A 972,602-nucleotide genomic window follows, 5' to 3' on the forward strand; every position below is an offset into this window, starting at 1 on the left:
TTAAAAAAAAAAAAAAAAGAAAAGAAAAGAAAAGAAATGCTCAATGCCAAAAGCAGTAGTTTGGCAGGTAATGGTATATGTAAAGGAAGAAAGTATAAAACATTGGGGATTGTGGTACACATAAATGCCCATAGAACATTAAAAAAATTTTTTTTAAAGATTTTATTTTTTTATTCATGAGAGACACGGAGAGAGGCTGAGACACAGGCAAAGGGAGAGGCAGGCTCCATGCAGGGAGCCCAGTGTGGGACTCGATCTTGGGGTTCTGGGACCACACCCCAAGACGAAGGCAGGCACTCAACTGCTAAGCCACCCAGGCGTCCCCCGCCCCGCCCCCAAAATTTTTCTTACGTTACGGCTAAAGACAATAGTTCGTAGGATACCAAAATGCTGCCCCCACAATATAATTGGTTAGAAGTGTAAGCTAAGGCACTCAACTGTCTGAATTTATACTCTGCCACTTACTGAGACTGTAAGCCCATTTCTGTGCCTCAGTTTCCTTGTCTATAGATGAGGTTAATATTCCTCCTCCATAGAGTTGTCACAAAAAGTAAGTGTGGGGCAGCCCCAGTAGCCCAGCAGTTTAGCACTGCCTTCAGCCCGGGTCATAGGTCCTGGAGACCCGGGATCGAGTCCCACGTTGGGCTCCCTGCATGGAGCCTGCCTCTCCCTCTGCCTGTGTCTCTCCCTCTTTCTCTGTGTCTCTCATGAATAAATAAAATCTTAAAAAAGTCAGTGTGGTGATGCATGTAAAGGACTGAGAGCAGCACCCAACAAATATAAGAGCTTAATATAGTTGCTATTCTCTTGGGTGGAGCTCTTTTTGGGTCAGGAATCTCTGTGGATTTGATGAAAGACAACATGGCCTATCTCCCCAAAGAAGTAGATAAACAAAAACTTGAATCATGCATAAGTAAAAATCATGCATCAGTGGGTCTTGAAAGGGACGCCTGGGTGGTTCAGTGGTTTAGAGTTTGCCTTTGGTCCAGGGCGTGATCGTGGAGTCCCTGCCCAGGATCGAGTCCCACGTCGGGCTCCCTACATGGAGCCTGCTTCTCCCTTTGCCTATGTCTCTGCCTCTGTATCTCTCATGAATAAATAAGTAAAATCTTTAAAAAAAAAAAAAAAAGAAAGCCCTTCTTTGGATCCCAGGTTACAAACTCTTCCAAACCTTTTGCTACTGAGAAAGAAGAGGGATGAGGCCTTAGAAATTAGGCCCATAATATGCTAGAGAGAGAAGCTGTTGACTTAAAGCCTTTTCTGATTTTCTCCTGTAACGCTATCTAGAAACTTGATTCCATTACTTTTGAAAGGTAGTACCTGAAAGTGGTTAACACAAGCTCTAGAGTCTGACCACCTGGTTTCAAATTTTGCTTTAGTCATTTACTTGTCGTGTGACCTTCACGTAATTTTGACCTGTAGGGATCCCTGGGAGGCGCAGCGGTTTGGCGCCTGCCTTTGGCCTAGGGCGCGATCCTGGAGACCCGGGATTGAATCCCACGTCGGGCTCCCGGTGCATGGAGCCAGCTTCTCCCTCTGCCTAGGTCTCTGCCTCTCTCTCTCTCTCTCTGTGTGTGTGACTATCATAAGTAAAAAAAAAAAAAAACAAAAACAAAACAAAAAAAAACCTTTGACCTTGTAACTAAAGAGTTCAAAAATAGTATGCCCCCAAATTTAATTTTTTTTTTTTTAACAATAAGCACTTTCAGGTTTCGTCTTAACAATGATGATATTTATCCCCAATAGTTATGCCTGTTTCTTTCTTCCTTCACACTTCCTTCATCTTTTATACCACACTTCAACTCTAGGTCTTTTCCTGTCATGTTTGAATTATAAATCTCTTAATCCAGACATTCTATACTCAGTTGTACTTTATTAGTGTTTTTAATGTTATTTTCTTTAGGTCACTCAACAAAATTCTAGGTTATTCCAATTATATTCCTAATCAGATTTGCATTTCTCAGATTGATACTCAAGTTCCTTATTCTCTAGTTCTTTGTTTTCATCCTTTTAAATGTAGTATTTGCTTCAAGCCTTCTGTTTCTGTACAACTTGCTAACTTCTGTTTTAACGCCTTACAGATTAAATAAATGGCACCATTTACTGATTGCTTACTCTATTATGGGCACTCTGCTAAGTGCCTTTATGTATCTTTTCACCATATCATCCTAACAGACCGGAGAGGTTGGAGGTCTTTGCCATATTACAGATGAGAAGAAATTGCTCAAATTCATAAATGACAGATTGTGGATTCTAACCGAGATATTTTTGACTCCAAGGCCCATGGTCTTAATATACTACACTCACTTCCAACCAAACTCTAAAAGAATATGGATGACTTAGGGCTGGTGGCCAAACTAGAATATGGGTCTCCAAACCACACACAGGTTAACCAACTTCATTATGTTAGCTCATAGGTAAGTCTAAACACTTGTGCATTAGAAATCTGGGTATGGGACAGCCTGGGTGGCTCAATGGTTTAGCGCCACCTTCCGCCCAGGACCTGATCCTGGAGACCCAGGATCGAGTCCCACGTCGGGCTCCCTGCATGGAGCCTGCTTCTCCCTCTGTCTGTGTCTCTGCCTCTCTGTGTGTGTGTCTCTTACAAATAAATAAATAAAATCTTAAAAAAAAAAAGAAATCTGGATATGTTACTTTACATAGTTCCTGCCCACAAGTAGCTCATTCTAGCAAGAGACAGATGAATATAGAATGTGAGAAGTGCTGTCATAACAGATGGGAGAGCAATTAATTTGGCTTAGACTTAAAATGGGTTTTAGATAGAAGGAGCACATTAGGGAGAGAGGGCATTCCTGACTGAGCAAACAATGTAAAGGCAGTTACAGGGGACACAATGCACTGTGGGTTTAAAGAGCAGAATAACACTATGACTGGGCAGGAAAATAAGAGTGAATAAAGGGTACTGGAAATAAGGATAAGTCCAAGTTGTGAAAGCAGTCACTGATTCTTAGAGATGGGGGACTTTTTTTTTTTTTAACTCCAATTAATAAATGTCTGGGGACATTTAAGTTGTTTAATTTAAACTTCTGATTTATTAGATGTTAAGCACTGATTTAAAAATTAGAGATTAAGCACTGATGTTTACAAAAAGCAAAACTCAGTTGCTAACAATAAACTGGCAACCCAACCCTCCCAATGTTAAGAACAGAAAATAACATGGGAAATAGAGAATGCTCAGATCAGATTTAAAGTCAGAGAAACTTCCTCATATAGATTAAATACTAAGCTGTTGTGATCTATTGACTTAATGGTTAAACTAGGTTTATAAAACAAGAACTGACAATACATGCTAAATTGCCCTGGCAAAGACAAACCTCAGAACATTAGAGTGGTAGTTCCCTAAATGTTCATGTCAGTAACAACCTGAGGTCATGTATCTTTGTATTAGTTTCTCTTAATTAGTATGGTTCCAATACTGCAAAATGCTTATCAGTCACATGAAGGCATTTCAGTACTCCAGCACCTTAACAGGAACATGAAACATTTCTTCCTAATCAGTTTACTTTCAAACAAAGGGCCACATACAGGTTAAAGTTCTCCTGTCTTCTCCCTTTGAAGGATTAACCCTTTTTCCAGCCGAAGTTCATTAAAAATTCTTTATTTAGTATATTCTCTCATCCAGAGAATAAACTTTATAAACATAAGTTATTTTAGAATATTGTAGCAGTTTTTTGATAGGTAATTCGATTAGTAGAATTATAAAAAGGGAAAAGGATTACCAGAAATACATTAATTCTAACAAAGCTTCAGGAAAATCTTGATTATTAAAACCCTTTGTATCTTACAAGTTTTGCATATATAGTTTTAGCTCTTCAGAGCCCTCTACTAATAAGGCACATGCAATAGTAAAAAGTTTGCTACTGCAGCCTTGGGGAACATCTCTTAGTGTTGTGTTGGTGCTTCTCTGACAGAATATACTTTTAATTGAGACAGTCACATACTTATATACATTATAAATTCCAAGTATAAACACTGCAATTAAATGATGAACTGAAATAAAATCATAAATCCTCATATAGTAGCCTCTCACAAATTATTTAAATTTCATAAAAATATGAAATGTTAACACAAGTGGAATGGCAACTGACTTTATGAAAGCTCATACACTGAAACTAAACATGAAATTTCGAGCCTGTGATATGGAGTGATTCTGTTACCAAGGAGCATCCCCTCATTGTATAAATAGCTACTGCTTTTCTTCAAGCCAGACTTAGGATGGTTTTGATGATCAACATTGTCCTTTACCCTATCCATGACTCAAAATGGAGGACTCTTACTATCTCTTGATTTTTTTTAGCTTACTTAAGATGAGCCCTGAAAAGGAAAAAGATCACTAAAATGATTATCTTCAGAAGTATCATCTCCTTACTGCAGATAATCCTTGACAACAGGAGCCTCTGATTCAGCCAGATTGCAACAGATTCCATGTTGGTATCCTGTAAGGTTTCCATGTTCCTGGAGAACATCATGCAAACTTCTTCTTAGTGGCCGTGAACCTCTCCATGTACTAAAAATCATGAAAGAAGAATATGTGGTATTTTGGCACAAGCAAATATTAGCCTATTTTTTAATTAGGATTTTGTGATTTTTTTTCATTTAGGTTTTTATTGGGTAAGGTCTTTTTCATTTCCTACAAAATTGACCTAACTGCAAATTTAAAGCATATAGTTTAGGGTTTTTTTCCCCCTTGTATTTTAATAGGACACCCATCAAAAGACAAAGATGCTTTACAATAAGCTATCTGGAGAAAAAGTTATCTTGGCACAATACCATTTGGCTAATTCTTAGACTCCACCTCCAAAATGGGGAACAAATCTGTTGACATAAACAGGATTATGCATATGTCCCATAGCTATCAATGTTCATGTAGGTTATTTCACTGTTGTCACTTCTGGAACAGTGATGAAGTACACTAACTAATACATACCTTATCATATCCTTCCAGTTCTCGAAGTTTCTTTATTTCAAAAAGGTTGCCTTCCACAGCAAGCAGACAGATCTGGGAATCACTGAGGATACTCTGTGGAAGCATGCTGAGCTCAAGACAATTCTCTTCCAAGCGAAGAACTTTAAGGCGAGGACAGCAAGATATCTTTACTGAGATCTGAGATATCTATTGAATGACAACAAAAAAGAATCATAGGAAAAAGCAAAAGTGCGATTAAGATTTTTTTTTTTTTTTTACTAAATTAAAACAAAAACTTGACCATTTGTCCTAGTTCTTTCTTTTACCGCCTCCATTTTCTCACTACCTACTCATTCCCAAAGGCTGTGTTATCTGGCTTCTGTTATTCCTCCTCCACTGTTTGGAAAAAGATGCTGTTTGAAGGTCACCAGTGGCTTTTTAGAAACAAAAGTGTTCTAATAAAAGCACTATTACAGAAAATTTGAGAATCACATAAGTTTAAAGAAAAAAGTTACCTCTGATCTGCCACCGTGAACATTTTGGTGCATTTACTGCCAATCTTTTATGTGTATGTTGATACCATTATACTGCCAAAGTCAAAGATTCACTGTCCTCATTCCTTACTGGATTTGACTACCATCTCCCACTTCTTTCTGCTTCTGACCTTCCCCCGCACCCTGCCTTGTGCTCTCCCTCTCTCACTCACCTCCCTTAAAATCTTTTTAAAAAAATCGAACTTAAATGAATTTGAACAGCAATGTATGGCTATTGTATTAGACTATGCAAATACAAATCCATAGGCGCTAAAAAATTAAAGGTCACCTAGTCTCACTGTTTTATGTTTAATCATTTAAGCCTTATGTCTAGATGATTTCTCCAGTCGGATACATATTAAGCAAGGAGTTTCCAAAGTAATGGAAACAAATTTCAAATATTTCAATTAAAGCTGTCCAACAATGAAACAGGCTATTGCCAGAAAGCCTGTCACTTAAAAATTTTCAGTAAAAGCAGGACACACTTGACAAAGATGTCAAAAAAGGGACAATAAATTATTCTGTCCAACTCCAAGAACTTAGGAGTTAAAGCCTCTTTTCCACTCTGACATAGCTCCTTGCTAGATGACTAGAGGCATATTTGAGGAGGATCTGAATTCTTCAAGATTTGTGAGACAGTTTAACTTTTGAAATTATCTCACCCCATTATCCATCCCACTCTCCTAAAAAAAACCTACATAATACACACACACCCAGTATCTCAACTAATAGCCCTTTGAGCTTGGAAATTAGTCCAGCCCATAGAATGTACTGCTCATCTAGCCTCTGATACCCAGCTCCAGGGTTATGGTTTAGAAAAGTATTATACAGGAGACTAAACCCAGGTGATGCAGGGGAAAAAAAATCCCTTAAACTCTAGACCTGGTTCTGGTTGAGATTGAGTTCGATGACCTGCAGCTCCCCCACTGTGTCAGGTATGCTCCGAATCTGATTCTTGGAGAGATCCACCACATCCAGGTGTCTTAGGCTACAGAGTTGTGGTGGTAGTGCTTGCAGCTGGTTCCCAGAGAGGCTCAGGGTCTTGAGGGCTGCCAGCTGCCCAAAGGTAGACGGTAGCTCTCTCAAGTGATTGTTGTTTAAGCTTAGCATCTCTAGTTTTTTCAGATTGCATAACTCCTCGGGAAGAACAGCTGGCAAAGAAAAATAAAAACCTGAATCTGATACAGCTGAGAAACACCTTTAAGTTTAGAAAAACTACATGGCTACATGATAAGCCTCCTATCAATACATATAAAATTCTCACATGTGCCATTTATAAGTATTGCATTTTACCAACATAGTCTTCAGGAAATGTGGGTGCTGTCAAAATACAGGAAAGCACTTATGTATATATTGGACTCCTTTTGTAAAAGGACCTTGGCAGAATCCGACAGCAATTTTGTGGGATTTGTTAGGCCCTCCCCTTCCCATTCCATCTCCTTTCTAAGTTCGCTGGCTGTGCACTACATCCCAAAGATGGTCTTCACTTTCAAGTCCAAATTAAACCAGTACCAATCATACCACCAGAGGAAGCGTGTAGATGTAATTACAAGATAGCTTCAAGGACTCTGACATCCTCCTGCATCTTGAGCTCTCAAAAGTTTCTCTCTTTTTTTTTAGATTTTATTTATTTATTCATGAGAGACACAGAGAGAGAGAGACAGAGACAGAGAGGCAGAGGAAGAAGCAGGCTCCATGCAGGGAGCCCAATGCGGGACTCGATCCCTGATCTCCAGGATCACGCCCTGGGCTGAAGGCCGCGCTAAACCGCTGAACCACCCAGGCTGCCCTCAAAACAGTTTCATAACAAAAACAAGCTTGTAAGAGAAAACCACCCTTCTTAACAGCTGATCACTAGCAAAAGCTTCCCAAGTGCAAAAGCCATACTGAGTTTGTTGTTGTTCAAGGAGAGGCTCTTCAGCAGAGTGAACTTCCCTATAATCACAGGCGGTAGGCTCTCGATCTTGTTGTTGGACAAGTCGATGGTCCTTAGATTGCTGGTCAGCTTCTGCAACTCGGGGGGGAACTGGAGAAAGGGGTTCAGAGTGCGGAGAATTCCTCACCGATTAACTTCACCACCCCGCCGTCCCTCTCCCTTTGATTTCCCTGGTCGGTCCCCTCCCGGTCTCACCTCGGTCAGCCCACGGTCCTTCAGCTGAAAGACACCAGTTTTCTGCGCGGTTTCCACATGAGCGCGGAGGGCACTGTTTCCCATCCTAGGGCCGCGGCTCAGGTCCCTGCGGGAGGGAAGCGCAGCTGTCACCGCTCAGCCAGGCATCCGGCCACCCCCTCCGCCTCTCGGCTGGGTCTCGTGCCCAAGCTGTCACCTCCTGCCGACTCCTAGATCTTGGGGGCCAACTAAAAGCGGCAAAGAAGAAAGGGGAGAACAGCCCGACCACCAGGCCCAGCAGCTTTGGCAGGTGTTCCGAGGCTGGACGCCGCTGGAGCCTACGAACGATCAGGGAGCTCCGGACTCATCTTCTACCCCTCAGCTCACAGCCGGCTTAGCTAGAGAAGACCCACGGCCCGCGCTCCCCCGGGATGCGCTCCCCGGGCTTCCGCCCGGGAAGAAACGCCCTGTGACGTCATCTATCCGCGCGGCGCGTCCGCCTGGCGTTCCACTCACTCTCGGCGCCCGCCCGGGACTTGGGTCCCAGCCATGGCCGCTGCGCACCCCTGGGACCCCGCGTGCGAGCCAAGTGCTGCCGGGCTCCTGCTGAGCCACTTCGTAGCGTCGGGGATGGTCACTCAGGTGCGTGGGCGGCGATGGCGTCATTAAGGGGGTGCCGACGGTGGCGACCGAAGATCGCTGTGAGGTGGTGGTGCCGGGCAGCGGGCGGGTGTGCGAGGGTGCTGGGTGGCGGCTGTGCTGTGGCAGAGGCCGATGGAGCCTCTTCCAGGCAACAGTAGTGACGGTTCTGCCGTGGTTGCGCGAAAGCGGGTTCGAGTAGAGAGAGGATTTTTTTTTTTTAAAGATTTATTTATTGATCATGAGAGACACACAGAGAGAGGCAGAGACACAGGCAGAGGGAGAAGCAGGCTCCCTGCAGGGACCCCGATGTGGAACTCGATCCCAGGGCTCCAGGATCACGCCCTGGGCTGAAGGCGGCGCTAAACCGCGGAGCCACCTGGGCTGCCGGAGAGAGGATGTTTTGAGTGTCTGCGAGCGAGTTATCCGGTCAGTTCGTGAGAGATCATAAAGATCCATCTTCCTCCCGCTTTTTCGCACCCGATGATACCGCCTCTATATTGTAATGGGTGCTGGGGTTGGGAAATAGGGGTAAGTAATTAAAACACAAACATTCTCAAACAAGCCTGTTTGTGTGAGGTACTGAAGCGTATTTGGGGCGGGAGACGCTGGGTACATGAGAGGGTCAGGAAAAGCACGTGATGTTAATAGGCAAAAAAATGAATGAAAAAAAAAATAGCAAAGACCCGAAAGACCTTGGAACGTGAATGGAGGAGGGGAGTATTAGAAGAGAAGAGGAAGATTAGCCCAAGCGGTGGTAGTTTTAGGTTCCACAAGAAGAACATGCTCATATGCCAAAGGAAACGAGCCAGTGGATGGGAGAAATTAAATATGTGAGGCAATAATAGAATCCAGGTGGCCGAAGTGACAAGGGAATGGGAAAAGTGAGGTAAGGGAAAGAAATTTTGAGATAACGAGCAAGTTGAGGATTTTCGCTGAAAGAAGCTGGAAAGTAGGAAGGTAAAATCATCTGCAGAGATTAACAGTATGAACATGATGGAAGATTTATGGAAAATACACAACTTTGTATACCTAGAAGAGTCATTAGAGTCTTGTACCTTACATTTTTTTTTTAAGGTTTATTATTAGAAAGAGGGGAGGAGGGGCAGAAGGAAAGAATTTCAAACAAACTCCTCTCTTAGCTAAGTAGGAAATGGGACACCCTGCTACAGCCCTGAGATTAGGACCTGAGCTGAGATCAAGAGTGGCTTAACCCAAGGAATCACCCACGTGCCCTTACCTTACAGTATTTTTAAGATAAACGAAAAGGGCCCTTAGGTGGCTCAGGTGGTTAAGCCTCTCACTCTTGATTTCTGCTCAGGTCCTGATCTCAGGGTCCTGGGATGGAGCCCTACCTGTGGCTCCATGCTGAGTGGGGAGACTACTTTAGGATTCTCTCTCCTCTCCCCCTGCCCCTCCTCCTCCATGCTTGCTTGCTGTCGCTTGCTCTCTCTCTCTAAAATAAATAAATAAATAAATAAATAAATAAATAAATAAATCTAGAAGAAGAAGAAGAAGAAGAAAGAAGAAGAAAGGAGGAGGAGGAACAACAACTAAGGTCTAAGGAGACCCAAGAAATTTAGGCAAGGTCACTTAACTAGTGAAATAGATCACAGAGCGCTCCCTGCTCTTAACTTCTCTGCTATACTGCCTCCCTTTTAATGTTCCTCAGCTAGAATTCAGTATGAAGTGGAAAGAATGAAAAAGAAGAAAGGATGTCCACAGACACAAGTTTATCTGTATATATTATGTACACACGGTGTTATCAGGATTTTTATATTACACATAAAGTCCTGGATTTCAGCTTCTTGTGCCTAGCAACAGAATGAACAGAAATGCCTCAAGCAGATTCCCTTTTTCAGGATCCTTTCATTTTCAGTGTCCCTTTATCCTACTGGCATATAAAGCATATAATATAAAATGGCAATGATCAACAGTAAAGACTTTTCTGTATTCCCCAGTCCTTGCCCTTTTTTTTTTTTTTAAGTAAGATATAGAGCTAAGTCACTGTCCTCAAATAGTTAGAATTTCTATTAGAGAAATTTGACAACTCTCTTTTTCCTTTCTCCTTTTGGCTCTCCCTTGAATACTCTTCTTTTTCCATTGGTTTCCCTTGCATATTTTTGGCTAAGCTCCATTACCCTGCTGTTGAGCCCAGAAGTTCACTAGTTTGCATGTGTGCAGTTAAGATTAGTGTATACACAGGGCGGGATGAAGAGATACCAGAGAATGAGTAAATTACAGTGAGAAATGGGAGATGTTTTACTTTCATTTACCTTATACCTAAGAGAAAGCAGAAAGAAGAGTAAAGGTTATGCTGATATGATGGAAATGCAGTAAATTAGATTTGTCCTCATTTAAGCCATGATACATATTTATGGAATGAAGTTGAACTAATACTTTACTCCTTCAACCCTCAGTTTTGCTGTATTTTGTCTTATATTCCTCATTGAATGGCATGTCTATCTGTCCAGTCACTGGAGCTAGGATCCTTGGAGTTAATATTGACTGACTTTATCCCTGGTATCCCATATCAACCAAGATTTTTCAGTTTCATCTCTCCAGGGAATCACATCTCTGTCTTCCTTTCCTTTTTAACTGCTACTGACCTAGTCCACGTTCTCATCTTCTCACCTGGAATGCTATAGTAACTGCTTGTCTAAATATTCAACCTTCAGTCCCATCTCTCACCTAGCTTTTTTGGTTTTTAGTGGTAGGTCTTTTTGTGGTAAAATACTCCTAATATAAAATTTACCATTTTAACATCAGTGTATAATTCAGTGGCATGAAGTATAGTCACAATGTTGTGAATCTATTTTCAAAACTTTTTTTTATCAACCTGATGGAAACCCCATACCCATTAAGTAGTCACTCTATTCCTTACTGCCCCCCCCAGCCTCATAAGTTCTATTTTCCATATTATCCTCTTTAAATTTCTAAAATATGTATTATATATGAACATGTTACCTCGTCACCAGAAAACTTTGAATTACTCTCATTTTCTGCATTATAATTGTTTGTCATAGTTATCAAGATCTTTCATGATTAAGTAGGAAACTACATTCTCAGATTCATCTTCCCTTTCTTTTCACATATATATCAATACTAGAATATCTTTTCCTTCCCATCCATTCTGAATCTTCAATTGCCTAACTTAATAAATGCTAATAAAGTGTGTTATCATTGGTCAGCAAATTTTTACTATTAGGGGCCAGAGAATAAGTATCTGAGGCTTTTAGGTCCATATAATTGCATCTGGTGTATAGTGTGAAAGAAGCCAGAGATAATAAGTAAATAAATGGGTGCAGTTGAGTTTATTCTGAATCCTGAAATTTGAATTTCATATAATTTTCATGTGTCACAAAATACTATTTTTCTTTTAATTTTTTTCTTCCCAGCATTTAAAAATATAAAAACCATTCTTAGCTTATGGCCTATACAAAAACAGGCACTGAGTGGGGTGCATTTAGTTCATGGACTATCATTTTCTAACCCTTTTCCTATAAGATATGTAAAGATCTAAATATGCTAATATTCTTGAAAAGAAGAAAAGAGCGACGCCTGGGTGGCTCAGCGGTTGGGCGGCTGCCTTCGGCTCAAGTCATGATCCCGGGAGTCGGGATGGAGTCCCCGCATCAGGCTCCTGTGAAGAGCCTGCTTCTCCCGCTGCCTGTGTCTGTGCCTCTCTCTCTCTGTGTCTCTCATGAATAAATAAATCTTAAAAAAAAAAAAAAAGAAGAAGAAGAAAAGAATACAGAGAAAATTACGGATGGACTCGGGATGAACAATATTCTTATTCTGAAGCAACCTGCAATTTAAGGAGGCAATATATGCAAGCAATATTTTGCATGAAATGAAAGGATAAAAAGGAGGATATAAGCTTTTTAGAAGAAGAATTCCACCTGGACAGAAGATTCCTTTAAGAGAGTGAGAATGTGGGGCACCTGTGTGGCTCAGTGGTTGAGTGTCTGCCTTTGGCTCCGATCGTGATCCCAGGGGTCCTGGGATCAAGTCCCACATCAGGCTCCCTGCATGGAGCCTGCTTCTCCCTCTGCCTGTGTCTCTGCCTCTTTCTCTCTGTCTCTAATGAATAAATAAAATCTTTTTAAAAAAAAAAGTGAGAATGTGAAAAGAGGCAGCCAATAAAGATCATTTAATGAATCAGATAAATGATTCCATGGTGGGAAACTATTTGATTTTAGCCCTCAGAAAGTCAGAGACTAGGTCTTGGTGATTTGTATAGAGGTGATTCTCCACCAATCTAAGCCTCAGCCTTCTTAACCTTACCAGCCTTCTCTGGTAAGCTGTCACTAATGTAAATATATTGTGCATAGTGCTTTAGGAAATAGAACACAGTGATTAAGTGTTTTTTGTTTTTCTTATTTTTTAAATATTTGGCCAAAGGACTTGTGATAGTGAATATTTAGTTTTTTGTTTGTTTTTTGTTTTGGTTTTTTTTTTGTTGTTGTTGTTTTTAAGATTTATTTATTTGAGAGGGAGGGAAAAAGAGAGAGTATCTATGGGTGCACAGAGGGGATGGGCGGAGGGGAGTAAAAGGAAGAGGGTAAGCATACCAGGCCAACTCCTCACTGAACATGGAGCCCAAAGTGGTGCTCAGTCTCATGACCCCAAGATCATGACCTGAGCTGAAACGGAGAATCAGATGCTTAACCCACTGAGCTACTCAGGCGCCCAGATGGTATTTTGCAAACAGGAAATATACATTGCTACTGTTACACTCTGTACTTCTTTTTCCCCGGGGGCAGTGTTGGACATAATAAATCCTCATGTTTTAAGTCTGTGGGTTTGCTATTCCAGTGCACATAGAAACTTTTTGTGACTTACGACTGCTTTCTCTGTTCACTTACCAATAGGAGATGTTAAATATATCTAAGAAATCAGCACCTTACTTTGTGAACTTCTCCAGACTACAGCAGATCTCAAATATTCAAGCTGAAATCTACCAGGTAAATTATGTTGGACTTTTTACTTTCTAGTACAGGGAAAAAAAATCTTGATTGATTCCAATAGCAGTTCTTTTGCACTTAGAACATTGTCTAGCACATAGCCAGATAAGTGTTTACTTATAAGTGATAGTAGGAGTTAGTAGTAGCAGTAGCAGCAATAGGGCTTGAACACCAAAATGAAAATCTTCAGTAAATCCCCTGGGCTATCATAACAAATCTTTCTCCCTCCCCACAAATATTCCTGGGTTAAAGACTATGCCTTTTTTACTAAAGTATAAGCCTTCAGGCACCATTCTACATGAGCTAAATGTTATTTTTCTTATTAATGTAGAAAAACTTGGAAATTGAACTTTTAAAACTAGAAAAAGATACAGCAGATGTTGTTCATCCTTTCTTTTTGGGTAAGTAGTTTGATGAAATAGTAATCATTGGAATTTCAACTTTTTCTTGGATAACCTTATATAAGCACCAGGCAATAAAATTATGATATACCGTAATTTTTCCAGGTATTTCCCCAAAGCTAATGAAGTCTTCTATTCCGTGCTCAAATAGAAGTCTTATTCATTTGACTAGTACAAATAGCATAAAATGTAACCAAGGTAGGAGCTCCTCAAATTCAGGAAAGCTTGAAAGACCAAGAAGGGCTGAGAAACTTTCCAGATTAAAGGAGACTAAAGGGACTCAATAGCCAAAGCATAGTATGGTCATGGACTGAATACTTGATTAGAAATTTCTTTTGCTATAAGGTACATTATTGAATTAATTGGTGATGTGTCTATATGGACTGTATTAAATATTGGTAGTATTGTACCAATTTTAAATTTTATGAATTTGATACTTGTAATATAGTTACATAAGAGAATTTTCCCATTTATGGAAATACATGCTCAGGTTTTAGGGGTAAGAATTTCATGTTATGTACAACTTAAGTGGATCAGCAAAAATACATGTACTGAGTATGTGGAGAAAGAAGAAATAAAAATGTAGCTAAATGTTAATAGTTGGTGAGTTTAGGTGAAATGTATATGGGAATATAATGAAACTTTTCTGTAAGTTTGACATTTTTTTCAAAATAAAATTTAAAAGTGGCAATTGGCAGCCAGTAACTGAATTCTGGTCAAAATATTAAAATGATCAGAAATAGTTTGTAAGACAAATGCTTTTTTTTTTTTTTTTTTTTTTAATTTATTTATGATAGGCACACAGAGAGAGAGAGAGAGAGGCAGAGACATAGGCAGAGGGAGAAGCAGGCTCCATGCACCAGGAGCCCGACGTGGAACTCGATCCTGGGTCTCCAGGATTACACCCTGGGCCAAAGGCAGGCGCTAAACCGCTGTACCACCCAGCGTTCCCCAAATGCTTATTTTTTAATGTCCATGTAGAATATTAGAGGCAGATAGATTTTATGTGAAGAATATGGCTCTGGCTTATAAAAACTGAACTAGGAGTAGAGTTGAATAATGCAAAGAATTTACTTTTTTTTTAATTGGAGTTTTTGTTGCCTGGTGCTTATATAAGGTTATCCATAACACCCCGTGCTCATCCCGCCAAGTGCCCCCCCTCAGTGCGCATCACCCAGTCATCCTAACCCCCTGCCCACCTCCCCTTCCACTACCCCTTGTTCATTTCCCAGAGTTAGGTGTCTCTCATGTTTTGTCACCCTCACTTATATTTTTACTCATTTTCTCTCCTTTCCCTTTATTCCCTTTCACTAATTTTTATATTCCCCAAATGAATGAGACCATATAATGTTTGTCCTTTTCCGATTGACTTATTTCGCTCAGCATAATACCCTCCAGGTCCATCCACGTCAAAGCAAATGGTGGGTATTTGTCGTTTCTAATGGCTGAGTAATATTCCATTGTATACATAGACCACATCTTCTTTATCCATTCATCTTTCGATGGACACCGAGGCTCCTTCCACAGTTTGGCTATTGTGGACATTGCTGCTATAAATATTGGGGTGCAGGTGTCCCGGCGTTTCACGGTGCAAAGAATTTAGCACTGGATTTTGTTGTCAGCAGGCAAACTAAGAAAATTGTTGAAAGTAAACTGGTTTGATATTAAAGATAGCAAAGGGCAGATACTTAGGAGGGAAATATATTAATTTTTGACATTGGTAACATCAAAGCAAAAAGAAATTATTAGTGATTTTAAAACTTGTCATATTGTTGGGATGTGTGGGTGGCTCAGTGGGTGAGCATCTGCCTTTGGCTCAAGTCATAATCCCAGGGTCCTGGGATTGAGTCCCACATCTGGCTCCCTGCAGGGAGCCTGCTTCTCCCTATGCCTATGTCTCTGCCTCTCTCTGTGTCTCTCGTGAATAAATAAATAAATGAAATATTTTTTAAAAATAAAAATAAAACTTGTCATATTGCTAACTATAATTCCTGTTTCTGGTTTGTATAGCTCAGAAGTGTCATACTCTGCAAAGCATGAATAATCATTTGGAGGCAGTGTTAAAAGAGAAGAGGTCCCTCAGGCAAAGACTGTTGAAAACCACTTGCGAGGAAAACTTGCCTATTGAAGCTGTTTATCACAGGTTAAATTAAAAAGTAGAAGTTAATGATTACGCATGTTTCCTAAGGGTATTTTTTGTTTAGACTGATAGTTATTTCACAGCATAATTCATTAAACAATATATTAGTGATTATGTCTGTTAACAGTACTATTAATGCTGATACATAAAACCAGAAAGAAAATCTTTTGCTTTTAAAGAGTTAAGCTGTGGTGAAGAGAAAGGCATTCCTTTTGCCAACTGTGTTTTGGGAATGATGTAATGACTTCAGTGAAAGAAATTAGATCAATAATGTATAGTAAGATGGGTAAAAATTATTTTATTACATACAGACCATTTTTTATGAAGTAAACTTACTGTTCTGTTAATGTTGCCTATATGTAAAAATTCTCTTAGGGAGTTTAAGTAGGGAGAGGTGAAAACAATGCCAGCTAAAGGGGGAAAAAGACTGAGTCCTAGACTTATTTGTGCTTTTTGTAGGCTTCAAAACCTTAGGCAAATGGTTCGTGTAGGTAAATAGTTTTTGTAGGCTTCAAAACCTTAGGTAAATGGTTAGCCTTAGTTTCCCAATCCATAGAATGGGCATACTCTGTTGCTCTTTTCCTTGTATGAGTATTGCAAGTATAATAATGAACAGTAAAGAAGCAAACATCTAGGGATCTGATTGCTAACCTTCTCCACCAATGCCTCATTAGCTGACCCTGAGCAAATCAGTACCTTTCTTAAGTGTCAGATATTTTATCTTTTAGTAAAAGAATAAATATAAAAATCTCATTCTTGTGGATATATTCAGTTATCTGTTCAGTACAGTAAAATACCATTAATGTATATATTATACATTATATATCAGAAGAACTGAGTAATGATATTAAAGCATTTTGCAAATACGAAGGTTCAAAGTGGTTTTGGCTATAGGCAGTTTCAGTCAAGTACATTTATCCTTACTGTCTTCACCCTTCGAGAATGAGTAGATTGAAATGTAATGAGATTTAATCTGGGAAAATTACTTATAGGATAAAATTATTAACATTAAGTTTTGTCTAATATTAGGTTGGGTACCAGATATTATTAGTGTTATCGCTCTTTTTCTTTTTGGATGACAAGTTAATTTCTGCCTAAAGTGAAGGAAAATGACGTTTTTATCAGTGGTATTTCCATGAATTCAGAAAGGTTATTATTGGCTCACTGGGTTGATTGTAATTCTCTTTTCTTATACTAAAAGTCCAAATTAAAAATAAAAAAGAACACAAAATAACTTAAAAAAATAGTTGACTTTTTTCTCCCTCTTTCAGATACATGGTACATTTACTGGAATTGGCAGTAACTTTCATCGAAAGATTAGAAAACCATCTTGAAACAATCAGAAATATCCCTCATTTAGATGAAAATCTAAGGAAAATGGTGAGTATTAACAATTTAATTATCGCAACTACTTCACATTACATTGGCTCTATTTAGTTCCTTTATACTAGAATCTCAACTGTGTGAGCTCTTTGTTTAAATTTTTTTTTTTTTTCTTTTTAAAAGAGGGAGAAGTGAGGAAGAGGCAGAGGAAGAAAGAAAGAGAATCTTGGGTAGGCTCTATGCCCAGTGCAGAGCCTGACTGCAGGGCTTGATCTCACAACCCTGAGATCATGACCTGAGCCAAAATCAAGAGTGACTTAACCAACTGAGCCACCCAGGCACCCCTTTGTTTAACTTTTTGATGGCTAATATTCTGAATAAATTATTTCTTAAAATTAAGATGGATTTTGTTAGAGCTTTTTTAGAAGTCATTTTACATTGTTTTATTCTAATATTTAATAAATAAATCTTCTTTTTTATATTGTGCAAGGGGCAATGCTATAGGTATCAGGAGAGAGAAACAAATATGACCAATCCCTGCTCTCAAATTCTCAAGGTTTAGTGAGAGAGCTGTAAGATACTCTCTATCTTGGCTTAGTTGGTTGAGCACCTGCCTTCAGCTCAGGTAATGATCCTAGAGTACCAAGAATGAGTCCTGGGAATTGAGCCCCTCTTTTGGCTCTGCACTCAGTGGGGAGCCTCCTTCTCCCTCTCCTTCAGCCCTTCCCCACTCATTCTCTCTCTCTCACTCTCTCTCTCTCAAATTAAATACAATCTTAAAAAAAGAAGAAGAAGAAAATTAGCACTGGCAGTTTGGGGGAAGAGTGGTACTTCCCCTTTGTTTTTTTTAAATTTTTATTTATTTATGATAGTCACACACAGAGAGAGAGAGAGAGAGAGAGGCAGAGACACAGGCAGAGGGAGAAGCAGGCTCCATGCACTGGGAGCCCGACGTGGGATTCAATCCCGGGTCTTCAGGATCGCGCCCTGGGCCAAAGGCAAGCGCCAAACCGCTGCGCCACCCAGGGATCCCCAGGTACTTCCCCTTTGGCTGATACTTAAAGATATTGAAAGGGAGATTAAATCAGAGTTAGTTTATGGAATGCCTTGAAAAGCAGACCAGGAAGCAGACTTTACTCTCCAAGTATTGGGGAACATTCAACAGTTCAAATGGATTTTTGGTTTGATTTTTATTTTAGAGCAGGGTAAAGAGGATGACTTACACTGTAATGGAGAAAATATTGGATAGAGTAGACCGAGTCAGGGGCTCCCTGGATGGCTCAGCGGTTTAGCGCCTGCCTTTGGTCAAGGGTGTGATCCTGGAGTCCCGGGATCGAGTCCACGTGGGGCTCCCTGCATGGAGCCCGCTTCTCCCTGTGTCTCTGCCCCCTTCTCATAAATAAAATCTTAAAAAAAAAAAAAAAAAAGGAGATTAAGTCACTCAAAGTATGGACAGACTGCTCAGCATCACCTGGAAGCTTGTTAGAAATGCAGAATTGCAGACTTAATTCACCTTAGACCTTCAGAATCCGAATCTGTAGTTTAACAATTTCCTCAGGTGATTCCTACACACATTAAGGTTTGATAAGCTGTAGGCTAGAGAACTAGGCAAATGAAGCAAAGGCAGAGAAACTTAGAAAATAAATACAAGCATTCAGATACAAGATTTAAAGCATAGGAAAACAAAAGATTATGTAGATTTTTATTTGGGATGGCAAATTTCTAGAATATGTCTACTTTTTGGACAAGGGACACACCCATGATCATGAAGTATCTAGCCTTGGTGACTTGAAGGTGAGTAGGATCAAGAAATCAAAAAAGCTAATGACTTTGTTTTCTGACATGCCTTGCACAGATAGTAAATCTTCTGTCATTGTTGAATTGCAACTGAATTGAGTTTGAGATACTGAAAGTACATTCAGTTAGAGATTTTCAATAGACAAATATGGGACTGAATTTTAGGAAAGAAGTAGTTTTACAATATAAATTATGTGTCATCCGCTTTGAGGTGATAATTGAAGACAAAGGGAGGTGAACTTATAAAGAAAAAGCGTGTACTATAATAAGTGGGGAGAACACAATTTTAAGATGCCTTTGTATTAAGGGGCTAGAAAAGGTTGGGTGTGAACTTTTGGTATCATAACCATTTATGATATAATAATGATGTATTAATGACAGACGTAATTTCTCCTGTTTTCTCCTTCTTTCAAATACTACAGAGCATGGCTTTAGCAAAAATGGATATGTTGGTGACTGAGACAGAAGAATTGGCAGAGAATATACTCAAGTGGCGAGAACAGCAAAAGGAAATTTCCTCTTGTATTCCCAAAATACTAGCAGAAGAAAATTATCTTCATAAACATGATGTTATAATGCCTTCTTTACCTTTTACTTCTAAAGTTCATGTCCAAACCATTAATTCCAAGTGATCGTCAACTGTTTATTTTTGCCTAATTATATGTAGTCATTGAAGTCTATTTCTAGCCAATTGTAATATGGGCATTTATAGGCTCTGCTGCTAGCATTACTGAAAGAGCTCTCTTTATATTGAAATACTAAGATTCCAAGTTCATTAAGACCAAATTGAATTTTCTTTTGTTTTTTTCATGTATTTTCATTCTACTTTTCAGTAAAACTCTTGAAGATCAAATATGACAGTATCTCAGAGAGGAGACTCTTATGTCATCTTTTTTTTTTTTTTTTTTTTTTTTTTTTGTCTTTTTAAATGCTTGTTTCTGAATTAAAAGAGTCTCCTTGGAAATGAAAGTATGTTGAGTTTCGCTGTGAGACAGTTGCTAAGTATATACGAAAGAACAAATGTAGTAGGCCTGGCTGCTGTCCTTTGAAAGGCCTGCTTACAAAGTTGGCTCTTGTCTGGCTTCTTGGAATTTAGATTTCATCAGGGCTCCTTCCACTATCACTGGTGATTAGAGTTGTTCATAGTGACTCAAGTGTTTCTGCAGTGTGGTTCTAGTCTCCCATTCCTTCTGGGAGTCTATAATTTTGATGTATATTAGACAGAAGGTACCTGTGTGGCTAGCCCATGATCATAACCCTGGGCACTGCGTTTCTAATGAGCTTTCATGAAAGACGTTTGACACATTACACCTTAGTTACTGTGGGAATTAAGCATATCCTGTGTGAGACTCCACTAGCAGAGGGCTCTGGAAGCTTGTGTCTGGTTTCACCTGGGCTTTGCCTCATGTACCTTTTCCCTTTGCTGTTTTACTGTGTATGCTTTTGTTAATATCATGCCCCTGGATACAGTGATACGCTGAACCCTGTGAATTCTCCAACCATCAAACCTGGGGGGAGGGAATATTCAAAACCCTGAGACGTGGGGGGGAGGGGGTAAAAAAAAAATAAAAAGACACTGAGACATGAAGAAATTTCTGAGGGTGTTCATGGGCAGGCTTATGAGCAGGCAAAGAAGAAAGGTAGAATAAAGAACAGAAAAAGCCATATTATAGTAAAACTTTAAGTGGTTTGCCTTACAAAATGCTCAGATATTTTACCTGAGACTATTGTACATATAAAAGAGAGCTGTATATTGGGGCGCCTGAACAGCCCAGTCAGTTAAGTGTCCCAACTCTTGATTTCATTTTAGCCCATGATCTCAGGGTCTTGGGATCAAGCTCTGGGTCAGGCCTCACTCTCAGCAGGGAGTCCATTTGAGATTCTCTTCCTCTGATCCTCCACCTGTGCTTTCATGCACTCTCAAATAATTTTTTTTTTTTTTTTTTACGTGGTGTAACACTAAGCCTTACTTAGGGTGTATTCATTTGTATGAATACTATAACTACCTCTGGGTTATTTTTCAGACTTGGTATTTTCTTTTGCTTTTAAAAAATAGAAGCATCAGTATTTTTATGCTTTTGCATTCTCTGTCAGCAAGGTTCTCTGATCCTTTTCATCGTACTCCTTAACACAAGAAGACCTCAACACAGTGACTGAGTAAAGTAGTTCTTCATAAGGAAGCGGGATCATTATTGAAAAACTGCCAGAACAATCAGGGATCATATTTTGAAGCCTACTTTGCTGACTTTGTAAATGGGATATAGAAGAGTGGTTGCAACATCTTGAACATTGCCTAAGATTGTCTAGTCATTTGAACAAAGTTTTAGTTGTATTTCATTAGAGGTTTGTTCAAGCCCAGCCTTGGTTTCAAACATCTTACTCTTTTTTTTCTTCATGTAATTTCATATATTTTTGTGTGTGTATATATATTTATATTTATATATATACTATGTCACAAAAATTGATAATGCCTGGCTTTATCTTTTTATCTAGTATGTCTTTCTCAAAATTAAAAAAAAATAATAAACCTGTAATTTGTAACTAAAATTTTGTGGCCCTTGTCTGAATCCTATGTGATAGATGCTCTATGTAGTGTCTGCAGTTCAAGTATAGTTGCATAGGCCTATAGGTTACCTGACTCAAAAGCTTGAGGTAAGTTAAGACTGAGGCCTACTTTGGGTTATTGGCTGGGTTGATTGAGCATTCCAACTTGATTTCAGCTCAGGTTATGATCTCGATGTTATGGGATTTATTCCTGTATCAGGCTCTGCACTCAAGAGGGGAGTCTGCTTCTCTCCCTCTCTGACCCTCCAACACCCATCCTCTCTCTCAAATAAATTTTTTTTTTTTTTTTTTTTACCTTTTTTTACCAGTGATTCAAATAAATCTTTAAAATAAGAAAGGTCTACCTTAAAGAAATTTGGGCAGCCCCAGTGGCTCAGCAGTTTAGCGCTGCCTTCAGCCTAGGGCCTGATCGTGGACACCCGGGATCAAGTCCAGCATCTGGCTCCCTGCATGAAGCCTGCTTCTTCCTCTGCCTATGTGTCTGCCTCGCTCTCTCTGTGTATCTCTCATTAATAAATAAAAAAATCTTTGAAAAAAAATTTAGTAGTATGGTAGTGTATCATTACACAGGTTTTAGGGATACTAAAGAATGCTCTGTACTGTCTAGGTGGGAGAGGTCATCAAGAAAATGTGACTACCAGTTAATCTGTGAGCTGGACCCCAGCAGTTAGAAGCTCCTCATCCCCTCCCCTATCCCTGGAATGTTGGGGATATTAGCTGCCCAAAGGACCTAGCCTTGAGATAGCAATGTACTGAGACCTTCTGTATGGTATACATGACAACCCAGTTAAGGCCTCTAAGTATAAACTTCTAAGATTTGGCAGATAGACTTGGGGATCTACAAGACACTTGGAGATCTACTTGTCTTGTAGATCCCAAGACAACCCTCATAATGTAAGCTCCCTTGCTTATTAAATCTGCCATCTACCAACTTGGAGGAGCCAGCCTCTCTTCAGTCTCATTCTGCCCAATAAATACGGGGGCCAATTTTAAGTTGCACCTGGAAAACAAACTTGTGAATCAACAGAGGTACATGAGATTTGTAAATTCATAACCAACATAATGATGCCACTCTGGGGTGTCTGGGTGACAGTCGATTAAGTATCCAGCCCAGTTTTGGCTTAGATTGTGACCTCAGGGTTATGAGACTAAGCCTCACATCAGGCTCTGTGCTGGGCATGGAGCCTGCTTAAGATTCTCTTCCACTCCCTCTGCCACTATCTCCTGCCTCCTAAGAAAAAAAAAAAAAGTCACTGAAGAATATTTTGGAGGAATTGAGATGCCGCCTGGTTTTTCTAGCATTTCCCTTATTTTACCCCTTCCTCCGATCTATGACTATATGTTCTAACTTTTAAAATATGTTTTAATTTCCTTTTTCTACCTGGAAACATTGCCTACTTCATGAATTCTTGGGATGATTGAATAAAATAATAGATGAAAAACAATCTATTAGTACATAATAATAATAATCTATAGTACATAATAATAAGTGAAAGTCCTTGCTGTTTAACCAAAGTAGGGTAGATGACTTTGGTAACTCTGATTTCCCTCTCCAGGCTATTCTTATTAAATACCTCAGACACTAAATTAAACAAGAACTGGATATGGAACTTTGATCAAGGTTCTGGATTGAACTACCAACTACTGAAAATACAGAGGTTAGAAAAATACTTGAATATCACCACAGAGATCAATTTGCAAATATCTAGTCTGTGGGAAATCTACAGGGAAATGACCTGTTTTTATTTTTGTTTTTAAATAAATTCATGCCAGGGAGAGAAAAGAACAAGGAAGCTACTAAATAAAAGTTTAAAAGACATCAACCCAATTTATTTGGATTCTGATTTAAACAGATTGTTAAAAAAAACAAACACAACCCTCAGAACAAGAATCACATATTTTACCAACTGGACCAGCCAGGTGCCCCTCTTAGCAACCTTCAAGTATACAATGCAGTATTGTTAGCTATAGTCACTATACAGTAGGTCCCTATAACTTGTATCTGGAAGTTTGTACCCCTTGACTAACATTCTCATTTTCCCCACCCCAGCCCCAGAACCGCCAATTTAGTCTGCTTTTATGAGTTTTGTTTTTTAAGATTTCACATATAAGTGACATCATACAGGATTTATTTTTCTCTACCTTATTTCACTTGGTATAATACCATCCATGTTGTCACAAATGGCAGATTTCCTTTCTTTTAATGTCTGATTAATATTCCATTACACACGCCACATTTTCTTTGATGTACAGGTAAATTGTTTCCATGTTTTGGTTAATTGTGAATAATGCTGCAATGAACAGGGTAATGAAGATAAATTTTCTAGACAGTGATTTCATTTCCTTTGGATTCGTACCTAAAAGGGGGATTGCTGGATCATAAGGTGATTACCTTATTATTTTTAATTGATTACTATTTATTTTTAATTCTTTGGAGAACCAATGTACTGTTTTCCCTAATACTGATTCTTTTCACTGCAAGGCACAGTGAGTAGAGAAGCCGTTCATAAGACTAGGGTCCCAGGTGAATGGTAAACCTCCTGTCCCAATCCTCTAGGGAAAAATACTTTCAAATAGATGAGAAAGGGGAGGCTAGAAAGGTAAACTACTGAAACATGCCCGACATATTAAAGGCACCACCATGAATCTAGTACTACCACTGAAGTACTAAAATAGCCTCCTGACTGGTTCCTCTTGGGCTTTCAATTTTCCCCTTTCCTCAACTTAGTCTCAAAATGGCAGCCAGAGTGATCCTTTAAAGATATAAATCACATAATTTTGTATTTTCCTTAAAACTTTCCAAGTTTTCTGATTAATTTAGAATAAAATCCAAAGACTTTTTTTTTAAAAAAAGATTTTATTTATTTATTCATGAGAGACACAGAGAGAGGCAGAGACATAGGGCAGAGGGAGAAGTAGGCGCTAGCTGGGAGCCCCATGTGGGACTCGATCACCTGGATCCACGGACCTCAGAATGTCGCCCTCAGCTGAAGGCAAACGCTCAACCACTGAGACACTCAGATGCTCCTTCTTTTTCTAATATTCCATTGTGTCCAAGAGCAGGGTCCTTACATTGGTCTGTTCCCTGTGTCTGGAATGTCCTTCCAGATGACCACAGGATTCTTTCTTTCACATCCTTCAGATTTTTCTTCTGTCATTTTCTCAGCAAAGACTAACCAGGCCATATTTAAAATTTCAACACCCTCTCTACTCACTTTCTATGCTCTCTCCTACTTTATTTTTTTTCTTCTTAGCTTATCTGATATACATATCACTCAAATTATTTTGCTTATTCTAAATTTCTCTCACCAAGTGCCATGCGGTCAGGGCTTTGCTTGTTTTCTTCACTGCTTATGTCCCTCCTGCTTAGAACAAAGCCTGTCGTAATAGGTGCTTACCTAGAAAATATTTATTAAATAAATGAATACTTGCACAACTCCCTCCCTCAGTTTCTTCAAATCTAGTCAAGTGTCACCTTATCGGTGAGGCCTTTCCTGAAGATCCTATGTAAAAAAAACACCTTTCCCTCGACATACCCCAAAACCATTACTGTATCTTACCCTTCTTAAAAAAAAAAAAAAAAATTGCAGTCAGCACACTCAACAAATTATTTATATTGTCGCTTTCCCCTTCCCTATAGATTCTAACGTCCATGAAGACTGGGACTGTATCCTCCGGAACCTTAAAACGGCACTTGACTCTTGGTAGGTACTCAAGTTATTTCTGACTGACCGCAGCCTCCCCACTATCACGAACACTGCCAGAGCGGCCATGAAGTTCCATCACAATCGAGAGAAATTTGGAGCGCTCCAAACTTCTCCACACTCCAAGTGCCTCTTTGCCGGCAGCTGCAAAAACACCAGGGTTCCCCATTTCATTTCTGCCCCTAAAATTTAAGTACAGAATCGACAACTCGGGCCAACGCAGCGAATACACATACTTGGCAAACTCCGTTACAAACTCCGCGTTACCCGAAACGTGAACGTATTTACTCGCTTCGGTCCAGTTGCGGCGGCGTCCGGGAACAAACGCTAGTTGCTGGCAGCTGGGACCTGGCCTCACCCGGCCGGGAGCGGCGCCCTCTCGGCGGCCAGGCTCACGATTGGCTGAGGCACGTCAGGCACCGCCCCCGTCGAACAGCGGCGCGCACGGGAGGGGCCGCGTCGGGGGTGCGGCGGGGCGACACCGGGCGGAGCGAGGCGGCCCGGGCAGGCGGGGTCAGGCCGTGCCCCCTCCCGCCCACCCGGCTCAGGATTGGCTGAGGCACGCAGGCCCCACCCACGCCGGCCCACGGCGCGCGCATGGGCGGGGCCGTCCCGTGAGGCCCGTGAGGCGCGTGGGGCGGGCGGGGCCGGGTTGGGCGTGTGGTTGGGGCCGGGGTGCTGCCCTTGGGCGGACTTGCTAGGCTCGGGCGGTGGCCGAGGGATGGCGAATGTGCGAGTGGCCGTGAGGGTTCGGCCCCTCAGCAAGAGGTAAGTCTGACAGGGTGAGGACTCCTGAGGCGTCAAATGAACTGAGAGGAGGGCGAGGTCTCCGCCTCTCCCTCAAGTGATTCTTGGCGCGGAGAAATCTGACACAAAGTGGCCCGGGGCGCCAGGGTCCGGAAACCCTAACGGCCTGCCGGGACGAGTTTTCGGGTCGTGTCCTGGGGCGTAGCGGTTCCTGGATTGCGTCAGTGCTGGGGTGCGCTGTATCCGTGTCCCTGGAGTCCTCAGAGCAGGAGTTTTGGGGTACAGCGGCTCAAGTCTTGATGCAGAGTTGGGCCTTTCTCACTGAGTTTCCTGAGAAGGGCTGAGAAAGTACGGGGAAGAGGGATGGACAGTCTCCTCTCCTTGGTGGCTCTGGAGTACCTGTGGGGATTGGGGCATCATTGCGTGTGTTCTTGGGCGCACATGGGTTTCTCTCCACAGGTGGAGAGAGCCAGGTTGTAAGGCGTGAGAGGGACATTGAGGCCCAGGGAGATCGTGGTTCCCTCCTATGCTAGACGGCAGAACTGCGAAGTGGAAGGAAGTTATTCTGATCCTTTTCCTCAGCGTGGTCACGTGTCCATTTCCTCGTGGGTGAATCTGATGCAGCACCTCTCAGCTCTTGAGGCAGCCAGTGTCCAACTACATAGTATCTTACCTTTTTCGCTGATTTTCCACTCCTAGGTTTGGGAAGTCAGAGAAGGGATGGTACTTGAATTATTTTTACGTGATTCTCTATGCCCAGTGTGGGGCTTGAACTCACCACCTTGAGGTCAAGAGTAGATGTTCTACAGCTGAGCCAGTGAGAGGCTCCTGAACTGTTTTTTTTTTTAAAAAAAGCTGGGTGATGGGCATTAAGGAGGGCCCCTGATGTAATGAGCCCTGGGTATTCTATGCAACTGATGAATTATGGAAAACTACATCTGAAAAGAGTGATGTACTATATGTTGGCTAATGGAATTTAAATAAAAATAAAGAGCTTTTAGAGTTTGCAGACAGGTGAAGAAGGTGTAGAGAGCACTCTGGAAAGAACACTGAGAACAAAGGAAAAGGATTTCAGCTGTTAGAAAATGGAAAAGTTTTGGTGGTTTGGTGAGAGGATGCCTAGAGGGAGAGGAGTGAGGAGGCAAAGCTGGCAGAGTGTAGTTTGGGACCAGAAAACATATAGTGGAATGATTTGGGAGGTTTAAAATTTTCTAGGGCATAAGATGTCGTAAAAATTGGACAGAAGGATCAAACAATGCATTGTCTCCCATAACAAATTTGGTAGTAGGGGGAATTATATTTGTCCCTGATGTGGTGATTGGTTTTGAGAAGTCATGCAACTGACAGAATAGTGTGGAGAACAATGGGATGAGAGAAAGAAACAGGAGAACAGAAAAGAAAGGGAAAAGACAAAAGAGATATGATGGAGAAAGAAGGAAAGCAGCACACGCCTGAACTGCTGGGTTTAGGTTGCTAAGTGGCTTATGACATCTGGCTTCTATATTACTGGATGTGGTTACTGAGGATTGGAGTTTTCAGAGGATTATTCTACCTTGGAGGTAGCCTCCAGCAGATCTTTTTGCAAAACTCTTCTTTTAGATTACTCAGCATAATTACCTTGGCCACTCCTAACAGTAACTTCTCAATTCCTCGAGAGCTAGGAATATCTAAATAGTGTGGATTAGATTAAGAAAATGCTGTTGAAATGAATTACTTGCAGCCACAGTAGAGAGTAATTTATCTCATCAGACAAAAGTGAGGGGAAAAGAAGGGTACAAAAGCTTATTTACTTTCAGGTTAAGAGTCTTCAGCATCAAGAGGTAGAGTGTCAATACTGCAGATACCCAGCTGTGAGTAGATTATTCCAGGCTGAAGATTCAGGAGCAAATGTGGATAAACCCAGTGTGACCCTCCCCCCCTTGCTAAGAAGTCGAGACTACTCCCATATTCTCAGAGAATCCTGCGGAGATGCAGCTATACTCCAGAGTTTATTTAACTTTCACCATCTTTTTTTGAGGCTCATCCGAATGTAGGGACTCTGCTCATTATATGGTTTGTTCAACCTTCAAATAAGTCATTGGCACAGATTCAGTTAATAATCATTAGATCTGATGATGTAGGGACCCCTGGGTGGCCCAGTGGTTGAGCACCTGCCTTTGAACCAGGGCATGATTCCAGAGTCCCAGGATCGAGTCCTACATCGGGCTCCCTGCATGGAGCCTGCTTCTCTCTCTGCCTATGTCTCTGCCTCTCTCTCTCTCTCTCTCTCTCTCTCTGTGTGTGTCTCTCATGAATAAATAAATAAAATCTTAAAAAAAAAAGATCTGATGATATACTAGGGAAGAAATCTCAGAGATCATCTCGTTTAAGCTTCCATTTTTTGTTTTTCCAGATGAGAAAATGGTCTCGTTTAAGGTCTAAGAGTAGGGAAAGCCAAGTTTCCACTCAGTGGACCAACCAAGCTGCTCCTTCCTGAGATTACCAAAAAGTTGTACTTCTTGATCAAATGCCTGTCTCCTTCGTAGGATTAGCACTGACCATTAGTAAAATGATAATGTGGGAAATGGTTTTGATTCCCTCCTCACTCTTTATAGTTTCCCATAATTAGAAAGTCTGTAGCTAGCTCATTATGTGAATACTGTCCCTTGTCTATCCAAAATCACTCATCATTGAAGGAACATGTTCTCTTCTGCCAATATTACAGGCTTTGGAATACTCCCCACTGTCTTGTCAAAATTTACTGTTCATATACTATATTCCTTTTCTGTGTGTGTGTGTGTGTGTGTGTGTGTGTGTATGTGTGTTTTAAATCTGTAAAATAGGATAACTAATGTTTTTTTTTTAATGAAGAGTCAATGAAAGAATAAATTAAAAATACTCAGGGCTTGGCTCATTTTAAGTGTCCAATAAAGTGTTAGCTATATAATTTTTAACGACTATTTTTATTACTTCTTAGTTGCTTTTTTTTTTTTAAGTTACAAATGATGAGTAATAAGTGGTAATGACTTGCTTATTTACCTGCCTAGGACACTGATTCTCAAATTATAGTATGCAAACAATCCATCTAGGGAGTCTCTTATAATGCAACTTGGTTTTGTTTTTTACCTTCCCCCCACACCATAATGCAACTTATTAACAGAAATTACAATTAATAAACCCCACTATCTCATGTAATTCCAATGAAGGTAACCTGTGGACCACACTTTGAGAAACATTGTTCTAGAAGTAAATGTGTAACTGAGGATTTACCCCTGTGCAAAGGGAAATTCATCCTAAGGAATGAATGCCTGTTGGTTGACTTCAGGACCCAGAGGCAAGTGGCAGTATTGCCACTCTGCCACGTGCAAGGCTCCATCTCTGCAGACTCTCATTCTGTGGCCAGCTCCCCAGTTGAGGTTAGTGCCCTTTCTTTCTGTTCTTCTCAATTTTAATTCTCCCTCATTTTGTTTTAGAATAGCTTGGAATCACTAGGTTACCAATGACAGTGGTCCAGGCCAGGAAGGAGCAGCATTTTCCCCTTATAGTTTGTATCTTCCAAGAAGTCAAATTTAAGACACTTCTTTTCAGGCTGCTTTACGTGAAAGAGTCTTAGATGAATCCTCAAGAAAGGGCATACTTCAAAAAAAAATTAGATAATAGATTTGGAAAAATCATGGTATCATTTTTCTGTTTCCTTTATTCAAATTTACTACAATCTATGTATTACTTTTATAGGGGGAGGAGGGATAATAAAACCTACTTTAAAATGGAGAAAGGAAAAATGTTATTTTGTAAAATGTTAACAACAAAGATGAAAGATTTTCTTCAGAATTGTCAGGGGCTGTGTGTGTGTGTGACTGGTTTGTGATCCTGAGGGACTAAGAATATTTCTGCTGCCTTAAATACTATCTAGCATGAAATGTCAAAGAAAGAGTTTTAGGGCCTTGAGGAAATTTAACAAATGTTACTACGTGGGAGAGGGAAATTTCTTATCCAGGGCTTTATTCCAGGCTTACTAACCAGTTTAAAAAAATAATCTTAAATGTAAAGACCTTTGTCTCAATATGCCTGTTCTTCCTTCCCCAAATTCTCAAGGTCATATCCTGAGAACCATGAGGAAAGATAAAAATGAGACAGAACATATTTTCTTAACTTTAAGGTCCTGGGCTAGGGGTAATTTAATTGATTACTTTCATTGTAGTGGAGGAAATGCTAACAAATTTAATTTTTATCTGTTAACATTCTGGCATTAAGCACTTTAGCTAAAGGTCTTGTTATGAAAAAAGATTTCATATATAGAATGGAGTATAGTCTGTTCATTTGGGCTTCAAATATATGGGTCACTTGGATTAAGCCACTTAAAGTAAATTTAGGGGTTGGTTAGTTGTTAGCATTGTTACTACATAACCACAACATAGGAAAATTCTTGAGGATCTTGGCTCTCATTCCAATTTAGGAAGATGAAAGGATTTGGGAAATATGTTCTCAGTATCTCAACAGAGAGTACTCCAAAACCTTTTTCATTACTATCCATGCTCAAAATCCCAAAGAAGATGAGAGGGGATGCCTTATTGTGTGCTTGATGAATGAAAGATACTCTCCAGAGTTTCAAGGTATGAGTCCAGGCTTTCTGGTCAGATGTATCTTGGTTTAAATCCCAGCTCTGCCATTGCTTGATATGTGACCTATGACAAGTTACAAAATTTCTCTCAGCTTCCATCTTCCATCTGAAAAAATGAAGATATGGTAGGAAACCATGTCAGGAGGGTATGTTAGTGGGAAGATTGTATAAGATGAAGTATAGTATGTACTGTACCTAATACAGTGCCTAGCACATGGATGGTGCTCAGTAGTGGTAATTCTTAGCAGTTCCAAAGCCAAATTCTAATGATCCAGAGAAGCATGTCAGCCAGGGACAGCTACTTACAGGGACAGTAGGGAAACATTTTGTTCCAGTAGCGCTGATCTCAGCTTCTCTTTTCTTGATTTTTTTTTTAAAGCAATGTTTCTTCTCATATGGCCTTGGGTCTTATTTCTAGGGAGATCAAAGAAGGGGGAAGAATTATTGTGGAAGTTGATGGCAATGTGGCAAAAATCAGAAATTTAAAGGTAAGCCTGAAATTGTTTTCCTTTTATTACAGGGGCTTCTGGGATGAAGATATGCATGTGAATGTGTTTAGGGTAGGGGCTTGGGAGAGGGAAGAATTTTATACAAAACAAGTATAAGCATAAAGCAGGAAAGAACTACAGGGATTGCAGCCCAAGTTCTGTCAAATAGGATGCAGCGGTTTGGAAACTGGTCAGTTACTGTTTGTGGGCATCATGGCTAGTGTAAGGCATGCTGGGTACATCCATGGGTATATTTAACTCACTAGACCACCAGTTACACTTTGTCTCAACTCTCTCATGGGATATCACTTAATATAGACGCATTACTACAGATTTTAGTAGCATCAGATCTCAGAAGGGTTGCTATCCTGAGTTGTGCTGCACAGTTTCTTTTACAGATCTGACTGACCTTTGAGTCACAATTGGACAAATACTGGGAACTTCCTTCCCCACCCACCACTCCCTCCTAGGGCTAATTTCCTCCATCCCATTCCTCCGTTTACCAGAATAGCAGAAGTGGAAGGGGTTCTTTCTTTCTGGGCCTTGGGAAGTGGAGAGAGACAGGGAAGCTGGCCTTGTGATTGCTGCTGTAGACAGCTTGCAGGTGGTATTCAGCATTCCTGAGAGCTGAGGAAGCTGACTTTTTGGACCCCAGGCCTATCAGCCATCCCCACTTCTGTGATGTGATCTGTTTCCTTTTGTAAGCAGCTTTCTGCTAAAAGAGAATAGGACCTGCAAAACTTTCAATAGGAACTCCCCAGGGACAAAAGGCTTTTTTATTCTCTGCAGTCTCTTATTTATATCACTGTTGCTTACATACTTCAAGGGCTTTGTTCTGAGAGCTGAGAGTTTTGTTTTTTAAGAATCAATCTTGGCCAAGATCAAACTCAGATCTGCCCCCTGCACACCTACTTAGTGGCTTACTTTCTTGATGTTATCCACTAAGAATTTCTTAGTCATTCTGATAGTCTCTTTCTACCGTAGTTTATGGTCACTAGTGCTAGGGTTTGTTTATCCCTGTCCAGAGTCTAAATATTAAATAGTAAGATAAAACATTTGTGACAGTAATACCATTCTCCCTGTACCTGGAGGTCAATGTGGTTTCAATCTCTGATCCTACCCTCATCTACCTTGGGCAGTTGAATTGGTCCTTGCTATTGTGTCCATTGTGCTTTCTAATTCACTGGGGGTAGATACCCAGGGACCTCTGTGAAAGCCCTAGGTTGGTAGTTTGTCAGGCCCAGGCACTGAACTACTCATGCACTCTTGGTATTCTTTACAGAAATACTTGGAGAAATAAATGATAGTGATAAAAGATAGTGATAAAAAAATTTTAAAAAATGATAGTGATAAAAAGATGCTTAGGAGAGAGGGAAAGTCTTTCTCTCCTAAGCTGTTCTGTGCTTGGTTCATATGTAGGCAGATAGGTGATAGTACTATAGACAAACTTAATTCTCTGGAGCTTTTATTTGATGATATGAAGACAAAGTTTACTTTTTTCCTTTTTCAGGTAGATAACATAAATATTTCTCATGACCAGTCCGGATTGCTCTAGCTATAGTTGGGAGGAATCAAATGGCATTGGCTAGATTCTGATATTATGATAGAGAAGATTCTACCCTATGTTTGATTTTAGGTGGACAGTCGACCAGATGGCTTTGGAGACTTCCGGGAGAAGATTGTGGCATTTGGCTTTGATTACTGCTACTGGTCAGTCAACCCAGAGGACCCTCAGTATGCATCTCAGGATGTGGTAATGTCATTTTTCCTTCACTTTCCTCAGTGCTCCCTAATTGGATAATTATTGGGAAATTAACATGGAATTGGGGCCTGGCTATTTCTTTCTTTAATAGTTTGGTCAGAAACTAATAATATTTTGATTTGAGAAGTAGTAGTGAGAGGCCATCAGTTGCAGAAAGAACAAAAGAGATGGGAAAAGACTGCTTGAGTAGGGCATAGAAGTTGGCTAGTGTCCATTTAGACTTGGGCCTTAGCATGATTTAGGTGGGTACAAGTTAGTTCAGGTACTGTTCTACTTCTATGGCAAGAAAATGGGTTCATGGCAAACTTGACCTGTGCTGTATACAGCAGAGAGGCTCAGGGATTCTAGAGGCTAGTATCTTTGGGCCTTTTCTTATGCTTATGGTCCTAGGTTGGGCATAAAAGGGCTACACAGCTAGTCTGGCAGCCTGCAAGAGGTGAACTCTATTGATGTGCTGAGGATTGAGAGCACCAGCCAAAGCCTCCCTGGAAAGGCTGTCATCTTTCTTGTGTCTGGTAGTTCTACTTATCTTTCTCATAAGCTTCTGAGTAAACAGGCCTGGCCACATGGGTCTATGGGGCTTCTATCTGTTTCTGTAAAGCAGCAGCGTTGTTCTGGTTTGAGCATTGTTGGTCACTCCCCATCATGGGCTTTACGCTTTGCCCATCATCGTATTCACTCCCCATCATGGGCTTTAAGCCTTGCCTCATTCAGTTAGATGAACACAGACTAAAGTGAGAACAGAGGCTTACCTTAGCAGCTTCCAGGATATTTTCTATGAAAGCCTATCCCTAAAATTAGAAAAATCATTTATTTGGTCTTTTGTGGGCCAGTATCATCACACGTATGAGAAAAACACTACAGGAATATGGCCTTAGGAAATACCACTGGAAATGGAAATATTTTGGGGGGAACCGTGGACAAATATTGCTTATCAGTCTATAAACTTTTTTTTTAAGATTTAATTTATTTATTTGAGAGAAAGTGAGAGAACACAAGTGGAGGGGAGGGGCAGAGGAAGAGGGAGAGGCAGACTCTCTGCTAAGCAGGGAGCCCAACTCAGGGCTCCATGCCAGGACCTTGGGTTCATGACCTGAGCCAAAGGCAGATGCTTAACCAACTGAGCCACCCGGGCACCAAAGTCAGACTATGTACTTTTGAATAAAAAGCTAAAATATACTTTCTGCTAAGTGTTTGTTTTTTGTGAAACTTTTTCTGATTATGCCAAAGAAGCAACTATCAAGTTTGAGTGACTTAGAGGATAGTATTGATTTTTTGCTGCTGAGACTTGTGGAGATGATTGAATAATTTTAAACCATGGAAGTGTAATCCCCCCATTCTTCTCTTCTGAGGGGAACATGTGGAAACAAGACTCTAGACCACTGTAGAATTTGTTATTGTGGGCCCCCTTTGTTGTAATACGAGCACCCTATATTTGTAGTCACAATGTGTTTGCTGTAAATGCACAGTAGAAAAGGTCAGTATGGATATTACCTAATCTTTACCATATTTTCTGTCCTTTGGAATATGGAAGCACTGGGAGGTCCAGGCTTGTCTTTGGCCTTGATTTTCATCCTAAGACTCAAGCATGTATGAGGTGTCTGGTTCCTGATGTTTGTATTTGTTCTACTGAGATCATCATTGGTGGAGAGCCAGAAAGGAGCTGATTTTCAAATAAGAGGATGGGACTCCTACAGTAGTTCACAGTTGTGACTGTATATGTGTCATAGAAGACAGTGGTCTTATTAGTAGAAAATGTGAGCTTTCCAATGGCTGTTTCAGCCTTTCCCGGCCATAGCATATCTAGAGCCATTTTTTAAAAAAATATTTATTTATTTTAGAGTGAGAAGGAAAACAAGGGAGAGAGAGTGTGTGCACACAAGTGGGGGGGAGGAGCAGAGGGAGAGAGAGAATCCTTGAGCAGACTCCTTGCTGAGCAAGCAGGGAGTCTGACATAGGGCTCAATCTCTGGACCTGGAGATCATGACCTGAGCTGAAATCAAGAGTTAACTGCTTAACCTTTAACCGACTGAGCCATTTAGGCACCCTAGGGCTATTCTGGATACAAGAAAAGTTAACCATTTTATGTAGCATTTGATAGATCAATAATCTGGGTCATTAATGTTTCTAAACAGAACAGAACTACTTATCGGTATATATCTCAACAAACTTGGGTATAATTTTGGTGTGAGGCTCACATTTTATACCTTAAGTGTATAAAAATAATGTAGTGGGAAGCCCAAAAGTCCATAGAGGAAGGGAGTTCATAAATATGATTCTTCTGTTGACTGATATGGAGTTCAATGGAAGGATCAAATTGGATTTCGACGGGAAGCCTGTGCAGAGAGATAAAACCGATGTCCCCTGAGATTTATTCTCACTTGTTTATTAATTATCTAAGGCCCTCATCAGTCCCAAGGGGAGTTAAAGTAGGAGACAGCAAGGAAAGAGCCTCTGTCACAAGTTAAAGTAGGGCCTGAGATCCCTGAATGATAGTAGGACTCATAAACACATGATTTGGTCAGAGAGACTTATTGCTTTAACACAGAAATTGGAGCCCAGACTTAACTCTAAGGTCACCAGGGTAGGAAGAGGCAGAAGGCAGACTGTCATAAAATCACAGGATGTGAGGTGGAAAGAATTTTGATGTCATCCAGTTCAGCCTTTCCCAAAGTACAACAATCTTCTCTGTAGCATTTGTGGTTATATTTTAGGTAGTGGTGAGAGGGGACAGTTTTATTGAAGTATATAATTTAGATACAGTAAAATTAACCTTTTTAGTGTGCAGTTCAATGAGGTTTTTTTTTTTTTTTTAGTTCTATGATTTTTGACACAGTTGTGTAGCTTATGCTATAATCATTGTATAAAACAGTTCATCACTTCCCAAATTCCTTCATGTCCCTTCAAGTTCTCCTTACCTCCAGCCTCTGGCAACTGCTAATCTGTCTTCTGTCCCTATAGTTTTTGTCTGTTCTCAAATACCATGTAAATGTAATAAAATAATAGTATGTAGTCTTGTGAGTCTGGCTTCCTTCAGTTGGCATGATGTATCTGAGATTCATGTCTGCTGTTGTAGTATCTTATTCTGACCTTGATTCAGACTTATTTAAATCATCTACTTGGCCAGAAGGAATCTCATGGCTTTGGAAGCACAGATTCTAACTGCAAAGAGCAAGGGCCCAAGTCCCTGGAGGATTGTGAGGAAAGACTATCCCCACTCTCAGAAATGCAGCACTGATTTCAGAATATTCAGATATTGGAGGGAAAATGTTTGCCCATTGGATGTACAGGGATTTTGAGCAATGTTATAAGCCATTGCTTGATAAATGTTGGTAAGAATGCCATCTATTTGGTGTTGGTGCTGCCTCATTATAGTCTCTTAGGATGTTACAGCTTGAAAGGAACTTAGCAGTCATCTAGGTTAGGGCTTCTCAACCTCAATACTATTGATGTTTTGACCAGATATTTCTTTGCTGTGGGCGTCTGTCCTGTGCACTGTAGTATGTTTAGTAGCACCTTTGGCCTCTACTCACTAAATGCCAGTAGCAATCCCAATCAGGAAAATCAGAAGTATTTCCATCCCCCTCATTTTCCTGATACAGCTGTTTGATTTATATGGCATTATACAGGACCCATGCCTTATATGTGGTCTTTTCATTGCATTATACCATTCTACTTCTCTCTTTTCTTTTTTAAGAGTTATTTGTTTATTCATAATAGACAGAGACAGAGAGAGAGAGAGAGGCAGAGACACAGGCAGAGGGAGAAGCAGGCTCCATGCAGGGAGCCCGACGTAGGACTCAATCCCGGGACTCCAGGATCGTGCCCTGGGCCAAAGGCAGGCGCCAAACCGTTGAGCCACCCAGGGATCCCCTCTACCTCTCTTTCTATATTTATTTTACAGCCTCAGAAGATAGGTTCAAGATTAGCATTTCTTAATGCTTTAGCACTTACTAGTCCTTAGTGGTGACACACTTGATAAATAGATCAGGCATGCACAAACATGGGCCTCTAGAGAACATTTCAGCTACTGTAAGTTCTATTGAGAGGCAGCTTTATTTGTTAAATATCAATAGATTCTAAATGTTTATCATTCCATTTGATTGTCTCCCAAATCTAAGTCCTTACTATTTATTCTACTTAATAGATAAGGAAATGAGGTACATAAAGGTTCCCAAACTTGCCCAAATCACTTAGCCGGTAGGTGGTGGAGCTGGGATTCAAATCCCAAACTGTCCAATTCTAAATTGTATGCTAGCAAAGCCTCACAGATGTTCAAAAGAAATCTCAGTCTACTAGGAGACTTGGTCATTTCTTCATATTGTCTGATTTAATCCCTTCAGCAGCCTAAAAGGTAGAAGATTTTATCCTTTTATAAAATTCAGACTTAGGTTACTTGATTTGCCCAAAGTCACACAGTAAGAAATGAGTCTTAGATTTGCCCACAGGGTTATCTGAATGCAAAGTTCATAGGCTTTGCTCTGCTGTAGTGTACAAAGGAAGAAAAACTGAGTGGGAGAGACATATATGAAAAAGAAGAGATGGTAAATTAGGAAAGAGGAGAGAGGGTGAAGGGGAAGAAAGAGAAAAGACTGTAGTGAATGGGGCTGGTAGAGCATTATACCACCTGTCTTGTCTATTACCCTGTGATCCTTGTGTAATCATTAGCTTCCCATTCTTTTTTTTTTTTTTTAAAGATTTTATTTATTTATTCATGAGAGACACAGAGAGACAGAGACACAGGCAGAGGGAAAAGGGACCCGATCCCAGGACTTCTGGATCATGCCCTGGGCTGAAGGCGGCGCTAAACCGCTGAGCCACCCGGGCTGCCCTAGCTTCCCATTCTTAAGGCAGCTTGTTATTCATCTAAATTGTTTTTTTTTTTTTTTGTCTTTATTGGACTTGCAGCCAAGGCTTTTCTTCAAAATTGGCCTACATTTTATCTATTTTTAATCCATATTAATATTAATCTACTTCTCTGAAGTTAGATCTGGGTTTGAATTCAGGCATAGCCACTTATTAGTTGGCTTACTTTAGACAAGTTACTTAAATTCTCTGAGTCCTGGTTTCTTGAGCTTGAGTTCCTGTGTGGAGGAAATGAAATAATTATGTTCCCAGTCCAGGGCTTGGCAACTAGAGTTGATAAGGAAGGTCCTGAGTACTGTGGCTTTGTTCCGTGTTGTGATTACCCGATCACAGTATGAGAGAAGTTAGGCCCATGCTTCTAAGAGTTGAACTAGATTTGAAATATCCCTCTTTTGATTTTGGTTGTGATCCCTTCTGGATCAGCATGATCCACTTGGAAAATTAACTTCCCTCCCTTCCTCCTGGTCAGGAATATCTCTTGGAGCAGGAGTCCTCTCCTCAAGTGTACTGTGTTTGGGTAGTTTTGTGTTTGTAAAACTTTCCATGAAGAGCATTAGCTCAGGTTTCCTAAGAAGGACTGTAATTGGCTGTCAAAACAAGTGCAGACTGAGTCAACAGCACGTCCAGGAACAAAAAGCCACCCGGCCCTTTGTGGAAAGCAAGTGCTTCTATTCTCCTGGGAATCTTTATTTTAAAATGGTCAGTTATTTGGCTGAAACACAATACCTAAAACACTTGTGCCTTTTCCAGATAAAAAATCATGTGAGTGTGCAAGAGATTTCCTTCCCATAACCTCTGAATCCAAAACTGAAATTATAGCAGCAGTGTGATTGTGCTTTTATTTTTATAGTATTTATTTAATTTCCACAATGCACTGAACACCAAACAACACACAGTGCATCCATTGCCCACCCTCACAGAGCCCTGAAGGGAAGTGGAGAGTGTGTGTGTGTGTATGTGTGTGTGTTAACACATTCTTTGGTGAATATTTTCTTCAGTTCTAGACTTTAGTTTGAGAATGTTAGAAACTCCAAGAGTATTCTGAGGAAAACCCCACATACCTCTAAAAATGATTGAAGGGCTGACTGTAGAAAGCCATTATCAGTATAGTATACCTTGTGTGCATCTGCATGTGATTATTTAATGAAGAAATGTTGGTTTATAGAGGAAAAGACAGGTATAATCTCAAGTACAGAACATGATGATTTTAACAGTTTATGGAGCATTAGAACCAATTGGCCTTTAGTTCTATTAGGATAAAATAGAGGATTTCAAATTAAATTGCAGAGGATTGGGATGGGCTCAGTGGGTGGTTGAGCATCTGCCTTCAGCTCAAGACGTGATCCCAGGGTTCCAGGATTGAGTCCTGCAGCAGGCTCCCCATAGGGAGCCTGCTTCTCCCTCTGCCTATGTCTCTGCCTCTCTCTCTGTGTCTCAAGAATAAAGAAAATCTTTTAAAAAGTAAATTGCAGGGGATTGTATGTAATTAGGACATGAAGAGTAATGTGCAGAATTTTTGAATCCTGATATATGGTTGCTAAATATTTTGACTTTAGAATACCAGAATGTTGAGGGGTACCTGGCTAGCTCAGTCAGAAGAACATGCAGCTCTTGATTTTAGGGTCATGAGTTTGAGCCCTGCATTGGGTGTAGAGATTACTTAAATAAAAACTTTTTAAAAAATCCAGAATGTTGATATTAGAAGAAATGCTGGAGACTATTCAAAACACTATCTATCTATCTATCTATCTATCTATCTATCTATCTATCTATTTATTTATTTTTAAGATTTTATTTATTTATTCATAGAGACAGAGAGAGAGAGGCAGAGACACAGGCAGAGGGAGAAGCAGGCACCATATAGAGAGCCTGACATGGGACTCCATCCCGGGCCTCCAGGATCACGCCCTGGGCTGCAGGCGGCGCTAAACCGCTATGCTACCGGGGCTGCCCTCAAGACACTTATTTAAAGATGAAGCTCTTGAGAGACAAAAATAAGTCAAAGAATTTTTTTCTCTTTTTTCTCTTTTTAAAAAATATTTTATTTATTATGAGAGACAACAGAGAGAGAGAGAGGCAGAGTCACAGGTGAAGGAGGAGAAACAGGCTTTGTGCAGGGAGCCATATGCAGGACTTGATCCCGGAACTCCGGGATCATGCCCTGAGCCAAAGGCAGACACTCAACCACTGAGCCACCCAGGCTTCCCAAATTTTTTTTTTTCTCATTGGCTAGTTCAGAGTTGTGGTTAATGTTTCAGGGAAGTGCCAGGGAAGTGTTTCTTCTTTGCTTATTCTAGTGACAAGGATCATGAACTGCAATACAGAGGTTCCCACATGGCAGGAAATACCCTGCTTAGCAGAATCCCAAGGAAATCTCTTGTTCCTTAGAATGGATCTATTTCTGGCTCTTTACTCAGTCAAGATGAGGAAATGGGCACTGTTGTTATCTAGTAGCGTGGGCAAGTATTGAGGGCCTATTCCAGATTCTCTAATGTGACCAGGCTATGATTAGATACTCCTGCCACAGAAGCAGTGTTTCTTTCTGGGAACCCCAACCCATTATAAGATGAAGGCAGGGACGCCTGGGTGGGTCAGTGGTTGAGCGTGTCTGCCTTTGGCTCGGGGCGTGATCCCAGAGTCCCAGGATCGAGTTCCACATTGGCCTCCTGGCATGGAGCCTATTTCTCCTCCCTCTGCCTGTGTCTCTCATGAATAAATAAAATTAAAAAAAAAAGGCAAATGATCTAGTTCTCAAAGTAAGTAGAATGAGGTGGAGAAATGGACTGTGACCCTCATTTCTTTTATGCGTTACAAGCTTGGAGTGTGAATAAAGGCTTTGGGAAAAAAGTAGAGAAGGTGGAAGAATTACTAAGACTGAGGGAGGGATCTTAGAGGGGCAAGAGGAGGGGGAGCATGTAGAGGAAAGTAAGACGAGAAGGAATCTGATGGCTCACAGAGTGGGAGATGTTTTTAGGGTTAGGGCACTTTTTACTCTCAGAATTATCTCCATTTTCTTTTAAAAATTTTTTAAATTAATTAATTAATTTATTTATTATCTCCATTTTCAAGAGGAGCAGGCTCAGACAATTTGAGTAACTTGCTTTAAGATCGTATGGCCAAGTCATAGACCGAGTATTTGTTCAAACCCTTGACCATGTGACTCCAGAGTCTCAGCTTTCACATGCCACACCACATACAGCTCTGTTTATTTCTGTATTTCCAGTGTTTTTTTTTAAATAAATTTATTTTTTATTGGTGTTCAATTTGTCAACATACAGAATAACACCCAGTGCTCATCCCGTCAAGTGCCCACCTCAGTGCCTGCCACCCAGTCACCCCCACCCCTTGCCCACCTCCCCTTCCACCACCCCTAGTTCGTTTCCCAGAGTTAGGAGTCTTTCATGTTCTGTCTCTCTTTCTGATATTTCCCACTTATTTTTTTCTCCTTTCCCCTTTATTCCCTTTCACTATTTTTTATATTCCCCAAGTGAATGAGACCATATAATGTTTGTCCTTCTCCAATTGACTTATTTCACTCAGCATAATACCCTCCAGTTCCATCCATGTAGAAGCAAATGGTGGGTATTTGTCATTTCTAATGGCTGAGTAATATTCCATTGTACACATAGACCACATCTTCTTTATCCATTCATCTTTCGATGGACACCGAGGCTTCTTCCACAGTTTGGCTATTGTGAACATCCAGTGTTGCACATTTAATTTTTTTTAAGATTTTATTTTCAAGTAATCTCTATACCCATCATGGGGCTTGAACCTACAGCCCTGAGATCAAGAGTCCCATGCTCCACCGATTGAGCCAGCCAGGTGCCCTCAGTGCCATACCATTTTTTTTTAAAGGTTTTATTTATTTATTCACGAGAGACACACAGAGAGAGGCAGAGACACAGGCAGAGGGAGAAGCAGGCTCCATGCAGGGAGCCCGATGTGGGACTCGATCCCTGGTCTCCAGGATCACGCCCTAGGCTGAAGGCAGCACTAAACCACTGAACCACCCAGGCTGCCCAGTGCCATACATTTTAAATGGCCAATTAATGGTTATTGGATCAATTATTCAATTTATGGTTCAGTGGATGAAAGATCAGTTAGGACTCTGCCTTCTTGAATCTTGCCTGTTCTGAGAAAACCTTACAATTTACTTAAGTTAAAGAACCACAGACACTTATCAGTTTCTCTATGCATGTCTTTTCCTTAATGCATGTATGTGTTAGGGAAGCTAGGGAGCGTGTGGGCGTCAAAGCATTTTCTCATGAATATTTGCAGAGCTGTGTACATTCCATCACTAGTGCTGTTTCTTCCCAACCAAGATGGAGACAGAAGTAGAAGGGAGAGAAGTTTATAAGAAAAAGCCTTTTTGTGCAATAACTGGATGGGGCCCCGCAGGCACGAGTGGGGGAAGGGAGATTGTCATGAGTGTTTCATTTCAGTATGTTCCTTTCCCCTGCCAGCAGCACAGCTGCTCAGCTACATAAGCATGGCCATGGGCTGGATTTTAAGGGAATAAGGTCATTCTTTTGGCTTCATCTAACACATTTTTTCCCCTCTCTAGAAACTTGATTATGAATCTTTAAAGAGTAGCTTTCAGACTCATAAAATCTGACGAACTGAGATCCTTGAGACTTAATGTTTGCTGCTGGTGCTGGATGCCTATTCAAAAATGAACAGCAGAAACTAGAGAAATCTTTTAAAATGCAAAAGCTTGTTTGGATAGTTTTTTTCTCCCCTGTGAGCCAAGGGCTGACAGAAATTTCTGGTACTATCTGGGACCTTGAGATCTAGACCAGAAAGATTATCTGTAGGGGAGGCATGCCCAAAGCTCCATAATCAGTTGCAGACTTGAGACAGCCTGAGTATAAATAGGGTTCCCGAGACAGTTGTCCTTGGCATTACCCAGAAGTTCTCTTGCTTGTATGTGCAATGCTGACAAGTTGCCTTGTACACGCACTCCGTTTACATTTGAATTTGTCCTGGGTTTAATAGGATTGTCGGTTAATTGCTTAAAGAAAAGTGTGATGTGATGATTGAGAGTCTTTTGAAAAACTGATGTACAGAATCATCTAAACAAGGGGGTATAAAATGCAGCCCTTTGAACAAAAGATCTGTGTGTCTACCATAGTAGATAAGCATGCACAGGCAGACTGATAACAGTAGGTGTCCCCAGAGGAGGCCAGCCACCTGGTCTGTCTTGCCATGTGCTAAATTCTCTCCCGCATACTTATTTGCACAGTAAGTCTGTGTCCAAGCACCCTCTTAGCATCATGTCAATGGTCCTCTGTTTGGGGGAGCCAGTCTAGCTGACCAACAAAAGGCTCCTTCTTAGTGCAGTGTTCTAAAAGAGGTTCAGAAAGTGTGGAGAAAAAAATGGGACTGGTTTCTCTCTAGTTCTGTGTTCAGCAGAAAGTGGATGACTCCATAAAAAGTATCAGCAAATTAATTACTTTATTAAAATATTTTGCTATAAAGGCAATACGAGCTAATTATAAAATGTGCAAATAATACATAAGAGTGTAATGTAAAAAGTGAAAAAACCTTCTCCTTCCACAGCTCCCCCAACCCAGTCTCATTCTCTAGAGGTGACCACTGTCTGCAAGTTCTTTGGTATCCTTTCAGATGTTCTCTAAACATAAGCAGCATACATTATATATCCTTTAAAAAATGTGAAGGAGTTTACACTGTACCTGCTGTTTTTCAATGTGCTTTATTCTACTCAGTTTATCCTGGCCCTAATTTATTTGTTATATATGTGGTTCCACCTCATTGTCTGTATTTATTTATTTATTTATTTATTTATTTATTTATTTATTTATTTATTTATCTATCTATCTATCTATCTATCTATCTATCTATTTATTTATTTATTTATTTATTTATGATAGTCACACAGAGAGAGAGAGGCAGAGACACAGGTAGAGGGAGAAGCAGGCTCCATGCACCGGGAGCCTGATGTGGGACTCGATCCTGGGTCTCCAGGATCGCGCCCTGGGCCAAAGGCAGGCACCAAACCACTGTGCCACCCAGGGATCCCCTTATTGTCTTAATGCTGCATAGAATTCTAGTTATAAAGATAATAGAGTTTAACTAGTTCTCTAGTGATGGACATTTGGGATATTTCCAGGTTTCTTCTGTAATACAGAATACTAGAATAAACATCTTTGCACTTTTGCAAGTATAACAGACAAATTTCTGGAAGTGCTGTTGCATATCCAGCTATTGAGTTTTAAATTTCAATAGATTTTTGTCTAAGTGCCTTCCAAAGAGATTGTACCAGTTTATATTCTTAACAATAATTTATCAGAATACCCTAGTATATCTTTTGTCAATACTAAGTATTACCAAACTTTTTAATCTTTGAGCATCTGCCAGGTAAAAATAGTATTTTACTGGCTTTGCTTTTCTTTCATTATAATTGAGATTGAACATCTTTTCATGTTTCTTGGCCATTTGTATCTTTTCTGTGAATTATATGTTATATTTTCCCCATTTTTCTACTGTATTGTACATCTTTTTCTTATTTCTTTTTTTTTTTAAAGATTTATTTATTTATTCAGAGAGAGAGAGAGAGGCAGAGAAAGAAGCAGGTTCCATGCAGGAAGCCTGATGTGGGACTCGATCCCAGGACCCCAGGATCACACCCTGGGCCAAAGGCAGGCACCAAACCACTGCACCACCAGGGCTGCCTGCCTTCGGTCCAGGGTGTGATCTGGGCTAAGAGCAGTTAGCATATTAAGGAAATTGATCCCCCTGTTTCAGATGTTGGGAATATTTCACATTTTTACTTTTGTTTTGGCTCTGTTCATGGTAATTTCTTTTTTTCTCTGTGTGTATGTCTTAAATGTAGATTAAGGGTGCCAAAACATAAATTTTGGGTGCCTGAGTGGCTCAGGCATCTGACTCTTGATTTTGGCTCAGGTCATGATCTCAGAGTTGTGAAATTGTGCCCCCAGTGGGAGCTCTGCACTCAGTGTGAAGTCTACTTAAGATTCTCTCTCTCCCTCTGCCCCTTACCCCCTGTAAAAATGACCATTATTCCTTGATATACTAACAAATGTATCTTTTCAATATTTGAACATTTGAAATTTTTTGGTATAAGAAAGAGCTTCAGCTTTATTCTTTTTCCCTCAGCCATCTGTGTCATTATCATTTATTGAACACCAACCTTTCTCCACTGATATGAAAAGTCTTTTATTATTTACTAAATTCTTGCATATTCTTGGGCTTTCTTTTAAAACTATTTTGCTTAATCGATTTATTCCTTTTTTTAAAGATTTTATTTATTTACTCATGAGAGACAGAGAGAGAGAGAGGCAGAGGGAGAAGCAGGCTCCATGCAGGGAGCCGGACATGGGACTCTATGCCAGGTCTCCAGGATCATGCCCTGGACTCAAGGCGGTGCCAAACCGCTGAGCCACCTGGGCTGCGCTAATCAATCTATTCGTATTCTTGTGATAGAACCATATTGCTTGATACACTTTCAAGTGTATTTGAAAGTAACACCACAATTTTTCACTACCTTTATTTTTAAGATTTTACTTAAAAAAAAAAATTTTAGGGCAGGCCGAGTGGCTCAGCGGTTGAACGTCTGCCTTCGGCACAGGGCGTGATCCTGGAGACCCGGGGTCAAGACCCATGTTGGGCTCCCTGCGTGGAGCCTGCTTCTCCCTCTGCCTGTGTCTCTGTCTCTCTCTCTCTCCCTCCCTCTCTCTCTCTCCGTGTCTGTCATGAATAAATAAATAAAATACTTTTTATTTTTATTTTATTTTTTTTAAAGATTTTATTCATTTACTCATGAGACACACACACACACACACACACACACACACACAGATATGGGCTATGTGGGTTGCCCCACATAGTAACCTTCTATGTGGGTATACCATAATATATTTGCTATTATGGACTTTTAAACTATTTATATCTTTATATTTACAGTGAATTTATTGTAGACAGCATATATATTTTCCTAATCAGATCATTTCTACTTTTAATTGGGGCTATTTCGACAACGATTTACATTTATTGTAATTACCAATACATTTGTGACAGTCATTTTGCTTATTTGTTTTCTTTTTGTCCTACTTGTTCTTTGTTTTTTGTTTTGTGTTTTTTAAAATTTTTAAAAATTTGAGAGGTAGCATGAGTGGGAGGAGAGGCAGAGGGAGAGGGAGAAGCAGGCTCTCTGTTGATCAGAGAGCCTCATGTGGCGCTCCATCCCATGACCCTGGGATCGTGACTTGAGCCAAAGACAGATGCTTAATTGAGCCACCCAGGAGCTTCCTTGTATTTTTTTTTTTAACCTTTTTTTGGATTGGATTTTTTTTTAAGATTTTAATTTATTTATTCTTGGGAGACAGATTGAGAGAGAGAGAGAGAGAGAGAGAGAGAGAGAGACAGAGACACAGGCAGAGGGAGAAGCAGGCTCCATGCAGGGAGCCTGACATGGGACTCAATCCCAGATCTCCAGGATCAGACCTTGGGCTGAGGGCGGCGCTAAACTGCTGAGCCACCCAGGCATCCCGGATTGGATTTTTTTATGACTCCATTTTATCTTTGTTGGTTTATAGCTATAACTCTTTGATTTGTTAGTGGTTGTTTTAGGGTTTATAGTATACATTTCTAACTCACTACAATCTTCCTTCAAGTGATAATATACTACTTCCCCTCCTTCCTTAGAATACTTCTGTTTCTTCTCTCTCATTCTTTATCCTATCAATTCATAAACTTTATGTCTACATATATTATGAACTCTATTATATTAATATTTTTGTTTAGATAGTAAGCTATCTATTAAAGATTTAAGTAATAAGAAATCTTATGTATTTACCCATGTAGTTACTAGTTCTGGTGCTTCATTTTGTTTTTAGATCCATATTTCCATCTAGTGTCGTTTTCCTTCTATTAGTATATTCTTTAGCTTTATTTCAGCTATATATTTTAGATACTGCAAAGATGGAGACTGTGTTTGATTTGTATCCCACAGACTATATAGCATTATGACTGGTGTCAGCAGATGATCCACAATGGTTTGTGATTTGCTCTATGGACTCTAGCAGAGCAAATTTTAACTTAGCATTTGTCTTGTAAACCAAAGGCAACCAGAGCCTTTGTTGGGCACAGTGATAGTATGCTCTGGCTTCTAGAACATGAGCAGGAGACTTTTCCATATATTCTAAAGCCAAAAAAATCAGAAATTGATAATTTACTCTGTAATATTTTGGAGCAATTGCATTTGTAGATCTTGGCTGTCCAACATCCTTGTTGCTACTTGCTTTTCTTTCAGAACTGCAGTTTTTGGGACAGCAGTTTGGTCTCATATTTTCTTTTTCAGAATCTGAAGTTAGGGGTGGTCACTATACTATCTGAAGTATACTGGCTCTAATTTGTGATTTATATACGTTTACATAAGCTCAGCTTTCAGCAAAAATAGTCTTTTTTTTAAGATTGTATTTATTCAGGAGAGACATATAGAGAGAGGTACAGACAAAGGCAGAGACATATGCAGAGGGAGAAACAGGCTCCCTGCAGGGAGCCTTGAGATAGGACTCCATCCCCAGACCCCAGGATCACACCCTGGGCTGAAGGCAGATGCTCAATCACTGAACCACGCAGGGGTCCAAAAAATAGTCTTTTTGGAGTTCTGAGCTGATATGAGGATGAAGAGGAAACAATCTGTTTCTATCTTTGTCATTTCTACTTGGTTGGCCCCTTTCCTGTTATCTCTCCCTTAAACCAACATTCAACTTGATGTTTTAATTTCTGAAAGCCGTTAAGGTCATATAGTATGTAATTATTTTAACTTGTTTAGTTATTCATTCAATGTATATCTACTAAAAACATATTCCAATTCCAAGAATTGTGCGAAGCCCTGGAAATAACCAATAAGAATTGGACACTGTAGTTACCCATTAAAAATTTGTAGTTTTGGGGGCACCTGGGGTGGCACAGTTGGTTAAGTGTCTAACTCTTGGTTTTGGCTCAGGTCATGATCTCAGGGTCTTGAGATTGAGCCCTGTTTCAAGCTCTGTGCTCAGCAAGGAGTCCGCTTCAGATTCTCTTCCTTTGCCCCTCCCACTTGTGCATACTTGCTTTTTCTCAAATCTTAAAAAAGAATTCATAGTTCTTTCAGATACAAAAAGAGATAATTGCTTCATGGTGTGGTAAATACTTATTTTAATAGTTTGAAAAAACTTGAAGAGGGAGGTAGGTATTTTTTGTTGGAAAGGGAGCTTGTCAAATCTAGTTTAGGAGTGCCTGGGCAGCTCAGTCGGTTAGGAACGTCCAGCTTCATTTTGGTTCAGGTCATGATCTCAGGCTTATGAGATTGAACCCCATGAGCCCCACATCAGGCTCTGCGCTCAGCAGGGAGTCTGCCTGAGAGTCTCTCTCCCTCTGTCCCTCCCTCCTCTCTAAAATTAAAAAAAAACAAAACTGAATCTTAAAAAAAAAAAAAAACTAGTTCACAACATGACTGATGTATTCTGGAACTAATAGGATTTAAACCTGGAGCTCTCTTTCAAAGTTAGGAAGGACATTTCTTTTTTAAGACTAGAAGGTGGAATCTGTTTTTTTTTATTTGCATTTATTTATGATAGAAAGAGAGAGAGAGAGAGAGAGAGAGAGAGAGGCAGAGACATAGGCAGAGGGAGAAGCAGGCTCCATGCACCGGGAGCCCGACCTGGGACTTGATCCCGGGTCTCCAGGATCGCGCCCTGGGCCAAAGGCAGGCGCTAAACTGCTGCGCCACCCAGGGTTCCCCTAGAAGGTGGAATCTTTAAAGAAAAAAGGGGGGGAGGGAATCCCTGGGTGGCTCAGTGGTTTGGCACCTGCCTTTGGCCCAGGGCGTGATCCTGGAGTCTCAGGATCAAGTCCCGCATCGGGCTCCCAACACGGAGCCTGCTTCTTCCTCTGCCTGTGTCTCTGCCTCTCTCTCTCTATGTCTATCATGAATAAATAAATAAATCTTTTTTTAAAAAAAAGACTAGAAGGTGGTGTTTTACATAAAAAGATTTAACCACACAGCTTGGTGAGTTTCCAAAAAGATCAGAGACTTCCCAAAGCATCATATAAATCATTCATTAATTTTGGGGAGCCTGAGTGGCTAAGTCAGTTAAGCATCTGACTAAAATCAAAATTTTAGCTTAGGTCATGATCTCAGGGTTGTGAGATTGCCCCAAGTTGGTCTCTACACTGGGAGTGGAACCTGCTTAATATTCTCTTTCCTTTTCCCTCTGCCCCCTCTTTCTCCCTAAAACATTTTTTTTTAAATTAAAAAAATTTCATTCACCAATTTAATTGGAGCTCCCTCCTGGTTTTCTTTCTAGGTACCCTTTACTCTTATAATAAAATAGATATCTGAATTAGTTGATTGAAGCTGGCTACTTAGCATACTGACTTAATGTATGATCATTAAGGAGGGAGCTGGATTCAGTGAAGACCTGTCGTCTCTCTCCAGGAAAGGCAGTTGATGGTTTCTCATTTTTTTAAATGTAAGGCATAGCAGCATGAGCTATTTATAGACTTATTTCCCCCCACAGACTGAACACAATAGAAGCCTGAAATCAAATGATGACCAGATGTGCCCAGACATCCCTCAGTTTGTATTTAGAAGTTGGAAAAGGCAGAGCCCCTGGGGAGTTGGTCTCTGGGCAGAAGCAGATAACTCATAAGATCATTTTCTATATACAAAAAGCCCCTTACATCTGGTCCCCAGGAGTGGAAGAGGTAAACAGAAGAGTGTATTAAATTCTTTTTTCTTGCTTTTCCTCCTAGAAGTGGGAGATATGCCTTTGTCAGGCATTTTGTTGCCAGACTCTTATCTCAGTAGTTATGCAGTTTGATAAAATACAAATGCCTTATAGGGTTGTGTGCTCAATTGATGTAGGAGGAGAATTAATACAGCTTCCATATAGCTGGTAGAGATAGTGGTTCTACTCAGATGAGAAGAGATCTGACAGGAGTGGGAACCCCTAATTACTTTTGTTCCCTTTACTATTCCTCCCCTATTAAGCTAACCCCTTCTTGTGTGTGATAGTGATATGGTTTAAGGCACTAATGTGGTTTCTGGTTGGTATTGCTTTTCCTTTTTTCCCCACATCAGAGATTTTAAGAAAATAGAAGTAACTTCCTCCTTCAATAAGCATCTGGAAATATTCTTAGGTAGTTTAGAGATTTGATTTCAGAGTTTGGAAAAGTTGTATTTAATTTTGGAAAACATTCTCATGACCAACTCGCTTAAGTGGGAAATGAAAAAGAAAATACCATTTCTTCTTCTTTCTTTCTTTCTTTCTTTCTTTCTTTCTTTCTTTCTTTCTTTCTTTTTTCTTTCTTTCTTTCTTTCAAGATTTTATTTATTTCAGACAGCACAAGCGAGGGGAGGGGCATAGGCAGAGGGAGAAGCAGACTTCCCACTGAGCAGGGAGCCCTATGTGGGGCTTGATCCCAGGATCATGACCTGAGCCTAAGGCAAATGCTTAACTGACTGAGTTACCCAGATGCCCCGAGAAAATACCATTTCTTGAGAACCTACTCTGTTCTACATACTGAACTGAGTGTCTGACTTATTACCTCATTTACTCTTTACAACAACCCTGTAAAGTGTGTTATTATTATCCCTATTGTAGAGACATGAAAACTGAGGTTCAGGGAGGTTAGGTAACTTGACTACTGCCACACTACTAAGAGATGGAGCCCAGATTGAAACCCAGATCTGCTGTCTCCAAAGCCCTTGTTCCACTATGCTCTGCTGCCTGCTGTGTGAAACGACTCCTCCTATGTGCCTGCCTCTTATATTTGAAATATGATATGCATTAGCTGACAAATAGAAAAATTTGGGCTGTTAAACTTTGCATTTATTGTAGGAAAGGACCCCAAAATCATGAATAAGGAGCATGTGTCTTTAAGTCTTCCTATTGATGCCTCTCTCTGAGATATGGAGAACTCCACCTCTTTTTAATTTTGTATCTAAAGCAAATGCTTGCCTATAGGTGCAGTCAGGATGTTTTGTTCTAAATTCTCAGAATAGCCATAAATGAGCCAACTTTGAGACACAAGAAGTAGCTCACACTTCATAGCAAAGAGATTCACCCCTTCTAACCAGGGGTCACGTTTTGAAGTGGGCTTTAAAAATGATGAGGTGTAACCAAAGATGCTCATGAAAGAGTCTGGGATCTGTGCACTAACCCTGTCACCCATTGTGCTCCTTTTCCTTCCTGGCACAGCTCAGCATTTCCTGGTGCTTGTTTTTTTGAGTAGGTTTCTTATTTGTGAAGATACCCTGCAGTGTCCACTTTCATATTGGAGAGGGGAAGAATAAGTGCAGGACCTCCAGATTGAGTCTGGAGGACCTCCAGAAGAAAAAAAAAATAATATCTATATTTGAATTAAATGAAAGCCTACATTGTTATCTAGATTTACCCTATATCCCACCAGCTTTAATTTCCAAGTATTTAATTTTCAACAAAGATGAACTCTCATCTCAGTATTTTTCACATAGAAGCATTTATGCACCAGAGAGAATGAATCTCTTAGACGTTTTCCAGCTCTGCTAGGATTTTTATTGATTTTTCTTTTTTATTATTTATTTATTTTTAAAAATTTTATTTATTTATTGGTGAGAGGGAGAGAGCAGGAGAACACAAACATTGGAGAGGGAGAAGCAGTCTGCTCATCCAGCAGGGAGCCTGTAGTGAGATTCGATCCCAGGACCCTGGAATCGTGACCTTAGCCAATGGCAGCTGCTTAACTGACTGAGCCACTTAGTCACACCTCTGTTAGGATTTTTAAAAGTTTATTAACCATGCTCCATTGATAATCAGTCCCACGTCCCTAACTGGCCAGGTTTATGTCAGTTCCTCTCTTTGTTGTCGCCAGCAGATAATTGCTGAACTGAATGCTCACCACTATCAAGCTGTCTTCATCATCTTTTTTGTCTTTTGCCTACAGTTTGGTAAGTGGTAGTGGTAATCTTGAGATAGTCCCAGGGCTGTTGGCTGAGGTTGGAGTCATGCTTTATTTGGTTGAGATTACTTAATATGAAGGGTTAAGGTGCCCCATACCACTGTGGTTGGAGATCTTGCAATTCTAATATGCAGTTCTTCTCTTTGCCAAACTAAATGTTCAGTGTTGGAGGGGGGAAGTGTGGCTCTAGGGAGAAGGGCTCCTGCCAGTGGGATGCATAAGACAGAATGCTGTGCAGATCAACACAAAACTGATCTCTTTAGGGCTTAGATTCCTGGGAATGAAATGGGCTTCATCAGGCTGGCTGAACCCAACTACGAAACTGGAACTGTATTGGGAGCCCAGTTCATTTGCTTCCTCAGCATTAAGATTGGTCTCTAGAGACCTATTCAGACTAAACAAAATTGAAAACAGGAAATTTATTCCTAGCAGCATGGTTGCAGGAAAACTTTTCCCACTTAGGCAGGAATGAGAGTTAAAAACAGAAACTCCATCCTCCAGGCTTGCTTACTTCTTAGATAAAAGTATTAACAACTCAGCTTGAAGCAACATCATTCTACTTGACTGTCCGCAGAGTGCTGCCTGATAGGACCTGTTACAAAGGGTAGTAAACACCCAAAGATACAGATACAGTGAAACGCTGGGACACCTGCACCCTGATGTTTATAGCAGCAATGTCCACAATAGCCAAACTGGAAGGAGTCTTGGTGTCCATCAAAAGATGAATGGATAAAGAAGATGTGGTCTAGGTATACAATGGAATATTACTCAGCCATTAGAAATGACAAATACCCACCATTTGCTTCAACGTGAATGGAACTGGAGAGTATTATGCTGAGTGAAATAAGTCAATCGGAGAAGGACAAACATTATATGGTCTCATTCATTTGGGGAATATAAAAAATAGTGAAAGGAATAAAGGGGAAAGGAGAAAAAAATGAGTGGTAAATATCAGAAAGGGAGACAGAACATGAAAGACTCCTAACTCTGGGAAACGAACAAGGGGTGGTAGAAAGGGAGGTGGGCAGGGGGTGGGGGTGGCTGGGTGACGGGCACTGAGGGGGGCACTTGATGGGATGAGCACTGGGTGTTATTCTATATGTTGGCAAATTGAACACCAATAAAAAATAAATTAAAAATAAATTAAAAAACAAAAAACAAAGGGTGGTAAACAGCCTTTGTGAACACATTCAAAAATATGAAAACAGTGCTCTGTGGAAGATACTAACCATTCATCTTGGTTAAAGTCAAATATGCAGAATTAATGCAGGCAGGATTTAGAGTAGACCATCATTCAGTTTTATTCAGCACACATTTATTGCACACTTTTTGGATTCAGTTCATGGATAAAATATTCATTTATTCAGTCAATGTTAACTGAATGTGTACTGTGTGTTGTGCATGGGTATCATGTCCCAGCTGCAGCCTTAGAAGTGTGATGTTCTCTTCCCTCTTTAGTACTGCAGGGTCTACTCAGGTTTCTTTGTCATAGTCATCCCAAGGCATCCCTAGATCTAGAGACCCAGCTTCTGGGACTCTTGCTCTTTTGCATATTTAGCTGCTCAGGTTAGTGGAGTTGGATAAGGGACATATAAGAAGAGAGTGGGGACAAAGAGGAAGCTAAAAGCTAGGGAGGAAATGCTCTTTTCTTCTTCCCCTGTGGTGATGTCACTCTCCCTAAATAATCCAGTGTTGAGGAAGACTTCTGAAACCCTCTATGAACATGACCTGAGCTCATCCTGTCACCCCAGCCTTTGTTTACAGTCCTTACTCTGGCTCAGTAGATGTGTCATGAACAAGCTTCTGCAAAAGAAGAGACTGGGTGGTCAAAGGATTCTTTAGCAGATGCATGTCATCACTTACTGCTGGTGAGAAAACAGAACTACTCTTTTTAAAACTTTTAACTGAGGGACACCTGGATGGCTCATTTGGTTAAGCATGTTTCTTCAGGTCATGATTCCAGAGTTCCAGGATTGTGCCCTGCATTGGGCTCCCTGTTCAGCAAGGAAACTTCTCCATCTGCTCCTCCCCCAGCTCATGCTTGTGCACTCTCTGTCTCTCTAAAAATAAATCAAATAAAATCTTTTAAAAAGAAAACTTTACCACCTCACACCAGTGAGAATGGGGAAAATTAACAAGGCAGGAAACCACAAATGTTGGAGAGGATGTGGAGAAAAGGGAACCCTCTTACAGTGTTGGTGGGAATGTGAACTGGTGCAGCCACTTGGAAAACTGTGTGGAGGTTCCTTAAAGAGTTAAAAATAGACCTGCCCTACGATCCAGCAATTGCACTGTTGGGGATTTACCCCAAAGATTCAGATGCAATGAAACGCCGGGACACCTGCAGCCCGATGTTTCTAGCAGCAATGTCCACAATAGCCAAACTGTGGAAGGAGCCTCGGTGTCCGTCGTAAGATGAATGGATAAAGAAGATGTGGTTTATGTATTCAATAGAATATTACTCAGCCATTAGAAAAGACAAATACCCACCATTTGCTTCAACGTGGATGGAACTGGAGGGTATTATGCTGAGTGAAGTAAGTCAATCGGAGAAGGACAAACATTATATGTTCTCATTCATTTGGGGAATATAAATAATAGTGAAAGGGAATATAAGGGAAGGGAGAAGGAATGTGTGGGAAATATCAGAAAGGGAGACAGAACATAAAGACTCCTAACTCTGGGAAATGAACTAGGGGTGGTGGAAGGGGAGGAGGGAGGGGGGTGGGGGTGGGGGTGGCTGGGTGACGGGCACTAAGGGGGGCACTTGACGGGATGAGCACTGGGTGTTATTCTGTATGTTGGTAAATTGAACACCAATAAAAATAAATTTATTTAAAAAATAAAAAGAAAAAGAAAACTTTTATTAAAATATTTTTCTGAATTTATTTAAATTCGATTTACCAACATATAGTAAAACACCCAGTGCTCATCCCATCAAGTGCCCTCCTTAGTGCCCATCACTCAGTAAAAAAATAAAACTTTTAATTGAAATAAACACATAGAAAGATACATGTGTTATAAGTATACAGATCAAACTTTCTATCCACTTTAATTTTCACAAACCACGCATATCCATGTAACCAGCATCCAGACCAAGAAATAGAATGTAACTAGCCCCTCAGAAGTCTCACTTGTGCTCTGTTAAAATACATTTTGAAGTTCTTTTCTGGGGCTTTTTTTCTAGTGAATGCTCTGCAATGTTGAGAGGTGAACTGTTTGAGGCTAGGTCTTTTATCTCCATTCAAGTGTGACACTCATCATGCTTCTTCCTAGTAGACTTGGCAGAGGGTCTATACTGGCTGCAGAGGTTACTCTTACTATGTATGGTCTTAGAGTTTGCCCGGCGAAGAGAGGTTGAAACACCAGTGAATGGAGATCTTGTGCAAAATAGATGCAAGATAGAAATCAGGATGGTCTCCTAAAAGTGTCTAAGAATACAAGTGGATGGAAAGTTTGGACACAGGTATTGAGTCTTCCTTCTACCACCAACTTACTGTGTGACCCTGAGCAAATGACTGTTCTGTGGATATCAATAATGTCACTACATAACCTGCTAATCTGTGAATCTAAAAGATGTCAGGTCAAACACAGCCCTGCCTTCTCCTCAACCCTTCTGTCTTTTTCTGACTTTCAGGACTGTATGTGGTCTTCTTGAACAACCTTGTGCTGATACTTAAGGTCTAAGACAAGATGCTTCTCCCCCCGTCCTTCTGTTCTATTTCTCTATATATTGTGCTTTCTTTATGTGGCATGTTTATGGAATTAGACTGAGAGCTGTCAGTATCCTACTAACCTCCTTACATCTAGCCCTGGGCTGGTTTCTAGCTATAGAGATGGATTTTACTTTGTTCATATTTTATGTACATTTATAAAATACACTGAAAGTCAAAAAGTGCATTTCTTTACCAAATGTGTATGTCATGTAGAACATCTTTAAAATAGAGTAGATCTGGGGCCCTTTGGGGGCCCATTTGGTTGTGTCTGACTCTTGATCTCAGCTCAGTTCTTGATCTCAGGGTTGTGAATTCAAGCTCTGTGTTCGGCTCCCTACTGGGCATAGAGCCAACTTAAAAAATTAGAATAGATCTGTGAGATTTTAGTATATTTGCTGTTCATCATTTCTCCTTATTTTGGTACTGGTCAGATTGAGTACATGTTGTATTTAGTAGTTGTGTTATAGCTCAACATTGTGAGTTATGCACATGCTGGCAGTGCAGTTGGCAAGCTTCTTGGGAGCAGTGCCTGTGCTTTGAGTAGCTTCATGCTTGGTCATATGACCACATAGGAATGGAAGGTATATATATGAAGGGGAGCCAATAAGAAGAAAGATCATAGAGTTAGAATTCTGTAAAAAGGGCATACTTCCATTTATTTATTTTTAAAAAGATTTTACTCATTTATTTGAGATAGAAAGAGAGCATGAGCAGGGGGCAGAGGGAGAAGGAGAAGGAGACTCCCTGCTGAGCAGGGAGCCCAACATGGGGCTCAATCCCAGGACCCTGAGATCATGACCTGAGCTGAAGGCAGACATTTAACCGATGGAGCCACCCAGGCACCCCAGGGCAGACTTTTAAAAGAACATCCACCGTGCGGTATTGTTTGTGGGTAAGACTGGAGGGTAGAGCCAAACTTCTTGGGTTTGATTTTCACCTCTGGCATTTACTAGCTACTTTCCTGACCTTCATTTGCCTCATCTGTAAAATGAAGATGATAATGGTATCTACTTCATGAGTTATTGTGAAGAGTAAATTATTAATGCATGCAAAGTGCTTTGAACATTACTTGGTACATTTCAATAGTGAATTAACTGTTGGTCTTCTTGGTACCCTAACATTGATCATGACACTAGACTGGCAGCTGTCTGAACCTTTTTTTTTTTTTTTAAACTAAATCCAAGTCCTTATAGGATTGAGATAGAACATAGAATTTTCTCTTCAGAAATATTTTTATAGGCAACTTTGCTTGCACACATTTATTTCATAAGATGAGGGCATCCATAACATGGGAAAGAAAATCTCACAATTTTTTTTTCTCACAAGTTTTTTTTTTTAAAAGCTATCTTTATCTTCTAAAAATTTCCTCTATAGTAAAGCAGATCCATTGCAGGCTTGTCAGTTCCTCTTTGCAGAGAATGGTTGAACTTTTTCCTCTCACGTTGGTTGTTAAAGTGAGGTATCAAGATCAACAGCATCAGTATTACCTGGGAACTTGTTAGAAATGCAGATTCTTGGACTCTACCTTACCTACTGAACCAAAAATTCTGAGGGTGAATCCCATCAAACTCTTTTTAACAGCCCTCCTGGTGATAATGATGCATGCTAAAATCTGAAAACCACTCCTCTACAAATTTTCTATTTGTAGACAAGTGGGAGTATAGTCATAATTACAGGTTGAGGGGAGAAACTGGAATTTGGGAAGCAGCTGTCTTAAATGAGCTAACTTCTTCATCATGTAGTTACTGGTTTACAAATACAAATTTATTTGATTATCTCAAAATTGTTGCAGGTACCATTATTTCTACATTTTGTAACAGCTGATAGAGACTACCATTATCTAATAGTGGTAGAGCTGGAACTTTGTTATTTGGAGTCTTCTGAGTCCAAATCCTGGCCTCTTTCTATAGCACCACATATCCTTTGGCTGTGGGTGGGCTGTTTCTAGGCTGGCTTCCTCTGTAACTGACTCCAAGGTGAGGAGTTATATAAAGGTAATTTATTAGGAAGTGTTGCCAGGAAAGAAATAATAGGTGGGGTGGGGAAGTAAGACCAGCAGGGAAGGGAAAGAGGCCAAGCAACTCATAGAGGTGTTTTAAAGACAGTTTAGAGTTTTCCTAATCAAGAATTTTCTGATTAGTTTTCTTGGATCCATCAGTCATTGGTTAAGGATGACTCCCAGAACATCTGGCTTTCAAAAGGAGTTACAGTAACCTGAGGGCAGTGCTCTAAGAAGAGACTGAGACACTGGTATTGATTTGGGGAGTAAAGCACATCAGCTGCCCAATGTACATGAAAATGGTAAAGGAATCCAAGTGTTTGTGGGTGGAACATTAACAGCACCTGCTATACCATTAAAGTTGATCTAGGAGACTACAGTGGGGAACCTAAGGAATTGTGAAATATATGCTGGTCTCAGAGTGGAATATGGCAGTACCCCTTTGTGAATCCCATCCCCAATACTTCCTGGAGAACCCTGCTCCCCATGCAGTTTCTGGTTATATCCCATGGTCAGTGATACTAGACACTAAGGAAAAATAGACCAAAGAACTTGAAATTTTAATTTAAATCAAGTAGACAGTGGTTTCTGGCTAACCAGTTAATCAGAAATGTTTGCTATTAAAAATCTCATTTTGGGACGCCTGGATGGGTCAGCGGGTGGAATGTCTACCTTCGGCTCAGGCCATGATCCCAGGGTTTGTGATCAAGTTCCACATCAGGCTCCTTGTGGGGAGCCTGCTTCACCTTCTGTCTGTGTCTCTGCCTCTCTCTCTGTGTCTCTCATGAATAAATAAATAAAATCTTTAAAAATTTTTCATTTTGTGATCAATTAGATAAAAATGGCTTAACTATTGCTTTGTGATAGCCATTCATGCTACTTACTGAATATTCATGGTTCTTCACCTTTGTAATAGAATTTTACTTACTGGTCCTGTTGTGTGAGGTGAGGCCATATGATTAGTTTTGTACAATGTGTTATGAACAGAAATTATGTCTGAGCATTCAGTTGTTGGGGTATGACCTTCCAAGTCCTTTTTTCTTCTGGCACCGTGAAGCAACATTAGAAATAGATTGTTCTGTCAGCTGGGTCTCAGGAAAGCTACAAACCTAAGACTCTCCTACTGATGTAGCATGAACCAGAAATAATGAAATAAAAATAGTTATTTTAAGCTACCATGCTTTGGCAGTTTGCTAAAATACCCTTACTTAGCCTGTCGTGACTAGTAGATTATTCGGTGTGGAGCTTATTCAATGACTTTAACTTAGGTACAGTATCAGTCATTACTGAAAATAGATAAGGTGATCTGTACATACACTTTCATTTTATTTTTAGTGATAAATGATTTTAATGTATTTATAAGGATTAGAATACCTTTCACATATGCGGGATTCATTTTAGTCATGCTTTGATTCCTTTTCCTCTTGAAACCCATAGACCAACTTGTATTTTTTAAGATTTTGGCTCTAAAAGGACTTTTTTAGAGGGATTGGGAAACTATGGCCTGTGGGCCAACTCTGGCCATCACCTGTTTCAGTAAAGTTTTGTTGGAACATAGCTATGCCCATTTGTTTCTGTAATATCAGTGGATGCTTTTGTACTACAAAGACAGTTAAGTAGCTATGACAGACCATATGGCCCAGTAAGCCTAATTAATATATTTGCTCTCTGGTCCTCAAAAGAAAGAATTTTCTGACCCCTGCCCTATAGGATTCTTAACTCTTAGGAATGGAAAGATTTCCAGGTGATTTGCCTCAATTGTTGCAGACATTCTAGCTCTTGGAACTTCCACCTTATGGAATGAAGACCTTCTCTTGGATCTCTAATCTCCCTTTATTTTGTACAGTATCCTTGAATCTGTGACACAGCTTACTATTCTTCGATGCTGCCTATGACTAGGCAAAAACTCCCTCAGCCTTGATAATCAAAGTGTTTTCCATATTGCCACCGGCATTGTCTTTGTCCAGGCCAACTACTGAACAAACTGCTAACAGATCCACTTACGACACCACTGCTCATTGTTTCTGCTTTGTACTTGTTGCTGTTGACAATTGAACTTGCCATTGTAATAGGGCTTTCTCAGGCTTCATGGAAGAAGGTGATCAGATTATATCACAGGATGGGTCATGAGTGTAAAATTATGTCAGGAAATAGGAAACTGGAAACTCTTAGCAGTCACACAGCTGGGCCATATGACCCTGGAACATTATTTGTTATGGCTCAGAATTCAGCAGTAACTGTTAAGAGTCTGATGGCAGCTATCTCCCATTCAGAGTTGATGATAATGCCGGCTAATCTTTATCTAATTTGGCATACCCTATTAGTATTCTTATTTGGGTCACCTTATGGCTGATAGTCTCTCTTAGGCCCATGCTGAATGTGCTCACTTAGTTGGGGCCTGGAAAGCAGGGTCAAATGACAGAAAACATGGCAGATTATGATCAGGGAGCTACTTGTGATTGTCTTTTAGAAATGGTTGTGGGAATGGCAAGAACTTTGGATTCCTTTCCAGTAAAGCCATCTTTCATCTTTTCTCACAAGATCCTGTCTAATGAATCTGTCTGTTTGCAAGGAAAAGGGAAGTAGTAGAGCAAGATATCTGTCTGTCTATTCTAGGAATTCCTTGCTTATGTCCAGAGGGTAGGAAAACTGCATATGGGACCTATTAGATTTCACATGCATTCATATAGTTGTCCATGTGAACATTCTTTAGCAAAACAACATTTTAGAAATAGCAAAATCTTATATAAACAAAGATATGTGTTTTGGTGATCTCAAAGCTCAATTTTCCTGGTTCCTTGAGGAATCAGGAGCTTAAACTGGGAATATGAATTTATGTTTCTCATGCATGTATGTCTGCATAAATGAGTATGTGTATTTATTACCTCTATAGAAGTACTGCTGTTATGGACAATTTTCTCTTTCCTTACTTTTTCCCCAACTTTTCAGGAAAAAAAAGCCCTAGATAAGTGGACTGAAGAAACAGATGGGAATTTCTGTTGTTATCTTTTGATAAAGATGAGAAAAAGAATTGCATTCAATAGAGAGGATATTTTTTAGGGTTGGTACCAGAGACCCTAGACTTAACTCTTGACACCCCATCTCCTTCCTAGATGAAAGGTGGTGAAATATAGTGATTAAAAATATGTTTTATTTCCCAGATTCACTAATTTCTGGCTGTGATCCTGGGCTGGTCCCTTTACCTCTCTGTGCTTCAGTTATCTAATCTGTAAAAGGGAAATAATAATGATACCTACCTCAGTTGTTTTGAGGACTAAATGAGTAAAACAATATAAAGCACCTAGAATAGTGCTTAGCGGTAATAAACGTTACATAAATGTTACCCGTTGCTGTTGTTGTTATTCTATAATACCTGATCAAGATTTTATCCAGCATACAATAATTTCTCCACTCACTTTTCCATTCAAAATAATGTATCCCAGTGCCCTTCCTGGTAGCTTGTGTATTTTATTATTTATGTATGTGTGTAGTTTTGCATGTACATTTTTTTACCCCTCCTGTTTCCCCCACATGTACATTTTAAGTAGGACACTATGATGTTACAACTAACTCAAATGAATTACTCTAATGGAGAGAATTTCTAGTATTTTACAGGATGGTGGGGGAAACTATTTGGAGCACATTCTGCCAAGAGGTTGAAGAATCAGGGAAATCACATGCTTACAGACTCTCTAGAGAGAGACTTGAATGTTTCTCACCCTCCCTCCATTCTGAGCCCCCAATTTTCTTAAAACTAAGAAGCTGTGGGGTCCATACTGCCTTCTGTGATAGCCTAAGCCGGCTCTGTAGTTTTCTCCCTTTGTCTCATAGCTGTGTCCACCAATGGGAATGCCAATTCTTTTTTTTTTTTTAACATTGTTACTAGTTTTATTTAATTTTTTTGTATATTTTTTATTGGAGTTCAGTTTGCCAACATATTGTATAACATCAAGTGCCCCCCTCAGTGCCCGTCACCCAGTCACCCCAACCCCCCCGCCCACCTCTCTTTCCACCACCCCTGTTCGTTTCCCAGAGTTAGGAGTCTCTCATGTTCTGTCACCCTCTCTGATATTTCCCACTCATTTTCTCTCCTTTCCCCTATAATTCACTAGTTTTTATATTCCCCATATGAATGAAACCAAAGAATGCCAATTCAACAACTGGCTGCCTTACAATCAAGAACCAAGGGGAAAGATAGTACAGAAATGAGTGGTGCTGAATACAAGTTAATGTGGAGCTGAGGAAAGTTAAGAAGGATGACCACAGGCTGAAGGAGCATTGTAAGCTCTTTTCTTGGTGGTGTTGTCTCTCCACTGCAAGAAAATTGCAACAACCAGAGCACTGTAAATTGATCTGTTGATGACATTATCAAAGTCATAAATAGCAACAGATTTGGAAGACCAGCTTCAAGCTACCCAGGCTGTTAGGAAATGGCTTTCTAGGGAAAAACAGTTCCTCATAGACAACATAATCTGGGCTGGTTTGATTCCACGCTTTGTGTCCTTCGGCAGAACTGATGGTCATCTCCTTCAGTTTGGATCTGATTCAGTGCTCACAGACATTGCTTCTAGGGTATCAGAACAAACCAAGGCAGTGGTAGATAGCACTTAATTCTCTCTTGACATCCTCTCATCACAGTGCACAAGCTGTGTGGGGTCTAGGAAGCATTGGCAGGTGATGGTTCAGTTTTCCAAGACTTGGTTATCAAATATGGTGCAATTGATCCACTGTCGGCTCATCTTACAGTTCCTAATATATCATCTTTAATATGCAGTTACTTGCATCCTCCTACCTGGACTCATTCACACCTTTGTTGCAACAAGAATCATGTACCTCCATTAGATGCTGTTTAGCAAATTTTTCTTATTGAGTTCATTTCCTGCCTTCTGATAACCCAGGAGTATTAGAAGATAACTGATGGGCCATTTTCTCCCTTACCAGATGGTCCAAATGAACAGATTGAAATGATTGTGAAAATAGGAGTTGTGACCCAACTTGGGAAGCTTCTAGGAGCTACTGAATTGCCAGGTGTGACTGGTGACAGTGGTCATTCTGGATGCCATTTTATATATCTTTCCAGCTGTTGAGAAACTAGTATAATTAAAGAATGTGGGGTTTTAGACAAAATTGAAGGTCTAAAAAACTATGAAAATGAGTCTGTGTACAAAGCTTCATTAAGCTTGATTGAGATGTATTTCCCTATAGAGGAAGGGGAATATCAAAATTTTGTGCCAGAAACTAGCCAAACAAGTTAAGGATGCCACTCCTGGGGCCTTTAACTTTTAGATTGTACATCTGAGGCATAAAGTCTATTTTTGGTATAAGTTTGTCTTTCTGTTTTTTCTTTTTTTTGGTTAGATTTTACTTATTTGAGAGAGAGTGTGCGTGTGCATGTGTGCACGAGTTGGGAGGGGGCAAAGGGAGAGGGAGAAGGACAAGCAGAGACCCATGTGGGGCTTGGTCCCAGGACCCCAAGATCATGACCTGAGCCAAAGATGCTTAACAGACTGAGCCACCTAGGCACCCCTGTCTTACTGATTTTTCTGCTAAGGACTTTTAAAATGTGGTTTGTTATTTTAGCACTTTTTATGATAAAACTGTACTTGAATAGTTCCAAACTATATATACTGTATGAAGCCTCTACTCAATGGATTGATCCTTCCTCTCCCTTCCACCCACCCTTCCTTCCTTTCCTTCTTCCTTTTCTTCCTTTCTAACTTTTTAATATTTTATTTATTTATTCATGAGAGACACAGAGAGAGAGAGGGAGAGGCAGAGACACAGGCAGAGGGAGAAGCAGGGAGCCCAACGTGGGACTTGATCCCAGGTCTCCAGGATCATGCCCTGGGCTGAAGGCGGCGCTAAACCGCTAAGCCACCGGGGCTTCCCACTTTCTAACTTTCTTTTAAAGATTTTATTTATTTACTTGAGAGAAGAAAGAGCAAGCATGAGCAGGGGGAGGGGCAGAGGGAGAAGCAAATTCCCCCCTGAGCTGGTATGGAGCTCCATCCCAGGACCCTGAGCTCATGACCTGAGCTGAAGACAGATGCTTAACTGAGCCACCCAGGCACCCTTGGGGTTCTTATTTCTCTGTGGAATTTCTTTGTACTATAAATAACAAATCCCACCCTTTTCTTTACCTTAAAAAAGAGGGGGGCTGCAATAAGTATGGGATCAGCTGACAGGACCTAGAGAGTTCAGGGGAGGCCTCAGGCTTTGTTGCAGTTCTAATAGAAGAAGCTGGTATAGGACTTTATACAGATGTAGGGACTGTTTTGGAGTTCCCAGAGGTAAAGATTAGAATGCATGGATTCTAGGAGATCTTGGTGCAAGATGAAGGGAAAGTTGGCTTTGGCTTAGTCATGCTCCTTGGTATTTACCCAAAGGTTGAAAACTTCATGTCCACATAAAAAAAGTTGTGCTTGAAATGTTTCAGCAGCTTTATTAATTGCCAAAACTTGGAAGCAGTCAAAATTGTCCTTCATTAGATAAATGGATAAACTGTGGTACATCCAGACAATGGAATATTATTCAGTACCGAAAAAGACATGCATTATCACAACATGAAAAGACAGGGAAGAACCCTAATGCATATTACTAAATGAAAGAAGCCAATCTAAAAAGCCTTCATATTATGATTCTAAGTATATGACACTTGGGGAGAGGGAGGAAGGTAGAATATAGGGTAGAATTAGGGCAGTGAAATTATTCTGTATGATACTGTGATGATGGATACATGTGGTTATAGATCTTTCAGAATTCATAGAACTGTACAACACAAAGAAGCAACCCTAATTTGAACTATGGGACTTTGTTAATAATAATATATCAATATTGTCTCACCTTTTGTAACAAATGGGGGGAACTGAGAAGGTGGGAGATAACTGAAGAAGTACATGGAGTTTCTGTACCTTCTGTTAAGTTTTTCTGTAAACCTATAACTTAAAAAAGTCTTTTAGGGGATCCCTGGGTGGCGCAGCGGTTTAGCGCCTGCCTTTGGCCCAGGGAGTGATCCTGGAGACCCGGGATCGAGTCCCACATCGGGCTCCCGGTGCATGGAGCCTGCTTCTCCCTCTGCCTATGTCTCTGCCTCTCTCTCTCTCTCTCTCTCTGTGACTATCATAAATAAATAATTAAAGAAAAATAAACTTCTCTGTTAATTTAAAAAAAAAAAAAAAGTCTTTTAACTTAAAAGTCAATAGATTCGGAGAAAAAATATTTACAGTGCCTGTGGCGGATATAGCCCTGCTGTTTATAATATACTAAGAGTCTTTTATATTGACAAGAAAAATAGTTCTGTAGAAAAATGGGCAAAGAATATGAATAGGCCATTTCTAGGAGAACAAATCCTAATGGCCAAAAAATGAACGATAAATTCAAACTCACTGTTATTACAATAATAATGAGATGTGAGTTTGTATCATTCAAACTAAGAGCAGTAGAAAAAGCAGTAATACTGATTGCTAGTAGAAATAGGAAGAAAAGGGTACTTATCCATTGTTAATAGAAATTTTTGGAAAATAATCTGCCAATATCTATGAAAATAAATATTTTACCCTTTGACTTAGCAGTCCCATTCCTGAAACTTATTCTATAAAAAATAAAAATACCAGTACATGAAGATTTATGGCTAAGGATATTTTTTTAAACACTGTTAGTAGGGATAAAGTAGTAGAAACAAAGTGATTGCCCATTCTTATGGGGAGTGGTTGAATCAATTTTGATACATTTATGCCATGGAATATATTGCACGTGACTTAGAAGAGTTTTCATGAGATGATACTGAGTATAATAACAATAACATCCCATTTTAATTCTTGAAATTTTTATGTTATAAAAAATTTTTTTTGAGAGAGAGACAATGAGTGTGGGGTTCGGAATGGGCAGGGAAAGGGAGAGAGAGAGAATCTTAAGCAGGTTCCATGCCCAGTGCAAAGCCTGATGGGGGAATGGGGAGCTCTATCTCACTATGCTGAGGTCATGAACTAAGCCAAAACCAAGAGTCAGATGCTTAACTGAGCCACCCAAAGAGCCTCAATGACATCCCATTTTTAAAAGAAATAACCAGAACTTACAAATATGTGAGAGTGTGCCTGTTTATGATTCTGTGGGAAGAACAAGAAAGGCTGCTAGTTGTTAACATATTACCTGAAGGTATGGGGTTAATGTAGAAGGGAGGAAAGAGGAAAGGAGAAGAGGAAAGTAAATAAAAAGGAAATAAAGCATTTCCCCCTAGCATGAATGATATCCCAATTTTTTAATTTAATTTAATTTAATTTAATTTAATTTAATTTTATTTTATTTTATTTTATTTTATTTTATTTATTTTATTATTTTTGTATATTTTTTTTATTGGAGTTCGATTTGTCAACATATAGTATAACACCCAGTGCTCATCCCATCAAGTGCCCCCTTCAGTGCCTGTCACTCAGTCACCCCATCCCCCTGCCCACTTCCCTTTCCACAACCCCTTGTTCATTTCCCAGAGTTAGGAGTATCTCATGTCCTGTCACCCTCTCTGATATTTCCCACTCATATTCTCTTTCCCCTATAATCCCTTTCACTATTTTTTATATTCTCCGAATGAATGAAACCATATAATGTTTGTCCTTCTCCGATTGACTTCCTTCACTCAGCATAATACCCTCCAGTTCCATCCACATTGAAGCAAATGGTGGGTATTTGTCATTTCTAATGACTGATTATTCCATTGTATACATAGACCACATCTTCTTTATCCATTCATCTTTCAATGGACACCGAGGGTCCTTCCACAGTTTGGCTCTTGTGGACATTGCTGCTATAAACATTGGAGTGCAGGTGTCTCGGTTTTTCACTGCATCTGTATCTTTGGGGTAAATTCCCAGCAGTGCAATTGCTGGGTCCTAGGGTAGCTCTGTTTTTAACTCTTTGAGGAGCCTCCACACAGTTTTCCAGAGTGGCTGTACCAGTTCACATTCCCACCAACAGTGCAAGAGGGTTCCCCTTTCTCCACATCCTCTCCAACATTTGTTGTGTCCTGTCTTCTTAATTTTCAACATACTCACTGGTCTGAGGTGGTATCAGAACCTTGTGGTTCTGATTTGTATTTCCCTGATGGCAAGGGATGCGGAGCATTTTTTCTTGTGCTTGTTGGCCATGTGTATGTCTTCCTCTGTGAAATTTCTGTCATGTGTTTTGCCCATATCATGACTGGATTGTTTGTTTCTTTGCTGTTGAGTTTAATAATTTCTTTATAGATCTTGGATTGTAGCCCTTTATCTGAGATGTCATTTGCAAATATGTTCTCCCATTCTGTAGGTTGTCTTTTAGTTTTGTTGACTGTTTCTTTTGCTGTACAGAAGCTTTTTATCTTGATTAAGTCCCAATAGTTCATTTTTGCTTTTGTTTCCCTTGCCTTCATAGATGTATCTTGCAAGAAGTTGCTGTGGCCAAGTCCAAAAAGGGTGTGGCCTGTGTTCTTCTCTAGGATTTTGATGGATTCTTGTCTCATATTTAGATCTTTCATCCATTTTGAGTTTATCTTTGTATATGGTATAAGAGAATGGTCTAGTTTCATTCTTCTGCATGTGGCGGTCCAATTTTCCCAGCACCATTTATTGAAGAGACTGTCCTTTTTCCAGTGGATAGTCTTTGCTGCTTTGTCGAATATTAGTTGACTATAGATAGAGTTGAGGGCCCATTTCTGGGTTCTCTATTCTGTTCCATTGACCTATGTGATTCTGCTCCAGTACCACACTGTCTTGATGATCACAGCTTTATAGTACAACTTGAAATCTGGCATTGTGATGCCCCTAGCTCTGGTTTTCTTTTTCAGTATTCCCCTGGCTATTTGGGGTCTTTTCTGATTCCACACAAATCTTAAGATGATTTGTTCCAACTCTCTGAAGAATGTCCATGGTATTTTGATAGGGATTGCATTAAATATGTAAATTGCCCTGGGTAGCATTGACATTTTCACACTGTTAATTCTTCCAATCCATGAGCATGGAGTATTTTTCCATCTCTCTGTGTCTTCCTCAATTTCTTTCAGAAGTGTTCTATAGTTTTTAGGGTATAGATCCTTTACCTCTTTGGTTAGGTTTATTCCTAGGTATCTTACGCTTTTGGGTGCAATTGTAAATGAGATTGACTCCTTATTTTTTCTTTCTTCAGTTTCATTGTTAGTATATAGAAATGCCACTGATTTCTGGGTATTGATTTTGTATCCTGCCACACTGCCAAATTGCTATATGAGTTCTAGCAATCTTGGGGTGGAGTTTTTTGGGTTTTCTATGTACAGTATCATGTCATCTGCAAAGAAGTAGAGTTTGACTTCTTCTTTGCCAATTTGAATGCCTTTTATTTTTGTTGCCTGATTGCTGAGGCTAGGACTTCTAGTACTATGTTAAATAGCAGTGGTGAGAGTGGATATCCCTGACCTTAGGGAAAAGGCTCCCATTGTTTCCCCATTGAGAATGATATTTGCTGTGGGCTTTTTGTAGATGGCTTTTAAGATGCTGAGGAATGTTCCCTCTATCCCTACACTCTGAAGAGTTTTGGTCAGGAATGGATGCTGTATTTTGTCAAATGCTTTCTCTGCATCTATTGAGAAGATCAAATGGTTCTTGTTTTTTCTCTTGTTGATATGACCTATTACGTTGATTGCTTTACGAGCCTTGCATCCGGGGATAAATCCCACTTGGTCATGGTGAATAATCTTCTTAATGTACTGTTGGATCCTGTTGGCTAGTATCTTGTTGAGAATTTTTGCATCTGTGTTCATCAGGGATATTGGTCTGTAATTCTCCTTTTTGGTGGGGTCTTTGTCTGGTTTTGGAATTAAGGTGATGCTGGCCTCATAGAATGAGTTTGGAATTATTCCATCCCTTACTATCTTTCAGAACAGCTTTAGTAGAATAGGTGTTGTTTCTTCTTTAAACGTTTGATAGAATTCCCCTGGGAAGCCATCTGGGCCTGGATTTTTGTGTCTTGGGAGGTTTTTGATGACTGCTTCAATTTCCTCCCTGGTTATTGGCCTGTTCAGGTCTTCTACTTCTTCCTGTTCCAGTTTTGGTAGTTTGTGGTTTTCCAGGAATGCGTCCATTTCTTCTACATTGCCTAATTTATTGGCATATATCTGCTTATAATATGTTTTAAAATCATTTGTATTTCCTTGGTAGTGGTTGTGATCTCTCCTTTTTCATTCGTGATTTTATTAATTTGAGTCTTTTTTTTTTAATTTATTTTTTATTGGTGTTCAATTTACTAACATACAGAATAACCCGAGTCTTTTCTTTTTAACAAGACTGGCTAATCGTTTATCTAATTCTTTAAAAAAAAACCTACTCCTGGTGTTGTTGATCTGTTCTACAGTTCTTCTGGTCTCTAGTTCATTGAGTTCTGCTTGAATCTTTATTAATTGTCTTCTTCTGCTTGGTGTAGGTTTTATTTGCTGTTCTTTCTCCAGTTCCTTTAGGTGCGAGTTAGCTTGTGTATTTGAGTTTTTTCCAATTTTTTGAGGGATGCTCGTATTGTGATGTATTTTCCTCTTAGGACTGCTTTTGCTGTATCCCAAAGATTTTGAACGGTTGTATCTTCATTTTCATTAGTTTCCATGAATCTTTTTAAGTCTTCTCTAATTTCCTGGTTGACCCATTCATCTTTTAGCAGGATGCTCTTTAACCTCCATGTATTTGAGTTACTTCCAAATTTCTTGTGATTGAGTTCTAATTTCAAAGTATTGTGATCTGAAAATATGCAGGGGACAATCCCAATCTTTTGGTATCAGTTGAGACCTGATTTGTGACCCAGTATGTGGTCTGTTCTGGAGGAAGTTCCATGTGCACTTGAGAAGAATGTGTATTCAGTTGCGTTTGGATGTAAAGTTCTGTAAATATCTGTGAAATCCATCTGGTCCAGTGTATCATTTAAAGCTCTTGTTTCTTTGGAGATGTTGTGCTTAGAAGATCTGTTTTTTGCAGAAAGTGCCATGTGTTGAAGTCTCCCAGTATAAGTGTATTATTATCTAAGTATGTCTTAACTTTGGTTATTAATTGATTGATATACTTGGCAGCTCCCACATTAGGGGCATAAATATTCATGATTGTTAGGTCCTCTTGTTGGAAAGACCCTTTAAGTATGATACAGTGTCCCTCTTCATCTCTTAGTACAGCCTTTGGGATAAACTTTAATTTATCTGATATGAGGATTGCTACCCCAGCTTTCTTTTGAGGACCATTTGAGTGGTAAATGGTTCTCCACCTTTCATTTTTCAGGCTGGAGGTGTCCTTAGGTCTAAAATGAGTCTCTTGTAGACAGCAAATAGATGGGTCTTGCTTTTTTATCCATCTGAAACCGTGTGTCTTTTGATGGGATCATTTGGCCCATTCATGTTCAGAGTTACTACTGAGAGAGATGAATTTAGTGTCATTGTAATACCTATTCAGTCCCTGTTTTTGTGGATTATTTCTTTGGGCTTCCTCCTTTTTTTTTTTTTTTTTTTACAGTGTCCCCCTTAATATTTCTTGCAAAGCTGGTTTGGTGGTCACATATTCTTTCAGTTTCTGCCTATCTTGGAAGCTCTTTATCTCTCCTTCTATTATGAATGAGAGCCTTGATGGATAAAGTATTCTTGGCTGCATGTTTTTCTCATTTAGTAACCTGAATATATCCTGCCAGCCCTTTCTGGCCTGACAGGTCTCTGTGGAGAGGTTTGCCTTTAATCTAATATTTCTCCCCATATAAGTTAGAGATCTCTTGTCTCTTGCTGTTTTAAGGATTTTCTCTTTATCTTTGGAATTTGCAAGTTTCATTATTAAATGTCAAGATGTTGAGCGGTTTTTTTTTTTTTAAAGATTTTATTTATTTATTCATGATAGACAGAGAGAGAGAGAGAGAGAGGCAGAGACACAGGTAGAGGGAGTAGCATGTTCCATGCTGGGAGCCTGATGCAGGACTCGATCCCGGGACTCCAGGATCATACCCTGGGCCAAAGGCAGGCACCAAACCGCTGAGCCACCCAGGGATCCCCTGAGCGGTTTTTATTGATTTTAGGGGGATACCTCTCTATCTCCTGGATCTGAATGCCTGTTTCCCTTCCCAAATTAGGGAAGTTCTCAGCTATGATTTGTTCAGATATGCTTTATGTCCCTCTCTCCCTTTTGGTGCTCTCTGGAACCCCAGTTATACATAGATTTTTCCTTCTGAGGCTATCATTTATTTCCTTTAACCTTTCCCCATGGTCTTTCAATTGTTTTTCTCTTTTTTCCTCAGCTTCCTTCCTTGCCATCAACTTGTCTTCTGTGTCACTCACTCGTTCTTCTACCTCATTAACCCTCGTCGTTAGGTCCTCCAGTTTGGATTGCATCTCATTTAATTGATTATTAATTTCGGCCTGATTAGATCTAAATTCTGCAGTCATGAAGTCTCTTGAATCCTTTATGCTTTTTTCCAGAGCCACCAGTAGCTTTATAATTGCGCTTCTGAATTGGCTTTCTGACATTGAATTGTAATCCAAATTCTGTAACTCTGTGGCAAAGAGTACTGTTTCTGATTCTTTCTTTTGTGGTGAGTTCTTCTTTCTAGTCATTTTTTCAGTGCGGAGTGGCTGTATGAGTGGGCTGAGTCAAGGATATCAACCATGACCTAAGTAAATTTCACCCTGGATGATTCTTGTTAGAAGTGAAAACCCTTCTCTGTAGCATTCCAGCTGTTCTCTCTTTAAATCTCAGGTCAAATTGGTAGGTTTCCAGGAAGGTTTGAAAGTAATCTAGCTAAGTTGCTGGGGCCAGGTGAGTTGAGGACTTCTATTCCTCCACCATCTTCTCCAGCCTACCATCCCAATTATTTTAAATTGTATTTGCATAACTGTGGCTGTGGGATATATGCTTGGAAAAAAAGGAAAAGTTGTATCTATGGCAAATAACCTGTATGTTCATGGTATATTATGTGATAAAAAGCATGTTGCAGGTTGATGTGTATTGTATATGTCTATTTCAGTGGAAACAAAAACAAATAACTGTATATCCTTGTGTATGTGGAGAAAGGTATGGAAGGACATGCCTGTTGGGTATATCATTACCTGCCTTAGTACCAGAAGGCTACCTGTTGAATATTTGAATGAGTGGGATTAGGTGTGAGGAAAGGAATGGAAGGCTAACTTTTTCTTCATGCACTGTTTTTTATATATTTATATATATTTATATTGATATATTTATATATATTTACTTGATATAAAAAATGAGCATTCTTTATAATTTGAAAAACATCAAAGAAAGAAAAATGTAATTGTGTCTGTCTCTAATAAGGCTTCAAATTCTGGTCGATTAATAATGGCAGTTTGGGTGAAATTTGAGGATGATATTAGAATTCTCTTCACACACAACAAAAAGGTTTGAAGTAGTCCCAATTGTTTATTTTTGCTTTTGTTTCCTTTGAGGAAGAAGATACAGAAAAATAATGCTACGACCAATGCCTAAGAAATTACTGCCTGTGTTTTTTCTTAGAAGTCTTATGGTTTCAGGTCTTAGATTTAGGTCTTTAATCTGGTTTGAGTTTATTTTTGTGTATGGTGTTGGAAGGTGGCCCATTATCATTCTTTTGAATGTAGCCATCCATCTGATCTAATATGTCATACAAGGCCATTGTTTCTTACTGATTTTCTGTATGTTCTAGCCATTCACGTATGCTACTATTAGTGTACTACTGTCAACTTCTCCCTCTATGTCTGCTAATATTGCATTATATATTTAGGTGCTCTTGTGCATGTATGTTTACAAGTGTTATATCTTTTTGTTGGATTGATCCCTTTATCATTATGTAATGGTGTCCTGTTACAGTCTTTGTTTAAAAGTCTGTTTTCTCTAATAAAAGTATTGCTATCCCAGCTTTTTTTTCCCACTTTCATTTTCATGGAATATCTTTTTCCATCGTGTAACTTTCATTCTGTATATGTCTTTAGGTCTGAAGTGAGTCTTGTGGAGGCAGCATAAAGATGGCTCTTGTTTTTTATTCAGTATGTTAGTTGATTGGAGCGTTTAGACCATTTGCATTTAAAGTGATTATTGAGGGCAGCCCAGGTGGCTCAGCGGTTTAGCGCCTCCTTCAGCCCAGGGCGTGATCCTGGAAACCCGGGATTGAGTTCCACGTAGGGCTCCCTGCATGGAGCCTGCTTCTCCCTCTGCCTGTGTCTCTGTCTCTGTCTCTCTCCGCCCGCACCCCCCCCCCCCCCGTGTCTCTCACAAATAAATAAAGTCTTTTAAAAAAAAGTGATTATTGATAGGTATGCACTTATTATTGTTTTGTTAATTTGTTTCTTGGTTGTTTCTGTACTCCACCTTTGTTCCTTTCCTCTCTTGCTCTTCCCTTGTGATTGATGACTTCGTTCAGCATTATGCTTGGATTCCTTTCTCTTTATTTTTTTTGTGTATCTCTTAATAGGTTTTTGGTTTGTGGTTACCATGAGGTTTATATGTAACATAATAAATATATAGTACTCTATGTTAAGTTGATGGTTGCATAATTTCTAACACATTCTAAAAGCTTTACATCTTTACTGTTCTATCCCTCTATGTTTATACGATGTCATGTTTTACATCTTTTTATTTTGTGAATCCTTTAATGTTTTAGATATAACTATTTTTGTATTGTATTTTATTTTTTAAAAAAGATTTTTATTTATTCATGAGAGGCACAAAAAGAGAGGCAGAGACAGAAGCAGGCTCCTTGTAGGAAGACCCATGTGGAACTTGATCCCAGGACCCAGGGATCATGCCCTGAGCCAAAGGCAGATGGTCAACTACTGATCCACTGAGGCATCCCTATTTTTGTCTTTTAACTTTCATACTAGCTTTACAAGTGATTGTTCTATTACCTTTATTTGCTTTTATTAATGAAATTTTTTCCTTTCATAATTTCTTTTATTTACCATCTTTCTTTTTAAAAAAGTCCCTGTAACATTTCTTATAAGGCCAGTTTCATGGTACTAGACTCCTCTGACCTTTGTTTCAGCAAATCTTTATCTCTCCTTCAATTCTGAATGATAACTTTGTTGGGTAGAGTTTCTTGGTGTTAGGTTTACTTTTTCTTTCAATGCTTTTGTATATCATGGCATTCCTTTTGGTTTGCAAAGCTTTTCTTGAAAAAAGCAGCTGATAGACTTATAGGACTTCCCTTGTAGGTAACTGGATGCTTTTATTTTCTTTTAAGATTATCTATCTTTAATTTTTACATTTAATTATTATATGTCTTGGTGTTGGCTTCCTTGGGTTCATCTTGTTTCAGGCTTTCTTTGCTTCTTAGACCTGGATGTCTGTTTCCTTACCCAAGTTAGGGCAGTTTTTAGCTATTATTTCTTCAAATTTTCCATCTCTTTGTCTCTCTCTCTCTCCTCCTTGGACTTCTATAATGAGAATGTTAGTATGCTTGGTGATGTTTAGAGGTCCCTTAATCTATCATTAATTTTTTAAAAAAGGTTTTATTTGTTTATTTGAGAGAGAGCAGAGTGAGTGAGAGAGCAAGCAAGTATGAGTGGGGGTAAAGAAAAGGGCAGAGGGAGAGGGTCAAGTAGGCTCCCTGCCAAGCCAGGAGCTCCACTAGGGGCTTGATATCAGAACCCTGGGATTATGACCTGAGCCAAAGGCAGACACTTAACTAACTGAGCCATCTGGTGCCCCATTCTTATTTTTTAATTGTTTTTTCTTTTTTGCTCTTAAGCTTCAGTGCTTTCCACTATAGTGACTTCCATGTTACTGATCCATTATTCTGTATCCTCTAATCAGCTGATGATTCCCTCTAGTGTATTTTTTAAAAAGATTGATTGATTGATTTAGAGAAAGAGTACAAGCAAGTATAGGGTCAGAGGAAGGGCGAGTCCCAAGCAGACTGTGAACTGAGTGCAGAGCCTGATGTGGGACTTAATCCCTCAACCCTGAGATCATGACCTCAGCTTGAAACCAACAGTTAAACACTCAATTGACTGTGCCACCCCAGCACCCTGCTCTAGTTTATTTTTAATTTCAGTTATTGTATTAATCAACTCTGATTGTTTTCCTTTTTTTAAAAGATTTATTTATTTGAGAGTCAGAGATAGAGTAAGGAGAGGGACAGAGAGAGGGAGAGAGAATCACAAGCAGACTCGCCACTGAGCACAGCTCTAATGCAGGACTTTATTTCACTACCCTGAGATCATGGCCTGAGATGAAACCAAGAGTAACCAACTGTGGCACCTGGGCTCCCCAGCATTGATTGCTTTTTTATTTTTATTTTTTGTTTTAAATTATTTGAGAGAGTGAGTACATGCACAAGTGGGGGGAGAGGCAGAGGGAGAAGTAGCAGGCTCCCCACTGAGCATGGCACCTGACATGGGGCTCAATCCCAGGATCCCGAGATCATGACCTGAGTTGAAGGTAGCCACTTAACCTACTAAGCCACCCGTTTTTGTATATATATATATGTGTGTGTGTGTGTGTGTGTATACATATATATGTGTTTTACATCTCTTTATAGAAGTTTTTATTGAGTTCATTCTTTTCTCCTGAGTTTGATGAACATCTTTATGACATTACTTTGAACTTTATCAGATAGGTTGCTAATCTCCATTTTACTTAGTTTTGTTTCCTTTCTCTATTTGCTTCTGTGAAATTAGGTGAAACATCTACTTTTCCCGGCCTTGATGGGGTGGCCTATGTAGGAATGTCTCCTACATGGAATGCATGTTCCTGGTGGCTTAGGCTGGCTAGGTGGAGCTTATCAGGGGCAGGCTGATGGTCCTGGGCCACTCAGCATTGGGACATCCTGACAGGTTGTCTGGATCTGAGGCAGGTGCAGGCTAGGATTCTCCATGCAGGGAGTACCCTGGTGGGACAGCTGGAGCTGGAGTGGCTATGGACTGGGGCACTACAGAGAGTATCTGGGAGGACAGTTGGAATTGAAGTGGGTGCAGCCTGGGGAATCCTGGGGTGCTCTATGCTGGGGCCATCCTTGGAGAATGCCTGGAGCTGTGTTGGACACTGACCAGAGTGTTCATCCTGGGGGAACCTGGTTGGGTGGCTGGAGCTGAAGCATGTGTGAACCAATGAGTCAGGGGCCTTCCTGGCTTGATGGCTGGAGATAGGGTGGGCACAGGTTGGGGCACTCCACACAGGGCTGCCTTGGTGGAATGGGTGGAGCTGAAGCAGGCACAGGCCAGGGATGTCCAGTATGCCATGTGCCAGGGCAGCTTTGGTGTGACCACTGGAGCTGGGATGAGCATGGTGGGTCAGGGAGCTGTCTCAAGAGAACAGCTGGAGCTGGTAGGGGCTAGGGGACCAGGTCACACCAAAGTAGCAGGCCAGATAGAGTACCTGGACACTACTTCTGTGTACACTGTCAAGGTGGAAGAGTACCATAAACATTGGCATTCGCCAACACCTCTGTCTCCAGAGAGTTCCAGCATTTCTCTCACATTTGGCAGATGGTCTCCAGTTAGTAAATGAGTTTCTCTCACTTATAGTCTAGTTTCCCTTTTAACCACCATTTTGGTTTTTTTTTTCCCTGTCCCAGATCAGGGAAATATGCACACATGGGCTCCTCAGTGATGTCCCTTCCTACTGCAGTTTGCCCTGTTGGAGATGGAATAGGATGAGATTTCTGTCATCGCAGTGTCTCTCCTGCTATTCTCTGTGTAGTCCCTCTATCCTTTGCTGTGCAGCAGCTATTCAGTCAGCTCTCAGTTCTTCCAGAGAAAGTACTCTACTTATAGGTATAGATTTGGTGTATCTGTGGGATGAGGTGAGTTAAGGGTCTTCCTACACCACCATCTTGGACCCCTCCTGTGGCTTTGTCCTTTAACGTAAGGTTACAGCTTCTCTCAGGTAGCTGTCTCCACATGATTCACTCCTTCCAGGTTTTGAGCCCTTTTTCTTCTTTTGGTGAAAAGGGTGATGGGTTTCCAGTTACTAGTTCCAGGTTCCTGCATTGTCCCTTGTGGTTATCCTACTTCCCACCCCCCACACCTTTGTAAATAGTCTTTTTATTTAATTGGACTTGAGTGTACCATCAGCTTCTTCTGCTCAAACCCTGGTGGTTAGTGTCATAATATGTCTCATGGACCTATAGTACATGTTTTCTTTTATTTTTAAGGTTGTTAACTCATTTCAACAGGATTATGAAATATCTTACACTTGATTAACAGTTTCCTATATTTTTTCTTATCGTTCACTTCATTTGATTTTTACAATAAACATTATCCCTGTTTTATTAATGAGGAAAAATGAAACAGAGCATGTAACTTAAACTAGGTCACACAGCTGGTTAGTGGCTGTGCTGATATCCATAGGAACCCAGGCCTAAGAATACAGTGTGCTGTTTCTGTAGTTCCTTTACATCTTTTTATTAAATAATTTTTTTTGAAATGACATACTTACAGAGAAGATGGAAGTTCATTCAGAACTTTTTTCCTGAACCATCTGAAAGTTGTCATATTAATGTCCAATTACCCCTAATAATGAGTGTGTATTTTCTTATAGAAAAGGATCCTCTAATATAACGACAATGCAACCTTCAGAATTGGGAAATTAAAGTGTTGCATTACCACCATCTCATCTTTGGATCCCATTCATGTTTTGTTAATTGTCTTCGAAATGCTCCAATAACAAAAAAATGTGTTTGAGAATCACTTGTTGCCTTTAGTTGTCTTATGTTTAAAATAATTTAGTCTGGAACAGTTCCTCAGTTTTTCCTTATATTTATGATCTTGACACTTTGGAAGATTGCAGGCCATTTATTTTGTAGTGTTCCTTAATTTGGTTGTCCAGTGTCTCCTCATGTTAAGATTCAGATTATATGTTTTGATATGAATATCACAGAGTTCACTTTGACAATTACTTGATTAAGGTGGCATCTGCCAGGCTTCTCTACTCTGAAGTTACTCTTTTTCCCTCTATATAATTAATATTTTGTCAAGGGGTACTTACTATGTAAATATCCCATTACTTGTCAAATTTTCAAATTATTTATGTGTGTATTAACTTATGGTTTCCCATTTTACTCAGTGAATTAGTTTCTTATTACCATTTATTATGATGCTCAAATTGTTCCTATTAGTAGAAAGCAATATTTAGAAGCTGAGATCTGGGTTGTAGGTGTGGGCATTGCTATTGTGGTATTACTGCTCCCAGGTCCTCTCAGTAGAGTTAGACAAAGCTAGGGGTGATATGTTTGCATATACATTTGTGTACACACACATACACACACACGCACACATGTGTAGTTACATCTTATCTATTTCTGTATCTTTTTCTGTTGAAACATGTGAGTTCTCACTGATTTTGATCTGACACTCTCAGAGATGAGAATGGGAAGAGAAAACTTGAGTGCTGGTTGGAATAAATTAAAAATAACCCAATGAATGCAACAAAAGCATTTCTAAGAAGAAAATATATGGTGATGCAGGCCTAGAAACAAGAAAGAATTCAAACAATCTCACCTTATACCTAAAGGATCTAGAAAAAGAACAAACAAGACCTAACTTGAGTAGAAGGAAGGAAAATAATAAAGATCAGAACAGAAATAAATGACAAAGATAAACAAAATTGATAAAACCATTAGCCAGACTCATCAAGGGAAGAAAGGGCCCAAATAAATAAAATCAGAACTGACACCAAAGAAATACAAAGAATTATAAGAGAATACTATGAGGGAGGCCTGGGTGGCTCAGTGGTTTAGGGCCTGCCTTCAGCCCAGGGCATGATCCTGGAGTCCCAGGATCAAGTCCCACATCGGGCTCCCTGCATGGAGCCTGATTCTCTGCCTCTCTCTCTCTCTCTCTGTCTCTCATGAATAAAAAACTTAAAATCTTAAAAAAATACTATAAAAACTTATATGCCAACAAATTGGACAGCCTAGAAGAAATAGATAAATTCCTAGAAACAGAATCTTCCAAAGTTGAACCAGGAAAAAATAGAAAATTTGAACAGACAGATTACTAGTAATGAAATTGAATCAGTAATAATAATAATAATAATAAACTACCAAAAACCAAAAGTCTAGGACCACAGGTGAATTCTATCAAACTTTAAGGAAGTTAATACCTATTCTTAAAGTGTTGCCAAAAAATAGAAGAGGAAGGAAAAATACCAAATACATTGTATGAGGCTGGCATTACCCTGATACCAAACCAGATAAAAACACTACAAACACATACACATGCATACATTCTCTCTCTTAATTGTCTATAGGCTAATATCCCTATGAACATTGATGCAAAAATCCCCCAAAAATGTTAGTAAGCCACATTTAACAATACATTAAAAGAATCATTTACCACTCTCAAGTGGGATTTATTTCTGGAATGCAAGGATAGTTCAGTGTTTTGTAAATCAGCATGATATACCACATCAACAAGTTGAAAAATAAAACTCATATGACCTTCTCAGTAGATGCAAAAAAAAAAAAAATGACAAAATTCAGTATCCATTCATGATAAAAGCTCTCAACAAAGTGAGTTTAGAGGGAACATACTTCAATATAATAAAGGCCACATATGAAAAACTGACCACTGCATCATACTCAGTGGTGAAAAGCTGAAAGCATTTCCTCTAAGATCAGGAACAACACAAAGATGTCTGCTTTTACCACTTTTATTCAACACAGTGCTAGAAGTCCTAACTGCAGCATTCACACAAAAAAGGAAATAAGAATCATCCATATTGATAAAGAAGTTAAACTGTCACTATATGCAGATGACATGATACTATACATAGAAAATCCTAAAGACTCCACAAAAGAACTACTAGAATTGATAAATGAATTCAGTCGAGTTTCAGGATATAAAATTCACACCCAGAAATTGGTAGCATTTCTATACACACGAGCAGAAAGAGAAATTAAGGAAACAATTCCATTTACATTTATACTAACAATAAAATACCTAGAAATAAACCTAACTGAGGAGGTGAAAGACCTGTACTCTGATAACTATAAAACATTGATGAAAAAAGTTGAAGGTGACACAAACAAATGGAAAGATATTCCATGCTCACAAATGGAAGAATTAATATTGTTAAAATGTCCATACTACCAAAAGCAATCTATAGATTCAGTGCAATCCCTACCAAATACCAATCGCATTTTTCACAAAACTATAACAGTACTAAAATTTGTATGTAATCCATAAAGGACCCCAAATAGCCAAAACAATCTTCAGAAAAACAAAGCTGGAGGAGAGGCATCACAATGCCAGATTTCAAGATATACTACAAAGTTGTAGTAATAAAAACAGTATGGTTATGGCAAAAAATAGACACATAGATCAATGGAGCAGAATAGAGAGCCCAGAATAAACCCACACTTACATGGCCTATTAATCTATGATGAAAGAGGCAAGAATATACACAGAGGAAAAGACATTCTCTTCAATAAATGCTGTTGAAAAAACTAGAGAGCTATATATAAGAGAATGAAACTGGACCTCTTACTAATACCATACACAAAAATAAACTCAAAATGAATTAAAGACCTAAATGTGAGACCTGAAACTATAAAAATCCTGGAAGAGAACGCAGTAATTTATCTGACATCAGCTGTAGCAACGTTTTTCTAGGTGTGTCTCCTCAGGTAAGGGAAACAAAAGCAAAAAGAAACTATTGGAACTACATCAAAATAAAAAGCTTCTGCATAGCAAAGGAAACCAACAAAGTGAAAAGGCAACCTGCTGGATGGGAGAAGATATTCACAAATGATATATCCAGTAAGAGGTTAATATCCAAAAAATATAAGGAACTTCTAGCAACACCTGGGTGGCTCAGTGGTTGAGCATCTGCCTTTGGCTCAGAGTGTGATCCTGGAGTCCCAGGATTGAGTCCCATATCGGGTTCCCCTTGGGGAGCCTGCTTCTCCCTCTGCCTATGTCTCTGCCTCTCTCTCTCATGAATAAATAAATTTAATCTTTAAAAAAAAAACTTGTACAACTCAACACGAAAAAAACAACTTAATTAAAAAATGGACAGATGACCCGATTAGATATTTTCTCAAAGAAGACACGTAGTTGGCCAAGAGACACATGAAAAGGTGCTCAACATCACTAATCATTGGGGAAATGCAGATCAAAACCACAGTGAGAAAAAAAAAACACAGTGAGATATTATCTTATACCTGTCAGGATAGATAAAATAAAAAACATAAGAAACAAATGTTGGTGAGAATGTGGAGAAAAAGTAACCCTCATGTGCTCTTGGAATGTAAATTGGTACAGCCACTGTGGGAAAACAGTATGGAGGTTCCTCAGAAAATTAAAAAGAGAGCTACCATATGATCTGGAATTCCACTACTGGGTATTTACCCAAAGAAAACTAAAACACTGCATCTGTATCTTTGGGGTAAATTCCCAGTAGTGCAATTGCTGGGTCATAGGATAGTTCTATTTTTAACTCTTTGAGGAACCTCCACACAATTTTCCAGAGTGTCTGTACCAGTTCATATTCCCACCAACAGTGCAAAAGGGTTCCCCTTTCTCCACATCCTCTCCAACATTTGTTGTTTCCTGTCTTGTTAATTTTCAATATTCTCACTGGTGTGAGGTGGTATCTCATTGTGGGTTTGATTTGTATTTCCCTGGTGGCAAGTGATATGGAGCATTTTCTTATGTGCTTTTTGGCAAATTGAACTCCGATAAAAAAATATACATAAAAAAGAAAACTAAAACACTAATTCAAAAAGATATATGCATCCCTATGGGGTTTTTTTTCAGTTTTTAATTTTAATTCCAGTATAGTTAACATTTATCTATTGATGGACACTTGGGCTCCTTCCATAATTTGGCTATTGTAAGTAATCCTGTAATAAACAGTGGTGCATATATCCTTTCGAATTAGTATTGTAGGTTTTTTTTTTGGTAGATACCCAGTAGTGCAATTATAGATCATAGGGTAGTTCTATTTCTAATTTTTTGAGAAATCTCCATACTGTTTTCTACAGTGGCTCTGCAATGGAATATTATGCAGCAATTAAAAGGATGAGATTGTGCCACCTGCAATAAAATGGTTGGACCTAGAAAATACTATGCTAAGTGAAATGTGTTGACTGAGAAAGACAAATACCATATAATTTCACTCATATGTGGAACCTAAAAAAAAAAAACAGCGAAAAACAAAAAGCATAATCATATGTATAAATACAGAGAACTAAATGATGGTTGCCAAAGGGGAAAGAGCTTGGGGATGGGTAAAATGGGTGAAGGGAAGTAGGAGATACAGGCTTCCAGTTATGGATGAATAAATCACAGGATAAAGAGCACAGCTTAAGGAATATACATACATATACAATATACAATGATACTGTAATAGCATTGTATGATGACAGATGGTAGCGACACTTGTGGTGAGCATAATGTATAAACTTGTCTAAGTGTTTTACACTTGAAAGTAATGTAATATTGTGTGTCAACTCTATCAAATAAAAAAGGACCCCACCCAGTTTAGCAAATTTATTTCAGGGTAAGGGGTACTTGACTAAGATGAGTTGAATTCAAAGAGTTTTGGAAATTGAGGGCTTAGAAATTATGAAATCTGTGATTTTTTTTCTGTTTTCTCCTACAACCAGAAATAACTGACTTTGAATTACAGTTATAAATGAGTAGCACTACTTGCTACTAATATTCCTTTTTTTTAAGACTTTTTTTTTACTTTATTTTAATTTCTACACCCAGTGTGGGGCTTGAATTCACAACCCCAAGATCAAGAGCTTCACGCTCTATCAACTGAGCCAACCAGGTACCCCACTACTAATATTTCTTAATGTGAGTTTGGGGTTTCATTCATCTCATCTTGGTATAAGAAAATAGTCCATTGTTAACTCTTAGTTGTGTGAATTATGAATCTATAAAATTATAATTGTGAAAATGAATAATAAATGTTTAAAATGCTTAAGTGTTTTAGGAATATAGGAATGAAAAGCAGTACACAGGGACACCTGGGTGGCTCAGCAGTTGAGCATCTGCCTTCGGCTCAGGGCCTGATCCTGGGATCTGGGATTGAGTCCTGCATCCAGCTCCCTCTGCCTGTGTCTCTGTCTCTCTCATGAATAAATAAATAAAATCTTAAAAAAAAAAAAGAAAAGCAGTGACAGGAGATTTATATACTCTGAGTAGCAACCATATAAAACTTCCATATTTGTAGAAATGTGGAAAACTACAGTGAAAGTATATTGTGCACAGCAGTAGCATTTGGGTTCTTCCAGTTTTCTTTTGGGATGTTGACTAGTACTGATTTGGAAGTGCTGATAATATATTGTGATATTAAATTACAGTATCTACATTGTAGATAATAAATACAGTTTTGGAGGAGACTGAAGAAAGTGAGCTAGAAATGCATGTATATTTCAGCCTTTATTTTTCCTTCTTTCTGCTGACTAAAGCAATATAATGAGTCCTTTCCTTTTCCTCTCCCTTTCCTTCCTTCCTTTCTTTCTTTCTTCCTTTCTTTCTTCCTTCCTTCCTTCCTTCCTTCCTTTCTTTCTTTCTTTCCATACTTTTCTTTTCTCTTTCTTTCTTTCTTTCTTTCTTTCTTTCTTTCTTTCTTTCTTTCTTTCTTTCTTTTTTTCTTTCTTTCTTTCTTCCTCCCTCCCTCCCTCCCTCCCTCCCTTCCTTCCTTCCTTCCTTCCTTCCTTCCTTCCTTCCTTCCTTCCTTCCTTCCTTCCTTCCTTCCTTCCTTCCTATTACTTATCTGTGACAGAGCACAAGTGGGTTGGAGGGGGAGAGGGAGAAGGAGAAGCAGATTCCCTGCTGAGCAGGGATCCTGATATGGCACGGGATTTCAGGACCCTGAGATCGTGACCAGAGCTGAAGGCAGATGCTTAATGACTTAGCCACCCAGGTGCCACAATGGAAAACAAAGGGAAGCCAGAAAAAAGAAGTAGTATATGAAAGATTTCTGTGGAAAAGAGTTAAAGGCCAAGAACATTCTGTATTTTGCTGGATAGGTAACTTCCTCTAAATGACATGATCTTCATATTTAAAAGTAAGTGGGAAATAATAATCCCTAGGCTCTAGCAAAACCCTTCAAGATGTTAAGAGTTTTAATGATTTATTACTTTAATGGTTTTGAAGGTTTTTTGGAATAAATTGTTAATGGGATAGAACATAGAAGTTTTTCGAAAAGTATGTATGTGAAATTGGGACGTATATACTATGGTCTCTGTATTCAAGTGTCTATTTTCCAAATTAAGTACATAGCTCTTTTTAAAATAGATGAGGGTATCAGAAAAATGACTGAGTAGTCCTTATTCAGAAAAGTGGAAAAAATAAAGTTTAATAACAAGAAAAACTTTCATTTAATTAGTACTCACTTTGTTCCAGACATTGTTCTAAAGGCTTCATGTATTAGAACAGTTAATCCTCTCAAAAACCCAGTGAGTTATTTTTTTTTTAATATTTTATTCATTTATTCATGCGAGACACAGAAAGAGAAAGAGGCAGAGACATGACAGAGGGAGAAGCAGGCTCCATGCAGGGAGCCCGACGTGGGACTCAACCCTGGGGCTCCAGGATCAGGCCCTGGATTGAAGGCGGTGCTTAACTGCTGAGCCACTGCTGCCCCAAACCCATTTAATAGATGAAATAGATAAACCTCCATTTAATAGACGAAAAAACTGAGAAAAGGTACTTGCCCAAAGAGCCAGGCTTTGAACCTAGAAAGTTCCAAAGCCTGTGTTCTTAATGATTAAACTATAGAGGAAATCATTTTAAGCACTTTCCCCAACTCCAGGCCCCATTAAGTTATATATTTTACATGAATTCTTTCTCTTTAAATAACAAGCTCCAGCCCTATTTTTCTTTCTTTTTTTTTTTTATTTAAGATTTTATTTATTTATGAGAGACACACAGAGAGAGAAAGGCAGAGACACAGGCAGAGGGAGAAGCAGGCTCCACGCAGGGAGCCCAATGTGGGACCCAATCCCAGGACTCCAGAATCACACCCTGGGGTGAAGGCAGCACCAAACCTCTGACCCACCCAGGGATCCCTCCAGTCCTACTTTTCTATACTATTACCACAAGTTTGGAGAGAGGACAAGTCGGTAGATCCACATAGTATCAACCTTACCTCAAGGTTTGGAGACAAACCATAAGAGATTCTTTTTTTTTTTTTAAGATTTATTTATTTATTCATGAGAGAGGCAGAGAAAGAGATAGGCAGAGGGAGGGCTCCTTGCAGAGAGCCCAATGCAGGACTCGATCCTAGATCCCGGGATCACGCCCTGAACTGAAGGCAGACGCTCAAGAGCTGAGCCATCTAGGCATCCCACAATAAGAGACTCTTAACTCCAGGAAACAGGGTTGCTGGAGGGGAACTGGAAGGGGGATGGGGTAACTGGGTGCTTGGCATTAAGGAGGGCACTTGATGCAATGAGCACAGTGTGTTAATATGCAACTGATGAATCACTGAACTCTACTTCTGAAACTAATAATATGTTAATTTAATTTAATTAACAATAACAATTAAATTAATTTAATTTAATTTCAATAAAATAAAATATTTTTTAAAGTGTTAAGTAAACTCTGTTTTTTTTTTTAAAGATTATTTATTTAGTTATATGACAGATTGAGAGAGCACACAAGCAGTGGGAGGGGCAGGCAGAGGGAGAGGGCTCTTCCCTGCCGAGCAAGAAGCGCAAGAACCCCAATGTACGGCTCCATCCCAGGACCCCAGGATCATGACCTGAGCCAAAGGCAGACGCTTAACTAGCTGATCCACCTAGGCGCCCCTGGATTTTTATTTTTATTTTTATTTTAATTCCAGCTAGTTGACATACAGTGTTATATTAGTTTCAGGTATAGAGTATAGTGATTCATCAATTCCATATATCACTACTTTGGGTTATTTTTTTTTTTAAGGTTTTTTTTTTTTTTTTTTAAGTTTTCTTTACTTAAGGAATCTCTACACCCAATATGTGGTTTGAACTCATGACCCCAAGATCTAGAGTCACATGCTCTTCTAACCAAGCCTTGGGTTATATATTTTTAATCTAAAAATACTCTTAAGTGTTTCAAGCACACTTGACTATAAGCTCCTTATAATTTCCCAAGAATCAATTCAGTTACAGAAAAAGATTGCTAGGGAAAATTTATTCAAATATATTTTAAAGTGCTTACTGTATGCTGGGCACAGTGCTAGACATTGAAAATTTTATTTTTTTAATTTTTTTTAAAGATTTTATTTATTTATTCATAGAGATGCAGAGAGAGAGAGAGAGAGGCAGAGACACAGGCAGAGGGAGAAGCAGGCTCCATGCAGAGAGCCCGACGCGATGCGGGACTCGATCCAGGGTCTCCAGATCACGCCCTGGGCTACAGGCGGTGCTAAACCGCTGCGCCACCAGGGCTGCCCGAAAATTTTAAAATAATATGATCCTTCAATCTGGTATGGGAAGGATTACAGTGATGTGCTTTCTACTTTTGTTGTGACAGGTGTTCCAGGATTTGGGGACTGAAGTATTATCTGGAGCTGCTAAAGGCTACAACATATGCCTTTTTGCCTATGGGCAGACAGGCTCTGGGAAGACCTATACCATGTTGGGGACCCCAGTGAGTATTGGTATTGGAATATGATCTCTTTCTCTTGCCATCGCAAGCCTGAATTTCACACTGTCCTTGCTACTGAGAGATAGAATGTGGATTTAGTAGTTAGTCAACTTTAATAAGATTTAATGGGCTCTTTTCTGTATTAAAAATGGGTTTCTCAACCCTTTAATAGAAAGGTGAACTTTGAATAATTAGATCCTCTTTATTCAAGCCTGAGGAACCTTAGAATTGTACAACTCTCTTTGATGAAGTAGACCTTGTCAGTCTTTCTGAATTTCTCATATCATTTCCAAGTTCATCACTTGAAGCTTTTTGACACTTTTGGTGTGGACAGACCCCAGACTGAATCTGAAGTGTTGCTTTAGGGCTGTGCAGAAATGGGGCTATATGTGTTAGATCTGAGCATTGGAAGAAGCAAGGGAACCAGCTGCTGGGATGGAGCTTTAAAAAGTGTGAGATTTATGAGAGCCTTATTTTGTCATGGAAAATTGGGAAAGTAGAGGTCCTTCAGTATACCTCTTTGTTTTGGATTTAGAAGTACTTGGTGAGTTGAACTCATGGGGCAGATGACAACACTATGCAGGGACATTCTCTGGGACACTTTTCCTCCCTGCTACCTTGTGCTCAGCTCATTGCTTACTTATGTCCATGTTGAGTATGATTTTACATATTTGAAATTAAAAGAAGAAAATACCCACTAAACCAGGGGTATAAAACCTTTAATCTATGTACAAGTTAGCAGTGGATCCAAGATGAAAAAATCCAAATTATTAATCCAAAATTATCCAAATAATTTTTTCCTACTAAATGTGTAAATACCCATGTGTTCTAGTTCTTCTGTATGTATAGGGATAGAAGGTTGGGGAGGGACCACAGTTGTAAATAGGTTTATCCAAGAAGGATGTAACCGTTATTGCATGAAAGCTCAGATCTGGGTTTGTTAGCTTTCCCCCTCTTCCTTCTTATGATGGTATTCTGCCTCTCAGCTGGTACATTCCTCTGTGAGTGTCTCCTGAGAGCCAGGCAAATAGAGTCTTCTGTATACCACCAGTAAAACTGCCTAAAGTGCTGAGGCTAGCTCAGGAAGCCCATGTGCCCATCCTCTGCCAATAACCTTGGTTCCTGGGTGTTGGGGGAGCTTCACTGTGAGTGAACAGTAATACTTTCCTTTCTTCTGTTCTCCAGACCTCTGTTGGGCTGACACCACGGATATGTGAGGTATAGACTCTATTTTGACTAGATCTTCTCAAAGTAGACCTTCTTTGTACACTCCCTTCAGTAAAACTCCAACCCTATGGTTTGTGCAGGGTCTCTTCATCAGGGAGGAGGACTATGCCCCACTGCCTTCCTCTTGCAGGATAAAAGTAAGGTAAGAACCTTTCAGGCTCTGAGGCCTAAAATACTTTCATTTCCACTCCAAATTCTAGCAGGTTCAGCTGTCCTCTCTTTGCTTCAGGAGTCATCCAGAGGAATGGAAAAAGCCACAGCAGAAATATTTTGCAGTATGAGGAGATGAGGAACACATTTTGATCTTTGGGTTGTAGGAAAATTAATTCCTATCTCTAGGCTTAACAAACAGGTGTTTTCTGTGAACCGACTTTCTCTGGCTGTCTGGTTTCCTTTTCTTCACTTTCCTTATGGTTTATTACCAGCTTTTGGACTTTCTCTTCCAGCTCTGGCTGCGTTGTTCTTTGGGTCAGCAGTTCCTAAGCTCTAGTTCCAAGACAGCGCTGGTTACTCCAATATGAGGTTTTAATCAATCTATAGTGGAAATGTTGGTGCAAGGTTACCAACTGACCTTCATTTTCTGTATTCTATTTTTTTGGTATTCAATGTCCTTTTAAAAAGCATGAGACGTAATTCACATACCATAAAATTCATGCTTGCGGAATTTATATAGTTTGGTAGTTTCTTTTGTTTTGGTGTTTTGTTTTATTTGGTATTTACAGGGTTGTCCAGTCATCCTTATTATCTAATTCCAGAATTTTCATCACCCCAAAAAGAATAAGTGCCCTTTTAAAAAATTAAATGATAGTAAACAGTGTATATACATTTTTTAAGCTTGCAAAGTAAAAATTTGCAAGCTTATATGTATGTGTATACATGCACATGTATATAAAATTTTTATCATCAGTGAAATCTGGGAACCACTATTCTGAGAAACATCTGGGCTCCTTGTGTCCAAATCTGAGAAGGTTAAGGAGAAACATTTTATAAGAAGAGTGTGCATAGAGTTCAGCTGAGCTGGAGCATTTTTTTTTTTTTTTTTGAATGGCCACTGGCTTCATAGGCAAACATCTGTGTTCTGATGAGGAAAACCTTTTTGTGAGAAGTTTGTTTTCTTACTTAACAAAATCTTTGCTGATTTTAATTAAGAATTGTAGCTATGTTATTATTTTAAAAAGGAATAAAATGCCCGCAGTACCTATAAGGGCATATCTTAACAGAATCCCAGTGTATAAAACAGGTAAAATGAAAACTATCCTATTTAAATTAGGGGTAGGGACCAGAATATTTCTCATTTAGCTTTCCTCATTGCTAAGCAGTGGCCTTCACAGAACAATAAAAGCTGAAAGATCATGTTTGAAAATCACTTAAGAAACAAGCCTGTAGACTCTGTGGTCTGGTAGCCTGCAGTATAGGCTGGTGGCAGCATACCCCAAAATCATGCTGAAATAGCCTCTTGAAGGCTAAAGTTGAATCAGAACTGACATTGTAAACCTAAAACTGAAGTGATGACAGCTAAGGCGGCAACACAATTGTGCACATGTAGAAGGAGACTCAAGGGGGGAACCTTGGCAAAGTCAAGGTCTTAGAGTGTCAGAAGTAGAACTAGATCAAGAATTAGGGTCTTCTGATTTTTGGTTTCATGTTTTCCCAACTTTTTTTCAAATCTAAAAATGTCACCATTTTTCAGAATTACATTTTGAAAAGATGCCACCATTTTCCACATTCTGTTTATATACCTTGTTCTACATGTCTCTAGTTTCCTGGAAATCTATAATGAACGAGTGCGGGATCTACTGAAGCAATCTGATAAAAAAAAGTCCTACTCTCTGCGGGTCAGAGAGCACCCAGAGTTGGGGCCCTATGTACAAGGTGAGCCACTGTGGTCTTGAAGTTCTGAGACCAAACTGAATTTCCTAATGGTCAGTGATTCATTCAACAAATGTGTAATGAAACATACTATGTACCAGTTACTGCACTAGATGCTGGATAAGTAACAATAAATAGAAAAGACAGTCTTGCCCTCACAGGCAGACCTATAGTCTTGTGATGGTAAGGCAGAAAATAAACATTTGTAAGTTGTGATAAAGACTAATAAAAAAAACAGATTTTATGATGGAAAAGAACAATGGGCAGTATAGGTAGTCCATCTGTATAGTGTGGTCAGGAAATGCTTCTTTGAAGAGATTCAGGATTTTTTTAAAGATTATTTATTTGAGAAATAGTGTGTGTACATGTATATGTGCAAGTGAGGGGAGGAGCAGAGGGAGTAGGAGAGAGGGAATCCTTAAGCAGACTCCCCGGTGAGTGTGGAGTCCAACAAGGGCTCCAACCCAGTACCTGAGATCATGACCTGAGCTGAAATCAAGATCCAGCCATTTAACGGACTGAGCTCTAGAGGTGCCCCTAAAAGGACCAAGTTTTTTTTTTTTTAATTTTCCAATCTATGGCAAACTAATATTTGATAAAATAAAGATGAATTATGAGAAAAAGGAAAAAGATTTCTTAATTACGAGCCCAAATTCTTCTTACAAATTTAAATTTAATTTAATTTAATTTAATTTAAAAGATAAAAAAGTCACTCTGTAACATTGTTATAAAATTTGCTAATATTCTCAATTTCTATATCTATCTCATAGATAATAATAGTTTGAGAACTGGCCCTGGTCTTTGGGCCAGCTTTGAGAAACTGCCATAGCAGATTAAGGGAATTCTTTTTTTCCCCTAGGTTTCTGAGAGTTTTTGTTTTTTAACTTTGAAGCATATTAAACTTTTTAATAAATTTCAAGTACAGTATAAAGAACTTTTTTCTTGAACCATTAGAGAGTGAACTGCCAATCTAATGACCCATCTCCCCTGATTATCTTAGGGTATCTTCCTTCCATTCTTCCAAACAGTAATGTTTTCTTGTACAATTATAACACAACCACCAAAATCAGGAACTTAACTTTGGCATGTTAATACCATCTAAGTGTTAGAGCCAAGTTAACTTTTCCCAGTTGTCCTAGTAATTGCCCATTTGAGAGTCATGTGTTGCATTTAGTTAAGGTGTCTCTCTGGTATTCTTTGGCCTGGACAGTTTCTTTGGTCTTTCTTTAACTTTCATGAACTTGACAACCATCAAGTGGTATACAACTTTGATATGTCCCATTATTCATGACTTTCAAGGTGATATCTGCCAGTTTTCTTCACTCTAAAGTTGCTATTTTCCTTATGTAATCAAGTATTTGTGGGGCAGTGCTGTGAAATCATGTACATACATACTCCATCTTCATCCAATTTTCAATTTATTTATGTCAGTATAGATTAATGCTTATCTGTTCAATGAATTATCTTTTGTTACTGTGATTTTTTTTTTAATTTTCATGCTCAAATTATTCCAGATTTAGTCAGTGGAATCCCTTTCAAGCCCACTTCTGTAACATTTTGACATATCACGGTTATTCTTTGAGCACCTCCTTATTTTCTGGAATAGAGGTGTTCCAGGTGTTCCATCTTCTTCTTTCTTTGCTTCAGTCTTGGAATCAGCCATTTATTTTTATTTTTATTTATCAGCCCTGTTCATTTTTACTGGAGAGTAGTATTTACAAGCTGAAGCTAAGGTCTAGGTGTTAGGTGTGCCTGTTGTTATCGATGTTACCAATTGTCCCTTTGAGTGGACAGAGCTAGGTAATTGGTGCTCACACCAGTACCTCTAATTGCAGTCCAGCACAGCATAGTTCATTCTTGATTTCTCCCTTTTTGTATTTGTAATTCCTTTTTTAAAAAATTTTTAAAAAAAGATTTATTTTTTTGAGAGAGAGAATGCAAGTGAAAGGAGGGGCAGAGGAAGAGGGAGAGAGAATCTCAAGCAGACTTCCCTCTGAACATGGAGCCCAACATGGAGCTTGATCCTACAACTGTACCTGAGTGGAAACCAAGAGTAGGATGCCCACCTGACTGAGCCACCCAGGCACCCCTGTAGTTCTTTTACTTAACATGGGAAATACTTCTTTGATCTGCTCTCCTACATGTAATCAGCCTCCTTGCCATTGATGTCGGCTCTCTCATGTGGCTGCCCACCTTACCTGGCTATGCTGAGACACCCTCTGCTGGGCCCTTCACCACACTTCCAGCACTCTAGGTGGGGCTACCTATCCTTTAGCTCCCCACTCACTATGCAGGTAAATTCTGTACCCCTCTTGGTTTTTGTATCCCTTTGCTGGGCTACCTCTCCACTCTGACATGGAAGCCCTTGGTCACTTGGCCAGTCTCTCTGTGGGGATCCCCTTCTCACCTTGAGTTGGCTCTGACTTCCAATGGCAGGCCATCCCTGCATGTGGCCAGCCTCCTAACCAGGCCTGGACTGCCTCCATTAGGATGCTCTCCTCAGCCCCCTTGGGCTCTGACTTTCTGGGCCAGGCTACCACACATGTGGTCACCCTCCTCACCCAGCTCTCTTGCCAGGCCTTCCTTTTGTGTGGATACCCTTTCCACCCTACTCAGGCTTAGTCTCAGCCATATTAGGCAACCCCTATGTGGATGCCCTCTCCCTCCTTTCAGGCTCTTCACCCTGCTCTGCATCACTGTAGCCCCTCAACCTCATGGGTAGCCTGCCATTTTCTGTTCCACTTGATAACTTTCGGACTAAATTGTGCAGGGAAGGGAAATAGGATGCTAAAAATGTTTTAATAAAATTACTGGTTTTTACAAATGCTTTTTTTTTTAAAGATTTTATTTATTTATTCATGAGAAACACAGACAAAGAGGAGAGAGAGAGAGAGGCAGAGACACAGGCAGAGGGAGAAGCAGGCTCCATGCGGGGAGCCCGACATGGGACTTGATCCCAGGTCTCCAGGATCAGGCCCTGGGCTGAAGGCGGCACTAAACCACTGAGCCACCCGGGCTGCCCTACAAATGCTTTTCTATATAGCATGTGACTTTTGTCCTTTATTCTGCTAATGTGGTTAATTATACTGATTTTTAATTAATTAAGTTAATTAACTGATTTAATTAAACTGCTTGTTTTGTTTTTTTCCCTAAAGAAAAAAAAGTACTTAAAAAAATTTTTTTTTTCTAAAGATGAGGAAATACTTCTTAAAAAATTCTTTTATTTAAATTCAATGTAGTTAACATACAGTGTATTACTAGTTTCAGGGGTAGAATTTAGTGGTTTATCAGTTTCATATAACACCCTGTTCTCTTTGCATCCAGTGCCCTCCTTAATGCCTGTCACCCATTTACCCCATCCCCCCACCCACCTCTCCTCTAGCAATCCTCACCTTGTTTCCTAAAGTTAAGAATTGCTTATGATTTGTCTCCCTGTTTTTATCTTATTTTTCCTTCCCTTCCTCTATGTTCATCTGTTTTTTTCCCTTAAAATACACATATGAGTGAAATAACATGGTATTTGTCTTTCTCTGACTGACTTATTTCACTTAGTATGATACCCTCTAGTTTCATCCACATCGCTGCAAATGGCAAGATTTTATTCTTTTTGATAGCTGAGTAATATTCGTGTGTGTGTGTAAACCACATCTTCTTTATCCATATAATGATTGATTTTTGAATATTACAGCAATCTTGAATTCCTGGAATAGACCCGACTTAGTTGTGATATATTATCCTTTTTATATGTTGCTGGATTTGGGTTTCTGATGCTTTATTTGGGCTTATTGCATCTATGTTCAAGAGTGAAATTAATCATCCTCCTTATCCTTTTCCTTCTCTTCCTCCTCTACTACTTCCTCTTCTTCCTACTCCTCTGCTTCTCCGTCCTTAGGTTTAGGTATAAACATTGTGTTTGTTTCTTGAAATGAGCTGAGAGATACTCTCTTTCTATTTTCTGAAAGATTTTTTATAAGATTGAAGTTATTTCCTCCTGAAATATTTGGTAGAATTTTCTGGCAAAGCCATCTGCATCTGGAAGACTTTTTTGTGAGAAAGTTTAAAATTATAGATTTGCTTTCTTTCAGATACTCTATTTATTGAATCAGTTTTGGTAGATTGTATTTTTCTCTTCTTTTTTTTTCTTGAGAGAGAGAGAGAGGGTACCCACATGAAATGGGGGTGGGGGGAGAAGGAGGGAAAATCCCAAGCAGGCTTCATGCCCAGTGCAGAGCCAGATGGGAGGCTTGATCCCACAACCTTGAGATCATGACCTGAGTGGAAATAAAAAATTGGATGTTTAACCGACTGAGCCACCAAGACGCCTCAGTAGATTGTATTTTTCTAAGAAAAATCTGTTCCCTCTAAATTTTAAAAATCCATTTTCATGAAGTGTAATATTCTCTTACACTTTATATATAAGAGATCATTTTAAATGTAGGACTTCTGTGGAGTGCCTGACTGGCTCTGTCATTAGAGCTTGTGACTCTTGGTCTCATGGTTGTGAGTTCAAGCCCCACTTAGAATCTTTTTTTTTTTTTTCATTATTAACATTGGTTATCTATACCTTTTCTCTTTTATTCTTATTCAGTTTAAGAATTTATTTATTTTGTCTTTTCAAAGAATCAACTTTTGGCTTTGTAGATTCCCTCTATTGTAAGTTTATTTTTTATTTATTAGTTGTCTATATTTTTATTTAATATTTATTCATTTTTATATTTTATACCTCCTGGTTTTTTTAGTCGAATTAGGTTTTGTTTAGCTATTGTAAGTAGATGTTTAGCTTGTGGTTTTTCAACCTTTCTTCTTGTATATTTACAGCTATAAATTTCTCTGGGTAACTGTGGCTTTAGCTGCATTGCCCATGTTTTAATGTCTAGTATCTTTATCATTATTCAGATTAAAACATGTATAATTTCTATTATGATTTCTTTTGTGATCTATAAGTTATTTAGAAATGTTTCTTAATTTTCATACATTTGGGAGATTTTCTTATTTGTTCATTAATTCTCTCTTTTTCTTTGTCTTTTTCTCTTTTTTCCTTCCTTCCCTCCTTCCCTCCTTTCTTCCTTTCCTCCTTCCTTTCTACCCTCCCTCATTCCCTCCTTCCTTCCTTCTTTTCTCCACACCCAATGTGGGGCTACAACTCACTACTCTGAGATCAAGAGATGCAAGCTCTGCTGACTGAGCCGGCCAGGTGCCCCTCTAGGTGTCCAGTTTAATAGAATTACCTTGTAGGGGATCCCTGGGTGGCTCAGCAGTTTAGTGCCTGCCTTCAGCTCAGGACATGATCCTGGAGTCCTGGGATCGAGTCCCACATCAGGCTCCCTGCATGGAGCCTGCTTCTTCCTCTGACTGTGTCTTTGCCCCCCCGCCCCCCATGAATAAATAAATAAATAAATAAATAAATAAATAAATAAATAAATAAATAAATAAAATCTTTAAAAAAATGCCTGTATTCAGAGAACAGCTCTCTTTATGATTTCATTTAAAAAACATGTATAGCAAAATAAATAAATAAATAAATAAAATAAAAAATAAAAATAAAAAACATGTATAGCAGTTTGGTTTGTGGCCTAGCATATGTTTAATTCTAGTAAATATTGTGATTTAAAATAATGTGTGTAACATGCAGTAGTTGAGCATAGTATTTATGTAATACTATTTATCAAGTTTGCTGCTTTCATCATTTAAATCTTTTATAACCCTATTAATCTTTTTTGGGGGGCTTGTTTTATCAGATACTAAGACAAGTTAAAATTTCCTGCTATGACTATAGATGTCTTTTTCTCCTTTTAGTTCTGTCAATTTTTGTTTTATATATATATTAGAAACATTTCCTCTTTTTTTGGTTTTATTTTGAGGCTTATTATTTGTATATAAAACTAGAATTATTAAATCTTCCTGATGAACCCTTTTATCATTGTGAAGGATTGTTCTTCATCTCTAGTAATTTTTTTTTAAGATTTTATTTATTTATTCATGAGAGACACAGGCAGAGGGAGAAGCAGGCTCCATGCGGGGAGCCCGACTTGGGCCTCAATCCTGGGTCTCCAGGATCAGGCCCTGGGCTGAAGGCAGCGCTAAACCGCTGAGCCACCCGGGCTGCCCTCTAGTAATGTTTTTGCCCTAAAGTCTGCTTGACTTGGTCAGACATACTATAGCTACACCTGTCTTTTGGTTAGTATTTGCATTTTTATCTTTTTCATGCTTTCAATATTTCTGTACATGTTTTAGATGCATTTCTTACTAAAATATTTATTTGGCTTTTGCTTTATGTAGCATCACACTTTTGATCTTTTGAGTATTGTGGGTCTGTTTATTTTTAATGTAATTACTAGTTTTATTTAGGTTTAAATCTATTACCGTGTGCTTTTTCCTTACATTGTCTGTTTTATGTTCCTTTTTCTCTAATGTCTTTTGGGTTAAAATTTTTTTCAAAGATTTATTTTATTTGAGAGAGAGCATGAGAAGGAGGGGCAGAGAGAGTCTTACACAGACTCCACGCTGAGTGTGGAATCTTATGTAGAGCTCAGTCTCAAGACCTGAGATCATGACCTGAGCTGAAACCAAGAGTCCAGTGCTTAACCGCTTAACTGACTGCACCACCCAAGTGCCCCCTTTTGGGTTAATTTTTAAAAATTCGTATTTCTCCTCTGATAGCTTACTATTTTTATGTTGTCTTACTATTATTTTAGTAGTCCCTCTAAAGATTACATGAATCATTGAATGATTACATGAATCATTGAATTAAAGTTTAGTATTAGTTGGTACTTTTACTTCTTCCTAGATAATGAGAGAACCTTAGAAGACTTGAACTCCATTTATCCTTCTTATATGCCATTTTTGTGGCTCTATTTTTTTTTTTTTTGTAATAAGATAACAGCCTTACATTTTATCTGGGATTTTCCCCTCAGCCTTAAGAATAATCTTTAGTTTTTCCTCTAGTGTGGATCTGCTACGGACAAATTCTCATTTTCAGTTGGTTGAAATTTTTCTTTCTTTGCTTTTCCCTCCCTCCCTCCCTTACTTCCTTTTCAAGATTTTATTTATTTATTCATGAGAGAGAGAGTGAGAGAGGCAGAGACATAGGCAGAGGGAGAAGCAGGCTCCCTTTGGGGAACTGGATGCGGGACTTGATCCCAGCACCCCAGGATCACGACCTGAGCCAAAGGCAGACGGTCAACCATTGAACCACCCTGGTGCCTCTATTTCTTTATTCTTGAGGAGGATTTCGTGGAGTATAGAATTTTAAGTTGTCTTTTTTTTTTGTACTGTTTAAAATGTATTCCATTGTCTTCTGCCTTCCATTGTTTCTTTTGAGAAATAATCTCTCAATAATTTCTGAATTTTTCTCTTTGTTTTTGGTTTTCAGCAGTTTATCATTAAGTACCTAAAATCTACCTAGGGTAGATTTTGAGATGTTTGTGTTTGTATGTATACATGCACATGCATGGCACACTCGCATGTACTGGGCTTCTTGAATCTGATTTAACGCTTCTTTATCAGGAACTCAGCAGATGAGTGTCTGCTTTTGGGATCAGGGCTCTCTCTCTCTCTCTTTCTCTCTCTCTCTCATGAATAAATAAAATCTTTTTAAAAAATAATGCCTCTTGATCAACTGTGGACATTTTTTAGCCATTATTTGTTGTCATAATTGCTTTTACTCTTTGCTTTTGTAACTCCACTTACAGATGTGTTAGGCCTATTTCCTATATATGCTGATTCTTACCCTCTCTTCTCTGTTTTTTACATTTTGTCTTTCTGTGCTTTATTTTGGATATATGATTCTGACCTTTCTGTCCGCCATTTTTTTCAACTGTGTCTAACCTCCTATTAAATGTAGATATTGAATACTTATTTTCACTTTATTATTATTATTTTTTAAAATTTTTATTTATTTATGATAGTCACAGAGAGAGAGAGAGAGAGAGAGAGGCAGAGACATAGGCAGAGGGAGAAGCAGGCTCCATGCACCGGGAGCCCGATGTGGGATTCGATTCCGGGTCTCCAGGATCGCGCCCTGGGCCAAAGGCAGGCGCCAAACCGCTGTGCCACCCAGGGATCCCCTCACTTTATTATTTTTTTATTTCCCAGATCTCCATTTGATTCTTTCATTATAGCTTCCAATTTTCTCTGAAATTTTGTAATCTTGTTTTTCAGTTTCATGAAAATAGTAAGCAGATTTACTTTAAAGTTACCGTAACCCCAATATCTGAATTTTTCTTGCATCTCTATTGTCTATTATTTTTGCTGGTTTTCATTTATTTATTGCCAAGTATACTTGAATGTTTGATATGTTATAATTTTGTGCCAGATGGCATTTGCTAAATTGTTTAGAGTAATAATTTAGAGGTCCAGGACAATGGTATCTTGCTCTACAGAAGACATATTTGTTTGCACCAAGTTTATCTACAAGCTAGTGATCCAGAATTACCTCAGTCCAATTTAAGGTTTGAGAATATTCTCAAAGCTGAACTGTAATCCCTTCAAGAGTTCTTTCCTTTTTTTTTTTTTAAGAGATGGAGGGGTGGCCGAGGGAAAGAGAAAATCTGAAGCAGGTGCGAGGCTCAGCTGAGCCACTCAGGTGCCCCCAAAGGCTGTTTACTTCTAACAACCTTATTCTTATGTTCTAGCCCTTTGGGTTTCCAACTCAAGTAGAGTTCTATAGGGCAACTCTGTATAGACTCTGGACTACAGAGTCTACTGTAGTCTACTACAGTAGTAGTAGTCTGTAGTCTACTACAGTCTGTATCTTCCTAGACCTGTGAGGCTGTGTCACCTATCCCAAATGACTTCAGAGGAAAAGTGTCCCCAGATGTTGGCCTCATTTTTCTGGGCTTCCATCTTCCCCCAATATATGGGCTGGAAAATTTTTACTATCTGGTTATCCCTCTGTGCCTAAAAGCTTATGTCTTTAATATTTTGTCTAGATTTTTCTAATAGTTTTTACTGGAAGGATCAATTTGTGTTATCTCATTTGTCATTATCAAAAGCAGAAAGTCTTGGGACGTCTGGGTGGCTCAGCAGTTGAGCGCCTGCCTTCGGCTCAGGGCATGATCCTGGAGTTCTGGGCTCGAGTCCCACATTGGGCTCCTACATGGAGCCCGCTTCTCCTCCCTCTGCCTATGTTTCTGCCTTTCTCTGTGTCTCTTTAAATAAATGAATCTAAATTTATTTATCTAAATAAATAAAATCTTTAAAAAAAAAAAACAGAAAGTCTCCATCCTTGGTTAAAGTTTTTAAAACTCTTTGGGACTCCTGTGTGGCTCTTTTGGTTAAGCGCCCAACTCTTGGTTTTGACTCAGGTCATGATCTCAGGGTCGTGAGATTGGGCCCCACATTGGGCTCCATGCTCAGTGAGGAGTCTTTTAGGGGTCCTGTCCTGTTGCCTCTCCCTCCTTCTTTCTAAAATAATAAATAAATCTTAAAAACATTTTAAAACTCTTTTTATTATAGAGACTTTTGAGCATACACAAAAAATAGGCTAATTGTCAGCATTTTTTGGATAAATGAAATAGGATAGAATAAAATAGAATGAAAAAAAATAGGCTAATATAATGAACACTCTATACCCATTACCCAGTTAAAATAACCACTAACCCTTGGCCATTTCTGCTCTATCTATATTCCTCTCCACTTTTCTTCATCTTATGTTGTTTTGAGGCAAATTACAGATGTCACATCAATTCATCTATATGTTAGTACATAGCCCTAAAAGATAAGGAATGATTTTTATTATATATTTATTTATTTGTTTATTTATTTATTTATTTAAAGAGTTTATATACTTATTCATGAGAGAGACAGAGAGAGAGGCAGAGACAGGCAGAGGGAGAAGCAAGCTCCCTGTGAGGAGCCTGATAAGGAATGATTTTTTAAAAACATAACTGCAAAACTATTAGAACATCTAAATAATAACTTTTAAATTTGTTTTATTTCATTTTAAATTTTATTATTTTAATTTTTTAAAAGATTTTATTTATTCATTTATGAAAGACACATAGAGAGAGAGGCAGAGACACAGGCAGAGGGAGAAGCAGCCTCCATGCATGGAGCCTAATGTGGGACCTGATCCTGGGACTCCAGGATCACGCCCTGAACCAAAGGCAGATGCTCAACCTCTGAGCCACCCAGGCATCCCTATTTTTAATTTTCATCTTATTTAAATTCAATTAATGTATAATGTATCATTAGTTTCAGTTGTTGAATTTATTATTATTATTATTTTTTAAAGATGTATTTATTTATTCATTCAGAGAGAGCGAGAGAGAGGCAGAGACACAGGCAGAGGGAGAAGCAGGCTCCACGCAGGGAGCCCTACATGGGACTTGATCCGGGTCTCCAGGATCACACCCCAGGCTGCAGGCGGCGCCAAACCGCTGTGCCACTGGGGCTGCCCTGTTGAATTTATTTTTAAAATTTTATATCCAGTATAGCTAACATACAGTGTTACATTAGTTTCAGGTGTGAAATACGGTGATTCAACAATTCTACACATTATTCATTGCCCATCATGTTAAGGAACTCTTAATCCCCATCACCTATTTCACCTGTCCCCCACTCACCTCCCCTCCGATAACCATCAGTTCTCTAGATGAGCAGTTAAGAGTCCGTTTTTCTTTTCTTTTTTTTTCTTTGTTCATTTGTTTTGTTTCTTAAATTCCACATGAGTGAAATAATATGGTATTTGTCTTTTTCTGACTTATTTCACTAAGTGTTATACTCTCTAGTCCCATCCATATTATTGTAAATGGCAAGATTTCATTCCTATTTATGGCTGAGTAATATTACATTATATATGTCTATATTGTATATCTGTATCACAGTTTCTTTGTTCATCTATCAATGGACACTCGGCTGCTTCCATATTTTGGCTCTTGTGAATAATGCTGCTATAAACATAGAGGCGCATATATCTTTTCAAATTAGAGTTTTCATATTCTTTTGGGTAAATAGTGGAATTACTGGACCATATGGTAGTTCTGTTTTTAATTTTGTGAGGAATCTCCATTTTGGCTTCCACAGTGGTTGCACTAGTTTGCATTCTTGCTTACAGTATGTGAGGGTTCCCTTCTCGCTGCATTCTCGCCAACATTTGTTGTTTCTTGTGTTTTTTTATTTTAGCCACATTTTACCTCATTGTGGTTTTAACAATAATTTCTCATTATAAAGAAATCTACTCAGTGTTGAAATTGCTTTGCTAATTCCTAGCGTAATTCAGTAATGAGCCAACAAAGTTAGTTTGTTCTGTATCTCTGATTCATTTGTGAAGGAATGTTTTGACTTGATCAGTAACCACTCATAAACACTTACTTTCGTGTCCTAAGCTCCTCTTCATCTACGTGAAGCCTACTCATTCTGTAGTGACTAAATTCAAGTCTCACTTCCTCCATGGAGCCTGCCCTGGCCACTCCTCTGACTGCCTTAGCATTTATTATCTCTTCTACTCTGGTGGCATTTGGCCATATTATGTTATATAGTGTAATTTATGACTGTAAATTGTGATTGGATAGGGACATGTGTATTGTATGTTTTGCATGCCAAATTGAGTCTGCCATCTTTTGGGGCACGTAGCATCTGTTTACCTCAGCAATTTTGTGAGGGCCAAAGGAGGTAATATAGTAACTTTTCTTATACATATATAGCTAAATTGTAAGGAATTACCATTGTTTTTGTTGTTGTTAGTATAACCACTTTATTAATTCTGGGCTACATTCTCTGTGAGGGCAGAGACCTGTGTTTCCAGAGTCTATCATAATGCCTCATAGTAGGCTTCCAATAAGAATTTGTTGATTTAATATATTATCTTAAGGAATTTAGTCTTTCTCATGTTTGTCTATCAAATGATATAGGATAAAGTTAATGACCTACAGGAAGAAATTACACTTTACCAAAATTTTATTTTCTTTTTTCCTCCCTCACAAATCTGATAGGTTTATCTCAACATGTAGTTACCAACTATAAGCAAGTAATTCAACTCTTGGAGGAGGGAATAGCAAACAGGTAACAGGTTTAATTGTTGCTGTCCTTCTTTCAGTTTCCTTCTTCTTTCCTGTATGCTCATCTCCCTTTGGAGTATATGATTATACTTCTCACAGTAGCTTCCATCTTTACAATCAAGAGGCCTTTCTCAGAATAGTAATGTACCCAGGATAAGGGGCAGTGGCTAAGATTTTGTGCATTTCTCATTAGTAGTGAAGCTGGAGTTTGTTCTTGATATGGTAATATTAGGCAGTAAGCCCAGAGTTTTCTCTGTGTTTTGCCTTATAATATACAACTTTTGCTATTTTAACCAAAAAAAAAAAAAAGATTCTTGCCTGCATTGTCCTCTCTGTAAGCATGATAGAAATAAGATTCAATATAGTTTTAAGTGTTTCAGAAAACCATTTTTCTTCTAGTTTTGCATACTTGTAAAGGCCACTCAAAAAAGACTGTTTTGAATCTGCTATGAATAAGCACTGTAGACTCTTCTATAAGCTATTGTAAATTGTGATAATATTCCATATTGTTAGTTACTAAGAAATACCCAGACTGTTATTAGTATATGCCTGAAAGAATAGCCTTTCTATCTGGAAAAAATGCTGGGATGTAGTCTTTTTACCCTATTAGTGGCTAGTCTAAATTAATTGACCATGAAGGAGGAACTTTAAATTTAACTTTCTGCTCCTTGGGTTTCATGGAACTATCCTGGTCTTCAGGGTACCCTGGGTTCCTTGATCTTTAAGTGTCAGGCTTCACTTTTTTTATCCTTGAATCATGAGACCTGCCTTTGGAGTTTGACTCTTCAATTCTCCAGCTCCTCTGAGAACAGAAGGCAATGAGATGGTCTTAAACTGAAATATGATTGACTTAGATTTAGATAAAGGGAAGACTCTTCTGACTTTAAGGGTTAATATTGCAATGACTTTCTAAAGAAGGTTATGAATTTTACTGGCTCAAGTATGACATTGACATAATTCAAGATCTCATTTCAAATTCTTTTCTGACACTATAAGATTAATATTTAGTGTTTAATAACATTTTACTTTCTCTTTGACACTTCTCCAGCAAGCTCTCTACCTCCATTTGCCCTACTTAAATGGGTCTATTTTAGGGATATTCTTCCAGGTTGATGGCGCTCTTGTATTCCCTTTCAACTCTGATTTTTGCTTCTCTTGCTTAAAAAATGTTCTAATGTGGTTTACTATGAAGCTACACTCCCTTTTATTCTGAGATATCAGTACCTAGAATGCTGCTTTTGCCATTTTTGGACCACTCTCCTAACTAAACTGAATTAAATATGGATGTTTTAGGATTCTCACCTGTGAACCTTGGCACTAACATTTCTTGTGTTCACCATGGATTCTTAAGGATTCACCATGCATAAATTATATTTATCCTAATTGTTTTCCTTTATGTACACAGAATCACAGCAGCTACTCATATTCATGAGGCCAGCAGCAGATCCCATGCCATCTTCACTATCTACTATACACAGGTTGGTTACCCCTTTATTTGCTTAGATTTCTAACTTTTCTAGTCCCTTTTGACTGCTTTCTTGTTGTCTTATTTCTTTTCCTTTCTTCATACCTTTCCATTTACAGGTCCTCTCCTGTGACCTAATATATAAGGAAGACCTACATACAGTCTACTAAGCTCTACACCAGAAAGAGTAGAGGCAGTTTAATAAAGACTAATCAAAATATCTTCAACTTATATTTTAGTTTTAACATTTCAAAGTACTTTTATATCTGTGTGATTAGTATGAGCATTTAAAACAAGAAGTAGGATTGAAATGAAAATAAACATTATAATGAAAAAGTGGTTTTACTTCTGTTATGATGGAGTGAGGAGGTCAACAAATCCTATCTCCCAAAAGCAACTATAAACTTGAACAAAACTGTCAAAATCAAAACAACCATTTCTCTGCTCTAAAAATAGACCAGAGACATATAGTAAACCAAGATATTTATTCAAGAAAACTACTTAATTACAGGTAAGAATAGTACAAATCTGTGGTGTATTGCCTTGGGCTAGTCCCATCCCTGCCTGTCTCTGTCAGTGAAGTAGTTCAATCAGGGAAAGGAAGATGGTGAAAACCATTAATTTTATTACTACCTCTGCTGGAAGAATTCACTTGATTTGGACCATTGTCAGAATGGTGCTCTTGGTGGCAAGCTAACAAGGAAACTAATGACTCCATTAGCCTGGGATTGTGGGTCTCTTTCAGGCAAGAAAAGAACTGACAGATTATTTGGGGATTTAATAGGGAGTTCTGGAAAATGATGCAGCCATAGTGGGCTTAATTAGGATCCTTACATACCTTGTATTGAACAGAACTTAAACCTAAAACTGAACTTTTATTACATTCCCAAGCCCACACGTAGATCCATCAACAGAGAATAGAGATCTTATTGGCTCGAGGTGTTTGATTATAACTTCTGACCAGTCTTTTGCTGAACACTCAGCTCTGCAGAGGGCAGCCCCAGAAGGCCAAGCTTAGAATTAAAAATGACTAAAGGGAAAAAAATGAAGAGACCTCTTTGAATATAGTATTGCTAGGAAGGCAGATTTTCGAGATTTTTAGGCCAGAGAAACCAAACAACAACCACTACTCAAGAGGAAAAAATTCAGAATTCAGAGTTGGTACAATATATTATCTAAAATGTCTAATATTCGACCAAAAATCATTAGACATGCATAAGGCAATAAGAAAATATGACCCATGGTCGTGGAGGGGAAAAAAAAAACAGTAGAAATTGATTCTCAGTTTTCCAGATGTTTGATTTAGCATATAAAGACTTCAAAGCAACTAATGTAAGTATGTTCAAGGAGTTGAAGGAAACCATGTTTAATGAATTAAAGGAAAATATGATGCCAGTGACTCTAGGGAATTTTTATAAAATCATAAACATTGTTTTATAAAATGGGGGTCCTGGAATTGATTTTTGCAATAATGAAACAAAAAAAAATAGTGGGACTTGAGCAGATATGAGGATGGCAGAAGAATTAGCTAATGTGAACATAGATAAATGGAAATCATCCAGTTTCAAGAAGAATGAATAAAAAAAAAAAAAGATTAAAGAAAAATGTACAGAGCCTCACAGACCTGTTGGACCACAGCAAATGTGTTAGTATAAGTGTAATGGGGATCCCAGAAAGAGAAGAGAAAATAGGCATAAGAAAAATTTGAAAAATAGTGGCCAAAAAATTCCAAAAGTTAAAAATCATTAGTGTACAGATACAAGTATTTTAAGAACTCCAAGTAAAATAAACATAAAAAGATCCATACTTAGATACTTCATGGTAAAATTGTTGAAAAATATAAAGAAAATCTTGAATATAGCTAGAGAAAGCGGACTTATGATGTACAAGAGAACAATTACATGATTAATGACCAATTTTTCATCAAACATTGGACCCCAGAAGACAGAGTGTTGAAAGGAAATAAATAAACCAAGAATTCTATATGCATAAAAATTAACTTTCAAAGTGAAGATAAAATAAGAACAGTCCCCAGATAAAAAAGAAAAAAAAAAGAATTAATCGCTAGCAAGCCTATCTTACGAGAAAACCAAATGAAATTTTTCAGGCTGAGAGAAAGCAATATCAGTAACTTAAGTCTACAGGAAGGAGTGAAAAGTTCTGAGAATAGGAAATATGTAGGTTAATATAAAAAGCTACATAAATACATTCTTATGTTTTATCCCAATTTTATTAAAAATAAGATCGCATAAAAGAATAATTATAGTGCTATATTACATACATCACATATATATACATTGTTACACATATGGCACTAATAGCACAAAGGAATGAAGAGGAAAAGAAGATGTATTGGAGTAAAGTTTCTATGTTTATAGGAATTATGTTAGTATTATTTTGAGATTGATCATGATGAGTTGTGATGCATATTGTAATCTGTAGAGCAACCACTAAGAAAGTAACTCAAAAATATAATTCAAAAATTAGAAATGGTACACTAAAAATAACACAGAAAAGACAGTGAAGGAAGAACAGTGGTGCAAAAAAATACACGAAACATATGGAAAATAAATAGAAAAACAGGTACAATTCTGAATGCATTAATAATTACATTAAGTTGCATGAATGGATAAAAGCAAAACTCAGCTCTACACTGTCTCCAAGAAATGGTCCTTAGATTCAAAGATACATTGCACTGTTGGGGATTTACCCCAAAGATACAAATGCAATGAAACGCCGGGACACCTGCACCCCGATGTTTCTAGCAGCAATGGCCACTATAGCCAAACTGTGGAAGGAGCCTCGGTGTCCAACGAAAGATGAATGGATAAAGAAGATGTGGTTTATGTATACAATGGAATATTACTCAGCTATTAGAAATGACAAATACCCACCATTTGCTTCAACGTGGATGGAACTGGAGGGTATTATGCTGAGTGAAGTAAGTCAGTCGGAGAAGGACAAACATTATATGTTCTCATTCATTTGGGGAATATAAATAATAGTGAAAGGGAAAATAAGGGAAGGGAGAAGAAATGTGTGGGAAATATCAGAAAGGGAGACAGAACGTAAAGACTGCTAACTCTGGGAAACGAACTAGGGGTGGTAGAAGGGGAGGAGGGCGGGGGGTGGGAGTGAATGGGTGACGGGCACTGGGTGTTATTCTGTATGTTAGTAAATTGAACACCAATAAAAAAAAAAAGTAAAAAAAAAAAAGATACAAGTATATTGAAAGTTAAGGGATAGAAAAATATATACCATATATATAGTAACCATAAGAATTAGAGTATTATCTTAATGTCAGACAAAAAATAATTTTTAAGACAAATATGTACTATAGACAAAGAGGGACATTTCATAATGATAAAGAATCCATACATCAAAAAGATCTAACAGTTATAAACGTATGTGCTCCCAACAGCAGAGGTCCAAACGTATGTGCTCCCAACAGCAGAGGTCCAAAATGTAAGAAGGAAAATAACAGAACTTAAAGGAGAAATAATCAAGTCAGTTATAATAAAGATTTCAGTATTTTGCTTTCAGTAGTTGGTAGAACAACTAGGCAGAAATTAGCAAGGAAATAGAAGAATATAGAACATTATCAGCCAGTATGAACTGACATTTGAAGAACTCTTAACATCTACAGAATACATTTTTTAAGTGCACATAGACCCTTCTCCAGGGTAAACCATATACCATGTAAAGCTAAAGTATGCAATTAATAAGGTAAGTAAGTTACGGGGATATAAAGTACTATTTGATGACTAGAGTTAACAATGCTGTATTGTATATTTGAAAGTTGCTGGAAGAGTAGATCTTAAAGTTACCACAAAGGCAAAAAATTTGTAATTGTGTGAAGTGGTGGATGTTAACTTATTGTGGTAATCCTTTGGCTATATATATGTGTGTGTGTGTGTATATATATATATAACTTAATGATTTTAATCATTAATATATATTTATATATAACTTAATGATTTTATATATATAAAATCATTAAGTTATAGATCTTAAACTTACAATGGTATTTGTCAGTTACATCTCAAAACTGGAAAAAATAAATGATGGCACATTCAAATTTAAAGTTATCTACCTTAAAAAAAAAAAGACACCTCAATTAATTTCATTATGTAGGACTTTAGTTGGATTCTGATTCAAAGAAACTTAAACTGAGTAGGAAACAGTGACTAGATATTTGATGCTGTAAGGAATTGTTGATAATGTCCTAGGAATACTGATTGTGATTGTGTTTTTAAGGGTCTTTGTCCTTCAGAGATGCATATTGTAATATTTACAGATGAAATTTTAGTGATGAATTGGCTTTAAAATAATGTGGGTAGGTGAAGTAAGTGGGGGTATAAGCAAAGTGAGACTGGCTACAAGTTATTATTGTTGAAGCTAGGTGACAGGTACCTGAGGATTCATTATACTATTTTTTCTACTGTTATGTATGTTTGGAATTTCTCCTAATACAGTTATTTTTGGGGTAAAAATAAAAGGCTAATCAAGACAGTGTGACATTAATGTTAAGATAGACAAATAGATCCATGGAACAGTAGGGAGTCCAAAATAAACCCCTATATATACTGGCAACCGATTTTTCACAAACTTGCAAAGGTAATCAGTGCAGATTGTGTAATCTTTCCAACAAATAGTGATAGGACAAGTGGATATCCGTATGTTAAAACAAAAAACACCACCACCACCACCCCCGCCACAAACAAAACAACTTTGATCCATTCCTTGCACTTTATCTAAAAGTTAACTCCAACTAGATCATAGATATAAATGTAAAGTCTGAAACTATTAAACTTGGAGATAACTTTGGGGAACCTTTGTGGTATTGAACTAGGCAAAGGTTTTTTTTTTTTTTTTTTTTTTTTTTTTTTTTTTTTTTTTAACGTGGCACAAAAGCATAAATTGAACAAGAACAAACTGAAATTTGCAGTTGGTCAAAATTTAAAACTTTTCTTTGAAAGACATTATGAAGAGAATAAAAAGAAAAAGATAGGAAAATTTATTTGTAAAACCTATCTGATAAAGGATTTGTATCCATGATAATATATAGACCTCTAATATATAGGTCTTACTCAGAAGTAAGAAAGCAACTCAAAGCAGTGGGAAAAAATTTTAAACCAACACTTAACTAAAGAAAATACACAGATGGTAATTAAGCACTTGAAAAAATGCAAACATTATTAATCATTAAGAGACTGTAAGTTAAAATCAAATAAGATACCACTATCCACCTTTTAAAATAGCTAAAATTTGGGCAGCCCAGGTGGTTCAATGGTTTAGCACCACCTTCAGCCCAGGGCCTGATCCTGGTGACCCGGGATTGAGTCCCACGTCAGGTTCCCTGCATGAAGCCTGCTTCTCCCTCTGCCCGTGTCTCTGCCTCTCTCTCTCTCTCTCTCTCTCTCTGTGTGTGTGTGTGTCTCTCATGAATTAAAAATAAATAAAATCTTTAAAAAAATAAAATAGCTAAAATTCAAAAGAGTGATTATGCTAAGTCATGGCCTTATATGTAGAAGCTGGAGTTCTCATCCACTATATTACCAGTTGGAATGTAAAGTGAGTGGTACATCCATGGAAAAGAATTTAACAGTTTAAACATGTATCTACCATATAATCCAATTCTATGTCTAGCTATTTTTCCCAAGAGAAAAGAAATGGTATGTCCATACAAAGACTGGTACTCAAATATTCATAGCAACTTTATTTGTAATTGCTCAAAGCCAGAAACAACTCAAATGACCATGAGGAGGTGAATGAATAAATAAACCCAGTATATTCGTATGATGGAATACTATTCATCAATAAAAAAGAGCAAACTCTTGATATATGCCTCAACATGGATGAATCTCAAAATAATTATGCACAGTGAAAGAAGCCAGACATTGTATGATTCCATTTGTATAAAATATTCTGAGAAGGCAAATTTTATATAGAAAGTTGAGTGGTTGCCTGGGCATAGGATGGGAATAGATTGATTACATACTGACTTGGGAAAATTTGGGGGGTTATTGGAAATGTTTTAAAACTGGATTTTGGTGATTAACATATGGATATCCACTTGTCCTATCACTATTTGTTGGAAAGATTACACAATCTGCACTGATTACCTTTGCAAGTTTGTGAAAAATCGGTTGCCAGTACATATAGGGGTTTATTTAAACATTAAAATAAAATAACAAAACCCCACCCTTAATGTTTTTTTAAAAAAAAGGCAAGGTAGTTTTGCTCTTGAGGGCTGGATGCCCCTGAATAGAAAACATAGAGTGCTTGCCCTTGCAAGTTAATAGGCTATGACTCCAGTTAAGGATAGACAAACCCAGTCAGGGGCCTGCTGTGGATCTCTACAGATGAGAGTCAGCCCCTAGAAGGGGAGTTGAGCATTTGCCTGCTAAATGGTACTAAAATTTCTGGTACCTCTGAAAATTGTACTCATAAGACTTTGTGGGGAATTGCCCACTTAACTCTGTGGAAGTCTTGCTCATATTTTTGATGAAGTAAGACCCCAGGTCTTACTGATTATCAGACTTTGGGAGCTTATTTAATTCAGAGCACATTCAAATACAGATTTCTTGCATGATTTGGCTAAAAATCCAGAATACCAGCTTGTTTAGGAGGATGTCTAAAGGGAAAAAATCATGCTGTTCAAATGACAAGCTTTAAATGTGTTTTCTACCTTAGGCAGTCCTGGAGAACAACCTCCCATCTGAAATTGCTAGCAAGATCAACCTTGTGGACCTAGCAGGCAGGTAATTAGGATTTCAAAGCCAAGGGAAATTAATCCCTTGACAATGACCTTGTTCTTGCCCATTTTACAGGGAATAAACTTGTTCCATCCTTTTTCACATTTCAGTCAGCCTGAGAAAATTATTAAAGAAACAAATTTTTGAATGCTATGTTAAGAAATTATAATTCTCAGGGGCTGAAAAAATCTTCAGTGTCAGGGGTTCTAAATCTTAGCTTCCTATTAAAATTACCTGGGCCTTTAAAAATTCTCAGTGCCTTGGTTTCACCTCTGATCAAATAAGTCACTTTATAGTGATGTCAGAGATAGTGCAGGCATCGCTTTTTGAAGCTGCCCAGGTAATTCCAGTGTATAGTCAAGATCAAAAACCACTGCTCTAAGTGGAAGTAACTGGGTTAGTACACTTTTTTTTTCCCTCTGTCTTAATATTGATTTTATGCAGCCCTACGCAATACTGGGGGGAAAAGAGGGGAAGAAAGTTTTGAAAAATACTGTGGCATGGAGGACAAGATATGATCTTCTAAGTATTAGAAGAAAGCATGAATTATAGTCACATGTATATTCAGAAAGAAAGTCTTGGGGATAATGTTGCAAAAAAAGTGTGAGGTGAGATAAAGCAAATTTTCTTATTTTAAAACTGCTAAATTATTAATATGGTACGTCATTCCCTTAAAATTAAGTGTTGTTTCTGTCAGCTGCAACTCTGGCATTTTGAGGGGAAAAATGCAATACTGTCTGGGAGAAACTATTATCAGGCATTTGGAAGTGTGACTTTTCAATATTTCCCATTGACTTAAAAAAGGAATTCAAGACATCGACAGATACCATAAGGCCATAAATAGATGAAATTAATGAATTATTTGATTTCTATTGCCTGAGAAGTGGAGGAATGCCAGTTCATTACAAGATGATAATACTTTTTTCTGGCACTAAATTCTAAAAAGAATTTATCTTGTGGGCTTTTTACATAATGTACCACATAATGAATAGTGTCTTTCAACAGCATTATAAGGACAAGGTCTTCTTCTTTCTTTTATTTTTGTTTTCATTGATTTTTTTTAGTGAAAGAGCAGATCCCAGTTACTGTAAGGACCGGATTACCGAAGGAGCCAATATCAACAAGTCTCTTGTGACTCTGGGAATTGTTATCTCCACCTTAGGTATTTTGCTTATGGACTGGATCATCAGAGTGGGAGGGAGACTTTGGAAAATAATTTTATGAAATAGGGTAGACATTTACAAGGTTCTTTTTTATAAAGTTACCTCTGATGAGGACATGAAAATTGATACTTGTCTGCAGTTGAGGACACTGTGATCATTATCCCATCCCATCTCATTTCAAGAAGGGAGACTGAAAAATCATGTGGCTCACATAGTCTGTCTTGAGTCCAAAATCAAAGTCAGGATTCAAACTGGCATCCTATCATGCAGAGAAGGATTACAAAGTGTGATATTTACATTTATGTTCCCCAACCATTGTTTTAATGCATGTGTTTCATAATTCCTTTCTTCTTACACTTTTATTATTTTGTTGTCTTTAAAGCCCAGAATTCTCAAGCATTCAGCAGCTGCCAAAGCCTCAACAGTGCAGCCAGTGATGGTGACAGTGGGATCCCTAGCTCTCCTTCAGGGACCAGCAGTGGAGCAGGGCCTTCCCGGAGGCAGTCTTACATCCCATACCGGGACTCCGTGTTGACCTGGCTGCTGAAGGACAGTCTTGGAGGCAACTCCAAAACAATCATGGTTGCCAGTGAGTGGGAGGCTGGAGCAGGTTCTGTGTTAGGACTGGTATTCTACCTCAGAGAAAGGGCCATGGCCACCCATTTCATTAAGGGTGTCATAATACAGCATGGACAATAGCAATAAAGGCAAGTGGTTACAGGCTGGGTCGGAAGGGCTGGCATGGTTTTTAACTTTCTCCTTCTACCTCAGCTGTGTCTCCTGCACACACTAGCTACAGTGAGACCATGAGCACACTAAGATATGCATCCAATGCCAAACACATCATCAACAAGCCACGGGTAAATGAGGTGAGACTTTCACTTGGAGTCTTGGTCTGGTATTGTTTACACTAAGTTCTTTTATTCTTTCATTGATCTCTTTCTCTTCACCCTCACCCCTACTTGCATGACTTCTCCAAATGAAAATAGAGTGAAATTCTTTCTTTTGGTGTCATACCCTTCTCTCATATCTCTACTGACTTCATTCGTTGCCTTTTTGAATAATTTATTTTAGATATTTCTCTGAGAACATCCCTTTTAAGATCGGTGGTATACCACTGCCACCCTAAGGAAGATTATTTAAAAGTCTCTGTGTTCTCGGCTTTTGTTTTGAATTTATATTGACGTATGCTTGTATTTTATTTCTCTTCTGTGCAAACTGCAACAACTTCTCTGTTTTGGGCTGCAAGAAGCATATAAGGAATTTATTAGTTTAAAAAAAAGAATTTATTAGTTTTGAAAAGTTGAGTAATAAGAAAATTTTAAAAATTCCTTATCTGCTTTGCAATGAAAAGTTTCAGGGCAGGGATCGCAAACTGGTGGCCAGCCTATATAGCCTGTCTGTGGACTGTTTTAAAATTAAAAGGCAGTGTATTTAGGTAGGTATAAATTTAGTTTTATTACAGGAAGATCGGCATCTACTACCTACACTTGCACTGGCACTTGCGTTACCTGTCAACCTCCTGCTCAAGTGCAGCAATTCTCATACTTAAGTGTATATCAGAATCACCACTTGGAGGGTTGATTAAACCACAGCTGAGCCCCAGCCCTCAAGAGTTTCTGATTTGGTAGGTATTGAGAGGGTGGGAGAGCAGAATTTGCATTTCTAACAAGTTTTTAAGTGAAGTTGATGTGATTCTGGGACCTTACTTTGAGAAGACTGCCTCAAGTTACTCCAAAGTGGTAAACCACTTTTTCCAAACTAATTCTCTATAGCATCTTAGAGCTGGTTGAAGCCTAGTATCAGTCTTTGTGAAACCAAGTTCTTTATGTTTCAGGATGCAAATGTAAAATTGATCAGAGAACTCAGGGAGGAGATTAGAAGACTAAAAGCCATGCTGCTGAACTTCGAACTGGTATTCAGGCAATCAGAACTTTTCTGTACCCCAAACCTCCTTTTCTTCTGCATAGAATCTGAGTCCTGCTGCATTCTGTGTTTTTGATTAAGTGACACTTGTGGAACAGAGGCAGGAGCAAAGACAGGACATGGATTATTCTGATTATCGGAGTAGTTTCAGATGGGGTGGGCATCCTCACTATATTTTCTTTGTTGTCCTAAAGATATTTGCTTAAGTGGCCCTTATTTTGTGTGTAGGTGGATTCAAGGAATGGGGTCCTCCAGAAAAATTTGAGTTTTCCTTCTTTGTACCAGTGTGAACCCCAATATTTAAGCTTCTAATTGTTTCTGATTTAAATCATAGTCTTTTTTATCTGCTCCTCTCTTCCTTAATAAGAGTAAGGATGAGACCCACAAAGCACATATTTCTTTTTGTGCAGAGAAACTTCAGTCCACTGAATGAGGAAAAGGATGAGAATCTGAAAGAACTGGTTCTCCAAAATGAATTGAAGGTGGGTATATTGGGTGGACACAGTTAAGCTTTACATCACCCTGATAGTAGGTCTCATCTCCTTCCATTATTCCTTTTTTTTTGTTTGTTTTTTGTTTTTAGATTTTATTTATTCATGAAAGATACAGAGAGAGAGGCATAGACACAGGCATAGAGAGAAGCAGGCTCCTCACAGGAGGCCCAGTGGGGACTCGATCCCCGGACCAGGATCATGCCCTGAGCCAAAGGCAAACACTTAACCACTGAGCCACCCAGGTGTCCTTCCATTCATTATTCCTGAGTCAGGGCTGTTTCCTTGTCAGGGCACAGGTTCTGTTTAGTCTAGAGATAGTTTTTGTCTTCATTGAGCTTTGAGTGGGGAATGAGTTTGCCCTAGGGGCTGGTGACTGGCTTTCTTTGTTTTGTTCTCTTAGGGGTTCATGATAACTCCCTCTGGATAGGGAGTGTAGCCTAGAAAATAAAAATTGTTTTCCAGTCAGTAAATCAATTGACTGACATGTATTCATTGAGCACTAAATAGGTGCTCAGCGTGATGCTTCAAAAGATACAAAGAAGTTCCTTCTTTCAGATGGCTTGCAGTTGAGTTGGAAACACATTTAGGGAATGGTTAAATGTAGTGAACTATATGAGTTATATGAAGAGAGCTTTTTTTTTGAACTCGGCCATAGTAACTTCTTGCAAGATACATCCACGAAGGGAAGGGAGAAATCATTATGGCTTAGAATTTTCAGTGCAGGTATCACAGTGCTGAAGCTGGAGGATAGAGAACTTGAACTAGACCTTGAAAGATCAGTAGAGTGTGTTAGATAGGAAGAAAAGGGTAAGACATTTTGGGTGAGGGTGGGATAATATCAGCAGAGCCATGGAACTGGAAGGATAAACTGGTGTGGGAGGCCATGTGGAAGCACACAGTATAAGGAAGACTGAGCTGACTAGAATACATGCTCATGGTAGAGTTTAGTGAAGGTAAGGTTAGGGCCAGTTTAGAAGGTTTGAACTTGACATTCACAATATTACTCATGGCTTCTTGAACCAGATTGGTGACATAATAAAGGCATATATTGGGAAATTAATATGAAAGTTGTGGGTAGGATGAATTGAAGGGAAGGAAGATTGGAAACAGAGAGATAACCAGGAGAGAGAGTAATTTTGTGACCCCATGAGGGTAAGGATAGACATTTGGGGAGGTTAGATTAAATGATGATTCCTGGAGACATTTATAAGGAAGAAATGTCAAGCATTATTGTGTGACAGGTTAGATTTAGATATGACAACCGCATATCCCAATTCCCAGTATTCTGTTTCATCATCTGTATACATTATAAAGTATCCTGGCTATGTCAATATTTTGTTACCCAAACTAAACTTTAAAACTACATCACACATCCAGACATTTCTCAAAAATTCTGTATTTAAATATATGTTCTAATTTTTGGTTCAGAATATATCACACCTATATACATAAAAGATAAGGTACAGAGTCAAAATCATTCACGCTCATTAGCAGTTTTATATATTTTGGCAGACCTTGTCTTGAATCTGCCACTTGCTGGCCTGATGACCTTAGGCAGCATAGGAGTATGTGATGAAAACCAGCCAGAAGGGGAAGTGTGTTCAGTGGTACCTCCAGGTAGCTGAGCCAGGCAGGCTAAACTGTAAGCCAGAGTGCCTTGCTGCTCACCTTTGCTAGGTCCTAATCCATGGGTACCCTGTAGTCTTATTCTTTGCAGACTTCAATTCAATGATTATAACATTAAAAGTAACATTTCTGGGGTAAAACACTTGTGCCTGAACTTGGCATACTTAGTTTTTTCTCAAGTATCCATTTTCTGAGAAATGGACCCAGGTCCTTTTCTTGGGCTTCCTCAGTTCTTCCATTCCCAGAATAACTTCCCTGCCTAGGAAATTTCCACCAAAAGAAGAAAAAAACCACCTTGCATTCAACACTGTTTATTCACGTTCCCCAGGTGGCCTTAGCTTAAGGCCTCTAACTTGCTATATTATATTATATATGATATTAATATATATATATATATTTTTAGAGAGGGAAGTGGATAGAGACAGAGGGAGAGGGAGAGAGGTTTTTTTTTTTTTAAGATTTTATTTATTCATGAGAGACACACAGAGAAAGAGGCAGAGACACAGGCAGAGGGAGAAGCAAGCTCCATGCAGGGAGCCCTATGTGGAACTCCATCCTAGGACTGTGGGATCACACCCCAAGCCAAAGGCAGATGTTCAACCACTGAGCCACCCAGGCGTCCCAGAGATTCTTAAGCAGGCTCCACACCTAGTGCAGAGCCCAATGTGGAACCCAGTCTTACAACCCTGAGATCATGACTTGAGATGAAATCAAGTCAGATGCTTAACCCACTGAGCCACCCAGGTGCCCCTACATATCGTTTTTTTTAAAGGATTTTATTTATTTATTCATGAGAGATACAGACCCCTACATATTTTTAAAACTCTGTTCCTGATATATAGTAAGCCTCAGTATTTTATTGTTGTTACTACATGTTCCTTCAGACCAGTTTCTTACAGTCTTTGTTTTATCTGAGGAGATTCCTCTTGGTGCTTTGTATATCTTTGAACCCCATACAAGCTTATATTAGGATTTGAGGTTCTGCACCTTGGGAAAGAAGTGTTGGCTCATAAAAGGATCCTTAGTATGTATCATATGGAAAAGGAATAGGGAAAGGGAAATTATAAACATAGACATATGACTAACACATCAATTAATGAAAATAACATATATGGCATTTTTTTTCAAGTTACAAAAACAATACATGCTTGTTGCAGAAAACTTTAAAAATAACACTGAGGGAGTTGCTATTTATAAAAGTAACACTTGCTTATTGAAGAGATGTTAGAAAACACAACTCACAGAGGAGGCTCAAGGGCCTCTGTGGAGCTTTGAATAATAACAGTGAGGAAAGGCAGGAAGGAATGCCATGAGCTATCAGGCCAGGATGACTTCTGACCTTAATTTTGCTCTACCTGCGGGGTGTCTGAAACCGCTTCCTCTATCTCTGTAGATAGACCATCTGACTAAAGACTGGACCCAGAAGTGGAATGAGTGGAAGGCCCTTGTGGAGAATTACAGAGTGGACATCAACAGGAGGAGGGCTGGGGTAGTCATTGACTCCAGCCTGCCACACCTAATGGCCTTGGAGGACGATGTACTTAGCACAGGTGTCGTGCTCTATCACCTCAAGGTGAGCAGGCTGGTGCATTCCCTCTTTTCCTGAGCCACTGGCCCCAGAGGTCACTGAGGGAGAAGCCAAGGACAGTGACCAGGCATCTGTGAATTGAGCCAGATGTCACAGAACTGCCTTCAGGTTTGCCTTCAGGAAACTGGGCTAGCCAGCCAATCGTGATTCATTTGCTTTTGTGTGATTAGAGTAGAAGACGAAATCAGAACAATTATTTGTTTTTCTGTGGCTGCTACTGTTGCTCTTATATAACTTACTTTTGTTCTCTGTGATTTAATCTCATTTTAAAGTAAGACTAATACTTCTTATATTCCTTTTCTGGCTTTCTAAAGCACAGGAGTGCAGGCATGGAGGTGAAATCCTAACCTTGAAATACCACGGACATTCCCGAGCTCTGTACATTCAGGCTGCTCACAGATGGCTTTCAAAAGCTAAAGAGGGGATCAAAGATCTGAAAGTTTCCTTCTAATACCTTCCCATTCTTCAAGTCTCAAGTCAGCAAAAAGTGCACCTTCTGCTTCTCCCTTACTAGGTTTACCAGGGAAAGAAGAGAGGAGAATAAAAGTAGATGCAGAAAGCTTAAAGAAAGCATGAGCCCAGAGGGCTGGTGGACCAGCAGGGTGGGGCAGGGCACAATATGCAGCTGTCCAAGAACAATGGAATGAAGCTTCTGCCTTCCAAGAAGGACCTGGATCGCAGGGTTCTTTGTCACATAGAGCCAGGTCCTCATTTCTAAATGAAGCATTTTGAGAGTTAGTCCCCAGTAGTAGGTAAGTCATATCCTGTCCTCATCAAAAATGCCTTCCAATAGAAGGACAGGCCCTGTGGATGGCAGAACATACTTTATATGACCAAAATCCCTAGGTTCACTGAAAATCCAATCTTCATTCTCCTAATTGTCCCCAGCTGCCATTTGAAAGGAACAGTTTATGGGGAATACATAATGCTACTCCTATCCCTGGAGAAATCTGGCTCCTAATGCTGCAGTGCACATGGTAGTGAGATATTAGCAAAGCTCATCTTAGGATAAGCCCTCTGGGAAGCTGTCAGACACTGAGCCTCTCAGAAAGTTAAAGTAGCTTATGTTCAACAAAGTGAGTATAAATTAGCTCAGTGAAAATGCCTTGGGCAGAAGTGTCTGTTACCTAAATAACAGATCTAAATATCAAAGGCTATCTGTCAAATCCTTCCATTAGTCAGAACCACAGAGAGAAGTTGGAGGTCTGGAAGAGACCAGGTGGATTAAAATGGTTAATATTTGAGTAGAACTAATCTGCTGTGTTGATTGGGTGCAGAGCAAACAGATGAAGCTAGAAGTCCAGTGGTAGAGCTCAGGGTAGCTAAAGGACGGGGCTGAGATTGAATCAGAGACAAGAGATGAGTGCAGGCCTCATCTGAAATGTAGGAGTGCTGGTTTTCATTGCGGGGCCCATGTGTTCTGAGGGTAGTGCCCCCTCCTTGATGCATTTCCAGTGAACCTGAGGGATGAGGGTTCAGTCTAGTTCTAATCCTGGCATTTCTGCGGGATATATATGTACCCTTTTTCTCACTTTTTGTTTAGTTCATGGTTTGGGTAATAGTATGGCAGTAATTGCTCAAGAATCTCTGTGTTTTTTGTTTGCATTGCTCTCTTGATTATAGACCTGGAACTAATCCCTAACAATACCCAGGAAGCTTTTTTCCCTTGGGTCACCTGGAGAAGTAGCTTGGGTGGGAAGATGACAGAGGAAAGGTGGGCGGAACACAGGTTTCTGGTATCCTGGACTTCATTCTCCTAATTGCCCTGTGCTGCTAACTCTCCCTGCATAAGTGAGCAGAGGGGACAGCAAGCACAGGCATCGACTAAACCCATGTTAAATGAGATGCCACTGTGTTTTGTGGTGATTTATGCCCTTCGATGTAGAAGTTGTGATATGTGGTGACCTTATCTTTTTGTAAGAAATGCATTTCATCATCAGGGCTGACCCTGAACTGGCAGGAGGAGTCTTAACTCCTTTTCCTCAGTTTTGTTTGGTGGTGTTTGTAGAGGCCAGCATCCATTTGTTTGTGTGGTCCTCAGTGGCTGAGCAGGAAAGGCTAGGCTTTGCTTCTCTGTGCAAACCCAGTAAGGCCAGAGTCTCATTCATTACTTCCAGGAGCCTGCCTTGTCACCAGCTATTTTAAGGGAGCTGCAAGGGCTTCCCCTTTCTGACTGCTAACAGTGAAACCTAGTGGGAAACACTCTGGTTACTTCAAAGCCATCAGCTACTAGGGAGAAGTAGTACAGTGAGATTGAACAAGCTTGGGCTCAGGCCCAGAGAGACCTCAATTCTATCCATGACTCTCCTATTTAGTATGTGGGTTCCCTGCCCATCAGTTTCAGATTCTTCATATATAAAAGGGGGATAATAACTATATTTTAGGTTGTTTAAGGATTAAATAAGAGATGTTTATCAAGTACTCAGCATAATTCCTGGGACATTGTGGATGGTTATTTAATGCATGATAAATATGTACCTAAACTCAGCATCTCTATTGTCATGTTGCTGCCTTCCCCAAACAGAGCTATGTGTTCTTTTTTTTTTTAAAGTAAGTTTATTTTTTAAAAATTTTTATTTATTTATGATAGAAAGAGAGAGAGAGAGACACACACAGGCAGAGGGAGAAGCAGGCTCCATACACCGGGAGCCCGATGTGGGATTCGATCCGGGATCTCCAGGATCGCGCCCTGGGCCAAAGGCAGGCGCCAAACCGCTGCGCCACCCAGGGATCCCGAGCTATGTGTTCTTAAAAGAATTGCCATAATCCAAGGACCAAGAGGCCCTGTCCTCTACTTACCCAGTAATTCATTTATGCTAACTCCATTTTCCCCTCCTCTCTTATACTTTCTTCCAGTCCTTTTTGATTCTAGATATGCTTTTCTCCTAGTTGTGCTTTCTTCTTCTTAGAACATGGTATCTATCGAACTTCTTCTATGGACCAAGAAGGTAAAAATCCTGTGCTTCCATGCATCCTCATAGAATGTGTGTCTCTTTGAGACTAAATGGACCAAACTTGGATTACACCAACCTTAGTCCCTGGAGGAAAATTCTGCCTATGTGCCCACTTCCTCAGACTAGAAAATCTCTGGCCAGTGGCCATAGCTAATTCCCTAACATCAGGCTGTGGCACAGAAAGGAGCTTGCCAGCACTTGTTGGCTTTGCAAAGAGCTGGTTCTGTTTTCTTACATATTGTCTGCCCCTGCCTTCTCAGGGGCTTCCTAGGCTGCAGTGAGTGGGCAGCGCAGTCAGAACAACCTGGACCGGGATCCCTGGGTGGCGCAGCGGTTTGGCGCCTGCCTTTGGCCCAGGGCGCGATCCTGGAGACCCGGGATCGAATCCCACATCAGGCTCCCGGTGCATGGAGCCTGCTTCTCTCTCTGCCTATGTCTCTGCCTCTCTCTCTCTCTCTGTGTGACTATCATAAATAAATAAAAAATTAAAAAAAAAATAAAAAAAATAAAAAAAAAAAGAACAACCTGGACCAAAGCCGAGAGGTGGTATGGAAAATGCCAGAGTGGGTGTGGGGAGACAGCGATAACACTTCAGCCAGTGGACTCTGCTTTGGGGGTAGGCTGTGTCCCTTTTTATTCTTGTTAAAAGGGCTTTGTTTCTCCCTTTAGGAGGGGACAACAAAAATAGGAAGGATTGACTCAGAACAGGAACAGGATATTGGTAAGTGATAGAATATTTGAGTCTGACACTGGCAGGTACTCATGCCTAACCAATCTCTTAAGAGGAACCTGATGATGCTCTGGGAGGAAGGAATCTTTGAAGATCAAGAGGCTGTTCCTCTTTTGCTGCTATGATGTGGGTGTGTGTCAGAGACATGATAGAAGGAGACCCAGATGGTGGGAAGATCCAGGTCTGGGTGGTTTCAGGTGGTGGCTCTTCTCTCCTGTCATAATGTAAGATCTTCCAGAGTGGATTCTGATCTCATAGAAAGGGTGTTTCTCTGGGTTGTCTCCCCACCCCACTAACCTCCATCTCTTGTGTAGTCCTGCAGGGGCAATGGATTGAGAGAGATCACTGCACTATCACCAGTGCCTGTGGGGTAGTCATTCTGCGGCCTGCCCGTGGGGCCCGCTGCACAGTCAATGGCCGGGAGGTCACTGCCTCCTGTCGTCTCACCCAAGGTAAGACTGCTTGTAGCCCTATTTATGCCAGAATGAGTGATGGACTCACTCCATTCTCATGGGCCAAACCCAGAGAGCTTAGTGGAGCAGGCTTTAAAGATGGGGCACCCAGTCCCATCTCTCCGCAGACATCTCTGCACCCAGAGATCTGAAGATTTCCTAATACCACTCTCTTCCCATAAACAAGGAAGCCCCAATTCCAGGGTCCCAGGGTAAAGAATGATTCTCTGAAATTTGTACCTATGTTTGTTACCTCTGTGTCCTTGGGGGAGTCCCTGAACCTCAGTTTTCTCATCTGTAAAAGAGCAGTAAGAGGTTTGTTGTGAGGATTGAATGAGTTAGTTCATGTGATCTTCACAGTGTCCTTGGCACCTAGTAAATACTTATTATCATTATTACTATTACTGCTCTTGTTGATCTATTCAAATTCTGTCTCTCCTCTAAGGCTGAGCTTAGATTCCTACTCTTCCATGAAACGTTCCCTCACTATTCCACAGGGAATCCATTTTGCTTTCCCTTGGAGTAGTAGAACTCCTGTTCATTTTGTTAATTCAGTACATAAGCTGTGCAATAACCAATTACTCTTACCTAATTTATCAACTTGTTGAGGGCAGGATTTTGTCTCCCAGAAAGGTGCTCTGCACATGGTATGTACTCAAAACGTGAGCTATGGGGGTGCCTGGGTGCCTCAGACAGTTAAGCATCTGCCTTAGGCTAAGGTCATGATCCCAAGGTTCTGAGATCAAGCCCTGGGTCAGGCTCCCTGCTCAGCAGGGGGTCTGTTTCTCCCTCCCTCTCTGCTCTTCCCTTGATTGTGCTCTCCGGCTCTCTCTCTGTCAAATAAATAAATAGAAAGAAAATAAATAAGTAAATATTTATATATATATAAAATATATATATAAAATATATATATAAATATTTTTAAAAACAACATAAAAAATGTGAGCTGTTGATGAATTCTCATCTGTCTTTGCCACAGGAGCAGTCATAACCCTGGGGAAAGCGCAGAAGTTCCGATTCAACCACCCAGCAGAGGCCGCTGTCCTGCGGCAGAGAAGGCAGGTTAGTGTGCTATGTTTTCAAGGTAGCTACCAGCCTCCCTGGTTCTCCTTTTTTTTTTTTTTTTTAAGATTTTATTTATTTATTCATGAGAGAGACAGAGAGAGAGAGGGAGAGAGAGAAGCAGGCTCCATGCAGGGAGCCCGACGTGAGACTCGATCCCGGGTCTCCAGGATCACACCCTGGACTGAAGGCGGTGCTAAACCGCTGAGCCACCCGGGCTGCCCCCCCTGGTTCTCCTTTTTAAGGGACAAGTTTGAGCTTTGGTCCTCTTGGAGTAGAGATGATGACAGCAATCTCACTGCTTTTCTTCTTCATTCCTAGGTTGGAGAGGCTGTCGGTGGCAGTGGCTCTTTGGAATGGTTGGACTTGGATGGAGATGTCACTACCTCCCGGTTGGGTATTAGCCCTTTGCTTTGGAAGAAAAGGTGAAAAACATGTGCTCATTTTGCTGTGGTACCTATTGTTCTTACTTCTTCGTTCATTACAACATGGAGTGGTGGGGTAGGGGAGGTGAGTGTAGCAGCAAAGCTCTGAATGAGGCCTGTGCAAGTGTTTGAGAGATCTTGAGCTAGCTGTGTAGCTTGTAGTTGTTAGGGAAGCAGTCTTGGCCCTCATGCATTTCCTCTTCAGTATTGCAACTGTCTTCATCACTGAAAGGAGTATATCACTGGATGTTTCCTATGACCACTTGCCTCTGTCAAGATTTGAATGTGACATGATCTTACATACCTTTGAAATTGCTTCTGAGCTTACCTCCCTGTATTCCCCTTTAAATTCTAGACTGTCTGTATGTGGTCTCACAGGGTGTGTCAACTTCCAGGACCATTGGCTTCCTCCAAATTTTTAAAGATAATGTGGGACTGAATCTTTTTTTTTTTTTTCTCTTAATGCCAGTGGTCCTGAACTACACATAAGAGGGTCAGAAACTCCAGGAACAATATGCAAATATCTTGAGGTTCTGCCCTTTCATACCCACTTCACCTGCATTGTGACCACAGAAGCATGGAGTCAAAGTTATATATGTGATTGGTGGCAACTACTTTTCTTCATAGTCATTCTTGATCCATTTCTACATAGAGTACCCTCCCAGATCTATGTCTCATAGGTCTGATACTGGGAACAGTGGTGTCCCTCCTGTAAGTCAAAGCAGCCTCTGACTTGGGGACATTCTGTAGAAAATGTCAGCAGGAGACTCAGGGTCTGTGAAACCACTGGTGATGGGAAGCTGCCCAGCACCATGAGCATGGGGCTCTGGGAGGGTTATAATGGCCCTTTCCTTCAGAGGGATCTAGCTGCTCTTTTCTCAGGCCAGGAGCATTTTTTGGCAACTGATGGCAGTCTTGGGTCTGACCTTAGTGGTGAGGGGTATTGGCTGTAGGATTAGAGGTGCTATGATGGAGGGAGCATCAACAGCAAGTTCCTCACATGCAGGCTACTAAGGACCAAAGGATGAGGCAGGGTCTAAGGCAGAATGGCCCCAGTGTTTCATGACTGAGGCCTCTGTGGGGTGACAGGGAAACTGGGAGAGATGATACAAGTGGAGCGTATCAAGGACAAGGCAGACTAAGGAGTGGCCGGAGCTTTTGTTTTGTTAGAGTGTAGTCATGAAAGAAGGCCTCGTCTCAGGGCAGGTTTTTGATGAGAAGACACATAGGAGCTCTTTCCTAGAGTTCACAGGTATATGGAGAACAACTCTGCAACTTAATGAGCTGTGATACTGAAGAGTTGCACTGGAGTTAGATAAAGCTGCTTACATCATGAGTTTCTGAAGTAAAAGCTGTGTGTGGCCTTAGGCAAGTTATTGAGTCTCTGAGTCTGTTCGTTCACATCTAAGTAAAGTAAAAATAAAGTCCAAGTAAAGATACTACCATCTGTCTCCAGGAAATCCTTGTGATAGGGGCTGAAAAAGCAAGTACACATGGAGTGCTTTTCCCTCTACTTGACACTGCCAGCCCTGCCGCTGGAGGCCTGTGTGCCAAGCTGCCCAGGCACACAACCTCCCTTTGATTTTCATGCCTCCCACCTTGTCCCAGCCGGGCTATCCACCCCAGAGAACACTGGTCTTTTCCAGCTCTCTTTAGGTCTTCTTGGGCTCTCTAGCCCCATGGGCACTGACGTGACCTTTCAGTAACACCAAGAATGCACCCTTTCATTCAGAGAGGGATTGGAGAATCAAGGCCTCTCCAACTCCCTGCCTCCACTCTTCAGCACTAGCTCCAGGAGCCTGTTGGCTGGGCTGGTCCTATGTAGCTACTGCTACCGTAGCTAGCATCTGTGTGCCAGCCCTTGCTGGAAGGGAAGTGGTGTGGGGCTCAAGCCTGTGATGGGCAGAGGGACTGGGGAAGGAACCCGTGAGAGAGGAGAAATCTCCATGTTGTCACCAGGGCTCCCAGACTGGGTTTGTGATTGTGTCTCCATGAGAGTCTCATCTGCTCTGGTGGAGTTAACTCTGAAGCCTCCCCTTGCCTAGAATTTTCTTCCCTCATTTTTCTCTGTGAAGGAGCACTCATAGGGAATCTGCAAAGCTAGAGCTAACTCCAGAGCCAAAGGAATTGGACAGCCTGCCTCTTTTTTTCCCTTTGCAGCAGTGATCTAGACCAGAGAGGAGTTTGTCCTTGAAAACCAATTTTTGCATTTTCCCCTTTGGAATTTTGGGGGCTTAACCTTAAGCACTTAGAGCCTAGGAGACCCTGTTGCTGCTGCCACTGCCACTGCTGCCTTAGTGAGTACACACTGCTGCATTCTGCTGCAGAAGCTGTCAGACCTTGAAGCAGCTGGGAGGGCCAGGAGAGAGAGTAGGGGAGGGCATGATGGAGTCCTGGCAAGCAGGTGACCAAGCAGCAGTGGGGAGATGCTGGAGTCACCCAAGATGAAAGGTAGTCATCTGATAGAGACAGAAGTCCTTGGCTGGCAGGTAACTGAAGACTTGCCAGTAGTAATCTACCCAGATATGTAACATAAGGTTGGTATTTTTTTTTCCACCTGCTTTCTGGGAGATGAATGATGTGTTTAGCAGAGGAGCCATTTTTCAGTCTGATGGCATGTGGCATCTCAGGTGAATGTGCTGGGTCTATTGTGATCATCCCAGACAGCTTCCCCGTGCAGATCTTGGTACTGTTCAGGAAGCTGCATTGGATCTGCAGAAACTGGCTAGCTGCTGGGGGAAGAGTAGAGGGAATCCTCTCCTGTGGAGAAGCAAATTGTGAATCTGAGGGTTGGGAGACAGGGAGAGAAGGAAGCTGTGAATACTCTCTGGGAATTAAGAATACAGATACCCTTCTTGCTCTTTGCATCTGATGGTCTGGGCTTTAGCTTGGTTTGTCTAAGACCCTTTGACGGTCATGTTTGTAATTCAGCCATATCTGTGGTCAGACAAAATTTGGAGTAGCAATGCAAACTATATATATGTATGTATAGTTTCCTATTAATGGCTTTTTCTATCTGTGTGGTGTTAACTGAGTTTCTGTTCTAATTGCTGTCCCTAGCCTTTTGCCTCACATGTGACAGAGGGTGCTTTCCCTCTTTCTGGTACATTCCAGTGTGTGTATTTTGCCTTTTGCTCATAGCGGTCAGCGTCAGTCTTCCCCAGAGCATACTCGCTCAAGGATCTGGGCCTAAGTCCTTGGACCCATTGTAGGTTGAGGCACCTCATAGCCTTCCTATGGAAGAGATTGCTATTGTGTCACCTCTTACCCACACTCTCCAACCTCCCCATTCATCCTTCATTCTCCTCTTAAGGTTGCATAAAGAAATCATCCTTTCCTTTAAGACAGAGGCAGCAAACTTTCTGTAAAGGACCAGATAGTATTTTAGGATTTGTGGGCTATACAGTCTTTGCTGTAGCTACTCGAGCAGCCTGGATAATACATAAGTAAATGAGTGTTCAATAACACTTTACTTAGAAAAACAGACAGTGAACCACATTTGGTCCATAGGCTATAGTTTATGGACCTCTGCTTTGATACACCCTCTGTGATTTCATTCTGCCTTTGTAAAGTAGTAAATTTAAGCCAGATGAACCCCCTAGAGTACTAGTGTTCAGACTATCTAGTGTCAAGTTATTAAGTGGGACTTAAAGAGTCATGGGATCCTGGGACTGGAATGCGGGCTAAAGGAAGGCAGACTGGAGCTTTTTTTATTAGCCCTCGGCAGCTCCTAATCTCTCCAGCCACTTCCTACTCCTACCATCCTGGAATGCCCATGCAGTTGCCTCCTTTAGGAACCTGAATGACAGGGATAGAGAGACCCTGCTGTGAGGTCCTTGCATAGGAGGCCATGTGTGACCAAAGGAAAAGCCATGCAGGTAGAAGCTATCAGGCTTCAGAGGATGGCTCTAATTCATCCATGGCCACACAAGAACCTGATGGTAGAATAAAGCATGACTGCAATCTAGAATTCTTTTTAAATTTTGTGTTATGGATAATTCCAAATATATAACCAGTGATCAAGTCATAGCTAATCTTGTTTCATTTATATCCCCACTCCCTTTCCACTCTCCCCTGTTCTCTCTAATCTGGATCTAAATAGATCCCAGACAGTTTCACCAGTAAGTACTTCATGTATATCTCTAAAAGTTATGGTAGAGTCTAAAACTCTTGAACCCTATTGTTGGGCTCATTCACTGAGAACTGCCCTCTAGTGGAGACCAGCTCTCCTTGGGTTCTTCTGCTACACACACAAATTCTCTCTCCTCTAGATTAACTGTCTTCTACTCCCAGGTCACAGAAGATTTCTGTTTCAGAAAATGGAGATGCAATCATAATGTCTGAATATGTAGGAGTTTCCACTACCTAATGTTTGTTGGAGCTTCTGCTGTACTCTGTTTCCAGCAGGTTTTAAGCAGATACCTTTTTATTTTATAGAGGACAACGCTTCTTGATTTAGCTAAAATGTTTGTTTTTTAAAGCTGCTTTTCTTCCTCTCTGGTCATTTTCCTTAACCAGAATGAACCTGTGTTTCTGGTAAACTCACAGTCTAAGAATATGCTAGTCTAAGGACAGTTCTCCCCTCCCATACTGTGACATCATGAGCTGCCTGTGACAGCATGCTTATGTGTCCCAAGTTGCCAGAATTTGAAAGCCCTCTCTGCCCTGTTGAATTTGGGGCTCTCAGAAAGGCTTAAGACTGCCACCGGTTTGTCCTGAACTAGGTTTGCATTTCCCTTGGGTAACCCCAGCCCCTCTGTGATAGGAGAGTGCTGGAAGAGCTGAGTGACGAGGACCACCAGCCACTGAGGGCTGGAGAGGCGCCCCACAGAGCCCAGATTCAGCAGCAGCACTACGTGGGGGATTTGAGGCAGCGAATCCTAGCGGGACAGATTAGAGCCAAACAGGATCTGGAGTTGGACCAGGCGCACATCAGCCGGCAAATTAAAGACAGTAGGTACCCAGTGCTCACCGTGTCTGCTTCACTTTCTCATCTCTTCATCTTCATGCTTCCATATCCCTCTATATTCTCTCCTTTGTTTTCTTTGTGATATGATGGAATCTTTGGTATTAGGTGTTCTTTCCCCTCTTTTAGAAACCAGAGGTTCTTATAAGGGACTGGAAGCAAGAATAAGGGGAAGCTACCTTCCTTATTGCCCCTCAGAGTGATGGACCCTCTGCTCTCTCTTCACGTGCATATTTATCCATGCTTTGCTGCCTGCCCCAGCATGTGCTAAGGCCTGGGGGCTTCCTTCTCTAGCCCTGTGGTAAGGAGGCCCAGTAGCTTTCATCCTACCATATCACCTCTGGCCAGCACTTCCCCTCCATTCATGTCCAACCACAGCCAGAGATGTCTGAATCTAGGCCACAGGGGCAGGGAGGGAGGTGCTGACCTTCTCTCATGGTGTCTTTGGTTCCCAGACCAGCAGTGGCTGCTCGGAGACGAGATCTGGCTGACCGGTTTGCAGCAGCAAGACCACGTAGCAGAGAAAGAACTCAAGGCCTGTGTGCCATCTGGTGCTTGGCTTCAGACAGATTCTGAGACTCAGCTATCCCCACTGGTCCGAAGTCAGAAGAGGGAAGTGAGACTGCGGCTTGGGTGCAGGAACGCACTTCGGGTGGCACAGCGGGACATCCGGCGAAGAAAGGCCTCCTTCCAGCTAGAGAGAATCAAGAAGCAGAGGCTACTGGAGTCCCAGAAGGGACTGGAGCCATCCAAAGCATCGTGTTGGCTCCAGGATGACTGCACCCAAAAGCCCCCATACTGGGTACCCAGCACTGATGCCATGCTCCCAGGACCTCAACATAGAAGCCGACTGCCAGGTTGCAGTTCTTTGAGCCTCCGAGGGCTCTGCAGCTGGTACTTTCCCCAGCTACACAGGTACAGCCAGTGGTGGTCACCTGGAATCATTGAGGTTTATGGCCTTCTTGCCCAGGCAGTGTTCTTTACTTCCCAGAGCTTCAGTTTCTCAATATGTGAAATGGAAAGATTTGCTTACTCCTCTCTTCCTGACCACTTTTTCCCTCTTCTGACTGCTCTTCTTTCTCTGTAGGTGAGATCTTCTAAGACTCAGGCTTTTACCTTCTCCCATTCTGAGTGGCAACCCTTGCTGCTTTGGTAATTTCCAAGTGAGACTCTCAACCTCATTTTTCACCTGCTCTTTAGATCCTGGCTATCCACATACATTTCCTTGTGTTTGTTCTGACACCACCTCCATCTCATCCCTCCTCATGCCTGATGTGGTTCCCACACTCTTCCTGTCTCTGCCTCCTGCCTGTCCTGACACCTTATGTGAGCTTCCTGACTCTACCTTCCAACTGGTGAGTGAGTAATGGAACCAGTGTTCCTTTTGACCTTGGTCCAATTGAGATCATCCTTGTTTGTTTTCTCCTTTACTCCTCGCATTTAGTCAAGGTGAGAATGAAGCAGGGGACTGTGTCTGCTTCTTTATATCCTCTAGGCCTAGCCCAGGGCCTTGCTAATAGTATGTAGATCATGTCTGCTGGTTCTGTTCGCTTACCTCTCTACGAGGCAGGCTTTTAAAAAAATTTTTATTAAAATTTTTCAAACATAAACTAAGTTGAGAGAATAGTATGGCTAGCTCCCACATTCAGCAGTTACAAAGATTTACCATGCTTACTTTAATCTCTTTTCCTTCCTTTTTCTGATGAAGTATTTTTAAAGCAACTCCCAGATATCATGTCATTTCAATCCTGTATCAAGTATACACTTCTAAAAAAATAAGGACTTTTCTTATAACCACATTGTCACTATTCACCTAACAAAATTAAGATCAGTTATTCACTATTATCTAAAACCTAGGCCATATCAAATTTCTCTGATTGCCTCAGAAATACCTATTTACAGTTGTTCAAATTAAGATCCAAGTAGGATTCACACACTGTGTGTGGTTATATTTTTTCAGTTCCTTTTAATAATACTTTTGTTTCATTTTTATTTCTTCTTATCATTGATTTGTTAAAAGTGGATCAGTTCTGTAGAATATGCCACTTATAGATTTGCCTGTTTGATTCCTTGTGGTGTCATTTAGATTGTTTCTCTACTCCTCATACTGCCTATTAAGTGCAAGTTTTCCTAAAATCATAATTAGATTCAGATTCAGTTCAGTCTTTTTATAAGATAAATAAATTGAACAGCAGAGTGTACCTGGGCCTCTCTGATACCAGGATTGTAGTCCATAGTTCCTTTTTGTACCTGTAGAGCTTTTCTCTGACCTCAAAGACTAGAGAGAACAGTGACATTGACCTAGTTCTAGTCAACGTTTTTTAGAGCAAACTAAGCAGAACTTCACATTCCCTCTGTGAGCAGAAAATAGGGACCTATTACTTTCCTGAAATGGTTTTCCTTGTCTCCACAGTATTTTCCTGAATCGGGATCCCTCCACCATGCCTGACCCTACTGACCAAATATCAGAGAAAATTCCATCAGAAGAGTATTTCCCCCAGGCTGCTGCTTACCCTCCAAGGACAGGACACTTCAGTAAGAATGCCCACTGTTCTTCAGGCAGGGGGCCTCTCTGCACTGCCAGGGGGGCCTTGGCAAGGAAAGGAGCCTCAGTCTCAGGCACCTGCCTCACTGTGAGTTCTGAGTCTGCCAGCATCCAGGAAATGGAAAGAGCGGGTAAGCAGCCCTGTCGGATGGTGTCTCAGAGCTTAGCATCTCTGGATCATTCAGTTAACAAGCTAAAGCCAAGGGATAATAAGCCAGTTGCACTCACTCCCTCCACCTATATCAGGTGGGGTAGGGGACTAGCAGACTCTGACCACACACGAGCTGAGTGGCAAAAAGAAGAGAACCTTGGAACCCACAAGACTGCTAAAGGAGCCTGTTGCAGTTCCTCACAACCCTGTGGACCCAAACAGGCATCTGGGCATGGAAAGGCAGCCGAGATTTTCTGGGTGGAATCCAAACCACCTTCTCAAAGCAGGGCATCAAAAAGGCAGCAGAGGGTGCTGGTCAAAGACATTGTAAAAAAGTCCTCTTGTTTGCCTCATGGCAGCCCATTGAGGAGGCAATACCACGTGGGAGACCCAGATTCCACATCCTCACTCACAGATTCCAGCCCAAGAGTTGATCATATAAGAGATAGAAATGGGGACTTATCTGATACAAATAGCAGGTACTCAGTGGATTCTCTCTCCTGTGTCTATGCCAAAGCCCTAATGGAGCCACTGAAGCCAGAGGACCCCCAGGGGAAGGAACAGGGTCTTCCAGAGCCAGAGAATTCTGAAAGTGATGACAGCCAAATATCTGAGGACTCGCTGGCTGAGAAGGGGTATGAAAGCCCACCAGACAACCCAGGGAGCAGTTACCTCCCCAGTGGTCATGGCCACCCCAGGACCAGAGTTATGGCCTCTGTGAGGGGCTTTACCACATCCTCAAACAGTGGACTATTCACCCAAACTCACAGGAGCTTTTCCCTGGATAGCCTGATTGATGCCAAGGAGGAGCTGAGGGAAGAACAGCAAGAAGAGGGTTTCTTCAGTTCAGCTGACGAGATGCCCACAGAGACTTTTTGGCACCTACAGACCTCCAGTCTGCCCATAGTAGAACAGGAGGCAATGTGTAGACTTGGTCCCATCAGCAATGGAACGGTAGCCAGGCTGGATGCCATCCTGCCAATGAGCAGTTCATTTTACCTTGGTCCCCCGCCCCAACCCCCCTGTGAGCAACCTGAGTCAGAGGTAGAGGCAAGCTCCTCTGAACAGACAAACATGCTCCAAGGCCTGCAGCTTTCAAGAGGGAGTCCTCTGTTGTCCATGGATTCCTGGTTTTCCTGTGACTCTAAGATAAATTCCAGTAGCCCCTCAGGAATAGTGGGTTCTTTATGTCCAAGTCCTGATGTCCAGGAATCTCAGCCCCATGGTTGGGAGAGGCCTGGACATGGGCAAAATATAGAAGAACTAAAGCCATCAGGGGCAGAAATACTCCTGCCCTATACCTCCAAACTACCCCAAGGTGGTACTGAGCTGCCCTGCTGTGTAAGAGGTGTGTACACAATCCCTGCTTCTGATACATCCAAGCTATCATTTTGGGGGTCTCATAGGCTTCTTCAGCCACGAGTTGCTGGCATCTTCCAGGCCAGAGGTATCCCTGACACAGCCCAGGAAGGCAACTCTGAAGCATCCAACAACTCCAGTGTTTCAAGTGTTTTGGCTGCCTCTGCTGCCTCATTCACTCATGTAGGCAGTACCCACGAGAGGGACTGGGGTGCCCTTCAGCAAAAGTACCTCCCTGAACTGTCCCATCCCGTGTTGGAGGCTATAAGAGAATCCAGGCCAACTTTCTCCTCCCTTGAGGAAGACTCTGCTTCCTTGACACAAGGTTCTGGCAAAGAAACAGATACGCTGTTGCCAGTTGGTTCTGGGGTATCTAGCAGTCTGGATTTCAGCAACTTTCCTGTCCATTTATCCAAAATTCAGTGTTTGAGAGCAGAGAAAGAACAGGACAGTTTGAGTGCAGAGCTAGAAGGTACTTCAGATTTCTTTACAATTAGAGAGAAAGAGGTGAGTCATAGTGGAACTTACTCAGCAGATGTAGAATCATTGACTTCTGGAACTACAAATGTTGTACCAGTCTTTGCAGCAGAGAGCAAGATGGCAAATTCCATGAGAGAAGTATGTCAAGTCAAGCAGAACAACTTGGAAGAGTCTTCTCAGAGTAGTGGAAAGCCTCAGAGGATGAGTTCCTCTGATGAATGTTTTTTCTTGAAAAGTCCTTGTCACAGTAATATCACCATAGTCAGTAAAGAAAACCACTGGCCCCAGGGCTGGGCTCCTCCCATGAAGAATAGTGCAGCCCAGGAGGGGCAGTTAAGTCACCCTGGCTACCCGCCCCTGCAGGAAGAGAAGGTAGACTATCAGGAAAGCTCCAGGGAAGTGGTTAGAAGGCACCCAAGTGTTTCGTTTGCATTTCTGTCAGGTCCAAAGATGTACCCCCACTCTGGTGCCTGGAATCCACTCCCATCTTCCTTGCAGCCACCTCCCTTGGAGACATTCTATGTGACCAAAAGCCGGGATGCCCTGACAGAAACTGCCTTAGAGATCCCGGCTTGCAGAGAATCAAGAGTGCCTTCCCCATCCCCCAGAGAAGCCTGGGGCTTTGGTCATGACCACCAAGTTCTCCAAAATATTTATTTTAAGAATAATTTTCCAGTGCTGTTACAAAACCAGAATTCCAAGACTGCCTCATCTCAACAGGTCACAGCAGGAAGGCCAGTTGATCTGAACACCAAGGAAGTTAGCAGAGAAAGAGGGAAGTGCCCTGGAAACATTGAAGAAGAAAGCCATAATTCAGTTTATTTTTTTGTTGCTCAGAACAAACATTTTCTTTCATCTACTAGCACAAAAGTATGTGAATTTGAAAATCAAGTTGGAATTTTAAATAATCACAATCTTTCAGCACTTAAGGAGAGAGAAAAGGCCACTGTACAGTCCTGTTGCAATATTTGCTCAAGCCATTCTAGGTCTAGGAAACCTCTCCTTGTTTGTGAGTCTGAGGCAGATGGGGAAGAAGAGCAGGATCACAATGTAGTTCTAAGACAGACCCAGGCCTTAGATATGAACAGACAGTTTCCTTCTGGGGCCAGGTCTGATTTCATCTATGAAACCATCAATTTAGCCCTTGACAACGATATGCTGGGGGAAGCTGCTATTTCTTTGCAGTCCAGATCAGTACATCATAGAGTAAGTGGTCCAAAGATAATGGCCCCAGATGAGAGTCCAGCCCACAAGGGTGAGAGGAAAAATGAATCTGGGCTTCTTGGGAAAGCTTTCCATCCCAAAGATAGCTCAAAAGAGTTTAAGCATCCAAAGACAGAGTCTATATATGAAAGATTCCAGTCAGTTACATGCTCTCAGGAAAAAAACCTGAATGAATCCAAAGGCCCCGGAAGGTCAGAAGAAATGTTAAGCCCCAAAGAAGAACCTTCTGGAAAGAAACAGAATAAAAGAGTTAACAGTGGTGATGAAATGGCCAGGCTAATTAGGAGTGTAATACAGCTGGAAGATGGCATCTTGGAAATTGAATCCAAGCAGAATAAGCAGCTATCTGCTTCCCAAACACTGGGAGTCGGTAAGGAGTTTGTGTTCTGGGACCAGAGGGACCAGGAGATGGCTGACTATGTCCTGAGGCCAAGCAGCTTTGGAAACTACGTGTCTTTGAAGGATCAGCCATCTTCTCCAAAACAGACGGATGACGTTACCTTTAGGGATAGTGAAGCTAGAGAAATGGAGGTTGACAGTAGCACTGGGGAAGGTCTCCAGGCCCAGAAAATCACCTTGAGCCCCTTTAGGTCAAGGGAATGTATACAAGACACTAAGTTTGCAAAAGAGGACACTTGCCCAGCTGTATTAAACAGATCCTCCAGGGACACTTGTGATTATGTAAGGACATGTACAGTTTGTAGAGAGTTCACAGACACTTGTGCTAATCCAAGAACCAAAGCACTGGCTAGTGCTCTGCCACTGCAGCCCAGCCCCAAGATGTCTTCTGAGAAGGAGAGTGAGGCAGAGAATGCATCTGCAAGCCCCCCCACAAGGCAGCCTTGTGGCTTGGGAAGTCTTGAGGAACTGGAAACTGTGAAAGATTTTTGGGAAACCCAAGTTGCCAAGTGTATAAGTAGTTCTAAACAAGAGGAGCCTAAAGTTCAAGGTAGAGTTGAAGAAATGGCTGTGCGAAGAGGAGGGAACCTACAAGAGGAAAATACAGTGGTTTCACTGATTCAGCAACTTCCTAGCCCAAGCCAGTGCTGTATCGGCACATCTTCCAGCCAGGAGATTGGTCCATTGCTGAGCCAGCCAGATTTCTCTGAGGCTCCTCACGGAAACCTGCATAGTTCCTTGCCCTTGAATTCTCCAAGGCTGCCAAGAGACTGTCTTCATGTACACGATACTGTAAGCATCTCTTCAGTTGACTATGTACTGGATCCCACAATTTTGAAAATACCTAACAGTCCCTTGGTAACTGGAGCAGAAAGTCAGGACCTGTGTGGCGAGCCCCAAAGCCATAGCCCTCAGGGAACTATTAGAGAGGGCTCCTCCTCGGCACACTCTGCTTGGTGTGGGTCTGTGATATCCACGTCCATGAGATCTCATGGTCAATTCTGTGTATCAGAGAACATTCCCCTGGGGGCAGAGGGCAAGAGATCAGTAAGTACCCAAGACCAAGGAGGGGACCTCAGAAGCATCTTGATGGGCTTGAGTTCCAGAGATGGTTTTGCTTCTGAAGCTGAGGCAGCTGTACAGAGAGGAACAGAAAGAGCCACTTCCCTGAACAGGGCCTCTAGCCCACTTGAAAAGAAGGCCAGCTGCCTCTTAGAAGAGGGTAACAGTCAAGGCTGTCCGGCAGAGGAGGCTGAGGATCTCTATCTTCCTAGTGGTACATTCTCAGCACCTGTGTCCCTGCCAAGGATGCCTCTCCCAGAGCGCTGTGCTCATACATCCATGGGCTTGGGTGTGTTGGAAGAGATCACACAAGCACAAGCCGAGGGAAAGCAGCTTCATGACTTGGGGGCTGGAGGCAATATTCTTCCATACTATGAGACTTTACTAGGACCTGAATGTTCTTCAGGGGTCACTGACCAGTCGTTGTCAGATAGGACCAGAAATGAGGCTGAAGCACAAAGATTTCATGTAGCCTCTCTCTCTGCTGAACCAGGACATCTATTGACTAATGAGAGGAAAGTTTCTCAGGCCACACCCCTCCCTGCAGACAGCTTTCAACATCTGCCCAGCACAGAGACTCACATAGTCCCACAGCCTACCTCACAGATTTCCTCCCATGTAGCCCCAACTCTAGGAAAAAGCTATTGTTCTGGAGAATTGAGACTTTTTCTGGGAGCTGGTGAACAGTTGGTATGTCACTCCAGTTCTTCTGGAATCATAGAGAAAAAGAAAAAAGCAACCACAACACCTTCCTCTGCTGATCCTGAGAGCTCAGGCAATTTTCCTTCAGTAGCTGTAGAGGACAGGAGGGAAATACCAGAGAAAGTAGTGGCTGCCTTACCTTCTTGGACCCCTCTGAATGACCCTGGCATGATTCCTCACAGGGGAAGCCATTCAGCTCTGCAGGCGACTATAGAGGCCACGCTCCCTGGTGGTCAGGAGAGCAGCCCAGCACATCAAGAACCTAGAATTCTAGATACCACTTATGGAGGAAGTTCAGGTAATGTCTTAGTGGCTGCAAAGGGAGGAAAAACAACCTGTTTTGAAAGTCAGCTTGTGACCTGTGATGTTCAGAATTCTGTCAGCCTTTCAGGGTGTATCCAAGACTACGCTCCATGCCTTGAGGCTTTCACTGGCTTAGAAGAAGGGAGGGCAAGTCCCAAACAGGGTACCAACCTGCCTAGAGCTCTGAGAAGGGTTGAACTGGAAGCTCCCTCACAGCAGCATGTGAAGAGGAAGGAGAGTGTTGGCTGTGGGCTGGCGGAAACCTGCCATGGTGGCAGCAAACATTCTAGACTGACTTCATTGCCAGATCAAAGACCTAGCCCAAGTCCTGGGGGAGTTCAGGAAGAAGCCCAGTGCAGATGCCCACGGGAAGCTTCATACTGTGTTGTCTTCTTAGGGAACATTGAACACAGCAGGACTCTTAGTCTATCTAGGGGGCAGGAAGACAACAGAACAACTCCTTGCCATTTGTGCAATCCTAAACCCATTGCTTCTCTTATCTCTTTCTCCCCACTCTCCACTTTACCGGGTTATAGAGATGGTGACTTGGGAAAAGAGAGTTCCAAGGCTGCCCTCCACACTCTCCAGCCACCCTGCATAATGCCTTCCAGAATCAGTGGAATGGATGAGAGAGGAGAAAGCTGTTCCAGGGAACTTGAAGGGCTCTTGGCACCTGGCCTTGAGCCCAAGGTCATTCATAGAGAATTTGGGCCAACAGACAGCAGCACTCAGGAGCCTTCTGCTTCTGCTGCTGTCCTATCTCTGGTTCAAGGAGTCAGCTCCCCTTCTGCCCCTGGTATGAGGACAAGTTCACTGAGCCACTCAGTGGCTGATGGAAGCTCAAGGTCAGTAGAGGATCCTGAGAAAGAGGTGGCTGAGAAGAAACCCAGCACAGAGCTTGAGACTGCCTTTTCCTCTGCAGACATGTGCTCTGAGCCACTGAGGAAATTTCAGGGCAGCTCTGTAGGTGGCCAGAATACACAAGAGTCTCAAACCAAGCCAGAACTACCTTTAACAGTGGAGAGACCACACACCCTGAATTTAAGTGAAGGATCTGTTGAGAGTGAGCTTCCAGGGGAACCACAGCATGGATGTTTAGGAAATGTAATCCAGCATCTTCCAGAAAAGCCACAACTTTCCACTGAATTCAGAGATCACAGTGGCTTGGGTCCCCAAGCTAAGTTTGTAGCAAAGTTAAAACACATCTCCAGGCACCAAGCTGATGGTCCTTGGGAGGAGGAGGGTCAGCAGAGAGACCAGGCTTTGAGTGGTAGTAAAGAGCCTGCCCAAGACAGGAGTTCTCAACCTTCCCATGAAGGTGGCTTGGATGGCTGTCAGATTAGAGATGCAGGCACGGAGGAGGCATCTACAGCCAAGTCCTTTGTGTCTAAGATGTTCTTGACAGGCTTCGAAGATTCAGCCACCATGCCTTTGGGACAAAGTGGAGCCCCACGGCTCACACCCCAGAGTCCTGGCCTGCCTGCCTCTGGCAGGGAGCAGCCAGCTCCCCACCACAGGTGCTCACTTCCTGTGATTGCAGTCTTCTCTGGCCCCAAACACTCCAGGTCCTCCCCCAGACCACAGTTCTCCGTGGTCAGCTCTTCCCGGTCTCTTCAGGAGCTGAATTTGTCTGTGGAGCCCCCTTCCCCCACAGATGAGGATATACAGGAGCCTAACAGATTGTGGTCTCCACATCACAGAGACTATTTCTCGGATGAGTCAGCAGTGAGAACATCTCTGAAAGCTGAGGGCTGCAGTCAGAAAGCCTCATCTAACGCGGACAATAGGACTGATAATCACTGGCCCCCAAAACCTACTACCCCTCCTTACCCAAGGTCATCAGCTCTTTCTTGCATGCCAACCCCTGATTTCATGGCCAGCTGGACACCCAGGACCCTGGAAGAGTCCTGGCAGGAAAATCTGGAGAGACCGGGTAGCCAGGCGAGGCCTGAAAAGTGGCACTCCGAGGCAGACAAAAAAATGTTACACTTTGACTCCAGTGACATCAATCCCTACATCCTCTCCTCCCATCCAGAGAGGCCTGTGCAGATTGGCTGGAAGCAGTATGTGTTTGGCAGTGCATTAGATGTCTCCTGCGGCCAGACACCCCAGGGCCTGATACCATCAAACAAAACGCGTTGTTCAAGCATGGACAAGGGCCTAGAACATCAGAACTCTCCACTGTACTCCCACCTCAGCACCCATGCCAATGCACGGGACCTGTCGAGCACACACAGCAGTATTGGAAATGCCCAGGGTTCATGTGAGGCCTGGGGAGTATGGGGTTCCTCATTTGCCTTGGGGAACCTCCACATCCTGAACAGCCCTGAAGGAGCAACCCCCAGTAAGGGTGCTGACAAGAGAGCCCAGTTCTGGGACACCCCTGATGAAGTAGGCTGTCTGAGGAATGATCCTCTCTTGGCTGAAGGAAGTGCGGCAAGTCCAGTAGATGAGATTATGCTGCTGTATCCATCAGAGGTGGGTGGCCCTGTGGGACAGTCCAGGATAAACACCTTGGAGCAGGGCACACAGACCCTGGGGTGCAGTCTCCACTGGAGCTCCACCGACATCTCTGCTCAGCCAGAAACCCGTGCAGTGCCAGTTTCTGGTCTGGTCTCCTGGACTAGCATGCATAATCTCTCTCTCCACCTCTCACAGCTGCTGCACAGTACCTCAGAGCTGTTGGGGAGTCTCTCTCAGCCAAGTGTGGCTGAAAAGGAGCAGAACATCAAGAGGGAGACCCCAGATGAAGTGACCCAGGCCCTTATGATAGATGGCTATACTCAGACCACCATGGACAAGGGCATCCAAACTGACCTGGCCTTTCCACCCCTGCACCTCCAGGCCCCAGAGGCCGGCCCTCAGGAGGTCAGTGGGGTCCTTGAAGTGCTGGGCTCAGATATTCCCATTATGTTCCCTCAAGAACGGGGACATGTCACGCATAACCTTCAGAAGAGAGAGACAGAGGAAATGACATCTAAAATGGCAAGGCCCTCAGAACTTCAGGAAGAAAGTACCCACTGCAGGCCACAGAGCCTTCCAGCATCCACATCCCACGTAAGGTTTCAGAAAGCCCACTTTGGGCAGAACCTCCCTTCTGTGAGCCCTCAGGCCTTTCCAGATGCCTCCCTGCCTCCCAGCTCCCAGCCAGAGGTGCCCTCCTGCCTGGCCGTTGGCAGCCCTAGCCTCAGCAGCTCCCAATCCCCAGAGCCCTGCCTCAGTGCTGCAGAGTCTGTCAGGGATCCTCAGGTCGAGAAGGGGCTGGGCACCATTGGTACATTGTTGGTGGACAGAGCCTCCTCCCCAATCCTCACACTTAGTGCCAGCACCCAGAGGTTGGGGTTCCCCTCAGACTCTTTATCTCTCACAGTCCCCTCAACTTGTCCTCCTGAAGGCCACCAGAAGCTTGTCTCCAGCCCAGACCTTCTCCTTGACACCTCTAGGTTTCCAGTGGTTAATAATCCTCAAACTACTGATGAGTCAGGTGGCTCCCAGAGAGTGGGGGCTCTATGTGGGGAAGGCAGAAGTCCCTTAGAAAGGAGTGATGGCAGGCCATTCCTCAAGATAAGCTCCCCAGATGGCCTACCGCAGAGCCCGAAACTCCAAGTTTGTTTGTTAGAGCAGCCGCCTCAGCAGCTTCAGCCCAGGACAACCACCTTGATCCAAAGTGGACTGCCACCACCCTCACTGAGGAGCCAGAGCCAGAGGCTGGCCAATGGCCTTGTGCCCGATGACCTGGCTTCCTTGGAGTGTGACCCAGTGAGCAGTAGGGGGCCAAGTCGATGGCAGAGCAAGACAGAACACGGGGATGAGAGTTCAGCATCTCCAGTGGAGCCACAACCCACTCTGGATTTTTTGTCTTCAAGGGAAGACCTCCAGCCCCTCATCCCTTGCCCTGTCTCTGGGTTGACTGAGGGCTCTGTCCACAGAGCCCTGTCCACAGGGCTCCAGGGTTCTGCTTTGGGCCCAACCGAGGCCTGCCAAACTGAGATGTTGCTGTGCTCTGGTTCCCAGGTGTGCGTGGCCCCTGAGCCCCAGCATCACAGCCTGAGGGACTTCCCAGTGCATAACAGATATACTCATTGGTGTGGGGTTCAGGATGGCTCCCCTGTGGGGCTAGGCTTGATGGAGTCACTGGGGCCCAGATGTGATCTTAGCTCTGGAGAGCAGGGACAGAAGCCCCTACAACCTCCTGATGACCAGAGCCAGGGTCCTCACTGGTCGCAGAGGGAGCAGATCCCCCTACAAGTGGGGGCCCAGAACCTCTCTCTCAGCATGGAGCTCACAGAAGCAAAACTGCACCACGGCTTTGGGGAGGCAGATGCCCTGCTGCAGGTGCTACAGAGCGGGACAGGGGAGGCGCTCTCTGCTGAGGAGCCTGTGCGGTCCACCTGGGAGGAGCTCTATGCCCGGTAAGGGCCCCTAGCCTGGCAGGGAAGGGCAAGGGGTGGGCTGAAAGAGAATCAGAGAAGGCTAATAGCTGTATATTCCTGTTTCCCTTGCTAAGCTCTGGGATCTTCCAGGGATCAGAGGTAGATCTTAAGATGAAGAAGGGCATTCGGGGCCAGCTTCAGTGAATTGATCACATTTTGTCTCAGGCAAAAACAAACCATTGAGACCCTCCGGAGAGAGCGGGCTGAACGACTTCAGAACTTGCACTGGATGCAGATCAGGCCCCGGAAACAACTGAGTCTCCTGCCCAACAGGGATCTCCCCACCCGGGACCTTGACCTACCCAGCAGGCGCCGAGAATACCTGCAACAACTGAGGAAGGATGTTGTGGAGACCACCAGGTAAGGATGGGCCCAGAACCCAGCAGAGAGCAGGTTGTATGTAGGGTGAGAGGGCTGTGGAGAGCAGGGCCTGGAGAGTGGAAACTGCAGCTTCCTTTGACAGGAGTGATTCCAGGAGTGGGCCCTCGGCTCCTTTTGGCAAGTAGAAGTCACTGTGGGAGAATAGGGCAAGGAGGGTGGGGAAGAGGAGGATGTGAGAGGGATAGCATGGGGGCAGAGGTCATGGGAGAAGGCAGACCGTGGCTGTGACCTACTGTGTAAGACAGTAGGCCTGAGCCTCAGAATGGGTTGTAAAACTAAACTGTAGGCAACGAGGATGGGTCCTTCCAGAGGATGGTATTAAATAGATCTGGGATGAGTAGCCCAAGGCTCTCACCCACCCACCCACAATGTTAGAGGGCATCTCTCCACCCTATGGTTTTCCTCAGGAGCCCAGGGTCAGCATCACGGTCTGCTCACCCCGCCTCTGACATAGCAGTGATGCTGCAAGAATACCAGCGTGCCCGTGAGAAGGCCAAGGTGGAGATTGCCCTGGCCCGGGACCGGCTACGGGAGAGGACTGAGCAGGAGAAGCTGAGAATCCGCCAGCAGATCATCTCCCAGCTGCTAAAGGTAGGGAGTGGGGCAAACCAGTGATGTCAGGGTAGGCCTAGACCTGGGGGCAGACATCAGACTGGGTCAGCCTTCACTGGGGCTGCCTCTGAGTCTCGGGATGTAGTATCTGGAGGAAGGTGTTGGACTCCATTGCACTAGGTCAAAGCTGTGCTCACTCTTTTTACACATCATCCTCCTCTGACTAGCTCCTGTCCCTAGGCCAGAGTCTGGGAGGAGGCAGCTTTGGTGTTTTTAGTTGGGGCAGGCATGTGGGGAGGCATGAGAGTTTCAGGTTGAGGTAGGAGGCACTGGGAGATGATGGGTGCTGGGGAAGTGGGAAGGGGTGGTGTCAGGGGTGGAGTGGGTAGTGAAGGGTATACCAGAAGCTGGTTGACAGCCCCCTGTCCTTCTCAGGAAGAAGAAAAGCTGCACACCCTGGCCATGTCCAACTCCCTGAGTACCAGCTCCAATGGAAGCCTCTCCTCTGGTGTTACCTCTGGCTACAATAGCAGCACAGCCTTGCCAGACCAGCTCCAGTCCCCAGACAGTGTGGTGAGTAGGCAGATGCTGGCAATGAGCCAGGGGCCAGAACCACTGAGGCAGGAATTGGGGCAGGAAATTCTGCCTCTTGGATGCCGCTGCTGACATGAGCCCTTCTCATGGATGATAGATAGCCTTTGGTTTTTCCCTTTAGTTTTGTCTCCCCCTCCCTGTTTATTCACCCAACAACTGTTTATTTTGTAAGTAGGCATTGGAGCCTCTTATAAGAGTGAGCAAAACCATTCTTGTCCTTAAATCTGTTAAGAGGGATAAATACAGTTTATTTTGTGATTATTTAATCACCATTGCAGTAAGTTGTATAAAAAAGGGGTTCTAAATTAACATAAAACGAGATCTGATCTAGCGTGGCAGTCAGCAAAGATGTTCTGAAGAGGGTGCGTTTAAACTGAGACCAGGATGGGTAAAAGGCATTTAACAGAGGAAGAGCTTAGTGCTGGGGAATTGGCCGTTAGGAGAGATTGGGGGCTGGGGAACACAGTCTTCCAGGCAGAGAGTATGGCAAGTGAAGCCCTGAGTTTGAGGAACTAGAAGGCTAGTGTGGCTGGAGTATAGTGAGACAGCAGAATGACTTGAGGAAGGACTAGGAAAGGTAAGATCACACAGACTGCTCCAAATTCTGGACCTTTTTGGATCCATGTGATCCATGTGATGACTCCTCAGAAGCTGGAGTAAAGCTTTGATGCAAGGGAGCAAGAGCAGGAGATGACAGGAGAAGGGGGCAGAGCAGCTGTGGGGAGAGCTGTTGATGAGCATTGCCTGTCTTAGAGCCCTGCCAGTGAGGATGAGCACAGGGGAATGCGGTGGACAGAGGACAGCTGCAGGGCGCAGGAGCCCACTCTGTGAGAGGAGGGGACAGGCTGGAGTGGGAAGCAACATGCACTTCTGGCTTGAGCAGCTGAAGGGCAGTGATGGCGGCAGTGGCGTGGAGCATTGGAGGACAGGTTTTGTAGGGAAGATGGCGAATCTGGTTTTGTACTTACTGGGTTTGTAGTGCCTGTGAGAAATGCAAGGGGAGCTTAGAAGTAAGATCTGGCTGAGGATATAAGATTTGAAATTCATGGGATCCCTGGGTGGTGCAGCGGTTTAGCTCCTGCCTTTGGCCCAGGGCGTGATCCTGGAGACCCGGGATTGAATCCCACGTCGGGCTCCCGGTGCATGGAGCCTGCTTCTCCCTCTGCCTATGTCTCTGCCCCTCTCTCTCTCTCTCTCTCTGTGACTATCATAAATAAATTTAAAAAAAAAGATTTGAAATTCATTTTATAGTAAAACTTCACATAGTAAGAAAAATAATATTTAGACATTAGCAAAGGACATACATCAAGTTTATCTTTCAGTCTCCTGTTTACCCTCCCCAGAAGCAATCATCCATCCTAGTATGGTGTATATTTCCAGAGGCATTCTGGAATACGTTCTTTGTTTTAATATCTATAAAAATGTGCATATCTTTAAATTTTCTTGTTTTTTATATGTACTTTTTCTATTTAAAATTTTATTTTTAAATTTTATTTGTTTTAATTTTATTTAAGTTCAATTTGCCAACGTATAGTATAACAGTGCTCATCTCATCATGCTTTTTTGTTATATATAAACATATATGTTTTTAATATATATATATATATATTTTAATCTCTTTGAGAATGTGCATATCTTTCTAAAGCAAATGCATGGCAGCATACTGTGCCTACTTTGTCCCTTTTCATCCTGAAGAATGTCTTTCGGACAGAAAATCTGCTGCTGACTCATCCTTTTTAACATCTAAGATAGTGTTTCCTTTTTCTCTTTGCATGTTTTAAAATGTAATATTTTGCATAGACAATCTATTCATATGGTAGAAAAGACAAAAAATACAGACATCTATAAAGTGTATAGGGAAGTACCTGTTCCTATCGCCTGAGAACCTGGTCCTCCTCCTTTACCCCACCCAAGGAAACAGAGCTGTTGTGCAGGGGATTGGGGGGAGGGATGCTATTCTCCTACCTTCAAACCTGGGGTTGATTTCAGTCTTTTGCTTCAATAAGTAACTTTGTGCATGTGTTGTTTCATACATGTACAGATATATGTGAGGTAGATTCCCAGAAGTGGACTCCTACAAATAGTATATGTATTTGAGATCTTAATATTGAGAAGTTTTACCTTACAGATGAGGTAAATTTATACTCCCACCAGCAATAGGGGGTAGACACCTTACCCTCACACTCTCACCAACATGTTATCAAATGCTTGAATTTTTACTGAGCTATCTGTTCATATTTTTGGCTTATTTCTCTATATTTTTCTTAACAATTTCTGGAGTTCTTCGTTTTCTTTTGACTTTGCTTATTGTGTTTGGAGCCATTCAGAAATTTTGATTTCTCAGTTTTCCTTTTTTTTTAAGATTTTATTTATTAATTTCAGAGAGAGAAAGAATGCACAAACAGAAGGAGGGGGAGAGGGAGAAGCGGACTACCCACTGAGCAGGGAGCCTGATGTGTAGGGCTCGATCCTGGGACCCTGAGGTCATGACCTGAGCTGAAGGCAGACGGCTAACAGACTGAGCCACCCGACACCCATGGTTTTCCTTTTAAGTGTCCATGTTCTGATCATAATTAGAAACACATTCTTTTTTTTTTTTAATTTTTATTTATTTATGATAGTCACACACAGAGAAAGAGAGAGAGGCAGAGACACAGGCAGAGGGAGAAGCAGGCTCCATGCACCAGGAGCCCGATGTGGGACTCGATCCCGGGTCTCCAGGATCGCGCCCTGGGCCAAAGGCAGGCGCCAAACCGCTGCGCCACCCAGGGATCCCAGAAACACATTCTTCATTCCAAAGTTATAAAAAAAAATTTTCATGTGATTTCTTCTGGAAAGTATATGGTTTTATTTTTCATATTTACATCTTTATTCAAAAAACAATCTTTGTTCATTTTGAACAAAGGTGTGATCCAACTTTGTTCTTTTAAGATAGCTATGAAGTTGTCCTCTGGACAGCTCATCTCTGCTTTCACCAGCTTAAGATGTCAACTTTTCTTTCTTTTTTTTTCTTTTCTTTTCTTTCTTTTTCTTTTCTTTTCTTTTCTTTCTTTTCTTTTCTTTCTTTTCTTTCTTTTCTTCTTTCTTCTCATCTCTGCTTTCACCAGCTTAAGATGTCAACCAACCTTCCTTTCTTTCTTTCTTTCTTTCTTTCTCTTTCTTTCTTTCTTTCTTTCTTTCTTTCTTTCTTTCTTTCTTTCTTTCTTTCTTTCTTTCTTTCTTTCTTTCTTTCTTTCTTTTATTTATTTATTCATGAGAGACACAGAGAGAGGGGCAGAGACACAGACAGAGGGAGAAGCAGGCTCCTCACAGGGAGCCTGATGTGGGCCTTGATCCCTGAACCTGGAATCACACCCTGAGCTGAAGGCAGATGTTCAGCCACTGAGCCACCCGGGTGTCTCGATGCCAGCTTTTCTTATATAAGGTTTATAATGTGTTCTACTACTTGTTCTTCTTTTTCTGAGATTTTTTTTAAAGATTATTTATTTGAGAGCAGAGTGAGTGAAAAAGAATATGAGTAGGGGGAAGGGCAGAGGGAGAGGGAGAAGCGGACTTCCCACTGAGCAGGGAGCCTGATGCGGGCCTGAATCCTAGGACCATGGGATCAGGACCCGAGCCAAAGCCAGACACTTAACCTACTGAGCCACCCAGGTGTCTTTTCTGAGCTTTTCTAGAGTATTTTTTCTTGTTTACTTTTTATGTGAAATTTAGATCAGTTTAATTGTTTCATTTATAAAAACTTGTTCATATTTTTAGTGAGACCATGTTAAATTTATAAACTGACTTAGGGAGAAATCTCATCTTACACTATAGAATTTCCTAACCAAGAACATAGTAGGTTCAAGCCACCTTTTTGTGTTTAAAATTTCCTTGACATGTCTCAATTTCTTGTCAGACTTATTCCTAAATGTTTTATTTTTTTTTGATACTGTTATAAATAGGTTTTTTCTTCAGTTATGTCTTCTATCTGGTTCTTTTGTTTGTATGAAAGGCACTGATGAATGTTAATTTTGTGTCATGTTGTTTTTTGGACTGTTCTCTAGATCCATACTAATACAGTAGCCACTAGCACAGGTAGTGATCTTATTTTTAATTTAAATTAAATAGAATTGAATCTTAGCTTTTGCTCTTATGTCACACTAGCCACATTTCACATGCTCAATAACCACATATGACAAGTGGCTACCATACTATATAGCCCTGCCTTAGATTTTTTTCAGATATGTAATAGTTATCTTCTGCAAGTAGATATTATTTCAGGGTTTCCTTTCTAATTTTTGTACCAGTATTTTCTTCCTCTTTTCTAATTGCATTACCTAGTATTTCCAGTGTAAATAAAATAATAGTGGTAAGAGTGAGCATCTTTGTCTTCTTCCAGGCTTTAGTGGGAATGCTTCTAGTGTTTCCCTGTGTAATTTGGGTGCTAGTTTTTGAGCTGAACTAGATATATTTTACAATACTAAGTAGACATTCATCTATTCCTGTTTTACAGAGCATTCTTATGTAGCTAGAATGGTTATTTCAGTCTATGGAGATGATCATCTGATTGATAAGATAATTTTGAATCATTCTTGCATTCTAGAATCAATTCTATAATACATTATATATTTATGTATATGCTGTATTATTTTAATGTGCTGTCAGAGTCTATTTGCTAATATTTTATTCAAGATTTTTTTTTTTTAATTTTTTTTTTATTCAAGATTTTTATATCAATATTTATGAGTTTTTTTCCCCTGTAGTTTGTGTTTTTGCAATATGTTTCAGGTTTTGTTAGAGTGTTATATTTCTTTTATAGGAATAAAATGTTCAGGAATAGCTTAAAGGTAATGGAACTTTATACCTATTAAATTGCCAAAAATTAGAAAGTCAGATGTTGGTAGGACTTTTGGGGAATAGGAGCCTTTATACATTCTTATGCTCCAGCAATGAATGCTTGCATAGGTTTGAGGGAACATGTATGAAATTATTTATTAAATAATTATTTGAAGTGATAAAGAGTTGGAAGCCATTTGAAAATTTATTACTGGGAGAATGCCTAGATAAAATGTGGTTGATACAGAGTGCCTGAGTGGCTCAGTTGATTAAGTGTCTGATCTTTAATTCAGTTTGGGTCATGATCTCAGGGTTGTGAGATTGGCTCTACAGTGGGCTTGGAACCTACTTGAGATTCTCTCTCTCCCTCTGCCCCGCCTCCCCGCCCTCCCCCCAGCCAGCACATTAATGGTCTCTCAAAAAAAAAAAAAGGGAGAGAGAGAGAAAGGAAGAGATCTGATGAGGTCAGGAGTTGATAAACAGGGCTCTTGGCCAGATCTCACCCACTGCCTATTTTTATAAATAAAGTTTTGCTGGATTACAGCTTGCCCACTTATTTATGTGTTGTCTGTGAGTATGTTTACAATGGCAGAACTCTGAGTACATAAAACTACTCAAATGGTCCACAAAGCCTCAAATACTAGCTAGACCTTTACAGAAAAAGTTTGCCAATCCCTGGTTTAGATTTTTCCATCTCTTCTGGAGTCAGTTTTTATCCTAATCTGTTAATTTCTGCTTTAAAAAAATTAATTCCTTTTTCTTATAATTTCTAAGTCTATGGTCAGTAATTTTGGAGAATGTGTTTGCTGTTTTCTCATGATTAGATTGAAGTTATGAATTTTTGGCAAAAATACCACAGAAATGATGTGCCCTTCTCATTTGGGGTTGCCAGATAAAAGCAAGGAAAAACACAGGATGCCAGTTAGAATTTTAGACAAACAACAAATGATATTGTTCTATGAGTATGTATCCTACAAGTGCCTTCTCCTTAGTACATTATCAAAGAGGCATGATGTCAGTATGTCTTATTCATGATGTTAACCTTGAAGTTACAGTATTATCTAGGAGTTGTCCACTGAAAGTTACTATTTTTCTCTTTATAAGTAATAAACATTTGGCAGAGATATTTTTAGACTATGCAAACGTCCTGCTTCCCCTCAAACTTTTGCCCACTAATTTGAGCATCCATCATTGTATTTTGCCTGAAAAAAAATTATTACTGTAGTGTTTTAATAGCAATTTTTTATTTCCCTCATTTCTTCTACATGTATTAATTAGAATTTTTCTGTAACGAAGTATTACTCTTCTCTATTTATTCAGGTATTTACTTTTTTAAGTTTGAACTCATAAATATGTTATTCTGTGGGTTATAATCTAATACTATCATTATTAATTTCATTGCTCAAATTGTTTCAGCTTTCCTTATTTGGAGTTCTTTCCCATTGGATCTTGTGATCTTTTAATATGTCCCTCATTTTTTGAGCACTTCCTTTAATTATTTTTATTTATTTTTAAAAGATTTTATTTATTTATGAGAGACACAGAGAGAGAGAGGCAGAGACACAGGCAGAGAGAGAATCAGGCTCCATGCAGGGAGCCCCATATGGGACTCTATCCCAGGACTCCAGGATCACTCCCTGAGCCAAAGGCAGATGCTCAACCACTGAGCCACCCAGGTGTCCTGAGCACTTCCTTTAATTAATTTATTCTTTTATTGTTATAATTCATTGGCTTTTAGTGCATCCACATTTATGTATCCATTACCACAGTCAATTTTAGAATATTCTAAACACAAACCCATCACCCTAGTCCTGGGTAAGCACCACTTTTCATCTCTATGGATTTGCCTGTTCTGGATACTTTATAAAATAGAATCATATAATATGTGGTCCTTTGTGACTGGTTTCTTTCACTTAGCATGATGTTTTCAGGGTTGTATTAATTCCTAAGGTTGCTATAGCAAATTACTATAAACAGGGTGGCTTAAAACAACAGAAATTTATTCTCATAGTTCTTGAGGCTAGGAGTCTGAAATGATCGCATTGACATAGTCATCTTTCCTTCAAAGGCTTTGAGGGAAGAACTTGTTTCATGCTCCTCTCTGGGCTTCTTCTGGTGGCTGGTTGCAGGCAATCTTTGGCATTCCTTGGGTTGCAACTGTATCACTCCCACCTCTGCCCCGCCATCACATGGCATTCTCTCTGTATATCTCTTGGTTGTCTTCACTGGCCTTCTTAGAAGGACCTTAGTCACTAGATTTGGGGCCCACTCTAATCCAGTATGATCTCATTATAACTTGATTACATCTGTGAAGCCCCTATTTCCAAGTAGGGTCACACTCACAGATATGAGGGATTAGGATTTAAATTGTATCATTTTGGAAGACAGTAACTAAACTCACAAGGGCTCATCCACATTGTAGCAGATTGTCATTCCTTTTATGACCAGTAATAAAACATTATGTGAAAATGTCACATATTAATCATCCATTCATCAGTTGATGAACATTTAGATTGTGTCCACTTTTTGCCTATTATGAATAATGCAGCTGTGAACATTCACAGAGAAGTTTTTGTATGGGAACTATGTGTTAGATCTGTGGAAAAGAACTGTAAGGCATCTATCTGCTAGAACTATGTGAAAGACCTAACAGATTTTTTGAAATCTTAGGTATGGGTATATCCCAACAATCTTTAAAATTCTAGGGCATGATAGTTTAGGGGTGAATATGATTTCAACTCATTCGTATTTAAAGGGTGTCTGAAATTGAGAACCAGGCAGATCCGTCTACTCTGACCGCAAATATGGCTGTGAAGAAATTGGATCCCAAAGATTAGAGGTGGCGGATTTTTGAAGAATGCCCATATTCAAGTGGAGATCAAAGAAGCCCAACTGAAGGAAATCTGGGCTGACAATGACCACTATGGATTGAACAAAAGTTCTTTTTAAAAGATTATTTTGAAGATTATGATTCTGACTTTGAACGAACTATGGTGATTGGCAGTAGAGGGAATCACATGTAAAATTCATTAAATAAAAACTTGCTGACTTAAAGAGTTTTTGTATGGACATATATTTTCATGATTTTTGGGTATATGCCTAGGAGTTGGGTTGATGGGTCACAGGGTAACTGTGTGTTTCAACGTTTTTAACAACTACCAGACTATCTTTCATAGAAGCTTCACTGTTCTAAAGTCCCACCAGCAGTGTATGAGCAGTGTATTTCTCCACATCCCAGTCATCACCTTTTTCTTTATAGCTATCCTAGTTGATGTGACATGGCATCTCATTGTGGTTTTGATTTGCATTATCCCGATGTTTAATGGCTTTGAGCATCTTTCCATGTACTCACTAGCCTTTTATGTGTTTTCTTTGGATAAATATCTATTCAGATCTTTTGTCCATTTTATAATTGGATTGTCTTTTTGTTAAGTTTAAGAATTCATTATATATTCTAGTACAAGTCCCTTATAAATTATATTATTTATAAAAACTGTATCCAATTCTGTGTATCGTCTTTACACTTTCTGGTGATGTCCTTTGAAACACAAATATTGATGCTGTTTACTTTATGTTTTCTTTTATTTCTTGTGCTTTTGGTTTCATATCTAAGAAATTGTTGCCCAGTCCAATGTCACAAAGATTATGCCTATATAGGCATGCATGCCTCATATTATTGTGCTTCACAGATAATGCATTTTTTACAAGTGGAATGTTTGTGTCAGTCCTATATTAAGCAAGTTCTGTCAGCACTGTTTTTCCAACAGCACTTGCTCACTTTGTGTCTTTGTGTCACATTTGGTAATTCTTGAAATATTGCCAACTTTTTCATTATTGTTGTTTTGGTTATGATGATCTGTGGTCAGTGATTATCGCTGAAATCTCAAATGATGGTTAGCATTTTTTAGAAATAAAGTATTTTTTAATGATATGTACATTATTTTTTAAGATTTAATGTACACAGTAAACTATAGTATAGTGTAAACATAACTTTTTTTTAAAAGATTTTATTTATTCATGAGAGACAGAGACGCAGAGACATAGGCAGAGGGAGGAGAAGCAGGTTTGGGATATATAAACACCTTAGTAATATCTTTTGATCCATGAACATGGAACATCTTTCCTTTTATTCAGGTCTTCTTTGTTTTCAACAATGTTTTATGGTTTTCAGAGTATGAGTTTTGAATTTGTTTTGTTAAATCTACTCTTTATTTTATTTTGTTAAATCTATTCTTTTTTATAAATGGACTTTTTTGAAAAGATTTATTTGTTTGAGAGAGAGAGAGTGTGTGATGGGAGGGACACAAAGAGAATCTCCAGTACTCTCACCGCTGAGTGGTCAGACTCTGAGGTCATGACCTGAGCTGAAATCGAGTTGGATGCTTAAGCAACTTAGCTACTCAGGCGCCCCAAGGAGAATTGTTTTCTTAATTTCATTTGCATTTGTTCATTGCTACTTTACAGAAATAGGGTTAATTTTTGAATAGCCATTTTTGTCTCCTCTGCCCTTGCTGAACTCATGTATTAGTTCTGATCATTTTTTAGAAGATTCCTTAGGTTATTCTGTACACCAGATCGTATCATCTGTCTTTGTTGTTGTTCTCTTGCCTCATTCATTGCCCAGGTAGAATCTCCAGTTCAGTGTTGAGTAGAAGTGCTGTGAGAGCACACATCCTTGTTTCTGATCTTAGGAGAAAACCGTCCAGCTTTTTACCATTAAGTATGATGTTAACTGTATGTTTTTTGTAGATAAATTTTATCAGGTTGAGGTACTTTCCATCCAGTCTTAGTCTGTTGAGTGTTTTTATCATGAAAAGGTGTTGAATTTAGTCAAATACTTTTTCTGCATCTATTGAGATGATAGTGTGTATTATTTCCTTTATTAACATGATGTATCACATGATTGATTTTTATATGTTGAATTAACCTTGTGTTCCTGGGATAAATCCCAGGAAAGGTGTTTATTTGGTCATGGTGTATACTCCTCTTTCTGTGATGCCAGATTCAGCTTCCTAATATTTTGTTGGAAATTTCTGAGTCTATATGCATAAGGGATATTGATCTGTAGTTTATTTGTGATGTCTTTGGTTTTGCGTCAGGGACTTACAGAATGACTTATAAAGCATTCCTTCCTCTTTTTGGGGGAAGAATTTGTGAAGTATTGATGTTAATTCTTAAATGTTTGGTAGATTTGAAGCTAATGAAGCTAATCTCATCTTGAAATTTTCTTTGTGGGAATTGTTTTGATTATTATTCAGTATCTTGTTAAATATCTGTTCAGATATTGTTTCTTCTTGAGTAAGTTTAATAGTTTGTGTCTTTCTAGGGATTTGTCCATTTCATTTTGGTTATCTAATTTAGTAATATATAGTTATTAGCATTCATTTATTCTTATTTTTTCCCTGATGTAAATATTTAAAGCTAAAAATATCTGCCTGAGCCTTGCTTTAGTTATAGCCCATGAATTATTTATTTCTATATATTTTTAATAATGATTTTGCAATTTTGGTTTGTATTTCTTCCTTGATCCAATTTTTAAGAATTCTTAAAAACTTTTTTGGTAGGCTCTTATGTTTTCCTGATTTTGCTGTTAATTTTTAGTTTGTTGTATGTTTCAGTATGCATGATTTCAGAGAAATGTGATTTCTATTTTTCTGTATCTTTTGAGCGATTTTTGGTTATGAATATTCCCATGGACATCTAAAAATTTTTTTTGTTTTATCATCATGTGGTGTGTGTTGTGTGCTCTGCTTTGAGTGTGAATATGTGTGCCTTTTTTTTGATAATCTGGAAGTCTTTTAAAAATTCTTTTCAGGATCACTTTTATATATTCAAATAGTCTTTATTACTGGATTTAGCAGTTTTCTTTTCACTTTGGCTATAAAACATGAGGAAATCAGTGTATTTCCACCTTGTCTTTTTTTTTTTCTTTTTGTTACAGTATTTCTATACTGGTTATAATGTTTGCATGCATAGAGATGTTCTTATGCTAGATTAAATTGACTCTGCTCACTTCCAGTAATTGGCCAGGTGTTCTTTATTCCACCCTAATAATTTCTCCCCTCAATTTCTTCCAGAAAGTCTCACATTCTCTAGAATCTGAGTTCATATTCGAAAATTTTGTTTATTGCTTCTATACTTAAAAGAATATCTGTTGGTTCAGTTTCAACAAGTGAGATTGCTAAGTCAAAGGATATGTACATTTTATTTTTTTAAAGATTTTATTTATTATTTATGATAGACATAGAGAGAGAGGCAGAGACACAGGCAGAGGGAGAGGCAGGCTCCATGCCAGGAGCCCGATGCGGGACTCGATCCCGGGGCTCCAGGACTGTACCCTGGGCCAAAGGCAAGCGCCAAACCGCTGAGCCACCCAGGGAGGGATCCCCGGATATGTACATTTTAAATTTAAAATACGTGGGAATGTTTCCAAAGTATACCAGTTTACACTCTTCAGTAATACTTGACCACTCTGCTAACTTTTTTTTTTCCAGTCTTTGCCAGGGTGATAGGCATAAAATACATACTTCATTGTAGATTCAGTTTGCAGTTTGGTTCTGCTCTTGTGTCTGAGATCAATCGCCTTTTCAGGTACTTCACAACCCTTTGTCTCTATGCTCTGGGCCAGTGTACTATGTCCACTTCTTGAACAGGCTGTTTGTCTTTGCAGTTTGGGAGGCCCTTTTTGTATTAAGAAAATTACCTTTGTGTCATTTGAGATACCAGTGTTTTTTTTTCCTAGTTGTATATTTGTTTTTATTTTATTTATGGTATTTATTACTACCTGGAAAATGTGAATTTTATATTGCCTGGTATTCATTAATCTTTAGTTCATTGGCTTCTGGAATTTGTGCCCTGTTTAGGAAGGCATATCCCCACTATGAGATCATTTTTTAAACTTATATTTTCTTGTAGTAAGAATAAATGTTCCTCCTTTCCATATATTTTTTTAATTTAAATTTAATTAGCCAACATATAGTACAACCTTAGTTTCAGATATAGAGTTCAGTAATTCATCAGTTGCATATAACACCTAGTGCTCATCACATAACATGCCCTTTTTAATGCCCATCACCCCATTAGCCCATCCCCCCCACCTCTCCTCCAGCAACCCTTGGTTTGTTTCCTATAGTTAAGAGTCTCTCATGGTTTGTCTCCCTCTCTATTTACTTACAATCCAATTTTCTCTCCCCTCCCCTGTGATCTGTGATCTCTTGCCTGTTTCTTATATTACACATATGAGTGAAACCATATGATAATTCTCTTTCTCTGATTGACTTATTTTGTTCAGCATAATACCCTCCAGTTTGATCCATGTCAGTGTAAATGGCAAGTATTCATCCTCTGATGGCTGAGTAATATTACATTGTGTATGTGTATATATGTACCACATCTTCTCTATCCATTCATCTGTCGATGGACATCTTGGCTCTTTCGACAGTTTGGCTATTGTGGACATGGCTGCTATGAACATTGGGGTGCAGGTGCCTCTTTGGATCACTACATTTGTCTTTGAGGAACCTCCATACTGTTTTCCAGAGTGGCTGCATCAGCTTGCATTCCTATCAACAGTGTAAGAGGGTTCTCCTTTCTCCACATCCTCACCAACATTTGTTTCCTGACCTCAATTTTAGCCATTTTGACTAGTGTGAGGTGGTATCTCATCATGGTTTTGATTTGTTTCCCTTATGATGAGTGATGTTGAACATTTTTTCATGTGTCTGTTAGGAATTTGTAGGTCTTCTTTGGAGAAATGTCCGTTCATGTCTTCTGTCCATTTCTTGGCTGGATTATTTGTTTTTTGGGTGTTAAGTTTGATAGGTTCTTTCTAGATCTTGGATACTAGTCCCTTATCTGATAGGTCATTGCAAATATCTTCTTCCATTCTGTAGGTTCTGTAGGTTGCCTTTTAGTTTTTGACTGTTTGCTTTGCTTTGCAGAAGCTTTTTCTCTTGATGAAGTCCCAGTAGTTCATTTTTGCTTTTGTTTTTCTTGCCTTTGGAGACATGTCTAACAAGAAATTACTGTGACCAAGGTCACAGAGGTTGCTGTGTTCTCCTCTAGGATTTTGATGGATTCCTGTCTCACATTTAGGTCTTTCATCCATTTTGAGTTTATCTTTGTGTATGGTATAAGAAAATGGCCCAGTTTCATTTCTCAATATTTTTCTACAATTTTCCCAACACCATTTGTTAAAGAGACTGTCCTGGGCAGCCCCGGTGGCACAGCGGTTTAGCGCTGCCTGTAGCCTGGGGCGTGGTCCTGGAGACCCCGGATTGAGTCCCACATCAGGCTCCCTGCATGGAGCCTGCTTCTCCCTCTGCCTGTGTCTCTGTCTCTGTCTCTCTCTCTCTCCCCCTCCGTGTGTGTCTCACATTAATAAATAAATAAAATCTATAAAAAAAATTTAAAAAAAAGACTGTCGTTTTCCATTGGATATTCTTCCTGCTTTGTTGAAGATTAGTTGACTATAGAGTTTGAGGGTCTATTTCTGGATTCTCTATTCTGTTGATCACATTGATATATGTCTCTGGTTTTTTGTTTTTTTAAAGATTTTATTTATTTACTCATGAGAAACACACAGAGAGGCAGAGACACAGGCAGAGGGAGAAGCAGTATCCATGCAGGGAGCCCGACGTGGCACTCGATCCCAGGACTCCAGGATCACACCCTGGGCCAAAAGCAGGCACTAAACCACTGAGCCACCCAGGGATTCCCTATGTGTCTGGTTTTATGTCAGAAATCAGTTGCATTTCTATACACTAACAATGAGACAGAAGAAAGAGAAATTAAGTTATCTATCCCATTTACAATTACACCAAAACCATAAGATATCTAGGAATAAACCTAACCAAAGAGGCAAAAGATACATACTCAGAAATCTGTAGAACATTCAGGAAAGAAATTGAGGAAGCTAGAAAGAAATAGACAAACATTCCATGTTCATGGATTGGAAGAATATTGTTAATATTGTCTGTGCTACCCAGAGCAATCTACACATTCCATGCAATCCCTATCAAAATACCATTGACTATTTTCACAGAGCAGGAACAAATAATCCTAAGATTTGTATGAAATCAGAAAAGACCATGAATAGAGAAATACTGAAAAAGAAAATCAAAGCTAGTGGCATCACAATCTCGGATTTTAAGCTATATTACAAAGCTGTATTCATTAAGACAGTATGGTGCTGGCCTCCACTCAATAAATTTTTGAGCCACAAATCATTAAGAATTTATATTGGCATGATGAATGGAATGGGTCTCTCTCTCTCTCTCTTTCTCTTTTTTTTTTTTTTTGGAATGGGTCTCTTATGTAATCTTTTTTTTTTTTCACATGGCAGCTAGTTTTCTTAGCAATATTTATTGATCAATCCATGGATATTTACTTTTGGAAGTCATCATTGTAGCAGTGAGAGCAGATGGAATCACAGAGGAGTATATTATTGAGAAAAGAGGGCCTATGCCTGAGTCTTGAAAGAATCCCAGAACATTAATTTTTGTCTGAGGAGGAGGGGCCAACACAGGAAACTGGTTAGGAACCCCCACAGAGATAGTAGGCCAGGAGCCTGGGAACTCAGGAATCAAGTATCTCACATGAATGAAGAGGCTGGCTGAGTGGCAGCCTCTCTGAGAGGTTCAGTAAAATGGGCACTGGGAGTCATTGATCAGATCCAGCCCCATGGGACCAGGGGAATTGCTGGTAGGCAGTGTGGTGAGGCAGATGCTAGGTTTACTGGGTTCAGAAGGGAGTGAGAGATGGGAGATGGCAGACAGTGACAGTTAAAAGAAGGGTAGGAGAGCAAAGACTCCTGTAAGGAAGGTTTTTTAAAAGTGGGAGAGGGACACCTGGGTGGCTCAGTGGTTGAGCTTCTGCCTTTGGCTCAGGTTGTGATCCCAGGGTCTCAGGATCAAGTCCTCAGCAGGCTCCCCAGAGAGAGCCTGCTTCTCCCTCTATGTCTCTGCCTCTCTCTCTCTCTGTGTCTCTCATGAATAAATAAATAAAATCTTAAAAAAAATAATAAAAGTGGGAGAAATTTGTGCATGCTTAAATGCTCCTAGGAAGCATCCAGTGAAGAGGGTGAGGCAGAGGCAACAGATGAAGATGATGATCAGTTGTGGAAAGTTCCCAAGAAGAAGGCACAAGACCTCAAGCTGAGACAGAGGGACTTGCCTAACGTAGGAGAGACCACCCATATGTTGCAGCAGGAGGAGTGGAGGCAAGGATGGAGGTAGAACCGTCTATGTTCACCTCTTCTTGTCTTTAGAGTAGCAGTAGGTTAAGTGATGATAGAAGTGGGATGGACAGTGCCTATTAGGTCCAGTAAGAGTCAAAGGTCGTGTCCTTGAGTTGCTGGCTGAGGTAAAGGTGGGAGGAACATATTGCAGATCCAGAGGATCATCCCAATCTGGTTCCAAATTAAGACCCTTGGCTTAGTGCTGTATCAGGGGTGGGGAGGTAGGGGTTGGAGGTTTGGCGGGGTCAGGTCTAAGGGTCAAGCTTCTCACAGCCCATTGCTTTTCTTTCCCCTCCTTTCCACTTGGGCTTTGTTTGCTATCCACAGTACACTCAGCTCTAGCCATGGCCTCATTCCTGGTGCTGCAGTGGGAGAGAGGCCCCACTACACCCACTGATGCTCTGTTCTGGGTCTTCTGAGGTTGTTTCTTCTGATTCCTTTTAGAGCTCTCCTACAAGCAGTCTTTGAGCCTGTGGCTTGAAGCATAAGGAGATTGTCCAGGAACTAAACCAGTCCCTTTGTTCTTGGCTTTTCAGGGGCATCCTGCATACTGTAATCCCAGTGGGGAAGATCTTTTTGATTGAGCCTTTATGTTAGAAACTATTGGCACAGTTCAGAGGCAGAGGAGGTAATTCTGCACGGGCTTCTGGTGCTCTGCTTTCTCTTTATCTTCCTTGGCTCTGATTCCAAGCATCTTCTTTTTTTGCAGGGGGACATAAACTTGCTTGATTGCAGTGACTCCTGGATAGGGGATGTTCGGGGCAGTTCTACAGTGAGGACCAGTCACCTGAGTCTGGCTGGGTCCGCCTGGAAGAGCTTAGCTTCTGGTGAGTAGTGAGGGGGGAGGGTACATAGCTACCTGCCCTGCTTTGGAGGCTGCTAGATCCCAGGGAGTCACTAGCCAGAGGTTATCAGCCCCAAGTCCCTGTTGCTCAGGAGGCTTTGTTGCTCTGAGGCCTTGATGCTCATGGTGTCTCATAGCCTCTGCCTATTTGTTGCAGGCCCCAGAACCTCCCTAGGCAGCGGCTGCTGTTCTCCGTCCAGCCTGTCCAGCCTGGGGGCCTGCTTCTCCTCCTCCTATCAGGATTTGGCCAAGCACATCGTGGACCTCTCTATTGCTGATGTGAGGAACTGTTCCACTTGTCCCATGGCTCCGTTGTCAGACCTCTGCTTGGTGTGGGGCAGGGGGGTGGGGGGGAGGAAGGGAAAGGAGAGAAAAGAGCAGGGCACATGAGGTGGTAGGGACTTCCTCAGTGGCTCTCCATCTTGACAGAAGAGGAATTCAGTACAAGCTGGTCTGAGTGACTGACTGATCCGAGGGCTGGGTTTGTACTGTGCCCACTAATTTGGGTGTGATCTCTGTGTCTCCAGGTAATGGCTGCTTGCTCAGATAATCTGCACAACCTCTTCAGCTGCCAGGCAGCAGCTGGCTGGAAGTAAGTTCCTTTGCATCATGTCCCGTCCTAACCTGCCTATCCTGCTTGTCTTCCCTCCTCCTTTTTCTTCTCTGCTCTGGCTTTCTGGAGTCCCTCACCCCGAGCTGCTCCTCTGTGACCCTGGAGCCCAGTTTTTACCCCTTCTTCCTCTTCCTCACACTTGCTATTTCCCCAGCTATCAGGGTGAAGAGCAGGAGGTACGACTTTACTATAAGATGTTTTCTTCTACTCGGCATGGCTTCCTGGGGGCAGGCGTGGTGTCGCAGCCACTATCTCACGTGTGGGCAGCTGTGAGTGACCCCACCCTGTGGCCACTATACCACAAGCCCATCCAGACAGCAAGGCTGCATCAGCGAGTGACCAATAGCATCAACCTGGGTGAGCCTAGGGAAGGCTTTTTGTGGGCCCTGGCCTGGGGACAGAGATAGTGGGGTTGGAGGCAGCCCTCCTGGGAAACTGGGTACTCAGACAATGTCCAGATCACTCAGCCTAGGTCTACTTGTCAAGTTGCAGAATGATGGGATATTGGGGGGCTCCTGGGCTGAGAAGGATTTAGGATTAGGCCCGTCCAGGTACCTCCTGACTCTCTCCATTCCTGATCCTCTAGTATACTTGGTGTGTGATACCACCCTGTGTGCTTTGAAGCAGCCACGGGATTTCTGCTGTGTCTGCGTGGAAGCCAAAGAGGTGCCTGTCTTGCTGGTGGTAAAGATATTGTGGGCAGAATGTGGGCTGGAGTGCCATGAGGGGCAGTCATCGTGGGCATCAGGCCCTCTGGAGAAAGGAGGTTTGGGTGGGGATGAGGACACGCAGCTGTACTGGAGCCTGTCCCTGTCTGAACCACATCTCTCTCTGTCCCCAGGGCCACCTGTCTATCATGGCAGCTCAGTCTGTTTATGACACATCCATGCCGAGACCTAGCAGGAAGATGGTCCGAGGGGAGATCCTGCCCAGTGCCTGGATCCTGCAGCCTGTCACTGTGGAAGGAAAGGAGATCACCAGAGTCATCTACTTGGCCCAGGTGATCCTCCCTGTGTGGCTGGCTGCATGGAATGCCTTGGTTTGACCCCAGCGCCCCGTGGGAATTTTCTGCTCAACACCCTAGGCCTTATGCCTAGTGTCCCAAGAGCTGGAGACTCAGGCTTCTTGGGTCATCACAGTAAGAGGGGAGTGGGGCGGTGTCAATGGGGAGTTGAGCAGGATGGGGGACAGAGTTGCTCAGTCACCAAAGATCAGGGTGGCCTTTAGCCTCTCTGAAGCCAGCGTCCTCAGGAGATAGAGGTCATGGCAAGGGGAGAGCAGCAGCCTCAGCAGAGCGAGCCTGGCCCAATCTGTTTCCTCTCCACTCCCAGCTCCCCAACGTGACCTTCGTCAGCAGGAGGTGAAGCCCAGGCCTAGATCTGAACAGCAGAGCCCAGAGGCCTGTAAACTCTGGGACCACAGGCAGTCGGAGGCGCTTTTCCCATCATGACAGCCTGAATGGCTCCTGGAGTCTGACATGTGCCCTGGCTTGTCCTCCCACGTCCATTCACACCTTTAACTCTTCCCTCTCTGCTTAATTTCAGGTAGAACTTGGTGCACCAGGCTTCCCTCCTCAGCTCCTAAGCTCCTTCATCAAACAGCAGCCGCTGGTCATAGCCAGACTGGCTTCCTTCCTTGGTTGTTAGCATCGCACTGTCCAGATGGTGCTGCAGAGACGCAGGCAGCTTCCATGCACCAGTGACACGCAGGTGGCTCTCATGCACCAGTGACACTCAGGTGGCTCTCATCACTCTGTGCCAGGAGGCAAGGAGAGCCAAGGCTACCAGCTGTGGCTAACCAGGCAGACAGCACTCAGACCTGAGTTGCCAGCAAAGCCCCATTAGTACTTGGGTGACAGCTGGCGCCTCTGCAGAGTAAGGGGACCTGAGCTCCTGGCCCTGGCTTGCCAGAGTGAATGATACTCACCTCAGCATTTTGGATTTCTCCCCTTTTTTTCCTGTCCCTGGGACTCTGTGGTGGACAAGCTACTTGAAGACCAGGATTGGGTGCAACCAGCAGAACTGGGAGAGGGCAGTACTCTGGCACCCTGCCTCCTTGCTTGGGCCCAGCCCTTGGGCAGGGAGGGAATCAAGCAGCCGCTGACCAGGACTGTTCAGAATCTGCCTCTAGCTTCCAGCTCCACTGTGGAATGGAGTATTGGAAAATGGCAAACCAGAAAACCGGTTTTAAAAAAAAAAAAAAAAGTTACGCAAACCACAATGATTCAGAATCGTTTCTCCTTGGATTTTTACAAAATACTTTATTATTAATTTTTGCTTACCCCGCCCCCCTTCCTTTCCCTCACAGGAGAGGATATTTGGGTCTTTGCCTCATTCAGGAGTATTGAGCAATGTTCAGTCTCAGAACCATCGCTCGAGCTCAGAATGGGAAGACCACTGTAGAAGCAGGTTGGACAGATTTGGGGTCAAGGATGGCTCTTTGAGGAGGGGTAGGGGAGGGCAGCCAAATGTTGGCTGCTGACAGGGCAAGAGAAATCTCAAAGAGCTGAAAAGTTGCTTTTTGAAGACTGGAGAAAAGATATTAGAACTCCTGGAGGGGGTAAGTGATTTGTTAGAAGGAAACAGTTCCATCCCTTACCTCCCTCAGACTCAGAGCCTTGGTGCCAGCCTTCAGTGGTCTCTTGAGCGTCCATGCTGCTGTGGTAGGATGTGCTATTCTAAGATGGGTTAGGGAATAGGCTCGGTTTCCTGGTACCTCAGCCTGGCTGACCTTGAGCTTTGAGTATTCTGTATGGTTATGTGGACATGGTAGGGGTGGGAGAGAGTCTCCGCTTCCATTCTGGTGCCCACAGTCTTTGGTGGAGGAAGGTGACCATATAGGAATTAAAAAGATGTGGTGAAAAGGTCAGTTTCTGTATGGTACAGCACAGAGATTTGTTTCTTTAGAAGTGTTTGCAGGGTTTGTTTTTTCTTTTACCTCAGATTGAAAGCTTTTTAAATTGCTTTAAAACGTTATCTTTCTGGTTAAATTTTTTTGGGTATATTTAACACCCTATTTATTTACTTCCATCTCTTCATATAAATCTCTTAAAAGACTATTGATTGAAAAAGTCAGAACATTTGCAAATTAAAAGTCCATGGTGTCCTTTCATTTAGTGAAGACTACTGTTATCACTTGAGCTCAGAATTTAGCCTGGAGATGATGGCAACAACTGCTCATGGGCCAGTTTCAAGCTATACGGTTCACACAAATGTAAGTTCTTCCCTGGAGCTCAGCACAACTTTGCTTGTGAACAGCAACCCGATCAGTGCCCAACTGTAGCCAGCTATAGCCCAGGTGTGAACATGAGAGGATACTGGATCAGTCACTGCCACACAGCAGTGACCACAACCCCCCAGAAGGAAGCTCTCTAACAGGTGAGCACCTCTGGGCTTCTGAGGCAGAGCTGGCAATGGGATTCTGAACATACGGGTCATCCAGAGGCGACCTCTTTCTGTGAGAGCTGCCCACCTGGTCTGAGTCGACAATCTAAGGAGTATTAACTGAGACTGATTTTGTATTCAAGATGGTCTAGGGACTCAGCTCTAAATGATCATGATGCAAAGTCAAATTTTGGTTTTGATAGATGGTTCTCAGACTTTGTCAGAATCACTTGGAGAACTTGTTACATCCCAGTTTCTGACGGAGTAGGTCATATTTGAAATAATGTAGGTCATGTTGAAATAATTCAACATATTTGAATTCATATTTGTGTTTTTAAGTCCTAGGTGATCCTGAGGCTGCTGGTTGGGGACCACACTTTGAAAACCACTGTTTAAGACAATTAGTGGAAAGCAGACATATAGAAAGGGACCTGATTCATTCACTACTTCATTAGCTACCTGTGATTCCCAAGTTTATTTTACTGGCTGGAGAGCGGACCTTTCAGATTCACGTAGGCCCAGGGTTAAGTTTCCTGAATGGGGCTGGGGCTACGCTGAACCCAGTGTCCATGGGGCTTTGGGCTTGCCTCCTGGGCGGTGCTTGTGCTCAGCCACACCTAGTGTGTGCAGAAAGATAAAACCCTTCTGAAAACTCTGGGTTCCCAGGCATTCAGAACTTCCTGAACTTGCTATAATATAAAATGGATTTAAAGGACAAAGATAAAGGTCTTTGAAAATGAAGATTATGGAAGGAAGTTTCAGCTGCAAAAACGTATGAAAGGAGCAACACTGGGAGGAGAAAGGGAAGAAGCCTGAACAAGGTGGTAATTGAGGGATCTTTCTGTGCTGCTGGCCACCAGTAAGGATTTCCCACCGGCTTTTCTAAGGCGACACAGCAGGCCCCCTTGGCCTGGAGAACCTTACGCTTCCTTGGGTTGGCCTCTTTGACAGCTGTGCGCTTTTCCCTCAGGAAATACACACGGATGCAGAGGCAGTTTTGCAAGACACAGGAGGGTTTTCTGAGTACCAGCTCCTTCCTCTAACAAACAGCCTGAACCTCTCTGTATACACTGCTAATGTAGAAAAACCACCAATTTTATAGGAGTGAACTTCATGCATATTACCAAGGTAGTGCTTTTTAGTCAAAATCAATGGCTGGATCATTTAGAGACACAGACTTCCGAGCCAAATCAAACAAGCCCAGCCCTAACAAAACAAGCCTAACAAGGGCTGCCCTGTCATCTAGTCTGAGTAGCTGTCATCTAGTCTGCTCAGCTGAGTAGCTGCAGAGTAGGAACTCTGCATATTAACCTAAACCTTGAAGTGGGTTGTATAGAAGTTGCTACTATTGGCAAGGAGTTAATAGGGCCCCAGGTCTCACCTGCTGGAACATTGAGGCATTGCAAAGTGGCCAGGCCCTCAGTGCAGCTCTGCCCCGTCGATGCCCACCTGAGACTGCGCCTGCTTAAAGGGAACAATCAGGTGAAAAGAACTAGACAGAAAGCCCTTGATAAAGAAAAGAGTTTATTTTAAAAAGCTCTAATGTTCTGCCCTGTGCTTGGCCCCTGGATGGGGCAGTTGAGAGTTAGTACCTGTACAGGGCTGAAGGCAGAGAAGGTGCAGGGTAAAAGCTGGGTTTCTGGCAGGTCAGCCCCATCTCACGTATTGTGCATTTTTAAGGAGATGGCAGGCAGTCCAGCTCCTGGTGGTAAGAAAAGGTCGACTCCCAAGATTCATGTTTTAACTTTACTCACACGTTAAGCAGAAGTCATTGGCCTCTGTCATGATTTCTAAACCACAAAAGTTTTAAGGAACGCTGGGGTAGCAGCAAATGGGGTTGAATCCTATGTCATCAAGCCCACACATGTCATTTAATAATCCAAATAATGCCAATTCTTCTGCTCCAGGACTGGAGTCTCTAGGCTGTTCCATCATAATCCTGAATCCAGTGAACCCTCCTCCTTCCTCTAGGACTCGGGTGGTGAGCCTGCAGTCGGTGGGATGCGAGGCAGCCACACTTCCTTCACATGTGAGCAGGAGGCCCGACTAGACTCAGCTACTCCCACCTCAGCAAGAGTCAGCAGTGAGCACTGCGGAGGGGGGGGGCGCAGGGCCTCCTCCTGAGGCATCATCAGCCGGGATTCCAGGGTTCTGGTCACTCAAGGCACGGCCACTCCCCAGCTCTAGCTCTGGGCCAGCACAGTTCCTCGGTTGGTTTGCACCAGCTCACAAGCTCTTAGCTGGGGTTCTGGCATGGGAGGCTCAGCTAGAAAGAGGTTGAACAGTGTTGCTAATTCTTCAGAGAAGTCCTGGAACAAGCAGAAAGACGACAACACGGACTCATAATTCTTTTTTTTTTTTTTTTTCGGACTCATAATTCTTGATGGTGCATCCTTTCTACTAAAAGTCAATCCTTCATCTCAAGCCCTAGCTAACCACTAGGGAGACAACCTGGTTTTGTCCCACCTGCCTTCTGCACTGAAATGAACGTGACACCTTTTCCCATTAGTATTCAGGGATGCTCAAGATCCTGCAGGGAGAGAGAAATCTGACACAAGACTCAACCATGTAGCGAGGACTTCACCATGTTTCACCTTGACAAACCCTAAGAGGTAGAAATCATTCTGCCCTATATCATAATAACATTAAGTACCAGCAGAGATTAAAATTTAGGTTATTTTGATTTTAAATACTCCTCACCGTGCCATGCTTCCAACTGCTTACCTGCCTTCCCTCTTCCCTTCCTCCACTGACAGTTTCTTTTTTCTACAACAGCCACTCAGATGTGACAAAGGCACCCCAGACCAGCCTTGCTATTTCAGGGCGGTCCTGAAAATACTTGGCAAAACCCACTGAGCTTTGGGAAGCTCCTAAGAATGCCTGGGCCCCATCACTTGCCTTATTTCAGGATAAAAGAGAGAGATCACACCTGTTCTCCATCTAGGTCTGAGGAGATGAAGTCTCCTTACCTTTGGCCACTGGGCATCCCGGAGGCTGCCCAGGCAGGCCTCTATCTCTGGCCGTCCCATGAGCCCTTTCTCTACCAGCTCCCGGAGCAAGAACAGCAGCAGGTCCCACTGCAACACACAGGGAGGAGGTCGGGGGTCTGGGACTGCACAGTGACCCCAACTGAGCCAAAGGACAGAAAAGTGCTGTGGAGGACAGCTGGAGCCCATGCAGGTGTGTCGCTGAAGATGAGCTGCCAGGAAAGGGAGAATTAAGGGAGCCCGCACACAGCAAGGGGGGTGAGGGTGTTAGGTATGAGAACAGGACTGCAGTGGGGGCCTGGCTCACCTCCCGTGGCCGGGTGTCTGCCAGAAGCCCCACATTCCTTGGGCTCAGCAGCAGCTGCAGTGGGACTGGCACCTGAAAGCCATCCTTCCACAGGGAGAGCAGCAGGTGCAGGAGCCTCCGGGCCTGCCCTCTTTCTAGCCCGCGTGGCGCCGGGGGCCCAAGGACAGGGATTTGGTCTGCAACTATGGGAAAAGAAGCCAGGCTTTAAGAGCTGGAAGAAGGGTCATTGATCCAGCCCCTGGGAGGAGGAGAACCGAGCTCTGTGTTTCTAATCTTGCTTGTACCCAGCCCAGAGATGTAGGGGATCTGGCCAGAGTGATGTAATGAGAAGGAGCCATACCAAGGAGGGATGCTAAGTCCACAGAGCACTTGGCCAGATGCTGCTCAGCTGGTGGGCACAGGAACTGTGGGGAAGAGGCAGGGAGACCCTGGGCGTTAGCGCCATCCTTGGCAGCAGCAGCCCTGAGCCAATGCAGCACTGGTGAGTAGGCCCCCAGCTGAGGCCGCACAGCAGAGCATCCTGCCCCATCTCACCTGGCGACACTGCAGTGTCTGGCCCAGCTGGCCCAGGAGCTGCTCCAGATGGTCCAGAGAGATGCCCTCCTCGGGGTCCCGGGGCCCCACGGCCAAAGATAGCACATCCTGGGGATGGTAGGGATAGAAGCAGAGTGAGACTTCGTACCTGGCTGGCATTTGGGAGGCCACAGAGGGCGTGGCCCAGGGCAGGGATCAGCCAGTGGAAAGAGGCAGAAGGCACAGGAAGACAGGGCCTCTGGATGAAGTGGCTGGGCCAAGGTGCCTTAGACCTGGGGCTCAGGTGGGACCACACAGCTGGGAGAAGCAACCAAGTGGACAACAGAGGAACAGGTGGAGCAGGTCAGCTGAGGAAATGACATTCTGCCAGAGAGTGCAAGATGTCACTCGTCTTGGGACAAAGCCGAACCTAGCCACTTCTGAGAGTGCCTTCAGGGTAAAGCATTTAGAGGAACCAGCTTGCTATACCCACGGTGGATTTTCTCTCTTCATGCTTCTCTGTTCATCTTCTCCGGAATCTGGTTTCAGCAGAGAAAACCAGGAGCTAATGGCCACTTGGCCTTTTCTTTCTTCTCCCTCTTGGGTACTCTCCATCTTTTTAGTCATTCTTAGCCCCAGTCCTAATATTTAGCCCCACAAATAGCTGAGGCCTTGCAGGCCGTGATGTCTCTGCCCCAACTACTCCGTTCTGCTGCCATAGCACAAAAGACAGCCCAAGACCGCTCATAAAGGAAGAAGGGGGCCTGTGTTCCAGTAAAGCTGGATTTGGCCCATGGGCTGTTTGCTGACCCTAAATTTTCCAAATCAAGAGTAATGGTAGTTTATTACTCTCGCCTGTAACTAAAAAATAAGCATCGCCTCCCACAGAGGAAAACATTCCTGAAATCTGATTCCCAACGGCAGCTGACACCCCTTTAGACTTTCCTACCACACCAGACAGCCACCATTACCAGGCTCCCGTCACTGTGTAATGTGTAGCCCCTCCCAAACTTTCCCATCTGCCCTTTTCCCCTTTTGGGTGATCAGGTACCGGAAGTCCGAGAAGAGCAAATAGGAAAACCAACCAGTTCACCTCTGCCCTACGGAACCCCATTCAGTCATGAAGGACACCAGACTAGCTGCACAACACAGAAAGCGGCTACACGAGACAAGGCAGCGGACGCGAGGAAGGAGGGAGACCAGGAAAAGAGCGGGGAGAGGGGAGGGGCGCAGGGAGGAGGGGAGCTGTGTACTTTGATCTCGGAGATGAGGTGGGAGGGGAGGGGAGCGTGGTGCTCACAGGCTCGGGAGCAGCCCCTCCGCTCCCCCCGGGCAGCTGGTTCAGGACCCTGGGCTCGAAGTGTGCGACTCACTGCCGCCTTCACCTCTCTCCTGATCAGTGCTGCAGGTAAAGGGAGAACAGAAAAGGGAGTCATGCCAACGCCAAGCCATTTCTGTCACTGTTTCCTGCTGGCTCATGTCCATCTCCCCCAAAGGCCTTGAACTTTATCAGTCCACTTTTGAAGAACTTGGCCAGCCCTCCCCTGGCCCGGACCTTACCTGTGATGTTGGCTGACAACCAAGCACAGGCTTTCTCTGTTGCAAGCCCCACAGCAATGTTCTCTGCGCTGCTGAGAACCTGTGACCCAGAAGAACTGCAGCGTCAGGGGAGGCTTGGGGACCACAGGAACATCCAAGGCTCTCCCAAGGCCAGGACCACCCCCAACGGGTCCACCCTCCACCAGCAGCCGCACACGCCCACGCCATGTGGTGCACCTCTCCCACCACTGGACACTAGCCGGCTAGCTCTAGGCTTCCTCCCTACTTACAGCTGCTGGGGTCTCCTCGGGAAGCAGTGCACGTACGGCTCCAGGGCTCTTCTTCTGACAGAACCTGAAAGGAGACAGAGACAGTCAGTGATGGCTAGAGACTTCAGCCTGGCTCACAGAAGGAAGGACCAAGTGCACACATCGCCTGAACCAGGAGGGCTCTGCTTGGGGGTGGGGTGGGGGGTGGTGGGGAAGAGAAGCACTGTCAACCCGGGGCCCAGCCCTGGTCCCTGACTCGGGATAGGACACCCAACCCCCGACTCTTCCAAATTCAGCTTTGGACTTTGGGTTCCAAGATACAGAGGAAGCAAAACAGAAAAAGGGGGGTTGGAGAGGACATGGAATAAAGGAGAGAAATGTGAGAAAGCCAGAAAAAGAAAAGCTGAGTGGTTGTGGGGGGTGGGGAGACACAAGGGTCCAAGTAGACCAGCATCTCTTACTCCCGCCCCCGGGTCAATGCCTGGGCCCCGTGGGGGCACAGCTGGGAACACAAGATCTCCAACAGCTGGGCTGGATCTCCCCCATCCTGTCCCTGCATCACCAGCTGCTCTCGAAGAAGCGACTCGGCCTGGTGCACCAGATCTGCCACCAGTGTGGCCCTGCAGCAGGGACGGAGAAAGGCTTCGATGTGGCTGAGGGACTGAATCAGAAAGGGACTGCAAATTCAAGGAAATCTCAGAACTAACTCCAAAAGCCGTTAGCAATTTTAGCCTCCCTGCCACATCCTTCCCCTCAGGCTAACTTCTCTCAGATTGGCAACATGAAGTTAAGATTAAAAGGGGGAAAATGGGGCAGCCCGGGTGGCCCAGCAGTTTAGCGCTGCCTTCAGCCTAAGGCCTGATCCTGGGGACCCAGGATCGAGTCCCAAGTCAGGCTCCCTGCATGGAGTCTGCTTCTCCCTGTGCCTGTGTCTCTGCCTGTCTCTCTCTCTCTCTCTCTCTCTCTCTCTCTCTCTCATGAATAAATAAAATCTTTAAAAATGAAAGGGGTAAAATATAAGGGAATGAGCCTGGCACCCTCCATGTCTGCCTTCCCAATCCTCTCAACCTGCGCTCACTTAATATGTTTGACACAGTTGGAACCGATTCTCTCTGCCACAAACTCCACAGTCCTGCGCAGGGAAGGCGGCTGGTTGTGGAAAAAGGCTTGGGCCAGCTGTGCCTGTAGAGAGGCGAGAACAGGGCATGAAGAGTTTCCTTTCTCTTCCCCATTGGGCACCCCCTGCCTCTCGCAGGCCCCTTACCTGCAGCCCCTGGGTGGTGTGGGGAGGCTGGGCTCCAAGGCCAGTGGTGGTGGTGGTGGGAGTGATCTTCCTCACAAAGCCCCCACTCCGCCCACTGCTGCCTGACACCCATGATGCGAGCAGTTTCCGGAGCTCTCCTGCATCAAGGAAGCCCAAATGCTTGGTTCTAGAGCCACCCATACCCTCCCAGGCATCTTGGACTTGAAGTAATTGTGGAGTAAAGAGGCTGAGGCACCCGGGGAAGGCCTGAGAACAACATATGAGGGTACTAGGCCCATGGGATGCTGTGGGGTACTCCTAGAGGGACAGGCCAAGGGTCAAGGACCTGGAGTGGGGGAGGATCAGCATCCTCACCAATGTAGGGGCAGCAGGTATAGAGCAGGTGCTGGTCCACCACAGGCATGCCATCCTGGCGGAAAGAACAGAGCAGAGTTAGGCAGGCAGGCTTCTCTCTTCCTTCCCACTGTGCCAGAAATGGGACAGTCCAGGAAGGGGGTTCCTTGAGAGTTCATTCTCTAGAACTCCCAGTCCCAGACTGTCTGCCTCCTTTATTCCTGCCACTCCCAGGGCTCTGGCCAGGCCCCAACACTTACCAACCCATGCTCTGAAGGTACTGTATCCACCTCAAAGGCATCCAACTGACCTTCTTCCAGAAAGAACAGGTCCTCAGGGACTGTGGGAATCTGACAAAAGATCAGGGCAGTGCAAACTCCAGTCAGCACTATAGAGATTCAATACACACACACCTTGTGGTTCCAGGTGTAAAGCAACCTCCCTCCAAAACCATGGTGAGCCCCATCCCCCGCTCTGAACCTCCATCTTCTGGCCCTGACCGCATTCAGACTCATTCTCTTACTTCTTACTCCCCAGTTCCAGCCACAGTGGCTGCCTCCCTTCCCCAGTCTAGATCTTCTCTCACTCTACCAACCTGGAAAAGCCAGCCCAGGACAGCAAGCAGCAGCAATTTGTTCAGGAAACACATCTCCCCTTCACTTTCCTTTGACAAGACCAAACTCCTGAAAAGTAAATTTGTGCAAAGAAAGATATGGAATGAAGTAAAAGAAAGCTATCACTGAGAAGGCAAGTCTCCAAAGCAGACCGAAAGGGGATGAACGTCGGGCAGGCAAGCAGGGCTAAGGTGCAAGTAACTCCTCGCTGTCTGCCGTGGGCCCAGTTGTGCATCTCCCCAGGGTTCGGGCACGGCTATGGGATTGCATAGGAAGCACAGGCCCCTGGACTGTCTTCACTGGCAGCAGCCTCAGCAGCGCTCTCCCGGGCCCTGGGTGCCAGCCCCGCCCTGTGCGTGCTCACCGGTGTAGGTGGAGCAGGACCACGAAGATGCTGCGGTAGTAGTCCAGCAGGGGCACGATGTGGTCAGCGAGGGAAAGGAACTCCACCAGCCAGGGCACGGTGAGCACGGCTCGGCGGGCCCGCAGCCCCTGCTGCAGCAGAGCCCGCACGTCTAGGGCCGGGGGCACCTGGCAGGGCAGGGCTTGGTCAGGGGGCCAGGCTGGGGTCGGGGCATGCCCTCCAGCACTGGGGCCCCTCCCAGCCCTCCTTACCAGAGCCCCCATTCACCTGGCTCCTTAGGGCCAGAATGGAGTCCTGGAGCTCACGGGTGGGGGGCGGCTCGGGCCCCCGGTATGGCAGGAAAGCCACAAAGCCCAAGAACTTGGCCAGAAGCCTCAGGCTGAGCAGCACCACAGCAAATTGCCTCCGTTCACCCTGCAAGGGATCAGGAAAGTAAAAAGTCCTAAGTGTAGGGCTTCTAGAGTAATTCTGAATCTGTTACAAACTTCTTGGAAATAGCACTTCCCTCCTAGGTCAGAACCCCGTACTCTGCCTCACCCTGCCTTCTAACCTGCCAGTCCACGTCTGATTCCCCATCTTCATCGCTGGGCTCAGGCTGGGGCAGGGCAAGGCTGTTGAGCTCCCGGATCTTTAAACTCAGACTGTCCATGAGATGCTGATTAAACTGGAAGCTAGGAAGGGGAGGAAAAAAAAAAAAAAAAGATACTGGCAGAGGCAGAAAGAACCAGAGTAGAGAAGAGGTGCTACAGACGGAAAAGCACAGTGGGAGGGCCAAGGAGCAATGAGGTACCTACGGGGGTAAAAGAATGAGAAGGGGAACGGAGGCAGGAAGTGTGAGCTGGAAGGACCCAAACTGGTCCATCACCCAGTCCCACCCTGTTATATTCCAGGCAAGGAGAGAACTGCTGCCCTTTTGGAAAGACAAAACTCTCCTGGCCCCAGCCCCACTCCCTGTAAGACACATGGGACCTTTACCTGCTGGCGCTCAGGATGAAGTCCCTGAAGAAACCCTGACAGCCTGGGAAGGTGGGGGGTGGGCAGGGTCCCCCGCTGCTCTGAGGGGCCACAAGCCTTTCCTGTAGGCGCCGCAACCGCCCCAGCTTGTCAGCCCCAAGCATATTTAACACATCTGGAGCCTCACCCAAGACAGTGCCCCCAGTGCCACCGGGACTCTGACACATCTGGGGCAGCAGAAAGAGGAGACAAATAAAAAGCCAGTAAGTTTTTCTAGAAAGAAGGACTAGATGAACATTTATGGAATGCCAACCCTGTATCGGGTGCCACAGGTCTGTTTTTCAAGGTAAGGATTATACCGTTTTACAGGTGAAGCAGCTAAAACTGCAAGGTTAAACATGTGCCTAGGGTCACCAGAGCTAGGATCTGAAATCAGGCCTGAGTCCTACACCAGTGCTCTCTCTACTCAAGGGCAAGGAAGGCAGCACGTGCAGGGCACGTGACAGAGGGCTCTGGCTGCCTGCATTCTGGCCACCCCTCAAGAGCAGAACTCCTGTTCAAACTCCTGCCCAGGACCTGCCCGGCTGCCCCACTAGCCATTATTCGGCTGCCTTTAATACCTACTGTCCACTGTAGATTAATCTCCTGCTGGAGCTATTACCTGGAGAAGTTGTTTCTGGAAAAGCCGAACGAAATGGCTGTGGCTGCAGGCTGCAGAGAGTTGACCCATCATGGCTCTGAGGCATAAGAGGCAGGAACAGAATGTGAGGGAGTGAAGAAGGGGGCAGAAACCAGAGAGAAAGAGCCAATCCTTGGGCCTTTTAGTCCTTTACTAGGGGCTTGGGCAGACCTCAGCCCAAACTGGCCAGCACAATGACATAGGAACAGGTAAGAGACACCTTCTTCAGCACCAAGATCCCTCAAGATACACTTAACTTGACAAGAAATAATACCACCCCTCTAATCTTTAGTCTACCTGGGGCTCCAGGGAGTTTCATGACCCACGTAGGAGGTAGATCACAGGATGGAGGATATTCTCTCTGCATCTCATCTAGCTACGCCAAGTTATCAGAACTACTGAACTAGATGATGGAGAAAAATGGGAGGTTGGAAGGGGTCTAACCAGTGACCTGGCCCAAGTAATCTGGAACTCCAGCAATCTGGAAAAAGGGCTTTGCACTTATCTAAGGTCTGAGTGCAAGGAGCTGGCCAAACAAGTCCCTTTTGAGTAGGGGCAAAGTTGCCAATAACTAGATTCAAGAGCAGCAAAGGTACCATCTGTGGGCTGGAAGTAGAAGAGCCCTCCTCCAATTAGCTACCCGAGCACCACTAAGCTGCTCACCGCCAGAAGCAAGAGAGACGAGGTGACCAGTGCGGGAGCACCTACCTGATCCTGCTGCCCAAGCCCTTCTCAAAATCCCAGCCAGGCTCCTCGTGCCGATCTTCCCACTCTCGAAGCACCTCAAAAAACACGTCCCTGACAGACACAAGTACGCTCGATCAACCGAGGCACAGCTGGCCTCACTTACTCCCAGGAGTGCCCTCACTAGCTCAGAGGAATGGAGGACAGGGCTATCCCAGCCCCATTCCTTATCCTCTCCAAAGTCCTCTACGTGAAGATGACGCTGCACAGCCAGGAGCAGCACACCACATGCTTCACATACTCCTGTGCACAGCAAAATCCAGTTCTCTCTTGTTTGAGAACCCCTGACTAAAGTTATACACCTGTGAGAAGGCTGCTAAGGTCGAGATTCAAGTCCACAGGCAGGAAACAGAATGAAGATATGTGACCATTATGATGGTTGGTAGGAAGGGCCCAGTGGTGCTAAACTACCACCTGTTAGTGCCAAGCTCCTAATTTCTATGAAAACATAAGCTGCCTATCCCAGAGAAAATGCCACCTTGTTCCCTCCCAAAAGTTCCCTTTTCTTATCACCTCTGTTTTTTAAAAGTATGAAAGGCTCGGTCACTGGAGAAGTTGGCACGATTGTCTGTTTCTGGCTGAAAGGAGACAGCTTGAGCAGAGGGTGGCATCGCCAGAGAGACCTAAAATATGGCAGTGACATTAGGGATGGAAACCCTCACAGGTCATACTCAGAAAACTTCACCCCCGCGTAGCCCAGTGACACTGGAGTGGCATGCCCTGGGGCTGCCTGGATTATGAGGCTGGGAAAGGCCGGGTCCTGGATAGATGAGGTCCCTACCTTGGCAACACTGCCCTCATAGGCAGCCTTGAGGCGGCCCTGCAGAGCCGGTGAGAAGCACAGCAGCCGCTCGTTCTCAGCCAACAGCTTCAAGGTCCCCTTGTCCAGGTAGGAGAGAACCCTACAGGGGTACAGGGATGAAGGCACATAGGACTAAGACTGGGACGAGCCACATATAGGAAGCGGGCACCTGCACATCATAGAACACGTTATCTGGAGCATGGAACAGGTATGCAAGGCTAAGCCATGGGCTGAGCGTGTAAGATGCTGGAGGCCAGAGACCAACTAGAGCAGGGAAACATTAGACATAAGCCCATAGGGCAGATGCCAAGACCACAGGGGGCAATTTGATTCTCTCCAGAGTTAAGTTCATGGCCTTGACACAAAATTAGAGGCTACATACAGGAAGAGGCCCAGGGTCCCCGCGCCTGTGTGAAACACAAGCACTAACCCCAAGGGGCCAGAGCAGTGAGTGGGCAATGGGAATAAGGCTTAAATGCTTCAGCTGGGGAAACTCACTGAAATTGATGCTCCAAAACCTGCACAGCAAAGAAGACACAATCATGGACACTCTGGAACAGAGGGCTTTCCAGGGAATCTAGAAGGATAGTACCAAGTTGTCAGTTAAGAACTGTTCTATCTCCAGACCTCATTTCCCAAAAAGAGGCTTGCCCACTGACCTGGTGCTCCTGGAGTTGGTTCGAGGTCACTGTCCTTGGCGGCCACCATCCTCCGAGCAGTAAGGAGTTGAAGGATGAAGAAAAGCTCCAAGAAGAGGTTTGGTACCAAGTTCTCTGGACATAAAAAGAAATCCCAGGGTGTCAGGCACCATTCGGAAACAGGGCTCAGTTCTGCATGCCTTACCGTTTCTCCTACCCCGCAGTTCTGCAAGCATCTCCACTCCAGCCCCTTGCCCTCACCTACCGGCAATGCATGAAGAGTAGATGAGGGCTATCAGCTCCAGGCGCTGGCGGGACGACACTCTGGCAGGGTCAGCGGCTTCAGCTGTGAGGTTTCCTGTCCGGCTGGGGAGGGGAGACCCCGATTCTGAGGTGGGACAGGCGGGAGTAGGTGACTGTTGCAGATGCTTCGAGCTATGGGGACAGAGAGATGTCATGAGCACTTCCCCGGCTTCCCCTCCACAGCCACACTCCGGTTCCTCCAGAGCAGACGTCCACAGGCCAGGAACCAGACCCAGGGCTCCCAGGGGCGAACCGATCTCAGGGAGAAGCCCTGCAGATCCCCCAGTGGGAGGAAGCTGCCAACCCGGGGAGTGGCAAGGTCGTACCGCTCCTTCCTGAGCATCTCCCGCTCCTCTTGCAGACTTCTGCACCCTGGGGGAAGGCCATGGCCCCAAGGGCTAGTGTCCGGGACTGAGGGTTGGGAACTGGGGACACAGCTGATTGGGGGTGAGGTGAAGCAGGTCTTGGGCTTGGAGAGTGACCGCTCTTCGCTCACCGGAGTTGGGTTGATCCTACGTGAAGGCTTCGTCCTGCTGAGTGGCCACAGGCTTTTCTCAAACTCCTACCTTCCACCGCGGCCCCGTCCACCACCGCTACGGCGGGGGCCCTGGCGAAGCTCCCGTCTCGCTAGCGTGGTCGTCCCGCCCCCAACCCCGGCCAGTCTCGCGCTGAGGCGGCTTCTCACCCTGCAGGGCCGGGGGGGAGCGAGCCCACGGGAGGGAACTCCTCCAGGTTGCTGAGGTTCGGCGGGTCCGAGCGCGCGCGCCCGGGGCTGCCGGGGCTGCCTGAGCTCCTGCGCCTGCGGCCCGCGGCCCAGGGCGGACTCTCTCCGCCGACCCCCTCCTCCAGGCCCCCGGGGCCGCGGCCCCCACGCTCGCGGCCCGGCCCCGGGCCCCGCCTCCTGCCCCCGCGGCGGGCCGGCGGGGCCTCGGCGGCCGCGGCGCTCGAAGGCTCAGCCGGAGGGAAGAGCTGGCTGCGCGCCCCGCGGCCGCCCCGCGACGGGCCCCCCGGCCTCCCTGGCAGAGCCGCCGAGGAGCCCGGGGCCTTGGCGGGGGTCGGGGGGCCCTGCGGGAGGACGCGGCTGCTCTGCTCCCTCAGGAAGTTCAGCAGGAACGGCACGAATTCCTTCCGCAGGGGCCGCAGGGAGCGCAGCGCGGCCGCCTCCCCGGGGTCATCCTGAGGGAGAAGCGGCGAGTCAGCGGGCGGCCCGGAGCACGAGCCGCGAGCCGCGGGGGCCGCGGGGGCCGCGGGGGCCGCGGGGCGCGCGGAGGCGGGCGGAGGCGGGCGGAGGCGGGCGGAGGCGGGCGGAGGCGGGCGGCCCGGGCAGCGGCCCCGACTTGGGCGCACTCGGCCCGGGCTGACAGCCAGGCAGGCTCCTGAGGGGAGGCGGCCGGACGGCTGGGACCTCCCGCGGGAGCGGACTCGGTCAGGCCTGGGGCGAGCGAGCGCTGTTACCTCCGAACTCTGGGCGCTGCGCGCGATCCACCGCACGGCGGCTGCGACCGACACCTCCTCCCGCAGCAGCGACTCCAAAACGGCCGCCATCCCGGTCCGGGCGCTTGAAGGCGATTGCGCAGGCGCCGGCGCGCCACGGGCGGCCTGGGAGGGGCGGGGCGGGCGCGGAGGAGCGACCGTTGGGCCGCGGGACGAAGGGGCGGGGCGGGGGCGGGGCCGGAGCCGGGCGGGGGCGGGGCCTGGGCGGGGCCGGGGCGGGGCCGGGGCTTCCCTGGCCCGGGGTCCGGCTCAGGCCTTGGGTCAAGGCCGCTGCTGGGGGGGCGCGGGGGACTCGAGGGTGAGCAGTTCTCCCGAGAGAGACACCTGACTTATCTAATGTGATAAGCACAGTCTTTCCAGAGTTTGTTTTCTAGATTCAGCCATCACCACCCTAAAGAAGTTAGGATAAAATTAGCCTAATTTCATTTGACCTTGTCTTGCTCCAAGGTTGAGTTTTCCATCCCCTGGCCTACGGGCACCCACCGGTTCTCCAGCCATTGTCAACTGATCCACCATTTGTGTCTAAGAATTTTTTTAAGGTTTATTTATTCATGAGACAGAGAGAGAGAGAGAGAGAGACACAGGCAGAGGGAGAAGCAGGCCCCCTGCAGGGAGCCCGACGCGGGACTCGATCCGGGGTCCCCAGGATCACGCCCCGGGCTGCAGGCGGCGCGAACCCGCGGAGCCACCCGGGCTGCCCGTGTGTCTGAGAATTCTTGCCGGGACTATTTTTATCATCTTCCGCTCAGCCCTCAACACACAGGATGGCCTATCTGTATCTTTACACAAGGTTATTTCGACTACTTTCCAGTTGAAATGTTAAGAGGCATATTCTTGTGTTAACTCATTTCTCGTTTGGAAACACAAGATGGGCAGCGCTTTGGATGTTGCTACTCACTGAGAGATCCAGACGGGGAGACCAGGCGGAGGAGGGCAGATGGCACCGGCACTCCAGGTGGGGTGAAGCAGCGCCCACGTGAGTGCCTCCCAAGAGCTCCTCTTAGCACCTGGCAGGTGTTTTTTTGGTTTTGTGTGTGTGTGTGTGTGTGTGTGTGTGTGAAGATTCTGAGAGAGCCCAAGCACAAAAAAGGGTGGGTTAGGGGGAGGAGCAGAGAATCTCAAGCAACTGCACACTCAGCAGGGACCAGGACCCGGGGCTCCATCCCACAACCCTGAGATTATGACCAGAGGGATAAAGAAGAGTCTGATGCTTAACCTGCTTAATGGACCCAGCCACTTAGGTCTCCCTTAGCACTTGCAGTTTTATTACTTCACCTTCAGTTTTATGACACAGGGAAGAATCTCCTCGTATCCTGCACTCTGGTTTTTATCTGTAGGGATACTGAACACCTAGCTTCTCTTCAGTCCAGTGCTTCTTTTTCTAGGTCACTTCTGGATGTGGTACTGCATTTATAGCAACCTTCTGTTCCCTATTGATCTTGTAACCTCTGGTGCATTCAGTAACTTTATTAAATTTGGAAGGTAGTATTTCCCACTTTTGAAAGTAAACCATCACACAAACAGAACTAGAGTGTGCATGCGGAATGAATATTTTATTACTAGATTATAAAAATAAAATACAAAATAATTTTAAAACAGAACTTAAAACACTGTACAAAGCTTTAATATGATACAAATGGGGAAATTAAATAAATAATTACACTTTTATGTACAGATGGCCTATACAAAAGCACTCCATGTTTCTGCCAATACTCTTATGTCCTTGGTTGCCTGAGCAAAAATGCATAAAGAGGGCTGCTTGGAGGGAAAAGGACAATACAATACCTTTGGAAGTATTTCAAAGAGCAACTTCTCATCACTCTGGTTTCATGAAGAGGAGGAGAAAGGGAGAAAACCTTGGGATTATTAAAGTCCTCTATTCTAACTTAATGGTCTTGCTCGACAAGAGAATTCTTCTGGTTTGTGGTTCAATCGATGTTAACAGCTGCCAACAGTTCATTACTTTCAAGAATTATACCTAAGTCAAAACTAGATGTCTCCCCGTCCCTCTTTCTTCCTAAAAGCTGCAAACTGGTAAATAAATGGCCCAATTGAATCAGCACTTGGCAATTTTAGGAATGGAGTCAGGAGGGGGACAGGAGCTGTGCAGGAGAGAGGAGTGTGTGGGTTCAAGCATCAGTCGTCTAATCAGTTCTCTTCTTTCTTCAATTCACTCAATCCGATTTCAGAGCCCCAAGAGGCAGGAGTGTTGTTTACCTCATCTTCCTAACTGTATTTCTGAATGCTTTTTACCTTAGTGAACTAATTTATCTATCTTGTGAATCGTTTAAAAAGAAAATAGTTTTGAAAAGTCCTAAGGGCTTTCCCCTCCCTGGGTCATTCCCTAAAATAAATCACATTCAAGCTCTGGTCACCTTATTTATCCCTGTAAGTGAAGAACAAGACCCAGATTCCAAATATGGGGAAATGCTGTGAATGAATTTTTAATGATTTTAAACTGTGTACTGTAAGGCGGGTAGAAAGGATCATATGGCAAGAAGAGTGTATATTAAAAACTTGGGTTTACTCCATGTTCTTTGCTGGGTGAGTGAACACTTCTGTACATAATATGAAATGGTATTAAACTACTGAAAAGAGGGGTAAAATTCCTATCCATCATTAGTATGTAAAATTATGCCATGGGAAAATTCTCTAGTCACATAGATTCAAATATCTGCCTCATGGAATCCTATTCTATAGGTCAAGGAACCCAGAACCTCTGGCCTAGGGGTACCGAAGAGACATGTCAGCATCACCAGCAATACATACTATGCCCATACTGTTACTTCCAATTTAACAGGCAGACTCTTAAAGTTTCACAGGGTAATGAAAAAAAGGCCTCATTTCCTTTACATGTCTCCTTAGACCAAAGATCCAGCAAAATGTAAGGAACTATTCAAATCATTACTAAATGTTACTTGTTGGTTATTCAGTTTTTTGAGATTGTGTATAATAACTACAAAGTTACTTTGATCTTGTCACATACTTTCATATTCTGACCAACAAATTTGCTCAAGGGGAATAATTAAACAGCAAGCTTATATTTTCAAAGTCAGAGCAAATAATCATTACAACTCAGACAATGTACTGATGGGCCAAGACTCTAATGTCATCATTTCATGTCCAGCCAAGGATTTCTTAGGGACTGAGGTGTGCAGCATCCAAATTCCCCTTCAAATTAATAGGGATCCTTGTCCTATGCCCTGGATTTACCTAAGAACTATAGGAATTCCCTATATACTTCCTGCAGCTCTCCCTCGCACTGTTGGCAACTGAATCTGTAGGCCCCTAAGACTATCTGGGTTAAACGTTCTCCTAATGTCAAAGGGGCAACCAAATGATTGAAAAAATCCAATGATATGATGTTTCCACACTCCCCTCCCATCTTCAAGGTGTACACTAGAGTTCTACTGGATGGGGGCAGGGAAGTGGGAGGTCCTCACCACCACCTGGGGGCTTCCATGTACCATGTCCTCCTATGTGGTCTGAGGACCGCAGCTGCTGCATGTTCCCTTCTCTAAGTTAAGGTCTAAATCTGCACCTGGAACTCGGGTGAATATTGACATGTGGGGACTACCGTAGTGGTTATATGCCTCAATCCTGTAATACTTTTTGTGTTAAAACACAAACTGTACAGACCCAAACTTAAGAAAGTTGAACAATGCCCTGTCACCAACCAGTCTCTCTCTCCTCAGTGATACAGGTGCCAAAATCTGCCTCCCTTTAGGCAAAGTCCCAACACATCTGTGGTAAATGCTCATAAACAGAAGTGGGCAGAATATAAAAGAGTGAATGCAAACAACTTCATTCCAAAATACATGAACATGACAGAAAAAAATGATTCCCTAACATACACCATGTTTTGATAGATATAAAGGCATGAAAAAAGTTTTAAATGTGAAAACTTTGATCTCCAAGACTAAATCTAGACTTACCTACAAATTTATATTCAAATGGCCAGAATAAGATGCATTTTTTTTTTCCCTAAGCCACTGAACTCTGAATTCCGGATCCTGTTTCTCCTATCACCAATTCCTAATGTCAGATTAAGAATGTAGTTCGCAGAACAAAGAATCCTCTGGGGGAAAAAAGCATCTGTTTTTAACTCAAAGCTATCGGGTATAGAAAAACTAATTATAGTTTTAACTATCTGCGCGTGGGTTTATAAAACATGCACTAAGTACACTTTTTCCTTGTAGATTGAATGCAACCATAGAAACATTTGCATAAAAATCTGTGGCCTGGAAGGAACCTCTGATGATTACCAAAGAACCTCAAGTTCCCCTAGTGGCTAGGAGCTGGATAGAAAGAGATACTGTACTAGTCCACCGACTCAGGAAGCAGCTGGGATTTGCTTAGTATTTTAAAGCAAATAATACAAAGCGGATAATGACAACAGTGGGTATCAATTATCATTTTGCTACTTATTCAGGACTGGAATGACTTGGCAACTTTTACGAAAAAACATTCACTTCCCAACATGCAACTTAAGAAACACAAATGTGCTGGTGCCCTTGTCCGCAAAGCCAGCCTGCACACCAAGGTGGGAATGACAGCGCTTGCCTGAGACCTACCACATTCAAAGATGTTTACAGTCTGTGCTTTAAGGTTACATTTGATATGACCCAATTTGCCTTTGTTCACTATACATTAAAGTTAAATGCCTTTATGCTGTGTAAAAGATTACCAGGTGAAATTGTAATATTTTAGCCAATCTGTATACCCTGGAGATATGGCAGCATAATGTAAGAAGAATGCTATCTACAGGGGCTGAGCCCGTGCTAATCCATTTTCTACTCCATCCAAGTAATTCCAGAAACTAGACATGGTAGAGGAGAGGGGAGGGCAAGTAGGACTAGGGTTGTCATTTTTTCATGAGAAGAGAAACCAGGAGGCACTTGATTTTCAAAAGATTATTTTAACTTTTGCCCCATGCTACTTTTATAGAGTATAGTCTGGCTTGGCTTTAATTAGTGGCCATGTCCCTCACCTTAGGTAAAATAACCCAACTGGTTTATAATTACTTGGATGATCCATGCTTGTCACTGAAATCTGAAATATGCCATACTAAAAAAAAACTCAAAATAAATTAGAAAAATAAGGAACTAAAACAACAACAATAAATAAATAACCAACTCATTCCGTGTATCATACCTTAAAATAAAGCAAAACCAAAAATCCTGTGCCAAAAATATTTTTTGCTCAGGACTGCCGACTTCTCTTTTAAGCCTGAGACACTGAACATCAAAAAGCACAAACTATGCTTTTAAAAACCATAAAGTAAATCTCTATATAAGATAGTACTTTTAAGTGGACCTATTGATACATTTGATATAACAAGTCTGTTTTCTTTTGAAAGCATCTGAGCAGAAACATCTTTGGTTAACTCTTTCCTCTATTTGCAAAATAAAGTATTCTTATACACTGAGGCTATTTCTCTCTGGATCTGGAGTTCACCAGTGCTATTTAGAAAAGGGGACAATGTAGTGGCGGAGTTGGGAGAAAGACAAACCAAGAGAGAGAAAACACCCAATTGCCATGTTGCCATTGCTGCCTGTTTTGACCACTAGAAGAGAAATACCAAAAAGAAAAAGACACATACCACAATTATAGCCTCATCTGTTTTTCCAATGGTTATGACGGGCACATTTCTCAGGACAGGGGTCAAGATAAAAGTTGTGATAAAAGCTGGCTACTTTTAGTAAAATTTCGCCAATACAACAAAAAAAGAAGATAATTCTTTAACTGTAGATTACTCCACTCCCCCACCATCCAAAAAATAGTGAGGTGAAAAGAATGTAAAATCGCAATTTTTAAGAGATTTTTTCTTTATACCAATTTATGTCAGACCCATGATTATCATCCCAGTTTATCCTCTTTAACCGTAAGGACAGAATTATGAGATTAACATGACAAATTTTTGAGCCAGTATTACAAGCACATACCGGTAATTTTTTCCCCTATTAAAATCTTTTAAAAGTGAAAATTAAATAACATATCTTGGCTTGAAGGCTGCCAACCCTTGCATTATACACAAAGAAGGCAAGAAGAATCTGAAGTGTCCCATGCCAAGAGCATATTTTCAGAAAATGAAGACAGGCAAGGCCCAAGTGTACACGAGGCACACAAAAAGGAATTTCACCATCTGTGATCTTGAAATTACAAATGGAGAATGAGAAAGAATGAGTTTATATAAGCATATGCTTCTCTATATATTTATAAATATTTATATCATTTACCATGAAGACATGCAAGTAGTGTTACAGCAACTATTGTACAATATAATACAGAATGACCGGTCTTCCAATATTACAGTTGCTTTAGTTAAACAGCAAATATATCTTATCTATGGCATTCCTCTGTAGTGCTTGAAACCGGAGAGAAATTAAGATTCCACACTATGCTACATTTTCTTATGAGATCATATAGGACTCAATAGTGTTTTGAGTTTCGTTTTTTGTTTTTAAAAAAGCTCAACACAGATAAAGAGAACGAGATAAGTTCAGTGCAGCTTCAGGGCAGCTTTGATGCAGCATTAGAATGTATTCACTTGGTGAGGAAATATACTTTTCTTTTTTGTTGTTGTTTTTTGTTTGTTTTGTTTTTTCTGTTTTCCAATTCAACCATATTAGGTTTGGCAGCAAACACAAGGTCAAAGAGAAAGCACAGATGTTTGCTAGAAGGCAAATTTCAACAGCAAGCAGACTGATTTACCTGACCTCAAGAAGGTCTCTACAACACAAAACGCCTACAGAGTAGAAAAGAGCCCATTTGAAAAATCTAGCATCATTTACTTTTGCCTGATTTCTGGTAGCAGAAGAGTGAAATTAGAACAAATATGCACCTCCTCGTAGCTTTATAAATTGAGGTTACAAGGAAATCAGGTCCAAAAGCCCAAATATTCAAACTAAAGCACAGGAGAAGCAGGTAATAAAACATTAAAAGATAAATATTGAGCCTAAATTTATTTCCCCAGATACTCATTCCTTATTGGCTAAATGTATAAAATACAAAGTTTGAGGATCATCAGCCTCAACAACGTACCTAATTTCTTTCTATTTTTCTTTCTAAATCTCTAAGAGCATAAAGTCACATTCCACAGCATTGTACTTCCCTGGTATCATCTTGGAGGTTGCTATTGGAAATAGTCAGTATCTAGAAGACCTAAGAAAGCAAGGTCTACTCTGGTTGGTCTTCCTTCCACAAGGACGAGACAAAGGGGAAGAAGATTCTTTTGTCTTAAACGGTGTTTGCCCCACTCTGTCCCTGTCCTTAAAGCAGTAATGCCTGCACAGTAAGCTCTGCTTACACTTCTTCCTTTACCTAAGTTTCAGTAGTTCTTTTTCACAATAAAAATATACTGAGTTAAAAACTGTTAACTGTTCTTTTTTTCTGCTCCACAGAAAAATATTAGGACACACACACACACACACACACACCAAAAAAAAAAAAAAAAAAAAAAAATTCCACCAAACAACTGGATTTGAAATTCTCAGCATGTGCTGCTAAAAGCATATTAGAATGTATTGTTAAAATAAGAGAAAGGAGATTGCATCAGGGGAGATATACTAACTTTAAAAACAGAAATCCAGGGAGGGTAGTAAAAGGTGTGAACTCTCAAACACACAAGCCACAAGTATAGGAGCACTGGCTCCCCAGCGTCAGACTTGTTATATACCCTCATATTAGAGCAATTCTGACTCTCCAAGGTTGGGAAGTTTTGAATGAAAATAATAAAACAAGAAGTTTCGCTTTTGCTATAATATCTTTGAGGAATGCCTTAAAAAAAAACCAGGCCAAACCCCTTAAAATTCCATTCCATTTCTTACTTCAACTTTTTTGTTTCAAAGGCAGCTAAAAAATGAGAAATCATTTAATCTTCCCCTTGGATTTTGCTGGATTGCCCCTTCTTATGCAAAGGCATTGATTCCTGATCTGCTTGCTGCCTGCCTTAGGTAATTCCTTATATTTATGTCTTCTTATAAATAATTTATCATGTTACTTTCTTTTGCAAGAGAAGATCAACACTGATTTTTTTTTTAAATAGACAGTACAGGGACACACATGCATCAGGTTTAGGAGGAAGATCTCACACCTTTCACAGAGATGTAGCCCGGCTCCTATCTGCTGAGTTTAGTGGCTGACTTACTCTTCCCTGGGGGGGCTTTAGTGCTGGCCGAGTGGTGGTGGAGGCTGCTGGATCCTTTCAGGCCATTCTTGCTGGGTTTGCAATGCTCCTGTTGGCAGGACCTCCTGGAAGAGGAAGATCCTGAGTGGCTGGGAGGTGACTTGCTTCTCCCCAGATGCGGGGATGAACTCCTCTGGTCATGGTGGGGCCGTCCAGCCCTGGATGGTGAGGAACTGGATGTGCGAGGCAAGGAAGAGCTTCGAGGAGAGGCACTGGGACTCCTGCGAGGGACAACTGGACTCTTGGGTGGTGTTTTTGGATTGTGAGGGGATCCTGGACTCTTGCACTGAGTAGTGCTCCGGGATTTCTGAGATCCATTTTGAAGAATCTGGGCCAGGCGGGAGAAAAGGTCTGAGTCGGAATTGCTACTTCCTAGGACTTTGTATCTGCGGAGCCTTAAAAGAACACAGAAGAATTATTTTCATTTTAATTCAAGTGTATCCAGACATAGTGTCCTCATGACAATGTGTACAATGTGAGTCAAGCCAGCAAACACTGGAAACAGAGTTACTCTTTCACATACCAGTTGTATGACCCTGGACAAATTACTTAACCTCTCCTAGTGTGTATTTTTTTTTTTTTTTAAGTACAGTTGACATACAATGTTATAATAATTTCAGGTATACAGCACAGTGATTCCAGAATTCTATAGATTACACAATGTTCACCACCGTAAGCTCTGTTACCATCTGTCACCATACCAGGTTATTATAATACCATCGACTATACTCTTTTTTGCTGTACTTTCCATCCCTATGTCTTATTTTATAACTTAAAGTTCGTACCTCTTACTACCCACCCCTTACCTTCCCTCCCACCCCACTCCCTCTCTGGCAACCAACGGTTTGTTTTCCATATTTGAGTCTGTTTCTGTTTGTTTGCTTTTTTTCAGATTTCACATGTAAGTGTGAAAATACCATATGATTTCACTTATATGTATTTGGTATCTGTCTTTCTCTAATTTCACTTAGTATAATACCCTCCAAGTCCATCCATGTTGTAAGTGGCAAGATTTTGTTCTTTTTTATGGTTGAGCAATATTCTATTATATTCTATGTACACACACACCCCTACATCTTTACCATTCATCCATTAATGGACACTCAGGTTGCTTCCATATCCTGGCTATTATAAATAATGCTGCTATAAACATAGATGTGCATATATCTTTTCAAATTAGTGTTTTGTTTTCTTTGGGGTAAATACCCAGCAGTAAAATTACTGGATTGTATGGCAGTTCTATTTTTCATTTTTTGTGGGAATTCCATACAGTTTTCCATAGTTGCTACATAAATTACATCCTCACTGGCAGTGCATATAACCGCTCCCAGCTTTTAATGGGAATACTATCTACCTCCCATGATTACTGAGCAGCCAAGAACACTGGCCCAAGTAAAGTATTTAGTTGGCTGTCTGCCATTTAGGACTTAAATATTGTTAGTCCCTTTCCTCCTAAACCATGTTTGCTCTTCTTCTTCTTCTTCTTTTTTTTTTTTTTTTTTTTTTTTTTTACGTTTTTATTTAAGTAATCTGTACACCCAACATGAGGCTCAAACTCTCGACCCAAAGATCAAGAGCCACACACTCTTCTGACTAAGCCAGCCAGGCACTCTGGCATATTTATTCTTCTAATTTTAGGATCAACTTAATGCAATGTCTCTAGCATGTTGGTAAATGAGAGAGAGAGTAAAGCATTTTGTTTAAGGCTCCTACAACAGAAATTTGGCATGTGTATATGCAAACATTAAACCCCACAAAATATAAGTCTTCAACATAAAGTGTACTCTCCAACAGCAGGAACTACAGATAAAAGTATATTTCAGGGCAGCCCCGGTAGCTTAGCGGTTTAGCGCCGCCTTCAGCCCAGGGCGTGATCCTGGAGACCCGGGATCGAGTCCCATGTCGGGCTCCCTGCATGGAGCCTGCTTCTCCCTCTGCCTGTCTCTGTCTCTCTTTCTCTCTGTGTGTGTCTCTAATAAATAAATTTTTTAAATCTAAAAAAAAAAAAAGGTATATTTCAACCTCATTTAACACTTTGCAAAAGGAAAGAGTAGTCACTGGTTTCTCTGGGCCTCACTTTCTGTCCCTGACAATAGTCCAAGATTCAGGGTAGCTGGGTTTGGGTGCTGACTGCCCATCTTACTGGCAATTGAATTGGGCCTTAGAATTCTAAATCTAGAGAATATTTATATGAATAGCAGTGTCTTCTCTACCCTAAACATCTGCCTTGGCCTAAAATCCATTCAGTTAAAGAATTTAAACCTCAAAGTGCTGACACGCCACTTCTTCTAGAAGGAAGTAGGAGAACTTCCAAGGTTGTATTAGCACCTGCAGGACACAGGGGTATAAATAGCCATCAACACCATCACAGGTCATTATTTTTTTCTCTGAATTCTCTCCTCTTCCTTTCTCACCATCTACTTATTCTGACATGATGAAACTCATTCTGGTTAAGCCTACCCTTGTGGATCTTATAGAAAACTTTGAAGAATGAAATAAAATCCTCCTTCTGTGCCAGGACCTATGTGGGAAAGCTGAACTCCCCCTGAGTTCCCAGATGAGATCCAGGTTGGTCAGCTCTGTAATATTTGACACAATGTCACAAACTTGGATTAGTTACCAAGTGTTACTTTTAAGGGACATGTAAAGTGCTAAGTAATAAGTGATAATCAAGATTTGTTTGCTGTGTTCCAAAGCAGCCCAAGCCACAGATACATTACCTCTATTAAGTACAGAGGATAAGCAGAAGGAAGAGGGCACGTGTGGCTACTGTTCATGGAATCAACTTTCCAAAATGTCTCAAATGACTGCTGTTTACTCATTGTCATTCTTCCTGTGGAAGTCTAGTCCCACTGGCACTTCAAATCCAATGCTTATGCACTCTTAAACCTGAAACCCTATAGCAACTCAGAACTAAATTTACCTTAGCTAAGGGGAGCAAGTTCTGCTGCGTAATGATACAGACAGAATCTTACTTTAATATACTTCAGGGACACCTGGGTGGCTCAGCAGTTGAGCATCTGCCGTAGGCTCATGGCATGATCCTGGGGTCTGGGGATCAAGTCTCATATCAGGCTCCCTGAGAGGAGCCTGCTTCCCCCCCATCTATGCCTCTGTCTCTCTGTGTCCTTCACGAATAAATAAAATCTTAAAAAAAAATAATACACTTCAGAATCCATAACATGTGGAGACCTTCTGTTGTACTAACAGGCTATGGTCTTCATGTATTTTGATTTCCACCTTGTTTTTGTTAAGTGGCCATCCTTTTTTTCATTCTTTTCCAAAGGTTTAGACCATTCTAGTTTGTGGAATGAGTAATTGCTCCACAAGGAAAGCACTCTTAACTGGTTTATCACCACCACCCCCCACCCCGCCCAGGATTTTCCTCTCTCCTTTAAAATATAATCACACTGTAGCCAACTATATATGAGAATACTTCAATAAACAAGTATGCCATATAGTCAATATTAAACTAATACTTTTTATTATGTATGGATTTATGTATCATGAGACCTAGGGAAACTGCCTATAGGGTTTTTGTGTTTGTTTAATTCATTATAATCAGATAAATAGCACTGTTACCAGGGCCCATTCATCAATTTACAGACAAAATCTTTTTCACTAGAATTTGACATCATAATGATATCTGTTATAATGGGATTATGACTAGAAAAAGCTGTAAAATTACTGAGTATATAGCAGTTAAAATGGACTAAAAGAGAAGTAAACTACGTTGTGTACTAACCAAGCCCTGCATAAAGCTCTACATGCATGCAACCTTATTTTATCCTCCCCCAAACCACGAGGCAAATAGAAGACCTATTTTATAGATGAGGAAACTAAGGGTCACACTGCTAGAGGGTGGGAGAGCTAAGAATAAATTTGGATCAGCATGACCTTGTCTATGGCTATAAGGCTTGGGGAAGGTAGGAAGGAAACAAGACGATGAGAAGCAGGCAACAAATAAGTGAAACCACTGATATAATCAGACAAAGAAATAACACTATGCACTTAACATAGTAAGAACACGGAACATTACCTGGCTTCTACTCCAGGCCTTGTGGGTGGCTTTCCTGGTGGTGGCCGAGGCAAGAACTGAGTTGAAGTTGCGCTGCTGACTTGATCTGTGCTGACCCAAGAAACTGGCCGTGGAATTTTGCTCTTTCTGGACTGGGAAATGATGGGTGACAGAAAGCTGTCTTCGGCTGATCTGCTCAGGTGTGAATCCACAGCCAGTCTTGAAAAGGGAGCAAAGACTTCCTCCTCGGAAAAGGGAGCTGGAACAGCGGCTAGTCTCTCCTCTAGCAATTTATCAGAGGCACTTGAGAGGTCCCCAAGGAAAGACTTGAGTTGCCTTTTTTCCACCAGAAGCCTGACTAGGTCTGGCTGATAAGCTTTCTTTTGGAGGAGCTTCTCTTTTGCAGACACTGGAGAGGAGGACTCAAAAGTTGAGTCTATCTCTTGTGCTAAAACAGGGATTCGGCTGTGTCTAGTTACAAAGGATGACCTAATCATATCCTTCCGGGATGGGGGACAATGTTCACTCTCTGAAACACAATGAAATAATTCTCCATTTCTAGGGGCCATTTTCTCCCTCTTACCCTCTTGGTGCAAAAAAGTAGACAGGTCTCCCTGCTGACCTGGCAAGTCTTCACTCCTGATGTCATCATCCTTAGATATCTTACTTTTTTGCATTGCTGCCACCTGACCTATCTGTCCTTCAACGTGTGGGTCAATGACTTGTGGAGAAATTTCTGAAGTTCCGACTGCCAGAAGCTTCATTATCTCCTGATTTTTGTCTTGATTTGGCACTACACTAAAAGTCTGTGTCTTTGTCACATCAAGAGGTTCAGTAGTAGCTGAGTGATCCCTTTCCACAGTTACCAAGTCTCCTGGAAGGGAGGCGATCTCAATATAATGCTGCCCTTTGCTTAACTTCTCATCTTCATTATCCAACCCTAGAAGATTGCTTTTCTCTTCGGTTTCCCTAGGGAGACTCTCAAATTCTCTCATAGCCAGTCTGTTATGGTCAGGAAGGTCTTTTGGTCCCAGCTCTTGAGATTTGTTACACTCTCTAATATTGGGTAACAAGTCATGACCAATATGATCTATCTGAAGCCCCAAGTCTGTTCTGCTTCCTCCACTAGGAGGTTCGCCCTCTGTTACAACTAGGCCAGAGAAGTTCTCCCTTGGAGAGTAAAGTTCCACTGTGGGTTCCAAGGGCTGAAGGTCTTTCTTCTCTGGCTGCTGACCATAGTGAAAGCTTCCTGAAGTTGATTGTGTGGATGCCACAGAAGGCCTAGGAATCGTAATCTGGAGAGACAGGAGAAAAAATATTATGCAATAATGTGAAATATAATGAAGATGAGTGGTTTGAAATTTCACACTTCAAATTCTAATTTATAAGAGGAACACAGATGTTGACCAGGTCTGCCCAACTCATATTTCAAATGAACAATTCTGAATCAAAGTACATGACACTCAAGCTCTCCTACTCAGGAGCTATACAAAACAGTTTCCCTGTGGGCTCATTGCTGCCTTTTCTTTAGACTTCTCTGTGCTCTGGAAGACTGATCTTTATGGACTGCATGATCCAGGCTCCCTTGCCTTCTGCTTTCTGGCCTGGTTTGCCCAATGGGCAGTTCCAACAAAAAAAATCAGAGGAGAGAAAGGTCTGGGTATTATTATTATTTTTAAGAAGATTAATGTATGTATGTATGAAAGAAAAAAAGAGAGAGAGAGAAGAGAGAGAGAAGAGCAGAGGGAGAAGAACAAGCAGACATGGGGCTCGATTCCATGACCCTGAGATCATGACCTGAGCCAAAATCAAGAGTTGGGTGTTCAAGCGACCATGCCACTCAGGCGCTCCAAGTAGTAATTCTCTCTACTTCCTGCCCAAGGGATGACAGCTTTGGTGGTGGCTACATGCTACCACTTCTGGCCACCGCTGCTTTCGCATGGCCCTTCTCCCAGCTTTTGCTCCCTCTTCTTCAAGATAGAAATGGCTCCCTCCACTGATGGTCCTGTTAGTTCTCTTAACTCTACCCACACATCTGTAAACAATTCTTTTCAGTAAATTCTAAGTCCCCTTGAGTGTGCCAGCTATTTTCTGCCAGAAGCCAGATACAGGATTAGAAGAAAAAAATGACTGGCAAATTATTGTACATTTAAAAGCTCTAGATTTACATTCTGTTTCCTATAACGCCTCTAAATCAAACAATGTTAGGAATATTTTATCTTTCTATAAGCAAAGATATACAAAGATGTTTCCTAATGTTTCATTACCTTCTTTAATTTTTTTAAGGTCAAACCTATGATAAATTAAATTCTACCATCCTTCCACTGAGGTCATTTCAATTCTATGTAAATGAGATTCAATGTCTAATAAGAATGCCCTTTCTTAAGACTCCACATTTTCACATTTGTTAAAAGTAACATGTAAGAAAAAAAAAAAGACACAACGAGGCAGAAAATATCAACCACATAAACTGACACGAAAAAAAGCTTTTCTGCAAAATCAAAGTAGTTAATTACTTAATGAAGCTAATTTAGTTCTAGGAAAACTATGGAAATTGCTTTTGCAAGTCAAAGCAAAATGAATTTAGAACTGTTCATGGGAGATTCTACTTAGACCCCACTTTAGTCCAAAGACATCAAGTAATCAATGTTGTTCCAGAGTCAGAGAAATTGTCTGGCTCTGTTTCTCTGTGTGTCAGGAATACAATTAGGTTTAAGAATATGTAAAGCTTGTCCTAAGCCCATCCCAGGAGAAAACACCACACTAATGTCCTGAAATAGCTCTTGAATGGAACCAGTATCCTGAGGACCTTTAGGTTAGTTGAATAAAGACAGGCTGTTTGGATTCAGATATGAAGTCTTAAAATAAAGCCCAGACTTCTAGGAAAAGAGAGTGAGTTCTAGAGGTGCTGTTGCCCTTCAGGAAGTTCCCTTATACTTGTTATCTCTTTCATTATTCTAAAATATATTCAGACAGCAATTTTCTAGTATACATTAAAAATCATATTAAAACCTAAAATGTATAGTTACTTACTATTCAGAATATAATTTTTAAGACCTGAGAGTGATGGTGGTAAGAAAATCAGGTAAGAAGTTATAAAAATGCCAAAGAACAAGAGACATGATTCTATCTACATTCAAAATAAACCAACAGTCACTTCATTATTATATGTAATTCCAAAAACATCAGCCAAAATAAACTCAGCACTGTTTACAAAAATAATAGTCCACTGCTCTTCTGAGATTGGAATAAGGGAATCCATGCCCTTCTGAGCTTAACTCATCTTAGATTCAGAATATAAAAGGATGTGTGTATGTGATCTGACAAAAGGGGTGACAATCTTGTGCACAGAAAAGATATAGAAACCTCCAGACAGGATAGTCTATTTTCCTGAAAAAGATTCTGAGCAATTACAATAAAGTGCATAAAATACTCTCATATAATATTTGTACAGTACTTTAAATTTCTAAAATATTCCTAAAATCATTTTTATTAATTCCATTACATATCTGCCCTATATTTTAATTGGGTGCTATTATTTATACAAATTTCACAAATGAGGAAAAAACATGGTAAAAAAAAAGTTGGAGAAAGATCTTCAGGATTTTGAAAGTCATGCATAGCACAGCACAGCCTATTGACATGCATTACACTCAAATGAAGTCTGGAAAAGAGTCTGCCTAACTATTGTCTGACGAGATAAAAGGAGAAAAGCCAAAGATCAATAGCTAAATATAGAAAAGGAAGACTAATTCTAATTATAGCTGAAAAGAACTTTCTTAACCTTAGACTACAAGCCACAAAAGTATTTCCATACTTGGGACACTTTGCAAACAGATTAAATCAATGATCTTCCAGTAAGCCAGATGCATCTTTTCTATCCTTAGTTTCTATAATTCACCAACATTTCATTAAGGCATGAGTTCACTCCTTTCTTCTGTTCTCTAACTGTATAAGGTAAATACCTTTTTACAGAACTAGAAAATGACTGCGATATTTTCCATTTCTTTCATATTAGTTTTACTAACGCCTGCTACTCAGTTTGACTAATATCAGCCTCATCACTTTTTAGTTCACATAAAGCAGCTTCGTTATTTATAATCACCCAGTTTACAACAGGCCAGAGAGCAAGAGACAATAAACTGCAAACTAACAATGATTTACATTTAGCTTATACATAATTACCCGTTAACTTTTATCTCACTCAAGGATTGTAATGTTATTAAGATAATAAAAACAGCCTCTCTTCCAAATAAAAGGTATGTAATACATGAAATATCTAGATCTCATTTTGGTTTTTTGACAAATAATTTATGAGATATAGGCAGAATAATCTATTGGTTCCTACTATAGCCAAGAATAACAGTTACATGAACACATTCCTGGTCTATTAAAAAACTTAAATTTTAAGGATTCACATTTCTTTGGGCCATTCAAATTCCCCAAAGACTTCTTTTGTTTAAAACATCTTTACGTGATACTTTATACAAGTGTTGAAAATTATGAAAAAAACACTATTACTGAATCATGTATCTATCAAATTTTTATTTTTAGAAAGAGAGTGCAGAGCAGTGATAACATCTGAGTAATAAGAGGCCCTGCATACTAAAAGAATGTCCCCCTCTCTCTTTACCCCGATTGTTTACTCTGACCACATTTATGCTGGTTACTATGGTTGAAGATGTTGCTATACTGTGACTTGGCTTACAGATACAGGGGCTAGTGGGAGGAGGAATGGAGCAGGCAGCAGTATGCCACACGGGTGGAGAAAACTGAAAACCGGAAGCCTCAAGACCTAAGTCAACAAAAAGGAGAAGTTGCCTTTTCCCTTCCCATGTTTTCCCACTCCTCCGAGAGACATCCTTCATTAATAGTTACAGTGCATTTTGTAGGATTTGAACCTATAAGGATTTTGTGGGGATACTAAAAATCATAAGCAAGCCACAGCTCACACCCAAAGATTAGAAGTCATAGAAAAAACAGACTGAGGGATCCCTGGGTGGCGCAGCGGTTTAGCACCTGCCTTTGGCCCAGGGCGCGATCCTGGAGACCCGGGATCAAATCCCACGTCGGGCTCCCAGTGCATGGAGCCTGCTTCTCCCTCTAGCCTATGTCTCTGCCTCTCTCTGTCTCTCTCTGTCTCTCTCTCTCTCTCTGTGTGTGTGTGTGTGTGTGACTATCATAAATAAATAAAAATTTAAAAAAAAAGAAAAAGAAAAAACAGACTGAAATAAGAATATTTTTGGCTGGCCTGTAATTACACACCACACACATGACTACAGGATGTCATGGTCAATTTTCAAGACTCTTCATGCAATATTGGAAGACACTTCCCAGTTTAAATCTAGTTCAACTATTCCCAACTTGCATAACCTACAGATTTCTATCATAGCATGTATAACACTTAAATTGTTTCCCTTTACTAGCCTGCTAGCCTGAAGACCCTTGAAAGCACTGAGGAGACTCACTGGGCTTTGAATTCTTTGATGTCTAGTGCAGTACTTGACACACAGTGAATGCTTGATAATTTTTGAATACATGATTGAATCATTATCACTGGATACTTGGGTCCTTTCCAGGAAGCCTCTCCCAAGTGGTATAGTCCAGTCTATTATTTGAATAATATAATATTCAATATTGAATAATAACTTCACAAATGGGCTTTCATGACTTCCCAAATCAGTCCATAAAATTTCTGGTCTTTTCTGTTCATAGGCTGAATTATACTATCATATGTAATTTCAGAGATGTAATCACATACAAACAAAACTTTCCTATAATTATAATGACCAAATTTTCCAGATCAAAAATAGGTAACCATGGTCAGACGGAAGACATATGGCCACTCCCTAGTCAAGGTACCTGAAGATCAATGCAGATTTCTGCTGCAAAATCCATTTCAAGTTAACAGGTGGCAATTATTCCTGAAAGTCTTTATCTTTTTTTTTTTTTTAAACTTTTTTTTTTACTTTTATTTTTTATTTATTTATGATAGTCACAGAGAGAGAGAGAGAGAGAGAGAGAGAGAGGCAGAGACACAGGCAGAGGGAGGAGCAGGCTCCATGCACCGGGAGCCCAATGTGGGATTCGATCCCGGGTCTCCAGGATCGCGCCCTGGGCCAAAGGCAGGCACTAAACCGCTGCGCCACCCAGGGATCCCGAAAGTCTTTATCTTTTCACATGATTAAAGTATATACCATTAATACATTACAGGAATCATTCCTTTTTTCAATGGAGGCTCTGAGTAACTCCATGAGCTTCCATAGAGTCCCTCTAGTTTATACAAGGACTCTAAACACAGTGGAACACATTTTACTGAGAAAGCCACATGAAACTACTATTTCAAATAAGCTGTACCACTAAAATGTCTCTCAAGTTCTCACTGCAATTTTCACAGTTCAACCCTTCACCGTATTTGCTTGGATTAATGCCAAAGTGCCCTCACTGGCTGCTGCCCCCACCCATTCTCTCCCACTCAGCTCCCAAACAGCATGTTACTCCCCTCCCCCATTCTTATCAGTTTCTTGTAGGAAAAGGCACTTAGATTCTAGATCGCATATTTAAATACTCTGAAGTCTGGTGCTTCCAGGCTCTACACCCCTGCATATACTACTGTATTCTCTGCCTGACACCCCTGCATCTCTCTCCACCAAAATAACATGCTTCAGAGTCCTCTTACTTTTAAAATGAACCTTAATCTTCCCAGAAAAAGATTTTAAATTTTTATTTCCTCCCCAATTATGAAAGTAGTTTTAAACATTTCAGTTTTCATGGTTAAAAAAATAGAAAATAAAAGAAAAGCTCAGAAAATAAAATAAAACAAAAACACCCAATATCACACTCCCCAGTCCTAGGCAGGCTATCTGTGTCCTCACATTTGTGTCCATGGTTCCACTAGAATCAGTTCATGCTGTTTAAGGTAACTGTTAGACGTAGGCCTTTGGTGCCAACCTGGCAGGCTGGTGCCAACTGTTTATCCTTGGGAATAGCATAAAGCCTGGAATTTAGGAGACACTGAATAGAACTGAAGGAATGGAAAGATCAGAATTAAGGAATGCAATCATTGCTGATCTGAATTTTATAGTAGTGGTTTTGGTACTCCTGTAAATACAGTCAGAGGAATCCTCTTAATAGAAGCTAACTACCAGACAGATCACAAAAAAATTACATAACTCCTTTTCGTTTTGTCCTGCTCCCACTATGTACATTATTGTACACCCCCTTCTTCTTCTCAATGTCTAAGAAACAAGTCAGTGAGAAAATTCCTTCAGAATGTTGATAATCCCCTGGTGCAAGGAACAGAACAGATTATCTCACTGTCCTATGGCTTGATGTCATCAGTGCAAAAAAGGATAATATTCTCTCTGTTTGCTCCATAGAGTTGTTGTTAGAATCAAATATGAAAGTATTCTATGAAATATAAATATAAGATAATATGGTAGCCTGTCTCTATGATGGTCCCCAATGACCTCGGCCCCCTAGTATTCATTGTATATTCCCACCCACATTGTAGCACGTTTGGTCTGAGTGACCAACAGAATACAACAGAAGCGATGGGATGCCCCTTCTGAGATTAGGTTATAAAAGAAACTATGGCTTCTATCATGGTGGAGGCCTGTTCGCTCTACGACCCCAACCTCTCCCACGTCTCAGTCTCTTTCTCTCCTGATTTAATGGGAAAGCCAGCTGCCATGTCAAGAATGGAAAGACCCATGTGGTAAGGAACCAAAGTCTCTGGCTAACAGCAACTGAGGAACTGAGGCCTGCCAACAGCCATTGGGTGCGCCTGGAAGTGGATCTTCCCATTTTGGTTGAACCTTACAATGATTTTAACCTTAGGTGACAGCCTGACAGCAACCTCATGAGAGACCCTGAGGCAAAACCATCAGATTGAACCACTCCTACACTCTTAACCCTCAAAAACAGTGTGAAATAACTGTGTTGTTTAAAGCTGCTAAATTTGGGGTAATCTGTTACATAGCAACAGGTAATATAGTAGAGGTATTATTTCACATTTATATTACTTCCAAAGGTAATATTAAAATGAAGCACTTGCTTTCTATTTTAAGATTTTATTTATTTACTTGACAGAGAGAGAGAGAGAGAGCGAGAGCATGCACAAGCAGAGGGAGTGGTAGGCAGAGGGACAAGGAGAAGCAGGGTTCCTGTCAATTAGGGAGCCCAATGTGGCACTCAATCCCAGGACCTGGGGATTACAACCTGAGCTGAAGGCAGATGCTTAACTGACTAAGCCATCCAGGTGGCCCAAGTACTGGCTTTCTAAATGACCATCTAGAACCAAGAGATCATGTGGTATAATCTGCCTTGATACTCAGTATTTCAAAGAACTCTTCCAATTCTACATTACTTTTCAAATCTAACCTTCTGTCTACCAACAGTGATTACTCAATGTCACATATGAAACTGGTCACATTCTTTCCATAGTTCCTGCCACTCTGGACCAGGAGTCAGACCTCTTTTGGAAACAGTTCATTTTCTTTTGTTTTTCTTCTTGACCCCTGTTCATTTATGCTAGCTTAATTTTGTCTCTCCATTTTCTAATCAAAACAATTCACTATTTTTCTCCTATAAGCCAAAGGATGGTCTAATTTACCCCCTGTAAATCCATGTTGTTTAGCATTGTTTTAGAAATGACTGACAGTGGGCCAATTTCAACACTCTTTACCCAAGGAAAAAATTTTAATTTCCAACACAGCCCCAAACCAATTTCTTTCAAATTTAAAAAATGTATCCATCTTTCAAAATCTATCATCTAAAAAGTTGACAGATGCTATTTGATAATTAATGGTTTCATGTATTTGGATAAGGGAAGTCCTAACTAATGCTTATTAATCTGCACTAAGAAACAAAGCGGCTGCTGAAGTTCTCATCGGTTAATTTACTATGCCAACTATGCCTGTAATATAGTTAAATTTTGCTTTGCCCATTTTTATGGTTCCTACATATATTTTTTTAATATTTATTTATTCAGAGAGAGCGAGAGAGAGGCAGAGACACAGGCAGAGGGAGAAGCAGGCTCCATGCAGGAAGCCCGACGTGGGACTTGACCCCGGGTCTCCAGGATCACACCCCGGGCTGCCGGCGGCGCTAAACCGCTGCGCCACCGGGGCTGCCCGGTTCCTACATATTTTAAAACATCAGACATGGTTTTTTTTTTTTTCATGTCATCATAAAAGAGAAACAAGCTTGAGTGAAAAAGATACAAACTAAACAAAGTGTTTCCTATCAGAAAATTTAAAATATTCAGATAGCCCAGTAATACGTTTTAGCGTGTTATCCAAGCTAGAACATATAATCAGAGTTGCTAGAGATGTAGAGACGCTAATTGGCAATACTCCCTATTTAATGTGTCTGTAGTAAATTAGGAAAATAATAACATCTGCTTTGCAAAAGTAAACTCTGAATTTAAGCTTCAAGAAGAGAATCAAGATAAATATGTTTTTCACCTAATCCCCCCTAAGTGAAGGAAATAGTAAGTTTATTACCTTAGACACAAATATACAAGTGATATAGCTGACATTTCTTTAGAGACCTTCAGTTAAGAAAAATATTTTTATTTAAAGATACCTGAAAATGAAGTCAAACATATAATATCAAATATATGAATGCAAGTCTTTCAAGAATTTGACAGAGAAAATGTTGCAGGTAGTGTATGAGAACCATGCCAACAAGGCAAAAACTACAAGTGGAACCAAGGCGTTAGAAAGCCTCTTTGAGAGGAAGCACACCAGAACGCAGCAGAAAAATGCCTGAGCAGCAGTGAGTGCACAGCATGAAAGAGGTGACGAAAAGAAGAAACTGAACTTGGGGAGATGGAAAGAGGGAATGAAACAGTAAAGAGGAATTTGGGAGGAAAAGGGATAAGAGGGAGGGAGGAAGGTGGCTGGGTTTGCCTCTGGTCCATAGGTTACTGTGTATAATTTGTAAAAGGATCCTCCTCAAAGAGAAAACAGACATGCACAAAGATGCACAGTCTGGGCTAGATTTCAGCCCCTACTTGCTCCCTTGGCTAGGCCACTTCATTCAGTGAACCTGTATAACTGTACAAAGCAGTCCTGGAAAAGAAGGAAAGACAAAGTAACTCTAATGAAGAACGAAGCAGGCATTTATTTTCCTATGTTGAAGTGCAGGTGAATTCCTACAGAGCTGTACAGAAAACCAAATTTTGTTATTTTCTCTCATTGTTTTACACCTGCATTTGGAATTGTGTTCTAATAAAAAAACATTTCAGCTAATAAAAAACAACAATGTTGTTTCTGGTGAGTTGGAAGAGAGGGCTGCTAAATGATTATGGAATTTAAGGAAATCTGGGACTCCTGCTCATGGAAGGACAGATGTACCTGTCCTCAGGCTGGAGCCAAAGACCTGTGTACACAGTTTCCTTACTGCCAACATATTCGGCTTTTCCAGGGCTCCTGTTGCTCACCATCATACGGGCATCACTGCTCACTGATAATAAAGGGTGAAAGTGTCTCCAGCTGAATCCCCAAACTGAAGAGTAAAGAGGAGTGTCTTCAAAATGTTCCTTTGCAGAAGACCTTAGTCACAACTATTTTCAGCTACTTGTTAAAATGCAGACCACCCCTGGGTTCACTCTAGCCCAGGCCTACTGAAGCAGAAGCTCTGGAAGAGAGGCCAGAACTCTGTATTTTAACAATGGACAGACATTAAAGCTGGAAAACTGTTTAAGAGTAATGTAAAATATGACAAATTTCTCTGTGGAGATTACAAAAAAAAAAAAGCAACAGAACAAAGTGAATCAAGCCAGGCAAGTGTATGCTATAAAGTAGAAACCACATTTACCTTCCTCACCAGATTTATAATGTAGAGATTAAAAATCTCTAGGATGACAAATTTTTAAAGTCATATCTAAATGCATAGATAGATAGCTCTTGTGGTCTAATTATAAATGTTGTTCTAAAATTAGGTTATAATGACACTTCATGTGTTGCGTTGCTATCCTGATAGGACTCACTTGCTTTGATAATTTTCAAAATGGATGACTGAGTATAGAATTTAGTCCCAACATCACTCCCTACCCACCCCCCTTCTGCCAAACTTAGGCATCTGCTGAACTATCTTAGTTGATCAACTATTAGTTCTTTTTAAACAGCACCTTGAGTGGATAATAGAGAAAAGGAATAGGAACAAATCTCTTACCGCTGTGAGGGGTCCTTCCGCTTGCGCTTCCATCGGACTTGTGGGCGTCACTGTAATAAACTGGCTGGCAGCTCCAGCCTGTAGTTCTAGCCTATCTGTGTACTGTTCTGAAGCAGCAGTGGCAGGGCACTCCCCAGAAAGTACTAAGACCACACCTGAGGTTTCTTTCTTTAAATGATCACTTTCTGCCCAAGGACCCAGTAGAAGCTTCTCATCTTGAGGTGATTCCTCCAGGACTTGAAGTACTTCAGGCTCTTCATCAGAAGGGCTTCCAGTTGTTTTATGGCCTAAAGCCTCATTTGTCCTGAAATCCCGAAGGTCCTGCTCCTTGTCCACAATCACCCATTCTTTGGAATCAACCTCCTGCTTGCAGGAGCTCAAGTTAACTGCTATAAATCCATTGCTGACACCGCCATCTGCCTGTTCAGCGGTGTTGGCAGAGGCAGGCTTAGAAGCATCTGGAAGATATTCTTCATCATAGTGCCAGATATGGTCAGTACGAGACACAGCAGGAACACAAGGCTTATGAAGCACAGCAGGGAGAATAGATTCCTTTCCTCCACTGGAATCTTTCTGCATTTTCTCCAGGCTTTAAAAACAGAGAGCAGTTACTCAATTGCTCTAGGAAAATATTTATACACAACCTATAAGCTCTACACAGAACTAATATTCACACACATGTGACAGAATAATATATTAATAAAGCATAAGGAAGCTTTCACAGGCTGATAATGTTCTTCTCCACCTGTCATAATTCTGTTTTGGAAGATGGAACCCACAGGAGGAAGATGGCTCTCCTGCTTCTCGGCAGTAGGCAGAGAAGCCTACTCAGGCTGACTTATGTGATCTCTTTCCCCTTCTCTTTACAAATTCAATCACACTGCCCTCTGCTCTCTCTGAGGGACTGAGGCAGAACTTAGCTAAGGGGATTTTGCCTCACCAGAAGCCCTATAAAAGGAAATGAAGAAGCTAGTATAGGAAAGGAAATGAGAAGCTAGGCAAATACTTCATGTGTTTTGTTTTCACAGACATATGTAAATGTACACTCCAAGTAAACTCCAAAGGCACCGCTAGCTATTACACCTTCTCAAGCATGCCCAGCCCACTATGTAGCAGCAGTGCACACAGTGGTACTGGGTGGCGATGGTGGCATGGGGGATGACACAAGGAATATCGTTTGGGTGGATGAAAAGGCAACTGACACTTTATACAAATCTCTCTGCTGGCTGAGGGGCAGGCAATGGTGTAACCATTTGGCTGCATTGGCTTCTAGGAACTGATCTCAACTTCAGGGAAACAGTTTAAGCAGTATGTTTTCTCCCTTCCAAGTTTGCAGTTGGGTGCTTTCATTGCTTCAACTGTTTCCTATCCATTCTAGGTTCTGGCCTGAGTTCATTTCCTTAGATTACTTCTGTTTTCTCAGTGCTGTCTTACTTCTCAGCCCTTCCCTCAGCATGGTTCTTTTATTAAACTAATTCTTTACTAAACTAAGCTTTCATCCCTGTTGCATTTATGTATTTATCCCTAATCTTAGCACAACTCAAAATGTTTAAGCACTGCCCCAACTCCAATCCATCCTTTTGATCATATCAATGTACAGACACAAGCTTCTATCATGTAGCTGTGTGGCTGAATAATTACTATGTGAGGAAAAATACACATATATGAAATACTATAAAAAAATAGAAGCTAGATTAGATTAATCTGAATTCTTTGGACATAGTAACTACTATGTTAGTCAAATACATGTTCCTTCTAACCTAACATTTCATTGCCAATAGCAGCCACCAGGAATGTACATTGAAGGGTATGTGACTATCATTAGTCACTCAGTTCTGAATATTACTGCAGCCTTCTATAATTCATAAATATATCCCAAATTCTTTTTTTTTTAAAGATTTTATTTATTTATTAATAGAGATGCAGAGAGAGAGAGAGAGAGGCAGAGACACAGGCAGAGGGAGAAGCAGCTCCACGCAGAGAGCCCGACGCGGGACTCGATCCAGGGTCTCCAGATCACTCCCTGGGCTGCAGGCGGCGCTAAACTGCTGCGCCACCGGGGCTGCCCCCAAATTCTTTTTAAAGTTCCATTTCTGTCTTCTGTTATCAAAATTTGGGAATAATGGGACTTACAAACATTAACTATAGTTATAAACTATAACCTTTGGAGAATAGTTCTCCAAAGTTTCACCTTCCCTTCTTTCTAGGAAGAATGATAAACTTATTCATGTCTATTTTTCCTACAGTACTCACTCTTAGAAGTCCTACATTAAAATGAATTGAACTGCCTGCCCCTTTTGTATAAATTACTGGTTTCCCTCATTCACATACTCCCCTTCCTTTCTATAATACCTTCTTTATAATGCACTCTCTAACCCTACACTGCATCTTCTCATTCCAATAAAAGAGATCCCTTATAAACAAAAGAAGTTCAAAATGTTCATTTAACTTGTACCTGGTAACTCATGAAGTTACCAACTCCCACTGCTAAGCTCCCAAAGCCAAAGGTTATCTTATAACATTATAAGACAATTCATGTTAAGAATCACGATAATTAAAAACACAGATGGAGATAAGAATTTAATCAAATCAGTACCACAAAAATGCAAAAAATTCTTTTTTTTTTAAGATTTTATTTATTTATTCTTGAGAGACATAGAGAGCGAGAGGCAGAGACACAGGAAGAGGGAGAAGCAGGCTCCATGCAGGGAGCCTGACGTGGGACTCAATCCTGGGTCTGCAGGATCAGGCCCTGGGCTGAAGGCAGCGCTAAACCGCTGAGCCACTGGGGCTGCCCAAAAATGCAAAAAATTATTATTTCAAAGACTATGTAATATAAATTATTAATTATGATGATGATGGTTATTATATTATCTTAGTAGCTTTAATGAAAAAGAAAAACTATTTTATACCAGGTCTCAAGAAACTTGTCAGTATCTGGCTTTGGCTCCAGTGTCAGACGTTTTTCCAGCTCAAAGCTGTGGATGGAACGTAACTTTCGCACCAATGGAACATCTCTATCTGGCTGAGTAATCTCTGAGCGGACACGGATTGGTGAACCAAGGCTTGGAGCATTCAGAATACCATTTACTTGACCATGGCTGTTCTCTTCTTCGGTAGCAGCCTGGAGAAAATATTAAAGAAAACCATGAAAAACATTCAGATGATACAGATGTATAGCAATCATTGAAGTATTTCAAAATAACATAAGCAAATGCTTGGACAGTTTTTTCAGAAATCAGGATATTTTGGATAACTGATGTCATTACATGTCTATAACCCTTCATAAAATGAGTTTTCTTAATTTATTCTCACTTTAGTATTATTTGGTTTTTATATTTGTGGTACAAAGATAAATAGTCTAAAAATGTTTACCCACCTTGACTTTTTATATTATGTCTAATGAGATGTTTGGAGAACTCTGTTCCACTAAACTAAAAACAAAACCTGGAAAGGCCATTTTCTTTGAGGCACAAGTGGTCTCACAATAGGATGGATCACCAAACCTGAATACCCACCCTCTCTAAAAAACAAGTGAAAAACCAAACAAAAACAGGAAAACCTAGAACTAGGACAATAAGGAGCTGGGAAGAGCAGAAGGAGGTTAAATATGATGCAGCTCTGAGCGGTGGGGCTGCCTAAGGACAAATGCCCAGACCAGTACACTTACCAGGGAAATGAAACTGACCCCAGTAGTAGGGTGAGAGAGGGAAGTCTGGTATGTCTATTCTGATTAGACTCTCAGGAAGATGCCCAATTGTTCTCTGGTACCAACAGAAGCAAAATACAATATTCTCTGAAGGAAGGCTTCCCCAATCCCTAATTTAGGTCTAGAGGACTGCCATTAATTACTAATGAATGAGTAAAACACTAAAGATACTCAAACATACAGGAAGGGATGCCACCATGACTAAGAGCAGAAATAATAATAATAAACATTTAAAACTCCCTAAGACATGAAGGGGGACTGGGTGGCACAGTCAGTTAAGTAGCTGACTCCTGGTTTTGGCTCAGGTCGTGAGATTAAGCCCCAAATTGGGTTCTGTGCTCAGCATGGAGTCTGCTTAGTTTTTTTTTTTTTTTCTCTCTCTCTCACTCTGCCTGTCCTCTCTTATCTCTCTCAAATAAATATATCTTTAAAAATAAGAAATTCCCAAAGATATATTAAACTTATTACCCAGAAAAAGCCTAAGTTATTAAACAGTGAACTAGAAGACATAGCAAAAGAAATCACCTAGAATGAAGCACAGCAAGGAGAAGAAAAAATTAAGAGATTATATAGGAGAATGAGAAAGCATATGTTTACTTAAAGTTCAGGATGAGAGGACAAAAAGAATGAATTAGTGGAATTAGTTTGATAGGGAAGAACTGGACATCTTGCAGAAATGACACAAAACTATGATTCAAAGATTCAGGAAACATAAGATATCTCAAGCAGGATAAATAAAAAGAAATAGAAGTCTACACACACCGTAGGTAAAATGTAGAACACCAAAGACAAAGAGTAAAGTTAAAAAGCAGCTAAGGAGCAAAGATGGAGGGCAATGGATTATCTGAAAGAGAAGAAAATTAATAGGAGTAACAGACTTTTGAATACCAATCATTGAACTCAGAGGAAAAATGTCAGTCAAAAATGTTGAATCTAGCATAAACTCTCTTGAAAGAGTGAGGCTAAAATAAATACATATATGACTAAGTAAAATTTAAGAGTGCTCCCAAAAGACCTCAACTAAAGGAACTTCTAATGGAAATACTTCACGAAGAAACACAGCAAGTCCAGGACTTCCAAAAATGCAAGGAAATGGTAAACATCTTTGAAAAATCCACACAAACATTACCGATATAAAAGAACAATACCAGGGCAGCTGGGTGGCTTAAGTAAGCATCTGACTCTTGGTTATGGCTCAGGTCATGATCTCAGGGGCGTGATATCAGGCCACACGTCGGGCTCTACACAGAGCATGGAACCTGCTTAAGATTTTCTCTCTCCCTTCCCCTATACTATTCCCCAACCCCCTCTCTCCTTCTCAAAAACAAAACAAAAAACTCATAGTAATAATCTAATTTGAGTAATGTTTGTGAAAAGGAAGGAATTAAAAAATAGAAGAAAACTAAATACAGATTAAATAGTGGTGATGGGTAAAAGATAGTAACAAGTAAGTCAGCTCTATGTCAAGTGCCATTTCACACTCTCATACACACAGATACCCGTGTAGGCTGGCAACTGAGAATATCACTAGAGATTTTTTTACTATAAGAACAGGTTTTGCTTCTGATGTGATAAAGACAGCCACAGTTGACATTTTAAAAATATGACACTGACTCCCTGACTACTTTTCACTACTTATTCCTGACTAATATTAGTCCAGATAGGGTTTTTTCTTTTTTTAATAGTTCGTTTTTTAAAATTTTTTTATTTAAGTTCAATTTAGTTAACATATAGTAGTATATTGTTAGTTTCAGGGGTAGAATTCAGTGATTCAGCAATTATATATAACATGCAATGCTCATCAAAACAAGTGCCCTCCTTAATGCCCATCACCCAATTACCTCATCCCACTTCCCCTCCAACAACCCTCAGTTGGTTTCTTATAATTAAGAATCTCCTGGGGGATCCCTGGGTGGCTCAGCAGTTTAGCACCTGCCTTTGGCCCAGGGCACGATCCTGGAGTTCTGGGATCAAGTCCCGCGTCGGGCTCCCTGCGTGGAGCCTGCTTCTCCCTCTGCCTGTGTCTCTGCCTCTCTCTCTCTCTCTCTTTCTCTCTCTATCATGAATAAATAAATAAATAAAAAAGAATCTCCTATTGTTTGCCTTCCTCTCTGTTTTTACCTTATTTTATTTTTCCTTCCTTCCTGTATGTTCATCTGTTTTGTTTCTTAAATTCCCATAAGAGTGAAATCATCTGGTATTTGTCTTTCTCTGACTGATTTATTTTGCTTAGCATAATACCCCTCTAGATCCATGCACACTGTTGCAAATGGCAAGATTTCTTTTTTTTTTTTTGATGGCTGAGTAATAATCCCGTGTGTGTGTGTGTGTGTGTGTGTGTGTGTGTGTTACATACTACCTCTTCTTTATCCATTCATTTCTTGATGACATGAGCTCTTTCCATAGTTTTTGGCTATTGTGGATATTGCTGCTATAAACATTGGGGTACATGTACCCCTTTGAATCACTATTTTTGTATCTTCTGGATAAATACCTATCAGTGCAATTACTGGGTCATAGGGCAGTTCTATTTTTAACTTTTTGGGAACATCCATATTGTTTTCTAGAGTGGCTGCACAGTTTGCATTCCCACCAACAGTGTTAGAAGGTTCCAGATACAGCTTTTTCAATAGTCAGACCATAGTGTGTAGCATGTCACATCTAGGCAGAGACTGTTTTTACAAAGTGACTCCTATGACTGGATGTGTATACTGTTAATTTTTTTAATTATTAAGTTTAACAATATAGTATATATCTTGTCTGAAGACAAGCCAAGCTCTTCAGAAGTGATGAGTCTCTTCAAGATATATTTCATAAAGCATGACTAGCCAACTTTCTATCAATCACGTTAACAGGTATGAGCCCAAAGTCTCATTTTACACCTATAAATTTAACTTCCATCCCAACTAAACCTTTATAAAATCATAAAAAGCACCAAAACCTAACTGGTTCATAATTCATTGCCCCTCCATTCCCATTTATTTTCATCTTATCTTCTGTGAAGATTGAAATGACAAGGACAATAAGATCAAAAAGAAATTTGGGGATAATCTGCCCAAGATTACTAAAAATCAATCATTTAATTCAGAAATTTGTATCTCTCCCCATACTTACAAGTAGTCCTGCTTACAATCCTAAGGAAGAAAAAATCATGTCAATGATTCAACATCCACTTTGTCAGCTCACGATCAGTTCAATGCTTTCCAATTCTAATCTTCACTTCCCCAACTCTACTTGAGACAATTCTCAGGATGGGTATTCCTAGTTCCACAGGTCTATACTAAAGAAAGGGCCCAGAGTCTTGTCACATTTTTCAGAAAGATTATTACCTTCTGATCTAGAGATGTCTCTTCTTATAGTATTAGTGTTATTTTTTTTTAATGCTTTCACCTTTTCCACAAAATACAAGATGAACGTTAATGCTTAGTGTGTATATCTGAATGCTATGGGCAAAATTAGCCAATAAAATGTTCTATTCCTCATTCAAAATTAAGAATCTTGATACTTTGCCATAGCAACAGAAGAAAAATATTAAGCACTTAGGAAAGATACCTTTTCTATGCAAGAAATACATACCTTACAAATCCCAAGCTTTATTTTGTTCCTGTTGGCATCCATCTCTTCCCAGACATCCTTCTCCTGGGGACGTGGGTGTCCCAAAGATCCAGGCAATTTATCCGGTGACACACCAACAGGGATGCCATTCTCCCCATCACTAAGCTGTTCATCTGGAAACACTTCATCTGTATTTTCCCGAAGCAAGTCTCCTGGGATGGGAGTGGCATTGGCAATTCTAAAAATGTGGAGTGAAACAAAGGTAGAACTTAAAAACACCAGAATCAAAATTACTATGAGACTACCCTACATTTTGTTTCTGAACTTAAATGATGAGGTTTATACATAACTAAAAGAGTAAAGCAAAACAAAAATAAAACCTCAGAAACTTAGGCCAAGCCAATTCTACAAAATAAAACTTTTTTTTTTTTTTTTTTTGAGCAGGGGAGGGGCAGTGGAAAGGAAGAAAGAGAATCTTAAGCAGGCTCCTCATTCAGCATGGAACCCAATGCAGGGCTCAAAGACCTGAGCCGAGAAATCAAGAGTTGGATGTTTCACTGACTAAGCCACCCTGACTCTCCAAAACTTCTGTTTTTGATTAGGAAAATTTTTAGGCTGATCGAAAGATACAAATTTTAATATAATAACTTATTGATTTAAGAATCACTTTATTTTTTTAAGATTTTATTTATTCATGAGAGGCACAGAGAGAAAGGCAGAGACATAGACAGAGGGAGAAGCAGGCTCCTCACAGGGAGCCTTATGTGGGACTCGATCCTGGGATCGGGATCACACCTGAGCCAAAGGCATATGCTCAACCACTGAGCTACCCAGGTATCCCTTAAAAATCACTTTAGAAGTTAGAAATATTGGGATCCCTGCGTGGCGCAGCGGTTTGGCGCCTGCCTTTGGCCCAGGGCGTGATCCTGGAGACCCGGGATCGAATCCCACGTCGGGCTCCCGGTGCATGGAGCCTGCTTCTCCCTCTGCCTATGTCTCTGCCTCTCTCTCTCTCTCTCTGTGTGACTATCATAAATAAATAAAAATTAAAAAAAAAGAAGTTAGAAATATTTGGTCTATTTTCTAATAAGTCTTTATCAATTTTAATATTTATCCATTTTTTTGCTGAGAGAGTAACAAAAACTATAAACAGAAAAATGTCAAGTATTATAATGACATAAACTGGTATGAGATCAGTTATATTTTTTAATAGTGTAATATATATATTTGTTTCTTCATTTACAGACTTTTTACCAAGCATTTACTATATGCAAGGCTCAAGGGACATAGAAGAAAGGAAATTCTTGCCCTCTGGGGAAAACTAGAAATACTGTAATTATACAGTTCATACAGTTCTGCATGAACTGACCAGGAACAAAATAAAAAACATTGACACAAGTCGATATATTTATTTCAAAGTGGTTTCACGTCCTATTTACATTACTGGTCATCTCTCCCTTAGACCTGTAGCCCATGAGGAGCTTCTTGTAGTTCTCAGTTATCACTCATTGAGTGATCAGGAACCCTGTCAGCTCTAATGTTCTGTAACTCTACTTTGTATACTAGTTTGTTTTGTTTCTGAATATTGCTGACTGAACACAATATTTACCACACAATAAAATCTTTTCTTAGAAGTGACCTGGAATGTCTAAAAGCAGAAAAAAAAAAACAGTTTTCAGTAGACTATACTAATATACACAATTATGATGAGTGGTAAAACAGGCATCTTCTCAGTGAACCACTCCAAGAGTAACAACTACACCCTGGCCTAGATGTCATCAATATGTCATGCTGTGGGAACAAAAATCAGTCATTTTTCAGGGACTTGTTCTGCCAGAGATGATGACCTTTGCTATTATCACTCTCTACTGAGATCAATAGCAGAAGATGAATCTCTTATCAACATGTTATATAATTTAGAAAAACACTGATAATAGCTCCCAGGACAAAACCTTATAGCCCTGTAAGACAGTTCTTATAGTTCTGACACTGGGTACATACTGAAAAGCTAGTTTGAAAAAAAGAAAAAAGAACAGAGAAAGAAAGAAAGAAAGAAAAGGCAGTTTGGCCTAAAATAGTTAATATGAAAGGAATTATTATAAAGGTAACTGAAATTCAAAAGTAAATAAAGTACATAAATAATACTCTCACATATACTTTTGTACTCATGCTCCTGAATGTGGTACAATTTTTCTAGGAAGGAATTTCTTTCTTTCCTTATCTCAAACTCCAAGTCTGGATAAGTTATAGGAGAAGGAAGAAAATAGTAATTATGTAAGGAATAAAAATGGGGGAATAAATGCAGAGAGAAACCTGAGTCATGTGGAAGAGAGCCCAATGCAGGGAAGATGTGAGAGCCTGTGAGGAGGTCTGAAAAATTTTTCAGATAGAAGTTCAATATACTTCATTGATTGATGCAAGGCATTACAATGGACACTAACATATACATGCTACATGGTAATGTAAATGTTTACTGAAAGAATTCCCTCTATTCCAGAGGAAAGGGAATGGCAAAAGAGTCAATATTTGAACTCAGGAAGGTCAGTCTGCTAGTCCCACATTTTTTCCCCATATTAATCAGTAGTCTTCCAAATTCTTTTTTCCCTATGCCTCGCTACTATTCTGCTTCTTTCCAACTACCCCAATTCCTTGGCATTTCCTCCTCCACTCCTAAGGAAACAAAGCACACTTCCACCTAGGAACTGCTATTTTTACTCTATCCTAGTTTCCTTCTTCTTTCATATGCTGCGGGCTGATTCCACGCACTTCAAGGGGCTCTCACATCTCCACACAGGCTATCTTCCACATGACTCAGGTTTCTCTCTGCATTTATTCCCCCTTTGTTACTCCTTACATAATTACTATTTTCTTCCTCCTCCTATAAACTCTGATCCAAATCTGGATTTTGGGATATGGAAAGAAAGAAATTCCTTCCCAGGAAAATTATACTACATTCAGGAGTCCAACAAGTATAAAAGTATATGTGAGAGTATTATTAGCACATGGTCTGTATTGGGTGTTTGCAGGTAAGGTATAAATTACAGAAGCAGATTAAGGGGAAAAAGTAAGGACACGTTTGGAAGAATTGGAGAGATGTCAAGAAAAGTAGTAAGAACGCACATCCTTTTCACACTCCCTTCCCCATATTCTAAAACAAGGGTAGGCCAACTAGGGCTGTGGGCCAAATCTGACCTGCTGACCTATTTTTGTAAATCAAGTGGCATGGTGCAGTCATGCTCATTCATTTACATACTGTCTGTGGCTGCTTTAGCACTAGAAAGGCAGTGGCAGTGGTGACAGAGCAGAGCCCACAGATATTTATCTGGCCTTGACAGATAAGGATTGCTGAAGAGTCAGTATTTTATTTTTTTAAAGATTTTATTTACTTATTCATGAGAGAAGAGAGAGAGAGGCAGTGACATAGGCAGAGGGAGAAGCAGGCTTCCTGCAGCAGGGAGCCCGATGTGGGACTGGATCCCAGAACTCTGGGACCACGCCCTGAGTAGGAAGCAGATGCTCAAACACTGAGCCACCCAGGCATCCCTGAAGAATCAGTATCTTAATTCAGAGGTCAGCAGATTCACTCACTTCTTAAATGGTAGGCTTAAGGGCCCTGATACTTTTCAGGCTAATATCACCTTAACCAGATTAGCAACATTAATACCATCAGTGATAGGACATATGATATCATGTAGCTCCTTTGTTAATATCATAAATCTCCCTCTAATCTCAGCTTTAAATGTGAAACAGAATAGTTTCAGGGGCATCTGGGTGGCTCAGCAGTAGAGCATCAGTCTTAAGCTCAGGGTATGATCCTGGAGACCCAGGATTGAGTCCCACATCTGGCTCCCTACATGCAGCCTACTTCTCTCTCTGCCTGTGTTTCTGCCTCTCTCTCTCTCTCTCTCTCTCTCATGAATAAATAAAATCTTAAAAAAAAAAAAAAAAACAAAGAGAGAGAGAGAGAGAGAGTAGTTTGATAGGTCTCTAAGTTTCCAGGAGGAAATGTCTTTGACATTTTTGTTCTTGGAAATTTCTAGTTCTATTGCAGTGTGGTCAGATAGTACAATACTTCTGCTTAATGGAACTACTTATATGCTTTCTTGGTGACCTAAGAACTGATCAGTTTTTATTAATGTTCCGGGGCACTTGAGGAGAAGGCACAAGCTCTATATTATCAGGGTGTAGCATTAAAAAAAAAATGCAAAACATCTATCTTACTGATTATATTTTTTGTCTATTTCTTATTCTTTGCTTGATCGGTCTTATACTGAATTACAGATTAAGATCTCCAATTACTCATGTGTTTCTAGCTATTCCTCCCTGAACCTCCTGTAGTTGTTGCTTCCTAAAAGTGACTGATGGAATTCTGGGGACTAAATATTAACAAACACTGTACTATGTTCCACTTATGAATTGCAACATTTAGCATTAAATAGTATCCTTCCATCTTTGTAACTTTTATTTGTTTTGTTTTGGCTTGAATTCTACTTGTTTGATATCAGGATCATTATTCTTTTCTATGGCTCCCATTTTTCTAGTATATCTTTGTTCATCCCTTACTAAAATATTTTTTAAGCACATCTCTTGTATATAGCATATGTATTTAACTATCTAAGCCAAATTGAAAATATTTTTCATTGATCAGTTAAGCCCTGCATATTTATTGCTATGAATATGTCTGGTCTCAACTCTGTCACAGTATTTGATAATTATATGTATTCTGCTATATTTGCTGTATTTCTTTCTCTACAAGATGGATCTTCTTTGCCCTGTCACTTCTAGACTTTTTTTCTTTCCTTTTCTGTTTGGCTGTTTGTTCTAATGGTGTAGTTTGGACATACACATTTAAAATGCTCTTTGTCTCATTTTCTTATCTCATCTTGCCACTGAGTTTCTCGGTTTTCACTAGTATTGTCTTGTTTTCCTCCTTCAGGGACTCTAATGAGTGCTACCTATCCAAATTCCATTTGTACTACTTTATCTCTAATCCTTTAAATTTGGGGGGTGTAGGGTGGGAGAGGGGCAGAGACAGAGAGAGAGAATCAAGTAGATTCCACACTAAGTGCAGAGGTGGACATGGGGCTCAATCTCACCACCCTGAGATCATGACCTGAGCCAAAATCAAGAGTCAGACATTTAATAGACTAAGCCACCCAGGTGCCCCTCTAACCCTTTTAAATGATTTTATTTTCATTTTCTTAGGGATATTTCTCCCTCTAACTTTATTCAGTGCCCTCTATTAAATTTCCATTTGAGTCTATTCTCCTTTGTACACTTAATAATTTCTTCACTTCTAAGATATCTTTTTCTTCCATTTCTTTCCCGACTTCAATCAACTCTCATTTCTTCCTCTCTCTCTTTTTACTCCTTTTCTTTTTTCTCTCATACTTGTCTCCTTTGTGGTCTATTTCTGTTCTTCGTTTTTAAATTTTCTGATTCAAGGTGGGTATCCTATCTTCAAATGCACAAGTATATTTACTTCCATTTGGGGTTTTATTTTATACTTTTCTTCTCCTTCATGGCTGCTTCTCTAAGAGGAAATTTCCTTGGTATGAGTTAGATTTTCTCTTCTGATTTTTTTCAGTAACACTTTATGGATCTTTGAAATATTTTTCTTGTTCATTTTTGTGGCATTACAGTATTTCATGAGATTTGTAGTTTAATTAGTACCCTCTTGTATCAATATAGCAAACTCCAAACAAATTAGGGGATTTTTATTTGTTTTTATGGTCAGAGAGAGACAGTATTCTCTGATTTTACAGTTTTCCTTTTTATAGGCAGCTAAATGTTAATTTCTCCTTTTGCCCTTCTGTGATTATTGATGTACTGCCATCAGTTTGAAATTGATCTTTTTTGCCAGTTCTGTGAAAGGAGATCTGAGCCTTTTCTGTATTTTCTTTTGCCAGCTAGCACTGAAGCTTTGTCAGTAAAGGGAAACTGAAGAGACACTGCAGCAGGAAAGTATTACACTCTGAGTTCCAGTGAGCAGCTTGGAAAGTTTCTCCAGCATGTGTGACTCTCCCTAGCACAAGGATCCTGCCGTATCCCAACACCTTTAACACCTGTCTCCTGCAGCACAAAGACAGCAGCAACCAACAGCCTCCCTGAGCAATCCCCACTTATCCAGAAGCTTTATGGCACAGTATCTCTGGTGAGACACAACAGCAAATAGCTTTCTATGACATCCCAGAGAGCAGATTTCCACTAAGGCACAGAGGGCAGATTTTCAGTGAATTTTACCAGGCATCAGAGTAACTTCCCTGCCACCCAGTGAGCAATGGATATACCCTTTTCCAACAAGGTCAGGACCTCAGCCCTGGGTCGGGACTGGTAGAGCTCTTCCTTGGATGCTTAATTTCAGCCCTAGCAGTAGGAGCTGTACTTTATATTTGCTATCCCTGTATCCTCTACTATTTCCTACTAGTATATCCCACATTACTCCATTTCCATGATATAATTAATAATTCCTTGTGTCACCTTCCCCTGTTCAAATTAGTACTTTCTCTCTTCTGATTGGAGCCAAACATAAATGTTTTTTCCTTCACTGCTCAACTGATAAAAGGCATTCCTCCTTTCTCTTTTATCTTCTTTCTTCCAGAAGCTATATGTTTTGAATCATGCCTATTTTTACCTCTCTGTTGTTTGTGATCTTAACTACCTGAATACTTTCTAGTAATTACATTTGTAGGATGGAATTAGTTTTTCTGGTGGTGGTTTAAGATCAACCATAAGCCCTATTGCTAATTCTTCTCCTCCTCACAGTTTTTATTGATCTGCTTCTATAGAGCCTTGGGGCAGAGTTGAGTGAGGTAGGAGTGTAAGAGAATTGGTGGTTTTTGGTTTCTCTTTTTTCTTATTTTGGAGTTAAGGCTAGGCATCCTTTGTCTTCAAATTATGTTAAGGACATGGTTTTTCTGTAGTTTTATTTTTCCTTTTTTATTATTGTCTTCTCCTTGGAGAAAACATTTGGAGGAAACTAAAACTGTCTTCACTGACTTCAGCTACCCTGAAGTCCTTATCACCTGCATTTCTACAAGTTTGAGACACATCTACTTCTAACAACAATCAAAGGAAAAGGAGCACAAAGGAATTAAACAAGAATCAAAATTTCTAGACAGGCTCCAGCTCTGTTGCTAATATTTATCTAAAGTTAGATGATTCACTCAGTCAGTATTAGGATTATCACCTCATTCATTTGTTTTTTAAAAGACAGATAGAGGGGATCCCTGGGTGGCGCAGCGGTTTAGCGCTTGCCTTTGGCCCAGGGTGCGATCCTGGAGACCCGGGATCGAATCCCACGTCGGGCTCCCGGTGCATGAAGCCTGCTTCTCACTCAGCCTATGTCTCTGCCTCTCTCAATCTCTCTCTCTCTCTCTGTGACTATCATAAATTAAAAAAATAAAAAAATAAAAGATAGTTTATTTATTTATTTGTGTATTTATTTTAGCGAGTACATTTAAACAAACCTCTGTAATGATTCTAATGTAGCTAAGACAGGATCTGCCACTTAGAACTCTCAGACTAGCTAATCAAGGATATCATCTCCAGTTATATGAGTCCATGTAAGTTTTTCTGATTCAATAAACTCTAGTAGTCCCAACTTTTAACATAAAATCAAACAATGGATTAGTGATTAGCTGTCCCAATTAGCCTCCTTTACATGATGATTTTTCCCTATTTACTTTTTTCTTTGTTAGTCAAACATTTTAAAGCAACCAGAGCAAGTAAAAATGGACCAATACAAAAAAAAAAGGACAATCCCCCAATTTATTTAATAACAAACAAAAGCAGCTGTATTTAGTGCATGTGGAGAAGAAAAGAAAACAACACAAGATGATGGAAATACACCATTACCTGTTTCTAATATACTTTTTAAGTTAAATTACTTTCTTAGAGGAAGAAGCTACATGGTTTGTTCACACTAAACTTAAAAACAGTACAGCTACGTATAAGTGTGGCTCATTCTTTCCATATATTCTTTAGAAGTAAATGCAAACCAGGGGCGCCTAGGTAGCTCAGCCAGTTAAGAGTCTGACTCTTCCTGGGATCGAGTCCCGCATCGGGCTCCCGGCATGGAGCCTGATTCTCCCTCTGTCTGTGTCTCTGCCTCTCTCTCTCTCTCTCTCTCTCTCTCTCTCGGCATCTCTCATGAATAAATAAATAAATAGATAAAATCTTAAAAAAAAAACAGTCTAACTCTTGATTTCAGCTCAGGTCAATATCGCAGGGTGCGGGACTGCTCCGTGGGGAGTCTGGTGGGATTCTGTTCCTCTCCCTCTACCCTGACCCCAGCAATCTCATTCTCTCACTGCCAAATAAATAAATAAATAAATAAATAAATAAATAAATAAATCTTAAAAAAAAAAAAAGGTAAATGCAAACAATTCCTTCTCATTTTGAAGAAAACCCATTGTAGAGGGGTGGGGCAAGATGGTGGAGGAGTAGGGTCCCCAAATCACCTGTCCCCACCAACTTACCTAGATAACTTTCAAACCATCCTGAAAAACTACGAATTTGACCAGAGATTTAAAGAGATTACAGGGCAGCCCAGGTGGCGCAGTGGTTTAGCACCACCTTCAGCCCAGGGCCTGATCCTAGAGACCAGGGATCGAGTCCCACCTTGGGCTCCCTGCATGGAGTCTGCTTCTCCCTCTACCTGTATCTCTGCCTCAATTTCTCTCTGTGTCTCTCAAAAATAAATAAATAAAATCTTAAAAAAAAATAGAGAACATCTGGAACACTACAGAGAGAAGCGTTTGCTCTTCTAACAAGGTAGGAAGGCAGGAAAAAAAAAAGAATCAAGTGGGAGAGGGGCCCCGTGAGGAGCCGGGCTAAGGGGGAGGGTGGGAGCCTCCAGGACAGGAAAGCCCAGCCCTGGAGAAACAGGAACTTTAAAAATCCATGCTGGATTCTTCCCGGACAGAAATGCACTTAGCAGGGAACTGGGGCAGAAGCCCAGGAGGGACAGTGGAGCCTCCAGTCTCCTGGGGTCCCTAGGAGAGGAAGTGAGCCCGGGGAAGAGCGTGCCACACACCGGGGGGCCAAGTTTGGTAAAGGGCTGGAGCATGCCCAGTGAGGCCTTGGGGAGCAGCTCAGGCGGCAGCTCCTGATGGAGGGGGCTGCACCCTGCTGCCTTTGGGAGCCCTGGCCTGGGAGCACAATTGCAACAGCGCAGGCCGGGGATACCAGGGCGCCGGGGGAACAGAGCCAGGATCCTGCACTACCCCTGGGACAGACAGAGGCGGGGAGGGCACAGGACAGCAAGGATGCTCCTGCAGCTGGGGTGGCCACAAGCTGTGCAGATCAGTGCCCACCACCACACCCGGAGCATCCTGGCCAGTGCAGACAGGGAAACTGCAGTAGTTACTGTGGTAGCTGACTCCAGGGTGGGGGAGCTGGCCGTTGCTAGTGTGGTTGTTCTTCCTTGTGTCACCGTGTGCCTGGGACAGAGAGAGGCCACCAGGGAACAGGAGCCTCATGGGATAAACAGCTCCCGCTGAGCCCGGCACCCAGTGGGAGGTGGGGCAGCTCCCCCAGGTGCACACACACAGCAGCCGCTCCCCCAGAAGACCAGCTGGAAGGACAGGGGAAGAGCAAGTTCTTGACTGAGAGGTGCTGGAAAGCTTCAGGGGAAGTTGAGGGATTTACAGTATATAGAACAAGAGGATACCCCTCCTTTTTTTTTCTTTGTCTTTTTCTTTTCTTTTTCCTTCTTTTTTCCAGTACAACTCGTTTTTCGCCACTCTGCACTGAGCAAAATGACTAGAAAGAAGAACTCACCACAAAAGAAAGAATCAGAAACAGTACTCTCTCCCACAGAGTTACAGAATTTGGATTACAATTCGATGTCAAAAAGCTAATTCAGAAGCACAATTATAAAGCTACTCATGGCTCTGGAAAAAAGCATAAAGGATTCAAGAGAGTTCATGACTGCAGAATTTAGATCTAATCAGGCCGAAATTAAAAATCAATTAAATGAAATGTGATCCAAACTGGAGGACCTAACGACGACGAGGGTCAATGAGGTAGAAGAAAGAGTGAGGGACACAGAAGACAAGTTGATAGCAAGGAAGGAAGCTGGGGGAAAAAAGAGAAAAACAATTAAAAGACCATGAGGAAAGGTTAAGGGAAATAAATGACAGCCTCAGAAGGAAAAATCTACGTTTAATTGGGGTTCCAGAGGGCACCGAAAGGCACAAAGGACCAGAAAGCATTTTTGAACAAATCATAGCTGAGAACTATCCTAATCTGGGGAGGGAAACAGGCATTCAGATCCAGGAGATAGAGAGACCCTCCACCCTAAAATCAATAAAAACCATTCAACACCCCGACATTTCATAGTGAAACTTGAAAATTCCAAAGATAAAGAGAAGATCCTTAAAGCAGCAAGAGACAAGAGATCCCTAACTTATATGGGGAGAAGTATTAGGTTAACAGCAGACCTCTCCACAGACACCTGACACGCCAGAAAGGGCTGGCAGGATATATTTAGGGTCCTAAATGAGAAGAACATGCAGCCAAGAATACTTTATCCAGCAAGGCTCTCATTCAGAATAGAAAGATAAAGAGCTTTCAAGAAAGGCAGAAAATGAAAGAATATGTGACAACCAAACCAGCTCTGCAAGAAATATTAAGGGAGACTCTGTAAAAGAAAGAGGAAGGCCAAAGAAATAATCCACAAAAACAGGGACTGAATAGGTATTATGATGACACTAAATTCATATTTTTCACTAGTAACTCTTAACATGAATGGGCTTAATGATCCCATCAAAAGATGCAGGGTTTCAGACTGGATAAAAAAGCAAGATTTGCTATTTACAAGAGACTCATTTTAGACCTAAGGACACCTCCAGCCTGAAAATGAAAGGTTGGAGAACCATTTACCATTCAAATGGTCCTCAAAAGAAAGCAGGGGTAGCAATCCTCATATCAGATAAAGTTTATCCCAAAGACTATAGTAAGAGATGAAGAGGGACACTGTATCATACTTAAAGGGTCTATCCAACAAGAACATCTAACAATCAAGAATATTTATGCCCCTAATGTGGGAGCTGCCAAGTATATCAATCAATTAATAACCAAAGTAAAGACACTGTTAGATAATAAAACACTAATACTGGGAGACTTCAACACGGTGCTTTCTGCAAATGACATATTCTAAGCACAACATCTTCAAAGAAATAAGAGCTTTAAATGATACACTGGACCAGATGGATTTCACAGATATTGACAAAACTTTACATCCAAATGCAACTGAACACATTCTTCTCAAGTGCACATGGAACCTTCTCCAGAACAGACCACATACTGGGTCACAAATCAGGTCTCAACCGATACCAAAAGATTGGGATTGTCCCCTGCATATTTTCAGACGATAATGCTTTGAAACTAGAACTCAATCACAAGAAGAAATTTGGAAGAAACTCAAACACATGGAGGTTAAAGAGCATCCTGCTAAAAGATGAAAGGGTCAACCAGGAAATTAGAGAAGATTAAAAAGATTCATGGACACTAATGAGAATGAAGACACAGCCGATCAAAATCTTTGGATACAGCAAAAGCAGTCCTAAGAGGGAAATACATCAAAACATAAGCATCCCTCAAAAAACTGGAAAAAACTCAAATACACAAGCTAACCTTGCACCTAAAGGAACTGAAGAAAGAACAGCAAATAAAACCTACACCCAGCAAAAGAAGAGAGTTAATAAAGATTCGAGCCGAACTCAATGAACTAGAGACCAGAAGAACTGTAGAACAGATCAACAACACCAGGAGTTAGTTCGTTGAAAGAATTAAAAGATAGGTAAATCATTAGGCAGCCTTATTAAAAATAAAAGAGAAAAGACTCAAATTAATAAAATCACAAATGAAAAAGCAGAGATCACAACCGATGTCAAGGAAATACAAACGATTTAAAAAACATATTATGAAAAAAAATAAAAAATAAAAAATAAAAAACATATTATGAGCAGCTAAACGCCAATAAATTAGGCAATACAGAAGAAATGGACGCATTTCTGAAAAACCACAAACTATCAAAACTGGAACAGGAAGCAGAAAACCTGAACAGGCCAATAACCAGGGAGGAAATTGAAGCAGTCATCAAAAACCTCCCAAGACACAAAAATCCAGGCCCAGATGGCTTTCCAGAGGAATTCTATAAAACGTTTAAAGAAGAAACAACACCTATTCTAGAAGCTGTTCTGAGAGATAGTAAGGGATGGAATACTTCCAAACTCATTCTATGAGGCCAGCATCACCTTAATTCCAAAACCAGACAAAGACCCCACCAAAAAGGAGAATTATAGACCAATATCCCTGATGAACATGGATGCAAAAATTCTCAACAAGATACTAGCCAATAGGATCCAACAATACATTAAGAAGATTATTCACCATGACCAAGTGGGATTTATCCCCGGATGCAAGGCTGGTTCAACACTCGTAAAGCAATCAACGTGATAGGTCATATCAACAAGAGAAAAAACAAGAACCATATGATCCTCTCATTAGATGCAGGGAATGCATTTGACAAAATACAGCATCCATTCCTGACCAAAACTCTTCAGAGTGTAGGGATAGAGGGAACATTCCTCAGTATCTTAAAAGCCACCTACAAAAAGCCCACAGCAAATATCATTCTCAATGGGGAAACACTGGGAGCCTTTCCCCTAAGGTCAGGAACACCACAGGGATGTCCACTCTCACCACTGCTATTTAACATAGTACTAGAAGTCCTAGCCTCAGCAATCAGGCAACAAAAAGAATAAAAGGCATTCAAATTGGCAAAGAAGAAGTCAAACTCTACTTCTTTGCAGATGACATGATACTGTACATAGAAAACCCAAAAAACTCCACCCCAAGATTGCTAGAATTCATACAGCAATTTGGCAGTGTGGCAGGATACAAAATCAATACCCAGAAATCAGTGGCATTTCTATATACTAACAATGAGACTGAAGAAAGAGAAATTAAGGAGCCAATCCCATTTACAATTGCACCCAAAAGCATAAGATACCTAGGAATAAACCTAACCAAAGAGGTAAAGGATCTATACCCTAAAACCACAGAACACTTCTGAAAGAAATTGAGGAAGACACAAAGAGATGGAAAAATATTCCTTGCTCATGGATTGGCAGAATTAATAGTGTGAAAATGTCAATGCTACCCAGGGCAATTTACACATTTAATACAATCCCTATCAAAATACCATGGACTTTCTTCAGAGAGTTGGCACAAGTCATCTTAAAATTGTCAGGAATCAGAAAAGACCCCGAATAGCCAGGGGAATACTGAAAAAGAAAACCAGAGCCGGGGACATCACAATGCCGGATTTCAAGTTGTACTATAAAGCTGTGATCATCAAACTGTGGTACTGGCGCAAAAATAGACATACAGATCAATGGAACAAAAGAGAGAATCCAGAAATGGGCCCTTAACTCTATGGTCAACTAATATTCGACAAAGCAGGAAAGACTATCCACTGGAAAAAAGGACAGTCTCTTCAATAAATGGTGCTGGGAAAATTGGACAGTCAAGCGCAGAAGAATGAAACTAGAACATTCTCTTACACTATACACAAAGATAAACTCAAAATGGATGAAAGATCTAAATGTGAGACAAGAATCCATCAACATCCTAGAGGAGAACACAGGCAACACCCTTTATGAACTTGGCCACAGCAACTTCTTGCAGGATACATCTATGAAGGCAAGGGAAACAAAAGCAAAAATGAACTATTGGGACTTAAGATTAAAAGCTTCTGCACAACTGCTGGGGATTTACCCCAAAGATTCAGATGCAATGAAACGCCGGGACACCTGCAGCCCGATGTTTCTAGCAGCAATGTCCACAATAGCCAAACTGTGGAAGGAGCCTCGGTGTCCATCGAAAGATGAATGGATAAAGAAGATGTGGTTTATGTATACAATGGAATATTACTCAGCCATTAGAAATGACAAATACCCACCATTTGCTTCAACGTGGATGGAACTGGAGGGTATTATGCTGAGTGAAGTAAGTCAGTCGGAGAAGGACAAACATTATATGTTCTCATTCATTTGGGGAATATAAATAATAGTGAAAGGGAATATAAGGGAAGGGAGAAGAAATGTGTGGGAAATATCAGAAAGGGAGACAGAACATATAGACTCCTAACTCTGGGAAACGAACTAGGGGTGGTGGAAGGGGAGGAGGGCAGGGGCTGGGGGTGAGTAGGTGATGGGCACTGAGGGGAACACTTGACGGGATGAGCACTGGGTGTTATTCTGAATGTTGGTAAATTGAACACCAATAAAAAATTAATTTATTAAAAAAATAAAAGATAAAAAATAAAAATAAAAATAAAAATAAATAAATAAAAGCTTCTGCACAGCAAAAGAAACAGTCAACAAAACTAAAAGACAACCTACAGAATGGGAGAAAATATTCGCAAATGACCTATCAGATAAAGGGCTAGTATCCAAGATCTATAAAGAACTTATTAAACTCAACAGTAAAGAAACAAATAATCCAATCATGAAATGGGCAAAAGACACGACAGAAACTTCACAGAGGAAGACATAGACATGGCCAACAAGCACATGAGAAAATACTCCGCATCCCTTGCCATCAGGGAATACAAATCAGAACCACAATGCGATACCACCTCACACCAGTTAGAATGGCGAAAATTAACAAGACAGGAAACAACAAATGTTGGAGAGGATGTGGAGAAAGGGGAACCATCTTGCACTGTTGGTGGGAATGTGAACTGGTGCAGTCACTCTGGAAAACTGTGTGGAGGTTCTTCAAAGAGTTAAAAATAGATCTGCCCTATGACCCAGCAATTGCAGTGCTAGAGATTTACCCCAAAGATTACAGATGCAGTAAAACACCGGGACACCTGCACCCCAATGTTTATAGCAGCAATGTCCACTATAGCCAAACTGTAGAAGGAGTCTCATTGTCCATCGAAAGATGAATAGATATAGAAGATGTGGTCTATGTATACAATGGAATATTACTCAGTCATTAGAAATGACAAATACCCACCATTTGCTTCAATGTGGATGGAACTGGAGGGTATTATGCTGAGTGAAGTAAGTCAATCGGAGAAGGACAAACATTATATGTTGGCAAATCAATCTCCAATAAAAAAATATACAAAAAAAAAAGAAAAGAAAACCCATTGCAAATCTGACATCAACAAGTCGTACAAGTGCAAAACTCTCATTTCAAAGTATGATCTACAAATACTTTCCTAGAAAAGTAAATCTGAACAAAGACATATGTAAAAGCAATGTTAATTCAAGGAAATCCATAGGCTTTCTCCTATCTCAGCATTCTGTCATCTGAAAGAATGTGGAAGAAATAAAAAGATATTTCTGTGAATATAGTGCACCTAAGTAAGCCACTGCTAAACAATCTGTGTAGGACATACCCAATTGCTGCTGGGGTCAAGCGAGTGTGCAACTGAGGGGTGGTAGAAGTAGTGGTGGTTGTTAGGGAGCCATCAGTTCCAGTCTTCTCCCAGTCAAAAGGGTCACTCTCAATTACTCCAAAGGTTTTGATGCTGTTGTCAAACACGGATGTCAGAAGCTAAACCATAAAGAAAAAGACTAGAGTAAGCTGACAATAAACACTGTCATTTTATTAAGAGAAAGCAGCCAGATTCACAAATTAGTTTCGTAATAGGATTCAAAAAAAAAAAAAACAGGTGGTACAAATAGGGGAATATGAATAAGGACTATATGTGGATGATGATATTGAATTAATACTGATTTTTTCTCAGTTGAGGTACTGATTTGTAGTTATGTAGGAGAATGTCTGCTTTCATAAGATACATAATAAAGCTTCTTATCTAAAATATACTTTCAGATGGTTTAGCAAAAGGAAATTTGTGTTGCATGTGAAAATGTGTACTTAGCTTCAACCATCTATGTGATCAATTTTTTTTTGTCAAAAAGGAGTATTTTTATTTGGTTTGGCTTAAATAATTGAGCAGTGTTAACAGCTGTTATATCTAGATTAAGAGTTATAGAGAAGTTCATTGTGCTTTCTTACCATTTGGGGGCAGGTTTGAAAAATTCCTCAACTGTATGTGGTGTGGGTATATAAACACAAATTATCACAAAGAAATCTCTTTATTTGGTTTATTTCAAATATCTCATTTTTTGTCTTTATTAAAAAAATTTTTTTAAAGTAATCTCTCCACCCAACATGGGGTTTGAACTCAAAACCCCAAGATCAAGAGTTGCATGCTCTGCAGACTGGGCCAACCAAACACCCTGCATTTTTAGGTCTTTAAATTCCAAAACTCTGATGTGATCTAGATAATGATCTCACAAAAACTGCCCTTTACTGTTTCTGATTTTTAATTTTATGTTTATGGCTTCATTCTCTCCCCATCATTTCTCTTATCCTATTAGTGTCCAAGAATAAAGAATGATTTCTATTTCTGTCCTGAGCCATTGGGTATGGTGGTGCCATTTATTGAAATGTAAAGCAGAGAGTTTGAAGACTGGGATACTGGAAGTTTTAGGGAGGTTAGGGAGGAATAGGGTATATTACAAACTTGAGAGTCATCAGCATATAGATATGAATAGGTATTTAAAGCCATAGGACCAGATATCATCTAAGGAGAGTAGGCAGCATAGAGGTCCAACAGGAAAGGACTAAGGCATTCCAACATTTAGTTGGAAAGAAGACTCACTAAAGGAAACCAAGGATGAGTGTCCAGTGAGACAGAAAAACCAAGTATGTGCTGTTTTAGATGTCTACTGAAGAAAACATCTCACCAAGAAGGTGGCCAAAAGCTATCATTTGTAGATTTATGGTTATTTCTGATTATTTAATTGGTTTCTCTCTTTCACGGAGACTGTAAGCTCCAAGAGTCTGGCATATGTCTGATCTTGTTCATCATACTACCTAACACAATATCTTATGTATGAGTGCAGTGTTGTGATTTATAAGAAGTACGTTTGGTTAGTCGCATGATCAAAATATATTTCTTATATATGTTTGATCTTTGTCCACAATTTCTGGCTCACAGTCCCCAAACCCTTGAAATTTCCTGAGAAAAGAACAATAGGAGTATCTTTTGTTATAATATTTGATCTATAGTCCTCAGGTCCTGAAATCACTTCAGAGCCATAAAGTTGAAATGGCTCTCTTATTCATAACAAGCCCCTTTCCATCACCACTGGATTTTAGTCAATGAGGTGACTTTTGGAAAGCACCTATGGATAGGGGCTGGTCACTAGAGGAACCAACCATGTTATTAGAGAATTGGAACTTTCAGTCCTATCCTCTGGCCTTCCGGAAAGAGGAGAGGGGCTACAAGTTGAATCAGTCACCAATAGAGAATGATTTAACCAATCACGCCTACATAATGAAGTCTCCATAAAAACCCAAAAAGATGGGGTTTGGAGAGTTCCTGGTTCATAAACATAATGAAGGTGCTGAGAGAGTGGTGCCTGCAGAGAGGGCCTGGAGGCTCCACACCCTTTTCTCACACCTTGCTCTATGCATCTTTTCCATCTGGATGTTTTGGAGTTATATCCTTTGTATTAAATAAATCAGTAATCTAATGAGAAAACTGGTTTCCCAAGTTCCGTGAGCCACTCCAACAAATTAATCAAACTCATGGAAGAGGTCATGGGAACCTCTCAATTATAGTCACAGGTCAGTCAGAAGTACAGGTGACAGGACTTTCAATTGGCATTTGAAGTAGAGAGGGCAGTCTTTGGAGAGTGAGTCCTTAACCTGTAGAATTTGATACCATCTATCTCTGGGTAGATAGTGTCAAACGTGAGTTGCACTGTAGGACACCCAGCTGGTGTCCAGAGAATTGCTAGGTGGTAGTGGAGATGATGGGGAGTCCATGTTGGAATTATGAGTGCAGAACCTTTAAACAGTTACCCTAAAAACATTGAGAATATTTTTGATGATATTTACTGAAAGATTCCCAAAGAAAAAAATAATAAATGGAGACAAGGAAACTAAAAAGATAAAAGGAATTGGAAAAGGCGTGGTTATAAAACCTGGGATTTTTTTTGTTGACTTAAGTTACCTATGTTATAGCTTAGACTTCCCCAAACTGTCAAAGTTAGAGGGCTATAGAGAAAACAGAAGAGAGGAGTCAGCTACTGTGGGTAGCTCAGTCAGTTAAGCATCTGCCTTCAGCTCAGGCCATGATTCCAGGGTTCTGGGATCAAGCCCCACATCAGGCTCCCTGCTCAGCAGGGAGTCTGCTTCTCCCTCTGCCCCTCACCCTACTCATGCTGTCTCTCTCTCAATAAATAAAATCTTTAAACACACACACATACACAGAAGAAAGGAAGACATATTGAGACAGCATAAAGGAACAGAAGTGGCAGACTTTGTAGTTCTCTTCTGACTTTGGAAATGGTGGTTCTCAAAGAGCGAACTGCATGCTTCCTGAGAGATGGAGTCTCTATTCATGAGGCAGCAGCCTGCCTTGCTGAGTGAGCACTTAGACCACTACTGCATTTATAGTGCCCGTACTAGGCTGCCAAGGGAATAACCTGAAACAGTTTTTATGCCAGATGTCCTTTTACCATGAATTATATTCTTGTATTTATCATAGTATTATTGTATGTCTTAGAAAATGTAGCATATGCCATTGGGCCTCAGATTTAAAAATCTGTTACTAAGACGGTGATACCAGAGACCAGCAGCAGGAGGCAGAACGATAGAAGGCAAGAACAACAGAAAGAGAAACCTTTCCTGGTCCTCTAATTTATGGGAGGTTTCCCCCTTGTTATTCTTTAGCCCAATCTCTGATTTTTTTGCTTCCTAACAGCCCAGCTATGTCTTCTGAGCAATTTAACTCCAATGCCATCAGCCAGGGGAATCCTAAAACAGCTAAGTTTCTCAAATCAAGAGGCAAGCCTGCTGCATTTTGATGTAATCTCTGTTTATACAGTCCCATTTCTAAACCTGGAAAGAATATTAACAAGATTAATAAGTATAGTCAGCTTTGGATTTCCTCTCTATCATATCCTCTGATTTTAGCAATGTTGTGGCACTGTACGAACTAGCTGATATACACATTTTAGTTTCAGGCTCACCAACACTGTGGATATTTATAGGTTTTATTAGTCTTCTCAATTTGCTAAAAATGCTTAACATAACACTCTAATAAAGGTACTTTTATGTTCTTATGTCAGGATCACATGATTCTATTAATTACTAACAATGATTTTAGTCTTTCTTCATATAACTTTTTAGTTCTTTCACTGTATTTTTATTAATCAGTCATGTTAGTATTTATTTTACAGTGGCTGTTGTGTTTGTGGCCACCTCTCCAAAGAAGGCAAGATAGTGAAAAATGGAAAGAGCTTGAGCTTTTTTGAATGAGTCAGAAATTGGTTTCATACACCACTTCCAGCACCACTAGTTTTCCTGGGCAACAGGTCTAAACTACATCTCCATAAAATGGGACTAATAACACTACCCAGTTATTACTGTGACACTGTTGGGTATTATTACTGTGACACTACTGTGCAAAAGTACCAAGAGTTCTTCTTTATCCAATCTGATGCTGTTAGTTTCCCCTTAACTAGTAACTGTGTCACCTACCAGTGGAGTCTTGTGGTGGAATTCAAGGCTAAGATTTTCCTACGTACTCCTCAGAGTCATGTTCCTTTCTCAAAACACTTTGAAAAGGATTGTTTATATTATAAGGTGGCCACAACAGAATTGAATGTTTTTGATCACTATCTACATTTCTGAAAATGTTGGCCCAGCATTTTTTAAAAATCTGAAATAAAGATTCATAGAAAATTACAAAAATAGTACAAAGAAATCCCCTTCACTCAGTGTGCTCTAATAGTAACATCTTAAATAGCTAGAGTACAATATCAAAATCAGGAAAATGTCATAGGTACAATCCACAGAGCTTATTAGATTTCACCAGTTACACATGCACTCATGCATATGTTTCTGTGTGCCTGTATATAAATCTATAGAATTTTATTAACCTGAGGAGAGTCAGAGCCCAGCATCTTTTTGTCTCTTACAGTTGCTATATTCTTTCAGAATCTAATAATAAAAACAATATCCATTATAAGATCTCTTTCAATCTTGGCTATAATTCTGATAGCTTTACCTAGTTTAGTTTAACATATAGAAAACAGTATTTATGCACTTACAAGTTGATTTTTCTTAGATTTCCTGAGTAGGAGACTATCAGACAATCTAAGACTCGGTTCAATTTTTCCTTACATTTGTTGAAAATTTAAGTGTCAGGCATAGTGCGAGGATGGTGTGAGATAAAAAAAAAAGAAGACATGGTTGTACCTCCAGGACATAAAAGCAAGCTGGGAAGACACATTCATACATAAATATTAAGTACTGATAAACTTGGATGTAATTTCCCAAAACACCGTTAACAGTATCCAAAAGCAAGTGTCAGCCATTATTCTAATTGAGACATGCATAAATAAAAGATTCCTAGTAGAGAACAAAAAAGCTCTTCTCTGCATCTGCTATCAGAGGGAGCACTAGCAGGCTCCTGGATGAGGTACTGGTCATGTGCAACTTGTTAAGATAGTAAGGTTTTCTGGCAAGAAACTCTGATTTTTGGGACACCTGCATGGCTCAGCGGTTGAACGTCTGCCTTCAGCTAGCTAAGGTTGTGATCCTGGAGTCCTGGGATTGAGTCCCACATTGGGCTTCCTGCATGGGCCTGCTTCTCCCTCTGCCTATGTCTCTGCCTCTCTCTCTTTCTGTCTCTCATGAATAAATGAATAAAATCTTGAAAAAAAAAAACTCTGATTTTTAAATATTTACAAAGCAGAGACATTCAAAATGAAAGTGGCTTTGTAAAGCAGCATCATAATAACAATTAGATTATAAAATATATTCACTTTAGACTTGGCTCAGAACATATAAGATATAATGTTATTTGACCTTTGATGTAGTTAAGAAACCAGTCATGCTAAATATTGGTGGGTTTTTTTTTTTTCTTTTTTGCTTGTTGATGGAGGAAATTTGTTGTTTTCATCTACATGGTTGTCCAATGAGGATTTTTTTTTCCTATGAGGAATTTAAAATTTTGAAAAGAACAGTAATTAAACTCAAATTCACAAATGGATACCAAACTGTAAAATTAGCCATATGGACAGCATTAGTTCACAAGAGCATTCAGATTCAGAGTAGAGTAATTTTTCTCAAAATGAAGTCCATAGCACGGCTCTGTGAGGGAGAGACAGAGCTCAGATCTTTTTGGAACCTGATGTCACACTGATACTAGTCATCAGAACACAGCAGTCACACCAACATCTTTCTCCTCTCTACCTATCTTCTTCTCCCACTCATTGCTTATGAAATACCAGAGAGCAAGAAAGAACCAGATTATTTATGGAATCTGTGAAGCAAAAAAAAAAAGTTTAACCTGCTCTCTCTCTTCCAAAATTAGCAAAATTACTATACTTTATTTTGTTATTAGGTGACAAAAACACAGAGAAGCCACTAGGAGAATGTCCAAATGAAAAACATGAGAATAATTTGTTAATGTAAATTTAATTAATTATAAATCTAAGTTTCAAACTTAAGCTACTGAACACAATAGTCTTCTTTAGATTACAGACATAACTAAGTGGTAGGTGTGATAAAAATTGTTTTGCTTGCTAAACTCTTTTGCTCCCATGCAATCCCTATCAATAAAAAAATTTGCACCTACGGCAGGAAAGTTGGAACATTTTCCAGCTCGTCCTGAATTTAGCATTACAGGTTTGATTTCACTGTTTTATTACAAGTAATACAAACTCTGTTCATAAATACGTATGAAATATATATATAAGAACATATTCCAAAGCACCTTGTATACAGTGTATTTTCTCCATTTGTTAGAGTATATAGTTATTAACACAAATAGCCATATAGGAAAGGTGAGACGTTCACCCACCTAAGGTCTCTAAGGAACCAAGACTGTATGCTGCCTCTCTGCTTTCTATGTTGTTCATATCTTATACAAAAGCTGCCATTTCACACAGAAATAGTTATTGTGTATGAATAAGTTCACTGTGCTGCTAATAGTCTTTTGACTGGGAAAACTGACAACACTGTAGGATGTAAAAATTCCTTCAACAGAAAAGTCTATGTGTTGTACTTTGTAGATAAAAACGATAAACCAATATACATAATTTTTACAGGCACAGCTCAGAGATATTGTATTTGGGTTCCAGACCACTGCAATAAAGCAAATATCACAATAAAGTGAGTCAAATTAATTTGGCTTTCCAGTCCATATAAAAGTTATGTTTATACCATACACTATTAAGCATACAATAGTATTATATCTATAAAAAACAATGTATATATGCCTTAATTAAAAATATTTTATTGCTAAAATCTCAGCTTTCAGTAAGTGGTAATCTTTTTGCTGGTAGAGGGTCTTGCCTTGATGCTGATGGCTGCTGACTACTCAGGGTGGTGGTTATTGAACACAGGGGTGGCTGTGGCAATTTCTTAAAATAAGACAACAATGAAGCCGGCCACGTTGATTGGACTATTCCTTTCACAAGTGATTTCTCTGTTCCATGTGATCCTGTTTGATAACATATTACCTACAGAAATTCTTTCAAAACTGGAGTCCATCCTCTCAAACCCTGTCATAGCTTTATCAACTAAGTTTATGGGATATTCTAAACCATTCATTGTCATTTCACCAGCCTTCACAGCATTATCACAAGGATTATATTCCACTTCAAGAAACCACTTTCTTTGTTCATCCATTATAGTTTGATCATGAGATCACAGCATTCAGTCACGTCTCCAAGCTCCACTTCTCATCCTAGGTCTCTTGCTATTCTCACCACATATGCAGTTACTTCCTCCACTCAAGTCCTGAACCCTCCACCCCCTCAAAGTCATCCATGACAGCTGGAATCAACTTCCCCCAGCTCCTGTTAGTGATAATATTTTGACTTCTTCCCTTGGAATCATCAATGTCTTTAATGGCATCTAGAATGGTGAGTCCTTTCCAGCAAGTTTTTAATTTAGTTTGCCCAGATCCATCAGAGGAATCATTATCTACAGCAGCTTTTGCCTTACAAAATGTATTTATTAAATAGTAAGACTTGAAAGTTGAAACGACATCTTGAACCATGGGTTGCAGAATGGATACTATGTTAACAGCATGAAAACAACATTAATCTCATTTACTTCTCCAACAGAGCTCTTGAGTGACCTGGTGCACTGTCAGTGAGCATATTCTGAAAGGTATCTTTTTTTTCTGAGCAGTAGGTCCTAACAGTAGGCTTAAAATATTTAGTAAACCATGTTGTTAACAGATGTGCTATCATCTGGGTATTGTCTCATTTATAGAGCACATGCAGAGCAGATTTAGCACAATCTTAAGGGCCCTAGGATTTTCAGAATGGCAAATGAACACTGGTTTCAACTTCAAGTCACCAGCTGCAGTAACTTCTGACAAAAGAGTGAAGCTGTCCTTTGAAACTTTGAAGCCAGGCACTGACTTCTAACTATGAAAATCCTAGACGCTCTTCTTCAAATAGAAGACTGTTTTGTCTACCTTGAAAATCTGTTGTTTAGTGAAATAGCCACCTTCAGAAGCTAGATATTCTGGATAACTTGCTGCATCACCTTATACTTTTATGTTATAGTGAAAGCTTCTTTACTTAAACCTTATGAACCAACCTCTCCTAGCTTCAAACTTTTCTTTGGAAACTTCCTCATGTCTCTCAGCCTTCATAAAGAGAGTAAGGATCTTGCTCTGGATTAGGCTTTGGCTTAAGGGAATGTTATGGCTGGTTTGATCTTCTGTTCAGACCATTAAAACTTTCTCCATATCAGCCGTAAGGCTCTTCTGCTTTCTAATCATTCACGTGTTCAGTGGAGTAGGACTTCTAATTTCCTTCAAGAACTTTCAATCCAATCATGAAATGGGCAAAAGACATGAACAGAAATCTCACAGAGGAAGACATAGACATGGCCAACAAGCACATGAGAAAATGCTCCGCATCCCTTGCCATCAGGGAAATACAAATCAAAACCACAATGAGATACCACCTCACACCAGTGAGAATGGGGAAAATTAACAAGACAGGAAACAACAAATCTTGGAGAGGATGTGGAGAAAGGGGAACCCTCTTACACTGTTGGTGTGAATGTGAACCTCGGTGTCCATTGAAAGATGAATGGATATAGAAGATGTGGTCTATGTATACAATGGAATATTACTCAGCCATTAGAAACGACAAATACCCACGATTTGCTTCGACGTGGACAGAACTGGAGGGCATTATGTTGAGTGAAGTAAGTCAGTCGGAGAAGGACAAACATTTTATGGTCTCATTCGTTTGGGGAATATAAAAAAATAGTGAAAGGGAATAAAGGGGAAAGGAGAAAAAATGAGTGGGAAATATCAGAAAGGGAGACAGAACATGAGAGACTCCTAACTCTGGGAAACGAACAAGGGGTGGTGGAAAGGAAGGTGGGCGGGGGGTGGGGGTGACTGGGTGATGGGCACTGAGGGGGGCACTTGATGGGATGGGCACTGGGTGTTATGCTATATGTTGGCAAATTGAACTCCAATAAAAAATATTTTAAAAAAAAAGAACTTTCCCTTTGCATTCACAACCTAATTGTTCAGCACAAGAGGCCTACCTTGGCTTTTGGCATGCCTTCCTCACTAAGCTTTAATCATTTCCAGCTTTCGCTTTAAGGTGAGAGATATGCAACTCTTTCTTTCACTTGAACACTTAGAAGCCACTATAGGATTATTAACTGGCCTAATTTCAGGATTGTTGTGTTTCAGGGGAAAGGGAGGTTCAAGGAGAGGGAGGGATGGGGAATGGCTGATCAGTGGAGCAGTCAGAACATGCACAACACTTATGGATTAAGTTTACCATCTTACGTGAGTAGAGTTCATGGCACCTCAAAACAATTGCAATAGTAATACCAAAGATCAGTGATTATAGATCACTATGCATATATAACAATGAAAAAGTTTGAAATATTTCAAAAATTATCAAACTGTGACAGAAACATGAAATAAGTAAAAGGTATTCAAAAAATTATGGGACTCAATGCAGTGTTGCCACAAACCTTCAATTTGTTAAAAAAAAAAAACGCAGTATCTGCAAAGTACAATAAAGCAAATGCAATGAAATGACGTATGCCTATTTTAATCTATGTGTGGCTTCATTTATATGTTCAGTGGTAGGGATTATTTTGCATTAAGCTCTAAGTTCTCCCTGAGAGCAACAGAATCTTCTGAAATATAGTTGGTTGGGGATAAGAGTGCAATTTGTGGTAAACCTAGTCAATCCTTATAAGGCCTTATTAATGGATACCCTAAGGAAATGATTCACTGACCACAGATAAAATGGAGCCAATAATCTTCACTGATTATTGTTCCATAGCACTTTAACATATGATACTACAGCCCTTAGGCCCTCAGCAGATACATTACCTAGCTGGACATTTCCTTCTGGTCAACAAATTAGCTATAGGATTTACATAATTTGAACTATCAGCAGCTCTATATATCAAATGAATCACAGCAGGAACAGGAAAATCTGTTCAATAATAAACCTAAAACTCTAATTAAGTATGTCCATCCAGAAGGGAAGGAAACTTACACACATACACACACACACACACACAGGCCTCATCAGTCAATTTCACTGCAATTTCTCAGGATGTATTACAATAATATCATTCCAGGGGTCTCCCATACTCATATACAATACCCTCAAAGCTGTAACAAGTGAAGACAAAGACTAAATGAGAGAAGAATTAACCCACAAAACCCACAAAGATGATTACCTGGTAGTCTGGTTTTGTAAAATAATCCAAAGAGGAGATGTGATCCAAAAAGATGCTAAATTCTGGAGGAAGATGTTTCAACATAAGCCTGTGGTCATACCTCTCCTTAATAGAGCCTACTTGCTCCTGGGAAGTAAAGAGAACAGGAACCAAAGTCAATTTCTCTTGGCAGCTACACATTAACAGTCTCTCAGTAACAGTCTCAAGGGTAGTAGGGAATGAGATAGTGGGTAATTATGTATCAAGCAAGAACTGAGCTCTTACTAATAGCTTAATGTACACTGCTCTATGGGGGTGGGGTGGGAGGATTGTAATACATAACCAAAAGGGTAACACAGAGTTCTGCATTAGTGAATTGACAGTTTGCCAAAATAAAGAGTTGATCTTAAATCTAGTCTACTTTTTAAAATCAACACATATATTCAGTTTTCAAATTAAACAATGTAATGTAATAATTAAAATTTAAAGCTTATGTGACTTTTAAAAAAGAAAAAGGAGGTCTGGGGGGAAAAAAGGTCTTGAGAGAAAGCCAGAAATCATATCAGAAGTGATGATTTAGGGGATCCCTGGGTGGCGCAGCGGTTTAGCGCCTGCCTTTGGCCCAGGGCACGATCCTGGAGACCCGGAATCGAATCCCACATCAGGCTCCCGGTGCATGGAGCTTGCTTCTCCCTCTGCCTGTGTCTCTGCCTCTCTCTCTCTCTCTCTCTCTGTGTGACTATCATACATACATAAATAAATTAATTAATTAATTAAAAAAAAAGAAGTGATGATTTAATAGATACTTAAATGAGTATTCTCCATGTACACAGAAAAAAATTGTAACATTAATTTGAGCTTGAATTATCAGCTTAATTTTAGTTCTTATATGTGAGTATATTCTTATCTGTTATGTCTACCCAGGAGAAAATTTTATTCCTTCCCTTACCAAAACTGATATTTCCAAAATTACCTTGTCCTTTATTTTTCTCCAAGGCAGCTGACCAACCACAAACTCCACCAACATGTAGAATAAGGACCAAAGGTCATCATGTCTTCCCATTTCCTTCATAAGTAAAACAGAATTCATTCACATTACATTATTATTCCTTCTGTGTATATGAAACTGTCTAAAGCCTAACCATTGTATTTCTTAAAAATTTGAATATATTTCCCCTAAAATCTTCTGGTACATATATCTACATAGCTATGTAACAATCTATATAACAGAATGGATATAATGAAATATTTTTTGCTACAAAAAACACCCAAAACCCCAGAAATACTGGAAATATAATTAACAGCCTGTTAATTCATAAATGAGTTCATTAACAAGGGAAGGTGATTGCCAAGGGCTGAGGGAAAGGGGAAGGGTAACTTAGCATTTAGTGGATATGGAGTTTCAGTGTTGCAAAATGAAAAACTTCTAGAACTTTGTTGCACACTAATGTGAATAAACTTAACACTGCTGAATTGTGCACTTAAAAATGGTTAACATAGGGAACACCTGGGTGGCTCAGCAGTTGAGCATCTGTCTTTGGCTCAGGGCGTGATCCCAGAGTCCTGGGATTGAGTCCCTCATCAGGCTTCCCGCATGGAGCCTGCTTCTCCCTCTGCCTGTATCTCTGCCTCTCTCTCTGTCTTTCATGAATAAATAAAATCTTTAAAAAAACGGTTAACATAGATGGTAGCTACATCCGTGAGCAAGCATAGCATAAGATACAAAGTTGTTGCATCACTGTGTTGTATGCCTTAAACTAATATAACATTGTGTGTCAACTATACTTTTAAAAAAAGTTAACATGGTAAATTTAATGTGATATGTTTTTTATCACAATAAAAAAAAAAGAATTAAAGCAAATCCTAAAAGCCAAAATTAAAAGAAAGCTGGAAACAAGGGAAGCAAGCTGATGCTGAAGCTTTGGTTTTAGATGCATCTGGTACAGGCTGTGTCAACCAAGGTTCTTACAATCAAGAAGGGGATAGGTGTAAAAGTATGAAGTCTACAAAAGACAGGAGTTGTACCTGAAACACTTCCCCTTAGGTCCTTACCAAATAGCTAGGACCCTCAAAGGACTATCTTTAGTGCAATATTGGTGTGTACATTATACTGCAATAATTTTTTTTTCTGTAAAATTTAACCACTATCAAAGGAATAAAGTAAGTAGTTTAAAAAATTGCCCTGAAAATTTGTTACTACAGGCCTGCCCCTCACTCAGATTTGGGGTTTAAATTTATACCACTGGGAAATCAAGTCCAGAAATTGTTTTCTGGGTGATCCTGTCCTGCAGTAATGACAGAAGCAACTGAAAATCCTCAAGATAAAAGCACCCTTAAATCAAGCCTCACAAAAGTCCTATAGATAAAGGCCCACAAAATATAAGCTCATTCAAAAGTATAAAATACATTAGGAAGCAAGCTATCATAAGCTAATGACAAGAGAAATTATACAGCAGAATTAGATATCCAAGAATTTCAGATATGGAATTATACGATAAAGAGCACAAAATAAAAATGTTTAAAATGCTTAACCAAAACATGGACTCAAAATTATGAGAAAGGAACAATATCCTATCTAAAAAAATAAAAGGCCTATTTGATTTCAAAAAGGACCAAAAAGAACATCTAGAAATTAAAAATTCAATGGCTAGGTTAGAAAGCTGATCAAAAACAGCAGAAAAGGGACACCTGGGTGGCTCAGTGGTTGAGTGTCTGCCTTTGGATCAGGTTGTGATCCTGGAGTCCTGGGATGGAATCCCATAATCAGGCTCTTTGCAGGGAGCCTGCTTCTTCCTGTGCCTATGTCTCTGCCTCTCTCTCGGTGTGTCTTGTGAATAAATGAATAAAATCTTTTTAAAAAAAACAGAAAAAAAATTAATGAACTGGAAGATAAATCTGAAGAAAACATCTAGAATGCAACACAGAGACATAAAAGAGTTAGAAAATCTGAGAGTGAACTTAAGAGACATGGAAGACAGAATAAGATCTAACATACCTCAATTTGAGATATGAAAAAAGAGGTATTGAAAGAAGGGGAAAGAGGCAATATTTAAAGAAGAAATGTTTGAGAATCTTCCAGAATGAATGAAAGACATGAATGTTCAGATTTAGGAAGCATAACAAATCCCAAACTGAATAATTATAAAGAAATCCACATCTAGGCATATTCCAACTTATCTGTTGAATAGCAAAGACAAAAGATATCTAAAATAGTCAAAGAAAAAGGACAAAGTAAATACAAAATAACAACTAAATGAACAAAGATCCTCTCAAAAGCAACCACAGAACCAGAAGACAGAATTTCTTCAAATTACTGAAATAAAACATTTATTAACGAAGGACTGAGATGTAGGACAATAATGTATTGAACAGAGTTCAAGTATTTTGAAAAGTCCTCTACTGGTCTGGGAATTATTCATGTTAAGAATTTAAGATTAAGATACAAAAAACAAAAAAAAACAGAAATGGAGGGCATTAAGTTTAGAAATTATCAAATCAGGGTCACAGAATAGGGAAGAAAAAAGTATGCTAGAATTATCTGAGCAGTTTTTAAAAATTAGACAAGTACTTCTGAAAGTTCCACTAGTTGCATTCCTACATTATCACATAAGGTAACAACCACACTGAAGCTGTGTAAAGCATTCTACTCTTCAAGTGTGCTAGAAGCAGAAAAGCATGGTAGAAACTGCTGACAGACATTATCAAATTCCTCTACCAAGATCAGATAAATAGCAAATAATATGAAGGTTAACAGAGTTAATTGCAAGAGCACTCCATGGGCTGGAAAAGCTTTTATAAGAGATCTCTACAGATTAAAAAAAAAAGTAAAAATATATAATCTTTCTACTAAATATTGTGGAAATGCTTAAAAAGCTGTATCATCTCTGGAAATGTTTATGCTTATCTCAGAAAGTGTCCTATCTCAAAGATTCCAATGTTGACCAGATTTTTAAATAGAATTAATTAGAAAGACTGGTAATTCTAAAGGCTTTTAAGAATGTTTCTGGAAAATAAGAGTACTTTTTTTTCAAGACAGAAGAATTGACCAGATGCCATAATTTTTTAAAGTTATTTACTTTTTGGTAATCTCTGCACCCAACATGGGGTTCAAACTCACAACTCCAAGATCAAGCTGCATGTTCTTCTGACTAGGCCAGCCAGACAGGCACCCTGATGCCATAAGTTAATATAACATTGAATCAAACCAAATTAGCTGAAATGCTTGGCAGAGTCCTACATCATACACTGATAAATATACTTTTCCTGTTTTCAATTTATAATCATATTATTAGGAACCAAATTAACTTATATGTTATAGCATAACATACTCTTCCTACTATAGTTAGTTAGCATTAGTCAAATTTTCATTAAGGCAATTTCGGCTTCACAGAACAAAAACAAGGTAACACAAGATCAAGAAAAGACTTCTCTTTATTTTATCAAGGAGTCACATGTTAAATTTCTCAGCTCCAACCAGACAAGTTTAAGAACTGAAAGTTCATAAAATACCCACCTTGCCTACTCATAGTTAAGGTTCAGAGTGAGAAAAAAAAATAGAGAACAAAAGTAGCAAAAAAGAGAGAGACTTTAAAAATTTAACCCAAAACGTATAATTTCCGAAGATGAAAACTTAGAAGTTGTTTGTACTTGAGATCTTCATGAAAAGAAAAGACTGAATGGAGAGGGGTTATCACAAATTAGATGCATACTACAGATAAAATGATGATCCCTATATTTCCTTAGGTATTGATAGTATGATGTTCCCAAATAACTTCTCAAGATTAGAATACAGATGGTTCTATTTCTTCAAAATTCTATTATAAATTTAATACTTTTACCTAATTAAGGATACAAGGTTTCCTACACACACACACACACACACACACACACACACACACAGAGCTATTATCTATTTGGCAAATACAACATTATTTTTATGTGACTTGCACATCTATTATCTACTATATACACTATGGTACATTAGTATTACTAATACCTTACTTTCTGCGCCCAAGCACCTTCAATACTTGTGTACTCTAATGTAAAAAAGTCAATCTGAATCAAGTAATAAGCATATTTAGATACGACTCTACTTCAGATACCTACCCTGTTTCGATGAGCATTGATTGATGCATAACGAACTGTCCCTCGAAAGCCTGCCACAGCTCGAGGCTACAACAAAACCAAGCAAAGAGTAATAAAATAAGCTTCAAATAGCAAAAGACTCAGCACATTTGAGCCCATGAAGTAGATGGGAAAAACATGCATTACTGTCACAATAAAATACTACTTAAATTTCCAATTTTTTATTGTGAAATTACAGAAAATTAGATATCTCTAAATCATGTTTAAAAACTACTAACATTTTAATTATCAGTGAGCCCCATTTTGTTCTACTACATTTTAAAATAAAGTAGCATTTATGACAAATTCTATACATTAGAAAACACTAAATGCTTTCATATATCCAGAATCATGCCAAGCACTGTAGTATATACACTAATATGCAGGCTCTGGTTACATTTAAGTATAATAAGACCATAAGGAATCTCTAAGTAAAGATGCCAGCCTCTTCATGTCCTGGCTATTTCATTCAAACTCAATTTGAAGATGATGGCAATTTATATCCCTCCATATACATATATATGTAGTTCAAATATTCATAAATCAAGTTACTGGTATGGTATGGGGAATAAACCCAAACATGAAGGATACATGATCCCAGCTCTGGAGAGCTCGACTTAGAATAAAGTCCAAACTCTTCTTATTTGGCCTATAAGATTTCCATGATTTGACAATGGCCTCATTCCAATGGATGTACTTACACTTTTTACTACAATCAACTATGTTTCTAGCTTATTCTGCTATTCTCTCCAGCTGGAAAACCACTTCTGTACATACCTCCCATGGCTAGCTCTTCTATCCCACACTTAGCCCTTTGCTCAAATGACCCCTCCTCAGAAGTGCTCCTTAATTATCCTAATCTAAAATACTACCCATCTCCCTTCAATGCCACTCCATTCTTTTTTTACTTTGCTTTATTTTTTTCTCACAATATCTTTAATTGCCTAAAATCAATTTTATTTACATTTCTACTTATTTGTTCACTGCCTATCTTCTTCCATTGAACTATATACTCTGTAATGGCAAGGTCTTGGTCTTGCTCATTTCACAGACCTAGAAACAGGCTCTGACAGTTATCTAAATTTATCTGAAGACACAGAATTAGTAGGTGATAGAACCAAATCAACCAAGGTCTTTTGATTAAAATCATACACTGTTTCTACTCTACTGCTTCACAAGCTTCAAGTCAGTACCCTAAGAACTCACAGATGGCACCACAGCTCAATATGAAAACTTGAAAAACATGAAAATGATCACAGCCAATAATTTCCATTAGCAGACTTTTTCTCCCAGTAACTTCTAATTATCTTCAATTAAGATGTATTACCTTTATAGTCAGAAAAAGACTATAATAAATGTTATTTTAAAAATCCTTAGCTATCAGAATCATTCTTGTCATATGCTATAAGATATATGTATTTTCCTTTGTTTAATCATTTTTGTAATCTACGTGTTATTTGTTCAAGTTAATTTTCTATTTCTTCTTTCATGAAATTCTGTATTCCCTTTCTTAAAATTTTCATTTCATTTCATTTTTAATTAAGTAAGCTCTGCACCCAACATGGGGCTTGAACTCACGACCCCAAGATCAAGAGTTACATGTTCTATTGACTGAGCCAGCCAGTTGCCCTTCTCTTCCCTATTTAATTACTCCTTTTTGTTTTTGTCTTAAGAGTTAACTGTTTAAAAAATATTCTTTGTATTAAATTACAACTCTCAGGAATCAAAAGTTTCTGTGATATATTTAAATCCCTTTTCTTAGCTGCCATTCATTGATAATCATAATCAGTAGACATCAATATTTTCCTAATATAGCACAACTAACAAGAATATCTAATATTCTCAATTCGATGGAACTTTGAGATCACAGATTTCTTTTCTAGACAAAGAATGTATAGGATAGTAGGAAAACCTACTATCAACCCTTTTCACTAACATTTCATTGGTTGTACTTTTATTCATTACCTGACAAGAGCCTTCACTGACAAAAATGTTTTTGTAGTATGTACTTTTGCCTAATTATTTTCATTCAGTAACTGTAAGGATACAAATCTCTAGAGATACTACCACACTCTGCAGCCCAGTCCACAGTTAATCAGACACATAGACATCTCCCTGATAGATTCTAGCCAAGATAAACACAGAGGATTTTTTCCAGTTAAGAGTGCACCTGACTTTGCTACTTCAAGGGAAAGGTTAAGCTAGAGATAAAGAGAGATCAGCTATTTAGAAAGATCTTGATAGGACTCATCAAAGAAATAATGCCAGGTCAAGAAAATTCAACCACCTATTAAGCAGAAAGACAACTCAATCCATCTGGGGAAAACAACCATATATACAACTAATTCTAATTTAAAGCTGATTATAGAGAGAGGAGGGGCAAGATGGCAGAAGAGGAGGGTCCCCAAGTCATCTGTCCCCACGAAATTACCTAGATAACCTTCAAATCATGCTGAAAATCTAGAAATTCGGCCTGAGATTTAAAGAGAGAACAGCTGGAATGCTACAGTAAGAGTTCGCGCTTCTATCAAGGTAGGAAGACTGGGAAAAAGAAATAAAGACACAAAAGGCCTCCAAGGGGGAGGGGCACCGCGAGGAGCCGGGCTGAGGCCGGGGCGAGTGTCCCCAGGACAGGAGAGCCCCGTCCCGGAGAAGCAGGAGCTGCACTGACCTTCCCGGGCCGAAAGGGGCTCGCAGGGAGGTGGAGCAGGACCCAGGAGGGCGGGGATGCCCTCGGGCTCCGGGGGACACTAACAGACACCTGCCCCCGGGAGATGAGCCGAGCTCCCTAAGGGCTGCAGCGCGCACGGCGGGACCCGGAGCAGCTCGGAGGGGCTCGGGCTGCGGCTCCGCGGAGGGGGCTGCGGGGCGGGAGCGCGAATCCAACAGCGCAGGCCCCGGAGCACAGGGCGCTGGGACACACCCAGGATCCGGCCTCCCCCGGGACAGGCAGAGGCCCGGAGGGCCCAGGACAGCAAGGACGCTCCTGCCCTGAGCTGAGCAGATCAGCGGCCCCGCCCCGGAGCCTCCAGGCCCTGCAGACCGAGAGCTCCTAGTTACTGCGGGAGCTGACTCCAGGGCTGCAGAGCTGGCCCCGCCACTGCTGTTGTTCCTCCAGGGGCCTCACGGGGTAAACAACCCCCACTGAGCCCTGCACCAGGCAGGGGCACAGCAGCTCCCCCAAGTGCTAACACCTGAAAATCAGCACAACAGGCCCCTCCCCCAGAAGACCAGCTAGACGGACAAGGTCCAGGGGAAGTCAAGGGACTTAAAGTATACAAAATCAGAAGATACTCCCCCGTGTTTTTCTTTTTCTTTTTTTTTCTTTTTGATTTCTGTTTGCTTCCCCCACACTTTTTTTCCATTCTTTCGTTTTCTTTTTCTTCTCTTTCTTTTGTCCTTTTTTCTTTTTTTCTTTTTCTCTTTTCTTTCCTTCTTTCTCTCCTCTCTTTTTCTCCTTTTCCCAATACAACTTGTTTTTGACCACTCTGCACTGAGCAAAATGACTAGAAGGAAAACCTCACCTCAAAAGAAAGAATCAGAAACAGTCCTCTCTCCCACAGAGTTACAAAATCTGGATTACAATTCAATGTCAGAAAGCCAATTCAGAAGCACTATTATACAGCTACTGGTGGCTCTAGAAAAAAGCATAAAGGACTCAAGAGACTTCATGACTGCAGAATTTAGAGCTAATCAGGCAGAAATTAAAAATCAATTGAATGAGATGCAATCCAAACTAGAAGTCCTAACGACGAGGGTTAACGAGGTGGAAGAACGAGTGAGTGACATAGAAGACAAGTTGATGGCAAAGAGGGAAACTGAGGAAAAAAGAGACAAACAATTAAAAGACCATGAGGATAGATTAAGGGAAATAAACGACAGCCTGAGGAAGAAAAACCTACGTTTCATTGGGGTTCCCGAGGGTGCCGAAAGGGCCAGAGGGCCAGAATATGTATTTGAACAAATCATAGCTGAAAACTTTCCTAATCTGGGAAGGGAAACAGGCATTCAGATGCAGGAGATAGAGAGACACCCCCCCCAAATCAATAAAAACCGTTCAACACCTTGACATTTAATAGTTCAGCTTGCAAATTCCAAAGATAAAGAGAAGATCCTTAAAGCAGCAAGAGACAAGAAATCCCTGACCTTTATGGGGAGGAGTATTAGGGTAACAGCAGACCTCTCTCTGCACAGAGACCTGGCAGGCCAGAAAGGGCTGGCAGGATATATTCAGGGTCCTAAATAAGAAGAACATGCAATCAAAAATATTTTATCCAGCAAGGCTCTCATTCAAAATGGAAGGAGAGATAAAGAGCTTCCAAGACAGGCAGGAACTGAAAGAATATGTGACCTCCAAACAAGCTCTGCAAGAAATTTTAAGGGGGACTCTTAAAATTCCCCTTTAAGAAGAAGTTCAGTGGAACAATCCACAAAAACAAGGACTGAATAGATACCATGATGACACTAAACTCATATCTTTCAATAGTAACTCTGAATGTGAACGGGCTTAATGACCCCATCAAAAGGCGCAGGGCTTCAGACTGGATAAAAAAGCAGGACCCATCTATTTGCTGTCTACAAGAGACTCATTTTAGACAGAAGGACACCTACAGCCTGAAAATAAAAGGTTGGAGAACCATTTACCATTCACATGGTCCTCAAAAGAAAGCAGGGGTAGCCATCCTTATATCAGATAAACTAAAATTTACCCCGAAGACTATAGTGAGAGATGAAAAGGGACACTATCTCATACTTAAAGGATCTATCCAACAAGAAGACTTAACAATCCTCAATATATATGCCCCGAATGTGGGAGCTCCCAAATATATAAATCAATTAATAACCAAAGTGAAGAAGTACTTAGATAATAATACACTTATACTTGGTGACTTCAATCTAGCTCTTTCTATACTAGATAGGTCTTCTAAGCACAACATCTCCAAAGAAACGAGAGCTTTAAATGATACACTGGACCAGATGGTTTTCACAGATATTGACAGAACTTTACATCCAAACGCAACTGAATACACATTCTTCTCAAGTGCACATGGAACTTTCTCCAGAACAGACCACATACTGGGTCACAAATCGGGTCTGAACTGATACCAAAAGACTGGGATCGTCCCCTGCATATTCTCAGACCATAATGCCTTGAAATGAGAACTAAATCACAACAAGAAGTTTGGAAGGACCTCAAACACGTGGAGGTTAAGGACCATCCTGTTAAAAGATGAAAGGGTCAACCAGGAAATTAAGGAAGAATTAAAAAGATTCATGGAAACTAATGAGAATGAAGATACAACCATTCAAAATCTTGGGGATGCAGCAAAAGCAGTCCTAAGGGGGAAATACATCGCAATACAAGCATCCATTCAAAAACTGGAAAGAACTCAAATACAAAAGCTAACCTTACACATAAAGGAGCTAGAGAAAAAACAGCAAATAGATCCTACACCCAGCAGAAGAAGAGAGTTAATAAAGATTCGAGCAGAACTCAACAAAATCGAGACCAGAAGGACTGTGGAACAGATCAACAGAACCAGGAGTTGGTTCTTTGAAAGAATTAATAAGATAGATAAACCATTAGCCAGCCTTATTAAAAAGAAGAGAGAGAAGACTCAAATTAATAAAATCATGAATGAGAAAGGAGAGATCACTACCAACACCAAGGAAATACAAACGATTTTAAAAACATATTATGAACAGCTATACGCCAATAAATTAGGCAATCTAGAAGAAATGGACGCATTCCTGCAAAGCCACAAACTACCAAAACTGGAACAGGAAGAAAGAGAAAACCTGAAGAGGCCAATAACCAGGGAGGAAATTGAAGCAGTCATCAAAAACCTCCCAAGACACAAAGTCCAGGGCCAGATGGCTTCCCAAGGGAATTCTATCAAACGTTGAAAGAAGAAACCATACCTATTCTACTAAGGCTGTTTGGAACGATAGAAAGAGATGGAGTACTTCCAAACTCGTTCTATGAGGCCAGCATCACCTTAATTCCAAAACCAGACAAAGACCCCACCAAAAAGGAGAATTACAGACCAATATCCCTGATAAACATGGATGCAAAAATTCTCAACAAGATACTAGCCAATAGGATCCAACAGTACATTAAGAAAATTATTCACCATGACCAAGTAGGATTTATCCCTGGGACACAAAGCTGATTCAACACCCGTAAAACAATCAATGTGATTCGTCATATCAGCAAGACAAAAACCAAGAACCATATGATCCTCTCATTAGATGCAGAGAAAGCATTTGACAAAATACAGCATCCATTCCTGATCAAAACTCTTCAGAGTGTAGGGATAGAGGGAACATTCCTCAACATCTTAAAAGCCATCTACGAAAAGCCCACAGCAAATATCATTCTCAATGGGGAAGCACTGGGAGCCTTTCCCCTAAGATCAGGAACAAGACAGGGATGTCCACTCTCACCACTGCTATTAAACACAGTACTGGAAGTCCGAGCCTCAGCAATCAGGGAACAAAAAGAAATCAAAGGCATTCAAATTGGCAAAGAAGAAGTCAAACTCTCCCTCTTCACCGATGACATGATACTCTACATAGAAAACCCAAAAGACTCCACCCCAAGATTGCCAGAACTCATACAGCAATTTGGTAGCGTGGCAGGATACAAAATCAATGCCCAGAAATCAGTGGCATTTCTATACACTAACAATGAGACTGAAGAAAGAGAAATTAAGAGTCAATCCCATTTACAATTGCACCCAAAAGCATAAGATACCTAGGAATAAACCTAACCAAAGAGGTAAAGGTCTATACCCTAAAAACTATAGAACACTTCTGAAAGAAATTGAGGAAGACACAAAGAGACGGAAAAATATTCCATGCTCATGGATTGGCAGAATTAATAGTGTGAAAATGTCAATGTTACCCAGGGCAATTTACACTTTTAATGCAATCCCTATCAAAATACCATGGACTTTCTTCAGAGAGTTAGAACAAATTATTTTAAGATTTGTGTGGAATCAGAAAAGACCCTGAATAGCCAGGGGAATTTTAAAAAAGAAAACCATATCTGGGGGCATCACAATGCCAGATTTCAGGTTGTACTACAAAGCTGTGGTCATCAAGACAGTGTGGTACTGGCACAAAAACACAGACACATAGATCAATGGAACAGAAGAGAGAACCCATAAGTGGACCCTGAACTTTGTGGTCAACTAATATTTGATAAAGGAGGAAAGACTATCCATCGGAAGAAAGTCTCTTCAATAAATGGTGCTGGGAAAATTGGACATCCACATCCAGAAGAATGAAACTAGAGCACTCTCTTTCATCATACACAAAGATAAACTCAAAATGGATGAAAGATCTAAATGTCAGACAAGATTCCATCAAAATCCTAGAGGAGAACACAGGCAACACCCTTTTTGAATTCGGCCACAGTAACTTCTTGCAAGATACATCCAGGAAGGCAAAAGAAACAAAAGTAAAAATGAACTGTTGGGACTTCATCAAGATAAGAAGCTTTTGCACAGCAAAGGATACAGTCAACAAAACTAAAAGACAACCTACAGAATGGGAGAAGGTATTTGCAAATGACATATCAGATAAAGGGCTAGTTTCCAAGATCTATAAAGAACTTATTAAACTCAACACCAAAGAAACAAACAATCCAATCATGAAATGGGCAAAAGACATGAAGAAAAATCTCACAGAGGAAGACATAGACATGGCCAACATGCACATGAGAAAATGCTCTGCATCACTTGCCATCAGGGAAATACAAATCAGAACCACAATGAGATACCACCTCACACCAGTGAGAATGGGGAAAATTAACAAGGCAGGAAACCACAAATGTTGGAGAGAATGTGGAGAAAAGGGAACCCTCTTACACTGTTGGTGGGAATGTGAACTGGTGCAGCCACTCTGGACAACTGTGTGGAGGTTCCTCAAAGAGTTAAAAATAGACCTGCCCTACGACCCAGCAATTGCACTGTTGGGGATTTACCCCAAAGATTCAGCAGCAATGAAATGCTGGGACACCTGCACCCCGATGTTTCTAGCAGCAATGTCCACAATAGCCAAACTGTGGAAGGAGCCTCGGTGTCCATCAAAAGATGAATGGATAAAGAAGATATGGTTTATGTATACAATAAATATTCCTCAGCCATTAGAAACGACAAATACCCACCATTTGCTTCAACGTGGATGGAACTGGAGGGTATTATGCTGAGTGAAGTAAGTCAGTCTGAGAAGGACAAACAGTGTATGTTCTCATTCATTTGGGGAATATAAATAATAGTGAAAGGGAATATAAGGGAAGGGAGAAGAAATGTGTGGGAAATATCAGAAAGGGAGACAGAACATAAAGACTCCTAACTCTGGGAAACGAAGTAGGGGTGGTGGAAGGGGAGGAGGGTGCAGGGTGGGGGTGAATGGGTGACGGGCACTGAGGGGGGCACTTGACGGGATGAGCACTGGGTGTTATTCTGTATGTTGGTAATTTGAACACCAATAAAAAATAAATGTATTATTTAAAAAAAGCTGATTATAATGAATATCATTAGCAAAGTACAATGACCTATGAAAGTCTAGGAGTGGTAACAATTAGTTCCACTTGGTGAGAGGGAAGAAGGAAAAGTCTGATGAAAAAGAAAAAAAAAGAATAAGGCAACATTTAATGAGGCCTTAAAATAGGTGATCTCTTTACCACACAGGAAAAGTTCTCAGTTTTTCCCCATTGAGGTCTGTGGGTCTTTCATACACGGCCTTTATGATGTTGAGATATGTTCTATCTATACATACTCTATTGAGGGTTTTTAAATCAAGAATGGATGCTATATATTGTCAAATGCTTTTTCTGCATTTATTGAGATGATATAGTTCTAATCCTTTCTATCGTTATTTTTAAAGATTGTATTTATTTACTTATTTGAGAGTGACAAGCATGAGCAGGGGTAGGGGCATAGGGAAAGGTGACAACCAGACTCCCCACTGAGTGTGGTGCACAATGTGGGGCTAGATACCCAGACCCTGAGATCATGACCTGAGCTGAAATCAAGAGCCAGACGCTTAACCCACTGGACACTCAGGTGCCCCCTTATTCTTTCTATTATTAATGTGGTGTATCACACTGATTAGCAAATACTGAACCACCCTTATAGACCAGGAATAAATCCCACTTGGAGGTTCCTCAAAAAGTTAAAAAGAGAACTATCCTATGATCCAGCAATTGCCCTACTAGGTATTTACCCAAAGGATACAAAACTACAGGTTTAAAGGGGTATACGCACCTGGATATTTATAGCAGCATTATCAACAATAGCCAAACTATGGAAAAAGCTCAAATGTCCATTCACTTATGAATGGATAAAGAAGATGTGGTAAATACATAACACAGTGGGAACATTACTTAGTTATTAAAAAGAATGAAATCCTACCATTCACAACAACATAGATGGAGCCATAGTGTATTATGCTAAGTGACATAAGCCAGAGAAAGACAAATACCATATGATTTCACTCATATGTGGCAAAACAGATCAACATATGGGATGGGGAAAAAAGAAAGAGAGGGAAACAAACCATAAGAGACTTTTTAAAAAAGATTATATTTAGGAGAACCCAGTTGGCTCAGTGGTTGAGCATTTGCCTTTGGCTCAGGTTGCGATCCTGGGGCCTGCTTCTCCCTCTGCCTATGTCTCTGCCTCTGCCTCTCTCTGTGTCTCTCATGAACAAATTTTAAAAATCTTAAAATATATATATTTATTTAGAGGCACCGAGGTGGCTCAGTTAGTTAAGCAGCTGCCTTTGGTTCAGGTCATGATCCCAGTATTCTGGGATCAAGCCCCACATTGGGCTCTCTGCTCAGCAGGGAGCCTGCTTCTCCCTCTCCCTCTGCCTGCTGCTCCCTCTGCTTGTGCTCTGTCAATGAATAAAATATTTTTAAAAAGATTATTTGAGAGAGACAAAGTATACAAGTGGAGGAAGGGGGAGACGAAGAGGCAGAAAATCTCAAGCAGACTCCATGACGAGTATGGAACCAGATGTGGAGCTTGATCCCATGAACCCAAGACCATGACCTGAGCCAAAATCAAGAGTCAGACCCTCAATCAACTGAGCTACTCAGGCACCCCAACCATAAGAGACTTAAAAAAAAAAAAAAAAAAGATTTTATTTATTCATGAAAGACACAGAGAGAGAGAGGCAGAGACATAGGAAGAGGGAGAAGCAGGATCCCAGTGGGGAGCCAAATGCAGGACTCACTCCTGGGACCCTGGGATCACGACCTGAGCCAAAGGCAGATGCTCAACCACTGAGCTACCCAGGCGTCCCGCCATAAGAGACTTTTAACAATACAGAACAAACTGAGGGTTGATGGAAGGTGGTGGGTAGGTGGTGGGCTACACTGGTGATAGGTATTAAGGAGGGCACTCATGATGAGCACTGAGTGTTGTATGTAAGTGATGAACCACTGAATTCTACCCTGAAGCCAGTATTGCATTGTATGTTGACTAACTAGAATTTAAATAAAAATTTTAAAAGAAAAAAAATAGGTTATCTCTTAAAACCTCCTTAATTGATGGCAATTTGGCACTATCAAAATTACAAATGCACATATTCTCTTTGACAAAGCCATTTTACTTGCAGAAATTTATCTTACAGATATACTTGCATATGTGTAAAAATAATGAATGTGACATTCACTCACTACATAGATGTCTGTGATAGCAAAAGACTGAAAGTAACCCATATGTTCATAAATAGAGGACTGATTAAATAAATTATAGTAAATCCTTATAATGAAAAACACTTTACAGCTGAAAAAGGAATGAAGAAGCTCTATATCCTGACATGGAAAGATCTCCTAGATACACACTTTCAGAAAAAAAGACAAGCACAGAATGTATATCATGCTACCTTTTGAATCAGAAAGGGAAAAATGAGACTATCCATTCATGTGTATCATATATATGCAAAAAGAAATTCTGGAAGAATACATTAAAAATTTTTAACAATATAGCTACCTAAAGGTTGGAGGAAGGCATAAGAGCAGTATAGAAAATGAGTGGATGTGCTCGCTTCGGCAGCACATATACTAAAATTGGAAGAAAATGAGTGGATGTGGGATAGCAAGGGTGAAATAGAGATTTGTTTCACTGCTTATCTTTTAATTTTTTTCAAGTCAGGTTTATTAAGTAAAATTCATACTTTAGGTAGTCACGGTTCTGTGAATTTTGACAAAGATATATAGTCATGTAATTACCACTGCACTCAAGTTATAGTTTTTTTTTTTTAAGATTTTATTTATTTATTCATGAGAGAGAGAGAGACAGACAGAGAGAGGCAGAGACACAGGCAGAAGGAGAAGCAGGCTCCATGCGGGGAACCCGATGTGGGACTCAATCCTGGGTCTCCAGGATCACATCCTGGGCTGAAGGCAGCACTAAACCGCTAAGCCACCCAGGCTGCCCTATAGAGTATTTCTATCATCCCAAGAGTTCTGTACAGTCAATCCCTTTTCCTCCACTCCCAGTCTTTGGCAACCTCTGATTTCTGTCCCTCACAAGCATTTAGAATTGTATTTTTAAGTTTATTCTGTGTAATGATGTCTCATTGTGGTTTTAATTTGCATTTCCCTGGTAACTAAAGATGTTTACCACTTGCTATTGTGCTTATTTGCCATCTGTAGTATCTCTTCTCTGATGAAATGCCTATACAATTTTTTTGCTCATGTTTATTCATTTGGTTTATTTATTATTGAGTTGTGAGAATTGTTTATAGATTCTGGATTTAAGTCCTTTGTCAGATGTGTGTCTTGGGCTCAGACCCTGGACTTTGCAGGAGTGAGGTCTGGGTTCTGTCCATGTGTTGGGGACAGAGCCATCCCTTTGTGCCAGACCTTGTTAGCCAAGCTCCCACACCAAATGTGCAAAGCCAGAAAACCGTTTTCAGCAAATGACTATGACTCCTTGCCCCAGGGGCCAGAGTTCTCCCGCCATGCAAAACCAGCCCTTTCTCTGCCAATGGCCAAGCTACTTGGGTAGCCAGTTCATAATCAGACTGCCAGTTTATAACCATGGGATGGAAATATAACCACAGTAGGAAGCAGAACACCCTGCAGGGCACGCCCTGTGTGGCTTTCTGGATGATTGGATCAGATACTCTCACGAGAGTGGGAAGAGTTTATATGGGCCCTTTAGAAAAATGCTTTGTTAGAGGACTCTGATCATTTAAAATAATGAATTTAAAATAAAAATTAATAATAATAATAAAAAGATGTGTGTTTTGAAACATTTTTTTCCCAGTCTGGGATTTGTCTTTTTACTTGCTTAACAGTGTCTTTCAAAGAGGTGTTTAACTTTGATGAATTTTTACTATCTTACTTTTGTACCATGTAACTACATTACCTCTTCAAAAATTATATTTAAAAACATCTTTTCAGAAAAAAAGTAAGAGTGGTAGGAAGCCTGGGTGGCTCAGCGGTTGAGTGCCTGCCTTCAGTCCAGGGCATGATCCTGGAGTTCCAGGATCAAGTACCACATCAGGCTCCCTGCAAGAAGCCTGCTTCTCCATCTGCCTGTGTCCCTGCTTCTCTCTCTGTGTCTCTCATGAATAAATAAATAAAATCTTTAAAAAAAAAAAAAGTAAAAGTGGTTAACAACTTAAGAGCACAATTTTATTAAAAATAAATACCTAGATATTTAAGTGAAAATGAAAAAGAAAAAAGAAATCAGACCTTGAAAAATTAAAAGAGGAGTGCCTGGCTGGCTCAGTCAGTTGAGCATCCAACTCTTGATTTCCTCTTGATTTTGGCTCAGGGTCATGAGATTGAGCCCCTAGGTTGCTCCATGCTCAACAAGAGTCTGCACTCTCTCTCTCTTTCTGCCCCTCCCATTCATGCTTGTGCTGTCTCTAGCTCTCTCTCAAATAAACAAATCTTTAAAAATTGAAAGAATTAGGGGCACCTGGGTGGCTCAGTGGTTGAACATCTGCCTTTGGCTCAAGTCATGATTCCGGGGTCCTGGGATCGAGTCCTGCATCAGGCTCCCTGCAGGGAGCCTGCTTTTCTCTCTGCCTATGTCTCTGGCTCTCATGAATAAATAAATAAAATTTTTAAAAGAAAAAATTGGAAGAATTACAACAGGAAGAAGGAAAAGCATTTTAAGTAAAAAGAACACTGTGTACAATGCACAGGAGGGAAGTACTATGTGTGTTAGAGAAAGTGTTTGATATGGCTGGAGCAAATGGTGAGAGAAAATAATGGAAAAGTAGGTTGGAATCAGGTTAAGTAAGGATGGTCTTGAATGTCATATTAAGGTGTTTGGTTTATAACATGCAGGGAAATGGAATTTATCAAAAATGTTTAAGAAAGTGACATGATTCAGAAAGTGCTTGGGATGCTTACTCTTCTGGACATAAAAAGAAGAGACAGGAAGGAGGATGTAAGAAAACCAAAGAGAAAACTCTTTTAATAATCCAAACAAGAAGACACAAGATTACTACAAATACACAGCAGTGTGAATGTGAAGGAGGGGATGAATGTCAAAAACAAAATGAAAAAACAAAACAAAACAAAAACACAAAATGAGCTCCCAGGAGAATAAATCTAGCAGTAGAAAGGAACGACACTAAATATAAGCCCAGCCCTACTGCTAACCAAAGGGAGGGGATTCAGAAAGGGGCAGAAAGCATGACAAACTATGTAATACAGCCCCCAATGGAAATAAGAAAATAGCTGAAATTGTGGAATGGTAACAGAGAAAAAGACTTTTATAAGTTTTGTTAAGTAGGTCACTATAGCCCTAGGCACTGGAAGTTTCAGCTGACCGGTAGAAGAAAAAGCAGGAGAAAACATGGCATGCAAGAGCTGAAACACATAGGGCCAATGTAGATGCCAGCTGAAAGAATAAGGAAACTAGGGCATGCTGTAAACCAGGAGGAAAAAATAATGAACATGAAGATTCAAATCATTAAGTAAACAGAAGTTCAACTCTGAAACCATATGGAACAGAATACTGTAAATATATATAGCTCAAGACTCCTCTGTACCTCACATCCCTATTTATTGTAACTAATACATCTTAAAGGTAAATAGTAAAGGCTCTTAAACCACATAAACAACTCATTAGTAGTGTAACAGAGACTATCCATCATTCCCTTTGTAATGCATTGACTGACTGTGCTATACTAAAGACACTAAGTTCGGTAAGTAAACTTTATGTTTTAAAGGAGCCTCTTTGTGGTGATGGAATACTTTTGTATCCTGATTGTGGTGTTGGGTATGTGAACCTATACATATGACAAAGTTTCATATACTCTCTTCCCTCAAGAAAAAAGTAGGTGTAAAAATATAGTGAAAGCTGACTCAGGTCTGCATTGGAGTTAGTAATAGTACAGCAATATCTATTTCCTAGTTTTGACAATGTACTATGGTAATGTATGATATTATCTAACTGGGGAAGGCTAGATGAAAGCTGCATGATAACTGTACTATTTTACAGTAGCTCCCCAAATCTGTTCCATACTCCAAAACAATGTCAGGTCTACAGAAGACAGAAGACAAACTGATTAATGCAAAATTCAGAATGGAGGTTATGTCTAGAGCTGCAATGGCCAATATAATAGCAACCTAAAACTAAATGAAATTTAAAATTCAGTCCCTAATTTGCTCTAGCCACACTTCAATTGCTCAATATCCCATGTAGCTAGTGGTTACCATATTAGTAGGATACAGAACATTTCCAAACTCACAGTAACTTTAGTTAGACAATGCTGCTTAAGAAAAGGGGATGAGATGCACGGTGGTAATGAGCTAGTTCTTAACCTAGATGGAGACCACAGATGGTCTAATATTCTTCCTTTAAAATTTTATGTGTTTTTTTACACTCTTCTGGAATATACAATAAAGCAAGACAAAATAAAATTATTGATTTTTGCAAATACATAATGGCATACCTACTAGACAAGTGATTCAATTCAAGTTTCTTAAAGGGAATAAATAAAATTGTACAATATGAAACAAATCTACAAAGTCAACTTTTGGTTTTATATTAGAGTAACAATATGAGAAACTATTTCAATCATAATTATGATCCAAAAGGTATGAAATTAATTTTTTTTGTGATTTTAGAGGTTTATTGAAAACTATGAAAATCCTACTGAAATCCTAAAAGGAACTAACTAGTGATATATAAAAAGAGGGAAAGTTCATTCTTTACACAGACTGAACTATGTTTAACCACAGTAACATTCTCACAAATTTCTTCTCTCACTCTTCCATAGTGCTAACCTGATCCTTACCCAGGTTAAACCCAACTCTTAGACTAAACTTTACCTCTAAACAAGCATTTAAAGGTGTCTAAAGAAAAACATACAACTGTAATGACAATCTCACCCTAAATTATCATAATACTCAAATGAGCTTTCAGCAGAGGCCAGCAATCTATTTTGCTGAAGCTAGCTCACCTCTCCCTCTTCATGGTAGCTTTCATTTGTCCTCTTCTGTCTTCAACCTCCAGCACCATTCTGCACTAAGAAAGGGCACCTGGGTGGCTCATTCGATTAAAGAGCCTGCCTTTGGCTCAAGTTGTGTTCCCAGAATTCTGGGAGCAAGACCCACATCAGGCTCCCTGCTCCCCAAGGAGCCCTGCTTCTCCCTGTCTCCTTCCTTCTATCTCTCATGAATAAATCTTCAAAAAATTTAATAAAAATAAAAAAATAAGAATAAACTAAGGAATGAAGTATTTTACTTCCCTTTCAACTCCTTCCTGTTTAACCAATCTTCTTTCAAATAAAACAGCTCTGGGTGAACTGTCCAACTCTTGACTTCAGCTCAGGTCATGATCTCAAGGTCATGGGATGAGGAGCTCTGTGCTCAGCAAGGAGTGGGCTTATCCCTCTTCCCTCTGCTCCTCACTCTCTCCAAAATAAATAAATAAAAAAGCTCTCCACTCTCTCTAAAATAAATAAATAAAAATTTAATAAAATAAAACAGCTCTTCCATAAGCAGCCTAAGATGATCTCTGAAAATGGTTCGCTATTTACTTGACCCAGAAAACCCTACATAATCATGCAAATTAAGAGGTTCAAATCTTCCTGTTCACTTTAGGAACACACATGAAACTGAGCAGGCCATCAAGGGTATGCACACATGAAATGCCACCAAATATCTGAAAGATGTCACACTGCAGAAGCAATGTGTACCATGCTGTTGCTACACTGGTAGGTTATGTCCAGGACAAACAGTGGGGCTGGATACCGGGTCAGTGGCCCAAAAAGAATGGGGAACTTTTACTGCACGTGCTTAAAAATGCAGAGCAATGCTGAACTTAAGGATTTAGATGTGGATTCTCTGGTCATTGAGCACATCCAGGTGAACAAACACCCCCAACATGCAGAGTAAAATTTACAGAGCTCACGGTCAGATTAACCCATAAATGAGCTCTTTCTGCCATACTGAGATGATTCTTACTGAAAAAGAGCAGACTGTTCCTAAACCAGAAGAGGAAGCTGCACAGATGAAAAAGACATCCCAAGAAAAACTGAAGAAACAAAAACTTATGCCCGGGAGTAAGTTCTGCATAAAATAAACACAAATAAAAGTAAAAACAGAAAAAAATAATAATAAATGAAATGAAAACTAAAACTCAAAAAAAAAAAAAAAAAGAAAAGAAAACTAAAACTCTTCAAGAGAGTTGTCTGTACTTCCTTTCTCTATTTCTTCCCATCTCTCTCTATAACCCACTCCAATTAGGTTTTCATTGCTCTACAAAACCATTCTTAAGAAAAATCACTAATAAAAAAAAAAAAAGAAAGAAAATTACTAATAGCTTCCATCTTTGCCAAACCCAGAAAGCCAGTTCTCAGTTCCCACCTTATCTGACCTATCATCTCTAACACCCAGGATAGGATAGTATCACATGGGTGATAACTACCCACATACTTGAAGCAGTTTCTTCACTTAGCTCCCAAGATACCACAGTTTGATTTTCCTCCTACCTCACTGGCTGATTCTCCTGCCCACTCTTCTGAGCTAGCTCATAGTTCTCTTCTAACCATCATCCAGTTGTTAAAGTAACCAAATGAATCACTTTTCTTATCTAGCTATACATTCTCCCTAGCTGATCTAATCTAGTTCCATTTTTTAAAATTATCATTTATTTTTAATTATTGGGAGCAAATGATTTTTTTTTTTTTTTTTTTTTTTTTAGTCCACTGTCTTTCAGGTGGTGGCCTCATTGAAATACATTCCTTTCTTGTTTCACCACTACTCATCTCTCTTCCTTTGGATTTTCTCAGTGGCACATAGCCAAACCTCATCTGTTTGGGACCCCCCAATGCCAGGTACTCTTGCACCCACGTGCCTTGGCTATACCTTCACTCGCAATCAAATGATTCTTAAATTTATACTATTTCCAGTCCTGATCTCTCTTTTGAGCTACATATTACTATATTACTATGTCAGATCACCCTCTTGTTATTTCTATCTGGAATTTGAGAAGTATCTCAAAATTAATTTCTAGGAAATAGAACTTTTTTCCCTTATCAAATCCCACTTTTCATCATTCTTCCCCACCAAGGTTAATGGCATGACCATTCATTCATTCAGGACAAAAATTTAGGAGTCACTCTTGACTCTTCTTTTTCCTTGACATCTCAATATTAACAAATCCAAAAGAAACTGTTGTTAAATCTTTAAATATATTCTAAATATAACCATTTCTCACCACCTTCATTGGAGTACCCTAATGTCCTAAGTTCCACTGGCCCCATGGCATTAGCCTTCTAACTTGTAACTTCCTGATTCCACTCTTGTTCTCTCCTCCACAGCCAGAGTGACTTTAAAAACAAAACAAAAAGCAAAACATGTTCTAAAAAATGAAAAACTGAGATCCCTGGGTGGCGCAGCGGTTTGGCGCCTGCCCTTGGCCCAGGGCGCGATCCTAGAAACCTGGGATCGAATCCCACATCGGGCTCCCGGTGCATGGAGCCTGTTTCTCCCTCTGCCTATGTCTCTGCCTCTCTCTCTCTCTCTCTCTCTCTCTCTGTGACTATCATAAATAAATAAAAAAATAAAAAAGAAAGAAAGAAAGAAAGAAAAACTGTTCTTTAGAATAGAAACGGGATTCCAGAAATATATTCAAATAAACTAAGTATCTAAGTTCCTTTTGCATGGCTACTAATTAACACAAGAATATTGATAAAACTGAAGATAGTCTCCCTACAATTTCTAGGCACTGAAATTCTCCTATGGCTATGTTTTAAATATAATCTACTTCTGTATAGAATTCCATTATGTAATCAGCTTATTGACAGATCACGTAACAGATTACGTAACAACCCTACTCAAAATTTTCCAAAGGCTTCCTACCATATGTAGAATAAATCTCTCTGCAAAATCATACATAATCTAGGGCCAACCAACCTCTGAAACCTCTCTCGCTTCACTTAACTCCTCATCATACTACGTTATGTTGTGCTATAGCCACAGTAGCCTCCCTGCTTTTTCTTGAACACACCAAACTTACTACGCCTCAGGGCCTTTGAACTTGCTGTTCCCTTTGCTTGGAACACTTCCCTTCTAGATATTCATATGGCTTGTTCTCAAACTTCATTTAACTCTCAACTCAGTGAAGTCTTTTTTAACTAATACTTCTAAAATAGTCTGTGTGGGGGAGGGGGTACTAAAATATCTCCCATCCTCACTGCCTATCACTTTCTATGTCAATACATTGCTTTGTGTTTATTCATAGCATATACCACTATGTAAATTATGTATTTGGTTTTTATCTGTCTTTTCCAAGATAACAGAACTTCTATAAAAGCCTCATTTTGGTCTGCTTGTTCACCACTATACTCCCAGCACCTAGATCTATGCTTCACCCATATTATGCACTCATTAAATATCAGTTATGTGTGTGAATACACAATAACCTGGTAATAATCTAAAAACTTAAGAAAAAAAGATATCTGGAAAAGAAATGGGATTCCAGAAACATTCAAATCTAGCAAGCTACACAGAACCTAAATTCTTTACCTGCTTTGGTATCTGTTAATCAAGACTTTCACTAGAATCAAAAAGATTCTCTCACAATTTTTAGGCACCTAAATTCTCATGTGCCAATATTTTAAATATAATTTACATTTATGTATACAACTCTATTATTATATAATTATCTCACTCAAAATCAGTATTTCAAAGTCTGTGCAACTGATTTGTGAGAAAACGAAAATCACTGTCAGTACCAATTTAAAACAAAATTAAAGGTAAAAAGGAAGCATTAGAAGAACTGAACTGTAGTATGAGTAGAGAGGGTGCAACCAAGGACATAGGACTCGCTCATTCCCCAGTTCCCAGCAGGAGGGTTTTCTTCCCATAGAAGCAGGACTTCAGCATTTCTGAGGTTCTTCCAGCTATCTGCTGCTGAGGACACTAAGTCATGGGTTACAAGTTCCTTTCTTGCACCCAGCCTCCACTCATGGAATGGAGGCCCTACCTTGGGTATGTGCTGATAATACTGGGGCCCCAAAAGTCCTTCCCCAGCTCAAGAGGCAATGCTTCCATGCCAGAAGAGATAAATTAAGAGATCTCCACCTACTGCCCCCATCTCAGTTCCTAAAAAATGAGGATGTCATTCCAAAGCTTACCATAGTCTTCATCCCAACTTTAGAGCCTTGGCTCAGAGATTTTGCCTTGGAGCAGGAGAAAGGCCATTAAAAAGATACTACCTAATCTCTTCCCAAAGGAATTTATCTCGTTTGCAACAGTAAAGTTTAAACTCAAAGCACTTTTTTTGTTGGCAAATTGAATTTAAATATTTTTAAAAATAATGAATTTAAAGTATTTTTCAAAACTAGGATTGTGGTATAGGGAAATGGAAGGAGATTCATGGATCTAATGAAAGTAAAACCAAGACTATAAGCTGGCCAGGTAAGAGAGAACCAGGGTAATAAGCCATCTGGGAAGAGGCCTCCTGAGGTCAGACAAATATAAACTCCAACCTCAGAAACTGGATTAGATTAGTTTGTCAAGGAATTTATGCCCCAGAGCACTATTGTAAACAACAGAGCAACAGCAGCAATTACTGGAGCTTAAAAACTAGGCACGGTCAGGGAAAGTGTAGAAGAGAGCCCCACCATTACAACTGTCATTCCAGGGTGACTGAAGGCAGACTGCCCCAGGAGCAACAACAGAGACTTAATACTATGTGCTGGGGAAGGGAAGGTGAGGGTGGCAGGGGGAACAGCCTTCACTAAAACAGATCCAGTTCAGTCATTAAACAAATAAACGAGTAAATAATGATCATAAGCCCTGGAAAGGAGGACCGGTGTCTACAACTGCTATGTCATCTAAAATGTCTGGTCTTCCACAAAAGAATTATAAAGACTCCAAGGGGGATCCCTGGGTGGCGCAGAGGTTTGGCGCCTGCCCTTTGGCCCAGGGCGCGATCCTGGAGACCCAGGATCGAATCCCATGTCAGGCTCCCGGTGCATGGAGCCTGCTTCTCCCTCTGCCTATGTCTCTCTGCCTCTCTCTCTCTCTCTGTGACTATCATAAAAAAAAAAAAAAAAAAAAAAAAAAAGACTCCAAGAAACAGGAAAGTATGACCTGTACATGGGGGTGGGAGTCGGAGAGAGGCAACTAAACTGCCTCTGACAGTGACTAGATGTTGATTTAAGAAGAAAAGATTTCAAAGTAGCCATCATAAATATGTTCACAGAACCAAAGGAGAGCTTGATTAAAGACATGGAAAGGGTGACAATATCATATCAAATAGAGAGTATCAATAAAAAGAAATTTTTTTAAAAACCAAATAGAAATTCTGGATATGAGATATACAACAACTAAAATAGAATTGTAGGCTTATAGAAAGAGCCTCAGACTTCAAAAAAGACCACTGATCCTAAAGGGCCATTGTGTGTTCTTACTACAAATCCACTCTAAATTTGTGTCTAATGTACTTTTTTAAAAGCTACAACTTTCGGGATCCCTGGGTGGCGCAGCGGTTTGGCGCCTGCCTTTGGCCCAGGGCGCAATCCTGGAGACCCGGGATCGAATCCCACGTCGGGCTCCTGGTGCATGGAGCCTGCTTCTCCCTCTGCCTGTGTCTCTGTCTCTCTCTCTCTCTGTGTGACTATCATAAATAAGTTAAAAAAAAATTAAAAAAAATAAATAAAAGCTACAACTTTCAATAATAAAATTAATTCTATCCTATATTTTAATCACAAAATCTCTATGCTACTTCTTGAATGATGACACCCATTCTATACATAATTCATATTTCTTTTTTTAAAAGTGATACTATAAATAATAGGTTATTTCTCAAATATATAATAATAATATGAAAAATCTTACTGGTCTGACGTCACCACAGGAATTGGTAAATTGTCGAGCCAAGCCAAAATCAAGCATGTAACATTTCCTACACGTACTAGGAAAGCGACCCATGGCGAAGTTCGACTAGAAAAGCAAAGAAGGAAAATATACATATTTTTATAATATTTAGTCCTTACATCTATACTTCCTATATTTTAACTTTTCTATTCAAACTCTATATAGTACATATGTCTCAAATAAACTATTCTAATCAGTGATGTTTACTGAGTATTAATACATAATCTCGTTGTGGGTCCTTTTAATGCCTAGGATCAAGTAACTTTGAAGAATGAAGAATTTAAGTGATGCTGTAAAGTTACATACAACAACCCTGACTTAAATGGAACTCCAAGTTCCTTGAAATACTAGTCTAAATCAGTGCTTTGAAGACAGCCCAATTCTTCCTCTTTAAAATGGGAGGAACTAGGAGTGAGCAAAATTGAATACATAGCTAGAAATTAAATGAATTTCCTATAAGCATCATAAAGCTGAATTTCACTAAGTACAAAAATTAAAATTCAATTTAAGGAAACATTTAAAAACAAACTTTTGGAAAATACACTTTGCATTCTTCCCTTAAAAAAAGTAAATGTAATGCTAAATGAGCACAGACTTGCAAAGATGTGTGTAAAAAGAGAATTTATAAAGGAAAAAGGAAATTGCTACAGAATTATAGCTTTTATTTTAAAATACTGTTCTACTTAGGGAGCTTTCAGATGAAAATGGAAGTCTTCAGTCACCATGCTTCTCAAGTAGTGACATTTAGTTTGGCACAGAATTAAGAGCAAGAGAAATCTACATTACATTAAGTCTGACTCCACTAATGTTAATTTTAGTTGGCATTTTCATGTAAACTATTTAATTTGAGAAATCATGTAGCAACAGATGGGTGTAATTTTCAACTGCACCAACCAACACATGATATATTTATAGTAAATACAGTATATCAGAAATGGATCATATCCCCCTTGTAAGCAATAAAAAAAAAAATCAAGAAGTAAAAATAAAAACATTTCAGTTATGGAAATGACAATTTCTAAGAAAAAACAGAATAGAAAAAAATACTATATATTGCCACTGTAGCACTCAGAAGAAAACATAAGGTCTTTCACAACTGATGGTTTCTTGCAAGTACAATTTGTCACTTGAGATTGAGGTCAGAAAACACTATGTATACATCTAAAAGCAACATATGTATATATTTTTACCTAGTATCAGGAAAAAGAAATCTAAAGAATACAAATTTAGGTATAAGGCTAAGTAACTAAGAATGTTAACACATATAATAATAATAGTCAAGCATTAATAATTTTTAATTTGGCTGGGAGCAACATTTTCATTGTATGAGAAAAGGTCTTGAATATTAGGTTGTAGTTTGTAATAATTTTTTTCAATAAAGAAGTTACATTTTGCATCTAGTTACAGAAATTAAAATATTACCTCATATTAATAACAGAAAGCAAATATAGAAAGCTACATTTATAACTTATTGTGTCCCATCATCAGATTAAGAGTACAAAGCAAACTCGTTCTGTGCTTGGACTTGAAAAGGCCCCTTACCGGTTTGATGTCTCGATGCAAGAATCCCACAGAATGGATGCTCTCAATAGACTCCAGAATCTGCCTACCCAACCGAAGAGTAGTGCTAATGGTGAATGTGCCCCGGGACTGGCTACGGCGTAGATCTGCCAGATTCCGACCCTGTGGAAACCAAATAAGCACTTTCAAATAAATACTGTGTTATACGAGAAGACTGAGGAGTTACTCACTTACTATTAAAAATGTTTTGACAGGGGCACCTGGGTGGCTCAGTTGGTTGAGCATCCAACTCTTGGTTTCCACTCAGGTTGTGGTCTTGAGGTTGTGGGAACCAGCCAGGCTGGGTCCGCACTTGGCAGGGAGTCTGCTTGGGATTTTCTCTCCCACTGCTCCCCTGCCACCGCTTATGCTCTCTCAAATAAATAAATCTTTGTAAAAAGTATTTTCACAGAAAGAGCAAGGATTTTACCCAAATCGTGATCCTCTCATTCAAGAGAAGAGATTCCATTAATCTAATACATGAATGTTTCAGACAAATATAAGAATAACCACAAGTTTCTGAACATATTATATTTTTGAGTCATTGTGTTTCCCCTTATCTTTCATGTCATAACAAAATATATTCTTGATTATTTAAAAGTTTAGAAAATATGGATGCCTGGGTGGCTCAGCAGTTAAGCGTTTGCCTTCGAATCAGCACATGATCCTGGAGTCTTGGGATCAAGTTCCACATCGGGCTTCCTGCATAGAGCCTGCTTCTCCCTCTATGTCTCTGCCTCTCTCTGTGTGTCTCTCATGAATAAATGAATAAAATCTTTAAAAATAATAATAAAAATAAATAAACAAATAAGAAAATACATGTACCAAGAGCAGTAATTCCTCATAACTGCCTAACATATTCCTATATAATCTACTTAATTTTTCTGTGTCAGAGTTTCCTTATAAAATGAGGCCAATGATACCTACCTCACAATGTTTTGTGAGGATTAAACAAGATCCATGTAAAGTGTTTAACATACTGTCTGGCATACAATAAGTATTCAATAAATGCTAATTATTGTTATTATAAACAAAAATGACATGAAACAAACTCAATTACTTATAGCAATAGGTAAAAGTAATGAAAGCAATAGGTGAAAGTAATGAAACAGAGGTTACATTTATCATTGCATTTAATCTTCACGGCACTCTAAAACAGAAGAGGTTGCAGATGACGAAAGTGAGGCTCAGAAAGTTGAAGTAATGTTAACCTATTAAGGTAAAGTTGTTTTTCAAATCTAAACCTGTTGAATTCAAAGTTGTTTTTTTCCTTTACAGTGCTGCTCCATCCAAAAAGTTCTTTGTTGCCTAGGTAACAAATGAGTAATTTGATGAGAAGAGCAGGGCTACGATGCTGCAGTTCTGCAGCCCAAAGAATAAAAACTGGCTCCTCCGTTACAAGAGAATTTAAATATCCCAATCTCTCTATTCCCAAAATTTTGTAGTGTATGTTTGGGATTAATACCATTTGTACCATCACCTCAACTAAAGACAACTGATTTACTTTTGAAAAACTAATAAATTCTTAAATTTCTTCAGTACCATTTAAAATAAAATACTAAATAGCACTCAAGTAATTGAAGAATTGAAAAATTACAGGAGAATCAGGAATCTTTCATACTTCATATCTTCTTTAAAAATGCAGGTTTCTCACAGCATAAATTGGCAGTTAACTTTATGATTATTTTTGAATGTTAGGACAATTCTACATCTCAGCAAATGTAAAGTGATAATCTAGAATAACAAGTTTTACAATCCCATGACAGTACCTAATAACTTTTATTAGCATTCCAATAATTTTTTTTCTCAGAAATCAATATTTTGATTTCAAAACATACATCTAGGAAACACTACAACTTTATTTGTAAACTACTTCTCTCATTATAAAGGCTTTTGAAAAAAAAATCAATTAATCCGATTTCTATTAATAATGATTCTAAAATTTCAAATCATTTAAAATGTGAATCTAAGGTATCAATTAACAAAACCCAAAAAGATAAAACATAAGGCTATCAAGAATATGGGGAAAAGTTATTAACATGGTAAATACATGTACATTTTAGCCACCAAATTATACTTCAGAGTATAAACTAAAAGTAGTTATTATCTGTTACAAAGAAAAATTGCAAAAAATCTATATAACAATAAATAAATCATGGTATACTCATCTGACTGGTATGCAACCACATACAAAAAAATCTTTATTCATAATAACACAGAACGAATATTGTTGAATGGAAAAAGCAAATGCATTTTTCCCTAATTCTATAAATTTAATATGATCCCAATAAAAATGCAAGTGGATTTTACTATTAAAAATATGAAATACATTTAAAATAATAGGGGACCCCTGGATGGCTCAGTGATTTAGCGCCTGCCTTCAGCCCAGGGTGTGATCCTGGAGTTCCGGGATCAAGTTCCGCATCAGGTTCCCTGCATGGAGCTTGCTTCTCCCTCTGCCTGTGTCTCTGCCTCTCTCTTTCTGTGTCTCTCATGAATAAATAAATAAAATCTTTAAAAAAAATAATATAATGAACCCTCATATACCCACTCATTACCAAGAATTAACAATCATCAATTCACAGCCAATCTTATTTCACCTGTTATTCATCCCTCCCACTCCCCTGCAACACTCACCCTTTTCCCTCCATATATATATCATGATATATATATATATATATATATATATATATATATATATATATATATATATACTGGATTATTTTCATGTAATCCCAGTATCATCTTATGTATGTGTATCAAAAAGCACATAAGAGCAAAGAGATAAAAATGTAAAATAAAAGAAGTTGTTAGCAATCCGATTATCACAAATTTGAATTGGAAATGTCAACATGAACCATGATCTATTTTCTCTTTTAAAAAATGTATATCTGGAACCCATCCACTAGAAATTAATTTAAACCAATGATCAACCTAGTTGCAAGAGACACCCATAGCCTCTAGAGATTATAGTCTCTAAATACCATTTACCATGAAGAGGAATCAGGGCTTAATGGACAAATGGCTGATTCCAGCTCTGAAGCATGAAACAGACAGAATGAGCTTGGTACATGGTATTGGACCAGAAAGTAAGGATGTCATCAAAGACTGCTGCAGTCTAGTCTTATCACCAAACCTGAGAGAGATTTTGTTGGCCAAAGATGGACAATTAAAAAGAAAAACAACTGTAATAATTGAGAGATATAAAATATGTTAAATCCATTAACTTATTTATTTATTTACTTAAGATTTTATGTATATATTCATGACAGAGAGAGAGGTAGAGACACAGGCAGAGGGAGAAGCAGGCTCCACACAAGGAGCCTGATGTGGCACTCGATCCCAGGAGTCCAGAATCACACCCTGAGCCGAAGGCAGATGCTCAACCGCTGAGCCACCCAGGCATCCCATATTTATATTTTTTTAAAGAGAAAGTTTATTAGGTCCTCTTTGGAATATATTAGGGAACCAACTCATTATTCTGAAAATTAGTAAATAGAAGAAAAGAATCAAGTATTATTCCTACTCTTCTCTATAAAATATATCTCAAGTAACCTAATAGTTGGTGGGGTGCTTCTTTGGAGAATTATTCCAGCTAATAAATTAAGAAAAACTGATAGAATTAGAATAGTACACTTGCAACCCCAATGAAGTTTATACATCCTCCCCAATGAAGGATCTAGGCAATGGTTACTAATGAGTTGATAAAATCTAGGAGAAAAACCACTGGGAACTCTATAAAGGATGCATCAGGATGACCATCCCTGAATCTCACTGATCAATCCTAACAATACTAATAAGATAAAACCCAGATATTGCCTACCTATGTGATGCAACAGGAAACCTACTATTCACCTCTGAATCACTCTGGCTAATTAAAACACAAGACCTAATGACCAATTTACAGAAAATTCAGGGGATAGAAGAATATGTTAAAAGGAGGGAGACAAACAGCTAACTCCAGAATAGGAGAACTTCATGACAAATGATTCCATTTTTATCGATGACAATATGAACAACAACAACAACAAAAAAAAAACTGTAAGAAAAAAATAAAGAGGAAACCTACAGAGTAAAAAGAGGTTTAAGAATTATATCCACCAAACGCAATGTGTGGAACCCTGTTTGAAACCAGATTCAAGTAACCCAAATATAAAAAATAAAATAGGAGAGGAGGGGCAAGATAGCAGAAGAGTAGGGTCCCCAAGTCACCTGTCCCCACCAAATTACCTAGATAACCTTCAAATCATCCTGAAAATCTACAAATTCGGCCTGAGATTTAAAGAGAGAACAGCTGGAACGCTACAGTGAGAAGAATTGGCGCTTCTATCAAGGTAGGAAGATGGGGAAAAAGAAATAAGGACACAAAAGGCCTCCAAGGGGGAGGGGCCCCGCGAGGAGCCGGGCTGAGGCCGGGGCGAGTGTCCCCAGGACAGGAGAGCCCCGTCCCGGAGGAGCAGGAGCTGCACCAACCTTCCCGGGTGGAAAGGGGCTCGCAGGGAGGTGGAGCAGGACCCAGGAGGGCGGGGATGCCCTCGGGCTCCCGGGGACACTAACAGACACCTGCCCCCCGGGAGAGTGCGCCGAGCTCCCTAAGGGCTGCAGCGCGCACGGGGGACCCGGAGCAGCTCGGGGGGCTCCGGGGCGGCTCCGCGGAGGGGGCTGCGGGGCGGGAGCAGCTCGGGGGGCTCGGGGGTGGCTCCGAGGAGGGGGGGCGGGGCGGGAGCGGCTCGGGGGACTCGGGGGCGGCTCTGCGGAGGGGGCTGCGGGGCGGGAGCAGCTGGGGGGGCTCGGGGGCGGTTCCGCGGAGGGGGCTGCGGGGCGGGAGCGGCTCGGAGGGGCTCGGGGGTGGCTCCACCGAGGGGGCTGCCAAGCGGGAGCGCGAATCCAACAGCGCAGGCCCCGGAGCACAGGGCGCTGGGACAAACCCAGGATCCGGCCTCCCCCGGGACAGGCAGAGGCCGGGAGGGCCCAGGACAGCAAGGACGCTCCTGCCCTGAGCTGAGCAGATCAGCGGCCCCGCCCCGGAGCCTCCAGGCCCTGCAGACCGAGAGCTCCTAGTTACTGCGGGAGCTGACTCCAGGGCTCCAGAGCTGGCCCCGCCACTGCGGTTGTTCCTCCTGGGGCCTCACAGGGTAAACAACCCCCACTGAGCCCTGCACCAGGCAGGGGCACAGCAGCTCCCCCAAGTGCTAACACCTGAAAATTAGCACAACAGGCCCCTCCCCCAGAAGACCAGCTAGACGGACAAGGTCCAGGGGAAGTCAAGGGACTTAAAGTATACAAAATCAGAAGATACTCCCCCGTGTTTTTCTTTTTCTTTTTTTTTCTTTTTGATTTCTGTTTGCTTCCCCCACACTTTTTTTCCATTCTTTCGTTTTCTTTTTCTTCTCTTTCTTTTGTCCTTTTTTCTTTTTTTCTTTTTCTCTTTTCTTTCCTTCTTTCTCTCCTCTCTTTTTCTCCTTTTCCCAATACAACTTGTTTTTGACCACTCTGCACTGAGCAAAATGACTAGAAGGAAAACCTCACCTCAAAAGAAAGAATCAGAAACAGTCCTCTCTCCCACAGAGTTACAAAATCTGGATTACAATTCAATGTCAGAAAGCCAATTCAGAAGCACTATTATACAGCTACTGGTGGCTCTAGAAAAAAGCATAAAGGACTCAAGAGACTTCATGACTGCAGAATTTAGAGCTAATCAGGCAGAAATTAAAAATCAATTGAATGAGATGCAATCCAAACTAGAAGTCCTAACGACGAGGGTTAACGAGGTGGAAGAACGAGTGAGTGACATAGAAGACAAGTTGATGGCAAAGAGGGAAACTGAGAAAAAAAGAGACAAACAATTAAAAGACCATGAGGATAGATTAAGGGAAATAAACGACAGCCTGAGGAAGAAAAACCTACGTTTCATTGGGGTTCCCGAGGGTGCCGAAAGGGCCAGAGGGCCAGAATATGTATTTGAACAAATCATAGCTGAAAACTTTCCTAATCTGGGAAGGGAAACAGGCATTCAGATGCAGGAGATAGAGAGACACCCCCCCCCCAAATCAATAAAAACCGTTCAACACCTTGACATTTAATAGTTCAGCTTGCAAATTCCAAAGATAAAGAGAAGATCCTTAAAGCAGCAAGAGACAAGAAATCCCTGACCTTTATGGGGAGGAGTATTAGGGTAACAGCAGACCTCTCTCTGCACAGAGACCTGGCAGGCCAGAAAGGGCTGGCAGGATATATTCAGGGTCCTAAATAAGAAGAACATGCAATCAAGAATATTTTATCCAGCAAGGCTCTCATTCAAAATGGAAGGAGAGATAAAGGGCTTCCAAGACAGGCAGGAACTGAAAGAATATGTGACCTCCAAACAAGCTCTGCAAGAAATTTTAAGGGGGACTCTTAAAATTCCCCTTTAAGAAGAAGTTCAGTGGAACAATCCACAAAAACAAGGACTGAATAGATACCATGATGACACTAAACTCATATCTTTCAATAGTAACTCTGAATGTGAACGGGCTTAATGACCCCATCAAAAGGCGCAGGGCTTCAGACTGGATAAAAAAGCAGGACCCATCTATTTGCTGTCTACAAGAGACTCATTTTAGACAGAAGGACACCTACAGCCTGAAAATAAAAGGTTGGAGAACCATTTACCATTCACATGGTCCTCAAAAGAAAGCAGGGGTAGCCATCCTTATATCAGATAAACTAAAATTTACCCCGAAGACTATAGTGAGAGATGAAAAGGGACACTATCTCATACTTAAAGGATCTATCCAACAAGAAGACTTAACAATCCTCAATATATATGCCCCGAATGTGGGAGCTCCCAAATATATAAATCAATTAATAACCAAAGTGAAGAAGTACTTAGATAATAATACACTTATACTTGGTGACTTCAATCTAGCTCTTTCTATACTAGATAGGTCTTCTAAGCACAACATCTCCAAAGAAACGAGAGCTTTAAATGATACACTGGACCAGATGGTTTTCACAGATATTGACAGAACTTTACATCCAAACGCAACTGAATACACATTCTTCTCAAGTGCACATGGAACTTTCTCCAGAACAGACCACATACTGGGTCACAAATCGGGTCTGAACTGATACCAAAAGACTGGGATCGTCCCCTGCATATTCTCAGACCATAATGCCTTGAAATGAGAACTAAATCACAACAAGAAGTTTGGAAGGACCTCAAACACGTGGAGGTTAAGGACCATCCTGTTAAAAGATGAAAGGGTCAACCAGGAAATTAAGGAAGAATTAAAAAGATTCATGGAAACTAATGAGAATGAAGATACAACCATTCAAAATCTTGGGGATGCAGCAAAAGCAGTCCTAAGGGGGAAATACATCGCAATACAAGCATCCATTCAAAAACTGGAAAGAACTCAAATACAAAAGCTAACCTTACACATAAAGGAGCTAGAGAAAAAACAGCAAATAGATCCTACACCCAGCAGAAGAAGAGAGTTAATAAAGATTCGAGCAGAACTCAACAAAATCGAGACCAGAAGGACCGTGGAACAGATCAACAGAACCAGGAGTTGGTTCTTTGAAAGAATTAATAAGATAGATAAACCATTAGCCAGCCTTATTAAAAAGAAGAGAGAGAAGACTCAAATTAATAAAATCATGAATGAGAAAGGAGAGATCACTACCAACACCAAGGAAATACAAACGATTTTAAAAACATATTATGAACAGCTATACGCCAATAAATTAGGCAATCTAGAAGAAATGGACGCATTCCTGCAAAGCCACAAACTACCAAAACTGGAACAGGAAGAAAGAGAAAACCTGAAGAGGCCAATAACCAGGGAGGAAATTGAAGCAGTCATCAAAAACCTCCCAAGACACAAAGTCCAGGGCCAGATGGCTTCCCAAGGGAATTCTATCAAACGTTGAAAGAAGAAACCATACCTATTCTACTAAGGCTGTTTGGAACGATAGAAAGAGATGGAGTACTTCCAAACTCGTTCTATGAGGCCAGCATCACCTTAATTCCAAAACCAGACAAAGACCCCACCAAAAAGGAGAATTACAGACCAATATCCCTGATAAACATGGATGCAAAAATTCTCAACAAGATACTAGCCAATAGGATCCAACAGCACATTAAGAAAATTATTCACCATGACCAAGTAGGATTTATCCCTGGGACACAAGGCTGGTTCAACACTCGTAAAACAATCAATGTGATTCATCATATCAGCAAGAGAAATACCAAGAACCATATGATCCTCTCATTAGATGCAGAGAAAGCATTTGACAAAATACAGCATCCATTCCTGATCAAAACTCTTCAGAGTGTAGGGATAGAGGGAACATTCCTCAACATCTTAAAAGCCATCTACGAAAAGCCCACAACAAATATCATTCTCAATGGGGAAGCACTGGGAGCCTTTCCCCTAAGATCAGGAACAAGACAGGGATGTCCACTCTCACCATTGCTATTCAACATAGTACTGGAAGTCCTAGCCTCAGCAATCAGACAACAAAAAGACCTTAAAGGCATTCAGATTGGCAAAGAAGTCAAACTCTCCCTCTTCGCCGATGACATGATACTCTACATAGAAAACCCAAAAGCGGGATCCCTGGGTGGCGCAGCGGTTTGGCGCCTGCCTTTGGCCCAGGGCGTGATCCCGGAGACCCGGGATCGAATCCCACATCGGGCTCCCGGTGCATGGAGCCTGCTTCTCCCTCTGCCTGTGTCTCTGCCTCCCTCTCTCTCTCTCTGTAACTATCATAAATAAATAAAAATTTTAAAAAAAAATTAAAAAAAAAAAAAAAAAAAAAAAGAAAACCCAAAAGCCTCCACCCCAAGACTGCTAGAACTCATACAGCAATTTGGTAGCGTGGCAGGATACAAAATCAATACCCAGAAATCAGTGGCATTTCTATACACTAACAATGAGACTGAAGAAAGAGAAATTAAGGAGTCAATCCCATTTACAATTACACCTAAAAGCATAAGATACCTAGGAATAAACCTAACCAAAGAGGTAAAGGATCTATACCCTAAAAACTATAGGACACTTCTGAAAGAAATTGAGGAAGACACAAAGAGACGGAAAAATATTCCATGCTTATGGATTGGCAGAATTAATAGTGTGAAAATGTCAAGGTTACCCAGGGCAATTTACACGTTTAATGCAATCCCTATCAAAATACCATGGACTTTCTTCAGAGAGTTAGAACAAATTATTTTAAGATTTGTGTGGAATCAGAAAAGACCCTGAATAGCCAGGGGAATTTTAAAAAAGAAAACCATATCTGGGGGCATCACAATGCCAGATTTCAGGTTGTACTACAAACCTGTGGTCATCAAGACAGTGTGGTACTGGCACAAAAACAGACACATAGATCAATGGAACAGAAGAGAGAACCCATAAGTGGACCCTGAACTTTGTGGTCAACTAATATTCGATAAAGGAAGAAAGACTATCCATCGGAAGAAAGACAGTCTCTTCAATAAATGTTGCTGGGAAAATTGGACATCCACATGCAGAACAATGAAACTAGACCACTCTCTTGCACCATACACAAAGATAAACTCAAAATGGATGAAAGATCTAAATGTGAGACAAGATTCCATCAAAATCCTAGAGGAGAAAACAGGCAACACCCTTTTTGAACTCAGCCACGGTAACTTCTTGCAAGATACATCCACGAAGGCAAAAGAAACAAAAGCAAAAATGAACTATTGGGACTTCATCAAGATAAGAAGCTTTTGCACAGCAAAGGATACAGTCAACAAAACTAAAAGACAACCTACAGAATGGGAGAAGATATTTGCAAATGACATATCAGATAAAGGGCTAGTTTCCAAGATCCATAAAGAACTTCTTAAATTCAACACCAAAGAAACAATCCAATCATGAAATGGGCAAAAGACATGAACAGAAATCTCACAGAGGAAGACATAGACATGGCCAACATGCACATGAGAAAATGCTCTGCTTCACTTGCCATCAGGGAAATACAAATCAAAACCACAATGAGATACCACCTCACACCAGTGAGAATGGGGCAAATCAACAAGGCAGGAAACCACAAATATTGGAGAGAATGCGGAGAAAAGGGAACCCTCTTACACTGTTGGTGGGAATGTGAACTGGTGCAGCCACTCTGGACAACTGTGTGGAGGTTCCTCAAAGAGTTAAAAATAGACCTGTCCTACGACCCAGCAATTGCACTGTTGGGGATTTACCCCAATGATTCAGATGCAATGAAACGCTGGGACACCTGCACCCCGATGTTTATAGCAGCAATGTCCACAATAGCCAAACTGTGGAAGGAGCCTCGGTGTCCATCGAAAGATGAATGGATAAAGAAGATGTGGTTTATGTATACAATGGAATATTCCTCAGCCATTAGAAATGACAAATACCCACCATATGCTTCAACGTGGATGGAACTGGAGGGTATTATGCTGAGTGAAGTAAGTCAATCGGAGAAGGACAAACAGTGTATGTTCTCATTCATTTGAGGAATATAAATAATAGTGAAAGGGAATATAAGGGAAGGGAGAAGAAATGTGTGGGAAATATCAGAAAGGGAGACAGAACATAAAGACTCCTAACTCTGGGAAACGAAGTAGGGGTGGTGGAAGGGGAGGAGGGTGCAGGGTGGGGGTGAATGGGTGACGGGCACTGAGGGGGGCACTTGACGGGATGAGCACTGGGTGTTATTCTGTATGTTGGTAAATTGAACACCAATAAAAAATAAATTTATTAAAAAATAAATAAAAAATAAATTCAAAAATAAAATAAAATAAAAAGATACAATATGGAAATCTGAAGATTATCTTGATATTTGATACTATTATGAAGGAATTACTGTATACTGTGATTAAGAGGAGAAGAAAGGAATCTCTGACACTTAGGAATACTTACTCTTATATTTCCAGTTAAAAGATGCCTTCATATAATCTGGGGAGGAAGAAGAAGGGAAGACAAATACACTGGGAACAAGATTGGCCATAAACTGATAACTATTGAAGCTGAGTGATGAGTACATGGGTATTCATTATACTATTCCATTTTTATTTTTTTAGTTTTTTAAAAAATGAGTATTGCCAAACCAGATGCCACAACCACTGAGAGTATATGGCCAAACCACAACCCTCCTTGAGCTTTAGCCTTTTCATTTGCAAAATGGGGGTCTTATCCTTTCCATGGGGATATGGTGAGACTAAAATAAGATATATAATAAACCCGGAAGAAAACTACACAGTACTATATAAAAAGTTATGTTATTGGGCAGCCCAGGTGGCTCAGCGGTTTGGTGCTGCCTTCAGCCCGGGGCATGGTCCTGGAGATCCTGGATCGAGTCCCGCATCGGGCTCCCTGTATGGAGCCTGCTTCTCCCTCTGCCTGTGTCTCTGCCTCTCTCTCTCTCTCTCTCTCTCTCTCTCTCTGTCTGTCTCTCAATAATAAATAAACAAAATCTTAAAAAAAAAAGTTATGTTATTAATGGCCAAAGCAAGAGAGGGCAGGGTCTTGCTATACTAATGACCTAAAAAGATAACAGATATAACTGCTTCAGGAGGGATCCCTGGGTGGCGCAGCAGTTTGGCGCCTGCCTTTGGCCCAGGACGTGATCCTGGAGACCCGGGATCGAATCCCACATCAGAATCCCAGTGGATGGAGCCTGCTTCTCTCTCTGCCTCTCTCTATCTCTCTCTCTCTCTGTGACTATCATAAATAAATAAAAATTAAAAAAAAATAACTGCTTCAGGAAATAAAAAACTATGCTGGCTCAAGAGACAGTGAATCACATGACTTTAAGGCTATCATTTACAGAAAGATTAATATCTTTAGATCTAAATCAAATGCTGAAGCATAAGGGAAATAAGCAAAGTATTCTGACGAGAAGAAGTATTAGGCTAGGATCTATGTCTCTGAAATCAGTGCTATAAAGTTGAAAGAAAATAGAAGAATCCAAGGTTCTTCATAACCAAATTTTGCAAAAAAAAAAAAAAAAAAAGAAGAAGAAGAAGAAAGAAAAAAAGAAAGAAAGAAAGAAAGAAAGGAAACCCTGGTAACTCTAAGTTAGGCAGCAAAGTGAACCATGGCTTTTACACTTTGAAAGTGACTACATACAGTTCAGACGGCAGTGTGTGTATATGTGTGTGTGTGTTTTCAGGGGCAGAGGCAGTTGTCAAAGAGAATGCGATCGTTTCCCTCTTCTCCCTGCAGTGATCATTACTTCAAAATTCCCTTTCTGAATTTCCTTCCTCTGTTCTCCCAACCCAACTCCACTTTCCACCTAGGGATCAGAGCTGTTAATGAAAGAAAAATGAAAAAGGAATGCATTTCTCCTATGAATTAACTAATGCTTAAATTTTCAAAGTTGGTTCCGAGCAAATACATTAAAAACTAGAGTCCTTAGGGTAACAAAGAGAGATAAGGGGAAGGGACAGAGACAGGGCAAGACTCATATCCAGCAATCCATGCGGGGATTGAAAAAACTTTGCAATGATGACAATCAACGAAGATATGGACCAACTAATAAAACAGTTGATAAGAACCCTTCCATCTTGGAAAAATCTGTGTCAAACCTGTTTTTAAAAATTCTATCTGCATAGTATAAAACATTCTGAGATAATACCAAGAATTTTGCTTTTATTCATATCCACTGAAATTAGGTACTTTGATCAAAACTGAAGTATTTTAAGATACATTTCCAAGTAACCTACCTGTAACTGCATGACCACATAGTTGAATCGATCATTCCTCCCACAGCCAATAAATCTACAAACATGGTCTTTCCCTGGATAAAAGACAGAAGAGAGGAGAAAAAGGTTATATTATGGTTTCTCTTTTAAAATATTAATAATTAGTTTTTCTGTATAGTCTTTTATAATTGAATATAAAGGATCTATCTTCAGAACCTTAATAATAGGAAATCTGTATTATTCAAATTTTCTACCCACCTCCCCCTGAACCCTACACTGCTCCATATGTAGTCAAATACATATTTACTGAATGAATAAATAAATGACTGATAATTTATTTAGGAAGAATTAAAAGTCATTTAAGATCAAGTTGCCCACATACTATACATATGAAAACCGAGAGGAACAATAAATAAGAATTCTGTTAGGAATATAAATCTGGGGTGGTAAGGAACATAAATCCTGAATTTTAGATATGGTCTGCCATTCACCAATTTATGACTTCAATTGCTTAATCACTTAATCCTTCTGGGCCCCACTGATTTGGATTAGTTCAGTGCTTTTCAATTTTAGTTTTACCTATGAAATCCAAGGAGGTATTGGCTAGGGTGCAGAGGAAAGCAGAGATGGAACAAGTAGAAATCTAGGGTCTGGCCCTGATTCAACAAAAGCAAACAAAGGTCCTAAAAACAGATCAAGACTGGTAGGCCCCGGGGCCAGAAGAAGTGGAGAACAGTGGCTGGAGAACAGTGAATGAAGGGAGAACAACATGAGAAGATGCTGGAGAAGCAAGAGGCACGAGGCCCTGAAACATCTTTGACTTCATAAGGAAAGTGAACCACATGCAGATGACAGTGTTTCTCAGCTCTGGCTGCTTGGCAGAATCATCTTGGGAAGGTTTTTCAATTCTTAAACTCTGGGGTGCCTGGACAGCTCAGTTACTTTGGCTTAGGTCATAATCCCAGGGTCCTAGGATCAAGCCCTACATTGGGCTCCCAGCTCAGTGGGGAGCCTGCTTCTCCCTTTCCCTCTGCCACAACTCCTCCTTGTGCTCACTCACACTCTCTCTCTCTGTCGAATAAATAAAATCTTTAAAAGAATAAAAATCCCTAAACTCTTTACTGATTCAGAATCAATGGGTAAATTTACAGGAGAGGAGCTTTTCAAAAGTTCTCTAAATGAGGGATCCCTGGGTGGCGCAGCGGTTTGGCGCCTGCCTTTGGCCCAGGGCGCGATCCTGGAGACCCGGGATCGAGTCCCACATCGGGCTCCCGGTGCATGGAGCCTGCTTCTCCCTCTGCCTGTGTCTCTGCCTCTCTCTCTCTCTCTCTGTGTGACTATCATAAATAAATAAAAATTAAAAAAAAAAAAAAAAGATTTAGAAGTAAATTTGTTTAAAAAAAAAAAAAGTTCTCTAAATGATACAAAAGCAGATGGGCCACAAAATCTACTGCTTGGTAATGAGAAGCATCTAAAAGATTTTAAGATAAGGAAAAACACACTTAAAACACTGTACTTTAGAACACTGCTGTAGTGGCAATGAGGACAGACTAAACAGAGGTCAGAAAGGTCACTCTGGGAACAGTTGCAATATCCCAAGAGAGAGAATAGGGTTTAAATTATAAGTATTATAGTAGAGACAGGGATCCCTGGGTGGCGCAGCGGTTTGGCGCCTGCCTTTGGCCCAGGGCACGATCCTGGAGACCTGGGATCGAATCCCACGTCGGGCTCCCAGTGCATGGAGCCTGCTTCTCCCTCTGCCTATGTCTCTGCCTCTCTCTCTCTCTCTCTGTGTGTGTGTGTGACTATCATAAATAAAAATTTTAAAAAAATTAAAAAAAAAGTATTATAGTAGAGACAAGAAAAAACAGGATAAATATAAGAGATACTAAACACAGTTTTTGACTAGAAATTGATACAATTAAATGGTAAGTTGTACCAAAATAAGAGAACATAATACAATAGGTTGTATAGGCTATAAGGGATTAATAGAATGTTGACTTTAAGGACAACCTGTTGAATTTAGCAGACAACTGTAATTTCAAGCTTGCTGCTGAGTGAAAAGCTGAGCTGTAGAAATACAGCTAATGGGAAACCATTAGTTCATGGAAGGTAGAGAGAACTACAAACATAGATAGACAATTGTCAAGTTGGAAGAATATAAAGAAAGATGAAAATTAACCTAAGAACAAAATTTTACAAAATGCAACATTTACAGCATGGACAAAAATAAAAGGAATGAAGGAAATTAAGTAATACCCGGAGAGGTATGAGGAAAATATGAGAAAGGGGTATTACAGAAATATAATGAGAAGAACATTTTAAGGCAAAAGTGGCCAATGGCAAATGCTACAGAAAGGCTGAGAAGCACTAGTTAATATAAAAAGTTAGGAAGTCACAAGTGAGTGGAAGGGTGGCAGCCAGTCTTTAATGGATTAAAGTATAAATCAAGTATGACACAGTGAGGACAATCTTTGAAGTTTGCCTGTAAAGTGAGCAAGTCATATGCCAAGAGCTAGAAGGGCAAGATTTGTTAGATGAATGAGAAATATAATTCAATATCCCCTCCCTGCCAAAAAAGTTTTCTACTGACTGACTTAAAATATAAATATAACCCAGACTTGTTTTAGTTAATAATTCAACTTCTTTTGCATCTGGGTTATCACACTATTCTCTTACTCTCTGTGCTTTTATTGGAAAGGGTTGGAAGTAGCAAGAAATAAGTGCAATGGAAGCAATAATTACCAATGTGTACAATGCATGTTCATCACTTTACATGTATCTTCCAAATGTTTACAACACCGTGTCACCTAGTAAATCGCTGTAAGAACGAAATGATGAAATGATGGCCAATTAGCAACTTACTCTTTCCCTCAGCTTCAAAGGAACAATTTAAAAATCATTTAGAAGTATTTTCTTGTTATCCATTCTTCAAGATTCCACCTTCCTAGCATATAACATTTAAATGAAGGATCTCTATTACAAAGACACTTCGACTGTCTAAAAACAAAAGGTCATACCATATTTAACTCTTCTTGGAATGCTCTTTCAAAAATATCTTTATGGTACATTATACCAAAATAATCTCTCAATAGCAAAAACATCCTGCTTTTAAAAAAGAAAAAAGAAATCAAATAAATTGTAGACCCCTTCCTGGGTAAACAAAATACAAAGTCAACAGCAAATTGTTTGGGATTCACCAATACATCTTCATTGCTTTAGGTAAGAGCTTAATGAGTTCTTACCTCAGACTTTATAGCATAGTGTACTGCTCTTGTATTTTACATACATGCAATTAATGAAAATCCTTAAAGTTAGCTTAATAATATGCACAGATTTTTAGAAGCATGGAGAAACTACAATTTAACTGGAACTGTAATTCTTCACCACCACTTAGAGTGTTAAAGTAATTTGTATTACTATTATTGTAATAATTAGTACAAACTGAAATACCACTCCAAGAGTACTATCTTGTTCTGGTAATTAGCACAGTACCAGGCAAATAGTCAAATGCCCAGTCAATATTTGTGAATAAACAAATTAATATCAATAATGGTAGCTACTAAAACATGCATAATATGCAAGCATATTGTGCCAGGCATTATATTAAGTGCTTTACATGCAGTTAATCCTCATAGCTTAAGTATTTTATTTTCCCCATTTTTCAGATGTGAAGAAATAAGCAAAATAATCTTTAAAAATGAGGGATCCCCTGGGTGGCGCAGTGGTTTGGCGCCTGCCTTTGGCCCAGGGCGCGATCCTGGAGACCCGGGATCGAATCCCATATCGGGCTCCCGGTGCATGGAGCCTGCTTCTCCCTCTGCCTATGTCACTGCCTCTCTCTCTCTCTCTCTCTCTCTCTGTGACTATCATAAATAAATAAAAATTTAAAAAATAAATAAATAAAAATGAAGGGAGCAGGGTAGGTTATATTTGAAGAGAATGCTAATAATTCAAAATCATTGCTGTAGAGAAAAGAAAACACAAGAGACCCAGCTTGACAAACCCATAATATATCAGGTGAGACCTAATACTGGCATTTAGATAAGAGTCCTAATGAGAATCCAGATACCAGAACTATAGCAATCTTTATGGTAAATTAGGCAGTCTACTAGGTCATAGTTAAGCAACAAGACAGTCTCATGCTATGCACTGCTAGGTCTGACCATGACTCCACATTCATAAAAATAGTTACTCAACTTCATGCACAGTGAGATTAGAGGAGAGGTCCAGAAACATTACAGAAACAACTCAAAGACCCTAGGTAAACCATTTTATAAACTTTTAAGAACTCCTAATATAAAAGATACCTAACCTTTTCTTAAAAGATTTTGTTTTGGGGCACCTAGGGGGACTCAGTCAGTTAAACATCTGCCTTTGGCCCAGGTCATGATCCTGGGATCCTGGGATTGAGCCCTGTATCAGGCTCCTTGCTCAGGAGTCAAACAGTCAGGAGTCTGCTTCTCCCTCTGCCTCTTCCAGTCCCTCCCCACTGCTTGTGCTTGCTCTCTCACGGGCGCAAATAAATGAATAAAATCTTTTAAAAAAAATAAAAGATTTTATTTTTAAGTAATCTCTACACTCAACATGGGTCTCAAACTCCCAACTCCAAGATCAAGAGTTGCACACCCTACTGACTGAGGCAGCCAGGTGCCCCACCCCAGCCCATGACATCTAAATAATCTTAATGACACTCTAGGGCAGATCTGGTATCGAAGTGGTATCAAACTCAAGCCAATCCTCATTTTATTCCTACTTAACTCTCATGGGTTTTTTTTTTTTTTTTTTAAGATTTATTTATTTATGCATGAGACAGAGAGTGACCGGCAGAGGGAGAAGAAGGCTCCCTGCAGAGAGCCCAATGTGGGACTTGATCCCAGATCCTGGGATAAGGCCCTAAGCTGAAGGCAGACGCTGAACCACTGAGCCACCCAGGAGTTCCCCATAGGTTCCTATTAATGTACATAAAGGCACCAGAACATGATAGATACATAATTTCATCATATTTAGGTGATACTGTTTTTATTTGCTTCTCTGACCCTTGGACTGTAAGTACTTCTAGGGTAAGGACTCTAGTATCCAGCTCTGCACAGGATACACACTAACTAAACAATGAATACGTTTTTTATAATACCTTAATTGGAACATAATTAACATACTACCAAATTCACACCTTAAAAGTGTAATTCAATTGTTTTTAGTATATTCGCAAAGTTGTAAAATCACCACCACAATCAACATTAGAACATTTTCATCAGCCCTATCTACCCCACCAAAAAACCGATACTCATTAGTTGTCACTTCTATTTCCCCCTCAACTCTCCCAGCCCTATGAGAGTCAGCCCCACTAAACTATTTTCTATCTCTACAGTGTTGCCTATTCTGGACATTTCACATAAATGGAATCATACTATAAGTATTTTTTGTGACTGGCTTCTTTTACCAGCACAGTGTATTCAAAACTCATCCATATTGTAGCATGTATTAGTATTTCATTTCTTTCTCTTTTTTTTTTTTTTAAGATTTTATTTATTTATTCATGAGAGACACAGAGACAGGCAGAGGGAGAAGCAGGTTCCCTGTGGAAACCCTGATGTGGGACTCAATCCCAGGACCCTGGGATCACATGAGCCTATAGCAGACACTCAACCACTGAGCCACCCATGTGTTCTTCAGTATATCATTCTTTTCATGGTCAATAATATTCATTATACAGCTATACATATTTTTTTAGTCATTTTACCAGTTGATTGTCCATTTAGGTTGTTTCCACTTTTTGTTATGATTAATGCTACTATGAACATTCACATACAAGTTTTTGTGTAGACATGTTTTCACTTCATCTTGGAGATATATATATATATATATGTGTATATATATATACACATATATATATATATATAACTGGGAGTATAACTGCTGGACATTTGGTAACTCCAAGTTTAATCTTAAGCAGTCCATAGGAACTGTTGGACTGCTTTCCAAAGAAGCTGTACATTTTATATCTACCAGTAACATATGAGGCTTCTAATTTCTCCACATCCTCACCAACTCTTGTTATTATCTGTATCTTTTTATATTGCAATCATCTAGTGAGAGTGAACTGATATCTCAGTATAGGTTTGATTTACATTTTCATAATCATTAATAATGTTGAGCATCTTTTCATGAACTTATTGACAATCTGTAGATCCTCTCTGGAGAAATGTCTATTTAGATCCTTCGCTGATTTTTAAATTGGGTTATCTCTTTATTACTGAATTTTGAGTTCTTTATTTAGTATAGATAAAGTCCCTATCAGATGTATGATTTGTAAATATTTTCTACTTCGTGGGCTGTCTATTCACTTTTCTTTTCAAGATTTTATCTATTTATTCATGAGAGACACAGAGAGAGAGAGGCAGAGACAATGACAGAGGAAGAAGCAGGCTCCTCTCAGGGAGCCCGATGCGGGACTCAATCCCCAGATGGGGATCATGCCATGAGTCTAAGGCAGACGCTCAATTGCTGAGACACACAGGCGTCCCTGTCTATTCACTTTCTTGATGGTGATCTTTGAAATACAAAAGTTTTTTTTTTAATTTACTTATTCATGAGAGACACACAGAGATAGGCAGAGACATAGGCAGAGGGAGAAACAGGCTACCCATTGGGAATCGGATGCGGATGCCATCCCAGGACCCCAGGATCATGACCCAAGCCAAAGGCAAATGCTCAACCACTTAACCACCCAGGTGCCCCAAAGCACAAAAGTTTTTAAATCAGATGAAGTCCAATTTATTTATTTATTTTGCTGCCTTGTGGTTTTAGCATCATATCTAAGAAATTATTGCCTAATCCAAGGTCATGAAGACTTACATGTATGTATTATTCTTCTAAGAGTTTTATATATCTAGTTCTTTGGTCTACTTTGAATAAATTTTTTTTAAAGATTTTACTTTTAATTTTTTAAAAGTAAATCCTACATCTAACATGGGGCTCAAACTTATGACGCCGAGATCAAGAGTCTCATGCTCCATAAACTGAGTCAGCCAGGTGCCCCTAATTTGAATAAATTTTTATAATGGTACAAGGTAAGGGTCCAAGTTCATTCTTTTGCATGTATAACTGTGTTGGAAGACACACTCCTCTTGTGTTCCTCCTTACTCTCACACTACTACCATACTCACAATACTTTTTGACACCAGATATGTGGGCTTTCCACAGATGGAGCTATTCTCCTAGACACCAGCTGGGTGTCCTATAATTCAGTTCAATTCTAATAGTATCTACCTAGAGTTTGCATCAGATCCCCACACTGCCCCCATTTCAAATGCCAATCACAAGTCCCAGGTTGTATAAATTACCCCCTCCTTAGGTTTAACAATTTGCTAGAACAGCTTATAGAATTCAGGGAGATACTTATATTTACCAGTTTATTTTAAAAGATAAAGAATACAGATGAACAGCTGGATTTAGAGACACACAAAGAAAGATATGTGAGTAGTGCAGAACTTCCATGCTCTTTCTGAGTGTGCCATTCTTCTAGGATCTCCACGTGTTAACCAACTCAGAAGATCTCTAAATCTCGTACTTCTGGAAATTTTACTATTTCCCAGAGGATGAGGGTGAGGCTATAAATTCCAAACTTCCAATCAAGAACTTGTCCTTTTGGTGACCTGACACCATCCTGAAGCTAGAGCCCACCAAGAGTTGCTTCACTGAAACATGAGACATTCCTATCACTCAGGAAATTCTAAAGAACATAGGAACACTGTGTCAGGAACCAGTTTGCTGGCCAAATCTGGTCTAAGACCAAACAGCAGAACAAAGGATGCTCCTAGTGCTCTTATCACTTAGGAGATTACATGGATTTTAAGAGGTCTGTGCCAGGAACTAGGGGCAGAGACCAATACATGTGTTGTGTTCTTTTACAATATCCAATGGAGTTGTGCTGGCACCATTTGTTGAAAAGAATCCTTTTCCCAATGGATTGTCTTGGCACCTTTGTCAATGGTGCCAAAATCAATTGACCATTATGTGGTAATTTCTGGATTCTATTGATCTATATTTCTATCCTTATTCCAGTACCATAATGTCTTGATCACTATCGTTCTGTAATAAGTTTTGAAATCAGAAAATGTAAATATTGCAATTTCATTGTTCTTTTTCAAGACTGTTTTAACTATCTGGGGGTTCCTTGCAATTCCATATTAATTTTAGAATCAGCTTATCCATTTCTACAAAGAAGGCAGCTGCAATTCTGATAGGGACTGTGTTCAATCTATAGGTCAGTTTTAGGAGTGCTACTATCTTAACAATATTAAGTCTTCCAGTCTACAAACACAAGATATCTTTCCATATATTTAAGTCTTACTTTTTCAAAAATGTCTTATAATTTTCAGAATATAAGTCTTATACTTCTTTTATTAAATTTATTCCTATTTTATTCTTTTTGATGCTATTGTAAATGGAGTTGTTCTCTTCATACCATTTTTGGATTGCTTATTGCTAACATCTAGTAAGACACATCATCTTTTTATATTTATCTTGTTTCTTGCAATCTTGCTGAACTTGTTTAGTGGCTCTAAAGTTTTTAGTGGATTCCTTAGGATTTCCCAAAAATAAGAGAGGGTCATCTGTCAATAGAGCTAGTTTTACACTTCCTTCCAGTCTGGGTGCATTTTGTTTCATCTTCTTAACAAATAGAAGTGGCAAGTGCAGAATACTTGTCTTGTTCATCATTACCTTTGGGGAAAAGAGTGTGTTTTACCATATCAGCTGTGGATTTTTTTTGGTTTTCGTTTTTGGGTTTTTGTTATATAATGCCCTTATCAGGATAAGGAAGTTCCTTTCTATTCCTAGTTTGTGAGTATTTTTTATCATGAAAGGGTTATTGGATTTTGTTAAATGGATCTTCTGTGTCTTCTGACATAATCATGTGGTTTTTGTCTTTGATTCTGTTGATAGTGTATTATACTAATTTTCATATTTTATTTTATTTTTTTTAATTTTATTTATTTATCCATGAGAGACACAGAGCGAGAGAGGCAGAGACACAGGCAGAGGGAGAAGTAGGCTCCATGCAGGGAACCTGATGTGGAACTTGATCCTGGGTCTCCAGGATCATGCCCTGGGCTGAAGGCAGCACTAAACCACTGAGCCACCCGGGCTGCCCTAATTTTCGTATTTTAAGCCAATATATACCATAGGCAAAAATCAACTCAAGATAGATTAAAGACTTGAATGTAAAACCTGGAGCCATAAAACTCATAGGAAAAAAAAACATAAGGGGTAAGCTCCTTAACACTGGTTTTGGTAATTTTTTGAATTTGACACCAAAAGCAAAGACGACAAAAGCAAAAATAAACAAGTGGGACTACATCAAATTATAAAGCTCCTGCACAAAAAATGAAACCATCAACAAAATGAAAAGGCACCTACTAAATGGGAGAAAATATCTGCAAATCATTTATGTGATAAGGGGTTAATATCCAAAATACATCATGAACTCATACAACTCAACAGCAAAAAACCTAAACAATCTGATTTAAAAATAGGTAGAGGGCCCGAAGAGACATTTTTCCAATGATAGTAACATGGTCAACAGGTACATGAAAAAGTGTTCAATATCACTAATCATCGGAGAAATGCAAATCAAGGCCACAATGAAATACTACCTCATATCCATTAGGATGACTATTATCAAAAAGACAAGAAATCACAAGTGTTGGTAAGTATGTGGAGAAAAGAGAATCCCTGTGCACTAACTGCTAAGAATATAAATTGGTGTGGCCACTAGGAAAATAGTATGGAGATTCCTTAAAATAAAAGTAGTTTCTTAAGAAACAAAACAAATGGACAAAGGGGGAAAAAAGATACAACGCCAAAAAACAGATTCTTAACTATAGAAAATAAATAAATGTTTACCAAAAGAGAGGTGCACAGGAGACGGTTTGAAACTAGTGAAGGGGATTAGGATTGGCATTGCCTTGATAAGCACTAAATAATATATGGAACTGATGGGTTACTATATTGTACACCCAAAGCTAACATAGCACTGTATGTTAACTACATTGGAATTCAAATTTTAAAATTAAAAATAGAACTACCATATGATCTAGCAGTTCCATTTGTGGGTATATACCCAAAGAAACGAACTCATTATCTTGAAGAGGTAACCCATGCCCATGTTCAATGCAACATTATTTACAATAGCCAAGACACTGAAACAACTTACGTGTCCATCTATAAATGAAAGGGTAAAGAAAACATAGTATGTATATACACAACAATATTATGCAGCCATAAACAAAAATAAGAAAATCTTGACATTTGTGGTAAAATGGATGGATCTTGAGAGCATTATGCTATGTAATATAAGTCAAAGAAAAACTTATATGTAGAATCTAAATAAACCAAAACTCATAGAAACAGAGAACAGACCAGTAGTTCCCAGAAGTAGGGGGTGAGAGGTAGGGGAAATGGGTAAAGGTGGTTAAAAAGTTCAAACTTGGGCAGCCCCAGTGGCTTAGCAGTTTAGGGCCGCCTTCAGACCAGGGCCTGATCCTGGAGACCCGGGATGGAGTCCCACGTCAGGCTCCCTGCATGAAGCCTGCTTCTCCCTCTCTCTCTCTCTCTCTGCTTCTCTCATGAATAAATAAATAAATAAATAAAATCTTAAAAAAAAAAGGTTCAAACTTCAGTTGTAAAATGAGTAAATCTTGGAAATCTAATGTACAGCATGGTGATTATAGTTAACAATACTGTTTATTTGAAAGTAGGTAAGATCATAAATTTTATTATTTTTTTTTTATTTTTATTTACTTATGATAGTCACACAGAGAATGAGAGAGAGGCAGAGACATAGGCAGAGGGAGAAGCAGGCTCCATGCACCAGGAGCCTGACGTGGGATTTGATCCCGGGTCTCCAGGATCGCGCCCTGGGCCAAAGGCAGTCGCTAAACCGCTGCGCCACCCAGGGATCCCAAGATCATAAATTTTAAACACTCTCATCACAGGAAATTGTAACTGTGCAGTGATAACTAACTAAACTTGTGGTAATCATTCTGCAATATATGTATCAAATCTTTATGTTGCACATAATACAAAGTTGTATGTCAAATACATATATATTTATATATTTAATATATATTAAATATATTATATATATTTATATATATGAAACAGAGGGAAAAAAAAGAGGATTCAGATCAAAAGTCTATTATTCTACACCTCTGGATCTTTCAGTTTGGTGTGGAATGAAAAGTACATGTGCTCAAAACCACCTGAGGTAAGTACCACTTGAGCTTTTTCACTTGCTAGCTTGTTACTTAATCTCTAAAAGCCACATGATGAGGGCAGCCCAGGTGGCTCAGCGGTTTAGAGCCACCTTCAGCCCAGAGCATGATCCTGGAGACCCGGGATTGAGTCCCACGTCGGGCTCCCTGCATGGAGCCCTCTTCTCCCTCTGCCTGTGTCTCTGCCTCTCTCTATATCTCATGAATAAATAAATAAAATTTTAAAAAAATAATAAAAAAATAAAAGCTACATGATGAGTAACAAAACCACTTACCTTAAAGACTTATTACACAGGTAAATCAGCTAAGGTATGTCTAAAATATACCAACTGGCACATACTAAATGCTCAATATATCTTCCTATTATTATCATTAGTGATTATGAACGCAAGTTTTAGAAAGAGAAAGATCTAAGCTAAAATGCTGGCTCTTTATTTTACCACTTTTGTGACTCTGGACAGATTATTTAATCTCTCTTAGGCTGTATTTCCTCAATTATATAATCAGGGGAAAGCTGTGGTACGAATTAAATCAAATAATATTCTTTAAAAATATACATTTAAAACAATGCCTGACACAGGAAGAATAATAGATGATTGTTAGCCTCTTCATTACATAATAGGTACAAATTGCTTTCTAAAGTGGTTGTACCAATTTATACTTTTCCCATCAGGACACAAGGAAGCTTTCGTTTCTTTATCTTCACCAGCCCTTGGTACTGTCAAAAACTTTTTTGTTTTTGCCAACCTGAAGGGTATGAAACAGTGTCTTGCTACACAATTTTCATTTCTCTGGTTACTAGTAAGATTGAGCATCTTTTCATCTATTTATTAATTGTTTAGGTTTCCTCTTTTGTGAATTGCCAGTTCTTATACTTTGCTCATCTCCTCTCTGTCCACTCCTGTGACTGCCTACCTTAGAGTATTTACTTGAAATCCTAAACCTCCATGTTCCCCAAATATTTCAAGGCCCTCACTGGTTCCCTGCCACTACATCTTTTCTATCCACATTACTGGTGCCATTAACCTCTCACATAAAGACTCAAGTCCACCTCACTCTCTCCCTTAGGCTTAGTAGGAAATATTCATGGAGCTCTAGCCATTACCATACTCTCAATGCCATCAACCCTTCACCTTTGCTGCTAGTCTTGTCCTGACCTAACTCCTTGGTTCTGACAGCGGAGCTTCTGCCTAGTTTCCCTTTTATTCCCTTGTCAATGCTCCTATGGATCTTTTTATACATTCCTCTTTTTTTTTTTTTTTTTTAGATTTTATTTATTTATTTGACACAGAGAGAGAGAAAGCACAAGCAGGGGGAGCAGCCAGGCAGAGAGGGAGAAGCAGACTCCTCGCTGAGCAGAGAGCCCAACACAGAGCTTGATCCCAGGACTGTAAGATCATGATCTCAACCGAAGGCAGATGCTTGACCCACTGAGCAACCCAGGTGCCCCTACATTCCTCTTTTTTTATATATTTTATACATTTTTCTTATAACTTATCATTCCATAATGTCATTATTCATTCTCAGTGTCAGTCTAACTTGACTGTGAACCCCTGAGGACTCCTACCTAGCTCCTAGCATAGTGGTTCACATTTATCAGGTGTCTAGGAAGGAAAGAAGGGAGAATGAAAACAAGCATTTATAAACTAGTATCCTGGGCTTTCTAGGGCTAAGGCCATCTTCTTCCCCACTCTACTGCTCCTCTTCTCACCCCTAAAGGGCCAATGTCTACCTTAGAATGATATGCATGAGCTCGCTTTTTATAAATACCCTACTGGGCTCCCCTGATGATGACTCCTCTAATGAACTACCACCTATTATCTATTGACAAGCTCATCTAGCAGAGGGAGAAGGAGGAGCAGACTCTCCACTGTGTAAAATGATATGAAATTTCCTCAAAAAATTAGAAATAGAACAGTATTTGCACTACTGGGTATTCACCCTAAGAATATGAAAAAAAAAAATATGAAAACATATTCTTGAAAAGATGTATGCACCTCAATGTTTATTGCAGCATTATTTACAACAGCCAAATTATGGCAGCAACCCAAGTGTCCATTAATAGATGAATGGAAAAAGAAGATGTGATATGTGTGTGTATGTGTGTGTGCATGTGTGTATATGTGATGGAATATCACTCAGCCATAAAAAAAGAATAAAATCCTGCCATTTACAACAGCATGGATGGATCCAGAAAATATAATGCGAAGTGAGAAAGGTCAGTTGGAGAAAGATAAATGCCATATAATTTCACTCATATGTGGAATTTAAGAAACAAACAAAAAAGAGACAAAAAATCAGACTTGGGGTGCGTGGATGGCTCAGTCAGTTGGGCGCCTGCCTTCAGTCAGGTCACGACCCCAGACTAGTGGGATCGAGCTCTGTGTCAGGCTCCTTCCTCAGCAGGGATCCTATTTCTCCCTTGCCCTCTGCCTGCCACCTCCCCTGCTTGTGTGCGCTCTTTCTCTTTCTCTGTCAAATAAATAAATAAAATATTTTTAAAAACAAAACAAAAGGGGCACCTGGGTGGCTCAGTGGCTGAGCATCTGCCTTTGACTAACGGCATGATCCTAAGGGTCCTGGGATCAAGTCCCACATCAGGTTCCCTATGGAGCTCTCTGTGAAGTTCCCTATGCTTCTCCCTCTGCCTCTCTGTGTCTCTCACGAATAAAAAAATTAAATCTTTAAAAAACAAACAAACAGGGCAGCCTGGGTGGCTCAGCAGTTTAGCGTCTGCCTTCGGCCCGGGGCATGATCCTGGGGACCCGGGATCGAGTCCTACGTCAGGCTCCCAGCATGGAGCCTGCTTCTCCCTCTGCCTGTGTCTCTGACTCTCTCTCTCTCTCATAAATAAAATCTTTAAAAAAATAAAAATAAAAAACAAACAAACAAATACTCTTAATTAACTTTGGAGAACAAACTGGTTACCAGAGATGAGGAATGGATGAAACAGGTGAAGGGGATTAAGAGTACACTTACTCTGATATGCACTGAGTAATGTAGATAAATGTTGAATCATTATGTTGTACATCTGAGGCATCTAATATAACACTGTATGTTAATTATACTGGAATTAAACATTTTTATATTTACTTTCTAGAAAAATAAATGAAATGAAATAAAATGGTGAACCTGGAATTCATGATTCATTCTACATTACTTACCAAACTTCATTTCCTACAGTACTTCAACATATATCATACACTCTTGATGAAGACAGTTTGTTTTTTTTATTCTCCTTCTCAAATATACTACTTTGATTTTTGCTCATATTATTCCCTCAACCTCATTTCCTCAAATCAAATACAACTCTTGAATCTAAATATCCCTGTAGGAAGCAGTATCAACCGACTAAAACTCAGGACTAGATTTTCAGATGTTAGCAAGTTAGTCACTTAGCAAAGCTCTGAGGGAAAAAAATAAACAAGACTATTAAATTTCCTGGAATTGAGTGAGAATAATCAAGTCTGGTGCAGAGATGAAAGCAGAGAGAGAGAAGAATCAGCAAGGTAGCACTGATCACTAAGAGTCATAGAGATCATTGATCTCAAGAAAATATAGGATGGAATTATACAACAAATCAATTTTAACTCCCAGCTTATATGTGTCTTATGTCAAAGAAATCCTCTAAAAGATGAAAGGAATCCTGAACATACAAACCAAATCTTAACCAAACACTTAAAATACCACCACTAAAGCTTTCTCTTTATCTTCTAGCTCTTGACTAACCCAATAGGAATGTTTGTGGTCTGTCAACAAAATAATCAATGATATCTCCACTCAAAAAAGACAATAAAAAGTGAACTTCGATAGGTAGATAATATCTATAGATATTATAGGCAATGTAACATCTTGCTAGTTAAACACTGATTTTTTTTTTTAAGATTTTATTTAATTATTCATGAGAGACACAGAGAGAGAGAGGCAGAAACACAGGCAGAGAGAGAAGCAGGCTTGATCTTTCAAAAAAAAATTTCAAGGTCCCCAGGATAAGGCCCTGGGCTGAAGGTGGCGCTGAACTGCTGAGGCACCCAGGCTGCCCAAACACAGATTTTAATTGTGATATTAAAAAGGAATACTGTCCAAAATCTTTATTTAAAGGAATAGAAAAGCTCTTCTCTAAAATAAATGCATATGGGGTGTCTGGGTGGCTCCGTTGGTTAGGCAGCCAACTCTTGGTTTCAGCTCAGGTCATGATCAGGGTCCTTGGATAAAGCCCTGCATTCAGCTCTGTGCACAGCAGGGAGTCAGCTTGAGGATTTTCTCTCTCCCTTTCCCTCTGCTCCCCCACTTGCACTCTCTTTCAAGTAAATAAATATCTTTAAAAGTAAAAAAATAAAATAAATGCATAGAACCTAATGAATCTTTTTGTTCTTACAACTTCAAATGATCATCTACTATCCTTGCTTTCAACCCAAGAGCTTAAAAAGCTATGGCAAGTGATAGTATGGTAGTCTACATCCCAGCATTAAATATTAATGAATAACAATGCCACACAAAAGGCAAATAATTTTCTATGATTTTTATATGCTAGAAAAAAAATAAAACAATCAGAAGGGGGCATCGATCATTTTACTTTTTAAATTAAAAAAGCCATTTACTAATAAAGTAAAAAGCTAGCTAAAAGTATCCCAAACCTACTAATAGGGATGCTCAGGAACTCAAATAACAAATTCCAGGTCAATGGCAAACTAGCAAATACTGGGATTCTGCAAAGCCAGACTACTATACTGCTAAGGATCCAACAAAACCAGCCTTAGCTTCCTTACCCATCTATCATTTATTCCTCTTACTTACTCACTCACACCACCACCAAACAAACAAACCACACCCAACCTAACAATAATAGGTCATGAAACATCTATACCAAGGAAGACAGAAAAATATAAGGCATGGAGTGGGGGGGGCGGGGGTTCCTGTCCTCAAAGTATCTACAATCTTATTGTAAGAAATGAACTTACTATAAGATAATGACAAGATAAGATCAAATGATAGCTTCTAAGAACAAAGAATAAGCACTGTGAGAAATCAGTAGATTAGTTGGATTTAGAATGCTTAGAGCATAGAGCTTGACTGGGTTAACCTGATGGTAAAACAAAAGAATACTGAGTCCTTTAAAACAAGTCCCCAGGGGAAAAAAAAAAAAAATTGAGCCAAGAAGTTTAAGAAACAAAGGCTCCTCCTCTTAGCACTCATGAGGATGCCCATTTAATAATTCCTTGGATTGTATAGCTCACCAGGAGACAAAGGCAAAAGGAAGTTTCCAAGCCCTTCACTCTGTATAACCATCACAGGGCATTCTATCATTTAAACAAAACTATCCTATCACAATGGCCAATTTAAAACTATCAGGTTTTTGTGGTGAGAATGAAAAAAAAAATGAGTACAATTTCATCATCCTATCTATTTAGCAAATGTACTTGTCTATTACAAAAATGAATAAATGTATATAAAAATAGGAGAAAAGATCAAGAATTGGGGAACCATTCCAAGCGTTCCAATATCTGCATACCAGGTGCTCCAGAAAAGAAGGGGTAAAAAACAAAGGAGGTGTAAATCATCAGCAAAATTATTCAAGAATATTTCCTGAAAAAAACCTTCAATCACAAGTTTCAATCACAAACCTTCAATCACAAGGACACAGACACACTAGATGAAAACACCCCTACTATGACACATCATCATGAAATTGCAAAACCCTAGGAGAAAAGAGAAGAAAGTAGATGTTTCCAAAGTAACAAGAATCATAATAGAATTTCACTTCTAAATCGCTACAGTGAGTATAAAGACAAATTTCGGAAGTAAAATTATTTTCAATCCAGAATTCTGTATCTAACCACTTTTTCATTTAAACATCAGGGTAGGATAAAGACACTTTCAGACTTGCAAGAGAGGTCTCAAAGACATACCTCCTATGTATCCTTCACTCAGGAAACTATTAGAAGAGGTGCTTCACTAAAATGAGAATATAAACAAAAAAGAGAAAAGGATTCAACAGGCATACAATATAAAAAAGAAGCAAAGAGAATCTCCAGGAACCCACTGAAGGGTGATCCAAGGATGATACTTGTGAATAGAATCCCCCCCCCCCCAAAAAAAAAAAGCCAAATTGGAGCTAAGACATCCCTGGAGAGATTTCCCTAAGAAAAGGAAATCAAGAGTTATGCAAATCAGTAGTAGCTCATTCTTTTTTACTGCCACTCAATGGATATACCACCTTCAATTTATCCTTTCACTCTATGAAGTATACATTTCTGGCAAGTAAGAATAAAGCTGATTTAAATATAAATATACACGAACACGTATTTTCATTTCTTAAAGGTATGCCTAGTGTAAGGTTGCTCGATCATACAATAAATCCATATTTATCCCCACCAGCAATATGTGAGGGTTCCAGCTGCTCCACATCCTTCTCAGCACTTGGTACTGTCAAGTTTTAATTTAAACCATTCTAATGGCTGCACAGTGGTAGCTCACTGTGATTTTAAATTGCATTCCCCTAATGGCTAGTTATGCTAAACATCTTTTCATGAGCTGATGTGCCACTCTATATCCTCTTTGCCAAAGTCTATTAAATATTTTTAACTGAATTGTTTTCTTACTGTTGAGTTTTCAGGAGTTCTTTACATATTCCAAATATAAATCCTTTACAAGTATGAGATTTGCAAATATTTCCTTTAGGCCTATAATCTGCCTTTTAATTCTCTGAACAGTATCTTTGCAAGCAATGTTTTTAATTTGAAGAAATCAATTCATCAATTTCTTCTTTTATGAATCATGCTTTTAGTGTCATGTGAAAGAACTTCTAGATCTACACTCAGGTCACAAAGATTTTCTCCTATGTTTTCTTCTAAAAGCTGTAGTTTTACATTTCAAATTTAGATGTGTGGTACATTTTAAGTTCATTTTCATATAATACATGCAGTTTGGGCCAAGGTTCATTACTTTTTTATGTGGCTATCCAACTGTTCCAACAACACTTATTGAAGATTATTCTTTTTTCATTTTGCCAACTTTAAAAATTATTGGCCATATTTGTGTGGGACTATTTATGGAATCTCTATTTCATTGATCTATATGTCTTTCCCTTTGCCAATACCACAACCTTGATTATGATAGCTTCGTGGTGTTTTGAAATCAGGTAGTTTGATTTTTTTCCAACATCTTTCTTTTTCAAAATTGTTTTGGGGGCACCTGGGTGGCTCAGCTGGTTAAGTGTTTGCCTTCGGCTCAGGTCATGATCCCAGAATCCTAGGATCCAGCTCTGCATTGGGTTCCCTGTTCTCTTCCTCTCTCTTCCCCACCCCCCTCTCTGCTCCTGCCCCTATGTGTACACACATGCGTGCTCTCTCTCTCTCAAATAAAAAATGGAAGTCTTTAAAAAAAGTTGTTTTGGCTAGTCTAGGTCTTTTGCCTTTGTATAGAATTTTATAATCAGTTTATAACTGGAAACAGTGCTGTTAGGATTGTTTTTACCAGTACTAAGTCTACAGATTAATCTGGGGAAAATCAACATCTTTACTAAAATTGTGATTCTTCAAATTCATAAATACATGTTTCTGTATTTACTTAAAAATCCTTTGATTTTTTTTAAATCAGTGTTCTATAATTCTCAACATAGAGATTTTATACATATTTTGCTACATTTATACCTAAGTGTTTCATTTTGGGGAATCTACCATAAATATCAATTCAGTTTTCAATTGATTATCACTAGCATATAGAAATATGATTGCTTTTTGCAAGCTGACCATGAATAACTCATTAAACTCATTTACTCTAGGAACTTTTTGTAGATTGCTTGAGATTTTCCATATAGATGATTATGCCACCTGTAAACAGGGGTAGTTTTACTTCTTCTTTTTCAATCTCTATGCCATTATTTCTTCAAGTACTTTTGATGGACCCCACTCATTCTCTTCTCGTTCTGGGTCTCTGATGACACAAATGTAAGACTTTATCATAGTTTCATAGGTCCCTGAGGCTATACATTTATTTTTAACATTTTTCTTGTTATTCAAATTGCATCATTTCTGTTGATCTATTTTCAAGTGCATAGACTCTTTTCATTGTCAGGTCTACTCTGCTACCGAGCTCATTTAATGAGTTTTCATTTCCATTATTATGTTTCTTAGTTCTAAAATCTCCATTTAGTTCTTCTTATCTTCTACTTCTTTGCTGAGACTTTCTATCTTCCCGTTCAATCCTTGAACATGGTCAAAACAGCTGATTTTAAAACTATTTTCCAGATAATTTTAACATCTGTGTGATCTTGGCATCACCATCTGTTCACTGTCTTTTCCCATGTGAGTTCAATTTTCCGTTTTTTTGTTTGTTTTGTTTTGTTTTTTAAGCTAATTCTAGACTGTATTCTGGACACTTGGAAATATTATGGTACTCTCGATCTTATTTAAGTCCCACTCAGAATGTTGGTGTTTTTGTTTTAGCCAGTAATTGACCCAGTTGGGTTCACATTCAAGTTCTGACAAGCCTTCTGTGGGTTTTATTTCCAATTACAATTCAGTTTGCAAACCCTTTGCAGTCATATTGAATATGTTTCATAACTGTCCCACGCAGTATCCAGTTTAGGGGCTAGGGAGTGGTCTATCCCATAATTCAGTCCTTGATGTTTCTGTACGCTGTTTAGGAATCAGACTCATGCATGTACAGCTTGGAAGTCTGCTCCTAAGTCCATAAGCAAGTTTAAGTAGTCAGTTTCCCAAGCTCCTCATTCTCTTGCAATCTTTTGGTTCCCTGGGGCTCCCCTTTTCCAGCCTTCCAGCAGAAAGCTGGGGTTTCATTAAACCCACTCTGCCATATACTTCCCATGATGTACTCATATCAGGGGCAAGCAACAGAAGAACAGAGGGAGAAGAAAAGCAATGGATTTGCCGCACTCTCTTGAGATCATAGCTCTTCCAATCTGGATGGAAGGTTCCCCTCCCTCTGAGATTTTTGGCTCCTGCCTGCCCCCACTGAGGCCACTGCATCTGCTGCCAAGAACTGCTTGAGGCCTGGGGTGCAAGAAAATGAAGAAAAGCAAAAAAAAAAGAAGAAGAAAAAAAGAGAAGGATGTGGGGTTGCCACACTTTCTCTGAGCATTAGGAGATCCCTTCCTGCTCCTTGAGTCAGAACCAGAGGGCTTCTCCTGGTGCTTTTTTTTTGTCCGTGTTAATAAGGCTCACTTCCAAGTTTCAGGATACATTAAGTTCAGGCTGGGGCATACTGGAAGAAAAAAAATGATAAACTCACCGCCGGTTCAGTGGTACTTTGAATTCTGGTCTTCTTCCCCAATCTGCCTCCTACTATTTACTTTTCAGAGTCCTCAAATAGCCACTCCAAGCATTCTGTCCAGGTTTTATAGCTGCATTCAGTGGGAGAAACAGGGTGAAGCGTGCTTACTCCATCTTATCTGGAACCAGAATCTGGACTACTGTTTTTCATAACACACTTTGTAGAACTGATTATTGAAACTATTTATATAACTTTGATTATACAAAATTAAAAATAAGCAAATCCTGTATTAACCTTATTGTGGAAAAGGGAACAAGCAAGCCAGTAAGATCACATTTTTTTAGGCATATATCCTTTTGGAGTTATATGCTTAGGAAAAAAGTGATGTTTTTAACTGTTTTTGGCTTTATTTCTTTAAATTTTATTTTACTTGTGGATTTTTATAAATACTAGGACTGTTATAATGCTTTGAAGAAAAAAAGTAGCAGTTATCCGAAGCACTACAGAGGAAGTAGAATGCAGATGAAGACGTTTCATTGCATCGCCGGGACACCTGCACCCCGATGTTTGTAGCAGCAATGTCCACAATAGCCAAACTGTGGAAGGAGCCTCGGTGTCCATCAAAAGATGAATGGATAAAGAAGATGTGGTCTATGTATAAAATGGAATATTACTCAGCCATTAGAAATGACAAATACCCACCATTTGCTTCGACGTGGATGGAACTGGAGGGTATTATGCTGAGTGAAATAAGCCAATCAGAGAAGGACAAACATTATATGGTCTCATTCATTTGGGGAATATAAAAAATAGTGAAAGGGAATAAAGGGGAAAGGAAAAAAATGAGTGGAAATATCAGAAAGGGAGACAGAACATGAAAGACTCCTAACTCTGGGAAACGAACTAGGGGTGGTGGAAGGGGAGGTGGGCGGGGGGTAGAGGTGACTGGGTGACAGGCACTGAGGTGGGCACTTGACAGGATGAGCACTGGGTGTTATTCTATATGTTGGCAAATTGAACACCAATAAAAAATAAATTTAAAAATAAAATTAAAAAAGGAAACTGAAGAAAGTTCAGGATAATCAACACTCCAAGTGTACATCAACAGTTTCAAGTAAAGAGGCTAGCAAAGCAGGCAAGAATCAATTCAAGGTCCTGTATGCCAGGTCAAGGTGGCTGGACTTTACCTGAGAAAAGGAAGGCCCTAAAATGTTTTAGCATATGTTGGGAGTGACATTATCCAATTGGTATGTTTGAACAATCGCTCCTGCTACAGAACATAAAGGTGCATAAAATATGAGTCTTACTGTCTAAATCTTAGGGGTCATGACAAGTTGCAGAACAAACATATATATAGTATGACTACAAATGTTGTTGAGGGGTATGGGTAAAAGACGGAAGTTTTATATATACATGTATGCACACAATCATGATATATCATGTAATCACATATGATTTTATAAATTATGATTCCATATGATTTACATATGTAGGATATATATCACATGATTATATATATGTGTGTGTAAAAATAGATGATATAGTATGTATTGAATGTTTCTGGAAAAATCACAAGAAACCAGTAACAGTGGTTAACTTTGGAGGACAGTGATGGACTAAAAGAAAGCAAACTTTCTTTTCACTTTATTCTTCTGTTTGATTTTTAAGTGTTTTACTGTGAATATTTACACCCTTATAAAGGGTTGTAAAAAAATAGAGGGAGGTCTTACACATGAACTAGATAGATGTATTAAAATAAGGTAAGTATGAATGAGCCTAACATTCAGCAACCCATTTTCTATAATAGAGTCAGCACTCAAACATTGCTACAGATTTCCCTACAAATATTAACCATTTATAAAAAGTTCACAACAAAACAGCTTTTCTATTATATTACACTACATTTCACTAATTTATCATGTATTTTCAAGCATTCAGAAATTTAAATAGAAGGTCAAGAGTAAGATTGGATTTTGAAGATATTTATTATCATATACATTTTTACTATAACAAAAATGTTTACATTATTCTTTTCAATTTCTTAAGCACTGAAGGGCATAAAGGGAAACAGTAAAAGATTCTTTCATTTCCTGGTCTCCCTTATGCCAATACGCAAACATAACGATTCCCAATGGCTTCTTGAGCTCTGTATGATTCCAGACTTTCATTGTGCTTATAAAGCACATATAAATATATGTATATATGTATATACAAAGACACACACACACACACACACACATATATATATACCTTAAGACAACTTAGACCTTAAGATAACCTAGACCTATTCTATTTCCTATACATCATTTTCCTAAATCCAAACATAGTAATGAACAGACAAATCCCCAAGTTGGCAGATAATGTTAAATCTTCCAAGTAGAGAATGTTAAAATAAACACACTGAACAGATAAAGTTCTCAAGAGATCTCCTAACACATCTTTGATGAACAGATGAACTTTAACCAGGGGAAGCAAAAAATTACTTTAGGGAAAAAGAAATGTACAAGTTGAAATAAACAAAGGGACAGATGACAGGTTTATAACAGGCTAAAAGATATAATGAGAGGTAAGGGTTTATCCCTAACCTTCTAGTCCCAGAGTTCAACTACTATGTTCTCTCACAAAAAGAGTTATCAGAGATCTTCTAACACCCTTTGATGGAACAGATGAGCCTTGATGAGGTCACCCACTTTGGAGTAACTTTCAAAGATAGTGTTCTCAGCTGGATAGACCAGTGGTCTAATCCAAACCGACATATGTCTCTCATTCTGATGGGGGAAGGGAATAGTAGTACTTTGCAGCAGTAACTAGAGACTTCAGGCAGGAAGGCAGAAGAGTTGCAGTTACTCTTCCATACTAGCAACACTACTTACCAACTCTCAGCTTGTGCTCTGTAGTCTCCAATGCAAACACAAAATGTAAGACCAATATAGGGTAAAAAAAAAAAACATTCCCCAGAAGTCAAAACAAAATCAAATCCTCTTTATGGGCCCATATTGGAAAATGTAGTTTTTCTCTACATTTATATGGGACAAGACAAACTAATTCCCAGGTATTTCAATGGAGAATAACAAAATTATCTGGTTATCAAACAATAGCACTTACTCTATTTTTTTTAAACAGGCTCCATACCCAATGGGGGCTTAAACTCATGACCCTGAGATCAATAGTCACATATCCTATCAATTGAACCAGCCAGGCACACCTATTATTTTTTTATATTGGTGGGATCTTTCTACACTTGCTTTTAGAGAAGCTAGAGAAGAAAATATTTAAAATAATTAAATCAGCTTACAATTACCTTCTTATCTAAGATAAAGAAAAAACCCTCAATTTTATTTACTCCAGTTGGTACACAGTGAAAGAGTACGAGAGGTAAGATGATGCTGATCAGGGGAATCCCTGGGTGGCTTAGAGGTTTAGTGCCCGCCTTCAGGCCAGGGTGTGATCCTGGAGACCCGGGATCGAGTCCCACATCGGGCTCCCTGCATGGAGCCTTGCTTCTTCCTCTGCCTGTGTCTCTGCCTCTGTGTGTGTGTGTGTGTGTGTCTTTTTTTTTTTTTTTTTTTTTTTAAAGATGATGCTGATCATTCACAGCATGAAGTAAAGAGTTAAAATGGGACAGAAAGGCTAAACAGGAGCACCTGGCTCAAGTCAGTTAATCTGCCTTTGGCTCAGGTCATGATCCCAGGAGCCCCACATCAGGCTCCCTGCTCAGGGGAAAGTCTGCTTTTCCCTCTTCCTCTAACAGCTCCCTTTCCCTCTGCTTCTCCTTCTCTCGCTCTTTCTCTGTCAAATAAATAAACTCTTAAAAAAAAAAAGCTAAACAACTTTCTAAGTCACTTATTGATTTAAGTAGTGATTTTTAAACACCACAGACTTCATTAGATTGAACACATTCAAAGGTAGGAGGAAACTCACACAAGAATTAGTGAGAAAACTAATTTAAAGGATATTTCTAAAGAAAAACTACTTTATGCTTAAGTATATCATTATATACAAATTGGAAGCAAATAAGGAAAATATAAACCTTTAAAGATCCTAGGAAGACTTCTTTGATGAAAAGATATACTAAATATAAATTATAGTAATTTTACAATATTCTGCATTCCCAAAGCATAGACCCACTTATATTTAAAGATTAAAAAAAACTTCTAAACTAAATAGAAATAATGTTCTGGAAGATACAAGTGACTATCTTTATAATAATAAAGAGCTGAAACTCTATAATATGGTGTTGAATCTCTAAATAATAAAGTGACTTTATCAACTTCTTACAGTACTCCTTAACAAAATTATTCCAGAATCTCAATATTTTTTACTTACCAAAAAAAAAATGTTTATGAAGAAAATAAACAAATAGAAGTTCTCCTATTCTCTTACATCTCCACTTAAAAATGCTTGCATCACCACATGCAAAGCTACTTGGTGCTACCATTTTGCCACTGAGCATAATATAAATATCAAGTTTAAGTGTATATAATTCTTTAAGTGGCTTGCAATTTAAAAGAGAACATGAGTGTATTTTTAAAAACAAACAATTCAACAAACTAACAAGTGCACATAAGAATAAACCAGACAAAATCTAGTAGTCATTAAAACCTATTGAGAGAAACATGTTGGCTCAAAAGCAATTAGTGCCCTAGTGCCCATATTGTGGTCTCAATTACTTTTCAATGAAAGGAAACAGGGCATCTTGGAGAAAAAGAGTTCCTGATTCCAAAATGGCACAGGGAAAGTTCAAGGGAAGCCTGAAATATGAACTGTGCCGGAAAGGGAAAATGCTATCAAAGAACACTGGAGTTAGAAGGACACAGTTGCCAACCTGAAAGGGCTTCCACTAGCCAAAGACATGAAAATTTGAACAACAAAATAACAATGACTGCAATTAGTTGAAATAAAATACATAAAAATCCATGATTTCATAGTTATACTGAAAACAAAAATAAATTCACTAGTCATATATGGTACAAAACTCATTATTCTGAGATTTGGCAAATAATGGGGAGAAAAATCAAGTCTTTATCCTGCATTCCTTTAGTAACTATACCTCAGGGGAAACAAATAGCTAATGAAATAAAGTTCTACTTGGTAGAATAATTCCAGTTCAGAAATTTGGAAGGAGGGATCCCTGGGTGGCGCAGCGGTTTGGCGCCTGCCTTTGGCCCAGGGCGTGATCCTGGAGACCCCGGATCGAGTCCCACATCGGGCTCCCGGTGCATGGAGCCTGCTTCTCCCTCTGCCTATGTCTCTGCCTGTCTCTCTCTCTCTCTCTCTCTCTCTCTCTATGATTATCATAAATAAATAAAAATTTAGAGAAAAAAAAAAGAAATTTAGAAGGAATAAAAGAATCAGAAAAATCACCATGACACAACCTTATGGAAACAATAGATCTAGACTCTTTTGACTCCTGTCAAAAACAACAGCAGTAACAATATGAATCTCATCAAGGCTCTACATCTACCACCAGTTCACAGGAAACACAGAGGCTAGAGAAACATGTTAAAAGTTACCCCAAGTATGTGATTAACCAAATCCAGAATTTAGACTCTTCTATTAAACTAAGAACTTCATTTCTTTAACAAATTAATGGCAAAGCCAAAACAACAAGGGGGGGGGGGTGGGATTGGGAGTATGAGGGAGGGACTTTCATAGATTAAGAGACTTAAGAGGTATGCCAACAAATGCAGTGGGCCTACAGTGTACGTGAATCTTGATTTCAACTAGTCAACAACAGAATATTGTTTTCAACCAATCAATCTGATATTTATTGAGGGCATTGTGCTAAATACTTGACATTTATCACTTCATCTTCACAACCACCTTAGAATGTATATATTATTAATGTCCCCATATTACCCTTGGGAATTTAAGCAGTAAGTAGTGGAGCTGGTCCTGACTGCCCAGGTGTCATTTTTTTTTTTTTTAATCAACTACAAGTTATGATTCTCTATATATTGTACTTCTGTTACTTTCCACGGTCAATGCTACAGGCAATAGCCAAAGCATGGTACCCTAGTCCTCCTTAACTCACCAGTTGATTCCCTCCCCCACCATCAGTGCTAACAAGGTCTCAACATGCCTCAAAGACAAAATAGGATATTTTTAAGAATATGGGAGAAATTAAAGATGGTATTAAGAAATAACAGGTATTTAAAACTACTGTGCTTATGTTACTAAAAAAAGGAGTATCCTAATGTACATTATAGACTTTATAGTTAATAATGTATCAATACTGGCTTCACCAATTATAACAAACATATCCCACTAACACAATATGTTAGTAACAGGGGAAACTGTAGATAAGGAGGGGGAACATAGGAATTATATTTCCTGCTTTATTTTTCTGTAAATCTAAAACAGGTTTTAAAAAGTAAAGTCTAGGGCACCTGGGGGCTCAGTCAAACATCTGCCTTCAGCTCAAGTCACGATCCCAGGGTCCTAGGATTGAGCCCCATGTCCTCTCCTTGCTCAATGGGGAGTCTGTTTCTCCATCTCCCTCTGACCCTCCCCCGCCCACTCATGTTTTCTCCCTCTCCCTCTCTCAAATAAATAAAATATTTAAAAATAAAGTCTATTAGTTAAAAGTTAACTTTTAAAAAAGTTAATGTCAGGGATGCTTGGATGGCTCAGCAGTTGAGCATCTGCCTTCGGCCCAGGGTGTGATCCTGGAGTCCCGAGATTAATTCATTTGTATTTGTCACAACCTTTTAAAGCAGAATGTGACTTGAGCACTATATTTCCACTCAGAACTTGCCAAGTTACTTTCTGAACAGCTTCACAACACACCTAAGTGGGCTTATAATTTTGCTATTCTAAACAATGCTCTTCTTTGGGGAAAAAAAAACCCTACAGATAGTTACTCCCATCAAGTGGGTTCAGTTTAACATACTAGCTTCTAGAGGACTGATACATGCCATTGATAACTGCAGGGGATATAAGATTTAAAAAGAAGATCCCAGAAGGTGAAAGTTGTTTTAACCAATATTTTTCTTTTAATCTTCAAGGTATAGCTCAGAACACTTCAGTGAATCTGGTTTTGCTAAGGAATCCACTTGACAGCTAAACATTTTAGACCACACAGTTAATATTAGGTTACATAGATCTTACAACAAATGTTACCTTGTCCTGTTAAAATAAGCCAACATGGAACTGGAAAAGAAAAACGTGCTGGGCTTTAGTTCCTAAATATCACAGTATCAGAAATAGAAACTTTATCTTTCTTTTAAGTAGTTATTGTCATGACACACAGATTTTTAAAATGTTAACAAAAATAAAGAAAAACATCCTTGGAAATATATTATCAGAGGGAATGAAGCCAAAGTACTGAATTCATTTATAAATAATTCTTGAGGAAGAGCTTAGTCTACTTCTTCTACATGTGACACCTCATCATCATCTCTTGAGAGGTGGCATCTCTTTTGAGAGGTGGCATCTCTTCCGGTCACAGCAGCATTGCTATCAATAGTGGTGGGGTCCTCTTCATCCATACCAAGACCAAGTTTGATCATCCTGTAGATCCTGTTAGCATGCATCTTGGGATCTTTCAGACTGAAGCTAGAAGACAGAAGCACAGTTTTGTAGAGCAGGATGATCAGATCTTTCAGACTTCTTATTCCTGTCAGCTTCTGCCTTCTGCCATAAGGTCTTGACCATAGAGTGGTCAGAGTTTATCTCCAGGTGCTTCTTTGCTGCCATGTAGCCCATGGTTGATTTGTCACTTAGGGCTTGAGCCTTCATGATTCTTTCCATATTTGCCATCCAGCCACATGTGCTTGTGACAGTGCAGCACAGGAATATCACCAATCCATTTGACACAACGACCTTTCCTACTTTTTTCTCCAAGATATCCTTCACAGTTTTGCACAGGTTTTTAAACTATTTTTTACTCTTCCTGTTTCTTTTTCTCTTCTTCATTTTCCCCAAGTTCCAAGCCCTCTTTGGTAACAGACACTAAAGTCTTCCGCTCAAATTCTTTCAGCTGTTGGACACAGTACTCATCAACAGGCTCAATCATATAGATCACTTTTAGCGATGCCTCCAAAGACATTCCACAAAGGCCAAGTTTGCTATCTGCTCCTTGGTCTTACCTGTGATGTAACAGATATGCCTCTGGTATTCCTTCATTCTGGTGCAAGTCCTTGAGAGAAACCATCTAATCACCAAAAACATATGTGTAGCATCTTAACAGCTCTGAAAACTTCTTCCAATATTGAGTCTTCATGTATTCCAGGCTTAATATATTTTTTAAAGATTTATCTATTTCACAGGGGGAAAAGAGGGAGGGCAGAGGGTGAGGGAGAGAAAATCCCAAGCTGACACCCTGCTAAGCATGAAGCCTGACATGGGTTTTTATCCCATGACCCTGAGATTATGATCTGAGTTGAAATCAAGAATTGGATTCTCAACTGACTGACCCAGGCACACCACGCACCTCCCTCACCCCGCACTCAAGCTTAATATTTTAAAGAAATTCTCATGGGGCACCTGGGTGGCTCAGTCAGTCAAGCATCCAACCCTTAATCTCAGCTCAGGTCTTGAACTCAGGGTCATGAGTTCAAGCCCCACACTGGGCACAATGCTGGGTGTGGAGACTATGTAAAAAAAAAAAAAAAAGAAATGTTCATAAAACTTTTTGTAGTTCTGTCTTCTGTCAGTTCAGTGAAGAATTCTAAGCATCTTTTGACCAAATTCTTTCCGATAACTTAAATTTTAAGTTTTGCTTTACTGCAACATCTCATGAGAAATATTTAGAGGAAGATCCTCAGAGTCCACCAGACCACTAATGAAATTCAGATATTCAAGGATTGGCTTCTTGCAGCTATCTGTGATGAAAACTCAGAACATACAACTTAATGTTGTTCTTTTTTTTAATAATAAATCTATTTTTTATTGGTGTTCAATTTGCCAACATACAGAATAACACCCAGTGCTCATCCCGTCAAGTGCCCCCCTCAGTGCCCATCACCCATTCACCCCCACCCCCCGCCCTCCTCCCCTTCCACCACCCCTAGTTCATTTCCCAGAGTTAGGAGTCTTTATGTTCTGTCTCCCTTTCTGATATTTCCCACACATTTCTTCTCCCTTCCCTTATATTCCCTTTCACTATTATTTATAATCCCTAAATGAATGAGAACATATAATGTTTGTCCTTCTCCGACTGACTTATTTCACTCAGCATAATACCCTCCAGTTCCATCCACGTTGAAGCAAATGGTGGGTATTTTCTTCATTTTCAAATAGATCAGAGGGAGCATATCTTCAGACACAAAGAAGGGCTCCAAATTCCAACTGTCCTTTAGCTGAAAAATGCTTCACTTCTAAGTGATCTTCCCAGTCATTGGTCAAGCTCTTATAAAATTCTCCATATTCTTCAATTGCAATGTCATCAGAATTTCTGGTCCAAATAGGCTTTGTCTTGTTCAGTTCTTCTTCATCAATATAATTCTCCTTGATCTTTTTCTTATCACCATCCTTCCTCTCTTCCTCCTCCTCCTCAGAACTAACAACTATTTCAGGTCTGTCATCAGATTCCTTTTCTTCTTTTTCTATTTCTTCCATTTCTCTTCTTCAGCCTCATCATCAATGACTTATCACATTCCTTCTCCACAAAGAGTAATTAGATAGCCAATAAAAATTAAGATGGTTTCTTCACAATCACCTTTAATCTTCTCTCCTGAAAGTACTCAGTTTAGTCTTCCTTCACATGCAGGATAACCCATAGGTTCACCTATTTCAGTCCTAACTGGGAGGAATTGTCCTGCAGAAGACTCCCAGGCAAACAGCTCATTATTATTGTTTGGTGATCCCGGTTACTTTCTCAGCAACCAAATAGGCACCCTATTGGCCAATCATTGAAATATGCACCAGGCTGCAAAGTTTCCATGAACACTTTGGTTCCAGACCTGGCAATAGTACGAAGCTTACTTGATCAAATCATGCCCATCCCAGTATCCACCATAATGAGGGTTCAATCTTGGTTGTTTGGAATGAGATTCATGTGCAGCTCTTTCCTGGAATCTAGCTTACTGGAATCTGTCAAGCTTTCATATCTGATTTTGTCCAAAGCAACTGATGAATGTGAAATAAGCTCCCTTAGAAAGATCTCTTTATTTGGGTAGAAACTGTTGATATTCCAGGACATCAACTGAGCGATTTCCACCTGAAAGGTGAACATTTCAACGTTCTTTTCCATTGGCTGGTCTTGGGTCTGGGTTTCCTCAGGCATTTCAGCTCATGGACCACATGGGCTTTGTGACGACAGAGCACCAGGAAACAGAAGCCACTTAGCATTCCTTTCTGAATACTCCTGTGGGGGAACCTGGGTGGCTCAGTAATCGAGGATTTGCCATGGCACAGGTTATGATCCTGGAATCCTGGGATCAAGTACCACATCAGGTTCCCCACAGGGAGCCTGCTTCACCCTCTGCCTATATCTCTGCCTCTCTCTGTCTCTCATGAATAAATAAATAAAATCTTAAAAAAAAAAAGTACTCCAGCAAGGTGGGAAAAAGTGTTGAAAGAGTAGGATAAAGCCGGAAAAGACTAGTCAAGTGCTGATATACTGAAGTTGACTATTGGGTACAGAGAATGTTCCCATATTATTATTTCCATTTTCTGTATATTTAAATTTTTTCAATAAAAATTAGGGAAAATAGCAAATTTAAGATTTCCTTATCTTGCTGCAGGATTCTAGCTATGTAGCAATTTTTTTTAAGAATCTTTTGTTTTGTTCTTAGTTTTTCCTCTTTTTTTTTATTGAAGCTCAATATGCCAATATATAGCCTAACACCGCCTCAGTGCCCATCACCCAGTCACACCAACCCCCACCCACCTCCCTTTCCCACCACACCTTGTTCGTTTCTCAGAGTTAGAAGTTTCTCATGTTCTGTCACCCTCACTGATATTTCCCATTCATTTTCTCTACTTTCCACTTTATTCCCTTTCACTATTTTTTATATTCCCCAAATGAATGAGACCATATAATGTTTGTCCTTCTCCGACTGACTTACTTCACTCAGCATAATACCCTCCAGTTCCATCCACGTTGAAGCAAATGGTGGGTATTTGTCATTTCTAATGGCTGAGTAATATTCCATTGTATACATAAACCACATCTTCTTTATCCATTCATCTTTCGATGGGGACACCGAGACACTTTCCACAGTTTGGCTATTGTGGACATTGCTGCTATAAACATTGGGGTGCAGGTGTCCCGGTGTTTTACTGCATCTGTATCTTTGGGGTAAATCTCCAACAGTGCAATTGTTGGGTCATAGGGAAGTTCTATTTTTAACTCTTTGAAGAACCTTCACACAGTTTTCCAGAGTGACTGCACCAGTTCACATTCCCACCAACAGTGCAAGAGGGTTCCCCTTTCTCCACATCCTCTCCAACATTTGTTGTTTCCTACCTTGTTAACTTTCCCCATTCTCACTGGTGTGAGGTGGTATCGCATTGTGGTTCTGATTTGTATTTCCCTGATGACAAGGGATGAGGAGCATTTTCTCATGTGCTTGTTGGCCATGTGTATGTCTTCCTCTGTGAAATTTGTCATGTCTTTTGCCCATTTCATGATGGGATTGCTTCTTTGTTGCTGAGTTTAATAAGTTCTTTATAGATCTTGGATACTAGCCCTTTATCTGATAGGTCATTTGCAAATATCTTCTCTCATTCTGTAAGTTGTCTTTTAGTTTTGTTGACTGTTTCGTTTGCTATGCAGAAGCTTTTAATCTTAAGTCCCAATAGTTCATTTTTGCTTTTGTTTTCCTTGCCTTCATAGATGTATCTTGCAAGAAATTGCTGTGGCCAAGTTCAAAAGGGTGTGGCCTGTGTTCTCCTCTAGGATGTTGATGGATTCTTGTCTCACATTTAGATCTTTCATCCATTTTGAGTTTATCTTTGTGTATGGTATAAGAGAATGGTCTAGTTTCATTCTTATGCATGTGGATGTCCAATTTTCCCAGCACCATTTATTGAAGAGACTGTCCTTATCCAGTGGATAGTCTTTCCTGCTTTGTCGAATATTAGTTGAGCACAGAGTTAAGGGCCCATTTCTGGATTCTCTCTTTTGTTCCATTGATCTGTGTGTCTGTTTTTGTGCCAGTACCACACTGTTTTGATGATCACAGCTTTATAGTACAACTTGAAATCCAGCATTGTGATGTCTCCAGCTCTGGTTTTCTTTTTCAGTATTCCCCTCGCTATTCAGGGTCTTTTCTGATTCCACACAAATCTTAAGATGATTTGTTCCAACTCTCTGAAGAAAGTCCATGGTATTATGATAGGGATTGCATTAAATGTGTAAATTGCCCTGGGTAGCATTGACATTTTCACACTATTAATTCTGCCAATCCATGAGCAAGGAATATTTTTCCATCTCTTTGTGTCTTCCTCAATTTCTTTCAGAAGTGTTCTGTGGTTTTAGGGTATAGATCCTTTACCTCTTTGGTTAGGTTTATTCCTAGGTATCTTATATGCTTTTGGGTGCAATTGTAAATGGGATTGACTCCTTAATTTCTCTTTCTTCAGTCTCATTGTTAGTGTATAGAAATGCCACTGATTTCTGGGTATTGATTTTGTATCCTGCCACACTGCCGAATTGCTGTATGAATTCTAGCAATCTTGGGGTGGAGTCTTTTGGGTTTTCTATAGACAGTATCATGTCATCGGTGAAGAGGGAGAGTTTGACTTCTTCTTTGCCAATTTGAATGCCTTTTATTTCTTTTTGTTGCCTGATTGCTGAGGCTAGGACTTCTAGTACTATGTTAAATAGCAGTGGTGAGAGTGGACATCCCTGTGGTGTTCCTGACCTTAGGGGAAAGGCTCCCAGTGCTTCCCCATTGAGAATGATATTTGCTGTGGGCTTTTTGTAGATGGCTTTTAAGATGCTGAGGAATGTTCCCTCTATCCCTACACTCTGAAGAGTTTTGGACAGGAATGGATGCTGTATTTTGTCAAATGCATTCCCTGCATCTATTGAGAGGATCATATGGTTCTTGTTTTTCCTCTTGTTGATATGACCTATCACGTTGATTGCTTTACGAGTGTTATACCAGCCTTGCATCCGGGGATAAATCCCACTTGGTCATGGTGAATAATCTTCTTAATGTACTGTTGGATCCTATTGTCTAGTATCTTGTTGAGAATTTTTGCATCTGTGTTCACCAGAGATATTGGGTCTATAATTCTCCTTTTTGGTGTAGTCTTTGTGTGGTTTTGGAATTAAGGTGGTGCTGGCCTCATAAAACGAGTTTGAAAGTATTCCATCCCTTTCTATCTTTCAGAACAGCTTTAGTAGAATAGGTGTTGTTTCTTCTTTAAACGTTTGATAGAATTCCCCTGGGAAGCCATCTGGGCCTGGATTTTTGTGTCTTGGGAGGTTTCTTATGACTGCTTCAATTTCCTCCCTGGTTATTGGCCTGTTCAGGTTTTCTACTTCTTCCTCTTCCAGTTTTGGTAGTTTGTGGTTTTCCAGAAATGCATCCATTTCTTCTACATTGCCTAATTTATTGGCGTTTACCTGCTCATAATATGTTTTTAAAATCATTTGTATTTCCTTGGTAGTGGTTGTGAGCTCTTTTTTTTCATTCGTGATTTTATTAATTTGAGTCTTTTCTCTGTTGTTTTTAATAAGGCTGCCTAATGGTTTACCTATCTTATTAATTCTTTCAAAGAACTAACTCCTGGTATTGTTGATCTGTTCTACAGTTCTTCTGGTCTCTAGTTCATTGAGTTCTGCTAGAATCTTTATTAACTTTATTGTTCTGCTGGGTGTAGGTTTTATTTGCTGTTCTTTCTCCAGTTCCGTTAGGTGTAAGTTTAGCTTGTGTATTTGAGTTTTTTCCAGTTTTTTGAGGGATGCTTGTATTGTGATGTATTTCCGTCTTAGGGCTGCTTTTGCTATATCCCAAAGATTTTGAACGGTTGTGTCTTCATTCTCAAGTTTCCATGAATCTTTTTAATTCTTCTCTAATCTCCTGGTTGACCCTTTCGTCTTTTAGCAGGATACTCTTTAACCTCCATGTGTTTGAGTTTCTTCCAAATTTCTTCTTGTGATTGAGTTCTAATTTCAAAGCATTATCATCTGAAAATATGCAGGGGTATCTTTTGGTATCGGTTGAGACCTGATTTGTGACCCGGTATGTGGTCTATTCTGGAGAAAGTTCCATGTGCACTTGAGAAGAATGTGTATTCAGCTGAGTTTGGATGTAAAGTTCTGTCAATATCTGTTAAATCCATCTGGTCCAGTATACCATTTAAAGCTCTCTTTCTTTGAAGTGCTTAGAAGATTTGTCATTTCCAGAAAGTTGTTGAAGTCTCCCAGTATAAGTGTATTATTATCTAAGTATGTCTTAACTTTGGTTATTAATTGATTGATATACTTGGAAGCTCCCACATTTGGGGCATAAATATTCATGATTATTATGTCCTTTTGTTGGATAGATCCTTTAAGTATGATATAGTGTCCCTCTTCATCTCTTACTACAATCTTTGGGATAAAATTTATCTGATATGAGGATTGCTACCCCCTGCTTTCTTCTGAGGACCATTTGATGGTAAATGGTTCTCCAACCTTTCATTTTCAGGCTGGAGGTGTCCTTAGGTCTAAAATGAGTCTCTTGTAGACAGCAAATAGATATGTCTTGCTTTTTTATCCAGTCTGAAACCCTGCACCTTTTGATGGGATCATTAAGCCCGTTCACGTTCAGAGTTACTATTGAAAGATATGAATTTAGTGTCATCGTAATACCTATTCAGTCCCTGTTTTTGTGGTTTATTTCTTTGGCCTTCCTCTTTCTTTTACAGAGCTCCCCCTTAATATTTCTTGCACAGCTGGTTTGGTGGTCACATATTCTTTCAGTTTCTGCCTTTCTTGGAAGCTCTTTATCGCTCCTCCTATTCTGAATGAGAGCCTTGCTGGATAGAGTATTCTTGGCTGCATGTTCTTCTCATTTAGGACCCTGAATATATCCTGCCAGCCCTTTCTGGCCTGCCAGGTCTCTGTGGAGAGGTCTGCTGTTAACCTAATACTTCTCCCCATATAAGTTAGGGATCTCTTGTCTCTTGCTGCTTTAAGGATCTTCTCTTTATCTTTGGAATTTGCATATTTCACTATGAAATGTTGGAGTGGTGAACGTTTTTTATTGATTTTAAGAGGGGGAATCTCTCTATCTCCTGGATCTGAATGCCTGTTTCCCTCCCCAAATTAGGGAAGTTCTCAACTATGATTTGTTCAATTATGCTTTCTGGTCCTCTGTGCCTTTCAGTACTCCCTGGAACCCCAATTAAATATAGATTTTTTCCTTCTGAGGCTGTCATTTATTTCCCTTAACCTTTCCTCATGGTCTTTTAATTGTTTTTCTCTTTTTTTCCCCCAGCTTCCTTCCTTGCCATCAACTTATCTTCTATGTCACTCACTCTTTCTCCTACCTCATTAACCCTCGTTGTTAGGTCCTCCAGTTTGGATTGTATCTCATTAAATTGATTTTTAATTTCGGCCTGATTAGATCTAAATTCTGCAGTCATGAAGTCTCTTGAATCCTTTATGCTTTTTTCCAGAGCCACAAGTAGCTTTATAATTGTGCTTCTGAATTGGCTTTCTGACATCGAATTGTAATCCAAATTCTGTAACTCTGTGGGAGAGAGGACTGTTTCTGATTCTTTCTTTTATGGTGAGTTCTTTCTAGTCGTTTTGCTCAGTGCAGAGTGGCTAAAAACAAGTTGTATTGGAAAGAGGAAGAAAAAAAAAAAAGAAAAAAACAAACAAACAAAAAACCAAAAAGGAGGGGTATCCTCTGGTTCTATATACTATAAATCCCTCGACTTCCCCTGGAGCTTTCTAGCACTGCTCTGTCAAGAACTTGCTCTTCCCATCCTTCCAGCTGGTCTTCTCGGGGAGGGGCCTGCTGTGCTGATTCACAGGTGTGTGCACCTGGGAGTTGCCCTGCCCCTTGCCAGGTGCACAGCTCAGTGGGAGCTGTTTATCCTGTAAGGACCCTGTTCCCTGGCAGCCCCACTCCGTCCCAGGCACAGGGTGACGCCAGGAGTGACAACCACACTGGCGGCGGCCAGCTCTCCAGCCCTCCAGCCCTGGAGTCAGATCCCGCAGTAACTACCGCAGCTCCCAGTCCATACTGGCCTGGATGCTCCGGGGGTGGGAGTGCTGATCTGCACAGCTCGGGGGTGCCCTGCAGCAGGAGTGTCCTCGCTGTCCTGTGCCCTCCCAGCCTCTGCCTGTCCTGGGGGAACATAGGATCCTGGGCCGTGTCCCCAGGTGCCCTGTGATCCGGGGTCTGCGCTGCTATAATCACGCTGCCAGGGGCGTAGCCCCCTCGGTGCAGAGCCACCCCCTGAGCTTCTCCCAAGGCCCCACTGGGTGTGCGCACTCCAGCCCTTTACCGAGCTGGGCCTGCAGTGTGTGGCGCGCTCTCCCCCGGGGGCGCACTTCCTCTGTTAGTGACCCCAGGAACCTGGAGGCTCCAGTGCCCCTCCTGGGATCCTGCCCAAGTGCCCCACGAGCGTCTTTCCATCTGGGAAGAATCTGGAGCGGGTTTTTAAAGTTCCTGCTTCACCGTTACTGGGCTTTCCTGTCCTGTAGGCTATCACTGATTGGCCTTGTCCCAGCTCCTCATGGGGGCCCCTCCCCCACTTGATTCTTTTTTATTTATTTACTCTTTCCATCTTCCTACCTTGTTAGAAGTGCAAGCTCTTCTCTCTGTAGCGTTCCAGCTGTTCTCTCTTTAAATCTCAGGCTGAATTGTAGGTTTTCTGGATGATTTGAAAGTTATCTAGGTAAGTTGGTGGGGACAGGTAACTTGGGGACCCTACTCCTCCACCATCTTGCCCTGCCCCCCCCAAGAATCTTTTTAAACAGCACTGATGGTAGGTTCCTCAGGTATTGCAGAATTACTAGTGATCAATTTGAAATCTTGAGACAGGTTTTTTCTCTTATACCACCACTGCAAATAAAACTGTATTTATTTAAAAGACAAAAAAAGAACAGTGTGGTGAGATATAGCTCAAGAATCCATTAAAATCGAGACCTGAGGATAGACAGGCTATCACTATAAAAAATTTATTGAACATGGGAGGGACGCCTGGGTGGCTCGGTAGTTGGGCATCTGCCTTCAGCTCGGGGTGTGATCCCCAGGTCCTGGGATCAAGTCCTACACTGGACTCCCTGCATGGAGCCCTTTGCCTATGTCTCTGGCTCTCTCTCTCTCTTTGTCTCTCATGAGTAAATAAATAAAATCTTAAAAAAAAAAAAAGAAGATGGGAGAGAAGAAAAAAAGAATATAACAGATTAGGGAGGCCATTATCAATTATCCCCTTTGCTCCAAGTTTGAAAGCAAATGAACTGAAAGACAAAGGTCAGAAGACAGTATCGTCCAAATGGAGACAAGGAGGAAGTACAAATAAATGGTTATATAGAGATAAATGTTAATAAAAAGAAAACTAGGGATACTTTAAATATTAACTAAGTGTAGAAGTATTACCTAACAGGTCTACAGATAGATGGTTTAGTTGTATTTTTATTTTCAAGACTTTATGTAGATTCGAGTTAATTCACATATAGTAGAGTATTAGTTTTGAGGTAGAATTTAGTGATTCATCAGTTGCATAGAACACCCATTGCTCAGTACATCAAGTACCCTCCTAAATGGATATCACCCAATTACCCCTTAACCCACCCGCCACCCCTGCAGCAACCCTCAATTTGTTCCCTGCAGGTAAGAGTCTCATATAGTTTGTTTGCTTTAGTAGTGACTGACACATTCAAACACATTTGTAAAAACCGAGTACAATTTAGGAGTCTACCTTGATTCAAAAGAGAATTGTACGATATTTCCAGAGTAGTTCAGAGAGCTGTGAAAAGAGAACAGTCTAATGTAGCAGCATAGGAGAGGTCATTTAGAAGAAAAGATAGGGTAAAATGCTAAGGCCTTCATACTTTAGGGCTGATGACAAAAGATCATACTAGTAATGAGAGTTATGCATGAGCTGAGGAAATCTAGGGTTAGCTAGTACAGGAAAGGCTGCAAGAAAACTGAGAAGTAAGGGAATCCAGGAAAAAACACTAAGAATTTTGAAAGGGGGAACTGATTTATTAAAAAGAGCAAAACTTAGGGTTCTGGCTAAATTCATTATAAAATATCCTTTTATCTTATAAAGAAATAATCTTTATATCATCTATCAAAAATTGAATATCAATTTAAAGATTTATTTGAGAGAGAGTACGCCCATGCACATGAGAGCTTGCATGTGCAGGAGGGAAGAGGGAGAGAGACAATTCTGAGATCACAACCTGAGTGGAAACCAAGAGTGCGATGCTTAACCAACTGCACCCCCCAGGACCCCTGAACATCTTTTTTTTTTTTTCTAAAGGTTTTATTTATTTATTCATGAGAGACACACACAGAGAGGCGGAGACATTGGCAGAGGGAGAAGCAGGCTCCCCACAGGGAGCCTGATGTGGGACTCAATCCCAAGACTCCAGGATCATGCCCTGAGCCAAAGGCAGACGTTCAACCGCTGAGCCACCCAGGCGTCCCTGAACATCAGTTTAAAACCAATGATTCCTTTAAAGGGCTAGCCTCTGGTTATGTATCTTCTCCTTACACACTTAGCCGTTTTATTGGGGGTCAGTAAGAAGTCATTATGCCAAAAGGAAGGTAAGCATAATTCAGGCCATATAAAGTCAGCCCCAGATTCTAAAGCACCCTCAACCAGAGTACATTGTGATGCATTAAATATGCAGGAGGCATAAGTTAGGAAGCCAAGAGTCAAGGGCTGCCTCACTGAAATACAGACTATGGAATTAAAATAAAAACTCTTTTAAAAAACTTAAAAAGAAGAAATACAGACCAGAACATAAAAACCTATTTGTTTTTGGAAAGTGAAGAGTTCTGAGGACTAGGATGTGGTTATAAGCAGGTAGGAGAAACATTTTAGTTAACAGTATAAAAGATAAAATAGAAGGAAAAGAGAGACTTAGCTCCAAGGGTCTCCAATTCTTCCATTAAAAGGTACTAAAGTTATCTTCAAGCTTTATTCCATAGAGTCCTGGTTAAATTGTGGCCAAAATAGTCAAGAGAACCTACAGAAAGGACTACAGAGCTGTACCCTGCCTCACCTGGAAGCATCTCCTCAGGGCCAAGTAGAGAAAGTGAAGTGGCATGCTCCAGGCCACACTGATGCTAACATATCCTTTATGGGCTCATCTGAATGAAAGTCAAACAGATTTCCTAGGATCTGTGCAACCCAGGAATTGGCAGCTCCAGCTGTACTGCCTTCCTAATTCCCCATGTTTTGGGAAACCTAAGTTGGGGCTAAGAATAACTATTAAAAAGATCTATAATTTCATGAGCATCAGGCTCTCTCTCAAATAAGCCAACTGGTAGAGAAACCTGGATAATGAGAAAGCTTAGGCAAAGGACAATGACTGCCAGAATACATTACCAGAATACATAATACACATTTCATCAACTTAACACAAACTAGTTTACTAGAATTCCAAATATCAGGAATTCACAAAGAGAGCACATTCATCCTAGAGACTACACAGCTATGAATCTGAAGGTTCTAGGGCACACAGTATTTTGTGCTTTTCTACTATTTCTACCAATTATAGTTATATCTATAATTTCAGCAAGTTCCTTTGCTCTATGTTAGTATTAAATTCTTTTAGATACTAATAAATGTCCCATGACAATATCAAATCTTCTAGAACTTAACAAGATCATTTAACGTGTTAATCACCCCACTTAATTTTGATTCAGATAAAATGTTTAAATATGAGTAATATCAGATTATATCATTAAACTGAAAATAAAAGAGTAAATAGAAAATAGCAATATATTCAGGGTTTTACATCACTGGGTTAAAGTCAGAAAAAATGTTTTTTATCCTTGTGATAAAAAATAGGAACCCAATTAGTAAAACATATCTCAAAAATGACAACAGGGCTAGAAAAAGTTATTCTATGAAACTGAAGTTAATGAAATCACGTAACAAATAGTATTATTTTTAATCCATCCTGCAGTGATTTGAAGGCAGCTTCCTTAACGTGATTAAAGCATATTTACCACGACCAACATGGGTAGAAACAACTCAGAGGTATTCATGTTCAGTGGTTTAAAAAAAGGGAGACAAATTTTCACCATAAGAGACTTACAAAAACACTTTCTAAAGCAGAATATTTCAGGTAATTCACTCTCTCATCCTTAATTACCATGAAAAGGAATTCCCACAGTCCAATTAGCCTAAGCAATTAATACTTCTACTACTACTAGCTAGTGATAAAATTTCCAAGAGAAAATGCTAAGCATTGTTTATACCGAGCTTACACCTGATTACTCAGTTAATCGTTATAGAATTTAATGAGGCTCAGAAAGATAACAATAAATTATAAACTGTCTGGTACATCATGCAAAATAGCTTACCTTGTAGTTTTTTCAATACAGCCACCTCCATTTTCAGAACTTGTTTTGGTTGTTGAGCTGATTCTACCTTCAGTGCAACATTTTCCCTGGTAAGCATGTCCAAGGCATCGTAAATTTCTCCAAAGCCCCCACCCCCAATCTTCCTCAACTGCACAGGAAATAAGAACACACACATATATAATTACTAGAACATTCTAATTGGAAACCAATTCATTTCTTATATTAAGAAAACTATGTGTAATTTTACTATCCCTATTTAAGGATAAAAGATTTCAATATTGTTAATTACACATATGCCAAGAGGAAAATAAATGCCTAGAAAGAGCATCAAAATCTTTTCCCACAGTTTTGTCTACAAAAGGTAATGAAATTATTTCAGCCACAAACAATTTCAAAATTTAGTCTACACCCGGCATCAAAAATGTCACAAAAAAAGCACAGTATCTGAATGTTTCACTTCCCGCAAATGACCAAGAATGAAATACGTTATTTTAACTCTAAAAGCAATCATTTGAAGACTTTTTAAACCATAAAATCTTTTCACCAATTGAAATCTTATCTGGAACCCAGCTGAGATGTGTATGTGGGGAGGTTGGAGGTGGGAGTGGGGCAACCAGAACCCAATTGTCTCACTACCATTTACCCTCCTCTTTGAGGCATCACGCCAGCTCCACAGAAAAGACAGAAAGCTCCTGTTCTAAGCTATCCCAGAGTTTGCTATATAACTATATACTCAATAATGTGCTCAAATGCTAACCTCTAATCAAATAAAACACTTTCAACCAACACTTAATAGCCTTCCTGATAAAATGTGTCAGCTTAACTGGGGAATACCAGGATCTTTGTCTTAGTATTATAAGCAAGTTCTCAAGTGTTAGTGACAACAGAACCTAGAGCTATGAGCACCAAGGTGCTCATACTTATTGAAGTATATCTTCAAGTTAGACACAGCATGGAATTAGCCTTCTTCCATTTCCTGAAGGTCTTCTCTTTTCCATGTTATCAAACACCTAGGATATGATACGATGCAGGAAGTCATCAATGGAGGTACAGGGTCCTAAATCCTCACCACCCCAGAGGATTCATTTGAAGTTCTACTTCTTTCTACATTGGGTCTGTACTGATTACTGCCTCCAAGCTGATTTCTCTATCTTCTGAATTTCTATAGGAGTTATTTGTTTCATCATTTAATTAATCATTTTCCTAGGCTAACCACCTCAGATATCACTTGTATTATCACAATCTACTGGTTTTTTTTTTAACTTTCCACTATCAATGTCCTAGCCCCCTACAGTGAAACTAAGTTTCTTCAGAGAGCCAATCCTTTCTATTTTTTTGTTTCCACTTAGCAGGTGGCTAAGTGGTAACTACAGAATTATTGCTAAATAACTATTCAATGCTTTGTATATAAGAACCATAATCCTTTATTCCAGTTGGGTGATGGGAAGAGATACCATGAGGAACTCCAGTATTAGCTCAGGATTAAAAATAAAGCTCCAGAACTTCATTTATTTTTTTGTCGGGCCCTGATTTTTACTTATGATTCTTAACATTTGTCCATTAAACAAAATCTAGCGTAACTTTAAAAACTCGTTAACAGTACAAAAGGGATATCTAATTATGGACTGTGGTGAAATGTTTTACCTTACAAAAAAAACCTTATCAAATGACAGAACCAAAAATCTACATCAAAGTAATAATTTTGCTCCTTGGTCTATTCCTGTCATTTCATCAATAGTGGAACATTAACATTTTGTATTGAGCTTGACAAAGCACTAAGATATCATAAATGTTTAAGATGCAAAGAGCTAGAGACAGTTTAGTATATTGGGGGGGTGTGCAGATTAGGGAAAGAATAGAGGCAAGACCTGTGGCAGACTTTCTTTCCCAAAGATGATCACAACAATATCATTCATCCCTTTTGCTCTTCCTCAGTGTAACCTTACCACTCACCCGTCAAGACACAGAGTCCATTCCCCACCAGCTTAAATCTGGGTAGATCTTGCAACTGCTTTGTCCAACTTAACATGGCACAGTAATACTGCACCAGCCTTGAGAAGTCCTTTACCAGCCTTGTAGCTTCTGTTTTCTGTCTCTAAAAAGCCAGCTAACATGTAAAAAGTGTGACCATCCTGAGAAGCCACAGACCTGTAGAAAGGGTCCTAGCAAATAAGCTACAGGGATGAAGCAAGGTGGGTAAGGAAATGAAGGACCTCCAAGTCAACAAACAAGCCATTTGTGAGTGGATCCTCTAACCCACACAATCCTGCAAGTGCCACATGGTTAAGAGACAAGCCACCCAGGCAAACTTTTCTCAGATTCCTAATCCACAAAATCATAAGCAAATTAAAAATTGTTTTAAGCCTCTAAGTTTTGAGGTAATTTGTTCATAATGGTAGATAAGCAAAACACCATCTGTAACAATGAGCATGTGATTTCTTACTAAAATTTCACTATGTCTCCCAAATTTGGAGGACATGTTCCATATATATATTCGTTCTAATTATCAGGACACAGCAATTATGCCAGGCGTAGCTTCATTTGTCACCTTTTGAGATGTCTACTGAAAACAGCCAAACTTTATCACAGCACTTAATACAAAGCACTCACCAAAGCAACACTCATTCCTGACTTACATAAAAGATTACTAATTGCTGGAATTTCTCTATACTAATCCAATATGACAACATGGTTCTTTTCTTGTATTTACCAAGTAAATTTTCAAAGAACTACTGATTTGCCTACTTGGTAAAATCCTGTATCCCAGACACAACATTTGTATTCTAAAGGAAGAATCTTCTTTTTTCAATCTGTAATAGATTACAGAAACCACAAAATAACTTTGCTAAACTTTCTAATGGAATAAAACTTTGACTAATAAAAGAATGGGTAGCAATAAAATATATATTTACATCTAAGACAAACATTGGTCCTTTAAGAGCAGGAAAGACGGAAGATTCCAAATCTAGGGCAAGTCTTCAGAAGACTATTAGGATCATGTTGAAAAGACTCAAGAGACAACGTGAAGGGTGTTCCCCAGTCAAATGAAACAATCTGGGGATCAATAAGGATAATAACTACAACTGAATGAAAGACATGAAATATGTTTAAATCCATGAATTCTTAATTGTGTATGTTTTAAAATATCATTGGTCACTTTCAGAAAATGCTAGGGAGCCAATTCATTATTCTGAAAACTGGTAAATTAAGAAAAAGAATTAAGTATTTATTCTGTTTTCCTAATCAAAATGATCTCAGGGTAATCAAATAGCTGATGACAGGAAATTTTTCTTTGTAGATGTACTTCAACTAAAATGATGAAGGAATGACAGAATGTCACAATCTGCAATTAATAGACCGAGAAAATGATGATTAATAGTGCTAAAATGTTAATGGGCAACAAGACACACAATGTCTTAATGGGCAATAAGACATTATGTGCCTCCTACTGACAGTTCACGATAATGCCTTTATGAAAATAATGCCATCTCAATAAACAAACCTGAACTCAGATTTAATCAAGCCTCAATAAATAGTAATTTACATAAAATACATGAAACAAAGAAACACATTAATACCATATACAAGAATTCAGAAAAATCCAAACTATGGTAAGTAAACTGTACAGGCAAATGACCTACTTTTTTCAATTAAAAAAAACTGTAAAGAAAAAAAGAAAGATGAAAGAAATCTAGAAATTAAAAGAAACTTCTGTAATGTCAACCAACTGCAATACCCAGGCTTTATTTGGATTTGATTCAAATCATTAAAAATAATTTACAACAGGAGAAATGTGAAAGTTGAAAGGATACTTAATGATATTTAAAATCTTTTTCTTTTTTAGGTACAATAATATTATGATTACATTTTTAAAAGAATTTTTATCCTTTAGAGATATATAACTGAAGCACATACAGAAGATATGATTTGCTTCAAATATTCTGGGAGGGAGGTTAAAGAGATAAAATAAGGTGCCTATAAAATAACTATTTAAGCTGGACATGAGTATAAAAGGTTCATTAAATCAGTCTCCCTATTTTATGTATGCTTACAATTTTCCTTAATAAAAAGTTCAAAATTTTAAAACAGAGAAGCTCATTGTACTGTGTTTTTAATTTGTCTTTCCCTAAGTACAGTTTTATCTACCTTACTCAATATTAGCTATTAGAGGTTAGAAAAATTTACTACTACATAAATCAAGAATTATGGTATAAACGGAATTTAATCACAGGAAAATAAATGAAAACATGCTTTAGGCATGTAAGTAATGTATGTATTATTTTCTATGGAAATGCTAGTTTTATCAAGATTCCAAAAATTACCCCGATATGTTCTCTGTCTCTAAGATGTGTACCTACCACTTTCCATCTTTCTTTGACCAGGATTCCAACACTGAGAATATCCGGCTGCTCTCCTCCTCCACTCATTGCAATTCACTGATGTGATAAAACGGCTACACAGGCATCCAGCTCCCAAGGATGGTTTCCATTTAACCTAAAGCAAAAAACAAAACAAACAAACAAAAAAAAAAAAAACCACCAGCAGCATATCAGGGCTAAATAAGCAATACAAACATACTAGGACCAGGTAGCACTACTAATTCTATACATTAATTAGGTTGTTTTGTTGGGAAGGGGGTAAAAACCCCACAAAACTCACTTTCACTCACTTTTCTGTTTAGTACATATTAAAAATTCAAAAAGTACTTACTTTTCCATTACAGATGCCCGTGAAGTAGTTAAACATTACAAAGACACTGGGTTACAACACATATAATTTCAATCACTGTGATTGCTAGACCATAGAGCAAGCATGCTGTCAATGGCAATTGATCAAGACAGACCACTGTCCTAACTACAACATACTGCTTAAGAAAAAGACATGGTACCTAATTTATTTACAACAGCTTACAGTTTAATAGGTTGTAACTTAGAGCTTAACATCATTTAGAGCTAATAAAATTTTAATGTAACTTAATGTACATAACGCATTCAAAGTGCATAGAAAATAAACATAAGCCTTAGAAAAGGGCAGCTGATCAATTCCAATACAATATTTTAATAAAAATAAGATAGTAATATGAACAGCATATCTATAAAAAATGAAAATACAGCAGAAAAATCTGGCCTAAAGGAGATGAAAACTGTAACTTTATGTTACAGAACAAACTGAAAGAAACTTTTTAAAAAATTTTAAAAGAACATAAATTGTAATTAGAAAAGCCCTTAAAAGAGAAAGCTAGACAACAGGAAAACAAAAAAAAGGAATCTGAGCTGACTCAGAAAAGGATCAGAAATGAAAACTCAACTAGAAGAGAGAGACATGAGAGAAGACACCATACAAATAAGGGAGGAAAAAAAGAAAATAAAAATAAATTTTAAGAAATGTAAAAGTGATTAAATAAAAGGCAAAGTAAATACAAAACAGATATTATAAGAGGCCCTATGCTATGAAATAGAACAAAGACTAGCCACTATAATTCAAAATATTTTTGGAAATTTTTTAAAAGGCTAAATCTGCATATTAAAATAGTATACCACATACTTGGAAAAACAACTCAGAAGATCAACATCAACACACAGTCTCAAAAAAACAAAAACAAAAACCACACAGTCTCATAAAACTACTGGGTTTTAAGGGGAAAAAAATTTCATTGGCATCTGTGCAGATAGTCCAAATTACTTATAAGGGAAAGAAAAAAGACAGTGGCACTGACCAACAACAGACACTGGCACAAACTTTTTACACCAGCAGACAATGAAATTATATATTTAAATACCCAAGGAAATAAAATGTAAGCCAAGGATGTTCTACACAGTCAAATCGACTTTCAAGGCTAAAAAAAACAACTCTAACGCTGTTCCCAAGAAATGCCCCCAGGAATAAACTACATAACAGGTATCAGACAATCAAGAAATTATGATAGAAGATCCGGCATGAGGACGGCCTGAAAAGGCCTAAAAGCAATAATAACCCAGTAGCAATGAATACCCTTCCCTTCAGATTGTGGACTTTAAACATCATCCCCCATTAAAAGAAATTAGGGCTCCTTGGAGAAATGGCTTATTCCAGGTCTGACACAGGAAATTGTACACAAAGAACTTGGGACATCTTGTCAAATCAGAAAGCAAAATGTTAACAATACTACTATAGGCAACTCAAAAGGAAACCAGAGACAGGTAAAAGGATTCTCATTTGACAAATTTCTCATTTGAGCATACACAAGAATGGTGACTGCAGTGATTGGAAAATATCAAAAATATAAACACCCATGAGTTCATAATGACATTCAAAAAAATTCCTTTTTAGTCAACCTTTGGAGGTTGGTAAGGTAGAGCTCATTATTTTGAACACTGATAAAGAAACAAAGAATCATGGATTTATCACACCTTTCTGGTAGGAACAGTATTCTGGGGAAATCAAGGAGATGATTTTTTTCCTCAGAGAATAATCATAGCTATTAAATGTTAGAAGAATTGATAGAATTAGAAAATCACTATTTGAGGCACCTGGGTGGCTCAGTGGTTGAGCATCTGCCTTCAGCTCAGGGTGTGATCCTGGAGACCCAGGATCGAGTCCTGCATCAGGGTCCCCACAAGAAGCCTGCTTCTCCCTCTGCCTATGTCTCTGCCTCTCTCTGTGTGTCACTCATGAATAAACAAATAAAATCTTTAAAAAAAAAAAAAAGGAAGGAACGAAGGAACGAAGAAACAAAGGAAAATCACTATTTCCCAGGGCGCCTAGGTGGCTCAGCTGGTTAAGTGACCAAGTCTTGATTTCAGTTCAGGTCATGATCTCAAGGTCGTGTGTGAGATCTGGCCCCAAGATGGTCTCCATGCAGGGCATGCAGCCTGCTTGAGATTCTCTCTCTCCCTCTGTTCCACCCTATCTGCCCCTTTAAAAAAGGAAAGAAAAGAAAAGAAAGAAAAGAAAGAAAAGAAAGAAAAGAAAGAAAAGAAAGAAAGAAAGAAAGAAAGAGAGAAAAGAAGTCTTGCCTGTGAAGCAGAGATTATAACTGGGTAGCTTGAAGAGGACACACTATTTTACTGAGTGAAAAATACTCTCTTTGAACAGAGAATTGCTATTTGAAATGCTGCTTTGAATATTATTAGGCACATACATACAAGGTGGTATATACATACAATGGAATATTATTTAGCCTTTAAAAAGGAAATCCTGACATGCTACAACATGAATGACCTTGAGAACATTATGCTGAGTGAAATAAGCTGTTCACTAAAGGGCAAATACTCCATGAGTCTACTTATATGAAGTATTTAGAGTACTCAAGATGATGGAAACAAAAAGGAGAATGGCAGTTACTAGGGGCAAGAAAGGAGGGAAAAGCAGGGAGCTGATGTTCAATGGGAACAGAATTTCAGTTTTGCAAGATGAAAGAGTTCTGGATATCTCTTTTACAACAATGTGAATATACTTAACACTAGTGATCTGTACACTTAAAAATGATTAAGATGGCAAACATTATATTATGTGTTCTTCACCACAGGAAAGAAGGAAGGAGAAAAAAGGGAAGGGAAAGGGGGGAAGGGGGGGAAAGGGGGGAAAGGAGGGAAAGGGGGGAAAAGGGGGAAAGGAGGGAAAGGGGGGAAAGGGGGGAAAGGGGGAAGGGAAGGGAAGGGAAGGGAAGGGAAGGGAAGGGAAGGGAAGGGAAGGGAAGGGAAGTATGGGTCCATGGTGGGGAAACTAACATTCAGCATGATAATATACATCTAAACTCTAAAACAGCAATTACACTCCAAGGAATCTATACCCAACACATCATGACGAAAAATGTGTAATGGCTTTTTCACAAGGTTTTTCACTAAAACACTACTTACAATCACAAGACTAGGAAAAAAAAAAAAACTAACAGTCCATTAATAGATTAGGTGAATATAAAATGGCCCATCTATGTAATGGAGTACTAGTTCAGGAATAAGAGATACTGTTACAGTGATTTTCAGATACACTTTTTTTTTTAATAATTAGAATTTATTTATTTATTAAGATTTTATCTATTTATTCATGAAAGACACAGAGAGAGAGGCAGAGAGGGAGGCAGAGAGGCTCCCCTCAGGAAGCCTGATGTGAGACCAGGACCCCAGAATCACAACCTGAGCTGAAGGGGACACCCCACCACTGAGCCACCCAGGCATCCCTTCAGGGTATACTGTTAAGTGAAAAAGAGCAAGATGTATTAAAGTGTTTACAACATGCTAACTTTTGTGTAAAAGAAAGGTCAATGTTAAATTAACTTATTTCCTTTTATTTAAAAAAAAAAAAAAAAAAGAAAAGCCAAAACTTGATGAAAATTATTCTCTATAGTAGAGATCAGTGTGTTTTGTTGGTAAAGGGCCAGATAGTAAATATTTCAGGTTTTTCAAGCCAAATAATCTTTGTCATAGCTATTCAACTCTGCCGTTACAACACAAAAGAAGCTATAGATGATATGTAAACAAATGAGTATGGTGGTGACAAAATATTATTTACAAAAAGAGCTAGGTAGCCAAATCTGGCCTGCAAACTGTTGTTTGCCAACTTTTTCTCAAAAGAAAGGAGAAAATAGGACAGAAGGGATAAGACTTCTGTGAATCTGTTTTGTAATATAGTTTTGCTTTTTAACAAAATCACCGGGGCACCTGGGTGGCTCAGTCTGTTAAATGCCTAACTAACTCTTATTTTGTCTCAGATTATAATCTCAGGGCCGTGAGATGAAGCCCCACATTGGGCTCTGTGCTGAGCATGGAGCCTGCTTTAAGATTCTCTCTAACCTTTTCCTTCTGCCCCTCAGGTTCTCTCTAACCTTTTCCTTCTGCCCCTCTCCCTGCCACCATCACCCTCCCTTGACACCATACTCGTGCATACACTCTCTCTTTAAAATAAATAAATAAATAATAAATAAATAAATCTTTTAAAAACAAATAAAGATAAAATCATTGTTTTACATGGAAAAAATAATTCTTATATTCTCAATTCAAAAAAAGACCATTCCAACAGTAATCATCAGAGCCGGCTTTAAACTCATCCCAGTCTATCAGTAATAGCTACAAATGAGTGACCACACTTCAGAAAGTCAACCCATCAGTAGTAACAGTGACACTCCATAATCACATCTGCATAACAAAGTTCAATCACTTCCTAAACACTCTCACTTTACCAACCCCTGAACTTGAAGCCACAGCTCTCCCTTGCACAGAGAGAAATAAATTTAGCATTCAGTTCAGATAGTGAGTGAAGGCCTCTTCCTTCAAGACAATTAAAAGACAAAATTAAATCTAAAAAGGAAAAAAAGTGCCAAATACCAAAAATGGGGTGGAGGGCAACCACTAAATATTTAAAACAAACTGAAATCAGTAACCCACTGCATACCAAGTTTGTGGCATAATTACTCAGAAAATAATACAAGTGGCTTTGAAATACAGTATTTTAATTGTACATTCCTAGTGGGACATATCTAAAGGAATAAAAGAACCACAAAGAAATGTTAAAACTGCAATTTAGTAGTGGTGCACCAGGGTGACTCAGTCAGTTAAGTGACTGTCTCTTGGTTTCAACGCAGGTCATGATTTTATTGGTTGTGAGATTGAGCTGCACATCAGACTCCACATTCAGCTCCGAGTCTGCTTAAGATTTTCTCCCTCTGTCCCTTCCCCCCTCATGCATGCACAAAAGTGCGCTCGCTCTCTCTCTCTCTCTCGCTCTCTCTCGCAAATCTTTTTTTTAAAAAACTGCATTTAGTAGTTACACTGTTAGAAGTAATATCAATTGTTATTTTTAAACTATTATAGGTATACTACAGGACACAGCAAATAAGTGATTACATTAAGCCACCAGGTATCAACATTTTCAGCATCAAGAAATATAAATATAAAAGTCAAAGATGTAAAATTTCTGAAATCTTACAATGAAGAAAATATGAGAAAAAAAAGTCATGACCTTTATTTAAATGTGTACTTCACAACTAACCATTGGGAAGTCCTAGAAGCAATGCAGGGCTTAGCACTAGCATTAAGCATCCCTCAATATCCAGGTTGAGGTTACCAAATACCATTTCCCTCAAAAAAAGGGGGGGGAGGGGTAGTGAAAGCTCCTTGGACAAATGACTAGATCTAAAACTAGGGCAGGATATATATAAAAGATATACCTAGAAGCTGGTATGAAAAGTTGGGTTGACTTAGAACTTAATAATAGATGGATGAGACTAGTAAAACTTAGACTCACTGCTCAATATTATCATCTCTAAAAGAGCTGACATTAAACAGCATACCACCTACTTTGAAAACTGAATCAAGGTTCAGACCTACTCCCCAGGTCTCAAACTGGCTACTCAGTGGTACACATTTGGGACAGATATGAATATAATTTCAAAGGTTTTGAAAACTGAACTAATATTAAAACCAAAATACATGGAAGGTAGTCAGAACTTGCAACCTGAAGATAACTGCATAGCTAAAAATTTAAAATATCAACATTCTTCACAGAATTTTTTAAAAACTTAAGTATCATAAGTTTTTAAATGTTGAGGATTCAAGCCAAAATTATCAAACATAAAAAGAACCAGGAAAATCCCAAATTACATGTGAAAGGAAAATCAACAGATGCAAATAATAAGATGACACAGATTTAGGACCCATCAGACACTTTAAAATAGTTATAATAAAATGCTCCAAGAAGTGAAGGTGAACATCCTAGAAATGAATAGAAAGATACATGAAGTCTCAGTAAAGAAAGAGAAGACATGAACAAATGGAAATTTTAGAAGTAAAAACACAGTAAGAAAAATTCTAAACGTTACTGGATGGAGTCAATAGAAGAATGGATGTGTCAGAGGAAAGCATCAGTAAACGTGAAAACAGAAAATATTTTTATAAATGAACACAGACCCCAAGGATGAGTGAGACAATGCACATGAAACAAACACCATAAGAGACCAACCATGTCATATCTTGGGTCAAAAAAAAACCTTAACAAATTTTAACGAAATCATAGATAGTATGCTCTCTGCTCATTAAGGTATTAAGTTAAATATCAGTGGCAGCAAGGTAACAGGAAACTCTACGAACACTTGGAAATATAAGAATATCAGGGCCAGTTCCTGCTTTTACAAAGAAGATAATAAAATAAAGGAAATCTTTCAACTTCAAATTTGTGGGCCCTATTTCTGGGCTCTCAGGGAAGCTATACTTAAACCATTATTAGAGTCAGCAAAACTTCAAACTTGGGTTCAGTTTCTTTCCTGAATGCACAATGCATATGTGCTTTATTTATAAATAATCTGAAAGGGAGCAGTTCAAATATAAAGATAAGAGTAAAACTCCCTGGTCCCATTAGACTGAAGTCATATAGCCCTGCTCATACTAAAAGCTTAAGATAAGGTCTATAATTTCCTGATATGTCTTTTGTCTAATAATTTACAACTCTTTATAGATATTTTAAAAGTATACAAACCTACACAAAATTTTTCTTCTTCAGAGCATTCTTTTCTTTTTAAAAAAAAAAAGATTTATTTTATTTATTCATGAGAGACATACACAGAGAGAGAGAGGCAGACACACAAGCAGAGGGAGAAGCAGGCTCCACGCAGGGAACCTGACGTGGGACTCGATCCCAGGTCTCCAGGATCACACTCCAGGCTGCAGGCAGCGCCAAACCGCTGCACCATCAGGGCTGCCCAGAGCATTCTTTTCTTTGGGAATACGGTGTATCCTAGGCAGCCATCCTAACTTAAGCTTCAATGAAACTCTTTTTTAGAGATTCTAAAAGATGTGTTTATTTTGCATTGACATTTTCTTGGAACAAAGTCATGCCCATTCATTTATGCGTTGTCTATAGCTGCTTTCATACTACTAGGGCTGAATTAAGTGATTGCAACATAGTATGGTACTCAGACCTATCATATTTACTATTTGAACCTTCAAGAAAAAGTATAGCAATGCCTGTATTAAGTAACCCGAAGATTAAAGAGAAAGCCTCTAGAAATATTAAAATATTTTTAAAACTAACTGTTTTAAAGGTTTATTTATTTGAGAATAAGAAAGAGAGGGAGCACAAGCAGGGGGAGAGGTAGAGGAAGAGGGAAAAGCAGACTCAGGTCTCAATCCCAGGCCCGTGGGATCACCTGAGCCGGAGGCAGATACTTAACTGAGTCACCGAGGCACCCCTCATTATGAATGTTTTTAATGCTATAATCTTCCCTCTGATCACTGCCTTAGCTGCATCCTGCACATTTCTATATGTTGTATTTTAATTTTTGTTCAATTGAAAATATTTTGTAGTCCCTGGGTGGCTCAGTTGCTCAAGCCTCTATCTTCAGCTCAGGTCATAATCCCAGAGTCCTGGGATCCAGTCCCACAGTGGGCTCCCTGCTCAATGGGGAGTCTGCTTCTCCCTCTCACACTTCCCCTGCTTGTGCTCTCTGTCAAATAAATGAATAAAATATTTCTTAAACATTTTAAAAATAAAAAGCCAAAGACGATACAAGAAAATAACAAAGCAATCTTTCTCATGAACACAGATACAAAAATTCTCAACAAGGGCAGCCGGGGTGCCTCACCAGTTTAGCACCGCCTTCAGCCTAGGGCGTGGTCCTAGGGACGTGGGATCGAGTCTCACATTGGGCTACCTGCATGGAGCCTGCTTCTCCCTCTGCCTGTGTCTCTGCCTCTCTCTCTCCCTCTCTCTCTGTGTCTCTCATGAATAAATAAATAAAATCTTTTAAAAAATTCTCAACAAAATATTAGCAAATTAAATCCAGCAATATATAAAAAGAAGACACTCTAACCCCATGTAATTTTATCTTAATTTTTTAAATATTTTTTATTTATTTATTCATGAGAGACACAGAGAGAGAGGCAGAGACAGGCAGAGAGAGAAGCAGGGAGCCTGAAGCATCAAGCCAACTTGATCCCAGGACTCCAGGATCACACCTTGAGCTGAAGGCAGATGCTCAACCACTGAGCCACTCAGGCGTCCCTAACCCCATGTGATTTATCCTAAGGGTGAAAAACTGGTTCAGTATCAAAAATCAATTCATATATCCATCAGAGTAATAGTCTAAAAAAGAATCCACCATTTGATGCAAAAGAAGCATCTGACAAAACTGAAGAGTCACTCATGATAAAAACTCTCAGTAAACTAGGAATAGAAGGGAATTTTCCTTTTTTTTAAAGATGTATTTATTTGGGCATCCCAGTAGCACAGCAGTTTAGTGCCGCCTGCAGCCCAGGATGTGATCCTGGAGACCCCAGATGGAGTCCCACGTCGGGCTCCCTGCATGGAGCCTGCTTCTCCCTCTGCCTGTGTCTCTGCCTCTCTCCCTGTGTCTCTCATGAAGAAATAAATAAAATCTTTTTTTAAAAAAGTTCTATTTATTTATTTTAGAGGGAGAAAGACTGTGTGCTTGGGGAAAGGGGGGGTACCAGAGGGGGAGAGAGAGAAATCTCAAGCAGACTCCTCACTGGGCAAGGAGCCAACTCAGGGCTTAATCTCACAACCCTGAGATCATGACCTGAGCCAAAATGAAAAGTGTAATGCTCAGCCAACTGAACCACCCAGGCACCCTTGGAAGGGAATTTTCTTAATCTGATAAAGGGCATCTTTAACAAAATTCCAGGTGAAATCTGAGCAAAAAGCCCTATACAGGCCAGCTGATTGTAAATTTATGTTGACAGGCAAAGGAACTAAAATACCCCAAACATTTTTGAATAGTAATAAAGTTGGAGGAATCAGACTGTATGATTTTAGGACTTAACTATATAAGGTTACAGTAATCAAGCCAGTGTGTTCCTGGCAAGGAATAGACATATAAAGGGAGAAATTAATTATAAGAGAGAGTCCAGAAATAGACCCACATAAATATGACCAATTTTTTTTTTTTTTTTTTTTTTTTTTTTTTTTGAGAGAAAGAGCATGAGTGTGGGGAGGAGCAGAGGGAAAGGGAGAGAGAGAAGCCAAATCAGACTCCTGGCTGAATGCTGAACCTGAGGCAGGGCTCGATCTCTGCCCCTGAGATCATGACCTGAGCTGAAACTAAGAGTCAGACACTTACCTGACTATGCCAACCTGGCCAATTAAATTTTTAACTTTTTAACCATTTAGATATAATTCATATACCATAGGGGCACCTGGGTGGCTCACGTCATGATCCCAGGGTCGTGGGATCGAGTCCTGAATCAGGCTCCTTGAGGGGAGCCTGCTTCCCCTTCTGCCTATGTCTCTGCCTCTTTGTGTCCCTCATGAATTAATACAATCTTAAAAAAAAAAAATTCACATACCATAAAATCCATCCTTTTAAAATACACAATTCAATGGTCTGTAGAATATTCATTCATAAGGTTGTGTAATTATCACCACTAATTCCAGAACGTTTTCACTAGCCCCCCAAAAAACTCTATACTCAGTAGCTGTCATTCTCTATTACCTCCCTTTCTCAGCTCCTAGCAACCACTAATCTATTTACTGTGTCTATGGATTTGCCTCTTCCAGGCCAATTGATATTTGACAATGACACAAAAACCATTCAACATAGAAAAGAAAGAATTTCTAACAAATAGTATTGGAACAATTGTATATCCATATGTAAAACACTTAACCTCAACCTAAGCCTTATACCTTATACAAAACTTATTTCAGAATGTATCACAGATCTAAATGTAAAATATAAAACTTTTAGAAATAAACTTGTGAGCAAATCTTTGTGCAGAGTTTAGGACATGATACTAAATAAAGCACAATTCATAGAAGAAAAAAATGATAAACTGAACTTCACCAAAATTAAAAACTTTATTCTGTGAAAAACACTATTAAAAAAACGGGTGGGGGGATCCCTGGGTGGCTCAGCGGTTTAGCACCTGCCTTTGGCCCAGGGCATGATCCTGGAGTCCTAGGATCAAGTCCCACATCGGGCTCCCTGCATGGAGCCTGCTTCTCCCTCTGCCTGTGTCTCTACCTCCCTCTCTCTCTCTGTGTGTCTCTCATAAATAAATAAATAAAATCTTTAAAAAAAAAAAAAAGAAAAAGAAAACAAGGAGTGCCTACATGGCTTGGGTGGTTAAGTGTCTGCCTTCGGCTCAGGTCATGATCTTAGGGTCCTGGGATCAAGCCCCACATGGAGCTCTCTACTCAGTGGGAAGCCTGCTTCTCCTTCTTCTCACTCTCCCTCTGTGCTTGCTCTCTCTCTTTCAAATAAATAAATAAAATCCTAAAAAAAAAAACAAAAAGAAAAACTCCTAACATCAAGAAAGAGAGACAGACAGAGGAAGGGAAGGGAAGGGAAGGGAAGGGAAGGGAAGGGAAGGGAAGGGAAGGGAAGGGAAAACTACAGACTGGTAGAAATGTTTGCAAATCACAACCAAGAAGTTGTGATCACAAAAGGTGTTGAAGCTATTATGAATACGATTATAAACTATTATGCTTATAATCATGGTGAGGGTTACATGAATCTATACACGTACTAGAACTCACAGAACTGCAGAACCCAAAAGTCATTTATCAGGGATCCCTGGGTGGCTCACCAGTTTAGCGCCTGACTTCGGTCCAGGGCATGATCCTGGAGTCCTGGGACCGAGTCTCGCATCAGGCTCCCTGCATGGAACCTGCTTCTCCTTCTGCCTGTGTCTCTGCCTCTCTCTTTCTGTGTCTCTCATGAACAAATAAATAAAATCTTAAAAATACAAAAGTCATTTATCATATATTATTTTTAAATTAAAAAATTTCTAATATAGAAAAATAAAATCCCAATATAAAAAGGGTAGTAAAATATTCCTCTCTTTCTCAACTGTGTTTTTACATGAGGCCATATTTTCTTCATATGCTCAACCAAATCAACATATTGCAAGAGAATGAACACATAAGTATGAAAATTCAGCTGCCTTTATCATGCCAGACATTAAAGAGACTTGAAACGTAAAACAATGTCACTCGTTTCACCAACTGCTCTTCTGTTTTGAAAAATACTTAACATGTCATAGTTTTATTATTTTAAAATAAATAAATTTAAAATGTTCTAATCTCAATACAGTAAGTACCATTATATACAAATCCATGCTGGAAAAAAAAAATCAAAAAAACTCTTTAGGGTCCTCAATGAATTTTAAGGACAGTAAGAGGTCCTGAGACCAAAGAGTTTGAGATTAGCCAAATTATGCTACAGAGATCTGTATTTTTCCTATTAATGATCTTGATTTATGGTATACAAAGTTATTTGAATGAGTAAACATGTTTTAGAGTTACATTTTTATTTGTTTTAAAATGTTTTCTAATATACCATTTTACAGTTCTAATTTGTTTTCATCATGATAAGTGTACTCTTTAATCCCCATTACCTATTCTCCCCACCCACCTTCCCTCTGATAACTATCAGTTTGTCCACTATGGTGAAGAGCCTGTTTCTTGGTTTGTCTTTCTTCCCTTTGTTCATTTGTTTTGTTTTTTTTTTTTTAATTTTTTTTTTAATTTTTATTTATTTATGATAGTCAGAGAGAGAGAGAGGCAGAGACACAGGCAGAGGGAGAAGCAGGCTCCATGCACCGGGAGCCCGATGTGGGATTCGATCCCGGGTCTCCAGGATCGCGCCCTGGGCCAAAGGCAGGCGCCAAACCGCTGCGCCACCCAGGGATCCCTGTTTTGTTTTTTAAATTCTACACAGGAGTTGTACTATATGGTATTTGTCCTTCTCTGACTTATTTCACTTAGTATAATACTCTCTAGCTCCATTCCTTTTGTTGCAAATGGCAAGATTTTATTCTTTTTTATGTCAGTGTGTGTGTGTGGGGGGGGTATATAAAAATTTTTTTTTTTTTTTTTTTTATTTATGATAGTCACACACACAGAGAGAGAGGCAGAGACATAGGCAGAGGGAGAAGCAGGCTCCATGCACCGGGAGCCCGACATGGGATTCGATCCCGGGTCTCCAGGATCACGCCCTGGGCCAAAGGCAGGCGTTAAACCACTGCGCCACCCAGGGATCCCAGGGGGTATATAAATAGATATTCTTTATCCACTCATCTATTAATGGATACTTAGACTGTTTGCAGAGTTTGGCTATTGTAAATAATGCTGCAATAACTGTTCAGGAGCATATACCCCTTTGAATTAGTGTTTTTGTATTTGAGGGGTAAACACCCAGTTGTGTAATTACTGGATCACAGTACTATTTTTAATTGTTTGAAGAACCTCTGTACTGTATCCACAGTGGCTGCACCAGTTTGCATTCCTACCAACGGTGCAAGAAGGTTCCTTTTTCTCCATATCTTGCCAACACTTTTTTCTTATGTTTTTGTTTTAACCATTCTGACAGGTGTGAGATGATATCTCATTGATTTGCATTTGGCTGATGATAAGAGATGTTGAGCAACTCTGATGTGTTGGCCATCTGTATGTTTTTTTGGAGAAATGTCTACTCAAGTCTTCTGCCCATTTTTTAATTGGGTTATTTGGTTTTTGAGTATTGAGTTTTATCAGTTCTTTATATATTTTGGATACTAAACCCTTTATCAGACATGTCATTTGCAAATACTTTCTCCTATTCTGTAGGTTGCCCTTTAGTTTTATTGACCGTTTCCTCTGCTGTACAGATTTTTGTTTTGATGTAGTCCTAATAGTTGGTTTTTGCTTTTATTTCTCTTGCCAGAATGAGTAAACATTTATTTTTAATTCTATAATCTGAACTTTTACCAATCATTCTTTCAATAAACATTTGATGAGTACCCTGCCAAAAACTGTGGGAATACTAAATGAGTAAGTCACAGCCCCTAGCCTGTAGAACATGAGTGACTCTAGAACAGACTTCTCAAAGATGACTGAAAAGAGCTATTGAAAGAATACCTACATGAACCTGAATACATTAAGAGGAGACCTGCACAATGGGTGGAAAGTTTGGGACTGAATTAGTGATTAGGAAACTAACTATCCAAACACACAAACAAACAAAAACAATTATTAGGTCCAGAAAAAAAAAAAAATGGTGTAGGAAAGAAAAGGTACTCACCACCATTATCTCTATCTATATAGATAGTAAATTTCACCTACATGTCAAAGCATTTACAGTGTCAAAATAACTTAAAGTCTGAATATTGCCATAACCAAAATTAAGATACAACATAACTGGAAAAATAACACCTAACTATAGTAGGGATGAGGTAAGTAGTGAAAAACTAAATCCCCATCTACCATAGTGGAAAGCCAATAGATTATGACTTAAAACTCAAAAATTAATCGGCAACAATACAGCATATTAGTTGGAGATATGGAGCTTAAATACTGGAAGAATCAGGAAAAAGTGTTCAAATGAGTACTCCTCCAGAGTTGGAAACAGAGCAGAGTGGGGAGGAAAGAAAACTATTCTTTTCTATAATGAAATATAGAGAATCATTCAACTTTATATGCATACTTAAATTGATTAAAAATAAAAAAAATTTAAGGGGAGCCTGAGTGGCTCAGTCAGTTAAGCATCTGACTCTTTTTTTTTTTTTTTAAAGATTTTATTTATTTTTTCATGAGAGAGGGAGAGAGAGAGGGGGGCAGAGACACAGGCAGAGGGAGAAGTAGGCTCCATGCAGGGAGCCTGACTTAATCCTGGGACTCCAGGATCACTCCCTGGGCCAAAGGCAGGTGCTAAACTGCTGAGCCACCCAGGGATCCCCTAAGCATCCGACTCTTGATTTTGGCTCAGGTCATAATCTCAGGGTCATCTGATAGAGTCTCATGTCAGGCTCGGTGCAGGTCACAGAACCTGATTAAGATTCTCTCTCCCTCTCTTTTCCCACGCTTGCTTGCTCTCTCTCTCTCTCTCTCTCTCTCTCAAAAAATAAAAAGTAAAAAATAAATTTAAAAAGCAACTTGTAAAAAAAATTTAAAAAAATAATAAAATAAATAAATAAATAAAAAGCAACTTGTAAGACACTTTTTTAAAGATTTTATTCATTTATTTGAGAGAGAGTAAGAGAGAGAACACAAGCAGGAAGCCTAATGCAGGACTTGATCCCAAGACCCTACGATCATGACCTGAACCGAAGGCACACACTTAACCAACTGAGCCACCTGGGTGCCCAGCAACTTGTAAGACATTTAAACATGAAAAAGTAGGGATGCCTGGGTGGCTCAGCAGTTGAGCCTCTGCCTTTAGCCCAGGGTGTGATCCTGGAGACCCAGGATCGAGTCCCACATCGGGCTCCTTGCATGGAGCCTGCTACTCCCTCTGCCTGTGTCTCTGCCTCTCTCTTTCTCTGTCTCTCATATAAATAAATACTTTGAAAAAAAAAAGAAAAAGTATTCTTTATGTTTTAAGTGAAAGAGTTATAAAACAGCATATATGTATATTCTGTTTGTATTTTTAAAAGTGTACACATTGGGGCACCTGGTGGCTCAGTCAGTTAAGCATCTGGCTCTTGGTTTCAGCTCAGATCATGACCTCAGGGTCCTGAAATCAAGCCCCGTGTCCGGCTCCATTCTCAGCACAGAGCACGCTTATCCCTCTCCCACTGTTCCCTTCCCCTTGTTTGCTCTCTCTCTCCCTCTCAAATAAAGTCTTTAGGGGATCCCTGGGTGGCTCAGTGGTTTAATGCCTGCCTTTGGCTCAGGGCGTGATCCCGGAGCCCCAAGATCGAGTCCCACATCGGGCTCCCGGCATGGAGCCTGCTTCTCCTTCCGCCTGTGTCTCTACCCCTCTCTCTTTCTATGTCTATCATGAATAAATAAATAAAATATTTAAAAAAAGATCAAATAAAGTCTTAAAAAAAAGTGTGCATATTAATTATGTATAGAAAAAACTTGAGCAATGTTCTCCAAATATTAACATATTAACAATTATATTTCTATATATTAGAATGATTTTCTTAGAGAGGATTCCTCTTCTGTACATTTACTACAGCAAATATGCATTTTACAATAAGAAGAAAAACATTATTTTTAAAAGTTAATTATGTTTAGCCCTTACATACATGGTCAAACGATCTTCAACAAGGGTGCCAAAACCATTCCATGGGAAAAGGACAATCTTTTTAACAAATATTGTAGGGAAACAAGATATTCACATGCAAAAGAATGAACCTGGACACTTACTTTTTATCATGTACAAAAATTTACTGAAAATGGATCAAAGACCTAAATGTAAAAACTAAACTACAAAATCCTTGGAAGACTACATAGGTGGAAAGCTTCACGATATTGGATTTGGCAATGATTTCTTCGATATAACACCAAAACAAAACAACAACAACAAAAAAACCCCAGCTAAATTAGACTTCATAAAAATTTAAAAACTTTTATGCATCAAAGGACACTATCAACAGAATGAAAAGGACACGGAAAAGGAGAAAATATCTGCAAATTATATCTGATAAGGGGTTATTATACAAAGTATATCAAGAACTACAACTCAACAACAACATAACATGATTTTAAAATGGGCAAACAAAAATAAATAAATAAATAATAAAAATGGGCAAACAAGGGCACCTGGGTGACTCAGTCGGTTATACATCTGACTCTTGATCTTACCTCAAGTCTTGATCTCAGTGTGTTGGGCTCCATGCTGAGCATGGAACTTAAGGGGGGAAAAAAAGTAAATGGGAACAATTTGAATAGCCATTTTTCCAAGAAAAATATGCAAAGAGTCAATAAGCACATGAAAAGGTGCTCAAACACATTAATTATTAGGGAAATGCAAAGCAAACCACTAACCACTTTATACCCATTAGAACGACAATTTTAAACACACAATAACTGCTGGCAAAGATGAGAAACTGGAACACTTGTGCACTGCTGATGTTAACGTAAAATGGTATAACCACTACGAAAAACAGTATTGGAGGTTCCCCCGAAACTAAACAATTAAAATATGATCAAGTAATTCCACTTCTGAGTATATACCCCCAAAGAATTCAAAGTAAGGAGTCAAGAAGATATTTGTACACCAATGTTTATAAGCCACATTATTCACAACACCTAGAGGTGGAAGCACCCAAGTGACAGATGAATGGATAAACAAAATGTAGTACATACATACAACAAAATGTTATTCGATCTTAAGAAGGAAGGAAATGCTCAAACGTACCACAACATGAATGAACCTTGAAGACATTATGCTAAGTGTGGGTACGTCTGGGTGGCTTAGTGGTTGAGCGTCTGCCTTCAGCCCAGGGTGTGATCCTGGTCCTGAGATTCAGTCCCACATCGGGTTCCCTTGCATGGAGCCTGCTTCTCTCTCTCCTTGTGTCTCTTCCTCTCTCTCTGTGTCCCTCATGAATAAATAAATAAAATCTTAAAAAAACATAAGCTAAGTGCAATAAGCCAGTCACAAAAGGTCAACTATATGATTCCATTTATAATAGGCACCTAGAGTAGGCAGATTCATAGAGACAGAAAAGTAGAAAAGTAGTTTCTGTCTGGCAGTTGCCAGGTGTTGCAAGGACAGGATAACAGAGATTTATTGTTCACTGGGTATGGAATTTTATTTTGGGAAGGTGAAAAAGTTCAGACGGCAATGCATGCACAACAATGCTAATGTACTTAATGTCACTGACTTGTCTATTTAAAAATGGTTAAAATGCTAAATCTTGTATGTACATCACCACAATAGAAAAAAATTTTAAATGATGACTAGGTACCCTTCAGATATAACTACAAAAGCCAAACACTTTTCACTGTTTCACTCTAAATTGCCAGGAACAAAGTGGTATCCTATGTGGAATCCTTCACAGAACACTGAAAAAAATCTAAGAATACACTGTTCCAATTACGAATTGAACCCTAGGGAAAAAGCCCAGAATCCTAAAGCTACCAAGGGATACTACACCACTTCTAAAATGGCTCCCAATGACCCCCTCATCTCATGCTTTTGATTGCCCCCCACAGTTGAATGTAGGTGAATCTAGGTGTAGGTGACCTCACTTTAATTAAAAGAATACAGCAAAAATAATAGGAGGTCACTTCCCAGATACATTATAAAGGACTGTGACGTCTACCTTGCTCACATTCTCTCTCCTTGGCTCTTCCCTCTTCCCACTTGCTTACTCTGATGAAACAAGCTGCCATGTTGCCCCCAGGAAAGGCCCACATGGCAAAGAACTGAGGGCAGCCCCTGCTGGCAGAATTATATGATTCCAATTAATATAGGTACCGACAGCTAACAGAGAATTGAGGTCTTTGGTCCAACCACTCACAAGGAAGTGAATCATGCCAGCCCATCAGAGTATGCTTAGAAAGAGATCCTTCCCCGGGTGAGCCATACGACAACTATTAGCCTACCTTCACTGCAGCCTGTGATTGATCCTAAAACAGAGTACCCAGCTGAGTCACAAATCAAAGTCTTGACCTACAGACACTGTGAGATAATAATTGTTGTTGTTCTAAAACACTAAATTTTGGGTAATTTGTTACATAGCAATACATAACTAATACACCAGACTTCAATGGGCAATAGTTTCTCAAAGTTGTACATGAACCACAGGTTCTTTTTTATTTCACATCACTGATTATATCGTTTAAAAAAAAAAAAATCAACGTAATTTGGCTGTTCAAATCAATGAACATGCTGTATCAATGCTGTCAAATAATTGGAATTCATTTTTTCAGTAACACTAATAAAAAGAATTGATCTTAATGCAAGAAAACTAGATATTGCAAGAAAAAAATTAAATTCCTCCTTGATAATATCCTTAACTACATAAAATAGGGAGAAAATATCATAATAATGAGTTAAGATAATGATGCTAAATGTGGAGGGATTGCCAAAATAGACCCAAAGATGATGAAAATATGGAAAAAACATACTAAATGGAGATCCAACTTACCAAATAACATGTGGTAAAAAGTCATCTGAAACATTTGCTAGTAGAAAAAAGACTGAGAAGCAAATAGCCAACAAATAACACTGACAGTCCCCTAAATTATAAATCCCTTGAAGATGAAGACCATATAATAATCACATATCCTCTGCCATAATAAAAATACATAAACTCTGCAATTAACCAATACAGTTGATGAACTTAATTGATGAGCTGAAAATGAGACATCAAATTATAAGTCATATAGATTCACATTAACAAATATAAAAGAAAGGTGAGAGGAAAAGGAGAAATAATGGGAAAATAAAAATAAGAAATATAAGAGACACAATGGCAAATGGATAAAAAAAAAAAATCGTATTAGAATTCCATAAACATAAGCCAGACCAAACCACACCTAATAAAGAGAACTCCCTATAAGAGAAATTAACATAATACTGCTGTGTGTTTATGTCTTCTGACTCCAGGGACTTCTCATAAAATAGACATTAAGACCAGACTACCTAGATTCAAATCCTGGATGCATAACCTAAGCCCCACTATTTAAATTTTCTGGGCCTGAATTTCCTCATCTACAATAAAAGGATAACAGTGGCTATCTGAGGATTAAAAGTGGTAATATGTGATATATGTAAAGTGTTTATCACACTGCCTGGCACAATAAGTATGCTCAATAAATGGTTGTTAGTGCTTAGTAAATCATTTTGTATGCTTCTTAACCAAATGAAGGAGAAATAGTCATATCCACAGGCATACTACTGTTCAAAATAGTCCCTGACTGCTTGAATGCTGATGAAAAGAAATTATGTTTGCATGGAGGCCTTGAATTTAAGCCTATTATACAACCATTACTCATCAAATTCATATAAAAATGTTTTTGTCAGCAAGAGAAAATTATTACTTTACAACTATGATTACAAATTCAATTACAACATTCGCATTGTTATAACTTGCTTTTAAAGTTAATAGAAAAATTGGTTTATCAAAAAGGGTATAAAAATAAACCAATGACACATATTTCTAGATCAGAAACAGTATAAATTAGTTCCTAAATGTGTCTTGACTTGAAGCAAATTTTGAGAACCCGCCTACATGAAGGAAGCATCATCATAGTGAGTATCAAAGAAGAAATTACTTAAAAATAAAAACTTAAAGTCTCTCATACACTGCTGGCAGGAATGTACTTTGGAAAATAGTTCTATATTATGAAGTTGAAAATATGCATATCCTGAAACCCAACAACTCTTTTCCTAGGTATATATCCAAAAACCCTCTTCTCTCATGTGTACCAGGAAACATACACAAATATGTTCATAGCCACACCATCCATAAACACCAAAACTAAAAACAAATGTCCAGCAAGAGAAGAATGGATAAAGTATAGTACATTCAGAGTTAAAAAAAAAAAAAAAAAAAGTATTAGTTTCCTGCTACCATGGTAACAAATCGCCATAAATTTAGTGGCAAAACAACACAAATTTATAATCTTACAGTTCTAGAGAACAAAGTTCAGGCTTCTAATGGGGATAATATATCAAGGTGTCATCAAGGCTATGCTCCTTCTGGAGGCTCAATGGGAAAATACCTTTTCTAGCTTCTAGAAGCTGCCTGGGTGCTTTGGCTCATGGCCTCATCCTTCAAGTTCCAAGCTATTAGTGTAGCATCTTCAAATCTCTCTCTGATCTCTGCTTCTATCATTACAACTCTTTATATATGTCTCCCTCTTATATAAGGTCCCTTGTACACCTATATACACTTGTACACTTATATTACACTGAACCAACCTGGATAATCAGGAGTAATATTCCGACCTCAAAAGCCTTAACTTAATCACATCTGCAAAGTCCCTTCTGCCATATAAGGTAACACATTCACAGATGTCAGGGATTAGGCACATGAATATCTTTGAGGGACCATTTTTTACCTACCACAATGTACTAAAATGAAAATGAAGAAACTACTGCAACACTGAACCACGGAACAAATCTCACAAACAAAAAACTCAAGCAAGCGGGTCCCTGGGTGGCTCAGTGGTTTAGCGCCTGCCTTCGGCTCAGGGTGTGATCGAGTCCCATGTCAGGCTCCCTGCATGGAGCCTGCTTCTCCCTCTGCCTGTGTCTCTGCCTCTGTGTGTGTGTGTGTGTGTGTCTCTCATGAATGAATAAATATAATCTTTTAAAAAAATAAAAAACTCAAGCAAGAAAAAAGTATACCTATATTACAAATTCTTTTATATAAAGTTCAAAAATAAGTAAAACTAAATTATGTTAAATAGGGATGCAAACATAGGTAGGAAGTCTATAAAGAAAACCAAGGACATGATTTTTCACAAATCACAAGAATAGATTCCTTTGGGGTAAAGGGGAATGAGATCAGGAAGGGGCTTCTGAGTTGCAGATAATGTTCTATTTCTTAAAAAAAAATTACATTTCTTAACCACTTATAATTATTTGTTAAACTGCACATCTAAGTTTTATGTAGTCTGTGATTAACATGTCTTATAATAAGAACAGTAACAGAAATAGTCACATGAACCAGAGGCAAGGACAGCCAGACATAGAATAGATTAGGCAACAACAGTCTAGCAGTGTGACAGACCAGCCAGAGACTGTCCAATCTATGCGTGGTAAAAACCAGTTAACCTATGAGTTGGGCACAGGGTGGAAATCCAGGTTCACAATAAAGAAACAGGCTTAGAAATATATGCATAATTTGCAATGTTTTCCTAATAGACTATAAATTTCTTGAGGTCAAGAGCAGAATTCTTGGGACGCCTGGGTGGCTCAGCGGTTTAGAGCCTGCTTTCGGCCCAGGGTGTGATCCTGGAGTCCCAGGATCAAGTCCCATGTCGGGCTCCCTGCCCGGAGCCTGCTTCTCCCTCTGCCTGTGTCTCTGCCTCTCTCGATCTCTCTCTCTGTGTCTCTCATGAATAAATAAATAAAATCTTTAAAAAAAAAAAAAAGAGCAGAATTCTTCTCATCTTTGTACTTAGTACCTACTGTAATACTGACTACAGAACAATCTTTCAATAAATATTTAATTACTGGAAGACCTCCTATACAGCTGACTGAAATTAAGTTATCCTCAAGCGGGATCCCTGGGTGGCTCAGTGGTTTAGTGCCTGCCTTCGGCCCAGGGCATAATCCTGGAGTCCTGGGATCGAGTCCCACATCGGGCTCCCTGAGTGGAGCCTGCTTCTCCCTCTGCCTGTGTCTCTGCCTCTCTCTCTCTGTGTCTTTCATGAATAAATAAATAAACTCTTTTAAAAAAAAAAAGTTATCCTCAAGCAAATAATTAAGAGTTGATTTGAAAATATACCATATACTCATTGAATAAATTGTTATGAATACACAAAGGAGTAGACAGAAATATAATGCAGGTTTTGCCCTCAATGAGTTTACAATAAGAGAAGAAAATGTGAACAATTATTTCCAAATTATTCTTTGAAATAGAATATATAATACAAAAATAGAAATTAACACTAATTCTCTGGATTTAAAAGGTAAAGAAACTTCAAGCTGTACGGGCTAAGTACATATGACACATCAGAACTGTGGGAGGTTTACATGGGCTAGGATGATCACACAAAGTTTCTGAGAGAAGATAGGATTTATAATGGTTTGGTAGATTGCAAAATAGCCACAAAATCCTCCCATTCCTGCATACACATCTTTTTACAATGTGATATTGCTTCGTCTTCCATCAAGACCTAGAGTTTCTTTCTCCATCCTGGAGACTGGGCTTGGCCCTGTAACTGCTTCGACCAATGTGACATTAACAAACATGACCCAGAAACCTGAAAAACATTTATGCACTGAACTTGCCCTCTTTTGCTGGTTTTGGAAACCAGACTGTGAAGAAACCCAAGATAGCTGACTGCCTCGCATAAGTGAGCCCAGACAACACCAAAAAGAACCATTCAGCTGGGCCCAAACTGCAAATCCACAGAATAGTTAACTCACAAATTGTTGTTTTAGTCTGAACTTTGAGGTGGTTTGTTTGAAGGCAAAAGCTAACTGACTGAGAAGCTAAGCAAAGAAACAGAAGAGGAAATAAACACAACATACAAGTGCATGGAAAAATGAAAGTGTACATTAGTCTAAATGGACTACAATTAGTCTAAAAGTTCTGATCATAGAGGAAAAAATACATATAGATGTGAAAGGTAAAGTTCAGACTGTAAAAATCAGTCTAGGAAGAAAATGAACTTCAACTTCATTCTATTTCAGCAAAGGGGAGCCACTGAAGGACTTCAGACCAGGGGGAGGATAGAAAGGAAGTACACTTAGAACTACTATTATCTAGATACACTGAAGTAATACAATTCTCCTACTTGGAGGGAAGCTAAATAACTCACAAAATAAATAACAGTGTGGGGGCACCTGGGTGACTCAGTCAGCTAAGCATTTACCCTCGGATCAGATTATGATCACAAGGTCCTAGGATCAAGCCCCACATGGGGCTCCCTGCTTAACTGAGAGCCTGCTTCTCCCTCTCCCTCTGCTGTTCCTCTGCTTGTGTGCTCTCTCTGTGTCAAATTTTTAAAATCCTTTATAAGTAAATGAATAAACAAATGACAGTGTGGTTTTTATAAGTAGTGCCATATTATTAGGTTCTACTCTTTAACAACAAAAAAAAGGAAAATTATTTTAAAGATTGATTGATTTGAGAGACAGAACAGGTGTGCACACATGCATATCCCTGTGAGCAAGAGGAGAGGCAAAGAGAGAGGGAAACAAGCAGACTGCCCACTAAGAGGGGATCTCGACTTGGGACCTCAAGATCATGACCTGAGCCAATATCAAGAGTTGGGCACTTAACCTGAGCCACCCAGGTGCCCCAGGAAAATTATTTTTACCTATAATTTTAATTCCAGTGGAAAGAATACTAGCATTGATCATCAGAAGAGCTTATGACATCTATTACGCATATAGAAGATATTTTTTAGAAGATATTTTTTAAACCATACTTGAGCATAAAGATAATACACAGATTTCTAATGACAGCAAAACTGTGAAACATGACTCCTGTTTGAGATTTAAATATACTCATCAGACCACGGCAGTTCCTGGCCACAATAAGGTAACAGAGACTATATTTACCCTCCCACTTTCAACAATTAGAAAAAAGGACAGTGGATTTTAGACACCATAGACAACAGGCACTACAGAACAAGGATTCATAAGAAAAGGGAAATAAATAAAAGCCTTACAATTGCCCCCAACTCACCACTTGGAGGGAATTTCCAGGCTGCAGCACAGGAAGGGGGAACCCAAATAGAGCCCAGGGGTCACAATGAACTGAGACAAAATTAAGAGTTCTGGGGAAGTCAAAACAGGACAAAACACTAGAGATCAACACGAAGAATGATAGCTGTGTGGGGCGCCTGGGTGGCTCAGTCAGTTAAGCATCTGCATCAGCTCAGGTCATGATCCCAAGGTCATGGGATCGAGTCCCATATGGGGCTCCCTGCTTAGCAAGGGGTCTGCTTCTCCCTCTCCTCCCCACTCATATTCTCTCTTTCTCTCTCTCTCGCTCTCAAATAAATAAATAAATAAAAATATTTTTAAAAATGAATGATAGCTGTGGATATCTAAAGAGGATTGATTCCCCCTGAGACTCTGGCTGAGTACTTATCAGTGAGTGTATGTGTTTAAGGAAGTGAACCGATCAAAGCCAGGTTTAAATCATTCGAAAGGGGAAGGCAGAACAATCTTTGATGTTCAAATAAGGCTACATATAGCTTGTATACTCACCAGAGTGACAAAGACCTTTATTTTTTTTTTGAAAAAGACCTTTTAAAACATCCAGAGTTTTGAATGCATCAAAGTATTTTCTTTTCTTTTTTTTTTTTTAAGATTTTATTTATTTATTCATGAGAGACACAGAGAGAGAGAGAGAGAGAGAAAGAGGCAGAGACACAGGCAGAGGGAGAAGCAGGCTCCAGGCAGGGAGCCCAACCTGGGACTGGATCCTGGGTCTCCAGGATCACACCCTGGGCTGAAGGCAGTGCTAAACCACTGAGCCACTGGGGCTGCCCGCATCAAACTATTTTCAAATAACTTAATGTATCCCAAAATTAACACTGAAAATATATTTTTTTAAAGATTTTATTTATTTATCCATGAGAGACAGAGAGAGAGAGAAAGAGAGAGAGAGACTGGAGGGTATTATGCTGAGTGAAGTAAGTCAGTCGGAGAAGGACAAACATTATATGTTCTCATCCATTTGGGGAATATAAATAATAGTGAAAGGGAATATAAGGGAACGAAGAAGAAATGTGTGGGAAATATCAGAAAGGGAGACAGAACGTAAAGACTCCTAACTCTGGGAAACGAACTAGGGGTGGTAGAAGGGGAGGAAGGCGGGGGGTGGGAGTGAATGGGTGACGGGCCCTGGGGGTTATTCTGTATGTTAGTAAATTGAACACCAATAAAAAATAAATTAAAAAAAAAGAGAGAGAGAGAGAGGCAGAGACACAGGCAGCGGGAAAAGCAGGCTCCACGCAAGGAGCCCAACATGGGACTCGATCCCGAGTCTCCAGGATCAGGCCCCCGGCCCAAAGGCAGAGGCGCGCTAAACCGCTGGGCCACCTGGGCATCCCAACACTGAAAATATTTAAAGGAATACCAAAAGAAAAAAAATTCTAGCACATAACGATGTGAAATCATACTGTCTGGCACACAAACAAATTACCAGGGATGCAAACAAGGAGAAATCCAAACAATAAAAACAGACCCAAGTCAAAGCATTCTTCAGAAAGAAAAACAAAGATGGAGGTATCACAATCCCAGATTTCAAGATCTACTACAAAGTTACAATAATCCAAACAGTACAGCATTGGCACAAAACAGACACACAGATCAATGAAATAGAAAACTCAGAAATAAAACCACACATTGATGGTCAATTAATCTACAACAAAGTGGACAAGATTATACAATGGAAAAAAGACAGTCTCTTCAGTACATGGTGCTGGGAAAACTAGACAGCTACATGCAAAAGAATGAAACTGGACTGCTTTTTCTTATACCATGTACAAAAATGAACTCAAAATGGATTAAAGACCTAACTGTGAGACCTGAAACCATAAAATTCCCAGGAAGAAAACATAGGCAGTAATCTCTCTGACACTGGCCTTAGTAACATTTTTCTAGGTAAGTCTCTGCAGGAAAGGAACGGCAAAAGCAAAAATAAACTATTGGGACTACACCGAAATAAAAAGCTTTTGCACAGTAAAGGAAACTATCAATAAAACAAAAAAACAACCAACTGAATGGGAGAAGATATCTGCAAATGATATATCTGATGAGTTAATATCCAAAATATATAAAGAACTTAGACAACTCAATGGTAAAAATCCCAAATAATCCAATTTAAAAATGGGCGGCAGTCCTAAAAAGACATTTTTTTCACAGAAGACATAGATATGGCAAACAGACACATGAAAAGATGTTCAACATCACTAATTATTAGGGAAATGCAAATTTATTTTTTTTAATTTATTTGAGATAGCGAGAGAGAAAGAGAGAGAGAGAGAACGTGAGAGAGAGCATGAGTGGGGGGGAAGAGGCATAAGGAGAGGGAGAAGCAGACTCCCTGCTGAGCAGGGAGACTGATGTGGGTTCAATTCCAGGACGCTGGGATCATGACCTGAGCGGAAGGCAGATGCTTACTTAACTGACTGAGCCACCCAGGCGCCCTGGGAAATGCAAATTAAAATCACAATCAAGTATCACCTTATACCTGTCAGAATGGCTAGTATCAAAAAGACAAGAAATAACAAGGGCGAGCAAGGATGTGAAGAAAAAAGAACCCTTACCAGTATGGATGTTCCTCAAAAAACTAAAACTAGAAATACCAAACGATCCAGTAATTCCACTACTAGGCATTTACCTGAAGAAAATGAAAACACTAATTCAAAAAGATATATTCAGTGTTTACTGAAGCATTACTTACAACAGCCAAGATATGGAAGCAAACTAAGTATCCATCAAGAGATGAATACATAAAAAAGAAGTTATATGTGATCTTACCATCTGTGACAACATGGATGGACCTAGAGGGTATTATGCTAAGTGAAGTCAGAGAAAGAAAGACTAATACTATATGATTTCACTAAAAAAAAAAAAAAAAAATTAAACAAATAACAAAAAACTCAGACCCACAAATACAAAGAACAGGGGATCCCTGGGTGGCGCAGCGGTTTAGCGCCTGCCTTTGGCCCAGGGCGCGATCCTGGAGACCCGGGATCGAATCCCACATCGGGCTCCCGGTGCATGGAGCCTGCTTCTCCCTCTGCCTGTGTCTCTGCCTGTGTCTCTGCCTCTCTCTGTGTGACTATCATAAATAAATAAAAATTAAAAAAAAAAATACAAAGAACAAACTGCTGGTTGTCACAGGGGAGGGTGGTGGTGGGATGTGCAAAATGGGTAAAGAGGAGTGAGAGGTACAGACTTCTAGTAATGGAATTAAAAAGTCACAGAGATGAAAGGTTAAGCATGGTATGGTATTATAATAGCACTTATGGTGCCAGATGGGAGTTAGACTTGTGGTGAGCACAGCATTAACTCTAGATTTGTCTTAGCACTAAGTTGTACAAACTTGAAACTAATGAAACACTGTGTATCAATTATACTTTAATAAGAAGGAAAGAAGGAAGGAGAGAAGGAAGGAGGGAGGGGGAAAAAAGGAAAGTAGGAAGGAAGGAAGGAAGAGAGGAAGGGAGAGAGAGAGGAAGAAAGGAAGGAAGGGAGGAAGAAAAAAAAGGAAAAGAGAAAAAAAACAGACCCAGAAAGATACAGATGATAGAACTGGTAAATAAGGAATTCTAGGCATGAAAAGTACATATCTAAGATAAAAAACAAAAACCCCAACACTGCATAGGATTAACACCAGATTGCTACTGTAGAAGAAGGGATTAGTGAACTTCAAGATAGAGGGAGAAAAACTACCCAAGATGAAACATACAGAGAAAAAAACAAACAAACATCCAACAGGGCATCAGTTAGTTATGGGCTAACATCAAAAGCCTAACATACATGTAACTGGAGTCCCATAAGGAAAGAACAGATTGTTTACACTTTTATTTTGTTGTCAGTTACTGTAACCACACTGTCTTATACAAAAGTTTCTCTCTACTTTTAGTAGATATTTTAATGTCCAGATACACTTATTGAGCCTGGAAAGATTCCATGCTTGGAGGGGAAAAATCTAAACAGAAAATGTCTTAAATTCTTTCAAATTTGATGAAAACTATAAATATACCAAAACCCCCCTATCATTAAAGTAAAAGATTAGATTCTTTAAAAGTAATAATGATCAGAATTCCTGGGTGGCTCAGAGGTTGAGCATATATGCCTTTGGCTCTGAAAGTGATGCCAGAGTCTGGGGATCAAGTCCCACATTGGGCTCCCCACAGGGAGCCTGCTTCTCCCTCTGCCTATGTCTCTGCCTCTCTGTGTTTCTCATGAATAAATAAAATCTTAAGAAAAAAAAAGCAATCATGATCTATTATGTAAATAATACTTGGAATACATAATCTGTATTCTAAAAATAGATTAAAATATAGTTAGATGTAGGGGGACTTGGGTGGTTCAGTTGGTTGAGTGTGTACCTTCAGCTTGGGTCATGATATCAGGGTTCTCGGATCCAGCACCAAGCTGGGCTCTCTGTACAGTGCGGAGCTTGCTTCTCCCTCTCCCTCTGCCCCTCCTCCTACTCTTGCGCTCTCTCTTAAATAAATAAAATCTTTGGGATACCTGGATGGCTCAGGGGTTGAGCGTCTGCCTTTGGCTCAGGGCGTGATCCTGGAGTCCCGGGATCAAGTCCCATATCGGGCTCCTCACAGGGAGCCTGATTCTCCCTTTGCTATGTCTCTACCTCTCTGTGTCTCTCATGAGTAAATAAATAAAATCTTGAATAAAAAAATGAAATAAAATCTTTAAAAATACATATATAGGGACGCCTGGGTGGCTCAGTGGTTGAGCATCTGCCTTCGGCTCAAGGCGTGATCCCAGGATCCAGGATCGAGTCTCACATTGGGCTCCTTGCAGGGAGCCTGCTTCTCCCTCTGCCTGTGTTTCTGCCTGCCTCTCTCTGTGTCTCTCATGAATAAATAAATAAAGTCTTTTTTAAAAAAATAAATAATAAAAATACATATATATAGTTAGATGCAGAGTGGCTATCTCATGTATCTCCAAAGTCAAAATAATAGACTTTTCATGTTTTTTTTTTTTTAAAGATTTTATTTATTTATTCATGATAATTACACAGAGAGAGACAGAGAGGCAGAGACACAGGTAGAGGGAGAAGCAGGCTCCATGCAGGGAGCCCAACGTGGGATTCGATCCTGGGTCTCCAGGATCGTGCCCCGGGCCAAAGGCAGGCGCCAAACCGCTGCGCCACCCAGGGATCCCTAGACTTTTCATGTTAAAAAATAATCTCAATTATGTTTTTAAACAAGCTGAGATAGACACAAGTTTGCAAAGACTACACAACACCTAAGTTTTTCAAGATACCTAATAATATTAATGTAAACAACAGAAATAAGAGTCAGGAATAGGATAAACCCCACAGGATTTTGTTTTTGTTTTACTCCAAAGGTTTTAGCAAGAGTCTCTCTAAAGGGTTATTGAAAAGTGATAAAGATTTGTGAATAACCCTATTTGCTGATAGCAAAAGGAACATTTAGTCACCAATCATCCTCCAAATGTTCCTCCTAAATTTTTACAGGAGGTAAATTACACTTCTGGCAGCTAGGAATCTCTCTAGGTTCAATAAATATATTCAAGAAAGTAAAATATCTATTAAAATAAAGAGAAATTTTACAAGTCAGTTTGGTTACAATTACTGACAACAGGATAAAAGTGTAAACAATCTAGTTCTCTTCTCCCTGGCTACAACACTAACAACATATAAACAAATTCTTCCCCTATAGAAAGTACAGTGTAACTTACATGGCCTGATTGTAATGAAAACACTAAACAAGTCCATTCCTTGGGTAAAATCTTTCTGTAACCATATCAACCAAACAAAGCATTATATCTATGATCTTCCCACTAAGACAAAGGAAAAAAATCAATACAGAAAACTTCCCTGTAATGATCTCCACTGTAATTATATTTTAAGTATGTTAATTTCCCTTTTTAAAAATAGCAAACCTGAGGTGAAAAGAGATTTAAGTAATCTAAGGTTCTATGATATGCTATACTAGAAATGAGAATACATTCAAATCTCATCTCGATGCATAATTAACAGTTTATATTCATTTGTTTTGTAAGCATTGATTAATTTAAGGGGTTAATGGCTAACCTTCTTTTCTTTCTTTCTTTTTTTTTTTTTAAGATTTTATTTATTTATTCACGAGAGCCACAGAGAGAGAGAGAGGCAGAGACACAGGCAGAGGGAGAAGCAGGCTCCATGCGGGGAGCCTGATGTGGGACTCCATCCCAGGTCTCCAGGATCACACCCTGGGCCAAAGGTGGCACTAAACCGCTGAGCCACCTGGGCTGCTAGTAACCTTATTTTCTAAACCAAAATTTGGTGCCAGCATATAAGGGACTTCTTTTGATTTATAAAAGCATTATATTTTTTAAACTTAGAAATAAGTTCAAATTATATCCTAACTACTTGTACATTTAATAACTCACCTATAAACTGCTAGATTCTAGCAATAGAGATAAATCTCTACTTACCTGGAAGACATAACATAAGAATTCTGTCAATACTCAAGCCATTGAAGCCTAGGAGAACCCAAAGTAGAAATTCATATTGGAGGGAGAGGTGAACTCTGTAGGACCAAATTTTTCAAAGTGTTCTGGCATTCTGAAAGGATTTTGTCTGGAACTGTTTCAAAAGTTGGGTGAGCATTTAATTTTTATTAAAATTTTTTATTACAAAATTTATTATTAAAAATACTTTTTTAAATTATTTAACTGCTTCAGCTATAATATATCTACTAATCCCTGGTAGAGTATGTAGAGTAAACTGTGGGTGACAAAATAGAAGACTACTTCCCTGAATCCATTTCTGAGACTGTTAACATCTGTTAATGTGTTCATATGATAGCCTGCATTTTCCCTTCATGATACTTGGGAATACCTGTAATTCCTTACTCTACAACAGACTGCTCCCACTATATCGTAAGCTCCAAAAGTGACATCATTCTTGTCCTTTTCACTGTCAAATTTCTAAGCCCTAGCATAGTTACACAGTAGATGATTAACAAATATTTAATGAACAACTGGATGAGGCTATTACAATAGTTCTAAGGATAGATAATGAGGTTCAGAGCTGCAATAGTTTTAAGAGATAGGTACAGAGAGGCTATGTTAAGGTGCTAGCAGTGGAAATGAAAAGGAGAGATTTTGTCCAAGTAGAACCAGGGGAAAGAGGAAGTCAAAAAACATATATACATAATGAGATTTTTTAACTTGGGTGATTGATTAAATAGTAATACCTTTATCTGTAGAATTAAAGCAGTTGACGGAGGGCTGACTTTTGTCTTGGACATGCTGAATTTTTTAAGTGCTAAGTAAGTGCAGCAGAAATGAAGTCCTAATCTAGTTTACTATCTACAACATGAATTAGTTTCCAGATGATTTTTTCAAATCAAATTTTGTGAGAGGCAGGAGTCTCTTCAGCTGTTCATTTTTTTCCTATTTCCTCCCCTCATCTCTGCTTTATTAGTCACTGGAAAATGTTGATAAAACCATTTTTGAAGTACTTTAGAACGTGAGGCCCTTCGTGGATCAAAGAAAAAAAGAGAGGCTTTCCAAACTTAATACATAATATACAACATATGAAGAAAACTAAATGTCAGATAAAATATTAACAAGGGAAACAATGCAAAATCATTTTTTTAAAGATTTATTTATTTATTCATGAGAGACACAGAGAGAGAGGCAAGACACAGGCAGAGGGAGAAGCAGGCTCCAGGTAGGGAGACATAGGCAGAGGGAGAAGCAGGCTCCATGCACCGGGAGCCCGACATGGGACTCGATCCCGGGACTCCAGGATCACGCCCTGGGCCGAAAGCAGGCACCAAACCGCTGAGCCACCCAGGGAACTGCCCCCGCCCCCAAAATCATTTTTAAAAAGGCAATTACCTTGAAACTGCAGAAAGAAAAAGAGACAAGTATAAAATAACGATAAAAGGAAGCAACCCAAGTGTCTATCCATAGATGGATGAATAAAGAAAAAGTGGTATATATACACTCTAGAATATTATTCAGCCATAAAAACACTGAGCTCTTGCCATTTGTGACAACATGCATGGACTCTAGGGGGTATTTTGCTAAGTGAAATAATTCAGACTACAAATACCGTATGATTTCACTTATATGTGGAATCTTAAAAACAAAACAAACAAAAAAAGCATTAACAGACCCATAAATACAAAGAACAAAGTGATGGTTGCCATAGCGGAGGGGAGATGGGGGACGGGCAATATGGGTGAAGGGGAGTGGGAGGTACAGGCTTCCAGTTAGAGAATAAGTCATGGGGGGATCCCTGGGTGGCGCAGTGGTTTGGCGCCTGCCTTTGGCCCAGGGCGCGATCCTGGAGACCCGGGATCGAGTCCACGTCGGGCTCCCGGTGCATGGAGCCTGCTTCTCCCTCTGCCTATGTCTCTGCCTCTCTCTCTTTCTCTCTCTGTGACTATCATAAATAAATAAAGATTTAAAAAAAATTAAAAAAAAAAGAGAATAAGTCATGGGAATAGAGGGTACAGTATAGGGAATACAGTCAATGGTACTGTAATAGCATTGTATGGTGACAGTTGTAGCTACACTTGTGATGAGCACAAAATTACATACAGAATTGTGTACACAGGAAACTAATTTAACATTGTGTATCAACTACATACTTCAATTAAAAAATAACGATAAAAAGGGGATCCCTGGGTGGCTCAGCGGTTTAGCGCCTGCCTTTGGCCCGGAGCGCGATCCTGGAGTCCCGGGATCAAGTCCCAGGTCAGGCTCCCAGCATGGAGCCTGCTTCTCCCTCCTCCTGTGTCTCTCATGAATAAATAAATAAATCTTAAAAAAAAAAAAAAAAAAAGCTGACAAACCTCCAATTATATTTTGAGTATTTATCAAAAACCTCAAAAAGAAAAAAAAAATACATGACTAGAATATTTTTGAATAACATGTACTCAAATTGGTTTTTTAAAGGATTTATTTATTTTAAAGTTTTATTTATTTAAGTAGTCTCAACACCCAATGTGGGGCTCAAACTTAACCCTGAGATCAAGAGTTGCATGTTCTGCCAACTGAGCCAGCCAACTGAGCCAGCCAACTGAGGTTCTTCTAATATGTTCAAATTGAAAATTGCTTGCCACATATCTATAATTTTTTTTTTTTTTGAGATAGAGAACACAAGTAGGGGAGGGGCAGAGGCCGAGGGATACAGAGAATCTTAAGCAGGCTCCAAGCTTAGCATGGAGCCCAATGCAGGGCTCAATCTCCCAACCTTGAGGATCATGACCTGACTTGAAATCAAGAGTCAGAGGCTTAACCAACTGAGGCAGCCAGGTACCCATAAGAATTTTTCTATAGGAGATTTAATTTTTTAAGTGAGGAATGAAGCTATATTTTCCTTTGAGAATATTAATTCTCAAAGGCTGTTTTATTTTGCCAATCGATTAAGTCCACACTAGTACAATAGCGGTCATTAAACATTTTCCCTTATGTAGTGCTTTTGTTGTTGTTGTTGTTTTGTTTTCTTTTTTTTTTTTTTGCAACAAACATTCGTTAACTCAGAGTTTCTGAGGATTAGGAATCTCAGTGTCTTAGTTGAGTGGCTCCGGGTCAGTCTCTCATGAGTGGCTATCAACTTGTCATCTCTATATATTACTTTTTAAAGTTATAAAACAAAGGATTGACTGCACCTGTCAAAGTTAAATTCAATCATCATAGTGAACTCCAGCTCCATAACATTTGTTTACTTTGAAAAACCAACAATCTATCACTAATTCTCACATTTTGGTGCATTTTTTATGTAAAATACCTTCAAAATTGTCAAATTATACAAACTTCACTTCCCACACTGCATTTAAAGATATTTGAAGCCCTACATAACTGAGTTCAATTTGCTAAAGCAAATGAGCCTAATCTCATGCAGATTTTCTGAGGCACTAAAATAATCAGTATTTTTTTAAAGTCAAAAAAGACAGAAAATTTGAAGTCATATAGTACAACAGAGAATTCACTAAATTTTGTATTAACCATAAGACAAGAAAATGAGCGAGGCATATTAGTCTTACCTCCCTACTGAAGATCAATTTGTTTCAATTTGATATTAGAAATTAAAGTAATAAGGCTAAAGACTTCAATTTATTTTATGTGTCTAAAACTGAAAGAGGAAAAAAAAACATTCCCTAACATTCTAACATAAAGGAAAAATGCTAGAGAAACTTTCCATCATAACCCTGCCTCAAACACCCCTTTCAGTACCTTGATAAAAATATATCGTACAGGAAAACATAAGCTTCTAAATCAAAGATTCTTTTTGGTAGCTTTTCGATTTGAATAATTAAAATATGCCATGGAAGTCCGCGCACTTATTATTTGAAAAATCTCTAGAGTTAATATTAATTCTTCGATATTACTGATATTACTAGTATTTGTCATCATTACTACCTCTTTGTAAGAAATACACGGCACTCCAATCCCCTCAATACTTTCAATAAAATCAATTTCCTACGTCCCCTTTCCCCTAAAATAGAACAGTATTCTATTTAACCAAAAGAAAACCGCAAACCCATCCTTACGGTCTATTCCAGCAAATCAGTGTTTAGAAACCAATGCAACTGTTATTAATGGCTCAGATTAATGGCTCAGAACCAAACAGTGTAACAAAACACAGAGTGGATCCTCCCTGTGTGTGAGCACATGTGCCCATTCATAACAATGTGATCCTCACGTATGCGTACAAAATCTCAATTTATATCGAATACCAGAACATCTTTACGTAACACACGGCTTATAAGAAAACTGCCCTAATCTTTAGTGCTGAAGGAAAGAGCAATTTCTAAAGCTGAGGATGAGAAGAGTTAATACCGGGATTGCTGCCACCTATCAACTTTAATTCAAAGCAAAGTACAACCCTCAATGTCATTTTTACCCCCTAAGGCAGCCACGACTGAAACAAAATCAACTTCACTGTGCGATAAAGTATCCTGGCATCCCAGTGGATTCTTTATTTCCCTGATTTGACATTACTTCTGTGTGGAGCCTTTTGTCCCTCCCACAGCATCCCAGGGTGTCAACATCATCTTGGTCAAGGCAAATGACGGGCAAACCCCTCAGGGCGTTCCTTCGCACCTCAAGTACCGAAAGTCATGGCCTTCGTGGCCGTTACTACACGCGAACACTGTACACAGTCCCATGCCCCCCTCTGCGATATTTGGGGAGGCAGGGTGCGAAAGAAGCGCTCTCATTTCCTGAGAATCCTGTGTCCAGTCCTGGCACCGGGAGCAGCCTGAATACGAGTAATATGTGGGTCACCCATAGAGAGAAACCGAGGAAGCTTCGTGACCCTCCAAGTTCAGTGAAGACGCCGAACGCTGCCCGGGAAACGAGGCACAAGCCTTCAGGGACACGGGCTAGAAGCGGAAGGTGTCCGGGGTGGAGGGACTAGGGCTGGCACGAGCCCAGGGCGTGGGCAGCGACCGAGGAGCCCCTCGCACCCTTCCTTCCCTCCGCGCCAGGGCCGGGCACTCCGGGGAGGGGGCGGCCGCAGGAGGGGGTCAGGGTCAGGGCCAGGGGAGGGCGGGGCCCGGGGGGCTGGGGGGGGTGTGTCCTACCTGGGCCGTGGCGGACGCCGGGATTGCGCGCGGAGGGCTCGGATCCAGCTCAGGGCCAGGACCGGCAAGGACCAACCCTCAGCAGGCGGGGCCGCCGCCGCCTGCCCATCCCCCGCGGCCCACTGCGGCGGGACCCGAGCGCGGCTTGCGGGGCCGGCCGGCTAGGCAGTCCCCTCGGGTACCGTCCGCGTCTACTGGCGGCGGCGGCGGCTGCTAATGCTGCTGCTGGCCGCCCCCAGCCGCTGCGCTTGTGCCAGCCCCTGCTCCTCCTGCTGCCGCCGCCGCCGCCGCCGCGTCCCCGCCGCTCCCATCGCCGCTGCGGCGACTACTGCAGCGCCCGCTGACCCGACCCGACGTTCTTCTCCCCCTTCGCAACCCGACACAGCCTAGCCCACCTGCCCCGCCAGTACGCACGCCCACCTCTCCGCCGCAGGGGCTGATTGGGGAGCGCGTCCCGGGGCCGCCACGTCGGTTGGCTGGTCCCATTGCCTATCACGAGGTGGGCGGAGAGTCGGGCGGGGAGCGTCTCCGCCCCCCACCGGAGACTTGCCGCTATCTTCAGGTTTGCCTGAGAGGGCGAGTTACCGGGAAAGGAGCATCACAATGGCAGCGCGCATGCGCGCAGGAATTCTGGGCCTTGTAGTTCCAGCCGCGGCCGCAGCCGCAACTGCCTGCCGGTCCGGAGCCGAGGAGCTGAGCTCCCGAGGCTCGTGCTCGGCGCACGCTGCTGTCCTCTGAGCTCAGTAGTTCACTTGCTTAGAGGGGCGTGGTTGTGACCCCAGGATTGGGTTTTGTGGAAGGAAGTCGGAAAGGCGTTGTCGCGTTATGAATTCACACACTGAGACAGTCACGAAGAAGGGCACCGAATCGTGAGGCCCTACCATGCCACCTCCTCAGAGCCAGAGCTGCCAGGATCTGACACGTTGGCGCTGTCCCCAGAACCGCCCAACACGAACTCAGCATCCCCGGCCGGCCCTGGCGAGAGGCCTGAAGGTTTAAAGAGGAAAGGAGACCGAAACCTCCAGAAGAGAACGCCAGCCTGGAGCCCCAGGTATCCTTGACGGTTCTCGCAACCCATGAAGAATGAGAGTTCCTTTCCTTTTTCAAGCACCACCAGCAAAGGGTTCAGTCAATGGGCATCCCCTGCGAGGACCAGTAGGGAAATCTAAGCAAGAGAAGGCGCAGTCCCTCGAAGACTCCAGGAAAAGCGAGGCGAGCAGAGCAATGAGGTTGTGTGGGATAAGCCTGTACATTCAGTGTTTTGACTCCAGCTCTTTGATGAAGAGGAAACCTTAAGATTAAACCCCTCCCATCCTCACCCACCAATTTATAGAAGAAAAATCTCAAAGAGGTTTAACAATTTTTCGAGGCTATAAAACTAATTCCTGGCAGAACCAAACCTCAAACTTACCTCTGTGGCCGGTGCTTTTTTTTTTTTTTTTTTTTTTTTTTTTCCCACTTAATAATCAAAAGGACTCCCAGGAGTCTGCCATGGACTGAAAATATGCAATGACTTATGAGCTTCATTTTACTTTAAATCTTTCTTCACTCAAGTGACATCATGATTAAAGCTGATTAATTGAGAGCATGGAAAGGTTAAATATAAATCCTATATTCAATCTCTGAACTGTTATAGAAACTTTCTTTTTGCTCAGGAAATGCCACAGCCTCTCCATATTCTTTAAAAAAAAACAGCAGACACCTCGACTGTCATGTCTAGATCTTGGATAAAAAGCAGAACAAAGTGTACATTAAAGGCAATTGATGATGCAGCTCCTCTTGTTCTATTCAAACTTAAAGAAGTTGCCAAATTGTTTCCACTGATTAAAACCACCAGTTGTTTTTCCCATTACTTTGTCTCACCGAATATAGTTCACAATATTGGCTGGGCACGTAATTTGAATTGGAAGCGATTAGGGTTTCTGCAAATGCTTTTCCTTAAAATTAAAGAAATTTATAGGGGAAAAAGTCCAGATTCATTGAAATTATGCCTGGCAATATTTCAAATAGCGATTCTCTGTTCAAATAGAATATTTTTCACTCAGCAAGTACAGTGTTCTCTTCAAGCTACCCAGATATAATCTCTGCTATCATGGGTAAGGTTTTGTTTTTGTTTGTTTGGGTTTTGGTGGGGGTTTTGTTTTGTTTTTTGTTTTTTTGTTTTGTTTTGTTTAGAGGGGGAGAGAGTGAACGGAGGCTATGGGTTGAGGGTTGTGAGGAAGGGCAGAGGAAAAGGGAGAGAATCTTAAGCGGGCTCTACTCCCAGCATGGTAGAGGCCTGGGAGTCTGGGGGAGGCCCATCTCACAATCACGCTGAGTGATCCAGGCATCCCAGTAAGGATCCTAATTAATGTACTCATAGAATTACTATTTTTTTTAAGACTTTAGTTATTTTTCATGAGAAACGTAGAGAGAGAGCCAGAGATACAGGCAGAGGGAGAAGCAGGCTCCAAGCAGGGAGCCCGATGTGGGACCCGATCCCGGGACTCCAGGACCACGACCTGAGCCCAAGGCAAACGTCCAACCACTGAGCCACCCAGGTGTCCCTATTTTGTTTATTTTAAATGAATCAGTAGATACAGCTGGATTTTCCAAATATGGAAAGATGATTATTCTTCTGATTGTTATTTTATAACCAACTCCACTTGCAAATCTGTGAAGGGTAAGATACATAGAAGAGTATGTGAGAAAGCAATCCAGTAGCTGTATATGAAGAAAGAACTTTTATTTTAATGCAGCACAGAGGGAAGGGTACTGTGATGAGGATCTTGAGAATAGGGCAACAGTGTATCTCAGAGTAGGAAGTGTAAGATTGAATATATGGTGAAAGTTAATGACACACAAATAGAAATCCTCAGATCCTGGACTGCCCAAGGCCCTTTTTCTATGGTATTTTCTGTTTGAGAAATACTAGAATGTCCCAAGAGATATTTGTTCAGTTAGGATAAATGGCAAGGTAATGTATTATTCAAGAGCTGGTACTAGAATTCAGGAATCCCTTTTGAGATCGATCTATCTATCTAAGGTTTCTTTTTAATTTTTTTTTTTATGAAAGTCACACACACACACACACAGAGAGAGAGAGAGAGAGAGAGAGAGGCAGAGACATAGGCAGAGGGAGAAGCAGGCTCCATGCACCGGGAGCCCGACGTGGGATTCGATTCCGGGTCTCCAGGATCGCGCCCTGGGCCAAAGGCAGGCGCCAAACCGCTGCGCCACCCAGGGATCCCCTCTAAGGTTTCTTTTTAAATAAATAAATGTGGTCACCAGCCTCTAAGATGCCTCCCAATGATCCCTACCTCCTGGTATTTTCACCCTGGTGTAGTCCTTCCCATACTGAATTGGGCTGACCTGTGTAACTAATAGGCTTTCTCAGAGATTATGGTATGTAAATTCAAAGATTAGGTCATAAAAGACTTTGCAGTTTCTGCTTTCTGCTCTTTTGGATCACTTACTTAGAGGGAAGCCATTTGCCATAAGAGTAGGATGCTTAAGCAGCCAGCCCTTAGGAGTGGTCGCCTGGCAAGGAACTGAGGCATTACACCAATAATCAGCACCGGATCGCCAACCATGTTAATGAACCATTCTTGAAAACAGATCCTCCACCCCCAGCCAGACCTTCAGATAACTATAGGCCTGGCTGGCATCTTGACTGCCACCTTGTGAGCTACCCCAGTGCAATAGTACCCAGCTAACCCATTCCCAAAATCCAGACCTACAGAAACTATGTGATATGGTAAATCTTTACTGTTACTTTAAGCACTCAGTTTTGAGGGGCAATTTGTCATGCAGCAATTGATAACTAATACAGTAAGATTTACAAAAATAATGGAATGAGAAACGATTCAAGTCTAGGGATATCTGCCCTGGATAACCAAGTCTGAAAGAATGAGACTGTCACCTGGGATCAGTCTTAGAGCATATTCAAGGATAATGAGCAAATTTCAGATTCATACTGATTCTCCACCCAGAATTTAATTCCCCTTTCAACACAGCTTTTTTTCTCCTAGCACAGAATAACATATTAGAGAACCCTTTCTCTTTTTCTCCATTTGTGGCCTCCTCTACCCATCTTTAGACACCCACTTATTTACCACTTTCTAACTTTCCCCTAATCCAAACAGGAAATGATCTAGATGGGTTATTTACATCATTATCAGAAGGACAACAGGGGCTCCTGTGTGGTTCAATCAGTTGAGCGACAGACTCTTGTTTTCAGTTCCGGTCATGATCTCAGGGTTGTGATCTCAGGATCGTGAGGTTAAGTCCCTTGTCCAGAGTCCCTTGTCCAGTGTCCCGTGTCTGGCTCTGCACTCAGCAGGGAGTCTGCTTATCCTTCTCCCTTTCTATGCCTCTATTCCCACCCTCAAATAAATCTTTAAAAAAAAAAAAAAAGGACAACAGCACAGTATAAACCAGTTTGCAAGTCAAGGAAAACCAGTTTGCAGGTCAAGGAGAGATCCCTTCCCTTTTGCTTTCCATCTCTCTTCAAAAACAAATCTCATGTTGTACACCTAATACCAGTATGATGTTATGTCAGTTATACCTCGACAACAATAAATCTCAGAACTATATACTTTAAATGGGTAGATTGTATGGTATGTGAATTATATCTCAATACATCTGCTTTTAAAAGCTCTGCACAGGAATGCCTGGGTGGCTCAGCAGTTGAGCAACTATCTTTGGCTCAGGTCATGATCCCAGGGTCCTGGAATCCAGTCCCGAATCGGGCTCCCTGTACGGAGCCTGCTTCTCCCTCTGCTTGTGTCTCTGCCTCTCTCTCTCTCTCTGTGTGTCTCTCATGAATAAAAAAAAAATCTTAAAATCTTTTTTCATCAATCTAACGATTTTCTATTTGAATGTTGCTTAATCCACTAATCAAAAAGATTTAGGGCCTACTTTTAATTAATTTGATAATAATTAGTATTTAATTAAAAATGCCAACTACTGCCAACTACTCTGTTGGGTACTGGGGAAACAAGTTTGAATAAACTCAGTCCCTGTTTCATGATGGAGCAGTAAACATGTAAATCCTATTACAATGCATTGCAATAACTGCTATGATACAGGTATATTCTGTAGCACATATAGATGCTCTAGAACAGGAGTCAGCAAACTATAGCCTACAAACCAGTCAAATTCTTGGGGTCCTCTGAGAGCTTGGCCTCTTTTTTTTTTTTTTTTTTTTTGAGATTTTATTTATTTATTCATGAGAGATACACAGAGAGACAGAGGCAGGGACACAGGCAGAGGGAGAAGCAGGCTCCATGCAGGGAGCCCGACATGGGACTCGACCCGGGTCTCCAGGATCACACCCTGGGCTGCAGGCGGTGCTAAACCGCTACACCACCAGGGCTGCCCGAGTTTGGCCTCCTTAAGCCAGTGTCAGCTGCATTCTGATTTTGACAGAGATGTATTCATACCAAATATATTTACTATCTCAAGTGTTTATGTTTTTGAAAACTTCTTTTTTTCTTTTGTTGTGAAAGGATTTATTTATAATTTTTTAAATTTCAGAAAGAAGCAAGAGAAGTCTGGAGGTAGGGGGATAAGGCAAGGTAATCTCAATTTTGAGTATACGAATCTATTTTTTTAAAAGAGTTATTTATTAGAAGAGGGTGGGGAAAGGGACAGATGAAGAGACTATCCAAGCAGACTCCCACTGAGCGTGGAGCCTGAGTCGGACTTGGTTCCATGACCCATGAGATCAGGACCTGAGAGGAAACCGAGAGTCCAGTGTTCAACTGATTGAGCCACCCAGGCAAGCCTGAATCTATTACGCTCTAACATATTGAATATCAGTTTGTGTTTGATGATGATTAAAATAGAGCATAATATCAGGGAACATTAATACAAATTAGAACTAGTAAAATTAGAAAAGAAACTAAAATTAGTTTGCATTTACAAAAAACTTATGTTATTTCTTTTTTTTTTTAAGATTTATTTATTTATTTATGATAGACATAGAGAGAGAGAGGCAGAGACACAGGCAGAGGGAGAAGCAGGCTCCATGCAGGGAGCCCGACATGGGACTCGATCCCGGGACTCCAGGATGACGCCCTGGGCCAAAGGCAAGCACTAAACTGCTGAGCCACCCAGGGATCCCCAAAAAACTTATGTTATTTCTTGATCTACTTCCTCTTTATGCCTAACTTTTATCAAAAATGAAACAACTATACCATTGAATTTTAACAGTGAACTTTTCCAAGTTTTATCCCATTAGAACTGTTAATTCTATACATAGTTGCTCACTCAGCCTTCTAGATTTCTTCTTTGTTGCAGGGTCATCCATTAACATAGCATGTTGTATACTTAAAATTTTCAAATGCGAAAGTGGCAAAGTAATGTTGTGATTCCTGATTTGTGCCTGTGACAGTCTGGAAAAAGTTTAATGACTTTCAGTATGGTCCAGCAATAAGCTTCTAGAAACACTGTTCAACTTTCTGTGATTTTCAGGCTCTGCCTCGAAGACTAGCTGGCTAGAAATTCTAATAGCACACCCTAGTGATCGTATCATAGTTTACCACTGTCAGCTGTATTGAAATGAAACCATGGTTTCTTCTATTTACCAAAGCAGACTATCCAGTGAGTAGGGATTTTTATAATTTTTAGAAATCTGATGATGATGACAAAGATGATCTTAAAAAATATTTTTCTGGTGGTGATATTTGGGCATGGCATATTCTGCAAAATAAAATATATCTGCAGATGCCAAATAAAATTTCCAAATATTTATTGGGTATCTACAAAAAGGATACTGTATGATATCCTATGGAGGATTCAAAAATATTAGATATGGTTCCTATATAGACCACTTTGAATTATAGTGTTTTGTACATATATCTTATTTCTTTCTAAAAGTATAGAGGAGGGACGCCAGGATGGTTCAGTGATTGAGCGTCTGCCTGTGGCTCAGGTTGTGATCCCAGGCTCTGGGATCGAGTCCTGCATGGGGCTCCATGCAGGGAACCTGCTTCTCCCTCTGTCTCTGTCTCTGTGTCTCTCATGAATAAATACATAAAAATCTTAAATAAATAAATTAAGGAATTATTTCTTTTTTTAAAGATTTTCTTTATTTATTCATGAGAGACACAGAGAGAGGGAGGCAGAGACACAGGCAGAGGGAGAAGCAGGCTCCATGGAGGGAGCCCGATGCGGGACTCGATCCTGGGACTCCAGGATCATGCCCTGGGCCGAAGGCAGGCACTAAACCGCTGAGCCACCCACGGATCCTGTAATTATTTCTTATACTACATATTTTCTATACTTTCTTTACTCTGTATTTATTAAATATATTCAGTATTTTTATTTTTAAATTTTTAAAAGATTTATTTATTTGGGAGAGAGAGAGAGAGAGAGCAGAGGCTGGGGGAGAGGGAGACAGAGAGAATCCTCAAGCAGACTCCCCCCTGAGTGATAAGCTCTTCTCGGGGCTCTGTCCCAGGACTCTGAGATCATGACCTGAGCTGCAATCAAGAATTGGACACTTAACTAACTGAGCCACTCAGGAACCCCACACTCAGTATTTTTAAATGAATGAATGCAAAAGTTAAATACTAAAAATACAAAATACTGATAATACAAAAATACAAATGCCCTCATACTTTGTATTAACTTCCAAACAAGTGCTATCAACACCTCTCAGTTTGCCTTTTTGCCTTTTTCTGTATCTTTTGTATTAAGATGATTATATGTTGATCTTTGGTTTTCTTTAATTCTTACCAGGAAACATAACAAAGGCAGCTTTATTCAGAATAGCCTAAAGTAGGAAAAAGCCCAGGTGTGCACCAATAAGAGAATGGATAACAAGCTATGCTTTATTAAAAAATGAAATACTAATCAACAATAAGAAGGAACTGATACAACATAATCTCAAAAATAATAGGCTGAAGGAAAGAAGCCTTAACATAAAACAGTTCACTTGATTGTCTTTATATGAAGTCTCACAGGAAAGAGTTTATATTCTCCAGCTACATAAAACTGTAGAGCAGGACTTGTTAATCTAAAGTTTAAAAATGTCACAACAGTGGTTGCAATCTCTGAGAAAATGCAGAAAGGGATTAACTGGCAAGAGGATGGATGAAGTGTGATGATAATGTTCTATATCTTGACAGGGTTTTGAGTTACACGGGTGCATTTTCTCAAAACTCAGTGAATGCACACTTAATATTTGTACATCTCATTCAAATTTTATATTCAGGGCAGCCCAGGGGCTCAGCGGTTTGGCGCCTGCCTTCAGCCCAGGGCCTGATCCTGGAAACCCAGGATCGAGTCCCACGTCGGGATCCCTGCATGGAGCCTGCTTCTCCCTCTGCCTGTCTCTCTCTCTCTCTGTGTGTGTGTGTGTGTGTGTGTGTGTGTGTGTCTCATGAATAAATAAATAAAATCTTAAAAAAATTTATATCCAAAGGAAAAACTGTAAACAAATATTGAAGTCTAGCTAATTATATGCATGCTGAAGTATATAGGGGGATGTGTACTGATATCTGCACTTTGAAATATGTCTAAGAAATAAGTTGGATTGATGGAAGAATAGAGGAATGGATAGATATATGATAAAGCAGGGATAGTAAATTATTATTGGTAGAATCTGGGTAGTGGTATATAGATGATCATTGTAAAGTTCTTTCAACTTTGGGGTATGTTTGAAAATATTCACAATAGAATATTTGATAAAAGGATTCCACAAACATGTTAGTGAGCCATCTTGGAAATGGGTCCTCCAGTAGATGTCTACAAAGGATCCAGTAAAGGTGTAAATTTAGAGATTGTTCAATTCTACCCAGGACTGAGGGGAACGTGTTAGTTTTCTAGGCTGATACAACAAATCATGAGAAACATAGTGAGTTACTACAACACAAATTTATAATTTTAGAGTTTTTTAGGTCAGAAATCCAAAATGGGTCTCACTGGGCTTGAGTCAAGGTGTCAGCAGGCCTAGGTTCCTTTTCTGAGGCTCAAGGGAAGAATCAGATCACTTGTTTTCTTTCAGCTTCTAAAGGCTGGCCATATTCCTTGGCTCTCGACCCTATTTCTCTGTCTTCAAGATCAGTGGCACCAGTAGGTAAAGTCCTCATGGCACATCCCTTTGACCTGCTTTTCTTTTCTTTTCTTTTTTTAAGATTTATTTATTTATTCATTCAGAGAGAGCAAAGAGAGAGGCAGAGACACAGGCAGAGGGAGAAGCAGGCTCCCTGCAGGAAGCCCGATGTGGGACTCGATCCCTGGTCTCCAGGGTCACACCGCGGGCTGCAGGCGGTGCTAAACCACTGCGCCACCGGGGCCGCCCTGACCTGCTTTTCTATCTTCCTCTTCCACTTTTAAGGACTCAGGTGATTAGACTGGGCCCACCTGGATAATCAGGATAATCTCCCCATCTCAAGGTCCATATCCTTAACCACATCTACAAAGACCCTTTTGCCGTGTAAGGTAACATATTTGTGCATTCCTGGAGAGTCCATGGACAGCTTGTGGAGGAAAGGGGACATCATTCCGCCTAACACAGGTTAAGAAAAACTTCCTGGAAAAAAAATAACACTTGAGTTCACTCTCAAATTTTCTTGCAACTTTTACTTTATGCTCATTATATTATTCATTGACACATTCTTGCTGTTGTCATTTCTGCATCAATCATTTAATCTTACCTTAGAAGTTCAGGATTCCTTCAAGAATTGGCTGTAAACCCTTATGTTTTTTTTTTTTTCATATCTGCTAAGAATTATGACCAAAACCTTAAAAAATTCAAACCAGACTCATTTTGATACTCCTCTAGTTGTTGCTTTGACTTTGTGCCACAGTATACATTAGACAGTAACTGTGTTGCCCTTTACCAAATCATAAAGCCCTACTCAGCAGGAGTAAACCTGTTAATCTTTTTTTTTCTTTTTTTTTTTAGATTTTATTTATTTATCCATGAGAGAGAGAGAGAGGCAGGGAGAAGCAGGTTCCTACAGGGAGCCTCATGCGGGACTCGACCCCAGACCAGAATCAGGCCCTGAGCCAAAGGCAGACACCCAACCACCCAACCGCTAAGCCACCCACAGGGTCTCAAATTTGTTAATCCTAACCCAGGGCCTAGCCCAGAGTCATGCACACACAATACGGAAAAAATGACAAGAATCCAGAAATAAACAGATTTACCTTTAAACTACTGTATACCAACCCCCCGCCCCCCCCAAGTGTGAAGCCCACTGTAGACCATAAAACTGAGATTCAAACAATACTAGCTCAACAAATAGTTTTAGCTTCTCTCTTTCTTTTTGTCATTTGATCCTGCCCCTAATTAGAACCAATGTCTTTCATGGATGAAATCCACAAGGAAGAGCACACAGAGCAGAAAGGTAAGAGAGCAAGACTGGAACCTGGAAAAAAAGCCAACATTTAAAAGGAAGATAGTGGGACAAGATCCAGGAGAGGCCACCGGGTGGGGCAATTTGACCCGCCTCAGTCTGTGGCTCAGGTTTCCACATCCCTGGCGGTGCTGTTTACATTTGCTGTAAGACTCCTCTTGAAAGGATCTTACTTGGGATCAAGCCTGGGGGCTCAATGGTTGAGCGTCTGCCTCAGCTCAGGTAGTGATCCCCAGGTTACTGGGGATAAATAAATAAAAAATTATAAATAAATAAAAAATTTTAAAAGAAAAAAAAGGGCAGCCCCGGTGGCGCAGCGGTTTAGCGCCGCCTGCAGCCGTCGTGATCCTGGAGACCGGGATGGAGTCATGTCAGGCTCCCTGCATGGAGCCTGCTTATGTCTCTGCGTCTCTCTCTCTGTCTCTCATGAATAAATAAAATCTTTAAGAAAAAAATAAAGTAAAATAAAAAAGATCTTACAAAGGCTTATTCTCAGCTGTCTCTGCCCTATTCTCTCTCGATAAGAAAAATGTTCATCCACTCTAAAAATGTCAGAAGGAGGATTTGGCAGACCCTCCTCCCTGCTCCCCACCCTGATTTTGTCATTTGGTGCATTTGTTTGTTTGATAGAAAGTATATTCACACACGGTTCAACATTTGAAAAGTACTAAAACAGTATATTGTGAAAAGTATGCCTCCTTCCAATACATGTCTCCCAGCCCTCAGTTCACCTACTCCAACTACTTGTTTCTTGTGTAGCTTTCTTTCATTTATTTATTTATTTATTTATTTATTATTTGTGTGTGTGTGTAGCTTTCTTAGCCATATGCAAACACATACAGCAATCAATTCTTTTTCTTTACACAAATAGCAAGCAGCACTTCATGCACTGGTCTGCAACTTTCGTTTTTCATTAACATTTTCTTAGAGTTTCTTCAATATTAGTGCATAAAGATCTGTTTCATTCTTTTTGGAATTTGGAAATAAGATTTTTAAAGAATAGACTATTCTTTGGAATAATTTTAGATTTACAGAAAAATTAAGAAGGTAATACAGGGAATTTTCATGTATCCTCTCATTCAGTTTTCCCTATTTTTAATAAAGATTTTATTTATTTATTTATTTATTTATTATTTAAAAATTTTTTAAGACTATTTATTCATTAGAGACACAGAGAGAGAGGCAGAGACAGAGGCAGAGGGAGAAGCAGGCTCCATGCTGGGAGCCCGATGTGGGACTGAATCCCCAGGCTCTGGGATCACGTCCTGAGCCAAAGGCAGACACTCAACCACTGAGCCACCCAGGAGTCCTGATTTTATTTATTTATTTATTTGAGAGGAGAGAGGAAGAGAGAAAGAGTATGAACAGGACTGGGGGGGAGGGGAAGATGGAGGGGAGAAGCAGACACCCCGCTGAGCAAGGTGCTGATTAGGGGCTTGATCCCAGGACGACCCCAGGACCCCAGGATCATGAACTGAGCTGAAGGCAGACACTTAACCCACTGAGCCACCCAAGCACTCCCCAGTTTTCCCTCTTATTAACATCTCACGTTTGTATGGCACATTTGTATAATTAATAAAATATTGATTCATTATTGTTAACTAAAGTTCATAGTTTATTCAGATTTCCTTAGTTTTTACCTAATTTTTTTTCTGCTCTAGGATCCCATCCAGGGTAACATTATATTTGCATGTCCTTTCCTTAGTGTTTCCTTGGCTGTGATAGCCTTGGTTTTGATGATTTTGACAGTTTTGGGGAGTGGTGGTCAAGTATTTTGTAAGATACCCCTCTTTTGGAATTAGTCTGATGTTTTTCTCATTATTAAGGGTTGTAGGGAGGAAAGGCACATGAAGTGCCATTTTTATCACATCATATCCAAGATACCTACTATCAACATGATTTATCACTATTGATATTGACCTTGATCACCTGGCTGAGCCAGGATTTATCAGTTTTCTCCACTGTAAAGTTATTCTTTTTTCTTTCCTTTCATACTGTATTCTTTGGTAGGAAGTCACTATCCACAGTTCATTCTTATTAAGGAGTAGAGATGAAATGGGAAATTTTAAGTACCTGTAAAAGTTATTCTTACAAATTGGCTAAAAGTCAGAGCATAGCTGGTTGCAAAGGTGGGGAAGAAAACACTCCCCCAAAATAATCTGGAGCCATGTTTTAGAGGCTCTTGAGTTTCATGAGCCACTGAAGAAGATCTTTGGGCTGCTACTGAAGAGCCACTGTATCAGCCAGAGATATTACCAGATCTGTGCTTAGGAAGATTAAATTTGTGATGATATGCAGAATTAATTCAAGAAAGTAAGGAACTAGACAAAGAAGACCAGCAAAGAGGCCATTGCAAATGTTCTGGCAAGGATGTAAGAAGGGCCTGAAATGAGGAGGTGATAATACAGAGCAGAGAATAATCAGAAGAAACAATTGATGAGACCTGGCAAGTTTGCCAAGCAATTTACTGTGGAAGGAAGAATCAAAGATAATTTAGATGTCAAAACTGCATGACTCGGAGAATAGTGGTACCTTTATCAGAAATAAAGAAACAGGAAGGAGAACTGGTTTGAGGCCGAGAATGAGTTTGATTTTAGACTCAGCTCAAAGGTCCAGCAGCACTACCAAGTAAAGAAGTTGAAAATGCAGCCCTGAGGTCAGGAATGGACACATAAATTTGAAACATTTTCTCCTAGTGATGAAATCATAGTTCTACTAAGGTGATGAGATGAGGGAAGGGTCAGAGTAAAAGAAAGGAAGACCAAAAGTAAAGGAGGGAATAGTAGAAGGAGGCAGTACTAGGGCTTTTGAGGCCTTGAGTGATGTCACAGATCAGGGAGTTCTCCAAAAGCCATCTGCTCTCCCCTTTTTGCATAATTCATTCAAATATTTTGTTTTTGTCACCTTTCTTACTTAGGTCTTTTGTTGTTGCTTTCTAAATTGGTGTGATCTTATTATTTTACTATCAGCCAGAGTTTACTTCTTTCAGTTCACCTACATAGCTTCCCAAGGGTCACAGCAACTATGACTTTAATTTAGTTAATCAGTTCTGGAAGTTGTCATAAACAACTTGTGACCTGACTTGATTGGGGCACGTTTATAAGAAAAGAAGTTTTAGTAACTGATCTTGCATTTTCACTTCATATTTTACATTGAACCCAATAGTTTTATTTGTTTCAAGTTCTTTTTAACAGTTTGATAACATTGGGGATCCCTGGGTGGCGCAGCGGTTTGGCGCCTGCCTTTGGCCCAGGGCACGATCCTGGAGATCCGGGATCGAATCCCACATCGGGCTCCCGGTGCATGGAGCCTGCTTCTCCCTCTGCCTGTGTCTGCCTCTTTCTCTCTCTCTCTGTATGACTATCATAAGTAAATAAAAAAATTAAAAAAAAAAAAAACAGTTTGATAACATTGGTTAAAATGTTCTTTTTAGTGGCTTCTAAAGATGAATTTTCCCTAAAGAAAATGTCTACCCTCAGGATGGCTTGAAATATGTGCACATTTTTATTGATTGGTTTACTGAAATCGCACTTGATGTGGACTAAGTGGAGCCAGACGTATTTTATTTTTTAAAAATCAATTCTTCTCCTTTCCAATTGCCACTTTCCTAGATTAGGTCACCACTTCTTATCTATATTACTTCAAGAGGCTTTTAACTGGCCTTCCCTGGTGTCTTTATTTTTTCTACATTATAGCCAGAGAGCTTTTGCTAAATGCAAATTTAACCACATTATTCATCTATGAAAAAATACTAGTGATTCCTCATTGCCCTTATCATCACTTACAAAACCCTTCATGATCATTTTCCACTCTTGCTATTAAGCCACCACACTCTATATAGTCCAGCCCATCCAGGAAGAGAAGAAAAGAAACAATGTATAAATTCTGGAAGGGAAGAGAAAAATATTTATCATCTACATAGTAAATCTCAAAAGCATCTAAAAAAAGTATTAAAATTAATGAGACAGTGAATACCATTACATACTCACCAGAATGGCTACAATTGAAAAGACAGACAATGCCAAGTGTTGACAAGACTATGGAGCAAGAGGAATTGGGAAAATATTTGCCAATTTCTTTAACGGTCAGTACACACACACACACATATATCTTTCATTATGTATCTCATTATATATATAGATAGATATAATATCTATATTTATATATATGGGCTCTATGTTCAGATTTTCTATTTCTTCCTGTTCCAGTTTTGGTAGTTTATACGTCTCTAGGAATGCATCCATTTCTTCCAGATTGTCTAATTGGTTGGCATATAGTTGCGCATAATATGTTGTTATAATTGTTTGTATTTCTTCATCTTCATTCATGATTTTATTTATTTGGGTCATTTCTCTTCTGTTTTTGATAAGTCTGGCCAGGAATTGATCAATCTTATTAATTCTTCCAAAGAACTAGCTCTTAGTTTCATTGATCTGTTCTATATTCTTTTGTTTTTTTATTTCATTGGTTTCTGCCAAATCTCTATTTAATTTCTCTTCTCCTGCTGGGTTTAAGTTTTATTTGCTGTTTTTCTCCAGCTCCTTTAGGTGTAAGGTTAGGTTGTATATATGAGAACTTTCTTGTTTCTTGAGAAAGGCTTGCATTGCTATGTACTCCCTCTTAGGACTGCCTTTGCTGCATTCCCAAGGTTTTGAACAGTTGTGCTTTCATTTTCATTGTTTCCATAAATTTTAAAAAATTCTTCTTTAATTTCCTGGTTGACCCCTTCATTTTTTAATAGGATGCTTTTTAGCCTCCGTGTATTTGAGTTCTTTCCAAATTTCCTTCTGTGGTGGAGTTCTAGTTTTAAAGCAGTGTGGTCTGAAAATATTCAGGGAATGATCCCAATCTTTAGGTACCAGTTGAGACCTGATTTGTGACCCCATATGTGATCTATTCTGAGGAATGTTCCATGTGCACTTGAGAAGAACATGTATTCTATTGCTTTAGGATGAAATGTTCTGAATATATCTGTGAAGTCTATCTGATCCAGTGTGTCATTCAAAGTCCTTATTTCCTTGTTGATCTACTTAGATGATCTGTCCATTACAGTGAGTTGGGTGCTAAAGTCCCCTACTATTATTGTATTATTACTGATATGTTTCTTTAATTTTTTTATTAATTGGCTTATATAACTGGATACTTCCATGTTAGGGGCATAAATATTTACAATTGTTAGATCTTCATATTAGATAGACCCTTTAATTATGATATAGTGTTCTTCTTCATCTTTTATTACAATCTTTGGTTTATTTATTTATTTATTTATTTATTTATTTATTTATTTCCAATCTTTGGTTTAAAACCTAAATTGTCTGATATAAGAATCACCACCAGCTTGGGTCTTTTGGACTGCATATAACAAAGGACTAGCAAGCAAGAAGAGTCACCATCTTGGCAGGGGTAATTGGCACTGATCAGCAGGAAAGTATAAGGGCTGCGCTGGATAAAAAGAGGACTACTTGTGGAATTCAGATAATCTGCTTGGGCACTTCTTGGTACTCCCTTGTCCAACTGTAATTGGATGGATTAGTGCAGCAACTTAAACCTTTTGTGCTCTCAAATCTGTCTTAGTGTCGTTCACTGCAGGACCCAACTAACACACTATGTTGTTTGAGTCTGCTATATCCTTATGAATTTTTTTGTCCACTTTATCTTTTAATTTTTTGTCTACGTTTTTTGTCTGCTTTATCCTAGGTTTGGGAGATATTTGTTACAGTCTCTTTATTAATGTCTCTATCCTTTTTTTTTTTAACTTTATGAAAGTTGCTGCTCTTCTACAAAGTGTCCTCAGCTTATATGGTTCCTATGTGCAAAATTTTCAGTTATTGTGTTTTAATTAAATTAACACCAGTCTCTCAACAACATGGTTCAAATTTCATTTATGATGGTATGTTAATTGTAATTGCATCAAGTGTGAACTTTGCAGCTAGTTCTTCATTTCACAAACCACTAAATAACCACACTTGTCATGATCAGTGACCAATTATGTCACTTTTTTCAAAGTCTGTTGGTGATTAGCATTGCACATCTGTTATTCAGTGCAGGGACAGAGAGCAAAGCATGTAGTTGTGTTGTCTCCTTGTCTCCCAGTGATAAGCCCATGCAACATTTTACAAAAATTGATAATCGCAAGAGGGAATTGGCCAATGAAAATAAAAGTGCAATAAAGACACTAGAGTGATAATGCTGGAAGTGAAATTTGGGTCAAATAGAAGTTATACAGGAATTATAGAAGAAATAGTGAACTGTGGGATTGTTGGAAACTGCTGCTGCTTGAGACACTATAGCTATGCAGTCAGAGGAACTCAGTGAAGACAAGCTTATTGAAATAAATAAGCAGTTATGGCTAGCATCCCAGAAAAAAAAAAAAAAGGTTCCTGGCACAAAACTTAACATGAAAGGAACTCCTAGAAGTATTTCACAACACCGAAAACACAAAGGATTAAATGTTGGAGGTGAAGTGAAACTTAGAATGACAATTTGCCAAGACATAGAAAAGATGCTCACTCTGTATCGTAAATTATACAGACAAAAAGGCAAGCACTCGATGTTTTTCCTTGATAAGTTTTTAAAAGAAATAAAATATTTAATTTTTAATGACTCTAATGTTATAAATCAATAAATGAATCTTGGTTTCGGGATGCCTGGGTGGCTCAGCGGTTAAGCGTCTGCCTTCTGGCTCAGGGCGTGATCCTGGAGTCCTGGGATCAAGTCCCACATCAGGCTCCCTGAATGGAGCCTGCTTCTCCCTCTGCCTATGTCTGTGCCTCTCTCTGTGTGTCTCTCATGAATAAATAAATAAAATCTTAAAAAAAAAAATGTTAGTGTCACTATTAAATAAACGTTAGTTTCACTATTTTTACTTCTTTATACACTTATAAGAGTTTGTTTCCATCAAAATTTGTAAAGATGGTGGAACAATCATAATCTTTCCCACTGATTATTAAGAATGTTTTGTATGGTTTCAGTTTGCATTACTATGCAAAGTGAGGACTGCCTGTATTTGGTGCCAATTTCTCCACATCCTACTGACAACATGTTACTGTCTGTCCTGCTGATTAATAGCCATCCTAGTGGGTGTGAAGTGTGTCTCATTGTGGTTTTGATTTGCATTTCCATAATGACTAATGATGTTGAGCATTTTGCCATGTACTTATTAGAAATTTGTGTATCTTCTTTGAAGAAATACCAAAATATTTTGCCCATTTAAAAATTATGTTTGGGGGATCCCCAGGTGGCTCAGAGGTTTAGCACCTGCTTTTGGCCCAGGGCGTGATCCTGGAGTCCCGGGATCAAGGCCCATGTCGGGCTCCCTGCATGGAACCTGCTTCTCCCTCTGCCTGTCTGCCTCTCTCTTTCTCTCTCTCTGTGTCTTTCATGAATAAATAAATAAAAAATCTTTAAAAAAATAAAAAAATAAAAATTATGTTTGTCTCTTTATTTTTCACCTGAATCTATTTGTTAGCTCATTTATTTTTTTTTAAAGGGAATTGAGCCTATTTACATTTATAGATTGGTCTGCATTTTGTTATATTGTTTTACTATGTAGCCTATTTTCTTTTACTTTTTTTCCCTTTTGGTGTTGCATTATAGTTCTAGTCGTAAACTTTATACTAACATCTTTATGTAATATTTTAAGTACTCTTTCTTTAAAACCATCTGTTGCTTCCCTAACATTTGAGCAATTTTGAAACTACTTACTGGTCCCTTCTTTCTCACTAGTGAGCCACCAGTTTTATCCTAATGTCAATTTGCATAAAGTATTATTTTTTTTTTGTCAGCTTCAAGTGGTATCTTTTTCCCTTTAGCTAATACCATTGATACAGTTAGCTTATTTAACTTTGTACCTAATCATTACTTTCCTCCCATTTTTTGTTAGTTGTATTAATTTTACATTATCAGAGCATCCGATTTTACCTTTCCCACTCCCTCCTTAATCTCAATTTTCACAACATTCAATCCCTGGACTGTATGCCAAAGCTTCTATAACCATTTTGTGATTATCTGAAAATATGGTATTTTCTGCTAAATTCTGGCAAGTTCCTCAATCAAGGCTCATGGGAAAAATATTTCCTGAGTATTAACATACTTTTAACTATTGTGTGGATTTTATGCCTGGACAGTTTGATTGGATATAAAAACTCTTGAAGGGATGCCTGGGTGGCTCAGCGGTTGAGCATCTGCCTTTGGCTCAGGGCCTGATCCCAAATCCTGGGTTCAAGTCCCACATCGGGCTCCTTGCATGGAGCCTGCTTCTCCTCCCTCTGCCTGTGTCTCTGCCTCTCTCTCTCTAGTCTCTCATGAATAAATAAATAAAATCTTAAGAAAATGTTTAAAAAAAAACCTCTTGAAAATCCTTTTTTTTTTTAAGATTTATTTATTTAATTTTTGGAGAGAGAGAGAGTGGGGGTGGAGCAGAGGGAGAGAATATCCAAGCAGATTCCACGCAGAGCATGGAGCCCCATGCAGGGCTCGATCTCACAACCCATGTGATCATGACCTGAATTTAAAACAGGACTCATACACGTAACTGACTGAGCCACCTAGGCACCCTTTGAAAAGCCTTGTATTGAATATCCTTAAAAAATGTTGCTTCTAAGAAGTCTAATGCCAATTTGACTTTATCTTACGAGTGACTTTTTTGCTTACATGTCCAAATCTTGCAAATGGTTTTGTCTCTCTTGCTCTTAAGATCTAACAACTTTACTGGGATATGCCTTGGTGGAAAGTTGGTGGTATAATTCAGTCTGAGTCCAAAGGCCTGAGATCCAGGGGCTCCAAAGTCTGAGAGCAGGAGAAGATAGACATCCTTGCCCAAAGAGAGGGAGGGAATCATTCTTCCTTTACTTTTTGTTCCATTTGGATCCCCAGTGGATTGGATGAGGCCCAACCACAGATCTCTTTGTGGTGAGGACAGATCTTTCTGCTCAGTCTATTGAATCATATTCTAATATTTACCAGAAACACCCTAACAGATACATCAGAAATTATGTTGTTCCAGCTATTCAGGCATCCCTTAGGGCAGTCAAATTGATACATAAAATTAACCAGTATAGTTATATTCTTTTTTAAATGACATGGATTTTGTGGACCATTAGGGGGAGGTGCTGGGCAAATTTTGTGGACCATTAGGGGCAGGTATGGGTCAAGAAAACATTCTTAGCTTCACAGCTCAGAGTATCTCTATTTTTTTTTTAAAGATTTTATTTATTTATTCATGAGACATGCACACACACACACAGAAGCAGAGACACAGGCAGAGGGAGAAGCAGGCTCCGCAGGACTCAATACCAGGACCCCGGGATCACGACCTGAGCCAAAGGCAAACACTCAACCACTAAGCCATTCAGGCACCCTATCTCCTCTATTTTTATTTTTTTATTTTTTAAATTTTTATTTATTTATGATAGAGAGAGAGAGAGGCAGAGACACAGGCAGAGGGAGAAGCAGGCTCCATGCACCGGGAGCCCGACGTGGGATTTGATCCCAGGTCTCCAGGATCGCGCCCTGGGCCAAAGGCAGGCGCCAAACCGCTGCGCCACCCAGGGATCCCCTACCTCCTCTATTTTTAATGTCAAGTACTCAGTACTCTCTTGTACTTACATCTTTAAATACAGCATTTTGCTAATATATTACTTTTTTCTCCAAATTTTTATTTAAATTCTAGTTAGTTAACATATAGTGTAATATTGGTTTCAGAATTTAGCAACTAATCACACAGAACACCCAGGGCTCATCATAACAATTGCCCCATCACCCATCTAGCCCATCACTCACCCACCTCCCTCCATCAACCTTCAGTTTGTTCTCTATCCATGCTGGATCATAGGGTAGTCCTATTTTTAACTTTTGAGGAACCTCCATGTGTCTTCCAGAGGTGGTTGCACCAGCTTGCATTCCCATCAACAGTGTAAGAGGTTCACTTTCTCTCCATCCTTGCCAACATCTGTTATTTCTTGTGTTGTTAATTTTAGCCATTCTGACAGGTATGAGGTGGTCTCTCGTGATTTTGATTTGTATTTCCCTGATGCCGAGTGATGTTGAGCATTTTTTCATGTGTCTGTTGGGTATTTGTATGTCTTCTTTGGAGACATGTCTCTTCATGTCTTCTGCCCATTTCTGGATTGGATTATTTGTTCTTTGGGTGCTGATTTTGTTAAGTTCTTCATAGATTTTTAGATACTAGCCCTTTATCTGATGTGTCATTTGCAAATATCTTTTCCATTCTGTAAGCTGCCTTTTAGTATTTTCTTTTTTTAAGATTTTATTTATTTATTCATAAAGAGACACACAGAGAGAGGCAGAGACAGGCAGGGGGAGAAGCAGGCTTCTCGCAGGGTTCCTAATGTGGACTCGATCCTGGAACCCTGGGATGACACTTGGAGCTGAAGGCAGATGCATCCCTGCCTTTTACTTTTATTGCTTGTTTCCTTTGCTGTGCAGAAACTTTTTTTTTTTTTAAGATTTATTTATTCATGAGAGATAGAGAGATAGAGAGAGGCACAGGCATAGGCAGAGGGAGAAGCAGGCTCCATGTAGGGAGCCTGACGTGGGACTTGATCCCGGGTCTCCAGGATCAGGCCCTGGGCCGAAGGTGGCGCTAAACCGCTGAGCCACCTGGGCTGCCCTGTGCAGCTTTTTATCCTGATGAGGTTCCAATAGTTCATTTTTGTTTTTGTTGCTATATCTGATGTCCAAGAGGTTGCTGCCTGTGTTTTCTTTCCTCTAGGATTTTGATGGATTCCTGTCTCACATTTAGGTCTTTCATCCATTCTGAATTTAATACTAGATTATGTATTACTCATGTATACAGTCTGAACTTTCTTACCCATAGTATTACTGCCATTCTGAATCTGGTTTCTGTTTTTAGCAGTTTTTCATAAGGTCAGGCTTTCTGTACTGAAGGCAGTATTTAATGGCGATTTATAAGCATGTAGAGGACTTAGACCACCACATTTTCTCAAGATTGAGCAGTTTTTCACCCATGCTCAAAGCATGTGAGGACTTTGGTTAGCTCTGCTGGCAATTCTCAGTGCTGAGTGTCCAGGTTTTCTATTGAGTGGATTTCTTTCCACTTGGGGGTGGTTGGCAATTTCTCAGTTCTGCAACTCTTATTCAGTAACCCCTTTCACCTTCCACTACTTCTACTACACAGCCCTGCTGATCTTAGGGATTTGGATATATCTGCCCATACTTGGGAGTTCATGGAGATTCTGGGCTGCCTTGTTTTGTTAAACTTTGGATTTTTTTCTTTTGTTATCCTGGTTAGTGTACATGGTTTTCAGGAAGAGTTTTGAAAAAATTCAGAAGCTGTACTGTTGATGTGATGATCATAGCACCTACCTCGGTATCTTTTTATTAATGGTGCCCTTTGTTGTACAAAAGCTTTAATTTTTTTTTTCCTTTATTTTTTTTTTATTTTTTTTTCTTTAATTTTTTTTAAAGTGAGAGAGGGAGAGAGAGAGAGCACGCACATACACTCTTATGGATGGGGGAGGAGCAGAGAGTGAGGGAGGGAGAATCCTAAGCAGGCTCCACCCTCAGCATGGAGCCTCATGCGCACTCTATTTCATGACCCAAGCTGAAATCAAGAGTCAGATGCTTAACCAAATGAGCCACCCAGGTGCCCCAGAGGTTTTAAATTTTAATGCAAACTGAAAACTTGCCTGATTGTAGGATTTGTTTTTCTCAGTAGTGCCCAGCTACTCTAAGCACAGAAAAGACTGTAGTGACCTCTTCCTGCCATTTACAAGTACCTTGTATTTTGATAAACAAAACACTTTTCTTCATTGCCTTCAGTGCTACTGCCCTCCTAGAATATCGTAAAATCTTAATATTAAAGCAATGACTTTTTTGGTTTTTAACTCTAGGTACACTTTCCTTACATAAAAACTTAAATAGAAACTCAAAATGAAAAATTTCAACTAAAAAAAAAAATTTCAACTTTCTACATTTGGCACTTTTCCCCCTCTCTGATCTACTTTTCTCTCTGAGGCTCTTTGGCACTTAGACTAAAATCACTTTGGTAAAAAGTAAGAAAGCTCTAAATTTTAAGAGTAATGGTTTAGAAACAGAAGGAAGTCATAATAAAAAAAAAAAAAGAAGGAAGTCATAATGGTTTTGTAAAGGCTCAATCTCAGGAGATTCTGATTCAGGATCAAGGGTGAAATCCAGAAATTTTATTTTATTTTTTTATGATTTTATTTATTTATTCATGAGAAACACACACAGAGAGAGTAAGAGACACAGGCAGAGGGAGAAGCAGGCTCCACGCAGGGAGCCCGACATGGGACTTGATCCCGGGTCTCCAGGATCAGGCCCTGGACTGAAGGTGGTGCTAAGCCACTGAGCCACCGGGGCTTGCCTGAAATCCAGAAACTTAGATTTTGTTAATGCTCCTCAGGTGATTCTAACACAGTTAAGTCTGAGAACCATTATACTAGACTTATGCTGTCCAGTATAGTAGCCACTAGCCACATATGACAATTTTAGTTAAAATTAAATTAAAAAACTCAGGTCTTCAGTTGCACTAGCCACATTTCAAAATGTTCAATATTTGCATGGGGACAGTGACTATCACATTGGAATACAGAGAACATTCTGATCATTGCAGAGTCCTCCTGAACAGATAGTTATATCCTCAATGGGGTATACATATCCCAAGAGATGCATAGATTCACTTGGAAGATATTTAAACAGAAATATTCTATTCTTCAACTGATTTTTTAAATCTCCATTTTTGGGCAATGTCTTAAAATGTACTGAATATATTAGTATTGAATAGAAAAAATTCTCTCTATAGTGAGTGCATGCTTAAAAATTATTTACTGATGGAATGTATGGTCAAAAAGTTTGGAGACCTTTATACCAAATACCTATCTCTGTCTTTTAAAGAATGTGTCAGGCAGCCTGGTGGGGCAGCAGTTTAGTGCCGCCCTCAGCCCAGGGCCTGATCCTGGAGACCCGGGATCAAGTCCCACGTCAGGCTCCCTGTATGGAGCCTGCTTCTCCCTCTGCCTGTGTCTCTGCCTCTCTCTCTCTCTCTGTGTGTGTCTCTCATGAATAAGTAAATAAAATCTTAAAAAACAAAAAAAAAAAAAAAGAGAATTTGGGTTGACAAAGGTAACATTTAATTAGAGCTCCTTTCTAGGTACATATTTTTATACTTCAAACCCAAATCCCCAAACATGAGAAGTCCCTTTTTTCTTTGTAAATATACACATATATTTTATTTCAAAAAGCACAAGAACATTATACAAGTTTTAAATTTACATTTTGCAATAAAAGATATCAATATATGCATTATTTGTATAACTTCATCATGGATGGAATTTGAATCAGTGGTATAAACATGTTGCAGTCACTAGATATAGATCATCACAGTGAACCAAAATGCATAGTTGTTGTGAAATGACAAATGACCACTAATGGGTGAACTCACAGCCCATACACCAGGCAAAATAAATTAATTATACAGATATAGGGTTTTCTTCACTGTATCATTAAAATTCCTGTCAGCCTCTCACCAAAAACATTAGAAAAACACAATTTTGGAGCCATCCTGTTGAACCATTCCCCCACATACTACACTAATGAAAATAAAGTGACTTTTTGCTCATTTGTAAGTAAACTCCATAAGCATAATTAAATTGTTTGCAATGATGAAGGCAAACCACTATATTTGAATAAAATTAGAAATCCCTAGGGCTGGGGGCAGCACCAAGACGTGTTCATCTCCAGTGCAGGGGTCTGAATCAATCTCAGAAGTGGAACTCAATATGGAACGGGTTCTTTGGCAGTAAATGTCTGACTGGCCATTACAGGGTAGTCCCTCTGGCAGCTTAAGAGCATAACCCCAGGACTGATGAATATAAAAAAACTAGAAATAAAAATTTAGTTTGTCTCTGCTAAATTGGGGCTGATCAGTTAGGGCAGAAGTCAGCATCTTCTGTTCTCTATTGTGGTGCAGATTTCCCAGTCAGACAATCCATCCAAAAACATTTATAAGAAATAAAGGGAGATGTTCTAATCATTTAAACATACTGGCAAACTGGACAAGGTGAATACCAAATTTTCTGATTCTCACTTATCAATTGTTAAAAATTGTTCAGTGGAGCTGTATCTATTTCCTGATACCTTCTGAATAATAATTATTCAAGTAGAAAATCATGATTGTGATTTTGATGCCTATTCATGCCAATCCTTTACCGCAAAACCCACCTTTACTTTACATTAAGAATATATATATATATAAAAAAAAATCTAACCCCAAACGTGCATCATCAATAACTTTTCAAATATATTTTTATCTTTGCCTTTGCTGAGCAAAAAGAAGATAGGGAAAACATTTACACACATATATGACAGTAGTCACCAAAGGCAAAATCAGATGATCTTTGAATGCATCTTTCAAATTTCTAAAGTTACTACAGAGACAACAGAAGCTAAAATGTAAGGTTTCAATTTTTCTTCTGTTTATATCACAAGTTCTCAATATAAAAAGTTAAAGCCAAAAATCAAGAAGTTTATGCACAGATTCAGGAGAGCTCTATTATTTATAAACAAGATGGCTCAACCACAGCATATTATAACAGGACAAAGACCACTGATCACATGGCTTTTTGGTTGTCTGTACTAGTCATAAAACCAGAGTTTATGAAAAGGTTCCACACAGATAACAACTGAAGGATTTGTCTTTTACAAAGACATAGAAGATTATGGTACTGCCTTCAATCTGATTGTTCTAATTTACAGCTGCCATGATCCCTTCATTGGGGGTAATTTTCTCATCCTCATTCTATTGATAGTTTACATCAGAACTGCATCAGGTTTTTAAGAGTCAAATAAGATGGTGCCACAAACAAGATAAGTGAACTCATTTTAGAAATTTGCCTTGGGAAAACACAAATATTATAATTTCAAAACTCAACAAAGCTATTTGTGGTAAGAGGTGGGGACTACAGTTTCTTTGGCCCATCGGGGATAAATAATGAATACATTATCCTATCCTATCCTATTCTTGAGGTCTATAGTGGGGGGAAAAAACTTTTCCACACTGGCAGAAATTTGCCTTAGAAATGGCAAGTCTGTCCATAGAAAGATTTACTTTCTGGCTGAAACAGTAAGTGGCACATTAGGGTATTTCCTTAGAAGAGAGACAATACAAAAATTTACTCTTTTAAAAACTTTCTTAACTGCATGGCTTCTGCAATTCCTCTTTAGCTGGAAGGAAAAACTACCACAGATTAGAATCCTGTCAGTGTTACTAAACTAAACTTGGGTGTGTGTGGGAGATACCAAATGTAAAACTAGAAGAGTTAACCAACATTAAAAATGTCCACAATTGCTTAAGGTGACTTCATTTACCAGGTGAATGAAATGAAATGAGGTGGGACAGATTACGAAGGGAAATGAATTTTCGAGAAATAGCAGAATCAGACACTTGGGATGAAGAAGCATTTTTAGTGTTCTGGAACATAAAACAGATTAATCAATGTCCTTTTTTTTCCACTAAGCATATTTTCTCTAATTGAAAGCAATACTCCATTAAGGAATATTTTATTGATGTATATGAGTCTGGACATAGAGCAAAAGACCCTCCAACCCTTCCCCAGCCCTCAGAAAGATCTCCATAATTTTGAATCGGTCTTCATTACTGTCTTCATTTATGATTGTCCCAAGGCAGAGTTGAAGCTCACAATAACTGCCAGTTGAATCCAAATAACATCTGATTAGTTTCTTGGCTCCTAGCAATCTCTTCTATAATGCAGTGCTGTTGCCACACCAAATGGAGCTTCCGATACCGCTCACGAGATAAATGAAGAGGGTTGCCCCTCCTTCAAAGAAAATGAAACAAAACAATCAACATGTAAGTTCAAATCAAATAACTGCCACATCTTTATTGCCTAAATTAGTCCAAACTCTTGAGATGGTCTTAGAGCTGAGAAGAATCACCAGGACAGGGTTTTAAAAGGGATATTTATTCTCCCCTCACCTCTGGTCACCATGAACTTAATAGGTTACTTAGCTGATGAAGCAGAAGGTTACTCCTTAATTATTCAGAAAATAGGCAAAGTATATATCATGGGCATTATGAGACCCCATTTAAATGAACAGTGAGGTTTATAACATGAAGCAGCGATTTATTCTTTTTTGTGTAGTCTGATGGGGCTTTATGGCTTTTTGGCCTCATACAGTTTATTTAGCTTTCATTTCTGGTCTTTGTATAGTAGAGATTAAGCTTGAGGTGTAACTCTAAGCCCTCAAATTATATTCTGCTGCTCAGGAATATTTGCTTATTGTTTTTCTTACGACATAACAAATTTGCTAGTGATTAGCAGATATTTAAACAAAATGATTCCACATCAATTCTAAGGTTGTACAGTTTGTGACACTGTAGAGCAGCTAATCCAAAATGACTAACTGCTATTGCAATTACAGAGAACTGTGAAATTCTCATTCTGGAGGCTCTCAAAGTGTCTCAGCTGGTTGAGTATTTTTTCTTTTTTTTTTTTTAATGGTTTATTTTTTAAAAAAGATTTTATTCATTTATTCATGAGAAAGAGAGAGAGAGAGAGAGAGACAGGCACAGAGACACAGGCAGAGGGAGAAGCAGGCTCCATGCAGGGAGCCTAATGCGGGACTTGATCCTGGGTCTCCAGGATCATGCCCTGGACTCAAGGCAGCGCTAATAAACTGCTGAGCCCCCGGGCTGCCTTGGTTGAGTATTTTCAAATTGCCTAATTAAGTAAAAAATTCTGCTTCTTTGTACCTTTCTGGAACAACTCAAATTTCTTCTCCGCAGTCACTAATTTCACCATTCAGTTATTTTCTCCCTTAATCCAAAGACTTAAACCTTCTAAGTAATTCTGAAGATAGGTTGATTAAAAAAAACATAACATTCAAATATTAGGATGGCTGGTATTTTTAACTTTGGAGAAGTAGTACCCTCACATTCTGGAGAAGCAGAAAGTTGTTCAAAATTACATGCTACATTTAGGATGGTATCATATTTAATATTTTTAACTTACACCTATTAAAAAGTCTCTCTCAATATTTAGCACTAGTTTTTGTGTTAAAGAACTGTTACCATCCATGTACAATAATGACTAAAATGGAAAATAAATAAACCAATCTTACTTCAGGCCAGGGTCTGTTTCTCCATATTCATCCAAGTAAGGGGCTGGATAGGCACAGCCTCTGGCTTTACCTTCAACCAGGACTACTCTGCATTCTCGGATTCTGAAGGACAAAACAACCAAAAGGAAATATTATTAAGTGCATATGTACAAATGATAGGCATTGCATCAAAGTTAATCTAGAGAAAAGACATGCCAGTATCTGTTGGGAATTCAGTAAGGGAGACAATAAATACAGACAAATAGATTAAATTGTGTTTTTTTCTGAATAAAACAGAATGAACACTGCTATTTTTATTGAAGTTATGGGAAAGGATCAATGGATTTAGGGAAATGGGGCCATTAATAGTGCCTGAATCTATTGAGAGGAAGGAAGCTGTCCTACTTGAGTCATAGGTACCCTGGAAAAATGATGGCTGGGCTTGTTTCTGTTGTTTCCTGACCTACAACCTGGAGTAGGGAAGGAGCAGAAGGACAGAACAACATCTCTTGTTCTGATAGCTTTGGGCCAGAAATAAGGTCAGTCAGGGAAGTGTCAAGCCATTTCTGGTTAGAACCAGTCTCCAACAGTGCAAATTATAATGGACCACTGCCACTTTGAAGTTACCTGGGGTCCTTATAGATAGAAATGAAGACATAAAAATACTGTTTGTGTGCATGTGTACAAAAGGAATAAGTACTACAGAGTGATGTTACAAAATAAACAGTTGGAGTAGGCAGTGGGTTTATTTGTTGTAAATTTCCGAAAAGAAGAAAATAGGAAAAAAAAAAAAAGAAGAAGAAGAAAATAGGTGTCTGAGTGTGGCCTCTATGAATTTATTCCCATTGTTCCAACAGATGCCAACAAGCAGTAATTATATATTTCATAGTTAGTGAGATATTTGGGCTTATATAAACAGAAACTACATTACATTGGGAGAATGGAAAGAAAAAGCACACATAACCACTTTGAATTTTCTCTCAGGGAACTTCTAATCTTTCCTAAGCATGAAGTAACTATTGTCTACCTCTCAGTCTTTCGCTAAGAGACCAAAGAAAACAATGGTTGCCTGACAGAGGAAATTAAGAAAATGAAAATATTCAAAGGACAACTTTGTATAGGTGCTTTTTAAAAATAGAAGTGTTAGGACTCCGATCCCTCTCATTACATCTGAGTGTTCTACAATACCAGAGTAATCAATACAAAGTCCATCATCCTTAAAATATGCCACAAATAATTAAAATGCCAACAGAGTCCCTTTTTAAAACAAAAATTATTCTGCAGTATCTTCTCAAATGCAATTTCATGTGAATAAAAAGTCTATACTCTTAACTTCTGGCAGACCATTTCTTTTTTTTTTTTTTTGGCAGACCATTTCTTATCAACACACTGTCCTACCATAACAGCCTCCAGATTGGATTCAGATTCTGTAAGTTCATTATGAAGCTTCCAGAACACTCACTACTCACTTAAGGAAAATGCAGACTCCAGCTCCACAGTGAAGTGCATGAAAAATGCAAGCTCCGACCTCTTCCCCATTCACAATTTCTTGGCAGCAAATGTTCTGAGAACATAGTATAGCTCCACAGAAAAGACACAGAACAGGGTGCTTTCGCTCATCATCTGCAGACCGTGGGCACCTCAAAGGGTAAGAAAACATTCAGTATGGTGGAGAAACAATAAAAACATGATATATCCAGTTAGCGATGAATTGTGTTCATCACTGGCTGGCTGCTTTGCAGCAAAGAATGCTCTTAAAACACAAGAAAACAGGAATCCCTGGGTGGCGTAGTGGTTTAACGCCTGCCTTTGGTCCAGGGCGTGATCCTAGAGACCTGGGATCGAATCCCACGTCGGGCTCCTGGTACATGGAGCCTGCTTCTCCCTCTGCCTATGTCTCTGCCTCTCTCTCTCTCTCTCTCTCTCTCTCTCTGTGACTATCATAAATAAATAGCAATTAAAAAAAAACTTAAAAAAAAAACCACAAGAAAACATGTATACATACATAATTTATTTAGAGAGGGAGAGAAGGGGGGGAAGGGGGGGAAGGACAGAGGGAGAGGGAGAGGGAGAATCTTATGCAGGTTCCACACTCAGCGAGGAGCCTAACACAGGGCTCAGTCTCACAACCCTGGGATCAGCTGAAATCAAGAGACAGATGCTTAATGGATTGAGCCACCTAGGTATCCCCAAACACAAGAAAACATTTAATTAGATGATTCCTCTTTAATAAGGACTTAAAAAAACTCCTGATTAATCCACAGTAAGAAAATTTATTATTAAATATACAGTGTCTGGGCAGCCTGGGTGGCACAGCAGTTTAGCACTGCCTTCAGCCCAGAGCCTGATCCTGGAGACCCAGGATCAAGTCCCATGTTGGGCTTCTGGCATGGAGCCTGCTTCTCCCTCTGCCTATGTCTCTCCCTTTCTCTCTCTCTCTCTCATGAATAAATAAATAAAATCTTTAAAATCAATGAATATACAGTGTCCTGATAATTCCCATAGTTTGGTAATTAAATATGCCTTGAGACTGAGATACATTTATAGAATCCAGTCTTCATCTGACATGACCAATTTATAGTCAACTCCCTCCTCTGGATTGGCTAAGTCAAGCTTATGTCCTCAATATTAGAGGAATATGATCTTGCTAGGTGTATAATTTCTTTTTTAAAAAATCACGATGTGGGTTCAGACACATTTCTTGTCTATTTTGTTGAAGTACCGAAATCTTTAGGGTTCAAATGAGAGACTGTAGTATTGAGAGTTAATGCACCCTCCGTCTGGGAAACAAAACAAGTTTTTAGGAAGGAAAAAGCGACAGAGCTGACTTGCTTGAACTAAGTAAGTAGTACACTGAGATCTACCATTTTACGTAATAGCCTGCTAGAGTCTTGTTATGATGCCCCTCAAGAGGGGTATCACTCTCTGAATTAAAGTGATAATGGCTATCTTTAAAAAATAAAGCTTTCTATACTCCTATCTCTGCCTTATAATGGAGATACTAGAAACATCAAGAATTCCTTTATTTGGGCAGTAAAAAATAAATGCAACCACTAAGTTGAGATCCAGTGAGGCTTACAATAGGGTCAGAATAAAAAGCACCAAAAGAATCTCCAGCTCCAATAAGGAATTAACAGTTTATTCTCTGATCTCTCATTTCTCAGGTAAGATAAGATGACCACTACTGTCTACACAGGAGCAGACAGACTCTGTGCATAGGTATTCCACTCCTGTCTCCTGGAGATGAGGAGACTATTCTCACTTCCAGGGGGAAGAACATAATTATAGCTCTTTTTGGATAAAGCCATTACCTTTCACCTTTAGTGCAGGATGGCTGAGTCCTAGTCACTAGCATCCTATAAAGGAAAATAGAGGTGACACTTCAAGAATAGTAACTGGGCAGCTCACCCTCCTACAGTAGAAATGGCTCTGTTAATGGAAACTGGTGGTGACAATAAAACTGGAAGAGATGATAAGATTTATTTTCATTTTACTTGAAACCAGTAAGTAGTAGTATCATCCAGGGGGAATCTTCACTGTGATTAATGACTAACACTCTTCTAAGACCCTCCTAAAAGCCAAAGAGTGATATTCTTTAATGCTGGGAAGATAACACCTATTCACTGGGATTCTGTGATAGCAATACAGCCCTAAGGTTAGGAGAATCACTAAACTTAGAACTGGATGAAATCTCTGAAATCATCTAGCTAATATTTTAAGGGCTGAGAGGTAAATGACTCAACCATTTCTTTAGGTGACTGAACTTAATCTGCATGGGACAAACAGCAAGGGAACTAACACCACGATCAATTTTATCTAGTAATAGAGGCTGGCATTTGGCTGCCCAAGCCCCTTGTGGGCCAGCTAAACTCTCTGGCTTCAGGGCTCAAAGCAATGGTCATAACTGAATAGGAGAATTTCCTTAGTCATTCTTATAGGGCAGGGCAGTGATTCTCAGAGTGGGCCATATAGGGGTTCTTCATCAAACCTTCAAAATGATAAAATTCCTTTCTTTACTCCTTCAAATGATAGCAAGTTATTTAACATATGACTAAGGACTTCAATAGTCTTTTGTAGGCCACAGCAATTCATTAGAATTACTAACTGGTATCCTTAAAATTTAAGAGTTATTTGTGTTTTCTGAGAGCTCTAATTAATTTAAATTTATTAAGAAGTCTGGCTGCTGCACAAAGATTACTTAATATTACAAAACTCCCAACTGAGCTTTGGAATTCCTGCAATTTTGGAAAAAGATGCTGTATTATCAGCACATCATCAATAAAGTCTTGAATAGGCTTTGATTTCAGATTGCTGAGATTCTTGCCTTTTAATTACAAGTTACTGCTAATTTCATGTCATCATTGTTAATCTGATTTGCTTTGGGTGGTGGTGTTGATGCCCTGAGTGTCAAAGGATACATAACTGCATCAGGAGTAATTGTGACCTATTATTTTTTAAGATATGATGCATTGTGATTCAAATATGAAATATTCACAGACCAATGGCTGAGGCAGATATAAATATAATTTCTCCATTCAGGGGCATTATATTGGTGGTGTGTAGCTCATGAATTTATGTTATTTGAAAAACTTACATCATATGATAGCTACGTAAGTATAAACTGTTAACTTTACAGAGCATTATTTTATCATATAGAATCATGGGCTTAATTAAGCTCACGTTCTTTTCTTACAAAAGTAACTAATAGGTAATTCATACACGATATTAGTAATGAGTATAATGTAACTTGTTTATTTTACTTCTCGCCAGTCTTTATCATCCAGATTTTTTAAAATTTGAAAGTAATCACTGAAAGGGAAGAGGAAGATAAAGTCTGAGAAAATGGGATCCCTGGGTGGCGCAGCGGTTTGGCGCCTGCCTTTGGCCCAGGGCGCGATCAGGGAGACCCTAGATCGAATCCCACATCGGGCTCCCGGTGCATGGAGCCTGCTTCTCCCTCTGCCTGTGTCTCTGCCTCTCTCTCTCTCTCTGTGTGACTATCATAAATAAATAAAAATTAAAAAAAAAAAGTCTGAGAAACACTGCTTTAGTAGTGTTTAATCTGATCAAGGTAAGGGGTGAACGCACTACCAAAAAAGGCTAGAGAGGTGTATTCCTCTTTCTAGTATCCAGGCTTAAACCTGAGCCACAATGCTATTACATGTTTTACTGTTCTGATGGGCTTCCATATAAGATTTTCCTTGGGGAAAAAAAGGGTCTTTCAATGTTATTTCAGTGAGGATGTGGTCATCTCACTGTATAGTGCTTAAAGACACATGTATAGATGATATTTCTAAGAGAACTACTTGTTTATGAAGTTGGGAACAGTGTTATTTCAGTGGATGGAGGTATTGACCACACTTCTACACGTAAAATACTGTTTAAAGATACATGAATAAATGATTATTCTTAGAGTGCTTAAAAAAAGGCTTCTGTAGCTTTAAAAAATAATTGGGAGATATCATTGAAGATGATAAAGTAAGGAGCTCCAGGAATTGGTTCCTCTACCAATACAACTGTTGTTCAGGCAAGAACGGTCTGAAGCAACTGTTTTGGAACTTAGAATCATGGTGAACACTTGCAGCATCCACAGGGATGCTTAACAAAGAAAGAGGTTGGTAAATTTCAGTGAATTTTTTTTTTTTTTTTTTTTTTTTTTTTGTGTGTGTGTAGTGGCTACCACCCCCAGTCCCCAGCCCTATAGCAGGTAGCTATGGGGGTTGCTGCCCATAATTCTGGTGTGGCTTGCTGGTACCAGGATGGGTAATAGAGAAACTGTCAAAAATCAGAGTTGTGTGTTTAGTTCTGCCTGGCAGCTCACTGAGGGGATGACACAGAGACTGACCATTGTTTCAACCCCTATGGGCTGAATTGACTTTCTTGGAAGTGATGGTAGAGGAAATTTAAAGAGACACATATTTATATTTTTTTCTTCTCTTCACTTTTCTTACTGGATTAAGAAATTTAAGGAAATCTCTGTCAGTTCATTGGCTAACTGTAGAGATGAAGAACAGAGACTTCAGTGAACAGTAAGGAATAAAATTTTTGCAAAAAAAAGCAGTTTGGAAAAGTCACTGAACAAATAGACACCTGGCAGCCTTTATCAAGCAACAGTGGCAATTCTTGGGGAGGGGGAATCTGATTTCTAGAGCTACTACATTACAATATTCAAAATGTCCAATTCTCAACCAAACTCACAAAACTTACAAAGAAACAGAAAAGTATGGCTTTTAAAGGATAGTTTTGGGCTATAAATAGGCATTCATAGGAAAACATCTGTAAGCCCAGACATGACACTTAATAATAAACAAATACTTTAATGAACTCTCCCCTTTTAAAAAAATTTTATTTATTTGAGAGTGAGGGAGTGAGTGAGACTAAGAGATTGAGTGGGGGTACGGGTAGGGGCAGAGGAGGAGGGAGGGGGAAAAGTAGGCTCTCCACTGAGCAGGGAGCCTGATGTGGGGCTTGATCCCATGACTCTGAGCCAAAGGCAGATGTTTAACTGACCCAGCCACCCTGGCACCTCTTTATTTTTATGTTTTGTTTTTTAAAAGATTTTATTTATTTATTTGACAGAGAATGAGCGAGCAAGAGAGAGTGAATAAGAGTGCACAAGCAGGAGGCGCGGGAGAGGGAGAAATAGGCTCCTCACCGAGGATATGGGACTCAGTGATATGGGACTCTGGGATCATGACCTGAATCGAAGGCTCAACCACTGAGCCACCCAGGTGCTCTGCAGGTGCCCCTTTAAATGAACTCTTAAATGAGTTCAAAGAGCTGAAGAAAACCACTGACAAAGAACTAACAGAAAAGAGGAAAACATATGAAAAAGTAGAAAATATTAGCAAAGAGAAATTATAAAAAAGAAACAAATAGAAAAGTATGCAGCTAAAATAAACTTACTAGGGAGTTCAACAGCATATTGGAGGGCATAAGAATCACTGAATTTTAAGGCAGGGTAACTGAAATTACTGAGTAACGGAGCAGAAAGAAATAAGAAAGAACAAAAAAGAACAAAGGGATTTATGAGACACCATCAAGCATACCTACTACATACACATTATGAGAGTCCTACAAAGACAAGCCAGCAAGAAAAAAATTTTGAAGAAATAATGGCCCAAACTTCCCAAATTTGTTGAAAGACATCAATTTACACAACAAGAATGAAACTGAATTACAAATAGGATAAATTCAAAGAGAATCACCTGGAGATATGTTATGATCAAACTGTCAAAAGTCAGGAACAAAGAAAGAAGCTTGAAAGTAGCCAGAGAAGCAACTCATCACATACAAGGGATCCTCAATAAAATTAACAGAAATTAACAGCTGATTTCTCATTAAAAAACCATGGAGGCTAAAAGGTAGTGGAATATAGTTACTGTGCTCCAGGAAAAAAAGCTGTCATTTAAGAATTCTATTATCTGCCAAAACTATCCTTTAAAAATAAAGGAGAAATTAAGACATTCCCAGATAAACAAATACTAGGTAGTTCATTGCTAGTAAGCCTGTCTTACAAGAGGTGATAAAGGGATTCCTTCAAGGTGAAACAAAGGAACACCAATGGTAACTCAAGTAACTCAAGCCATGTAAAAAACACAAGTAACTTGTGAAGCTAACTACACATGTAAGTTATAAAAGCTAGTGTTAAAAAAAAAAAAAAGCTAGTGTTATTATAATTTTGGATGCATAACTCCTTTTTTGGTTTATTGTATTATTTAAAACACAAATGAACAAAACAATCGTTATAAATCTACATTGACAAGCACACAATGTATAAAAATGTAATCTGTGATTTTAACAACATAAAGAGGGGAGAAAAAAATTAGAAATGAACAGTTAATGTATGCAATTGAAACAAAGTTGTTTTCTTTCTTTCTTTTTCATTTTTTTAAGATTTAGAGAGACACAGAGAGAGAGAGAGAGAGAGAGAGGCAAAGACACAGGTGGAGGGGAGAAGCAGGCTCCTTGCAGGGACCCTGATGTGGGACTTGATACTGGGTCCTGGGATCACGCCCTGAGACAAAGGCAGATGCTCAACCACTGAGTCACCAGGCATCCTGAAACTAGGCTGTTTTCAAGTCAAACTAAATTTAAGATGTTAATTGTAATCCCTACAGATACCCAGCTAAGTTGTAGGGTATAGGAGGAACATGCAAAAATCAACTGTGTTTCAACATACCAGCAATGGAATAGTCCAAAAAGGAAATTAAGAAAATAATTTTTTTTAAAATTTTTATTTATTTATGATAGTCACAGAGAGAGAAAGGCACAGAGACACAGGCAGAGGGAGAAGCAGGCTCCATGCACCGGGAGCCCGATGTGGGATTCGATCCCGGGTCTCCAGGATCGCGCCCTGGGCCAAAGGCAGGCGCCAAACCGCTGCGCCACCCAGGGATCCTAAGAAAATAATTTCATTTAGAATAGCATCCAAAAGAGTAAAACACCTAGGAATAAATTTTAACTAAGGAGGGAAAGACTTGTACCCTGGAAACTATAAAACACTGCAGAAAGAAATTAAAGAAGGCCTAAATATGGGAAGGCATCCATGCTCATGGACTGAAAGACTTCACGTTTATTTTGTTTTGTTTTTTAAAGATTTTATTTATTTATTTGGGAGTGAGTGAGAGAGATAACAAGGGGGAGGGGGAGGGGAGAGGCAGAGGGAGAGGGAGAAGCAGATCCCTTGCTGATTATAGAGCCAGATGCAGGGCTCAATCTCAGTACCATGGGATCATGGGGTCATGACTGAGCTAAGGCAGAAGCTTAACTGACCAAGCCACCCAGGCGCCCCCTGGAAGACTTACTGTTATTAAGATGGCAATACTCTCTAAAGCAATCTATAGATCAACTCAATCTCTATTAAAATTCCAGTTGCCTTGGGGCACCTGGGTGGCTCACTGGTTGAGCGTCTGCCTTTGGCTCAGGGCATGAGCCTGGGATAAGTCCCACATTGGGCTCCCTGCAGAGAGCCTGCTTTTCCCTCTGCCTCTGTTTCTGTCTCTCTCTCTGTCTCTCATGAATAAATAAAATCTTTAAAAATAAAATAAAATAAAATTCCAATTGCCTTTTTACAGAAACGGAAAGGCCAAATTTGCATGTAACTGCAAGAGGCCCTAGTCAAAGCAACACTGAGAAAGAAAAAGTTGGAAGGCTCACATATTACAACTTAAAAATTTACTACAAAGCTATGGTAATTTAAAAGCATAAGGACAGACCAAAGGAATAAACTTTAGAATTTAGAAAGAAACCCAAACACATCTATGACCAATTGATTTTCAACATAGGTGCTAAGACTACCCAATGAGGTAAGAACAGTTCCTTAAAAAATGGTGCTAGGGTAACTGGAAACCATGTGAAAAAAAGAATGAAGTTGGATCTCCTCTCTCATTTCAAAAATGAACTCAAAACAGATCCATAGTCTAAATATAGAGCTAAAACTACAAAACTATTGAAAGAAAACATAGGGGTAAATCTTCATGACCTCACATTTGGCAATGGATTCTTAGTTTTGACATCAAAAGCATAAGAGACAAACAAAAGAGACAAAATAACCTTTATGCATTGCAAACATTATGAAGAATATGAAAACAGGGATCCCTGGGTGGCGCAGCGGTTTGGCGCCTGCCTTTGGCCCAGGGCGTGATCCTGGAGACCCAGGATCGAATCCCACGTCCAGCTCCCAGTGCATGGAGCCTGCTTCTCCCTCTGCCTATGTCTCTGCCTCTCTCTCTATCTGTGACTATCATAAATAAATAAAGATTAAAAAAAAAATAAAAACACAGCCTATAGAATGGGAGAAAATATTTGCAAATTAAAAACCTGATAAGGGCAATTAAAAAATAAATGAAAATAAAAAAATATAAAAATCTGATACGGGCTGCATATCCAGAATATATTGAAAGAGAACAGAAGAGGCCATCCCAAAATATGCCACCTTGGCATACTGATTATTTTGAATTTAAGTTACTTAAGAAACAGCAGGTGCAAAAAGTATACTCTGACCTTCTTTTGTTTTCCTAAAAGCAGGAAATAAATGTCCCATATGAAGATATCCTCCCTGTACCAGAGGATAGAAAGTATCCTTAAATAGGGAATCAGAGGTAGGGAATTCAAGGTCAAGAAGGCTATATAAACAAACTCTCTTCTTCTTCAATTTGGTACTCCAAGCCTTAAACCCCTCTGTTTTGTAAAATCTTTACAAAAAATTGTTTCTTTGACTAAAAGGTATAAACTCAGTTACTTCTTTGAGTCTCATTATTTCTATGAGTTCCCACATATACAAAATTAAACTTTTCTCCTATTAATCTGTCCTATGTTAATTTAATTATTTGGCCAAACAACCTAGAGAGAAGAAAGGAAGAGTTTTCCTCTTCTTCAATATAAAGAACTCTTAGAACTCAACAACAAAACAGTCCAATTCCAAGATGGGCAAAGGACTTGAACAGACATTTCTCCAAAGAACATAGATAAATGTCCAACAAGCATATGAAAAGATGTTCCATATCAGTGGTCATTAAGAAAACATGTATCAAACTACACTGAGCTACTGTTTTATACCCACTAGGATGGCTTTAATTAAAAAAAAAAAATAGAAAATATCAAGTGTTGACAAAGATGTAAAAAATAGGAGTTCTTTTACATTGCTGATGGGAATGCAAAATGGTACAATTATGGAAAAACAGTTTAGTGGTCACTCAAAGATTTAAGCATATAATTACCATAATGACACAGTAATTGTACTCTTAGGAATATACACCCAAGAGAAATGAAAATATATGTCCACATAGAAACATGTACATGAATGTTTATAGTAGCATTATTCATAATAGTCCAAAGGGGGAAACAACCTAAATGCTCATCAATGGATAAACAAACTCTGGAATATACAATCTTATTATTTTAAGATTTTATTTTTAAGTTATCTCTACACCTAACGTGGGGCTTGAACTCACAACTCTGAGATCAAGAGCTGCATGATCCACCAACTAAGTCAGCCAGGTGTCCCTCCAGTGGAAAATTAGAATATTATTTAGCCAAGAAAGGACTGAATACATGCTACAACTTGCATGACATCAAAAACTATACTACATGAAAGAAGTCAGACACAGAAGGTCATACATTCTATGGCTCCTTTTATATGATATGTCCAGAGCAGGCAAATCCAGAGAGATCAAAAGCAGATTATTGGTTATCAGGGGATCAGAAAAGAGGGAAATGGGGATTATTTAGTGGATACAAGGTGTTTCTCCAGCATGATGAAAACGTTTTGAAACTAGAGAGAGGTGATGGATACACACAACAGCTGAACTGTACACTTTATCATCATTAATTGTATATTTTATGGTTTTCAGTGGTCACTTTAAAAAAATTTTGCTAGTGGTGGTGCATTCCACCACCTCCAATTTTTACAATTGTAAAAACTTAACAATTTTTTAAAAACATATTTCTTCTTACCTGAAATGAGAAGCTTGATTTAGGAGGCAGCTATAGTCATCAGGAAGCTCTATCAAACTATTTCTTTTTCTAGGGTATCTAGAAATGTAATTTAAAAGACAATTTTACTTATGAGTAAATAAGCCCATGTCAAAAATTGACAAGGTAATAGAAGGAAGAATATCTTAAAAATAACCAAAGGATCCATACTTGCAACCCACAGTAATTCCTCCTATTGACTACATTAAATCTGAGTTTCTCAGCCTAGAATTTCAAATCTTTTCATCATCTGGTTTCCTTTCCAAACTCAACTCTCACTATTTCCTAAGACTAAATTGTTCTAGCCAGATTTCCACCATGGTTAGGAAGGTAATATAAAGAAGTTAAGAACACAGTCTTTGAAATTAGACCTCATTATAAATCCTAAATTCTCTGATACCTGACAAGTCACTGAAAATAAGCCTGTTTTTCTTGGGTTTGTAAATGGAGGATGAATATATTATACTTTCTCAGTCATAAGGCACACCATCAATTTCATAACACATTTTTGAGGATGAGGGAGAGAGAAATATAAAGGACTCATGCTGATTTAAGAAAATGTTAAATATAAATAATAGTACGGAGGAATCTCACAGCTGTTGAGGACTCAATAAGATATTGAAGTGGAACATAATATGCTTAGTACTTGATAATATGTTTGCAAATGTTATTATTCACTCTTACCATACAGTATAGCTACAATAAAAGCCTTGAATGCACACCCTAGGAAGTTTACCATTTGAATAACATGGAAATTCTATCTTCAAACCCCAATCACCTTAAATTCTATTATTCCCTCTCTGTTTAGCTGAAAATTATCTCCTCTAAGACTAACTTTGCATCATTAAGACTTTTTTACTCTTTAAATTTCTATAGCATAACAGTATATTCCATATATTATTTTACGTAGTTTATGCACATAATTAAATTGTAAATTATCCATGACCAAAAAGCTGTATGTATTAGGTCTTTTAACTCTCCCAAAATATTTTAGTACCATGCTGGGGAAATAGTAGGTGTCTAAAAGGCACACAATGAACTGAAATAAAGGAAAAATTATGTCAGATTAATAGTTCTAAAATAGATACTCATCTTTTAAACTTTTCTCTCTATTCTTTCTTTTCTTGGTGATGTGAATACTACTGTATCTACGTTATAAAAGCTCAATCTATAATCTCTTAATCACTAAAGCTGGGTTAAGGAGTAGGTAGCAATGTACATTTACAGTAAACGGGAAAGAAGTTCAAGGGGTGAGAAAAGATGAGAAGAGAAGGTGGCAAATGCACATTGCCTCACAATGTTTGCTTTGGCCATAGAAAAAGGGTACTGATACTATGAGCACTTAAGGCTAGAGGTCAATTCCTCTTCTTGTTTCCTGATGCAATTCATTGGAATAAAAATTAGACACATACATAACATGGGCGAGCCCTGTGGAGGATACAAAGAAAATAAGCATGCAGTTTGGGCCCTGGTAAATTTACTGTTCAGGGCTTGATGGTGCTGGCAGGCACACAGGCACACACACAAATGATAGGACATTACTTGGCCAGATATGCGGGAGGAGGTTGCATTTGAATTGTTTTTGAGGAAGAGGTGGATTTTGATTGAGCTATAACTTTAAGGGAGACAGGAGGGCTGAACAACAGTACTGTTCAGTCTCTAAGTATATAGATAGGAAAGGAAGAGGAAGAGGGAATAGTCCTATTTATACCTTATTCTATTCTTGAAAGGAAAAAAAAATGGTGCATAGGAATACTGTTACTACCTTCTGATTTTAATATACTGGCAGCTCCAAGATGCTATCTCCTCCTGTGCCTTTTAATACGCATGTACGAGCCTAAGGAAGAGGAGCTGGTGGAGTCAAACAATTAAAGGATAAGAGGATAGCCACTCCAAGAAAAAAAAAAAAATCAACTGTAGGAAGAATCTAGTTTCTGGCAAAGAACCAAAGATGTACACAATGTAGGAAACTATGTACTGAGTAAGAACGAAGAGACATTTTGGAAAGCATGTTCCACAAACCAACTACTTTTGGAAACACAACCTGTAGATGGGTTGGGTGGGGTGAGAGGAGGACTGAGAAGTAAAACCAACCTGACTATGGTGCTTTTTTGCTTCAAACAATTTAGTAACGCAGGATCTGCACACCACCTACATGGGGAGCCAAGAGAAAAGCAAACAGATCATCACAACTTCAGTGCAGTGTCATCAACGAGCCATCCTCTCCAAATCTTCCTGTCTTTTCTTTCCATGTTCCCTCTGCTAAACGTCTCACATCTTATCCCTTTGTTTTTCTTCTCTTCATTTTTGTCTCCCTATTTGTTTTCCCCCCTCTCTTTTAATTTCTTTTTTAAAGGGTTAATCAATCAAGGTCTTACTAGAAATACAGAAACCATTCTGAAGAGGGAATTTAATACCAGGAATTGGTAATAGAAGTGACAGAAGGGCTGTGAAGCCAAGCAGGAGACAAAAAGGCGGGGCAGGGATGCCTGGGTGGCTCAGCGGTTGAGTGTCTGCCTACGGTTCAGGGCGTGATCCTGGGATCTGGGATGGAGTCCCGCATCAGGCTCCTCCCAGGCAGCCTGCTTCTCCCTCTGCCTAGGTCTCTGCCTCTCTCTGTGTGTCTCTCATGAATAAATAAATAAAATCTTAGAAAAAAAAAAAAAAGGGCAACCCAAAGATTAGCCAACAATCGGAAGCCACCACCTCTCCCAGGCTGGAGGAACAAAAGGAAATTATGATATTTTTAGAGCCCAGAGATTGGGTTCAATGGTGGATACTGGAACCACCACAGACTTGGCTGATGAGAACTAGAGCCAGAGAAGAGCTCCCACCACTGCCACAGACATTGCACAAAGCAGAGAGAGGTGGCTAACACTCCGGTTTCTCTCTTCCTCCTGGACTCCCATGCCCTGCCAGTACCTCCCACAAGCTGGATGTAGGCAGAAGCCAACTGACAAGAAAGACTGGGAATGTGGCCTGCAAGTCTCAGTTTCCTGTACTACAGAGCACAAGATGAGGAAAGGCTCTGAGGCAAGAAGGGCTAGGAATGGTTCAAAGGGCAAGGACATTCTGCTTCAGAGTTTGAATTTTTATCACTGACCTGGAATAGCAAGTTCAAAACATACTGTCTCCTAGAATATACACGTAAAATTAGTACAACCCACTGTGACTGTATTTAACACAAAGCATGATACTGACTTTCTGGGATCCATTTTGTTTTAATTAATTTTTAATCACCCTGAAGATTAGAACACCTTGTGAGAAATGAAGATACATAGAAAAGAACCTAAAAGAGATGAGAGCACAGAATAGGTGGCAGGAGACAAGGAGACATTCACTTAAATCCTGACATAGGCATGGAGGAGAAAAAGACACTGATAAAGAAAAAGGAGAAAAGTTAAAGGCAAAAACTTGATAAGATTAAGGAAATCATGATAATGTGCTTTATAACTATATATATATATATACAGTTTTCTTTTCTTTTTTTTTTTGAAGATTTTATTTATTTATTCGGGAGAGACACACACAGAGAGAGGCAGAGACACAGGCAGAGGGAGAAGCAGGCTCCATGCAGGGAGCCCGACGTGGGACTCGATCCCGGGTCTCCAGGATCACGCCCCGGGCTGCAGGCAGCGTTAAACCTCTGCGCCACCAGGGCTGCCCTATATATAGTTTTCAACCCAGTTCCCAGCACAGAGCTCCTACACCTTGGACTTTCCTATGTGATGAGAGTGATAAAGTGTCTTTAGGGTGCTGGTTGCTAGGAGAACCAACCATGTGATTAGAGGGCTGGAACTTTCAGTTCTCTTATTTCAACCTCCACGGGCTAGAGGTTAAATCAATCACTTACGGCCAATGATTTAATCAACCATGTCTATGTAATATAGCCTCCAAAAAATACCAATATTAACAGGATGTGGAGAACTTCCACATTGGTGAACATGTGGTGATTTGGGGAGTATAGAAACTCAGTTACTTTTCCCTATACCTTGCCCTATGCATTTCTTCCATCTGGCGGTTCCTGAGTTATATCCACTCATAGTAAACTGGTGATCTAGTAAGTAAACTGCTTCTCTGAGTTCTGTGATCTGCTCTAACAAATTAACTGAATCTAAGCAGGGGTCACTGGAGCCTTTGTTCTATAGATACTAAGTCAGAAGCACAGGTGACAACCTTGGACTTACTAGTAGCACCTGTCTGAAATGTGTCTGTGTTAGGTGTGTCGGTATATAGGATTGAGTGCTTGTGGGATCTGATGCTATCTCCAGGTAAATAGTGTCAGAATTGAGTTGAATTAGAGAGGACACCCAGCTGGTATCACAGAATTGTTTGGTTATGTGTAGCCAAAACACCTTCCCCTAAGCACACATTGGAATTGGGTGTCAGAATCTTCAATGGCGGAAATAAGAGTAACAGTGAGAAGTGATTATTAAAACAATGCTATAAGTCAATTACATCTCAAAAAAAAGAGATTGAAAATGATAGATGCAAAAATAGGGAAGAACACTAGCAGTTAAGAGGTAGAAAGTGATTCAGAGGGCCAGTTAATAATGGGGTAAAAAAAGGTTTTTCTGGAAAAATAATTACATTCTCCCAGGGAATGCATTTTGATCCACCAAATGACTTTTTTATTCCTCTTCTGGCACCTTCCTGAGATGTGTGAGATATGCTACTGCTTTGGATATCACCCCAATTTGGTTTTAGTGTTTAGTTGGGACACTATGGCTGCTGACTATGTGACTCCTGCCTCACCCACTAAGCCTGCCTGATGATTTACAACAGCAAGAAATGGCAACTTTGGGGAAGAGTAGTACAAGGCATGGTAATCACAGTGGGACAAGCGCGAAGTCCAGCTGCCTATGGCTGCTGGACTTAAGTCCAACTCTCTGAGCATGTGGATTAGGAATCTCCTATATTTTTGTTATCCACTTCAATCAAATCTAATCAATCTAAAAGCTTAGCAAAAAATTTTAATTAAAAATTCCCAAATTGTATAATGACCTAACAATGATATTTTGCCCTCATTAGTACCTCTGGAGGAGGGGTCTTACAGTATCCCAATATTCTTGAAAAAGCAGGAACAAATTTGTTGGTAAAGACAGATAGCTACAGAGTGCACTGTACTCTCCTTCTGCAGGATCTGCAAGAGAATAAAATACATTTAATATGCACAATATTCTTCCTTGAACAATCTGTGAAAAGAGTTTCTTCTTGTTTATTTCTATACCTTATAAAACTGAGTGATAAATAAGTCACAGTGATCCTTTTTTTAAAAAAAAACACAGTGATCCTTTTAAAATGCAAATCTGACTCATTCTCCTGATGTTTCTCCAATGCTACACCACCACAAAATACACAAAGTCCTTATCATGGCATAAAGGTCCTACACAATCTGCCCCCGGCTGCCTCTTAAATCTCATATTTCCTACCATCCTCACCCTGTTCATTATGCTTCAGCCATACTCGTTCGTCTCTTTACTATTCTTTGATGATGTCAAGCAAGGCTTTGCAGTTAGTGTTTCCTCTGCTTAGGAATACTCTTCCTTCAACTCTCTGTCCAGTTTAACCCTATCTTTATTTCAATTTCTCTTTGCTCAGTGTATCCTCAAAGAGAAGTCTTCTATGGTTATCCATCTAAAAGTATTATCTACTCTGGCCCAGCATTCTCTATCCCCATGACCTGCTTTATTTTTCTTTGTAGCACTTATCACCACTTGATGTTATATTATGTACATTTTTCTGTTTGTATACATTTAGTCTCTTCCCAATAAAATACTTAATCTTATTTACTCCTATATCACAGCACTGATTAGATAAATACATGATTTTTAAAAAATGCAAACAACAGATCTGTATTGGCAACTACTTAGTAGCACCCCATTTATAGGCATATCATGGAAATAATTGTGGGTTCAGTTCCAGACCACCATAAGAAAGCCAGTATCACAGTGAAGTAAGTCAAGTGAATTTTTGGTTTTCCAGGGCATATTAAAGGAACATTTCTACTACATTGTAGTTTATTTAGTGTACAGTAGCATTATGTCTAAAACAATGTACACACTTTAATTAAAAAATACTGTTAAAAAATGCTGATCATCTTCTGAGCTTTCAGCCAGTAATAATAATCAATCACCATAGATCAATCACCCTAACATATAATAATAGTGAAAAAATTTGAAATGCTGTGAAAATCATCAGAATGTGACATGGGCATGAAGTGAGCAAACGGTACTGGAAAAATGGCACTGACAGACTTGCTTGACAGGCTTGCTATAAACCTTCAATTTGTAAAAAACACTGCACCTGTAAAGCACAATAAAATGATGCATGATAAAAAAGGTATGTGTGTATATAGTACCAGAACAAACCTAGATCAAATAAACCCTACTGACAAACATATGTTCTCATTCTCATTCATTTGGGGAATATAAATAATAGTGAAAGGGAATATAAGGGAAGGGAGAAGAAATGTGTGGGAAATATCAGAAAGGGAGACAGAACATAAAGACTCCTAACACTGGGAAATGAACTAGGGGTGGTGGAAGGCGAGGAGGGTGGGGGGTGGGGGTGAATGGATGATGGGCACTGAGGGGGGCACCTGACGGGATGAGCACTGGGTGTTATTCTGTATGTTGGTAAATTGAACACCAATAAAAAATAAATTTATTATTAAAAAAAAAACCCTACTGAATTGAGTTCAAGATAAAGAAGCTGATAGCCAGTTAAGCTGACATGTTCAGCTTATTCTCAAAGGACAAAAGCAAGAATCTCTGAACAATTTTGGTGATGCTTCCAAAATCCTACAAACGTTCTGATTTTTACCCATACAAAGCCACAAGGAAGCCTTGTCTACTTTGATGCAGATTTAAGGCAGGTAAAGAACAAAGGAAATGAGTGTTACTCAAATATACGTGTCCTTGGTTTATTATAACAGCCTCACCTAGCAACGTTTCAGTTCTTTTGTAATAGTCTTATGTTCAAAATTCAAGTAACAGAGTATATAATAAAGTTTTCCTCCTACTTAGCCAAATTGTTCTCTTCTCTAAAGGCAGCCAATGTTTCTAATTTTTTGCATATCCTATCAGTTATATTCTGTGTGCAGACATTTTACAAGCTCAAGTACATAAACTATACATAGATAGAAGTTAAGAGTAGGTTTTGCATATTATGAGGCTATTCTCATTTTTGGTCTCACCTTTAACCTATACCATGGCAGGGGCACACATGTTGGGAGTGAACACTAATGAAAGAGGTACAGAAGAGAGAAGTGGTTTTACCTGCCTCCCCCTTGTATTTTTGAGATTGAAGATTAAGAAAAAAAAAGTCTCTTACTTGCTACTCTGAGATTTCATTTTCCTACTTACTGGTAAGCAGTTCTTCAGGTGGAGTTACTCCAAGCAAATAGTGGAAAAACAGTGCAGCACAGCGAAGGTAAGGGGTGATACCATTCTTCAGTGAGACCCACAAATACCAGCCAGGAACACCACACCCAATGCAGCTAAGAGGCAATAATTCCAGAACAGAACGAATACCAATCAGACTAAAACTTTAGACATATCCCCTTTTAAAAACATAGCTAAGTATTTAAAAAATTTTAAATCCATTTAATACAAAATATTTAACTGGTGATAACTTCCATCTTTAAATCTTATAAAAATTTCCTAAAGAAAACCACAGATCTTGCATCTTTTATCATGTAGATTTTTACTATGTTTTTTTTTTTTTTAAGATTTTATTTATTTATTCATGATAGTCACACAGAGAGAGACAGAGAGGCAGAGACACAGGCAGCGGGAAAAGCAGGCTCAATACAGGGAGCCCGACGTGGGATTCGATCCGGGGTCTCCAGGATCGCACCCTGGGCCAAAGGCAGGCGCCAAACCGCTGCGCCACCCAGGGATCCCTCATGTAGATTTTTAAAGCAAGTAACTATTATCTTCATTCTCCTAACCCCTATGATGAAATGTGAATCAGATATATTTATCAATAACTAACCAAAGAACTTAGCTAAAAAAATTAACACTTTCTTCATTTCTGTATTCAAATTGATGATTCACAGGACAGTGAAATTATTCTATATGATATTTGTAATGCTACCACACAAGGAATTAACCCTAATGTAAAAATATGGACTTTAGTTAATGACTATGTATTGATTTATCATTACTGTGGTTTATCATCTTTAACAAATTTACTAATGTAAGATGTTAACCACAGGAGAAACTGGTGATAGGAGGGAGTAAATGGGAACACTTTGTACTTTCTGTTCAATTTTTTTGTAAACCTAAAACAGCTTTGAAAAATAAAGTCCAGTAACACACACACACACACACTCTCTCTCTCTTCCTCCCACACACTCCTACCCCTTTAGTGCCTAAACTAAAAAACAAAATGAAATAGAACACTTAACTAAAAATTGATGAAGAAGATGAAAACAAAGAGGGGAGAGTGTGGCAGCAGGTAGAGTTCAGCAGGGCAGTCCTATTACTCTTTTGGCTTTAGCCTCTGTTAGATGTAGTTCACATATTAGAGAACAGCTTTAAAAAAACCCCAAGTTAGTTAAGTGCATCAACTGTATAGATTGCTTTAAAAAGATGACCTATTTTCTCTATTTCTTTAAATTCTAAATGCTGCCATCTGTCAAAATTCTATCATTTTTTGCCTATGTTCCCAGAACAGTTTACAAGAGTAAAGACATGTTCAAATTTGTTTCAGTCTCAGAAACAAACAAATGGGTAGTTGTTATCCCAAAAGCCCTTAGCTGATTTTTAAAAACTGGAATTAAAATGGTTCAAAGTTATTTTGCCAAACAACTGAACTAAGAGGTAGAATTATTAAAACAATACTGGAATAGGCTGGACTAACAGATTGCTACTCACCCACTTGTATACTGAGAAACTTCTGCCAAGAAAGAAGATGCAGAACGAGCCTCTTCACTCTCTTCTTGAACCTGAGCAAGGGGAATGTCTGAAAAAGAAAATCTGAAAGATAAATGTATGAATTTGCTTTCAATTTATAAATTACATCTCAATTTCATGGTTCCAGGATAATAAACAATGTCAACTCACTGAGGTTCTTTTCCTTGCTCTCAATCTAAATAGCTGATTCTAAATATTAAAACTGTTAGGTAAACTTTATCAGTGTATTAGGTGAAGAAACAAACAGGACAGAATCACACAGATATTTAATAAATATTTATCTCAGAGGTGCCTAAGTGATGCAGTTGGTTAAGTGTCTGACTCTGTTTTGGCTCAGGTCTTGATCTCATGGGTCATGGGACTGAGCCCTGGTGGAGCACCGCTTCGGAATCCACGCTCAGTGAGGAGTCAGCTTGAGATTCTCTCTCTTCCTCTCAAATAAATAAATCTTTTAAAAAAAAATTACCTCATTGTAATATGACTAGGTAAACAAAACAAATTAGTGGTAATAGAAATTCAGCCCCTAGAAAGGGAAGCAAATATTAAAAAAAAAAAAAAAAAAAGGGAAGCAGGCAGCTATCCTATCTTTATGCTTAAGCAATGAGACACTTTAAAAAAATGTTGTAAGTTAATTTTCTTCCATTAACCAATCCGTAAAGAGGACCATTTCCAGCAATTACTAACTCACCCAACTTAGGTTAGAACTGAATTTCAGTTTTATTATATTAAAATGGGGATAAAAATGTCAACCTGTAGTTCACTGTGACAGATGGTTACAGCCCATTTGAATATATGCTCTCATTTTAAAAATGCTTTTTAAAAAATATACATTAATTCATCTGAAAGACAACAATTAAAATTAAGCCAAATCTCTAACTTTGGTTGGATATTACTAATTCTTCTCCTTTCCAGTTAGGATCTCTTTAGGAAAAACATACTTTTTTTAAAAGAGGAAAATATATTGTCATATTGATATTTCCAATTTAAATGTAACAATTCAATATTTGTACATGATTATTTGAGGTAAATTTTATATGTAATGAAATACACAAATATTAAAAGTATCATTTGATGAGTTTTGACAAATGCAAACAGCCAAGTAACAAGATTTTTTTTTAATTAATAAACTTCATTTTAAAGGTTCATTACAAAACTGAGTGGAGGGCACAGAGCTCCCATGTACCTACTGTCCTCACACATCCAATGTCATCCCTGGCTATCAACATCTAGCACCAGAGGGGTACTTTTGTTATAATCAATGAACCTATGCTGACATCTCATTATCATCCAAAGTCCACAGTTTACATTAGGGTTCATTTCTGGTGTTTTATATTCTATAGGTTTTCACAAATATATAATGACACATATCCACATGATAGTATCATATAGAGTAGTTTCACTGCCCTAAAAATTCTGCCTATTCACCCTTCTCTCTCCCTTAACTTCTGGCAATCACTGATATTTTTACTGTCTCCATAGCTTTGTCTTTTTCAGAGTGTCATACACAGCTTATCCTTGAACAACATGGGGGTTAAGGGTGCTTGCTGACCCCTCGCAGTCAAAAATTAACCTATGTCATTTGAGCTCTAAAAACTTTAATAACAACCTACTGTTGACTGGAAGCCTTACTGATAACATATCTAGTCAATTAACATATTTTATATATGTATTTTATATTTATATACTCTATGTTTTATATATTCTATGTATCATTTGCTGTGTTCTTTCAATAAAGTAAGCTAGAGAAAAGAAAATTTATTCTGCAAATCAAGAGGGGCGCCTGGGTGGCTATCAGTTAAGTGGCTGCCTTCAGATCAGGTCATAATCACGGGGTCCTGGGATCAAGTCCTGCATTGTGCTCCCTGCTCAGCTGGGAGTCTACTACTCCCTCTCCCTCCACCCTCTGCTCATGTGTTCTCTCTCTCTCTCGTATAAATCAATCTTTAAAAAGAGAAAGAAAAAGAAAATCTTAAGAGAGGGGTGCCTAGGTGCTCAGTTGGTCAAGTGGCTGCCTTCACCTCAGGTCATGATCTCATGGGTCCTAGGATAGAGTCCCAAATGGGGCTCCCAGCTCAATGAGTCGTCTGCTTCTCCCTCTGCCTCCCTCTCCCCATCCTGGTTCATGTTCATTCACTCGCACTCTCCCAAATAAATAAAGTAAACCCCCCACACACACAAAAAAGAAAAAAGAAAATCGTAAGAGAAAATACATTTATAGTACTGTATTTATTGAAAAAAAAAAAAAACTCCATATAAATAGACTGTCTCAATTCAAACCTGTGTCGTTCAAGGGTCAATTGTTGTTGAAATCATATAGTATGTATTCTTTTCAGATCTGCTTTTTTCATGAAGTAATACACATTTAAGCTTCCTCAATGCCTTTTTATTGTTTGAATGCTTGTTTCTTTTTGAGCTGAATAATATTCCATTGTCTAGATGTACCACAGTTTATTCATTAACCTGCTAAAGAACATTTGTTTGCTTCCAAATTTCGGAAATTATGAATAAAGCTGCTATAAATACCTGTGTATAGGCTTCTGTATGGACATAGGTTTTCAGCTCATTTAGATAGATACCAAGGAGCATGACTACTGCATCATATGGTAGGAGTATGTTTAACTTTGTAAGAAAGTGCCAAACTGTATCTCCAAATGGCATGGAATTCCTTCCTTTCAGCAATGGATGAGAATTCCTGTTGCTCTACAACTTCACCAGTACTCAGTATTTCTGTTTATTTAAACTTCATCCATAAAGAAACATATGATCTTTCAACAAGAGATACAATGTAGAACTTAGGATTTATATATATATATATATATATATATATATATATATATATACGATTAATCACAAGCATAATTAATTTTGCCAAAAACCCACGAGTGTTATTTATAGCTAACAACTGATAGGAGCTTTACCTGTGTCTATGGTAAGAAGGATCTGAAGCATGTGTGCCATGGTGATCAAATGGAAGAGATAAAGGTGGTTATAGGAAGAACTAATTGATGAAGGCTGCAGATCAACAGTGTCATCCCAATACAAGGATGGGAATGCTAACACAGCACCAACCTATGAGAGAAAATGGACATCAAGATGGGTGACCACAAAGACCAGCATGAGCTAATTTCATAACCAAAGTGTCAGATGCTACAGTGTGTTTGTATAGGTGTTTTTATAACTACTTAGTTTTCCTCATTATTCAAAAGAGTTATCTAAGAATATAATATACTACAAATGGAGAACACAAGTTGCTACCAAATAGGTTATCCCCTTTGCTGAAACTTCTTGTTCTAGACAGTGGTCTCAATCCTGTCTCCGGCTCAGAAGATTCAACATTACAATAACTTGGGAAAGTCTTAAAATAACACTGATTCACAGGCCAGTCTAATCAAATCAGAATCTCAGGGTATAGGGCCCAGTTACTGACATTCTTTTAAAGTTTTCCCAAAAGATTCCAAAAGACAGGAGTGACCACCACTGGGCAGAGTCCTGGAGGATACTGGCTAATCTGTATCCAGAAACTCTGTGCTCCCAACCTCACCAATGATCTCCCTAGAGAACTCATTTTGAAGGAATGGAGTCACTGCAGGAATGGAAAACTTGGGGGTTATTCTGTATGTTGGTAAATTGAACACCAATAAAAAATAAATTAAAAAAAAAAAGGAATGGAAAACCTCTACAAGAAACTTATAAACAGTTGCCACCCATCCATAGGCATTTGAGGGAAGCCTAGATATGTCAATGATCTGGTCCCCAACACCACATAATCAATGATTTTAAGATAGCTCACACCATCATTTACTGCTTATAATGTAAACAAATTAAGAAAAATGGGGAAGAGGAAAGTTTAATATTTATTTAGAAAAAGTCTGCTTGGACAGACACCAACTAAATATAATCGACTAGGATGATAGCTGTTACAAAATAAAGAGTAAATGTGCTTTCATTTCTAAAGTGATTCTGATGGTCTTAGTCAAATCTGCATCTATTTGTAAAGAGAATGGGCAAGAGACTAAATTTTATAGTTTGAACATCAATAAATTTATAATTCTGAACAAAGACCATTACTTTGAATGAGGAAAATACATAAAATTATAAACTTGAGAGACTTAAGAAATTTTGTTGAACACTTACCAAAACATGAAAGAGATCTATAGATAGGAGACAAGGTGTATCTTCTGATTTTAGGTTAGGAAGAACAACTAAAAGAAATCAAACAACAGTGTAATTCATTCAAATAAGACAGTAATGTAGTTTAATATAATGTAAAACATCTAAAACAAAAATATAACAGGGTTATAAAATACAGGAACTGGTAAATTGACACATCACATCTTTGAGATAGGGGAACCACAATTAAAGAGAAATTAAACTGAGAAGAACTTCCCAGAAAACCTTGTATATAATTTAAGGGTTGAAAGATAAGATGCAGGAGGAAAAAAGGTAACTAGCATAACAGAAACAGAGACTATTCAGTAAGTATTTGCCAATGAATAATAATTACTTTTATATAGTATTCCTTAATACTTTTTTTCCTAACTACACATTTCTAAATGTTTTGCGATACATAAAATATGTGAGCAAGTTGGAGCAGGGAGCACTGAGAACATGCAAAGCAGTGTAAGTGAAATGAGGGTGAAGAATATCCTCCTGAACCAGCAAAATTAAACCTATTACTAAATGATCTATCCATGTCATTGATCCCTTTTCCGATTAAATTACGATACAGGGGATCCCTGGGTGGCTCAGCGGTTTAGTGCCTGCCTTTGGCCCAGGGCGCGATCCTGGAGTCCCAGGATCAAGTCCCACGTCAGGCTCCCGGGATGGAGCCTGATTTTCCCTCTGACTGTGTCTCTGCCTCTCTCTCTCTCTCTCTCTCTGTCTATCATGAATAAATAAATATAATCTTTAAAAAAAAAGATTAAGATACAAACATGTTAGCAGTTGCGGATGTTGGTTAAATAAAGCCCCTAGGTGGGCACAAGGGATGTAGGTTAAAAACATTTGAAAAATAAACCTGAGTTTTAGAATAAGATTGCAAATATTATAGAGGTATCAAGGTCTTTCGTTTTTTTCTTTTGTAAAGCTGCTGTAGTGAGTGTTCAAAATTAGTGCAGTGTATTGTTTCTTAATGAAATATGCCACCAGAAATGCAATGGAAAATACTATGTAAATACTAATGTAATAATAATTTAGAGAAGACTACCTGAGAGGAGACGAATCAGGTGTTTCTGTATCAGGACCTGAGGACAGGTAATCTTCTGTGCAATGGCAAACTGCATTAATGCTTTCAGACCATTATGCTAGATTTTAAGAGACGGAAAGATAAAGAGATAAGGGAAGATGATAGGCAGAAGTCATTCACTGTAGAAATCAATCCCAGTCTGCAATAAGTTACAGACTTATTATATACTTTACATTCTTGCAAATAAATTACAGTATTTTTAATACTTTTAGAAAGTTTTATGAACTCATCAAAATTTTAACAGATTTTCCTATGACAAAGAAGTATGCAAGTTATTATTTCAATTCTCATTTAAGTATTCATTTTCACCAGTTGATTTCTTAAATGTCTGGACTAGTTTACTCTGTTGAGGCCTGGGCAAAAAAACGTATTTATAGAAATTCTAAAATGATGGCAAGCCCCCCTCCCCCCAAATTCCACTGAATTCAGGAAACATCTTCTGCTTCCTAACCAGAAGGCCAGGAACTGTAAAGCACAAGTCCCCTGTGCTAGCTGTCAGGAAAATAAGAGGGAAATGGTTAGGAGGGGTGTGGTCAAGGGAATACTTGGTTGCTCACTCTGTTTTCATGGGGCTATTTCTTGAGCACTATTTTCCAGAGTTCCCTACAATATGATGCTTAGGCCTGGAGATAGGAGTATAGTCTTGTAGTGCCAAGATCTGCCGATCAAGGAGCCATGGCTTAGTTTTATTCTTGAATTTACTATGATGATTCATCTATAGTTAAGCCAGCACTAATACTTAATATTACGTGATGGGGCAAAGTTAGTGAGGAAGGAAAATGTAGGAGACACCAGGTTTCTGACTTGGCAATAAACAGAGAAGGGGAGAATAAGTAATAAGTATCACCTGAAATCTCTCTATGAATTACATTTAACCACCAAGATTGAGTAAGCTCTCTAAAGTGCACAATACTGGCCAGTCTCCTAAAGTACCTTTAAAAAAAAAAAGATTCTAAGTTTAATAGAAAAAAGAGTGAATTAAAAAAATGATTTAAAAAATGATAAATTAACTGTAGACTATACCAAAAACGCCTACCATGAGTTACACATACCCTGCTGGAATATACACACCTGTCTATTTTGAAGTGCTCCAAACAGAGGTTTTCCTTCATCTCCCAAGAGGTTTTCTCAAAGAGTAAGAAAAACAAAAATAATAAATCCTGAATACTGCTATAATTGTATACTTGGTTTCTATCAGATGTTCTTTAACTAATTTTATTTTTGACCAGATTATTTGCACTTTCCTCTTCAAAGTTTCATGTTTAAGTCTATGCCAAAATTTCCAAATTTTTGAGAAAATATTATAGAAGCAAATGTAGATAACTTACAAATTGTTACTATAAATAATAAAGCCCCTGCAGCTATCTATAAAGAATACTTGGGAAAAACAAAGCATCCTGGTTCATTTTTCATCCTTTTAACATCTCTTCTATGCAAAAAAATTTTAAACAAGTATTTTTTAGTATAATCACAACCTATTTTGTTTTAAAATACATAAGGCAGATCCAAGTAATTATTCCTCTTATAGGTACTATTAAAAAAGAATTATACTGCTAGAAAAAAAAAAAAAAAGCTGAAAATACCCCATCCTCCCCCCGCATGGATTCATATATATTTTGTCTTGTTGGCTAGGGCATTTATTGCTAAATTACTTCTATTTTCATTGACCTCTGGCAGCAGACACATCTAAGAGTAAGGAAGGCTTATTTCCTATTTTCTTTTTCCACCTTTGAATGGACAGTAATTGAAGATGTTATATATTGATTCCTTAACTGTAGTTCCTAACTATGCCAACACATCCTGGATATGTCTCTCCACACCTATAGGGAATGAGATAAGTTAGCTGCTTATGCACTAGGAATAAAGTACAGTACTTGTCCACTGGATGGAAAACCACTGTGAAAATAGTATAACAGGGCAGCCCGGGTGGCTCAGCGATTTAGTGCCACCTTCAGCCCAGGGCCTGATACTGGAGACTCGGGATTGAGTCCCACGTCCCTGCATGGAGCCTGCTTCTCCCTCTGCCTGTGTCTCTGCCTCTCTCTCTCTCTGTGTCTCTCATGAATACATAAATAAATATCTTTAAAAAAATAGTATAACCAATTACTAGGTTACAGAATCACAAAGAAAATTTAGTCCTATTTTCCAGTCCTATTTTCATCATTTTTATGACAAAAACTATGAACTTTTAAAATGTTATCTGTTTAAATATAAATTTCTGTTTCCTAATGTTTGTCTTGCCAAAGACAGTAAGGTGTAAAATACCTTTACTGAAAGTCTCAAGATATTTAGTAGTAGATCATGACTCTGAAAGAATGCTTTACATTTCTTATCAATTTGTTCAGATACTATTCTATTTAAATCTCATCTTCTTACTTCTCATTTTATTTAATCATAGTACGTATAAACCTGTGTATTATCTTTTATCCGTAATTTAAGTCTGACAAGTTTAGATGTAACTCCTAAAATCTGTTTAGGAGGCTGAAGCTGGTATGCAGGAAGGTTTTGTGAAAGAAAACTTAACTTAATTTGAAACATGAAATAGTGTCTTGCTATAAAAATATATTTAAAATATATTTAATTTAAATATATTTAATATATTTAAATGAAGAAAAAGTGGTAGACTCCATTAAAAATAACTGCCAAAAATATATATTGGAAAGGGAAATTGAAACTGTTTTGGACAAGGACATAGAAAAATTACAGTTCTTCCTCTTTTTTAGATAGTGAATCTTATGACTGTAATAAGCAAATATGCTAATCTTAAAACCTAATAGTGAATCTTATGACTGTAATAAGCAAATATGCTAATCTTAAAACCTAGGCAATTCTTCACTACTACACTATTCTCCCCTCCCCAGCTTCCCTGAGATATAACTGACAAATAATACTCTGTAAATTTAAGGTGTACAACATGTTGATTTGATTGCTACACTGTTCTATAAAAAGCCTTCAATATGGTAGGGAATTTGTCAGTGGCCTTCCCTTCTGACCTCTCAGTTCCCTCCTAATTTGTCTCTCCTAACTACCCCAAATTTCCTTTCCCTTTCCTGATAATCTTTTAGATGACTTGTTTTCCCTTTACTGGACATTTCTGGCTTGATTCTTTTTTGCCTTTTTTCTCTTGATCTTCTAGTGTTGTAAATCTGCCAGCTTTTGAATATAGCTTGCTTCATGCAATACCTTTCAAATATTTTGAGCTTATTCTGCATGTGGTCAATACTGTAAAAAGGGATCGATACAAAAGTTCTTAGACTAAATGGCATCAGGCCACACTAATATTCTGAAATACTAATAGTCCTCCAACAATTCAAACTATTTTAAGCCATCAGGGAAAATGGGAAAAATTTTGGTCAACCAATGTTAATTCTGTTTCTATGAACCCTCCAAAGCAGTCTCTCATAGGCTTTACCAATTGCCTGGACAGTGAAAGCACACGTGCTCCAGGTCATCATGGGGATTCGAGGATCCATTTCATCAGGAGGTACTTTCAGTCCAATTCTATAAATCGTTGTAGCAAAGAGAATGACCATTTCCTTGATGCTATTAGAATATTTTATCCTAAAAATAAAACAAGAAAAATTTATATAGTGATGTAGTAAAAGGGGTTGCCTTCTGAGAAGTCCAATTAGGTATTAAAGTACCAATTTAACTCCTTTGACAAAGTAAACTGCTCTTTATCAAATTAGAGATTACAGCCTCTGAAGATTTATTTATTAAGGGAAAATGGGAAAAGCAGAACTGTATCTTTATAGGTGGAAAAATCTCTCTTACAAAATGGTAATGGCCTATATGACTTTATTTCCTATTAAAGATGCAGTAAATGATCACAGCAGAAAGGATGCAGGTCCAAATTGAGGACTGTCTGCAGAGAAGTAACAAAATTTAGAGGAAACAGATCTGATCTAACAAGTTTTGTGTCTGGAAAAGGGAATAAGAAGGACTTCAGTGGTAACAGGGTATGTCTGTGTGTGTGTGTGTGAGAGAGAAAGAGAGAAAATATACCATGTACTTGGAATGATAATTTCTGGTTTCCTGAACTTTCTTTCCAAAAAAGTATTTTCAATAGCAATGGGATACGTAATATAAACAAGGATCACAACTAAAAAAATGTACATCAGATAATATTTATTAAATAATAACACCTGATTTCAATACATTTTATTTTTCAAAGTGTCTTCACATAAGCATTTTTCCAATAACTTTATGATGTAAGATAAGAGGGTACTATTTAAATTTTACCTACAAGAAAAATGAATTGGGGAAGTGGGTGACTTGAGACCTTTTAGAAGTCAGAGGGCAGGTTAGACAGGATTTAATTAAAGTCTCTTAAATGCTGTTCTTATTGTAGGCAAGACTATAGAGAAGTGGCATTTTTGTTGGTCAAAAACGGTTAATTGTAGGCCTGGTTCACCCTAACACATATTATCCTAATACCTCAAACCACTTAATTTTATTATACAAATAAAACTTCAAGGAGAAAGAAACAAGATAAAAATGGGGCAAAGAAATAATTTTACAAATAAAGCAGGAAGGAAGGAAAGATGGGAGGATGGAAGGATTATTCTTCACTCTTATTTTCACAGCCATTTACAAACTTCTCTTAATTATTTAGGTACTTACGAAGGCTGAATTCCAAAGCTGAGGATAGAATGGAACTCAAAAGTGGAATCGCCCATTCCTTGATCAAATAAAGCTGGAATTGTTGGGTTTTCTCCTTATAAATGAAAAAAAAAAAAAAAAAGGAAAGAAAAATCATCCGGGTTTAGTGTGACACACAATTTTATAGCTTTTTAAAATTATATATGACCATTTTAGAAAACTTAGAAAGTGTTAATAAGCAATAAATAATCATTCAAAATTTTTCTACCCAAATAACATTTGGGTGATATTCTTCTGTTCTCTATATGAATGTTACACAGAGATTTTTTTTTGAAGGACAAAATCCATAGTACTGTTTTATATCTTGTTTTTTCACCAACAGATCATAAATGTCTTTCCACATCAGTAACTCCCTCTCTATAGTTCCATTTTTAATGGATGTAAAGTATTCTATTAGTAAGGTGGCAAACAGTGAATAAGAGGAGGATCTGGAGCTAAGTTGCCTGGTTTTGCATCCTAGCTCTGTCACTATTACTAAGACCTTGGGTAAATACAAACCTCTTTGTGGTTCCATTTCCTCATTAAGTTAGAAATGTTGTTCCCCTATGTAGAACAAGTTATTTTTTTCTGGCTGCTTTTGAGATTTTTTTCCCTTCATCTTTGGTTTTTAGCAGTTTGGGTATGATCTATGTACTTGTGGTTTTCTTTTAGTTTATCTTTGAAATTCACTAAACTTCTCATACATGTAAATTTATGTCTTTCACAAAATTGGTGAAGTTTCCAGCCATTATTTCTTCAAATTTCTTTTTCTGTACCATCCTTCTTCTTTTTGCGACTTGCATGACATAAATAGTTGATTTTTAAAAATTGGGTCTCTAGAGCTATGTTCTCCCCTCCCCCCACTCTGATCATTTTTTTGTCTATTCTTCAGACTGGAGAATTTCCACTGATCTAATTTCAGGTTCACTAACTCTTACCCTTCCCAATTCCATTCTACTATTGCGTCCATCTAGTTAATTTTTATTTCATAGAATATTTTTTCAATTCTATTATCTCTATTTGGTTCTTTTTTTTTAATAGTTTCTATTTTTTCTGCTAAGAACTCATTTTTCTATTCATTTACCTTATGTTTATCTAGTTATTTAAAGATTTTATTTAAATTTTTTTAAAGATTTCTATTTATTCATCAATGAGAGAGAGAGAGAGAGAGGCAGAGACACAGGCAGAGGGAGATTCAGGCTCCAGGCAGGGAGCCCAACGTGGGACTCGATCCCGGGTCTCCAGATCACACCCCCAGCTGAAGGTGGCGCGAAACCGCTAAGCCACTGGGGCTGCCCAATGAGGGGCTATTTATGATCCTCTGGCCAGAAAGAGAGCATCTCTCTTGAATTTTTTGCTGCTCATGTCCATTGCAAAGCTCTGTGACTCAGGCTATCCTGAGGTCAAAGCTGGCAAATGAAACAGGAAAAAAACCCAGGAAACTTACTGCCAAACATTCTTTAAATTTGGACTTCCCTCCTCAACTGCCTGCCATTGTTTACTTCTCAGAGTCTTTAGATAGTCTTATCTCTCAATTGTAAGGAATATATAAACGAGGTAACAGTTCTAGAATGTTGTTTTGTTATTAATTAACAAAATTAGTAGGAGTAATGGGTAAGGCTTATACTATATACCATGCACTGTTTTGCTTTACATAGAATAACTCAATCCTTCAATCAGTCAGATAGGTACTATTACTATTTCCTCCTTGCAAATAAGAAAGCTGAGGCACAGAGAGGTTAAAAAACTCATTCAAGATCACAGAAACAGTAAGCAATGGATTAAAGATTTAACTCCATGCAATGTGACTTTAGATTAACCACTGTCTACACTGCTTGTCAGTATGAAAATTATTTAATCAAGTCAAGCGATTTAAGCCAAACTTAGTCTTGGCTTTGAAAACCTTTAGTTCCTGATATTCAACAAATCTGTATTGGCAAACCATATTTTAGAGTAGTAAGTACTCCAGAAAAAATTAAAGACTCTGACACTTAAATTTCACACAGCTAAATATAAAATAATTTTAAGCAAACCTTTGGCATGTTTCATATTATAACCTGATATTCTGGCCAGAACAGTCTGTATCCACTGTGCCAGGGTCAAAAGTTGAGCAAGAGCTTCTGCATTCTCACTGAAAAATGACATTTAAAAATGATTAAGCTATTGGCAGAAAGGCAAACTGAAAAGCTGAACTTATAGAGTATTTCTATGGATAAATGGTTGTATAACAAAGTCAAATTCCTTCAGATTAACTTCTTAGGTACTAGAAACACATGTCTAAAAACGTAGTTTTAACATCATTTATAATAGCCACAATATGGAAGCAAATTAAGTGTCCACTGACAGATGAATGGATAAAGAAGATGTGGTATATACACAACAGGATATTACTCAGCCATTAAAAAGGATAAGATCTTGCCATTTGTGACAACATGGACAGATTCAGAGGGTACCATGCTAAGTGAAGTAAGTCAGACAGAGACAGAAAAGTACCATATGATTTCACTTATATGTGGAATCTAAGAAACGAACAACAAACAAAGCAGAAGGAGACTCAAAAATACAAAGACAAACTGGTGTTGGCTGGGGGCTCGGCAGGGGAATGGGCCAAAAGGGTGAAGGGGAATGGAAAGTACAGGCTTTTAGTTATGGAAAGAAAAGTCATGGAGATGAAGGTACAACATGGGGAAGGAATATAGTCAATGGTATTATAATAGTGTTGTATGGTGATAGATGGTAGCTACACTTGTGGTCAACAGAGCATAAAACACAGACTTGTCAAATCATTATACTTTATACCTGAAACTAAGGTAACACTGTGTGCCAACTTTATGTCATAAAATAAATAAATAAAAGTAAAAATGCAGTTTGGGGAGGGAGGAGAATTTTAAAAGTACAAGAAATAAGATACAACTCATAGCCCAACACCTAGAACTAACAAATGTCAATAAATGGAATCACCATTCTGATTGCTCAAAACAAAAAGGAGGTGTCATCACTGATTTCTCAGATTCTCTCACAGCCCACCTTCGAATCCAGCAGCTAATCTGGTTGGTTTTACCTTCTAAATACATCCCAAGCAGATCACTTCTTCCTATTTCCACTGTTACTACTCTAACCCAAGTTACATTATCCCTCACCTGAACTACTTTCATACATTAATTAACTATTTTTCCTGTTTCCACAACAGTGCTTCATTATTATTTATGTATTCATTGTATAACAGTCAGGGGGATCTTTCAATATGTAAACATGATATCATTCCCCTGTTCAAAATACTCCAATGGTTTCCCATCACACATAAAATACTATGTGTTTTAATACTAAAAATCAAATTCTAATTTTTAATCCTACAAGCCCTTTTATGATCTGATTCTTTGCTTGCTCCATTCCAAACATACTGCCTGCCTTTCTGCTGTGCCTCTAATATACTGATATATTCCTACTTCAGGGCATTTGCTCTTTATACTGCCTGTGTTTGGAATTCTCTTCTCTCCCAGAGAATAGCACTACTTGTCCTTCACTTCATTCAGGTCCCTATTCAAATATCATCATCCCAAACAGCAGCGCCCTGATGACTGTGTCTATAATCTCATGTACATGGTCTGTTTCTAGACCTTTACCCTGCTACTTTCGTTTTGTCATAGTATTTCTCACTACTTAACACTTTGTATTCATATGTTAATTGTTGGTCTCTCCTCTCCTTAATACATATTCCATAAGGGCAGGGACTTTACCCAAACTGTTATTAACAATCAACGGAGACTAGACACAATGTTATTAAAAAGGATTATTTAAAGGACAGTCTTGAGTGAAGTCAAAATATATTCATGAACTGTGCTAAAATTCATGTATCTGGACATAAATTTGACCTAAGAATTTTTTCGGTTCTCAGAAAGTATACTATGGTTGGTTATGACCAATATTCTTTAAAAATATCAGTTTATTATTAATTTTGGTTAAGTTTTTTATATGCTCTTAACTTTAACATCTTATAGTCATGTTGATTTTCTAAAAACAAAAGAGGCAAATATATTCAAGTACACAGGTAAGTTCAAGTGCCTAATAAAAATGTTATAATTATATATTTCAAATCTTTTTTTTTTAAGATTTTACTTATTTATTCATGAGAGACACACACAGAGAGAGAGAGAGGCAGAGACACAGGCAGAGGGAGAAGCAGGCTCCACGCAGGAAGCCCGACGTGGGACTCGATCCCAGGTCTCCAGGATCAGGCCCTGGGCCGAAGTCGGTGCTAAATCACTGAGCTACCCGGGCTGCCCCAAACCTTAAGTAACCAATGTGTTACAACACATAACAAGTGTCACAGGGTTCAAAGAGACCTGGGTGTAAGGATTGATCTAACTTTAGAAAATACTGCCTTGAAGCATCCTTTTTGCTTTTTTGTTTTTTTTTTAAGATTTTATTTGAGAGAGAGAGAGAAAAGAGAAAGAATGCACTCAAGAGAGCAAGAGCATGAGAGAGTACAAGCGGGGGTGGGGGGGCAGGGAAGGGCAGAGGGAGAGGGAGAAGCAGACTCCTTGCTGAGCAGGGAGCCCCACTCAGGGCTCAATCCCAGGACCCTGAGATCATGACCTGAGCTGAAAGCAGACACTTAACAACTGAGCTACCCAGGCATCCTTGAAGCATACTAGTCTCTCTCTCTCTCTCTTTTTTAAGATTTTATTTACTTGAGAGAGAGAGAGATCTCATGAGAGAACATGGGCAGGGGGTGGGGGAGGGGGCAGACTCTCCGCTGAGCGGGAAGCCTGATGCGAGGCTTGATCCCAGGACCCAGAGACTGTGACCTGAGCTGAAGGTAGACACTTAACCAACTGAGCCACCCAAGCGCCCCTGAGGCATCCTATTCTTAAAGACATGAAGGGAAACAGGTGCTGAATATTCTTTTAGAGAATCATTTACACATTTAATAATCCTTGCTTGAGAAACCACTGTGTAAAAACGGTTTATACAGGCTAACAAGAGGTTGGAAAAGTCACATAATTTTATTATGATTTGTTTAATTTTCGTCTTCATGTGTATAGTTAAATAAGGTTTTGGTGTCAGGTCTGGGTTCAAATCCTAGGTCTGTCTTGGGACAAGTAAAAACTACTCAGTCTCCAATTCCTTATTATTTAAACAGGAATAACAGTACCTGCCTTTGTTAGACTATTTTGAGTATTAAAAAAAAAAAAAAGTAACATAGCTTGGTAGAGTGCCTAGAACATATCTATTATTCAAGAGATAAAAGATAAATGTTTTTGATGCCACTTTTTTCCTAGAAGATGACATTCTGAGTAGAAGACAATTTCCTTTTTTTTTTTTTTTTAATTTTTATTTATTCATGAGAGACACACAGAGAGAGAAAGGCAAAGACAAAAGACACAGGCAGAGGGAGAAGCAGGTTCCACACAGGGAGCCCAATGTGGGACTCGATCCCGGGACCCCAGGATCACACTCTGAGCCAAAGGCAGACGCCCAACTGTTGAGCCACCCAGGCATCCCTAGAAGACAATTTCCAAATCAGGTTTTCTAATGACATGGAATAGTAGAAATAGAACAACTATTTACTGACCCTGATTGCCAAGCCCATCACCTCTAAGCCCTTTTGTTGTGGAAACATGTTAAAAGTGTTATCAACAAAATCATTTTCTTTAGCAAAACGTAGGTCAATTATTACAAATTCATTGAGTTTTAAGAAAATAAAATAACAACAATGATACTGTTATCATCATGTACAATACTAACACAACATAGACATTTAAGTGTTATAGTTATCATAACAAATGAATAAATTTGCTGTTAAATTCCATTTACAAATGGTCAGAAAAGTTGAAAAACTTAGTCTAAAACTCAAAAGCTATCCGTGTATCCAAGATACATGACAAATCTAGTGTTTTTTACTTTTATAGTACACATTTTGTCCACATCTCTACAACTAGAAAATTGGATCTTCAGAAAAAATAGAATTAAAATAAATAATATAAAGACCTTTAGAGAAACCAGATTCTAAAAACTCTAATGATATCAAAGGATTCTATCAAAGAAATGAATATTTTCAGCATCTTTTCTCCTTTTCTGAATGCTAAGGTAGAGATCCAAGTTCTATTGCTTTCATGGCTGTTAGAAAATACACACACAACATACAGATTTGATTTAATGAACATTACAGTTATTTTAGAGACCAAAAATGGGACTTTTCATTGTATTTTAAAGGCAGAATACAAATTATGAAAAGGAAGTATTGCCTTAAATAGCAAAAGAAACCAGGAATCTAATTAAAACAGACACAAATAAAAGGATTAAAGATAGCTTTATAAAAAATTAAGCTAAACATGAATTAAAATATACCTGTTTATCCTTTGAGGTTGCAAAGGAATAATGGGGATCACAGTATTGCACAGAGACTTGCAAAGAGGGCAAAGATATTCTCCACTCTCCAAATCAAAAAGGTCAACATGAATGCGCTGCTGAGAGCTCAGCTGTACAGCTTCAAAATACCTGCAAAATTCCAAGGCACGGGTCCGTTCAGAATGATACACTTCTCTAATCCAAGTGACAAAAATCTGGAATTTTTGCCTCAATAAATATATTTAGAATCTACATGCCCCAATACCCAAGTTATAATTACAGCTTATATTCTTTTGGGGGCAAACTGGAAAACTATCAGGGCAGAAACAAATTTAAAATAATTCTACTGAGTCATAACACGGCTCTTAACTGAACAACATGGAAATATAATGTAGACACTACTTCCCTCAGTTTCCTTTGGCCAACTATAGTAGTAAAGGCTGTTACAGGAAACTAATATGTTTTAATAATGCCAAAAGGGTGAAACCTATACAAATGATTTCCTAGGAATTATATTACTGAATTTTTCTCTTCCAGAGGTGGAACTAGAATTTTTTGTCCTATTTTATTTCAAAAAGGTACTTTTCACTGTTTCAGGGAAATTAGATTTTTTAGGAAGAAAGTTTACAGCTTTTACACAAATACTGATCAAGAGCAACTAGCTAGCTTATGGAAAGGAAGTACAAAGGGATAGTGAAAATTTAAACTTGATAACTTTTTACACCCACTTCTAAAGGTGATAATGAGTATCATGCAAACAGAATTAGTAATCAAGAATGCCTTGATTATTTACATAAGGAAAGAAAGAAGACTGAGAAAACATGCCTTTTTTGTGGCTCTTAGTGAACTTCAATTATTCCTAGTTTCTTTCAAGAACATGTCAGAAGGACAACTTACTTCTGCCAGCACACCGCATGCATTACATGACCACAGCTTCCTGTGTAAGTTCCATATGCCAAGTCTGGATCCATGAAGAGTGGGTCCACAGTTTCTGGTACAGGAAGACAAAAGTAGGAGGTATGTATTCATCTCCCCCATGGTCATAAAATGGGGGGAAAAAGAGATTATCAGGTCTAAATTTCTAACCATAAACTTTCTTAGGAATGTCTAACTAAACCGTTATCGTATCATGACAGCAGGAGATATATTCTTCATAGTAAATTAAATTTTTAGAGAAAAATATAAAGCTAGACTTCCAGGTAGGATTTCAAATTAAATGAATTTAATGACAACTTCTATATTTGATTTGCGTTTTTATTCTGAACATTAGGTTTAAGTTGCTTTGTCTTGGTTGTTGAAGCAATTTTCTATGATTCAAGCACAATCTGCTTCTGTAATTTTAAGAGTAATTTCAATTGCTGTTTAAGGGATACTTAAGGCATTATAATCTACTGAATAAAAGCAAAGATGAAGTGGCTCAAAATCTGGTTTCATTATGTATAACTCATGGTCTTGGGTAAATTATTTAACTTCTCCATGCCTCAGTTCCTTCATCCATAAATGGAGCCAATATTGGTACCAAATTCATAGACTGGTTGTGAGGATTAAGTGAGTAAAATACACAAAAAAAGCACTTAATCAGTGCTTGATGTATAGTAAGTAGTCAATAAATGCTAGTCTTTTTTAAATCATTATTATTATTATTACAAGAGTATTTTATAAAGCAGCTCTCATGTGATATACAAAAAAATTACCTAATTTGTATTCCTGCCAAGAAAATATTTAATACGAACCTATTCTTGAGGCAACAGACAAATCCACAATGTAAGACACTGTACAAGACAATAGGTCTGCGTTTTTAAAGAAGTTATTATCATGAAAAAAAGGCTATTTTAGGTTAAACTAGACTAAAATAGACATAATAAAAGCAATGCATGAAACATGTCTGCATCCTAAATGAAAAAAAGAAAAGTCTAGCTAAAAAATAAGATATTTTGAGGGCAGCTGGGAAAATCCAAATATGGATTTTATATTGGTGATATACCTAAATTACTCATCTTTTTAAATATTATAATGGTATGATAAAGATATATAATAGATTATCCTCAATTTTAGAAAATGCATGTGGAAAGATTTAGGAATGAAAAGTCATATGCCTGCATCCCACTTTCATAAGGTTCAGCAGAGAAATGGATATAGATAGGCAGATAGAGATAGATTGAGCAATGTGACCAAGTGTAACAAAAATTAAAATAAAAAAATAAAACAAAAGAGCCAACAAGGCATGTTAAGACCTGGAGTCCATTTTACATATGGATAAAAATGTGATCTGACTATATAAAGCTAAATACAGTCTCATTCTCAAACTTCTTTCAATATTTTTTCTAAGTACATAAGTATAAAAAGAAATGCCCAAAAGGATATTTATTAAACAATACATACCCCCTGAGAGTTCTATAGGTTTTCCCCTGTGCTGGGTTAAGGCGGTGGATTTCTGGACACAGGCCGATAATACCATGGCATTATTTTCTATTTTCACCTCTTGTTCTTCTTGGCAGAGGATGCATGTCAGCACCTCCTTTTCAGTAACAGTCGGACCCCGTTTAGGACCCAAAGCAATTCTAGAGTAGTCACTGACTGCTGGGGTGCTACCAAGAGAAACGACCAGAAATGAGGACACAAGTTTTGGTCACTTATTTTTATAACTTGGTAGATTTTAAGTAACTATAGGGCAAGAAGTTTAAGGACAAAAATAGTAAAATAAAAATGGTAACTTAGCAATATTAGCTTAAAATCTTTCCCTTTGATTTTTCTGACTCATCAGTTAATCTGCTTATTAGAAAATACATTTTAAAAAAATATTTTATTCATTTATTCATGAGAGAAACAGAGAGAGAGAGAGAGAGAGAAAGAGGCAGAGACACAGGCAGAGGGAGAAGCAGGCTCCATGCAAGGAGCCTGATGCAGGACCCGATCCCGGGACTCCAGGACCATGCCCCAGGCCAAAGGCAGGCGCCAAACTGCTGAGCCACCCAGGGATCCCCAGAAAATACATTTTGTGCTGCTAAATGCAAAAAAACCCAGATCACAAAGTAGACTGTATAATAATTATAATTTATTATACCAAGAAGCTGAGTTATCTGTTTTTTTCTGATTAGAGAAGTAATGAATGCTTATTAAGAAATTTTGGAAAATCTAGAAAAGTATAAAGAAGAAAATAAAAAGTACATTCACAATCTAGAGATAACCATTTGTATCACTTTCTACTTATAGCATTCTTTTTACATAATTAAGATCATATTATATATATAAATTTGAACCCCACTTTATTCACTTAATATCTTAGTTGTTTTCTCAGGTCATTAAAATTTCTTCAGAAACATTGTTTTTAAATGGCTGCACAGTACTCTTACCATATGTGCTGGTAATAGTTTTATACATTCCCTCTTACTAGGTATTTAAGTTTCTATTCTATTTTGGTAGACATTAAAATAAAAACTTGTATCTTAAGATATGATTTAGCAATTCTTAGTATGTACTCAATGTGTATAACAATAATATAATAGCAAATACTTATAAAGCATTAATTACAATCTGGGCAGTGTTTCAAATACTTTATGTGTTAACTCATTTAATCTTTCCAACAATCCTATGAAGTAGGTCCTAATATTATCTTCCATTGTTAGGTCCTTATATTATCTTCCATTGCTAAGATGAAGAAACTGAGGCCTAGCAATAGGAAGAGACTTACCTAATGACTTATCACTATGAAGTTGCAGAACCAGGATTTAACCCATGTGATCTGACTTCACAGGCCACACTCTGACTACTTTGCAATGCTGCCTCTTTACCTGTGCAAGAAGCTCCCTGAAATGTCACAGATCATTCAAGAAACTGGAAATAACTTAAATATTCATCACCAGTGTAAATGAAATTACAGAATACTACGCAGTTTTTAAAAGGTGCAGTTTAAAAAGCTAGGTATGGTACAACTTCATAAGAGGTGTTCAGCAAGACATGGGTTTATTTTTTGGTTATAAGGAGACAGTATTGGAATAAGCAAAGGAGAGGCTGGAGATGCTAACTGTCCCACAATTCATGCAGCATGGAAAAGAATTGCTGCCCAAATGCCAGGATTGAGAAACACTGAGCTTGTTTTGTATGTAAGAACATATAGCACAGATTTCCAAGTGAAAATGACAAATCACAGAATGATACATACATAATGCCACTTATGCAAATAAAACAAAAACCAGAATGATACCATATAATTTCTATAGTTATATATATTTGTATGCAATAACATAGGAGGAGGGCAGAAAGGGGTACTGGATTTAGACCAGTGCTCAAATAGAACTTTAGCTTTAAGTCTAACTTTTGATTTTTAAAAGGAAAATGTGTCAATATAACTGTGTAATTAAAATTTTGTTTTAAAAAATTTAAGAAAATATATTTGTGACTTTGGGATTGGGAATACCTTCTTTAAGATACAAAAAAATTAAAACTCTAAAAGACTAATAAGATAATCTGTCCTTATCAGCACCAAAAACTTCTCTATAGCTAAACTTCATAATTAACATTAAATAATTAGGGACAAAAATATGACACAGATGCAACAAAGTTTATTATCCATAATTTTAAAGGACTTCTAAAGATCAATAAAAGCAAAGTATCCAACAGAGATGGGCAAAGAATAATAATAGGTAATTCCCAGAAGACAAAACACAACGGACTAGTGAACAATCATATGAAAAGCTGCTCAACCTAGTACTAACTAGTATTCATGGAATTCAGACTGGCACAGATTTATAATGTTCATTATATCAAATGAACTATTATGATATTATTACTATTATCAGTTCCAAGTACTGATAATAGTAATAAGTATTGGTGAAAATGAAGGAAATAGGAAATCTCCCAGTCCCAATATTAATCTATTTCCCAATATTATTCAATAATTCATGACTTAATTAATTAATAATCAATTCATATATTAGTTCCACCCTTGAGAAGTAATTCTATAATTGTACCAGAAGGTAAATATAAAAAATGTTCTGACACATTGTTTATAATAAGGAGAAATTGGAAAATAAGAGAAAATCAACTTAAATGCTCAAAGTCTGATAAATATAATATTCAATATTCACGCTATGGACTACTATGCAGTAGTCCTAGGAAATCATGTAGACTTTGCACCACAGATCTATATATAGTGACATGAAAAGATTTAAGACATTGAGTAAAAAAACAATCTGCAGGACAAAAGTTATGGTAAAATAAACTATTAAAAAACATAAAACAAAACTCATTTATGTGTATGTTAGTAAATGCATAGAAAGAGGTATAGTACAAGAGTTATTTATTACCAACAGTTATCTGTGCAGAAAGATCAGGAATGTAGAGGATGCTCAATGGGAATTAACTGTATTATCTGAATTGTTTTCAATGAGAACAACACTTTTATGTATGCAATCAGGCAATAAAAATAAATAATAAAGGCATTAAGGCCATTAATTAACTCAGCACATTTTTGCTTATATCTTCTTGTTTGGATAAATATAAGGTAGTTTCTTTCATTACTTTCTAAAGAGTATGTTGCTAATATGTAATATATTAGAGGGCTGTAACGTCTGTTGTTTAAAGTTTTGTATTAATTTCTAGTTTTATTACTATCATCAGCCAAGGAAACCTTACCTTTGTATCTTTTTTTTAATCTTTAAAGTATATAGTCTTTATTCTTTGAGGTCCTTGCTACCATTCTTAACTTCAGGATTATAGATATATTATGTACAATGTTTCTACTGTTATTGCAAAGGCCCAATTTTCTAAAACTATCCAGAACACACACTGTTTAAAGAGCAATGAGAGCTTGTTTTTTTTTTTAAAAAAAAGCATAGGAGGTATTTACAATATTTTTAGTTTATTTTTTTAAAAGATGTTATTTATTTATTCATGAGAGACACAGAGAGGGAGAGAGGCAGAGACAAAGGCAGAGGGAGAAGCGGGCTCCATGCAGGGAGCCCGACGTGGAACTCGATCCCGGGTCTCCAGGATCATGCCCTGAGCTGAAGGCGGCGCTAAACCGCTGAGCCACCCGGGCTGCCCCTATTTACAGTATTTTATTTATTTTATTTTATTTATTTATTTTTTTAACAGTATTTTAAATTGGAATGCTTTTAAAAGTATTCTTATTGTGCCTCTTTTTCTCACTGTTATCTATATAACGTCCCACAAAGTGTGAGGCTTACAAGGTTAATTGATTTCCCCGAGAGCACACTGCAGTGGGACCCAGAAAACCAGACTGATTCTCATTTTTTCTTTTTTTTTTTAAAAGATTTTATTTTTATTTATTAATGAGAGACACAGAGCAAGAGGCAGAGAGACAAAGACATAGGTAGAGGGAGAGGCAGGTTCCCCTTGGGGAGCCTGATGTGGGACTTGATCTTGGCACTCTGGGATCATGATTGGAGCCAAAGGCAGGTGCTCAACCACCGGAGCCACCCAGGAGGCCCCGATTCTCATTTTCTAATGTGATCTCCATGACCACAACTATAGATCTTGTCTTCTCTTTAAGAAAAAAAGAGAAACGAATATAAACCTTTTTCAGATAAAGAATTTACTTTTCATTCTGTAATAAATGCAGTCATTTTTACCAGAAATCACAAAAATAATGTGGAGTATCTGAACTGACACATAAATGTACATAAAAAAGAGCCTATGCACATAAAATAACAGAAGTTGATTTCTATTTTTGCCATTCGCATTTTCATCTTTGGTGCATAAAGGCTCTCAACAAAAACTATTGTGCGCTTGAACTACCTATGAACTTACATTCAGTAAGTACCTTAAGAGCTATCACTGTGTCTTTCTTAGTTTAAAGATAGTGTAATTTCTCTTACTGTAAAATATATTTTTGGGAAATTTTATTTAAAATGAGTATGTTGGGGCACCTGGGTGGCTCAGTTGGTTAAGTGTTTGCTTTTGGCTCAGGTCATGACCTCTGGGTTCTGGGATTGAGTCCTGCACTAAGGCTCCCCGTTCAGCAGGTAGTCTGCTTCTCCCTCTCCTTCTCACTCCTCCTGCTTGTGCTCTCTCTCTCTGTCAAACAAATAAATAAAATCTTAAAAAAAAAAATTAAATAAGTCATTTTCTCTCCAAAAACCAGAGTTGCTAATTTCTAGTTTTGCTTAGTTTTTACCTCTCTTCCTCCATAATGGAGTCTTCTTTCCCAGACATTTCTGAGGTGCTATCATACATGAGTTTGTGAGTTTCAATGAAATTTTTCTGTAAGGCAGACATCTGAGCCATGATCTTCTGGCGGTGCAATCTAGCAGCTTCAGCTTTTCTTTTCCGTTCTGCTTTTTCTTTATCATGAGTAATCTGGGTATTAAGAAACCACAAAAATTAAGATTCATTGTTGAACTTTACATATACTGTTCAGTCAGGTAAAATTTCCTAGAATAAGGGTCTTATAAAATTTGATTACCACTTAAGCCTAGATTCAATCTGATGTCTCAAAACGAGCCTAGAGGCTCCATCATATCATACAACTAATTGCTCTTTTGGTTATTTCAAAAATACTGTAAAAGTCTCAAGTACTTAAATATCCAATAAATTGCCTTTTATATTCAATGCAGGTAGATTAATGAAGTTAAAAGAAAAAAATTTTTAATCATGTCATTTAATCACTGACATTTAATCAATTTTAGCCAACTTGATGATATCTAACAGTTAAGTTTACTACTAGATGCGTTGCTAAGCCTAAGAACTTTAACAATATTACTGAGATATACAGTGTCTTTTTATTGTTTATATCTAACTTAAGTCCAGTGTTTTTTTTTTTTAGGATGGATAGTTAAAAATCACAAGTAATTAAAAAAAAACAAACCCACAAGTAATAGTATTCTAACAATTTTAAGATTCGAATAAACCTGATTTATTATAATATGGAAATTCATAACCTAAATATTATTGCATTTCATTGAATTAAGATGCCATTATTTATGTTCCACTAAGAAAAGAGTGCTGATTAAATTATAAGAAGTCATTAATTACAGGATATATCTCAATTTCAGATATTAAAATATTTTAAAAATTAATAAAATACAGCATTTCCAGTAGAGCTCCACTGTACACTAATTTCCTCTACTTTTATAAAATACATATATTATACTGGACAAGTGATGCCAAATACCACTAATCCCTGTGGTAGAGAAACACAACAAACAAAAGAAGATGAAAATCTCATAAACTTTACAACAAACAGGTTCCTTCTAACAAAAAAGCAACAGCTCTAAAGTTCAAAGACAGGGAAGAACATCACCATTATTATAATGCCTTTACCTCATCATTCTTAATAGATTCTGATCCTGATGTAGTGGCTACAATTAAACAAGATTTTTCTCTTAATCGTTTCACTGTGTCAAACATCTATAAGAAACAGATGAAATGTTAAAAGATTTGATAACACTGACCAGAAACAGAAAAATTCACTAATTTGATTTTGTCATCATGCCACCAAATGTCTTGAGTTAAACTTGACATATATACACATACACAAATACTTACGTGTATAAATATTTTTATGTATAGCTAAAGTATATAAAAAGTGACTTCTGACTGTGACAAACACGCCCCTCAGTTATTAGCAATACAGTTAAAGAGGAGGTTGCAGGTAGCAAAGTCAGCTGATTCCATCTGCAGGTATGAGCATACCTCTGCTTTTGCCAGGGGAAAATTTTTTTTTAGTTTAAAATAACATTTTTAGTGCAAAGACATGTAAAGACAAAAATACAAGATGGAAAGTAAAATCCTCTCTTCTTCATGCCAGCCCTCTTCCCCAAAATTAACTAAATTAAAGATTACTAGGGGGTGCCTGGTGGCTCAGTTGGTTAAGCCTCCAACTCGACTTGGCTCAGGTCATGATCTTAAGGTCGTAAGACTGAGCCCCATGTTGGGCTCCACTGTGGGTGTGGAGTCTGCTTAAGATTCTCTCTCTTTCTCTCTCCCCCTTTGCCCTTCCCCTGCCTTCTAAAAAAGGAAAAAGGTTATTAGTATTTTTTGTAGAAAAAAATTATCAGAATACATATTTCCCTATATTTATATATTATCAAAAGTAACCTTACCATATACACCATTTCCTATCTTTTTCACTTAAACATTAATCTGTGGAGATATTTCCACAATAGCTTATAGATCATTCTCATTCTCTCTCTCTCTCTCATGAATAAATAAATAAAAGTTTAAAAAAATAAATAAAGTAAGTGAGCATGAGCAGAGGGGGAAGTGGGAGAGGGACAGAGAATCTAAAGCAGATTCTGTATTGAGTGCAGAGCATGACATAGGACTCAGTCTCACAACCCTGAGCCAAAACCAAGAGTTGGATGCTTAACCAACTATGCCACTCAGTCACCCCAAAAGAGGCCTTTCCTGATTACCCATATGAAGTCACCCTCTATTCATCTACTGAATTATCCTTTTCTTGTTCACTACCTGTACCTCAACTAGTGTATGCTTCAGGATAGTAAGCATTTTATCTGTGTTGTCTAGAAATGACCATGGCACATGAAAGGCATTCAAAAGATACTGACTAAATAATGACACAAATGAATAAATCTTAATTTAGCAAAACAAAACAAAACAAAAAAACACCTTCCACTAAAACATGAAAAAATATGAGTGACTATGAAATCTGTACTAAATGATTTTACAACCGGAGACTAGTGGCTTAACATTACAGGCAGAGGATTATTTAATACTTAAACCAAGATATGATCAATTTATTTATCAAATTTACCTGGAGTATCCATGTTATCATGTCCTTTTGGCCTTCTAACTGAGGAATTCCTTTGAGTTTTTCCAAAAGCATTTGTATATTCTGAGCATTCATGGCTGAACTTCCCAATCCTTTTTTAAAACACAGAAGTTACAAAAAACCTTCATAGTTATATATAAATTATAATCTGTAATTAGTGTTATTCACATTAATAACCAAAGTTCACAAACACTCCCTTAATTGCAATTTTTCAACAGAACAATCAGCAAAGACATAAAGCACTCAGTACTAAATTAGACAACTTGAAAAACTTGAATAATTTTTTGAATTCTTAATACATTTTTCACTGGGGCTGCTAAGTGAAAGCTACCTTCTACCTTCAATGATCGGTCTCTGGTCTTTCCTATACTTGGCTCACTGTCTAGTAAAAGTGGTTAATGAGAACAAAAGCTCCCAAAAATATAAAAGTGGGGGTGGTTTATATCCATAAACTGAGTAGGTTTACAATGTCTTCAAGGAGCTAAAAATACAGTTTGTATGTCTTTTTCCTATTGGTCTCATAATCAATGTCCCTGGAGTATGCTTTGATGAAACTATCTTAATCTAATAAATAAATCTTCATAGAAATCTAATCTCAACCTATCCTGTTCAGCCAAGAAGAAAGTATAAGACAAACATATTATCATTCACTCAGATGTGTACAATCATTTTACACTCAGGGACATTAATATCGTATGTAGATGGGTAGTATGAATGTTATGGATGATGAAACAGCAAATATCTGTAATACTGAGACAATTAAAGTAAGAACCATCAATGTATGCATCCCCCACTCAAAAAAGGAGGGGGAATCATGCAGTAAAAAGATTTTAGTAGGGGATTAAAAACATATTTTTATTGTTGAACACATTAGTTAAGAACTAAAGATGCTAGGAAAAGTCTTAACTTCAGAATTGTCTATGCTTTAAGAAGTGGCAGATTAACACTCTGTAAGAGCTGAACTTTCACTTACAAATTGGTAATTAGCTGAAACTATGCTGAAAATCAATACTAAAACGTACTTGAAGCCTTATGGTAAAAGTCAAATGTCACTTCTTCTTCAGGAGCTTTTTGAAGCTGTTGCTTTTCTTCTAGTAAACCCAATGCCAGAAGATGAAATGCCTGAAAGAGGAATATGAAAAGATTTATAACACTGTGCTTCCTCAGGTAAATATACTTTATTTTATTATTTTTTAAAGATTTTATTTATTTATTCATGATAGACAAAGAGAGAGAGAGAGAGGCAGAGACACAGGCAGAGGGAGAAGCAGGCTCCATGCCGGGAGCCCGACATGGGACCCGATCCCGGGACTCCAGGATTGTGCCCTGCACCAAAGGCAGGCCCTAAACTGCTGAGCCACCCAGGGATCCCCTATACTTTTTTTTTTTTTTAAAGATTTTATTTATTTGACAGAGAGACACGGAGAGAACACAAGTAGGGGGAGTGGCAGAAGAGGGAGAGGGAGAAGCAGGCTCCCTGCTGATCTGAGAGCTCGAAATGGGGCTTGATCTCAGGACCCTGGGATCATGGCCTGAGCTGCAGACTTAATGGACAAAGCCACCCACGCACCCCAGGTACATTTATTTTATTTTATTATTTTATTTTATTATAAGATTTTATTTATTTATTCATGAGAGACACAGAGAGAGAGAGAAAGAGAGGCAAGGACACAGGCAGAGGGAGAAGCAGACTCCACACAGGGAGCCCGATGCAGGACCTGATCCTGGGCCAAAGACGGCGCTAAACCACTGGGGCTGCCCTATTTTAAATGAAGGTAAAAAATAAGCAATCTGACCGGTAAAAAAGGGGAAAAGATTATGAACAAGAAGTTTACAGAAAGAGAAAGGAGGGATCCCTGGGTGGCGCAGCAGATTGGCGCCTGCCTTTGTTTGGCCCAGGGCGCGATCCTCGAGACCCGGGATCGAGTCCCACGTCAGGCTCCCGGTGCATGGAGCCTGCTTCTCCCTCTGCCTGTGTCTCTGCCTGCCTCTCTCTCTCTCTGCGTGACTATCATAAATAAAAATTAAAAAAAAAAAAAAGAGGAGAAATACACATATGAAAAATGTTCGTCACTTAAAATTAAAGAAATGTGAACTGAAACAAGATCATCCTGTTTTTCACCTATTAGAGTGGCAAAAATTTTAGAGTTTAATACAATACAGAGCTGGCTGAGGTGCTGGGAAATAGGCACTTTTCACTATATTGGTATGGCAAAGTAAACTGGTGTAGTAACATTTTTGAAGGCCAATTTGACAATATTTATCAAAAACATAAAGAACAGACCTAGTACAATGTACTCAAGCATGCAAAGATATTTGTACAAGGATATTCATTTCAGTGTTGTCATACAGAGACCTAAAAACACCCTAAATAAAAACACCCTAAATATTTATTAATAGGAGACTGGTTAAATGCACTATACATATCCATACAATGGAATATACATCTATCGAGAACAAGATAGTTCCATTTGTGCTAATGTGGAAGATACATGATTTCCAGAAGATACAAACTTTGAACAGCGCTTATCTCCTAGGTAGGACACTAGGAGATAGGGGAAGAAATTTTAACTTTTGATTTCAACTATATCTCCATGGTTTGAAATTTTTTACTAATGTATTTACCACTGTTAGGACAAAAACTGAGATACACATATAGTATGACAGCATTTAGAGCCTCCAAACCAAAAAAGCCAAGGAAGAAAGAAAATCAATTAAATTAATTATATTTTAAAATAAATTAAATAAATACCCAGTTACAGCTACCAAAGGGTAACACTACTAAGGAATTTATCAATAAATATCAAGAAAAAATAGCCACTTCAACTTAATGAGCTAATTCTCATAAAAACTCTATGAAATAATTTCCCCACTTACTAATGGGGAAATTATTCTTTGCTTTTAAATAGGAATCGGGGTAACCTAAGATTCAAGTCTATCTTCCAAGTCTTTATTATATTTTTCATAATACAAGTGAAATAAATATAGAAAATTATGATGCAATAAGAATACACCAATTTATTATTTGCAGGAAGAAAGGCTTTTATTTCCCCCCAATATAAATGGTTCTCAAGAGTAAGGATACTAAAAACATGAGAGTGTATGACTGAGAAAGTCTTTGCCACATCTAAGGTGTTTTTTTTTTAAGATTTTATTTATTCATGAGAGACACACAGGGAGAGGGAGAGAGAGACAGAGAGAGACAGAGACAGAGACAGAGACAGAGACACAGGCAGAGGGAGAAGCAGGCTCCATGCAGGGAGCCCGACATGGGACTCGATCCCGGGTCTCCAGGATCAGGCCCTGAGCTGAAGGCGGCGCTAAACCGCTGAGCCACCCAGGCTGCCCTCTAAAGTGTTTTTAATGACCCTTAGGTCTCAGGTGCTCTAGTGTGGTTCTGAATGACAATGTTAGACCAAAGATCTTCTCCTTGGTTCCTCACAAACTCTATGAAGTAGAGACAATATTGGAAGTAGAAAAAAATATTTCAAGTATACATACCATCTGAAGCATCCCTTCAGTCCACAAGTTAGAATCTGTGTCAATTGCCCGCTCAAATATGGTCCTGAGAATGTACATCATGATATCACAATTGAGAAGGTTAACCACTTTGCTGAAAGCAGGGCAGAATTCAGGAGGTGGTGGTGGTGGTAATGCTATAGTAAGTGGGAGATGTATAGGAGAAGAAACAAAGAAGTACATTTTTATTTGGGTTATCCTACACGCTAAATTGTGTATATCAAAATCATATATTACATTCAAAACACCACCTGTTTTCTGTTACCTTTAAAGCACCGAATACATCAATGTCACGGGAAATATAAGTCACTATATCAATCACCCGAAATAAACTCTATTTGTTATAAACTTAAATGTTCTATCACCATTGATAAATAAGCCATATCTTAATATAAGGACAAGAATTAAAGGGTTCTTTGCACTTCCATTAGTTGCCCACTCTTAAAAAACAACAAAAACAAAAATGAAGAACACTGTATGCTCTGCTGATACAAAACCACAGAAAATACTCAAAATGAGTCAATTCAGGGGCACATGGGTGGCTCAGTCAGTTAAGTGTCTGATTCTTGATTTTGGCTCAAGTCATGATCTCAGGGTCATGAAACTGAGGCTTGCGTGGGGCTCTGTGCTTGGAGCGGAGTCTACTTGTCTCTCCCCCCCACCTCTGTCCCTTCCCCTATTCGCTCGCTCTCAAAATAAATAAAATCTTAAAAAATGAGTGAATTCAGAATCTCACTTTTTACCTTCATCTTTGTTTTCTTGTTTTCTCCTTTTTTTCTGCATATGTTCTGCCTATGTATATAGAAAAAAAAGTATCTTTAAATATACTGCTTGGCAAGCATGAAACAAATGGAATACTTTGAAGCAGGCAGGAAAGATCACTGAGCCTACCAAAATACATACTATATACTATGTATGTAATCAAAATGTTACCTTATGCCAGAAATAAAATGACTGTCCAAGGAAAAGCCACTGCAAATCAGATGAGTAACATACCTCCTCAAGATTTTATTCCCCATTCTTTCAGTCAATAATACTCATTTAGTGCCTACTAGATTCAGGGTCTTGTACTATGGGCTGGAAATTATTGATTCATATTTGTAAGGACAAGTCCAGACTTTACCCTAAGTTATCAAACTTAATGTTACCCTTAATGTGACAAATAGACATTATGTACCTACCCACTGATGTGATACAATATATTACCTATATAATGTTCTTGCCCCAAAAAGTTTACCTTGAATCTAACCATGAGAATACAATCAGGCACATCCTGAGTGTAGGATATTCTAAAAGATCACTAGTCTGTACTCTACAGAAATGGCAATATTATGAAAGACAAAAAAGGCAAAAAGATTATCTTAAAAGAGATTATAGACACATGACACCAAATAAGGTACAGCATTCTAGATGGAATCTTCCTCCTCATAAGTAATAAAGGATCTTTTTGGTAAATTAGAAAAATTTAAATATTGCCTGTATACTAGATAACATTACTGATTCAATTTTAATTTCTTGGGTGAGATAATGGCCTCTATTAGTGAGAACCAGTCTGATTTTCTGTAGAGTTAGAAACCATAAAGCACTTTAGGCTTAATTACTGAAGATGATATCTTTTCCTACCTTGCTATGCTGTGTTTTGGAATAATGATAAAAGTACATATTGAAGTCTTTCAATGATTCATCTTTCAGTTCATAAACTCCATGGCCTGACACACCTGGTTTCCTAAATAGAAAATACAGAGATGAACAGCAGTGTTTTTGTAGGATACAATCCTGACAAAACAAAAACCTAAAAATTAATCAAAACGTCAAAATCTAAAACAAATATAGTCATTTATTAGCTTGCTTAAACTGAAATGACTAATTTCATTCCAACAGTAAAACTAAAAACCTACATTGCAGACTCAAAGTCCTGATAACAGCCAAGTTGTGTTTCATAATTCAGAAATTTTTTAAAAAAATATTTTATTTATTCATGAGAGACACAGAGAGAGAGGCAGAGACCTAGGTGGAGGGAGAAGCAGGCTCCTCGTAAGGAGCCTGATGTGGGATTCAATCCCCAGACCCTGGGATCACAACCTGAGCCAAAGGCAGATGCTCAACCACTGAGCCACCCAGGAGTCCCCATAATTAAGAAATTTAAGTAAATCTGAGGAAGTTGATTTTCTACTACACTGACCTAATCTCATGCCCTACTTAATTTGCTAAGGCTTTCTAAAATGGTAGTGAGATGTCAAATTGTAGATGAAAATACAGTGTTGGGGCAGTGGGTAGATCAGCTGGTTAAGTGTCTGACTCTTGATTTTGGCTCAGGTTATGATCTCAGGGTCCTGAGATTGAGCCTCGAGTCCAGCTTGTGCTCAGTGGGGAGTCTGCTTGAGATTCTCTCTCTCCCTCTGTCCCCCACTACGATCTTTTTCTATAAAATAAATAAATAAATCTTTAAAAAAAAGTGTTGAATCCTTTACATAGCACTATAAGGAAAAGCATCAAAGCCAAAAGGAATACATCATATTTGTTCAGCACATTAAATAGCTTTTGGTTTCTATTGAATTTTAAGTGAAATATGTTATTAAGTATTATTAAACCATAAAAAAAGCTATATCCAATTTTAAAAGTTACTTAAAACTAGTAATTTATTTATAGATATAATATAAAACGTAGAAATTTACTACCAATAGAAAGTTTTTTAATTTCAAGAATTAATACACTTAAAATCTTATTTCCATTTCATGTATCTTATAGAATCCATTACAAAATCTCCCATTCAGTATACTGCCTTTTTGTTTGTTGTTTCTTTCATTGTACAAAAGATTTTTATTTTAATGTAGTCCCAATAGCTTATTTTTGCTTTCGTTTCACTTGTCATCTTAGGAGACATATTTAGAAAAATGTTGCTATGGCTGATGTCAGAGAAATTACTGCCTGTGTTCTGTTTTATGATTTTTTATGGCTTCAGGTCTCACATTAGAGTTTTTAATCCATGCTGGGTTTATTTTTGAGTATGGTATTAATAAGTAGTCCAGTTTTATCTTTTACATGGAGTTGTCCAGTTTTTTCCCCAATACCATGTACTGAGGAGATTGCATTTTCCCTATTGTATATTCTTGCCTCCTTTCTCATAGCTTAATTGACCATATAATCATGGGTTTACTTCTGGGCTTTTTGTTCCACTGATCTATATACCTGTTTTTGTGCAACTAGCATACTGTGTTTTTTATAATTATTATTTTAATTGTTATATTAACTTCAGGGGTAAAATATAATGATTCAACAATTCCATATACCACCCACTGCTTATCACAAGTGCATTCCTTAATGTCCATCACCTATTTCACCCATCCCACCACCAATCTCCCCTTTGGCAACCATTGGTTTGTTCTCTATAGTTAAGAGTCTGTTTCTTGGTTTCTCTCTCTTCTCCCCACCCTTTGTTCATTTGTTTTATTTCTTACATTTCACATATGAGTGAGATCATATGGTATCTGTCTTTCTCTGACTTAGTTCACTCAGCATTATACTCCCTAGCTCCAGCTATGTTGTTGCAAATGGCAAGATTTCATTCTTTTTATGGCTGAATAATGTTCCATTGTATAATATATATCACCTCTTCTTTATCCACTCATCTACTAATGGATACGTGGGCTGCTTTCCTAATGTGGCTATTGTAAATAATGCTGCAATAAACATAGGGTACATGTATCCCTTTGAATTAGTGTTTTTGTTTTTTGGGCAAAAAACCAGTAGTATGATTACAGGATCATAAAGTAGTTCAACTTTTAACTTTTTGAAGAACCTCCATACTGTTTCCACAATGGCGACACCAGTTTGCATTCCCACCAACAGTACGAAAGGATTCCTTTTTCTCTGCATCCTCACCGAACACTTACTGTTTCTTGTATTTTTGATTTAGCCATTTAGTCAAACAGCCATTTGACCATACTGTTTTGACCACTAAACTCTGTAGTATATCTTAAAAATCTGGAATTGTAACAACTCCAAGCTTTGTTCTTTTTTCTCAAGATTTCTTTGGCTATTTGGGGTCTTTTGTAGTTTCATACAACTTTTAGTATTATTTGTTCTAGTTTTGTGAAAAATGCTGTTGGTATTTTGATAGAGATTGCACTGAATCTACAGACTGCTTTAGATAATATGGACATTTTAATAATATTAATTCTTCTGAACCATGGGCATGTAATATCTTTCCATTTGTTTGTTCATCTTCTGTTTCTTTAATCAACCAAAAACTTAACTATTAATAGCCTACTACTGACCAAGAACCTTACTAATAGCATAAAGTCAATTAATATATATTTTGTTTGTTAAATGTATTATACACCATATTTTTTACAATAAAGTAAGCTAGAAGAAAATGTTATTAAGAAAAGCATAAGAGAAAAAATATGCTTACAGTACTGTACTATAAAATCTCCACTTATAAGTAGACTCAAGCTATTCAAACCTGTGTTGAAGAGTCAACTGTACTTACTATCTAAGTCACTTTAAATCATAAATGAGCATTTCTCAGATATCTGTCAAAGATACTCATTTCTTTAACAAACACATACTAAGTGCTTACTGAGCAACCCCTCATTTTCACCCTTTTTTATCTGTACTCCATTCTTGTTCTTAGGAGTTCAGGCAAAGACTTCAGAGCTTCTACAAAGTATCCAAAGTACAAAAGCAAAGATTGGTTTACCTCTCAGAATAAGCATAAATATTAAGTACTTACTTAAATGTGGCCACTTTGTTAATGACGTTCTCTAGGCCGGTTTCATTATTTTCCTGTTGAGACAATATTTTTGTCATTTTTACTTTCATGCAGTGACTGTTCCTTCTCTTATTGTAAACTGAAATACATTTTAACAGCATTCTTGAAGTTTGTAAGCAATAAAAAAAGATCAACTTCCAATATAAAAAAATTTGGTCTGAAACCAAGTAGCTTTAAGGAACCAAGTTCTTTCTTTTTTTTTAAAGATTTTATTTATTTATTAATGAGAGACACAGAGAGAGGCAGAAACATAGGCAGAGGAAGAAGCAGGCTCCCCTCGGGGAGCCTGATGCAGGACTGGATCCCAGGACCCCAGGATCATGACTTGAGCCAAAGGCAGACACTCAACCACTGAGCCACCCAGGTGCTCCGAGGAACCAATTTCTTAACAGAAGTAAAATCTAGAAATAAACTACTTAAGGGGGAAGTTGTATCTAAGTTTGTCCTCATACATGTATACATATAGATACACACACCCACCCAACAGTTCAAAGAAAAAGAGCTTTCCTTTAAGTAATACGTTCATCACTCACATCCTTGAAGCACATGTCCATGCTAACCATACCTAAAGCCAAGGTTATAAAATAAATGAGATCTACAGCAAAATACAGGTAGATGCCCAAATGTATTCTGGCTTCTGCGTTATATTTCTGAATGCCTGTAACTTTTCCTTAATTGAGGAATATTATTTTTTTATGAAGTTATTTAAAGTCAGAATAAGAACATAGTCAAGGGAGCACTTGGGTGGCTCAGTGGTTGAGCATCTGCCTTTGGCTCAGGTAATGATCCCAAGGTCCTGGGATCGAGTCCTGTATCAGACTCCCCGGGAGGAGCTGTTTCTCCCTCTGCCTGTGTCTCTGCCTCTCTCTGTGTCTCTCATGAATAAATAAATAAAATCTTAAAAAAAAAAAAAAAAAGAACATAGTCAAGATATTAAATCAGGCTCACAGATTCCTACAGTTTCACAAAAAGTATAAAATTTAACCTCCTTTTAATATAATGCACTTGGGGTAAGCAACAAAGTTAGGGCTATGCCTTAAAGCATTCCTTTTGCAAACTATGGTATGTATATCACCAGTTGCATAAGAAATTATTTTAGGTTGCACAGTTATATATTTTTTTAAGTTCTGAATAGTTACTCACTTATTTTAATATGAATTAGGGAAAGAAACTCCAGAATCTAAACCTCTTTCACTGAAAGTACTTGCTTAGAAAGATACTAAGAAAAAATACGTTAGGAGTGACTGGGTGGCTCAATTGGTTGAGCACCTGACTTGGTTTCAGCTCAGATCATGATCTCATGGGTCCTGAGATGGAGCCCCACACTGGTCTCTATTCAGTGGGGAGCCGGCCTTGAGATGCTCTCCATCTGCTCCTCCCCGCCTCCCGCCCCCGTCCATCCTCCTCTTTTGTGTTCATGTGCTCCCTTTCTCTCAAGTAAATAAATCTTTGAAAAAAGAATAAGTTACTCTTAAAGTGTATTAATTAAAAAAATTGATAGATGGATATGCAGAAATTATGAAGGTGATATGCCAAATAGTTGATCTGAGAATCAGTTAACAACGAAACTGGAAAAAGATAAATATTTTTTTGGAAAAATAACCAATAGTCTAAGCTTTTCTCTACTCTACTTCTCTGGAACACCTTGATAGCAGATAAGTCTAATTGTAAGAATCATTGATCTAATTCATAATGAAATCTCAGGAGAAAAAATATGAGACTCCTAATCTTTACAACTACTACTTCAATTATCAGTGTATACAAAAACATAAGTATCACCTGCAACGGCCATGAGAATATACCTTGCAGATCTCAGTTAGAGGAAACAGAGATACTAATGCAGGCTCACTCTGGGATACTGGGGAAGACATCAAGCCTAGATTAGATTACCCAGTGGTCTAGAATGCTTCTATCTAACCTTCCTTCCTTCTTTCACATGGAATCAGCCTCATCTGACAATCTGATGGCTCCCCCAGCTTTTCCAAGCTCCCTCACCATTTTCTCTCCTAGGCATCATTCCTAATAAATTCTTACATGTTTTGTCTTGACTTCTGCTTCTCAGAAGATGCAGACTAACACACTACCCAGATAGTCTCAGTATTTCAGGCAGCTTCTTTTTTCTCTGGAGAAATTTTAAGGTAAACAAAAAGCTAGGGAATTTGTTGTTCCAAACTCCCATAAGGTTCTTCCATAAGGTTTCTAAAATGTTTCCTAATGCCTCAAATTCCAAAATTAAAGTATACCATTAAAGAATGAATAGTTGTAGATCTGCAAAATTTGTCAAATTTTCCTCAAACTTCAAAGTAATTTCCAATTAACAAAAAAGAAAAAGAAAATCCTATTTTAAGGTGAATGGAGTAAAAAACAGTATCGGACTTACATTCTCAGGTAAATTTTTGGCAATGGCGCTGTGTGGCATGGGTTCAATACAAAGCAGGTGAATAATTTCTCTCATTGTGACCTCTTCCTTGGTCACATTTCCCACTCCAGGTACATAACGCTCTCCTAATATAAAAAATGAAAACGTAAAACAATTATCTTCTATTTAAATCTCTCCTACCAGGAACACTTATACACAGAACACTGTAGTAAGTCTGTGAGAGACCATAAATTATTTGGACATGTTCCTAAATCTGAACAAGAGTTTATTTGTAAAAGTTGGAGGAAGAAAAATGAAGAGGTCTAAAGAACACAGGCCTTCTTATAATTTATACACACAAGAACACACAGAAATACATATAAACATACTCCCATACATTATAAACAAGGCTTCTCAATTAAATTAGCATGTGTTTCTAAATCAGAAAACAATGCACATGGCATTGAAAGAGCAGTGGCCATTGTTAAACAACTTTTCTTCCAAGATCTTTCTCAATTTTGTCTCTACTTGTTATTTAAGAAAGAACAAAATGAAAACTCAAAAACAAAATATTTAGTATGTATTAAGAATGACTGATGTTGCTAAAATGACCATATGATCATTTCCATTTTTCATCTCAATAAACTGCGAAATAGAGGAAATAGCTAAGTTGACATGGGAACTTCTCTGGTGTCAAAAGCATCTAATTTCCATTGCCTTAAGAAGGCCTACAGTCTTATGTCACCTCTGATTTTCAAAACTACAATATGTATACAAAGTCCTATGATATCTATAACAAGGTTATTTTAAAGACAAGAAATTTTGCCTAAGAGATTTGATAAATTCTACAAATTAGCCAAAGAATGACTTTTCTGTGAAGGGAATTCATTTCAGACAGATCATTCCTCTTAACATGTGTAAAGCATTTTGTAACTTTTAAATTTTTTTCACCTAAAAGAATATTCCCTAAAAGTTTAGTGCTAGAATGAACTATAGAGATAATACAGATTAGCTTCAAATTTTACAAATCAGGCATCTGAGACCCAAAGAATATAAATGCCATGCTGTTGATAGTTAATATATTATAAATAATAGCAATATAATAATAAAATGTATAACAATACAATATATAATTACTATGGAATATTACATAATTACATGTTATTTACACATTATATTAATGATATATATATTAAATACTGACTTCTGAAAGTAATGAACTTGTTATACTCAAGAATACAGCAAATATTAACTAAAAAATCAAATCACACAGGAGGAAAAAGAACTTAACTATACTCAAGAATACAGCAAATATTAACTAAGAATCAAATCACACAGGAGGAAAAACCCAATAAATTTGTATAAACACAATGACAGCAAAATAATAGTAGCAATAATAAAACAGCAAAAATATAAAATAGAAAAATATGGTGCTAGAAATTCTTCATATAATCCAAAAACAAACATAAAACTTCCTATAAAATTTTTATAATTTAATAAAGTATATCATTAATTTAAAAATCTTTTACACATTTACATTTCATTTAGCAATGAAGGTTTACCATACTTCCTGCTGAGACAAGCAGCCAGTCAGTAACTAATTCCTGACAAAAAGTAAAATGAACCCATGTTTTCAGGTGTAATTAATGGTTAGAATCCTCACTAGGAACTACTAATATAAAGTAGTATCTGCTGCAGTAAAGTAAGAAACAACAGCCAGAATGAGAAGTTAAGAACTTTTACTTAGCTGATAAAATCAACAAAGACTATAATACAGAACATTAAATCAACAAAGACTATAATACAGAACATTAAAAAATAAAAGTATGGCTAATATTTGTACAAAGTAACTTAACAGAATGACACAATGAAAATATATTTTACATAGAAATATGTCACACTAAAATTTCATATATAAATAAAATTCTATCTACATTTCTAAGTAGGATAATTGTATTCCAGACCTCTACAAACAAGACCAAACAATTATATATCAGGTATTGAAAATAAAGATCTAATAGAACTGTGCTTTTTTAAAAGCTGGGTTTCTAAATATATTAATCACATTAGTCATATTAATCTCTACTATTCTATGCTATATTTGGGAGAAGAGTAAAATGATAATGTTTTCTCTAAAAAGATAAATGTTTTCTCTAAAAAGAACTCATATCCTATTTAGACATGCTTTAATCTTACCCACAATATAGATGAGGACTTGAAGCATTTCTTCTATTAATGTATTATATTGTTTAATCAAATCCTATTGAACCAAAAAAGAAAAAATTACATGGAACCAAAACTTTCATAAAACATAACATTTTTGGATCAGATTCATGGTTCACACAATCCAGTATTTTCCTCTAGACTACAACAGAATATTAGGTGAATAATTCCCTTTTTTTGACATCGAATTCCACAAGGTTTATAATACCTGGCAAGTAATAGGAACTTAACAGAAATATTGTTTTCATTATCATTACCATATAGCCGTAAGTCAACAAACTAATTCTAATAACTTCCTATTTGGGTTGGTGGGACAGTGGCTTCAAATAATAGATATCAGTTATGGTGAGAGTACCTTTCCTTAACATAACTTTCATTTAAGCAATGCAGAAAATTAGATATTCATTTTTCACTACGTATAAAACATGACTAAAAATTAGCTTTATATTTTCATATCTTGTTCTTTGGTCCTATGCAACTAACTTCTAATATAAAAGAATAAAATAATGTGATTTATAAATTCAAAGTAGGTAAGGACTACTTCATAAGTTCATATCAAATATTAAAGCAATGAAGGTATGATGAAATTGCATAGGACAACAAATTATAAACTGTGAAAAATGTAACAAATACAATAAATGAAGAATATCCTTACTAAATCAGGAGCTTTTACAAAAACAGAAAAAGAGCGAAGGACTGGTAAGATAATTTCCTATGTGAAACAGGAGAAAAAGGCCAATAATCATGAAAACATGGACAACTTCCCTGCTAATTCACGAACTATAGGTATAAATGAAAGACGGGCTCTCACCTACCACTTCAATGAAGATTAAAAATACCAGTGCCATTATAGATATACATACTGCTAGAGGGTGTAAATCTGAGTAACTTTTCCAAGAGCAATTTAACAATATGTATCTAGAGTCTTAAGAAAGAGCACAGTTTCTTCAGCAAATTCACTTCTAAAAATGTATCTTAACAAAATAATTAGGCAAGTGTTTAAACCATGAGGTTCAAAGATGTTTCTGAGACCAAAAATCTAGAAAATATCTTCAGCAATAGGAGACTAAGGTTTAATGCAATCATACCGTGCAATACTATACAGCCATTAAGAATTATGATATAAAAAAATGATGCGGTTGTCTATTTAATGACAAGATTTTATATTAGTACAATATCTCATTTAAGCAGAGAAAGCAAATTATGAAATAGCACATACAAAATGATCCAAATTTTGGTTTAAAAAAAACAAACAAGACACCAAAACTTAAAAAGTGATCATTTCTCAATTCAGCAAAGTTGCAGGATATAAAAATCAATGTGCAGAAATTTGTTGCATTTTTATACATCAATAACAAAGCAGCAGAAAAAGAAATCATGGGATCAATCTCACTTGCAATTATACCAAAAACAATAAGATACCTAGGAATAAATATAACTAAAGAAGTAAAAGATCTGTACTCTGAAAACTACAGAACATTTATGAAAGAAATTGAAGAGGACACAAAGAAGTAGAAAAGCATTTCATGCTCATGGATTAGAAGAACAAACACTGTTAAAATGTCTATACTACCCAAAGCAATCTACACATTTAATGCAATCCCTATCAAAACAACACCAACATTTTTCACAGAGCTAGAACAAACAATTCTAAAATTTGTATAGAACTACAAAAAGACCCTGAATAGCCAAAGCAATTCTGAAAAGGAAAAACAAAACTGGAGGCATCATAATTCCCAATTTCAAGCTATATTAATTACAAAGCTGTAGTCACCAAGTAAGTATGGTATTGGCACAGAAACAGACACATAGATCGATGGAACAGAATGGAGAACCCAGAAATGGATCCATAAGTACAAGGTCAACTAATCTTTAACAGAGCAGGATGAATATCCAATGGAAAAAAGATGGTCTCTTCAATAAATGGTGTTGAGGAAAACTAGACAGCAACGTGTAGAAGAATGAAAAGGGACCACTTTCTTTTTATTTATTTATTTTAAAGATTTTATTTATTTATTTATGAGAGACACAGAGAGAAAGAGAGAGAGAGGCAGCGACACAGGCAGAGGGAGAAGTAGGTTCCACGCAGGGAGCCCGACATGGGACTCGATCCCAGGTCTCCAGGATCACACCCTGGGCTGAAGGCAGGTGTTAAACCGCTGAGCCGCTCAGGGGACCACTTTCTTATACCATTGTGAAAGAAATAAATTCAAAATGTATCATATTGTGTTTGTCTTTCTCTGTTTGTCTTATTTATTTGTTTGTGTGTTTGTTGGTCTTATTTAAATGCAAAAATAAATTCAAAATAGAAAGACCTTAATGTGAGACAGGAAACAAATAAAATCCTGGAGGAGAACACAAGCAGAATCTTCTTTGACTTCGGCTAGAGCAATTTCTTATTAGACACATTGCCAAAGGCAAGGGAAACAAAAGCAAAAATGAACCACTGGGACTTCATCAGGATAAAAACCTTCTGCACAGCAAAGGAAATAATCAACAAAACTAAAAGGTAGCTTACAGAATGGGAGAAGATATTTGCCAATGACGTACTGTTAAAGGGTTAGTATCCAAAATCTATAAAGAACTTACCAAATTCAATACCCCAAAACCAAATAATCCAATTAAGAAACGAGCAGAAGACAAAAAGATACTTTTCCAAAGAAGACATTCAGATGGCTAACAGACACATGAAAAGATGCTCAACATGACTATCAGGGAAATACAAATCAAAACCATGATGAGATACCATCTCACATCTGTCAGAACAGCTAAAATTAACAACACAAGAAACAACAGATATTGGCAAGGATGTGGAGAAAGGGGAAACCCTCTTGTACTGTTGGTGGAATGCAAACTGGTACACCCACTCTGGAGAACAGCTTGGAGGTTCCTCAGAAAGTTAAAAATAGAACTACCCTATGATCTAGTAACTGCACTACTAGGTATTTACCCAGAGGATACAAAAATACTGATTCAAAGAGGCATATGCACCCCAACATTTATAGCAGCATTATCAATAATACCCAAACTATGGAGAGAGCCCAAATGTCCTCGAATGATGAATGGATGAAGAAGATGTGATATATATACACAATGGAATATTACTCAGCGGTCAAAAAGAATGGAATCTTGCCATTTGCAACAATGTGGATGGAACTAGAGTGTATTATGCTAAGTGAAATAAGTCAGTCAGAGAAAGACAAATACCATATGATCTCATTCATATGTGGAATTTCAGAAAGAATACAGATGAGCATATGGAAAGGGGGAAAAGGAGAGAGTGAAACAAGACACAAGTAACTCTTAGTGCCAGAGAAAATATGGAGGGTCAATGGAGGAAGGTGGATGGAGGACGGGCTAGATGGGTGATGGGTATTAAAGAGGGCACTTATGGGGACACTTGGGTGGCTCAGTGGTTGGGTGCCTACCTTTGGCTCAGGTTGTGATCCCTGGATCCGAGATCGAGTCCCACATCAGGCTTCCTGCGAGGAGCCTGCTTCTCCCTTCTCCCTGCCTATGTCCCTGCCTCTCTCTCTTAGTTTGTGTCTCTCATGAATAAATAAATAAATCTTTAAAAAAAAAATAAAGAGGGCACTTATCATGAATCACTGATTTCTACTCCAGAAACCAATACTGCACTATATGTTAACAGAATTTTAAAAAGAAAAAAAAAGTGATCATTTCTAGGAGGCAGTGTTGATTCATGTGTTTTTTTCTTCTCCTTCTTGTTTATCTATATATTTTAAATTTTTATACAGAGTGTATGTATGCGTATGTAGATAATATATGCATGTTATATGTATATATGTGATTTCTAGAAATATACATAAAGAAATAAAAACTCCTAAATATGATTAAAATTGTTAACAAAAATATTTCCTTTGGAATTAACTCACATGTCTGTTTCTCCTGCTTACCTGGTCTTTTGTGGATATTGTCTTATTAAAAGCATCAGCAAGTTCATACCTCTGAAGTATCAGTAACAAAAACTTATTAGGATCCATTAAAGATGCACCAATCTGTGAAAGAAATGCAGCATCACAGTTCTACATGTATTAAATGAAGAAATATTTGTTTCTAGTAGAACTGTCAAATAGTAAAAGATAAAGAAGTTTGCAAAAGATAATATAGTAGTCCCTTCCATTTTTATGATGCCATATTCAGTTATAACAGTGAGGAAATTTTAAATAAAGCTAAAAATAATTACAGTATTTTTCTCATCACAAAAGATCTAAGAAGGAAAGTTAAGACCTAAATATCACAAGTAATTTTAATAGGTACCTGAAGCATAATGATATCTTTATCATACATTTCTTCTCTGCACTTAACATCTTGGTAATAAAACACCTATAAAATAAGAGGAAGAATAGAAGCTACAAGAATTATTTTATTTAAATAGAATTCTCAACAAAAACTCTTCCTAAAACTTTCTCAAAACTAAAAACTCCTGGGACGCCTGGGTGGCTCAGTGGTTGAGTGCCTGCCTTTGGCCCATGGCAAGATCCTGGAGTCCCGGGATCGAGTCCCACATCAGGCTCCCTACATGGAGCCTGCTTCTCTCTCTGTCTGTGTTTCTGCCTCTCTCCCTGTGTCTCTCATGGATAAAGAAATAAGATCTTTAAAAACAAAACAAAACTAAAAACTCCTAAGAATTCCTTAGTGGAAAAAAGATGTAAATGTAAATCTAGGAGTTATTTTGTGAGATTTTGAAAGTGAGGAAATATGGCATGAAAATACTTCAGAGTTTAAAATGCTGTATAAATTATTATTCTCAACATACAAAACAATTTATTTCCTCTAAGTTAAACATGCCCACTTTAATAAAAATAAACCAATTTCTATAATCAATCATAATACCATTTTTCTCCCAAGTAGTATCTAAGTCCAGTTTCCCACCTTTTAGGAAAAGCACTTCTCTTTATTTGCTCGAGAATGGAAGGAAAAATTGTTAAGATAGCCTTCAGTTAAGAATGGTGGTGGGACAATTATAGGTCCCCAGGTAAGAAAATCTTCAGAAAAGACCAATATTAAAGGACAGGTTTTGACTAACTTTCACTTAATCTATCCACTCAATAGGATAAAATGACAAATGTCTATATGATTACTAGAGCTTTCATTTCTGAATTTATATGAGAAGAGAAAGTGAATAGCAAAATCCAAGGACACAAAGTAAAACTATATAACAGAAAAAAACGATCAGAAAATGAACACATTCATAAAAGTGAATAGGGCTTGCCATACCTGGCTAATGAGAGAGAGCCCATTTCTTCGCCACATCTCAGCAACAACCTGGGCAACCAATACCAGACAACGCAAAGGATATTCCACCAGTACCTCTACTTGAAAGTCCTCCTGAAATAGGTGAGAAATTTTGTTATTTTTCAGAGGGCTTGGATGTGTCCCAAAGTTATGGCATTAAACAGTTCTCAGTTTTCTCGACTGTAAACTGATGGACTTGAATGAGATAATTCCAAGCTCTTGTAATTCAGGTTTCAACGTACTTACACAGAGACATAAAATTACTTGAATGGGAATTATTCAGGTAGGTTTCAAAATTTTTCTTCCCTCTCATCAACCAAGAGGTGTTTGGAAATAGGATATAAATAAATCAACACTTAACCGTCACTTACAAAAGGCACAAATTCATGCAGTCTTGAAACAGCTCCCAGCCTGCTTAAACGCACATGAAGACCTAACAGTTAAAAGAGAGAGAGAGAGAGAATTGAAAAAGGGAATAAATCCAGTTAATTTGTCTCATTAACTCCTCAGGTTGAGAAACTTGTAAGATTTAAATATATATTTATTGATTTCTAATTTTGAAGCACAGTACTATTAATATATTTAAGACCCTACACTGTACAAAGTGTGTTTACACATTATATAAAAATAATGTGCCTCTCAAGATATCTTTATTCTGCTCTTAAGTAAGCATCAAAAGAAATGAAAACTAATTTAAGTATTTCTTTTTACAAAAATAGAAGTGACATAAAAATCACATCAATTACACCGTGTACAAAAAATTAACTAAATTAATCAAAAAGCTAAATATAGAAGCTAAAACTATAAAACTCATAGAAGAAAACAGGGGAAAGGATCTGTGACACTGGATTTGGCAATAATCTCAAAGGACACTATAAACAGAGTAGAAAGGCAACACACAGAATGGGAGAAAATATTTGCACATCATATATCTGATATCCAGTTAATATCAAGAATATACAGAAAACAAAAACTCAACAACAAAAAATTTGATTAAAAAAATATACAAAAGACTTGAATGAACATGGCCAACAAGCACAGGAAAAGATGCTCAATAATCACTAATCATTGGGGAAATGCACATCAAAACCACAATGGGCTACCACTGTACTCATTAGGATGGTTATTAAAAAAAAAAAAAAAAAAAAAAAAAACAAAGTAAGAAGTGTTGGTGACGATGTGGAGAAAATGGAATCCCTGTATATTGCTGGTGGGAATGTAAAATGGTGCAGGTGCTACAAAAAAAGAGTACAGAAGATCCCATTTCATGATTGGATTGTTTGTTTCTTTGGTGTTGAGTTTAATAAGTTCTTTATAAATCTTGGAAACTAGCCCTTTATCTGATATGTCATTTGCAAATATCTTCTCCCATTCTGTAGGTTGTCTTTGAGTTTTGTTGACTGTATCCTTTGCTGTGCAAAAGCTTCTTATCTTGATGAAGTCCCAATAGTTCATTTTTGCTTTTGTTTCTTTTGCCTTTGTGGATGTATCTTGCAAGAAGTTACTATGGCCGAGTTCAAAAAGGGTGTTGCCTGTGTTCTTCTCTAGGATTTTGATGGAATCTTGTCTCACATTTAGATCTTTCATCCATTTTGAGTTTAGCTTTGTGTATGGTGAAAGAGAGTGGTCTAGTTTCATTCTTCTGCATGTGGATGTCCAATTTTCCCAGCACCATTTATTGAAGAGACTGTCTTTCTTCCAATGGATAGTCTTTCCTCCTTTATCGAATATTAGTTGCCCATAAAGTTCAGGGTCCACTTCTGGATTCTCTATTCTGTTCCACTGATCTATGTGTCTGTTTTTGTGCCAGTACCACACTGTCTTGATGACCACAGCTTTGTAGTACAACCTGAAATCTGGCATTGTGATGCCCCCAGATATGGTTTTCTTTTTTAAAATTCCCCTGGCTATTCGGGGTCTTTTCTGATTCCACACAAATCTTAAAATAATTTGTTCTAACTCTCTGAAGAAAGTCCATGGTATTTTGATAGGGATTGCATTAAACGTGTATATTGCCCTGGGTAACATTGACATTTTCACAATATTAATTCTGCCAATCCATGAGCATGGAATATTTTTCCATCTCTTTGTGTCTTCCTCAATTTCTTTCAGAAGTGTTCTATAGTTTTGAGGGTATAGATCCTTTACATCTTTGGTGAGGTTTATTCCTAGGTATCTTATGCTTTTGGGTGCAATTGTAAATGGGATTGACTCCTTAATTTCTCTTTCTTCAGTCTCATTGTTAGTGTATAGAAATGCCACTGACTTCTGGGCATTGATTTTGTATCCTGCCACGCTACCGAATTGCTGTATGAGTTCTAGCAATCTTGGGGTGGAGGCTTTTGGGTTTTCTATGTAGAGTATCATGTCATCGGCGAAGAGGGAGAGTTTGACTTCTTCTTTGCCAATTTGAATGCCTTTAATGTCTTTTTGTTGTCTGATTGCTGAGGCTAGGACTTCCAGTACTATGTTGAATAGCAGTGGTGAGAGTGGACATCCCTGTCTTGTTCCTGATCTTAGGGGAATGGCTCCCAGTGCTTCCCCATTGAGAATGATATTTGCTGTGGGCTTTTCATAGATGGCTTTTAAGATGTCGAGGAATGTTCCCTCTATCCCTACACTCTGAAGAGTTTTGATCAGGAATGGATGCTGTATTTTGTCAAATGCTTTCTCTGCATCCAATGAGAGGATCATATGGTTCTTGGTTTTTCTCTTGCTGATATGATGAATCACATTGAACAATCCAATCATGAAATGGGCAAAAGACATGAACAGAAATCTCACAGAGGAAGACATAGACATGGCCAACATGCATATGAGAAAATGCTCTGCATCACTTGCCATCAGGGAAATACAAATCAAAACTACAATGAGATACCACCTCACACCAGTGAGAATGGGGAAAATTAACAAGGCAGGAAACAACAAATGTTGGAGAGGATGCGGAGAAAAGGGAACCCTCTTACACTGTTGGTGGGAATGTGAACTGGTGCAGCCACTCTGGAAAACTGTGTGGAGGTTCCTCAAAGAGTTAAAAATAGACCTGCCCTACGACCCAGCAATTGCACTGTTGGGGATTTACCCCAAAGATACAAATGCAATGAAACGCCGGGACACCTGCACCCCGATGTTTCTAGCAGCAATGGCCACGATAGCCAAACTGTGGAAGGAGCCTCGGTGTCCAACGAAAGATGAATGGATAAAGAAGATGTGGTTTATGTATACAATGGAATATTACTCAGCTATTAGAAATGACAAATACCCACCATTTGCTTCAACGTGGATGGAACTGGAGGGTATTATGCTGAGTGAAGTAAGTCAGTCGGAGAAGGACAAACATTATATGTTCTCATTCATTTGGGGAATATAAATAATAGTGAAAGGGAAAATAAGGGAAGGGAGAAGAAATGTGTGGGAAATATCAGAAAGGGAGACAGAACGTAAAGACTGCTAACTCTGGGAAACGAACTAGGGGTGGTAGAAGGGGAGGAGGGCGGGGGGTGGGAGTGAATGGGTGACGGGCACTGGGTGTTATTCTGTATGTTAGTAAATTGAACACCAATAAAAAAAAATAAAAATAAAAATAAAAGATGAATACTTCCAAAGAAGATCCTCAAAAAATTAAAAAGTAGAATTACTTTATGAGCTAGCAATTCCACTTACGGTACATATCCCAAAGAATTGAAAACAAGGACTCAAACAGATATTTGTATATTCATATTCACAGCAACATTATTACAACAGCCAAAAGGTGGAAGCAACCCAAGCATCCATAACCCAAGCTTATGGATGAATGCATAAGCAAAAGGTGGTATAAAGGAAGGAAATTCTGATACATGCTATAACATGGATAAACTAAGAACACCATGGTAAGTGAAATAAGTCTATTATAAAGGATATGTATATGGTTTCAATTACATGTGGTACCTAAAGTAGTCAAGTCATAGAACTGGAAAGTAGAATGGTGATTGCCAGAGGCTGCAGGGAATGGGGATTGAGGAGTTATGCTGAACAAATACAGAATTTCAGTAGGGGAAGATGAAAAAAATTCTAGAGATGGATGGTGGTGATGATTGTACAACAATGTGAATGTATTTAATGCCACTGAAGTATACATCTTAAAATCGTTAAAATGATAAATTTTATATGTATATTCTACCACAATTAAAAATATAAACATAGGAGTATCTGGCTGGCTTAGTCAGTAGACCATGCAACTCCTTTATTTTTTTAAGATTTTATTTCTTTATTATATATAAAGAGTGAGTGTTTAAGAGTGAGGGGGGAAGGGCAGGTCAGGAGGAACAGAGTGAGAGAGAATCTCAAGCAGACTCCCTGCTGAGCATGGAGCCCAACACAGGGCTTAATCCTAAGACTCTGAGATCATGACCTGAACTGAAATCAAGAGTCAGACGCTTAACTGACTGAGCCACTGAGCATGTGACTCTTGATCTCAGAATCATGAGCTCAAGCCCCATATTGGGAGTAGAGCTTCCTTACTTCTTAACTAAATCGGAAAGCTGCTATCAATATTGTTTAAAATAAATAAATAAATAAATACACTCACATAAAGTTAAAAGAAATCTAACAGGGCCAATCTCTTGTATGGAAATGCAAATTGAAGAATCTTTAAAGAAAAATCTTTGATTTCTTTGTTTTAGTGGTGAAAGGAACAATGACACACAACATACTGAGTGTAATCAGGCAAAGAAGAGTGTTAAAAACCAGTAACAGAGTGTGTTAACTATACTTCAAAACAAACAAACAAACAAACGAAACCCAAAACCCTGGGACATCTGGATGGCTCAGTGGTTGAGCATCTGCCTTCAGCTCAGGTCATAATCCCAAGGTCCTGGTATCAAGTCCCACATCAGGCCTCCCACAGGGAGTCTGCTTCTCTGTCTACCTATGTCTCTCCCTCTCTATCTGTATCTATCATGAAGAAATAAATAAAATCTTAAAAAAAAAAAAAAACCAAACCCAAATAGAATTTAAATAAAAATTTGAAACAAATACAAAAACAAAACCAGCAACAAGATTTTACTATATTTAAATCTGAGTGGAGATGAGCTACCAAGTTAGTCCTTAAGTATGTATTAGAAGGATCCATTAGTTGACCCAGCTGAAAAAAGGTCCAGGTAAACAACATCCTTAGATAGATGTTCTTTGAAGGACAGTGACAGCTTTACCTACAGTATCTGATTTGAGTATGTGTGTGCATACTAAGCACAGAAGAAAAACAGAAATAATTCCACCTTTCTGAATATCTAAAAAACAAAGCTAATAAAAACATACAAAACACAAACACTCACCAGCAAGAGTCCTAGAGAGTGGTAGATGTATGCTTACAAGATCTTCAGATACTTTGTAGGACTTAGTTTCTAGAGTATGACCACACAATTGTACCACTGTCTTACTACTAGACATAAAACTTGTACTGCACCTCATCACAGCTTTGTGACATTCTTTATAAGCCACCAGTAAGAGTTCTTTCTAAAAGAAAAATAAAAATGCAAATAGATTAACAAATTATCTACTTTATCACACCATTCAATAAATATTTAGTAAATATACGTGCAAAATTGTTCTTTGTTTAGCAGGGTTACCTCCACAGGATCTGCAACCTAGATGGAAATGTAAGACAGATACACATACCCACACCCACAAACATGCTAGCAAAGTATAACATTTTAAGTACCCTGTAAATGGTACTCTAAGAGGGAGGAAAAAGAATTGCAAACAACTGGGAAGACATACTTTGTGAAAGCAGTTTTGATTGGGGTCTAAAAGAATACGCAGAATTTAACTATGGAGAAAAGATGAGATAACAGGCATTGTAAGCAGAGATATAAGTGGAGAAATAAGGCAAGTACAACTCCTGTTCAGGCAGTGTAAAGGAATAAAACTAGATAAATCAAAGGATTTATGGATGAAGTTAATAAGCAATTAAGCTGGAAATATGTCTTGGCATCAGTATGTGAATACACTGTGTCTGCTCCAAGAAGAATTAATGAGTTCACTGAAGATGATAGATTAGAGAGGGTAAGGTTAGGGAACCAAGAGAAAGATTACCATGAAATCTAAGTCTAAGGTAATAAGGTTTTAACTAGGGTGGGGGCAGTCAGGGCAAAATAGCAAAAAACTCATAGGAAATAAGTTAGAATTATAAAATAAATTTAGGATAAAGAAAACTCAAACTGGGGTAGTATGCCAGGGAGAGAAGAGTCAAAACTCACTTTTTAACAATTGTTTCTCACACTGATTTTATCCTGAAAAAGGAATTCAATGATCAAATAAATTTTGAAAATATTCCACTTAGAAATTAGCACACTGATTATTTAAAGGGTTTGAAAATTTCAGTGGCATTAAAAAAAAATCCTGCTTAATCTTGTTCAACTTAGCATTTCTCAATCTTATGTGAACACAGAACTTTTTTCCTTTGGAAAATCTGTTAACATCTAACACAAAGAATGCAGTGGCTCTGGGATTTTCTGTGTGGATAAATGTATGAATCACAGTGTCATTAACAGAACAAGGGAAGTTGAGAGTGGAAAATGCAAGATTAGTAGAAAGAAATGATGACAAACCAGTTTACTATATCCTGAATTTGAAATATAAGATTCAAGCAAGATTATCTAGCACATAAACAGAAATGTATAGCTTGGGAGAGTCATCTCTGCAGTTTTAAATGAGGTGGCAGAAATGAAAGACCTGTAAGAATATTAGGAATGTCACATTTAGTAGGCAGAAAGAAGAGGGGGATAAAAAAGGAATTACTGAATGAAATGTTTAATCAATAACAGAAGTACTAGAAAAATGTAGGTTTGCAAAAATCAGAGGGAAAGAAAGTTTCAAAAACTACTCAACAGAATACAATGCTACAGACATTTTAAGGAATATGGGGACTTAGAAAAGACAGACGGGGCTGAATTTGGTTACTACATAGATCCTTTGAAATTTTTCAAAAAGCAATTTCAACCAATTGGTAAGGGCAAAAGGCAGGCCCTAAAAAGAAGTTTCAGAAGCTAGAGTAATGACAGCAAATGTAGGTGATTTCAGAAAGTTTGGTAAATGTCAAGATGAACAACACATATTTTGACCTCATCTCGAATAATTATGCATGCTTTCCATAAAGGCAAGGGTTGCCAAAAAATATATGATATGACTAGCTGCTGGACAATATTTCCTGTTCTTGTTCTACAAAGCTATAGTGCTAGATTAAGTTCTATCATGTCTGTATGACTGCCACTCTGAACCTGTGACCAATTGCTGGTGGTGAAGCAGAAGAAAAGAACAAAAAGAGACTTCACAGAGGTAGCAGAGACAAAGGGTTTTTATTCTTGTTGATTTTTGTTTTGACATTTTACTTATTGATTTAACAGAGAGAGAGTATGAGAAAGCACAAGCAAGGGGAGAGGCAGAGGGAGAGGGAGAGGCAGGCCTGATGTGAGGCTTGATCCCAGGACCCCGGAATCATGACCTGAGCCAAAGGTAGGACCCCAGGATCACGCCTAACCAACTGAGCCACCCAGGTGCCTATTCTTCTTGACTTGAAGGATAGGAGAGTCCTGTGTGCGTACAGGCAGATGAATGAAAGAGTAGGAGGTGACAAGTGAGGAAGCCAAGTCCAGAAAGAATTAATGTAGCTCAGGACCAAGAGCTTAGGTAGAGACCTTAGTTTCAGAAAGAGATGAAAAGAAAGAGACCAATTGTGAAGACACAGAGAAACTTAGTGAATAGACTGTGTCATAAGAGGTACAGAGAAACTAGAAAAAATAAAACAATTTGATTCAGATAATGTCAATTTTCTCAAAACAGAAATAAATGAGGTCATCCTTCCCAAAAGGTAATCTCGGATAAGGACTGTATATTTCAAGAGGGTTATGGTCTAAAATTACTGAATTGAAAAAATAGAGTAGTTCTGTATTTTGAAATTAATTTTCTTAATGGTTTAACATATATAATAAAGCTCTTGATTGAATAAATATCAATCCTTCTCTATTATTGAAATATTTTAAAGTCTATGTGGGGGTAGCCCTGGTGGCCCAGTGGTTTAGCGCTGCCTTCAGCCCAGGGCATGATCCTGGAGACCCAAGATCAAGTCCCATGTCGGGCTCCCTGCATGGAGCCTGCTTCTCCCTCTGCCTGTGTCTCTGCCTCTCTCTTTCTCATAAATAAATAAATAAAATCTTAAAAAAATAAAGTCTATGTGGAACTAATTTTCATATTATTAATATTTATGTCCAAGAAAATAAATGCATATATACATATATAAATGTGTTTTGTTGTATTTTTTAAATCCCCCTGTTCCCAGAGGTAAATGAAACTACCATGGAGCACATTTTTAATTAAGTATAAAAAACTGGATTTTCTGGGTGCCTGGGTAGCTCAGTCAGCTGGATGTCCAACTCCTGATTTTTCACTCAGGCAGTGATCACAGGGTCCTGAGATCCAGACCTTTGTTGGGCTACATGCTCAGCAGGTTGGCCTCAGATTCTCTCTTCTTCTCTCTCTGCTCCCCCTTCACTCATCCTCTTTCTTTCTCTCTAAATAAAATCTTTAATAACCCACAAAACACAGGATTTTCCTTCTAAATTTAATAAGACAAATTCAAATACACTACTTAATTAATAACAATGTAATGTTATTACATTTTACATCAAGTTGCTACATAAAACTTTACTACTGATAACCATTAGAGCACATAAAAAGGCACTCATCCTACTAACAAATTTTACTTACATCACAAGCACACCACTCTTGGAACATGAGTAAGATATTCTTTAATTGCATCTGTATAGCAATGGCAGCCTCCCAGTCAGGATCCACTTCTATGTGTTGCCCAACCTGTCTTCTGATTTCTTCCATTCCCTATATGAGTGATTAGGAGATATATATATATAGTAAGCCCTCTTTCTTTGCTCTTCTATTCTCAAAACATAAAATTGTCAGGATCTATATTCAGATATGCACAGCTTTTTAAACATGGCTATTATACAAGGTCAGAATGCATGGGTTCAAATCCCAGATCTGTCACTTTCTAACTGCACAGGACCCTGGTCCAAGTATTTCTAGACTTTAATTCACTTATATGGAAAATGAAAATAATAATAGTAACCACCTCATATTGCTATAATGCTCAGCAGAAATAATGCATGTAAAGTGGTTATTACCATATCACATAGTAAGCATTAAACACTAAAGAGTAACAGCAGTACTTAATTAAAGTATATAGAATTATACCTATTAAAGATCTATTATCACAGGATCAGTGAGGCAGTGTTTAAATTTTATTTCTATTTTGCTAGATATAGTCTTTCTCAAATAACAACCACAACTTGCTTAAAGGAAAGAAAGACTGGGGCTAAATTTTTAAGAATAAATTAATTTTACTGATATACATACCTGCATACAGGTAAGAATCTTCAAAAAAGATCGAAAACCTTCAAGGAATTGCATTCTTAATCTTTCTGTCCATACTGTGGGCTTGCTGATTAGGATATACCTATCATTTCAAAAGACAAAGAAATAATTCACTTTCCCATTCTGAGATAATTTTAAAGTCCTTGGGGCTATAGACAATGTTGATTCATCAACATTATGGATTCTAACTTCTTAAAATAATTAGAAGCACTGGGCAGAGCTAGAATCATACCAACAAAATGTGAAGCTCTATGAGAGGTGATTGTCAAAGCTAAGCCTAACTTCTCCACTCAGAAGTTGGCTTGCTTAAGTCAACCTAAAAGCAACCGAGCCTATCAGTTGGAAACCACGATAGAGATTTTCTAGGTGCTCAAAATAACGTTAATTTCCGCTTCTCCTTTCATTAGATATTTCTCTATTTAGTAAGGATGTAGGAGAGAAGTTGTAACAACCATCACAGGAGTGGGAAAACTTTTTTTTTTTTAAGATAGACAAATATATAGATAGATATTTGAGAGAGAGAGCATACACACAGAGGGAGAGGGAGAAGCAGACTCCCTGCTGAGCAGGGAACCCAACGTGGGACTTGATCCCAGGATCCTGGGATCATGACCTGAACCGAAGGCAGATGCTTAACCAACTGAGTCATCCAGGCACCCCCCACCCCTTTTTTTTAAAGATTTGGGAAAACTTTAAAGTTAACTTCCAAATCAGCAGTTCTAAAGTTTTAACATACGGTTAAGTTATGTAGGGATGTGCTGACTCCAAATTATTCATTGTAGAGAATAACTATAGTCAGAAATCCATAAAACAAAATAAAATGTGATTTAAAAAATGAGGTGATTATACACCACTTCCCTGGATAAAAAAAATAAGTCAGCTACAAGAATATTTCTCAGTAATGAGGACCACGGTAAAGAGAATTTTCTGATACAGCAGATCAAGGAATAATGAATACACTGATTTAACACTGATAACTTTAAGTACAGCCATTTGGCATTTTTTGTGCATTTTGCTTATTTGTTTGGTATACATGTAATTCACGCAGAATTTGTGAAGCACACTGGCTAAATGGTGATTCATTACTGAATTCATCTACCATCTTTGTACTGAAGTTGTGATAACATTAATAATCTGCTGAACTTTAGCTAAAGATTTATAATCATATTTAGAAAGTGAGGAATTTGAAAAGGTATGGAAACTTTTTCCTTAGTAATATCAAGGATCCAAAGCATAATTCCGGAAATCTGTCAAATGTATTTTTAGAAAGATTTATTTATTTATTTGAGAGAGAGAGAGGGAGGAGAAGAGGATGAGCACACAGGGAGGGGCAGAGGAAGAAAGAGAAAAATCTGGTTCCCCTCTGAACTCAGAGCCTGATTTAAGGCTTGATATTAAGAACCTGAGATCAGGACTTGGGCCGAAATCAAGAATCAGTCATTTAACTGACTAAGCCATCCAGGTGCCCCTGTCAAATGTATTTTTAAGCAGACCAAACAATTTCTATGTTGGTTTAGAAGCCTGTTTCCACCTCTCTCTCTATGCCCTAAATAGTCACTAAAAGAAGTAGACAAAATTAGAATAATATTTTTCCTCTTGGGACTAGAAATAATCCTATACACCTTGGAGGTCTTTCTTTTAAATAGAAAACTAAATGAAATGTATTTTGTTTTAATACATTCTTAAAGGAAATTAATTTTTAGAAGCTTATGATTTAATGAATACTTGATGTATCACAACCCTTATAATATTCATCAACTCTAAAGTATATGGAAACTTATTTCCTTTTAAGTCCAATGATCCCAAAAGTGATCTATCATGTAAATCCAACTTTAGTTTAAAAGTAAACTCTAAATTCTCAACAAGACACTAGCCAATAGGATACAACAATACATTAAGAAGATTATTCACCATGACTAAGTAGGATTTATCCCCGGATGCAAGGCTGGTTCAACACTCGTAAAACAATCAATGTGATTCATCATATTAGCAAGAGAAAAAACAAGAACCCTATGATCTTCTCAATAGATGCAGAGAAAGCATTTGACAAAATACAGCATCCATTCCTGATCAAAACTCTTCAGAGTGTAGGGATAGAAGGAACATTCCTCAACATCTTAAAAGCCATCTACGAAAAGCCCACAGCAAATATCATTCTCAATGGGGAAGCACTGGGAGCCTTTCCCCTAAGATCAGGAACAAGACAGGGATGTCCACTCTCACCACTGCTATTCAACATAGTACTAGAAGTCCTAGCCTCAGCAATCAGACAACAAAAAGACATAAAAGGCATTCAAATTGGCAAAGAAGAAGTCGAACTCTCCCTCTTCGCAGATGACATGATACTCTACATAAAAAACCCAAAAGACTCCACCCCAAGATTGCTAGAACTCATACAGTAATTTGGCAGTGAGGCAGGATACAAAATCAATGCCCAGAAGTCAGTGGCATTTCTATACACTAACAATGAGACTGAAGAAAGAGAAATTAAGGAGTCAATCCCATTTACAATTGCACCCAAAAGCATAAGATACCTAGGAATAAACCTAACCAAAGAGGTCTATACCCTAAAACCACAGAACACTTCTGAAAGAAATTGAGGAAGACACAAAGAGACAGAAAAATATTCCATGCTCATGGATTGGAAGAATTAATACTGTGAAAATGTCAATGTTACCCAGGGCAATTTACACGTTTAATGCAATCCCTATCAAAATACCATGGACTTTCTTTAGAGAGTTGGAACAAATCATCTTAAGATTTGTGTGGAATCAGAAAAGACCCCAAATAGCCAGGGGAATATTAAAAAAGAAAACCATAGCTGGGGGCATCACAATGCCAGATTTCAGGTTGTACTACAAAGCTGTGGTCATCAAGACAGTGTGGTACTGGCACAAAAACAGACACATAGACCAATGGAACAGAATAGAGAATCCAGAAATGGACCCTGAACTTTATGGTCAACTAATATTTGACAAAGGAGGAAAGACTATCTGCTGGAAAAAAGACAGTCTCTCCAATAAATCGTGCTGGGAAAATTGGACATCCACATGCAGAACAATGAAACTAGACCACTCTCTTGCACCATACACAAAGATAAACTCAAAATGGATGAAAGATCTAAATGTGAGACAAGATTCTATCAAAATCCTAGAGGAGAACACAGGCAATACCCTTTTTGAACTTGGCCACAAGTAGCTTCTTGCAAGATACATCCATGAAGGCAAGAGAAACAAAAGCAAAAATGAACTATTGGGACTTCATCAAGATAAGAAGCTTTTGCACAGCAAAAGATACAGTCAACAAAACTAAAAGACAACCTACAGAATGGGAGAAGATATTTGCAAATGACGTATCAGATAAAGGGCTAGTTTCCAAGATCTATAAAGAACTTATTAAACTCAACAGCAAAGAAACAAACAATCCAATCATGAAATGGGCAAAAGACATGAACAGAAATCTCACAGAGGAAGACACAGACATGGCCAACAAGCACATGAGGAAATGCTCTGCATCACTTGCCATCAGGGAAATACAAATCAAAACCACAATGAGATACCACCTCACACCAGTGAGAATGGGGAAAATTAACAAGGCAGGAAACAACAAATGTTGGAGAGGATGTGGAGAAAGGGGAACCCTCCTGCACTGTTGGTGGGAATGAGAACTGGTGCAGCCACTCTGGAAAACTGTGTGGAGGTTCCTCAAAGAGTTAAAAATAGACCTGCCCTATGACCCAGCAATTGCACTGCTGGGGATTTACCCCAAAGATACTGATGCAATGAAATGCTGGGACACCTGCACCCCGATGTTTATAGCAGCAATGGCCACAATAGCCAAACTGTGGAAGGAGCCTCGGTGTCCATCAAAAGATGAATGGATAAAGAAGACGTGGTTTATGTATACAATGGAATATTACTCAGCCATTAGAAATGACAAATACCCACCATTTGCTTCGACATGGACAGAACTGGAGGGCATTATGCTGAGTGAAGTAAGTCAGTCGGAGAAGGACAAACATTTTATGGTCTCATTCATTTGGGGAATATAAAAGAATAGTGAAAGGGAATAAAGGGGAAAGGAGAAAAAATGAGTGGGAAATATCAGAAAGGGAGACAGAACATGAGAGACTCCTAACTCTGGGAAACGAACTAGGGGTGGTGGAAGGGGAGGTGGGTGGGGGTTGGGGTGACTGGGTTACGGGCACTGAGTGGGGCACTTGATGAGATGAGCACTGGGTGTTATTCTATATGTTGGCAAATTGAACACCAATAAAAAATAAATTCATTTAAAAAAAAAATAAATAAAAGGGAATTCTATCCTCTTCAGCAAAAAAAAACTTAAGAAACCCCCAAAGAGTATCAATAACTTGGTTGTATGTATGAAAAAGGGAGTTAGGGGCACCTGGGTGGTTCAGTAGTTGAGCATCTGCCTTTTGCTCAGGTCGTGATCTTAGGTCTTGGGATCGAGTCCCATATCAGGCTCACCGCAGGGAGCCGGCTTTTCCTTCTGCCTATGTTTCTGCCTTCTTTCTGTGTCTCTCATGAATAAATAAAATATTTAAAAAAGAAAAGAAAGAAAAAGGGAGTTAAAAAAGAAACTCCCAAGATTATCTGAAACTATGTATAAATAGGCTACATAAAGGGACAGAACTAAAGTGCATGAGGGAAAGTGAGCGGAATGCATGGCAGTTATGGAGATTCATGTAGTGACCCCAAGAGACCATGAAGTTCCTTTAACAGGCCCCTCCTCAGTACCTTCTTTGTTCACCTGGCTTTAAATCTGTAAGAAGCCCTTACTGAAAACATTTATTGACACGAAACAATAAAAGTTCTTTGTACTTGCTATCATAATAAGAATCCTAAAAAACCAAAAGGATCAGAAATTTTTTAATAAAATGGAATACATAAGCATACTGTGATTAACAAGAACCCTTACCTTTTGACTTGAACAACTTACTTTAGATCACATATTACTGCATATACTCTTCCCAATTTGTCCTGGCTATAACCTTGAAAGTTGAATTTATTGTTCCTGTCCAAGTATTCAGGCAAAACTTCTAGTAGGGTTTCAGTAATGACAGAGATAACATTCTGCTCTTCAATAAGATGTCGAGCCTATAGGATATTTCAAGAATATTATCTTTATTATGAACTCATAATAGTATGGACTTAATTTCTGTATTCATTTGATTAATCAGTGAATTATTTTTAATAAATGTTTGCTGAGCATCATAGCTCTTAGTCTCACAGAACAGCAATTTCTGAGAAGTTATTTTCTGAAAGTCAAAATTTCCTACCCCTCAGTTAACATCTGTCTGGACATGGCAAGCCCATCACACAGGTTATCTACATGAATGTTTACCATCAGTAATCACATGATGAGCAAAGTAGAACAAAAACAGATATACTTCAGGACTTCTACCATATTACTATCTTTTCTGGTACCTCCCTGTCACTCCTAACCCATTCTCTCCATCCTTTTCTCTGGCCTTTGAAATGAGAATGTAAGAATAGTTAACCAAACTATCCACAAAAAAAAACAGGAAAAGAAGTAGTACAAAGAAAAAAAGCAGGGACGCCTAGGTGGCTTCAGTCGTTGAATGTCTGCCTTCACCTTGAGGCATGATCCCGGGATCGGCTTGAGGCATGAACTCCAGGATCATGAGTTAAGGGATCAAGTCCCACAGTGGACTCCTTGCAGGAGGCCTGCTTCTACTTCTGCCTGTGTCTCTGCCTCTCTCTCCGTGTCTCTCATGAATAAATAAGTAAAATTAAAAAAATAATAATAAAAAGAAAAGAAAAAAAGCAGAATTCTCCACTCTCCTTCCAGGCCTATATAACACCATATCAGCATCTATTTCATGCAAATGCTTGACAGTACTCTCTCCTCCTGCCTTGTTTTATCTTAATCTATACCCCTGCCCCTACACAATAACTATAGAATAAAAGAATAGCAAAAAATAGTCTGGGTATTGAAAAGGTACAGCTCTCAAGTTAGCCTAGAATCTGAGAAACCAGTTCTGGACTTCACCTGCAGGGATCAGGACTACTGGACAATGGTTGTGCCATCACTCCCACTCCACAAGCTATCTTGTCCTTGGGTCCCAGTAAAGTATAATTCACATGCAGATATCACTGAGGTATTAATTCAATTTTCCAAATGAAATTAGCCCAATTTAGTACTCTGAAATTGTTTTAATTTGATTCAATACTAAGCAAAGTTCTTTCTTTTTTGTAAAGATTTTATTTATTTATTTATTTATTTATTTATTTATTTATTTATTCATTCATTCATTCATTCATGAGACACACACACACAGAGAAAGAGAGGCAGAGACACAGGCAGAGGGAGAAGCAGGCTCCATGCAGGGATCCTGATGTGGAACTCGATCCTAGGTCTCCAGGATCAGGCCCTGAGCTGAAGGTGACACTAAACCGCTGAGCCACCCGGGCTGCCCCTAAGCAAAGTTCTTAAAAAGCAAAATAGATTTTACTTGGAAAAGTTGCAAAGAAATGATTTATACATACCAGAGTAGGAACAGTAAACATTTGAACTGAGAGTGCAGTTACTGAGATACTTCTGTCATGATCATCACTGATATATTCTTTCTGCAGCTGTTTATAATACTGAAAGATACATTAGAGAGTGGAGACTCAATTATAAATTACCAAAAACTTTTAAAATCCCAATTTTAATAGCTGCTGCTTACCTGTTTCTATGCATATGATGAAAAGTATTATAATTCTTTCTTTTCTTTCTTTTTAAAGTATTATATCTCTACACCCAATGGGGGCTTGAACTTAAAACCTTGAAATCAACAGTTGCCTGCTCTATTGACTGAACCAGCCAGGTGCCCCTATAATCCCTATTTTTTAATGGAAGACAATATGGTGAACAAAAATATATTAGAGAATAACAAACTAAAGATCAAATATGAATTCAGCTACCCAATCTAGTAGAGTTTAAGTGAGAACTACAAAAAAAAAAAGAACAACAACAAAAAAAAGCACGCATGCATGCACACACACACACACACACACACACACACAGGTAAAAATCAGACACCTGTGATGGTGCTATATATCCTTTCTCAAACAGAATCTGGGACAATCTTTAGCAGATTCTATCACAACTGTATAGAGCAAAAGCAATATTCAAAGTATTTAAAAACTGATATGACTCAGAAAACCAAATAATCAGATTCAATCCAACCTTAAACAGAATGGATGCTGGCTGTAAATAACTTAACAATACTGGTGCGTACCAGCTGAAAATCAACCCTGATACAGTGGGAAACAAAAATTATGAATACATCCAATCATGTATCACATATAATATAATGTCAGATCCTTGGCCTACATATTTAATTTTATCCACTAAAATTCCTACAGAGAAGTAACCATGGTTAAAAAAACAGTCCCTATAATGTATTACTTTGCAAACTAATTTCAGAGATAGATCCCTCCCCATCAATATATATATATCTACATATATCTATATATATCTACATATATACACACATATACATTGTTTTATATATAAAAATATTTATATATTTATATATAAATATAAAATATAAATATATAAACATACATTTATATAAAATATAAATATATAAATATATAAAATATATATAAAATAATGTAAGGGCTATAGATAATAGATCAGTAAAACAGTATTAAAAAGCTGTAAATTTTATCTTTATGTTTTAGCCTCAGTTAAGTATAACTCTTGCTTGTCTAATTCCTGTCTCCCTTTGGATGTTTATCTGTTCCTTTCCCATGCTATGCCTTTCAACTAGCCACTTCTACTTGTTATAATTTTACTTGTTATAAAGCAGACAAACTATTAGGAAGGATTGATGCATGTGTGAATGTGATAACCTCCTACTGCTCTGTCCAGGCAGATAATAGGTCATTTGCCACCTGTCTCCTCTCTGATACTACTGCTTCCATACTCCCAAATGTGAAAAGAAATGGACTTGTGACAAAGAAATAAATCACAAAATGATATTCTTGATTCATAATTATCTGCTCTGTTTCTACAGCTTCATTTCCAAATGGTTTTCTTTTTCTATTATTGATATCTATTTATAAAGAGCAATTACCTTCACAAATTCCATAGCAAAGAATTTTTTGTATTCCATCTCCATAAAAAAACTGCTGAAGATCAATTCGTGAAGGATCTTACGGGCACCTACAGATCATTTTTGGGGGAAGTGGAAGAGTATCACCAAGGCAAAAAAAAACATTCCAGCTATTAGAAGCAGCAGAATATTATAAAAATATTTCACATACTAATAGACCTCAAGGACTCAAATATGAGTAGCATTTTTCATATTAATAATAGCTAGAATTTAAAATACAAACATATATTCCTTTTCCCTCATTCTGCCCCTCCACTTTGCCTTACTTCACTCTACTATGTCCAAACTTTCTCCATTCCTTTTTATTCTATTTCACTCAAAATTACTCTTACTCTGTGTCTTCCCTTCTCCATTCCCTTCAGCCTTTTTCTCACCTTTCACTTTTTATTCTGCATTTGGATTTTAAAAATAAAAATTAACATAGCTTTAATAATGGCAGTACATGGATATATACACAGACTCTTTTTACTGGCTCTGACTAAACGAAAAGACACTATAATTAAAAGACAGTAACCCTGGGTTTTAACACAGAGAAAACATATTGATTGGTTAACTTTTCTTTAAAGTACAATATCTTATCAATCAAGACCACTGATTTAACAAACAAAACATATTATAGCTCCACTTTAAGGTCATGCTTCATGGCAAGCAGCATAAGCAAAGATCTACCCACCTTTATAAAGCTTTGCATCCCAAAGCATTAATCTGCTTATGAGACAGGGATTCTCAGAGCCGGGTTCTTCTCTAAGGCATGCTTGGCAAAAGATCTGTCTAAAGTCACCTACAAACAAAAGAGGTCAGATAACTTTTACTCTCATAACATTCCTCCCAAAAGTATGTTTCCTACAATGACGTGAGAAAAAAATAACATTAATCTTCCCAGTTTGATATTAAGAATAATTCTGTCAATATCAAAGAATCAAAAGCCAATAAAATATTATTTATGGCCATAAATATTTTTTATGGTTTGAGGTACAACTCTAAAAATTAATCAAAATGTATAAACCAAAAAATGAAAAATTTTGTTTTATATTCAATGACATTTAAAAATTTGTGGCTATTTAAAAAACCAGTATTTTATGAGAAATAAGAAAAACAGGCAATATGCTTACTTGAATAGCTCATAATTTTGTTCATCCAGGAGCCAAGACGCAAAGCAAATTTCTGATGAGCCATAACCTCAGAGTGTAATACTTCTACATGAAGTGGATGTTGCGAGACATTTTCTGAATGGCTCTACAAATGAAAGCATTAAAAACAAAACAAAAAACTAGTTTTAAAATGTTTTAAATAAGTAATCTATTCTTCAAAAAAAAATCTTATATAACACAGCTTCAAATCTCTGAATTTAAAGGGCCCAACCCTACCTTTACTTAGGATGCCCAACCACTTCAATCATGTAATTGCTTTACTTCGGCTCTTGGAATGTGAATTCCAAAATTTTCTTTCGTCCCTAATTCAAAAAATTACCTTTATATCTTCCTTTGCTTCCTGGCAAGCAGCAAAAGCACCTGCTTTGACAGCCCGACGGCCCTAATTATAAACAAACATGAGAATTAAGTAGTATACTGACAATCCCAATCAATAATATGTGTCCCAAAGGCCTAATGAGCTCTTAATTATTAATCATTTGTCAACTGCCTAAAGTAAGTAGATGGGCAACAGTTGGAAGACAACATAAATGTTTAACACTTTACGAAGCTTCTTCTTCCACTATAGTATACTCCTTTTAAGGACATGGATTAGGTTAATATTCCTCCTATATACCCGAGGAACACATTTTGCTTTGGATAGGTATTAAAAAAAAAAAAAAAAAAAAAGGCAGGACCATAGAATTAGTAATATGCTAAAAATAGTTGCAATAAATAATGTTAAAAATGTCAAAATTAATGTATTTATTCATGCACTCAATAATTATACAATGTTACTTTAATAAATAGAAACAGATTAAAGCTGACACTCTTAACTACTTTTTGCCAATATATTCAGTAACCTTCTAATTATTTAGAATAAAAGAGGAAAGCTAATAGTTTATCTATAATTATGATACAAAGAAAAATCAAGTTTTAACCAATTTACCTACGATATAAGGAACAAAAGAAGAGTATGATTGTTCCTAACACAATACTAAAGAGCACTAGGCAAGGGCTCAGTCAACACCTGACTCTCCCAGGAAGCTGATAATGGATAATGGAGCAAAAGAAATCAAATGAAGCTCACGAACCTCTTTGTCTATGGCAGTCGTATGCAACTGGGCCTCTGCGAGCTCACAATCAAGAGCTCTTTGTAGACTGTATATGACATGGTCATATGAATGGTGTTCGTCATTGAAAAGGACACAATAGTATCTTTCATTTTTCTCCCTGTTAAAAAAAAAGATATATATTCAGGTACTGAAACAAATAAAGGAAAATGTGAAAAATAGACTAAAATAATATACAATATCTGTACCAAAGCCTCACCATGTAGTTTCTTACCATATGAAAAAGTACCACTGTAATACCAGTAAAGGAAGTTATTTTAAGTGGTACAGTGCCACAGAAATTTAAAAACTCTGATAACAGTATTATCGTTTCATTTTATTACTTCCAGATGTAAATTATTACTTTCGGTTTAATGGCAATATGTTTTTAATGCTACTCTTAACTCTTGCTAATCTCCTACTGTAGCAAAGGGAGATAGCTCTGGGCTCATGATCTTCAAGGAAGCAATAATAAATGCTAACATTTTATTAATTTTATTGAGTTTACTTTTGCTTTTACCTTCTATTTACTTGAAGTGATACTGGTTTTATATAACATTTAAGTTTAACAAGAAAAGGTGTACAGATTCAAAGTGTTAGCACTACCATGTGACTGAGGGACCTTAGGTTGCTTAAACTTATAATCTTGTTGAGATGACAGTGCCTCTTTCATGTTTAAAAAGAGTATAGTATCTACAGTCAAGAGTGGTACGAGGAGCTCATAAAAAATGCAAATACAGGGATCCCTGAGTGGCGCAGGGGTTTGGTGCCTGCCTTTGGCCCAGGGCGCGATCCTGGAGACCCGGGATCGAATCCCACGTCAGGCTCCTGGTGCATGGAGCCTGCTTCTCCCTCTGCCTGTGTCTCTGCCTCTCTCTCTCTCTGTGACTATCATAAATAAATAAAAAAAATTTAAAAAAAAATGCGAATACAGTTGTGGGCTACACAAATGTCATATTATCAGTTTTAAACAGTTTACAATACGCCTTTATAATATACTCAATCTTTTCAGGCCTGTTAGAGCTCAGGAAACGGGCACCTGGCTAGGTCAATTGGTAGAGCATCTGGCTCTTGATCTTGGGGTCAAAAGTTCAAGTCCCACATGGAGTGTAGAACTTACTTTCAAAAAAAAAAAAAAAAAAAAAAAAAAATGGGATCCCTGGGTGGCGCAGCGGTTTAGCGCCTGCCTTTGGCCCAGGGCGCGATCCTGGAGACCCGGGATCGAATCCCACGTCGGGCTCCCGGTGCATGGAGCCTGCTTCTCCCTCTGCCTGTGTCTTTGCCTCTCTCTCTCTCTCTCTCTCTCTCTGTGACTATCATAAATAAATTAAAAAAAAAAAAAAAAAAAGAAAAGAAAAGAAAAACTCCTCCATGGTCACAATGCCAATAAGCAGTGAGAAGGTCTCAAACTCAGCTCTATGAATCTAAAGTCTGCTGCTGCTATATACACAAACTCAAGCAACTCCCTGTGTTCAGGCAGGTCGATTGCTAGTATCATATTTACCAATACAGAGTTTCTTAAAGGATTTAACTGACATTATCACATATCTGAAATTAAAACCTTTGTGGATGTAATCTCTAATGACCTTTATTTCCCCAAGCAGTTTATGGCCCAGCAAGAGTCAAAACAATACATTTAATGTCTTTATAAATTAAAATTCTTAATTCTCTCTCCTCTTAAATTAAAACAAAAAACCCTGTAAACTCAAAGAACAATGGTATTTGAATTTGTGATGCAATTTTGTGAAATTCCTAATATTACACAGAAAAATTCCCTGAAGGCCTACACTTGATCTTCATATCAGATCTGAAATTCTCTTGCAAGTTTATAAGTTAAGAGCAGACACTGTCACTGAAAGACTTATGTCTGTCAGAAATTGCTGGATTTTAAAATTTATTTATTTATTTATTTATTTATTGATGAGAGAGACACACAAGAGGCAGAGACACAGGCAGAGGGAGAAGCAGGCTCCATGCAAGAAGCCCGATGTGGGACTTGATCCCGGGACTCCAGCATCATGCCCTGGGCCGAAGGCAGGCGCCAAACCGCTGAGCCACCCAAAGATCCCAATTGCTGGATTTTAGTTTAAAAATGTTAAATCCCTAAAACTAGTAGGGAAATAATCCTACGTATCAAAGTATGTAACAAAGGGCTATCTCCTTATTCCCATCATACCTCTCAGGAAATCTGGAGGTTGGTCCAGGACAGGATCAAACGGGGCAAATCATTTACTTCTTTATCTTCTAGGATGAGTAGGTGCTAGGTCTCTATAAATCACTTAGAACAAGACCCCAAAATGCTCTTTCTTAAAATCAGAAGCTCCTGTTTAGGGTCTTCTTTTGTCTTATCTTCTGTTTAGTGCCTAAGCAAAGCATCTCATATAAATGGACACTTTGGAAGTATTCCCAAAAGATAATTCTCTATAAAATTTTCATAATGCAGTAAATGCATAAGCAGTAAATAACTACAACAAAAACATTTTTCCAACGCTTATTTTGCAATATAAATAACCTCTGCTAAAATTTCTCTCTTTTGAAAAATTTCCCCACCTTATTTGGAGTTCAGGAGGCAGTTCTTTTTCCTCCTCCCATATAGTCATTTCTACAATGTATTTTATCACTGAAGGGAATATTTTCCGGGCTTGGGCAATTACCTCTTCATTCAATGGACAACGTAAATTCTGAAAGAAAGTTTAGAAAAAAACATTAACTACCAACGTTGTAGACAAGTAAATGGTTGACAAAATGTTATTAATTTGTAATTATTTTAGTGAATTACACCATCCTTTGGGAATGAATTCAAGTTGAGCTCAAGAGGGTTGCTATTCACATCAGTTTAGCTTAATTCCTTGTGGCCAAGTTGGTGATACAGACAGAAAGAAAAGGACACAGAACCACATAGCCCCCTTTTTAATGATGAATTAAAATTATGAATATTCTTATGAATATTTTCTGCCTTTCTGAGTAGTTTAATTATGGTAATATCAAAGAACATCTAGTTATCCCTTAGAGCTTACAAAAATTTTTTCTCATTATTTGAAGTGATCCTCATAGCCATTCTGTAAGAAAGGCAGAGAATTAGTGACATTTAAAGGATAAGGAACCCATTCAAGGTAAAAGAGCCTATAAATAGCAGAGATGACTAAAACCTGAGTCTTTGGCTCCCACAAAAAACAATGTTCTCTTTATTACAAACCACTACACCTCCTTAACAAAACACTTGTTGAAATCATTCAGCTAAAAAATGTGTTCAAATGCTCTATACTAGAAGTCATGAGAGAAATACAAATCAAAACCACAATGAGATAGGTCTTCACACTTGCTACAGTTACTAGAGTAAAAAAGACAGATAGTAACAAGTGCTGGCCAAGATGTAGAGAAATTTGAACCTTTTTATGCTGGCAGAAATGTAAAACGGTGCAGCCAATTTGGAATATGGTCTGACAAATGCTCAAAATACTTAGCACAGTTATATGACCCAGCAATTCCACTCCTACATATTTATCCAAGATAAATGAAAACATATGTCTGAAACAAAAACATATACACAAATACTCATAGCAGCATTATTTATAATAGCCAAAAAGTGGAAACAACCCCAATGTCTATCAACTGAAGAAAGGATAAATAAAATGTGAATATTTATACAACAGAACATTATTTGGCCATAAAAAGTAATGAAGTACATGGTACAACATGGATGAAACTGGACATTATGCTGGTGAAAAAAATCCAATCATAAAAGACCACATACAGTGTGATCCCATTTATATGAAGTGTCAACAATAGGCATATGTACAGGGACAGAAAGTAAAAAAGCAGTTGCTTAAGGCTGGGGAGAAATTTCCATAGATATGGAGAGTCACCACTGATGCATACAGGGTTTCTTTTGGGGGTGATGAAAATGTTCTATAATGAGGTGAAGGCTGAACAACTCTGTGAATGTAACAAAAAGCACTGAATTGTACACCTTAGGTGGGAGAATTTTTTTTAAAGATTTTATTTATTTATTTTTTCATGAGAGACACAGAGAGAGGCAGAGACATAGGCAGAGGGAGAAGCAGGGTCCCTGCAGGGAGCCGGATGCGGGACTTGATCCCAGGATCATGGGATCACAACCAGAGCCAAAGGCATATGCTCAATCACTGAGCCACCCAGGCGCCCCTGGGAGAATTTTTTTAATATGGTATGCAAGTTACATCTCAAAAGCTGTTTAAACAAAATAGTAAGCAGGTAAAAAAAAAAAAAAATCAAGTAGCTCTTTAAGATTAAAAAAAAAAATCCAGTAGAAATTCAAGAACATAATTTTTAGAAGATTTTATTTATTTGTGTGTGTGTGAGAGCGCGCTAGCATGAGTGGGAAGTAGTGGCAGAGGGAGAAGCAGAGTCCCTCCCTGAGCTGGGAGCCTGACATGGGGCTTAATCCCAGGATCCCAGAATGATAACCTGACCTGAAGGCAGACGCTTAGCCAACTGAGCCACCCAGGTGCCACCAAGAAAAGATTTTTTTTTTAAAGATTTTAATATTAAATCCTAACCTATCTACTGTAGACTGTTCTAGTGAACTGTATTTTATTCCATGTTCACCAAACTCTTAACCTATGCATTTTTACTCTTTTGTACCTATTCTTTCTCACTTCCCAATGCTTCATGATTTCAATTTTTACCTTCTCTTCAATAAGTCACCTGCTCTCTGGAGATCTGCTCAGAAGCATTTACTGGAGAGAGAGATAAAGATGCCAAAGTACCAAGACCAGGAACGGTCCACTACATTACTATTTCTTATATTTTTTTAGTTCAATGTATCTTTTTGAATTCTTCAAAAAAAGTAGTTTGAGGTGAAGAGTTAAAAAATATCAACTCATTACTTCCAAAAGTAATGAGTTACATACCTATGTATCAATCAAAGGTAAGTCCTTAAGAAGAGGTCCAGTAAGTATATAAGAAACTTTCAAGCAAAGCATCTAAAAGCTTAGAAAATAAGGTCAATGAGAGGAAATAAAAGAGCTATAATCTAAAAGAAAAAAAAAAAAAAACCAACTTAATCATCAACCCAGAAATGTACTGCAGAACAAGACAGAAACTGCTTTTTACATATACCAGAAAAAGGCCTCTCTTCAAAAGACATTGCCTAAAGCTGGATGATTAGCTGATTAGTATCAGCCAGATCTGATTACACTTGGTAAATCCTCCTATGACTGGCACAGTGCCATACACCTGGTAGAGTATGGCTTTCACATTCATCAAAGCAAAGATGAAACAAAATGCTATGTACACAAGACTGTCTTGCATGAAATGATTAGTTATATGCTAGCCATAGGTGCCTTTCTCGCAACTCCAGATAATCAATCAGTTCCAGAATATCCAGATTTACTTTTAGGATAAGGCTGAATGACCAATCACTTTTTGAATCTAATTCTAAATCCACAGAAATCCAAGAAAAGTTTAGTTCAGAACTAAATTCAGTGTTCTGAGGCCATTAAGATTCAGGAAAATCCCAAAAGGAATGGAAATCCATGAGGGAGAGGAAAGGAAGCTGGTTTTGTAAATTCAATGAGTCAATTTAACTCTCAAGGATTTTTTAGGTATTTAAAACACAAAGACAGTTTTTCCAGAATGACTAGTTATAGAATGAAGAGGTTATAGAAACCAAGCCACAAATTACTCTCTGACTTTATGCCAAAATATTTCAGTACCCTTTCAAAAATATTAGAAGAGGAAAGTGAAATAATCCAAATTAAAAGCGTTTGTTAAAACAAAAATGGTAATAAATTTGAAAGGATTAAATTGGTATTCCAGGTAATGGACATTTGGTTATATTTAATCAAGTAACAGGCACGTGATAAATATTTGTCAAATGAAGGAATGACCATCTGATATTAGGACAGGTAAATGAGTAGACAGAAGAGGCAATCTAAAAATCGAGTGAATAGGAAGGTAAATGGAGGATAAGGCTAACAATTGATGAAATGAGTAAAAAGCATATCTTTGTACTATTTTTATCTTGTAGCTTTTCATAAATTTAAAATTATTTCTAAGTTCAAGATTTTTAAAATTGTGCTAGAACTCAGAATCTAAAGATCTGAATTTTAGGTCCAACTTTGCCACTGACTAGATATGCAAACCTGAGCAAGTCACTTTATTGAGATTTTGTTTCTACTTCTATAAAATGGAGCTATTGTATCTACCTCATGAAGTAGTAATGAGGATAAAATGATAGGATTTTCTTTTTTAAAGATTTTATTTATTTATTCATGAGAGACGCAGAGACACAGGCAGAGAGAGATGCAGGCTCCTCAGAGGGAGCCCAACGCGGGACTCGATCCCCAGACCGGGATTACACTGAGCCAACCAGGCATCCCAAAATGATAGAATTTGTGTGAAAGATCTCTGTTAATTCTAAAACATACAAATTAGTATCAGAAGAAAGGTAATGGGAAAAGTAATAGGAGCTATAATACTATTACTAATGTGACACCTAACATTTACTGGGCCCTTACAATATTCCAGGCATATTCTAGGGCTAAGCACTTTGCATGTTTTATCTCATTTAGTTCTCACAGTCCTGTGAGGCAGATAGTATTATCTCCAATTTAGAGATAAACTGAAAGGTAGAAAGGTTGAATAACCCTGTCAACATCACAGAGCTATCAGTGGGGTTATAAAGCAAACTGAGGACCCCTATTCTAGAGCCCATCTATTGTACTCTAAGGCTTCTACCCAAGAGAAGACAACACATTTTACCTCTCCAAATATAATTCCATTTCTTTCCATTTTGAGTTTTGTAAAGTATACTATACACGAGTGGTCACACAGCACGAATATACAGGATACCAAGGGTTTCTTAATTACCCTTCATGACACACTGCAATGTTTTTTCTAGACTGTCATTTAGTTCATGACAAAGTTTTTGCTATTAAGAAGTTATAAATTTTTGCAGAAGCAAATTTATCAATTTTTTCCTTTTTATAGCCTCTGAATTGTAACAAAATCTTAGAAAGGCCCAATCTACTTCAAGATGATTTTTAAAAATTCACACGTATTTCCTTCTAACAAGTTTATAATTTGTTCCTTAAAAAAAAAAAAAAAAAAAAAAAAAAAGCTTTTAAAAATCCTCAATATAGAATGAAAAAAAAAAGTCCTTGATATTTCTGGAATTTATCTGGTCAAGCTTTATAGATTTTTTTTCCCTCAAAAGGTTGGCCAGTTATATATGACCACAATTCTGAAATTGTATCTTTACTACCAGTTTGGATTTAGATTCTTTTATCTATTCCATTCTTTGTTGTCTATTCCTGCAGCAAGAGTCACATTATTTGGATTACCATGGCTCTCTAATATATTTTAAATTTGTTAGACCTACTTATACTCATAACTCTTGATTTCAGTTTTTCCTGACAATCCTTATAAATTATTTTTCCAGAAGAACTTCTGATTACTTTGTGAAGTTCCAAAAGAGTATTTAGCTGTTAATCTGGCTGGGGATACACTGATTTTGTGGATTAACTTTAGAAATGTCAATATTATATATATTTTTTTGCAAAATTGAATCTTCCAATCCAAGAATGATGCATGATTTTTTTTATTTATGCCTATCAGAGTACACTTTTTTTTTATTTTATTTAAATTCAGTTTGCCAACACACAGTATAACATCCAGTGCTCACAGAGTATACTTTTCAAGTTTCTTATAATAGAGCTGGTAGATTTATTTTTTTTCCAAGGTATTACATCTTTTCTCATGCTATGGTGAATGAGATCTTCTTTTCCATTAAAAAAAAATCTTTATACCCAACATGATGCTTGAGCTCATTACCTCAAGATCAAGAGTCATATGCTCCACTGACAGAGCCAACCAACTACCCCTCCTCCACTATATAAATTTTTTAAAGATTATTTATTTTAGAGAGAGCACACGTGCACAAGCAGGAGAAGCAGAGGGAGAGGATGAGAGAATCTGAAGCAGACTTTGCACTGAGTGCAAAGCCCAACATGGAGCTTAATCTCACAACCCTGAGCTCATGACTGGAGCGGAAACCAAGACCTGGACACTTAACCAATGCCACTCATGTGCCCCTTCCATTACATTTTCTAAAAGCTATTATTGTTTGTAAGGGCATTCAACAAATTTGGAAACTTTCTCTTTTCTCCCTTGTATGCTTAAGAACAATTTCTATGTTTTTGTTATTTATTTGGTGTTTAATACAGTGATTTTTATTTTTTTATAGAAAAACAGATCAGTGTAATAAACACAACTTTTACCTAAATTTAATAACTTATTTTTTCATACATATATTTTTTATTCAAGCATTTTAAGGTAAAAATTAGTCATATTTTACCCCTAAATACTTTAATATATATATCTCTAAAAAAGAATTCTTAATTATAATACCATTATTATATCTAGTAATATTAGTAATTTTTAAATATCATCTAATGTCTTGATCATATTCAGTTTTCCTAATTCTTTCTAAAATATCTATTACATTTGGTTATTACATTTGATTATTAAGTCATTTACATCTAAATGAAATCTCCCATCCCCACTTCCACCCTTTTGTTCTTCATGACAGAAACCAGGCCATATTTCCTATAAAAACTCCTACATTCTAGTATTACCTTGAAATGTCCTACATTTTATATTTATCTTCCTTGTAGTTTTCTTTATCTTGTTCATGTCTCCCCTGTTATTTCCAAAAAGTTACACCTCAAGTTTTTAAGCTCAGGCTAAACATTTTTATCAAGTATATTTCATAAGTAGGGCCAGGTGGCTCAGTGAGCTAAGTATCTGACTCATGATTTTGGCTCAGATCATAATCTCATGGGTCATGAAATGAAAGCCCGTGACAGGCTCCATGACCTGCAGGGAATCTGCTTGAGATTCTCTCCCTTTCCCTCTGTTCCTTACCTGACCTGCACATGCATAATCTCTCTCTCAACTAAATCTTAAAAAAAAAAAAGAATATTTCATAAATGAGGCTTTTATAATCTTTCAAGTTTGAGATATAATTCACATACCACACAATTCGCTCAAAATATACTATTTAATGGTTCTTAGTATTTTACAGGTATTTGTAATTATCACGTCAGTTTTAGAACAGTTTCATCACCTCAAAAAAAAAACAAAAACTCTTTAGTGATTTCTTCCTCCCTCACCCCATGTTTCCATCCCCCTAGACCTAAAGAACCACTAATCTATTCTTTTGTCCCTATAAATGTGCCTATTCTGTATTTCATTTAAATGTAATCATATAATGTGATCTTTTGTAATTGGCTTCTTTTACTTAGCATAAGGTTTTCAGGGTTCCTCCAAATTGAAGCATGTTTCATTACTTCCCTTTTATAGCCAAATAGTACATTGTATCAATTTACCCACATTTGTTTATCCATTTACCAGTTGATAGACATTGGGTTTTTTCTACCTTTTATTTTGAATACCATATTATTATATGAATATCATATATTATTCTGTAATAATGCTATTTAATTATAATAATACCATGAACATTCGTGTCTAAATATTTGCTTGAACAACTGTTTTCAATTATTTTGAGTATATACCTATAAGTAGAATTGCTGGGGCATATAACAACTCTATGCTTAATCATTTGAACTGCTAGACTATTTTCCAATGTGGCTGCACCATTTCTACCAACAGTAGAAACTTTGTCACTAATACTTGTTATTATTTGCCTTTTTGATTATAGCCATTAGTGGATATGAAAAAGAAGGTCATGATTTTGATTTGCATTCCTCTAATGAATAATGACACTGGGCATCTTTTCATGTGCTTATTGGCTATGTGTGTGTATATATACTCTTTGAAGAAATGACTATTTGCCTGTTTTAAAAATATTGTCTTTATATTATGGAGTTTTAAGAGCTCTTTATCAGTTCCCCTTATCAGATATGATTTGCAAATATATTTCTCCCATTCTATAGGCTTTTCATTTTCTTGACAGTGTCCTTTGATAAAGTGTAATCATCTTTTTTTCCTTTTATTACTCAGGCTTTTGCTGACGTATCTATCAATCCACTGCCAAATACGAGGTAATGAAGATCTATCTCTATGTTTTCCTCTAAGAATTTTACAGTTTTAGCTCTCATATTTAGGCCTTTGATCCATTTTGAGTTACTTTTCATGTATTATGTGAGCTAGGGATCCAGACTCATTTTTTTTTGCATATGGATATCCAGTTGTGCTGTTACCATTTGATAAAAACATATTTTCCTAGTGAACACCTTTCATATTCTAGTTGAAAAACAGTTGACCACAAACATGTGAGTTTATTTTGGGGCTCTCAAATCTATTCTCCTAATTTCTATGTTTATCATTATGTCATACCACACTGTCTTGATTACTGTTGCTTTGTAGTAGGTTTTGAAATAGGGAAGTGTGAGTTCTCCAAATTTGTCCTTGAAAAAGGCTATTCTGGGTCCTGTATAATTCCATATAAATTTTAAAGTAAGCTTGTCAATTACTAAAACAGAGAAACAAATTCCCAGTTGGAATTCTGATAGGAATTGTGTTGAATCTGCAGATCAACTTGGGGAGTATAACCTGTGATACTGCAATTTATAGGAAGAAATATATTTGGTCTTCACCATTTCTGGTATAGAGCTCCTAAAACGCTTGGAATTTCCAAAGTGATAAGAGGAATTTTTAAAGTCTTTCTTTTATTACATTAATGAAGTGACTTTTTGCACCTAAGGAGGGGGCTGGTTGCCAGGAGAATGAAACCATACAATCAGAGGGTTGGAACTTCAACTCCTACATCCCTGATATCTAGAGAGGAAAGGGGCTAAAGGTTGAATCAATCACTAATGACCAACAATTTAATCAATCATGTGTTTATCTCGTAGAACACCCATAAAACCCCCAAAAAAAGACAGGATTTGGAAACTCTCCGGGTTGGTGAACACACAGAGATTTGGGGGAAGTGGCAAACTTAGAGTGCATGGAAGATCCACAGCCCATCCCCAAATATCTTGCCCTATGCATCTCTTCCATATGGCTGTTTCTAAATTATAGCCTTTTATAAAACAGGCAATCTAGTAAGAAAACTGATTTCCTTAGTTCTATTAGCTGCTCTAGCAAATTAATGGAATCAAAAGAGAGGGTTATAGGAATCTCTGATTTATAGCTGGTTGGTCAGAAGCAGAAGCAAAGAGAATAACCTAGACTTCCAACTGGCACCTGAAGTGGGAGCAGTCTTGTGGGACTGCAACCTTAACCTGTGGGACCTGATGCTACTGCCAGGCAGAGAGTAGAGTTAAATTTGTGAGACATCTGGTCAGTATCAACAGAGAACAGAGTTTAATTGTTTGGTGGTGTTGGGAAAAAAACACCCAATGGACTGCCACATTAACAATTTTAAGTCTTCTAAATACATATGATATCATTCATGTGTGGAATTTAAGAAACAAAACAAACGAGCAAAGGGGAATGAAAGAGAGAGAGAGAGGCAAACCAAGACACAGATGCTTAACTATAGAAAACAAACTGATGGTTACCAAAGGGGAGGTGAGTGGAGGAATGAATGAAATAGGTGATGGGGATTAAGGAGTGCACTTGTCATGATGAGCATAGGGTAATGTATGGAATTGCTGAATCACTATATTATATACCTGAAACTAATACTACACTGTATGTTAACTAACTAGAATTAAAATAAAAACTTAAAAAAAGGAGAGATGTTTTTCCATTTATTGAAATCTTCCTTAATTTCTTCAAGAGTGTTCAAAAGTTTTTTTTTTTCAAAAGTTTTCAGAATATAAATTTTATACTGCTTTTGTTAATTTACTTCTAAATATTTTATTTTGATACTATACTGAATGTGGACTTTTTTTCTCAATTTCTTCTTCAGATTTTCATTATTGATATAGAAAATATAAAAACTACAAGTGATTTCTGTATAATTATCTTGTAACTTATATTCTTGCTGAACTTCTAAGTTCTAATAATTTTTTTTGCGGATTCCTTAAAATTTTCCATATACAAAGTCCTGTCATCTGCAAATACAGCTAGTTTTACTTTTTCCCTTCCAATCTGGATGCCTTTTATTTCTTTTCTTGCATTACTAATTGCCCTAGCCAGAACCTCCAATACAGGCAGATGTGACAAGAGCAGAATCTGTTTTGTTCCTGATCCCAGGAGAAAAGTGTTTTATACACATACACACACACACACACACACACACACACACACACACCTGTGAGTTTTTCATAGCTGCCCTCTATCAGGATTGAGGAAGTTTCCTTTTATGATAAGTCTGTTAAATCCTTTTATGATGAAAGTGTGTTGGATTTAGTCAAATGCTTTTGCTACCTTTATTAAAATAATCATGTGGTTTTGGTTTTTATTCTGTTTATATGGTATACTACATTAACTGATTTTTTTCATTTTTCATAAAATTGTATTTATCTTTTTCCCCAATATTTCACATTTTAAAATTTTAGTTAACATATAGTATTATATTAGTTTCAGGAGTAGAATTTAGTGATTCATCACTTACATATAATACCCAGTGCTCATCACAAGTGCCCTCCTTAATACCCATCACCCATTTAGTCCCTCCTCCCTCCAGCAACCTCAGTTTGTTCTTTATAGTTAAGAGTCTCTTATGGTTTGTCTCTCTTTTTCCCCCCCCTTTCCTTTACGTTCATCTGTTTGTTTCTTAAATTCCACATATGAGTGAAATCATAAAAATATGGAACACAACAATTTTTTGTGTCATCATTGTACTAATCTTCTCTATATCGTTCCAATTTTATTTTATTTTTTTTGTTCCGATTTTAGCATATGTGCTGCCTTGTGGGCTGATTTTTAGATGTTAACCTATGTACTTTATTTTACATCCTGTGACGAGGCTCATTATGCCATATCACCCACTATTTGTAATGATGCTAATACTGATGACCAGTTTTAGGAGATAACAGTATGATACCTCCATTATAAAGTTTCAGTTTTTTCTTTTATGCCTAGCAAGTAATCTATGAGATGACAATTTAGAACTATGTGAATATTGTTCTTTATCAACTCATGTCTTAATGGGTTTACCATCCATTAATGAATCTTGTCTGAATCAAATATTTCCTCAAGGTTTGCAAAATGTTATTCTAATCCTATTATCCTTCCTGTATTAGCTAGCTAGTATTCACCTAGAAAGAAAAGCTTTACCTCATAAACTGGAAATGCTTGTTTAGCATGAAATACAATTCCTATTAAAAAGGCAGAATGGGACACCTGGGTGACTCAGTTGGTTAAGCATCTGACTTCTCTGTGGGTCTATAGTTATTTCCCATTTTCCTTCCTAACAGCCTGTATCTGGGCTTACTCACTTTTCTTGATTAGGATGTATATCAGATAACCAATTTGTTGACTACTTTTTCTTTAAGAAAAGCAATTATTGAAGTTATGTGTCAATTCTACTGTTCCATTTGCTCTTTTAGGTTTACATATTCTTTACTCTTACTTATCAAATTGCGTAACAAATAGAACAAAAAAATTCACTCTTTCTTTGAATATAGAGTGGAATAAAACTCCTTACACTTAAATATTGAAACACAAAAATCAGGATTCTTAATGGAATTGAGGTTTTTTTATTTTTTTAAAGATTTATTTATTTATTATGATAGACACACACACACAGAGACAGACAGAGAGAGAGAGAGAGAGAGAGAGAGAGGCAGAGACACAGGAGGAGGGAGAAGGGGGCTCCATGCCGGGAGCCCGACGTGGGACTCGATCCTGGGACTCCAGGATCATGCCCTGGGCCAAAGGCAGACACTAAACCGCTGAGCCACCCAGGGATCCCCAATGGAATTGAGTTTAACCCATACATACAACATTTCTTTCTATCTAACTACATCAAGCAAAAAATAATTAACAATTAAAAAAAATAATGTTCTTACCTCTTTTGTAGTATCTGCTCTTCCAGGTTCATGACTTACACAAAAAGGGCCAGTTTTCCATGCCTCTGTGTCTCCACAGTCACAGAATCCCCCTCCAGTAGATGTATGCATCTGAGAGGTGAACACAGAGTTTTGTCTTGAGTTTGAAACATATTACAAAGCAAGTAAGTAAGGATGAGATGATTCAAACAATAAACGTTCCCCAATATTTAAACTTTAACTGCCATTAATGAGATAAATAAACCAAAATAAACCAAATAAACCAAAAACCATTTTAGTTAACCAAAATAAATAAAAATCTGAATACTTAATTACAACAGAAACGAGCCTTCAAAGTTGATAAAATTTTTAAACAAACATGCTTTGAGACACCTAATACTTTTTAAAAATTTTATTTATTCATGAGAGACATACATAGAGAAAGAGGCAGAGACACAGGCAGAGGGAGAAGCAGGCTCCACGCAGGGAGCCCAATGTGGGACCCGATCCTGGGACTCCAGGATCACGCCCTGGGCTGAAGGCAGTTCTAAACTGCTGGGCCACCAGGGCTGCCCCCGAAACACCTAATTTTTAAATAATAGTTTTTAAACTGCATACTAATGGAGAACAGATTGTGAAGTGCGGGGGAAAAAAAAAACCCCACTATGCAGCACCTAGAATGCTTGATTAATGAGACTTTTCTGCTTAAACACACTTCTAAAAATAATTAAAACAATACTTACATAGTTAAGAAATGTTTATTGTATTTACGTGTTTGATGTTCCACTGCAACTAAAATTATTTACAACACTTTTCCTTTCAAGAGTCCTACAAACAGGGCAGCCCGGGTGGCTCAGAGGTTTAGCACTTGCCTTCGGCCCAGGGCATGATCCTGGAGACCCGGGATTGAGTCCCCTGTCGGGCTCCCTGCATGGAGCCTGCTTCTCCCTCTGCCTGTGTCTCTGCCCACCCCCCTCATTCTCATGAATAAATAAATAAATAATCTTAAAAAAAAAACAAAGAAATTACACAGAAGAGGACTGTACTGACAAAGGAGAGCACTTGTGGACCCTGCCCATGAAATAAAAAAGAAGTAGACCATATCTATACAAAACCATTACTGAAAAAGAAAGGCAAAAGATGCAGTAAGAGCTAAAACTGTAAAAAAAAAAAAAAGAGCTAAAACTGTAATATAATGCTCCAAACTTAATTACGTAGCCTCAAACAAGTACATGGGAGATATGAAAGCCTTTAATCAGATTAAAGTACCTTTAATTAAAATAAACTAAGAGCAGAAGTGGACAAAAAAGGAGTAAATGAGGCTTGACCGAACTCAGGGGAAAAGAAAACTAGAAAGATCCTATCAAATGAATTCTAAATGACAAGGTGTCCAAGACAATAGATTCAAATGAAAAATTAATAAATAGCATTGAAACAAGCAGGAAAATAATCAAGAAATGAAAATGTGATAATTGAAGAAATAGAGGGTCAGAGAAAAAGGGATTGTAACAGAAATAGTCATAACTGGAGTCACCAAAGAAAATCTAAACAATAGAATAGAGCTGATATTTAAAACTGTAATCTAAGGAAACTTCCTAAAAAAAAAAAAAAAAGAGGACCTGAATCTACACACTGAAAACACCCATGAGTAACTAAAACTCACCCTGTATGATCAACTCTGAAGTATATCCTACTACAACTGTTATACTTTAAAGATAAATGTCCTGATGCTTTCTGGCAAAAAGAATATTATCTAGTATCAGACTTCTCAGTAACAACATATAAAACAAAAGCAGAGCTACATTTTCAAGGAAAGAAAATGCAAATCAAAGACACTACCTCTAAATAAGCTATAAAACTACAATTTTGAACATGTCAGAACTTAGGGAATACTGCATACACGAGCCCTTCCTGGGGAATCTACTTGAACAGAGATCAGCAAACTTTACATTTATAGTTTTATGTATAAAGGAATAGATAGTGGGGCACCCAGGTGGCTCAGTCAGTTAAGTGTCCAACTCTTGATCTCAGCTCAGGTTTTGATCTCAGGGTCATGAGTTAAAGCCCTATGTAAGGCTCCATGCTGAGTGAGGAGCCTACTTAAAAAAAAAAAAAAAAGGAACAGATAGTAAATATGTTAGGCTTTTCAGGTCATACAATCTTTGTTAATTATTCAAGTCTGCTGTAATGCAGAAACAGCTATAGACAATAAATAAATAAATAAATAAATAAATAAACATGGATGGGTCTGTTCCAATAAAAGTTGATTTATGGGCACTAGTATTTTAATTTTATATAACTTCCATGAAATGGGAATTTTAATTTCACATAATTTTCATGTATCATAAATTATTATTCTTCTTTCCTTAACCATCTAGAAATGTAAAAAACATACTTAGCTTGCAGGCTATACAAAAACAAGCAGTGAATCAGATTTGACCCACAAACTAGTTCACCAACTCCTAGAGGATGAACTTCATCTGACCAAGAAGTGGCTAGGAAGACCTCAGAAAAAGGACAGATGGTGAACATTTTATGTATTTAATTGCAGAGTTAAGAGCAAATCAAAAGTAATGACGTGGATGAAGAATATAAACATATGATCTCACAATCAGAAGGGCTACAAATAAGAATTACGACAAGGGAAAGAGAAAGTCACATAAGATTATAACTATTATATAGGTAATAAAAGGAAGTCAAAGATACCATTAAAACTGACAAATTAGGGGCACCTGGATGGCTTAGTCAGTTAAGTTCTGACTTCTGCTCATACAATACAGGGGTCCTGGGATTGGCCCTGTGTCAGGCTTCCTGCTCAGCGGGGAGTCTGCTTGTCTCTCTCCCTCTCTCTTTGCTTCTCCCCTGCTCATGCTTGTGTGTGTGTGTGTGTGTGTGTGTGCGCGCGCGCGCGCACACACACACACACACACATGCACGCACCCTCCTCTCTTTCTCAAATAAATACATTAAAAAAAACCTAACTAGGTAATAAAAAGCTAAGTAAAGGGATAAAAAGGAACTAAAGGCACCATAAAAATTACTAATCCAGAGGTAACCACTAGTACCAAAAGAAAAGCACCAAAAGAAATAAGAATATACAAGGCAATTTTTCTACCTTCATATATACAGCATACTGAATAACTCTGAACTCATCCATGATTACTAAAATGTAGCTGTACCAAAAGTAAAAACATAATCTTAGGATAGGGAATGGCATGGAAGCAAGGCACAAAATCTAAAAGCATTTAAAAAATCTGGTAAATTTAACATACATATTTAAAATGTCAAGACAAATGATAGCATAAATCAGGTTAAAGGCAGAAAACAGATCTTAAAAAGCAAACATACACTTATTTATGATTCAGCATCCTACTTCTAGGTTACTCAAGACAAATGAAAACATATGCCCACACAAAGACTTGTACATGAATGTTTAAAGAAGCTTTATTTGAAAGCTGGAAACAACTCAAATGTGCACCGACTGATGAAAAGATTATGTAGTACATCCATATAATGGCATATTACTAAGCAATAAAAAGGAACTAACCACTGATACATGAGAGGATCTCAAAGGCCTTATGCCAAGTGAAAAAAGTCAGATAGGAAACATTATATACTATATGATTGCATTTATATGATGTTTTGAAAAGGCAAAACTATAGGTACAGAAAACACTTCAGTGACTGCCAAGAGCTGGAGGTATGGAGGCAAGATGATTGAATGCAAAAGGGAATTTGGAGGATGAGCAAAATCTTGTATCTTGATTGTGGTGGCGGTTACTAAATTATATGTTTATGAAAAATCATTGAACTATACGCTTTAAGTGTAGATTTTATTTTATATAAATTATATCTCAATAAATCTCACTCAAGGGGATCCCTGGGTGGCGCAGCAGTTTAGCGCCTGCCTTTGGCCCAGGGTGTGATTCTGGAGACCTGGGATCGAGTCCCACGTTGGGCTCCCGGTGCATGGAACCTGCTTCTCCCTCTGCCTATGTCTCTGCCTGTCTCTCTCTCTGTGTGACTATCATAAATAAATAAAAATTAAAAATAATAAATAAATAAATCTCACTCAAAAACAAAAGTTTTTAAAAGACAAAGTTTTTGTAAAGTATGTAACAGCAGTAAGTAAAAAGAAAAATTAGTAAAGAAAAGCAATACACAGATGACATTAAACATATAATTAAAATATGAAAATATGTTAGTACTACAAACAGAAATGCAAATTAAAATAGTGGCATGCTTCAATAATCTGAAATCTAACAGATGGCAAAAAGGAATAAAAAACTTATTAAATAAAGATTGGGGACAGTTGTGGATAAAGAACATTTTCATGTTCTTTTACTGAGAATATAAGTTGACAGTAATTTAAGAAATACATTTGGCAAAAATCTAACAAAATTTTAAATGCATATAGCCTTCAATCCAGAAAATCTACCTCAAAAAATCTAGCCTCAAGCCTTCTTGAATACACACACACACACACACTGGTTTATATCAAAACAAAGGTATATATGTATATTTCAGTATTTGTTGATTAGTGAAAAACTGGAAAAACATAGTTGTCTAGAAAAAGGAGAGAGTTAAATACATGATGAGATAATCCTACAAAGGAATACACGCAGCAATTAAATAAGGTAGGAGAGTTGTTATATGTATCAACATAGAATTATCCCCATGACATACTATTAGGTTGAAAACAAATTGCAAGACTGTATATACAGTAAGATCTCATTTATATACACACTCCTCTTAAATATACAAATGCGTGTGCATGTTTGTAAATACATAAAGATTTGTAAAGATGTACATACATTAAATTGTATTTAGTTTAACAAAGAAAGTACAGTGGGATAGAACGGCAACTACAATTTTTATTTATATTTTTCTGTATTGTTTGAATTTTTTAAAAATAAGTTTTGTTGTATTGCCTGGGTTAATAAAATATGCATTTTTTAATGCTCTTGTGTTCAAAGACAATATAAGGACATAAATCTCATCATGTAGGATTACAGCAGGCTGATGTTAAAATAGACCCTCATGGTTATTTTTATAATTAAATGTTAGTTATCAGCTCTATCTATGATCTAGTCCTTTTGATCCTATACTTCATTTCAAGAAATGTTTGTTGAAAGCCTCTATGCCCCAAGTACTATGAAAGACATAGCAGGTATAAAGTACTTGGGCCTTGTCCTGGAGAGTGTACAGTCAGATGAGGATAAAGAACACACAGATAAATATAATTGCAATTAGTAAATGAAGGTAGAGACACACACAGGAAAGGGAGAGAAAGAAAGACGACTGGAGAGGGCTTTGTTTTCTTCCCCAGATTTATTCTAATTGATTCTGGAATAATCAATAAAAGGATACCAAGGTTAGAAGCTGGCCTGGTTTTAGTATAGTTTCCAAGATACAAGAAGACCCTCGTTAGGGTCTGTTTGATCAAAGCTACATTATTGTGATCGTGACATCCTAGAATTTAATCTACTTATCAAATCAGTGACCTTGGTCCTGTCAGCAAGGATGATGGCAATATAAACCGCCTTGTCCCTATTATCCAGGAAGATGGCAAAATAGCAATGGAAGGGTATTTCATATTCATCATTCCAGAATTAGCAACGGGAAATGTTAGATCAATCAAGAAAATGCTTTCCAATAGAGTGGGGGGAAATTTTTTTAAGTTGGGTTTAGTTCAAACGGTTTTAGTTTAAAAGGCTTCTGTTTAAATGTTTCTGCAAGTTCTGCAGGTTTCTATACCACTACTTGTACATGTGGTATAATTCTTTCCTAAAGCAATTTGGCAAAATGTACCAAGAACCACTAAGATTCATTTTTAAAAAATTAACAGACCTTGTTTTTTAAAAGTTTTAGGTTTAAAGAAAAATTAAACAGAAAATACCAAGTTTCCATATACCCCTTTCCCCATCCACTTTCCCCTATGATTGATATCTTGCATTACAATGATACATTTGTTGCAAGTGAGGAGTCAATGTTAATACATGATTTTTTGAAGCGGTATCATTAACCAAAGTCCAAGATTTACACTAGGGGTCTCTGTGTTGTACACTTTTTTGGAGTCTAACAAATTACTAATGACACGTATATACCACTACAGTACTATACAGAATCTAGTTTTACTACCCTAAATATCTCTTGTGCTCACCTAGTCATTTCTTCATCTCTCCCACCACCAGTCCCCAGACCCCGAACTTTTAGTCTCCACAGCATAGCTTTTCCCAGAATGTGATACAGCTAGACTCACACAGTATGTAGCCTTTCACAGTACCTTCTTTCAATTTGTAATATGCACTTATGAGCCATCTCTTTTAGTAGCTCATTTCTTTTTATCACTGAAAACTATTCCATTGTATCGATATACCATAGTTGGTTTATATATTCCTCTAATGATGGACATCTTGGTTGCTTCCAAGTTTTGGCAAATATGAATAAAGCTGCTATAAACATTCTTGTGCAGCTTTGTGTGAAATAAGTTTTCAGTTTATTTGTGTAAATATTAAGGAACACAACTGCTGGATCATATGGTTGCAGAATGTTTACTTCTTCAAGAAACTGCCAAAATGTCTTCCAAAGTAGCTAGACTGGGGATCCCTGGGTGGCTCAATGGTTTAGCGCCTGCCTTCAGCCCAGGGCATGATCCTGGAGTCCCGGGATCAAGTCCACATTGGACTCCTTGCATGGAGCCTGCTTCTCCCTCTGCCTGTGTCTCTGCCTGTCTCTCTCTGCGCCTCTCATGAATAAATAAATAAAATCTTCAAAAAAAAAAAAAAAAAGTAGCTGCACCATTTTGCATTTCCCCCAGCAATGAATGAGCTCCTGTTGGTCCTATCTTCATTAGCATTTGGTGTTGTCAGTGTTTTGGATTTTGGCCATTCTAATAGGCGCATAGGGGTACTTCATCCTTGTTTTAATTTAATAACAGAAGAGTTGGACATTTTTCATGTACTTATTGGCCACTTACATTATCTTTTTTTTTTTTTCCACCTACATATCTTTTTAGTGAAGTCTGTTTCAGATATTTCACCCATTTTTTAACTGGGCTGTTAATTTTCCTACTGTTTAGTTTTAAGAGTACTTTGTACATTTGGGATACCAGTCCTTTATCACATACATGTATTACAAAGATTTTCCCCTAGTCTGTAGCTTGTCTTTTTATTTCCTGAAATGTCCATTTTTTAATCTAATAATTCCACTTCTGAGAACCTATCCTAAGGGAATAATCCTACATGTAGAAAAGTGATTTGCACATAAACATGTTTATAGCAAGATGGTCAGCTGGTTAAGCATCTGACTCTTGATTTCGGTTCAGTCATGATCTGAGGATGGTGAGTTGAAGCCCTGGGTTGGACTCCATGCTCAGTGTGAAGTCTGCTTCAGATTCTCCCCATCTCCCTCTTGCCCCTCTCCCTGCTTGCTCGTGCATGCTCTCTCTCAAAATAGATAAATCTTAAAAAAAAAAAAAAAAAAAAGATGTTTATAGCAACACTGCTGACCATAAAAAAAACACAACTGAATCCTAATTACATTCCCCAATAATAGGTAAATAAAGTATGGCTAAAGATTATATACAGAATGTTTTAAAAGAAACACCAAAAATTGAAAGCATTTTACATATTCTGTTTTTCCATATAAAAGTATACCATGAGAATTTTTTTCTTTCACAACTTTATAAACTTCATTTGAAAACATTTATTTCTAATTAAAGGGGATGATAGTATGAATATAGGCATACCTGAGAGGACAGGTTCATTTTCAGACCACGAAATGTAGCAAATAGCCTAATAAAGTGAGTCTAATGACTTTTTTGGTTTTTCAGTACATAAAAAAGCTACATTTACACTACACTATAGTCTATTAAGTATCTAAATTATTAAGTGCCATTATGTCTAGAAAATGATGTATATACCTTAATTTAAAAATACTTTACTGTTAAAAATGCTAACCATGATGGTGCCTGGTTGGCTTAGTTAAGCATCTGCCTTCAGCTCTGGTCATGATCTCAGGGTCCTGGGATAGTCAGGTTCCCTGCTCAGTGGGGTGTCTGTTTCTCCTTCTGCCTGTCTCTCCCCTGCTCGTGCTCTTTTTCTCTCTCTTAAATAAATCTTAAACAAACAAAAAAGCTAACCATCATCTAAGGTTTCAGTCATAACCCTGGTGGAGGGTCTTCCCTTGATGTAGATGGCTGCTGACTGATAAGGGTGGTGGTTGCTGAAGAAGAGGTGGCTGTGGCAATTTCTTAAAATAAGACAACAATGACGTATACCACACTGACTGACTCTTTCATGAACAATTCCTCTTTTCTATGCAATGTTTTTGATAGCACACTAGAACTTCTTCCAAAATTGAAGTCAATCTTCTCAAGCCCAACCACTAATTTATCAATTATGTTTATGTAATATTCTAAATCTTTTGATATCATTTCAACAATCTTCACCAGGAGTAAATTCTGTCTCAAGAAACTTCTTTCTCTGCTCATCTATCAAAAGCAACTCCTCATCCATTACAGTTTTATCATGAGATTGCAATTCAGTCATATCTTCAGGCTCCACTTCTCATTCTAGTTCTCTTGCTATTTATTCCCAACACAACTGCAACTATTTTCCTCCACTGAAGTCTTTTAAGTCATGAACCCCTCAAAGTCATCCATGAGGGTTGGAATCAACCTCTTCCAAATTCTTATTCATGTTTTTTGCTTCTTCGCATGAATCATGAATGTTCTTAATAGCATCTAAAATCGACGAATCCTTTCCATGAACTTTTCAATTTACTTTGCCCAGACCCATCAGAGGAATCACTATCTATAGTAGCTGCAGTTTTATGACATGTATTTCTTAAATAATAAGACGTGAAAGTTGAAATGACCCCTTGATCCATGGGCTGCAGAATGGATGCTATGTGAGCATCAAAACAACATTCATCTTTTTGTACATCTCCATCAGAGCTTGTGGGTAACCAGATGCACTGTCAATGAGTAGTCATACTTGAAAAACAATCTTTTTTACTAAGCAGTAGGTCTCAACAGTGGACTTAAAATATTTAGTAAACCATGTTGTAAACAGAAATGTTGTCAACTAGGCTTTGTTGTTCCATTTATAGAGCACAGGCAAACTAGGTTTTACCTAATTCTTAAGCGCCCCGGGATTTTCAGAAACGTAAATGATGGCTTCAACTTTAAGCCATCAGTTGCAATAGCCTGTAACAAAAAAGTCAGCATATCTTTTGAATCTTTAATTTTTTTATAATAAATTTATTTTTTATTGGTGTTCAATTTGCAAACATACAGAATAACACCCAGTGCTCATCCTGTCAAGTGCCCCCCTTAGTGCCCGCCACCCAGTCACCCCCACCCCCCGCCCACCTCCCCTTCCACCACCCCTAGTTCGTTTCCCAGAGTTAGGAGTCTTCCATGTTCTGTCTTCAGTGGTAGAATTCTCTTTTGAATCTTTAAAGCCAGGCAATGACTTCTCTCTGGCTATTAAAGTCCTAGATGGAATCTTCTTCCAATACAAGGCTGTTTTGCCTACACTGAAGAACCGTTGTTGAGCCACCTTCATTAATGAACTTACCTAGATCTTCTGGATAACTTGCTGCAGTTGTCTACATTAGCACTTATTGCTTCACCTCGCACTTTATGTTATAGAGATGGCTTCTTTCTTTAAATCTCATGAACCAACTTCTGCCAGCTTCAAACATTTCTTCAGTAGTTTCCTCACTTCTCTCAGTCTTTACAGAATTATAAGAGGGTTATGGCCTTGCTCTGGATTAGATTTTGGCTTAAGAGAATGTTGTAGTTGATCTGATCTTCTATCTAGACCACTCAGACTTATCACCAATAATGGTATTTTGCTTCCTAATCGTTCATGTGTTCACTGGAGTAGCAGTTTTAATTCTCTCAAGAACTTTCCTTTGCACGCTAACTGACACAAGGGGTCTGGCTTTCAGCCCAACTCAGCTTTCACCATAATCATTTCTAGCTTTTGATTTAAAGTGAGAGATGTGTGACTCTTCCTTTCCCTTGAATACTTAAAGGCCATTGCAGAGTTATTAACTGGCATAAATACAATACATTTGAGTCTCAGGAAATAGGGAGGCCTGAGGAGAATGAGAAAGATAGAGGAACGGCCAGTCAGTGGAGCAGTCAGGACACAACCTTTATCAATTAAATTTGTCATCCTATATGGGTGCAGTTTGTGACAGCCCAGAACAATTACAATAGTAATATCAAAGATCACTGATCACCATAACAAATATAATAATGAAAAAGCCTGAACTATTGTGAGAAGTACCAAAATATGACACAGATACGGTGTTATCAACTATTGTCACCACTTTCTTTGTTAGATCCTAAGACCCTATTTAACTGACTATAGGTTTTCTTAAGGGATAAACTACAGAGAACCAAGAAATCATGAAGGCACACACAGAGCAGAACAAATAGTTCAAAATTTCAACTTTGTTATTTTCTTGCTCTCAAGTTATTTTGGGCTCTTCTGCCATTAAAGGCTTTTCTTGATCCTGTCTTCTTCACACAGAGTCCAATCTTCAGTCTGTTCCCTGTCATTACTCTTCTTCCTCTTCTCTGGAGCAACACATATCCCTTCTTATCTCTTCCAATTTTTTTAATGGCTTTTTTTTTCTTTTATGAAGTGTTTTATTATGCAAAAGAATATACAGTGTATAAGGAAGTTACAAAGTATAACAATGAAATGAATAACCATGAACCCAGCATCCAACCCAAAAGAACATTAATACTCCTGAAACTGCCTATGTGATTATCCAAAGTCCCATTCTCTTACCTGCCCTGGAAGTTACTACTCATCTGAATTATGTTTTAGTCATTCCCTTGCTTTTTTCTTTTTTTTTAGGATTTTATTAATTTATTCATGAAAGACACACACAGAGAGAGAGAGAGGCAAAGATACAGGCAGAGGGAGAAGCAGGCTCCATGCAGGAAGCCCGATGTGGGACTTGATCCCGGGTCTCCAGGATCAGGCCCTGGGCTGAAGACGGCGCTAAACCACTGAGCCACCTGGGCTGTCTATCCCTTGCTTTCTTAAAAAGTTTCACCACACATACAGGTATATTCCAGAGTGTATCAATTTATTCTTTCATCAAATGTGTTCTACTTCCCTTCACACTCACTTTTGATGTGTAGTATTTGCTAAAGCTTATAGACAATAGACATAATCTTTTATTAGTCATAAAATAGCCAAACCTTCTGATGACTCAATGGTTCTTGAATAAGCCATATAAGCTCCTTCTTCTATAAGAAGAGCTCTGCAAAACCTCAAGATGGTAAACTGAAGTATGTTCCATAAAAGATTGCTTTGTGGTGGTGATGTAAACTGGTAAACTTTAACAACTTGAAGGTAGTTTGGCGAAAAGATTCCCAAAATTTAATAAACAAGTTTTTACCAGTCTACAGAAAAACCAGAAAAGGAAAAAATGTAGAGAGTTCTTTCACAGAGCTCCATGGGTGCAGTTCAAAGGACTAGTTCTTATTCTGGGATTATTCTATTTTTCTGGAATTAAAATGTCTTTTCCTTTATAAAATGCTAGGAAATGGCAGGTGTATTTGGTTGCTGTCCATATGTTCTTTTTAACATTAAAACTGAGCTTACTTGGCCAAAGAAAAATTTGAAAACCCTGTCTTACCCAAAATTTTTGGAAATTATACTGACCCACAAAATCCCAAAGGTTGGAATGCATAAACTTAGAAGTCTTTAAATCTGAGAAACTGGAAAACTTTGGTCTTGAGCCTTTTACCATCTGTCCCCATTAGTCTCCCAGGAAATTAATAACTTCCACCTGTCTCTACTTCTGGCATTCTTTCTTTGGTTCTTCAGCATAAGAAATACTGTAAGTGAAGGTGATGAGGAAATATCAAATATGATCAAGGTTTAACTTTATAAATCTCATCAGCGATTAGCTTTACAATCCTGGGAAAACATTTTAATCATACTATATCATAGGTTCCTCAATCTGTTTTGTTTTGTTTTTTTTCTCAATCTGTTTATTCTTGTGCACAATAATACCTATAATCTACACCTATAACCCATCACCTCCCGAAATAGAAGTGGTAATATTGAGGCCAGTCTCATAACATAAACAGCGCTTTCAACTCTATGGAAGACAAAGATGTAACTTTAAGATGTTATATACATTTACACAGAATCTTAGGCATGTTTAACAGAATGTGAAAGAGAATCATCAATATCAACATCTAAGCCCAGAATATACAAAATATACAATCAATACAAACACTTGAGAAATACATTTCAGCTCCATATAACAAAGTTGTCTAAAAATGTAACAAGGAGGAAAAAGCTCTCAACCTAATTAAATAGTAATTAGGAAAATTAAGGCCACAATGTGATACTATCATATACCGACCAGACCAGCTAAGATTAAAATGACTGACAACACCAAATCTTCCAAGATTGGGCAGCAATGGGTACTATAAATTGGTATAACCACTTTTGAAAACAATGTGACATTATTTATTATGACTAAAGATTTACATAACCTAGAATTCAGCATTCTGTTCCAGATATCTATCTTAGAGAAACTACTGGACAGGTGTACCAAAATACACACATAAGAATGTTCACACACACACACACAAAAAAAATGTTCACAGCACAACTATTTATAACAGCCCCAAACTAGAAACAATCTACATATACAGTAAAACGAATAAAGACAATATGGATTATTGAATACTATAAGGTCACTGGACAAACTACATAGCTTAGACATAATACTGAGTGAAAAAAGCTACTGAACAAAAAAATATACAGCATTACTCCATCTATATAAAGCACAAAAACAGATAAAACTATTCAATGTAATTTGGGTGATAAACTAAGAGGAGAAAGGTTATCATAAGAGGAGAAGGCAAAAAAAGGGGGGGGGGAAGGATTGTGATCTAGAAGGGATAAACAGGAGGCCTCTGAGAGGTATCAAAGCCTATTCTTAACCTAAGTAGTGGCTACATAGGTGTTTGCTTAATAGTTATTCTTTAAGTTGTTCAAATGCTTTCTATAATCTTTTGTATAAAAATGATGTATCTCACAAAAAAATTACTAAGGGCTGCCTCTTGAGATAGTAGATCTCCTAACACATGATACTTACCCAAAGCTAAAGGTTCACATATCATAGCTATTGTAGCAGGAATTCAAGTATTAGTAGGGATTTGGACTAGATGGCTAATCTAGAGATTTTATGGATTTTTTCATACCTTGTAACGATGGTTTTTATGAACACTATTCTGGAAGCAGTCCATACAGAGTACACATGTTGGGTCAATTGCACAGTCCCTGAAAAACATTAAAAATTAGATTCCAAAATTTAGAGGATGCCAATGATGCTTAAGGTATGACTATAAAAAATGGGAATGAGTTTCCTGTGTGGTATAAGCTGAATATAGAAATGCCTCAAAAACTAAATTCCAAATAATTTTAGCCAAATTTGAATATATAGGTTTGATTTTGCTTCTTAAATCACCCTCATTACTTTGAGTTTTCACCTGATTTCAGACTGCTAAATTGCAAATCAAAATTAGTTTTGTGAAAAATGATTAGCTGTTCTTTCCATTATCTGTCATTGTCTTATCTTCTTGAATTTATAAACATATTTTTGCAAACACTGATTGTTCACTGGTAAATGAGGCTTGGATAAAGACAAAATTCATTAGAATGCAAGCAGCATAAGGGCAGGAATGTTTCTTTATTTTGTCTATTGTTATGTCCCAAGCACCTGGAACAGTACCAGGCACATGGTAGTTATTCAATTAATATTTATTGAATAAACAAAAATCAATCTCTTAATCTCTTCTCTAATAATAACTCTTAAAATTCATTATCTTATCTAACATTTTCAGAGCAACACAAATTGGTGCAAAGTGCAAAATCAATTTTTAAAATATCTGACTTAGAAGAGTTGAAGTCTTAAAAAGAAAATAGAATTGGGAAATTAAAAAAATGATTTTGAAGGCTATTAGGAAATAAAGATTGCCTAATCATACTCTCAAAAATATATATGATCTACTGACCTATATAGAGCAGAATTTCTCAACCTTAACAGTACTGACATTCCAAACCGAGTAACTACTTACTGGAGATAGAAGAGACTGTCCCATGCATCAGAGGATGCTTAAGCAGCAACCTTGGCCTCTACCCACTAGACGTCAGTACCATTTCCCCAAGTTTTCACAATTTAAAATGTCTCCATGACACTTTCAGGGAAGTGAGATCTACAAATGTCTATTATGCTTTAGCTGAAACTAATTGGGCTTCAGCTAAAATATATTTAAGAAAATAAACAAACCTTACTACCTATGTAGCAAAATAGTACACAAAATACAAAGCTGACTTTTTCCTGAGAAAAGAACAGGATAAAGATATTATGTTCTAAACTGTTAACTATATCTAAACTAGTCAAATCTGGAATTATAATGAAGCCAAAACCAATTCTCTGAGTTTATAAAGTCTAAAAATTCACTCCTAACCTGAACTACTTCTAATAAAGGGGAGAAAAATCCATTAAAACTAGAAGGCAGGGGTGCCTGGGTGGCTCGGTTGGTTAGGCATTTGCCTTCAGCTCAGGTCATGATCCCAAAGTCCTGGGATCAAGCCCCACATCAGACTCCCTGCTCAGTTGGGAGCCTGCTTCTCCCTCTTTCTCTCTGCCTGCCTCTCTCCCTACTTTGCTCTCTCTCTCTCTCGCTCTCTTTCTCTCTGTCAGATAAATAAATAAAATCTTAAAAAAGCAAAAACAAACCTAGAAGGCAGCTAAGATCTACAAGATGAAAACTTAAGGCTATCATTCTCTGTGCCATGTTGATGTGTAAGGCACCCACTCTCACAAAGGGCAAAAAGCCTAAAGCTACTTCCAGTTCCCCTACCAATGACCTTTTCTATTCAAATGAATTCTGTTTCTAAAAGCCCACAATCCCTTGACACTAAATCTCACTTGGTAGCAAAAACTGACCTGAAATGACATGAGACTACAGACTTTATTTATACCCTTGCTGTGAATATTCATAGATTTCTTACAGAAATGCTATGTCTGATGGTAGGATCCTGCCCTGACACTGATGGAGAAGTGTTCAGAATTCTGAAAATATACCTGATTTCAGATAAAATTATGTGGACTATATTACAAACAAGGTAAAATGCCATCACTTATATACTTTTAGAGAAAATAAGAAAGTGAGACAACTGTTTAAATCATATATGCAAAAAGAAGCTGTATAAGCAAAAACAGACTTATAACTGCATAATAAAAGGAAATTAAGTATGATTAATTATATTATAAATAGTAATAAGCAAAAAAAATACATCACAAAATAAGTACAAAATACCAAGTCTGAAATTATAACCAATCCTGTAAATTTCTAATTCTTACCTACAAGAATAGGTTGTCTCTCCACTTTTGAATACCTTTCCACAGAGTTGAAATGCTCCACTGTGTTTCAATTTCTCTAAGCAAATATCTGGATCTTCTCCAAATAAGTACCATTCCAGTGGAGTGAATATGGACATTTGTATACTCTCCTCCTGCTTTTCCAAGTCTGGGTCCATTTCAGCAGAATAAATTTCTGGCACCAACTGTGCCAAATGGTGCAAGAAAGTAGTATAAAAATCTACTTGCTGATCCCACCACTGAAAGAAAATGAAAATTAGGCTTTGTTACAAGTTTCCTCTTGAAGATATAGGGGGACAAATAATGGCATGATTCTATAATTTCAGAGAAAGTGATTTTCAATATATTATTTTATCCCTCACCAATACAAAAGGAAAGTGGGTAAAAGGAGAGTGGATAATTAAAAAAAAAAAAAAAGAAAAAAAAGCCTTGGAAATAAGTAGTTGCCCATATACCACATATACCTGGAAAAAGAAAGAGCAGCTGAAGTGGATGAGAATTACCCTTCCCTTCTGGAATGGGCAAACTCCTGGTCTGTGAAGACAATTCTATTACCAGTCAGGGATTGTATAGACAAAGCATTCCCCCACACTATTAGTTTAATTGTTTTTAAGGAATCGTAACATTTACTGAGAAATCAAAATGAATGAGTGCAAAAGAGTTTTTAGAATGCCAAAAGCACTAAACATAAAAGAAAATGGATAAATTGGGATCCCTGGGTGGCGCAGCGGTTTAGCGCCTGCCTTTGGCCCGGGGCGCGATCCTGGAGACCCGGGATCGAATCCCACATCGGGCTCCCGGTGCATGGAGTCTGCTTCTCCCTCTGCCTGTGTCTCTGCCTCTCTCTCTCTCTGTGTGTGTGACTATCATAAATAAAAATTAAAGAAAATTTAAAAAAAAAAAAGGATAAATTCAACTCATCAAAAGTAAACCTAAATCCTTCTGCTCTTCAAAAGAAACTATTATAGATGGCTTATTTGCCATGTTTATTTGTACATGAAAATAGCTCAATATCATTAGTCATCAGAGAAATACAAATGACAATGACAGTGAGCTACCCCTACACAACCTATTAAGGTGTAGGTAAAAAATAAAATAAAAATCTGACAATACTAAGTATTTTTTTTTTTTTGACAATACTAAGTATTAACAAGGATGCAGAAAACTGGAAAAGGAAAATGCTGGTAGGAACTGAAAATGGTATAGCCACTTTACAAAAGAGTTTGGTAGTTTCTTTATAGTTAAACATATATTTACCTTATAACACAGCAATCAAACTCCTAGGTATCTACCTAATAAATGAAAACTTATGGGATGCTTGGGTGGCTCAGAAGTTAAGCACCTGCCTTTGGCTCGGGGTGTGATCCCAGAGTCCTGGGATTAAGTCCCACATCAGGCTTCCTACATGGAGCCTGCTTCTCCCTCTGCCGAGGTCTCTGCCTCTCTCTCTCTCTCTGTGTCTCGCGTGAATATATAAATAAAATCTTAAACAAACTTATATTCATAGAAAAACTTGAATGTTATAGCAGCTTTAAATTGACAAAACTGAGAAATAACCCAACTGTTCTTCAGCTGGTGAATTATAAACAAACATAGTTTGGTGTTACAAACTATGGAATACTTCTCAGCAATAAAATAAGTTATCAATACATGCAAAATCCATTATTGTAAAAGCAGTCAAACTCAAAAGGCTATGTACTGCCTCTTAGCAACTGGGGACATAGTCACTGTGCCAGGATCTGTGTGAACTAAGCAGAGCTCATCTCTATGGCAAATTCCTGATTCTCACAATATGTCATTGACACTATATGCAGGTTTCAATAACACCACCATTCCACTCTTACCTTCAATCAAACAAGACAGTTTTCCAAGTATCAATAAATGTCCTGTTAAAAATGACATTTAGGGGGCAGCCCCGGTGGCACAGTGCTTTAGCGCCGCCTGCAGCCCGCGGCATGATCCTGGAGACCCTGGATAGAGTCCCATGTCAGGCTCTCTGCATGGAGCCTGCTTCTCCCTCTGCCTATGTCTCTGCCTCTCTCTCTCTGTGTCTCTATGAATAAATAAATAAAAAATCTTTTAAAAAAATGACATTTGGGGATTACTTACTGGCCATTTGAGCTTAACTGTGAGGTATGTTTATCCTAAACCATCCGACCAGCCCAGCCTGACCAACTTTCAACGCCATTCAGTAACAGCAAGCTTAAATGAACAGAACTAAGGGAAACAGATGTTTGAGTGCACAGATCTCTAGTATCAACCTAGCACTGACAACTTAGTTGCACTTAACATCCTTCCAATTAAATTAATATTATTGATTTGAAGTGGGCCGGCTTTCTGGTTTTATTGGTATTTCATGTTTGTCTCATAGTTATGTAAAAAGTGGCATTTATACATATTTTTGTATTTGTACACATTAAAGTTATATTCTAAAAAAATTATAAAGGCTACGTACTGTATGATTCCATTTATCTGACATTCTGGAAAAGAAGAAACTACTATCAAGATGGAGGACTGCATAGTGGTTGCCAGGGGTTTATTACAAAGTAGAAGTGAGAGAATTTTTTAAAAGATTTTATTTATTTATCTGAGAGACAGAGAAAGAGAGAGCATGAGCAGAGGGAAGAGCAGAGGGAGAAGCAGACTCTCCTGCTGAGCAGGTAGTCCAGCTCAGAGTGATCCCAGGACCCTGAAATCATGACCTGAGCTAACCGACTAAGCCACTCAGCTGCCTCTGAAGTGAGGGAGTTTTTGAGTGCAATGGAATTGTTCTATATCTATATTATGATGATGGTTACACAACTGCTGACAAATGTCAAAACTCACAGGACTGTATAATAAAAAATTATTAAATTTATGTAAATTTTAAAAATGAATTTCAAAGTACATAGTTTAAAACAAAAAGGAGAGCCACTGGGGTGCCTGGGTGGCTCAATTAAGCATCGGACTCTCAATCTCAGCTCAGGTCTTGATCTCAGGATGGGAGTTCAAGCCCCGTGCTGGGCTCACCACTGGGTGTGGAGCCTACTTAATTAAAATAAATAAATAAATAAATAAATAAATAAATAAATAAATAACTAACTTCATTCCATACTCCATGTCATATACAAAAATTAATTTGAAATGAACCACAGGCTTAAATATAAAAGCCAAAACCAGGGACACCTAGGTGGCTCAGTTGGTTAAGCATCTGCTTTTGGCTCAGGTCATGATCTCAGGATCTTGGGACTGAGCAGCACTTCAGGCTCTCTCCTCTGTAGGGAGTCTGTTTCTCCCTCTGCCCCCGCCCCCGCTCCTCTCTCTCTCAAATAAATTAATAAAATCTTTAAAAATAAATAAATAAAAGCCAAAACCATAAAACTTCTTGGTGAAAACATAGAAGAAAACTCTTGACATCTTGGGATGGGTCAAGATTTCTTGAATAGGGCAGAGGAAGCACCAAGCATTTTTAAAAAAGGGTAAAATAGACTTAATAAAAATTAAAACCTTCTGCTCTTCAAAACAAACACAATTGATATCCAATTCAACTACTCACTATCAATTTTTCAAATCTTTCATACTGCCAAATAATAAAGAGGAGTTTTTGAATAGATATATGTTAAAATGAACATGCCTTTGCTTCCTGAATCTAGCTACACCTTCTGTGAAATTACACAGAAACAGAAGGTAAAAGAAGTTTATTCATCATGTACTAATCCAACTTGCCAATAGGGCATAGAACATCTGCCCACAAGTTATCTATGTAGCTAAGGCCCTAGCCATTTTGGGAAAGGAACACCCTTGTCTCAAGCTATGAAACTGACTGCTCAGTCCACTGGGCAATGTTATGTAGGCAACATATTATCAACAGAATGAAGGAACCCTAGAAAAATCAATAGGGATGGAAAATTATAACTCTTGGTCTGTAAGAACAAAGGCTAAATAATTTGTACAAAATCATAGTTTTGACAAGGTGAACACAGAATTGTTCACTATACCTTAAATTAGCAGGTGTCCCCTTAAAATGTTAAAAACAATTTTCATGGCAAAGAAATAAAAGTTTTATTTAGCTATGATAAACTCATAAAACTTGTTCTAGGAGTTTTATAAGCTAACATATACTTAGAATTAAAAATTTACATAAAGTTCCATAACAGGTAACAAAGTTATAGATACTTGATTACATATAAGGCTGTGTTTGCTCTCCCGCAGCTCAACATGCCAACCATAAATAGGTTCACCTTTTAAAAACTTTATGTAAATTGACTTTAAACTGGCTTTTGGATATTGAGTTTTATAAATTCTTTATATATTTTGGATACTAAATCTTTATTGGATATGTCATTTGTAAACCTTTTTCTACTCTATAGACTGCCTTTTAGTTTTGTTGATTGTTTTCTTTACTGCCCAGAAGCTATTTTGATGAAGTCTCAATAGCTTATTTGGCTTTTGTTTCCTTTGCTTCAGGAAACATTTCTAGAAAGAAGTTGCTATTGCCAATGTCAAATAAGTTACTGCCTGTGTTCTCTTCTAGGATTTTTATGCTTTCAGGTCTCACATTAAGGTCTTTTTTTTTTTTTTAAAGATTTTATTTGAGAGAGAGCATGGGAGTTGGAGGAATAGGGGGAAGCAGAGAAAGAGGGACAAGTTGACTGCAGGGAGGAGAGGAGCTCAACAACCTGGAGATCATGAACAGAGCAGAAATCAAGAGTTCAATGCATAACCAACTGAGCCATCCAGGTGTCCCTCACATTAGGTCTTTAATCCATTTTGAACTTATTTTTGTGCATAGTGTAAGAAAGTGGTCCGGGGATCCCTGGGTGGCTCAGCGGTTTAGCGCCTGCCTTTGGCCCAGGGCACGATCCTGGAGTCCCGGGATGGAGTCCCACGTCAGGCTCCGGCATGGAGCCTGCTTCTCCCTCTTCCTGTGTCTCTGCCTCTCTCTCTCTCTCTCTCTCTCTCTCTCTCTCCCCCCATCTATCATAAATAAATAAATAAATCTTTAAAAAAAAAAAAAAAAAAGAAAGTGGTCCAATTTCCTCCTTCTACATGTTGCTATCCAGTTTTCCCAACACCATTTGTAGAAGAGACTGTTTTTGTCCCATTGGATAGTCTTTCTGTTTTGTCAAAAATTAATTGACCATATAATTGGGGGTTTATTTCTGGATTTTCTATTGTTTCATTGATCTATGTGTCTATTTTTGTGCCAGTACCACACCATATTGTTTTGATTACGACAGCTTTGTAATATAACTCGAAGTGCCAAATTCTGACGCTTCAGTTTGCCTTTCTTCTTGGTTTGGCTATTTAGGGTCTTTTGTGGTTCCATACAAATTTTAGCATTATTTGTTCTGGTTCTGTGAAAAATGCTGTTGATATTTTGGTAAGGATTACATTAAATGAGGGGGTTATTCTATATGTTAGTAAATTGAACACCAATAAAAAATAAATTTAAAAAAACGGATTACATTAAATGTGCAGATTGCTTTGGGTAGTACAGACATTTTAAGAATATTTGTTCTTCCAATCCATGAGCTAGGAATGCCTTTTCCATTTCCTTGTGCTGTCTTTAATTTCTTCATCAGTATTTTAGTTTTCAGAGTACAGGTTTTTCACCTTTTTGGTTAGGTTTATTCCTAAGCATCTTATTATTTTGGATGTAATTATAAATATGATTGTTTCCTTAAATTCTCTTTCTGCTGCTTCGTTATTGGTGTATGGAAATGCAACAGATTTCTGTACATTGATTTTGTATCCTGTAACTTTACTGAATTCATGTATCAATTCTGCCATGTGGTGGAGTCTTTTGGGTTTTCTATATATAGCATCATGTCATCTGCAAATAGTGAAAGTTTTACTTCTTCCTTACTGATTTGGTTGCCTTTTATTTCTTTTTGCTGTCTGATTGCAGTGGCTAGGATGTTCAGTACTATGTTGAATAAAAGTAGTGATACTGAACATCCTTGTCTTGTTCCTGACCTTAGGAGAATAGCTCTCAGTTTTTCCCCATTAATGATGATATTAGCTGTGGGGTTTTCATACACGGCCTTTATTATATTGAGGTATGTTTCCTTTAAACCTACTTTATTGTTTTTATCATGAATGGAAACTATAATTTGTCAAATGCCTTTTCTGCATCTATTGGAATGATCATATGGTTCTTACCCTTTTTACTGATGTGATGTAACATGCTGATTGACTTGTGAATACTGAACCACTCTTGTAACCCAAGAATAAATCCCACTTGGGATTATGGTGAACGATTCTTTTAATGTAACAGATATTTGTCCAAAAAAGATATACAGATGGCCAACAGAAGCATGAAAAGATGCTCATCATCACTTATCAGGGAAACACAAATCAAAGTGCAATTAGATATCACCTCATATATGTCAGAAAGACTAAAATCAACAACACAAGAAACAATAGGTGTTGGTGAAGACGTGGGGAAAAAAGGACACTCATTCACTGTTGGTAAGAATGCAAACTGATGCAGCCACTGTGGAAAACATTGTTATGGAGGTTTCTCAAAAGGTTAAAAATAGGGGCACCTGGGTGGCTCAGCTGGTTGGGCATAGCCTTCCGCTCAGATCATGATCCCAGGATCAAACTCCCTGCTCAGCAGGAAGTCGCTTCTCCCTCTCCATCTACCTCTCCTCCTTCTCAAGTTCTCTCTCTTTCTCAAATAAATATTTTTTTTAAAAAGCTAAAAATAGACGTACCCTATGATCTAGCAATCGCACTACTGGATATTTACCAAAAGAATACAAGAAAACTAATTCAAAAAGATGGATGCACTGTTGTATTTACAGGAGTATTTACAATAGCAAAGATATTGAAGCACCCAAATGCCTGCCGGCTGATGAATGAATAAAGAAAATGTGGTTCGGAGCAGGTGGGGCAAGATGGTGGAAGAGTAGAGTCCCCAAGCCACCTGTCCCCACCAACTTACCTAGATAACTTTTAAATCATCCTGAAAACCTATGAATTTGGCCTGAGATTTAAAGAGAGAACAGCTGGAATGCTACAGTGAGAAGATTTCATGCTTCTAACAAGGTAGGAAGACGGAAAAAATATAATAAAAAATAATCCAGTGGGGGAGGGGTCCCCACGAGAGCCAGGCTAAGGCCAGGAGGCAAGAGCCTCCAGGACAGGAAAGCTCAGGCCCGGAGAAGCAGGAACTTTACCAATCTTCCTGGATGGAAAGGTGCTTGCAGGGAACTCGGGCAGGATCCCAGGAGGGGCAGTGGATCCTCCAGGTTCCGGGGATCACTAACAGAGAAAGTGCATCCTGGGGGAGAGCACGCCACACCCAGTGGGCCGAGCTTGGTAAAGGGCTGTTCCCTGGAACAGCTCAGGCGGTGGCTCAGTGCGGAGGGGGCTGCACGGCCCCGCCCCGGGAGCGCTATTCCAGCGGCGCAGGCCCCAGAACCCAGGGCACTGGGGGACACAGCCCAGTGAGGACGCTCCTGCCCCCAGGTGCCCCCAAGCTGTGCAGATCAGCACCGCCACCCCCCCCCGCCCCCACGGGAGCATCCTGGCCAGTGTGGACCTGGAGACTGGGGTAGTTACTGCGGGAGCTGACTCTAGGGCTGGAGAGCTGGCCGCTGCCAGTCTTGTTCCTCCTGGTGTCACCCTGTGCCTGGGATAGAGCGTGGCCGCCAGGGAACAGGGGCCTCACAGGACAAACAGCTCCCACTGAGCCGTGCACCTGGCAGGGGGCAAGGCAGCTCCCCCAGGTGCACACACCTGAGAATCAGCACAGCAGGCCCCTCCCCCAAAAGACCAACTGGAAGGACAGGGGAAGAGCAAGTTCTTGACAGAGCAGCACTGGAAAGCTCCAGGGGAAGTCCTGGGATTTACAGCCTATAGAACCAAAGGATACACCTTGTTTTGTTTTTGTTTTTTATTCTTTGTTTGTCCCCCCCCCCCTTTTCCCTTCCTTTTTCTAGTACAATTTGTTTTTAGCCACTCTAAAGGGAGCAAAATGACTACAAAGAAGAACTCACCACAAAGGAAAGAACCAGAAACAATACTCTCTCCCACAGTGTTACAGAATTTGGATTACAATTCGATGTCAGAAAGCCAATTCAGAAGCACAATTATAAAGTTACTGGTGGCTCTGGAAAAAACCATAAAGGATTCAAGAGACTTCATGACTGCAGATTTTAGATCTAATCAGGCCAACATTAAAAATCAATTAAATGAGATGCAATCCAAAGTGGAGGACCTAACGATGAGGGTTAATGAGGTAGAAGAGTGACAAAGAAGACAAGTTGATAGCAAGGAACGAAGCTGAGGAAAAAAGAGAAAAACAATTAAAAGACCATGAGGAAAGGCTAAGGGAAATAAATGACAGCCTCAGAAGGAAAAATCTATGTTTAATTGGCGTTCCAGACGGCACCAAAAGGGACAGAGGACCAGAAATTGTATTTGAACAAATCATAGCTGAGAACTTCCTTAATTTGGGGAGAGAAACAGGCATTCAGATCCAGGAAACACAGAGATCCCTCCCTAAAATCAATAAAAACCGCTCAATACCCCGACATTTCATAGTGAATCTTGCAAATTCCAAAGAAAAAGAGAAGATCCTTAAAGCAGCAAGAGACAAGAGATCCCTAACCTATATGGGGAGAAGTATTAGGTTAACTGCACACCTCTCCACAGAGACCTTTCTGGCCTGGCAGGATATATTCAGGGTCTCATCCTAAATGAGAAGAACCTGCAGCCAAGAATACTTTATCCAGCAAGGCTCTCATTCAGAATAGAAGGAGAGATAAAGAGCTTCCAAGATAGGCAGATACTGAAAGAATATGTGACCACCAAACCAGCTCTGCAAGAAATATTAAGGTGGGGGGGGGGGGTGGATCCCTGGACAGCTGAGCGGTTTAGCACCTGCCTTTGGCCCAGGGTGCTATCCTGGAGTCCTGGGATTGAGTCCCACGTCCGGCTCCCGGCATGGAGCCTGCTTTTCCCTCCTCCTGTGTCTCTGCCTCTCTATGTCTATCATGAATAAATAAGTAAATAAATAAATCTTAAAAAAAAAGAAAGAAAGAAATACTAAGGGGGAACTTTGTAAAAGAAAGAGAAAGCCAAAGAAATAATTCACAAAAACAGGGACTGAATACATATTATGACACTAAATTCATATCTTTCAATAGTAACTCTGAACGTGAATGGGCTTAATGATCCCATCAAAAGGTGCAGGGTTTCAGACTGGATAAAAAAGCAAGACACATCTATTTGCTGTCTACAAGAGACTCATTTTAGACCTAAGGATACCTCCAGCCTGAAAATGAAAGGTTGGAGAACGATTTACCATTCAAATGGTTCTCAAAAGAAAGCAGCAATCCTCATATAAGATAAATTAAAGTTTATCTCAAAGACTGTAGTAAGAGATGAAGACGGATACTATATCATTCTTAAAGGATCTATCCAACAAGAGGATCTAACAATCATGAATATTTATGCCCCTAATGTGGGAGCTGCCAAGTATATCAATCAATTAATAACCAAAGTTAAGACATACTTAGATAATAATACACTTATACTGGGAGACTTCAACATGGCACTTTCTGTAAACAACAGATCTTCTAAGCACAACATCTCCAAAGAAAATGTGGTGCATATATACACAATAGAATATTATTCAGCTATAAAAAAGAATGAAATCTTGCCATGTGGAACAACATAGATGGAGCTAGAGTATAATGCTAAACAAGTTAGTCAAAGACAAATACCATCTGATTCAATACATACGTGGAAGAAACATAAATAAAATCTTAAAAGAAAGTTATACTGTTACACACAAACAAAAGGTACAGAATAGTAAGTATAATATGATACTATCTATAAAGGGAGATTTTTACAATTTTTAAAAAGATTTTATTCATTTATTCATGAGAGACACACAGAGAGAGAGAGGCAGAGACACAGGCAGAGGGAGAAGCAGGCTCCATGCAGGGAGCCCAATGTGGGACTTGGCCTCAGCCGAAGGTAGAGCTCTGCTCAATCATTGAGCCATGCAGGTGTCACAATTTTTACCATTTATAAAGGGTCATTTTTTACTATATATGATTAAAAAATCATTTTAAAGCTTTTTCAATCTACACATATGTGTAGAAAGTTATTCATAACAAAAAAACACTAAACCTTTAATGTCCATCATTAGGGGAATAGTTTAAGAAATTGTATAATCTATCATTTAGCTACACTTACCCAGAGTGTTCTTTTTTTTTTTTTTCCAGAGTGTTCTTATAATGTCACTTGTAACTGTGAAAAAATGAAGTCCACATAAATACCTATCAATAAAGGTACACCCATACATTCTATGCAGTCAGAATGTCATAATAACTACAGAGTGGTAAAAGCAGGTTTAAAATAATTTCATTTTTGAAAAAATCCTAAATTATGTAGACTTTAAAAATGTCTACATATTCAGGTTTTCTAATTCAACATATGTACATGTACATCTATGCACATGGCTTCCTAAACATAGACAAAGATCTGAAAGAAGAAACATCAAACTTTTAACAATGGTTACATGGAGACAAGGAACTGGGGAGACAATTCAGAGATTTTCATGTTTTAATAAACAATGTTATACTGTTTGACTTTTTTAGACAAGGTCAATACTTTTGCAATTAAGAAAAAAAAAAAACACTAAAGAACCTGTAAGATATAATGTGCCCATTTAAAGTAATGCCAGGGGCACCTAGCTGGCTCAGTTGGTAGAGCATGTGACTCTTGATCTCAGGGTTGTAAGCTTGTGCCCCACGTGTGGTGTAGACATTACTTAATAATAAAAAAATCTTAACAAAAAAAGATGTCAAATAGTTTCAAAATATCTCCCTGAAGATACTTATTAATGACAAGGAGAAAAGATAACAACTTTAGAGAAACCCTGCAGATACCAAACTAAGCAAGTGATTAAGATACAATATCACCAATAATAAGAATACTGATACTAAGAATACCTTAATATGATTCACTGAGAAGGTTATGTTTTGTATTATTTTTGCTAAAAATGCACAGCCTCACTATAATCATGAGTAAACATCAAATCCAAATTGAGAACATTCTACAAGGTAATTGTTCAAAATTCTTCAAAAATGTCAAGGTCATAAAAAACAAAACAAGAACAAGACATTGTTACGAACTCCAAAAGACTATGAAGAAAGTGAGACACTATTACAGACTGGAGGAAACAAAGGAGAAACAACTAAATGTAGTATGAGATCCTAGATAGGATCCTGGAACAGAAAAATATTTATTGCCAGTGGGAAAACAATTACAATTCAAATAAGGTCTATTGTTTAGTTACTATCAATATTAATTTCCTGTCCCTGATAATTACATTATGGTTATGTAAGATGCTAACATTAGGGAATGCAGGTGTGAAGGATACAAAGAGAACTGTTTCTGCTATTTTTCCAAATTTTCTCTAAGTCTAAAATGAGTTCAAAATAAAAAGAAAAAAGAACCTATACTAAAGATGATTCTTTACTAATAATATAGAAAGGCATTAATAATATAGAGTTTGGTAAAGCAGGTTTCAAAGCAGTATGTATAAAATCTCATTTTGGCTAAATATTTTATATGAGGAAAAAAATCAGAAGGAATATACACCAAAATATTAACAGCAGTAGGTAGTGAGAGTTTAACATATTTTCATGGAATTTGTACATTTGCTTACCTAATATGAATAATATTCTTAGTGATATTTTCCATAATTGGGGGAGGGGATTTTTTCATTGTAAAATTCAAAATATTTAACTAAAACCTTTTAAAAAACCAACTATACCTTGCAGTCTTCTAACTCCAACTTTTCTAAGGTATGCATAGACCAACAACTTGTTTTCTCCACAAACCCAGGAACAACTCTATGAAATAAAGAATATATAATGTTCTATTATATACCTAAGGTTCTTTTCTCCAAACAGTACTAAATGGGAAAAAAAAAATCCTGTATATTTACTGCCATACACCAAACAAAAAATTTTCTGTATTCTCTAATTATGGAAGGCACAGAATTAGTTCAAGTTTTTGAAGAATACTTGAAGAACATGAGAAGAACATGAGAAACTTGACAGTACACCAAAAACCTAAGGGATCTTCTGGTTCAAGTCTCTCATTTTACAGATGCAAAAAACTGAGTCACAAGGAGAAGTAAACAGGCTTTTCCAAAATCAAATAAACAATTAGTATCAGAGTCAGGAACAGAAGTTAGGATTCTAACTCCTAGAGTTCAATGCTCATTGTACTCAATCACATATAAGTACAGTTATTTTAAATTTACCCTTAAGACTAATCAATTTCACTTTTAATCATAAAACAAGGAACCATAGTTTTGCCTTATGTTTTTCCTTCAAATGAAGCCTCTTCAGTAACTTCTGCCTGACATTCCTGGATACTACTAAAGATTCTTCTTTTTTTTTTTTTTAAAAGATTTTATTTATTTATTCATGAGCCAGAGAGAGAGAGAGAGAGAGAGAGAGAGAGAGAGAGAGGCAGAGACACAGGCAGAGGGAGAAGCAGGCTCCCTGCACGGCCTGATGCAGGACTAGATCCTGGACCCCAGGATCAGGCCCTGAGCAGCTCAACCACTTGAGCCATCCAGGTATTCCACTACTAAAGATTCTTTAATTGCACATCTTATTGTGAACTAATATTTTAAAATGTTATCTTTATACTGTTGGTTGATTTGGGCAGATGTCTCGGTGTTGATGCCTTAAATGCCCTCTCCAGTGATTTTACCACTAGGTCTCCATCCTTCCACCCCCACCAGGGGTTATTCCTTAAGGTCTATCAAGCTCACCTCCCGAAAAGGGAACCTTCTTGCACTGTTGGTGGGAATGTGAACTGGTACAGCCACTCTGGAAAACTGTGTGGAGGTTCCTCAAAGAGTTAAAAATAGAACTACCCTACGACCCAGCAATTGCACTACTGGGAATTTATCCCAAAGATATAGATGCAGTGAAAAGCCAAAACACTTGCACCCTAATGTTTATAGCAGCAATGTCCACAATAGCCAAACTGTGGAAGAAGCCTTGGTGTCCATCAAAAGATGAATAGATAAAGAAGCTGTGGTCTATGTATATAATAGAATACTACTTGGGATCCCTGGGTGGCGCAGCGGTTTAGCGCTTGCCTTTGGCCCAGGGCGCGATCCTGGAGACCCGGGATCGAATCCCACGTCGGGCTCCCGGTGCATGGAGCCTGCTTCTCCAACTCTGCCTGTGTCTCTGCCTCTCTCTCTCTGTGACTATCATAAATAAATAAATAAATTAAAAAAAAAAAAAGAATATTACTCAGCCATTAGAAATGACGACTACCCACCATTTGCTTCAACATGGATGGAACTGGAGGGTATTATACTGAGTGTGAAGTAAGTCAAACAGAGAAGGACAATCATCATATGGTTTCACTTATATGGGGACTATAAAAAATAGTGAAAGGGATTATAGGGAAAAGGAGAGAAAATGAGTGGGAAATATCAGAGGGGATGACAGAACATGAGAGACTCCTAACTCTGGGAAACGAACAAGGGGTAGTGGAAGGGGAGGCAGGTGGGGGGATGGGGTGACTGGGTGATGGGCACTGAGGGGGGCACTCGATGGGATGAGCACTGGGTGTTATACTATATGTTGGCAAATTAAACTCCAATAAAAAATATACATTAAAAAAAAAAAAAGCTCACCTTCTCTTTGACTACTACACTGATGAGGCTAAGAAAACCTCTCTCCCCTGTAGCTCGAACATAGCACTTACTGAAGGAGGTAATTATTCAGTATCTATATCTCTGTCAAATAACATTAGTTATCTTTATATGTGTACACTTAGCTTTCACCCAGACTATAAATTCCCTAAGGGGAGGAACACCACCTTCCAAATTTCTGTGTCACCAAAGGCCTACCACAAGTACTTAATAAAAGTTCTCTTGGAGCTCCTGGATGTTTCTGTTGATTATAAGTGTTTGACTCATGATTTTCACTCAGGTCAGGAGCTCAGGGTTGTGGGATCAAGTCCCACATTAGGCTCCACAGTCAGTGAGGAGTCTGCTAGAGATTTTCTCCCTCTCCCTCCCTGTTTGCAGGCTCTGTCTCTAAATAAACAAATAAAATCTTTTTTTAAAAAAAGTTCTCAGTCATTGCTAAATGTTAATGAATTTCTTGCTAGAGAAAACAAAGCAAATATTGACATTAAGCCTTCTAAAACTATAGAATTCTTCTAGAAGATAAAGTATAATTTCACACTTTGATGAAGATTTTTTCCTAAATGATTGCCACATCTACAAAAAATCTTTTTCAACTAAGATGTGTCCTTTTTTTTAAAATAAAGATTTTATTTATTTATTCATGAGACACCCAGAGAGAGAGAGACAGAGACACAGGTAGAGGGAGAAACAGGCTCCCTGCAGGGAGCATGATGGGGGACTCTATCCCAGGACCACAGGTTCAAGACCTGAGCCAAAGGCAGATGCTTCACCACTGAGCCACCCAGGCATCCCAAGATGGGTCTTTTTTTTTTCTTTCTTTTTTTTTTTTTTAGGTAAGAAAAAGTACACAGCCTGTATTTTTACTGGGTGACATGTTCAGAATTATTGGTGCCTGGAGTAGATTTGATTTTCTTATTTGTTTGGTTGTTTTTAATATCTTTACCCACTTCAGATAAGAATAAAATTAAGAATTTTTAATTTCAATGTCCAGACGGAAAAAAATATTTTTTAACATTTGGAATTAAGAGAAGGTTTTCTTAATTCACTGTTCTGTAAAAACAAGTTCTCACAACATTTAAATTCCCAAACATTCCAAACATTTTCCTCATCCCCATGGAGATTAAAGATATGTTCTCAATTCTGACCCAGGGACTTGGATGCCTGTTTGGGAACATCATTTTGAAAAAGGAACTTACTTTTAGTATGTTTCGTTTGTTCAAATCACAACTTACCCTTCCTTAGACAACTGCTGACATCTAAAAAGCTTCAGATGCCCTGAAACTTTTTCCAATTCTTCTGTTTTAAAGTAATAACAGAATATGGAGGCTCTAGAACTGTTCATAGCAAGTACTGGATGAGTGTAATTGAAGTATCTCCAGGCATCAAAAAATCTTTTGGTTACACAAAATTTTCTTCTAATACTATTTGACAGATTCATAAAACTTAAAAACAAGAAAACAATAACAGCAAAATTCCTAGTAAAACTGCTCCATGAGAAGACCCTATCTATAACATACTTGATCATTAGTTCCCTAAGCCTGTCTGAACACTTCCTTTCAGCCAATGTTCTTTCAGCTCATAATTAAACCAAAATCTACGCTCCTGTAATTCTTATGCTATACTGCCTGAAATAATCCAATATAATTTATTCTGCTCTTTTCATCCAACAGCCTTTCAAATAAATGATGATACTATTAAGTCTCTCATCGGTCTCTTCATTCTGCGGGTATAGTGGAACATAGAAACTAAAGAAACCTGTCCATCCCTAGAAATGATATTTGGCTAACCATCCCTAATGCTATGGTATTCAGACTACTCTTTATATTAATTATTCTTTTATGGAACATGCACAATGTGCCACTGACTACAGGAGTGGGATTGTTTCTTACCTTCCTTATTCCGTGCACAAAACTGCTCAAAAAGGTCACATTCTTTTTTTTAGCAGCCACATCATATTATGACTTAGTGAGTTACCAGACAAGTAAAACCCTTAGGTCAATCACATATAAGAGACCTGGTCCGATATACAAATACCTAGCCCTAAGTATAAGGCTATAATTTCACCATGATTAAATTTCACTTTTTTTTTTTTTCACTTTGTTAGTTTTGACGTAATTATTCAGACTAAGATTTTTTGTGTGGGTCCTAAAACGTATTTCTTATCCCTGCCAGCTTTGTGTTGTTTGTAAATACGATAAGTAAGTATACTATGTCTTCATGGCACTGATAAAATAAGCCAGGGTCAAATATAGTCATGTGACAAATAAGGCCTCTTTTACGATAATACATAAGCATGCTGTCAGAATTTAATTTTTGAAACCATTCTGTCTCTCCTAAGTCATTCTCTTCCTTTTTCTTCTCTGATCATAGGTTCCTGCTCCAATTCTAAGCTCTCCTTGAAATATTTGGAACAATGAAATCTGCTTTCCTAAACTGTGGAGTATACATCTTATATTTGCTTTCCACTGTATTGAATATATATTTGCAAATGGACTAAAATCCTTTCTTAGACTACAATGTAGAGTATGTGTGTATATAAAAATAAATGGATAAATTAATAGATTTTCTTCTCTGTTCTCAAATCATTCTAGCTTACCCATAAATACCAAAAGTTCAAAGGCATTTTAAAAGGTAGTCTATAAAGACAGAGTAAGTGGTTAAGCCCCACTTCTCCAAACAAGTCAAATAGACTTTGTTCTGAAGAATGGCATTAAGTAAACTATTAGAAGGAGAATTACTATATTCAAGTGATTAACAGCAGACTCCATCCTGGACAGGACCTATATCATTCCCGGATAGCAAGTAGGCACTTAGGGAAGCACAATAACTCTTCCAGAGTCATTCAGAAGCATTTATTTAGTACATCATATTTCCATAAGCACTTAGCATATTATAGGGAGGGCACAACTTAACATTTAAGAAAAGGCTGTTATCAAATGCTTTAAAAAAAAAAACCAACTCATCTAATAACAATGGTTTCTTCAATAGGAGACATGTTAACTCAGAATACCTTAGAAGAACACAAAGGAATTCACAGTAAATCACCTGGGACTAAAGAGGTCTTAATATTTTGTCTTAAGTTATCTGAGGCAATGAGTCAAAAGTTTAAAGAAAATTGTTCCACAGAGCACAGTATATGATTAGCACTTGTAGAGAAATGGGTAAAATGATGGCAAGGGAAATCTGAAATGACCCTCAAGGCCAGCACACATGAAGAGAGGATGGGCAGGACACAGTTCATCCTGCATCACTGATTTATACACATATCTAACCAGTCTCTTTATGCAGTATTGAGGACAAAAACCTATTTACAGGACAATGTCAAAACACTGTAAAACATAAGTAGTCCATCTTTAGCATCAGGTCATCCACACTAAATTACTATTCTTCCCTAGACTATTACCAAATCTATCACTCTGATCTGCAGTTTTATTCCTCAAATTCATATTTGAGTCTATAAAATCTGATTACTGAAAATCAGAATTTTCCTTAGCGGCCCACAACAGAAATTAGGAGATGACGATGAAAACACAACAGGCACTAGGTCTTGTAATGATCTGGTGACAAAGCACTTCAGTTAGGACACAAGAGACCTTGGTTTTCATTCTAGTTTTCTCATTCTAAGTGTCCAGAGCTGTGCTCTGGATAAAAAATAATACAGATTCCAATTTCTAAGAACTATCAACCACTGCTGAAAATAACATATAACTTCTTACTTCTTCTTCTATATTTCAGCATGTTATTATATTTTTAGGATTTTAATTTTTTTAAGTAATCTGTACACCCAACATGGGGCTCAAACTTACATCTGTGAAATCAAGAGTCACATGCTCCACCAAGTGAGCCAGGTGGTTCCCCATCTCAATATTTTATGGCCAACCAGCAAGACGAATTTTTATTTTTTATTTTATTTATTTTAAGATTTTATTTATTCATGAGAGTCAGAGAGAGAGAAAGAGAGAGAGAGAGAGAGAGAGGAAGAGACACAGGTAGAGGGAGAAGCAGGCTCCATGCAGGGAGCCTGATGCAGGACCAGATCCCAGGACTCCAGGAGCATGCCCTGGGCCGAAGGCAGGCACTAAACCGCTGATCCACCCAGGGATCCCAAATTTTTATCTTTTAAAGATCCACTACACATATGAGATTGTAGATAAGTTTTTTCACAATTTTCATAATGATTATTGCCCAAACATAATAATATTAAACTTAAAAAATAATCCTAAAATCCCATTTGGAGACAATATAACTTTGAGAGTAATGGAAATGTTCTACACCCCAACTTAGTAAGTTATACCGGTGTATACATTTATCAAACCTCATCAGCCAAAACGTTCAAAATGGAAGCATTTTATTATATTTAAATAAAACTTGATAATGTTAATTCTTTTTAAAATTCCCTTTTCAATTTTAAAATGTTTAGCCTCATTATCTCTTAACTTCCCCAACTCCTATTATCTCCACCTCCACTCCACCTCAGTTATTGTCTCCTCACTCATTTACCCATTCATGCATTCAATAACAATTTTAAAGCAACCTGTTAGGTACCGGAGATACAGATGTGAACAAGAAACAGTTCATGCTCTCATGAGTTTATTGTCTAGAAGGAAAGATAGCGAACAAGCTACGTTCAGGACAACCTGAGATATGCTGCATACAACAGGAGTATGAAAAGGGTGCTCTAGGAACATACAAATTGCTCATCTATCTGGCTCTACCATCACAAAACCTGATGTGTCTCCACACTCTCAAACTCCAAAACCCCTTACTGACCATAATGGTCAGTTCTTCCATTTATGCCATCATGACTTTTAATACCTCAAATCCCACCAATTCCTCAGAATTCCTGTTTTGACCTTTCTTATACCCCTCCACCCACCTTCAGCCTGGATGCCATTAGCTACTACTCTAATATGCCCCCTCATTTCTCTTCCCATCCTCCATCTACACCTCCCTCCCCCAATTACTACCAATCTTGTTAAAATAAATCATTAATGTTGATTCTCAGTTATTCATTAAGAGTACATAAATGTCTATTTCAAGTGCATACTGGGATATATCAGTGGACCAGCCAGACAAGATCTTTGTCTTCACGGAGCTTACATTCTGGTGGGAGACACAGATATTTATTTATTTATGTATTTATGTATTTATGTATTTATTTATTTCAGATATTTAAATAACAAAGACAGCATAGTAATTACAGATTGTAATAAGTGCAGTAAAGGAAATCAACAGGGTGCTTACACACATAGAAGGATAAGAAGAACCCATCTTTTAGACTGGGTAAATATCAAGAAAAAGCAGAGGAAAAACACTCTTGGAAAAAAGAACAGCAAGTAAAGGTACGGGCCTTGAAGAAAGACAGATCTTGTGCTTGTTTTAGAAACCAACAGGCCAGTGTGGCTAATACTAAATGAGGAGAAATAACAGGAAATGAGGGGAGATGTAGGAGCCAGATCATGCAAGATCTTGAAAGGTTTGTAATGAGTTTAGATTTTATTGCAAGTAGAATGGGAAGCCACTGAAAGATTTAGGCAGGAGGCTGACATGATCTGACATAGTCTTAAAAAAATGACTCTAGATCTGTGGAGAATACACTGGAAGAGGGCAGAACTGGAAGCAAAGAGACCAGTTAAGAGGCCACTGCAGTTGCCTAGGCAACAGATGGTGACTAGGACTAGAGAGGTGGAGTGGAGACAGAGAGAGTTGTGTTTGAGAGCTATCGTGGAAGTGTCATGAGACAGATAACAAAATTCTTGATCAGCCTCCCTTATTTCCCCTCCTCAAACCTGGTCCTTTCTCTTAAGAATATGATATAACCATGGCCATGAATGCTTAAACCAAAAACTGAGGATCTAGATGTCATTTGTTTCTTCCCATTTATCCTCATGCCTAATCCATTAGCAAATCTTTTTGCTTCTACCATACTCCTAAAATCTCTCTCAAATCTATTCACTTCTCTTTATCGTCAGCAATGTCTCTCTGGTACAAACCACCATCCCCTAAGGCTTAAGGTTTTAGCATTAGCTTCCTAATTGTTCCCCCTGTTTGAATCACTTATCAATGACAGCCAAGTGGCTATGTCAAGTAGGCAATTATTTGGACTCATGAATCTGGAGCTCAGAAGTGAGACCTAGAGATATAAATTTGGGAACTGAATGCATACCAATGGTATCTAAAGCCACAAAACTGGATGAAATCACGTAGGTAGAGGGTGTAGACAGAAAAAAGAAAACACCTTAGTACCAAGCCAGGAAACACCTTGAGATTGACTTAAGAAAGAAAATCTAGTCAAAGTAGACAGAAGACAATAGTTCTGTCAGACCACCCCACATACTCTGAATTCTCAGTTTTTCTCAGTCCTTATCTTCTGGACCCAATAAGCCACCCAATCCTAGAAACTATACCCTATGGTGCTGTACTACTATCACCTCCTTCCTGCTTGGCTACTCCCTTTCTAGGTCCTTCTCTGGTTCTTCCTCCATCTTCTATCCCTGAAATCTAATCATTCCTGTCCCCAGTCTTTCTCCCTCTCTTCCTTCCCTCTCGAGACCCTCCATGTCTGTCCCTGTATGCGCTCATCACACAATTCTTCCTCAAAGACATTCTCCAGTCTCACAATCTCTATCTATATTGAGAATTTCCAAATGTCTAGCTGAGTCTTACTCAAAGTGTGGCTTACAGACCAGGACTTCAGAATCAGCAAGGTATGCTTGTAAAAATTCCCTACCCTAGACCTACAAAATCAATTCTTCTAATGATTCTTAAGCAAAGACTTCTATAAATGTCCAATAATTCATACCCATTATTTCACCTTAATTGCATGTTAGGTGATATTAGGAATTTGAGAGCCTTTGCGTTTTTTTTTTCTTTGCGCTTTTGATAGCAATATGACAAAGAAATGACCAGCGGTTTAAAAAGAAAGTTTAAGGAAAACAGAAAGTATAATCAAGGACAAGACTCTAATGGAGTTAGTAAGAGTTCTAAAACCTTGTAACTGTCCCATATTTATTATTTTTGTTTTCCCTGACTCCCAGTGGTGACTTAAAATACAAATCATTTTAATGTTAAAGGATCGCTAAGCTTGTTTTACTCGATAGCAAAGAAGGAGTAACCTGGAAGTACCTTACTCTATTGTCAGAATAAAATTGAAGACAATAGTTTTAAAAAGAAAAAGGAGGGCACCCCCGGTGGCGCGGCGGTTTAGCGCGGCCTGCAGCCCGGGGTCTGATCCTGGAGACCCAGGATCGAGTCCCGCGTTGGACTCCCAGGCTCCCTACATGGAGCCCGCTTCTCCCTCTGCCTGTGTCTCTGCCTCTCAGTCTCTCTCTCTCTCTGAATAAATAAATTAAAAAAAAAAAAAAAAGAAAAAGGAGATAAAGAGATATCTGGAATCCTCAAGCAGAAAGAGCGATCCAAGGTAAAAAAAAAAAAAAGTGATCATGAGGCTTGTCACAGGTCTTCATACACTTATATCACCCTATCTTGTATTAAAATTCTTTGGGTACTTTTCTTATCTGTGCCACTAAACTGTGAGTTTCCTTAGGCTATTACACTTCTCTTGGCAAAACCTACAGCTCTGCCCCAAGAAATCTAATATTTCCTGAAGAGTCTGCAACATAATTCTAGCTTGAATCCTGTACCATTACCTCCAATTAAAAATAAGTGGAGTCTAGACTGATGAGGTTTTACTGTACCACCTGGAAGGAATTAATGTATCAAAGCTTTAAATAAACACTAGCACCTTTGGCAATACAAAATTACAATGACACTTCTGTCCACAGTTTCTGTACTGCTTCTAAGATGTAAAAAGCAAAAGCTACCATTAAGACCAGACGTTTCAGTTGCTTCCCAGTTTTCCCTACCTTCTCATTTCTTATAAACTCTAATAGATGCTTGCTCCTTCAATAGCCACAGTGCCATGAGGTTGAACTGCTATTTGACAAAGAAGGTGGTTCCTCTAGTCGGTGGCCAAATCCTTATTCCAACTCCCTCCCTACCTGGTTTCTATATCCCAACCAGTCTCCAGTCCCTAGGGTGGATTCTTAATTCTGGAGCTCACTCTATTCCCTAAAAACAAAACAAAACAAAACAAAACAAAGCAAAACAAAAACAAAACAAAACAAAAAAACAAAAACAAAAAACCAAACCCACAAATACGTTCAAGTGTCTGAATGATTAAAATAGTCCAAAAATGCTTTTAATTAAAACTACAATGTAACCTAAAAACTTCAGAAAGAGGTGTATATCCCACATGTTTCTACATGCAGCAACAAAGACAAAGTGATAAAACTCTGAATATCATGCAGCAATCAGTATCTGAATATTTCCTGTATATCTCCCCACTAGATGCCCAGGGACATCCAGAACATTCCCTAATATTGCCCCCTAGCTCTTATCCTCTTCATCTGCTTTCTCCCTGTTGCCAGACTATACACTCAATTTGCTCACCGTCTGCCTTCCTTTTCTTTCAAAACACAAGGGCAAAGTATAGATCGCGGTATTAATGGTACTGCTCTGATTCGAAATGTCTAGAAGTTTCTTCTCAACCTTTAATAAGAAGCGACAGACGACGGGTTAGGCCTGAGGTTCTCAAGATACTAAAATGAGAGACTGCAATTCCTACACCCCATATCTTGACATGAGTTGACAGTGGCAGCATTCCGTGCCATTATCAGGCCCCACCCAGCCAGCTATGCAATTTAACACTAGGTGCAGAGTCCTGGATTCCTGTCCTCAAGAGGGGTTGGCATTGCGTCTATCGGAAAATGGCTTTTTCCTCTAATCCCGCCTCAGCCCCCACACCAGACCATCTAATAACATCACTTCTTTCTACTTAAGGATAGAGACATGCCTGAACTCGCCACGACTAACAAATGACGAAGTCATTCTGTTCCGTAGAGTTGGCCGGCAGGAATGTGGGTAATGACTAACTTTTATTCGATGGCTTCCTTCCAGATCAATCCATACGACTCCCCCTCCCCAGAGCCGCCATAAGGGGTGAAGCCCGACATCCTCCAGAGCGCGGTATGGAGGGACTGGGGGGGGGACAAAAGGAACTTGCCTACAAGGACTTACAGATGCCAGTAGCTGAGGGGTTTGGGGCAACTCCGTACTGACTTCCATCCTCTCCGCACCCCCGGCCTCCTCATCCGCCATCTTGAGGGAAACTGACACCCGCAGTTCCAGACCCCCGGCCGGAGAACGAGCGGAAACCTGTAGCCGGTCCAAGAAACGAGGGGCGACACTTTTACGACGGCCCCTGAAGTCGGGTTTGACGCAGAATCGAGGAGCGGCTTCCGGTCCGCTTCCCGGAAGCAAGCGTCACTGCCCCTACGGCAGGAGGTTTTTCTTTCTCTAATTTCTTAGCTGTGGTGCTTGCTGCTTGAATGGTTGTGCATCTGGTGTCGTTGCTGGGAAATGTTGCATCTGCGAGGTAAAAAATAAATTCAGCGTCCATTTTGAAACGAGGAAAACTGTCAGTGGCTGAGAACCCATTCTGGGTCTCTTTCGGGCCAGCTTGTTGGTCTGGGGGTGTTTGTCGCCCAACGTACCGTACTGCAGTAGTTCCCCAGAACCCACAAAATGAAAAAAAAAAAAACCACTCAAAACTATTCCATGTTTAGGAATGTAGCCCTTGGACACATGCACATGCGCGCAAGAAAGCTCGGGCCCCTGTCGTTCTGGGCAGGGGTGGTGAGAGAAGGAAGCATTGAAACCTTGTAGTCACGCATCGGCAGAGGGGAGACAAATAAGACGTGGTCATGCGCATTCTGTAACACCGCGCGTTGGTGTCAGAAAGAACAAGGTAGATAGATCTTCGTGGAAAGATAATGATGAGTTAAGGGACGGAGGGAAAAACCTAAATTGCCACGAACTATGTATTTGCGTTTAGGTGCGAAAGGGAAAAGCCTGAAAGCAAAAGAACAAATTAACAATGGCTCTCAGAATAGGAGAAAGTTGACCAAGAGCTACTTTGGGTTCATTTAGCCAAAATTTAATAATATGTTTTTAACAAAGGGAAAAATAATACACTTAACACAATGGAAGGAATTAAAGGTTAGCTATTTGGGAAAAGATTAAGTCATATCTTTGCCTCAAATTACATATGTCAAAATGATTGTTAATGAATTGAAGAATTAACTGCTACAAAAAAAAAGAAAAGAAGTAACTATTTGTAGAATACTAGGATGGAGGAGCCTTTTATTTATTTATTTAATTTTTTGGAGGAGACCTTTTTTTTAAGATTTTATTTATTTATTCATGACAGACACACAGAGAGGAAGAGACACAGGCAGAGGAAGAAGCAGGCTCCATGCAGGGAGTCCAGTGTGGAACTCGATCCCGGGACCCCAGGATCATGCCCCGGGCCGAAGGTGGCGCTAAACCGCTGGGCCACCCAGCGGGCTGCCCAGGGGGAGACGTCTTCTGATAGGGATTTTAATCAAAATTTCAAACATACATAAAAATAAACTACACAGAGTTAAAAAGTGAACAAAAATTGAGAAGAAATGTCTGCAACATTCATGACAGACCAACAGATAAAATCCCAAAGAAGACTGTATCAACAGAAAAATGGGCAAAATACATCAATATGCAACTCACTAGTTTTATAAATATATTTTAAAAACCTAACAAGCAAATGCGAATTAAACAAAATCAGATTCCATTTATTGCCTGTAAATTTGGTCAGTTTTGTTTTTCTTAAAGATAGCCACCCTGTTCGTAAGCTGGAAGGATACTCATTTCTATAAAAAAAAAAAAAAATACAGGTGTACATTGGTATACTTACAGGAAGGTGATATTCATAAGCCATTTTTTTCTTAAATGCTTTAATTTGGCTCAGTTATTCCATTTTTTAAGACTGTATCCTATAGATATAATTTAGGATGCAAATGAAGTTTAAACTCTGTCATTATTGGTAATGGAGAAAAATTAGAAACAACTCAAATGCTCTCAATAAAGGACTTTGGCTAAATTGTCACTCAAACAATGATATTTTCTACAGCCGTTAAAAATGTTGTAGAACGTTGATTCTCAAATTGTGACCCACAGATTCCCTAAGAGTTCCCAAAATTTAGGAAGTTTGTGAAGTGAAAACTTTTATGATAATAACAAGTTATATGCTTTAAAAAAAAACATGTGTTTGTACTAAACTGATGCAGAAACAATGGTGGATGAAACTGTTGGCCCTTTAGCACAAAATAAAAGCAGTGGCACCAAATTCAACAAGTCACCAAAGTGATCTAGAAGTAATTTCTTGACCACCACACTCTTGCAGTTAAAAATGGGAAAAAAATTTAAAAGCATGTTTCCCAATGTCCTTGATGAAGCTGTAAAAATGTTATTAAATCTCAACCTGGGGACTCCTGGGTGGCTCAGCGGTTGAGCGTCTCCCTTTGGCCCAGAGCGTGGCCCTGGAATCCCAGGATCTAGTCCCACATCGGGCTCCCTGTATGGAACCTGCTTCTCCCTCTGCCTGTGTCTCTGCCTCTTTTTGTGTGTCTGTCATGAGTAAATAAACAAAATCTTAAAAAAAAATAAATCTCAACCTGAGAGTCTTAAATATTCTGTATGATGAAATGGGAAGCACATAAACCTTTCGGCTGTGTACAAAAAGTATGATAGTTGAGGAGAAGTACTTGAGTTGCTAGGTGAACTAGCTATTTTTTTAAATGGAATATCACATTTACTTAAAAGAGTAAGTAACATATACATAGGATTATTCAGACTTAGGTATTTGACATGCATTTTCTCAAATATGAAAAAAAGAGAAAGTAAGCCTTTCTCTTCAAGGAAAACAGTTTTTATTGTCCATTTTACTATTAGGGTTTTCCCTTTTTTTTTTTTTTTTTTTTTTTTTTACTATTAGGGTTTTCAAGAGAACATTATGTGGAGAACTTATCTGCTACTGTGAGTTTGGTGAAGTCCTAATGAAATTGGTGATGTTAACGTGTGATTTTTTTGATAATGTATAATGAAATGCCAGTATTGGCATTTGGAAGATCTGTATAACTCATTGAACCAATATCTTCTAAATGACAAATGCAGCTATTACAAAGCATAGCTGAAAGATCTGTTCACATTGCTAAATAGACTAAAAGAATTTAATGTTATGGAGCACAAAAATTTAATTGATATAGTTTTAGATTCCACATTGAAGTGACCTTTAATCTTTTAATATTTTACCAGTTCTGCTATAGTTTAAAAGAATATCCACATTATATAAAAACATCGTTAAAATATGCCTCCCCTTTCCAACTATATATCTGTGTGAGGCCAATTTTTCTCATATATTCCAACCAAAACAACGTATCACAATAGATTAAATGCAGATTAAATCTATCACAATAGATTAAAGAGCTATTAGAACCAGCTGTCTCTTGTTAAAGAGATTTTCAAAAATGTAAAACATTGCCATACTTTTCAATAATTTTATTCTTTTGGAAAACCTATTTTTCATTAAAAAGTTTATGTTAACATGTATTGGGTTAATAATTGTTATTTTGAACAAATTAATCATTTAAAATTTTTCTGTTTTAGTTTCAATACAGTAAATATCAATAGATAAAACTGACACAAACAGTAAATATCAATAGGTAAAACTGACACAAACCCCAGTTTTTAAGAATATAAAAGGATACTGAGACCTTACAATTTAAGAGCTACTGTAGTAGAGGCATTGAGATGTTCACTATACATTGTTGGATAGGAAACGCAAGTTACTAAAATAGTATGATTCTATTTTTGTAAGACAAAAAATGCACCTAGATATTTATTTATTTTAAAGATTTCATTTATTTACTCATGAGAGACACAGAGAGAGAGAGAGGCAGGCTCCATGCAGGAAGCCCGATGTGGGACTCGATCCCGGGACTCTGGGATCACGCCCTGGGCCAAAGGCAGGCGCTCAACCACTGAGCCACTCAAGTGTCCCTGCACCTAGATATTTAATGAAAAATACTAATCACCAAACTTCTACTCTTGGTTATCCTTGGAAATTTAATTTTCTATTTTCTCCTTAACTGGTATTATCTAGTTTTTTTTCTAATAAATATTTAGTACTTGAGTAAAAAATTTTTACCTGCCTATTTCTTAAGATAGCTAAAATACTAAATACCTGGATGGATAGTTGGGTAGGTGGATGGATGGATAGTCTATTTAGCTCAAAAGTCCTCCTCGATAATATCTTCCGTATTCTAGCCAGATATGGTTAGATCTTTCACTCCTCTTGGAGGAACTAGTAGCTGTATATCTAGTAACCTAGCTTCTGGAATCAAACTTTATAGATTTGAATTTCTTTTTTTGCCACTTGCCGGCTGTGTGATCTTAGGTAAATTAACCTCTCTGATATTTGGTTCCCTCATCTATGAAATAGATATAGTAATGAGACTATTTTCCTCATATAATAGTTATGAATATTAATCACTGTCTAAAGCCCTCAATGACTGACATTGTTCAGAACAATGCCTGCTAATATTCAGGATGGACATTGTTTTTGTTTTGTTTTCTGACTGTCCTGCATCAGTTGGCACTTGCTCGATTTGGTGCAGGAGGTCTTTCCATTGTGGGAAGTCTTGTTGGAGGGAGACAGTGTCCCCAGACTTTGATTCCTGCTAGGTATCTCAGGCAACAATAGTCCATTCAGACTATTTTTGCCAAAAGACAGTTGTGCCAACTGCTTCTTGGTCCACTGTAGTTCCTTGAGTTTCTGCTTTCTTTCTAAGCCTGTCCCTAGCCTCTTGCAGAATCTTTGAGTCTCTGATAACCTTACAGTAGATGTGCTTTTTTCCTTAAGATAGTTAAAGGTGGTTTTTATTATCTGAAACTGTTAAGTTCCAATTGATGTAACTATTAAATTATTATAACATTTGCAACTGCCTTATATCACAGTTTTTCATAGCCTATTTTATTTCCTTCTCTAATTTGTTAGTCTCTTAAGGACAGGAGCCCAGATACATACTCAGAATGTCTGCTACTATGTTAAAGACTTTAGATGCTTTTTAAAGTATAACTTAAAACAATCCTATGATGTCGTTTCCTATTATCACTTTTGCACAGACAAGGAAATTATAGTTTGAACAAGTGAGATTGCTTGTTCAAACCCGCAGTTACTAAGTGACAAAACCTGGATTCAAGACCTAGGTTTGTCTAGCTTCAAAATGTGTGTCTTTATCCACCTCACTGTCCTACCTTCGATAACATTTTTTTTTGAGTTTCATTTACCACTTATATGTTGTAATATAAATGTATATTATTGAATAAACAATTATTGAGTATCACACATTTAACATCCTAGTACACTTCTGTTAGCCATTTCAGAGGGCATGAACTGGATAAAATAGATCTAAACTTAAGAATTATTATTGCTCTTTTCTGACCTAGACCAAGATGTGGCTTGACCCACTTTAGAACAGGATTATGGATTTCTTTGATTGTTCTGCAAATATATATTTCTTTTTTTAAAAAAGATTTTATTTATTCATGAGAGATGCAGAAAGAGAGAGGCAGAGACATAGGCAGAGGGAGAAGCAGGCTCCATGCAGGGAACCCGATGTGGGACTTGATCCAGGACTCTGGGATCATGCCCTGAGCCAAAGGCAGATACTCAACCGCTGAGCCACCCAGGCATCCCTATATTTCTTTTTAAAATAGCATCAGCTCACAATAACTTGTAAGTTGCAAGGTCATTCTTCATGTGTCATTTTACTGTTTGAGGTACCATCAACAACTAATATACGTTAATTAGTTTTCTCAAAGCCCCAAAAGTACATAATTAGGACAGCCATACTCAGAACTGTCTTCCTTAAACTCATTTATGAATGTTGCTGGAGGTTTTCAACCCTGGTTACACATTAGGGTCATCTGAGAACTTTTTAAAAATTCCAATACATTGCTCTAGTTGATTCTGATTTAATTAGAAGGGAGTGAAACCTTAAAAATACCTTTTTTTTTTTTTTTTTTTTTTTTTTTTTTTAGAAAAAACCTCTCCTAAGTGTTTTTAATGAGCAATCAGAGTTGAGAAACCCTTAGTGATTCTATTTTAACATACTTCTTTCTCTGGGATATTTTCTTATGTGGGATGATAATAGTACCTACATGATTCCTCCTGTCTGGTGCAAATCCTTGATATTCCTTATCCAGATTAGGGAAGAACAAATTCCTATCTGGTCTCCCTATTTCTACTCTCTTGCTCATATTCATCACTTGTTTTCCTGCCAGAACTATTTGGAAATATAAATCTGGTCATGTGACTCTCTTACCTGAGTAAATGAGATGATTTCCCAATAGCATGAACTCTTAAGCATGGCACTCAAAGCCCTTATCAATCTGGCTTGAAACAAATTTGCTAGTGTAATCTTCCTTGCCACCCTTCACCTTAAACTATCCGCACTGTATTTCCCATGTACCCCACTTAGTCTCATACTTCGGTGCTTTCACGTAGGTTAGTCCCTTCTAGTCCCTTGGCCTAGAATGCCCCTCTCCCTCTACAACACCTCTTCCTGTAAAGGGGTTCCTGCCTTTTTTTTTTTTTTTTTTTTTTAGATTTCAGTTTGTATATGACTTCCTCTGAGAAGTTTTCTGATTCTCTTATTTTCCAACATGCAAAATTGTTTCTTCTGTGCTTTCATTGCACTTTAAATGAAAGAATAACAGGAAACTGGGATATATTCTTACTAAAATTGTAAAAATAATTTAACAACTTTTACAAAAATAAACCTTCAGTTTATTTTATATGTATTGTTAATATATACACGTATATATTTTAGTTATTCTTTCATTTACATGTGTGGCAATTCTTAGCCTTTTATTTGCCTAATTCATTGACTGGAGTTACTGGATTATTTTAATTGGGCCTGGGATGTTTTTTGTCAAGAAATATTTTCTTTTTAGTGCACCTGGGTGGCTCAGTTAGTTAAGCATCTGCCTTTCGCTCAGGTCATAATCCTGGGACCCTGAGATGGAGCCCTGCATCAGGCTCCCTGCTGAGCAGGGAACCTGCTTCTCCCTCTGCCTGCTGCTCCCCTTAGCTGTGCTCTCTCTCTCTCTCTCTCTCTCTCTCTCTGTCAAATAAATGAATAAATAAAATCTTCTTTGAAAAAGAAACATTTCCTTTTTAACATTAGAGACTTTTTCATTTTGCATAATCATTGGTCTGTTGGAAATGTAGCTATTGGGAATTCCTTGAGCATGATTTTTAAATGGCAGCAACTTGAATGTAAAAGTGAAGCATATTCGGAGACAATCCAGGGTACTCTCTGCAAATTTAAAAAGGCATTTAGAGTATGGTGAATGTTTATTGGTTAGATTGATGATTGGGGGTATTTCAGTGGAAAACTTAGCCCAGACCCTTCAGACCAGAGGATACTTACTATTACATGATGAGTTTAGAAAACAAAACAATATAAAGTCAAGCTGAATTTTGTACTTACTAGAGGAAATACTAATTTTAAAGAAGAAGCAAACAAAAAGAAAATATATAGAATGGTACTACTGTCCTCAACTTATGACTCCAGTTTCTACTTCCGCTATTTATAAGTTGCTGTTCCAAGAGCGCTGGTTCCTGAGCTAAAGAAAGAGCCTGGGGCTCTCTGGTCCTCTTAGGAAGTCTGTGAAACATAGCAAACCCATGTGGGGGCGCATTATACTTGAAGAAAGAGGCTCCCATATTGAGCTGAGAAGCAGAGATCATTAAGGTAATTAGGGTCAAAACCAGGATGGAGAGGAGATGGTCTTCATTAGGACAGAAGTTATCAGTCTTGGACTAAGGTCATTCCCACAGTTGTGGGGAGATCATCCCTATGTTAGAACTGGAAAAGTCCTAAGAATGTGATAAAGGAGTCAGGACTGGAGGCTTCAGTACTAATTGTAGGAAAATCAGTCCTGGGTTCAGAGATTTCATTTCTGGGGTCAGCTTAGAGACGTAGGTTTATAGGGATTAGCTTCATTTTAGAAATAAGAATATCATACTTAGGGAGTCATTTCTGGACTGAAACTCAGATTGCTGGTTCAAATCAAATTAGACCTTGGTTAGGGGTCCTAAATAGGCCCGGATCTTGGGTTCACTCCTAGCCATGGATTCAAAGGTTTTATTTAAGGGGTTGCTGGTCAGACAATTCTATCTGCAATGATCAACCACAATAGCATTTCAACCTGGTAGAGGGGGCAAAACGTGTGAGAAAAGAGAAATAGATAAAGAATTTGCCATAGAACAAAGGAAGAGAGAATGAGGATGTGGATCAAGATCCATAGAACTCCATGTGCATTATCTTCACAGAGGAGCTGGGACTGGAAATGTACACATAACTGAGAAGGAATGAGACTGAATGCTCAATGGAAGGAAATTTTTGTTTAGACATGGAGAAAATGGCTCAACTTAGTAGGAGAATAAAATCTGGCTTGGAGGGCAGCCCGGGTGGCTCAGTGGTTTAGCGCCGCCTTCAGCCCAGGGTGTGATCCTGGAGACCCGGGATCGAGTCCCACATCAGGCTCCCTGTATGGAGCCTGATTCTCTCTCTCTCTCTCTCTCTCTCTCTCTCTGTGTGTGTGTGTGTGTGTCTCCATGAATAAGTAAAAATCTTTTTTTTTTTTTTTAAATCTGGCTTGGAGAAAGACAAAGTGGACCCTTCCCCCAAGTTGTATGTCCCAGTTTGCAGCAGACTGCATCTCTACTGGGGTTCAAATGCTTTGGTGAACAGATTAAATAGACATGAACAAATTTATTTGTCCAGCATCTGAGTAAATTCCAGAAAGAGGACTCAAACTGGACCCATGGTGGTTTGAGTACCTGCAAATACAGCTTACCAACCATCTTATATTCTTTTTTTTTTTTTTTAAGATTTATTTATTCATGAGAGACACACAGAGAGAGAGAGGCAGACACAGAGGGAGAAGCAGGCTCCATGCAGGGAGCCCAACGTGGGACTCAATCCTGGGTTTCCAGGATCAGGCCCTAGGCTGAAGGTGGCGCTAAACCACTGAGCCACCAGGGCTGCCCACCATCTTATATTCTATCCAGGCATCTTATTCCTTTAAAATGGTTTTTAAAATAAATAATAATAAATAATAGTAATAATAATAAATAGATATTTAAGCATTGTTTTCTAGGTACTGTGCTAGGCACTTTGGAGAAAAGGTTAAACAAGAGTTGTGTTTAAGGGTAGATGAGCTGAATATGAGCAATACTTGGAACACTGTATCACTAACAGATGAACAGCAAAAAGAATCCAACTCTAGGCACAGAGTGAAAGTAGATACCAGATACAGCTGCTAAGCTGTGCACCAGACGTGGTGAGCAAACAGGTCAGGTTAGAAGTCAGAAAGCTCTGGGAGAGGCTGCATCTGAAAAATAAAAATGACACAATACTTCAAGGTTTTAAAAGTGCCAAGTAGAAGTTTAGACAACTGTTTATCAGTTTAAGGTTGAATTAGTGATAAGAACTTGTAAACAAAAAAATAAAAAATAAAAAATAAAAAAAAATTAAATTAAAAAAAAATAAAAAGAACTTGGGAAACAGAACATAGAAAAATCAAGAAGATTTACCAGTGCAGGAAAATGAGTCGTGCCAGCAAAGAATAACTTGTTCTAGAAGAGGAGTTAGCAAAATATGGCCCCAAATCCACCTACTGTCTATTTTTATATAGTCTTCAAGTTAAGAATAGTTTTAACATTTTTTAGATGGTTGAAAAAAGGTCAAAAGAAGAATATCTTATAATACATTTAAAATATATAAACTTCAAATTTCAGCATCCATAAACAAAGCTTTATTGGAATGCTGCCACCTTATTCATTTATATATTGACTATGGCTGCTTTTGCATAATGGTAGATTTGAATAGCTGCAATAGAGATACTCTGGCCCACAAAGCCTAAAACACTTACTGTCTGGTCTTTTATAGAAAAAATCTGCTAATCCAAAACAAAAGTTTCTTTTTTTCTCTTTACATTTTCATTCTTGAAAACTCAGAAAATATGGATATTCAAAGAGAAGAAAATATAAATAACTTATAATCTCATATAATTTCAGAATCCCAAAATAAAAAATCATTGACAGTTTGTTTTATATGCTTCCAGGTTTTTTCTGTGTGTGTGTGTGTGTGTGTGTGTGTGTGTGTATAAAGTGGGATTATACCATACAATTTTATAAAATACCCATTAACATGTTATTAATCTATTTTCATACTATTAATGTTTTTTCATAACATGTATTGCCTTATATGGCTGTGCCATTTTTATTTTTAAGAGTCTTATTGTGGAACATGCAGTGTATTTTGTTTCCAGTTTTCTCCTATTATAAACTTGCTTTAATAAACATACTTATTGGTAAATCCCTGTAAACATCTGTGTATTTCCTTAGGGTAAATTATTTTAAGTAGAAATACCAGGTTGAATAGAGTGCACATTTAAATGTTTTTAATGGAAAAATTAAGTATACATTTATAGTATTTTTATTAAATGTTTCTCATAAGAATTTATGGTAAATATTTTATAATACTAAAGGTTACATGTAACATATACCTTAAAAATAACAGTAAAATGAAGACCACTGTATCCACCATCAGCTTAAGAAATAAAAGCTGACTTTTAAATATTAAAAAAATAATAATGGCACCTGAGTGGTAGAGCCAGTGGAGCAGAGAGTGTGGCTCTTGATCTCAGGGTTGTGGTTTCAAGCCCCCATGTTGAATATAGAGATTACTTAAAAATATAATCTTCAGGGTCTCCTGGGTGGCTCAGTTGGTGAGGCAGTCAACTCCTGATTTTGGCTCAGGTCATGATCTCCAGGTCCTGGGATCAAGCCCTACATAGGCCTCACACTCCACAAGGAGTCTGCTTGAGGAAACTTTGTCCCCCACTGCCCCTCTCCCCTCTTGCTCCTGTTTGTGCATGCACATGCTCTCTCCCTCTCTTAAATAAGTAAATCTTTTTAAAAAATTAAAATCTTAATAATGTGGCCAACATATTTCTCTGGTAGTTTTCAATTTTACTTGCTGAGTTTGGTGCTAACTTTAGAACCAAAAGTTAGAAAAAGTTTTCTAACTTTTGATGAGGGCATTAGTTCTCTGCATTTTTTTTTTAAGGCTTTTGGATTCATGCTTCATTGCAGGGATAGCAGAGTTGCATTTGTATCTCAGGAATATGAAAGCTGACAACTCTATGACTGTTTTTCCATCTGTCATATTCATTTAAACACATGTAAAGAATGGATCTGATGTCATCCAAACTTGCTGTCATTGATTGCCTCATTCCAAAGTGGCCATATGGGGACGCCTGGGTGCCTCAGTGGTTGAGAGTCAACCTTTAGCTCAGGGAGTGATCCCAGGGTCCTAGAATCTAGTCCCAAATCGGGCTCCACACAGGGAGCCCACTTCTCCCTCTGCCCATGTCTTTGCCTCTCTCTGTGTGTCCCTCATGAGTAAATAAATAAAATCTTTTAAAAAAACAAAGTGGCCATATGGTCATTGGCTCTTTTACTCAACCATAAAATGACATAAATGGTAATCAAGGTTTTTTTTTTTTTTTAAGGATTCTAAGTAATCTGTATACCCAATGTGGGGCTCAAACTTACAACCCTGAGATTGAGTCGCATACTCTACTGACTGAGCCAGCTTAAGACATTTAAGACACCTTTAAATGTGATCATTTTAATAGTAACCTAACAGCAAGCTTCCCATGTTTACTCTTTAGTGTATATATGTATATATATATTTAGTATATTTACTACATATATTTAGTATATATATTTAGAATATACTATATATTATATATAGAATATACTATATATTTATTATATATGTAAAATAAAACCTTTATACATATGTAAAATATATATATTCAAAGGTTTTATTTATTTGAGAGAGAAAGAGTGAGAGGGCACAAGCAGGAAGAGCACTAGAGGGAGAGGGAGAAGCAGGCAGGCTCCCTGCTCAGCAAACTCCTGATGTGGGATTTAATCCCAGGATCCTGGGATCCCTGAGCTGAAGGCAGATGCTTAACTGACTGAGCCACCCAAGCACCCCCATTTCAGGTTCCTTATACAGAGTCTTAACTATCTAGATGAAATTCTCCTCCAATTTGTTTTCCTAAAGAGTGAATAGTGCTCCCTAAAAAGCTGAAAAACTGTCCGGTACCTACTGATGTTCATAGTAGCAGCATCCACAATAGTCAAAAAGTAGAAATAATCCACATGTCCATTGACAGATGAATAAATAAAGAAAATGTGGTATATTTATACAATGAAATATTCAGCCTTAAAAAGTAAGGAAATTCTGATACATGCTATAACATGGATGAAAACATTTATTAGGGGATGCTATATATTCTATTATTATATTAATATTATATAAATATTAATTATATTTCATGGGAACAACATTTTAGTTTGGGATGCTGTAGAGTTCTGGAGATGGATGGTGATGGTTGCACAACAATGTGAATGTACTTAATGGCACTAAAATATATACTTACAGAGGGGTAAGATGGTAAATATATACTTATCACAATTTTGAAATCTGAAAATCTTTACCTACACAAACTTTTTGATTACATTACTTTAGCTCTCCACAGGAATAACTTCAAAGAACAATGACTTAATACAATATTTTTGGATTTTTAAAAAAGATTTCTTTATTTGAGAGAGAGAAAGAGAGTCCATGTGAAAGGAGGAAGAGGCAGGAGAGGGAGAGAGAGACTTTAAAGCACTAAGTGCAGAGCCTGATGCGGTGCTCAGCCTTACAACCTGACATGACCTGAGCCAAAAGGAAGAGTTGGATGCTTAGCTGACTAAGCCATAAGTGCCCATATTTTTGGATTTTTAAACAAAGTATAAGAAATGATAATCTAATTTCTACATGTTTATTAAAGTCACATAACTCAATTTATAACTGTTGATGATGTACATTGTTTTTGAAATGCCCAAGCAATACATTCTCCCTTGACTTTAGTTCTAGGATATTTTGCTTCCGTGGTGCATTGCTGCTTGCTCTCTTAATGAGATAACAAATCCGCCTTTCTCCTTTAGGTGTCAGGAACTGAGAATCATCTTGTATAATGATTTGTGATGTATTAGCTGAATTCCCTGAAGAATCACTAAATAAATAAATAAAATAAATAAATAATTCACTGTGAGGGAAGCTGCTTGGTTACAATGCAGTGTTTGCAATCCAGACTGCTGGCCTTTGTGAATTTAAACCATGTTGCCTGGGATGCGTGGGTGGCTAAGTGGTTGAACGTCTGCCTTCAGCTCAGTGCGTGATCCCCAGGTGTTGGGACTGAGTGTTGCATTGGGCTCCTTATGGGAGCCTGCTTCTCCCTCTGCCTATGTCTCTGCCTCTCTCTGTGTGTCTCTCATGAATAAGTAAATAAAATTTTTTTGCAAAGTAAATAAAGTCGTAAAAAAAAATGTTTCTCAATCCAAAATATCTTAATAGCATGTCCGTTCCTAACATCTATCACACAGATGATTGTATTCTATTTCTGGAAAATGATTCTCATATTTGTAAGTTCTTCCAAGGCCTCTCCAAATGCATGTTATTTGTGTTTTAAATCAGATCATCTCAACCATATCTTCCAAATTTGGTTGAAAGATAGCTATACAGATATTTTTCTAGTGCAGCATTAGACAAAACCAGAAACTTGATTCAAATGGGCAATGCCTTCCATACATACACTGTAGCCCTGGTTTTTTTGTCACCTGGGTTCCAAAAGGCACTAACTTTTAACTATCTCTTTTTCTTCCCTCAAATATCCAATCAGCTGTCAAATTCTGTAGTTTCTGTCTTTACAATTACTTTATATCTGATTCTACCTTTCTAATCTCAATGTCACACATTCCCATCTTCCTTATATTAAACTTACGTGTATTCTCTCTACATAGGTTTCTAAGATAATGAATCATGTCTTTAGCTACTTGTTTCTTTATATTTTCTGCTTAGATAAATGTCTTGCTTTCCAAAGGTACACAAAAAGTATTTAATAAATTGAAATAGTCCTCACTTCAATATTGACAACATATCCCAAGAAAATAACTCAAAGTGGTCTTTAAAAAAAGTGCTATTTGTATAAAAATGTTTTCTTAGAGGCACCTGGGTGGCTCAGTCGGTTAATCAGTGGCTTTCTGCTCAGGTCATGGTCGCAGGGTCCTGGGATGGAGCCCTACATCTGGCTCCCTGCTCAGCGGGGAGTCAGCTTTTCCCTCTGCTCCCCCTCCCTTTCATGCGCGCGCTCTCAAATACATAAATAAAATCTTTTCTTAAAGTTTTTTTTTTTCAGAACAGCGGTATGTTTATTCAGAATGTTTATACAAAAATGTTTATTCAGAACATTCCGACCATAATAAATAATCCAAAAGTTCAACAATAGCAATGGTTAGATAAATCAAGGGCAGGACTCTAATTCTCCTGTATTTACAATTTATTAAATAAAGGACATAACATGGGAACGGGAAACTACATAGCCAACTGTGTACGAAATCAGATTTAGGAAAAAAAATAACTACAAAACATACGTATTACGTCTCTTGGAAAGACGTTGTCAATAATCAGAAGGGCCGAGAGAAAGCCAGCTGTCACATCTATACGGAAATGTAAAAGGCGTCCTCATAACATACTTTGATTCTCACAAGCCTGTGAAGTAGGCACGCGAGGCATTACTAATTCCGTTTTACGGGTAAGCAAGGTGACCCACAGGGGTCAGGAAATGATCGACTAAGGCGGAGCCAGGACTTCGGCCTCCGCCTCCTGGACCGGGGTTCTTTCCCTGCCACTCCTCGGCAACCTTGAAGGGCGCCGGGGGTCCCGGTTTCCTCTATCTCACCCGCCTTCCGTTCGCCACCCCCGCGCAGAGACCCGGGCCGCGGGCGAGCGAGCGGCAGGTGCTCCGCTGGGTGCAGGTGCGGCGCCAGCGCTCCGGCCGCGCCTCACGCCCGGATCATAGAGTCCGGAAGTGAGGCCAGAGCAGCCGCCGCGGGCGCCGCACGGGCCGAGCCGCCGACAGCAAGTGCAGCGCCCGGGCGGCGGGCAGGATGGCCGCGGGGCTGGCGGTCAGGGTGGTCGCGGGGCTGGCGGCAGCGGCGTTGGCGGCCGTGCTCTTGGAGCACTATGGCCTGGCCGGTCAGCCCTCGCCTCTGCCCCAGCCCCGCGCCTCCCGGAGCCCGCACCCCGCGCCGGGCCCCGGCGCCAGCAACATCTTCTGGGGTCTGCAGGTGACGCAGCGGGAGCAGGGCGGGGGGTAGGTGCAAAGCCCGCAGGACGCGGTGAGACGCGGACAGTTTCCGCCGGGGTGCGGCTGGGAGCCCCGTCCTTCCCTGGGATGTGGGGGTGCGGGGCGTGCTTCGTTCTTGCACCGCATCCTTGACATTCCCTTCCGCCTTGAGAGAGCTGCCGGGTCGCCTGCTGCCCGTGCTGCCTCTTCCTGACCCAGATATCTCTGTTTAATACCTGCTTTCGGCAGATATCCGACATTCACCTGAGCAGGTTTCGTGATCCAGGCAGAGCTGTAGACTTAGAGAAGTTCTGTTCAGAAACTATTGACATCATTCAACCAGCTCTCGTCCTGGCAACAGGTAGGGAGGGTTGCCGTACTGTCGCGTTGTTCTGTGGTCCGGGCGGTGGAATGCTGGCCAGGCTGCAGCTTTTCACTTGGGGGATGTCGGGCACACTATAGCCTCAGCCCCAGGTGAGTCCTCCTGTGGAGGAGATGGGACCTTGTAATTTCCTTTGCCTATGGATAACTGAGTCGAGAGGCAAGCTAAACGACTTGCCATCACAAGGTTTTGTCAAAGCAGTAGAAGCAAGGCTCATGATTCTCCTTAGTATACCGTCTGCTATATTGGTATTCGTTTGTTGCAGTTGTCGAGAGAGAATTAGGGAAAGCCCTTTAACCACAAGTCAAAAGTTTTCCCTCCCTCCCTCCCTCCCTCCCTTCCTTCCTTCCTTCTTTCCTTCCTTCCTCTCTATTTTTTGGGGGGAAGGGAGGGGCAGAGGGACTCAAGCAGGCCTTGGGCAGAGCCCACAGAAGCTCCATCTCAGGACATTGAGATCATGACCTGAACCAAAATCAAGAGTGGGATAACCCACTGAGCCACCCAGGTGCCTCCAAAACTAACTTTTCCTTTTTTTTTTTTTCCTTTTTATAGCATTAGTCAATTTTATGTTGTCAATTGTTGAAGCATAAAGTGACTTAGGACACTTTTTTTCCCATCTTTTGGTACTTCTGTGACTTGAGTTCTCTAGAATCTTCAAACTATTTGCTCCTAAAATGTGCTGGAGGAAAAGCTAAAGGAGTGTCTGTCTCTTCTACTGGGGATTCATATCCTACCTACCCTACTCAAACATCTCTGCTGATATGATGGTTTATCAGTCCTCATTTTATGGAAAACCTCTATTTCAATTGTCCATTTAGTTTTCCAGAAATTTTTGTATTTCATTGTCCAAACCATACCTTCCAGATTGCTTCTTGTTGTAAAAATAACTCTTGCTCAGATTACATATCCTGATTTGGGGTGTGGAAAATATGTTTGTCATAGATCTCAGGCATCTGCCCAGAGTGTTGGAATTTCTTATAGTTTTCATTTTTACAGAGTTTTACAATGCATTTTGTACCACTCTCTTTAAAGATAACTTTTTTTCAGAACCCATTTCTAGTATCACAGGAAGTTAAATAGGTACTTGCTAACCTATACTAAACAAAGTCCTTGCCAATAAAATTTTATTTTATATGGCTTGCTTTTATTCTTATACATGTTGAGTACCTTAAGTATCTTTGTTCCATCAGTGTGCATTTAAAATCATTTTTTAACCCTTTGGGGTTTCTTTTGCATCATGATTCAAGTCTTATGTAAATCTACAGGAGACCTGACTGATGCCAAAACAAAGGACTACTTGGGATCCAGGCAGCATGAGGTAGAATGGCAAACTTACCAGGGCATTCTGAAGAAGACAAGAGTCATGGAAAAAACCAAGTGGCTTGATGTTAAAGGAAATCATGGTAAGAGTCAAGACCCACGTATAATTAGAACTAGATTTTTTTTTCCCTTCAAGAGCCTAGATTCTCCAATTTAGAATATAAAATTATACAATAGTTATATATATATAGTTATTATAACATAGTTTTAGTTATACTGAAGGCACAACTCTGAAATACAACTATATTATATGATTTTAAAACTTCAGATACCACTTTTAGCCTTTGAGGGAAAGTTGGGATGGTCTTTTCTTCTTTACATGAAGAAAAGCTTCTAGCGAAACCTATGCAGGAGATTGTTTAAAAATATAACCATTTTAGGTGCATGGCTGGCTCAGTTAATAAAGCATGCAACTCTTGATCTAGGGTGATGAGTTTGAGCACCACATTGGGTGTGGAGCCTACAGTCAATCAGTCATACACACACACACACACACACACACACACGCATAAATACATATATAGAGATAGATAGGTATACATTTTGCTAATAGAACCACCACTCATAAATCTATATACAGTATGAATCCATTTATGTGACATTCAAGAAAGGGCAAAACTATAGAGAACAGATTGTAGTTCCAAGGGTTGGGGGCCGGAGGAGAGGCTGCCTACCAAGAGGCATCATGAGAGTATTTCGAGAGATGATGGAACTGTTCTGTATCTCCATTGTGGTGGATATATGACTATGTGTTTGTCAATATGCAAAGAACTGTGTGTACTTCACAGTGAATGAATTTTACTGTGTATACATTAAAAAATTAAAATTGCAAATAAATCTCTATGTATGAGAAGAGAAATGGGTAATCCCTTCACATTTTTTTACATTATTATTGTAGTGTTAGTAAGGAAATGAACTCTTCTACAAAGTGTGTAAACAGTAGGTTTGTTGACTTTCTTAATGGTTAAATACTTGTTCATTTGATTTTGTGTGCCTAAATATTTATGTTTAAAACTATTATTTTAAAGAGATAATTCTGACTGGTGAAATATATAGTTTTGGTTTGATCAGAAAATGCTGTCTTTATAGATAGTTCTTACAGAGCAGCTAGGAATTATTAATTGATGATGAGATACCTGGCTTATAGCTCTTTCTGGTATACCTGTAAGTCTGGTTCCCAATTGAGGATGATTCAACTTACGGTGGTTTGACCTCTGATTTTTCAACTTTACAATGTATGAAAGTGATACCCATTCAATAGAAATTATATTTCAAATTTTGAATTTTTATCCTTTCCTGGGCTAGTGATATGCAGTATGATACTCTGGTGATGCTGGACACGATCACCAGGGTAGAGAGCCAATAAATAACCTTGTAACCATTCTGTGCCCAAGCAGTCATTCTGTTTTTCACTCTCAGATATTCAACATGACATATTCTATACTTTATTATAAAACAGGCTTTGTGTTAGATGATTTTGCTCAACTATAGGCTAATGTAAGCATTCTGAGCATGTTTAAGGTAGGTGAGGCTAAGCTCTGACATTCAGTAGTTCAGTGTATTAAATGCATTTTCTACTGAAATATTTTCTACTTACTATGGGTTTGTTTGGACATAACCCCATTGTTAAGTTGAGGAAGATCTGAATTTACATTTCCCTTTTTCTTGATCCTTAGTAGTGGTACAGGTCAGATTCTTTAGCAATAGAAAGCAAGCCTGTACATATTTTTAAAAACTTTTTCAAGCCAAGCTACTGACTTATTTCAAGTAACAAATATGAGACTTTTGTGATTAGATCTTGTAAACAGAGCTTGTCCTTTGGAGTTCATAATCATCTAATTTGACCTGTATAAGCATAAATGCTTATAGCATGTATTTATATATATGTTCATGTATTATGTTGATAGGAGGAAACTAATTTTTATTAAGATTTAACTATAACAGTGTAGTTCTCTCTTTTTTTTAAAGATTTATTTATTTATTTATTTATTCAGAAAGAGTGAGAGAGAGGCAGAGACACAGGCAGAGGGAGAAGCAGGCCCCACGCAGGAAGCCCGACGTGGGACTTGTTCCCGGGACTCCAGGATCACACCCCAGGCTTCAGGCAGCGCTAAACCGCTGTGCCACCGGGGCTGCCCCAGTGTAGTTCTCTTAGTAAGAAGATTACATACACAATAATGTTTCTTTCAGCCTAAATTGGATTTAACAGCTTATTCTCCAAAGTTACTAGAAATGTAGTGGATTCTTAGAATTCTGAGCTGGCAAGTAATTTTCTTATTGCAACCAGTCAATCAAGCTCTATGAAATCATTATATTTCCAGATAAGTGTTCTATTACATCTTTTACCTTACCTCTTACCATTATATAACTTCTTTCTTACTGAATCTTTTTAAGATTTAAGAAGAGAGGGACTTAGGTCCTATTATCAAAGTGATCAGTTGTTTGGGAACCCTTGGCATGGATCCATGCTGTTTTAATTATATAACAGTCCAATCCTACAATTACAAATTGATTTATTCTGAATAGTATATAATATCGAAGTATTTGTTATTCTCCAGTATACTAGGTGCCTTAAATAAGCTTCCAGATCATCTGAATTCTGTTATCAAGTTTTATAAATTATCAGGCTAATTTATTGGCATTCTCCCATTTAAAGTGTTATTGAAAGTATTGTCATTTTTCTTTAGTCATTAAGATGTTTATATTTTCTTTTTCATGTAGGTGGTGTTCACTCTTTTTTTCCCCTAAATTTTATTTAAATTTTAGTTAACATATTCAGGAGTAGACTTTAGTGATTCATTGCTTTTTTCTTTTTAATTAGATGCATTCAACATCCCAAGTCTGGAGAGTGTCGAGAATTATTACAGGTACTGTAATAAATAGAATACAGACGATGAGGCAGCACAAGGAAGGTGCAGTCAAGTCAATGAATGGGTGACAACATTTTTTAGCAGACAAAATTTCTATCTAAAGAATCTCTAGTAATTTAGAATTTTTGTGTATGTGTGTGTGACAGATTCAGTTCTTTTTTCCCCAACATTTTTTCTTTCCTTTAATTCCTTTTATTTCATACACTTTAATGCTTTTTATTGGCTAATGATACTTTAAATATTTCACACAAACTTTTTTTGCCATTGATACATAGCAGAAGTCATTTTTTTAAATAAAGATTTTATTTATTCATGAGAGACACACAGAGAGAGAGAGAGAGAGAGAGAGGCAGAGGCACAGGCAGAGGGAGAAGCAGGCTCCATGCAGGAAGCCTGATATGGGACTCGATCACGAGTCCATAGCCCTGGATCACGCCCTGGGCTGAAGGTGGCACTAAACTGCTGAGCCACCTGGGCTGCCCAGAAGTCATTTTTTATTTTAATTTTTTTACTTAGATATCATTGACATATAACATTATGAATACATACCATGATTCGATATTTGTATATATTGTGAAATGGTAACCACAATAAGTCTAGTTAACACCTACCATATATGTAGTTTAAAAAGACTTTTTTTTTTCTATAATAAAAAATCTATTCTCAGCAACTTTCAGATTTACAGTAGAGTATTTTTTACTTAGTCACCATGCTATATACATCAGAGTCATTTAGATTAGAGCTTGTTACTAGAGTACTGTTGATTTTTGGAATACTGAGAAACTGATTCTTTCAGCATCTGTAGTGGTTGAGGAGCCTGGTTGCCTTGTCCTTTTATCCCAGTATGTCATAGGATTATTAAAATTTTCTTTATATGCCATGAATGTGAATGAATATGAAAGGCTCTTTGAGTTAGAAAACCAGTTCTCTAGTTTCAGTGTGTTTGGATTCTTTTAGTTTCAATTTCACTTCAAGTTCTAGAGTTTTCCACAGCTTTGTTCTACATTGTCCATCACTAAAGTAGTGAGAATTTGTTGAGAGCCCATCATTAGCTGGATAGCATGAGAGATACAAGAGCTAATATTAAAAAATATGGCCTCTACCTTTAAGGAAGACCAGTTGAGGGAGATAAGAATTGTTTAGGAAACAACTAGAAAAAGCCTTAAGGGATGACTGATGAAATTCTAGGTTATTTGGTACACATGATCATCATTATGAGAAACTGGAAAGGGCAGAAGTCAGCATGGGCTGGACATAGAGGATACTTTATTATTGAGATACAATTGACATATAACATTGTATAAGTTTAAGATGTACAACATATTCACATGATACATTTATATATTGTGAAATGAGGACCACCATAGAGTTAGCTAATACTTCATCACTATCACACAATTATCATTTTCTTGTGGTAAGAATATTTAAGGTTTAGTCTCCTAGTGACTTTGAAGCTTATAATACTGTACTGCTGATTATAATTACTATGCTGTGCACTAGATCTCCAGAACTTATATATCTACTAGTTGCAAGTTAGGACTTTATAAAAGAAGTAAAAATTGTGTCTATTCTTAAGGGTTGCATTTAGGGAAGAACTTTTGAGGGGTATATTTTAGGCAAAACACCAGAGCTTTAAAAGCTAGAAGGAGCTTTTAGGGGCAGTAAGGAAACTGGTATCACTAGAATAAAAGAACATTTTGAGGACTGGTATGACATTGGGTAGGAAGCTTAGGGCCAGTTTATGGAGGTCTTAAGTGACAAGTATAGACATTTAGACATGTTGGATAACAGTTCATAAATCCAGTATAGATTCCTAAGGAGAGAAGTCACATAATGAAATAATATTTTATAAAGGGCAATCATACAACAAAAAAAACAAGATAGGGATGATAAGGAAAAAAGAGGGAGATTGGAGTTTTGTAGAACAGAGAGGAGAGTCATGGAATAGTCCAGTCATGATATGGAAGGGCTTGAATAGAAGCATACCTATCTAACAAAGTCCATAGATATGGGGAAGTAACATCAGCTGGAGGGTAGCAGTTCAAACAGCATTGATTAACATATAATTAGAATCACCATAACTTGGAGGTTGAGATTGTACTTTTTTTTTTTTAATGTGAGGAAGGAAAAGGTCAGAGATGAAAATCTTTCATTTTCTATTATCTTATCTTTGATGGTGACTCTGGAATAGAAAGAAGAAACATTTTCTTTCTTTCTTTTTTTTTTTTTTTTTTAAGATTTTATTTATTTATTCATGACAGATGCACAGAGAGAGAGAGGCAGAGACACAGGCAGAGGGAGAAGCAGGCCCCATGCAGGGAGCCTGATGTGGGACCCGATCCCGGGACTCCAGGATCATGCTCTGGGCCAAAGGCAGGCGCTAAACCGCTGAGCCACCCAGGGATCCCCTAAAAAACATTTTCAAAGAAGAATTAACAGGACTCAGGATCTCACTACCTATTAGGAGAATAAAGCCTTAGTCATGTGAAGTTTCTTTATATTTTTGTTTCTAACCACCTAACCTTTATCTGAATTTTTAATAAACAGTATTTTAATAAATGGCCAGAGATATGAACATTATAGAAAGATTAGCCGGAACGAAAAAATCTTAGAGCTAAATCTTGATCTTAAGAGTGCCCCAGAGAATGCCAAAATCCAGAATTCAAAAAATGTTAATAGCTATAATATATTTTAATCTCTGCTTTCAAATAGTTGAGTCTACTTTTAGATAGTGGGCTTTAATGTATTAAGAATGTAGGAATGGTGGGCAGCCCCGGTAGCTCAGCGGTTTAGCGCCACCTTCAGCTCAGGGTGTGATCCTGGAGACCCAGGATCGAGTCTCAGGATGGAGTCTCAGGATGAGTCCCATGTCGGGCTCCCTGCAGGGGGCCTGCTTCTCCCTCTGCCTGTGTCTCTGCCTCTCTCTCTCTATCTGTGTCTCATGAATAAATAAATAAAATCTTAAAAAAAAAGAATGTAGGAGAGGAAGCAACATATGTAAAATTATAAGATCTGAAAGAATAACTGAAAACAAATTAAGCAGGAAAAACATAAGTAAAAACCTTAATGAGAGAAAAAAAACCCAAAATATGAAATTTCATTTTTTAAAGATTTTATTTATTTGAGAGAGAAAGTGCACATGTGCGTGTGCACACATGAGCAGCGGAGGAGCCGGGGGAGAGGGATAAGCAGACTCTATGCTGAGTGCTGAACCCATTGTAGGGCTGGCTCCCATGACCCTGAGATCATGACCTGAGCCGAAATCAAGGGTTGCAGGCTTAACCGACTGAGCAACCTAAGTGCCCCCTTCAAAATAGAAAATTTAAAAATACCAGGAAGAGAAGCAATAGAACTAATTGGCTTTTAATTATTAATATCTGTGATAATATATTTATTTTATGATATGTTTGATGGCTATTGTGGCTTAAATATAGCTTCCTGATAGCATATTAGGTTTCAAGAGTTTTATTTTTCCATATGTGTCTTAGCTGCTTTCTTATAATATTTTGACATTTGAGTAATATTGGTATGTCCCCAATCTGTACCTTCCTTCACATTTATTCAACAAATACTTGATGAATTCCTACTCTGTGTGCTATGTTACCCACTCTTTCCCCTGTTCTTCACTGTCCAACCTTATAGATACCTGAACACTGTTGATACTTGAGGAGTAAGGACTTTCATTACCAAGTGTGTACCCTGTGTGTGTTACCAACATATTTTTAGGGATTGAAAAAGATTTACTGACCCAGACCTAACTAACATTTTTCTCCTGGCTTGATGATTTCATCTTTGCAAGGCTTCATTGTGAGTTAAGCCTCGGTAGTTCTGTTTCAAGATATAAACACCTTTTTTTTATCTCATTACACCAAGAATTCTGTTAAGTACTTAGTAGGTCCTCACTAAATTTTTCAATGATTGATAAGTAGCATTTCACTGAATTCTGATTGATCTCTTTTTAAATGTTTAGTGGACTACCATAAATAGTCACCTATTTCTCTGCTTTGCTTAGTGACCTTGTGTTTAATTACTTATTAATTAGTTTGCCTGAATCTTTGTAGACAGTGGGGGAAAAAGATTTTTAGAAGTTCTTTTAATCAGCTTATTGTGGATCTACTTTATGTATTTCTCTGTCAGATTAGGAAATTTTCAAAGGGAGGCAAAATATAGTATGATATATGGGAAGGATAAGTTCATTCTGTCTTTTTACGATTGCACTAAAACTTTCCTGTCTTGTATTTTTTAGGAAATATTCTGCTGTACGTAGGGATGGCTCTTTCCATTATGTCCACAGTACTCCTTTTGGCAACTATTCTTTCATCTCTTTGGATGCCACCCCAAATCCAGGGCCTAAGAGACCCTATAATTTCTTTGGAATTTTAGATGAGGTACAGTAAAAATCTCACTTCCCTTTGTAGCTAATCTATTTTGTTTTTTCTTGGATAAATTTGGCTCACTTAAGGTTATCTGAGGTAAACAAATTTTTATCTAAAAGTTCTTTTTTTTTAAGATTTTATTTATTTATTTGAGAGAGAGCACAAGAGAAAGAGAGTATGAGCAGGGTGAAGGGCAGAGGGACAAGCAAACTTTGTGCTCAGCGGGGAGCCCAACTACAACAAATGTCAGCTCACAAATGAGCACATGCCCATATGCAAGACATGTGCCTGTATGTAGGAATACAAGAGTGATAAGATCAAATCACTCACCTCTTAGAAGATTTAATCTAGTGGAGGGACATAAGACTAGTGCAGAAATAACTATAATAAAGGGCAGAATTTGCTAAGTGCTAGAAGAGATTCAAAGTGATATAAGGGTTCAGAAGACCTTGAAATCATGTGGATAGAATATTGTAAAATGCATTGTGCTGTATTAGGCATTTTATTTAATAAAGGTATATTTTGTTTCTTCCAGTTGTCTTTAGACAGAGTTTATTAACTTGTCATTTTAAAGCCTATTCCTTAGAGTAGCATTAAGATATGATTCAAAGATCATCTGCATGAAAATCAGTTGGAGTCTTATAAAATGCAGCTCCCTGGCTTTCCCCAAGATTTACCAAATTAGAAACCCTGAGGGTACAGTCCAGGATTTCATTGCTATAAGCACTATACATGTACAAGTATTTTTGAAATCAACTTCATGAGGGATGATTTATATACAATAAAATGTATTCATTTTAAGTCTTTGAAGACTTTTGACAAAAAAATGTATATGCTAGTGTAACTGTCACCACGATCAAGACAGGATATTTCTATCATCCCAGAAAGTTCTCTTGTGTAGTCAGTCTTCACGCCAATCCTAGAGAACCACTGATTGGTTTTCTGTCAGTATAGATTAGTTTTGTTTGTCCTAGAATGTAAATATGTAAATAATATGTAAATAAAATCATACAGTACGTACTCTTGTCTTTGGCTTCTTTTGCTCAGTGTTTCTACAATTCATCTGTATTACTGTGTTTGAGTAATTCTTTCCTTTTTATCACTACATAGCATTCATTGTTTGGATATATACTGATGGTTTCTAGTTTTTGGCTATTCTGAGTAGAGCTGTTATAAACAGGTGTAAGGCTTTTTTTGGACATATATACACCTTATTTTAGAAGTTTCAAGATCCTCTTTATTAATTGCCATGTAGTATATAGGGCTGAAAAGATTAGTGGTTCTTCTTTATTTCTATAAAGGAATATATTATTGGGATCCCTGGGTGGTGCAGCGGTTTGGCACCTGCCTTTGGCCCAGGGCACAATCCTGGAGACCTGGGATCGAATCCCACATTGGGCTCCCGGTGCATGGAGCCTGCTTCTCCCTCTGCCTATGTCTCTGCCTCTCTCTCTCTCTCTCTCTCTCTCTGTGATTATCATAAATAAATACAAATTTAAAAAAATAAAAAAATATATATTATTTAAAAAATCTTTTATTTTTTTTTTAATTTTATTTATTTATTAATGAGAGACAGAGAAAGAGCCAGAGCTAGTCAGAGGGAGAAGCAGGCTCCCCACTGAGCAGGGAGCCCAATGTGGGACTTGATACCAGGACCCCGGGATCATGACCCAAGCCAAAGGCAGACGCTCAACGACTGAGCCACCTAGGCACCCTTGAAATTTATGTCATTTAAAGATTGTTCTTTACTTCTCAATTTCCTTATCTATCAAAAGGGATAATGCTGCCCTACTTAGCATGAAGTTATTTTTAGGACCAAATGAATTATAATATATATGAAAACAGTTTGAAATTTATACAGGTCGATACAGGTCATTAATTAGTAGGGTTTAGGCCTTAAACATACTTATTATTATAAAACTTCAAGGGAGATGTTTAATTAGCCTGAGCTCTAATTAAAGATCCTTTTGTTTTTCTTCCATTTCAGAAACGGATGGAGGAACTTCTGTTACTAGCCAAGGAAAGTAGTCGGAGCAACCACAGTATTTGGTTTGGACACTATACAACATCCACTATCCTTTCTCCATCACCTGGAATTCGGTCAATAATGAGGTGAGGCAGGTTTCCAAAATTAAAATTAATTGTAATTCTTTTATGTTAACTCTACCTGTCTTGCTCTACTGAAGAGATCTACTTATTAGTTTGGCATCACAAGTTATCTGCACATCTATTTCTTTTTCATCGGTTAGTTCAGCTACAGCTTATTTGTGTGGACACCTCCATACACTCGGTGGACTGATGCCTGTTTTGCACACTCGTCACCTCCAGGGCACTTTGGAACTTGAGGTGGGAGACTGGAAGGATAACAGAAGGTAAGGGAAGTACCCCACAGAATAAAACTTACATGTGTAAGTTTTGCTAAAACAACAAAAGTTTCCTTATTGCTATCATGGGTGATCCCAGTTAAGGAAAAACTTGTGATATCTCTAAGTTTTTAAAGTAATACATGTATATTATGTATGTCACTACATTAAAAACCTTGTTGCAACAGTTATGTTTGCCATCACTATGTTACATTGTTTCAAGATGCATCCATTAGGAGATAGATCTCAAACTCTAGTGTGTACAACAATTGTGGAGGAGTGTAACATTTGAAGCCCTGTGTTCAGAGAATTTGATTGTGTTGGTCTGGTTTAGGACCCAAGAAATTGCATTTTTTTTTAAGCCCACCAAGTGCTCTATGGACCACACTTTGAGAAACAATAGAACTGGAAATATATCACCTCCTGAATTTTATATCTATCTTTGTAATTATTATTATAAAATGTTAGTGATTTAAGTTCTTCAAATACATGATAGTTGGTTTTATAAAGATTAAAATCTATGAGAAAATATAACCTTTTTATCAAAAGCATACAGTATAGTTAGTTAAATATATAGAGAAAAAATATTTTGAGGATAGCTAAGTACAATAGCTTAAATGTAGATGAATATCATATCATCGTTTATTACCAATTGCTATTAAATTTATTCAAACTCATTTTTCTAAAGATACTAGTTATTCGATATTTTTTTAGCTGAATACGTTTTTCTATTGTTAACTACTTCCTTTAATTAAAAGATAGCTTTACATCTTGAAAGGTACTTACTCATTTCAGTTGGCTCTGCTAGAAACTAAGAGCTATGCTTGAAGCCTATAATCAGTTGGCAACTGTAATTACTTTGGGCTAAGACCTGTCTATTCATGACCATGAGGTTGTGGGCTGGGCTGGGATTGCCTTCTACCAGATATCCTTCCTAATCCTTGATCAGCTTCCTTATTTCTTATAAATGCTACAGTTACAAGTTAAGTGATGTCATGAGATTTACTCTCTTTCTCTTCCCACCTGCTCTCCTGTGTTCCAACCCTGGGGTTTTATCTGGAGTTTTACTTAAAGGACCTAACCTTTACCTGCCCCTATATACTAATAAGTTGTATTAGTATAATAGAAGAGCTTTTAAAAGTTTATTAGTAATATTAGGCTAGGCCTTGTCGTGGATGCAAATAAATCTAAGTAAATCTGTGGCTTACCACAATAGATCTTCATTTTTTCATTTATATAAATCTGGTATGAGCCAAGGCACCTCTCTTCCATGGGGCAACTCAGAGATTCAGACTTTCTCCATCTTATAATGCCACAATCTCAACACCTCAATTCCAGGGTAGGGAAGAGAGCATGGAGAACTCACACCCACTCTTAAGTACTTTGGACCAGAAGTGTGATACATGTCACTTCTGTTCACAGCCCATTGACCAGAACTAGTCACATGGTCCCAACCTAATACCAGGGAGACTTGGAAATGCAGGGGAGCACGTGGAGTATTTGGTGAGCACTGTTGTTTCTGCCATAGTTAATCATTTCTTTTCTCAGTTCAAAAAGTAGAAAATATAAAATTTTGGTTATTCTTTAATGAATATTTGTACCTTTCACCATGCATTTAAAAAAACAAAAAAAAACCTTTTTGTTAATTTCTTTGAAATTATAAAAATAAAGGTTTAAAAGAAGAATGAACAATTTCTAATTATGTTCATGTTAATATTAGCATTTTTGATGAGATGAAAGAATATCAGGTATTATGCTTATGATGAATGTCTTAGGTTCAAAATAGTCTTAAAGTATAGAAACCAAACAAATTGATTTATTATCAAGCATTAATTTAAAAATGAAAGTGTGTATGCCATGTGCCAGGCATTGTTCTAGGGCACAAATTCATGTCTTTTATGAGATCCCATTTGTGACAAGTGTGAAGTATAAAGTGGTAAGGGCAAGAGAAGGATAGAGAAACAATATTATTTACTTTGAATTCAAATTCATGATCTCAGGAAGTATAGTTTTATATTTTTACATTTGTTCTGTGTATAACCTTCATACTCTCTTATAATATGAAGTGACTAAATTACCTTATTGTATTCTGGTCTCTAGGTACCGGATCTTTGCTTTTGATCATGACCTCTTTAGCTTTGCAGATTTGGTCTTTGGCGAGTGGCCTGTGGTTCTTATCACTAATCCTAAGTCACTTCTATATAGTTGTGTTAGACATGAACCACTAGAAAGACTCCTTCATTCAACACACATCAGGTATGTAGCAATTTTTCAGCATTTACTTTCAGTTTGATATTAATGGAGAATTAGTCAATGTGACTGTAATGCCATGTGAGAGCTATGAGATGCCGTTCTTTAATTTTCTCAACAATCTAAACATTATGTAAAGAGAAAATGCTTACTGTTTCATTCCCATTCAGTTAAAAAATAGGTAATTTTTTAAGCTGCTGAAATTTAAAAACCATCCGGAAACCCATAATCCTACCACTATAATTTTTGTGTATTTTATTTTCATGTTTTGCATTGCTGTAATCATATTTCCCTCCCTCTACCCCCAAATAGAGCTGTTACTGAATTTCTGAGTTTTCCTTCTCTGGCATTCTCCATAAGGCAGGTTTTTACATAATTGTAACAGTAGGGCACAGTCTGTTTTAATTCTTACTTTTTTTTCTCTCAACAGAGAGAATGTACCACAATTTATCTAACCATTTTCCTATCCTATTGGTGAACTCTTAGATTTTTTTTCTAATTTGGGAATGAGCATCTGATGAATGTAGATTCTTTTTCATTTGAATAACTTCTTTAGATAAAGTTCTAGAGGTGGGAGTCTAGGTGAAAATATGAATTCCTTTATGATTATAGATAAAGATTGTCCAATGACTTTTTTTGTAACAAATCATTATTCTTTTAAAAAAATTATGGTAAAATATATGTGTAACATAAAATGCACCATTTTACCAGTTTTTAGGTAGGTATTCAGTTCAGTAGCATTAAAGTACATTGATATTGTGCAGCCATCACTACCATCCATCATCAGAACTCTTATATTCCAAAACTGAAACTCTATACCCATCCAACATTAACTCCTCATTTCCCCCTTCCCCCAGCCCATGGCAACCCCCGTTCCCCCTTTCTACTATCTGTCTACTCTAGAACCTTATATAAGAGGAATCATACAGTATTTGTCCTTTAAATAGCTGGCTTCTTTAACATAATATCCTCAAGATTCCTCCATGATGTAGAGTATGTCAGAATTTCTTTGCTTTTTTAAGGCTAATATTCCATTGTGTGCATATACAACATTTTATTTATTCATCTGTTGATATTTTTGCTTCTATCTTTTGGCTATTGTGAATAATGCTACTATGAATGTGGTTATACTCGTTCAAATCCTTGCTTTCAGTACTTGTGGGTATATATCTAGAAATGGAATTGCTGGACCACATGGTAATTATATGTTTAATTTTTTGAGGAACCACCATACTGTTTTCCATAGCGGCTGTACCATTTTACATTACCACCAGCAGTGCATAAGGTACCCAATTACTTTTTAAAACAGATACTAATTTATAATGTTACCAGTCAATATGAATACCAATTTCACAGCACTCTTATCATTTTTTGGATATCGTACTTTTAAAAAGATATACTAAAATAAATAAATAAATAAACTAATTAATCTGGAAAAAATGGTATCGAGCTGTTTTAACTTATTTTTTGGCCAGTAGTGGAATGACTCTCAGCATTTTTTTGATAGGAGACATTACATTCTCTGAAAGGGCCTGGTAGCCTTACCTCAGTTTGTGACATTGCTTCTTGTGGACAGATATGTTGGGAACCAAATAAGTGGATGATAGGATTAACATTAGATTAACAAAGTGAGGTGTCTATGTCTATTCTTTTCCTATGTGAAAAACCAGGACTTTAGGAGTTTATCAGAAAGAACTTTGCATCTACTCCAGCCTTATATGTCAAAAGAAAATTGATTTTCCTTTCTACCAACTCAGTGTTGCTGAATTACACAACTCCAAAAGCCATCATTCAGAAAGAAACCAGATCATATGAATAGCAGTCATGGGAACAGTTATACCATGTGATGGTTCTACCTAAATTTCCATTTTTTCAGGTTATAAGAGTTATTCTCCTTTCTAAAAACTGAAAATTTCTAAAACCACATGCTTATCTATGTTGTCATTTTAGAGTCCTGGCCTTTTCCTTATCCTCCATTACTTCTGTCACAGTTAAGATTGATGGAGTTCATTTAGGGCAAGCTATTCACTTGTCTGGTCCTATTTTCATACTGAAGTGGAACCCAAGAAACTATAGTAATAGGACATGTAACATAGAAGTCATTGTCCAGGTAAGTTAGTAATTTTCAACTTGCTATATAAATGATTTGGCTGTAACCATACTGAACTCTTATGTGGGTTTTGTTTTTTTTTTTTTTCAGTCAATTGATAGAGATGAAACTAAGTTAATTAAAAATTTGAGGGGAACCTGGGTGGCTCAGTTGGTTGGGCATCTGACTCTTGATTTCAGCTCAGGTCATGATCTTGGGGTCACAGGATGGAGCCCCACATCAGGCTCTGTGCTCCACATGGAGTCTGCTTGTCTCCCTTTGTTCCTTCCCTTGCTTGCCCACTCTCTTTTTCTCTCTCCCAAATAAATAAATAAAATCTTAAACAAACAAACCTTGAATGCACTGGATTTAGTATATTCTGAAAATGGGCACTCAGGAGTAATTCTATTAGACAAAAACAGGACTCCTTAGTGTACAACTCCTGGCCACAGTCCTCCTTTTTGAGCCCCAGGGAATCATTCTTTTTATTTTCCTTCAACTTTGACTAGAGTTTTTTAATAACAGGAGCAAATTTCCTAACAAACCCAAAGATAATAGGATAAGTCAGAGAGACGCCTGATGGCTCAAAGATTAAATGTCTGCCTTCAGAGAGATACCTGGGTGGCTCAACGGTTGAACGTCTGCCTTTGGCTCAGGGCATGATCCCGGAGTCCTGGGATCAAGTCCCGTATCGGGCTCCGTGCATGAAGCCTGCTTTTCCCTCTGCCTAGTCTCTGCCTCTCTCTCTCCATGTCTCTCATGAATAATTTTTTCATAAGAAACATGGGGGGGGGGAGAGAGAGAGAGAGAGAGAGAGAGAGAGAGAGAGAGAGGGGCGCTCCATGCAGGGAGCCTGATGTGGGACTCGATCCTGGGACTCCAGGATCACTCCCTGGGCCAAAGGCAGGCGCTAAACTGCTGAGCCACCCAGGGATCCCCATAAATAAAATCTTAAAACAAAATAGGATAAGTCAGAAATGGGTATTTATGTACCTATGCCTTTGCTTGCTATCTCCAAGTACAGGAAAATTGTGTCACTATTTTAAAAGCTCTAGGATAGAGAATTTTCAAGGCATCAGGATTTTTTGTTTGTTTGGGGGAGTATGCATTGATAGCGTATATAGTAATAGTCTGCTTGCTATTCCAATTCAGCTTGTGGGCTTTTAATTCACTAGTACCTGCCAGAGTAGTAACTGGTCATTCATTACCAAAATAGAACACTTCAGTCAACATTATTAAATTCTTTAGAGGATTAGACTATGCTAAAGAATTAGTTTCTGGGGAAAAAAAAATCTGTCAATTTCCACAATTTTATGATTTGATGACAGTTTTTAACTATTTCATCTTCTAATGTTAAGTCTTAGTTTGAAGATTACCTGAAGTAATCCTTCAGAAAATATAATTATTTTCATTATCTTTTGTGCTTGTGTGTGTGTGTGTGTGTGTGTGTGTGTGTGTGTCACAGAGAAGGGTTTTAAACACAAAGGAGCTGTTTACTGAGCTCCTTCTAAGGAAATGCTGGACACTTAGAATTTTTTACTTAACCCGTATAACGGTCCTATATGGTAGGGAGTTTTATCTCCATTTCATAGAAGAGGAAGCAAGAAAAGGCGCTTTGCAATGCCACCCATCTTTGAAGTGTTCTCCTGAGGAGGAAGAAGAAACTCATGGGGAGGATGTGGAAGGAAGATGGCTGGGGATGAACCCTTTATGTCCTTTCTATTAGAAGTTGGATCATTTGCAGAAAACCTGAAGGTGCAAGCGCACCTAGAATAAATTATTCCCTATCTTTATAGTTAGGAGGAGGAAGTAGGAGCAACCATAGGAGACCTGCTCACTGTATGAACAGGGAACTCCCAAATCCTTGGATTGGCTCAAAATGCCAGCTTCTATAATTTTATGAGGAAAAAACCATGGCTCATGGTCCTTGAAACATTTCTGGCTGCTTAGTTAAATCCTAGTAAAACTATGAAAATGTGTATACTTTTTACATGTTTAACATTTCTTGTGTTATTTTGTTTTTACATAAAAAACTCTACATATTTAAAGAGTATATTTGATGAGTTTTGACATACATATATATCTGACCATATCTTGACCATTACTACAATCAGCACAGTCTATCGCCCTCAAAAGTTTTGTGTTCTTTTGTAGCTGTCTTCCTTCCATCCTCATGTCCAGGAAACCACTGATCTGTTTTCTTTCTATATAACTTTAAAAGATTAGTCTACTGAATATTAAATAGGGACCTTGGTCCCCTCATTTATCAATGGGAAAGTTCTATTCTTTTAAGTATAGTGTACTATAGAGTCTGTCTGAGAAAACTCTGTGACAGAAGACATGAATTTATTATCTTATATTTTACTTACTTACTATTTTTATTGAATGTCTATAGTTCTGAGCAGCCTAGTAGCAACTAGACCTTTAAGTCAATTTTCAGTGTGGTTCCTGAATTAGTAGCATCAGTGGGAACTTGTTAGAAATGTAAATTCTCAGGTCCCATACCAAACTTCTGAATCAGAAATTCTGGAGATGGGACCCAACAACCTGTTTCAACAGTGCATCCTGGTGATTCTGATGTGCACTAGATTTGAGGACCAGAACTTTAGATTATTGTGTCTACTTTGCTAATTGAAAGAGCAGACTCCCAAAATCTCTATCTCAAAATTAAAGACAATCTCTGCTTTAAAACAGGAATGCATAATTTAAAGTAGGAACATTTTAAGCAATAAAAGTTTGATAAACATAAGTACAAGTTCTTTTTGCTATTTTAAACCTTGTATGATGGGGAAATTTAAAAATATATGCAAGCTATAGTGCTATAATGAATTCCCATGTATCCATTAGCCAACTTTAGCAGTGATGAACTCATGACCAATCTTGTTTCATCTATGCCGCTGCACCATGAATGTTGTTCCATCTGTAATATGATAATATATATCCCTAAAAGAACTATTTTTAAAAATGTAACCATAATATCCTAACACACCTAAAAATCTATAGTAACTCTTAATATTCAACTCTCCAGCTACTGTTCAGTTTTCCCAATTAATTGTATATATATGTGTGTGAGTATATATATTGCATGTGGTTGATTCAAATCAGAATCCATACAAGGCTCTAATACTGTGTTTAGCTGATTTGTCTCTTTAGTCTTTTTAAATCTACAGGTTCTCTCTCATCTCTCCTTTTTTTTTCTTTGTAATTTATTTGCTTTGGAAACTGGATCTTTTATCCTATAGTTTTCTGTATTCTAGATTTATGTTGTTTACATTCATGTTGTATCATTTAACATGTTCCTCTACCCCTCTAGTTTCTGTAATTGGTAGTTAGATTAGGAGTTTGATCAGTTTTGAGTCTTTTTTGTCAGGAATACTTCATTTGGTATTTTATGCTTTATCAGAAGCCTGTGATAATCTGGTTGTCTCTCTTTTAGTAATGTTAGGATTGACCATTGTATTCAGGTGTTGTTAATTTTATCCAGTGGTGTGCTTGTAAATATCAACCAGCTTGGCATGTTTGAAGGGGGAATTCAGGTATGTTGTGTTTCCCTGCTTTATTACAATTTCCATAGTATAAATATTTTTTACCATAGCTGGTTTTAAGCTACCAACACATCAACTGGCCTGCAAAATTCCTGAAAATTTAAGAATTGGCTTTTATGAGCCTGTCAAACCAGCTCCAGCACACTGCTGGCTTTTCCCTCCCTTTGTTATGAAGTACCTCATCAGCTTTTCTGAAGGATTTCTAGCAGCTATTGATGGCCTTGGCCTAGATCTGTTATTTCATTAGAGTTATAAAATGGTGGTATTCAAATTGGCACTCCTTGTAAAAGGAGTATTAATTAGAATAGTTCCATAAAGAAAAATTTTCCCTTATCTATTTGGTACCCAGATACAGAAGTACATAGCGGAAGAGTGGGATAAATTTTTAATTCTTCCCCCACCCTCCATTTTCTAAACCAATTTTCAGAATAATGAGTTGCTTCTCTAGCATCTGCCAAAGGTAATCAAATGAATCTTTTATTTTCAGTGTCATTATGAATTTAAAAAATTTAAAAATATTTATATTTGGGGTGTTTTAATCCATTGCATTTATATTTTTAATGCTCAAGTTGCACCTTTGGCTAGTGGGAACCTCTCCAAGTTGGCCACTGTCTTTGGATATAATCCCAGTAGTCTGTTAGTTTTCTTGCTTTCTGGTATGAAGATATTCTGAGCTCTTCCTGTGTATTTCTTGTTAAGAACTGAAATCAGCTATCTCTAAAGAGCACTGATCTTGTAGTGAGAAATTTTATTTTGAGAGTATGATCTGGGCACTAGACCAGCTGGCTCATTGCTTTTGGGTTTGATACTATTTATAGGTCTTTTCAGTGAGCAGAGGAAAAATACAAATTTTCTTTAAGAGAAATACATTGTGAATACACAATTCAAATTTTACAGGGTTTAAAAGAAGTTATATTTAAAGCGCTTATAATAATGAAAGCACTTAAATGAAAAAATAAAGCTAATCAGAGATAGCTAACAAATGTTACTGGAAACTTAATCTTGGAACATTATATATATAAATATGTATGACAGTCACTGCTGTGTTTATAACTAGGATTCTGCTGGAAGAAGTAAGAGTGTTCACCACATATTTTCTGTTCAAGAGGATATTCATCTCAGATTTGACCCCCTGGCATCATTTATTCTCCTTACCGACCACTGCATCGTGGTAAGTAAATTCAACTTTAGATTAGGTCCAAAGTTGTAATATAATCACATGGTGAGAAAGACAAATCTTATAAAACTTAGTTATTTGTCTAGAAGAATAAAATGCTTTAAAGTGATTTGAATTAAAAGAAATAGAGGCATTGACAAGTAATACCTGTTTTGGAACCTGGGTCTTTTTTTTTTTTTTTTTTTAAGATTTTATTTATTCATGAGAGACAGAGAGAGAGAAAGGCAGAGACACAGGCAGAGGAAGAAGCAGGCTCCATGCAGGGAGCTTGATGTGGGACTTGATCCCGGGTCCCCAGGATCATGCCCTGGGCTGCAAGGCGGCGCTAAACCACTGAGCCACCCGGGGCTGCCCTGAAACCTGGTTCTAGCCAATATCATAAAACCAGGATAACTAAGGGAATTATAGGAACTGTGTAAAATTGGATTAAGGATCTTTTAAAACTAATATCTCTTTCTTCATAAACAATACATGCTTAATGTAGAAAACTTAGAAAATTTAGAAATAAGGTAAAATCAGCCCCACATTATTTTATCTCACTATGTATTATAATCATTGTATTTGTCATTATGACACTCTTTATTTTTTTCTCATATATATTGGTATATGAAGTTTTAATATAAAATAATAATTTTCATTCTTTTTCAATCTTTCATTCTCTCTGATTTTTTTCCACCGAGGAATTTGTTTTGACTATTTTCTGACCTCAATTTATTTTTTATAACATGATGCTTATTGGCATAAATATACCTTAATTTAACTATTTACCTATTGTTGGACATTTATTTCCAATTTTTCCCTCTACTATATAAATTCTGCTTGCAACTAAAAATCATTGTTTTTTGGGATAAATTCCTAGAAGTGAATTGTTGGATGAAAGAGTGGGCACATTATTTCCATATACTTTCTTATATAATTATATAAATTATTTGTTATTTATTATATTCATTGTTTTTAATCTGTCCTCATTCAAATTTTAGCTCCATGAGGGCAGGGATCTTGTCCTGTATGCCTAAGACAGAGTAGGCCCTCAAATAAATATTCCTTGAATGAATAAATGGGTAATTTTAAAAATCATTTTTGATATTCACTGTCAAATCATTTTCCAGAGAAGCTTGGCAATTTATACTCTATTTCCCTCATATCTCATCTATTCTGGGTATTGACATAAAACACACCAAAGAGACACACTGATGTTGAGAAGAAAATTTAAGCCTCCTTTAATTTCACCTTCCAGACATAGCTTTACTATGTATCTTCACAGACTTACAATGCAAATTTATTATTATTTTAACTTTTATTAACAATGTGATTAAGCTTTTTAGAAATATGACTAAAGGGCATTTGTATCTCAGTTTTACAAGTTTCTTTTGTGTCATTTATTTTTCTTTTGGGGTTTTTTAGTAGTCACCTAGATCAGGCTAAATCATTCTGATTTAGCAGGGCTGAGATGGGACCTGAGAGTCTGCATTCACAACAGACACAAGGTGATCCCAATGATCTGGTCCATACTTTGAGAAACTAGAACCTAGCTTATGTCTCTTCACTGTGAGTTAATCTCTAAGTGAATGCTGCTCTGATGGAGAAAGCAAAAGAAAATGCAGTCTCAGTTCCTTCAGCCTGCAGTATACTCTACTGTTTTTCTTTACTCTTATACAACTTGAAATAAAACTAATTATACTTTTAGTACAGGGAAGGTGAACTGTTTTAATTTGATCACTTTATGTAACTATAAATTACTTTGTTTCAATATTGGTCTAAGTATCCAAATCCTGAAAGAGTAATGCTGAGGCAATTTACAATTTTCTTTTTTGGTGGATCAATTGTTTGATTCTCTCTGGTCATTTATTTTTCTTACTTTGTCATTCTGGTAATGATGTCATTTCCATTTTTGTTAATGAAGCCATTTTAAAAACCTTAACTGAATGTATCTCTTTCATAGTAACATTGATTTCTCTGCAGGCCCGGGTTCTTTTTGTGATAATTGTGCTGATCCAGCTCAGCATTCTCATTACTTTTAGGTATCGAGGATATCCAGAGCATAAAGGTTAGTCATGGTTCGTTTTATTTTTAGAAGACTTCATTTTAAAATGTCACATAATGTCTTATTACCAAATAATAAATATCAATACAAATTGTCCTTGCTTGAGCTCTGTGAGATGGATTCTTCAAACTTACTATACTTTTTCCACAACACTCAATCTTTTTTTATAGTTTTTTCTGGTACATTGCAATAATATGAAGTTCAACCAGAAATGGGAAAATTGCAATATAGCTCAAAATGACCAGACATCTCTGCCAGGTATTAAAGATCCTTCATAATTGGGTCCTGTATTTCAGCCTAGATAATTTTCCACTGTTCCTTACACACACCATACTCATTTTGCTTCTGTGCTTTTGCTTATCTCTAAGTTATTTTTCTAAACTTAACTAAATCTTAGCCTCCTGTAGGGCTCACCTCAACCCCTCTTTTCCCATACCATTCTGTTCACCCCTTCCAGATCATAATGAGCTCTTGCTTCTCTGAATTCCTGTAGTCCTTCCTGACCATTAATGCCATACTTGGCCAGTCACTTTGCTTTACATAATCACTTCAAATGTATATATACATTTTTCCTCAACTGGACTGTAAGTTCTTCAATAGAGAAGCACTTGTTTTCTACTTCTTTCCTGTTTTTCATAGCACCCAGCACTGGTATGTGCATAACAGACAATAAATACATGTTTAATAAATTTTCCATATCCTTTCCTGGCTTGGATGAAATCTCTGGGATCAGGGACTGATTATAGGGGAGGGAAGTGCTGTAGCAATAACTAAATGGTAAAATGGCTAACTACATAGGAAATATACACATTCTCCTGAATGTTTTCTTGCCTATATATATATTTTTGCAAATTCTATGAAGGAGTTCAAGAAGCATTATTGCACACATATATGTTCTTGCATATAATGTAAATAAATAAATGTTTAAGGGCAGACCCCAGCTTCATTCTGTTGGGATATCAATATCTCTGTGTATTTAAAATTTACAACATATTTTTACCTGCACTATCTCACTTAATCCTTCCAGCAATCCTGTGAAATAGGTATTATTGTCCCTATTTTAAAGATTAGGACACTGAGGACTGGGGAGTTTGTGAAGGTTGTTCAAAGTCTTATTTCTAATAAGACATAAAAGAGAGACTCAAAACCTAAGTCTTCTGACCCCAGGTCAGTTCTTTTCTTTAAATAGCACTTCTCAAATTTGACTGTCTTAGAATCCCCTGGGAAACTTTTAAAATTCCGGTGTCAACACACCACCCTAGATCACATCAGAATCTCTAGGGGTAGGACCTAGGCATCAGTATTTTATTAAAGCTCCCCAGATGATTCCAATGGGCAGTCAAGGCTGAGATGTTCAGCTCTGACTAAAGCAGTGTTTCTCAGTCCTGGCTGCTTAGAATCACCTGGGTTCAGGCTAAGCTCCCCCTCTCCCTCAGGCTAATTAAATCAGAATCTCTGGGGAGTATTTTCTTAGAGATCCCCCAGGTTATTCTAACATGGAGCCAAAATAGAAGATCACATTTAAAATTTGTGCTTAAACTTTAAAGCATAGTTACCTCCAAGGCTAAAGGATTATTTATTTAATAAATAATAATTATTGAGGTACCTGGGTGGGTGAGTCAGTTAAGCATCTACCTTCAGCTCAGGTCATGATCCCACAGTCCTGGGATCAAGCCCCTTGCAGGCTTCCCTGTTGGTGGGTAATCTGCTTCTCCCTCTGCCTCTGCCTGCCCTGCCCCTTGTGCTCTTTCTCTCTCATAAATAAATAAAATCTTAAAAAAAAAATATAGGTGGATATGTAGATGAATACTTTGAGAAGTACCAGACTAGAACATGAAGAAATCCGAGAGGAGTGAGTAGCAGGGATATAAAAAAATGGGAAATGTCATGCATTATTAGATTTTGTACAAAATTAACTGTGAGCAGCCTGCACGGTGTTTTAGGTACAAAAGAAATATGCTGGCCTACTAGGAAAAACATAACTATTGAACTTATGATGTCAGGCTATCTTCATTGGGGCCAGTTCTTTCAATATCTTTCAATACCACTAGTGTTGCTCAGTGTGTATTGAGCATCCTGTCATAGTCTTCTGCTGACTGGTTTCTGACCAGCCATGCACATGAGTGAAATGGCTGGCAGGGGCTGAGGATCTGTGATACTTTATTCTGCGGCCACAGAATGGAGCTGCTCTGTGTGAAGCCCATATGCTTGACATTTTGGGCACTACATTTTAAGAGATGTTAATTTGAAGGAATCTCTTTAGGAATCCCTTTCAGTTGGAGTAAGATGATAGCTGTGAGTTAAGAGCTATGTCACATATGGGAAAGGAATATTGGATAGATATTCATACTTAAGATTAGACTGGAGGAATTTTGATACTTTGATATACTTTTGATATATTGTGATATACCATTTGGAAATTTGTGCATTTGGATAGTAAATCCCATAGAAAACAGAGACTTTGAGCACAGCACTAGATTTCAAATCTACATGTGTTTAATCCTTAAAAAGTGTGTGTGTGTGTGTGTGTGTGTGCGCGCGCGCGCGCACATTCACGTCTCCCAACTACACCTTACTTTGAACTTCCTACCCTCTATAATTATAAGTGAACTGCCTTATCAGGATTCTTGCCAATTTCTGAATTTAAAGTGATGTCATCTGGGATCACTGGGTGGCGCAGTGGTTTGGCGCCTGCCTTTGGCCTGCGGCGCGATCCTGGAGACCCTGGATCAAATCCCACGTCGGGCTCCCGGTGCATGGAGCCTGCTTCTCCCTCTGCCTGTATCTCTGCCTCTCTCTCTCTCTCTCTCTGTGACTATCGTAGATAAATTAAAAAAAAAAAAAAAATCAATGTCATCTGTATAGTTACCATATAACAAAAGATTTGCTGAATATAGAGTAGATAGCCCATAGAAGTCTTCTAGAAAATGTTATAAAGAAATTGAACTGAGATGCCTGGGTGGCTCAGCGGTTGAGTGTCTGCCTTTGGCTCAGGGGGTGATCCTAGAGTTCGGGGATCGAGTTCCACGTCAGGCTTCCTGCATGGAGCCTGCTTCTCCCTCAGCCTTTGTCTCTGCCTCTCTCTCTCTCTCTCTCTGTATTTTTCATGAATAAATAAATAAAATATTTAAAAAAAATAAATTGAACTTTGTCATTCAGAGAAAGACAAATATATGATTTCATTCGTATGTGGAATTTAAAAGACAAAACAAATGAACATAAGGAAAGGGAAGGAAAAATAAAATAAGATGAAATCAGAGGGAGACAAACCAACCATAAGAGACTCTTAACTCTAGGAAACAAACTGAGGTTTGCAGGAGGGGTGGTGGGTGGGGGATGTGGTAACTGGTGATGCGCGTGAAGGAGGGCACTTGATGTAATAAGCACTGAGTATTATATGCAACTGACAAATCACTAAACTCTACCTCTGAAACTAATTTAAAAAAAAAAAGAAATTGAACTTTGCATGTGCTCACTAGAATTTTTTCAAATTTATTCTGTTTAGGGTCTCCAGGATTTATAAATTTGACCTCATTCTCCCTCCATGTCCTGAGCAAACTAAACATCTTCTACTATTCTGTGTTGTTGTTAACCCTATATACAGCACTGGGTAAGTCAATTAGGAAATCTGAGATTGTGCAGAATTCTGCCAAAGGATATATATGGAGAATTTTGACATGTCTTTTGCGGGTATAATGAATGGCACATGGTTTCTGCATAAGTCATTTCCTGGAATATAGTGTTGGGAAATAAAGTCCCTTCCTAACATGTTTAAAGGACATTTAGTTGACCTGAGTTAACTTAAGCTGAGAAGACCATTAAAGAATTAGTATGTGTGTACAGAGCAGCCTTCTTCAACTACTTTAAAGTTTTATCCTTTATTTCATCACACTTTTTTATTTCCTTCATTACTTTAGCAGAATCTGTGATTATCTTCTGTGTTTATCATCTCCTCCCTCATTAGAATATCCTTTGAGGTCTTGTCTGTCTTGTTCATCTCTTTGCCTAGCACTAATCACAGTGCCTAGCATGAGTTCAGTGAATATTTACTTAATGTATGCGTCTTAAAAACTCAGCTGAAAAAAAAAACAAACAGATGAACAGTGAGTTCAGGCATATCCAAGTTCTTTTGTTATATTATTATACTTAATACTTAGTTTAGCCACTTATGCAAGCAGGAAGCACTGTGAATCTGTTTTTAAAGCTTTTTACTAATGTTCCTTAGTGACTAAAAGTCAGGAGTAGATTAGCCTACTTGTTGCTACCTAAGAACTTTTCTTTGCTCATTTGTAACTCCCACCGGAGAACAGAAAGCAATTAGATAAAAAGTGTAACACTCTACAATTCTGTGTACCAGGCTATCACAGATGGCCCTTTGGAGATCAGTTCCCTTGTTAGAAGATAGGTTGAAACTATTTTAGACACTTGCCTTACACTACAAGGTAAAAGCACATGATTTGGTTGCTGGCTGTAAAAGAAAACATTAAAAGGACCGAAGTTGCTCCATGTTTCACAGTTGAAACTTACAAGGAGAACACTTTTTTAGACTGTGTATCCAGTGGAGGTTATATAATAATATCTGAGAAAATTACCTATGACTTTTTAAAGCTGAACCTCATTCTTCAGCAAATGATACAGTATATATTTGCATTTTGAGGAAAGAAGTCTTGACTGGCCATTAATCACTCCTGACAATATAGTAGTTCCACAAATCTGGACACTAAGAAGGGCAGTAAATAATGGGGAGGAGAGGAAAGTCATTCTGACATTCTAAATGAAAAATTAAAGAAGCAAGTTAAATTTTGTACATGTTAACTTCAAGTGTGTAGTTGATGTACAAAGTAAATAACTTGGGTCCATAAGAAAAGATCAGAATACTTTCATTAATATTAATAAAAAAGAGGGCACCCCGGGTGGCTCAGTGGTTTAGCGCCACCTTCAGCCCAGGGCGTGATCCTGGAGTCCCAGGATCGAGTCCCACATCGGGCTCCCTGCATGGAGCCTGCTTCTCCCTCTGCCTGTGTCTCTGCCTCTCTCTCTCTCTCTCTCTGTGTCTCTCACAAATAAATAAATGAAAATCTTAAAAAAAAATTAATAAGAAAGAGAAGTACATTTTAGATGCACTAAAGATGAAAGTGGTTGAAGTTTTATTGCTTAAAGGAGTAAATATCAGTTATCTGGAAAATTAATTTCCATAGAATACCTCTTTGCTTCTTAAAGGAAATATTAATGCATTGTATTGAGATTATTATTGCAGCAGAATCTTCTGAAGTTTCTGAGCGTATTCTGAACTGTTTCTGGAATCTGTTCAGGTACAGCATGTACTCAGATGATTCTATAATTAGACAAAAGTGGAGCAAAGGAGCAAGTGGTTGGTTAGCTGGGACATATGGTGCAACATAGAGATTAGTAAAGAAGAAAAATTATGCCAATAAAACACCTATCAATGACTATTCTCATACTTATTTTTATCCCTATAAATGCACCTTGTGATGTATATAGTCAGAATCATAGTTATTTAATCTTCTCTCTTCCTTCCCATTGCCTCTTTCAGGACCCTGGTTTGTTGGTGAGATCACTAAAGGCAAATGGGGTTGCTGCTTTTCCTTTGGGATATTTGTTGATGGACATTTCCTACAAGGCAGCCTAACATTTGTAGTTGGAATTCTGCAGGTAAGAAATCAGAAATGGAATGTAAGAATACCTTGACCTTTGGGACTAATTGCATAACAGTTAGGAATTAAATCCAGAGCATCAAACTAAACACCATAGATCATATTTCCTGATTTACTGGCAGGGCAATCTTTAACATTTGATGTTTTGTTTTTCCAGTGCTTCCTAAGCTCTTTCTTCCACCACTCTCTCATAAACATCTAAGATGCATTTTGGCAGGAACGGCTTATAAAAAGTGAAAGGAAAAAAATAAAAAAATAAAAAAAATAAAAAGTGAAAGGTTTCTGTCTTTGTAGTTTGTTTTACTGTGCTTTTCCATTGATAAAAAATAAAATAAGGGACTTATAGTAGAATAAATAAGTAAACCAAAATTTATTATAATAATGAAGAAAGAAAATGTTAGGTTTACATGTGGATTAAGATTCCTTTAAAAGAAACACACAGGGGCTCCTGCGTAGCTCGGTTGATTAAGCGTCTGCCTTTGGCTCAGGTCATGACTTCAGGGTCCTGGGATCGAGCCCTGCATTGGCCTCCCTGCTCTGCGTGGAGTCAGCATCTCCCTCTCCTGCTGCTAGTGCTCTCTTTCTCTCTCTCAAATAAGTAAATAAAATCTTAAAAAAAAAAAAATTAAACAAAGAACTGCTCTGTAGCAAATCTGTGTACATAGGTTTGAAAAGTATTTACCGAGTGATGTATTTTACTCACCTAATGGGACTAAGGTACTAAAATCTCAGGTGATGATCTCATGTTTGGGAAGAGATCTGAAAACATTGTTCAGAATGAGTTCACAGCCTCATAACAGGGCAGTAAAAGGTGATCAGCAGGATAAGAGACACATAGGGAAAACTTCTGGCTAGTAAACATTGACCACAGACCAGAACATTCTCTGTATAGCAACATTTTATATGTGAGTAGGTCCTGAGCCTGGCTGAGTTTTCTATTATGTAAATGGAGGCTGTCTCAGGAGTACTCTATGCCAAATAAAACCTGGGCCTTACTAAAAGGTGGGGTTTATGTTCATAATTTAGTAAATACTATATACCACTAGCGGATTTTATGTATCATCTAGGCCCAGGGCTCCCAAATGTGTTCTCTCTGCCCTCCTTTCTGCACTTCAAATGCCTATATATCCAACTGCCATTTCACATCTTCCCTTAGATATCTCAATATTTGTGTAATAGGACCTTTAGTTTCTACTCCAAACCTGTTCGTCCCCCTGTTCTTTCCAATTTCAATAAGTTTTTCTAGGATATATCTTTAATTTTTCCCTTTCCCTCCAATACCTGATAATCTAATTCATTAGCAAGTAATACCCTGTTTGATCTCTCTCCAATGCATATTTTGAATCCACCATTTCTTTCCATCTGTTTCCACCACACTAGTCCAACTTATAATTGTTTCTTGTCTGGGCTACTGCAGGAACTCCAGACTTGTCTTCCCACTGCTGTTCTTTCATCCCTACTGTCAGTCTGCCACAGAGCATCCACTCTTGTCCTTTTAAAACCTTAATTGGCTCACTCCTCAGCTTGAAATCCTTTAAGCAGAGCAGTGACATGATCTGGGTCTTGCTGACTGCCTCAGTTTCCAGCTGGCTCATCATGTTCCAGGCTCATGGGCCTTAAATAGACCAAGGCCTCTCCCACCTCAAGGGTTTTTATATATTTCTTCTGCCTGGAATGCACTTCCTTCCATGGAGTCATTCCTGTTCTTCAGGCCTCAGAGAACCCATCTCTCAGTTATCCTCTTATGACCCAGTTATTTCCTTCATTGAATTTATCACAATCTATAGTAACCTTTTGTCTTTATTATTATTATTTTTGTCTCTCTTCTCTCTTTTAGAATGTAAGCTCTATGATGCATGCTTTCTGAGTATTTACCACTGTGTCCTTAGCCTAGAGCCTAGCACAGTGCCTGCCATGTAATGGGCACACAGTAATTATGTTGTGAATGGATGTATGAATCATACAGCAGCTAAGCTTAGATTTTGATTCATATTCCAGTACCTATCATGCTACTTCAGCTAAAAATACAGAGATAATGGGGGTCCCTGGTTGGCTTAGTTGGTGGAGCATATGCCTCTTGATCTTGGGGTCCTGAGTTTGAGCCTATGTGTGGTGTAGAGTTTACTTAAAATGAAAAAATTTTAATAAAAAATATAGAGATGAGAAAAAATTATTGATACCTAAGTCCGCCCTTCACTCTGCCAAAAAGAAGTGTGTGTGTGTGTGTGTGTGTGTGTGTATATACATATATTCAATTTATTTCTACCTTACACATTAATGAGGGCCTCAACATAAATGATACCTACTTTTAAGATGAACTAAAGGACTCAGGCAAATTCACAACTAACTATAAGTCACCTCTTGTGAGTGTTATAAGCAAGTGTGATTGAAGCATAAAGAATCAAAGAGTTAACCCCTGAGACAGAGCAGCATATTTTTAGGAGCCGCCAATAATATGTTAATGAGACCTGACCCTCTAAAGTCTTACTAATAAGCTAATGGTTCTGTTCTGCTTCTCTTTCCAGCTGGTATTTTTTAACATACCCTTGATGGCTTACCTGTGTTGGAGCTTGCTGCAGCGGTGCTGTGGTCACAACTTCCGGTCTCATCTCCATCAAGGAAAATACTTGAAAATTATACCTGTTCACCTACTTATGTTACTGCTATACATCTGGCAGATTTATTCCTGCTACTTTCTTCATATGACATATGGCACTTTAGCTTTCTTCTTCTCCCCTTTGCGGACCTGGTTGACACTGTTGACACCTGTTATCATTCATAGTGTGTGGACTCTGAACTCTACTGAGCTTGGAACCTTTGTGGCACAGTTAAAAAGCCACCTGAGCTCCTGAAGGCCTTGTCTCACCATCCACCTCTTTGGCCCAGGCCTCTGCCCCAGCAGCAGGTGGAAGGCCAGTGATGGTGGGCAAGCTTCAGGGAGCTGCTGCACCCTGGACACCTGGGAGTTGAGTGGGATTACCCACTACTGATTCCTACAGAATGGACTGCAGAAAAATCTCTAAATAATGCCATGATTCCTTCCTTCTCCAAGAAGGCAAAGGATTGATTTACTTTTGTTCAGAGAAAGTCCTAATCAGGAGATCCACAGGTGAGGGACTGGGTGTGTGTATGGGAGTATTTTTTATGGTTACCTCGTGTAAAGTACCTAGCACAGTATGTGGAATTCAGCAGCCCACAAGGGTGCCACGTTGGGGGCAGGGAAGCAATGTGAACTTGGGCCCTACCTTGACTACCCTTGAGATAATTAGCTCAGGTCTACTTTTCCCTCAGGGTACTGGGTTCTCTGCTTCTTTAGGTGGGGTGCTTTCAGCTAATCAAATAAATGAATGATGAATAAGAACTCTGACTGGGCCTTGCATCTGTGGGCGGGAGGAGGCGTGGCCGGGACCCTCGGGGGCGGGGCCAGGCTTCGGGAGTCGGAGGGGGCGTGGCCGGAACCCCCAGCGACGAAGAGAGGCGTGGCCCGGCCTCGGACGCTGAGAACGGGCGTGGCTGGGGCCCCGGGGCGGGGCCGGGCGAGTTGTTGCCGGAAACGAACCCGGACCTGAGGCTGCCGGAAGCGGAGCGCCCACTGCCCTGCGGCCCTGGCAGCCGCCTCGGCCGCTCTCGTCCGGAGGTTCCAGGCGATCTCCTGAGATGGCGAGCACAGCCGCACCTACAGCCGCAGTCCCCACCCTAGATCCGCCTTTGGAGCAGATCCGGCGCTTGGCAGTGGAGCTGCGGTTGCTCCTGCCTGGCGTGCGGGGTGAGCTGACGCCTTGGAGGCTGGTGACGGCAGGGGCGGGCTCGGCTAGGGACGAGGCCGGCGGGGGCGCCGGCGGGGGCGGGGGCGGGGCCGGGGCCGGGGTGGCTCCGCTTACCTGTGCTCTTCCTTTTGCCACCCCCGGTCCACGTACTACACCGGCTACAGTCGGCGAAGCCCGGGAGACCACCAAGGAGTTTAATGCTGAGACGTTTTGGAGGAGACTCAGTGAGTGCCTGTCCTGTTGGGGACTTCTGTTTCTCATCCCTTCCAGGGTACTGACGACCCCTTTCCCTCCCGCTCCCCCCCTCCCCTCCCCCCGCCGCATCCTCTCAGTCCTTTGCACTTCGGAGGTTGGGATATGAAACACTGATCCGGGGAGGTGTTTTTGAGGCTGACATCTTCAAAGTCCATGCAGCAGCTGCAGGCTTCTCCTTTTGGCGCTGACAACACGGCCCCTCCCCTCTGTCATCCCTCAGACCGGGCAGCAGAGAACGTGTCGAGGGAAGCCACGACCCTGACTGAAGTCTTCTCTCGAGTTCCACTGCCCTCTCCGCAGGTGGGCTTTACTTTCCTGGAATCCTTGTGCTTGCCTCGTTGTTCATTAGGGATCCAGTCGTTTTCTTTCCACCCTTTACACTGAAGCCAGGGGGTTAATTTTCCACACCTGTCAAGTAAGATTGCGGTTCTCACCTCGCAGGGGTGCGAGGTTGCCAAGGGCAGTCAGCCCCTGGCAGGCCGTGCTCAGGTCATTCAAATAGGTATTGGTTCAATCTGCAGTTCATCCTGGTTATTTCCTTTCTGATAAATATTTTTTTTAACACTCGCTATTTGCTAAGTGTTTTCACATACGTAATTCCCACCTGACAGATGAGTAAGCGGGCTTAGAGGCTCAGGTTAAGGTAAATAAGAGTGGAACTAGCATTTAAATTAGGGCCCATGATGTCTAAACGACACCTTTTCTGTTATGCTACATAATATCCTTTTTGTATTGAATTGCTTTTTATATTTAATCAGTAACATATATATACAATATAAAATTCAGAAGATGTCAAAGTTAAGTGTGCTAAAAAATTTATATTTCTCCTCCCCAGTTACTTTTGTATTATTCCATATATATTCGATGCACATACACACTCATGTGTATATGCCCGCTTCTTTTTTACACAAATGATAGGATACTATAAACTATAAACACTTTTCTGGACCTTCCTTTAAAAAACAATTAACAACATGGCTTGCACATTGATTCTTAGCAGCACATATGAAGTTGCTCAGTTCTTTGTAATGCTGCATGGTATTCAATAGAGTGTATATAACTATAATTTGTTTAATGATACTTTATGTGGACATTAAAGCTCTTTCCAACTTGTAACTATTATAAACAGTGCTGTGTAAATTGCCTAAGACAATCTTTGTATATATGTATATCAGAAGTGGAATTGATGGAACAAGAATTTATGCATTTTTATTTTTATTTATTTATTTTTAAAGATTTTATTGATTTATTTGAGAGAGAGCACAAGTGGTGGGGAGGGGCAGAGGGAGAGGGAGAAGCAGACTCCCCACTGAGCAGGGAGCCCCATTCTGGGCCAGATCCCAGGACCCCGAGATCATGACCCTAGTTGAAGGCAGATGCTTAACCAACTGAGCCACCCAGTCACCCTGAATTTATGCATTTTTAAATAACCAGTTATTATAAAATTGATGAAAATAAACATGTTGGCTATGACTATGCTTTATGCTATTTTTCCAGAACTAGGTATACTTAATTTGAGAGTAAGATTATTTTAAAAATGGCATATTCATTGCCTTATTTGGTTTTAATAATCAGTGGTTTGATTCTTTTTTCAATCTATATATCCAGATGTTTTAAAATGGAAAAAATATTCTTTTGCTGCACCTACAATAAGCTCTCCCTACCCCCTCCCCCCGCATAGGTCCCAGAGAACTGTGATAAGAAAATAAGAAATGAATTGTTAGAGAGCATTTTAAAAGCTTTGCTTAAGAAAGTCAATATTTATTTCAAAAGGAGTAATATTACCTTATTTTTATCTGTTGATCCTTTCTTTCAAATATACTTAGGACTTGTTGCTAAAATTCACAGCTAGTAGGACACTATGAGGAGCAGCATAGAATTATTTTTCTGTACATGCTCAGGACAGTGGGTTCACTCATAGGTGAAAAGTTTTAGTTTTATTTGAGTTATATGTATTTGAATCCCATTTGCTTTCTTAGGATCTTAGCATGTTAGTCTACTGAAAAATGGTTTGTTTTGTTTGTTTGTTTGTTTGTTTTAATGTTTTTGGATGTTGAAACAATGTTACATTGTCATAAAAAGTTTTAAGCAGTTACTCTCAATCACTGTACTTATCTTCCATCCTTGACTGGTAACTGTTCATAGACTGGCACCAATCTGTGGACCACATTTTATATAGCACTGGCTTAGAATTTAGCAGGAAAGTGAGGACAAGGAAGATAGGAGAAAGCCAGTGACTACTTGGAAGGAAAATAGTCAACATTGAGCAATATAGGTTCTATGCTAATTACCTTTAGGTATATTGTGATTCTGTTAGAGAAATCAGACACCTGGTTAATGGTCTAAGGGTTGGCAAACTCTTCTCTAAAAAGCCAAATAGTAAACATTTTAGGCTTCATGGGTGAACTAGTTAACTTTGCCCTTGTAGCGTGAACACAGTTGGAAGTAACATGTAAACAAGAGTGTGGCTGTGTGCCAGGAACACTTTATTTATAAAAACTGGCAGTGGACCTAATTTGGCCCATAGGCCACAGTTGCCATCTCCTGGTCTAAGATACAGTGAATACCTCACAGTAGATCATGAATATCTCAAGATACAGAGTATTAGCAATAAGATTTCCTCCTGTTTCTTAATGCTTTTTTTGAGTTGTCACCTCATTCTCTGATGTCCAGCTAACTACTCTTGGCTATACGGCAAGAATAGCACAAAGCCTAACTAAAAGGACTACAGAAAATGTTTGTAGATCATACTGTACAGATGTCTACTCTCTTCTACAGTAGATGGGCTGATGAATCTTTTTTTTGGGGGGGGGGGCTGATGAATCTAATCTCTTTCTTTTTTTTTTATTCTGAAATTGACCCATCACCTCATAGGAAACCCAGAGGTTCTGTGAACAAATCCATACTGCCATCAAGGAAATCATTACAGTATACTATTCACTTCCCAAGGATCAAGGTAAGCCAATGTATATACAGAAATGTTTGGTTATAGAGTATATCTTTGCTAATATGACAGCTTCTGTCCTGAAACTTTTACCTTTTCCTCAATTTGAGCATGTAATGTAACTTTCTCCCATAAAATGCACTCAAGGGTAATTCTATAACATCAGTGACATCCGTAAATAAGCCTTTATGCTAAGGTATGGATGCTGTATTACCATCTTCCCTGCTTTGCCTGACTGTAAGGCTTTTAATTCTTACTGGCTACCCCATCTCTAACTCATTCTAACGACTATGGATGCTGGATCTATAGGGGCCTCCCCAGTCTCCTCCACCCATATTACATCCCACCCTGTTTCTGAGCTCCCTTACAGGTTAAATGACCTCTGTCCCTGCCCATAAATTAATGCTTTGATTATGATTGTGCCAAAATTATAAATGAATACGTGTCTCCTGGATCTTCAGGGTTAGTCACAGATGGTTTAAACTTCAAGTGTTTCATCCACAGTTATCAAGAGACCATTAACCTTAATGAATATATACATGCTGTCATGGAAAGATTTTGTTTCAGATCTTTCTCATTCAGCACTCAGTGGGAGGAACAAGAAAATGATATGGGGAAATACATAAGACTTGAGTTTTGTGTTGGCACTGCAATTCAAGCATGTGGGTGCATGTTACCTCAAGTTCTAAAGGGCTTAAACTCTTGAGAAAGCAGATGGTGACTTCTGGAAAGAAGACCAGGCTACTTAGTCTTTGGGTTTCTTTAGGAATCACCCTGAGAAAGCTGGTACGGAATGCCACTCTGGACATCGTAGATGGAATGGCTCAACTTGTGGATGTGCTTTTCATAACTCCAGCTCAGAGGTAGTGATGCCATAGTTTGGGTTGTCAGTTAATGGGATTCCTTGCTTCAGGGAGGGGAAAAAACCTCATTTCAACAAGAGTTACTAACAGCTGTGAATGATGACTCGCAGGAAGGAGCTTTTTAGGAAAGAAGAACCTTGGTTATTGATATATCCTTATTGATTTCCTTTCTCCAGCCTAGAGAACAGTGACCTTATTTCCTACAACAGTGTCTGGACTGCATGCCAGCAGGTACCTCGAATACCAAAAGGTGGGTAAGAACTGGAAACGGGCCATTGACTCTGCTGGCCAAGGCAGACAGTTCTCTCATATCTCATTTCTAGTTTTGTGACATGTAAGTATTTTACTTTATAGTTTAGTGGAATACATAGAGTTTATCACCAATATCAAAAGAGAAGTATTAATATTTTTTTCTTAGTGTTTTTAGTTCTTATACTTTTTTTAGCCCTCTTTCTGTAGCCCTATATAGTTGAACAGATGTGGTTTGTTCTCCTGGTCCTGCCCCAGGAGCAGTATTATGGGACACACTGAAGCACTTAGGAGATAGTGCCAGCTAGATCAAAAACAGTGTTCGTCCAAGAAGACCACAATGAGAAACATCAAGGGACCATTTTGTTTCTTCTTGTGGTGAATGATGAAAAGCTTTTTAACTCCTATCTGAGTACCCAGAGGATGGGTGTTAGAAAACTTTTACTTTAGACCACGCTCTTATTGACTGTCCTGGGTACTCTCCTCAAATGCGAACACTGTTGGTTGTCATTTGCAGGCTTGACAGAATTTTGAGGTTTCTTCTCTAATTCTAGTGCTTCTGATTTTTCACTCATAGATAACAAAGCTGCAGCCCTTTCAATGCTGACGAAGAATGTGGATTTTGTGAAGGATGCACATGAGGAAATGGAGCAGGTGAGGGGACAACTCCATGATAGATGAGACTATAAAGGAAGGAGATGCCCTGGGCATTGATTCAATAAATCCCATCCTCACTCCTGGATTTCAACTCCCATCTTCTAGCCCATGCCACTGTGTGTTTTAGTACCGTTCCTCTCTGTCCATTACTGGGCTAGGAGAGTAAGAACGGAGTTTAGGAAGTGATTCAAATTGGTGGCCGTTGGTAGCTGGCTTGACGTTTTTGGGATAGCTTAGATATGATGCTGTAAGTATAATAGGCTCTTTTTTTTTTTTTTTTTCTTTTTGGCATGTCTTAGGCCGTAGAAGAATGTGACCCATACTGTGGCCTCTTAAATGACACTGAGGACAACTCTGACAACAATGGTGATGAAGAGAATGATGGGTTGGGGTATCCAAACAATCGGGACTTATATTGGTCAGAAGAAGATCAAGAGCTCATAATCCCGTGCCTTGCACTGGTGAGAGCATCCAAAGCCTGCCTGAAGAAAATCCGGATCTCAGTGGCAGAGAATGGTAAGAAGGATCAGGTGGCCCAGCTGGACGACATTGTGGATATTTCTGATGAGATCAGTCCTAGGTAAGCAGGATCCCCACTTGAAACGTGAGCATCAGCATATAATATCAGCTTGTGCTGTCACCCCAAGCTTTTCCCAGTTTTTTGAAAATTTTCAACCTACAGGAAAGTTGAAAAAGTATTGCAGTGAACATCCATATAGCCTTCATCTAGATTCACCTGTTGTTCACATTTTTTTTTCCAATATTGGCTTATTTCTCTATGGATAGATGTGCTATTTTTCTCCTGAACCATTTGAGAGTAAGTTGCAGACATCAATGACATGTCACCCATATATAGTTCAGCATGTATCTCCTAAGAACATTCTTATTATTACATCCAAGAAATTTAACATTGATTACAATAATATTTATTTATTTATTTTTTCTATTTTTATTATTATTATTATTTTTTAATTTATTTTTTATTGGTGTTCAATTTACTAACATACAGAATAACCCCCAGTGCCCATCACCCATTCACTCCCACCCCCCGCCCTCCTCCCCTTCCACCACCCCTAGTTCGTTTCCCAGAGTTAGCAGCTTTACGTTCTGTCTCCCTTTCTGATATTTCCCACACATTTCTTCTCCCTTCCCTTATATTCCCTTTCACTATTATTTATATTCCCCAAATGAATGAGAACATATAATGTTTGTCCTTCTCCGACTGACTTACTTCACTCAGCATAATACCCTCCAGTTCCATCCACGTTGAAGCAAATGGTGGGTATTTGTCATTTCTAATAGCTGAGTAATATTCCATTGTATACATAAACCACATCTTCTTTATCCATTCATCTTTCGTTGGACACCGAGGCTCCTTCCACAGTTTGGCTATCGTGGCCATTGCTGCTAGAAACATCGGGGTGCAGGTGTCCCGGCGTTTCATTGCATTTGTATCTTTGGGGTAAATCCCCAACAGTGCAATTGCTGGGTCGTAGGGCAGGTCTATTTTTAACTGTTTGAGGAACCTCCACACAGTTTTCCAGAGTGGCTGCACCAGTTCACATTCCCACCAACAGTGTATGAGGGTTCCCTTTTCTCCGCATCCTCTCCAACATTTGTTGTTTCCTGCCTTGTTAATTTTCCCCATTCTCACTGGTGTGAGGTGGTATCTCATTGTGGTTTTGATTTGTATTTCCCTGATGGCAAGTGATGCAGAGCATTTTCTCATGTGCTTGTTGGCCATGTCTATGTCTTCCTCTGTGAGATTTCTGTTCATGTCTTTTGCCCATTTCATGATTGGATTGTTTGTTTCTTTGGTGTTGAGTTTAATAAGTTCTTTATAGATCTTGGAAACTAGCCCTTTATCTGATATGTCATTTGCAAATATCTTCTCCCATTCTGTAGGTTGTCTTTGAGTTTTGTTGACTGTATCCTTTGCTGTGCAAAAGCTTCTTATCTTGATGAAGTCCCAATAGTTCATTTTTGCTTTTGTTTCTTTTGCCTTCGTGGATGTATCTTGCAAGAACTTACTGTGGCCGAGTTCAAAAAGGGTGTTGCCTGTGTTGTCCTCTAGGATTTTGATGGAATCTTGTCTCACATTTAGATCTTTCATCCATTTTGAGTTTATCTTTGTGTATGGTGAAAGAGAGTGGTCTAGTTTCATTCTTCTGCATGTGGAAGTCCAATTTTCCCAGCACCATTTATTGAAGAGACTGTCTTTCTTCCAATGGATAGTCTTTCCTCCTTTATCGAATATTAGTTGACAATAATATTTAATATTCAAATTTCCTCCATTTATTTCTAAAATGTATTTCATAGCTTTTTAAAAATTTTAATCCAGGGTTCTATCATGGTGTTACATTGTATTTGATTGTCATCTCTTGCAGTCGTCTGGTTTGGTTGTCTCTTGCAACTATAACAGTCCCTGTCCTTTTTAGTATTTTTTGACATTTACTTTTTAAAGAATCTACGTCAGTTGTTTTGTAAAATACCCCAAATTCAAGATTCATGTGATTGTCTTTGTCATGATTATAGATTATATTCAAGTTAAATATTTTTTTGGCAAGGATATCATATATTTGAGTGTTTTATGCTTCTCATTGTATCATATTGGAGAGGCATGTAGTGTTAAGTTTCTCCCATTATTGGTGGCACTAAATTTCATCACTTGGGTAAAGTAGTGCCCACCTGAGTGGCATTCCATGGATGAACTCCATTTGCATCAGTTATTAAATTGATGGTTTCAGATTTTCCCTTTTTTAAAAAAAATAGAGCACCAAAAGCACTGAGCAGGGGAGAGGGGAGGGGCAGAAGGAGAGGGATTAGAGAAGCAGACTCTGCTGAGTACTGAGCCCAGAGAGGTGGGCCTCGATCTCCCATCTCTGGCCTGGCCTTAGAGATCATGACCTGAGCCAAAACCAAGAGTCAGATGCCTAATCCACTGAGCCACCTAGACACCTCCAGATCCTCTCATTTTTAACTGAATTAATCATGTCCTATCATATGGGCCAAGGGAGTTTTTTCCTCCCAGCTTCCTAGTGAAATGGCCTGGCCTTAGAGATCATGACCTGAGCCAAAACCAAGAGTCAGATGCCTAATCCACTGAGCCACCTAGACACCTCCAGATCCTCTCATTTTTAACTGAATTAATCATGTCCTATCATATGGGCCAAGGGAGTTTTTTCCTCCCAGCTTCCTAGTGAAATGGGGTCTATACATGTTTAGTAAATATCAGTTGAATTGATTCTAGTTGCCCAATTTAAGGAATTGATAGGAATTTAAGGGACAGTTATATCCTCACTGGTCACTCCTTAATTGTGTACTGGAAATTACCCAGTTGAGCTTTGTTCCTTTTTTTTGTTAATGATTATTTTTGTTTTCTGCCCTTAGTGTGGATGATTTGGCTCTGAGCATATATCCACCTATGTGCCACTTGACTGTGCGAATCAATGTAAGTACCAACTTTGAAGAAATAGCTAGTGACTCTACTGGTAGGATTTCACTAGCCACTAGTATTTCCTTTAATCTCTAGGGAATATATTTATTTATTACACTTGGATGCGAGTACAACGATAATGTCACAGTTCTTACCTGTATTTCTGTTCGATAAATATTTATAATATTTATAGTTATAATAGCCATGAGTTCTGGTAGTACTCTCTTCTGTAACAACTTGGGTAATCACTTAGAAAAACCCAAAGACCTTAGAAAATGCTACTTTGAAAAGAAAGTCTGAATTACCACAATACTTTAGGATCCTGTTAACCTAAAGTCATTATTCTGATTTCTAGTGTGGGCAAAAATAGTGTCCAGAAACAAAATCTGTTCTAATATAAACCTATTGGATGATCTAACTAGAGGGTCAAACTCTTTGTAAAAATCTGATCTTAATCGTATTCTTTCAAGTCCTGGGTTCTGTGCTAGAGATAATTCTATTTTCTTATTTTTAGAGACTCAGATTATCTGTATAGTTATTGGAAAAAGAGGTAAAACTGCCAAATGGCTTATTATATCTTACATTCAGAATTACCAAATCTAAAAATATTTGATAAATTAGGTAGTGGAAATTAAATTCATCAAATGTATCTTTACAGTATGTAAATACTTTAAAGTAGAATAGGATCCTTTCGGGTGTTAACTTTTTTTTTCACATTCACTTTTTAGAAATTGACTTCCTAAGAAATAACATTTGGCAATATGCCTTGTCAATTACCCCAATAAAAATTTTAAAATTTAAAAATAAAATTTAAAAATTTAAAATATATTGGTGGCATACAATTCCTTCATGTTATCTTGTTATTGGTATGCTTGAAATTCTGTGCATAGATTTTTTTTTTTAAAGTAACAGCTGTTTGAGCTATATATTTGGAGCTATCATCAGTTGGGGTAAATTCAGGTTATATTCTGATTTTTTCTAGTTTTTTTAAATTTTAAAGTACTAAAACTTTTTTAAACTTATAAAAATATTATAGCAATAATATTAATAAGATTTTGTAAAGAGAGAAGAATCCTATAATCCTACCACTCTAATCCAATCAGAATTTTTGTTTTGGAAGTTTCCTTCAGGGTTTTTGTTTTTAATAGGTTTTTATTACTTGAGTCTTTTAATATATGTTAGCTCTCCTTCCCTTTTTATGTAGGGCTCAGGGTAAGTAACTTCTTTGTTTCTTTTCTAGTCTGCGAAACTTGTATCTGTCTTAAAGAAGGCACTTGAAATTACTAAGTGAGTACGAGGACTTCTCTCCAAATAGCTTTTTTGAGAATAAGCCCATCCAGTCATTCTCAATTCCCAAAGCCCCATTTCAAGAAGTGGAAGAAGGTGGGTGTGGTGTTTTCTTTCCACTTCAGTTGCAGAGCAGCTTAAATTCTACAAAGAAACTTGCCTTGTCTTACTAGTTTTCCTCTATGCTCCCTGGTGAGAGTAGATTTTCCCTGGACAGTATAAATTTAACCTCTCTTTTTTCCTCATTCCACTTGCAGAGCGAGTCATGTGACCCCACAGCCAGAAGATAGTTGGATCCCTTTACTCATCAATGCTGTTGACCACTGCATGAACAGAATCAAGGAACTTACTCAGAATGAACTTGAATTGTGAGTTTTTAGGCTCATTTGTATTCTTTTCTCTCCTTCCCTTACTATCACAGGTAGCCTCTGAAGTCTGCTTTTAAAACAGAGCTAGAATGCTCTCTAGATCAAAAAGGAGTTCCTGTCTATACTTGTTCAGAGACATTATTACCAAAGATTATTGGTTAGGCCAGACTGGCAGTTATTTATAAACTGTATGAGTATGATATATTTTTCTGTGCTAGATAAAAAAGGCAATTGCATGAGTTTGTGTTCCTGAATGGTATTTCAGAGATTCCTGCAGAAGCTGCCTCATTCCCTATTTGCAGTAAAGTGTGTTGTTTGATGTTAAACATGTTGTTAGTCAAAAAAAAAAAAAAAAAAAACATGTTGTTAGTCTTAATAAAATGCTGACCTGCTGGTAGTTCAATAAGTATTCTTCCAAAGTTTCTTTCTACCAGAAATACAATGGATTCAGACTAGCATATCGCCTTTATTTGGATTTATAGGTCTAAAGATCTGATTCTGATCAGGACTGAATTTAGAACAAAAACACTTGACTTTAATTTATTTAGAGATGACTTCAAAGCCCCGTTGAGTGCTTCAGTGTGTTATATAATATCCTTATTCTTATAATTAAGTCCTTCTGAATATTATTGCATCCATGCTTCTAAAATTATTTTTTTGGTATTGAGCTCACATATTAGGTTTGTCCACTTTATTGAGCAGATTTGTTTTTCTTACATATGTTTGTATTATTGTTATATATTACATGTCTCTCCAAATGTAAGTACAAAATTTTTATAAATCAAAACTTTGTAAGTGTATTAAAATAGGTTATATAATTTTAAGGGCCTTTTCAGTTTAAGGGCCTTTTCCTTTTGCACAACCATCACCACTTAATTATAATTTTGCATGTGTCTAGAAGATCACATATTGGAAAGCAAGATAAACCTGTATGATGTGTATTCTGGTGACCTGACTTGGGTTTTATGCATGTACTGCGGGTCTCCACAACATCTAATGCCAGTCCTTTTCCTTGCATAGATGTAACTTAGCCCATCTGCCCTTCCGATGTCTCCATGGTCTTTTTAGGTATAATCAGCTATAGCAGTCATTCTTTTGAGCAAATAGTGTATACTTGGGTTGAAATTCCTTATGTCAAATGAGTTTTAATTTACTCTTATCAAGTGCCATTTTGTACTTGTAATAAGAGTCAGAAAGAGAAGGAACTAAAGTCAGAGAGTGTCAAAACAACAAGTAATGTAAACCAAAAAAAAAAAAAAAAAAATATATATATATATAACTTTGTACAAAAGGAGTCTAGTTCTTTTATTTTCTCTTCAAGGGCTGGTATTCTATATACGTAATAGTTTTCATATTTCTCTAGTGGGCCAAGTTCATGTTATCAACTTCAGACTTTAATTATGAGATACTTAATGGAGGTTTAAGCAGGAAGTTCAGAGGCTTCCACGATGACGTTTCTGTAGTTGGTTAGGTTCTGGAACAGATTGCAGTCCATTTCCACAATGAGCCTCTGGAACCCCACCTGTGTTGGTGTAAACTGAAATTGGGTGTGCAAGATGTTTCCGGGCCACACTGTAGCTAATCTGAAATAAAGGAAAAAGCAGGTGGTTGTTCTATCCCATTGCTTTACTGGTCCCAGTGACTCTTCCCTACTTGAAGAGGTGAACTGTGAAGAAATCAACATTTAAGTATCTTAGTGTTTAAACAGAGGAGGTTTTCAGGGGATGAAAGATAAGAGCCTCCCTCTGGTGAGCAGCTGCATGGTTAAGAAGAGAAACATCCTATTCTGAGGGCTTCCAGGCTACATCTGTTATTTTATCACCAATGACTTCAGTCTGGTCCCACTCTTGGTAATAGTACCAAGGCATGTTTGGAAAATCTGTAGTTTTGGACCTCTCCTGTTGCTAAGTGCTGTGAGGGTACAGTGAATATATACAGAAATTGTCAGCATGCTAACAGGTGGTGTTTGGCACCCTATCAGTAACCTCCTGGCCTGCCCATGGACCTTCTTACATTGACAAAGGGAGGAGCACATTTCCTTGGAGGAGCTTTCCCCTACTGTTGATCTGGGATACCACAAAAGTATAGTTAAATGTTGGCAGTCCCTCCTCTCAGTTTATTGGCAAGAGTGACTCATTGGGTTTCATAAGGCTGAGGCAGTGGCTCAGTAACCAGTCAACTACCAGGGATTTGAGGAGTAGGTACCATGAGCTCTGAACTGTACACTGTGTTTTCAATAAGGGGTGCTATGGACACAATGAGGGAAGAAGAGATAATGAAGAAAGATAGTTGCAACATCTGAAACCAACAAGGGACTCATACAGGGAACTCCTACAAATCAACAAAGAGAAAAGGCAGGAACACCAAAAGGAAAAAGGGCAAAGATAAGAACAAACCTTTAACAGAGGAGGAAACAGAAAAGGCTAATAAAAATATGAAGAGTTGCAAATTAAAACAATAATGAGATAATACCTTATTACTATTAGACTGGGGAAACAGAGGAAGTTGAGTATTGCCAAGAGTGGAGAAATGGTAGGAATATAGCAACTCTTCTAGTGTTGGAGGAAATGTGGACTTCTGCAGTCATTCTGCAAACAAATCTGATAGTACCCAGTCAAACCAGGTCATATTCTGTGATATAATAATTCCATTCCTGGGCATACCTCTCCTTCCTCCCCGGCCAGAGTTTCAAACTATTATGTAAGATGTGTGAGGGTGTGCCTGGGTGGCTCAGTTAAGTGCCTGCCTTCTCTCAGGTCATGATCCCAGGTTCCTGGAATTGCATCACATGTCAGGCTCTGCTTAATGGGGAGTCTGCTTCTCCCTCTGCCTCTCCCCCTGCTTGTGTTTTTTCTCTCTCTCTCAAATAAATAAAGAAAATCTAAAAAAAAAAAGATGTGTGAGGATGTTCATTGCAATAATATTTGTGTTCCAGAGTTGGAGGCACTCTGGGTACCCATCACTGTGGAATGGAGTGGTAGAAAGTATGGGATATACAGGATAAAGCATTATGTTGCAGAAACAATGGGCTTAACATATGTGGATGAATCTCAAAAACAGTTCTGAGTTAAAAATAAGGAAAATTAAAAAAATAAGGAAAATGGATTAGACATAACATCATTTACGTAAATTAAAAATACAGGCGTATGAAGCACAGGACACATTTTACACATGCTAATGAAAGGATGCACATACAAACAAAAGAATATGAAGGGTGGTGGTAGGAATAGGGAATAGGAATAAAAAGAAATATTTAAACAAAATTTTATATTGTAGTAGTCATTAGTAGAATGCAGCTCTTTGTCTATATCAGAAGGCAGAATACCTGTGACATTCTCTAGTACTCAGACCTAACCTCCATGCCTGCAATTATAGCAATACCCAGGCTCTCCCTGCATGATCGGAATAGCAATCAGGGTCAGGGTCAGGTGGATGCCCTTGGGGGCACATAGCCTCCCTCACTCCTGTCTACCAGGATGAGAGAGGCCCTAATCCTTTAGTTCAACTTCAGAAGAGTTTATTCCCTGTCTCTATGGACACAGCAAAAAGACAGGCATTAGTCGTGGGTAGGGACCCATCTCAACTGCCTTACTGACCAGCTGAGATGTTTCAGGTAGATGAGAAGCTCATAGTCTCTTACCTGTACCTTCTCTCTCTGTAAATGAGCCCCCTTCCAAAGATGGAGATCACACAGTCCTTCATGGGAATGTCTAGGAAGTTATGGAGGCTAACTGAAGCCCTAAGAAGTTGATACTGCTCTGCTGTCTCTGGCATCTGTGGGAAGAGGCAAAATCTGGAGCGGATGCCAAGAGCACAGAGCCACAGTTACTGCTTCCCCTCCCAAGCACTCGCCCTGTACTCCCCTCAGTTATTCTTCTGTCTCTGCCATCTGGACCCAAACTCCACACCTGACTTCTTTAGTCCTCTATCTGGTCTTCCTGCACTTATTCTTACCCTTACCTTGGTTAATCCATGGCCATCTCTGATGTTGCCTCTCCTCCACTTAGAAACCTTGGAGTGGTTCCCATTGTCCTTAGAATTCAGCTTTGGTTGGCATTCAGAGTCTTTCATGGTCTGACCCCAGTCCCCTTTTCCAGCCTCACCTGTTCTTCCCTCGACTAAGTGACATCCCAGCATCCCCCTCAGACTTCCCCTCTTTTGGGACTCCCTGTTAAGTCTTCTTCCTGCAATGGCCTTCCTCAACCCCAGCACTAAAGCTTACCTATTTTTCAAGGCCCAGCATAAATGCCTCCTCCTCCTATTAAGTATTCCTCAAACCCACCAGCTGAAATTAATCCCCTACGTCACTTACCTCATAGTGACTTTGTACCTCTTTTGTCTTTTTACATAAAAGACCAAACACTGTGTCTCCTTACTTTAATATAATCTCTTTTAGGGCTGATACCAGATTGCATTCATTTGGTCAGGGGAGACATGTGAAAAGAGGACTAGATCAAGAGCCATAAGCTTCTAAGACATCCCATTTTCATGATCATGAGTATGATCATCTCTAGGACTGTATTCCCATCTGAATAATGAGAATAGTTCCACCTCATAAGGATTTTGTATTAAAAGAAAAGGTGAAAATTCATTGGCATACATATAAAGTTCTAAACAAATATAGGCTAGTATTAGCCATCTAAATATGGAGGCAAAAAAAAAATATGGAGGCAGCAATGGTGAGGCCCTGATTTTTAAAATACTTCAAAAAAATAAGTTGGAAGATGTAAACCTTAATAGCATATGTAAGAAGCCATCTATTTCAAGAGAAGGAGCTCTCGAGATAGTATTTTCTGGCAATCCTACAACACAATTGTTCACCCTGAAGTGTGAGGGGCTCTTGATTCCTTCTGAAACAGGAGCAAACAAGAGTGATTTGGGGAAAGGTTGGTGCCTACCTCAATGGCAAGGTGTGGTCTACAAATGGCAATGTCTTCCTGAGCAAAGCAGCTGAGGCTGGATGCAGAGTGTGTTACTGTGGCCATGACTGTGAGTCTCAGGAAGCTGTTCTCTGGTGGGTTTTGATCAAAATGTAAGAAGGACAGATTGCTGGTGATACTGTTAACTGAAACATAGGAGAGATGGAGTTAGTGCAAATCCTAAGTGTGTGTGCCTTGGCCACAAGCAATATTACACACAGTCCAAAGGAGTAAGTGTCTCAGCGAAGCCAGAAAGATGCCTCATTTCTCACAGCAATTTCCAACTTGAATTCACTCGAGGCCCCACCCCCTGCCACTATCACTGCTTCTGCCAACACTCTTGGCAGATCACCTCAGTGCGGTTGTGGAAAGCCCCTGCAAACTAGAACAAGTTATGCTCTCCTGGCCTTGGTTTCCTCGTCTAATAATAATGCTACCGGATGGGATGGCTTGTGTTAAATGAGATACTGAGGTGCTTATCTCAGGCCCCACTGCACATTTGTTGCTGTATATATGCTTACTTAGTTTCTTCTTCTCTGCTTCTGTTTCCCATTTGCAGAGGAAATGAAGTCATCCTTTATTGTCAAGCTTACATTCCTATTCCCAACCCATAGATACAGTCATCAACCCCTGCTGCCATCACCCTGAGGAAGATGAGGTGTCCTCCCTTTGCAGGTCACAATCTCCACTTTTTAAGTCTATGCTCTATCCTGACCTTTCCCCTGCCTGCTGTGTAACTTTTGGGCAAATTAGGTAACCTCTCTATGCTTTGGTCTCCTTACCTGTAAAGTGGGATAACAGTGGCTGTTGTCTTAGAAGGTTGTTGTAAGGATAAATGAGATAATGCATATGGAACACTTAACACTGTTTGCCAAAAATAAGCTACAGTTACTCTAGTTGCCTTCATGTCCCCCAAGCATTGCAGCGTCAATTATAACCCATCTTTCCTGAGGCTTCAGTCTTTCCCTCTCTGTTGATTCTTTTCCTCAGCATGTAAGCCAATTCTGCTGTCTCACCTTAAATAAACAAAAAGATACCCTCCCCCTACCCAGTGTCCCTGCCTGACCACTCAGCCTGTCTCCTTTTTCTGTCGATGCTTCCAGGAAGGACTGCATACATGTCTTGCTTCCTCAACTCTCCATCAGTTTAATCCCCAGGAAGTTGGCCTCTGCCTTTGCTTCTTAGTAGGACTACTCCCTTAGTCTACTTTTGGCCTTGACATCTCATGCCACTCTGCTGCCCCTGCTAGGTGCTCCTTCCTCTCTTTGACTTCTCCATTTCTCTTGCTCCCTGCTCCTTTCCTGCCTGCCCCCTACATGCTGGTGCTGCCTGGATTCCCCCTTCACCCTCCTCTCTTGCCACAGCCCTTCTTCTACCCCCAGGAGCTCATCAGTGCCCTGACTTGCCAGTCCCCTTTGTGTTGGGATTCCCACATCTGGTCTCCAACCCAAGCTTCTATCTTAAATGCCAGGTTTAAGTTTCAGCTGCATACTGGCCATCTCTGGGAAGTCTTATGGACTTTCAAACCCCATGTGCCACAGACATCATCCTTTCCCCTACACTTGCTCTTCCTCATTTTCCCAATTCAAGAGGCTCATCCAAACTGGAAGCTATCCTCTCATTTCCCCCCAACACATATCCACAAGTCCAATCTATCCTACCTCCTTAATATGTCTTCATTTCAAGTGATGCTAGTCTAGTTTGTCCTTCTTGAGTATTTATTACAAAACCTAACCTCTGATCCAGTGAGTCTCAACATTAGATGTATATTAAAATCATATAGAGAGCTTTATAAAACAATCTCTACGCCAGGCGAGACAGATCAATCATATCAGAGTCTGGCAGTGAGGTCTAGGCAGCAGTATTTTTAAAGTACCCCAGGTGATTCAACATGTAGCCAAGGTTGAGTCATTATTCTAATATGACCCCTTCCTTCCATTCAAACAGAAATTCTTTTCTTAAAATGGATTTCTGGGGGATCCCTGGGTGGCTCAGCGGTTTAGCGCCTTCCAAAGCACCTGCCTCCAGGGTGTGATCCTGGAGACCTGGGATCAAGTCCCACGTCAGGCTCCCGGCATGGAGCCTGCTTCTCCCTCTGCCTGTGTCTCTGCCTCTCTCTCTCTCTCTATGTCTATCATGAATAAATAAATAAAATCTTTAAAAAAAATAAAATGGATTTCTGATCACATTGGCCCCTCTAGTTAAAAATTTTCCCAGTTTTCCCACTGACCGAAGAACAAAACTCAAACTCCTTGGCATGATACACAAGCCCCTGCATGATCCAGCCCCTGCTCCCCTCAGAAAGGGAACGTGGTGGAGAGATTGGAAGCAGGGGAGCTGGTTAGAAGGCTGTTGCAATAATGTAGACAAGCTGTAATCCACTGATTCTCACTTGTCTGCACACTGGAATCACCCAATGAATTTAAACAGTTTTTGATGTTTGAATCCAACCATGGAGTTTCTGATTTAGTTAGTCTGGGATGCAGGCTGATCATCAAATTTCCCCAATTCTGGTACACTCCCCAATGCAATTCTGATAAGCAGCAAAGTTTGAGAACAACTGCTTTAGTTCAGGAACTTTCAACCCTAGGATAATATAGGGAGCTTTTAAAAAGTACCAATTCCTGTACCCCATCCCAGACCAATTAAGTAGGAATTTGGGGGAGGAGGAAGAACCTGTGCACCTGTTGTTCCTTCTGCCTTGAATATTTGTGACTCACTTTTCTATCTGTCACTGCCCTTCCTACTCATCCTTTCAGACACAGTGCAGTCTGCTTTACCTGGGAGTAGTCTGCTCCAGCCTGGGTGAGATGCTCCCCTGCCATTGTGCTCTGTTTACTTTATCAAACAATTCTTTTCCTGCTTCTATAGTGCATTTACCTATCTGACTGCAGTTGGAATTGTGGAGGCTTTTTTCTATATGAAGCTCAATAAATATGTGTTGAATGATGAAGAAACAGAGGGCACACCAGAGGCTAGAAACCATATCTTCAGACCTTCAAGGTGCCCCATGGCTGCTGCCTCCCAGTGTGGCAGCAAGGGGTTGGGGTTGTCTGGCAGGGCCATACAATTACCCATGTAGGCATCAAGCATAGAGGACAGCTTCTTTTTCCAGAGCTCAGCAGCAAGGATGCCATTGTAGTATATCGCTTGTACACCAATTGCCAGCTGTACTGCCTTCTCCTGGTCACTGGGGTTAACTAAGTTCACTGAGAACTGGGCATTCCCGCCCAGGTATAGGGAGCTGGGTGCTTCCAAAAACATGTACAGAGTCTCAGCGGTCTTGAGACTAGGAGGATGGATGCCACTGTCTTTTTTATGTCCCATTCTCTCATCCTGGACTTTCTCCAACACCTCTTTTTCTTGAGGAGATCCTGCAATGGAGGAAATAAAGCAGGCCTCTTATCCAGAGGGTATAGACCCTTCTAATAAAAGTCAAAAATTAAGATTCATCTACCCACTGCTACTCAAATTCTAAAGTCACAAGAGTTTTACAAACCTCTAAGGCCACATTTAGCCTAAAAAAAAAAATCTGTCCTAATGTGAAACCTGAAAGCATAAAAATCCTAGAACATAGGCAATAGCTTCTTTGATACCAGCAAGAGCAACTTCTTTCCAGACATGTCTCCTGAGGCAAGAGAAAAGCAAACATAAACTATGGGGATTACATTGAAATAAAAAGCTTCTGCAAGGAAACAAACAACAAAATTAAAAGGCAACCTATGGAATGGGAGAAGATATTTGCAAATGACATGTCTAATAAAAGGTAGTATCCAAAACAAAGAACTTATAAAACTCACCATCCCCAAAATGAATAGTCCAATTTAAAAATGGGCAGAAGACATGACTTTTTTCCTAAGAAGACATACAGATGGCCAACAGACACATGAAAAGATGCTCAAATCACTTATCATTGGAGAAATGCAAATTAAAACTACAATGAGATATCACTGTGCATCTGTCAGAATGGCTAAAATCAGCAACACAAACAGCAGGTTTGGGTGAGGAAGTGGAAAAAGGGGAACACTCTTGAACTATTGGTGGGAATGCAAACTGGTGCAGCTACTGTGGAAAACAGTATGCAGGTTCTTCAAAAAGTGAAAAGTAAAACTACTCTGAAATCCAGCAATTGCACTAGTAGGTACTTCCCCAAAGAATACAAAAATACTAATTCAAACGGATACATGCACCCTGATGTTTTTAGCAGCATCTTCTACAACTCAGCAAATTATGGGAGCAGCTTAAGCATCTATCAACTGATGAATGGATAAAGATGTAATGTATACACGTGCACACACACACACACACACGTATGTTATTCACCCATAAAAAAGAATGAAATCTTGCCATTTGCAATGGCATGGATAGAGAGTATAATACTAAGTGAAATAAGTCAGTTGGAGAAAGGCAAATACCATACAACTTCACTCATATGTGGAATTTAAGAAACAAAATAAATGAACAAAGAGGGGGGAGAGAGAGAAGCAAACCAAGTAACAGACTCTTAACTATAGAGAACAAATAGATGGTTACCAGAGGGAAAGCAGGTGGGAGGACGGATGAAATGGGTGATGGGGATTAAGGAGTATACTTGTCATGATGTGCACCAGGTAATGTGTGGAAGTGCTGAATCACTATATTGTACACATGAAACTAATGTTACACTGTATGTTGACTAACTGGAATTTAAATTTAAAAAAAATTTTTTAAAGTCTGCATTGGGCAGATCCACTACAGATACAGCATCTCTTTCAAGTCACGCAAGGACCAAGTTCTTCAAGTGCTATGCATTTGCCCCTTGAATGGTGGGAGACCAAGCTTCTGGACAAATCATACTGACTCTGAGGACAGGTCTGCAGGGACTCACATCTTCCTAAGTGAAGGAGTTGACTTATTCCAAGGGCAGTGGGGGCCATAGAATATTCTAGAGCAGGGGAGTAACATAATTATTCTGTGTTTTAGAAAGCTCACTCTGGAAACTAAACTGGAAAGGGAACAATAATGGAGAAACTGGATCCAGGAGGTCCCGTTAGGAGGGCATCATGTTGCAGATGAGATGTTGAGGCCCTGAATTGTCTATAGGCAGTGTCGAAGGAGATGAGGAAATAGAGGTGGGAGTAATGTGGGGCAGTGAAGGAAGGAGAGTTGAGACAGGTGCAAGCCTTCTTGTTTGAACAAATAGGTAACAGTGGTGCCTTTAACCAAATGGAGGAAGCAACAGATTTGGGGTGCTGGAAGAGAAGGTGAGAAGGAGAGAGGAGAACGTCTTCTGGAAGCTGGGCTTGGTATTAAGTGTGTTGTTTTATAGTAGTGGTTTTCAACTGGGGGCAATTTAGCTCCCCAGGTGGTATTTGGAAAGACCTGGAGACCTTTTTGGTTGTCACAACCCATAGTGGTGTGGTGCTGGCATCGAGTGGATGCAGGCTGGGAATGCTGCTAATCAGCCTATGACGCATAGCCCCCCTACAATGAAGAGTTATCTGGCCCAAAATGTCAATAGTGTCAAATGGGGTTTAAAAAAACAAACAAACCCTATTTTATATGATGAAAAGAAGACAGTGACTCTGGCCTGCATCTTTCTGGCCCATCCCTTTCCCTCTATTGGCATTTCAGTGCTGAGAAGCCTGGGGCCCTTCCCCTGCCCAGTACCTTCAGGATACTTGTAGTTCTGAGTGATGTCCTCACAGCGGTCACTGTCCACACCCTTGGTGCTAATGTTGTTGCCAACATACTTAGTGTTGGAGTTGGTCAGCTCCAGCGCGCCATCCTCACGACACTTCCAGACCATGCATGAGGCATTTACTGCGGCAAAAAGGTCTGATACTGCAGGAGTCAGCCCTAGTGTCCCCTCCTTTACTGCTCTGACAGGGGCCAGATCACAGGACTCCAGGACTGAGGGAGAAAAAGGTCAGTGAGCAAGAGGAACCATGACTAGATCTCTCCCTGAGTCAGAGCTTCATAACCTCAGTCCCCATCCTATATCCTATTTTCCCTCCCTGAGATCAAGGTCAGGGGTCGGCACTAGGCAGAGTTTCTGAAAGGGCATTGCAGTGGTGAAATTCACAGTTATTTAGAGACAGCACTTTTTGGTCATGGCCTGTGGCGGGAGCCCTTTCAGAAAGTGGGCAGGTAGAGCCTCAGAGGAACAGAGTACACCAGAGTTCCTTAGCCAGCTCTACTATGGATATGATGGGAATAGGTCACCTTTATTGAACACTTACTATGTGCAGGCTCTTTTATTGTTCTGCTGCTGAGAAAGGAAGAACAATCCTTTTTATGGCTCCTGAAGATTCCTTCTCTGAGCTTGAGAGTATTCTGATACTCCCTTTATCCATATCCAGAACTTTAGAAATTCTACCCTACAAGCCCCTAACCCAGCACATCCACCAGCTATCTATAGACCTTTTACCCTTCATTGAGACTCTGCTCCCTCACCTGTTGCTCTAAGATAGGGTGAGTCTCCCCAGGGCCTTGGGCCTAGATGGCTAACACCTTTGTTCCCTTGAGCCCACTGGCTTCTGCTGGATGCTATCATTCCTTCCACTTCTCCTGTTTTAGGGGAGGCAGACCCCCTTTAGACCTCCTACTGCCCCTGTTTCTGAGGGACTCCTTCAGCTTGTGCAGCTTTGCGCAGCCCAGGATGGTACTGGGCCTACCCCCAGGCTTTACCTCCTCCTCCACTGGAAACTCTTGGGTACAGAATCTGCCATCCGTCATAACCTTGGGGCAAATCAGGCCGGGTCATCCAGCATTCTGTGGAAGTCTGGAAGATCCTGAAGGTACCAAAGTAAATAACTCAAGCAGGGAAAAAGTAGTCCTGAAGAGCTGAAGACTGACCAGCAACATCCTGCCTACAAGAGTTTGGAGGCCTCCGCTCTGCTGGGGTCCCTCAGGGTGTGTGGGGCTTGCCATGAGGTTCTACCATGTGGGCTTGGAGTCTTTCCATGTCTGGGACCTCATTCTCTTTGGGCTTCTCACCAGATTCTGCCTCTTGGGCCTTCTCCATTCTGAAGGGCCTCCTCATTGTAGTATTCATCTACAAACAGGTGTCCACCAGTTCCCTGGGCTGACGTAAATGTGGTAATGACGCGGGCAGGGATTCCCAGGCATCGCAGCACTGCAAGGGAGAGGCCAGAGTCAGGGGGTGCCAGAGAGGCCTGGGTATGTATAGCTAGTGTTTTCAGTGTCTCCTCTGGGCTGGCATGGTCTTAAATGCCACCTGACACTGTGGAAAGAAGAAGGGACTGGGACCCAGGAAGGGAGGACTGACATAGGCACGAGATGCAGAAAGGCCGAGAAATGAGGTACAAAAATTTTACACAGCAGGCAGCATATACAGCAGGGCGGGCTTACAGAATATATGACAGAGGCCTGGGGCTTGCTCTACTGGGGCTAGGGCAGGGGAAGTTTCAGGGAGAAAGCCACGGGGCAACCCAGAAGGCAAGTACAGTAGCCAAGGTGACCTGTGGGTGCGGTAGGCAAGCCAGCTCTGTACCTGTGCAAGCAACTGCGGCAAACACCCAGGCCTGACTATCATACACAGGTCGCCCTTGGCCTGTGATCCACTGCCGCAGGATGGGCACACTGCCCCGGCGTTTGTACAGCAAGACCCCTTCCTGGGTGGTGTCGGTCCGTGGAGTGGGCAGGACACTCTTCTCCTTGAGACCATGCAGCTGTTTGTGGAAAGGTATGGATGTTATGTGGGGCCCAGGACAGAATAGCCTCGGGGTGGCGGAGTGTGTAAGGAGGGCTTAGAATCTTCTGGATATTCCTGGACTTCACCCTACCCACTGGATTATAAACTCTAGGGGTGGGATCTGGGAAATGCTCCTTTTTATCTAGTCCTCTGGAAGCTGGGGTTTGTGGACTACAATGGCAAACAGAGTTCACATCAGAAGAGGGGCAAGAGAGCTGCCTCTCATTGGAGGCTAGTTTCACTGCTCCTTCACTTGCCTGACCCTGATTCCTTTGAGGTCATTTGCACTTGAGGCCTCAAGGCCCACTTATCCCAAGCTTCCTCCTCCTCACAGGTTGACCTGGTCCCTCTCCACCTCTTCAGAGGGGAGTCCAGAGGCATCAGCAGAAATGGGGAATTCATTATTCCTCTGAAAGGACATTAAAGAACAGTGGGAAGTGCCAAACTACCTTCCCAGTCTGTATGTTCTTAGGAATAATTTAGAAATGAAACAAGCCCCTTTGGCCACTTGAGCAAACACTGGGTAAGATAGGCTGCACCCTCTCTTTCCCCTGGACCTAAGCCTGCAGGTTGGGCTGATGGGATTAGGCAAAGGAAAGAAGAGTGCCCTGAGGAAATCCAAGCCAGTTTTAGTCCTCCTGGCTTGTGTCCCAAGGGATGACACTTCCCTTTGGTGTTATCTCCCTTGTGGATGCTATCATCCTCCCTCCTCCTTCAGACTTTGTCCAGGAACTGACCCCCATACCCTGGGAGAAGGGACCATTTGTGATTTGAAGATTTCCAGGGCCATAAATGTGACCTGCTCTGGCAAGGGCTCCTGTCTCATCTCCTCCCCACTCCGGCCTCCCCTCCCTCCCTACCTCACTCACCAAAGCGCCCAAAATGTGGGCCACATGCACGGGGTTGCCCCACTTCTCCACCTGCTTGTCCAAGTTCAGTAAGCCCAGGCTGAGGTTGATGACACCACACTCAAACTGTAAGGACCACACAGGACCGTGATGAAAGGCCTCTAGGTTGGGTACTTATAACCCACCATCACCTCATCCTTCTCCCAGACTCAGATTCCACTCCTTCCTGCCTTCTTATCTCCCATGGCAGTTCTGGCTTTTCCCTTCCTTCCACCATGCCCCCTGGTCCCTGTGTCCAGGCAGTCCCATCCTTTGCCTGTTCTGTTGTCTGACTTTCCCGACAGGGAGACAGGGCATCAGTCCTTGACGACCAAAGCTGTATTGTTTCATATCTATTGTTTCCCATTTGGTGTGCTCTTACTGCTCCTGCCAGCACTGACCCACATGGGGAGGAGACCAAGGCAGCTCTTGCTCTTGAGGAACCCTCAGTTTAGGAGCAGAGAGGGACATGTAGGCACTTAGACTACAGATCTCAGCAACATGGCCGGGGCTCTAGAAGAAATGGCAACCCAAAGCAGAGGGCATAGTGGAGTCACTCTTACCTTTGGGGGCTGGGGAAAACATTCTGATGGTCATCAAAGATGGGTAGGAATTTTCTGGGGTGATATAGGAGGGAAGGTATTCTAGGCATATTCAGCCTGTTTGTTCAGGGGATGGCTTGAAGCTGGAGGTGGGTGGCTTTTGAGGAAAGGAATACAGTGGCCTGGCTATGAAGGGCCTTAGGTGCCAAGCCAGGGAATTTAGTTTTTATTCTGTAGATGGTGGGAACTTAACAGAGGGTTGATGTGCCATGGTCTTTAGGAAGATGACTCGAAGCTATGAAGGATGGTTTGACATGGCCTTGAGGAAAGAGAGGCACCACGTGGCTGTAATTGCCAAAAGAAGCCTCTCTGACACACCAGGCAGCAAGATTGTGAAAACAGGAGGATTTGGTGTGGTCCCACCATTTCTTCCATCTTGGGTCTCTGTGCCTTTCGCAGAACTCCCAACAGTGCTATGTTGGGATGGGCATTTGGAGGTTCACAACCTCTGTGGTCTGTAGGAGCCACTGTGAGGAGGGCCCAAAGAGGAATTTGTCATTTTCAGCAGAAAACAAGTGGAAGTTACTGATTTTGATGACTATGTACTTCGGATCTGGATTTGCTTATTTATTAGTAAGTTTCAGGAAGAAAGCCATCAGGCAACCCAAAAGGTGGGACAGATACTCTGTACAGTAGCCAAGGTGACCTGTGTTCTTCTAACTGCTTAAGAAATAAAGGTGTTTTAATTAAGCCATTAAACAGATGTGGAGGGGAGGGAACATTTTAAGAGGTGCAATCTCTTTGAAAAATGGATCAAACTCTTGAATTCAATATGTTTATAAATAAACTTATGGCATGAATCTTTAAAAAAGAAGAAAAGAAATGACCTCATAACCTATAGCCTTTTGGACCTGCCAGTTCTGTCTGGACTGAACACTGAGGGTTATGGGGCAATCACTGGCCCCTGTCCTTCCCCAAAGGTCCCCATACCTGGCCAAAGTCCCAGGGCTCTGCCTGGAAGCAGTCAGCTGTACCCAGGTAGATGAGGCCATGCTGGTTCAACACGTACTCCCTGCGTTGAGACTCCTTCTTCAGGAACACGGCATCCTCTGGTGAAAAGCAGGCAGGGATAAGGGCCAGTGGGATGCTAGGCCCACCCTCTGCATCTAGGGCTCTGCCCTCCCTTCCCAGCTCAGGTTTGGATGCAGGCCTTCCTTCCCTTCAGCTTTGGGCCTGATAAAGACTGGGGAAGAACTCCCTTTTTTCACTGACCCCACTGGGACCCAGACTCTTCTCTGGTGCAGAGTGGGTAAAGGGGTCAGAGTCCCTGGGTTAGCCAAGGTGGCTTTCATGGTCAGCCAAATGGACAGGAACAAGCCAACCTTAAAAAGCCTACTGGTTCTCAAAAACCCACCAGAGTGCTTTTGGCCCAAGAGAATTTGGCAGCAGTCTAGGGAACTTTCCAGTGGGCCTGTTATGTCTCATAAATTCAATTTAAAAATAGTGTTTCAGGGTACCTGGCTGGCTCAGTCAGTAGAGCATGCAACTCTTGATCTTGGGGTTGTAAGTTTGAGCTCCACGTTGGGTGTAAAGCTTACTTAAAAATTAAGTGTTAAAAAAATAGTGTTTCAGAAAAAAACCCGATCAAACATAGATCGACATGGTGAGCAGAAGGGAAGAGGAACGTCTGGTAAGATAGGGTGAGAGGGCACAGTGAAGCTGGGTGAAGTAGAAGCTGGAGGGGAAGCCCTGGTGGCGCCTGAGTGGGTCGAAGACTTCCACAGTCTCTCATGCCTCTCCTGCTACCTTCTTCAAAGGGTTGGGCTGGGGTTCATGAGGAGGGTGGTGGGCTTTAAGGAGGACCTCTAGGAAGCTGGGAGTAGTAGGGGGACCTGCACTGTTTACCAAGTGTCTCACACTGCACCTGTTGCTGGGTGGGGGAGGGGAGGAGGGTGCTTAGGTTTGTTCCTGGGGACTAATAAGAGAAAAGACTTTCCAGATTATCCCTCCAGCCATCTGCTGGGATGAGGGTACCCCAAACAACAGAGGGATAGGATATTAAAAATCAGGAAGCCCTGAAGAAACTGAGGGCTAAAATCACAGAACCATGTGCCTGAGGAGCCTTTGACTCCTGTCCCTCCATTTTGAGTACTCTCTATGAAATAATTTTGAACTGAGGTGCTTGGCCCCAGGCTCTGCAGCGCTCTGGGAGGTACCTTATCAGGGCACAGGTAGCATCACCTGTGGATTCCCCCCTGGGATGTGGCACCCTTTTATAAAGTTCTCTGTTTATGAATAGGATTTTCATTAGAGGATGTAAAATTTCCTCTCAAATCCAAGAGTCTCATCTCCAAGTATGCTAAAATAGGACTGAGTCTCAGATAATCCGAAAGTCTCTTAATCACCTTCCAGATAAGCAGAGCCAATAACTCACCCCTGCGCACACAGAGATCTCCATATGGACTCACATAGAGAGGCCTTCCTAGGCAGGTCACCAAGTATAGAGGCAGGACTAAGAGTTCTCACTGAACTGAGCATGGTCTCAGAACAATCTTTGCTGTGTCTTTGCTTTGGCCATGAGGGCCTAGCTCTGGATGTGGGCTTGGTGTCAGCAAAGCAGGTACATTACAGCCTCAACTTTGGAGGGAGGTATGTCAAGAGCCATGGGTCCTCCCCCAGCTGAAGGGGCCCTGACTCCACATGTACCTACGTGGGGCAGGTGCACCTGAATGGGCACTGGTTCCCATCTGTTACTCTACCTGCTTATCCCCTTGGATCAAGAAATAAGAGCCTGAACGCAGGATAAGAAGGGCTATCTGAAGGAAGGGGGATTGGAGAACTCCACCGTCAGCAAGAAAAGTGGAGAGAGGGAACCCACTGGGTTTCAGATGCCACATAGGAGGAGAGTCAGGGACTGGCTGGAGGAACCCGGGAAGATTTCTTTTGCTTCCCTATGTTTCCTTTTGTCTTCCAGCTCTGCCTTATAATGAGGGCCCTTCAGGCTGGCAGTGAAAACTCCTGAAAGAAAAAGGCTCTGCTCTTGTTGTTTGGGATAGCAAGGACAGGAAAGCTGGTCAAAATTGTTTTCCATTCCCCCAAGCAATGCTTCAAGAAGTGCCAAGGATTAAGGGGTAAGGTGCTGTGTGGCAGATTTACAAAGTAAACACAGACTCAACCTTTAGAATGGGAAGGAAGAGGAGATGCCCTCCTTGTGTTCGGGGCCTGTCAACCATGTCTAATGATCTTTTCTAGATGAAATAGCCCCAACAGCCAAGGCTGAGCTTTGCCAGAGGTGGCCACTGGTTGGGCTGCGGAAGGTCACCAGACCTCAGGAAAGCCCACCCTTAGTCTACTGAGCTACAAGACACTAGTTGTTTAATTTGCTAGTTGAATATTTAGACAGGTCAACGTGGAGAGGACCCAGCAGCCTGTAGTAAGAACAGAATGTACAACTGAAGAGAAGCAGAGACAATCAAACAGGGCAGATTGACTGTGGAGCTGATCAAGCTGAAGCCCTTCCCTAGCACAGACCTTTTCGACTTGAGCTATTCAAGCTTTTGTATTCATTGTCTTAAAGAGTGTCCCCCAAATTGTATAAATAAACCTCAGGTCTCACAAAATCTGGATTTATCCTGGATGCAGACAATGAGAGCCCAGGGAGGAAACAGAAAAGCCTGTCCCTTGGGTTGCATCCATTCCTGAACCACTTTCCAATTATCAGCCCCCCTACTGTCACAATAAAGAATAGCTCTCCCAGTCTGCCTTCAGCTCAGAGCGTGATCCCAGGGTCCGGGGACGGAGTCCCACATTGGGCTCCCTGTGAGGAGCATGTTTCTCCCTCTGCCTATGTCTCTGCCTCTCTCTGTGTGTCTCATGAATAAATAAATAAAATAAAAATAAAAAAATAAAAATAAAAAATGAAATAACAACAACAACAAAATAATAGCTCTCCCAGGCTCATCTCAGGGAGTCTCTGCTCCTGTGACCAAGGTACCTGACCCAGCACCAGGGTTTGATGGTGAGATAAGCCTTTGCTTTCAGTGGGAAGCCACAGGCTGCTTCTGCCAAGGGTGAGACTAATGCAGACTCTGGGTTTGAGAGGCCATTCATCCTGGGAGCAGGTACCGTAACTGAGTACTGAGGCTCTTCTTAGAGGAAACTATCTTCTGGGGCCTGGGGTGGTCACTTCCTGCCAAAGCTGTGCCCCAGCTACTATGTCTTGAGTCCCTGTACAGCCCAGGCTGGCTCAGGTCCAAACTCACCTCGAGCCCAAGGGTTAAAGAGCAGTGTGAACTGGCCTAGGAGGAGTGGCTTCTTGCCCATGACCTGTAGCAGGAGTGAGTAGTGGCCGATGATAGCATCTGCGGGTGCAGTTACAGAGACCTTCCAGGACTGGTCATCTCTGTCTTCCACTGCTGCATTCCACCACTTCTGGTCCCCCAAACTGGAAATTGGGAATGTGGCTTGGGTCTTGTTGGCCTTGGAAGGGTACTCTCCTGCAGTCACACAGAGATGAATTGGTCATTTGGACCTTCCAGTCACAATTCAGAGTAATAAAGTCAAGTATCACAAAGTTGGAACCGTGAGAATTGGTTTTCGATGAGAATGGAAGCAACCCATCCAGTAATGGGAGGCCTAAAGCATGGTGGGAGAGCAGAAGTTCTCAGTGCTCATGGACCTACACCAAGAAAAAGTTCATACTGTATAAAATGGGCGTAGTAGTATGCCTTCTTTGTAGGGCAGATGTAAGATCTTAATGAGGTATTGCATGTGAAGCACTTGGCCCAATATCAAACATGTAGTACAAATTCAATAAATAGCAGCAATTAAATGTTATCTTAAGCCTAGATTAGTTCCATTCTGGCCTTTCTACAAAACTGATATAATTGTAGTCAAAAGAAACCTCTTAGTGATAATGATGCTCAACAACTTCTGAATCACAATAAACACTATTTAAAAAAAAATATTTATTTTACCCATTTTAGAGAGAGAGCAGGGAGAAGGGTGGAGAGAGAGGGAGAGAGAGAGTATCCTCTAGTGGGCTCCCCGCTGAATGTGGAGCCCAGTGCAAGGCTTGATCCCAGGAGCTGAGATCATGACCTGAGCCAAAATCAAGAGTCGGTGGCTTAGCCAACTGAGCCACCCACGCACTCCAATAAACATTGTTTTTTTTAGGCATGTTATCTCATCTTCACCACAACCCTGTCAGGTGGACAGGACTTCTTGAGGCTCAAGTGCAGTGTGGGCCATTTGCCCCTTTGTTCCTTGAGGAGGTCCTGGAGCCCCCGAGTCCTGCCACCAAAGAGTCCCACTTACCAGTTTGTGCAATGAGGGTTACCTTCTTCAGGGTGTGTATAAATGCTTGGACTGGAGCCTGGAAGTGCAGGATGATGGTGAAGGGTTGCCCTCTCCTCACAATGAGGTGCTGGGAGCTGATGGCCTTGGTGTGGTGCTCCTCATTGTTTCTTGCTGTCTGGAAGTCGCAGGTCTTGATCCCCAGGGCTATTGTTGAAAAGAGAAATAATGGAGACTGGGTAAATGTGACAACTTAAGTAAAAGCAGAGACCCTTAGAGTCACAGTTGGACTGAAGTTCAAATCCTTGTCTCAACTTACATACTAGCTGTGCCACCTAAAGCAAGTAACTTAACCACTCTGAGCCTCAGTTTCCTCTTCCTTAGAATAATCATCCTTCCCTGCAGGTTGGAGAAATTAAATGAGTTAATGTATTAATACACTTAGCACAGTGTCAGACATGTAGGAAGTCCCATTAAATGAGACTACTACTATTATTAGTAAGAGCAGTGCTTGCTCTCACTGTTGACCTTCCTCTCTGGTTCCTATCCAAAAAATAATTAATAAAACCCACAATTTTGTTCATCCCTACTCCTTTCTTCTTCAGACACAGTCAGATAATTTTTAGAGCTGGTTTTGAAATCACAGAGCCGATTCTCCTGTTTTATGGTTGGGAAGAATGAGAGCCAGAGGTGGTAGAACCAACTCACCTGAGGTCATACTTGGCTCTTTCACCTAAAGGCTTACCAAACCCACAGCACCATGCAGGCCAGAAAACTCTCCAAGGAGGGGGGCCTGAGAGTGTTACGACAGTCTATCAGGCAGTTCTTATTTTACAGTGAGTCTTGTAAATATACTAACAGACTTATGGAGAGGCCCTTGAGCTTTCTGCATCCTCCCCTTCTCTCCCACTTAGCTTTGAGGCAATGACACCCTCATGCTTCCCCAGGGTTATCTCCTGTAAGTATCACAACCTAGGGAGAATAATCATCTTGTGATGCCATAAATCCATGTTAATGATAAGAACATAATTCCATGTTAACTGTCATCATCATTGTCACAGCTATGACCACCAGTTTGCCACCAACAACCTACTGTATTGCCACCCATAGCCATACCATTGCTGCCACCACCACAGCACCCACTACCATTCCCCAAGATAGCCCCACCAACCATCACATCTACCACCACCTACTACTGCCCTCCCACCAGAGTCACATAACGGTTATCTCTCCTACCACCAGCACCTACAACCACCCTCCACCATAGTCATACCACAATCACTTCTACCACCACCCTACTCCTATTAATAAAACATGTTATATGGAGGAGCTACTGATAGTCAAGTAAGCCCCATGGAGAAATGGCTTGGCTCACCCTGTCCCATGGCTGCAGGCTGCCCTTCTCTACTTGACCACCGGAAATGACTATCTTGAACTGTTGCTCTGTGCTGCCTCTCTGAATCTGTCCTGAGAGAAAATGATGGAGGTACTTTCATTGGCTTAAGAATATGTAAATAGTAGTTTCCTTCCACTCCTCCTACATGTTTCTTTTCTCTTGCTCCCTCCCCACTGCTATCTCCAGGGCCAGCTGCTAGGAGTTACCCTTTTTCATTTTATCTCTTGTGCCAAGCTGGAGCAGGGAGTAGAATGGGGGAGGATCTGTCAGCTAGAGAAGCTGAGATGAAACTTCTAAGCCTATTGCTCCAGTGGTCTCAAGAGACCCTCAGAGATGTTACCTGAACAACACTAAAAGACTCTGGGAGAGAAGACTCCATAAACTGGAGGCCCACATCCAACTCCAAATCTTAGGTTCTAAACATATCATCTTCAAGTTGCTAGATGTTTGTGGCTATTTTGGTAATATATATAGATAGAACTTGTGTGTCTGGGATTCATCTGTGTGAAACAGATAAGGAGGTAGAATTTGTTGGTGAAAAATAAATGTCCTAAAAGTAGAAGTCAGAGCCCCAGCTCTTCTAAGCCTGTCAGATCTTCGACACTCTTCCAGAGAAGGTTGGGAACTCCCTTGGGAGTCAGGGCCTATGTCTTCTTTTTCTACTTGTTTAGTCACTGAGGAGACAAGACACAGGAAAGGACCTCCTCTTTGACTCTCTTTGGTTTTCTAAAGCCCAGCTTTTGCTGGGGCTTCTAAGACTGCTACCGGGAGCATCCTCAGGGCTAGTTGTGCTGGCCTGCATGCAAATGGAATATCTATAGAAAGAGATAAAAAATACTACAAAGAACATTGGGTGCCTGTGAGGAGGAAAGCTGGAAAATGGGAGAGGAAGATGACTTTCTCCTATTTACACTTTTATACTTTCAAAACTTTGAACCATTGCCCATTTGAAGAATCTTATTATGTTTAAAGAAAGAAATGATGCTGCTGCCTTTTTACTCCCCCCCCACAAAAAAAAGATTCTTCATGAGAAATGAAGAGGTAAATATTTTATTATTTGAAGATGATGTGATTTTTACCTGGAACCCCGGGTCAACTAAAAAATGATTATAAAAGATAATTTAGAATGCTATTCTTAAGTTTAATGCATTCCCAATAAAAATACTAACGAGTTTCTTCTCTGAAAATAGAAAAGCTGGTTCCAAGGTTCAAAAGGAAATACCTAAAATATATAAAATATCTAAAAAGATCTAAGAAGATGTAAAGATGTTTTAGATTAAAATATCTAAGATGTATTTTACTATCTAGTAGGCCTTGTCATGCTACTTTTCTAACTTCTTATGTAGTATAACCACGGTTCCTAGATATTAAAACATAGTATAACATCACTGCACTTGAAAAAGCACATTGACCAAAATGTACTCATTAAATATGGGCTAAATGTGGTACTTTGAATCAGGAGGAAAGATAAGGATTCATTAATAAATGGTTTGGGGAGTAAACTAGCTTGCAAAATAAAATTGGTTTCCTACCTTTCACCATACACAAAAATAAATTCCAAATGGGTCAAAACTATATGTAAAAACTTAAATCCTAAAAGTACTAGAATGAAAGATAAGAGACTTATTTTTAAGTCAGCATGGGGAAGGCCTTTTGAAATATTACACAAACCTGAGAAGCCATAAAGGAAAAATAGGTAAATTTTATTCCTTAATTTTTTTTTTTACTTGGAAAAACCCATAAAGTTAGAAGATATACAACAAATTGAGAGTGATGTTTGGAACTTGTAACACAAAGTGCTACTTTCCTTAATGTAGATGGTATCTGCAAATCAATACGTAAAGAACAACAAATGAATTTTTAAAAAATGGGTGAAGGATATGATGGACAATTCACAGAAAAGAAAATTCAAATGTTTCTTAAATACATGAAAATATGTTCAGCCTCATTCAATAGAAATGCAAAATAAAATTACCCTGGGATATCATTTCTTTCACCTATCAGATTGTCAAAGATAAAGTAGTTTGATTACTTTCTGAGTTAGTGATAGTGTAGGAAAAGAGTTACTCTCTTATAGTCCTAATAGGAATGTAAATTGGCATAGCTTTCTTTCTTTCTTTTCTTTCTTCCTTTCTTTCCTTCCACATTTTATTTATTATTGGAGAGAGAGAGAGAGCCCAAGCCAGAGGAAGGGCAGAGAAAGGGAGAAGCAGACTCCCCACTGAGCAGGGAGCCTGATACGGGGATCCATCTCAGGACCCTGGGATCATGACCTGAGCCAAAAGCAGATGCTTAACCAACTGAGCCACCCAGGCACCCCTATATTGATATAGCTTTCTAAGGGAAATTAAGTAATATTTACCCAAATCTTAAATGTCTATACTTTTTTTTTAAATTTTAAGAACCCATTTATTTTGTATAATAACACAAAGCCCATCAAAAGTGATAAAGTATAAAGAATTGGTACATAATTTCCAGGCTGTTGATGGTACCAAGGGTATATAAAGGAAGCAGGAAAATTAACAACTTCTAAATATTTGTTATCTTCATTTTACATATATGAACATTTTGAAATCTTGTTCTTCAGATTTTCATTGGAATATCATGATTAGACTTTCCATTTGTGGAAATGTTCAACTGCACAAAAGTAGAACTCATTTAGGAATTTAAAAAAATACATATATTTATCATTATTCAGAATATTGAGTGGATCATATGTCTAAAACCTATTAGGTTGCCATGATTTAGGCCAGTCAACATATCCCATTGCTTTGGTTAGGAATGAGGTTGAATTTAAACAAAACACATGGCTTTATATGAAAGAATGAGTTGAGTTGATTGATTGATTCAAGAACAGCTGTAATTCTTCCCAGGAGGAATGGGAATATATGCTGGATAGCAAAACAACACTTAATATATTTTAACCCCAGTTTATTTGGAAGATCCCTAAGTGATTCTGATGTGCTTAAATGAGATATGATTCTTTTTTTTTAATTTGTACTCCAGTATTTTATTTAATACGTGAAGTCTTTCAAAATGATTTTCCATTCAGTTAAAACCCATATATATTATAGCATTTTACACCTAATTATAGAGTTATGTTAACATTTAATTTAAGTGCTCATTGTCAATCTTTTGTACTGTTTGTTGTGATGTTCTTTCACCTATATCCAATGCCAAGCATCCACAACTATCCGAATAATCATGATGTCTTCTGCGTTTTAGTAAATGATAGAAACATAGAGATCAATATGGCTGCAGAATCAGAAGAACATTATTGTCCTTACAGTGGCTGTCAGTGGCATACTTAATACCAAGGAGCATGGTTTTAGTCACACACACTTTTACCCCTGTATATACATTGTTCAATCCATTTCAGTTTCCTCCCAGCAATTGCCATGCCTCACCAAACAATAACATACATCTGATGTCACATTGGATGAGCATTCTCAGGAAGGACTAATGGAGTATACCAAATCCAGCCAACGATAATTGTTTCAAGAAAGGGGTTTTTCAGAAGTTTCATCCATTGATTCCAAGGGCCCTGGTAGATATCAAACAGCACGGAAAATTCCCCATCTGAATCAAGGCATCTTGATTGATGACTTAGTAAATGATGCCTATGTGGGAGAATCTGAGTTTTCCCTACCAGCATTCAAAGGAGGGGGGGAATTCACACGGTTATTTGAGAAACCTGTATTCATGGAAATGCAATACATTATAATCTATCAAACATATTTACTGAAGTCTTACTATGAGGGTTACTGTACTACCATCATAGAACAAGAGAAAACTGTGAAAACAGGAAACAGGGAGAACTAGAAACAGGCCTAAAAGCCAAAGCAGGTCAACTCCATGTCACTCTCCTTTAAAGAGGTGATTCATATTAATTCATGTTCTCAATCCATGATTGTTCTTTAAGCCTACCCTATCAGGGGCACCAGCCTGGCTCAGTCTGCCAAACATGCAACTATTGATCTTGGGGTTGTAGTTTTGAGCTCCATGTTGGTTGTAGACATTGCTTTAAAAATCTTTTTTTTAATAAATTTATTTTTTATTGGTGTTCAATTTACCAACATACAGAATAACACCCAGTGCTCATCCCATCAAGTGCCCCCCTCAGTGCCCGTCACCCATTTACCCCCACCACCCCTCCCTCCTTCCCTTCCACCACCCCTAGTTCGTTTCCCAGAGTTAGGAGTCTTTATGTTCTGTCTCCCTTTCTGATATTTCCCACACATTTCTTCTCCCTTCCCTTATATTCCCTTTCACTATTATTTATATTCCCCAAATGAATGAGAACATATAATGTTTGTCCTTCTCCGACTGACTTACTTCACTCAGCATAATACCCTCCAGTTTCATCCACGTTGAAGCAAATGGTGGGTATTTGTCGTTTCTAATGGCTGAGTAATATTCCATTGTATACATAAACCACATCTTCTTTATCCATTCATCTTTCGATGGACACCGAGGCTCCTTCCACAGTTTGGCTGTTGTGGACATTGCTGCTAGAAACATCGGGGTGCGGGTGTCCCGGCGTTTCATTGCATCTGAATCTTTGGGGTAAATCCCCAACAGTGCAATTGCTGGGTCATAGGGCAGATCTATTTTTAACTCTTTGAGGAACCTCCACACAGTTTTCCAGAGTGGCTGCACCAGTTCACATTCCCACCAACAGTGTAAGAGGGTTCCCTTTTCTCTGCATCCTGTCCAACATTTGTGGTTTCCTGCCTTGTTAATTTTCCCCATTCTCACTGGTGTGAGGTGGTATCTCATTGTGGTTTGTATTTCCCTGATGGCAAGTGATGCAGAGCATTTTCTCATGTGCATGTTGGCCATGTCTATGTCTTCCTCTGTGAGATTTCTCTTCATGTCTTTTGCCCATTTAATGATTGGATTGTTTGTTTCTTTGGTGTTGAGTTGAGGAAGACACAAAGAGATGGAAAAATATTCCATGCTCATGGATTGGCAGAATTAATAGTGTGAAAATGTCAATCTTACCCAGGGCAATTTACACGTTTAATGCAATCCCTATCAAAATACCATGGACTTTCTTCAGAGAGTTAGAACAAATTATTTTAAGATTTGTGTGGAATCAGAAAAGACCCCGAATAGCCAGGGGAATTTTAAAAAAGAAAACCATATCTGGGGGCATCACAATGCCAGATTTCAGGTTGTACTACAAAGCTGTGGTCATCAAGACAGTGTGGTACTGGCACAAAAACAGACACATAGATCAATGGAACAGAATAGAGAACCCAGAAGTGGACCCTGAACTTTGTGGTCAACTAATATTTGACAAAGGAGGAAAGACTATCTGCTGGAAAAAAGACAGTCTCTCCAATAAATCGTGCTGGGAAAATTGGACATCCACATGCAGAACAATGAAACTAGAGCACTCTCTTTCACCATACACAAAGATAAACTCAAAATGGATGAAAGATCTAAATGTGAGACAAGATTCCATCAAAATCCTAGAGGAGAACACAGGCAACACCCTTTTGAACTCGGCCACAGTAACTTCTTGCAAGATACATCCATGAAGGCAAAAGAAACAAAAGCAAAAATGAACTATTGGGAGTTCATCAAGATAAGAAGCTTTTGCACAGCAAAGGATACAGTCAACAAAACTAAAAGACAGCCTACAGAATGGGAGAAGATATTTGCAAATGACCTATCAGATAAAGGGCTAGTTTCCAAGATCTATAAAGAACTTATTAAATTCAACACCAAAGAAACAAACAATCCAATCATGAAATGAGATATGATTCTAATAGTGTTTCTATGCAAGGAGCATCCTATATATTGATAAAAAGAGAACATCTTTATACCACAATATTATTTCATTAAAAACTAAGTCATAAAGAAAAGAAATCTACTCAATATTCTGAATAATGTCTATACTTTTGAATCAGCCATTTCACTTCTCGATATTCTAATGCAAATAACCAAACATGTAAAATGAAATTTATACAAGTATATCCATTGTACTGGTAGTTACAATAGCAAAATATCAGAAACTACATAAATGTCCAGAAATAAGGGACTAAATAGATATATTATGGGACATGCATTCAATAGAAAACTATGCAAATGTGAAAAAGAATGAAGTAGCCTTACATAAGCTGATATGGAACAATCTCCAAACTATATCATTAAATGGAACAAGTAAGGTACAGAACAGTGTGAACAGTATGCTACCTTTGTATAAGGAGTGTGGAGGGAGAATATATATGAATTTGTTTGTGTTTGCATAGAATATTTCTGGGAAGTTATGGCTTCTGTGTAGGGAAATTCAGTGACTGGGTATATGGCTCTTTTTTTCTGTATATCCTTTAGTATCTTTATACCATGACAATATAGTGTTATTATTTGAAAAATAACAAAAACTTGCAAGAGAAAGAAAGGCTGACTAAGGGGCATCTGGGTGGCTCAGTTGGTTAAGTGACTGCCTTTAGCTCAGGTCATGATCTCAGGGTCCTGGGATAGAGCCCCGTATAAGGTCTCCCTGCTCAGTGGGGAGCCTGCTCCTCCCTCTCTCTCTGCCTCTCCCCGCAGCTTGTGTGCGTTCTCTCTCTGTCTCTCTCTGTCTCTTTCTGTGTCTCTGTCTCTCCCTCTTAAATGAATAGATATTAAAAGAAAAGGCTAACCAGAAGACTGTTTTCTCCACTGTGAGCCTCTGACCTATGGGAGGGCAATGGGGGAGTTGTGGTCTGGTATTCCTTTTGGGGTTTGTTTCACTTTTGGTACTGGCAAAGACAATCTTCTCTTTCCTGATGTAATTCCCAGGGAGCTCCACAAATACTCACTTATGGGCAGTATTTCAGCTGGGGCACTTTTGCAGGAGCCCATAATGAGACACAGACTGCTGTGTTTTGACTGAACTGAGAAAAGGAGAGATGCAAGGAAGTTGGAGGGACAAGTGGCCAGAAAGTTCTGTCCTGCTTTCCACTGCATCCACACCTTTCAATGTCCCAGCCTCCGCCAGAAAAACTAGCTAGTGTGTACGCAGGAAGGATTCATTAATTCATTTGTGACACAAATCTTAATTGAGCACTATTATGCATCAGGAATTGTAATAGGCATTAGTAATGGAGTAATACATTAGATAGATGTGTCCTTGCCATCAAGGAGCTTATATTCTGGCAGGGGAAACAGTATCAAGTGCTTACACTATTAATTATCTGCTTGCTATTGTGATAACAAGCTCTGAGTTCTTGGACCTAGGTGTAGAAGTCAGGGAAGGTTTTCTAAAGGAATAGCTAAGCTGAGACACTAGAAAGAAAGGTAGGCAATGGGGCAAGGGTGGGCTGGGATGGGAGGATCAAGAACAGCATGTGTAAAGACCTTCAGGGAGCAACTGAAGGAAGGTCATGAGACTGGAGCACAGATTGTGATGAGGAGAGGTAAAGTAAGGGCTAAATCTTGCAGAGTTGAGTTAAGGATTTTAAATTTTATCTTCAGAGTTCTGGAAAGCTATTGAATGGGACTTTAAACAAGGGAGAAACAATCACACAAGCATTTTTAAAATACTACACTGGCTAAAATTGAGAAAATTATTTAAAGGAAGCCAAAGTGAAAAAGAGAGGACTAGTAAGAGAGTGCCATAATGATTCAAGCGAGAGATGATGGTGGGTGGCTTGGTCAGGGGAGTGATGGTGAAGATAAAGGTGGTCATATTTGACAGAAATGCAGGAAGTTAAATTGACAAGACATGCTAAAGGTTAGGATATCGGGGGCAAAGAAGAAAAGATATTCAGCATGACTCCCAGGTTTAAATAAACTAATTATGCTGGTACCTTGCTTTACAAAGCATTTTCACATACATCATCTCATCTGATCTGAACTTCAATTGTATGAACTAAGTGAGGGATCATTATTCCTGATTTATGGGTGAGAAAACAAGTCTAGAGAGTAAACATGTTTATTTTAATGAACTAATGAGTAAACCAATTAACATTCTGCCTCCTTCCAGAAAGAATTTAAGACAACTAACAATAAAACATGATGTTTCAGAAGGGTATATATTGGAGTGCCTGGCTGGCTCAGTCGATAGAGCATATGACTCTTGATCTTAGGGTCATGAGTTCAAGCCGCACATTGGCAGAGTGTAATTTTTTTTTTAAAAGAGCATATATTAAAATGATGCAAAAGATGAACAATGAATAGTGATGGAGGTAAAACAGCAAAAATGAGCCTAAAAATGCACATTATAACCTACCTATAAACATGGTGTCCATACACTAGAAATTTAATTCTAAGCCTCCCAGGATCAGATGCTTTCTCAAGATCTCACAGTTTTTGGTACAGACTGGACTCAGATCTAGGTCAGGTCCAGTTCAGGTCCACCTCAGGTCCCATACATTTGACTTCATTATTAGCCTGTACTTGAAACTATCACTAGGAAGGTCTCTCTATTCAATCTTCTTTTAAAATCTCTCAAGAACTTCTGCTTCTAGATAGAATATCTAGCTTGATATTATCACCCCCTGTTTATCATAACCAGAAAAGCTGAATAAAATATTTCAAATCTCTGCCTGAAGGCACCAAAGCAGGAAGGATTTGAAGGATTGAGATCTCAGGGAGAAGAGAAGCACAGAGGAGTGAGCCTGACAGCATGCCACTTTTCCCTTTAGGACACTTGCTGATTCACAATACGTAGCTGACAGCCTGAGAATCTGAGCAGATCTTCGGACAATCTCACAGACTGGAGGCTAAAAATTTGAGTTTCACGGTCACCAGGAATGAAGGTTCCCAAGAAACACCCCGGGATTTTCAGTTGGGACCCCTGAAGGACTGTTCCCCAGGAGTAAAGGTAATAGGAAATAGACCAACACTTACAAAGACTGAAATCCGGTTTTGCTTGTTTGTTTATTTTTAGGCAATCAATGGATATTTTTATTCCTGCTGACATTGTTATGGACGCTATTGTTATCATTACTTTGTATCTAACAAAGTTGTAAATGTTAGAACAGCATAGAAAAACATTTTTGTAGTCGAAAACACATACCATAAAACTTATCATCTTAAATTTTTTTTTTTTTTTTGAGAGAGAGCAGACACATGGGCACGTGTAGGGATGAAGGGGATGAGCAGAGGGAAAGAGAGAATCTTAAACAGGCTTCATGCTCAGTGCGGAGCCCAAAGCAGGACTAAGTCACATGACCATGAAATCATGACCTGAGCTGAAATCAAGAGTTGGACACTTAACCGACCAAGCCACCGAGGCGCCTGAATCATTTTAACCATTTTTTTTTAATTTATGATAGTCAGAGAGAGAGAGAGAGGGGCAGAGACACAGGCAGAGGGAGAAGCAGGCTCCATGCACCGGGAGCCCGACGTGGGATTCGATCCTGGGTCTCCGGGATCAGGCCCTGGGCCAAAGGCAGGCGCTAAACCGCTGCGCCACCCAGGGATCCCTTAACCATTTTTAAGTATACGGTTTAGTAGTGTTCAGTATGTTTACATTGTTGTGAAAGAGATCTCAAGACTCTGACTCTTTCCCTCTTGCAGAACTGAAACTCTGTACCAATTAAACTACAACTCTTCCTTGCCCCTTCATCTCAGGCTCAGGACCACCCCCTGAGCCAAAGGCAGACACTCAACTGCTGAGCCACCCAGGCGACCCCCCACTTTCCATTCTTTTGCATAATATACCCAGAAGTGGGATTGCTGAATCATATGGTTGTACTATCCTAAACTTTTTGAGGAACTGCCATACTGTTTTCCACACTGGTTGCACCATTTTACCATCCTACCAACAATACACAAGAATTCTAATTTCTCCACATTCCCCCCAGTATTTGTTATTTTCTGTTTTTCTTTTAATAGCCATCCTAATAGGTATAAGGCAATATCTCGGTGTAGGGCTTTTTTTGAAGTATTGTCGACATACAATGTTGCATTAGTTTCAGGAGTACAGTATAGAGATTGGACAGGTCTTTATATTATGCTATGCTCACCACAAGTGTAGCTACCATCTGTCACCACATGATGCTATTACAATACTGTTGGCTATATTCCCTATGGTGTACCTTTTATTCCTGTGACTTATTCATTCCATAACCAGAAACCTGTATCTCCCACTCCCTTTCACCCATTTTTCTCATTTCTCCACTCTCCTCCCCTCTGGCAACCATCAGGTTGTTCTCTCTATTTATGGTTCTGTTTGCTTTGTCTGTTTGTTCTTTGATTCCATATGGTATTTGTCTTTCTCTCTGACTTATTTCATTTGGCATAATCCTCTCTAGGTCCATCCATGTTGTCACAAGGAGTTAAGATATCATTCTTTTTTGTGGCTAAATAATATTCCTCTCTGCGTGTGTGTGTGTGTGTGTGTATGTGTGTGTGTGTGATATCTTTTTATACATTCGTGTGTGGATGGACACTTACATTGCTTCCATATCTTGGCTATTGACTCTAATGCTACAATAAACATAGCAGTGGATATATCATTTTGAACTAACATTTTAGTTTAGTTTAATTCCAGGAGTGGAATCACTGGATTGTGTGGCATTTACTTTTAATATCTCAATGTAATTTTGATTTGCATTTTTCTCATGATTAATGATATTAAGCATCTTTTTGTATGCTTTTTGGCCATTTGTATATCATCTTTGGAGAAATGTCTATTCAAATCCTTTGCCTTGTTATCTTTGTTTATTGCTCTGTAACTTGGGCCTAGAAAATTCAGTACATAGGTACTCAGTAAATGTTAAATAAATAGTTGAAAGACAACCTTGACATTCAGGGAAGGCTTTAGCTCAGAGGAATGACTCCAATGGGAATTGCAAGCTCCTATGACAGACAAGGGTGGAGAACTATTTGTCCTTTAAGTGAATCTCCAATCACATGAAGTTTGCTCAGCTCTGCAAAATAGAAACTACTTTAAACACTTACATTGCAGGCGATGACTATGATCCAAGACTTAGAGGAAACATATGCCTACTGGTGATCACTGTCCAAACTCTTTATAGACTCCCTGACTGAAGCTCTTCATCCCTTGGCTCTAGCCTTACTTTTTCCTGCTACTTAGCTCTTCCAGCTCTGATCTCTAGCTATCTGACTGACTTGCAGTTCCTGACTGCTTTGCTCGACCCCAACCCCTTGGACCCTGAGTCTCTTCGGCTAGCTCCCGGTCTTTCAGGTTTTAGCTTAAATGCCACTCCCTCCAGGAAGCTTTCCTTGACTCACAATCCCAAGATTAGACAAGCTGCCCCTCTTCGTGCTCTCATAACACCCTACACTCACTCCAACAGTAGTTCTCACCACTCTGTTATAACCTCCTGTTCATTTTTCATTCTCCACATGCTTAGACTTGAGGTCGTTGAGGACAGGCACTGGTCCTTTTTGTGTCCTCAGTGCCTAGCTCAGGCCTAGCCCCTAGTAGAAACTCTGCGAATATTTGCCAAGTGAAAGAATTAATGAATGTAGTGTTAAAGTCAAGATTCAAGAAAGCGTCTGAGGGTGTGGTAGTTGAAATGTTCTAAGTACTTTAGAGGTCACTGTCTCTGCAAGATGTTCTCATCCACAACGTTTTCCTGAAAACATGTTTCATGATTGTTAGGCAACAGTTACAGAATGAAATAATTATATGCTACTTCCTGACCCCTGCTGTCAGGGTTCTCCTAGTTCTCAGCCTATTCCTTAATAGGACCTCAACCTGCTATGTAATTCTCACCATACCCTTTTCTTTCCCTCTGATCAATTACACTTACCCTTTTGTTTATATATAATAGAAGTATTTATTTAATGTGTGTGCATTTAATATATGCCTAACATGGCTGTCTCAGTCATGTAGCTAGTTCCTGGAGGGCAGGTGCATCATGCCTTTCTCCATCTCGAACTTGGCACAGTGCCATGACAAATCAGGTCCCTCTGAGAGGAGACAATGATTGGAGTTGCTTTGTGTACAGAAAGAGCATGCACACAAGCTACAACCAATAGAAAGGTACTTCATTTCCTACCAAAAATCTATTTCACTGCATTATTCAACTGGCTTTATCTCTGAACCATGGTCATTCCAGGTCCATCCAGCACCACAATGCACTGGCAGACTTCAAGCCAAGAGGCTGGAACTGTTAAGAGGAACATCTTGGATATGATATGGAAAGAGATTCAAAGGAAGGCCAAGTGGGAGATCTTGTAGGTTTTTTTTCCCATGATATGAAGAGAGTGGGTAGTATGTAGAAACGTTTACAAGGGTTTTGGTTTTCCTGACCAGATCATGACTGACACATCATCTGTAAATATCTTAATAACTGTTGACGTGTCTATTATCTGTATCCTACCTCCTTACATAGAATGTAAGCTCCATGGGGGCAGAGCCTTTGCTTTGTTTACTGTTTTCTCCCCTACATTCAGAACAGTGCCTGGCACATACTAGGCACTCAGTAATTCAGCCTTGAATGGACTCAGGCATTGAAACAATAGAACACTCTTAGCATCCAGGGAATATGTGGGCATTGCTGCAGGGAAAGTGATGACTACATGAGTGTGAAGGAGGTGAGAACAAGGATTGAAGTTTATTGGGACTAGGGCACTAGCCACTGCAGTGACAAAATGACAGCGAGCTACTCAGCCAGTTTAAGGGGGGAGCAGTAAGTCATGGCCAAGCCCAACCAGAGTCCTCAGACCTCTGTGCTATCTCACACTTCTGGATTGGACACCACAGAGTTTCTGGGCTCTGATCAGAGTCGTGGGGAGCTGTGCAAATGGCCCAGGGGATTATCCATCGCTGACATCTCCTGTGCTGCTTACTTTGGAGCCCTGCAAAGCCTCTGTCATGGTGGGGAGTGTCACAGCTTACATTTGAACGTGCTCCTTCTCTTGAAGCTTAAAATCCATGCATCCAGCTCATTGTTCCAGAATTTATAACCTCAAGTCTACATAGACATTCCTGTAACCCTTGATGTCCTTAAACTTGTTGCTCCTCAGATTTGCTTGGATCTGCCTTTGGCCACTCTTGAAGGGGACAGTCTCCAGAGTGATGCTGGCCCTGTGTTGAGGTTTGAGGATTCCAATGCTGTAGCAGAGAAGAGAGAATTTTAGAAGACCATGGGTATTATGAGAACCCCAAAGCTCTTTTCCACTCAGCAACCAGGGCTTTCCTTCCCTGGTGTTCTCAGAGATTGGCCTGGGTGCCCATCACCAGAAAGAAGGCTAGTGAAAACCCCAGGATAAGATGGGAGTGAAGGCTGAGTACTACCAGCACTCACAGGACTCTCTGCTGTTTCTTGAAGAGCCCACTTCCTTCCACAGTTAGTACACAGTCTTCAACGTACTCTGAGAGGGGGTTTGAAAATAGCACCTGGATGGAGAGTGGCTGGTTCACAATGGCAGCTCCTAAAACCTAAACAGAGCGATCCAGAGGAGAAGAAGGAAGCAGAAGATTAATCTCATTCTCCAATTCATCAAACATTTACAGACAGCATTTCTCTTCAGATCTATTTCCTGAAGAGCTGGATTTCTATGGCACATGTTTTTCTAGGTATGGGTTAAGACCAACTTGATACGTTGTCATTAATGTTTTTTAAAAACAAAACAGATGAAAATATCAGCGTACATCATGAAAGATATTGTTATGTAAAACTTTGATTCATTTCTACATTCATAGGTGTTTGTATAAAATATTTTATATCCCTCAACCCAGAATATGGAAAAATCTGATAAATTGGATACTCTAGTAATGTTATCTCTGCTCCAAGGCTTTCATCTGAATGTAAAATAATCCCAAAGGATTCTCATGCATAATTTGAGTGGATAGAATCTTCTTTGGCACTTTCTTATTGCAAGTCTACTACATTCCTTTTCTCCCTCTTAACATAATGGGCTCACTTCTTTTCACACCAGTAGGTGAGTGTAGAGCAATGGAATATTCAAGGCCATAGAGAGATGGAAGTAGCTTCAGGAAACCTGGAGGTACTTTTGGATACCCTCCCTAAAAGAAGACTCCAGTGGCTGGGCTTGCTGGATGCACCCCACCAGGGGTCCCACAGGCTCATTTGACAGGGTCCAGGAGGCTGCTTGGCCTTGGGGAAACAATACTGATGAGACCCATGAAGTCTTCCCACTCAGAGGACCACAGAATGTCACAGCAGATGGTGTCCTCAGAGGCCAGCTAGTCTAATCCTCTCATTTGACAGTTCCCGAAGCAGAGGCCCAGGGACTTGTCCAGGAATGCATGGCTAAGAGGTGGCAAATCAAATCTGAGCTGATCTCAGGCAGTGCTCTTCTCCCCATAGAGGTTCCTTCCACTGGAGCTCATAGTTCCTCATGTTGACCCTGGGGAAGACCAACAGTGGGAGGTGGCACAAGAAAGAGATCTCTTCCTGTCCTTTCCATAGCACCTGTTCAAGGTCTACCCATAAGGTCTTTATTTTTTTATTCATGAGAGAGAGGGAGAGAGAGACAGAGACAGAGACAGAGACAGAGACATAGGCAGAGAGAGAAGCAGACTCCCTGCTGGGAGCGTGATGCAGGACTCAATCTCAGGAACCCGGGATCACAACCTGAGCTGAAGGCAGATGCTCAACCACTGAGCCACCCAGGTGCCCCAACCCATAAGACTTTAGTGGTGCAAGAGTATGGACATCTTGTCCAGTGTTTTCAGATGAACCTTACGTTCCCAATAGGAAGGTACTTGGGAACACTAGAAGAGGCAGTGGAAAAGAGAGACTGCTTTTCTGAACAGAGTCTTGGAGGGCTGCATTCCCCCCAACCCCAGCCAGATCCCTAGGAGCCCCCCAGACAACTTACATTAATTATGATGCCTGGATAGGCTAAGGTGATGATCTTGTCCACCAGGATCTTTTCTGGACTGCTCTTCTCTTCACCCAGGGCACTGATGCGAATCAGCTTGTCTGTTGACAGGTACTGGCTATACTGGGAATAGGGAATTCTACAGGAATGGGTCTTTGCTAGGGAGAAAACAAAAAGATGAGGTGAAAGTAGCTGGGAAAATCAGCTAGGCCTGGGTTAGATCTGGAGGGATCCTTCTTTGGAGAAGGAACTAACATGTACTGAGCCCCAGTGAAGCAGATATTAGGTTTTCAGGTAGAGAGGCAAAATGGTTTCCGCAAGGTCATTCTCCTGGTAAATGGATGGATCGAGGTTCTAACCAAGTTCTGGATGCCTCCAAAGATCAGGCTTTCCCTACTAAATCAGGCTCCCTTCCTTGGAGTAGTAAAGGGAATGGAGGAGGAAGAAGAGAAAGGAGGGAAGAAGGAATCTGTGCCAAAGGGGAGATTTAGGAAGACTGGTATCACAGGGACCTGTCCCCAGAACATTTTTATCTGGGTTGTTCCTACTGGCATTTCCATAACCCACTCTGTGTACACAGGCTGTCCTCATGCCTATACCCAGAGCACATACCTTCTTCAGGAGAGAGTGTGATGAAGGCTGTGTCCTGCCAGAAAGCGAGTAGCGGGCTACCATCATGCAGCAGGGACTGGGCACTCAGGTTCACTTTGAGGTCCTTGAACTGGAATGACATGTTAAGGGCCAGCAGGACAAAGCTTATGTCCTGGCCCATGTGGGGTGGGGCAAGCAGCTGGAATTTCAAGGAGACCTGGACAACATCACTGGGCTGAAGGGAAGGCATATGTAGCCTCCGAAGGCTGTCCTCGCTCAGTGGCATGGATGTGGATGCGTGATGGGGGTCCTCAGACCTTCCAGCCCTCAGCTTCTGAAGAGCCTTCAGGAACACCTGCCTCTCCTGGGGGGAACCTGGAAGGGCAGCGATAGCACCAGGTGTAGGCCAGGCTGACCCTGGGAGGTAAGCCTTGGCTGAACACTGCAGGACTGTTAAAACCCCCATTTCTAATAACAGACACTCCCTACTCTTCATCAGGTACTTTCTTTTCTTTTTTTCTCTCTCTCTTCCGTTCTTTCTTTTTTAAGGATTTTATTTATTTATTTGAGAAAGAGAGAGGGTAAGCACAAATGTGGGTATGTGTGAGCGTGCATGAGGGCAGGGAGGGCCAGGGGGAGCAGCAAGCTCCCCCCTCAACAGGGAGATCATTCAATGGATGCAGTATGATGGGATGCAGGGCTCTATCCCAATACCCTGCGATCACGGACCTGAGCTTGAGCAGAACGCAGATGCTTAACCGACTGAGCCAGCAGGCCCCTCATCAGGTGCTTTTTAAGTGTCAGCTTTGCAAAGTATTTCATACCTTTCATCCTCACATCAACCATGAGAGGGATGTATTGTTACTATTTATTGAGTATGAATATTTTTTAGCAGTGCCCATGTGACAATGGTATCCCCAGTAGAGACAGGGAGGACCCTCTGGACCTTCTCTTTGGTACCATGAAAGTCCTAGAACTATTTTTATTAAATCACTAGCACTATTTTATTCATTTATTTGTTTTCTTACCTTTTGACTCTCTTTACCCATTTCTCCCATCCCACCCCCCTGCCTCTTGTAACCAGCAATCTATATTCTGTATCTATGAACTTGTTTTCTTTTCTTTTTTTAGATTCCACATATAAAAGAGGAAATCGTACAGTATTTGTCATAGTCTAACTTATTTCACTTAGCATAATGCCCTCAAGTTCCTTCCATATTGTTGCAAATGGCAAGATTCCATTGTCTTCTGTGATTGAATAATATTCAATTATATACCACATTTTGTTTATCCATTCATCCATCAGTTGACACTTGGGTTGTTTCCATAGCTTGGCTATTATAAAAAATGCTGCAACAAACATAGGGGCGCATGTATCTTTTTAAGTTAGTGTTTTAGTTTTCTTCAAATACTCAAGTGTGCAATTGTTGGGTTATATGGTAGTTCTATTTTTAATTTTTTGAGAAACCACCATACTGTTTTCCACAGAAGCTGTACCAGCTAGCATTCCCATCAACAGTGCACAAGGGTTCCTTATTCACCATGTCCTCACCAACAAAATTGAATTCATCCAGATGAGTAAAATGGGGCTCAGAGAGGCCCTGTCATTTGTCCAAGTCCCACAACTTGCAAGGGGCAGAATCCAGGTGGAAATGAAATGTGCCCAACACAAAAATCCATGCTTCCAACCCTTAGACTCTATCCTGCCTCCCCCAGGGGAAAGACAAAGGCCCACAAATGGAGAAGAGTAAGCCTCTTAAAGACAGCAGCACAGTGTAATTTCCTGTTCTAGAACCAAACAATTGGCCAGGTGTAGACAAATTCCTGGGCATGAAGGTGAGAGAAGCCATAGGAAGAAAAGAAAGAAAGAGAGAGAGAAAAGAAAGACAAAGAAAAAAAGAGGAAGGAAGGAAAGAAGGAAGGGAAAAGAAAGGAGAGAAAATAAAATTGAATTAAAGTAAATTAAAGTAAAGTAAAATTCAGGCAATCGGAGTTTCCAGAGAGGCTTGGCTTCAGTCCTGGAATGATACTGTGGCCAGGATACGCAGGACTACTCACCCACGCTTCCCTAATAATCCTAGCAGCTGTGTTCACTTGGCACTCACTGCCCTCAGAGTCTGTCCCACCCCTTCAGAGCATCCCCACATCTTCCCCAGACAGACGCCACTTTTTATCTCCTTGCTCTGGGGGTCATTCTAAGCCTGGTTCCAGGCAGAAGAGGATCCACACACGTGCTTCAGCAAGAGTTGGCCCAGGGAGATGTGGATCAGATTTAGCTCACATGTGGTCTGTTCTATCCTCAGATCCTGTCAGGCTGAGTAGGAAAAGATCAGATACTGCCCGACTGAATAGCACTCTCAAGCCCACAGGCATATAACTCCAAACCCCCAAGATTACAGTGGAATCCCAGGATCTCTAGCAAATGCTGCAATGCCTACTCACATCCCCTTGGCACTCACCAGTTCAGTGCCCACATGCCCTACATTCAAATTCTAGCACCTTCTACTCTTTGTCTAGGGCTTTCTTTGTTACCAGAGCTGCCATAGACTATGCATGGAACAGGCCTGAAGTACTAGGGACTTGACACCCCAAGGAGTCAGGGCCTCAGTCCCTGCTTGACAGGAGTTGGGGGATAAATAGCCTAGCCCCCTTGCCTCTTGGGTGGGATAGATCTGTGGTGGTGTTCTACACTTGACACTGAATCCCTGATAGGGTTGCCATATTTAGCAAATAAAAGTGTTTTCCCTGGCAACATTCATAAAGCTCCCCTGCAGGAGCTGAGCTCCAGCTGCCTGTGCTCCTAACTGGCTGGACAAGGCACCCTGCATTGGCTTTCTTCCCTCCCCTGTCTCACTTGCTCACTCTCCTTCCAGTAGTTCCTGGATGGCCTCACAGATAAACCACCCATCCTGATATCCTTGCCTCAGGATCTGTCCTGGGCACCCCAACCAAGGTAACCCCAGAGTGGATGGAGATGAAGGGGATGACTAACAGCAGGCTGGGCTGTGTTCAGTGCTTGCCTCTCACTGTGTAAAAACCCTTCCTTTTTTTTTTATTTTTTAAAAGATTTTATTTATTTATTTGGCAGAGAGAGAGAGAGCGAGCACAAGTAGGGGGAGTGGCAGGCAGAGGAAGAGGGAGAAGCAGACTCCCTGCTGAGCAAGGAGCTTGATGCAGGGCCTGTTCCCAAGTCCTGGGGTTCATGACCCAAGCCCAAGGCAGGTGCTTAACCAACTGAGCCACTCAGGTGCACTGGTAAACCCCTTCATAGGCTTATATTCTAGAGCTTCTCTGTGGGTCCCCAAGGCCCATACAGACACACCACAGATGCTACTCTTCAGCACTCCCAGTAACTGCTCAGCTACCTGCCACTCCCCTCCTTTTCTGATTCACTCCTGCTCAGCTCCTACTCCTTGCCCAGCTTCTGGTCCTCATAGACTGTATATTTTTCACTTGGCTCCATGGTGATTGAATCCAGTGGTTGACCTTCCTCAAATTCTGGGAATGTGTTCACGCCTGACTACTGTAGTTGCCTATTTGCCCCTGCTAACTTGAGTAAGGGGCCTCTTCCAGGTCGCCCACCTCTCAGCAGGGGCAGGTGTCGGACTAAACATTCGGCCTTATATTGGCCTGAGTACTGGTTGGTGGTCTGTATTGTCCTCCAAAAACTCAATAAAACAAAGTTAATTAGAAAATATGTTAAATAAAATTCATTAAATTAATAGAATAGGGTTTACTAAATCCCCTCCCATCTTGAGAAGGAGGCTAACTTTTCAGGAAGGCAGCAGTGAAGGATTCATATGGTAGGATGCCCGTCGGTGGCCTTATGGTCATTGGGAACATCTTCTGAAGGATGCTCACTGGCCTGTGGGATGTGGGGTGGCGGTGGGCACAAGGAAGTGAGGCAATGAGAGCATCTCAACTGGGACCTTAAAAATGAGGAGGCATAAGACCTGGGATCTGTCCCTCAGATTCCTTCTAGTTCCCCAGAGGGCTGTCCCAGCTGGCGGGAGGTTCCCTGGGGAAGGTGTTCATAGACTTGGACTCTGGCAGGGGCTGGCTCAGTCATACCTTCTATGTATTTGTAGTTCTCCGTGATGTCATCTCGCTCATTGCTTTGAATGCTCTTGGTGCTGATAAAATTGCCAACAGTATTCGTTTCCCGGTGAATTTTCTGCTCCTTCCCTCCATAGACAAGCCAGGACATGCAGTCTGCATTCACCATGGAAAAGGCAAAGGCTGTGTCATAGTTCAGATCCACCTCTCCCTCTTTGATGGCTCTGACAGAGGCAGGGCCACAGCAGTAGAGGCCTGAGAACAGAAGAGTTACAATGGGCCAGGCTGTTGCTGCAGGGTCAGGCAGGGGCAAGGGCAGTTTCTGTGGGAATGGGTTCCACCTTTTTTTCTGGATAGCCTCACCATTGCTTGTCTCCTGAGGTGTGGCATCCAGCACCTGCCAGCCTCCATATCCAGGAGGGAGGTCCTTTCGAGCCATCCAGCACTCATTCCACACGTGAAAATTCCTAAAGGAGAAGCCAGAGGAATCAGGGTCAAATGATGCTAAGGGAGAGTCTGTAGTGCTTGTGTTCTTTCCAGAGCAAGGCAGGGGACGGTGGGCAAATAGAAAGACAGATTTAGTGTACCCTGGGCCTTCAAACCTCTATGGGTAAGGGGGTGGCAGCTCTTCCTCCTGTGAGGCCCAACTTGCTCAGAAAAGAACTTTTTTCTGTGAATAGAGAGTGAAGGCTTCCCTAAAGTTAAAGTTAAAAGTTAAAAGTTAAAACTTCCCTGAAGTTAAAAATCTCTCACTCTCTCTCCCCAAAAGGTCCTCTGGCCCTTTCTTGTGTGTGCTGCTGCTGACAGAGGCACTCGTGGTGTGTCTGGAGGTGAGGCTTCAGGCTTTCCTGCGGTCAGAGCTAAAGGCTGATATTAAATGAAGAAGATGACAAATGAATGATGCAAATAGAAACTGCACCCAGAGTAGAAAGCTCTTGTGATATGAGGATTCTAAACTCAGAATAGGTTTTGTGTTCCACTGTGTTTCAGCCTTCGAGTTGGGGACACAGAGCCCTAGGACTGGTGTAAGTGAGGGGGGTGTGAGAGGGCAGAAGGCTTGTGGGCCTGCCCCACTCTCTGCTGGAGGGGTTTGCCTTGGAAAGAGATGGAAAGATGGTCTCTCACCAGACAGTGTCCTTCTTCTTATTCTCCAAGATCCTGCCCGTGCTGTCATAATACTCATCTATGATCAGGTTTCCGTCTGTGTCGTGGCCAGAGTCAAAATTGGTGATCACACGGGTGGGGATCCCCAGGCACCTCATCACTGCAGAAAGAGCAAATAAATCTCCTGTGGGCTGTGGATTTAAGAATGCTATGGATTCCCTGGGTGCAAGAAACCATTCATTTGGTACTTGCGGGACCAGTCAGGAGCTGTCTGGGGCAATGGGTTGATGATATTGCCAACCTCTCTCCCTGCCTTTCTGAGTTCCTCTCTGGGGCTCATGGGAGAGACTCTGTGCAAAGGTTAGGCTTCTGGTTGGTCAGATAAGCAATGCCAGGGCCAAAAAAGTTGTGAGTTTCCCTGCCTGCAAGCGGAATGGGACAGGCACACCTCTTTTGGCAAGACTCAGTAGCCTCACTTGGTCTCACTTGTCCCCTGGCCACGAATCTCCATCTTCAAGCGAAATAGCTAGAATTTTGGCTCAAACCATCAGATACTTAGACAAAGAGGTCTGTGGCTTGGATTCCCCCCTTTTCATAGGTAGATTGTCTTGGAAGCTTATCAAGGAAAGCATCACAAAGGAAGGCAGAAAAGAAAGGAAACTGTAGCAAAAGCTTAGAAAAGTAAGATTTTGTACTTGATAGAGAAATTCTAGAAAGAAAGTACAATACTGTTTTTATTCCTGAGAAGGCATCTCTTCTCTTTGCCAGCCAACTTCTTTGCTTTGTCCCCTGCCATATTTTCCCCATTCTGTACTCTTTAAGTACAGCAATATACCCCAGCCCATCCTTCCACCAATGCTCTGGAGACTCTCTCCCCTCAAATCCAGCATTGATTGGCAGGCCACCCCACTCAATAATAACAATATAATAATAATAATAATAATAATAATAATAATAATAATAATAATAATACCTGCCAGGCATGCTGCTAAGTTGGCCTCAGGACAACTCTACACAGAAGCTGCTATTATTATCCTCATTTTAAAGATTAAGAATCAGAGGCTAAGAAAAGTTGGCAATTTTGGCCAAAGTTGCACAGCTAGGAAGTTGCAGACCTATCACTCAAATACTGATTTCACTGCTAAGCTTGTACTCAAATCTGAGCCCACTTCCCAATATTATGCATACAGTTCAGTGCTCTAGTATTTTCACCTTATTAAACATATCAAGTATTTTCCTATGTGATCAAATATTGGCACCAAGCCTCTCCAGGTCAGGGTGGGGACACATCTCTGGATATAACTCAGAACAGAAAGGAGAGAAGCCCAAAGGGAAACCTGAAGTTCTCCTGGAGTGGCAGGTCTGTGCAGGCCAAGGAATGAGGTCAGGGAGTGAGCAGAGCTGACAGGTGAATTGTAGGTGGAGGTAACACAGGACAGCCTCAGAGGAGAGGGTGAAGGTTGGAAAAACTGCCACTAAAGGAACATGAGATAGGAGTAAGGAAAGAGCATTCAGGTGGCTCGGGAGCATTGTATTGAACACATTTATGCTAAGATTACAGTCAGGAGGGTGGGTAACATTATGGTAATAAGAGAAGGTGCCAAGGAGTAGTGGGTAGGGGGAGGAGGAAGCAAAAATCCGTTCTTCACCCTGACTCGTGAATTCTGAACAGCCACTTGAAGGTGGTGTCAGCTCCTGCTCAACAAGGCTGGTTGGACCTTTCCCACCTGAACACAGGCCATTATGCTCACAGTACTCTGGAGTTCTCTATTAGACAAAGCACATGTTTGTGAGATTTGTTTACGAGCCTGCTCTCTTGAGGGCAGTGATTGTGTGATATTCATCTTTATCATTATACAGCCATTAACAACAGAGAGCCAGACTTATTTTGCAGAAATTTGGCGCATCGTTGCTGGAGGGGTGAATGAATGTCTCATGAATCTTTTGTCCATTTTGGTGATTTCTGACTTGACATACAGCGCTACCATAATGCCTGTGTGCTATGCTTTGGGTATCAAGTTTGACTGTCCATAGAGTGTAAACTTTGAGTGGTAATGGATTTGCACTGATCTGTTCTCACTCAGTCCTCATTGTGGCTTGTGAGAGGCCTGGGATGGGGGACAATAGCCTGTCCCAGTGAAGCCACGGTGGGACTAGAATGGTTGCTTACATGGGGAATGAGGCTTCGGCTTTAGCTTCCACATCTTACTAGGGTGAGGGGTGGCTAACAGTGCTCAGATCTGCATGAAGTTGTATGCATACATTTTTCCTGTGGTCTTGCTCCTTCTGTCCTGCTCACACTGTCCTCCCACAAAGAGCTCATCTTGTTTTATGGACTCATCTCTCACTTGTGTGCCCACACTCCTGAATTTGAATCTTGAGTCTGCATGGAAACCTTCTTGCTTCCAAACACATCCCCGTCAAGCTTATCTTCCTTGCCAGCCAACAACATCATCATCATCATTGTAGTGCTGGGCACAGTGCCAAGCACTGCATAGGCATTATCTCATTTAATCATCTCCACAACCCTGTGGTTATCCCCACATTAAAGAGGAGTAAGAGAAGTAACCCGAAGCTTAGAAAGATTGAGGTCACAAGGTAGAAAGAAGAAGCCAAGGCAGGACTTAAGCCCACATTTTTCTGATTAAAGCATCGCCATGCTTCTAGTGACAAGCTGTACCACTGCAACTTCACTAGGCATCCTGGAGACACCTCATTCTCAATGTACCTTTCTTGGTGAAGTTTTTACTGACTACTTCATGCCACATTAGCCTCCCTTATCATGCTCTCACTTAATCTTGGTCACCTGTGCTACATATTTCATCACTGGATGGAGCTCTCTGTGATATCCTTTATTTGTCTTATCTTGTCAGCCAGATTAAAAATCCCCCTAGAGTAGGACCCATAGAGGACACTTTTCTTGCATTGCTTTGTTTCCAGCACAGTTCTGGGCGCAGAGTAGATGCTCATTAAATTTATGTTGACGTGAGTGGTCTTTGGTTAAGGTTTCTGTGGATTATCCACAGAAACCTGTGGATAAGGTTTCTGCAGACTCTCAGTCCTAATGACTCACAGTTTGACATGAGACTCAAGTGACTCTTACACTGATAATTTTGTAGGAGCTGAGTCCCTCATAAGAGGGAGGTGTGTGTGTGTTTGTGTGTGTGCACACACATGCATGCATACTCCCACAGTGATGCTTAGAAAAAGGTGGAGAAGATATCAGAATCGGGAAAGGGCTGCAGAGTTCCCAAGGTATATCACACCACATCACACTGCCTGCGTGAATTATTACATTTCCTTATGCAGCCATTCAGCACTCATTCAGTGATATGTGTCAAACCTCTGTGATTAACCAGGCCATTGTTAGATGCATATGTTAGATTCATACACAAAAATGAAAGACATTCCTGTCATCAAGGAGTGCAGCTTCATTTTCAACTGGTGATGGACATTATCCTGATAGTGTATTAAAACATGGAGTCTGTTTCAGGACTGGCTATGAAGTCTTCTCACCAGCTCTTTTCCCTCCTCCCCATGTGGAAGTGTGGCTCCCATTATAAAAGAGAAATTGGTGGAAAGTTAGAGTCCAATTTGTTAAAATATGTTTGGTCAGCTTTGCTGTCACATTTCCATGGTTTATACTTAAGAACACATCAAAGCTTCAGCTAATAAAGTTGAAGTGATGCATTTAAAAGTGATAATATTTAGCATCTTTTAATTTCTCCCTGGACCCATTAAGCTTCCAAATGGTAAAAGTATCTTCTCCTCCCAAGCCTTTAATTGTTCCTTAAACCAAGATAGTTATATTGTCTTGATTTTTCAGATCTACCTTTACACGGTCATATTAGAACTGTTCTTGATTGTCTGCAATGACAGTGCATCCTAAAACTGCTCCAAAAATAATGTCTTCTACAGAAGCACCTGGGTGGGTCAGTCAGGTAAGGTCTGACTCTTGATTTGAGTGTAGGTCATGATCTCAGAGTTGTGAGATTGAGCCTCATGTTGGGCTCCACACCCAGTGTGGATTCTCTTTCTTTCTCCCTGTGTCCCTCTTCCTGCTCACGTTCCCTCTCTAAAAACAAAAAAATAAATAATATTTAAAATATTAATGTTTACTTAAAAAATTACCAGGCATGTAAAGAAGCAGAAAAATATAACTCATGACCAGGAAAAATGTCAATCAATAGAACTAGATCTAGAAATGTCAGAGATGATAGAATTAGCTGACAAAGACCTTAAAACAGCTGTTTTAAATATTATAAAAATGCTCTATAGGAAGTAAAGGAAAACCTTAAAAAAAAAAAAAAAAAAAAAAAAAAAAAAAAAAAGGAAGTAAAGGAAAACATGAAGATAAGAAGAGAAATGGAAGATAGAAGACCCAATGGAACTTTTAATGATGAAAAATACATAAAACAAAAAACCTACTGGATGAAATATTGCACTATAAAAAATATACTTTTTCTTTTGTAAGAGTACTTTCGGAGACACTGTTACATATTAATTTTGATTTACATCAAAATGTTTCCCTGTCATGAGGGGAGGAGACTAGGAATGGGTTATAAGAAAGGAAAAACCAGTTAATTAATAAATTAATTTTTTAAAGAGGGGCCTAAAGGAGACCTGTTATGAGAAGTATTATGAAATGAAGAATATTATTAATTTAACCCTAAACATTCCATGGAACAAAGGAAGGAAATTATATTTTAAAAAAGTGATAGAGATGATGGGGAACTGAGTTTTAGGGGATGAGTAGAAACACTTCATAAGCAAGACCCAGCAAGACCTCTGGAGTCCAGCAGTTTGAGATTAAAACAGTATCAGACTAAATATAATAGCTAACAATTATGTAAAACTATGTGCCAGGCATTTTTCTAGGTGCCAGCCATATATTAACCAACAGCCTGCTAAGGGAACATTCCACACAATCTGAGATGTTTCATAAATCAATGGGGAATAATAGTAGATTTGTGTTTGAGCTAAAGGTTGAGGCAAAATAATACACCAGGACCTTGGCTGAGGTTCCTTCTTTGAGAGCTAAGGGGTCAATAAAAACAATGGGAACAAGAGTTGTATTTGAAAGGAAGATAATGAGGTACTTTATAGAAGCCACTATACAACTAAGGGAGAAGAAATCTTAGATGACATCTAGCTTAGATGTGTTCAAAAAAGTTTTAAGCGGAGGATCCTACATGCAAGACAAGGCATAAGTGGGGATCCAATACACGGAAGATATACACATGACATAGTTTTACGTGAAGAAAGGACGGCCCAGCCCTAACCAACACAGCCTCCTCATTTCCTACCACCTTTCTGACCATGGCTCCTGGGCCCAGGTGTCTACAGAGGAGGGGATCATGCCCCATAGACCTGCTCACAGTCAACATTCATGTCTTCCAAGTCATTGCTACCCCTTTCCCCACCCCATGCAGCTGTGGTTAGGAACAGACCAGGCACCTTCCCAGGATGCCTGGCTCCTAACTCTGGGAAACGAACTAGGGGTGGTGGAAGGGGAAGTGGGCAGGGGGTGGGGGTGACTGAGTGACGGGCACTGAGGTGGGCACTTGACAGGATGAGCACTGGGTGTTATTCTATATGTTGGCAAATTGAACACCAATAAAAAATAAATTTATGAAGATAAAAAATAAAAAATAATAAAAGTGAAAACAAAACCAAAAAAACAAAAGCAAAAACCCAACTTTATTGAGATATAATTCACATACCATAAAATTCACCCTTGTAAAGTGTACAATTCAAGAGTTCTGGTCCAAGATGGTGACAGAGGAAGACCTTGAACTCACCTCCTCCACAGACATGCCAAATCTGTAACTATTTATAGAGCAATTCCTCTTGAAGAAGAACTGAGGGCTGACTGACCAGCTTCTGCACAAGAAAGCTAGAGACCACATAAAGAGTGGTAAGAGAGAGGGAGACATGGTGACTAAGGGAACTCCCACCCCAACTCCGTGAACTGCAGTGGGGAGGGAATAGTACTGAGGGACTGGGAGATTAGTCTGCCCTTGGATACAGAAAAAAAAGCTGCAGTTTAAAAGGGCAAGGAGAGTGTAAAAGAACCAGCCTCAGAACCCTAACAAATGGTGGCGGTGGCGGGAAAGGGGTGTATCTGTTGGAACTCTCTCCAGGTTCCCTGTCACAGGGAGTGGATGGCTAGAACAGGAAAAACCTGATGACTAAGAGCTGTGGGTGGCCAACCCTGAGTACAGAAAAGGTAGGCTAGAGATTTGTCTGAAATTCCTAAAATAACAGCCAACTAAATGAATGTCAAAGAAAGAGCCCGTTCAAAAATTATAAGTGCATTTTTGATGCATGCAAATTTTCCTTCTAGTGATTTTTTTACTAGGAAATTGAAGTTAATATGTTGACATTTATTTTTTAATTTTTAAAAAGTTTTAAAAAGATTTTATTTATTTTTAAAGATCATATTTATTTATTCATGAGAGACAGAGAGAGGCAGAGACATAGGCAGAGGGAGAAGCAGGGAGCCTGTGGGGAATTTGATGTAGAACTTGATCCCAGGACCCCTGGATCACAACCTGAACCAAAGGCAGATGCTCAACCACTGAACCACCCAGGTGCCCCAATATGTTGACATTCAAATAGGCAGTTCTGAACAGAGGCAGTGCTGCATAGGGGAGAATGCATTTCTGAGTCAGACAAGAGTCACTTAGTCACTTCAAGCCTCAGTTTCCTCATCTGTAAAATGATGGTAATGATATCTAATTTGCATCCACTGTAGCTGGGCACTATTTATTGTTAGTACTCTCCATATATGAATTCTTTCAATCCTTCCAATAAACCTATGAAGTAGGTACTATTACTTTCCCCATGATAAATCTGGGGCACAAGTTAAGTGACTTGCCCAAAGCCACTCAGCTAATTGATGGTAGTGCTGATATTTGAATCCAAGCAGTCTACTTCCAGAGTTCACACGCCTCATCATTATTCCAGGTTGCCAAAATTTTAGCACAATGCCTGGCACAAAAGAAGTCCTCAGTAAATGTCAGCTATTGTGAATGTGAAATAATAATACTACTAATAAATATGCTTTGGCAGCTATATTGGGCTAAGAAATTTGATAAATCCTTAACTTTTAGTGGAGGATAGAGGCTGGGTCTTACCTATCTTTGTATCCAAGAGTACTTAAAGCACAGTGCCTAGCATAGAATATGGACTCACTAAGTGTAACTGGGTGAATAAATAGGTTTTTCAAACAGACACATTTATTAATATACACCATGTTGGCCCTTTTGGGAAAGACTGCTACTGCCTGAGCAGCAGTTGGATCAAGCCACATTTGACCCACTTTGCCCAACCCTTTGCATCCCAGGTCACTAAAGTGCCATGATTCTCATAAACATTTTAATTGGTCTGCTCTTGTTGCATAATATCCATTCACTGGCTCCACCCCTCTCATCCCCCAGTTCCAGACAACCACACCAAAGCCCTGGTCCTCTCCCTCTCCTGCCCATTTGTCTCTAGGTTTTTCCATGTAGAAGAACCCTCTCCATCATGCACAGGACTGATCCTTTCTCGGTCTGCCAGTCCTGTGCCTGCTCCCTGGATGACTCAGACGGCCCAGTTTACCCATATCTCTGTGGCTCTAAGTATCAAAGCTGTTCAATTCCTGATTTCTTGCTTCTGGGCAATCAACGCCTCCAGCTTTGATGAGGCTCTGCAGCTGCAGTGGAGGAAGAGTTCAGGACTTCTTCCTCATCAACCCATGTGAAGTCATCCTCTGTGGGTGTTGACAGGAACATCCTGTACCCTTGGCCAGAGGCCTGGCACTCGCTGCTCAGCAGCTGGGTTGTCTTTAGGCTTCCTCCAAGAGCCCAGAGGTGGGCTTAACATATATATATGCACACAGACTGCACTAGATTTTGTCATACAGGGAATTTTTTTCTTTCTTTCTTTTAAGGTATTTATTTACTTATTTACTTATTAAAGAGACTGAGAACACAGTGGGGAGGGGCAGAGGAAGAGAGAATCTTAAGCATACTCCCCTTGGAGCATAGAGCCTGACGCAGCGGAGCTCTATTTCATGACGCTGAGATCATGACCTGAGCCGAAACCAAGAATCAGACTGTGCCACTCAGGCACCCCTGTCCTATAGGGAATTCCTACATGAAAGGTCTGAGCTCACAATAAACACTAAATTGTGAGCAGAGCTGGCCTCCCTGGGTTGGAGTAGAGAGTCCTATGAGCAAGAGCTGTTATTTGGTCTCTTTCCCTGACTAACAAGAATAAGAATTTCCTGACTATGACCCAAGTCAGGTATACAGATACAGATGCCTAGAGGCTGAGAGCAGGCCTAGGCATGGGGGGCAGGGTGAGGGTCAGGACCAGTAACAAGCTGGACCCTGGGTGAAGCAAAGGGCCTCCTCTTGCTATCCCTAATGTGTAACTCATTTCCAGGTGTCATTTGCCTCAAGATTCACTACCCCCCTCTTTCTTCTGCTTGCTCCTCCTGCCACCTGCAAATCAACTTTCATCTACTTTCTTTCTCCCATACGTATTTTTTACTTACTTTATTTTTATAAATTTTTAAAGGTTTATTTATTTATTTGAGAGAGAGAGAATCTCAAGCAGGCTTCCTGCTGAGTGTGGAGCCCATCTCTCAGGACTCAATCTCATGATCCTGAGATCATGACCTGAGCTGAATTCAAGAGTCAGAGGCTTGATCAACTAAGCCACCCAGGTGCTGCCCCCCATACATATTTTTTAGCTTTTCTTCTACTCATGTAGCATCTATTCCCTATCTGAAAAGCTGACCTCCTGTTTTCCTTCATCCCCTACCTCCCTGGCCTGAGTCAGGCCTCTAAGCCTGCTGAACATTTTACCTCAACCATCATCTTGCTCTGGCCCCATGGCCCATACTACCACTCGGATGCACACTTTCCTTCCATGTCAAGACCACTCTCTTAGCTTAGAGCACTAATCCGTTTGTAAGTTTTCTAATTATTTGGCCTTTCATCTTATTCCTGTCTTGGACCAGTTAATTTCTAACCAGCCTCTTAGGTTGTCCAAAATCAAAGGAAGAGAAGAGCAAGGAAGTGTGCAATTTCTACCTCAGGACCATTCTCTAAAATAAGCCCAGATACATGAATGCTGGAAGTCAGTGATGAGACAGTTTTACAGAAGGGGCTTCCTTTGAAATGCTCCCTGGGATGAGAATGGTTCAGAGTACTAAGACATGAGCCAGTACACTTTTGGTTCTCTGCATGGGACCGTTTCCGCTTCCTACCTGTGCACATGATGGCAGCAAAGACCCAGCACTGCCCGTAGCGCACTGGTTGGCAGCCTGTGGCATGCCATTGTTTCAGGATGGCCACGCTGCCGGTCCATTCTGCAGGGTTGATACCATCTAAGTAATTCTCACTCCAGTTTCCATTGAGCACCCCATTGTCATCATTGCTGTTGATCTGAAGAGAAACCATGTATAGACACATTAGAAGCATCCTTTTCCTCAGCAAGATGTGATGTGTGGGCTGCCTTGCAAGATCATTGGGCCTGAGACACAGTGGACTCTTTGATCTCATTTTATGTGGGGATTTCCAGACCTTGCTAGGGAAGGGGTGAGGATGGGAAGCTGACCCTTCTGACTTGTCTCCACTGTTTGTTTATTATTCTATTTCTACCCACCCCTTGCAAAGCTAGAGCTTGCTCTGAGAGCTCTTAACAATACTTCAGAGCAAAGGAAATTTAGAAAAAACAAGACCATTTCCCAAACCAGAGCTACACGTGGCCTTCCCTAAAACAGGCAATTTGAAATTAATCAAGGTGATGGCCCATACCCAGCTAATTCAGAGCTCAGCGGAGAAAACCTGTTGCCCAGATTTTTTTTTTTCAGTCTCAGCCAAGTTAGCTTTACCAGAGGGCCTCTGTTCTTGACTCTTCATCCCCCATTGCAGGGAACAACTGTGAGTGAGTATCCCCCACACACAGCTTCCTCCCTCCTTGGACATACCCTGGGTGGGCAGAGCCAGAGCCAACCTCACCATGGCACACACCACTCTGCTGATGTAGACAGGGCTTCCCCGCAGGGCACAGTCTGTGGCTGGGTCAGTCTGGAAGTTCAGGCTCTTGTCTAGCAGCTCCAGGCAGATGTCTATGATATTCTCTTCAAACTACAAGGGGAGATGCAGAGAGGCAAGGCACCCATGATGGGCACATGTAGATAGGGAAAGAAATTCATGACCCACCCCACCCAGCTCTCCAATGGGGTTTGTTTGTGGAGTGCAAACCCATTTGGAAGGTAACTGTGCCCAGTAGCTCAGACATGAACTACCTCCTGAGCAGGTATAAGGTCTGAGAGCTCTGGGGTCACAACTCTCCTGGTTTGTCCTATAGATCAAATCCCTGGAGTTTTTCTCCAGTGAGTCTGACTGGTTAAACTGTCTCTTTCTCCCTCTTCTTCTCTCAATCTCCACACTCTGGAGCCCAGGGGATGTTCTTACTAAAACCATGTTGCTTCATCTTCCACCTCCACCTGCTGACCCAGCTCATCATTGGCAGCTACTGCTCAGGTGCTGGTGCCAACTTGCCATTGGCATCTGTGACTCAGTTGGGCTCTGGAATGACTAATAGCATGTGAGGTATGGAAACTTCCCACCCAAGGCAGGCCGACTTGTCCTTTGGGCTTGGCATGGATGCCATTTTATCTGAGGCTTTCCCTAAACCAAGCCTGGTTTAGCTTCAGTTATGATGGAGCCACATTCTGTCTTCCCTGCCTGAGCCTATGCGTTGTCTCTCTCCAGCTGTTCTTGCAACTCTATGCTCCAGACCTGGCACAGTGCCCAGCACATAGTAGGGATTCCATGCATTCAACTCCATGGTTGAATGGGAGTAAATGAATGCTTTTGTTCCCATGTAATATTCCCACAGGACAACAATAGGATTAGAAGGCTTCTATGGGGCAGCCCGGGTGGCTCAGTGGTTTAGCGCCGCCTTCAGCCCACGGCGTGATCCTGGAGACCCCGGATTGAGTCCCATGTCAGGCTCCCTGCATGGAGCCTGCTTCTCCCTCTGCCTGTGTCTCTGCCTCTCTCAATCTCTCTCTCTGTGTGTGTGTGTGTGTGTCATGAATAAATAAATAAATAAAATCTTAAAAAAAAGAAAAAAAGAAGAAGAAGAAGGCTTCTATGACCCATCTTCCCCACGGGACAGTTTCATCAGTTCACTTTCCTGCTTTGAAATATTCAAAGGCCCCTGGGCCTTCAGAGTCAGAGTTCTAACCTCCTCTATAAGCCACATAAGACCTTCTCTGATCTGGCCCCCTTCTTCCTCTCCAGCTTCATGTCTCAATACTTCCTCCTTCATAATTTTGCTCCAGCAACACCAGATTCCTTGTAACCCTTGCAGCAGATCAAACTGTTTCTCACCTTTGTGTTTTGGCTCATACTTCCTCTGCCTTGGATATTTTCCCCACTTTTCTTCACTTGGCTAACTCAGTTCGAGCATCTCCCTTCCTAGGAAGTTTCCCTGACAGCTCCACACCCAACCCTGTGCTCCTCCCCTGGGCTCCCAGAGCATTCTGTGCCTATCTTAGTCTTTGCAATTCTCATTGCATAGTAAGTGACCTGCTTATGTGACTGTTTCTCCACTCACTGTGAGCTCAAGGACAGTATTTAATTCATTTTCATATTCCCTAGCACCTAGCACCCTGCCTGGCACTCAGCAGGTATTCAATGTAAGTCCACTGAACAAGAGGAAGAGAGAAAGGGAGGGACCCAGGGCTCAGAAAGTAGCAGCTGCTCACTTCTGTTCCTCACAGATGATGGTAAGCTCCTGTCTCAAGGGGATCTCCAGATCCTCATTTGTGCATGCCAAATGAGGAGCTGGGGAGGTCAGTTGGGGCCAGGTGAAGTTGCCAGGTCTCATTTTGCCTATGGCTACCTGGGGAGCCTAGGTTATGGCTGAGGCCACATGTGTTAGAGTTTTATTTGGACACGTCCAGGAGAGGAACCCATATAAAATGGACACAAGGCTCCACAAGGGGCCCCAGGATTTCCCAGCCAATAGCTATCTGGCAGGCAGTGCTGATCTTCTCCCAGCAGCAGTGTTGTGGTGCTAAGACTCAACCTTGAGAACCCTCTTCCCTGGCCTGGTGCTGGAATTCCTGGGGCACCTGCTGTATGCTGAGCTTTATGTGGGAGGCAAGCTTTCATGAAGGCAAGAGTTGCAAAGCATCATGTTTAACATGATGCTATTATTACAATAAAATCATGTTTTAGAATATGTACAGAAAACAAAATGTACAGGGACATACACTATGCTGATGACAGCGCTTAGCATGGCCTTCATGTTCTAAGTACACATTTTTGCAACATTTCCTTGTAAAGTTTTAAAAACAGCCATATGTTACTTTATAATGAAAAAGATATTCTAATTGGGATGCCTGGGTGGCTCAGTGGTTGAGGATCTGCCTTCGGCTCAGGACGTGATCCCGGAGTCCCGGGATTGAGTCCCACATCAGGCTCCCTGCATGGAGCCTGCTTCTCCCTCTGCCTGTGTCTCTGCTTCTCTCTCTCTGTCTCTCATGAATAAATAAATAAAATCCTTTTTTAAAAAAGAAAAAGATATCTAATAAAAACAAAGAGGCAATAGGTCCTGAGAGGGAAATGCATCACTGCTTAGCAACCTGGCTTCTGGCTGAGATGTTCCAGGACAAGCTTCCTCAATGTGACAGAACTGGTCCTAGGGTCTGTGGCCTGGGTGATGAAGATAAAGTGAGAGAGGCAAATGGGGTCCTACCGGAAATAGTTCAACAAACAAAAACCAGACACCATCATGGCCAGCATCACTATTGTCCCTTCATCCTCATCATCACACTCATGAAATTTCAGGGTGAATGCCTTTAGCTGCCCTTCACCCTTAGATCCTGATGTCCAAATCAGACATGATCAGCAAAGAACTGCTCATCTAGCTCCCTGGAGTGTCATCTCACACTTTACTGTTCCCATCTGTCAGTTCTGGGTGAATTCTGCATGAGGAGAATCCTGCTCCCCTCTTCCCATGAACCATGAGTAGGACTGAGACTTACTTGTCCATAGTTCCAAGGGCATGGGCGGATCCAGTTCTTGTTCCCTTGGTAAATGAAGCCGTAATCATTCACTACATATTCCTGCCTCTGGGGTTCACTGTCCAAGTAGACAGAATCCTCTAGGAATTAGAGTAGGAGAATACAAAGTACAGAAGTTATTTTGCCCTTCCTGCCCCATTCCCATTCCTAGAAGGCAAAGTCCCATGACAACTGAGGTCTGGGGGCACCTGAATGGCTCGGCTCAGTCCATTAAACATCTGCCTTCTACTCAGGTCATGATCCTAGAACCACTCTGGGCTCAGGGCTCTGGCCTCAGTGGGAAATCTGCTTATCCCTCTCCCTCCATCTCTCCCCAACTCATGCTCTGTCTGTCTCTCAAATAAATAAAATCTTAAAAAAAAAAAAGAGCTCTGGGGAGAGCACTGGATAACACCAAGATGGGCAGAAGGGGGCTGGTTCTTGGAGAGACCACCTTCTATAATCCCTCAACATTAACAACACACATTTGATACAAATATGAAGTTGAATAGTAAAAATTTACCTTTGGTGGAATTCCTTGGTTCACAAAGCACATTTACATCCTGACCCCATTTAAGATTGAGGGAACAGGCTCAAAGTGATAATATGTCCAAATCACATGTAAGTACAGTGAAATTTGAACAGAGTCCATATGACACCATATTCCATAATCTTTCTGCTTCACTCAACTAATCCTGATTGGAAAAGAGCAAACCAGAATGTAGGGGTTCGCATTAACCTCCTCATTCCTTTTGTAGGAATTTAACCTAAAGACAGTATTTAAGAAGTACACAAAGATTTGGATTCTAAGCTGTTTAGCTCATGCTGTTTATAACACTGAAAAGCTGGAAACAACCTAAATGCCTGGTTCTTGGGAGCTAGTTAAATAGCCAGAATTCTGCACACCATTAATATAAGATTACAAAATTGTATGTATAGGCTTTGAAATCTACATGTGATATATTAAGTTTAAATGGGCTATGTAATAATATTATAGCATGAATTGATGTTTGTTAAAAGCATATTTATGCAGACGATTTTGAAGGCTATCCTGAAAGATGTTAATAGTAATTGGGTTTTTTTCTTTTTTGCCTGTTGGTATTCTCCAGATTTTCTGGAATGAACATATATTACTTTCATGATATAAAAAATTATCTTTTTAAAGTTGAGAATGAGCAAAGAGAGGCCATGGGGGCAGGTGTCCTCTCTGCAGTGTCTTGGAACTGTTTGGAGGCCCCACCAAACCCTTAGGTAAAAGTACTCTCCTTGCTTCCTCAGCCTCATGGACTGTATGGACGCCAATAGAAGAGGACCCCTAGGGGAGATGCATTTTACTGAGATCTTGCACCAGTGTGGTGAGACCTGCGAGTTCATGATTGAAAACACACACATCCCTCCTCATAGCAGAGGCTAGCAGTGACCTGAGCTGCAGGGTGGGCCTCCCCAGCCAATATGGTGGACATGGCAGTAGGGTAGCCACAGATTCTGACTTCAGCCTCTACTGATCTTTAGCCCCATACTGAGTCTCCCTGGCACTTGAATGGAGCACAGGTTCAAAAACAAAGGCCCTGCAGATATCACTTTTCATCCTCACAGCTCAAGGGAGACCTCAATACAAGTCTGAAGCCCATTGTCTTGGAGGCCAGCAGGGGTGTGTGTAGGAGAGGGAGAAATAGAAAAAGAGAGGGACAGACAACTGTCTTCCCTGACCCAGTGACAGGGCCTTTTCATATGGCTGATGGGTAAGAGTTCTAGGTCACTCAGTGATACTTTGCTGTAGGTGGTGGAAGCTGGTTAGAGATGCTAGATCCCAGCCAGTTTCTGGTATGACTCACCTGGCCTCTTTGGGATAAGGTTAGGGGAGCAGGGAGATGAAAGGGAGGAAAAGGTGGGGACATCCTCTAACTACAAGTAAGACTGTTGAATCTGGCCTCTGCCCAAAAGCCCACCAGGCCCGTTCTCTACTCTCAACTCTTCCTGCCTTTCTTCCCATTCTTTCCTCTTGGCATGTCTTTCATTCTGCCCACATTGTGTCTGTATGTCTGTATAACTACTCTGCCTCCAGGTAGATTTAGATGACAGGGATTGTGGGACAGGTAATGCTGGGATACTCCCTGTACTTTTGTTCGTCTAAGACAAAAACTGGAAACAGCCAAAACACTCATAATAGGAGACTAATTTAAAACATTTGATGTATCCAAACAGTGGAGTAATTGTAGCCATTAAAAAGAACATACTGATAGGAAAATGCATTCAAAATTGAATTGTTGAATGAAAAAAGCAAGTAAAGCATACTATGTACTATATAATCCTATTTGTGGTATGATTATATAATCACACACGTATGCATCTATGTATAAATACATATTTAATTAAGCGTAGAACATTTTGGTAAGGCTACACAGGATTGTGTAATGTTAACAGGATTTTCCTCTGGAAGATGGAACTTGGAGATTGGGATAAGGTTTTACTTGTCACTTTATACTTTCCTTTCTCCCTTCTCCCTTCTCCCTCCCTCCCCTTCCTTCCCTTCCTTCCTTCCCTCCTTCCCTCCCTCCCCTTCCTTCCTTCCCTCCCTCCCCTCCCTTCCTTCCTTCCTTCCTTCCTTCCTTCCTTCCTTCCTTCCTTCCTTCCTTCCTTCCTTCCTTCCTCCTTCCCTCCTTCCCTCCTTTCTTTGCCTTTACTTCATTCCACATTCAATGCAGTGCACTTAATATTCTTACAATGAAAACAGTTAACTTAAAAATGTATGGTGGGGTGCCGGGGTGGCTCTTGGATTCAGGTTAAGCATCTGCCTTTGATTTGGGTCATGATCCCAGAGTCCTGGGATCAATCCCCACATTGGAGTCCCTGCTTAATGGGGAATCTTCCCTCTGCCCCTCCCCCCTCCTGACCTCACTGGTCTCTCTCTCTCTCAAATAAAAAAATAAATAAAATCTTTTTTAAAAATGTATGGCAGGGATGCGTGGGTGGCTCAGCGGTTGAGTGTCTGCCTTTGGCTCAGGATGTGATCCCAGGATCCCAGGATCAAGTCCTATATGAGGTTCTCTGCGAAAAGCCTGCTTCTCCCTCTGCCTACGTCTCTGCCTCTGTGTCTCTCATGAGTAAATAAATAAAATCTTAAAAAAAATGTATGGTAAAGGTAGATGTTAATAGTGGTCAAACATTTTTAATAGTTTTATAGTTTTCTTTTTTTAAGATTTTATTTATTTATTCATGAGAGACAGAGAGAGAGACAGAGAGAGAGGTAGAGGCACAAGCAGAGGGAGAAGCAGGCTCCTTTTGGGGAGCCTGATGCGGAACTCAATCTGGGGACCCCAGGATCACAACCCGAGCCAAAGGCAATTGCTTAACCACTGAGCCACCCAGGTGCCCCTATAATAGTGTTTTTTTTTTTTAAATAAAGATAACTTGGCTCATGTTTTTTAAATTCTAAGTAAGTGAATAAATAGCAACTTCTTCCTGCCCTGTTGGTGGTTGGGAGTAGATGCTGAGTGCAGGCAGTTGGGAGGTTTCTGGTAGCCAGGGAAGAGAGGTCTAGAAATCCTTGAGCCTGGCCCTCTGTGGCACTGATAAAGGGGCAAAGAGAAAATACCACATGTAGGCACTCCACCTTACCTGGGCACCAGGGATTGAAGAGTAAGATGAACTCCCCAAGCTGGTAGGCTGTGACGGACCTCTGGAAAGAGTCAATGTGAACTTTCAAGAGATACCGACCCACAGCTGCCGTGGGAGGAGCGCACAGGCTCACCTCCAGGGAGCTGGCCCCGTTGGTCTCCAGCAAGGCAATCCACGGGCTGGGGCCATGGTGACCTGTCAGGCTGAACAGGGCTCGAGTCCCGTTGGACAGGTCTGGTAGGGGTCCTGGGAGGTAAGCAGAACTGAGGCTATCATCAGTAACCTCTCAACCCTCCAGAATCTACCTAAATACACACACACACACACACACACACACACACACAGACCCCTCGGAGGTCCTCACCAGTTTCAGCCATGAAGATGACATTGTCCAGGCCTGGCTGGAAGCCCCGGTTCCTGAAGTAGAGAGTGATGTTAAAGGCCTGGCCCCGGCGAACAAGGAGTCGTTCAGAGCTGATCTCCTCTGTGTGGTGCTGCACGTTGTTCCAGGCGCTCTGGAGGTCTGTGAGGGCCACCTCCAGCCCTGCAATAGGGCAGCCAGGGGCATATGAAAGGGCAGGATTATGGAGCCTGTCCGATCCTGCCTACCAGTTATTAATTGTACAAACTTGAGAAAGAAACGTGACCTCTCTGAGCCTCAGTTTCCAAGTCAGTAAAACATAATCCATAATACTAGCCTTACAGGGTTGGTATGAGGATTAAATGAGGCTCCATGCATGCAAGTGCCTCTTTCTTACTTCCTTCTTTCCTCCTTTCCTTGCTTCTGTGACCCTCTCTCCCAATCCTGTTTTATACCCTCCTAGTGGTGCATGGTTTTCTGCCTCTGTCCAACCTCTTCTGTAGTCCTGGCCAAGTTTGATTGCTCCCTTCAGCCTACCATGTCTCCAGATTCATTCCAGCATTCAGTTTTTGGACTCGAGTTAACAGTTTCACTTTCCCCCATACCAGCCTGCTAATCTGGTAGTTAGCTGCTAAGCTCTCAGCAATTTGCTGACTCTCTGACCACCACTAATGCCATGTTCTTAAGGCCCTGCAAGCTGGGATGCTGAGGATAGTCAAAGGAAGGCCCACTCCCAGGGGTGCCTGGGTGGCTCAGTCAGTTAAGCATCCAACTCTTGGTTTCCGCTCAGGTCATGATCTGAGATCAAGGGCCTCATAGAGCTCCACACTCAGTGGGGAGTCTGCTTGAGATTCCCTTCTTTCTCTCCCCCTCTGCCCCTCCCCCTCCTTAAATAAAAATAAATCTTAAAAGAAGAAGAAGAAGAAGAAGAAGAAGAAGAAGAAGAAGAAGAAGAAGAAGAAGAAGAAGAAGAAGAAGAGAGGCCCATTCCCAGCCTTCTGGAGCTTTTAATAAAACACAGATTGATCTCACTGTTCTCCAAGTGTGTCTCCCTGAGAAAGGCTCTATTTCTGACTTCTCCATGTTTGACCATGGCCTTACAGTAGTCCCAGAGCCACTGGACTCACAACATTTAAAGCACAATTGCTCACCCATCTTCTGAGTCTTTATCCATTCATGTGTGGACAAGTCCCTTTACCCCATTAAAATATCTCCGGTGTCCCCCTGTCCATTTCCACATTTACATAATTCTGAGCTCCTCGCTTCACACCTTGTGACCATAACAGCCTCCATCAGGCCTCCTGCTTCCTACACCACCTCTCCTAACACATCATCAGATTATCTTTCCTCAAGACAATTTGATCATTCCATCCTTTTGCTTTAAAAATTCTGATATATCCCACAGCCTATGATACAAAAGGTACACTCCTTAATCTGATATTTATGACCCTCCACACCTGGTCTTCACCTACTCTTGAATTCTCCCTGCATACCACTCCCAGCATGGGCCCTCTCCTATAGCCAATCTGTCCTCAAGCAAATGGTAGCCTTACTTTTCCATGTATTTTGATCCTGCTGTAACCCCAACTTAGAATGCCTTCTCATTCCATCTGTCCTAACCAAATATCTCACTGAATTCCACCTTGTCCTCCAAGGCCTGGTGAAGACCTATCTCTTTCATGAGGCCTGTTCCAGTTGACCCACTGCTTCTTCCCATCTCCCATTGACCTACAGTACTTAACTGCATCACTTACAGAGAAACTTAATAGCTTCATTGAGTTAATATCATGCTCATTTGTTCATTTTTATCAACAAACTTTTACTGAAAGCCTACTAATTTCAGGATCCGCTAGAGATGTTCAGATATTTTTGTAGTTTCTTTTTTTATTTACCTGCCTTCCACCATAAGATGTCTTCTACCAATGAAGATAGAGGCCTAGCTGTTTTGTCTCAGCTGTATGTAGATTATAAGAAATATAAACCAAAGCATTTGATAAAATCCAACACCCTCTCATAATAAAAACACAAGCAAACTGCCTCTAGGAAAATAAGTAAACTTGCTCAACCTGATAAAGAGTATCTATGAAAAATCCACAGCCAAAACCATACTTAAGAGTGAAAGACTAGATACTTCCCCTAAAATTAGGGACAAGATAAGGTAGTCTCCTCTCTCTCTCCATCTAGTCAACCCTGTACTTTAGGTTCTAGCTAATATACATTGGAAAGAAGTAGTACAATTATCTTTATTAACATGATTTTGAGTATAGCAAATTCTAACAAATCCACACATCAAACTAGAACTAGTTGACACATTCACCAAGGTTGTAGAATACAATATTAATATATGAAAATTAATTATATTTCTATACACTTATAATGAATGAAGTTGCACCCCTACCTCACACCATATACAATAATGAACTCAAAATTAATCAAGGTTTAAATGCAAGAGCTAAAACTATAAAACATTTAGGAGAAAGTATAGGGGTAAATCTTCGTGATCTTGAACTAGGGAATGATTTCTTAGATATGACAATAGAAGCACAAGCAATAAAAGAGAAAAACTATAAATTGGACTTCATCAAAATTAATAACTTTTTGTTTCAAGTACATCATCAATAAAGTGCAAAGAGAAAAAATACCTCAATTTATCTCAATTTAAGAAAAAGAAATAAAAATTAAAAAAAGAAAAAATAAAGTGAAAAGACAACCCATAGAAAGAGAGAAAATATTTGTAAATCATATATCTGATAAGGGACTTGTATCAAGAATATGTAAAGAATTTATCCAACCTAATGCCAAAAAAATAACCCAAATAAAAAATGGGCAACTGATCTGAAGAGACATCTCTCCAAAAAAAAAAAATATGCAAAAGGTCAATAAGCAAATGAAAAATGCTAAATATCATAAATCATTAGGGAGATGCAAATTAAATACCACTTCACACCCACTGGGATGGCTCTAATAATAAGAAAGAAAATAACAAGTGTTGGATGAGGATGTGGAGAAGTTGGAATCCCTATACATTGCTGGTGAGACTGTAAAATGGTGCAGCCACTTTGGAAAACAGTATGGCAGTTCCTCAAAATGTCAAAAATAGACATCTCTATGACCATATGACCCAGCAATTCCACTCCTAGGTATGTATCCAAGAAATTGAAAACATGTTCACACAAATCTGTACATGAATGTTGATAGTAGCATTATTCATAATAGCTAAAAGATGGAAACAACCCAATGACTATTAACTAATTACTGGATGAATAATGTGGTATATCCATAAAATTGGATATTATTCAGCCACAAAAAAGGAATGCTGAATATACTATAATATAGATGAAACTTGAAAACATTACACTAAGTGAAAGTAGCCAGACACAAAAGGTCACATATTATATGATTCACTTTGTATGAAATATACAGAATAGGTAGACCCATAGAGATAGATGTAGATTAGGGTTTGTCAGTGGCTAGGAGGAGGTGGGAATGAGGTGTGACTACTAATGGGTATGAGGTTTCTTATAAAAGAAATATAAGTGTAATGATTAGGACACTGTAGGTACTAAAACATTGTTGGGGAACCTGGGTGGCTCAGTTGATTAAGTGTCCAACTCTTGGTTTTGGCTAAGGTCATGATCTCAGGATTGTGAGATGGAGCCCTGCGTCTGGCTCCAAGCTCAGCATGGAGTCTGCTTGAGATTCTTTCTCCTTCTCCCTCCCCATCTTCCCCTCCCTCTGCTCTCTCTCTGTAAAATAACTAATTAAAATCTCAAAAAGAAAAAGATGTTTGTTAATTTGAACAGAAATCTCTATCTTTTGCAGAATCATTCTGCACTTATTTCAAATTCAACCAACACCTCACTGAAAGCCTATCTACTATGTGCTGGGTACCATCCTAGGCACTTTATCTTATTGAACCCTCACCACAATGGGAAGTACATTTACTATTGGGTATATTTGTTCTTGATGTGAGGGATGAAATGTCATGTCATTTACACTTGAAGATGAGGAAACAAGGTTCAGGCAGATTAAATGTTTTATCTAAGCTTGAACCTAGGATTACTGGCACAAGTTCTGTGCTGTTTCCATTATGTAATGCTTGCTGCCCATTGCTGGTCTTCACTCATGTTCAGAAAGGACATCCAGCCCACTGTCATCTGGGCTTTCCTCTAGTAGTAGAAAAAAAAAAAGCTCACTCCTTTTGGAGACCAGTTGACTAGACAGAGATCACTAACTGGCTCCAATTCATGTTATCATGTGACCCATAATACTCAACAGGTATGGCAACATTTGCCTGCCAGCAAGCACTGGAACCAGATCTCATCCTCTGGATACATCATAGGTCAAGTTAACCTCTGCCTATAATTCTGGGATTATTCTTCATCCCAGACAGATGTTCAAATAGGAAGTACATTTACTATTGAGTATATTTGTTCTTGATGTGAGGGGACAAGGGGGTGAAATGATCAGGGAAATAGAAAGGAAATTGTAGGAAGAATTTTTAAAGTAATTGATTTCAGTATCTATCCTAGAGAGACACTCCCACTTGAGTACAGAGGCATACATAAGAATGTGCCCTGCAACACTGCTTATATAACTGGAAAATGGAAACCTAAATGCCTATCAAAATGGGACTGGATAGGGGTGTCTGAGTGGCTCAGTCTGTTGAGCATTCAGCTCCTCCTTTTGGCTCAGGTCTTGATCTCAGGCTCATGGGATCTAGCCCTGCAGCTGGCTCTGCACTCAGTGCGGAATCTTCTTCCTCACTTCCTCTGACCTTCCCCCTGATCTCTCTCTCATAAATAAATAAATATTTTTTAAAAAGTGGTACTGGACAAATTACTTACACCCATACTATGGAATACTTTGCAAAGTGGAAAATTTTGAGGTAGATTTATAGGTACTGATTGGCATGGGTAGAGCTCCAACACAAACTGTTAAGTGAGAAAAAAAAATCAAGTTGTAGAAAAAGATGTACAGTGTGATGATACTATGATATACCAAAAACAAGCTAGTCTTATACTGATGATATATATATAGATAAATATAAATATGTAGACAAAAGACTAGTAACAATAGTTTCTCTTAAATATGACCACAGTGGTTTCTCAAGATGAGGCTGGCATTGGGGTGGCAGTCAGGGACTGTAGCCTTATCTGTAATTATTGTTTTATTTACTCCAATTATGTATTCATGTATTTCTTGTGTATGTAAAACTTATAAAAATTTAAACACAAATAATAGTAAATGAAGATGAGGCTGTTAAATTTATAGAGCTTTGAGTTCATTCTTATAAATGGTTTCAAGTAACCATTTACTCTTCATAGTTGGCTCTCTAGGGAGGGAGCTGATATAGAGAGATCAATGGTGGGAAGATTAGCTAAAATGAGGAACAGACCCTCTGAAGTGGGGGTAAAAGAGAAGATATGAAGATGCAGAGGATTTTGGAGCTGAAAGGCAACTTCAAGTTTGTCTTGTCCAACCCCCTTCATGTTTCGGGCATGGGGGCTGGGAACTAAAGAAGTGACTTGCTAAATGTCAAAGAGTCAGTAAGTGGCAGAGGACAGGATCCCTGACCCACTAATCCCTGGCCCTGGCCCTGCCCCATCCCACTGGGTTCTAGAAGTAGGCATGCTGGTCCACAGCCGTTTGGCTATGTTTATCAGTCAGTTTCCACCTTGCCTCCTGGGTCTCAGGCTACCACTAGATTCTGAGGTTTCTGGGTTTCTACTCTTTCTGCCTCAGTTCTTTATTTACTCCTTTCTTCCTCTGAATCCATTCTCCTCTTGACTTCCTCCAGTCTCTATGTCTTCCTTCTCCCTCCGCTCTAGCAACGCTGTGGGCCTCTCCTACCTTGCTCCATGGTGGCTGCCCCTGGTTTCTGGACTGCTCCCACAGAACAGCGTGATGGTGTGGAGCTTCAGGAAACTGATCCCGGATTGTGTTTTCCCCCTTCCATCCTCAAGACTCCAGGAGACACAGAAGGCAGGGTGGCTGCTGCACTGCCACCTGCTTACTGGGCAGATCACAACTGGTTTTCTCACTTGCCTTCAGGTTTTTCTTGGCAGTGTTGCTTGTCTGGGATGAAACGTGGAGGCCAATGAACTCTCAAAGCCTTATGCCATGTGAGCTTTTGATAGCTCTTGGGCAATGCAGCATTCCATGGCAGGTGCTGTACTATAGTCGGGGAGCCAAGTGGAAGAACTGAACGGATGGGACCTCCCAGAGGTGTAGAGGGGGCTTTGCCCCTGCAGGAAAGAATACCGGGGTCCCAGGATTACAGCTCGCAACTGGGAGAGCCTGGGAGAGTACTCAAGCTTAGAACTCTGCTTGGCTTTTTTCCTGAAAAGTCACATTCTAGACACCAAATGCAAATAGAACCCACTCTAAAACCCACTCTGGATCACCGTTGGTATGATTTTTTGGTATTCCTTTTTTGGAAGAGCTGGTGTGTTGAGTGAGACCTGCCAGGTGAAGGCAAAACTCAAATAAGAGGAGTAGAGGAAGAAAACTTGGGAAAATTCATGGAGGAGTTTTGGAAATAGGGTGAGGAGAGGGTGGGAATGCCAGTGAGTGACCTTGATTCTATTAAGAACAACACACATCCTGGGAGTGAGTGTGCAGGGAGGAAAGCACAGATGGGAAAAGACAGATGGAAGGAGGGGAAAGGGCTCTTTACAGGGAGTGGGCTGGATACTCTAAAGCCCTCCCTCCTCCACCCCACCACCACATTGCCTTCCTCTCCTGTGGGACCCCTCTCCTTGCATTCTCCTGCTTTCTGCGTCCTTTAACCTTCCTCCTCAGGAACCTCACTCACCACCATCAACTGTCTCTCCTGTATTTTCGACTCTCCCTGTCCACATTCTGCTCTTATAGTGTGTGTATCCATGCACATATATAATTCATGCCTCACACACTCACCCACCTTCAATCCAGAATGGAAGGCCTCCTCTCTCCCATTTCTCCTGCATTTCTGGTCTTGGTGAGTGAATATGGTGCCCACTCAGTCACTTTGGGAAAAACCTGGGTGCCACCTTGAATTTCTCTGTCTTCCTGACCCCTTTTGGCCCATCAGTAACTGAGCCCTGCCAGTCCAGTTCCTGATATCTCCTAAAATTAGCCCGTCTTCCCTATGCCCTTGGCTCTGCCTTCATTGAAGCACCCGCCCTTGCCTGGATAACTCCCAATCAGTCTCCCACCCATCTTTTTTTCCAAATGAGCCATCAACATGATTTTTCTGAAGTGCCAATTCAGTCAAGTTACTCCTGGCTTGAAATCCAGCAGTGGGTTGGGACACACGGATGGCTCAGTCGGTTGAGCTTCTGACTCTTGGTTTCCACTCAGGTCGTAATCTCAGGGTCATGGGATAGAACCCTGTGTGGGGCTCCACACTGGGCATGGAACCTGCTTGAGGTTCTCACTCCCTCTCCTTTAGGGGTGCCTGGGTGGCTTGGTTGGCTAAATATCTGACTCTTGATTTCCGCTCAGATAATGACCTCAGGGTTGTGGGATTGAGCCGTTGCGTGGGGCTCTGCGCTCAGTGAAGAGTCTGCTTGAGATTCTCTCTCTTCCTTTCCCTCTGACCCTCTATCTCTCCTCCCCTCACTTTCTCTCCCTCTCTGTCTCACATAAATAAATCTTTTTTAAAAAATCCAGTCAAGTCCAAACTTCTCAGTATCATCTCCAAAGCCCTTCAGGATCAGAGTCCACTCAGACCAAACCCCTGCTATTCTCAGATGCAGAACTGCTCTCCTGCACCTGTGTTCTTGCACCTGTCAGTCTCTTTCTGAAATGTCCTTCTCTCAGTTGTCTACTTTCTGAGATCCAGGCTCAAGCACTGCCACTCCAGGAAGTCTTCCTAACACCCTCTCTCCACCACAACAGGCATTTAGGGGCAATCCCTCTTCATTCCCTACTAGCCAACTCATACTCAACATTATAAATACTTAACCTACTTTCCCCCAGCCCCCTGGATGGCTTATGTCTGTCTTATTATTATATCCCCAGGGCTTACTAATGATAATGTCTAATAGTAAAACTACTTGTGGGACTAGCGACATCTTTTCAGTTCCAGACACTGCCTCACATCCTTTATGTGTATTATCTCACTTAATCTTCTTGCCATTCCCATGAGTTAGGTACTATTATTGTTTCTCTATTACAGGTGAGGAAATTGAGGCTTAAAGACATTAAATAGTTTTCCCAAGATCACTAAGAACTACCGGAGCCAGATTTTGAATGCAGTCAGACTCTAGAGTCCTGTGTAAGTGTTTAATGCACTATCTGAAGGATGGGCAGTTTTCCAGTTCATATCTGCTGGCCAGTGCAGTGAATGAATTCAAAGATGACCCATGCATGAACAAGTAGATAAATACCTGAACCTATTGCCACATTAGTGGAAATGGGTTAGTATGGGGGAGGAGGAGGAGGAGCCCTAGGCAGGAGAGCTTAATTGTGAGGAGAGACAGGATGGTGAGTGCAGTGAGGGCAGATAGGTCTGGAGAGGTGGGGTAGCCAAATAGGAAGGTTTCCAGTGGCCATGAGACAACAACAGCCTATTTCACAGTGCTGGGCTAATGAGCCGACTTACAGGTTCAGCTTTTCATTTGATTCCTACAAACATTAGTCAGAGAGTATGTGGAGGTGCGTGTGCTGCAGGAGAGAGGCAGCACTGATCATAGCAGCTTGTACTTTGGTCTAGGATAAGGGAAGGAGAAGAAAGCCAGGGTAGCTGAGCAGAGTTGATAAGCACCTTCCTGTCTGGAGGGAAGCAGGGCTGTGATCTGCAAGGGAAGGGCACAGAACAGACTCAAACACCCAGGAAGGGAAGTGAGGGCTCACCTGCCACCTTCCTGGGCCGGCTATCCCAAGATGGGATACCTCCAGATATTTCTAAGACTCAGAGAGACTAGGATGATAATTCTGGCCTTACCATGAATTCCCAGTATGCCCTTAGGCACATTCCAGTTTCCTTATCTGTAGACTCAAGGTTCATGGCTCCATGGGTGCCCAGGTCTAAGGGGAGGGAAGGGGTTCCCCACAGACAATAGCAAAAGGAAACCTGAATTGACAGATCCAGGTACGTTCCTCTGCTTCCTCCCTTTTGCTATGACCAGGAATGGAGACAGTCACCCAGCAGAAGTGATTAAATTGATCAGAAGACCTCTGCACATGGATGTATTTCATGAATGACAAAACTCTTTGGGATGCACTCACTCATTTGATCCTCACAGCAACCCTTTGAGGGCTCTGCTACTGTTGTTGGCATTGTCTTGCATCGGAGGGACCCAGGACTTGGCCCAGAGTTTTATTATTTTTTAAAAAAGATTTTCATTTATTTATTGGAGGGAGAGAAAAAGAGAGAGAATGAGAGAGCACAAGCAGGACGAGTGGTAGGCAGAGGGAGAGGGAGAAGCAGACTACTTGCTGAGCAGGGAGCCCAATGTGGGGCTCGATGTGGGGCTCGATCGTGGGACCTTGGGATCATGACCTGAGCCTAAGGCAGACACTTAACTGCCTGAGCCACCCAGGTGCCTCAAGAGCTCTTTGAAAAAAAAAAAAAAAAGCTCTTTGCTTTATATCACACATTGATGCTGAACAGCATGGACCCCAAAGCTACCAGCCAAAAAGACATGAGTGCCATCATCTCCAGAACACCATGGGGGGTTGCTGAGGAAGACCTGCAATTAGGAGACTTGGGGGCTGGCCTGCTTTGTGTCCCTTTCTCCACATCTCAGACATTTCTTTCAGAGTTTATTTGTGGTCATCACTGCCTGAGAGGCCAGCACACAGGGTTTGTGAGACAAGGGGAGGGTGAGGACAGTGAAGTGGGGTCAGTCAGGATGTAATCTGAAGGTGATCTGCAGCAGGGGGCATGAACCTCTGTGCCCTGGACCCTGAGGGGCTTTGGAATTGGAAGGGACTTTGAGATGGTCTAGCGTGTCCAACTGAAGTAGGGAAATGGAGCCAGACAGGCTTGCTCACACACACACACAAAAAGAAAACACTACAGAGTAAAATTTTTAAAGCCAATTTTTGGGTGAGGAGACTGGAAATTATTTGAAAAGTTGATTGGGAAGGTAGAAGTGGCTAATCCCCCTGTCGAAGGCCCTTGAAGGCTCAAGAGGAAGCCTGTCCACTGTTCCTCTTCCAGGGACACAAGTGACATAGCCAGGAGTTTTACACTCTCAGACCAACCTGATAGGGGGGCCAATGACTAAACAAAGGGGCATGAGGCACTTGGCAGGTGGAGCAAGTTTTCAGATTTCCATAGGAGCCAGCCCCAGTCTCCCGCAGGTGGGTGGGAGCCACCTGGAACACAGCAGTGACAGAGCCCCACAGAAATGCCCTTGGCACTCAGTGGGGACAGGCGCAGCTGGCACACAGGGTGGAGCTTGCAAAAGCAAAAAAAAAAAAAAAAAAAAAACAGAGAGGAAGAAGGGAAAAGAGGGTGGTGAGAGGTGCCACGTGAACCTGCAGAACCAATGAGGGGCAGCAAGGCTGAAGGGCCCATGCCTGAAAACCAGCAGGGTGATGCTCTCTTTCTCTGCGTTTCTGGAGTTGCAAAATTTTCCACGATGGAAATATGCCAATTTATTATGATAACTGTGTTTTCAGGGTTTTTTTTTTTTTACTGAGAGATAATTGGTATATGATATTTTGTAAGTTTAAGGTATACAACATGTTGATCTGTTACATTTATAAATGGTAAGATGATCGCTACTGTACTAATTTTTCTTTTGTTTCTTTCATTTTTTCTATTCTTTCCAAATTATCTAAAGTGAGTACAAATGGTAGTGTTGCTAACACCTCCATCACATGGCATAGTTATTCCTCCTTTGTGGTAAGAACATTTAAGATCTGTTCTCTTGGTAAGTTTGCAGTCTATAATACACTATTGTTAACTATAATCACGATGCCATTAGATCTCCAGAATTTATTTGTCTACCAACTGGAAGTTTATATTCTTTAACTAACATCTCCCCATTCCCCAGCCCCTGGTAACCACCAATTTACTCTCTGTTTCTAGGAGTTCAGCTTTTTTATACTCCACATATAAGTGATATTATATTTGTTGTTCCCTGTCTGACTTATCCCTCACTTGGCATAATGTCCTCGAAGTCCATCCATATTGTAGTAAACGGAAGGATTTCCTTTCTTTTTTTGTGTGACTAAATAATATTTGTGTGTGTGCATGTGCCAACCTGATAGGGATAATAATAATAATAACAATAACAATAAATAACAAATAATATTTGTGTGTGTGTTGTGCGCACACGCATGTGACATCTTTGTCAATTCATCCACTGACAGACACTGGGGTTGTTTCCATACCTTGGCTATTGTCAATAATGCTGCAATAAACATGGGAGTGAAGATATATCAATATAGTAATATTATTTCCTTCAGATAAATACCAGACATGAGATTGCTGGATCCTAGGGTAGTTCTATATTTAACTTTTGAAGAACCTCCTTACTTTTTCTATAGTGGCTGCACCAGTTTGCATTCCCACCAACAGTGCATAAAGGTTTCTTTTTCTCCACATCCTCACTAGCACTTGTTATCTCTTATCTTTTAAGGATAACCATGTAATGATAACTTTTAAAAGCACAATGAATGGTGAGGGAAAGAACAGGAGAGTAATGGCAAACTGTTAGCAGAGATTTCTTCTGAGATGGGGAGCTACTGGTAATTTTTCTTTTGTTTCTTTTCATTTTTTCTTTTCTTTCCAAATTATCTAAAGTGAGTACAAATGGTTCTGAGTGAGCCCTGCCCAGCCATTCCCACGCTCTCAGGCAGCAGCAGAGAAGTCCTGCTAGATAGCTCTGGCCAGTCCTCCTGGAGGCACATTCACTGTCCTCCCAGGCCACCCTCCCCTGACCCCTCTCCTGCCTCTGCCTGCAGGCTCGCTAAAACTATTTAAATGGAGAGACCTGGGATCCTTGATTCCAGAGAAGCTGATTCAGAGGGGATCATATTGGGCTTATTATGTGGTTGGGACCTTAAAGCATGAGAGAGAAGATAGGAAGAATGGGGATGGGGTTGGGGAGGGGGTGTTCAGCCAATACAGCTGGCAGCCAGGCCAGAGGACCAGCCAATAGCAATAAGTAGCTTGTTAGCGCAGAAGAGAGAACACAGGTGTTGAATAAAGACATTTTTATTGTCTCTTCCCAAGATGCACACTGATTCTAATAGAGCTTCATTCGCCTCCAGGCAGGCTGGGAAGAGGACAGAGAAAACAAAGATAACATTACACCTTCAATGCAGAACATTGAAGAGCAGAACAGACCAAGGTGGGTCTGTGAGGGGGCTGGAAGGGCATCAGGAGTGGGGTGAGGGGAGGGGCTGGGGGATGAAGAGGAGAGCATTAGGAGGGGTGTGGGGCTCAGGGAGGGGCTGGGGTGTTGGGAGGGCATAGAGGTGAGGAGGGATTCAAGAAGCCCTGGAGGCAGCAACAAAGATGTCCTTGTAGCCCTTGATCTCCTTGATCTCATTGCTGCTGATGAGGACCTGCAGCTGGCGGGGTCCAGTTTTGATGGGGTAGAGGTCCAGTTGAATTTGGATGGTATGTCCAGCCACCAGAGTCCCAATGCTGAAAGTCAAAAAGAGCCTGTTAGAGCCTTAAGCAACTACTGGAGTGGATGATCTGGTTTCACCTCTTGGTGGGTAAGCACCTCCCACCCTTCAATACCACCAAGCTCAACCTTCCCCAAGGAGGGTGGGAAAGTGGTGGCAAGTAGGCACCATCCAGGAGACCATCCTAGGACCCCACAAGATGTCCCTTGTCAGAGACCAGCATAGTACTTACTTATTGTATATCTGCCCATCGATGAGGCCACTTCCCTCCAGCACCATCATGCAGTTACTCAGAGCCACTGTTAGGGTATTGGTGAGGGTGATGTGGACTCTCAATGCCTTACCCACCTCAGCCCTTTTAGACACCTGTGTGGAGAAAAGGTGGGTATATTGTGGGCAACTGGCCTCATTTCTGTGCTCCAGTTCAGTCATCTCACTCCATCATCCCTCTGTTGATCACCAGGCATGGTCAACACTTAGTGCTAAAATGCTGCAGGGAGAGAAGAACATGAGCTAAGAGTACTCAAGGTTAACATGTATCCTGCCCTGTCTTAGAAGGTCACAATGCTTCAGGAAGCCTCCACCAGCTGGGAATTGACACCAAGTTGAAATCTATTTCTCTCTCCACCATCTAGTTCAGGATGGCAATTAGATCTCAACTTAAGTGCCACCTCTACTCTGTTAATCATGGCTAATAGAAATGGTGTGTTGAAAAGGATCCCGAGGCCAAATTGAGAGTCAGAGAGTTACGATTGATTAGTAGTGTCTGACACAGGCGTGGGGTAAGAAGTGGTGTCATTTGTGCCAGCTATATGCTATCAGCGATATTGTTCTAAGGCCAAGCGATATTGTTCACATGATATGGCAGAGCCAGGACCTGACCCAGATGTCCCAGGCCCCCGTCAGGATCTTTCTTTCCCCCACATTGCTCTGACAGTAGAAACATTCTGAGTTTTTCCAGGTGTGTTCTGTGCATCCCATGTGAGGTCTGTGTCATAGGGCAGCATGGCCATGGCCTGTGAGTGGGAAACAAGGATTCTAGCCTACACACTTCTAGAGCTGATGACTAGCTCAGTGCCAGCCAAGTGATGGAATTTGATAAACAAATGTTGAACTAAAATGAGTTCTGATTTGCTTTGACGTGGATGGAACTGGAGGGTATTATGCTGAGTAAAGTAAGTCAATTGGAGAAAGACAATCATTATATGGTTTCACTCATATGGAGACTATAAAAAATAGTGAAAGGGATTATAGGGGAAAGGAGAGAAAATGAGTGGGAAAAATTAGAGAGGGTGACAAAACATGAGAAACTCCTAACTCTGGGAAATGAACAAGGGGTAGTGGAAGGGGAGGTGGGTGGAGGGATGGAGTGACTGGGTGACGGGCACTGAGGGGGGCACTTGACAGGATGAGTACTGGGTGTTATATGTTGGCAAATCGAACTCCAATAAATATATATATATATATATATAAAAAAATAAAATGAGTTCTGACCATCCAGATCATACTTGGGGCATGTTCTGTCTCAAAAAGAAAAATCAAGGAAAAATAAGAATACATACTGACTTCTCTAAAATTCAAATGAAAGAAACAAATCTCTTACTCTAATGAGGGCATCAAAATAAAACAGGTAAAAATGTCTTTGGAATCCCTCATAGTCACACAAATCATCCCCAAGTCCTTTACCAATGGGGACCAATGAATAGTCTACTTGGCATCTGATATGTCTACACCAGATCTTGTTGGTAACCAGGGCTCTGGGTAATAGTCAGGGTCCTCACCTCAGCACCAGCATGGCCAGGTGAAAACTGTCAGGTGGCCAGGCGGCTTATGCTGTGGAGCCACTCAATTCTTGTTCTGGGTGAAGGTGGAGTATGCTAACAGATCCAGCAGGTGCAAAGCCAGGTTGGGATTAGGAAGAAGGCAAGTCCTTCAGAATGGGTTGGGGGGGCAGGTGGGGAAAGGAGGCTTCGAGGGAAGAAAAACCCTGGTAACAGGAGATGGAGAATAATTCTGCCCTCCATTTTTAATAAAGATTCATTCATTCATTCATTCATTCGTTCATCCATGAGAGACACACAGAGAGAGACAGAGACACAGGCAGAGGGAGAAGCAGGCTCCCCATGGGAACCCAATGCGGGATTCCATTCTGGGACTCTGAGATCACTCCCTGAGCCAAAGGCAGACGCTCAACCACTGAGCCACCCAGGTGTCCCTTTTACCCTCCATTGACCTTTCTTCCACCTGTGTTCCTTCCTCACGTAATGACCTTGCCAGCCACACACTCTTGGAACTCAAAGAGACTCACCTTTCATTTGTTCTCCCTCTTCCCTGTCACCCCTGTATTATCTGCAGGTCCCTTTGGAATTTGACTTGTGCTTTTTCTCAAATTCATTCCTCTAATCCATCTCCCAGCCACGCCTCTCCTCTCTGTCTCTGCAAAGCCTTTCCAATACTTAATATGTCTTTATCTCCATCTCATGTCTCTGTACAGCGTCTTCCTATGCATTCTCCACAAAATGTCACCTTCTCTGGGGAGCCTTCCACTCTGTTCTGCACTTTGCACTGAGCATGAGGTAGCATTGTACTGTGCTTTAATCATCTATTTAGTGTCTGAGGCAGGGACTATGTCCTGTTTACCACTGTAGCCCAAGGCCCTGGGTTGAGTGAGTTAGAGGACTCCTGGGCTCCATCTCCGTCCAGACACCTTACCTCAATAGATAAGTGGGGAGGCTCCAGAGAGATATCTTTTAGGACCAGCATGGACCTCCCCGTATCTTCCACCTTGGCAATGCCAGACACGCGGATCAGCTTCTCATCTGTCAGCTTGTTTCTATAATTTTCGTAGGGTAGCAAGAGCGGCCACTGTATCTCTAAGCACAGACAAAAGACACCTTGAGTCTGGAAGGAAAGAGAGAGGGGCAGGGAGAGAGAGAATATGTGTATATGTGAGAGAGAGTATGCGTGTGAGTCTATATGTGTGTGCAAGTATATTTGTGTGACAGAGAGGGGGAGAGATGCAGTGTACTTACCCTATACCCACTGCCCCCAGGGGTCACTGCTATGTTTCCCCTAGTGGGATGGTATCAGAGGCACAGCACATGGCATGCAATCTCCTGCCAACAGCAGCTTCACTGTCTGGTGTGTGTGTGTGTGTGTGTGTGTGTGTGTGTGTGTGTGTGTGTGTGTGTTGGGGTGCCGGGATCTCTGTGTAATCTGGCTGAACCATCCCTGCTTTGTTTATGACCCCAAAGTTCCCATCCTTATTGGTGCCTTTCTCGGCCTACCCTATACTCACCCTCCCCAAAGTCCAGGTCCAAGTGCACTGTTTGCCTCCAAAGGGGTTCCCGGGTGTCACCCTGGTGCAATAGGGCCTGCGCACTGAAGCGCACCACCAGTCTGATGGGACCCCGGGGATGGACTCTGTCTGGCACCCTCCGGGCATGCAGCTTCAGCATCAGGTCATGACCCCACTCAGGTGTCTTGGCCAGGTGAAGCTGCAGCTGTGCTGGCTGATCCTGAGAGCCCCTAGACCCAAGCAGATCTAGGAAGGGAGAAGAGGCCCTTCTTGGGCTCAGCATTTTCCGGGAAGCCTTCATGAACACAGATCGCTCCTCGGGGGATCCTGGCAGAAAGAAGAACCAGGAAAGCCTTCAGTGAGGAGGGATTGAGAGGAGCAGTGGCCTTCTTGGGGGAAAGAAGCTACCCCAAAAACTCACAGCTCCCCTCCCAAAACCCCAGCCACATGAATAGCTGCATCAGGAGGTGATATAGATCATGGCTAAGAACATGGAGATTGGTGTTGCTTGATTGGTGCTGGGTTCAAATCCTTGCTCAGGCACAGTTCCTTAATCTCTGGGTACTCAGTTCTTTTATCTTATTTTTCAAAGATTTTATTTATTTATTCATAAGAGACACACACAGAGAGAGGCAGAGGCACAGGCAGAAAGTGAAGCAGACTCCCTGCAGGGAGCCCAATACAGGACTTGATCCCAGGACCCTGGGATCACGCCCTGAGCCAAAGGCAGATAGATGCTCAGCCACTGAGCCACCCAGATGCCCCTCCATTCTTTTATCTGTAACTGAGGTCTAACTCCTTGCCTCCTAGAGCTGCCAAAAATTTGAGTTATATGAGTTGCAGAATATAAGCACCTAGTGTTGTTCTTTGTCTTCAGTATTGCCACCATCATTGCTGTCATCATCATCAAAGCCAAATACTTCTTCCCCCACCAGCATCCTCACTTCTAAAATACATGCTCAAGTCTTCTGAATGGATCTTTGTCTTTTGCTCCTGGGGGCTACTCAATATTCAGGCTGAGCCCTAACTCACCCAAACTGTGGACTTCTCTAGAACAGCTACTGTGTACCAGAGGCACTGCTCCAAGTGCTTTCTGTGTATCCACTCATTTGCCCTCATGAGAGACCTCTGAAATGCCATTAACCCATTTTATAAATGAGGAAGTAGAGGCACAGGGATGGTAAGAACATATCCAGGCTTACATAGCTAGAACCTAGGAGGGCCTTGGTTAGTACTCAAGCAGCATGACTTCCCCTGGCCTCCACAGGGACATCTACACCCTTCCACAGGCCAGGCATCCTTTCCCTCCTGAAGCATCTGCCTTCCCCCTTGCTACTACCCCCTGCTGCCATGACATAATGAGATTGTGATATGACCCTAGGACAGAGTTGCCAGGTAAAATAAAGGACATTGTATTTGAATTTCAGGTAAATTTGAATTTTAGATATACAATGAATAATTTTTAGCTAAATATACTGCATACTATATTTAGGACACACTTATACTAATAAAATATTTGCTTATCTGAATTTATCTGGAATTCAGATTTAACTGGGCACCCTCTGTTTTTATTTGCTCAATTCAGCAACTCTAGGGCCATGTGGCCAGGGTCCAGGAAAGCCAGAGTTTGCCACGAGGAGGAAGTGATCAGGTGGTGATGATTTTAACATGAGTAAGCCATCCTCACTGGGAGGCACAGAAAGGAGGGTCTACCCACCCCCCTTCCCTGAATCCCCAGGGCCCCAAGCACCTTCTGGATACTTGTAGGAACCGGTAATGTTCTGGCGCTGATCTGACCCTACCATCTTGGTGCTGATTTCCTTCCCAATGGAACTGGTGTTATGGACCAAGATTTCCTGGGCCTGACCATTCCTGAAGAGCCAAATGACTTCATCAGCATTCACCTCCGCATATACAAATGGGGTGTCATAGGGCAAGTGGACCTCCCCTTCCCTGACGGCCTTCACAGAGGCAGGGCCACAGCAGAACAGGCCTGTGGAGGGAACAGAAGTTGAGGATGGCTGACAGCTGCTAGCATGTGGACTGGGATGGGTGGTTGGGGAGGGGGGGTGGGCAGGGGCCAGTAGGGAGATGGGACGGAGAAAACCCACATCTACCGAGTACTCTCAGGTTCCCACAGATTCATCTGATCTTCACACCCACCCTGTGAAGTGGCATTTATTATCTTCCCCACTTTACAGGTGAGGAAGCAACTGAGAGGTCCTGTGACTCACCAGGGTCATCCAGTTGAAAGCAGCAAAGAGAAAAACACTACTCACTACTCCTTTCTGGCCTCCTGCTCTTGTGGTCAGTCCCCCTGCCAACATCCCCACGGAGCCCAGACCCTTCCAGAGTGGCCCTTACTCACCATTGCTGGTTTGCTGGGGGGTGGGGTCCAGAACCTGCCAACCATTGTATCCTGGTGGGAGGTCTTTCCGGATCATCCAGCACTCATTCCAGACGTGGAAATTCCTACAGTAAGGAGATGAGAATCATGTTTTCAGATTTGCCAGGTACTGGGCACTATACTGAGTGCTATAATTTATATCAGTTTTTTAAAATTAAAGTGTAGTTGACATACAATATTGTATTAGTTTCAGGTGCACGATATAGTGATTTAACATTTATATAAATTAGGAAGTGATCACCATGAAAAATCTAGCTACCGTCTGGTACTGTACAAAGTTGTTATGTATTAATTATATCTCCCCCATTTTTTACTTATTTGAAAGTAATTTCAAGCTTATGGTAAAGTCACAAGCATAGTACAAAAAAATATCCATCTATCCATCTGTGATTACCATTCTGCCCCATTTGCTTTATCATTGGCTTTCTCTCAGTATGGATATGAAGACTATGAATACATTTTTTCTTTTGTTTTTTTACCTCAGTGTGTATTTTCTAAGAATAGAGATCTTCCCCTACATAATTGTGAACAGTTATCAACCTCATACATTTACTATTGATATAATATCTTTATCTAATTTACTGTCTATACTTCAGTTTTGTCAGCTGACCTACTAATGTCCTTTACAGCATTCCTTTCTGCCCAGTCCAGGATCAAACATTACATCTAGTTGTGCAGTGTCCTTTGGTCTGTTTGGATCTGGAGTATTTCTTCAACCTTTGTTTTATTACATTGACATTTTGAGTACAGTATTCATTTATTTGCCAGAGTGATCCTCATTTTGAACTTGTCTGATGTTTCCTCATGATTAGATTTGGATTATGCATTCATACACAGAATTCTACATAAGTGATAACAGCCTTCCCAAATATACTACTGCTGATTGAATGGGGGATGCTTCGGGCCCCTAGGAGCTCAGAGAAGGAGGGGCTCCAAAGACAGCTGCTAGTTCTCACACAACTCAAAGATCTTACCTGGAAACTGGCTGGAAAAGGAAAAACAGAAAATCAGATTTTCAGTAGAGCCGAGGAGAAAGGAACATAGGAAGAGACTAGAGATAAAGAAATGACAGGACATACAGAGATACACACACATACATACATACACGTGCAGAGGGGGAATGAGGTGGGTAGAGGAAACAGCAAGAGGGACTGAGAAAGTAGACAGAGGCAGTGAGTTCAGGCTTTGCCCTAACAGGGCAAGCAGAGAATGGCACTAACAGAATGACTCAAAGAAGGAAGAATAAGAGGCATACAGATTATAAGGTTACTATTCACAGAACACATGATGTATTCATTCGGTTGTGGGCTTCAGTGTTGTCCCATAGTCTTCTATCTCTGAAATGAGTGTGCTGTGATTATCTAATTAGCCAGAACAGTTTCCTAGGTTGGGGAATTACTCCCTGGGCACCAACAACAAAGTGCAGGGTAATGCACTACCTCAAGACCAGAGAGGATCATGTCAGAGTTTCCCTACACTTCCTGAAACAGAGCAGAGATCTGTTTGAGACCATGCCCCTTACCATATTTTGTCTCGTTTCTGAATTGGCAGCATCTCTGCATTTTGGTCAAAGTAGGTGTCGATGGTTAAGTTCCCATCCATGTTGTGTGCAGAACGGAAATTGGAAACCACACGAGTTGGAACACCTAAACATCTCATTACTAAAGAGAAGGAAAGTATGGAAAATTGCTGAGTTCATTTCAAGCAGAATCATTGGTTTCCCATGCATACTTTCTAAGTTTTAAGCTGGAGGAAAGAAAGAAGGCCAAGACTCTTACAAATCCATACCTGTAACTCCTCTATTCTCAGAGCACTGCACCCAGGCCCAGAACCCTGCTGCCTACCTGCCCCATCGATGGTCTCCATCCCACTAGGAGAAAGAAATCATTTGAAGGTTACTTAAAACACCAATATGCAACTCAATTTATAACTTGAGGCTTTTTCTGTTCAGCAGCTTTCCAAATGAAAAACAGAGAACCTAAAACATTTGCTAATTTGAAAGAAAATTTTAAAGACTTTAGGCCTTACGCTGTGGCCAGTTTCAGAAGAGAAGCTGTCTGACCTTAGTTAGGTAAGTGGCTTAACTTCTTTGAGACTTAGTCTCCTGTATGTAACAAAATAAGGAATTGGACTACATGATTTTCAGTCCTGAAATTCTAAATGTGTAATTCTACTGAAATACAAGAGTTTGGAGGAGGTAAGAAAGAAATTCAAGAAAGGACAGAAGGGCAATATACACTTAACAAAGATAAGTGGCAGACCTCAGAGACAAAGGGAACCTGCAGGGCCAAGGAGGCAACAACCATCTTTGATAAGGCAACAGCATCCTCTTGTGGCTTCTCAGGATAGTACTACAAAGGCTTTTTAAAGCTGAGTTAAGATTTCACTTAAGTAATTAAGATCTATTCATACAAAGCAGATATTACAACACCTACACTACCACCACACACAAGTGCATGTGGCACACACACACACACCTGCCCAGGACCAAATAAAATCAAGCCAAGAGCCAGATATGACTTTGGAACATAGATCCCCACCTCAGCTAACGAGACAAGGAGTTCAGAGGAGTTTAGACAGAGGGAGATTTATCCTACCCCTCCTGGCTCAGGAGGAGCTCAGGGTGCCTCCTGAGGCTGCTGGGAGGATAATAATGCTTTGGAAAGTAAGAGGACTGTTGAGATTGATGAATCTTTCTGTTTCAATTGATTCAAGAGCCCCAAATGCAGCTAGTCATCTGTTCACAGTTACCTCTCTACTCCCAGCATTGCTCCTGGGCTTTTCACAACCCCTCTGCAGGGTAGACCAGGGCTGCAAGAGGCGAGAGGCTGTGTAATGGGAGCAGCTGACCTCTCACACAATGGCCCCAGAACTCTAGGGCCTGGGAGTAGGGAGACCCTTCAAGGTGTAGTAAGGATGCAGACAGAGACCTCTTCCTCTCATCCCAGTGTCTAAGGGCTTGAGCCCTCTTACACGACACCTGCCTAGCCAGGGACTTCCCAGCTCAAGGCAAATGTGGCCATACTAAATTCTGGTGCTGTGCTGAACATTTTCCAGGGATAATTGAAGAGGAAAGTGAGGTCACTTGATTTGAACACTCAGATTTAAACATCTCCTCTGTCTGCAGCACCCATACCTAACTTCCAAGCTATGCTGTCCCTCTCAGAAATATCTAGAACTTTGTCTTTGGCCCCTGTCTCTGTCTTTCCTGTTCTGTGCTCCCTCATTCTCCAATTCAGAGCCAACCCATTCATTCAGCAAACATTGACTGAGCACCACAGTGTAACAGGTAACGCTGTGTAAGGTGCTTCTGCCTTGCGTGAGGGAGGACAGGAGGGCACCTCAGTATTCTATCTTTCCTTCACCTTTGCAGATAATCCAAACAACACCTTTCTACTAAATTATAAATAAATGATAATGAATAAAACATTGATGCTCCATGCAGGTAGTCAGCAAAGTAGCAAACCTCCAATTGTAACTCCTCAAAAGAAGTATTTCTCAATATTTTCAGTATTCTCGGAGAGAATACTTTCTCTCTGAGAAGTATTTGGGAGACATCAGCTCTGCCCATGGGTGAGATCAGGCTTTCCCAGACCATCTGCTTGCAAAGCAGGCTTCCGCCAGCCTGTCCCTGACTCCAGGCTCACCTGGAGCTGAGAAACTTGAGCAGTGGCAGAAAGAAGCTGCCTTTGCTTCTACTTTGGGACCACAAGCCTCTCTATCCAGGAGACCGTTTTAATAGTCTATCTGCCATCAAGGAGACTGAATGATTGCAACAGGTCAACCTCTCTCCTAGGTAAATATGCAAGACTCCTCAAGACTACAGAGTGTGCTGGGTAAGAGTCCATGTGTTCACTGCTCCTTAGCTGTGGGGCTATAAATAAGCCACAGTTAACTTAAGTGAAAATGGAGATATCCGAGCCCAACCTCAAAGAGTTATCAAGAAAATTAAATAAATGATTCTCCATCTTCATCTCCCCATCACTCACCTGTGCACATAACAGCTGCAAAGACCCAGCACTGCCCAAACTTCACAGGCTGCTTGCCCCTGGCTGACCACTGCCGCAGGATGGCTACACTGCCATTCCACTCCAATGGGCTGACACCCCTGGAGTAGTCTTCTCCCCAGTTCCCCTGCAGCACACCGCTGTCATCATTGCTGTTGATCTGCAAAGAACAGACAGGTGGGTTTCCACAGTGCCCTAGGGGAGCTCAGATTGTCCTCAGATGAAGGTGGGAAAGTTTCTCTCCTTACCATGGCACTCACCACCCTGCAGACATACACTGGGTCATTCCGCTGGGAGTAGTCTTTGGATGGGTTCTCTAAGAAGTACAGGCTCTTGTCCAAGATCTCAAAGCATATGTCTATGATGTCCTCTTCAAACTTCCAAGTGATTTCATGGGAGAGAAAAGAGAAAAGTCAAAATGTCTAGCATCCTGAAACTTTGAGTCCATAACACACACTTTTAGGGATGGTGCATATGTGCTAGGGATGGGAGTGGGGTTAAGTATTAGACAGGGTCCTGCCTTCAAAGAGCTTACGATCAAATTGGGAATGTATGAGATTCAGAATTCTGAAAAATAGACCTGTGTGGTTCTGATGGAAAAATCCAAACAGAATTCGGAAGTGAGAGGTCTATTGACCAAGAGATCAGAGAAGGCCATTGGTGCCAGTGGACTTTGAAGGACTAGGTGGACAGGAAGAGAGCAGGGTGGGAATGTTCACCTGAGGTCTTTGAGTTTGGTGGTGCCAAGGATAGGGCTTAGAGATTTTTATTTCTAGAGAACATGAGGGAAGAGGAAAGATCAGATGGATAAATATAGGGTCGGCCAGGAGAGGAGAGGGAGCAGAGTGTGGGGATCCCAGGAGAAGCCAGTAGTCTCATAACATACATTTATAACATATATTTGTGAGATATGCTGCAACCCTTTGGCTGCCAAATGCATTGGTGTTTTTTTCAGTTTCAAAAAATCATATAAGCTGTCACAGTCGGAGAACAGGGCAACTGGTCTTCCTCAGCAAGGACCCCTGCTCTCTCCCCACTACCCTCCTGGTGAGTGTGGATGGGGTTGAAATGTCAGTGGGAGGAAGGCAGAAAGTTTACCAGGCACGGTTGGTGGTTGAGAGTGGAAAAGTTGCTCAGAGCCAAAGATCCCACCCTTTGTACACTGACTGGATATTTGATGTTATTAAAGGAATTACTTGTTCATTTTTCAGTTATGATAATGTATTATGGTTTGGTTTTTCAGAAAGAGTCATCATCTTTTAGAGCTATAAAAAAAAAAGTATTACTGGATTAAATGATATAGTATTTACAATTTCCTTCCAAAAATTCCAGTGATGAGTTGGGAGTGATGGGGACTGTGGGCAAACTTTTTCTCTAATGAACCAGATAGTAAGTACTTTAGGTTTTGCAAGCTTTGGGGCCTCTGTTTCAACTACTCAACTCTGCCACTGTAGCATTAACACACCCATAGATGATACTTAAGTAAATGAACATGGCTGTGTTCCCATAAAATGTTATTTTTGGACATCAAGCTTATTGAACTTCATATCATTTGCACATCAAAACAATTTTTAGGTTTTTGTTCCAAAAACTTAAAAATATGAAAACCATCCTAACTCATGGACCATTCAAAAACAGTCAGTAGACTATAGTATGTAAATCTCTGGTATAGATGGAATAAGATTCACCATAAATTGCTTACTAATGAAGCTGAGAGATCAGTTCATTTTAGTAGCCTGTCTATTTGGATTATGTTTTAAGTTTTTTTATATAAAATATTAAAAACTTGAGGGGCACCTGCCTGGCTCAGTTGGTAGAGCATGCAACTTTCGATCTCTGGGTTTTAAGTTTTTTTTTTTTTTAATTCTTATTTATTTATGATAGTCACACAGGGAGAGAGAGAGAGAGGCAGAGACACAGGCAGAGGGAGAAGCAGGCTCCATGCACCGGGAGCCCGATGTGGGATTCGATCCCGGGTCTTCAGGATCGCGCCCTGGGCCAAAGGCAGGCGCCAAACCACTGCACCACCCAGGGATCCCCTGGGTTTTAAGTTTGAGTCCTGTGTTGGGTGTAGAGATTACTTTTAAATCTTTAAAAAAAAGACAAAAACCTTGAAAGATGTCTCCCTTTCCTTCCTTACCCCTCTTACTGGAGGGGAAATTGGCCAGCACCGCACACCCGGACTTTTGTTAGTGGCCCTTTGTGAGCTAATACACAGAGTTGATAAAGAACCAGCTGAGGGAGACCTGCCCCAGATCCACTTTTGGTGACAGTGTTACCTGTCCATAGTTCCAGGGCCAGGCAGTGATGAATCTTTCATGACCCTTGTAAACAAAGCCATAGTCCATCATGATATACTCCTGCAGCAGTATTTCACTTGGCAGGTAGACTTCATCCTCTGAGGGGTTAAGTAGTAGAGGGGGCAAAAAAGAAACAGTAATTAAAAGTCAGTAATGATAGTGTCTTGCTGGCTAATAGGAGAAGGAACTGGTTGATGACAATAGAAATCAAGACTGGACCCCTTAAAAGTCTACTGTGCTTTTCTAGAGGCCAGTGTTAGAATCTGTACTTTAAAAATAATGACTGTCATTTCCTTTTAAAAAAATATTTTATTTATTTATTCATGAGAGACACACACACACACACAGAGGCAGAGACAGAGAGGCAGAGACATAGGTTAGAGAGAGAAGCAAGCCTGGGTGTCCAGGATCACACCCTGGGCCAAAGGTGGCGCTAAACCTCTAAGCCACCAGGGCTGCCCCCAATGACTGTCATTTTCTGACTGTAAAGTGGAAAGCTTATTGTAGAGATTTGGAAAATATGGATGATGGAAAGAAGATAATGAAAATCACTCAGTGCCACTACTCAGAGAACCCCCCCCCCCCGTTACAATTTAGTGTATTCTAGCCATTCTTTCTCTCCACGTATATGTAATATAATTAGGGTCCCCTGTGTTCCATTTGTCTAATCTGTTTCACTTAACATCACACCATGAACATTTTCATCATGCCATTAATTTTTTTTTTTAAGATGGATTTAGTGTGAGCACATGGTAGTATATGGCATAGATAGGCAGCTTTCATCTTGGCTTTCTCAGAAGAACTTCAGTGAGCACTCCCAGTCGATCAGGTTAGCATTACAGACCATAAGCAAGTCATACCTGCATTCCACGGGTTAAAAAGGAGGATGAAAGTCCCCACTGGGTGAGCCACACTGTGACCCTGGCCCTGAGAGATCTCTATCTTCAGAGTGTAGGGACCAATGACCGCACTGGCTGGTGTGAAAAAGGAGACTAAGAGTGAGTTGGTGTCAGTGGTGAAGTCAGAAGCGCTCCAGACATTGCCTTTTCGAGCCTGGGTGAGGGAGAAGGTGGCTCGGGTTCCCAGCAACTCCATGGGTGCCGGTCCTGTGTGGGAGAGAATGACCCCAGAACGAGGTTTAAAATCTATGTGACATGATTCCAGGGAGACTGGGAGGACCACCTGCGATTCCTTTTGGTTTAAGGCTTTATTGTCACTGGGTGTCTTTGGGCAAGCCATTGAAGACCTGTGGGCCTCAGTTTTTTTTAATGTGTAAAATGGGATCATCATAGTACCCACATGAAACTCTTGTTATGGGGATTAAATGAAATAATATGCATAAAGTTTGAGCACAGCGCCTGTTGCATAATGCAAAGTTGGCTGTTACTATCAAAATTGCAGTTTGCTGAGTTGGCCAAATCTTTCCTTAACATCACTTTCAGGGTTCTGGGGATCTCAGGAAAAGAGAGGGGTGGGAGCACTCAGAAAGGCTCCTACAGGTGAATTTTGCCTTGGGTCAGGATGAACTCACCAGTCTCAGCCACAAAGGTAAGGTAGTCTTTCCCAAAGTGGAAGGATCGGTTAAAATGTAGCTGGAGCACAAAGGACTGGCCCCGGCGCACAATAAGCCGCTTCAGGCCCATCTCCTGTGTGTGATGCTCCTTGTTGTTCCTTGGGCTCTGCAGGTCAACAGACCTGAGCTCCAAGGCTGCCACTGGAGGGGGAGGGGAGGAGACAGGTCATTAATCACCGAGCCAAAGCTCCCATGCTCTGAATTAGGTAGGATTCTGTCCAGAGAGTAGCCCTTCTGCCACCCTGCCTCCTAGTTTCACAACTTAGCCTCGTAGGACAATTTAGCAGGCCCTGACCCTGGAGTGGGAAGGTTGTGATCCTTGTGAATCTGCACCCAGACCAGACTGGGAGCGATAGGGTTTAAGAATTAGGGTCCCAGGAAGAGAAATGTTTCCATATAACTGAAACTTAACCATTAAAGTGCCACCACATACTGTTAACTACTTTTGTGGGCAATCTTTCCAAAAGTTACTCTATTGTCCTGCTGACAGAGGATAGAGCGTATTATAATTTTGTATGAATTCAGTCAATGCGCTGACTATATGCAAGTCCCTGCTTTAAGATACCAGGTGGTAGTTTATTTCTCACCTCTCAGCCACATTCCAGGTGGACGAGGGCACAGACTCTTTCCAGGATGCTACTGTATGTGTGCACCTAGTATACAGTTTAAAGACTCTCATAGCACAGTGGGCCAGAGTGCAGGCTCTCCCCACCTCAGCTGTAAGACTTTGAATAAGTCCCTTATGTCCATAGACATCAGTTTTCTAGCTGAAAAATGGAGACAGTGGTATTCCTAGCCTTAGGGTTCACGTGCACATTGAGTGAGGATTCACAAGTAAAGACCTTATTGTAGCAGCAGGTACAGAGTAAGCACCCAATAATCACTAATTGCTCTTAATGCTAATAATAATGCAGCCTCAGACTGCATTTGCTTTGTTATTTTTTATTTATTTATTTTTTATTTTATTTATTGCACTAACAGTAAGCAAAAATCCATCAGATATTTTTTACTAGTAGCACATCAGTTTATCTCAGTGGTTCTCCACTGGAGAAATTCTGTCCCCTAGAGGACATTTAGCAATGCCTGGAGACATTTTTGATTGTCACAACTAGAGAATGAGGCCAAGGGTCCTGCCAAATAGTATCCTAGAGGAAAAACAAATCTTGGCACCCACCCACTTTTTATACCATTCACATTTTGAACTTCTACATATATTTTTTATGTTTTTGCTAAATGAGTTCACTTTGCTAGTTTCAGCCCATCTTTCCTACCTGGCTAGACTTCTTGAATTCTAAATCTTTTACTCAAATGCTTCACCTTAACACCTGGGAATTGCCTAAACTATTTTCTAGTTCTTCATCCAAGTCATAGGTAATAAGATGGTTCTAAGCGTTAGGGCTTACGTCAGATGCCAATGGAGCTTTCTTCCAGGTTAACGCTGAGCTATTAGGAAATACTCTTTTAGTTGTTCAACTAGCTGTGACTACCTCTAATACTTTACATGAGGAAAGTGGATTAAGTGTTTAAAAATGTCTTTCACAGGGGTACCTGGTTGGCTCAGTCGGTTAAGCATCTGCCTTTGGCTCAGGTCATGATCCCAGGAGAGATTCCCTGTGTTGGGCTCCCTGCTCAGCAGGGAGCTGCTTGTCCCTCTCCCTCTCCTGCCCCTTTCCCATCTCCTTCTGCCCCTTCCCCCTCTTCCCCGCCCCCTCTCCGTACCTGCTCTATTGCTTACTCTTTCTCTCTCTCTCTCTGCCAAATAAATAAATAAAATCTTTTTTTAAATGTCTTTCACAGTCTAAAAATCAAATCCAATTTTCATATTTGCATCTTTCCTAAAAATTTGTTAAATATTTGGCTAAAAACAGAGTGCTCCTGATGATCCCTTAATCCCCCTTCTTGTAACCTTCTTTCCTTGAGGTAGATTCAAAGATGAATTACTGGATCAAATCATACAAAGCTTTTAAACCTCTTGATGTAACTTAAGCACTTAAATAATTATATTATTGGAACCAGAAAAGTTAGGGCAAGATCTAAAACAGATGCCTTAGAGTTACTTAACAGCATTTTTAAAACATCAGGTCCAATCCATTAGTAGTTTGCAAAATCAGTTTAGAGAAATGTGACCAATATTTTTTAAAAATAGAAAATATCACAATGTATCTAATCACACATAAGGAGAGCAAGTATAATTTTATGTGCAACTGAGTCATGATGTAAACTGTGGGTCATGGTCAGAAAAGTTTGAAAGCAACTGGCCTAGAAACTGGTGGAAGCTGATTGCATCTTATCTGTTCTTGAGGAGCCTGACATTTTTACAACAGGAACTACGCGGCCTCTGAAGGAAGCTTCTCTACCCCATGTATAGTGCTCAGTGGCCATTCCACCCTGAAAGATCAGATAGCCAAAGAGCACTCAGGAGCACTTATATCACTTCCACAGGAAGGAACAGAAGGGAGTGGGGTGGGGGGCAGCATTTTTCTGGCTGCTGTTCACAGCTAGAAGCATGGTTCGTAAGGGCAGCCACCTCAATTCTCCATTTACCCAGGCTGGTGCTTGAGTTGGGAAGGAAAGTGGGAGAGGAAGAAGGAAAATGCCTTCCTCTCTGTGCCAGGCTGCAGTGCATGGACAAAACTCATTCTCCTTTGGAAACTCAGGTTTTCTTTTTTATTCCACTTAATACCATTATGCATTTGGCTCACTAAAGTGCTTTTCCTATCAGGGAGACAGTGACTTCAAAAAACAAGAGGGAGGTCCTTCAAGGGAGCAGGAAAAGAAAATCAAGAGGATCAGGAGAGGTTCAACAAAGCAGGAAATGAAGCAGAAGCAATTAGTAAAAGTATGTCAGCACCCACAAGGTCTTCTTGACTTGGCCACCTGCCCACCAGAGTTAATGATGTGAGTAAGAGGAGAGTAAGCCCCAGCCACATGACTCTTGGTGCTTAACTAATATAAAGACAAGGAAGGATCAAATATACCCCCATGTATTATTAGTCTTAAAAAGTGTGGGGAAAGACGGGGATGACATTTAAACAGCCACCTGCCTGTGATGAGTTCTGAAGCTCCTGCCCCCTGAGATGAAAGCCTGAGGCAGCCCCATTCTTGAGAATGGCTCCATCTCTGCCCTTGGGTCTTAGGTCAGAGGTAACGACTGCACAGGGGCTTTCTTCAGCCACTGAATATGATGCCCCACATCTCACCTACTGCTTGCCATCACAACCCCCTCTTTATTCTTTGTTGGGCACTTAGTAGTGTCTAGAATTAGTTCCAGAGAAGCAAAGACCTTGGCCATCTTCTCACACCTGGATCCCCCATGCCTCAGATAGAGCATGGTTCCTAGTCATTACTAATGTTAGCTAATGCTCACTGAGTACCTACTACATGCCAGACACCATCAGAAGCATTTTATGTGTCTGAAAGCATTTCTGTTCTCACAACCACCCTGTAATGGAGGTGTTAATATTCTTCCCCACATGCTGGAAGGTATAGGGCAGATCTGGGATTCAAACCCAGGTAGGCTGGCTCCAGAGCCTTCACTCTTAACCTTGATAGTCTCTGGCCTTCCCTGGTAAGTGCTCTGAGATGTTTGCTGAAGCAATATGTGCAGCTTGGATAAACTATGAGAATAACCTGACAAGAGGGCAGTGGGGCTATATAGGAAGAGAGAAGCCTGTGAGGGCAGCAGGGCCAACATGAAGGGGCACTTGTCTCCAGGCAAAGATGCTGCTGTTTGATTCAGTAGTAAATAGGTAAACCTATCCACGGTGGGAGGATAAAATGGTACATCTTTCTGAGGGCAATTTATCAATGTTTATTACATAAGAAAAGAAAGCCTTGGATGCCTGGGTGGCACAGTGGTTTGGCGCCTGCCTTTGGCCCAGGGCGCGATCCTGGAGACCCGGGATCGAATCCCACGTCGGGCTCCCGGTGCATGGAGCCTGCTTCTCCCTCTGCCTGTGTCTCTGCCCCCCCCCACCTCTCTCTCTCTCTCTCAATCTCTGTGTGTGACTATCATGAATTAAAAAAAAATTAATAAAAAAAAGAAAGCCTTAAAACATAAATACATTTGAGCCATAAATTCCCCTTTGGGGAATTTTTCCTAAGAAAAATCATAATTTGTGTACAAAAATGTAAGAAATAAGGATGGCCAGTGCAGACCAAAGATACTACAGTAAGAGTTGGATACCTAAACTTTATTCTTCTTATCTTAGTGTGACCAACAAAAAGAACAAAGAATATCAGGAAATAATTCATGAAGTATTAAAAAGCAACATAATAAGACTGAAACCAGGGATGCCTGGATGACTCAGTGGTTGAGCATCTGCCTTTGGCTTAGGGCATGATCCCATGGTCCTGGGATCAAGCCCCACATTGGGCTCCCTGCAGGGAGCCTGCTTCTCCTTCTGCCTGTGTCTCTACCTCTCTCTGTGTGTTTCTCATGAATAAATAAATAATTTTTTAAAAGACTAAATAAAACCAAGCATGGCACAGATTATCTTTAGGTAGTAACACTATGGGAAGTTTTTCTTTCCTGTGAGTTTTTTGGTACTGTCCAAGCTTTTGCTTTGAACATGTATTCCTTTTCTAGTTAGGGAAAAGCATTACTTTGACTAGAGGCAGCTTTTTGAACAGGAGTGGCACCATCAAAGCTGTAGTGCAGGATTAATCTGGCTATGGTATGTAGCTCAGATGGAGGGAAAAAGTCTAGGGAGGGAAGGGCAGTGAGACTCTGTCGTAATAACCTAGGTAAAAAACTAAGAGTACCTAATCAAAGGTGTTGGCAAGAAGAAAGGAGGGACCGCCCTGTGTGTGTGAGGGACTGGCATCCATGGGTTTGTGACAGGCTAATAAACACTTGTTGAAATACCTTGACTTCCGGGGCTTCCTAAAGCTAGTTTGGATGAAGACTGGGGCAGATTAAAAGAATCCACAGCCAGCTATGTCCTAGGCAATCAGGCTACTGATGAAATACTGGAAAGCTCTAGACAGAGATACCGAAGGGTAAATTATCCCAGGCACAGCAAGCACTGGGCACCTGCCACCAACCATTAGGTGAACTGGGCTCCTTCCCTTCTGCGTTTGCCCCTGCATTTAGACTAGCTACTCTGTCAGTGTCTTTTCTTTTCCTACTTCTCATTATTATTGTGAATTTAGTGCTTTTGTAAATATTTCATTCTTTTTCATTACTTTTCTTTTTAAAAATATGCAAGGGTACATCTTTGTGAGAGCACACAAAGATTCCTTAGTGATAAGATTACTACAGAGTGTTTCTATTTCTCTTATAGTGTGCAAGGACAAAACTGTCTTATTATCTAAAGGTTCAAGTCCAAATTGCTTTGTCAAGCATTCAAAGCCCTCCTCAATGTGGTACCAACATATTTATCCAATCTTATCTCCCAGTAGCCCATAAATAAATTCTGCTTCATTCATGTTGTGTCTTCCAAATAGATCATGCCCAGACTGGTTCTACCTCTGGATGGTCCCTTCCCCAATATCCGCATCCCCACTGTCTCCATTCTTCAAGTAAAACTCAGCATCCACCCTTTTCACAAAAGCCTCCCCAAACATTTTGGTACATGGAGATATCTTAACACCTATAACAATAGTTTTATATCTGGGTAATATTTATTGAGTGTTTTTAAGCCCCAGGCTTTATATACATTATCTCCTTCCTTTTTTTTTTTTAAAAGATTTTATTTGTTTATTCATGAGAGACACACAGAGAGAGGCAAAGACATAGGCAGAGGGAGAAGCAGGCTCCCTGTGGGGCACCTGATGCAGGACTTGTTCCCAGGACCCTGGGATCACGCCCTGAGCTGAAAGTAGATGCTCAACCACTAAGCCACCCAGGCATCCCTATATTACTTCCTCTGTCCCTACAACTATCCAACTAGATATTATTAACTCCATATTACAGGTGAGTAGACAGATGATCAGTGAGACTAACTTGCCAGACTAGTAAGTGGCAAAACTGTCTTTTAAATCTAGACAGTTTGACTTCCGAGCCTAGCTAGCTTTAACCTCTGGCTTGTGGTGCTAGTTGGGAGGTTTTCACCTTTTTTTTTTTTTTTTCCAAGTAAGTGATTATTGTGCTTTAATCAAATGAAAATGTAACAAACAGACCTAAGAGGAGCTGCTCTGATGGAAGAAGTGGGGAGGGGTTCCCCTGGCTTCTCTATAGAGCCCTAAGCATCTAAAGAGCACAGTGAAAATCACAGATTCTTCCCAACCTCCATATCCTAAAATGCCAATAAGTCAGCTTCAGGGCCAACCTGGTGTCCCTCTTTCCTCTCAGTTTCTCAGACTCTGAACCATTTATTCCTCAGTTGTCTAAGCTGTTTCTTTGTGTATTTTTAAAAATATTTTATTTCTTTATTCATGAGAGACACAGAGAAAGAAGAGGCAGAGACACAGGTTGAGGGAGAAGCAGGGTCCATGGAGGAAGCCCAACGCAGGACTCAATCCCGGGTCTCCAGGATCAGGCCCTGAGCCAAAGGCAGACATTCAACCACTAAGCCACCCAGGCATCCCTAAGCTGTTTCTTTGAAACATTATTTCCCTTTAATGATATCTACATGGTTAACTGTATTATGTGATGGCTTATACCCAGTGCTTGGCAATTCAAATAGCTGCTGGTGAGACAAAAGTGTCCCCAGGATGGCTACACAGTTTGAATCATTAGGTCTTGGGATGCCTGGGTGGCTCCTTTTCCTTTGTCTTCTCACTTCTCTAAAAATATCTTGTTCTTTTATTAAGATGCTATACAAGCCCAAATCCTAACCATCCTTCTGAGTTACTCATCGCTGAGTGCTCCCATGTATATGTGCAATGTACATGTTAATACACTTCTGTTTATTTTCTGTTTCTTTTATCAGACTAATTGTCGGTCCCCAGCCAATGCACTTGATTGGTAGAAGGAAAAAAAGTGAAGTTTTCCCTCCTCTACAATATCCATCAAAAACTTAGTGGGGGGAATCCCTGGGTGGTGCAGAGGTTTGGCGCCTGCCTTTGGCCCAGGGCGCGATCCTCGAGACCCGGGATTGAATCCCACGTCGGGCTCCTGGTGCATGGAGCCTGCTTCTCCCTCTGTCCCTCCCTCAGTCTCTCTCTGTGACTATCATAAAAAACAAAACAAAACACTTAGTGGGTATTGTCTTTGATCTGACAGTTCTTCTTTTAGAAATCTTTCATATAAAAAATACTTGCACCCATATGCACAGTTATATCAGTAGGGATGTTCACTGCAACATTGTTTATAAGACCAAAATACTGAAACAATCTAAATGTTCGTGTATAATGCATAGTAACAAATAAGTTAATAAATTTATTAAATAAGCTATGTTTATATTCCCAGAATGGAAAATTATAATTCGACTAAAAATGTTTAAAATATTTTATTTATTTATTCATGAGAAACAGAGAGAGAGAGGCAGAGACACAGGCAGAGGGAGAATCAGGCTCCATGCAGGAAGCCCGATGTGGGACTCGATCCCAGGTCTCCAGGATCACGCCCTGGGCCGAATGTGGCGCTAAACTGCTGAGACACCTGAGCTGCCCTAAAATTTTTGATAGACCAGTATGCACTGGCATGCAAAGATTTCCAAGATATATGATTACGGTTTTTAAAAAGCAAGTCAGCTTTTTAATATGCATTATATAATCCGATTGTGTAAAGATACTATGTATTATATGATCCCATTGTGTAAAGCCAAAAATTCTATATAATCTAGTATTATCTGGTTAAGCAGTTAAGCACATTGTTAACAGTTCTTTCCTGTGAGAAAGGAGCAGGATTGAGAGTACATATGTACGTGAAAGGGGACTTGGCCTTTTTTATCCTAATATGTGAATGTATTACTTTTTATAACAAGTATATATTTTTTGTGTATTACTTGCTTAATTAAAGTATGGTTTTAAAAAAAGATAATATATTGGGGCACCTGGGTAACTCAGAGGTTAAGCATCTGCCTTTGGCTCAGGTCATGATCTCGGGGTCCTGGGATTGAGTCCCACATTGGGCTCCCCATGGAGAGTCTTCCTCTGCCTAAGTCTCTGTGTCTCTCATGAATAAATAAATTTAAATAAATTTAAAAAATAAAAATAATAAAAATAAAAAAGATGATATAACATTTAGGCTTAGGTTGAGGATAATGGAGGGGAAAAATACCCTAGACTTTGGAAAAAAAAACATGTGCCAAAGGTAGCATACAAACAGGTGTCTTGAGACTCCTCTGTTTAACTCCAACTTCTGTTAAAATACCATGTACAGCTCTAATCTCTAGTATTTTCTATGATATGTAATTTTGGGCACAATTTTAAGAAATACATAATCCATGTTTAGCATCCTCTCCCAGTAGGTCCTGTGTGACTACCAGACTGGAGTGTTCTTTTCATTCCAGCAGCAAAGATTCTGAGGTGCTCTGGAAAAGAGCCTGAGCACAGAGGCAGGAGCAGCACTCTTTAAGGGGAGCTGAGAATCAGAGGAGAAACTGGGCCAGGAGAAAGGTCTAGGATCTAAGAGGTGATCCTCCCACAGCTACAGGGTTAGCCACAGAGATGGCTTCCCAAGTACCAAGGGTTCTTATTAAACTATCCACAAAATGTTGAACTAGAGGTTATCTCTATAAAACCTTTTCTTTGAGGTCCCTGCTTTCTTGGGTATAAGAGTATAAGATACCAAAAATGTAAACACATAGGTTGTAATTCTTAATTATGCTAACTGCTATGAGAGAAAAAAAAAAACATAGAGTAGTCAATATTTAGGTAGAATATTGAAAGACCTTGAGTCAGAAAAGACAGTGTGTGGAATGGCAAACCCAGGGTATAGGGAAGGGGTAAGGGGGGGTGGGAGTTGAGCTTGATCAGGGACATTTGTGCTGGGAAGCCATCAGAATCCCAGTGGGTAAGGGCCACGGTCCAGTTCATATTTTAAAACAGGTAACTGGGGACTTCGTTGTAGAGGTCAAGATCCTCATGGGCTTCCTCAGACTTCCCAAGACCATTCTAGTCACAAGATATTAAAGAAAAGATTGTCCATAGCTTCAAGGGTAAGCTGAATCCACTCATAAAAAAATGAATGTATGATTTGTGCCCCAGTGGTTTGTGCCTTCCAAATGAAGGTAAGGAAATGGGAGGAAGGAGCCAGATCAATTTAAGTCCTCCTGTCTCTTCTATTCACCCCCACCCTCTCCAAATGTCTCCCCTCTCTTAATTCAGCACCTCAGAAATGTCAGATTCCCAGTACTCACTCTGATCCATCTCCCTTCTTCTTCTGTCAGCCAAGGACCTTCAACTAATCAGTATTAAGATTCCAGACCTAATTGTGTCTCTGAGCATTTATAGTCATCCTCCTAGAACCTCTTTTCTCAACCTGAGTCGGTAGGGCGAGGCTGCTGTTTCCTCCTCCTCCTTGGACTCTTCCTGCTCTTAATTTCCCCGTTGTTCCAGGTGCATCTTCGCATAAGGGAAAGAGCTTCCGTCCTAAGCCTTTTTAAAAAATTGCTGAGGGATTTGTTTCTGTGCCCTCCTTTTTAAGCTGAGAAGACTCAAGTGATGTGGAAGGCAAAGCATAGCTTGATTTATCCCTTTGCACTTCTGTCACTTTAAGGCTTGGAACCCATTTCGGTCTAAACCAGCTCAGTCTGGTGTCAGGAACTGCCAGATAGTCAGTGTCCAGATGGAAATGCATTAGGAGCATGCTACCCTCAGGAAGGTCATTCATCAGTTGTCATGAAAATGAGCTTGAGTGGATCCCTGGGTGGCTCAGCGGTTTAGCCCCTGCCTTCGGCCCAGGGCGTGGTCCTGGAGTCCTGGGATCAAGTCCCACATCAGGTTCCCTGCATGGAGCCTGCTTCTCCCTCTGCCTGTGTCTCTGCCAATCTCTCTCTCTCTCTCTCTCTCTCTCTCTCTCTCCCCCTCTCTCTCTCTCTCTCTCTCTCCCTGTCTCTCATGAATAAATAAATAAAATCTTTAAAAAAAAGGAAATAAAATGGGTTTGAACATCCCATTAGGACCTGGCAAACTTTGCCTCTTGAAAAGCAAAATACGTTGACATGGTGAATTATGCCATTGATTAAAAATGAAGTTGATAGGGGTGCCTGGGTGGCTCAGTCAGTTGAACATCCAACTCTTGGTTTTGGCTCAGGTCATGATCATGAGATCCAGCCCCAGATCGTGAGATCCAGCCCCACGTTTGGCTCCATGCTCAGCAGTTAATCTGCTTGAGATTTCCTCCCTTTCCCTCTACCTCTCCTCCCATTCTACTATACTCTCTTTCTCTAAAATAAAGAAATAATTTTTTTTTTTATGATAGTCATACAGAGAGAGAGAGAGAGGCAGAGACACAGGCAGAGGGAGAAGCAGGCTCCATGCACCGGGAGCCCGATGTGGGACTCGATCCCGGGTCTCCAGGATCGCGCCCTGGGCCAAAGGCAGGCGCCAAACCACTGCGCCACCCAGGGATCCCCTAAAATAAAGAAATATTTTTTTAAAAATAAAGTTGATAAAGCTTCCAATGACAAGGGGAAATGTCTATTAACTGGTAGGCAGGTGGGGGTGGGGGGAGGAGAGAGAAGCAGGGTACAAAAACAGTGCAGCTTATCTCAATGGTGTAAAAAATGTTATTACATAGATAGACCCATTTTTAGAAGATGGAAGAAAATATAAACTGTGATTGTTTAAGAACAGTGAGATTTGGGACATCTGGGGGGCTCCCGATTTAGCGCCTGCCTTCGGCCCAGGGCTGATCCTGGAGACTCAGGATCGAATCCCACGTCCGGCTCCCTGCATGGAGCCTTCTTCTCCCTCTGCCTATGTCTCTGCCTCTGTGTGTGTGTGTGTGTCTCATGAATAAATAAATAAAATCTTAAAAAAAGAAAACAGAGCAGTGAGATTGTGAGTGATTATGATTTCCTTATTTATACTTTACTGAATTAAAAAATTCATGATGGGAGGTTAAGATGTTTTTAATCAAGGAGGAAAAAAATGTTTTTAAAAGAAAGTGAGCAAAGGGATAGGAGGACCATGACTGGAAATCTGGACATGTGTATTTTATCTGACTGACAGTGTAAAGAGAGAAGCAGAAGTATTTAGTCAACACTCCTGGAGGAAGAATTCAGGTTTCGTGAAGAATAGTGATGCAGAGAAAACAAAGCTATTAACACATTCACTGATCATTGTCAAGGGTATGTAAGAGGTGCCTAATTCCCTGGATTAATCTGTGTGATTCATCAAAAGTTCTGACACCTATTATAAACAAAGCTCTCTGTCACATCCTCTGCCTTTTTTTTTTTTTTTTAATGTGCTTGAGTGTATTTAGGAAATGGTCCTCATTTGGATACACTAAATTTGCTCATTACTAAGTGTTTACTGAACACCTCGGGGGATTTATTTTATTAAAAAAATACTTTGGCTCAGAAAAATAATACTTTTGTTGTTACTGGTGCAAGAATCTCTTGTATTAGAACTATGTGCTCTATATAAGGAAGGTGGAAATAAAAAAAACTCTTTGTAATAAAAGTCCTAACTTCTATTGAAGATATTTCAAAAATAGATGTTTTTTTAAAAAGATTATATTTATTTATTTATTTGAGAGAGAAAGAGAGCACAAGCAAGGGGGAAGGACAGAGAGAGAGAGGGAGAAGCAGACTTCTGGAGCCTGACATGGGGATACATCTTAGGACCCTGAGATCATGACCTTAGCTGAAGGCAGGACCTTAGCTGACTAAGCCACCCAGGTGCCTAAAATTAGATTTTTTTTAAATGGTAAGAGTAATATACATTTTGATAAGTTTCCTTCCTGTTATTTTGTCTATGCTGAAGTGGGATTTTTTTCCTTAGTAGTAATCACACTGTATACTCAGGACAGGACCTGCTTAAAGTGTGAATTTCCATATAAAACAATTTGCCATCTTATTTGAAAATACAGCTTTAGCAGTATAATGATTTTTGCCTTGTAAAAATAATCTTTTATGCCTCAAATTTTATTTATTTATTTGTTTATTTACTTATTTGGGTGAGGGCTTGGATGAGAAAAGAAGTTATTCCAAAAATAATCACAATATTATTATCCAGGTTAACCAAAGAAATTTCATTTGGTCAACTTAAGAGCCTCATGAAGACAGTGTCCTAGAGTGCGTAGGTGGCTCAGTCAGTTAAGCATCTGCCTAGGGCTCAGGTCATGATCCTTAGGGCCAGTGATGGAGCCCCTTGTAGGGCTCCTTGCTCAGCAGGGAGTCTGCTTCTCCCTCTCCCTCTGCTTCTCATGCTCTGTCTCTCTCAAATAAATAAATAAAATTGTAAAAAAAAAAAAAAAAAAAAAAGACTGAGCGTCCCAATTTCTCTATGACTTTTGATGCCTTCCTTCCTTTGTTTTACAAATATTGAATGCCTAGAATACTGATGGCACCATATTAGAAGTTTTGAGGCACACAAAGTGATCTTTAACCCCAAAGAGCTTGTAATCTATTGATGGGGAGAAAACACACACAAATATCCTCTACAAAGGAAACTGCCTTTTGTAGCTCAAAACAGTGGAGGTCTTCTAGACAGGAGCTCTAGAAAGGCTTTGTGAAATGTGAGCAGCCACCAACAGATGAAGATGATTTTAGAGAGAGAGCTGGTGTGAGAAAGGCATTCTAGGCCAAAAGGCCTGACAGCATCAGCAAAAGGGGAGAGCCCGGAAAGCCAGGCCTTCTAAAATAGGCAGAGGATGGGGATCCCTGGGTGGCTCAGCGATTTGGTGCCTGCCTTTGGCCCAGGACGTGATACTGGAGTCCCGGGACTGAGTCCCACGTCAGGCTTCCTGCATGGAGCCTGCTTCTCCCTCTGCCTGTGTCTCTGCCTTTCTCTCTGTGTCTCTCATGAATAAATAAATAAAATCTTTTAAAATATAAAATAAAAGAGGCAGAGGAATTGCCTGCAGCAACCAAAACTCACTTTATAAAGCAATTGTCTTTGGTAGGGAAAAAAAAGAAAGAGAGGCTTGAGAGTTTCAAAATGGTAAATAACAGAGCTGTTTTGCCTTCACTGCTTTAGAAACTAGGTTTATAGCTGAAAATGATTAGTTTTAAAGCCTACACATCACTGATCAAATTGAGCTTTTGATTACCCCTAGCTTTTTTTCATACTACCACCTACATCAGATCCTTATACATGATTGTCATACCCACCTGGAATCTAGCTAAGCAATTATATTCGGCAACTAATTTTTTAATTAAGTTAGAATCTATTGTCAATATCCATCATGGTATTGCAAATCATGTTCACTGAATGATTATATTATATTCTGTTTATAAATTTTTCCCTAAAAGATAAATGCCTAATATAGTCAAGTTTTAAATTTGGTTTCCAGAACAGAAAAGCTTTTCTACCATAGAATTATCTCTATGTTAATAGCAGACTAACCTCTGCTAGGGTTAATCCACCAGATTTGTCCCATAACAAGAGAGCAAGCTCTGAGGACCCTTAACTCTAAAATAAACACAGAAAAGACCCACTATAATCCTCTCCCTGCCTCCAAATCCTTATGTGTGTCTTCTGGGTTCTCCACTTGAAGATCTTGCAGTCACTTCAAATTTAACATGTTCAAGGGCAGCCCTGGTGGTGCAGTGGTTTAGCGCTGCCTGCAGCCTGGGGTTTGATCCTGGGGACCCTGGATTGAGTCCCACATCAGGCTCCCTGCATGGAGCCTGCTTCTCCCTCTGCCTGTGCCTCTGCCTCTCTCTGTGTGTGTTTCTATGAATAAATAAGTAAAATCTTTTAAAAAAATGAAAAAAAGTAACATGTTCAAAATTGAATCTGTTAGTCTCACCCATCCCCCAAATTCATATTATTTCTTACTCATCCTGGTAAATATTATAAAACTTCATTTGTTTTTTGAGACCTTCTGTTTGACAGCTGTGTGACCAAATGGACAGAGTACGGGTTTCTGAGTTAGAGAACTGGTTCGGGACCCTGCTCTGGTCTTCCTGAGATTTGGTACTTACCTGACTATAAGCAAGTAAGCCTTAATGAGCACCCAACTCCAATGTAAAATGGGGCTGATAGCAGAGCCTACTTCACAGAGCGGCTTTGAAAATCAAATAGTGTTTGTGAAAGCCTTAAAGTGCTGTACAAACATTGGCCGATTGTATTTGGTAATAATGGTAATATTTATGATCCTTCAGAATGTGAGATTCACACTGAATGAAAGAACATGTCAAGATGTGCTAAGCTGCCCAAAGAGACATTCAGGACCATGGAGGAATTTGCCATAGCCTAGTTCAGCCCAATCTCACTCAACCTGTCATAACTCCTAGCTTGATTATTCTCAAGGGGACTGAAAACATATATGACCTGAACTGATTAGTTCATACCCCTTCTTCAAACCCACCAATGGCTTGCATTGCTTCATGGTCCAAAATCTTCACATGGTGATAGAACATGGTCACCTGACCAGGCTGAGCCCATTTTCTACACTATCCGAATTACAACAACATTTTCCTTCACCTATGAAATTACCCGGAAGTCAAGTAACTCCTGGGATCCCCTTCCCAGAAGTCCTAGATCTTGTACCCTAGAAGTCCCTGAGGTTGCTTACTTTTGTGCACAAATTGGCTCTGCTCTCTTGACAGCTGGTGCCAGCTTGGAGAATAGGAACTCAGCAGCAGTCTTTCAAGGATGGGTTGACTGGCTTTGCCAGGCTAGAGGTTCTTGTCCAACCCTACAATCCGGGGAGGATTGCAGAGGCATTTAACTATATAGCTAAGAGGGTGTGGCAGGAGGGGTTAATAAGATCAGCCCGGCCCACTGCCTGGGTCAGCTCCTCAGCCACTGCTGTGGAGTCTTCCATTCTCATCCAAACAGCCCCTTCCTGGTTGTGAGTTGCACCCATCTTGTCTCTACCTGCCTGTCTGACCTCAGTCTGGACCACCCAGGCCATCAAACTTGTTTTAATGAGTAAACATCCTAGGGGAGTTAGTCATGGTTGGTCTCCTAATACCTCTTTTTCCAGGTTGTTCCTTTGCCCCTTGAAAATGATGGAGGAAGAATAATGGAGGAGTTATGTCTAAACATCTAAAACCTAGTGGAGGGAATGCCTAATCCTGCCACCAACAACCCATAAGCTTTTCTGGCCAAAAAATATTTTTATTCTTTTTTTAGATGTGTTAATCCCATAAATTATGCTACAACCAAATTTTGTTACTTCTTCAGGCTGAATATAATCTAGCTTCCTCTACTTCTTTTTATTCTAACCACCCCCCCATCATGAGTCCAGTTCACTATCACTTCTCCTAGACCACTCTATCTCTAACTGGCTTCCCATTGCCACTCTTTGAACACACATACAACTAGCTAGAGTAATCTTACAGAAAAGCAAAGATTATCATATGAGTCCCTTGCTCAAATTCTTCTGTATCTTCTTATTCCTCTTAGAGTAAGATCCAAAAGACACAATATGGTCTTGCATGTTCTAACTCTGCTTTCCTTTTCCTCATTCTCTCTCTGTTGCAGCCAGTCATTCATTTGACAAATATTTGTCAAACATCTGTTGAAGGAAAAGGTAGCCAGTGTGAGTGGGGTGAGGTTGGTGGGGGGAATTATTGGACGGAGGGGTCAGAGAAGAAAAAGAAGAAGCCAAACCCCACTGGCCATATAAACTATGATTAGGAGTTTGGGATTTCCTCTGAGCTTTCTTGATTCCTTGGGCATCTGTTTTCTCCCTGTCCAGCACCTTACATGCATCCTCCTGGAGTATTTTCCCATCTTTATTCTCCTAGCTAATGACTCCTCTTTCTTTAGAACTCTAGCTTAAGCATTCCTTTCTTCTGGATAACTTCCTTCATAAATGCTCTCATAGTCTGCATGCATCTCACTTGTTCATCCACAAAGATTTATTGAGTGCCTGCTATGTGCCAGGCACTGTTTTAGGTTCTGTGGATAAATTAAACAGACTTTCATCAAATTAGAAAGGAATGTTTAGGATGACATGACAGGAAATGTGGTTTATATAGTATACCCAGAATCTGTCTTGGGGGATTCCCTTGAGGGGCACCTCAAGGAGACAGCCATCCTTTGGAGAAACAAAGATACAGTGAGCATCTTTAGGCTTTGGGCTGAAAGACATGTCTTCTGAAGATGTAGTAGGCCTGAGAAAGTAGCAATTTCAAATTAATTACAGGCACTGATTTTGGACCTAGCTGCTTCTCAAATGGACAGTACTATGAATTCCAGAGTTTATGTACTTAGAAACAGTAGTGATTTCCCTAACCAATCCCCAGGACACATGGCTTTTAGTGGAGTAGACATACGGTTATTAGTGAAGAGTGTCTGTATCAAGCACCACTGGAGGCTCAAGCAAGTTGTTAGGGGCTGCTGCTATTTCCCAGATGGAATTCTGCAACCCCAAGTGTTGTCTGGAGTGATTCCTTTCAGATTGTTTAAAAGTTTAGATGGGCAGCCCAGGTGGCTCGGTGGTTTGGCGCCTGCCTTCGGCCCAGGGCAGGATCCTGGAGACCCGGGATCAAGTCCCACATCGGGCTCCCAGCATGACCCTGCTTCTCCCTCTGCCTGTGTCTCTGCCTATCTGTGTGTGTCTCTCTCATGAATAAATAAATAAAATCTTTTAAAAAAAAGTTTAGACAAAGAAAGTCTTTTATGGATTAATTTCACAAACACTTTTATTGAGATTTTCCATTAGCATGGCCCTTAACTAGATACCAAAATGCAGCAGTAAATAACAGACATAGTTCCTATACTCATGGAACTTATATTCTACCAAGGTAGATACTCATGGAACTTGTATTCTACCAAGGGAGATAGACCTCTCAGAACTAACTACTTAGCTCCAAGTGAGCAATGAAGACTGTTCTGAAACCGTATTTCAAGAGGACCTCATCGGTCTGGAGAAGGGTGGAGGGTAAAGACAGAAAAGCTCCCATGGGAAAAGAACTTTCACTTTGTTTTATAGATGTTGTTGAATGGTGAGGAGCATTTCTTGCAAAGGGAACAGCTGTAAAAAACACTCTGAGGTTGGGCAGCCCGGTGGCTCAGCGGTTTAGCGCCGCCTTCAGCCCAGGGCGTAATCCTGGAGACCAGGTATCAAGTCCCACGTCAGGCTCCCTGCATGGAGCCTGCTTCTCCCTCTGCCTGTGTCTCTGCCTCTCTCTCTCTCTCTTCCTCTCTCTCTCTCTTTCTCTCTCGAATGAATAAGTAAAATCTTAAACACACACACACACACACAACACTCTAAGGTGGAAAGAAGCAGGTGTGAATCCCCTAACATTTCTGAGAGAAGGTCAGTGTGACTAAAGTACCTTGAGCAAAGGAAAACATAAGATGACATGAAGGTCAGAGATTTTGTTTTGGGGTTGTGGCAATTGGAAGCCATTAAGGGTTTTAAGTAGGGCAGAAAAATGTCAGATTTGTATTTAAAAAGATCATTCTGACTTTAGGGTGGAGGAACAATGGTCAGGGGCAAAGATAGATGGAAGGAAACCATGGGAGACCCCTGAAGTGAAACAAGAAAGAAATAATAGAAGCCTGGACCAGGGTATTGGCATTAGAGGTGTTCTCAGTGAAGGATGCTAGAGACATTAGAAGGTAAAACTGACAGGCCATGGTGATTGATTGGATATGTGGAGTGAAGGAAAAGGAGATGTTCTGAGTCTTAAGTTCTCTAGGTTCATGTCTCTGGGTGGGTAGTGATGCTGTTCTTCAAATAGGAAACACTGGATGAAATTGAATTTAAATAAAAATTTTTTAAAAAGGAAACATTGGATAAGGACCAAGTTTGTATGGTCAGAATAAGGGTCAGGTTCAGGATTAGTGGTGGGGTTTGAAATGCCCTTTAGACATATAACAGAGAGTCTGATTAGGCTGTTGAACAGATGAATCTGGAGCTTAGAAGACAAGTCTGGATTCAAGACATAGGAAGATAGTCCTGGAAGTCGAGGGCTTGGATGTGTACACCTGAGAAAGACTGTAAAGTAAGAAGAGCACTAGGACAGATCTTTGAGGAACACCAGCATATAAGGGTGGGTAGAGAAAATGGCCCTGGAGGGTGAACAGCAGCCAGAGAGGTAGGAGGAAAACCAGGAGGCAGTTGTTCCAAGAAGCCAAAGAAAGAGTATCTCAAGAAAAAGGAAGTCCTTATCAGTATGCAGTGCTGACAAGCCATCAAGTGACATGAAGTCTGAAAAGTGTCCATCAGCTTGTGGTATGGAGATGACTGGACCCTGGGGAAAAAGATTTTGATGGAGAGATGGTGGGAGAGAATGGATCTAGTGAATGTGGACAGAGTTGGGATGGACTTCCTTTCCTTTTGCCAGGCTTCATTTTCATTATTTTAAAAGTAACTAGCAAAGGGAGAAATTCAGGACACCAAGAGGTAGAAGCCAGTTGAAGAGAATTCTTTCACTGTCCCTTTATTTTCTACTAAAAACAATATTCAATAACATTTAAATATTACCCACCTTTGGGGTGCTCAGCTGGCTCAGTCAGTTGAATGTCTAACTCTTGGTTTTGGCTCAGATCATAATCTCAAGTTGGTGAGATTGAGCCCTGCATTGGGCTCCAAGCTCAGTGTGAGTCTGCTTGGGATTCCCTCCCTCTCCTTCCACCCCTCCCCCAGCTTCTGCATATTCTCTCTCTCTCTCTTTTCCCTTCCTCCTCCTCTCTCTCTCACTTGAATACACACACACACACACACACACACACACACACACACCACTTTTGTTTCAACCCTCTGCAAATGAGATGGGTTGTTGTTTTTTTGGGGGGGTCTGTTTTGGTTTTTTCTCTCTCTCTTCTTTTCCAAATATCCGAGTCCATCTGGATCTCTCACTTTATGGGAGAAAACACAGGGTTTCTCACACTGGGTGATTTCTTCAAAGAGACAGTAGAGGCAGATTTATTTGTAGATATAACATTGCTCTAAACATATTCCCTCACTTGAGCCCATGGCTGGTCTTGTACTATTTGTGATTTTAACATGAAAGAGCAAGTCGGCATGATTTGGGTAAAAATTTCTTTTTTTAATAAAGATTTTATTTATTTATTCATGATAGACACAAAGAGAGGCAGAGACACAGGAAGAGGGGGAAGCAGGCTCCCCCCAGGACCCTGGGATCATGACCTGAGCCAAATGCAGTCACTCAACTACTGAGCCACCCAGGCATCCCTGGGTAAAAATTTCTTACCAAAATTCTGAAGCAGTGTTATATGTTCCATTTGGAGCAGCAGGAGAAATTTGCCATCTGAGAAAGATACAGCAAATATTGGTTTAACTTGCTCTTGTTTTTTCCAAAGAAAGAAAAAACTTCTTACCTAGATGGTATTAGGAGAACTGTAGGCCTACAAGGGGGAATTTGACCAAAGGGTACCCAAATAACAACTCTTTTAAGAAGTTGGTTGTGAGGGAAGGGTAGCATCTGGAGAGGCCAAAAGAGAGCTTTCCCTTAATGGAGGAGAACTAAGTATGATTAGGTATTGATAGGAAAGAATGAGTAGGAAGGGAGTGGTTAAAAGATGTAGGAGAGAGAAGGAATAGTCCAGGGACCTCAAATTCAAATGCCCAGGGGCCTAGCTAGGTAACCTAAATGCGTGAGGCAGTGGGATGTGAGAAACAGCAGAGGAACTGCAGAGACTGGAGCATATGGGCTCCTTCTGAATATTTGCCTGAGGCACAGGGGATTCTGGGGGGTGAGGGTACTGTTCTTGATTATGATACTAGTGTGCATACAAATGTATGTGTTGATCAAAACCTGTGGAATTACACACTAAAAAAGGATGGATTTTACCTTTCATTTTTCATTATTGTAAGTAAAATTATTTTTTTATAATAAATTTATTTTTTATTGGTGTTCAATTTACCAACATACAGAATAACACCCAGTGCTCATCCCGTCAAGTGCCCCCCTCAGTGCCCGTCACCAATTAACCCCCACCCCCCGCCCTCCTCCCCTTCCACCACCCCTAGTTCGTTTCCCAGAGTGGAGTCTTTATGTTCTGTCTCCCTTTCTGATATTTCCCACACATTTCTTCTCCCTTCCCTTATATTCCCTTTCACTATTATTTATATTCCCCAAATGAATGAGAACATATGTTTGTCCTTCTCCGATTGACTTACTTCACTCAGCATAATACCTTCCAGTTCCATCCACGTTGAAGCAAATGGTGGGTATTTGTCGTTTCTAATGGCTGAGGAATATTCCATTGTATACATAAACCACAGCTTCTTTATCCATTCATCTTTCGATGGACACCGAGGCTCCTTCCACAGTTTGGCTATCGTGGCCATTGCTGCTAGAAACATCGGGGTGCGGGTGTCCCGGCATTACATTGCATCTGTATCTTTGGGGTAAATCCCCAACAGTGCAATTACTGGGTCGTAGGGCAGGTCTATTTTTAACTCTTTGAGGAACCTCCACACAGTTTTCCAGAGTGGCTGCACCAGTTCACATTCCCACCAACAGTGTAAGAGGGTTCCCTTTTCTCCACATCCTCTCCAACATTTGTGGTTTCCTGCCTTGTTGATTTGCCCCATTCTCACTGGTGTGAGGTGGTATCTCATTGTGGTTTGGATTTGTATTTCCCTGATGGCAAGTGATGCAGAGCATTTTCTCATGTGCTTGTTGGCCATGTCTATGTCTTCCTTTGTGAGATTTCTCTTCATGTCTTTAGCCCATTTCATGATTGGATTGTTTGTTTCTTTGGTGTTGAGTTTAATAAGTTCTTTATAGATCTTGGAAACTAGCCCTTTATCTGATACATCATTTGCAAATATCTTCTCCCATTCTGTAGGTTGTCTTTTAGTTTTGTTGACTGTATCCTTTGCTGTGCAAAAGCTTCTTATCTTGATGAAGTCCCAATAGTTCATTTTTGCTTTTGTTTCTTTTGCCTTCGTGGATGTATCTTGCAAGAAGTTACTGTGGCCGAGTTCAAAAAGGGTGTTGCCTGTGTTCTCCTCTAGGATTTTGATGGAATCTTGTCTCACATTTAGATCTTTCATCCATTTTGAGTTTATCTTTGTGTATGGTGCAAGAGAGTGGTCTAGTTTTATTCTTCTGCATGTGGATGTCCAATTTTCCCAGCACCATTTATTGAAGAGACTGTCTTTCTTCCAATGGATAGTCTTTCCTCCTTTATCGAATATTAGTTGACCATAATTAAAATAAAAGGGAAACAAACCTATATGGGCCAAACACAGGTTACATCTGTGGGCCACAAACATCATTTTATGGTTTCTAGAATAATTGAGAGAATAAGGCTTTTGAAATGATATGAGAAAGGGATGCCTGGGTGGCTCAGCACTTGAGTGCCTGCCTTCAGCCCAGGGCGTGCGTGATCCTGGAGTCCCAGGATCGAGTCCCACATCGGGCTCCCTGCATGGAGCCTGCTTCTCTCTCTGCCTATGTCTCTGCCTCTCTCTCTGTGTGTCTCATGAATAAATAAATAAATAAATAAATAAATAAGAAAAAAAAAGATATGAGGAACAGGACCCAGACTCCAGCTGGAGAGACTCACCTTAGCTTGAGGAGGGATATGGTCTCTATGGTAGCAGGTAGTAATAGGTAGTGAGGGAGCTGCTAACCTCTACCACAGTGAGCTGCCCTGTCACTCTCCAGTGGGGCTTATCCCAGGATATAACTGTGGAGAAACCTGGGAGTTGATTTCATCAGGGGTTGGGATTTGATCAGATAAATGGTATAAAGTGCTAAGGAGCAAGAATCTAGAACTGCTTGAGAGAGTGACTAAAATTATGAACCATGGATTCTAAACTAGTCTGGGGAGAATGATGAGGGCAGGATGAGGCCGAAGGCTGGAGAGAAAGTAGAGATCTTAATTACCTAGACATCTTGATGGAGTGGAAGAAAGATTCCTGCTGAAGAAATTGGGGAGGCAAGCTTGAACAATAGGTGGCTGTGGTGGAGAGGGAGACATGAGGCTGTTTTAAAGAGAGACAGGATGACAACACTGAAGCTTAAGTGAAGATCAGTTGTGGTAAGAACCCACCAGATCTCTTTCCTGTTTCTCTCTCCTCTGTGTTTACTTTCTACTTCTAGGAGTATGCATCCGTAGTATTTCTTTTTTTAAAAAAAAGTTTTACTCATTTATTTACAAGAGACACAGAGACAGAAGCAGAGACACAGGCAGAGGGAGAAGCAGGCTCTATGCAGGGAGCCCGATGTGGGACTCGATCCCAAGACCCCGGGATCATGCCCTGAGCCAAAGGCAGACACTTAACCACTGAGCCACCCAGGCATCCCGACTCTAGCTATTTCTGTACCTTCCCACAGGTGTGACCCAATAGCACTGTGCCTCAACTTCAACACAAATCTCTCACCCTCTGCTCCAGCACTTCTCTGACCTGCTATGCACTCACACATATACAAACCTAAACGGGAAAGAAAGTTAGTACCCCAAGGGGTAATCCTTGACCATGGAGACCAGGATCTGGTAGATAAATGCTCCCTCTGGTCTCCTTCAGGATGGACAATTCTGAAGTATATTCTTCTTGGCTTTGCAAAGGGTCCTAGCAGGACTGAGCCCTGGATGCCCATAACATAACAGTTATTTCTTTTTAAAGCTTTTGTTTATTTATTAATGAGAGACACACAGAGAGAGGCAGAGACATAGGCAGAGGAATAAGCAGGCTCCATACAGGGAGCCCAATGTGAGACTTGATCCCAGGACTCCGGGATCACGCCCTGAGCTGAAGGCAGATGCTCAACCACTGATCTATCCAGGCGTCCCAACAGTGACCAGTTTGATAACACATTTTTTTATGTGCTAACATAGAACACGGAATTTACCATTTTAACAATTTACCTTTTTAACAATCCACAATTTTTAACAACTTAACATTTTAACTACTAGATCCAGAAGCATCTAGTACATTCCATTATGAATCATCTCCACTATCTAGTTCCAGAACACTCTTATCACCCTACAAAGAGAAACTCTATACCTACTAAGCCATCACTCTGTAATTCTTCCTACCCCATATCCTGCCAACCACACTCTCTATGAAGCTGCCTATTCTGGATATTTCATGTAAATAAAATCACATAATATGTACTTTTTCCCAGCTGGATTTTTTTACTTAGCATATGTTTTTGAGATTCATCCATCCATTGATCCAGCATGGATCAATACTTCCTTTTATGGCTGAATAATATTCCGTTTATGGACATACCACATTTTGTTTATCACTCCATCAGTTGATGGACATTTAGGTTGTTTCTGCCTTTTGACCATTGTGAATAGTGCTGCTATAAATGATAACCTATTTTTATGTTGGCTTTTCTTCCTTCCTGGTCATTGTGGGAGATAGAATGGTGTGGGAAGAATTTGGAAGCTGTGAGACCACTGCAATAGTCCAGGGGGAAAGGGGCACCTTGGACATCTGGACTAAGACAGCAGGGACAGAAACAAGGGCTACATATGAGAGACAGAATTAGAACCTACTGGATTTGATGACAGAGTGAGAGAGACAGGACTCTGGTTGAAAGGGGAGGGAAATGAGGATGATACCACAATTTTAATTTGAAAACAATATTTTAAATTGCTGTCCTTTTTAGAGCCCAAACATTTGATAATTTTGATAGCTAGCATATAAATAATTACTATGTCACTAAATCCCATATAGTCCAGCCACCTGTGGGGACAAGTATTACTGGCCTAAAAGCAGGGCCACTCTTAGAGCCTACAGAGCCTCTGGGCAAATATTTTTTGCAGGGCCCCTGTCTAAAAAATTAGAATCACCCAAAGTCAGCATGTCAACACCATTCTGGCTGCTTAGTCTTGCAGGATCCCTCAAGGAAATATCACATTGGCCAATTGGAGTAATCTATTCATGAGGCCGCCTTCCAGGGACCTGATCCTGGCCACAGTAACCTTGGACAACCCCACAGATGTGAGTCCTAGAGCTCCTCAGGGCATATGATTAAACCCATGTTGGGGAGGGAAGAGTATGGATAGTCTGAGTGCCCCAAAGAGGTGAAAACAGAATTTGGTGCCCATAGTGGACCAAGTCCAAGCTGGACAGCACTGCCAGCAACCACCAGAGAGGGATTTAGAAAACTTTGAGGGAGGCACCCCAAAGTGCAGGGCCTCACTTGCCCAGGTATGAGAGTGGTAGAACTCAAAATGATCTGGGATTAATATGAACTTCAGGAAGCAGAATAGGAGGTAGAAACCAACATTTGTTTTGAGTGTGTCCTACTTGACAAGCACCATGCAAAATACTTGCTTCATTTGATCTTTATAAGCGCTTTGTGAGATAAGTAATATCAAACTCATTTTACAGAAGAAAAAACTGTGTCCCAAAGAGATTATGTGACTTCCCTCAAGTTATCCAGTGGTGAATCCAGGTTCTAAACTGTGTTCCCATTCTATACCCCATGTGACTGTGCAGAAAGGGTCTTGCCTTTTCCACTCCTTCTAAAAAAGCGTGTACTATTTCTCTACAAAGAGTATGTCACTCTGATCTTTTCTTTAGTTGCTGGACATTCTCTAGTTGACTGAGTACATTCCACACTGAGTTTCTGTGAGTGGATTTTAGCCATGGCCAGAAGCCCACTCTGATCTTTTGACAAAGGGATAAGGAACACCCTTCCTTGGTTTGCATCCAATAATTCTATGGCTCCTAAACCCCTGTTGCAGGACCTAGGACTTCACCTGTGCCTGATGATCCCCCACCTGTTCTGGAAAGGTTCAACTCACATGTGGAATGAACTCAAGCAATTCCCTGAAAAACAATTTAAACCAGAGGAAGAGTCATCAGGCTAGATACTAGAAGGTTTATTCAGAACCTGACAGGAAATCAGGTTAAGATATTCTGCATCAGTCTGTGGTGATGTGTATGATTATTCTAGTTTGGATTGTCATTGGCTGGGACAGACTTTAGGCAAAAATCATTAAGACAAGGTGTGGCTGTTCTCTAGCTTTGGCTGACAAAATCCTGCACCTAGGCAAGGGGCCAGGCTGGAATTTAAGGATGGAGACGTGGCTTAGCTGTTGTTTCAACACTTTCACCAGAAGCCCTGAATGAGAGATGACTTCATCTCTTGGGAAGTGTTGGTTTGGGTCAGATAAGAGATTCTCTTCTTTATAGGCATCTTGGTCTCCTTCTCTTGAGCCTCATGTTTTTTCCTAGCCCATTATTTATGACCTCGTACACAATTACAAATGAATCAATAAAATGGAGTTCCTGTGAAGGCAGAAACTCAGGATTTACATTAGAGGGAGGAAAATAGGAGGCCCTATTCCTTGTAAACATAGCATCCTAAAAGAGAACAATTGGACAGTTTTGAAGAATGAGACAATGTGTAATGTGATTTGAGCAAAACCTCAGGACTAGAGCAGATGAGACATTGAATGTAAACATTAATCAAAGTTCCAAGATTCAAAACAACAGCTGTTTCCATTAGCCCTGGACCAGGGAATTACAGTCCTCTGAAAATGACACTTTTATCTCAAGAAGGGGTAAGGAAGATGCCTCCCAGAGGGGTCTAATGTCAGGATAGACATCATTTCTCCCCTGGGGCTAGTTATCCCAGGATCTGAAAGTCAATGTCCACTCTCAACTTTTGACCTACAGCAAATAAGGTTATAGATATGAAACCAAGAGCTAAAAGGAGTCTGGTTTCTACAGAACTTGATGGAACAGTAGCAACATTTCTAAATGAGAGAATGACTTCCAGGTTAACTCACCCCCTAGCACTAGTACCAAAACTTGGCCGTCCAAGTTACAATATAGGGACAGGGCACTTGGGGTGGCTAACTTTATTTCATCAGCCCCAGGAAATACCATACCTTTCCATCATAGTTTCATGCTTGCTTGGTTGATCTGGACCAAAGGACAATGGTTTCCCTTGATGGCTTGTGTTCAGCTGCTGCAACAGAAACTAATGCCTGGGTTATTTGACTTCATCATGGCATGAAATCATGGGCCTATAAAAGGAGAAGAGACAGTGAAGGGTTATGTAAGATTTAGGTCTCCAAGTCAGAAATGGGTTTCAGGTTGCTGGGCTGACAATGCAGAGAAGGGAGTTTTGGCATTCCAGAGGCAGGGCTGATGCTGCCTGTATGGCCAGTCCAACCAGCAGCACATTCTCAGAGGTACTTCCCTTGGTGCCAACTTGACTATTCCAGTTTGGGTCTGTAAAATGTCAAAGGCATTTTGTCATGGTGGTTGTTCTTACAAGGCAGATTAGTACAGTAGTGTGAGATTCAGTTCAAGCCTTGGAATTACCTTGAGACTGGATTACTATAGAATTCTCAAACCTGAGTTTGAATTTTTTCCCTATGATTAGCCTGTGTCCATGAATAAATTACATTCCTTCCCTAAGCCTCAGTTTCCTCATCTTCAAAGGGCACACAATAATAGTACCTCTTTACAGGGTTGTGAGGATTATAGGAGATAATTCTTGACAGCTCTTAGCTCACTTAGCAGAGAGTCAGAACTCAATAAACAGAAGTAATTATGACTATTTAAAAAGCATATGTCTGCTCAAGTAGGGCCTTTCTCTTTTCTTGCCTTCCTTATTTTTGCTGAAGGAGCCCCTGGCCAGGTCTACAGAGATTGACCAGTTTGTAATGTATTTCACTGCCCAATAGTCCATGTCATTCCATTTCTGGATAGTTTGGCCACTGTCCTAATGTAGTTACCTATGGTAATTACCTCAGCAATTGACTCAGGCTTTTTGGTAATGAAGAAGACAGGACTATGGGTTGTTGACATAGTAAATAAGGAAGGGTGAAGGTGTTTGTTGAGTAACCACAAGGCTGGGTCCAGCATCTGGAAATAGCTGAGCCTTGCAAGGAGCTTAAGTTACCACCAAAGTTTTCTGCTGAATACAGAACAATGATAACTTATGTTCTCTAGATTTTTCATTTTACCTGTCACTTGACTGAGTGGATGTCCTTAATGTCAGGAAGAAGAAATATGTTACTTGTTAAAAAATTATTTATCTTAGTGTAAATCCAACAGAGAGGATCAAATTAACAAAAATAATGTGTGTCTTTAAATTTGAAGATTGGCTTTACTACCTCCTCCCCTTAACTAACAAATTTATAGATTGGGCCTACAAATGGGTTCACTTGTGACCCATTAAATCCCATCTTAGCTCTGGGGAAATTGATCTGTGTATGCCATATTGACATACTCAACACATCTCAAACTAAATTTATTTCCCCCTAGTGAAAGGGAATATAAGAGAAGGGAGAAGAAATGTGTGGGAAATACCAGAAAGGGAGACAGAACATAAAGACTCCTAACTCTGGGAAACGAACTAGGGGTGATGGAAGGGGAGGAGGCTGGGGGGTGGGGGTGAATGGGTGACGGGCACTGAGGGGGGCACTTGACGGGATGAGCACTGGGTGTTATTCTGTATGTTGGTAAATTGAACACCAATAAAAAATAAATTTATTATTTAAAATAAATAAATAAATAAATTTATTTCCCCCTTTAAACTTCCTCTCCTTCTCAACTACACATTTCAATAGTGTTATCATTTTAATCTCCAAACCTAGAGTTCTTGGTGGGATCTCTGACTCTTCCACCACCTTTTCCTGTCATCAGGAGCCATCTGGTCATTTTGCTACATGGTCAAGCAGACTGGTTAAGATTCTGGGCTCCATCATTAGAACTTCCTAGGCTCCACCATTAGACCCATCCTGCTGTGATGCCTGGCTTTACTACATTTAGCTGGGGGCATGAGGCCTGTTAATCTCTCAGTGCTTCCATTTTCTCATCCTTATAATAGGAAAAATAATAGCTAATTCTTCATAGAGTTGCTGTAATACTCAAGATAATGTTCAGCACAGTGCCAATACATTCTAAGTACTTATTCTGCTACTAATTCTATTATTATTACAAATAATCCAGGATGTGTTCCTTCCTCTCTATTAAGGTCTTATCATTTTGGCCTGGGTTACAGCTATCGATGTCTTATTTTATTCTACTTCCAGATTTCCCTTACCTCACTTTGTCCTGTAGGGCTCTGCCAGACTTGTCTTCTTTAAATGCCATATAGCTCTCCAGCTCAAAATCTACTTCCTAATGCCAATACCTGTGACTTTCAATCCACACTTCTCTGGAAGGTCTCCAAGATCCTCAAGAATTCACCCTGCTTAGTGTCTGTCCAGGTGTAGTGTAGTAACTGGGGGCACAGACTCTGGGGCTCTACCATTGCCTAACTATGTAACCTTGACTATGTGTCTTTAGTTATTTCAAAGTGTAAACTCCCTGTTCAAGATACTTCTTCACTCTCAAGATCTCTCCCTTCCTGCTTTCTTTCCCAGATGGCTTCTGAATGTAAGGAGAACTTACATATCTTCACAGGGGCAGGGGCACAGACCTTTGGCTCTCCTCTGATTTTGGAAATCCTGTGTATGGTCCTGCTGTGTCCAATGTTGGTCTGCTAAGGTTCAGATGGTCCCACATTGCTCTCCAAATCTCATGCTGGGCCCCTCCTTTCCTCCACTGAAATTCATGGTCCTTCCCCTGCAGCTTCCCTTAGTGTAACCCCAGGCCTCTGCCAGTCTCTGGATATTTCAGTACTTTTGTATTTATAAAGGAGCTTCTGCTTCCATTAAATACCACACACCAGCTGTAGCTGTAGGAAATGGTGGTACTATTTCAGACTCTCATAGTCCTTAGCAATTTCTAAACTACCTATGGCCCCATATTGTTCTGGTGCCATGTTGAATATAGAGTTCCCTGAGGGGTTTATATTGTTCCCAGGCTTTGCCCTAAGAACTGAGAAGAAAGTTCCTGCATTGGGAGTTGCCTAAGTCCTTCTAGATGATTCTAACATCCTTTACTCCCCCTCTCTTCTTTTTTGACCAAGATAACTCATACTTCAAGTCTTGCCATAGTCTCTCCTTCTTTTGTCTCCCTTCCAGGACCAAAAGACTTTCAGCTCCCTTTCCATCTGGAAGGTCCTTCTCTTATGTCTTATCTTCTTACTTTCTACTTCAGCCTCATGGTCTAGTGTTTTGTTTTTTTTTCTCATGGTCTAGTATTAAAGGCTAAATGACCTAAGGAAGCAAATAGGAATCATCAAGCAGGGATAATATATTGGAAAGCATTCCAAAGGCATGCTCTCAACAGTACCTGAAAGGGCTTGCTTCTTGCCTCAGTTCATCCATCCTTTCCATGCAAGGCACTTATTTCACTTTATCCTTGGGGCATTCTTTCACTACTCCTTCCCACTCCAGTCAAAACCCATTTTTTTAAAGAATATCTATGTAGCTGCAAAATCTCTCTCAAACTCTATCTGATTTCTCTAAGACATTCTGTTTCTGAGTGTTACATTGTCCATACTGATTGTTCTCCAATTGTTTCATGTGCATTAATTTTTTTCAGTTGTAAGCTTCTTGGGGGAGAAGAGACCATATGTCACCCCATAAGATCTAGCACAATATTAAAAGTCATTAAATATTAGACTGGTTAATCACTGGGGACAAACTACTCAGGGGAGGTCATAGACTACCCCTCTCCACTTTTGTCATGTCCTGAGCTAACACTTATTGAGTCCTTAGTGTATGCCTCACCCTGTGCTAAAATACTTTATTTACATTGTCTTATAAAATTCTTTTATCAACTTATGATGTGAGTACCATTATTATACCCATTTTGTAGATATGAGAACTGAGGTTTTAAAAATAAGCAATTATCTAAGGTCACATGATAGTAAGGAGCAATATCAGAATTCAAACATCTGTCTGATTCCAATCCCACAAGCTTGAACCATACCACTGCTATTGGTTAGTTGTCCAGCATGAACTTTTGTCACAGTTCTGTCTAGTTACTTCTTCAGGATGATTGAATTCATGTTGCCAATGACCATACATTTGTTGTCCTCCTCAGGTTTGTATTTTATTTCTCTTCTTTAGTTCTTCACTTGCATGCCATTTTTTCCTTGGGTCTTCCCAGATCTGATTTTTCAGATAGTATTTCTTCTCTTGTAAAAAATAAATAAATAAATAAAAATGGGGGCAGCCCCGGTGGCCCAGCGGTTTGGTGCCACCTTCTGACCGGGGTGTGATCCTGGAGACCCGGGATCGAGTCCCGCATCGGGCTTCCTGCGTGGAGCCTGCTTCTCCCTCTGCCTGTGTCTCTGCCTCTCTCTCTCTGTCATGAATAAATAAATAAAACAAATACAAATCTTTAAAAAATGGTATGAATAATACCACAATGGGACATTTGGCTGACTCAGTTGGTGGAACATGTGACTTGATCTCAGGATCCTGAGTTCAAGTCCCACAGTGGGCATGGAGCTTATTTAAAAAAAAAAAAAAGGGAAAAATGGCAGCCCAGGTGGCTTAGCAGTTTAGCGCCGCCTTTAGCCCAGGGCATGATCCTGGAGACCCGGGATGGAGTCCTACGTCAGGCTCCTTGCATGGAGCCTGCTTCTGCCTCTGCCTATGTCTCTGCCTCTCTCTTTCTGTGTGTCTCTCATTAATAAATAAATAAAATCTTAAAAAAAATAAAATAAAATCATAAAAAGGGAAAAATAATCTATCTTTTAGTTTCATAATCTTAATAAATTTAGGGATTTGACATTCGTATCAGATGTAGGCAAGAGAAGGCAATCACTTATCAAAGAGGAATTCATCAGCTGCGAAATTGTCATGTAGACACCAGCTGAACAAGGCATGCTCAAGAACTATTGACAACTTGATTTTATTCCCCTGAGATTAACTTTCTTTGTGGTGGTATGAGGAATTTTTATCCAGAACTTGTGAGAAAGCAAACAGTGCAACCCCAGCATGGTTGGCAAGTCTTAGAAAATGTTTAAATGTAGCAGATTTTGCTTTTAAAAATATTTCTATAATGAGCATATATGTCTTATATATAAATGACAATAGGTATTTTTAAATGAACTGTTGGGTAACACAGCAGGATATAGAAACCATGCGTTGTACTGTATTCTAGCTGAATCAATGCTAGTACGAGTCTAGGTGGCTAGCTCAAACCAAAGGTGGCCATAGGTGAGTCTTAACCCAAGTTGAAAAATTCAAAGTATATTGGGCTAGAGGGTCAGTTGCAGGCTCAAGTCACTACCGAGTGGATCTTCTTAATAGTTAAAATGTGATTAAAATACTGATCTTCTACAAGATAATACAAAAAATTCACTATCTCTGTGATTACTTATCTTTGTTACTACCCATCAGGTATGAGTGGAAGATGGAAAAAGCAGGTTCCTTAAAACAGATGTGTATAATCAGAGCTGTGTATAATCTAGATGATTCTTCCTTTCTTCTTTTAAGATTTTATTTATTTATTCATGAGAGACACACAGAGAGAGCCACAGACACAGGCAGAGGGAGAAGCAGGCTCCATGCAGGGAGCCCAACGTGGGACTTGATACCTGGTCTCCAGGATCACGCCCTGGGCTGAAGACGGTGCTAAACCGCTGAGCCACCCAGACTGCCTTGGATGATTCTTTCTTAATGACCAAGGGCACAGGCTTGCATGACAGGAGCTTGTGGGTTTTCTTGGTATCATCGTATTATTCTTCACTGATGTTTCTCTATTTTTCCCTAGGAAGCCAGTGGCACAAGATTTATTATATAGAAGGGGTATGAGAAAGGACTGGCTCCAAGAAGTTAAACACTCACAATGAGAGATCCTTGTTCAGTTTCAATATTTATAGTTTCAGGTGCTGAGAATACAACAATGAATAGGATACTATCCCTGCTCACAAGGAGCTAAATCTGCAGTGAAAAGATAGATTAGAAAACAGATTATAACACAATATGGTAAGTGCAATATGGAGGATATTTACAAGGTGCTATTGCAATACAGAAGAGTAATCCATCTGAAAGGGCAGGGGTATTGAAATCATGGAATGTTTTTCAAAGATAAACTTTGAGGGGTGCATGGGTGGTGCATTTGTTTGAACATCCTACTCCTGATTTTGGCTCAAGTCATGATCTCAGGGTTATAGGATCAAGCCCCAGGTTGGGCTCCTCGCTTAGCAGCAGAGTCTGCTTGAGAGTCCCTCTCCCTCTGTTCCTGCCCCACCCACCTGTGCTCTCTCTCAAACAAATAAATTTTTTTTAAAGATAAACTTTGAAAGTCAAGTAGGACTTGTATATACAAGGTTGAGATGGTGTAAGAGTAAGGTAAGGAAAGCAGTATCAAGAGTCCCACAGGGAGAACACTGGAAATAAAGGAATGGAGGTACCTGGGGACCGAGGTGTAATTCCATTAGGAGGAGGAGGCATAGCAGGGGATGAGGCTTGTCAACAGAGGGAATGTCAGATTCTGGATTTTTTGAAAAAGCTACTAATGGAGATTACACAGTATGCATAGTAAATATTAATAGGGAAAGCCATTAAAATAAGAAAAAAAAATCCAAGACAGTGGATCTGAATGAAAGTAGCTCTGAGAAGTGCTCTGGGAGCCAGGAGCAGCCAGATGTGGGCCCCTCTTATTCTTCAAGCTACAGTTTGTGTTTCCAATTCAGCCATTTTTATTTACCAGTCCTATTCCTATGTTTGGTCTGGTTATTTACAGAAAGCAAAGGAAAAAGTGAGTGAATGTAGAGGTTGGGAAGAGAGGTTATAAAATAGATATTTTAGTAAGTGACTCTCCGTTTGGATGTCTGAGATCACAAGGTTAACATATCCAACCTGAACTCCTGACCTAACCTCCTCCCACCTCCACAAATTTGCAGCACCTGCTCGTGATGGCAACTCCAACTTTCCAGTTCCTTAGGACTAAGGTCTTGGAGCTCACCCTTACTCTTCCCTTTTCATTATATTCCATACCCAATCCATTAGGTAACTTTGTTGGCTCAAATATACCCCAATCCCACCATTTTTCACCATTGCAGCTGAATCCACATCATCTTTCACCTTTACTACTGCACAGCCTTCCAGCAGGTCTCCCTGCTTTTACTCTTGGCCTCCTACAATCTATTCCTCTTACCATGTCCAAAGGGATCCTTTAAAAATGTGTGTGAAATGGGGGCCCCTGAGTGTCTCGGTTGGGTGTCTGACTCTTGATTTTGGCTCAGGTCATGATCTCAGGGTCTTCAGATTGAGCCTCATGTTGGGCTCCATGCTTGGCAGTGAGTCTGCTTGAGATTCTCTCCCTCTGCATCTCCCTTCCCCTCTGCCCCTCCCCCCATACATATGTTCTAATCTCTCAAATAAATAAATCTTTAAAAAATATGAGTCAAATAGTTATCATCCAAAACCTTACACAACTCCCTTTTTTACCCATATCAAAGCTAAAGTTCTTACAATGAATTTCTTTGGGAGTTTTGCTCTGGCTAGTTCCTCTGCCTGAAATACTTTCCCTAATAATCTTCTTAGCTAACTCTATTACCATTTCAAATTTCATGGCTCCATGAGAGTGACTCTGTCCACCCTTTTTAGTTATTGTAACCTGTTACCCCTGTCCCCATGCACCCCTGATCCTCCTTATCCTACTATAATTTTTTCCCACAGTACTTATCACTTCTAATATAATATGTAATGTATTTATTATCTTTGTTGTTTAGTTTCTTGTCTCCCTTTGCTAGGCTACAAATTCTGCAAGGGATTATTTGGTTCACTGATCCTGCTTAGAATACTAAATATTGAATGGATGAATGAATGAATGAGTTGTTATGGTCAATTGAAAGCTCCACTTTACATTATCCAAATTTCCCATTGTTAACCTATCTCAGAAACTAGTACTGAGAAACAGAGGAATGAGTCACATGCATCTTAATTCTAGGGACTGAATGAAAAATGGAAAAAAAAGTTTTCCTATAACCTCACCCTGAGAAAAAAGAATAATATATTTTCTTATCGTCCTGAAGTTCTAAATGAATAGAGTTATCAGATTAAAAACAAACAAAAGATTAAAAAAAAAACAACTTTGTTTAAAAGTATATGTCCTTTCAGGCCTTTCCTGAACCTAAGATTATAAACATATTCTTTTATACTTGTTCTCATGCTCATATTTAGTTCGGCTCTGTTTTTCAATTTAGTCTTAATCCATCTGGAATTTATGCCTTCGATTTGTGAGAAGTAGGAAGCTGATAACACTTTTCACAAATTATTAGCCAACTAGTCCCAAATCATACATATACTTAAGAGTCCAGCTGTTCATCACTGGTCTCAATGTCACTTTACTATGCAATCTATTCTTGAATTCCTTGTGCCTTCAATCTATTTGTTTATTCTGGCATCAATGTCAAATCAATTACTATGACTTTACAATATATTTTTATTTTCTGAGGATACTTACTGATCTTAACATTACAATTCACTATGTATTACTAATTTTAGCCTGAATCAAACATATATCTATTCATCATGTGACATAATTGAACATTTACTATGTGTTGTGCCCTGGAGATAAAAATTCTTGGTTGGGGGTATCTGGATGGATCAGTCAGTTAGGCATGCTGGGTGTGGAATTTGCTTAAGATTCTCTCTCTCCCTCTCTTGCCCCTCTGACACCCCCCTTCTCCCCTTCTCTCCCTCTCAAAAAAAAATTGTTAGTTGGACTCAGTTGTCCAAATTTAAATTCAGTGGACTGAGGTCTAGACTGCTTTTTCAGTTGAGTTTTTTGGGGGAAGGCAGGGTGACGGCAAAGTTGGTTTCTTCCTCTTAAGTACTGCTTAAGTTGATATATCCATACATAAGAAAGATCTGCTTTGCTAACTTTTTCTGATATATGAATCAGATGTTCAGAGGCTCTAATGAAAAGCCTAAAAATGTGGACAAAGACTAGGGAATGAGAAAAAACAGAATGTAGTGTATATTCTAAATTTACAATTTATTTTCTAGCTTTAGACTGCCATTTAGATGGCAAAAGACTTTTCAAACAAATATTAGGGTAGTTTTTCCTCTCCCTACATTAAACTTTGAGTTGCACACCAAATCATGCCCAGTGAAGCATCACCACATCCTAGCAAGATGCTGTGTGTATGTGCTCATGAGCACATTTAATTGCATGTTCCTACATCCACAGATTAGCCTTTTGGCAAAGTAAGCTCACTTCATTTGCAAAGGATATGGGGTAACCATGATCCATTGTTGAGCAAAAGGGCATGAAGATCAGCTGGAAATTGCTACCAGGGAGAAGGTTTGGGTGTAATCTATAAAGCTAGGAGTCTACCAGGAAGTCTACCACTTTTACCCAGGTTAAAACTATTGAATTTTAAAAACTCTTAGACAGGAGGTCTTTAAAACCTTAGTATTCCCACACACACTAATTAAATGAATTTTGACATCCATTTGTGAATGGTATGCACCACAGTAATATTCAGATATAATTTATTTGAGTGTCAGATTGGACCTCCATCCAACAAGTATTTATTAAGGATCTACTGTGTTGGGGAAAGCAAAGTGAACTAGACAGACCCAATTTCTTCCCAGTCAAGGAACTCTGCCCCTTCCCAACCAAGTGCCTTAAGTCATTGACCAAGAAAGATAAGTGAACAGTATTTAAACTATGGAATGACAGAAATCTTTTGTTTAACTACATAATTATTAACATCCAAGGAAATCTCGATCTCCTCTGAGGGTGATTGTAAGTTCCATAATTTCTGCTCTACATATTTTCCTTTTCTCTTTATTTTTTTTAAGATTTTATTTATTCATGAGAGACACAGAGGGGGAGGGGGGCAGAGATACAGGCAGAGGGAGAAGCAGGCTCCACGCAGGGAGCCCGATGCAGGACTCGATCCCGGGACTCCAGGAGATCACGCCCTGGGCCAAAGGCAGGCACTAAACTGCTGAGCCCTCCAGGGATCCCTCCTTTTCTCTTTAAACATCAAGTCCAAAAATGATTAGCCAGAACCCATGACCTTCCTTGCCAGCTTAATGCTATATTACATCTCCTTCATTACTGCAGTCAAAAAACTGAGTTTAGTTTTAATGTCACACTAGACATTATTGGATGGTCCCTATGATTAAGAACTCATCTTAGTGACTTGTTCTTCTCTTATTCACCAGATTCTCCAAAGAGCACAGGTTTATCTCCCACTACATTTGGGGCTGCCACATGAGAGTGTTTTCCAAAAGATGTCATGGGGGATGGGTCCCAGAGTAGGCATAGATTGCTCAAGGTTGGGTTTGGGACCACAAATGCATAGAGAATAAACCAAGACTTCAAGGCCTGAGATCATAGAAAGAGAAGATCAAACAATGCCTGGGCACTGGAACATACCCGTTACATGTCAATTTCTTAACATTACTAAGGAGAATTAAATTTGCAGAAAGATGAAAAATCGACAGTCAGTGGTAAAATCCAGAAAGCACACAAAGAAGTGACAGCACTGGCCTTTAAGAACATATCCTAGAAAAATTGTTCTTAGCTTTGTTTTTATATCCTCAATGGTATGACACACTGTTTTTGAGACCCTGACAGAATAGAGATTCAAAATAAGAAACTCTCCGGGGCAGCCCTGGTGGCTCAGCGGCTTAGTGCCGCCTTCAGCCCAGGGCATGATCCTGGAGACCTGGGATCAAGTCCCATGTCCGGCTCCCTGCATGGAGCCTGTTTCTCCCTCTGCCTGTGTCTCTGCCTCTCTCTCTCTCTGTGTCTCTCATGAATAAATAAATAATTAAAAAAAAAAAAAAAGAAACTCTCCTTATTTCCTTAACTAGTTTTTCTGGTCTAAAAAGAAGTACAATCACCAAATGAGGAAAAAAGCCTCTCATTAACTTTCATAACCATAACAACTCTGTACTCGAATTTTAGAACAAAAATATGCAGAGTTGAGTTGGAGAGGTGAAAATCATTGTCCAACTTCAGTCCTCAATCCGTCCACATCTCTAATTACTGTTAAGAAACTGGAATCCAGCACTAGTCTATACTGAGTGTTGCTCCAGAGGCTCAGAGTAAATGTTGCTGACAAAACTTCTAAGTGTTCTAATGAGTAGAGCTTGAGAAGCAAAATAATTCCTTAACTGAGTATGATGCATGAATAGGGTTAAAGGTGGAGAGCATGCTTAATCCGGTAATCACTTACAGAAAATGTGGGTAATTTCTCTGGAGACAACAAGCCCAATTACTCATAATGCACCATACGGGGCAGTGCTCAAGAGAATAGGCACCACTGCACTACTAATTTAGGTCTGGCATACATCCACACTCTTTTGACAATCCTTGCTCCCCCACCTTTTCCCCCGCCAAAACTAATGAAATAATGTTTGATGGCACCATCAGGGAGGTAGCATAATGAAAGTTATAACCTGGGCTTTTAAGTCCTTTAGGTTAGAATTCTAGAACTACTACATAGCCAAAAACACTCATTTCATCAATGTTCTGCTTAGATGTGTTCCTGCAAGTTAGAGGTAGCCTGTAGTGAATTTACAAATAAGAAATACAGAGCAGTCTTTTCTCCTTCTGATCATATTCCTCCCAGTTACTTAATATCTGGCCCACCCATAGCCTTGCCAGATGCCTAGCTAGTAAGCCCTTTATTTCCCAGGGTTCATTCATGTCCATACCTGGTAATGTTCCAAGAAAGGGCTCTTATAGTCTCAGTAAGTTGCCTGTCTTCTTCTGGAAGCCTTCATCTAACAGAATCAACGTTGCCCTCTGCACTTAAGTTTGTATTTACTACTCAGTTTTTTCATATTAATAACCTTTCCCATTCACTTATATGCAAAGTTGTTAATAAAAATATTTAGGAAGAGAAGATTCTATGTCATCCTAAGTCCAGCAAGATGTCAACATTGATAGTACTTCTAAAACTTAAGTACATGTAGAATCTCAAGATATTAAGGTTTCAAGGATTGAAGACTAACAAGAAATATAAGTGGTACTTTGATATCACCAAAGTCACTACCTTTTGAGATGTGAATTTCACAAGGTAGACAATTCAAATGATGTATTAAGGCTCAAATTTCAAGGGTGAACTATACCCTTGAAATACTACATTGTACTACATTGTGTTTTCACATTGTATAAAATACTACATTGATTTCACAAAGCTCACCAGGGAAGATGACCCACTGAAAGGATAATTGAGAAGACTTTAATGAAGATACTTGAATTAAAAGTGAATAGGATTAAGGGAAACCAAGTCAGGATGGTGAAATATCTCAGATGTCCAGATCTTTTTTTTTTAAGATATTATTTTATTCATGAGAGACACAGAGAGGCAGAGACATAAGCAGAAGGAGAAGCAGACTCCCTGCAGGAAGCTTGAAGTGGGACTCAATCCCAGGACCCTGGGATTACAACCTAGGCCAAAGGCAGACGCTTAATCACTGAGCCACCTGTCCACATCTTTCTCAATAATAGAAATGTTCTACAGCTACACTAATACCATTGACATTAGCTATATGTGGCTATTGAGCACTTAAAATTGATTAATGAGGGATCCCTGGGTGGCGCAGCAGTTTAGCGCCTGCCTTTGGCCCAGGACGCGATCCTGGAGACCTGGGGTCGAATCCCACGTCGGGCTCCCGGTGCGTGGAGCCTGTTTCTCCCTCTGCCTATGTCTCTGCCTCTCTCTCTCTCTCTCTCTCTGTGTGTGTGTGTGTGATTATCATGAATAAATAAAAAATTTAAAAAATAACATAAAATTGATTGAGAGGTGCCTAGGTGACTTGGTCGGTTAAGCCTCTGACTCTTCATTTCAGCTCAGGTTATGATCTCAGGATCATGGGATTGAGCCCCATGTCAGGCTCACACTCAGTGGGGAATTTGCTGCTTGAGATTCTCTCTCTCCCCCTCTGCCCACTCTCATGTGCTCTCCCAAATACATGTTTTAAAAAATTGATTAATGCAACTAAGTCACTGAATTCTTCATTTTAATCTTAAAGTTTAAATAGCCATATGTGACTAATGGCTGCTATATTGGACAGTGCAGCTCAGGTCTAAGAGAGAGCCATTAGAACTCCTAAGCCTAAAGAGGTAAGGAAGAACAATTACTGGAACCTGGAGTAATGCAGAATTAGGACCATATCTTATTGGAGAGAACTGTAGGACAGGAGCTGTGTAGCCTTTGACAGAGAATGCATCCACTGCTAACTTGTAGATTGGCAGAGGAAACAGAGTATCCTGACCCATTCTTCCTGCCCAACCACCCTTCCTCTGGTGCCTCTGACTGGTAGAATTCACCAGAAACTTGAGGACAAGAAAACTTTTTTATAGTCCATAAGGTCAGCACAGAACATACTATGTTCTCCATACTAAAGGCTAGAGACTAGATCTGGAGCAAAACATTAGCTAACCATGTAGAAAATAAGTTGAGGCATCAAATGTTTGGCTTATTAGCATTATAAATCTAAATAAATATGGAACCAGTGGCGAAAAAAAAGAAAAAAGCCCTATTTTTCAATAAAGTCCAATCAATGTGTCTTACTAAAGCTATCCCAGAGTTCTGCGCTGCACTAAATGGCACAATGCTTTAATCAAACTGTAACTGAGTCCATTTCAGATTTCATACATGAAGAATGAGGTCAAATCATGTCCCTTCAGCTATATTCAACCTTGTATTCTTTTAAGATAGCCTCCTAAAAACAAGGCCTCAAAAATTGGCTAAAAACTCATTACGGGGATCCCTGGGTGGCTCAGCGGTTTAGCGCTTGCCTTTGGCCCAGGGTGTGATCCTGGAGACCCGGGATTGAGTCCCGCATCGGGCTCCTGGCATGGAACCTGCTTCTCCCTCCTCCTGTGTCTCTGCCTCTCTTTCTCTGTGTCTATCATAAATAAATAAATAAATCTTAAAAAAAAAAAAAAAAACTCATTACTGTACCTCTCCACAGAAATCTTTAGTAAAAAGCAAAAGATTTATGTAATATGCAGAGAAACCAGAGTATCAACCTTGCTGTTTTTTTTTTTTTTAAGATTTTATTTATTTATTCATAGAGACACAGAGAGGGGTGGGGCAGAGGAAAGAGCAGGCTCCATGCAGGGAGCCTGGCGTGGGACTCGATCCCTGATCTCCAGGATCACACTCCAGGCTGCAGGCGGCGCTAAACTGCTGTGCCACTGGGGCTGCCTTGAGTATCGACCTTGTATTCTTACCAAGGATCTGTGTTAAACTTTTTCAAAGTAACATCTCAAATCACAAAGCCTGACAGCGGGAAATTTTTCACTTGCCTTAGGCTAAGGGTCATTCTAAATAAATGAATAAACTTAGATGAGGAAAACCAATAAACTAGACACAAAGGAATCCAACCCCCCCCGCCCCCGCCCCAATTCCTACTCTAGGACTGTATTCTCTTCAGATAGGCCTACTTATGCTTTACTTTTGTACCACCTCTGTTATGTTTTAACAACTTCTTTCACTTTCTGCAGTGGATAGCAGTGCTAATGAGAAGAAAAAGGGGAAGGAAGGAGTGGTAATGTCCACAGTCAAATCCTATTTGTGGAAACCTTTAATGTCTATGTTAGTGTGTCCTAAATATATCAAAAGCTCAGTCCGACTCTCCAGCACTTAAGGAAGAAAGGTCTAATGTCACTATATGGGGGTTGAAGTAGGTGCCAAAGGAAAAGCAGTTCCCACCACCTCCAAGGAGCAGGAGCTGTTGCTCTTCAGGAAGGAGGATGCTGGTATGATTGTGTAACATTAATGGCCATGGCACACATGTTGTGTCAATCTGATACTCAGAGCTCAATCCTGTAGTTAAATCAATTACAGTCACTCCAGGAACTGAGGAGGAATGAATCCAGACCCCTCCAACCAGTAGAAGCTTCCCATTGAGCACATGAGCTGTGTGGGAGTACCTTGGAGTAATGGGAGGCTGGATGACTATTGATTCCCAGAGGAATCCACAAGAGCTTGGTTTTAGAAAGAGTACAGAGCTCAGTGGCTCCTCAGAAACACCCAGACCTCCAGCAATAACGGCTCCCCCTTGCCAGCTGCAGGCACTGTGTGAATGCCGACCTTCAGGTGCTTCTCCCTCCACTGGGATACTGACCCAAGCCATTGTCCCCATATGTAGGAAATGCCAGTCACTTAGTACAGGTTCCACCACACTTCGACCCCCATACACAAACAAATATTTCTGATTTTCATAGGACACTTCTGTTGTTGAATGCCGCCAACATGACAACGTGGAATCTTCTGGGCCAGCCTTTTTTACTGTTACATTTAGGTCCTCAGTGCTGTTGTCCTCACTCTTACAAACACCAAGTTGTAGAATTCCCAAGGCTGGAGTTACTGGGGACAGTCTCCCTCCCAGAACCAAAACCTGAGTATCTGAAAGTCTTGTCATGGTGTGATAAAGGCGTCCATCCCACAGGGCTCCGGTCCCACAACTGCATATTTGGTTGCCTTTCCATTCAAAGTCACAAAATCTCGAGAGCAAGTGAAACTTGCTCACTCGGCAATGCCGCCCCTCTTGCTCTCCAAATCCTCCTGTGCTAAGAATAATGCTTGGGCTCAAAAGGACAGAGGCATGCCCATATCTCTTAAGGTTTCGGCCCTGGCTGTCACTAGTGACTACTCTAGCAGGGAAGACTCCTGATGGAGAAGCAGGATCTACTCGAGGAAACACCTCTGAGAGTGGAAACACCGGAGTTTGGGACAGAGTGTCTCCTGTTGAAGCGGCCAGAATGAAATAGTGGGCGCACTTCAGATGCCACTCCTCAAACTCATCAAAAGGTTCAAGATTTTCCACGCGCTGGCATTCTTCTGAGGAGAGAAAGCAGCGATAGAATTCATTCATGTCCATGGCACGACAATCAGTCCAGCCCGCCTGAAGGAAGCGGTGCTGCTGGGCCTCTACGTCGGGAAAGCGGTCCAGACCATGCAGGGGAGAACTGAGCTGCCGAAAATGCTGCTGCATGAACTGGCCAAAGGCATCATGTGGCCTCATCTGCTCGTAGATCACGAACAGGGCATCAGGAAAACGCTGGGCTGCCCAGGCAATGAGGGCCGCGGCATCATTCGGCTCCAGATAGGTCAGCACGGCCTCAGCTAGGAGCAGCGTGGGTGCAGCCGCGTCAAGGCCGGCGGCGGCCAAGGCCTGGTCCAATCGCGGGAGCTGCCGCAGGTCCAGGCCTAGGAGGCGGTAGTCCGCGCCCTCAAAGCACAGCACGGATGCGGGGTCCCTGCTCTGGAAAGGCCCGGTCAACTCGCACAGTTCCGGCGTATCTTGAATCCTCTCCGCTTTGCGTCGGGCCACGTCCGGAAAATCTACTTCCCAGACTGCAGCCCCGGTCAGGCGGCCCTCGGTTTTCAAGCGAAAATACAGCGAATCTGAACCGGCTCCCAGCGATACGACCTGGGCGCGAGGAGCGCCGGGGGCCGCGCACGTCCGTTCCAGGAAGGCGCGCACGCAGTGCCCTACGGCGCGTGCGCGGACGTAGTAGCCGCGGTGGATGAGGGGAGCGCGGCGCGCGGTCCCCGGAACCAGCAACGCGGCAAAGGGGTCGTGCACGTACCCGTGCGCGACCAGGGAACTCTTGCTGAGGGCGCTGCTGTCGTTCGTGCTCTGTACCGCCCCCGACCGACGCTCGCGGCCCCGCGGGCCCATGGCCGAGAAGAGCGTGAGGAGCGGCGGTCCGTCTCCGTGGTGAGCTCTCCTTGGTGCCGGAGTAGCCACCTCGGGGACGTCGGTACGGAAGGAGCACCCCTCCTCCGTGACTTCCCTTCCGCGCGTGTGTGCGTCACTTCCGCGACGTGGGCCCCTCTCCAATCAGAATTGAGGAGGGTGTAGCTTGTGCTAAAATCGATTGTGATTGACATTTGGGGGGGGGATTTTTCTGAGACTTCGTTTTCCGGGAACACAGACCCCCTCCGGCTTATTGTGGGCACCTGGACTGTGTCTGGGAAGCGCCACAAGCCTTTCCATCCGAAGGGAAAATTTAGCCGAGTCCTCTTAGTTGACTCAACTATTGACGGACACCTTTAAGGGTGAGTGTGTGGGGACTGACAACCGGACTTCTTGGACGGCAGGGTCAGCGCTGAGTATTCTGGTGGGACAAAGCAGGATTAGAACCACTGACCTTGGTTGATGGGCAGGGCGAAGAAGGGGTGGCTCCTCAGAGGCTAACCACTAGTAATTACTAATTTATTCAATACTTGCACATTTTAAAAAGAGTCCCATTTAACGGAAAACAAGTCAGTGAGGCCAGGTGCAAAACGAAACTTACAGAGGTTGTGGTTCACCCAGTAAATGTTTCCCCGCATATATATACTGTTAGTTCTCTTGTATTCCCGGCTCTGTGCAAAGCTGACAATAAGTAAAACCTTTATTTTTCAGCTATAAAATGACATTCCCCTCCACCTCCAAAAGTCTGTGACTCTAGGGTACTGTTGAATATATCCATGGAAGAGGGAGATCACAGAAGGGGGGTAATTATTCCCTCTGATAGGGTCTGAGTCTTGTTGGGGGTTTAAAATAAGCATTATGTTGTTTTTGAGTTGCAGGTTTGGAAGTCATCAACAGTAGGAAACCGCTTCCAGAGATATTGAGGAAATTTATAATTTATTAATTGGGATTTGGTGCCTGACTGCAGGGCCTAAGGTGAAGAAGGAAATCAGGATGACTCTAAGTATGGTTATCTTGCAGCAGTCTAGCAGAATGATTAAGAGCAAGAGTTTAGTAGGAGTTCAGCCAATTTGGATTTGGATACTGGAACTCAGAGGTTTGAGTCAGGATAAAGGTTTGATAACTGAAAAGTGTCTTTAGATTTGGCGTTGAAGAGCTCTAAATGATTTCAGAGAGCAATTTCTGTGGAGCAGTAAGGGCAGAATTCATTATTTCAGTGAATGGGAGATAAATAAATGGAGGCAGCCAGTCTAAATTATGCCTTCAAGGAGCTTGGCTTAGAATGAAAGGAGAGACAGGGCAATATGGGAAGAATAAAGAGGAATATGGGTACAAGAAGTGAATTAAAATCTGAAATTTAGTAAGGTGTAGTTCTTACCTGTTAGAGGCATAGATGAGAGTTTATTTCACCTTCCTTTCTAGAAGCTTAGGTGAAACCTCTTGATTGGCTGGGGCAAAAAAATACAAACATCCTGACTTATCTTTTGTATCATCCATTAAAATCAGACACTATAGAGGAAAGATGCTCAGTCTTTCCTGAAATGACTGCAAATGAAATGTCTGCAAGTGCCTTTCTATAAAACTACTTGTTAAGATTTTATCTATTTGAGAGAGAGCAAGTGAGCATGAGCAAGGGGAGGGGCAGAGGAGGAGGGAGAGGGAGAGAGAGAGAGAATCTCTAGTAGATCGCTCTGAGCACTGAGCCCTATGTGGGGCTCAATTCCATGACCCTGAGATCATGACTAGAGCTAAAGACAAAAGTTGGACACAACCTACTGAACCACTCAGGTGCCCCCAAACTGTTTTTCCTTTTTGCCCATTTTAATATCAGGGCAACTTATGTAACCCCTCTCAGTATCAATTTACTGATTTGTTTTGTAGCAGAAGTACTTATTTTGCAAAGTTATTGCAAGAATCAAAGTTAATAGTAAAAGCACTTGTCACTTATCTGGTGGGCTCTGAATGAGAACTGTTTTTATCAACATCATTATCATTAATATGTGAGAACCCAGAGGATTAGGGTGGCTATTCTGAGAAATCACTAAATTTCATTTGGAATTTTATCTTAATTTATAAGCCACTTCAGAGGTGAAGGGAAATTAGGCTTTATTTATCACCAACCATGTGCTAGGCACTGCCCTAGGTCTTAGGGAGGTAGAATAAGCCATAGTCATTGTTCTTCTGAAGATTATAGTCTGGTGAGGAAGAAAGACAAGTAAATCAATGATTGAGATGGGGTGCCTGTGTGGCTCAGTCGGTTAAGCATCAGACTCTTGCTCTCAGTTTAAGTCTTGACCTCAGGGTTGTGATTTAAACCTTGTGTTGGGCTCCATGCTAGGTATGGAGCTTAAAAAAACAAAACAGTGACTGAGATACAATGTGACAAAGTGCTAACTTAAAGGTAGTCACTGAATTATACAGGAGCATAGCAGAGGGGAATTTAAATTACTTGATTAATCTTCATAGCTACTCTGCATTTGTATCCCACTTTTACAAATAAGGAGCTGAAACCATTAGTTTAGTAACTAAGGCCATACAGCTACTAAACGGCAGAATTGGTATAAGGATTAACATGGGTCCATCTGACTCCACTGCTTCTGCTCTTCATTTACATTTTTTAAACAGCTCAAAAATGTAAACTTCTACCCTAAATAGGCTTTATAAATTTCTACTTTTAGAAGTAGTTTTATAGGGGTGCCTGGGTGACTCAGTTGGTTAAACGTCTGCCTTTGGCTCAGGTCCCGATCCCAGGGTTGTGGGATCCAGATCCTGCCAAGGGCCTGGATCCCACTATCCATCCCCAGCTTCACGTGTGAGCTCTCTTGCTCTCTCATAAATAAATAAAACCTAAAAAAAAAAAAAAGTTTTATAAAAGATCTAATAGGTAAGGAATACACCTTACTAAATTTCATATTTTAATTAACTTCTTACCAGTTTGAGGCCTTTTCTTATTTCTAGGTTAGGTTGTTAATTTGCTTTAATAGTATTGAAGGGGCTTTTGCCTTTTTTTCTTTTTTCTTTTGTGTTGTTAAAATTTACTACTTGAGCCAGTTTTATTTTATTGTATTTTTTTCCAGCTTTATTTTTTTTTATAATAAATTTATTTTTTATTGGTGTTCAATTTGCCAACATACAGAATAACACCCAGTGCTCATCCCGCCAAGTGCTCCCCTCAGTGCCCGTCACCCATTCACCCCCACCCCCCGCCCTCCCCTTCCACCACCCCTAGTTCGTTTCCCAGAGTTAGGAGTCTTTATGTTCTGTCTGCCTTTCTGATATTTCCCACACATTTCTTCTCCGTTCCCTTATATTCCCTTTCACTATTATTTATATTCCCCAAATGAATGAGATCATATAATGTTTGTCCTTCTCCGATTGACTTACTTCACTCAGCATAATACCCTCCAGTTGGCTTTTGCCTTTTGAAGAATAAACTGCAAAATTCTGTTTCTTTGTTTTTAGGTCAACATCTGAAAATGTTCACATTTGTTTAAATAGGGGAACCTGAGCTCAGAGCTACATCTACAGTTTATCTTACCAAAATGTGTGGACCTAGAACAAGCTGAAGGAAATTGAAGATCACAGAACTTACTGACTGAAGCACTGTTCATAACAAGAATAACAGTATTTGGAGAAAGACCTTTTTATTCTGCTAAATCATGATGGAAGCAGAAGAACACCAACAGCCATGGAAGACAGCCTTTTACTCAGAATTACCTAAAGTGGTGAGAATTCAACCACAGAATACTGGAGTGGTTGCTAAGTATAAGGATGTCTATGTTTGTTTCCTCAAAGAAAAGTAAATTTTATAGGTAGAATTTGTAAATTTTGTAAACTTTAAAAGTTATATATTACATCTAGTAGGCAGTTTGCCTAGTGCAAATAACAAACATAAGGTACCTGGTATGATGCTATAAATCTAGTGGCTATTTGAGAAATTTTTACTAATTGTATTCTCTTGTTTTAGGAACTTCATGCCCACTTGAATGGATCCATTAGTTCTAATACTATGAAGAAATTGATAGCCAAGAAGCCAGGTCTTAAAATCAATGATCAGATGACTATGATTGATAAGGGAAAGAAAAGAACTTTAGAAGAGTAAGTTTGGGGAGGTTGTGGACATACTTCTTTTATTCTCTATTAGAGTTTTGAGATTGTAAATACTATGTAAGAATCCAGATTTTAGTAGTTAATAGGGTAGCCATCTGGTATGGAGAGTATAACTTAACATATAGCATTTTTTTTCCAGCTGTTAGACCATTGACAGTATTTTTAGTGATTAACATTTTTAAAGTTATTCTATATTAGAATATTCTTTAGAGGTGAAAATGTAGGCTTATTGATTTTTCTCCCTGTTTGCTGCTGTCAACAGGAGGTAGGGGATGTGGCAAAGGGAAATAGTATTTCCCACTTAAAAGTAACGTTTTCTTTTCAGGCATTTGATTATCCTTCCAGATCAGTGTAATTTTTGAAGAACCTATTCTGTAGTTCTTTATAAATATATAATTAGTAGTAGCCTAAAATATATTCATTCAATTTAGTTGGATTTGTCTCCAGTGACAAGTTTTTGATGACTAGAATATATTAAAACTTTTCCTGTTGCAGATGTTTCCAGATGTTTCAGATTATTCATCAGCTTACTACTAGCCCTGAAGATATTCTAATGGTGAGAAATGAAGCAATTTTTAGAGTGGTTTAAAAATTATTAAGTAATTAATAGCCTTCTGTTATTCACATGAAGTTTTGCTTTCATCAAGAGCCTAATGAAAAATATTTTTTCCTTTTTGTGGCAACTGTTTTCAAAACCATTATTGGACATTGCCAAGAGTTAATATCAAGAGACTACATTCATTGTAAAAGATCTGAGAGAAGAACCAAATTCAACATATTCTGTTACATAGAGGATAAAATCTTGTCCTGTTTTCCATATATACCATATCAAATGACATATTTGACCATAGATGGACATTTTTTTGATAAGGCTTTATCTATACTACTTGAGATACTACTTGAGATACTTTTAACTGCCTGGGTAGACAGTGTAAAGAATGAAGTTCAGGAAGTAATTAGAGATTGAATGGTTAATTCCTAGTCCTTCCCTCTGGAGATGAAGGATTAGAGGACACCATTGTGTTCTCTATCTCTCTCTCTCTTTTTTTTAAAGATTTTATTTATGTATTTGAGAAAGTGAGAGGGAGAGAGCATGAGCAGAGGGAGGGGCAGAGGGAAAAGCAGACTTCTTCCTGAGCATAGGTTCCATGCAGGACTCAATGCCTCAATGCGATGCGGGGCTCGGGGTCCATCTTGGGACTCCCAGATCATGACCTAAGCTGAAGGCAAATGCTTAACTGACTGAGCCACTCAGGCCTCCCACCTCTGTGTCTTCCTATCTGAAACTCTGTGATACTAGACTCTGATAAGGATGACTGGCTTCTGTATCATTGTCTGACTAGGGTGGCATTTTAAAATGTACTCTTTGTAACTGGAGAAAAACAGAATCCTATCAGTTTTCATAATCATTAGAAAAAAAATGCACACTGAGGGGGACACTTGATGGGATGAGCACTGGGTGTTATTCTATATGTTGGCAAATTGAACACCAATAAAAATAAATTAAAAAAAAAAAAAGAAAAAAATGCAGAGTAAGAGGTATGACCTTGAGAATTAACTCTTGACTGGTCAAGAAAGAAATTTTCCATCCTGGCTGAGACTGATCCTCATGATAAATATTAAGTAAATTGATCACCTTTTAGAGGAGAGTTGACTTCGAAAGTTTAGTTCAACAAAAGTTGCCCAAGTGCCCATAATGTTCTAGGCACTGTGTTAAAGAGAGTGCCCCCTGAGGAATGTATAGTTAGATTAGAGAAACAGATACATAACCACATAAATCCAACATAATGAGGTAAGCTGTGTGTTAGAGACACACACCGGGATTTATAGGAACTCAAAAGAGGATTGTCTGATTAGCCACTCAATAGATATTGAATGCTGCTAGGAATGTCTCACTTTCTGTTGTTGATTGTAACAGAGTAAAACTGATGAAATCTTGGATTCTGAGAGTTTATCTAGAGCTACAGTAATGTCATGCTCATTATTTAATTCCTTTCAAAGTTGGTAAAAAGCTTTATTAAAATGAGGTAAGGCAAGATGAAATCAGTGGGAGACAAACCATAATTCTAATCATAGGAAACAAACTGAGGGTCACTGAGGGAGAGGGGGGTGAGGGGATGGGGTAATGGGGTGATGGACATTAAGGAGGGCATGTGATGTAAATGAGCACTGGGTATTATATAAGACTGATGAATCACTGACCTCTACCTCTGAAACCAATAATATATCTTAATTAGTTGAATTTAAATAAAAAAATAATTTTTAAAAAATGAGATAAGGAAGGGCCCCTGGGTGGTCAGCTCAGGGTAAGATCTCAAGGTCATGAAATGGAGCGCCCCCCCCCCCACTTTGGCTTATTGGGGAGTCTGCTTGGGGATTCTCTCCCTCTGTCCCTCCCACAACTCAAGCACGATTATATGCGCTTGTGCGCTCATGCATGCTCTCTCAGATAAATACACTTGATTTTAGCCAAAAGGCCAAGAAGCAGTCTCTCTCAAATAAATAAAATCTTTAAATAAAATGGTGGAATTACGATTCCGTGATTTGACTTAGTGGTACTAAAATGAGCAACTTTAAAGCTTTTCTTTTTTTTTTTAAGATTTTATTTATTAGAAAGAGAGAGTAGAATCAGGAGGAGCAGCAGGCAGAGGAAGAGGGAGAAGCAGATTCCATGCTGAGCAGGGAGCCAGATGTGGGGTTCGATCTCAGGACCCTGGGATCATGACCTGAGCCAAAGGCAGACACTTAACCAACTGAGCCAACCAGGCGTCCCAAATGAGCAACTTTAGGTGGTTCAGAAGAATGACATTGAGAATGGAGTTAATAACATTTACATATAATAAGTGAACCTTGTGTGGGAGTAAGCCAAGAGATTGTTTGTTCATAAATGTGAGACCAAGTGTATGGGTCACTTAAGAGTTTAGTCAAGATGACCTGGATGTAATCTCAAAGAGAAAGGATTGGAATGTGCCTGAAATAATAATATTAACTATTGCATTTGCCAGACAGACATCCAAGACTACTTTCTGAGGTGGGTATTTTTATTGTTCCCTTTTTGCAGATGAAAAAAACCCCTGAGGCTTAAATTGATTCCATGTAACTTGTTCGGGTCACTTACAGGGAGAGTAAGTGGCAGAATTGATGATCTTTGGGCTCTGATTCCAGAGCCCATGTTCTTTCTCGTTCAAGAGATGCAGTCTTACCATCCTTTGAGTAAGCAGAAACTTAACTAATTGTGGATGTACTCTGTCTGAAGAAGGAACTCAAATAACAGTTGTCCTCAGTACCACTTGCTGCATGGAGCAGAAAGGCCTAATCTGGCAGACATGATTGGGAACCCCAAGAAGTGTTTGGACATGAGTAGGAATGATACCACAGGCTTCACCATGCCTACATAAATCGTCCCACTGCTCTCATTCCATACTTGCCAGCGGCTTCTGTTGTTCTGTTTGGTTTCACTGGTAGCTCAAGAAACCAAGAAAAAGGGTACCTTGGATAGTAGCTGTGGTTTTATTAGTCACTAAGGACGGCCATTTCATACCTTCATTTCACCCTCATTGTCACTGCATAACATAACAAATAGGCTTCTGCATTAGCCACATATGAGCTGGTAACTACAGTTCCTTGGCCTGCGTAGATGAGGCCTACACTCTGGTGGTAGCATTGGCAGCAACATGGAGTTTGCAGTGCCATGGGGTCCGGTGCCTGTGATGATGGTACAGAAGCTGCAGGGTCTTGCTCTATAGTGGAGGAAGCAATAGTGTCTTGCTTGGTCCAAGAGTATCACATGATTTTGAATGCTCTTGTGTTGACCTGAGCTGTGTAGTCTCTGAGGCTGATTTTCCAGAACTGTTGGTGAATTTTAACTTAGTATAATTATAATAAATTCCTTTTTGGCTTTAGTTAAATGTACACATACATGCACATGCACACATACACACACACATTCCAGATGAAGCCCAGACCTTGGATTACAATGAATACACCAAAGTAGGGATCCCTGAGTGGCGCAGCGGTTTGGCGCCTGCCTTTGGCCCAGGGCGCGATCCTGGAGACCCAGGATCGAATCCCACATCGGGCTCCCGGTGCATGGAGCCTGCTTCTCCCTCTGCCTGTGTCTCTGCCTCTCTTTCTCTCTGTAACTATCATAAATAAATAAAAATTAAAAAAAAAAAAAAAAAGAATACACCAAAGTAGTGCTGCCTTGTTAGGTAGGCACTGCCTACACAATCAGCCAACCCTTGTTCTTTTACCAGGACACTGCACTTGCATGCCCATGTACATGTAGTCAAAACAGATTAAGATTAGGATGCCAACTACAGGGACTAACTAGGGCTGGTTGTCACAGCATTACCAACCTGGTCCTTTTTTCTTCTAGATTTGATTTTCTTTTTCTTTCTTTTTTTTTTTTTTTAGGATGGATGGCAGAGAAGGAAAACATGCTTTCATCCTTTTAATACCATTGACCCTAGTCATTTAGTTATTTTTGGATTTTTTAAATTTGTACTAAATTGGATACCATTTTACTCCTATTTATCACCCATTTCCTTTGCCAAAGAGAAATTTTTTCTTAGCACTTCTGGGGAAAATTTCACCCTGCCTGAAGAAACTCTTGAAAAGTACAATTTTCATTTGCAAATAACTTGAATAAGAACCTTAAGCCATGACTTTAAATGGTACATCAGTAATGCCTAATTGTTTTAGCTACTTGCTTCCTTATGTACTTTCCTAGTACTACACACTCATAAGTAATTTTAGTTTTGCCTCATTTCTCTGTTTTATCAGCTGCTGTTATGAATACTAGGAAATGGAGAAATGGCTAAAAGGAGAAAATAGAAATAAAAAGTACATGTGATGTGCAGATTTGGATTTAATGTGAGAATGAGGGTTGTGATGGGAGTTCTTGGAAGTGTTATAGTCCCCTCACAGTCTGCAACAGGGATATGACAAAGCAGGCCATCTTAGCCATGTGAGAGACTTGCAATATATTTTGCAAATGAAATAGAGCTGTAGCATTTGGCATTTTCATTGGGACCTTAACACCAACATTATCAATATTGTGTCCATTGCCTTAATTATCAGGTCACAAAAGATGTCATTAAAGAATTTGCAGATGATGGTGTCAAGTACCTGGAACTACGGAGCACACCCAGAAGAGAAAATGCTACAGGTAGGATTTAATTACTTCTCAGCAAATATACCTTTTTCCTCTATGCTTTGATGATTCATGTGTTTATAAGTTGAGAATATGAAGCACTTACTTTTACAGTATTACAGACTCAACAGTCCAAATCTTCTGATGTACATTATGAGTGAGTGAGTTACTAAGTTTAAAAATCAGGTCAGAGATTATCTGTTTAAGGGAATTAAAAGGCCTTCAAAAATTTTGTTGGTTCTTGTTTGTTTTTCTCACTCTGAGAAAAGGATCCTTGCTTCTTAATTGGAGGCTACATTGTCTTACTTGGAGGCTACTTCTTGCATCAAGAGCACATGTGAGACAGTTCCACCAAATAGATGCTGAATCATGTTTTATGAAAATCACAGAAATGAAAGTTTTTCAGTCACTTCTCAGAGACTGATAGTGTCTTAGGTCAGGAGCAACCAGCAAGGTGGTAAAACCTCTCTGGATGGAGATAAGTGGATCTAGATATGGTCTGAAGAAATTTCCTGGGACCCTCTTTTCATAAGGACAGCATCGAGATATTTTGTAGTGTCAGTCCCTCTTTGTCCTTTGTCTGTGACCTGAAGAGGCCCTGCTGGTTCATTGTGAACCCTGACATGTGCAGCCCAGTCATTCAGGGGATAAAATTTTTAAAACTACATAGAGTTAAGTGTTGAAATGGGATAAACAGAAGATTCTTACCATGCATTTTTAAATTGCAGGATCAGTTCCAAGTTGTGGTGAGGATAGTGAAAAGAAGGAGAGAAGAAACTTGCCATTTACTAGAGCTCGTTTGCCCTTTGAATGGAGATTCAAAGAGGGATGCTAACCTGATATGCAACTATAGGGGAATGGTTAAATAAGGGTTAATGGAAGGCAGCCTCAGTGGCCTCGTGGTTTAGCTGCCTTTGGCCTGGGCCTGATCCTGGAGACCAGGGATTGAGTCCCCTGTCGGGCTCCCTGCATGGAGCCTGCTTCTCCCTCTGCCTCTCTGTCTCTCTCGTGAATAAATAAATCTTAAAAAAAAAGGGGGGGTGGTTAATGGAATATTGGGCAACCATTAAAAATATTTGCAAAGACACTATAGACTTGGGGATAACACTCAGAATACAGTGTTAAATGACTGAACAGGATACATATATATACCTAGTAGCACCTCATCTATTCAAAAAAATATATGTGTATACTTAGAAAAAGACAGTGGTTATCTCTGAGTGGTGGGATTATAGGTTACTCATTTTTTTCTTTATAATTTTCTGTGTTATTAGAGATTTTTCCACCTAAAGTAAGCATTTTATGATTGGGGGATAAGAGTGTTTTAGAGGAGGTTGCTCTGGAAAGTGCTCTTTCAGAGCTCCCCAGAAGAAGAAGACTTGTGCACCTAAAATTGGAAGAATTGCTCTAGTACCCTTGGACAGGAAACACTGAGCCTGACCAGTATTGAAGAGGCAGGAACCCAAGAAGGGATTTCTTTTCTGGACAGCAGGAAAACATTCTGCTAATAGGGAAAAATGATTTGCTTTTGTCTTTGTTTTTTTAAGGACAGGCCTTAGAAAAAGGCTTATTGTTCTTGTTTTATTAGAGCGAACATTTCAGATTTTTATAGCAGTTTGTGAGAATAGTTTTCTTGTTTGTTGGTTTTTTAGGCTTTTTTATTTTCTTAAGTAGGCTCCACACTGAACATAGGGCTTGAACTCATGGTCTTGAGATCAAGAGTCACATGCTCTACCGACTGAGCCAGTAGTTTTATGTCTGTTGAATCTAATAATAATTTTTAAGTGGGCTTATATTTTCTTTTTTTTTTTCTGCTTTCTAGTACTTCATTTTAAAAAGTTTTCAAAAGCACAATTAGCATTTATGAGAATGTACCCATAGGGCCATGTTTTAACTTATCTTTGATTATGCTCTTGTCACAGCATAAAATAAAAATGTAATTGTTCATAGAGGGATGCTACTGTTGAAGGATGAAATAACTGATGATCTCTTTATAAATATTTTCTTTATGTCCTTTCCAGGAATGACTAAAAAGACTTATGTGGAATCTGTACTTGAGGGTATAAAACAGTCCAAACAAGAAAACATAGACATTGATGTTAGGTAAGAAGCATTGTACCTTAGAAAAAGTAGAATGTGAAAATGTTATTATTTTGATCATAAGTAAAATAGATTTTTATAAGTCAAACAATAACTGATTCTTATCTTAGAAAAACAGAGTGAAGAACTCTGTTGCTTATAGTTGAGAATGCAATTCTAAATTTACCATGTGGCAATAAAATTCTGAGTACTGTTGCTCTAGAGAAGTACAGCTTCCCATTGCTCTTCAGCCAAAATCCAGACTTCTTATTGTGGCCTACAAGGCCCCATGTAATCTGGCTGCCTCTCTGACTTCAGCAGCTTTATGTAGACCACTTGTCATTGTTATATACTGGTTTGCTCTCTCTTCCTCAAACAGGCCAGGAGTGTCCCACCTCAGCACCTTTGTACTTCCTGTTACTTTTGCCTTGAACACACTTCTACCATATCCTTGCATGGCTAGCTTTTCATTATTTTTTTTTTTTTTTAATTTTATTTATTTATTCATGATAGTCACAGAGAGAGAGAGAGAGAGAGGCAGAGACACAGGCAGAGGGAGAAGCAGGCTCCATGCACCGGGAGCCCGACGTGGGATTCGATCCCGGGTCTCCAGGATCGCGCCCTGGGCCAAAGGCAGGCGCCAAACCGCTGCGCCACCCAGGGATCCCCTCATTATTATTTTTTTAAGATTTATTTATTGATTCATGAGAGACAGAGAGAGAGAGGCAGAGACATAGGCAGAGGGAGAAGCAGGCTCCGTGCAGGGACTCTGGGATCATGCCCTGAGCCAAAGTCAGATAGATGCTCAACCGTTGAGTCACCCGGGCATCCCAAGCTTTTCGTTATTGAGTTCTCAATTTGCCTTTTGCTTCCTCAGAGGGGCCTTCCTTGACCACCTTATCTAAAGTGCCCCCATCCCACTAAATCCTCTAGTAATCCTTTTATTTCCTTTGTGGCACTCTTCTTAACAAGGTCAGAAACTATCTTGTTTTATTTGTGTGTACATATCCACTCGAGTAAAAATTCATGAGGCCAAGAACCTTATCTTTTGTTTTCCACTACCCCCCCAGTACTTAGAAGTGATATATAATCAGGACTCAGTAAGTCCTTGAAGGAAGAAAGCTACCTGTGAGGTTTCTGGCTATAAAATCTCTCCATATTAAGCTTAACTAGACTAACACTCATATCCCTCTCAAAAAAAAAAAAAGCAGGCAAAAGACTAGAGAATTCAGAAAAGAACACTTACAGATGACCAGTAAGTGTACAGGGAACTATTTAATCTCACTAATCAGATTATTTTTTTTTAAGATTTGTTTATTTGAGGGAGGGTGTGTGTGTGTGTGTGTGTGTGCGCGCGTGCAGGGGTGGGGGAGAGGCAAAAGTAGAAGGAATGAGAGAATCTCAAGCAGACTGCCTGCTAAGCATGGAGCCTGACGTGGGGCTTGATCTCACAACTCTCAGATCATGACCTGAATTGAAATCAAGAGTTGGACACTCAACTGACAGCCACCCAGGCACCCATAATCAGATAATTTTAAAAAGAAATATTACAATGCCATTTCAGTAGCCCCCCCCAAAAAAAGGGTAATAACCACTATTTGTGAACTTACACATTGCTAGTAAGCATATTTTAAAAACCTCTTTTTTTTAAAATATTTTATTTATCTATTTGAGACAGAGTGAGCAAGCAAGAGAGCATGCAGAGAGAGAGCAGGAGCAGAGCGGGGAGGAAGAAGCAGACTTCCCACTGAGCAGGGAGCCCGATGCAGGGTTTGATCCCTGGACTCTGGATCATGACCTGAGGTGACAACAGGTGCTTATCTGACTGAGGCATCCAGGTGCCCCTAAATAAAAATTTCTTTAAACAGCAGTATGTGGGGCGCCTGGATGGCTCAGATGGCTAAGTGTCTGCCTTTGGCTCAGGTTGTGATCTCCAGGTCCTGGGATCCAGCCTTGTGTCAGGCTCCCAGCTCAATGGGGAGTTTGCTTCTCCTCCCTCTTTCTCTCCCCCTGCTCATGCTCTCTCTTTTCTCTCTCTCTCTCTGTGTATCCCTCTGTCTCCAATGAATAAATAAAATCTTTTTTAAAAAATAAAAATAAAAAGCAGTATGTATTAAGATGTATAAAGATGTTTCCCTCTGACCCAGTACTCCCATTTCTAGAGATGTATCCTAAGGAAATAAATTGATTTTGTGTAGGATTCTTTATTGTAGTGTTATTTATTTATTTATTTATTTATTTATTTATTTATTTATTTGAGAGAACATGAGAGAGAGACGAGCTGGGGCGGGGGTACAGAGAGAGAAGTAGACCCCCTGCTGAACAGGGAGCCCAGATACTGGGCCATTCCCAGGACCCTGGGATCAAGGCAGATGCTTAACTGACTGAGCCACCCAGGAGCCCTGTAGTGTTATTTATAACAAAAAGTGGAAAACATCCTAAAACATTTAGCAATCAGAGGACAGTTACATTATGTTATGTTCCGATGATTTATATTGTTTTCTAACATTATTTAATGGCAGGAGAAATTGTTAAGTTAAAAAAGACTGCATTTATATATAGTTGTTCCAAAATTTGTAAATAAATAAATGCTGGAGGAATTTTGTGTGTGTGTAAAAAAATAAGTTAATAAATGCTGGGATGCCTGGGTGGCTCTGTGGTTGAACGTCTGCCTTCAGCTCAGGTTAATCCCAGGACACGGGATTGAGTCCCATATCAGGTTCCCCACAGGGAGCCTGCTTCTCCCCCTGCCTATGTCTCTGCCTATCTCTCTGTGTCTCTCATGAATAAATAAATAAAAATCTTCTTTTAAAATTTTTTTAAAAATTAGTAAATGCTGGATGAAAAATATGCAATATTAACGGGAGTTCATTTTTGTCTTCCGATCTACATTTATGACCTAAGTCAGGTAAATACGCCTGGTTTACTTCTTTAACATTTTTTATGCAGACAGTCTGTTATGCACTGTGGTTTCAGATGTGCAATAATGTGTACAATGGTTTATTCCCAAGTATGCCTTAAGCAGAACAAATTTTTTTTTCTATATAGTTCCTTGCCTTAATAAATATGTAATATAAATTTAAGCAAACTTCTATTTTGTATATTTGTAAACTACAAAATAAAAAATGAACATTTTGTGGAGTTTGTATTTTGCATACTCAAGGTGAGAATTAAGTTTTAAATAAACCTATAATATTTTATCTGAAAAAAAAAAATACCCAGGCATCTGGGTATTAGATGCCTTGTAGAATTCCAGCTAACCTGAAGAATGACTTTGTATCAGCTATTGGATATGTGTTAAAAAAATAATATTACCAATTTTTAACACTTGATTAAATAATGGATCTTAGCCTCCTGATGAAAGAACACACCACCACTTAAGTTATACTCTTGCTAAAAAATCGAATCTGATCAAGCCTCTAGACCAGATCCAATTTTCAGTTTATAGATATCAAGGGAGAAACAGATTAACAACAAGAATTCACTCAGAAAAATGAATATTGTGAGAAACTTTTTAGAACAAAGGACCTGGTTTCTTCAATAAATGAGTTCAAGAACAGTGGAGGGTTGCAGAGAAGAGGAAAGATAGGGCATGGAGGGAGTGCTAGATTAAAAGAGACTTGGGATGCATTGACCAACACAATGCATGGACCTTAGTTGAACTCTGAATCAAACAAACTGAACAACAAATACAAGAAAAAAATGTGAAACATTTAAGAATTTGAATACTAACTAGATGTTTGGTGCTATTTAGGAATTTATGTGTCATGCCCTCTGGCAAAGTAAGCTGTCCTATCACTCAGGCTGTATTTCTACTAAGGAACTTTTACATGCAGACTGCCATATCTCTCTGGCCGTATTTTTTCATCTGGGCTATATTTGTTTTCAACTCTATTTTTCTTATTTTAAAGGTATTTGATAGCAATTGACAGAAGAGGTGGCCCTTCAGTAGCCAAGGAGACTGTTAAACTTGCTGAAGAGTTCTTCCTCTCTACTGACAATACAGTTCTTGGCCTTGACCTCAGTGGAGACCCTACTGTAAGCTGTTTTTCCTAAATACATTTTAATTCTGAAAGGTAGAATCAGTTTGTTGGGTAAGGATGAGCTTGGGGCATCCTGGATTCTCCAGAGGTCCAGCAGACTCTCTGTGTGGATGAAGACCTATTCATAACTAAAATCTTTTTTATAAAAAGCATAGAGACACCTGGGTGGCTCAGTTGGTTAAGCATCTCCCTTCACTCTGTCATGATCTCAGGGCCCTGGGATAGAGCCCCATGTTAGGCTCCCTGGTCAAAGGGGCATCTGCTTCCCGCCACTCACCCCCACTCACACGCTCTCTCTCTCTCTCAAATAAACTTTTAAAAATTAAAAAAAAAGACCCATCCTGCCCTGGGTAGCCCAGAATGTCTGTAGCAGCTATTCTCAGCCAGGGTTCCGTGAAAGAATTAAGCACTCTAAAAAAAGAAAAAAGTAAGATTTGCATGAGAGGAGATAAATTAATTCATTACATAGGATTCATGTTTAATATTTAATTATGGCTTGGCCTTAATTATCTCATAGAACCTCCAATTGAGAAAGGCTGGCCTAGAGCTTCTTGAATGTCAGATTAAAGGACAGTGTCTCACTGTCAGACTTGTGGCACTATTGACACTGTGGGCCAAATAATTTTTTGTCCTGGGAGGATGTCCTATCTATTGCAGGATGTTTAGTAGCATCCCAGTCTTCTCTACCCACTAGATACTAGTAGCACCCTCCTAGTTGTAACAACCAAAAATGTTTCTAGATACTGCCAAATGTCCCCTGGTGAGGTATACAGAATTGACCATGATTGAAAATCACTGGATTTTAGAGAGTCCCACAAAATGGGTTTTTATGTCTTTGTCTAAACCAGGACTATTTTGCTCTTGTTTCATTCATCCATTTGGTAGAAGCTTTCTTTGCTGTAATCATACAAGTTCCTGAATCAAGCAAGTTCTCCTTAGCACTAGATAATCTAGATTTTCTTGCAAAAATAAAATTTGGCAACCTCTATATCTAGTGTGGCCGATTGATTTCAGGTTCACTGATACATGACTTTATGTGACTTAACATTCTTGAGGTCAGGGATTGTGTCTTTGCCAGCTTAGTATTCCCTAAAGCATCTAACACGTTGTAGGTGCTTTATAAATGAAATTTTGAAATGAATCAATCTGCTTTTTTCTTGCTATTATTTTATTCCTTTGTTTATTGACACAGTACATAATTCTTCAGTTTGCCCAGAATTCTCATGCATCTTCATTTTAACTTTTATCTTCAAGGTAGGACAGGCAAAAGACTTCTTGGAACCTCTTTTAGAAGCTAAGAAAGCAGGCCTCAAGTTGGCATTGCATCTTTCAGAGGTAAATAATATCGTAAAATTAGGCTGAGGATAGATTACAATGAAAATAATAATCATTTGTAAATGGCTAAAAGTAATCGTGGAGATTAAAATAAAGTAGAAGAGGAGGAAAGTATAAATATTTTTATATGTAAATTATAATGGGTATAATGGGAATGCCTAAAAAAAAAAAGGAAGGCCAGTGGCTTAGTGGGTTAGTGTCTGCCTTCAGCTCAGGGTGTGATCCTGAGGTCCTGGGGTTGAGTCCCACATTGAGCTCCTGCAGGGAGCCTGCCTCTCCCTCTCTCTATGTCTATACTGCCTCTCTTTCTGTGTCTCTCATGAATAAATAAATTAATCTTAAAAAAATAAATGTAAATGATAATGACAGAGGTATGACTTGCATTAGTACCTTATGTTACTGTTTTTGTTTTTGTCATTCCTGAGGGTAGCTATTGACTCATGCTACAGCTGTGTCATTAAAACAGCTATTGACATCTTACTGAAGAAAATGCATAAGTTTTCATCATCAGTCTTGTCATTGGCAAGCTGACACTAAGAAAAGCAGCAGTTCATCTCACTTGTCCTCATAAGGGACCTGAATGTATCACATGCACTGGCAAGAAAGGAAGTAGCTCATCATTATTTTATAAGGCTCATCAGAAGATCAGGTGCCCGTCATTGGGCCCCAGCTCCTTGGCAACATGAGCATAGTGACATAATGTACAGATAATGGCTGGAGAACAGTCACTTTCTTAAGCACATCCCTGTGAGTCAAACAAGGGAGTCAACTGCACTTTCCCCCATTTTACAAATGGATTTACTTTATACCACAGTACTTCTACCTATTCGTTTCGTTTCTTTCTTTTCTTTTCTTTTCTTTTCTTCTCTTTTTTCCTTTTCTTTTTTCCTTTTCTTTTCTTCTTTTCTTTTCTTTCTTTTTTTTTCTTTTCTTTTCTTTTTTCTTTTCTTTTCTTTTTTCTTTCTTTTTTTTCTTTTCTTCTTTCTTCATACAAAAACCTGTACCTGATTAATGTGTACAGCTTGATGAGTTTGGAGTTTAATGTCTCAAGTACAGGAAATAATACTTAAGCTACTTACCTCACAGTGTTATTTATGAGTATTAGATGCAGTAATATATAAGGGTTGATTAGCATCATGATTTAAAGATTAAGGAAAAAATTGGAGCTTCCTGTCAATACTGATGTTTTTCATGTCTATAAGCAAAGAGTCAATAATCTGGTGGCAGAACTTAAATCTAGAGTCTGTGTTTCCACACTCTGATCAAAAAGATCTGTCACTTACAGGACATCCTCTAGTTAACCTAACTGATGTCTGATTGAAGCTGTTGGTCAATAAAATGAAACAGCCAGCATGTGTTACTGTGACCAGTTATCTGTAGTTTTTGTGCACAGCATCATAACCTTCTCTTTACCTTACTTTGTTGCTTTTCTTTTTCTTTTTTCTTTTTTAAAGACTTTATTCATGAGAGATACAGAGAGAGAGAGAGAGAGGCAGAGACACAGACAGAGGGAGAAGCAGGCTCCCTGCAAGGAGCCCGATGTGGGACTCGATCCCAGACCCCAGGATCACACCCTGAGCCAAAGGCAGACGTTAAACCACTGAGCCACCCAGGCATCCCCACTTTTCTTTTTCTTTTTTCTTTGTCTATTTTTTCTTTAGAAAATTTTAAAATTTTCTTTATTCTGTTGCTTTTCTTGTTTGATCCATTGGATGTAAAATATTTCATTTCAACATGTTATGGTCATTTGTCTTATAGGCTATCTAGTAGATAAAGAGTACAGCTAGACCTGTTCATGGTAGTTGTATATTAGTATATAGCTAGCTGTGTCAAAATAAAACATGAGTGGGGTGCTTGGGTGGCTCAATTGGTTAAGCGTCTGACTTGATTTCCACTCAAGTCGTGATTGCAGGGTCATGAGATCAAGCCCCATGTGGGTTCTGCTCCAAGCCTGCTTGAGTTCTTTCCTTCCCCCTGTGCTCCACTACCCACTCACACTTGTACTCATGTTCTCTGTCATATAAATAAATAAAATCCTTAAAAAAATAAGTAAAAAATAAAACATGAGCATACTACACAGAGAATCTGGGCCCTGGAGTCAGAGCTCCATGACCTTAGGCAACTTAAAAAAAAAAAAAATAAACAACAACTTTATGTTTTAACTACAAAAGTTAGGTATATTTGAAAAAAATCTAAGTGTAGAAAAGTGTAATGAAGGAGGAAAAAAATAAAAACTGAAAGGTCTTTCTCATTGCATTTCTGCTCCTGAGTTGATCTTGTTGCTTTTTCTGAACTTTAATTTCTTCATCTTAGTACTTTACAAGATTCTTGTGAGATTTAAAGGAGAATTTATGTCTCCTTAAAAGGCACAAAGCAGGTCTAAAAGTGTTTATCATTATTATTACTATTGTTAACTCTAATTATTATCATTGAAATGAATCTAGAAGAATATTGGGAAATGAATGGGAAAATAATGGCCAAGAAGAGAGCTGGGAAGGTATAGGTAGTTCAGCTTTCCAGAATGTCTGCATTATCTTCTTTGTGAGAAACAAAGTAGCTAGTTACAGAAAAATAGTACCATTTAAGAACTGCTAAAAGAGGTTATTGATCCCCTCTCTCTCCTTTTTTTGAGATTCCAAACCAAAAAAAAGAAACACAAGTACTTCTGGATCTGCTTCCTGACAGAATTGGGCATGGGACATTTCTCAGCTCCTCTGAGGAAGGATCCCTTGAGCTGGTAGACTTTGTGAGGCAACATCAGATACCACTGGGTAAGGCTTAGGGCTTCAGGTCCTCCTGATAACACTCTGTACAATGGTCCCCAGTCACCTGGTTGCAACATGTATGCAGAGAAGTACCGTTCTAAATATAGGTCATGTAGAAATTAAAAGTGGCATGGTACATGTGCTTCCTGAGCCTTATTTAATTAACAGGAAGTTTTAGCTTCCATTAGAATATAAACCCATGAAAGCAGGGCCCTTGTCTGTCTTGTTCACTGCTACATTCCCCAGTTCTTAGAGCTCAATAATTATTATATTGAAGGAATAAGGGTCATCTAGTATTTTAAAATGACTAACCAAATTAATATGTATTATAAAAATGTGTGACATTTACTTAAAAATTAAGAATTATGGAAGATTCCAAGACATATTTTTAAATGTATGTTGACTATTACCACTTATGTGTCTACATGTATATCTCTGGAGCTGCTTTTAATTAACAACACATATTTATGGAGTAGCTATGCCAGTCACACTGTTCAAATTACTGGGAATAGAGCAGTAAACAAAACAGGCAAGGTTTCTTTCTCAAGGAATTTATATTCTGGCTAGGTAAGAGAGACCGTAAACAGTTACACAGGAAAATGTCAGTGTTAAGCTCTTTAAAGAAAATTAAACAGTTTGATATAATAGTGATGAGATAATCGCTTTTCAGTTGGATGGTCAGGGAAGGCCTTACTTATGTGGAGGGAAAAAAGCAGTTGACTGAAAACCATTTTACTGAATGATCAATTTGCTGAGTTTATAATTTTCAAAAAATTTGTGTGGGTATGTGTTTTTTAATTACAGAGTTTTCAGCAATTCATAATGAGATTTTTTTTCTTTTTACTAAGGACATTTTTAACACCCCCAGAAGTTGAGAAAATGGAAGCCACTTGCATAGTGATCTTAGTGTGGTGGCCCAGCTCTGTGCCCAGCAGTGTGGGGACAGGCTGCCATCCCTTGGACAGAATGACCCTGTGTTGAGCCTGCCTTATCATAGTGAACAAACGCCATCAATCAAGTCAGTGAAGTTATTTCTGCTCTGGTTGGGGAGCCAAGTATAATGTGTCAAGGCAGGAATTTGTTAATAATAGAAGTCATTCTTGAGATGAACTTACTTGGAGCAGACCATAAATAGATGATTATCTGAGTAAAGGTGTTTTTAAGGGTTTTCTTTAAGTCCATTTCTGCTCTTGGCTTTTTATAATACTGTAGCCCTCAAGCAGTGCTACCATTTTGTTTTAGCCTCCACTATAAGACCAGGAAAAAGTGCAGTAATCCACTGGGTGACAGGCATTAAGGAGGGCACTGTTGTCAAATTGAATTTAAATTAAAAAAAGAAAGAAAAAGCGCAGTAATCCTTCAAAACTTCCTTCATAATTCTTCCCTGCTTTCTCCATGGTGAGTGGCTTATAACATTCCTCTTTCCTCTCCATTTTGGTAAAAGAAAGGGAAAAGTACATAGTGGGAAGAGGATATTAATTTCCTACCTGGTGTAGTTGCTGCCAAAAGTCGTAGCACATACTTCCTGTACAAATTGAACTACAAATTTTCACACATAAGGTGTGTGAAATTAGCAAACCTTGGAAAAATTTCTCATGTATCTACTTGGTGAACACTGATGAACGAGTCTATTAATCTGCTTTTAATAAGAGACTTTTTCCTCCTTTCATCTAGAACTCTGTTTGACCTCAAACATCAAAAGTCAGACAGTTCGATCTTATGACCAGCATCATTTCGGATTCTGGTACAGGATTGCCCATCCTTCTGTGATCTGTGTAAGGTGTACACATCACTTATATGAAGTACTTTGCTTTTTCAGTCCACTGTTGCATAAAGTCAGACATTCACTACTAGCTAATTGTCTTGCATTTCTCAGGGTGCTGCCCAAGTAGAGGAGTGAGAGAGGATCAGGGCATGAGAGGCTTCAGAGGGCCAGAGTGACTCAGATTTGGCGATACGGATGAAGGTCCTGGGCAGTACCCAGAGGAATATAAAAAAATACTGAGCCCAGTACCCATCCTTAAGATCCTGTTTTATTTGATCTGGTGTGAGTCCTGTAGACAGATACATTTTTTTTTAATTTTTTTTTTTTTTTTTTAATTTATGATAGTCACAGAGAGAGAGAGAGAGGCAGAGACACAGGCAGAGGGAGAAGCAGGCTCCATGCACCGGGAGCCCGACGTGGGATTCGATCCCGGGTCTTCAGGATCGCGCCCTGGGCCAAAGGCAGGCGCCAAACCGCTGCGCCACCCAGGGATCCCTAGACAGATACATTTTAAAAGCTTCCTAGTGATTTTAATAGGCAGCCATGGCTGAAAGCCACTGCTCTGGATTTTCTGGGTTTTGTTTTAAAAAGGATAAAGAGGCCTATTTAGTTATAGATATGCATGGATACATTTATAGGCCTGTTTAGACTCTTAAAAGAAGCATGGTAAATAGGAAAATAGATTCTAAACATAAGTTACTGTTTTCTAAAAAGTCGTTTCCTTGTTCATTAAATTTTTTTTTTTTTTTTTGCAGACCGATGATAAGGGTGTTTTTGCAACACACCTTTCTCAAGAGTACCAACTGGCAGCTGAAACATTTAACTTGACCCAGACTCAGGTGTGGGATCTGTCTTATGAATCCATCAACTACATCTTTGCTTCTGACAGCACCAGGTCTGAACTGAGGAGGAAGTGGAATCATCTAAAACCCAGAGTGTTGTATTTTTAAGCTGCAATGACATGAACTACTTTTGAGTATGTGTTGCAACCAAGATCTTCCCACTGTATCTCACTTAGTTAACTGTCTACCTTTGAAGCACACCAGCCAGGTACCATGGGCACCCTCACCAGCCCTTTACTCGTGGCTGGTGCTCAGTAAATATTTAAATTGACTGGCAGGCTCCGAGGTCTTACAGTGCTTACTTCCATGCTGCTTCCTAAAAGGGGAGTTGAAGGGGCTGGCTCCTAACTGAACTCCCCATTCTACCAGAGATTTGACTTAACTAATCCCTTTCCATTAGTAATCATAAAACTTCAGGAAAATCAAAGGAGTTTCTCATCAAGAAGAGTTTTGGAGTAACTAGTCTAAAGATGAGGAGAAGGGAAAATAGATTGCCACCAAAACCTTTAAGCCTTGTAGCTTGTGACAACAGCATTCTGTATTGTGTTTTGCTTGCTTTACTCAAACTCCCTTCACTCCAGTATTTCCCAAAACTGTTGACTCCAGGCAATACTGCATACCAGGGATTTTTGTGAATACCCAGTAGTCAGGGTTAATCTACTTTGGATGACCCTAGTGACAGATAGAGCTGGCTTCTAATATCTGGCTTTGCTCCTCTCATGATTAATCCCCCTGGAATCAAGGTGGTAGTTTTTTAAAAATGTTCCTATGTTACCCTTCTGTTATTTTGACCATAACGGATCTAACCAACCAGATGCTTCTTGAGGTCTAAGGTACTTTAGGTTTCTCTTTGCCTTTAATCTTCCAATTGTTCCAAAGTTTGTATCTGAAAGAGTGCCATGGTGGATGTAGGAGTAATTTAAGCTCCTAACTAAAATATCTCCATATAATATGTCACTTTAGGCACCATGATATCAGAGAATATATTCCATTTTAAATGTCAAAACTTTGATATGCATCTTACTGGATAGTTGAGTATATAGGAGTAAAGTTTTCATTTTAGATTTTTGAATTGAATAATGAAGAATTGATGGCTCCTGTCTCAGCTTCCCTTTCCCTTTCCCTACCTGGTCACCATAAAAATAGCCCTCTACAGAGTTGATAAGACTCAGCCTCCATACTCTGATTATAGTAAAAGAGAAATGGCAACAACATAGAGAAAACATATAAATGTTATTAAGTTCTGTAGCAATGACCATAGCAAGCAATAAAAGGAAGAACGTGGGGCACCTGGCGGGCTTAGTCAGTAGAACATGCAACTCTTGATCTCAGGAACATGAGTTTCAGCCCCAGTTTGGGGGTAGAGTTTACTTTTAAAAAAAATGGTGGGGTGCCTGGGTGACTCAGGTGGTTAAGCATCTGGCTCTTGGTTTTGGCTCAGGTCATGAGCTTAGGGTCCTCAGATAGAGCCCTTCATGGAGGGCTGTGTCTGGCTCTGCACTTAACAGGGAGTCTGCTTGAGACTCTCCTTCCTCTGCCCCACTTCCCCATTTGCACATAAAATCTCTCTAAAATAAATAAATGAATCTAAAAAAAGAGTGGATAAAATGGAGATAAAGAAATAACAGCACTAGGAAACAACTGATGAGAATATGATTGTCTAGCTTCTGCTAATAATACATTCTTGCTTCCTTTGCTGTACATGCCATTCATTCTGTCCCCACAAAGGTCTTATGAGTATGAAAAGGGCAGGGAGCACAGACCCTCTTGCTCCACCTATAGTAGCCTTGATTTCTCTCTCTCTTTTTTTTTTTTTTTAAAGATTTTATTTATTTATTCATGAGAGATACAAAGAGGCAGAGACATTGGCAGAGGGAGAAACAGGCTGATGTGGGACTCGCTCCCAGGACTGCAGGATCACGACCTGAGCCAAAGGCAGAGACACTCAACCACCGAGTGGCATCCTTTGATTTCTCTTTCTTAGAATGTTTGAAGACTATTTATTTCTTGCTTCTTCTATCCTCAAGAATGGCAGAGTGGGTAGTAGGAAATGGCTTGTAAGCTCGTTTGAGATGAAATGGCTTTCCCCAGTAAGAGAGTTTGCCTTTGCCCTATTCCTTATGTATATTCTCTTCATCTGGAGGTTGGTAGGGGATTGGTCCTGGATCTTTTAAAATAACACTTATTCTCCATGCCCAGTTATAAGAGGTCTTAACCCACTGCACTAATGGATACAGATACCACAGAAGGATTTTCATTCTAATTTCTCTTTTACCACATCCTAATTTGTTTCTCAGTCTAGAACATTAAGATTCAAACAGGCATACTTCTAGTAAGCCCACACAGGGAGCCTAAAGCAGGTAAAAATTTATCTTTCATAGCAGCAACAACTTAAAAAATTGCAGATGTATTTTTGGTGGGGGGAGCCACATGAAGAAACACTGGGTACTTTATAGACATAATTTTTATTAACATGGTATCCCTGAGAGGCAGATTAAGGTGTAAACATTATTCTGCTTTACAGAAAGGGAGATGGAAACACAAGACATCTGGAACCAGAATTCAGATCTGCTGATACCCCAACCAGTGCTTTTTACACACAACTATACATAAATATACTAAAGACAGTAATCGCTCATATTAAAAAACACATTTAAAAAACACACTTAACCATCTCAAATCCTGAGGCACTGCTTTAGACTGGTGTTTCTTCTATCTTCATGTCTGCTTAGGCCACATAATTGAGATACCATCTCCTCCTAATAAATGTTAGGACATTTTTTGTAGTAGGATCCGTCAATACCAGAACCCTAATCAACCTCTCATCTAACACAGCAAGCTATGAATTACAGAATATTCTATTTCCCTACTCCTCTTCCATATCTCATTCTGGCCACAGGACTCTGATAAATGTGAATATGAAACAGCTACTTATCCCAGGCCTTAGCCATCTGTTCACATTCCTTTTTCCTCAGACCTGCCCATTAAAGTATTTTCTCAAGATACTAGTTTCTGACCTTTGTTTCTTATAGGAGCTAGTCCCCTCAGACTGCTCATTCTTCCCCAGTGTGAGCTGGCTGTTTCATCAATAAGTATAGCACAGTACCTGATTTACTATAGGTGGATGAAATCACCACCTCCAGATCTGCCTCTGGCACTCCATGTTCCAGTTAAGGCAGTTCTCTACCTTGTGCATAGCCTAGATCATATTCTTCCTCAATTTTGTGCTCCTTCAAGCTTTGTCTAACTTTCCTTAGAGTCTGTCCTTTGCCCTCGGCTCCATCTGCATAAAACACCTTGCTCTCCACTTTCCCCATTTCTCACCCACTCAGTACTCAGTTTTGTGATTAGTTTTGTAAAGTTCATCCCATCCTGATTTACCCAATAACCTTCCTTTCTTTGAACACTTGCTGTTTCATGAAGCCTTCCTGAATAAAGAGAAGAAAATACCTCCCAGATTTTTCTTATAAAAAACTATAATGTATTAGACCTTAACATTTATGCAAAATGTTACTAGATTTCTAGAGTTCTCTAAAACTGTTGCAGCTCTACATGTGCACTTATTATTTGTCCATGTCAGTCATCTGTTCTAGATTGTAAGAACAAGGACAGGGTCTGTTTACCTTGTGCTGTACAGGGCTCATCATACTACTAGGAATATGAGCAATTAATTCAATACTATTTGATTATACAGAATCACACTTGTGTTTGAAGAGCTTTTAAAAACATCTATACAGGTGAATATTTGCATGTGCATGTGTGTGAGTATTGGCAACTCCACTGACCAAAGATAATCTGTCCTCCTTGCCATTAGGGTAAAGAGTTGTTGGCACAGAGCCATTTGTTTCATAATCCATGGGTACATGGTAGTGGCATCTGCTCAATGAAGGATAGTATTGAGCACCCATTGAGTGCTGTATAATACTAAACTAGGTGTTTGGTGTGTGTGGAATGCACAATCCCCTACTGGCAGCCTTAACTGCTTTCTTTCATATCAGCATATCCAGCTTACTTGCTCTTTGCACTTCTGGACCAGAAGAGACAGATGAAACTCAGGTAAGATGGAACAGAAGAAAAAAAATCAAACTAGATGCTCTAAATGTACTATTCTATTCCAGATCTTCTAGGGCTTAGAAGAAATTAAGAAATCCAGGGTTCACACTTCAATATATAAAGTTTACCCTGTTTCCCCATCTAGAACACCTAGGCTTTTGACAAGAGGATTCATAGGTCAGAACCAAGATGGATATTAAACTCTCCTTTAAGGTAAATGAAGAGTTTGCCTGACAAATATCATTCTAAGCACAGGCTTAATACGAACAGGAAGAGCCACAGTTTTGCATTTCCATAATTGTATAAAAAGACCCACTCAATTAGGAAAGTCTCACAGCTTCTCCCTGAAATGCTGTGATAGGTTTTTCCAGTTGAAATGCAGCTGAATAACAGGATAAATAAATACATGGCATCTACTACTATGTTCTACTACAGGAACAATATAGACACTGAGAGGTAAAGGTGTTATCTGTCATTTCCACTGTAGGCAAGGAGAGGGACTGAAATCTTCTTTTCATTCTTAAGATGACTACCCTAGGAATTCGTAGATCCAGGAAAAACTTGGGAACAGAGTGGGGTAAATCTTAAGAGTGTTTCCTAAGCTAGTTGGGCAGAGGAGATGGATCTCACAATTGGAAGACTTTTTCAAACAATTTCACTGCATTTATCTTTTTAAATTCTCAGGGGCTTATTGCTTAGGTGTTGACTGTGACAGAAGTTTCTCTCGTGTATGGATCTCTCGGTGCTTATTTAGAGCAGAACTTTTACTAAAGCACTTGCCACAGTCATGACACCCATAGGGTTTCTCTCCTGTGTGGGTTCTATGATGTGCACGTAGGTCAGAACTTTTACTGAAGCTCTTTCCACAGTCAGGACACACGTGGGGTCTCTCTCCTGTGTGTATCCTCCGATGTGCACTGAAATGAGAACTGTTGTTGAAGCTTTTTCCACACTCTTCACATTGATAGGGCTTTTCTCCTGTGTGGGTTCTCTGGTGAATTATAAGGCTTGAGCTCTGATTGAAGCGTTTTCCACACTCACCACACTGATATGGTTTCTCTCCTGTGTGGATTCTCCTGTGGGTGATGAAATTTGAACTGTCACGGAAACTTTTTCCACAGTCAAGACACTTATAAGGTTTCTCTCCAGTGTGGATTCTCCGGTGTCTAATGAGGCGTGCACTCCGACTGAAGCTTTTCCCACAGTCAGCACATTTATATGGATTTTCCACTTGATGAGATATCTGATGCACAAGGTGGGAGTTCGGACCAAAACTTTTGCTGTATCTGAGATACTTACAGGGTTTTTCTCCCAAGTAAGGTCTCTGATGATTTAGAACTTTACCTAAACTCCTCTCTGGGAATGCTGGTTTTCCCCTTCTCTCCTCTGGGGTATTTTCCCACTGTTGTCCTGATCTATACTCACTCTCACCACCTTTACCTTGAGTAAGACGCCGGGAAACTTTCCTTTCAGACCTTGCAAGTAATGTTCTATGTAGTTGTACTTCCTCAGAAATATCTCGTTTTAGATTCTCTTCGTTATCAAATCCAGCCTCAAAACCTGATATAAGAATAGAATTTTATTTATTTATTTATTTATTTATTTATTTATTTATTTATTTATTTATTTATTTATTTATTTGATTTGATTTATTCATGAGAGGCACAGGAGGGGTAGGGGAGTGGGGGGCAGAGACACAGGCAGAGGGAGAAGCAGGCTCCATGCCTGGAGCCTGATGTGGGACTCAATCCCAGGACTCCAGGATCACGCCCTGGGCCAAAGGCAGGCACTAAACCGCTGAGCCACCCAGGGATCCCCAAGAGTAGAATTTTAAAAGTTACCCATCTCCTCAATATTATGTGCTGGGGATAAGGCAAGTATCACATTAGAAGTTTAAAGATAAAAATTAAGGAGCACTGGATCCCAATGACTACTACCAATTGGAATTCCAATGTTTTTACTCCTCTACTTAGTAATCTATCACACGCTTCTCATTTGTTACAGAGGCTGATTAATACATTCTTTTAACTTTTCCTGGATACCCACAATATTCAGAAAATCCTCTCAGTATAACAAGGAAAACCTACCAGATTTAAGATAGGTTCAGGAATGCCCAGGAAAACTCTGAGAAACTTCTATATCCAAACAGAGCTAAATGAGTCCTCCTCCCCTCAAATTCCAATATACATCAAGAATGAAAACAGGGGGATCCCTGGGTGGCTCAGCGGTTTCGCGCCTGCCTTTGGCCCAGGGCGCAATCCTGGAGTCCCAGGATCAAGTCCCATGTCGGGCTCCCTGTGTGGAGCCTGCTTCTCCCTCTGCCTGTGTCTCTGCCTCTCTCTCTCTCTCTCTCTCTCTCTGTGTGTGTGTCTCTGATGAATAAATAAATAAAATCTTTAAAAAAAAAAAAAGTGAACTTTTAAAATCAACTTCATCTCACTATGGGTATACAATGTGCTACTTGGGAGATGTTACCTTTCATACTCCCTGCTAGGTAAACTGCCTAACAGTTCAGCTGTAGATGATAACAAATTTAGAAAGTCTGCACCCATCAGACTGATGCTGTAGTATGAGAAGGCAAGTCAGGTGAATAATTTATATCCTTCTGAGCTGCCTTAATAAAAAGGAAACCTGAAAAAAAAAGAAAAGAAAGGAAACCTGGAGAAGAGAGAAGGTAGAAGGTAGTCACAAGAATCCATGAGAGCTGGGTATAGAGGCCTGTCTCCTGGTCTTTAGATTGTTGATTTTTCTCCTAAATCCTACTGCCTCCCCGTTGCTACTTAAACCTTAAGAAGTAAAAGGATCTTACCACTGGGGCTCTGGAATAAGACTGGAGCACGAGTCATGACAACCTCCAGGGGTACCTCAGTATCCTCTTCATCATCCTCAGAATCTTCTTCTATGGTCTCTTCTGCCATGTCGGCTTGCTTCTCAGCTTCAGTCTCACTTGTCTCCTGGATGGGGCAAGAGGCTGTCTCTTCTTCCTGGCTGTCACTGGGCGGGGCAACAACCCTGGCACTCACCAGAGCATCCATCTCTTCAAAGAAGGGACAGGTCTCTGGTGCTTGGCCATTCTTGACTTTCCGATAGCTGGTTTGTAGGCTTTTAAACTTGGTCCGACACTGCTCTGGTGTCCTTAAAAATCCATATTCCCATAACCGCTCAGCCACTGCTCCATACAACTGGCTGTTACGGTGACAATTCCGGAGGGCTTCGTAGAACTGAGTTTCACTAAGAATTGCAAGGTAAGTCTTTGTCTCTTCATAGCCCCAGTGTACACCTGCCACCAAAAGAGAAATTTTAGCACTACTTAATCCAGGGCTTTACAGCCTCAATTCCTCAGTCCTATCAAGTGCATGATGAAAAACCACCTAAGCTTGGGCTCCTAAGTGAAAAAGTAAAAATACTTCATGTTTCCAAAATCTATACAAAGTAGAGGGAAGGGAGAGTCAAAGTGTCTTCCTCCCACTTGACATCCAGCTGGAGAGGACAATGCTTCCATCATCCTCCAGTCACTGCAGATAAAGGAGTTGGGGAAAGAATTGGAAGACAGAGAAAAAGTGGAAAAAAGATGAAAAAAAATGAAAATAATAGCAGCTAGCATATGTGCCATGTCTCTGGTTTACCTGCATTTATTCCAGTAATAAAAAAGAATGAAAGAAAAAAATAGATACTGAGAAAGGAAAAAGTAGAAGATAAGAAGACAAGCCTAGAACAGAATTGAAGTAACACCACACATTATCATTGCTGCTGTGCCCCATTTTACGAGTGAGGAAACAAGTTTTGAAATGGCCAGATAACTATCCAAGGTGACCCAGGTGATGAGTGGTCAAGATAAAAAACAAAGCCCCAACTCATATTTCGGTGTTCTTTCCATAACAACATGGTTACACAAATTATATCAACAGTAATAAATAATACTTAAAAACAGTTCCATGGGCAAATAATATTTCAACAAAGTGTTTCTTACTATGTGTGTTTATGTGTTATGTGTTTACTATGTGTGTTTCAACAAGGTTTCTTACTATGTGTATTGTGAATCTCCTCTAGGAGATTCTTAGAAAATGTTTCCCCAGCTTTGGGCAGTCCTTCACTATGCTATGCTAAGTGAAAACGAACACAAAAAATAAATTGATGTTGAGAACTGGGGAAATATAAAGCATCAGTTTGTATAAGGTGCCCAAAAAATAGTCTCCTTAAAGATAGTATAGTGTAGTGTCAGGTTTTTCTCAGCAGTCAAAGATTTTATAAGAAAAAAAATTTTTAATAAATGGAAGGAATGATAGTCTTTTTAAGAGCTCTTAAGAATCTTCTGAGTACTTCTTTAAAATATCTAAAATTACTCCCTATTACTTAATATTCCCACAAAAGAGAATGAAATACACACAGAACTGAGAAGTGCCTCTGTGTTCTCTATTTAAGTGACAAAGCTGACAGGCAACATTAAACTTCCTGACTACACATGCTATCTCATAACTCCTCAAATCTATTCACAGAACCCCAAAAAGAAAAGGTTCTTACCACTTGGGCTTCGAAAAAGAACAGGTGCAGTGGAGTTTTCAGGGTCTTGAGGCAGGGCCTCCTGGCCCGTTTCATCACTGCCAGACTCTTCAGCCAAAGCCTCTTCTGCTTCCTCATGCTGCCAGCCCCCTTGCCCTGGCTCCTCAGTCTCAGGATCACTGCCCACCAGGCCAGAGTGAGAGGCTGCCTCTTCCAAGCCGTTACTGGGCAAGGCAATGACCTGGGCACTCATCAGGGCCTCCATCTCTTCAAAGAAGGGGCAGGTCTCAGGTGGATGACCACTCTTGACTTTCCGGTAGCTCTTCTGCAGACCTTTAAACTTGGTCCGACACTGTTCCAAGGTCCGAAAGAAGCCATACTCTCGGAGCCGCTCAGCCACGGCCCCGTACACTTGGCTGTTTCGATGACAGTTTCGGAGCGCCTCATAAAACTCAGTCTGACTGAGAATTGCAAGGAGAGTTCTGGTCTCTTCATAGCCCCAATGTACACCTGCTACCTTCTCGTCCTCAAAGCCCCAGTAATCCTGGTCCACCCAACTTCTTCTCTCTCTCTTAGGTGATAACAGATCAGCATGCATTTGTTTATCTCCTGTGTGACTGCCTCTTGGGAGTTCCTTCTCCTTGGAGCCCAGATCAGGGACCCATGGCTCTCCTTGCTCCAACCTGGAGACCACACCGGATTTAGGAAATGGAAATCCTGCTTGCAGGGAAGTAAACAAAGGATATCATAATTTGGATTGATCATAAAAACACCTGTGAGTTCAGACCTGCCTTTTTTTGAATCCAAGAGGCTTATAAAAGAAAGTGTCTAAGGAAGTGTTTTCAGAAAGTTCAATGGGGTGGAGAAAGTGGAGAAAATACATAAAACCTCAAAAAAGAATATTTTCCAGAGCAGGGTGACAAGAGAGGAAAAGGTTCTGTTTGTGTGTTCAATGCAAATACTCCTGTTCCATGTTGCTCCCTAGCCTTCCTCGCCACTTACAGGCAGGTCTTGGCACTGCTGGGAACAGTCACCTCCTGTCTCCTATTAGTTTTCCACTTGGTGCTAGAGAATTAAACTCAGAGTAATTTCAAGAAGAAGGAGAGTAGGGGGGAAACTTCAATTCATCCATTTCCTTCACACGGTCACTAAGTTCTAAGGATTTTTCCCTTAGTATATTCTGCTCTGTTCTTCCTGCTACCATCCAAATCTAGACCCTTTGTCCTCTCACACCCGGATCACTGCCACAGTAACTATCCTACCTAACTTCAGGCTCTAGCTTCCTCAGCTCAACCTTAACCCAAGTGCCTACCATGTACCGTCCATTCATATCAGACTCCTCTCCAGAACACAGCATATAAATTATTCATCACTCTGTGCCTCTCCAAATTTAACCCATTCTATGAGAAGTTGTATTTGCCAAAGCACCCCATGAAACCTTCCCTACTGCCCTCCCTCATCTCCCACTCTGCTGAACCCCTACTACAGTCACATGAATTGAAGAACAAGTCATTGTTTGGCATGGTTTCCATACAGTTAGGTTCAGTACATACTTGCTTTCAATCACATGCTAAGCTCTTTGAGAATAGGCACTTTCACTTATTGCAGAGTACCTTGCAAGGCATCGGAATACATGGCAGATATTCAAAAGATTAATTCTGCAAGTCTCTGTGTGGGGTTGAGGGATTGCATCCGGATTACTAAACAGAGACCATTACAAATGGCTGAGAAGGCTAGCTTCTTGGATGATAAGATCAGAATTGAAAACAACCAACAAGTAAAAGAAATGATTTAAAAAAAAAAAAAAAAAAAAGCCAAACAGATAATATGGAGTTCAACCAAGTGCAAAGAAGAAAAACAAGTTCTACACAATCAAGTACAACAATAAGCACTAGGCACAAAGACAATGGGGAAAGTGGTAAGAGTCCTGGGAGTTACCAAGTAAACAATAATCACGAAATAATTACTTGAGCTGTACTGAAAGAAAGTGTAGCGAAATTCTGAAGTAAAATTCCTACTCTGCCCCTATGTACCAAACCCTCCCTGGAATAATACCATTTAATTCTCCACAATAAATGTGATATTTGGAAGACTTCATTTCCAAGGGAGAGTGACAAAAACTTAGTAGGTCTAAAGAATGGAGCTTCTGGGGAAGAGCTTAAAGAAACAAATATAGTTCAATTTGGAGAAGGAAAATGACTGAAAGGAGGCTGTGCCTTCAAGTATACAAAAAAATTTTTATCTAGAAAATACTGACCTAGTATCATTACCAAGGGGAAACAAAATAATTCTAATTCTGATAAAAACTAAGAAGCCATCCTCTGGCAGACTTGTTAAAAGAGGAAATATAAGAATACTACATCAGAGAGCTGAACTACATACCTTCAGGTCTCCCAACAACTGCATACTCTACAATTTCAGCTCATTTCCTGAAATCCCTTTCCCACTCACTACTCCCAACCCTACTTCCCAATTTAGAATGGCATCCTATCTTCCCATATGAATCTACTCCTCACCGCTCCTTTGAAAAGGTCTGAGCTTCTCCTTTGGGTTCATCTGCTCCTGTGGTCCCAGGTCTGGGCTTCTTGCCCTCTCTTTCTTGGTTACGCCCCTGGGTTGGGGTTCCACTGACTCCTGCCGAACACTTAATAACTCTCGTGATGATTTCAGGGGTGTCATCTTCTCCAAGCGCACTTCCTGCCCCTTCACAGAGACTGTGACCTAGAAACAACCCCCATTAATTGTCACTGCAAGGTTATAATGAGGGGCATTCCCAGAGGAGATTACTTAATATCCCAAAAGAGTTCATCCTTTTGGGACTTGGGTAGGTTTGGTGGGGGAGGTGGTTTAACAGTAAACAAGGGTCTTTCTTATATCATTAGATATTCTGCAGCTGGAACTCCAGAAAGAAAAGATCAAAATAATGAACCCACCTACAAGCTAAAAAAATAATTCCCCTTTCTTCCCTCTTAAGTAAAAAACTGTAAAACTATGAATAACTCATTATGACAGGGTAACAAAGGTACACCCAGGTAGCATCTCCAGATAAGCTCTATCTGAAAAAGTTACCTGTTCCAGGACCTGTAGTATAAGCATCACCAAAGGAGATTGTGCCCCTCTTTAAACCTGTCGATACCTTAATGTGGCCCTTTATCCTTGCCCCTTCCCAGTCACACACTTCTTAATTCCCCCTCCCTTCTCACCGAACGTCCAGGTCTTCCAGGCTCTCTTTCTAAATCTTCCACCAGAGCCACTGCCTCCTCTCCACTTTCTGGACATTGCTCCTGTACCCAATTCTGGATCTCCCCAGGTAAGATGGTCAGGAACTGCTCTAGCACCAACAATTCTACAATCTGCTCCTTGGTGCGCACCTCCGGCCTTAGCCAACGACAGCAAAGTTCCCAGAGTTGGCTGAAAGCCTCCCGGGGCCCAGCTACCTCCTGGTAGTGAAATCTCCTGAAGCGCTGTCGGAAGGTCTCAGGGTTAGTGCCATTCCCTCTCAGAGTGGGTTTGGCCATCATTCACAGCGAAAGAAGCTCCCCTCCACTTAAGGGTTGGAGGGCTTACACCTATTTTCCCATGTCCTTGGAGAATCACCTGCAGAGGAGTCTCTCAACTGTAAGAAGAGTTTCTTCCTAGGGTAGAGAGAGATGGCACTGTCAGAAGAAATAAACTTGTAGGTCTGAAGTCTTGCCAAGAGCGGGCCTGCCTTCCCGTATACTCCACGTGGCCATCTGAGGTAGCACCAACGTGAGGACGGCAAGCCAAAACTGAGCATGAAGGAGAAAAGACCTTTCAGAGGCTGCCATTTCTGGGTGACTTTCAGGGCAGCCTGGGGAGGCAGCTAAGAATAAAGTATTGTCTGCTCTTCTTCCACCTCCCCCCGAACCCGACCCCATTTAGCTCCCTGACCAATGTTGCATAGTCAGTCCGAACCATATGGGACACTTGGCCTTAAGAGGATCTAAAGGCAAGTCACCATCCTGCTGAAGGCAACAGAGAGCCTCTGTCCAGCGGGTCGCAGCTCATCTCCCCCAGTACCTCCACAGTCTTCCCGGAGGCCCTTTGCACCCTCCCCTCCCCCTCGGACCACACAACTACCAATTCCCACCCGGGACAAAAATCAAGTACTGAATACTGGGTCTTTGTTTCCCCTCACAGCGTTAAGTCACCGCTCAGCAACTGTTCGGGAACTACTGGCGGGGAAACCTCGCGCATTGGCAAGACTGGTTTTGGTTCCTGACGCGAGGGCCGGTGGGCGTGGGGAGTCACACTGAGTTGGTGGAGAATGGGAGTCCGAGGGGGCGGTAGTAATGGGTCTCCTGAGGACGAGTTCGGTTGCTGGCCAGGGGCTCCGAGGGCTGCGGGGTTCGCGGGAGCGGAACTCGGCTCAACGAGTGGCGGGTGCAGGATTCCGGCCTCTTTGTCTTCGCTCCCTCCGGCCAGGTCACTCTCGGAGCCGTCGTGCGGCGCCTCCAGGGGCCTCCGAGGGGCTAAGGCGCCCTGAGAGCACCCTCCAGCCACCCCTGGGAGCGTCCCCTTCTCGGGGCTGCCCCTCAACCCACTCGCATCTCTGCCCCCGGGCCAGCCTCACCCTCTGAGGGTCGGGCCCCAGCCCCGGCTCTCCAGCCTCCTAGTCCGGCTCTCAAACCGGAAGTCCGAGCGGGCGACTCGGGCGCGGAGGGCGCATGCGCAGGGGCACCCACGGAGACTTCTCCAGCGGAGCAGCGGCAGGAGCGAGCGAGTGGGCCCCGCGGAGCGCGGCACACTTCCGGGACGTGGGGCGCCGGTCCCGTCCCCTTTCCCGTCCGCTCTTCCCGCAGCAGTTGTTTCGCCACTTGCGGTTCAGGACGAACCGCCTGTCCCAGGGGCCTGTGCGCCCTTCAAGAAGGCAGCATTCGCCTCCGTGGTTCCCTGGAGGACCGTTGGAGGGGGGCGCGACGGACACAGGGACTCGAGGTCCGCCTTGGGAATGATCCACGAACTGCTCTTGGCTCTGAGCGGGTACCCAGGGTCCATTTTCACGTGGAACAAGCGGAGCGGCCTCCAGGTACGGCCCAGCTCCGAGCGCGGGAACTCGGGAGCGCCGAATGGGCGGGCCCGCGCCAGGCCCGGGGGAGGAGTCTGCAGGCTCGAAGGGCGGGGCCTGCGGGGGCTGAGGTTTCGCGGGGCGAGTCCGCCCGCTGGTCGCCGAGCCTGTGCGGAGGGGCGTCCGCGCGGTACCTCACCTCGGGGCGGCTGGGCGCGGGCCCGCCAACCGGAGGTGGAGCCGGAGGCCTCGCCTGCGGGGAGGAGGAGGGAGCCGGCGACCCGGCTTCAGGCTGAGGTGTCTGAGCGAGAGTTGCTAGGGAAGTGGATGTAAAGGTGAAGGAGGCGCTTTCACCCGTTTTCACGCTCACACTGCTTTAAAGCGGGCTGTGCAAGCTGGTCCAGATACACAGCGCTTCACACACCGTGTGGGGTCAGCCGGTTCTGTTGACTGAAGAATGGAGTGTTTCTCTCATTACTCCTTTCGCAGGAAATTCTGCACTAGGAGAATTTGGAAGGGGTTTTCATGTAACCAGGAGTGTAAGAGGAGGAAGGTACGATACGCATCTCATTCAATCTTCACAGCCACTTACCTCCATGTCACAGATTGACTCCCTGTATCTGGTAGCTAGTAGTTAGCGAGCTTGGTCTTGAATCCCATGTCCGCTTGCCTCGAGTATCTGTACTATTCCTTTCTGCTGCTTTCAGTAATATCCAGCCCTCTCAATAACTTAGGTATCGTTAGCCCCAGTTTACAAAAGAGGAAACTGAAGCTCAGAGAAATTTATGGTGACTAGTCCTGGCAATGGCAGGATTTGAATTTAGCTCTGTCTGATCACAAAGTCATGCCAGTTCCAAACCAAGCAACAGATTCTTTTTATTTTTTCATTTTTCTTTTTATATATATATATATTTTGCCGAGCAACAGATTCTTAATTATAGAGAACAAACTGATGGTTACCAGAGGGGAGGAGAGTGGGGGAAATGGGAGAAATAGGTGATGGGGATTAAGGAGCGCACTTCTTGGGGTGAGCACTGGTGTTGTTATGGAAGTGTTAAATCATTGTGTTGTACACCTGAAACTAGTATTTCACTAAGTTAACTGGAATTTAAATGAAAACTTAAATAAGTCATGCCTATTCTTATAAGAATTGGCGGTTTAGGCTGTGAAAAGGCAGAAAAATGACATTCTCAATGTACAAAGCCTGTAAGTTAGATTCCCCTCATTATTTATTTTCCCCTGTAAAACTAGCACAATGACAGACATATAGGAAGAAGATGCTTAGGAAGTATTTGTGGGAGCTTGACTATCTGAAGTAAAAAGATAACAGAGTATAGGAAAGATAGCTGTCTTCCTTTCATTTTTTTTTAAGTTTTTATTTATTCAAGAGAGACACAGAGCGAGGCAGAGACATAGGCAGAGGGAGAGAAATTAGAATTCTTGTGCATTACTGGTGGGAATGCAAAATATTGTATACTTTCTGCAGAGCAGTGTTTTTCACATTCAAATAAAGGGAAGAATTGTTATGAATACCTAATATTGATAAAAATCATTTTATTATAATATTGAGTATGTGCGCACATTAACCTAAGTATAAACTCAAACATATTGCTCTTAAAAAACTATAAAGCCAAGTATTTGTTACAAAGTAAACAAAACTACCAAATGGATAAGTTCAGAATAACACTAATGCATGTTTTCTCAGCCTTGGCACTATTGACCTTGTGGACTGGATAATTCTTTGTTGTGGGGGTATGTCCTGCCTATGCATGATAGGATGTTTAGCAGCATCCATAGCCTCTACCCACTAGATGTCAGTAGTACCGGATAAAATCTTTAAAAAAAAATTCTTCTTTGCCTGTTTAGTACCACATTCACTGTCATGTAAAGATGGCATCCACAAAATACAGTACTCACAATATAAATATGTAATATGATCAGTTCCTTGGGGACAGTAACTACATCTGATTTTGTTCATTTAATCTCGGGCTGTTAACACAGTGCTTGGGATAAATAGGTGTTTGTTTAAAGTTGGTTGATCTTCCAAAGAAGATATACAGTGGCCAATAGGCAAATGAAAAGATTATCAGTATAGCTGATTATTAGGGAAATGCAGATCAAAAGGACAAATGAGGGATCCCTGGGTGGCGCAGCGGTTTGGCGCCTGCCTTTGGCCCAGGGCGCGATCCTGGAGACCCGGGTGCATGGAGCCTGCTTCTCCCTCTGCCTGTGTCTCTGCCTCTCTCTCTCTCTCTCTCTCTCTGTGACTATCATAAATAAATTAAAAAAAAAAAAAAGAAGGGATGTGAACAGATATTTGTATACCCCGTTCATAGCAGAATTATTCACTATAGCCAAAAGGTAAAAATAACTCAATTGACCCTTGACAGATGAATTGGATAAACAAAATGCTGCACAAACATACAATGGACTATTTTTAAGTCTTAAGAAAGAAGGAAATTCTGACACATGTTACAACATGGATTAACCTTGGAGACACTATGCTAAGTGAAAAAGCCAGTTATCAAAGGACAAATATTGTATTTACATTTATTTGAAGTACTTCAAATGGTCAAAATTATAAGACAGAGAGAAGGGTGCTAGCAGGAGGGAATAATGGGAAGCTAATGTTAAATGGATACAGAGTTTCAGTTTGGGAAGATAAAAAAGCTCTGGAGATGGATGGTGGTGATGGATGCACAACAGTGTTAAAATGCACTTAATGCCACAGACAGAACTGTACATATAAAGATGGCTAAAATGGTAACTTTTATGTTACATGTATCTTACCACAATATAAAAAAAATTTTGGTTGAATGAATACACTCTCCTACAACCTTTTTCTACTTGAACTGCTATGAAACCTTTATAAAGTATAGTAGGTTATTGTTTGGCATTCATTTCAATTAAGATAATACCCAGTGAAATGAAATACCAAATACAAATGAAAATATAGGCACTATGTTTATATGTCCAGGTATGGTCCTTTTATAGATTATAGTATGTTACATTAATTTTATTTTTTAAATGAAAATAAATTTTAAAAACTTATAGAGAATTTGTTAATCTTAAGAATATGTCTGAGAGGGATCCCTGGGTGGCTCAGCGGTTTGGCGCCTGCTTTTGGCCCAGGGCGCGATCCTGGAGACCCGGGATCGAATCCCACGTCGGGCTCCCGGTGCATGGAGCCTGCTTCTCCCTCTGCCTGTGTCTCTGCCTCTCTCTCTCTCTCTCTCTCTCTCTCTGTGACTATCATAAATAAATAAAAATTAAAAAAAAAAAAAGAATATGTCTGCGAAACCCCTGGAGTCTACAGATCTTGGTTTGAGCAGTATCACTAAAGAGACATTGTTAAAATCAAAATCTCCATATACCTGGGGTGCGTGGATGGCTCAGTTGGTTGAGTGCATATGCCTTTGGCTCTAGTCATGATCCCAGGGTCCTGAGATCAAGCTTTCTGCTTAGCAGGGAGTCTGCTTTTCCCTCTGCCCTCTTTCTGCTGCTCATTCAGTCTCTCTCTCTCTCTCTCTCTCTCTCTCTCAAAATCTTTTTTAAAAATATTTATTTATTCATGAGAGACACAGAAAGAGAGAGGCAGAGACACAGGCAGAGGGAGAAGCAGGCCCCATGCAGGGGGCCCGATGTGGGACTCGATCCTGGGACTCCAAGGTCACCCCCTGGGCAGAAGACAGATGCTCAACCGCTGAGCCACCCAGGCATCCCGTCAAATAAAATCTTATAACAAACAAATCCCCATATCCTTATAGGCCATCCCTGGAAGATTGCATAAGAAACAAATAATAGTAGCTACCTGTGGGGAGGTCGACTTATTTTTAATCTACAACATTTGGTAGTATTTGAATTCTTTACCATGTGCTACCACCTATTTCAGTAAACAATTAATTAGATCAAGGATGGAGAACAACACCTTTGTAGCAGTTTGGAATTTACCAAGCTTAAATGGGCATCTGGAGAAGGAAAGTGATTCATAGTATGAAGCATTTGAAGCACATCAAAGATATGCAGGCATCAGTGTTTTTAGCCTGTTCCTCTTCCTACAGGTGTCACAGGACTTCCCATTTCTCCATCCAAGTGAAACCAGTGTCTTGAACCGACTCTGCCGGCTGGGCACAGACTATATTCGCTTCACTGAGTTCATTGAACAGTACACGGGCCATGTGCAGCAACAGGTAGGCTGCTGTTCCCAGGGAATGGACACCTCCAGAGGTCAGGAGCCATGTCAAGTTTTGAGTGAATCCACTGGTAATTGATATCAAATAAGTCTCAAGGTGTTACGAATTTCTCATCATTGGAATTACTCAAGTGAGGGCCAGATAACTGTCTAGCTCAAACAAAGAAGATATACACAGGGACCAATTTAGGCAAGTTTGTATAAGAGAAAATATGCTTTGCCTGAGTTTTAGGAGACCTGAGTTAAATCAGTTTGAGCTGGACCAGAGTTCCAATTCCAGTAAAAGCACAGTGCATCATTTCAGATCTTTTTTGCCATTTTGCTTCTAACTTACTTAGTCACATGGACACAATCAACTAAAGTCTTTGGGCTTCATTTTTCTTATTTGAAAATGAAAGAGTTGCTGAGTGAAGTAAGTCAGTTGGAGAAGGACAAACATTATATGTTCTCATTCATTTGGGGAATATAAATAATAGTGAAAGGGAATATAAGGGAAGGGAGAAGAAATGTGTGGGAAATATCAGAAAGGGAGACAGAATGTAAAGACTGCTAACTCGGAAACGAACTAGGGGTGGTAGAAGGGGAGGAGGGCGGGGGGTGGGAGTGAATGGGTGACGGGCACTGGGGGTTATTCTGTATGTTGGTAAATTGAACACCAATAAAAAATAAATTAAAAAAAAGAAAAAGAAAATGAAAGAGTTAAATCAGAGAAAGTGCTTGGCACATAGTAAGCACTTAATAAATATTATCATTAATATGAATTAATTGGAAGTGTACACTATTAATTGTGATTAATGGTGTAGAGGTCAAGGTTTTGTGTCCTGCTTTATCACTTACTAGCCATAGACTGCTTGGCAGTAACCTAATGCTTAGTAACTACGGCTCAGTTCACTTATCCATAAAATAGGATAATAGGTGGAACCTATCTCATAGGGTTGTAAAGATTAAACAAGGTAATTCATGCAAAGTGCCTGGCACATAGTAAGCACTCATTTCTTTAAAGAGAAATTTTAAAGTTCCCTTTTATTTTTAACAGTCTGTAATTCTGTCCATGGTAAGTAAAAAGATTACTGAATTGTGTAACTCTGATTCAGTATGACTGTTGCCCAGTTGATTCTGGTTGAGGAGAAAGGCAGGGACTTCTAGAAAGAGAAAGGAAGGATTCTTGAAATAATGCAGTCAGTACTTTCTGTTTTATAAGTTGGTTGTCAGACTTTTGGTGGATGGACATCTATGGGGCAGAGTTTTTGGAGAATAATACCTTATATTTTCATCTCTGGGACAGGGATTCAGATTCTCTCAAAAAGATTTTATTGCAAATATATAAGCTAAATGTGAGCTTAAAATCTAATCAATGCCATTTTGCTATAAAATCATATTAATGAGGGCACATGAATTATCAGAGTTACAACCCATATATATATTTATGTAGATGAAAAGGCCTTTAGTTTTAATTTTTACAAGTAACACTTAAAAGAAAAAAACCTGTCCTGTATTCCTGTGACTATATGGATTTTATCTTATATAATATGTGAATTCCTGCTTTCCCAAATTCTAAAGATATCTATAGTGCCTCTTTTTTTGGAACAGTAAAAAGCATACTTAATTTCTCTTTCATTTAGTGATAAATGAAGACATTCAGTTCTCTGGAATGACACAGGATCAAAACAAAATTGGCTGGTTGTACGCCCATCTGGTCTGTTTCACCCTATAACCATGCCAGTCTTATTATAGCTGTGAACCTTTATCTTCAGGAACTGCTAGTATCTTTTGCAACATCATCTGACTACACTGTGCCTCATAACCCCAGAGTCCAAGTTTCCTACCCCATTTGTTGTAGAATTCTGTGATTGTATCTACTGCCAACAGAGCCTGATCACCCAAGTCAGTACCTAGCTAGAGAGGCTGGTCATCATAGCCTATAGTCAGCTTCCTCTGCCATTCCCTGTGTAAAATACAGAAGAGGCCCTTAGAAAAAAATGCAGGTCTCCTGAAAGCCAAGCTGTATTTGTCAGTAGGCTCTTGGTGAGAGTCTAATCACTCCTTATGTTGACTAATCAGATTCATGCTCCTGCTGAATTACCAGACAGGAAAAGAGATGTTAGAAGGAGGATTGAGGTTATTTTGTTTATTCAGTGAATATTTACCCTGTGTTCAAAGAACTGTGCTAGAAGCTGAAATACAAAGATGAATAAAGTATGTGTCCTGCCTTCATGAAGCTCTTGGTCTAGAGAAGGGGATGTATAAACAAAAATAGATGCTATGAAAAGCATAGAGACACTATGAAAGCAACAAAGGGGGAGCAATTCGTTTCCTAGGGAGAGTTAGGAAGGGCTTTAAGAAAAGAGATGCTTGAGTTGGGTCCTGTAGGAAGAGTAGATATTTGTCACAAAGATGAGTACACAGTTAAAAGTGGAACACATCCAGATTCATAGGGGTGAGAAATAGAAGCAAGGCACATTTGGCAAACTGTGGGTAGTTTGGAAATGAGAATGTGATGTTGGAAGCAGTAAAATATAATTTTAGAGAGGTAGTTAAGGGCTCAAATGTAGAAGTCATTGTATGCCATGTAGAGGAGTTAAGATATTCTGGGGTGGGTGCCTGAGTGGCTCAGTTGGTTGAGCCTCTGCCTTCTGCTCAGGTCATGATCCCAGGGTCCTGGGATGGAGCTCTGCATTGGGCTCCCTACTCAGCAGGGGTCAGGGGTCTGCTTCTCTCTCTCCCTCTGCTGCTCCCCCTCCCTGTGCTCCCTCACTCTGTCAAGTAAATAAATAAATAAAATCTCAAAAAAAAAAAAAAAAAAGATATTCTGGGGCAATGGAAAGCTACCAAAGGGATTTAAGCTGGAAGTCATAAGGTTAGTTGTGGAAAAATCTCCACTGACAGTATGAGGTACTATCTGGTTGTTTGTCTTAGAGATGGGGAGAAAGAGAGAGAGAGAGAAGGGCAGAGGGAAAGAGAGAATCTTTTTTTTTTTTAATTTTTTTTTTAATTTTTATTTATTTATGATAGTCACAGAGAGAGAGAGAGGCAGAGACACAGGCAGAGGGAGAAGCAGGCTCCATGCACCGGGAGCCCGACGTGGGATTCGATCCTGGGTCTCCAGGATCGCGCCCTGGGCCAAAGGCAGGCGCCAAACCGCGGCGCCACCCAGGGATCCCCGAAAGAGAGAATCTTAAACAGGCTCCACACCCAGTGCAGAGCCCGGTGTCAGGCTCAGTCTCACAACCCTGAGATCATGACCTGAGCCGAAATCAAGAGTGACACTCAACTGACTGAGCCACCCAGGAACCCCCTTCCTGATTGTTTGTAACATCTAGGCTGCATGGCAAGTTAAAATATTATCACATTTTAAAAGGTCAAAACTCCAAATCTGTCTCTCTAGTTGAGTTTTCCCCTCACTAAAGGACTGCTTTGATATGGAATCATTTAAGCAAAAACAATAACACTAATAAAGGATAATGTTTTCCTCATGTTTTAGAGTCTGAACTGTGAGGTTGAGTTCTCTTTGTTTGATTTCAGGATCACCACCCATCTCAGCAGGGCCAAGGTGGGCTCCATGGAATCTACCTAAGGGCCTTCTGCACAGGACTGGATTCAGTTTTGCAGCCTTATCGCCAAGCACTGCTAGATTTAGAACAAGAGGTAAGAGAGAAGATACAGGAAAGATGTCTCTGGGACAGCTGATTAGGGCATGTTCTCGAATTTGAGATGTCCTTTGATGTGGTCAGGTAAAGAGAGAACTATTTTCTGCATGGCTAAAGGGTACAGTGTTCTCTGTGATTGCCCAAACTATAGTCAAAGTGGCATGCAAATCATGGCAAAGGTTCCTGAGTGAGTTTATCAGAGCCCTAGCTTTGTTTTTTGTCACCTGAAAAATCAGAATTAATAATCTATAAACTATCAATACTCGATAGCCTAAAACTAACACTGAGCCCATTCTCAGATTCCCATCTAGTTTTCAGAGATCAAATAGATTCAAGGTATTTTATATGGAGCCCTAATTGCAGTGTTTTTTGTTGCAGTTCTTGGCTGACCCCCATCTTTCCACATCACATGTCAATTATTCCTTGGATCAGGTATGCTGTCCAAATAATAAAATGCTAGGGTATCTGTTGATAATGTTAGAATAATCTAACTTAAGGGGTACTGGCTGGCTCAGTCAGTGGAGCATGCAACTCTTGATCTCAGGGGTTGTGAGTTTGAGCCGCATATTGGGTGGAGGGATTACTTTAAAAATCTTTTTTAAAAAATGAGGAATTAAAAAAAAGAGGGAGCGCCTGAGTGAGGCTCAGTCAATTAAGCATCTGACTCTTGATTTTGGCTCAGGTCATGATCACAGGTCTGTGAGATCAAGCTCTGCATCAAGCTCTGCACCGGGCGTCAGCCTGCTTTGGATTCTTTCTTTCCCTCTGCCCACCCACTCTCTCTAAAAAACTTTTTTTTTTTTAAGATTTTATTTATTTATTCATGACAGAGAAAGAGAGAGAGAGAGAGGCAGAGACACAGGCAGAGGGAGAAGCAGGCTCCATGCAGGGAGCCTGATGTGGGACTTGATCCCCGGACTCCAGGATCACGCCCTGGGCCAAAGGCAGGCGCTAAACTGCTGAGCCACCCAGGGATCCCTAAAAAACTTTAAAAATTAAAATTAAATCTATTAAAAAAATAATAATATAACTTAAGACAGTATTTTTGAGAACATTTTTCCTTCTGGATTCAGAGCCCAGCATTTTATATTTTGTATGATTTCTGAGATTAGAACTGTTTAGAAAGCTCCAAATTTAATTAAAATCTAATGTCTGATATTAATGCCCTGTGTTGCCTTTAATATTAACAATTATGTTAGCCTCAGAAATAGAAACTGTTTCTTTTTTTTTTTTTTTTAAGATTTTATTTATTCAGAGAGAGAGAGAGGGAGGCAGAGACACAGGCAGAGGGAGAAGCAGACTCCATGCAGGGAGCCTGACGTGGGACTCGATCCCCGGTCTCCAGGATCACACCCCGGGCTGCAGGTGGCGCTAAATCGCTGTGCCACTGGGGATGCCCTGAAACTGTTTCTTTGGGTCATTCTCTCTCTGCAACCAACCACCATATCAAATTGCCTTAGGATTCTAGATCTTGGCTGTTCTGTAGTATTGCTATCTTTATGCTAAGTGGGACTATTTAGAAACCTAAGCATTTCCTGAGTCAATTTTTTTTCCTTGTATTTAATTGTGTACCCTCCTAATTATTCTCTGTTTTGCAGTTCCAGCTCCTTTTCCCCTCTGTAATGGTTGTGGTAGAACAAATTAAAAGTCAAAAGGTGAGAACTTTTCTTTTTTCCTTTGCTGTGTTAAGCGCCAAGGATATATTCATAATTAATTTTGCCTTACTTTCTTTTAAAGACCCTAGGTTTTAGTAATTTTCATTTATTTATTCATTGTTTTAATAATGGTTGCTTGAGTATCATGCTAAATATCCGAAATGCAAAAATAAGTTACAACCCTGCCCTTAAGTACCTCCTGATCCAAAAGGTGGGGCTAATGTTAATTGATGTACCCCAGAATGCTGTTGGGTAAGAGCAAAATGCTATGGATGGTATTTGGAGGTGAGAGCATTTTATATTAAGAATTTAAAATTTTTGGATACAGGGGCACCTGGCTGGCTCAGTTGATTCAGCATCTGCCTTTGGCTCAGGTCATGATCTCAGTGTTAGGCTTCCGGCTCAGGGAGTCTGCTTCTCCCTCTGCCCCTCCCCCTGGCTCATGCTCCAGTGCTCTCTCTCTCTCTCTTTCTCAAATAAAATCTTAAAAAAAAAAAAAAAAAGAATTGTTGGATATGGATCTTGAGAAGTGGAAAGTTCATCTTTAGAAAGAATAATAGATTTATAGTTAGGGTGCTGGCAGTTTTTTAAAAATTAGATCATTGGCTGAAACCCAGATGCTTATTTTATTAAATATGCCTGTTCTTATCACAAGTTTTTATCATGTGCATCAAAAAGTGAGGGTCCTCAATGAAAGGAGAATGCCTTTTCTGGGCAGAAGTAATAAATGCTTTAAGATTTCACATTAGAAAAAAAAATTTTTTTTTAATTTTACATTAGAAGAAGAATCTGCTAGTTCGTAACTGGATGAAAAAGGACAAATGGATTAAATACGTTTAGTGCATTTATGTTTTTAAGCTGTTATATTTGTACCTTAGTTTATTAGGAGTGTTTACCTCGATAAATTTAACTACTTAACCAGTTAATTTGCCAGGTTGCAGCTTCATTTTTTTTTGCTGTACAAGTTTAGAATCTTATACTACTTGTAACTCTCTTGTGCTGAGTTCATTCTGAGCCAGCAAAGCCCGTGAGGGGAGGTGCTGTTTGGCCCTTCAAAGCTGATTACTCTCAGCAAATAACATTCAGCTTTTATTGTACACTTACTATATACCAGACAGTGTGCTAAGTGCTTCACATACTTGAATCCATTCAGTCCTCTGAGGGACCAAGTAGGTTAGGGAATGTGCTTAGGGTCACACAGATGGTAGGAGATGGTAGAGCTGGGATCTAAATCTGGGTCTGTCTGCCTCAAAAGACTTATGCTCTTAACTACTCTACTAAACTGTCCCCCTAAGTTGGAGGGGACCTTCTGGATAAGTAGAGTTAGTGTAAGGGTTCCATGCTTAGCTGCACATCTCAGTTGACTTTCAGTTTCTATTGGCCACAGAAAGAAGAGTAGAAATTGAGTAGGGCAATTGCAGATGGGCAAATCTTCCTCCTTGCTCAGGTGGTTGTAGAAAAGCCAGTGTGCTCTGGCTCTAGAGAGAAAAAATGAGGTGGTCCAGCACATGGGTGGGAGTGAGAACAGGAATGATAGCCAGCAGACACAAGGGATCCTTTTAGAGTGATAGAAATGTTATAAAACTAGATTATAGCAATGATTGCACAACTCTGTAAATTTACTAAAAATTGTTGAACAGTATACTTAAAATAGGTGAATTTTATGGTATATAAATTATACTTCAATAAAGCAGTTTTAAAAAGAGAGTGAACCAGAAGGACATGGAAGAAACAGATTTTTGGGAAATTATATGCCTTATAAAGAGCCTGAATTAGGCCTTAATCTGAAATAAAAAGATTTCCTTACCTCTTAGGTTGGAATTCCAACTCTAAATGATTTTGGTTTCTCTAGTGCAATAGTTCTCAAACTTCACTGTACATTAGAATCACTTGGAGCAGACTGTTAAAACCATGTGGCTGCTGGTTAAAACCCCAGAGATGCTGATTCAGTAAGGCTGGAGTTGGGCCCAACAATTTGCATTTCTTAAAAACTCCCACGTGCTACTGCCTTTGCTGGGGGGTGGGGATACTGGTGGAGTAGAGAGGATAAAGTAGGGCTCCATCCTTTTGAGAGCAACTATTATGATATCATGATCTATCATAACAAACATATATTTGAACTTCATTCCCTTTCTGACACAGAGCTTCTAAAACCCTTGAAATTTTGTAAGTGATAAGAATGATAAAGGTGTCCTGATATTCATAACAAACCCCTATCAACCACACCTGAGCCTATGTTAAGTGACTTTTGGAAAGCACCTAAGGATAGGCTGGTTGCCAAGAGAACCAACAATTTGATTGGAGGGTTGACTCATACCTCTGACCTCTGAGGAAGAGAAAGCTGCTAGAGATTGAGTTCAGTCACCAGTAGCCAATGATTAATCAATTGTGACTATGTAATGAAGCCTCCATAAAAACCCAGAAGGACTGGTTTCAGAGAACTTGTAGGTTGGTGAACCAGAACTCTTCTTCATGCTACATACACTTCTGGGCCCACACTCCTTGGACACTGAAGCTCCTTTGTTTGGGACTTCGTACTGTGCATCTATTCATCTGACTGTTGATTCTTATCTTTAGTTTGCTTTTTAATAAACAGGTAATCTAATGAGTAAAAGGCTTTTCTCAGTTTTGTGAGCTGCTCTAGCAAATTCATGGAATCCAAGGAGAGGGTCACGGGAACTTCCGATTCCTCAGCCAGTCAGTCCTGTGCTTGAGATTGGTGTCAGAGGCTGAGGGCAGTCTTGTGGGAATCTGATGATATTCTGGGTAGGTCGTGTTAGAACTGAGTTGAATTATAGGACACCCAGCTGGTGTTAGAGAATTGCTTGGTGTTGTGGAGGAACCGCCTCCCAAACACATTGGAATTGGATTCAGAATCAGAACTATACATAGATCTTTATCCCCATTATCTGCTGGATTGTGCCCTCTGGATTGAATACAGAATGTGAGTTTGTGTTACAGGAACTATTGAAATGGAATCAAGTTTGACAAGGCTGTATTTTGCACAGATTCATGGTTGTCAGATCCTGGAAACGGTATACAAACACAGCTGTGGAGGTTTGCCTCCTGTTCGCAGTGCACTAGAAAAGTAAGTCATGGCTGAATTGGGGGCAGGGGTGGGTGACCAAGTGCCTTGACTTTGCACTTGTTTTATTTTCAGGTCATCCCAGGTCAGCTTTTCCCTCTGGGAAAAATTATGACCAGGATAGAAAAGATCCATGAGCTTTTCTATGTAGAGCAGGATAGAAAAGCCCACATGTATGATGGCTCAGAAACTGAAAAAAGAGTGATGAAGTTTGAGTATCAAAGCTAGGATCTAGTCACCTATATGACCTTGATGCAATGCTTTTTAATTTGGGGATCTCATTATCCTTGGAGAATTTCCATTACATGTGCTGGATAAAGTAGCTATATCTAAACATGTGTATTTTGAGTAGCTAATATTTCATATTGAGGGTCTTAAAAATATTTACACTTTTATCATTCCATAATGCCACTCTTGAGGAATTTTATCCTGACAGTTATTTTAAAGAATAACCATATGCAGAAACATTCATTGTAATGTTGTCTGTAGGAAATTAGAAAATTCCAGCAGTGGAAGAAAGCTAAATAGAGGTGTATTCCCTTGATAGTCTATAAACATAAAATTAAAATTAAAATGCTATAAATATAAATACTGTTAGAATCTGCAAAAGGAAACTTTCCAGAACATGCTTACAGAACTTAATTCTCTATTGGAGAATTAAGAATTGCATTTTGAGAATGCAATTCTATTGGAGAATTAAGAATTGCAGAAAAAAGAACTACATTTTGATTATAGAAAATACAGACATGGGGGATCCCTGGGTGGCTCAGTGGTCTAGCGCCTGCCTTTGGCCCAGGGCGTGATCCTGGAGTCCCGGGATCGAGTCCCACATCAGGCTCCCTGCATGGAGCCTGCTTCTCCTTCTGCCTGTGCCTCTGCTTCTCTCTCTTTCTCTGTGTCTCTCATGAATAAATAAATAAAATATAAAAAAAAAAAAAGAAAATACAGACATGCAAAGAAAAAAAATAGTAACATTTTCTAATCTTTGAGACATCCAATTTAACTTTTGCTGTGTATTTCTCTAGATAAATATACGTAGTTTTATGCACGGAATATAAAATCTTACATCATATATTTGCAGGGACCAAATTTTATAGATCAAATACTCAAATGTGCACAATTTTTTTAAGATTTTATTTATTCATGAGAGACACAGAGAGAGAGAGAGAGGCAGAGATACAAGCAGGCTCCATGCAGGGAGCCCGATGTGGGACTCGATCTCAGGACTCCGGGATCACACCCTGGGCGGAAGGCAGGCTCTAAACCGCTGAGCTACCCGGGCTGCCCCCTTCCTTGCCTTTTAAATCTTTGATGACAACTGACATTTTAAGAGTCTTCACCAGCTGTCTTGTTAACTCTTACATAACCTGGATTTTTCTGATTATTTCCTCATGGATTCGATTTACGTTAAACATTTTTGGCAAGAACACTACATACCACAGGCCATGTTATTTCTTGTTGCATCTCATCAGAAGGCACAGAAAGTATATTCCATTATTGCTGTTGTAAAAGCTTGATCACTTGGTTTAGGTGTTTTCTATCAGATGTCTCCATTTTATTTATTTATTTTTAAAAGATTTTATTTATTAATGAGACACACACATGCACACACACAGAGAGGCAGAGATACAGGCAAAGGGATACAGTCATGCTGCACGCAGGGAGCCCGACATGGGACTCGATCCCGGGTCTCCAGGATCACGCTCTGGACTGAAGGTGGTGCTAAACCGCTGAGCCACCCGGGCTACCCAAGATGTCTTCCATTTTAAAGGCACATTTTCATCTTTGTAATTAATGTTATCTGGGAAGTGATCCTTTGAGACCACGAGAATATCCCATTCTCCAACAACCTTTCTGCATTTTGTTGGATTATACTTCTTCAGGTAAACCTGCCTCTCACAGAGTGAATCTACTCTCCCTATGTGATGCCAACAAGAATAAAACAAATTTAATACTATATTAGCCAAAAACACTCCTGTAAGTGCATTTAACTTTAACAAGAACCCTCAATCTTGAAACACACTTCATACAAAAGAAAATGTACCTCTCCTAAAAAACTAACAGAACGTTTACTGTACATTTAGACTTCAGTTTGTAGGCTACAAGTTTGGAGATTTAATCACTTAGTTCATCCATAAACTTTTAAATTGAAACAGCACACTTATTTTTAGCTTAATTGGTCATTTCCTTCCTGAGTCATCAGACTCTCAGGCCTCTGTTTATCCTGTCACAGTTTAGAGCGTGGCCTCTGTGCTGATGAGGGGTTTCATGTTCGTTAAGTGGACTTCTAAGGCTCCTGCTTTTCTCTCTACTCAGGATCCTGGCCGTGTGTCATGGGGTCATGTACAAGCAGCTCTCAGCCTGGATGCTACATGGACTCCTCCTGGACCAGCATGAAGAGTTCTTTATCAAACAGGGTCCCTCTTCTGGTAATGTCAGTGCCCAGACAGAAGAGGATGAAGAGGATCTGGGCATTGGGGGACTGACAGGAAAACAGTTGAGAGAACTCCAGGACTTGGTGAGAGCATAACAAAGCCTAGCATACCTGCCAGGAGTCAGAAAAATCTATAACTAGGTAACCTTACAGTAATTTCCATCCTCCTTCCCAGCTCATTATAATTGAAGCAGCTTTCACAAATTCTGCATATATAAACACTTGAACTTGGCTTCATCTTAACTCCATTCTTAACACCTAACTTAATGTGAGACTACAAAACAAAATCTTTAAGATTCCTTTGTTTCCCCTTTTCCCAGTATATGCATTTTTGAGATTAATAAGTCTTATCTCTTAAGGTAGCCATGTAGCTACTCTATAACTCTTATTTTTTTTTAGATTTATTTATTTATTCATGAGAGACAGAGAGGCAGAGACATAGGCAGAGGGAGAAGCAGGCTCCATGCAGGGAGCCTAACGTGGGACTCGATCTCTGAACCCCAGGATCACGCCCTGAACGTAAGGCACTCAACCACTGAGCCACCCAGATGTCCCTACTTTATAACTTTTAAATGCGGCTTGGAGTTTCAATTAGAATCCCCAAAGACCTATATTGTCTTTATTCATCCATTGATCCATTTATTCCTTTGTCCTGCTACAACATTTTCTTGAATGCCTGTTCCATATACACCAGTCACTGTTCTAGGAGAGTTACTGGGTGTTTGACTGAAGTAGTTGAATAAAACATAGCAGACCCTGCCCTTAAAGAGCTTATTGTTTAGTGGAAAATGTAGAAAAGTCAAGTGACATTATAGTGTACTAAGTGCTCTGGAAAGAGCAAATAGGAGTGTTCTCAGAACTTGGACTTAGAGTAGCTAGAGAAGCTTTTCAGTAGACTGTACACCTAAATTGCAAAAAGTTTGGGAGGAGGAGTCAAGAAATGTTCCAGGCAGAGGGAAGTATGTGTATAAAGTACAGAGACCATGTAAGACCTGGCTTATTTGAGGAACCAGTAGTAATTAAATTGAAATGGTTAAGTAAAGGCTGAAATACAAAGTGCAAAGACAAGGGCACATGGGTGGCTCAGTTGGCTAAGCATCTACTTTTGGCTCGGGTCATGATCTTGGGGTCCTGAGATTGAGCCCCACATCAAGCTCCCTGCTCAGTGGGAAGCCTGCTTCTCCCTCTCCTGCTCCACTTGCTTGTACTCTCCCTGTCAGACAAATAAATAAAATCTTTTAAAACAAAAAACCAAAAACAAAGTGCGAGGACCTTGGAGGGGATGGGGGAAGTGGCAATCACAGAAACTATTGAGGTAAAATCATGAAAGCCCTTGAATGGGAAGGAATTTGGACTTGAATCTCAAAAGAGCTGAGAGCCAGTGAAGATTTTTTGGCAAGAAGTTAACATAATCAGACTTTATGATAGATGACTCTGGATAGTGTGTGGGGAGATTGTTTTTTAAAAAAATAAAATAAAAACTAGCAGCAAATAGGTCAGTTAGAATGTTGGGGACACAGGTGAAAAATAATGGCTTAAATCTAGGGTGGTAACAATAAATATGCAGAGGAATAGAGTGGCTTGAGAGAGATTTATGATGTGAAATAGGTAGGCCTTAGTGATTGGATATGAGTCCAGAGGGAAGAGTCAAGAATGATACCCAAGTTTCTGCCTTCAGCAGCGAGGTGGGTAGAGATAATATGGAATGTGTGTGGCAGGTATTGGGAGAAAGAGGATGGATCTGATTTTGGACATGTTGAGGGGCTTCTGGGTGGCTCAGTTGGTTAAGCAACCAATTCTTGATATCAGCTGAGGTCTTGATCTGAGGACTGTGAGTTCAAGCCCCATATTGGGCTCCATGCTGAGTGTGGAGCCTCCTTTTTTTTTTTTTTTTTTTAATTTAATTTTGGACCTGTTGAGTTTGAGATACTTGCAGGAAATGTCCAGTGGGCTGAGCCTGGAGCTCATGAGAACAGTCTAGCTTGAAGATAAAGATTAAGGGGTCATCGGCATATAGCAGTTTTTAACCTGGGGCCCATGGGTGGCTTCAGGAGGTTCTATGAAATGTATGTTTGTTTATTTGTCTGGAAGGTCCATAGCTTTTATATAATGGCAATGATGTAAAAAGATTAAAAACACCTGTTACAATAATCAATTCAGTGACAGAAGATTGCGATTGTTTAAGAAGAGTGAGGAGAGCTAGAGGAAAAGAGGATCTGGGTAGCCCTTGAAGACCACCAGCACTAGAACACGTAACAAAAAGGATAAATAGCAGAGCTCAAAGTCAGGATTGTGGAGCTCAGAGTTCCTGGTTGCAGCTGGAAGATAAGGGTCAAATCCAAAGCACGTCAGAGGAATGGGAGGGGTCTGAGTGATTGGGTGGTAGGCATCTGCGGCTTCATGGGCCAGATCAGTGGTTCTTAAACTTCTGTGTGTGTCAGAATTAGCTGGAGAGCTTGTTAAAACAGGGATGAGTGGCTGGGCCTCATCTCCCAGGTTATCTTAGATCTGAGGCAGGGCTTGAAAATTTGCATTTCTAACAAGCTTCCAAGTGAGGCTAATGATGCTGGTCCACAAGCCACATTTTGAGAACCACTTGGCTAAAGGACTTGGGCTAGGGTACTAATGAAGAGCTGGGCAGAGCCAGCATATATGACGAGATAATAAAGTCACAGACATACAGACCTGGAAAAAATAAAGACTAATTATTCCATTATACAGGTAAGGAAACCGATTTCCTGCACCACACAAATTCTTACATAATAAAGGCAGAGTGAGGGATCCCGGGGTGGCGCAGCGGTTTGGCGCCTGCCTTTGGCCCAGGGCGCGATCCTGGAGACCCGGGATCGAATCCCACATCAGGCTCCCGGTGCATGGAGCCTGCTTCTCCCTCTGCCTGTGTCTCTGCCTCTCTCTCTCTCTCTCTGTGACTATCATAAATAAATAAAAAAATTAAAAAAAATATATATATATATAAAAAAGGCAGAGTGAGGACTAAAATCCAAATGTTAAAAAAAAAAAAAAAAAAACCAAACACTGTTATTCCATGTTGTCCTGTTGTCTGAAAATAGAGATATGTTCATCTGTCTAACACTGGTTATTTGGCATTGTGCAACTTTAAAGTCCCTGCTTTGGGGCGCCTGGGTGGCTCTGTCGGTTAAGCGTCTGACTGGCTCAGGTCATGATCCCAGGGTCCTGGGATCAGTCTACTTCTCCCTCTCCTTCTGCCTCTTCCCCAACTTGTGCGCTCTCTCAAATCTTTAAAAATAAAATCTTTAAAAAATAAAGTCCCTGCTTCTAGGGACGACTCCTGGGTAGCCCAGTTGGTTAAGCATCCAACTCCTCATTTCGGCTCAGGTCGTGATCTCAGGATCCTGGGACTGAGCCCCACATGGGGCTCTGTGCTCAGCACAGTCTCCTTGAGATTCTGTCAACCTCTGTTCCTCCCCTACTCGCTTGCACTTTTTTTCCCTCCCTAATAAATAAATTTTAAAAATTAAAGTCTGTACCTCTAGAAAATGTAAATCATGAGTTGGGAGAGTTAATTATGTTTTCTTACTCTCCCCTTCTTACTTCATACATTATATCTGATATGGGTTATTTCCTGGAGCAGCGCTTGATAGAGGAAGAGAACATGCTGGCGCCGTCTCTGAAACAGTTTTCCTTACGAGTGGAGATTTTGCCATCCTACATTCCAGTGAGGGTTGCTGAAAAAATCCTGTTTGTTGGAGAATCTGTCCAGATGTTTGAGAATCAAAATGTAAACCTGACTAGGAAAGGTAAGAACCTCCTTGCCCAATGTACCTTTCTTCAAAGGTCCTTTTTAATATTGCGTGGCCCCAGCCTAAGCCGGGTCCAAGGGAGTAGCTGGTAAGATTTACCCACTGAGATTGCAGCACGACCATGACATGCTTATATAAGAAGCAGGTGAAAGAGCCACACCATGGGGTCTAGAAATCCTTGCCTGTCCTGCTATTCTCTTTCTTTGATAGTGCCTTCCTGTTTTGCAGGATCCATTTTGAAGAACCAGGAGGACACTTTTGCTGCAGAGCTGCATCGGCTCAAACAGCAGCCGCTCTTTAGCCTGGTGGATTTCGAGCAGGTGGTGGATCGGATCCGCAGTACTGTGGCCGAGGTTTGTGTGTCAGAGTAGGCTTTCTACTTCCCAGAAATTGAGTACTTCCATTGCTTTTTTTTTTATTTTTATTTTTTTTTAAGATTTTTATTTAACAGAGCACAAGCAGGGGAAGCAGCAGAGGGAGAGGGAGAAGCAGGCTCCCTGCTGAGCAGAGTCCAATGTGGGGCTCGATCCCAGGACCCTGACATCATGACCTGAGCCAGAGGCAGAAGCTCACCCGACTGAGCTACCCAGGTGCCCCGAGGTTTTATTTTTTAATACACTGTTAGATTTGGTTAGACAGTACAATATTTGGGATTTTTGCATCTATATTTACTAGTGAAATTAGATGATTCCTGTCTTATTCCCATGTGGTTGCAGAATAAAGACTGTATTAAACCTCGTATAATGAGGTAGCTATCTATTACTCTTTTCTTTCTTCTGGAACAATGAATATAGGATAAGAGTTGTTATTGGAAGTTTGATTAAACCTGAAAAATTATCTAAGCTAGGTAGTTGTTCAAGAAGGGGCAATCTTGGGCAGCCCCAGTGGTGCAGCGGTTTAGCGCCGCCCGCAGCCCAGGGCGTGATCCTGGAGACCCTGGATCGAGTCCCACATCAGGCTCTCTGTATGACGCCTGCTTCTCCCTCTGCCTGTGTCTCTGCCTCTCTCTCTCTCTCTGTCTCTGTGAATAAAAAAAAAAAAAAAAAAAGAAGAAGGGGCAATCTTTGGAGTGCCTGGGTGGCTCGGTCAGTGAAGCATCTGACTCTTGATTTCAGGTCATGATCCCAGGGTCTGAGGATCAAGCCCCATGTGGTGGAGTCAGCTTGAGAATTCCTCTCCTCCTCCCTCTGCCCCTCCACCTGCTGATCGTCCCCACCCCCCATAAATAAATGTTTAAAAAAGGGAGGGGGGAATCTTTACCATTTCAGTGTATTTAAACATACATTAATCTGTTCAAGACCATTATTTCTTGTACCAATTTTGTTATTTTCTACTTTTCTAGGAAGGCCCGTTTCATCTAGATTTAATTTTTTATAAAATCTGTCAGTAGCTATTTGTTTTTTGCTTGTTTTTGTTTTTTTTTTTAGTAGCTATTTGTTTTACTTTGTATTTTATTTTAATCTTTTACTGTTGAATCTTACTAATCTTTTCGAAGAACCAGCCTGTGTTTTTGTTACCTTCTTTTTCCTCTGTCTCCATTGATATCTGCCTTTATTATTTTTTCTTCCTTCTTGTTTCTTTGAGTTTTCTGTTACTCTTTGCTAGTTTTCTGGGTTGAAAACTTTTCTATTTGTAACCCTTGCCTCCTAGGAAATGTATATAAAACTTTCCATATTAAAAAAAAAAAAAAAAAAAAAAAAAAACCTTTCCATATTGCTTTGATCCTGTCCCACAAGTTTTTGGCATGGAGTGTATATACTATCATCTTATTCTTAATTTTTTATTTTCTTTCTAATATTCTTTTTAATCCCAGGAATTGATTAAGCTTTTATTTTTATTGCAGTATAGTTGGAAAACACAGTATGTAGAGGAGTCCTTTAGAGTTGATTGAGTTTTCCTTTATGGATAAACCTAGGGCCCATTTTTTGCTTTTAGTTCTGCCTGTGCTCAGAGAGTATATATTCTGTGTGAGTCTAGAGTTCGAACCATGTTCTTTTTTTTTTTTTTTTTAAGACTTTATTTATGTGTTCATGAAAGACAGAGGAAGGCAGAGACAGAGGGAGAAGCAGGCTCCATGCAGGGAGCCTAATGTGGGACTTGATCCCGGAATTGTGGGATCACAACCTCAGCTGAAGACAGACGCTCAACCGCTAAGCCACCCAGGCATCCCTCGAGCCATGTTCTAATGTTTCATTTCCAGGCTGTATGTTAGGCATGTACATATTCATAATAAATATATATTTATTGTATTTTCTTTTATGTATATATAACAATCTTTATCACTTAGGCCATATATTTATTTATATATATTAAATATATATATTTATTACTTAAATTCTATTTTATTAGTTAAGATCATTACCCAGCTCTTTCAGGTCTTTATTTACCTCAAATCATCTTCCATTTATTTTCAGTGCTTTTTACCTCCCTGCCCCCAAGCAGCCACTGATCTGCTTTCTGTCACTAGAGATTAGTTTGCATTTTCTCTAATCTATATAAATGGAGTCAAACAATGTGTACTCTTTTGGGGGAGGAGGTGGGTCAGGTGGCTTTTCCTCACGATTATTTTGAGATTAATCCCTGTTGCGTGTATCAATAGTTTATTCCTCTTTAAAGCTTGCACAGAACATTCCTATCACCATCGTTAATGTCATTATTATAAACATTTCTCTAAATGCACTGCTGAATGGTAAACACATCCCTGCACTTAAGCACTCATTTCATAGCAATTACGTACCACTTTTATAATTACTATTATTACAAGTGTTTATAAACAAACACTTCTCTAAGTACATCATAGAAGAGCTAGCACATCCATTCCCTGAAATAACATTCTTCTCAAAGTATCCTGAACATACAATTTTTTTCAACTTTATTTTATTGAGGATTTTTATTGATCTTTTGAGGATCTTTATTACATGTGTTTTTATTATTTCTTTTTCATTGTTAATACATGTGCTTTTATTTTTTTAATGCATTTGAAAAAGCAAAACAAAACAAAATGTATTTGATATAGGACATTGTGTAAATTTGAGGAATTTGTGTAAATGTGGCTCCTTTGGTTTGGTGTCTGCCTTGGGGCTCAGATCATGATCCTGGGGTCCTGGGATCTAGCACCATGTCAGGCTCCCTGCTTGGTGGGGAGCCTACTTCTTCCTCTCCTTCTGCCTGCTGCTCCCTTTGCTTATGCTCTTTCTCTTTCTGTCAACTGAATAAATTTTTTTAAAGATTTTATTTATTTATTCATGAGAGACACAGAGGTAGAGACATAGGCAGACGGAGAAGCAGGCTCCCTGCAGGGAGCCTGATATGGGGACTTGATCCCAGGACCTCAGGATCATGACCTGAGCCAAAGGCAGATGCTCAAACCTGAGCTACCCAGGTGCCCCTGAATAAATAAAATCTTAAAAAAAAACTGTAAATATAAGGTATACAGCATGTTGATTTGATACATTTGTATATTATTGTTGCCATTGTAAGGATATTTAGCACCTCTATTACATCACATAACTATGATTTCTTTTTTGTAGTGGGAATAATTAAAATCTAGTCTCTTGGCTAGATTGATTCTTCCCAAACTCTTGGCAAGTTTGATTATAGTACAACAGTGTTGTCTATATTCACTGTACCATGCCTTAGATCTCCAGGACTTACTTACCTACTCATTGCAAGTTGGTACCCTTAAACAGCGTCTCTCCTATCCTCCCCTACCCCACAACCCCTGGTAACCATCATTTTACTCTCTGTTTTTATGAGTATGGCTTTTTTGGATTCCACATATGAGTGATATCATGCAGTATTTCTTTCTATGTTTCACTTAGTATAATATGCTCAAGGTCCATCTGTGTTGTCAACAGTGGCAGAATTTCTTTCTTCTTCATAACTGAAATACAAGTATTTCATTATTTATCACATCTTTATTCCTCCATTATGGACACTTAGTTTCCCTATCTTGGCTATTGTGAATAATGCTGCAGTACATGTATCTGTCTCATAATCCTGTTTCATTTCCTTTGTGTATATACCCAGAAGTAGAATTCTGGATCATATAGTAGTTCATTTTTTAATTTTTCAGTAATCTCCATAGTGTTTTCCATAGTGGCTGAACCAATTTATATTCCCACCAACAGTGCACGAGGTTCCCTTTGCTCCACATCCTCACCAACAACTTGTTACCTCTTCTTGATGATAACCATTCTAATAGGTGTGAAGTGGTATATCATTGTGGTTTTGATTCACATTTCCCTGATGGCTAATGATGTTAAGAATCATTCTGTGAACTGTTGGCCATTTGTATGTTTTCTTTGGAAAAATACCTGTTTTGTTCCTCTGCCCATTTTTTAATTGGACTGTTTGTGTTTTCTCATTGTTGTTGAGTTGTAGGACTTCTTTATATCAGCTATAATCCCTTATCAGATATATGGTTTGCACATATTTTTTTCCTTTTCTGGAGCTTGACTTTTCATTTTGTTGATTATTTCTTTTGCTGTGCAGAAGCTTTCAAGTTTGATGTAATCCCACTTGTTTATGTTTTTGTTTGTGCTTTTAGTGTCCTATCCAAAAAATCTTTACCAAGACCAGTATTGAGGGGTTCTTCCTTACATTTTCTTTTAGGAGTTTTATGGTATCAGGTTTTATGTTTAAGTCTTTGATGTGTGGTGTAAGATAGGGGTCCAGTTTCCTTTTCCTGCATGTTTTTAACCAGTTTACCCAGAACCTTTTTTTTTTTTAAGATTTTATTATTCATGAAAGACACAGAAAGAGAAGTAGAGGCAGAGGGAAAAGCAGGCTTCATCCAGGAAGCCCGATGTGGGACTCAATCCCGTGACCCTGGGATCAGGCCCTGAGTCAAAGGCAGACACACTCAACTGCTGAGCCACTCAGGCATCCCACCCAGCACCATTTGTAAGATATGCTTTCCTTTTGGGTGTTCTTGGCTCCCTTGTTGAATATTGGTTGACTGTATATGTGGGGGTTTAATTCTAAGCTTTCTATTCTGTTTATTCAGCTTTAGATTTCGTTTTATGTTGGTACCATGCTGTTTTAATTACTATAACTTTGTAGTTTGAAATCAGGAAGTTTGATGCCTCTTGTTTTGGTTTTGGTTTTTTGGTTTTTTTTCAGGATTGCTTTGCCTCATTGGGATTTCTTGTAGTCCTATAGAGATTTTAAGATTTTTAAAATTTCTGTGAAGAATGCCTCTGGAATTTTGACAAGGATTGCATTGAATCTGTAAATGGCTTTGGGCAGTATGGACATTTTAGTAATATTTCTTTATCAATGATTATGGGATATCTTTCCATTTGTGCCATCTTAAGTCTCTTTCAACAAAGTCTTCTGGGTTTTTATTGTACATACCTTTCATTTTCATCATTAAATTTATTACAAGGTATCTCAGCATAATTGACATTAAACCATGTTGGCATATATTAATAGTTTATTCCTTTTTATTGTTGAGTAGTATCCAATTGTTCATACCAGTGTGTTTTCCTTTCATCTGTTGATAGACATTTGGGTTGTTCCCTCATTGTGGTTTTAATTATGTTCCCCTAACGACTAATGATTTTGAATATTTTTCATATGCTTATTTGCGATCCATGTATCTTCTTTGGTGAAGTGTCAGCTAAAATCTTTTGTCCTTTCTTTATTGGTTTTGTTTTCTTACTATTGCAGGTTTTGAGAGTTCTTTATGTATTCTGGATATAAGTCCTTATCAGATATGTGACTTAACATTTTCTCCCAGTTTATGACTTGTCTTTTCATTATCTGCACAGTGTCTTTCAAAGAGCAGAAGATGTTAATATTGAAGAGTACATTTTATCAATTGTTCTTTTATGGGTCATGCTGTCAGTGTTCTAAGAAACCTTTAATTAACCCAAAGTCACAAAGATTTTCTTCTGTTTTCTTTTGCAAAATTTATAGTATTCAGTTTTACGTGTATGTTTATGATCAATTTGAATTAATTTTTTATATAGTGCATGGTATAAATCTAGTTTTAATTTTTTGCTTGTAGATATCCAACTGTTTCAACAACTTGGTTCTTTTTTAGGATTTTTTTTTTTTGTATACTTTTTCAACTATTTTTTAAAGAATTCTATTCTAGTATAGTTAACATACAGTGTAACATTAGTGTCAGGTATATGATATAGTGATTCAACACTTCCGTACGTCATCCTGTGGTCTTCAGGGCAAGTGCCCTCCTTAATCCCCATCACCATTTCACAGTACACCCATCCCCCCACCTCCCTCCCCTCTGCTGACCATCAGTTCTCTATAGTTAAGAGTCCGGGGATCCCTGGGTGGCGCAGCGGTTTGGTGCCTGCCTTTGGCTCAGGGCGTGATCCTGGAGACCCGGGATCGAATCCCACGTCGGGCTCCCGGTGCATGGAGCCTGCTTCTCCCTCTGCCTGTGTCTCTGCCTCTCTCTCTCTCTCTGTGACTATCATAAATAAATAAAAATTAAAAAAAAAAAAGAGTCCATTTCTTGGTTTGTCTTTCTATATCTCATTTTTGCCTTTGGTTTCTTAAATTTTTTTTTTTTTAAAAACTTTATCCTTTCATTCCTGGCATTAACTCAACTTGGTCATGGCATATATTCTGTTTTCAGTATATTGCTGGATTTGTACAAACCCATTCTTTATAGAAGTTTTCATTGGAATCTAATTTTGTCCCTGTTTTGTTCTTTTTATAGCATCTCTGGAAGCTGATGGTGGAAGAGTCAGATTTACTGGGTCAGCTGAAGGTAATAGTTTAACTGTCTTTTAATTCTTAAAACGATGCTGATAGGCAGTGACTTCTCAAGGCTCTCCTGAGAGCACTGGTTGCTTGCGTTCAGACTACCAGGGTGGCCTCACATGTCCTCATCCGAGAGGGCAAACTCTTTCTAATATTACAAATGTACTATAGTACAAAGGTTTGGGTATTTACTTTCTTCTAGCATAATAGACTTGTGTTGCCATTGAATAATTGACACCAAAGACCCATCAGTTGTCCTGCCTTGAGGAGTTACAAAGTATGCCCCTGTGAAGTATGCCAAAAGCCTATATCCTTTTGTAGGTTGGGCTCAAATTGATGAGATTAGAAACTTCGTGTGTAATCACTATAGTGAGGAGCTCCTGGCCCTGCTGGATTACTGAATTGTAAATTGAAATTCTTTCCGCAGATCATTAAAGACTTTTACCTTCTGGGACGTGGAGAACTGTTTCAGGCCTTCATTGACACAGCTCAACACATGTTAAAAACACCACCCACTGCAGTAACTGAACATGGTAATTGTCCTGTGGACCTGAGAATTACCCATTGACTAAAGTTGTAGGGTGTTTCTTGACTGCTGCTGAACCATTCAGTCTGACCCACGTAAGAGCAGCCTGGTGAATTACAGAGCAGTCTTTCCACATATGGAAGGCCCTTCAGGTGGGCTGCACTTGAAGTCATTTGGAGTAGCCTCTTGACCTTTCCTGGAAGAGTGGGTACAAACCAGGTAATTTTATCAGATGATAGTTACACATTCCCTATGGGACATATCGCAATTGCCACTTGTATTAGAATTCTTTAGGTTGTGAATGATGAAAACCTATCTAAGAAAAGGGGAATTTATTTGCTATTTTATCTGTAACTCCAGTGGGATAGGAGTATAGTTGGGCCTTAGAACAACCAAAACTGGGGACTTGCATACTGCTAGAATTCTTGTACCATATCTGGTCTCTGCCTCTTCCATGCTTTTTGGTGGCCTTCCAGTCCCATTTGGAAACATGGCTAGCAACAGTTTCCAGAAATTACCTCACAGTGTCTACAGGAGGAACCAAATCCAGTCTCTCTGGTAGCAAATTAAAAGATTCCAGGAAAGGGTTTTGATTAGCCCCGTCCAAATCATACCCCTGCATCAAAGATGTCAGACGTTAAGATATGCTTACTTCAGAAAGGTTCACTCTTAACTAATGGGAATGATAACCATTCCCATTCAAACTACATGAGGAGAGCCGGGAAAGGATCAGAATTTTTAAAAAATAGAAAAGAAAATGGGAAACTGACAGGGTTACCTTTTTTCTGACTCTATAAAGCATTGGATGGCCACTGTACTCACATAAGACTTCTTTTTATTGCAGATATCAGAAAACCCAATTCAGTCTCACACAAAGGGGGGAAAAATGTATTGATTCTCCTACCTGAAAAGGTCAGAGTATAAAGGCTGTAGGCCGAGTCTGATCCAGTGGCTCACGTGATGCCCTCAGGACTTGGTGTCATTCCATCTTTGCCCTCTACCTTTTTTTCTCTTGGACAGGCCTGCTCCATAGGGTAGCAGGATGGCCTCCAACTAAGCTCACATCCAATAGACTAAATCTCTGTTTATCTCAGAAACACAGAAACAAAAAAAAAAAGCTCCACTCTGAATAGAGCCTCTGGGTTGGCCTGACTTGAGGCATGTTTATATCCCTAAATAAAATAGGGTAACAAAGTAGAGTATTACATTCTATTTGAGTATGCCTGGGTCACCTGCCTACCCCTACCCCACTGAATGAATCACATGGATAAGGTGGGAGGGGTGATTCTCTAAGGAAAATTGGGTGGTGTTTTCAGCAAGAAAAGGAGGAACACATGCTAGGCAGGCAAAAGCAACCATGTCCATGGCATCCTGGTGTCAGTGACGGGCAGGCTGGAACAGAAGTGGAAAGCCAGCCTCATCTGGGTCTGTTACAAAGCCTGGCATTCTTGTCAGCCCATGTGCTCTGCCTTGCAGATGTGAATGTGGCCTTCCAACAGTCCGCACACAAGGTATTGCTGGACGATGACAACCTTCTCCCTCTATTGCACTTGACAATCGAGTATCACGGAAAAGAACATAAAGGTTTGCCATTCTTTCTTGCATCTTTCTGCTCCTATGGGTTCATCCTCTGTTCTCCCATCTCTCCTTCCATCCACCTCCACGGAAACCATGTCATTCTGGACCTTAGAAGCACCTTGTCATGTGACTTGTTTTATACAGGAGTAAAGGGAAGTCCAGAGAGGCTAAATGGGATGCCCAGGCTGTGGTTTTGGTTTTGTTTTTGTCCTGCTGCCGGAATGATCGCTATTTATTTCCAGCCACCAGACTTTAAGGCTAAAGAATCCAAAAGACCCTCTAAGAGAATTTCCCACAGTCTCTCCTTGCCTTCTTCTGCAAGTCCCCTTTCTGTCACCTTTATGCTTCTGACACTGCAGGCTCAAGTAAGCATTCATCTCATGAATGTTGTCGAACCTCTGGTTCTAGATTCAGCAGTCTTTTTTTTCTTAACAGATGCTGCTCAGGCAAGAGAAGGGCCTTCTCGGGAAACTTCTCCCCGGGAAGCCCCTGCATCTGGTTGGGCAGCCCTAGGTCTCTCCTACAAAGTGCAGTGGCCACTACACATTCTCTTCACCCCTGCTGTTCTGGAAAAGTGAGTATTTCTGAATTTCTCATAGGTAAATTTGGACTTCCAAGGGTAGAAATGATCAGGAATACAATCGGCAGGAGCAAGGTAACCGCGCAGCTGGTAGTTGTACACAGTCTGTAAATCAGAGGCTGAAAACTCCAATGCCTTTGTGGAACGGACGGAAAACATTAGCAAGTGAAGCTGCGGATGTGAGGCTGTGGGGTTGCTGGTGCTGAGATGAATGGGAGGGTCAAACCCTCAAATCATCAGTATGGTGGCAGTAGTGTTTAAGATTTTATTTTTTAAGAAATCTCTATACCCAGCATAGGGCCTGAACTTACAAACCTGAGATCAAGAGTCTCAGGCCCCACAACTGAGCCAGCCAGGTGCCCCTGTTGTTGTTGTTGTTGTTGTTGTTGTTTTTTAAGTTGCAAAGTAAGTAGTTTACAGGCTGCCAATCTGTGACCTCCGGAAGCTGCAGTCTTGGGCACCACATGGAGAATCTGGCCTTTGTTTAGTTCCATCAGACTAGCTGTTTCCTCCCTAACTTTTGTAATTTTTTGTGGGTCTACTTGGGAAGACTATCCTCCCAAGTGTTTGCTGTGGACTTGAGCCACAGCAGAGAAGATCACTTCCTTCCTCCCAGGGAGACGCAGTGAGGACAGCTAAGCTGGGGATAGAATACAGGAGCTGGACCAAGGTGGTGAGAGACTCTTGGATCAGCTTTGTTCTTGATCCTGAGAGCCTGCCAGATGCTGCTGCTCAGCTTCATGTGGACCTCACATCCCCAACCCAAGGACCAAGAGCTCTAGGGAAGGGGAGGCAGGAGAAGCAGGCCTGGCTATGGTGGCCTGTGAAATCCGTCCCCACACCATTTAAGAATTTCTCAGATCCTGTCACACAGGTCAAGGCACTGGCCCTCGTGCTGGTTGGAGGATGGCAGCTGTTATGCTTGGACTAGAGGAAGAGGATGAAAAGGGAAATATGTGAACAAAAGGGCCTCTCATCTCTGCTCCTGTTCAGTCCTCTCTACCTTTTGGGGTAGAGAAGCTTAGGGCATGAGAGCCTAGGTATGAACTGGCAAAAACAAGGCTGGTTGAGGGAGATTTCTCTGGCAGGTTCAGAGCCCACAGCCCACCTAAGCAAGCTGTATAGACCTTGTCTTAACCCAGTGTCCCAGTGTCCCACAAGCAAACAGTCCACTTACATCCTCACTTGATACACTCTGAACACCCTTGAAGAAATCAATCTCAGATGTAGTTTTAAAAACTAATTTTTATTATGAGAATTTCCAAATATAAACAAAAGTGTGGACTATAATGATCCCCCACAGGTACATTATCCAGCTTCAGTAACTATCAACATTCTGCTTGTCTTATCTCTTCTTTTTTTCGCTAGAACCTTGTAAAGCACATCCCAGACAGGTCATTTGCCTCCATCGCTATGCGATTCAGAAAAGGCATGTTTTTAATGTAATTACAATGCAGTTATCACATCCAATAAAATTAACAATACGTCCTTATCTGGTACAGATTGAAATTTTCCCAGTTATCCAAAAATGTCTTTTTATGTTTCGGTTTGTTCAAATCAGAATCCAAACAAAGTGTACTTTTTTACTATGTTGTTCCATTAGAAATAGGTAATTTTAAAACCAAATCAGATTGGTGTCTGTAAGCCTGCCTACGAACAAGTAAACAGATCCAGTTCCACTAGGAATCAGCTGTTCTTCCCATGTGTGTTCTTGGTATGGGGCTCGGCATTTGGCAAGCAGCCCCTGAGCTTGCCTTGAGGCAGCAGTTAGGGGGCCTCCACTGCGTTCTCTTTTTTGGAACAGAGCATCACATTAACCAAAATCCTTGCTTCCTAACACATTCTGATTATTGGTCCATGCAAGACCCTCCTTCCTATTTACACATATGCCGCAAAACCATTTTCTAGCACAAAAACTGGAACACCGACAATAATGTCTGCCTCTGTGGTCTTCCCACTCTCACTCCCTTGGCTCCCTCAGCCCAAGGTAACCATTCTCCCACACTGTTTTCTGTTCATTTTGTTTTATTTTGTTAAGATTTTATTTATTCCTGAGAGACGGGGGGGGGGGGGGGGGGGCGGGGGAGTGGGGGTGGGCAGAGACATAGGCAGAGGGAGAAGCAGGCTCCTTGTGGGGAGCCCGATGTGGGACTCGATCCCGAGTCCTGGGATCATGACCTGAGTCAAAGGCAGGTGCTCAAATCCTGAGCCACCCAGGTGCGGTTTTTTTTTTGTCCTTTTAATATTTAGTTTTATATCTATATGTATATTCCCTCAAAATATGTTTTTCTTCTACCCAGTTGTTTCAAGCATTATAAAACAAAGCATATCAGGCTGTATGTAACCTGAGTGTTGTCCCTTTTAATCAGAATCCCATTGCCTGGAGCCGCCTTAAGTTGAACGGATGAAGTGCAGTCGTTTTAGCGGCCATGTAATGACCCACCATATTGATAAGCCACAGCAAATTCATCCATAGCTCTAGCCATTCTCATTTCCTTCCTACATTTTGGGGCACGGGCGGCAGGCACAGAGTTCTGGGGTCTGTCTTGCAGGTGAGGTGGGAAGTGAAGTTTTATTCTTGAATAGCCTGCCGTTTGTGTCCCAGGTACAATGTTGTTTTCAAGTACTTACTGAGCGTGCGCCGGGTGCAGGCCGAGCTGCAGCACTGCTGGGCCCTACAGATGCAGCGCAAGCACCTCAAGTCCAACCAGACTGACGCAGTCAAGTGGCGCCTGAGAAATCACATGGCATTCTTGGTGGATAATCTTCAGTACTATCTCCAGGTCTGGGTCAGGGGATGAATGGGAGGAAGGGGTAGGGAAAAAAAGTCTGGGACATGAGCAGGATTTACCAAAGAGGAACTGCAGTCCTGCATTGGACGAGATGTTGGGGGTTGAGAAAATGCAGGTTAGATCGTTGGGAGGGGTTTCTTGGCGGCATTTTAAAGGAAAGTGGGAATAAATGAAGGAGAATGAGCTTAGGGTTCTTGTCAGCAATGCTGATTCGATCCTTAGTTTTAGTTGGCTAGGCCGTCTGGAATCTGTAGGACTTAACCAGGTTAGTCAGTGGAGGCGATATGGCGTGAAGTGGGGGATCTGCCAGAACTTTGGGGTTATGAGGCATTAGGCAGATAACTTGCTACAAGGCAAGGTAATATGGCCTCTGCGCGGCTTTAAAGTGGCTCCAAGAATTTCTTTCATACTGTATTTCATCTTAATGTCCTTGAGTGCTTAGAATATGCCAGGTACTGAAAGCATCTGTTCACTGCCCATCAGGTAGATGTGCTGGAGTCTCAGTTCTCACAGCTGCTGCATCAGATCAATTCTACCCGTGACTTTGAAAGCATCCGATTGGCTCACGACCACTTCCTTAGCAATCTGCTGGCTCAGTCCTTTATCCTGTTGAAACCTGTAAGTAGGGCTCTGGGCTTCCTCAGACTGCTTCCACCCTGACTGTTCCCTTAGGTCCCGAGTTGCCAGGATACGGAACTATCATTCAACAGTTGTTCAATCTCCATTTTTAAACCTTTCTGACAACTTAAAGCAAAACTATAAGGGACTGTTAAAAGGGAACTTAAATGTCTTTGAGTTTCTGAAATACTATATCCTCAGGATGTGGTGCGCAGCTATAGAAGAAAGAATATGTGCTTAGCCCTCAAAGGGAAGAATTTAAAGAATTTTAAATAAAACTTTTCTGACACCACAGAAGGGCTAATGAAAAGCACATAGTGCTTACTTTCTTAGAAATCTTTTGGATCAGGATTGACCAGTTGAGAGTTGTTTTCACAGACAAGTGAATAGTGTCTCCCTTTGTGTACATATGTACCTCTCCTTTAGGGTAGTTACTCTCAGCCTTGCCTACACATGGGAATCACCTAGAAGCTTCAAAAAATCTGGGGCCCCGAGCACTTATATTAGAATCTCTGGAGTGAAACCCAGGCACCTGTGTTTTTTTAAAGCTCACAAATACATGAAAATTCTCAAATAAAAAGTGGGAAGGTTGAAATGACCCCTCACAGTTACGTAGATTCCGCTTCATCCCTGATGTCAGCCAGCTGTCATCCCTCAGTCCTGCCATAGCACAAACACTAGACTTCTCTTGTTCGTATTCGGAGCTATTTTTGCTGCACTCAGTAAGGGAGAGCAGGTTACACAGATGCCACTCCAAGGGCTGTTTGTGTGAATGGACAACACCAAAAGCCGCTGTGACAGGCCAACTACCCTCGTGTGGCATGAGTACACCCTTGGGAAAAGCAGAAGATCAGAGCAGGTGGTGACCATTAAATATTTATTGAGTGCTTACTTTATGCAAGGCACTGGGGATACAAAGAGGTATAAGTCATGGCTCTGCCCTTAAGGAGCTCACAATCTAGTTGGAGAAACAGAACATACATACATACACAGACTAGTAACAACACAGGTGGCCTGAACAGATGCCAAGAGAACAGTACAGATAATAGAGAAGCAGGGGGGTCACTAGAGGCTACAGGGGGGAAGGGAGTGCCCCACCAAGAGAACTTGAACTGGCATTAAGGAGAGTAGCTCTGAGCAAAGCTCAGGGCTGGAGCACATGTGGGTCCAAGAGACGATGCCTAATTTGATGTGGCTAGAATGGAAGTTTTGTGCAGGGGTTACTAGCAGAATAGTAGCATCTTTGCCAGAAAGCGAAGAGTTGGTGTTACACGTGTTGTATTTCGAGGAGCCCACAGGACTGACTCATACGTGACAGTCTCTCCTGAGGTCAAAGAATGGGAATAAAGTAACTCTCAGACTGTTTTCCCAGATCTCTAATTTCATAGATTTATCTTCCTTCTTTTCCTAATACCAACTATTTCCTGGGTAGGTGTTTCACTGCCTGAATGAAATCCTAGATCTCTGTCACAGCTTTTGCTCGCTGGTCAGTCAGAACCTGGGCCCACTGGATGAACGTGGGGCTGCCCAGCTGAGCATCCTGGTCAAGGTGAGTCTGCCTGGCTGTTGGCAGTATGCAGCCCTGTCCAAAGGGTAGAGGTTTGTTTTGCCAATGGGGAGTCATGATCTTTCCCTCTGGGTCAATAAAGCATTTCCCCAATACATATATACACACAGAAATAAGAAGATACAAAGATAAAAATGTTGGCATCAGTTCATTTTGAAGCAGATAGTTATGTGCCATCTCAGCATTTGAAAATAGTTTGGCCGTGAATAGTTTCTTCAGCCCACAAACATGCATTGGTTTTGTTCTCACAACCTCCTATCCAACCTCCTTCCTTGAACGAACTCCGTTTCGCTGGGATTGTAATTATCTGACTCTAACAAAAATGCGCAGGCTCTACCCAGCCCCAGTAATCAACAGAATAGATGCTAACTTCCTCCTGAGAATGGGAGTGTACTTTCACTCAAAGCCACGCCATCCGTGGACTCAGTACTAAGACGACCTTTTAGGAGCTAATAGAAGCGAGGCTGTGGGAAGGCCAGCTGGTGCTGGAGAATTTTGAGCAAGTTTTTTAAGGAACCCCCTCCCCTCCCCCCCTCCCCAGCCTCACTCCACATGGACAGTTGGTTGAGTCTGAGAGGAATAGGAATGACAGCCTGAGTCCTTCTCTCTGCAGGGCTTTAGCCGCCAGTCTTCACTACTATTCAAGATTCTCTCCAGTGTTCGGAACCATCAGATCAACTCAGATTTGGCTCAACTGCTCTTACGGCTAGATTATAACAAATACTACACCCAGGCTGGCGGAACTCTGGGCAGGTAGGAACAAGCCTTAGGGAAGTGTGGGGACTCCATGAATGTGGCTGTTTAACAAGTTGTAATTCCAGAGCTGAGACATCAGCCACTGTCTCATCCAAATAGCTCATTTTATAAGCAAGGAAACTAAGGCTTAGAGACATGAAGGGCTATGTCTGATCAGCTCTCTTAATTCAAAGGAAGCTTATTTTCTAGTAAAAGCCATCATCATAGTAAAATACTAAAACTCCTGATGCTGAGATGGGTTTTTAGTTCTCAGCTGGGCTGGAAGAAAGAACTGAGCAGTAGTTGGTTCCCAGTTCTGACATTAACCAGCTGTGCAGCCTCAGGCACCCTTGCCTCACTGGCCCCCCAGCTTCTGCATTTGGGAAAGGTGATCGCCCCTTCTAATTCTTAGCTTTTTAATCCAGTAGATTCAGCGGTGGTTGGCTTTTCTCAGAGGTCTGTCCTATTTTTTAAAAAGCACTTTATTCTTTCTGTCTCCTAATTGTCCTCAAGCAGATTTTTCCTAAGCGACTTTAGTGGAAGAGTCAAAGAAACTTAAGAGTTTTAGAAGATGACACTACGTAGATCACAGGTTGCCCTGATTCCTATTTCTTTGAAGAAAATCTTGGGAAAGCATATTTGATAAGGCTCTTTTTTTGTTGTTTTCTAGTTTTGGGATGTGAAAATACCTGGTTCACAAACCAACAGTCTCTCACCGTGTTCCCAAATCTGTGACAGAAGATTTAAAACATCCCACTCTTCAGCCACTCAACAAATGCTTGCAGCCTACTGAGTGAGGGTCCTACTTTTTCCTCCTAGAAGCTACTACTGCTGAACATTCATGGGTACAGATCCTTCCCACGTGGAAGGGTCTACCCTACCTTAGAGTTCTTAACTCCCCTACCATAGAGGATATGTAGTGCCAGCTCCCTCTCCACTGACCTTGCAAGATCCATTACACTGAGAACATCTGTTGGACACACCCATTTATTGAGCACCTACTATATGCCTAGGTATTGCTCAAGCTGGTGGTAAAAGGGCAATTTTAGCTATTGATAATGTACTTAAAGCAGTAGTATTTTAACAAAGAAAAAGGGTCCTTAAGAAAAAAGCTGAGGTCAAATTCTTAGATTTCAGATATTGAAAACTGCAGGTCTAATTATCCCCTCTTGGAAGAACCAAAGGAGTTGGAGTTCCCTTAATCTGGCCCAACCATTACTGTAATTATTAGTGTTCATACTGGTCTGAATCAAAATAAATATTCATTGTACAAACAACTCCCTTTGTACTGAAAAAGAATGAAGCATTCCGGCCTCAGTATAGCCAGTGAATCTGGTCCTCCATCTGTCCTATTTCCTGCCCTTTTGTGCTAAAGGTGACCCCCCTCCATTGCTGTCTGTGGAGAAGTGAGATTATGGCCCACCACCTGTTTTTGTAACTTTTTATTTTCTGGATCCCAGCCACATTCATCTGTTTACCTCTTATCTATGGTTGTCTTCATGCTGTCATGGCGAAGGGGAGTATTTGTGACACATCAAATGGTCCAGAAAGCCTAAGATATTTACTAATTGGTAGCAAACACTTTTTAACTCCTGCTTTAGATAATGAGAGGACATCAACAGAGATGATGCTAGGGGTAGGGAAGGAATAGCTTCTTGTAACTGACAGCAATAACTGTTATAAAATTGGATCTCTGGTTAGAGCTTCTAACATTTCCAAGTGTTGTCACTATGTTTCTCAAGTTTTTCCTTGTAGAAAGTCGTTCCATCAGGCTTGTAGTCCCTGCCCTTTCACAGCAATTGGTGCTTTTTCCTTTTTAGTTCTCTAAAGAGACTTAAGTGACAGGAAGCTTAGAACAGTGTTCAATTCCATTCAACCTTTACTACAACTAATGATCAGGGCCTACTATAAAATCAGATTTTTAGAAGTACTGAATTTCAGACAGCCCAGGATCACCCTTTGACAAAGATGCCACAGGAAAAAAATTTTTAATTTTCCTATTTTTCTTGGCTAGCTGTCCTACTATGAACAAGCCTATTGAAAACCACAGAGAAGGTACTATTTTTTGTTTTGCTATTTGTTCTGCGATTAAGTTCAAAGAAATGGATGAAGAAATCCCAGTTACTACAACCAAAGAGATTCAACATTTATTTTATCATAAAAGTCCAGCAAATAAAACTATATACAAGATCCATGCAAGGAATCCAGTTACACACAAGACACATTTAAAACCTGGTTAAAACACAATCTCCACAACAGCAGGGAATAAAATCAGTTAAGACCAAGTATTAGTGAGAAACATAATCATGTTTGTATTTTGGATGCTGCTTGAATCCAATTCTCTCCCCAACAATGAGGCACTGGATCACCCACTCTTGTGACACCACAGGCAGCTGCAATGCTTCAGCACACTTCAGCACCGAGGCTGGGCATGAGGGATCCGTCACCACCACGTCAAATACCCCTAAAGCAATATCTGCAGGAAGCAGGGGAAGGTGAGTGAGGAAAGGAGACTCCCATTTAGCCTTCCATTAAAAAAGATGTGCTTCCTAGCCAGGATGGTGCATTGGGCCCAAACTCCAGTCTTTTTGTCAAAGAGTGTTACTGATCACAACCAAAAGTGAAGTTACCATCACTATATGCTAACCTTGTACAAATATTTACAGATACACACTGGACACCCGTAGAAGCATCAACAGCCCAGTGCCTCACTCCTAGTGGCTCACTTCTTGAAGGTGGTACCTTTCTTCTCTTAGGCAGAGAAGGTCAGCCTATCAGACCACAAGGCCTAACACCTACGGGTCTAAGGACATCCCTGAAGCAATAACACCACACACACTTGCCAGGTACCTTTGTTATGGGCACTTGAATGGTGCTGCTTCACAGAGGCTGCCCCCCCGGTCATGAGGATCTCAGACCAGAGCTCCAGGAAGTTCTGCTGTTGGTCTGACACCAAGAGTACCTTCAGATTGTGGAAAGGGTTTTCACGGGGTTGCCTACAAAGGAGTCAAGAGACACAGCACCTTGGGATTGGAAAAGACCTTAGCATGACAGATTACACCCAACAAGAGCCCTTCCGCAAAGGGACTTGGGTACATGTGAATGTTTTCAGAAGTCCTTCATTGGGCTACCACTCCCCTTCTCTTCTTCTGTGAATCATGTGTATTCTCTGGGACCCTGGCCTTCTAAATCCAACCCTTCTGCTGTCCAGGTCTGTCCTGGGGCTGAGAATAAACTACCTTGCTTCAAACTTAGTCCCCTAATAACCTCAGACGGTGAGAATACTGAACCTACAAGGAAATCGTCACACATTTTCTAACGGTCCTTAACCAGGATCCCTCAGGGACAAAGTAGATGAACTGATCAAATGAATTCACTCGAATTCTCTAATTTATCCTATGAGGATTCTAGTTTCTAGAAATACTCTCATCTAGATTCTCCCCTCCAAAAGCTTGCTATCTTCCTGCCTGTCATCCTAGATGGGCTCCAAATACTCACCAATCCAGAATTCTTTGCTCCTCAAGGCTGTACCCTGCAGGCAACAAATAATTGCGGTAATTCTGGAGCTGGTTGGCATGGCAACTATCATGGACCCAGACATGAGACACACAAGGAATCCCACTGGCAAGGCACAGGAAATACTTCCGGGTCCGACAATGCTGATCCGCAATTAGGAGACACTGGTAGGCTGTGTTACACTGGAAGAAAAGGAAAAAAACCAATAGGTCTGGTGACTTCTATAGAAAGCCCCTGAAAAGCAGCCCTGAGTCAGAGAACAGATCTGAATACTTTCAAATACTACCTAAAATGTGGTTGAGCCTATCCTTCTGCCCAAAGCTTGCTTTCTCAATAAAAGGTCCAAAGGGCTTCCCTAGGTACTCTCCCGCCTCACCTCCAGGTTTCTGAGGGCCTAAACCCTCAAGGGACAACACAATCCCAGGTATTCAACCTTCCAGGCTGAGAATCAGCAACACTGTCATAGGGATTTCTATTAAACACAGATTTGATAAATAAAAAAATTAAAAAAAAAAAAGGGATCCCTGGGTGGCGCAGTGGTTTAGCGCCTGCCTTTGGCCCAGGGCGCGATCCTGGAGACCAGGGATCGAATCCCATATCGGGCTCCTGGTGCATGGAGCCTGCTTCTCCCTCTGCCTATGTCTCTGCGCCTCTCTCTCTCTCTGTGTGACTATCATAAATAAATTAAAAAATTTAAAAAAAAATAAATAAACACAGATTTGAATCTGCTTTTGTCCCAAAAACAGAACCACAGCCTTTAACAGACAAAGGTTCTAACTTCTCTTCCTTACACACAAGTAAAAATTCTATTTCATTCAACAACCCTGTGGCAGTTTCCCCAGTTCCTGAACTGTTTACTTGGTGTACCCAGCCTCCTCACCCCTCCCTCTCAGGCTCATCTCATCACTGCCCCTCTGGGAAGCTACACAAAGAAACGCCTCACCTGGGCTTCATTGAAGTCTTCAAGAATATAGCCAGCTCCTGCTCGAAGCTGGGATTCTGTATACTGCTTGTTGAAAGGAGGAATTTCTAAAAATTCTATTTAAAAGAAGAGACAACCAGGATCATAATTACCAATTAGTTTCTTATTTGCTACTTTAAGCCTGCTTCTTACTGCTCTCTCTTACACTCCCCCCCGTTATCTCCATAGCACTATATCCCAAAGACAGATAGGACAAGGGCTTTCCCATGGGTCAGAAAGAGCTACGTTGTGAGGACTATAAAATGCTGCCAAAAGAAAGGACAAGAGTAGAAGGGGTGGGCGAAGATGAGAAATGGGATAGGTCCTAGACCTAAAAACATCAAAGGTTTCTGTACTGAGTCATGGGACTGTTAACAGGGATGGACACACAAGCAGTTCCCATGGTGAGGTATTCTAGTTTGAGTAACCCTTACCAGCAAGAAGCTGTTCCTTATGTCTACCCTAAATCTCTCCTGCAAACTAAGCCCATTTCCTCCAATTCTGCCTGCTGTGGAGACGAATAACTGATTAGCACTTTTTCTAACAAAGCCTTCAAATTTCCCCTTCATCAGCATTTTCACCCCCTATACACTAAAACTTTGATGAACCAGAATGCTCAAAGTGGGATTTCTAAAATGTAACTGATTAAGTGAAGGTTAGCCAGTAAAATCCTATTTCAACCTTTTTATTGAAAACTATCTACCTTTGATGATCTTGAAGTACCTCAGGACACTGAACATCAATGACTGCATTACAGCCTTGAGGGTGAAGTAGAAGTTATGAGAGATGAAGCTGAAGCTGTAATGACCCTAGGCAATTAGAAATAGCTTCTTTTGACCAAATATCTGCTCCTCTCATATATAAATAACACATTAAAAAAAGAAAAGAAAAAAGCAAGACATTAGAGATTTTAGTTAATTATGATTTCTGAGAAATTAAGTTCTAGTGAATTTATCACAAATAATAAAACCCAACCAAATTCATAAGAGTTCAGCGCCAGGACCACGCCCCTTCCCCCTTATGCCCAGTGGTGAAGGCTGGCACAGCAGACCCCCTGCAGAGAGGCCAGCCCTGTGGTGTCCTCCCTGCCTGCTGGAGCTGCTCGGGACTGCTGATGCCCCACACTCAGGCCTCTACGCCTTGGGTTAGGTCTGACTGGCCAGCCCATTCACCTTCATTGCTCTTTTCTTGACTAAGCATTCTCCATGTCCCTCTTAAAATGAGAGCTCAAACTGCAAACCCTAAATGGTTGTAAAAAAAAAAAAAAAAAAAAACCTCAGAATATACCAGGACTATGTCTCAGTGTTGTCACTGCATCCTGTTGATCCATCTCAATATACCTCATCACAATTTTCAGTACCAACACTCTACTGCTGAGTCACTGCCAAGGCCTCTCATGGTCCTTTCTTTTTCCCAAGACTTCTATTTTATGTCTGCTTAATACAGGTCGGTTTCTAGTCTTAACATTTAGATTTTAATCCCCAATTATATTTCCTTGCTTCTGTGTAATCAACTATTACCCCACCAAGGCAGTAGTTGTCTACTCTATTTTTTCCCCATCTTCGATTTAATTTATTTGTGACTTAAGAGTGGCCCTGCCCCACCAGAGGCTAAAATGAACAGATTTTTAATTCCATCATCTACATCAAGGATGAAGGTACTAAAAGAACCCAACTCCAGAGTCAATCCCCATGGTTGATGGGTCCCTAATGGTGTGCCTCCTAACAACACCAGGTGCCATATTCTTAATTCACTAATAAATATGTCTCATTAAACAGATTCAAATATTTATGAGCTCCTGATCTAAACTAGCATCTAAGAGATTTCCATTTCTCTACAAGTCATATCACATAGTTTCTTTAAAACTGTTGATATTCTGTTAGAAGACTGTTTAAGTACAAATGTCTTCAGGCTTCTTGAGGGACCTCTCAACATCCTACATGCCAAAAATATCAAGGATTCTGGTACTGTTGGGCAATGTCCAATGATGAAGGAGCAACATAAAGCAGACTGTTCAGTATAACCACACTTTCCACAAGAAACCTGGAAATCTCTGAAAAATGTCCAATTTACTCATTTAGACAAGGCCTACATTCCCCCCGCCCCCACTCTCGGTTATAAGGCTGGAATTAAAAACATTTGATGTATCAATAATGGAAAGAATTTTTATGAGTAGAGTTTAGTAATCACACACAGGGTCACAGATATTTAAGGAACTGCATCTCATACCATAGCTGGCTTTCTTGACCATGCTGTACCAACCCACAAATAAAACACCTATAGAGTTGCCTTGTGAAGCCCTGGTCTAGGGAAGGGCTAGAAAAGAAGGTCCAGAGTCTAGCAACACCATAAAAGCAAAAGAAAACACAAGACCACAAACTGTTTTGATGCCACAACACATCTCACACAATCTTCAAGGGACTCATTAAGATCAAAGTAAAACTACGGTCTTGGCTAGGAAACTCTTCATACACCTTCTCTCCAATGAAACCTATCTGAATTCTGACAGACAAGATTGGGTACACACCTAACCTTGAAACTCCACACATTGCCACACCTGCTCCTACACCCTAGAGCGGCTCAACCGATGACTCTACCTTCCAAATACCACAAACCCTAACTACAACTCCCCGACCATCCTTCCCATGTCCCTGTACCAATGTCCACATGGCTACAGTTGGTCAGATACAGTTTTGGTTAGTGAGCAAAGAGTCATCCACACACTGAAATGCCAACCATCACAAATCTTCAGTGATGTTCTGTTATGATAATCCTGTTAATTCAATTCCTTAAGAGTCAACTCTAATCTGCAGAACATCATCCCATCTGACCTTAAGTGTTCAGACACATCTGGATGCTGTGAGTCACTTATAGTGTATACATTTGCTTCTGCCCATTTTATCTCCTAGATCACACTCTTTAGACAGCTGAAACAATTTTTCTCTCTCCGCACTACAGCTTTGACTCAATCCCAAGGTAACAGACAATATAGAAATGCAATATATAGATGTAGTTTTAGGTTGAAGAGAGATACAAGAGAAGCTTAGAAGCTATTTCTCTACAATACCCTGGGGCCCTGAGCACCCTATATTCTTAATCTTACGCTCAGACCTCAAGAGAATGAACTTTAGCCCCCACATGGGTTTTCTCTAGCAGTTGCCTCTAGAATACAGATGGGAAAGCAGTAGGTGTTCAGAAACTTAACTGATTTGGAGGATTGTAGTAGGGTAAAACAAACAAGGGTTCTAGTCCCAAGTCTATCACCATTATACAAACAAAAAGCAATTATTTAACCTAGCCAAGCTGGTTTCCTCCTTGGTAAAGTAGATGATAAGATCTATTTCCCATCTGCCTCACAAGATTGTTTTGAGGAGCCACTTAGAGGACTCTTGTGGAAATGGTCTATAAATGGTCTAGAAAGCAGGACTAGTTAATTTTCCCAGACCAAGATCCCAGATACTACCTGCACTGCTTCCTTTACAGGTTCATAAAGTGAATGAAAAGGAACAAAGCGCCCATGTGTCAGAGCCGCCAGGGCTTCCTAGGGACCTACCCTCCTCTTCCTCACTGCTTCCTGTAGGACCATCTGCCAGTTTGGAGCGGCTGGCCAACTTGTCACTTGTTGTGGCCATGGTGAGAAGAAAGGCATAGCCCAGAAACAAGGTCTTGTTGAGAGGCAAAGGCCCTCTCTGCTCTTCCAGGGCAGAGGGTTCACCCATGTTGTCTCCACTCTCACAGGGGCTCATAAACTCTCCTGCCCCTACTGCACCTGGAAAGGACAGAGACACAGTTACTAGAGGATACACACCGCTGCCTAGGCATGACAGGATGGCTAGGCAATGTCCTGATCAACTTTTTTGAGCTACTGACCAAAGACCATTCCTATGGTCCATAACCTAGGACCCGATTTATAGTAGAGAAAATCTGATATACTTATATTTTACAATCATGACGATATATACATTATTTTTTCACAAATGAAAATCAATAGTATTATTTTTGTACAGCCAAACAAATACTTCTGAGATCATCTGAAGAAAGTGGTGGTTCTAATACAAAGCTTAGGTAAGAGTGAGAGATATTTGGAAATCTTCAGCCCACTTTCTCTGCCCAGTGCTCAGATTTCCCCAGGATATGTGATATTTTGAAATAGCCCTTAAAAGCAAACAATAAAAAGCCAACTTTTTTATTACCAAGAAATGTCCCAGGCAGATACTCCCACCCCATCCCTGACCCTCACCAGAATGGTGCACAGAATACTTGATAATAAAGTGTTCTCACATGTTGACTGAACCACATGAAAACAGCCTGCTTCAACTGTCCCAGTTTCCAACCCCTGGGGGTGGGTAAGTGAACCAGCCGGCCCAGGACTCCCAGAACACCCATGCTAGGAGTGCCCCAATAAGTCCTCAAGAAGAAAACAAATACCTGATTTGGAGAAGCGGAATCATAGCCTCATTAGGAGGCTAAGATGACAGACAGGTCATGCCTCCCTAAAACAAAACCAGCAGGAGGAGAACAGTCTGATGTAGTATGCATAAGCCTGGACTTCAAAGTCAAACTGCCTGCATGTGAATTCTGGATTACTATGTCACCTTGGGAAAGTTAGCCAACCTTTCCGTGCCTCAGATTCAACTGAAAACTGAATTCTAGCATCTATACCTCACAGGGATTATTTGAGGTAATACTTATGAAGCACTTAGTTCCATCACATAACCTGAACACAAAAGTGTTCGTTAGATATGGAGATGACACAACCCAAAGACGCAGTTAACAAAAGCAGCTCTGGGGCCAGGGCAATGTAAAAATCGATGAACTCCTTCAGTTTGCTGTACTCAGAGGGCAGACACTGAAGACTTTACCCCAGCAGCTGTGAATGGATCACAGTAGAGACTCAGTAAACAATAGATTGATAAATTCCTGTTAATATGAAGCATGAGGGACTGGAAAGGAGTTGGGGAATAGTGCAAGGAGGAGAGACGTAGACTGAGGTACTAGCTTTCAAAAGGAAGTCTGGGAGAGCCAGAGGACCCTTAGCGCAAAAGAGGGGGAATCAGAGCTTGCTGAGGTATAAAATGGGGTCACATAAAAGAAGAGATAGAAGACCAATTTTACCTACTTTGAATCTACTTAAAATTCAGTATTTCTTTCCCTCTTAGAACCTACACAAAAGTCAATATATGTGTCCAATCAAGACCTGGCATCCTATCTACCTCCACTGGACTCTACTGGGAGATAGGTAGAGGTGGATGGAGTTAGCAGAGGGCTTGTGTGGGACCTCAACTTTGTAGCCAGGAAAGAGGAATCATTGCCGATTATCAGGTTCCATCTCTCCAGCAGCTAACCCTACATTCCACAGTGGTCTGAGGGAGAATGAGGCAAAAGGGAGCACTCACCAGGTTTCACAGTGGCAGACTTCCGGCCTCGCTTGGCAGGGGACCGTTCCTCTTCAGAAGTGATCAGTTTTCTTTTGCCTGAGAGAACTCCCGAGGAGGCACGAGGGCTTTCTGTGGTCTTGCGGGTAGGGGTGGTGCTGCTGCTGCTAGAGGCAGTAGGGGTGGCCGGGGAGCTGACATTGCTGCGCCGTTTCCGTTTCCCTTCCACCAAATTGTCTACAATAGGATAAGCCAAAGGTTGGTCAACTCCTATGGTCTGAGGTCCTGGACTCCAAGAAGCCAGGCAGAACTCTCCAAGTTAGAGAGCACCACACCCTTTCCCCCCACCTCTCGTAGGGACAAGAAACCTCTTTGAAAGCTACCATCTTTTTTGTTTCAGTCTCAATCATGACTGAAATATGTCTGGCCCCTGCAGAACCGAGGAGGCCAGAAGAATCTAAGGATTTACTAACTTAACTGGTCCCAGGGAGGAAACAGAGATAGGCAGTGGCTCCAGAACATGGCGGCTCATCAGCATCTCACAGCACCACACAGGAAGAGTAAGATTTAGGAAAGCATGCTGACTGCTCTAGAATTCACTCCTCCCACCACAGAGCAGGGGCCCGGAGGCAGTTTCTCAGGAAGTAAACATCTTACCCAAGCTGATATCTGCTGCCTTGGTGAGGGGTGTTACTGCCTCATATGGGCCAAGGCCATACTGCTCCCTCAATCTGTTTCCTTGCTCCAAGGACAGGATGACGGCCATCCGCTTGTACCACTTCCTTTGGCCTTCTTTTTCAATGCTGTAGTACAGCTCTCCAGACTCCTTCCTATGCCCTTTCACCACTCCTGGGTGGGAACAACATAAGAGCAGCCTGCTGTTGTTTTACGTTGCTCAGCATCCACTCAAAATGGCTCTGCACAGCAGGCTTGGGTTAGGGCATTAGGAGGTCCAACAGTGCACTGAAGTTACTACTTAAATAAATTCCAGCTGTCAATCCCAGACAACGGCACCACTTATAAATATATGTAGCTACTACCCTGGAATTGGGAGATGGAAAGTTTCTCAACAGAAGGAACCCTTTATAAAATTACAAAATAAAGCTTCCTAAAGCCAGCCTTTATGAGTTATTAGTTGTTCAATTATTTCTTGAAGTGAAGTGACATGTAGTTTCTAACAATCCCATAATTTACTAAACCTTTCCTTCTTGGTTTCTTTGGAGGCTGAGTCATAATTCTTGAGTTAAGTTGTAGGTAAAAGATGACATCACTCTAAGAGAGAACATGTGTTTGTGTGCTAAAATCAAAATAGAGATATAGAGCAAAGAAAGGAAAAAATAAATAAATTCTGCCTTTCCTGCCTAATCTTACCTACTTCTTGCTCTGATTCAGAACCTAAAGATAAGGTCTTTAGGTCATAAGGAACACACCATGGAGTATAAAAGAGACTGTGGCTAGAATTCAGGAGACCTGAGCCTAGGTCTAATTCTGCTACCACCAAGCTGTGTGATCTTGCATTAAACCTATTCCCAAACCTATGAAAAAGATCATACTCCTTCCCCTCTATCCATCAATAAACAATTTACACACGTGTGCAATATATATGGGTATACACACACACACACACAAAACACACATATATAATATAAAAACAAGGCATTACCATGAATACCTTTTCATTCTTATAAGGGTCCATTTGTTCTCCCCCATTAGCCTGTGCTTGAATGAAGGGCTAAAAGAAAGCCAGAGCATATGCCACCAAAGAAAGAAAAAAGAGATGTGAAAGCAGGCCTTAGTTCTATCTATGCTACATAATCACTCCCTTTCCCCTTGCTTTCTTCATCTCCTGGCTTAAACCTCTACCAGCAAACTAATCACAAAGACCTCCTTCAAAAGTACAAAGAAGCCCAACGCCAAGAATACACTTCACACTGATGAAGAGTTATTAGAAATAGAAGCAGTCTCATGTTGACATTAGTAGACAGCCTCAGTAAATGAAGACACACAGACTCCACCCACTCCTTGATGCCATAATTCACCCAAGATAAGCTTTACACCTGAAAAGAAGTATGAATACATTTGATACAAACTATGTAAACCACAGGTCATAAAAGACCTAAATCCATATACTACTAACTGATGCCACATGAGCTAAGTGTTACCCAGGACTAGAAGGTGAAGTTTAACAATGAAATAAAGGGGCAAAGAACAATTACTCAGCAGTCCACATCACAAGAAAGTCTAAGAGACTTCAGAGGCACTGTTTGTTGCCCGTTATATCCTGATCTATGTTCCAAACAATCTCCAGAAATGCTGTTTCTAAATGACAAACTCACCAAAAACATTTATGTCCAAATTAGCTTACAGAAAAGAGGTAATATATTCAAAGAACTGGTACACAAAGCAGTCCTAACAAATCTCTCACCATCACCATTACAGGGAACTGGCTACCTAAAAAAAAAGGGGTGGGGGGGTGTACCACTTTTCAAACCAGACAGTAAATGGTAGGTATGTAGGCATAAAAACACAGTACTAACAACTTCTTCCTAGGCAAAAATATCTCAATATATCTGCCACACTCAACTACTAGATTCCCAGCAAGGCAGGTACTGTAAGTGTAAGTCTCAATGGTGAAAAAACAGATACCAGAAAGGGAAAAACACTAACTTTACAGTGTTGGCAAACACTTTAACTAAGGGATAAAAGTTAATGTGACCAATGATGTCCTGTGGATGTCACAGGCTTCTTTCCCCCATATGACATAACAAGAAGAGCACATTACCTCTATAACATTCTTTTCAAAACCCTTAACTCCAATCTAATCAAACAAAACACGAGACCATCCCAAACTGAGGGACATGCTACAAAATACTTAACCAGTTTACTCCTCAAAACTGTCAAGATCATGGAAAACAAGAAAAGATTCAGAACTGTTGGAGATCAAAAGAAATTGAAGGACATACGACGGCTTAATGGACTGAACCCTGGAATAGAAAAAGGATGTATAAAAGCTGGTAAAATCAAAATAAAGTCTGGAATTTAGTTAGTTGGTAAGGAGTCAAGGTTGGTTTCTTAGTTATGACAAATATACCAGCTAATGGAAGATGTTAACAACAGGGAAAGCTGGGAAGCTGGGTGAAAGGTGGACAGGAACTCTCTACACTATTACAGTATTCTGTACTTTGCACAGTACTCTGTATATTTTCTGAAAATACAGTACTATTCAAAGTAAGCTCATTCAAAAATAAGCAACAAGGAAAACAAAAAAAGCTAGTGTGAAAGTAATCAGTGTAGTAGGAATGGAATTTCTAGCTTTGGAGACCCCCGAAGAGCTGTTAGGCTGGCACACATGCTCTTGGTAACAACAGACTAGAGAGAAGACTGGCCCAGGCACAGTAAGTCTCCTATAGACTCCACTCCCTTTATTACCTGCACTGAAATACTCATCCTCGGAGAGGGCAGTCACTTCTGTATCCAGTGGGATGGGGTCACACAGCAGAATGTCTTTGCCCAAAACATCACATTCGTACCCATCATCAAAGAGCAATTTATACTTCCCAGCTCCAACATCACGAGTGATTTTCCCAGAGTAAAAATAGCCATTGGACGACCACTTGGCTACAACACGGAGCCCTACAAAGCTATTCCCTGGAGAGGAGGCATCTAAGCCATCAGAAGGGCCAGCGACAGCCTGGAAAGGAATCTCTGGAGAGTCACTTCGACGCAAAGCAGCGGCACCCGTGTCTGCTCGTCTGGTGGAGTCTGGCACTCGGGGCACAATACGGGTGAAGGATTTATCGTCTGGTGACATGCTAGGTGAGATGTCCTCTATGCCCAAGGGGCCAGGAACAGCTGTTTCTCTAAAGAGATAAAAGACAAGGAAAAGGCAGTTAGAATTAAGAAAAGTACTTATATACCAATTTTCCCACTCCTTTTTCCATGGGTCTTCCTCAGCCCGTTCTTGGAGGACCCCATCACAGGCATAAGCCTGGTCTCTCAGTAGCCTCTCTAATCCCTGCCCACTCCCCAGGCAGTACGGACCCCTCTTGTCCCTCCTGACACCCCACATACTCTACTCCCCTCTTTCCTCTCTACTCCCTTTTTTTTCTAAACAAGTCATAGACTAAATTATCTCATACTACCCGGGTACCTGGTTCCAGTGGTCCGAGAAGGCGGGCGGCCCCTTCGCCCGCGCCCACGAGGCGTGACTGGAGCCTTCCCTCCCTGTCTGATGCCAAGGCCTGCATCACCATCCTCCTCACACACTGGCGCCCCTGTCTGACTGACCCCTTTTCTAGGACTAGAGAATGAAGACAGGTTAGTCTGGCAGCACCTGCTACCCAATTCTTTCTTCAAAAAGTCTCCCCATGGCCTTTAAACTACATGCCAGGCCAACATGTGCTAGACTTCCAGGACAGCAGGAAACTGGTCCGCACACCCACCACCAAAAATACCAGCCAAGGAGTGGGAGTGTAGGAGAGTAAGTACAGGACATCCCCCTCTATGCAAGTCGATTCCCTCCTGACAAAGCTTCCTACTGCTGCCTCAAAAACAGCACACCCATATCTGCCCTGCCTTCTCTTTCACTTCAGGATCTAGACACCTGCAGAGGATAACAAAAAGCTAGGGATGTATCAAGTAGGGGTCACTACCCTAAACTTTTTGTACTCCCACCCAAAACACTTGTAGGCTACATAAAATGAGGGTGGCAGCAGCATGTGCCAGCATTCCCAAAGTCCCCTCATCTGTTTTTCTACATTTTCTAGAAATCTAGCTCCCATAGGGCTCCACCCAACCTCCCATGCAAAACCCAACAGGAGAGGAACAAAAGGGGAGGAAGAGGATTTGAATTATCCTAGTTGGAGGATGGGGGGATTTCCCATGACTCCTCTTTCCTGTGATATCCAAATGTCAGCAACCCTGCCCCTGGTGTAGCTCTCTTTCTCTCTAGAGACCCTGTCTGCACCTCAGTTTTCCTGGGCCTCCTCGGGAGCTGGGCAAGGTAAAATCTGCGGGTTCTGTCCCGCTGGTTTTCCCTTTGAGTGGTCCGGCTCCTCTCCCTGAGCTGCCACTGCTGTGCATGGCTGAGAGACTTGTCCCACTTGATGTGCGGTGTAAGCTGGACGCCTTGGAGGAGAAGGAGCTGATATCCCCCAGGTCACCTGAGGAGCCCCCAGTCTGTGAAGGGGAAACTTCGGTTTCACATTCCTGACACTCTACAATTGGCTCTTCAGTCTCCTGCAAGAAAGAGATGGATACAAAAGCTAAAAGAAGCCACAATGACATCATGCTAATGTGGAGGTTGAAAAATCCTAGAAATATGACAGAACATGAGAGACTTCTGACTGGGAAACTAACAAGGGGTAGTGGAAGGGAGGTGGGCGGGGGGAGCGGGCAGACAGGGTGACTGGCACTGAGGGGGGCACTTGAGCACTGGGTGTTATAGTATATATTGGCAAATCGAACTCCAACAAAAAAAATACAAAAAAAAAAAAAAGAAAAATCCTAGAAATGGCAAGAAATTTCAACTCGGAAAGGTGACAACAAGGAGGAGACTTTCTGGAATGATGGAAATGTTCTGCATCTTGTTCTGAGTAGTGGCTATATGCAATTAGCTGTCAAAAGCCACTGAACTGAATGTATGAGACCTGAGCATTCTACAGGGAATATACTATATTTCAATAAAAAATAAATAAAGGTGGTACTGGATTTTAATTATGCTATAAGATAATTAAATGATTATTTTTGAGCACTCTCTTCTTGAAAATCTCTCCCTTGAAATCTACAAAGTCGCTTTTACTTTCATTCCACCTCTTTGGCTACTTCTATATGTGCTTGTTTTTAGGTTTCTCTTTCTTGGTCTGATCTTTTAGAAATAGCATTTCGCAGGACTATTCTCATTTCTTTTCTCACTCTACTGGGCTTTCTCTGGCCTGTCTTACCGGATTCATTCCTGCCTCTCTACCAACAACACAACGATGACTTAGCTCCAAACTCCCAGACACAAATACCTAATAAACTCTTCCCTTTAGATGTACTAAGGGGACACCTGAAATTTAACCCATCCAAAACACAATGTCTTCCTCTCTCCATTTCCTTGCCTTTGACGAATGAATCCTGGATATGTCCACTGCATCTCACATCCCCTACAGCTCTCTGCGGAGGCTGGTTTTTCTCAACCAAACCCCAATTCAAGAGTTTGGAGATAAGAGGTAACCTTGCTCCCCACTGCCATTAACAGACCATTTCTATCTCCCTACCTCGTGTCCTACTTAACTATTATTTGCCATTCTGTTAAACTTTCCTCTCCCTGTTACTCACCAACATCCTCCCACTTATTCATTCTCATGAATAAACACCTTAACCCCTGGTTCACACAGCCTCCCTTCCTGGCCCATCCCTACTTGTACTGTCACTATTCTCAATGGCTTACATCCATCAGATGACCCATCTCGAAACTCCTAAGTTCCTGATCTAATTACCACCATCAACCTTTTCCTCCACCTTAGCCATCTGCCCCTTGGGGTTACCAGAAATTGCACCACCTCTAAAAGGTGTCAGTGATAAACATGACTTTCTCAAATCGCTATCACCAACTTGCCTGCTCTAGCTGGATTCAAGTCTCATTATCTGCCAAGTTTATTTGACTAAAGCAGGTGCTATGAGCCCAGAACTGATGTCAATCTCTTCACTTGGATACAGCAAAAGAGTAGAGGGATGGCCAGCCTAAAAGGCTGGGATTCCAGGCTATGTCTCTGTGGGAGAGTACAGAGGAAGCCCCAGGAACAGTAGCCAGCTATACCTGCCTTTGCAACTGTCCTGCAGTCAAAGCCATTGCTCTTATTAATGACTTCGACTCAGGCTCCAAGTTGGCCTGTTATGATCTTTTTAATGTATTTGCTTACTTGTTTTTCTGTGTGTCTCTTCTACCAAATGACAGAGGCCCTATTAATACAAAGACTGTAACAGTATCTTCTTTCCTGGGTATATCCCCCAAATCCAGCACAGTACATGCCACAAAAGAGACCCTTGGTAATTATTTACCAAACGATCTTCTCTCTCAAACCAGTGAAAAAAGCAAAAAGCCCAGCCACCACCTTAGATTCCTTCTTCTCCCTTGATCCCGACATTAGGAATTCACCAGAGTCTACCAATTTCACCTTCTATGTATTTCTTCCATCTTTGTCTCTCCTCTCAACCTATACTTCCACTATCCTAACTTGGCACTCATTACCTCTTGTCTGAACTATGCCTCAACCCATTACAATTCATGGTCAAACTGCTGCTAATCTGACCTAACATGCAAATCTGAGCATGTCACTCCTTTCTCCAAAATTCTTTTATTTTTTTAAGATTTTATTTATTCATTAGAGACAGAGAGAGGGAGAGAGGCAGAGACACAAGCAGAGGGAAGAGCAGGCTCCACACAGGGAGGCTGATGTGGGACTCAATCCTGGGAACCCGAGATCACACCCTTAGCCAAAGGCAGACACTCAACCACTGAGCCACCCAGGCATCCCTCTCCAAAATTCTTTAAATTCTCCACACCAAAGATAAAAAAAATCTAGGGGCACCTGTGTGGCTCAGTTGGGCACCTGCCTTCAGCTCAGAGCTAGATCCCAGGACTTTAGGATCACAATCTGAGCAGAAGGTCATGATCCTAGGGTTCTGGGACTGAGCTCTGAGTCAGGCTTCTGCCAAGCAGGAGCCTGACTCCCAATTCATGCCCACTCTCCTCCCAATTCATGCTCTCTGTAGCTATCTCTCTCCCTCTCTCTCTCAAATAAATAAATAAAAGCTTTTTAAAAGAGATAAAAATCTAAATTTTTTTCTATGGTATACAAAGCCCTTACACTTTAGCCCTTTACCAACCTCGATGGCATCCTCTCCTACCATTTCCTAACCTACTGTTAGTATCATATTGAGATTCTAAATGTTCATTAAGCATGCCCTGCTACCTACATACTTACGTAACTTTTCATTCTGCCTGTAATGTCCTTTCCCCCACCCCTCAAAATAATCTGCCACACATTTGAGCACTACATCTTCCGTGAAGTCTTCTAGCCACACCTTCAGGTAAGCCGGTAGGTTCTGTCCCCTCTTTCTAACACATCTTTCCATCCTCTATGACAGCAACCAACAAGTTTTGGATTTGTTTCACATCAAGTATAAGCTCCTAGAGAACAGGAGTCTTTTTTATGGAGTATTTTTCCCCTTCAGAGTATTTAAAGGACCCACTGTTTCTGGAAATACACTTTAGAAAGCATCACATCAAATGATAAATTAAGTCACATGTATAACACTTTAGATTACAACAGTTACAATAACTATTCATGAAAGCAAATTGCTTTTCTAAAGCTGTTGTAAGTTCCCAATTTTTCCAAAATAGCAGTAACACTGAAAAAAATTCCACAAACATAAAATTGAAGATGAATTAACATCTGGGATTTTGGTGTACAATAAATAAAGAATACAAGACAATTTCTCAAACTAACGTCAAATGCTTTCTGATACAAAGGCCACAGGGGCCCATTAATGAACAACAATAATATGTTCCATTTAATAAAACTATATACCAGAGTTTAATGCTCCCTCAGTTCAACTTCCTATATGGCTAGCTGGCAGATTTTTTTTAAGTGCCTGAGTAAAAAAGGAAGGAAGTAGCTGTACCTCTTACCAATTAATAAAATGGTTCCCAAAAATTACTATATGTACCAAGAATGGTGCCAAACCTTTAATTCTAGAAAATCTGTCTGATTTCAACCAGTATGAGACTAAACAAAGTCAGAATATAACACTGTCCAATATAACAATGAATAAATGCCAATATTTTGCCAATATTGGGAATGAATCCATAATGAATCCTACTAAGAAATAAAGGTGCATCTCCTACCAGCAACTCTATAACCACACACGGATGGAGACCAAGAAAGGACACAATGAGTAAACATAAAAAAGAGTGAGAAAACAGATGGGGTGAGGCAGGAAGTTCTAAACCTCATTAGAATTTCCAAGGATTAAAAATACATGACAGAGATTTACAGAGATTCATCAATCTGTTCTTTACAAAAACTGAAACCATGACAAGACTCGTTAAATAACTGGTCAAAGGTCAAGCAGTAAACTCATGGTTTGGAAAAACAGAGAATTCAAGACTCTCACCAAGTTCTTCCACCTTTCTAACAAGAGGAAAGAAAACAAGCTAGTTGTACAAGAAAAGCAGGTAGGAGTGGAAGTGGAGAGCCAGGAAAATTTTTCTACAGAATTTGCCACATAGACCCAAAGTATGTATTACCTCAGTTACTTTTCTCTCTACTTCTGTTCCATCCACATAATATACATCTGTGATGACACGAGTGACAAGTGTGCGAACCTCACGGATTGTTCTCATGTGGCGATGCAAGACATGGCCATGTGGGGGCTGAGGCATATCAAACTCTTCCTCTCCCTGTGACAGAAAATAGAGAACACAAGCATGGGTCTCACTGCAAAATGGCAAAACTGTAAATCAACTTCTTCATGATGAGTACTGTTCAGAGGTTCCATGAATCTAGTGTGATGGAATTTTCCAGTTATTTTGTTTTTTACTCACCTATAGAGAAGAACAGGGATGGAGGAGCTATACAGCCAGAGGCTAGGAAGAGTTTGTATCAGTTTATCACTTAAAATGATCTATTTCTGTCTAAATCAAAATCATAACATCTAGCACTTATACCTAGGATATTTAAGTGAAACTGATTCCCCTAAAAGTACATGTTACATTATAATCCTTCTGATTTTGATGATGACTTGTCAATCAGTATTCAAACATATACTTGCAACATCTCTTTAAAAAAAAAAAGGAAGGCAATTCCTTAGAACTTTATATAAAAGCAGAGTATCTATCTGTTAATCTCAGTACAGTCTTTTTTTTTTGTATTTCTTTTTTTTCTAATTTGATTAGCCAACATATATCATTAGTTTCAGATGTAGTGTTCATAATTTATCAGCTGCATAGAACACCCAGTGCTCATCACATCATGTGCCCTCCTTAAAGCGCATCATCCAATTACCCCACCTCCCTCAGTGCAGTTTTTATTGCATTAGTAAAGTCAAAACTAAAGTTTATTTATGTCAAGAACTAGATAGCACAGGTTTCTCTCAGAATTAAATATGAAATATTTAATCTATTCCAAATAATAGATTATAACTTAAGAGCCAAGCTAGTATCCAAAACAGAAAAAGTAAATCAGGATTTGTATTTACTTGTACCATAATCAGTTAAATAGCTTAAATAAACCCTATATTTTTATGCCAACTGTTACATACATGTTTTCTCATAATACACATACCACATTTAACAGCATCCATGCACTCCCCCTTACCCCACTGGCTCTGTAATTCTGAGGAGGAGAAAACGCACATTTTTCTCCCACCTTACTTTTCCCATAATAGACTGATGTTTCTTTTAGTAGTCAGTGTCAAGGGATCCAAGTCTTTCCAAAGAACTATATATACCACTGCAATGATGATCCCGGGTTTTTACTGACTAATGTGGTAGTGATTTACCTAAAGCTTTCAATAATTTACCTGAGTAATTCCCACTCCAACTCCATTTTAGGGATGAATTATCTACTAAAATGGGTATTTAGATTATCTGAATAGACAAAATAAAAAGCATGGAAACTAAACCAATTCCTTAAAATACTTTCGTATATACAACTCTGATTAATGAGTGTTTAGAGTATTGGTCTGTCACACCTCAATCATTAGGGTGCCCCAGAACCATGACAGCCTGGATTTCCTGCCTACACACACAGAGCCAAGGTCCTGGATCATAAAGGTCTAAAAGGTTTCAGGAATACATAAACACTCCTTGTATTCAGACTTCTCAAGAAGACTCCCTGCATTCTTCCACTACAACAGCCAGACTTCAAGAGAGACACTTAAATCAACATGTCTGATAGAATATGAAAGGAAAGAAAGGAAAGGGGACAGATAAAAAGAAGCTATGCTTACTCGCTCTTCAAATAGTCTCCTGAAAAGAAGTCTTTGTAAGATAAATAACTTAAGGGTCTTGTCATTAGAAAAGAAGATAACAAAATGAAAACAAAACTAAACTTTCCCTTCATTAAAAGCCTGGCCCCAGGCACACTGGATACAGAAGTGAAATTTTAAGGAATGTCAAAGATAGACTGCCTATGCTTTTCTCCAGCACTGGATACAAAAGCACTGGCACTTGGAAAACCTCCACAGAGCCTTCCTCATTTTCCAATCATTCTTCAAAAGACAGCACAGCAATCCCAATTTGTTACTGTACCACCCCATCTATATATATTTTTTAAAGATTTTATTTACTCATTCATGACAGACATAGAGAGAAAGAGAGAGGGAGAGAGGGGCAGAGACACAGGCAGAAGGAGAAGTAGGCTCCAGGCCAGGAGCCTGACGCGGGACTCAGTCCCGGGACTCCAGGATCATGCCCAGGGCCAAAGGCAGGCATTAAACCACTGAGCCACCCAGGGATCCCCTCCCATCTATAATTTTTTTGTAAAGTTTATACATAAAATTTACCATTGTAACCATTTTTAAATATGCAGTTTATGACATTAAGTACATTCACACCGGCAAACATCACCATATCCACCTCCAGAATTTTTCATCTTTCCCAAGTGAAACTACACCTATGCACCACCTAGATTTTTCTAGCACCTTTCTTTAACAGGAGCAATTAGCTCTTAAATATGTTATATTCACTCTGTATGACACAGTAGTAGTATAGTATCATCACATCACAGTATTTAAAATAATAATCAATAGGTAGCAACAGCAGCCAACATATATTTAGCATTAACTATGTGCCAGGCCCAGTGCTAAGGGCTTTACATGCTTTATCTCATTTAATCCTCACAATATCCCCAAATGAAGTGATCTGCCTCCAAAGCCTAGGCCTAAGCACTCTGGCTCACTGGCTCCTGCTATCATTATAATGAGATAGGAGCAGAGATTGTTTCCCTATTTTACAGAGGAAGAAAGGAAAATATAATCTAGTGGCTTCAACAAGATTGCTATCTTTAGGATCAAGTTTAACTCTTTTTATGAAGGCAGGGAAACCAAATTATTATGTAGCAGAATGCAAACACTTTAAGAGTAAAAGCAGGGCAGCTAGGGTGGCTCAGCAGTTTAGCGCCGCCTTCAGCCCAGGGTCTGATCCTGGGGACCTGGGATCACGTCCCACGTCGGGCTCCCTGCATGGAGCCTGCTTCTCCCTCTGCCTGTGTCTCTGCCTCTCTCTCTCTCCCTGTGTCTCTCATGAATAAATAAATAAAATCTTAAAAAAAGAAAAAAGAAAAAGGAGTAAAAGCAGATGGAAAATGGGGTCTGGTCTACTATAACCCCTACATTCAAAAGGCTATGCTAGTTTTCATCTGTACAAAATGATTACGCCTTAGGTCTCATAGACTATGTTACCTTAAAAGGCTAATAATATTAACAATTTCTGGAGTTCCTGGAGAGGAATGGATAAACAGAACAAGACTACACAGGCCATGATTAATAAATAGAAAATCAACATAGCAGAATGAAAAGAATACCGATTCTGAAGTCAGACATGCTGAGTTCAAATTCCAGTTCTGCCACCTACTGATGGCAAAATTTTGGGCAAGTTACTTAACCTCTCTTCAGCTTGGTTTCTTTACCTGTGAAATGGGAATAATAATACCAACCTCATGGGCTGTCTTGAGCACAATGCTGATAAACTCTAGGTGTTCAATAATGAGGAACTATATTATTTTATCTTTATAAAACAAACAACTTGGACAATTAAAACAAGAGGTACATCACTACTGAAGCTTTCCTAGAAAGATACCAACTGAAGATAATCTACCAGAACAACTGCAAAGACAATTTAACTACTATTAGTAACTTCCAAATTTTCCCTGCCATGGAATCCAACTGCCGAAATTTTATGAACTTCCTTTTATTTGTTAATATGTACACTTCTACCACCACTTCTTACCCACTCAGTTTTTACTACCTACACTTCCCTATTCTATTCCCAAGAACCTGTTGCTCCTCCAGCCTTATTTCCATTAGCCCCAATCCTTTTCCTCCCATTATGTCTAGCTGTAGCCTCTTTCTGCAGTCCTAGTGACCTAAGGACTTCCTCCTTTCTTTCTCTATTCCTCTTACTGTTGTTTCTATACAGTGGTACACTATCTTTCATGCTTCTCTTTGCCTTCTCCTCTGCTTCATACTCTCTCAGTTCCTGGGAACCTTGGTGAAACAGACTCGAGAGGGAAGCAATAAGCTATGATGCTCATAACAGAGGATGAAAAATAGTGGCAGAAGGAAAAGATTAAATGGAGAATATTATAGGGCCCAGACTATATTCCTGGCTTTCTCTTCCACTAAGAACTTGACAAATTCCAGCACTACTTCATTTTTCCTAAAAGACTCTACTGGCTATAGCTACCCATAATTTGCACTACCCTATCTCTAGCCTAGAAAAATTGTTTTTGTTTTGAATGACTGGTCTATACAACACTGTTAAGAATTACCATTAGGTACAAGTACCACAACTTAAATTCTCCAGGAATCCTTAAGGTCAAAAACAGGGCCCTAAGATACCCTATACATTCTCTCACCTGGCTATGGAGCGACTCTGTATCATCCCCAGGAGCACTGACTGGTTTTTCACCACTCCCCCTCTCAGTCTGAACTGTGGCATCTTGTTTTCCAGAATTCTGGTCCACCGTACTGGTCCCCTGTTCACACACATTCTTTACAGTCTGGGTTGCTGCTGACACAGTTTCTGGGACCCACAGGGAACGTTCTATGGTCTGGATTCCTATGTTATTTTGGCTGGGTCTCTCAATCAAGGCATTACTAGGTTTTTCCTGATTGGTATTCTGTCCTTCTTTCTGGCCTTCTAGCACATCTGTCTCCATTGCTTCCCCTTGAGGACTGGATGGCCCCTGTGTGGCCACCTGCTGGGAGATAGGAGAAGGAGGGTCTTTGACAGGACAACTGGGCTTCACAGGCTGTTGACTCTGCCTGGTCCTTTGTTCACCTTCCAATTTTTCCTTCTCTTCTTCATCTTGAGTACTTGGAAAACTGAGCGAGTTCCCCCTAAAAATCAACCATATAAAGAAACCATGTCAAGTAAGCAAGTGTGAGTGTGTGTGTAATGGCAAGAGGAACCATAATTTGTCAATTTGAGAAATGTGGGGAAGGGAGAAAATAAGGTGACTGAGCATATCACCTTATAAGGCTTTTAAATATAATTTCCTTTAAAAAAAAGGTTTTAGATAGAGAGCACGGTGGGGAGGGGCAAAAGGTAAAGAGGAGAGAGTCTCAAGCGACTCTGCCTGAGTGCAGAGCCTGACACAGGGCTGGATCTCACTAACCTGAGATCACAACCTGAGCTGAAACCAAGAATCAGACGCTCAACAAACTTCACCATCCAGATGCCCCAACATAATTTCACTCTTAAAAAAATAATGATACAAAGGATTATCCCACCATGATGATAAAACAGTTATAAAATCTCTTCCCTTCACTAGTTATGAACTCTGAAACTTGTACCACACAGGAAAATAAGGTAAACAAAAAGATGTAAAGCCATGACTAAAGTCACAGTCAATGAAGGCAGTTTAGGGATCTACTTCAAAAAACTTCAATTAGGTCAAGATGTCTTATTTAGGCTTTTTTTGGTTCTAACAGTCCTTAAATGACTCCTAGCATTCTGGATACTTTTTCCCCTCCACCTCAATCAATATTTTTAGGAAAAGAAACAATATATACAGGATAGATTTATAGATGAGATTCTAGCTTTGAGAGATATACTAGTGTATCTTACAACTAACAATTTCAGAATGACTTGATTCCTCAAAGCTCTCAAAGTACAACCTACTCCTTTTTCGTTAGTCTTCCCATTTGGCTATCAGTAATGTATTCATTTATCCCACAAGCATTTGATTCAAGTCTCCTACAAACCAGATACCATGAAGCTCTGAGGTGCCTAAGGGCTTTCTTAAATGTCCTTAACCAGAATAAAAAGGCCAGGTTAACTCCAGGTCAGGTTACATAGAAACTTGACATTCATATCTTACTCATCTCTACTTCAAACATCTAATACAGAGCTTAATATATAGTAAGCACTTAATAAAGAAACTTTGGACAAAAGAATTAATGTAATTAATGTTCTCTCCATTGAGTAACTGCAAAAATCTACTCTCAGATTAAGTAAACTAATTGTGTAAGTAGCAAATTCATGTAAAAAATGCCTAAAAACTTTTAACTTTTTGATAAATTATGAGTTCAATGAGTCAGTACACTACAAACAAAACAAGAAACTAAAGATTTTGAGGCTATATTAAATGCATAGCAGCCAGAATCAAGATAAAAGGAATCCATTCTGAACTGACCATGGTGCAACCATATCTGGATCTGTTTCAGTTTGGCATATCATAGTTCTTAATTTATAAAACTGAGATATACCTAGAAAAGAATAGCTAGGATGATCATGGATCTAAAAAAACATGTCAAATGTTGCTGTATTTGGCTAGAGACAAATGGAACTACTCACTGAGAAAGAGAAAGCTGTCTTAATCTGGGAGGAACTCTGACCCCGTAAGAGCTGAGCTGACATGTAGGCAGAAAAAAGGGAAACCTGAAGAGCTCTTTGAGAAATGCTCTGCTCTCAGGAACCCCTGAGTGGCTCAGCAGTTGAGCGTCTGCCTAAGGCCCAGGGCCTGATCCTGGAGTCCTGGGATCAAGTCCCATATCCGGCTCCCTGCATGGAGCCTGCTTCCCCCTCTGCCTGTGTCTCTGCCTCTCTCTCTGTGTGTCTCTCATGAATAAATAAATAAAATCTTTATTAAAAAAGAGAGAGAGAGAGAGAGAGAGAGAGAGAGAGAAATGCTCTACTCTGGATATTGAATAAGAAAGAGAAGTTTCTGAGATTTTATCTTGTTGAGCTCAGCTTACCAAAAGAGGAGATTAAAGAGAGGTTTAGAATAGAGTTCTAGCCAAAGAGCCTGGTAAAAATTTGGTGGTAATAGTTTAAGTCACGTCAGGAACCTCAAATGAATAAGGATATATATACAATAAAGAAATATAAGAATAAGACCACCAGGAGACAGATGAGAAAAATCTACCTCTGATAAGGTTCTAAGTGACCATAAATACAATTTACTTAGCACAGGGCTAGATACACAGCAGAGCTCAATCAATACTAGTTGCATAAAACAATTAAGACCTGATTCATTTGTTCTATAACCTGAATATTCATGTTTGAATCTTTCAGACAGCTAACATGTCACAGTTGAACAATGAAAGTCAAAAGCTAGAAGGCATAGGACTTGACTGCTATTTAAAGAACTCAATTACCACCTTTCCCCACCCTTAAAGAAGCCTACCACATTTTACAGAAGCTGTTTATTTAGGGTAGAACTTCTGAATAGAATTTCGCTTCTCACGTAAAATTTTATTCTTTTTTTCCAAGTAAAATTTTATTTAATTGGTGAGTATTAAGTTGGGTTTTTTTCCCCAAAGAGTTCATCAGAACAACTTTCTTCTCTCTCTAAAGACCAAAGGTGTCTCATTGTAACATTAGCAATATTCGGCAGATTCCTATCAAATATCAGAAATTGGTATTTATCATTCTCATGTTAACATCAATCAAAAGAATGATGTTAACATTACAGTCATTTCCCCCCAAGTTCATAGAACAGTAGGTAAAAAGCGAAGCCTTAATTGCAACACGTATACTGCCAGAAATGTTGCTCCAACTCCTACCAAGTTCATAAATCCTTAAACATAAACATAAAACAACTGAGAAATACCTACCATAAAGATGTATATGAATGTCCCAATAAACAATAAAGAAAGAATCTTTAGCACTAGAAAAGAGCTTTAGAAGAAAAGAGAAATCCAATAAATTGTTAAGAAGGGCCATATTTCTCTTTATTAGTTCCAGCTACACAATCCTACCTTGGTCACTATATGTCAGGTTTGAAACTTATGCTAAGAAAGCAAATTTTAGTAGAAAAAGTCTGGATAAAATTAATCCAGAGTGAAACAGGTAAGAATAAATTTCCCTACTTAACAAACTTCTAACCATTACATTCTGAGTGTAGGTCTGTTTGTGGAGAAACTGAAATCAAATCCATCTGAATTCTCAGGCCTTTGTTCTACCAAAGTTAAACAAAATCACCAGCATCTTTGTCTTTCTATTTAAGATATTCTTTAAAAAAAAAAAAAAAAAAAAAAAAAAGATATTCTAGTAAAATAGGAAGGCAATACAATGCCAACAGTAAATTTAGTAATGCTGGGCCATTCTTACATCACTTTAGGAATCAGACAAAGTGGCATTTCACCTAACAAGTTGCTTGATACAATAGAGAATATGAGCTATTTGATTCTCAAGAATATCAACAAGCTCACATTTAATAATCAGAATGCTAATAAAAGCACTGAAATGTTTCTTCTCATTATTTATGTCAATAAAGAACATAAAAATTATGTTGCAAAAAAATACTATTAGGATTATACCCACTGACAAAACATTATCAAATTTCCTAATTACAAAATCACTGAATACCACCTAATAATGAAAATACAAGCTTATTTCCATTGCCATTAATTACTTCAGTATACTAAGTATAAAAATTGTATGTCCCAAACAAGATACTTTATTTAAACAGAAAAAATACTTTGTAACTAAAAAATTCTTTTCTGTCAGGGAAATTCTAAGAGTTTATGGAGTAAAGAAGTCATGGGCAAATCTTAATTCCATCAAGTATGATGAGATTTAAATTTGGAGTGAACATCTCAGTTTTGCCCTATGGGAAACTAAAAACCCCAAAACGTCTTGTTATAAATCAACACGTGCAAAACTAAGAAAAAAGGAGTAATCTTAAAAATATAGAATGATACATTTTACTTTTTTTAGAATGATATAGTCTCATAAATTTATGAAGAACCATTTCAAATTGAAAGAACAAGCAGATCAAGACAAAAATCTGTGTCTATAAAATATTAAATAAAATTTCCCATGACATCTCATTTATAAATCCATCTAGAATATGTCACAGTCCCTCAGATAAAAATGTAAGCTCAAGTTCACAAAATGGTAGTAATGTACATTCCAGATTTTGGTACCAACCATTCTGCAAATCAATACAACTATGGAAATAATGCTCACCTGATGGGTGCAGAGGGAGGATCCTGACTTCGAGCCTCATCATCTTGTTGGGTTTCACAGACACAGCTAAATACAGACACAGTCTTCAGAGGACTAAGATAATAAATTAAAGCAATATACTGTGTTAGTTTTGAAAGGATAAGTACCTCTGGAGATTACCCTTTTCAGGCACAAAGGGAATAAAATTCTTGCTCTGCACCCTAAACCTCAAACCACCCTATATCAAAATATCTTTCTTCATACTTGTTATAAATTAGCACAATAAGAAAACTCTCAAGAAGATTCACAAGAAATAAGATGGACAGAGGAGTATATCAAATACCATAAAGATCCAATCAACAAAGTCTAAACTTTAGTACTCTTTTAGTAAAACCACTCAGTGTCTTCAACAAATTGCTAGGGGGAAAAATGGGGGTGGGGTAGGAGAAGGAGATTCTTATATATTAAAAGAAATTTTAACTTAAGGGACATAATCAAATTTGATGAGACAAATCAGATCAAACTTTAACTAAAGAGACATAATGTATAGACCTTGTTTGGATCTTGATTGAATCAAAGTGTAAAAAATCTTTAATGAGACAATCGGAGAAATGTGAACACTGATTACTTTTTTTGAACACTGAATATTTGATGACATTAAGGAATCACTGACAATTTTAAAAGTATGAGCATAGCACTGTGATCAAGTTCAAAATAAAATCCTTATCCTTTAGAAATATCATTAGAATATTTATAGATAAATGATATAATGCTGGAATTAGCTTCAAAATAATCCAGTAGAGGAGAGTGTGCTAGAAGTATTTATAAATGAATCAAGACTGACAATGAGTTGGTAATTTTTGACTCTGGGTGATGATTATGTGATGGTTCATTATACTCTTTTCTCTACTTCTTGAAATCTTCAATAATGAAATGTTTGAGAAAGAAGATGACAGCAAGTAATCTAAACAGAGCCCAGTTACAGACAACACTTTAAAACAGTGTACTGCTTCACCTAAATGCAAAAGAAGCAGTGATCATTTAAAATATTCAAACATGGGATCCCTGGGTGGCTCAGTGGTTTAGCGCCTGCCTTTGGCCCAGGGTGTGATCCTAGAGACCCGTAATCGAATCCCACATTGGGCTCCCTGCATGGAGCCTGCTTCTCCCTGTCTGTGTCTCTGCCTCTCTCTCTCTCTCTCTCTGTCTCTCATGAACAAATAAAATCTTAAAAAAAAAAAAAGAAGTTACTCCTTAGGGGCAGCCCGGGTGGCTCAGCGGTTTAGTGCCCCCTTCAGCCCGGGCTTGACCCTGGAGACCTGTGATCAAGTCCCATGTCATGCTCCCTGCATGGAGCCTGCTTCTCCCTCTGCCTGTGTCTCTGCCTCTCTCTCTCTGTCTCTGTGTCTCTCATGAATAAATAAATAAAATCCTTAAAAAATAAATAAATAATAAAATACAATACTCAAACATAGCTTACTGTAAATGATTTCTTACGGTGAACCCAACTGTAAACGTGAATAGTTGAAGATTTTGAAAATCTAGATTCTCATGTACAATTCAGTTAACAACAATACCAATGAATTTTGTCTCTTTCCATGATCCACCAATCCAACCCTCCACCCTCAAGTTTTACCCTTATCTTTCATCCTTACATTTGGCACAAAAGATTAAGCAGCAGCAGGTTCAGGTATACAATTATGTTAAAACCAAAGAGATCAAGTATATACTCAATTTTCTTCAACTTGTAAGACTACAGAATATTAAAGAGACGTAACTGAGTAAGAACCCTAAACTGCTTACCTTGCAGATTAAATATGCAAGGGCCAGGAGAATAACTAATCTCCCTAAAACAAGGTTAAGTACAGATCAAAGAATTTACACATGGGCCAGAAACTTGAAATTGAGGGTCAAATTTAGTCCACAGACATGTTTTATTTCAACAAGTAAGAAATTTTGTTTTTAAAAATCTAGCTTTCAGGGATCCCTGGGTGGCACAGCAGTTTAGCACCTGCCTTTGGCCCAGGGGGCGATCCTGGAGACCTGGGATCGAATCCCACGTCGGGCTCCCAGTGCATGAAGCCTGCTTCTCCCTCTGCCTATGTCTCTGCCTCTCTCTCTGTGTGACTATCATAAATGAATTTTAAAAAAAAATCTAAAAAAAAATCTAAAAAAAAATAAAAATATATAAAAAAATAAAAATAAATCTAGCTTTCTCTTTAAAAATGTAAAGATCGGGCAACAGAAGTTCATACTTTTGCATGGTAATAATCAGCTGGAATTGAAGAGAGCACACATGTTCAGCTGGCAATCATCTTTAATACTCTATGCTCTTGCACCTAGCCTGCTTTACTTACTTACTGTACCTACCAAGCCCAATTTAACAATCCTCACCTATATTTCACCAACAGCTGCAAGTATGTTCATGCTGGATGACTCATGTCATAAACCAATGAAACAATTCTACTCTTGCAGCCACCAGATGGCAAAGTTTACTGCAAAAGCCTCATATGGGGTCAAACTCAGCATCAAAGCATTACAGCATTCATGACAAAGCAAAAGTAACAGTTCAACACAATAGTTAACTTGGCAGGCAGAAGAGAAAATGGCCTGAGGTTGCGGCTGAGTCAGGAATCTTTGAAGGAACAAGGTCTAAGGCTATCTCTTGTTAAATCCTTTGTTACCTTACTAGTAGCAGCAATAATCTCAGTCTTACCATCAGAAAAAGAAAAAAATGGCACTCCCACATGAACAAAAGGGAGAAAGAGAAACACCATTAAATATATTAGTTCTAAGTAGAGTAAAAAGCTTTATCAGACTAAAAGTATTATAAAACAGCCTACATTAGATTCAACACATGGCTAAGTCCTTTATACTGGAGTTTCATTTTAGTTTTTTTACTCTATTGATAAATCATCTTCCCTTTATTACCAGAGTGGCTTTGTATATTAAATTCCTCTAAATAGCAACCAGCTCTGGTTACCTGGCAACAGCCTCAGCAACAGCAGTAGATCCATTTTTTCTTTCACCAGTTGCAGGCTCTGAATAAAAACAAAAGCAAAGACAGAAAGGAAAGAGAAACAGAATTCAGTTAATACCACACCTAAAAAGCTGCTCTATTAATAATTGCAACAAGTAACAAAAAGAGGTAAAAATAAGTGAACATAAAGATTTCTTATCAATTAATGGTACAAGTCTTTCCTCACTTGCATCAAATTAATTTTCTTTTAAACTTCCTAGAGAAGACAGTCTGTCCATAAATATAATAAAATGAATTACTAAATAGTAATATGTAAAAATGAAAACTAAACTTCTGAATCAATTCATCTCTTCTCATACAAGGTGCAAAAAATTATATTAGAAAATAAAAAAGTTAAAACAAGAAAAAACTTTAATAAAAAACTATGCAAAAAGTTTAAATTGATGTACAAATTTTATTTAATTTTTTTGATGTAAAAATTTTAAATAGTGTGGAATTTTAAGAGAACTCACACACAGAAAGTACTCAAGTTCTTCCCAAAGTGCTTTTGGGACAGATAACCTTAAGAACAAAACACATTTTCAAGAAAGAATCTATAGTAAAGAATTAAGGGTGATATTGAAAAGAATCCCATATTCTCAAAGCAATGTCACTAATGAGGCCAAAGGATTAAAATTTGTTCATTTACAACTTATTCCAGCCTTAGAGAAAATGACAAATATTTTTAAACTGGGTAGCTCAGTCGGTTAAGCATCTGCCTTCAGCTCAGGTCATGATCTCAGGGTCCTGAGCCCCAAGTTAGGCTTCCTGCTCAATGGGGAATCTGATTCTCCCTATTCCCCTCCCCTTGCTCATGCTCTCATAGTCCTCCTCTCTCTCAATTAATAAATCTTTAATAAATAAATAAATAAATAAATAAATAATATTTTAAAAATAAATAAAAATAAAATATTTCTGATCCAACATAATCTAAACAAAGTAGCAATTGAAAGTTAGTGGTTAGAGCTCTGGCTCTGAAAGAGAAACCTGGCTCAGGTCTTGGCCCCAGCATTTAGTAGTCCAACCTGGGAATAAATTCCATCTTCTGTCAGCTTCCTCATCTATAAGATAAAACCTCACAGGTTTGTTGTGAAGATGAAATGAGTAAAACTGTAAGTATGGTGCCTGTCTGATACAGTGCTCTAGTATCAGGAAAGGTAGTAATATCATCCAGAATGTTAGCTCCATTTAAGGTCTTCCAGTTGTAATTTCAAATCTAAAGATTCAATCTTTTTTAAAAAAGGGAGGGGAGCCTGGGAGAGGGGGCCTGGCTGGCTTAGTCAATAGATCACATGACTCTTGATCTTGAGGTTATGGGTTCAAGCCCCACACTGAGTATAGAGATTACTTAATAAAATCATTAATAAACAAACAAACAAGGCTACCACATACTCTCTTGATAAGCCCTACCTGATTTCAGTGATAATTAAAAGGAAACATGTAATACTTTAATTTCTACTGAGTTAATAAGATTCAAATTAATAAGCACTGAAGGGACGCCTGGGTAGCTCAGCAGTTGAGCGTCTGCCTTTGGCTCAGGGCATGATCCTGGAGTCCTGGGATCAAACCCCACATCAGGCAGCCTGCATAGAGCCTGTTTCTCTCTGCCTCTCTCTCTCTCTGCCTCTCATGAATAAATAAATAAAATCTTTAAAAAAATAATAATAAGCATTGAAAAGCAGGATAGCACTGTAATTCAGACCCAGACTTCTGGTTCTTGAAACTAATTTGTTGCTGTCTTTTATTTTTTATTGTTTTTTTAAAGATTTATATATTGGGGGAGGGGTGTTAGGGAGAGCAGGCACATGTGCACAGGATGAGGAGGGTAGGGGCAGAGGAAGAAGGAGAGGGAATCTCCAGCAGACTTCCCACTGAGCACATAGCCCAATACAGAGCTCAACTCCACAACCCTGAGACCACGATTTAAGCTGAAACCAAGAGTTTGACACTTAGCCAACTGAGCCACCCAGGCACCTGTTTTTTGTTTTTTAGAGTTTATTTATTTTTTTAGTAATCTCTATACCCAATGTGGGGTGTTTGAACTCATGACCCTGAGATCAAGAGTCACATGCTTTTCCAACTGAACCAGCCAGGCGCCCCTAGTTCTTAAAATTACTTTGAATTCAGGTTACTCCATTTTACTAGGTGTTTGACTCTAAGAAAGGTGCTCAGTCTTCCTGTGCCTCAGTTTCCTTACCTATAAAATGAGGATAACAACACAACCTATTTCACGGGTTTGTTGAGAGATTCACTAAGCTGTACATGTAAAATGCTTGACATATCGTAAGAACTCAAAGTCTATTAGCTAAAATTTCTTCTTTCCTTTGGTCTCCAGAGAATGAGAGGCCCTTCTTATTCAAGTCCACCCATTCTATCTGTAGTCTCTGAAAGCTTCCTCTCCCAATGCCCTCAGGGTTTTGATCTATCAACTGTTCCCCTTATTCCCTCATTTTTAACCCATCTCTCTTTTGGAGATTTCTTCCAGTCTATAAATTTCCTTAGGCCTCTCTATGCTGAGGCACAAAAATGAAAAAAAATCTCCTCCAGTCTTGAATTTCTAACTTGGCATTATTTTTTCTTCCTTCCTCATATTAACTTCTCAAAAGTAGAATACATTTGCTACCTCTTCTCCCCAACAATCCTCAACTATCGTCAGTATAACTCCCACTCAAAGCACCATACTGAAATAGTCCTTGCTAGAATCACCAAATGGATCCTAATTGCCAAATCCAATGTACATTTTCCGTTATACCTTATCAGACCCTCACTTTTGCATCTAACATTGTTACCTTCTTATAATTCTCCTCCCCATAGACTTCCATCTTTTCATACTCTCCTAGTCCTCTTCACTGAATGTTCCTTTATAATCTCTTTTATAAGATTTTTTTTTCTGTTCTAACTTCATTAAAAAATAGTATTTAAAAACTATCTGGTGGAAAAATTATAAACTTTCATGTCAGATCTGATTCAAACTCTAGCACTACCTCTTAGCAATTACTATGACCTTTAGCGGGGTGCCTGGATGACACAGTCAGTTCAAGCATGAGACTCTTGGTTTCGGTTCAGGTCATGATCTCAGGGTCCTGAGACTGAGCCACATATCAGGCTCCCTGCTCAGCAGAGTCTACTTAAGACTCTGCCTCTACTTAAGACTCTGCCTCTGCCTCTCCCCCTCTCTACTCCCCGCTCTCTAAAATAAATAAATATTTTAAAAAATTTATTGGGGTGCCTGGGTGAATCAGTTGGTTCAGCATCTGACTCTGGTTCAGGTCACAATCTCAGGGGTCCTGGGACTGAGCCCTGAATCAGGCTCCACACTCAGCAGAGAGTCTGCTTGTCCCTCTCTCTCTGCCCGACTTGCCCCCACCGTTTGTGCTGTCTCTCTCAAATAAATAAAATAAATAAAATATTTTTAAAATGTGTGTGTGTGTGTGTGTGTGTCCTTACTTAGGTATGTAACTTAAAAGCTCTCTTTATGACTGGAAATATTACCTACCTTAGAGTACTATCATGAAAACTTAATTCAAATGTAGATTCATTCTGTACTTTTTCCCTCCTTCTTACTTCCATATTCAACTTGTCCCAAGGTTCTCTATTCCATGTACTGCTCAGATTCATCCCCTCATCTCCACCTCCACTACTAATGACCCTATTTCCTGGTTAAACAAAGACTGAGTTTTCCAGGCATGAGACTAGGAAATGGGCAAGGCAAGGCAAGGCATAATGCACCAAGGCAAAAGTTTTTAAACACTCAGCTGAGCCTTTTAAAAAAGCAAACCTGGTATTATTCCCTTACCTAAAATTCTTCAGTATCTCAGCATGATGTAAAAGGCCTTTCTGAACTGGATCCTACTTTTGCAGCCTCCTTTGTACCTTCCCTGTATTTTAGCCATACCAATCAATGTGCAATTAATTAATATGAGAAACAGTCAACATAAGCCTATAAAGTGAATCCTCAATTCTACATTTTCTACCCTCTCCTGAACTGTTTCTGAATATGGAAACTGATTACTTTAAAAACAAAGGTTTAATACAAAGAAACATAACACTAGAGATTATAAAATGAAGCATCTTCAGTAACAAGACAGTGACTAGCCGAAAGCAATGAATTAAATCTTCAAGAATAAGACTTTAGAGATTCATTTATCATTATACAAGTATTAATTACTGTAATTAGAAGAAAGAAAATACTTCTCAGATGATCTGTACCTACTAATTACCCAAGATTAACAGAAAATAAAACTTACTTTCCAGAGTAAACTGCAAAGACTCTTCACTCGTTTCAGTCTCAGGACTGACCAGTTTCATTCTTAGACACAATTTATCATCCATTTCTGGGGCAGCCCCAGGCTCCCCTTTTTCATTCCCAAGTATGGGATCGTTGATCTCCACCATGCTTTCAGACATGACATCACTGGTTGCTATGGTACTCTCCGGATAGTTGCTAATATCTGTAAGGAGGAGGAAGGAGGAAGAAAGAAGAACACTAAAATACAAACATGAAAACTACAATTCAAGGTCATCAATTTGCCTGTTTGGTTCCACAGCTCTGCAGGATTGAGGGGGTTCCTAGGATAGATCCTGTCACAGTATCAACAACTACGCACTAGTATTGACACCTGGTCTTAAGAGGAGCAACAGGATTCAGTTCCACTTCTGCATCTGGACAAAGGATGCTGCATGAGCCCTCAGCCAACCCACATCTGCAAAGCATCAGGCATAGGTAGCAGGAGACTCCAGACGGCATGATTGTTACCTCCCAGCACTGACTAGAGAAAACAAATAGGTTAATGCAGAAGACTACTGGCTACTTCAGGGAAGGAGGACCTAAGTTTTCCTTCCCTATCAAGCAGCAAACTGATAGCCAGGGTACTGAATAAATAGTACTTTTACCCTATTTCCTGACCCTTCCTTATAAAAATAGCTCTGTATCATTGCTTTGTACCCAGATTCAACTGCCTTGCAAGTAATAAGAGTAAAATCCTCATAAATACTCCCTTCCTTCCTTCCACTCTCTTATTATCGCTCAATATCTTACAGGAGTAAACTTATGGAATCAAATACCACAACCATATTCTTCCTAAGACAAAAACCAATCATATCAAGCAGACCCAACTCCTCAGATCTAAAAGAATCACTTGCATAAAGAATGGTATATCAGAAATTCTGCTTTAAATATCATTACATGTTAGTCACTCACCAATAGGAGTACTGTGTCTTTTGGGCTCCAATTTTAGGTGACCAATAAGAGGTGGAGTTGCACCAGTTAATGGTGGGATAATTTCACCTTCTTTAGGCAAAGTGAAATGAAAAGGAGTTTCTAGAGGGGGAAAAAAAGAAACAAAAAGGAAACCAAAACAGAAATATATTTAAAAAGTAAAAGTGAAAAGAACTGTAAGAAATATTTCAATTATTCTTTCCTTTTGCTGCCCAAATCGGCCTCACTCCCAACCCTTCTCACCAAGGCTCCCAAACAATCTCCTACCATCCTCTGTGTTCCAATTACGGCCATCAACAACAGGACTGACATAAAGCATACAACCAAAAAACAGACAAACTGAAGAAGCCCAAAGTTTAGAGGCCCTGAGGAACAGGAGGTGAGAAGTAAGATGTACCGACCAGCATACTCTAGGCCATAATAGTAATAATCTACATGTCTGCACAGTGGTAAATCTCACATACATGAGCATTCCCAGTATACACATTTTGGTTAGTCACCAATAAATTAATATAAACATAAAACATTTGTCGGGGTGCCTGGGTGGCTAAGTGATTGAGCATTGGCCTTCGGTTCAGGTTGTGATCCTGGGAGTTCTGGGATCAAGTCCCCTATCAGGCTCCCCACAGGAAGCCTGCTTCTCCCTCTGCCTATGTCTCTGCCCCTCTCTCTGTATCTCTCATGAATAAATAAATAAAATCTTTTAAAAAACAATAAAACATTTGTCAAGATACAAAACTTCACTTTTTAACTAGGCCTTGGTTTCAAATTTTTACTAATCAGAATTAGTACACTGCCAAAAATGATACTTTGTGATTTGTTTACTTCTTTTATTTTTAAGATTTTATTTATTTATTCATGAGAGACACAGAGAGAGAGAGAAGAGAGAGGCAGAGACACAGGCAGAGGGAGAAGCAGGCTCTATGCAGGGAGCCCGACTCAGGACTCGATCCCGGGGCCCCAGGATCACACCCGGGGCTAAAGGTGGCGATAAACCGCTGAGCCACCCAGGCTGCCCTGTTTACTTCTTTTAATGAAGTGACGACTAAGTTTGGGAGAAAAAAAGAACTGTGCCAGACTTCTCCTCTTAAACCTAACATCTGAAAATTCGTACTTACTTTCCTTTGATACCTCAAAATACCTACAATCTGCCATACTCAGTCACTGCTCCTTTGCAAAACATTTTGCCTAATGTGTATCCTACCACTACCAAGCAATTCTCCAATTCTCAGCAGAGACTGTCTTTCAATTCTGACACTATCTACCTGGATACAGCATCAGATCCCACAAATTTATAGCTCAGTCCCACTTTTAAGACTGACTGCCCCCACTACAGATGCCCATCATAAAGCCAGGTTGTTACCTGCGTTTCTGTCCCACCAGCTGTACCCTGAAGATTCTACGACCTCCTCCTTCAAGTTTGATTAAGTTATAAGAGCTATTCACAGTACTCAGAGAAACACTTATGTTTACCAATTTATTATAAAGGACACATATGAACAGCCAAACAACACAGTACAGAAGGTGAAATCCAGAAGGGTTCTGATAGCAGGAGCTTCTTGTCCCCATGCAACTGAGATGAGGTATCTATCCTCCTTGCTCATTACAAGGAGAAAGCTTATTAAATCTTGTTTAAGAGCTTTTCTTGAGTTTGATCTCCAGTCCTTCCTTCCAGGAGGAGGTTAGATAGGACTGAAACTTTCACCCACCCAGTCACTAGGTCTTCCTGGTGTACAGCCCTGTCCTGAGGCTATATAGGGATTCTACCCTAAATCACCTTATTAGCATAAACTCAGAGGTGTCTGAAAGGCTTTCTTATGAACAACAAAAGATAGTCCTATCACTTAGAAAATTACAAGAATTTCTGGAGCTCTGTGCCAGGAACTAAATGAAGACCAAGTTTCTCTTTAAAACCAAATTTTTCTTTTCATCTTTTTCCATTCCACTTCTATTCTTATGTTTCATATGAAGCACTTTAACACTTTTTTCTTCAAAGTCACAAAACAACGAAAAACCCCATCTCATATCAATTAGTAATCTGAAGGGATGTAAAGAGAAAACAAAATAAACTTTAGAAATAAAGGATAAGGGGCACCTGGGTGGCTCAGTGGTTGAGCTTCTGCCTTTGACTCAAGGAGTGGTCCTGGGGTCCTGGGATCGAGTCCCGCATCAGACTTCCCACAGGGAGTCTGCTTCTCCCTCTGCCTGTGTCTCTGCCTCTCTCTCTCTCTCTGTCTCTCACGAATAATTAAAATCTTAAAAAAAAAAAAAAAGGAAAAAGAAAGGATAAAATGTATATATGCTCAGCTAAAGGAACTGTAAAGAGTATGAGTAAAGAATTGCAGAATTACATCTTTTTTTTTTTTGTAAGATTTGAGAGAGTGCACGCGCACACAAGCAGGAAGAAGGGGAGAGGGAGAGAAAGAATTCCTAAGCAGACTCCCCACTAAGCAGCAGAGCCCGACTGGGGCTTGGGGCTCGATCTCATGACCCTGAGATCATGACCTGAGCCAAAATAAAGAGACGACTTCAAGAGACAGATGCTTAACTGACTGAACCACCCACACACCCTGGAGAATCACATTTTAAATGGCAAAGAGAAAAATAAATAAATGAATAAATGAATAAATAAATAATAAATAAATACATACATACATACATACATAAAATAAATGGCAAAGAATTTCACCATAGTAACAGAAAAAAGAGAAATGGTCAGGCAGGTAACCATTCCATTCCATGATTCATTCTCCAGCAAGTCCCCAAAAAGCAAGTCCTTTAGGTTAATAAAGAAGAACTTAGAAGAAATATGCAGCCTAAAAAGTAAAAATATATCTCACAAAGCATCAAACATCCCAAAGTATTTGATAGAATTTTGGTTCCTGGAACAATCACCTGCACTGTACTGCTCTCTTAACAGGAACCATCCCTCATATTATGACTGATCATGCAGACTTTTTAAAATCTCTATGAAATCATTTAAATCCATCCTTCTATGTCATACCATAATATGTAAATGTAACATGCAATCATTAATTTACTGAATATTATTTCTCTGTAATAGGGTTTCCTTTGCACAAGATAAAACTTATGAAAAATTACTTTAGGGATGCTTGGGTGGCTCAGCAGCTGAGCATCTGCCTTTGGCTCAGAGTGTGATCCCAGAGTCCTGGGATCGAGTTCCACATCAGGCTCCCTGTGAGAAGCCTGCTTCTCTCTCTGCCTCTGTCTCTACCTCTCTCTGTATCTCTCATGAATAAGTAAAATATTAAAAAAAAAAAAAAAAAAAAAAAGGAAAGAAAGATTACTTTAGCACCACTGACCCAGCTGTATTCCTACAGCCCAATGGAAAAATGAGTCTAATTTTATAGGCAACACTGCCACTATTTATCTGGGCCTTCAATGACTCATTCCTGGATTATTACAACAGCCTATCAATTACTTTCTCTGTCTGAAGTCTCCCCTTTTCCTCAACCCCCAATTCTTTCTGCATACCACAACCAAAGCAACATTCCTATAAAATATTACTTTGAACATGTTAGCTCTTTGTCAAAAAGCCAAGGTTTCCACTAGAAGATAAATTCCTAACTCTTTAGTCAGCATTCAATTAACCAGAAACAGCCTTTATTTTTAGTCTTTAATTATTCATATTCAGAAAGCCTCTATTCAATGTCCTCCAAATGCTTTCAGACATTTCTCTGCTTTTGTTCAATACATCTGAAAGACACCACTAATCTAGTCAAGTTATCACCATCCTGCAAAATATTTTAGCCTTTAATACTGGAATTTTCCACATATTTTAAATTCTCTGACATTTCGCATGCCTATTGTTTAAATTATCAAGTCCTTTCTTGCTATCCCAGATTATCATGAACTATTTTATATGCCAGCATACCAACCTATGAAGGACAGCAATGAACAAAATGAAACCAGCTGAGTGGGATGTTTGTCTTTATTACTAAGGACTTAAGGGAATTCATTAGTTCAAAGCAATATTTAAAAACCTTAATGTTGGGATCTCTGGGTGGCTCAGCAGTTTAGCGGCCTGCCTTTGGCCCAGGGCATGATCCTGGAGTCCTGGGATCAAGTCCCACATCAGACTCCCTGCATGGAGCCTGCTTCTCCCTCTGCCTGTGGCTCTGCCTCTCTCTCTCTGTCTCTCATGAATAAATAAAATCTTAAAAAAAAAAAAAATTAAAACCTTAATGTCAGGAAGGCCTCCCCAGTTTCTAACTTTGTTACAATCTACAGCCCACTTAATCTTCTTTTGTGCTCAAGAGAATTGGTTACTTCTTACAACAGATTAAAAGCCACCCAATTAAAAATTTCTATACTGGGTGACATCACCCATAAACAGTTTATGCTAAGAGTCTGCCTCTGACATTAACGGCTAATTAGAATGATATTCCGTAAAGTAAGCCAGTAAAGATTAGAGCTAGAGCACAAAACATACCTAGTTTCCCTACCACAGACCACCATTTGTGGTTTTAATTATAGACTTACTGAACTTGTCACAATTTTTCACATAATCAACCTATCAGAAGTGTATTCTATGTTGAATAAGGCTGGGTTTCCAAGTACCATCTTTCTAAATTTGCTTTCTCAAATTTCAAGAGGTCTCCTTAAACAAATGTCTGAGAATAGACAAGTTCTCAGTTATCTATAAATATAGGCATTTACAGTGATTGTCTCCTTTTCCTTCCCAACTTCCTATCTTCTCTTTCTTATTTGAACTTTTGCAAATAAGCATGTATCTTTTTAGTCAATAAAGCTATTAAAAAACAAAAGTATCCTTCTAACTTTAGTATACAGAAATCTAACTGAACAAACCTGGGACTCAACCAATTCATACCTTTCATTTTGTCTTTACAGACTAAAGAATCATTAACTTTTGAGTTTACTCTCATTTAAATTAGGCTCTCTTAAACTTTGGTAACTAAACAACTGTACTTTAAGTATAATTTTTTCTCTTTTCTAGCAATGCCCTTTTGAATGATTTTTTAAAATATTTTATTTATTTATTCATGAGAGACACGGGGGGGGGGGGGAGAAAGAGGAGGCAGAGACACAGGTAGAGGGAGAAGCAGACTCCATGCAGGAAGCCCAAAGTGGGACTTGATCCTGGGTCTCCAGGATCACGCCCCAGGCCAAAGGCAGGCGCTAAACCACTGAGCCACTCAGGGATCCCAAATGATTTACTTTAGACTAATTCTCTAACAGTCTAACCACTGTCTTCACTATTTTTAATTTACTCAAAACTAAAATCTTGAAGTAAGCGGAAAGTAACTTACTAGTATTTTCAACAATCTAGATAAATACTAGTAAAATAAGTTTATTACAGCAATGTCTACTATAAAAACTGTCCTGGGGACCCCTGGGTGGCTCAGCGGTTTAGCGCCTGCCTTTGGCCCATGGTGTGATTCTAAAGTCCCAGGATTGGGTCCCGTGTCTGGCTCCCTGCAGGAAGCCTGCTTCTCCCTCTGCCTATGTCTCTGCCTCTCTGTGTCTAGGTGAATAAATAAAATAAAATCTTAAAAAAAACTGTCCCTGCCAATTAATAGTGTAAGCAAGAATTCACAGTCTTTTGCATATAAATGCTAAAATAATTAAAAAGCTCTTCTAAGTATCCATATTAAAACAATCTATAGGGAAGGGGAGGTTGCGGGGGGGTCGTCGCTCAGTGGATGAGCGGCTGCCTTTGGCTCAGGGCATGATTCCAGGATCCGGGATGGAGTCCCATATTGGGCTCCTTGCAGGAAGCCTGCTTCTCCCTCTGAGTGTCTGTCTCTATTTGTATCTGTCTCATGAATAAATAAATAAAATCTTAAAAAAAAAAAAAATCTATAGGTCCTAACACTTTCTGAGCCTAAGTCAACAACAGTATTTAGATATAACACAATTATAAAAATACTAAACAATACAGAATATTAATTAGATCATTCAGATAGTTCTTTGGCATAATTGGTCAGATTCAGAGTAACTATATTACACAACTGTACAGGAGTAAAAAGCATAGACTTCAGAATTAGGAGACCTAGGTCCTAGTCCTACCTCAATTATTAACTACCTATGACTTTAGAAAGAAGAGACTGAACTCTTAATCCCTAAGTTCTTTTTTAGCTATAACATTTTCTTGTTCTGTAAAGGATGAATAAAAAATCCTGTATATAAAACCTAATGAATAGGGGCAATTTTGAAAGTTAAAAAAAAAAAAAAAAAAGTACTACCTCTAGACAAGAAGCATAAGCCACCTATACTAATAGCTAGGATAATGGCCAAATATTGTTTCTCATTTCCAAATCCCTAGAGGCTTGTTTTCTTAATTTTGTAACTTGATTGTAACTTGATTTTTTATTTTTGGAGTTTGTTTTGCTTTTAAATTTTACTAACTCTAGGCATTTAGAAAGTTTAGATTCTTTTCAGATAATCTTACATGGAATATTCTACAAATATTTCAGAAAGTAATCTATGTTCTCATTCTGGTTTTCAATAAAATAGGTAAAGAACATAAACTAATACCTTTTCCAGTTTAATGTTTAAGATGTATATACGTTGAGCCAAATTTAGAACTTTACCTAATGCCCAGAAAGAGGAAAAAATTCTGTAACAATACACTCATTAATAGAGTTCTGAATATTTTACTATGTAGGGTAATCAAAAAAAATCCTTGTATTTCAAGGCAACTGTAAATACAGAAATATAAAAAAGGATTGGGACCTAAGTAGAAAACACCAGACTGGTGTGATTTCTAAATACTTAGAAAATTCATGTTGATCATTTCTGAGTTATAAAGCACATAAACCTCGGATGATTCCATAAATAATTACAGCTACAAAAGAAAAACACATTGCAAAATTCTCAACTTCCCAACTATCACTGGCTATTCCTAAACATAATTCTAAGTTAATTTTTAGCCCTGACATAAGCACAATTCTCTCCTACATTCCCTTCCAAGTTATAATTTGGTTGGAAATACAGAACAATTTATAAGCACACTCACCACTAGAGCTTTCACAGAAGCTTTGTGAAGCATGGGCAGAGGCCTTCTCCAGCTGCTGGGCTTCTCCACCTGAGCCCAGCTGCTTTGCATTAGCTATTTTTGAGTCTTTTGTTAATGAATTATGGGTTTTTTCTTGAGGTTCAGCCTGCTGCATCTCCTGGTCAGGTTTCAGAGCATCATCTGCTCTCACTAAAGTCAAAGGAGGTTGTGGAGAGTGTACTTCTACAGGTTCCTTTTCTGCTGTCACTGATTTCAAATCTCCTTCATATTCTGCACTCTTTCCTTCCTGGGTATCAGCTCTATTCTCAGCACATGACTCTATTTCTGGAGCCTCATCCTCCCACAACTGGGAATCTGAGCATTTCTCCACTCCCTCTAAAGGTTCAGAAGAAACATCAACTCTGGGAGATGGTTCCTTCACATCTACAATGACAACACTTGAATCCTCTGAAGTAGCTTCTTCCCACGCTTCCTGATCCTTATGTTCCAATTCTTGGTCAAGTACTGGAATCTTTTGGGGGGAATCAATACTAATCACACTGGTTTCAATTTCCATAGCTTCCTGGCATTCTTGTTTGGGGATTTCTTTTGGAAGACACAACCCTTGGGACTGAGTTTCAGTCAGAGAAAGGTGCAATGGGACACTCTCCATATTTTCTTCTTTGGGCTCCTCTCCTTGACTTTCACAAGGAGTCTCAGGGATTTCTTCAACCTCAGACCCTGAAGACCCCTCCTCTGGATGATGTTCTTTAATTTCCATAGCTTCCTCCTGATCTAACACACTAGAGAGTGCCTCAGATCGAGTAGCTGGAGAAGGAACTGCCTGACTCCCTGAATCACAAGTGAGATCAATACAAACATCTTCCGCTACAGTCTCTTCTCTGCCTTTGCAACCAGTGGCTAAAATACTAATGTCATCTCTGGTTTCTGTATCATCCCCCTTCGTTTTATCATTCTGATTCAGTTCTACTTGGCCATCTTGTGCTGGATTCATCAGGATATTATCGTTTCCAGCAGGAACAAGTTTAGAATTGAGAACTGGAGACATAGGTTCCGTATCCTCAATCTGTGTGTTTTCTCCATCTTCATCAATCCTATGAGAACTCAAGCTCTCCATCTTTGGGGACTGACTATATTCACTTGTAGAAAGCATCAACTTACAAGAATCACCTGTCAATGACAGCCCAAGATCCTCAGTGGTATTCTTTGGTTCAATCTCTGAAGTTTTAGAACACTCAACAGTCAAAGATGAACTGTGCAGATCTCCACCTTTCTTCCCATCATTTGATTGTTCTTCCAAACTTGGAGATGGAATGAAAATGTCCTAAGGAGAAAGAAAAAGAAATAAATCTATTTCTTCAAAATATTTCTCTTGTGTCTTTGAATTCATCTAAAGTTTCTCAATCAATTGTTCAAGAATTATAGAACTCTAGGGCCATAATCTCGGAAATACAAAGCTAATAAATCCCCAGTCTGCAACAACACAGGTCACTTTAATCTTTTTCCTGTGAACCACTAATTTATAATAAGCATAAGATAAACAAAAACAATGAAGTATTAACTTTTCCTTCTAAGGGTAGGAACGCCCTTTAATTTAATTATACATCATCCAACTTCTAAAAATATGTCATTTATCTGATGGGCTTTCAATTACATAGTAATCATATGAACAAATGCTTACACAGCCCACTTCAGTGCTCATAATGTGGGAATATATACTTATTTTACTTCCTACTATTTCAAAATATGCTAGCATTCATAAAATAGATGTTAAAATCCAAAACTAACAGTATCATCAGTCAACTAGACACCACTACATACCAACAAAAATGGCTAAAGTTAAAAAGACTACATCCTGTTGGTGAGATGTGGAACAACTGCAACTCTCATTTGCTGCTGATGGAAAGGCAAAATGGAAAAGAGTCTGACAGTATCTTAACAAAGTTAAAGAGACATTACATATGACCTAGAAAATTCCACTTGTTAAGTATTTACCCTAGAGAAATAAAATCCTATGTCCACACTAAGATGTGTATGCAAATGTTTATAGCAGTATTATTCATAATAGTTCAAAATTGGGAGCAACTCAAGTGTTTGTCAACTGGTGAATAAAACTGTAAAACTGTGGATATTTATATTATGGAATAGTACTCAATGAAAAGGAGTAAGAGGTTAATACATCTAACAATACGAATGAACATCAAAAATATGCTAAAGAACTAGAACATAAAAGACCATATACATTTTATGATTCCAACTATACGAAATTCTCAAGAAAATCAAAACAATAGCGACAGAAGGCAGACGAATGGTTACCTAAGGTTGAAGAGGGAATCAGGAGGGTAGGGAACAGCAAAGGATTATGAAGAAACTTTTTAGTGTGAGGAAACTCTTCTACACTTTGATGGTGGTGGTGGTTACACATTTGTAGACAACTACTAAAATTCATCAAACTATCTATCCACTAAAAACAGCATTTTATTTTAAATAATACCTTAACATAAAAAAAAGTAAATAAGCCAAAGCTTAGGCATGTCTTTGTGTAAGAACTTAATTTTAGGGATCCCTGGGTGGCGCAGCGGTTTGGCGCCTGCCTTTGGCCCAGGGCGCGATCCTGGAGACCCGGAATCGAATCCCACATCGGGCTCCCGGTGCATGGAGCCTGCTTCTCCCTCTGCCTGTCTCTGCGCCTCTCTCTCTCTCTCTGTGACTATCATAAATAAATAAAATTAAAAAAAAAAAAAAAAAAAAAAAGAACTTACTTTTAGTGTGTTGTTTTGCCTGATATAAATGCTATTAAAACTAGACATTGCTGGTAAGGCATTAATTGCCTATGATTTTTAAAGTAAAGAGAAATCAATATAGGCTGCCAAACATTCTGTATATTTCATAACTGCTGATATTTCAATGTCTAGTATTGTTTACCCTCTCAGATTATAAAAAGTCATAAATTTGAGACTCTGAGGTATGGCTGAGCTCCGTATATGTATAGTGGTTTAATATTTCTAAATGGCACTAGGACAATAAACAGCCTTAAAACTTTATATACCCCTTTGCCCAATAATTCCATTTCTGGGAAATGATCTGATGGAATTAGGACTTAGGTACACTACTGTTCCATGCAAATTTATTATTTAGAATAGGAAACAAAACACCTTAAATGTCTACTAATATGAGATTCATTTAAAGATTTTTTTAAGTAATCTGTACACCCAACATGAGGCTCGAACTCAAAACCCTAAGATCAAGAATCGCATGCTCTTCACTGAGCCAGCTAGGCACCCCAAGAGATTCATTTAAAAATTATGATACAGGGGATCCCTGGGTGGCTCAGCGGTTTCACGCCTGCCTTTGGCCCAGAGCGCGATCCTGGAGTCCTGGGATCAAGTCCTGCATCAGGCTCCCAGCATGGAGCCTGCTTCTCCCTCTGCCTGTGTCTCTGCCTCTCTCTCTCTCTCTCTCTATATATATATATATGTGTGTGTGTGTGTATACATATATATATATATATATATAACAAATAAAAATAAATCTTTAAGGCAAAAAAATAAAATAAAAATTACGATACAAAGTATTCCATCATGTGTGTGTTATATACATAAAATTACAGATGAATATTAAGAGAAAAACATTCAGGCTACACATCAAATAGAAAGTTTGTATTTCAGTTTAAAAAAATTATGTGAATATGTATTTTACTATAGTCTTTTTATACATGCCTATACGATTTTCATGTGTTCTCACGTTAATAAACATATACATAAAAAGGTTAAAAGTAGTTATTTCTGAGATAGGATAACTGATGATCTTACTTGCATTTTTTTTAAAAAAACATTTTATTTATTTATTCATGAGAGAGACAGAGATACAGGCAAAGGGAGAAGCAGGCTCCCCATGGGGGAGCCAAATGCGGGGATGATCCTAGGACTCCAGGATCACAACTTAAGCCAAAGGCAGATGCCCAACCACTGAGCCACCCAGGTGCCAGTGCATATATATTAGACATCCTCTATAAGAAATAGTAATTTTTTCTTACTGCAAAAAATAGATCATTTTACAGAGGCTCGTGTAGAAAAACACTGCTAATAAACTACAAATATCTTTTATGTGAAATTCACATAACAGAAAATTAAACACTTCAGAGTGAACACTTACTTACAATTCAGTGCAACCACCACCACTCCTATCTAGTTCAAAAAATTCTCATCACCCCAAAGGAAACCACATTATCTAGTAAGCAGTTGCCCGCCCCTCCCCCCGCCCATTAAATATCTTAGAAGCATTATCAGAATAAACACTGGTGTGATTTCATTTTCTACAAGATTTTTATTCAATATATGTAGAACTTCAGTCAGGCTAACCAGCCTATCAACAACCTGTATTTGTAAAGACTGCCTGGATCTAGCCTCTGAGTGTCTGGCACATAATAATCCATAGTGCTGAGACTCCCTGGAAGCCGGGTCAGAATACCTGAGCTAAGTAAACAGAAACTCCCCAGGGCTCTGATACAGACTGATGGAGAACTGTCGGACTACTCTCAATGTGAGCCCATCTTTAAGTCTAGATTCAATACAGACCTAAATCCATAGTATCAAACCAGTCACAAACTGGTGTCACATATGCAGAGTTCAAGAGCTATTCATACAGTCATCTATAATCTGATTTGTCATCCCCTAAATTAATATGTATATCAAAAATGAGGAAAGTGTTAAGTATCAAACTATGTTTTACTAACCCTCTCTCCATCCATTCTATCCTAGTGAAGGGTCAAAGAGGCTATGCAATTAAATATATTAAGAAAAAAAAATACACAAAATTACCTTTATCCCAGTTATCTTTTGATCAATATTTATCTCATAAATATTTAGATCTTATAATATCAAGGTTGACTTGGACTCCAGGAATCAAGGTACAGAAGAAATAACAGATGTGCAAAGGTTAGCCATTAAGAATAAAACGTAAGTTTGACAGATAAGGACAAAAAAATTAAAATGGTGGATTTAATACACACATTTACTTTAACTCTTTTCCAAAACCCCACTAAGCAACAGTAAAGGAAAATTTTTTTTTATTTTTATTTTTCAAGAAAAAGAACAGAAGAAAGATAACTGCAGCAAAATTTTGGAAGAGTGATCATCTATTTGACAGACTAGCGAAAGCTGAATTCTAAGCCAGCAATGGAGACAGCCAAGAAGCAACCCAAATTATACCACAGAACCACCATGTCCAAAAAAAGATTCAAGACTTGGCAGCATCACCAGGTGACTCTGGAAATGATGGTGAGGGCGGAGCCAAAAACAGGAGGACTGGTTGAAAAGCTATTTAAGAAGCAGTTCAGGGGTGCCTGGATGGCTTAGGCAGAAGAACATGTGACTCTTGACCTCTGAAATAGTGACACGTTCAAGCCCCACTTTGGGTGCAGAGATTTCTTTAAAAAAAAAAAAAAAAAAAAAAGGAAAGAGAAAAGGAAAGAAAGAAAGGAAGAAAGAAAGAAAGAGAAAGAAAAAGAAAGAAAATTAAGAAAGAAAGAAAAGAAAAGAAAGAAAAGAAAAAAAGAAAAGAAAAGAAAAGAAAGAAAAGAAAAAAAGAAAAGAAAAGAAAAGAAAAGAAGAGAAAAGAAAAAAGAAAAGAAAGCAAGAAAGAAAAGGCAGCAGCAGCAGTTCACCTCTCAGATCCTCACTCCCTGACCTTCCTCTGCCCTGGAGTGAAATAAAGCTTCCTGAAGAGAAAGAGGCACAATTATTAGAAAGTGAAAACAGAGAGATTAAGTGAAAATTTACATATTGAAAGGAACCTGTACCTGCCTCTCAACACCCCAGCACCCCCAGCCCTCTTCCATCAATAGATTTCTAGAACAATGGCAACCAGGAGACTGGAGATTAGACATTTTTCTGGAGAAACTGACCATACTGAATCAAATCAAGATACTGATGCTAGGGGATTCCCAAAATGGCCCACCAGATCACATTACAGTGAATCCCAGAAATAAGCACCAAACACCAGTTAGAATTCTAATCAGTTTTCTGGTATTGTTCTCTGAAAGCAGATAATCAAGGATTATCAGACACTTGAGGAAACCCTCCAATTTCAAAGTCAAGGATCGAAACTAACTAAAATCTATTTGAAGAAATAGCAACTATTCCAAGGAAGAGAAGACTTCTAAAAAAACTAATAATATCCTTAGGGAGATGAGCTAGTATACCCATATTACAAGACAAAATACTATTTTTTTAGAAAAGAAAGAACATTCAGAGAAAAAAATCGTTTCTAAATTAAAAACTCAAAAGTAGAAATTAATAACTGAGGAATGTCAAAAGAAGATTGAATCCAGCAACTGCACTCACTCCTAGGCATATACAAGAGAAATAAAAACATGTCCAGGGGCAGCCCGGGTGGCTCAGTGGTTTAGCGCCGCCTTCAGCCCAGGGCCTGATCCTGGAGACCCAGGATCGAGTCCCCATATCAGGCTCCCTATATGGAGCCTGCTTCTCCCTCTGCCTATGTCTCTGCCTCTCTCTCTCTCTCTCTCTCTCTCTCATGAATAAATAAATAAAATCTTTAAAATTAAAAAAAAACCACGTATGTCCAAATACTTCTCCATGAATGTACACAGAATTATTCACAATAAGCAAAACTGGGAAACAACCCAAATGTTCATCAACTGATAAATGAGTAAAATGTATCTTATAAACAGAATGTAGTAGTATTCAGAATAAAAAGGAAAGAGTTCTGATACACACCACAATGTGAATGAACCGTGAAAACGTGCTAATTTGAAGAAACCAATCACAAAAGACTACCTATTATAGAATTCCACTTATAAAATGTCTAGAACAGGCAAACCTATGGAAACATGGAGTAGATTAGTGTTTGGCTAGGGATGAGGAAAATAGGAACGACTGCTAATGAGCATGGGGTCTTTTGGAGAAGGGGAGAGATGAAAATGTTCTAAAATTAGATTGTGGCAACTAACTGCACAATTCTGTGAATATACTAAAAGCCACTGTATTATACACTTTAAAAAAAGGCATCGGGATGCCTGGGTGGCTCAGCGGTTGAATGTATGCCTTGGGCTCAGGGTGTGATCCTGGAATTCTGGGATCAAGTCCCACATCGGGCTCCCTGCATGGAGCCTGCTTCTTCCTCTCCCTAGGTCTCTCTGATTTATTCATGAGAGACACAGAGAGACAATCAAATCTTAAAAAAAAAAAAAAAAAAAAAGTAAACATATGTGAATTATTATCTCAATAAGGTTGGTTTTTTTAAAGATAGTTGAGGAAATCACCCAAAAAATTGAAAGAAATGTAACGTATGAGACAAAACAGAATTACAAGACTATTCAAGGAGTTTCAATATCCCAATAATAAGGGACGCCTGGGTAGCTCAGAAGTTGAGCTTTGGATCAGAGCCTGATCCCAGATTCCCAGGATCGAGTCCCGCATCAGGCTCCTTGCATGGAGCCTGCTTCTCCTCCTTCTGCCTCTCTTTCTGTGACTCTCATGAATAAATACATAAAAACTTAAAAAAAAAATCAATAATAGGTATTCTAGTAAGGGAAAATTTTTTAAAAAGAACAAAGGGGAAGAAATTAAACAATTAAATATCCCTAAATTAAAGGGACTTAAATTTCTAGATTGAGAGGGTTTAACAAATGCCCAATACAATGAAAATAAACCTGTGTCATGGGGTTGGAAATTTCGTAACACGAAGGACAAAGAGTAAATCCTACAAGATTTCAGTAAGGAGAGTAACAGCTCACATATTAAAAATCAGAATCAGATTGACTTCACACTTCTCAATAGTAACACTGGAATTTTGAAGATCGTGGAACAATGCCTTCAAAAATTAAAAGGAAAGCTATTTCCAACCTATAATTCTATATTTCTACAAACTATGAGTCAATAATGAGAGCAGAGGGGCGCCTGGGTGGCTCAGTCAGTTAAGCACCTGACTTCAGCTCAGGTCATGATCTCAGGGTCCTGGGACTGAGTCCCATGTTGGGCTCCCTGCTCAGCTCCTCTCTCTCTCAAATAAATAAATAAAATCTTAAAGAAAAAAAAAAAAAAAAGGAGAGTAGACAGTATGCTACTAAAGAATACCCTCCACTAAAATGAGTAAACCAAGTAGGACATGGAGTCCAAAAAGAATCCAACACAAAGACACGTAAAGACAACCTCCAAGGACTATGGTGAAAAGGAGGTGAGTGATGCACCAAGAATAGAAGAAAACAGTAAAGATTAGAAATCAGGAGTCTCCAAAAGAGGTTTCTCCAAAGAGATGAAGTTTGAGGCCCCCAAACATCCTGAAAGGAGATTGGTAGAGAATTGGCAATTGGTAGAGAGCCTCGGGTTGAAGTGAAAAATATGCAGAAAACTAAACAAATAAAATAGACTATTATCAATTCCAGAGAAAAGAAATTATCTAAACATGAAAAATAATAATATTCCACAGATACTGCTTTGAATAGTGTTTATAATAGTGTTCATAATGATATAAACTTAATAATGGTTTAAACAAAATTATGATGTAACTATACTGGTAAGATAGGGGAATAGATAAAACATATTTTTCAGGGGGCAAGGAAGGGGCAAAGGGAAAGGGAGAGAGAGAATCTTAAACCAGGCACAGAGCCCGACACTGGCTCAATCTTATAACCCTGAGATAGTGACCTAAGCTGAAATCAAGAGTCAAACACTTAACTGACAAAGCCACCCAGACACCCTTAAAAACTTTTTTAAAGGGATGCCTGGGTGGCTCAGTGGTTGAGCATCTGCCTTCGGCTCAGGGCACAGTCCTGGAGTCCCAGGATCGAGTCCCACATCAGGTTCTCCATAAGGGGTCTGCTTCTCCCTCTGCCTATGTCTGTCTATATCTTTGGGTCTCTCATTCTCTCATGAATAAATACATAAAATCTCTCTAAAAAAAAAAAAAAAAAAAGCAACCCTTTTTAAAAGAATGTATGATATACAGAATTATAGAGATACATAACACAAGAAAAAGTTTAAGGAACTGAAAGTGGTCGTCTCTGGGTAGGAGTGAGTAGAGATCTTGTTTTAACCATCAGACTCCTTTTTTGGCTTTTAGAAGTGCTTATTAATTAAAAACAAACCCTTAACATAAAAACTGTTAAGGTATTCCTGAGGTTTTTTTGTTTGTTTTGTTTTGTTTTGCTTTTTCTTGTTTTTAGGAGACACAGACTACTCTACTGGCTGAGACATCTCAACATCACTCATTTGTCTCAAATGTTCATTGCTGGCTGTATAGATGCCTCTGAAGGTCTTTGGTAAATGCTGAAGGTGAGGCAATTTCTTCAATGGTGCCTTGTTAGAGTCAGTTTATCCCCTTTTAGCCATGCTTCACTTCTCCTGGTAGGGAATACCTTTGCAAAGATACATTTCCACATAAGTCCTGTTTAGTCACTGATAAACATCTGTAACTTGTCTCTTTCACATCAGCTACCTCTTCTATAAAATTCTTCTCAGTACTCTCCATCAATGCTCACAGCTCATCCCTAAATTCTGATGATTCTTTAAAGCTATGTATGTTCACAGACAATTTTCACAGAAAAACAAAACTAAAAGACACATGGTGGTTGAACACTGACTTCATCTCCAGGTAACCAAGTCTTCACTCTTTTAACACCAGCAAAGCTAACTCTTCTCAAGTGTTTACACATGCAAGGCACTAATCCAGGTAGCATTTAACCTTCACAACTACCCTATGAGGTAGGTAGGTAGTGTCCATATACCCATTTTATTTGATGAGGAAAACAGGCTCAGTTTCAACTGGTCACAATGGCAGGCAGTAATGGTAGGGCCAGGAGTAAGTCTAGAAAGTTCTAACTCCAGAGTCGTTCTTAACCACATCACCAAATCACTTCTAATGATTGGTATAAAATGGAATTTTCAACAAAACAGACAAGTTTTAAAAACTCCAGAAAACAATTAAACTTTTCTTCCTACTGTCTCCTCTATACTAAATTTGTAGTATTTTTCACTACCGTTCATTATTCAATATAAACTTTTAGTACAACACCTGCAAACTGAAAGGCATGAAAGTTGTTCTCCCAAGAACACTAAAATAATCCCCCAATTAGTCTTACAAGAGGCATTTAGATTGAACATATAACATACACACTTAGATTTAGGACCTTTAATTCACTATGAATAAAACACGCATTTTTTTTTTGCATTTTATGTTTTTAATATTTAAATTTAGAATTATACAAAAGACATGTTAGTTTTCCCTTGCTTTTAGAAGAAAACTAACTTCTCATTTGAAAACTAAAAACCATCTTAAAACCCTCCATGCTGGAATGATTAATTAGCTTATGTTATATTCACTCAGAGAAATACTATACAAGTTTTGAAAAGGTGGTATGGGGTTGGGTCTCAGTTAAGCATCTAACTCTTGATTTCGGCTCAGGTCACGATCTCAGGGTCGTGAGATGGAATCCGGCTTCAAGCTCCACACTTGGTGGAGTCTGCTTCTCTCCCTCTCCCTGTGCCCTTCCCCATGCACCTGTAATCTCACTCTTTTAAAAAAAAAAAAAAAAAGGAAAGGGTAGTGTGAAGACTATGTAATACTGAAAAATCATTATGATGCAATGTAACCTGGAAAAGATTAAAGTTATGTGTTCACTATAAACAACATCATTTAAAAAAATAGACACGTGAAAAGACAAAACTGGTAGTAGTTGTGTTACAGTAGGATAATGATTAACATCCCCCTTCAATTCTGCACTAACATTTTCAAAAAGTTAAAGACAGTACAAGAAATACAAGTTAAAGACAGTTTACACATAAGTGACTCTAGAAATGTTCTAAAACTAGACCGTGAGGACAGCTGCACAACTCTGTAACTGTATTAAATATCACTAAATTACATATTTAAAATGGGTGAACAAAAAAAATAAAAAATAAAAATAAAATAAAATAAAATGGGTGAACTTTATGGTTTATAAGTCATACCTCAAAGATTGTTAAAGAGGGCAGCCCTGGTGGCTCAGCGGTTTAGCGCCGCCTTCAGCCCAGGGCATGATCCTGGAGACCTGGGATCGAGTCCCATGTCGGGCTCCCTGCATGGAGCCTGTTTCTCCCTCTGCCTGTGTCTCTGCCTCTCTCTCTGTGTCTCTCATAAATAAATAAAACTTAAAAAAGAAAAAGAAAAAAAAAAAAAGATTGTTAAAGAAAAAAAATTAATAGGGAAACACTCCTATAATACTCACGTGAGAAAACTCAGGCTGCGATGGGATGGGAAGTGACCCAGGATTAAAGACTGGTGTGCTCTGAGATACTGGTGTTGAGGCCTGTGGTGATATAACAGGCTCAGGTGGGACAGGAGGGTTTTCTATCTCCACTGGTTCATCATCTTGGAGTTTCTTCTCAAAAGATTCTCCTTTTCCTTCTGATAACACTGTCATGTCCATTGGCTCATCTGGTTTAAAACACGAAAAACAAATTAAAAAATAAGTATTCATCAATATTACTCATGTTCTAACACCACTAGTACCAACTGTATTACAGAAATTTCTATTCCTAAAAAACAATGATTTAATTTTCAGAAAAGCAGAGATTAACAGTAGATTGAGTCACAGAAATCTAGCATTACACTTTCTTCCCCTGGGAGGAGGAAGGTCCACACTCCCCAAATCCTCAGATACAGATGAAACTGGGGTTCATCTCAGGATACCCACTCATCCACATGAAATGTTAAATTAACTAGGATCCTCTAAAACACCTTTCCCTACTATAACTCAGTTTTTCGTATTTTGCATAGGAACCTTCAGATTAATGTCACCACATTTAACCATCATATATTTTGCCACAGGCCTTGAAAGGCAGAACTTGCTCACCACTCTATTACCTACTTATTTATGAACTCATTATATTTGCATTAGCAACTGCTAAGCAGAGAGATGAATGCCAGGACAAATACAGAAGAAAAAGAATCTATCAATGTCAATCAAGCAGTGATTTATCAAAGAAGGAAGTACCAAGCCACTAATCCTGAGACAAATGGCCCAAGGGGGAAACACACACACACACACACACACCACCACCACCACCACCACCACCACCACCACCACCACCCCACTGCTTTCCCATAATATAATACCCACCTGTCAGCTAACAGGCTCTTCCTCAGACCCCACCTAGCTAGCTGGGTATTGATTCAACAATGCTTTTCCCCCTATTTTACAACTTGATGCCAAACAGGCTTCCCTCTAGACCACTCTCACAAATTATCTATGCCACTAAGTTTTTCACTGCAATCTACACTCACAGTATTGGCTATGCCTCACCTCAATACCTACTCTTTCTGCTTTGCTTGACTTCAACCTCACATTATAGTCTAATTGCTATAGGCCTTGAGTACACTACTACAGCTCTGTTTAAGTATTTTCATTACACCTTTTGATCTCTCTCACCATGACAAAGCACTTATTAAAGACCTACTGTTCTAAGCACTACATATAAAAAGGCTTTAGGTTAATAATGAAAGAAAGAAAAAGAAAGAAAGGAAGAAAGAAAAGAAAGAAAGAAAAAAGAAAGAAAAGGAAGGAAGCAAGCAAACATATATAGACCACAAACAATTATGCACATATTAAGCAAATGCATTAAATCTAAAATATCATTGACAGGAGAAAACACAATATGTTACATTAAAAGAGAAACACCACCACCAAATCATATATATAACATACTCCCGAGTTTCTAAAACACTTTTTTATGCATAGAAAATACTCTGAAAGGAAATATAATAAAAAATTAATTATAGCTGGATTGCAGTATCCCAGTGATTTTTATTACTTTCCTATATGCTTTCCAAACTTTCTATAGTGAGTATTAATCATCTTACAATCAGGGAGAAGGCATTTTTAATAGAATTATTTTTTATGTATCTTCAATGTTCCCACCATAAATAGAAAAAAGTTTTAAGTATAAGCCAAACTTAACTTGTAGTAGGATTTTTTTGTAAGATGGATTCACTTTTACTTTTTACCAAAGATATCATAAATTATGTCATGCTTAAAATTACAGTAGTCCATTTGGATACCTACAACTGATTTCAAGACAAACAGCCAGACACAAACGTAGTGGCAAAAGAAAGATAAAATTTTGTCATGGGTAAATTACATCTGAAAAACAGTTAAATATATTACTCTATTTACATCACTTGAGAATAAAGACAGCAGAGTATCATAGGAAGCATGTAAACAACAGATAAGACCACAGGCTCTGGAGGCAGCTGCCTGAGTTCAAATCTTGCCTCTGTGACTTATCAGTTGTGAAACTCTCTGTGACTCTGTTTCCTTACCTGTAAAATGAAGATAAAAGTAACACCTATTTCTTAGGACTGCTGTGAGAGTTCAATGAACAAAACAAAACAACAAAGAAAAGCACCTAGAACCAAAGAGAGGTACACAAAACAGTGCCTGGCATACTTTAAGTGCTCAATAAACAACAGCTATCATACATTATTGGTATGTGAAAGAATAAAAAGGAAAAAAATCATGAAATTTACTGGAAAAGGTTTCATAATAGTAGTAGGAATTTAGAAATATTTTGAATGACTGGGGCACTCAGGTGACTCAGCTGGATAAACGTCTGACTCATGATTTCAGCTCAGGTCATGATCTCAGGGTCATGAGATGGAGCCCATGTCAGGCTCTGCACTGGGCTAGAGCTTGCTTCGGATTCTCTTCTCTCTCTGCCGCTCACCCTATGCACAAATAAATAAATCTTTAAAAAAAAAAGAAATATCGGGATGCCTGGGTGGCTCAGTGGTTGAGCATCTGCCTTCAGCTCAGGGCATGACCCTGGAGTCCCAGGAACAAGTCCCACATGGGGCTTCCTGCATGGAGGCTGGTTCTCCCACTGCCTGTGTCTCTGCCTCTCTCTATGCCTCTCATGAATAAATAAAAATATTAAAAAAAAAAAAAGATAGATCTTGAGTAAGTGACTGGATATGAACTAGAACAGAGTAAAAGAGGTTTAGGGATCCCTGGGTGGCGCAGTGGTTTGGCGCCTGCCTTTGGCCCAGGGCGCGATCCTGGAGACCCGGGATCGAATCCCATATCGGGCTCCCGGTGCATGGAGCCTGCTTCTCCCTCTGCCTGTGTCTCTGCCTCTCTCTCTCTATCATAAATAAATAAATTAAAAAAAAAAAGAGAGGTTTAGTTACTGAGATAAATTAAGTAAAAAAGAAATCTTTCTTGTGATTAAATAGAACATCACTAGGTCCGCAATGGATGTGAATGAAGTCAAAATTTCTACCACCTACTCCTAGCCACTCTTCCACTAAAACTGCTTTGGTGATAGCAAAAGTAAATTTTAAAGAGCACAAGAAACAGTTTTTGATTCCCTTTCACCAAGACCTTGTCAACATGTACTGGAAACTACTGGACTATTAGTAATAAACTCAATTCTTCACTTAAATGCCATTGTAATATACTACTTTGAGTTCAACCTTAAAAACAGAAAAATTTTACCTTAAGGATTTTTTAAAAAATGAAATCAATAACACAGAATTTTCATAAAAATCAGTGTTAGAAGAGCACAGAATTGAGGAGAACACTTTTACACTAGGTCACATCCCTGAAGGTGGGACAGGTATCAGTCTATTAAATACTATCACAGTGTTCAAACAAGAAGCTACGTTTTGCAACGCAGAAGTGCTCCTCCTCTTCTAATCTGAGGATCAACAGACAGATCAAGACAGAGCTCACCTTTTCTCCCTTCTTGCTCTGTGGGACTGCTAGGAACGATAAAAGGGGTAGATCGGAAAGCATCAGGGGAAGGAGCAACAAGATCTGAGGAATTCCTTTATGTAAAGAGAGAATTTACAGGTTATTTTACCACAGCCACAGTTTTACATTTGTTTTTTACTTTCTAATAGCAAAAGTATCTAAGTCATTCAGCGAAATCTTATTAACAATCTCTCAAACAGCTACCAGACATTGGTAGAAGAGCGATGAATAATACTTAACTATTTCTCATACCAGACACATCCAAAATTAGAAAAAAAAAAAAAAAACAAAAAAGAGTAAGGGAGGGCAGCCCCGGTGGCTCAGCGGTTTAGCGCCGCCTGCAGCCCAGGGCATGATCCTGGAGACCCAGGATCAAGTCCCACATCAGGCTCCCTGCATGGAGCCTGCTTCTCCCTCTGCCTATGTCTCTGCCTCTCTCTCTTCGTGTCTCTCGTGAATAAATAAATAAAAATCTTAAAAAAAAAAAAAAAAGAATAAAATCTTCAAAAAAAAAAAAAGAGTAAGGATAAAGCCATATAATTCTAAGAGAAGTAAGTAATCGGACAAAAGGACACCATGATTGCAAAGCAGAAGGAGAAACTACTACAAAATACATTCATCTGCAGAAATGAGATAAAAATATTAACACCATTTTTTGCCTACTATTAGAAAAATCAGGCACGTTTTTATTTAAAAAAAAAAAAAAAAAAAAAAAAAAGCGGGAACCCTGGGTGGCACAGCAGTTTGGCGCCTGCCTTTGGCCCAGGATCGAGTCCCACGTCGGGCTCCCGGTGCATGGAGCCTGCTTCTCCCTCTGCCTGTGTCTCTGCCTCTCTCTCTCTCTCTCTCTGTGTGACTATCATAAATAAATAAAAATTAAAAAAAAAAAAAGCCTCTTTGCCATAACACAGAGATAAAGTACTCTAATTACTATTAGCTCTAGTATAACCTATTCTCCACCCCTAAGCTGTTAAACGGAAAGAACTGCTGGTCAAATGGAGGAGCAGAATGCTTATTTTGGATGTATAAGAGTACATAACCGGGCAGTTTCTTCCTAGTGAAACCTTTGGGCTACTATTATAAAACCTCAAAACAAGAAAGCAGAGCTACCTGCCTTCAATAGGTCCACTAAGTTCTTAATCCAAAAATTCTAAAGCCTAGAGTTTGCCTTTTGGTTTAAAAAAGAATTCTGGACCAGTAGACAATTTTAGCTCTTTTAACCTTAGCCTAAGACCCTTGTTTCCTTGGCAGAGCTATTTCAGGATTACTTACGTGGAAAGACTCTCCTGAACAAGGGACCTCTGACCAGACAGCTGCAGGAGTTGCAGAGTGGTAGCAGGTGTGGAAACTAGAGAAATTCCACCTTCTTCCCTTAAAGGAGTAGAGCAATCACCAGAAGCTTTCAAAAAAAGAGAGAGAAAAAAAATTCTAGTTGCATTTGCTTCTCAGATTGACATTACTCAATTGTAAAAAAAAAAAGAAAGAAAGAAGAAAAGAAAGAAAAGAAAGAAAAGAAAAGAAAAGAAAAGAAAAGAAAAGAAAAGAAAAAAAGAGACCACTGAGTACTGCTAAAAGAATAATATCCATGTTTCCAACCATGTTCCAAGAGGGTAGAAACTGTTTTCAAGTTGTAGTACAGTCAACGAAATGGATGCTAACACAAATTCTGAGTGACCATTCAATCCCACCCTCCCTACTAAATTATAGGTTTCCTCTTTTTTTTTTTTTTTTTTAAGATTTTATTCATTTATTTGAGAGAGCACAAGCAGGGCCTGAGGGTTGGAGGGGTATAAAAGGGAAAGGGACAAACAACCTGGGGCTCTCGATCCCAGGACTCCAGGATCATAACCTGAGCTAAAGGCAGACACTTAACCAACTGAGCCACCCAGATGTCTTAAATTATGGGTTTCCTTAATACAGAACTGACAAAAAAGAATTCCTTAGTCCTTTCTATTCTGATCAAAGCTTGGAGGAAAAAGGCAGAATTCTAAAACCTCTTCTTTCTTGTGAAGCTTCTATTATAAAATAGCAAGTAAGCCTTTTATTCCAAGGTCTACCTAAAGTGAAGTAAAGCTCATGCCATGATGCAGATGGGAAAAGTCAAAACAATGCACTTAACACCTGATGATGGGGATGCAGCAATTTTCATGATTAGAACGTGAGCCTCCTCAGAGGAGACAAAAAATACTAATGCATTAGTAAAAGGATATATAAGCAGCCATTACTGATTTATATTATGAAGAATCTCCTGTTGGTCCCTTCTCCCTAGCAATAGATGGGAGTATCAGCTACATTAATCTGAAGTATAAAGGAATTTCTTGGGTCACTGGGTGGCTCAATTGTTAAGCATCTGCCTTCAGCTAGGTCATGATCTTAGGGTCCTGGGATTGGGGCCGCCTTGGACTCCCTGCTCAATGAAAGGGGAAGGTGTCTGCTTCTCCCTTTCCCTCTGCCCCCAACCTGTACATGCATGCTCACGCTCTCTCAAATAAAGGAATTTCTTAAATACAACCTTATAGCTTCAGTGAAAGACCAAGAAAGTTTCCTTGGTGACTCTTTGAATGTCTTGCACACATTCCCAGCACACAGTAAAGGAATATAACCTTTTCTTCTTCCCTCCTTACAACCAACACATATTTTGCTGGTTGTTACTGAAGCTATCTGGCTCTGTGAGATTTCGGAATGGGGAGTGGTGGAGGTTAACAAAATGTGAAACAAAAACCATTCCAGTCTTATATAAGTTTTATGTTCTTTCTGCTAGGCTATAACTTCCTATTTCTGATAGATGAGTAGAAAGACTATTGCCCAGGTGATTATGAAAAATCTATACTTATTTATCATGATATTTAAAATCTGAAGATCTATGGTGACAGAAAGAGCTACTCTGTCCAAAATATTAAATTTACCATATTACTATTATTCCTCAATATCTCCATCTAAACAGAGAGAAAACTATGTCAAAATATTAAAGAGCAATCATTTCCAAAAGCCCTTCTCATTAATCAGCTAGAAACATATTTTCCTCCTATATTACAAACAAGTCTACATATCTATCAAGTGCCTTCTAACTTAAATAGTAGCCTCCAAACAGAAATAAAGTTTAGATCTTTGGGGATCCCTGGGTGGCTTAGCAGTTTAGTGCCTGCCTTTGGCCCAGGGCATGATCCCGGATTCCCAGGTTCGACTCCCACATCGGGCTCCTTGCATGGAGCCTGCTTCTCCCTTTGCCTGTGTCTCTGCCTCTCTCTTTCTGTGTGTCTGTCGTGAATAAAATCTTTAAAAAAAAAAAAGTTTAGATCTTTGGGGAAGAGAAGCTACAGCAACTAATTCTTCTTTGTACCTGCTTTATTGCTCTGGTCAAACAAGTCTTCCTGAGTTGACAAAACCTCAGGTTCTGGTGACTTCTGAATCTTCAGTCCACCTTGCAAAAGCTCTTGAGCAGTTATTCGTTCGTTTGTTTCCATAGCAGCAAGAGATACTTTGGGACTAGAAGGCATATCCTCTGACCTAAGGAAATTCAAATCACCAGGAGAAAGAGTTGCTAATTCAAATACTCTCACCTCCGAATTAAAAAGCTTTTCCTGTTTTATGTTTTCCCTTTAATAATCTCAAAACTTCCAGTGGCTCTAGTTTATGTAACTATGTCCTAAAAGTGAAATAAGCTACTTTTTATGATACAAAGCCTCAGCCCATTTCTTTTTTTTTTTTTTTTCTCAGCCCATTTCAAAGCCTATCTCTCACACAGTAATATTTCTTTTCAACTTTGCTCACTGCTGTGCAGCATGCTATCCAAGATTTCTGATAGGCGATTTAAGGATTTTTGTTAAGAATTTCTCCGTAAAAAAAAAATAAAATAAATAAAATAAAAATAAAAATAAATAAATAAATAAATAAATAAATAAATAAATAAAAAGAATTTCTCCGTTACCTAGGTAAACATGAAAGATTGTGACCCAGACCAGAACAATGTCAGTCCTAATGAGGACCTTCCACAAAAAGAGCTTGGGTGTGAATTATCCTCTGCACTACTGCCACACCCATTATCTATTCCTAGCCCAACCTAAGCCCAAAACCAAGAATCCTTCATAACCAACATTACTCATATATTGAAGACTCATTGCTGGCCCCTTTCCAGAGACTTGGGAAATAGCTTCACCTACTAAAATGATAGCAAAACTAGCTACAGGGCAACTTCCTTAAGAAAAGCCTAAAAAGTCAGCCCAAGTTAGACTGAGTGTTTTGCATCAGAAAGACAACTTCTCTTGATATTCAATTTTGTTCAGCACCCCATTCCCACTGTCTCCACTGAAGGAAGCTAGAAAACAATACTGAATGTTTATTCATCACCTTCCCCAAATTGGAAGCATCCCCGTTTTCCCCTGCCAAATCCAAACTTGAGCTGTTGACCAGAGGCAATGCAGTTTGGGACACAACAATCACCACAGGTAGAGACTAGAGATATGCCTAATTTCTACCAAGGTGCCTAATTCCTACCAAGTTAAGACCTAGAGGACTTGGGAAAGAATACATCTCTAAAAGCTACATATTTCAGCAAGATACCTGAGGGCCAAAGTAATTTGGGTACTCCTTACTTAAATATAGGAATAGATTTTCAAATATATTATTGACTCCTCATAACACTAGAGAGGGTATGAAGTCCTCCCATAGAAAGACCGTGCCTCTGTAGACAAAGATCAAAGAGGAGTGACAAGCCAAAATTAAGGAATCATGCTTATAGGGGCACCTGACTGGCTCAGTTGGTGGAGCATGCAACTCCTGATCTTAGGGTTTGTGTTCGAGCCCCATGTGTTAGATGCAGAAATCACTTAAAAATAAAAATCTTAAAAAAAGAAGGGGGGATCCCTGGGTGGTGCAGCGGTTTGGCGCCTGCCTTTGGCCCAGGGCGCGATCCTGGAGACCCGGGATCGAATCCCACGTCGGGCTCCCGGTGCATGGAGCCTGCTTCTCCCTCTGCCTGTGTCTCTGCCTCTCTCTCTTTCTCTCTCTGTGACTATCATAAATAAATAAAATTAAAAAAAAAAAAAAAAAAAAAAGAAGGGAGGGGAGAAGGTGGGCAGCCCTGGTGGCACAGCGGTTTAGTGCCACCTGCAGCCCAGGGTGTGATCCTGGAGACCCCAGATTGAGTCCCACATCAGGCTCCCTGCATGGAGCCTGCTTCTCCCTCTGTCTGTGTCTCTGCCTCTCTCTGTCTCTCATGAATGAATAAATAAAATCTTTAAAAAAAAAAAAAAAAGGAGTCATGCTTTAGTTACTGAAGCAATAAAATAGCCTTGTAATATGCCTGAAGATGAGATGAAGACACAGTAAAAATTCATAAACAATCAATGTTTCCACTGGACCAGAAATATGCACATTATAAGGGGTGGAAAATCAACAATTTCTAAAAATGTTTCCACCTAGCCAAGTAAAAAAGTATGATCCTAAAGCAAAAACTCAATAATACTTTCTAGAAAGAGTAGTTTACCTTGCAGATGGTGGGTTTTGCTCTTCTAACCCAGGTACATCCTTACTGGTCTTTGTTTCCACATGGACATCCCTGCTAGGCTGTTCTGCCATGGAGATATCTTCATTGGACTGTTCTTCATGTTTAATTCCTTGAAATTTTAAAAGACAGGAGAAGACATTTAATTTTTCAAAGTACTAGAAGCAGTCCCAAATACGTTTTTAAAGGCAAAGATTTTAATAAAAAGTCCAATTTGAAAATATATACAGGCATCGTCCCAAAAAAGGAAAATAACCAGTAACCACCAAAAAATAAATAAATAACCAGTAACCCACTTACAAAAACTCTCATTAATCTTCAAGCCGTCAACTAACAAGTATTTGCCAGACAACTCTGCAACCTTACTATATTAACTTAGACTATATTAACTTAGTAGCTATAAAATCTATCAAGGAAAAGATAACCAACTCTAGCTTGGTAGGAAAATGTTTTTAAATAATTCCTAATGCCAAAAAATATGTTTCATACCAATATTAGCATCCATATTAGACAGCCTAGTATAACTAGAGTTGGTGGTTACTGACAGTAGAGGCTCTTTATCTACTTCATATGGCAAAGTATGTTCTTCAACATCCTGGCTCTGGGACAGTTCCAGAACTCCAAAGCCCAACTGTGATGAGGCAGGATCTAGAAACAAAACCCCAAGAAATTAGGTAGCATGTCACAATATTATGCACCGTATAAGGTGCTGTCCCTTAGCACATAAAAGGGTCATTTTAAGTCATCCACACCAAATCCCTGACTCAAAGTTTTTCAAAATAAAATTAAAAATAAAGGCACTAAAAGTAAGGGTGCCTGAGTGGCTCAGTTAATCATCCACCTCTTGATTTCAGCTCAGGTCATGATCTCAGGGTCATGAGGATCAAGTCCCACAATATTGGGCTCCACGCTCAGCTGAGAGTCAGCTTGAAATCCTCTCCTTCTCCCTCTGCCCCTCCCCTGGCTTGTGCATTCACTCACATTCTCTCTCAAAAATAAATACATCTTTTTTAAAAACACAAAACAATAAGAATAAAGGCACTAAAAGACGGAAAATATGTAATGAAGCAAAAAATTACATATTTTTTTTTTTTTTTTAAAGATTTTATTTATTTATTCATGACAGTCACAGAGAGAGAGAGAGGCAGAGACACAGGCAGAGGGAGAAGCAGGCTCCATGCACCGGGAGCCCGATGTGGGATTCGATCCCGGGTCTCCAGGATCGCTCCCTGGGCCAAAGGCAGGCGCCAAACCGCTGCGCCACCCAGGGATCCCCAAAAAATTACATATTATAAAACCTTATGAGTACCTTATAGGTAGACTATGTCTACTTTCTGAAGATAAACATAAACTATAACCACCTACACAGCAATTCTGATTGTGCTTCCACACAGGAAGTATATATCCCCAAAATATTTGAAAAACAAATGTAACAAGAATCAATATGCAGAAAGGGGGCTATCCAATAAGCATCAAATTCCTGAACATCAAATTTGGTGGAGTATCTTAGACAACTGTAAATTTCTTAATGACTCTTCTCAATTTAATGATGAGAAATCTGTAACTCGATAAAGAGAAATTTAGATATCTACATGCTTAAGTGAAAGGGACTTAAAACAATTTACTATCCAGAAAAAGGCATAAAGCTACCTTCAGCACCAAGTGAGTGTGTGGTAATATCATCTCTAGTATCTTCTTCCTTTTCCTCCTCCTTCTCTTCCACTTCTTCTTCCTTCTCTTCACCCGCAGGAGGAGCAGATTCCACTGACATCCCCAAAACACTAAACAGCAGAAAGAAACGATCATGTATTCCCAGATAGGCTGGGACACTTTGCTCAAAGCACTCTTCGAAATTTACTGTGACACCCCACATACCAATATCTTAAACCAATTTGAAAAGAGTAAAAAGCCTGGTCCCCATTAGTGCTTCTTTCTACAAAAAGCACCTGAAAGGATAACAACCAAAACACATTGCTCAGAATTAAGTAAGAAATACTTAAGAGAAGAACAAACATACTTGGAATTTTACCTTTCTCTGAAAAAGCTTAAGCAGGGAGAAAAAAAATCTTATCCTCAAGAGAATTAATGGCAAGTGACATAAGATAGGCATTAGAGGTGTAGTGAAGGGACTCAAAAATACATCAACTGAATCAGACGCAGTTCACAAAAAATTTTAGTGAAAAACCTTAGAATACATCTATAAAATCTGAGGGTCTGAATAAAATTCAGGTCTGTATATTTAAAGGAAGTTAACGGTCAAAAAACATTATGAACAAAAGTAAAAGACAACGATTAGGAAAAAATACTGCAACAAATGTAAAAGAATAATCTTCAAAAAATATAAGGAATTCATATGAAGAACCCCAAAACATAAATGGACAACTCATAAAGAAGAAATTCAAGTATCTTTAAACATGTAGAAAAACATATAAACCAATTGTTGTTCATCAAATTAGAAAAAAATAAACAGTATTTTTGGTGCTATTTGGTGCTGCCCAAACCTGAGATAAGCATTATTATATAATGTTTATGACACTAAATTACTTAGTTTCTTATAAACTAACAGAACCTTTCTGGAGAACAATTTGGAAAGATGTTTCTAAAAAAGCTCTAAAAAGTGTTTGTAACCCAAAATTTCAATAACATCAAGAAATGATTTGAAATTTGGAAAGATCCTTGTACAAGCTTATTTCTCAATGTTTACTGTGATTAAAAAATACCTCTAAGTCCAGTAAAGGAAAATAATTAAATAATTTCCTGATCCATAAAACTGTTGTATATTCTGCAACTATTAAAAATGTTTGAAAAAAAAAAATGTTTGAAAAAAACAAATACAAAGTGTAAAAGACCTGGATTGGATCCTGGAAAACTAAACAGATCAGTAAATTAATATATTTGAAACAATGTTTATTATAAAATATATTTTGACATCCGATACAAGTGTGAAAATCTGAATAGAACTACATTACTAGGTATTACGAATTAGTATTTGCTTAGGTGTGATAAGGTTATTATGATTATATAAAATAATGTATTATTCTTAGGGAATAAATGCTGAAGTATTAAAGGGTAACTATGATGTCTGCAACTTAGTTTCAAACAATCCAGTCCCCCAAAAGGTGTATTTTATGTATGTTTATGTGTGTGTGTGTGTGTGTGTGTGTGTGTATACGCACATACATATAGAGAACAAATATGTACTATCCTTTTATCTTTCCTGTGGGTTTAAATTTTTTAAATGAGAAACTTCAGGAAAATGCTATTAAGAGTTTTAACTGCCATGGGAAAAATTCCATGTTGTTAAGCAAAAAAGGTCAAACACAAACTTTTAATTTACACAAGTCAACCATCAAGTGCACACACACAAAAGAGGGGAAATATGCCAACATGTTTATAGCAATTAGCCTCTGGGTGGCAGAATTATAGGCAACATTTTTCGCTTCCTTGAAACTTTCTATACATTTAATGTTTCGTATAAAGACTACTGAGCATAACTATAATGAGCATTAAAAGGTGTATACATAAATATGCAAAGTTGGGGACCATGATCCAAGGAAAAGGGACTAAGATTTTCACAAAAATAAAATAGAATATTACCTATATAACTGGGAAGACCAGTTACATAACCTTGGGAACTACAGGGAAAGTCCAAGAGCAAACATGACAAAATGTAGAAGAGCAATGAAAGACAACACAAACCACATACTTTGGCTCTTCCTCAGTCTCTTTTCTTGGTTTTGCTTCATGTCCTTCCCTGACATCTAAATGCTGGTGGCACGGTGAGTCCTTGGAACTTCACCTTTACTCACCTCCTTAATGATCTTATCCAGACTCAGCTTTAAATATCATCCACATATACTAGTGACTCTGCAATTTAAATTTCCAGAGTAGTTAAGACCTTCCCCCTGAGCTCCATCCAGACTTGTACATCAATTGTCTCCAACTGTTCATTGAAAAGTCAGCTCAACTTCAGTATGTCTAAACCTGACCTTCTCCTGCAGTCTTACACATCTCTTCTAGCAGTGACTCCATTCTTCCAGTATTGTTACCTCCCTTTCTCTCATACTCCACAACCAATCAAAAAACCCAGATTCTAAAAAAAAAAATCAAAAAAAAAAAACAAAACAAAACAAAACAAAAAACCCAGATTCTCACCACTCCTCATCACTTCTACTCTAGTCTAGCCACTGGCTAACATTGCCTAAATTATTTCAGGGGTCGCCTGGGTAGCAGAGTTGGTCAAGCATCCAATTCCTGGTTTCAGCTCAGGTTGTGATCACAGGGTCATGAGGTCCAAAGCTCAGCATGGAGGCTGCTTGGGATTCTCACTCTCCCTCTGCCCTCCTACTTGTATATACACACACGTGCTCTCTTCCACTCTCTAAAATAAATAAATACGTTCAGTAGTCTTCTAGTTGGTCTTCTTGCCTCTACCCTTGCACCTCCTTCAGTCTATTCTCCTTTTTAATTTAAATGCCTTCTTTTTTTCCCCAGCTTTAACAAGGCATAATCCACAAGTAAAAATTGTACACTCTTCAGTCTATTCTTAATCCAGCAGCTAGAGTGACCCTGTCAAAATCTAAGTCAGATTATGTCATTCCTCTGTTCAAACCCCTTAAATGCCTTCCTATCTCACTAAAAGAAACAGCTGAATTCTTCACACTGACCTGTAAGGCCTCACATATTCTGGTTCCACCTTTATTTCTCTTGACTTCCCACTTCTCTCCATCATTCTATTCCAGCCATGCTGACCTCCTTGTCATTTCTCAAATATTCCAGGCACACTCATACCTCAGGGCCTTTGCACTTGCTGTTCTCAATGCATGGACTGCACTTATCCCAGATAACTAGAGACATCACTTAAGAACTTTTAATCAAACATCACATCAGTGAGGCATTCCCTAAGTCACCCTATCTAAACTTGCAACTCCTCTGACATTTTCTATCCCTTTCTCTGCTATTCTCTGCTATATTTTTCTCTTCAGCCCTTAGTGTCTAACATACTATTTACTTATTTACCATGTATTACTATATCCCATATGAGAATGTAAGCTACATTAAGGTCTATGATTTTTATTTTTTCTGATTCTTTGCAACTCCAAAATTCAACACTGCTTGAAATATAGGAAATACCCAATACATATCTGTAGAATGATTAGATGAATCTTAAGAGGCCTGAAATAAATCAGATTAAAGACAAAAAAAAAATAGTACTGATGTTAAACTTTTTTCCACTGTCTGAAGCTGATGAAAACAAAGGTTTAAATACATTATTTAGAAATACACAGGGCACCTAGGTTGCTCAGTAGGTTAAGCAACTATCCACCTTCAGCTCAGCTCATGATCTCAGGGTTCTGGGATCAAGCCCCACATCAGGCTCCCTGCTCAGCGGGGAGTCTGCCTCTCCCTCTCCCTCTGCCCCTCTCTCCACTCATGCTCTCTGTCTCTCTCAAACAAATAAAATCTTAAAATAAATACATTATTTAGAAATACAAAAGTAGCCATTAAAAGAACTAAAATAATTACTATCAAAAATTGGGAGTGTTTTGAGTCAAATCCGTATCTTTCAATATATAATTCAACTGTCTTAATTTGATAAAACAAGAAATGGCAGTATAATGATGTTAGGTTTACAATAGCATTGAGTGCTAGGAAGATAACCTCTCAAAGCAGTTAAAACACACTTAAAGGGTTGCCTCTGTGAAAAGGGACCACGGGTGGATAAGGACCCTGCTTTTCATTATAAGCTCATTTTTATTTAAGTAGGCTCCATACCCAACATGGAGCCCAACGTGGGGCTTGAACCCATAACCCTAAGACTGAGACCTGAGCTGAAATCAAGGTAGGACACTTAACTGACTGATCCAGCCAAGCACCTCTATCAGCTATTTTTTAAATAAACTATGTATTTATATTGCTCTGTTAAAAGTATTTGACAGACCTCATCAGAATTAAAAACCTGCTCTGTGAAAAGCCCTCTGAAGAGGATGAAAAGACAAACTACAGAGAGAAAATACTTGCAAACCACATATCCTATGAAGGACTAATAACTAGAATATATAAAGTACTTCCAAAACACAATTTTTAAACATTCAATTAGAAAATGGACAGAAGACATTAACAGACATTTCCTTTAAAAGGATGTACAGATGGCAAATAAGCACATGAAAAGATGTTCAACATTACTTGCCACTAGGGAAATGCAAATTAAAACAATGAGATAACATCACTACACTCTTATCAGAATGGCCATAATAAAATAGTGACACCACCAAATGCTGGTGAGAAGGGATAGACTGAAAAAAAAAAAAAAAAAAAAAAAAGAGAAGGGATAGACTGGACCTCTTACACTGCTAGTGAAACTATAAAATGATACAGCACCTCTAGAAAATAGTTTGGCAGTTTCTTAAAAAAAAAATAAATATGCAACTGCCCACCTGGCCATTTATTCCAGAGATATGAAGACTTATATTCATGCAAAAACTAGCATGCAAATGTTCAGAGCAACTTTATTTGTTGTTTTAAGATTTTATTTACTTATTTGAGAGAGAGAGAGAGAGAGAGAGAGAGAGAACACACACAAGAGCAGGGAATGGGGCAGAGGGAAAGGGAGAGAATCCCAAGCAGACTCTGAGCTGAGCACAGAGCCCGATGTGGGGCTTGATCTCACAACCCTGAAATCATTATCTGAGCTAAAACCAAGAGTCAGACATCTAACTGACTGAGCCACCCAGGTGCCCTGGGAGCAATTTTATTTTTAACAGCCAAAAACCAGATCAACCTAGACTTCCTACAATAGGTAAATGGTTAAACTGTGGTATATCCATACCATGGAACATTACTCAGCAATAAAAAGGAATGAACTACCCATACATGCAACAATTTGGATGGATCTCCCAGGAATTACGCTAAAAAAAAGTCTATCCCACGGGTTACATAACATATGATCCCATTTAAATAACATTTTGAAATGACAAAATATCACAAAGGACAGTCTTAATTAGTGATCGCCAGAGGTTCAGCAAGAGAAGAGGTGGGTATGGCAATAAAAGGATAGCACTAGGGATCCTTGTGGTGCTGGAATCGTTCCGTATGTTGATTTATAGTGGTAGATACACAGGTAACTAGACTTTATACAAATTCACACACACAAATACAAGTAAAAGTAGGGAAATCTGAATACATTCAGTGGATTTTATCAATGTTAATAACCTGATTATGATTTTATACTGCTTTGCAAAACATTACCATTTGGGAAACTGGGCAAAGTTTACAAAGGATCTCTAAGTATTATTTCTTACAACTGCATGTGACTCTATAATCGTCTCATTTTCAAAATGTTTAACAGCAAGGGGCGCCTGGCTGGCTCAGTTGGTGAAGCATGCAACTCTGATTCTGAGGTTGTGAGTTCAAGCCCCATGCTAGGTGTAGAGATTACTTAAAATCTTTAAAAAAATAAAATAAAATTTTTACAGGGTAATAAAACAATCTATAGTTCTTTAGTATATATAGTATATATAGTATATAGGATGCTCCATGGTTAGGATCATTGGCTTAGTTAGACACTAGATATGAGAGGAAGATTTTTTTGGAATTTTATGTAGAAAAGTTCACAAGCAGCTTTTTCCAAAATACTTGCATTTATGAATAAAGACAACATTAAAAAAATCAATACACATGTGTTCTGAAGAGCTTTCAATCTCTTGGAAACAACTCCAAATCCTTTCTAGATTCATGGCCTTTGCACTTGCAATTCCCTCTGTCTGGAAAATTCCTCCTCTCACATGCCACACACTTCTCCCCAGCCCCTCAACTATGCCTAACAAATTCATATTTATATATATTTATAGTTGAGATCACATTCCTTAGAGAAGCTTAACCCCCCCCCAAAAAAAGAGAAGCTTACCCCATCACACAGATTAAGTTATATATTATATTTTTCCTCCTTCTTTGCAATGATCACAATTATAACTGCATAGCCATTTATGTAATGATTTAACATCTGTCTCTCTATTAAATTATAAACTCCATAATGGCAAAGCCCCTTTAAAACACCTGCCACGGTGCCTGCACATTTACTGAATGTAAACATTCAAGTTTTGTTTTTTTTTTTTTAGAGAAAGGAAAACACATTGATATACAAAGAGAAAAGAAGTAGCATGGGACTTCTCTAACAGCATTGCTTCTTTTACAATAAGGGATCTGCATAGTCCCTGTCCTCACTGGTTCAAACCAAGAGGCCACAAAAATGTAAGCAAGGCATGTGTTCCTAAAGAAGTACCATAAACTTAAATGCCTACAGAAAGCAAAACAAGGTAACACAAAGGAGTGAGGTCAGTTAAGAAAAGCAAGAGCACTATAATAAATGATGAATACTTGGCTTCAATGTCCATGTACAATAGCAAATTATGGGGACCACAACTGACCATAGCACTCATGGTCCCCTAAGCAGAGGATAGCTGCTCTATTCACAGCTCCAGGCAATTGTTACCAGTAATACAAGTGTTGTATTACCTCTGGACTAGTAATGCCAGAAACTGAAAATCCAAGTTTTACATAAAATTTCCCCATTTTAAAATTCTATCAATTAATTTAAATATATTTTACAACCATGTATGGGCCAAACAGAACCCATCTGCAGACCAAAATTGTTTTGAAGTATCTAACTGATGATTTGGGAGAAAAAAATTATGTGCAGAGTACTAAAAAAAAAAAAAAGTTTATTTTTTAGAAAAAACCATACTCTTTCAATACCTCAACCTAACATTCTCCTCTCTGACTGCTCCCTTTTCTACTATGCCACCACAAGGTCCCTAAAGTTATCTAAGTTCTCTTTTGATCTTAGCAGATTTTAGGCAGAAGACTAAGCAGCAGTGAACACTAAGAAAGAAAGAAAAGGCACTTGAGTCAGGAGCACTCAAAGCTCAGCTGTCACTTACAAGCAATGTATGCTACAGCAAGTAATTTAACTTCTTCACCCATCGGTTTTCTCCCTCTATGTAATGGACATAATGTCTTCACTGTACAGCTGCTTTAAGGATGAAATTAAACGAAACTATATCAAACATCCAATCCAGTACCTAACAGAGGATACACTCAATAAATGGGCAAGGTAAAACTATACATAAGACAAAGTAAAAATCACATACTCTCTAGGGTATGAGTTAAACATTCTGGGTCTAAAACTGGTAAGGTAATTTAGTTGGTAGAACTAAATGTTCTACCATGGTCATGTTTCATGGAAAACAATGCCTAACATTTTTGATAATATATATCTAAATATCTTCTGATGATTTTTTTTTCCTACTTACTAAGTCCTATCTATGCTAAGAATGAAGAACACTTATTTTGTTTTATATGCACAAGAGAGATCACAATTTGAATACAAGTGTAAAAAATGTTTATTACCTTCACAAAAGAGATTCTAGCTATCAGTACTAATATACTAGTTAATACAATCCTCAAATCCCACTTTCTAATTCACAAAAATAAGATTAATCCCTTTATCCTTGGGATGAGGTGATAGGCACAAATAAAAGAATCGATCCGTTAATAAATTTAAATAAATTCCTGCCAACACTAGTATACCTGCTTGTCCTGTTTGGCTGAGGTATCTGTTCAATGACCTGACTGATGGAACTACATGCATCCAAATGGGAAGAATCTACAGGTTCTGGGGAGGGAAAACAAAATAAGGATATTAGTATAAACGTTTACCACCAAACGTCAATACAAGTTGAGAAATGTAGACAATATCAATCTAATCAGCTACATTTAAAAAATCAACTTTTTGAGTGCCTACTATGCACCAGATACTGTGCTACCCCTCACTTATGTACCTTCCCCACAACTACATGTTTAGATCCACCCAGCTCCAACAAGAGCACTCTTGCAAAAGGGACTAATAGTTTTAAACACCTCACCTGCAGCTTTGTTTTCTTTCAGATGCTCATTGAACCCACTATTATTATCTCCTTGTTCTTCTCCAGCTGTTTGTTCAGGATTGGACACAACATCCTAGAAAATAATACATAAATAACATCCCCTACTAAATAGGAAGTAATCCAAAATGAGGCATACTTTTTGTCAATCTATTGATTTCATTTTTCCAAACAATTTTATCCAAAAGATAGTGATCTCCTAAGTACTTATGTTTGCTGACTGGTCTTGATTAGATGAAAAATAATTTTTCTCAATCATTTCCAAACAAGGTATCACTCACCAACACAGGGTTCTCTTTGTGTGTCTGTAGATTAGGAAGGTGCCGGGATAACATACTTAAGTGAGAACCAGAATCATCTTCTAGAACCTGGCTTTCAGGCTGAGAATCTTCAATTATCAGGCAAGGAGTGTCTTGCTGAGAGAAATCTGAATCCAACTGACTTCCAGTAGGGTCCATCTGCTCCCCTGGAACGGAATAACAAAAGATCAGTTCGGTGTAACCTACTAGCCTTCCTCACCAGTTTGAGCTTCAAAAATGGGGCGGAAGTGCAAAAGCTAAGAAAGGGGACCAGTCTAGGACTCCAATTAGATTATATTTATAATCGCTGCAAGCACTTCCCTATCATACCTCCCAAGGCCTGGTTTGCTCGTTATTTACTATCAGCCTGCCAATTCTTCTCCCTCTTCTTTTCCATCACCTTCCCCGTAGACACCCTTTCCTCTCTTCCCTAACCTCTTCTCTCCCCGCCTCTTTTTCCATCCCCCACAACTCTCCTTACGTCCTTCTGGCGCCTCTATGGCCCCCTAAAAGGCTGCTTGGTGATCTCGGTTCGCTAGAACACCCTCGGCCCTTCACGTTTCCTCAAGACCACCCAGCCTTCCCAGTTACTGCCTCCCCACCCCCTCCTCAGGGCCCTCCAACCCTTTCCCCGTCACCGCCGCCATGCTTGCCACCCCGCCCCCTCCGGTCAGCCATCCCTTCAGACCCGAAAGCCAAGCCTTCAGAGCTCACTGCACCCCCACTTTTCTACTAACAGTACCAGGCATCCCGGCGGGAGATCACTCGCGCTGGAGCTAGAGGTCCCTGCACGCTCCCCAGCTCCCTCCAGCTCGATCCCCAGGTCGCCGCTGTAGCCACCGCCGCCGCCGGCCGCGAACTCCCCCTTTTCCCGTCACGTCACTCAGTATCTGCTTGCCCATTCGCTGCTGCTGGCCGCCACTCAAGAAGCCCTGTGGGTGATTGGTGGCTTAGGCAGAGTGCCCCGCCCCACGTAAGAAAAAGGAACACCGCGGCGTGTTTCCATGGCAGCATGGACGTTACAGGCCCTCCCCCTAGTACAGCCAGAGAATGACAGTATCCTTGAACCGAAGGGACCTTGAGAGGGCGTGAAATATATTCCTCTGCCTCCGGGACAATTGTTTGTGTCTCTACTCAGACATAAAAGACCTGTTTTCTCTCGTTCGTTCACCTCGAGGCCCCTTCTCTCATCCTCTTCCTTAGAAAAGGAGAGTGTTCCCCGGCTTTCTAATAAAAGGGCAAAGAAGATCCAGGATGGCTAGTACTTCAGAGCTGTTGAAACTGAAGAGAGGAAGGATGCTTTGGGTTTTACCTGTGTCCATCAGGATTCCTTTCTGTGGGCCTCTAATTGAATTCAAGGGCTTCACATTACGTCTCTGCCAGTTTGGGTTTTGTTGTTGTTGTTTTTCTTTCTTTCTTTACATTGTCTGAGGTCCCCAGTAAAGCTTTTTTTTTTTCTTCCCATCGGCCCTTTCCAGTCTGGAACATAATTCGAGCTTCACGTGTGCTTATCATTGTCCTATCTTTTATATGACACTGAAGCCCAAGGAGACTATAACCCCAGACCTTTTTTGTACTTCCCGTTGAGAGAATTGAGCACAGTGATTCCCAGACTTGGTGGTGAAGAGAACAGCTGCCACCCCTTTAACTAAATGACCTCAAAGATCCCTCCAAAACTTGAGAGTCTATTAACCTAATTATGGTGCCAGGGTCTTATAGAGGGTGTGGCAGCTGTGACTTGTATTAATGAACTAGGCACCAACTAGAAATATGTGTTTTATTTAAGTGGTAGTTGGATGTGGAATGGAATTCTAGCCAGAGCAGCTGTCAATAGGGAAAGCACCTAATACACTGCCAAGCATAAACATAGTAGGCATTCAATAGGAGGTAGTTCTCTCTCCCTACCTCAGGCTCAGAATGACTTAGGTACAGCCCAACCATGATTCTCCAATCCTGTAAATGCCCAATTTAGCACTTGATAAACGCTAAGAGGAAGTAGAGCTTCCTATAAACCATTCTCCCTGCCATTATAAATTACAGTGATCACATTTTTTAAACTAACAATCAAAGAATGTCATGTGAGTATATGTTACTTATGGAAACAAAAGGACAGAATCTTTGAAATAAAACTGTCCAGGGATGCCTGGGTGGCTCAGCAATTGAGCATCTTGCCTTTGACTCAGGTCGTGGACCCCGGGTCCTGGTATTGAGTACCGCATCAGCGGAGCCTGCTTCTCCCTCTGCCTAGGTCTCTGCCCCTCTCTGTGTCTCTCATGAATAAATAAACAAAACCTTAAAAAAAGTTCTGAAAAATCTAGACTACTGTTGCTGTAACTAGAATATACTTAGGGTCCTTGAAATGTTTTACTAGTGCAACAAAGATGGAATAAAACACACAGAGACATATCCCTCTTCTTAATCTTCAAATCATTTATAATTGATCTTCTTTCCTCCATTCCTAATGCTGCAGAAGACCAGTGACCAAATAAATATAATTCTTAAAGGGCCAGGGCAGGTCAATATTAACAACACTAGGTAGACAAAGTGAATTCATCAGCTCCATTTGTTTTTTGTTTGTTTGTTTTTGTTTTTTTCATCAGCTCCATTTGTGAGGGCTCAAACAACCAGTTCCTATTGTGGCCAAATCTCAACCTCAAGTCCCATAAAAATACCCCAAAAGTCACTATATTTTTGTTCTTTTCTGTTCTGCTATTGCATTTCCCCTCCCCAAGGAAGATATACATAAATAGGCCCTCTTGATTACTTGAAAAGTAACTGGGTTTATTAAAACTCACAAAATTGTACGCTAAAAAGATAAACTGAACCTCAATAAACATGACTAAAAAGAAATCAGTCAATAAATAAGCCGGGATCCCTGGGTGGCCAGCAGTTTGGCGCCTGCCTTTGGCCCAGGGCACGATCCTGGAGACCCGGGATCGAGTCCCACGTCGGGCTCCCAGAGCATGGAGCCTGCTTCTCCCTCTGCCTGTGTCTTTGCCTCTCTCTCTCTCTGTGTGACTATCATAAATAAAAATAAATAAATAAAATTAAATAAATAAATAAGCCTGAGCCATCTGAGCCATTCTCCTTACTAAATAAAACTGAAGAAAAACTTGAGAAGTGCCCAGGTGGGTCATTAAGTTCAGAACCCAACACTTAAATTTGGCTCAGGTCTCAGATCTGAGTGTGGAGCCTGCTTAAGATTCTCTCTCTCCCTCTGCATCCTCGCCTCATGTAAGTGTGCATTCTCTCTCTCTCTCTCTCTCTGTCAAAAAAAAAAAAAAAACCTGTGAATTCCTTGGTAGCCAGTATAACAATTAAATTAATCATTAAATTATCCAGAAAGATTAGAAAATGCAGGCAGGTTGTTTACCCACTGAGACTGTGCCTGATTGTGGTTAGATGAGCCAAAGACCTTTATTAACTCTGAGGCTGCAAAGGACCATCGGCTGAGCTACCTACCTGCAGGTGCATCTTTACCTAAGCCACCTCAGACAGAAATCTAATTTATCTCTGAAGACAAGAAAATCCCATCAGACTTTATGTTAACTCACTTTAAAGTTTAATAAACCTCATTGTCAGAATTTTTTCTTCTAATCATTTAACCTAAATCTTTTATTCTAGAGTTTAAATGGCTCTTAAAGCCATTTCCTTTTGTATTGTCTTTAATTGGTAATTTTAAAACCAGAAAATTTTTCAAAAGGCTGGAATCATCTCATCTAGTCCAATAATTCCATAATATATTTCAACCAATCAAACAATAAATATAAGTGCTATATATACTTAGTCTTTTTCTGAGGCCCCATCACAAACTTCTCTAAGCAAAAGAACCCCATGGACGCCTGGGTGGTTCAGTGGTTGAGCACCTGCCTTTGGCTCTGGTCTGATCCCAGGGTCCTAAGATGGAGTCCCTGCATCAGGCTCCCAGCAGGGAGCCTGCTTCTCCCTCTGCCAGTGTCTCTGCCTCTCTGTGTGTGTTTCTCATGAATAAATAAATAAATACTTTTTTAAAGATTTATTTATTTATTTATGATAGACATAGAGAGAGAGAGAGGCAGAGACACAGGAGGAGGGAGAAGCAGGCTCCATGCACCGGGAGCCCGACGCGGGACTCGATCCCGGGACTCCAGGATCACGCCCTGGGCCAAAGGCAGGCGCTAAACCGATGAGCCACCCAGGGATCCCCCAATAAATAAAATTTTTAACAAAACAAAAGAACCCCAGATGTTTTAATCCTATCTCATGGACACTGGTCACTAACCTTTAAATTCGCTTCATTGTTTTCAACTGGAAACTCAGTTTGGGTGTTTAGTGGCAAAGAACTTTACTGAAGATATGACAAGTACTGAATTTAATAAAAAACTATTACATTTCCCTTTTAAACTGAAATATTAATGTTATTACATTTTTATATTAAACCTATAGTTGATTCTAGAATGCCTTCTGTTGCGCTTGGACCTATACAATCATGTCCAGTCATATACCAATGATATAATTAATAACACATACTACATTTTTACTATGCAGCAGATATTGTGCTCTGTTTTATATTCATTATTGCACTTAAAAGCCTCATAACTCTGAGGGTTACAAATGAGGACACTAAAGCTTAGGGAGATGAGATAATTTTCATAATGTCTTAAAGCTAGCAAAAGAAAGAATTTGAACCTGGTCCCTAGTGTTCTAGGAATTCATAACAATTAAAATAATATGAAGAAAACAAAGGAAAAATTGAAAAGTTGTCAATTCCACATCCCTATGAAGAAGTTAAATCAAGAAAGAGGTGATGATATAATTAAAATGTGAAAGCAAATTGCTTAAGGTACTCAATAATTAATTGCGTATGATACTATATTGCCTATGATACTCCTAACATGAGGCTGATACACTTAGTACCTACAACTCCTACAGTGGAAGCAATCCCACTGGTCTATATCTTATCTCTATAGAACTGCCTCCTGTTCATTTTAAGTAAATTTTTTATTTTGAAGAAAATTTCAGAGCAACAGAGAATTAGCAAATGTAGTATAATAAAAAAATAGTATAATTATCCCTCATAAACCTTTTCACCTTTGTTAACACTTTGCCACATTGCTCCTGCTCAATTTTTTTTATGTATATATAACATGACATCTATGGTTTTACCCATTCCTAAGTATATGGCTCAGCGGAATTAAGTACATTCACATCGTTATGCAACCATCACCACCATCCATCTCCAGAATTTTTTCATCTTCCCAAACTAAAACTCTATAGGCATTAAACACTAACTCCTTACTGCCCCACCCCTCACCCTACCAACCCCCGGCAATCACCATGCTACTTTCTGTCTCTGAATTTAACGACTCTAGGTACTTCGTATAAATGGATTCACACAATATTTGTCCTTTTGTGTCTGGCTTATTTCATTTGGCATAATGTCCTCAAGATTAATCCATGTTGTAATTTTAAAAGCATGTGTCAGAATTTCTTTCCCTTTTAAGGCTGAATAGTACTCTTTTTCTTTTTCTTAAGATTGTGCTTGCTTATTCATAAGAGATACAGAGAGAGACACAGAAAGGCAGAGACATAGGCAGAGGAAGAAGCAGACTCCCTGCAGGGAACCCAATGCAGGGCTGGATCCCAGCACTCCGGATCACGACCTGAGCCAAAGGCAGACGCTCAACCACTGAGCCACCCAGGCGCCCAAGGCTGAATAATATTCTATTGTATGTATTATCACATTTTTTAAAAAAGACTTTACTTACTGCCCCCTTTCAGCTAGATTCATTTTCCAGACAGCCAATCAGCCAGCCGTAGGCCTTCTTATTAGCCAGAGTTTCTCTAAAACACAAAAATACCAAGCACAGTTGTGACTGCAGTACTAGCTGCAGTTTTCTGCCTTCCACCTTCTCAGATTTTAAACTGAAGAGTTTAACTCCACTAGGAGCCACTTACCTGGAAACAGTTGTGGTAAGGGAAAGGAGGTAGAACATTTGCCCATTTGAATACTGATGGAAATTGCCATCCACCCCCTGGTTTATTCCTTTTTTTTTTTTTTTTTTTTTTTTTTTTACAGGTATTAAAATCTCCATATCCTGGTAGCATCTCCCCTCCACTTTACATCTCTACCAAGCTTTCTGTTTTCCTTCCTTCCAAATTCCACTTTCTCCATACCAGTAACTCTAATCTTGTGCAATCTGGCTTCAATTTCCATAAACCCAGTGCCTAGCACAATTCCAAGCACCAAGCAACTACTCTAAAAATGTTTGTTAATAACCAATTCTGAAAATTTCTTGTCAAATCACCTCATTAGCTTTGACTTTTATAGTGTATGATGGTGTTGCTGAGTCCCTCCTCTTTAAGATTCTCATTCTATGACTTCAGAGTTCCTGGCTCTCCTCAGCTTTCTTTCTTTTTCTTTTTTCTTTTTTTTTTTTTTTAAGATTTTATTTATTTATTCGTGAGAGACATGGAGAGAGAGAGGCAGAGACATAGGCAGAGAGAGAGGCAGGCTCCAGGCTCCATGCAGGGAGCCCGATGGAGGACTCGATCCCGAGACCCCAGGATCACGACCTAAGCCCAAGGCAGACGCTCAACTGTTGAGCCACCCAGATGTCCCCTCAGCTTTCTTTCCAATCCATAACTCCCTGGAATCTAGTACTACAGGAAGAAAATTAAGAATGGTACCAGCATGCCACTGCATGGATGGAACTTGAAAACATTATGCTAAGTGAAATATGCCAGACCTAAAAAAAGACAAATATTGTATGATTCCGCTTAAATGATATACCTAGAATAGGCAAATTCATAGAAACTGAAAGTAGACTAGTGGTTTCTGGAAGTTGTGGGAAGGGAGGAAAAGGAGAATTATTGTTTAATGGGTATAGAGTTGCAGTTTGGGAAGATGAAAAAGTTCTGGAGATGTATGGTAGTGATGGTTGCACAAGGTGAATGTACTTAATGCTACTAGACTGTACCCTAAAAAATATTTAAAATGGGGCACCTAGCTGGCTCAGTCAGTAGAGCATGAGACTCTTGATCTTGGGGTTGTGAGTTCCAGCCCCACGCTGCATGGAGGTTACTTAAAAAATAAATGTCTTTTAATAAAATCTTTTTTAAAATGTCTAAAATAGGAAGTTTATATGTATTATACTATAATTTTTTAAGAGGGGCACCTGGATAGCTCAGTTGCCTAAGCATCCGACTCTTGATTTTGGGTCAGGTCGTGATCTTGGGGTTGTAGGATGCATCAACTCTGTGATGGGTGTGGAGCCTGCTTGGGTTTCTCTTGCTCCCTCTCCCTCTGCTCCTCTCCCACCAACCCTGCACATGCACATGCTCTCTCTTTATCTCTCTCTCTCTTTTTTTCTCTCTCTCTCTTTAAAAAAAAGTATTTTAATGAGACAACACTAAATTTCAGTATTTAAAGATGTACACGTAGATCACAAAAATAATATAACAAAGAAATTATATGATTGTAATAAAAGTCAAGACTAGTGGTTAATTTTAGAGGGGATAGTGGGGTTTTAACTCTTTAAGAGGCAAGTCAGGTGCTTGGAAATGTTCTATTTTTATTACTAGGGGCATTAACAGGTATACATACTATTTATCATTTATATCTTTATATGTTTATATTTTATTCATTTTTATGTGTGTTATATTTCACAATAAACATGACTTAAAATGAATAAATGTCATTGATGCTAAAACTGGCAATGTGGTGGAAAAGAGGTTATTTACATAGTTTCAAGTGTATTGAATTTGAGACTAAAATGTATTGAATTATTAAAACAGGAAGTAGTACGTTTGCAATGACAAAAATTTGGTATTCACCAACCTAACCAAGTGATTCCAGTTAACATCATCATAGTGGAACAAAATACCATTTTGTGTCACTTGGTATGATGCTCTGAGAAGGACATTACAATTATCTTAATTGTATTCCTGTCAAAAATTCAGGAATTTTTGAGAGTGCCTGGGTGGCTCAGTGGTTGACCGCCTGCCTTCGGCCTAGGACATGATCCTGGAGTCCTGGGATCAAGTCCCACGTTGGGCTCCCTGTATGGAGCCTGCTTCTCTCTCTGCCTATGTCTCTGCCTCTCTCTCTATGTGTATCATGAATAAATAAATAAAATCTTAAAAAATATATTCATTACCTGAATATGACCCTGAGGAGACACCAGATAAGCCTAAATTGATGGATGCTATACAAATAACCAGCCCATATTCTTCAAGGAGAGAGACTGGGGAGGGGGCGATGCCAAGATCAAGAATGACAAAGAAAGACTGAGGAACTGATTCAGATTTGAGTAGATGAAGAAGATAAGACCCAAGACTGTCAAATGCAACATGTAATTCAGAACTGGACCCTGGACAAGAACTAGGTTTTCCTTCTGCTGTAAAAAACTATAATGGAAGCATTGATGATAGCTGAATAAGGTCTGTAGATCATATAATAGTATTGAATTAATGTTATTTTCCTGATCTTGTGATTATGTGAAAAGAAAGAAAGAAAGAAAGAAAGAAAGAAAGAAAGAAAGAAAAAAAGGAGAAAGAAAGAAGAAAGAAAGAAAGAGAAAGAAAGAAAGAAAGAAAGAAAGAAAGAAAGAAAGAAAGAAAGAAAGAAAGAAAGGAAGGAAGGAAGGAAGAAAGAAAGGAAGAAAGATAAAAGAGAGACTGGTACCAAATTATCCAAGATTGAAGCTGACCAGGGATGGTACTAACCAAAAGTACAAGAAAAGTTTACCTGCACCCAACATAGGAATAGGATGAGAGCAAGAAAAGGAATATTTTTAGAGCCTTTGGAAACTGCTAGGAATGACAGCCAGGATAGTAGAAGATGAGAAAAGTCATCTTGCAGATTAAAACAAAAAGAAAAAAAAAAAACCCAGCTACTCCTAAACTCTTAAGTCCCCATGGGGATAATGTTCTGGGGCTGAGAAATATAAGATTCTTCTTTTTTGTATATATAAAACACATATAATATATATATTCTTCTTATATGCAAAACACTTCAGTGGACAAGGACACCAAGCTGATTCCTATTCATGAATGGGTTGCTGAACCATGAAATGTTTACCTCTGAGGGAAGTGTATGTATACATTTTTTAAAAGATTTTATTTAAAAAATAATAAGAAAGAAAGAAAGAAAGAAAGAAAGAAAGAAAGAAAGAAAGAAAGAAAGAAAGAAAGAAAGATTTTATTTAGGGCAGCCCGGATAGCTCAGTGGCTTAGCGCCACCTTTGGTTCAGGGCATGATCCTGGAGACCTGGATCGAGGCCCTTGCCGGGCTTCCTGCATGGAGCCTGCTTCTCTCTCTGCCTGTGTCTCTATCTCTATCTCTCTCTGTCTCTCATGGGTGAATAAGTGAAATCTTTAAAAAAAAAAAATAAAGATTTTATTTATTCATCCATGAGAGAGAGAGAGACAGAGTCCTGGAGTCCTGGGATCAAGTCCCACGTTGGGCTGAAGCCTGATGTGGGACTCTATCCCGGGTCTCCAGGATCAGGTCCTGGGCGGAAGGCAGGCGCTAAACCACTGAGCCACCCAGGGATCCCCCATATGTGTATATTTAAAATCATGTATACAGTGCCGATTTTTTTATCCTACTCCCTATATCACTATGTCATATCACCCTTCATTGCACTCTAGGTCACTTCACCCATCTCCCCTCTGTACTTTTTAAAAAATTATTATTTTTTTAATTTTTTATTTATGATAGTCACAGAGAGAGAGAGAGGGAGGCAGAGACACAGGCAGAGGGAGAAGCAGGCTCCATGCACCGGGAGCCCGACGTGGGATTCGATCCCGGGTCTCCAGGATCGCGCCCTGGGCCAAAGGCAGGCGCCAAACCGCTGCGCCACCAGGGATCCCTAAATTATTATTTTAAAAAGATTTTTATTTATATATTTGAGGAGTACAGGAGAAGGGTCAGAGGGAGAGAGAGAGGGAGAAGTAAAGAATCTCACGCAGACTCTGCACTGAGCACAAAGCCCGACGCAGAGCTCTATCTCACATCCTTGAGATCATGACCTGAGCTGACCAAGAGTCGGATACTTGACCAACTGAACCACACAGAATCCCTTTAATTATTATTTTAATTCCAGTATGGTTAATACACAGTGTTAAATTAGTTTCCGGTGTACAATATAGTGATTCAACAGTTCTATACATTATTAAGTGCTCATCAAGATAAGTGTACTCTCCTTCACCTATTTCACCCATCCCCCCACCCACCTCTTCTCCTGCTTTTGTGGTTTGTCTCTTTTTTCTTTTGTTTCTTAAATTCCACATATGAGTGAAATTATATGGTATTTGTCTTTTTGTAACTTATTTTGCTTAGCATTATACTGTCTAGCTCCATCTATGTTGTTGCAAACGGCAAGATTTCATCATTTTTTATGGCTGAATATTTCATTATATATATATATATATATATATATATACCATCTCTTCTTTATTCATTCATCCGTGGACATTGGAGCTGCTTCTATAATTTGGCTATTGTAAATAATACTGCATTAAACATAGAGGTGCAGGCAGCCCCAGTGGCCCAGCGGTTTAGCGCTGTCTTCAGCCCAGTGTGTGATCCTGGAGACCGGAGATCGAGTCCCACATCAGGCTCCCTATGTGGAGCCTGCTTCTCCCTCTGCCTGTGTCTCTGCCTCTCTCTCTCTGTATCTCTCATGAATAAATAAATAAAATCATAAATAAATAAATAAATAAATAAATAAATAAATAAATTTAACATAAGGTGCATATATCTTTTCAAATTAGTGTTTCATATTCTTTAAGTAAATACCCAGTAGCAGAATTACTGAATCATATGGTAATTATTTTTCTTATTCGTTTACTTGGCAGAGAGCGAGCGAGCGAGAGAGACAGAGAGAGACAGAGCACAAGCAGGGGGAGCAGAAGAGGGAGAGGGAGAAGCAGGCTCTCTACTGAGCAGGGAGCCCAATGTGGGGCTAGATCCCAGGATATTGGATCATGACTTGAGCCAAAGGCAGATGCTTAACTGGCTGAGCCACCCAAGTGCTCCGATTATATGGTAATTCTATTTTTAGTTTTTTGAGAAAACTCCAGTTTGCATTCCCATTGACAGTACACAAGTATTCCTTTTCTCCACATCCTTGTCAACACTTGTTCTGTGTGTTTTTTATTTTAGCCATTCTGACAGGTGTGAGGTGATATTGCATTGTGGTTTGATTTGCATTTTCCTGTTGATGAGTGATGTTGAACATCTTTTCACGTGTCTGTTGGCCATCTGTATGTCTTTTTTGGAGAAATGTCTGTTCATTACTTCTGCCCATTTCTAATTGGATTATTTGGTTTGGTGTTGAGTTTATAAGTTCTTTATATATTTTAGATGCTAATCTTTTACTAGTAAGTCATTTGCAAATATCTTCTCCATTTCAGTAGGTTGCCTTTTTTTTCTTTTTTAAAGATTTTATTTATTCGGGCAGCCCAGGTGGCTCAGCGGTTTACCGCCACCTTCAGCCCAGGGCCTGATCCTGGAGACCCAGGATGAAGTCCCGCATCAGGCCCCCTGCATGGAGCCTGCTTCTCCCTCTGCCTGTGTCTCTGCCACTGTCTCTCTCATTAATAAATAAATAAAATCTTTAAAAAAAGATTTTATTTATTCATGAGAAATACAAAGAGAGAGAGAGAGGTACAGAGGCACAGACAGGGGAGAAGCAGGATACCCGAATGACACTATTCTTGCTCCATGGTGGTAAGTGGAAGGAGAGCAATGTATAAAGATGATTAAGATATAGTTCCCACAAGGTGCCTGGGTAGCTCAGTGTTTAAATGTCTGACTCTTAATTTCAGCTCAGGTCATGATCTCAGGGTCATGAGATTGAGCCTCGCTTCCATTCCACACTCAGCGGGAGTCTGAGAGTCTCTCTCTCTCTCTCTCTCTCTCTCTCTCCTCTCAAATAAATAAATAGGGATGCCTGGGTGGCTCAGCAGTTGAGCTTCTGCCTTTGGCTCAGGGCACGATCCTTGGGTCCTGAGATTGAGTCCCGCATCAGGCTCCCTGCCGGGAGCCTGCTTCTCCCTCTGCCTATGTCTTTGCCTCTCTCTGTGTGTGTCTCTCGTGAATAAATAAAGTCTTTAAAAATTTTTTTTGAAAGAGAGAGAGTGAAAGAGAGATCACAGAGGGAATGGAAGAGGAAGAACCAGACTTGCCACTGAGCCTGGAACCTGATCTAGGACTTGATCCCAGGACCCTGAGATCATGACCTGAGCTGAAGGCAGAGGCTTAACTGACTGAGGCACTAAGGCACCCCAATAAGTAAATCTTAAAAAAATAGAATTCCCACATATAGGGAACTTATAATTTATAGAGAGGATAAGACATGTATACAAATAACTATAATACAAGATGCTATAAAAGTGCTGTAGGAGTTCAGAGAAGAAAGAAATCAAAAGAAATAATTTAAATCATGTTTATAGTGATTATTTATTGAGCATTTGCTATGTTTATTCTTGCTTTTTTTTTAATGTCATCCAGCCTCATTGCTATAAATGTCACTGTACATTAATGACCACCAACTTTATATCTCCAAACCACACTCTCACCCAAATCCCAAACTTACATATCTAACTACTTATTCAATAACTCCATTTGGACATTCAAATGACATCTCAAACTCAATATGCTTAAAATTTAAGTCATCTTTTCTACTAAACCTGCCCCACTTGCAGTCTTCCCCATCTCAGTGATAGGGATGAAACTTCATCCTTCCTGTTGCTTATAACAAAAAGCTTGGAGGGAAACCTGGGTGGCTCAGCAGTTGAGCATCTGCCTTTGGCTCAGGTCATGATCCCAGGGTCCTGGGATCCAGTCTCGCATCAGGCTCCCCTCAGGGAGCCTGCTTCTCCCTCTACCTATGTTTCTGCCTCTCTCTGCGTGTCTCTCAAGAATAAATAAATAAAATCTTTTTAAAAAATAGCTTAGAAATATTTTTTTTGTTTTCCATAGAAGAAGAAAATAAATAATCCAGGTTCTTATCAAGCAACTTCAACAATTACCAACAAATATCCAATCTTGGGGGTGCCTGAGTGGCTCAGCCGGTTAGGCATGCTCTGTTCATGATCCCAGGGTCCTGGAATCCAGCCCCCTGTCCAGCTCTGTGCTCTGCAGGGAGTTTGCTTCTCCATCTGCCCCTCCCCCTGCTTGTAAGCATGTGCTCTCTCTCAAATAAGTAAATAAAATCTTTAAAAAGAAAAATCTTGTTTCATCAATATTCCCTCCCCTTTCCCAACTGATTTTTTTAAATATTTTATTTATCTATTCATGAGAGACAGAGAGAGAGAGAGAGAGAGAGAGAGAGAGGCAGAGACACAGGCAGAGGGAGAAGCAGGCTCCATGCAGGGAGCCTGACGTGGGTCTCCATCCCAGGAACCCAGGACCATGCCCTGGGCCAAGGCAAGCGCTAAACCGCTGAGCCACCCAGGCATCCCCCCAACTGATTATTTTAAAGCAAATTCCAGATATATAATTTCATCCAGAAATACTTGAATTTGTGTGTAGAGAATCTTTTAAAACATCATTAATACATACAAAGAAAATTAACAGTAATTTCTTAATGTTATCAAATATGTAGTGTTCTAATTTCTCCAATTGTCTCTCTTTCTTTTTTATTTTTTTTTTATGTTTTGCAATTCCAAAACAAGATTTACCCATTGCATTTGGATGATTCTTTTCTTAGCTATCTTTTAATCTGTAAATCCTCCCTCATTAAAAAAAAATATTTTACTTATTTGACAGGGGGAGAGAGCACAAGCAGGGGGAGCGGGAGAGGGAGAAGCAGGCTCTCTGCTGAGCAAGGAACCTGATGTAGGGCTCAATCCCATGACCCCAGGATTATGACCTGAGCCAAAGGCAGATGCTCAACCAACTGAGCCACCCAGGTGCCCCAATCCTCCCTCATTTTTATTTCCTGCAATTTTTATATATATATAAAGATTTTATTTATTATTCATGAGAGACAGAGAGAGAGGCAGAGACACAGGCAGAGGGAGATGCAGGCTCCCTGTGGGAGCCCAATGTGGGATTTGTTTGTTTTGTTTTGTTTTAAGATTTTATTTATTGATTCATAGAGATGCAGAGAGAGAGAGGCAGAGACACAGGCAGAGGGAGAAGCAGGCTCCATGCAGAGAGCCTGACGTGGGACTCGATCCAGGATCTCCAGATCATGCCCTGGGCTGCAGGCGGCGCTAAACCGCTGCGCCACCGGGGCTGCCCGCAATGTGGGATTTGACCCCAGGACCCTGGGACCACGACGTGAGCCAAAGGCAGATGCTCAACCACTGAGCCATTCAGGTGTCCCTGCCATTTATATATTTGTTGATGAAACTAGGTCATTTGTTCTGTAAAATTTCCAGCACTGTGGATTTTTTTATTGCATCCCTGTGGTGTCATCTGACGTATTTCTTTGTCTCTTCTTATTTCCTATAAATGGGCAGTTAGATATACTTGCTATGATTTATGCTCCATTTTCTCTTTTTTGGTAAGAATATTTCATAAGTGCTATCATTTATGTCCTATTGCATCTTATCAGAAGACATATAACATCTGGTTGAATGTATTTTTATTTTGTTAAAATTGATAAATAGACTCAAATGTAACATTTGATAGTAACTATTTTTTTACTTGATAGTTTAGCAGTCATTGGTAATCATTACCTAGCTGCACTATTTCACTAAGAGCTGCAAAAGAGTGATATTCTAATTTTAACATGCTGTCTACATTTACTAGCTGGAATTCTTTTATAAGTAAGAACTTTTCCTTCATCAAATATTTGATTACCTAAGGAAAGGCAGGATGAATGGCTTGATTCTTTCTTTTGATTTACTAGTTTTCAAATTAATGACTTGAGATTCTCTACATAATAGGGAATAGTTCCCCAAATAATGAAATTCCTTAGCATACTCCCAAGATGACCAGTGAGATTTTTGTTTTTACTGCCACTATGAACTCATGGATTTTAACACAATTGGTGTATTCAATATACTGCAGTTATTGTTCATTTTGAAATGCATATTGTCACATTTTTGGACTGTGGAAATCCCTTCAGATTAGCTCCAGAGTCCTTTTATTATGAGTCCACTGGTCTTTGGTAGGTTCCCTGTTTTCTGTTATAATAAGATGTTCCAGGTTCATCTTGTTTGTTTCATACTCCAGATCTGGAATCAGATGCTTCTTCTCTAAGAAGCCCTAGTTCATTTTAGTAGTAAATGACATTTAAAGACCACAATCTGGATGGTTGGAAAGCTTATTGCTAACATTGGATTGGTCATTGTTTTTGCTTTTTCCAATTAAATTTTAAGATTTCAGGGTTTTTACCCAAGTTTCTTGATTTTATATTTGTATCTCTCTTATGATCAACATCTTAGTTCCTGGTAAAGTTAACATAATTTGGTTTATTCTGTTCTCTCTATATATCTATATATAGATGTTTCAGAAAAAATACCAATATTATCACTAATGAGACAATTAATGAAAACAGTTTAACACTTCTTTGCAGTTTATTTTTTCCTTTGGATACATCTCATTAAAAATGTACAGTTAAGACTAATGCTACATGGATGAATCTTGGAGACATTATGCTAAGGGAAATAAGCCAATCACAAAAAGACAAATACTATATGATTCCACTTCTTTGATGCACTTATATACCTTATATATTTATATAGAGTAGTAAAAATCATAGAGGTGGAAAGTAGAATGGTGGCTGCTAGGATCTGGTTGCGGGAATGGGTTGTTGTTATTTAATGGGTATAGAGTTTCTGGGGGTTTTGTTTTTGTTTTTTTTAAGATTTTACTTATTTATTCACGAGAGACACAAAGAGAGAGGCAGAGACATAGGTAGAGGAAGAACAAGGGTTCCTGCAGGGAGCCTGGATCCCAGGATCACACCCTGAGCCGAAGGCAGATGCTCAACCACTGAGCCACAGGTGCCCCCAAGAGTTTCTGTTTTATGAGATAAAAAGAGGAATAGAGATGGATAGTGGTGATGGCTGCACAACATTATGAATGTATTTAGTATCACTGAACCATGTACTGAAAATTGACTATAATGGGAAAAAATTGCTATAATGGTAAATTTTATGTGTATTTTATTTTAATGATTTATTTATTTATTTGACAGAAAGAGAAAGAGCAAGCACAAGCAGGGGGAGCGGCAGAGGGAGAGGGAAATACAGGCTTACCGCTGAGCAGGGTGCCCAATGTGGGGCTCCATCCCAGGGTCCTGGGATCATGACCTGAGCCGAAGGCAGATGCTTACCTGACTGAGCCACCAGGCACCCCTAGTATGTAGTCTTTTATAGTCAGCTTCTTTTATTCAACATAACAGTTTTGACATTCATTCAAGACATTGCATGCATTAGTAGTTCATTCTTTTTTATTGCTCAGTAGTATTCTATCGTATATATGTTCCACATTTTGTCAGTTCTCCTATTGATGGATATTTGGGTTGTTTTAAGACCATTATAAACAAAGCTGCTATGAATATTCATAAATAGGTCTTTTGTGAACATGTGTTCATTTCTCCTGTGTAGTTATCTAAGAGTGGAACAGCTGGGTCCCAGGATAGGTATTTGCTTAACTTTATATAAATTGCCGGGGGGGGGGGCGGTGCGTGGGGGCACCTGGGTGGCTCAGACACTTAAGAGTCTGCCTTCAGCTCAGGTCATGCTCTCAGGGTCCTGAGAGTGAGCCCCGCGTCAGGCTCCCTGCTCAGCAGGGAACCTGCTTCTCCCTCTAACCCTCCCCCTGCTTGTGTTCTCTCTCTTTATCTCTCTCAAATAAATAAATAAAATCTAAAAAAAAAAAAAAAAGAAACTGCCAAGGATGCCTGGGTAGCTCAGTAGTTGAGTGTTGCCTTTGGCCCAGGTCATGATCCCAGGGTCCCGGGATCGAGTCCCGCATCGGGCTCCCCATAGGGAGCCTGCTTTTCCCTCTGCCTGTGTATCTGCCTCTTTCTATGTGTCTCTCATGAATAAGTTAAAAAATATATCTTATAAGAAACTGTCAGTTTTTCAAAAAGTTGTATAATTTTATACTCCCACTAACAACATGGGAAAAATTCAGGTGCTGCACATCTCACTAAGATTTGGTATTGTCATTGTAAAGTAGTATCTCATTGTATTCTTTAGTAAACATTATAGATCATTTATGTACAATAAAATGTGCTATTTTAAGTGTAGCATTTGATAAGCTCAACAAGTGCACGTATGTGTATATGTGTGTGTGGCCACCACTATAGTCAAATATAGAACATTTTCACCACCCCAGAAAGTTCCCTTACGTCCCACACCCCTACCCCCAAACAACCACTTAGTTGCTTTCTATCACTGTAGATTAGTTTTTCCCATTCTGGAATTTCATATAAACTTATTGATGCAGTATGTACTTGCAGCAACCATGAAAACACACCACTGAAATCTGCTTCCAGGGAGCACAAATGACTAATGACTCCATCAGCTGCCACTCTGGATCTACCAACACATTTTCACCAAAGCCACACTTTCTGCAGACTGATCCCAGCCAATGACAGAGCACAGCAGGACTACAAAAGCAGACCTAATGCTGTAATATACGAGATGCCTTCAAGGGGTGCCCTTGACTTGAAGACAATTTTTTTAAAGATTTTATTTATTTATTCATGAGAGACACAGAGAGAGAGAGAGAGAGGCAGAGACACAGACAGAAGGAGAAGCAGGCTCCTCACAGTGAGCCTGATGCAGAACTCGATCCCGGGCCCCAGAATCACACCCTGAACCAAAGGCAGACGCTCAACCACTGAGCCACCCAGCCATCCCAAAGACAATTTTTTTTTAAGATAAAAAATTTACTGAATTTTTTTTTCCTGCTAGGACCTGTTCTTCAGGTACATTTTAATATTCATTAGGTCTTAGGTTAATGGATACATTAAAACGATAGATTTGCTCATTTTTTTATTTGCTCATATTTTTATTTTTATTTTTTATTTTTTTAAAGATTTTATTTATTTATTCATAGAGACCCACAGAGAGAGAGAGGCAGAGATACAGGCAGAGGGAGAAGCAGGCTCCACGCAGAGAGCCCGACGTGGGACTCGATCCAGGGTCTCCAGGATCAGGAGGCGCTAAACCGCTGTGCCACCGGGGCTGCCCTGCTCGTATTTTTTAAGATAAAATTGGTGTATGACATTAGTTTCCGGTGTACAACACAATAATTTAATATTTGGGTTTTTTTTAAGATTTTATTTTTAAGTAATCTCTATACCTACTGTGGGTCTCAAACTCACAACCCCTATGTCAAGAGTCACATGCTCCACCAATTGAGCCAGCTAGGCACCCCAATAATTTAATATTTGTATACTACAGTACTTGTATACACTACACTATTTGTAGATATACAAGTAAAACCTTTAAAAAAAAAACAAGTAACAGTGTCTAACTTCCAACACTATGTCATAAAAGGGCATTGCAGCTTACTCTTCTCTTTGCTCACTTGCTCTGAGAGAAGCCAGCTGCCATGCCATGAGGGTACTCAAGTAGACCTAGGGAGAAGCCTACCTGAGGAGGAACTGAGGCTTCCTGCCAACAGTCATGTGACTGAGCAATATTGGAAGCAGATATCCAGCCTCAGTCAAGCCTTCAGATTACTGTAAACTCAACCAACAACTTGACCACAACCTCACAAAACACCCTAAGCTAAAATCACTCAACTAATTTGCTCCTGAGTTTCAGGTCCTTAAAAACTATGTGAGATAATAAATATTTGCTATTTTAAGCTGCTAAATTTTGGGTTGATTTGTTTCAAATTGATAGATAACTGATATACTCCCCAGATAAATCTCTTACACATCAAATTATGTGTTGGCACTAGTTCTCCAGGAGACCAACTAACAATATTCTTTTGTATTTTGTTTCCTTTGTTCAAAATGATGTTTTTTATTTTTGTCTAGGTTGTGTACACTTGTACTTTCTTTTATCTTATTAATAGCTGTTTTAAAAAATATTTTGTTTATTTGACAGAGAAAGAAAGAGAGAGCATAAGCAGGGGGAGCAGCAAGCAGAGGGAGAAGCCAGCTCCACTGAGCAAAGAGCCTGATGTGGAGCTCAATCCTAGAACCCTGGGATCATGACCTGAGCTGAAGGCAGATACTTAACTGACTGAGCCACCCAGGTGCCCTCTTTTTATCTTTATATTGCATGAAGATACCACAATTTGCCTATTCATTCTCCTATTGATAGACATTTGGGTTGTTTCCAGTTTTTGGCTATTATAAATAAAGTTGCTATAATCAGCCATCACAAGACTTCTTGTGGACACATGTATTTTCACTTCTCTTGGATAAATCTCCAGGAGTGGAACTACTAAGTCACAGGATAGGTATTTGTTCAATTTTACAAGAAACTTACAATACTTTTCTGAAGTGGTTATAATATTTTATACTACTGTTAGCAGTATATGAGAGTTCTTTTTTTTTAATTTTTTTTATTTATTATTTATGATAGTCACAGAGAGAGAGAGAGAGAGAGGCAGAGACATAGGCAGAGGGAGAAGCAGGCTCCATGCACCGGGAGCCCGATGTGGGATTCGATCCTGGGTCTCCAGGATCGCGCCCTGGGCCAAAGGCAGGCGCCAAACCGCTGCGCCACCCAGGGATCCCATGAGAGTTCTATTTGTTCCTACTCATGCTAAAATTTGGTGTTATGGGTCTTTTAATTTTTGCCATTTTTGGATGTTAAGTGATAGTGCACTGTGGTTTTAATTTGTATTTCCCCAGGACTAATTATGAGCACTTTTTCCTGTACTTATTGGCCATTTATACATCTTCTCTTGTGGCAACCACTCAAATTGTCCACTTTATAATTGGATTATTTTTTCTTTATTGATGTGATCTAAAAAATATACTTTGGATCAAATTATTTTCAGATTGGTCATTTTGAGTTAATTTTGGTTCATACTTCTCTAAAACATTTATATGGCTTCAAAGTCAAATTTACAAAATAAGTTAAATTTTTAAAAGTCTACTTCCCATCCCTGGCTGCTTCACAATCTGCTTCTTCTTTCCTATAGGTAACTTTTTTTTCTTTTTAAGTTTTTGGTTTATCTTTAGAGTCATTATTTATTCTCTTTCTCTCTCATTCTTAATTTGGTCAGACAGGAAATAAGCTGGCTCTACCTTTAAAATACTGTGTGTCTAGAATCCCATCGAGTCTTACCATCTCCACTGATATCACTTAAGTCTGAGTTGCATCATTGCTCACCCATTACTTATGGCAAGATCTGTGACTGGCTTCCCACTTTAGTCCTTACGACATTTACAGTCCATTCTCTCTCTCTCTTTTTAAAAATAATTTATTTATTCATGAGAGAGGCAGAGACATAGGCAAAGACAGAAGCAGGCTCCATGCAGGGAGCCCAATGTGGGACTTGATCCTGGTTCTCCAGGATCACACCCTGGGCTGAAGGCAGATGCTCAACTGCTGAGCCACCCAGGCGTCCCCTACAGTCTATTCTCAACACAGCAAAGTGATCCTGTAAAAAGTCTAAGCAAACCACACCACTCCTCTTTTAAGAGCTTGCATATCTTCCCCATTTCAGAGACAAAACCAAAGTCCAACAGGGGCACCCAGGGGCACCTGGCTGGCTCAGTTGGTTAAGTGTCTGACTTTTGATTTCAGCTCAGGTCACGATCTCAGAATTGTGAGATCAAGCCCCACCTCAGACTCCACAGTCAGTGGGGATTCCGCTTGAGATTCTTTCTCCTTCTGCCACTCCTCCTACCCCGTGCTTGCTCACATGCTCTCTGTCTCAAATAAATAAATATTAAAAAAAAAAAGGCAGGCCCTTGTGATAGGTCCCCATTATCTCCCTGATCTCATCTCCTATGCTTCCTTCTCTTACTCTTCCACTCCAGCTACAATGGGCTCCAGCTATTCCTTGGGTGTACTGGGCATACTGCTACTTTGTACTAGCCATCCTCTCTTTCTACAAGACTCTCCTGCGAGATATCCAAGTGACTATCCCCCTTATTAACTTCAAGTTTGCTCAAGTCTCATATTCTCAATGAGGCCAACCCTGACCAGCCCATTTACAACTGCAACCTTTCCTGTCCCTTCACCATTCTTTCCCATCACCACTCCCCATCAGCATTCTCAGTCACCCTTTACTCTACCTTCTTTTTGGCCACAGCACTAATCACTTTCCGACATACTATATCATTTACCTCTTTACAATTTATTATCTGTCTTCCCCACTAGAATGTAAGCTCCACAAGAGCAGGGATCTTCGTGTACTGTGTGTGCTAGCACACAATAAATACTCAATAAATATTACTGAATGAATAAATAAGTAAATGAATTCCAGACATTGTTCTAAGCATATTTAAGAGATTGTCCCACTTAATTTTCTTTTTTTTTAAAAAAGATTTTATTTATTTATTCATTAGAGACACACAGAGAGAGGCAGAGACATAGGTAGAGGGAGAAGCAGGCTCCATGCAGGGAGCTTGATGTGGGACTTGATCCCAGGACCCCGGGATCATGATCTGCGCCGAAGACAGACACTAAACCACTGAGCTACCAAGGCAACCCTGTCCCACTTAATTTTCAAAATAGCAATAAGGTGGGATACAATTATTAAAATTTTACAGAAGAGGAAACTAAAGGACAGACAGGATAAGCACCTTGCCCAAGTTCACACAGTTGGCAATTGCAGAAGTCAGTTTCATATAAGCAGCTATGTTTGAGTTCAGTCATACTCCTAAAATCCTTTGTGGAATGAGATGAAATGTTGTTCTACAAAGTAAATCAAAAGGGTAAAGTAAATAAATCACTAAATGAGAATGAAAGTGAACAAAGCATCCAAAGAAAAAGAGACAACCTGAACAGAAAATATAAGAACAATCGAGGGATAGGGTGCTTGGGCAACTCAGTCAATTAAGTGTTCAACTCCTGGTTTCAGTTCAAGGTCATGATCTCAGGGTCATGAGATTGAACCCCACTTAGATTCTACACTCAGCATGGAATCTGCTTGAGATTCTCTCTCCCTCTGCTCCTCACCTCACTCTTGTGCACTCTGAAATAAATAAATAAATAAAACCTTAAAAAAAAGAAATGACTGAGAGAAAGGCAAGTGGTTCAGATTAACTGACTAAGAGTTAATGCAAAGTATTTGCAAGAGGTAATGTTAAAAAGAGAAGTTAGGGAATATTATAAAGGATCTTCAAGAAAGAGCTAAGAAGGAAAGGAAAAGGTAATTCTGGTCTTGTCATACCCAAGCATTCCTTCAAGGAAAGTAACTCTGTTCTACAAATACCTTTAAAAAATAATGTAGGGGGATCCCTGGGTGGCGCAGCGGTTTGGCGCCTGCCTTTGGCCCAGGGCGCGATCCTGGAGACCCGGGATCGAATCCCACGTCGGGCTCCCGGTGCATGGAGCCTGCTTCTTTCTCCCTCTGCCTGTGTCTCTGCCTCTCTCTCTCTCTGTGACTATCATAAATAAATAAAAAAAAAAAATTAAAAAAAAAAATTAAAAAAAAATAATGTAGGGGCACCTGAGTGGCTGAAGTGGTTGAGCGTCTGCCTTTGGCTCAGGTTGTGATCCTGGGGTCCTGAGATTGAGTCCCACATCAGGCTACCCATAGACAGCCTGTTTCTCCCTCTGCCTATGTCTCTGCCTCTCTCTGTGTGTCTCTCATGAATAAATAAAATTTTAAAAAATTAAAAAAAAATTTAAATGATGTAAAATTTGATTCACACATAGGCATAGGCCTCAAAACTAAGTTACACACTTAGGTTTGGATTATCTTTACCACCATCATCTCTACTACCACAAGAAAATCCTTTGAGGTTCCTGTAGTAAGAAGTAGCTTTGCTCAGAAGGCTAAAAGAAAATGTTAGCCATAGCCAAACACTAACTTCCACCTTCTGGGGCTAATGGAAGGGATAAGGAAAAAAGGTATCTATAAATGTTTCTTTTTCACTTTTGGGAATTATTTTCTTCAACAAAAGAATGTGGGAAGTGAGAGAGGAAAATGGTAACTATCTTCATTGTCCTTTTGAAATGCTCTGCAGGGAGAAAGTAAATCCAGTGCCTGTGCTTTTCCTGTTACTTAATATTAACAAATAGTAATTAGGAAAATTATCCAACAGATAATTACTCTGGGCCTCCTCTGTGTGCCAGATATAGTAATAAATGCAAATTTATCCTCCACCTCAACCTTTTTAGAGATTATTTTACTCAGTGTCTCTGCAGATAAGCCAGCTGTTCACGCTAAGAGGTGACCCCATGGCTGCCGGTATGCATTATGATCATAGTATTTTCCCCAAAAGCCAAGGATAAACCTCTGACACAGCAATCCTGTAATCCAACACGCCTCTGTCTGTGTAAAGAATGCTTTATAGGCAGAACTGAGCACAGAGTGGGAATCTGAGCTGCATGCAGCTCCTTTTGGATATTTTAGTTGATAAAACCATGCAATCCAGCAGAGCAGGCTGGAATTCTGCCAAATGAGCTCAGATCCTCAGAAAAACTAATGACATCCATCAAGCCAGAAGTGAGGGAGGAGTCAGTGTCTTTTCTTTATGAATTATCAGAGCTGGTTTAAGTCCTGTGGAGACCCTAAGCATTAAAAGCATTACAGTGCCCTCCTCTCCCACATACACATAATTCAACATGAGTGCAAGTAATCCTAATAAAGTTCTGATTTGCTCATGAGGACAATGAAATTTTTATTTTATTTTTATCTTTAAAGATTTGACTTATTTATTCATGAGAGACAGAGAGAGAGAGAGAGAGAGGGAGAGAGGCAGAGACAAAGGCAGGGGAAGAGGCAGTCTCCATGCAGGGAGCCCAATTGGACTCAATGCTGGGACTCCAAGATCATGCCCTGAGCCAAAGACAGACACTCAACTGCTGAGCCACCCAGGCATCCCAGGACAATGAAATTTTTAAATTTAATTTAAATTTAAATGCCAAATATGAAATTATTTCCAGAAAAAAATTAGGAGATGCCCCTCCTACTTTGTTAAATATGTGCATAACTTACCAATTCCATCATTTATCACTAGATATTGTGAACTGGCAAAGGTCTGAGAATCCCTTAACTGGCTTACACTTAGCCAAGGCTACCATTACCTTTCACATTGTTTAAGATTTACACTGTTTTCTGTTGTGTATTCACTGTAGCACACACCCAAGAAAAGAGCCTATAATAGTGTCTTCCATTTGCATCCCCTCTAACCTCCCCTTTCAGTGGTAGATCCCTAGTGATCCCTTCTACAATTCAAGGGTCCTTCATCACAAAAAGTTTGAAAAGTATTGGTTGTACTCACTGTATCTGCCAATCCTACATGATAAAAGAGTGTGGAAGAAACTACAGAATAAGGGAGTCCCCACAAGATCATGTTTGGTCATTCCAGTGATCAGTGGTTATAGTGGGCTCTATAACCACCACACTTTAATGTGTGTTCCTCACAATCATGCATATCACAGGTGCCCAATAATCCCTTTGGACCAGTCTTTTTTTTTTTTTGGACCAGTCTTTGATTGATGACATCCTTTGACTATTAGGCTCCTGCTGCAGCACACTATTCCTAAACACAAAATAGGTTTTTATATACTTTGCAATTCATGTATATATTTCTTTCATATTTTTATTCAGCTTTCTATGCCTTCTACATATGTACGTCAGTGTTTTCTGTCTTGAGTGTTTTAATTCTGGAACATAAATGCTGATGTTAAACTCCATAGTTTTCTTCGTAGAGCCTTTTGCACATGGTGCTGTGTGCCATTTGATGCTTGAAAATATCTTTTTTTTTAATATCTTCTGATAATATGATGATGATACCAGGATCATCATCTAATGGCTGAGATACTGTTAACCAAGGAAAGAGTAGGGTAATTAAGAGATACCTGCAGTCAATCTTTCTATGACATTTTCTGCTTTTAAAAGAACAGCCTGCTGAATGCTCATCGAGCATATATGTGCAATTTTAGTATTATCATAGTCTGCTGTTACAGCTGTAATTAACAAAACCTAATTCCAGCAGGGCCTGAGATCATAGACCTGAATTTGTGCCCTTATCATCTGATCAGTGTGTGGTCCCTCCCTATACCATTCAGATCTATTGTCTAGCCTCTTTGTCAGACTTGAAAGCAGAGCCTGTGGTTAACTGCAGCTGACCCTTATACCAAGGCCCTGTGCTAGTTAAAGACCTCATCTCTACAGTTGCTATGGAAACTGTCCCCTTCTCCCTACAACCTATTCTGGCTTTCTGCCTCCCGTGGCACTCTTGTCTGATTGCGGAAGAGAAGGCCTGCACATCTCTCCAAGCTTTGCCATTTTCAGATCTGCAAATGGTGGGCTGGAGATGTAGCAGAACATGGCTTCATGTGTCATATAAGGTGAAGCACCACCACCATCTAATGTTCTGCTAGTACTCTTTATTTCTCCTTCTCTGCTACGAAAAGGATTTTCAGGGCCATATCCATTTTTAAAAACTGAGATAAAACTGACAGATATTAGTTTTCAAGTAGGGGCATTCCAAGCTGACTGCAGAATGGACTGGCTGTTTTGCTGTCACACGTGCTCCATGATAAGGACTAGGGCTGCAGTGAGGTACTTAATATGCAGTCACTGTCTAATCCTCCTCAGGGCCTCGAGAGGAGGGGGATTAGAATTAGGAACTGTACTCCTTTCCACCCTGTACTATCCCCAAAGTATAAGGCAAATGAGAGAGAGAGGGGAAATAAAAAAAAAAGGTGCTGCTGGAGCTCAAGCGTGAAAGACAGATTCTCTATCTGATACATATATGTAGAGAATGATTCAGAATCTTGGGTAAAAGAAGATGCTGGAGTGCAGAGTAGGTGATGGGGACACAGAGGAACGGGGGAGGGAAGACTTAACAGCACACAGCATACACATGATTTTTACAAGAATGATCTAGTCAGTCGTAAAACAGTGCCAGCCTCCAGTCCTCTTTCCCATCCCCTGGTTCCTTGGTTTTGAACAGGTCAGCCCTCTTCGGTTCGAACATCGCCCCTCCTGTTTCGAGAATTCCCCGGAGGAAGTAACACCACTGTCTCCCAAGGTTACCCGACTCACTGTGTCACAGTACTGGTAGTTGGGAAGGTCTTTCCTGCGTTTTACTCAAATCCCCCTTGCTGCAGTCTGAGCTCATTGCACTGGAGTCCTGCACGCGGCAGGGATGGAGACCAGCCAACCACTATCTTCGGAATAACAACTCACCGGGGACTCAGGGCTGGAAGGTCATTCCGTCCCTCCAATCCTGCGCCGCCTTCCTGAGCATTCCCCGGGCCGGGGGCAATGAGGACAAGTGAATCGAGGATGGACTCTAGGACCCCGGCAGGCAGAGACCAAAAAAAAAAAAAAAAGTACCAGACAATGACAATACACCGGCGCAGATGGAGTCAACGACACACACTGGGAACCAGAGAGGAGGGACAACATGGCTCCCCCCGTGCGGGCGCGGCTGCGGAGTCGCCAGACAGTACTTATCCGGGAAACATCCTAACTAGAAGCTTCTTCCGGCGCCGAGGCAACCGACTCGCCCTCCACCCGCTCCCTCAGAGCCCCACCCTGCCCAAGTCGGGGCGGGAGCGCCCTAAGAAAAGGGAAGGGGGGACGGCGGGGGCAGCACCACCCCGCGGCCGCCGCGTCCGCAGGGCCGGAGCTTCGCCGCCCGAGCCCGCCCCTGCGGCGCCAGGGCCCCGCCCCCCGACAGGCAGCGGCCAATGAACCGGCCCTGCCGCCTGCCTTTAAGAGCCGCGCACGCTCTCCCCGCCGCGGACGCGGCCGGCCTGGCGCCCCGACGGGGTTTCCATGGAGACCGAGGCTGGGCCCCGGCGGCCTAGCGGCGTTGCCATGGAGACAAGTCCCGGGCTGGGGCTCCGGAGCCCCGGCGCTCCGCCGCCTGAGGACCCCGCGGAGCCGCTGTGCGAGGCCGGAGCCGCGGGGGCGGCGGCACGCTGGGACCTGCGGAAACACTCTTTGCTCATCGTGATCGGTGATATCGGTACCGAGAGTCAGCTGAGGGCCGTGCGGGCCCACCTTGAACAAGGTGAGCCGCTGTCCTGGCTGTGCTTGAGGGCATCCTCCATCCCATGCTTCTCCGCCATCCGCGTGCGTCTGCGTTCTCCATCCCTAGGTTGCACTGAGTTCTGCGCTTCCTTTAATCCGAATCATTAGCCCCGGTCACCTGCATCTTTCACGTCGCGCGCCCATATCGTCTCTAGCTGCTAAACATCTCGCTTTCCCATCCCTCCCGCACACCCCACGGCGTTCCGCAATCTCCTTGAAGCGGAGGAGCTCGATCAGCCCCCGGGGGCCCCACTGGCCCCACTCCTCTCATTCGCAGTGTTTCCGGCCAAATATCCTGAGAGTCCTCACCATCCCCTGGAGTCCATGTTCCTACCTTAGTTTCTTCTTTGGGGTCCCTGAACAGGAACAGGGTTCTTTCGGGACGCCACGGACAAATCTTAAATCTCCTAGTGCCAGCGGTAAACCTAAGAGAGTGACCTTTGTGGCCACAGCTCCTCGGTCCTCACCTCCCTCTCCAGTGGCCTGTCTGTGGCGCAGTGCTGCGGAGCCACCTGCGGGTGGAAGCCAGCCTCGGAGGGGTGGAGGCAGGAGGGGGCATCGAAGGAGAGTCTAAATGCTATTTAGCTGTAAAGACCAGGAAGGCAGCCCCCAGGATCTGGGAACTGGCCCTTGAGTGTCACTTCTATCACAACTGGGCAACTGCAAGAAAATGACTACATACAAACTCATTAATGATCAGGTTTAGCCTAAACTCTGCCCTTGTCTCTCTGGCTGAGGCAAAGATCAAGAAAGGTACAGGATGGGAAAGAGACATGGGCAGCATCCACCTTTCTTTCTTTCTTTCTTTCTTTCTTTCTTTCTTCTTTCTTCTTTCTTCTTTCTTTCTTTTTTTAAGATTTTATTTATTTATCATGAGAGACACACAGAAAGAGGCAGAGACATAGGCAGAGGGAGAAGCAGGCTCCCTACAGGGAGCCTGACGTGGGACTTGATCCTAAGACCCTGGGATCATGACCTGGGCCAAAGGCAGATGTTCAACCACTGAGCCACCCAAGCACCCTAGCATCCACCTTTCTTAAAGACGTCAGTGTGGCTGATCATTATCCTCTCCCTGTCCTTACCCCTTCTATGAGCTTTGGAAGTATTCTGCTAAATCCACCTCCACTGACCTTACCTAGAGCCCTATTTCTTTTTCTCTCACAGGGATTCTCTCCTGGAACATTGACTTATCATCCTTTGACTTGAACCAACAATTGAGACTCTTCATTACCCGGCACCTCGCTCACTTCTCCTCAGAAGTCAAAGGTTAGTACTAGTGTCATTTGTCTCAGTTCTTTGGGTGAGGGCTGGTTACAGAAGCACAGATGTCTAGCCTCCCTGGCAGAGCTGGCTTTGTGGGAGGTTTGGGTTGGGCAGAAGGAAAGGACTCTTGAGGGGAAAGCTGCAAAGCTCCAAAGCTATCCTTGTATACCCAGTACCCTTTGCAGACAGATGGTATAATAGTGGAGGGAGCCTGGGAAGCAGAATTTCTACCTGAGAAGAGGGTGGTTTACGGACAGCTGTTGACATGTACTAAGGGAATTAGATCCTTCTCTTGAGTGATTAATCATCTCCCACACAAAAAATCCACTCTTTTTGTGTGCCTCTTTCTGTATATCCTAGCCTCCTTTTTTTATTTTTATTTTTTTATCCTAGCCTCCTTGCTTCCCTTTATAGAGACCTTTGAGTCCCCCAGTCACCTTCCCAGATCCTTGCTTAGCAACCTTTCCTTGGACTCCAGGTTTTAGGATTTCTGGTTGCTCCTTTGACTTTGGTTCAGCCAACAGATCTCCAGAGCATAGCAGAATCCTGGTACCAAAGGCTGATGAGCACCACCAAATCCAGGGTGGAAGCAGGGTCTCCTAGATTTGCTCCTACAAGAGCTAGTCACACTCTGAGGTTTGGCTCTGAGATCAGTTTGCAGGATTCAGTTTCCCATTCTGCTGGGTGGGAGAAATTGGTTAGAAATTTGAGAAAATATTTTAGGAGCTATCATTCCATCCATATCTGTGAGGAGACTGCAGAAAGTCCTATATCCCATTATAAAAGTGTTGGGCATCTGGTCATGATATCGGTATCATGCTGACACACCAATCCACGTCCTAGTGCCTTTATGAAATATAAAATCCAACCAACTCAACAGTCACTGCCACCAAGTGACTGACACTGTATGTTATACAGATGGTTCTCAATTATCCAGTGTAGTGGATAATCACCTCCCCTTCTCTTCATACTCCTCCTGCTAAGTGCCACAGCTTTAGTCATTTCCCTGATCACTGAGTCCTCTAGGGATGCTCCTAGAGAGAGGATATGAAAGAGTTAACATGACTAATGTTCCATTATCCTAGGAATATGTGCAGCATTTTAAAAAATGTGAAGCTGGCATCTCCTTGATGTGACTGGCTTCCTGTGAAGCTAGCCACTCGCTGCTTCGACACTGCATTATGTTTAGGATTATTTATTTCACGGCTTCCTACATTAGCACTGATGATTGAAAATCGACGGTTTTGCAATTTATTACTCCTAGGGTCTCTGGTGCAAGCTGGATAAGAGGATGACAGCAGGTGGAATTAATGAGTGAATTGAAATTTGGGGGGTATCTGCTGATGTTAACAATTCACACTGACTTCTCTAACTTTGTCCTCTGGACTACAGAAACTTAAGACTAGGCTGCTTTCTGGGATGGTGTAAGAATGAACAGAACTTAAACCAAAATGCTAGCCATTCTTCAGATTGACATGCGGGGATCCTTGGGAAGATACAAAGAGATGCATAGTTACCCTTAGGCATCTCCCAGAAATAAGCACTGATATGTAAATACCTACTTGGGACGCTTGGGTGGCTCAGCAGTTGAGCATCTATCTGCCTTTGACTCAAGGTGTGATCCCAGGTCCATTGATCGAGTCCCTCATCAGGCTCCCTGCAGGAGGGGAGCCTGCCTATGTCTCTGCCTTTCTCTCTGTGTCTCTCATGAATAAATAAATAAAATCTTAAAAAAAAAAAAAAACCACCTACTTGACCTTTTTTTAATCAAAGGGTTTTGCCATAGTGTCCCCCAGGAGCATAGGGCAATACTCCCAAGAACAGGGCTTCTTTTAGCATATTGATTTTTTTTTAGGTTTGGACATTTTCATGGTGGCCTGTCTATGTCCCTGGAGAACGGTGGAGAATTTCCTGGAAAAACCCACAGGGCTCAAGACAGCCACAGCCCCACCCCTGCTGGCTCCTCTTTCAGCTGTCCCCACAAACAACAGTCAGTCCAGAGCAGCTGCAGACACTGCCCCGCCCTCCTATTTGAAGAGAGGCAAGGGGAACCAGGCTGCTGGGGTGGGCTCAAGGGTATATAGTATGTTATGACTTAATCCTTTTGCCCACCCCATAGGCTTGGCCAATACCTTCTCACTTCTCAACCATGAGACAAAAAGCTGAGAAAGGTGACAAACATGTATCCTATGGTGTCAGGGCAAGTGCAATCATTCCTATCCACTATCCACTCCTCACTCCCTGGAACACAGAAACAGAAGGACCCACTGATGGAGAGTCAGTGGCCCAGCTCCTTCTAGTGGTCAAATCCGGTAAAGGCTTTACCAGGTGAATTTTGTGCCAGATAGACCCCTATGGTGACTTGGAATCTTCCTTTCTAAATCCTGCAGACAATCTGGAGCTTCTAAGCATTTTAAAACAAAGCCAGAAACTAATAGGACAGTGTAATACTGAGGTTTAAAAAAAATTCATTTATTTATCTAAGAGAGAAAGTATGTATGAGCAGGGGGAAGGGGAGAGGGAGAAGCAGACTCCCTGCTGAGTGAGGAGCCTGAAGCAGGGCTGGATCCCTGGAACTCTGAGATCATGACCTGAGCCAAAGGCAAACACTTAACCCACTGAGCCACCTAGATGCCCTGGAAAACTGAGTTTAAACAACACTCTGATACTTCTACTATTGGGTACCTATAGGAAAGGGAGAGACTTTCATAATTTATAAGTCATGATTGATTTTTTAAGACTCTAAAAAACACACTGAAGGACCAGTTTATAGGCCTTCTGTGTGACTCTTCCTTACCACTGATGTGCTCTGAAGGTGGTAGTTCTGTTACTTCTGCAAACAGGAAAGCCATTCTGTTTTTTTTTTTCCTTTTTAAGATTTTGTTTATTTATTCATGGGAGACACAGAGAGAAAGGCAGAGACACAGGCAGAGGGAGAAGCAGGCTTCCTGTGGGGAGCCTGATGTGGGTCTCGATCCTAGGACCCCGGGATCAGGACCTGAGCGGAGGCAGATGCTCAACCAGTGAGCCACCCAGGTGCCCCCATTCTGTTTTAATATAGTAGCTCATTGGCCCCTACAACTTGAGGTCTCCATTGCTATCTGAAATAGGAAAGCAGCAAATGTAAATAGTATTTTAAGGCCCTTCCTGCAGGCATCTCCAATTCTGGATTTACCTAAGAACTAAGGGTATGGCTAGAGTTGGTCTGGTCTGAGATTCTGATTTAGGATTTCCCTGATCATAAATCTTCCACAAAAGGAAGATAGACTTCTAATGGCATTTGTACAGTGAAGGCTTAGGATTCTAGGAATGGAGCACTTTTTCATCTTTTATGCCATTCATTCCTCCCTGCATTATTAGAGGATGGTATTAACATTATACTCATTTTTTATAGTCCAGGAAGCAAGCTTTCAGAGAGGTTAAGTGGCTTGTTTTACAGCATGATTAATAAAATGGTAGAGACAGGTCTCAAATCCAGGACTTCTGCTCACATTTTGTGTCTGAGCTCAGGCCTCTTTCCCTTTGGCATCTCACCATTTCAAGGCATCAGAGCCTAGGAGCACAGCAGGTGGAGGGTCAGTTGTGGTGAGTGGCTGTTCAGAGGATGAAGGCTGAAGGAAAACTTCAGTGTGAGTTGGAACCATGCCCAGGGTGTGACCCTTGGGGGGAGCAGCTGAGAAGAAGGGTGGGCTCTGCACTAGGCTGGGAAATGTGATTTTGTTCTCAAGCCAAATGTCTACTCAAGTTTCCCTCTTAACACACTCTAGAGAGCCCTAGAAAGCAGGTAGGAGATAGAAGGTTTGAGGTGGGGAGAAATAAGAAATATGAAGTCGCAGAAGGGAAGTGTTTTCCTTTTGTGATGCTCAGAACTCAGCCTGGTTTGTGTTGTGTATCTCTGCAGATGGCCTCCTCCATCCAAATGGGGCTGTTGCCATGTTGCTGCTTTGCATCTCCGGATCTGAGCAAGGATTCCTCCTCCTCTGTTCTCCCTCCTCCCCCCTCCCAGTTCTGGTGACTCAGCTCCTCCTCTCCTCTGGCTACAGTTAAGGGGGGGATGGAGGATGCTGAGTGCAGAGACTATTTTGGCTTCTCTGACCTTCAAAGGCAGCTCTTGGCAGTCTGGGGCAAGGGTGGGGCTGGTGCTGGGGTTTGAGTGGGTGGATGTCAATGTGTGGAAGACATTAGGGGTTGGCCAGGACTCCGATGGTTGGTGGAAGGGAAGAGGGCAAGGAAGGATTCTGTGGGAGCATGAGCATCACCAGGTTACACCTGTGTGCTAGAGCTCTCCCTTGGATTCTTTTGAGTCCTGAGACAGAGGTAGAGACTAGGAAACAGAGCCAACATTGGAAGGATTAAGATAGTATAAGAAAGAGATATCAGAGAGAAATAGAAAAGTACAGAAACAAGGAGAGCACAGGGACCCGATACCCCACAAAGTCATGAGATTTTTTTTTAACCCAAAGAGTACTTTATGTTGCACTTAATAATTGGCCTATAGTAATAAAATCTTGCTTGGGCCTGGGGCCCTGATGATCCTCCTCAGTCCCTGTTAACTCTTTCACTGAAAAGCAGAAAGCGCCCAGACTCTTTACATTCAATGACCCAAGAATTCCAAGTATGGCTACTGTGCCGTGTTGCATTGACATAGAACTACATGCAGCTCCCAGGGTCCCTGTGCCCCAACCCAAATGGGCTAGGGACCATGTGTCCACTCCAGAATTTCAACCTACCCTGCAATCTAAAATGAGACTTATTTCTCCTCCCCTGGTATCTGCAGCTGTGGCTCAGAAGCCCACATAGCTCAACACAGCCCCATCCCCAGCCTTCATCTCAAGCAGTCCCCCTCACTCTTCATTCTTGCAGTCCCTAGCCCCTCTGTCTCCAGTTCCTCCAGGAATTGAAGGTCATTCCCTGGGTCTGAGGGGAGAGGCGGCAGATGGTTCCTGAGGGAAGGGGGAGGGCCCAGGCAGCCCATACCTCCTGTATCCCTGCAGTGTGCCATAGCACAGGGCTTTGGTCTTTTGGCTGATGCTAAAAGAGTATTTCTTGACTAAACAGCGCTGGGGGTAGAAGAGCCCTGTGGGCCATTGGAGACCACCCAGGCTCTTTGAGATGCTAGACAACTCATCGGCCCCCCAGAGTCAAACAGAAGCACCGGCACACTGACATTATGAGGGCAAAGAAACAGTTAAGTCTCCAGTGCCTCGTCATGGACCAGCCCCTCTTCCCCGCCCAGGCACCGCCCTCCCCATCAAGCGCCCCCCCCACTCCCACCCCAAGTGCGGCAGACTCTTCCCTGAAGCTGCCGGCTGAGGCCGGAGCTGCAGCCTCCATGAGGGGCTCCCGCCCACACCCCAGGGTAAGAACCTAACCAGAGGGCTTTGCATGGGGGGCTGGGGGTTGCTGCAATAGGGGTAACGGGAAAAGGAGTTGTGATGCCTAATCTGGTGTGTTTGAAATTAGCCCAGCAGGATGGGCAAGGTGTGTGTGGGAACCGAGAGAGATGATGAACGGTACTTGCTGTGGGGTCAGCCTGGACCCAGGACCAGGTGGAGGCCAGTGGGGTCCGGGACTGTGACAGTCCACCTCTCAGGCTGGGCTGGGTTGAGAGACACTGGTCTAGGGGCAGCAGCAGAGGGTGGTGTCACTGGCTCTGCCTGGCAGGCCGCGGTGCTGGAGGAGTTTGAGGGTTATGTCTTTGAGCAAAGGCAGAAGAATCTGAAGGAAAGGCGGATGTTATGGGAATGCGCCTAATGGGAGGGTCTCTTCGTGTCAGCTGCTGGATTGCTCAGCTGCTCCTATGCTGAGGGTGAGCAGGAGAGCGAGTTTTTGCCAAGTAAGGGAAGGTGGGGGACACTGTGGGAAAAAAAAAGGGAAAAGAGGGTCATTGAGACGTGGCATGCGCCTCTTTGCAGACCAACCTATTTGCTGTGGGCTCCCCGCTTCCCATTTCCTGCAACCAGCTTGAGACCAGGATTCTAAGCCCCCGCTTTTGGCTCCCTCTGGAGATTGTGAGGCCACTCCGGAGATTGAGAGCATTCCCTCCCCAGCAGCTGCCCTGCATTCCCAGTCCTGTCAACCCCACAGGTTCCAAGTCTCAGCCCCACCCCCACCCAATCTCGGCTTCTCTTCCCAAGATGGGGGCTCTGGAACAGAGGCGCCAGTTTCTTCTCCCTCTCTGCGTCCCCCCCTTCTCACCCCCCATGCAGAGGCAGCCAAGAAAATGACTTGTCATGCTGGGGTGGGGGGTGGGGGCGGAGCTGGAGTCTGAGCTCAGCGCGCACACTCACACACACTCACACACTGCGGCATACTGCAGCTGCCCAAGCGGCCCCCCCTCCCCTTCTGCCTCACTGCGGAGACACCTGCCCTCCTGCCTGCTCAGCCTCAGCACCCCAGCCCACTTCCACCCCATCACTGGCCGAGGGGAAGTGCCCCCCCCCCAGAAGTCCTTTACATAGGAAAAGGAAAAACAAGTCAATTCCTTCAGTGGGATTGCTAGGGGGGCAGAAGAAATAGGGCTTTCTCCCAGACCTCAAGAGGAGAGGTGCAGAATATAGACCATGTAGTTGCCAGTCAGAATTGGAGAGCACATGGGTGAGAAATAGGGTCTTTTGCCAGGAAGAGAACAGGGATCAGAGAGGTCTAGTGGTTATACTGTGACTGTGGGGACTGTGAGGCATGGAGGGAGGAAGAGTAGTAGCTAGAAAGATCAGTCTGTACCGCAGATACTTCTCTTCAGACCCTCCTGGCTTCAGTGTGTGGCCCTGTGCTTATATGCTGTGGGGAGGGTAGGAATTGCCTATGTCTCTGACTGGCCTCCAGCTAGCCTGGCCCTTCCCTGAACCTTGATACCCCTCACCTGCCCAAGCCTTGCTCTGGACTGTCTCTGAGGTGGTGCTCATCCTCTGAACTGACCTCAAAGCTTCCCTCAGTTCCCAAGTTCATAGAAGAGAACCCTTGAACTCCTCCTGGGCCCCACCCACTGTCCCTGAGGTCATCATCCACAGCTGCAAGTGCAGGCCCCTGCTGCCAGAGCTGCTGGATCCTGGTGCTAGGGCTCTCCGTTTTAGCAAAGGCCCTGGTCCTAGGCCTCTCTAGTCCAAGCCCCAGGAAGAGGAGAGAGCTGGGTCCCAGAAGAGGGTGTAGGGGACAGATTATGAACTTTCCCACCAATATCTTCAAGGCGGCCCACTCCCCAGGCCATGTATTAAACTCTGTTTGCAAGGTAATTCCACGGGGCACTGCAGTTAGGAAGGGCAGCATCCTCCTTCTTTAGAATCTTTGAACCTGCCACATTCTTTCTTGGCTACACTGCTTGGTGTTTCCTGTGAGTCCGAAGAAGGGAAGTCGATAGGGGATTTGAGGCTGCCTTGTCTTTCTCTGTGGCCTGGGAAACACTGAGTCTCTCTTTCCTTGTTTCTTGTCTGCGGCCCCGCAACTCCAGTTTGTGGCCTGCCGCTGTCTCCATGGTAGAGGGCCCAGAGGAGAGGGGCAAGGAGGAGAGAAGAAACTGTTCACAAGGGGTGGGGCTTGGGGCCGTGGAGCAGGCCTCTCTTGCAGCTGGGAATATGGAGGTGGGGTGGGGAGAGGGAGCTGTGAAACCTTTGATGATTGTGTACATGTTTGTAAGTGCAGACTTGGCCTCTGCGGAAGTACAAAACAGAACGAGAAATTAGAGTCCTGTTTCTAATTGTAAAACCCCAAAGTTTTAGATAGATAGAAACCGAGTCTTTTGGAATGAGAATTCTGGCCTTGGATAGGGGATGGAAAGGGGGATGGGGAGTCTGTAGACATTGCAAAGAAGCATCTATGTCCTTATTTCCAGGCATTCTGCTGGCATGAAAGCCCAGGGCAGGGGCAGGCTAGTGAGAAGAGAGAGCTGAGAGGATCATGATCCCCAGAGCCCTCCCTCCGCTGAGCCCCCCATCCCCAGGCAGCACCAGGAGCTTAGTGCTCGAGAGGGACAAAAGCTTCTTGTCAATAGGGCAGCCTGAGGCAGAAGGTCCAGGCAGAGGGGGTGGGGGTACCAGACTGAGCAGGCAGAGGGTGTGGCAGATGAAGGGAGTGAGAAGACTGCCAGTGTGGGAGAGGGGAGGAGGAAACCCTGAAAGGGAAGGGCTGGAGGAGCCAGTTCCAGATCTTACTCAGCAGTATCCAAAGTGGCAGGATCTAAGCATAGCTGGGTTCTCGCCCCTCAGCCCGATTTTCTGATAGTACATTCTTTTCTCTCCTGCCCCACACAATGTCTCCCTTTCCGTCTATACCCACTCTCTTCAATACAAAATCCTACATCTCTCCCTCCCTCAGGCCAGAGGACCCTCTCCCACCAGAGTGAGATCCTAGAGACCATCATCCTGGTAAACCCCAGTGCCGAAAGCATCAGCTCTGAGGTAAGACCAGGGCCTGAGCCTTGCCACGAGAGCTTGCTGGAAGTGCTGTAACCCACCCCTGCCAGTACTACTGCTATAAGGCCAAGAATTCCTGGACTTGGCTTCAAACCATCTAAGCTGCCTTATGATCCCCAGCCCCACACTGGAGATGTTGTGGGCCTACCAGTGGGGAATGTGTCCTTGCAGTACTGAGGGGAAACAGGAACATCCAGTGCCCTTTCCCTGGGTTTCCTACATCTGTGACCACTCTTGTCTTTCCATTCTAGCTTCACCATCTCCTTAGCAGTCCATCAGCTCACAAACTACTGATCTTGAGTGGACAAAGTTTAGAGCCTGGAGGAGACCTCATCCTACAGAGTGGCACCTACTCTTATCAAAACTTTGCCCAGGTCCTTCACAACCCAGAGGTAAGTTCCACATCTGTGTATCTGGTAGGAATGGAATATGGAGAGGGATCCAAGAATGGGAAAAATCTCATGTTGCTTGACCAGAGGGAACTCTGGCAGAAAGGTAGGAGGAAATCCCCTCACGAAGAGGTGGAGACTAACAGATTGAATCTAAGGTTAAGACAAACCCCAGGTTTCTACCTGGCCTAATCAGCCTTTCATCTCCCATTCTTCTAGATTGCCCAATTGCTCAGCAATAGAGACCCTGGGATCCAGGCCTTCCTCACTGTTTCCTGCTTAGGGGAGGGTGATTGGAGCCACCTGGGACTATCCAGTTCCCAAGAGACCCTGCACCTTCGACTAAACCCTGAGCCCACACTGCCCACCATGGATGGTGTGGCTGAGTTCTCCGAATATGTCTCTGAGACTGTGGATGTGCCATCTCCCTTTGACCTGCTAGAGCCCCCCACCTCAGGGGGCTTCCTCAAGCTCTCCAAACCTTGCTGCTACATCTTCCCTGGTGGCCGCGGAGACTCTGCCCTCTTTGCCGTCAACGGTTTCAACATCTTGGTGGATGGTGGTTCTGATCGCAAGTCCTGCTTCTGGAAGCTGGTGCGGCACCTGGACCGCATTGACTCAGTGCTGCTCACACACATCGGGGCAGACAACCTGCCAGGTATCAATGGACTCCTACAGCGCAAAGTGGCAGAATTGGAGGAGGAGCAGTCCCAGGGCTCTAGCAGCTACAGTGACTGGGTGAAGAACCTCATCTCCCCTGAGCTTGGAGTTGTTTTCTTCAATGTGCCGGATAAACTGAGGCTGCCTGATGCCTCCCGGAAAGCCAAGCGCAGCATTGAGGAGGCCTGCCTCACTCTGCAACACCTAAACCGTCTGGGCATCCAGGCTGAACCTCTATATCGTGTGGTCAGCAACACCATTGAGCCACTGACCCTCTTCCATAAGATGGGTGTGGGCCGGCTGGACATGTATGTCCTCAATCCTGTCAAGGACAGCAAGGAGATGCAGTTTCTCATGCAAAAGTGGGCAGGCAATAGTAAAGCTAAGACAGGCATTGTGCTAGCTAATGGGAAAGAGGCTGAGATCTCCGTGCCCTACCTGACCTCTATCACTGCTCTAGTGGTCTGGCTACCAGCCAACCCCACTGAGAAAATTGTACGTGTGCTTTTTCCAGGGAATGCTCCCCAGAACAAGATCTTGGAAGGCCTGGAAAAGCTTCGGCACCTGGACTTCCTGCGGTACCCTGTGGCTACACAAAAGGACTTAGCCTCTGGTGCTGTGCCTGCCAATCTCAAACCTAGCAAAATCAAACAGCGGGCTGACAGCAAGGAGAGCCTCAAGGCCACCGCCAAGACAGCTGTGAGCAAGCTGGCCAAACGGGAGGAGGTGGCCGAAGAGGGAGCCAAGGAAGCCCGCTCAGAACTGGCCAAGGAGTTAGCCAAAACAGAGAAAAAAGTAAAAGAGTCATCTGAGAAGCCCCCAGAGAAGCCTGCCAAGCCTGAGAGGGTGAGGACAGAGTCGAGTGAGGCACTGAAGGCAGAGAAGCGAAAACTGATAAAAGACAAAGTGGGGAAGAAGCACCTGAAAGAAAAGATATCAAAGTTGGAAGAGAAAAAAGACAAAGAGAAAAAAGAGATCAAGAAGGAGAGGAAGGAGCTCAAGAAGGATGAAGGAAGGAAGGAGGAGAAGAAGGATGCCAAGAAGGAAGAGAAGAGGAAAGATACTAAACCTGAGGTCAAGAAAATTTCCAAGCCAGACCTGAAGCCCTTTACCCCTGAGGTGCGTAAGACCCTGTACAAAGCCAAGGCCCCTGGCAGGGTCAAAATGGACAAGAGTCGGGTTGCCCGTGCAGAGAAGGAGCTGTCCTCTGAGCCCCGGACACCCCCAGCCCAGAAGGGGGCTGCACCACCCTCAACAGTCAGTGGGCACAGGGAGCTAGCTCTGTCTTCACCAGAGGACCTCACACAGGACTTTGAGGAGATGAAGCGTGAGGAGAGGGGGTTGCTGGCTGAACAAAGGGACACAGGACTAGGGGAGAAACCACTCCCTCCAGACACTGCAGAGGAGGGACCCCCACGTACAACTGGCCAGGGGATACCACCTTCTGTCCCAGGGCTGGAACAAGAAGAGCTTATAATGAAGGAGAGAGAGGTTGTCCCAGACATCCCTGAAGAACAAGGTGGCAAGGATAGAGGCCCAGACTCAGGGGCTGAGACAGAGGAAGAGAAAGATACCTGGGAGGAAAAGAAGCCAAAGGAAGCAGAGGTGCTCCCTGATAGAACAGAAGCTAGAGAGGAAAGTGAACCCGAGGTAAAGGAGGATGTGATAGAGAAAGCTGAGTTAGAAGAAATGGAGGAGTTGCACCCTTCAGATGAGGAGGAAGAGGAAGAGACGAAGGCTGAAGATTTTTACCAAAAACATATGCAGGAAGCCTTGAAGGCAACTCCAAGGGGCAGGGAGGCCCTTGGGGGCCGGGAGGTAGGACTCCAGGGCAAGGCTCCTGAAAAGGAGACCTCATCATTCCTAAGCAGTCTGGCCACACCTGCAGGAGCCACTGAGCATGTCTCTTACATCCAGGATGAAACAATCCCTGGCTACTCAGAGACAGAGCAGACCATCTCAGATGAGGAGATTCATGATGAGCCAGAGGAGCGCCCAGCTCCGCCTAGATTTCCTACAAGTACATATGACCTCCCTGGGCCTGATGGTCCTGGCCCCTTTGAGGCTAGCCAGCCTACGGACAGTGCTGTTCCTGCCACCTCCAGCAAAGGCTATGGAGCACCAGAGACTGAACTCACCTACCCCCCCAACATGGTGGCTGCCCCTTTGGCTGAAGAGGAACACGTGTCCTCGGCCACCTCAATCACTGAGTGCGACAAGCTTTCTTCCTTTGCCACATCTGTGGCTGAAGATCAGTCTGTGGCTTCACTCACAGCTCCCCAGACAGAGGAGACAGGCAAGAGCTCCTTGCTGCTTGACACAGTCACAAGCATCCCCTCATCCCGCACTGAAGCCACTCAGGGCTTGGATTATGTGCCATCAGCTGGTACTATCTCACCCACCTCCTCACTGGAAGAAGACAAAGGCTTCAAATCACCACCCTGTGAGGATTTCTCTGTGACTGGGGAGTCAGAGAAGAAAGGAGAGATTCTAGGGAGAGGCTTGCCTGGAGAGAAAGCCGTGGAAGAGGAAGAGGAGGAGACCACAAATGTAGAGATGTCTGAGAAACTTCCCAGTCAATATGGAGTCCCAATATTTGGTGCCCCTGGGCATACTCTACATCCAGGGGAACCAGTCCTTGGAGAAGCAGAGGAACGCTGCCTCAGCCCAGATGATAGCACGGTGAAGATGGCCTCGCCTCCACCATCTGGCCCACCAAGTGCCACCCACACACCCTTTCATCAGTCCCCAGTGGAAGAAAAGTCTGAGCCCCAAGACTTTCAGGAAGCAGGCTCCTGGGAAGGAACTAGATGTACACTAGGTGTGGGTAAGGAAGATGCTACAGAGCAGATAGTTAAGCCAGGGCCTAAAGAGGTCACACTAGTGGAGGAGGTTAAGATACCTCCTCCCAGGAGCCCCCATGCCCAGGAAGCACCTGTCAGCATTGTTGGGGGACATACAGGCTGTACTATCCAACTGTTGCCAGAACAGGACAAAGCAATAGTCTTTGAGACTGTGGAGGCAGGAGAGCCCACAGGCCCAATTCTGGGAACAGAAGTCCTTCCCAGAGATTTGAGAACATCACTGCAAGAACCTGGTGAAACTCAGAAAGGTGAGGTGCTCCAATTTCCTGACCAAAGCCTCTCCCCTGAAGATGCAGAGTCCGTGTCTGTACTCAGTGTGGTCTCTCCAGACACAGGCAACCAAGAAGCCACCCCCAGGTCTGCCTGTGGCCTGACAGAGCAGCACCTACACAAAGGCCTTTGGCCAGAGGTATCTCCAGAAGACACCCAGTCACTTTCTCTCTCAGAAGAGAGTCCCAGCAAGGAGACCTCTCTGGATATCTCTTCTAAGCAGCTCTCTCCAGAAAGCCTTGGCACCCTCCAGTTTGGGGAACTAAGCCTTGGAAAGGAAGAAAAGGGGCCTCTGATGCAGGCTGAGGACATCTCTCACCACCTAGTGCCTGCATCTATTCCAGAACCCTGTGCAGCCACAGTGTTGCCTCCCACAGATGAGACCACTGCTTTGGCAGGCATCACAGATCATAGCCCTGATGGAAAATTACCCACCCGCCCCCCCTTCTTTCATTCTACATTGTTGGGAGATGGGAAGCACTCTCCTGGTGTGATCACAAGCCCTGGTGAGCACATTCTGACACCTGATAGCTCCCTCACCAAGAGTTCTGAATCTTTGCCAAGCCCTGCCATGGAGGGCATTGCCATGGAGTGGGAAAGTAAAGCTCCAGAGTTGAAAGACAGAACACCAGACCAGAGGGACAAGGCACCTGAACCAAAAGATGAAGTCTTACAGCAGGACAAAACTCTGGAGCAGAAGGATATTTTTGTAGAGCAAAAGGATACGACCATTGGTCAGAAAGATAAGGCTCTGGAAGAAAAGAACAAGGCCATAGAACAGCAGGATAAGGCTTTAGAACAAAAAGGCAGAGACTTAGAACAAAGGGACACAGTCCTCCTGGAACAGAAAGACAAGGCCCTGGAACTAAAAGATGAACACTTAGAACAAAAAGACAAGGTTCTGGCAGAGGAGGACAAGATCCCAGAAGAAAAAGATGAAACTTTAGAACAAAAAGTCAGAGATATTGAATACAAAGATAAGACTCCAGAGGACAAGGTCCCTGAACTGAAGGGCAAGGCCTTAGGACAGACAGATGAAGTCCTTGAACAAAAGGACAAGGCTCATGCACTGAAGGATAAGACTTTAGAACAAAAAGACATAGACTTGGAACAAAAAGGCAAGGCTCAAGGACAGGAGGATGAGGCCTTGGAAAAGAAGGATGAGGCCTTAGAACAAAAATACTGGGCCTTAGGACAGAAAGATGAAGCCCTGGAACCAAACATTAAGGCTGTTGAACAGAAAGATAAAGCTTTGGAGGACAAGGACAAAACTCAGGAGCAGGCGAGCCCAGTGCAGGAGGATAAAACCATGAAACCAAAGGAGAAGGTCCTAGAGGAAAAATCTCCAGAAAAAGCTGAGGCTGTCCAACAGAAGGAAGAAGCTGTGCTAGAGAAGACCAAAGCTCTGGGTCTAGAAGAGAGCCCAGTGCAGGACAAGGTCCAGGATCAGGAAGAGAAGTACTGGAAGGAGCAGGGTGTGGTCCAGGAGTGGCAAGAAACCTCTCCGTCCAGAGGGGAGCCAGCTGGAGAACAGAAGGAGCCTGCCCAGACATGGGAGGACACATCTCCTGAGCAGGAGGACAGGTACTGGAGGAGCAGAGAGGATGTGGGCCTGGAACAGGACACGTACTGGAGGGACCTGAGCTGTGAGCGCAAGGTCTGGTTTCCTCATGAGTTGGATGGCCAGGGTGCCCGGCCACGGTACACAGAAGAGCGGGAGAGCACTTTCCTTGATGAAGGACCAGATGATGAACAAGAAGTGCCCCCATTGGAGCACACGCCCCAGAGCCCCTGGGTCTCAGACTTCAAGGGTTTCCAGGAGCCCTCACCACAGAAGGGGCTGGAAGTGGAGCGCTGGCTTGCTGAGTCACCAGTTGGGCTGCCACCAGAGGAAGAGGACAAGCTGACCCGCTCCCCTTTTGAGATCATCTCTCCTCCAGCCTCCCCACCTGAGATGGTTGGACAGAGGGTTCCTCCAGCCCCGGGACAAGAAAGCCCTATCGCAGAGTCTGAGCCCATGCCATCCATGAGGACTGAACCCGCCACCCCCTCGTGGCTGGCTGACATCCCACCATGGGTACCCAAGGACAGACCCCTGCCCCCTGTACCCCTCTCCCCAGCTCCAGCTCCTCCCACACCTGCCCCAGAACCACACACTCCTGCGCCCTTCTCCTGGGGCACAAATGAGTATGACAGTGTGGTGGCTGCAGTGCAGGAGGCAGCAGCTGAGTTGGAAGGTGGGCCATATTCTCCCTTGGGGAAGGACTACCGCAAGGCTGAAGGGGAAAGGGAGGAAGAAGGTGGAGCTGGAGTTCCTGGCAGCAGCCCTCAAAGCTCCAAGGTCCCAGAAGCCATCGAGAGCCATGCCACCAAGGAGCCTGAGCAGATGGAGCCTGAGCAGAGAGAACCCACACCCTATCCTGATGAGAGAAGTTTTCAGTATGCAGACATCTATGAGCAGATGATGCTTACTGGGCTTGGCCCTGCATGCCCCACTAGAGAGCCTCCACTTGGAGCAGCTGGGGATTGGCCCCCACGCATCTCAGCCAAGGAGGAGGCTGCTGGCCGAAACCCATCTGCAGAGAAGGAACTTTCATCCCCTGTCTCGCCCAAGAGTCTCCAATCTGACACTCCAACCTTTAGCTATGCAGCACTGGCAGGACCCACTTTACCCCCCAGGCAGGAGCCTGAGCCAGGGCCAAGTGTGGAGCCCAGCCTTACCCCACCTGCAGTGCCCCCCCGTGTTCCTATCCCCCTGAGCAAAGGCCCAAGCCCCCCTCTGAATGGTAATATCCTGAGCTGTAGCCCAGATAGGAGAACCCCATCTCCCAAGGAGTCAGGCCAGGGTCACTGGGATGACAGCACTAGTGACTCAGAGCTGGAGAAGGGAGCTCGGGAACAGCCAGAGAAAGAGCCCCAGTCCCCAAGTCCCCCTCACCCCATTTCTGCAGGGCCCCCCACATTGTGGCCTGAAAGTGAGGCACATGCCAGCCCTACCTTGGACTCACACCTGGGTCCTGCCCGACCCAGCCTGGACTTCCCTGCTTCAGCCTTTGGTTTCTCCTCATTGCAGCCAGCTCCCCCACAGCTGCCCTCTCCTGCTGAACCCCGCTCGGCACCCTGTGGCTCCCTCGCCTTCTCTGGGGACAGAGCTCTGGCTCTGGCTCCAGGGCCCCCCACCAGAGTCCGGCATGATGAATACCTAGAAGTGACCAAGGCCCCCAGCCTGGACTCTTCACTGCCCCAGCTCCCATCACCCAGCTCTCCTGGGGCCCCTCTCCTCTCTAGTCTGCCACGACCTGCTTCACCAGTCCTGTCTGAAGGCTCCTCCTCTGAAGCCACCACACCTGTGATTTCAAGTGTGGCTGAACACTTCCCTCCTGGCCTGGAGGCTGCAGAACGGGGCTCTGGAGAGCTGGTACCAGGAATGGAACCAGCTGCCCACAGCCTCTGGGACGTCACTCCTCTGAGCCCAGCACCTCCAGCTTCACTGGACTTGGCCCCAGCTCCAGCTCCAAGCTTGCCTGGAGACGTGGATGATAGCACTCTGCCCTGTCGCCTGGAATGCACAGGAGCCCCCACCAAGATGCCAAGCCCTTCCCAGAGTCCCTCTGCGGATTGTGCTACCAATGGCCCTGAAACCAGCCCTAAACCCCCAGGCCCTGCCCTGGCCAAGGCTGAGGAAGAAGCAGTTGAGACCTGCCCTGCCTGGGAACGTGGGGACTGGCCTGAGGGAGCCGAGAGGAGTTCCCGGCCTGACACACTGCTTTCCCCTGAGCAGCCACTGTGCCCAGGAGGGGCTTCTGGAGGCCAACCCAGAAGTGTCTCCCCTGAGACTGAGGCTGGGCCCCAAGGATGTGCTGCTGAGCCCCGGCCCCACCCTGAGGAACTCTCCCCATCCTTTCTGAACCCACCTCTGTCCCGATCCACAGATGAAGGTGACCTCTCAACTGAAGAAGCTCGGCTAATTGGGAAAGGGGGGCGGCGCCGGGCAGGGGGCCCAGGGACCACAGGGGGTCCATGCCCTGTGGCTGATGAGACACCTCCAACATCAGCCAGTGACTCAGGCTCCTCACAATCAGATTCTGATGTTCCACCAGAAACTGAGGAGTGTCCATCCATCACAGCTGAGGCAGCCCTCGACTCAGATGAAGATGGGGACTTCCTGCCTGTGGACAAAGCTGGGGGGGTCAGTGGAACTCACCATCCCAGGCCTGGCCATGACCCACCCCCTATCCCTCAACCAGACCCTCGCCCATCCCCTCCTCGCCCTGATGTGTGCATGGCTGACCCTGAGGGGCTCAGTTCAGAATCTGGAAGGGTAGAAAAGCTACGGGAGAAGGAGAAGGCACAGGGGAGAGTAGGGCGCAGGGCCCCTAGCAGAGCCAAGCCAGCATCTCCTGCCCGGCGTCTGGATCTTCGGGGAAAACGCTCACCCACTCCTGGTAAAGGGCCTGCAGATCGCGCATCCCGGGTCCCACCCCGACCACGCAGCACTCCAAGCCAGGTCACCCCAGCAGAAGAAAAGGATGGACACAGCCCTATGTCCAAAGGCCTAGTCAATGGACTCAAAACAGGACCAGGTAAGTATAACATGAACAGTGGGAGAGACGGTGGGTTGAGGTTGGGTGTGGCTGGTCAGAGACTCCAGGAGTAGGAGGGATTGTGGAAGGAAGAAGATTGCTAAAAGTGTTCTCTACTTTACCTCTCCAATGAGTCCTGGCTTGTCTCTACAGCAGCCTTGGGTTCCAAGGGCGGCTCTGGCCCTCCTGTATACGTGGATCTCGCCTATATCCCGAATCATTGTAGTGGCAAGACTGCTGACCTTGACTTCTTTCGTCGAGTGCGTGCATCCTACTATGTGGTCAGTGGGAATGACCCTGTCAATGGCGAGCCGAGCCGGGCTGTGCTGGATGCACTGCTGGAGGGCAAGGCCCAGTGGGGGGAGAATCTTCAGGTGAGTGGCAAGGGATGCCAAAGAGGAGGCCTAGTTAAAGCTTACTTAGAGGCAATGGTGGAACACAATCTCTATTCATAAAAGGACTGAACCTTTACTATGGGCAGTGGGACTACTTCCTAGACCATCAGGCATGATGTCCCATCCTCCTCACTTCCTTTCACGTTGTCACATCAGGCATTTCTTATCTCCCTCCTAGGTGACTCTAATCCCTACTCATGACACAGAGGTGACTCGTGAGTGGTACCAGCAGACTCATGAGCAGCAGCAACAACTGAACGTCCTAGTCCTGGCCAGCAGCAGCACCGTGGTCATGCAGGATGAGTCCTTCCCAGCCTGCAAGATTGAGTTCTGAAAGAACCATTCTCCTTTCCCCAAGGATCTGCTCCCCCAGCTCCCTTAGAGAATGGCTATTGCTGAGTCCTTTGGGGTTGAGGGACATGGGAGCTGGGGTGGGGGAGACAGGGGACAGGATGTCTTATTGTGGGAACTTGGGCTGGGCTAAATAGAGGGGTTGACCCTCCCCCTCATCCATACCCGAGAGGAGTTTCAAAACCAAAGGCAACAGGGAGAGGATAGGAGGGTACAAAATTAGGATAGGAGATCATCTTATGCCTGAGAACCCTGGAGTAACACCCTCTCCTAACACTACCAAGTGTTAGAATTGGATGGGGAGTAAGGATGGGTCTCAGCAACCTACTCCCTCATGGAGGGAGATCATATCCCCAACCCAGGGACCTCTTTATTTATTTAGCATCCTAAGGAAGGATCTCCAGTAGTAATTTATGTGACCTGGGGGCAGGATTCTGTCAGTGAGGTGCCCAGAGCTGCGCCCTTTCCTCCATTTCCCATTCTCTTACCCACCAGGGTCTGGGTTCCAGCAGGGGTCTAGGGGTATGCCGCTGCTACACTGTCCCACTGCTTCCCTCCATATCTGAATGTCTCAATCCAAAACTTGAAGCTCTTTTGACCAATAGACTGGTGAGAGAAGAAAGTTGCTTATCCTTCCAGCCCCTGCTTCATACCATTCACATCCCAGAGCTGTGCCCAGACCAGGCCTATTGGGCAGCACAAAGGGGCAAGGAGAGCCCAGCCCCAATCCCAGAATTCTTCCAAGCTCCCTGACCTTTTGAAGTTTTCACCCACCCATTCCAAGTATCCTCATCCCTTTTCATCCCCTTGCTTGGCTTCTCTGCATGTGGTCATCTGCTGTGGCCTGGTGTGTAATGGGTTAAAAATAAGCCACTGCCTGACATCCCAACATTTGACACCCTAGCAATGTGTGACTCCCCCAACATTCCACTATGCCATCCTGCAGCTGAAATGGGAACACTGGCTGCCTTTCCAGCCCCAAACTCTTGGACAGAGGATCTGGGAGGTAGAGGCCATGCCAGAGAACTTGGGGAAAATGAGAGGGAGGAAGGGAAGAAGGAGACGAAGCTGAGCTAAAGCTGACCTCCTACTGAGTAAGATGAAAACAGGCTGAAAAACCACCCCAGGAGAGGACCTCTCCCCAAGCAAGCCAATGAGCAGCCCTGCCAGACTACTACCAGACTGAGAAATCCAGACGCTTGTCAGGGCTCGGCTTCTCTGCCAAATGACTGTGTGGAAACCAAAATGAGCCGGCCTGTGTTCTTCCTAGCTCCCACCCTCCCCGTGCCGCTGTGCTCTGCTCCTCCCCACACTTCCCTGCTATAGTTCCCAGCTGCTGTAATGGAGCCGCCTCCAACTCTAACAATAAAATCAAGTTCATTACAGATGCTGTGGTGCTGCTTAGGCTTTTTCTGACTCTACACATTGCTTAGTTGCTGGGCCTTGGCTTCTACCTCTCTGCTTCTCCCAGCATTGTCATTTATCTCAATGTCTTTGAAAACTGGAAGCAACTCCAGGACCTAGGGAAGCCAAAAAACAGGATGGATGAAGGGAGAAAAAGATATGGGGAGCCAGCATAATTTCTGAAAATGAGAACACTGGAGTATGAGGAAGAGGGACCTAGAGTGGGGAGATACATTTGGTTTGGGGGGGGGGAAGAGGGGCAGGGGTTCTGGGAAGAGAATCAGCATACTTTGGGGTTAAGAGCTGTGGACTGAACAACCAGCATTAGATACCCCGGGTAAGGGAACACCAAAGAGGCAAAGAGTTGAGAAGCCCTAAGAGATCCAGAGCCTGTTGAGGTTGTAAAGAGCACTCACCAGTGCAGTTAGGACTTCCACTGAGTAAATGCTGGATTTTGCCCTGAAGGGAAACCCTTTATAGTCCTGGGTATATCAAGAGAGGCCAAGTTGTGAATGTAAATATATGGGGAAGGGGATATTCCAGCCCTCCCAGGGTTCTGGGCTTTCCCAATTTAAATGTCAATGAGGTAAAGAAAAACCATAACCCCTCTATATCAGCTCCTCCTGCCAATTACTCTAAAGCATCAGAGTGAAAAATTAAGAGTGTGATTCCAAGGATCTGGTGAGAAAGCAAGTATCCAACTGGTGCTTCACAGAGAAAGTCTCTCCCTAACACTGCTCATTGAAGACATTTTGGGATGGTGGGCTGACTGCCATAGGGACCTCCTAGGATGCCTGATCTCTTTATTTTATAATCCCTTCTCATTCAACTACAGCAGCTTTTGACGGGTTCAGATCAATTCAGTCATAGACGTGATGGATTTCTAGATTTATAGTGAATTCTTGAATTCACAAGAACATCATCACCACCATCACCATTCTTATTATTTCATATTTATTGAGCACTCATAATGTTCTGGCCACCCCACTCCAGTGACTGCATTACTCCTGCTACCCATGCCCATTCCCATCCCCATATCTTTGGGAAAAGCTTCATAATCACACCTGACCCTAAAGACACTATGATAAAAGGACAAACTTTCTGGGGACCCTGGAGTGTTTGGTCTTTGGCCAGTCTGTCCCTGGCACTACTACAGAAATATATATAATCTTTCCTCATGTCTATACAATATTGATCTCTGCTGATTGCTTAAAATACAACCTGATTTTCTCTACTATATCATCTCTTAAGCCAAGTAGCCCCACAACAAAAAGAGGTCCAGCTTCACAGATTGGCCAAGAACTCCCAGAGCATTTTAAGTAGTTACTCTTAAATTTTCACAGCAGTCTAATATCTATTTTTACCCTGGAGCTATTGCCCAGAGGAACAGGACTGGAGCAGAGGGGGTACCTGGGATGATATATAAAACACCCACAAGCCCAATTTAAAGATTAGATTAGTGGCCACAATGGATGTTTGTTTGGGAAGGGGACTCTTTTTTCTCAGACATTTCAGACAGACCCACCTGAGGAGTGCTAGCAAAGACAAGAGTTCTCCTGAATGCACATATGGTCTAAGGGTACCTTGTGAAGTTGTGAATATTTCCCCAGAAAAGTGAAGATCTTGGAGGACCCTTTTGTACTTGCTGTCCCCAGATGGTGTCTTCAGCAGTTAAGTGGCATTTCCTTCAACAATCTGGAATTTCCTGGGATGCTCAGAGGAGGATGAGTAATGAGAGATCTGCCTACCCCTTGATGGAAATCCTATTCAAATCTAATGGCCATGTGAGGAGTCAATGGCTGCTTTGAACACAAAATTGGCTCCTTCCCAAGCCCAGCTCTGGCACAGTTCTTGGCTTCATGCCAAGAGGACTGCTCCTCAGACACCTCTGGTGAGATCCAAGGTCTTACAATGGCAGGTGAGTTAGCCAACAGAAAAAGTTGCTAGCTCAAATAGCTGGTATAGTGTTTTACCACTAATGAGAACATGATTAATCACATGTTGCTGGTGGGAGGGGTGAGTACTGGTCATGGGCCAAAGACTGGCTCTGAGGGTTTGGATCACTAGATAGATACTGGGCTTGGGGAATATCCTCTCCAGGCAGCTGGTCAATAACCTCAGGGACCACCCAGGACTGCTGATTAATCTCAGGGACTTCCTGGACCTGCAGATCATCCTCCCCAGGGAACTCTTGGGATGGTTTATCAACCTCAGGAATGTCCTGAGATAATAGATTGATTGCAGAAGCCTCTTGGGCCAGCCTGCCAACCTCTACAAAGAATTCCTGGCATGGCTGGCTGAACTCTTCAGGGGTCTCTTGGGCTGGCCTGCCAACTTCCACATGGATTTCCTGGACCAGGTCACGAACCCCTACAGGGAACCCATGGGCCAGCCTGCCAACCTCCACGGGGACATCCAGGGATGGCTGGCTGACCTTCTCAGGGTTCTTCTGGCAAAGCTGGCAAGCATCCTCAGACATTTTCTGGCACAGTTGGCTCGCCTTCTGGCATGGCTGGTGGATCTGAGGGACCTCCTGGCATATCTGGTTAACACTGTCATGGTTCTCCTGGCATGGTTGGCCAATGTCAGGGACCTCTTGACAAGGCTGGCTGACCTCTTCAGGGATGTCCTGGCATGGCTGGCTGATGTCAGGGACCTCCTGGCATGGCTGGCTGATCTCCTCAACAACCTCCTGGCATGGCTGGCTGGTTTCCACAGGTGGTTCCTGTGAAGATTGGCTTGGTTCAAAAGGCTCTTGCACCCCTTCAATGGGGAGCTCTTGTTCTCCATTCCTGGGGAGCATCCCAAGGCCTTGATGTTCTTCAATCATGTGTGAACTTACAGAAGGTTGATCACTAAAGCCAAAAGGACAGTTACCATCCACTGCAGTGGGGGAGGAAGGACCAGCACTGGACACAGTGCTGGAAGGGCCACTGCTATCTGTAAAATAAAGTCAGGAGACCAAGTCAGGCAAGCTGGAAGAGTAGGCTCTATTTATGTATAAAGCTCAAATGGTCTTGAGGAAAGACAGTCTGAATTCTTCCTAAGCTGTACAAAGACTTGCTCAATTAGCACAGCTCAGGAACTGTTGTTCTGGCCTAATGTACATGACAGGAGTATACAGGAGCACTAAGGTACTTCTAAGACTTCAAGAGAGAGTACTGAGACCCACTTCATCCAGTTCTTTCACAAATGTACCCCCACCCCAACTCTGTGAATTCCCATGGTCATTCCTACTTTGGAAACATACCATGGTGTATCCCAGTGGCTCATAATTAAGGGTATGTATCAAAATTATGGGATATTTTTTAAAAATACAAATTTCTAGTTTCTATTACTGGAGATTCTAATTCTGTAGGTTTAGGGTAAATGTGTGGGGTGAAGAGGGAATGAGGGCACTGTATTTTGTTGAAACACTCCCAATTAAATCTGATGTACATCTTTTGTTAATAATCATTTCTTTAAAGCAATCAACATATTTCTGGGGCAAAGGTAATCATTGTTTATGGCCCAAGAGATAATTAAGCAGGAGAATGTAGAAAAATCTTGTGAATGAGAACAGAAGGAAGGAAAATTACCTGAAAATGGAGGACTGCCATGGAATCTCTAAATGGCAGATTCTTAATTAACCTTTCTGGGGGGTCACTGAACCCTTTGAAATTCTAATGACAGTCATGGACTATCTTCCCAGAAAAATGTACATCTGGATATTCACACTAATCTTCATAAATAATTCCTAGAGTTCAAAGACTTTACCCTGAAATCCATCCATGGATCTAAGGTTTAGACCTTCTAAGTCTTGGGACACACAGTGGTATAGGATTGTGAATGTTATAGACATATACAACATAAAAATTAATTACCCAAATACTTATAGTAATAAAATGAAGGGCTTAGAGCCTTCAATTACTCTGTGGGACAAATCCTACTCCAATCTCTGCTACTTCATTGACCTCTAGTAGGGGACTAATCTACTTTTCTTTTTATAAATGTATTTATTAGTGGTACTGTAACTTTATATTTAAAGCACTCTGATATCAATAATGATAGGTTTTGGATACAGGGGACATCTGAATATCCTGTCATCCAAGAGAACCTGGGAAAGTTGGCAAGCCTGAGCCTACAAAGGCTGAATCAGTCATTTAGTTTAGGGTATGCCAGTGAGTCATAACATAGAGGTGAGTCAAAAGGTCTGATAGTAGATTAAACACAAGATGAAAAAGAAAAGAGTTCACCCAAGAATAGAAGTAGCCTTAATATTCAGTTAAGTAGTTTAATTTAGGCAAATCAGCAGAAGTAGGAGGGGCACCTGGGTGGCTCAGTTGGTAAAGTGTCTGCCTTGGGCTCAGGTCATGATCTCAGGGTCCTGGGATCAAGCCCCACATTGGGCTCCTTGCTCAGCAAGGAATCTGCTTCTCTCTTTGCCCCTCCCCCTTGTGCTTGCTCTCTTTCTCTCTCAGATAAACACATTTTTAAAAAAATTAAAAAAAAAAAAGAGAGAGAGAGAGAGAGAAGCAGAAGCAGGAGAAAGATGCTTTCCAGAAGCAGCCAGAGCAATCTTGAACACAGCTGGAGGTATCACAATTCCAGATTTCAAGACATACTACAAAGCTGTAGTAATCAAAACAGTACTGACACAAAAATAGACTCATAGATCAATGAAACAGAATAGAGACCCATGCTTATGTGGTTAAATCTAAGAAAGGAAGCAAGACTATACAATGGGGGGAAAACAGTATCTTCAAAAATGGTGCTGGGGGGCAGCCCGGCTGGCTCTGCGGTTTAGCGCCACCTGCAGCCCAGGTGTAATCCTGGAGACCCTGGATCGAGTCCCATGTGGGGCTCCCTGCATGGAGCCTGCTTCTCCCTCTGCCTGTGTCTCTGCCTCTCTCTCTCTCTCTCTCTGTCTCTCATGAATAAATAAATAAAATCTTTTTAAAAAAATGGTGCTGGGAAAACTGGACAGCTACATGCAAAAGAATGAAACTGAACCACTTTCTGACACCATACACAAAAATAAACTCAAAATGGATCAAGGACCTAAATGTGAGACCTGACATCATAAAAATCCTAGAAGAGAGCACAGGCAGTAATCTGACATTGGTTATAGCAACACTGTTTTAGATATGTCTTCTGAGGCAAGGGAAACAAAAGCAAAAATAAACTATTGGGACTCTATAAAATAAAAAAACTTTTGCACAACAAAGGAAACTATCAACAAAACAAAAAGGCAACCTACCGAATGGGAGAAGATATTTGCAAATGATATATCCAATAAAGGGTTAGTATCTAAACTACATGAAGAACATACACAACTCAACACCATCACCACCACCACCACCACCACCACCACCCCTGCCCAACCAAATAATCTAATTTAAAAATGGGCAGGAGTGTCTGGGTGGCTCAGTTGGTTGAGCATCTGCCTTCGCTTGGGTCATGATCCCAGGTCCTGGGATTGAGCCCCACATCAGGTTCCCTGGTCAGTAGTGAGCCTGCTTCTCCCTCTCCCTCTGCTGCTCCATGCTGCTTGTGCTTGCTCTCTTTCTGTCAAATAAATAAATAAAATCTTAAAAAAAAAATGGGCAGGGAACCTGAATAGACATTTTTCCATAGAAGACACACAGATGGCCAACAGACACATGCAAAGAGACTCAACATCACTAAACATCAGGGAAATGCAATGAAGACCACAATAAGACATCACCTTAAACCTGTCAGAATAGCTAGAATCAGAAAGATAAGAAATAACATACAATGCTGTATGTTAACTAACTGGAATTAAAATTAAATTTTTTTTTTTTTTACAAGACAAGAAATAAGTGTTGGCGAGCATGTGAAGGAAAAGGAACCCTTGTGCACTGCTGGTGGGAATATAAATTGGTATAGACACTACGGAAAACAGTATGGAGATTCCTCCAAAAATTAAAAATAGAAATATCATATGATCCAATAATTCCACTAATGAATATTTACCCAAAGAAAATGAAAACTTTAGTTTCAAAAGATATATGTATCCCTATGTTTATTGTAGCATTCTTTACAATAGCCAAGTTATGGAAGCAGCCCATTGTACACCAAGAGATGTCCACCAATAGATGTCTGTGATAAAGAAGATACACATATATACATGATGGAATATTCCTCAACCATGAAAAGGATGAGATTTTACCATTTGTGACAATATGGATGGACCTAGAGGATACTATGCTAAGTGAAATAAAGGAAGACAAATACCATTAATATATATAGAATCTAAAAAAGAATAAATAAGCAAATAAAAAGCAGAATCAGACCTAAAATACAGGGAATAAGTTGATGGGGAGGCGGTGGTGGGAGGCTGGACAAATGAGTGAAGGGGAGTGGGGGATCTACGCTTCCAGTTATGGAATGAATAAATCACATGAACGAAAAGTACAACATAGGGAATACAGTGAATGGTATTGCAATAGCATTATATTGTGAAGGATGGTAGCTACACTTGTATTGCTCATAGCAAAATATATAGACTTGTTGAACCAGTATGCTGCATAATATTGTATATAACTATACTCAAATTTAAATATATATAATTATTTTTAAAGATTTTATTTTTATTTATTCATGAGAGACACATAGAGAGGCAGAGAAAGAACAGGCTCCCCACAGGGACCCTAATGTGGGACATGATCCTCAGACCCCAGGATCATGCCCTGAGCTAAAAGCTAAAGGCAGATGCTCAACTGCTGAGCCACCCAGGAGTCCCTATATATATAATTTTAAATAATATATTAAATATTATTTTAAAAAGAGACTTCCAGGGGCACAAAACCATAAACATTCCAGGAGAGGGATAAAAGAAGCAATGGCGAGGTGAATATAAGATAATTTAAAATTTGGGAGAAGTATTCTTGGTATCAGGAAGGAAGGTTTCTTCTGCATACAGGGTACCAATTCTGCAACTGTTTAACTCAATGCTGAAATATGAATCTTTGCTTCAGTCCTATCCAAATAAAATAATAAAAGCCATGTTTGATTTTAGTTATTTCCTGGAGGCAGGTTGAATAAGGAAAAGATTTTTTCCATCACTGGTGTCTCTGGTCCTTATCCTCCCTCTGAATGTCACTGGTACCTCTCCTTCCCTACAATTACCCTAAGAACTCCTTGTGACTCCACTATTCACATTGTTGCCAAGGAAAATTAGTGATAGGCCAGGAAATGAATGAATGAATGAATGGGTGAACGAATGAATTTATTGAGAGAGAAAGAGAGAGAGCATGAATGAACACCAATGGAAGAGGCAGAAGGAGACAGAATCCACAGTGAGTATGGAGCCCAACATGGGGCTCAATCTCACAACTCTAAGATCATGCCCTTAGCCTAAACCAAGAGTTGAACACTTAACAGACTGCACCACCCAGGTGCACCTTGTGATAGGCTAGAGCTTATAAAGAAGAGATGGGAAGAAGCAGCACCTCAACTTGAACTACTAGTTGAGATCAGACACCTTGAGAAAAGGGACATGTGGAAAGTAGTAGCAGATTCTAGTTTCCTTCTCCCAGCTTTTCTATATATTCAAGTTTCCTCTCAACTCATCTCTCAACTTCCTCTCAAGTCATCTATACTTGAGAAAGCTGTAGAGACCACATGGGAATCTGAGGAAGATGAAGTTTCTATCCTTTGTTCCCCGAAGCACCCTCTGGGACACTATCTTTTAGGTGCCTCTCCACTGAAACAGGTGCCTCTCCACTTTTAGGTGTCCCTCTGGGACACTATCTTTTAGGTGCCTCTCCACTGAAACAGAGAAAGGCCATGAGGGTGGAGATAATGAGACAAGGTAAACAGATCCTCCCTTCACCTTGGAAACAGCAGGTGAGACTGCTTCCCCTACAGGCTATTCCTGGTCTTTCAACCCTCATCTTCATTTCCCTCATGAAACAGGTCTCTCATTCATCAATCCCTCCATCCCTCTTGGCCTTTCTCCACAGAGTTCCAAAAGGATTACTTACACCAAGGGGGCTTCTCAGAGCGCTGCCGAAGTTGTAGGGTAGGTGAATGAAGAGTACGGGGTGGGGAAAATGGGCTATCTGAGGCTTGGTTGCTGTGCATAGAGTCAAAGAGGGCTGGACAAAGCAGGGAGAGAAAAGGAAGGGGAAAAAAAAAAGAGTTTGAGGAAGCATCCAAGAAACACAGGTTCTCAACATAAATCAAAACCAACTTACACATTTTCAGGCTGAAAAGTAGCATTTCCTAAGGACCCTTCACACAAACCATTTTTAATATTTAAACTTTATATTATGAATATTTTTAAACATTTTTGTTCCCTCCTCCATCCCCCCTTTTTAAAAAAAAGTAGGTGAAAAACTATTACAATTCATACTGATATCTTCATCTCCTGTATTTACCACATCAACATGTTAACATTTTGCCATATTTGTTTCACCCATTTCTTCATGCTGAAGTTCTTTTTAAAAAATGACAGGCATTATGAAACATTTCACCTCTAAATACATCAATATGCATCTCTAAGATATAAGGAATTTTTCCTACATACCCACACACCATGAACAAACCTAACAAAATTTAAAAATAATACTCTAATATATAATAGCCAATTCATATTCAAAATTCCCATTATTCCCAAACTATCTAATATCTGAACATGAATCATGCATTGCATTTTATGTCTCCAAGGTCTCTTTTAATCTAGAATATTATCCCTACACACACCATTTATTTTTCTTAAAGTGACTTTTTAAAAAAGGTTTTTATTTATTTATTTGAGAAAGAGAACGTGCACATGATCGGGGGAAGGGTCAGAGGGAGAGGGAGAGATCTCAAGTGGATTCCCTAGTGAGCATGGAATCTAACATGTGGCTCAGTCCCATGACCCTGAGCCAAAATTAAGAATTGTATACTTAACCAACTGAGCCACTCAGATGCCCCTCAAAGTGACTTTTTGAAAAGAAGAGATCAGTTATGTCACAGAACTATATCATCTCACATTCTGGATTTGTGTGATTGCTCCCTCATAGAATCATTTAACTTATTTCACTATTGCTTGTATTTCCTATAAACTGGAAGTTAGATATAAAAGGCTTGATTAGATTATTCAGTTTAAACAACTTTGGTAAAAATACCAAGTAGGTGCCAAAGAGGTGATCCTATGTACTTTATGTCATACTAGAGGCACATAATATCTCACTGTTCCTCTAATTAAAGCTAAGTTTGCTAACTGGGTTAAGGTGGTAGCCACAAGATCTCACCACTGTAAAGTTTTCCCCTTCTGAGGAAAGAGGTAATCTTTTGGTACTACAAAACCCCATCAACATTTTACCTAATTGTGTTAGTATTCATTGATGATTCTTAATTATTTAAGTGGTGATTTTCTATTTCTATCAATCCTCCAACATTTACTAGCTGGCATATTTTCTGTAAAGAAGAGCTTTTCCCCTTCAACTGGGGTTATTTGATTACACTAAACTGCAGTTCTTACTGAAAAAGGAGAATAAGTGTTTCCTTTTTCAAAAAAAAGATTTTATTTATTTGAGAGAGAGGGGGAAATCATGAGCAGGGAGAGGGACAGAGGGAAAAGCAGACTCCCTGCTGAGCAGAGAGCCAGAATGTGGGGCTCAGGCCCAGGAACCTGGGATCATGACCTGTGCCAAAGGCAGACGCTTAACTGAGTGAGCCACCTAGGCACCCATGTGTTTGTTTCCTTTTAATTAGTTTTTGGAGAAAAGAGGTAGTGAAAAGTATTCTCCAATTGTGGCAGATGATAATTATTTTATTTTTGGTTTCTTTTTTGTAGAATTATTTACTTATTATTTATTATGAGCACATGGATCTTTATATATTCGTATACTTTACTCAATTACAGTAAATTATTCTTTTGAATGCTAAAATGTTCCAGTTATGGTCAGTAGGAACCTCTTCAGGCTTGACTGCTTCCTTGCTTTTGTTATAACATGCCTCGGGACCAGTTTGTATTTTTCTTGCCCTAAACTATGCCTTCTCAATGAAATTGGTTCCTGGTGAGGGTAAAAAAATCTTAGATATTCAACTGGTTTGTAGTCCATCACATAGTCATGAACCATAAACAGATATATACTATATATTTGTAGTATTAAAATTCCAGGTAGTAGGGGGTTGCTAGGGGAAAAAATCTCTAAAAAGACTGAGGGAGGGGGTACGAACATGGGATGTTTAGGTCTTCTTTAATTTATTTCAGCAATGTTTTGTATTTTTCAGTGTACAAATCTTTAAACTTCTTGGTTAAATTTGTCCCAGGTATTTTATTCTTTTGGATGCTATTATAAATTGTATTTTTTTTTAATTTCCTTTTTGGATTGTTCATTGCTGGTATCTAGAAACAAAATCTATTTTTGTGAGCTGATCTTGTATCTTGCAACTGTGCTGAATTTGTTCATTAGTTCTGGAAGTTTTTTTGAGGACTCTGCATTTTTTCTATATAGGACCATGTCCTCTGCAAAAAGAGATAGTTTTACTTTTTCCTTTCCAATTTCTATGCTACTTTTTTTTCTTGCCTGATTGCTCTGTCTAAAATTACCAAAATAATATTGAACAATAATGGTGAATGTGGGCATCCTTGTCTTGTTCCTGATCAGAGAGGGAAAGGTTTCACCATTGAGTATGATGTGCACTATGGGTTGTGCATAAATATTCTTTATCATTTGAAGAAGTTCCATTCCTAGTATGCTGGGCATTTTTATCATGAAAGGGTAGTGGATTGTATCAAATGGTTTTCTATGTCAATTGAGATGATTGTGAGTTTCTCTTTTGTTCTTTTAATGTAGTATATTACACTGTCTTTCTTATGTTGAATTACCCTTGCCTTCTTGAGATAAATCTCACTTTGTCAACTTGCTGTTGGATTTAGCTAGCTAGTATTGTGTTGAGAATTTTTGCTTCTGGGGCTCCTGGGTGGCTCGATCGTTAAGCATCCAATTCTTGATCACAGCTCTGGTCTTGATCTCAGGGTTGTGAATTCAAGCCTCCTGCTGGGCTCCACACTGGGTATGAAGCCTACTTAAAAAAAACACGGAGAATTTTTGCTTTTATATTCATAAGGGATATAGGTCTGTAGTTTTCTTATGGTGTCTTTGGCTTTAGTATCAAGGTAATGCTGACTTCGTAGAAAGTGTTTCCTCCTCTTCTATTTTTTGGAAAAGTGTGAAAAAAAAAAACCATGTTAATTCTTACTGTTTGGTAGATTTCACCAGTAAAGCTATCTTGTCTTGGACTTTTCTTTGTTGAAAAGTTTTTCTAGGGGTACCTGGGTGGCTCAGTCGGTTAAGTGGCTGCCTTTCGCTAGCTTTATGATCCCAGGATCGAGTCCTGCATTGGGCTTCCTGCTCCCTGGGGGGCCTGCTTCTCCCTTTCCCACTCCCCCTGCTTGTGTGCTCCCTCTCTCTGTGAAATAAATAAAATCTTTTTTAAAAAATAAAAAGAAAAGTTTTTCTACTGATTCAGTCTTTTCCTGTGTTATAGGTTGTGTTCAGATTTTTCATCTCTTCTTGGGTCACTTCTTGTGGGTTTCTAGGAATTTGTTCATCTAAGTTATCTAATTCACTGGCATACAATTGTTTATAGTACTCTCTTATAATCCTTTTTATTTCTGTAAGGTCAGTAGCAATGTCCCCACTTTTATTCCTCATTTTGGTTATTTGCATCAACACTCGCTTTTTCTAAGTCTGCTAAAGATTTGTCAATTTTGTTGATTTTTTTCAAAGAGCCAACTTTTGGGTTTGTTGACTCTTTCGTTTTCTATTCTTTATTTCTTTTATCTCTGTTCTACTACTTATTATTTTATTCTTTCTATGAGCTTCGGGTTTAGTTTGCTCTTCTTTTAGTTCCTTAAAGTATATAGTTAGGTTTTTGGTTTATGATCTTTCTTGTGTTTAAATGTAGGTGTTTACTGCTATAAATTTTCTCAGCCCTGCTTCTGCTGAATTCCATAACTTCTGGAATGTTGCTTTTTCATTTTCATTCATCTCAAAATATATTCTAATTTCTCTTGTTATTTCTTCCTTGACCCAAAGGTTAAGAATGTGTTTAATTTCTACATACTTGTGAATTTTCCAATTTTTCCAATTTTCCTTCTATTAATGATTTCTAGCACCATTTCACTGTGGTTGGAGAGGATATTTTGTATGATTTCAATTTCTTTTAAAATTCATTTAACTTTTTTGTGGCCTATCATATGTTCTATACTGGAGAATATTCCATGTGCACTTAAGAAGAATCTGTATTTTGTTGGTAGTAGGATGTTCTTTGTGTCTGTTAGGTTTAGCTGGTTTACACTGTTATTGAAGCTCTGTTCCCCTACTGATCTTCTGTCTGGTTATTTTATCTATTATTAAAGCTGAGATATTGAAGTCTCCAACTATTACTATAGAACTCTACTCCCTTCATTCTGTCAATTTTTGCTTCATATATTTGGGGGCTCTATTGTTGGTGGGTAAATGTTTATAGTTTTTGTATGCTCTTGATGAACTGAACTTTTTATCAATATATAATGACCTCTGTCTTTTATAACAGTTTTTGCCTTAAAGACTACTTTGTCTGACATCAGTATAGTTACCCCAGCTCACATTTGGTCATTATTTGCATGGAATATCTTTTTCTATCCTTTCACTTTCAACTTATTTGTACTGTTGGATCTAAAGTGAGTTTCACATACATAGCATATAGTTGGATGATTTTTTAAAAATTCCATTCTACTGAGATGCCTGGGGGAGTACCATCGGTTGCGTGTTCTACTCTTGGTTTCAGCTCTGGTCATGATCTCAGGATCGTGGGATCAAGCCCTGTGTCAGGCTCCACCTTCAGCAGGGTGTCTGCTAGGGGGTGTCTCTTCCTCTGCTCCCCTCCCTCCATCTCTCTCTCTAAAATAAATAAATCTTTTAAAAAATCCATTCTGCTAATCTCTTTTATTTTGTAAAGGTTTTTTTTTTAAAAAAAGATTTATTTACATATTTATTCATGAGAGACACACAGAGAGAGGCAGAGACACAAGCAGAGGGAGAAGTGGGCTCTCTGCAAGGGACCCTGGACCCCAAGATCATGCCCTCAGCTGAAGGCAGATGCTCAACCACTGAGCTACCCAGGCATCCCTTTTTTTTTAAAGATTTTATTTCTTTATTTGAGGGAGAAAGAGAAAGCATGGGCAGAGGGAGAAGCAGGCTCCTTGCTGAGCAGGGAGCCAGGCACAGCACTTGATTCTAGGACCCTGGGATGATAACTTGAGCCAAAGGTAGACATTTAACTGAACCACCCAGGCACCCTAATCTCTGTCTTTTAACTGGAGAGTTTTATTCATTTACATTTAGAGTAATCACTGATAAGAAAGGGCTTTATTCTGTTATTTCACTTTTTTTTTAAAGATTTTATTTATTTATTCACGAGAGACACAGAAAGAGAGAGAGGCAGACACAGGCAGAGGGAGAAGCAGACTCCATGCAGGGAGCCCAATGTGGGACTTGATCCTGGGTCTCCAGGATCACAACCCTGGCTGAAGGCGGCACTAAACTACTGAGCCACCTAGGCTGCACACTATTTGTTTTTTATACATCTTCTACTTTATTTTGTTCCTCATTTCCTCCTTTACTATCATTTCTGTGTTTAATTGATATTTCTGTAGTGTTCCATTTTGATTCCTTTCTTATTCCCTTTTCTGTATATTTTTTAGACATTCTCATATTGATTACCATGGAGATTACAATTAACATCCTAAATTTATAACAATCTTTTTTGAATTCATGGCAATTTAGATTCAATAACATTCAAAAGCTTTGCTCTGGGCAGCCAGGGGTGGCTCAGAGGTTTGGCACCTGCCCTCAGCCTGGGGCGTGATCCTGGGGTCCTGAGATTGAGTTCTATGTCGGGCTCCCTGCCCTCTGCCTGTGTCTCTGCCTCTCTGTGTCTCTCATGAATAAATAAATTTTAAAAATCTTAAAAAAAAAATTTTGCTCCTACAAAGTACAGTCTTCACCTTATGTTGTCACAAATTATATCTTTATATAATGTATGCCTGTTAATACAGTCTTGTAATGATTTTTTTATTCATTTGAGTGTTAAGTCATATATGAAACAAAAAGAGGAGTTATAAACCAAAAATATAGTAATGTTGACATTTATATATACCAATGTAGTTATCTTTACCAGGGTTCTTCATTTTTTCGTATGGTATCAAGTCACTATCTAGTGTACTTTTATTTCAGCCCAAAATGCTTTCAGCATTTCTTGTAAAGCAGGTTTACTAGTGACAAAACTCCCTCAACTTTTATTTATCTGGGAATGTCTTAATTTTTTTCTTCATTTCTGAATAGTTCTGCTACATAAAGAATTCATGGTATCATTGTTAATTTTATTAAAGATCCCTTTTGTGTTACAAGCTGCTTTTCTCTTCCTACCTTCAAGATTTTCTCTATCTTCTGACAATTTGATGACAATGTATCTCAGTGTGGATCTCTTTGAATTTATCCTTATTTGTGTTTGAACTATTTAAAGTATAGATTTGTGTATTTATCAAATTTGAGAAGTCTTCAGAGCCATTATTCCTTCAAATATTTTTTTCAGCCTCTTTCTCTCTTCTCCTCCCAGGACTCCCATTTATGTACATGTTGGTAGTCTTGATGGTGTCCCACAAATATCTTTGGCTAATTTTTTCCTCCTTCTTTTTTCGTTCTCCTCAGACTAGACACTTAAAAATGATTTCTCTTTAATTTTGTTGATTTTTTCTTCTGCCTGCTCATATCTTCTAAGAAATCCTTAGTGAAGGCAGCCCCGGTGGCGCAGCGGTTTAGCGCTGCCTACAGCCCAGGGCGTGATCCTGGGGACTCGGGATCGAGTCCCACTTTGGGCTCCCTGCATGGAGCCTGCTTCTCCCTCTGCCTGTGTCTCTGCCTCTCTCTCTCTCTGTCTCTCATGAATAAATAAATAAAATCTTAAAAAAAAAAAAAGAAATCCTTAGTGAATTTTACATTTGTTATATTTTTATCTTTCAGAATTTCTGTTTGGTTCCTTTTAATATTTTCTATTGCTTTATTAAAATATTTGTCCAAGTCTAACATCTATGCTTCCTTAGGGGCAGTTTCTGTTAATTTCTTCTGTAAATGGACCATACCTTTTTGTATCTTTGCATATCTTATAATGTTTTGTTGAAAACTGGACAGTTTGAATAGTTTTCTTAAAGATTTTATTTACTTACTTGAGAGAGCTAGAATCAGAGAGCACAAGTGGTGGGAATGGCAAAGGGAAAGGGAGAAGCAGACTTCTCTGCTGAGCAGGGAGCCTGATGTGGGGCTCAATCCCAGGACCCCAGAATTATGACCTGAGCCAAAGGCAGATGCTTAACAGACTGTGACACCCAGCCACCCTACATCTTGAGTATTATAATTGTGAATACCAGATTATTCCTTCTCCTCAGGGTTTGTTTTCATGGTTTGCTGTAGGCTGTGACTGTTTGTTTAGTAATTTTTCTACTATTTTTGTGAAGTCTATCTTCTTTGTCATATGTGGTCTCTGAAGTTTCTGTTCCTTTAGCTTGTTTCACAGCTAGTGTTCTGACAAGGATTTCTTTGAATGACAAAAACCAAAAGAAGAGGAGAGGAAGATGGGGGAAAAGGAAGAAAGGGGAGTTCTCCTGGTCTTTGCAGATTGGTTCTATGTTGAGTATTTCTTCAACACTTAGCTAAACTGTTTACAAATCCCTCTTAGCCTTCACTTCTTGCTTGTGCTGAGTCTAGAGTTTGGCCAGAAGTAAAATCTTAGGGTCTTCCCATGTGTTTTCTGTGCATGTATCCTTCCCTAGGCAGGTACATGGCTTCTAAATTCCCCAGTATATGTGGGTGCTTCTTAAGCCTTAATTTTCCAAAGAAATTATTTCCTTAATTTTTCACTCCAGCCTTTCAGTATACTTATTGTTTGCCTCAATTATAATTTTTGCCCCAGGCAGAGGCATATTGTTCATTTGCATTACAATGTTTTCAAGAAACACTTTCTGCACAGCTACTTTTCTGCCCTGATTCAATGAAACAAAGGTAAGGACCCTGTGACAGTTTTTCAGGTTAGACAAGTTAGAATAGACAAACACAATTCTTTGAGAATAAAGTCTGTTCTGCTCCCTTTAGAACTAAGGACCAGAGTTCCATACAACCGGTCCTAGAACATGCCCTGCCATCTTTAAGATTGCTGCTAAGGTGGGGGAGAGGGTAGGATAGGAGATGGTAAAATGATGGGAAGCTTCCTGCCATTCTAAGCTTGCCTCTTTCTTGATTTAGCATTTTCCTGGTTGCTGCAAACTATTATAGCTTTTGCTTGATTTTTTGGTGTTTCTGTGGAAGGACAAGCCTTTTGAACAACCTATTGCTTAATTTTTACATTTAGATTTCTGAACCATACAGAGTTTACCTTGGTAATATAGCATGAAGCATAAATTCAATTCTAATTTTTTGTCAAATGACTATTCAGTTGTGCCAGCTTCATTTATTAAATAGTCTATCTTGGAATGACTCAGTCAATTAAGCATCTGCCTTTAGCTCAAGTCATGATCTCCAGGGATCAAGCCCCATATTGGGCTCCCTGCTCACCAGGGTATCTGCTTCTCCCTCTCTCTCTGCTCCTCATGCTGTTTCTCAAATAAATAAATAAAGTCTTTTTTTTAAAAAAGTCTGCTTTCCCCCAGTATTTTGAAATGCTAACTTCACCGACTGCTAGATTTTCTATTTTGTTTGATTGGTCTCTCTGCCTATTCCTTTTTTTTTTTTTTTTTTATTCATGAGAGACAGAGAGAGAGGCGCAGAGACACAGGCAGAGGGAGAAGCAGGCCCCATGCAGAGAGCCCAATGTGGGACTCGATCCCGGGTCTCCAGGATCAGGCCCTGGGCTGAAGGCGGCGCTAAACCGCTGAGCCACCAGGGCTGCCCTCTCTGTCTATTCCTGTACAAAAACAACAGTATTTTCATTATAAAAGTTTTATGGGATGTTATAAAGTCTGATAGGGCTAGTAACTTCTCATTACTCTTCCTTTCAAGGTTTTCTTTGGCTACTCTTGCTTGTTTATTTTTCAAAGACAACTTCAGAATCCATTTGTCTGACTTTAGAAAAACATCAGCATTTTTACTGGAATCATGTTAAATTTATAAATTAACTTGGGAAGTTATGATGTTGAATTGGCCTATGCAATTAAACAATTTTTCAAGTCTACTTCTGTGTCTTTTTGGAGTGCCTATCTTTTTAATTTATTACTCATATTCTAGGAAGCATAAGAGTAGGGACAGAGACAAGGGTACAAGATGAGAGTATTCTCCATACCTGCAGATGCCTGTGCTTGGGCATCAGTATGGCGCTGGCAGACTCTACTTAGGAATTCACTCACTTGACGCAGGGAAAGGGCATTATGCAGTGTTTCCAGGGGGTAGATGGTAGGCACCATGGAACATCCTTCAAATCCTGTTAGAAAAGAGATGGGCAAAGTCAATGTTATTCCTGCCAGATATACCCCAACTGTCAAAGGAAGCATGGAGAGTCCCTGAGAGCCATCAGGAGAGTCCGTGGCTTTTGGAGTATGGGGTATCCAAGATCTCAAGAGAGGGAACTCTTTAGAGCCCCTACAGGTATCACCTCCAGATGCCCTAAGAAGTCTATCTGCTAAGGCTTCCAAGTGAATCAAATCACCACTTATCCTACCTATGGAGAGCCTGCAATGACTCATGGAAAAATAAATGAATTCCAATAGGTTAAGCACCTACATTGCTCTTACTCTTTCTAGGGGAATAAAACAAAAGTCCAGAGGTAAGGGGTGAAATTGAAGGTCTAAATGAGGTAGGGAGGTCATGGAGCTGGGAAGAAACAGTAGATTTCAGGGTTCATGTAAAGAGAACCAGATTAAGGAGGAATGGAATCTGAAGAAGGATTCATGCAGATTTAGGATATGAGTGGAAAGGCTGGAATATCTGGAAGCAAGCTGGAGTGCATGCAATACACATGAAGCTTAGCCAAGGAAAACCACATGCATGAACAGGCTGGGGGATGGAAGTTCTTTCTTGGTCATTTCCATCACAACAAAGCTTCTCCCTTCTGCTCTCGCTGGAAAACCCCAGACTTGCTAGGATTTCTCTATTCCATCAGGAAAATGAGGCAAATCCCTAGGAAGAAGAATAAATACTGATTCTCTGTCTGAACCAAACAATTCCAATGTAGGTTCACTGGTCTGGTTAGGGTGAAGGGAAAATCTAAATATATAACCCTAATCCCAGAGCCTGTTGATGAAAAAAAAAAAGTCCCCAATTGGAGGAACAAAATGCATACATCCCAAGCATTTTTCCAGCCCCCAATCTTTCCTGTGTCTCTTTAAAATTCCTTAAAGAAACTAAGAATAGACAGGACAGCAATATCTATGTAAGACATTGCCTCCTGTTCACTAATGTCTAAAACCTCTAATTCAAAAGGATCATACCTGACCATCTTCTAACTCTGGCCTTTGTTTGCTTCAAAGATTCAATTAAGACCTTTGTGCCTCAATTTTCCCCTGTAGTCTTATGGCAGAAGCATAGGAGAAGTACATCTCTAGCTCCTCAGAGTGGCTAGAAAAACGTTTGCATTTGAGGATGGTAGTAGCAGAGGGTTATAGAGACAAGAACAGATTTCAGGGCAAGAAACTACTCCTATGCTGAATAGAATTGGGAATGGGTAACATTAGGAGGCAGTAAGGAAGTAGAATAGTAAGGGGATGAGCAGCCAATGCTACAGCTACCAGGCAGTCTGGCCCCAATCCCATATCCAAGCAACTAAAGGCAAGTCACATAACCTTAGGGTAAATAGGAGAAAGGAACAGGTGGACTCTTCTGCCAGAAGTGCAATAAGCAAAGCAGTCAGTCCCAGCCAGGGTAGTGGCAGCAGCCAGCTTGGTGGCAGGGGGTACCGTAGAGGCACTCGGGGTCATCCTGGCCTGAGCGCAGCCAGTTCCGGAAGAGGCGCAGGTGGTAGGAGCACTGGTGCAGGTGATGCGCCAGCGTGGCATCCAAGGAGACTGGCCGGCCCCCTGGACAGTCAGAGGAAAAACTGCGCAGCAACCGGACCACAGGGTGCTGGTCATCCAGCAGCTCTGGAGGGGATGGGGGAGGACCACGGCAGGAAGCACAAAGATAAAGAAAGAGAAGAGGGAAAGACAATGAGGGGGGCACTGAGTGGCACAAGCACTACTGGGAGGTGGGGCCACTCAGCTCCAAGGTGAGCTAAGAGAGAAGCAGAGATGGTCAGAACCACTGGGTGTCTCTTTCAGGAAAGAAGAGTGTCGGCATCATACTAAGTCTAAAAGAAGAGGCCAGTGAGACTTCATCATACAGCAAGGCCCTCCCCCTTTCACTGAGCATAATTAAGTCAGTGCTTATAGACAGCAATCACATATTCTGAATAGGGGTAAGCTGGCAGTTTTGTGGCTGGAGTCTTGATTAGAGCTCCAGTGTCCCTGATTATCCTTGGACAAACCTTACTTACGGCCTGCTTCAGACAAATGTATTTATAAAGTTGGTATAGAGATGCAAAGTTCAAAGTCACTCAGAGAAGAGGATCAAGAATGGTATAGGGTATCAAGGCAAAGTTTGAAGCTAAAAAGGTTCCTAAAAGCTCAGGCCAAGCCTTCTGGACCAGACTCTATAAAATAGCCATAAACAGGGCTGGTGTTAGGTAGATGGCAAAGGAGATTGACAGAACACCAAGTATGAAGGTCTTTTAAAACAGAGTATGCAAAAAACAGAATCAATGTGTGAAAATGACATTGACTAATCAGCTTTTACTCTTACCCAAATATACAGATTTTTAAAAAATGTTTGCATAAATCTCAGGTTTCGGGGGGACACTGTATCCACTACAAAAGCCAAAAATAGTTAGATAATTTTGTATTTTCTCCCACTGCTGGTGAGTTTAACTTTGTTCAGCTGGTGAATGGAAAGCTTCAATCTTGAACCACTTTGCAGTTTTAGCTGCTTGGCAAACTTTGTGGATATATGCAATTCAACTGTAAAAGCTTGAAGGCAGTTAAAGGCATGTGTAAAGGGGCATAGGAAAAACAGAAAAAGATCCTAAGAAAAAGGTATCAGGTCTTAAAACCTGATGACAGGACATCGGTATAGAGATGGTAAGTCAAGGTAGCTAAAGATGACTGCTCAGAACTCCCAGACCAGAAGTGGTTCTACAGAGTGATCTTATGAGACTATGGTTTCCAGAGACCTCCGTCTGAAACTCAGGAGCAGTTTCAACTCTACCTAGGTTCTAACTGTACTCTAGAATATACTGGGCTTGGTAAATCCAATAGGTACTCTAATATTCAGGATGAGGTTGAACCACAGTCTCTTTCCCACTATATTAGTTTCCTTTGGCGAGTTCAGTGTGTAGTTTAGGAATGGGCCATACTTGCATACTCAGTGTGGTCACAGGATGTGACAGAAGCTTATCAGGAATAGAGGCAGGGATGGCTGAGAGATGTTCTTTCGTTAAGGTAAGGAGTCAGCACTGCCTTGCCTCCTTTCAAAAGCTAGGTCCAGGTTTTCCAGCTGCTATTTCAAAGTGAGACATCACAGAAGGAGACAGTGATGATGGGACAGTAGAGTGGCATACTGTTGTCACTAACCTGCCATAACCAATTATAGACAGAGCATCTACTCTGTAATTGCTAGGTCAGTCAAGCAAGATTTGACATGGGATAGAGCCTTCATATTGTCCTAAGGGACAAATTCAATCTAGGTAAACTTCAGCAAGAGACACAACACCTCCAAATTTCTCCTGTTACCATCAGGAAGATCCCAGATTCAGCTTCTCAAATATGTTAGCCTCCAAACTCAAGTACAAGAGGAACAATGGCCAGAAGACCCCTGATAAAGTATGTAGGGAGTCAGAGAAGATCTTGAATTTACTCTCCTGCACTCTATCTGAATTATCCAAGTCTTTCTTCCTCTCTTCCTTTTGGTAGAATTAATTCTTCTCTTTTTTAACTGGTGAGGCTGCTACTCAAGGCCTCAGGTAACTAGAAACAGGTTTAAGGATATGTTTTATAGATATGGATCTTTTCTCACAAAGCCTAGGAACTAAGAGATCAGTGATGTAACTTTGATTTCAGGGTCCCAAATTCCCAAATTCTTAGAGCATAAAACATAGTTCTATGTTCTATACTCTAAGTAACACATCTCTTAAGTCCAAGACCCAGGCTGTTGGGATTGGTGCGTGAGGTTCTATTATGGAGAGGACTATGGCATATGAAGGCCAGAAGAATTTGAAGCTAGATGTATAGGTAGAGCCATGCCACTCTGTAAGGGGTACTCCTTCACAGGCACAAATGGGAGCCAGGGTGGAGGTGGGATTATAAACTGAGCAAGTATAGGGTAGTCCACCTAGGAAAATTTCAGCAGTGCCTAGTAGAGAGGTATGGCCTAAATGAGCTAAAATCTAGCAGTTGCCACTGGCTAAGGAGGTTTTTCCAGCCAGGAAACCAGGCTAATTTTATCTTCTTTAGAGAGACTTAGTTCTTGGACAGAAGAAAACCATGTATAAGAAAGTTGGATTTACCTTGAAAACAAGATACAAGGCAGAGAGAAACCAATAATATAAAGGATAAAACAGGAAGTAAGCCCTGGGTTCCCCTGCTATGCCCTACAAAGAGACCATTGCCCTTCAGTTTTTGTTTTACACAGATATATAAACTCTCCCACTTTAGTATGGCCAGACCAGTTCTTCAATATTTTTGAAACATTATTCATTCCTAAGCACACCCAGAATTCCCAGGAGACATCTCAATCTTCACTTCAAGCTTCTTTGAGATAGCAGCATCTTAGATAGGCTGGGGCTACAGGGAAACTGTGTTGTAACTCGTGTTGCATAACTCAAGGTACAATCCTTTTTCCTTTACCTACGGCCTCCTACCCCTGTCTTTCTTCATCCCAAATCAATCTGGGCTCCTGTTTTCTAGACCCAGGCCCTAAGTTAGTAGTAACATAAAGCATATGTCAGGAGCACAGGAGCCACATAAAGTACACACAATGACAGGAGATAGGAATATGGCAATGGAAAACTATGAACTCAAGACCAGCACCCTTAGGTGTATGCATAGGAACTGGGAAATGCAGCAGCATTGCTCCATAAGAAAAACAAATTAGTCATTCACTCCAACAAAGAATTGGAGAAAAAACAGGAAGATCAAAATTGTATAAGCTGAGGAGTGGTGGAGGGGGGAGGGGGGAGGGGGAAAGAAGACATGGAGATAATCCAAGAAATACTATTCTCTTCCTATGAAGGAGAACCACTGTTATATTTGTACAAAGCCCAGCAGTCATGTGATGGGAAAGGGAACGGTTTAATTAATGTTCTAGAGATGATGCTAAAAAAAGTGACAGGATGGTGATAATGGTGATCATGGACATACGTCCCTGAGTTGCCACACAGATAGGGCAGCCAGACTACAGCCAAGACTAAAGTTTGTCACAACAAAGGGTATGCCCCAGGAGGGACACTTAGTGAGTGGTTCATTCAGAGACAACACGTTGTCAACATAGTGGAAGGCAGAAGCAAAGTCAGTGTCAGAACTCAGAGGTTAAGTGTCTGGAGGTGACATGATGAGGGGGAATGATGTTGAGTCAGAAGCAAACGTACCGTTAGTCGGATGCTTTGCAAACGACACAGAAAATCGTTTTACGGCCGGGACAAACAAGAGCTCTGGGGAGAAAAGACATCATGGGGATTATACCCACCCCTGTCCCCACCCTCTGCTCTGGAATTTGCCCGCAATATACTATGTTCTTTATAGTTAGTATATGACCTGCTACCACTCCACCCCTTAGATTCCTGACTACCATGTTTCAATCTTTTCCTTTGGTATAATCTCCTTGTAGGCATCTATGTGTCATCTCTACCACAATACAGCCCCACAAAGATAACCCTAATTTCACCACCACATCCTCTTTCTGGTCATTTGGAAATAAAATCTGTAAAAAAAACTTTCATCCCTTCCCCCAATCTCTTTCCACATCATCTTTCCTGCCTTGGCTGAGCAACTTCCCCATCCCTGATTTCCTAGATTTTAATCAACACTCCACTGCATTTTTCCTGATCATGGATCATCCTCTTTGGTCCTTACTCCTACAGGCCAGAATCCAGGAAAGAATATAAAGGTGGAGTAAATTGATGCAGCAGGGCTATATGTGGGAGATTATGAAGGGATAAGCATAAATAAGTAGTATTTATTGCACTGAGACAGAATGCAAATGGAGGGGTGGATGGGGTCTTGGTTCCTTCTCCCCTCTATAATTGATGAAGAAAACTTGTTATAAGGCCAGTGTCAGTGCCTTCTTAAGTACGAATGGTTCTTGAGCTGTGTCTGTGCTGTGGGACAAATGAGGAAAAAAGTTGCCCCCCAAAACCCACCCACATACCATCTCGGTGCTTCAGACTGGCAGGTGGTAGCTTTTTGCCATGGCTGCGGGCGTAGTCCTGAAGATTCGGGGCGCTGGAAGAGCCACCCAGCACTGTGGTGCTGAACAGCCCTGTGCACTGAGAGCCTGCAAGGCCGGGAGTGCATTAGTAGCCACACAAAGCTGTAATTACCACACAGAAGTACACGTAACTTCACATGACACAAGAAGACACACACTCACATAGTCACTCAGAGCCATCACTATGTGGCCACTACACACAGATTTCACTATTGTCCATAGCTACACTGGGCAAGCAAGGTAGGGATTTTGCAGAAGATCTACATGGTAGCTAAAAAAGGCCACTACAAATACAGGGTTAGTCATATTAGGGGACTCAAAGTTACTGAAAGGGGTAGACTATGCTCTCCAGGTACATCTTGGAAATGCTAAAAGGTAGATCTCCCTAGATTTCCCTAGATTTAATTCATTGCTCCTTACCCTTATATACAGTTTGAAGAACCAAGAAATATAGTCCCTTATAGATTTAGAAAGAAAGAACTTTGGGGGCACCTAGGTGGCTCAGTGGTTAAGTGTCTGCCTTTGGCTCAGGGTGTGATCCTGGGGTCCTGGGATCGAGTCCCACATTGGGCTCCCTGTGGGGAACCTGCTTCTCCCTCTGCCTATGTCTCTGCCTCTCTCTGTGTCTCTCATGAATAAATAAAATCTTTTTTTTTAAAAAAAAAGAAGGAAAGAACTTTGACTGAAACCAGAGACTAAGTTTTGAGCACCTAGCTCAAATTCCAAGTACACATAAGTTCTAATTCCTCCTAAGTTCTTCCAATTCCTCCTAAATTTTTAATCCAACGTTCCCTTCTTTCTCTCTCTCTTCAGGCCTTTTTTACTTTTCTCAAGAAAAAAGGTAGGAGACTCACTGAATTTTTAAAGCTGGAATGGACTCAAAGATCATGCAGTATAATCTTCTCATTTTAGAGATAAAGAAACTGAGATTCAAAATGGATCTCATTTGCTCAAGCTCATATAGTTCGTTAGAAGCTAAGCTAGAATGGAATTCAGGTCTCCTGATTCTGAAGATGAACTGTGTTTGGTTAGGAAAAAAAAAAGTATATTTTCATCAAGAAGAAACAGAGCATTGTTTCTGAAGTGAAGATGGACATAAATTGAAAGACATGTGAGGAATAAGGTGATTATATGGAGGGCATGCCTACTATATGCTGAGGACCCTATTAAGAAGGAGGACCTGGTAAATAGGAAACAATAAAAAGCCATGTTTTTTGTGCTTTCAAAAGTTTATTGCCTTATAAGCCCTATGCTCAAAGCCAGATGCCTACACATACAAGTTCGAAGAAAGCAAAGGGAACTCTATTGCCAATCAGAGGAGTAAATAAAACTTTAAAAATCTCTGAAGCAAATAAACCAGTCAATGTTTCAAATACGATTGAGAATAGAGTTGGAACTCCATAGCCCCCATTCCTACCATAGCTCATGAGGACAGAGTGGGAAGGAAGAAACAAGACTGATACCCAAGTTTATGGGATTTGGCTTTCTACTTCCAAATTCATCTTAGCCAAGAACCTGGGTTTGGCTTGGGAACTTAACATAGCAGAGATGGACAGAATGGGAAAAAAGGTCAACTTCCTTTGAGCCTACAAAGAAAGGGCCATGGTTTCAGGGATCCCAGTATTTCAAGGTCACTATAGAAATCAAGAAAGCTCAGATAGCAAGTATTTTGGAATTCAAGATTGCTGCTCTATGCAACTTCTCCTACCTTCCATGTGTAAATAGGCTCTAGAATGGGGTTCCTGAGAGAAATAAAGGCTGTTAAATCTATCTACTTTTCTTCAGAGAAGCTGAAACTAGCTGGCTTTATCCCAGACCACTCAAATCATTCTACATTTACTTCCCTCACTAAATAATTTTCTGGTGCGGTCCTGCCAATCCTGCCCTGTCCTGTCCTTGGATCATCTCAGAGCATAGTGCCTACCTTACCACCACCATCTGTCAACCAGTCCCATGCTCATACTTCTGTCTTATTCTGATATCATTCCTACTTAACTGGACCAGACACATCTATCCTCATTTCCAGCTTATCTGAAACCTATTCTTTATTGAAACTTCTAGGAAGAGAAGTCCATGTCACATATCTATATGTTTGTCAGTTATTTTTCATGTCCCAAACCGTCTACCTCATTTCAGGGATCTAGAAGGCAACCTACTCCCATAAAATTAGCTGGGAAAGTTAACAAAACTTTTCTCCCCCTTGCTAGTCCAAAAGCTAACCATTTTGCGGCCAAGACATTGGGTGCCAAGGACAAAAGTAACAGAAAAATGAAAGGAGCTAAATAGAGAGAATAATAGGACAAGATAGAAGCCAGAGGACCAAGTCCAGACCCCACACAATTGTCTCTAATTGCCAGTTTTACTTACTGGCTCATAAGGCCCTATATTCAAAGATAGCCCCTCCCGAGGACCACTCCCCACTCCCAAAGAATACAATACCCTCTGAGGCTTGGTCCTTCCTGCAGTCTGTGTTCTTAGGAAAGGTTGAATGATGTTCTCCACCCCTCTCCAGGAATCAAAAAAATCAAGAGACATTCCCTCAAAGTCCTGAGAGAAGCCTCTGCCACTACACCAGTCTCAGATATGTCCCTCAATTTTCAGGAAGGAAGGAAGGAAAAAAAATTACAGAATTAGGAGAGGATGAAGGAGAGGGCATGGAGGTAGGAGGGGCCAGAGCAGGGATACAATAAACATAGGTCTCAAGGAAGACATGGCACAAGTTCTCCAAATGAGGAATAGGACACTTATGAGGAGGTCACAAGTACCTCTATTTATAGTTTCGTCTCTGATAACTCTGAAGTATCAGAGTCTCCATGGTCCCTTAAGGTCTGGGCTAGACCGGGAGGACAGAAAGGAATGGGAGGGGAAGCCAGAAAAATGCCCTTGAGCCAGAGAAATGGGGGTTGGTGAAAAAACCAAAAGACAAACACCTTCCTGGAATGAAAACAATCATCTGGGATCAAAATTCGCACCTAAACATGGCTTTTCCCAATTCATCCTCCCTAGCCCCACCCAACAATTCCACTGACTAGATGACCCCAACACCCGTGACTAAGGTTTCCCCACAAGAAAACCCTGAAGAACAGACAGACACCCTTTCCCAACAACAGGTGAAATGCTGGAAAACCATACCTAGGCCACTCTGCTTCATCTCTGTTGGTGGCCGTGCAGATGAAAAGAGCCGGTAGCTACCAGGCCTTGAGGATGAAGTCTCAGAAAGCACCTGGAGAACAAGGATTCTATATTACCATTTTGCCACCTCAACCAAGAAGTCTAAAACCCAGGTCCCGAATTCCTGCCCCTATAAAGCCAAGAAAAGTCAGAAAGTTTGGAAGAACCAAAGGATTTTTATGGGGGAAGAAAAATGAAAAGGGAATGGAGAGTATACTTTGCAGAGGGAACTGTCCAGGAAATCCTATATACCAGAAGGCACTTGTATATCCAAGATGCCTGTCTGCACAGCCCTTCTATCCAAAATCTGAGAAATCATTATTCAACCATTCTCAGTTCTCAGCAAAGCAGGGTTCCTTAATCTTTTCTATCCCTCCACAGGACTCAAAGCCAATCACAATAAATGAGTCATGATAAGAAGTAAAGTCTGGCTACCCTCTTCTCTTTTCATGGGACAGCTGTAGTTATGGCAACCACACTCAGTTTCTTATCTGTATCAAGAAACTCTCCCTTCCATATCTGGAGACATGAAACAGATTTCTAAAAAGGCTACAAGAGCCTAATCACACAGACCCCAATATATACTCCACCACCCGCAGATAGTATTCTGAGTCCCTAGGTCCCAAAAGGCAAAGACAGAGGCAGAAAAGGAAGATGAAGTTGGGAGGGACACCTGTGTGCAGGATGCCAGGTGAGTGGTGGACACAGCCCGGGGCTGTAGGCCGATGGCTGGGGAAGGCCTGGGGAGGTCTCCTGACCTCCTGCGGCGCCGTCCCCGCAAGGGGATCAGGTCCAGGTTCCCCGTGCACTGCATGTTCATGACCTGCAATCAGACCGGGTGGAAAGCCGGTCACAGCTCCTTTAACTCCCAGGCTCCCAAAAGTCCCAGTGCCCATTGGGCAGAGCTAGTTATAGGCCTGAAGAGGATGATCACCTAGGGCACAGCTGCTATGAAGGTCACAGATTCTGTATTTTAAACTGTCCAAAAATATGAGATGACAAGAGAAGAAGGGATAGGAGGAAGGGTTGTAGTTGATAAGAATAAGAATACCAACGCCTATACCTATAGAATAAGGAAAGGAAATATTAATATTAAAAGGCTGTGTGACCAAGGAGTAGAGAGAAGATTTTCTTGCAAAGCTGAGGAGCATATTTTCGGCAACCATCATCCTGGATGAGCCATGGTATAAGTAACACCAGAAACTAAAAGGAAGGAATGTGATTACAACAGGAAGCTTCCTATAGGCCTGAAAGAAAAAAAGCCAACTCATAAAGTCTGAGAGATGATACACAGAGAGCTCTGCTTTGCCTGTCTCTTGACTGATTAAACCAGAAGGAAAAATAGAGTTAAGCACAACAGTACTAGAGACACTGGCAGACCATGTGAATGGGGAAGACATTTAGATGTGGAGAAGCAGTTTATTAATGGAAGATTGTATGTCATTCTTGTCTATTTAATCTATACCCATGTGAGTCTGTAGGGTACTAGTGTACTATGGACACCAAGTTAACTTACACCTTAAAGAGAAAATGATGCATACCCCACCTAAAGAAGCTCTGAGTATTCATAATGTCAAACCTACCGTAAAATCATCAGGAAGAAAAGAATAAGTCCAAAACAAAGTACAGTTTATCTTCTCAGCTTTCTCCAAAATCTGAACTATAAACCTTTGGCTGAACCTATGTAAGCTAGTTACAGATTCTTCTGAGATAGTCCTAAAATGAAAGAACAATTTCTTTAAGACAGAGAGCTGGGGGCAGCCCAGATGGCTCAGCAGTTTAGCGCCGCCTTCAGCCCAGGGCCTGATCCTGGAGACCCGGGATTGAGTCTCACATCGGGCTCCCTGTGTGGAGCCTGCTTCTCCCTCTGCCTGCGTCTCTGCCTCTCTCTCTGTGTGTGTCTCTCCTGAATAAATAAAATCTTTAAAAAAAAAAACAAAAAAAAAGACAGAGAGCTGGTACAGAGCCAGGTGAACACATTTATTTGTCAAAGCAGGACCCAAGTCAGACAGTCAGAGCCCCTGAGACAGGGATAAATCATGGGGTCAAAAGAGTGTCATTGAGCCAAAGAGGGAAAAAATCTTTCCAGGAAAAAAGACCTGAACAAAAACAGCAGCACAGTTAGCTGGACACAATGTAACATCTACTACAGTTCCTCCCTCTAGGCTAGAGAACTAGAGCCAGGCCTAGAGACAAACTCCAAAAATAGAGACAAATAAGCCCAGGCCAATAAACCTCCTCATCAGAATAGAGGGAAGACAGAAAGACATCCAGACTTGCTTCCCTTTCTGAGATGAGTACAGATAACCCTAGAGGGATGAAATTAAAGTTTCATGTAACTGCTCCTGTCTGAGCTATAATTTTTACCCAAGGCAACAAAGAGATGGAAAGAGTCTGGTCCTTAATAACAATCATTTTAATATTATAGTTACTGTTTACTGAGCATCTATATGTGGGATATTGCTTGTGTTTCATAGATGAAAAAAACAGGCTTGGAAAAGTTACCTGTCCAAGGTCACACAGCTTTTAAGTGTTGGACTGGGAGTTTAGCCCAGAGTTCATGTTGTTTCCACTATATTTCCTTTTTAAAAATAGCCTTTTCGAGTTCATCCAGAGGCCTCCTCCCCAATCTCATCTCTTAAAACCCTAACTCTCAGGCATCTCTCACTGGTATCTCTTTAATCTCAGAAGTAGGAACCAGCTTAAAGGAGCTTTATTGGGAGACCTGCTGTGAAAGAGAAATTAAGTAAAACATATCCACCAGGGACAGAAGGACTCTGCTTAAGGTCCCAAGAATCCCCCAGGGGGATTCAGAGGATTCATGAATATTGTTCTATGAGCAATTCCACCACTTCTTTCTCCCAAGCCCTCCCATTACCTCCATGGAACCAGCTTTCCGATTACGAATGAGGGGTGATCTCCTTGGGAGGCCAGGGCCCTCAAGGGGCTGGGGTGAAGTCTGCAATGCCCGGTCTGGTTCATCTGATGCCTTCCCTGGGCACAGGTTCTCCATGCTGCCTTGGTCTGTTTTCATCTCTTCATTCTACCCAAAAACAGGCACAGATCAGAAAGGTGTTAATGGCCTCCAGCCTCCTAATCCCAGACTCCCCAATCCTTTTACCTCCCTATACCACTTCTAAGTTTCCCATCACTTGGATCCTAAATCCTCTAATCTGAAATTCCAGCACTCAGACCCACCTCAGAAGAAGCTGGACGGAATCCACAGCCAGTTGGGGCACTGCCTTCTTCCTCAACACCTTTCACTCCAGGGCTAAAGTGTAGCTCCACATGGAACCGCTCCTCTGATAAGGGATCCTATGGGACATCAACATGAAGCGGCAATGGGAAAAGTTGGATATGGTGGTAGAAGACCATGCAGGGACAATAGAGGGGAACTCAAGAGGATACATCATCCCAGGGCTGAGATTTAAGTATTTTATGCCGCTCTGGGGCTAAACTATTATAGCTTCCCCTTAACTATAGTCTAGTGGTAAAGGATCCTCATTCCCTCGCCTCCACCATTTGAGATCCACCACCGCACATGACCTTCTAACCCCCAGTTCCACAATTCTTTCCATCCATCTCCCACAGAAATTCAGCTTTGCTACACGACATATAGCAGTACACTTAAAGATATCTTTGTGGAGCCAGATGGAAAAGGTATAACAATGTTTGAGGGAAAAAGACTCATTATAACATCATCCCAAATTCTATACCCTCCCTAATGCAGAGCTATGTTCTATGGTATCTCTCTGGCTCAACACCATCCTAAAACACTTTTTCTGTTCCAGTAGGAACCTCCTGGATGCTCTGTGACATGCTATGCTTAAGTATCACACCTAACTGTATTCTACAAATTACCAGGATATGAAAGTTTCTTTCTAAAACGGGAAGGAGGAGAAAGAAGAGGTACCCTCCTCACCCAATCCTGTTATCTCCTCACCCGTGTGTTGTCCTCATAAAGCATGATGACAATCTGGGTCATATAGTTGAGCTCTGAAATGGCACTGAGATAAGCCAAAGCTCTCTGCCATTGTGCATCCTGGGTCTCCTACCAAGCACAGAAGAGGAAAGTTAATGCCCAAAGACAAGGGAGTCAGGGAAGGGGCAGGGAGACCAAGAGAATACAGAAAGCTTGCAGTAAAAAAGAAACATGAGGAGAAGAATAAAAGAATGCTGGGGAAAAAACATTTATAGGTTGAAGGAAGAAATATCCTTACATCAAGAAGTCCCCCATAACGGAAGACACTGAGTAGGGAGTGGACATGGCTTTCACTGGTGAAATAGAGACGTGTTCGAACATGGCGGCCTGGGGAGAGCACCCCTCGGGAGTACCTGAGATAAGAGCTAAGTTATTCACATTGTCACATAATCCTCTTCCCACCCCTCCACAAACTCCTTCCTCCCATCTCAAACACTTCTCTCCTTTCCACCCAAGGATCCCTTCTATTCTCAGTTCCCCAGGCTGTCCCAGCCTGAATTCCCCCAAGGGCTCCCTGACATGTCCCTCCCTCCATCCAGCACCCCTCCCATCCCTCCCTCACAGGGGATGCAGCTTGTTGACAGACTCATCCTCGTGGGTTCTCTGCAGGTCAAGTAGTATTTTCCGCAACAGTGGAAGACAGAAGCCCACAGCAATTTCCAGTTTCTCCTCCCGACTGATCCCGTACTCCTAGGAGCCACAGGCCAGGGATAAGTACCTCAGTGAATCTTGTTTCCCTCTTGCCTCATACTCCTAGGCCCAAGATGATGATGTTTCTTTCCACCTCAGGTCTAGGGTTTCTTTTACACTTAAACAGAGCCAGAGTGGAGCCTGAGAATTATAGCAACTCAACTAATTCTTTGTCTAAGTTTCCTTCCCCTGGTTCCCACACCAGCCCTCTTTCCTGCTTTTTTCCCCTTCCTCTCCCAGTGCCCATATCCCTAGGCTATAAGACACACCTGGGGAATGACCACATCAGCCAATGCTTTAGAGAGACGTAGCAACTCTGCTGTGCCTTGAAGTCCCAGACTCCCATTGTGCTGCACATCATACTTGACACAGTCATAGATATCAGGGATCTTACTGATATCATAGCGCCCACTCTTCTGTCGAAAGTCACGCTCTAGTTTGCTCCAACGCTGTAGCATGAGCTCTAGTGTCTCACTATGGTAGAGTTGCAGGTCTGGAAGGAAGATGCACAGTCAGAAAGAACCAAAGATTTGATCTCTCACAAAAGATTCTAACAAATCTGAAGTAGAATCAGGAATGAGAACACCTGCCTCAGACACTTAGGAGAGAACACAGGAGCACCTAAGGAACTCATCCATACTTGAAACCTTGAAGGGAAGATAGTACTATTCATACCCACCTACAGACTTGGGGTCCTGCATCCGTTCCCGGATCTGATGAGTGAGGTTTTCAATCAGGGCAAATACCTGATCACAGACTTTCACGGGATTCTGGATGACAGCCATGGAGTTTAGGAGGGAAGTGCTTCCAGTGGGAGCCAGCTATAAGGAACAGAGAGATGAAAAGCAAGATAGGCTCCATGCCAATTGCCCAGAATCGTGTGAGCTAAATACAGATTCTATCTGCAAGTAAAATCTGTTTGTAGGCTCACTCCAATAAGGATTCTTAGGCTATAGCTCCTATCAGTTCTAGGATGAGGGTACTGCTTTAACACATAGTCATCTAAGAAGGATTGAGGGTCAAAGTCCTGGAATCCAGAGGAAATAAAACCTAGGTTCTTTCTTTCTTTCTTTCTTTTTTTTTTTTTTTTTTTTTTTTTTTTTTTAAAGAGAGGGAGAGAGAGGGTGGGGAAGAGGCAGAGGGAGAGAATCTTAAGCAGGCTCTGTGTCCAGCACAGAGTCCGACACAGGACTCAATCTCAAAATACTGAGATCATGACCTGAGCTAAAATCAAGAGTCATATGCTTAACTGACCAAGCCACCCAAGCACTCCCCCCACCCCAATAAAAGAACCTAGGTCAGAGCACCTGGGTGGCTCAGTCAGTTGAGCATCCAACTCCTGGTTTGGGGTCGGGTCATGGTCTCAGGGTGGTGAAATCGAGCTTCTCATTGGGCTCTGAGCTGGGCATGAAGCCTGCCTGGGATTTTCTCTCTTCCTCTCCCCATTCATGTACTCTTGCTCTCGCTCTCTCTCTTTTCTCTCAAATAAATGAAATCTTAAAAAAAATAAAACAGGGACACCTGCATGGCTCAGTGGTTGAGCATCTGCCTGCCGCTCAAGGCGTGATCCCAGGTCTGGGGATTGAGTACCTAATCAGGCTCCCTGCAGGGAGCCTGCTTCTTCCTCTGTCTAGGTCTCTGCCTTTCTCTCTGTATCTCGTGAATAAATAGATACAATCTTTAAAAAATAAATAAATAAAATAAATAAAAATACATATGGAAACTACTGAGGAGGGGTACCTGAGTGGCTCAGTCAGTTAAGACTCTTGAATTCAGCTCAGGTTATGATCTCAGAGTCATGATATCAAGCCCAGTGTCGGGCTCTGCACTGGGCATGGAACCTGCTTGAGATTCACTCTGCTCTCTTTTGACCCATCCCCCCACCTGACTTGGATGCTCATTCTCTCTCTTGAAAAGAAAAGAAAGAAAAGAAAGAAAAGAAAAGAAAAGAAAAGAAAAGAAAAGAAAAGAAAAGAAAAGAAAAGAAAAGAAAAGAAAAGAAAAGAAAATGTTGGGAAATAGAGATTAAACCAAAGCCCTTCAAAACCCCCACAGAATGTTTTCACAACTGGGCAACAGAGATAACAAAATCTTATTCCTCTTAACAAAATGCTACCTTGACCTAGAGCAGAGGTCCTGCCTCAGAGCTAGGTTCCAGCTCAAGCTTTCAGTACAGTGAGAGTCAATGAAGAATGGGGAAAGGAAAAGAGGATTGTGGGTGGAATGCACACATCTGACCTAAGTCCTTACAAGTTCTGTCTTTGCTAGCAAAAAGAAGCAAGGAAGAAAAAAAAGTGCTTTAACTTTTTGAATTTGACATTGAGCAATGGATTGGAACATAAGAGAGCAAGGTCCTACCCCTATCAAGTCTTGCTCAGAGAAAAACACAAAAAATGCCATTCTCCAGGTAATATGCACAGCTACTTAGCTCATTGAAGAACCTATCAGAAATGGTTACATGATACTTTGAATAAAATGCCACTGAACTGTACACTTTTAAGTATACATGGTTCAAGTGGGGAGGCACCTCACTGGCTCAGTCAGTAAAGCATGCAACTCTTGATCTCGAGGTTGTGAGTTTAAGCCCCATGTTGGGTGTAGAGACTACTTTATAATAATAATTTTAAAAATCTTTTTAAAAAGATTCACGTGGTACTATGATTTTAAAAACTTTTTTTCTTAAAAAAGAATTCATCAGAAATGAGCTATCAGTGGTAAGATAGTACAAAATCACTGTCTGACATATGATCTCCAGTCAGTCATGGCCTCGATACACAGAAAAAAAGATGACATTGGGTTGTGGCACCCACCACAATTAATACTATGAGGCACTGCACTGTAGTGGCTAACAGCTTGGGCTCTCAGGTTAGACAATTTGGGTTCATACTAGCTGGGTGACCTTAGAAAGGTTGCTTAAATTCTTCTGAGCCTAGGTTTTCTCATCTGTAAAATGGGAGAAAAGTAGTACAAGTCCAGAGTTCTCATGGTGAATTAAATATGACCATTAATTCTTTGTCATCTTCCCCTTGCCTAGAATCTGCACTGGCCCTGTGACTGCTTAACCAATAAATAACAACAAGACCACAAAATTATGTTGTATTAACTAACTCTGGGTCTACACTTTAAAAGAGCTTGGAAGGGGGCACCTGGCTGGCTCAGTTGGTGGAGCATGCAACTCTTGCTTTCAGGGTTATGAGTTTGAGCCCCGCATTTGGTGTAGAGATTACTTAAAAATAAAATATTTTTATATATTTTGAGAGAGAGAGAGTGTGTGCACACAAGCAGGTGCGCAGATGGAAAGGGAGAGAGAATCTCAAAGTAGACTCCTTGACATGGGGCTCAATCTCACCACCACGGGATCACAACCCAACCATGAGACATAAAAATAGGGGCTCCTTGGTGGTGCAGTTGGTTAAGTATGAAATTCTTGATTTTGGCTAGATCATGATCTCAGGGTGGTGAGATCGAGCACCGTGTTGAGCTCCATGCTCAGCACAGTCTACTTAAAAGATTCTCCATTTCCCCCTGCCCCTCCCCTGAAGCGCATGCACATGTGCGTGCTCTCTCTAAAATAAATAAGCTAATTTAAAAATAATAATTAGGGATCCCTGGGTGGCGCAGCAGTTTGGCGCCTGCCTTTGGCCAAGGGCGCAATTCTGGAGACCCGGGATGGAATCCCACGTCAGGCTCCCGGTGCATGGAGCCTGCTTCTCCCTCTGCCTGTGTCTCTGCCTCTCTCTCTCTCTGTGTGACTATCATAAATAAATTTAAAAATTAAAAAAGAAAAATAAAAATAATAATTAAATTTTAAAAATCTTAAAAAAAAATAAAACAGCTTGGAGGCTTCTAACTTTTGGAGTGTCTCAAACTACCATTTAAGAAGTCTGGCTACCATGCTAGAGAAACCACATGGAGAAAACATGCAGAGAGGAGATGCTCTAAAGACTAGGGAAAACAAAAAGAGGGAGAAAGCTCAGCCATCTCAGCAACCCAGTCGAGCCATCAGATGGTTTCAGCTCCCAAACCTGGCCAATATCTGGAGAATTTTAGGAGATACCCCAACCAAGACCAGCTGAGCCTAGAACTATATGTAAGACAATAGAGTCAATGTTGTTCTTTAAGTTACTGAGTTTGGGGGCAGATTTTTTATGTATCAGTAATAACTGAAACATTATTTCTTTCAGAATCCTTGGGACGAAGTGGGTTTTGGAACTGGGAATTTTTCAGACTTTAGGAAGTTAATATAGTGCATATGCCACATGTTGTATACTATCTCCAACAGGGCTTAGGGCATAACTAAATGCATTTATATTTCTGCAGCACAATATGACCATTTACACTAAACAAAATAAATAAGAATTAGAAACCATCTTATGTCAGGTTTTGCTACCAAATGAATCTTGGTGCCAAATCTTTTTTGTTTTTGAAATTGTGGATAAGAGATTGTATACCCATACTTACTTCAAAGAGTAAGGATTAAGTGAGATAATGTATGGAAACCATGGAAAGCAGTGCCTATCACACGGTAAGTACCATTATTGATCACTCTTACTTAGGATTCTAGGACTTTGGGATAGGGGTATATTGGGCACAAAAATAGGGAGAGCCTGACCTGATCATAATCCTCAGGACAAAAAGGTGCATCCTGCTGCAAAATATGGTGTAGTCGAGCCTTCACTCGATGCTGGCAACTGCTCAAGGAATCGCCATCACTATCCAGGAGCCCATTCATGTTGGCACTCTTCACCATTTGTACCAAAATAGGTGTTAGCTCTCCTTCTAGAGCCAGAAGGCCCTGGAGGGGAAGCACAAAATCTATTAGTTTTCCTTCCAGTCTACTACCTGTAGGCCTGGTTCCAGAGATCAAAGGAGAGCTGGCTTGGAAAGGAGAGGTATATGTCAAGGGGCCTAACACGACTAATTATTCTCAGCTCATTCTCAGTTGTATAGAATGAGTCACATACAAGCAGAAACTTCTCTAAGTCAGCACATAAACATCCTGACATTTCCCAACTAGTTCTCTAAATTCTCAGCTTCTCTACATTAGGTAGAGAAGGTGGGACTGTGGGAGAACTGTTAAGTGTGCACCTTGGCAAAGGCAGCAGCAGTCATCTGGACACGGCCCTCATCAGAGGCATAAATCTTGAGATCATGGCGGAAAGTGCTATGGAGACGAAGCAGCCCACAACCAGGGAAGCCAGCATAGTCACCTGGGGGTAAAGCAGAGGACCAGGAATGGTCTACTATAAATACCCACATGGAAGAAAAAATGCTCTTTCTCCCATTAACTTCCCCATTGCCTCTGTCTATTTCCCCAACTTATTCTCTAATCATCTTATCTAAGCCCTGCTATTTACCCCCACCAAATACTCACCCTGTCCTCCAGGGTACATGCAGCGAAAAGCTCGCCCAAGCTCCTCAGCCTGAACACGGCCAGCAGGAGTCAGTTCTCCACCCCACTTCAGTACCAGCAACAGAGATGGGGCCAGGGCCTCCCGCTGTGGATCTGCAGAAATAAGGGGCAGTGAATAGGTCTAGATCTAAGGAAAATAGTGGAGACAACTAAATGTCTTCTGAGGAGCCCAGAAAGGTGACTTGAGGCAGAAGTCATTTTAAGAATAAGAGACTTGAGTGGTAATGGGAAGGGGTATTATATCTTACCTTGTCCCTCATTAGTAGCCTTTACTCCATGAGGGTAGTAAGTCAACTGTACCTTCCGGTTGATGCCTGAGAAATGACCATACCTGCAGGATAAACTCACAGTTTACTTTGTATCCCAGCACCCAGTTCTCACTGTCATTGACTCCCCTTTCCTATCCCCTTTCTCACATCTCCAGCACAGACTTCAGCTGCTCTAGTTTTCCAGTCTTCTCCTCGATTTCACCACCTGGTTCTTTCTCCAATTCAGCCAATAACAGCCTTGTGATGTCCAGCACCTCCTAGAGGAAATAACAGAATATCCATGCAGCAGGACAAGCAAGTTACCTTTTCATCCTGGTCTCTCACAAAGGACCCCAATCCCATACCCTCTGTCTTTCCCACAGCACTGCTCTTCCCAGCCAGATTCACCACCTTACCTGTAGTTGCTCAGGCCGCTTCAGTTTTAATTTACCCGTCTTGTAGCCACCATGTTTTTCAAATAGACTGAAGAACCTGAAGAATTAAGGAAAAGCTTCTTAAGGAAAAGAATTAAGGAAAAAGTCAGTTAAAGCCTTGGGGAGCTGCTCCACCCCAACTCCCTTACAAAAACCTATTTGTCTAAATTAAGACATTCTTCCTACCTTGGATGTGTCACCTCCATCTTCATTTTCTGCTTGGGGGTACGATCCCCATGACGGATAATTGCAATGACACAACGAAGTTCCATCCTAAGACAGGGAATGTTGTTAGAGCCCCTCCTCCCACATCATCTCCCATTGTTCATCCTACTTGACATGTAAATGTAAACAACAGAGGAAAAACTACCTGAGATTAGGTGTATAGGTAGGGATTAGGAAAATACCTAGAAAAGGCTCCACTAGTCAGATGGTATACAGTCGGAAACCACCGGTCTGACTCAGGTGCCTTAAGTAGGTTACTCCAGATTTTTTTAAAATATTTTATTTATTTATTCATGAGACACACACACACACACACACACACAGAGGCAGAGACATAGGCAGAGAGAGAAGCAGAGAGAGAAGCAGGTTCCATGCAGGGAGCCCGATGTGGGACTCAATCACGGCACTCCAGGATCACGCCCTGGGCCAACGGCAGGTGCTCAACTGCTGAGCCACCCAGGTGTTCCAGGTTACTCCAGATTTTATACTTTTGCTCACATAGTGCCAGATGTGGTAGGGACGATGGGAATGTCCTCAGCCTCTGTGGGGATAGACCATGGGATCTGAAACTGCGGAGCAAGCTCCCGCATAATGGTGTTCCTAGAAGGAGAAACATGAAGAACTGTATGAAAATAAATGAACCAGAACCACACATGTGAATAAAGCTCCAGAAACTAGCAAGTTGTAGAAGAATGTATTATATAAAGTCTAAAAACATGCCCCCAAAACACCCCCACAGACATAATAAAAGTATTAACAAATGCACAGGAAGGATAGGGGTGACTGGGTGGCTGAGTTAGTTAAGTATTGACTCTTAATTTCAGCTCAGGTCATGATTTCATGGGTTGCAAGAATGAGCCCCGCCTCGGGCTCCATGCTCAGTGGGGAGTCTGCTTGAGATTCTCTCCCTGTGCCCCTCTTCCCCTACTCTGTTAAGTGCACTCTCTCTAAAATAAATAAATCTTAAAAAAAATAATAAATGCATGGGAATGACAACACCAAATTAAGGATTGTAGTTATCTCTGGGTGGGAGGGAAAGGGATGTAATTAGCAAGGGATGGGTAGGGGTCCAAACTAGTATTTTCTTTTTAAAGACTAATTTATTTATTTTAGAAACAGAGAGAGAGAGAGAAAAAAAAAATGTGAGTGGGGGAGGGGCAGGGGAAGAAGGAGAGAGAGAATCCTCAAGCAGACTCCCCACTGAGCACGGAGCCTGATGCCAGGCTCGATCCCAGGACCTGAGCAGAAATCAAAAGTCGGCCACTTAACCAACTGAGCCACCAAGGCACCCCAATTCTTAATATTTTATTTTATTTTTTTTAATATTTTATTTTTAAAGATTGATAGTGAATACAGGAATACTAACCATATTCATCATTCTTTCCACATTTTAAACATCATGGGGTGAATTTTTTTTAAAGAAAAGTTTTAAAACAGTATTACAGCATGATCAATCACATTTAGTACAATAAATATAGTTTGTTTATATATGGTAGAAGACATACTGGTATGTATAAAACTGTTAACAGTTTTAACTGGGAAGTACAGTGTTAGGAAGGTAAGAGGGCTAAGGAGTCTTTTTTCTATTTTTCTTTTTTGCTCTTAAATACTCTTTACAATATTTAAAATTAAGCAAAAGCTTTCTAACTCTCTTTTCTAAGCCCATTCTCCCTAGTCCAGACCATTGTGTCCCTTACCCTAGAATCTTGGCACAGTCATCATAGTATTTCATCGAATTCTTGACAAAACTGAAGCCATTGACATCACACACAAAGGAGTGACCATTGGCACGAAGAAGGTCAAAACCACAAACTGTTTGCTGCAGTGGAAAGAGGCAAGATGAGAACAAGAGAGCCACTCTTTCTTCCCAGACTCCTGCTCCTGTCTCTTGCCCTCATTCCACAGCACCACCCACCACAGGCCTTCTTCTACCTTAAAAGCTACACAGACTTTCCTGGCCACCAGCTTTTCCATGGCGGTCAGCATGACTGGATATCGAATCTCTTTCCCTTCACTGTCTCGTTCGACCTTCCCATCCAGAGCTGGAGATTTTCTGGCTTCAGCATGGGCATAATCAGGCCCCACTGTATATACCTGCAGGTACATAGCATCACTGAGTATGCCCACCGCTCATCCTGCATATGAGAAGATAATATGAGCACTAGGTCTGTAAGCTAGTTTCAAAGTAAAACAAAAACAAAAACAACCCTGAGGACGAAAAACAGAGACCGATATATTTCTTACTGAACCTGACCGAAATATCTTTATGAAGGTTTCTCTTTGGGACTCCAGATCTATTATCTAGTCCTCATTAAAAAATGTTACCAACATTATAGCATTTTCCACATTACCCTTGCCCTTGCTCTCACAGTTATAATGTAAATGTCTACTTCTCTCACTGACTTCACCTGAATATGAAAGCAAATCACATTCACACTTCATTTTCTATGATTTTCTCCATACACTTCCATTTGCTTCCCAAGCACCCCATCCCCCTCAGACATTTATGACTTCTTAAATTCCTATATCCACCATAACCTTGACATCTGTGCCATCTGTTGGCATAAACTCCTCATAGATGTATGATCCTGTCTTTCGGACACTGCTCTCAGGAGAGTAAACGCTGCTTCGGCTGCCAATCTTCAGGAAGAAAAAGAAGAAAAAAAATATTGCCTCCACATTGTCCCTAAATCCTCCAGCTTCCCTTCCCACAACCTCATTCTTGTCCTTCTTCCTATCTGACTTCCCCAAATGCTCAAATGTTTCCCATACCTTACGGAAGAGGCGCTGACTTCCTCCTCCAGCTGAACTGGGGTAGTAGATGTAAACATTATGGTCCTCTGCACTCACTGGCTTCTCCACAAAGGGCTTGGGAAAGACAGCTCCATTCACCTCTACCTGGTCTTCACCCTCTATCAGGTTGCACTCTGAAAGACAGGTATGTGGTCATTCCTAGGGTTGAGAATTGTAGAATACTTCCAAGTCCCATTTCTCTGTGTTTTAATCTCCATAACCCCCAAATTTCTGTGACCATATCTTAGTAATAGATACAGTAGTATGTATATGGTATATAAATATAATAATATCTATGTAAGAGGTCCAAGGCACTATTCAGGGTCCATAGTTCTATCCATAATCTATCCATAATCCAATAATGAAAGGCTCACTTAGATAAGTAGTACATGGAGATATCCAGAGGATGGACAACTGGGCTAAGTGACAGAAAGCAAGGCAGGGAAGGACTGGACAAAGCCAGGTACTCACCTTCAGGCCGGGCGGGGTCACGGTTGAGCACAGCATATCGAGGCAGATCAATACCCTCCTCCTGCAGGATCCGGTACACCTCCCTCCTGTCACCCCCAAATAAATTAGCTGGGAGAGGTGGGGGATGGAGACCAAGGGAAGAGGCTAGGGATTTCATTTGTTCAGGAACTGGTAGATATCACGGCACAGAACTCAAGAGGGTATGATGCAAAAATTAAGCATGTTTGTTTGACTTTGCCCCTCCCAGAACGTGCTCTCTAAACAGGCATGATCTCAGGGCTACCCATCCCACCAATCAACAGAAAGCTATACCTATCCTGGATGTAATACTGCATAGCCAGGTCATTGATAAGAAATGGGTTTCGAAGCTTGGAGTAAGCAACAGCTTTGTCCAGAGGAAATCCTGAGATGGAGAACGGAAATTGATCAAAGAAAAAAAGTGAAAAAGACAGAGAAAACAGCAAGAGAAATAGATTATTAATGCTAAAGTTGCCACTTAGCTCCTCTACCCATCCAACCCATCGCTTATCCTTCTACCCAACTTCCCAAGTCTAGAATATCCATCAGGAAAAAGTGAAAAAGATATTATTCTTAGGGTCCTTTCAGAGACACACAATTCTGTCAGAGACCCTAAGAGCCTGAGGTTTGAATATGGACTTTAAACTACCACCAGCAACTCTTCCATGATACAGGGAAAGCAAACCCCTCTTCACCCTTCTGTTCTCCAATGTATCAGGAAGAGCTGATGACCTCTGTACTATTTGACAGTAAGAACTTCATCTGCCAGTCCAGCATTCCCAACTCCGTTCCCTCCCATTTTCCTTCATAGACTCCAACCTTTGGAGTGGAAAGAGATGAGGCAGTGGCAAGATGGCCAGTTTTCCACAGGCTCGTTGAGGATCACATCTTCTCCCAGAATGATAACCGTTAGGTAGTCAAATCTGCAGAGTCGCTCTAGGATTTGGGTCATTGGCTTGGACTTGGATTTCTTGGTCATGGCACAGATGCCAACAATGATCTGAGGTTCAGGAGGCTATAGAGAAGAAGTGCTATCAGGAACTTAGGAACTTCCAACCAAGACCATCCCTATGAGGGAACACTGTCTCATCTCCTTTGGGCATAGTTTCTTTCTTTCTTTCTTTCTTTCTTTCTTTCTTTCTTTCTTTCTTTCTTTCTTTCTTTCTTTCTTTCCTTCCTTCCTTCCTTCCTTCCTTCCTTCCTTCCTTCCTTCCTTCCTTCCTCCTTTCCTTTCCTTTTCTTTCTTTCTTTCTTTCTTTCTTTCTTTCTTTCTTTCTTTCTTTCTTTCTTTCTTTCATTTATTTATTCGAGAGAGAGAGAGAGAGAGAGAGACACAGGCAGAGACACAGGCAGAGGGAAAAGCAGGCTCCATGCAGGGAGCCCGACGTGGGACTCGATCCCAGGTCTCCAGGATCACACCCTGGGCCGAAGGCAGGTGCTAAACTGCTGAGCCACCCAGGGATCCCCTTGGGCACAGTTTCTTGCCAAGACTTTGGACCTATGGGGTAAATGCTGTCTCCTAACTTAGGTCTAGAACAGAGTGTGTATAAAGATCCCTATTGCCTAAAAAGTGCCTTTCCACAGTAGGAAATGTGTGCTCAGTTAGAAGAGCCAGAGAACCAATAACCATGACACAACTGGAGGAGGGCGTAATGGCAGGGGATTCAAAGAGAAGTAATCTAACCAATCTCTACTGCCTCTCCACTTAGGATGGGGCCTGTTTATGACAAAGAATCTATGAATTTGCAAAGAGCAGAGAAGTATCTCTAGCCAAAGGAATCTCAACTCTCTATGAAAGGGGTCCCAACACCAAGTTACATCATTTTCTTAGTCTTACCACTTCATCCTCCTCATCCTCAAGGAGCTCGTTGTCACTCTCTTCTGTCCTCATGCCTATTCCACGGGTGCCCAGCCCCTCATCTCCAGCTCCAAGGAAGAAGTGGGCTGTGGCACTCTCACCCTCACTGGCCGGCAATGACCACATCCCCGCCGGAGTACCCACTCATCCCGCTCTGCAATGGAGGGCATCCCATTAGTTCAGAATCCAAACCCCATGGCAGTGGGTGGGAATTGGGTGTGGAGTATCATAAAATAAAGAGGGAACCACAAGGAGACTAGGGGAAACAGGAAATAAAACTGTGGTAAGAAAGAGCAATAGGAAAGGAAGCATGTGGGCTATGACTTGACATGACTAAAGATCCCTAAGAGAAAAAGCAAGGTCTCCCTTTTCCTCTGCTCACCCTATACCCAACCATGAGACTGGTGAGAGGATAAGAAGGTTAACCCTTACAGTGCTGGCATGTCCCTGATTCTGCCAGCAGGAAACACCATTAAATCCAGCAGCAAGAAGAAAAGGCAGTTCTTCATGGGAGGCTACTGTTGATTCCTACCAGAAGAGAAGGTTAGAGTGACATTTCCAGTTTTGGATTCATTACAAAATATTCCTATCCCTTCACCATCTCCCCATAGTAGTGTTGAACTTAGGGATTTAATTCAAGGTCAAAGAGAATGAGAGAGGTCAACTGCCTTTGACCTTAACCCCATCTTCATTCCTACCAAGGATTAACTCAAAAACCATTTATTGAGAGCATCCTATGTTCGAAGCATTATATCAGGACATTAAAATTCTCTATGCCCTGTCCCTCCTTCACATGCTCCATTTCATTTTTTTAAAGATTTTATTGATTTATTTGAGAGGGAGACAGAGCATGAGAGGGAGGGGGAGAGAGAGAGAGAGAGAGAGAGCGAGCATGAAGGGAGGGTGAAGGGCAGAAAAAGAGGGAGAAGTAAGCTCCCCTGAGCAGGAGCCAGATGTGGGGCTCAATTCGGGGATCACACCTGAGCCTGAGCCAAAGGGAGACACTTAACTGAGCCACCCAGGCACCCTCACGTGCTCCACTTTAAAAGACAGATGCCCAAGTCCAGAAAAATCTGTCAAGGAAAGAGGTCCAGGGCTGACTGGGAGGTTAAGTATATACAGGCATCCATACAATAGCCTCCAACCCATTCTCAGACTGAAATGGGTTTTTCTCTTTTACCATGTTTTCTCTCTACCATGTCCTGGTACTAAAGACCCAGGTCTGGCCTAGGTCAAGGGCCCTTACACCAGAAGCTACAGTAGGAAAAAATTCTGCCTAGATCCATAATCCATGAGACTATCTTAAAGACTTACATTTGAATCAGAACAATCTGGTAGTTCCACTTCTGCACACATACACCTACAGTAATAGTTCCTAACTGTGATTATGCTGGTTAGGGGACATTTGGTAGGAAGCATTTTTGGTTGTCACAGCTAGGAAGGTGCTATTGGTGTCTGATGAGTAGAGGCTGAGGACAATGCTTAACAGCTTTAAATTCATAGGATACTCCCCCACAACAAAGAATTACCCAGTCCAAAATGTCAGTAGTGCTGAGGCTGAGAATTTCTGCTGTAAAAAAACTCTCCTGCATAATAAGACATGGGCAAAGATGTTCATAATCTCACTGCTGATAATGGGAAAAACTGAAAACTCAGAGGTCACAAGTAGAATGGATACAGTGTAGAGTGGATACAAATGATAAACAGCAATTTTTAAAAATGAATCAAAGATGTAACAATATGAACAGCTTCCAAATGCAAACGGCAGACATACACATGCAGTACAATTCGGTTTGCATAAATTAAAAATATTATATATGTTTGTGACTGTATACATAATTAGTAGGAGTCTAAAAATATGGACTGGAAAGAGAGACACTAAATTCAAGATAGTGGTTACCTCTGAAAGTGGAAATTGAGAAGGATTTGAGTGGAACTTTACAACCCTTATCTGTATTGTTTATTTCAACTTTTAAAATATCTGAACCAAATACACAAAAGGTCAACATTTGTTAAAACTAAATTGCAGGGATACGGGTATGCTGTTCCCCCCTCCCAAAAAAAATAAAATAAAATTGAGTCACCCAGGAACAATTTTTCACATTCTCCAAAAGTTTTCAGAAATAATAACCAATGACTCTAATGAAAGGCACAAACACCTTAAGTAGATAGATTTAGTCTTACAGACTTTTTAAATAGTCTTCAACAATTATTTTGTATTTTTATTTTAAACCCTGCCATTGCCAAGTGGGATTTGCAGCTTTGATTAGAAAGTTACAGCTAACCTTTATGACCTTCTGCTTGTCTCCACTAGTCAACCACAACATGCTCCTTCTACTTAACATTTCCAGTTGTTTACTACAGATCTTATACATACACTGCCCCCTCCTGATGAATAAGCTGTTTCTTTGAGCTCCTTTTTAGTGACCTGACCCAGTTTCCATGATTTGTGCCATCCCCGACGTCCCTATATAGTTTAAACAAGCAGAATTTCGTTGCACCCTTTATCCTTTATCCGAAGCAGGGGCTTTCGCTCATGTCTAAGGTTCCTAATCCTTCACCGTTTTGCGCATGAAGTCCTTCCTGGTTTTCTACTGAATGTATACAGTCATTTTCCTGAAATTCTATTATGACTTTATAACAGGGGATGGTAATAGAACGCAGAAGAAGAGTCTGTTCACAAGTAGGGGCTAAAGAGAGACAGAAAGGCCTATATTCATAGTTACCAAAGCAAGGATAGAAGCCTGACAGAAAGAGCCATGAAATAAGCCAGGACTTCTTTAGATGTACCTCTGAGCAGGGCTGGGACTTGATGTGGTACCCCAAGAGCCACTCCCCAGTTTTCTGCGCCCTTCTCCGCAACCCCCTCTCCCTCAATACTTCGTTACAAAGCAAAAGAAAACTTCACAGTCCACAAAGGGCTAAGGGCAGTCTAACTCCGGCCTGAATCCAAGCAAAAGGAAGGGGGAAAAGGGAGGGTCGGAGGCGGGGAGAAGATAGGTAAGGAGAGAGGGTGGGGCAGGTGGGCAATCTGGGAAACCCCTATGTTAAATCGGATCTGAAGAGGGGGGTGGAAGGGAAGGGAAACTGTGTAACTTCTTTCTCCCTTCGGATTCAGGGCTGTCTGCAGTAGTCCTCTGATTTCCTTAATGGCCAGGCACCCAGCGGAGGGCACCATCAGCCGCGAAGGGGAAACGTCAATACAGCGCAGGCAGGGATATGTCCAGCGTCGCAAAACTTCTCAGGCCACCAACCCCTGCATCTTCTTCCTAAATTCCTTCCCTGGGATGCAACGCTTACCTCCTACACACCCATATCCTGGCACTGATGGATTGTGCTTAATGCCCTTGTTCCATCAACCCACCCACTCCTACTTCTTCCTTTCCCTGATTTGCTAAAATGACTTTCCACCGGCACCCCCCCTCCCCCATCACTGATCAACTAATCCAGTTAGCAATCCCACTGATGCCCTCGCTCAGCGATCCCCCAGCATCAGACAAACCCTGCACACCCGCAGACGAGTCGCCACGCTGGGCCACAGAGTTGCGTGGAACCCGCGAAGGTCCCCAGGAGGAACGAACGCCTGAGACCCCCGCGTCCTCGCGCCGGCCCTCTCCGGGGTCCCCGCCGGCCCGCAGCGACCCGCCCCCCTCCTCACCCAGACCCGCGCCGCACGCAGGGCGCCCTCCTCCTCCCGCAAACCCTCGCCCCGCTCCCGGCTCCCGCGGACCCCTCGGCGCCGGTCCTCACGCGGCTCCCGGCCACCGACACCGCGCCCCGAGGCGGCTCCACCAGCCTTCGCCCGCCCCCGCCTCACTCTCCCTACGCTGACACCGAGGCCTGCCCGCTGGGCCTCTTTCCCAGGCTGCCCGCAGCCGGCACGGACCGCGGCCCTCCGCACCCCCGCGCCCGCACCCCCCAGCCCACCCCCGCGGATACCGCCCCCAGCCCCCAGCCACTCCCCCACCGCCCCCGGCCCTCGCTCACCCGCCTCCCTGCGCTCGCGCAGCCGAACCTGCCGTCAGCGACCCCTGACAGCCACCCAATCAACGCGCGGCTTCCCCGAGCTGTCACCAATCAGCGGAGGGCGCGCACCGGCAACAGAGTCAGGCTGCGTTGGCCCGCACTTCTGCGTGGAGGAGGGTGGCCTCTAGTGGCTGTGGGGCGGGAGTGCAACCTGATGCTCCCCTTCCTCCAATTCCTGGCTGCGTCGGCACGGCCCAGATGCTTGGTTTAGACAGAGACTTCCCAGGGAGACCAAGAGCAGGGAACAAGCAAGATGCAGAGAAAGAGGTACGAGGTACGTGCCACTGCACGTCCTTGAGACCAAAACCAGGTTTTCCGTTTGCTTTTTGAAACAAAAGGAGTATGACCTGCTTAGGGAGCCAATAAATGTAGATTGAAAGTGTTAACAGATGTAGAGGCGTTACAGGTAGACTGGAGACAAAAAGGGACAAAGAGAAAAACAAATCAGAAAGTTAAGGGAAGGAACAAAGAGACTTATTTATGGCGGAGTCAAGAAAAGATGGACTTGGAAGACTGGACAGGGCGGTTCCCATCTCCACAGTGGGCGTGGTCTTAATCCCTGCAGCCTTGGAACCAGACAAATCTAGGTTTGAATCCTGGCCTTGCCTTTCATAGCTGTGTAGCTTTGGACAAGTCACTGAACTTCCCTCAGCCTCCATTTCCTCAGCTGTAAGAGTGATTTAAAAATCTAATCATACGGTACTGGTTATATGAAAGCATTTTGTTTTCTTCGCATTTTTATTCTTATCTTTTCATCCTTACTTGGGGTTTCCCTGGTCAAGACAATCCCAAATTCCCTGTTTCTTCTCTGCAACCTTAGGGATCACACCACTTTTTCAGTCAGGTGCATCATTATATTGACCCCAAGGCATCCTGAATGAGATAGAGATGATTCTAAGGACCATCCATCCCTAAGGGAAATAGAATCCTCCCTAGTTCTGCTCAGGCTCATGTCCTCTCCACCACTCCAGCCCTTCAAACAAGTTACTAACTTGTCTTCTCACCCCCCTGAAAAATGTAGGCTCAGTCCCTGGTCATCCACTGGAACAATCCAATTCAATAAAATTACACATACTAGAGTTCCTTATAATTATAAAGCACTTTATAAATGCTAAACAGTATTGATATCATTATCATTAAAGAAGTCAAATACATGTATTACTTCTTGCGTGCCGTGGGATAATTTTTTAAAGTGAGCATTAATACATCATGTGGCTGTTAGATGCTCACAGAATAAGAAAAGTACACACATACATGTCTTTTCTCAGCAGAGCTAGTATTCAAATTTGGACAGCTAGTCTCCAAACTTGAATGCTTTCTCTAGTCCTCTGGGCAAGTCTTATTTTTCCTTCTGTAATTCTCTCTTCTCGTTTCCTACCTCTTTAATCTTAGTAACCACCCTCTCAAACAAATAACAACCCTACTGCTCTGGAAGATTATCTTCCTTCTTTATCTGGGTAGATATATACCATTCCAAGTAATTATATTTGCTTCCTCATAACTACTCCTTAACTTAGACAACGAGCCCAGGGGTAACATTTTCTATCTCCCCAAAAGGGACTTTAACTACAGAACTCTATCCTTTGATAATTGCTCTCCTACCAGAAGAAGGAATTAAGTGACAGACACAGAAGAGAGGTGGATGGCTCTTAAGGATACCCACAAAGTATAGGAGTAGAGGAGTGGGGTCTCATCAGTGGGGCCAGAGAACAATGTGAAGGGAATTTCTCTTTCTCAAATAAGATTTCCAAGTATCTTACTATCTTGTGGGTATGCCAAGACAGCTGAGAAAAGGAACTAACACCACCATGCCTACCCCACCTTAACTGACTTTCTATACTGAAGTCCCACATCTATCTCTATATTGGCTCCAGTATTCATTCTCTTTCCTGCCAGGACAAAGGTCAAGTCACACCTAAGTCACATTTTGAGGTCTGGGTACACACCCTCTCAATTCTGAATACACACCTTGTGAGGAGAGAGGACAGAGGACCAGTAGGAAGGCAGAGATTCCCTGGCAACCTTATGCCCTTGAACACCACTCCGCCTTACATTCTGGATTAAACAGCATTAGGGAGCCAAGAGAGGCAACACTTGTGGTGGTTGGAGACCTGTGCCTGCCTGTCCCATTCCTATACCTCGTCATCTTACCACACCCTTCACTTCTCCTTATGCTCCCCTCCAGTCCAGGAACTGGAAGCTACAAAGAGGGAGCAGAAGGGAGAGGCGGAAGAGAAAACTAACAATTCCCTGTCCAACCCCAGCTCCATACCCAGTGCAACCAACAGGTAACAGGTAGGCAAGCTTGCAGAGAATACTCAGAGGGAGTCCTGTGGGCAGCAAATAGTTCTGAACAAGGATAAAGCTTGAAGAATTAAAAGATCAAAGGTGAAGTAGAAGCTCCGGAGGAGGGTTGAGGGGAGAAAAGCTGGAGATCATGAGAAGTGGAGGCAGGACTTACGGCTTCAGTCTTGGGAGCTGAGTGGGGGTAGAGAACACAATATAAATGGGGTAAGAATTAATGTTTCTCTGGTTCCTCTCAGGGAATTCTTATAAGAATAGCTCAGGTGTCGCAGGAGGGCACCTTGGTCCTCTTCCTGGTTTTAAGGAGAAGGTGACCTTGAGCCACCCAGTGTCTTTTCCTGTGCCTGTCTCTGCGTGCTCTCTTCACGTCTTTCTCCGGTATCTGTACTTCTTTGGCGGTTTCTCCCGCGGCCGCCTCCCCTGGGCATATGAAGAGGTTGCAGGGGAAGGCCGAAAACTAGAGAAGGTTGTGCAATGTCACTTTCACACTCAGAGTGACGAATCGGGTTCCCAGTTAAATGGAGAGGCTTGGGGGAAGGGTGTTCAGCTTTCTCGGGTCCCCTTGGGTGCTGTCCTGTACTTGGTGCTGAAATCTGGGCGACCTCATCCCAGGTGGGCCCGCATCCCCGGCCTACGGCGGGGAGCTCCCGGTCCCTATTCTACCTGGCGGTGCTTCCCACCTCTGCCCTCGCACACCTAGCGCGGTCGCAGGCGGAAAGGCGGGGCCTGTGGGAGCCCCACCCCTGGAGACTGCGGCTGGGGCCTCCCTCTCCTCCACCGCCCGCCGCTAGCTCATTGCGCCTCTCCTGCAGTCCGGTTGGAACCCGCTCCCTCTCCCGCTCCAGCCTCCACTCCGGCCCCCATTTCGGCTCCAGCTTCGCACCCAGTTCCGGCCCTCAGACCTCCTGGTTGCACCCTCCCTCCCCGTTCCTGCCCTGCGCCAGCTCCCGCTCCGGGATTGAATAGCCGGAACCTCAAGCCATGGCTGGTCCCTTCTCTCGTCTGCTGTCCGCGCGCCCGGGGCTCAGGCTCCTAGCTTTGGCTGGAGCTGGGTCTCTAGCCGCTGGGTTTCTGCTCCGCCCGGAACCTGTAAGAGCCGCCAGTGAACGACGGAGGCTGTATCCCCCAAGGTATCAGTGTCTGAGGCGCAGCGGTGTGTGTGGGGGAGGTGGTGACAGGAACGAAGATGGGGATGGAGAGGAGGACCTGGGCAACAGAGAAGGGTTATAATCACGAAGGCTCTGGAGTACAGTGCTGTACAATCTGGAAACGTCAGTGGATTGGGGATTGAGGCCAAAACCGTGAGGCTAACGCATTCCTGGGGACCTGTAACCCGCAGTCTCCGCCCCCAAGCCCGCTCGGCCCTGAGTTCTGGCTGCACCCACTCTGCCCAAATCCCTAATTGAGAAACCAGGAACTATCCTTTTCGCTTTCCTCCATCTCCTTTCCTGCTGTTTCCCCTAATTTCCTGAATTCCCGTCCTTGGTCTTTCCCCTCCCCCATCCCTAATGTTGTGCTAATGGTAGGAAAGAACTGAGCAAATCTGGGGGAATTGAGCCCGCCAGCCAAAGGAAACTGGAACTGTTGGGAAAGAATAGACCCTGAAAGTCCCTAAAGAGATTACCAAGATTTAGCCTCCCTCTAATCTTCCCTTCTCCTAAGGAGCAAAGCTAGACATGGCTAACTGGATAGCTCCCATCTGACTGCACTGGGTCTAGGCCCCCTGTGCCCTCTCTCCATGGTTACTGGGTACCCCCTCCCTAGCGCTGAGTACCCAGACCTACGAAAGCACAACAACTGCATGGCCAGTCACCTGACCCCAGCAGTCTATGCCCGGCTCTGCGACAAGACCACACCCACTGGTTGGACGCTAGATCAGTGTATCCAGACTGGCGTGGACAACCCCGGCCACCCCTTCATCAAGACTGTGGGCATGGTAGCTGGAGATGAGGAGACCTATGAGGTAGGGGGCCCCCAGAGTTTCCCTGATGACCCAACTCATCTTCCCAGTAATCCCAGCTCGTTCCCCCAACAGACCCTTCACTTTCCCTTAAGGCTGGACCTTCCATACTCATGTTTTCTGACCCAGTGAAATCAATCCACGACTAAGGCCCTGAAAGGGATCCCCTCTCTTTAACCACCCTCTCCCTCTTAATTCCCCATCAGGTATTTGCTGAGCTGTTTGATCCTGTGATACAAGAACGACACAATGGATATGACCCCCGAACAATGAAACATACCACTGACCTGGATGCCAGCAAGGTAGGTCAGATATTCCGCTTCTGATTTGCATTGCCTTATGTACAACGCTCTGTTTCTCCAATCCCTTCACCTTAATTACTTCCTGACTCAGAGTCATTAGACTGCTGAGCTTTTAGTCTTGGTGCGGGGGAAGGAATTGTATCTTAAGAAGCAGCAGATATGGAGAGAAGGTGGATGAGAACGACCATACCCCAAAATAAGCAGTTTGGGGAGGGTCCATATTGCCCCCTTCATTTGGAGTACTTGCCCTTTGGACTTCTTCCAATGCATGCAGTGAGGATCCTTACAGTTCTTAAAGTCTCTCCTTTCCCCAGGGCCCTCAGTTCCCACCCACTGTGTTTCTGTGACATATATTAATTTCTCTTATTCCCTAGATCCGTTCTGGCTACTTTGATGAGAGGTATGTATTGTCCTCGAGAGTCAGAACTGGCCGAAGTATCCGCGGACTCAGTCTCCCTCCGGCATGCACTCGGGCAGAGCGACGAGAGGTGGAACGTGTTGTAGTGGATGCATTGAGCGGCCTGAAGGGTGACCTGGCTGGACGTTACTATCGGCTCAGTGAGATGACAGAGGCTGAACAGCAGCAGCTTATTGATGTGAGGGGCGTTGAGAGGGAGTTGGGTTAAGGAAGCAGATGGAAAGAAGAGTCAGAGGGGAGGGTTGGCCAGATGAGATAGAGGCCCAGAGGCTACTGTGAAGATTCTTAAACCAAGTCCTTTTACTTGCCTCAGGATCATTTCCTATTTGATAAGCCCGTGTCCCCATTGCTGACTGCAGCAGGAATGGCTCGAGACTGGCCAGATGCTCGTGGGATCTGGTATGAGGCTTAACTTACCTTTTTTTGTCCCCATGTCCCTTACGTGCCTCTTATTCCTCTATCTCCCCCAGTTCTTGACCTGCCTCTTGATCCCTGTCTTTCCCTCTTTTCTACTCTTCAGGCACAACAATGAGAAGAGCTTCTTGATCTGGGTGAATGAGGAGGATCATACACGGGTCATCTCCATGGAGAAGGGTGGCAACATGAAGAGAGTGTTTGAAAGATTCTGTCGAGGCCTCAAAGAGGTTGGAGAAGAATGTATAAGGGAACTAGGTGGGAGGACATAAGGAAAACCCAAAGACCATACCACCTAATTTATCAACCAATTCAGGACACTTTTGATAGCAAAAGGGATCACCATCAATCATTGCAGGACAATATATTAGGACTGTCCAGGGAAAACCAGGAAATATGGTCACCCAAGAATAGAAGATAGAAAGAATGTCACGAGTCCAATGTAGTAAATAAAGCAGTTGCCAGATAAGACAAAAAGAATAACTGAGATAGTGGGTCAGTGCCTGGAATGTGTGGAGTGTACAGATAAAGAAAAATCTGAACCTGGATCATTGCAGGGAATGAAAGCTTGGTATGTTCATGATTTCAGTGTAACCAAGGTTGGCCTTTGCTCTGAATTCTGTCTTTCTTGCTAAAGTATCATGTCTGGTTTTAAGCTGAGAGGAGGGGGGAGACCAGGGAAAATGAAAGATGGAATGGCTGAAGTTCCAGAATGTGTGGCTCTACTGAATCTTCAATCTTATATGGATTAGGTCTCTATATTCTATTCTAGATTAGAAATCCCCATAAACCCAGTTCTTATTGTGTATTCTCATATATACAATTCTATTTTGGACTCGTAAAGACAGAGAGCTCCTCTTCTTTTAGATTCTAGCTAGGAACTTTTTATTGTTTTTGGCAAATAACAGATAACATATTCTGACTGTAAGTGGTAGGGAAGTGCTTTTCAAATAATATTCCTCAGGTTTCTCATCTGTGAAATTAGTATAATAAGGCTTCCTACATTTTATGTTGTTGTGGGGATTAAATGAGAAAAAGGCATGTAAAATGCCTGGCCTATAATCAATGTTCAATAAGTGTTACCTCCCATTATTATTTTTCTAGATGGAAGAGTTTCCCCTTGTTCAACATGTAAAATAATCCCCCATGCCATGTTTTTTTCCTAAACTATGAACAAGATCCCCTTTACTCACATTAGGTAGTTTTCATGTCCATCACTTCAGCAGATCCCCTGTCTTTTGAACTCTAATGGTCACCTCCATGATTAGGATGCTCAAGTGAAACAAAACACCCTTTCCACAATCCCCTTCCCACCTCATCAAGCATACACATAACTCTGAGTGCGGCTCTTCTGGACTGTTTTCACCTTTCTCTATGACTTCTCACATGTGCTCTCTCCACAGCTAACAGAAGGCTCTCTTGCCTCTTCCTGTTGCAGAGCCTACACCCTCATTTTATGTGTGAAAGAACCCTTCCAAACTCCAGCCTCATTAGCAAAGCAAAGATAATCCATGCATGCTGAGCTCATTAAATAATCATTCCTTTCTCAGTTCAGTTTACCACCTCCACTCATTTCCCTAGATCATCCTGAATGCATCATTCTCCCAAGTTTCTCTTCTTCCACACACAATATACTTTTCTGTAATCTCACCATTATAGGCTTGCAACATCAAAATTACCTTGTATGTGTGATAATAACAAAGCATTTACACACACACAGCACTGTCATTTTTTCATAGCCCAAGTTTCTGGTTCTAGAGTTCCTGTAGGTCTGGTTAAGGGAGGGTTCACGTATCCCTGACTTTTCACTAACAGCGACTTTGTGGACTCAGGTGGAGCGGCTGATCCAGGAGCGTGGCTGGGAGTTCATGTGGAATGAGCGTTTGGGATACATCTTGACCTGTCCGTCTAACCTGGGCACTGGACTTCGGGCAGGAGTGCACATCAAACTGCCCCTGCTAAGCAAAGTAAAGGAGTTGTGGGGTTAGAGTGGGGTGTGAATGAAGAAGGTGGCTGTGTGTAGATGGGAGGGTGTGGGCATTTTGGAAAGGAGCCAGACACATTGTGGCTTAGAAATATTAGGGGAAAGAGTTCTGAGCAGGTTCAAAGCTCTTTCAGGTAAAATCAGTCTCTGCCCCTATTGATCCTGCCCTTAACCCTGTGCCCTCCCCTCTAGGACAGCCGCTTCCCAAAGATCCTGGAGAACTTAAGGCTCCAAAAACGTGGTACTGGAGGAGTGGACACAGCTGCCACAGGCAGCGTCTTTGACATCTCTAATTTGGACCGACTGGGCAAGTCAGAGGTGAGATCCTTAGGGATTAGGGTGAAGAGAGATATAGGTCTGTGGGGGTTGAGCTATGACGGTGAGTGAACCCCAGGAATCTGAAATGAAATTCAGGTTGAGTGGGGAGGAGCCTGGAAATGAGTGCCTAGAGCAGGCAAATCAGCACTAAAGAAGGAAACTCAAGTTATGGGAAGCAGAAATCAAGGGTTAGTGTCCTTCAGGTGGAGCTGGTGCAGCTGGTCATCGATGGAGTAAACTATTTGATTGATTGTGAACGGCGTCTGGAGAGAGGCCAGGATATCCGCGTCCCTCCACCTCTCGTCCACAATAAGCATTAACTCCCCATTCCCCGAAGATGACTCAAGATCCCCAGGACTTCTATCCATTCTAATGTGGCCCATTCTACTTGCCCTGGATGCCCCTAACTCCCTTCTGTCCTAGTAAAGACTCCTTGCTATGCTCTAGTTGTCTTTGTTATTTCTAATGGTTGGGGTGAGGAGGGACTAGCCTCCAGGAAAGGAAAAGAAGCTGTGGGGTTATTTATGATGAAAAGAATACTCCAGATAAGGCATGCCAGGAACACTGATTCTCAGGTGGGTGGAAAGCATTAGCATTTTACCCATATTCCCCATTGGCTCCCTGAGGATAATTAGAATGCGTTTCCATTTGCACTTTATTAAAGTTTCTTTCTCAATAATCTCTCTCTTTAACTGTAGAGACAGGTTCATATCAGGTTGCCAAGGAAGCAGATGGTCAATGCCATGGCCCAGGAGGGTTGTGACCAGTCCTGAAGGCCCCAGGCTGTGCTTCGACCTATAATGAGACAGAGTGAGAGGAATATTACAACTCTTTTCCCCAGGAACCATTGATATATGGAAAATATATGCCTAGACCCCTTTACACCAGGGATCTCCCTGAGTGGGTTCTATGAGATAGCAACAAGTTCCAGGCCAGATCCTCAGTCAGGAGTTGGAGGGTCAGGTTATGCATTTGGAAAACTCACCCTGCTGTTCTGGGCTCTCTTTCCCCTCATGCTGGGCCCATACAACAGCTCGTCGCTGCTCAGGACTCAGAAAGGCCATTTGTTCAGGAGTGACAGCCATAGCCTGAACACTTGTGAGACTAGATAGCTGGGTGGGGCTGAACACCACCTGGGGGTGAGGATAGGAATCGGTATAACCACTCTAGCCCCCACTGGGCCCTGGCTCTTTTTGGTCACCCCACATCCCAGCCCATCAATACATACAGCAAATTTAGGAGCAGGGATGACAGAAATAGCAAGAGGGGTAAGACCCTGGATCTGTTCCTGCAGCAGTGCTGAAAGAGCCAGGTCTGGGATCCCTGCTGTTGAAGCAAGTGGGATAGGCATCTAAACATTGTCTTGTATAGGCTTTCCCCCTTCTCTTCAAACCTATAGACCTTCTCCAACTTCCCAAAATACCCTACCATACATCTTTCCAAACACATCTCCAACCTCTAAATACCTTCTCAGACTCCCACCTTAAGAATTCCAGAGCAATCCTCCACCCAATCCAGCCGTCATGCAAAAACCAACAACTGACAACTAGTACCAGCAGTGGTCCAGCTTCCCTACCTGCTATTGTGCCAATTTCAGTGAAGATCTCAGGCCCCCAGTTGCTGACAGGGCCAAAACCACCAGGCAGCACAAGGAGCTGGGCCAGAGCTTCCAGTTGCTCCTCAGAACACTGGAGATGCAGATTGCCCAGGAAGAGAGCTGCTTGGCTGTGGAAAAGTGGGATTGGAGGAAGAAAGATTCAGCCACAGTGATAGGGTCCATAGTTATGAGATGGGAATATAGATGGCTTCAAATGAGGTCCCTTTCTCCATGGGACAACCCCATGAGTCTATCTTTATATTGTCACCACCACCCACACCCTTCCCTTCACAAGTGACCTAAATTCCCAACTGCTGATATGCTGTAGCTCCTCTGGCCGAAGTCCACACAGCGTGTAACCCAGTGCAGTCAGGTGAAGGAAGTCCAGGTGGCTCACATGCCGGCCACTCTGCCGCAGGAAACTGGAGACCACAACTCGGAGCTGAGGTGGGGACGGAGGGCACAGAATAAGGAAATAAATGGGGAATTCATGGATGAGGAAGTGATTAGGGAAGTGACAAGTGCTACTGGATTACATACTTATATTATTAAGACCTGAAGATCCAATAGCCATGGGGGAAGTTGAGGATCCAAAACAGAGAAGGCCAGGGGAAGATAGGCAGGAGGGAGCTTTATATGTTCATGACCTCAAAGCGAATCAATCACAGAGTCCCTAACACCACAAGTACAGGGTATTTAAAAATAGAAAGAATGGCCAGACAGGGTGATGGAAAAAAATTCCTTGGGCTTTAGGTGACCTGGGGGCCAGGCTCTGTGGAATGGACATTTGGAAAGTAGTAGGAAAAGGGAAGGTGTTACCTGGATAGAACTCCAGCCATCTATCTGCCCCAGGGTGCTCAGCACTCCCCAGTCCACTAGGATCAGCTCCTGTAGTTCCCGCTCTCCTAGACCTATTAAGAGCCGACCCAGCTGCAGGATCTGCTCAGGACGGAATCCCCGGGGAGGACCCCACAACTAGGAAAAAGAGAGGAACAATGTGAATGGAAAAGCATTGGTCTAGGAGTCAGAATGATGGATCTTAATCATGTCTCTGACCTTAGCTGTATAACTGTAAGCAAATTATTTGCCTCTCAGGATCTTTAGTTTCCTCAACTGTAAAATGAGGATTGGATTAATGTTCCTCCAAGGTGTTACTGAAAGATGCTACGGAAGAATAGCAGACTCTAGTCCATGAGTTCTAAACTTTTGTGTACACCAGACTCAGTGGGAATGCCTGTTAAAATGCAGATGCCCAGAGCCCTCAGAAGATTCTTCAGTGAGTCTAGCACAGGACCCTGGCATCAGCATTTTAAAAACCTGTTCTCTGGATAATTCTGATACACTGTAAATTTTGGTAACCACTGCTTTCTTCCCTCTCTCCACTGTACTAGCTTCCTTTCCTCTATATTCATCCCCTCTGACTTCCTAGTCAGGATCCAAACTCTAATTCTTTAATCTCCTATTTTTCCCACTTCTTACCCAGTTATCCATTCTCTTGTGTCCCATACCATACCCAACCAGCTTCCTCATGTTGGCCTCTCCATCCCTAACCTGTTTTGCCTTGCCCATTGCTGCCCGTAGTTCTTCAGGACCAAGTCCTGGGTCTCCTGCAAATAATGCCAGGCAGTCCTCAAAGTCTGAGAGCTCCATCTCTGCAATCTGGGTTGCTGACCAGGCTGCTGGGAATGTTCCCCGTACATCTGCACAATTTGGCACAGGTTCTGAAGCGGGAAGGCAGGCATAGGGGGTCAGTGTAGAATTAAACTATACCCAGAGAGATATCTATAGATTGAATGACTCCTCCAACCTTTGGATAGGGCAATGTGGACAGTAGGGGCCAAAGGATTACTATAGTGTGAGAATTATAGGACTCAAAGGATATTAGAGCAAGTGACTAGAGAGGACAAGCCCCTCATATAAATGGAAGACTGAGGGGGGTTTCCTAAGGGTTTCATGGCAGGTCTAGATCAGATCCTAGGTCTCCGGCCCCACAGTGTCTCCTTCCTACATCCTAACCATCTTCCCAGCAGACAGCTTCATGCTCTAGCATTGAGCCAAGCCTAGAGCTGGGTTACTGTTAACAGGGATAAGAGAATAGGAAAAGGGAAGTCCTGGGCTAAAAATGCAATGGGTTCTAAATTTCCAGAGCTATAGAACCCTAGAACTAGAAAAGACATTGAAGATCATCACTCTAACCACTGTGGTTTATGGATTAAAAACCCCAAGCCCAGAGAGCAGAAAGTGTGCAAATCTGCTCAAAGGGCACAGCATTCCTAGAGCCCAGACTTCTGATTACATTGCTGGAAACTCTTTCCTATATACCCTGATAGACATATGAATATTTGGGTAGTTTCACCTGAGAGATCTTCTGCAGTAGGTCGTACAACCCCAGCTACCAAGGCTGCTTTCTTGGGAGCAAGCTGTGGCGTCCCACATAGCTGTCCAACTCTGCTCTGCTCCCAGCTCTGCTGCTTCTCCAGGAGCCGCTCCAGGGTCTCTGGGCCCAAGGCTTCCTGTGTGAGAAGGAAGATGGAGGGTGCAGAGACCTGGGGAGGTCAGGGCCAGCTGTGGAGCTGTAATTCCAAAGTCCTGTTTCTTTTTAGCAGTTTCCCCCAGACTCAGACTTCACATCCCTTGCCCTCAGCCTCCTTGGCCTCAGCTCCCCAGAACCAGGTCACCAGTCCCCTTTGCTCTTACTCCCTCCCTTCTTCCTTCACCTCACCCTGGGGATCAAGGAAATAGCTTCAGTAGACAGAGTGAGTACTAGGCGTCCAGCTTGCTCTACTTCACCCTCGCTCCACAACTCTGGCTTCCTAGGGGACAGGAAGAAGATAGGGGCTGAGGTGCTGAAAGAACTGTGAGGGAAAAGAAGGGGAAAAGGGGACATGCTAGGACTAGGGACTTAGGGTTCCAAGGAACCTTGAGCATATTGAATGAGCTGCTACTGATGATGGTGGTTAAGAGGGTGGGTATAGGATGAGATAGAATTGGAAATTCCCAAAGTTTCATACCCCAGAATAGGCTCCTGTGATAGGAGCCATCCCAGCTCTGTGGCAAATGGCTCTCCTAGGCAGAAGCCCTGCAGCTGATTGAGATGGGCCAGCAGGATCGGTAGGGGGATCCGTCGTGTACTCTCTATCCCCAGGAATCCAACCAAGGGACCTAAGGTCTCCAGCACTTCCCTTGAGACTGTTGTCTCCTTTGGAGCCTGGAGAGGGACATCAGGCCTTGGGACAATGCATTTTTGACTCAGAGGACCAGACTCTTTGATCAAGACACCAAAACCTTTGATTTTTCTCTCCCTCCATCTCCCAACTCAAGACCCTATGATATTCACTGCCATTGTTCACTTTCTTAAATAATGAGCCCAGATAGGAGGAGGCAAAAAGGCTAGGAGATGGAATCCAAGGGATTTCTAGGACTCCAATGAATGTGGACAAGAAATATGAAGGCATTCCATTCCAAGGAATGAAACCTAAAGGTAGATCTAGGGGCTAGGGCCTTGTGGACAAGAACCTGTTTAGCAGCAAAGGAGTGGGGGTGAGCCTAGAAGACAGAGAGCATTTTCTGAGAGGTAAAAATTGTCCAGGCAGCAGCTCTGAGTCTGGTAGGTTGGACTCTTACCAAGTTTTGTAGTGCCCTCTCTGCCAGGGCTACCCGGTGGAGTGGGGTCAGTGCCAGCAGCTGCTCTGGAGCTCTTCGTACCAGCTCCACCATCAACATAATAGATTCATTGGACAGTCTATCCATCAAATAGATCCTATAGCAATTTGACAACAGGGGCACTCAGAAATGAACCTTATTGAAAAGGGACCACAGAATGCCATATTGCCCAGACACATCAGACCAAACCTTATGGTCCTAGACAGGATCTGATATTAAATTGCTCCAGATGCAATTCCCACCACAGTGTTTAAAGGGAGAGAACAATAGGAGTGACATATTTCTAGTCTTCCTGAGAAGAAATGACCAATGAGTCTACCATCTCATGGAACCAAAAGCCCCAAATATTAAATATCATTAAAATTTCCCCCCATTTTATAGATTAGGAAACAGGCTCACAGAGTTGGTGGGATCTTACTCCCAATTCCTCTTTTCCACAGTGGCACCCTTCCTCTACTTGTGAGGAGGTCCTCTCTTATTGGCATAGTGCTACACAGATTACCAAGTTCTTCTTGGTGTTCTCTCATTTGATCCTTATGACAAAATCTTGAGGTAAGACAGGTATTTTTCTTACCGCTCTTTCATAAATGAAGAACTCAGGTCTTCCAGCTCATGGTCTAGGATCTTTCACCTTATCTAGGTCCTTGGAATTCTAATTTATCTCCACAAACCAATAAATTTAAACAGATTTGAATGGCTTTTTTTAAGGTCCCTTTGCCCAAAAAATCAGAAGTGATATTTTATACTCTTATCTAGGGTTGCCAATTCTGGAACTGGAACTAGGCCATGTAGCACAAACACCAAGATCTGTGGAAAGGCCTATAAAAATGGATGGAGTCAAGTGCTTTTACCATCACCTCATCCCTAGAAAGACTAACACGATCCTTTTTCTACCCTGACTTACAGTTCAGATGGCAATGGGGTAGGGATGAGGGTAAAATGGAAAAAGAAGCCTATGTGAGAGATACTCATAAACTCCTAGAGTCTGTGTCAGGAGGACTCTGGTTTATGAGTTTTCTCTCCCCACAATCCTCAGCCACACTTGAACATGCTCTACAACATTCCTGCCACAGGACCATCCAGCCTAGGCTTGAACAGCTCTTGAATAGTTGATGTTGGGAATTAACTACATCAATTTTCCTTATAGTTTGCAAAAATCTGATTTTTATCCACTGGTCCTTGTGATGCCCAATACGGCCATTCAGAAACATGCCAATGTATCTTTTATTTGGTAGCCTTTGGGGTATTTGAAGGCATTTACCATATCTCATACATATTCTCTTTCTGTATGCCACTGAACACAGTGACAACATGTTGCTTAAGCACACTACAATCCTCTAGGGCAGAATTGGACCATTGCCTCCCTCAGTTTGGATATTCTATCTCTATTAATGTGGCCTCTATTATATTATGACTACTTGGCAGGCCACATCACAATGTTGCCTGCACCCTCAGCTGTCCCATGTTGAGGCCATGTTCTGGGAGCCAGTCAAAACATAGAGCATGAATAGAATCCTCCACTTTGGGCTATCATTGATGTCAGGGTACCACCAGACAGAAAACCACTACCTTAAGGGCACTTCCTAAGGGCAGATCTTCTACCTCAAGTTGAGACTTTTAAGAAGCCAGAATCTGTAGTCATAGCACTTACGGTAAATCCAGAAGTAGCTTGGTGTCTAGCCCACTCAGTTCTGACCCCAGGGTTGCCAGCTCTGGCTCTGGCATGGTCATCTTCCGCTGTAGCTCTGCCCAGATACAGGCTCTCTATAGGGTAGGGTGAGGAAACAAGTCAGGACAGAGTTAAGCACGGGAACTGGATTCTGTACCCAGGGTTCCTGCCTCCCTGCTCCAACTAATGCCTCCCTGCTCCAACTAAGCACCCCTCTCACCAGGCTCCCTCGAACCCCAGTGGGTAGCTGATAGATCATGTGCACTACTTCAAGGAAGTCTGCCATCAAGTTGATCTGCTGCAGAAACTCACACGACATGCCCCCTGCCAGGGTGCCCAGAGCCCTGTAGGTGTGTGGGTAGATAGATGCTCATTCAACACATGCCATGGTCTGTCTGCTCCTTGTATCAACACTCTCGACACATGTGCAGATGTTCACTTATGGTAATTTATAGTTTTGAGAAATCTTTTTCCATAGATATTCTCATTGGCTCCCCACATCATCACTGCTTATCAGAGAGGAAAAGAAACATTCACAGAAGTCAAGTTTGATATTCTCAACATCATTCTATTACAAACATGATAAACTGAATCTAGAGCTACGTCTTCAGATTCTGAAGTCTGTGATTCTTTTACTGTGGGTGGGAGTTAGGTGACACTTACTTATTCTTGTTTATTACTGCTTAGTCGTGGTTCTGAGGTCACTTTGAACTAAACTGACAACAGCAAATGTCTATTGGGAGCTTGCATGGGGCCAAGCACTATATTAAGTACCTTGTATGCCTTATCTCATTTGATCCTCACAACCACATCCTATGAGGTAGGTACTATTTTAATTTTCATTCTACAGAAGAAAAAACTGAAGCTTAGAGAGGTTAAGTGACTTGCCCAAGATCACTAATACATGTTCAGGCTGGCACTGAACCCAGGTCTTCCGTATTCCTTAAACCAGTCAGGATATGTGTGATGCTGTGGGAGGGCAAGAGGGTAAAGGCAGGAGGAGCCAAGAGAAGGCCCACAGACTGGGACTATGCATCATTCATCTGCACATCTCCCATTGCTTATCCTGTGGTATATAGCACATGGTTAAGTGCTCAAAAAAATGTTAGTCAAATTAAACTCACTGCTCAGCACAAGCTACTCACTGAAGATTCCTGAGTGTCAGGTTGGTGGGCACTTGCATCTTCTTCCAGAGAAACTGTGCCTACAAGAGAAAGAAAGAAGAGCAGCCCCCCAGCAGAGATATTTACCCAAGGACTTAAGGGGCCTTGGACCCCATCCTGCTTCCTCACCCTGTGGGTCCCACCAGCCTCCTACTCTCCCAAATGCACACTCCTCTCTGAAAGAGAAAGAGAGAGAGAGAGAAAGACAGAGAGCGAGCAGAAGGAAAGAGCAAAGCAAGTCACATTATAAAGGATGCTTGGGATAATGTACCCAATTTAGAGCTGATGGGTAAAAGAGATGGAACACAGAGGGTAGTTCTGGGGTAAGTGGGGAGAATTACCTGCTGCTCAGACCAGGGCAGATCCCGGTAGCGCCTTCGGTTAGCCAAAAGAGCTGCGGAGTCCAGCTGCAGCAGCTTGAGTGGGAGCAAGGGAAGCAGGCAGTCTGGCCAAGTGGTGGGGATGGGCTGCTGTGGGGTTTGTAGCAGTGTAGTGATAGGTAAGAGGGGCACCACAGGATCAGGAAGGGACCAAAGCTAGGATAAGGGTAGATGGCATGTGCCACTAGAGCAGTGCACACCTGAGAACCTTTATATAAAAGATGGCTGTGCTCAAGTATTGCTGCTATTTAGGCACCTGCTGAACTAAAGTCCCTTAGTCTCTCTGAGCTTTGTTCTCTTTCTCTGAAAGCAGGCCTAGAAGATTTCTCAGACCCTTCCAGCTTTGGGCCAGTATGGATCAGAGCTGCTAATGTGTTGGTGGGCACAGAATCAACATGGACTCTCAGGGCCACTGCAAGGGGAGTGTGTGAGGCAGCACCAGCCATAGGAAATTGCCCTGGGACATGGAAAGGAGTTTAGCTGGGAGATCCCACACATACCTGACCAGGGATACACACAGCTGCGCTGGCACCTGTTGTACCTATGTTTTTAACTCCGTCTTTCACCTGCATGAGAATTGGCAGTGTGTGTGTGTGTGTGTGAGTGTGTGTGTAAGGAAGTGGGGAGGTTTGAGGTTTGGGAGGCCTTCCCTGGCCACAGGGAAGATGCCCTCCTTCTTACCCAGAGCCCACATCCCTGAGTGTCTCATCCTCCCTGCTACTCCCATACCCGGAAGGTCTGCAGCAACGCTGCGGTCTGGCAGGCTGAGAGGCGTGATAGTTCAGGGGCCAGGCAGGAACAAGCCCCAATCAGAACTCGCCGAGGGATGGCCTGGAGTGTCTGGGAGCTGAGGCCTGGCAGCAGAGGGTGCAAAGAGCAGAGTTCCTCCAGGGACAGCTGGGGAGCAAGAGAGACAAGAGTCCTGAAGAAGAGAGGCAGGGTGGTAGGGAAGACAACAATCATAGTATAGCAAGGCGGCAAGTATGAGGAGCTTAGCAGGAAGAAAGGGGGTAGATGCAGGGGCCAGGGAAAGGGGGACAGGAACCTCTGGGGGATGTTGAGAAGTTGCTGCTACTCACATCATGCCTAGGGAGGAGCCGCCCAAGCAGTAAAACAGCCTAAAGTAGAATAGGACAGGAATCAACAGCTCTCAGGTCCTGGCAGCCAGGTTTTTAAACAAGTCCCTAGGGCCTACCCTCCAAAACTTCTAGCTCCCTCTGTACACACACCCCCCCACACCCGTGACTAGCCTGGCTCTCTGCTCTTCTTGATCAGAGAAAGGGGGATAAGGTAGTCCTCCTTGGGACAGAGAAAAAGGGGGCTCCAGAGGACCTGATGGTATCCCTGGTTCCCAGGGGTGAAGGATAGATGCCAGATAGTGAGATAGGCCCACCTGGGCAGGTGTGACACTGGTTCCCTGCAGAGCAGGAAGCATAGCTCTAAGCTGGGGCTCTGACAGCTCCTGCAGGAAGCGGAGGCCCAGCTGAGGGAAGAGAGGGGCCCAGACTCGCAGCTCCAGGGGGCTCAGCACAGCTCCCCCAGATGAACGTAACACTCCCAGGAGTTCATATGCCACCTGTAACCAAAGAAGGTTTGGGACTGGAGAGAAAAGACAAGTGAACCTTAAGCTTCTTGTCTAATCCCACATCTGGATTTCCCAGGGCCTGGGCTAGGGCTTAGAACCAAGGATGGTATAGGGACAGATTGGGTTTAAGATGTCAAAGGGTATGTTTGGGGTGTCATAGAATATAGGGTCAGGAAGAGGTGCTAACAGATAAGAATGACCATGGACAAAGGAAAAGAGGGGGCAGAGGTCAGGGGAGGGCTAGCATTGTGGTGCTCAAACTTGGTTGAGATGACCGGACCAGTCTTTGACACAGACCCAAGGAAAGCCTGGAGTCTTGTAGGCTTCTGCCAAGGAGCTCACCCGTCCTTGTGGGCTGAGGGTCCCGTTGGCCGCACATTCCAGCAGCCCCCGTTCTACTGGCCCCATTGGATCACTCAAGGGTACCAGGCTCTGCAGCTCCTCTGGACTCAGGAAACAGGCGAGGGGCCCCAGCCTGAGAAGGGCATCGAAGCTGGCCTTCATGTGGTCACAGAAGCTGGCACTAAGGTGGGGACCATGTTGGTACACAGAGTAGGCACTCTGACCACTAAACTAAGAAATATGGGTGCCATAGATAGGCCTCTGTCCTGGAGTCTTATACTGCTGGGGGCCACTGCCTACTTTGTTGCCCCTTCCTCCCTTGGACCCAAACCCACCATGGTAACTTGGCCTTCATTACTGGTCCCACAACCACTCACCTGCGTACCTGCTCCTCTCCATCCTGGACACTCTGGTTCACCAGGCTTCGTAGCACATGTCGGGCATGCCCTGGCCCAAGACCTGCTGCTGGCCAGCTATCCTCTAAGGCCTGGATCTGAGATGAGGAGGGCCAGCTTGTGTTGGGGTCACTGTGGGACACTTGTGGGGAGGAGCTCACCAGGAGACATGCTATTGACTCCTGGGCTAGTCACGTTAAGATGATCACATCATACCTGATGAGGGCTGAGCTGCAGAAAGTTTTCCAGAGGGAGGTGGGGAAGCAGGGGCAGCACTGCCCACAGTAGCTCCTGAGACCAGGCAGGCACTTCCCCGAATAGCTCAGGGGCCAGCAGTCGCTTTGCAAGAGCCTCTTTCTGTTCAGGCCTCATTCCTGGACTGTAATCCCGGATGGCAGCCAGGCTGGGGAGAGTAATGGGTCTTAGCCCTTGGCCTTGTTCCAAACTGTTGTCCCCCCTGGCTCTCTGCAGCCCTACTGTCATAGACAAGAAGGAGACTCTCCCTAACTATAACAGAGAGGATCTCAGTAAGGGGCTGCTCTAGGCTGGTTGGATTGGTCTGACCCTGACAGGATCAGGAGAGGTGTGGGGTCCTTACACACTATCATTGGCCAACAGGGATGGTGGGAAGCGCATCAGATCAGAGACAGCCAAGAAGGGGATGAGTGGTGACAGGTCAATGAAGAGCTGGGAGGTGAGGCGTGGGTACCGCTGGAGCAACAGGGCGGTCAGGCGACCCAGGGCCTGCTCCTCTGATGGTGGTACCTGTGGGGACACAGAAATGGATGCTGGCTCAAGAAATACTCAGTATCGTTGCCATCTCCTCTCAGGTTCCTCCTTCAACTGGGCAAGCCTTCTGCACACTGGGCTCCAGGTATTCTTGATTCCCAGATTTCTCCCTCCACCCTTGTTCCCCTTCTCTCAATGCCCACCTGCAGCTGGGCCCAGGAACGGTGCATGAGCGTCAAGAAGCCCTGAGCAGCCTCCCTCTCTGCTGAGAGCACCAGCTGCTGGAGATTTTCTGGTGGCATATGCAGGTATGCCTAGGGGGTGAGAGGTTACTGTGGAAGAGGCCTCACTGGGCAGCAGCCTCAGGCCATGCTTGTTACCCAGTCCACCCATGTGCCCCTCCGTCTGTTACCTGCACTAGAATCTGCAGGGCCCAAACACTCTTCTCCCTCTGGAGCAGGTCCCATAGCACAGGCTGGTGGGGAGACAGACAAGATGCCAAAAGCTGTCTCCTCTGTTCCTCCTGAAGCTTCCCCAGGCACTCCAACTCCACTTGCTAGGATGCTTGTCCTTCCTCTGAAGCTAGTATGTGTGTCTCCTCGGATATTAAACTCTTTTAGGCCAGGGATGATGTCTCTAATGTCTCCTGTATCCTTTTCCATGCCAGGTCCATTGCTGGCTTAATAAATAAGTACTTGGAGATCTGAACCAAATTACTACGAACCTGTCTAATCTCATTTCATTGGATGTAGGGCTTGAGAAAGATGGGTCCTAACATGGAGTAAGGATTCTTCCCATATCCTACAGAACTTAGCACAGTACCTTACTTGTAACATGGAACTGTGAATGAATTATGGTATTTATATATTCTAGCCCCTTCACTCTACAGAGAAGACACAGAAACCCAGAAAACCTAAATTAAGTTATTTGCCTAACACTGCACTATTATGTGACATAGTTGAACCCAGATTCCAAGTCTTCCAGTTTTAATTGCCCTGAATTTTTCTCATTTCTGCCTTATCTTCCTATATTTTGCCAGCCTCCAATTCTCAATTTCTAGGGACAGAATTAGAACCCTCCAACTTGATCGTTTTCCTTCCTGGAGCAGAAAGGGGGAGAGTCAAAAGGTTAGAAAGAAAAACATGATAAAATTTATTGCATCTTATATATCCTTCTAGATACATAATTCCACAGCATGTATTATCTTATGTAATCCTTACAGCCACCCTAAAAAAGTGGCATCATTATTATCATTATTATATTATTCTCCCCCATTTGTAGATCAAAAAAATATTGCCCAGAGAGGTTAAATAACTTGTCCAAGGTTGATCATGTGAACCCAAGCCTGACTGACTCCAGAGCTATGTGCTTAAGCCAGTATATTATATTATATATTATCCTCTCAGTATTAAAGAATTCATTTGGAGGCCCTTCCTTCTGTTCCAGGGGTTTTCGACTTGGCGGATCACTCACGCTGAAGCAGGCCAGCAGCTCCATCTTGGTTATACCGGAGCTGGGACTGGCAGTGGGTTCAAAGCCCGGTGGGGTCAGCTGTTCCTCCCGTTCCAGGTACTCTCCAACTGTCCGCAGCACACTACGCCGGCCCTCTGGGCGGAAGGCATCCCAGAAGGAGCAGTTGTCTGGGAGACTGGAGAGCATCAAGGCCTGACCCAGCATTCCCTGGGCCTCGGTCCCTCCAGCCCCTGGACCCAGGAGAAAGGTCAGCAGGCGCAGGAGATAGTGCAGGCGTGTGGAATGGGCAAGGGCTGGCACAGAGGATTGACAGCGTGGCAACTGGGATAGCATGCCAAGCAGGAAGGGAGCTGGGGCCAGGCACAGGGGGGATGGTCCCAGTGGTGGCAGAGAGGGTAGAAGAGGACCAAGTAGCCCCTCTAGGAAGCAAGTGTCATTGCCCCCTCGACTTATCCTGCACTGGCCCGCTAGCCAAGGCCAGAAGGGCACCAGGGCTTCGTACATGGTGTCATTGGCACAGACCATCATCAGGAAGCTGCCTCCATCTGGACAGCGTTCCCCACAAGGTCCAACATGGCAGGGTGGGAAGGCAGTGACATCTGGGGTAGGGCCCTGGCACACATGTTGAACCCAAGCCTGATTGCTGGGGGGCACAGCCTGCAGACCTGCCTCTCCACACAGCCGCTCAGCCCACAGAGTCTCATTCTCCAAGAAGCAGCCCCAGAAGACCTCTGGGGTGAGGGGAACAGGGGGCAGGCCTTCAGGACAGTTAGTGGGGGGTGGGAGCAGGCCAGCACAGAGCTGCTTTACCAAGCGGCGATTGGGACCAGACAGGGCTGAAAAGGAGAGGTTGCTACATATTGCCTCCAGGAACTGATCAGGAAACTGGTCATGGCAAGCCTGTAGCCAGCCCTGGGCACCTGGTGCCCATGACACTGCATACCACATGGCTGTCTGGCAGACGGCAGCGGTGCTGGGAGGGGGCTGCGGGGTGGCAGGCTGGGCTTGCTGGCAGAGCAAGTGGATGGAGAAGTTGGAAATGCTGTAGGGTGGCGCTGGGCCTGAGTGGTTCTCGCAGAGGGCCTCCACAGAGATGGCTCGCCGTTGGCGAGGGTTGATGTGGGCTGAGGGCTGGGAAGCCCTGGGCAGAGGCACACCCGTGCTCAGGCAGTGGAGGAGGGCAGGGGGTGGGGGTGGCGATCCAGACAGAAAGCCCAGCGCCTGGACATCCCAGGAAAGGTTGTGCCGGATGCCCCTGGGTGTAGAGGCAGCATCTGGTCAGTCACATTTCGTCTAGTTGAACATTCTGACCCTGGCCCAGAGCCCTGCGTGGAGGTGGCAAGCATAGGCTTTTCAAAAAGGTCCCTGGGAGCATAGGTGTCACTGGTTTAAATACTGGAATGGTCAGGGGTCTCTGGGTGGCTCAGTGGTTCAGCTTCTGCCTTTGGCTCAGGGCATGATCCCACGGTCCTGGGATCGAGTCCCACATTGGGCTCCCTGCATGGAGCCTGCTTCTCCCTCTGCCTGTGTCTCTGCCTCTCTCTCTCTCTCTGTCTCATGAATAAATAAATAAAATCTTTTTAAAAATACTGGAATAGTGGAAATGGGAGAGAGATCTGTCCTGTCAAAGCACAGAATCATCTAGGAGCAGCCCAGCTGGAGTTCCCTCTGTCCACCTGGCTCCCTTCCTTCTCCTTTCTTCATATGCTTTTAGGTAGCTTAAATCCAACCCTTGGTTGGCCTCATATCAGGAAATCTGCCCAGCAACTGAGTAAGTATAACTATGCTCTGGCACTGTTGTATTGAAATAGTAAAAGTGCTCGCTTCAGTAGCACGTATACTGAAATAGTAAGGGACAGAAGAATCCAGTCTCATCCTTTCTTTCCATAGTCCATCTTTATTAGGTAACATTTATTAAACACTATGCGGGAAGCACAGTTCTAGGTGGCTTACACATACGGTCTCAACCCGTTCAATCCCTTTCAACAACTCTGTGGTAGCTAATAATTATCTATATTTTATAAGTGGGGAAACTGAGGCAAAAGTAGAGCTGGGACACCAACCCAGATAGTAACATTCCAAAACCACCAAACAACCCCCCTCCCATCAGTTTCCTCCTCTACTCTGGAGTCTGATGACTTCCCAGGCCCAATCAGAACTCCTCTCCTGGTAAGAGAGTTACTTACCATAAGAGCAGCTGCCGAAGGTTGCCTAGGAAGGAAAGAGTAAGAAAGAAGACTACCCCAATCTCACCCCTTCTTTGCCCTGCCACAGCCCAGCCCCAGACCTAGCAGCACTCACCTCCCTGGCACTGCCCATTGGCATCAGGCTCTGGTTGCCCCAGAATGGAGAAGACTTCATTCCGTAGGGAATCAGTGACACGGAGCAGCCCCTCCTGGAAGGCAGCATAGAGCGGGGCCCCCACTGTGCGCAGCAGACCTCCCCAAAGAGCCTCTTCAGAGCCCAGTTCCCCTACTGGGGTGAGCAAACCCAACAGACCCTGCAAAAAGTGGGGTGCTGGCTCCCTCCCATCAAGGCCTGTGACATTGGTGGGGTCCACACTGGGCTGCACCTGTACCAGGGCCTGCCAGCGTGTACCCTCTAACAACAACAGCAGAGAAGGCAACCAGTCAGCCACCAGGACGCAGTCAGAGGGCCCATCACGGATACAGGGGGGCCGGGTAGGGGTAGGGGGTCCTATGGGAACTAAGGCTCCTAGTAGCACCTCTGCGAGTCCACCCAGCACACCTGCCTGGTGCCCCAGGAAGTCCCTGGGGGTCTGCTCCTGCCCCAGCAGTGCCAGCACATCCCCCAGCAGCCCTAGCATTGGTTCCCAGTCTGGGCTGCCTCTCAGTGTCACTAGGAAGTCATGGAGCCGGAGGGCAGGGGACTGGAGAGGTGGGGGCTCCCCCACAGGTCCCTCCCCCATTCTCCCAGACTCAAAGGAAGAAGAAATATTGGCCAGAAATGCAGAGAACTGTGAGCGACTGAGAGACCCCTGGGGAGCCTGGTCCATAGTGGAGAGCAATGACTTCAGGAGGGAGAGATCAGGGTCCAGGGACTGAATCCCACTAGAGACCAGAGTCGCTGTAAAGAGAGAAATGGGAGATCACTAAAGGGAAAGAGCCTAGAACCCAATTCAGCCCTGCCCTGGAACCTGGTCCTAGCTTGGATCTAAAGATGAGGCGATCTTAAAAAAAAAAAAAAAAAGAGTGGGGGAGAATCCTTGGGTGGCTCAGCGGTTTAGCGCCTGCCTTTGGCCCAGGGCTCCATCCTGGAGTCCCGGAATCGAGTCGCACGTCGGGCTCCCAGCATGGAGCCTGCTTCTGTGTCTGCCTCTCTCTCTCTCTATGTCTATCATGAATAAATAAAAAATAAAATCTTAAAAATAAATAAATAAATAAATAAATATGAGGCAAAGGGGATGGTGAGCTGATTCCCTCTACTGAATCAGCCTATAGTAAGTCTTGACCTGCTTTCTTCACCCTCACTTTCTCCCTAGCTCTAGTCTCTGCCTGTCTTCCTTTATCTTTTATAGAAACCAGTTAATCTCTGCATTCTTAAGTCTCTTTTCAGCAACCATCCCCTTCATCCCCAGCCCTGCTCCCTCTTCCTCTCACCTGCACACGTTAGCAGTAGCAGCACTGGCCAGAGGCTCAGAGCCATGTTTCCAGATGAGCACTGGTAAGAGGTGAGTTCTGGTTGTTCTCACCTTGTGTGGGATAGCCAGGTGAGGGCAGGGCACTGCAGGCAGCCTGAGTTGCCACTGACACTGTAGTGTGGTCTTTCAGGAAACAATATCTGTAACCTGACAGCAGGTTTGTCACCTGAGCCACTGAATACCTGATCCTTTGGCTTCGGAAAAAGGTGTACTTCTAAGAGAGGGCCCAGAGATAGGGGATTTCCAGGGGGCTCTTGGAGAGCCCAAGGAGATAGTTAAGAGCCAGGATGCAGATAGGAGTGGGCAGACATGGAAATGGAGATCCAGAAACCAGCTGGGGGGTGCAGAATATAAGAAAACAGGGTCCAAAGGAGTTAAAAAGTAAGTAGGATTTGAAGGAATCAAGGAAGAAAGAGAGCCCAGAGAAAGGAGCTGGGCAGCCAGGTAGAAACGGAGAGGAAGAATAAAGACCAAATTCTGGTCCAAGGACATGGCATTCACAAGAGGAGAGCTGCTTTCGATCCACTACCTAGAACCACAAAATGCGAAGAATGGGGCAGGACTTCAGAGGTTACATAGACTATACCTCTCATTTTATGGATGCGCGACTTGCTCATTGGGCTATTCAAACGTTTGAGTTTGCCCTCTGGCTCTCTTCCTGTGGCCTAGATGAAAGCCCCATAGAAAATTCTAAGCTGAGAAAAGAGATAAACCAGATTAAATCACTGTGCAGGAGGGCTACTTCCCACACCCACACACATACATGCATGCGCACACACACACACACACACACACACACACCCAGAGAGAGAGAGAGAGAGTACTGCTCATAGATCAAAAAGATCCCACTCAGAATAATCTAGTCTGGCCAAGGAGAGAAGTCTTTTCTGTCCTCCATTTATATATCCCCAAAGGCCTTTACCTGATACCAGCTCTCAATAGTAATTCAACACTGAGGCTCCACTTAAACCATTATTCTGTCCTTCTTTCCTCAGAACCCTCCTCTATTCTATCCCCCAAACCCACACATTCAAATCTATTATTAACGAGCTTCTGCCCTAGAAGTTTCACTTAAGATCACAGAATTTTAGAACTGGAAGGGACCTGAGGGATCCTGTGGTAAAAACTTCTCATTTTATAAATGAGGAAACTGAGACACACACACACACCCCAAGTGGAATAACTTGGCCAGGCCTCCAGAGTTGAGGACAGTGCTAGGATTTTCCAAGGCAAATAAAAAGTCAGAATCAGTAAAATGATCTATTGCATCCCTTTGTCAATATTTTCCCTTTGCCCATCAAAGTTACCACATCCAGTCTGGAAAGCAGAGAGGAGAAGCAAGGAATATGACCTGGATTCCCTATAGTTTTCTATCTTCTGGTTCCAGCCCATCCTGGAATTTGAATTTCTGCCCTTGGTTCCATAATGATCCTCAATGATAAATTCTCCTTTTTTGCTAATAGTGTAGCAAAAAATTGAGATGGTTTGGATCCAAATCCTGGCTCCTATGTTTACTAGCTGTGTGTTGTGAGCAATTTCTAAACCTCTGTGTCATAATGTTCTTTTCTATAAAAAGGAGAGATACTAGTATAGAGTTATTGAGAGGATAAAATTAGATAATGCACTTAAAGTACTTAGCACAGCATGTGGCATCTATCCAACAAAAAGTAAGCACCTATCATGTGCCAGGCACTGGTACAAAATAAACATTTACTAAACGTTAGTACTATTGTTGTCAGACTAGTTCAATATGAATTATTTTATTTGAAACTAAAGAGCCCTATAGGATACAGAAATTCTTACCAGGAAGTAGTGTCTTGAGTAAAAGATCTTTAGAACAAGTATGAAACTAGTTGGCTCAACTGGAGAGGGGAGCAATGAGTACTCTCTCAACCCAGGCTGGGAAATTCTTGGCAGTCCACGTGATGATGGAGCAAGCAGTTGGTTAAGCAATCCTGTTGCCAACAAGGATTCAGACTATGTGCCAACTGAGGGTAAAGTGTTTAGGATTTATAGCTAATATATCAAGCTATTTGATATAAGCAGATTACCTTATACAGGTGACCCTTGAACAGTGCTGGTGATTAGGGGCACTACCCCCCAACCCACACTGTGTAGTCAAAAATCTTAACTACTCAAAAATTTAACTACCAATAGCCTGCTGTTAACTGGAAGCCTAACCAACAACAAAAGCCATGGATGAATGCATATTCTATATATTATATATGTTATATATAATTCTTCTAATAAACTGAGCAAAGAAAATATTAACAGAATCATAAGAAAGAGAAAATACATTTACAATACTGTACTGTATTTTAAAAAACAAAACAAAACAAAAAACAGTGTATAGCTGGACCTGCACAGTTCAAACACATGTTGTTGGATGGTCAATTTCAGTTTGGTAGAGTCCAGTAAAAGTGAGAAGAATTCCAATCTATAAATGATCAAATAGAGAGACAGAAATGACAAACTGTCATGCCTGGGTGGCTCAGCGGTTGATCGTCTGCCTTCCGCTTAGGGCGTGATCCTGGAGTCACAGGATTAAGTCCCACATTGGGCTCCCTGCATGGAGCCTGCTTCTTCCTCTGCCTGTGTCTCTACCTCTCTCTGTGTCTCTCATGAATAAATAAAATTTTTAAAAGATACTTTTAGGGATCCCTGGGTGGCTCAGCGGTTTGGCACCTGCCTTTGGCCCAGGGTGCGATCCTGGAGTCCAGGGATCGAGTCCCACGTCAGGCTCCCAGCATGGAGCCTGCTTCTCCCTCCTCCTCTGTCTCTGCCTCTTTCTCTCTCTCTATCACAAATAAAAATAAATAAATAAGTCTTTTTTAAAAAAAGATACTTTTAAATTATGTTTGCATTTTGATATTAGGCCTTAAAGTCTAGGTCCCCATTCTATCATGTATTACTCCTATAATCAGAAGTGTCTATAATTCACTCATCTGTAAAATGGAGATGTTACTCATCAATCCAATTATGTTCATTCTCTTGCATTTTATTTTATTTAAGATTTTATTTTAATTATTTTTAAAAGATCTTATTTACTTATTTGACACACACACACATACAGAGAGAGAGAGAGAGAGAGCACAAGTAGGCAGAGCAGTAGGCAGAGGAAGAGGGAGAAGCAGGCCCCTTACTGAGCAAAGAGCTAGATGTGGGCTCAATCCCAGGACCCTGGGATCATGACCTGAGCCAAAGGCAGACGCTTAACTGACTGAGCCACCTAGGCTCCCCAATTCCCTTGCATTTTAAAGATTTACTTTACTTATTTGAGAGAGAGAGAGAGAAAGAGAGAGAGAGAGCATGCATGCACATGTGTGAGCAAAGGGAGATGGAGAGGGGATCTTAAGCAGAGACTCCACTCTGAGCACAGACCCTGATGCAGGGCTTGATGGGGGTGAGGGTGGGGAGGTGGAGGCAGGTGGAGCTTGATCCTACAACAATGAGACCAGAACCTAAGCCAAAACCAAGAATCAGACACCTAAACAGCTGAGCCACCCACCCCCATTCCCTTGCATTTTAAAGTACCTATGGGGCAGCCTGGGTGGCTCAGCGGTTTAAGAGCCTGTCTTCGGCCCAGGGTGTGATCCTGGAGACCCAGGATCGAGTCCCGCATCAGCTTCCCTGCATGGAGCCTGCTTCTCCCTCTGCCTGTGTCTCTGTCTCTCTCTCTCTCTCTCTCTCTGTGTCTATCATGAATAAATAAATAAAATCTTTAAAAAATATATAAATAAATAAAGTACCTATGATGTGCCAGGCATTGGTACAGATCTACTAAATGTTACTACTACTATGATTAGACTAGCTCAAGATGAATTCTTTCTTTGCAACTAAGAATCTTCATACCAAAACCAGTACAAGAAGCAGTGTTTTAAGTGAAAGATTTTTAGAAAAAAACCATGAAACTAGTTAAGTAAAGTAGGGAAGGGATCACTGAGCACTTCTCTAACCTAGGGAAATTGCTTGGTGGTCCTTATTGGGATTAGAAGGGGAAGACCAGTTTTGAAAGAATGGTAATCATTCAGTTTTGGACATATTAGGAATGAAGTACCTAAGGATATACAAATGAAATCCCTAAGGATAGACAAATGAATATTTTCCTTGGAGTTTCTAAGAGAGATCTGGGTTGAAAATGGAATTGGAAGTCATCAGCATACAAATAGCAGTTGAAACCATTAAAATGGACAAAACTAGTTAGTGAGCGTTTGTAGAATAAGAAGCAAAAATGGCTGAGGACACACATTAAAAGCTTGGGAAGAAGATGGCTAGCAACAAAAGTGGAAGGGAAGCAATCCAAAGGAAAACCTGAAGGGAGTGGTGTCATGAAGCCAAAGGAGGAAAAAATGTCAATGAAAGTGCAATGGCCAAATGATCTATAGCGGTTTTGAACTTTGTCAGTTTAGCTAAACTGGAAACATTTCCCAGAATTTCTTTCCCTGTATGGCTCCATGTTGTGGTTGGCCAACAAGAGAAATTAGTGTGAAATTTGGGTGGAGGAAGTGAAGCAGTGAAGACATCTGGTTAGAAATGTTGAGGGGACAGACACAGAGGTTAAGGGGAGGAAGTCCAGTTTGTCCTCACCGAGGAGAAGATTAAAAATAGGGACATTAGTCAGTCAGATAAAGTATTATTTGATCCTATGAAGGCTTTTGTGGAGTCATATGTCATATGCTCAGAGCAATCTACCTAGTCTTCAATACAGAAATCTAAGTATCATCTTATATTAGACCAGAATATAAGGTCTCGAGAAGAGACTATGCCTTGTTCTACCCCAAGTGCCTAACAGTTACTGGCACATAGTATTAAGCAAAGAATTTGTCAAATAAATAAATTCATTCTACCTACACATTCCTGGCCTATATTATACGGACTATGAACTCTACCATGGTGATGAAATTGCTACTTCTACTAAGATAAAGACTTAAGGGCAACCCTGGTGGCTCAGCGGTTTAGTGCCGCCTGCAGCCTAGGGTGTGATCCTAGAGACCCTGGATCGAGTCCCACGTCAGGCTCTCTGCATGGTGCCTGCTTCTCCTTCTAAGGTCTGTGTCTCTATGAATAAATGAATAAAAATTTAAAAAAAGACTTAAAATGTTCACCTCAGAGATGGGACAATATTTTACAAAAATAATTCCAATTAATAAATACAGAAGGAACAAGAAAAATAGAACACCACCTTAGTAATTACTGCAAACAAGATTCACTGATGAACTATAATTAGTAGGGAAAAGTTTAAGAAAAAACAAGATATTTGCATAACCTTGTAGTATCTCCTTCCAAGTGTTTATTAATTATAAAGGGGGAGAAAGTTAACTACATAGTGGAGAAACCTGGTTGCCTTCACATTGACTAAGGGATCAAGGTTAACATCACCAGTTTTAACATATATCACTATGATATACCTCCCGAGGTGATGTGCTGGCAAGGCCGCTTCTCCTGAATGGTATTCTTCTAAAAGTTCAAAACCTCAAAATAATATGTGAAAATAACAGATGAACCATTTCTGCAAAATATCTGACCAGAAGTCCTCAAATATACCAAGGTCTTGAAAGATACGGAGGGATTAAGGCAACTATGGCAACCATAGGCGATTAAAGAGACGTGACAACTGAATGCAATGTCAAATCTTGGTCTGGCACAGAACAGAAAAGGGACATTGTTGGAAAAACTGATGAAATTCTGGTAAAGTCCTTACCTAAATTAATAGCATATTACCGATGTTAATTTATTAATTATTATATCTTGGTTATGTAAGATGTTAATATTAGAGGGACACCTGAGTGGCTCAATGGTTAAGCGTATGCCTTTGGCTCAGATCGTGATCCTGGAGTTCTGGAATCGAGTCCCACGTACGGCTCTCCTCAGAGAAACTGCTTCTCCCTCTGCTTGTGTCTCTGCCTCTCTCTCAGTCTCTCTCATGAACAAAAAAAATAAAATTTAAAAAGATGTTAATATTAGAGAAAGCTAGGTGACAGGTACATAATCACTACATTTGTATCTCATCTCTGAATCTCAAATTATTTTAAAATAAAAAGTTAAAAATGTTTGGCACCCCAGGAGGGTAGCTACATCAGTTAAGTGTCTGACTTTTGATTTTGGTTCAGGTCATGATCTCACGATTGTGAGATCAAGCCCTGTGTTGGGCTTTGCTCTGAGTGGGGAGCCTGCTTAAGATTCTCTCTCTCCTTTTCCTTTTGCCCCTCCCTCCCAACTTACACGTGTGCTTTCCGTAAAAAAAAAAAAAAAAAAAGTTGAAAATGTTCATCCCACCGTAAGTCACCTAAATAAGAAGAATACAAATGTTAACATTGTGAAGATTTCTACTTGTCATGGTAAAAAATAGAAATCTCTCCAAAAGTGGCCTTTAAAAAGGCTTGCATTCATACACTGAACAGTTTTCTGTCTTCAAAACTGAACATCATAGCTAGGATGTAAAGAACATTAAAACTTTTGTTGAAAAGAGAAATGAATCCCTTTGTGAACATTAAGCCAACTAGCGCAAAAGCTCAAGAAATGAGGTGGATTGAGACCTACTGATTGTCTGACATTTTAAAACTTTGGAAGTATAATACAAAGAAAAAAGTATAATACATAAATAAGTTTTTGGGATCCCTGGGTGGCGCAGCGGTTTAGCGCCTGCCTTTGGCCCAGGGCGCGATCCTGGAGACCTGGGATCGAATCCCACGTCGGGCTCCCGGTGCATGGAGCCTGCTTCTCCCTCTGCCTATGTCTCTGCCTCTCTCTCTCTCTGTGTGTGTGTGACTATCATAAATAAATAAAAATGTTTAAAAAATAAATTTTTAAAAAACTTAAAACTTTCATATTAAATTTAAGACACAGTGATAGCATATGGAGAAATTATAACAAAGCAAAACTAATATAGATTCATAACCAATAATCCATGTTGAACATTAAAAAATAAAATTATTATGGTAATACAATAGGTAGAAGCTGTACTCTTATTATAAATTTTTTTCTTTCTTTCTTGGGTTATTTTTTTATAGACTTTATGCTATAACAAAACAAACAACTTTTCCTCCAAGTGGCAACACATTGGTTTGAGTTCCAGTATGATATTTGAAGATGTAAGTAATAACTAGAGATCAAAGGGGGAAAACTATGTTCTAAAATAAAAGCACAAGTGCTCGCTTTGGCAGCACATATACTAAAATAAAAGCACAATACAAACCATACTTGAAAAAATTTTAATTTTGTTATATCACAACAATATCTAAGTCGCAACTTCACTTGCAAAATGTTCCTGAAGAACGCTCATTATTATCTGGCATAGAGCTTTGATCTCTTCTTTATGAGTAGTGGGGGATTCCTATGGCAAGAATACTCAGAGCAAGGATAAAAAGGAAGAGAAAGCATAATGCTTCATGACCAGTGAGGCTTGATTTTTCAACCTGAGAATATTTTTATTTAGTCAGAAAAGGTTTTGCTTGTTTTTGGTTTGTGCAGTTATTATCACATGGCTCTGGGCTGCTAAAAGGATAATTTGGGGGGAAATGGGAGGAGGTAAAATCAGTCTTTATTGAACTTATCATTTATTACCTGGTGATCTTATGAAGAACTAGTCGGGATGGGCAGGGATTTCTGTCCTGTTCATTCATGGATATATCCTAATGCCTAAAAGAGTGTCTGGAACATAGGAACTCAACAAGTATTTGTTGAATAAACTTCAATTCTGGTAGAATTGAAACCAGATCATTTTCATTAAGCAGTTAAAGAATGAAGCAGCATAGACCACTCATTTGAAAAAGTCAGCTATAGAGAGCCAAGAGGGGAAGTTGTTAAATACATATAAAGAAGTGCTTTGGGAACTTTAACACTTGATTCAATAGACCGTAAGGATGGGACCTGTGATTCTGCACTTCCAACAAGTTACTAAGTGAAGCCAATTCTGCTGATCCTCAGATTCACTCTGAGCAAAGCTACTCAAAGATGCTGCTCAATGAGCATCTACTGTGTGGATAGCATATGTAAGATTTATTAAAAATATTTCCTTGCTCTGTTTTATAAGGTTTATTGATTTCTGATTACTAGGCTAAATGGATGCTCCAATCCAGATCTGACTGGACCATCTCTTTCTTGAAATTCTATCTTGGCTTTAAGGACATTACAATGATTATCCACTGTCTCTTCAGCTCTTCCCTCTCAGGCTTCTTTCCGGTTCCTCTTCTTCCTATCCCATAAATGTTCCTGTTTTCCAGGTTTCTGTCTCCATCCCTCCTCTGTTTGTATTTAGTGGAAATCCTTTGTTATCTCTAATTCTAGTTTATTCTTTTGGAGTTTCTAGGTATACAATTGTGTCTAAAAATATTTCTAGTTTTTCTAAGGATTTTTATGTATTTATTTGGGAGATCAAGAGAGTAGAGGGAAGGGGAGAGGGAGAAAGAATCTCAAGCAGATTCTGTATTGAGTGTGGAGCTCAACTCGGGGCTAAATCTCACAACCCTGAGCTGAAATCAAGAGTCAGACACTTAACTGACTGAACCACCCAGGCGCCCCTCTAGTTTTTCTTTCCAAGTAGATTTTTGTTGTTTTTTTATTACTGTTGTTTTAAATTTTTATTTTTTTAGTTCAAATATTATTAACAGTGTTATATTAGTTTCAAGTGTACAATAGAATTCAACAATTCTATACATTACTCAGTGCTTATCATGAGAAGTGCTCTTAATCCCTTTCACCTGTTTAAACCATCCTTCTCTTCTTTCCAAATAGTATGCCCTATTTGTTATGATAGGATTTTTAATACAATATTATATATTAACATTTATTTTAAAACATTTAAAAAACATTTTTAATTTTGTGAGGAATGACTAAAATACAGTCATTTTCCTTGTAACATAATGTTGGTTCTTGGTTTTAGACAATCTTCATTTTAAAAATTGTGATCTAGGGACGCCTTGGTGGCTTAGCAGTTGAGCATCTGCCTTTGGCTCAGGGCGTGATCCCATCATCAGGGGATCAAGTCCTGCATCGGGCTCCCCTTGGCGAGCCTGCTTCTCCCTCTGCCTGTGTCTCTGCCTCTCTCTCATGAATAAATAAAATCTTTTAAAAAAATGAGATGTAGGTACACCTGCTGGCTCAGTCCATGGAGCATGTGGCTCTTGATCTTGGGATTATGAGTTTGAGCCCTATGTTGGGGCTCAAATAAAAATAAAATCTTCTAAAAAATTACATCTAATCTATATAAAATTCACCATTTAAAAGTGTACAACTCAGGGATCCCTGGGTGGCGCAGCGGTTTAGCGCCTGCCTTTGGCCCAGGGCGCGATCCTGGAGACCCAGGATCGAATCCCATGTCGGGCTCCCGGTGCATGGAGCCTGCTTCTCCCTCTGCCTATGTCTCTACCTCTCTCTCTCTCTCTCTCTCTCTCTCTCTCTGTGACTATCATAAAAAATAAATAAAATAAAAGTGTACAACTCAGTGTTTTTATGTATGAATATATATAATATATATATATATTATGTCCTAATGCATGTTAAGCACATAGTAAATGACAGAATATTTAACAACAAATATTTGTAAACACTTGAGTCATCCAACAGTGGAATGGGATCCCTTCTAATAAAGAAATGTTAAGCTTCAGTTGGGTACCCCCTCTTTCAGTGATGTTCTAAAAGATGTTCCTGATTTGATGGGAAATAAATGAACTCTGAGGTCTCTCTTTTAACACTAAAAATCTGTGGGACCGTTACTGATTTGAATAATCCTACATAGCATCACTGCCTGGAGCAATAGCAAGGAAATGGAATAAAAGGACCCTTCTTTTTTAAGATTTATTTACTTAGGGTGGTTCAGTTGTTTAAGTGTCTGCTTTTAGCTCAGGTCATGATCCCAGGGTCCAGGAATCGAGGCCACATCTCTCAAATTTGAGAGAATGAGAGAGGGTGCATGAGTGGGGGGAGGGGCAGAGGGAGAGAATCTTTGAGCAGACTCCCTGCCATTGAGCGAGAAGCCCAATGAGGGGCTGGATCCCAGGACCCATGAGATCATAACCTGAACTGAAGCTGGACGCTCAAATCAAGACTGAGTAACTGACTCAGTAACTCAGGTACCCCATAAAGGGACTCTTAAAAAAAAGGGGGGGGGGAGATCCATGGGTGGCATAGCAGTTTGGCGCCTGCCTTTGGCCCAGGGCGCAATCCTGGAGACCCGGGATCGAATCCCACATCGGGCTCTCAGTGCATGGAGCCTGCTTCTCCCTCTCCCTGTGTCTCTGCCTTTCTCTCTCTCTCTCTCTGTGATTATCATAAATAAATTTAAAAAATTAAAAAAAAACAAAACAATAAAAGAAAAAAGGATTGATTCTACAGAGAGAGCATGAGTGGCAGGGAGGTGCAGACGGAGAGGGACAAGCAGACTCTGTATGAGGGCAGAGCCCGACACGGCACTCTA

At 40.4% G+C, this 972,602-nt stretch overlaps 21 protein-coding genes, 5 long non-coding RNA genes and 3 pseudogenes across 94 annotated transcripts; 13 read left to right on the forward strand and 16 right to left on the reverse strand.

The window, feature by feature from the left end:
• Positions 1-3,030: 3,030 nt before the first annotated feature.
• LRRC57 (leucine rich repeat containing 57) lies at positions 3,031-8,120 on the reverse strand. Of its 2 annotated transcripts, none has more exons than XM_077880783.1 (6): positions 8,087-8,120; positions 7,592-7,697; positions 7,348-7,486; positions 6,343-6,611; positions 4,949-5,134; positions 3,031-4,528 (listed from the first exon to the last, which is right to left on the reverse strand). In XM_077880783.1, the coding sequence occupies exons 2-6, from the start codon at positions 7,673-7,675 to the stop codon at positions 4,487-4,489; spliced, it is 720 nt and encodes a 239-aa protein (XP_077736909.1). In that variant the 5' UTR covers positions 7,676-7,697; positions 8,087-8,120; the 3' UTR covers positions 3,031-4,486. The 2 variants fall into 2 exon arrangements, with proteins under 2 accessions (XP_077736909.1, XP_077736910.1); XM_077880784.1 differs by lacking the exon at positions 8,087-8,120 and adding an exon at positions 7,788-8,070.
• HAUS2 (HAUS augmin like complex subunit 2) lies at positions 8,055-20,446 on the forward strand. 4 transcript variants are annotated; one of them, XM_077880785.1, is made up of 6 exons: positions 8,055-8,212; positions 13,084-13,176; positions 13,508-13,577; positions 15,588-15,720; positions 16,989-17,097; positions 19,260-20,446. In XM_077880785.1, exons 1-6 carry the CDS (start codon positions 8,120-8,122, stop codon positions 19,467-19,469), a joined length of 708 nt encoding a protein of 235 aa, XP_077736911.1. In that variant the 5' UTR covers positions 8,055-8,119; the 3' UTR covers positions 19,470-20,446. The 4 variants fall into 4 exon arrangements, with proteins under 4 accessions (XP_077736911.1, XP_077736912.1, XP_077736913.1 ...); XM_077880786.1 differs by lacking the exon at positions 8,055-8,212 and adding an exon at positions 8,320-8,740; XM_077880787.1 differs by lacking the exon at positions 8,055-8,212 and adding an exon at positions 8,320-8,638.
• A 5,271-nt stretch (positions 20,447-25,717) lies between these two features.
• STARD9 (StAR related lipid transfer domain containing 9) lies at positions 25,718-162,288 on the forward strand. Of its 3 annotated transcripts, XM_077880795.1 has the most exons (33): positions 25,719-25,874; positions 30,872-30,941; positions 32,578-32,694; positions 85,676-85,792; positions 86,975-87,007; positions 87,097-87,158; positions 88,776-88,888; positions 100,819-100,888; positions 102,290-102,362; positions 109,046-109,113; positions 110,172-110,269; positions 110,653-110,859; positions 111,042-111,139; positions 112,108-112,185; positions 112,607-112,678; positions 115,710-115,889; positions 119,528-119,579; positions 119,903-120,040; positions 121,020-121,102; positions 121,424-121,527; positions 126,293-126,480; positions 126,949-127,408; positions 128,907-139,130; positions 139,317-139,511; positions 139,940-140,123; positions 140,520-140,657; positions 156,440-156,557; positions 156,732-156,853; positions 157,102-157,166; positions 157,342-157,544; positions 157,774-157,853; positions 158,029-158,187; positions 158,732-162,288. In XM_077880795.1, the coding sequence occupies exons 1-33, from the start codon at positions 25,828-25,830 to the stop codon at positions 158,831-158,833; spliced, it is 14,118 nt and encodes a 4,705-aa protein (XP_077736921.1). In that variant the 5' UTR covers positions 25,719-25,827; the 3' UTR covers positions 158,834-162,288. The 3 variants fall into 3 exon arrangements, with proteins under 3 accessions (XP_077736922.1, XP_077736923.1, XP_077736921.1); XM_077880796.1 differs by lacking the exons at positions 156,732-156,853; positions 157,102-157,166; positions 157,342-157,544; ... (1 more) ...; positions 158,029-158,187; positions 158,732-162,288 and adding an exon at positions 156,267-156,358 and having other exon boundaries at positions 25,718-25,874; XM_077880797.1 differs by lacking the exons at positions 156,440-156,557; positions 156,732-156,853; positions 157,102-157,166; ... (2 more) ...; positions 158,029-158,187; positions 158,732-162,288 and adding an exon at positions 148,249-148,525 and having other exon boundaries at positions 25,718-25,874.
• On the forward strand, positions 61,401-62,342 carry LOC144303607 (importin subunit alpha-1 pseudogene; annotated as a pseudogene).
• LOC144303080 (uncharacterized) lies at positions 121,293-126,629 on the reverse strand. Of its 3 annotated transcripts, none has more exons than XR_013370105.1 (3): positions 126,500-126,629; positions 124,085-124,287; positions 121,293-121,796 (listed from the first exon to the last, which is right to left on the reverse strand). It is a non-coding gene; the product is annotated as an uncharacterized LOC144303080 (long non-coding RNA). The 3 variants fall into 3 exon arrangements; XR_013370104.1 differs by lacking the exon at positions 121,293-121,796 and adding an exon at positions 121,821-122,931; XR_013370103.1 differs by lacking the exon at positions 121,293-121,796 and having other exon boundaries at positions 124,061-124,287.
• CDAN1 (codanin 1) lies at positions 162,082-174,462 on the reverse strand. Of its 5 annotated transcripts, none has more exons than XM_077880801.1 (28): positions 174,336-174,462; positions 173,566-174,056; positions 173,207-173,413; positions 172,843-173,012; positions 172,599-172,712; positions 172,438-172,516; positions 171,919-172,039; positions 171,651-171,760; positions 171,102-171,191; positions 170,376-170,451; positions 169,736-169,941; positions 169,311-169,431; positions 169,028-169,174; positions 168,761-168,927; positions 168,378-168,465; positions 168,043-168,132; positions 167,804-167,858; positions 167,450-167,586; positions 167,264-167,367; positions 166,647-166,805; positions 166,207-166,270; positions 165,938-166,016; positions 165,631-165,779; positions 164,399-164,506; positions 164,205-164,268; positions 163,865-164,046; positions 163,540-163,647; positions 162,082-162,879 (listed from the first exon to the last, which is right to left on the reverse strand). In XM_077880801.1, exons 1-28 carry the CDS (start codon positions 174,423-174,425, stop codon positions 162,754-162,756), a joined length of 3,702 nt encoding a protein of 1,233 aa, XP_077736927.1. In that variant the 5' UTR covers positions 174,426-174,462; the 3' UTR covers positions 162,082-162,753. The 5 variants fall into 5 exon arrangements, 3 of the variants coding, with proteins under 3 accessions (XP_077736927.1, XP_077736924.1, XP_077736926.1); XM_077880798.1 differs by having other exon boundaries at positions 173,207-173,410; positions 174,336-174,441; XR_013370101.1 differs by having other exon boundaries at positions 162,740-162,879; positions 163,540-163,769; positions 174,336-174,441.
• A 1,446-nt stretch (positions 174,463-175,908) lies between these two features.
• TTBK2 (tau tubulin kinase 2) lies at positions 175,909-352,680 on the reverse strand. Of its 7 annotated transcripts, none has more exons than XM_077880807.1 (15): positions 352,527-352,680; positions 316,874-317,009; positions 312,516-312,663; positions 271,580-271,653; positions 258,853-258,993; positions 257,272-257,376; positions 235,914-235,979; positions 231,781-231,873; positions 230,829-230,954; positions 220,450-220,607; positions 205,047-205,263; positions 200,674-200,885; positions 197,762-198,350; positions 186,602-187,875; positions 175,909-182,957 (listed from the first exon to the last, which is right to left on the reverse strand). In XM_077880807.1, exons 2-15 carry the CDS (start codon positions 316,940-316,942, stop codon positions 182,495-182,497), a joined length of 3,735 nt encoding a protein of 1,244 aa, XP_077736933.1. In that variant the 5' UTR covers positions 316,943-317,009; positions 352,527-352,680; the 3' UTR covers positions 175,909-182,494. The 7 variants fall into 7 exon arrangements, with proteins under 7 accessions (XP_077736933.1, XP_077736934.1, XP_077736937.1 ...); XM_077880808.1 differs by lacking the exon at positions 352,527-352,680 and adding an exon at positions 352,107-352,471; XM_077880811.1 differs by lacking the exons at positions 316,874-317,009; positions 352,527-352,680 and adding exons at positions 269,775-269,810; positions 292,090-292,201 and having other exon boundaries at positions 312,516-312,655.
• LOC144302816 (heat shock protein HSP 90-alpha-like) lies at positions 298,611-308,729 on the reverse strand (annotated as a pseudogene).
• On the forward strand, positions 352,559-384,592 carry LOC144303085 (uncharacterized). The gene is made up of 4 exons (XR_013370107.1): positions 352,559-354,202; positions 362,393-362,446; positions 380,947-381,224; positions 384,347-384,592. It is a non-coding gene; the product is annotated as an uncharacterized LOC144303085 (long non-coding RNA).
• UBR1 (ubiquitin protein ligase E3 component n-recognin 1) lies at positions 375,658-516,559 on the reverse strand. 5 transcript variants are annotated; one of them, XM_077880805.1, is made up of 49 exons: positions 516,021-516,545; positions 505,029-505,107; positions 503,444-503,497; positions 493,229-493,485; positions 491,061-491,139; positions 477,825-477,935; positions 466,462-466,592; positions 463,894-464,032; positions 463,140-463,202; positions 462,782-462,905; positions 462,343-462,450; positions 461,631-461,719; positions 460,051-460,149; positions 458,480-458,637; positions 453,503-453,602; positions 452,840-452,968; positions 449,410-449,590; positions 444,469-444,530; positions 444,080-444,190; positions 443,120-443,185; positions 442,756-442,857; positions 438,812-438,875; positions 436,637-436,761; positions 434,218-434,270; positions 431,106-431,208; positions 430,226-430,274; positions 429,465-429,619; positions 426,986-427,085; positions 425,946-426,055; positions 424,493-424,579; positions 423,348-423,529; positions 418,592-418,797; positions 417,107-417,200; positions 416,210-416,359; positions 411,892-411,989; positions 409,841-409,934; positions 408,630-408,778; positions 406,289-406,344; positions 405,179-405,275; positions 404,107-404,174; positions 402,891-403,041; positions 399,934-400,021; positions 398,419-398,552; positions 396,086-396,194; positions 393,146-393,202; positions 391,034-391,111; positions 381,046-381,216; positions 379,598-379,699; positions 375,658-378,294 (listed from the first exon to the last, which is right to left on the reverse strand). In XM_077880805.1, exons 4-49 carry the CDS (start codon positions 493,402-493,404, stop codon positions 378,153-378,155), a joined length of 5,100 nt encoding a protein of 1,699 aa, XP_077736931.1. In that variant the 5' UTR covers positions 493,405-493,485; positions 503,444-503,497; positions 505,029-505,107; positions 516,021-516,545; the 3' UTR covers positions 375,658-378,152. The 5 variants fall into 5 exon arrangements, 4 of the variants coding, with proteins under 4 accessions (XP_077736931.1, XP_077736930.1, XP_077736928.1 ...); XM_077880804.1 differs by lacking the exon at positions 505,029-505,107; XM_077880802.1 differs by lacking the exons at positions 503,444-503,497; positions 505,029-505,107.
• On the forward strand, positions 515,709-562,595 carry TMEM62 (transmembrane protein 62). Of its 5 annotated transcripts, XM_077880814.1 has the most exons (15): positions 530,934-531,144; positions 531,393-531,504; positions 532,791-532,928; positions 535,667-535,712; positions 539,962-540,103; positions 542,079-542,203; positions 542,341-542,463; positions 544,555-544,710; positions 545,927-545,989; positions 546,655-546,814; positions 551,396-551,509; positions 553,478-553,562; positions 557,065-557,169; positions 559,114-559,232; positions 561,760-562,595. In XM_077880814.1, the coding sequence occupies exons 1-15, from the start codon at positions 530,965-530,967 to the stop codon at positions 562,084-562,086; spliced, it is 1,995 nt and encodes a 664-aa protein (XP_077736940.1). In that variant the 5' UTR covers positions 530,934-530,964; the 3' UTR covers positions 562,087-562,595. The 5 variants fall into 5 exon arrangements, with proteins under 5 accessions (XP_077736942.1, XP_077736943.1, XP_077736940.1 ...); XM_077880816.1 differs by lacking the exons at positions 530,934-531,144; positions 531,393-531,504 and adding an exon at positions 515,709-516,378; XM_077880817.1 differs by lacking the exons at positions 530,934-531,144; positions 531,393-531,504 and adding an exon at positions 530,471-530,609.
• On the forward strand, positions 516,394-517,611 carry LOC144303086 (uncharacterized). Its single transcript, XR_013370108.1, has 2 exons — positions 516,394-516,750; positions 517,213-517,611. It is a non-coding gene; the product is annotated as an uncharacterized LOC144303086 (long non-coding RNA).
• A 168-nt stretch (positions 562,596-562,763) lies between the features above and the next one.
• CCNDBP1 (cyclin D1 binding protein 1) lies at positions 562,764-574,351 on the forward strand. The gene is made up of 11 exons (XM_077880821.1): positions 562,764-563,000; positions 563,166-563,225; positions 563,477-563,556; positions 566,131-566,212; positions 566,967-567,063; positions 567,240-567,313; positions 567,890-567,966; positions 568,269-568,549; positions 571,360-571,420; positions 572,646-572,692; positions 572,950-574,351. The coding sequence occupies exons 1-11, from the start codon at positions 562,892-562,894 to the stop codon at positions 573,062-573,064; spliced, it is 1,083 nt and encodes a 360-aa protein (XP_077736947.1). The 5' UTR covers positions 562,764-562,891; the 3' UTR covers positions 573,065-574,351.
• Positions 574,010-593,923, reverse strand: EPB42 (erythrocyte membrane protein band 4.2). 2 transcript variants are annotated; one of them, XM_077880819.1, is made up of 13 exons: positions 593,775-593,923; positions 592,421-592,606; positions 591,367-591,600; positions 588,095-588,213; positions 586,545-586,649; positions 585,475-585,652; positions 584,958-585,096; positions 584,649-584,752; positions 583,629-583,871; positions 581,054-581,353; positions 577,959-578,125; positions 576,701-576,834; positions 574,010-574,643 (listed from the first exon to the last, which is right to left on the reverse strand). In XM_077880819.1, the coding sequence occupies exons 1-13, from the start codon at positions 593,893-593,895 to the stop codon at positions 574,481-574,483; spliced, it is 2,193 nt and encodes a 730-aa protein (XP_077736945.1). In that variant the 5' UTR covers positions 593,896-593,923; the 3' UTR covers positions 574,010-574,480. The 2 variants fall into 2 exon arrangements, with proteins under 2 accessions (XP_077736945.1, XP_077736946.1); XM_077880820.1 differs by lacking the exon at positions 581,054-581,353.
• Positions 593,924-602,293: 8,370 nt separating this feature from the next.
• On the forward strand, positions 602,294-629,696 carry LOC144303091 (uncharacterized). The gene is made up of 2 exons (XR_013370110.1): positions 602,294-602,613; positions 628,666-629,696. It is a non-coding gene; the product is annotated as an uncharacterized LOC144303091 (long non-coding RNA).
• On the reverse strand, positions 606,295-637,455 carry TGM5 (transglutaminase 5). Of its 2 annotated transcripts, XM_077880822.1 has the most exons (13): positions 637,220-637,451; positions 631,370-631,549; positions 631,006-631,251; positions 627,370-627,488; positions 624,326-624,454; positions 623,572-623,749; positions 614,331-614,469; positions 613,569-613,672; positions 613,221-613,460; positions 609,171-609,524; positions 608,556-608,716; positions 607,016-607,149; positions 606,295-606,822 (listed from the first exon to the last, which is right to left on the reverse strand). In XM_077880822.1, exons 1-13 carry the CDS (start codon positions 637,227-637,229, stop codon positions 606,669-606,671), a joined length of 2,148 nt encoding a protein of 715 aa, XP_077736948.1. In that variant the 5' UTR covers positions 637,230-637,451; the 3' UTR covers positions 606,295-606,668. The 2 variants fall into 2 exon arrangements, with proteins under 2 accessions (XP_077736948.1, XP_077736949.1); XM_077880823.1 differs by lacking the exon at positions 606,295-606,822 and having other exon boundaries at positions 607,022-608,081; positions 637,220-637,455.
• Positions 637,456-643,571: 6,116 nt separating this feature from the next.
• On the reverse strand, positions 643,572-671,606 carry TGM7 (transglutaminase 7). 2 transcript variants are annotated; one of them, XM_077880824.1, is made up of 13 exons: positions 671,516-671,606; positions 657,489-657,671; positions 656,818-657,063; positions 655,937-656,055; positions 653,906-654,034; positions 653,640-653,817; positions 651,173-651,311; positions 649,612-649,715; positions 648,994-649,236; positions 647,244-647,570; positions 646,658-646,818; positions 644,178-644,311; positions 643,572-643,961 (listed from the first exon to the last, which is right to left on the reverse strand). In XM_077880824.1, exons 2-13 carry the CDS (start codon positions 657,598-657,600, stop codon positions 643,802-643,804), a joined length of 2,052 nt encoding a protein of 683 aa, XP_077736950.1. In that variant the 5' UTR covers positions 657,601-657,671; positions 671,516-671,606; the 3' UTR covers positions 643,572-643,801. The 2 variants fall into 2 exon arrangements, with proteins under 2 accessions (XP_077736950.1, XP_077736951.1); XM_077880825.1 differs by lacking the exons at positions 656,818-657,063; positions 657,489-657,671.
• Positions 671,607-696,276: 24,670 nt separating this feature from the next.
• On the reverse strand, positions 696,277-700,092 carry LCMT2 (leucine carboxyl methyltransferase 2). Its single transcript, XM_077880863.1, has one exon. It carries the CDS (start codon positions 699,966-699,968, stop codon positions 697,905-697,907), a length of 2,064 nt encoding a protein of 687 aa, XP_077736989.1. The 5' UTR covers positions 699,969-700,092; the 3' UTR covers positions 696,277-697,904.
• On the reverse strand, positions 697,220-697,304 carry LOC144303678 (U5 spliceosomal RNA; annotated as a pseudogene).
• Positions 699,796-722,351, forward strand: MAPDA (N6-Methyl-AMP deaminase). Of its 5 annotated transcripts, none has more exons than XM_077880871.1 (11): positions 699,796-700,007; positions 703,449-703,711; positions 703,954-704,084; positions 704,592-704,652; positions 709,179-709,266; positions 711,273-711,354; positions 715,242-715,368; positions 716,628-716,708; positions 719,341-719,479; positions 721,148-721,248; positions 721,994-722,351. In XM_077880871.1, exons 2-11 carry the CDS (start codon positions 703,646-703,648, stop codon positions 722,186-722,188), a joined length of 1,071 nt encoding a protein of 356 aa, XP_077736997.1. In that variant the 5' UTR covers positions 699,796-700,007; positions 703,449-703,645; the 3' UTR covers positions 722,189-722,351. The 5 variants fall into 5 exon arrangements, with proteins under 5 accessions (XP_077736997.1, XP_077736999.1, XP_077737000.1 ...); XM_077880873.1 differs by having other exon boundaries at positions 703,485-703,711; XM_077880874.1 differs by lacking the exon at positions 699,796-700,007 and adding an exon at positions 700,037-700,348 and having other exon boundaries at positions 721,148-721,253.
• Positions 722,352-724,526: 2,175 nt separating this feature from the next.
• ZSCAN29 (zinc finger and SCAN domain containing 29) lies at positions 724,527-735,719 on the reverse strand. Of its 7 annotated transcripts, none has more exons than XM_077880860.1 (6): positions 735,228-735,719; positions 733,837-734,268; positions 733,150-733,354; positions 730,655-731,350; positions 728,943-729,413; positions 724,527-727,693 (listed from the first exon to the last, which is right to left on the reverse strand). In XM_077880860.1, the coding sequence occupies exons 2-6, from the start codon at positions 734,152-734,154 to the stop codon at positions 726,822-726,824; spliced, it is 2,562 nt and encodes an 853-aa protein (XP_077736986.1). In that variant the 5' UTR covers positions 734,155-734,268; positions 735,228-735,719; the 3' UTR covers positions 724,527-726,821. The 7 variants fall into 7 exon arrangements, with proteins under 7 accessions (XP_077736986.1, XP_077736982.1, XP_077736984.1 ...); XM_077880856.1 differs by having other exon boundaries at positions 734,793-735,719; XM_077880858.1 differs by having other exon boundaries at positions 734,772-735,719.
• On the forward strand, positions 735,321-770,865 carry TUBGCP4 (tubulin gamma complex component 4). 2 transcript variants are annotated; one of them, XM_077880866.1, is made up of 18 exons: positions 735,321-735,683; positions 739,724-739,852; positions 743,377-743,499; positions 743,880-743,933; positions 745,100-745,156; positions 748,165-748,244; positions 750,558-750,759; positions 754,289-754,454; positions 754,686-754,810; positions 761,149-761,199; positions 761,620-761,725; positions 763,195-763,302; positions 763,732-763,870; positions 766,482-766,659; positions 767,152-767,286; positions 768,719-768,835; positions 769,467-769,606; positions 770,259-770,865. In XM_077880866.1, the coding sequence occupies exons 1-18, from the start codon at positions 735,606-735,608 to the stop codon at positions 770,269-770,271; spliced, it is 2,001 nt and encodes a 666-aa protein (XP_077736992.1). In that variant the 5' UTR covers positions 735,321-735,605; the 3' UTR covers positions 770,272-770,865. The 2 variants fall into 2 exon arrangements, with proteins under 2 accessions (XP_077736992.1, XP_077736990.1); XM_077880864.1 differs by lacking the exon at positions 735,321-735,683 and adding an exon at positions 736,015-736,215.
• On the reverse strand, positions 770,411-869,820 carry TP53BP1 (tumor protein p53 binding protein 1). 7 transcript variants are annotated; one of them, XM_077880829.1, is made up of 29 exons: positions 869,581-869,785; positions 844,076-844,270; positions 843,321-843,505; positions 843,022-843,115; positions 842,687-842,771; positions 834,749-834,879; positions 833,588-833,746; positions 833,081-833,210; positions 830,936-831,102; positions 828,868-828,994; positions 827,575-827,669; positions 824,071-824,279; positions 812,844-814,167; positions 805,826-805,945; positions 804,873-805,076; positions 800,590-800,647; positions 797,628-797,720; positions 793,066-793,549; positions 788,736-788,888; positions 784,407-784,678; positions 783,591-783,740; positions 782,870-783,300; positions 780,098-780,289; positions 779,462-779,677; positions 777,619-777,834; positions 774,048-774,142; positions 773,087-773,286; positions 772,439-772,584; positions 770,411-772,064 (listed from the first exon to the last, which is right to left on the reverse strand). In XM_077880829.1, the coding sequence occupies exons 3-29, from the start codon at positions 843,495-843,497 to the stop codon at positions 771,877-771,879; spliced, it is 5,916 nt and encodes a 1,971-aa protein (XP_077736955.1). In that variant the 5' UTR covers positions 843,498-843,505; positions 844,076-844,270; positions 869,581-869,785; the 3' UTR covers positions 770,411-771,876. The 7 variants fall into 7 exon arrangements, 5 of the variants coding, with proteins under 5 accessions (XP_077736955.1, XP_077736954.1, XP_077736957.1 ...); XM_077880828.1 differs by having other exon boundaries at positions 844,081-844,270; positions 869,581-869,784; XM_077880831.1 differs by lacking the exon at positions 783,591-783,740 and having other exon boundaries at positions 844,081-844,270; positions 869,581-869,793.
• A 339-nt stretch (positions 869,821-870,159) lies between these two features.
• Positions 870,160-891,000, forward strand: MAP1A (microtubule associated protein 1A). The gene is made up of 7 exons (XM_077880827.1): positions 870,160-870,412; positions 871,597-871,698; positions 880,006-880,088; positions 880,355-880,495; positions 880,712-888,869; positions 889,023-889,243; positions 889,443-891,000. The coding sequence occupies exons 1-7, from the start codon at positions 870,175-870,177 to the stop codon at positions 889,596-889,598; spliced, it is 9,099 nt and encodes a 3,032-aa protein (XP_077736953.1). The 5' UTR covers positions 870,160-870,174; the 3' UTR covers positions 889,599-891,000.
• Positions 891,001-891,956: 956 nt separating this feature from the next.
• On the reverse strand, positions 891,957-937,893 carry PPIP5K1 (diphosphoinositol pentakisphosphate kinase 1). 21 transcript variants are annotated; one of them, XM_077880839.1, is made up of 32 exons: positions 937,793-937,861; positions 934,238-934,333; positions 933,785-933,959; positions 932,767-932,962; positions 932,242-932,332; positions 931,930-932,015; positions 931,438-931,592; positions 931,204-931,305; positions 930,598-930,759; positions 930,363-930,484; positions 929,164-929,265; positions 928,627-928,713; positions 928,423-928,498; positions 928,175-928,284; positions 928,007-928,089; positions 927,720-927,851; positions 927,434-927,555; positions 926,958-927,140; positions 923,025-923,166; positions 922,615-922,838; positions 922,242-922,345; positions 921,894-922,008; positions 921,617-921,724; positions 920,872-920,988; positions 920,552-920,716; positions 918,347-918,496; positions 917,635-917,725; positions 914,443-914,568; positions 909,945-910,127; positions 908,336-908,473; positions 899,008-899,121; positions 891,957-893,959 (listed from the first exon to the last, which is right to left on the reverse strand). In XM_077880839.1, the coding sequence occupies exons 3-32, from the start codon at positions 933,929-933,931 to the stop codon at positions 893,010-893,012; spliced, it is 4,683 nt and encodes a 1,560-aa protein (XP_077736965.1). In that variant the 5' UTR covers positions 933,932-933,959; positions 934,238-934,333; positions 937,793-937,861; the 3' UTR covers positions 891,957-893,009. The 21 variants fall into 21 exon arrangements, with proteins under 21 accessions (XP_077736965.1, XP_077736959.1, XP_077736966.1 ...); XM_077880833.1 differs by having other exon boundaries at positions 922,218-922,345; XM_077880840.1 differs by lacking the exon at positions 909,945-910,127 and adding an exon at positions 913,664-913,726 and having other exon boundaries at positions 922,218-922,345.
• On the forward strand, positions 911,665-917,159 carry LOC144303104 (uncharacterized). Its single transcript, XR_013370114.1, has 2 exons — positions 911,665-911,900; positions 915,316-917,159. It is a non-coding gene; the product is annotated as an uncharacterized LOC144303104 (long non-coding RNA).
• Positions 937,894-939,972: 2,079 nt separating the features above from the next.
• On the forward strand, positions 939,973-945,977 carry CKMT1A (creatine kinase, mitochondrial 1A). Of its 3 annotated transcripts, none has more exons than XM_077880867.1 (10): positions 939,973-940,126; positions 940,948-941,265; positions 941,900-942,098; positions 942,302-942,397; positions 942,772-942,993; positions 943,129-943,214; positions 943,336-943,459; positions 945,062-945,196; positions 945,406-945,531; positions 945,735-945,977. In XM_077880867.1, exons 2-10 carry the CDS (start codon positions 941,117-941,119, stop codon positions 945,849-945,851), a joined length of 1,254 nt encoding a protein of 417 aa, XP_077736993.1. In that variant the 5' UTR covers positions 939,973-940,126; positions 940,948-941,116; the 3' UTR covers positions 945,852-945,977. The 3 variants fall into 3 exon arrangements, with proteins under 3 accessions (XP_077736993.1, XP_077736995.1, XP_077736994.1); XM_077880869.1 differs by having other exon boundaries at positions 939,985-940,126; positions 940,981-941,265; XM_077880868.1 differs by having other exon boundaries at positions 940,098-940,119.
• A 191-nt stretch (positions 945,978-946,168) lies between these two features.
• STRC (stereocilin) lies at positions 946,169-960,484 on the reverse strand. Its single transcript, XM_077880412.1, has 27 exons — positions 960,481-960,484; positions 958,528-959,801; positions 957,467-957,529; positions 957,258-957,368; positions 956,924-957,090; positions 956,542-956,728; positions 956,308-956,423; positions 955,931-956,111; positions 955,397-955,579; positions 955,083-955,121; positions 954,733-954,900; positions 954,504-954,569; positions 953,965-954,093; positions 953,606-953,664; positions 952,681-952,804; positions 952,443-952,555; positions 950,753-950,888; positions 950,140-950,336; positions 949,851-949,941; positions 949,485-949,641; positions 948,680-948,849; positions 947,948-948,103; positions 947,428-947,570; positions 947,108-947,256; positions 946,760-946,857; positions 946,517-946,664; positions 946,169-946,326 (listed from the first exon to the last, which is right to left on the reverse strand). The coding sequence occupies exons 1-27, from the start codon at positions 960,482-960,484 to the stop codon at positions 946,238-946,240; spliced, it is 4,518 nt and encodes a 1,505-aa protein (XP_077736538.1). The 3' UTR covers positions 946,169-946,237.
• LOC144303103 (stereocilin-like) lies at positions 960,274-964,502 on the reverse strand. Its single transcript, XM_077880876.1, has 2 exons — positions 960,829-964,502; positions 960,274-960,738 (listed from the first exon to the last, which is right to left on the reverse strand). Exons 1-2 carry the CDS (start codon positions 961,541-961,543, stop codon positions 960,710-960,712), a joined length of 744 nt encoding a protein of 247 aa, XP_077737002.1. The 5' UTR covers positions 961,544-964,502; the 3' UTR covers positions 960,274-960,709.
• Between the last annotated feature and the right edge of the window lie 8,100 nt (positions 964,503-972,602).

Source organism: Canis aureus, chromosome 32, assembly GCF_053574225.1.
Source record: "Canis aureus isolate CA01 chromosome 32, VMU_Caureus_v.1.0, whole genome shotgun sequence".
Classification (NCBI taxonomy): domain Eukaryota; kingdom Metazoa; phylum Chordata; class Mammalia; order Carnivora; family Canidae; genus Canis; species Canis aureus.

Excerpts from the sequence above, each read along its gene's own strand:
- LRRC57 (XM_077880783.1), bottom strand. The coding sequence starts at position 7,675 with ATGGGAAACAGTGCCCTCCGCGCTCATGTGGAAACCGCGCAGAAAACT. Across the intron at positions 7,487-7,591 it reads AGGACCGTGGGCTGACCGAG|TTCCCCCCCGAGTTGCAGAA; the intron begins GTGAGACCGGGA and ends CCCTTTCTCCAG. Across the intron at positions 6,612-7,347 it reads CTTGAACAACAACAAACTCA|CTGTTCTTCCCGAGGAGTTA; the intron begins GTATGGCTTTTG and ends TTTCTTTGCCAG.
- HAUS2 (XM_077880785.1), top strand. The coding sequence starts at position 8,120 with ATGGCCGCTGCGCACCCCTGGGACCCCGCGTGCGAGCCAAGTGCTGCC. Across the intron at positions 15,721-16,988 it reads ATTGAAGCTGTTTATCACAG|ATACATGGTACATTTACTGG; the intron begins GTTAAATTAAAA and ends TCCCTCTTTCAG. Across the intron at positions 17,098-19,259 it reads ATGAAAATCTAAGGAAAATG|AGCATGGCTTTAGCAAAAAT; the intron begins GTGAGTATTAAC and ends CAAATACTACAG.
- STARD9 (XM_077880795.1), top strand. The coding sequence starts at position 25,828 with ATGGCGAATGTGCGAGTGGCCGTGAGGGTTCGGCCCCTCAGCAAGAG. Across the intron at positions 112,186-112,606 it reads TGCTGCTGAACTTCGAACTG|AGAAACTTCAGTCCACTGAA; the intron begins GTATTCAGGCAA and ends CTTTTTGTGCAG. Across the intron at positions 121,103-121,423 it reads TCCTGCGGCAGAGAAGGCAG|GTTGGAGAGGCTGTCGGTGG; the intron begins GTTAGTGTGCTA and ends CTTCATTCCTAG.
- CDAN1 (XM_077880801.1), bottom strand. The coding sequence starts at position 174,425 with ATGGCGGCCGTTTTGGAGTCGCTGCTGCGGGAGGAGGTGTCGGTCGCA. Across the intron at positions 173,013-173,206 it reads GAGATGCTCAGGAAGGAGCG|CTCGAAGCATCTGCAACAGT; the intron begins GTACGACCTTGC and ends CTGTCCCCATAG. Across the intron at positions 171,761-171,918 it reads ATGAGGGCAGTGTTGCCAAG|GTCTCTCTGGCGATGCCACC; the intron begins GTAGGGACCTCA and ends GCCATATTTTAG.
- TTBK2 (XM_077880807.1), bottom strand. The coding sequence starts at position 316,942 with ATGAGTGGAGGAGGAGAGCAGCCGGATATTCTCAGTGTTGGAATCCTG. Across the intron at positions 257,377-258,852 it reads TGCATCGAGACATCAAACCG|TCGAACTTCGCCATGGGTCG; the intron begins GTAAGGGGCCTT and ends TTGCTTTTCTAG. Across the intron at positions 182,958-186,601 it reads AGGCCTGGAGTAGAAGCCAG|GCTCCGCAGATACAAAGTCC; the intron begins GTAATGTTCCGT and ends TGTTCTTTTAAG.
- UBR1 (XM_077880802.1), bottom strand. The coding sequence starts at position 516,101 with ATGGCGGATGAGGAGGCCGGGGGTGCGGAGAGGATGGAAGTCAGTACG. Across the intron at positions 466,593-477,824 it reads GAGCAGATACTACAAAAGAG|AATTTACGTTGTCCATTGAA; the intron begins GTAAGAACATTA and ends ACTTTCTTTCAG. Across the intron at positions 393,203-396,085 it reads GTAAGACCCCTCCTCCAGAG|GTGGTGTGCAGATCCTGCGT; the intron begins GTACTAATGAGG and ends CTCCCCATGTAG.
- TMEM62 (XM_077880814.1), top strand. The coding sequence starts at position 530,965 with ATGGCCGCGGGGCTGGCGGTCAGGGTGGTCGCGGGGCTGGCGGCAGCG. Across the intron at positions 532,929-535,666 it reads TGATGTTAAAGGAAATCATG|ATGCATTCAACATCCCAAGT; the intron begins GTAAGAGTCAAG and ends CTTTTTAATTAG. Across the intron at positions 546,815-551,395 it reads ACATAGAAGTCATTGTCCAG|GATTCTGCTGGAAGAAGTAA; the intron begins GTAAGTTAGTAA and ends GTTTATAACTAG.
- CCNDBP1 (XM_077880821.1), top strand. The coding sequence starts at position 562,892 with ATGGCGAGCACAGCCGCACCTACAGCCGCAGTCCCCACCCTAGATCCG. Across the intron at positions 567,064-567,239 it reads TTCATAACTCCAGCTCAGAG|CCTAGAGAACAGTGACCTTA; the intron begins GTAGTGATGCCA and ends TCCTTTCTCCAG. Across the intron at positions 572,693-572,949 it reads AAGGCACTTGAAATTACTAA|AGCGAGTCATGTGACCCCAC; the intron begins GTGAGTACGAGG and ends TTCCACTTGCAG.
- EPB42 (XM_077880819.1), bottom strand. The coding sequence starts at position 593,895 with ATGAAAGTACCTCCATCATTTTCTCTCAGGACAGATTCAGAGAGGCAG. Across the intron at positions 592,607-593,774 it reads GCCTGCAGCCATGGGACAGG|CCCTGGGGATCAAGACCTGC; the intron begins GTGAGCCAAGCC and ends TTTCAACAATAG. Across the intron at positions 591,601-592,420 it reads AACCCTCATTGCACAAACTG|GAGAGTACCCTTCCAAGGCC; the intron begins GTAAGTGGGACT and ends GTGTGACTGCAG.
- TGM5 (XM_077880822.1), bottom strand. Across the intron at positions 631,252-631,369 it reads CATCTTCATGGCTGAAACTG|GACCCCTACCAGACCTGTCC; the intron begins GTGAGGACCTCC and ends CTTACCTCCCAG. Across the intron at positions 627,489-631,005 it reads CTTCAATCCCTGGTGCCCAG|AGGATTCTGTCTACTTGGAC; the intron begins GTAAGGTGGAGT and ends TCTAATTCCTAG.
- TGM7 (XM_077880824.1), bottom strand. The coding sequence starts at position 657,600 with ATGGGCCTGAAGCGGCTTATTGTGCGCCGGGGCCAGTCCTTTGTGCTC. Across the intron at positions 646,819-647,243 it reads GGACCTGGACTTTGGGGAGG|AGATACAGTGGCCGCTCTTG; the intron begins GTGAGTATAGGG and ends GTCTGTGCTTAG. Across the intron at positions 643,962-644,177 it reads GATGGGCAGATATACAATAA|CATTGGGACTCTGGTGGCTG; the intron begins GTAAGTACTATG and ends TTTGACTTTCAG.
- LCMT2 (XM_077880863.1), bottom strand. The coding sequence starts at position 699,968 with ATGGGCCCGCGGGGCCGCGAGCGTCGGTCGGGGGCGGTACAGAGCACG.
- MAPDA (XM_077880871.1), top strand. The coding sequence starts at position 703,646 with ATGATGGAAGCAGAAGAACACCAACAGCCATGGAAGACAGCCTTTTAC. Across the intron at positions 719,480-721,147 it reads GCAACATCAGATACCACTGG|AACTCTGTTTGACCTCAAAC; the intron begins GTAAGGCTTAGG and ends CCTTTCATCTAG. Across the intron at positions 721,249-721,993 it reads CCCATCCTTCTGTGATCTGT|ACCGATGATAAGGGTGTTTT; the intron begins GTAAGGTGTACA and ends TTTTTTTTGCAG.
- ZSCAN29 (XM_077880860.1), bottom strand. The coding sequence starts at position 734,154 with ATGATGGCCAAACCCACTCTGAGAGGGAATGGCACTAACCCTGAGACC. Across the intron at positions 731,351-733,149 it reads CAGACCTTTTCAAAGGAGCG|GATTTCCATTTCCTAAATCC; the intron begins GTGAGGAGTAGA and ends CCCTGCAAGCAG. Across the intron at positions 727,694-728,942 it reads CTTATTCCAGAGCCCCAGTG|GTTTTGAGGCTGGATTTGAT; the intron begins GTAAGATCCTTT and ends TTCTTATATCAG.
- TUBGCP4 (XM_077880864.1), top strand. The coding sequence starts at position 736,120 with ATGGAGTGTTTCTCTCATTACTCCTTTCGCAGGAAATTCTGCACTAGG. Across the intron at positions 743,500-743,879 it reads TGCTAGATTTAGAACAAGAG|TTCTTGGCTGACCCCCATCT; the intron begins GTAAGAGAGAAG and ends TTTTTGTTGCAG. Across the intron at positions 767,287-768,718 it reads CCTTTATCCTGTTGAAACCT|GTGTTTCACTGCCTGAATGA; the intron begins GTAAGTAGGGCT and ends TTTCCTGGGTAG.
- TP53BP1 (XM_077880828.1), bottom strand. Across the intron at positions 828,995-830,935 it reads TGACCAGAGCAATAAAGCAG|CTTCTGGTGATTGCTCTACT; the intron begins GTACAAAGAAGA and ends TTTTTTTGAAAG. Across the intron at positions 783,741-784,406 it reads GGAGGCCCAGGAAAACTGAG|TCCTAGAAAAGGGGTCAGTC; the intron begins GTGCAGACAGGG and ends TTCATTCTCTAG.
- MAP1A (XM_077880827.1), top strand. The coding sequence starts at position 870,175 with ATGGAGACCGAGGCTGGGCCCCGGCGGCCTAGCGGCGTTGCCATGGAG. Across the intron at positions 871,699-880,005 it reads CTTCTCCTCAGAAGTCAAAG|GCCAGAGGACCCTCTCCCAC; the intron begins GTTAGTACTAGT and ends TCCCTCCCTCAG. Across the intron at positions 880,089-880,354 it reads CCGAAAGCATCAGCTCTGAG|CTTCACCATCTCCTTAGCAG; the intron begins GTAAGACCAGGG and ends TTTCCATTCTAG.
- PPIP5K1 (XM_077880838.1), bottom strand. The coding sequence starts at position 933,931 with ATGTGGTCATTGCCGGCCAGTGAGGGTGAGAGTGCCACAGCCCACTTC. Across the intron at positions 932,963-933,784 it reads AGGATGAGGAGGATGAAGTG|CCTCCTGAACCTCAGATCAT; the intron begins GTAAGACTAAGA and ends TCTTCTCTATAG. Across the intron at positions 932,333-932,766 it reads CATCTCTTTCCACTCCAAAG|GATTTCCTCTGGACAAAGCT; the intron begins GTTGGAGTCTAT and ends TCTCCATCTCAG.
- CKMT1A (XM_077880867.1), top strand. The coding sequence starts at position 941,117 with ATGGCTGGTCCCTTCTCTCGTCTGCTGTCCGCGCGCCCGGGGCTCAGG. Across the intron at positions 942,994-943,128 it reads AACAGCAGCAGCTTATTGAT|GATCATTTCCTATTTGATAA; the intron begins GTGAGGGGCGTT and ends TACTTGCCTCAG. Across the intron at positions 943,460-945,061 it reads TCTGTCGAGGCCTCAAAGAG|GTGGAGCGGCTGATCCAGGA; the intron begins GTTGGAGAAGAA and ends TTGTGGACTCAG.
- STRC (XM_077880412.1), bottom strand. Across the intron at positions 956,112-956,307 it reads GGAGAGGAGCAGGTACGCAG|TGCCAGCTTCTGTGACCACA; the intron begins GTGAGTGGTTGT and ends TCCCCACCTTAG. Across the intron at positions 948,850-949,484 it reads TACTGCAGAAGATCTCTCAG|AACCTGTGCCAAATTGTGCA; the intron begins GTGAAACTACCC and ends TTCCCGCTTCAG.
- LOC144303103 (XM_077880876.1), bottom strand. The coding sequence starts at position 961,543 with ATGGACCAGGCTCCCCAGGGGTCTCTCAGTCGCTCACAGTTCTCTGCA. Across the intron at positions 960,739-960,828 it reads CAATGGGCAGTGCCAGGGAG|GCAACCTTCGGCAGCTGCTC; the intron begins GTGAGTGCTGCT and ends TTTCCTTCCTAG.